The sequence below is a fragment of the Poecile atricapillus genome, chromosome 32 (assembly GCF_030490865.1).
Source record: "Poecile atricapillus isolate bPoeAtr1 chromosome 32, bPoeAtr1.hap1, whole genome shotgun sequence".
NCBI classification, from domain to species: Eukaryota; Metazoa; Chordata; class Aves; order Passeriformes; family Paridae; genus Poecile; species Poecile atricapillus.
This window is the reverse complement of record NC_081280.1, coordinates 1,204,732-2,349,533: the sequence shown is the minus strand read 5'-3', so window position 1 is coordinate 2,349,533 and position 1,144,802 is coordinate 1,204,732. Positions and strand designations below refer to the sequence as shown.

Genomic DNA, 1,144,802 nt, shown 5'->3' with positions numbered 1-1,144,802 from the left:
GTGCAGATGCTGCCACCACCCAAAGCAAGGCCCTGTGTCCCTGAAGGGACCCGCCCTGCTCTGTGGCCTGGACTGAAGGTGGGTCCCTCCTGCCAGGGCAGGGCCCAGCACAGCTCTTCTGTTCCAATAAAGAGATGGAGCTCTCACCCCAGTGTCCGGCTAGTACCACCAGCAAAGCCCACACAGCACCAGCCCTGGCTGAGCTCCATGTCCAGGAGCAGGTGGGGCTGACCACGGTGTGGGCAGGCAGGAGCCAGGCAGGGGCTGCTGTGACCAGCGGCGGGGCAAGGAGGGGCTGGTGTGAAGGGCCGTGTTGAGTGTCCCTGGGCTGAGGGCACATTTCTTTCAGTGGCATCACCTGGGCCTGGACCTCCTCCAGTGCCATGCCCAGAAAAAGAGGCAACCATCAAGAGCATCTCCTGGGATGCATTGCCTGACCAGCAATGTCAGCAGGCAAAACCAAGGTTTTGTTTAGCAATGACACTTTGATGAAGTCAAAGATTTACAGTCAGGGCAGTCCACCAGTACAGATGGCAGTACACTCGGGGGCTACAGCCAAAGCCATGAGGTCACAGCAGCCTCTGGGATGACAGCAGGCTGAGGTGACAGCAGGCTCTGAGGTCACAGAGGTCCCAGAGCCCCGTGGTTGCACAGCACCACAAGGACCGAGCAGTCAGTCCTTGACCACGACTGTTGCGGCAGCAGCGGCGGCCGCAGCAGCGGTGCTGACATTGAGACAGCGGTGTCAGGACAGTGGTGGCAGCAAGAGCTGCAGGACTGGCAGTGGGCAAGGCAGCATGGCCTTTGCTCTGCGCCTCTTCCTCCTGCTCCTCCTGGCAGTGGCCCTGCCTGACAGGGCTGCCCAGGCTGCTCCACAGCGAGCACAGGGAGCAGGTGAGCACGCGGCCTGGCTTCCCTTTCCCGGGACAGCGCTCCCTTCTCCCTGGGAAGCGTTGGGGATGGTTTTCCCAGGGGCTTAAGGGAGGGTTTCCTCTGTGGGAGGGAGAGAGTCCCCAGGGGCCCTGGGCTGGTTCTGTCACACTTCCAGGGATGGGACACAGGGCCTGCAAAGAGGGTGGAGAGTGACCAGGAACCAGGCCAGAGCTCCCCAGGCCCCTCTGCACCTTTGGCCATGTCCATTGACATCTGGCTCCCACAGCCTTACCCAACCCCCGTGCAATGCCCAGATCCCTAAGGCAAAAGGGGATTCCAGTGCACCATGCAGATGGTTTTGATCTATGCTCTGTTCTAGAATGGGATCATGACTTGGATTATTTGGAAATGATGATAAATGGTGGTTTGAAGACTTTGCAAGATGCTGGAGGCAAGTTCTCAATGTACCTTTTCCAAACAGAATAATCAGTGTTAATGTGTCAGGAGCACACTCACGTGCCATTTTCCTGAAGAGTCTGCAAATTGATGGATTCAGGAAATTTTTCCCTCCTTCCTTCCAAAGCCCTGAGGGATCCCACAGCATCGCTGTCAGTGGGAGGAAGGAGCATTTAGCTGTCAATCTTCTTCCTGTGAACAGTGCCTGTGTCTCCTTCCATGTGCTCTGTGCAGCCACAGAGAAAGGCATAGAGGGAAGGGGCTGGGCCCAGGGCTGTGCCCCGGGGCTTTGCCTGGCACAGCTCCTTTGGTGGCCCCAGGGAGCCTGAGGATCTCCTACAGAGCCACGGGAGCTCTTCTGTCTTACCTTTCCTTGCAGCCAAACCTCTTGGTGAAGGTGATCCGGCTTCCCATCCCAAATCCAGGACTGAGGCTCTGGGAGATGGTGAGGGTAGGTCAAGGCCTTTCCCCCTGGGAGAGCTGCCAGCTCAGAGGCCAAAGCTCGGCCAGGGCGGCATCACTGCAGGTGCCAGGACAGAGCCGTGCACGTGTGTGCCCTCGGCCTGGGTGATCCCCTCATGGCTCCTGCAGCTCAGTGCTGCCTGTGGAGATCAGCAGAGATGAGAGAAGCTTCTGTGGCTGTTTAGTTACAGGTGTGTCTGCAGGGAGGACTTTCCCAGCTCCTGGGTCGGTTACTGCCCGCAAGCCCAGCTCCCATCGCAGGGGTGAGTGGTGTGTCCCTGCCGACCCCACAGGCTGACCCCTGGTTTTGTGGGATCCATTCCTGGGAAATGGAACTATTTTGCTCTAAGGTCCTCCAAGAGGAAATACCAAAGCCACAGGACCCAAGATACCCCAGTACCACTCCAAGACCATGCAGCAAATGCTGAAGGAAATGCTGCAGGAAGCACAAGGTGGGTCCATGTCCCTTAGCTGGGGGCTTTCTCTCACATCTGGACACACTGTGCCCGGCACAGGGATCCATGGAAGCCTCACTGCCTCGCTGCTGCTTTCATGGCCTGCAGGGCTGCTTCTCAGCCTGGCCTGGCTGAAGCTTCATCCCAGCCTCTGCAGGAAGGCATTTGGCATCAGCTGACAGGGAGCCCAAACTGCACCATGGGCTATGCACACCTTGAGGTCCCTGGCAATTTCCCATTGTCTGGGTAGATCAGAAATGGCAGCTGTTTGAACCAAGGAGGGCCCTGACCAATCCCAAAAGTTTATATGATTTCCTGATCCTTAACTAAGTCTTTGATAAGCATTGCCTCCTGAAGGGGAGTGGTTCCATCTGATCCAAGAGTATAATTTTCTTTTTCCAGAGAAGGACAAAAGAGTTCTGCTGAAGGCAGCATTTCCCAGAGGAAGCAGTGGCTCATTGGCAGTCTCTTCTGCAGGAAGGGAGGCCATGCCAGGCACAGTAACAAAAGGTAATTGCTGTCCCTCTGGGCCGGAGCCCTGCTGAGGCTTGAGCTGCCATCTCTGCTGCTGGGGAGTGTCTGCCCTTCAGGGATGTTGCACAGAGCATGGAAAGAGTGACCAGGAGCCAACCCAGAGCTCCCCAGGCTCCTCTACAGCTTTCTCCATGTCCACTGACATCTAGCTCCTATGGTTTTACCCAACCCCCTTGAAGTGCCCAGTCCCCTAAGGCAGAAAGCGATCCCAGAAAAGCCTGATAAAGGTTCTCATCTGTGCTGCCTTCCAGAGGAGGTTCCTGGGAAGGTTTCTCCATTACATTGGCTGCATAAAGTTTTGAAGCCCTTGGAGCCTCCTGCAGGTATGTTCTCAGAGTCCCATCGAGGAATAATCATGAACAACCTGGTAGGAACGAGGTGACAGAAGCTTCTGTGGCTGTTGAATTACAGGTGTGTCTGCAGGGAGGACTTTCCCAGCTCCTGGGTCGGTTACTGCCCACAAACCCAGCTCCCATCGCAGGGGTGAGTGTTGGGTCCCTGCTGAACCCACAATCTGACCCCTGGTTTTCTGGGATCCATTCCTGGGATATGGAAATATCTTCTATTAAGGTCCTCGGAGATGGAAGAACAAAGCCACAGGAAAGAAGGGATCACTTGAGTCACATGACACCCTGAAAGAAATCATGAAGGAACTGCACACAGGCCATGGTGGGTGCATTTCCCTCAGCCTTCTCTTGAGACAAAGCAGCCAGGAGCTTTCTCTGTACATCTGGACACGCTGTACCCAACACAGCAGGAAAGGATCCATGGCAGCCTCGCTGCCCCACTGCTGCTTACACGACCTGCAGGGCTGTTTCCCAGCCTGGCCTGGCTGCAGCTTCTCCCCAGTCTCTGCAGGAAGGCATTTGGCATCAGCAGGCAGGCTGCCCAAACTGCACCATGGGCCATGTACACCCTGGGACCCCCTGTAATTTCCTGGTCCCTGAGCAGATAAGGCTTTTGGCTGTTTGGACAAGAGAGAGAGCCTGGGCCTTTTCCTGATCCTCTTCCATGTCTTTGACAAGCACTGACTCCTGAAGAGGCCACTTCCCTGCTATGTAATGGTTCCATCTGACCCAGCTGTGCCTCTTCCTTTCTCAAGGGGTGGACAGAGAGGCTCTATGGAAGGCGGCATTTCCTGAGGCAAGGGAGGCAATTGCAGGCACCGGCCCAGGCACAGGAGGTAATTGCTGTCCTGGGCTCAGCCCTCGGTGGGGCTGTGTGCCAGCAGCTCTTCCCACAGGATCTGCCCTGTCTGAGAGGGGTTGACTGTTCCTTGGGCTGACTGAGCTGTCCCAAGAGAGAGAGGCAAGGAGGGATAGTTGTGGCACTGCGTGCTGCAGTTTTCCCAAGGGCTTTAGGGAGGGCTTCTTCTGTGGGAGTGAGAGAACTCTCAGGGGCCCTGGGCTGGTCCAGCCAAACCTCCAGAGATGTTGCACAGGGCCTGCAAAGAGGGTGGAGAGTGACCAGAGCCAGAATAGAGGCTCTGGGAGATGGTGAGGGTAGGTCAAGGCCTTTCCCCCTGGGAGAGCTGCCAGCTCAGAGGCCAAAGCTCGGCCAGGGCGGTATCGCTGCAGGTGCCAGGACAGAGCCGTGCACGTGTGTGCCCTCGGCCTGGGTGATCCCCTCATGGCTCCTGCAGCTCAGTGCTGCCTGTGGAGATCAGCAGAGATGAGAGAAGCTTCTGTGGCTGTTTAGTTACAGGTGTGTCTGCAGGGAGAACTTTCCCAGCTCCTGGGATGGTTACTGCCCGCAAGCCCAGCTCCCATCGCAGGGGTGAGTGGTGTGTCCCTCCTGACCCCACAGGCTGACCCTTGGTTTTGTGGGATCCATTCCTGGGAAATGGAACTATTTTGCTCTAAGGTCCTCCAAGAGGAAATGCCAAAGCCACAGGACCCAAGAAACCCCAGTACCACTCCAAGACCATGCAGCAAATGCTGAAGGAAATGCTGCAGGGAGCACAAGGTGGGTCCGTGTCCCTCAGCCTGCTCCTGAGACTCAGTAGCCGGGGGCTTTCTCTGCACATCTGGACACGCCGTGCCCAACACAACAGGAAGGGATCCATGGAAGCCTCGCTGCCCTGCTGCTGCTTTCATGGCCTGCAGGGCTGTTTCCCAGCCTGGCCTGGCTGCAGTTTCTCCCCAGCCTCTGCAGGAAGGCATTTGGCATCAGCAGACAGGGAGCCCAAACTGCACCACAGGCCATACACACCCTGAGATCTCCAACGAATTCCTGGTCTCTAGGCAGATCAGAAATGGCAGCTGTTAGTAAGAGGGAGATCCCTGGCCCACCCTGGAGAGCCTCAGCATTTTCCTGGTCCTTATCCAAGTTTTTGATAAGCATTACCTGTTGAATATACCATCTCCCTAATGGGGAATGGTGCCATCTGATCCAGCTGTCCCTTTCTGCAGAAGTTGATGAAGAGGCTGTGCTGAAGGCGGCGTTACCCGAAGGAAGCAGTGGCCCATGGGCAGCCTCTGCTGCAGGAAGGGAGGCCATGCCAGGCACAGTCCCAGGAGGTAATTGCTGTGCCTCTGGGCCTGAGCCCTGCTGAGGCTTGAGCTGCCATCTCTGCTGCATGGCAGTGTCTGCCCTTCAGGGATGTTGCACAGAGCATGGAAATGGAAAGAGTGACCAGGAGGCAGCCCTAAGTTCCCCATGCCCCTCTGCAGCTTTGGACATGTCCATTGACATCTGGCTCCCACAGCCTTACCCAAACCCCTTGTAGTTCCCAGTTCCCTAAAGCAGAAGGCGATCCCAGCACACCATAGACATTGTTCTGATATCTGCTCTCTTCTAGATTGGGAACGTGACATGGAGTATTTAGAAGTGTTGGTGAATGATGGTTTGAAGATCTTGGGACATGCTGGAGGCAAGTTTAGAATGTCCGTCTTTATTGTCAGAATAATAAGTGTCAGGGTGGTAGAGGTCATTCATTTGCCACTTTCCATAAGTGTCGGAAGATTGAAGGATTCTGAAAACCTTGCCCTGCTCCCTTCCAAAGCTCTGAGTGATCCCACAGCATTGCTGTCAGTGGGAGGAAGGAGCATTTAGCTGTCAGTCTTCCTCCCATGTGCAATCCAGTGTCTCCTTCCATGTGCTCTGTGCAGCCACAGAGAAGGGCATAGAGGGAAGGGGCCGGGCCCAGGGCTGTGCCCCGGGGCTTTGCCTGGAACGGCTCCTTTGGTGGCCCCAGGGAGCCTGAGGATCTCCTAGAGAGCCATGGGAGCTCTTCTGTCTTACCTTTCTCTGCAGCCAAACCTCTTGGTGAAGGTGATCCAGCTTCCCATCCCAAATCCAGGACTGAGGCTCTGGGAGATGGTGAGGGTAGGTCAAGGCCTTTCCCCCTGGGAGAGCTGCCAGCTCAGAGGCCAGAGCTCGGCCAGGGCGGCATCGCTGCAGGTGCCAGGACAGAGCCGTGCACGTGTGTGCCCTCGGCCTGGGTGATCCCCTCATGGCTCCTGCAGCTCAGTGCTGCCTGTGGAGATCAGCAGAGATGAGAGAAGCTTCTGTGGCTGTTTAGTTACAGGTGTGTCTGCAGGGAGGACTTTCCCAGCTCCTGGGTCGGTTACTGCCCGCAAGCCCAGCTCCCATCGCAGGGGTGAGTGTTGTGTCCCTGCTGACCTCACAGTCTGAACACTGGTTTTGTGGGATCCATTCCTGGGAAATGGATCTATCTTCTGTTAAGGTCCTCCGAGACAGAAGAACAAAGCCACAGGAAAGAAGGGATCACATGAGTCACATGACACCCTGAAAGAAATCATGAAGGAACTGCACACAGGCCATGGTGGGTGCATTTCCCTCAGCCTTCTCTTGAGACAAAGCAGCCAGGAGCTTTCTCTGTACATCTGGACACGCTGTACCCAACACAGCAGGAAAGGATCCATGGCAGCCTCGCTACCCCACTGCTGCTTTCACGGCCTGCAGGGCTGTTTCCCAGCCTGGCCTGGCTGCAGTTTCTCCCCAGCCTCTGCAGGAAGGCATTTGGCATCAGCAGGCAGGCTGCCCAAACTGCACCATGGGCCATGTACACCCTGGGACCCCCTGTAATTTCCTGGTCCCTGAGCAGATAAGGCTTTTGGCTGTTTGGACAAGAGAGAGAGCCTGGGCCTTTTCCTGATCCTCTTCCATGTCTTTGACAAGCACTGACTCCTGAAGAGGCCACTTCCCTGCTATGTAATGGTTCCATCTGACCCAGCTGTGCCTCTTCCTTTCTCAAGGGGTGGACAGAGAGGCTCTATGGAAGGCGGCATTTCCTGAGGCAAGGGAGGCAATTGCAGGCACCGGCCCAGGCACAGGAGGTAATTGCTGTCCTGGGCTCAGCCCTCGGTGGGGCTGTGTGCCAGCAGCTCTTCCCACAGGATCTGCCCTGTCTGAGAGGGGTTGACTGTTCCTTGGGCTGACTGAGCTGTCCCAAGAGAGAGAGGCAAGGAGGGATAGTTGTGGCACTGCGTGCTGCAGTTTTCCCAAGGGCTTTAGGGAGGGCTTCTTCTGTGGGAGTGAGAGAACTCTCAGGGGCCCTGGGCTGGTCCAGCCAAACCTCCAGAGATGTTGCACAGGGCCTGCAAAGAGGGTGGAGAGTGACCAGAGCCAGCCCAGAGTTCCTTAGGTCCCTCAGCAGCTTTGGACATGTCCATTGACATCTGGCTCCCACGGCATTACATGACCCCCTTGCAGTGCCCAATTTCCTAAAGCAGAAGGTGATCCCAGCACACCATGGCCATGGTTCTGATCTGTGCTCTGTTCTAGAGTGGGATCAGGACACGGCTTTTCTGGAAGCCTTGGCACATGATGGTTTGGAATCCTTAGAGAATGCTGGAGGCAAGCTCTTAATGTGCCTTTTTGAACAGAATAATCAGCATCGAGGTGGCAAGAGGTCACCCATGTGCCATTCCCCTTAACGTAATCTGAGGGTTGATGGATTCTGGAAACCTTGCCCTGCTCCCTTCCAAAGCCCTGAGGGATCCCACGGCATTGCTGTCAGTGGGAGGAAGGAGCATTTAGTTGTCAATCTAATCAAACCTGTGTGCAATGCCAGTGTCTCCTTCCATGTGCTCTGTGCAGCCACAGAGAAGGGCATAGAGGGAAGGGGCTGGGCCCAGGGCTGTGCCCCGGGGCTTTGCCTGGAACGGCTCCTTTGGTGGCCCCAGGGAGCCTGAGGATCTCCTACAGAGCCACGGGAGCTCTTCTGTCTTACCTTTCCCTGCAGCCAAACCTCTTGGTGAAGGTGATCCGGCTTCCCATCCCAAATCCAGGACTGATGCTGTGGGAGATGGTGAGGGTAGGTCAAGGCCTTTCCCCCTGGGAGAGCTGCCAGCTCAGAGGCCAGAGCTCGGCCAGGGCGGCATCGCTGCAGGTGCCAGGACAGAGCCGTGCACGTGTGTGCCCTCGGCCTGCGCGATCCGCTCATGACTTTGTGGCTCTTTGGAGGAAGGAGGGGCCTGGTCCTACCCCAAAATCAGAGGTGTTCTCCTGAACTTTATCTATGACTTTGACAAGCTCAGCCTTCTGGAAATGCCACCGTACTGAATGTAGTATTCTTCCATCTGATCTACCTGTGCCTCTTCCTTTTTTCAAGGGATGAAGCAAAAGGCTGTGCACAAGGAAGCACTTCCCGGAGGAAGCAGTGGCTCCCAGGCAACTCCTGATTCAGGAAGAGAGGCAATCGCAGGCAGAGGCCCAGACACAGGAGGTAATTGCTGTGCTGGGCTCAGCCCTCGGCGGGGCCGTGTGGCAGCAGCTCTCCCCCCAGGGACGGCACTTGCATGACCCAGAAGGAGCCAAAGCTTGAGGCACCTCAGCTCCAAGGACTCTGGAGCTCATTCAAAGCCCCTGGGAACTGGGAATTCTGCACCAACATCCCTCCTGCTGCAGCTGCTCCCAGAGCTGGCCCTGAGCGCCCAGAGGCCCAAGGCACAGGAGCAGCTCCGAGTGGGAGCCCTGCCGTGAGCCCAGGGCCACAGCCAGCCCTGGCTCCCAACTGGGCAGGGCCTGCACAGGCTCCTGACAGGGCCTGGCTCTGTCCCCTTGGGCTGGGGGAGCTGTCACAGGGCAGGGAGGGTCAGGGGTGGCAGTGGCTGCTCAGGGATGGCTTTGGCCTGAGTCCCTGGAAGGAGCCACTGCCCAAGCAGCTGTGCCGCCCCCGGGCTCTGCTCCCGGCCTTCTGGGCTTTGTTGGGTGGCACAGCCTGTGCCGAGGGGCAGCAAGGTGCCTGCAGGCCCCAGCTCTGGGGCAAACAGAGAACGTCCAGGCCATACCCAGCATGCTGCCAGCTCAGCAGCGGAGCACAGCACGGGCTCTCACTGCCCATTGCTCCCACAGATGCAGCCGGCACCACAACACGTGTTCCTGATTCCCAGAAGGGCAGTGGAAGGACTTTCTGTCAGGGAACACGCTGTTGGCTAGCGATAACAGCAGGCGTGCTTTGTTTGGAGCTTGTCTTCATTTCATGCTGTTTTGGAATATGGTATACCTGGAAGAGAAAATGGTGAGTGCTTTGTTCCTCTTTCCCTCAAACAGCTTCTTTTGAAAGTCTTTTGTAGACAGGAAGCCTTCTCAGTGAGGCTACTGTGGACTTGTGGGTAGTCAGTGGTTTCCCAAATAACTCTGCCGAGATTTCTGCTGCTGCCCAGGGCATTCTTTGGCCTCTTCACTGCGGGGTCTTGTCCTGGGGAACACACTTGTGCTGCAGCCAGTGCTGGCTGCCACTGAGGCTGCCTGGCCAAGAGCAGCCCCAGGAGCAGCAGGCAGAGGCAAAGCAAGGTAGGGAGGAAGAAGAAAGGGGAAGAGATTGGCCTTGAAAGGCAGAGGCGCTCTGGGGCCTGCTGCTGACCTGGGACCCTGCCCAGAGCCATCCCCTGCTCACTGAGGCCTCGAGGGGCAGCTCTCCAGCTGGGCCAAGCTGTGCCAGCAGCTGCAGCCGTGCTGGGGAGCCTTGGCAGCTCTGGGCCCTACTGTGCAGGAGGGTCCCTGTGTGCCAGCAGCAGCTGGGGGCCTCTGACACCTCTTCTCTCAACAGGAGTGCCTCTGCAGCTTCACAAATCCAGCCAAAGACTTCAGCTGGAAAGAGCTGTACTGGTTATCGGCCATCCACAAGCCAGTACCGAACGTCCCTGCCCCAGCTTCATTACCAGCTCATTGCTGTGGAGGGGCAACCACCATCCAGAACAGGACCTCCTGTCCCTGCAGCTGCTGGCCCTGGTGTCCAGCCATGCCTGAAGGTGGGCCCCTCCTGCCACGGAAGGGCTTAAACAACACCTTTGGGCTTCAGCTCTGGTGTCTGGCTGGTACCACCAGCACTGACAATGCTCCTTGTCTGGACACAGCCAGGGTTGGGCAGGCAGCAGTCAGTCACAGGGCTCCCAAGACCAGCAGCCACTATGTTTATTTTTCATTTTGCTAGTGTTAGGAGTATTTTTTTTATAGAAAGAAATCCTAAAATATTTCTTCTCTTTTTCCAGAGTAGTTCTATATTTTTCAAAGTAGTTTTAGGAGTCTGGAAAATACTGACTGTTTTTACTCTTTTAGAATAAATAAAATTGCACTTAATTAGTAGTCTTTATTCTATGAAGAACTAAGCCCAAGACACCCAGCTTATTGGGGAGGCTCTTTTCCCACTGGAGATTTGGGCCTATTCACAACCAAATTGCTTAAAACCTTTTCCCAAATATTTCCCATGATTTCTGAGGTCACCTCTTAGTCTTCAGAGGCAAACTTGGAGCACAGTGGGAAGCTTTTAAAGTCACCATCTTTGCTTTTGGAACAAGTCCCTCCGTTCTGGAACAGGGGCTTCTCTCAGCTTCCTGCAGCCCTGCTCCACTCCAAGGCTGTCCTGAGCCTTCTCCTGCAGCTGTTGCTGTGCCATGGCACTGCTGTAAACAAAACAGCTCTGCCACACTCGCTCAGAAGGACTGGAGAAGCTTTATGGCCTTGTTTACATTAGGCTTTTGGCTTCTCTAAACACAGGTTTACTTTTTGAATTATATGTTTCACCTGACACAGGCACTGATGCCGCTTTCTTATGGAGGCTGAACTGTGATGGACTTAACAGCTTTCTGGCCAGCATAAGGCCTGGAAAACCATTTCATGGAGCCATTCTGTATTGAAAATATCCCAGTCTGTGTACCAAAAGAAGCTTGTTTAAATGCTAGAACTCACCAGAGCATCTCTCCAGGACATACCTTTCTTTCCCCCACCTCTCCCTCCATGACTGCCAAACAGAACCTTTGACAGTTCTTTTCTCCAGAAGCTGAATGGCACCATTTTATTTTGGGGAGGAAAAAAAAAGTAAATGTTCTATGATATCATCATCACAATGAGCTGAAAATTAGTTAAATGACATCAACAACTCAGACTGTGGATTTATTTCTCAGAGTGCAACAGTGGCTTTACTGTCCCTTCAAACTGCAGATGTGTCACAGTCTTTAAAATCATTTTAATGCAGACATAACTTTGGAGTTAAGCACAGCAAAAATCAAAAATAGGTGCCTGGTTAGTTTTCCCTGGTGTGGACATACTGATGGTGTTGCAGTAATTACTGGAGACTCAGGGCAGGACAGGTGCCTACTGCCCTTACAGCTATTGCCCTTCACAGCATCCTGCTCCCGGAGAGCAGCCCCAGCCCTGCACTGCTGTTCCAGAAACAAAAATACAGGGAGAATGCAATTTGACATGAAAGGGGAAAGAGAAGTCAACTTTGCAATGCTCCATCCCTCTGCCTTAACATATTACTTTTGATTTAAAATCCCACAAAGTTCACAGAGCTTTTGACTTGGATGTAAAAGAAGAAAGTTCAGTGTGATCCCTGGGATGGGAAAAGGAAAAGCAATTATGTTGTCCCTACAAAGAACAAAGAACTTGCTTCTGCTGATGAAGGTGGGATGTGAGGGACTGTGAGGTTCAGATTTCCTCCCAGAGTTTCATGTCACTCATTCAGACAAACTATTTCTTTCATAAAAACCAAACCCTGACCCTCTGACAAAAATCTGGTTTCAGTTGTGACCAAGGTAAAGGCAGACATGGAACAGGAAACAGTGTTGAAGTTGGACTGAGCTGTACTGCTAAATCACCTGAAAGCAAAGCCCTCACAGTTATTGTAGGTACTTGGAATGTATCTGGTAACTTAGAAATGAGTAATGAAAAGTGTCTCTTTTCCTAAAAGGACAGCTATATTGTTGTGTAATAAAGAGCAGATGTCAAAAAAGATTTCAAAGACTTGGTAAAAAAAACCTTACGAAAAACTGCATTGCTCTCCCTGACTTTGGTGGCCAAGTCAGCTGCTCCAGCCCCACTAGCAAACATGACAGACATGTGTTGTCACTTTGCTTCAATTTAGGAGCACAGTCCCTGGGAACTCCAGCATGTCCTGAGCAGGGAATCTCTTCCCAGCAGCAGGCAATGTCCTGGAGTGCAACTGGCGGCAAAGGGCCAGATGCAAAGAGAAACTCATCCCAAGGAACAAAGTGTGAGGCACATGCACTGCTCTGGGCAGCCCCAGCTCTGCTCATCCTCATCCTGGAGGGATATTGGGAGCTGGGGCAGGAGCCAGGACAGTCCCATGGAGAGCCAAGGGTGGGATTCTCAGCAGATGTCCCACAGCAGCCTTGCTTGGGCTTCAATGAGTGCCCATTTTACACCACTGAGGAATCAGCTAATTTCTTAGTGTTTAAACCACAACGTGGAGTTCAAGGCTCATGTGCAATTTTATTAGAGCACAGACTTGCAGCCAATTGTTCATCTGGTATGTGGCCTAAGTGCTGATAGAGACTTGGCTACAGTTCATATAATCTGCCATTAATAAATGCAATTTATGACAGTGTCAGGCAAAGACAACACCACAGCGAATGGTGCTCTCAGCACAGGCCAGGAATTTGGTCTGAACAGAGATAAGACTTATTTAACTTCTTGTCCCTAAATGCCTGGCATTTAGGTCAGGCTCAAGGCAAAAGATGGTGTAAATATAAAGGCTCCATGTCAGATCTGCCAGGCTTTGCTAATATTAGCAAAATTAGTAGCTCAGTTACTTTAATACAACCCAATATTGCACTTTATAATCCCAGCGCCGCGTCTAAAGCAAACTCTGGCTGCAGTGACCACGCTCCAGCCCAGTGACAAGCCCTGAACATGACAAGATGTGTGTCTGAGCTTCACTCAGCTTACCAGGAGTAGCTGTGAGGTGCAGCAGAACAGAACACAGCTCATAAACACCTTCTCAGGACTGGAGGCATGGAGATCAGATCACACCCTTGTCCTTGTGCTTCCCCTTTGCCCAAAGCCCAACTCAGGGCCAGCCCCAGGTGGAAGGGGGGTGGGGGGGGGAGCAGTGTATGTGGTGAGCACCCTGCTGCAAACTCTGCAAGGACACACATCTGCCAGCTACAAAAAAAAATATGTATACCAAAGTAACTTTGGTTTCCATTCATGCCTGATCTGAGCAGAATTAATTTAGGGAAATCAGTTTATTTGGCAAATTCTGGTATATTTAGAACTAGCATAATGTTGAGTTCGGCGGGAGAAATGCAGCATTCAATATGAATGATCAGCAAGTCTCATTTATTGGTAATTCTAAAACCACTTATATAGCATCAATAATTAGGCTCATACATAGTGCAAAAGCAAGCTCATTATTGGATATTTCATTTAAGGTCAACTCCACCTAATTCTACATTCCTGTGATCACTCATCTATGCTGAATTCACATTCTTCTGATTACAGTGTTCTGTTCTCAGTTAACAGTTATCATCAAGGCCTTCCTGACTTTTGCAACATCTCACAGCAACTGTACTCCATTGTCTATTTCTTTCCCAGCTAACTGCTGCATGGGAAAGTGACCTTTGCTCTCTAGCCATTCCTCTATAATTCCCCTGTTTTCTTTTTGCACTAACAAAACTGTAGAAGTAGCCTTCTTTACCATGTTTTGTAAGCATTTCAGTATGCAAGGAATAAACAGTAACACAATGACAATGATCAATATAACAACAATTGCCATTTGTACCAAAATTTTTTAACCATCCTGTGAGACCTAGGGATTGAAACCATTCCTCTAACGGATTTGTTTCCATGGTTGACTTTTTCATATTGTTCTGTAGTTGTTGAAGACGAGCATGAATAGATACCGAATGGTCAGAAAGATTCATGCAACACATCCCATCAAAGTCTTCACAGCCATGGCCCTGTGCTAATAGAAAAAAATCAATAGCAGCTCTATTCTGCAATACAGCATGCCTAACACTGTTCATATCCAAAAGCAAATCAGACAAAACCTTTGATGTAACATTAAACTGTTTTCCTGTCCAACATGCCAGTCGTCATAACTGTGTTAAGGCTTGAGCACTAGATACTCCAGGTGTAAAAATAGATGAAACAATCACTGTAGGACGCTCCCAAAGTTCAACCTTATCTTTGCATTCTGGCCCTAATTGAAACACACTTCTCTTTGTTCGTAACCTGGTTCTATTGGCTCCTAATAGCTGCTGTATAGTGGGTGCAAACAATGTCAATTTCCCAAAATAACAAGGCCCTCCATAAAGGTTTGCTGGCAGTCCTTGCCATGCACGATCTCCACAAATTAGAAAAATACCAGGTGATAATTGTAGAGGTGTACTGCTAGAATTTACTTTGTGAGACCAATTGCCACAGTATGCATCCTTATTCTGCAAGTATAGCAAATTTTGTGGAGAAACATTTGTACCATTTTGCCCATGAGACCTTTTTGCATGATTGTTCTTAGCCCGATTGACAAAAATTAAACAATAATTGCTAGGGGCTGAACCTAGCAGTCTTAACTCTTGTGGTTCTGACCCAGTAACATTTAAACCTGTAGCAATGTACCAATTTTGAGCACCAATGGGATTTGCTGAAATTAAACCTGTGTCACAGATATTAATCATGAATTTGCCTGATGGAATTTCACATAATGTTTTGTTTGCTTCCTTGGGTGTTTTCCAATATTTTGTCCAGTTTTTAAACATTGTAGCATTGAGTGAATCATCTAAAGGTGCGCCCACTAAACAAGTTCGAAAAGGATCCGAAGGGGTAGCCATTGAAAGGCAAAAATTATCTTGTCCAGTTTGATTAGCCCAGGTTACCCACATATTTTGTCTCTCATCCATGTCAATCAAAAACCCTTCATTTCCCTTTATCATTGTAAACCACAACAACTTGATCAGAGATAGTTCTCTAAGGACTTTAAAAGGATTGTGGCAGTTCAGCCAGCATCTTGGCTGGATCCCATGTGAGATCTTGCTTCCCTTTTCTTTTACCCCTCTGCCTCGCCCGTCGATTCGGTTGCTTCGAACCACGGGGTGTTCCATCTTCTCGGCAGCAAGGATAACTTTCAGGGAAAGACCCCTTTTCTCGAGACTGCCGTTTTAAGAATTGCTCCCAATTTTTATTTTTTACTCCTGGAATATCACACCTAACTTGTGTCAGTGTCTTGCGACAACGTATTGCAATTATTTCAATAATATATGGTAAAGGGGTGTTAGGATGATAACAATAGTTTTCTGGATTTATACCAAAAGCAAAAATCTCCCACCATCTATCAGATCCTTTTTCAAATTGTCCTGTTTGCACACCTTCCTGTAATGCAATCTCAGTTAAATTTCTTTCAAAATTGTAACACTCTGTACAAATCCCTCTTGGAGATCGACCCCACTTAGAATGTATCCACCACTTCTCTTTACACACTTTACAAATGTAACATACAAAAGGATAACATTCACAATCTGGTACTGTACACAAAATTTTCACATGAGAGTTCATCAGATCCCGTCTCTATGTTGATGGTAGAGAGCGAGAAGTATCTGCTAAATTTTCTGGATCAGCTGAAGATAAATCACTGGGATCAGCAGGTTTAGTCCATCGGCTCGGCACCCAGACAGGCCCTGTGGGGGTAGACACACAAAGATAACCACGTCCCCAATAAAGTACCTTGCTGGGACCTCCCCACAGTCCTGTTTTAGGATCTCTATAGCGAACCCATATTGGACTTTGAGTTTTCTCTGCTCCAGGTGCAGTATGACGTATTGCTGCAGGCAAATCACTGTTTCCAAAAATACAGAGAAAATTTAAAACAAATAAACAGCGCAATAATCGTTCTTGTGGATCTTTGATCTCCCTAAATTTATTCAGATATTGTTTTAGGGTACCATTTGCTCTTTCTACTATTGCCTGACTTGTGGGGGAATGTGGAATCCCTGTTATGTGTTTGATTCCCCATGATTGCATCACCTGCTTAATTCTACTACTACAATAAGCAGGTCCATTGTCTGTTTTAATAGAATGTGGAACTCCCATGACTGCAAAACAACTTACTAAATGTCGCTCAACATTCCGTGCTTTCTCACCAGATTGAGCTGTAGCCCAGATGTAATGACTATAAGTATCGATGGTGACATGCACATATTTAACTCTCCCAAACTCTGCAACATGAGTAACATCCATTTGCCACAACTCATTAGCCTGTAATCCTCTAGGGTTTACCCCAAGACCCAATCCACTGCCTTGATTATGAAAACTACAAATAGGACATGCTTTGACAATAGCTCGAGCCTCCTCTAAAGGTATCTGAAACTCTCGATGGAGTCCTTTTGCATTTTGATGAAAGATGGCATGAGCTTCTCTAGCTAATGTCTGTGGTGGGACAGGACTATTTTGTGACAGTGAAACCAATCGATCTGCCCTAGCATTTCCTTCTCCTAAACCCACATCCCATTTGTGGCTACGAATATGGATAATAGCAAAGGCAGCAGTCCTCAACTTTATGGCTCTCTGAAGCTGCAAAAACAGTTCATATAAACGAGAGTTTTTTACTTCCTTAATGTCTGCATTTTCAATACGTTCACTCACTCCTGCAACATATAAAGAATCAGTTACCACATTAACAGGACCCTTAAACTGTACCAAAACCCAAACAACAGCAACTAATTCCAGAGTTTGTAATGTGTCCTCCTTTTGAGCTGGAATAATATGATGATTCCATTGTCCTTCTGAATTTTGCCATGTAGCAGCAGCTGTACGAGATTTCTTTCCAGCATCAGTGAACACAGTTGATGGCTCTGGTAATGGCACAAATGATCGTTTGAGCTTTTCAATCCAATTCTGCTGACCTATCCATCGCAGTGGTATTCGAGGCACTTCCTCAGTACTGACTACACTGCTGTTGTTAAGCAATGCTTCTTGTAATGTGGAGCTGTGAATTAAATACCAATCTAAAGTGTCCTTTTTTATTGGTATCTGAATTTCAGCTGGATCTGCACTCATAAGTTTCCACAATCGCTTCCGTCCTTGTTTTATCATGGTGGCAACAACCACTCTAATACCCATATCTCCCCTGTTTTCTTTTGATGCTGTGTCAGGGCACCGATGAGATGTTGAGGTCCAAACCATACAGTAAGATTAATGTCCAAGTCTGCATCTCGCCTACGAACAACACCTGTCTGAATACAGTCCATTATTTTATTGAGAGCTTCTTGTTGTTCACTGGTGACCTGTATGGGTGCTGTAGGATCAGTACCTTTTAACAAAGGTCGTAGGGATTGCAAAAGTTCATTAGGAATACCCACAACAGGTTTAAGCCATTGTAAATCTCCCAGCAATCGCTGAGCATCATGAACAGTATGAAGCGACATGTTTAATGACAGTTTCTGAGGAGCAACAGACTGTTCAGTTAAAGTCCACCCGAGATATTTCCATGGGGATGACTGCTGTATTTTCTCAGGTGCAACAACTAGTCCATTCTGAAGTAGTTGTGTTTGAATGTCTTTAACTTGTTTATCTGCAAAAGGTTGTGGCTGAGCAAAAAGAATATCATCCATATAATGATAAATAATAGTTGTAGGCCACCGAGCACGTAGTGGTTGCAAAGCAGTATCAACATAAAGCTGACACAAAGTAGGAGAATTACGCATACTCTGTGGTAAAACTGTCCATTCAAATCTCTTGTCTGGTTCTGCTCGATTTAATGAAGGCAAAGTAAAAGCAAATCTGCAAGTATCTTGTTCATGCAGTGCGATAGTGAAAAAACAGTCCTTTAAATCAATTATTAACAAGGGCCAATCTTTTGGTAACATTGCAGGATTGGGCAAACCAGGTTGTAGCGCCCCCATTGGTTCCATTTGTTCATTGACTGCACGTAAGTCATGCAGCAATCGATATTTCCCAGATTTCTTTTTTATAACAAAAATAGGAGTATTCCAAGGACTTGTTGACAACTTTAAATGTCCTTGTTGATATTGTTCCAGCACTAATTGATGAGCTTGTTGCAGACTTTCCCTTTTTAAAGGCCACTGTTCAACCCATACTGGTTCCTGGATTATCCATTTGAGTGGGATTGGGAAAGTCCAAACAATGGCCTCTATTCTAAAGGGTGTTCATTGGTCAAGATAACACCAAGCTGTGACAAAATATCTCGTCCAATTAGACATTGAACCTTGTCTGGCAATGGAACAATTGACAAAACAGAACTGATGACCTTCCCATCTAATTGAATCTGAATTTGTGGAGACTTCTTTGCTAGAGTTAAGCCTCCAACTCCTGTAACAGTAACCATACTAGGCAGCAAAGGCCATTCCTGGGGCCAATATTGTGGAGCAACAATACTTGAGTCCGCCCCAGTATCCAATAGTCCTTCTAATTGATGGGATTCTCCGTTATAATTAAGAACAACTGTTCGCTTGGGTCTGGTGTTTAAGTCCAGAGTAAGTAATGTAAGTCCTCCTGTAGAACCAAATCCACCTGTACCTCGTGATTGATTTTTCAATGGTGTCAACTGATGGGTAAATTGTGGCAGCGGCACCAATTGTGCAATTCGCTGTCCTTTATCAATTCTGGTTGGTGGTGCCAGTGTATATGCAATGATATATATTTCACCAGAATAGTCCACATCGATTACTCCAGGTAAAATAAATAGTCCCAATAAACTAGCAGATGAACGTCCCAACACAATTGCACCCATAGCTTTTCCATTTATTATCAGTGGTCCAATAATTCCTGTGGGAATCTTGTAGGGTTGTGATGTCAATAAATCCACAGTTACTGAGGCTGCCAGGTCCAAGCCGAGGCTCCCTGCTGTGGCAGGCTGGAGGGAAGTTGTACTGATGTTCCTGCGGCTGCTATTTGAGTCCTGGCACGGCGGCTTCTCGCGCTGGCTTTCCCGTTTCCCGATCTCCGGCAGCAGACATTATCAGCGTGGGTATTGGACCGACACTGATTGCACCAAACAGATGGTACAGTACATTCCTTCCGAATATGTCCAAGGTTGCCACAGCAAAGACATTTGAATCAAGAGGCTGGAATCCTGCCATTGTTGGTTGTGGCTGCTTCTAGGGGTGCAAGAGCTGCTAAAACCTGACTCTGATTAGATGCAGCTTGCTTTTCTAACCCTTTCCCTAGTTCTTTAATTGCCTGGACTAACATTGCCTGTGAGCCCACCGGTATATTAGACATTCTCTCTAATGCCTCTTCAATAGTCCAGCTAGCATTTAAGGAACTCAAAACTGACCTGGTTGCTGAATTACAATTCTGTAATGCACATTGTTTTAACAATGCTCCCCTCATATATTCAGGAACACCTGCCCTCTCTATAGCTGAAGCTGCTTTATCAATAAATGCTCCAAATGGCTCATCTCGCCCTTGTTTAATACCCATATAAGATGGAATACCTCCTGGCTCCTTAATCCTATCAAATGCAGCTCGTGCTAACCGCATTCCTTCTCTCAACTTATCTGGTCCCAAAATAGCTTGTGCTTCCACTTGACTATATGCTCCTAAGCCCATAAGTTCTTCCAAAGTTAGCCCATGCAGTGGATCACCTGCCTGTCTTTGCACATTTACACTTTCTTGACAATAAGCTTGCCAGTGTGCATTAAACAACAACTGCTGATGCTGACTAAGAATCAATTTCATAATACTCCTACAATCTGCAGGCAACAAAATCTGTGTACCCCACAAATAATCAATCATCTGTCTAACCGGTTCACTGGTCACTCCAAACTGACTGACTGTAGATCGCAACTGTGATAACCATTTCCAATCTAAAGCTGTAATTTGAGCTTGTATTCCTCCCCCTTGCACTGGTGCAAAGGTTACGGGACATGCTACTTCCAATACAGCGTCTGCTATTTCCTGATCTCCTTCTTGCAAAATATTCCGTGCTAACACAGCCCATGTCTCCCTTCTTTCCCGTGCAATAGCCTCACCTAATTCACGCCCTTCCCCAGGGAGAGATTTATTTCCCAAAGGGGAGGATGGTAACGGTGCAGAAGGCTCCGTTCCAGAATTAAGGTTAGTAGGTGAAGGAATTTGAGATGGCACAAAAGAATTAGCAGCTGCAGCAGAGTTCAGTGACTGCATGGGAGGGTTCAAAATTACTGTATTCGTGGCGGGTGGCAACAGACAGTAATGAATTCCCTCTAATAATCTATTTTTTGACATATTTGCAGATGCCTTTGTGGCAGCTGACTGTTCAGCCTCATACTGCAAAAGAACATTATGAACTATCTGCCACAGTTTTCCCAATTTTTTAGCAGTTTTATCATCATCCAAAGTAGCTTCCCACAATTTATCTCCAAATTTTCACCACTCACTTAATTCATGGACTGTATGGGGATTCTGAAAACAACCCTGAGCATACCCATAAGCAAGAAGTTCAGGAAGCTCCTTGTGCAAATCAAGATTTTTAACCTGTCGCTTTTCTAAAAGGCAGGTAAATAAATCATATGCTGCTTGCCTTTCCATCTTACTGTCAGCGCGTGCTGTTGCAGCCCCTACAAGGTTTCGGCAGCACGTTACGGCAGGACTCTCCTCTGAGGTCGCCTGGGCGCGGCACTGTTGCTGTGTGATCAGGACTCTCCTCTGAGGTCGCCTGGGCGCGGCACCGTTGCTGTGTGATCAGGACTCTCCTCTGAGGTCGCCTGGGCGCGGCACCGTTGCTGTGTGATCAGGACTCTCCTCTGAGGTCGCCTGGGCGCGGCACCGTTGCTGTGTGATCAGGACTCTCCTCTGAGGTCGCCTGGAATGCAGCACAGCTGTTGCTTTTTCGCCGTCCTTGCTGCAAAGGACCCGTCCCCTGTCGCCGACTCCCGTGGCCGACTCCGACTCCTTTTCAGGGTCCCAAAGGTTCCAAAGGTCCCAAAGGTTCTGAGGGTTCCAAATGTTCCAAGTGTCCCAAAGGTCCCTAGGCTCCCAAAGGTTCCAAAAGTCCCTGTTCGGGCGCCATTTGTCGAGTTCGGTGGGAGAAATGCAGCACTCAATATGAATGATCAGCAAGTCTCATTTATTGGTAACTCTAGAAACACTTATATAGCATCAATAATTAGGCTCATACATAGTGTAAAAGCAAGCTCATTATTGGATATTTCATTTAAGGTCAACTCCACCTAATTCTACATTCCTGTGATTGCTCATCTATGCTGAATTCACATTCTTCTGATCACAGCGTCCTGTTCTCAGTTAACAGTTATCACTAAGGTCTTCCTGACTTTTGCAACATCTCACACCAACTGTACTCCATTATCTAATTCTTTCCCAGCTAACTGCTGCATGGGAAAGTGACCTTTGCTCTCTAGCCATTCCTCTATACAAAACCCATGAATGAAGCCCACAAGACACAGCCATTTACCTGGGGCAAACCACAGAAGGAGACCTTCCTCAAACCGAAGGAGGCATTGACAACTGCTCCAGCATTAGGACTGCCTGACCTATCCAAAGATTTTCAGCTGTTTGTGCATGAAAGATCACACCCAGCACTGGGAGTGCTGACCCAAGGTTTGGGAAGCTGGAAAAGGCTGGTAAGCTACTTCTCCAAACAACTTGACCACGTGAGTGCTGGATGGCCTTCATGCCTGTGGGCAGTTGCTGCTACCTTGATGCTGACACAAGAAACTAGGAAACTCACGATGGGTAGACACATAGATGTCTATGTGCCACACATGGTGAACACTGTTTTAGAACAAAAGGGGAGCCATTGGCTATCTCCAAGCAGGATGATGAAATTCCAGGTAATCCTGACTGAGCAGGATGATGTCACACTAAAGACAACTGACCTCTTGAATCCAGCTTTGTTCCTAGGTACCACAACTGAAGAAAGCCCATTGGAACACGATTGTGTGGAAGTGATAGAACACACCTGTTCAGCTAGAGCTGAAAGATGTCCCACTGGAACAGGCAGACTGGGAGCTGTTTACAGGTGGAAGCAGTTTTGTGGAGAACAGGACCAGATACCCTGGATATGCAGTAACAACAACAGGTGCAGTGGTGGAGGCAAAGCCTTGCCAGCAAACACATCTGCCCAACGAGCAGAACTGGCTGCTTTAACCAGGGCATTAGAGCTGAGTGAAGGGAAGAAAGTAAATATCTGGACTGATTCAAAATATGCTTTTGGAGTGGTGCATGTACATGGGGCACTGTGGAAAGAAAGAGGACTGCTGTCTTCTCAAGGCACACACATTAAACATCAAGATGCAGTCCTGCAATTAATAAAAGCAGTACAAAAGCCTGAGCAAGTAGCAATCATGCACTGCAAAGCTCGCCAATCTTTTGGAAGCTCCAAAATTCATGAGGGAAATCGGAAAACAGACTGGACAGCCCGACAAGCTGCTCGAGAAGTGCAAACAGCAATGGCATTGATACCTTTAAAAACTAATGTATCTCAATTCAATTTACATCCAGAACCAAAATATTCAATAGAGGATGAGAAACTGAGACGCTCACTGAATGCACAGAAGAATTCAGAAGGCTGGTAGGTGACTACACAAGGACAAGTAGTGGTACCCCCTTGATAATGAGAGAAGTTCTACAAATTGAACATAACGAATGTCATTGGGGTGCAGAGGCATTGGTGAAATTGTTCAAACTAAATTTAATTTCAGTACAGATGTTAACAATGGCAAAATCAGTAATGTCAAAATGTGAAATTTGCTTGAAGAGCAATCCAGTGGCTACACGACAGGCACAATTGGGGAAAATTGGGGTAAGAGTAGAACCAAGAGATTATTGGCAAGAAGATTTTGTAGAATTACCAAGAACTCGAGGATACAAATATCTATTGGTAAGGGCTGACACATTTTCAGGATGGCCAGAAGCTCTTCCCTGTTGCACAAATCAAGCAAAGGAGACAGTCAAGTGGTTACTGCAAGAAATCATTCCAAGATTTGGCGTGCCTCTAGGAATATCATCAGATAAGGGCCCACATTTCATAGCCACAGTAGTGGGAGAGGTGAGTAGGTTTGCTGGGAATAGCTTGGGATCTCCATACACCATGGAGACCCCAATCCAGTGGACAGGTAGAGAGGATGAATCAGACCTTGAAGTGGCAAATCAGCAAAATATGCCAAGAAGCTAAATTGCAGTGGCCACAAGCTTTACCAATAGCACTGCTGAGGATTTGGATAAAGCCTAGAAGTGGGATGTCAGTCAGTCCTTATGAGATATTGTATGGGAAACCATAGGAATCCCCTGAACCTAATCCAAATGTACATATTACAGGGAAGCAAGAGGTGTAGAATTATGTTCTGTCTCTTGGAAAAGCTCTAGCTTGACTTTGGAGCACCCTTGTGTGGAATAGGCCGCTGACTCTTGAGAATCCAGTTCATGACATCCCCCCGGGAGATGAAGTGTACGGTAAAAGCTGGAAGGAAGAAGCATTAAAAGAAAGATGGAATGGACCCTATCAGGTACTGTTAACTACCTTGACAGCAGTCAAAGGAGCTGGACTGGATCCCTGCATACATTACACCAGAGTGAAGAAGGTTTCCCCTGCACTGTGCACTGCACAAACTGTAGGACCAACAAAGCTGCAGATAAAGCGGGTTTGATTGTTTCAAATGTCTATGCTGCTAGTGACTGTAATGATGATTATTTTATGGCCTTTAGTGCCATCAGTTGGAATCAATGTTACCTTGAGATGTGAAATGCAAAAGGATCAGCTGACAACTCTTCATTTTAGAATGAAGAGGGATGTGGGGGTGCAGCCAGAAACACAAGTGAGAAAAGTTTCTAATACTATCCAGGCAGAAAATGTGATGATTGGATTAATTAAAGATTTTGCCAACTTGCAAAACACCAGCAAAATAACTGCCTGTCTGCCAATACCAAAGGCAGCAGGAGACCCAATAAGTTGGGGAATTATAACATCAAAATTACCTGAAATACAAAAGAATAAAAATGAAAATGTGAGCTGTGTATTGCAAATAGATTACTAGTACCAAAAGAAGACAGTGTTTGAAAATGCTGTGAAGCCAAAGTATTCATCTCTATGGGATTGTCATGAAAATGGAGGAAAGGATGAACCAAAACTAGGCTGGTATGGGAGATTAGGGAATTATGGATAGTGTTATGAAAAGATAGCAAAGGTTATTATAGAAAATATTCCAGTGTCAAAATGGAAGTATGAAAGACAGGAAAGAAAAATCGGGCTGAAGCTTGGGACAGTGCATGGTCAGTGAGCGTGCTTCAGAAATTCCAATATATGTCAGATACCCCTTGGTGCATTAAGTGGGAAGGCTCTGAAAATGAAACAGATCCAGAAGTATGGAACACTGCAAGCAGTGGTAGAATGGAAACAGACAAAGTGAATTGGTGGGTATGGAACAAAACTTAGGACTTGTTGGAGTCTGAGATACAGAGAGTGTGCCCTTGTTTCTAATACTATGTTCTAGGATTCAAAGAAACACTGAATCGCATATGACATGAAATTCATGAGCATGTCTTTAAAAAGACCTTTACCTTTTACCCATTTAAAAGAGGATCTTTGTTAGCCATTTTACCCTTTTCTATCATAGTGCACATAGCTCCTTGTACCTTGAAATGCTGATAAGAAAAAAATAAACAACTGAGACTGAACAAGAGAAAACTGCCTCCCTCTCATCAATCTTCAGTTCAAAGGGAAAAAGAACCTAATCCAAAAGTCCCTAACGAGACAGATAAGAAGCAGCTCTCAGTGAGAGACAACAGAAAGAATGGGATGGATTCCACTAAAAGATCAAAGAGGCACTAAAAGAACACTATGAATTCCATAAAAGTAAAGAATTAAGAAGGGATTATGCATTGGGGGTGGGGGGGAAGGTATCGCAGGTATCAGGTGTTCCGGGCAGTCTGTACCTGTCAAGTACCTCAGCCTGTGGGGAAAGAGAGAAGGGACAAGCGGCCGGGAATTAGGATAAAAAGGAGGCTGCACCCTCCAAAAATTTGAGAGACCCCAGGGGAATGCCCCATGGCCTCTCTCTTTATTTGAATAAAGAAAAAATGTCTCCTCTGTCTCCTTTTTGGACATAAACCTCTGGCGTTTGTGGATGAATTTTCCTGACAATTGTTTCTAAAAATAACTGGAATAACAGTTCCAATTTAGTTAGCAAAAATCAATTCCATTTATTCCAGTAACAATCTTTGTCAATTAGTGGAATTCCTATGTCATTTATAATTTCCCCCATGCATTTTTCACCTCCTCTTCCCTGGCCTTATCTCCCCTCAGGCCCCGCTCGTCCTCGCCGAGTCCGGCCCGCGCCGGGGCCGCGCCGGGCGCGCGCGGGGCCGAACGCAGCGCCCCCCTCAGGCCGTTGCACCGCGGCCGTTGCGGCGACAGTCGGAGACAGATCGGTGCCATGGAGGAGCTGCCGCTGCCCGCCGGAATCAATGCCAGCGGCTTCCCCGCCAAGCTGTGGGGCCTGGTGAACAGCCCCCGCGTCCGCTCCGTGCGCTGGGACAGCCAGGCCCAGGGCTTGCTCATCGACCGCTTCCTCTTCGAGCGGGAGCTGCTCAGCCCGGGCGGCGCCCACGGAGGGGGCGGCCAGGGGGCGGGGGCGGCCCCGGACTGCTTCAAAGCCACGCACTTTGGCAGTTTCGTGCGCCAGCTCAACCTGTACGGCTTCCAAAAGGTGCCGTCATGGCTTGGCTCAGCTGTGCCGGGCGATGCCGGGGCTTTGCTCCACTTTATGAATCCAAACTTCCGCCGCGATCGCCCCGAGCTCCTGCTCCACATCAAACGCCGGACCAGGGCCAACAGGCAGAGACTGGCCGCGGGGCTGGAGGTGCGTAGCCGCCAGCCCAGCCGCCTCCAGCGGCCCTCCACGGACCGGTCGCTGCCTGCCTTCCCCACCGGGCAGCCGCCCAGAGCCGGTGAGACGGGGTGGGAGCTGCGGGCGCGGAGGGAGGCGTGGGCTTTGTCCGTGGGCGCTGCCCGGCCGGGCAGGAGCGGCCCCTGCCCGTGCTGGGCAAGGCTGCTGTGCCGGCAGGGCCCGGGAGCTGTGCCGGGCTGCCGGGGGCTGTGGGACAGTCCCGCCGTGCCTGCGCTCGCCACACGCTGGCCCGCTCGGCCGGCAGCCGGCCCGGCCCTGCACCGTGGCTGGCGCTGCTCGTTGGGCGGCCCTGGGACGCTCGGGGCGGTCTCCGGGAGTGCGGGTGAGCCGAGGGCTTGGGCGTATTGGTCGAGAACCAGGGGCTGCTCATCGACCGCTCCCTCTTCGAGCGGGAGCTGCTCAGCCTGGGCGGCGACCAGGGGCCAGCCCCACACACTTTCAGAGCCACGCAGCTCTGAAGTTCTGCAGCTTCCTGTGCCACTTCGGCCGCTGCGGCTTCCACCAAGTGCCGGCCCGGGCTGTGGCGGCTGTGCCGGGCGATGCTGGGGGCTGGCTGCACTATAGAAACAGCAGATTTCACTGCGACCGCCCTGAGCTCCTGGGCCCGGGAGCTGTGCTGGGCTGCATTTGGGTTTCTGGCAGCTGCCTCCTGCCAAGGGTTGAACGGATAGGAGAGAGCTCAGTAGACAGGGAGCTGGTTGTTGCAAAGGGAATAAAATCCCATAGAGCCGTGTGTGTAGAGTTGTTTATTTCAGTGCTGGAGGTGAGGAGGATTTCTCCTCCTAATTCATCCACCTTTGTCAATTGCTGTGCTATATTTAGTTACTATTGCTTGGTGTTACTATGTCATTATAGCATATGGAACTAATAGACACAGTATATTATACACTCTGGAATTAATTTACATACTATAATCTCATGACTATAGATAGTTATTTTTCACTGTGCTTGCGCCTCCCCAATTTGGGGGCCGTTGGGGGTCTTTGATGAAGGCTTCCAAAGTCATCTTTGGATCTGAACTTTTCAACTTTGTCTTCAGAGCATGCACAGCTACGGTGTTCCTTGGTCTGTCTGGTCCTAAGCGATCTAATTTCTTTATCTTGTGGCTAATTGGCTTGACGTTTGCTAATTTTTCATTAGTACTATACTTCCCTATCTCTAAAACTGACCACCTGGTGAGATTTTCATTTTTTTTTCCTGGGTCTCCAGCTCTGAGCAATCAGTTAACCATATACTAGGCACTGCAATGCATAGAAAGACGTCTATATCAGGTTAAATAGATCCATGAAGTTATGATTCAGGTTCTATTGATATCTGTTGATACGGATATATTAGGTTATATTGATATCTTATAAATCAACCTATAGAAGCAGCTTGTAAGTTTGACTTAAGTTCTATAGGCATCAAACCCCCCAAGACATGTGGTGATATTTTTCTTTCTCACCCTGTTTTGGGAGGAGGTGAGCTTTTGTCTTCCCTGACAAAAGCACAGTTGCTGCCAAGGGAAACACACCTGAGGACCAGTAGTGACCCAGCCTTCCCTTTGCTTCCTTTCTTCTTCTCTCCCTGCTGCACAGCTCCCTTGCGCCAGAAGCGCGATGCTGCCTCACCTGAGGATTCAGAGCTGCCTCCAGGCCCTTCCAAGAGAAGTGCAGGTGCTCAGGAGAGTGAGGCTTCCCCAGCAGCTGCCAAGAAAGTCTGTGCCACCTCTGGACTTGCTGGGGCTTCACCAGTTGAACCATCAAGAGAGCTCATCCAGAGATTTAATCTCCGCAAGCTCACGGTTCCACTGGTTCGCCTGGACCTGAAACGCCATCCTGAGCTCATGGTTCACCTCACTCCAATCCACCCTGAAGCTACTTGCAGGGCCCTGGGACACAGCAACAGCTGCTCATCTTCTCAGCAGCACAGCCCAGCCTGCGAGCCATCAGGTAGGGAAAGAGTTTCTACCCTTCCTTTTCCAATAGGTCCTGGCAACTGAGCCTTTCAAGTGTTTTCCCTGAGTCCTCTGTCATGGCTAGATCTCAAGTGAGAATCACGTAGAAAACAGTGTTAAGTGTACTAGGAAGTGGGACTGTGAATGCCAAAGTATTCTCTGCTCCTCCTGTCCTTCCTGCAGATGTGGAGGTTGTTCTGGGCATTTTCCAGAGGTTCAAGGGCTGGGTGAAAAATATTGCCCGACAGACAAGTGGTCAGTGTTAGGTGAACTCCCCTGTTTCTTGGAATGAAGTCCAACTAGGACAGTGATAGGATATTGCAGATGTTTCAGACTGACTGGCCTGCAAATCGGGCTGTGCCACTGAAATGAACTCTGTGTGCCTCAGAACAGCTGCAGCTGCAGAACATGGCCTCACCTACAAGGTTGCTTTTAGAATAAACTCACAGTTGAATTTCTCAGTGTGTGCCTGAAGATCCAGGCTCTGCTTGGGTGAATGCACGTTCTGTGGCCTTCTGTGCTGAGAAACTCAAGCAGCCAAATCTAAAAGCTGCTGGGGAGATAGGGAAGGCTGTGATTCTAAAGTTTTTGTGTGCCTTTGGAGCAGAAGGGAGAAGAGCTGGCAGCTGAGTTCCTGGCAGTTGCCTCCTGTCGAGGAATGGCAGCGGGACACTTTTCTCAGACAGATGAATAAGTACGGGAGAGCTCAGTAGACAAGGAATTGGTTGTTGCAAAGGTTCAGAACGTGAGAAGGGAATTTTCTCCTTCTCCCCCTACCTGGGAGGATGGGAGCTTCTGTCTTCCTTGGGACAAGTACAGTTGCTGCCAAGGGAAACACACCTGAGGAGCAGTAGTGACCCAGCCTTCCCTTTGCTTCCTTTCTTCTTCCCTCACTGCTGCACAGCTCCTTCATGCCAGAAGCGCAGTGCTGCCTCCCCTGAGGATTCAGAGCTACCTGCAGGCCCTTCCAGGACAAGTCCAGATCCTCCAGGGCGTGAAGCTTCCCCAGCACGTGCCAAGAAAGTGTTTGCTCCATCTGCACCTGGGGTTTCATCAGGCAAGCCAGGCACACACAAATTTCAATTCCAGCTACAGCTCATGACTCCAGCATTTCCTGTGCACCATCAAAGCACTTCTGTGGCCTCTCCAGAGAGCAGCAGCTGCACTTCTCCAGAGCAGCACTTGCCAGCCAACATCCCATCAGGTACGCGATGTGTTTCTCCCCTGGCTTTTCAGAAAGATCACAAAAAGTGACTGAAGTATTTTGTCATGGTGCTCTGTCATGTGTACATTTGATTGTCAGAATCAGGTGTCAAGGGTACTAGGAAGCAGGATCATGAATATCAAAAGAACCTCTGTCTGCTTTTCCCGTCCTTGCTGCAGATTTGGAGGATGTTCTGGCCATTTTCCAGGCAGCCTCTGTGTAGAGGTCAAAGGGTGAGGCAAAGAACATTTCTCCACAACTGGTTGGTGTCAGGTGAACTCCCATTTTTCTTTGGATGAAGCCAAGCTAGGACTCTGATAGGATATTGCAGAGTTTACAGATTGTCTTTTGTTGAGATGAAATACAAGGGATGGGACCACCGTGCTTTGAGATGATTTATTGCTTAAGTAGCCCAATAAGATATCAGTCCTGAGGTGTGAGATTTGCAGGCAACAAATCAACCACAGCTCGAGGAAGTTATGAGTTTCTTCTCTGCATGGCAATATATAACTTTTTAGTCCAGTAGACAGTTGACACAAAGTTTGTTTTCACTTATTAAGCTCTTATCACCTTTACTTGATTTTGCCACACTGCGTCTGTCTTTTAACCAACAAGCTAACAGGTCACGTATTCACACACACTTCTGTTATAGTTTCTAGATCTCTAACTTACTTTATAAATCACACTATTACACTTGATACCTCCAACTATTCTACTTCATATAATTTCTTACTTACTCTAGGCATATTCTTACTTGCAATTGTAAGAACATAGGTTTAGAATTACTCTACCTAATGTCTGTGTACTTTCATCACTCCATCAATCTGGGCTTTTTCCAAGGTTACAGATTTTCAATTTCCAACAGTCTCTCCCACAAATAATGCTATGAAATTTCAGTGCACGCTGTGAGTCCCCAGAACAGTTGCAGCTGCAGACCATGGCCTCACCTCCATGGTTGCTCTTTAGAAGAAACTCGCAGTTTAAGTTTAGCATGTGTGTCTGCACCTCTGGCCTCTTCCTGGGTGAATGCACTTTCTGTGGTCTCTTGTGATGAGAAACTCAAGCAGCCAAATCCCAAAGCTGCTGGGAAGATGCAAAAGGCTGTGATTAAAGGTGATTATGTCTGTGTGTATGTCTAGATCAGTTTCACAAGCCATACTTTAATCTATGTACACGTCGATTTGGAAAATACTTTTTAAGGGGAAGAGCTCACTCTTCCAATTCCCTGGGAAGTTTTTAATACCTTTCTGGAGTTGAGGTTGCTGTGCGCTTCCTGTGATGTTTGATCCAAGGCAGCAATAAAGCTCTGCGTCCCAAAGCCTCATTTTGGAGCCTCACCAATGTTTTTGGATTCTTGCAGCCGCCCCGGGCACTTCAGTCCCCAGTGCTCCAGCTGGCAGTGCTGGTTATGCAGCATGGAGAGCCCCAAGCTGGGTATGGAGTGCTCCTGGGGAAGAGGAATTGCCACCGCTGGATCTGGACCTTGTTCTGGAGACACTGGAGGAGATGCTTTCACCATCTGTGCCTGAAAGGTCTCCCTCTGCTCAGGTAACTCCATTGGACAGGGATGAGAGGGGCTGGACTGAGAGCTTCTGAATGTTGTTGCATGGCTGAGAAGCAAAGGCTTCTTGAATTCAGCTGTGAATGGACACGGAAGGATTTGCTTGGTCAAGCAAGATTTGCTAAGGAAGAGGGAATGAAAAGGGGGGATAGCCCTTAAGTGAGGATGAGAGGTGTTTGCCAGGTTTGGATGCTCCTTTTTCTGGGAAGAATCCCTGGTGCAGGGGCATTTGTGGGGAGGAAGTGGAAGCTTGGTGGGTTCTAACAGGCTTTATTTGATGGGAAAGAAGAGAAGAGCGTTTGGAGAATTGCCACTGAAGGCAGAGTGGGAGGGGCATGCGAGAGGTGCCAGCAGCAGATGTGGGCTCTGCCTCTCTTGGGCTGGAAGGCCAAGGCAAAGCAAGGGCTGGGCTGCAGCTGCTCCTGCAGCTGCTGCTGCTGCTGTGTGAGCCCTGCTGTGCGTGTAGGCATTCCCAGAGCTGTGTGTGGGCATGGGCTGGAGCTGCAGCTGTCTTGCCCTCTCAGGAACCTGCTGCCTGCAGTCCAGTTTCCAGCTGGGAAATCCTCAGCTGGGCAAACTGGCCAGTCTTGCTCTCCATGTTGCAGAGCTCAGTCACTTTCTGGAAAGAAGAGATGTGTGTTGCCAGACAGTCCCTGCAAAGCTGCAGCCTGCAGGAGACTGTTGTGCTTAGGGCTGTGGTGGGAAGAGCACATCCCCGTGCCAGGAGCTAGCAGGACTCCATCCTTAGCGCCCACTCCATGGCTTGAGTGTCATCCCCACGCTCAACAGCCTTGTCAGCCTTGACAGCTCTTGGAGCGTGTTGGAGAAGTCAGTGTTTTGGACTGTTGGAGGCCTCTGGGGCCCAGAGCTCCTTGTTAGGAAGAAAGGATGAAGTGTGTGAGCCGTGGAGTCTTCAGGGGGCAGATGTCTTGGTTTTGAGGCCCCAATGACTTGTGTGATTGGTGAGAAGGACAAGGTTGGTGCTGGACATGAAATGGTTAAGGACTCCTTGAAGCCCAGGGGCTCCTCCTGTGTTGAAGTGCAGTTCAATCAGGGCCCATTAGTCCTTGTGTTTGACAGATTCCCTCTTGGACTTTGGAATCCCTTTTTTCTTTAGTCTTGTCTCTTCCCAGACTGGCCTGGAGTGTTCAGTTTCTGCATTGGCACAGGCCTTTTTGCATCTTCTTCTACAACTTTGCCAAAGAATTTCTCTTCTTTCATTTAATATGCAGAGCCATTGCATGGGTAGATTTCTTCTTGAGGAAGGGCAGACTGGATGTGGGGAGGGGGATTTTTTTGGAACTGCCCATATCTTATTGCCAAGCGCGATGAGCCTTTGTCTTCTGCAAACTCCCACGTATATACCAGTTTTTAAAAGCAATTTGTTGGTGCACAGAAGGAAATCTGGCAGGCTCTGATTGTATCCCTGCAGAATCTGTTGGTTGATCTTTGCGTTTCCTTCTTTGTGTTTTTCTTTTCAGGTCAATCCTAGTGTTGCCTGTGGCTCTTCAGGAGGGGAGGCTGTGAACAAGGCTGCAGCAGAGGGAGCTTTGCCTGCTGGCGGGAGGTGTGTGAACGTTTGCCAGGAGCCCGAGGAGCTTGGTAAGGAGTGAGCCCAGCCTGCTTTAGAGAGATGGGAGACAGCTGCTCTGAGCCTGCCTCTGACAGGAAGGGAGATGAGAAGAGTTGAGTTCTTGTCTCAAGCAGGGTTGGTGCTTCCTGGTGCCTTTAGTTCCAATCCTGCACTGGCACAAGCTCCCCGAGCCCTGCCCCTCCATGCTTTTCCAGAGGCTCTGACACCGAGTCCTCTGCTGTGGCAAGAGAGCCGGGAATAAAGCTGAGCTGGTGGCAGTTGTGTCACCAAGCTGCGTGTCCCAATTGGTTCACAGCTCACAGCAGCCTTCAGCTTCAGCCACTGCAGTGAGGACTGACGTCTCTGCGTCAGCCCAGAGAAAGAACAAGGCTGGGCTTCTTTGTGGGAGCTGGGACTGTCTGTGTTTCAAGCTCTCCTGGGTGCCATTTGCACTGGGAGTGTTGTGAATTGATTGGCATACTTCAAAACTTCACAAGACTGGAAAACTTGGAAGGATCCCTCTTCCCATTAAAAAGCAGGCTTCAAATTCTCAAGTGAGAGTGTGCCTTTCAGGCCATCTTTTACAGCCTTTGCTAGCAGGACAGTTTACTTGCAAAGGGAAAGCTACACGGAGGCCAGCATTGACTGAGAGTTGTCTTTCCTTCCCAGATATCCATCTGATCTACCTTGCCCGAAGGGCTGCCCTGCGTGGGAAGAAGGATCAGAGGGAGAGCCGGTGACCATCGGGCAGGTGGCATCCCTCTGTTTATAGATCTAGTTAGAAATTTTTTATCTTGATTTATTTATTTATTTTATCTTGATTTATTTATATAGTTACAAGTATAGATTGATAGAGTTGTATAGTTGTATCTATTTATACATCTGTATAGTTTGTATGTATAGTTATGGATTTTATTTCTATGTATATAGTTTCATTTATAGATTTTCAAATTTACATTTGTATATGTAGAGAGTAACATTTAGATGCACACACAGTTCCATTTCTAAATGTGCATAGTTCTTTAGTTAGAGCTCTGTGGATGTATAGGTCCATAGATTGAGCAGTGTAGGCCTAGGCTGCATTTTTGCCTCTTTCCCCCTTGGCTGCCTTTTTCATCTCTTGTTTTTCCCGCTGTGCCCCTTGTGTCCCCCTGTGCTGGGTCCGAGCTGGGGCCGGGCCAGGCGGAGCAGCAGTTGCAGCCCTGGCTGTCCCTGGAGCGGTGGGAGCTGCCGGTGGCCCCAGGCACTGTCCTGTGAGGAGCTGCTGAAGGACGGTGAGACTGAGGGGGCTGAGGAGGCGCTGATGCTGAAGGGACGATGGAAACCTTGAGGTGTTGGGGGCACTGAGGGCTGTGGGGGAGCAGAGGGCGATGGTGGCACTGAGGTGACAGAGGCACGGGCTGAGGGCTGTGCCGGCTCTGAGGGGACACAACGGTTCAGAAGGGACTGAGCGGGGTGAGAGGCCTGGGAGAGGCCGAAGAAACTGAAGAGGGGGCTGGGGGTTTGCCGAGAGGACGGCGGGGCTGAGGGGATGGAGGGGGCCAGGAGGGAGCACACAGAGCTCAGGGACTGCAGCTCTGCCAGGCCTTGCAACCAATTCCAGAGCCTCCAATTTTGCCACCACAGCTGTGCTGAAGAGCTTGAGGACATCCAGACACTGCCAGGAGGCAGCAGGGAGAAGCTGAAGGCCTGGAGCAAGAGCAGTGAGCAGGGATGTGCTGGGGCCACGCGAGAGCCTGGGTGAGGCCCCAGGGCTGGTGAGGCCGGGCAGGGCTGAGGGTGGCGTGGGCTTTGTCCGTGGGCGCTGCCCGGCCGGGCAGGAGCGGCCCCTGCCCGTGCTGGGGCTGCTCAGCGCTGCTGCCCCGGCCGGCACAGGGGCTGTCCTTGGGCAAGGCAGCTGTGCCGGCAGGGCCCGGGAGCTGTGCCGGGCTGCCGGGAGATGCGGGACAGTCCCGCCGCGCCTGCGCTCGCCACACGCTGGCCCGCTCGGCCTGCTTGTTCTTCCCAACCCTCCTGGGGAGCCTCGGAGATTTTCGCTTCCCTGCTGGAAGTGCAGCTGCTGCCAAGGGAAAGGTCCCAGGACTGACTCGCTGTTCCCTTTGCCTCCCAGATGTCCCATCTGCTGTCCCTGTCCAGGAGAGCTGCTCTGCATGGGAGGAAAACACTGAGGGAGAGGCTTTGAAGATCGGGCAGCTGATTTATTCTTATGTAGTTTTATGGACATTTAGATTGGGACAGTGGCATTTGTATCTTTTTAAATAGTTTTGTTTTATAGATCTATATGTATATATATTGTATGAAATATGTATTATTTAATCTGTATTTCCGTCTGTAGATTGTTATATATGTATAGATAAAGGTATTCAGTTTTATATGAGCTGTAAGCTTGTAGTAATCTTTAATAAGTTGTTAAACACCTCATTAATCTTTGTCTATAGTGTCTTGTAGAATTTACCAATAAGTTTTTGCTAACTTTAGTTGGTATTTGTATATTTTTACGAGGCATTGTTGTGCTAATATAATAAATGACTTTTTTTAAACTTAATGGAGATTTTGATAGTTGTGTATTGTCAGCGCAGATGTAGCAATTTGTAATAAATGCCATTTTTCAACTGAAATTGGTTCATGTGTATTTGTAGCTCAGCTGTGCGGCTGCAGCAATCTGCAAGCAATGACATTTATCAGCTGAGATGGGTGGTTTGTGATTTGTGCTCTCCAAAGCAATGGGCAGATGGAAATGCCATGACGCTGGAGGATTTTGGTGATGAAAATCTCCAGCCACGCCCAGCACATGCCCCACTTGCGCTCAGGCTGGGCAAGGAAAGCGCAGATTTGGGATGGCAGCAGAGCCACACGTTGGCTCAGAACTCGCTGCACAGGCCTGCTGAGAAAACTCTGGGACTCTGCTGCGCGTACAACTCCAAGCAGGAGGCAGCGGGGCAGGAGAAAGCATTCACAATGGAAAAAAAAAGAGAAATTGTGTCCAAACAGATGTGAGGATACTCTGGGAGTTTGATCAAATGCTCTAACTCACCACTGCCTCGGCTCATCCTCAGCAAAACTAGTTTGTTAAAAGCTGAACACCTTCCAGGAAAGAGAGATTGCACTTTCCCCTTCACTTGCCTTGCTGTGTGAGTGGAAGATGTCCTTAGTGTTATAGATACCTTTTTTATTGTTGGCTTTTCGCAAATATTAAAATGAATGTTATGTGTATAAGAATGAGAAATTTTGTTGTATTAATCTAGTTTTCTTTATTTCTATTATTGATGAAATTTAGAAATAGTGGTATAATACATATATGTTAGGTTATGGCATAGTATTAAAATAAAAACTGCTTTTGTTTGTATAACCCAAAAACTGAAAAAGAAAAAAAAATAGCTAGAGAACTCCTGCATTTGTAAACTATCTTATCCAGATGAAGACAGCAGTGACCAGAGCTCTGGGGGAAGAATTTATTGCATTCCTGGTATCAGAGAATGTAAATCTCAATGGCGCCAAGAAGATTGATTTATTGGGATGGGGGCAAGAGAAAACTAAACAGAAGAACACCAAAAATCCTAAGAAGAATGTATGAATATGTATGAGAAATTATGGATATGTAGTAGGGGTCTGTTTTTAAGGGACAATCCTTTGTTAGTAAGGTGTGCTCTCTTAGCTGAATGCAGAGACACCCGGCCGTATCTGTATACTTTATTTTTTTCTCCTAATTGTTTTTTTATTAAACTTTTAAATTCTATAAAAATTATGTGAACCTCGTTTTTCACAACTGGGGGCTCTTTGTCCGGGATAAACACCTCGCCTCTGAAGAGCACCGAGGGATCCTGAGTGGGAAAAAGCGCGCACCCTGCTGAGTTCAGCGGACCCCGCTCCGTTTCCCCTGGTGTGAGTCAGCAGTGGCTGCAGGTAAATACCCCGAGGACAAGAAGGAGAAGAAATAAAGCAAAGGAAAGGGAAAAGGCTCCCTAAACCGCGGTATTTGCTCCATAATTCTTGTGCACAAAGACCCAAAGAAGAAAACGGATTGTAAGTAATCTTTGGGGGAGCGGAAAGTGGGGGTTGCAAAATATCCGCGGGGTCACTGGGACTGGGTCTCAGGGGAGGGGTGAGCCCCTCGGGAAAGGGAGCCAAGGGTTTTCCTGGCACAATCCACTGGGAAAACGGGATAAAAGCGGGGATCCCCAACACAGTGCTGGATTGAGGGGTACAGCCAAGAGCATCCGGGGTTAACAGTGCTGGATTGAGGGGTACAGCCAAGAGCATCCGGGGTTAACAGTGCTGGATTGAGGGGTACAGCCAGGAGCATCTGGGGTTAAAAGAGCTGGATTGAGGGGTACAGCAAAGAAACCTAAAGCATCCAAGGCCTTATAATACCCATGGGAAGATATCAGTAACTTGAAAATAAAAAGTATTTTATTGTTGTTTAGCTTTGAGTAAAAATGAGTGAGAGTGAGTAAAATAGATGTGAGTGAATGTGAGTAAGTAAATGTGTAATTGTTATTTTAAATAGTTGATTTTGGTTTGTTTGGAAGGAAGTGGACTGTATTAGGTTGGTTGTGTTGTGGTGAGGGGTTAAGGACTGGTGTGAGGCTATCAGGGAGCTCTTTCTAAAGCCAGATGTGCAAGTAGAATGCAGAGTGGTGCTGGTGTTAGTCGCAGTTAAAGGGGAATGGGGGGGCACCCTGTAGTTATAGCTTTTGTTTTGTTAAGCCTCAAGACAATTTTTTGGTGAGATTGTGAGTAAGCATTTGTGATAGTGAGCTGGTTTGGGTTTTTTTTCTGGTTTAAAGTTTAAGATTTCAGGAAGAGCAGAGAAGAGACAAAGAAATAAAAAGAGCGGGTGGAAATGGAAGAAGGAAAATGTTGTTGAATCTATGTTTAATTTTATTTTTTTGGGGGGGGAAAGTTTATTGTGTTGTATGGTACTGTATAATATTGTATTGTTAAGAAAAAGGGTTTTCAGTGCCTGGGAAGAGGTGGGGAAGAAGGTAGTGTTTAGGTTGGTAGAAATAAATTGATTAAAAAAAAAAAAAAATAGGGCAGAAAACCAGTAAGTCGGGTTTGGGGAAAAACAAAGGTAAAAAGAAATTGCTAGAAGAAACACCCCAAGATAGCCCTTTGAGAGTTATGTTAGCTAATTGAAATATTACCCCAAGTACAAGGAAAAAGGATAGAGTAAAGATGATTAATTTTTGCATGATCAAATGGGCAAAGAAGGAAGTAAGATCTGACCACGTTTGTTGGACTGGATATGGTTCTTTTGAAACTTGGATTTGTCAGGCTTTAAACGTGTTTGTAAATTCAAAAGAACCGTTTAATGCAGAGGAGAAAGAATATGCAGCATGCTGGATGGCGGACACAAACTCTGAGAGCGTAAAAATTCTAGAAATATCAGAAATCTCAAAGATAAAGCAAGAAGAAAAAAGGAAAGAGAAAAGCTGGGACCCTTTAGAAGTGTTCCCCCCTCCTCTCCTGCTTGGCCCCCCGCCTGCTGCAGATGTCCCGCTGGGGGTCCCGCCTGCCCCGGCTGCAGCCGCGTGGCTCGCGGCCGCCCCGCCGGCCCTGCCGGGGGTTCCATCTGCCCCAGCCCCGGCTGCTGTGCCCGCACTGGGCACCCCCGCTGTCCCATCCCCGGACACTTCTCCCGCAGCTGTCCCGGCCGTCCCAGCCCCGGTGGCTGTGCCCGCACTGGGCACCCCCGCTGTCCCACCCCCGGACACTTCTCCCGCAGCTGTCCCGGCCGTCCCAGCCCCGGTTCCTTTGCCCGCACTGGGCACCCCCGCTGTCCCACCCCCGGACACTTCTCCCGCAGCTGTCCCGGCCGTCCCGGCCCCGGTGGCTGTGTCCGTGCCGGCTGCGCTGGGCACCGCTGCTCCTGCCCCAGCAGACACCTGCAGACTGTCCACGCCCCGCTTTGGTTTCTGCCGAGAGACTCCGCTCTCTCGGTGGTTCCGGTACCAGTTCCTGCCTACGGCCCCCCTTGGAGGACTCAGCGGCGGGACGGATCCCTGCCTTCACCATCCCACCAACCTCTGCCATGGACGCAGCGCTCCTAAAGAATTTCTCCCTTAACGGAGAGGTACCGTACCAAAATACAGGAAACTTAGTTCAAAAGCGGGTTTCCCCTGACTCCTCCCCAAAACAATACAGAAAGGCTACTAGTTTATTCCCATTATGAGAAGTCCCAATGGGAGGGGGAAATACGGGATTTGTAAATGCCCCTTTGACTTCCTCAGAAGTCAGAGATTTTAAAAAGGAGCTAAAAGGACTACTAGAAGATCCTATAAGTACAGCAGAGCAACTGGACCAATTTTTAGGTCCCAACATATTTACTTGGGAAGAAATGGAATCAATAATGAAAATTTTATTTTCCCGAGAGGAGAGACAGATGATTAGGGTCGCTGGAATGAAAATATGGGAAAAGGAAAACCAGCAAGGACCACCAGGGGACCAGAAAATGCCAATGGTAGCTCCCAATTGGAATCAAAATGATGAGGCAGGACGAAGAAATATGAATGATTATCGTAATCTGATAATCAAAGGAATAAAAGAGGCAGCACCTCGAGGGCAAAATGCAAAAAAAGCATTTGAAGGACAACAAGGAAAGGAGGAGACCCCAAGTGAAAGGTTAGAAAGACTTTGGAGGGATATGAAACAATATTCTGGGATAGATCCTGAGACAATAGCAGGGCAAACCCTTTTAAGAGTTAATTTTGTCACCCATGCCTGGCCAGACATTAGGAAAAAACTGGAAAAAATAGAAAACTGGCATGACAAACCTTTAAATGATTTATTAAAAGAAGGTCAAAAGGTTTATGTAAGACGAGATGAAGAAAAAGCTAAAGAAGAAGCAAAAATCCTGGTAGCAGCTATGCGAGAAAGTAGTTTCCAGAGAAATTTGGAGCCTCTAAATACTACCCCTAGGCATCCAGGGTTTAGGGGCAGGGAAAAGCAAAAACACAAAACCTCAGCACAAATAGAATCCCAAGAGCGCTTTAAGAACACCTGTTATCACTGTGGGGTGAAAGGGCACTACAGGAGAGAACGTCCTCACCTATTGAAGGACCAGAAAATTTTCCAAGAAATAGGCCCAGAAGAAGAATAGGGGAGTCATAGGCTCTATTTTCTTGGGGACAAATACCATCTGGAGCCTGTGATAACCTTAAAAGTAGGCCCCCAGGAGGAAGAACTGGAGTTTGTTGTTGACACGGGGGCAGAGAGGACCTGTCTATTACAGATTCCAACAGGTTGTGATGTAAGTAAAGAAACTGTAAAAGTAACGGGGGCAAAAGGAGAATGTTTCACAGTTCCAGTCATCAAAGACGTGGTGATTGAGGGAGAAACTAAAATTTGGATGGGGAATGTTTTATTAATCCCTGGAGCAGGTAGCAACTTACTGGGGAGGGATTTACAAGTGAAGCTAGGAATAGGAGTTATCCTGAAGAAGGGAAAATGACTGCCAAAGTTCTAAAATTGAACCTAGAGGATGAAGATAAAATAAACAAGGAAGTTTGGGCTGGGGAGGGAAATAGGGGAGGACTGGATATTGACCCCATAAGGGTCACGATTGAGAGAGAAGAATGCCCCATACGTGTGCGTCAGTATCCCATATCCTTAGAAGGAAGAGAAGGTTTAAAACCAGTGATAGAAGGACTAATAAAAGATGGGACATTAGAACCCTGTATGTCCCCTCATAATACCCCTATTCTCCCCGTAAAGAAACCTGATGGGAATTACAGATTAGTACAAGACTTACGGGAAGTTAACAAAAGAACTCGGACCCGTTACCCAGTAGTTCCAAATCCTTATACTCTCCTAAGCAAAGTTCCACCCCAGCACCAGTGGTTCAGTGTGGTAGATCTTAAAGATGCTTTTTGGGCTTGTCCATTAGCTGAGGAAAGCCGAAATATCTTTGCTTTTGAATGGGAGGATCCCACTACTGGGAGAAAGCAACAACTGAGATGGACAAAATTACCACAGGGGTTTACTGAATCTCCAAACCTATTTGGGCAAGCTTTAGAAACAGTATTACAAACTTTCCCCACTCCTCCAGGAATACAAATTATCCAATATGTTGATGATCTTTTGTTATCAGGGGAAGCTGAAGGTGAAGTTAAAGAGGCTACTATAAAACTTCTGAATTTCCTTGGGGGAAAAGGACTAAGAATATCAAAAGGTAAATTGCAATTTGTAGAATCAGAAGTAAAATACTTCGGACATTTAATAAGCAAGGGTAGCCGAAAGCTAAACCCTGAGAGGATTGCAGGAATTCTATCTTCCCCCCCCACCTCTTCAAAAAGGGAGATTAGGAAATTGCTTGGATTATTGGGGTATTGTAGATTATGGATCGAAGGCTATACACAAGCAGTAAAATTTTTATATGGGAAATTGGTAGAAGGTGAAGAAGTAAAGTGGACCCACGAAGATGATAGCAAATTAGAAGAATTAAAGTTAAAACTAGCCTCAGTATCAGCTTTAAGCTTGCCATCATTAGAAAAACCCTTTTATCTGTACGTCAATGTGGAAAGTGGAGTAGCTCATGGAGTTTTAGCCCAGGAGTGGGGGGGAGTAAAAAAACCAGTAGCATATTTGTCAAAAATGCTGGACCCAGTGAGTCATGGCTGGCCAGTATGTATTCAATCTGTAGCAGCTACTGCAATCCCAGTAGAAGAGAGCCGTAAACTTACTTTTGGAAGCAAACTAATTGTGTACACACCTCATGCAGTCCGAAATGTGCTAAACCAGAAAGCTGAGAAATGGTTATCAGATTCTAGAATGTTAAAATATGAAGCAATCCTAATAGACAGTGATGATTTGACACTAGAAGTAAGTAAAAGTTTAAACCCAGCTCAATTTTTGTATGGAGAACCAAAAAGTGACTTAGCTCATAATTGTTTGGAAATTATCCAATATCAGACTAAGGTTCGGGAAGATCTTGAAGAACAAGCTCTCTCAGAAGGGGAAATAATATATGTAGATGGCTCTTCCAGGTGTTTACATGGGAAAAGGATGTCAGGTTATGCAGCAGTTGATGGGAGAAACATGCAAAGGAAAATTACCCTCAAATTGGTCAGCTCAAACTTGTGAATTATATGCTCTAAAAAGAGCACTAGAACATTTAGCACATAAAAAGGGAACCATCTACACTGATTCAAGGTATGCCTTTGGAGTGGTACATACTTTTGGAAAAATCTGGGAGGAAAGAGGATTACTAAATTCAAAGGGAAAAGGATTGATACATGAAGGACTCATTTTAGAAGTTTTAGAAGCATTAAAACTGCCTGAAGAGATAGCAGTAGTACATGTTAGGGGTCACCAAAAAGGAATGACCTCAGAAATAAGAGGAAATAATTTGGCAGATCAAGAAGCTAAAGATGCAGCAGAACATGGGATCAAAAGAGTTCTGTTAATTCTAAGTCCGGACATGGAAAAATTGACAATTCCCAAATTCAGTGAAGCAGAAGAAAAGCAGTTAAACAAGATAGGGGGAAAACAGGATGAGTGTGGAAAATGGAGGCTCCCTGATGGAAGACAGTTACTTAATAAGTCACTTACTAGAAAAATACTAGAAGATATGCATCAAAAAACTCATTGGGGCACTCGAGCTTTGTGTGATCACTTTTTAAGGAATTATGGGTGTATTGGGATTTTTGGAGTGGCAAAACAAGTAACTGAAAGATGCATAACTTGCCAGAAAGTGAATAAAAAGGTAATGAGACAGACAACATTTGGAGGCCGTGAGTTAGCCCTCCGACCATTTCAAAGTATCCAAGTTGACTTCACTGAACTTCCCCAGGTACAAAGATGGAAATTTTTATTAGTCATAACAGATCATCTAACCCATTGGGTGGAAGCAATTCCTACTGTCAAGGCCACAGCCAATGTGGTATATAAAACCCTTTTAGAACAAATCATAGAATAGAATTAATAGAATAGACTCAGACAGAGGAACACATTTCACATCAAAATAACGCACATTTCACATCAAAATAAGCAAATAACTCAAGCCTTAGGAATAAAATGGGAACTACATACCCCATGGCATCCCCAGGTTCAGGTCGGGTAGAAAGAATGAATCAAACTCTAAAGAGAACTTTAACAAAATTAATAATTGAAACACAAATGTCATGGGTAAAATGCCTACCACTGGCTTTACTGAGGGTTCGAACACAACCTCGATCAGATTTAGGAGTGTCACCCTATGAGATGATGTTTGGGTTACCCTTTCTCACCACCCAACATGAAACTGCTACCTATGAAGTCGGGGAGACAATTATCAAAGAATATGTGAAAACAATTGCAAAAACCCTTGAAAACTTGCGGTTAAAAGGGATAATCCCTCAAACCACACCTTTAGACTTTAAAATTCATGATATCCATCCAGGGGAATGGGTATTGGTAAAAACATGGAAAGAACAATCCTTAACTCCACAATGGGAAGGTCCTTTTCAGGTACTGCTGACAACGGAGGCTGCAATCCGGAGCAGGGAACGAGGGTGGATCCACGCCAGCAGAATCAAAGGACCTGTGAAGAAACCTGAGGAGTGGACTGTAACTTCTGAACCAGGTGATACCAAATTGACTCTAAAGCGGGGACTGGGTGGTAATGAACTGGGAAAATCCACATGATCCAAGGAATGTACAGAGAATAGCACCTACCTGGGAAGGAAGGCCAAGCTTATACCAGTGGTTTCAAGTGCTGCCTGGACAAGCTTTAAAACATCTCAGGTACCCACCTTGGGAAGGAATACTCCCACCTCAAACAGGGGGATCCAGACTGTTTCAAATTAAGAAATCCCCAAGTTCTGGCTCTTGCCTGTGACTTATACAAAGAGGAGGGAGAATTACAACTCCCATCAGTGCCATACCATATACCCTGTCTCAAACATCCTAGTACAAGACATGCTAGCTGAATTACATGTAAGTATTTAAATTGTAAGGAAAATTGGTATTGTAGTACACACAACTGTCTTTCTCTTTGCATGAAATGTAGAGTCCTAAATCGATCCTCTCTCCAGACTGAATTAAGAACAACTGAAATAATAACTTTGCTTTGTGGATGGGAATTATTAGTGCCTGTTGAGTGGGAAATACCTGAGGAACAGTGGGAAATTACAATTAAGAAGTGCCAAAAGCTATTTGCCTGGAAACTGACAAAAAGGAGTCGATAAGGAAATAGAGGGCAAGACCGGGTTGGCCACTGTAGTCGCCACCAAGAAGATACAATACACCTGCTATGGGTAGCAACCCCATAGGCATGGGAGGTGGGAATACAAGCCAAACCAGACCTCTGTTACTCCTTTTTTTGTCACTCATTTTTTGTCTTTTCTCTTTTGGAATACCAGCAAACACATGCCAGAAATGCTACCGAAATCTGTATATGCAAAGACACCGAGGTTCCTTTTTTGTCACTCATACCCGTATCAACAGTCACTGTTATAACCCATCCAAACTAGGTAACTGTATGCATAATGGGAAAAAATATTGGGTTACAGAAAATTTGGGAGCAGGTGGTAATAGGTTAGGAAGTGAATGTCCAAAAGGGGAGAGATGGATTTGTTTTACATATATTATTGGGAGCAAAACCCAAGATTTAGTAAAAGAACAACTGATAAGCAAAAAGGCAAAACCAGCACAGCAATCTAATCCTGTGTCAGTTTCACTTCAAGATTTGTATACAAAACTGGAACAACAATTAGAAAAAGAAATAGATATCTCAAGACTGGGAAAAAACCAGTTTGTGGAGTTGAGAGAGAGAATCAGTAAGGAACTTAACATCACTAACTGTTTGGTATGTGGAGGGGCTTTGACATCAGAAGAATGGCCATGGAAAGGCAGCAGCTTAGGTCCAATTGAACTCCTAAAATGGAACCAGACAATTACAAAGAGAGAAAACCCTCCTGAAGGGTGGATTTTAAGCTCAACAGTGATAGGAGAAGAATGTCTCTGGCGCACAGGGAGGAATTTCCTTAATCAAGTAGGAAATACTTCCTGTAAGAGATATAAAGTTAGTAATGGAACTTCCACATGGTGGATCCCAGATGAACCAACTTGGTACTGGGCTCCCAGAAAAACAAAGGAAGGAGATTGCATATATAATAATGAAACTGTTTCAATGTAAGGATAAAGGCAAGAATCCTTCCTTTAGTATACCTGAAATCTCCAAACTCTGTGAGAACTTAAATCAACAGAAAATTGATTTTTGGAAAGCACCAGATGGCTTATTTTGGATATGTGGAAAAAGAGCATACCCAAAACTCCCCCCACGACGGAAAGGGAGTTGTACTTTGGGAATTATACAGCCAGGATTTTTTCTTCTGCCAGGACCAAATGGAGACAAACTAGGAGTGCCAGTATATGAGGACCTAAAAAGAAGCAAAAGGGAGGAGATTGGAGGATTTCAAAAATGGGGAGATGAGAAATGGCCCCCTGAGTGCATATTGGAAACCTATGGGCCAGCCACCTGGGCACAAGATGGGAGTTGGGGATACTGAACCCCAATTCATATGCTAAGTCGCATCATAAGACTCCAGGCAGTTGTAGAAGTAATAACAAATAAAACTGCTCGAGTAATAGAATTAATATCCACTCAGCAACGTCAAGCCAGAGCTGCAATATATCAGAATAGGTTGGCTTTAGACTATTTGTTAGCTGAAGAAGGGGGTGTTTGTGGGAAATTTAATACATCAGATTGTTGTTTAAAAATAGATGACAACGGGGATGCCGTTCTGGATATAGTCAATGATATCAGAAAAATAGCACATGTACCAGTTCAAAAATGGGACCCAATGCTAAAAAGCAGTTGGTGGGATAATCTATTGGGAATAGAATGGTGGAAAAAGTTAGGCTTCTTCCTTTTGTGTGCTACAACTGGCTTGATATTTCTTCCTTGTTTAATCCCCTGCTTTATTCAGCTAATCACCAGAGTAGTTCAGAGTATGCAAGTGATAACAATGCCTATAGATCCAAACTTAACTACATCTAGAGCGGCACAAAAAACTATGGTGTTAAAGAAACAGAACAACATAGAAGATCCTCTTGAAGAAGCAAGATTAATTTGGGAAAAAAATGAGCAAATGATAAAGGCTAGAAGGCAAGAAATATTGCTCAAGCCAAATGATTCATGAAAAGAAAAAGGGGGGTTTTGTTATAGATACATTTTATATTGTTGGCTTTTTGCAAATATTAAAATGAATGTTATGTGTATAAGAATGAGAAATTTTGTTGTATTAATCTAGTTTTCTTTATTTCTATTATTGATGAAATTTAGAAATAGTGGTATAATAAATATATGTTAGGCTATGGCATAGTGTTAAAATAAAAACTGCCTTTGTTTGTATAACCCAAAGACTGAGGAAAAAAAAAATAGCTAGAGACTCCTGCATTTGTAAACTCTCTTATCCAGATGAAGACAGCAGTGACCAGAACTCTGGGGGGAGGAATTTATTGCATTCCTGGTATCAGAGAGTGTAAATCTCAATGGCACCAAGAGGATTGATCTATTGGGAAGGGGGCAAGAGAAAACTAAACAGAAGAACACCAAAGAGCCTAAGAAGAATGTCTGAATATGTATGAGAATTTATGGATATGTAGTAGGGTTCTGTTTTTAAGGGACAATCCTTTGTTAGTAAGGTGTGCTCTCTTGGCTGAATGCAGAGACACCCGGCCGTATCTGTATACTTTACTTATTTTTTTCTCCTAATTGTTTTTTTATTAAACTTTTAAATTCTATAAAAATTATGTGAACCTCGTTTTTCACAACCCCCAAGACAGGACCCCCAGGATTTCTAAACTCCTTCTGTGAGAGGAGTTCTGGGAGTGGCTGGATCCAATCCCAGCCCCAGGATTTGTAAAGGTGTCTCGGTTCTAGAAGACAGGTGTCTGCTAGGGAGAGCAGGAGCCTCCCTTGGAACGAAAGAATGTAGACCCCCTCCCTCCGAATTATTATAATTTTGAAATCAAGGGGCCTTCAGGCAGAGATCTGGGGATAGGAATAAGAGTTCTTTACGAGTATAACCAGGCACAGAAACAACAATAACTACAGCATTAACAAGAAAACAAAAACAGGGACCCCGTGCTGAGAGGGGATGGAGGAGAGGCTTTGTTTTCACAAACCCCTCGGGCGGGCAGTCCCGGTGCTCCTGCGGGGCTCTGAGGAACACTCGGCTGGAACAGCAGGGATGAGCTGAGATCCTGGGCTGGTGGATGAGGTGGAACAGCAGGGATGAGCTGAGATCCTGGGCTGGTGGATGAGGTGGAACAGCAGGGATGAGCTGAGATCCTGGGCTGGTGGATGAGGTGGAACAGCAGGGATGAGCTGAGATCCTGGGCTGGTGGATGAGGTGGAACAGCAGGGATGAGCTGAGATCCTGGGCTGGTGGATGAGGTGGATCAGCAGCTCCACGGCCGTGCCTGGCACTGCCACACGTCCCGGCAGGACAGGGGGTGCGAGGCCACCAACGAAGAGGGAAGAAGGAGAAGAAGCAGCAGCTCCGTCTGGGTGATGGCGAAATTCTTTTCTCCCCACCGCAGCAGCTCCGCGACCCAGCAAATGAATGTCTTTCCCCAAAGCCGAAGAAAGCCAGCCAAAAACTGTCCCCACCCTCCTTTCCTGCCCCCTTGCCCCCCTGGGCCCGGCCACTCTTTGTCCTTTATCAATCACCCACTAAATACCCACAGTTAGGTTGTCTCCCCAGCTAATGGGTAAAAATTCCACGGGGAGGCCAGAACAAAAAAAAGGACACCTAACCCCCAACAAGAACCAAGTCGGAACAAGAGAAAACTGCCTCTCTCTCATCAATCTCAGTCCAAGGGGGAAAAAGAAGCCAAGCACAAGTGTCCCATCAGGACAGAGGCTCAATCTCCAATCAAAGGGGACTTTGTTCCAGCTTTTCCCTTGGACCAGCGTGCAGCAAGCACACCTGGGCCTCCTTCAGGTCTCTGTGTGGGCTGGCAGTCAGCTTCTGGTGGGAATTTAAAGCTTTTCCTCTACTTTCCACAGCAAATAACAGACCTCACCCAGCTGCACCAACCCCCAAATTTCACTCTAAAAATAACCATTTGCATTTTCCTCCATTCAAGCCCTGAAGAAAACAAACTTCACTTGTGGGAGCTGGCGGCACGGTGTCCTCCAAGACCGTTGATGAGCAGGACAATATTCCAGGGGAAGAGCAGCAAAGCCAAAGTTCACTGATGCTTAGGAAGCTTTGCAAAACCTTCCCACCTGTGGTGGTGTTGCACCCTCCTGAGCTCCTGGAGCCCTCCCTCAGCTCAGGCGCAGTTTGGACAGGAAGGGGATGGTTCAGTTTGTGCCATGTGGGGACAGGAGGAGGGAAGACTTTGCACACACTGTCACCAGGGCAGGGCTGTTTTCCTTTATGGTGCCACGCGGTAGCACGTAATCTTTGATTTCATGGGAGTGAGGGAGGTGCTGAAGGGCAACAATTCCCTGTGCTAAGGACATCTTCCACTCACACAGCAAGGCAAGGGAAGGGGAAAGTGCAATCTCTCTTTCCTGGAAGGTGTTCAGCTTTTAACAAACTACTTTTGCTGAAGATGAGCCTAGGCAGTGGTGAGTGAGAGCATTTGATCAAACTCCCAGAGTATCCTCACATCTGTTTGGACACAATTTCTCTTTTTTTTTTCATTGTGAATGCTTTCTCCTGCCCCGCTGCCTCCTGCTTGGAGTTGTACGCGCAGCAGAGTCCCAGAGTTTTCTCAGCAGGCCTGTGCAGCGAGTTCTGAGCCAACGTGTGGCTCTGCTGCCATCCCAAATCTGTGCTTTCCTTGCCCAGCCTGAGCGCAAGTGGGGCATGTGCTGGGCGTGGCTGGAGACTTTCATCACCAAAATCCTCCAGCGTCATGGCATTTCCATCTGCCCATTGCTTTGGAGAGCACAAATCACAAACCACCCATCTCAGCTGATAAATGTCATTGCTTGCAGATTGCTGCAGCCGCACAGCTGAGCTACAAATACACATGAATCGATTTCAGTTGAAAAATGGCATTTATTACAAATTGCTACACCTGCACTGACAATACACAACTATAAAAATCTCAATTAAGTTTAAAAAAGCACATTTATTATATTAGCACAACAGTGCCACGTAAAAATATACAAATAGCAACTTCAGTTAGCAAAAACTTAACTTATTGCTAACCACTACAAGTCACTATAGACAAAGATTAATGAGGTGTTTAACAACTTAATTTATTACAGATTGCAACAAGCTTACAGCCCATATAGAAATACAAAAATATCCGTGTCTCCCTCTAAATAACCCGGTACTAAGAATTCCATAGATAGAATTATACAACTATACCACTCCAGACATGTTTAAATAGAACTAAATACCTTTATATATACATATATAACAATCAACAGATGGAAATACAGATTAAATATGACATATTTCATACAATACATATACATATACATATATAATCAGAGGGATCCCAGCCACCCGATCTTCAAAGCCTCTCAGTGTTTTCCTCCCATGCAGAGCAGCTCTCCTGGACAGGGACAGCAGATGGGACATCTGGGAGGCAAAGGGAACAGCGAGTCAGTCCTGGGACCTTTCCCTTGGCAGCAGCTGCACTTCCAGCAGGGAAGCGAAAATCTCCGAGGCTCCCCAGGAGGGTTGGGAAGAACAAGCAGGCCGAGCGGGCCAGCGTGTGGCGAGCGCAGGCGCGGCGGGACTGTCCCGCATCTCCCGGCAGCCCGGCACAGCTCCCGGGCCCTGCCGGCACAGCTGCCTTGCCCAAGGACAGCCCCTGTGCCGGCCAGGGCAGCAGCGCTGAGCAGCCCCAGCACGGGCAGGGGCCGCTCCTGCCCGGCCGGGCAGCGCCCACGGACAAAGCCCACGCCACCCTCAGCCCTGCCCGGCCTCACCAGCCCTGGGGCCTCACCCAGGCTCTCGCGTGGCCCCAGCACATCCCTGCTCACTGCTCTTGCTCCAGGCCTTCAGCTTCTCCCTGCTGGCTCCTGGCAGTGTCTGGATGTCCTCAAGCTCTTCAGCACAGCTGTGGTGGCAAAAGTGGAGGCTCTGGAATTGGTTGCAAGGCCTGGCAGAGCTGCAGTCCCTGAGCTCTGTGTGCTCCCTCCTGGCCCCCTCCATCCCCTCAGCCCCGCCGTCCTCTCGGCAAACCCCCAGCCCCCTCTTCAGTTTCTTCGGCCTCTCCCAGGCCTCTCACCCCGCTCAGTCCCTTCTGAGCCGTTGTGTCCCCTCAGAGCCGGCACAGCCCTCAGCCCGTGCCTCTGTCACCTCAGTGCCACCATCGCCCTCTGCTCCCCCACAGCCCTCAGTGCCCCCAACACCTCAAGGTTTCCATCGTCCCTTCAGCATCAGCGCCTCCTCAGCCCCCTCAGTCTCACCGTCCTTCAGCAGCTCCTCACAGGACAGTGCCTGGGGCCACCGGCAGCTCCCACCGCTCCAGGGACAGCCAGGGCTGCAACTGCTGCTCCGCCTGGCCCGGCCCCAGCTCGGACCCAGCACAGGGGGACACAAGGGGCACAGCGGGAAAAACAAGAGATGAAAAAGGCAGCCAAGGGGGAAAGAGGCAAAAATGCAGCCTAGGCCTACACACCTCAATCAATGCACCTAAATATCTATATAGCTCTAACTAAAGAACTATGCACATTTAGAAATTGATCTGTGTGTGCATCTAAATATTACTCTCTACATATAGAAATGCAAATTAGAAAATCTATAAATGAAACTGTATACATAGAAATAAAATTCATAACTTTACATACAAACTATACAGATGTATAAATAGATACACCAATAAAATCTATAAATTGTATATTGTATTGTATAAATATACATATAAATATAAATATACATATACATGTATAAATTGTAATTGTATAGATACACCTATAAATCTATCAGTCTATACTTGTAACTATATAAATAAATCAAGATAAAATAAATAAATAAATCAAGATAAAAAATTTCTAACTAGATCTATAAACAGAGGGATGCCACCTGCCCGATGGTCACAGGCTCTCCCTCTGATCCTTCTTCCCACGCAGGGCAGCCCTTCGGGCAAGGTAGACCAGATGGATATCTGGGAAGGAAAGGCAACTCTCAGTCAATGCTGGCCTCCGTGTAGCCTTCCCTTTGCAAGGAAACTGTCCTGCTAGCAAAGGCTGTAAAAGATGGCCTGAAAGGCACACTCTCACTTGAGAATTTGAAGCCTGCTCTTTAAAGGGAACAGGGATCCTTCCCAGTTTTCCAGTCTTGTGAAGTTTTGAAGTACGCCAATCAATTCACAACACTCCCAGTGCAAATGGCACCCACAAGAGCTTGAAACACAGACAGTCCCAGCTCCCACAAAGAAGCCCAGCCTTGTTCTTTCTCTGGGCTGACGCAGAGACGTCAGTCCTCACTGCAGTGGCTGAAGCTGAAGGCTGCTGTGAGCTGTGAACCAACTGGGACACACAGCTTGGTGACACAACTGCCACCAGCTCAGCTTTATTCCCGGCTCTCTTGCCACAGCAGAGGACTCAGTGTCAGAGCCTCTGGAAAAGCATGGAGGGGCAGGGCTCGGGGAGCTTGTGCCAGTGCAGGATTGGAACTAAAGGCACCAGGAAGCACCAACCCTGCTTGAGACAAGAACTCAACTCTTCTCATCTCCCTTCCTGTCAGAGGCAGGCTCAGAGCAGCTGTCTCCCATCTCTCTAAAGCAGGCTGGGCTCACTCCTTACCAAGCTCCTCGGGCTCCTGGGAAATGTTCACACAGCTCCCGCAAACAGGCAAAGCTCCCTCTGCTGCAGCCTTGTTCACAGCCTCCCCTCCTGAAGAGCCACGGGCAACACTAGGATTGACCTGAAAAGAAAAACACAAAGAAGGAAACGCAAAGATCAACCAATAGATTCTGCAGGGATACAATCAGAGCCTGCCAGATTTCCTTCTGTGCACCAACAAATTGCTTTTGAAAACTGGTATATACGCGGGAGTTTGCAGAAGACAAAGGCTCATCGCGCTTGGCAATAAGATATGGGCAGTTCCAAAAAAATCCCGCTCCCCACCTCCAGTCTGCCCTTCCTCAAGAATAAATCTACCCATGCAATGGGTCTGCATATTAAATGAAAGAAGAGAAATTCTTTGACAAAGTTGTAGAAGAAGATGCAAAAAGGCCTGTGCCAATGCAGAAACTGAACACTCCAGGCCAGTCTGGGAAGAGACAAGACTAAAGAAAAAAGGGATTCCAAAGTCCAAGAGGGAATCTGTCAAACACAAGGACTAATGGGCCCTGATTGAACTGCTCTTCAACACAGGAGGAGCCCCTGGGCTTCAAGGAGTCCTTAACCATTTCATGTCCAGCACCAACCTTGTCCTTCTCACCAATCACACAAGTCATGGGGCCTCAAAACCAAGACATCTGCCCCCTGAAGACTCCCCGGCTCACACACTTCATCCCTTCTTCCTAACAAGGAGCTCTGGGCCCCAGAGGCCTCCAACAGTCCAAAACACTGACTTCTCCAACACGCTCCAAGAGCTGTCAAGGCTGACAAGGCTGTTGAGCGTGGGGATGACACTCAAGCCATGGAGTGGGCGCTAAGGATGGAGTCCTGCTAGCTCCTGGCACAGGGATGTGCTCTTCCCACCACAGCCCTAAGCACAACAGTCTCCTGCAGGCTGCAGCTTTGCAGGGACTGTCTGGCAACACACATCTCTTCTTTCCAGAAGGTGACTGAGCTCTGCAACATGGAGAGCAAGACTGGCCAGTTTGCCCAGCTGAGGATTTCCCAGCTGGAAACTGGACTGCGGGCACCAGGTTCCTGAGAGGGCAAGACAGCTGCAGCTCCAGCCCATCCCCACACACAGCTCTGGGAATGCCTACACGCACAGCAGGGCTCACACAGCAGCAGGAGCAGCTGCAGCCCAGCCCTTGCTTTGCCTTGGCCTTCCAGCCCAAGAGAGGCAGAGCCCACATCTGCTGCTGGCACCTCTCGCATGCCACTCCCACTCTGCCTTCAGTGGCAATTCTCCAAACGCTCTTCTCTTCTTTCCCATCAAACAAAGCCTGTTAGAACCCACCAAGCTTCCACTTCCTCCCCACAAATGCCCCTGCACCAGGGATTCTTCCCAGAAAAAGGAGCATCCAAACCTGGCAAACACCTCTCATCCTCACTTAAGGGCTATTCCCCCTTTTCATTCCCTCTTCCTTAGCAAATCTTGCTTGAAAAAGCAAATCCTTCCGTGTCCATTCCCAGCTGAATTCAAGAAGCCTTTGCTTCTCAGCCATGCAACAACATTCAGAAGCTCTCAGTCCAGCCCCTCTCATCCCTGTCCAATGGAGTTACCTGAGCAGAGGGAGACCTTTCAGGCACAGATGGTGAAAGCATCTCCTCCAGTGTCTCCAGAACAAGGTCCAGATCCAGCGGTGGCAATTCCTCTTCCCCAGGAGTACTCCATACCCAGCTTGGGGCTCTCCATGCTGCATAACCAGCACTGCCAGCTGGAGCACTGGGGACTGAAGTGCCCGGGGCGGCTGCAAGAATCCAAAAACATCGGTGAGGCTCCAAAATGAGGCTTTGGGACGCAGAGCTTTATTGCTGCCTTGGATCAAACATCACAGGAAGCGCACAGCAACCTCAACTCCAGAAAGGTATTAAAAACTTCCCAGGGAATTGGAAGAGTGAGCTCTTCCCCTTAAAAAGTATTTTCCAAATCGACGTGTACATAGATTAAATTATGGCTTGTGAAACTGATCTAGACATGCACACAGACATAATCACCTTTAATCACAGCCTTTTGCATCTTCCCAGCAGCTTTGGGATTTGGCTGCTTGAGTTTCTCATCACAAGAGACCACAGAAAGTGCATTCACCCAGGAAGAGGCCAGAGGTGCAGACACACATGCTAAACTTAAACTGCGAGTTTATTCTAAGGAGCAACCATGGAGGTGAGGCCATGGTCTGCAGCTGCAACTGTTCTGGGGACTCCCAGCGTGCACTGAAATTTCAGAGCATTATTTGTGGGAGAGTCTGTTGGAAATGGAAAATCTGCAGCCTTAGAAAAAGCCTGGATTGATGGAGTGATGAAAGTACACAGACATTAGGTAGAGTAATTCTAAACCTATGTTCTTACAGTTGCAAGTAAGAATATGCCTAGAGTAAGTAAGAAATTATATGAAGTAAAACAGTTGGAGGTATCAAGTGTAATAGTGTGATTTATAAAGTAAGTTAGAGCTCTAGGAACTATAACAGAAGTGTGCGTGAATACGTGACCTGTTAGCTTGTTGGTTAAAAGACAGACGCAGGGTGGTAAAATCAAATAAAGGTGATAAGAGCTTAAAAATTGAAAACAAACTTTGTGTCAACTGTCTACTGGACTAAAAAGTTATATATTGCCATGCGGAGAAGGAACTCGTAACTTCCTCGAGCTGTGGTTGACTTGTTGCCTGTAAATCTCACACCTCGGGACTGATATCTTATTGGGCTACTTAAGCAATAAATCATCTCAAAGCATGGTGGTCCCATCCCTTGTATTTCATCTCAACAAAAGACAATCTGTAAACTCTGCAATATCCTATCAGAGTCCTAGCTTGGCTTCATCCAAAGAAAAATGGGAGTTCACCTGACACCAACCAGTTGTGGAGAAATGTTCTTTGCCTCGCCCTTTGACCTCTACACATAGGCTGCCTGGAAAATGGCCAGAACATCCTCCAAATCTGCAGCAAGGATGGGAAAAGCAGACAGAGATTCTTTTGATATTCATGATCCTGCTTCCTAGTACCCTTGACACCTGATTCTGACAATCAAATGTACACATGACAGAGCACCACGGCAAAATACTTCAGTCACTTTTTGTGCTCTTTCTGAAAAGCCAGGGGAGAAACACATTCCATACCTGATGGGATGTTGGCTGGCAAGTGCTGCTCTGGAGAAGTGCAGCTGCTGCTCTTTGGAGAGGCCACAGAAGTGCTTTGATAGTGCGCAGGAAATGGTGGAGTGATGAGCTGTGGCTGGAATTGAAATTTGTGTGTGCCTGGCTTGCCTGATGAAACCCGAGGTGCAGATGGAGCAAACACTTTCTTGGCACGTGCTGGGGAAGCTTCACGCCCTGGAGGATCTGGACTTGTCCTGGAAGGGCCTGCAGGTAGCTCTGAATCCTCAGGGGAGGCAGCACTGCGCTTCTGGCATGAAGGAGCTGTGCAGCAGGGAGGGAAGAAGAAAGGAAGCAAAGGGAAGGCTGGGTCACTACTGCTCCTCAGGTGTGTTTCCCTTGGCAGCAACTGTATTTCTCCCAAGGGAGACAGAAGCTCCCATCCTCCCAAGTAGGGAGAGAAGGAGAAAATTCCCTTCTCATGTTCTGAACCTTTGCAACAACCAATTCCTTGTCTACTGAGCTCTCCCGTACTTATTCATCTGTCTGAGAAAAGTGTCCCGCTGCCATTCCTCGACAGGAGGCAACTGCCAGAAACCTAGCTGCCAGTTCTTCTCCCTTCTGCTCCAAAGGCACACAAAAACTTTAGAATCACAGCCTTCCCTATCTCCCCAGCAGCTTTTAGATTTGGCTGCTTGAGTTTCTCATCACAGAAGGCCACAGAACGTGCATTCACCCAAGCAGAGCCCAGATCTTCAGGCACACACTGAGAAATTCTACTGTGAGTTTATTCTAAAATCAACCTTGTAGGTGAGGCCATGTTCTGCAGCTGCAGCTCTTCTGAGGAACACAGAGTTCATTTCAATGGCACGGCCCGATTTGCAGGCCAGTCAGTCTGAAACATCTGCAATATCCTATCACCGTCCTAGTTGGACTTCATTCCAAGAAACAGGGGAGTTCACCTAACACTGACCACTTGTCTGTCGGGCAATATTTTTCACCCAGTCCTTGAACCTCTGGAAAATGCCCAGAACAACCTCCACATCTGCAGGAAGGACAGGAGGAGCAGAGAATACTTTGGCATTCACAGTCCCACTTCCTAGTACACTTAACACTGTTTTCTACGTGATTCTCACTTGAGATCTACTCATGACAGAGGACTCAGGGAAAACACTTGAAAGGCTCAGTTGCCAGGACCTATTGGAAAAGGAAGGGTAGAAACTCATTCCCTACCTGATGGCTCGCAGGCTGGGCTGTGCTGCTGAGAAGATGAGCAGCTGTTGCTGTGTCCCAGGGCCCTGCAAGCAGCTTCAGGGTGGACTGGAGTGAGGTGAACCATGAGCTCAGGATGGCGTTTCAGGTCCAGGCGAAGCAGTGGAACCGTGAGCTTGCGGAGATTAAATCTCTGGATGAGCTCTCTTGATGGTTCCACTGGTGAAGCCCCAACAAGTCCAGAGGTGGCACAGACTTTCTTGGCAGCTGCTGGGGAAGCCTCACTCTCCTGAGCACCTGCACTTCTCTTGGAAGGGCCTGGAGGCAGCTCTGAATCCTCAGGTGAGGCAGCATCGCGCTTCTGGCGCAAGGGAGCTGTGCAGCAGGGAGAGAAGAAGAAAGGAAGCAAAGGGAAGGCTGGGTCAATACTGGTCCTCAGGTGTGTTTCCCTTGGCAGCAACTGTGCTTTTGTCAGGGAAGACAAAAGCTCACCTCCTCCCAAAACAGGGTGAGAAAGAAAAATATCACCACATGTCTTGGGGGGTTTGATGCCTATAGAACTTAAGTCAAACTTACAAGCTGCTTCTACAGGTTGATTTATAAGATATCAATATAACCTAATATATCCGTATCAACAGATATCAATAGAACCTGAATCATAACTTCATGGATCTATTTAACCTGATATAGATGTCTTTCTATGCATTGTAGTGCCTAGTATATGGTTAACTGATTGCTCAGACCTGGAGACCCAGGAAAAAAAAAATGAAAATCTCACCAGGTGGTCAGTTTCAGAGATAGGGAAGTATAGTACTAATGAAAAATTAGCAAACATCAAGCCAATTAGCCACAAGATAAAGAAATTAGACCAGTTAGGACCAGACAGACCAAGGAACACCGTAGCTGTGCATGCTCTGAAGACAAAGTTGAAAAGTTCAGATCCAAAGATGACTTTGGAAGCCTTCATCAAAGACCCCCAACGGCCCCCAAATTGGGGAGGCGCAAGCACAGTGAAAAATAACTATCTATAGTCATGAGATTATACTATGTAAATTAATTCCAGAGTGTATAATATACTGTGTCTATTAGTTCCATATGTTATAATGACATAGTAACACCAAGCAATAGTAACTAAATATAGCACAGCAATTGACAAAGGTGGATGAATTAGGAGGAGAAATCCTCCTCACCTCCAGCACTGAAATAAACAACTCTACACACACGGCTCTATGGGATTTTATTCCCTTTGCAACAACCAGCTCCCTGTCTACTGAGCTCTCCCCTATCCGTTCAACCCTTGGCAGGAGGCAGCTGCCAGAAACCCAAATGCAGCCCGGCACAGCTCCCGGGCCCAGGAGCTCGGGGCGGTGGCGGTGAAATCTGCTGTTTCTATAGTGCAGCCAGCCCCCAGCATCGCCCGGCACAGCCGCCACAGCCCGGGCCGGCACTTGGTGGAAGCCGCAGCGGCCGAAGTGGCACAGGAAGCTGCAGAACTTCAGAGCTGCGTGGCTCTGAAAGTGTGTGGGGCTGGCCCCTGGTCGCCGCCCAGGCTGAGCAGCTCCCGCTCGAAGAGGGAGCGGTCGATGAGCAGCCCCTGGGCCTCGACCAATACGCCCAAGCCCTCGGCTCACCCGCACTCCCGGAGACCGCCCCGAGCGTCCCAGGGCCGCCCAACGAGCAGCACCAGCCACGGTGCAGCGCCGGGCCGGCTGCCGGCCGAGCGGGCCAGCGTGTGGCGAGCGCAGGCACGGCGGGACTGTCCCACAGCCCCCGGCAGCCCGGCACAGACAAAGCCCACGCCTCCCTCCGCGCCCGCAGCTCCCACCCCGTCTCACCGGCTCTGGGCGGCTGCCCGGTGGGGAAGGCAGGCAGCGACCGGTCCGTGGAGGGCCGCTGGAGGCGGCTGGGCTGGCGGCTACGCACCTCCAGCCCCGCGGCCAGTCTCTGCCTGTTGGCCCTGGTCCGGCGTTTGATGTGGAGCAGGAGCTCGGGGCGATCGCGGCGGAAGTTTGGATTCATAAAGTGGAGCAAAGCCCCGGCATCGCCCGGCACAGCTGAGCCAAGCCATGACGGCACCTTTTGGAAGCCGTACAGGTTGAGCTGGCGCACGAAACTGCCAAAGTGCGTGGCTTTGAAGCAGTCCGGGGCCGCCCCCGCCCCCTGGCCGCCCCCTCCGTGGGCGCCGCCCGGGCTGAGCAGCTCCCGCTCGAAGAGGAAGCGGTCGATGAGCAAGCCCTGGGCCTGGCTGTCCCAGCGCACGGAGCGGACGCGGGGGCTGTTCACCAGGCCCCACAGCTTGGCGGGGAAGGTGCTGGCATTGATTCCGGCGGGCAGCGGCTGCTCCTCCATGGCACCGATCTGTCTCCGACTGTCGCCGCAACGGCCGCGGCGCAACGGCCTGAGGGGGGCGCTGCGTTCGGCCCCGCGCGCGCCCGGCGCGGCCCCGGCGCGGGCCGGACTCGGCGAGGACGAGCGGGGCCTGAGGGGAGATAAGGCCAGGGAAGAGGAGGTGAAAAATGCATGGGGGAAATGATAAATGACATAGGAATTCCACTCATTGACAAAGATTGTTACTGGAATAAATGGAATTGATTTTGGCTAACTAAATTGGAACTGTTATTCCAGTTATTTTTAGAAACAATTGTCAGGAAAATTCATCCACAAACGCCAGAGGTTTATGTCCAAAAAGGAGACAGAGGAGACTTTTTTTCTTTATTCAAATAAAGAGAGAGGCCATGGGGCATTCCCCTGGGGTGTCTCAAATTTTTGGAGGGTGCAGCCTCCTTTTTATCCTAATTCCCGGCCACTTGTCCCTTCTCTCTTTCCCCACAGGCTGAGGTACTTGACAGGTACAGACTGCCCGGAACACCTGATACCTGCGATACCTTCCCCCCCACCCACAATGCATAATCCCTTCTTAATTCTTTACTTTTATGGAATTCATAGTGTTCTTTCAGTGCCTCTTTGATCTTTTAGTGGAATCCATCCCATTCTTTCTGTTGTCTCTCACTGAGAGCTGCTTCTTATCTGTCTCGTTAGGGACTTTTGGATTAGGTTCTTTTTCCCTTTGAACTGAAGATTGACGAGAGGGAGGCAGTTTTCTCTTGTTCGGTCTCAGTTGTTTATTTTTTTCTTATCAGCATTTCAAGGTACAAGGAGCTATGTGCACTATGATAGAAAAGGGTAAAATGGCTAACAAAGATCCTCTTTTAAATGGGTAAAAAGTAAAGGTCTTTTTAAAGACATGCTCATGAATTTCATGTCATATGCAATTCAGTGTTTCTTTGAATCCTAGAACATAGTATTAGAAACAAGGGCACACACTCTGTAGCTCAGACTCCAACAAGTCCTAAGTTTGTTCCATAACCACCAATTCACTTTGTCTGTTTCCATTCTACCACTGCTTGCAGTGTTCCATACTTCTGGATCTGTTTCATTTTCAGAGCCTTCCCACTTAATGCACCAAGGGGTATCTGACATATATTGGAATTTCTGAAGCACGCTCACTGACCATGCACTGTCCCAAGCTTCAGCCCGATTTTTCTTTCCTGTCTTTCATACTTCCATTTTGACACTGGAATATTTTCTTTAATAACCTTTGCTATCTTTTCATAACACTATCCATAATTCCCTAATCTCCCATACCAGCCTAGTTTTGGTTCATCCTTTCCTCCATTTTCATGACAATCCCATAGAGATGAATACTTTGGCTTCACAGCATTTTCAAACACTGTCTTCTTTTGGTACTAGTAATCTATTTGCAATACACAGCTCACATTTTCATTTTTATTCTTTTGTATTTCAGGTAATTTTGATGTTATAATTCCCCAGCTTATTTGGTCTCCTGCTGCCTTTGGTATTGGCAGACAGGCAGTTATTTTGCTGGTGTTTTGCAAGTTGGCAAAATCTTTAATTAATCCAATCACCACATTTTCTGCTTGGATAGTATTAGAGACTTTTCTCACTTGTGTTTCTGGCTGCACCCCCACATCCCTCTTCATTCTAAAATGAAGAGGTGTCAGCTGATCCTTTTGCATTTCACATCTCAAGGTAACATTGATTCCAACTGATGGCACTAAAGGCCATAAAATAATCACCATTACAGTCACTAGCAGCCTAGACATTTGAAACAATCAAACCCGCTTTATCTGCAGCTTTGTTGGCCCTACAGTTTGCGCGGTGCACAGTGCAGGGGAAACCTTCTTCACTCTGGTGTAATGTATGCAGGGATCCAATCCAGCTCCTTTGACTGCTGTCAAGGTAGTTAACAGTACCTGATAGGGTCCATTCCACCTTTCTTTTAATGCTTCTTCCTTCCAGCTTTTACCGTACACTTCATCTCCCGGGGGGATGTCATGAACTGGATTCTCAAGAGTCAGCGGCCTATTCCACACAAGGGTGCTCCAAAGTCGAGCTAGAGCTTTTCCAAGAGACAGAACATAATTCTACACCTCTTGCTTCCCTGTAACATGTACATTTGGATTAGGTTCAGGGGATTCCTATGGTTTCCCATACAATATCTCATAAGGACTGACTGACATCCCGCTTCTAGGCTTTATCTGAATCCTCAGCAGTGCTATTGGTAAAGCTTGTGGACACTGCAATTTAGCTTCTTGGCATATTTTGCTGATTTGCCACTTCAAGGTCTGATTCATCCTCTCTACCTGTCCACTGGATTGGGGTCTCCATGGTGTATGGAGATCCCAAGCTATTCCCAGCAAACCTACTCACCTCTCCCACTACTGTGGCTATGAAATGTGGGCCCTTATCTGATGATATTCCTAGAGGCACCCCAAATCTTGGAATGATTTCTTGCAGTAACCACTTGACTGTCTCCTTTGCTTGATTTGTGTGACAGGGAAGAGCTTCTGGCCATCCTGAAATGTGTCAACCCTTACCAATAGATATTTGTATCCTCAAGTTCTTGGTAATTCTACAAAATCTTCTTGCCAATAATCTCCTGGTTCTACTCTTACCCCAATTTTCCCCAATTGTGCCTGTCGTCTAGCCACTGGATTGTTCTTCAAGCAAATTTCACATTTTGACATTACTGATTTTGCCATTGTTAACATCTGTACTGAAATTAAATTTAGTTTGAACAATTTCACCAATGCCTCTGCACCCCAATGACATTCGTTCTGTTTAATTTGTAGAACTTCTCTCATTATCAAGGGGGTACCACTACTTGTCCTTGTGTAGTCACCTACCACCCTTCTGAATGCTTCTGTGCATTCAGTGAGCGTCCCAGTTTCTCATCTTCTATTGAATATTTTGGTTCTGGAGGTAAATTGAATTGAGATACATTAGTTTTTAAAGGTATCAATGCCATTGCAGTTTGCACTTCTCGAGCAGCTTGTCGGGCTGTCCAGTCTGTTTTCCGATTTCCCTCATGAATTTTGGAGCTTCCAAAAGATTGGTGAGCTTTGCAGTGCATGATTGCTACTTGCTCAGGCTTTTGTACTGCTTTTATTAATTGCAGGACTGCATCTTGATGTTTAATGTGTGTGCCTTGAGAAGACAGAAGTCCTCTTTCTTTCCACAGTGCCCCATGTACATGCACCACTCCAAAAGCATATTTTGAATCAGTCCAGATATTTACTTTCTTCCCTTCACTCAGCTCTAATGCCCTGGTTAAAGCAGCCAGTTCTGCTCGTTGGGCAGATGTGTTTGCTGGCAAGGCTTTGCCTCCACCACTGCACCTGTTGTTGTTACTGCATATCCAGGGTATCTGGTCCTGTTCTCCACAAAACTGCTTCCACCTGTAAACAGCTCCCAGTCTGCCTGTTCCAGTGGGACATCTTTCAGCTCTAGCTGAACAGGTGTGTTCTATCACTTCCACACAATCGTGTTCCAATGGGCCTTCTTCAGTTGTGGTACCTAGGGACAAAGCTGGATTCAAGAGGTTAGTTGTCTTTAGTGTGACATCATCCTGCTCAGTCAGGATTACCTGGAATTTCATCATCTTGCTTGGAGATAGCCAATGGCTCCCCTTTTGTTCTAAAACAGTGGTCACCATGTGTGGCACACAGACATCTATGTGTCTACCCATCGTGAGTTTCCTAGTTTCTTGTGTCAGCATCACGGTGGCTGCAACTGCCCACAGGCATGAAGGCCATCCAGCACTCACATGGTCAAGTTGTTTGGAGAAGTAGCTTACCAGCCTTTTCCAGCTTCCCAAACCTTGGGTCAGCACTCCCAGTGCTGGCTGTGATCTTTCATGCACAAACAGCTGAAAATCTTTGGATAGGTCAGGCAGTCCTAATGCTGGAGCTGTTGTCAATGTCTCCTTCAGTTTGAGGAAGGTCTCCTTCTGTGGTTTGCCCCAGGTAAATGGCTGTGTCTTGTGGGCTTCATTCAGGGGTTTTGCAATTAGTCCATAGTCCATGATCCACAGGTGGCCCCATCCAGCCATCCCGAGGAAGACTCGCAGCTCATGCAGGTTCTGGGGTTCTGGAATGGCACAAATAGCTTGAATATGATCAGTACCCAGCTTACGTTGCCCTTGTGAGATTTCACATCTCAGGTAAATCACAGTCTGCTGGGCAATTTGTGCCTTCTCTTTAGACACCTTATATCCTCTCATTCCCAGCTGATTTAAAATTTCAATTGTTACCTTTATGCAGATTGTCTTTTCCTCTGTAGCTATCAGTGTATCATCAACATACTGTAACAGCAGGTATTGCTCCCTCGGAACTTGCCCATTCTCGGTGCAAATCTCCAGCTCTTTAACCAGCTGGCTTCCAAATAGGGTTGGACTGTTCTTGTATCCTTGTGGGAGTTGTGTCCAGGTGAGCTGGGTTTTCCTTCCATTGTCTGGATTTTCCCATTCAAAGGGAAACAGTTTCCTACTTTCTTTGTCAAGGGGTATGCAGAACAAGGCATCTTTTAAATCAATTACAGTAAACCATTTCTATTTCTCTTTCATGGATGTTAACAATGTGTAAGGATTATCTGGCACAGGGTAAATATCTTTATTTATTCCACTTATCGCTCTCAAATCCTGTACTAGTGTGTACTCACCATTTGGTTTCTTTACTGGAAATACTATTTCCAGTGTATTAAATTCTGATTCACATTCTTCTAGAATTTGGTACTTCAAAAATTTATCAATAATCTTCACTATTCTTTGCTGTGCTTCTGTCTTTATGGGATACTCTTTAACCTGCACAGCTTTTGCTCCTTCTTTTAATTCCACATGTACTGGTTGTGCCAATTTAGATTTTCCTGGTATGTCTGTTTCCCATACAGAGGGAATTACTGCATCCTCTACTTCCCGAGGGATAGCAGGGACTGGTTTTTCTTTTATCATTAAAATTTGTCCTGTCTTTGATTCAGGTATTTTCATTAAAAGTTCCCCGTTCTCAAAACTTATGACTGCATCAAGTTTGCAAATAAATCTCATCTTAAAAGTGGAATTGGACACTCAGGCATATATAAAAATTCATGTATTAAAGCTTTGTTTCCAAAACAGAAATCCAGGGGTTGCAGGAATGGTCGATTCTCCTCCTTCCCTGTGGCTCTAACTATTGTTACTGTTTTTTCTTCAATTTGCTCTTTTAGATCATTTAGCACAGAATATGTAGCCCCTGTATCCACCAGAAATTTTACTTCTTTATCTCCCAATTATATAGTTACTAAAGGTTCCTGTATTGGTTTTTGTTCTGATTCTAGTCTGTTGCTGTACTCCCCCAGCACCATTAATTTCAAAGTGTCTTGATTCTGGTTGAGCTGATTGCCCTGGTTAAACCGATTTGGGCATTCATTTTTCCAGTGCCCCTCTTGTCTACAATAAGCAAATTGATTTAACCCTAATCTTGGCAAAACCCATCTCCCTTGTCCTCTGCCAAGTCCGCCCCTCCCCAGTCCATGACCACCTCTGCCATGTCCTCTGAAACCTGGATTCTCTCTTCCTTGGATCACTGCCAAAAGATTTTGCTGCTGTTTTTTTTAGCTTCTTTTTCCCTCTTATTGTATACTTTCCAAGCCACTTCAAGTAATTTATTCAAATTCATTAATTCCTCTCCTTCTAACTTCTGCAATTTTCTCCTAATATTTTAAGACTGCCCAAGAGAAATGAACGCAAGCTCAACTTTCGCTTGTTCTGTTTCTAGTTGAAGATCTGTATACTTTCTCGCTGCCTTCTTAAGCCTTTCCAAAAATGCAGCAGGGGATTCTTTCTTTTCCTCTCTTACCTCATACAATTTAGACCAATTCATAGTTTTAGGTATAGCATTCCCCACCCCTATCTGGACCCACTCTTGATATCTCTTCAGCCTCCACATGTCCCCAAAGGCATTTGGATCCCACCCTGGATCCTTGGTCAGAAAGTTCTCATCTAAAGTCCCTGTCACCACCCCAATTCTGAGATCTTCTCTCACCTTCTCCTTGGCTGCTCTAAGCACCATCTCTTTCTCAGTAGAGTCCATTAAATTCTCCAATATTACTTGTATATCTTCCCAATCTGCATTCTGAGTTTTCATAATCATTTTTACCACCCCTGCCACTTTATCTGGATTTTCTGTGTAAGTTCCAGCTGATTGTTTCCAAATTATCAAGTCTGCAGGGGAGAAAGGCACTTTTACAACCACCGGCCCCTCTACTCCTACTCCTTGTCTCAAGGGGGCAATCACAGTCCGCCTTTGTCTGCCCAAATCTTTTCCCGTTCTACCCAGAACCGGAGCAAGCTTTGACCGAGTCCGATGGGACACCGGTGTCACTGATTTATTATCATCACCCCCGCTACTGCTATCTTCCTCCCCAGCATTTTTCACATTTCCTTGTATCACAGTTAGATCTTGATCATCTCCCAGAGAAGAAGGATCAGGTGAAGGCAGAAGCAGAAGAATAAAGAGGGAAAGGTGAAGTAGGATTAGGCGAGATAGGGTTAGGTGAAATAGGATTAGGTGAATTGGGGGCAGACGAAACAGAATCAGGTTCTTTTGCTTCTGCTGAAACCACTTGTAAATCAACATCCATCTCTTTCCCCTGACGCAAACTTTCTTTTAATACTAGGTGCTCTAAACAACTTTTCCTTTTACACAAACCTCACATTTATCACTCACACATGCTTTAACTGCCACCAATCCACACTCAGCCTGCCATTTTGGCTTGTGCCTCAAATAGAAAAACAAATCTACATACGGAACTTCATCCCACTTTCCCTCTCACATACAGAAAAACATCAACTGTAAAATGGTGTTATACTGCCAAGATCCATTTCTTGGCCACTTTCCCCCACTGTCCAGGTCATATCCTGGCCACCATGTATTACAATAATCAATCATCTTTACGTAAATCTTGCCCAAAGTTACCCTGTTTCCAATGTGCCAATAAGCACCCCAAAGGAGAAGTACGTGCTATAGGGGCATTGCCACCTCAAATCCCTTTAAGCTTCTCCATGTTACAGTTACAATACACCACACACCACTGATGCTGAACCTGCAACGCTTTCACTTCTGTTGTCTGACAGACGGCGCCTGGGCAATACCAGGAATTCCTCCAGCCCAACCGTGCGGAGATTTCGCTGTGTCTTACTGGCAGGCACCAGAGCAGACCGAAAAGCACCTTACCTCTCTCAGAGGGACGTTGTGAGCAGAGGAGACGGTCACAGCTGGATGGGCTCCCCGAGAATCCCTCGGTGCCGGCTGGAGCGTGATCGGGTCATGAACTCGCTCAGCAGCACTCACAGGGTCCCATCTGGGTCACCAAAATGTCAGCGTTCAGGAACACACATAATCACAGATTGATTATATACAGGTGCTTTATTGAAGCGTGTGGGAACTAGGGGTATCAGCAACCCAAATCTAGCTCCATGGTCTTTGTCCAAAGTGCACATATTTCTACAATTTCAGCTGTAGCAGTAATCACTATAACAACCTTATCAATATTGCTTCATTAATATTGCATCATTAACTTTATCGATATTTCTTCATGAGAGTTAGCTCATCCTTGTACAAACATGTACGAATCTTATCTCTGGGTGGGTATCTTGGAGACCCCAAGCACCAGTTCCTGTTACCGTAAACATTTCAGCTTGCTAGACCATCCCTAATACCAAACATTCTTGTGGCCTAATTCTACATGATTTTCAGAAACATTATTCAGAGACATTTAACCCCACAGTAACAGAAGGACCAAGGATCCACTGTGACACTGCAGGGCCCAAAGCACCAAGGATCTATTGTGACTCCACGGAGTGTCATGGAACCGTGGAGACCATTGTGACACTGCAGGGCCTCATGGAACCATTCTGACACCAAGCTGGGTGGGAGTGTGGATGTGCTGGAGGGCAGGAGGGCTCTGCAGAGGGACCTGGACAGGCTGGATCCAGGGCCCAAAGCCAACAAGGTGAGGTTGAACAAGACCAAGTGCCGGCTCCTGCACTTTGGCCACAACAAGGCCTGCAGTGCTCCAGGCTGGGGACAGAGTGGCTGGACAGCGGCCAGGCAGAAAGGGAGCTGGGGCACTGATGGACAGCAGGCTGGACATGAGCCAGCAGTGTGGCCAGGTGGCCAAGAAGGCCAATGGCCCCTGGCCTGGATCAGGAATGGTGTGGCCAGCAGGAGCAGGGCAGGGATTCTTCCCCTGTGCTGGGCACTGCTGAGGCCACACCTCGCGTGCTGTGTCCAGTCCTGGGCCCCCAATTGAGGAAGGCCATGGAGGGGCTGGAGCGTGTCCAGAGAAGGGCAACAAGGCTGGTGAGGGGTCTGGAGCACAAGTCCTGTGAGGAGTGGCTGAGTGTGGTGGGTTTTAGCTCCAGCTAATATCAGCAGAGTACTTCTTTCTGTCTTACTGTAAGATATGGATTAGGAGAAGGGCAAAACAGGCTTAAAACTGAATAGGAATAAAGAAACTTTATGAACATGACTACAAGAATAAGAAACAAGCAAAAAAGCTTTAGAAACCTTTCCTCCCCCTACCAAACTTTTCTTTCGCAACTGACACGGCAGAGATAAAAGCTGGGATGTTAAAGCAGTGCCAACTATACAATAGTCTTTTCATCAGTCTGTGCAGGGAGAGGAGTTTTCTCTTGTCATGCCATGGAGAGTTCTCCACAAGAAACATTTTTCTCGTCAATTTTCATTTCTAGGAATGGCAGTCACCCGGGAACAAACTCTGCCCTCTCCTCCCATTTCCACACCACTCAGAGGTGTGTTCATGGGCCATGAGCTAAGTGGTATATTTTGAGGATGGGTTATGCAAAGGCAAAGGTTCTCTTCATCTCTGAGAATAGAGGTTTTCTTCTTCTCTCCCTGGGGCCAAAGGGTCTTCATCAGCTCTCATCTCCCTCTCTCTCTGTTCAAGCTCTCATGGGATCACAGCTACTCCACCATCTGCTTGGCTTCATCAATGGATACCTTTGCCCAGATCTACAGCTCGAATACTTCAATTCCCCAATACTCTTTCATGAATTAAAGGAGTTATTTTCCAGAACATAATTATTCATCTCCATGGCCCTACCAAAAGACTATTTCAGCTTATTAGAGCATCTCCTCATTCTCCTTCCATCTGAGGCTTGATTCCTTCTTTTACTGACCTTGATGTTTCACATTGTCTTTTCACGTGTCACTTGGTTCTTTTCTTTTCCTGGAGAGAGGATTAAAGTCTGCAGGTCTCCTCTGTGTAGTGGAAGGGTTAAATCTGTCCCAAGCCATGGCAGGCAGTGGTGGTGTGGGATTTCAGGTGTGGCTGGTGCCAGCTCTCAGGAGCTGTCTGTGCGGGCCGGGGGGCAGGGGGGGTGTTGGCGAGTGTCATCAGCCGTGGCCTGGCCCCGCCTGGGGGCCGGGGGCTCCCCTGGGAAGGGCTTTGGCCACCCCGCTGGAACGGGACCCGGAGGGCTTCCCGGGAAAGCCAGCACCGCAGCAGAGCCTGGCCTGGCCTGGGGGGATCCCGCAGTCTCCATCTCCCCCCGGGAGCAGCTGGGCTCCGGCCCAGCCCCCCCAGGCCGCACAGGCCACGGGGGAACGGGGCCAGCCACACCAGAGCTCTGCTGCCTTTCAAGGCTGCAAAGAAAGAGACCAGTTCCTGGCCTTGGGTTTTTAAAAGGTGCCATTCACAAAGGTGAAGTTACTTTGCAGTGCTGCAGAATGCTGTCAGTTGTCAGAACTGGCCAGCTATTGGCTTGATCTCAAGCACAGAAGGAACTCCCCACAGCCTCTCTCAGAGCAATCACTTCTGTGGCTGTTTCCCACTTCTTTCCCTAAATGCTAAACTACCACACCCTTTGACCATAACATAATTCTCATAACTCACAGCTATCAAGTCCTTCTTTAAAACCAAGTAAATTCCTCCACTATCAACCAAAAATTTCACTTCTTTTCTTTTTTCCCCAGTTTCATTTTTATAACCAGGGGGTCTTTTGTGGGGGATTGCCCGGGTCACTTTCAGTCTTCTTGTGGATGTGTGACTGCAACCACCCCTCCTTTCCCTTCTTTCTTTTGGCCATCTCGCTCCCACTTTGGACACTCATTTTTCTAGTGGCCAAATTCTCCACAGTTCGCACATTGGTCTCTACCCAGTCGAGACAGGCCTTGATTGGGTGGTCCTTGTCTGTGCTTTCCTTTCCCTTTTCCTTTCTCCTGTACTACTGCTACTAGCTTCTTCATTTCTTGCTTATATCCCTCTTCTCAATTCCTGAAAACTCTCCATGCCTCTTCCAATAAGGCTTCTAAGTTTCACCCATCTGCCCCCCAAAGCTTTTGGAGTTTACACCTCATGTGCCCCGTGGATTGTTCCAGAAATAGATGAACTAGCTGCTGTATTCCTACTTCAGAGCCCGGCTCCAGTGGTGTGTGTCTGTGCATCGCGTCCTTCCAAGGATCTGGAAAGCCAAGGTGATCTGTCTTTTGTTGTCTGTCTGTGCTGTAGTCAAAACTCCCGATGTGGCGCGAGCACGCACAGTCTCTGATAACAGACTCGGTGCTTCTTTTCCACTCACTTTTAGTCTTAGATGAAATTTTAAGAATACAAAACCTGTGTCTGGGCTAGGTGGATGAATGGGGATACAATTTAACATCATAATCAACCCAGGACTTTCCACCCCTTATCTCCATATCGTAAACTTACTGCCAAAACTAACATTCTAACTCTGCACACATTTACATACATAAAAACTTCCCCTCCGTTCCACCCAAAAAATACAAGCAATATATCCATCATGCCCCTGTCACGCCCCACACCAGGCTCCTGAATACAGACCCCCATGCTGGAGAGCTGCAGGATTCCCCACTCTCTCATTTTACTCACTCAAAACACCATCTTTCACTTGCTCATACCTTCAATACTTACACATTTCCTTCTATTTCATGTCTGCGTGGTTTAATGTACAGACAATGGCAGTAACCTTTTACCCAATGATCAGATCTCCCTGTGGTACACATCGTGTTGTTCCATCTCTCTGCATTATCCACCATGTACAACCTGGTCCTTGAGCAAAGACAACCCCACGAATGGGTTTGTCTGTACTCGAGGTAGAATTGACCCAAAACGTCCTCCCTAGCAGACCTCTGACATGTACCACTGGGACTTTATCTACTACATGCAAAGACTCAGACTGGGCAGGACCTGCTAGGTTGGTGGAACCTCTGGTGTTGACTAATCCGGTGGCCTTTGCTAGATGTTGCTCCCAGTTTTTAAAAGATCCTCCACCCAGTGCCTTTAAGGTGGTTTTTAACAGTCCATTGTACCTCTCCACTTTCCCAGCTGCTGGTGCATGATAAGGGATATGGTACACCCACTCAATGCCATGTTCCCTAGCCCAGCTGTTTATAAGGCTGTTCTTGAAATGAGTCCCATTGTCTGACTCAATCCTCTCAGGGGTGCCATGCCTCCAAAGGACCTGCTGTTCAAGTCCCAGGATGGTGTTTTGGGCAGTGGCATGAGGCACAGTGTGGGTTTCCAACCATCCTGTGGTGGCTTCTACCATTGTGAGCACGTAGCGCTTGCCTTGGCGGGTTTGGGGCAGTGTGATGTAGTCAATCTGCCAGGCCTCCCCATACTTGTATCTGGACCACCACCCACCGTACCAGAGGGGCTTCAACCGCTTGGCCTGCTTGATTGTGGCACACGTCTCACAGTCATGAATAACCTGAGAAATACTGTCCATGGTTAGATCCACCCCTCGGTCTCCTGCCCACTTATAGGTGGCATCTCTACCCTGATGACCTGAGGCATTACCATGAGGCAATCAGGCTAGGAACAACTCTCCCTTGTGTTCCCAATCCAAATCTATTTTTGACACTTGTATCTCTGCAGCCTGATCTACCTTCGTATTATTTTGGTGTTCCTCATTAGCTCTGTTCTTGGGGACATGGGCATCTATGTGGTGGACTTTCACTGGTAGTCTCCCTATCCTGGTAGGGATATCTTTCCACTCTTTAGCAGCCCAAATTGGTTTTCCTCTACGCTGACAATTGGCCTCTTTCCACCTCTCCAACCATCCCCACAGAGCATTGGCCACCATCCATGAATCAGTGTAGAGGTAGAGCTTTGGCCACTTCTCTCTTTCAGCAATGTCCAGGGCCAGTTGAACAGCTTTGAGTTCCTCAAGTTGAGTTGATCCACCTTCTCCTTCAGTGGCCTCTGGGACCTGTTGTGTGGGGCTCCATACGGCTGCTTTCCACTTCTGGTTCATCTCTACGATGTGACAGGAACCATCAGTGAACAGAGCATAGTGTGTTTCTTCTGCTGGCAGCTGGTTATATGGTGGAGCTTCTTCAGCCCTTGTCACTTCCTCTTGTTCCTCGTCTGTGAGACCAAAATTTTCACCTTCAGGCCAGTTTGTAATTATTTCCAAAATTCCAGGGCAATTCAGTTTACCAATACGGGCGCGCTGTGTGATAAGAGCAATCCACTTGCTCCATGTGGCACTGGTTGCGTGATGGGTGGAAGGAACCTTTCCTTTGAACATCCATCCTAGCACCAGTAGTGGGGGTGCCAGGAGGAGTTGTGCTTCAGTGCCAATCACCTCTGAGGCAGCTTGGACTCCTTCATAGGCTGCTAAAATTTCTTTTTCTGTTGGGGTGTAATTGGCTTCAGATCCTCTGTAGCTTCGACTCCAAAATCCTAATGGTCGACCTCGAGTCTCCCCAGGCACTTTCTGCCAAAAGCTCCAGGACAGACCATGGCTCCCGGCTGCAGAGTAGAGCACGTTCTTCACATCTGGTCCTGTCCTGACTGGACCAAGGGCTACTGCATGAGCGATCTCCTGCTTGATCTGAGCAAAGGCTTGTTGCTGTTCAGGGCCCCAGTGGAAATTATTCTTCTTCTGGGTGACCAGGTAAAGAGGGCTCACAATCTGACTGTATTCAGGAATATGCATTCTCCAGAACCCTATGGCACTTAAGAAAGCTTGTGTTTCCTTCTTATTAGTTGGTGGAGACATTGCAGTGATCTTATTGACGACCTCAGTGGGAATCTGACGCCGTCCATCTTGCCACTTTACTCCCAGGAACTGATTCTCTCGAGCTGGTCCCTTAACTTTGCTTTTCTTGATGGCAAAACCAGCTTCCAGAGGATCTGGATTATTTTCTCTCCTTTCTCAAACACTTCTGCTGCTGTGTTCCCCCACATAATGATGTCATCTATGTACTGTAGATGTTCTGGAGCCTCACCCTTTTCCAGGGCAGCCTGGATCAGTCCATGGCAGATGGTGGGGCTGTGCTTCCACCCCTGGGGCAGTCGGTTCCAGGTGTACTGCACTCCCCTCCACGTGAAGGCAAACTGAGGCCTGCATTCTGCTGCCAGGGGAATGGAGAAAAATGCATTGGCAATGTCAGTAGTGGGGTACCACTTCACTGCCTTGGACTCCAGCTCGTACTGGAGCTCCAGCATGTCCGGCACGGCAGCGCTCAGTGGTGGAGTCACTTCATTCAATGCACGATAGTCCACAGTCAATCTCCATTCTCTGTCAGACCTGTGCACAGGCCAGATGGGGCTGTTGAAGGGTGAGTGGGTTTTGCTGACCACCCCTTGGCTCTCCAGCTCTCGGATCATCTTGTGGATGGGGATCACAGCATCTCGATTTGTCCTATACTGTCGGTGGTGCACTGTCGAGGTGGCAATTGGTACTTGCTGTTCTTCCACCTTCAGGAGTCCTACTGCAGATGGGTTCTCTGATAGTCCAGGCAAGGTGTTCAGTTGCTGGACACCCTCTGTCTCTACAGCTGCTATCCCAAATGCCCACCTAAGTCCCTTTGGGTCCTTAAAATACCCGCTTTGGAGGAAGTCTATGCCCAAAATGCATGGGGCCTCGGGGCCTGTCACAATGGGGTGTTTCTTCCACTCATTTCCAGTCAGGCTCACATCAGCTTCCACTGAAGTAAAGTCCTGTGATCCCCCTGTCACACCAGCAATAGAAACAGATTCTGCCCCCACATGTCTTGATGGGATTAGCGTGCACTGCGCACCAGTGTCAATTAAGGCCTCATATTTCCATGGTTCTGATGTGCCAGGCCAACGAATCCACACAGTCCAAAAGACACGGTTTTCCCTAGCAGGGCCCCTCTAATCCTGGTTATCCTTCTTTCCTTGGGTATATGTCTTGGAGGTTCCTTCAAGGGAATCAGACATATCATCATCATCATCATCATACTTGTCAGTTTGACTACAGGCTACTGGAGCGGCTTTCTTTTTGGTGGAATATCCCCTGAGTCTTGCTGTCTTCCAATTCAAACATCTGTTTTGCCAGAGCTGCAGTAGATTTTCCATCCCATCCTTTCATGTTTTCTCCACAGTCACACAGGAAGAACCACAGCTCAGCTCGTAGCTTTTTCTCCCTATCTGGAGAACTTCTGCGTTGAGTACCAGGGCTCCTGGTCTGTACTCCTGAGAGTGGAAGAAGGCCCTCCCTGAGTTTCTTGAGATTCTCCTCTATTTTGTCTTGGTAGTTTTGCATACGTGTTCCCACAGCTGCAATTGTTGCCTGTATGGGGCCATGCATGGTATCTGCATATGCTCGGAGCTTCTTCTCCATATCCAGCACGGTCTCCTCCCTGTCATCCCACTTCATCATTGCTAAAGCAGAAGCGTATTCTTGTGGCCCACGTTGAACAAGTTTTCACAACATCACAGAAGTACATGGCACCAAGTCTGGATTTCTAGTACCTAAGTCACCCACAAAGACAATCTCTACTATTGCCATTTCTCTCAAGCGCTGAATCCCTTGTTCTATGGTCTTCCAACGAGTTTGCTGTATATAGAGATCATCTGCACACAGATATCTTTGTGCCACACTTCTCAGGACCCATTCCAGAGACTATAAGGGTCAGCCCCCCTCATCATTCCTTGGTCGATAACCGGATCGTGTGACAGGGACCCCAGATGCCTCGCTTCAGTGCCATCCAGAACTGTAGCCTCACCTGCAGCATCCCACAGATGGACTAACCAACTAATTATAGATTCATCAGGTCATCGAGTGTAATCCTTTCTCAGGCCACAAAGGTCCTTCAGGGAGAAGGGCTCACCAGTGCCTTCTGATTTTTGGTCAGTTGCTGGTCTTGAGGGTCCTTCCCCCGCATCACCATTATCATCATCTACTGGCTGATGGGTTTTGGTTTTGAATTTCATGGCTCTCGTGGTAGGAGCAACAGACACTGGCTTAGGCTCACTGTCTGGTTTGGCTGCTGGCTTGGGCTCACTGTCTGTTTTAGCCTGAGTCACTGGGGTAGCTGCTGATTTATCTCCCTGCCCTACAGTATCTAGCACCGTGAGATAAGCATACGCTAGGGCCCAGCTTATTGCAATGAGATTTTTCTCCTTAGAATCATCAGAGCAATTCTCTTCCAGATATTTACCTACTTCATCTGGGTTCTGAATTTGTTCACGTGAAAATTCCCAGGCTGGGGGATCAGAAAATTTCTCCAGAGTCCGGCCCATTCTCTCCCATTCTCTACACCACTCAGGATTTCCCACACCTGAGTCTACTTCTGGGGCAGGGGTCTCGTTGGCTCCTCTGGATATCTCAGCCCTCACTCTAGAGAAGTCGCAGACCATATAGAGGAAGCTTAACAGCTGAACTACCAGGAAAGTGTCCAGGAAAGTGGTATCCTTAACACTCAGGGGAAACTGGATATTCTCAAAGAGGGACATAACAGATTCAAAGGAGAAGAAGGAAAGAAAAGGCTGAAAAGCCTCCTCCCCTACTCTTCCTCTAACAAACTGTGTGCAATTACCAATAAACTCCCAAAATGTGCTACTGGGACTGGGAGGCAGGGTCGGGCGAAGAAATTGTAAGCCAAACATACCTGGCAGAAACTTCAGTAGTTCTATGAACTTCCTATAAATCATTATCACCGAGCCCAGCACAATAACCATTCTAATCCGTACCCCTCTACTGTAAAAGAGGAAAAAGACAGGTATTAAAACCTCAAAAAATTCTAGGGACCAGATCCACATGAAGGCCTCCACCCCGAGAGATATTATGCATCCAAACAACATGGCTACTGACTGCTTTATCCCAATACAGAATAAATACAACCAAAAATACAACCAACAATCAGTACAGGTTTTTCCACTTTCTCTTCCCACGCACTGGGTGCCAAAAACTGTATTTGTCCTAGTTTAGGGCAAATTAGGGAGAAAAACTCTAAATGGGGGTTTTTCCAGGGAAGAAAAAATTCAAATGACCCCTCCCCCCACAACTGGTCTGGGAAAGGAAAAAAATTTCTTTTGAGAGAAGTGGAAAAAGCTGTTTATTTAACAGAAATTGAATAATATTAAATAATAAAACCTCTTGCTGTTCAATGGGATGGCAAATCCAGGAAGAAAAGTCCTTTTCATGTGGTGTAGCTCGGCTCACTCAGGTTCTTATCAGTCCCTCCAGCGCTGGAAAGTGCCGAGGCCCAGGCCCCGGTGGGCCACAGGCGTGAGCTCCCGGGGTTTGGCTGGGTGTTTTTCAGTCCAGAGCAGGCTTGCACAGATCCAGGAAAAAAAAAGAAGAAAAAGAGGTCCAGGGAACTCCTCTGCCTCAGCTAGCTAAAACTAACTAAAAGCCAGAGAGAAGCTCTGTCCTGCAGTGTGTCTGTTCTGCAGCCACCACAGTCCAGGAGCGGGATGTGGGTGAGTGATGTTTTGTTTTAACACAAACTGTGGTGCATCTTCCCCTTGCTTCGCTCTCAAAGCCAGCCTTAAAGGTGCAGAACTTAATATATAACATAAACCAGGCGATTGGGGATACCAGTTATCATAAAGTCACCTCAGGGAAAGGTGTGAGCCAGTGTGGACAACCTTGCTCCACATTCCCCAACCCCATCCTCTCTGTCCTCCCTCACCTGGGACCTGCTCTGCTTGGAGAGCTGCCTGCACTCAGGAAAGAGAGGTTTTACCTTTTTTTTTTTTACACAATCTAAAACTCTTAAGTTTCATTGTTGAAAACAGACGCACTCCTCAAGTGTGTGCCAGCCCAAGGTGCCACCAAGGAGGTTCCCCTTCCCCAAGGCAGAACCCTGCAAGGAATGTTTGAGACTTTTGCACTCCTTGACTGAGGCCCTGCAGTGTCACCAAGGCCCCTGGGTTCCATGAAGTTCTGCACTGTCCCAGTGGATATTTGGCTCCATGGAGCCCCACGGTGTCACAATGCTCTTTTTGGTTCCACCAGGCCCTGATCTGTCACAATGGGCTTTTGGTTCCATGAGGTTCCGTACTCAGCAATGGTCTCTGTAGTTCCAAAGTGTCACAAGGGCCCCTTGGTTCCAGGAGGTTCATTGGTGTCACCATGGTCCCTTGGCTCCATCAGGCATCCCAATGTCACAAGGGCCCCTTGGTTCCAGGAGGTTCATTGGTGTCACCATGGTCCCTTGGCTCCATCAGGCATCCCAATGTCACAACGGCCCCTTGATTCCAGGAGGTTCATTGGTGTCACCATGGTCCCTTGGCTCCATCAGGCATCCCAATGTCACAAGGGCCCCTTGGTTCCAGGAGGTTCCTGGAGCAGGACTTCCCCTGGGCCACAGAAGGGCTCCTCTGCTCTGTCCAGCAGCTGAGGCCAGAACTCAGGGCATCTCCCCCTCACAGGAACTGGGCAGATAACCCAGGCCGGACATCTGTCCTGTCCTGACTTCTCTCTGCTGCCAGGGAGCTGCAGTTCCCAGCTGGCCAGAAACATCTTTCCTTGAGAGCAGCCTGAAGGGAGATGAGCCTTGGATTCTGGACTGACACACACTTCACTTGACAAACTAGAAAAGCTACACAAAACTTGCACAAAGCACAACTCTTCTGCATAGTCCCTGGAAACGGGCAGGGCTTCTGTCCCAAGCCTGGATGCATCTTGGTGGTTCCTTTCTGGAAGCTGAGGGAAAGAAAGGGCTCCATGTGTGCTCCACCATCAATTGGGTGCTGAGTTCCATTGACTCCTAATCTGTGCCAGCTCTTCATGGGCTGTAATACAGGTAACTTGATTGTGCACTGTGTTTGTATCCACTAGCACTTCTTTGGGTTATCCTGTGGAGGAAGCAGTCTGTTTAAAGTCTCTTGTCTGTTAATCTTGAGTCCATTCATTAAATAATTCATTTTCTAATAGACCTAATGGGCCATTCTAAAGAACTTGGGAGCAAGAGAAATTTGGGGTGAAGGTGGCCTGAAACAGATCTACTGCCAGAAACCTGAGCATAGGCAGAACTTGGATAAGCGTTCACTCCATTTATAACGACATATTTCATTAAAAAAAAAATATAGAGAGAGAAGATTTTTTTTTTGCCCATTTATTCTTTTCCTGTTTATGCACTGATATCAGCAATCCCCAGTTGATATTGATCCCCAGCACCTCCTCCTGCACTCTGAATAGATCTGAAAATCAAGACCCTTCATGGCTGACAATCCATCAGACTTTGTCCCTACCCTCACCCCACCAATTCCCTCATCCAAGCCCTGGCACTCAGAGCAGCCTTGTGCAAATCTGAGCTCCCTCCCCTCCAGGCTGTGCCTGCAGCTTTCAGCTCCTTGGCTCCAACTCCCACCTGCTTTCCTTGCAGAAGGAGCTGCCCCAGACACAGAGGGATGTTCATTCCTTGTCAGCAAACAAAGCAAGGGAAGGCACAGCTCCATCCAAACAAAAGTCATTCCTCTGCTGGATATTCAATCCACTTTCCCCAGCAGACAGTCTCAGTGCAATGGAAAACACCTTCTGTGCCCAGCACAGGTGCCAAGATGCCCCAAAGCCTCCGTGCCCCGATTCTGCACAGATTTGCTCTTTGCACACACGAGGCACACGCTGAAGTCACGAGCTGCCTCCATGGCCAGAGGGAGGAAAAGAGAGAAAGTGGCTGAAGAGCTCTCTTGTGCAGAGCCACAGCTGCACTAATCCCAAACTTGTGGGATTTCTCCCAGGAACTTGATCCAACAGCCTCTGCAGCATCTGTTCCCCGGCTCAAAATCTGGCTGGATGGGCAGGCCCGAGGAGTGCTGGGGAATGGAGCCACATCCAGGGGTGTCCCCAGGGCTCAGGACTGGGGCCAGCTCAGTTCAATCTCTTTATTGCTGCTCTGGCCCAGGGCACCCAGGGCACCCTCAGGCAGCTGCCAGGGGAGCCCAAGCTGGGCTGGGTGGGAAATGCAGGCACAGAGAGCTCTCAGGGCCTTGAGCATCCAGGCCCAGAGACAGAGATGGACACAGAGTTTGACCTGAGACCTTGGGGAAGGCTTGGGGCTTTACAACAATGAAGCTGTACAAACGTGAAGTAAGAATAGAAGCTTGTTGTTTAAGTTAAAATATGTTTGAAACCTGCTTTCAGCAAGTAGAAATATGTTTTCTATATGTGAATAAATATGTTAAGTAAGATAATAGAGATTTTGAAGTTTCACAAATAACCTGTTCTGAAGTCAGTAAGAAATTACAGATACAGCAATGGAAGTTTCTGTAGTGTTCTATGGTTGGATAAGAAAAGACACATTGCAGCAGCATCGTGTGAGACGAAGCAATTGATGATTGGTTTATGAAAATGCTGCTGGGGTTTGTCTAACTTATTGATTGGTTAAAAGTTTATAAAAGACATTAAAACTAAAATTTAGGTGGCTTCTGAGGTGATGGTGTTGAATGTAACACCTTAAGTGTCTCACCCTTCCCTGAGACTGATGGACTATGCAATAAAATACCTTTTCTAACATCACTCAGTTGGCCCTGTGTGCTCTGATCCCAATAGTCCTTTTCCTCATCTTTGGTAACCTTATCCCCCCCAATAAGGAATGGGGGTTGTCCTTACTTAACCTCCTTTGCCATTAATGTATTGATAACATTATTTTTATTTTCCTTCACAGAAGCAGCCAGGTTAAGTCCTAACTGAGCTTTCACATCTCTCATTTCCTTTCTGCATGACCTAAAGACATCCCTGAATATTTCCTGAGATTCCTGACCTTCTGTCCAAGGGTGATGTGTCCATGGTTTTCCCTGAGTTCCTGGAAAAAGCTCCATGCCCAGCCAGGCCAGGCATTTTCCTCCCTGATTCACGTTTTGGCACACAGGGACAGGCTGCTCCTTCCCCCTTAAGTTTACTTTCCTGAGGTGTGTCCATCCTTCCTGGACCCCTTTGTTTTTAAGGGCTGTTTCCCTTACAAAAATCAGTACCTGATTCAGTTCTCCCCAAATCTGCATCCTGAACTGGCCAAAGTATGCCCTCCATAATTCCAGTGTAGAAGTTTTGTTGCTGCCCCTCCTTCTGTCACAGAATATTGAAAACTCGATTATTCCACGGTCACTGTACCCCAGGCAGCCTCTGACCACCACATCTCCCAGCAGCCCTTCTCTGTCTGTGAACAGAGCAGCAGACACAGCTTTCCTTGGCACTGGGAGTGTGCCCAAAATTCCCTAAAATAAAAACTCCTCAGCAGCAATGCAGCATTGAGAAGCAGCTTTCTTTATGTGGCCGGATGCTGGGGGGGACAGCTCCTCCCAAAGCCGGGCATGCTGAGCACAGGGAAGTTTCTGTTTCTATTCTGTATTTTGCACACAGCCATTCATGGATTGTCCCAGACTAAACAGACATATGGTAATCATGAGCCCAAAATGATGAACATATTTCCCCTCCCCTTTCCACATGCATTCTTCTGTGCTGGGGTCTCTCTGCTGGTCCCTGCTGGTGCTGGAGCCCAATGTTCCAGTGGGCCTGGCTGAGCTGGCAGGACACTGAGGCTGGAGAACTTCCAGTTCCCCTCCTTCCACAATGGGCATTGTGTGGTGTCCATGGGCCAGTGGGTTTGGAGAAGGAGCAGTGTGTGCTCACCTGGGGTAGACAATTTATCATCTGGTGACATGAGGTGACAGAGTGGGCTGTGACATCACAGAGTGGGTTATGTGAGGTCACTGAGCAGCTATGACATCATAGGATGTCTCTGTGACATCACTGATCTGGCTGTGACATCACGGGGTGGAGGTCAGATATCATTGAGAAGAGTGTGACATCACAGAGCTGGCTGTGACATCACAGAGCAGAATGTGACATCACTGAATTTTCTGTGACATTACATTATGGCTGTGTGACATCACAGAGTGGTTTGTGACATCACAGACCCGTTGTGTGACATCACAGGGCAGGCTGTGACATCACAGGGTAGAGATCTGACATTACAGAGGTGGCTGTGACATCACAGATTTGGATGTGACATCATAGAGCAGGCAGTGACATCACAGAGCAGGGTGTGACATTACAGTGTGGCTGTGTGATATCACAGAGTGATTTGTGATATCACAGACCAGTTGTGTGACATCACAGAGAAGGCTGTGACATAAATGAATTGTCGGTAACATCACAGATATGGATGTGACATCACGGGGTGGAGGTCTGACATCATAGAGTATGCTGTGTCATCACAGAGTTGGCTGTGACATCACAGAGCTGACTGTGACATCACAGAATTCGCTGTGACATGACAATGGTGCTTTGTGACATCACAGAGTGATTTGTGACATCAGAGATGAGTTCTGTGACATCACTGAGCTGACTGTGTCATCACAGAGCAGGATGTGACATCACAGAGGTGGCTGTGACATTGCAATATGGCTGTGTGACATCACATAGTGGTTTGTGACATCACAGACCAGTTCTGTGATGTTACAGAGCAGGCTGTGACATCACAGATCTGGCTGTGACATCACTGGGTGGAGGTGTGACATCACAGAGCAGGGTATGACATCACAGAGCTGACTGTGACATCAGAGAATTCGCTGTGACATAACAATGTGGCTTTGTGACATCACAGAGTGGTTTGTGACATCAGAGACCAGTTACGTGATGAAACAGGCCAGGCTTTGACATCACAGGTGGAGCTCTGACATCACAGAGCAGGCTGTGACATTACATTGTGGCAGTGTGACATAAGAGAGTGATTTGTGACATCAGAGACCAGTTGTGTGAGACGTCACAGAGAAGGCTGTGACATAAATGAGTTGTCGGTGACATCACAGATATGCCTGTGACGTCACAGAGCTGGCTGTGACATTACAATGTGGCTGTGTGGCATCACAGAGTGGTTTTGATGTCAGAAACCAGTTGTGTGATGTCACAGAGCAGGCTGTGACATCACAGATAAGGTTATGACATCACAGAGCAGGCTGTGACATCACAGATAAGGTTATGACATCACAGAGAAGGCTGTGACATCACTAACTTGGCAGTGACATCACAGATTTGGATGTGACATCACAGAGTGGTTTGTGACATCACAGACCAGTTGTGTGATGTCACAGAGCAGGCTGTGACATCAGAGGGGGCTGTGTGAGGTCACTGCGTTGGTCACTCTGCCCCAGCCCCCCCTCACAGTGACCCCCCCAGAGAAGTCCAACACTGTTCATGCCCAGTGGGGTCCCCTGTCCCCCGCTATCCCCCCGCTGCTCCTGGAGCCACAGCCTAAGGATGTTGCACAGGATCCAGCCCAGAGCCTGGCACGGGGACAAGGGCCCAGGGCTTGGATGTAACCCCACCCCTGAGATGGGGGGGCTTTAAGGACAAACTCGGATCTTTTACATTTTGAGATGTCAGGAAAAGGAATATTGATCTTCCATCAGTTTGTGTCACCAATATCCTGTCTCTTATTTCATGTTCTTCCTCATTCAGGAGTTTCCACATCTCCTGTTTAAATGGCCGTGTCTGAGGACATCTCTTAACGAGAGCAGCTGCATCTGTGTCCTTCCCATTGCTCCCAGACTTCCTCCTCGAGCTGCACTCTGGGCATTCCAATGGCTCTCAACTGAGTGGCTTCACACTTGGAGGTTCAGGGAGTTGCCCAGTCTTTAAGAACTTCAAATAACTCATCATGAAACATCTTAATTGTGTTTATGGCTCTTAAAATTTTTAGATAAAGACCTTTGTCATTATCTAAAAATGTTCCTGTATGGATATCCCTGGTGGATAGTGGGCACGTCAGATGCTGCTGGGTTGTCTCACATTTCTGAGGGAAGAGTTTTGATGTTTTTCAAATTGGATCATGTTTCCATTTTTTCTGTTGGCCATGAAGAGAAACTTGCTGTGCCTCTGAGTGTCCCCAGTTGCTGAGCCCCAAAGGACACAAAGCCGATGAGTTGTGGTTCCCAGTGCAGTGGTGGCACTTGGAGCTCCCTCCATAGGCACAGCAGAGCTCCCGTGTCCCACAGAGTCCCTGGCAATGCAGGGATGAAGGGAACAGGACAGGCTGTGGGGATCAGGGCCAGGGCACGGCCAGGGATTTGGGGTGGTTGTGAGGCCAGGGCAGGACGCGGCCCTTGGCCTTGCTGAACCTCATCCAATTGTCCTGGGCCCATGGCTCCAGCCTGCCCAGATCCCTCTGCAGAGCTTCCTGCCCTCCAGCACAGCCACACTCCCACCCAGCTTGGGCTCCCCTGGCAGCTGCCTGAGGGGGCCCTGGGTGCCCTGCTCCAGAGCAGCAATAAAGAGATTGAACTGAGCTGGCCCCAGTCCTGAGCCCTGGGGACACCCCTGGATGTGGCTCCATTCCTCAGCTGCTCTGGGGGCCAGGGCTGGGATGAGACCCCAGCCCTGAGATGGGGGGCTTTAGGGACAAAGTCTGATGGATTGTCAGCCATCAAGGGACTTGATTTGCAGATCTGTTCAGAGTGATTTAAGAGGTGCTCAGGATCAATATCAACTGGAGATTGCTGATATCAATCTATAAACAGGAAAAAATAGATATAGGACAAAAAAAACCCCTGCACTATTTAAAAAATATAGTATATTCTCTTTGAATACAATTCTGAAATCTGTAAAATTTACCATAGAAGAATGGAAGACTTGAAATTAAATTATTCCCATGGGCTTGTCTTGTTAGAGCAATTTGAAATCTTAATGAGTTTTTGGGACTGAATTCCTGGACTGAAGAGCTGAAGACTGAACAAGCCTCTGGAGAAGTAAAACTCATCAGGGAACCTCCCTCCAAGTTGCTGAGGATCCATCCTCAGCAGAGCAGGAATGAACAGATCCCAGGCTTTCCAGGCTGCTGAAGAGCTGTGAGCTCACGTGCAGTCCCAGGGGCTCCTTGGTGACATCCCAGGGCTCCTTCATCTTCCTAAGGCTCGTGAGGTGACAGTCCCAGGGCTCCAGGGTGACAACAGAGGTGTCTCCACGCTGCCAAGGAGCCAATTTGTCACAGGCAGTGACAGGAGTCCAGTGGTGACATCCCTGTGCTGCTAAAGAACAGTGAGGTCACCGACACTGCCAGGGGCTCCAGGGTGACATCCCAGCAGTGCCCAGGCTGCCAAAGAGCCGGGATGTCACAGACACTGCCAGGGGCTCCAGGGTGACATCCCAGCAGTGCCCAGGCTGCCAAAGAGCCGGGATGTCACCGACACTGCCAGGGGCTCCTCTCATGGGCACAGTGGGAGCTTCAGGCAAAGGTTATTAGAGAAGCTCCTGTTGGGTCACCAAGTGCAGAAAGGACCCCCAACACCCCAATTACACCCCAAGATCCCCCAAGCCAGGACCCTCAGGCTTTCTAAACTCCTCCTTTGAGAGGAGCCTGGGAGTGCCTGGATCCAGTTCCAGCCCCAGGATTTGTAAAGGATTTCTGTGTAAAGGATTATACAGATGGAATTGAACCTTTGTACAACTTTGTCCCTCAACATGAAGAAGAGCAAAGCAGAAGTATTTATATACATATAGATGTGATTAATTAGGATCATGACTCAACAAAAAAAATCTTAATCGGAATTATTTACTCCACTGTATAGTGGCTGTAACATCCATTTTAATATAGTGCCCTAGGAAAGGAAAAACACTGAGATGAAAGAGGCCCTCAGGCTCCTGAGCTGGACAGAGCTGACCCAGGGGTTTGGACAGTTCCGAGCCTTCATCCCTGAAGACGCCTCGGTGACCAGCAGAGTGAACTGTGCATGTCCAGAGGGGCGTGGAGCTCATTACCATATGGAATGGGGATGGGAGGAGCCAAGAAATGAATATGCATGAAGCAAATTGTGCAATCCTATGCATATGGAATTCCTTGGGGGATAAATAGAGAATGTACGCCTTGTGACATTTGCACACGTCTTTGGAGGATCAATCCCCCGTGTGCCCGGGAGCCTGTCAATAATAAATAATCAAACCTACTTTAAAACTACTGCAGTTTTAGAGTCTTTCCATGTGTCAGTTTTGGGGAGCCAGGCAGGAGTCCTCTCTATCCCCCTGTGGGAGCACACGGGGGATGGACTCCCCAAGGCGCGCCCGGGATCTTCTCGGGGTACTCCTCAACTGGTGCGCTCACCGCAGGGATAGACGAGGAACCTGCTGCCCGTGGATCAAACGGTTTGTATTATAATCCAGCCTCGGGGGGTCTGGACTAAAGGGCTGCTGCTGAGCCGCAGGGAGACGTCCCTGCGCGTAGCCTCGTCCCTGCTGGGGTAAGGTGGGCTTGCAAGTGACCATGGGTCAGTGAGCGGTGCAGGGACTGCTTGGGCTGATTGCGGGGCCGGCAGGAGGGTACCGGCTGGGGCCAGCAAAGGGGGGGGTTCATTGACCAAAGGGATTGGCCACTGGCAATTCTGGGGGTGGCTGGAACGAACCCCTGTGTTAATGCTGCTGTTTGGTGAAGTGTGTTATGTCCAGACTTTTGGTTGTGTGTGAGTGACTGAAACAGTGGCTGAGACATGGTTAGGACAATTACAAATGTAATGCATGAGTCAAAGACTGTAGTTTTGGGTTTTTCCCCTTCATTGCAGGATTTTTAGCAGTCATTGTGTATTTTTGCAGAGCTTTTAGTGATTTGTGTGTATTTCTGTAGCAATACTGCTCTCTTGTGTCAAAAGTTATAATCCCAGCACACTGGTAACTTCACTTTCTGTATTGCATATGTTGGTTGTTCAATCTTATTAGTCATAAAAAGTAGTGGAAGGGCTGAAAGAACGCTACAAGCCTGGCAAGGCAAATTAAAGGACTACGTCTGCCCCAGAGGTTTGGCCTGGACCCTTGGGAGTTTGTAAACCCAGGACACCACTGGACAGACAGAGGGAACGAGCGGGTGTTATCAGAGGGAGTTTATCAAACTTCTGCTGGAAAGATCACAGCTTTGGATTGGGAACAGCCCTCTCCTAAAGATCTGGAAATCCCAGAAGGGACAGAAGGGATGCCAGGAATAGTGTGTATTTATGCTATTGGGGTGTTTCACTCACAACAGGGACAACATTTTGTGTGGGTATTATTCCAGTGTAAGGTTTGTGCACCACGCTGGCACTGCTCTTCTGCCCAACAGCCGAGGGGGTGCCCGCAGTGTGAGCGAGGACAGGTTGGTAGTGAGGCTGAGATCTTAAAGCTTGTATGTGGAAGGACCCATTTTGTGCCTCTGACTTGGGCTGTGCACAAAGAAGAGTGGGAAAAGAGTTTGAGAAATTGTGAGGAAAAATTTAGGTGGAAATGGGATAAGACAAGAAGGAGAAAATAATGGGGGCAGGACAGAGCAAAGAGGTACTGAGAGCCAGCCCACTGGGATGTGTCTTAGCACATGGGAAAGAAATCACAAGCTCTGGGGGCACTGAGAAGAAAAAGAGTTCAATAAAATATTGTTCTCACTGGTGGCCATTGGATCGCCTGGATGACGGTGCAAGGTGGCCCCCAGTAGCACAGCAGAGTACAACACCCTGCTGCAGTTCATGCTTTTCCTTAGACACCAGGGGAAGTGGGATGAGCTTTCGGGTTGTGATATGTTTTTCTCCCTCTGGAATAACCCTGAATGGCAGAGGGACTGTGGGATCAAAGCCCCCTCTGATCCTTTGGTGTTGGCCCTTGAGAAAGAAAATCAGGCCAACAAAGGGAAGCTCAAACGGTGCTGTTGGAGCTGCAGCCTCGGCCAGAGGTGCATCAGGCTGAGTAAGGCCTATCCAGCAGCAGCCCAGCAAGAACAGAACTGTACTAATTTAATCAGCCCTCCCTTTAGGAGGCAGGAGGAGGAAGAGGTGCACTTGGAAGCTTCATTTGACCCTCTGCCCCCTCCAGACCTGGAAGCTCCATTTCCCCTCCACCTCCTCCCGACAGCTTTAAGGGGGCATCAGCCCAAACACCCCCAGGTAGCCCGATTGCATCCCGGAGCAGAAAGCAGGTACTACAGGCACCCTTGTGGGAAGCAATAGGACCAGAAGGGACAATGGTAGTTAAGGAACCCTTTTCTCCTCTCGACCCAGAGGTGTGAGAAAAGGTCACAAAAAAATTATCAAAGTGACCCAGTAAACACTGCCAAATGTTTACGATACATAGTCAATCAACATAACCCAGACTGAAGTGACACACAATTGTTATTAGATGCATTAACCAAAACTGAGAAACAATTGGTTCTAAAACCAGCAGGGGACCTGGCAAAGGACCATTATAAAACATTACAAATGGATGGAAAAGAATACTTTCCTCTCCAGGACCCACAATGGGATCCAAATCAGTCGAGTGCAAGGAGAAAGTCAGAAAGCTCCCAGGAGTGGAGAGTGAAGGGAGTGGAGAGGGCTGGACCTAAAACCATGAACTGGGCAGCCTTATATGCAATCAAACAAGGTCCCTTGGAATCTCCCTCGGAATTCCTAGATCCTTGGAAGGACGCGATGCACAGACACACACCACTGGAGCCGGGCTCTGAAGTAGGAATACAGCAGCTAGTTAATCTATTTCTGGAACAATCCATGGGGGACATGAGGTGTAAACTCCAAAAGCTTTGGGAGGAGGATGGGTGAAACTTAGAAGCCTTATTGGAAGAGGCATGGAGAGTTTTCAGCAATTGAGAAGAGGGATATAAGCAGGAAATGAAGAAGCTAGTAGCAGTGGTACAGGAGGAAGGAAAAGGGAAAGGAAAGCATGGACAAGAACCACCCAAACAAGGCCTGTCTCGTCTAGGTAGAGAAAAATGTGTGTACTGTGGAGAATTTGGCCACTGGAAAAATGAGTGTCCAAAGTGGAAGTGAGATGGCCAAAAGAAATAAGGGAAAGGAGGGGTGGTTGCAGTCACACATCCACAAGAAGACTGAGGAGGACCCAGGGAGTCCACCCCAGCAGACCCCCTGGTTATAAAAATGAAACTAAATTGGAAAAAAGAAAAGAAGTAGAATTTTTGGTTGATATTGGAGGAACTTACTTGGTTTTAAATATGGCCTTGAAATCTTTGAGTTTTGAGAATTATGTTATGGTCAAAGGGTGTGGTAGTTTAGCATTTAGGGAAAGAAGTGGGAAACAGCCACAGAAGTGATTGCTCTGAGAGAGGCTGTGGGGAGTTCCTTCTGTGCTTGAGATCAAGCCAATAGCTGGCCAGTTCTGACAACTGACAGCATTCTGCACCACTGCAAAGTAACTTCACCTTTGTGAATGGCACCTTTTAAAAACCTAAGGCCAGGAACTGGTCTCTTTCTTTGCAGCCTTGAAAGGCAGCAGAGCTCTGGTGTGGCTGGCCCCGCTCCCCCGTGGCCTGTGCGGCCTGGGGGGGGCTGGGCCGGACCCCAGCTGCTCCCGGGGGGAGATGGAGACTGCGGGATCCCCCCCAGGCCAGGCCAGGCTCTGCTGCGGTGCTGGCTTTCCCGGGAAGCCCTCCGGGTCCCGTTCCAGCGGGGTGGCCAAAGCCCTTCCCAGGGGAGCCCCCGGCCCCCAGGCTGGGCCAGGCCACGGCTGATGACACTCGCCAACACCCCCCCTGCCCCCCGGCCCGCACAGACAGCTCCTGAGAGCTGGCACCAGCCACACCTGAAATCCCACACCACCACTGCCTGCCATGGCTTGGGACAGATTTAACCCTTCCACTACACAGAGGAGACCTGCAGACTTTAATCCTCTCTCCAGCAAAAGAAAAGAACCAAGTGACACGTAAAAAGACAATGTGAAACATCAAGGTCAGTAAAAGAAGGAATCAAGCCTCAGATGGAAGGAGAATGAGGAGATGCTCTAATAAGCTGAAATAGTCTTTTGGTAGGGCCATGGAGATGAATAATAATGTTCTGAAAAATAACTCCTTTAATTCATGAAAGAGTATTGGGGGATTGAAGTATTGAAGCTGTAGATCTGGGCAAAGGTATCCATGGATGAAGCCAAGCAGATGGTGGAGTAGCTGTGATCCCATGAGAGCTTGAACAGAGAGAGAGGGAGATGAGAGCTGATGAAGACCTTTTGCCCCCAGGGAGAGATCAAGAAAACCTCTATTCTCAGAGATGAAGAGAACCTTTGCCTTTGCATAACTCATCCCTACAATAATACCCTTTGAGCTCATGGCCCATGAAGACACCTCTGAGTGGTGTGAAAATGGGAGGAGAGGGCAGAGTTTGTGCCTGGGTGACTGCCATTCATAGAAATGAAAGCCAACAAGAAAACTGTTTCTTGTGGAGAACTCTCCATGGCATGAGAAGAGAAAACTCCTCTCCCTGCACAGACTGATGAAAAGACTATTGTATAGTTGGCACTGCTTTCACATCCCAGATTTTGTCTCTGCCGTGTCACTTGGGAAAGGAAAAGTTGGTTGCGGGGCGAGGAAAGGTTTCTGGAGGTGTTATTCTTGTTTCTTATTATTGTAGACCTGATCATAAAGTTTATTATTCCTATTTAGTTTTAAGCCTGTTTTGCCCTTCTCCTAATCCATATCTTACAGTAAGACAGACAGAAGTACTCTGGTGATTTTAGCTAGAGCTAAAACCCACTACACTCAGCCACTCCTCACAGGACTTGTGCTCCAGACCCCTCAGCAGCCTTGTTGCCCTTCTCTGGACACGCTCCAGCCCCTCCATGGCCTTCCTCAATTAGGGGCCCAGGACTGGACACAGCACTCGAGGTGTGGCCTCAGCAGTGCCGAGCACAGGGGAAGAATCCCTGCCCTGCTCCTGCTGGCCACACCATTCCTGATCCAGGCCAGGGGCCATTGGCCTTCTTGGCCACCTGGCCACACTGCTGGCTCATGTCCAGCCTGCTGTCCATCAGTGCCCCAGCTCCCTTTCTGCCTGGCCGCTGTCCAGCCACTCTGGCCCCAGCCTGGAGCACTGCAGGCCTTGTTGTGGCCAAAGTGCCGGAGCCGGCACTTGGTCTTGTTAAACCTCACCTTGTTGGCTTTGGGCCCTGGATCCAGCCTGTCCAGGTCCCTCTGCAGAGCCCTCCTGACCTCCAGCACATCCACACTCCCACCCAGCTTGGTGTCAGAATGGTTCCATGAGGCCCTGGAGTGTCACAATGGTCTCCACGGTTCCATGACCCTTCGTGGAGTCACAATGGATCCTTGGTTCTTTGGGCCCCGCAGTGTCACAGTGGATCCTTGGTCCTTCTGTTACTGTGGGGTTAAATGCCTCTGAATAATGTTTCTGAAAATCATGTAGAATTAGGCCACAAGAATGTTTGGTATTAGGGATGGTCTAGCAAGCTGAAATGTTTATGGTAACAGGAACTGGTGCTTGGGGTCTCCAAGATACCCACCCAGAGATAAGATTTGTACATGTTCGTACAAGGATGAGCTAACTCTAAGGAAGCAATATCGAAAATGTTAATGATGCAATATTAATGAAGCAATATTGTTAAGGTTGTTCTAGTGATTACTGCTACAGCTGAAATTGTAGAAATATGTGCACTTTGGACAAAGACCATGGAGCTAGATTTGGGTTGCTGATACCCCTAGTTCCCACACGCTTCAATAAAGCACCTGTATATAATCAATCTGTGATTATGTGTGTTCCTGAACGCTGACATTTTGGTGACCCAGATGGGACCCTGTGAGAGCTGCTGAGCGAGTTCATGACCCGATCACGCTCCAGCCGGCACCGAGGAATTCTCGGGAAGCCCATCCGGCCGTGACCGTCTCCTCTGCTCACAACGTCCCTCTGAGAGAGGTAAGGTGCTTTTCAGTCTGGTCTGGTGCCTGCCAATAAGACACAGCGAAATCTCCACACGGTTGGGCTGGAGGAATTCCTGGTATTGCCCAGGCGCCGTCTGTCAGACAACTGCGAAAGCGTTGGAGGTTCAGCATCAGTGGTGTGTGGTGTATTGTAACTGTAACATGGAGAAGCTTAAAGGGATTTGAGGTGGCAATGCCCCTATAGCACGTACTTCTCCTTTGGGGTGCTTATTGGCACATTGGAAACAGGGAAACTTTGGGCCAGCTTTATGTAAAGTTGATTGATTATTATAATACATGGTGACCAGGATATGATCTGGACAGTGGGGAAAAGTGGCCAAGAAATGGATCTTTGCAGTATAACACCATTTTACAGTTGATGTTGTTCTGTAAGCGAGAGGGAAAATTGGATGAAGTCCCGTATGTAGATTTGTTTTTCTATTTGAGACACAAGCCAGAATGGCAGGCTGAGTGTGGATTGATGGCAGTTCAGGCATGTGTGAGATAAATGTGAGGTTTGTGTAAAAGGAAAAGTTGTTTAGAGCACTTGGCATTAAAAGAAAGTTTGCGTCAGGGGAAAGAGATGGATGTTGATTTACAAGTGGTTTCAGCAGAAGCAAAAGAACCTGATTTTGTTTTGTCTGCCCCCACTTCATCTAATCCTATTTCACCCAACCCTATCTCGCCTAACCCCACTTCACCTTTCCCTCTTTATCCTCCTCTACTGCCTTCACCTGATCCTTCCTCTCTGGGAGATGATCAAGATCTAACTGTGATACAAGGAAATGTGAAAAATGCTGGGGAGGAGGATAGCAGTAGTGGGGGTGATGATAATAAATCAGTGACACCGGTGTCCCATCGGACTCGGTCAAAGCTTGCTCCGGTTCTGGGTAGAACGGGAAAAGATTTGGGCAGACAAAGGCGGACTGTGATTGCCCCCTTGAGACAAGGAGTAGGAGTAGAGGGGCTGGTGTTTGTAAAAGTGCCTTTCTCCCCTGCAGACTTGATAATTTGGAAACAGTCAGCTGGAACTTATAGAGAAAATCCTGATAAAGTAGCAGGGGTGGCAAAAATGATTATGAAAACTCAGAATGCAGATTGAGAAGATATACAAGTAATATTGGATAATTGAATGGACTCTACTGAGAAAGAGATGGTGCTTAGAGCAGCCAAGGAGAAGGTGAGAGAAGATCTCAGAACTGGGGTGGTGACAGGGACTTTAGATGAGAACTTTCTGACCAAGGATCCAGGGTGGGATCCCAATGCCTTTGGGGACATGTGGAGGCTGAAGAGATATCAAGAGTGGGTCCAGATAGGGGTTGGGAATGCTATACCTAAGACCATGAATTGGTCTAAATTGTATGAGGTAAGACAAAAAAAGAAAGAATCCCCTGCTGCATTTTTGGAAAGGCTTAAGAAGGCAGTGAGAAAGTACACAGATCTTCAACTAGAAACAGAACAAGCGAAAGTTGAGCTTGCGTTCATTTCTCTTGGGCAGTCTTAAAATATTAGGAGAAAATTGCAGAAGTTAGAAGGAGATAACTTAAAGAATTTGAATAAATTACTTGAAGTGGCTTGGAAAGTATACAATAAGAGGGAAAAAGAAGCTAGTAAAAAAAAGCAGCAAAATCTTTTGGCAGTGATCCAAGGAAGAGAGAATCCAGGTTTCAGAGGACATGGCAGAGGTGTTCGTGGACTGGGGAGGGGCGGACTTGGCAGAGGACAAGGGAGATGGGTTTTGCCAAGATTAGGGTTAAATCAATGTGCTTATTGTAGACAAGAGGGGCACTGGAAAAATGAATGCCCAAATAGGTTTAACCAGGGCAATCAGTTCAACCAGAATCAAGACACTTTGAAATTAATGGTGCTGGGGGAGTACAGCAGCTGACTAGAATCGGAACAAAAGCCAACACAAGAACCTTTAGTAACTATACAACTGCGAAATAAAGAAGCAAAATTTCTGGTGGATACAGGGGCTACACATTCTGTGCTAAATGATCTAAAAGAGCAAATTGGAGACAAATCAGCAACAATAGTTAGAGCCACAAGGAAGTAGGAGAATTGGACATTCCTGGAAGCCCTAGATTTGTGTTTTGGAAACAAAGCTTTAATACATGAATTTTTATATATGCCTGAGTGTCCAATTCCACTTTTAAGATGAGATTTATTTGCAAAACTTGATGCAGTGATAACTTTTGAGAACGGGGAAATTTTAATGAAAATACCTGAATTGAAGACAGGACAAATTTTAATGATAAAAGAAAAACCAGTCCCTGCTATCCCTTGGGAAGCAGACCACGCAGTTTCCCTCTGTATGGGAAACAGACATATCAGGAAAATCTAAATTGGCACAACCAGTACATGTAGAATTAAAAAAAGGAGCAAAAGCTATTCAAGTTAAACAGTATTCTATAAAGGCAGAAGCACGACAAGGAATAGCAAAGATTATTGAAAAATTTTTGAAGTACCAAATTTTAAAATATGTGAATCAGAATTTAATACACCAATATTTCCAGTGAAGAAACCAAATGGTGAGTACAGACTAGTACAGGATTTGAGAGGGATAAGTGGAATAACTAAAGATATTTACCCAGTGGTAGCTAATCCTTGCACATTGTTGACATCCGTGAAAGAGAAATAGAAATGGTTTACTGTAATTGATTTAAAAGATGCCTTTTTCTGCATACTCCTTGACAAAGAAAGTAGGAAACTGTTTGCCTTTGAGTGGGAAAATCCAGAAAATGGAAGGAAAACTCAACTCACCTGGACACAGCTCCCACAAGGATACAAGAACAGTCCAACCCTATTTGGAAGCCAGCTGGTTAAAGAGCTGGAGATTTGCACCGAGAATGGGCAAGTTCCGAGGGAGCAATACCTGCTGTTACAGTATGTTGATGATATACTGATAGCTACAGAGGAAAAGACAACCTGCATAAAGGTAACAATTGAAATTTTAAATCAGCTGGGAATGGGTGGATATAAGGTGTCTAAAGAGAAGGCACAAATTGCCCAGCAGACTGTGATTTACCTGAGATGTGAAATCTCACAAGGGCAATGTAAGCTGGGTACTGATCATATTCAAGCTATTTGTGCTATTCCAGAACCCCAGAACCTGCATGAGCTGCGAGTCTTCCTCGGGATGGCCGGATGGTGCTGCCTGTGGATCATGGACTATGGACTAATTGCAAAACCCCTGCATGAAGCCCACAAGACACAGCCATTTACCTGGGGCAAACCACAGAAGGAGACCTTCCTCAAACTGAAGGAGGAATTGACAACAGCTCCAGCATTAGGACTGCCTGACCTATCCAAAGATTTTCAGCTGTTTGTGCATGAAAGACTACACCTAGCACTGGGAGTGCTGACCCAAGGTTTGGGAAGCTGGAAAAGGCTGGTAAGCTACTTCTCCAAACAACTTGACCACGTGAGTGCTGGATGGCCTTCATGCCTGTGGGCAGTTGCAGCCACCGTGATGCTGACACAAGAAACTAGGAAACTCATGATGGGTAGACACATAGATGTCTATGTGCCACACATGGTGACCACTGTTTTAGAACAAAAGGGGGGCCATTGGCTATCTCCAAGCAAGATGATGAAATTCCAGGTAATCCTGACTGAGCAGGATGATGTCACACTAAAGACAACTGACCTCTTGAATCCAGCTTTGTTCCTAGGTACCACAACTGAAGAAGGCCCATTGGAACACGATTGTGTGGAAGTGATAGAACACACCTGTTCAGCTAGAGCTGAAAGATGTCCCACTGGAACAGGCAGACTGGGAGCTGTTGACAGATGGAAGCAGTTTTGTGGAGAACGGGACCAGATACCCTGGATATGCAGTAACAACAACAGGTGCAGTGGTGGAGGCAAAGCCTTGCCAGCAAACACATCTGCCCAACGAGCAGAACTGGCTGCTTTAACCAGGGCATTAGAGCTGAGTGAAGGGAAGAAAGTAAATATCTGGACTGATTCAAAATATGCTTTTGGAGTGGTGCATGTACATGGGGCACTGTGGAAAGAAAGAGGACTGCTGTCTTCTCAAGGCACACACATTAAACATCAAGATGCAGTCCTGCAATTAATAAAAGCAGTACAAAAGCCTGAGCAAGTAGCAATCATTCACTGCAAAGCTCACCTTTAAAAACTAATGTATCTCAATTCAATTTACCTCCAGAATCAAAATATTCAATAGAAGATGAGAAATTGAGACGCTCACTGAATGCACAGAAGAATTCAGAAGGGTGGTAGGTGACTACACAGGGACAAGTATGGTACCCCCTTTGATAATGAGAGAAGTTCTACAAATTAAACAGAACGAATGTCATTGGGGTGCAGAGGCATTGGTGAAATTGTTCAAACTAAATTTAATTTCAGTACAGATGTTAACAATGGTAAAATCAGTAATGTCAAAATTTGCTTGAAGAACAATCCAGTGGCAAAACGACAGGCACAATTGGGGAAAATTGGGGTAAGAGTAGAACCAGGAGATTATTGGCAAGAAGATTTTGTAGAATTACCAAGAACTCGAGGATACAAATATCTACTGGTAAGGGTTGAGACATTTTCAGGATGGCCAGAAGCTCTTCCCTGTCACACAAATCAAGCAAAGGAGACAGTCAAGTGGTTACTGCAAGAAATCATTCCAAGATTTGGGGTGCCTCTAGGAATATCATCAGATAAGGGCCCACATTTCATAGCCACAGTAGTGGGAGAGGTGAGTAGGTTGCTGGGAATAGCTTGGGATCTCCATACACCATGGAGACCCCAATCCAGTGGACAGGTAGAGAGGATGAATCAGACCTTGAAGAGGCAAATCAGCAAAATATGCCAAGAAGCTAAATTGCAGTGGCCACAAGCTTTACCAATAGCACTGCTGAGGATTCGGATAAAGCCTAGAAGCGGGATGTCAGTCAGTCCTGTCCTGGTTTTAAGGCAGTAACTAAAAAATCACTAGAAAACTTACTTATTTCTTGCTGTGAGATATGGATTAGAACAAGAGCAAAACAGGCTTAAAAGGAATAAAGCAAGTTTATTAACAAAACTACAAGAATAAGAACACCAGAATAAACTTCCAGAAAACCCTTTTATCCCCCACTACCCACCATTCCCTTGTTCATATGACAACATAGAGACAAAAAACTTCAGAACTTTGGTGTTTAAAACAGTCCCAATTTCTGCTAGAGTCTTTTCATCAGCCTTTGTAGAGAAACAGAAGTTTCTTTCTGCTAATCTATGGAGTTTTTAACGAGAAAACTATTTCTGCTATGGTTTTCTATTTCTCTGATGCCAGCTGCCTGGAAATCTGTCATCAGTTCACTCCTCCCATTTCACATCACTCTGAGGTGTGTATGGGTCAATGAGTCTAGGGATGTCATTTTAAGGATGAGTTATTCAAAGGCAAAAGTTCTCTTCATCTGTCTCTGTGAGCTCCTCTGGAAAACAAGTTTTCTCATTGCCCTCAAGGCCTCAAATCTTCACTTAACTCTGTTCCATCACCTCACTGTCTCACAATTACTCTACCTTTTGCTCAAAATCCACTCTTTGAACACTCCATTCCTCCCAATATACTCTGTCATGAATTAAAGGAGTCTTTTCAAAACAGTATTGTCCGTCTCCATAGCTTTAACAGAAAAATATTTCAGCTTCGAAAGCATCTCCTTATTCTCTCTTCCCCATCTAAAACTTAACTCTTTTCTTCACTGTCTTCTTCATGTCGATTGTCTCTCTCTCTCTCTGGGTAAAAGGAGTAATCTGTATGTTTTATCCAGGTAGTAAAAGAATTAAGTCCTGGAAAGCTGCAGATGTTCATGGTGTCAGGTTTCAGTCCAGCAGCAGAAACTGCAAACCAAGCCAGGCCGGCCGGCTCCGTTTCTCCCCCCCCGCCCTCTGCGGCCTTGTCCGGCCTGGACGGGGGGAGGAGGCCGAGACAGAGCCTGTTACCTCGTCAGAAGCCAGAAACCAAAGAGAACAAGAGAGCCCTGGCTTTACATCTTAAGATGGTGTTCACAAGTTGATCTCAGTTTTCAATGGTCAAAATTGCTGTCAATTCTTAGAAATGACCAATAATTGGTCACAAGAAAAGACTCCCATCAGCATCTCGCAGCTTCAACTTTCTCCCAGCTCCCAAAGCTATCTTAAAGGTAGTCACCCCATGACAACTGTTGATTTGGAAACTGTATTTTCCAGGAACAACAAGGGTTTATCTGTGAAAGTAATGCAACCAGAGTTCAAGATATTTGTTTGGACACAGAACAAAATAACTGCAACTCTGAAATACATCCTACCGAGACTTCTTAAACTACTTGTGCATATAGGATGTGGATGTGCATGTTTGAGAACTGCTTGTGATAGTGTACTTATAGGAATCTTAGTAGTGAATACAAAAAAATCATTCAAATTTTTGTGTTTGCAATTTTACTAAGATTGCAGGAGGTGATTTTTCTTATGTAGGCACAGTTATTTCTTATCACCTTTTACAGTCCATTTACACCTGATCCACCATTTATTGCCTACCTCTATTGGGATGAACCTCACTCTGGTAGAGCAATTGTTGCTTCAGCAGGATTTAATTGAAATTTTTGAAAAGTAAAAATAGGAAATCGGCCCTCGTGATAAAGAAATTGCCTGAAATTGTTTATTTGGGTTGTATTGGATTAATTGAAATTGCTTATGCTTTGAAATAAGAAGTTGAACGTATATTTTAATTGAAAATTGATTCTTTGCTTTTGTTTTTCCTTTTTTCTTGCCCTTATCTTTTTCCTGCTTTTCTTTTTCTGTCTGATTTTCTGTCTCTGTTTTCCAGGGTATGCTACCAACCTTTGACGAGACCTGAAGACTTCGTAACAACACTACAAAGGAGCCCTCTTAACGATGATCAGGAGTCACGGGGTGGTGTAAGGAACGGTCTGAAATTTCCCTCATTTGCCTCACGAGCATAGCAAGAACAGAGACCGAGTCCCTGAAGAGCCCAGGGGACTTTGTGCAGGGGTTCTGGCCTGGTTGAGGTGGATGCTTGCTAAGCCATTGTTTGAAAGTGTGCTCGACCTACAGCACAGGAGTGATTGTTTGCAGGTGTTTGCTGTGCTGCCACGGTACACTGCCTTCGTTCCTGCTGCTGAGCAGGGACTTGTAAGGAGCGGGGCCTGTTCAGTGCCTCACACCTGCTTCCCAGAGCAATGGGTCACACCACAATAGCCTATACATCTCCCCACCTTTTGGCCAACTGCCTCTTGCCTTGAAACTTGAGACTCTAAAGGTGACTTATCTAAGTTGCTTTTGGAGAGAGAGTTCCCCACAGAAGAAGACACGGTTGACCCCATCTTGTCCATTGGTAGCTATTACCCCCCCCCCACCCCCTTTTCTCTCTTTACTTTGCCTCTTTATTCCTGTCTCTCTTTCTCTTTCTCTCCTTCTCATCTATTGCATAACCCATGATGCTGGCACTAAAATAAAGATGCATTATTGCTGTTGTGATTTAAACTGAAATCCCTTGGTGTCCTTTTTGCACTCTGAGATCAAACGAACCTCTCACGACGCCCACCTGTGTGAGCAGATTGTGACACATGTATACTTCAATGTGTGCACAAATGATGAATAAGACAATTTCTAGCATCTGTGTTGTTCATCAGACCAGGGGAGATGTTAGGAAGGAAGAAAATTTAACAAAAAGTTTCACTGATATGAATGCTTACCGGAAGGTTCTCTAGAAATGAAAGCAAGCATGGATATATAAAAAGATGTTTTTAGGGCTACTTATTGCTGAAACCACTGAGAGAACAAAGGTTTAGTCGAGTTGGAAGGTTTAGAACAAAGGTTTAGTCAGTTAGAAGGAGGTTTTATGGCTAAAGTCCAAAAGATTTAAGTGGTCTTCAAACAAAGTATGTTTTCTACTAACTACCAAGTAAAAAAGCATAGGCAGACAGAAAGAAGTTTTTTACCAAAGCAAAAAGAATTTTCCACTGCAAAACAACTTTCAAAGTTTACCATGTAATTACTAACTCAAATGATTAGCTAGTCACTAACATAGTAAGGTAATTTTAGCCGTTTTGATAGAATATATGTACATGTAAAGGTATTGTGTATGATGCTGATTGGTTGTTATGTAATGATACACACAGCAAAAGAAAGAGATATAATGCACTGTAACCAGAACTAAGTGGGCTTCAGGAGACAGGGCTTGCCTGTAGCCAGCAGCTGTAGGCTGACCCACGACCCCCTGCTGTAATCTAGTTGATAGAATAAACAGCATTCTAAAGAGCCATCTGAAGTCCCCATCTCCCTGCTGGCTCTAACAGTTCTGCCCTCTCCCTGATCCTGTCCAGGGATGGAGCATTGCTGTGCTTTCAGGAAGCTGTTCTAGAAAGACTCAGGCATTCCAAGCTCCTTTGCCCTCTGTGCATGCTTGCCACAGAATCCCTCACAGCCGGCTTCAGGGCATACTCAGCTTGGCTCTTCCAAAATCCAAGGCCTTCAGGGTGCTCAGTTAAACCTTTAACTCCACAATGCTGTGGAAGCAGACCTTCAGCACAGGGACCTTTCCAGCCTGATCTGTGCTCGTTCCTCTGCATCTCTGCACAAAACACAGTGCAGGAGAGAACGGCAGGAGGGGCCTGTGTGTCACAGTGCTCTGGATTTGTGACCCTTCAACTCCACAGAGATGCAGGTTAAGTGAAAAAGCCAAACTGTTTATGGATGGGATGCAAAGCAAAGGGATGAACTGAGGGTGAAAAAAGGGGATGGGCAAGGTCTGAGGGCCGGAAGAAGGGAGCTGTCAAAAGGGAGGGAAAGTGGAGGGAAAAAGAAGGGATGGGCAGTGTCTGAGGGCCACAGGGAGGGAGCTATCAAAATGGATGGAGAGTGGAGGGAAAAAGAAGGGATGGGCAGTGTCTGAGGGCCACAGGGAGGGAGCTATCAAAAGGGAGGGAAAGTGGAGGAAAAGAGAAGGGATGGGCAGTGTCTTAGGGCTGCAGGGACAGAGATATCTAGAGGTAGGGAGAGGGCTGAAGCCATGCGAGCTTCCCACAGGCTCAGCTGTGCCAGTTGCCAGCAGTGCCTGGAGCTCCAGCTGGTCTCTTCTGATTGCAGCGTAGCCTCATCTTCCATAGCATCATACACGAAGACCGATTTCTTAAGCCAGCAGACGAGCGGAATTCTGCAGTTCTTTCAATAAATGTCTGCTGAAGAACTGTGTTTCTCTCAGAAGGGTTGTCATCTCTTCTTAGAGCTTGAATTGCTGCAAGAGAGGGGAACAGAGCCATGATCAGAGCCCAGATCTGTGGGAATCCAAGGAGAAAGTCCTGCCAGAGCCATCCCAGCCTGCTCTTGCCGTGGCCACAAGAGTGAAGAGGACAACAGGATCAGCTGCAAGGTCCTGATCACGAATCCACACCCCACCCAAATCCCCGCCCCATGTCGCTGAAATCTCTCTGTGATATTCCCACACCACCAAGGTGTCCACACAGGGAGAGAAGCCCTCTGAAGCCGGGGCACGGATTACAGCTCCCTCCCCGGGCATTGCAGATCCCCCAGTGCCAGCCCCTCACTGCCCGCTGCCCTCACTCACCCTCGATGAGGGCCTGCAGCTCCTCCTGCTGCCCCCTCAGGGGCTCCCTGGCCATCCCTGGGAACACAGAGCCTGTCAGGGCCCCAGCGGCACAGCTCCCTGCCAGCGGCGCTGCCAGCCCTGTGGCCACACGGCCTCCCGCCCCGGCAGGGGTCATCCCCAGCCCTTGCCGCATCCTGACTCAGCCCAAGGGCACGGCTGCCAGAGGCCGGCAGCAGCCCCGAGGGCAGCCGGGGCTCCAGGGCGCCGGGCCCGGGTGCCGCTGCCGGGGCAGCAGCCGGGGCCGGGGCCGAGCTGCGGCGGGGCGGGGAGGGAGCCCGGGTTCGTGGCTCACCGAGGAACCTGACGGCCGCCTCTCGCAGGGGCTCCTGTGGGCTGTCCAGGTACGGTAGGGCCCGGCACAGGTGCTCGGCCGCTCGGCTCTCGTCCTGTGCCAGCTGCAGAGAGCGGCAGGAGGGAAGGGTTGGCGCGGGCTCTGCCCCTCGGCCGGGCGCTGCCTGTGGCCAGCCCCGGCCTCCCGTGCCCGCCCAGCCCTGAGGCCCGGCCAGCAGCCGCTGGCGCCGGGCTCAGGAGGGGGCAGAGAGCCGGGTGCTGCCCGAGGAGCCGCGCTGTGTCCCTGGCCCGCAGCCCCACTGGGCTGGGGCTCCATCGGCACCCGGCTCGGGGCCACAGGAGCCTGGAGACGAAGCCGTGTGGCCCAGGAAGGGGGCGGCATGTGGGGCACAGGCTGGCGCCCCTGGGTGCAGCACTGGGCAGGGGCCACAGATGCCACTCCCCACACACTGAGCACTGGGGGCAGGGAGCTTCTCAAATTTGGTTTCTCCAGGCCGTTCTTACCAGACACTCAGCAAACTTTGACAGCTGCTCCTTCCTCACAAGCCGCTTCAGATTCCTCCTCTTGAGGAACTCGGCTACACGAAGCAGCGTTTCCCGAGAGGCCTGGAGAGCAGCAGAGATGCAGAGATGGCACTGCAGCCCAGGGCACAGGACTCTTGTCTGGGTGACAGGGCCCAGAGGAAGCCGCAGCCTGGGAGGTTCCAGGACAGGAGGAAGCCGATGCCCCTCCCAGGGATGCACCGGCATCACACAAAACCTGACCTTCGCCACACGCTGGTTCTCATCATGACAGTGGATGAAGAGTGGAATCAGACTCTGGTCCAAAATCTTCTCCAGGGGCTTCTTTCCCTCGTCCACTACCAAGTCCATTGCCTTGAAGAAGAGGTCAAGGGAGAGCAACTGCACATGGCTGTGGTCCTGGAGGAAAAGAAGAGAAAAAGACCTTAATACCAATTCCTCCAGGCTCATCTGGGCAAAGGCCCAGAAATCTGTAAGACACAAAGTTTCTGGGCAGCAGCCAATGCCTGTGGCTGGGGTCACAGAGCCTTACGTGATCAAAGAGCAGCAGGAGTGCCTGAGCCAGCTTTGGAGCAGTGGTGCTGCATATCCCGATGTCTTTACTGTTGAGAATATTGATGAACACCTGGAGGGTCATGCCAACCACATCTCCATCTGCATCAGCCAGCAGGTCCTGAAGGCTTCGAGACAGGCTGCACATTCTTATGGCCTGTTTGGAACACAAGGCTGTGCTGGGAAGCCCTGAACGGCTGCAGCGCCAAGACCGCCCTGGCACTGCAACCCCACCCTGCTGCTGCTGGGCCCAGAGGCCAAAGGCCTGTCCCGAAGCACTCAGGCAGGTGAGGCAGGAGAGCTGGGAGCAGCTGCCTCAGCTCCTGAAGCCCAGCCAGCCCAAGGGGCTGCTTTGCCCAGCACAGCTTCAGCCGCTGCCCCGTTCTCACCATCGAGGGATCCTTGCTGAGCACCACGAGGCCTCTGAGCGCCAGGCGCTGCCTCTGCCTGCACTCTCTCTGCAGGTGCCTTGACGCGATCTCAAGGACACCGTTGCCGTATTTAGTCAAATCTAAGCACTCGAGGACCTGAAAGGCACCGGGCAGTGACAGGGGAGCCGGCCGGCAGGAGCCTGGAACTGCACAGGGCTGGGCCCAGGCAGCAGCACAGGGCGCGGGCACCATCCCAGGCAGCTGCGGCTATGCAAGGGGACAGGGCTGGCAGGCAACTCAGCGAGGTAGTGCTGGCCATTGGGCTCACCTCCACAAGGAATGCCAGGAAGGACAGATCACAGCATGGCTCCTCCCTTCTGAGTGACTTGAGCAGGTCGAGTGCAATGCGGGAACAGAAGGGGATCAAGCCACGGCGCATCTCCCTGTCAGGGGGAAAACGGCACCAAGACCCTGATGGGGGGGGGACAGACCTTTCCCAGGAATGACTCACAGAGATCTGGCCTTTCCCCAGCATCCCTGGAGGGACCGTGGGTGCTTTGGGAAGTGGCTCCTTTTGGGCACCCTCCTTTCTCAGCCTTTTCCAGTCTGCTCAGCCATCCCTCAGTGACGAGGCCCTCTGGCCAGGACCACAGGGACTGTGTGAGACACCCCAGGCAGAGGGCACAAGTTTCAGAGGCAGCTGGGAGAAGTGAGGCTCACCTGGCCAGCAGACCCACGGCATAGTGCTGGGTGTCAGCACAGAGGAGCGTGTCCCAGCCACGCTTGCGTCCCATTTCCATGACCACATTGTCACACTGCAGTCGGCAGAGCAGAGCCTTCATGGCCTGCACTGCAAACCTGTGTGCAGAGCAAAGCCCAGGTCACACTGGGTGCACTGGTGTCAGCCACGAGGGCATGGGAAGGACAGGAGGACTGGCACCTGTTGGGGTTGCTGGGAAGGCAGTGTTGCTCCCGGCATGCTTTCCAGAAGCTGTCAGCTTCCACTGGTGGCATCTGCTGGGTGGTGATGACAACATGGAACAGCAGAGCCACAAACAGGCGGGCGGAATAAAGGATCATTGCCTCGTGGCATTCAGGCACTTGGATAATCACCCAGAGCACCAGAGTTGCCTGCAAAAGAATCACACCAAGACAGCGCTCAGTGCCGAGGTGTCCATGGAACAAAGCCCGAGGGGAGACGCACGGGGAGCAGCGGGCCCAGTGTCCCCTGAGCCTGCCCCTGGCCCAGGTTTCAGCCCAGCGCCTTTGGCAGGAAGAAGATGGAGAGCTCCTGGGGAAGCAAGCTCCAGGTGATCAAAGGCCATCTCCAGAAACTCACACTCAAGGGAAAAACGTCCTTGTTGTCCCCATCAGAGGTGCAGGTGCTGCAAAGGGGCCAGTTCTCCATCACACAGAGCAGTGTTGGCAGCACTTTCTCCACTGTTGGTCCCGATGAGGCTATGGTTTGCCACATCATGGCAGCAGCTCTGTGGGATCAGAGCTCTGTGTCAGGGGTGTCTCAGTGACATTGCCATGCCCTGTGTAGCTGTGGGGTCTCAGGGGACAGAACCCCCGTCCCCTGAGGGGCAGGGAGGGAGCACTGGCAGCAGCCTCAGGAAACAGAGGGGCCTGAGGCTCCTGGACCTCTCTGCCTGTTGGGCAGAGCCCATTGGACAGGCTGTGCAGGGCGATGGGCCCTAAAGGCTGGTGAGCCCTGAGCTCTCAAGACACGTGGGCCCCATACCTGTCACACGATGGGGCACAGCGCAGGAGGGTCAGAGCCACATCGACCGGGTGTTGTTCAGCCAGCCTTATAATGTCAATTTGCTGCCTGACATCCACAGTGACATGGGACACCAGACTCTGGTGAATGTTCCTAACAGTAGATGGCACCTGGAGGAGGCACAGGGAAGACATGGAGTGCTGTCCAAGGCAGCAACTTCTCCAGCTTCCCCCAAGAAGTGCTTCCCTTCCCGTCATGCTCTTCTGGCCTCAAAGGCTGATGGGGCCCTGTGGATGTGGCTTGAGGGGGCACAGGATCGTGGGAGACCTCCAGTTCTGGCCCCTGGCTGTCTACCTGCTGGTCAGAAGGAGCAGCTCTCTTGTCAACAATGTCAGAAGAGACACGAGGGTCCTTGAAATAATCCCATACGAGCTCTTGGCTTATAGTGGGAGTGGGTATCCTGTTGGCATTCGTGATGCCCTGAGTCTCTCCGGTGTCATCATTTGGAATGGCCACGCCCTCAGTCCCTGCCATGTCAGCCTCTGCCCTGTCATCCTTCACTGCAGCGTCACAGTCTTGTGAGCGCTCAGCTGAATCTGGGCTGACATCAGGCTCTGCCTGGAGCTCGGTCAGCCCGGAGTCAGGCTCAGCTGTGCCCTCAGTTGTTGTTGTGGTGGTGTTCTTTCTACGCCCAATGCGCAGGAACTTGCGGAACCTCTGTGCAGAATGAACAAAGCACAGGGAAGAGAGGCATGTTCCATGGAGTGCTGCAAGTGCAGAGCTGGGCTGAGCAGTGACAGCAGGCCCAGCCTAGGTGGGGATGGCTGCAGGTACCTTCAGCGTTCTGCAGAAGCGGCCACGGGCAGGCTCCTGCTCTTGTGTCTGGGCCATGGCTGCATCTGTCAAAGAGCAGCCAGAGCTGAGGGGCTGCGGGAGAGGCCGGAGAACACAGCCCAGCCCTGCACTCCCCAGGCAGGGACAGCCCTGGGGTGGCTCAGGGGATGGAGCACGGCCACTGGCAGGGGTCAGCCACAGCCCATATTCCGTCCTGTCCTGGGCATGTCCACATGGGCTGGGACATGACGGGACGGGACGGGACAGGACGGGACGGGACGGGACGGGACGGGACGGGATGGGATGGGATGGGATGGGATGGGATGGGATGGGATGGGATGGGATGGGATGGGATGGGATGGGATGGGATGGGATGGGATGGGATGGGATGGGATGGGATGGGATGGGATGGGATGGGATGGGATGGGATGGATGGGGCCTAGCTGCCTGCAGCCATCAGCCCTGTGGCCCAGCTCTGCCACTCACCATCCTGCAGTGGCTGGTGCTCTGGCTCTTCAGGCTGTTGTGCTGGGGCAGCTCCAGGGTCTGTCTTTCTGTTCCCTCTGAACGCTTTGAACAGGTTGAGGAATCTGCCCGCCATGACACAATCTGGCCTTGGGGGCACCTTAAAGAGAGATGCCTTGGGAAATCTCTGAGTCAACAAGTCATGTGGTTGTGCCTTGAAGGCACCTGCGAGAGAGAAGCCTCAGGAAGCCTACAGGACAGCAAGTCCTGCAGTCGGGTCTCGAGGGCTCCTGCCACAATGACTGGAGACTCCTCGTAACAGACTGTGGTCACCAGGTCCCACAGTCTCACCTTGAGGACAGAGGCCAGAAGGATGGGAAATGCCTCAGATAAGCTCCAGGTCACCAAGTGCCGGAGTCTGGCCTTGAAGGCACCTGCAAAAGAAAAGTCTTGGGAAGGCCACAGGCCACCAAGTCCCGCAGTCTTTCCCCGCAGGCACCTGCAAAAGAAAAGCCTCGGGAAAGCCACGGGCCATCAAGGCCTGCAGTCTTGCCACGAGGTCACCCTGTAGGAGTAAAGGCTTTGAAAAGCTCCGGGTCAGACACAATCGAGTGCGCTGTGCGGGGGCTCCTCACAGCACCGCTCTGGTGCGTCCTGTCCCGTCGCGTGCACTGAGCACTGTGGCATTGCCCTGTCACCGCCAGCCCCTATGTCACCATGTGTCACAAAGGGCCCCTGGACACCCTGTCCCTTTCCATTCCACGGTTACCATGCTGCACCGTGTCACAAAGGGCCCTTGCACTCACTGCCACCTGCCCTGGTTCCGCCCCCATCCCCCCCTAAGTGGCCCAGGTTGGAAGGGATCCCTTGCCCAAAGTGTCTAAGACAGCCTGACAGGATCTTTAGGAACGCCTCAAACCATCAGCAAACGCTGCCCTGCTCTGCAGGCTCAGGGCAGCAGAAGGAGCCCCCAGGGCTGCTGATGCAGCCGCAGCAGGAAGGGAACGGGGCCTGGCACAGAATCTGCACAGGGTCCTGGCAGCACTGAAATCAGCAAGTGTGGAAGAGTCCCCGCCAAGGCAGACCTGCCACCCCAGCCGAGCCCTGGCAGTGCTGGTGCCCTTCTCCTGCCCCAGAGACCTGTGCCCCTGGCGGGTTTCTGTGCCAGAGGGCAGCCAAAGCCCACATGCATTGGGGGCTGGGCTCCTTCCTGCAGGGGTCTTGGCAGGAGCATCTGGAACAACTGCTGGCAACGCTTAGCCTTGGTCAGATTATTACATGTTGGAATTATTTTCCCATTGAAGTCATTTCCTGTAGCTCAAAAACATCTTTGTTGGGAAGGCACAGAAGGATCTGGCATTTAAGAACCCTTAGTTCACAAGAGCTTTACTTCCCCGTTGCTCAACTCAAGAAGTTCCGAAAAGTTGCAGACTTCACCAATTAATTGGAATGACCGGAGAATGTGAAAGATTTGCAAGTTTGCTTCCCATCTCTAAGCAGCAAGTCTTTTGCCTTAACATCATCCATTGAGAGTCACTTTACAAAGTATAACACTACACAGAGGCTAAAAAAAGGCCATTCTTTGGTTTGCAAACCTTTGCTTTTCTCTGGAGTGTCATGGGGTTACTTTACCTTTAAGGAAGTTAAAGTTGCTGGGGACTGAAAGGAGTCTCTTCTCCTGACCAATTATTGGTCATTACTGGGGATTGACAGCAATTTTAACCATTGAAAAGGGAGATCAACTTGTGAACCCTACCTTAAGCTGTAAAGTCAGGGCACTTAGGTTCTCTTTGTTTCCTGGCTGTGAAGGGTGGCGGAGCTCCAGGCCTCCTGTTCCCTGCCCAGGCCATGCGGCCGGGCGGGGGCTGGGCTGGGCCTGCCGCGTCTCCCGGCCGGGAGATGGGGCCTGCGGGGTTTGCCCCGGGCTCTGGCTGGGCCGGGCCGGGCCGATCTCTGGCTCGGCTGCAGGTTTTGCTGTAACTACATTTACTAGAAACTGCCGAGTGAAGGAGAGAGGCTCTGGACCTGCAGCAAGCAGAGACACCGACCACACTCTCCAGAGCAGCTATGAAGAACCTTCCATCGCAGACAGCTCCAGCTCCTGTTCAGCAGAGATCACCGAACCATCTACAAAAACCTGGGAAAGATTTTAACTCTTTCTTATCCAGATGAGACTTGCGGATTAATCTTTTTATCCAGAGAGAGAAAAAGAGAGTGATCAACATGAAAAGAGACTTTATAAACTACCAGTGACAGGAAAGAAAAGAAGCTTCAGAAAAGGCACAGAATAAGGAGATGCTTTAATTAAGATGAAATATCCTTCTGTTAAAACTATGGAGATGGACAATGAAGTCCTGAAAAGAACTCTTTTAATTCATGACAGAGTATGGGGAGGAATAGAGTGTTCAAGGTGTAAAATTTGAGTAAAAAGTAGAATAATTGTGATACAGTGAAGTGCTGGAAGATTTAAAGCCTTGAGAGGCAATGAGAAAACTGTTTTCTAGTGAAGCTCACAGAAACAGATGAAGAAGACTTTTGCTTTTGAATAACTCATCCTTAAAATGCCATCCCTAGACTCATGGCCCATACACACCTCAGAGTGAGGTGAAAATGGGAGGAGTGAGCTCTGATAACAGCAGTTCTGGGAAACTAACATCAGAGCAATGGAAAACTATAACAAAAATAGTTTTCTTGTGAAAAGCTCCATAAATTAACAGGAAGAAACTTCTGTTTCTCTACAAAGACTGGTGAAAAGACTGTAGCAGGAATTGGGACTGTTTTAACCACCAAAGTTCCAAAGTTTTTGTCTCTGTTGTCATGTGAACAAGGGAATAGTGGGTAGATAAGAGATGAAAAGGTTTTTCTGGAAGTTTATTCTGGTGTTCTTATTATTGTAGTTTGTCAATAAACTTTCTTTATTCCCTTTAAGTTTTATGCCTGTTTTGCTCTTGTTCTAATCCATATCTCACAGCAAGAAATAAGTAATCTTTTTTTAGTTACTGGTTTAAAACCACAACAGGAGGGATGATAATATCCTAATTCTCTGAAGGATTAAAGCTCTCAAGGAATGAAAGTCCACTCAGTATCACAAAAGTAGTACAAACGACTGAGTAGATTGCAAAAAGGCTAATCCTGCCCCTGGTACAGATATCTAGGTGGCCAATAAATTACAGCTCTCCCCTCTTCTTTTTTTGCATGAGAACCAGGACCAGTAACAGGAAAAGTCACAGATATTCCTTGTGTCCTCCACAACCAAAGCTGAGCCAAACCATGGATGCTGCCGTCAAACTGACTCAAATTCCATCCTAGACCTCTCACTTCCAGACAACTCCTTCCCCAACACACCAACACCAACGCCCCCGAAACGCGCTCACAGAACTCCTCAACACCCCACCAGGACCCCCAGCTGTTCCCTTCCCTCCACAGAGCTTTCCCACCCTCCAGCAGACCCCCTGGTTCCCTGCACATGCCATGGGATGGCACTCAGCAGGATCTGCTCTGAGGCCTTCCACGGTAGCAAGCTCAGGCTGCCAGGCCAATGGTTCCTGGATCATCCTTCCCACTGACCCTTCCTGTGCACGGCTCTTACATTTACACATTTGAGCTCAGCTTGGACTTCTCCCCTTAAGCAGGATTATTGGGAAAGGATGGAGAGCAGCCTGGCAAGCTCTTTCTCCAGCTCCCTCTTTACTCTTGGGGCAGCTAGAACGTTCCACAGGAAAGCAACTGGTGCCACAAGGAGTGGGTGATGTCAGGGGAGATCACTCAGGACTGCTTATATCCTGAGGGAACACCGCTGGGCTTGACCTTTGGGTACCTGCACAAACTTCAAGTCAGCGGCCTTAGTTTCCAGGACAGCCCTGTGTTGGCCAGCATCCTGACGTGGATGCTGGACTGCTGCAAGGCGCTGCTGGGACCCAGCAGGACAGGACTGGCTGTCTTGTTTACATGTTGAAAATGAGTTAGATTGTATTTAGCTAGAAATTTAGGGATCCCTTCATTTGATAAGGAGCTGTGCCACGATAAGCTAAGAAATTTTTTTTGGATTCTCTATTTTAGCTGTTTTGTAGCATTTAATTTTGTCTCAATACAGCAAAGTAGAGGCCCTTCTTTTGGTTTGGATTCTTTAGGGAATTGTTTCCCATCTGAAAGGAAGACTCTGTGAAGGCAGCGGTTGTCTGGGGCACAAATACAGGTCATGAAGAAACAAAAGACGTGGCCAAGACCTCTTACATCCCACACTAATGAGTCAGCCAAGGGAAAGGTGCATTTGGGAGTCATGCCTGGGGGAGGAGGGACAGGCAGTGGGGTTATGGCTGTCTCTTAGCTGGGGGACACGGCTCAAAGGGCAGATGGTTGAGGTTTTGGTGTCGGACTGCTGCTGCCCAGAGGATCCACTGCTACTGCAGAACTTTTCCATCACTGTGTCTCTTTAATGTGGGTGAGCCTCTGCTCACAAGTGTGGCCATGTAAGTGGGTCCTTTCAATACCCAATCACCCTGGGAGGGATCCTCACCATCTGCTTGGGTGCCTCAGGGGAAAACCAGAACCCAAAGGGAGCGTTTCATGGCTGCTTTTGGGAGCCCAGCAGCTGCTGTTGTTGCCAGGGCATTACACAGGTGACGGCCAGGGAACACCCAAGCCAATCCCCCCCCTCCACCTTTTTTCTCCTTCCAGGGCTGCCCAGACCCTGCTGTTTCTGCCGCTGCTCTGGATTTTTAGTACACTTTTAGCTCAGCATCCCTGGGTCTGCCCAGCCCCATGCTGCTCCTGCCACAGCTTCGAGCTCATTGCTAAACTGTTTGCCATCCCGGGCCTGCACTCCTCTGCTGTTCCAGCCCGGTCCCTCAAGGTTCCTGGTATAGGCCATTTCACCAATTTTATATCCCCCCACATTTGGGTGCCTTAACAACTGTAGTGGGTCGACCCTGGTTGGGTGCCAGGTGCCCACTCTGTCACTCTGTCGCTGTCTTTCCCACTGGGATGGGAAAGAGGATAAGACAGAGAACAGCCAGCAGGGTGAGATAAGGCAGTTCTATTACAGTAAAATAAAGAACTAAACAGAGATCTGGGCCTGCCTGGGCTGAAGAGAAAAAAAGTCACTCTCTACTTCCCATCTGATGTTTGGACATTTTCTGAAAAGAAAGGCTTCAGCACACATAATGGTTCTTCCAGAAGGCAAACACTGAAAACTCACAAATGCCCCCACCTTTCCTCCTCTCTCCTTGAGCTTAGCTCTCTGAGCTGTTGTCATGAGGTATGGAATATCCCTTTGGCTAACATGGGTCAGTTGGCTTGGTTGTGTCCTCTCCCAGGATCTTGCCCACTCCCATGCCCTTTGATGGGGGAACAAATGTCAGAGGGACAGCACTGCCAGGCAGTAGCCAAAACACTGGTCTGTTCTCAACACCTGCCTAGGTACTGAAATAAATTGGGCAGGACTAGAGTTCCTCTTTTAATGCTTTTAATACAAGAATCAGCTTGGGTGGGGGCCCAAGGGGTCGCACACACCGCCACTGCTCCCAGATTCCACGCAGTGAAGGAGGAAGTTGACTTTGCCACATGGCAGAGTCGGAGCTTCCGTTCTCACAGGAGTCCGCAGGAATGCTCGTCTTCTTCGGCTCAGAGTCTAGGATGTCACCCTGGTCGAGTTCCCCCTTGGTGATGTCAGCTTTTGGGAGGAAGTCAGGGGCCTCCTCTGAGTCTTCCTCGTTTGGTGGTGCTGTCTTGATTTCTTCTTTTCAGTGCAGCTCGCTGTTTCTGGGTTCTTATCGCTCTGTGTGTCCTGTGTGTCTCTGGTCTCTCTCATTTACGTACAGGCCCTTATGTCATCCTCCTCCTCAGGGCTGGGGACGCCATTTTGGGGAGCAGTGGCGGTGATCTCCCGACGGGACAGGGACATGAGAGCAAAGGGTAAGTACAGCTAATACATAACAAGAGAAGAGTTAATAACCTGAACTTGGGATAAACAACGAAACAATTGAACTGGTTTACAACAAAGCACTAACCAAGGTTTAACACTTGCATCCGGGTTCTTGAAATTGTTTCTTACAGCCCAGTGCAGGTTGGGATGATGATCCACCCTCACAGCTGGCCCAGGGCAGGTCTGGAGTGCTTTTGGTGGCACCTTGGGCTGGCACACACTTGAGGAGTGGGTCTGTTTTCAACAATGAAACTTGGGAGTTTTAGATTGCATAAAAAAAAAAAAGAAAAAAAAAGAAAAAAAAAGGAAAATCCCCTCTTTGCCTGAGTACAGGCAGCTCTCCAAGCAAAGCAGGTCCCAGGTGAGGAAGGACAGAGAGGAATTGGGGTTGAGGAATGTGGAGCAAGGTTGTCCACACTGGCTCACACCTCAAGGCACAGCTTCTCTGAGCAGGCCAGACCTCCTGAGAGAGACCCTGGGTCAATATCAATCACAGAATGCTGCAATCACCTCTGCTCCAAAGAGAGCAGGAATAAAATACATCCTTTATAACAAGAATGTGCATTTCTTAGAAGCTCTTTTTAACATTTCTCCATAACTTTAGTGGGAACACTTAAATGAGCTGCACAGGAGCAGAGGGAAATGAAGGCACAGCCATGGTTTGTCAGATTTGCACAAGGCTGCTCTGAGTCCCAGGGGCTGGATGGGGGAAATGGTGGGGTGGGGGTAGGGACAAAGTCTGATTGATCATCAGCCATAAGGGGTGTTTATTTTCAGATCTATTCAGACTGCCTGAGGGGGTGCTGGGGATTAATATCAACTGGGGATTAGAAACAGAAAAAGAAAACTAAACAGGAACAAACAATTATATCTCAATTGTTTTCAGTACAGTAGATTTACTTTGAATATGCTTCTGAAATTTGTCTAATTAACCACGGAAGAACTGATGACTTGAATTTTTCCCGTGGGCTTATCTTGTTTGGGTGATTTGAACAAATGTTAATGAGCCTTTGTCACTGAATTTCTCAGCTGAAGAGCTCAAGAAAGAAGAGGCCTGTGGAAAAGTAAAATTCATCAGCAAACTCCAAGTGGCTGAGGATCCATCCTCGTGAGAGCAGGAATGGCCAGCAATGGGCACAGCTTTGTGGCTGCCCCAGCTTTGGGATGGGCCCTGGGCCTGGAGCAGGAGCAGCTCTTGAGGGCCCCAAGGCCGGGGCTGTGGTGCTGGCCTGGGCAGATGGGATGGCAGGAGGGGCTGCAGAGCTGCCAGGATCTCCTGGAGAGGGGAGCAGGGCACCCAGGGAGCCTCCTTTTCCTTTGGCCAGGCACTTTCCCCCATGGCTGGGGCTGAGGCCTCTCTGAGCTGCAGCTGCTGCTGTGCCCTGCAGAGGGGCTGAGGCCGTGGGGCAGTGCCCAGAGCAGCCTGCCCTGAGCAGAGCTGTGGGGCCAGAGCCGGCTGGGCTGTGCTGGGGAGAGGCCCTGGCTGCTGCCGAGAGCTCAGGGCAGCTGGGACAGCTTGGAGGGAGCTGGGCTGGGCTCAGAGAGCCTGCCAGAGAAACCAGCAGTGTCCATCTCAGCCTGGGTGAGCGTGCAGGGACAGGACTCAGCCCAGGCCTTGTGGGGCAGGGCCAGCGCCTACAGGGCAAGGGATTGAAAAGAGGCAAGTGGCCGAGAGAGGAGGCTGCTCTGTGCCCTTGGTGGCATGAGCAGGGCAGGGAGGGGGCCCAGGACATTTGTCACTGCCAGGCTCTGTCCCCAGGTGCTGCCAGCCCTGGCTGCTGAGCCCAGGTTTGGCCTGGGCTGAGTTTGGCTGTGGCCCAGCTCCATCCTCCTGCAGGGCTCAGGGCCTGTTGCTGGCCATGGCCAGCCCTGCCCGGCCTCTGTGCTGGCCCAGAGCCCGGCAGAGCCCGGGGCAGGGCTGTGTGTGCAGGCCCACAGGTGCCACGGGCTCTGCAGGAGCTGGGAGAGGCTGCCCAGCAGGGAGGCCATGGGGCACAGAGCCCCAGGGCTGCTGTGGGCACCACGGCACAGGGGCCGTGCCCACCCGCAATGCTCCTGCCCTGGGCTGGGCCTGCCCAGGGGCTGGGGCACCATGGCTGGGCCAGCGGGGCACAAAGGGGCCACGGAGCCGCTGCCGGGGCTGGCAGCAAGGCCAGGCACAGACAAGGAATTGCTGAGCATGGCCTGTGCTGGCCAGGGCTGGCTGTGGCAAGGGCAGAGCTCAGCTGCCCTTGGTGGCTGCAGGAAAAGTCCAGAGCGCAAAGAGCCTCCATGGCTGTGCTGGAGACCAAGGCTGCAGGAGGGAAAGGCAGGGCTGCTGTGGGATGGGGAGGGCATTGAATTCCAGCAGACAACACAGATGGGAGGCTTAGCAAGGCTTGAAGAGAAGAGAAGCTTCACAAGCCTCCAAGGGGGGATGTTACCAGATGAAAAACCATCTCCAGCTGGTGAGCACACACAGTTCTTGTTCTTCAAAACCCCCTGGCCCATGGAACTGCACCATGCCCGTTGTGTAAGAAGAATTGGAAAGCGACCAGCTCCAGTTGTGCCAACTTTTACCAGTTCACCGTGTAGTCAGGTCTGACTCTGGCATCACCAAGCACCAGGGACCACCAAAGAGACCTCCAGGACAGAAGTACAGAGCTGTGAAGGTAAGAGAAAATATGTTAATGATTTCAGAGAAATGATGATCATATGTATGTTTATTCTGTGACAGTCAGTGAATATAGATGTAAAATACAGTCCGTAAGCAGGAACTTTCCTGTACCCAGCACGCACACCTTTGGGAAGAGCTATTCCCCCTTGTGCATCTGGCTGAATAAAGAATGCTGCTTCTCACTGCTCCCTTGCTGTGAAGCAGTTTCTTTTATTTTTTCCCATTTTTGGTAGCAGAGTCACAATGGACCCTCGGTTCCATGATGCCCCATAGTGTCACCATGGTCTCCTTGGTTCTGCAGTGTCACCATGGGCCCTTTGTTCCATGAGGTTCTGTAGTAGAACATGGTCACCTTGGTTCCGTGCGGTTCCATGGTGTCACCATGGACCAGGGTTCCACAGGGCCTTGCTGTGTCAGAAGGGCCCCTTGGTTCCAAGAGGTTCCTCAGTGTCACCATGGACCATTGGTTCAATGTGGCCCCAATGTGCCAAAATGGATTTTGGTTCCGTGGGGTTCTGCTGTGTCAAAATGGACCCTTTGTTCCATGAGTTTGTCCAGTGTCACAGCTGACTCCTTGGTTCTGTGAGGCCCCACCATCAGCAAGGCTCTGAAACATCAGAGTAAGTCTCCTTAACACTAATTTGGTGTTTAAGAGGGCATCAGTTATTCAGGCCTGAGGTCCAACATGGGATAACTCCTAACCTGACATGGACATGTGATTCTCCCAGTGTGTTGCTTTTACACAGTGGCTAAATGTATATTACAATTTACCCACTTCCATAAAACCAAACCCTGAGTTCCCAGATTCAGTCCTTGTTTTTCCCATCACTGCACCCTTGAGCCAGATGTCTTTTTCTCGTCTCCCAACCATCCTTGCTGGGAAGGCAGGCCCTGCATGCCTTGTTCCTGTGCTAGAATTTCACGGACATGGTAAAAATTGAATGAACCCTTTTGGTATCAAGGGCAAGGCTTTGTGTGGCCAGGCAGAGGCAGGCAGGACGCAGAGCTGTCAGCAAAGGAAGGGCCCAGCGAGCTGGGGCAGCCAGGGGATGACAATAGCCTGCAGGGCCAGAGGCGCAGGGCATGGACACCGTAGGGCAGCCTGGGCTGGAGAGGGCACAGGGATGGGCAGCAGCTGCAAGGCCCTGCCAGAGGCAACTTGTGCAGCCCTTGCTGATAATCTTTTGTACTCTAAGACCGACTAAAAGAACCACATCACGAATCCCACCTTGCAGATTGTGACACAGTGCCCCGGGAAGAGCCCTGAGCAATGAGGGAGGGACAGCATCTGCCTTGCCAGGGGCTGGGGCTCAGCCCTTGGCCCTTGGCACTCCTGAAACACATCCAGCTTTGCTCAGCACCACAGACACCTTTCCCTTGCTTGTCCCCACCTGTCATCAGTGCCTGCAGTGTTCTGCTCTCCCTGGAACCTCGGGACACTTTCCCAGTCATGTTCCTCAGTGGGACACATTAAAACTTCAAGAAACTTTGAATTGAAACTTTAAATTGGAGTGCCAATTTAACATTAAGTTAAACTTCTTGAGAAGTTTTTTGAACACTCAGGGACTGAGTCTGGTGGAAACAACACCAAAGCCCTGAGAGGGTCATTAAAATCCTGGTGCTGTTGCTGAGCTGGGCTGAGCTCCTGGCACAGAGGCAGCTCCTGGCAACCAAGAAGAGCTTCAAAAAGACATTTCTGATGAGCAGCTTTTCTCCCAGCCCAGCAGGGCTGAGGGCACTGCCTGCAGCTACCTGGGTGCCTTAAAGCAACTGGAAGGACAAGTCTGAGCTTCTTCATGGAGAAATGCTCCCAACTGCTGGCACAGTAAGTCTCTGGCTGTGGGGATCTCCTAAAGCTGCCCCATGACAGCACTGACATGACTGTAGGGATGGCTCTGCTGCCGTTTGTGGTTTGGGGAGGATGTGCTGCAGAGCGGGGCTGCCCTGGGCACCCTCAGAGGGACAGGGCAGGACGGCTCCTGCTGCCAGGGACGGCTTCAGGGGCTGAAGCTGGGGCTGCAGCCAGGGCTGCCCAGGGCTGTCCTGCAGAGCAGCTCCTGCAGCCCTGAGGGCTCTTTGCCAGCCCAGGGCATCTGCCACCTGCCAGGGGCAGCTCTCAGCCTGCCTGGGAGCTCCCCATGGGCGGTGGGGAGAAGTTGGAGGGGGAAGGAGCGACCCCCATCAGGGCAGATTCCTCCTGCCGTGGAGATGGTGCTGCATGGCCAGGGCTGCTCTCGGCTTTCTCCTAAAGGAAAGGGCAAGGGGCTGTCAGCTTTGTCTGTGTCACTGAGACTCCTGCACTGTCACCCTGGGCATCAGCAGAGCTGCCTCAGCTCTCCCTCCCAAAGTGCCTCCTCAGCCTCCTCTGGCCACAGCCAGCAGCAGCAGCACCTTGGCTTGCAGCATCTCTGTTTGTCTGAGCTGCCCTTAAGGCCCTGCTGGCAGGGAGATGGCCCTGGGCAGTGCCTGTGCTGGGAGGGGTGTGCAGGGCAGAGCTGAGCCCCCAGGGCTGGGCTGGGCTCGGGAGCACTGGCAGGGACAAGGCTTGGATAGAGAGAAACAGCTCCCAATAGGCACAACTCCAGGCAGAGAGCCAGACCAGCCCTGGGTATCCCTCCCTGTCCAGCTGCACAGAGACAAAAAAAATGTCTTGGGAAAATTATTTAGAAATTGGAGCCTTTAAAAAGGCTGCTTTATTTTTCAAGCATGTTTTATGTTTAGCCACCCTGTAACAGAGGGAGGTGTAATGATCAAAGGGCTCCTGTGTGGGACCAGCAGGTCTGAGTGCCCTGGGGCACAGGGAGCCCTGATTTCCCTCTGGGCTCCCCAGTGCTCAGGCTGAGAGCAATGCTGAAAGAGGATTCCTGCCCCTTCACAACAAGGAACAGTAACTTAGCAGCAAAACTTGAGCTCAAAAATAAGTAAAAAAGTGAATGAAATTTCCCCAGAGAAAGAGAAGTAATTTTGAGTAAATTTGTAAGAAAATAGCATAGAATTGACTCAAGGAAATCTGTCCCAGCTTTTCAATGTCTTCTTTCAACAGTCCACCATGTCCAGAGTGAAGAAATGCCCAACAGCAGCTCCTTCAGCCACTTCCTCCTGCTGGCACTGGCAGACACGCGGCAGCTGCAGCTCCTGCACTTCTGCCTCTTCCTGGGCATCTCCCTGGCTGCCCTCCTGGGCAACACCCTCATCATCAGTGCCATAGCCTGCAGCCACCACCTGCACAGCCCCATGTTCTTCTTCCTGCTCAACCTGGCCCTCACTGACCTGGGCTCCATCTGCACCACTGTGCCCAAAGCCATGCACAATTCCCTCTGGGACACCAGAGAAATCTCCTACTCAGGATGTGCTGCACAGCTCTTTCTGTTTGTCTTTTTCATCTCAGCAGAGTTTTCCCTGCTGACCATCATGTGCTACGACCGCTACGTGTCCATCTGCAAACCCCTGCACTACGGGACCCTCCTGGGCAGCAGAGCTTGTGCCCACATGGCAGCAGCTGCCTGGGCCAGTGCCTTTCTCAATGCTCTGCTGCACACAGCCAATACATTTTCCCTGCCCCTGTGCCAGGGCAATGCCCTGGGCCAGTTCTTCTGTGAAATCCCACACATCCTCAAGCTCTCCTGCTCCAAATCCTACCTCAGGGAACTTGGGCTCATTGTCCTAAGTGCTTTTCTATATTTTGTCTGTTTTGTGTTCATTGTTTTCTCCTATGTGCAGATCTTCAGGGCTGTGCTGAGGATCCCCTCTGAGCAGGGTCGGCACAAAGCCTTTTCCACCTGCCTCCCTCACCTGGCCGTGCTCTCCCTGTTCCTCAGCACTCTCATGTTTGCCTACCTGAAGCCCCCCTCCATCTCCTCCCCATCCCTGGATCTGGCAGTGTCAGTTCTGTACTCGGTGGTGTCTCCAGCCCTGAACCCCCTCATCTACAGCCTGAGGAACCAGGAGCTCAAGGCTGCCTTGAGAAAATTGATGACTCTGTATTTTCACAAGTATTAAACTCTCTCATTTGTGCTGCAGAGCCTTTTGAATGTAACTCTTTGGAAACTCAGCCTTATTATTCCCTGTTTGTGCATTTATTCATCAGTAACTTTTTCTACCGTTGTTGTGATTTTAACAAATTCTGTAGTATTACTTTTTGTATTTCTACATGAATATCTACCTTTCTTTTGAAACACAAAGACCTGCAAGAGGTCTGTTCCCTGTGTATTTAAATAAAAACAAGTGCCTGCCCTGACCTGTGTGTCCAGGATCATTCCTCAGCACTTCTCTGGCTCTGCAGTGAATGATTTTGGGTACCTTAACACCTCAAGGGTTAAAGGTTTCCAGGTTAAATGGGCTAACTTAATGCAGTTACTGCTGTGGAAAGTGTTTTATGTTCAACTGGATGTTGTATTAAATGCTTTGCCCAAGTTCCTTGGTTCTCTGTACTTTGCCAGTAAAATTCTGTGTGGTTTTCACCTCTGAGCTCCGTTGGTCAGAGCATGGTGCTGATATCAGCGAGGCTGTGGCTTCAATGCCTCTGTGGGCCATTCACTTGACAGCTGGAATTGCTGGTCCTTGGGGGTCCCTTGCAACTAAGAATATTCTTTGCCTCTGTGTCCCTTGAGAATATCTGCTGGGGGTTTGTCCCGTGCACCAAAGGCAAGTCAAGGAGCCTTTGGTTGCCGCCATCATTGGAGTGTTGTGGCTGTTGCAGCCCCGCAGGCTCCCAGTGGCCTCTTGTTTCCGTCAGGCCCTGCTGGCTCCCGCTGGCCCTTGGTTCCATGAGGATCTGCAGGGTCCCACAGGTTGATGGCATTTGTCCTTGCTGCCCCTCACATCCCCCTGCCCCACAAACAGCCCCGAGCCCCCCGTGAGGGACAGGCCCTGCTGTGCCAGGCCTGGGCTCAGGGCTTGGCCTTTCTGCTGCCTCCAGCCAGCCAGGGCTTGCTCAGCATTGCAGTTCCTGCTCACAGCCTTTGGCTCCCTGCAGTCCTGGCCTCCAGGATCTGCTCTCCCCACTCCCTGGGGAGCCTTTGCCACTCCCTGCCCTCACTGGGGCCACTGATGCTCCAAGGGACTTGGACTTTGCCTTTGGACTCCTGGAGCAGCTTCTTCACCCTTCTCTCAGTGCCTGAGGCTCCTGGGCTCAGCCCCAAATCCAGCGTGGGGCTGATCCAAGTTAGAATCATGTCCTCACTTTCATCAGCATGAGTTAATGACAAGCTCCTGGTTTCATTACTCCCCATTTTGGCCCCAAATTCCTTTTTTTTTTTTTTTTGCATCCACAATGAACCTTTTTGGCTCCAAAATCTCCCTTTTGGGACCAAACTGTTCTTTTATTTTTTGTCTAACTCCCCTTTTCAGGCAAGAGACTCCCCTTTGTTTTAATCCAAACTCTCACTTTATAATCCAAATTGCCACTTTTTGTTGATCAAAAAATCCCCACTTTTGGACACAAACTCCCTTTTATTCTGGCTCCAAATCCCCTTTTTCATCTCAAATCTCCCTTTCTTAGCCCAGATTTCCCCCCTGGCTGCCGTTCGCTCACCTGGGTTCACCTTCTAGCATCAGACTCCCATTATTTTAATCTAAACTCTCATTTTTACATCTAAACTGCCCCTTTTTGTTGCTCAAACCCCCAGCTTTGGGCCAAACTGTTCCTTTTGGGAGCCAAATTTTCCCTTTTGGGTCCACATTTCCTATCTGGGCACCCAAATTCACCTTTTGTTGTGGTAAAGTTGTTAGAATGTTGTTAAGTTAGTTTCTGTTAGTAGTTGATAGCTTGAAATGGATCTTTTCCCTTATTTTAGTTGTGATTCCCCCCCACACTTCTCTTTCTCCTATTGCTTACCTGAAGTCAGGTTCCCATGGTCACTGAAGTTTTTCTCCTCAGCTCCAGGGCGAGAGGCCGGATAGAGTAAAGAGAAGACCCTGCTGGCATTTCCAGCTGCTGGAAGTTTCGCTAGGCTGGGAAAGCGCAGGGGTGACAGCAGAAAGACCCTTCTTTCCAACCCGGGAGTTTGTAACTCTGTTTTTCCTGTCCCAGAATGCCTCTGAGCTGTGGAAGCTGAGAGGGCATTCTTACCTTCCCTTTCTTTCCCCCCTGTGCTGCCAGGAAACCAAGCCCCCCTCTCTCCCCCTCTGCCCCTCTCTGGAGAATACTCCTACACCTTTGTGGGCATTTGAAGAAGTTGCTGTCTGTTATTTCTTATCTTGCTGTGTGTAACCTTGATTTGTAGAAAGTTTCTAAGATGTACGAGCTGAGAAAAAGAATTGTTTCTCTCTCTGATGTTCCCTCCCTCCGAGAAACCCTGTTAAAAGAGACCCCCAGACCCCAAATCCTTTGTCTTTCGCCCTTTGGATTCCCCTTCACAGAAATAAACTGTGGAATGCAAACCAGGGAGAGAGTCCCCCCCTGATTTCTTTACTCGCTTGCTAAGACTCGAATTCCTGAAGAAAATCAGTGAACCCCACAAACATGTGCTGGCTGGAAACCAGAGTGAAGAGAAACCTCATCACTGAGCCAGCCGGGCCACTCCGGGAGCTTCGAGTCAACCTTTTCTTGGCCCAAATTCTGCCTTTCAGTGCCGAAACTCCCCCTTCTGGGTCTAAACTTCCCTTTTTTTGGGCACCCCAATTCTCCCTTTTTGGTCCAGATTTCTGAGTTCTGAACCCATATTCCGCTTTTTGTGTCCATATTTCCCACTAGATCCCAAATTGCCCTGTTTTGGTCCAACCTTCCCATTGGGGCACCCAAACTCCTCTTTTTTAGGCCAAAACTCTCCCTTTTAACACCAAATTTCCCCTTCTGGGTCCAAATTTCCCATCTGTGCTCTCAAATACCTATTTTTTCTCATTTTAATTCCACTTTTTGGGTCCAATTTTCTCACCTGAGTGCCCAAATTCCTCCTTTTTTTTCCAAATTACCCCTTTATGGTCCAAATTACCCCTTTTTGGTCCAAATTTCCCATCTGGGCACCCAATTTCCCCCTTTTTAGGCCCAAATTCTCCCTTTTTGGACACAAACTTCCTTTTATTCTGGCTCCAAATCCCCTTTTTCATCCCAAAATCTCCCTTTCTTGCCCCAAATTTCCCCCCTGGATACCATTGGCTCACCTGGGTTGACCTTTAACATCAGACTCCCATTGTTTTAAACCAAACTTTCATTTTAACATCTAAACCGCCCCTTTTTGCTGCTCAAACACCAAGTTTCGGGCCAAACTGTTCCTTTTGGGATCCAATTTCCCCTTTTTAGGTCCACATTTCCCATCGGGGCACTCAAATTGCTCTTTTTATGAGCCCAAATTTCCGTTTTTTAGACACAAATTTCCCTTTTGGGGTCCAAATTTCCCACCTGAGCACCCCAATTCTGCTTTTTTAGGCCCTAATTCTGCCTTTCAGTGCCAATACTCCCCCTTCTGGGTCCAAACTTCCCTTCTTTTGGGCACACCAGTTCTCCTTTTTTCAGCCCAAATTTCTGGTTTTTGGACCCATATTCTGCTTTTTGTGTCCAAGTTTCCCACTAGATCCCAAATTTCCCGGGTTTGGTCCAAACTTCCCATTTGGGCACCCAAATTTTCCATTTTTTAGGCCAAAATTCTCCTTTTTTTCCCCAAACTCCTTTTTCCTGCCCCAAACTCCCCTGTTTCATCCCAAATCTCCCCTTTTTGCCACAAATTTCCCTCCTGGCTGCCATTGGCTCACCTGGGTTGATCTTTTAGCATCAGACTCCCATTGTTTTTTTAATCCAGACTCTCTTTTTGGGTCTAAACTAACACTTTTTGTTGCTCAAACCCCCAGTTTTGGGCCAAACTATCCATTTTGGAACCACATTCCCCCTTCTGGGTCCAAATTTGCCATCTGAGCAGGAAAATTTTCCTTTTTTGGGACCAAAGTACCCATTTTTGCCCCCAAATTCTTCTCTTTGGTTCCAAATACCCTACCTGAGTCCCCAGATTTCCCCTTTTTAGGCCCAAAATCTGACTTTCAGCCCCAAAACATCCATTTGGGGTCTGAATTTCCCATCTGAGCAACCAAATTCCCCTTTTCTTAGGCCCAAATTCTCCCTTCCTGGGCCAGAAGTCCCCATTTCAGGTATAAACTTCCCACCTGAGGACCCAAATTCCTATTTTTGTGCCCAAACTGTCTTGGTTTTGGACACAATCTCCCTTTTTTTCTGGCCCAAACTTCCCTTTTCCAGCCCAAATCTCCCTTTCTTGCACCAAGTTTCTCCCCAGGCTGCCATTAGCTCACCTGGGTTGACGTTTTAGCTTCAGACTCCAATTTTTTTATAAACCAAACTCTCATTTTTACATCTAAACTGCCCCTTTTGTTGCTGAAACCACAAATTTTGTGCCACACTATTCCTTTGGGAGCCAAATTCCCCGTTCTGGTTCCCATCTGGGCACCCAAACTCACCTTTTTTGGTTCCAAAACTTCCCATCTGGGCACCCAAATTCCTATTGTTTGGCCCAAATTCTGCTTTTCCGGTCCATATTTCTCACCTGAGTACTCAAATTCCCCCTTTTTAGGCCCACATTGGCTCACCTGGGTTGACCTTTAAAGTCAGACTCACCTTTGTTTTAATCCAAACTCTCATTTATACATCTAAACTGCCCCTTTTTTTTGCTGAAACCTCCAATTTTGGGCCAAACTGTTCCTTTTCCAGACAAATTCTTCTTTTTGGGTCCAAATTTCCCATCTGGGAACCTGTGAAAAACGACATTCACTTTCCTGATTAATTTTGAAAGGTTTAATAAGAAAGTCAGTAGGAGACAAAGACAATAAAGCAAAGGGTTAAAAGGGCCGGGTGCTTGGCCCTCTGCCAAGAGCACCCCTGGTGTTTTGGAAACACCCTTTATATCCCATTTCTATTGCATCAACTGATGCACATTCATAGACTTTATGCATATTCAGACTTTTCCATTAACTACTTTACATTTTCCAGGAACTGTTTAGCATGGCCACTCCTTGGGTCTGCCTTTTTACAGCATGCCTGTGTCTTGGCTTGTGGTTTTAATCCTCTTCTTGTCACCTTTGAATTTGGGCCTTGGCTCCTTCTTTCCACAGCCGCTGAGTGTTGATAGCAGCAGGGTCCCCATCATCTGTTCACTGGAGTTATCCCAACTGAGCAGACAGTTCAAACATCCTCTATCGACTGTTACAGCAAAGCCATTGGAACCTGATACATAGAGCATTCATCTTCATCCTTGTGAAAAGCCAATATTATAATATGTATTTATAACAGCTTCTAGGAAATGCACATTCCTGTTATAAAGGATGTATTTTATTGCTGCTCTCTTTGGAGCAGAGGTGACTGCAGCATTCTGTGATTGATATTGACCCAGGGTCTCTCCTCAGGAGGTCTGGCCTGCTCAGAGAAGCTGTGCCTTGAGGTGTGAGCCAGTGTGGACAACCTTGCTCCACATTCCCCAACCCCATCCTCTGTGTCCTCCCTCACCTGGGACCTGCTTTGCTTGGAGAGCTGCCTGCACTCAGGAAAGAGAGGTTTTTCCCTTTTTATTTTGAAGCAATCTGAAACTCCTAAGTTCCATTGTTGAAAACAGACGTACTCCTCAAGTGTGTGCCAGCCCAAGGTGCCACCAAGGAGGTTCCCCTTCCCCAAGGCAGAACCCTGCAAGGAATGTTTGAGACCTTTGCACTCCTTGACTGAGGCCCTGCAGTGTCACCAAGGCCCCTGGGTTCCATGAGGTTCTGCACTGTCCCAGTGGATATTTGGCTCCATGGAGCCCCACGCTGTCACAATGCTCTTTTTGGTTCCACCAGGCCCTGATCTGTCACAATGGGCTTTTGGTTCCATGAGGTTCCGTACTCAGCAATGGTCTCTGTAGTTCCAAAGTGTCACAAGGGCCCCTTGGTTCCAGGAGGTTCATTGGTGTCACCATGGTCCCTTGGCTCCATCAGGCATCCCAATGTCACAAGGGCCCCTTGGTTCCAGGAGGTTCCTGGAGCAGGACTTCCCCTGGGCCACAGAAGGGCTCCTCTGCTCTGTCCAGCAGCTGGGGCCAGAACTCAGGGCATCTCCCCCTCACAGGAACTGGACAGATAACCCAGGCCGGACATCTGTCCTGTCCTGACTTCTCTCTGCTGCCAGGGAGCTGCAGTTCCCAGCTGGCCAGAAACATCTTGCCTTGAGAGCAGCCTGAAGGGAGATGAGCCTTGGATTCTGGACTGACACACACTTCACTTGACAAACTAGAAAAGCTACACAAAACTTGCACAAAGCACAACTCTTCTGCATAGTCCCTGGAAACGGGCAGGGCTTCTGTCCCAAGCCTGGATGCATCTTGGTGGTTCCTTTCTGGAAGCTGAGGGAAAGAAAGGGCTCCATGTGTGCTCCACCATCAATTGGGTGCTGAGTTCCATTGACTCCTAATCTGTGCCAGCTCTTCACGAGCTGTAATACAGGTAACTTGATTGTGCACCGTGTTTGTATCCACTAGGACTTCTTTGGGTTATCCTGTGGAGGAAGCAGTCTGTTTAAAGTCTCTTGTCTGTTAATCTTGAGTCCATTCAGTAAATAATTCATTTTCTAATAGACCTAATGGGCCATTCTAAAGAACTTGGGAGCAAGAGCAATTTGGGGTGCAGGTGGCCTGAAACAGAGCTACTGCCAGAAACCTGAGCATAGGCAGAACTTGGCTAAGTGTTCACTCCATTTGTAACAATACATTTCATTAAAAAAAATACAGAAAGAGAAGATGTTTTTTCCCATTTATTCTTTTCCTGTTTATACACTGATATCAGCCATCCCCAGTTGATATTGATCCCCAGCACCTCTTCCTGTGCTCTGAATTGATCTGAAAATCAAGACCCTTCATGGCTGACAATCCATCAGACTTTGTCCCTACCCCCACCCCACCAATTCCCTCATCCAAGCCCTGGCACTCAGAGCAGCCTTGTGCAAATCTGAGCTCCCTCCCCTCCAGGCTGTGCCTGCAGCTTTCAGCTCCTTGGCTCCAACTCCCACCTGCTTTCCTTGCAGAAGGAGCTGCCCCAGACACAGAGGGATGTTCATTCCTTGTCAGCAAACAAAGCAAGGGACGGCACAGCTCCATCAAAACAAAAGTCATTCCTCTGCTGGATATTCAATCCACTTTCCACAGCAGACAGTCTCAGTGCAATGGAAAACACCTTCTGTGCCCAGCACAGGTGCCAAGGTGCCCCAAAGCCTCCGTGCCCCGATTCTGCACAGATTTGCTCTTTGCACACACGAGGCACACGCTGAAGTCACCAGCTGCCTCCATGGCCAGAGGGAGGAAAAGAGAGAAAGTGGCTGAAGAGCTCTCTTGTGCAGAGCCACAGCTGCACTAATCCCAAACTTGTGGGATTGCTCCCAGGAACTTGATCCAACAGCCTCTGCAGCATCTGTTCCCCGGCTCAAAATCTGGCTGGATGGGCAGGCCCGAGGAGTGCTGGGGAATGGAGCCACATCCAGGGGTGTCCCCAGGGCTCAGGACTGGGGCCAGCTCAGTTCAATCTCTTTATTGCTGCTCTGGCCCAGGGCACCCAGGGCACCCTCAGGCAGCTGCCAGGGGAGCCCAAGCTGGGCTGGGTGGGAAATGCAGGCACAGAGAGCTCTCAGGGCCTTGAGCATCCAGGCCCAGAGACAGAGATGGACACAGAGTTTGACCTGAGACCTTGGGGAAGGCTTGGGGCTTTACAACAATGAACCTGTGCAAACATGAACTAAGAATTGAAACTTATAATTTAAGTCAAAATATGTTTGAAACACACTTTCAGCAAGTGGAAATATGCTTTCTAGAAGTGAATAAATATGTTAAATAAGATAATAGAGATTTTAAAGTTTCACATATAACCTGTTCTAAAGTCAGTAAGAAATTACAGATACAGCAATGGAAGTTTCTGTAGTGTTCTATGATTGGATAAGAAAAGACACATTGCAGCAGCATCGTGTGAGATGAAGCAATTGATGATTGGTTTATGAAAATGCTGCTGAGCTTCTGTGTGACCTTTTGATTGGTTAAAAAGTTTATAAAAGACTTTGTCACTAGAATTTAGGTGGCTTCTGAGGTGATGCATTGAATGTAACACCTTAAGTGTCTCACCCTTCCCTGAGACTGATGGACTATGCAATAAAATACCTTTTCTAACATCACTCAGTTGGCCCTGTGTGCTCTGATCCCAACAGTCCCTTTCTTCATCTTTGGGAACCTTATCCCCCCCAATAAGGAATGGGGGCTGTCCTTACTTAACCTTTGCCATTAATGTATTGATGACATTATTTTTATTATCCTTCACAGAAGCAGCCAGGTTAAGTCCTACTTGAGCTTTCACCTCTCTCATTTCATTTCTGCATGACCTAAAGACATCCCTGAATATTTCCTGAGTTTCCTGCCCCTCTGTCCAAAGGTGATGTGTCCATGGTTTTCCCTGAGTTCCTGGAAAAAGCTCCATGCCCAGCCAGGCCAGGCATTTTCCTCTCTGATTCATCTTTTGGCTCACAGGGACAGGCTGCTCCTTCCCCCTTAAGTTTACTTTCCTGAGGTGTGTCCATCCTTCCTGGACCCCTTTGTTTTTAAGGGCTGTTTCCCTTACAAAAATCAGTACCTGATTCAGTTCTCCCCAAATCTGCATTCTGAATTGGCCAAAGTCTGCCTTCCATAATTCCAGTGTAGAAGTTTTGTTGCTGCCTCTCCTTCTGTCCCAGAATATTGAAAACTCGATTATTCCATGGTCACTGTACCCCAGGCAGCCTCTGACCACCACATCTCCCAGCAGCCTTTCTCTGTTTGTGAACAGCAGCAGACACAGCTTTCCTTGGCACTGGGAGTGTGCCCAAAATTCCCTAAAATAAAAACTCCTCAGCAGCAATGCAGCATTGAGAAGCAGCATTCTTTATGTGGCCGGATGCTCGGGGGGACAGCTCCTCCCAAAGCCGGGCATGCTGAGCACAGGGAAGTTTCTGTTTCTATTCTGTATTTTGCACACAGCCATTCATTGATTGTCCCAGACTAAACAGACATATGGTAATCATGAGCCCAAAATGATGAACATATTTCCCCTCCCCTTTCCACATGCATTCTTCTGTGCTGGGCTCTCTCTGCTGGTCCCTGCTGGTGCTGGAGCCCAATGTTCCAGTGGGCCTGGCTGAGCTGGCAGGACACTGAGGCTGGAGAACTTCCAGTTCCCCTCCTTCCACAATGGGCATTGTGTGGTGTCCATGGGCCAGTGGGTTTGGAGAAGGAGCAGTGTGTGCTCACCTGGGGTAGACAATTTATCATCTGGTGACATGAGGTGACAGAGTGGGCTGTGACATCACAGAGTGGGTTATGTGAGGTCACTGAGCTGCTGTGACATCATGGGCTGTCTCTGTGACATCACAGATCTGGCTGTGACATCACGGGGTAGAGATCTGACATCATAGAGCAGGCAGTGACATCACAGAGTGGGCTGTGACATCACAGATTTCCATGTGATGTCACAGAGGAGGCTGTGACATCACAGGGTGGAGGTCTGACATAGAGCAGGCAGTGACATCACAGAGAAGGCTTTTATGTCACGGATCGGGCTGTGACATCAAAGAATGTGCTGTCACATCACAGAGCAGGCTGTGACATCACAGAATCCACTGTGACATTACAATGGGGCTGTGTGACATCACAGAGTGGTTTGTGACAGCAAAGATCAGTTGTGTGACATCACAGGGTTCAGGTGTGACATCAATAAGCATTCTATGACATCACACAACAGGCTGTGTAATCACAGAGCAGGATGTGACATCACAGAGAAAGCTGTGACATTACAATGTGGCTGTGTGACATCACAGAGTGGTTTGTGACGTCAGAGACCAGTTGTGTCACATCACAGAGCAGGCTGTGACATCACAGAGCTGACTGTGAAATCACAGAATGCGCTGTGACATCATAGAGCAGATTGTGACATCACAGAATTCACTGTGACATTACCATGTGGCTCTGTGACATCACAGAGTGGTTTGTGACATCAGAGACCAGTTGTGTGATGTCACAGAGCAGGCTCTGACATCACAGATCCGGCTGTTACATCACAGAATGCTCTGTGACATCATAGTCCAGTTGTGTGACATCACAGAGCAGGGTGTGACATTACAATGTGGCTGTGTGACATCACAGAGTGGTTTGTGACATCAGGGACAAGTTGTGTGACATCACAGAGCAGGCTGTTACATCACAGAGTTGTCTTTGACATCACAGAGCTGACTGTGACATCGCAGAATTCGCTGTGACATAACAATGTGGCTTTGTAACATCACAGAGTGGTTTGTGACATCAGAGACCAGTTGTGTGAGGTCACAGGCCGGGCTGTGACATCACAGAGCAGTTGTGATATCACAGAGCAGGCTGTGACATTACAATGTGGTTGTGTGACATCACAGAGTGGTTTGTGACATCACAGACCAGTTGTGTGACGTCACAGAGCCGGCTGTGACATCAAAGGGTGGAGGTCTGACATCATAGAGCAGGCTGTGACATCACAGAATTTTCTGTGACATTACAGTGTGACTGTGTGCCATCACAGAGTGATTTATGACATCAGAGATCAGTTATGTGACATCACAGAGTAGGCTGTGACATCACAGAGTGGAGGTCTGACATCATAGAGCATTCTATGACTACACAGAACAGGCTGTGACATCACAGAGCAGGCTGTGAAATTACAATGTGGCTGTGTGACATCACAGAGTGGTTTGTGATGTCACAGAGCAGGCTGTGACATCACAGAGTAGGCTGTGACATCACAAGGGGGAGATCTGACACCATAGAGCAGGCTGTGACCTCAGAGAGTTGGCTGTGACATCATAGAGTGGTTTGTGACATCAGGTACCCGTTGTGTGACATCACAGATGAGGCTGTGACATTACAATGTGGCTGTGTGACATCACAGAGTGGTTTGTGACATCACAGACTGTCGCCCTGAAAACTCAGCTTCTGAGCTTGCTAACGTAGTTTTCTAAAGACTTTCCCAGGACAGTAACTGTAAACATAGATATGTGTACATTCTTTCTGTTACACGTCTTGTGATGGACATCTCTGATGGCCAGTGCTGTGAGAAAGTGTTATCCTGACCATCCAATCTCTGGCCGTGGTCAGAAACCTATAAATCCTGGAGGAAAAAATAAACTCTCTTTTTCTCTCACCACACCTCGACCTGTGTCCGTGTGATCTGTTCATCTTCAGCGGCAACAACAGAACAGTTGTGTGACGTCACAGAGCAGGCTGTGACATTACAATGTGGCTGTGTGACATCACAGAGTGGTTTGTGACATCACAGACCAGTTGTGTGACGTCACAGAGCAGGCTGTGACATCAGAGGGAGCTGTGTGAGGTCACTGCGTTGGTCACTCTGCCCCAGCCCCCCCTCACACTGACCCCCCCAGAGAAGTCCAACACTGTTCATGCCCAGTGGGGTCCCCTGTCCCCCGCTATCCCCCCGCTGCTCCTGGAGCCACAGCCTAAGGATGTTGCACAGGATCCAGCCCAGAGCCTGGCACGGGGACAAGGGGCCGGGGCTGTGTGAGCAGCACATCAAGGACATGCATTATCCCGGTCCCTGGGGCCTGCCTTGGGTTCCCCAGGGCAGGAAAGATGTCTGGCAGCTGGAGCAGGGTCACGCAAGGGCCTCCAAGCTGGGGCTGCAGCCCTTGGGCTCTGAGGAGAGGCTGAGGGAGCTGGGCTTGTCCAGCCCAGAGCAGGGAAGGCTCAGGGGCTCCTCATCCCAGCCTGGCAGTGCCACCGAGGAGCTGATGGAGAACACAGAGCCAGGCTCTTCACCGGGGGCTGGGGGGAGATAAATGACAATGGGGGCAAGGGGAAAGAGGGGACATCAGCCAGGACAGGAGGAAACCTTTGTTCCCATGGGCTCAGCCTGCTGCTGACATGCTGTCCGCTCCCTGTTCTTTGGCATTTGCCAATCCAGACCAAATCAAGCCTTGAACCACCTGCTCTGGGCCTGTTGCTGACACCTTGGGCTGCAGACTTGCTGAGATCCTTTCCCATTCAGCTCTCAGATGATCCTGGAACAATGCTGGTCCCTGTTTTAGACTGGAGCAGAGCAGATGGGACAGGAGCCCTCCAGGGCTGTAGGGGACCTGCAGCTTGTGAGGTGCACGAGCACATCTCATCAGCTGGGTCAGTTGAGTACTTTCAAAAAAATGTCAATGTTTTCCAACAAAGAGAGACCAGGAATTTCCTGGAATTGTACAATGTCAGGAAAAGGAATACTGATCTTCCCCTGTGATTGTGTCACCAATATTCTGTCTCTTATTTCATGTCCTTCCTCATTCACGAGTTTCCACCGCTCCTGTTTAAATGGCCGTGTCTAAGGACATCTCTTAACGAGAGCAGCTGCATCTATGTCCTTCCCATTGCTCCCAGACTTCCTCCTCTAGCTGCACTCTGGGCATTCCAATGGCTCTCAACTGAGTGGCTTCACACTTGGAGCTTCAGGGAGTTGCCCAGTCTTTAAGAACTTCAAATAACTCATCATGAAACACCGTAATTGCGTTCATGGCTCTTAAAATTATCTTTGTCTTTATCTAAAAATGTTCCTGTATGGATATCCCTGGTGGATAGTGGGCATAGTCAGATACTGCTGGGTTGTCTCACATTGCTGAGGGAAGAGTTTTGATGTTTTTCAAATTGGATCATGTTTCCATTTTTTCTGTTGGCCATGAAGAGAAACTTGCTGTGCCTCTGAGTGTCCCCAGTTGCTGAGCCCCAAAGGACACAAAGCCGATGAGTTGTGGTTCCCAGTGCAGTGGTGGCACTTGGAGCTCCCTCCATAGGCACAGCAGAGCTCCCATGTCCCACAGAGTCCCTGGCAATGCAGGGATGAAGGGAACAGGACAGGCTGTGGGGATCAGGGCCAGGGCACGGCCAGGGATTTGGGGTGGTTGTGAGGCCAGGGCAGGACGCGGCCCTTGGCCTTGCTGAACCTCATCCAATTGTCCTGGGCCCATGGCTCCAGCCTGCCCAGATCCCTCTGCAGAGCTTCCTGCCCTCCAGCACAGCCACACTCCCACCCAGCTTGGGCTCCCCTGGCAGCTGCCTGAGGGGGCCCTGGGTGCCCTGCTCCAGAGCAGCAATAAAGAGATTGAACTGAGCTGGCCCCAGTCCTGAGCCCTGGGGACACCCCTGGATGTGGCTCCATTCCTCAGCTGCTCTGGGGGCCAGGGCTTGCATGAGACCCCAGCCCTGAGATGGGGGGCTTTAGGGACAAAGTCTGATGGATTGTCAGCCATCAAGGGACGTGGTTTTCAGATCTGTTCAGAGTGATTTAGGAGGTGCTCAGGATCAATATCAACTGGAGATTGCTGATATCAATCTATAAACAGGAAAAAAATATATATAGGACAAAAAAAACCCTGCACTATTTAAAAATTATAGTATATTCTCTTTGAATACACTTCTGAAATCTGTAAAATTTACCATAGAAGAATGGAAGACTTGAAATTAAATTATTCCCATGGGCTTGTCTTTTTAGAGCAATTTGAAATCTTAATGAGTTTTTGGGACTGAATTCCTGGACTGAAGAGCTGAAGACTGAACAAGCCTCTGGAGAAGTAAAACTCATCAGGGAACCTCCCTCCAAGTTGCTGAGGATCCATCCTCCGCAGAGCAGGAATGAACAGATCCCAGGCTTTCCAGGCTGCTGAAGAGCTGTGAGCTCACGTGCAGTCCCAGGGCCTCCCTGGTGACATCCCAGGGCTCCTTCATCTTCCTAAGGCTCGTGAGGTGACAGTCCCAGGGCTCCAGGGTGACAACACAGGTGTCTCCACGCTGCCAAGGAGCCAATTTGTCACAGGCAGTGACAGGAGTCCAGTGGTGACATCCCTGTGCTCCTCAAGAACAGTGAGGTCACCGACACTGCCAGGGGCTCCAGGGTGACATCCCAGCAGTGCCCAGGCTGCCAAAGAGCCGGGATGTCACCGACACTGCCAGGGGCTCCAGGGTGACATCCCAGCAGTCCCCAGGCTGCCAAAGAGCCGGGATGTCACAGACACTGCCAGGGGCTCCTGTCATGGGCACAGTGGGAGCTTCAGGCAAAGGTTATTAGAGAAGCTCTTGTTGGGTCACCAGGTGCAGAAAGGACCCCCAACACCCCAATTACACCCCAAGATCCCCCAAGCCAGGACCCCCAGGATTTCTAAACTCCTTCTGTGAGAGGATTTCTGGGAGTGGCTGAATCCAGTCCCAGGCCCAGGATTTGTCAGTGGTTTCTATGTAAATGATTATAGAGGTGGAATTGAACCTTTGTACAACTTTGTCCCGCAACATGAAGAGCAGCACAGCAGAAGTATTTATATACATATAGATGTGATTGATTAGGATCATGACTCGACAAAAAGGTCTTAATCAGAATTATTTACTCCACTGTATAGTGGCTGTAACATCTATTTTAACATAGTGCTCTAGGAAAGAAAAACACAGAGATAAAGGAGGCCCTCAGGCTCCAGAGCTGGACAGAGCTGACCCAGGGGTTTGGACAGTTCCGAGCCTTCATCCCTGAAGACCCCTCAGTGACCACCAGAGTGAACTGTGCATGCCCAGAGGGGTGTGGAGCTCATTACCATATGGAATGGGGATGGGAGGAGCCAAGAAATGAATATGCATTAGGTGCATTAGGCTGAGTAAGGCCTATCCAGCAGCAGCCCAGCAAGAACAGAACTGTACTAATTTAATCAGCCCTCCCTTTAGGAGGCAGGAGGAGGAAGAGGTGCGCTTGGAAGCTCCATTTGCCCCTCTGCCCCCTCCACACCTGGAAGCTCCATTTCCCCTCCACCTCCTCCCGACAGCTTTAAGGGGGCATCAGCCCCAACACCCCCAGGTAGCCCGATTGCATCCCGGAGCAGAAAGCAGGTACTACAGACACCCTTGTGGGGAGCAATAGGACCAGAAGGGACAATGGTAGTTAAGGAACCCTTTTCTCCTCTCGACACAGAGGTGTGAGGAAAGGTCACAAAGACTTATCAAAGTGACCCAGTAAACACTGCCAAATGTTTACGATATATAGCCAAACAACATAACCCAGACTGAAGTGACACACAATTGTTATTAGATGCATTAACCAAAACTGAGAAACAATTGGTTCTAAAACCAGCAGGGGACCTGGCAAAGGACCATTATAAAATATTACAAATGGATGGAAAAGAATACTTTCCTCTACAGGGCCCACAATGGGATCCAAATCAGTTGAGTGGAAGGAGAAAGTCAGAAAGCTCCCAGGAGTGGAGAGTGAAGGGAGTGGAGAGGGCTGGACCTAAAACCATGAACTGGGCAGCCTTATATGCAATCAAACAAGGTCCCTTGGAATCTCCCTCGGAATTCCCAGATCCTTGGAAGGACGCGATGCACAGACACACACCACTGGAGCCGGGCTCTGAAGTAGGAATACAGCAGCTAGTTAATCTATTTCTGGAACAATCCACAGGGAACATGAGGTGTAAACTCCAAAAGCTTTGGGGGGCAGATGGGTGAAATTTAGAAGCCTTATTGGAAGAGGCATGGAGAGTTTTCAGCAATTGAGAAGAGGGATATAAGCAAGAAATGAAGAAGCTAGTAGCAGTGGTACAGGAGGAAGGAAAAGGGAAAGGAAGGGATGGACAAGGACCACCCAAACGAGGCCCGTCTCGACTGGGTAGAGACCAATGTGCGAACTGTGGAGAATTTGGCCACTGGAAAAATTAGTGTCCAAAGTGGAAGCGAGATGGCCAAAAGAAAGAAGGGAAAGGAGGGGTGGTTGCAGTCACACATCCACAAGAAGACTGAAGGGAACCTGGGGAGTCCACCCCAAAAGACCCCCTGGTTATAAAACTGCAACTGGGAAAAAAATTAATAAAAGTAGAATTTTTGGTTGATACTGGAGAAACAATTTTGGTTTTAAATAAGGCCTTGAGAGCTGTGAGTAATGAGAATTATGTTCAAAGGGTGTGGTAGATGAGCATTTAGGGAACAAAGTGGGAAACAGCCACAGAAGTGATTCCTCTGAGAGAGGCTGTGGGGAGTTCCTTCTGTGCTTGAGATCAAGCCAATAGCTGGCCAGTTCTGACAACTGACAGCATTCTGCACCACTGAAAAGTAACTTCACCTTTGTGAATGGCACCTTTTAAAAACCAAAACCCAGGAACTGGTCTCTTTCTTTGCAGCCTTGAAAGGCAGCAGAGCTCTGGTGTGGCTGGCCCCGCTCCCCCGTGGCCTGTGCGGCCTGGGGGGGGCTGGGCCGGACCCCAGCTGCTCCCGGGGGGAGATGGAGACTGCGGGATCCCCCCCAGGCCAGGCCAGGCTCTGCTGCGGTGCTGGCTTTCCCGGGAAGCCCTCCGGGTCCCGTTCCAGCGGGGTGGCCAAAGCCCTTCCCAGGGGAGCCCCCGGCCCCCAGGCTGGGCCAGGCCACGGCTGATGACACTCGCCAACACCCCCCCTGCCCCCCGGCCCGCACAGACAGCTCCTGAGAGCTGGCACCAGCCACATCTGAAATCCCACACCACCACTGCCTGCCATGGCTTGGGACAGATTTAACCCTTCCACTACACAGAGGAGACCTGCAGACTTTAATCCTCTCTCCAGGAAAAGAAAAGAATCAAGTGACACTTGAAAAGACAGTGTGAAACACCAAGGTCAGTAAAAGAAGGAATCAAGCCTCAGATGGAAGGAGAATGAGGAGATGCTCTAATAAGCTGAAATAGTCTTTTGGTAGGGCCATGGAGATGAATAATAATGTTCTGAAAAATAACTCCTTTAATTCATGAAAGAGTATTGGGGGATTGAAGTATTCAAGCTGTAGATCTGGGCAAAGGTATCCATTGATGAAGCCAAGCAGATGGTGGAGTAGCTGTGATCCCATGAGAGCTTGAACAGAGAGAGAGGAAGATGAGAGCTGATGAAGACCCTTTGCCCCCACGGAAAGAAGAAGAAAACCTCTATTCTCAGAGATGAAGAGAACCTTTGCCTTTGCATAACCCATCCTTAAAATATACCCCTTAGCTCATTGCCCATGAACACACCTCTGAGTGGTGTGGAAATGGGAGGAGAGGGCAGAGTTTGTGCCCGGGTGACTGCCATTTGTAGAAATGAAAAGCCACAAGAAAACTGTTTCTTGTGGAGAACTCTCCGTGGCATGACAAGAGAAAACTCCTCTCCCTGCACAGACTGAAGGAAAGACTATTGTATAGTTGGCACTGCTTTAACATCCCAGGTTTTGTCTCTGCCGTGTCACTTGGGAAAGGAAATGTTGGGTGTGTGGGGAGGAAAGGTTTCTGGAGGTTTTATTCTTGTTTCTTATTCTTGTAGTCCTGTTCATAAAGTTTCTTTATTCCTTTTAAGTTTTAAGCCTGTGTTGCCCTTATCCTAATCCATATCTCACAGTAAGACAGAAGGAAGTACTCTGGTGATTTTAGCTAGAGCTAAAACCCACCACACTCAGCCACTCCTCAAAGGACTTGTGCTCCAGACCCCTCACCAGCCTTGTTGCCCTTCTCTGGACACGCTCCAGCCCCTCCATGGCCTTCCTCAATTGGGGGCCCAGGTCTGGACACAGCACTCGAGGTGTGGCCTCAGCAGTGCCGAGCACAGGGGAAGAATCCCTGCCCTGCTCCTGCTGGCCACACCATTCCTGATCCAGGCCAGGGGCCATTGGCCTTCTTGGCCACCTGGCCACACTGCTGGCTCATGTCCAGCCTGCTGTCCATCAGTGCCCCAGCTCCCTTTCTGCCTGGCCGCTGTCCAGCCACTCTGTCCCCAGCCTGGAGCACTGCAGGCCTTGTTGTGGCCAAAGTGCAGGAGCCGGCACTTGGTCTTGTTAAACCTCACCTTGTTGGCTTTGGGCCCTGGATCCAGCCTGTCCAGGTCCCTCTGCAGAGCCCTCCTGCCCTCCAGCACATCCACACTCCCACCCAGCTTGGTGTCAGAATGGTTCCATGAGGCCCTGCAGTGTCACAATGGTCTCCACGGTTCCATGACACTCCGTGGAGTCACAATGGATCCTTGGTTCTTTGGGCCCCGCAGTGTCACAGTGGATCCTTGGTCCTTCTGTTACTATGGGGTTAAATGTCTCTGAATAATGTTTCTGAAAATCATGTAGAATTAGGCCACAAGAATGTTTGGTATTAGGGATGGTCTAGCAAGCTGAAATGTTTACGGTAACAGGAACTGGTGCTTGGGGTCTCCAAGATACCCACCCAGAGATTAGATTTGTATATGTTCGTACAAGGATGAGCTAACTCTCAGGAAGCAATATCGATAAAGTTAATGAAGCAATATTAATGAAGCAATATTGATAAGGTTTAGTGATTACTGCTACAGCTGAAATTGTAGAAATATGTGCACTTTGGACAAAGACGATGGAGCTAGATTTGGGTTGCTGATACCCCTAGTTCCCACACGCTTCAATAAAGCACCTGTATATAATCAATCTGTGATTATGTGTGTTCCTGAACACTGACATTTTGGTGACCCAGATGGGACCCTGTGAGTGCTGCTGAGCGAGTTCATGACCCGATCACGCTCCAGCCAGCACCGAGGGATTCTCGGGGAGCCCATCCGGCCGTGACCGTCTCCTCTGCTCACAACGTCCCTCTGAGAGAGGTAAGGTGCTTTTCAGTCTGCTCTGGTGCCTGCCAATAAGACACAGCGAAATCTCCGCACGGTTGGGCTGGAGGAATTCCTGGTATTGCCCAGGCGCCGTCTGTCAGACAACAGAAGCGAAAGCGTTGGAGGTTCAGCATCAGTGGTGTGTGGTGTATTGTAACTGTAACATGGAGAAGCTTAAAGGGATTTGAGGTGGCAATGCCCCTATAGCACGTACTTCTCCTTTGGGGTGCTTATTGGCACATTGGAAACAGGGAAACTTTGAATGCAGATTGAGAAGATATACAAGTAATATTGGATAATTTAATGGACTCTGCTGAGAAAGAGATGGTGCTTAGAGCAGCCAAGGAGAAGGTGAGAGAATATCTCAGAATTGGGGTGGTGACGGCGACTTTAGATGAGAACTTTCTGACCGAGGATCCAGGGTGGGATCCCAATGCCTTTGGGGACATGTAGAGGCTGAAGAGATATCAAGAGTGGCTCTAGATAGGGGTTGGGAATGCTATACCTAAGGCTATGAATTGGTCTAAATTGTATGAGGTAAGACAGAAAAAGAAAGAATCCCCTGCTGTATTTTTGGAAAGGCTTAAGGAGGCAGTGAGAACGTATACAGATCTTCAACTAGAAACAGAACAAGTGAAAGTTGAGCTTGCGTTCATTTTTCTTAGGCAGTCGCAAAATGATATTAGGAGAAAATTGCAGAAGTTAGAAGGAGAGGACTTAATGAATTTGAATAAATTACTTGAAGTGGCTTGGAAAGTATACAATAAGAGGGAAAAAGAATCTAGTGAAAAACAGCAGCAAAATCTTTTGGCAGTGATCCAAGGAAGAGAGAATCCAGGTTTCAGAGGACGTGGCAGAGGTGGTTGTGGACTGGGGAGGGGCAGACTTGGCAGAGGACAAGGGAGATGGGTTTTGCCAAGATTAGGGTTAAATCAATGTGCTTATTGTAGACAAGAGGGGCACTGGAAAAATGAATGCCCGAATCGGTTTAACCAGGGCAATCAGTTCAACCAGAATCAAGACACTTTGAAATTAATGGTGCTGGGGGAGTACAGCAGCTGACTAGAATCAGAACAAAAAGCAACACAAGAACCTTTAGTAACTCTACAATTGGGAGATAAAGAAGTAAAATTTCTGGTGGATACAGGGGCTACATATTCTGTGTTAAATGATCTAAAAGGGCAAATTGGAGACAAATCAGCAACAATAGTTAGAGCCACAGGGAAGGAGGAGAATCGACCATTCCTGCAACCCCTGGATTTGTGTTTTGGAAACAAAGTTTCAACACATGAATGTTTATATATGCCTGAGTCCCCAATTCCACTTTGTAGGACGAGATTTATTAGCAAAACTTGATGCAGTGATAACTTTTGAGAACAGGGAACTTTTAATGAAAATACCTGAATCGAAGACAGGACAAATGTTAATGATAAAAGAAAAACTAGTCCTTACCATCCCTCGGGAAGTAGAGGACGCAGTAATTCCCTCTGTATGGGAAACAGACATACCAGGAAAATCTAAATTGGCACAACCAGTACATGTAGAATTAAAAGAAGGAGCAAAAGCTGTGCAGGTTAAAGAGTATCCCATAAAGACAGAAGCTCGACAAAGAATAGTGAAGATTATTGATAAATTTTTGAAGTACCAAATTCTAGAAGAATGTGAATCAGAATTTAATACACTGGAAATAGTATTTCCAGTAAAGAAACCAAATGGTGAGTACAGACTAGTACAGGATTTGAGAGCAATAAATGGAATAACTAAAGATATTTACCCAGTGCTAGCTAATCCTTACACATTGTTAACATCTGTGAAAGAGAAATAGAAATGGTTTACTGTAATTGATTTAAAAGATGCCTTTTTCTGCATACCCCTTGACAAAGAAAGTAGGAAACTGTTTGCCTTTGAATGGGAAAATCCAGACAATGGAAGGAAAACCCAGCTCACCTGGACACGACTCCCACAAGGATACAAGAACAGTCCAACCCTATTTGGAAGCCAGCTGGTTAAAGAGCTGGAGATTTGGACTGAGAATGGGCAAGTTGCGAGGGAGCAATACCTGCTGTTACAGTATGTTGATGATATACTGATAGCTACAGAGGAAAAGACAACCTGCATAAAGGTAACAATTGAAATTTTAAATCAGCTGGGAATGAGAGGATATAAGGTGTCTAAAGAGAAGGCACAAATTGCCCAGCAGACTGTGATTTACCTGAGATGTGAAATCTCACAAGGGCAACGTAAGCTGGGTACTGATCATATTCAAGCTATTTGTGCTATTCCAGAACCCCAGAACCTGCATGAGCTGCGAGTCTTCCTCGGGATGGCCGGATGGTGCCACCATGGATCATGGACTATGGACTAATTGCAAAACCCCTGAATGAAGCCCACAAGACACAGCCATTTACCTGGGGCAAACCACAGAAGGAGACCTTCCTCAAACTGAAAGAGGCATTGACAACAGCTCCAGCATTAGGATTGCCTGACCTATCCAAAGATTTTCAGCTGTTTGTGCATGAAAGATCACACCTAGCACTGGGAGTGCTGACCCAAGGTTTGGGAAGCTGGAAAAGGCTGGTAAGCTACTTCTCCAAACAACTTGACCACGTGAGTGCTGGATGGCCTTCATGCCTGTGGGCAGTTGCAGCCGCTGTGATGCTGACACAAGAAACTAGGAAACTCACGATGGGTAGACACATAGATGTCTATGTGCCACACATGGTGACCACTGTTTTAGAACAAAAGGGGAGCCATTGGCTATCTCCAAGCAGGATGATGAAATTCCAGGTAATCCTGACTGAGCAGGATGATGTCACACTAAAGACAACTAACCTCTTGAATCCAGCTTTGTTCCTAGGTACCACAACTGAAGAAGGCCCATTGGAACACGATTGTGTGGAAGTGATAGAACACACCTGTTCAGCTAGAGCTGAAAGATGTCCCACTGGAACAGGCAGACTGGGAGCTGTTTACAGGTGGAAGCAGTTTTGTGGAGAACAGGACCAGATACCCTGGATATGCAGTAACAACAACAGGTGCAGTGGTGGAGGCAAAGCCTTGCCAGCAAACACATCTGCCCAACGAGCAGAACTGGCTGCTTTAACCAGGGCATTAGAGCTGAGTGAAGGGAAGAAAGTAAATATCTGGACTGATTCAAAATATGCTTTTGGAGTGGTGCATGTACACGGGGCACTGTGGAAAGAAAGAGGACTGCTGTCTTCTCAAGGCACACACATTAAACATCAAGATGCAGTCCTGCAATTAATAAAAGCAGTACAAAAGCCTGAGCAAGTAGCAATCATGCACTGCAAAGCTCACCTTTAAAAACTAATGTATCTCAATTCAATTTACCTCCAGAACCAAAATATTCAATAGAGGATGAGAAATTGGGATGCTCACTGAATGCACAGAAGAATTCAGAAGGGTGGTAGGTGACTACACAGGGGCAAGTATGGCACCCCCCTTGATAATGAGAGAAGTTCTACAAATTAAACAGAACGAATGTCATTGGGGTGCAGAGGCATTGGTGAAATTGTCCAAACTAAATTTAATTTCAGTACAGATGTTAACAATGGCAAAATCAGCAATGTCAAAATGTGAAATTTCCTTGAAGAACAATCCAGTGGCTAGACAACAGGCACAACTGGGGAAAATTGGGGTAAAAGTAGAACCAGGAGATTATTGGCAAGAAGATTTTGTAGAATTACCAAGAACTCGAGGATATAAATATCTATTGGTAAGGGTTGACACATTTTCAGGATGGCCACAAGCTTTTCCCTGATGCACAAATCAAGCAAAGGAGACAGTCAAGTGGTTACAGCAAGAAATCATTCCAAGATTTGGGGTGCCTCCAGGAATATCATCAGATAGGGGCCCACATTTCATAGCCACAGTAGTGGGAGAAGTGAGTAGGTTTGCTGGGAATAGCTTGGGATATCCATACACCATGGAGACCCCAATCCAGTGGACAGGTAGAGAGGATGAATCAGACCTTGAAGAGGCAAATCAGCAAAATATGCCAAGAAGCTAAATTGCAATGGCCACAAGCTTTACCAATAGCACTGCTGAGGATTCGGATAAAGCCTAGAAGCGGGATGTCAGTCAGTCCTTATGAGATATTGTATGGGAAACCATAGGAATCCCCTGAACCTAATCCAAATGTACATGTTACAGGGAAGCAAGAGGTGTAGAATTATGTTCTGTCTCTTGGAAAAGCTCGAGCTCGACTTTGGAGCACCCTTGTGTGGAATAGGCTGCTGACTCTTGAGAATCCAGTTCATGACATCCCCCCGGGAGATGAAGTGTACGGTAAAAGCTGGAAGGAAGAAGCATTAAAAGAAAGGTGGAATGGACCCTATCAGGTACTGTTAACTACCTTGACAGCAGTCAAAGGAGCTGGACTGGATCCCTGCATACATTACACCAGAGTGAAGAAGGTTTCCCCTGCACTGTGGACTGCACAAACTGTAGGGCCAACAGAGCTGCAGATAAAGCGGGTTTGATTGTTTCAAATGTCTAGGTTGCTAGTGACTGTAATGGTGATTATTTTATGGCCTTTAGTGCCATCACTTGGAATCAATGTTACCTTGAGATGTGAAATGCAAAAGGATCAGCTGACAACTCTTCATTTTAGAATGAAGAGGGATGTGGGGGTGCAGCCAGAAACACAAGTGAGAAAAGTTTCTAACACTATCCAGGCAGAAAATGTGATGATTGGATTAATTAAAGATTTTGCCAACATGCAAAACACCAGCAAAATAACTGCCTGTCTGCCAATATCAAAGGCAGCAGGAGACCCAATAAGTTGGGGAATTATAACATGAAAATTACCTGAAATACAAAAGAATAAAATTGAAAATGTGAGCTGTGTATTGCAAATAGACTACAAGTACCAAAAGAGGACAGTGTTTGAAAATGCCGTGAAGCCAAAGTATTCATCTCTATGGGATTGTCATGAAAATGGAGGAAAGGATGAACCAAAACTAGGCTGGTATGGGAAATTAGGGAATTATGGATCGTGTTATGAAAAGATAGCAAAGGTTATTAAAGAAAAGATTCCAGTGTCAAAATGGAAGTATGAAAGACAGGAAAGAAAAGATTGGGCTGAAGCTTGGGACAGTGCATGGTCAGTGAGCGTGCTTCAGAAATTCCAATATATGGCAGATACCCCTTGGTGCATTAAATGGGAAGACTCTGAAAATGAATCAGATCCAGAAGTATGGAACACTGCAAGCAGTAGTAGAATGGAAGCAGACAAAGTGAATTGGTGGGTATGTAAAAAAACTTAGGACTTTTTGGAGTCTGAGATACAGAGTGTGTGCCCTTGTTTCTAATACTTAGTTCTAGGATTCAAAGAAACACTGAATTTCATACGACATGAAATTCATGAGCATGTTTTCATGGTGATACATGAAAACAAATGATAAAGCTAGATAGGAAAAGTGTGTGTATATTAGAAAGTTTCTTAAATCACTGGGTGAAAAAGTAGTTTAGAGAACAGGAGACAAGATGGAAGATTTAGGGTGTTGTCTCTTGTCCTCCTTCTTTCTTCTTCATGTTCTTCTCCAAGGGGTTTTTGGGTAGTAGTAAGGGATTGGGTAAAAAATGCCACAGGGCAGCACACAGGTGTTGGGTCACTGGGTCACTAAGAAAAATAATTTAGTTGGCATCTGTTAATTAGGTAAATGGACATATAAAAGACCTTGAAGAGGATCTTTGTTAGCCATTTTACCCTTTTCTATCATAGTGCACATAGCTCCTTGTACCTTGAAATGCTGATAAGAAAAAAATAAACAACTGAGACCGAACAAGAGAAAACTGCCTCCCTCTCGTCAATCTTCAGTTCAAAGGGAAAAAGAACCTAATCCAAAAGTCCCTAACGAGACAGATAAGAAGCAGCTCTCAGTGAGAGACAACAGAAACAATGGGATGGATTCCACTAAAAGATCTAAGAGGCACTGAAAGAACACTATGAATTCCATAGAAGTAAAGAATTAAGAAGGGATTATGCATTGTGGGTGGGGGGGAAGGTATCGCAGGTATCAGGTGTTCCGGGCAGTCTGTACCTGTCAAGTACCTCAGCCTGTGGGGAAAGAGAGAAGGGACAAGCGGCCGGGAAATAGGATAAAAAGGAGGCTGCACCCTCCAAAAATCTGAGAGACCCCAGGGGAATGCCCCATGGCCTCTCTCTTTATTTGAATAAAGAAAAAAGGACTCCTCTGTCTCCTTTTTGGACATAAACCTCTGGCGTTTCTGGATGAATTTTCCTGACAATTGTTTCTAAAAATAACTTGAATAACAGTTCCAATTTAGTTAGCAAAAATCAATTCCATTTATTGCAGTAACAATCTTTGTCAATTAGTGGAATTCCTATGTCATTTATCATTTCCCCCATGCATTTTTCACCTCCTCTTCCCTGGCCTTATCTCCCCTCAGGCCCTGTTCGTCCTCGCCGAGTCCGGCCCGCACCGGGGCCGCGCCGGGCGCGCGTGGGGCCGAACGCAGCGCCCCCCTCAGGCCGTTGCGCCGCGGCCGTTGCGGCGACAGTCGGAGACAGATCGGGGCCATGGAGGAGCTGCCGCTGCCCGCCGGAATCAATGCCAGCGGCTTCCCCGCCAAGCTGTGGGGCCTGGTGAACAGCCCCCGCGTCCGCTCCGTGCGCTGGGACAGCCAGGCCCAGGGCTTGCTCATCGACCGCTTCCTATTCGAGCGGGAGCTGCTCAGCCCGGGCGGTGCCCACGGAGGGGGCGGCCAGGGGGCGGGGGCGGCCCCGGACTGCTTCAAAGCCACGCACTTTGGCAGTTTCGTGCGCCAGCTCAACCTGTACGGCTTCCAAAAGGTGCCGTTATGGCTTGGCTCAGCTGTGCCGGGCGATGCCGGGGCGTGGCTTCACTTTATGAATCCAAACTTCCGCCGCGATCGCCCCGAGCTCCTGCTCCACATCAAACGCCGGACCAGGGCCAACAGGCAGAGACTGGCCGCGGGGCTGGAGGTGCGTAGCCGCCAGCCCAGCCGCCTCCAGCGGCCCTCCACGGACCGGTCGCTGCCTGCCTTCCCCACCGGGCAGCCGCCCAGAGCCGGTGAGACGGGGTGGGAGCTGCGGGCACGGAGGGAGGCGTGGGCTTTGTCCGTGGGCGCTGCCCGGCCGGGCAGGAGCGGCCCCTGCCCGTGCTGGGCAAGGCTGCTGTTCCGGCAGGGCCCGGGAGCTGTGCCGGGCTGCCGGGGGCTGTGGGACAGTCCCGCCGTGCCTGCGCTCGCCACACGCTGGCCCGCTCGGCCGGCAGCCGGCCCGGCCCTGCACCGTGGCTGGCGCTGCTCGTTGGGCGGCCCTGGGACGCTCGGGGCGGTCTCCGGGAGTGCGGGTGAGCCGAGGGCTTGGGCGTATTGGTCGAGACCCAGGGGCTGCTCATCGACCGCTCCCTCTTCGAGCGGGAGCTGCTCAGCCTGGGCGGCGACCAGGGGCCAGCCCCACACACTTTCAGAGCCACGCAGCTCTGAAGTTCTGCAGCTTCCTGTGCCACTTCGGCCGCTGCGGCTTCCACCAAGTGCCGGCCCGGGCTGTGGCGGCTGTGCCGGGCCATGCTGGGGGCTGGCTGCACTATAGAAACAGCAGATTTCCCCGCGACCGCCCCGAGCTCCTGCTCCCCATCAAGAGCCAATCCTCAGCCAGCAGGGAGTGGCTGGCGGCGGGGTGGGACGAGCGCAGCCGCCTCCAGCGGCTCCCCACAGAGCGGTCGCTGCCCGCCCGCCCCACCGGGCAGCCGCCCAGAGCCGGTGAGACGGGATGGGAGCTGCGGGCGCGGAGGGAGGCGTGGGCTTTGTCCGTGGGCGCTGCACAGGGGCTGTGCTTGGGCAAGGCTGCTGTGCCGGCAGTGCCCGGGAGCTGTGCCGGGCTGCATTTGGGTTTCTGGCAGCTGCCTCCTGCCAAGGGTTGAACGGATAGGGGAGAGCTCAGTAGACAGGGAGCTGGTTGTTGCAAAGGGAATAAAATCCCATAGAGCCGTGTGTGTAGAGTTGTTTATTTCAGTGCTGGAGGTGAGGAGGATTTCTCCTCCTAATTCATCCACCTTTGTCAATTGCTGTGCTATATTTAGTAATAATTGCTTGGTGTTACTATGTCATTATAACATAGGGAACTAATAGACACAGTATATTATACACTCTGGAACGAATTTACATAGTATAATCTCTTGGCTATAGATAGTTCTTTTTCACTGTGCTTGCATCTCCCCAATTTGGGGGTCGTTGGGGGTCTTAGATGAAGGCTTCCAAAGTCGTCTTTGCATCTGAACTTTTCAACTTTGTCTTCAGAGCATGCACAGGTACGGTGTTCCTTGGTCTGTCTGGTCCTAACCGGTCTAATTTCTTGTGGCTAATTGGCTTGACGTTTGCTAATTTTTCATTAGTACTATACTTACCTATCTCTGAAACTGACCACCTGGTGAGATTTTCATTTTTTTTTCCTGGGTCTCCAGCCTGAGCAACTAGTTAACCATATACTAGGCACTACAATGCATAGAAAGATGTCTATATCAGGTTAAATTGATACATGAAGTTATGATTCAGGTTCCATTGATATCTGTTGATACGGATATATTAAGTTATATTGATATCTTATAACTCAACCTATAGAAGCAGCTTGTAAGTTTGACTGAAGTTCTATAGGCATCAAACCCCCCAAGACATGTGGTGATATTTTTCTTTCTCAGCCTGTTTTGGGAGGAGCTGAGCTTTTGTCTTCCCTGACAAAAGCACAGTTGCTGCCAAGGGAAACACACCTGAGGACCAGTAGTGACCCAGCCTTCCCTTTGCTTCCTTTCTTCTTCCCTCCCTGCTGCACAGCTCCCTTGCGCCAGAAGCGCGATGCTGCCTCACCTGAGGATTCAGAGCTGCCTCCAGGCCCTTCCAAGAGAAGTGCAGGTGCTCAGGAGAGTGAGGCTTCCCCAGCAGATGCCAAGAAAGTCTGTGCCACCTCTGGACTTGTTGGGGCTTCACCAATGGAACCATCAAGAGAGCTCATCCAGAGATTTAATCTCCGCAAGCTCACGGTTCCACTGCTTCGCCTGGACCTGAAACGCCATCCTGAGCTCATGGTTCACCTCACTCCAATCCACCCTGAAGCTGCTTGCAGGCCCCTTGGACACAGCAACAGCTGCTCATCTTCTCAGCAGCACAGCCCAGCCTGCGAGCCATCAGGTAGGGAAAGAGTTTCTACCCTTCCTTTTCCAATAGGTCCTGGCAACTGAGCCTTTCAAGTGTTTTCCCTGAGTCCTCTGTCATGGCTAGATCTCAAGTGAGAATCACGTAGAAAACAGTGTTAAGTGTACTAGGAAGTGGGACTGTGAATGCCAAAGTATTCTCTGCTCTTCCTGTCCTTCCTGCAGATGTGGAGGTTGTTCTGGGCATTTTCCAGACAGCCTGTGTGCTGAGGTGCAAGGGCTGGGTGAAAAATATTGCCCGACAGACAAGTGGTCAGTGTTAGGTGAACTCCCCTGTTTCTTGGAATGAAGTCCAACTAGGACAGTGATAGGATATTGCAGATGTTTCAGACTGACTGGCCTGCAAATCGGGCCGTGCCATTGAAATGAACTCTGTGTTCCTCAGAACAGCTGCAGCTGCAGAACATGGCCTCACCTACAAGGTTGCTTTTAGAATAAACTCACAGTTGAATTTCTCAGTGTGTGCCTGAAGATCTGGGCTCTGCTTGGGTGAATGCATGTTCTGTGGCCTTCTGTGATGAGAAACTCAAGCAGCCAAATCTAAAAGCTGCTGGGGAGATAGGGAAGGCTGTGATTATCAAGTTTTTGTGTGCCTTTGGAGCAGAACGGAGAAGAACTGGCAGCTGGGTTTCTGGCAGTTGCCTCCTGCCGAGGAATGGCAGCGGGACACTTTTCCCAGACAGATGAATAAGTACGGGAGAGCTCAGTAGACAAGGAATTGGTTGTTGCAAAGGTTCAGAACATGAGAAGGGAATTTTCTCCTTCTCCCCCTACTTGGGAGGATGGGAGCTTCTGTCTTCCTTGGGAGAAGTACAGTTGCTGCCAAGAGAAACACACCTGAGGAGCAGTAGTGACCCAGCCTTCCCTTTGCTTCCTTTCTTCTTCCCTCACTGCTGCACAGCTCCTTCATGCCAGAAGCGCAGTGCTGCCTCACCTGAGGATTCAGAGCTACCTGCAGGCCCTTCCAGGACAAGTCCAGATCCTCCAGGGCGTGAAGCTTCCCCAGCACGTGCCAAGAAAGTGTTTGCTCCATCTGCACCTGGGGTTTCATCAGACAAGCCAGGCACACTCAAATTTCAATTCCAGCCACAGCTCATCACTCCAGCATTTCCTGCACACCATCAAAGCACTTCTGTGCCCTCTCCAGAGAGCAGCAGCTTCACTTCTCCAGAGCAGCACTTGCCAGCCAACATCCCATCAGGTACGCAATGTGTTTCTCCCCTGGCTTTTCAGAAAGTTCACAAAAAGTGACTGAAGTATTTTGCCATGGTGCTCTGTCATGTGTACATTTGATTGTCAGAATCAGGTGTCGAGGGTACTAGGAAGCAGGATCATGAATATCAAAAGAATCTCTGTCTGCTTTTCCCGTCCTTGCTGCAGATTTGGAGGATGTTCTGGCCATTTTCCAGGCAGCCTCTGTGTAGAGGTCAAAGGGCGAGGCAAAGAACATTTCTCCACAACTGGCTGGTGTCAGGTGAACTCCCATTTTTCTTTGGATGAAGCCAAACTAGGACTCTGATAGGATATTGCAGAGTTTACAGATTGTCTTTTGTTGAGATGAAATACAAGGGATGGGACCACCGTGCTTTGAGATGATTTATTGCTTAAGTAGCCCAATAAGATCTCAGTCCCGAGGCGTGAGATTTACAGGCAACAAGTCAACCACAGCTTGAGGAAGTTATGAGTTTCTTCTCTGCATGGCAATATATAAATTTTAAGTCCAGTAGACAGTTGACACAAAGTTTGTTTTCACTTATTAAGCTCTTATCACCTTTACTTGATTTTGCCACACTGCTTCTGTCTTTTAACCAACAAGCTAACAGGTCACGTATTCACACACACTTCTGTTATAGTTTCTAGATCTCTAACTTAGTTTATAAATCACACTATTACACTTGATACCTCCAACTATTTTACTTCATATAATTTCTTACTTACTCTAGGCATAGTCTTACTTGCAATTGTAAGAACATAGGTTTAGAATTACTCTACCTAATGTCTGTGTACTTTCATCACTCCATCAATCCAGGCTTTTTCTAAGGCTGCAGATTTTCCATTTCCAACAGTCTCTCCCCCAAATAATGCTATGAAATTTCAGTGCACGCTGGGAGTCCCCAGAACAGTTGCAGCTGCAGACCATGGCCTCACCTCCATGGTTGCTCCTTAGAATAAACTCTCAGTTTAAGTTTAGCATGTGTGTCTGCACCTCTGGCCTCTTCCTGGGTGAATGCACTTTCTGTGGTCTCTTGTGATGAGAAACTCAAGCAGCCAAATGCCAAAGCTGCTGGGAAGATGCTAAAGGCTGTGATTAAAGGTGATTATGTCTGTGTGCATGTCTAGATCAGTTTCACAAGCCATAATTTAATCTATGTACATGTCAATTAGGATAATACTTTTGAAGGGGAAGAGCTCACTCTTCCAATTCCCTGGGAAATTTTTAATACCTTTCTGGAGTTCAGGTTGCTGTGCGCTTCCTGTGATGTTTGATCCAAGGCAGCAATAAAGCTCTGCATCCCTCAGCCTCATTTTGGAGCCTCACCGATGTTTTTGAATTCTTGCAGCCGCCCCGGGCACTTCAGTCCCCAGTGCTCCAGCTGGCAGTGCTGGTTATGCAGCATGGAGAGCCCCAAGCTGGGTATGGAGTACTCCTGGGGAAGAGGAATTGCCACCGCTGGATCTGGACCTTGTTCTGGAGACACTGGAGGAGATGCTTTCACCATCTGTGCCTGAAAGGTCTCCCTCTGCTCAGGTAACTCCATTGGACAGGGATGAGAGGGGCTGGACTGAGAGCTTCTGAATGTTGTTGCATGGCTGAGAAGCAAAGGCTTCTTGAATTCAGCTGGGAATGGACACAGAAGGATTTGCTTGGTAAAGCAAGATTTGCTAAGGAAGAGGGAATGAAAAGGGGGGATAGCCCTTAAGTGAGGATGAGAGGTGTTTGCCAGGTTTAAATGCTCCTTTTTCTGGGAAGAATCCCTGGTGCAGGGGCATTTGTGGGGAGGAAGTGGAAGCTTGGTGGGTTCTAACAGGCTTTGTTTGATGGGAAAGAAGAGAAGAGCATTTGGAGAATTGCCACTGAAGGCAGAGTGGGACGGGCATGCGAGAGGTGCCAGCAGCAGATGTGGGCTCTGCCTCTCTTGGGCTGGAAGGCCAAGGCAAAGCAAGGGCTGGGCTGCAGCTGCTCCTGCAGCTGCTGCTGCTGCTGTGTGAGCCCTGCTGTGCGTGTAGGCATTCCCAGAGCTGTGTGTGGGCATGGGCTGAAGCTGCAGCTGTCTTGCCCTCTCAGGAACCTGGTGCCTGCAGTCCAGTTTCCAGCTGGGAAATCCTCAGCTGGGCAAACTGGCCAGTCTTGCTCTCCATGTTCCAGAGCTCAGTCACCTTGTGGAAAGAAGAGATGTGTGTTGCCAGACAGTCCCTGCAAAGCTGCAGCCTGCATGAGACTGTTGTGCTTAGGGCTGTGGTGGGAAGAGCACATCCCTGTGCCAGGAGCTAGCAGGACTCCATCCTTAGCGCCCACTCCATGGCTTGAGTGTCATCCCCACGCTCAACAGCCTTGTCAGCCTTGACAGCTCTTGGAGCGTGTTGGAGAAGTCAGTGTTTTGGACTGTTGAAGGCCTCTGGGGCCCAGAGCTCCTTGTTAGGAAGAAGGGATGAAGTGTGTGAGCCGTGGAGTCTTCAGGGGGCAGATGTCTTGGTTTTGAGACCCCATGACTGGTGATTGGTGAGGAGGACAAGGTTGGTGCTGGACATGAAATGGTTAAGGACTCTTTGAAGCCCAGGGGCTCCTCCTGTGTTGAAGAGCAGTTCAATCAGGGCCCATTAGTCCTTGTGTTTGACAGATTCCCTCTTGGACTTTGGAATCCCTTTTTTCTTTAGTCTTGTCTCTTCCCAGACTGGCCTGGAGTGTTCAGTTTCTGCATTGGCACAGGCCTTTTTGCATCTTCTTCTACAACTTTGCCAAAGAATTTCTCTTCTTTCATTTACTATGCAGACCCATTGCATGGGTAGATTTATTCTTGAGGAAGGGCAGAGTGGAGGTGAGGAGGGGGATTTTTTGGAACTGCCCATATCTTATTGCCAAGTGCGATGAGCCTTTGTCTTCTGCAAACTCCCACGTATAAACCAGTTTTCAAAAGCAATTTGTTGGTGCACAGAAGGAAATCTGGCAGGCTCTGATTGTATCCCTGCAGAATCTATTGCTTGATCTTTGTGTTTCCTTCTTTGTGTTTTTCTTTTCAGGTCAATCCTAGTGTTGCCCGTGGCTCTTCAGGAGGGGAGGCTGTGAACAAGGCTGCAGCAGAGGGAGCTTTGCCTGCTGGCGGGAGCTGTGTGAACGTTTGCCAGGAGCCCGAGGAGCTTGGTAAGGAGTGAGCCCAGCCTGCTTTAGAGAGATGGGAGACAGCTGCTCTGAGCCTGCCTCTGACAGGAAGGGAGATGAGAAGAGTTGAGTTCTTGTCTCAAGCAGGGTTGGTGCTTCCTGGTGCCTTTAGTTCCAATCCTGCACTGGCACAAGCTCCCCGAGCCCTGCCCCTCCATGCTTTTCCAGAGGCTCTGACACCGAGTCCTCTGCTGTGGCAAGAGAGCCGGGAATAAAGCTGAGCTGGTGGCAGTTGTGTCACCAAGCTGCGTGTCCCAATTGGTTCACAGCTCCCAGCAGCCTTCAGCTTCAGCCACTGCAGTGAGGACTGACGTCTCTGCGTCAGCCCAGAGAAAGAACAAGGCTGGGCTTCTTTGTGGGAGCTGGGACTGTCTGTGTTTCAAGCTCTCCTGGGTGCCATTTGCACTGGGAGTGTTGTGAATTGATTGGCGTACTTCAAAACTTCACAAGACTGGAAAACTTGGAAGGATCCCTGTTCCCTTTAAAGAGCAGGCTTCAAATTCTCAAGTGAGAGTGTGCCTTTCAGGCCATCTTTTACAGCCTTTGCTAGCAGGACAGTTTACTTGCAAAGGGAAAGCTCCACGCAGGCCAGCATTGACTGAGAGTTGCCTTTCCTTCCCAGATATCCATGTGATCTACCTTGCCAGAAGGGCTGCCCTGCGTGGGAAGAAGGATCAGAGGGAGAGCCTGTGACCATTGGGCAGGTGGCATCCCCCTGTTTATAGATATAGTTAGAGATTTTTTTATCTTGATTTATTTATTTATTTTATCTTGATTTATTTCTATAGTTACAAGTATAGATTGATAGAGTTGTATAGTTGTATATATAGGTGTATCTATTTATATATCTGTATAGTTTGTATAGATAGTTAGTTATGGATGGGATAGGATTTCATTTTTATGTATACAGTTACATTTATAGATTTTCAAATTTACATATGTATATGTAGAGAGTTGCATTTAGATGTGCACAAAGTTCCATTTCTAAATGTGCATAGTTCTTTAGTTAGAGCTCTATGGATGTACAGATCCATAGATTGAGCTGTATAGGCCTAGGCTGCATTTTTGCCTCTTTCCCCCTTGGCTGCCTTTTTCATCTCTTGTTTTTCCCGCTGTGCCCCTTGTGTCCCCCTGTGCTGGGTCCGAGCTGGGGCCGGGCCAGGCGGAGCAGCAGTTGCAGCCCTGGCTGTCCCTGGAGCGGTGGGAGCTGCCGGTGGCCCCAGGCACTGTCCTGTGAGGAGCTGCTGAAGGACGGTGAGACTGAGGGGGCTGAGGAGGCGCTGATGCTGAAGGGACGATGGAAACCTTGAGGTGTTGGGGGCACTGAGGGCTGTGGGGGAGCAGAGGGCGATGGTGGCACTGAGGTGACAGAGGCACGGGCTGAGGGCTGTGCCGGCTCTGAGGGGACACAACGGCTCAGAAGGGACTGAGCGGGGTGAGAGGCCTGGGAGAGGCCGAAGAAACTGAAGAGGGGGCTGGGGGTTTGCCGAGAGGACGGCGGGGCTGAGGGGATGGAGGGGGCCAGGAGGGAGCACACAGAGCTCAGGGACTGCAGCTCTGCCAGGCCTTGCAACCAATTCCAGAGCCTCCACTTTTGCCACCACAGCTGTGCTGAAGAGCTTGAGGACATCCAGACACTGCCAGGAGGCAGCAGGGAGAAGCTGAAGGCCTGGAGCAAGAGCAGTGAGCAGGGATGTGCTGGGGCCACGCGAGAGCCTGGGTGAGGCCCCAGGGCTGGTGAGGCCGGGCAGGGCTGAGGGTGGCGTGGGCTTTGTCCGTGGGCGCTGCCCGGCCGGGCAGGAGCGGCCCCTGCCCGTGCTGGGGCTGCTCAGCGCTGCTGCCCCGGCCGGCACAGGGGCTGTCCTTGGGCAAGGCAGCTGTGCCGGCAGGGCCCGGGAGCTGTGCCGGGCTGCCGGGAGATGCGGGACAGTCCTGCCGCGCCTGCGCTCGCCACACGCTGGCCCGCTCGGCCTGCTTGTTCTTCCCAAGCCTCCTGGGGAGGCTCGGAGATTTTCGCATCCCTGCTGGAAGTGCAGCTGCTGCCTAGGGAAAGGTCCCAGGACTGACTCACTGTTCCCTTTGCCTCCCAGATGTCCCATCTGCTGTCCCTGTCCAGGAGAGCTGCTCTGCATGGGAGGAAAACACTGAGAGGCTTTGAAGATCGGGCGGCTGGGATCCCTCTGATTATATATCTTTATGTATATATATTGTATGAAATATGTCATATTTAATCTGTATTTCCATCTGTTGATTGTTATATATGTATATATAAAGGTATTTAGTTCTATTTAAACATGTCTGGAGTGGTATAGTCGTATAATTCTATCTATTGAATTCTTAGTACAGGGTTATTTAGAGGGAGACATGGATATTTTTGTATTTCAATATGGGCTGTAAGTTTGTTGTAATCTGTAATAAATTAAGTTGTTAAACACCTCATTAATCTTTGTCTATAGTGACTTGTAGTGGTTAGCAATAAATTAAGTTTTTGCTAACTGCAGTTGGTGTTTGTATATTTTTACGTGGCACTGTTTTTCTAATATAATAAATGGGTTTTTTTAAACTAAATTGAGATTTTTATAGTTGTGTATTGTCAGTGCAGGTGTAGCAATTTGTAATAAATGCCATTTTTCAACTGAAATTGATTCATGTGTATTTGTAGCTCAGCTGTGCGGCTGCAGCAATCTGCAAGCAATGACATTTATCAGCTGAGATGGGTGGTTTGTGATTTGTGCTCTCCAAAGCAATGGGCAGATGGAAATGCCATGACGCTGGAGGATTTTGGTGATGAAAATCTCCAGCCACGCCCAGCACATGCCCCACTTGCGCTCAGGCTGGGCAAGGAAAGCGCAGATTTGGGATGGCAGCAGAGCCACACGTTGGCTCAGAACTCGCTGCACAGGCCTGCTGAGAAAACTCTGGGACTCTGCTGCACGTACAACTCCAAGCAGGAGGCAGCGGGGCAGGAGAAAGCATTCACAATGAAAAAAAAAAGAGAAATTGTGTCCAAACAGATGTGAGGATACTCTGGGAGTTTGATCAAATGCTCTCACTCACCACTGCCTAGGCTCATCTTCAGCAAAACTAGTTTGTTAAAAGCTGAACACCTTCCAGGAAAGAGAGATTGCACTTTCCCCTTCCCTTGCCTTGCTGTGGGAGTGGAAGATGTCCTTAGCACAGGGAATTGTTGCCCTTCAGCACCTCCCTCACTCCCATGAAATCAAAGATTACGTGCTACCGCGTGGCACCATAAAGGAAAACAGCCCTGCCCTGGTGACAGTGTGTGCAAAGTCTTCCCTCCTCCTGTCCCCACATGGCACAAACTGAACCATCCCCTTCCTGTCCAAACTGCGCCTGAGCTGAGGGAGGGCTCCAGGAGCTCAGGAGGGTGCAACACCACCACAGGTGGGAAGGTTTTGCAAAGCTTCCTAAGCATCAGTGAACTTTGGCTTTGCCGCTCTTCCCCTGGAATATTGTCCTGCTCATCAACGGTCTTGGAGGACACCGTGCCGCCAGCTCCTGCAAGTGAAGTTTGTTTTCTTCAGGGCTGGAATGGAGGAAAATGCAAATGGTTATTTTTAGAGTGAAATTTGGGGTTTGGTGCGGCTAGGTGAGGTCCGTTATTTGCCGTGGAAAGTAGAGGAAAAGCTTTAAATTCCCACCAGAAGCTGACTGCCAGCCCACACAGAGACCTGAATGAGGCCCAGGTGTGCTTGCTGCAGCGGGCAGAGGCAAAGCAAGGTGGACAGGAGAAAGAGTGGGAGACACAATTGGCCTTGAAAGGCGGACCTGCTCTGGGGCCTGCTCCTGGCCTGGGACCCTGCCCAGAGCCATCCCCTGCTCGCCGGGGCCTTGAGGGTGTGAAAACCAGAGTCCACACTTTACAAGTTTTAAGTTTATTAAAGGATAAAAGAAGGACAAAGAATTAATCCAGAGCTGGGGTACTTTTGGCAAACAAAGAGCACTGAGGTAGCTTAAAATCTTATTCCCTACATATGGTTAAATTGCTGTGGTTACATGCATATTCATTATCTTACGTATTTTTCAAATATTCCTTGAAGTTTTTGATGTTCTAGGAACTCTCTTGTTTGGTTTAAAGCTCTGACTTGTCTACAGGACATTCTGTTAATTAGGTCCATATATTTTATTTCTTCCTGTAGTTTTATCCTATTGGATCACACTGCCTCATAGTGACAATAGAGATAATAAATTCTTCCCAGATGCTTATGTTCTGTTTCTTGTCACTGTTATCACTTGGAGAGGCCAGTCTGTAGATGTAAGAAACAGAATAATTGCTTTACACCATTCTCTGAGGTAGTTACAAAGAACTACTTATTTTAGTCTCCATTTTAATATTTTGCTAAGGCCTAAAATATATTTTCACACTACTATTCATATGAACTATACAGTGAATACATAAACTGAGAGATTAGAAAAAACTTTTAAAAGTAAGTATAAGGTGTACTATATCAAAATACTTGTGATGCAAAAACTTAATCTGTGAAGGAAAATACTGTTTTATCAGCTATAACAAGGAACAGCTGTCCAGCTGGGCCAGGGTGTGCCAGACCTCCAGCTGATGGGAAGCCGTGGCAGCTCTGAGCGTTGCTGTGCAGGAGGGTCCCTGTGTGCCAGCGGCAGCTGGGGGTCCACAGCTGCCTCTTCTCTCAACAGGTGCCCCTTTGCAGCTTCACAAGTCCAGCCAAACACCTCCCTCAGGGACACCTGCGCCACACATTTCACATCTCCATGCCCATACGTGATGTCCCTGTCACAGCTGCATTACCAGCTTGCTGCTGTGCAGATGCTGCCACCACCAAAAGCAAGGCCCTGTGTCCCTGCACGGACCCGCCCTGCTCTGTGGCCTGGACTGAAGGTGGGTCCCTCCTGCCAGGGCAGGGCCCAGCACAGCTCTTCTGTTCCAATAAAGAGATGGAGCTCTCACCCCAGTGTCCGGCTGGTACCACCAGCAAAGCCCACACAGCACCAGCCCTGGCTGAGCTCCATGTCCAGGAGCAGGTGGGGCTGACCACGGTGTGGGCAGGCAGGAGCCAGGCAGGGGCTGCTGTGACCAGCGGCGGGGCAAGGAGGGGCTGGTGTGAAGGGCCGTGTTGAGTGTCCCTGGGCTGAGGGCACATTTCTTTCAGTGGCATCACCTGGGCCTGGACCTCCTCCAGTGCCATGCCCAGGAAAAGAGGCAACCATCAAGAGCATCTCCTGGGATGCATTGCCTGACCAGCAATGTCAGCAGGCAAAACCAAGGTTTTGTTTAGCAATGACACTTTGATGAAGTCAAAGATTTACAGTCAGGGCAGTCCACCAGTACAGATGGGAGTACACTCGGGGGCTACAGCCAAAGCCATGAGGTCACAGCAGCCTCTGGGATGACAGCAGGCTGAGGTGACAGCAGGCTCTGAGGTCACAGAGGTCCCAGAGCCCCATGGTTGCACAGCACCACGAGGACCGAGCAGTCAGTCCTTGACCACGACTGTTGAGGCAGCAGCGGCGGCAGCAGCAGCGGTGCTGACATTGAGACAGCGGTGTCAGGACAGTGGTGGCAGCAAGAGCTGCAGGACTGGCAGTGGGCAAGGCAGCATGGCCTTTGCTCTGCGCCTCTTCCTCCTGCTCCTCCTGGCAGTGGCCCTGCCTGACAGGGCTGCCCAGGCTGCTCCACAGCGAGCACAGGGAGCAGGTGAGCACGCGGCCTGGCTTCCCTTTCCCGGGACAGCGCTCCCTTCTCCCTGGGAAGCGTTGGGGATGGTTTTCCCAGGGGCTTAAGGGAGGGTTTCCTCTGTGGGAGGGAGAGAGTCCCCAGGGGCCCTGGGCTGGTTCTGTCACACTTCCAGGGATGGGACACAGGGCCTGCAAAGAGGGTGGAGAGTGACCAGGAGCCAGGCCAGAGCTCCCCAGGCCCCTCTGCACCTTTGGCCATGTCCATTGACATCTGGCTCCCACAGCCTTACCCAACCCCCGTGCAATGCCCAGATCCCTAAGGCAAAAGGGGATTCCAGTGCACCATGCACATGGTTTTGATCTATGCTCTGTTCTAGAATGGGATCATGACTTGGATTATTTGGAAATGATGATAAATGGTGGTTTGAAGACTTTGCAAGATGCTGGAGGCAAGTTCTCAATGTACCTTTTCCAAACAGAATAATCAGTGTTAATGTGTCAGGAGCACACTCACGTGCCATTTTCCTGAAGAGTCTGCAAATTGATGGATTCAGGAAATTTTTCCCTCCTTCCTTCCAAAGCCCTGAGGGATCCCACAGCATCGCTGTCAGTGGGAGGAAGGAGCATTTAGCTGTCAATCTTCTTCCTGTGAACAGTGCCTGTGTCTCCTTCCATGTGCTCTGTGCAACCACAGAGAAGGGCATAGAGGGAAGGGGCTGGGCCCAGGGCTGTGCCCCAGGGCTTTGCCTGGCACAGCTCCTTTGGTGGCCCCAGGGAGCCTGAGGATCTCCTACAGAGCCACGGGAGCTCTTCTGTCTTACCTTTCCCTGCAGCCAAACCTCTTGGTGAAGGTGATCCGGCTTCCCATCCCAAATCCAGGACTGAGGCTGTGGGAGATGGTGAGGGTAGGTCAAGGCCTTTCCCCCTGGGAGAGCTGCCAGCTCAGAGGCCAGAGCTCGGCCAGGGCGGCATCGCTGCAGGTGCCAGGACAGAGCCGTGCACGTGTGTGCCCTCGGCCTGTGCAAACCCCTCATGGCTCCTGCAGCTCAGTGCTGCCTGTGGAGATCAGCAGAGATGAGAGAAGCTTCTGTGGCTGTTTAGTTACAGGTGTGTCTGCAGGGAGAACTTTCCCAGCTCCTGGGTCGGTTACTGCCCGCAAGCCTGGCTACCATCGCAGGGGTGAGTGGTGTGTCCCTGCCGACCCCACAGGCTGACCCCTGGTTTTGTGGGATCCATTCCTGGGAAATGGAACTATTTTGCTCTAAGGTCCTCCAAGAGGAAATGCCAAAGCCACAGGACCCAAGAAACCCCAGTACCACTCCACGACCATGCAGCAAATTCTGAAGGAAATGCTGCAGGGAGCAAAAGGTGGGTCCGTGTCCCTCAGCCTGCTCCTGAGACTCAGTAGCCGGGGGCTTTCTCTGCACATCTGGACACGCCGTGCCCAACACAACAGGAAGGGATCCATGGAAGCCTCGCTGCCCTGCTGCTGCTTTCATGGCCTGCAGGGCTGTTTCCCAGCCTGGCCTGGCTGCAGTTTCTCCCCAGCCTCTGCAGGAAGGCATTTGGCATCAGCAGACAGGGAGCCCAAACTGCACCACAGGCCATACACACCCTGAGATCTCCAACGAATTCCTGGTCTCTAGGCAGATCAGAAATGGCAGCTGTTTGTAAGAGGGAGATCCCTGGCCCACCCTGGAGAGCCTCAGCATTTTCCTGGTCCTTATCCAAGTTTTTGATAAGCATTACCTGTTGAATATACCATCTCCCTAATGGGGAATGGTGCCATCCGATCCAGCTGTCCCTTTCTGCAGAAGTTGATGAAGAGGCTGTGCTGAAGGCGGCGTTACCCGAAGGAAGCAGTGGCCCATGGGCAGCCTCTGCTGCAGGAAGGGAGGCCATGCCAGGCACAGTCCCAGGAGGTAATTGCTGTGCCTCTGGGCCTGAGCCCTGCTGAGGCTTGAGCTGCCATCTCTGCTGCTTGGCAGTGTCTGCCCTTCAGGGATGTTGCACAGAGCATGGAAAGAGTGACCAGGAGGCAGCCCTAAGTTCCCCATGCCCCTCTGCAGCTTTGGACATGTCCATTGACATCTGGCTCCCACAGCCTTACCCAAACCCCTTGTAGTTCCCAGTTCCCTAAAGCAGAAGGCGATCCCAGCACACCATAGACATTGTTCTGATATCTGCTCTCTTCTAGATTGGGAATGTGACATGGAGTATTTAGAATTGTTGGTGAATGATGGTTTGAAGATCTTGGGACATGCTGGAGGCAAGTTTAGAATGTCCGTCTTTATTGTCAGAATAATAAGTGTCAGGGTGGTAGAGGTCATTCATTTGCCACTTTCCATAAGTGTCGGAAGATTGAAGGATTCTGAAAACCTTGCCCTGCTCCCTTCCAAAGCTCTGAGTGATCCCACAGCATTGCTGTCAGTGGGAGGAAGGAGCATTTAGCTGTCAGTCTTCCTCCCATGTGCAATCCAGTGTCTCCTTCCATGTGCTCTGTGCAACCATAGAGAAGAGCAGAGAGGGAAGGGGCCGGGCCCAGGGCTGTGCCCCGGGGCTTTGCCTGGCACGGCTCCTTTGGTGGCCCCAGGGAGCCTGAGGATCTCCTACAGAGCCACGGGAGCTCTTCTGTCTTACCTTTCCCTGCAGCCAAACCTCTTGGTGAAGGTGATCTGGCTTCCCATCCCAAATCCAGGACTGAGGCTGTGGGAGATGGTGAGGGTAGGTCAAGGCCTTTCCCCCTGGGAGAGCTGCCAGCTCAGAGGCCAGAGCTCGGCCAGGGCGGTATCGCTGCAGGTGCCAGGACAGAGCCGTGCACGTGTGTGCCCTCGGCCTGTGCAAACCCCTCATGGCTCCTGTGGCTCAGTGCTGCCTGTGGAGATCAGCAGAGATGAGAGAAGCTTCTGTGGCTGTTCAGTTACAGGTGTGTCTGCAGGGAGGACTTTCCCAGCTCCTGGGTTGGTTACTGCCCTCAAGCCCAGCTCCCATCGCAGGGGTGAGTGGTGTGTCCCTGCTGACCTCACAGTCTGAACACTGGTTTTGTGGGATCCATTCCTGGGAAATGGATCTATCTTCTGTTAAGGTCCTCCGAGACAGAAGAACAAAGCCACAGGAAAGAAGGGATCACTTGAGTCACATGACATCCTGAAAGAAATCATGAAGGAACTGCACACAGGCCATGGTGGGTGCATTTCCCTCAGCCTTCTCTTGAGACAAAGCAGCCAGGAGCTTTCTCTGTACATCTGGACACGCTGTACCCAACACAGCAGGAAAGAATCCATGGCAGCCTCGCTACCCCACTGCTGCTTTCACGGCCTGCAGGGCTGTTTCCCAGCCTGGCCTGGCTGCAGTTTCTCCCCAGTCTCTGCAGGAAGGCATTTGGCATCAGCAGGCAGGCTGCCCAAACTGCACCATGGGCCATGTACACCCTGGGACCCCCTGTAATTTCCTGGTCCCTGAGCAGATAAGGCTTTTGGCTGTTTGGACAAGAGAGAGAGCCTGGGCCTTTTCCTGATCCTCTTCCATGTCTTTGACAAGCACTGACTCCTGAAGAGGCCACTTCCCTGCTGTGTAATGGTTCCATCTGACCCAGCTGTGCCTCTTCCTTTCTCAAGGGGTGGACAGAGAGGCTCTATGGAAGGCGGCATTTCCTGAAGCAAGGGAGGCAATTGCAGGCACCGGCCCAGGCACAGGAGGTAATTGCTGTCCTGGGCTCAGCCCTCGGTGGGGCTGTGTGCCAGCAGCTCTTCCCACAGGATCTGCCCTGTCTGAGAGGGGTTGACTGTTCCTTGGGCTGACTGAGCTGTCCCAAGAGAGAGAGGCAAGGAGGGATAGTTGTGGCACTGCGTGCTGCAGTTTTCCCAAGGGCTTTAGGGAGGGCTTCTTCTGTGGGAGTGAGAGAACTCTCAGGGGCCCTGGGCTGGTCCAGCCAAACCTCCAGAGATGTTGCACAGGGCCTGCAAAGAGGGTGGAGAGTGACCAGAGCCAGCCCAGAGTTCCTTAGGTCCCTCAGCAGCTTTGGACATGTCCATTGACATCTGGCTCCCACGGCATTACATGACCCCCTTGCAGTGCCCAATTTCCTAAAGCAGAAGGTGATCCCAGCACACCATGGCCATGGTTCTGATCTGTGCTCTGTTCTAGAGTGGGATCAGGACACGGCTTTTCTGGAAGCCTTGGCACATGATGGTTTGGAATCCTTAGAGAATGCTGGAGGCAAGCTCTTAATGCGCCTTTTTGAACAGAATAATCAGCATCGAGGTGGCAAGAGGTCACCCATGTGCCATTCCCCTTAACATAATCTGAGGGTTGATGGATTCTGGAAACCTTGCCCTGCTCCCTTCCAAAGCCCTGAGGGATCCCACGGCATTGCTGTCAGTGGGAGGAAGGAGCATTTAGCTGTCAATCTTCTACCTGTGTGCAATGCCAGTGTCTCCTTCCATGTGCTCTGTGCAACCACAGAGAAGAGCAGAGAGGGAAGGGGCCGGGCCCAGGGCTGTGCCCCAGGGCTTTGCCTGGCACGGCTCCTTTGGTGGCCCCAGGGAGCCTGAGGATCTCCTACAGAGCCACGGGAGCTCTTCTGTCTTACCTTTCCCTGCAGCCAAACCTCTTGGTGAAGGTGATCCGGCTTCCCATCCCAAATCCAGGACTGAGGCTGTGGGAGATGGTGAGGGTAGGTCAAGGCCTTTCCCCCTGGGAGAGCTGCCAGCTCAGAGGCCAGAGCTCGGCCAGGGCGGCATCGCTGCAGGTGCCAGGACAGAGCCGTGCACGTGTGTGCCCTCGGCCTGTGCAAACCCCTCATGGCTCCTGCAGCTCAGTGCTGCCTGTGGAGATCAGCAGAGATGAGAGAAGCTTCTGTGGCTGTTTAGTTACAGGTGTGTCTGCAGGGAGAACTTTCCCAGCTCCTGGGTCGGTTACTGCCCGCAAGCCTGGCTACCATCGCAGGGGTGAGTGGTGTGTCCCTGCCGACCCCACAGGCTGACCCCTGGTTTTGTGGGATCCATTCCTGGGAAATGGAACTATTTTGCTCTAAGGTCCTCCAAGAGGAAATGCCAAAGCCACAGGACCCAAGAAACCCCAGTACCACTCCACGACCATGCAGCAAATTCTGAAGGAAATGCTGCAGGGAGCAAAAGGTGGGTCCGTGTCCCTCAGCCTGCTCCTGAGACTCAGTAGCCGGGGGCTTTCTCTGCACATCTGGACACGCCGTGCCCAACACAACAGGAAGGGATCCATGGAAGCCTCGCTGCCCTGCTGCTGCTTTCATGGCCTGCAGGGCTGTTTCCCAGCCTGGCCTGGCTGCAGTTTCTCCCCAGCCTCTGCAGGAAGGCATTTGGCATCAGCAGACAGGGAGCCCAAACTGCACCACAGGCCATACACACCCTGAGATCTCCAACGAATTCCTGGTCTCTAGGCAGATCAGAAATGGCAGCTGTTTGTAAGAGGGAGATCCCTGGCCCACCCTGGAGAGCCTCAGCATTTTCCTGGTCCTTATCCAAGTTTTTGATAAGCATTACCTGTTGAATATACCATCTCCCTAATGGGGAATGGTGCCATCCGATCCAGCTGTCCCTTTCTGCAGAAGTTGATGAAGAGGCTGTGCTGAAGGCGGCGTTACCCGAAGGAAGCAGTGGCCCATGGGCAGCCTCTGCTGCAGGAAGGGAGGCCATGCCAGGCACAGTCCCAGGAGGTAATTGCTGTGCCTCTGGGCCTGAGCCCTGCTGAGGCTTGAGCTGCCATCTCTGCTGCTTGGCAGTGTCTGCCCTTCAGGGATGTTGCACAGAGCATGGAAAGAGTGACCAGGAGGCAGCCCTAAGTTCCCCATGCCCCTCTGCAGCTTTGGACATGTCCATTGACATCTGGCTCCCACAGCCTTACCCAAACCCCTTGTAGTTCCCAGTTCCCTAAAGCAGAAGGCGATCCCAGCACACCATAGACATTGTTCTGATATCTGCTCTCTTCTAGATTGGGAATGTGACATGGAGTATTTAGAATTGTTGGTGAATGATGGTTTGAAGATCTTGGGACATGCTGGAGGCAAGTTTAGAATGTCCGTCTTTATTGTCAGAATAATAAGTGTCAGGGTGGTAGAGGTCATTCATTTGCCACTTTCCATAAGTGTCGGAAGATTGAAGGATTCTGAAAACCTTGCCCTGCTCCCTTCCAAAGCTCTGAGTGATCCCACAGCATTGCTGTCAGTGGGAGGAAGGAGCATTTAGCTGTCAGTCTTCCTCCCATGTGCAATCCAGTGTCTCCTTCCATGTGCTCTGTGCAACCATAGAGAAGAGCAGAGAGGGAAGGGGCCGGGCCCAGGGCTGTGCCCCGGGGCTTTGCCTGGCACGGCTCCTTTGGTGGCCCCAGGGAGCCTGAGGATCTCCTACAGAGCCACGGGAGCTCTTCTGTCTTACCTTTCCCTGCAGCCAAACCTCTTGGTGAAGGTGATCTGGCTTCCCATCCCAAATCCAGGACTGAGGCTGTGGGAGATGGTGAGGGTAGGTCAAGGCCTTTCCCCCTGGGAGAGCTGCCAGCTCAGAGGCCAGAGCTCGGCCAGGGCGGTATCGCTGCAGGTGCCAGGACAGAGCCGTGCACGTGTGTGCCCTCGGCCTGTGCAAACCCCTCATGGCTCCTGTGGCTCAGTGCTGCCTGTGGAGATCAGCAGAGATGAGAGAAGCTTCTGTGGCTGTTCAGTTACAGGTGTGTCTGCAGGGAGGACTTTCCCAGCTCCTGGGTTGGTTACTGCCCTCAAGCCCAGCTCCCATCGCAGGGGTGAGTGGTGTGTCCCTGCTGACCTCACAGTCTGAACACTGGTTTTGTGGGATCCATTCCTGGGAAATGGATCTATCTTCTGTTAAGGTCCTCCGAGACAGAAGAACAAAGCCACAGGAAAGAAGGGATCACTTGAGTCACATGACATCCTGAAAGAAATCATGAAGGAACTGCACACAGGCCATGGTGGGTGCATTTCCCTCAGCCTTCTCTTGAGACAAAGCAGCCAGGAGCTTTCTCTGTACATCTGGACACGCTGTACCCAACACAGCAGGAAAGAATCCATGGCAGCCTCGCTACCCCACTGCTGCTTTCACGGCCTGCAGGGCTGTTTCCCAGCCTGGCCTGGCTGCAGTTTCTCCCCAGTCTCTGCAGGAAGGCATTTGGCATCAGCAGGCAGGCTGCCCAAACTGCACCATGGGCCATGTACACCCTGGGACCCCCTGTAATTTCCTGGTCCCTGAGCAGATAAGGCTTTTGGCTGTTTGGACAAGAGAGAGAGCCTGGGCCTTTTCCTGATCCTCTTCCATGTCTTTGACAAGCACTGACTCCTGAAGAGGCCACTTCCCTGCTGTGTAATGGTTCCATCTGACCCAGCTGTGCCTCTTCCTTTCTCAAGGGGTGGACAGAGAGGCTCTATGGAAGGCGGCATTTCCTGAAGCAAGGGAGGCAATTGCAGGCACCGGCCCAGGCACAGGAGGTAATTGCTGTCCTGGGCTCAGCCCTCGGTGGGGCTGTGTGCCAGCAGCTCTTCCCACAGGATCTGCCCTGTCTGAGAGGGGTTGACTGTTCCTTGGGCTGACTGAGCTGTCCCAAGAGAGAGAGGCAAGGAGGGATAGTTGTGGCACTGCGTGCTGCAGTTTTCCCAAGGGCTTTAGGGAGGGCTTCTTCTGTGGGAGTGAGAGAACTCTCAGGGGCCCTGGGCTGGTCCAGCCAAACCTCCAGAGATGTTGCACAGGGCCTGCAAAGAGGGTGGAGAGTGACCAGAGCCAGCCCAGAGTTCCTTAGGTCCCTCAGCAGCTTTGGACATGTCCATTGACATCTGGCTCCCACGGCATTACATGACCCCCTTGCAGTGCCCAATTTCCTAAAGCAGAAGGTGATCCCAGCACACCATGGCCATGGTTCTGATCTGTGCTCTGTTCTAGAGTGGGATCAGGACACGGCTTTTCTGGAAGCCTTGGCACATGATGGTTTGGAATCCTTAGAGAATGCTGGAGGCAAGCTCTTAATGCGCCTTTTTGAACAGAATAATCAGCATCGAGGTGGCAAGAGGTCACCCATGTGCCATTCCCCTTAACATAATCTGAGGGTTGATGGATTCTGGAAACCTTGCCCTGCTCCCTTCCAAAGCCCTGAGGGATCCCACGGCATTGCTGTCAGTGGGAGGAAGGAGCATTTAGCTGTCAATCTTCTACCTGTGTGCAATGCCAGTGTCTCCTTCCATGTGCTCTGTGCAACCACAGAGAAGAGCAGAGAGGGAAGGGGCCGGGCCCAGGGCTGTGCCCCAGGGCTTTGCCTGGCACGGCTCCTTTGGTGGCCCCAGGGAGCCTGAGGATCTCCTACAGAGCCACGGGAGCTCTTCTGTCTTACCTTTCCCTGCAGCCAAACCTCTTGGTGAAGGTGATCCGGCTTCCCATCCCAAATCCAGGACTGAGGCTGTGGGAGATGGTGAGGGTAGGTCAAGGCCTTTCCCCCTGGGAGAGCTGCCAGCTCAGAGGCCAGAGCTCGGCCAGGGCGGCATCGCTGCAGGTGCCAGGACAGAGCCGTGCACGTGTGTGCCCTCGGCCTGCGCGATCCGCTCATGACTTTGTGGCTCTTTGGAGGAAGGAGGGGCCTGGTCCTACCCCAAAATCAGAGGTGTTCTCCTGAACTTTATCTATGACTTTGACAAGCTCAGCCTTCTGGAAATGCCACCGTACTGAATGTAGTATTCTTCCATCTGATCTACCTGTGCCTCTTCCTTTTTTCAAGGGATGAAGCAAAAGGCTGTGCACAAGGAAGCACTTCCCGGAGGAAGCAGTGGCTCCCAGGCAACTCCTGATTCAGGAAGAGAGGCAATCGCAGGCAGAGGCCCAGACACAGGAGGTAATTGCTGTGCTGGGCTCAGCCCTCGGCGGGGCCGTGTGGCAGCAGCTCTCCCCCCAGGGCCAGCACTTGCATGACCCAGAAGGAGCCAAAGCTTGAGGCACCTCAGCTCCAAGGACTCTGGAGCTCATTCAAAGCCCCTGGGAACTGGGAATTCTGCACTGTAATAAATTATGGTTGTATTAAAAATTCGGAATGTATATAAGAAAGATACATTTTGTAGGGACAAAACAAAATATAAAGCATGGAAAAGCCTCTCCTAAAAGTAGGATAAGGTTTTTCTCCAAGGGGTTGCTGATTACCAGCAACGCCCAAGATAACTAACCAAAATCGGCCCATCAACCCAAACAAACACACAGGACACGGACCATCAAGAAAACAATGAAACTAGCTCGGGAAATTATCTACCCCCGGATCCAAGCAACGCCCTGCGGATTCCAGTGAGTAGAGAAACCGATCAAGTGGAAAAAGACAAGTTTCAAAAGAAAAGACTTCGCCAGACTTAAACATTTCTGTGTTGAAGAAGCAATCAGGGGAGACAAAGGAGGAAACCCAGCCGAGATATCCATCGGCACCAGCCCGGATTCCACCACCCTGTCATGAAAAAACCTAACATTACAACACACAGAATCTCCTTTGCATATGAGGAGATTCTGGCCGGACACGAAATAATGTCATCATTCTATGTCAGGAAATCCATTCACTGGACAATCAAGGACACTTGGTGAATGGAACCTGCCTGGAATTTTGGCCTGAGGACTTAAAAATCCTATAAAACCCCAATCCTGAGGATGCTCAGACGTGGATTTGGGAAACCTATACCTCTGGTGTAGACCCCTGTCCACCCAGCGCTGCGCTGATCTTTTTATTGTGGGTTTTTATCGTTGTTTTGCTGTTTATTGTTTATTAATAAATTTCTCTGTGATTTTATTCCAAAATTGCCTTTGCATTTATAACAGATTGGTGCTGTGACTCGGATCGGAAAAACTGTGGGAGAACCTCGCTATCCAGGGCGGTACCCCCGCTGATTTCAGCGGCCTGGGAAGCCGAGAACCTCCGCAGTTCACTCCGACACCCGAACCAAATTTAGGCTAAGGTAAAAACCACAATAAAAGAGGATACGGATCCAAGAAGAGCTCGGGAAGAGAAGCCGCGGCTTGGTAGCTCATAAAAAGTCAGTGTACACGAAGACATCCTCGCAAGAAAATTGCTGTAAGTACTGCGAGGTTGAGCGGAGAGATTGGGCGAGCGTGTGTGAGACGTGATCTGATCACGGAGCGAGTGCGGACTCCAAAGCCGCGGTTCCATCCTCCCGCGAGGGAATTGGCCGGCTACGGAGGAAGCGAATCGGTGTGAGGGGTCTCTATACACGTTTGTAAAACCTGGGGCCAAAGGGGTGCTCTGGGGACCGATCAAAAAGGGGCTAGAAGAGGAAGAGGACGTCCAGTAGAGCTCGGGAAAGAGTAAACTCTTCTAGCAATCAGGATCCAGGAGAGGTCCGAAGGAGAGATCAAAGCGCTAAGAAAAACCCCGGAACAGCAAACCGCGAAGGTGAGTATTAGCAGACTTTTTGACTCTCAAAACCACAAACACAACGCAGAGTACTAGGTAAGACTTTTGTTTTTTTTCTCTCTCTTCTTCACCATGGGACAGAAAAAGAGTAAAATGCAAAAGCCAGTAGATACGAAAAACCCTTCCATAGAAACGAAGGAATTGTTAGATATCCCACCAGAAAGTCCTTTAGGTTGGTTGTTAAAAGATTGGGAAAATTGCCCTGAGAGGAAAAAGAAGTCCAAGGCAAAAATGATCTACTATTGTGCCGAGGTTTGGGGTGGACAGGAACTGAGGCCCCATCTCACTTGGCCAGTATTGGGAACATTTGAAAGGTGGACATGCAATGAGTTACTCTCATATATAGAACACAAGGTTCCCTCGGACTCCGAGGAACAGGAATATGCCCGACTCTGGCTAAAAGCCAGAGTAGGACTATTTCCGATGAAACTAAAAAGTGAAACAAAAACAGAAACCTGGGAGCCCCTTGATCATTTACCTCCTCCATACCACGGGCCGGCAGGGTCCCCCGTGGTGGATCAAGTGGTGCCATCAGCTCCCACGAGCTCGCTGGCACAACCAGATGAAGCACACACATCGCGAACAGGGGAACCGGCGCCAGCAGGGGCTCCGGTGGCTCCTCCTCTCGCTCCTCCTGTGGGAACCGCAACCGCCGCGGTTTTCCCAGAAACCATGGTAGCACAAAGTCGGGGATCTCCGTATCCCCCATTGCCCGTCTCGCTGCCCCAGCCAGGTTCCCCGACTTTGGAAAGGGGAATCCTTCATAATAACCTAGCGGCAACTGATTTTTCATCAGCAATAAAGGAACAAACTCTCAAAAACCCCTATTCCCCCCCCGCAAGCAGGACTCGGTTTAAGTCTAGACAGATGAGTGAAGAATGGGAAGAGAATGAGAGTAGGCACAGAATGTTCCCTCTCAGGGAAGTGCCTACTGCTCCAGGACTGATTGGATTTGTGAATGTACCCCTAAATTCAGGGGATGTGCGAGCATTTAAGAAAGAGATGGGAAGATTGTTGGATGATCCGTTTGGAGTGGCAGAAAGGTTGGATGAATTTTTAGGCAGTAGCATTTATACATATGAAGATCTCATGGCTATCTTGAGATCTTTGTTTAGTCAAGAGGAAAGAGAAATGATTAAACAAGCTGGTATCAGGGATTGGGAACGGCGAAACCCTCAGGGAACGCCAGGCACTCAAAAGTGGCCGAGCGTAAGCCCGAGTTGGAGCGCCCAAACAGAGGATGGTAGAAGGAGCATGAATGATTTAAGGAATATAATTGTGCAAGGAATAAGGGAAGCGGTTCCCCGGGGCCAAAATATTAGTAAGGTGTTTGGGGAATGTCAGGGGAAAGAAGAATCCCCCACCGAGTGGTTGGAAAGATTGCGGCGAAGTCTGCAGATCTATTCTGGGACGGACCCTAGTTCTCCGGTAGGAGAAGTGTTACTTAAAACACAGTTCGTGGCGAAATCATGGGAGGATATTAGAAAGAAATTGGAAAAGATTGAAGGGTGGCAGGAGAAAGGTCTCCAAGAGCTTCTGAGGGAAGCTCAAAAGATTTACATGAGGAGAGAAGACGAGAAACAGAAACTTCAGGCTAAAATATTAGTAGCCGCTGTAAAAGAAGCACAGAAACAAGAACAGACGCACGGCAAGTTTAAAACAGCGCCGAAAAAGTCGCAGGAGCCACAGAAGGATGGCTCCGCCCCGCGGAAAGATCCCCCAGAATGTTTTTACTGTAAGAAAGTAGGACACATCCAACGGAATTGCCGCCAGAAAATAAAAGATGAAAAAGTATTTCAGGAAGATTAGGGGAGTCTTGGGCTCTTTCAGATGGGGACGATAACAGCTAAAGAGCCCTTGATAAAATTAAAAGTAGGTCCCCATCGTGAGGAAATAGAATTTTTGGTCGACACGGGAGCCGAGAGAAGCACCCTGCAAAGATTACCCAGGGGATGCGTAGCAAGTAAAGAAAAGGTAGTGGTAATCGGTGCGAAGGGAGATCCCTTCAAAGTTTCTGTAATTAAAAATGTGGAAATAGAGTCTGAAAATAAAATATGCCTAGGAAATTTGTTATTAGTAGAAGAAGCCGATTACAATTTGTTAGGAAGAGATATGATTGTCTCATTGGGTATAAACATTGTTGTGAAAAATTCTGAATTGGTCATAAAGATATTTCATTTAACTCCGAAAGATGAAAGGGAAATTGATCCCAAAGTGTGGCATTCCAAAGGGGAGGTGGGGAAACTAGATATCACCCCCATCAAAATTGAAATAGAGAACCCAGAGGATCCGATAAGGGTAAAACAATATCCCATCCCGATAGAAGGGAAAAGGGGTTTGAAACTAGTAATTGATGACCTCCTTAGAGGAGGTACCCTCGAACCCTGCATGTCTCAACATAACACCCCCATCCTGGCAGTGAAGAAAGCGGATGGGAGCTTCCGACTGGTTCAGGATCTCAGGGCAGTAAATGCCAGAACCCGAACCAGGTTTCCGGTGGTGGCGAATCCTTATACTTTACTTAACAGACTCTCACCCGAGGATGTATGGTACAGTGTAATTGATTTAAAGGATGCATTCTGGACCTGTCCTTTGGATGAAGGGAGTAGGAATTTCTTTGCCTTTCAATGGGAGGATCCGGACACGAACAGAAATCAACAGTTAAGGTGGACGGTCCTCCCCCAGGGGTTTGTGGAATCACCCAATTTATTTGGACAGGCATTGGAACAATTACTTACTGAATTCATTCCAGAGGAAGGGACAAAGCTCTTACAGTATGTAGATGATTTATTAATTGCTGGAACCATGGAGGAAAAGGTCAGAAAAAGTACAATTTCATTGTTGAATTTTTTGGGAAAAAAGGGTTTGAAGGTATCAAAATCCAAACTGCAGTTCACGGAGCCCGAGGTAAAGTATCTGGGACATTGGATTTCTCAAGGGAAAAAGATGCTAGATCCTGACAGAGTGGCCGGGATTCTGGTGCTCCCAGCCCCAAAAACGAAAAGACAAATCAGGCAATTTTTAGGGCTCCTGGGATATTGCAGACAGTGGATTGAAGGATACAGTGAAAAAGTAAAATTTTTGTATGAGAGATTAAACACAGATAGAGTAAAATGGACCACACAGGATGAAAGCAAGTTTCAGGAATTGAAAACTGCACTTATAACTGCTCCTGTTCTAACCTTGCCAGACACAAATAAAGAATTCCAGCTATTTGTTGATGTAAGTGGACAAACAGCCCAAGGAGTTCTGACCCAGGAGTGGGCAGAAAAGAAAAAGCCCATAGGATTTTTATCAAAAATTCTAGATCCAGTCAGTCGAGGGTGGCCCACTTGCTTGCAAGCAATTGTTGCAGTAGCTCTGTTAGTTGGAGAAGCAAAAAAGATAACTTTTGGAGCCTCTTTAACAGTCTACACCCCACACGATGTAAGAAATATCTTACAACAAAAAGCCGAGAAATGGCTAACTGATTCGAGGCTTCTGAAATATGAAGCCATGCTAATTAGTTCGCCAGGCCTCGAGTTGAGGACAACTACTGCCCAAAACCCGGCGCAGTTTTTGTTTGGAGAACCAACAGGTGAGCTGTTGCATAATTGCATTGAAGCAGTGGAATTGCAAACTAAGGTAAGACCAGACCTGGAAGATCAAGAGTTAGAGAGGGGAGAAAAATGGTTCATTGATGGTTCATCAAAAATGGTAGAAGGAAAAAGGAAATCAGGTTATGCCATCATAAATGGTAAAACTGAACAGATCATAGAATCAGGTCCCTTGCAGGCATGCTGGTCGGCTCAAGCCTGTGAATTATTTGCACTCTTAAGAGCTCTCAAAGGCCTGAAGGGAAAAAGGGGAACTATTTTTACGGATTCAAAGTATGCATTTGGGGTAGTGCATACTTTCGGAAAAATATGGGAAGAAAGAGGTTTAATAAACACCAAGGGAAAAAGATTAATACATGGAGAAATAATTAAACAAATTTTAGAAGCTATCAGGGAGCCCCAGGAGATATCAGTAGTCCATGTAAAAGGACACCAAACTGGGTGGCGGTTTCACACCAGGGGAAACAATCTAGCGGACAAAGAAGCTAAACGAGCTGCGTTACTGGCAGTAAGTATTCCTGAGATCAGTCCAAAGGAAACCCCAGAAGTGTCCGTGCTTCCTTCAGAGAAGGAGCAAGAAGATTTCAAGAAGGTAGGTGGATATTTTAAAGAAAATAAATGGTGGTTGCCAGACGGGAGGGAGTTGGTTCCAAAAAGTATAGCAAGAGGAATACTCAGGAGATTGCATGAACAAACCCACTGGGGAACCAGAGCATTGGCTGAACAATTTTTAAAATTTTTCGGATGTAAAGGAATCTTTGAACTTGCCAAGCAAGAGGTACAGGGGTGTGTGATATGCCAGAAAGTAAATCGTGCCAATTCAAAACAAACAAATTGGGGTGGCAGGCCACTTTCGTATAGGCCATTCGAGAGAGTCCAGGTAGATTTCACGGAACTACCAAAGATTGGGAGAAATAAATACTTATTAGTGATAGTGGATAAACTGACACATTGGGTCGAGGCATTTCCTAGGGCAAAGGCTACGGCCCAAACCGTGTCTAAAATTCTACTAGAGGAAATAATTCCTAGATATGGGATAATAGACCATATCGATTCTGACCAAGGGACTCACTTCACCTCCAAAATCATTAAACAGCTGTCAGAAGCATTGGGAATCAGATGGCAATATCACACCCCCTGGCACCCTCAAAGCTCGGGACAGGTAGAAAGGATGAACCAAACATTAAAATCGCAATTATCCAAATTAATAATTGAAACAAAAATGACTTGGGTCCGATGTCTTCCGTTAGCTCTGTTAAACATCCGGACCATGCCTCATTCTGAAACCGGTTTATCCCCTTTTGAAATGCTATATGGAATGCCATATAGGCATGGGATGCCGGTGGCACACCCTCAAATAGAGGATGTGCAATTACAACCTTATCTCATTTCTATAAATAAAAATCTACAGGAACTCCGGGAAAAAGGATTGATTCCTCAAAGCACGACATTGGGATTTCCAATTCACAAAATCCAGCCGGGCGACAAAGTATTAATTAAGGTGTGGAGGGAACTTCCCCTCAGTCCTCATTGGGAAGGTCCCTTCCTCGTTCTCCTGACCACGGACACTGCTGTACGAACGGCCGAGAAAGGGTGGACTCACTTCTCTCGGGCCAAGAAAGTTCCGGATTGCCAAGCTCCCGAGTGGAAGATTACCACCCCGCCAGGAGATTTGAAAATCAAGCTCCGAAGACACCACAAATGAACAATAGCGAAAGGATAAGTTGCAATATCCGCGATTGTTATTGTTTTCCGTTTATACATTTTAAGTGTGCTTACTGTAAGCAGATTTGGGTAACTCATTGCATAAGGGGAAACAAACCGAGGGGATTGTGCTCTAGGTGTCACGAGAGAGAACTAGACCAAACAAATAGATTCCTGATACTTGCAACTCGAGCGGGTCTTTTAGAACTAGACTCTCCGGAGTGGTTTTTGTTTTATCAAAAAGGATTAGGGGGTCAGCTTGATTGCAAAGCCGAACCCTTGGAAATTGAGTGCCGCAGGACCGTGAAAGTACCGTGCAGATTCGAACCGGTTAAAGCATCTCGGTGGGCAACCTTTAAGCGGAGGTTTGCCATCAGGACATCAAGGGCCCCTGAAGACAGTCCTTGCTGCCGGGAAGATGGTTATCCCCGCCGTATACTTTTGTACGGGCGGAGGGAATGGCAGAGGGATGCAATTGTGGGGAATCCTGATGTCCCTGAGCCTAGTCATGTGCTCGATCAAGAAAATAGAGGCCGAGGTCCCACCAGGGGAGGTTCCCCAGGGGAAGTGTGAGCAGTGTCAGACTGCCACAAAAATCGAGCACTTGACCGAGTGTCCTTTAGAACTACACGCAGGTATTTGTTGGCTCAACGGCACTCAGTTCAAATTGTGTAAATCAAAAGAGAAAATCTGGTGCTCGAATTCGAGAGCAAGTATCAAGGAAAAACCCATTCGGAACTTGGAAGAAAAAGGGGTTGCAATAACCCACTTTCGAAACAAAAGAGAAATTAAGGGAATTTCCCCAATCGAGGTCTGCAGACAGTGTAATAAAACTGTCTGGGTTGGGGGAAAGAAACATTCGACATTTCTGGCCTACCACCGAGTTAACCCTACCTGCTACAGTAAAGCGAACTTAAAACCATGTATGATGGGGGGAAAACTGTACTGGGAGGGGAAGAATGTGAAACACGAGACAAAGCTGACATTCAATAATGAACCCGTAATTTTGGAACTATTGAAGTCAGATGACGAGAACTCGTGTTTTCAGTTTGACCCAGTGTTCTGTTTTTCAAAAGATGAAGAAGGACTAGATCCAGAGAGTAAAATAAAGCAAATAGCTATGGACTTAAAACGACAAGAAATGGAAAATAAAAAGAAAAGGCTGGAACAAGAGAGGTTAAATTCTCTCAGTGAACAATATGAGTTATTAGAAAAACAATACGATAATTGGAAATTGCCCAGCCCCAACCAAAATTTGTTTGTTGATCTAATGCAAGAAATAGCCACCGAATTAGGTATATCCAACTGCTGGATATGCGGTGGCTTAAAATCAGCCGAGAGGTGGCCATGGAAGGGAGAGGGATTGACCCCGGAACAAATATTAAAAGGGACAGAATTAAAATTCTCAAAAACAACCCGGAGGCCAGAAGGGTGGGTCATAGATGACCGAATAATTGGGACTTTTTGCATTAGCCGAGAGGGAAAAGAGTTTACCGATTTGGTAGGATACACTCCGTGTGTGAATACCCTCACAGTAAACTCAGAAAAGAAAACAAAAATCTGGCACCCGGAATCACCCGAAGGATATTGGATCTCTCATCGGGAAAACAATTGCGAATGGATAGAGACTATCAGATTATGTTGGAACAAGAAACCAGGGGCCAATCCCTTCCATGCCTTCATAGGCCTGAGGGATTATTGGGAGGATCCGGCAAAAACTAATAAAAACTGGGAAGCTCCCGATGGAATTTACTGGATATGCGGGAAAAAGGCATACAGTGAATTACCTCGGAAGTGGAAAGGGTCATGCACACTCGGACTAATTCGGCCATTTTTCTTTACACTACCAAAAGGTGAAAGTAAGTCCCTAGGGGCTCCCCTCTTTGAAACCTTAGCTCGACAAAAGAGGGACCTAAAAAAGATATTACCGATAGCAGGAGGGAGCCAGAAATGGAACGAGGAGGAATGGCCGGCCGAGAGAATCATACAATACTATGGCCCGGCCACTTGGGCAAATGATGGAAGTTGGGGTTATAGAACCCCCATTTATCTCCTTAATCGGCTCATTCGACTGCAAGCGGTAATGGAGGTAGTTTCAAATCACACCTCAGAAGCCCTGGAACTCCTAGCAAGGCAACATTCTCAAATGAGAGCCTTTGTCTACCAGAACAGACTGGCTCTCGATTACTTGCTAGCTGAGGAGGGAGGGGTGTGCGGAAGATTCAATGAATCAGAGTGTTGCATGGAAATAGATGATTACGGCGAGACTATAAGGGGACTAGCTGCGGAAATCAAGAAAGTGGCACATGTGCCAGTTCAAAAATGGAATTCTATTCTACAAGCCTCTTGGTGGGACCAAATTTTCGGTCAAGGGGCTTGGTGGAAAAAGTTAGTGTTCTTTATAGGATGTTCAATAGCCGGAATCATCTTTTTGCCTTGTTTAATTCCTTGTCTGATTAGGCTAATACAATCTGTAGTGCAAGGAATGCAAATTGCCGCCCTCCCAATAGATCCGGAAAAATCACAAGATAAAAATGCCCTTCTTTCTAAATTACTGGTTTTAGAAGAAGAGAAAGAGAGTAATAAGGCAATAAGGGCCTTAGAAAAATTTGAAAACGAACACATGCTAACCACTAGAATTGACAATTAAACAAAAATCTGATGAATGATGGAAAAAGGGGGTAAGAAAAGGATGTTTTTCTTTAATAGAAAGTGTGAAAATAACGAATTTTTAAATGTGATAAATTATTAGGTGGGGGACTGTAATAAATTATGGTTGTATTAAAAATTCGGAATGTATATAAGAAAGATACGTTTTGTAGGGACAAAACAAAATATAAAGCATGGAAAAGCCTCTCCTAAAAGTAGGATAAGGTTTTTCTCCAAGGGGTTGCTGATTACCAGCAACGCCCAAGATAACTAACCAAAATCGGCCCATCAACCCAAACAAACACACAGGACACGGACCATCAAGAAAACAATGAAACTAGCTCGGGAAATTATCTACCCCCGGATCCAAGCAACGCCCTGCGGATTCCAGTGAGTAGAGAAACCGATCAAGTGGAAAAAGACAAGTTTCAAAAGAAAAGACTTCGCCAGACTTAAACATTTCTGTGTTGAAGAAGCAATCAGGGGAGACAAAGGAGGAAACCCAGCCGAGATATCCATCGGCACCAGCCCGGATTCCACCACCCTGTCATGAAAAAACCTAACATTACAACACACAGAATCTCCTTTGCATATGAGGAGATTCTGGCCGGACACGAAATAATGTCATCATTCTATGTCAGGAAATCCATTCACTGGACAATCAAGGACACTTGGTGAATGGAACCTGCCTGGAATTTTGGCCTGAGGACTTAAAAATCCTATAAAACCCCAATCCTGAGGATGCTCAGACGTGGATTTGGGAAACCTATACCTCTGGTGTAGACCCCTGTCCACCCAGCGCTGCGCTGATCTTTTTATTGTGGGTTTTTATCGTTGTTTTGCTGTTTATTGTTTATTAATAAATTTCTCTGTGATTTTATTCCAAAATTGCCTTTGCATTTATAACATGCACCAACATCCCTCCTGCTGCAGCTGCTCCCAGAGCTGGCCCTGAGCGCCCAGAGGCCCAAGGCACAGGAGCAGCTCCGAGTGGGAGCCCTGCCGCGAGCCCAGGGCCACAGCCAGCCCTGGCTGCCAACTGGGCAGGGCCTGCACAGGCTCCTGACAGGGCCTGGCTCTGTCCCCTTGGGCTGGGGGAGCTGTCACAGGGCAGGGAGGGTCAGGGGTGGCAGTGGCTGCTCGGGGATGGCTTTGGCCTGAGTCCCTGGAAGGAGCCACTGCCCAAGCAGCTGTGCTGCCCCCGGGCTCTGCTCCCGGCCTTCTGGGCTTTGTTGGGTGGCACAGCCTGTGCCGAGGGGCAGCAAGGTGCCTGCAGGCCCCAGCTCTGGGGCAAACAGAGAACGTCCAGGCCATACCCAGCATGCTGCCAGCTCAGCAGCGGAGCACAGCACGGGCTCTCACTGCCCATTGCTCCCACAGATGCAGCCGGCACCACAACACGTGTTCCTGATTCCCAGAAGGGCACTGGAAGGACTTTCTGTCAGGGAACACGCTGTTGGCTAGCGATAACAGCAGGTGTGCTTTGTTTGGAGCTTGTCTTCATTTCATGCTGTTTTGGAATATGGTATACCTGGAAGAGAAAATGGTGAGTGCTTTGTTCCTCTTTCCCTCAAACAGCTTCTTTTGAAAGTCTTTTGTAGACAGGAAGCCTTCTCAGTGAGGCTACTGTGGACTTGTGGGTAGTCAGTGGTTTCCCAAATAACTCTGCCGAGATTTCTGCTGCTGCCCAGGGCATTCTTTGGCCTCTTCACTGCGGGGCCTTGTCCTGGGGAACACACTTGTGCTGCAGCCAGTGCTGGCTGCCACTGAGGCTGCCTGGCCAAGAGCAGCCCCAGGAGCAGCAGGCAGAGGCAAAGCAAGGTAGGGAGGAAGAAGAAAGGGGAAGAGATTGGCCTTGAAAGGCAGAGGCGCTCTGGGGCCTGCTGCTGACCTGGGACCCTGCCCAGAGCCATCCCCTGCTCACTGAGGCCTCGAGGGGCAGCTCTCCAGCTGGGCCAAGCTGTGCCAGCAGCTGCAGCCGTGCTGGGGAGCCTTGGCAGCTCTGGGCCCTACTGTGCAGGAGGGTCCCTGTGTGCCAGCAGCAGCTGGGGGCCTCTGACACCTCTTCTCTCAACGGGAGTGCCTCTGCAGCTTCACAAATCCAGCCAAAGACTTCAGCTGGAAAGAGCTGTACTTGTTATCGGCCATCCACAAGCCAGTACCGAACGTCCCTGCCCCGGCTTCATTACCAGCTCATTGCTGTGGAGGGGCAACCACCATCCAGAACAGGACCTCCTGTCCCTGCAGCTGCTGGCCCTGGTGTCCGGCCATGCCTGAAGGTGGGCCCCTCCTGCCACGGAAGGGCTTAAACAACACCTTTGGGCTTCAGCTCTGGTGTCTGGCTGGTACCACCAGCACTGACAAAGCTCCTTGTCTGGACACAGCCAGGGTTGGGCAGGCAGCAGTCAGTCACAGGGCTCCCAAGACCAGCAGCCACTATGTTTATTTTTCATTTTGCTAGTGCTAGGAGTATTTTTTTTATAGAAAGAAATCCTAAAATATTTCTTCTCTTTTTCCAGAGTAGTTCTATATTTTTCAAAGTAGTTTTAGGAGTCTGGAAAATATTGACTGTTTTTACTCTTTTAGAATAAATAAAATTGCACTTAATTAGTAGTCTTTATTCTATGAAGAACTAAGCCCAAGACACCCAGCTTATTGGGGAGGCTCTTTTCCCACTGGAGATTTGGGCCTATTCACAACCAAATTGCTTAAAACCTTTTCCCAAATATTTCCCATGATTTCTGAGGTCACCTCTTAGTCTTCAGAGGCAAACTTGGAGCACAGTGGGAAGCTTTTAAAGTCACCATCTTTGCTTTTGGAACAAGTCCCTCCGTTCTGGAGCAGGGGCTTCTCTCAGCTTCCTGCAGCCCTGCTCCACTCCAAGGCTGTCCTGAGCCTTCTCCTGCAGCTGTTGCTGTGCCATGGCACTGCTGTAAACAAAACAGCTCTGCCACACTCACTCAGAAGGACTGGAGAAGCTTTATGGCCTTGTTTACATTAGGCTTTTGGCTTCTCTAAACACAGGTTTACTTTTTGAATTATATGTTTCACCTGTCACAGGCACTGATGCCGCTTTCTTATGGAGGCTGAACTGTGATGGACTTCAACAGCTTTCTGGCCAGCATAAGGCCTGGAAAACCATTTCATGGAGCCATTCCGTATTGAAAATATCCCAGTCTGTGTACCAAAAGAAGCCTGTTTAAATGCTAGAACTCACCAGAGCATCTCTCCAGGACATACCTTTCTTTCCCCCACCTCTCCCTCCATGACTGCCAAACAGAACCTTTGACAGTTCTTTTCTCCAGAAGCTGAATGGCACCATTTTATTTTGGGGAGGAAAAAAAAAGTAAATGTTCTATGATATCATCATCACAATGAGCTGAAAATTAGTTAAATGACATCAACAACTCAGACTGTGGATTTATTTCTCAGAGTGCAACAGTGGCTTTACTGTCCCTTCAAACTGCAGATGTGTCACAGTCTTTAAAATCATTTTAATGCAGACATAACTTTGGAGTTAAGCACAGCAAAAATCAAAAATAGGTGCCTGGTTAGTTTTCCCTGGTGTGGACATACTGATGGTGTTGCAGTAATTACTGGAGACTCAGGGCAGGACAGGTGCCTACTGCCCTTACAGCTATTGCCCTTCACAGCATCCTGCTCCCGGAGAGCAGCCCCAGCCCTGCACTGCTGTTCCAGAAACAAAAATACAGGGAGAATGCAATTTGACATGAAAGGGGAAAGAGAAGTCAACTTTGCAATGCTCCATCCCTCTGCCTTAACATATTACTTTTGATTTAAAATCCCACTGTCGTGGTTTTAAACCAGTAATTAACAAAAAGGGGAAAAAAGGAATTATTTATTTCTTGCTGTGAGATATGGATTAAAATAAGAGCAAACTAGGCATAAAACTTAAAAGGAATAAAGAAGAGTTTATTGACAAACTACAAGAATAAGAACACCAGAATAAACTTTTAGAAAAACCTTTTCATTTCTCACTGCTCACTATTCTTTTGTTTACATGACAACAGAGACAAAAACTGTATAATTTTGATGGTTTAAACAGTTTTAATTCTTTCCATAGTCTTTTCCTCAGTTTCTGTAGAGAAACAGAAGTTCCTTTCTGTTAATGTATGGAGTTTGTCACAAGAAAACTATTTTTGTTATAGTTTCTCGTTTCTCTGATATCAGCTGTTCAGAGCTACTGTTATTAAAGCCCACCCCTCCCATTCCACATCACTCTGAGAATGTGTTATGGGTCATGAGTTTAAAGATAGCATTTTTAAGGATAAGTTAGTCAAAGGCAAAAAAGTATTCTTCATCTGCTTCTGTGAGCTTCACTAAGAAACAGTTTTTCTCATTGCCTCTCAAGGCTTCAAATTTCTCAGCACTTCACTATACCACAATTACTTCACTTATTACTTAAATTTACACTTTGAACACCTTATTCCTCTCCATACTCTATTATGAATTAAAGGGGTTTTTCTCAAGACTTCATTGTCCATTTCCATAGTTTTAACAGAAAGATATTTCAGCTTAATTAAAGCATCTCCTTAATTTTCTACCTTTCTTGAAGTCTCTTTTCTTTCTTGCCACTAGTAGTTTATAAAGTCTCTTTTCATGTTGATTCCTCTCCTTTTCTCTCTCTGGATGAAAAGATTAATCCGCAAGTCTCATCTGGATAAGAAAGAGTTAAAATCTTGCCCAAGCTTTTGTAGATGGTTCGGTGATCTCTGCTGAACAGGAGCTAGAGCCGTCTGCGCTGGAAAGTTCTTCATAGCTGCTTTTAGAGAGCGTGGTCTCTGTCTTTGCTTGCTGCAGGCTCAAAGTTCCTTTCCTCTTTCACTCAGCAGTTTTCTAGTGAATGTAGTTACAGCAAAACCTCCAGCTGAACCAGAGATCGGGCCGAGCCTGGCCCAGCCCGACCTAGCTCGGGGCAAGCCTCATCTCCCGGCCGGGAGACGAGAGACGCGGCGGGCCCGGCTCGGCCCCGGCCCGGCCCCTGCCCGGCCACATGGCTTGGGCAGGGAACCGGAGGCCAGCCGGAGCTCCGCCACGCTTCACAGTCAGGAAAACAAAAGAGCACCACAGACTTCTGGGTGTACACTTTAAGGTGGGGTTCACGAGTTGATTCTACTTTTCAATGGCTAAAACTGCTGTCAATTCTCAGCAATGACCGATAATTGGTCAAGAGAAAAGACTCCCAGGAGACCCCAGCAACTTTAACTTTCTTAAAGGTAAAGGAACTTTATGACACCCACAAAGTTCACAGAGCTTTTGACTTGGATGTAAAAGAAGAAAGTTCAGTGTGATCCCTGGGATGGGAAAAGGAAAAGCAATTATGTTGTCCCTACAAAGAACAAAGAACTTGCTTCTGCTGATGAAGGTGGGATGTGAGGGACTGTGAGGTTCAGATTTCCTCCCAGAGTTTCATGTCACTCATTCAGACAAACTATTTCTTTCAGAAAAACCAAACCCTGACCCTCTGACAAAAATCTGGTTTCAGTTGTGACCAAGGTAAAGGCAGACATGGAACAGGAAACAGTGTTGAAGTTGGACTGAGCTGTACTGCTAAATCACCTGAAAGCAAAGCCCTCACAGTTATTGTAGGTACTTGGAATGTATCTGGTAACTTAGAAATGAGTAATGAAAAGTGTCTCTTTTCCTAAAAGGACAGCTATATTGTTGTGTAATAAAGAGCAGATGTCAAAGAAGATTTCAAAGACTTGGTAAAAAAAAACCTTACGAAAAACTGCATTGCTCTCCCTGACTTTGGTGGCCAAGTCAGCTGCTCCAGCCCCACTAGCAAACATGACAGACATGTGTTGTCACTTTGCTTCAATTTAGGAGCACAGTCCCTGGGAACTCCGGCATGTCCTGAGCAGGGAATCTCTTCCCAGCAGCAGGCAATGTCCTGGAGTGCAACTGGCGGCAAAGGGCCAGATGCAAAGAGAAACTCATCCCAAGGAACAAAGTGTGAGGCACATGCACTGCTCTGGGCAGCCCCAGCTCTGCTCATCCTCATCCTGGAGGGATATTGGGAGCTGGGGCAGGAGCCAGGACAGTCCCATGGAGAGCCAAGGGTGGGATTCTCAGCAGATGTCCCACAGCAGCCTTGCTTGGGCTTCAATGAGTGCCCATTTTACACCACTGAGGAATCAGCTAATTTCTTAGTGTTTAAACCACAACGTGGAGTTCAAGGCTCATGTGCAATTTTATTAGAGCACAGACTTGCAGCCAATTGTTCATCTGGTATGTGGCCTAAGTGCTGATAGAGACTTGGCTACAGTTCATATAATCTGCCATTAATAAATGCAATTTATGACAGTGTCAGGCAAAGACAACACCACAGCGAATGGTGCTCTCAGCACAGGCCAGGAATTTGGTCTGAACAGAGATAAGACTTATTTAATTTCTTGTCCCTAAATGCCTGGCATTTAGGTCAGGCTCAAGGCAAAAGATGGTGTAAATATAAAGGCTCCATGTCAGATCTGCCAGGCTTTGCTAATATTAGCAAAATTAGTAGCTCAGTTACTTTAATACAACCCAATATTGCACTTTATAATCCCAGCGCCGCGTCTAAAGCAAACTCTGGCTGCAGTGACCACGCTCCAGCCCAGTGACAAGCCCTGAACATGACAAGATGTGTGTCTGAGCTTCACTCAGCTTACCAGGAGTAGCTGTGAGGTGCAGCAGAACAGAACACAGCTCATAAACACCTTCTCAGGACTGGAGGCATGGAGATCAGATCACACCCTTGTCCTTGTGCTTCCCCTTTGCCCAAAGCCCAACTCAGGGCCAGCCCCAGGTGGAAGGGGGGTGGGGGGGGAGCAGTGTATGTGGTGAGCACCCTGCTGCAAACTCTGCAAGGACACACATCTGCCAGCTACAAAAAAAAATATCTATACCAAAGTAACTTTGGTTTCCATTCATGCCTGATCTGAGCAGAATTAATTTAAGGAAATCAGTTTATTTGGCAAATTCTGGTATATTTCAAACTAGCATAATATAAAGGTGAGGCCATGGCACAGGTTGTCCAGAGAAACTGTGGCTGCCCCTGGATCCCTGGAAGTGTCCCAGGCCAGGCTGGACAGGGCTTGGAGCAGCCTGGGACAGTGGAAGGTGTCCCTACCCCTGGCAGGGTTGGCACTGGATGGAATGTAAGGTCCCTTCCAACCAAAACCAGTCTGGAACTTCTGTTACTCTAAAATGCATTGCCTGTAATAGATTTTAGATTTTCACTTAAAATTAATGCAATGTGCACAAATCTGATCCTTATGGAAGCTCTGCATATTTAAAAGAACCTATATTTAAATGTATATACACTTTATAGCTCTAATTCATCCTTTGAAAAATTCTACAGCCCTATCTGAAAGCCAAGGAATATTTATTTTCAAGATCTGTGATGAATGAGATCCAGACCTGGGACTGTTTTGTAAAGTATCATCCATGCCAAAATCCTGATTCAAAGAAAAATTCCAATAACAATTATGAGGATTCTATACATCAAATACCTAGTTCTGCTTTATTTAAAGCAAAAGAGAAATTTATAAATCACTGGAAAAATCACTTTATAAGCATTTGTCAAAAGGTATTAAAAGTCAGACACCTAAAAGAATTTCTAAAATTTTACTAAATGAGTGGTTTTCGGTTTATCTATTCAGCATCTAAACAATACCACTGTGATTTAGTGCTAAAGGATCCCAATACATTTAGCCATCTTAACTTGGAATTTAATCATCTGAGTTTAAATACTGTAGAAGCTGACCTCCCCTGGCCAGCTCCAGTTGTTCCCTGGGTGCTGTCCCTGTGCCAGGGAGCAGAGATCAGAGCTGCCCCTCAGGAGGAGCTGCAGCCCCCAGGGAGTCTTCCCTTCTCCAGCTGAGCAAACCAAGTGCTCTTAGCTGCTTCTCCTGTGGTTTCCAATCCAGACCCTCCACCAGCCCAAAGCTCAGCTCTGAATTTTCCAGTGTCTTCCAATGCTGCTTTGCTGCCCTTGAGCCACTGAGCAAGGAGCTCAGGTGTTCCCAGTCACCTGGGGCAGGGCAGCACAGCTGCCTTTGGGCACCAATTCAGCTCAAACCAGGACCTGAGCATATGGCAGCACTGTGACAGTGCAAAATACAAAAATCCATCTTATCCAAGATGAAGTTAAGGCAACCCCCATCATTTGTATTTTACACTTGTGGCGATTCATTTCCCCAGCAGAAACAAGGCAGTGTCCTCCAGTAGTTACAGCTCTGAGCATGGAGTGAGGAGACCACCAAGCACATCCTCCACAGCCCTTGCCCAGTCAGGGCAGGTGTGCTCCATAAAGCCACTGAGGTGCTTAACATGCACTAAAGTGAGCTCAGAGTGCCCAAATATTTTCAGAAACTTGGGTCCCAGCCAACATGTTCTAATACCCACTTGCAAGGTTAGGATCTCTTCTTTCCTTAAGAAGCCATGAGGACACAGACACTTCCCAGTGTCAGCACAGCACTTCTGCAGGAACAGGATAAGTATGGACAAGTCTTCACCACATTGAGAAGGTGCTGCGAGATCCAGAATATGGGATGTTCTAACTCTTATTTCAAGAGAATCTTGGGAAGCAAAGAGCATCAAGCCACTCATGATGAAGACTGCTGAAATCAGCTCAAATTGAGCACATCTAGAATAAGTGGGGTCCAGGGGATCCAGCACATCATAGAGTCATAAATACTGAATACACTGAGACTCCATGGAACATTTAGTGCCCTTTTTTAGCTATAAAACTACTGTATTATCAATGTCTTTGGGCAGGTAAACAAAGGAAGAGGTTTTTGGTTCCAGATGCAAATCACACTGTTCTTTCACCTGAAAATGAATCATTAAACAATTTACTGGACCATCTCTGAACAACTTAATCAAAAATGCCAAAGCCAAGAAAGCTCTGGGTGATGCTGCCAGCTAGTTTCAGAGCAGAGCACAGGGGCACTACAGGTCTTATCTTGGCTAAAGTGAACCATTCTGTATTTTCCCCAGGAAAGCGACATCCATTATAAGACTAGCTGAACACAGTTCTCCAAAAGGTTTGCTGTACTGAAGTGAGACATTATCAAGTCCTAGCCAGCATGGTCTATTGGAGTATATAAATTCTCGCTTGCGGTGAGAGACTTCTCCAGGGTCAGGCTGTTCAAGTATAAGCAATTTATTATAAGAGTAAAAGGAGGGGAGACCCGTGTTTGCCACCAGCCTTGGCGTCCACGTGGTCCGGGGGAGGGGAGAGAGAACAGGTAGAGCAGGGGAGGAGAGGTTGGATGGGGGAGAGAGGGAGTAAGAGAGCAGCAGGGGGAAAGAGGGAAAAGGCAGAGGGAGAGAGCAGGGAAGACGAGATGGGTAGGAGCAGGGAGAGGGGGCTAGGAGTTAGGAGTGAGGGAGAGGGGGAGAGGGGTAAGAGTTAAGAGAAAAGAGCGAAGAGGTCAGAGTAAAGAGAGCGAAGTTCTTGTTACAATTCAATATATCTTTTTCTATCGTGAATATTCTAATTCTTAGCAACCAATCACCATGAGACACACCCACTAAAGAATTTACATCCAGCCTATGCGCTTCTCTATATTAACATACAGTGTTGCATTTTAGATTCTACAAAACCTTACAAGTTCTTTCCTTGCTTCTTGACCTTTGCATTCTTTATCAGCAGAAGGACATTGTTTTATCAACAGGGATTCTCCTCTAGCTGGCTAAGCTATTGTTCTTTGGTTAACCAGTACTCAGTATCCTATGATTCAAAGCAGGCTTTCATTTCTACTTTGACTCTAGCCTTCATATTTCCAGAATCTTTTGTTAAACCATCACATTCATAAGGTTTCCCTGTTTCACCTTCCCCAACATCTCCCCTGTCTCGATGAACTATTTAAGATAATAGAAACTGTCTTATTTGTTAGTTTTTGCACACACTGAAATATAACGGGTACTGCTGCTAAAACTACAATTAACACTTATTAAAACAATTAAGCTTATTTTACAGAGTTCTCTTAGCCAAGGTGCAAAGCTTAAAACTTTAAACAAATTGTCCAGCTTCTCTAACTTTTGAAGGTCAGATTGATTCACTTTAGAATTATCAATATGAGTTTGGTTGGCTAAATTTTTCAAATTTTGCAGCTGTTTATGAATGGGAACAGTAAGATCTGACTAACAGATGGTATCAAAGCTTGCAGTCTTTGGCTAAGGCAACCCAGGCATTTATCTTGGGCTGATTTACAGGTAAAATTTTACTACAAAAATTAAAGCAAAAGGGTAAAAACAACATGCATTCATGCAAATAACGGGAATTCGTTTGTGTTTTTGTTGAACTGTCTCTGGTAGATCACTTTCTCCCAAAGTCTTTCTAAGTTCCTTTGCTTGAATTGTCACTGTTGGTGGTACGGTATCTGCTTTTGAATAATCTCTTTCTTTATTTCCCTCTATTTCTCACTCCCGTTCTCCCCCGTCTTTCGTGGCTGCTGGTGGTGGTGCAGGGCAGTTCAGGAGTCGCGTAGGTGAGCCCGGGAGTGGCAGTACATCGGTGCGCGGGGGCCGCGGCTGTCGCTGTTCCGCGCTGTCGGGGAGAGTTGCTGACCTAGCGGATACAGACGGGATCTGTGCCGGTGTCAGCAGCGGGGCAGAGACAGGCGGGGGCCGTGTGCCGGTGTCGGGCGGCTTCGGTGGTGGACGCGGGGACGTGAAGACGCATGGCGGGGACTGGACAGTGGCTGGGCTGGGCGGTGGCAGAGGCGACGCGGGTGTCAGCAGCTGTAGAGCCGGGGTCCCGTTCCCGTCCTTACTCTCCCCCCCCGCGGTTTGAGAGGCTGGCACGGGGGGGTGGCACGGGGGGCCCGGGGACGGCGGAGGCAGGAGCGCCGGCGCTAGAAGCTGTGACTGCGCATGCGTGGATGGCGTCAGCGCCGCAGGGCAGCATGGGGGAGTGGTGTACGGCAGCGGGCATTTCGGATCGGCCCGCGCCGCACCGCACAGATCGGTGTCGCTGCACGGCGGCGGCGGCGGGGCCGGCGGCACCACGGGCGCCGGGAAAGCGGAGCCCGCGGGGCACCAAGGCGGCGCGGGCGGCACGGAGGGGGTGTAGGGGAGCTGAGCTGCGGGAACCGCGATGCCGAGGGCGGGCGGGGTGGCGGAGCCGGGAACCACGGTGTCGGCGGAGGCAGGCGGGACCGCGGGTGTTGTAGTCTAGGGCATTGCGCTGCGGAAGAATTCGGGATTGTAACGGGAAGCTGCTAGACCCCCTCTCTGTTAGGATAGCAAAACCTGCAATTAGCCAATAGCACTTAGGTGTGACGTATGTAGATGGGAGTAACACAATGACCCTAGGTTATAAATTGTCAAATTCCCCTGCAATAAACGCCATTGCTTCGCCATCCATCATATTGATGTCTTGTGGGTAGATTGGCCAGGGTGGCCAGGGAGAGAGGCCACGGGCTGGCTCCTGGACTAGGGTGTTAGCCTTGCTTGGAAAACCCACAATTGGTGCCCGAAACCCGGGAGGAAAAGTGGGAAAAAATCCAGAAAGCGAGGAATCCCTGAAAAAACAGGAGCAGCAGTCAGGACAGGCTGGACCTTTCCTGGACGAGGGAGACGTCCCTGCATCTTGAACGACGATGGACCCAAGGATAAAGGTCGTATCTGAACTATATAAACAGTGGGGTGTAGACTGTAAATCTAAGGATTTTATGCTTGCTGTTACACAGCTTTTACAAATCGGTACTATAGAACAGCCAGTGGACATTCTTCACCCTGAGGTGTGGGAGAAATGTACCAGAGCTCTGGCTAATGAAACTGTAGATTCTGGTAATATGAAACATTTTAAGTCGTGGGGGAGGGTCGTTAAGGCCTTGAAAAAAGCTAGACTGAAACAGGAAACCTGGACAGCAGCAAAAAGCTGTCTGTTGGTCACCCCAAAACTAGGGGTGAGTGCTACAACACAAACTTTAGAATCCCCAGATGAGAGTAGCTCAGCTGAGCAGAAGGGGATACAGGAGGATGATATGCCTCCTAAAACCCCAAACCCTGAGCTGCTCTCAGAAGGGCAACAGAAAACAAGATATTTTTGGGAAAATTTAACAGAAGAAGCCAGAAATGTAGCAAAGAAAGTAAGGGGAGACACATCCCCCCTTGGACTTAAAGATGGCGCTGAGAAAAATGTTATAGAGCGGGAAAAGTATGTCTTTAACAAAGAACAGAAGCTGGCCTTGGAAGATGGGCACAGCTGGGGAGTCGAGAGAGATAAGAAATGTAGAGAAGAAAGTGGAGGATGTGTGCAGAATGCTTGGAATGCGAAGGCGGTGGAAACGAGGAGGAGCAAAGGGTGGGTTAGAGCCTGGAGTGAGGGGCGGAGGGAAAGGTGGGGCGAGAGGCGGGGTGGAGGCGGAGTGGAACCAGGAGGGAGGGAATGGCCCGCCCACAGGGGTGGCAGGCGGGGCCGGAGCCCAACAAAAAGGCACTGCAAACAGGAAGTGGCCATCCAGTCGGGCTCTGACTCAGACGGAGATATTAGTGATGAATGCTCAGAGCCCAAGTCCTCAGAAGAGGAAACAATAAAGATAAACAAGAACATCCCCCCCCCGCATTAAAAAAGAACTGAGAGAGGACACCCCTCTCACCGACTGGGGACAGATAAGAGCAGAATGTGCCACCTGGGTTGCCCAGATGCATTAGTATTCCCAGTCAGGGTACCCTGTCTGAGGGGGGGCAGAGGGTTTACTCACCAATAAATCCTAAAAAAGTTAAAATGATTGTTAAAGCAGTTTCAGAAAAAGGGCTTAATTCAGCCATGGTCACCTCCCTTATCGATGGTCTTTTTGGAGGTGACGACCTGCTCCCTTTTGATATAAAACACACTTGCAGAATGTTTTTTGATGGAGCAGGAATGATTGTTTTTAACCAAGAGTGGGAAGATAACTGTGCCAGATACCTAGCCCAAGTAACTGGGGCAGACCATCCACTACATGGTTCCAGCCTGCCACGGTTAATGGGCACAGACCCAGCCATGACTACACCTCAGGCACAAGCCCAGGGTATGCGGGCCCATGAAGTTATGATAACCACTCCTGCAGCCAGAGAAGCTATTCGCTCGGCCTCTAGAGTAGTTGCTAAGCCATCCCCATGGGCCACAATAAAACAAAGAGAGAGTGAGAGCTTTACACAATTCGTAGACCGCCTTCAGGCAGCTGTTGACTCCTCTTCCCTGCCCCCAGAGGCAAAAGGCCCAGTCATGGCAGACTGCTTACGACAGCAGTGTAATTCAACAGCCAAAGATATTCTCCGATCACTACCGGTAGGGGCAAATATAGCAGAGATGATTAAACATGTCGCAAGGGAGGAACAGGCAGTTCCGATTCAAACTGCAATCTGCACAGCAGTTGCTAATGTGATGGCATGTTTCAGATGTGGTCAGGCAGGTCACGTTGCTGCAAGTTGCAAAAAGGGGGGGGCCCAGGCAACGTCCACCTCACAGCAGAGCCAGTTTAAAGGACTATGCTGGGCTTGTGGGAAAAAGGGGCACCTTGCCAGAGAATGCACATCCAAGGCTCAGGGAAACGGGAGGGGGAGAGGACAGCAGGGCCGCATCTAGTTCTCTCCCACTTGGGATGCGAGGCGGCCCAGCTATGCCAATCCTGCAAGAACCGAGCTGCTCCCGAACCCATTACCCCCCCGAGAGGCAACCACTTTCATAACTCAGCCAGTTGCTCAGCCAACCCTGCCTTATCTGCCTCAGGGACTGCAGGGATCACAGCTGGGAGATAGGACCCCAGGGTGGCCCTGGCAGTAAGGTGTGACAACCCACCAGTCGTATGGGGGATCTGCACTCTTTATGACGCCTCAGGTGATCAAAGTATCCCCTCTGGGTCCATCAGTGTTCCTTTTCTAATTGATACTGGGGCAGATGTCACAGTCATTCCAGAGACAAATTGGCCTTCTCTCTGGAAATTAGAGGATGCCCCCATGGTGGGTGGGGTTGGAGGGCTGTCACGAGCTCGAAAAAGTGCACAGCTAATAGCCATTACACTCCACACAGGAAAAGGGCCAGAAAAAACTATTGCCCTCTTCCCGTATGTCATGACAGGAATCCCAGCATTGCTGGGGAGAGACGCCCTAGCCCTGCTAAAAGCCAGGGTTACAAATTTACCCTAAGGGCGGCTGCTGTGCACCCACTGCCACCATCAGGCTTTCTTGGAAATCATCAGACCCGGTGTGGGTTGAGCAGTGGCCCTTGTCCAAGCCTCGATTGGATGCCCTTCTTGAGTTAGTTAACCGTGAATTACAACAGGGTCATATAGAGCCATCTACTAGCCCGTGGAATACTCCTGTTTTTGTAATCCCTAAGCGATCCAGAGAAGGGTTTTGCCTCCTCCACGATTTACGTGAAGTGAATAAGAAAATTCAACCCATGGGACCTGTTCAAACATTGTTACCTATGAACTCTATGGTGCTAGAGGGCCAACCTTGTGCTGTTCTTGATATCAAAGACTGTTTCTTTTCTATACCCTTACATGAGGAAGACAGGGAGCGGTTTGCTTTCTCCGTGGTGTTTCCAAACAGCCAGCGCCCCAACCTACGCTTCCAGTGGAAAGTGCTGCCTCAGGGGATGGTCAACTCACCTACAATTTGCCAAATCACAGTCGACCGAGCGCTAGCACCGATCCGTCATAGCAACTCGACTGCGACCATCATCCAGTACATGGACGACATCCTGATTGCCGCACCCTCAGGAGGTCAGGTAGACCAGTTAGTGTCAACAATCACAGAAACTCTAAAAGCAAATGGCTTTGAAATCGCGAGTGCAAAAATAAAAAAGGGGCCGTGTGTAACCTTTTTGGGGGTGGGGATCACAGACTCTTACATATCCCCTCCCCAGATAAAGATCCGTCGGGACATCAAAACGCTCCATGACGTGCAGCAGCTGGTGGGATCCCTGCAATGGCTCCGCAACATCGTCCTATTCCCACCTGAGAAGATGACCCCCCTGTATAATCTACTGAGAGGGAAAAATCCATGGGGAAACAAAGCCCTGACAGCAGAAGCAATGGACTCTCTTGACTTTATCGAACAGCAGGTATCTTTAAGTTCCCTCGTCAGGTGGAAGCCCCAGGTACCACTTGATCTGTATATGCACTTCACAAAGGGAGGGGGAGTAGGAGCACTGGCTCAAGGCCCCCCAAAAAAAGCTCATCCAATACAGTGGATAGTCCTGGGAAAACAGACGTGCATTTTCCCCAGGAGCTGAGTACCTCAGCAGCCTCATTATGAAGGGCAGGAAACTTGCCCTGAGACACCTTGGCATTGAGCCAGCCAGAATATTTCTGCCTTTTTGCAAGCAACTCTCTACACAGTCAACAGTGATGTCAGAATACCTGGCGACAGCCCTGGTTGGGTTCGGCGGAGAGATTCAGTATTCTGCAAAGCCCCCTTGGACTCAGATGCTGGCTGTTGTCGACGTAGACCTACCACAAAAGGTCATGGACCGGCCCCAGCCAGGACCAACAGTCTTCACAGATGTATCCTCGACAACCTCCACTGCGGCTGCAGTGTGGCAATCAGAGGACCAGTGGCACTGTGTCAAAGCGACTGATCGTACACTCTCAGTCCAGCAACTGGAAGTAGCAGCTGTGGTACTGGCATGTGGACTGTTCCAAACAGAGCATCTTAGCGTTGTAACTGATTCAATGTTTGTAGCCAAGCTCTGCCTGGCTATGTCAGGACCCGGCATATCAACATCTACAGCAGCTCTAATGCTAGAAGAAGCGCTCTCCTCTCGAAAAGGTACCATATCAGTCATCCATGTTAACAGCCACAATCCGATCAAAGGGTTCTTCCAAATCGACAACGACAAAGCAGATGCTGCCGCAAGAGGATTGTGGACCCTACAAGAAGCTCGTCAACTACATGAAACCCTGCACATCGGAGCCAAAGCACTAGCAAAGAGACGTGAAATCTCTGTTGCTGATGCAAAACACGTAGTAGCTTCCTGCCCCCACTGCCAAAAGGCACCACTGTGGTCCTGTGGATTCAACCCCAGAAGCTTAAAAGCCTCAGAGATATGGCAAACAGACTTTACATTGTGCCAGCTGTTGAAACCCCGAGCATGGCTTGCAGTAACAGTGGATACGTACAGCGGAATGATTGTAGCCATGTGTGGAGGCTAGCTTTAGAGCAAGCTGCAGGCCCCATGGCCTGCCAGGCCTGCCTGAGAAGCTAGCCTGGGAATTTCATGGGAGGATTCAAAACAATCCTCAAAGACAGAAAACAGCCTGCAGGTGCTGTTTGTCTGTTCCCGTGTTTTCCTTGCAGGAGAAAGTCAGGGGGTGGTGAACCCCACTGACCAATGATGGTAATGTAGCACTTTACTAACCAATAAGAGTTTCCTTTCTGTACTTTCCACGAACTAGTCTATATAACATGGCTGTAAGAATAAACTAGAGATTCTCTCCTGTTCTGACTCCCTTGAGAGTCCGTGTCGTTCTTCCTGCCGTTCCCAATTAGAACGACATCTGGTGACCCCGCGTGATGATGAACCGACCCTCCGAGGTCTGGTAACCCGACGTGATGTGCAGCCGACCCCCGAGGTCAGAAAGCAACCGACGTGAAGACATCTGCTAATCCCCTCAGGGTAAGCAGCGAGCGAGGACAAAGCCAGCCCTTCCCCCTAGAGGGGTAAGTGGAATTCTCCCGGGCTTTCCAAGAGGAAGCTGGTTTCTAACCAACGGGATAGTGGAGCCTGCCAGAGAGCGGGCTTGGAACGGCCTATCTTGGTGAAGTAGAGCTTGAAATCCCGGGTCCAAGCCGATAGCGTTTGCATAATAGCATTCGCAGAGCTGCCAAGATAAAAAAAGTTTTCATAATGGAGAACTGTGATTTAGCTGACGAGCAACTTGTCAGCCTTGCATGGCAAGACGCCTTACTGAGCATGGGACTCTGTATTCCTGAAAAAGATATACGCGCTTTGTTCCACTGGGTGAAAGTGCAAGAGTTTGCTATGACTGTGAATGACGTGTTTAACCTTGAGATTTGGTGGTCATTGGGGGACCACCTGTGGACTAGGCTGGCTATGGGAGATACCAGTGCGTGCAGCTTAGCAGCAACTTGGGGAGTAATTTTTAAGGCACTGGAACAGTGCCAGCCTAAAAACAGTGAAACCGAACTGTGTAGCAGTCCTTCAGCTCTGCCCGGACCCTTAGAGAACTTTAGCAGCGGGCAGGAGCAATCCGTGGACCAGAGATCCCCCTCTCCAGAAAAATTTGAGCGCCCGCCATCCGCAGAGCTCAGCGTGCAGGTTTTACCAGCAGAAAAACAACAGAAGAGCGAAAATCGCTCGGCTCTGCCTTTACCGCACCCGCAGGCGCCGCCATCGCCAGCGCAGCGAGAGCGGCCTTTGCCTGCGCCCTCCGCGGAGCCTCCGCCGGCCCCTCCAGGACCAGCGCTGCGAGCACTGCTGCCAGCGGCCGCCGTGGAGCCTCCGCCGGTGCCCCGAGTACCCACAGCGGCAGCAGCAGTGGCGAGAAAAAAACGAGAGAAAAGGTGGAAAAGAAGGAAGAAAAAGCTAACTCAGGACGCTGCCTGCTGCCACCGGCCGCGGGCCGGGCGGCCATCCAGGCCCTCTGGCTCCGGCCGGCTGCGAAAACCCCGTAAAAGCCGAGCCGAAGCCCGGATCTGGAGCCGGGGCCGGGGCCGTGACGAGCATTTCCCCCCCCGCACCCATCCAAAGTGCCGGCCAAGAAGCGGCAGGGGAGGGGGGGGGAGCCCAGGCCCCCCTTTCGCTCGCGCGCGTGCGCCCTGTGAGCTTCTTTCTTCTGTGCTGCCAGAAGCGGCGCGAAACCGCAGAGCCCGCGCGGACGCCCGCCGCTGCCCCGCGCGTGTGCGCCCTGCGCGGAGCGAGCCGCGAGGGTCGGCGCGGAGCCGCGGGACCTGCACAACACCCCCGCTGCCCCGCGCTCGCCCGCGCTCCAGCGGGGAAGCGGCGGGGAGGACGGGGAGCGAACTTCGCTCCCCCTCGCGCCCGTCAGTGCGGCTCGCGTGCGCGCGGACCGTGCTACGGGCGCCGAGCCAGGTTCTGCCAACCTTGTGCTGCCAGGTTCTTCTCCTGCGAACCCGAGCCGCCCCGCGAGACGGTGCCGGGGCTCGAGCAGTGCCCCGGCCAGCACGCGTTCCCCCCCCGCCTTGCAGGGGGTGAACCGCACCAAAGTCCTGCAATCCCTGCGAAACCCAAATTTGCTCACTTTGTACCACTTAAGTGTTCTTTTAAACTACTATATTGACAAGTTAGACTGTCAGTTTGAATAGACTAACAATGTTTTGTATTAGTTCACTGAGTTAAGGATATTTGACTCAACCGTCAAATCCTTGCAAGGAAAACAATCTTTAAACATAAAAATCATAAACCAAAATTCCAAATTAATATCCATTCCAATATCTAGTAAAAGAAACCACTTGTGCCGTGTTTGTTCTCTCTCCTGCAAGGGCCCAGCAGGATGTTACAAACACTGTACATTTTTTATTTTTTTCCTAAACCGAAAGGGTGAATTATGGAGGTTAGCTTTGGAGCAAGCTGCAGGCCCCATGGCCTGCCAGCCCTGCCTGAGAAGCTAGCCTGGGAAATTCATGGGAGGATTCAAAACAATCCTCAAAGACACAAAACAGCCTGCAGGTGCTGTTTGTCTGTTCCCGTGTTTTCCTTGCAGGAGAAAGTCAGGGGGTGGTGAACCCCACTGACCAATGATGGTAATGTAGCACTTTACTAACCAATAAGAGTTTCCTTTCTGTACTTTCCACGAACTAGTCTATATAACATGGCTGTAGCAATAAACTAGAGATTCTCTCCTGTTCAGACTCCCTTGAGAGTCCGTGTCGTTCTTTCTGCCGTTCCCAATTAGAACGACAATCCTCCAAAGATGTGTGCAAATGTCACAAGGTGTACATTCTCTATTTATCCCCCAAGGTATTACATATGCATAGGATTGAAAAATGTGCTTCATGCATATTCATTTTTTGGCTCCTCCCATCCCAATTCCATATGGTAATGAGCTCCACACCCCTCTGGGCATGCACAGTTCACTCTGGTGATCACTGAAGGGTCTTCACAGGGATGAAGGCTCGGAACTGTCCAAACCCCTGGGTCACCTCTGTCCAGCTCAGGAGCCTGAGGGCCTCTTTCATCTCAGTGTTTTTTCTTTCCTAGAGCACTATATTAAAATAGATGTTACAGCCACTATACAGTGGAGTAAATAATTCTGATTAAGACCTTTTTGTCGAGTCTTGATCCTAATCAATCTTATCTATATGTATATAAATACTTCTGCTTTGCTCTTCTTCATGTTGAGGGACAAAGTTGTACAAAGGTTCAATTCCACCTCTATAATCCTTTACACACAAATCCTTGACAAATCCTGGGGCTGAGATTGGATCCAGCCACTCCCAGGCTCCTCTCACAGAAGGAGTTTAGAAATCCTGGGGGTCCTGGCTTGGGGGATCTTGGGGTGTAACTGGGGTGTTGGGGGTCCTTTCTGCACCTGGTGACCCAACAAGAGCTTCTCTAATAACCTTTGCCTGAAGCTCCCACTGTGCCCATGACAGGAGCCCCTGGCAGTGTCTGTGACATCCCGGCTCTTTGGCAGCCTGGGCACTGCTGGGATGTCACCCTGGAGCCCCTGGCAGTGTCGGTGACCTCACTGTTCTTTAGCAGCACAGGGATGTCACCACTGGACTCCTGTCACTGCCTGTGACAAATTGGCTCCTTGGCAGCGTGGAGACACCTCTGTTGTCACCCTGGAGCCCTGGGACTGTCACCTCACGACCCTTAGGAAGATGAAGGAGCCCTGGGATGTCACCAAGGAGCCCCTGGGACTGCACGTGAGCTCACAGCTCTTCAGCAGCCTGGAAAGCCTGGGATCTGTTCATTCCTGCTCTGCTGAGGATGGATCCTCAGCAACTTGGAGGGAGGTTCCCTGCTGAGTTTTACTTCTCCAGAGGCTTGTTCAGTCTTCAGCTCTTCATTCCAGGAATTCAGTCCCAAACACTCATTAACATTTCAAATTGCTCTAACAAGACAAGTCCCTGGGAATAATTTAATGTTAAGTCCTCAATTCTTCTATCGTTAATTATACAGATTTCAGAAGAGTTTTCAAAGAGAATATACTATCATTTTAAAATGTGAAAGGCTTTTTTTTTGTCCTACTTAGTTTTGTTCTCCTGTTTACTGATTGATACCAGCAATCTCCAGTTGATATTGATCCTGAGCACCTCCTAAATCACTCTGAACAGATCTGAAAATCAATTCCCTTGATGGCTGACAATCCATCAGACTTTGTCCCTAAAGCCCCCCATCTCAGGGCTGGGGTCTCATCCAAGCCCTGGCCTCCAGAGCAGCTGAGGAATGGAGCCACATCCAGGGGTGTCCCCAGGGCTCAGGACTGGGGCCAGCTCAGTTCAATCTCTTTATTGCTGCTCTGGAGCAGGGCACCCAGGGCCCCCTCAGGCAGCTGCCAGGGGAGCCCAAGCTGGGTGGGAGTGTGGCTGTGCTGGAGGGCAGGAAGCTCTGCAGAGGGATCTGGGCAGGCTGGAGCCATGGGCCCAGGACAATTGGATGAGGTTCAGCAAGGCCAAGGGCCGCGTCCTGCCCTGGCCTCACAACCACCCCAAATTCCTGGCCGTGCCCTGGCCCTGATCCCCACAGCCTGTCCTGTTCCCTTCATCCCTGCATTGCCAGGGACTCTGTGGGACACGGGAGCTCTGCTGTGCCTATGGAGGGAGCTCCAAGTGCCACCACTGCACTGGGAACCACAACTCATCGGCTTTGTGTCCTTTGGGGCTCAGCAACTGGGGACACTCAGAGGCACAGCAAGTTTCTCTTCATGGCCAACAGAAAAAATGGAAACATGATCCAATTTGAAAAACATCAAAATTCTTCCCTGAGCAATGTGAGACAACCCAGCAGCATCTGAACTGCCCACTATCCACTATCCAGGGATATCCATACAGGAACATTTTTAGATAAAGACAAAGATAATTTTAAGAGCCATGAACACAATTACGGTGCTTCATGATGAGTTATTTGAAGTTCTGAAAGACTGGGCAACTCCCTGAAGCTCCAAGTGTGAAGCCACTCAGCTGAGAGCCATTGGAATGCCCAGAGTGCAGCTAGAGGAGGAAGTCTGGGAGCAATGGGAAGGACACAGATGCAGCTGCTCTCATTAAGAGATGTCCTTAGACACGGCCATTTAAACAGGAGAGGTGGAAACTCGTGAATGAGGAAGAACATGAAATAAGAGACAGAATATTGGTGACACAATCACAGGGGAAGATCAGTATTCCTTTTCCTGACATTGTACAATTCCAGGAAATTCCTGGTCTCTCTTTGTTGGAAAACATTGACATTTTTTGAAAGTACTCAACTGACCCAGCTGATGAGATGTGCTCGTGCACCTTACAAGCTGCAGGTCCCCTACAGCCCTGGAGGGCTCCTGTCCCATCTGCTCTGCTCCAGTCTAAAACAGGGACCAGCATTGTCCCAGGATCATCAGAGAGCTGAATGGGAAAGGATCTCAGCAAGTCTGCAGCCCAAGGTGTCAGCAACAGGCCCAGAGCAGGTGGTTCAAGGCTTGATTTGGTCTGGATTGGCAAATGCCAAAGAACAGGGAGGGGGCAGCACGTCAGCAGCTGGCTAAGCCCATGGGAACAAAGGTTTCCTCCTGTCCTGGCTGCTGTCCCCTCTTTCCCCTTGCCCCCATTGTCTTTTGTCTCCCCCCAGCCCCCGGTGAAGAGCCTGGCTCTGTGTTCTCCATCAGCTCCTCGGTGGCACTGCCAGGCTGGGATGAGGAGCCCCTGAGCCTTCCCTGCTCCGGGCTGGACAAGCCCAGCTCCCTCAGCCTCTCCTCAGAGCCCAAGGGCTGCAGCCCCAGCTTGGAGGCCCTTGCATGACCCTGCTCCAGCTGCCAGACATCTTTCCTGCCCTGGGGAACCCAAGGCAGGCCCCAGGGACCGGGATAATGCATGTCCTTGATGTCCTGCTCACACAGCCCCGGCCCCTTGTCCCCGTGCCAGGCTCTGGGCTGGATCCTGTGCAACATCCTTAGGCTGTGGCTCCAGGAGCAGCGGGGGGATAGCGGGGGACAGGGGACCCCACTGGGCATGAACAGTGTTGGACTTCTCTGGGGGGGTCAGTGTGAGGGGGGGCTGGGGCAGAGTGACCAACGCAGTGACCTCACACAGCCCCCTCTGATGTCACAGCCTGCTCTGTGACGTCACACAACTGGTCTGTGATGTCACAAACCACACTGTGATGTCACACACCCACATCTGTAATGCCACAGCCACATCTGTGATGTCACACAACGGGTATCTGATGTCACAAACCACTCTATGATGTCACAGCCAACTCTCTGATGTCAGTCTGCTCTGTGGTGTCAGACCTCCCCCTTGTGATGTCACAGCCAACTCTGAGATGTCACAGCCATCTCTGTGATGTCACACAACTGGTCTCTGATGTCACAAACCACTCTGATATGTCACAAAGCCACATCGTAATGTCACAACCACCGCTTTTATGTCATAGCCTGCTCTGTGATGTCACAGCCTGCTGTGTGATGTCACACAAACTGATCTGTGATGTCACAAACCACTCTGTGATGTCACACAGCCACATTGTAATGTCACAGCCTCATCTGTGATGTCACACAACGGGTATCTGATGTCACAAACCACTCTATGATGTCACAGCCAACTCTCTGATGTCACAGCCTGCTCTATGGTGTCAGATCTCCCCCTTGTGATGTCACAGCCCTCTCTGTGATGTCACAGCCCTCTCTGTGATGTCACAGCCTGCTCTGTGACATCACAAACCACTCTGTGATGTCACACAGCCACATTGTAATTTCACAGCCTGCTCTGTGATGTCACAGCCTCTTCTGTGATGTCACAGCCTGTTCTGTGAAGTCATAGAATGCTCTATGATGTCAGACCTCCACTCTGTGATGTCACAGCCTACTCTGTGATGTCACATAACTGATCTCTGATGTCATAAATCACTCTGTGATGTCACACAGTCACACTGTAATGTCACAGAAAATTCTGTGATGTCACAGCCTGCTCTGTGACGTCACACAACTGGTCTGTGATGTCACAAACCACTCTGTGATGTCACACAACCACATTGTAATGTCACAGCCTGCTCTGTGATGTCACAACTGCTCTGTGATGTCACAGCCTGTCCTGTGACCTCCCACAACTGGTCTCTGATGTCACAAACCACTCTGTGATGTCACAAAGCCACATTGTTATGTCACAGCGAATTCTGCGATGTCACAGTCAGCTCTGTGATGTCAAAGACAACTCTGTGATGTAACTGCCTGCTCTGTGATGTCACACAACTTGTCTCTGATGTCACCAACCACTCTGTGATGTCACACAGCCACATTGTAATGTCACACCCTGCTCTGTGATGTCACACAACTGGACTATGATGTCACAGAGCATTCTGTGATGTAACAGCCGGATCTGTGATGTCAGAGCCTGCTCTATGACATCACACAACTGGTCTCTGATGTCACAAACCACTCTGTGATGTTACATAGCCACATGGTAATGTCACAGTGAATTCTGTGATGTCACAATCTGCTCTATGATGTCACAGCGCATTCTGTGATTTCACAGTCAGCTCTGTGATGTCACAGCCTGCTCTGTGATGTAACACAACTGGTCTCTGACGTCACAAACCACTCTGTGATGTCACACAGCCACATTGTAACGTCACAGCTTTATCTGTGATGTCACATCCTGCTCTGTGATTACACAGCCTGTTGTGTGATGTCATAGAATGCTTATTGATGTCACACCTGAACCCTGTGATGTCACACAACTGATCTTTGCTGTCACAAACCACTCTGTGATGTCACACAGCCCCATTGTAATGTCACAGCGCATTCTTTGATGTCACAGCCCGATTCGTGACATAAAAGCCTTCTCTGTGATGTCACTGCCTGCTCTATGATGTCAGACCCCCACCCTGTGATGTCACAGCCTCCTCTGTGACATCACATGGAAATCTGTGATGTCACAGCCCACTCTGTGATGTCACTGCCTGCTCTATGATGTCAGATCTCTACCCCGTGATGTCACAGACAGATCTGTGATGTCACAGCCAGCTCTGTGATGTCACAGAGATAGCCCATGATGTCACAGCAGCTCAGTGACCTCACATAACCCACTCTGTGATGTCACAGCCCACTCTGTCACCTCATGTCACCAGATGATAAATTGTCTACCCCAGGTGAGCACACACTGCTCCTTCTCCAAACCCACTGGCCCACGGACACCACACAATGCCCATTGTGGAAGGAGGGGAACTGGAAGTTCTCCAGCCTCAGTGTCCTGCCAGCTCAGCCAGGCCCACTGGAACATTGGGCTCCAGCACCAGCAGGGACCAGCAGAGAGAGCCCAGCACAGAAGAATGCATGTGGAAAGGGGAGGGGAAATATGTTCATCATTTTGGGCTCATGATTACCATATGTCTGTTTAGTCTGGGACAATCAATGAATGGGTGTGTGCAAAATACAGAATAGAAACAGAAACTTCCCTGTGCTCAGCATGCCCGGCTTTGGGAGGAGCTGTCCCCCCGAGCATCCGGCCACATAAAGAATGCTGCTTCTCAATGCTGCATTGCTGCTGAGGAGTTTTTATTTTAGGGAATTTTGGGCACACTCCCAGTGCCAAGGAAAGCTGTGTCTGCTGCTGTTCACAGACAGAGAAGGGCTGCTGGGAGATGTGGTGGTCAGAGGCTGCCTGGGATACAGTGACCATGGAATAATTGAGTTTTCAATATTCTGGGACAGAAGGAGGGGCAGCAACAAAACTTCTACACTGGAATTATGGAGGGCAGACTTTGCCCAATTCAGGATGCAGATTTGGGGAGAACTGAATCAGGTACTGATTTTTGTAAGGGAAACAGCCCTTAAAAACAAAGGGGTCCAGGAAAGATGGACACACCTGAAGAAAGTAAACTTAATGGGGAAGGAGCAGCCTGTCCCTGTGTGCCAAAAGATGAATCAGTGAGGAAAATGCCTGGCCTGGCTGGGCATGGAAATTTTTCCAGGAACTCAGAGAAAACCATGGACACATCACCCTTGGACAGAAGGTCAGGAAACTCAGGGAATATTCAGGAATGTCTTCAGGTCTTGCAGAAAGGAAATGAGAGAGGCGAAAGCTCAGTTAGGACTTAACCTGGCTGCTTCTGTGAAGGAAAATAAAAATAATGTTATCAATACATTAATGGCAAAGGAGGTTAAGTAAGGACAACCCCCATTCCTTATTGGGGGGGATAAGGTTCCCAAAGATGAGGAAGAGGAGTATTGGGATCAGAGCACACAGGGCCAACTGAGTGATGTTAGAAAAGGTATTTTATTGCATAGTCCATCAGTCTCAGGGAAGGGTGAGACACTTAAGATGTTACATTCAACACCATCACCTCAGAAGCCACCTAAATTTTAGTTTCAATGTCTTTTATAAACTTTTAACCAATCAATAAGTTAGACAAACCCCAGCAGCATTTTCATAAACCAATCATCAATTGCTTTGTCTCACACGATGCTGCTGCAATGTGTCTTTTCTTATCTAACCACAGAACACTACAGAAACTTACATTGCTGTATCTGTAATTTCTTACTGACTTCAGAACAGGTTATATGTGAAACTTCAAAATCTCTATTATCTTACTTAACATATTTATTCACTTACAGAAAGCATATTTCTACTTGCTGAAAGCAGGTTTCAAACATATTTTAACTTAAACAACAAGCTTCTATTCTTACTTCACGTTTGTACAGCTTCATTGTTGTAAAGCCCCAAGCCTTCCCCAAGGTCTCAGGTCAAACTCTGTGTCCATCTCTGTCTCTGGGCCTGGATGCTCAAGGCCCTGAGAGCTCTCTGTGCCTGCATTTCCCACCCAGCCCAGCTTGGGCTCCCCTGGCAGCTGCCTGAGGGTGCCCTGGGTGCCCTGGGCCAGAGCAGCAATAAAGAGATTGAACTGAGCTGGCCCCAGTCCTGAGCCCTGGGGACACCCCTGGATGTGGCTCCATTCCCCAGCACTCCTCGGGCCTGCCCATCCAGCCAGATTTTGAGCCGGGGAACAGATGCTGCAGAGGCTGTTGGATCAAGTTCCTGGGAGCAATCCCACAAGTTTGGGATTAGTGCAGCTGTGGCTCTGCACAAGAGAGCTCTTCAGCCACTTTCTCTCTTTTCCTCCCTCTGGCCATGGAGGCAGCTGGTGACTTCAGCGTGTGCCTCGTGTGTGCAAAGAGCAAATCTGTGCAGAATCGGGGCACGGAGGCTTTGGGGCACCTTGGCACCTGTGCTGGGCACAGAAGGTGTTTTCCATTGCACTGAGACTGTCTGCTGTGGAAAGTGGATGGAATATCCAGCAGAGGAATGACTTTTGTTTGGATGGAGCTGTGCCTTCCCTTGCTTTGTTTGCTGACAAGGAATGAACATCCCCCTGTGTCTGGGGCAGCTCCTTCTGCAAGGAAAGCAGGTGGGAGTTGGAGCCAAGGAGCTGAAAGCTGCAGGCACAGCCTGGAGGGGAGGGAGCTCAGATTTGCAAAAGGCTGCTCTGAGTGCCAGGGCTTGGATGAGGGAATTGGTGGGGTGGGGGTAGGGACAAAGTCTGATGGATTGTCAGCCATGAAGGGTCTTGATTTTCAGATCTATTCAGAGTGCAGGAGGAGGTGCTGGGGATCAATATCAACTGGGGATGGCTGATATCAGTGTATAAACAGGAAAAGAATAAATGGGCAAAAAGGTCTTCTCTCTCTGTGTTTTTTTTAATGTAATATGTTATTACAAATGGAGTGAACACTTATCCAAGTCCTGCCTATGCTCAGGTTTCTGGCAGGAGCTCTGTTTCAGGCCACCTTCACCCCAAATTGCTCTTGCTCCCAAGTTCTTTAGAATGGCCCATTAGGTCTATTAGAAAATGAATTATTTACTGAATGGACTCAAGATTAACAGACAAGAGACTTTAAACAGACTGCTTCCTCCACAGGATAACCCAAAGAAGTCCTAGTGGATACAAACACAGTGCACAATCAAGTTACCTGTATTACAGCTCGTGAAGAGCTGGCACAGATTAGGAGTCAATGGAACTCATCACCCAATTGATGGTGGAGCACACATGGAGCCCTTTCTTTCCCTCAGCTTCCAGAAAGGAACCACCAAGATGCATCCAGGCTTGGGACAGAAGCCCTGCCCGTTTCCAGGAGCTATGCAGAAGAGTTGTGCTTTGTGCAAGTTTTGTGTAGCTTTTCTAGTTTGTCAAGTGAAGTGTGTGTCACTCCAGAATCCAAGGCTCATCTCCCTTCAGGCTGCTCTCAAGGCAAGATGTTTCTGGCCAGCTGGGAACTGCAGCTCCCTGGCAGCAGAGAGAAGTCAGGACAGGACAGATGTCCGGCCTGGGTTATCTGCCCAGTTCCTGTGAGGGGGAGATGCCCTGAGTTCTGGCCCCAGCTGCTGGACAGAGCAGAGGAGCCCTTCTGTGGCCCAGGGGAAGTCCTGCTCCAGGAACCTCCTGGAACCAAGGGGCCCTTGTGACATTGGGATGCCTGATGGAGCCAAGGGACCATGGTGACACCAATGAACCTCCTGGAACCAAGGGGCCCTTGTGACACTTTGGAACTACAGAGACCATTGCTGAGTACGGAACCTCATGGAACCAAAAGCCCATTGTGACAGATCAGGGCCTGGTGGAACCAAAAAGAGCATTGTGACCCCGTGGGGCTCCATGGAGCCAAATATCCACTGGGACAGTGCAGAACCTCATGGAACCCAGGGGCCTCTGTGACACTGCAGGGCCTCAGTCAAGGAGTGCAAAGGTCTCAAACATTCCTTGCAGGGTTCTGCCTTGGGGAAGGGGAACCTCCTTGGTGGCACCTTGGGCTGGCACACACTTGAGGAGTGTGTCTGTTTTCAACAATGAGACTTAGGAGTTTTAGATTGCTTAAACAAAAAAATGGGGAAAACCTCTCTTTCCTGAGTGCAGGCAGCTCTCCAAGCAAAGCAGGTCCCAGGTGCGGGAGGACAGAGAGGATGGGGTTGGGGAATGTGGAGCAAGGTTGTCCACACTGGCTCACACCTTTTCCTGTGGTGCCTTTATGATACTGGTATCCCCAATCTTCTGGTTTATGTTATATATTAAGTTCTGCACCTTTAAGACTGGCTCTGAGAGCGAAGGGGAGGAAGAAGAAGCACACAGATTGTATTAAATAAAAACATCACTCCCCCACATCCCACTCCTGGACTGTGGTGTCTGCAGCACGGACAGACAGCGAGACAGAGCTTCTCTCTGGCTTTTAGTTAATTTTAGCTAGCTGAGGCAGAGGAGTTCCCTGGACCTTTGTTTTTTTCCTTTTTTCTTGGGTCTGTGCAAGCCTGCTCTGGACTGAAAAACACCCAGCCAAACCCCGGGAGCTCACGCCTGTGGCCCACCGGGGCCTGGGCCTCGGCACTTTCCAGCGCTGGAGGGACTGAAAAGAACCTGAGTGAGCCGAGCTACACCACATGAAAAGGACTTTCCTTCCTGGATTTGCCATCCCATTGAACAGCAAGAGGTTTTATTATTTAATATTATTCAATTTCTGTTAAATAAACAGCTTTTTCCACTTCTCTCCAAGGAATTTTTTTCTTTTCCTGGACCAATTGCGGGGGGAGGGGTCATCTGAATATTTTCTTCCCTGAAAAAACCTCCATTTCGAGTTTTTCTCCCAAATTTTCCGTAAACTAGGACAAATACAGTTCTTGGCACCCAGCATGTGGTAAGAGAAAGTGTAAAAACCTGTACTGATTGTCGGTTGTATTTTGGTTGTATTTATTCTGTATTGGGTTAAAGCAGTCAGTAGCCATGTTGTTTGGATACATAATATCTCTCGGGGTGGAGGCTTTCATGTGGATCTGGTCCCTAGAATTTTTTGAGGTTTTAATACCTGTCTTTTTCCTCTTTTACAGTAGAGGGGTATGGATTAGAATGGTTATTGTGCTGGGCTCAGTGATAATGATTTATAGGAAGTTTATAGAACTACTGAAGTTTCTGTCAGGTATGTTTGGCTTATGGTTTCTTCGCCTGACCCTGCCTCCCAGTCCCAGTAGCACATTTTGGGAGTTTATTGGTAATTGCACCCAGTTTGTTAGAGGAAGAACAGGGGATGAGGCTTTTCAGCCTTTTCTTTCCTTCTTCTCCTTTGAATCTGTTATGTCCCTCTTTGAGAATATGCAGTTTCCCCTGAGTGTTAAGGATACCACTTTCCTGGTCACTTTCCTGGTAGTTCAGCTGTTGAGCTTCCTCTATATGGTCTGCAACTTCTCTAGAGTGAGGGCTGAGATATCCAGAGGAGCCAACGAGACCCCTGCCCCAGAAGTAGACTCAGGTGTGGGAAATCCTGAGTGGTGTAGAGAATGGGAGAGAATGGGCCGGACTCTGAAGAAATTTTCTGATCCCCCCAGCCTGGGAATTTTCACGTGAACAAATTCAGAACCCAGATGAAGTAGGGAAATATCTGGAAGAGAACAGCTATGATGATTCTAAGGAGAAAAATCTCATTGCAATAAGCTGGGCCCTAGCGTATGCTTATCACACGGTGCTAGATACTGTAGGGCAGGGAGATAAATCAGCAGCTACCCCAGTGACTCAGGCTAAAACAGACAGTGAGCCCAAGCCAGCAGCCAAACCAGACAGTGAGCCTAAGCCAGTGTCTGTTGCTCCTACCATGAGAGGCATGAAATTCAAAACCAAAACCCATCAGCCAGTAGATGATGATAATGGTGATGCGGGGGAAGGACCCTCAAGACCAGCAACTGATCAAAAATCAGAAGGCACTGGTGAGCCCTTCTCCCTGAAGGGCCTTTGTGGCCTGAGAAAGGATTACACTCGACGACCTGATGAATCTATAATTAGTTGGTTAGTCCATCTGTGGGATGCTGCAGGTGAGGCTACAGTTCTGGATGGCACTGGAGCGAGGCATCTGGGGTCCCTGTCACACGATCCGGTTATCGACCAAGGAATGATGAGGGGGGCTGACCCTTATAGTCTCTGGAACGGGTCCTGAGAAGTGTGGCACAAAGATATCTGTGTGCAGATGATCTCTATATCCAGCAAACTCGTTGGAAGACCATAGAACAAGGGATTCAGCGCTTGAGAGAAATGGCAATAGTAGAGATTGTCTTTGTGGATGACTTAGGTACTAGAAATCCAGATTTGGTGCCATGTACATCTGTGATGTGGTGAAAGCTTGTTTGACTTGGGCCACAAGAATACGCTTCTGCTTTAGCAATGATGAAGTGGGATGACAGGGAGGAGACTGTGCTGGATATGGCGAAGAAGCTCCGAGCATATGCAGAGACCGTGCATGGCCCCATACAGGCAACAATTGCAGTTATAAGAACGTGCATGCAAAACTTTCAAGACAAAATGGAGGAGAAATTCAAGAAACTCAGGGAGGACCTTCTTCCAGTCTCGGCAGTACAGACCAGGAGCGCTGGTACTCAAAGCAGAAGTTCTCCAGATAGGGAGAAAAAACTTCGAGCTGAGCTGTGGATTTTCCTGCATGACTGTGGAGAAAACATGAGAAGATGGGATGGAAAATCTACTGCAGCTCTGGCAAAACGGGTGCATGAATTGGAAGACAGCAAGACTCAGGGGGGATACTCCACCAAAAAGAAAGCCGCTCCAGTAGCCTGTAGTAAAACTGCCAAGTATGATGATGATGATGACATGTCCGATCCCCTTGAAGGAACATCCAAGACATATATCCAAGGAAAGAAGGATAACCAGGATTAGAGGGGCCCTGCTAGGGAAAACCGTGTCTTTTGGACTGTGTGGATTCATTGGCCTGGCACATCAGAACCATGAAAATATGAGGCCTTGGTTGACACTGGTGCACAGTGCACGCTGATCCCATCAAGACATGTGGGGGCAGAATCTGTTTCTATTGCTGGTGTGACAGGGGGATCACAGGACTTTACTTTAGTGGAAGCTGATGTGAGCTTGACTGGAAATGAGTGGAAGAAACACCCTATTGTGACAGGCCCGGAGGCCCCATGCATTTTGGGCATAGACTTCCTCCGAAGCGGGTATTTTAAGGACCCAAACGGAATTAGGTGGGCATTTGGGACAGCAGCTGTAGAGACAGAGGGTGTCCAGCAACTGAACACCTTGCCTGGACTGTCAGAGAACCCATCTGCAGTAGGACTCCTGAAGGTGGAAGAACAGCAAGTACCAATTGCCACCTCGACAGTGCACCACCGACAGTATAGAACAACTAGAGATGCTGTGATCCCCATCCACAAGATGATCCGAGAGCTGGAGAGCCAAGGGGTGGTCAGCAAAACCCACTCACCCTTCAACAGCCCCATCTGGCCTGTGCACAGGTCTGACAGAGAATGGAGATTGACTGTGGACTATCGTGCATTGAATGAAGTGACTCCACCGCTGAGCGCTGCCGTGCCGGACACGCTGGAGCTCCAGTACGAGCTGGAGTCCAAGGCAGTGAAGTGGTACGCCACTACTGACATTGCCAATGCATTTTTCTCCATTCCCCTGGCAGCAGAATGCAGGCCTCAGTTTGCCTTCACGTGGAGGGGAGTGCAGTACACCTGGAACTGACTGCCCCAGGGGTGGAAGCACAGCCCCACCATCTGCCATGGACTGATCCAGGCTGCCCTGGAAAAGGGTGAGGCTCCAGAACATCTACAGTACATAGATGACATCATTGTGTGGGGGAACACAGCAGCAGAAGTGTTTGAGAAAGGAGAGAAAATCATCCAGATCCTCTGGAAGCTGGTTTTGCCATCAAGAAGAACAAAGTTAAGGGACTTGCTCGAGAGATTCAGTTCCTGGGGGTAAAGTGGCAAGATGGACGGCGTCAGTTTCCCACTGATGTCATCAACAAGATCACAGCAGTGTCTCCACCAACTAATAAGAAGGAAACACAAGCTTTCTTAAGTGCCATAGGGTTTTGGTGAATGCATATTCCTGAATACAGTCAGATTGTGAGCCCTCTTTACCTGGTCACCCAGAAGAAGAATAATTTCCATTGGGGCCCTGAACAGCAACAAGCCTTTGGTCAGATCAAGCAGGAGATCGCTCACGCAGTAGCCCTTGGCCCAGTCAGGACAGGACCAGATGTGAAGAACGTGCTCTACTCTGCAGCTGGGAGCCATGGTCTGCCCTGGAGCCTTTGGCAGAAAGTGCCTGGGGAGACTCGAGGTCGACCATTAGGATTTTGGAGTCAAAGCTACAGAGGGTCTGAAGCCAATTACACCCCAACAGAAAAAGAAATTTTAGCAGCCTATGAAGGAGTCCAAGCTGCCTCAGAGGTGATTGGCACTGAAGCACAACTCCTCCTGGCACCCCAACTACTGGTGCTAGGATGGATGTTCAAAGGAAAGGTTCCTTCCACCCATCATGCAACCAGTGCCACATGGAGCAAGTGGATTGCTCTTATCACGCAGCGCGCCCGTATTGATAAACTGAATTGCCCTGGGATTTTGGAAATAATTACAAACTGCCCTGAAGGTGAAAATTTTGGTCTCACAGATGAGGAACAAGAGGAAGTGACAAGGGCTGAAGAAGCTCCACCATATAACCAGCTGCCAGCAGGAGAAACACCCTACGCTCTTTTCACTGATGGTTCCTGTCGCATGGTAGGGATGAACCAGAAGTGGAAAGCAGCCGTATGGAGCCCCACACGACAGGTCACAGAGGCCACTGAAGGAGAAGGTGGATCAAGCCAACTTGAGAAACTCAAAGCTGTTCAACTGGCCCTGGACATTGCTGAAAGAGAGAGGTGGCCAAAGCTCTACCTCTACATGGATTCATGGATGGTGGCCAATGCTCTGTGGGGATGGTTGGAGAGGTGGAAAGAGGCTAATTGGCAGCATAGAGGAAAACCAATTTGGGCTGCTAAAGAGTGGGAAGATATTGCTGCCAGGATAGGGAGACTACCAGTGAAAGTCCACCACATAGATGCCCATGTCCCCAAGAACAGAGCTAATGAGGAACACCAAAATAATACGAAGGTAGATCAGGCTGCAAAGATACAAATGTCAAAAATAGATTTGGATTGGGAACATAAGGGAGAGTTGTTCCTAGCTCGATGGGCTCATGATGCCTCAGGTCATCAGGGTAGAGATGCCACCTATAAGTGGGCACGAGACCGAGGGGTGGATTTAACCATGGACAGCATTTCTCAAGTTATTCATGACTGTGAGACGTGTGCCACGATCAAGCAGGCCAAGCGGTTGAAGCCCCTCTGGTACGGTGGGCGGTGGTCCAGATACAAGTATGGGGAGGCCTGGCAGATTGACTACATCACACTGCCCCAAACCCGCCAAGGCAAGCGCTACGTGCTCACAATGGTAGAAGCCACCATGGGACAGATGGAAACCCACCCTGTGCCTCGTGCCACTGCCCGTAACACCATCCTGGGACATGAAAAGCAGGTCCTTTGGAGGCATGGCACCCCTGAGAGGACTGAGTCAGACAATGGGACTCATTTCAAGAACAGCCTTATAAACAGCTGGGCTAGGGAACATGGCATTGAGTGGGTGTACCATATCCCTTATCATGCACCAGCAGCTGGGAAAGTGGAGAGGTACAATGGACTGTTAAAAACCACCTTAAAGGCACTGGGTGGAGGATCTTTTAAAAACTGGGAGCAACATCTAGCAAAGGCCACCTGGTCAGTCAACACCAGAGGTTCCACCAACCAAGCAGGTCCTGCCCAGTCTGAGTCTTTGCATGTAGTAGATAAAGTCCCAGTGGTACATGTCAGAGGTCTGCTAGGGAAGACGTTTTGGGTCAATTCTACCTCGAGCACAGACAAACCCATTCGTGGGGTTGTCTTTGCTCAAGGACCAGGTTGTACATGGTGGATAATGCAGAGAGATGGAACAACACGATGTGTACCACAGGGAGACCTGATCATTGGGTAAAAGATTACTGCCATTGTCTGTACATTAAACCACGCAGACATGAAATAGAAGATGTGTAAGTGTTGAAGGTATGAGCAAGTGAAAGATTGTGTTTTGAGTGAGTAAAATGAGAGAGTGGGGAATCCTGCAGCTCTCCAGCATGGGGGTCTGGATTCCGGAGCTTGGTGTGGGGTGTGACAGGGGCATGATGGATATATTGCTTGCATTTTTTGGGTGGAACGGAGGGGAAGTTTTTATGTATGTAAATGTGTGCAGAGTTAGAATGTTAGTTTTGGCAGTAAGTCGACGATATGGGGATAAGGGGTGGAATGTCCTGGGTAGATTATGATGTTAAATTGTCTCCCCATTCATCCACCTAACCCAGACACAGGTTTTGTATTCTTAAAATTTCATCTCAGAGTAAAAGCGAGTGGAAAAGAAGCACTGAGTCTGTTATCAGAGACTGTACGTGCTCGCGCCACATCGGGAGTTTTGACTACAGCACAGACAGACAACAAAAGACAGATCACCTTGGCTTTCCAGATCCTTGGAAGGACGCGATGCACAGACACACACCACTGGAGCTGGGATCTGAAGTAGGAATACAGCAGCTAGTTAATCTATTTCTGGAACAATCCATGAGGGACATGAGGGGTAAACTCCAAAAGCTTTGGGAGGAGGATGGGTGAAACTTGGAAGCCTTATTGGAAGAGGCATGGAGAGTTTTCAGCAATTGAGAAGAGGGATATAAGCAAGAAATGAAGAAGCTAGTAGCAGTGGTACAGGAGAAAGGAAAAGGGAAAGGAAGGGATGGAAAAGGACGACCCAAACGGGGCCCGTCTCAATTGGGTAGAGACCAATGCGCGAACTGTGGAGAATTTGGCCTCTGGAAAAATGAGTGTCCAAAGTGGAAGCGAGATGGCCAAAAGAAAGAAGGGAAAGGAGGGGTGGTTGCAGTCACACATCCACAAGAAGACTGAGGAGGACCCAGGGAGTCCACCCCAGCGGATCCCCTGGTTATAAAAATGAAACTGGGAAAAAAAAAAGAAGTGGAATTTTTGGTTGATAGTAGGGGAACTTGCTTGGTTTTAAATATGGCCTTGATACCTGTGAGTTATAAAAATTATGTTATGATCAAAGGGTGTGGTGGTTTACCATTTAGGGAACAAAGTGGGAAACAGCCACAGAAGTGATTCCTCTGAGAGAGGCTGTGGGGAGTTCCTTCTGTGCTTGAGATCAAGCCAATAGCTGGCCAGTTCTGACAACTGACAGCATTCTGCAGCACTGCAAAGTAACTTCACCTTTGTGAATGGCACCTTTTAAAAACCCAAGGCCAGGAACTGGTCTCTTTCTTTGCAGCCTTGAAAGGCAGCAGAGCTCTGGTGTGGCTGGCCCCGCTCCCCCGTGGCCTGTGCGGCCTGGGGGGGGCTGGGCCGGAGCCCAGCTGCTCCCGGGGGGAGATGGAGACTGCGGGATCCCCCCCAGGCCAGGCCAGGCTCTGCTGCGGTGCTGGCTTTCCCGGGAAGCCCTCTGGGTCCCGTTCCAGCGGGGTGGCCAAAGCCCTTCCCAGGGGAGTCCCCGGCCCCCAGGCTGGGCCAGGCCACGGCTGATGACACTCGCCAACACCCCCCCTGCCCCCCGGCCCGCACAGACAGCTCCTGAGAGCTGGCACCAGCCACACCTGAAATCCCACACCACCACTGCCTGCCATGGCTTGGGACAGATTTAACCCTTCCACTACACAGAGGAGACCTGCAGACTTTAATCCTCTCTCCAGGAAAAGAAAAGAACCAAGTGACATGTAAAAAGACATCTAGAAACATCAAGGTCAGTAAAAGAAAGAATCAAGCCTCAGATGGAAGGAGAATGAGGAGATGCTCTAATAAGCTGAAATAGTCTTTTGGTAGGGCCATGGAGATGAATAATTATGTTCTGAAAAATAACTCCTTTAATTCATGAAAGAGTATTGGGGGATTGAAGTATTCAAGCTGTAGATCTGGACAAAGGTATCCATTGATGAAGCCAAGCAGATGGTGGAGTAGCTGTGATCCCATGAGAGCTTGAACAGAGAGAGAGAGGGAGATGAGAGCTGATGAAGACCCTTTGCCCCCACAGAGAGAACAAGAAAACCCCTATTCTCAGAGATGAAGAGAACCTTTGCCGTTGAATAATTCATCCTTAAAATATACCCCTTAGCTCATGGCCCATGAACACACCTCTGAGTGGTGTGGAAATGGGAGGAGAGGGCAGAGTTTGTGCCTGGGTGACTGCCATTCATAGAAATGAAAATTGACGAGAAAACTGTTTCTTGTGGAGAACGCTCCATGGCATGACAAGAGAAAACTCCTCTACCTGCACAGACTGATGAAAAGACTATTGTATAGTTGGCACTGCTTTAACATCCCAGGTTTTGTCTCTGCCATGTCACTTGGGAAAGGAGAAGTTGGGTGTGGGGGGAGGAAAGGTTTCTGGAGGTTTTATTCTTTTTTCTTATTCTTGTAGTCCTGATCATAAAGTTTATTTATTCCTATTCAGTTTTAAGCCTGTTTTGCCCTTCTCCTAATCCATATCTCACAGTAAGAAAGAAGGAAGTACTCTGGTGATTTTAGCTAGAGCTAAAACCCACCACACTCAGCCACTCCTCAAAGGACTTGTGCTCCAGACCCCTCACCAGCCTTGTTGCCCTTCTCTGGACACGCTCCAGCCCCTCCATGGCCTTCCTCAATTGGGGGCCCAGGACTGGACACAGCACTCGAGGTGTGGCCTCAGCAGTGCCCAGCACAGGGGAAGAATCCCTGCCCTGCTCCTGCTGGCCACACCATTCCTGATCCAGGCCAGGGGCCATTGGCCTTCCTGGCCACCTGGGCACACTGCTGGCTCATGTCCAGCCTGCTGTCCATCAGTGCCCCAGCTCCCTTTCTGCCTGGCCGCTGTCCAGCCACTCTGTCCCCAGCCTGGAGCACTGCAGGCCTTGTTGTGGCCAAAGTGCAGGAGCCGGCACTTGGTCTTGTTAAACCTCACCTTGTTGGCTTTGGGCCCTGGATCCAGCCTGTCCAGGTCCCTCTGCAGAGCCCTCCTGCCCTCCAGCACATCCACACTCCCACCCAGCTTGGTGTCAGAATGGTTCCATGAGGCCCTGGAGTGTCACAATGGTCTCCACGGTTCCATGAAACTCCGTGGAGTCACAATGGATCCTTGGTTCTTTGGGCCCCACAGTGTCACAGTGGATCCTTGGTCCTTCTGTTACTGTGGGGTTAAATGTCTCTGAATAATGTTTCTGAAAATCATGTAGAATTAGGCCACAAGAATGTTTGGTATTAGGGATGGTCTAGCAAGCTGAAATGTTTACAGTAACAGGAACTGGTGCTTGGGGTCTCCAAGATACCCACCCAGAGATAAGATTTGTACATGTTTGTACAAGGATGAGCTAACTCTCATGAAGCAATATCGATAAAGTTAATGATGCAATATTAATGAAGCAATATTGATAAGGTTGTTCTAGTGATTACTGCTACAGCTGAAATTGTAGAAATATGTGCACTTTGGACAAAGACAATGGAGCTAGATTTGGGTTGCTGATACCCCTAGTTCCCACACGCTTCAATAAAGCACCTGTATATAATCAATCTGTGATTATGTGTGTTCCTGAACGCTGACATTTTGGTGACCCAGATGGGACCCTGTGAGAGCTGCTGAGCGAGTTCATGACCCGATCACGCTCCAGCCGGCACCGAGGGATTCTCAGGGAGCCCATCCGGCCGTGACCGTCTCCTCTGCTCACAACGTCCCTCTGAGAGAGGTAAGGTGCTTTTCAGTCTGCTCTGGTGCCTGCCAATAAGACACAGCGAAATCTCCGCACAGTTGGGCTGGAGGAATTCCTGGTATTGCCCAGGCACCGTCTGTCAGACAACAGAAGTGAAAGCGTTGCAGGTTCAGCATCAGTGGTGTGTGGTGTATTGTAACTGTAACATGGAGAAGCTTAAAGGGATTTGAGGTGGCAATGCCCCTATAGCACGTACTTCTCCTTTGGGGTGCTTATTGGCACATTGGAAACAGGGAAACTTTGGGCAAGATTTACGTAAAGTTGATTGATTATTGTAATACATGGTGACCAGGACATGACCTGGACAGTGGGGAAAAGTGGCCAAGAAATGGATCTTTGCAGTATAACACCATTTTACAGTTGATGTTGTTCTGTAAATGAGAGGGAAAATAGGATGAAATTCCGTGTATAGATTTGTTTTTCTATTTGAGAGACAAGCCAGAATGGCAGGCTGAGTGTGGATTGATGGCAGTTACGGCATGTGTGAGTGATAAATGTGAGGTTTGTGTAAAAGGAAAAGTTGTTTAGAGCACTTGGCATTAAAAGAAAGTTTTTGTCGGGGGAAAGAGATGGATGTTGATTTACAAGTGGTTTCAGCAGAACCAAAAGAATCCGATTTTGTTTTGTCTGCCCCCACTTCACCCATCCTATTTCACCCAACCCTATCTCGCCTAACCCCACTTCACCTTCCCCTTTTTGTCCTCCTCTACTGCCTTCACCTGATCCTTCTTCTCTGGGAGATGATCAAGATCTAACTGTGATACAAGGAAATGTGAAAAATGCTGGGGAGGAAGATAGCAGTAGCGGGGGTGATGATAATAAATCAGCGACACCGGTGTCCCATCGGACTCGGTCAAAGCTTGCTCCGGTTCTGGGTAGAACGGGAAAAGATTTGGGCAGACAAAGGCGGACTGTGATTGCCTCCTTGAGTAGGAGTAGAGGGGCTGGTGTTTGTCAAAGTTCCTTTTTCCACTGCAGACTTGATAATTTGGAGACAATCAGCTGGAACTTATAGAGAAAATCCGGATAAATTGGCAGGAGTGGTAAAAATGATTATGAAAACTCAGAATGCAGATTGAGAAGATATACAAGTAATATTGGATAACTTAATGGACTCTACTGAGAAAGAGATGGTGCTTAGAGCAGCCAAGGAGAAGGTGAGAGAAGATCTCAGAATTGGGGTGCTGACAGGGACTTTAGATGAGAACTTTCTGACCAAGGATCCAGGGTGGGATCCCAATGCCTTTGGGGACATGCGGAGGCTGAAGAGATATCAAGAGTGGGTCCAGATAGGGTTTGGGAATGCTATACCTAAGGCTATGAATTGGTCTAAATTGTATGAGGCAAGAGAGGAAAAGAAAGAATCCCCTGCTGCATTTTTGGAAAGGCTTAAGGAGGCAGCGAGAAAGTATACAGATCTTCAACTAGAAATAGAACAAGCGAATGTTCAGCTTGCGTTCATTTCTCTTGGGCAGTCTTAAAATATTAGGAGAAAATTGCAGAAATTAGAAGGAGAGAACTTAAAGAATTTGAATAAATTACTTGAAGTGGCTTGGAAAGTATACAATAAGAGGGAAAAAGAAGCTAGTAAAAAACAGCAGCAAAATCTTTTGGCAGTGATACAAGGAAAAGATAATCCAGGTTTCAGAGGACGTGGCAGAGGTGGTCGTGGACTGGGGAGGGGCAGACTTGGCAGAGGACAAGAGAGATGGGTTTTGCCAAGATTAGGGTTAAATCAATGTGCTTATTGTAGACAAGAGGGGCACTGGAAAAATGAATGCCCAAATCGGTTTAACCAGGGCAATCAGTTCAACCAGAATCAAGACACTTTGAAATTAATGGTGCTGGGGGAGTACAGCAGCTGACTAGAATCGGAACAAAAGCCAACACAAGAACCTTTAGTAACTCTATAATTGGGAGATAAAGAAGTAAAATTTCTGGTGGATACAGGGGCTACATATTCTGTGCTAAATGATCTAAAAGGGCAAATTGAAGACAAAACAGTAACAATAGTTAGAGCCACAAGGAAGGAGGAGAATTGGACATTCCTCCAACCCCTGGATTTGTGTTTTGGAAACAAAGCTTTAATACATGAATTTTTATATATGCCTGAGTGTCCAATTCCACTTTTAAGATGAGATTTATTTGCAAAACTTGATGCAGTGATAACTTTTGAGAACGGGAAAATTTTAATGAAAATACCTGAATCAAAGACAGGACAAATTTTAATGATAAAAGAAAAACCAGTCCCTGCTATCCCTTGGGAACTAGAGCACGCAGTAATTCCCTCTGTATGGGAAACAGACATACCAAGAAAATCAAAATTGGCACAACCAGTACATGTGGAATTAAAAGAAGGAGCAAAAGCTGTGCAGGTTAAAGAGTATCCCATAAAGACAGAAGCATGGCAAAGAATAGTGAAGATTATTGATAAATTTTTGAAGTACCAAATTCTAGAAGAATGTGAATCAGAATTTAATACACTGGAAATAGTATTTCCAGTAAAGAAACCAAATGGTGAGTACAGACTAGTACAGGATTTGAGAGCGATAAGTGGAATAACTAAAGATATTTACCCAGCGCTAGATAATCCTTACACATTGTTAACATCCATGAAAGAGAAATAGAAATGGTTTACTGTAATTGATTTAAAAGATGCCTTGTTCTGCATACCCCTTGACAAAGAAAGTAGGAAACAGTTTGCCTTTGAATGGGAAAATCCAGACAATGGAAGGAAAACCCAGCTCACCTGGACACAACTCCCACAAGGATACAAGAACAGTCCAACCCTATTTGGAAGCCAGCTGGTTAAAGAGCTGGAGATTTGGACCGAGAATGGGCAAGTTCTGAGGGAGCAATACCTGCTGTTACAGTATGTTGATGATATACTGATAGCTACAGAGGAAAAGACAACCTGCATAAAGGTAACAATTGAAATTTTAAATCAGCTGGGAATGAGAGGATATATAGTGTCTGAAGAGAAGGCACAAATTGCCCAGCAGACTGTGATTTACCTGAGATGTGAAATCTCACAAGGGCAACGTAAGCTGGGTACTGATCATATTCAAGCTATTTGTGCTATTCCAGAACCCCAGAACCTGCATGAGCTGCGAGTCTTCCTCGGGATGGCTGGATGGTGCCACCTGTGGATCATGGACTATGGACTAATTGCAAAACCCCTGAATGAAGCCCACAAGACACAGCCATTTACCTGGGGCAAACCACAGAAGGAAACCTTCCTCAAACTGAAGGAGGCATTGATAACAGCTCCAGCATTAGGACTGCCTGACCTATCCAAAGATTTTCAGCTCTTTGTGCATGAAAGATCACACCCAGCACTGGAGTGCTGACCCAAGGTTTGGGAAGCTGGAAAAGGCTGGTAAGCTACTTCTCCAAACAACTTGACCACGTGAGTGCTGGATGGCCTTCATGCCTGTGGGCAGTTGCAGCCACCGTGATGCTGACACAAGAAACTAGGAAACTCACGATGGGTAGACACATAGATGTCTATGTGCCACACATGGTGACCACTGTTTTAGAATAAAAGAGGGGCCATTGGCTATCTCCAAGCAAGATGATGAAATTCCAGGTAATCCTGACTGAGCAGGATGATGTCACACTAAAGACAACTAACCTCTTGAATCCAGCTTTGTTCCTAGGTACCACAACTGAAGAAGGCCCATTGGAACACGACTGTGTGGAAGTGATAGAACACACCTGTTCAGCTAGAGCTGGAAGATGTCCCACTGGAACAGGCAGACTGGGAGCTGTTGACAGATGGAAGCAGTTTTGTGGAGAACAGGACCAGATACCCTGGATATGCAGTAACAACAACAGGTGCAGTGGTGGAGGCAAAGCCTTGCCAGCAAACACATCTGCCCAACGAGCAGAACTGGCTGCTTTAACCAGGGCATTAGAGCTGAGTGAAGGAAAGAAAGTAAATATCTGGACTGATTCAAAATATGCTTTTGGAGTGGTGCATGTACATGGGGCACTGTGGAAAGAAAGAGGACTGCTGTCTTCTCAAGGCACACACATTAAACATCAAGATGCAGTCCTGCAATTAATAAAAGCAGTACAAAAGCCTGAGCAAGTAGCAATCATGCACTGCAAAGCTCACCAATCAGGAAGCTCCAAAATTCATGAGGGAAATCGGAAAGCAGACTGGACAGCCCGACAAGCTGCTCGAGAAGTGCAAACAACAATGGCATTGATACCTTTAAAAACTAATGTATCTCAATTCAATTTACCTCCAGAACCAAAATATTCAATAGAGGATGAGAAATTGAGACGCTCACTGAATGCACAGAAGAATTCAGAAGGGTGGTAGGTGACTACACAGGGACAAGTAGTGGTACCCCCCTTGATAATGAGAGAAGTTCTACAAATTAAACAGAACGAATGTCATTGGGGTGCAGAGGCATTGGTGAAATTGTTCAAACTAAATTTAATTTCAGTACAGATGTTAACAATGGCAAAATCAGTAATGTCAAAATGTGAAATTTGCTTGAAGAACAATCCAGTGGCTACACGACAGGCACAACTGGGGAAAATTGGGGTAAGAGTAGAACCAGGAGATTATTGGCAAGTAGATTTTGTAGAATTACCAAGAACTCGAGGATACAAATATCTATTGGTAAGGGCTGACACATTTTCAGGATGGCCAGAAGCTCTTCCCTGTTGCACAAATCAAGCAAAGGAGACAGTCAAGTGGTTACTGCAAGAAATCATTCCATGATTTGGGGTGCCTCTAGGAATATCATCAGATAAGGGCCCACATTTCATAGCCACAGTAGTGGGAGAGGTGAGTAGGTTGCTGGGAATAGCTTGGGATCTCCATACACCATGGAGACCCCAATCCAGTGGACAGGTAGAGAGGATGAATCAGACCTTGAAGTGGCAAATCAGCAAAATATGCCAAGAAGCTAAATTGCAGTGTCCACAAGCTTTACCAATAGCACTGCTGAGGATTTGGATAAAGCCTAGAAGCGGGATGTCAGTCAGTCCTTATGAGATATTGTATGGGAAACCATAGGAATCCCCTGAACCTAATCCAAATGTACACGTTACAGGGAAGCAAGAGGTGTAGAATTATGTTCTGTCTCTTGGAAAAGCTCGAGCTCGACTTTGGAGCACACTTGTGTGGAATAGGCCACTGACTCTTGAGAATCCAGTTCATGACATCCCCCCGGGAGATGAAGTGTACGGTAAAAGCTGGAAGGAAGAAGCATTAAAAGAAAGGTGGAATGGACCCTATCAGGTACTGTTAACTACCTTGACAGCAGTCAAAGGAGCTGGACTGCATCCCTGCATACATTACACCAGAGTGAAGAAGGTTTCCCCTGCACTGTGCACTGCACAAACTGTAGGGCCAACAGAGCTGCAGATAAAGCGGGTTTGATTGTTTCAAATGTCTAGGTTGTTAGTGACTGTAATGGTGATTATTTTATGGCCTTTAGTGCCATCAGTTGGAGTCAATGTTACCTTGAGATGTGAAATGCAAAAGGATCAGCTGACAACTCTTCATTTTAGAATGAAGAGGGATGTGGGGGTGCAGCCAGAAACACAAGTGAGAAAAGTCTCTAATACTATCCAGGCAGAAAATGTGGTGATTGGATTAAATAAAGATTTTGCCAACATGCAAAACACCAGCAAAATAACTGCCTGTCTGCCAATACCAAAGGCAGCAGGAGACCCAATAAGTTGGGGAATTATAACATCAAAATTACCTGAAATACCAAAGAATAAAAATGAAAATGTGAGCTGTGTATTGCAAATAGATTACGAGTACCAAAAGAAGACAGTGTTTGAAAATGCTGTGAAGCCAAAGTATTCATCTCTATGGGATTGTCATGAAAATGGAGGAAAGCATGAACCAAAACTAGGCTGGTATGGGAGATTAGGGAATTATGGATAGTGTTATGAAAAGATAGCAAAGGTTATTAAAGAAAAGATTCCAGTGTCAAAATGGACATATGAAAGACAGGAAAGAAAAGATTGGGCTGAAGCTTGGGACAGTGCATGGTTAGTGAGCGTGCTTCAGAAATTCCAATATATGGCAGATACCCCTTGGTGCATTAAGTGGGAAGGCTCTGAAAATGAATCAGATCCAGAAGTATGGAACACTGCAAGCAGTAGTAGAATGGAAGCAGACAAAGTGAATTGGTGGTTATGGAACAAAACTTAGGACTTTTTGGAGTCTGAGATACAGAGTGTGTGCCCTTGTTTGTAATACTTAGTTCTAGGATTCAAAGAAACACTGAATTGCATATGACATGAAATTCATGAGCATGTCTTTAAAAAGACCTTTACCTTTTACCCATTTAAAAGAGGATCTTTGTTAGCCATTTTACCCTTTTCTATCATAGTGCACATAGCACCTTGTACCTTGTAATGCTGATAAGAAAAAAATAAACAACTGAGACCAAACAAGAGAAAACTGCCTCCCTCTCATCAATCTTCAGTTCAAAGGGAAAAAGAACCTAATCCAAAAGTCCCTAACGAGACAGATAAGAAGCAGCTATCAGTGAGAGACAACAGAAACAATGGGATGGATTCCACTAAAAGATCAAAGAGGCACTGAAAGAACACCATGAATTCCATAAAAGTAAAGAATTAAGAAGGGATTATGCATTGGGGGTGGGGGGGGAAGGTATCGCAGGTATCAGGTGTTCCGGGCAGTCTGTACCTGTCAAGTACCTCAGCCTGTGGGGAAAGAGAGAAGGGACAAGCGGCCGGGAATTAGGATAAAAAGGAGGCTGCAGCCTCCAAAAATTTGAGAGACCCCAGGGGAATGCCCCATGGCCTCTCTCTTTATTTGAATAAAGAAAAAAGGACTCCTCTGTCTCCTTTTTGGACATAAACCTCTGGCGTTTCTGGATGAATTTTCCTGAAAATTGTTTCTAAAAATAACTCGAATAACAGTTCCAATTTAGTGAGCCAAAATCAATTCCATTTATTGCAGTAACAATCTTTGTCAATTAGTGGAATTCCTATGTCATTTATCATTTCCCCCATGCATTTTTCACCTCCTCTTCCCTGGCCTTATCTCCCCTCAGGCCCCGCTCGTCCTCGCCGAGTCCGGCCCGCGCCGGGGCCGCGCCGGGCGCGCGCGGGGCCGAACGCAGCGCCCCCCTCAGGCCGTTGCGCCGCGGCCGTTGCGGCGACAGTCGGAGACAGATCGGTGCCATGGAGGAGCTGCCGCTGCCCGCCGGAATCAATGCCAGCACCTTCCCCGCCAAGCTGTGGCGCCTGGTGAACAGCCCCCGCGTCCGCTCCGTGCGCTGGGACAGCCAGGCCCAGGGCTTGCTCATCGACCGCTTCCTCTTCGAGCGGGAGCTGCTCAGCCCGGGCGGCGCCCACGGAGGGGGCGGCCAGGGGGCGGGGGCGGCCCCGGACTCCTTCAAAGCCACGCACTTTGGCAGTTTCGTGCGCCAGCTCAACCTGTACGGCTTCCAAAAGGTGCCGGCATGGCTTGGCTCAGCTGTGCCGGGCGATGCCGGGGCGTGGCTCCACTTTATGAACCCAAACTTCCGCCGCGATCGCCCCGAGCTCCTGCTCCACATCAAACGCCGGACCAGGGCCAACAGGCAGAGACTGGCCGCGGGGCTGGAGGTGCGTAGCCGCCAGCCCAGCCGCCTCCAGCGGCCCTCCACGGACCGGTCGCTGCCTGCCTTCCCCACCGGGCAGCCGCCCAGAGCCGGTGAGACGGGGTGGGAGCTGCGGGCGCGGAGGGAGGCGTGGGCTTTGTCCGTGGGCGCTGCCCGGCCGGGCAGGAGCGGCCCCTGCCCGTGCTGGGCAAGGCTGCTGTGCCGGCAGGGCCCGGGAGCTGTGCCGGGCTGCCGGGGGCTGTGGGACAGTCCCGCCGTGCCTGCGCTCGCCACACGCTGGCCCGCTCGGCCGGCAGCCGGCCCGGCCCTGCACCGTGGCTGGCGCTGCTCGTTGGGCGGCCCTGGGACGCTCGGGGCGGTCTCCGGGAGTGCGGGTGAGCCGAGGGCTTGGGCGTATTGGTCGAGACCCAGGGGCTGCTCATCGACCGCTCCCTCTTCGAGCGGGAGCTGCTCAGCCTGGGCGGCGACCAGGGGCCAGCCCCACACACTTTCAGAGCCACGCAGCTCTGAAGTTCTGCAGCTTCCTGTGCCAGTTCGGCCGCTGCGGCTTCCACCAAGTGCCGGCCCGGGCTGTGGCGGCTGTGCCGGGCGATGCTGGGGGCTGGCTGCACTATAGAAACAGCAGATTTCACCGCGACCGCCCCGAGCTCCTGGGCCCGGGAGCTGTGCCGGGCTGCATTTGGGTTTCTGGCAGCTGCCTCCTGCCAAGGGTTGAAGGGATAGGGGAGAGCTCAGTAGACAGGGAGCTGGTTGTTGCAAAGGGAATAAAATCCCATAGAGCCGTGTGTGTAGAGTTGTTTATTTCAGTGCTGGAGGTGAGGAGGATTTCTCCTCCTAATTCATCCACCTTTGTCAATTGCTGTGCTATATTTAGTCACTATTGCTTGGTGTTACTATGTCATTATAACATATGGAACAAATGTACACAGTATATTATACACTCTGGAACGAATTTACATAGTATAATCTCATGGCTATAGATAGTTCTTTTTCACTGTGCTTGTGCCTCCCCAGTTAGGGGGTTGTTGGGGGTCTTTGATGAAGGCTTCCAAAGTCGTCTTTGCATCTGAACTTTTCAACTTTGTCTTCAGAGCATGCACAGCTACGGTGTTCCTTGGTCTGTCTGGTCCTAACCGGTCTAATTTCTTTATCTTGTGGCTAATTGGCTTGACGTTTGCTAATTTTTCATTAGTACTATACTTCTCTATCTCTAAAACTGACCACCTGGTGAGATTTTCATTTTTTTTTCGCGGGTCTCCAGCACTAAGCAAGCAGTTAACCATATACTAGACACTACAATGCATAGAAAGACGTCTATATCAGGTTAAATAGATCCATGAAGTTATGATTCAGGTTCCATTGATATCTGTTGATACGGATATATTAGGTTATATTGATAACTTATAACTCAACCTATAGAAGCAGCTTGTAAGTTTGACTTAAGTTCTATAAGCATCAAACCCCCCAAGACATGTGGTGATATTTTTCTTTCTCACCCTGTTTTGGGAGGAGGTGAGCTTTTGTCTTCCCTGACAAAAGCACAGTTGCTGCCAAGGAAAACACACCTGAGGAGCAGTAGTGACCCAGCCTTCCCTTTGCTTCCTTTCTTCTTCCCTCCCTGCTGCACAGCTCCCTTGCGCCAGAAGCGCAATGCTGCCTCACCTGAGGATTCAGAGCTGCCTCCAGGCCCGTCCAAGAGAAGTGCAGGTGCTCAGGAGAGTGAGGCTTCCCCAGCAGCTGCCAAGAAAGTCTGTGCCACCTCTGGACTTGTTGGAGCTTCACCAGTGGAACCATCAAGAGAGCTCATCCAGAGATTTAATCTCCGCAAGCTCACGGTTCCACTGGTTCGCCTGGACCTGAAACGCCATCCTGATCTCATGGTTCACCTCACTCCGATCCACCCTGAAGCTGCTTGCAGGCCCCTTGGACACAGCAACAGCTGCTCATCTTCTCAGCAGCACAGCCCAGCCTGCGAGCCATCAGGTAGGGAAAGAGTTTCTACCCTTCCTTTTCCAATAGGTCCTGGCAACTGAGCCTTTCAAGTGTTTTCCCTGAGTCCTCTGTCATGGCTAGATCTCAAGTGAGAATCACGTAGAAAACAGTGTTAAGTGTACTAGGAAGTGGGACTGTGAATGCCAAAGTATTCTCTGCTCTTCCTGTCCTTCCTGCAGATGTGGAGGTTGTTCTGGGCATTTTCCAGACAGCCTGTCTGCTGAGGTGCAAGGGCTGGGTGAAAAATATTGCCCGACAGACAAGTGGTCAGTGTTAGGTGAACTCCCCTGTTTCTTGGGATGAAGTCCAACTAGGACGGTGATAGGATATTGCAGATGTTTCAGACTGACTGGCCTGCAAATCAGGCCATGCCATTGAAATGAACTCTGTGTGCCTCAGAACAGCTGCAGCTGCAGAACATGGCCTCAGCTACAAGGTTGCTTTTAGAATAAACTCACAGTTGAATTTCTCAGTGTGTGCCTGAAGATCTGGGCTCTGCTTGGGTGAATGCACGTTCTGTGGCCTTCTGTGTTGAGAAACTCAAGCAGCCAAATGTAAAAGCTGCTGGGGAGATAGGGAAGGCTGTGATTATGAAGTTTTTGTGTGCCTTTGGAGCAGAAGGGAGAAGAGCTGGCAGCTGGGTTTCTGGCAGTTGCCTCCTGTCGAGGAATGGCAGCGAGACACTTTTCTCAGACAGATGAATAAGTACGGGAGAGCTCAGTAGACAAGGAATTGGTTGTTGCAAAGCTTCAGAACATGAGAAGGGAATTTTCTCCTTCTCCCCCTCCTTGGGAGGATGGGAGCTTCTGTCTCCCTTGGGACAAGTACAGTTGCTGCCACGGGAAACACACCTGAGGAGCAGTAGTGACCCAGCCTTCCCTTTGCTTCCTTTCTTCTTCCCTCACTGCTGCACAGCTCCTTCATGCCAGAAGCGCAGTGCTGCCTCACCTGAGAATTCAGAGCTGCCTGCAGGCCCTTCCAGGACAAGTCCAGATCCTCCAGGGCGTGAAGCTTCCCCAGCACGTGCCAAGAAAGTGTTTGCTCCATCTGGACTTGGGGTTTCATCAGACAAGCCAGGCACACGCAAATTTCAATTCCAGCCACAGCTCATCACTCCAGCATTTCCTGCGCACCATCAAAGCACTTCTGTGGCCTCTCCAAAGAGCAGCAGCTGCACTTCTCCAGAGCAGCACTTGCCAGCCAACATCCCATCAGGTACGGAATGTGTTTCTCCCCTGGGTTTTCAGAAAGAGCACAAAAAGTGACTGAAGTATTTTGCTGCGGTGCTCTGTCATGTGTACATTTGATTGTCAGAATCAGGTGTCAAGGGTACTAGGAAGCAGGATCATGAATATCAAAAGAATCTCTGTCTGCTTTTCCCGTCCTTGCTGCAGATTTGGAGGATGTTCTGGCCATTTTCCAGGCAGCCTCTGTGTAGAGGTCAAAGGGGGAGGCAAAGAACATTTCTCCACAACTGGTCGGTGTCAGGTGAACTCCCATTTTACTTTGGATGAAGCCAAACTAGGACTCTGATAGGATATTGCAGAGTTTACAGATTGTCTTTTGTTGAGATGAAATACAAGGGATGGGACCACCGTGCTTTGAGATGATTTATTGCTTAAGTAGCCCAATAAGATATCAGTCCTGAGGTGTGAGATTTACAGGCAACAAATCAACCACAGCTAGAGGAAGTTACGAGTTCCTTCTCCACATGGCAATATATAACTTTTTAGTCCAGTAGACAGTTGACACAAAGTTTGTTTTCAATTATTAAGCTCTTATCACCTTTACTTGATTTTGCCACACTGCGTCTGTCTTTTAACCAACAAGCTAACAGGTCACGTATTCACACACACTTCTGTTATAGTTCCTAGAGCTCTAACTTACTTTATAAATCACACTATTACACTTGATACCTCCAACTATTTTACTTCATATAATTTCTTACTTACTCTAGGCATATTCTTACTTGCAACTGTAAGAACATAGGTTTAGAATTACTCTACCTAATGTCTGTGTACTTTCATCACTCCATCAATCCAGGCTTTTTCTAAGGCTGCAGATTTTCCATTTCCAACAGTCTCTCCCACAAATAATGCTATGAAATTTCAGTGCACGCTGGGAGTCCCCAGAACAGTTGCAGCTGCAGACCATGGCCTCACCTCCATGGTTGCTCCTTAGAATAAACTCGCAGTTTAAGTTTAGCATGTGTGTCTGCACCTCTGGCCTCTTCCTGGGTGAATGCACTTTCTGTGGTCTCTTGTGATGAGAAACTCAAGCAGCCAAATCCCAAAGCTGCTGGGAAGATGCAAAAGGCTGTGATTAAATGTGATTATGTCTGTGTGCATGTCTAGATCAGTTTCACAAGCCATACTTTAATCTATGTACACGTCGATTAGGATAATACTTTTGAAGGGGAAGAGCTCACTCTTCCAATTCCCTGGGAAGTTTTTAATACCTTTCTGGAGTTGAGGTTGCTGTGCGCTTCCTGTGATGTTTGATCCAAGGCAGCAATAAAGCTCTGCGTCCCAAAGCCTCATTTTGGAGCCTCACCGATGTTTTTGGATTCTTGCAGCCGCCCCGGGCACTTCAGTCCCCAGTGCTCCAGCTGGCAGTGCTGGTTATGCAGCATGGAGAGCCCCAAGCTGGGTATGGAGTACTCCTGGGGAAGAGGAATTGCCACCACTGGATCTGGACCTTGTTCTGGAGACACTGGAGGAGATGCTTTCACCATCTGTGCCTGAAAGGTCTCCCTCTGCTCAGGTAATTCCATTAGACAGGGATGAAAGCGGCTGAGCTCAGTCACCTTGTGGAAAGAAGGTATGTGTGTTGCCAGACAGTCCCTGCAAAGCTGCAGCCTGCAGGAGACTGTTGTGCTTAGGGCTGTGGTGGGAAGAGCACATCCCTGTGCCAGGAGCTAGCAGGACTCCATCCTTAGCGCCCACTCCATGGCTTGAGTGTCATCCCCACGCTCAACAGCCTTGTCAGCCTTGACAGCTCTTGGAGCGTGTTGGAGAAGTCAGTGTTTTGGACTCTTGGAGGCCTCTGGGGCCCAGAGCTCCTTGTTAGGAAGAAGGGTTGAAGTGTGTGAGCCGTGGAGTCTTCATGGGGCAGATGTCTTGGTTTTGAGGCCCCATGACTTGTGTGATTGGTGAGAAGGACAAGGGTGGTGCTGGCCATGAAATGGTTAAGGACTCCTTGAAGCCCAGGGGCTCCTCCTGTGTTGAAGAGCATTTCAATCAGGGCCCATTAGTCCTTGTGTTTGACAGATTCCCTCTTGAACTTTGGAATCCCTTTTTTCTTTAGTCTTGTCTCTTCCCAGACTGGCCTGGAGTGTTCAGTTTCTGCATTGGCACAGGCCTTTTTGCATCTTCTTCTACAACTTTGCCAAAGAATTTCTCTTCTTTCATTTCATATGCAGAGCCATTGCATGGGTAGATTTCTTCTTGAGGAAGGGCAGACTGGAGGTGGGGAGGGGGATTTTTTGGAACTGCCCATATCTTATTGCCAAGCGCGATGAGCCTTTGTCTTCTGCAAACTCCCGCGTATATACCAGTTTTCAAAAGCAATTTGTTGGTGCACAGAAGGAAATCTGGCAGGCTCTGATTGTATCCCTGCAGAATCTATTGGTTGATCTTTGTGTTTTCTTCTTTGTGTTTTTCTTTTCAGGGCAATCCTAGTGTTGCCCGTGGCTCTTCAGGAGGGGAGGCTGTGAACAAGGCTGCAGCAGAGGGAGCTTTGCCTGCTGGCGGGAGCTGTGTGAACGTTTGCCAGGAGCCCGAGGAGCTTGGTAAGGAGTGAGCCCAGCCTGCTTTAGAGAGATGGGAGACAGCTGCTCTGAGCCTGCCTCTGACAGGAAGGGAGATGAGAAGAGTTGAGTTCTTGTCTCAAGCAGGGTTGGTGCTTCCTGGTGCCTTTAGTTCCAATCCTGCACTGGCACAAGCTCCCCGAGCCCTGCCCCTCCATGCTTTTCCAGAGGCTCTGACACCGAGTCCTCTGCTGTGGCAAGAGAGCCGGGAATAAAGCTGAGCTGGTGGCAGTTGTGTCACCAAGCTGCGTGTCCCAATTGGTTCACAGCTCACAGCAGCCTTCAGCTTCAGCCACTGCAGTGAGGACTGACGTCTCTGTGTCAGCCCAGAGAAAGAACAAGGCTGGGCTTCTTTGTGGGAGCTGGGACTGTCTGTGTTTCAAGCTCTCCTGGGTGCCATTTGCACTGGGAGTGTTGTGAATTGATTGGAGTACTTCAAAACTTCACAGGACTGGAAAACTGGGAAGGATCCCTGTTCCCTTTAAAGAGCAGGCTTCAAATTCTCAAGTGAGAGTGTGCCTTTCAGGCCATCTTTTACAGCCTTTGCTAGCAGGACAGTTTACTTGCAAAGGGAAAGCTACACGGAGGCCAGCATTGACTGAGAGTTGCCTTTCCTTCCCAGATATCCATCTGATCTACCTTGCCAGAAGGGCTGCCCTGCGTGGGAAAAAGGATCAGAGGGAGAGCCTGTGACCATCGGGCAGGTAGCATCCCTCTGTTTATAGATGTTGTTAGAGATTTTTTATCTTGATTTATTTATCCATATAGTTACAAGTAGAGATTGATAGAGAATAGAGAGATATCTGTAGATAGAGATACCTAGAGATACATTTAGAACCTATTCTTGTATTTGTGTATCTATTTATACATCTGTATAGTTTGTATGGATAGTTATGGATGCAATAGGATTTTATTTCTATGTATACTGTTCCATTTATAGATTCTCAAATTTACATTTATATATGTCGAGAGGAACATTTAAATGTGCACACAGTTACATTTATGAATGTGCATAGTTCTTTAGTTAGAGCTCTATAAATGTACAGATCCATAGATTGAGCAGTGTAGGCCTAGGCTGCATTTTTGCCTCTTTCCCCCTTGGCTGCCTTTTTCATCTCTTGTTTTTCCCGCTGTGCCCCTTGTGTCCCCCTGTGCTGGGTCCGAGCTGGGGCCGGGCCAGGCGGAGCAGCAGTTGCAGCCCTGGCTGTCCCTGGAGCGGTGGGAGCTGCCGGTGGCCCCAGGCACTGTCCTGTGAGGAGCTGCTGAAGGACGGTGAGACTGAGGGGGCTGAGGAGGCGCTGATGCTGAAGGGACGATGGAAACCTTGAGGTGTTGGGGGCACTGAGGGCTGTGGGGGAGCAGAGGGCGATGGTGGCACTGAGGTGACAGAGGCACGGGCTGAGGGCTGTGCCGGCTCTGAGGGGACACAACGGCTCAGAAGGGACTGAGCGGGGTGAGAGGCCTGGGAGAGGCCGAAGAAACTGAAGAGGGGGCTGGGGGTTTGCCGAGAGGACGGCGGGGCTGAGGGGATGGAGGGGGCCAGGAGGGAGCACACAGAGCTCAGGGACTGCAGCTCTGCCAGGCCTTGCAACCAATTCCAGAGCCTCCACTTTTGCCACCACATGTGTGCTGAAGAGCTTGAGGACATCCAGACACTGCCAGGAGCCAGCAGGGAGAAGCTGAAGGCCTGGAGCAAGAGCAGTGAGCAGGGATGTGCTGGGGCCACGCGAGAGCCTGGGTGAGGCCCCAGGGCTGGTGAGGCCGGGCAGGGCTGAGGGTGGCGTGGGCTTTGTCCGTGGGCGCTGCCTGGCCGGGCAGGAGCTGCCCCTGCCCGTGCTGGGGCTGCTCAGCGCTGCTGCCCCGGCCGGCACAGGGGCTGTCCTTGGGCAAGGCAGCTGTGCCGGCAGGGCCCGGGAGCTGTGCCGGGCTGCCGGGAGATGCGGGACAGTCCCGCCGCGCCTGCGCTCGCCACACGCTGGCCCGCTCGGCCTGCTTGTTCTTCCCAACCCTCCTGGGGAGGCTCGGAGATTTTCGCTTCCCTGCTGGAAGTGCAGCTGCTGCCAAGGGAAAGGTCCCAGGACTGACTCGCTGTTCCCTTTGCCTCCCAGATGTCCCATCTGCTGTCCCTGTCCAGGAGAGCTGCTCTGCATGGGAGGAAAACACTGCGTGAGAAGCTTTGAAGATTGGGTGGCTGGGATCCCTCTGATTATATATCTATATGTATATGTATTGTATGAAATATGTCATATTTAATCTGTATTTCCATCTGTTGATTGTTATATATGTATATATAAAGGTATTTAGTTCTATTTAAACATGTCTGGAGTGGTATAGTTGTATAATTCTATCTATGGAATTCTTAGTACCGGGTTATTTAGAGGGAGACACGGATATTTTTGTATTTCTATATGGGCTGTAAGCTTGTTGCAATCTGTAATAAATTAAGTTGTTAAACACCTCATTAATCTTTGTCTATAGTGACTTGTAGTGGTTAGCAATAAGTTAAGTTTTTGCTAACTGAAGTTGCTATTTGTATATTTTTACGTGGCACTGTTGTGCTAATATAATAAATGTGTTTTTTTTAACTTAATTGAGATTTTTATAGTTGTGTATTGTCAGTGCAGGTGTAGCAATTTGTAATAAATGCCATTTTTCAACTGAAATTGATTCATGTGTATTTGTAGCTCAGCTGTGCGGCTGCAGCAATCTGCAAGCAATGACATTTATCAGCTGAGATGGGTGGTTTGTGATTTGTGCTCTCCAAAGCAATGGGCAGATGGAAATGCCATGACGCTGGAGGATTTTGGTGATGAAAATCTCCAGCCACGCCCAGCACATGCCCCACTTGCGCTCAGGCTGGGCAAGGAAAGCGCAGATTTGGGATGGCAGCAGAGCCACACGTTGGCTCAGAACTCGCTGCACAGGCCTGCTGAGAAAACTCTGGGACTCTGCTGCGCGTACAACTCCAAGCAGGAGGCAGCGGGGCAGGAGAAAGCATTCACAATGAAAAAAAAAAGAGAAATTGTGTCCAAACAGATGTGAGGATACTCTGGGAGTTTGATCAAATGCTCTAACTCCCCACTGCCTAGGCTCATCTTCAGCAAAACTAGTTTGTTAAAAGCTGAACACCTTCCAGGAAAGAGAGATTGCACTTTCCCCTTCCCTTGCCTTGCTGTGGGAGTGGAAGATGTCCTTAGCACAGGGAATTGTTGCCCTTCAGCACCTCCCTCACTCCCATGAAATCAAAGATTACGTGCTACTGCGTGGCACCATAAAGGAAAACAGCCCTGCCCTGGTGACAGTGTGTGCAAAGTCTTCCCTCCTCCTGTCCCCACATGGCACAAACTGAACCATCCCCTTCCTGTCCAAACTGCGCCTGAGCTGAGGGAGGGCTCCAGGAGCTCAGGAGGGTGCAACACCAGCACAGGTGGGAAGGTTTTGCAAAGCTTCCTAAGCATCAGTGAACTTTGGCTTTGCCGCTCTTCCCCTGGAATATTGTCCTGCTCATCAACGGTCTTGGAGGACACCGTGCCGCCAGCTCCCGCAAGTGAAGTTTGTTTTCTTCAGGGCTTGAATGGAGGAAAATGCAAATGGTTATTTTTAGAGTGAAATTTGGGGTTTGGTGCAGCTGGGTGAGGTCTGTTATTTGCTGTGGAAAGTAGAGGAAAAGCTTTAAATTCCCACCAGAAGCTGACTGCCAGCCCACACAGAGACCTGAAGGAGGCCCAGGTGTGCTTGCTGCACGCTGCTCCAAGGGAAAAGCTGGAACAAAGTCCCCTTTGATTGGAGATTGAGCCTCTGTCCTGATGGGACACTTGTGCTTGGCTTCTTTTTCCCCCTTGGACTGAGATTGATGAGAGAGAGGCAGTTTTCTCTTGTTCGGACTTGGTTGTTGTTGGGGGTTAGGTGTCCTTTTTTTTGTTCTGGCCTCCCCGGGGAATTTTTACCCATTAGCTGGGGAGACAACCTAACTGTGGGTATTTAGTGGGTGATTGATAAAGGACAAAGAGTGGCCGGGCCCAGGGACAGAAGGGGGCAGGAAAGGAGGGTGGGGACAGTTTTTGGCTGGTTTTCTTTGGCTTCGGGGAAAGACATTCGTTTGCTGGGTCGCGGAGCTGCTGCGGTGGGGAGAAGGGAATTTCGCCATCACCCAGAGGGAGCTGCTGCTTCTTCTCCTTCTTCCCTCTTCGTTGGTGGCCTCGCACCCCCTGTCCTGCCGGGACGTGTGGCAGTGCCAGGCACGGCCGTGGAGCTGCTGATCCACCTCATCCACCAGCCCAGGATCTCAGCTCATCCCTGCTGTTCCACCTCATCCACCAGCCCAGGATCTCAGCTCATCCCTGCTGTTCCACCTCATCCACCAGTCCAGGATCTCAGCTCATCCCTGCTGTTCCACCTCATCCACCAGCCCAGGATCTCAGCTCATCCCTGCTGTTCCACCTCATTCACCAGCCCAGGATCTCAGCTCATCCCTGCTGTTCCAGCCGAGTGTTCCTCAGAGCCCCGCAGGAGCACCGGGACTGCCCGCCCGAGGGGTTTGTGAAAACAAAGCCTCTCCTCCATCCCATCTCAGCACGGGGTCCCTGTTTCTGTTTTCTTGTTAATGCTGTAGTTATTGTTGTTTGTTTGCCTGGTTATACTAGTAAAGAACTCTTATTCCTATCCCCAGATCTCTGCCTGAAAGCCCCTTGATTTCAAAATTATAATAATTCGGAGGGAGGGGGTCTACATTCTTTCGTTCCAAGGGAGGCTCCTGCCCTCCCTAGCAGACACCTGTCTTCTAGAACCAAGACACCTTTACAAATCCTGGGGCTGGGATTGGATCCAGCCACTCCCAGAACTCCTCTCACAGAAGGAGTTTAGAAATCCTGGGGGTCCTGTCTTGGGGGATGTGAAAAACGAGGTTCACATAATTTTTACAGATTTTAAAAGTTTAATAAAAAAACAATTAGGAGAAAAAAATAAGTAAAGTATACAGATACGGCTGGGTGTCTCTGCATTCAGCCAAGAGAGCACACCTTACTAACAAAGGATTGTCCCTTAAAAACAGAACCCTACTACATATCCATAATTTCTCATACATATTCAGACATTCTTCTTAGGATCTTTGGTGTTCTTCTGTTTTATTTTCTCTTGCCCCCTTCCCAATAGATCAATCCTCTTGGTGCCATTGAGATTTACACTCTCTGATACCAGGAATGCAATAAATTCCTCCCCCCAGAGTTCTGGTCACTGCTGTCTTCATCTGGATAAGATAGTTTACAAATGCAGGAGTCTCTAGCTATTTTTTTTTTCCTCAGTCTTTGGGTTATACAAACAAAAGCAGTTTTTATTTAATACTATGCCATAACCTAACATATATGTATTATACCACTATTTCTAAATTTCATCAATAATAGAAATAAAGAAAACTAGATTAATACAACAAAATTTCTCATTCTTATACACATAACATTCATTTTAATATTTGCAAAAAGCCAACAATATAAAATGTATCTATAACAAAACCCCCCTTTTTCTTTTCATGAATCATTTGGCTTGAGCAATATTTCTTGCCTTCTAGCCTTTATCATTTGCTCATTTTTTTCCCAAATTAATCTTGCTTCTTCAAGAGGATCTTCTATGTTGTTCTGTTTCTTTAACACCATAATTTTTTGTGCCGCTCTAGATGTAGTTAAGTTTGGATCTATAGGCATTGTTATCACTTGCATACTCTGAACTACTCTGGTGATTAGCTGAATAAAGCAGGGGATTAAACAAGGAAGAAATATCAAGCCAGTTGTAGCACACAAAAGGAAGAAGCCTAACTTTTTCCACCATTCTATTCCCAATAGATTATCCCACCAACTGCTTTTTAGCATTGGGTCCCGTTTTTGAACTGGTACATCTGCTATTTTTCTGATATCATTGACTATATCCAGAACGGCATCCCCGTTGTCATCTATTTTTAAACAACAATCTGATGTATTAAATTTCCCACAAACACCCCCTTCTTCAGCTAACAAATAGTCTAAAGCCAACCTATTCTGATATATTGCAGCTCTGGCTTGACGTTGCTGAGTGGATATTAATTCTATTACTCGAGCAGTTTTATTTGTTATTACTTCTACAACTGCCTGGAGTCTTATGATGCGATTTAGCATATAAATTGGGGTTCAGTATCCCCAACTCCCATCTTGTGCCCAGGTGACTGGCCCATAGGTTTCCAATATGCGCTCAGGGGGCCATTTCTCATCTCCCCATTTTTGAAATCCTCCAATCTCCTCCCTTTTGCTTCTTTTTAGGTCCTCATATACTGGCACTCCTAGTTTGTCTCCATTTGGTCCTGGCAGAAGAAAAAATCCTGGCTGTATAATTCCCAAAGTACAACTCCCTTTCCATCATGGGGGGAGTTTTGGGTATGCTCTTTTTCCACATATCCAAAATAAGCCATCTGGTGCTTTCCAAAAATCAATTTTCTGTTGATTTAAGTTCTCCCAGAGTTTGGAGATTTCAGGTATACTCAAGGAAGGATTCTTGCCTTTATCCTTACATTGAAACAGTTTAGTTTCATTATTATATATGCAATCTCCTTCCTTTGTTTTTCTGGGAGCCCAGTACCAAGTTGGTTCATCTGGGATCCACCATGTGGAAGTTCCATTACTAACTTTATATCTCTTACAGGGAGTATTTCCTACTTCATTAAGGAAATTCCTCCCCATGCGCCAGAGACATTCTTCTCCTATCACTGTTGAGCTTAAAATCCACCCTTCAGGGCGGTTTTCTCTCTTTGTAATTGTCTGGTTCCATTTTAGGAGTTCAATTGGACCTAAGCTGCTGCCTTTCCATGGCCATTCTTCTGATGTCAAAGCCCCTCCACATACCCAACAGTTAGTGATGTTAAGTTCCTTACTGATTCTCTCTCCTAACTCCACAAACTGGTTTTTTCCCAGTCTTGAGATATCTATTTCTTTTTCTAATTGTTGTTCCAGTTTTGTATACAAATCTTGAAGTGAAACTGACACAGGATTAGATTGCTGTGCTGGTTTTGCCTTTTTGCTTATCAGTTGTTCTTTTACTAAATCTTGGGTTTTGCTCCCAATAATATATGTAAAACAAATCCATCTCTCCCCTTTTGGACATTCACTTCCTAACCTATTACCACTTGCTCCCAAATTTTCTGTAACCCAATATTTTTTCCCATTATGCATACAGTTACCTAGTTTGGATGGGTTATAACAGTGACTGTTGATTACGGGTATGAGTGACAAAAAAGGAACCTCGGTGTCTTTGCATATACAGATTTCGGTAGCATTTATGGCACGTGTTTGCTGGTATTCCAAAAGAGAAAAGACAAAAAATGAGTGACAAAAAAAGGAGTAACAGAGGTCTGATTTGGCTTGTATTCCCACCTCCCATGCCTATGGGGTTGCTACCCATAGCAGGTGTATTGTATCTTCTTGGTGGCGACTACAGCGGCCAACCCGGTCTTGCCCTCTATTTCCTTATCAACTCCTTTTTGTCAGCTTCCAGGCAAATAGCTTTTGGCACTTCTTAATTGTAATTTCCCACTGTTCCTCAGGTATTTCCCACTCAACAGGCACTAATAATTCCCATCCACAAAGCAAAGTTATTATTTCAGTTGTTCTTAATTCAGTCTGGAGAGAGGATCGATTTAGGACTCTACATTTCATGCAAAGAGAAAGACAATTGTGTGTACTACAATACCAATTTTCCTTACAATTTAAATACTTACATTTAACCCAGCTAGCATGTCGTGTACTAGGATGTTTGAGATAGGGTATATGGTATAGCACTGATGGGAGTTGTAATTCTCCCTCCTCTTTGTATAAGTCACAGGCAAGAGCCAGAACTTGGGAATTTCTTAATTTGAAACAGTCTGGATCCCCCTGTTTGAGGTGGGAGTATTCCTTCCCAAGGTGGGTACCTGAGATGTTTTAAAGCTTGTCCAGGCAGCACTTGAAACCACTGGTATAAGCTTGGCCTTCCTTCCCAGGTAGGTGCTATTCTCTGTACATTCCTTGGATCATGTGGATTTTCCCAGTTCATTACCACCCAGTCCCCGCTTTAGAGTCAGTTTGGTGTCACCTGGTTCAGAAGTTACAGTCCACTCCTCAGGTTTCTTCACAGGTCCTTTGATTCTGCTGGCGTGGATCCACCCTCGTTCCCTGCTCCGGATTGCAGCCTCCGTTGTCAGCAGTACCTGAAAAGGACCTTCCCATTGTGGAGTTAAGGATTGCTCTTTCCATGTTTTTACCAATACCCATTCCCCTGGATGGATATCATGAATTTTAAAGTCTAAAGGTGTTGTTTGAGGGATTATCCCTTTTAACCGCACATTTTCAGGGGTTTTTGCAATTGTTTTCACATATTCTTTGATACTTGTCTCCTCGACTTCATAGGTAGCAGTTTCATGTTGGGTGGTCAGAAAGGGTAACCCAAACATCATCTCATAGGGTGACACTCCTAAATCTGATCGAGGTTGTGTTCGAACCCTCAATAAAGCCAGAGGTAGGCATTTTACCCATGACATTTGTGTTTCGATTATTAATTTTGTTAAAGTTCTCTTTAGAGTTTGATTCATTCTTTCTACCCGACCTGAATTTGGGGATGCCATGGGGTATGTAGTTCCCATTTTATTCCTAAGGCTTGAGTTATCTGCTGCAAGACTGTTGATGTGAAATGTGTTCCTCTGTCTGAGTCTATTCTATTAACCATCCCGTATCTGGGAATGATTTGTTCTAAAAGGGTTTTACATACCACATTGGCTGTGGCCTTGACAGTAGGAATTGCTTCCACCCAATGGGTTAAATGATCTGTTATGACTAATAAAAATTTCCATCTTTGTACCTGGGGAAGTTCAGTGAAGTCAACTTGGATACTTTGAAATGGTCGGAGGGCTAACTCACGGCCTCCAAATGTTGTCTGTCTCATTACCTTTTTATTCACTTTCTGGCAAGTTATGCATCTTTCAGTTACTTGTTTTGCCACTCCAAAAATCCCAATACACCCATAATTCCTTAAAAAGTGATCACACAAAGCTTGAGTGCCCCAATGAGTTTTTTGATGCATATCTTCTAGTATTTTTCTAGTAAGTGACTTATTAAGTGACTGTCTTCCATCAGGGAGCCTCCATTTTCCACTCTCATCCTGTTTTCCCCCTATCTTGTTTAACTGCTTTTCTTCTGCTTCACTGAATTTGGGAATTGTCAATTTTTCCATGTCTGGACTTAGAATTAACAGAACTCTTTTGATCCCATGTTCTGCTGCATCTTTAGCTTCTTGATCTGCCAAATTATTTCCTCTTATTTCTGAGGTCATTCCTTTTTGGTGACCCCTAACATGTACTATTGCTATCTCTTCAGGCAGTTTTAATGCTTCTAAAACTTCTAAAATGAGTCCTTCATGTATCAATCCTTTTCCCTTTGAATTTAGTAATCCTCTTTCCTCCCAGATTTTTCCAAAAGTATGTACCACTCCAAAGGCATACCTTGAATCAGTGTAGATGGTTCCCTTTTTATGTGCTAAATGTTCTAGTGCTCTTTTTAGAGCATATAATTCACAAGTTTGAGCTGACCAATTTGAGGGTAATTTTCCTTTCTCGACAGTTTGCGTGTTTCTCCCATCAACTGCTGCATAACCTGACATCCTTTTCCCATGTACACACCTGGAAGAGCCATCTACATATATTATTTCCCCTTCTGGGAGAGCTTGTTCTTCAAGATCTTCCCGAACCTTAGTCTGATATTGGATAATTTCCAAACAATGATGAGTTAAGTCACTTTTTGGTTCTCCATACAAAAATTGAGCTGGGTTTAAACTTTTACTTACTTCTAGTGTCAAATCATCACTGTCTATTAGGATTGCTTCATATTTTAACATTCTAGAATCTGATAACCATTTCTCAGCTTTCTGGTTTAGCACATTTCGGACTGCATGAGGTGTGTACACAATTAGTTTGCTTCCAAAAGTAAGTTTACGGCTCTCTTCTACTGGGATTGCAGTAGCTGCTACAGATTGAATACATACTGGCCAGCCATGACTCACTGGGTCCAGCATTTTTGACAAATATGCTACTGGTTTTTTTACTCCCCCCCACTCCTGGGCTAAAACTCCATGAGCTACTCCACTTTCCACATTGATGTACAGATAAAAGGGTTTTTCTAATGATGGCAAGCTTAAAGCTGATACTGAGGCTAGTTTTAACTTTAATTCTTCTAATTTGCTATCATCTTCGTGGGTCCACTTTACTTCTTCACCTTCTACCAATTTCCCATATAAAAATTTTACTGCTTGTGTATAGCCTTCGATCCATAATCTAAAATACCCCAATAATCCAAGCAATTTCCTAATCTCCCTTTTTGAAGGGGGTGGGGGGGAGAGATAGAATTCCTGCAATCCTCTCAGGGTTTAGCTTTCGGTTACCCTTGCTTATTAAATGTCCGAGGTATTTTACTTCTGATTCTACAAATTGCAATTTACCTTTTGATACTCTTAGTCCTTTTCCCCCAAGGAAATTCAGAAGTTTTATAGTAGCCTCTTTAACTTCACCTTCAGCTTCCCCTGATAACAAAAGATCATCAACATATTGGATAATTTGTATTCCTGGAGGAGTGGGTAAAGTTTGTAATACTGTTTCTAATGCTTGCCCAAATAGGTTTGGAGATTCAGTAAACCCCTGTGGTAATTTTGTCCATCTCAGTTGTTGCTTTCTCCCTGTAGTGGGATCCTCCCATTCAAAAAGCAAAGATATTTCGGCTTTCCTCAGCTAATGGACAAGCCCAAAAAGCATCTTTAAGATCTACCACACTGAACCACTGGTGCTGGGGTGGAACTTTGCTTAGGAGAGTGTAAGGATTTGGAACTACTGGGTAACGGGTCCGAGTTCTTTTGTTAACTTCCCGTAAGTCTTGTACTAATCTGTAATTCCCATCAGGTTTCTTTATGGGGAGAATAGGGGTATTATGAGGGGACATACAGGGTTCTAATGTCCCATCTTTTATTAGTCCTTCTATCACTGGTTTTAAACCTTCTCTTCCTTCTAAGCATATGGGATACTGACGCACACGTATGGGGCATTCTTCTCTCTCAATCGTGACCCTTATGGGGTCAATATCCAGTCCTCCCCTATTTCCCTCCCCAGCCCAAACTTCCTTGTTTATTTTATCTTCATCCTCTAGGTTCAATTTTAGAACTTTGGCAGTCATTTTCCCTTCTTCAGGTATAACTCCTATTCCTAGCTTCACTTGTAAATCCCTCCCCAGTAAGTTGCTACCTGCTCCAGGGACTAATAAAACATTCCCCATCCAAATTTTAGTTTCTCCCTCAATCACCACATCTTTGATGACTGGAACTGTGAAACATTCTCCTTTTGCCCCTGTTACTTTTACAGTTTCTTTACCTACATCACAACCTGTTGGAATCCGTAATAGACAGGTCCTCTCTGCCCCCGTGTCAACAACAAACTCCAATTCTTCCTCCTGGGGGCCTACTTTTAAGGTTATCACAGGCTCCAGATGGTATTTGTCCCCAAGAAAATAGAGCCTATGACTCCCCTATTCTTCTTCTGGGCCTATTGGAAAATTTTCTGGTCCTTCAATAGGTGAGGACGTTCTCTCCTGTAGTGCCCTTTCACCCCACAGTGATAACAGGTGTTCTTAAAGCGCTCTTGGGATTCTATTTGTACTGAGGTTTTGTGTTTTTCCTTTTCCCTGCCCCTAAACCCTGGATGCCTAGGGGTAGTATTTAGAGGCTCCAAATTTCTCTGGAAACTAATTTCTCGCATAGCTGCTACCTGGATTTTTGCTTCTTCTTTAGCTTTTTCTTCATCTCATCTTACATAAACCTTTTGAGCTTCTTTTAATAAATCATTTAAAGGTTTGTCATGCCAGTTTTCTATTTTTTCCAGTTTTTTCCTAATGTCTGGCCAGGCATGGGTGACAAAATTAACTCTTAAAAGGGTTTGCCCTGCTATTGTCTCAGGATCTATCCCAGAATATTGTTTCATATCCCTCCGAAGTCTTTCTAACCATTCAGTTGGGGTCTCCTCCTTTCCTTGTTGTCCTTCAAATGCTTTTTTTGCATTTTTCCCTCGAGGTGCTGCCTCTTTTATTCCTTTGATTATCAGATTACGATAATCATTCATATTTCTTCGTCCTGCCTCATCATTTTGATTCCAATTGGGAGCTACCATTGGCATTTTCTGGTCCCCTGGTGGTCCTTGCTGGTTTTCCTTTTCCCATATTTTCATTCCAGCGACCCTAATCATCTGTCTCTGCTCTTGGGAAAATAAAATTTTCATTATTGATTCCATTTCTTCCCAAGTAAATATGTTGGGACCTAAAAATTGGTCCAGTTGCTCTGCTGTACTTATAGGATCTTCTAGTAGTCCTTTTAGCTCCTTTTTAAAATCTCTGACTTCTGAGGAAGTCAAAGGGGCATTTACAAGTCCCGTATTTCCCCCTCCCATTGGGACTTCTCGTAATGGGAATAAACTAGTAGCCTTTCTGTATTGTTTTGGGGAGGAGTCAGGGGAAACCCGCTTTTGAACTAAGTTTCCTGTATTTTGGTACGGTACCTCTCCGTTACGGGAGAAATTCTTTAGGAGCGCTGCGTCCATGGCAGAGGTTGATGGGATGGTGAAGGCAGGGATCCGTCCCGCCGCTGAGTCCTCCAAGGGGGGCCGTAGGCAGGAACTGGTACCGGAACCACCGAGAGAGCGGAGTCTCTCGGCAGAAACCAAAGCGGGGCGTGGACAGTCTGCAGGTGTCTCCTGGGGCAGGAGCAGCGGTGCCCAGCGCAGCCGGCACGGACACAGCCACCGGGGCCGGGACGGCCGGGACAGCTGCGGGAGAAGTGTCCGGGGATGGGACAGCGGGGGTGCCCAGTGCGGGCAAAGGAACCGGGGCTGGGACGGCCGGGACAGCTGCGGGAGAAGTGTCCGGGGGTGGGACAGCGGGGGTGCCCAGTGCGGACAAAGGAACCGGGGCTGGGACGGCCGGGACAGCTGCGGGAGAAGTGTCCGGGGATGGGACAGCGGGGGTGCCCAGTGCGGGCACAGCAGCCGGGGCTGGGGCAGATGGAACCCCCGGCAGGGCCGGCGGGGCGGCCGCGAGCCACGCGGCTGCAGCCGGGGCAGGCGGGACCCCCAGCGGGACATCTGCAGCAGGCGGGGGCCAAGCAGGAGAGGAGGGGGGAACACTTCTAAAGGGTCCCAGCTTTTCTCTTTCCTTTTTTCTTCTTGTTTTGTCTTTGAGATTTCTGATATTTCTAGAATTTTTACTCTCTCAGAGTTTGTGTCCCCCATCCAGCATGCTGCATATTCTTTCTCCTCTGCATTAAACGGTTCTTTTGAATTTACAAACACGTTTAAAGCCTGACAAATCCAAGTTTCAAAAGAACCATATCCAGTCCAACAAACGTGGTCAGATCTTACTTCCTTCTTTGCCCATTTGATCATGCAAAAATTAATCATCTTTACTCTATCCTTTTTCCTTGTACTTGGGGTAATATTTCAATTAGCTAACATAACTCCCAAAGGGCTGTCTTGGGGTATTTCTTCTATCAATTTATTTTTGCCTTTGTTTTTCCCCAAACCCGACTTACTGGTTTTCTGTCCCTCTTTTTTTTTTTTTTTTTTTTTTAATTAATTTATTTCTACCAACCTAAACACTACCTTCTTCCCCACCTCTTCCCAGGCACCGAAAACCCTTTTTCTTAACAATACAATATTATACAGTACCATACAACACAATAAACTTTCCCCCCCCAAAAAAATAAAATTAAACATAGATTCAACAACATTTTCCTTCCTCCATTTCCACCCGCTTTTTTTATTTCTTTGTCTCTTCTCTGCTCTTCCTGAAATTTTAAACTTTAAACAAAAAAAAAAACCAAAACAGCTCACTATCACAAATGCTTACTCACAATCTCACCAAAAAATTGTCTTGGGGCTTAACAAAACAAAAGCTATAACTACAGGGTGCCCCCCCATTCCCCTTTAATTGCGACTAACACCAGCACCACTCTGCATTCTACTTGCACATCTGGATTTAGAAAGAGCTCCCTGATAGCCTCACACCAGTCCTTAATCCCTCACCACAACACAGACAACCTAATACAGTCCACTTTCTTCCAAACAAACCAAAATCAACTATTTAAAATAACAATTACACATTTACTTACTCACATTCACTCACATCTATTTTACTCACTCTCACTCATTTTTACTCAAAGCTAAACAACAATAAAATAAGTTTTATTTTCAAGTTACTGATATCTTCCCATGGGTATTATAAGGCCTTGGATGTTTTAGGTTTCTTGGCTGTACCCCTGAATCCAGCTCTTTTAACCCCAGATGCTCTTGGCTGTACCCCTCAATCCAGCACTGTTAACCCCGGATGCTCTTGGCTGTACCCCTCAATCCAGCACTGTTAACCCCGGATGCTCTTGGCTGTACCCCTCAATCCAGCACTGTTAACCCCAGATGCTCTTGGGTGTACCCCTCAATCCAGCACTGTGTTGGGGATCCCCGCTTTTATCCCGTTTTCCCAGTGGATTGTGCCAGGAAAACCCTCGGCTCCCTTTCCCGAGGGGCTCACCCCTCCCCTGAGACCCAGTCCCAGTGACCCTGCGGATATTTTGCAACCCCCCGCTTTCCGCTCCCCCAAAGATTACTTACAATCCGTTTTCTTCTTTGGGTCTTCGTGCACAAGAATTATGGAGCAAATACCGTGGTTTAGGGAGCCTTTTCCCTTTCCTTTGCTTTATTTCTTCTCCTTCTTGTCCTCGGGGTATTTACCTGCAGCCACTGCTGACTCACACCAGGGGAAACGGAGCGGGGTCCGCTGAACTCAGCAGGGTGCGCGCTTTTTCCCACTCAGGATCCCTCGGTGCTCTTCAGAGGCGAGGTGTTTATCCCGGACAAAGAGCCCCCAATTGTGAAATACGAGGTTCACATAATTTTTATAGAATTTAAAAGTTTAATAAAAAAAAACAATTAGGAGAAAAAAATAAAGTATACAGATACGGCCGGGTGTCTCTGCATTCAGCCAAGAGAGCACACCTTACTAACAAAGGATTGTCCCTTAAAAACAGAACCCTACTACATATCCATAAATTCTTATACATATTCATACATTCTTCTTAGGATCTTTGGTGTTCTTCTGTTTAGTTTTCTCTTGCCCCCTTCCCAATAGATCAATCCTCTTGGCGCCATTGAGATTTACACTCTCTGATACCAGGAATGCAATAAATTCTTCCCCCAGAGTTCTGGTCACTGCTGTCTTCATCTGGATTAGATAGTTTACAAATGCAGGAGTTCTCTAGCTATTTTTTTTTTTTTAGTTTTTGGGTTATACAAACAAAGGCAGTTTTTATTTTAATACTATGCCATAACCTAACATATATGTATTATACTACTATTTCTAAATTTCATCAATAACAGAAAAAAAGAAAACTATATTAATACAACATTTCTCATTCTTATACACATAACATTCATTTTAATATTTGCGAAAAGCCAACAATATAAAATGGATCTATAACACTAAAGACATCTTCCACTTACACAGCAAGGCAAGGGAAGGGGAAAGTGCAATCTCTCTTTCCTGGAAGGTGTTCAGCTTTTAACAAACTAGTTTTGCTGAAGATGAGCCTAGGCAGTGGTGAGTGAGAGCATTTGATCAAACTCCCAGAGTATCCTCACATCTGTTTGGACACAATTTCTCTTCTTTTTTTCATTGTGAATGCTTTCTCCTGCCCCGCTGCCTCCTGCTTGGAGTTGTACGCGCAGCAGAGTCCCAGAGTTTTCTCAGCAGGCCTGTGCAGCGAGTTCTGAGCCAACGTGTGGCTCTGCTGCCATCCCAAATCTGCGCTTTCCTTGCCCAGCCTGAGCGCAAGTGGGGCATGTGCTGGGCGTGGCTGGAGATTTTCATCACCAAATCATTTTCAGAGCCTTCCCACTTAATGCACCAAGGGGTATCTGCCATATATTGGAATTTCTGAAGCACGCTCACTGACCATGCACTGTCCCAAGCTTCAGCCCGATTTTTCTTTCCTGTCTTTCATATGTCCATTTTGACACTGGAATATTTTCTATAATAACCTTTGCTATCTTTTCATAACACGATCCATAATTCCCTAATCTCCCATACCAGCCCAGTTTTAGTTCATCCTTTCCTCCATTTTCATGACAATCCCATAGAGATTTTAGAGACTTTTCTCACTTGTGTTTCTGGCTGCACCCCCACATCCCTCTTCATTCTAAAATGAAGAGTTGTCAGCTGATCCTTTTGCATTTCACATCTCAAGGTAACATTGATTCCAACTGATGGCACTAAAGCCCATAAAATAATCACCATTACAGTCACTAGCAACCTAGACATTTGAAACAATCAAACCCGCTTTATCTGCAGCTTTGTTGGCCCTACAGTTTGTGCAGTCCACAGTGCAGGGGAAACCTTCTTCACTCTGGTGTAATGTATGCAGGGATCCAGTCCAGCTCCTTTGACTGCTGTCAAGGTAGTTAACAGTACCTGACAGGGTCCATTCCACCTTTCTTTAAATGCTTCTTCCTTCCAGCTTTTACCGTACACTTCATCTCCTGGGGGGATGTCATGAACTGGATTCTCAAGAGTCAGTGGCCTATTCCACACAAGGGTGCTCCAAAGTCGAGCTAGATCTTTTCCAAGAGTCAGAACATAATTCTACACCTCTTGCTTCCCTGTAACATGTACATTTGGATTAGGTTCAGGGGATTCCAATGGTTTCCCATACAATATCTCATAAGGACTGACTGACATCCCGCTTCTAGGCTTTATCCGAATCCTCAGCAGTGCTATTGGTAAAGCTTGTGGACACTGCAATTTAGCTTCTTTACATATTTTGCTGATTTGCCTCTTCAAGGTCTGATTCATCCTCTCTACCTGTCCACTGGATTGGGGTCTCCATGGTGTATGGAGATCCCAAGCTATTCCCAGCAACCTACACACCTCCCTCAGTACTGTGGCTATGAAATGTGGGCCCTTATCTGATGATATTCCTAGAAGCACGCCAAATTTGGAATGATTTCTTGCAGTAACCACTTGACTGTCTCCTTTTCTTGATTTGTGTGACAAGGAAGAGCTTCTGGCCATCCTGAAAATGTCTCAACCCTTACCAATAGATATTTGTATCCTCAAGTTCTTGGTAATTCTCCAAAATCTTCTTGCCAATAATCTCCTGGTTCTACTCTTACCCCAATTTTCCCCAGTTGTGCCTGTTGTCTAGCCACTGGATTGTTCTTCAAGCAAATTTCACATTTTGACATTACTGATTTTGCCATTGTTAATATCTGTACTGAAATTAAATTTAGTTTGAACAATTTCACCAATGCCTCTGCACCCCAATGACATTTGTTATGTTTAATTTGTAGAACTTCTCTCATTATCAAGGGGGGTACCATACTTGTCCCTGTGTAGTCACCTACCACCCTTCTGAATTCTTCTGTGCATTCAGTGAGCATCCCAATTTCTCATCCTCTATTGAATATTTTGGTTCTGGAGGTAAATTGAATTGAGATACATTAGTTTTTAAAGGTGAGCTTTGCAGTGAATGATTGCTACTTGCTCAGGCTTTTGTACTGCTTTTATTAATTGCAGGACTGCATCTTGATATTTAATGTGTGTGCCTTGAGAAGACAGCAGTCCTCTTTCTTTCCACAGTGCCCCATGTACATGCACCACTCCAAAAGCATATTTTGAATCAGTCCAGATATTTACTTTCTTCCCTTCACTCAGCTCTAATGCCCTGGTTAAAGCAGCCAGTTCTGCTCGTTGGGCAGATGTGTTTGCTGGCAAGGCTTTGCCTCCACCACTGCACCTGTTGTTGTTACTGCATATCCAGGGTATCTGGTCCCGTTCTCCACAAAACTGCTTCCATCTGTCAACAGCTCCCAGTTTGCCTGTTCCAGTGGGACATCTTTCAGCTCTAGCTGAACAGGTGTGTTCTATCACTTCCACACAATCGTGTTCCAATGGGCCTTCTTCAGTTGTGGTACCTAGGAACAAAGCTGGATTCAAGAGGTCAGTTGTCTTTAGTGTGACATCATCCTGCTCAGTCAGGATTACCTGGAATTTCATCATCTTGCTTGGAGATAGCCAATGGCCCCCCTTTTGTTCTAAAACAGTGGTCACCATGTGTGGCACATAGACATCTATGTGTCTACCCATCGTGAGTTTCCTAGTTTCTTGTGTCAGCATCACGGTGGCTGCAACTGCCCACAGGCATGAAGGCCATCCAGCACTCACGTGGTCAAGTTGTTTGGAGAAGTAGCTTACCAGCCTTTTCCAGCTTCCCAAACCTTGGGTCAGCACTCCCAGTGCAAGGTGTGATCTTTCATGCACAAACAGCTGAAAATCTTTGGATAGGTCAGGCAGTCCTAATGCTGGAGCTGTTGTCAATGCCTCCTTCAGTTTGAGGAAGGTCTCCCACTGTGGTTTGCCCCAGGTAAATGGCTGTGTCTTGTGGGCTTCATTCAGGGGTTTTGCAATTAGTCCATAGTCCATGATCCACAGGTGGCACCATCCAGCCATCCCGAGGAAGACTCGCAGCTCATGCAGGTTCTGGGGTTCTGGAATAGCACAAATAGCTTGAATATGATCAGTACCCAGCTTACGTTGCCCTTGTGAGATTTCACATCTCAGGTAAATCACAGTCTGCTGGGCAATTTGTGCCTTCTCTTTAGACACCTTATATCCTCTCATTCCCAGCTGATTTAAAATTTCAATTGTTACCTTTATGCAGGTTGTCTTTTCCTCTGTAGCTATCAGTATATCATCAACATACTGTAACAGCAGGTATTGCTCCCTCGCAACTTGCCCATTCTCGGTGCAAATCTCCAGCTCTTTAACCAGCTGGCTTCCAAATAGGGTTGGACTGTTCTTGTATCCTTGTGGGAGTCATGTCCAGGTGAGCTGAGTTTTCCTTCCATTTTCTGGATTTTCCCACTCAAAGGCAAACAGTTTCCTACTTTCTTTGTCAAGGGGTATGCAGAAAAAGGCATCTTTTAAATCAATTACAGTAAAGCATTTCTATTTCTCTTTAACGGATGTCAACAATGTGTAAGGATTAGCTAGCACTGGGTAAATATCTTTAGTTATTCCATTTATCGCTCTCAAATCCTGTACTAGTCTGTACTCACCATTTGGTTTCTTTACTGGAAATATTGGTGTATTAAATTCTGATTCACATATTTTAAAATTTGGTACTTCAAACACTTTTCAATAATCTTTGCTAATCCTTGTCGTGCTTCTGCCTTTATAGAATACTGTTTAACTTGAATAACTTTTGCTCCTTCTTTTAATTCCACATGTACTGGTTGTGCCAATTTAGATTTTCCTGGTATGTCTGTTTCCCATACAGAGGGAATTATTGCATCCTCTATTTTCCGAGGGATAGAAGGGTCTGGTTTTTCTTTTATCATTAAAATTTGTCCTGTCTTTGATTCAGCTTTTCATTAAAAGTTCCCCGTTCTTAAAAGTTATCACTGCATCAAGTTTTGCTAATAAATCTCATCTTAAAAGTGGAATTGGACACTCAGGCATATATAAAAATTCATGTATTAAAGCTTTGTTTCCAAAACACAAATCCAGGGGTTGCAGGAATGTCCAATTCTCCTCCTTCCTTGTGGCTCTAACTATTGTTGCTGTTTTGTCTCCAATTTGCTCTTTTAGATCATTTAGCACAGAATATGTAGCCCCTGTATCCACCAGAAATTTTACTTCTTTATCTCCCAATTATATAGTTACTAAAGGTTCCTGTATTGGTTTTTATTCCGATTCTAGTCAGCTGCTGTACTCCCCCAGCACCATTAATTTCAAAGTGTCTTGATTCTGGTTGAACTGATTGCCCTGGTTAAACTGATTTGGGCATTCATTTTTCCAGTGCCCCTCTTGTCTACAATAAGCACATTGATTTAACCCTAATCTTGGCAAAACCCATCTCCCTTGTCCTCTGCCAAGTCTGCCCCTCCCCAGTCCACGACCACCTCTGCCACGTCCTCTGAAACCTGGATTCTCTCTTCCTTGGATCACTGCCAAAAGATTTTGCTGCTGTTTTTTACTAGCTTCTTTTTCCCTCTTATTGTATACTTTCCAAGCCCCTTCAAGTAATTTATTCAAATTCTTTAATTCCTCTCCTTCTAACTTCTGCAATTTTCTCCTAATATCATTTTGCGACTGCCTAAGAAAAATGAACGCAAGCTCAACTTTCGCTTGTTCTGTTTCTAGTTGAAGATCTGTATACTTTCTCGCTGGCTCCTTAAGCCTTTCCAAAACTGCAGCAGGGGATTCTTTCTTTTCCTCTCTTCCCTCATACAATTTAGACCAATTCATAGCCTTAGGTATAGCATTCCCAACCCCTATCTGGAGCCACTCTTGATATCTCTTCAGCCTCTGCATGTCCCCAAAGGCATTGGGATCCCACCCTGGATCCTCGGTCAGAAAGTTCTCATCTAAAGTCCCTGTCACCACCCCAATTCTGAGATCTTCTCTCACCTTCTCCTTGGCTGCTCTAAGCACCATCTCTTTCTCAGTAGAGTCCCTTAAATTATCCAATATTACTTGTATATCTTCTCAATCTGCATTCTGAGTTTTCATAATCATTTTTACCACCCCTGCTACTTTATCAGGATTTTCTCTATAAGTTCCAGCTGATTGTTTCCAAATTATCAAGTATGCAGGGGAGAAAGGCACTTTCACAAACACCAGCCCCTCTACTCCTACTCCTTGTCTCAAGGGAGCAATCACAGTCCGCCTTTGTCTGCCCAAATCTTTTCCCGTTCTACCCAGAACCGGAGCAAGCTTTGACCGAGTCCGATGGGACACCGGTGTCACTGATTTATTATCATCACCCTCGCTACTGCTGTCCTCCTCCCCAGCATTTTTCACATTTCCTTGTATCACAGTTAGATCTTGATCATCTCCCAGAGAAGAAGGATCAGGTGAAGGCGGTAGAGGAGGATAAAGAGGCAAAGGTGAAGTGGGGTTAGGCGAGATAGGGTTGGGTGAAATAGGATTAGGTGAAGTGGGGGCAGACAAAACAGAATCAGGTTCTTTTGCTTCTGCTGAAACCACTTGTAAATCAAGATCCGTTTCTTTCCCCTGATGCAAACTTTCTTTTAATGCCAAGTGCTCTAAACAACTTTTCCTTTTACACAAACCTAACATTTATCACTCACACATGCTTTAACTGCCATCAATCCACACTCAGCCTGCCATTCTGGCTTGTCTCTCAAATAGAAAAACAAATCTACATACGGAACTTCATCCCATTTTCCCTCTCGCTTACAGAACAACATCAACTGTAAAATGGTGTTATACTGCAAAGATCCATTTCTTGGCCACTTTTCCCCACTGTCCAGGTCATATCCTGGCCACCATGTATTACAATAATCGATCAAATATTCTTTATATAAACCTTGTTCCCAAAGTTACCCTGTTTCCAATGTGCCAATAAGCACCCCAAAGGAGAAGTACGTGCTATAGGGGCATTGCCACCTCAAATCCCTTTAAGCTTCTCCATGTTACAGTTACAATACACCACACACCACTGATGCTGAACCTGCAACGCTTTCACTTCTATTGTCTGACAGACGGTGCCTGGGCAATACCAGGAATTCCTCCAGCCCAACCGTGCGGAGATTTCGCTATGTCTTATTGGCAGGCACCAGACCAGACCGAAAAGCACCTTACCTCTCTCAGAGGGACGTTGTGAGCAGAGGAGACGGTCACGGCCGGATGGGCTCCCTGAGAATCCCTCGGTGCCGGCTGGAGCGTGATCGGGTCATGAACTCGCTCAGCAGCACTCACAGGGTCCCATCTGGGTCACCAAAATGTCAGCGTTCAGGAACACACATAATCACAGATTGATTATATACAGGTGCTTTATTGAAGCGTGTGGGAACTAGGGGTATCAGCAACCCAAATCTAGCTCCATCATCTTTGTCCAAAGTGCACATATTTCTACAATTTCAGCTGTAGCAGTAATCACTATAACAACCTTACCAATATTGCTTCATTAATATTGCTTCATTAACTTTATCGATATTTCTTCCTGAGAGTTAGCTCATCCTTGTACGAACATGTACGAATCTTATCTCTGGGTGGGTATCTTGGAGACCCCAAGCACCAGTTCCTGTTACCGTAAACATTTCAGCTTGCTAGACCATCCCTAATACCAAACATTCTTGTGGCCTAGTTCTACATGATTTTCAGAAACATTTTTCAGAGACATTTAACCCCATAGTAACAGAAGGACCAAGGATCCACTGTGACACTGCAGGGCCCAAAGAACCAAGGATCCACTGTGACTCCACGGAGTGTCATGGAACCGTGGAGACCATTGTGACACTCCAGGGCCTCATGGAACCATTCTGACACCAAGCTGGGTGGGAGTGTGGATGTCCTGGAGGGCAGGAGGGCTCTGCAGAGGGACCTGGACAGGCTGGATGCAGGGCCCAAAGCCAACAAGGTGAGGTTGAACAAGACCAAGTGCCGGCTCCTGCACTTTGGCCACAACAAGGCCTGCAGTGCTCCAGGCTGGGGCCAGAGTGGCTGGACAGTGGCCAGGCAGAAAGGGAGCTGGGGCACTGATGGACAGCAGGCTGGACATGAGCCAGCAGTGTGCCCAGGTGGCCAAGAAGGCCAATGGCCCCTGGCCTGGATCAGGAATGGTGTGGCCAGCCGGAGCAGGGCAGGGATTCTTCCCCTGTGCTCGGCACTGCTGAGGCCACACCTCGAGTGCTGTGTCCAGTCCTGGGCCCCCAATTGAGGAAGGCCATGGAGGGGCTGGAGCGTGTCCAGAGAAGGGCAACAAGGCTGGTGAGGGGTCTGGAGCACCAGTCCTGTGAGCAGTGGCTGAGTGTGGTGGGTTTTAACTCCAACTAAAATCACCAGAGTACTTCCTTCTTTCTTGCTGTGAGATATGCATTTGGAGAAGGGCAAAACAGACTTAAAACTTAAAAGGAATAAATAAACTTTATGATCAGATCTACAAGAATAAGAAACAAGAATAAAACCTCCAGTAACCTTTCCATCCCCCCACACCCAACTTTTCCTTTCCCAAGTGAGACGGCAGAGACAAAAGCTGGGATGTTAAAGCAGTGCCAACTATACAATAGTCTTTTCATCTGTCTGTGCAGGGAGAGGAGTTTTCTCTTGTCATGCCACGGAGAGTTCTCCACAAGAAACAGTTTTCTCGTCAATTTTCATTTCTATGAATGGCAGTCACCCGGGCACAAACTCTGCCCTCTCCTCCCATTTTCACACCACTCAGAGGTGTGTTCATGGGCCATGTCCAAAGGGGTATATTTTAAGGATGAATTATTCAAAGGCAAAGGTTCTCTTCATCTCTGAAAATAGAGGTTTTCTTCTTCTCTCCGTGGGGGCAAAGGGTCTTCATCAGCTCTCATCTCCCTCTCTCTCTGTTCAAGCTCTCATGGGATCACAGCTACTCCACCATCTGCTTGGCTTCATCCATGGATACCTTTGCCCAGATCTACAGCTTGAATACTTCAATCCCCCAATAGTTTTTCATGAATTAAAGGAGTTATTTTTCAGAACATTATTATTCATCTCCATAGCCCTACCAAAAGACTATTTCAGCTTATTAGAGCATTTCCTCATTCTCCTTCCATCTGAGGCTTGATTCCTTCTTTTACTGACCTTGATGTTTCACATTGTCTTTTCACGTGTCACTTGGTTCTTTTCTTTTCCTGGAGAGAGGATTAAAGTCTGCAGGTCTCCTCTGTGTAGTGGAAGGGTTAAATCTGTCCCAAGCCATGGCAGGCAGTGGTGGTGTGGGATTTCAGGTGTGGCTGGTGCCAGCTCTCAGGAGCTGTCTGTGCGGGCCGGGGGGCAGGGGGGGTGTTGGCGAGTGTCATCAGCCGTGGCCTGGCCCAGCCTGGGGGCCGGGGGCTCCCCTGGGAAGGGCTTTGGCCACCCCGCTGGAACGGGACCCGGAGGGCTTCCCGGGAAAGCCAGCACCGCAGCAGAGCCTGGCCTGGCCTGGGGGGGATCCCGCAGTCTCCATCTCCCCCCGGGAGCAGCTGGGCTCCGGCCCAGCCCCCCCCAGGCCGCACAGGCCACGGGGGAGCGGGGCCAGCCACACCAGAGCTCTGCTGCCTTTCAAGGCTGCAAAGAAAGAGACCAGTTCCTGGCCTTGGGTTTTTAAAAGGTGCCATTCACAAAGGTGAAGTTACTTTGCAGTGCTGCAGAATGCTGTCAGTTGTCAGAACTGGCCAGCTATTGGCTTGATCTCAAGCACAGAAGGAACTCCCCACAGCCTCTCTCAGAGGAATCACTTCTGTGGCTGTTTCCCACTTCTTTCCCTAAATGCTAAGCTACCACACCCTTTGATCATAACATAAGTCTCATCATTCATGGGCATCAAGGCCTTATTTAAAACCAAGTAACTTGCTCCAGTATCAACCAAAAATTCTACTTCTTTGTCTTTCCCCCCAGTTTAATTTTTATAACCAGCAGGTCTGCTGGGGTGGACTCCTCGAGTCCCCTTCAGTCTCCTTATGGATGTTCAACTGCAACCACCCCTCTTTTCCCTTCTTTCTTTTGGCCATCTCACTTCCACTTTGGACACTCATTTTTCCAGTGGCCAAATTCTCCACAGTTCGCACATTGGTCTCTACCCAGTTGAGACGGGCCTTGTTTGGGTGGTCCTTGTCCATCCCTTCCTTTCCCTTTTCCTTTCTCCTGTACCACTGCTACTAGCTTCTCCATTTCTTGCTTATATCCCTCTTCTCAACTGCTGAAATCTTTCCATGCCTCTTCCAATAAGGCTGCTAAGTTTCACCCATCTGCCCCCAAAGCTTTTGGAGTTTGCTCCTCATGTCCCCCATGGATTGTTCCAGAAATAGATGAACTAGCTGCTGTATTCCTACTTCAGAGCCCGGCTCCAGTGGTGTGTGTCTGTGCATCGCGTCCTTCCAAGGATCTGGGAATTCCGAGGGAGATTCCAAGGGACCTTGTTTGATTGCATATAAGGCTGCCCAGTTCATGGTTTTAGGTCCAGCCCTCTCCATTCCCTTCACTCTCCACTCCTGGGAGCTTTCTGACTTTCTCCTTCCACTCAACTGATTTGGATCCCATTGTGGGTCCTGGAGAGGAAAGTATTCTTTTCCATCCATTTGTAATGTTTTATAATGGTCCTTTGCCAGGTCCCCTGCTGCTTTTAGAACCAATTGTTTCTCAGTTTTGGTTAATGCATCTAATAACAATTGTGTATCACTTCAATCTGGGTTATGTTGTTTGACTATGTATCGTAAACATTTGGCAGTGTTTACTGGGTCACTTTGATAATTCTTGGTGACCTTTTCTCACACCTTTCTGTCGGGAGGAGAAAAGAGTTCCTTAACTACCATTGGCCCTTCTGGTCCTATTGCTCCCCACAAGGGTGCCTGTAGTACCTGCTTTCTGCTCTGGGATGCAACCGGGCTACCTGGGGGTGTTGGGGCTGATGCCCCCTTAAAGCTGTCGGGAGGAGGTGGAGGGGAAATGGAGCTTCCAGGTCTGGAGGGGGCAGAGGGGCAAATGGAGCTTTCCAAGTGCACCTCTTCCTCCTCCTGCCTCCTAAAGGGAGGGCTGATTAAATTATTACAGTTCTGTTCTTGCTGGGCTGCTGCTGGATAGGCCTTACTCAGCCTGATGCACCTCTGGCCGAGGCTGCAGCTCCAACAGCACCGTTTGAGCTTCCCTTTGTTGGCCTGATTTTCTTTCTCAAGGGCCAACCCCAAAGGACCAGAGGGAGCTTTGATCCCACAGTCCCTCTGCCATTCAGGGTTATTCCAGAGGGAGAAAAACATATCACAACCCAAAAGCTCATCCCACTTCCCCTGGTGTCTAAGGAAAAGCATGAACTGCAGCAGGGTGTTGTACTCTGCTGTGCTACTGGGGGCCACCTTGCACCGTCATCCAGGCGATACAACGGCCACCAGTGAGAACAATATTTTATTGAACTCTTTTCGTTCTCAGTGCCCCCAGAGCGTGTGATTTCTTTCCAATGTGCTAAGACACATCCCAGTGGGCTGGCTCTCAGTACCTCTTTGCTCTGTCCTGCCCCCATTATCTTCTCCTTCTTGTCTTATCCCATTTCCACCTAAATTTTTCCTCACAATTTCTCACAGTCTTTTCCCACTCTTCTTTGTGCACAACCCAAGTCAGAGGCACAAAATGGGTCCTTCCACACACAGGCTTTAAGATCTCAGGCTCACGACCAACCTGTCCTTGCTCACACTGCGGGCACCCCCTCGGCTGTTGGGCAGAAGAGCAGTGCCAGCGTGGTGCACAAACCTTACACTGGAATAATACCCACGCAAAATTTTGTCCCTGTTGTGAGTGAAACACCCCAATAGCACAAATACACACTATTCCTGGCATCCCTTCTGTCCCTTCTGGGATTTCCAGATCTTTAGGAGAGGGCTGTTCCCAGTCCAAAGCTGTGATCTTTCTGGCAGAAGTTTGATAAACTCCCTCTAATAACACCCACACCTTCCCTCTGTCTGTCCAGTGGTGCCCTGGGTTTACAAACTCCCAAGGCTCCAGGCCAATCCTCTGGAGCAGAGGTAGTCCTTTAATTTGCCTTGCCAGGCTTGTAGCGTTCTTTCAGCCCTTCCACTACTTGTTATGACTAATAAGATTGAACAAGCAGTGTATCCAACACAGAAAGTGAAGGAAAGTTACCAGTATGCTGGGATTATAACTTTTGACACAAGAGAGCAGTATTGCTACAGAAATACACACAAATCACTAAAAGCTCTGCAAAAATACACAATGACCACTAAAAATATTACACAATGAAGAGGAAAAAAATCAAAACTACACTCTTAACATCGCAAACTACTCTTCTAATTGTCCTAACCAGGTCTCAGCCACTGTCTCAGTCACTCACACACAACCAAAAGTCTGGACATAACACACTTCACCAAACAGCAGCATTAACACAGGGGTTCATTCCAGCCACCCCCAGAATTGCCAGTGGCCAATCCCTTTGGTCAATGAACCCCCCTTTGCCGGCCCCAGCCGGTACCCTCCTGCCGGCCGCGCAATCAGCCCAAGCGGTCCCTGCACCACTCACTGACCCATGATCACTTGCAAGCCCACCTTACCCCAGCAGGGACGAGGCTACGCGCAGGGACGTCTCCCTGCGGCTCAGCAGCAGCCCTTTAGTCCAGACCCCCCGAGGCTGGATTATAATACAAACCGTTTGATCCACGGGCAGCAGGTTCCTCGTCTATCCCTGCGGTGAGCGCACCAGTTGAGGAGTACCCCGAGAAGATCCCGGGGCGCGCCTTGGGGAGTCCATCCCCCATGTGCTCCCACAGGGGGATAGAGAGGACTCCTGCCTGCCTCCCCAAAACTGACACATGGAAAGACTCTAAAACTGCAGTAGTTTTAAAGTAGCTTTGATTATTTATTATTGACAGGTGCCCGGGCACACGGGGGATTGATCCTCCAAAGACGTGTGCAAACGTCACAAGGTGTACATTCTCTATTTATCCCCCAAGATATTACATATGCATAGGATTGTAAAATGTGCTTCATGCATATTAATTTCTTGGCTCCTCCCATCCCCATTCCATATGGTAATGAGTTCCACACCCCTCTGGGCATGCGCAGTTCACTCTGGTGGTCACTGAGGGGTCTTCAGGGATGAAGGCTCGGAACTGTCCAAACCCCTAGGTCAGCTCTGTCCAGCTCAGGAGCCTGAGGGCCTCTTTTATCTGAGTGTTTTTTCTTTCCTAGAGCACTACATTAAAATAGATGTTACAGCTACTATACAGTGGAGTAAATAATTCTGATTAAGACCTTTTTGTCGAGTCTTGATCCTAATCAATCACAACTATATGTATATAAATAATTCTGCATTATTGTTCTTCATGTTGAGGGACAAAATTGTGCAAAGGTTCAATTCCACCTCTATAATCCGTTACACAGAAATACTTTACAAATCCTGGGCCTGGGATTAGATTCAGCCACTCCCAGAACTCCTCTCACAGAAGGAGTTTAGAAATCCTGGGGGTCCTGGCTTGGGGGATCTTGGGGTGTAATTGGGGTGTTGGGGGTCCTTTCTGCACCTGGTGACCCAACAGGAGCTTCTCTAATAACCTTTGCCTGAAGCTCCCACTGTGCCCATGACAGGAGCCCCTGGCAGTGTCTGTGACATCCCGGCTCTTTGGCAGCCTGGGCACTGCTGGGATGTCACCCTGGAGCCCCTGGCAGTGTCTGTGACATCCCGGCTCTTTGGCAGCCTGGGCACTGCTGGGATGTCACCCTGGAGCCCCTGGCAGTGTCGGTGACATCCCGGCTCTTTGGCAGCCTGGGGACTGCTGGGATGTCACCCTGGAGCCCCTGGCAGTGTCGGTGACCTCACTGTTCTTTAGCAGCACAGGGATGTTACCACTGGACTCCTGTCACTGCCTGTGACAAATTGGCTCCTTGGCAGCTTGGAGACACCTCTGTTGTCACCCTGGAGCCCTGTGACTGTCACCTCACGACCCTTAGGAAGATGAAGGAGCCCTGGGATGTCACCAAGGAGCCCCTGGGACTGCACGTGAGCTCACAGCTCTTCAGCAGCCTGGAAAGCCTGGGATCTGTTCATTCCTGCTCTGCTGAGGATGGATCCTCAGCAACTTGGAGGGAGGTTCCGTGATGAGTTTTACTTCTCCAGAGGCTTGTTCAGTCTTCAGCTCTTCATTCCAGGAATTCAGTCCCAAAAACTCATTAAGATTTCAAACCTCTCTAACAAGACAAACCCGTGGGAATAATTTAATGTTAAATCTTCAATTCTTTCATGGTTAATTATACATATTTCAGAAGTGTATTCAAAGAGAATATACTATCATTTTTAAAATGTGAAGGGGTTTATTTTTGACCCATTTCATTTTGTTTTCCTTTCTATACATTGATATCAGCAAACTCCAGTTGATATTGATCCTGAGCACCTCCTAAATCACTCGGAACAGATCTGAAAATCAAGTCCCTTGATGGCTGACAATCCATCAGACTTTGTCCCTAAAGCCCCCCATCTCAGGGCTGGGGTCTCATCCCAGCCCTGGCCCCCAGAGCAGCTGAGGAATGGAGCCACATCCAGGGGTGTCCCCAGGGCTCAGGACTGGGGCCAGCTCAGTTCAATCTCTTTATTGCTGCTCTGGAGCAGGGCACCCAGGGCCCCCTCAGGCAGCTGCCAGGGGAGCCCAAGCTGGGTGGGAGTGTGGCTGTGCTGGAGGGCAGGAAGCTCTGCAGAGGGATCTGGGCAGGCTGGAGCCATGGGCCCAGGACAATTGGATGAGGTTCAGCAAGGCCAAGGGCCGCGTCCTGCCCTGGCCTCACAACCACCCCAAATCCCTGGCCGTGCCCTGGCCCTGATCCCCACAGCCTGTCCTGTTCCCTTCATCCCTGCATTGCCAGGGACTCTGTGGGACACGGGAGCTCTGCTGTGCCTATGGAGGGAGCTCCAAGTGCCACCACTGCACTGGGAACCACAACTCATCGGCTTTGTGTCCTTTGGGGCTCAGCAACTGGGGACACTCAGAGGCACAGCAAGTTTCTCTTCATGGCCAACAGAAAAAATGGAAACATGATCCAATTTGAAAAACATCAAAATTCTTCCCTCAGCAATGTGACACAACCCAGCAGCATCTGAAATGCTCACTATCCACCAGGGATATCCATACAGGAATATTTTTAGATAAAGACAAAGGTAATTGTAAGGGCCATAACCACAATTAAGATGTTTCATGATGAGTTATTTGAAGTTCTGAAAGACTGGGCAACTCCCTGAAGCTCCAAGTGTGAAGCCACTCAGCTGAGAGCCATTGGAATGCCCAGAGTGCAGCTAGAGGAGGAAGTCTGGGAGCAATGGGAAGGACATAGATGCAGCTGCTCTCGTTAAGAGATGTCCTTAGACACAGCCATTTAAACAGGAGAGGTGGAAACTCCTGAATGAGGAAGAACATGAAATAAGAGACAGAATATTGGTGACACAAATAGAAGGGAAGATCAGTATTCCTTTTCCTGACATTGTACAATTCCAGGATATTCCTGCTTCCTCCTGGTGGGAAAAAATTTGACATTTTCTTGAAGTACTCAGCTGACCCAGCTGATGAGATGTGCTCGTGCACCTCTCAAGCTGCAGGTCCCCTACAGCCCTGGAGGGCTCCTGTCCCATCTGCTCTGCTCCAGTCTAAACCAGGGACCAGCATTGTCCCAGGATCATTAGAGAGCTGAATGGGAAAGGATCTCAGCAAGTCTGCAGCCCAAGGTGTCAGCAACAGGCTCAGAGCAGGTGGTTCAAGGCTTGATTTGGTCTGGATTGGCAAATGCCAAAGAACAGGGAGGGGGCAGCATGTCAGCAGCTGGCTGAGCCCATGGGAACAAAGGTTTCCTCCTGTCCTGGCTGCTGTCCCCTCTTTCCCCTTGCCCCCATTGTCTTTTGTCTCCCCCCAGCCCCCGGTGAAGAGCCTGGCTCTGTGTTCTCCATCAGCTCCTCGGTGGCACTGCCAGGCTGGGATGAGGAGCCCCTGAGCCTTCCCTGCTCCGGGCTGGACAAGCCCAGCTCCCTCAGCCTCTCCTCAGAGCCCAAGGGCTGCAGCCCCAGCTTGGAGGCCCTTGCATGACCCTGCTCCAGCTGCCAGACATCTTTCCTGCCCTGGGGAACCCAAGGCAGGCCCCAGGGACCGGGATAATGCATGTCCTTGATGTCCTGCTCACACAGCCCCGGCCCCTTGTCCCCGTGCCAGGCTCTGGGCTGGATCCTGTGCAACATCCTTAGGCTGTGGCTCCAGGAGCAGCGGGGGGATAGCGGGGGACAGGGGACCCCACTGGGCATGAACAGTGTTGGACTTCTCTGGGGGGGTCAGTGTGAGGGGGGGCTGGGGCAGAGTGACCAACGCAGTGACCTCACACAGCCCCCTCTGATGTCACAGCCTGCTCTGTGACATCACACAACTGGTCTGTGATGTCACAAACCACTCTGTGATGTCACACACCCACATTGTAATGTCACAGCCTCATCTGTGATGTCACATAGCCACATGGTAATGTCACAGCAAATACTGTGATGTCACAGCCTGTGCTATGATGTCACAGCCAACTCTCTGATGTCACAGTCTGCTCTATGGTGTCAGACCTCCCCCTTGTGATGTCACAGCCCTCTCTGTGATGTCACAGCCTGCTCTGTGACGTCACACAACTGGTCTCTGATGTCACAAACCACTCTGATATGTCACAACGCCACATCTGTGATGTCACAGCCTGTTCTGTGATGTCACACAACTGGTCTCTGATGTTACAAACCACTCTGATATGTCACAAAGCCACATCGTAATATCACAACCACCGCTTTGATGTCATAGCCTGCTCTGTGATGTCACAGCCTGCTGTGTGATGTCACACAACTGGTCTGTGATGTCACAAACCACTCTGTGATGTCACACAGCCAGATTGTAATTTCACAGCCTGCTCTGTGATGTCACAGCCTGTTCTGTGATGTCACAGCTTGTTTTGTGAAGTCATAGAATGCTCTATGATGTCAGACCTCCACTCTGTGATGTCACAGCCTACTCTGTGATGTCACATAACTGATCTCTGATAACATAAACCACTCTGTGATGTCACACAGCCACACTGTAATGTCACAGAAAATTCTGTGATGTCACAGCCTGCTCTATGATGTCAGACCGCCACCATTTGATGTCACAGCCTGCTCTGTAACGTCATACAACTGGTCTGTGATGTCACAAACCACTCTGTGATGTCACACAACCACATTGTAATGTCACACAACCACACTGTAATGTCACAGCCTGCTCTGTGATGTCACAACTGCTCTGTGATGTCACAGCCTGCTCTATGATTTCACATCCAAATCTGTGATGTCACAGTCAGTTCTGTGATGTCATATGTCCACCCTGTGATGTCACAGCCTGGCCTGTGACCTCACACAACTGGTCTGTGATGTCACAAACCACTCTGTGATGTCAAAAAGCCACATTGTTATGTCACAGCGAATTCTGTGATGTCACAGTCAGCTCTGTGATGTCACAACCAACTCTGTGATGTAACAGCCTGCTCTGTGATGTCACACAACTTGTCTCTGATGTCACAAACCACTCTGTGATGTCACACAGCCACATTTTAATGTCACACCCTGCTCTGTGATGTCACACAACTAGACTATGATGTCACAGAGAATTCTGTGATGTAACAGCCGGATCTGTGATGTCAGAGCCTGCTCTGTGATGTCACAACCATCTCTGTGATGTCACAGCCTGCTCTGTGACATCACACAACTGGTCTCTGATCTCACAAACCACTCTGTGATGTCACACAGCCACATGGTAATGTCACAGTGAATTCTGTGATGTCACAATCTGCTCTATGATGTCACAGTGCATTCTGTGATTTCACAGTCAGCTCTGTGATGTCACAGCCTGCTCTGTGATGTAACACAACTGGTCTCTGACGTCACAAACCACTCTGTGATGTCACACAGCCACATTGTAATGTCACAGCTTTCTCTGTGATGTCACATCCTGCTCTGTGATTACACAGCCTGTTGTGTGATGTCATAGAATGCTTATTGATGTCACACCTGAACCCTGTGATGTCACACAACTGATCTTTGCTGTCACAAACCACTCTGTGATGTCACACAGCCCCATTGTAATGTCACAGTGGATTCTGTGATGCCACAACCTGCTCTGTGATGTCACAGCACATTCTTTGATGTCACAGCCCGATCCATGACATAAAAGCCTTCTCTGTGATGTCACTGCCTGCTCTATGATGTCAGACCCCCACTCTGTGATGTCACAGCCTCCTCTGTGACATCACATGGAAATCTGTGATGTCACAGCCCACTCTGAGATGTCACTGCCTGCTCTATGATGTCAGATCTCTACCCCGTGATGTCACAGCCGTATCTGTGATGTCACAGAGACAGCCTATGATGTCATAGCTGCTCAGTGACCTCACAGAACCCACTCTGTGATGTCACAGCCCACTCTGTCACCTCATGTCACCAGATGATAAATTGTCTACCCCAGGTGAGCACACACTGCTCCTTCTCCAAACCCACTGGCCCATGGACACCACACAATGCCCATTGTGGAAGGAGGGGAACTGGAAGTTCTCCAGCCTCAGTGTCCTGCCAGCTCAGCCAGGCCCACTGGAACATTGGGCTCCAGCACCAGCAGGGACCAGCAGAGAGAGCCCAGCACAGAAGAATGCATGTGGAAAGGGGAGGGGAAATATGTTCATCATTTTGGGCTCATGATTACCATATGTCTGTTTAGTCTGGGACAATCCATGAATGGCTGTGTGCAAAATACAGAATAGAAACAGAAACTTCCCTGTGCTCAGCATGCCCAGCTTTGGGAGGAGCTGTTCCCCCGAGCATCCGGCCACATAAAGAATGCTGCTTCTCAATGCTGCATTGCTGCTGAGGAGTTTTTATTTTAGGGAATTTTGGGCACACTCCCAGTGCCAAGGAAAGCTGTGTCTGCTGCTGTTCACAAACAGAGAAGGGCTGCTGGGAGATGTGGTGGTCAGAGGCTGCCTGGGGTACAGTGACCATGGAATAATCGAGTTTTCAATATTCTGGGACAGAAGGAGAGGCAGCAACAAAACTTCTACACTGGAATTATGGAGGGCAGACTTTGGCCAATTCAGGATGCAGATTTGGGGAGAACTGAATCAGGTTCTGATTTTTTTAAAGAAAATAGCCCTTAAAAACAAAGGGGTCCAGGAAGGATGGACACACCTCAGGAAAGTAAACTTAAGGGGGAAGGAGCAGCCTGTCCCAGTGTGCCAAAAGATGAATCAGTGAGGAAAATGCCTGGCCTGGCTGGGCATGGAGCTTTTTCCAGGAACTCAGGGAAAACCATGGACACATCACCTTTGGACAGAAGGGCAGGAAACTCAGGAAATATTCAGGGATGTCTTTAGGTCATGCAGAAAGGAAATGAGAGAGGTGAAAGCTCAGTTAGGACTTAACCTGGCTGCTTCTGTGAAGGAAAATAAAAATAATGTTATCAATACATTAATGGCAAAGGAGGTTAAGTAAGGACAACCCCCATTCTTTATTGGGGGGGATAAGTTTCCCAAAGATGAGGAAAAGGACTATTGGGATCAGAGCACACAGGGCCAACTGAGTGATGTTAGTAAAGGTATTTTATTGCATATTCCATCAGTCTCAGGGAAGGGTGAGACACTTAAGATTTTACATTCAGCACCATCACCTCAGAAACCACCTAAATTCTAGTTACAATGTCTTTTATACACTTTTTAAACAATCAGGAGGTCACACAAAAGCTGAGCAGCATCTTCATAAACCAATCATCAATTGCTTTGTCTCACACGATGCTGCTGCAATGTGTCTTTTCTTATCCAATCATAGAACACTACAGAAACTTCCATTTCTGCATCTGTAATTTCTTACTGACTTTAGAACAGGTTATATGTGAAACTTCAAAATCTCTATTATCTTACTTAACATATTAGTTCCCTTATAGAAAGCATATTTCTACTTACTGAAAGCATGTTTCAAACGTGTTTTGACTGAAATTCCAAGCCTCTATTCTTCCTTCATGTTTGTACAGGTTCATTGTTGTAAAGGCCCAAGCCTTCCCCAAGGTCTCAGGTCAAACTCTGTGTCCATCTCTGTCTCTGGGCCTGGATGCTCAAGGCCCTGAGAGCTCTCTGTGCCTGCATTTCCCAGCCAGCCCAGCTTGGGCTCCCCTGGCAGCTGCCTGAGGGTGCCCTGGGTGCCCTGGGCCAGAGCAGCAATAAAGAGATTGAACTGAGCTGGCCCCAGTCCTGAGCCCTGGGGACACCCCTGGATGTGGCTCCATTCCCCAGCACTCCTCGGGCCTGCCCATCCAGCCAGATTTTGAGCCGGGGAACAGATGCTGCAGAGGCTGTTGGATCAAGTTCCTGGGAGAAATCCCACAAGTTTGGGATTAGTGCAGCTGTGGCTCTGCACAAGAGAGCTCTTCAGCCACTTTCTCTCTTTTCCTCCCTCTGGCCATGGAGGCAGCTGGTGACTTCAGCGTGTGCCTCGTGTGTGCAAAGAGCAAATCTGTGCAGAATCGGGGCACGGAGGCTTTGGGGCATCTTGGCACCTGTGCTGGGCACAGAAGGTGTTTTCCATTGCACTGAGACTGTCTGCTGTGGAAAGCGGATTGAATATCCAGCAGAGGAATGACTTTTGTTTGGATGGAGCTGTGCCTTCCCTTGCTTTGTTTGCTGACAAGGAATGAACATCCCTCTGTGTCTGGGGCAGCTCCTTCTGCAAGGAAAGCAAGTGGGAGTTGGAGCCAAGGAGCTGAAAGCTGCAGGCACAGCCTGGAGGGGAGGGAGCTCAGATTTGCACAAGGCTGCTCTGAGTGCCAGGGCTTGGATGAGGGAATTGGTGGGGTGGGGGTAGGGACAAAGTCTGAGGGATTGTCAGCCATGAAGGGTCTTGATTTTCAGATCTATTCAGAGTGCAGGAGGAGGTGCTGGGGATCAATATTGTAACTTGTAGCATGTTTTCATGGTGATACATGAAAACAAATGTTCATGATTTTCGTATTATATGAAATTCAGTGTTTTCCTGGATCTTATAATTAAATAGCAGAAACAAGAGCACACACTCTGTATTCCGAACTCCAACAAATATCACCTGGGGATTGCTGATATCAGTGTATAAACAGGAAAAGTATAAATGGGCAAAAAGATCTTCTCTCTTTGTATTTTTTAAATGAAATCTGTTGTTACAAATGGAGTGAACACTTAGCCAAGTCCTGCCTATGCTCAGGTTTCTGTCAGTAGCTCTGTTTCAGGCCACCTGCACCCCAATTCCTCTTGCTCCCAGGTTCTTTAGAATAGCCCATTAGGTCTATTAGAAAATGAATTATTTACTGAATGGACTCAAGATTAACAGACAAGAGACTTTAAACAGACTATTTCCTACCCAGGATAACCCAAAGAAGTCCTAGTGGACACAAACACAGTGCACAATCAAGTTACCTGTATTACAGCTAGTGAAGAGCTGGCACAGATTAGGAGTCAATGGAACTCAGCACCCAATTGATGGTGGAGCACACATGGAGCCCTTTCTTTCCCTCAGCTTCCAGAAAGGAACCACCAAGATGCATCCAGGCTTGGGACAGAAGCCCTGCCCGTTTCCAGGGGCTATGCAGAAGAGTTGTGCTTTGTGCAAGTTTTGTGTAGCTTTTCTAGTTTGTCAAGTGAAGTGTGTGTCAGTCCAGAATCCAAGGCTCATCTCCCTTCAGGCTGCTCTCAAGGCAAGATGTTTCTGGCCAGCTGGGAACTGCAGCTCCCTGGCAGCAGAGAGAAGTCAGGACAGGACAGATGTCCGGCCTGGGTTATCTGCCCAGTTCCTGTGAGGGGGAGATGCCCTGAGTTCTGGCCCCAGCTGCTGGACAGAGCAGAGGAGCCCTTCTGTGGCCCAGGGGAAGTCCTGCTCCAGGAACCTCCTGGAACCAAGGGGCCCTTGTGACATTGGGATGCCTGATGGAGCCAAGGGACCATGGTGACACCAATGAACCTCCTGGAACCAAGGGGCCCTTGTGACACTTTGGAACTACAGAGACCATTGCTGAGTACGGAACCTCATGGAACCAAAAGCCCATTGTGACAGATCAGGGCCTGGTGGAACCAAAAAGAGCATTGTGACCCCGTGGGGCTCCATGGAGCCAAATATCCACTGGGACAGTGCAGAACCTCATGGAACCCAGGGGCCTCTGTGACACTGCAGGGCCTCAGTCAAGGAGTGCAAAGGTCTCAAACATTCCTTGCAGGGTTCTGCCCTGGGGAAGGGGAACGTCCTTGGTGGCACCTTGGGCTGGCACACACTTGAGGAGTGCATCTGTTTTCATCAATGAAACTTAGGAGTTTTAGATTGCTTAAACAAAAAAATGGGGAAAACCTCCCTTTCCTGAGTGCAGGCAGCTCTCCAAGCAAAGCAGATCCCAGGTGAAGGAGGACAGAGAGGATGGGGTTGGGGAATGTGGAGCAAGGTTGTCCACACTGGCTCACACCTTGTCCTGGGGTGACTTTATGATACTGGTATCCCCAGTCGTCTGGTTTATGTTATATATTAAGTTCTGCACCTTTAAGACTGGCTCTGAGAGCGAAGGGGAGGAAGAAGAAGCACACAGTTTGTGTTAAAAAAAAATATCACTCCCCCACACCTGGCTCCTGGACTGTGATGTCTGCAGAACAGACACAATGCAGGACAGAGCTTCTCTCTGGCTTTTAGTTAGTTTTAGCTAATTGAGGCAGATGTGTTCCCTGGACCTTTTTTTCCTTTTTTTCCTAGATCTGTGCAAGCCTGCTCTGGACTGAACACCCAGCCAAACCCCGGGAGCTCACGCCTGTGACCCACCGGGGCCTGGGCCTTGGCACTTTCCAGCGCTGGAGGGACTGATAAGAACCTGAGCGAGCCGAGCTACACCACATGAAAAGGACTTTTCTTCCTGGATTTGCCATCCCATTGAACAGCAAGAGGTTTTATTATTTAATATTATTCAATTTCTGTTAAATAAACAGCTTTTTCCACTTCTCTCCAAAAAAATTTTTTTCCTTTCCCGGACCAATTGCGGGGGGAGGGGTCATTTGAAACTTTTCTTCCCTGAAAAAACCTCCATTTCGAGTTTTTCTCCCAAATTTTCCCTAAACTAGGACAAATACAGTTCTTGGCGCCCAGCATGTGGTAAGAGAAAGTGTAAAAACCTGTACTGATTACTGATCATATTTTGGTTGTATTTATTCTGTATTGGGATAAAGCAGTCAGTAGCCATGTTGTTTGGATGCATAATATCTCTCGGGGTGGATGCCTTCATGTGGATCTGGTCCCTAGAATTTTTTAGGTTTTAATACCTGTCTTTTTCCTCTTTTACAGTAGAGGGGCATGGATTAGAATGGTTATTGTGCTGGGCTCAGTGATAATGATTTATAGGAAGTTCATAGAACTACTGAAGTTTCTGTCAGGTATGTTTGGCTTATGGTTTCTTCACCCGACCCTGCCTCCCAGGCCCAGTAGCACATTTTGGGAGTTTATTGGTAATTGCACCCAGTTTGTTAGAGGAAGAACAGGGGATGAGGCTTTTCAGCCTTTTCTTTCCTTCTTCTCCTTTGAATCTGTTATGTCCCTCTTTGAGAATACCCAGTTTCCCCTGAGTGTTAAGGATACCACTTTCCTGGTCACTTTCCTGGTAGTTCAGCTGTTAAGCTTCCTCTATATGGTCTGTAACTTCTCTAGAGTGAGGGCTGAGATATCCAGAGGAGCCAACGAGACCCCTGCCCCAGAAGTAGACTCAGGTGTGGGAAATCCTGAGTGGTGTAGAGAATGGGAGAGAATGGGCCGGACTCTGAAGAAATTTTCTGATCCCCCAGCCTGGGAATTTTCACGTGAACAAATTCAGAACCCAGATGAAGTAGGGAAATATCTGGAAGAGAATTGCTATGATGATTCTAAGGAGAAAAATCTCATTGCAATAAGCTGGGCCCTAGCGTATGCTTATCACACGGTGCTAGATACTGTAGGGCAGGGAGATAAATCAGCAGCTACCCCAGTGACTCAGGCTAAAACAGACAGTGAGCCCAAGCCAGCAGCCAAACCAGACAGTGAGCCTAAGCCAGTGTCTGTTGCTCCTACCACGAGAGCCATGAAATTCAAAACCAAAACCCATCAGCCAGTAGATGATGATAATGGTGATGTGGGGGAAGGACCCTCAAGACCAGCAACTGACCAAAAATCAGAAGGCACTGGTGAACCCTTCTCCCTGAAGGAGCTTTGTGGCCTGAGAAAGGATTACACTCGATGACCTGATGAATCTATAATTAGTTGTTTAGTCCATCTGTGGGATGCTGCAGGTGAGGCTACAGTTCTGGATGGCACTGGAGCGAGGCATCTGGGGTCCCTGTCACACGATCCGGTTATTGACCAAGGAATGATGAGGGGGGCTGACCCTTATAGTCTCTGGAACGGGTCCTGAGAAGTGTGGCACAAAGATATCTGTGTGCAGATGATCTCTATATCCAGCAAACTCATTGGAAAACCATAGAACAAGGGATTCAGCGCTTGAGAGAAATGGCAATAGTAGAGATTGTCTTTGTGGGTGACTTAGGTACTAGAAATCCAGACTTGGTGCCATGTACATCTGTGATGTGGAGAAAACTTGTTCGACTTGGGCTACAAGAATACGCTTCTGCTTTAGCAACAATGAAGTGGGATGACAGGGAGGAGACCGTGCTGGATATGGAGAAGAAGCTCTGAGCATATGCAGAGACCTGCATGGCCCCATACAGACAACAATTGCAGCTGAGGGAACATGCATGCAAAACTTTCAAGACAAAATGGAGGAGAAATTCAAGAAACTCAGGGAGGACCTTCTTCCAGTCTTGGCAGTACAGACCAGGAGCGCTGGTACTCAATGCAGAAGTTCTCCAGATAGGGAGAAAAAGCTACGAACTGAGCTGTGGTTCTTCCTGTGTGACTGTGGAGAAAACATGAAAAGATGGGATGGAAAATCTACTGCAGCTCTGGCAAAACGGGTGCATGAATTGGAAGACAGCAAGACTCAGGGGGGATACTCCAGCAAAAAGAAAGCCGCTCCAGTAGCCTGTAGTCAAACTGCCAAGTATGATGATGATGATGACATGTCTGATTCCCTTGAAGGAACCTCCTAGACATATACCAAAGGAAAGAAGGATAACCAGGATTAGAGGGGCCCTGCTAGGGAAAACCGTGTCTTTTGGACTGTGTGGATTCATTGGCCTGGCACATCAGAACCACAAAAATACGTGGCCTTGGTTGACACTGGTGCACAGTGCACGCTAATCCCATCAAGACATGTGGGGGCAGAATCTGTTTCTATTGCTGGTGTGACAGGGGGATCACAGGACTTTACTTTAGTGGGAGCTGATGTGAGCCTGACTGGAAATGAGTGGAAGAAACACCCCACTGTGACTGGCTCCGAGGCCCCATGCATTTTGGGCATAGACTTCCTCTGAAGTGGGTATTTTAAGGACCCAAAGGGACTTAGGTGGGCATTTGGGATAGCAGCTGTAGAGACAGAGGGTGTCCAGCAACTGAACACCTTGCCTGGACTATCAGAGAACCCATCTGCAGTAGGACTCCTGAAGGTGGAAGAACAGCAAGTGCCAATTGCCACCTCGACAGTACACCGCTGACAGTATAGGACAAATCGAGATGCTGTGATCCCCATCCACAAGATGATCCGAGAGCTGGAGAGCCAAGGGGTGGTCAGCAAAACCCACTCACCCTTCAACAGCCCCATCTGGCCTGTGTGCAGGTCTGACAGAGAATGGAGATTGACTGTGGACTATCGTGCATTGAATGAAGTGACTCCACCTCTGAGCGCTGCCGTGCCGGACATGCTGGAGCTCCAGTACGAGCTGGAGTCCAAGGCAGTGAAGTGGTACGCCACTATTGACATTGCCAATGCATTTTTCTCCATTCCCCTGGCAGCAGAATGCAGGCCTCAGTTTGCCTTCACGTGGAGGGGAGTGCAGTACACCTGGAACCCACTGCCCCAGGGGTGGAAGCACAGCCCCACCATCTGCCATGGACTGATCCAGGCTGCCCTGGAAAAGGGTGAGGCTCCAGAACATCTGCAGTACAGAGATGACATCATTGTATGGGGAAACACAGCAGCAGAAGTGTTTGATAAAGGAGAGAAAATCATCCAGATACTCTGGAAGCTTGTTTTGTCATCAAGAAGAACAAAGTTAAGGGACTTGCTTGAGAGATCCAGTTCCTGGTAGTAAAGTGGCAAGATGGACGGTGTCAGATTCCTACTGATGTCATCAACAAGATCACTGCAATGTCTCCACCAACTAAAAAGAAGGAAACACAAGCTTTCTTAAGTGCCATAGGGTTTTGGAGAATGCATATTCCTGAATACAGTCAGATTGTGAGCCCTCTTTACCTGGTCACTCGGAAGAAGAATAATTTCCACTGGGGCCCTGAGCAGGAACAAGACTTTGCTCAGATCAAGCAGGAGATCGCTCATGCAGTAGCCCTTGGCCCAGTCAGGACAGGACCAGATGTGAAGAACGTGCTCTACTCTGCAGCCGGGAGCCATGGTCTGTCCTGGAGCCTTTGGCAGAAAGTGCCTGGGGAGACTCGAGGCCGACCATTAGGATTTTGGAGTCGAAGCTACAGAGGATCTGAAGCCAATTACACCCCAACAGAAAAAGAAATTTTAGCAGCCTATGAAGGAGTCCAAGGTGCCTCAGAGGTGATTGGCACTGAAGCACAACTCCTCCTGGCACCCCGACTACCGGTGCTAGGATGGATGTTCAAAGGAAAGGTTCCTTCCACCCATCATGCAACCAGTGCCACATGGAGCAAGTGGATTGCTCTTATCACGCAGCGCACCCGTATTGGTAAACTGAGTTGCCCTGGAATTTTGGAGATAATTACAAACTGGCCTGAAGGTGAAAATTTTGGTCTCACAGACGAGGAACAAGAGGAAGTGACAAGGGCTGAAGAAGCTCCACCATATAACCAGCTGCCAGCAGAAGAAACACCCTACGCTCTGTTCACTGATGGTTCCTGTCACATCGTAGGGATGAACCAGAAGTGGAAAGCAGCCGTATGGAGCCCCCCACGACAGGTCACAGAGGCCACTGAAGGAGAAGGTGGATCAAGCCAACTTGCTGAACTCAAAGCTGTTCAACTGGCCCTAGACATTGCTGAAAGAGAGAGGTGGCCAAAGCTCTACCTCTACACAGATTCATGGATGGTGGCCAATGCTCTGTGGGGATGGTTGGAGAGGTGGAAAGAGGCTAATTGGCAGCATAGAGGAAAACCAATTTGGGCTGCTAAAGAGTGGAAAGATATCCCTACCAGGATAGGGAGACTACCAGTGAAAGTCCACCACGTAGATGCCCATGTCCCCAAGAACAGAGCTAATGAGGAACACCAAAATAATAAGCAGGTAGATCAGGCTGAAAAGATACAAGTGTCAAAAATAGATTTGGATTGGGAACATAAGGGAGAGTTGTTCCTAGCCTGATGGGCTCATGATGCCTCAGGTCATCAGGGTAGAGATGCCACCTATAAGTGGGCACGAGACCGAGGGGTGGATTTAACCATGGACAGCATTTCTCAGGTTATTCATGACTGTGAGACGTGTGCCACGATCAAGCAGGCCAAGCGGTTGAAGCCCCTCTGGTACGGTGGGCGGTGGTCCAGATACAAGTATGGGGAGGCCTGGCAGATTGACTACATCACACTGCCCCAAACCCACCAAGGAAAGCGCTATGTGCTCACAATGGTAGAAGCCACCACTGGATGGTTGGAAACCTACCCTGTGCCTCATGCCACTGCCCGGAACACCATCCTGGGACTTGAAAAGCAGGTCCTTTGGAGGCATGGCACCCCTGAGAGGATTGAGTCAGACAATGGGACTCATTTCAAGAACAGCCTTATAAACAGCTGGGCTAGGGAACATGGCATTGAGTGGGTGTACCATATCCGTTATCATGCACCAGCAGGTGGGAAAGTGGAGAGGTACAATGGACTGTTAAAAACCACCTTAAAGGCACTGGGTGGAGGATCTTTTAAAAACTGGGAGCAACATCTAGCAAAGGCCACCTGGTTAATCAACACCAGAGGTTCCACCAACCGAGCAGGTCCTGCCCAGTCTGAGTCTTTGCATGTAGTAGATAAAGTCCCAGTGGTACATGTCAGAGGTCTGCTAGGGAGGACGTTTTGGGTCAATTCTACCTTGAGCACAGACAAACCCATTCGTGGGGTTGTCTTTGCTCAAGGACCAGGTTGTACATGGTGGATAATGCAGAGAGATGGAACAACACAATGTGTACCACAGGGAGACCTGATCATTGGGTAAAAGATTACTGCCATTGTCTGTACATTAAACCATGCAGACATGAAATAGAAGGAGATGTGTAAGTGTTGAAGGTATGAGCAAGTGAAAGATGGTGTTTTGAGTGAGTAAAATGAGAGAGTGGGGAATCCTGCAGCTCTCCAGCATGGGGGTCTGGATTCAGGAGCTTGGTGTGGGGCATGACAGGGGCATGATGGATATATTGCTTGTATTTTTTGGGTGGAACGGAGGGGAAGTTTTTATGTATGTAAATGTGTGCAGAGTTAGAATGTTAGTTTTGGCAGTAAGTCGACAATATGGGGATAAGGGGTGGAATATCCTGGGTTGATTATGATGTTAAATTGTCTCCCCATTCATCCACCTAGCCCAGACACAGGTTTTGTATTCTTAACATTTCATCTAAGAGTAAAAGTGAGTGGAAAAGCAGCACCGAGTCTGTTATCAGAGACTGTATTTGCTTGCGCCACATTGGGAGTTTTGACTACAGCACAGACAGACAACAAAAGACAGATCACCTTGGCTTTCCAGATCCTTGGAAGGACGCGATGCACAGACACACACCACTGGAGCCGGGATCTGAAGTAGGAATACAGCAGCTAGTTCATCTATTTCTGGAACAATCCATGAGGGACATGAGGGGTAAACTCCAAAAGCTTTGGGGGGCAGATGGGTGAAACTTAGAAGCCTTATTGGAAGAGGCATGGAGAGTTTTCAACAATTGAGAAGAGGGATATAAGCAGGAAATGAAGAAGCTAGTAGCAGTGGTACAGGAGAAAGGAAAAGGGAAAGGAAGGCATGGACAAGGACCACCCAAACGAGGCCCGTCTCAACTGGGTAGAGACCAATGTGTGAACTGTGGAGAATTTGGCCACTGGAAAAATGAGTGTCCAAAGTGGAAGCGAGATGGCCAAAAGAAAGAAGGGAAAGGAGGGGTGGTTGCAGTCACACATCCACAAGAAGATTGAGGAGGACCCAGGCAGTCCACCCCAGCAGACCTGCTGGTTATAAAAATGAAACTCGGAAAAAGAAAAGAAGTGGAATTTTTGGTTTATAGTAGGGGAACTTGCTTGGTTTTAAATAAGGCCTTGAGAGCTGTGAGTAATGAGAATTATGTTCAAAGGGTGTGGTAGCTTAGCATTTAGGGAAAGAAGTGGGAAACAGCCACAGAAGTGATTCCTCTGAGAGAGGCTGTGGGGAGTTCCTTCTGTGCTTGAAATCAAGCCAATAGCTGGCCAGTTCTGACAACTGACAGCATTCTGCAGCACTGCAAAGTAACTTCACCTTTGTGAATGGCACCTTTTAAAAACCCAAGGCCAGGAACTGGTCTCTTTCTTTGCAGCCTTGAAAGGCAGCAGAGCTCTGGTGTGGCTGGCCCCGCTCCCCCGTGGCCTGTGCGGCCTGGGGGGGGCTGGGCCGGACCCCAGCTGCTCCCGGGGGGAGATGGAGACTGCGGGATCCCCCCCAGGCCAGGCCAGGCTCTGCTGCGGTGCTGGCTTTCCCGGGAAGCCCTCCGGGTCCCGTTCCAGCGGGGTGGCCAAAGCCCTTCCCAGGGGAGCCCCCGGCCCCCAGGCTGGGCCAGGTCACGGCTGATGACACTCGCCAACACCCCCCCTGCCCCCCGGCCCGCACAGACAGCTCCTGAGAGCTGGCACCAGCCACACCTGAAATCCCACACCACCACTGCCTGCCATGGCTTGGGACAGATTTAACCCTTCCACTACACAGAGGAGACCTGCAGACTTTAATCCTCTCTCCAGGAAAAGAAAAGAACCAAGTGACACGTGAAAAGACAATGTGAAACATCAAGGTCAGTAAAAGAAGGAATCAAGCCTCAGATGGAAGGAGAATGAGGAAATGCTCTAATAAGCTGAAATAGTCTTTTGGTAGGGCCATGGGGAAGAATAATTATGTTCTGAAAAATAACTCCTTTAATTCATGAAAGAGTATTGGGGGATTGAAGTATTCAAGGTGTAGATCTGGGCAAAGGTATCCATTGATGAAGCCAAGCAGATGGTGGAGTAGCTGTGATCCCATGAGAGCTTGAACAGAGAGGGAGATGAGAGCTGATGAAGACCCTTTGCCCCCAGGGAGAGAAGAAGAAAACCCCTATTCTCAGAGATGAAGAGAACCTTTGCCTTTGCATAACCCATCCTTAAAATATACCCCTTAGCTCATGGCTCATGAACACACCTCTGAGTGGTGTGGAAATGGGAGGAGAGGGCAGAGTTTGTGCCCGGGTGACTGCCATTTGTAGAAATGAAAATTGACGAGAAAAATGTTTCTTGTGGAGAACTCTCCATGTCATGACAAGAGAAAACTCCTCTCCCTGCACAGATTGATGAAAAGACTATTGTATAGTTGGCACTGCTTTAACATCCCAGCTTTTGTCTCTGCCGTGTCACTTGGGAAAGGAAAAGTTAGGTAGGGGGAGGAAAGGTTTCTGGAGGTTTTATTCTTGTTTCTTATTCTTGTAGTCCTGTTCATAAAGTTTCTTTATTCCTTTTAAGTTTTAAGCCTGTTTTGCCCTTCTCCTAATCCATATCTCACAGCAAGAAAGAAGGAAGTACTCTGGTGATTTTAGCTAGAGCTAAAACCCACCACACTCAGCCACTCCTGACAGGACTCGTGCTCCAGACCCCTCACCAGCCTTGTTGCCCTTCTCTGGACACGCTCCAGCCCCTCCATGGCCTTCCTCAATTGGGGGCCCAGGACTGGACACAGCACTCGAGGTGTGGCCTCAGCAGTGCCCAGCACAGGGGAAGAATCCCTGCCCTGCTCCTGCTGGCCACACCATTCCTGATCCAGGCCAGAGGCCTTTGGCCTTCTTGGCCACCTGGGCACACTGCTGGCTCATGTCCAGCCTGCTGTCCATCAGTGCCCCAGCTCCCTTTCTGCCTGGCCGCTGTCCAGCCACTCTGGCCCCAGCCTGGAGCACTGCAGGCCTTGTTGTGGCCAAAGTGCAGGAGCCGGCACTTGGTCTTGTTAAACCTCACCTTGTTGGCTTTGGGCCCTGGATCCAGCCTGTCCAGGTCCCTCTGCAGAGCCCTCCTGCCCTCCAGCACATCCACACTCCCACCCAGCTTGGTGGCAGAATGGTTCCATGAGGCCCTGGAGTGTCACAATGGTCTCCACGGTTCCATGACACTCCGTGGAGTCACAATGGATCCTTGGTTCTTTGGGCTCTGCAGTGTCACAGTGGATCCTTGGTCCTTCTGTTACTGTGGGGTTAAATGTCTCTGAATAATGTTTCTGAAAATCATGTAGAATTAGGCCACAAGAATGTTTGGTATTAGGGATGGTCTAGCAAGCTGAAATGTTTACGGTAACAGGAACTGGTGCTTGGGGTCTCCAAGATACCCACCCAGAGATGAGATTTGTACATGTTCGTACAAGGATGAGCTAACCCTCAGGAAGCAATATCGATAAAGTTAATGATGCAATATTAATGAAGCAATATTGATAAGGTTGTTGTAGTGATTACTGCTACACTGAAATTGTAGAAATATGTGCACTTTGGACAAAGACCATGGAGCTAGATTTGGGTTGCTGATACCCCTAGTTCCCACACACTTCAATAAAGCACCTGTATATAATCAATCTGTGATTATGTGTGTTCCTGAACACTGACATTTTGGTGACCCAGATGGGACCCTGTGAGAGCTGCTGAGCGAGTTCATGACCCGATCACGCTCCAGCCGGCACCGAGGGATTCTCAGGGAGCCCATCCGGCCGTGACCGTCTCCTCTGCTCACAACGTCCCTCTGAGAGAGGTAAGGTGCTTTTCAGTCTGGTCTGGTGCCTGCCAATAAGACACAGCAAAATCTCTGCACGGTTGGGCTGGAGGAATTCCTGGTATTGCCCAGGCACCGTCTGTCAGACAACAGAAGTGAAAGCGTTGCAGGTTCAGCATCAGTGGTGTGTGGTGTATTGTAACTGTAACATGGAGAAGCTTAAAGGGATTTGAGGTGGCAATGCCCCTATAGCACGTACTTCTCCTTTGGGGTGCTTATTGGCACATTGGAAACAGGGTAACTTTGGGCAAGATTTATGTAAAGTTGATTGATTATTGTAATACATGGTGACCAGGATATGACCTGGACAGTGGGGGAAAGTGGCCGAGAAATGGATCTTTGCAGTATAACACCATTTTACAGTTGATGTTGTCCTGTAAGCGAGAGGGAAAGTGGGATGAAGTTCCATATGTAGATTTGTTTTTCTATTTGAGACCAAAGCCAGAATGGCAGGCTGAGTGTGGATTGATGGCAGTTAAAGCATGTGTGAGTGATAAATGTGAGGTTTGTGTAAAAGGAAAAGTTGTTTAGAGCACCTGGCATTAAAAGAAAGTTTGCATCAGGGGAAAGAGATGGATGTTGATTTACAAGTGGTTTCAGCAGAACCAAAAGAACCTGATTCTGTTTTGTCTGCCCCCACTTCACCCAATCCTATTTCACCCAACCCTATCTCGCCTAACCCCACTTCACCTTTCCCTCTTTATCCTCCTCTACCGCCCTCACCTGATCCTTCTTCTCCGGGAGATGATCAAGATCTAACTGTGATACAAGGAAATGTGAAAAATGCTGGGGAGGGAGGATAGCAGTAGCGGGGGTGATGATAATAAATCAGTGACACCGGTGTCCCATCGGACACGGTCAAAGCTTGCTCCGGTTCTGGGTAGAACGGGAAAAGATTTGGGCAGACAAAGGCGGACTGTGATTGCCCCCTTGAGACAAGGAGTAGGAGTAGAGGGGCTGGTGTTTGTCAAAGTTCCTTTTTCCCCTGCAGACTTGATAATTTGGAAACAGTCAGCTGGAACTTATAGAGAAAATCCTGATAAAGTAGCAGGGGTGGCAAAAATGATTATGAAAACTCACAATCCAGATTGGGAAGATATACAAGTAATATTGGATAATTGAATGGACTCTGCTGAGAAAGAGATGGTGCTTAGAGCAGCCAAGGAGAAGGTGAGAGAAGATCTCAGAACTGGGGTGGTGACAGGGTTTTTAGATGAGAACTTTCTGACCGAGGATCCCAGGTGGGATCCCAATGCCTTTGGGGACATGTGGAGGCTGAAGAGATATCAAGAGTGGCTCCAGATAGGGGTTTGGAATGCTATACCTAAGGCTATGAATTGGTCTAAATTGTATGAGGTAAGACAGGAAAAGAAAGATTCCCCTGCTGCATTTTTGGAAAGGCTTAAGGAGGCAGCGAGAAAGTACACAGATCTTCAACTAGAAACACAACGAGCGAAAGTTGAGCTTGCGTTCATTTCTCTTGGGCAGTCTTAAAATATTAGGAAAAAATTGCAGAAGTTAGAAGGAGAGAACTTAAAGAATTTGAATAAATTACTTGAAGTGGCTTGGAAAGTATACAATAAGAGGGAAAAAGAAGCTAGTAAAAAACAGCAGCAAAATCTTTTGGCAGTGATCCAAGGAAGAGAGAATCCAGGTTTCAGAGGACGCGGCAGAGGTGGTCATGGACTGGGGAGGGGCGGACTTGGCAGAGGACAAGGGAGATGGGTTTTGCCAAGATTAGGGTTAAATCAATGTGCTTATTGTAGACAAGAGGGGCACTGGAAAAATGAATGCCCAAATCGGTTTAACCAGGGCAATCAGTTCAACCAGAATCAAGACACTTTGAAATTAATGGTGCTGGGGGAGTACAGCAGCTAACTAGAATCGGAACAAAAAACAACACAACAACCTTTAGTAACTCTACAATTGGGAGATAAAGAAGTAAAATTTCTGGTGGATACAGGGGCTACATATTCTGTGCTAAATGTTCTAAAAGGGAAAATTGGAGACAAAACAGCAACAATAGAGCCACAGGGAAGGAGGAGAACTGGACATTCCTGCAACCCCTGGGTTTGTGTTTTGGAAACAAAGTTTTAACACATGAATGTTTATATATGCCTGAGTGTCCAATTCCACTTTGTAGGACGAGATTTATTAGCCAAACTTGATGCAGTGATAACTTTTGAGAACGGGGAACTTTTAATGAAAATACCTGAATCAAAGACAGGACAAATTTTAATGATAAAAGAAAAACTAGTCCTTACCATCCCTTGGGAAGTAGAGGATGCAGTAATTCCCTCTGTATGGGAAACAGACATACCAGGAAAATCTAAATTGGCACAACCAGTACATGTGGAGTAAAAAGAAGGAGCAAAAGCTGTGCAGGTTAAAGAGTATCCCATAAAGACAGAAACACGGCAAAGAATAGTAAAGATAATTGATAAATTTTTGAAGTACCAAATTCTAGAAGAATGTGAATCAGAATTTAATACACTGGAAATAGTATTTCCAGTAAAGAAACCAAATGGTGAGTACAGACTAGTACAGGATTTGAGAGCAAGAAATGGAATAACTGAAGATATTTACTCAGTGGTAGCTAATCCTTACACATTGTTAACATCCGTGAAAGAGAAATAGAAATGGTTTACTGTAATTGATTTAAAAGATGCCTTTTTCTGCATACCCCTTGACAAAGAAAGTAGGAAACTGTTTGCCTCTGAATGGGAAAATCCAGACAATGGAAGGAAAACCCAGCTCACCTGGACACAACTCCCACAAGGATACAAGAACAGTCCAACCCTATTTGGAAGCCAGCTGGTTAAAGAGCTGGAGATTTGGACCGAGAATGGGCAAGTTCCGAGGGAGCAATACCTGCTGTTACAGTATGTTGATGATATACTGATAGCTACAGAGGAAAAGACAACCTGCATAAAGGCAACAATTGAAATTTTAAATCAGCTGGGAATGGGTGGATATAAAGTGTCTGAAGAGAAGGCACAAATTGCCCCACAAACTGTGATTTACCTGAGATGTGAAATCTCACAAGGGCAACGTAAGCTGGGTACTGATCATATTCAAGCTATTTGTGCTATTCCAGAACCCCAGAACCTGCATGAGCTGCGAGTCTTCCTCGGGATGGCCGGATGGTGCCACCTGTGGATCATGGACTATGGACTAATTGCAAAACCCCTGAATGAAGCCCACAAGACACAGCCATTTACCTGGGGCAAACCACAGAAGGAGACCTTCCTCAAACTGAAGGAGGCATTGACAACTGCTCCAGCATTAGGATTGCCTGACCTATCCAAAGATTTTCAGCTGTTTGTGCATGAAAGATCACACCCAGCACTGGGAGTGCTGACCCAAGGTTTGGGAAGCTGGAAAAGGCTGGTAAGCTACTTCTCCAAACAACTTGACCACGTGAGTGCTGGATGGCCTTCATGCCTGTGGGCAGTTGCAGCCACCGTGATGCTGACACAAGAAACTAGGAAACTCACGATGGGTAGACACATAGATGTCTATGTGCCACACATGATGACCACTGCTTTAGAACAAAAGGGGGCCATTGGCTATCTCCAAGCAAGATGATGAAATTCCAGGTAATCCTGACTGAGCAGGATGATGTCACACTAAAGACAACTGACCTCTTGAATCCAGCTTTGTTCCTAGGTACCACAACTGAAGAAGGCCCATTGGAACACGATTGTGTGGAAGTGATAGAACACACCTGTTCAGCTAGAGCTGAAAGATGTCCCACTGGAACAGGCAAACTGGGAGCTGTTGACAGATGGAAGCAGTTTTGTGGAGAACGGGACCAGATACCCTGGATATGCAGTAACAACAACAGGTGCAGTGGTGGAGGCAAACCCTTGCCAGCAAACACATCTGCCCAACGAGCAGAACTGGCTGCTTTAACCAGGGCATTAGAGCTGAGTGAAGGGAAGAAAGTAAATATCTGGACTGATTCAAAATATGCTTTTGGAGTGGTGCATGTACATGGGGCACTGTGGAAAGACAGAGGACTGCTGTCTTCTCAAGGCACGCACATTAAACATCAAGATGCAGTCCTGCAATTAATTAAAGCAGTACAAAAGCCTGAGCAAGTAGCAATCATGCACTGCAAAGCTCACCAATCAGGAAGCTCTAAAATTCATGAGGGAAATCGGAAAGCAGACTGGACAGCCCGACAAGCTGCTCGAGAAGTGCAAACTGCAATGGCATTGATACCTTTAAAAACTAATGTATCTCAATTCAATTTACCCCCAGAACCAAAATATTCAATAGAGGATGAGAAATTGGGACACTCACTGAATGCACAGAAGAATTCAGAAGGGTGGTAGGTGACTACACAGGGACAAGTAGTGGTACCCCTCTTGATAATGAGAGAAGTTCTACAAATTAAACATAACAAATGTCATTGGGGTGCAGAGGCATTGGTGAAATTGTTCAAATTAAATTTAATTTCAGTACAGATGTTAACAATGGCAAAATCGGCAATGTCAAAATGTGAAATTTGCTTGAAGAACAATCCAGTGGCTAGACAACAGGCACAATTGGGGAAAATTGGGGTAAGAGTAGAACCAGGAGATTATTGGCAAGAAGATTTTGTAGTATTACCAAGAACTCGAGGATATAAATATCTATTGGTAAGGGCTGACACATTTTCAGGATGGCCAGAAGCTTTTCCCTGTGGCACAAATCAAGCAAAGGAGACAGTCAAGTGGTTACTGCAAGAAATCATTCCAAGATTTGGGGTGCCTCTAGGAATATCATCAGATAAGGACCCACATTTCATAGCCACAGTAGTGGGAGAGGTGAGTAGGTTGCTGGGAATAGCTTGGGATCTCCATACACCATGGAGACCCCAATCCAGTGGACAGGTAGAGAGGATGATTCAGACCTTGAAGTGGCAAATCAGCAAAATATGCCAAGAAGCTAAATTGCAGTGGCCACAAGCTTTACAATAGCACTGCTGAGGATTCGGATAAAGCCTAGAAGCGGGATGTCAGTCAGTCCTTATGAGATATTGTATGGGAAACCATAGGAATCCCCTGAACCTAATCCAAATGTACATGTTACAGGGAAGCAAGAGGTGTAGAATTATGTTCTGTGTCTTGGAAAAGCTCGAGCTCGATTTTGGAGCACCCTTGTGTGGAATAGGCCGCTGACTCTTGAGAATCCAGTTCATGACATCCCCCCGGGAGATGAAGTGTACGGTAAAAGCTGGAAGGAAGAAGCATTAAAAGAAAGGTGGAATGGACCCTATCAGGTACTGTTAACTACCTTGACAGCAGTCAAAGGAGCTGGACTGGATCCCTGCATACATTACACCAGAGTGAAGAAGGTTTCCCCTGCACTGTGCACTGCACAAACTGTAGGGCCAACAGAGCTGCAGATAAAGCGGGTTTGATTGTTTCAAATGTCTAGGTTGCTAGTGACTGTAATGGTGATTATTTTATGGGCTTTAGTGCCATCAGTTGGAATCAATGTTACCTTGAGATGTGAAATGCAAAAGGATCAGCTGACAACTCTTCATTTTAGAATGAAGAGGGATGTGGGACTGCAGCCAGAAACACAAGTGATAAAAGTTTCTAACACTACCCAGGCAGAAAATATGATGATTGGATTAATTAAAGATTTTGCCAACATGCAAAACACCAGCAAAATAACTGCCTGTCTGCCAATACCAAAGGCAGCAGGAGACCCAATAAGTTGGGGAATTATAACATCAAAATTACCTGAAATACAAAAGAATAAAAATGAAAATGTGAGCTGTGTATTGCAAATAGATTACAAGTACCAAAAGAAGACAGTGTTTGAAAATGCTGTGAAGCCAAAGTATTCATCTCTATGGGATTGTCATGAAAATGGAGGAAAGTATGAACCAAAACTAGGCTGGTATGGGAGATTAGGGAATTATGGATAGTGTTATGAAAAGACAGCAAAGGTTATTAAAGAAAAGATTCCAGTGTAAAAATGGAAGTATGAAAGACAGGAAAGAAAAATCGGGTTGAAGCTTGGGACAGTGTATGGTCAGTGAGCGTGCTTCAGAAATTCCAATCTATGGCAGATACCCCTTGGTGCATTAAGTGGGAAGGCTCTGAAAATGAAACAGATCCAGAAGTATGGAACACTGCAAGCAGTAGTAGAATGGAAGCAGACAAAGTGAATTGGTGGGTATGGAACAAACTTAGGACTTGTTGGAGTCTGAGATACAGAGTGTGTGCCCTTGTTTCTAATACTTAGTTCTAGGATTCAAAGAAACACTGAATTGCATATGACATGAAATTCATGAGCATGTCTTTAAAAAGACCTTTACCTTTTACCCATTTAAAAGAGGATCTTTGTTAGCCATTTTACCCTTTTCTATCATAGTGCACATAGCTCCTTGTACCTTCTAATGCTGATAAGAAAAAAATAAACAACTGAGACCGAACAAGAGAAAACTGCCTCCCTCTCGTGAATCTTCAGTTCAAAGGGAAAAAGAACCTAATCCAAAAGTCCCTAACGAGACAGATAAGAAGCAGCTCTCAGTGAGAGACAACAGAAACAATGGGATGGATTCCACTAAAAGATCAAAGAGGCACTGAAAGAACACTATGAATTCCATAAAAGTAAAGAATTAAGAAGGGATTATGCATTGGGGGTGGGGGGAAGGTATCGCAGGTATCAGGTGTTCCGGGCAGTCTGTACCTGTCAAGTACCTCAGCCTGTGGGGAAAGAGAGAAGGGACAAGCGGCCGGGAATTAGGATAAAAAGGAGGCTGCACCCTCCAAAAATTTGAGAGACCCCAGAGGAATGCCCCATGGCCTCTCTCTTTATTTGAATAAAGAAAAAAGTACTCCTCTGTCTCCTTTTTGGACATAAACCTCTGGCGTTTCTGGATGAATTTTCCTGACAATTGTTTCTAAAAATAACTCGAATAACAGTTCCAATTTAGTTAGCAAAGTCAATTCCATTTATTCCAGTAACAATCTTTGTCAATGAGTGGAATTCCTATGTCATTTATCATTTCCCCCATGCATTTTTCACCTCCTCTTCCCTGGCCTTATCTCCCCTCAGGCCCCGCTCGTCCTCGCCGAGTCCGGCCCGCGCCGGGGCCGCGCCGGGCGCGCGCGGGGCCGAACGCAGCGCCCCCCTCAGGCCGTTGCGCCGCGGCCGTTGCGGCGACAGTCGGAGACAGATCGGGGCCATGGAGGAGCTGCCGCTGCCCGCCGGAATCAATGCCAGCGGCTTCCCCGCCAAGCTGTGGGGCCTGGTGAACAGCCCCCGCGTCCGCTCCGTGCGCTGGGACAGCCAGGCCCAGGGCTTGCTCATCGACCGCTTCCTCTTCGAGCGGGAGCTGCTCAGCCCGGGCGGCGCCCACGGAGGGGGCGGCCAGGGGGCGGGGGCAGCCCCGGACTGCTTCAAAGCCACGCACTTTGGCAGTTTCGTGCGCCAGCTCAACCTGTACGGCTTCCAAAAGGTGCCGTCATGGCTTGGCTCAGCTGTGCCGGGCGATGCCGGGGCTTTGCTTCACTTTATGAATCCAAACTTCCGCCGCGATCGCCCCGAGCTCCTGCTCCACATCAAACGCCGGACCAGGGCCAACAGGCAGAGACTGGCCGCGGGGCTGGAGGTGCGTAGCCGCCAGCCCAGCCGCCTCCAGCGGCCCTCCACGGACCGGTCGCTGCCTGCCTTCCCCACCGGGCAGCCGCCCAGAGCCGGTGAGACGGGGTGGGAGCTGCGGGCGCGGAGGGAGGCGTGGGCTTTGTCTGTGGGCGCTGCCCGGCCGGGCAGGAGCGGCCCCTGCCCGTGCTGGGCAAGGCTGCTGTGCCGGCAGGGCCCGGGAGCTGTGCCGGGCTGCCGGGGGCTGTGGGACAGTCCCGCCGTGCCTGCGCTCGCCACACGCTGGCCCGCTCGGCCGGCAGCCGGCCCGGCCCTGCACCGTGGCTGGCGCTGCTCATTGGGCGGCCCTGGGACGCTCGGGGCGGTCTCCGGGAGTGCGGGTGAGCCGAGGGCTTGGGCGTATTGGTCGAGGCCCAGGGGCTGCTCATCGACCGCTCCCTCTTCGAGCGGGAGCTGCTCAGCCTGGGCGGCGACCAGGGGCCAGCCCCACACACTTTCAGAGCCACGCAGCTCTGAAGTTCTGCAGCTTCCTGTGCCACTTCGGCCGCCGCGGCTTCCACCAAGTGCCGGCCCGGGCTGTGGCGGCTGTGCCGGGCGATGCTGGGGGCTGGCTGCACTATAGAAACAGCAGATTTCACCGCGACCGCCCCGAGCTCCTGCTCCCCATCAAGCGCCAATCCTCAGCCAGCAGGGAGTGGCTGGCGGCGGGGTGGGACGAGCGCAGCCGCCTCCAGCGGCTCCCCACGGAGCGGTCGCTGCCCGCCCTCCCCACCGGGCAGCCGCCCAGAGCCGGTGAGACGGGGTGGGAGCTGCGGGCGCGGAGGGAGGCGTGGGCTTTGTCCGTGGGCGCTGCACAGGGGCTGTGCTTGGGCAAGGCTGCTGTGCCGGCAGGGCCCGGGAGCTGTGCCGGGCTGCATTTGGGTTTCTGGCAGGTGCCTCCTGCCAAGGGTTGAAGGGATAGGGGAGAGCTCAGTAGACAGGGAGCTGGTTGTTGCAAAGGGAATAAAATCCCATAGAGCCGTGTGTGTAGAGTTGTTTATTTCAGTGCTGGAGGTGAGGAGGATTTCTCCTCCTAATTCATCCACCTTTGTCAATTGCTGTAGTATATTTAGTAATAATTGCTTGGTGTTACTATGTCATTATAACATAGGGAACTAATAGACACAGTATATTATACACTCTGGAATTAATTTACATAGTATAATCTCTTGGCTATAGATAGTTCTTTTTCACTGTGCTTGCGCCTCCCCAATTTGGGGGTCGTTGGGGGTCTTTGACGAAGGCTTCCAAAGTCTTCTTTGCATCTTCTTTGCAGCTATGGTGTTCCTTGGTCTGTCTGGTCCTAACCAGTCTAATTTCTTTATCTTGTGGCTAATTGGCTTGACGTTTGCTAATTTTTCATTAGTACTGTATTACCTATCTCTGAAACTGACCACCTGGTGAGATTATAATTTTTTTTCTCGTCTCTCCAGCACTGAGCAACCAGTTAACCATATACTAGGCACTACAATGCATAGAAAGACGTCTATATCAGGTTAAATAGATAAATAGAATAAATGAAGTTATGATTCAGGTTCTATTGGTATCTGGTGATACAGATCTATCAGGTTATATTGATATCTTATAACTCAACCTATAGAAGCAGCTTGTAATTTTGACTGAAGTTCTATAGGCATCGAACCCCCCAAGACATGTGGTGATATTTTTCTTTCTCACCCTGTTTTGGGAGGAGGTGAGCTTTTGTCTTCCCTGACAAAAGCACAGTTGCTGCCAAGGGAAACACACCTGAGGACCAGTAGTGACCCAGCCTTCCCTTTACTTCCTTTCTTCTTCCCTCCCTGCTGCACAGCTCCCTTGCGCCAGAAGCGCGATGCTGCCTCACCTGAGGATTCAGAGCTGCCTCCAGGCCCTTCCAAGAAAAGTGCAGGTGCTCAGGAGAGTGAGGCTTCCCCAGCAGCTGCCAAGAAAGTCTGTGCCACCTCTGGACTTGTTGGGGCTTCACCAGTGGAACCATCAAGAGAGCTCATCCAGAGATTTAATCTCCGCAAGCTCACGGTTCCACTGGTTCGCCTGGACCTGAAACGCCATCCTGAGCTCATGGTTCACCTCACTCCAATCCACCCTGAAGCTGCTTGCAGGGCCCTGGGAGACAGCAACAGCTGCTCATCTTCTCAGCAGCACAGCCCAGCCTGCGAGCCATCAGGTAGGGAAAGAGTTTCTACCCTTCCTTTTCCAATAGGTCCTGGCAACTGAGCCTTTCAAGTGTTTTCCCTGAGTCCTCTGTCATGGCTAGATCTCAAGTGAGAATCACGTAGAAAACAGTGTTAAGTGTACTAGGAAGTGGGACTGTGAATGCCAAAGTATTCTCTGCTCTTCCTGTCCTTCCTGCAGATGTGGAGGTTGTTCTGGGCATTTTCCAGACAGCCTGTCTGCTGAGGTGCAAGGGCTGGGTGAAAAATATTGCCCGACAGACAAGTGGTCAGTGTTAGGTGAACTCCCCTGTTTCTTGGAATGAAGTCCAACTAGGACGGTGATAGGATATTGCAGATGTTTCAGACTGACTGGCCTGCAAATCGGGCCGTGCCACTGAAATGATCTCTGTGTGCCTCAGAACAGCTGCAGCTGCAGAACATGGCCTCACCTACAAGGTTGCTTTTAGAATAAACTCACAGTTGAATTTCTCAGTGTGTGCCTGAAGATCCTGGCTCTTCTTGGGTGAATGCACGTTCTGTGGCCTTCTGTGCTGAGAAACTCAAGCAGCCAAATCTAAAAGCTGCTGGGGAGATAGGGAAGGCTGTGATTCTAAAGTTTTTGTGTGCCTTTGGAGCAGAAGGGAGAAGAGCTGGCAGCTGAGTTCCTGGCAGTTGCCTCCTGCCAAGGAATGGCAGCGGGACACTTTTCCCAGACAGATGAATAAGTACGGGAGAGCTCAGTAGACAAGGAATTGGTTGTTCCGAAGCTTTAGAACATGAGAAGGGAATTTTCTCCTTCTCTCCCTACTTGGGAGGATGGGAGTTTCTGTCTTCCTTGGGAGAAGTACAGTTGCTGCCAAGGGAAACACACCTGAGGAGCAGTAGTGACCCAGCCTTCCCTTTGCTTCCTTTCTTCTTCCCTCCCTGCTGCACAGCTCCTTCATGCCAGAAGCGCAGTGCTGCCTCCCCTGAGAATTCAGAGCTACCTGCAGGCCCTTCCAGGACAAGTCCAGATCCTCAAGGGCGTGAAGCTTCCCCAGCACGTGCCAAGAAAGTGTTTGCTCCATCTGCACCTGGGGTTTCATCAGACAAGCCAGGCACACGCAAATTTCAATTCCAGCCAGAGCTCATCACTCCACCATTTCCTGCGCACCATCAAAGCCCTTCTGTGGCCTCTCCAAAGAGCAGCAGCTGCACTTCTCCAGAGCAGCACTTGCCAGCCAACATCCCATCAGGTACGCAATGTGTTTCTCCCCTGGCTTTTCAGAAAGAGCACAAAAAGTGACTGAAGTATTTTGCCGTGGTGCTCTGTCATGTGTACATTTGATTGTCAGAATCAGGTGTCAAGGGTACTAGGAAGCAGGATCATGAATATCAAAAGAATCTCTGTCTGCTTTTCCCGTCCTTGCTGCAGATTTGGAGGATGCTCTGGCCATTTTCCAGGCAGCCTCTGTGTAGAGGTCAAAGGGCGAGGCAAAGAACATTTCTCCACAACTGGTTGGTGTCAGGTGAACTCCCATTTTTCTTTGGATGAAGCCAAACTAGGACTCTGATAGGATATTGCAGAGTTTACAGATTGTCTTTTGTTGAGATGAAATACAAGGGATGGGACCACCGTGCTTTGAGATGATTTATTGCTGAAGTAGCCCAATAAGATATCAGTCCTGAGGTGTGAGATTTACAGGCAACAAATCAACCACAGCTGGAGGAAGTTACGAGTTTCTTCTCTGCATGGCAATATATAACTTTTTAGTCCAGTAGACAGTTGACACAAAGTTTGTTTTCACTTATTAAGCTCTTATCACCTTTACTTGATTTTGCCACACTGCGTCTGTCTTTTAACCAACAAGCTAACAGGTCACGTATTCACACACACTTCTGCTATAGTTCCTAGATCTCTAACTTACTTTATAAATCACACTATTATACTTGATACCTCCAACTATTTTACTTAATATAATTTCTTACTTACTCTAGGCATAGTCTTACTTGCAATTGTAAGAACATAGGTTTAGAATTACTCTACCTAATGTCTGTGTACTTTCATCACTCCATCAATCCGGGCTTTTTCTAAGGTTACAGATTTTCAATTTCCAACAGTCTGTCCCACAAATAATGCTATGAAGTTTCAGTGCACGCTGGGAGTCCCCAGAACAGTTGCAGCTGCAGACCATGGCCTCACCTCCATGGTTGCTCCTTAGAATAAACTCGCAGTTTAAGTTTAGCATGTGTGTCTGCACCTCTGGCCTCTTCCTGGGTGAATGCACTTTCTGTGGTCTCTTGTGATGAGAAACTCAAGGAGCCAAATCCCAAAGCTGCTGGGAAGATGCAAAAGGCTGTGATTAAAGGTGATTATGTCTGTGTGCATGTCTAGATCAGTTTCACAAGCCATACTTTAATCTATGTACACGTCGATTCGGATAATAGTTTTGAAGGGGAAGAGCTCACTCTTCCAATTCCCTGGGAAGTTTTTAATACCTTTCTGGAGTTGAGGTTGCTGTGCGCTTCCTGTGATGTTTGATCCAAGGCAGCAATAAAGCTCTGCGTCCCAAAGCCTCATTTTGGAGCCTCACCGATGTTTTTGGATTCTTGCAGCCGCCCCGGGCACTTCAGTCCCCAGTGCTCCAGCTGGCAGTGCTGGTTATGCAGCATGGAGAGCCCCAAGCTGGCTATGGAGTACTCCTGGGGAAGAGGAATTGCCACCACTGGATCTGGACCTTGTTCTGGAGACACTGGAGGAGATGCTTTCACCATCTGTGCCTGAAAGGTCTCCCTCTGCTCAGGTAACTCCATTGGACAGGGATGAGAGGGGCTGGACTGAGAGCTTCTGAATGTTGTTGCATGGCTGAGAAGCAAAGGCTTCTTGAATTCAGCTGGGAATGGACACGGAAGGATTTGCTTGGTCAAGCAAGATTTGCTAAGGAAGAGGGAATGAAAAGGGGGGATAGCCCTTAAGTGAGGATGAGAGGTGTTTGCCAGGTTTGGATGCTCCTTTTTCTGGGAAGAATCCCTGGTGCAGGGGCATTTGTGGGGAGGAAGTGGAAGCTTGGTGGGTTCTAACAGGCTTTGTTTGATGGGAAAGAAGAGAAGAGCGTTTGGAGAATTGCCACTGAAGGCAGAGTGGGACGGGCATGCGAGAGGTGCCAGCAGCAGATGTGGGCTCTGCCTCTCTTGGGCTGATAGGCCAAGGCAAAGCAAGGGCTGGGCTGCTGCTGCTGCTGCTGTGTGAGCCCTGCTGTGTGTGTAGGCATTCCCAGAGCTGTGTGTGGGCATGGGCTGGAGCTGCAGCTGTCTTGTACTCTCAGGAACCTGGTGCCTGCAGTCCAGTTTCCAGCTGGGAAATCCTCAGCTGGGCAAACTGGCCAGTCTTGCTCTCCATGTTGCAGAGCTCAGTCACCTTGTGGAAAGAAGAGATGTGTGTTGCCAGACAGTCCCTGCAAAGCTGCAGCCTGCAGGAGACTGTTGTGCTTAGGGCTGTGGTGGGAAGAGCACATCCCTGTGCCAGGAGCTAGCAGGACTCCATCCTTAGCGCCCACTCCATGGCTTGAGTGTCATCCCCACGCTCAACAGCCTTGTCAGCCTTGACAGCTCTTGAAGCGTGTTGGAGAAGTCAGTGTTTTGGACTGTTGGAGGCCTCTGGGGCCCAGAGCTCCTTGTTAGGAAGAAGGGATGAAGTGTGTGAGCCGTGGAGTCTTCAGGGGGCAGATGTCTTGGTTTTGAGGCCCCATGACTTGTGTGATTGGTGAGAAGGACAAGGTTGGTGCTGGACATGAAATGGTTAAGGACTCCTTGAAGCCCAGGGGCTCCTCCTGTGTTGAAGAGCAGTTCAATCAGGGCCCATTAGTCCTTGTGTTTGACAGATTCCCTCTTGGACTTTGGAATCCCTTTTTTCTTTAGTCTTGTCTCTTCCCAGACTGGCCTGGAGTGTTCAGTTTCTGCATTGGCACAGGCCTTTTTGCATCTTCTTCTACAACTTTGCCAAATAATTTCTCTTCTTTCATTTAATATGCAGACCCATTGCATGGGTAGATTTATTCTTGAGGAAGGGCAGACTGGAGGTGGGGAGGGGGATTTTTTTGGAACTGCCCATATCTTATTGCCAAGTGCGATGAGCCTTTGTCTTCTGCAAACTCCCGCGTATATACCAGTTTTTAAAAGCAATTTGTTGGTGCACAGAAGGAAATCTGGCAGGCTCTGATTGTATCCCTGCAGAATTTATTGGTTGATCTTTGTGTTTCCTTCTTTGTGTTTTTCTTCTCAGGTCAATCCTAGTGTTGCCCGTGGCTCTTCAGGAGGGGAGGCTGTGAACAAGGCTGCAGCAGAGGGAGCTTTGCCTGCTTGCGGGAGCTGTGTGAACGTTTGCCAGGAGCCCGAGGAGCTTGGTAAGGAGTGAGCCCAGCCTGCTTTAGAGAGATGGGAGACAGCTGCTCTGAGCCTGCCTCTGACAGGAAGGGAGATGAGAAGAGTTGAGTTCTTGTCTCAAGCAGGGTTGGTGCTTCCTGGTGCCTTTAGTTCCAATCCTGCACTGGCACAAGCTCCCCGAGCCCTGCCCCTCCATGCTTTTCCAGAGGCTCTGACACCGAGTCCTCTGCTGTGGCAAGAGAGCCGGGAATAAAGCTGAGCTGGTGGCAGTTGTGTCACCAAGCTGTGTGTCCCAATTGGTTCACAGCTCACAGCAGCCTTCAGCTTCAGCCACTGCAGTGAGGACTGACGTCTCTGCGTCAGCCCAGAGAAAGAACAAGGCTGGGCTTCTTTGTGGGAGCTGGGACTGTCTGTGTTTCAAGCTCTCGTGGGTGCCATTTGCACTGGGAGTGTTGTGAATTGATTGGCATACTTCAAAACTTCAGAAGGCTGGAAAACTTGGAAGGACCCCTGTTCCCTTTAAAGAGCAGGCTTCAAATTCTCAAGTGAGAGTGTGCCTTTCAGGCCATGTTTTACAGCCTTTGGTAGCAGGACAGTTTACTTGCAAAGGGAAAGCTACACGGAGGCCAGCATTGACTGAGAGTTGCCTTTCCTTCCCAGATATCCATCTGATCTACCTTGCCAGAAGGGCTGCCTTGCGTGGGAAAAAGGATCAGAGGGAGAGCCTGTGACCATCAGGCAGGTGGCATCCCTCTATTTATAGATCTAGTTAGAGATTTTTTATCTTGACTTATTTATTTATTTTATCTTGATTTATTTCTATAGTTACAAGTATAGATTGATAGAGTTGTATAGTTGTATTTATAGGTGTATCTATTTATATATCTGTATAGTTTGTATGTATAGTTATGGATGCGATAGAATTTAATTTCTATGTATACAGTTACATTTGTAGATTTTCTAATTTGCATTGATATATGTAGAGAGTAACATTTAGATGCGCACATAGTTAGATTTCTATATGTGCATAGTTCTTTAGTTAGAGCTATATAGACATATAGGTCCATAGATTGAGCTGTGTAGGCCTAGGCTGTGTTTTTGCCTCTTTCCCCCTTGGCTGCCTTTTTCATCTCTTGTTTTTCCCGCTGTGCCCCTTGTGTCCCCCTGTGCTGGGTCCGAGCTGGGGCCGGGCCAGGCGGAGCAGCAGTTGCAGCCCTGGCTGTCCCTGGAGCGGTGGGAGCTGCCGGTGGCCCCAGGCACTGTCCTGTGAGGAGCTGCTGAAGGACGGTGAGACTGAGGGGGCTGAGGAGGCGCCGATGCTGAAGGGACGATGGAAACCTTGAGGTGTTGGGGGCACTGAGGGCTGTGGGGGAGCAGAGGGCGATGGTGGCACTGAGGTGACAGAGGCACGGGCTGAGGGCTGTGCCGGCTCTGAGGGGACACAACGGCTCAGAAGGGACTGAGCGGGGTGAGAGGCCTGGGAGAGGCCGAAGAAACTGAAGAGGGGGCTGGGGGTTTGCCGAGAGGACGGCGGGGCTGAGGGGATGGAGGGGGCCAGGAGGGAGCACACAGAGCTCAGGGACTGCAGCTCTGCCAGGCCTTGCAACCAATTCCAGAGCCTCCACTTTTGCCACCCCAGCTGTACTGAAGAGCTTGAGGACATCCAGACACTGCCAGGAGGCAGCAGGGAGAAGCTGAAGGCCTGGAGCAAGAGCAGTGAGCAGGGATGTGCTGGGGCCACGTGAGAGCCTGGGTGAGGCCCCAGGGCTGGTGAGGCCGGGCAGGGCTGAGGGTGGCGTGGGCTTTGTCCGTGGGCGCTGCCCGGCCGGGCAGGAGCGGCCCCTGCCCGTGCTGGGGCTGCTCAGCGCTGCTGCCCCGGCCGGCACAGGGGCTGTCCTTGGGCAAGGCAGCTGTGCCGGCAGGGCCCGGGAGCTGTGCCGGGCTGCCGGGAGATGCGGAACAGTCCCGCCGCGCCTGCGCTCGCCACACGCTGGCCCGCTCAGCCTGCTTGTTCTTCCCAAGCCTCCTGGGGAGGCTCGGAGATTTTCGCTTCCCTGCTGGAAGTGCAGCTGCTGCCAAGGGAAAGGTCCCAGGACTGACTCGCTGTTCCCTTTGCCTCCCAGATGTCCCCATCTGCTGTCCCTGTCCAGGAGAGCTGCTCTGCATGGCAGGAAAAGACTGAGGGAGAGGCACTGAAGATCGGGCAGCTGATTTATTCTTATGCAGTTGTATGGATATTTAGATTAGGACAGCGACATTTTTATATATTCAAATAGTTTTGTTTTATATATATATCTGTATATATATTCTATGAAATATGTAATATTTAATCTGTATTTCCATCTGTAGATTGTTATATATGTTTAGATAGAGGTATTTAATTCTATTTAAACATGTATGAAGTGGTGGAGTTGTATAATTGTATCTATGGAATTCTTAGTACAGGGTTCTTTAGAGGGAGACACAGATATTTTTTTATTTCTGTATGGGCTGTAAGCTGTAGTAATCTGTAATAAATTAAGTTGTTAAACACCTCATTGATTTTTGTCAATAGTGACTTGTAGAGGTTAGCAATAAATTAAGTTTTTGCTAACTGAAGTTTGTATTTGTATATTTTTATGTGGCATTGTTGAGCTAATATAATAATGATTTTTTTTTAAACTTAATTGAGATTTTTATAGTTGTGTATTGTCAGTGCAGGTGTAGCAATTTGTAATAAATGCCATTTTTTAACTGCAGTTGATTCATGTGTATTTGTAGCTCAGCTGTGCGGCTGCAGCAATCTGCAAGCAATGACATTTATCAGCTGAGATGGGTGGTTTGTGATTTGTGCTCTCCAAAGCAATGGGCAGATGGAAATGCCGTGACGCTGGAGGATTTTGGTGATGAAAATCTCCAGCCACGCCCAGCACATGCCCCACTTGCGCTCAGGCTGGGCAAGGAAAGCGCAGATTTGGGATGGCAGCAGAGCCACACGTTGGCTCAGAACTCGCTGCACAGGCCTGCTGAGGAAACTCTGGGACTCTGCTGCGCGTACAACTCCAAGCAGGAGGCAGCGGGGCAGGAGAAAGCATTCACAATGAAAAAAAAAAACAGAAATTGTGTCCAAACAGATGTGAGGATACTCTGGGAGTTTGATCAAATGCTCTAACTCACCACTGCCTAGGCTCATCTTCAGCAAAACTAGTTTGTTAAAAGCTGAACACCTTCCAGGAAAGAGAGATTGCACTTTCCCCTTCCCTTGCCTTGCTGTGTGAGTGGAAGATGTCCTTAGCACAGGGAATTGTTGCCCTTCAGCACCTCCCTCACTCCCATGAAATCAAAGATTATGTGCTACCGCGTGGCACCATAAAGGAAAACAGCCCTGCCCTGGTGACAGTGTGTGCAAAGTCTTCCCTCCTCCTGTCCCCACATGGCACAAACTGAACCATCCCCTTCCTGTCCAAACTGCGCCTGAGCTGAGGGAGGGCTCCAGGAGCTCAGGAGGGTGCAACACCACCACAGGTGGGAAGGTTTTGCAAAGCTTCCTAAGCATCAGTGAACTTTGGCTTTGCCGCTCTTTCCCTGGAATATTGTCCTGCTCATCAACGGTCTTGGAGGACACCGTGCCGCCAGCTCCCGTAAGTGAAGTTTGTTTTCTTCAGGGCTGGAATGGAGGAAAATGCAAATGGTTATTTTTAGAGTGAAATTTGGGGTTTGGTGCAGCTGGCTGAGGTCGTTTATTTGCTGTGGAAAGTAGAGGAAAAGCTTTAAATTCCCACCAGAAGCTGACTGCCAGCCCACAGAGAGACCTGAATGAGGCCCAGGTGTGCTTGCTGCATGCTGCTCCAAGGGAAAAGCTGGAACAAAGTCCCCTTTGATTGGAGATTGAGCCTCTGTCCTGATGGGACACTTGTGCTTGGCTTCTTTTTCCCCCTTGGACTGAGATTGATGAGAGAGAGGCAGTTTTCTCTTGTTCGGACTTGGTTCTTGTTGGGGGTAAGGTGTCCTTTTTTTTGTTCTGGCCTCCCGGTGGAATTTTTACCTATTAGCTGCAGAGACAACCTAACTGTGGGTATTTAGTAGGTGATTGATAAAGGACAAAGAGTGGCCGGGCCCAGGGGGGGAAGGGGGCAGGAAAGGAGGGTGGGGACAGTTTTTGCCTGGGCAATACCAGGAATTCCTCCAGCCCAACCGTGCGGAGATTTCGCTGAGTCTTATTGGCAGGCACCAGACCAGACTGAAAAGCACCTTACCTCTCTCAGAGGGACGTTGTGAGCAGAGGAGACGGTCACGGCCGGATGGGCTCCCCGAGAATCCCTCGGTGCCGGCTGGAGCGTGATCGGGTCATGAACTCGCTCAGCAGCACTCACAGGGTCCCACCTGGGTCACCAAAATGTCAGCGTTCAGGAACACACATAATCACAGATTGATTATATACAGGTGCTTTATTGAAGCACGTGGGAACTAGGGGTATCAGCAACCCAAATCTAGCTCCATCGTCTTTGTCCAAAGTGCACATATTTCTACAATTTCAGCTGTAGCAGTAATCACTATAACAACCTTATCAATATTGCTTCATTAATATTGCATCATTAACTTCATCGATATTGCTTCATGAGAGTTAGCTCATCCTTGTAAGAACATGTACAAATCTTATCTCTGGGTGGGTATCTTGGAGACCCCAAGCACGAGTTCCTGTTACCGTAAACATTTCAGCTTGCTAGACCATCCCTAATACCAAACATTCTTGTGGCCTAATTCTACATGATTTTCAGAAACATTATTCAGAGACATTTAACCCCACAGTAACAGAAGGACCAAGGATCCACTGTGACACTGCAGAGCCCAAAGAACCAAGGATCCATTGTGACTCCACGGAGTGTCATGGAACCGTGGAGACCATTGTGACACTCCAGGGCCTCATGGAACCATTCTGCCACCAAGCTGGGTGGGAGTGTGGATGTGCTGGAGGGCAGGAGGGCTCTGCAGAGGGACCTGGACAGGCTGGATGCAGGGCCCAAAGCCAACAAGATGAGGTTTAACAAGACCAAGTGCCGGCTCCTGCACTTTGGCCACAACAAGGCCTGCAGTGCTCCAGGCTGGGGACAGAGTGGCTGGACAGCGGCCAGGCAGAAAGGGAGCTGGGGCACTGATGGACAGCAGGCTGGACATGAGCCAGCAGTGTGCCCAGGTGGCCAAGAAGGCCAATGGCCCCTGGCCTGGATCAGGAATGGTGTGGCCAGCAGGAGCAGGGCAGGGATTCTTCCCCTGTGCTGGGCACTGCTGAGGCCACACCTCGAGTGCTGTGTCCAGTCCTGGGCCCCCAATTGAGGAAGGCCATGGAGGGGCTGGAGCGTGTCCAGAGAAGGGCAACAAGGCTGGTGAGGGGTCTGGAGCACCAGTCCTGTGAGGAGTGGCTGAGGGTGGTGGGTTTTAGCTCCAGGTGAAATCACCAGAGTACTTCCTTCTTTCTTGCTGTGAGATATGGATTAGAAGAAGGAAAAAACAGACTTAAAATTTAAAAGGAATAAAGAAACTTTATGATCAGGTCTACAAGAAAAAGTAACAAGAATAAAAGTTCCAGAAACCTTTCCTTCTCCTACCTAACTTTTCATTTCCCAAGTGACACTGCAGAGACAAAACCAGGGATGTTAAAGCAGTGCCAACTATACAATAGTCTTTTCATCGGTCTGTGCAGGGAGAGGAGTTTTCTCTTGTCATGCCATGGAGAGTTCTCCACAAGAAACAGTTTTCTCATCAATTTTCATTTCTATGAATTGCAGTCACCCAGGCACAAACTCTGCCCTCTCCTCCCATTTTCACACCACTCAGAGGTGTCTTCATGGGCCATGAGCTAAGGGGTATATTTTATGGATGAGTTATTCAAATCCAAAGGTACTCTTCATCTCTGAGAATAGAGGTTTCCTTGTTCTCCCCCTGGGGGCAAAGGGTCTTCATCAGCTCTCATCTCCCTCTCTCTCTGTTCAAGCTCTCATGGGATCACAGCTACTCCACCATCTGCTTGGCTTCATCAATGGATACCTTTGCCCAGATCTACACCTTGAATACTTCAATTCCCCAATACTCTTTCATGAATTAAAGGAGTTATTTTTCAGAACATAATTATTCTTCCCCATGGCCCTACCAAAAGACTATTTCAGCTTATTAGAGCATCTCCTCATTCTCCTTCCATCTGAGACTTGATTCCTTCTTCTACTGACTTTGATGTTTCACGTTGTCTTTTCACGTGTCTCTTGGTTCTTTTCTTTTCCTGGAGAGAGGATTAAAGTCTGCAGGTCTCCTCTGTGTAGTGGAAGGGTTAAATCTGTCCCAAGCCATGGCAGGCAGTGGTGGTGTGGGATTTCAGGTGTGGCTGGTGCCAGCTCTCAGGAGCTGTCTGTGCGGGCCGGGGGGCAGGGGGGGGGTGTTGGCGAGTGTCATCAGCCGTGGCCTGGCCCAGCCTGGGGGCCGGGGGCTCCCCTGGGAAGGGCTTTGGCCACCCCGCTGGAACGGGACCCGGAGGGCTTCCCGGGAAAGCCAGCACCGCAGCAGAGCCTGGCCTGGCCTGGGGGGGATCCCGCAGTCTCCATCTCCCCCCGGGAGCAGCTGGGGTCCGGCCCAGCCCCCCCCAGGCCGCACAGGCCACGGGGGAGCGGGGCCAGCCACACCAGAGCTCTGCTGCCTTTCAAGGCTGCAAAGAAAGAGACCAGTTCCTGGGCTTGGCTTTTTAAAAGGTGCCATTCACAAAGGTGAAGTTACTTTGCAGTGGTGCAGAATGCTGTCAGTTGTCAGAACTGGCCAGCTATTGGCTTGATTTCAAGCACAGAAGGAACTCCCCACAGCCTCTCTCAGAGGAATCACTTCTGTGGCTGTTTCCCACTTCTTTCCCTAAAAGCTAAACTTCCACACCCTTTGACCATAACATAATTCTCACAACTCACAGGCATCAAGGCCTTATTTAAAACCAAGTAACTTGCTCCAGTATCAACCAATAATTCTGCTTTGTCACCCTGAAAATTGAACCTGATAATGTTTTCATAGTTTGAGTTACTTTCCCATGAGAGTCTGGTAAACGTAAGTTGTTTATCATATTCCTTCTGAGAAATATTTTTTAATGGACATTTTGCATGACCAATGGGTTTGGGAAGGTGGTGATTTGGTTCTCCAATACCTGGTCATTGTCAAGATTCTATAAATACTCGAGTCAGAAAATAATGTTACTTTTTCTTTTTTGCCATACTATTGACACGTGTCCATGTGAAACATTCTCTGTCCTTCAGCAACACTACTTCTTTTTTTTTTTTCCCCAGTTTAATTTTTTTAACCAGGGGGTCTGCTGGGGCGGACTCCCTGGGTTCCCTTCAGTCTTCTTGTGGATGTGCGACTGCAACCACCCCTCCTTTCCCTTCTTTCTTTTGGCCATCTCACTCCCACTTTGGACACTCATTTTTCCAGTGATCAAATTCTCCACAGTTCTCACATTGGTCTCTACCCAGTTGAGATGGGCCTCGTTTGGGTGGTCCTTGTCCATCCCTTCCTTTCCCTTTTCCTTCCTCCTGTACCACTGCTACTAGCTTCTTCATTTCTTGCTTATATCCCTCTTCTCAATTGCTGAGAACTCTCCATGCCTTTTCCAATAAGGCTTCTAAGTTTCACCCATCTGCCCCCCAAAGCTTTTGGAGTTTACACCTCATGTCCCCCATGGATTGTTCCAGAAATAGATTAACTAGCTGCTGTATTCCTACTTCAGAGCCCGGCTCCAGTGGTGTGTGTCTGTGCATCGCGTCCTTCCAAGGATCTAGGAATTCCGAGGGAGATTCCAAGGGACCTTGTTTGATTGCATATAAGGCTGCCCAGTTCATGGTTTTAGGTCCAACCCTCTCCACTCCCTTCACTGTCCACTCCTGGAAGCTTTCTGACTTTCTCCTTCCACTCGACTGATTTGGATCCCATTGTGGGTCCTGGAGATGAAAGTATTCTTTTCCATCCATTTGTAATATTTTATAATGGTCCATTTCTAATGTTTTATAATGGTCCTTTGCCAGGTCCCCTGCTGGTTTTAGAACCAATTGCTTCTCAGTTTTGGTTAATGCGTCTAATAACAATTGTGTGTCACTTCAATCTGAGTTATGTTGTTTGACTATATATCGTAAACATTTGGCAGTGTTTACTGGGTCACTTTGATAATTCTTTGTGACCTTTCCTCAGGCCTCTGGGTCGGAAGGAGAAAAGGGTTCCTTAACTACCATTGTCCCTTCTGGTCCTATTGCTTCCCACAAGGGTGCCTGTAGTACCTGCTTTCTGCTCTGGGATGCAATCGGGCTACCTGGGGGTGTTGGGGCTGATGCCCCCTTAAAGCTGTAGGGAGGAGGTGGAGGGGAAATGGAGCTTCCAGGTCTGGAGGGGTCAGAGGGGCAAATGGAGCTTCCAAGTGCACCTCTTCCTCCTCCTGCCTCCTAAAGGGAGGGCTGATTAAATTAGTACAGTTCTGTTCTTGCTGGGCTGCTGCTGGATAGGCCTTACTCAGCCTGATGCACCTCTGGCCGAGGCTGCAGCTCCAACAGCACCGTTTGAGCTTCCCTTTGTTGGCCTGATTTTCTTTCTCAAGGGCCAACACCAAAGGACCAGAGGGAGCTTTGATCCCACAGTCCCTCTGCCATTCAGGGTTATTCCAGAGGGAGAAAAACATATCACAACCCGAAAGCTCATCCCACTTCCCCTGGTGTCTAAGGAAAAGCATGAACTGCAGCAGGGTGTTGTACTCTGCTGTGCTACTGGGGGCCACCTTGCACCATCATCCAGGCGATCCAACAGCCACCAGTGAGAACAATATTTTATTGAACTCTTTTTGTTCTCAGTTCCCCCAGTGCTTATGATTTCTTTCCAATGTGCTAAGACACATCCCAGTGGGCTGGCTCTCAGTACCTCTTTGCTCTGTCCCGCCCCCATTATTTTCTCCTTCTTGTCTTATCCCATTTCCACCTAAATTTTTCCTCCCAATTTCTCACAGTCTTTTCCCACTCTTCTTTGTGCACAACCTGAGTCTGAGGCACAAAATGGGTCCGTCCACACACAGGCTTTAAGATCTCAGGCTCACTATCAACCTGTCCTCGCCCACACTGCGGGCACCCCCTCGGCTGTTGGGCAGAAGAGCAGTGCCAGCGTGGTGCACAAACCTTACACTGGAATAATACTCACGCAAAATGTTGTCCCTGTTGTGAGTGAAACACCCCAATAGCACAAATACACACTATTCCTGGCATCCCTTCTGTCCCTTCTGGGATTTCCAGATCTTTAGGAGAGGGCTGTTCCCAATCCAAAGCTGTGATCTTTCCGGCAGAAGTTGGATAAACTCCCTCTAATAACACCCGCTCGTTTCCTCTATCTGTCCAGTGGTGCCCTGGGTTTACAAACTCCCAAGGGTCCAGGCCAAACCTCTGGAGCAGAGGTAGTCCTTTAATTTTCCTTGCCAGGCTTGTAGCGTTCTTTCAGCCCTTCCACTACTTGTTATGACTAATAAGATTGAACAACCAGAGTATCCAACACAGAAAGCAAAGGAAAGTTACCAGTGTGCTGGGGTTATGACTTTTGACACAAGAGAGCAGTATTGCTACAGAAATACACACATCACTAAAAGCTCTGCAAAAACACACAATGACTGCTGAAAATCTTACAGTGAAGTAGAAGAATCAAAATCTTACACAATGAAGTGGAAAAAAATCAAAACTACACTCTTAACATCGCGAACTACTCTTCTAATTGTTCTAACCATGTCTCAGCCACTGTTTCAGTCACTCACACACAACCAAAAGTCTGGACATAACACACTTCACCAAACAGCAGCATTAACACAGGGGTTCGTTCCAGCCACCCCCAGAATTGCCAGTGGCCAATCCCTTTGGTCAATGAACCCCCCTTTGCCGGCCCCAGCCGGTACCCTCCTGCCGGCCCCGCCATCAGCCCAAGCGGTCCCTGCACCGCTCACTGACCCATGGTCACTTGCAAGCCCACCTTACCCCAGCAGGGACGAGGCTACGCGCAGGGACGTCTCCCTGCGGCTCAGCAGCAGCCCTTTAGTCCAGACCCCCCGAGGCTGGATTATAATACAAACCGTTTGATCCACGGGCAGCAGGTTCCTCGTCTATCCCTGCGGTGAGCGCACCAGTTGAGGAGTACCCCGAGAAGATCCCGGGGCGCGCCTTGGGGAGTCCATCCCCCGTGTGCTCCCACAGGGGGATAGAGAGGACTCCTGCCTGCCTCCCCAAAACTGACACATGTGAAGACTCTAAAACTGCAGTAGTTTTAAAGTAGGTTTATTTATTATTGACAGGTTCCCGTGCACACGGGGGATTGATCCTCCAAAGACGTGTGCAAATGTCACAAGGTGTACATTCTCAATTTATCCCCCAAGATATTACATATGCATAGGATTGAAAAATGTGCTTCATGCATATTAATTTCTTGGCTCCTCCCATCCCCATTCCATATGGTAATGAGCTCCACACCCCTCTGGGCATGCGCAGTTCACTCTGGTGGTCACTGAGGGCTCTTCAGGGATGAAGGCTCGGAACTGTCCAAACCCCTGGGTCAGCTCTGTCCAGCTCAGGAGCCTGAGGGCCTCTTTCGTCTCAGTGTTTTTTCTTTCCTAGAGCACTATATTAAAATAGATGTTACAGCCACTATACAGTGGAGTAAATAATTCTGATTAAGACCTTTTTGTCGAGTCTTGATCCTAATCAATCACATCTATATGTATATAAATAATTCTGCATTATTGTTCTTCATGTTGAGGGACAAAATTGTGCAAAGGTTCAATTCCACCTCTATAATCCATTACACAGAAATCCTTTACAAATCCTGGGGCTGGGATTGGATCCAGCCACTCCCAGAACTCCTCTCACAGAAGGAGCTTAGAAATCCTGGGGGGTCCTGGCTTGGGGGATCTTGGGGTGTAATTGGGGTGTTGGGGGTCCTTTCTGCACCTGGTGACCCAACAGGAGCTTCTCTAATAACCTTTGCCTGAAGCTCCCACTGTGCCCATGACAGGAGCCCCTGGCAGTGTCTGTGACATCCCGGCTCTTTGGCAGCCTGGGCACTGCTGGGATGTCACCCTGGAGCCCCTGGCAGTGTCGGTGACATCCCGGCTCTTTGGCAGCCTGGGCACTGCTGGGATGTCACCCTGGAGCCCCTGACAGTGTCGGTGACCTCACTGTTCTTTAGCAGCACAGGGATGTCACCACTGGACTCCTGTCACTGCCTGTGACAAATTGGCTCCTCGGCAGCGTGGAGACACCTCTGTTGTCACCCTGGAGCCCTGGGACTGTCACCTCACGACCCTTAGGAAGATGAAGGAGCCCTGGGATGTCACCAAGGAGCCCCTGGGACTGCACGTGAGCTCACAGCTCTTCAGCAGCTTGGAAAGCCTGGGATCTGTTCATTCCTGCTCTGCTGAGGATGGATCCTCAGCAACTTGGAGGGAGGTTCCCTGATGAGTTTTACTTCTCCAGAGGCTTGTTCAGTCTTCAGGAATTCAGTCCCAGAAACACATTAAGATTTGAAACCACTCAAACAAGACAAGACCCCGGGAATAATTTAATGTTAAGTGTTCAATTCTTCTATGGTTAATTATACAGATTTCAGAAGAGTATTCAAAAAGAATGTAGCACATTTTTTAAAACTGCAGTGGTATTTTTTTTTGTCCTCTTTAGTTTTTTTTCCCTGTTTATAGATTGATATCAGCAATCTCCAGTTGATATTGATCCTGAGCACCTCCTAAATCACTCTGAACAGATCTGAAAATCAATTCCCTTGATGGCTGACAATCCATCAGACTTTGTCCCTAAAGCCCCCCATCTCAGGGCTGGGGTCTCATGCAAGCCCTGGCCCCCAGAGCAGCTGAGGAATGGAGCCACATCCAGGGGTGTCCCCAGGGCTCAGGACTGGGGCCAGCTCAGTTCAATCTCTTTTTTGCTGCTCTGGAGCAGGGCACTCAGGGCCCCCTCAGGCAGCTGCCAGGGGAGCCCAAGCTGGGTGGGAGTGTGGCTGTGCTGGAGGGCAGGAAGCTCTGCAGAGGGATCTGGGCAGGCTGGAGCCATGGGCCCAGGACAATTGGATGAGGTTCAGCCGCGTCCTGCCCTGGCCTCACAACCACCCCAAATCCCTGGCCGTGCCCTGGCCCTGATCCCCACAGCCTGTCCTGTTCCCTTCATCCCTGCATTGCCAGGGACTCTGTGGTACACGGGAGCTCTGCTGTGCCTATGGAGGGAGCTCCAAGTGCCACCACTGCACTGGGAACCACAACTCATCGGCTTTGTGTCCTTTGGGGCTCAGCAACTGGGGACACTCAGAGGCACAGCAAGTTTCTCTTCATGGCCAACAGAAAAAATGGAAACATGATCCAATTTGAAAAACATCAAAACTCTTCCCTCAGCAATGTGAGACAACCCAGCAGCATCTGACGTGCCCACTATCCACCAGGGATATCCATACAGGAACAATTTTAGATAAAGACAAAGGTAATTGTAAGAGCCATAAACACAATTAAGATGTTTCATGATGAGTTATTTGAAGTTCTTAAAGACTGGGCAACTCCCTGAAGCTCCAAGTGTGAAGCCACTCAGTTGAGAGCCATTGGAACGCCCAGAGTGCAGCTAGAGGAGGAAGTCTGGGAGCAATGGGAAGGACACAGATGCAGCTGCTCTCGTTAAGAGATATCCTTAGACATGGCCATTTAAACAGGAGATGTGGAAACTCCTGAATGAAGGACATGAAATAAGAGACAGAATATTGGTGACACAAACAGAGGGGAAGATCAGTATTCCTTTTCCTGACATCGTACAATTCCAGGAAATTCCTGGTCTCTCTTTGTTGGAAAACATTGACATTTTTTAAAAGTACTCAACTGACCCAGCTGATGAGATGTGCTCGTGCACCTCACAAGCTGCAGGTCCCCTACAGCCCTGGAGGGCTCCTGTCCCATCTGCTCTGCTCCAGTCTAAAACAGGGACCAGCATTGTCCCAGGATCATCAGAGAGCTGAATGGGAAAGGATCTCAGCAAGTCTGCAGCCCAAGGTGTCAGCAACAGGCCCAGAGCAGGTGGTTCAAGGCTTGATTTGGTCTGGATTGGCAAATGCCAAAGAACAGGGAGGGGGCAGCATGTCAGCACCTGGCTGAGCCCATGGGTGTTGGGGAAGGTGAAACAGGGAAACCTTATGAATGTGATGGTTTAACAAAAGATTCTGGAAATATGAAGGCTAGAATCAAAGTAGCAATGAAAGCCTGCTTTGAGTCATAGGATACTGAGTACTGGTTAACCAAAGAACAATAGCTTAGCCAGCTAGAGGAGAATCCCTGTTGATAAAACAATGTCCTTCTGCTGATAAAGAATGCAAAGGTCAAGAAGCAAGGAAAGAACTTGTAAGGTTTTGTAGAATCTAAAATGCAACACTGTATGTTAATATAGGGAAGTGCATAGGCTGGATGTAAATTCTTTAGTGGGTGTGTCTCATGGTGAATGGTTACTAAGAATTAGAATATTCACTATAGGAAAGCATATAATCGATTGTAACAAGAACTTCGCTCTCTGACCTCTTCGCTCTTTTCTCTTAACTCTTACCCCTCTACCCCTCTCCCCCACTCCTAACTCTCAGCCCCCTCTCCCTGCTCCTACCCCTCTCGTCTTCCCTGCTCTCTCCCTCTGCTTTTTCCCTCTTTCCCTCTGCTCTCTTACTCCCTCCCTCCCCCATCCAATCTCTCCTCCCCTGCTCTACCTGTTCTCTCTCCCCTCCCCTGGACCACGTGGATGCCGAGGCTGGTGGTGGACACGGGTCTCCCCTCCTTTTACCCTTATAATAAATTGCTTATACTTGAACAGCTTGACCCTGGAGAAGTCTCTCACCGCGAGCGAGAATTATTACACTGCAATACCTGGCGCCCATCATCTGAGACCCTTCCCACGCCATCTCCATTGGTGAGACACTTCTCCATCATTGGTAACTAAAAAGACTGTTTTTTCACCCTTTAAGGCCATCTACAGTGCAGTTTATGCGGCTGATCACCGTAACACTGTAACTCTCTTTCCCCTGTTCCGCGGCATCCTCGGGCACGGGCCGGCTGTTGCTTAGCAGCGTCAGCTCCGGAGCTTTAGAGGTATCGGCCGCGTGGTTTATTCGGGGTGCAGGTTGCCAGGCGACCTCGGCACCCCTGGTTTCCGCAGGGTCCTGTGACACGAGAGAGGGTGGCAAAGCCACATCTCTTCTGTGCTACACGGGACATCCCCTGCGTGGTTTATTCGGGGTGAAGGTTGCCAAGCAGCGTCTGAACCCCTGGTTTCCGTGGAGCCCCCGTGGAGCTCAGGGGGGCACTGCAAGGCGACGTCTCACCTGGGCTAGGCGGGGAAAGCCTCTACGTGGTCGAGCAAGGGGCAAACGCTGCCACAGCATCTGCACCCCGATCTCTCTAAAAGTTTTTCTGCTGCCGTGTCCAAACCGTAGCTTTTAGACGACTCTGCAGCATGGTTATGTGCGAGTATTACTAAGTGACACCAGAGAACGGACGGGAGGTGCCTGGCCAGCACCCATCGCCCGAGCTCTGAGAGACGAGCCAACATCATTTAAATAAGAGGTGAGTCACAAACCAGTCTATCATGGGTCAAAGCTATTCTACCCCAGACAAAAAGCTGTATAAGCAACTAAAATTCTTACTGAAAGCCAGCCAAAGTAATTTGCCTAAACGAGAACTCAAAACCCTTCTAACCTGGACTCTAGTTAATTTCCCAAACGCAAAACACTCAGAATTCTTTACTAGAGATTTCTGGGACACAGTTGGTAATAAGCTGTTTAATAACATTTCCCGCCGAGATATGGCGGCCGCAAAGTTGGTCCCAGCCTGTAGGGCACTCGTAGAAATGTGTGCTGCGAATACACAACGCGCGACGAGCCCCCCGGACCCCGCAACCCCCGTGTCTCCTGCCCCTCCCCCCGACCATGTGGCCCCCGTACCCTCTGTCCCCGCCGTCCCCCCTCCCTTCCTGCCCGCTCAGACCGGTGTGTCCCCTCCCCCCGACCATGTGGCCCCCGTACCCTCGGTCCCCGCCGTCCCCCCTCCCTTCCTGCCCGCTCAGACCGGTGTGTCCCCTCCCCCCGACCATGTGGCCCCCGTACCCTCGGTCCCCGCCGTCTCCCCTCCCTTCCTGCCCGCTCAGACCGGTGCGCCCCCTTCCCCCGACCACACGGCCCCCGCTCCCCCTACCCCAGTCCCGGCACGCTCCATTCCCACCCCTCCCGCCACCTTCCCCGTCCCACCGCCCCGCTTTTGCCCCCCTCCTGCCGTCCCAGCTTCCCCCGATGTTGCGGTCCCGCCCCGTTCCACCGTCCCCGCGGCTATGGGCCCCGCCGCCGCTGCGGCTCCGCCGACCCCCGGCGGCGCGGTCCCCGCGGTCCCGCCTGCCCCCGCCGACACCGTGGTTCCCGGCTCCGCCACCCCGCCCGCCCTCGGCATCGCGGTTCCCGCAGCTCAGCTCCCCTACACCCCCTCCGTGCCGCCCGCGCCGCCTTGGTGCCCCGCGGGCTCCGCTTTCCCGGCGCCCGTGGTGCCGCCGGCCCCGCCGCCGCCGCCGTGCAGCGACACCGATCTGTGCGGTGCGGCGCGGGCCGATCCGAAATGCCCGCTGCCGTACACCACTCCCCCATGCTGCCCTGCGGCGCTGACGCCATCCACGCATGCGCAGTCACAGCTTCTAGCGCCGGCGCTCCTGCCTCCGCCGTCCCCGGGCCCCCCGTGCCACCCCCCCGTGCCAGCCTCTCAAACCGCGGGGGGGAGAGTAAGGACGGGAACGGGACCCCGGCTCTACAGCTGCTGACACCCGCGTCGCCTCTGCCACCGCCCAGCCCAGCCACTGTCCAGTCCCCGCCATGCGTCTTCACGTCCCCGCGTCCACCACCGAAGCCGCCCGACACCGGCACACGGCCCCCGCCTGTCTCTGCCCCGCTGCTGACACCGGCACAAATCCCGTCTGTATCCGCTAGGTCAGCAACTCTCCCCGACAGCGCGGAACAGCGACAGCCGCGGCCCCCGCGCACCGATGTACTGCCACTCCCGGGCTCACCTACGCGACTCCTGAACTGCCCGGCACCACCACCAGCAGCCACGAAAGACGGGGGAGAACGGGAGTGAGAAATAGAGGGAAATAAAGAAAGAGATTATTCAAAAGCAGATACCGTACCACCAACAGTGGCAATTCAAGCAAAGGAACTTAGAAAGACTTTGAGAGAAAGTGATCTACCAGAGACACTTCAACAAAAAACAAACGAATTCCCGTTATTTGCATGAATGCATGTTGTTTTTACCCTTTTGCTTGAATTTTTGTAGTAAAACTTTACCTGTAAATCAGCCCAAGATAAATGCCTGGGTCGCCTTAGCCAAAGACTGCAAGCTTTGATACCATCTGTTTGTCAGATCATACTGTTCCTATTCATAAACAGCTGCAAAATTTGAAAAATTTAGGCACCCAAACTCATATTGATAATTCTAAAGTGAATCAATCTGACCTTCAAAAGTTAGAGAAGATGGACAATTTGTTTAAAGTTTTAAGCTTTGCACCTTGGCTAAGAGAAATCTGTAAAATAAGCTTAATTGTTTTAATAAGTGTTAATTGTAGTTTTAGCAGCAGTACCCGTTATATTTCAGTGTGTGCAAAAACTAACAAGACAGTTTCTATTATCTTAAATAGTTCATCGAGACAGGGGAGATGTTGGGGAAGGTGAAACAGGGAAACCTTATGAATGTGATGGTTTAACAAAAGATTCTGGAAATATGAAGGCTAGAATCAAAGTAGAAATGAAAGCCTGCTTTGAGTCATAGGATACTGAGTACTGGTTAACCAAAGAACAATAGCTTAGCCAGCTAGAGGAGAATCCCTGTTGATAAAACAATGTCCTTCTGCTGATAAAGAATGCAAAGGTCAAGAAGCAAGGAAAGAACTTGTAAGGTTTTGTAGAATTTAAAATGCAACACTGTATGTTAATATAGGGAAGCACATAGGCTGAATGTAAATTCTTTAGTGGGTGTGTCTCATGGTGATTGGTTTCTAAGAATTAGAATATTCACGATAGAAAAAGATATATTGAATTGTAACAAGAACTTCGCTCTCTTTACTCTGACCTCTTCGCTCTTTTCTCTTAACTCTTACCCCTCTACCCCTCTCCCCCACTCCTAACTCTCAGCCCCCTCTCCCTGCTCCTACCCCTCTCGTCTTCCCTGCTTTCTCCCTCTGCCTTTTCCCTCTTTCCCCCTGCTGCTCTCTTACTCCCTCCCTCCCCCATCCAACCTCTCCTCCCCTGCTCTACCTGTTCTCTCTCCCCTCCCCCGGACCACGTGGACGCCGAGGCTGGTGGCGGACACGGGTCTCCCCTCCTTTTACCCTTATAATAAATTGCTTATACTTGAACAGCCTGACCCTGGAGAAGTCTCTCACCGCAAGCGAGAATTTATATACTCCAATAGACCATGCTGGCTAGGACTTGATAATGTCTCACTTCAGTACAGCAAACCTTTTGGAGAACTGTGTTCAGCTAGTCTTATAATGGATGTCGCTTTCCTGGGGAAAATACAGAATGGTTCACTTTAGCCAAGATAAGACCTGTAGTGCCCCTGTGCTCTGCTCTGAAACTAGCTGGCAGCATCACCCAGAGCTTTCTTGGCTTTGGCATTTTTGATTAAGTTGTTCAGAGATGGTCCAGTAAATTGTTTAATGATTCATTTTCAGGTGAAAGAACAGTGTGATTTGCATGTGGAACCAAAAACCTCTTCCTTTGTTTACCCGCCCAAAGACATTGATAATACAGTAGTTTTATAGTTAAAAAAGGGCACTAAATGTTCCATGGAGTCTCAGTGTATTCAGTATTTATGACTCTATGATGTGCTGGATCCCCTGGACCCCACTTATTCTAGATGTGCTCAATTTGAGCTGATTTCAGCAGTCTTCATCATGAGTGGCTTGATGCTCTTTGCTTCCCAAGATTCTCTTGAAATAAGAGTTAGAACATCCCATATTCTGGATCTCGCAGCACCTTCTCAATGTGGTGAAGACTTGTCCATACTTATCCTGTTCCTGCAGAAGTGCTGTGCTGACACTGGGAAGTGTCTGTGTCCTCATGGCTTCTTAAGGAAAGAAGAGATCCTAACCTTGCAAGTGGGTATTAGAACATGTTGGCTGGGACCCAAGTTTCTGAAAATATTTGGGCACTCTGAGCTCACTTTAGTGCATGTTAAGCACCTCAGTGGCTTTATGGAGCACACCTGCCCTGACTGGGCAAGGGCTGTGGAGGATGTGCTTGGTGGTCTCCTCACTCCATGCTCAGAGCTGTAACTACTGGAGGACACTGCCTTGTTTCTGCTGGGGAAATGAATCGCCACAAGTGTAAAATACAAATGATGGGGGTTGCCTTAACTTCACCTTGGATAAGATGGATTTTTGTATTTTGCACTGTCACAGTGCTGCCATATGCTCAGGTCCTGGTTTGAGCTGAATTGGTGCCCAAAGGCAGCTGTGCTGCCCTGCCCCAGGTGACAGGGAACACCTGAGCTCCTTGCTCAGTGGCTCAAGGGCAGCAAAGCAGCATTGGAAGACACTGGAAAATTCAGAGCTGAGCTTTGGGCTGGTGGAGGGTCTGGATTGGAAACCACAGGAGAAGCAGCTAAGAGCACTTGGTTTGCTCAGCTGGAGAAGGGAAGACTCCCTGGGGGCTGCAGCTCCTCCTGAGGGGCAGCTCTGATCTCTGCTCCCTGGCACAGGGGCGGCACCCAGGGAACAACTGGAGCTGGCCAGGGGAGGTCAGGTTCTACAGTATTTAAACTCAGATGATTAAATTCCAAGTTAAGATGGCTAAATGTATTGGGATCCTTTAGCACTAAATCACAGTGGTATTGTTTAGATGCTGAATAGATAAACCGAAAACCACTCATTTAGTAAAATTTTAGAAATTCTTTTAGGTGTCTGACTTTTAATACCTTTTGACAAATGCTTATAAAGTGATTTTTCCAGTGATTTATAAATTTCTCTTTTGCTTTAAATAAAGCAGAACTAGGTATTTGATGTATAGAATCCTCATAATTGTTATTGGAATTTTTCTTTGAATGAGGATTTTGGCATGGATGATACTTTACAAAACAGTCCCAGGTCTGGATCTCATTCATCACAGATCTTGAAAATAAATATTCCTTGGCTTTCAGATAGGGCTGTAGAATTTTTCAAAGGATGAATTAGAGCTATAAAGTGTATATACATTTAAATATAGGTTCTTTTAAATATGCAGAGCTTCCATAAGGATCAGATTTGTGCACATTGCATTAATTTTAAGTGAAAATCTAAAATCTATTACAGGCAATGCATTTTAGAGTAACAGAAGTTCCAGACTGGTTTTGGTTGGAAGGGACCTTACATTCCATCCAGTGCCAACCCTGCCAGGGGTAGGGACACCTTCCACTGTCCCAGGCTGCTCCAAGCCCTGTCCAGCCTGGCCTGGGACACTTCCAGGGATCCAGGGGCAGCTACAGTTTCTCTGGACAACCTGTGCCAAGGCCTCACCTTTATATTATGCTAGTTCTAAATATACCAGAATTTGCCAAATAAACTGATTTCCTTAAATTAATTCTGCTCAGATCAGGCATGAATGGAAACCAAAGTTACTTTGGTATACATATTTTTTTTTGTAGCTGGCAGATGTGTGTCCTTGCAGAGTTTGCAGCAGGGTGCTCACCACATACACTGCTCCCCCCCCACCCCCCTTCCACCTGGGGCTGGCCCTGAGTTGGGCTTTGGGCAAAGGGGAAGCACAAGGACAAGGGTGTGATCTGATCTCCATGCCTCCAGTCCTGAGAAGGTGTTTATGAGCTGTGTTCTGTTCTGCTGCACCTCACAGCTACTCCTGGTAAGCTGAGTGAAGCTCAGACACACATCTTGTCATGTTCAGGGCTTGTCACTGGGCTGGAGCGTGGTCACTGCAGCCAGAGTTTGCTTTAGACGCGGCACTGGGATTATAAAGTGCAATATTGGGTTGTATTAAAGTAACTGAGCTACTAATTTTGCTAATATTAGCAAATCTGATAAATAAAAGGCAGATCTGACATGGAGCCTTTATATTTACACCATCTTTTGCCTTGAGCCTGACCTAAATGCCAGGCATTTAGGGACAAGAAATTAAATAAGTCTTATCTCTGTTCAGACCAAATTCCTGCCCTGTGCTGAGAGCACCATTCGCTGTGGTGTTGTCTTTGCCTGACACTGTCATAAATTGCATTTATTAATGGCAGATTATATGAACTGTAGCCAAGTCTCTATCAGCACTTAGGCCACATACCAGATGAACAATTGGCTGCAAGTCTGTGCTCTAATAAAATTGCACATGAGCCTTGAACTCCACGTTGTGGTTTAAACACTAAGAAATTAGCTGATTCCTCAGTGGTGTAAAATGGGCACTCATTGAAGCCCAAGCAAGGCTGCTGTGGGACATCTGCTGAGAATCCCACCCTTGGCTCTCCATGGGACTGTCCTGGCTCCTGCCCCAGCTCCCAATATCCCTCCAGGATGAGGATGAGCAGAGCTGGGGCTGCCCAGAGCAGTGCATGTGCCTCACACTTTGTTCCTTGGGATGAGTTTCTCTTTGCATCTGGCCCTTTGCCGCCAGTTGCACTCCAGGACATTGCCTGCTGCTGGGAAGAGATTCCCTGCTCAGGACATGCTGGAGTTCCCAGGGACTGTGCTCCTAAATTGAAGCAAAGTGACAACACATGTCTGTCATGTTTGCTAGTGGGGCTGGAGCAGCTGACTTGGCCACCAAAGTCAGGGAGAGCAATGCAGTTTTTCATAAGGTTTTTTTTTACCAAGTCTTTGAAATCTTTTTTGACATCTGCTCTTTATTACACAACAATATAGCTGTCCTTTTAGGAAAAGAGACACTTTTCATTACTCATTTCTAAGTTACCAGATACATTCCAAGTACCTACAATAACTGTGAGGGCTTTGCTTTCAGGTGATTTAGCAGTACAGCTCAGTCCAACTTCAACACTGTTTCCTGTTCCATGTCTGCCTTTACCTTGGTCACAACTGAAACCAGATTTTTGTCAGAGGGTCAGGGTTTGGTTTTTATGAAAGAAATAGTTTGTCTGAATGAGTGACATGAAACTCTGGGAGGAAATCTGAACCTCACAGTCCCTCACATCCCACCTTCATCAGCAGAAGCAAGTTCTTTGTTCTTTGTAGGGACAACATAATTGCTTTTCCTTTTCCCATCCCAGGGATCACACTGAACTTTCTTCTTTTACATCCAAGTCAAAAGCTCTGTGAACTTTGTGGGATTTTAAATCAAAAGTAATATGTTAAGGCAGAGGGATGGAGCATTGCAAAGTTGACTTCTCTTTCCCCTTTCATGTCAAATTGCATTCTCCCTGTATTTTTGTTTCTGGAACAGCAGTGCAGGGCTGGGGCTGCTCTCCGGGAGCAGGATGCTGTGAAGGGCAATAGCTGTAAGGGCAGTAGGCACCTGTCCTGCCCTGAGTCTCCAGTAATTACTGCAACACCATCAGTATGTCCACACCAGGGAAAACTAACCAGGCACCTATTTTTGATTTTTGCTGTGCTTAACTCCAAAGTTATGTCTGCATTAAAATGATTTTAAAGACTGTGACACATCTGCAGTTTGAAGGGACAGTAAAGCCACTGTTGCACTCTGAGAAATAAATCCACAGTCTGAGTTGTTGATGTCATTTAACTAATTTTCAGCTCATTGTGATGATGATATCATAGAACATTTACTTTTTTTTTCCTCCCCAAAATAAAATGGTGCCATTCAGCTTCTGGAGAAAAGAACTGTCAAAGGTTCTGTTTGGCAGTCATGGAGGGAGAGGTGGGGGAAAGAAAGGTATGTCCTGGAGAGATGCTCTGGTGAGTTCTAGCATTTAAACAAGCTTCTTTTGGTACACAGACTGGGATATTTTCAATACGGAATGGCTCCATGAAATGGTTTTCCAGGCCTTATGCTGGCCAGAAAGCTGTTGAAGTCCATCACAGTTCAGCCTCCATAAGAAAGCGGCATCAGTGCCTGTGTCAGGTGAAACATATAATTCAAAAAGTAAACCTGTGTTTAGAGAAGCCAAAAGCCTAATGTAAACAAGGCCATAAAGCTTCTCCAGTCCTTCTGAGCGAGTGTGGCAGAGCTGTTTTGTTTACAGCAGTGCCATGGCACAGCAACAGCTGCAGGAGAAGGCTCAGGACAGCCTTGGAGTGGAGCAGGGCTGCAGGAAGCTGAGAGAAGCCCCTGCTCCAGAACGGAGGGACTTGTTCCAAAAGCAAAGATGGTGACTTTAAAAGCTTCCCACTGTGCTCCAAGTTTGCATCTGAAGACTAAGAGGTGACCTCAGAAATCATGGGAAATATTTGGGAAAAGGTTTTAAGCAATTTGGTTGTGAATAGGCCCAAATCTCCAGTGGGAAAAGAGCCTCCCCAATAAGCTGGGTGTCTTGGGCTTAGTTCTTCATAGAATAAAGACTACTAATTAAGTGCAATTTTATTTATTCTAAAAGAGTAAAAACAGTCAATATTTTCCAGACTCCTAAAACTACTTTGAAAAATATAGAACTACTCTGGAAAAAGGGAAGAAATATTTTAGGATTTCTTTCTATTAAAAAAATACTCCTAACACTAGCAAAATGAAAAATAAACATAGTGGCTGCTGGTCTTGGGAGCCCTGTGACTGACTGCTGCCTGCCCAACCCTGGCTGTGTCCAGACAAGGAGCTTTGTCAGTGCTGGTGGTACCAGCCAGACACCAAAGCTGAAGCCCAAAGGTGTTGTTTAAGCCCTTCCGTGGCAGGAGGGGCCCACCTTCAGGCATGGCCGGACACCAGGGCCAGCAGCTGCAGGGACAGGAGGTCCTGTTCTGGATGGTGATTGCACCTCCACAGCAATGAGCTGGTAATGAAGCTGGGGCAGGGACGTTCGGTACTGGCTTGTGGATGGCCGATAACCAGTACAGCTCTTTCCAGCTGAAGTCTTTGGCTGGATTTGTGAAGCTGCAGAGGCACTCCCGTTGAGAGAAGAGGTGTCAGAGGCCCCCAGCTGCTGCTGGCACACAGGGACCCTCCTGCACAGTAGGGCCCAGAGCTGCCAAGGCTCCCCAGCACGGCTGCAGCTGCTGGCACAGCTTGGCCCAGCTGGAGAGCTGCCCCTCGAGGCCTCAGTGAGCAGGGGATGGCTCTGGGCAGGGTCCCAGGTCAGCAGCAGGCCCCAGAGCGCCTCTGCCTTTCAAGGCCAATCTCTTCCCCTTTCTTCTTCCTCCCTACCTTGCTTTGCCTCTGCCTGCTGCTCCTGGGGCTGCTCTTGGCCAGGCAGCCTCAGTGGCAGCCAGCACTGGCTGCAGCACAAGTGTGTTCCCCAGGACAAGGCCCCGCAGTGAAGAGGCCAAAGAATGCCCTGGGCAGCAGCAGAAATCTCGGCAGAGTTATTTGGGAAACCACTGACTACCCACAAGTCCACAGTAGCCTCACTGAGAAGGCTTCCTGTCTACAAAAGACTTTCAAAAGAAGCTGTTTGAGGGAAAGAGGAACAAAGCACTCACCATTTTCTCTTCCAGGTATACCATATTCCAAAACAGCATGAAATGAAGACAAGCTCCAAACAAAGCACGCCTGCTGTTATCGCTAGCCAACAGCGTGTTCCCTGACAGAAAGTCCTTCCACTGCCCTTCTGGGAATCAGGAACACGTGTTGTGGTGCCGGCTGCATCTGTGGGAGCAATGGGCAGTGAGAGCCCGTGCTGTGCTGCGCTGCTGAGCTGGCAGCATGCTGGGTATGGCCTGGACATTCTCTGTTTGCCCCAGAGCTGGGGCCTGCAGGCACCTTGCTGCCCCTCGGCACAGGCTGTGCCACCCAACAGAGCCCAGAAGGCCGGGAGCAGAGCCCGGGGGCAGCACAGCTGCTTGGGCAGTGGCTCCTTCCAGGGACTCAGGCCAAAGCCATCCCTGAGCAGCCACTGCCACCCCTGACCCTCCCTGCCCTGTGACAGCTCCCCCAGCCCAAGGGGACAGAGCCAGGCCCTGTCAGGAGCCTGTGCAGGCCCTGCCCAGTTGGGAGCCAGGGCTGGCTGTGGCCCTGGGCTCGCGGCAGGGCTCCCACTCGGAGCTGCTCCTGTGCCTTGGGCCTCTGGGTGCTCAGGGCCAGCTCTGGGAGCAGCTGCAGCAGGAGGGATGTTGGTGCAGAATTCCCAGTTCCCAGGGGCTTTGAATGAGCTCCAGAGTCCTTGGAGCTGAGGTGCCTCAAGCTTTGGCTCCTTCTGGGTCATGCAAGTGCCAGCCCTGGGGGCAGAGCTGCTGCCACACGGCCCCGCCGAGGGCTGAGCCCAGCACAGCAATTACCTCCTGTGTCTGGGCCTCTGCCTGCGATTGCCTCTCTTCCTGAATCAGGAGTTGCCTGGGAGCCACTGCTTCCTCCGGGAAGTGCTTCGTTGTGCACAGCCTTTTGCTTCATCCCTTGAAAAAAGGAAGAGGCACAGGTAGATCAGATGGAAGAATACTACATTCAGTACGGTGGCATTTCCAGAAGGCTGAGCTTGTCAAAGTCATAGATAAAGTTCAGGAGAACACCTCTGATTTTGGGGTAGGACCAGGCCCCTCCTTCCTCCAAAGAGCCACAAAGTCATGAGCGGATCGCGCAGGCCGAGGGCACACACGTGCATGGCTCTGTCCTGGCACCTGCAGCGATGCCGCCCTGGCCGAGCTCTGGCCTCTGAGCTGGCAGCTCTCCCAGGGGGAAAGGCCTTGACCTACCCTCACCATCTCCCACAGCCTCAGTCCTGGATTTGGGATGGGAAGCCAGATCACCTTCACCAAGAGGTTTGGCTGCAGGGAAAGGTAAGACAGAAGAGCTCCCGTGGCTCTGTAGGAGATCCTCAGGCTCCCTGGGGCCACCAAAGGAGCCGTGCCAGGCAAAGCCCTGAGGCACAGCCCTGGGCCCGGCCCCTTCCCTCACTGCTCTTCTCTGTGGTTGCACAGAGCACATGGAAGGAGACACTGGCATTGCACACAGGTAGAAGATTGACAGCTAAATGCTCCTTCCTCCCACTGACAGCAATGCTGTGGGATCCCTCAGGGCTTTGGAAGGGAGCAGGGCAAGGTTTCCAGAATCCATCAACCCTCAGATTATGTTAAGGGGAATGGCACATGGGTGACCTCTTGCCACCTCGATGCTGATTATTCTGTTCAAAAAGGCGCATTAAGAGCTTGCCTCCAGCATTCTCTAAGGATTCCAAACCATCATGTGCCAAGGCTTCCAGAAAAGCCGTGTCCTGATCCCACTCTAGAACAGAGCACAGATCAGAACTATGGCCATGGTGTGCTGGGATAACCTTCTGCTTTAGGAAATTGGGCACTGCAAGGGGGTCATGTAATGCCGTGGGAGCCAGATGTCAATGGACATGTCCAAAGCTGCTGAGGGACCTAAGGAACTCTGGGCTGGCTCTGGTCACTCTCCACCCTCTTTGCAGGCCCTGTGCAACATCTCTGGAGGTTTGGCTGGACCAGCCCAGGGCCCCTGAGAGTTCTCTCACTCCCACAGAAGAAGCCCTCCCTAATAAAGCCCTTGGGAAAACTGCAGCACGCAGTGCCACAACTATCCCTCCTTGCCTCTCTCTCTTGGGACAGCTCAGTCAGCCCAAGGAACAGTCAACCCCTCTCAGACAGGGCAGATCCTGTGGGAAGAGCTGCTGGCACACAGCCCCACCAAGGGCTGAGCCCAGGACAGCAATTACCTCCTGTGCCTGGGCCGGTGCCTGCAATTCCCTCCCTTGCTTCAGGAAATGCCGCCTTCCATAGAGCCTCTCGGTCCACCCCTTGAGAAAGGAAGAGGCACAGCTGGGTCAGATGGAACCATTACATAGCAGGGAAGTGGCCTCTTCAGGAGTCAGTGCTTGTCAAAGACATGGAAGAGGATCAGGAAAAGGCCCAGGCTCTCTCTCTTGTCCAAACAGGCAAAAGCCTTATCTGCTCAGGGACCAGGAAATTACAGGGGGTCCCAGGGTGTACATGGCCCATGGTGCAGTTTGGGCAGCCTGCCTGCTGATGCCAAATGCCATCCTGCAGAGGCTGGGGAGAAACTGCAGCCAGGCCAGGCTGGGAAACAGCCCTGCAGGCCGTGAAAGCAGCAGTGGGGCAGCGAGGCTGCCATGGATCCTTTCCTGCTGTGTTGGGCACGGCGTGTCCAGATGTACAGAGAAAGCTCCTGGCTGCTTTGTCTCAAGAGAAGGCTGAGGGAAATGCACCCACCATGGCCTGTGTGCAGTTCCTTCATGATTTCTTTCAGGGTGTCATGTGACTCAAGTGATCCCTTCTTTCCTGTGGCTTTGTTCTTCTGTCTCGGAGGACCTTAACAGAAGATATTTCCATTTCCCAGGAATGGATCCCACAAAACCAGTGTTCAGACTGTGAGGTCAGCAGGGACACACCACTCACCCCTGCGATGGGAGCTGGGCTTGCGGGCAGTAACCGACCCAGGAGCTGGGAAAGTCCTCCCTGCAGACACACCTGTAACTGAACAGCCACAGAAGCTTCTCTCATCTCTGCTGATCTCCACAGGCAGCACTGAGCTGCAGGAGCCATGAGGGGATCACCCAGGCCGAGGGCACACACGTGCACGGCTCTGTCCTGGCACCTGCAGCGATGCTGCCCTGGCCGAGCTCTGGCCTCTGAGCTGGCAGCTCTCCCAGGGGGAAAGGCCTTGACCTACCCTCACCATCTCCCACAGCCTCAGTCCTGGATTTGGGATGGGAAGCCGGATCACCTTCACCAAGAGGTTTGGCTGCAAGGAAAGGTAAGACAGAAGAGCTCCCATGGCTCTGTAGGAGATCCTCAGGCTCCCTGGGGCCACCAAAGGAGCTGTGCCAGGCAAAGCCCCGGGGCACAGCCCTGGGCCCAGCCCCTTCCCTCTATGCCCTTCCCTGTGGCTGCACAGAGCACATGGAAGGAGACACATGCACTGTTCACAGGAAGAAGATTGACAGCTAAATGCTCCTTCCTCCCACTGACAGCGATGCTGTGGGATCCCTCAGGGCTTTGGAAGGAAGGAGGGAAAAATTTCCTGAATCCATCAATTTGCAGACTCTTCAGGAAAATGGCACGTGAGTGTGCTCCTGACACATTAACACTGATTATTCTGTTTGGAAAAGGTACATTGAGAACTTGCCTCCAGCATCTTGCAAAGTCTTCAAACCACCATTTATCATCATTTCCAAATAATCCAAGTCATGATCCCATTCTAGAACAGAGCATAGATCAAAGCCATGTGCATGGTGCACTGGAATCCCCTTTTGCCTTAGGGATCTGGGCATTGCACGGGGGTTGGGTAAGGCTGTGGGAGCCAGATGTCAATGGACATGGCCAAAGGTGCAGAGGGGCCTGGGGAGCTCTGGCCTGGCTCCTGGTCACTCTCCACCCTCTTTGCAGGCCCTGTGTCCCATCCCTGGAAGTGTGACAGAACCAGCCCAGGGCCCCTGGGGACTCTCTCCCTCCCACAGAGGAAACCCTCCCTTAAGCCCCTGGGAAAACCATCCCCAACGCTTCCCAGGGAGAAGGGAGCGCTGTCCCGGGAAAGGGAAGCCAGGCCGCATGCTCACCTGCTCCCTGTGCTCGCTGTGGAGAAGCCTGGGCAGCCCTGTCAGGCAGGGCCACTGCCAGGAGGAGCAAGAGGATGAGGCGCAGAGCAATGGCCATGCTGCCTTGCCCACTGCCAGTCCTGCAGCTCTTGCTGCCACCACTGTCCTGACACCGCTGTCTCAATGTCAGCACCGCTGCTGCGGCCGCCGCTGCTGCCGCAACAGTCGTGGTCAAGGACTGACCGCTCGGTCCTCGTGGTGCTGTGCAACCACGGGGCTCTGGGACCTCTGTGACCTCAGAGCCTGCTGTCACCTCAGCCTGCTGTCATCCCAGAGGCTGCTGTGACCTCATGGCTTTGGCTGTAGCCCCCGAGTGTACTGCCATCTGTACTGGTGGACTGCCCTGACTGTAAATCTTTGACTTCATCAAAGTGTCATTGCTAAACAAAACCTTGGTTTTGCCTGCTGACATTGCTGGTCAGGCAATGCATCCCAGGAGATGCTCTTGATGGTTGCCTCTTTTCCTGGGCATGGCACTGGAGGCCCAGGTGATGCCACTGAAAGAAATGTGCCCTCAGCCCAGGGACACTCAACACGGCCCTTCACACCAGCCCCTCCTTGCCCCGCCGCTGGTCACAGCAGCCCCTGCCTGGCTCCTGCCTGCCCACACCGTGGTCAGCCCCACCTGCTCCTGGACATGGAGCTCAGCCAGGGCTGGTGCTGTGTGGGCTTTGCTGGTGGTACCAGCCGGACACTGGGGTGAGAGCTCCATCTCTTTATTGGAACAGAAGAGCTGTGCTGGGCCCTGCCCTGGCAGGAGGGACCCACCTTCAGTCCAGGCCACAGAGCAGGGCGGGTCCCTTCAGGGACACAGGGCCTTGCTTTGGGTGGTGGCAGCATCTGCACAGCAGCAAGCTGGTAATGCAGCTGTGACAGGGACATCACGTATGGGCATGGAGATGTGAAATGTGTGGTGCAGGTGTCCCTGAGGGAGGTGTTTGGCTGGACTTGTGAAGCTGCAAAGGGGCACCTGTTGAGAGAAGAGGCAGCTGTGGACCCCCAGCTGCCGCTGGCACACAGGGACCCTCCTGCACAGCAACGCTCAGAGCTGCCACGGCTTCCCATCAGCTGGAGGTCTGGCACACCCTGGCCCAGCTGGACAGCTGTTCCTTGTTATAGCTGATAAAACAATATTTTCCTTCACAGATTAAGTTTTTGCATCACAAGTATTATGATATAGTACAACTTATACTTACTTTTAAAAGTTTTTTCTAATCTCTCAGTTTATGTATTCACTGTATAGTTCATATGAATAGTAGTGTGAAAATATATTTTAGGCCTTAGCAAAATATTAAAATGGAGACTAAAATAAGTAGTTCTTTGTAACTACCTCAGAGAATGGTGTAAAGCAATTATTCTGTTTCTTACATCTGCAGACTGGCCTCTCCAAGTGATAACAGTGACAAGAAACAGGACATAAGCATCTGGGAAGAATTTATTATCTCAATTGTCACTATGAGGCAGTGTGATCCAATAGGATAAAACTACAGGAAGAAATAAAATATATGGACCTAATTAACAGAATGTCCTGTAGACAAGTCAGAGCTTTAAACCAAACAAGAGAGTTCCTAGAACATCAAAAACTTCAAGGAATATTTGAAAAATACGTAAGATAATGAATATGCATGTAACCACAGCAATTTAACCATATGTAGGGAATAAGATTTTAAGCTACCTCAGTGCTCTTTGTTTGCCAAAAGTACCCCAGCTCTGGATTAATTCTTTGTCCTTCTTTTATCCTTTATTAAACTTAAAACTTGTAAAGTGTGGACTCTGGTTTTCACACCCTCAAGGCCCCGGCGAGCAGGGGATGGCTCTGGGCAGGGTCCCAGGCCAGGAGCAGGCCCCAGAGCAGGTCTGCCTTTCAAGGCCAATTGCGTCTCCCACTCTTTCTCCTGTCCACCTTGCTTTGCCTCTGCCCACTGCAGCAAGCACACCTGGGCCTCATTCAGGTCTCTGTGTGGGCTGGCAGTCAGCTTCTGTTGGGAATTTAAAGCTTTTCCTCTACTTTCCACAGCAAATAACAGACCTCACCCAGCTGCACCAAACCCCAAATTTCACACTAAAAATAACCATTTGCATTTTCCTCCATTCCAGCCCTGAAGAAAACAAACTTCACTTGCGGGAGCTGGCGGCACGGTGTCCTCCAAGACCGTTGATGAGCAGGACAATATTCCAGGGGAAGAGCGGCAAAGCCAAAGTTCACTGATGCTTAGGAAGCTTTGCAAAACCTTCCCACCTGTGCTGGTGTTGCACCCTCCTGAGCTCCTGGAGCCCTCCCTCAGCTCAGGCGCAGTTTGGACAGGAAGGGGATGGTTCAGTTTGTGCCATGTGGGGACAGGAGGAGGGAAGACTTTGCACACACTGTCACCAGGGCAGGGCTGTTTTCCTTTATGGTGCCACGCGGTAGCACGTAATCTTTGATTTCATGGGAGTGAGGGAGGTGCTGAAGGGCAACAATTCCCTGTGCTAAGGACATCTTCCACTCACACAGCAAGGCAAGTGAAGGGGAAAGTGCAATCTCTCTTTCCTGGAAGGTGTTCAGCTTTTAACAAACTAGTTTTGCTGAAGATGAGCCTAGGCAGTGGTGAGTGAGAGCATTTGATCAAACTCCCAGAGTATCCTCACATCTGTTTGGACACAATTTCTCTTTCTTTTTTCATTGTGAATGCTTTCTCCTGCCCCACTGCCTCCTGCTTGGAGTTGTACGTGCAGCAGAGTCCCAGAGTTTTCTCAGCAGGCCTGTGCAGTGAGTTCTGAGCCAACATGTGGCTCTGCTGCCATCCCAAATCTGCGCTTTCCTTGCCCAGCCTGAGCGCAAGTGGGGCATGTGCTGGGCGTGGCTGGAGATTTTCATCACCAAAATCCTCCAGCGTCATGGCATTTCCATCTGCCCATTGCTTTGGAGAGCACAAATCACAAACCACCCATCTCAGCTGATAAATGTCATTGCTTGCAGATTGCTGCAGCCGCACAGCTGAGCTACAAATACACATGAATCAATTTCAGTTGAAAAATGGCATTTATTACAAATTGCTACACCTGCGCTGACAATACACAACTATCAAAATCTCCATTAAGTTTAAAAAAAGTCATTTATTATATTAGCACAACAATGCCTCGTAAAAATATACAAATACCAACTAAAGTTAGCAAAAACTTATTGGCAAATTCTACAAGTCACTATAGACAAAGATTAATGAGGTGATTAACAACTTATTACAGATTACTACAAGCTTACAGCCCATATAAAACTGAATACCTTTATCTATACATATATAACAATCTACAGACGGAAATACAGATTAAATAATACATATTTAATACAATATATATACATATAGATCTATAAAACAAAACTATTTAAAAAGATACAAATGCCAGTGTCCCAATCTAAATGTCCATAGAACTACATAAGAATAAATCAGCTGCCCGATCTTCAAAGCTTCTCCCTCAGTCTTCTCCTCCCATGCAGAGCAACTCTCCTGGACAGGGACAGCAGATGGGACATCTGGGAGGCAAAGGGAACAGCGAGTCAGTCCTGGGACCTTTCCCTTGGCAGCAGCTGCACTTCCAGCAGGGAAGCGAAAATCTCCGAGCCTCCCCAGGAGGGTTGGGAAGAACAAGCAGGCCGAGCGGGCCAGCGTGTGGCGAGCGCAGGCGCGGCGGGACTGTCCCGCATCTCCCGGCAGCCCGGCACAGCTCCCGGGCCCTGCCGGCACAGCTGCCTTGCCCAAGGACAGCCCCTGTGCCGGCCGGGGCAGCAGCGCTGAGCAGCCCCAGCACGGGCAGGGGCCGCACCTGCCCGGCCGGGCAGCGCCCACGGACAAAGCCCACGCCACCCTCAGCCCTGCCCGGCCTCACCAGCCCTGGGGCCTCACCCAGGCTCTCGCGTGGCCCCAGCACATCCCTGCTCACTGCTCTTGCTCCAGGCCTTCAGCTTCTCCCTGCTGGCTCCTGGCAGTGTCTGGATGTCCTCAAGCTCTTCAGCACAGCTGTGGTGGCAAAAGTGGAGGCTCTGGAATTGCTTCCAAGGCCTGGCAGAGCTGCAGTCCCTGAGCTCTGTGTGCTCCCTCCTGGCCCCCTCCATCCCCTCAGCCCCGCCGTCCTCTCGGCAAACCCCCAGCCCCCTCTTCAGTTTCTTCGGCCTCTCCCAGGCCTCTCACCCTGCTCAGTCCCTTCTGAGCCGTTGTGTCCCCTCAGAGCCGGCACAGCCCTCAGCCCGTGCCTCTGTCACCTCAGTGCCACCATCGCCCTCTGCTCCCCCACAGCCCTCAGTGCCCCCAACACCTCAAGGTTTCCATCGTCCCTTCAGCATCAGCGCCTCCTCAGCCCCCTCAGTCTCACCGTCCTTCAGCAGCTCCTCACAGGACAGTGCCTGGGGCCACCGGCAGCTCCCACCGCTCCAGGGACAGCCAGGGCTGCAACTGCAACTGCTGCTCCGCTGTCCGGCCCCAGCTCGGACCCAGCACAGGGGGACACAAGGGGCACAGCGGGAAAAACAAGAGATGAAAAAGGCAGCCAAGGGGGAAAGAGGCAAAAATGCAGCCTAGGCCGACACAGCTCAATCTATGGACCTATATGTCTATATAGCTCTAACTAAAGAACTATGCACATATAGAAATGAAACTTTGTGTGCATAGAAATGTTACTCTCTACATAAAGAAATGTAAATTTGAAAATCTATAAATCTAACTGTATACATAGAAAAAAAATCCTATTGCATCCGTAACTAACTATACATACAAACTATACAGATGTAGAAATAGATACACGTAGGAATACAACTTTATCAATCTATACTTGTAAACTATATGGATAAATAAATAAAGATAAAAATCTCTAAATATATCTATAAAAAGAGGGATGCCACCTGCTCGATGGTCACAGGCTCTCCCTCTGATCCTTCTTCCCACGCAGGGCAGCCCTTCGGGCAAGGTAGATCACATGGATATCTGGGAAGGAAAGGCAACTCTCAGTCAATGCTGGCCTCTGTGTAGCTTTCCCTTTGCAAGTAAACTGTCCTGCTAGCAAAGGCTGTAAAAGATGGCCTGAAAGGCACACTCTCACTTGAGAATATGAAGCCTGCTCCATAAAGAACAGGGATCCTTCCAAGTTTTCCAGTCTTGTGAAGTTTTGAAGTACTCCAATCAATTCACAACACTCCCAGTGCAAATGGCACCCAGGAGAGCTTGAAACACAGACAGTCCCAGCTCCCACAAAGAAGCCCAGCCTTGTTCTTTCTCTGGGCTGACACAGAGACGTCAGTCCTCACTGCAGTGGCTGAAGCTGAAGGCTGCTGTGAGCTGTGAACCAATTGGGACACGCAGCTTGGTGACACAACTGCCACCAGCTCAGCTTTATTTCCGGCTCTCTTGCCACAGCAGAGGACTCGGTGTCAGAGCCTCTGGAAAAGCATGGAGGGGCAGGGCTCGCGGAGCTTGTGCCAGTGCAGGATTGGAACTAAAGGCACCAGGAAGCACCAACCCTGCTTGAGACAAGAACTCAACTCTTCTCATCTCCCTTCCTGTCAGAGGCAGGCTCAGAGCAGCTGTCTCCCATCTCTCTAAAGCCGGCTGGGCTCACTCCTTACCAAGCTCCTCGGGCTCCTGGCAAACGTTCACACAGCTCCTGCCAGCAGGCAAAGCTCCCTCTGCTGCAGCCTTGTTCACAGCCTCCCCTCCTGAAGAGCCACGGGCAACACTAGGATTGACCTGAAAAAAAAACACAAAGAAGGAAACGCAAAGATCAACCAATAGATTCTGCAGGGATACAATCAGAGCCTGCCAGATTTCCTTCTGTGCACCAACAAATTGCTTTTGAAAACTGGTATATACGCGGGAGTTTGCAGAAGACAAAGGCTCATCGCGCTTGGCAATAAGATATGGGCAGTTCCAAAAAATCCCCCTCCCCACCTCCAGTCTGCCCTTCCTCAAGAATAAATCTACCCATGCAATGGGTCTGCATATTAAATGAAAGAAGAGAAATTCTTTGGCAAAGTTGTAGAAGAAGATGCAAAAAGGCCTGTGCCAATGCAGAAACTGAACACTCCAGGCCAGTCTGGGAAGAGACAAGACTTAAGAAAAACGGGATTCCAAAGTCCAAAAGGGAATCTGTCAAACACAAGGACTAATGGGCCCTGATTGAAATGCTCTTCAACACAGGAGGAGCCCCTGGGCTTCAAGGAGTCCTTAACCATTTCATGTCCAGCACCAACCTTGTCCTTCTCACCAATCACACAAGTCATGGGGCCTAAAAACCAAGACATCTGCCCCCTGAAGACTCCACGGCTCACACACTTCATCCCTTCTTCCTAACAAGGAGCTCTGGGCCCCAGAGGCCTTCAACAGTCCAAAACACTGACTTCTCCAACACGCTCCAAGAGCTGTCAAGGCTGACAAGGCTGTTGAGCGTGGGGATGACACTCAAGCCATGGAGTGGGCGCTAAGGATGGAGTCCTGCTAGCTCCTGGCACAGGGATGTGCTCTTCCCACCACAGCCCTAAGCACAACAGTCTCCTGCAGGCTGCAGCTTTGCAGGGACTGTCTGGCAACACACATCTCTTCTTTCCACAAGGTGACTGTGCTCAGCCCCTTTCATCCCTGTCCAATGGAATTACCTGAGCAGAGGGAGACCTTTCAGGCAGAGGTGGTGAAAGCATCTCCTCCAGTGTCTCCAGAACAAGGTCCAGATCCAGCGGTGGCAATTCCTCTTCCCCAGGAGTACTCCATACCCAGCTTGGGGCTCTCCATGCTGCATAACCAGCACTGCCAGCTGGAGCACTGGGGACTGAAGTGCCCGGGGCGGCTGCAAGAATCCAAAAACATCGGTGAGACTCCAAAATGAGGCTTTGGGACGCAGAGCTTTATTGCTGCCATGGATCAAACATCACAGGAAGCGCACAGCAACCTCAACTTCAGAAATGTATTAAAAACTTCCCAGGGAATTGGAAGAGTGAGCTCTTCCCCTTCAAAAGTATTATCCTAATCGATGTGTACATAGATTAAAGTATGGCTTGTGAAACTGATCTAGACATGCACACAGACATAATCACCTTTAATCACAGCCTTTTGCATCTTCCCAGCAGCTTTGGCATTTGGCTGCTTGAGTTTCTCATCACAAGAGACCACAGAAAGTGCATTCACCCAGGAAGAGGCCAGAGGTGCAGACACACATGCTAAACTTAAACTGCGAGTTTATTCTAAGGAGCAACCATGGAGGTGAGGCCATGGTCTGCAGCTGCAACTGTTCTGGGGACTCCCAGCGTGCACTGAAATTTCATAGCATTATTTGTGGGAGAGACTGTTGGAAATGGAAAATCTGCAGCCTTAGAAAAAGCCTGGATTGATGGAGTGATGAAAGTACACAGACATTAGGTAGAGTAATTCTAAACCTATGTTCTTACAATTGCAAGTAAGACTATGCCTAGAGTAAGTAAGAAATTATATGAAGTAAAATAGTTGGAGGTATCAAGTGTAATAGTGTGATTTATAAAGTAAGTTAGAGCTCTAGGAACTATAACAGAAGTGTGTGTGAATACGTGACCTGTTAGCTTGTTGGTTAAAAGACAGACGCAGTGTGGCAAAATCAAGTAAAGGTGATAGCTTAATAAGTGAAAACAAACTTCGTGCTAACTGTCTACTGGACTAAAAAGTTATATATTGCCATGTGGAGAAGGAACTCGTAACTTCCTCAAGCTGTGGTTGACTTGTTGCGTGTAAATCTCACGCCTCGGGACTGATATCTTATTGGGCTACTTAAGCAATAAATCATCTCAAAGCATGGTGGTCCCATCCCTTGTATTTCATCTCAACAAAAGACAATCTGTAAACTCTGCAATATCCTATCAGAGTCCTAGTTTGGCTTCATCCAAAGAAAAATGGGAGTTCACCTGACACCGACCAGTTGTGGAGAAATGTTCTTTGCCTCGCCCTTTGACCTCTACACAGAGGCTGCCTGGAAAATGCCCAGAACATCCTCCAAATCTGCAGCAAGGATGGGAAAAGCAGACAGAGATTCTTTTGATATTCATGATCCTGCTTCCTAGTACCCTTGACACCTGATTCTGACAATCAAATGTACACATGACAGAGCACCATGGCAAAATACTTCAGTCACTTTTTGTGATCTTTCTGAAAAGCCAGGAGAGAAACACATTGCGTACCTGATGGGATGTTGGCTGGCAAGTGCTGCTCTGGAGAAGTGCAGCTGCTGCTCTTTGGAGAGGCCACAGAAGTGCTTTGATGGTGCGCAGGAAATGCTGGAGTGATGAGCTGTGGCTGGAATTGAAATTTGTGTGTGCCTGGCTTGCCTGATGAAACCCCAGGTGCAGATGGAGCAAACACTTTCTTGGCACGTGCTGGGGAAGCTTCACGCCCTTGAGGATCTGGACTTGTCCTGGAAGGGCCTGCAGGTAGCTCTGAATCCTCAGGGGAGGCAGCACTGCGCTTCTGGCATGAAGGAGCTGTGCAGCAGGGAGGGAAGAAGAAAGGAAGCAAAGGGAAGGCTGGGTCACTACTGCTCCTCAGGTGTGCCCTTGGCAGCAACTGTACTTGTCCCAAGGGAGACAGAAGCTCCCATCATCCCAAGTGGGGGGAGAAGGAGAAAATTCCCTTCTCATGTTCTGAAGCTTTGCAACAACCAATTCCTTGTCTACTGAGCTCTCCCGTACTTATTCATCTGTCTGGGAAAAGTGTCCTGCTGCCATTCCTCGACAGGAGGCAACTGCCAGGAACTCAGCTGCCAGCTCTTCTCCCTTCTGCTCCAAAGGCACACAAAAACTTTAGAATCACAGCCTTCCCTATCTCCCCAGGAGCTTTTAGATTTGGCTGCTTGAGTTTCTCATCACAGAAGGCCACAGAACGTGCATTCACCCAAGCAGAGCCCGGATCTTCAGGCACACACTGAGAAATTCTACTGTGAGTTTATTCTAAAATCAACCTTGTAGGTGAGGCCATGTTCTGCAGCTGCAGCTGTTCTGAGGCACACAGAGTTCATTTCAACGGCACGGCCCGATTTGCAGGCCAGTCAGTCTGAAACATCTGCAATATCCTATCACCGTCCTACTTGGACTTCATTCCAAGAAACAGGGGAGTTCACCTAACACTGACCACTTGTCTGTCGGGCAATATTTTTCACCCAGCCCTTGCACCTCAGCAGACAGGCTGTCTGGAAAATGCCCAGAACAACCTCCACATCTGCAGGAAGGACAGGAAGAGCAGAGAATACTTTGGCATTCACAGTCCCACTTCCTAGTACACTTAACACTGTTTTCTACGTGATTCTCACTTGAGATCTAGCCATGACAGAGGACTCAGGGAAAACACTTGAAAGGCTCAGTTGCCAGGACCTATTGGAAAAGGAAGGGTAGAAACTCTTTCCCTACCTGATGGCTCGCAGGCTGGGCTGTGCTGCTGAGAAGATGAGCAGCTGTTGCTGTGTCCCAGGGCCCTGCAAGCAGCTTCACGGTCGACTGGAGTGAGGTGAACCATGAGCTCAGGATGGCGTTTCAGGTCCAGGCGAACCAGTGGAACCGTGAGCTTGCGAAGATTAAATCTCTGGATGAGCTCTCTTGATGGTTCCACTGGTGAAGCTCCAACAAGTCCAGAGGTGGCACAGACTTTCTTGGCAGCTGCTGGGGAAGCCTCACTCTCCTGAGCACCTGCACTTCTCTTGGAAGGGCCTGGAGGCAGCTCTGAATTCTCAGGTGAGGCAGCATCGTGCTTCTGGCGCAAGGGAGCTGTGCAGCAGGGAGGGAAGAAGAAAGGAAGCAAAGGGAAGGCTGGGTCAATACTGGTCCTCAGGTGTGTTTCCCTTGGCAGCAACTGTGCTTTTGTCAGGGAAGACAAAAGCTCACCTCCTCCCAAAACAGGGTGAGAAAGAAAAATATCACCACATGTCTTGGGGGGTTTGATGCCTATAGAACTTCAGTCAAACTTACAAGCTGCTTCTATAGGTTGAGTTATAAGATATCAATATAACCTAATATATCCGTATCAACAGATATCAAAGGAACCTGAATCATAACTTAATGTATCTATTTAACTTGATATAGACGTCTTTCTATGCATTGTAGTGTCTAGTATATGGTTAACTAGTTGCTCAGAGCTGGAGACCCGCGAAAAAAAAAAGAAAATCTCACCAGGTGGTCAGTTTCAGAGATAGGGAAGTATAGTACTAATGAAAAATTAGCAAACATCAAGCCAATTAGCCTTAGCTAACTTATCTTAGCTAACAAGATAAAGAAATTAGACATGTTAGGACCAGACAGACCAAGGAACACCGTAGCTGTGCATGCTCTGAAGACAAAGTTGAAAAGTTCAGATGCAAAGACGACTTTGGAAGCCTTCATCAAAGACCCCCAACGACCCCCAAACTGGGGAGGCGCAAGCACAGTGAAAAAGAACTATCTATAGTCATGAGATTATACTATGTAAATTAATTCCAGAGTATATAATATACTGTGTCTATTAGTTCCATATGTTATAATGACATAGTAACACCAAGCAATAACTAAATATACTACAGCAATTGACAAAGGTGGATGAATTAGGAGGAGAAATCCTCCTCACCTCCAGCACTGAAATAAACAACTCTACACACACGGCTCTATGGGATTTTATTCCCTTTGCAACAACCAGCTCCCTGTCTACTGAGCTCTCCCCTATCCCTTCAACCCTTGGCAGGAGGCAGCTGCCAGAAACCCAAATGCAGCCCGGCACAGCTCCCGGGCCCAGGAGCTCGGGGCGGTCGCGGTGAAATCTGCTGTTTCTATAGTGCAGCCAGCCCCCAGCATCGCCCGGCACAGCCGCCACAGCCCGGGCCGGCACTTGGTGGAAGCCGCAGCGGCCGAAGTGGCACAGGAAGCTGCAGAACTTCAGAGCTGCGTGGCTCTGAAAGTGTGTGGGGCTGGCCCCTGATCGCCGCCCAGGCTGAGCAGCTCCCGCTCGAAGAGGGAGCGGTCGATGAGCAGTCCCTGGGCCTCGACCAATACGCCCAAGCCCTCGGCTCACCCGCACTCCCGGAGATCGCCCCGAGCGTCCCAGGGCCGCCCAACGAGCAGCGCCAGCCACGATGCAGGGCCGGGCCGGCTGCCGGCCGAGCGGGCCAGCGTGTGGCGAGCGCAGGCACGGCGGGACTGTCCCACAGCCCCCGGCAGCCCGGCACAGCTCCCGGGCCCTGCCGGCACAGCAGCCTTGCCCAGCACGGGCAGGGGCCGCTCCTGCCCGGCCGGGCAGCGCCCACGGACAAAGCCCACGCCTCCCTCCGCGCCCGCAGCTCCCACCCCGTCTCACCGGCTCTGGGCGGCTGCCCGGTGGGGAAGGCAGGCAGCGACCGGTCCGTGGAGGGCCGCTGGAGGCGGCTGGGCTGGCGGCTACGCACCTCCAGCCCCGCGGCCAGTCTCTGCCTGTTGGCCCTGGTCCGGCGTTTGATGCGGAGCAGGAGCTCGGGGCGATCGCGGCGGAAGTTTGGGTTCATAAAGTGGAGCAAAGCCCCGGCATCGCCCGGCACAGCTGAGCCAAGCCATGACGGCACCTTTTGGAAGCCGTACAGGTTGAGCTGGCGCACGAAACTGCCAAAGTGCGTGGCTTTGAAGCAGTCCGGGGCCGCCCCCGCCCCCTGGCCGCCCCCTCCGTGGGCGCCGCCCGGGCTGAGCAGCTCCCGCTCGAAGAGGAAGCGGTCGATGAGCAAGCCCTGGGCCTGGCTGTCCCAGCGCACGGAGCGGACGCGGGGGCTGTTCACCAGGCCCCACAGCTTGGCGGGGAAGGTGCTGGCATTGATTCCGGCGGGCAGCGGCAGCTCCTCCATGGCACCGATCTGTCTCCGACTGTCGCCGCAACGGCCGCGGCGCAACGGCCTGAGGGGGGCGCTGCGTTCGGCCCCGCGCGCGCCCGGCGCGGCCCCGGCGCGGGCCGGACTCGGCGAGGACGAGCGGGGCCTGAGGGGAGATAAGGCCAGGGAAGAGGAGGTGAAAAATGCATGGGGGAAATGATAAATGACATAGGAATTCCACTCATTGACAAAGATTGTTCCTGGAATAAATGGAATTGATTTTTGCTAACTAAATTGGAACTGTTATTCGAGCTATTTTTAGAAACAATTGTCAGGAAAATTCATCCATAAACGCCAGAGGTTTATGTCCAAAAAGGAGACAGAGGAGTACTTTTTTCTTTATTCAAATAAAGAGAGAGGCCATGGGGCATTCCCCTGGGGTCTCTCAAATTTTTGGAGGGTGCAGTCTCCTTTTTATCCTAATTCCCGGCCGCTTGTCCCTTCTCTCTTTCCCCACAGGCTGAGGTACTTGACAGGTACAGACTGCCCGGAACACCTGATACCTGCGATACCTTCCCCCCCACCCACAATGCATAATCCCTTCTTAATTCTTTACTTTTATGGAATTCATAGTGTTCTTTCAGTGCCTCTTTGATCTTTTAGTGGAATCCATCCCATTGTTTCTGTTGTCTCTCACTGAGAGCTGCTTCTTATCTGTCTCATTAGGGACTTTTGGATTAGGTTCTTTTTCCCTTTGAACTGAAGATTGACAAGAGGGAGGCAGTTTTCTCTTGTTCGGTCTCAGTTGTTTATTTTTTTCTTATCAGCATGACAAGGTACAAGGAGCTATGTGCACTATGATAGAAAAGGGTAAAATGGCTAACAAAGATCCTCTTTTAAATGGGTAAAAGGTAAAGGTCTTTTTAAAGACATGCTCATGAACTTCATGTCATATGCAATTCAGTGTTTCTTTGAATCCTAGAACTAAGTATTAGAAACAAGGGCACACACTCTGTATCTCAGACTCCAACAAGTCCTAAGTTTGTTCCATACCCACCAATTCACTTTGTCTGCTTCCATTCTACTACTGCTTGCATTGTTCCATACTTCTGGATCTGTTTCATTTTCAGAGCCTTCCCACTTAATGCACCAAGGGGTATCTGCCATAGATTGGAATTTCTGAAGCACGCTCACTGACCATGCACTGTCCCAAGCTTCAGCCCAATCTTTTCTTTCCTGTCTTTCATACTTCCATTTTGACACTGGAATCTTTTCTTTAATAACCTTTGCTATCTTTTCATAACACGATCCATAATTCCCTAATCTCCCATACCAGCCTAGATTTGGTTCATACTTTCCTCCATTTTCATGACAATCCCATAGAGATGAATACTTTGGCTTCACAGCATTTTCAAACACTGTCTTCTTTTGGTACTTGTAGTCTATTCGCAATACACAGCTCACATTTTCACTTTTATTCTTTTGTATTTCAGGTAATTTTGATGTTATAATTCCCCAACTTATTGGGTCTCCTGCTGCCTTTGGTATTGGCAGACAGGCAGTTATTTTGCTGGTGTTTTGCATGTTGGCAAAATCTTTAATTAATCCAATCACCACATTTTCTGCCTGGATAGTATTAGAGACTTTTCTCACTTGTGTTTCTGGCTGCACCCCCACATCCCTCTTCATTCTAAACTGAAGAGTTGTCAGCTGATCCTTTTGCATTTCACATCTCAAGGTAACATTGATTCCAACTGATGGCACTAAAGCCCATAAAATAATCACCATTACAGTCACTAGCAACCTAGACATTTGAAACAATCAAACCCGCTTTATCTGCAGCTCTGTTGGCCCTACAGTTTGTGCAGTGCACAGTGCGGGGGAAACCTTCTTCACTCTGGTGTAATGTATGCAGGGATCCAGTCCAGCTCCTTTGACTGCTGTCAAGGTAGTTAACAGTACCTGATAGGGTCCATTCCACCTTTCTTTTAATGCTTCTTCCTTCCAGCTTTTACCGTACACTTCATCTCCTGGGTGGATGTCATGAACTGGATTCTCAAGAGTCAGCGGCCTATTCCACACAAGGGTGCTCCAAAGTCGAGCTAGAGCTTTTCCAAGAGACAGAACATAATTCTACACCTCTTGCTTCCCTGTAACATGTACATTTGGATTAGGTTCAGGGGATTCCTATGGTTTCCCATACAATATCTCATAAGGACTGACTGACATCCTGCTTCTAGGCTTTATCCGAATCCTCAGCAGTGCTATTGGTAAAGCTTGTGGGCACTGCAATTTAGCTTCTTTACATATTTTGCTGATTTGCCTCTTCAAGGTCTGATTCATCCTCTCTACCTGTCCACTGGATTGGGGTCTCCATGGTGTATGGAGATCCCAAGCTATTCCCAGCAACCTACTCACCTCTCCCACTACTGTGGCTATGAAATGTGGGCCCTTATCTGATGATATTCCTAGAGGCACCCCAAATCTTGGAATGATTTCTTGCAGTAACCACTTGACTGTCTCCTTTGCTTGATTTGTGCGACAGGGAAGAGCTTCTGGCCATCCTGAAAATGTGTCAACCCTTACCAATAGATATTTGTATCCTCGAGTTCTTGGTAATTCTACAAAATCTTCTTGCCAATAATCTCCTGGCTCTACTCTTACCCCAATTTTCCCCAGTTGTGCCTGTCGTGTAGCCACTGGATTGTTCTTCAAGCAAGTTTCACATTTTGACATTGCCGATTTTGCCATTGTTAACATCTGTACTGACATTAAATTTAGTTTGAACAATTTCACCAATGCCTCTGCACCCTAATGACATTCGTTATGTTTAATTTGTAGAACTTCTCTCATTATCAAGGTAGTCACCTACCACCCTTCTGAATTCTTCTGTGCATTCAGTGAGCGTCCCAATTTCTCATCCTCTATTGAATATTTTGGTTCTGGATGTAAATGGAGTTGAGATACATTAGTTTTTAAAGGTATCAATGCCATTGCAGTTTGCATTTCTTGAGCAGCTTGTCGGGCTGTCCAGTCTGCTTTCCGATTTCCCTCATGAATTTTGGAGCTTCCTGATTGGTGAGCTTTGCAGTGCATGATTGCTACTTGCTCAGGCTTTTGTACTGCTTTTATTAATTGCAGGACTGCATCTTGATGTTTAATGTGCGTGCCTTGAGAAGACAGCAGTCCTCTTTCTTTCCACAGTGCCCCATGTACATGCACCACTCCAAAAGCATATTTTGAATCAGTCCAGATATTTACTTTCTTCCCTTCACTCAGCTCTAATGCCCTGGTTAAAGCAGCCAGTTCTGCTCGTTGGGCAGATGTGTTTGCTGGCAAGGCTTTGCCTCCACCACTGCACCTGTTGTTGTTACTGCATATCCAGGGTATCTGGTCCTGTTCTCCACAAAACTGCTTCCATCTGTCAACAGCTCCCAGTCTGCCTGTTCCAGTGGGACATCTTTCAGCTCTAGCTGAACAGGTGTGTTCTATCACTTCCACACAATCGTGTTCCAATGGGCCTTCTTCAGTTGTGGTACCTAGGAACAAAGCTGGATTCAAGAGGTCAGTTGTCTTTAGTGTGACATCATCCTGCTCAGTCAGGATTACCTGGAATTTTATCATCCTGCTTGGAGATAGCCAATGGCTCCCCTTTTGTTCTAAAACAGTGGTCACCATGTGTGACACATAGACATCTATGTGTCTACCCCTCGTGAGTTTCCTAGTTTCTTGTGTCAGCATCACGGTGGCTGCAACTGCCCACAGGCATGAAGGCCATCCAGCACTCACGTGGTCAAGTTGTTTGGAGAAGTAGCTTACCAGCCTTTTCCAGCTTCCCAAACCTTGGGTCAGCACTCCCAGTGCTAGGTGTGATCTTTCATGCACAAACAGCTGAAAATCTTTGGATAGGTCAGGCAGTCCTAATGCTGGAGCTGTTGTCAATGCCTCCTTCAGTTTGAGGAAGGTCTCCTTCTGTGGTTTGCCCCAGGTAAATGGCTGTGTCTTGTGGGCTTCATTCAGGGGTTTTGCAATCAGTCCATAGTCCATGATCCACAGGTGGCACCATCCGGCCATCCCGAGGAAGACTCGCAGCTCATGCAGGTTCTGGGGTTCTGGAATAGCACAAATAGCTTGAATATGATCAGTACCCAGCTTACGTTGCCCTTGTGAGATTTCACATCTCAGGTAAATCACAGTCTGCTGGGCAATTTGTGCTTTCTCTTTAGACACCTTATATCCTCTCTTTCCCAGCTGATTTAAAATTTCAATTGTTACCTTTATGCAGGTTGTCTTTTCCTCTGTAGCTATCAGTGAATCATCAACATACTGTAACAGCAGGTATTGCTCCCTCGCAACTTGCCCATTCTCGGTGCAAATCTCCAGCTCTTTAACCAGCTGGCTTCCAAATAGGGTTGGACTGTTCTTGTATCCTTGTGGGAGTTGTGTCCAGGTGAGCTGGGTTTTCCTTCCATTTTCTGCATTTTTCCATTCAGAGGCAAACAGTTTCCTACTTTCTTTGTCAAAGGGTATGCAGAAAAAGGCATCTTTTAAATCAATTACAGTAAACCATTTCTATTTCTCTTTCATGGATGTTAACAATGTGTAAGGATTAGCTAGCACTGGGTAAATATCTTTAGTTATTCCATTTATTGCTCTCAAATCCTGTACTAGTCTGTACTCACCATTTGGTTTCTTTACTGGAAATACTATTTCCAGTGTATTAAATTCTGATTCACATTCTTCTAGAATTTGGTACTTCAAAAATTTATCAATAATCTTTGCTATTCTTTGCCGTGCTTCTGTCTTTATGGGATACTCTTTAACCTGCACAGCTTTTGCTCCTTCTTTTAATTCCACATGTACTGGTTGTGCCAATTTAGATTTTCCTGGTATGTCTGTTTCCCATACAGAGGGAATTACTGTGTCCTCTGCTTCCCGAGGGATGGTAAAAACTAGTTTTTCTTTTATCATTATAATTTGTCCTGTCTTCGATTCAGGTATTTTCATTAAAAGTTCCCCGTTCTCATAAGTTATCACTGCATCAAGTTTTGCTAATAAATCTTGTCCTACAAAGTGGAATTGGACACTCAGGCATATATAAAAATTCATGTGTTAAAACTTTGTTTGCAAAACACAAACCCAGTGGTTGGAGGAATGTCCAAATCTCCTCCTTCCCTGTGGCTCTAACTATTGTTGCTGTTTTGTCTTCAATTAGCCCTTTTAGTTCATTTAGCACAGAATATGTAGCCCCTGTATCCACCAGAAATTTTACTTCTTTATCTCCCAATTGTAGAGTTACTAAAGGCTCTTGTGTTGGCTTTTGATCCGATTCTAGTCAGCTGCTGTACTCCCCCAGCACCATTAATTTCAAAGTGTCTTGATTCTGGTTGAACTGATTGCCCTGGTTAAACCGATTTGGGCATTCATTTTTCCAGTGCCCCTCTTGTCTACAATAAGCACATTGATTTAACCCTAATCTTGGCAAAACCCATCTCCCTTGTCCTCTGCCAAGTCTGCCCCTCCCCAGTCCACGACCACCTCTGCCACGTCCTCTGAAACCTGGATTCTCTCTTCCTTGGATCACTGCCAAAAGATTTTGCTGCTGCTTTTTAGTAGCTTCTTTTTCCCTCTTATTGTATACTTTCCAAGCCACTTCAAGAAATTTATTCAAATTTCTTAATTCCTCTCCTTCTAATTTCTGCAATTTTCTCCTAATACCATTTTGTAACTGCCCAAGAGAAATGAACGCAAGCTCAACTTTCGCTTGTTCTGTTTCTAGTTAAAGATCTGTATACTTTCTCGCTGCCTCCTTAAGCCTTTCCAAAAATGCAGCAGGGGATTCTTTCTTTTCCTCTCTTACCTCATACAATTTAGACCAATTCATAGCCTTAGGTATAGCATTCCCAACCCCTGTCTGGACCCACTCTTGATATCTCTTCAGCCTCCGCATGTCCCCAAAGGCATTGGGATCCCACCCTGGATCCTTGGTCAGAAAGTTCTCATCTAAAGTCCCTGTCACCACCCCAGTTCCGAGATCTTCTCTCACCTTCTCTTTGGCTGCTCTAAGCACCATCTCTTTCTCAGTAGAGTCCATTAAATTATCCAATATTACTTGTATATCTTCTCAATCTGCATTCTGAGTTTTCATAATCATTTTTACCCCCCTGCTACTTTACCAGGATTTTCTCTATAAGTTCCAGCTGACTGTTTCCAAATTATCAAGTGTGCAGGGGAGAAAGTAACTTTGACAAACACCGGCCCCTCTACCCCTACTCCTTGTCTCAAGGGGGCAATCACAGTCCGCCTTTGTCTGCCCAAATCTTTTCCCGTTCTACCCAGAACCGGAGCAAGCTTTGACCGAGTCCGATGGGACACCAGTGTCACTGATTTATTATCATCACCCCCGCTACTGCTATCCTCCTCCCCAGCATTTTTCACATTTCCTTGTATCACAGTTAGATCTTGATCATCTCCCAGAGAAGAAGGATCAGGTGAAGGCAGTAGAGGAGGATAAAGAGGGAAAGGTGAAGTAGGATTAGGCGAGATAGGGTTGGGTGAAATAGGATTAGATGAAGTGGGGGCAGACAAAACAGAATCAGGTTCTTTTGGTTCTGCTGAAACCACTTGTAAATCAACATCCATCTCTTTCCCCTGACGCAAAGTTTCTTTTAATGCCAGGTGCTCTAAACAACTTATTCTCCTTTTACACAAACCTCACATTTATCACTCACACATGCCTTAACTGCCATCAATCCACACTCAGCCTGCCATTCTGGCTTGTCTCTCAAATAGAAAAACAAATCTACATATGGAACTTCATCCCACTTTCCCTCTCACTTACAGAACAACATCAACTGTAAAATGGTGTTATACTGCAAAGATCCATTTCTTGGCCACTTTTCCCCACTGTCCAGGTCATATCCTGGCCACCATGAATTACAATAATCAATCAACTTTACGTAAATCTTGCCCAAAGTTACCCTGTTTCCAATGTGCCAATAAGCACCCCAAAGGAGAAGTACGTGCTATAGGGGCATTGCCACCTCAAATCCCTTTAAGCTTCTCCATGTTACAGTTACAATACACCACACACCACTGATGCTGAACCTGCAACGCTTTCGCAGTTGTCTGACAGACGGCGCCTGGGCAATACCAGGAATTCCTCCAGCCCAACCGTGCGGAGATTTCGCTGTGTCTTATTGGCAGGCACCAGAGCAGACTGAAAAGCACCTTACCTCTCTCAGAGGGACGTTGTGAGCAGAGGAGACGGTCACGGCCGGATGGGCTCCCCGAGAATCCCTCGGTGCCGGCTGGAGCGTGATCGGGTCATGAACTCGCTCAGCAGCTCTCACAGGGTCCCATCTGGGTCACCAAAATGTCAGTGTTCAGGAACACACATAATCACAGATTGATTATATACAGGTGCTTTATTGAAGCGTGTGGGAACTAGGGGTATCAGCAACCCAAATCTAGCTCCATTGTCTTTGTCCAAAGTGCACATATTTCTACAATTTCAGCTGTAGCAGTAATCACTATAACAACCTTATCAATATTGCTTCATTAATATTGCATCATTAACTTTATCGACATTGCTTCCTGAGAGTTAGCTCATCCTTGTACAAACATGTACTAATCTTATCTCTGGGTGGGTATCTTGGAGACCCCAAGCACCAGTTCCTGTTACCGTAAACATTTCAGCTTGCTAGACCATCCCTAATACCAAACATTCTTGTGGCCTAATTCTACATGATTTTCAGAAACATTATTCAGAGACATTTAACCCCATAGTAACAGAAGGACCAAGGATCCACTGTGACACTGCAGGGCCCAAAGAACCAAGGATCCATTGTGACTCCACGGAGTGTCATGGAACCATGGAGACCATTGTGACACTCCAGGGCCTCATGGAACCATTCTGCCACCAAGCTGGGTGGGAGTGTGGATGTGCTGGAGGGCAGGAGGGCTCTGCAGAGGGACCTGGACAGGCTGGATCCAGGGCCCAAAGCCAACAAGGTGAGGTTTAACAAGACCAATGCTGGCTCCTGCACTTTGGCCACAACAAGGCCTGCAGTGCTCCAGGCTGGGGACAGAGTGGCTGGACAGCGGCCAGGCAGAAAGGGAGCTGGGGCACTGATGGACAGCAGGCTGGACATGAGCCAGCAGTGTGGCCAGGTGGCCAAGAAGGCCAATGGCCCCTGGCCTGGATCAGGAATGGTGTGGCCAGCAGGAGCAGGGCAGGGATTCTTCCCCTGTGCTCGGCACTGCTGAGGCCACACCTCGAGTGCTGTGTCCAGTCCTGGGCCCCCAATTGAGGAAGGCCATGGAGGGGCTGGAGCGTGTCCAGAGAAGGGCAACAAGGCTGCTGAGGGGTCTGGAGCACAAGTCCTGTCAGGAGTGGCTGAGTGTGGTGGGTTTTACCTCTAGCTAAAATCACCAAAGTACTTCCTTCTGTCTTACTGTGAGATATGGATTAGGAGAAGGGCAAAACAGGCTTAAAACTTAAAAAAAAAAAAAATAAAGAAACTTTATGAACAGGACTACAAGAATAAGAAACAAGAATAAAACCTCCAGAAACCTTTCCTCCCCCTACCTAACTTTATGTTTCCCAAGTGACATGGCAGAGACAAAACCTGGGATGTTAAAGCAGTGCCAACTATACAATAGTCTTTTCATCAGTCTGTGCAGGGAGAGGAGTTTTCTCTTCTCATGCCATGGAGAATTCTCAACAAGAAACATTTTTCTTGTTGGTTTTCATTTCTACAAATGGCAGTCACCCAGGCACAAACTCTGCCCTCTCCTCCCATTTTTACACCACTTAGAGGTGTGTTCATGGGCCGTGAGCTAAGTGGTATATTTTAAGGATGAGTTATGCAAAGGCAAAGGTTCTCTTCATCTCTGAGAACAGGGGTTTTCTTCTTCTCTCTCTTGGGGCAAAGGGTCTTCATCAGCTCTCATCTCCCTCTCTCTCTGTTCAAGCTCTCATGGGATCACAGCTACTCCACCATCTGCTTGGCTTCATCAATGGATACCTTTGCCCAGATCTACAGCTTGAATACTTCAATTCCCCAATACTCCTTCATGAATTAAAGGAGTTATTTTTCAGAGCATTATTATTCATCTCCATGGCCCTACCAAACTAATATTTCAGCTTATTAGAGCATCTCCTCATTCTCCTTCCATCGGAGGCTTGATTCCTTCTTTTACTGACCTTGATGTTTCACGTTGTCTTTTCACGTGTCACTTGGTTCTTTTCTTTTCCTGGAGAGAGGATTAAAGTCTGCAGGTCTCCTCTGTGTAGTGGAAGGGTTAAATCTGTCCCAAGCCATGGCAGGCAGTGGTGGTGTGGGATTTCAGGTGTGGCTGGTGCCAGCTCTCAGGAGCTGTCTGTGCGGGCCGGGGGGCAGGGGGGGTGTTGGCGAGTGTCATCAGCCGTGGCCTGGCCCAGCCTGGGGGCCGGGGGCTCCCCTGGGAAGGGCTTTGGCCACCCCGCTGGAACGGGACCCGGAGGGCTTCCCGGGAAAGCCAGCACCGCAGCAGAGCCTGGCCTGGCCTGGGGGGGATCCCGCAGTCTCCATCTCCCCCCGGGAGCAGCTGGGCTCCGGCCCAGCCCCCCCCAGGCCGCACAGGCCACGGGGGAGCGGGGCCAGCCACACCAGAGCTCTGCTGCCTTTCAAGGCTGCAAAGAAAGAGACCAGTTCCTGGCCTTGGGTTTTTAAAAGGTGCCATTCACAAAGGTGAAGTTACTTTGCAGTGGTGCAGAATGCTGTCAGTTGTCAGAACTGGCCAGCTATTGGCTTGATCTCAAGCACAGAAGGAACTCCCCACAGCCTCTCTCAGAGGAATCACTTCTGTGGCTGTTTCCCACTTTGTTCCTTAAATGGTAAACTACCACACCCTTTGATCATAACATAATTCTCATAACTCACAGCTATCAAGGCCTTATTTAAGACCAAGTAAGTTCCTCCACTATCAACCAAAAATTCCCCTTCTTTTTCTTTTTTGTTTTCCCCTTTTTCATTTTTATAACCAGGGGGTCTGTTGGGGTGGACTCCCTGAGTCCCCTTCAGTCTTCTTGTGGATGTGTGACTGCAACCACTCCTCCTTTCCCTTCTTTCTTTTGGCCATCTCGCTTCCACTTTGGACACTCATTTTTCCAGTGGCCAAATTCTCCACAGTACTCACATTGGTCTCTACCCCATCGAGATGGGCCTCGTTTGGGTGGTCCTTGTCCATCCCTTCCTTTCCCTTTTCCTTCCTCCTGTACCACTGCTACTAGCTTCTTCATTTCCTGCTTATATCCCTCTTCTCAATTGCTGAAAGCTCTCCATGCCTCTTCCAATAAGTCTTCCAAGTTTCACCCCCAAAGCTTTTGGAGTTTATACTTCATGTTCCCTGTGGATTGTTCCAGAAATAGATGAACTAGCTGCTGTATTCCTACTTCAGAGCCCGGCTCCAGTGGTGTGTGTCTGTGCATTGTGTCCTTCCAAGGATCTGGGAATTCCGAGGGAGATTCCAAGGGACCTTGTTTGATTGCATATAAGGCTGCCCAGTTCATGGTTTTAGGTCCAGCCCTCTCCACTCCCTTCACTCTCCACTCCTGGGAGCTTTCTGACTTTCTCCTTCCACTCAACTGATTTGGATCCCATTGTGGGTCCTGAAGAGGAAAGTATTCTTTTCCATCCATTTGTAATGTTTTATAATGGTCCTTTGCCAGGTCCCCTGCTGGTTTTAGAACCAATTGTTTCTCAGTTTTGGTTAATGCATCTAATAACAATTGTGTGTCACTTCAATCTGAGTTATGTTGTTTGACTATATATCGTAAACATTTGGCAGTGTTTACTGGGTCACTTTGATAATTTTTTTGTGACCTTTTCTCAAGCCTCTGTGTCGAGAGGAGAAAAGGGTTCCTTAACTACCATTGTCCCTTCTGGTCCTATTGCTTCCCACAAGGGTGTCTGTAGTACCTGCTCTCTGCTCCGGGATGCAATCGGGCTACCTGGGGGTGTTGGGGCTGATGCGCCCTTAAAGCTGTCGGGAGGAGGTGGAGGGGAAATGGAGCTTCCAGGTCTGGAGGGGGCAGAGGGTCAAATGAAGCTTCCAAGTGCACCTCTTCCTCCTCCTGCCTCCTAAAGGGAGGGCTGATTAAATTAGTACAGTTCTGTTCTTGCTGGGCTGCTGCTGGATAGGCCTTACTCAGCCTGATGCACCTCTGGCCGAGGCTGCAGCTCCAACAGCACCGTTTGAGCTTCCCTTTGTTGGCCTGATTTTCTTTCTCAAGGGCCAGCACCAAAGGATCAGAGGGGGCTTTGATCCCACAGTCCCTCTGCCATTCAGGGTTATTCCAGAGGGAGAAAAACATATCACAACCCAAAAGCTCATCCCACTTCCCCTGGTGTCTAAGGAAAAGCATGAACTGCAGCAGGGTGTTGTACTCTGCTGTGCTACTGGGGGCCACCTTGCACCGTCATCCAGGCGATCCAACGGCCACCAGTGAGAACAATATTTTATTGAACTCTTTTTGTTCTCAGTGCCCCCAGTGCTTGTGATTTCTTTCCAATGTGCTAAGACACATCCCAGGGGCCTGGCTCTCGGTACCTCTTTGCTCTGTCCTGCCCCCTTTATCTTCTCCTTCTTGTCTTATCCCATTTCCACATAATTTTTTCCTCCCAATTTCTCAAACTCTTTTCCCACTCTTCTTTGTGCACAACCCAAGTCTGAGGCACAAAATGGGTCCTTCCACACACAGGCTTTAAGATCTCAGGCTCAAGAGCAACCTGTCCTCGCTCACACTGCAGGCACCCCCTCGGCTGTTGGGCAGAAGAGCAGTGCCAGCGTGGTGCACAAACCTTACACTGGAATAATACCCACGCAAAATGTTGTCCCTGTTGTGAGTGAAACACCCCAATAGCACAAATACACACTATTCCTGGCATCCCTTCTGTCCCTTCTGGGATTTCCAGATCTTTAGGAGAGGGCTGTTTCCAATCCAAAGCTGTGATCTTTCCAGCAGAAGTTGGATAAACTCCCTCTGATAACACCCGCTCGTTCCCTCTATCTGTCCAGTGGTGCCCTGGGTTTACAAACTCCCAAGGCTCCAGGCCAAACCTCTGGAGCAGAGGTAGTCCTTTAATTTGCCTTGCCAGGCTTGTAGCGTTCTTTCAGCCCTTCCACTACTTGTTATGACTAATAAGATTGAACACCCAGTGTATCCAACACAGAAAGCGAAGGAAAGTTACCAGTGTGCTGGGATTATAACTTTTGACACAAGAGATCAGTATTGCTACAGAAATACACACAAATCACTAAAAGCTCTGCATCATGACTTCTAAAACTATTGCAACCAAGGAGAAAAAAATTACACTCTTAACATCATGAACTACTCTTCTAGTATTCCTAACCATGTCTCAGCTACAGTCTCAGTCACTCACACACAACCAAAAGTCTGGACATAACACACTTCACCAAATAGCAGCATTAACACAGGGGTTTGTTCCAGCCACCCCCAGAATTGCCAGTGGCCAATCCCTTTGGTCAATGAACCCCCCTTTGCCGGCCCCAGCCGGTACCCTCCTGCCGGCCGCGCAATCAGCCCAAGCGGTCCCTGCACCGCTCACTGACCCATGGTCACTTGCAAGCCCACCTTACCCCAGCAGGGACGAGGCTACGTGCAGGGACGTCTCCCTGCGGCTCAGCAGCAGCCCTTTAGTCCAGACCCCCCGAGGCTGGATTATAATACAAACCGTTTGATCCACGGGCAGCAGGTTCCTCGTCTATCCCTGCGGTGAGCGCACCAGTTGAGGAGTACCCCGAGAAGATCCCGGGGCGCGCCTTGGGGAGTCCATCCCCCTGTGTGCTCCCACAGGGGGATAGAGAGGACTCCTGCCTGTCTTCCCAAAACTGACACATGGAAAGACTCTAAAACTGCAGTAGTTTTAAAGTAGGTTTGATTATTTATTATTGACAGGCGCCTGGGCACACGGGGGATTGATCCTCCAAAGACGTGTGCAAATGTCACAAGGTGTACATTCTCTGTTTATCCCCCAAGGTATTCCATATGCATAGGATTGAAAAATGTGCTTCATGCATATTCATTTCTTGGCTCCTCCCATCCCCATTCCATATGGTAATGAGCTCCACACCCCTCTGGGCATGCGCAGTTCACTCTGGTGGTCACTGAGGGGTCTTCAGGGATGAAGGATCGGAACTGTCCAAACCCCTGGGTCAGCTCTGTCCAGCTCAGGAGCCTGAGGGCCTCTTTCATCTCAGTGTTTTTTCTTTCCTAGGGCACTGTGTTAAGATAGATGTTATAGCCACTATACAGTGGAGTAAATAATTCTGATTAAGACCTTTTTGTCGAGTCATGATCCTCATCAATCACGTCTATATGTATATAAATACTTCTGCTGTACTGCTCTTCATGTTGCAGGACAAAGTTGTACAAAGGTTCAATTCCACCTCTATAATCCTTTACATAGAAACCACTGACAAATCCTGGGCCTGGGACTGGATCCAGCCACTCCCAGGCTCCTCTCACAGAAGGAGTTTAGAAATCCTGGGGGCCGTGGCTTGGGAGATCTTTGGGTGTAATTGGGGTGCTGGGGGTCCTTTCTGCACCTGGTGACCCAACAGGAGCTTCTCTAATAACCTTTGCCTGAAACTCCCACTGTGCCCATGACAGGAGCCCCTGGCAGTGTCTGTGACATCCTGGCTCTTTGGCAGCCTGGGCACTGCTGGGATGTCACCCTGGAGCCCCTGGCAGTGTCGGTGACATCCCGGCTCTTTGGCAGCCTGGGGACTGCTGGGATGTCACCCTGGAGCCCCTGGCAGTGTCTGTGACATCCCGGCTCTTTGGCAGCCTGGGCACTGCTGGGATGTCACCCTGGAGCCCCTGGCAGTGTCGGTGACCTCACTGTTCTTTAGCAGCACAGGGATGTCACCACTGGACTCCTGTCACTGCCTGTGACAAATTGGCTCCTTGGCAGCGTGGAGACACCTCTGTTGTCACCCTGGAGCCCTGGGACTGTCACCTCACGACCCTTAGGAAGATGAAGGAGCCCTGGGATGTCACCAAGGAGCCCCTGGGACTGCACGTGAGCTCACAGCTCTTCAACAGCCTGGAAAGCCTGGGATCTGTTCATTCCTGCTCTGCTGAGGATGGATCCTCAGCAACTTGGAGGGAGGTTCCGTGATGAGTTTTACTTCTCCAGAGGCTTGTTCAGTCTTCAGCTCTTCAGTCCAGGAATTCAGCCCCAAAAACTCATTAAGATTTCAAATTGCTCTACAAGACAAGCCCATGGGAATAATTTAATTTCAAGTCTTCCATTCTTCTATGGTAAATTTTACAGATTTCAGAAGTGTATTCAAAGAGAATATACTATAGTTTTTAAATAGTGCAGGGTTTTTTTTGTCCTATTTAGTTTTGTTTTCCTGTTTATACATTGATATCAGCAATCTCCAGTTGATATTGATCCTGAGCACCTCCTAAATCACTCTGAACAGATCTGAAAATCAATTCCCTTTATGGCTGACAATCCATCAGACTTTGTCCTTAAAGCCCCCCATCTCAGGGGTGGGGTTACATCCAAGCCCTGGCCCCTTGTCCCCGTGCCAGGCTCTGGGCTGGATCCTGTGCAACATCCTTAGGCTGTGGCTCCAGGAGCAGCGGGGGGATAGCGGGGGACAGGGGACCCCACTGGGCATGAACAGTGTTGGACTTCTCTGGGGGGGTCAGTGTGAGGGGGGGCTGGGGCAGAGTGACCAACGCAGTGACCTCACACAGCCCCCTCTGATGTCACAGCCTGCTCTGTGACGTCACACAACTGGTCTGTGATGTCACAAACCACTCTGTGATGTCACACAGTCACATTGTAATGTCACAGCCAAATCTGTGATGTCATAGCCTGCTCTGTGATGTCATAACCTTATCTGTGATGTCACAGTGGGCTCTGTGACATCACACAACTGGTTTCTGACATCAAAACCACTCTGTTATGTCACACAGCCACATTGTAATGTCACAGCCAGCTCTGTGACGTCAGAGGCATATCTGTGATGTCACCGACGACTCATTTAAGTCACAGCCTTCTCTGTGACGTCTCACACAACTGGTCTCTGATGTCACAAATCACTCTGTTATGTCACACTGCCACAATGTAATGTCAGAGCCTGCTCTGTGATGTCAGAGCTCCACCCTGTGATGTCAAAGCCTGGCCTGTTTCATCACGTAACTGGTCTCTGATGTCACAAACCACTCTGTGATGTCACAAAGCCACATTGTTATGTCACAGCGAATTCTCTGATGTCACAGTCAGCTCTGTGATGTCATACCCTGCTCTGTGATGTCACACCTCCACCCAGTGATGTCACAGCCAGATCTGTGATGTCACAGCCTGCTCTGTAACATCACAGAACTGGTCTGTGATGTCACAAACCACTATGTGATGTCACACAGCCATATTGCAATGTCACAGCCACCTCTGTGATGTCACATCCTGCTCTGTGATGACACAGTCAGCTCAGTGATGTCACACAACTCATCTCTGATGTCACAAATCACTCTGTGATGTCATAAAGCGCCATTGTTATGTCACAGCGAATTCTGTGATGTCACAGTCAGCTCTGTGATGTCACAGCCAACTCTGTGATGACACAGCATACTCTATGATGTCAGACCTCCACCCCATGATGTCACACCCATATCTGTGATGTTACCGACAATTCATTTATGTCACAGCCTTCTCTGTGATGTCACACAACTGGTCTGTGATATCACAAATCACTCTGTGATATCACACAGCCACATTGTAATGTCACACCCTGCTCTGTGATGTCACTGCCTGCTCTATGATGTCACATCCAAATCTGTGATGTCACAGCCACCTCTGTGATGTCAGATCTCTACCCTGTGATGTCACAGCCTGCCCTGTGATGTCACACAACGGGTCTGTGATGTCACAAACCACTCTGTGATGTCACACAGCCACACTGTAATGTCACAGCAAATTCAGTGATGTCACATCCTGGTCTGTGATGTCACTGCCAGCTCTGTGATGTCACACTCTTCTCAATGATATCTGACCTCCACCCCGTGATGTCACAGCCAGCTCTGTGATGTCACAGAGACATCCCATGATGTCATAGCTGCTCAGTGACCTCACATAACCCACTCTGTGATGTCACAGCCCACTCTGTCACCTCATGTCACCAGATGATAAATTGTCTACCCCAGGTGAGCACACACTGCTCCTTCTCCAAACCCACTGGCCCATGGACACCACACAATGCCCATTGTGGAAGGAGGGGAACTGGAAGTTCTCCAGCCTCAGTGTCCTGCCAGCTCAGCCAGGCCCACTGGAACATTGGGCTCCAGCACCAGCAGGGACCAGCAGAGAGAGCCCAGCACAGAAGAATGCATGTGGAAAGGGGAGGGGAAATATGTTCATCATTTTGGGCTCATGATTACCATATGTCTGTTTAGTCTGGGACAATCAATGAATGGCTGTGTGCAAAATACAGAATAGAAACAGAAACTTCCCTGTGCTCAGCATGCCTGGCTTTGGGAGGAGCTGTCCCCCCGAGCATCCGGCCACATAAAGAATGCTGCTTCTCAATGCTGCATTGCTGCTGAGGAGTTTTTATTTTAGGGAATTTTGGGCACACTCCCAGTGCCAAGGAAAGCTGTGTCTGCTGCTGTTCACAAACAGAGAAGGGCTGCTGGGAGATGTGGTGGTCAGAGGCTGCCTGGGGTACAGTGACCATGGAATAATCGAGTTTTCAATATTCTGGGACAGAAGGAGAGGCAGCAACAAAACTTCTACACTGGAATTATGGAGGGCAGACTTTGGCCAATTCAGGATGCAGATTTGGGCAGAACTGAATCAGGTACTGATTTTTGTAAGGGAAACAGCCCTTAAAAACAAAGGGGGTCCGTGAAAGATGGACACACCTCAGGAAAGTAAACTTAAGGGGGAAGGAGCAGCCTGTCCCTGTGTGCCAAAAGATGAATCAGTGAGGAAAATGCCTGGCCTGGCTGGGCATGGAGCTTTTTCCAGGAACTCAGGGAAAACCATGGACACATCACTTTTGGACAGAGGGGCAGGAAACTCAGGAAATATTCATGGATGTCTTTAGGTCATGCAGAAAGGAAATGAGAGAGATGAAAGCTCAGTTAGGACTTAACCTGACTGCTTTTGTGAAGGATAATAAAAATAATGTTATCAATACATTAATGGCAAAGGAGGTTAAGTAAGGACAACCCCCATTCCTTATTGGGAGGGATAAGGTTCCCAAAGATGAGGAAAAGGACTATTGGGATCAGAGCACACAGGGCCAACTGAGTGATGTTAGAAAAGGTATTTTATTGCACAGTTCATCAGTCTCAGGGAAGGGTGAGACACTTAAGGTGTTACATTCAACACCATCACCTCAGAAACCACCTAAATTTTAGTTACAATGTCTTTTATAAACTTTTTAACCAATCAAGAAGTCACACAGAAGCTGATCAGCATCTTCATGAACCAATCATCAATTGCTTTGTCTCACACGATGCTGCTGCAATGTGTCTTTTCTTATCCAGTCATAGAACACTACAGAAACTTACATTGCTGTATCTGTAATTTCTTACTGACTTTAGAACAGGTTATATGTGAAACTTCAGAATCTCTATGATCTTACTTAACATATTTATTCATGTCTAGAAAACATATTTCTACTTCCTGAAAGCACATTTCAAACATATTTTGACTTAAACAACAAGCTTCTACTCTTACCTCATGTTTGTACAGGTTCATTGTTGTAAAGCCCCAAGCCTTCCCCAAGGTCTCAGGTCAAACTCTGTGTCCATCTCTGTCTCTGGGCCTGGATGCTCAAGGCCCTGAGAGCTCTCTGTGCCTGCATTTCCCAGCCAGCCCAGCTTGGGCTCCCCTGGCAGCTGCCTGAGGGTGCCCTGGGTGCCCTGGGCCAGAGCAGCAATAAAGAGATTGAACTGAGCTGGCCCCAGTCCTGAGCCCTGGGGACACCCCTGGATGTGGCTCCATTCCCCAGCACTCCTCGGGCCTGCCCATCCAGCCAGATTTTGAGCCGGGGAACAGATGCTGCAGAGGCTGTTGGATCAAGTTCCTGGGAGAAATCCCACAAGTTTGGGATTAGTGCAGCTGTGGCTCTGCACAAGAGAGCTCTTCAGCCACTTTCTCTCTTTTCCTCCCTCTGGCCATGGAGGCAGCTGGTGACTTCAGCGTGTGCCTCGTGTGTGCAAAGAGCAAATCTGTGCAGAATCGGGGCACGGAGGCTTTGGGGCATCTTGGCACCTGTGCTGGGCACAGAAGGTGTTTTCCATTGCACTGAGACTGTCTGCTGGGGAAAGTGGATGGAATATCCAGCAGAGGAATGACTTTTGTTTGGATGGAGCTGTGCCTTCCCTTGCTTTGTTTGCTGACAAGGAATGAACATCCCTCTGTGTCTGGGGCAGCTCCTTCTGCAAGGAAAGCAGGTGGGAGTTGGAGCCAAGGAGCTGAAAGCTGCAGGCACAGCCTGGAGGGGAGGGAGCTCAGATTTGCACAAGGCTGCTCTGAGTGCCAGGGCTTGGATGAGGGAATTGGTGGGGTGGGGGTAGGGACAAAGTCAGATGGATTGTCAGCCATGAAGGGTCTTGATTTTCAGATCTATTCAGAGCACAGGAGGAGGTGCTGGGGATCAATATCACCTGGGGATTCCTGATATCAGTGTATAAACAGGAAAAGAATAAATGGGCAAAAAGGTCTTCTCTCTCTGTGTTTTTTTTAATGTAATATGTTATTACAAATGGAGTGAACACTTATCCAAGTCCTGCCTTATGCTCAGGTTTCTGGTAGGAGCTCTGTTTCAGGCCACCTGAACCCCAAATTGCTCTTGCTCCCAAGTTCTTTAGATTGGCCCATTAGGTCCGTTAGAAAATGAATTATTTACTGAATGGACTCAAGATTAAAAGACAAGAGTCTTTAAACAGACTGCTTCCTCCACAGGATAACCAAAAGAAGTGCTAGTGGATACAAACACAGTGCACAATCAAGTTACCTGTATTACAGCTCGTGAAGAGCTGGCACAGATTAGGAGTCAATGGAACTCAGCACCCAATTGATGGTGGAGCACACATGGAGCCCTTTCTTTCCCTCAGCTTCCAGAAAGGAACCACCAAGATGCATCCAGGCTTGGGACAGAAGCCCTGCCCGTTTCCAGGGACTATGCAGAAGAGTTGTGCTTTGTGCAAGTTTTGTGTAGCTTTTCTAGTTTGTCAAGTGAAGTGTGTGTCAGTCCAGAATCCAAGGCTCATCTCCCTTCAGGCTGCTCTCAAGGCAAGATGTTTCTGGCCAGCTGGGAACTGCAGCTCCCTGGCAGCAGAGAGAAGTCAGGACAGGACAGATGTCCGGCCTGGGTTATCTGCCCAGTTCCTGTGAGGGGGAGATGCCCTGAGTTCTGGCCCCAGCTGCTGGACAGAGCAGAGGAGCCCTTCTGTGGCCCAGGGGAAGTCCTGCTCCAGGAACCTCCTGGAACCAAGGGGCCCTTGTGACATTGGGATGCCTGATGGAGCCAAGGGACCATGGTGACACCAATGAACCTCCTGGAACCAAGGGGCCCTTGTGACATTGGGATGCCTGATGGAGCCAAGGGACCATGGTGACACCAATGAACCTCCTGGAACCAAGGGGCCCTTGTGACACTTTGGAACTACAGAGACCATTGCTGAGTACGGAACCTCATGGAACCAAAAGCCCATTGTGAAAGATCAGGGCCTGGTGGAACCAAAAAGAGCATTGTGACACCGTGGGGCTCCATGGAGCCAAATATCCACTGGGACAGTGCAGAACCTCATGGAACCCAGGGCCTCTGTGACACTGCAGGGCCTCAGTCAAGGAGTGCAAAGGTCTCAAACATTCCTTGCAGGGTTCTGCCTTGCGGAAGGGGAACCTCCTTGGTGGCACCTTGGGCTGGCACACACTTGAGGAGTGCGTCTGTTTTCAACAATGAAACTTAGGAGTTTTAGCTTGCTTCAAAATAAAAAGGGAAAAACCTCTCTTTCCTGAGTGCAGGCAGCTCTCCAAGCAAAGCAGGTCCCAGGTGAGGGAGGACAGAGAGGATGGGGTTGGGGAATGTGGAGCAAGGTTGTCCACACTGGCTCACACCTCAAGGCACAGCTTCTCTGAGCAGGCCAGACCTCCTGAGGAGAGACCCTGGGTCAATATCAATCACAGAATGCTGCAGTCACCTCTGCTCCAAAGAGAGCAGCAATAAAATACATCCTTTATAACAGGAATGTGCATTTCCTAGAAGCTGTTATAAATACATATTATAATATTGGCTTTTCACAAGGATGAAGATGAATGCTCTATGTATCACGTTCCAATGGCTTTGCTGTAACAGTCGATAGAGGATGTTTGAACTGTCTGCTCAGTTGGGATAACTCCAGTGAACAGATGATGGGGACCCTGCTGCTATCAACACTCAGCGGCTGTGGAAAGAAGGAGCCAAGGCCCAAATTCAAAGGTGACAAGAAGAGGATTAAAACCACAAGCCAAGACACAGGCATGCTGTAAAAAGGCGGACCCAAGGAGTGGCCATGCTAAACAGTTCCTGGAAAATGTAAAGTAGTTAATGGAAAAGTCTGAATATGCATAAAGTCTATGAATATGCATCAGGTGATGCAATAGAAATGGGATATAAAGGGTGTTTCCAAAACACCAGGGGTGCTCTTGGCAGAGGGCCAAGCACCCAGCCCTTTTAACCCTTTGCTTTATTGTCTTTGTCTCCTTCTGACTTTCTTAATTAACCTTTCAAAATTGACCAGGAAAGTGAATGTCATTTTTCACAGGTGCCCAGATGGGAAATTTGGACCCAAAAAGAAGAATTTGTCTGGAAAAGGAACAGTTTGGCCCAAAATTGGAGGTTTCAGCAAAAAAAAGGGGCAGTTTAGATGTATAAATGAGAGTTTGGATTAAAACAAAGGTGAGTCTGACTTTAAAGTCAACCCAGGTGAGCCAATGTGGGCCTAAAAAGGGGGAATTTGAGTACTCAGGTGAGAAATATGGACCGAAAAAGCAGAATTTGGGCCAAACAATAGGAATTTGGGTGCCCAGATGGGAAGTTTTGGAACCAAAAAAGGTGAGTTTGGGTGCCCAGATGGGAACCAGAACGGGGAATTTGGCTCCCAAAGGAATAGTGTGGCACAAAATTTGGGGTTTCAGCAACAAAAGGGGCAGTTTAGATGTAAAAATGAGAGTTTGGTTTATAACAAAATTGGAGTCTGAAGCTAAAACGTCAACCCAGGTGAGCCAATGGCAGCCAGGGGAGAAACTTGGTGCAAGAAAGGGAGATTTGGGCTGGAAAAGGGACGTTTGGGCCAGAAAAAAAGGGAGATTGTGTCCAAAACCAAGACAGTTTGGGCACAAAAATAGGAATTTGGGTCCTCAGGTGGGAAGTTTATACCTGAAATGGGGACTTCTGGCCCAGGAAGGGAGAATTTGGGCCTAAGAAAAGGGGAATTTGGTTGCTCAGATGGGAAATTCGGACCCCAAATGGAAGTTTTGGGGCTGAAAGTCAGATTTCGGGCCTAAAAAGGGGAAATTTGGGGACTCAGGTAGGGTATTTGGAACCAAAGAGAAGAATTTGGGGGCAAAAATGGGTACTTTGGTCCCAAAAAAGGAAAATTTTCCTGCTTAGATGGCAAATTTGGACCCAGAAGGGGGAATGTGGTTCCAAAATGGACAGTTTGGCCCAAAACTGGGGGTTTGAGCAACAAAAAGTGTTAGTTTAGACCCAAAAATGACAGTTTGGATTAAAAAAACAATGGGAGTCTGACGCTAAAAGAGCAACTCAGGTGAGCCAATGGCAGCCAGGAGGGAAATCTGTGGCAAAAAGGGGAGATTTGGGATGAAAAAGGGGATTTAGGGCCAGAATAAAAGAGAGTTTGTGTCCAAAAAGAGAGAATCTGGGGCTAAAAAGGGAGAATTTGTGTGCCCAGATGGGAAATTTGGACCAAAAAGGGGTAATTTGGAACAAAAAGGGGTAATTTAGAACAAAAAGGTGGAATTTAGGCAGTCAGGTGAGAAAATTCGACCCAAAAAGTAAAATTAAAATGAGAAAAAATAGGTATTTGAGTGCTCAGATGGGAAATTTGGACTCAGAAGGAGGAATGTGGTTCCAAAATGGACAGTTTGGCCCAAAACTGGGGGTTTGAGCATCAAAAAGTGTTTGTTAAGACCCAAAAATGAGAGTTTGCATTAAAAAAACCAACGAGAGTCTGATGCTAAAAGATCAACCCAGGTGAGCCAATGGCAGCCAGAGGGGAAATTTGTGGCAAAAAGGGGAGATTTGGGATGAAAAAGAGGAGTTGGGGCCAGGAAAAAGGAGTTTGGGTCCAAAAAGGGGAATTTTGGCCTAACAAAGGAAAATTTGGGCGCCCAAATGGGAAGTTTGGACCAAACCAGGGAAATTTGGGATCTAGTGGGAAACTTGGACACAAAAAGCAGAATATGGGTCCAAAACCCAGAAAGTTGGGCTGAAAATAGGACAATTGGCGTGCCCATAAAAAGGGAAGTTTGGACCCTAAAGGGAGAGTATTGGCACTGAAAGGCAGAATTTGGGCCTAAAAAAGCAGAATTGGGGTGCTCAGGTGAGAAATTTGGACCCAAAAAGGGCAATCTGGGTCCAAAAAATGGAAATTTGGGCTCAAAAAAGGTGAATTTGCGTGCGCAGATGGGAAATGTGGACCCAGAAGGGGAAATTTGGCTCCCAAAAGGAACAGTTTGGCCCAAAACTGGGGGTTTGAGCAACAAAAAGGGGCAGTTTAGATGTTAAAAATGAGAGTTTGGATTAAAACAATGGGAGTCTGATGCTAAAAGATCAACTCAGGTGAGCCAACAGCAGCCAGGGGGGAAATCTGTGGCAAGAAAAGGAGATGTGGGATGAAAAAGGGGATTTGGGGACAGAATAAAAGGGAGTTTTTGTCTAAAAAGGGAGAATTTGGGCCTAAAAAGGCCCAAAAAATTTGGGTGCCCAGATGGGAAATTTAGACCAAAAACTGGTAATTTAGAACAAAAAGGTGGAATTTGGGCACTCTGGTGAGAAATTTGGACCGAAAAAGTGGAATTAAAATGAGAAAAAATAGGTATTTGAGTGCCCAGATGGGAAATTTGGACCGAGAAGGGGAAATCTGGTGGTAAAAGGGAGAGTTTTGGCCTAAAAAAGAGGAATTTGGGTGCCCAAATGGGAAGTTTGGAGCAAAACAGGGCAATTTGGGATCTAGTGGGAAACATGGACACAAAAAGCAGAATATGGGTTCAGTACTCAGAAATATGGACCAAAAAAGGAGAATTGGGGTGTCCAAAAAAAGGGAAGTTTAGACCCAGAAGGGGGAGTTTCGGCACTGAAAGGCAGAATTTGGGCCAAGAAAAGGTTGACTTGAAGCTCCCGGAGTGGCCCGGCTGGCTCAGTGATGAGGTTTCTCTTCACTCTGGTTTCCAGCCAGCACATGTTTGTGGGGTTCACTGATTTTCTTCAGGAATTCAAGTCTTAGCAAGCGAGTAAAGAAATCAGGGGGGGACTCTCTCCCTGGATTGCATTCCACAGTTTATTTCTGTGAAGGGGAATCCAAAGGGCGAAAGACAAAGGATTTGGGGTCTGGGGGTCTCTTTTAACAGGGTTTCTCGGAGGGAGGGAACATCAGAGAGAGAAACAATTCTTTTTCTCAGCTGGTACATCTTACAAACATTCTACAAATCAAGGTTCACACACCAAGATAAGAAATAACAGACAGCAACTTCTTCAAATGGCCACCAAGGTGTAGGAGTATTCTCCAGAGAGGAGCAGAGGGGGAGAGAGGGGGGCTTGGTTTCCTGGCAGCACAGGGGGGAAAGAAAGGGAAGGTAAGAATGCCCTCTCAGCTTCCACAGCTCAGAGGCATTCTGGGACAGGAAAAACAGAGTTACAAACTCCCGGGTTGGAAAGAAGGGTCTTTCTGCTGTCACCCCCGCGCTTTCCCGGCCTAGCGAAACTTCCAGCAGCTGGAAATGCCAGCAGGGTCTTCTCTTTACTCTATCCGGCCTCTCGCCCTGGAGCTGAGGAGAAAAACTTCAGTGACCATGGGAACCTGACTTCAGGTAAGCAATAGGAGAAAGAGAAGTGTGGGGGGGAATCACAACTAAAACAGGGGAAAAGATCCATTTCAAGCTATCAACTACTAACAGAAACTAACTTAACAACATTCTAACAACTTTACCACAACAAAAGGTGAATTTGGGTGCCCAGATAGGAAATGTGGACCCAAAAGGGGAAACTTGGCTCCTAAAAGGAACAGTTTGGCCCAAAGCTGGGGGTTTGAGCAACAAAAAGGGGCAGTTTAGATGTAAAATTGAGAGTTTGGATTAAAACAATGGGAGTCTGATGCTAAAAGGTGAACCCAGGTGAGCCAACGGCAGCCAGGGGGGAAATTTGGGGGAAGAAAGGGAGATTTGGGATAAAAAAGGGGATTTGGAGCCAGAATAAAAGGGAGTTTGTGTCCAAAAGTGAGGATTTTTTTGATCAACAAAAAGTGGCAATTTGGATCTTAAAGTGAAAGTTTGGATTAAAACAAAGGGGAGTCTCTTGCCTGAAAAGGGAGTTAGGCAAAAAATAAAACAATAGTTTGGTCCCAAAAGTGTGATTTTGGGGCCAAAAAGGTTTATTTTGGATCTAAGAAAAAGGGAATTTGGGGTCAAAATGGGAAGTAATGAAACCAGGAGCTTGTCATTAACTCATGTTAATAAAAGTGTGGACATGATTCTAACTTGAATCAGCCCCACGCAGGATTTGGGGCTGAGCCCAGGAGCCTCAGGCACTGAGAGAAGGGTGAAGAAGCTGCTCCAGGAGTCCAAAGGCAAAGTCCAAGTCCCTTGGAGCATCAGTGGCCCCAGTGAGGGCAGGGAGTGGCAAAGGCTCCCCAGGGAGTGGGGAGAGCAGATCCTGGAGGCCAGGACTGCAGGGAGCCAAAGGCTGTGAGCAGGAACTGCAATGCTGAGCAAGCCCTGGCTGGCTGGAGGCAGCAGAAAGGCCAAGCCCTGAGCCCAGGCCTGGCACAGCAGGGCCTGTCCCTCACGGGGGGCTCGGGGCTGTTTGTGGGGCAGGGGGATGTGAGGGGCAGCAAGGACAAATGCCATCAACCTGTGGGACCCTGCAGATCCTCATGGAACCAAGGGCCAGCGGGAGCCAGCAGGGCCTGACGGAAACAAGAGGCCACTGGGAGCCTGCGGGGCTGCAACAGCCACAACACTCCAATGATGGCGGCAACCAAAGGCTCCTTGACTTGCCTTTGGTGCACGGGACAAACCCCCAGCAGATATTCTCAAGGGACACTGAGGCAAAGAATATTCTTAGTTGCAAGGGACCCCCAAGGACCAGCAATTCCAGCTGTCAGGTGAATGGCCCACAGAGGCATTGAAGCCACAGCCTCGCTGATATCAGCACCATGCTCTGACCAACGGAGCTCAGAGGTGAAAACCACACAGAATTTTACTGGCAAAGTACAGAGAACCAAGGGACTTGGGCAAAGCATTTAATACAACATCCAGTTGAACATAAAACACTTTCCACAGCAGTAACTGCATTAAGTTAGCCCATTTAACCTGCAAACCTTTAACCCTTGAGGTGTTAAGGTACTCAAAATCATTCACTGCAGAGCCAGAGAAGGCTGAGGAATGATCCTGGACACAGGTCAGGGCAGGCACTTGTTTTTATTTAAATGCACAGGGAACAGACCTCTTGCAGGTCTTTGTGTTTCAAAAGAAAGGTAGATATTCATGAAGAAATACAAAAAGTAATACTACAGTATTTGTAAATCACACAAAAGTAGAAAGTTACCAATGAATAAATGCAGAAATAGGGAAAACTAAGGCTGAGATTCCAAAGAGTTACATTCAAAAGGCTCTGCAGCAGAAAAGAGAAAGTTTAATACTTCTGAAAATAGGTCATCAATTTTCTCAGGGCAGCCTTGAGCTCCTGGTTCCTCAAGCTGTAGATGAGGGGGTTCAGGGCTGGAGACACCACTGAGTACAGAACTGACACTGCCAGATCCAGGGATGGGGAGGAGATGGAGGGGGGCCTCAGGTTGGCAAAAAAGCCAGTGCTGAGGAACAGGGAGAGCACGGCCAGGTGAGGGAGGCAGGTGGAAAAGGCTTTGTGCCGACCCTGCTCAGAGGGGATCCTCAGCACAGCCCTGAAGATCTGCACATAGGAGAAAACAATGAACACAAAACAGACAAAATATAGAAAAGCACTTAGGACAATGAGCCCAAGTTCCCTGAGGTAGGATTTGGAGCAGGAGAGCTTGAGGATGTGTGGGATTTCACAGAAGAACTGGCCCAGGGCATTGCCCTGGCACAGGGGCAGGGAAAATGTATTGGCTGTGTGCAGCAGAGCATTGAGAAAGGCACTGGCCCAGGCAGCTGCTGCCATGTGGGCACAAGCTCTGCTGCCCAGGAGGGTCCCGTAGTGCAGGGGTTTGCAGATGGACACGTAGCGGTCGTAGCACATGATGATCAGGAGACAACACTCTGCTGAGATGAAAAAGACAAACAGAAACACCTGTGCAGCACATCCTGAGTAGGAGATTTCTCTGGTGTCCCAGAGGGAATTGTGCATGGCTTTGGGCACAGTGGTGCAGATGCAGCCCAGGTCAGTGAGGGCCAGGTTGAGCAGGAAGAAGAACATGGGGCTGTGCAGGTGGTGGCTGCAGGCTATGGCACTGATGATGAGGGTGTTGCCCAGGAGGGCAGCCAGGGAGATGCCCAGGAAGAGGCAGAAGTGCAGGAGCTGCAGCTGCCGTGTGTCTGCCAGTGGCAGCAGGAGGAAGTGGCTGAAGGAGCTGCTGTTGGGCATTTCTTCACTCTGGACATGGTGGACTGTTGAAAGAAGACATTGAAAAGCTGGGACAGATTTCCTTGAGTCAATTCTATGCTATTTTCTTACAAATTTACTCAAAATTACTTCTCTTTCTCTGGGGAAATTTCATTCATTTTTTTACTTATTTTTGAGCTCAAGTTTTGCTGCTAAGTTACTGTTCCTTGTTGTGAAGGGGCAGGAATCCTCTTTCAGCATTGCTCTCAGCCTGAGCACTGGGGAGCCCAGAGGGAAATCAGGGCTCCCTGTGCCCCAGGGCACTCAGACCTGCTGGTCTCACACAGGAGCCCTTTGATCATTACACCTCCCTCTGTTACAGGGTGGCTAAACATAAAACATGCTTGAAAAATAAAGCAGCCTTTTTAAAGGCTCCAATTTCTAAATAATTTTCCTGAGACATTTTTTTGTCTCTGTGCAGCTGGACAGGGAGGGATACCCAGAGCTGGTCTGGCTCTCTGCCTGGAGTTGTGCCTATTGGGAGCTGTTTCTCTCTATCCAAGCCTTGTCCCTGCCAGTGCTCCCGAGCCCAGCCCAGCCCTGGGGGCTCAGCTCTGCCCTGCACACCCCTCCCAGCACAGGCACTGCCCAGGGCCATCTCCCTGCCAGCAGGGCCTTAAGGGCAGCTCAGACAAACAGAGATGCTGCAAGCCAAGGTACTGCTGCTGCTGGCTGTGGCTAGAGGAGGCTGAGGAGGCACTTTGGGAGGGAGAGCTGAGGCAGCTCTGCTGATGCCCAGGGTGACAGTGCAGGAGTCTCAGTGACACAGACAAAGCTGACAGCCCCTTGCCCTTTCCTTTAGGAGAAAGCCGAGAGCAGCCCTGGCCATGCAGCACCATCTCCACGGCAGGAGGAATCTGCCCTGATGGGGGTCGCTCCTTCCCCCTCCAACTTCTCCCCACCGCCCATGGGGAGCTCCCAGGCAGGCTGAGAGCTGCCCCTGGCAGGTGGCAGATGCCCTGGGCTGGCAAAGAGCCCTCAGGGCTGCAGGAGCTGCTCTGCAGGACAGCCCTGGGCAGCCCTGGCTGCAGCCCCAGCTTCAGCCCCTGCAGCCGTCCCTGGCAGCAGGAGCCGTCCTGCCCTGTCCCTCTGAGGGTGCCCAGGGCAGCCCCGCTCTGCAGCACATCCTCCCCAAACCACAAACGGCAGCAGAGCCATCCCTACAGTCATGTCAGTGCTGTCATGGGGCAGCTTTAGGAGATCCCCGCAGCCAGAGACTTACTGTGCCAGCAGTTGGGAGCATTTCTCCATGAAGAAGCTCAGACTTGTCCTTCCAGTTGCTTTAAGGCACCCAGGTAGCTGCAGGCAGTGCCCTCAGCCCTGCTGGGCTGGGAGAAAAGCTGCTCATCAGGAGAAATGTCTTTTTGAAGCTCTTCTTGGTTGCCAGGAGCTGCCTCTGTGCCAGGAGCTCGGCCCAGCTCAGCAACAGCACCAGGATTTTAATGACCCTCTCAGGGCTTTGGTATTGTTTCCACCAGACTCAGTCCCTGAGAGAGTGTTCAAAAAACTTCTCAAGAAGTTTAACTCAAAGTTAAATTGGCACTCCAATTTAAAGTTTCAATTCAAAGTTTCTTGAAGTTTTAATGGGTCCCACTGAGGCACTCAACTGGGAAAGTGTCCCCAGGTTCCAGGGAGAGCAGAACACTGCAGGCACTGATGACAGGTGGGGACAAGCAAGGGAAAGGTGTCTGTGGTGCTGAGCAAAGCTGGATGTGTTTCAGGAGTGCCAAGGGCCAAGGGCTGAGCCCCAGCCCCTGGCAAGGCAGATGCTGTCCCTCCCTCATTGCTCAGGGCTCTTCCCGGGCCACTGGCATGTGGGGATGTGCAATGCCAAGGGCAGCACCATGGGGCGGCCCCTGCCAGGCTGCTGAGCAGGGACAAGGAGGCAATGAGGCCCCAGGGCTGCCAGGGTCACTTGTCTCCTCCTCATGGCTCAGGCCCAGGGCCAGCAGCCATGGCCAAAGGGCTGCACAAGTTGCCTCTGGCAGGGCCTTGCAGCTGCTGCCCATCCCTGTGCCCTCTCCAGCCCAGGCTGCCCTACGGTGTCCATGCCCTGCGCCTCTGGCCCTGCAGGCTGTCGTCATCCCCCGGCTGCCCCAGCTCTTTGGGCCCTTCCTTTGCTGACAGCTTTGCGTCCTGCCTGCCTCTGCCTGGCCACACAAAGCCTTGGCCTTGATACCAAAAGGGTTCATTCAATTTTTACCGTGCCTGTGAAATTCTAGCACAGGAACAAGGCATGCAGGGCCTGCTTTCTCAACAAGGATGGTTGAGAGAAAAGAAGACATCTGGCTCAAGGGTGCAGTGATGGGAAAAACAAGGACTGAATCTGGGAACTCGGGGTTTGGTTTTATGGAAGTGGGTAAATTGTAATATGCATTTAGCCACTGTGTAAAAGCAACACACTGGGAGAATCACATGTCCATGTCAGGTTAGGAGTTATCCCATGTTGGACCTCAGGCCTGAATAAATGATACCCTCTTAAACACTAAATTAGTGTTAAGGAGACTTACTCTGATGTTTCAGAGCCTTGCTGATTGCAGGGCCTCACAGAACCAAGGAGTCAGCTGTGACACTGGGCAAACTCATGGAACAAAGGGTCCATTTTGACACAGCAGAACCCCACGGAACCAAAATCCATTTTGGCACATTGGGGCCACATTGAACCAATGGTCCATGGTGACACTGAGGAACCTCTTGGAACCAAGGGGCCCTTCTGACACAGCAAGGCCTTGTGGAACCCTGGTCCATGGTGACACCATGGAACCGCACGGAACCAAGGTGACCATGTTCTACTACAGAACCTCATGGAACAAAGGGCCCATGGTGACACTGCAGAACCAAGGAGACCATGGTGACACTATGGGGCATCATGGAACCAAGGGTCCATTGTGACTCTGCTACCAAAAATGGGAAAAAATAAAAGAAACTGCTTCACAGCAAGGGAGCAGTGAGAAGCAGCATTCTTTATTCAGCCAGATGCACAAGGCGGAATAGCTCTTCCCAAAGGTGTGCATGCTGGGTACAGGAAAGTTCCTGCTTGTGGACTGTATTTTACATCCATATCCACTGACTGTCACAGAATAAACATACATATGATAATCATTTCTCTGAAATCATTAACATATTTTCTCTTACCTTCACAGCTGTGTTCTTCTGTCCTGGGGGTCTCTTTGGTGGTCCCTGGTGCTCGGTGATGCCAGAGTCAGACCTGACTGCCCGGTGAACTGGTAAAAGTTGGCACAACTGGAGCCGGTCGGTTTCCAATTCTTCTTACACAACGGGCATGGTGCAGTTCCATGGGCCAGGGGGTTTTGAAGAACAAGAACTGTGTGTGCTCACCAGCTGGAGATGGTTTTTCATCTGGTAACATCCCCCTTTGGAGGCTTGTGAAGCTTCTCTTCTCTTCAAGCCTTGCTAAGCCTCCCATCTGTGGTGTCTGCTGGAATTCAATGCCCTCCCCATCCCACAGCAGCCCTGCCTTTCCCTCCTGCAGCCTTGGTCTCCAGCACAGCCATGGAGGCTCTTTGGGCTCTGGACTTTTCCTGCAGCCACCAAGGGCAGCTGAGCTCTGCCCTTGCCACAGCCAGCCCTGGCCAGCACAGGCCATGCTCAGCAATTCCTTGTCTGTGCCTGGCCTTGCTGCCAGCCCCGGCAGCGGCTCCGTGGCCCCTTTGTGCCCCGCTGGCTCAGCCATGGTGCCCCAGCCCCTGGGCAGGCCCAGCCCAGGGCAGGAGCATTGCGGGTGGGCACGGCCCCTGTGCCATGGTGCCCACAGCAGCCCTGGGTCTCTGTGCCCCATGGCCTCCCTGCTGGGCAGCCTCTCCCAGCTCCTGCAGAGCCCGTGGCACCTGTGGGCCTGCACACACAGCCCTGCCCCGGGCTCTGCCGGGCTCTGGGCCAGCACAGAGGCCGGGCAGGGCTGGCCATGGCCAGCAACAGGCCCTGAGCCCTGCAGGAGGATGGAGCTGGGCCACAGCCAAACTCAGCCCAGGCCAAACCTGGGCTCAGCAGCCAGGGCTGGCAGCACCTGGGGACAGAGCCTGGCGGTGACAAATGTCCTGGGCCCCCTCCCTGCCCTGCTCATGCCACCAAGGGCACAGAGCAGCCTCCTCTCTCGGCCACTTGCCTGTTTTCAATCCCTTGCCCTGTAGGCGCTGGCCCTGCCCCACAGGGCCTGGGCTGAGTCCTGTCCCTGCACGCTCACCCAGGCTGAGATGGACACTGCTGGTTTCTCTGGCAGGCTCTCTGAGCCCAGCCCAGCTCCCTCCAAGCTGTCCCAGCTGCCCTGAGCTCTCGGCAGCAGCCAGGGCCTCTCCCCAGCACAGCCCAGCCAGCTCTGGCCCCACAGCTCTGCTCAGGGCAGGCTGCTCTGGGCACTGCCCCACGGCCTCAGCCCCTCTGCAGGGCACAGCAGCAGCTGCAGCTCAGAGAGGCCTCAGCCCCAGCCATGGGGGAAAGTGCCTGGCCAAAGGAAAAGGAGGCTCCCTGGGTGCCCTGCTCCCCTCTCCAGGAGATCCTGGCAGCTCTGCAGCCCCTCCTGCCATCCCATCTGCCCAGGCCAGCACCACAGCCCCGGCCTTGGGGCCCTCAAGAGCTGCTCCTGCTCCAGGCCCACGGCCCATCCCAAAGCTGGGGCAGCCACAAAGCTGTGCCCATTGCTGGCCATTCCTGCTCTCATGAGGATGGATCCTCAGCCACTTGGAGGTTGCTGATGAATTTTACTTTTCCACAGGCCTCTTCTTTCTTGAGCTCTTCAGCTGGGGAATTCAGTGACAAAGGCTCATTAACATTTGTTCAAATCACCCAAACAAGATAAGCCCACGGGAAAAATTCAAGTCATCAGTTCTTCCGTGGTTAATTAGACAAATTTCAGAAGCATATTCAAAGTAAATTTACTGTACTGAAAACAATTGAGATATAATTGTTTGGTCCTGTTTAGTTTTCTTTTTCTGTTTCTAATCCCCAGTTGGTATTAATCCCCAGCACCCCCTCAGGCAGTCTGAATAGATCTGAAAATAAACACCCCTTCTGGCTGATGATCAATCAGACTTTGTCCCTACCCCCACCCCACCATTTCCCCCATCCAGCCCCTGGGACTCAGAGCAGCCTTGTGCAAATCTGACAAACCATGGCTCTGCCTTCATTTCCCTCTGCTCCAGTGCAGCTCATTTGGAAGTTTTCCCACTAAAGTTATGGAGAAATATTAAAAAGAGCTTCTAAGAAATGTACATTCCTGTTATAAAGGATGTATTTTATTCCTGCTCTCTTTGGAGCAGAGGTGATTGCAGCATTCTGTGATTGATAATGACCCAGGGTCTCTCCTCAGGAGGTCTGGCCTGCTCAGAGAAGCTGTGCCTTGAGGTGTGAGCCAGTGTGGACAACCTTGCTCCACATTCCCCAACCCCATCCTCTCTGTCCTCCCTCACCTGGGACCTGCTTTGCTTGGAGAGCTGCCTGCACTCAGGCAAAGAGGGGATTTTCCTTTCTCTTTTCTTTTTTATCTTTTTCTTTTTTTACGCAATCTAAAACTCCCAAGTTTCATTGTTGAAAACAGACCCACTCCTCAAGTGTGTGCCAGCCCAAGGTGCCACCAAAAGCACTCCAGACCTGCCCTGGGCCAGCTGTGAGGGTGGATCATCATCCCAACCTGCACTGGGCTGTAAGAAACAATTTCGAGAACCCGGATGCAAGTGTTAAACCTTGGTTAGTGCTTTGTTGTAAACCAGTTCAATTGTTTCATTGTTTATCCCAAGTTCAGGTTATTAACTCTTCTCTTGTTATGTATTAGCTGTACTTACCCTTTGCTCTCATGTCCCTGTCCTGTCGGGAGATCACCGCCACTGCTCCCCAAAATGGCGTCCCCGGCCCTGAGGAGGAGGATGACATAAGGGCCTGTACGTAAATGAGAGAGACCAGAGACACACAGGACACACACAGACTAATAAGACTCCGGAAACAACGAGCCACACTAAAAAGAACAAATCAAGACAGCACCATGAGGAAGCAGGAATGAACAAGGAAGACCCAGAGGAGTCCCCTGACTTCCTCCCAAAAGCTGACATCACCAAGGGGGAACTCGACCAGGGTGACATCCTAGACTCTGAGCCAAAGAAGACGAGCATTCCTGCGGACTCCTGTGAGGACGGAAGCTCCGACTCTGCCGTGTGGCAAACTTCAACTTCCTCCTTCACTGTGTGGAATCTGGGAGCAGTGGCGGTGTGTGCGACCCCTTGGGCCCCCACCCAAGCTGATTCTTGGAATAAAGGCATTAAAAAGGACCTCTAGTCCTGCCCAATTTATTTCAGCTGGGGGCTCGTCTGGGATATCCACACCAGAAGAGGACACCGGGGACAGGACGGCCGCCTGCCTCGCTGGACCTCTCGGGACAACCGGCTATTGACTGATATTAGACCACCTTACACATGGGGTGGAAGCCTTTCCAACAAGAAACGAGACAGCCCAAACGGTCTCGAAGATAATTTTAGAGGAAGTAATTCCCCGATACGGGTTAGTGAATAATATAGATTCAGACTGAGCTCCACACTTTGTGGCACAGTCATTACATCAAATCATCAAAGCATTAGGTATAAAATGGAGGCTACATACTCCACGGCATCCCCAGAGTTCAGGAAGAGCTGAAAGAATGAATAAGACTCTTAAAAATGTACTAACAAAATGGATTGAGGAAACAAAACTCAATTGGTTTAAATGTTTACCTCTCGCCTTGTTGAGAGCTCGAACAAGGCCTTGGTCAGACTTGCGGGTATCTCCTTACGAAATGATGTTCGGGCTCCCCTTCTTATTAACACCCTATAGCACTGGAGATTACCTCGAGGGACAGGATGCAGTCCAGAGATATTTGAGGACTATAAGCAAGACCCTAGAAAATGTCAGAAAAAAGGAATACCTTCCCCAGACCTCTCCTCTAGACACCAATGTACATAACATTAACTCTGGGGATTGGGTGTTGATAAAGTCCTGGAATAAAAAACCATTAACTCCAACATTTGAAGGACCATTCCAAGTACTTCTCACAACCCACACATCAGTGAGGACCCTGGAAAAAGCTTGGACCCACGTAAGCAGAGTGAAAGGACCAGTCTCTCCTCCAGAAGGAAGTCTGGACTCAGCTGCAACTTCTACAAGCTCTCCAGAGTGGGTTGTAGTCAAGCAAGCTGAAAGACTCAGATTAACTCTCAAAAAGAAACCTAAAGACAGTTAGACTGATAATGGACAGTGATACTGTTAAGTGAAATGGTTTGTAACAGTTGTTAAAATAGTTTTACCATATTGTTGCTAGAACGGTTTTGTAATATTATAAGCTTGTAAGCGAGTTGTATGAATTACTGAAAAGGTTTTGCTATATTGTGAGTTTAGAGAAGGTGTAAAAAGGGTTCTCAGAACAAGATCTCCAAAATCTCCTCCGAGGCATTTCCTAAGCTATTCAAAATTGACAGGGAAATAGAGAAGGAGTTAGCTCAAAGAAAGACCTGGGACCTTACAGTCTCCCTGTTACTAGGAGGCAAGACTGGGTGCACTGATCAAGATGATGGCCCATACCAGACTCCTAGGAGGATATGTGATTTTTGTGCTCTTCAGAAGCACCATGAGTAATGGGGCAATCCCCTGCACCAAATGTTATCATCCTCTATATGATGGGGAAGACTTGGTGTCACTGCTAAGGGTCCACACTGACATAAACCCGAGCTGCATAGATCCTTCTCAGCTGACTACCTGTCAGGAAGATGGAAAAGTTTATTGGATGGCCCAAAATCCTGCCTCTTATAGGCTACGTTTACTTGGAGAATGCCCCACAGGAGATACCTGGCTCTGCTTTGAGCAAGAAACTAATCAAAAACACCTAGTAAAAGACAGGGAGATAAAAGTTACAGATGAACTTAGACAATTTAGAAATATCTACTGGGAAGAATTTATTTATCGACCTAATAGAAAGAATCAGCAAAGAATTAAATCTAAAAGACTGTTGGGTCTGTGGGAGCACTCAAATGTCAGAAATTTGGCCCTGGGAAGGGACCAGTCTAAGCCCCTTAGAAATCCTAAGGTGGAAACAGACCAAAGAAGAATCAGGAATTGTAAAAACAAGGGGGAAGGAACAATGGAACTTAAAGTCAAAAATAATTGGGGAAGAATTCATTACAAGAAAAGGAAAAATGTATAAGACCCTAGTCGGAAAGATGGTGTGCAAAAGGTATTTAATAATTAAAGATACAAACACTAAATGGGTCCCCTGAAAACCAAACAGGTATTGGTCTGTTGGAAAGAAGGAGAAGGGATGTATCTATCATGAGGATTATGGGTTGCATGAGTGTGCTGAGAACGGAATAAACCCCTTTTGGGGAATAAGGGAAATATCTAAGTATTGGGAATTTCCATTTACAACAAGCAACAACTTTTGGGAAGCCCCCGAATATCTATTTTGGATTTGTGGTGACAAAGCATATACCAAATTACCTGAAGATTGGGCAGGGAGCTGCACAATAGGGGTTGTTAAACCTGCTTTCTTCCTGCTCCCGAAAGAAGCTGGATCCACCTTAGGAGTACCTATATATGATGATTTGAGGAAATCCCAGCGAAGAAAAAGAGATATTGTTGAAGTAGGAGTGACCAAAAATGGAAGGGAAAGATATAGACCCCTGAAGAAATAATTAAAATGTATGGGCCAGCTAGTTGGGCCCAAGATGGGTCCTGGGGATACCGCACCCCAATTTATATGTTAAATTGCATCATTCGACTTCAAGCGGCACTAGAAATAATATCCAATCGAACCGCCATCGCCCTCGATCACATCAGTGATCAATTATCCCAAACAAGGTCAGTCATATACCAAATTAGGCTGGCTGTAGATTACTTATTGGCACACGAGGGAGGAATCTGCAGGAAATTTAATTTTTCAGAGTGCTGCCTAGAAATAAATGACAAAAGTGAAGTGATCAGAAATATTTCAAAGGAAATTCGCAAAATAGCATATGTGGGAACACAAGAGTGGACGCATTTAATAAACACCAATTGGTGGGATGAGTTCTGGTCAATGAAAGGGCAATGGTGGAAAAAAGCAGCATTTATTACGGTATGTGCATTAGCAGAATTGACATTCTTACCATGTATACTCCTTTGTCTGGTTCGAATAATTACCTATATAACTCAAATAAGTACCTCAACCCAAGGAATAGTAACCCCACTACTGGCCCAACAGAAAATTACGAAATTAGAAGGCAAAGACCATGAAAGCACAAAAGAAATCTGTAACAAATATCAGAAGTTACAAAATTATATTCGCAAGAGCCAGAGACTGCAGACTGATGCAGACTCAAGTCTAATCAAAACCTAAGAGGGGGGGTATTGTAAGAAACAATTTTGAGAACCCAGATGCAAGTGTTAAACCTTGGTTAGCGCTTTGTTGTAAACCAGTTCAATTGTTTCATTGTTTATCCCAAGTTCAGGTTATTAACTCTTCTCTTGTTATGTATTAGCTGTACTTACCCTTTGCTCTCATGTCCCTGTCCCGTCGGGAGATCACCGCCACTGCTCCCCAAAATGGCGTCCCCGGCCCTGAGGAGGAGGATGACATAAGGGCCTGTACGTAAATGAGAGAGACCAGAGACACACAGGACACACACAGAGCGATAAGAACCCAGAAACAGCGAGCTGCACTAAAAAGAAGAAATCAAGACAGCACCACCAAACGAGGAAGACCCAGAGGAGGCCCCTGACTTCCTCCCAAAAGCTGACAGCACCAAGGGGGAACTCGACCAGGGTGACATCCTAGACTCTGAGCCAAAGAAGACGAGCATTCCTGCAGACTCCTGTGAGGACGGAAGCTCCGACTCTGCCGTGTGGCAAAGTCAACTTCCTCCTTCACTGTGTGGAATCTGGGAGCAGTGGCGGTGTGTGCGACCCCTTGGGCCCCCACCCAAGCTGATTCTTGTATTAAAAGCATTAAAAAGGACCTCTAGTCCTGCCCAATTTATTTCATGGGCCACTGCAAGGGGCTGTGGCCGTGGACACTGCACTGACCCCACTGCTGGGTTTGGGTTCCATGGCAACTGGGAGAAGTTCAAGTTTCCTTGGAAACACTGGGGAGAACTGGAACATACTGGGGAACACTGGGAATGCTGTGGGAGACACTGGAACATACTGGGAGTGATACTGGGGAGGGCTGGGACAAGCTGGGAACACGAGGAATGCTGAGGGGGGAATCTGGGTGGGTTGGGATGGACTGTGGGGGTACACTGAGACATACTGGGACAGACCAGGACATACTGGGAGTGATACTGTGGGATACTGGGACAAACTGGGGACACTGGGAACACTGTGGGGAAAACTGGGGGACACTGGGGTGTCGTATGGATGACACTGGGGGCAACTGGAAGGGAATGGGAATGAACTCAGGTGTATTGGGAGGGACTGGGCTCTACTGGGAGGGTGTGGAGGAGCACTGGGGTTGTACTGGGCTGTACTGAGGATGAACTGCGCTGTACTGGGAGGGTCTGGAGGAGCACTGGGGTTGTACTGGGCTGTACTGAGGATGAACTGAGCTGTACTGGGAGGAACTGGAGGAGATGAATGTGATGTTCCCGCCTCTGCCATCACCTATTGGCCAAAGCTCCCGCCAATCACCGCCCTCAGCCAATCACCGCCCGGCATCAGGGACTCGGGGGCGGTGCCAACAGTCGGCACCAATTTTCCTTTTTGCCTCTCACTCCCGTCATGCCCCGCGGCCCGATAGAGCCCCATTGCAGCCGGGACTACAACGCCCGTCATGCCCCGCGCTCCACAGAACCCCGGGGTCGCCCCCATCTGTCCCGTAAGTGTCCCCCAGACCCTCCAGGATCCCTGAGTGCCCCCTCAGCGCCCATTCGGGACCCCCAAAGCGTCCCCGGATCCCCTGAATGCTCCCGACCCCACAGATGCCCGTTACAGCCACTTCTGGGAATTCATCTCCTGTCATTCCCCGCGGCCGCTGAGCCCCTCAGAACAGAGTTCCGAGACTAAAATTACTGCCGTGACCCTCCCCCAAAATACCTGCCATGCCCCGCGCCGTAAAGAGCCCGCTTAGAGCTCCCCAGGCTCTCCCCAAGTGCTCCCGAGCCGTACACGTTCCCCCCGAGCTCCTCCAGCCACGGCTCGGACACAAAAGTGTCCCCCAAGTGTCTTCCCGGAGCCCCATGGGCCCCTTCGAGCAACTTCCGGGACTACAGCTCCCATCATGCTCCGCGGAGCACATAGAGCGCCATTCCAGCCGTGACTCCATCTCCCGTCATGCTCCGCGCCTCACCGAGAGCCATTGGCGCTGTGCCTGGAACTCCCGTGATGCTCCGCGGTGCCATTACACCCTATGATACCCGCGCCTACAACTCCCATCATCCCCCGCGGCCCAGGGATCCCCTTTAGAGCCCCCCAAGTGCCCACCCGGACCCCGAAGAGCCCCCAGATTCCCCTCCCTGACCTCCAAGTGCCCCCCTGGACCCCCAGGTGCTGCCCCGGACCCCGAATCGTCCCACAGAATCCCTAAGTGCCCTCCCAGTGCTCACCCGGCTCCCCCAAGCGTCCTCCAGACCCTGAAGTTCTCTCTAAATTCCCTCCCCTGACCCAAAACTGCCCCAAATGTGCCCCAGAAATGTCTCCACTGACCGCAGAGTGGCCCCTTTTACCCTCAGGAAATGGTAAAAAAGATGACAAAAGAGCTAAAAAATAGGACTAATTAGCATAAAGAGGGAGAAATATTGGTCAATTAATTAATGAAGGGAATTGTGTTACTTAGAACCAATGAGCAATAATTGTTCTAGTTGCTAAAAGTTTATCAATTATTTTATGGAAATATAAAATTAGGTAATGAAAATGCAGAATAATATTATTATAAAAATATAATTTTATTAAATAATAATATTTCAGTTATAAAGAAAAATAATAAATGTTTTCAATGTTTTAGGATGTCAGTCCCAGGTGGGCGATGTCAGACATGCTGAGGCTCGGGGTGAGGAGCAGCTTGTCCAAAGAGGGTCAGCCTGCAAGGGGCTCATTCTTCTCTGTGCCCAAACCTCCTAAGGAGACATTCAGCATCAAGATCACCTGGGGAATGCTTCTGCCACCTCTTCTCTGAACTGTACATTTTTAAAAATATGCCATTGATTAAAAAAAAAAAAATTTAAAAATGTGGTGGATTTTCAAATCTTCCTCCTTAACAGAACCCCAAACTGACTCCAAGCAGCTGCACAAGCGTTGCCTTGAAGACAATGGAAGGAAGAGAAAGAGCCCCCGAGGCTTTCTGTATTTTAATGAACCCCAGGGTGGATTTGGGGCTGAGCCCAGGACCCTCAGGCACTGAGGGAAGGGTGAAGGAGCTGCTCAAGGAGCAGAAACAAAACTCCAAGTCCCTTGGAGCATCCCTGGGCCCCACTGACTGCTGGCTCCTGGCACACAGAGCCATGGCATTGTTATAAATGAAATTAGAATTTTGACAACTAGGTCCCTTGGGTTAATGGCAGTTTAAATAAAAATGAATACAATTTAGTAGATTGAATAGTAATTTGGTATAAAAGAATACAGTTTAGTAGAAGAATACAATTTAGCAAAAAAATTACAAATATATATATAATCTGCCAGTAATTAAATATGATTAAAGCATAAGCAAAACCAACTGGGAGGGTTTTTTACCCCAACTCACGTACAAAACCGACTGGGGTACAGAGGCTTCCCACCCTGCCTCACGTACAAAACAAAGCACTTCAAGCTAAACTTGTATACTCTATGCTTATACATATTCATTAATGTTTGCCTTAAGTTTCCTCCCATTTCTGATTTTTCTGATTTTACGTCACTATTCTTCACGGCACATGCTCCACTTGTTGTTAGGGGGTCTTCAGTCTTCTTTTGTGGTCTTTTGGTGAAGGCTTCTCCTCTTCCTCGTTGTCCTTTGGATAACCTTACAGGTTTGTGTGTGTGTACTAAGCGTTGTTATGGAAGTCTACTCATTAGTCTGATATTTACTGATTTTTAGGCGAATGCCTAAAGTCATTCTAATTTTGTCCATCTCAGGGCCGTTTTTATCTTGGGACATCACTGATCTTCCAAACTACGTCCTGTACCTCGATTTTAACATGTAACATCTGTAAAGGGGTGCATCTGCCTTGTAACACTGATTCTTTTGGTTGTGAGAGGAATGATGGGTTTGTCTTTACAAACAAGCTGTGGGTCCGCTGAAAAGATGCAGCTCTCAGTGAGAGACAACAGAAACAATGGGATGGATTCCACTAAAAGATCAAAGAGGCACTGAAAGAACACTATGAATTCCATAAAAGTAAAGAATTAAGAAGGGATTATGCATTGGGGGTGGGGGGGAAGGTATCGCAGGTATCAGGTGTTCCGGGCAGTCTGTACCTGTCAAGTACCTCAGCCTGTGGGGAAAGAGAGAAGGGACAAGCGGCCGGGAATTAGGATAAAAAGGAGGCTGCACCCTCCAAAAATTGGAGAGACCCCAAGGGAATGCCCCATGGCCTCTCTCTTTATTTGAATAAAGAAAAAGGACTCCTCTGTCTCCTTTTTGGACATAAACCTCTGGCGTTTGTGGATGAATTTTCCTGACAATTGTTTCTAAAAATAACTTGAATAACAGTTCCAATTTAGTTAGCAAAAATCAATTCCATTTATTCCAGTAACAATCTTTGTCAATGAGTGGAATTCCTATGTCATTTATCATTTCCCCCATGCATTTTTCACCTCCTCTTCCCTGGCCTTATCTCCCCTCAGGCCCCGCTCGTCCTCGCCGAGTCCGGCCCGCGCCGGGGCCGCGCCGGGCGCGCGCGGGGCCGAACGCAGCGCCCCCCTCAGGCCGTTGCGCCGCGGCCGTTGCGGCGACAGTCGGAGACAGATCGGTGCCATGGAGGAGCTGCCGCTGCCCGCCGGAATCAATGCCAGCACCTTCCCCGCCAAGCTGTGGGGCCTGGTGAACAGCCCCCGCGTCCGCTCCGTGCGCTGGGACAGCCAGGCCCAGGGCTTGCTCATCGACCGCTTCCTCTTCGAGCGGGAGCTGCTCAGCCCGGGCGGTGCCCACGGAGGGGGCGGCCAGGGGGCGGGGGCGGCCCCGGACTGCTTCAAAGCCACGCACTTTGGCAGTTTCGTGCGCCAGCTCAACCTGTACGGCTTCCAAAAGGTGCCGTCATGGCTTGGCTCAGCTGTGCCGGGCGATGCCGGGGCTTTGCTCCACTTTATGAATCCAAACTTCCGCCGCGATCGCCCCGAGCTCCTGCTCCGCATCAAGCGCCGGACCAGGGCCAACAGGCAGAGACTGGCCGCGGGGCTGGAGGTGCGTAGCCGCCAGCCCAGCCGCCTCCAGCGGCCCTCCACGGACCGGTCGCTGCCTGCCTTCCCCACCGGGCAGCCGCCCAGAGCCGGTGAGACGGGGTGGGAGCTGCGGGCGCGGAGGGAGGCGTGGGCTTTGTCCGTGGGCGCTGCCCGGCCGGGCAGGAGCGGCCCCTGCCCGTGCTGGGCAAGGCTGCTGTGCCGGCAGGGCCCGGGAGCTGTGCCGGGCTGCCGGGGGCTGTGGGACAGTCCCGCCGTGCCTGCGCTCGCCATACGCTGGCCCGCTCGGCCGGCAGCCGGCCCGGCCCTGCACCGTGGCTGGCGCTGCTCGTTGGGCGGCCCTGGGACGCTCGGGGCGATCTCCGGGAGTGCGGGTGAGCCGAGGGCTTGGGCGTATTGGTCGAGACCCAGGGGTTGCTCATCGACCGCTCCCTCTTCGAGCGGGAGCTGCTCAGCCCGGGCGGCGACCAGGGGCCAGCCCCACACACTTTCAGAGCCACGCAGCTCTGAAGTTCTGCAGCTTCCTGTGCCACTTCGGCCGCTGCGGCTTCCACCAAGTGCCGGCCCGGGCTGTGGCGGCTGTGCCGGGCGATGCTGGGGGCTGGCTGCACTATAGAAACAGCAGATTTCCCCGCGACCGCCCCGAGCTCCTTCTCCCCATCAAGCGCCAATCCTCAGCCAGCAGGGAGTGGCTGGCGGCGAGGTGGGACGAGCGCAGCCGCCTCCAGCGGCTCCCCACGGAGCGGTCGCTGCCCGCCCTCCCCACCGGGCAGCCGCCCAGAGCCGGTGAGACGGGGTGGGAGGTGCGGGCGCGGAGGGAGGCGTGGGCTTTGTCCGTGGGCGCTGCACAGGGGCTGTGCTTGGGCAAGGCTGCTGTGCCGGCAGGGCCCGGGAGCTGTGCCGGGCTGCATTTGGGTTTCTGGCAGCTGCCTCCTGCCAAGGGTTGAAGGGATAGGGGAGAGCTCAGTAGACAGGGAGCTGGTTGTTGCAAAGGGAATAAAATCCCATAGAGCCGTGTGTGTAGAGTTGTTTATTTCAGTGCTGGAGGTGAGGAGGATTTCTCCTCCTAATTCATCCACCTTTGTCAATCGCTGTGCTATATTTAGTTACTATTGCTTGGTGTTACTATGTCATTATAACATATGGAACTAATAGACACAGTATATTATACACTCTGGAATTAATTTACATAGTATAATCTCTTGGCTATAGATAGTTCTTTTTCACTGTGCTTGCGTCTCCCCAATTTGGGGGCCATTGGGGGTCTTTGATGAAGGCTTCCAAAGTCGTCTTTGCCTCTGAACTTTTCAACTTTGTCTTCAGAGCATGCACAGCTACGGTGTTCCTTGGTCTGTCTGGTCCTAAGCGATCTAATTTCTTGCGGCTAATTGGCTTGATGTTTGTTAATTTTTCATTAGTACTATACTTACCTATCTCTGAAACTGACCACCTGGTGAGATTTTCATTTTTTTTTCCTGGGTCTCCAGCTCTGAGCAACCAGTTAACCATATACTAGGCACTACAAAGCATAGAAAGGCGTCTATATCAGGTTAAATAGATCCATGAAGTTATGATTCAGGTTCCATTGATATCTGTTGATACGGATATATTAGGTTATATTGATATCTTATAACTCAACCTATAGAAGCAGCTTGTAAGTTTGACTGAAGTTCTATAAGCATCAAACCCCCCAAGACATGTGGTGATATTTTTCTTTCTCACCCTGTTTTGGGAGGAGGTGAGCTTTTGTCTTCCCTGACAAAAGCACAGTTGCTGCCAAGGGAAACACACCTGAGGACCAGTAGTGACCCAGCCTTCCCTTTGCTTCCTTTCTTCTTCCCTCCCTGCTGCACAGCTCCCTTGTGCCAGAAGCGCGATGCTGCCTCACCTGAGGATTCAGAGCTGCCTCCAGGCCCTTCCAAGAGAAGTGCAGGTGCTCAGGAGAGTGAGGCTTCCCCAGCAGCTGCCAAGAAAGTCTGTGCCACCTCTGGACTTGTTGGGGCTTCACCAGTGGAACCATCAAGAGAGCTCATCCAGAGATTTAATCTCCGCAAGCTCACGGTTCCGCTGGTTCGCCTGGACCTGAAACGCCATCCTGAGCTCATGGTTCACCTCACTCCAATCCACCCTGAAGCTGCTTGCAGGGCCCTGGGACACAGCAACAGCTGCTCATCTTCTCAGCAGCACAGCCCAGCCTGCGAGCCATCAGGTAGGGAAAGAGCTTCTACCCTTCCTTTTCCAATAGGTCCTGGCAACTGAGCCTTTCAAGTGTTTTCCCTGAGTCCTCTGTCATGGCTAGATCTCAAGTGAGAATCACGTAGAAAACAGTGTTAAGTGTACTAGGAAGTGGGACTGTGAATGCCAAAGTATTCTCTGCTCTTCCTGTCCTTCCTGCAGATGTGGAGGTTGTTCTGGGCATTTTCCAGACAGCCTGTCTGCTGAGGTGCAAGGGCTGGGTGAAAAATATTGCCCGACAGACAAGTGGTCAGTGTTAGGTGAACTCCCCTGTTTCTTGGAATGAAGTCCAAGTAGGACGGTGATAGGATATTGCAGATGTTTCAGACTGACTGACCTGCAAATCAGGCCGTGCCATTGAAATGAACTCTGTGTGCCTCAGAACAGCTGCAGCTGCAGAACATGGCCTCACCTACAAGGTTGATTTTAGAATAAACTCACAGTAGAATTTCTCAGTGTGTGCCTGAAGATCCGGGCTCTGCTTGGGTGAATGCACGTTCTGTGGCCTTCTGTGTTGAGAAACTCAAGCAGCCAAATCTAAAAGCTGCTGGGGAGATAGGGAAGGCTGTGATTATCAAGTTTTTGTGTGCCTTTGGAGCAGAAGGGAGAAGAGCTGGCAGCTGAGTTCCTGGCAGTTGCCTCCTGTCGAGGAATGGCAGCGGGACACTTTTCTCAGACAGATGAATAAGTACGGGAGAGCTCAGTAGACAAGGAATTGGTTGTTGCAAAGCTTCAGAACATGAGAAGGGAATTTTCTCCTTCTCCCCCTACTTGGGAGGATGGGAGCTTCTGTCTCCCTTGGGAGAAGTACAGTTGCTGCCAAGGGAAACACACCTGAGGAGCAGTAGTGACCCAGCCTTCCCTTTGCTTCCTTTCTTCTTCCCTCCCTGCTGCACAGCTCCTTCATGCCAGAAGCGCAGTGCTGCCTCCCCTGAGGATTCAGAGCTACCTGCAGGCCCTTCCAGGACAAGTCCAGATCCTCAAGGGCGTGAAGCTTCCCCAGCACGTGCCAAGAAAGTGTTTGCTACATCTGCACTTGAGGTTTCATCAGGCAAGCCAGGCACACACAAATTTCAATTCCAGCCACAGCTCATCACTCCAGCATTTCCTGTGCACCATCAAAGCACTTCTGTGGCCTCTCCAAAGAGCAGCAGCTGCACTTCTCCAGAGCAGCACTTGCCAGCCAACATCCCATCAGGTACACAATGTGTTTCTCCCCTGGCTTTTCAAAAAGAGCACAAAAAGTGACTGAAGTATTTTGCTGCGGTGCTCTGTCATGTGTACATTTGATTGTCAGAATCAGTTGTCAAGGGTACTAGGAAGCAGGATCATGAATATCAAAAGAATCTCTGTCTGCTTTTCCCATCCTTGCTGCAGATTTGGGGGATGTTCTGGCCATTTTCCAGGCAGCCTCTGTGTAGAGGTCAAAGGGCGAGGCAAAGAACATTTCTCCACAACTGGTCGGTGTCAGGTGAACTCCCATTTTTCTTTGGATGAAGCCAAACTAGGACTCTGATAGGGTATTGCAGAGTTTACAGATTGTCTTTTGTTGAGATGAAATACAAGGGATGGGACCATCGTGCTTTGAGATGATTTATTGCTTAAGTAGCCCAATAAGATATCAGTCCTGAGGTGTGAGATTTACAGGCAACAAATCAACCACAGCTCGAGGAAGTTACGAGTTCCTTCTCCGCATGGCAATATATAACTTTTTAGTCCAGTAGACAGTTGGCACAAAGTTTGTTTTCCCTTATTAACCTCTTATCACCTTTACTTGATTTTGCCACCCTGCGTCTGTCTTTTAACCAACAAGCTAACAGGTCACGTATTCACACACACTTGTGTTATAGTTCCTAGAGCTCTAACTTACTTTATAAATCACACTATTACACTTGATACCTCCAACTATTTTACTTCATATAATTTCTTACTTACTCTAGGCATATTCTTACTTGCAACTGTAAGAACATAGGTTTAGAATTACTCTACCTAATGTCTGTGTACTTTCATCACTCCATCAATCCAGGCTTTTTCTAAGGCTGCAGATTTTCCATTTCCAACAGTCTCTCCCACAAATAATGCTATGAAATTTCAGTGCACGCTGTGAGTCCCCAGAGCAGTTGCAGCTGCAGACCATGGCTTCACCTCCATGGTTGCTCCTTAGAATAAACTCTCAGTTTAAGTTTAGCTTGTGTGTCTGCACCTCTGGCCTCTTCCTGGGTGAATGCACTTTCTGTGGTCTCTTGTGATGAGAAACTCAAGGAGCCAAATGCCAAAGCTGCTGGGAAGATGCAAAAGGCTGTGATTAAAGGTGATTATGTCTGTGTGCATGTCTAGATCAGTTTCACAAGCCATAATTTAATCTATGTACACGTCGATTAGGATAATACTTTTGAAGGGGAAGAGCTCACTCTTCCAATTCCCTGGGAAGTTTTTAATACCTTTCTGGAGTTGAGGTTGCTGTGCGCTTCCTGTGATGTTTGATCCAAGGCAGCAATAAAGCTCTGCGTCCCAAAGCCTCATTTTGGAGCCTCACCGATGTTTTTGGATTCTTGCAGCCGCCCCGGGCACTTCAGTCCCCAGTGCTGCAGCTGGCAGTGCTGGTTATGCAGCATGGAGAGCCCCAAGCTGGGTATGGAGTACTCCTGGGGAAGAGGAATTGCCACCGCTGGATCTGGACCTTGTTCTGGAGACACTGGAGGAGATGCTTTCACCACCTCTGCCTGAAAGGTCTCCCTCTGCTCAGGTAACTCCACTGGACAGGGATGAGAGGGGCTGGACTGAGAGCTTCTGAATGTTGTTGCATGGCTGAGAAGCAAAGGCTTCTTGAATTCAGCTGTGAATGGACACAGAAGGATTTGCTTGGTCAAGCAAGATTTGCTAAGGAAGAGGGAATGAAAAGGGGGGATAGCCCTTAAGTGAGGATGAGAGGTGTTTGCCAGGTTTAAATGCTCCTTTTTCTGGGAAGAATCCCTGGTGCAGGGGCATTTGTGGGGAGGAAGTGGAAGCTTGGTGGGTTCTAACAGGCTTTGTTTGATGGGAAAGAAGAGAAGAGCGTTTGGAGAATTGCCACTGAAGGCAGAGTGGGACGGGCATGTGATGGTGCCAGCAGCAGATGTGGGCTCTGCCTCTCTTGGGCTGGAAGGCCAAGGCAAAGCAAGGGCTGGGCTGCAGCTGCTCCTGTAGCTGCTGCTGCTGCTGTGTGAGCCCTGCTGTGCATGTAGGCATTCCCAGAGCTGTGTGTGGGCATGGGCTGGAGCTGCAGCTGTCTTGCCCTCTCAGGAACCTGGTGCCTGCAGTCCAGTTTCCAGCTGGGAAATCCTCAGCTGGGCAAACTGGCCAGTCTTGCTCTCCATGTTCCAGAGCTCAGTCACCTTGTGGAAAGAAGAGATGTGTGTTGCCAGACAGTCCCTGCAAAGCTGCAGCCTGCAGGAGACTGTTGTGCTTAGGGCTGTGGTGGGAAGAGCACATCCCTGTGCCAGGAGCTAGCAGGACTCCATCCTTAGCGCCCACTCCATGGCTTGAGTGTCATCCCCACGCTCAACAGCCTTGTCAGCCTTGACAGCTCCTGAAGCGTGTTGGAGAAGTCAGTGTTTTGGACTGTTGAAGGCCTCTGGGGCCCAGAGCTCCTTGTTAGGAAGAAGGGATGAAGTGTGTGAGCCGGGGAGTCTTCAGGGGGCAGATGTCTTGGTTTTGAGGCCCCATGACTTGTGTGATTGGTGAGGAGGACAAGGTTGGTGCTGGACATGAAATGGTTAAGGACTCCTTGAAGCCCAGGGGCTCCTCCTGTGTTGAAGAGCAGTTCAATCAGGGCCCATTAGTCCTTGTGGTTGACAGATTCCCTCTTGGACTTTGGAATCCCTTTTTTCTTTAGTCTTCTCTCTCCCCAGACTGGCCTGGAGTGTTCAGTTTCTGCATTGGCACAGGCCTTTTTGCATCTTCTTCTACAACTTTGCCAAAGAATTTCTCTTCTTTCATTTCATATGCAGACCCATTGCATGGGTAGATTTATTCTTGAGGAAGGGCAGACTGGAGGTGGGGAGGGGGATTTTTTGGAACTGCCCATATCTTATTGCCAAGTGCGATGAGCCTTTGTCTTCTGCAAACTCCCGCGTATATACCAGTTTTTAAAAGCAATTTGTTGGTGCACAGAAGGAAATCTGGCAGGCTCTGATTGTATCCCTGAAGAATCTATTGGTTGATCTTTGTGTTTCCTTCTTTGTGTTTTTCTTTTCAGGTCAATCCTAGTGTTGCCTGTGGCTCTTCAGGAGGGGAGGCTGTGAACAAGGCTGCAGCAGAGGGAGCTTTGCCTGCTGGCGGGAGCTGTGTGAACGTTTGCCAGGAGCCCGAGGAGCTTGGTAAGGAGTGAGCCCAGCCTGCTTTAGAGAGATGGGAGACAGCTGCTCTGAGCCTGCCTCTGACAGGAAGGGAGATGAGAAGAGTTGAGTTCTTGTCTCAAGCAGGGTTGGTGCTTCCTGGTGCCTTTAGTTCCAATCCTGCACTGGCACAAGCTCCCCGAGCCCTGCCCCTCCATGCTTTTCCAGAGGCTCTGACACCGAGTCCTCTGCTGTGGCAAGAGAGCCGGGAATAAAGCTGAGCTGGTGGCAGTTGTGTCACCAAGCTGCGTGTCCCAGTTGGTTCACAGCTCACAGCAGCCTTCAGCTTCAGCCACTGCAGTGAGGACTGACGTCTCTGCGTCAGCCCAGAGAAAGAACAAGGCTGGGCTTCTTTGTGGGAGCTGGGACTGTCTGTGTTTCAAGCTCTCCTGGGTGCCATTTGCACTGGGAGTGTTGTGAATTGATTGGCGCACTTCAAAACTTCACAAGACTGGAAAACTTGGAAGGATCCCTGTTCCCTTTAAAGAGCAGGCTTCAAATTCTCAAGTGAGAGTGTGCCTTTCAGGCCATCTTTTACAGCCTTTGCTAGCAGGACAGTTTACTTGCAAAGGGAAAGCTACACGGAGGCCAGCATTGACTGAGAGTTGCCTTTCCTTCCCAGATATCCATCTGATCTACCTTGCCCGAAGGGCTGCCCTGCGTGGGAAGAAGGATCAGAGGGAGAGCCTGTGACCATCAGGCAGGTGGCATCCCTCTGTTTATAGATCTAGTTAGAGATTTTTTATCATGATTGATTTATTTATTTTATCTTGATTTATTTCTATAGTTACAAGTATAGATTGATAGAGTTGTATAGTTGTATTTATAGGTGTATCTATTTATATATCTGTATAGATTGTATAGATAGTTAGTTATGGATGCGATAGGATTTTATTTCTATGTATACAGTTACATTTATAGATTTTCAAATTTACATTTGTATATGTAGCGAGTAACATTTCTATGCGCACACAGTTAGATTTCTATATGTGCATAGTTCTTTAGTTAGAGCTGTATAGATGTATAGGTCCATAGATTGAGGTGTGTAGGCCTAGGGTGCATTTTTGCCTCTTTCCCCCTTGGCTGCCTTTTTCATCTCTTGTTTTTCCCGCTGTGCCCCTTGTGTCCCCCTGTGCTGGGTCCGAGCTGGGGCCGGGCCAGGCGGAGCAGCAGTTGCAGCCCTGGCTGTCCCTGGAGCGGTGGGAGCTGCCGGTGGCCCCAGGCACTGTCCTGTGAGGAGCTGCTGAAGGACGGTGAGACTGAGGGGGCTGAGGAGGCGCTGATGCTGAAGGGACGATGGAAACCTTGAGGTGTTGGGGGCACTGAGGGCTGTGGGGGAGCAGAGGGCGATGGTGGCACTGAGGTGACAGAGGCACGGGCTGAGGGCTGTGCCGGCTCTGAGGGGACACAACGGCTCAGAAGGGACTGAGCGGGGTGAGAGGCCTGGGAGAGGCCGAAGAAACTGAAGAGGGGGCTGGGGGTTTGCCGAGAGGACGGCGGGGCTGAGGGGATGGAGGGGGCCAGGAGGGAGCACACAGAGCTCAGGGACTGCAGCTCTGCCAGGCCTTGCAACCAATTCCAGAGCCTCCACTTTTGCCACCACAGCTGTGCTGAAGAGCTTGAGGACATCCAGACACTGCCAGGAGGCAGCAGGGAGAAGCTGAAGGCCTGGAACAAGAGCAGTGAGCAGGGATGTGCTGGGGCCACGCGAGAGCCTGGGTGAGGCCCCAGGGCTGGTGAGGCCGGGCAGGGCTGAGGGTGGCATGGGCTTTGTCCGTGGGCGCTGCCCGGCCGGGCAGGAGCGGCCCCTGCCCGTGCTGGGGCTGCTCAGCGCTGCTGCCCCGGCCGGCACAGGGGCTGTCCTTGGGCAAGGCAGCTGTGCCGGCAGGGCCCGGGAGCTGTGCCGGGCTGCCGGGAGATGCGGGACAGTCCCGCCGCGCCTGCGCTCGCCACACGCTGGCCCGCTCGGCCTGCTTGTTCTTCCCAACTCTCCTGGGGAGGCTCGGAGATTTTCGCTTCCCTGCTGGAAGTGCAGCTGCTGCCAAGGGAAAGGTCCCAGGACTGACTCGCTGTTCCCTTTGCCTCCCAGATGTCCCATCTGCTGTCCCTGTCCAGGAGAGCTGCTCTGCATGGGAGGAGAAGACTGAGGGAGAAGCTTTGAAGATCGGGCGGCTGATTTATTCTTATGCAGTTCCATGGATCTTTAGATTGGGACAGCGACATTTGTATATTTTCAAGTAGTTTTGTTTTATATATCTATATGTATATATATTGTATGAAATATGTAATATTTAATCTGTATTTCTATCTGTTGATTGTTATATATGTGTAGATAGAGGTATTTAGTTCTATTTAAACAAGTATGAGGTGGTATAGTTGTATAATTCTGTCTATGGAGTTCTTAGTACAGGGTTCTTTAGAGGGAGACTGATATTTTTGTATTTCTGTACGGGCTGTAAGCTTTTAATAATCTGTAATAAATTAAGTTGTTAAACACCTCATTAATCTTTGTCTATAGTGACTTGTAGAGGTTAGCAATAAATTAAGTTTTTGCTAACTGCAGTTGGTGTTTGTATATTTTTACGTGGCATTGTTGTGCTAATATAATAAATGACTTTTTCTAAACTTAATGGAGATTTTTATAGTTCTGTATTGTCAGCGCAGGTGTAGCAATTTGTAATAAATGCCATTTTTCAACTGAAATTGATTCATGTGTATTTGTAGCTCAGCTGTGCGGCTGCAGCAATCTGCAAGCAATGACATTTATCAGCTGAGATGGGTGGTTTGTGATTTGTGCTCTCCAAAGCAATGGGCAAATGGAAATGCCATGACGCTGGAGGATTTTGGTGATGAAAATCTCCAGCCACGCCCAGCACATGCCCCACTTGCGCTCAGGCTGGGCAAGGAAAGCGCAGATTTGGGATGGCAGCAGAGCCACACGTTGGCTCAGAACTCGCTGCACAGGCCTGCTGAGAAAACTCTGGGACTCTGCTGCGCGTACAACTCCAAGCAGGAGGCAGCGGGGCAGGAGAAAGCATTCACAATGAAAAAAAAAAGAGAAATTGTGTCCAAACAGATGTGAGGATACTCTGGGAGTTTGATCAAATGCTCTCACTCACCACTGCCCAGGCTCATCTTCAGCAAAACTAGTTTGTTAAAAGCTGAACACCTTCCAGGAAAGAGAGATTGCACTTTCCCCTTCCCTTGCCTTGCTGTGTGAGTGGAAGATGTCCTTAGCACAGGGAATTGTTGCCCTTCAGCACCTCCCTCACTCCCATGAAATCAAAGATTACGTGCTACCGCGTGGCACCATAAAGGAAAACAGCCCTGCCCTGGTGACAGTGTGTGCAAAGTCTTCCCTCCTCCTGTCCCCACATGGCACAAACTGAACCATCCCCTTCCTGTCCAAACTGCGCCTGAGCTGAGGGAGGGCTCCAGGAGCTCAGGAGGGTGCAACACCAGCACAGGTGGGAAGGTTTTGCAAAGCTTCCTAAGCATCAGTGAACTTTGGCTTTGCCGCTCTTCCCCTGGAATATTGTCCTGCTCATCAACGGTCTTGGAGGACACCGTGCCGCCAGCTCCCGCAAGTGAAGTTTGTTTTCTTCAGGGCTTGAATGGAGGAAAATGCAAATGGTTATTTTTAGAGTGAAATTTGGGGTTTGGTGCAGCTGGGTGAGGTCTGTTATTTGCTGTGGAAAGTAGAGGAAAAGCTTTAAATTCCCACCAGAAGCTGACTGCCAGCCCACAGAGAGACCTGAAGGAGGCCCAGGTGTGCTTGCTGCAGTGGGCAGAGGCAAAGCAAGGTGGACAGGAGAAAGAGTGGGAGACGCAATTGGCCTTGAAAGGCAGACCTGCTCTGGGGCCTGCTCCTGGCCTGGGACCCTGCCCAGAGCCATCCCCTGCTCGCCGGGGCCTTGAGGGTGTGAAAACCAGAGTCCACACTTTACAAGTTTTAAGTTTAATAAAGGATAAAAGAAGGACAAAGAATTAATCCAGAGCTGGGGTACTTTTGGCAAACAAAGAGCACTGAGGTAGCTTAAAATCTTATTCCCTACATATGGTTAAATTGCTGTGGTTACACGCATATTCATTATCTTACGTATTTTTCAAATATTCCTTGAAGTTTTTGATGTTCTAGGAACTCTCTTGTTTGGTTTAAAGCTCTGACTTGTCTACAGGACATTCTGTTAATTAGGTCCATATATTTTATTTCTTCCTGTAGTTTTATCCTATTGGATCACACTGCCTCATAGTGACAATAGAGATAATAAATTCTTCCCAGATGCTTATGTTCTGTTTCTTGTCACTGTTATCACTTGGAGAGGCCAGTCTGCAGATGTAAGAAACAGAATAATTGCTTTACACCATTCTCTGAGGTAGTTACAAAGAACTACTTATTTTAGTCTCCATTTTAATATTTTGCTAAGGCCTAAAATATATTTTCACACTACTATTCATATGAACTATACAGTGAATACATAAACTGAGAGATTAGAAAAAACTTTTAAAAGTAAGTATAAGTTGTACTATATCAAAATACTTGTGATGCAAAAACTTAATCTGTGAAGGAAAATATTGTTTTATCAGCTATAACAAGGAACAGCTGTCCAGCTGGGCCAGGGTGTGCCAGACCTCCAGCTGATGGGAAGCCGTGGCAGCTCTGAGCGTTGCTGTGCAGGAGGGTCCCTGTGTGCCAGCGGCAGCTGGGGGTCCACAGCTGCCTCTTCTCTCAACAGGTGCCCCTTTGCAGCTTCACAAGTCCAGCCAAACACCTCCCTCAGGGACACCTGCACCACACATTTCACATCTCCATGCCCATACGTGATGTCCCTGTCACAGCTGCATTACCAGCTTGCTGCTGTGCAGATGCTGCCACCACCCAAAGCAAGGCCCTGTGTCCCTGAAGGGACCCGCCCTGCTCTGTGGCCTGGACTGAAGGTGGGTCCCTCCTGCCAGGGCAGGGCCCGGCACAGCTCTTCTGTTCCAATAAAGAGATGGAGCTCTCACCCCAGTGTCCGGCTGGTACCACCAGCAAAGCCCACACAGCACCAGCCCTGGCTGAGCTCCATGTCCAGGAGCAGGTGGGGCTGACCACGGTGTGGGCAGGCAGGAGCCAGGCAGGGGCTGCTGTGACCAGCGGCGGGGCAAGGAGGGGCTGGTGTGAAGGGCCGTGTTGAGTGTCCCTGAGCTGAGGGCACATTTCTTTCAGTGGCATCACCTGGGCCTGGACCTCCTCCAGTGCCATGCCCAGGAAAAGAGGCAACCATCAAGAGCATCTCCTGGGATGCATTGCCTGACCAGCAATGTCAGCAGGCAAAACCAAGGTTTTGTTTAGCAATGACACTTTGATGAAGTCAAAGATTTACAGTCAGGGCAGTCCACCAGTACAGATGGGAGTACATTCGGGGGCTACAGCCAAAGCCATGAGGTCACAGCAGCCTCTGGGATGACAGCAGGCTGAGGTGACAGCAGGCTCTGAGGTCACAGAGGTCCCAGAGCCCCGTGGTTGCACAGCACCACGAGGACCGAGCGGTCAGTCCTTGACCACGACTGTTGCGGCAGCAGCGGCGGCCGCAGCAGCGGTGCTGACATTGGGACAGCGGTGTCAGGACAGTGGTGGCAGCAAGAGCTGCAGGACTGGCAGTGGGCAAGGCAGCATGGCCTTTGCTCTGCGCCTCTTCCTCCTGCTCCTCCTGGCAGTGGCCCTGCCTGACAGGGCTGCCCAGGCTTCTCCACAGCGAGCACAGGGAGCAGGTGAGCACGCGGCCTGGCTTCCCTTTCCCGGGACAGCGCTCCCTTCTCCCTGGGAAGCGTTGGGGATGGTTTTCCCAGGGGCTTAAGGGAGGGTTTCCTCTGTGGGAGGGAGAGAGTCCCCAGGGGCCCTGGGCTGGTTCTGTCACACTTCCAGGGATGGGACACAGGGCCTGCAAAGAGGGTGGAGAGTGACCAGGAGCCAGGCCAGAGCTCCCCAGGCCCCTCTGCACCTTTGGCCATGTCCATTGACATCTGGCTCCCACAGCCTTACCCAACCCCCGTGCAATGCCCAGATCCCTAAGGCAAAAGGGGATTCCAGTGCACCATGCACATGGTTTTGATCTATGCTCTGTTCTAGAATGGGATCATGACTTGGATTATTTGGAAATGATGATAAATGGTGGTTTGAAGACTTTGCAAGATGCTGGAGGCAAGTTCTCAATGTACCTTTTCCAAACAGAATAATCAGTGTTAATGTGTCAGGAGCACACTCACGTGCCATTTTCCTGAAGAGTCTGCAAATTGATGGATTCAGGAAATTTTTCCCTCCTTCCTTCCAAAGCCCTGAGGGATCCCACAGCATCGCTGTCAGTGGGAGGAAGGAGCATTTAGCTGTCAATCTTCTTCCTGTGAACAGTGTCTGTGTCTCCTTCCATGTGCTCTGTGCAACCATAGAGAAGAGCAGAGAGGGAAGGGGCCGGGCCCAGGGCTGTGCCCCGGGGCTTTGCCTGGCACAGCTCCTTTGGTGGCCCCAGGGAGCCTGAAGATCTCCTACAGAGCCACGGGAGCTCTTCTGTCTTACCTTTTCCTGCAGCCAAACCTCTTGGTGAAGGTGATCCGGCTTCCCATCCCAAAACCATGACTGAGGCTGTGGGAGATGGTGAGGGTAGGTCAAGGCCTTTCCCCCTGGGAGAGCTGCCAGCTCAGAGGCCAGAGCTCGGCCAGGGCAGCATCGCTGCAGGTGCCAGGACAGAGCCGTGCACGTGTGTGCCCTCGGCCTGGGTGATCCCCTCATGGCTCCTGCAGCTCAGTGCTGCCTGTGGAGATCAGCAGAGATGAGAGAAGCTTCTGTGGCTGTTTAGTTACAGGTGTGTCTGCAGGGAGAACTTTCCCAGCTCCTGGGTCGGTTACTGCCCGCAAGCCCAGCTCCCATCGCAGGGGTGAGTGGTGTGTCCCTGCTGACCCCACAGGCTGACCCCTGGTTTTGTGGGATCCATTCCTGGGAAATGGAACTATTTTGCTCTAAGGTCCTCCAAGAGGAAATACCAAAGCCACAGGACCCAAGATACCCCAGTACCACTCCAAGACCATGCAGCAAATGCTGAAGGAAATGCTGCAGGGAGCACAAGGTGGGTCCATGTCCCTTAGCTGGGGGCTTTCTCTCACATCTGGACACACTGTGCCCGGCACAGAGAGAAGGGATCCATGGAAGCCTCACTGCCCCGCTGCTGCTTTCATGGCCTGCAGGGCTGCTTCTCAGCCTGGCCTGGCTGAAGCTTCATCCCAGCCTCTGCAGGAAGGCATTTGGCATCAGCTGACAGGGAGCCCAAACTGCACCATGGGCTATGCACACCTTGAGGTCCCCGGCAATTTCCCATTGTCTGGGTAGATTAGAAATGGCAGATGTTTGAACCAAGGAGGGCCCTGACCAATCCCAAAAGTTTATATGATTTCCTGATCCTTAACTAAGTCTTTGATAAGCATTGCCTCCTGAAGGGGAGTGGTTCTATCTGATCCAAGAGTATAATTTTCTTTTTCCAGAGAAGGACCAAAGAGTTCTGCTGAAGGCAGCATTTCCCAGAGGAAGCAGTGGCTCATTGGCAGTCTCTTCTGCAGGAAGGGAGGCCATGCCAGGCACAGTAACAAAAGGTAATTGCTGTCCCTCTGGGCCGGAGCCCTGCTGAGGCTTGAGCTGCCATCTCTGCTGCTGGGGAGTGTCTGCCCTTCAGGGATGTTGCACAGAGCATGGAAAGAGTGACCAGGAGCCAACCCAGAGCTCCCCAGGCTCCTCTACAGCTTTCTCCATGTCCACTGACATCTAGCTCCTATGGTTTTACCCAACCCCCTTGAAGTGCCTAGTCCCCTAAGGCAGAAAGCGATCTCAGAAAAGCCTGATAAAGGTTCTCATCTGTGCTCCCTTCCAGAGGAGGTTCCTGGGAAGGTTTCTCCATTACATTGGCTGCATAAAGTTTTGAAGCCCTTGGAGCCTCCTGCAGGTATGTTCTCAGAGTCCCATCGAGGAATAATCATGAACAACCTGGTAGGAACGAGGTGACAGAAGCTTCTGTGGCTGTTCAGTTACAGGTGTGTCTGCAGGGAGGACTTTCCCAGCTCCTGGGTCGGTTACTGCCTGCAAGCCCAGCTCCCATCGCAGGGGTGAGTGTTGGGTCCCTGCCGAACCCACAATCTGACCCCTGGTTTTCTGGGATCCATTCCTGGGATATGGAAATATCTTCTATTAAGGTCCTCGGAGATGGAAGAACAAAGCCACAGGAAAGAAGGGATCACTTGAGTCACATGACACCCTGAAAGAAATCATGAAGGAACTGCACACAGGCCATGGTGGGTGCATTTCCCTCAGCCTTCTCTTGAGACAAAGCAGCCAGGAGCTTTCTCTGTACATCTGGACACGCTGTACCCAACACAGCAGGAAAGGATCCATGGCAGCCTCGCTGCCCCACTGCTGCTTTCACAGCCTGCAGGGCTGTTTCCCAGCCTGGCCTGGCTGCAGTTTCTCCCCAGCCTCTGCAGGAAGGCATTTGGCATCAGCAGGCAGGCTGCCCAAACTGCACCATGGGCCATGTACACCCTGGGACCCCCTGTAATTTCCTGGTCCCTGAGCAGATAAGGCTTTTGGCTGTTTGGACAAGAGAGAGAGCCTGGGCCTTTTCCTGATCCTCTTCCATGTCTTTGACAAGCACTGACTCCTGAAGAGGCCACTTCCCTGCTATGTAATGGTTCCATCTGACCCAGCTGTGCCTCTTCCTTTCTCAAGGGGTGGACAGAGAGGCTCTATGGAAGGCGGCATTTCCTGAGGCAAGGGAGGCAATTGCAGGCACCGGCCCAGACACAGGAGGTAATTGCTGTCCTGGGCTCAGCCCTCGGTGGGGCTGTGTGCCAGCAGCTCTTCCCACAGGATCTGCCCTGTCTGAGAGGGGTTGACTGTTCCTTGGGCTGACTGAGCTGTCCCAAGAGAGAGAGGCAAGGAGGGATAGTTGTGGCACTGCGTGCTGCAGTTTTCCCAAAGGCTTTAGGGAGGGCTTCTTCTGTGGGAGTGAGAGAACTCTCAGGGGCCCTGGGCTGGTCCAGCCAAACCTCCAGAGATGTTGCACAGGGCCTGCAAAGAGGGTGGAGAGTGACCAGAGCCAGAATAGAGGCTCTGGGAGATGGTGAGGGTAGGTCAAGGCCTTTCCCCCTGGGAGAGCTGCCAGCTCAGAGGCCAAAGCTCGGCCAGGGCGGCATCGCTGCAGGTGCCAGGACAGAGCCGTGCACGTGTGTGCCCTCGGCCTGGGTGATCCCCTCACGTCTCCTGCAGCTCAGTGCTGCCCATGCAGATGTGCAGAGATGAGAGAAGCTTCTGTGGCTGTTCAGTTACAGGTGTGTCTGCAGGGAGGACTTTCCCAGCTCCTGGGTCGGTTACTGCCCGCAAGCCCAGCTCCCATCGCAGGGGTGAGTGGTGTGTCCCTGCTGACCCCACAGGCTGACCCCTGGTTTTGTGGGATCCATTCCTGGGAAATGGAACTATTTTGCTCTAAGGTCCTCCAAGAGGAAATACCAAAGCCACAGGACCCAAGAAACCCCAGTACCACTCCAAGACCATGCAGCAAATGCTGAAGGAAATGCTGCAGGGAGCACAAGGTGGGTCCGTGTCCCTCAGCCTGCTCCTGAGACTCAGTAGCCGGGGGCTTTCTCTGCACATCTGGACACGCCGTGCCCAACACAACAGGAAGGGATCCATGGCACCCTCGCTGCCCTGCTGCTGCTTTCACGGCCTGCAGGGCTGTTTCCCAGCCTGGCCTGGCTGCAGTTTCTCCCCAGCCTCTGCAGGAAGGCATTTGGCATCAGCAGACAGGGAGCCCAAACTGCACCACAGGCCATACACACCCTGAGATCTCCAACGAATTCCTGGTCTCTAGGCAGATCAGAAATGGCAGCTGTTAGTAAGAGGGAGATCCCTGGCCCACCCTGGAGAGCCTCAGCATTTTCCTGGTCCTTATCCAAGTTTTTGATAAGCATTACCTGTTGAATATACCATCTCCCTAATGGGGAATGGTGCCATCTGATCCAGCTGTCCCTTTCTGCAGGAGTTGATGAAGAGGCTGTGCTGAAGGCGGCGTTACCCGAAGGAAGCAGTGGCCCATGGGCAGCCTCTGCTGCAGGAAGGGAGGCCATGCCAGGCACAGTCACAGGAGGTAATTGCTGTGCCTCTGGGCCTGAGCCCTGCTGAGGCTTGAGCTGCCATCTCTGCTGCTGGGGAGTGTCTGCCCTTCAGGGATGTTGCACAGAGCATGGAAAGAGTGACCAGGAGGCAGCCCTAAGTTCCCCATGCCCCTCTGCAGCTTTGGACATGTCCATTGACATCTGGCTCCCACAGCCTTACCCAAACCCCTTGTAGTTCCCAGTTCCCTAAAGCAGAAGGCGATCCCAGCACACCATAGACATTGTTCTGATATCTGCTCTCTTCTAGATTGGGAACGTGACATGGAGTATTTAGAATTGTTGGTGAATGATGGTTTGAAGATCTTGGGACATGCTGGAGGCAAGTTTAGAATGTCTGTCTTTATTGTCAGAATAATAAGTGTCAGGGTGGTAGAGGTCATTCATTTGCCACTTTCCATAAGTGTCGGAAGATTGAAGGATTCTGAAAACCTTGCCCTGCTCCCTTCCAAAGCTCTGAGTGATCCCACAGCATTGCTGTCAGTGGGAGGAAGGAGCATTTAGCTGTCAGTCTCCTTCCCATGTGCAATGCCAGTGTCTCCTTCCATGTGCTCTGTGCAACCACAGAGAAGAGCAGAGAGGGAAGGGGCCGGGCCCAGGGCTGTGCCCCGGGGCTTTGCCTGGAACGGCTCCTTTGGTGGCCCCAGGGAGCCTGAGGATCTCCTACAGAGCCACAGGAGCTCTTCTGTCTTACCTTTCCTTGCAGCCAAACCTCTTGGTGAAGGTGATCCGGCTTCCCATCCCAAATCCAGGACTGAGGCTCTGGGAGATGGTGAGGGTAGGTCAAGGCCTTTCCCCCTGGGAGAGCTGCCAGCTCAGAGGCCAGAGCTCGGCCAGGGCGGCATCGCTGCAGGTGCCAGGACAGAGCCGTGCACGTGTGTGCCCTCGGCCTGTGCAAACCCCTCATGGCTCCTGCAGCTCAGTGCTGCCTGTGGAGATCAGCAGAGATGAGAGAAGCTTCTGTGGCTGTTTAGTTACAGGTGTGTCTACAGGGAGGACTTTCCCAGCTCCTGGGTCGGTTACTGCCTGCAAGCCCAGCTCCCATCGCAGGGGTGAGTGTTGGGTCCCTGCTGACCTCACAGTCTGAACACTGGTTTTGTGGGATCCATTCCTGGGAAATGGATCTATCTTCTGTTAAGGTCTTCCGAGACAGAAGAACAAAGCCACAGGAAAGAAGGGATCACTTGAGTCACATGACACCCTGAAAGAAATCATGAAGGAACTGCACACAGGCCATGGTGGGTGCATTTCCCTCAGCCTTCTCTTGAGACAAAGCAGCCAGGAGCTTTCTCTGTACATCTGGACACGCTGTACCCAACACAGCAGGAAAGGATCCATGGCAGCCTCGCTGCCCCACTGCTGCTTTCACAGCCTGCATGGCTGTTTCCCAGCCTGGCCTGGCTGCAGTTTCTCCCCAGTCTCTGCAGGAAGGCATTTGGCATCAGCAGGCAGGCTGCCCAAACTGCACCATGGGCCATGTACACCCTGGGACCCCCTGTAATTTCCTGGTCCCTGAGCAGATAAGGCTTTTGGCTGTTTGGACAAGAGAGAGAGCCTGGGCCTTTTCCTGATCCTCTTCCATGTCTTTGACAAGCACTGACTCCTGAAGAGGCCACTTCCCTGCTATGTAATGGTTCCATCTGACCCAGCTGTGCCTCTTCCTTTCTCAAGGGGTGGACAGAGAGGCTCTATGGAAGGCGGCATTTCCTGAAGCAAGGGAGGCAATTGCAGGCACCGGCCCAGGCACAGGAGGTAATTGCTGTCCTGGGCTCAGCCCTCGGTGGGGCTGTGTGCCAGCAGCTCTTCCCACAGGATCTGCCCTGTCTGAGAGGGGTTGACTGTTCCTTGGGCTGACTGAGCTGTCCCAAGAGAGAGAGGCAAGGAGGGATAGTTGTGGCACTGCGTGCTGCAGTTTTCCCAAGGGCTTTAGGGAGGGCTTCTTCTGTGGGAGTGAGAGAACTCTCAGGGGCCCTGGGCTGGTCCAGCCAAACCTCCAGAGATGTTGCACAGGGCCTGCAAAGAGGGTGGAGAGTGACCAGAGTTCCTTAGGTCCCTCAGCAGCTTTGGACATATCCATTGACATCTGGCTCCCACGGCATTACATGACCCCCTTGCAGTGCCCAATTGCCTAAAGCAGAAGGTGATCCCAGCACACCATGGCCATGGTTCTGATCTGTGCTCTGTTCTAGAGTGGGATCAGGACACGGCTTTTCTGGAAGCCTTGGCACATGATGGTTTGGAATCCTTAGAGAATGCTGGAGGCAAGCTCTTAATGCGCCTTTTTGAACAGAATAATCAGCATCGAGGTGGCAAGAGGTCACCCATGTGCCATTCCCCTTAACATAATCTGAGGATTGATGGATTCTGGAAACCTTGCCCTGCTCCCTTCCAAAGCCCTGAGGGATCCCACGGCATTGCTGTCAGTGGGAGGAAGGAGCATTTAGCTGTCAATCTTCTACCTGTGTGCAATGCCAGTGTCTCCTTCCATGTGCTCTGTGCAACCACAGAGAAGAGCAGAGAGGGAAGGGGCCGGGCCCAGGGCTGTGCCTCGGGGCTTTGCCTGGCACGGCTCCTTTGGTGGCCCCAGGGAGCCTGAGGATCTCCTACAGAGCCACAGGAGCTCTTCTGTCTTACCTTTCCTTGCAGCCAAACCTCTTGGTGAAGGTGATCCGGCTTCCCATCCCAAATCCATGACTGAGGCTGTGGGAGATGGTGAGGGTAGGTCAAGGCCTTTCCCCCTGGGAGAGCTGCCAGCTCAGAGGCCAGAGCTCGGCCAGGGCGGCATCGCTGCAGGTGCCAGGACAGAGCTGTGCACGTGTGTGCCCTCGGCCTGCGCGATCCGCTCATGACTTTGTGGCTCTTTGGAGGAAGGAGGGGCCTGGTCCTACCCCAAAATCAGAGGTGTTCTCCTGAACTTTATCTATGACTTTGACAAGCTCAGCCTTCTGGAAATGCCACCGTACTGAATGTAGTATTCTTCCATCTGATCTACCTGTGCCTCTTCCTTTTTTCAAGGGATGAAGCAAAAGGCTGTGCACAAGGAAGCACTTCCCGGAGGAAGCAGTGGCTCCCAGGCAACTCCTGATTCAGGAAGAGAGGCAATCGCAGGCAGAGGCCCAGACACAGGAGGTAATTGCTGTGCTGGGCTCAGCCCGCGGTGGGGCCGTGTGGCAGCAGCTCTGCCCCCAGGGCTGGCACTTGCATGACCCAGAAGGAGCCAAAGCTTGAGGCACCTCAGCTCCAAGGACTCTGGAGCTCATTCAAAGCCCCTGGGAACTGGGAATTCTGCACCAACATCCCTCCTGCTGCAGCTGCTCCCAGAGCTGGCCCTGAGCGCCCAGAGGCCCAAGGCACAGGAGCAGCTCCGAGTGGGAGCCCTGCCGCGAGCCCAGGGCCACAGCCAGCCCTGGCTCCCAACTGGGCAGGGCCTGCACAGGCTCCTGACAGGGCCTGGCTCTGTCCCCTTGGGCTGGGGGAGCTGTCACAGGGCAGGGAGGGTCAGGGGTGGCAGTGGCTGCTCAGGGATGGCTTTGGCCTGAGTCCCTGGAAGAAGCCACTGCCCAAGCAGCTGTGCTGCCCCCGGGCTCTGCTCCCGGCCTTCTGGGCTTTGTTGGGTGGCACAGCCTGTGCCGAGGGGCAGCAAGGTGCCTGCAGGCCCCAGCTCTGGGGCAAACAGAGAACGTCCAGGCCATACCCAGCATGCTGCCAGCTCAGCAGCGGAGCACAGCACGGGCTCTCACTGCCCATTGCTCCCACAGATGCAGCCGGCACCACAACACGTGTTCCTGATTCCCAGAAGGGCAGTGGAAGGACTTTCTGTCAGGGAACACGCTGTTGGCTAGCGATAACAGCAGGCGTGCTTTGTTTGGAGCTTGTCTTTATTTCATGCTGTTTTGGAATATGGTATACCTGGAAGAGAAAATGGTGAGTGCTTTGTTCCTCTTTCCCTCAAACAGCTTCTTTTGAAAGTCTTTTGTAGACAGGAAGCCTTCTCAGTGAGGCTACTGTGAACTTGTGGGTAGTCAGTGGTTTCCCAAATAACTCTGCCGAGATTTCTGCTGCTGCCCAGGGCATTCTTTGGCCTCTTCACTGCGGGGCCTTGTCCTGGGGAACACACTTGTGCTGCAGCCAGTGCTGGCTGCCACTGAGGCTGCCTGGCCAAGAGCAGCCCCAGGAGCAGCAGGCAGAGGCAAAGCAAGGCAGGGAGGAAGAAGAAAGGGGAAGAGATTGGCCTTGAAAGGCAGAGGCGCTCTGGGGCCTGCTGCTGACCTGGGACCCTGCCCAGAGCCATCCCCTGCTCACTGAGGCCTCGAGGGGCAGCTCTCCAGCTGGGCCAAGCTGTGCCAGCAGCTGCAGCCGTGCTGGGGAGCCTTGGCAGCTCTGGGCCCTGCTGTGCAGGAGGGTCCCTGTGTGCCAGCAGCAGCTGGGGGCCTCTGACACCTCTTCTCTCAACAGGAGTGCCTCTGCAGCTTCACAAATCCAGCCAAAGACTTCAGCTGGAAAGAGCTGTACTTGTTATCGGCCATCCACAAGCCAGTACCGAATGTCCCTGCCCCGGCTTCATTACCAGCTCATTGCTGTGGAGGTGCAACCACCATCCAGAACAGGACCTCCTGTCCCTGCAGCTGCTGGCCCTGGTGTCCAGCCATGCCTGAAGGTGGGCCCCTCCTGCCACGGAAGGGCTTAAACAACACCTTTGGGCTTCAGCTCTGGTGTCTGGCTGGTACCACCAGCACTGACAAAGCTCCTTGTCTGGACACAGCCAGGGTTGGGCAGGCAGCAGTCAGTCACAGGGCTCCCAAGACCAGCAGCCACTGTTTATTTTTCATTTTGCTAGCGTTAGGAGTATTTTTTTATAGAAAGAAATCCTAAAATATTTCTTCTCTTTTTCCAGAGTAGTTCTATATTTTTCAAAGTAGTTTTAGGAGTCTGGAAAATATTGACTGTTTTTACTCTTTTAGAATAAATAAAATTGCACTTAATTAGTAGTCTTTATTCTATGAAGAACTAAGCCCAAGACACCCAGCTTATTGGGGAGGCTCTTTTCCCACTGGAGATTTGGGCCTATTCACAACCAAATTGCTTAAAACCTTTTCCCAAATATTTCCCATGATTTCTGAGGTCACCTCTTAGTCTTCAGAGGCAAACTTGGAGCACAGTGGGAAGCTTTTAAAGTCACCATCTTTGCTTTTGGAACAAGTCCCTCCGTTCTGGAGCAGGGGCTTCTCTCAGCTTCCTGCAGCCCTGCTCCACTCCAAGGCTGTCCTGAGCCTTCTCCTGCAGCTGTTGCTGTGCCATGGCACTGCTGTAAACAAAACAGCTCTGCCACACTCGCTCAGAAAGACTGGAGAAGCTTTATGGCCTTGTTTACATTAGACTTTTGGCTTCTCTAAACACAGGTTTACTTTTTGAATTATATGTTTCACCTGACACAGGCACTGATGCCGCTTTCTTATGGAGGCTGAACTGTGATGGACTTCAACAGCTTTCTGGCCAGCATAAGGCCTGGAAAACCATTTCATGGAGCCATTCCGTATTGAAAATATCCCAGTCTGTGTACCAAAAGAAGCTTGTTTAAATGCTAGAACTCACCAGAGCATCTCTCCAGGACATACCTTTCTTTCCCCCACCTCTCCCTCCATGACTGCCAAACAGAACCTTTGACAGTTCTTTTCTCCAGAAGCTGAATGGCACCATTTTATTTTGGGGAGGAAAAAAAAAAGTAAATGTTCTATGATATCATCATCACAATGAGCTGAAAATTAGTTAAATGACATCAACAACTCAGACTGTGGATTTATTTCTCAGAGTGCAACAGTGGCTTTACTGTCCCTTCAAACTGCAGATGTGTCACAGTCTTTAAAATCATTTTAATGCAGACATAACTTTGGAGTTAAGCACAGCAAAAATCAAAAATAGGTGCCTGGTTAGTTTTCCCTGGTGTGGACATACTGATGGTGTTGCAGTAATTACTGGAGACTCAGGGCAGGACAGGTGCCTACTGCCCTTACAGCTATTGCCCTTCACAGCATCCTGCTCCCGGAGAGCAGCCCCAGCCCTGCACTGCTGTTCCAGAAACAAAAATACAGGGAGAATGCAATTTGACATGAAAGGGGAAAGAGAAGTCAACTTTGCAATGCTCCATCCCTCTGCCTTAACATATTACTTTTGATTTAAAATCCCACAAAGTTCACAGAGCTTTTGACTTGGATGTAAAAGAAGAAAGTTCAGTGTGATCCCTGGGATGGGAAAAGGAAAAGCAATTATGTTGTCCCTACAAAGAACAAAGAACTTGCTTCTGCTGATGAAGGTGGGATGTGAGGGACTGTGAGGTTCAGATTTCCTCCCAGAGTTTCATGTCACTCATTCAGACAAACTATTTCTTTCATAAAAACCAAACCCTGACCCTCTGACAAAAATCTGGTTTCAGTTGTGACCAAGGTAAAGGCAGACATGGAACAGGAAACAGTGTTGAAGTTGGACTGAGCTGTACTGCTAAATCACCTGAAAGCAAAGCCCTCACAGTTATTGTAGGTACTTGGAATGTATCTGGTAACTTAGAAATGAGTAATGAAAAGTGTCTCTTTTCCTAAAAGGACAGCTATATTGTTGTGTAATAAAGAGCAGATGTCAAAAAAGATTTCAAAGACTTGGTAAAAAAAACCTTACGAAAAACTGCATTGCTCTCCCTGACTTTGGTGGCCAAGTCAGCTGCTCCAGCCCCACTAGCAAACATGACAGACATGTGTTGTCACTTTGCTTCAATTTAGGAGCACAGTCCCTGGGAACTCCGGCATGTCCTGAGCAGGGAATCTCTTCCCAGCAGCAGGCAATGTCCTGGAGTGCAACTGGCGGCAAAGGGCCAGATGCAAAGAGAAACTCATCCCAAGGAACAAAGTGTGAGGCACATGCACTGCTCTGGGCAGCCCCAGCTCTGCTCATCCTCATCCTGGAGGGATATTGGGAGCTGGGGCAGGAGCCAGGACAGTGCCATGGAGAGCCAAGGGTGGGATTCTCAGCAGATGTCCCACAGCAGCCTTGCTTGGGCTTCAATGAGTGCCCATTTTACACCACTGAGGAATCAGCTAATTTCTTAGTGTTTAAACCACAACGTGGAGTTCAAGGCTCATGTGCAATTTTATTAGAGCACAGACTTGCAGCCAGTTGTTCATCTGGTATGTGGCCTAAGTGCTGATAGAGACTTGGCTACAGTTCATATAATCTGCCATTAATAAATGCAATTTATGACAGTGTCAGGCAAAGACAACACCACAGCGAATGGTGCTCTCAGCACAGGCCAGGAATTTGGTCTGAACAGAGATAAGACTTATTTAATTTCTTGTCCCTAAATGCCTGGCATTTAGGTCAGGCTCAAGGCAAAAGATGGTGTAAATATAAAGGCTCCATGTCAGATCTGCCAGGCTTTGCTAATATTAGCAAAATTAGTAGCTCAGTTACTTTAATACAACCCAATATTGCACTTTATAATCCCAGCGCCGCATCTAAAGCAAACTCTGGCTGCAGTGACCACGCTCCAGCCCAGTGACAAGCCCTGAACATGACAAGATGTGTGTCTGAGCTTCACTCAGCTTACCAGGAGTAGCTGTGAGGTGCAGCAGAACAGAACACAGCTCATAAACACCTTCTCAGGACTGGAGGCATGGAGATCAGATCACACCCTTGTCCTTGTGCTTCCCCTTTGCCCAAAGCCCAACTCAGGGCCAGCCCCAGGTGGAAGGGGGGTGGGGGGGGAGCAGTGTATGTGGTGAGCACCCTGCTGCAAACTCTGCAAGGACACACATCTGCCAGCTACAAAAAAAAATATGTATACCAAAGTAACTTTGGTTTCCATTCATGCCTGATCTGAGCAGAATTAATTTAGGGAAATCAGTTTATTTGGCAAATTCTGGTATATTTAGAACTAGCATAATGTTGAGTTCGGCGGGAGAAATGCAGCATTCAATATGAATGATCAGCAAGTCTCATTTATTGGTAATTCTAAAACCACTTATATAGCATCAATAATTAGGCTCATACATAGTGCAAAAGCAAGCTCATTATTGGATATTTCATTTAAGGTCAACTCCACCTAATTCTACATTCCTGTGATCACTCATCTATGCTGAATTCACATTCTTCTGATTACAGTGTTCTGTTCTCAGTTAACAGTTATCATCAAGGCCTTCCTGACTTTTGCAACATCTCACAGCAACTGTACTCCATTGTCTATTTCTTTCCCAGCTAACTGCTGCATGGGAAAGTGACCTTTGCTCTCTAGCCATTCCTCTATAATTCCCCTGTTTTCTTTTTGCACTAACAAAACTGTAGAAGTAGCCTTCTTTACCATGTTTTGTAAGCATTTCAGTATGCAAGGAATAAACAGTAACACAATGACAATGATCAATATAACAACAATTGCCATTTGTACCAAAATTTTTTAACCATCCTGTGAGACCTAGGGATTGAAACCATTCCTCTAACGGATTTGTTTCCATGGTTGACTTTTTCATATTGTTCTGTAGTTGTTGAAGACGATCATGAATAGATACCGAATGGTCAGAAAGATTCATGCAACACATCCCATCAAAGTCTTCACAGCCATGGCCCTGTGCTAATAGAAAAAAATCAATAGCAGCTCTATTCTGCAGTACAGCATGCCTAACACTGTTCATATCCAAAAGCAAATCAGACAAAACCTTTGATGTAACATTAAACTGTTTTCCTGTCCAACATGCCAGTCGTCATAACTGTGTTAAGGCTTGAGCACTAGATACTCCAGGTGTAAAAATAGATGAAACAATCACTGTAGGACGCTCCCAAAGTTCAACCTTATCTTTGCATTCTGGCCCTAATTGAAACACACTTCTCTTTGTTCGTAACCTGGTTCTATTGGCTCCTAATAGCTGCTGTATAGTGGGTGCAAACAATGTCGATTTCCCAAAATAACAAGGCCCTCCATAAAGGTTTGCTGGCAGTCCTTGCCATGCACGATCTCCACAAATTAGAAAAATACCAGGTGGTAATTGTAGAGGTGTACTGCTAGAATTTACTTTGTGAGACCAATTGCCACAGTATGCATCCTTATTCTGCAAGTATAGCAAATTTTGTGGAGAAACATTTGTACCATTTTGCCCATGAGACCTTTTTGCATGATTGTTCTTAGCCCGATTGACAAAAATTAAACAATAATTGCTAGGGGCTGAACCTAGCAGTCTTAACTCTTGTGGTTCTGACCCAGTAACATTTAAACCTGTAGCAATGTACCAATTTTGAGCACCAATGGGATTTGCTGAAATTAAACCTGTGTCACAGATATTAATCATGAATTTGCCTGATGGAATTTCACATAATGTTTTGTTTGCTTCCTTGGGTGTTTTCCAATACTTTGTCCAGTTTTTAAGCATTGTAGCATTGAGTGAATCATCTAAAGGTGCGCCCACTAAACAAGTTCGAAAAGGATCCGAAGGGGTAGCCATTGAAAGGCAAAAATTATCCTGTCCAGTTTGATTAGCCCAGGTTACCCACATATTTTGTCTCTCATCCATGTCAATCAAAAACCCTTCATTTCCCTTTATCATTGTAAACCACAACAACTTGATCAGAGATAGTTCTCTAAGGACTTTAAAAGGATTGCGGCAGCTCAGCCAGCATCTTGGCTGGATCCCATGTGAGATCTTGCTTCCCTTTTCTTTTACCCCTCTGCCTCGCCCGTCGATTCGGTTGCTTCGAACCACGGGGTGTTCCATCTTCTCGGCAGCAAGGATAACTTTCAGGGAAAGACCCCTTTTCTCGAGACTGCCGTTTTAAGAATTGCTCCCAATTTTTATTTTTTACTCCTGGAATATCACACCTAACTTGTGTCAGTGTCTTGCGACAACGTATTGCAATTATTTCAATAATATATGGTAAAGGGGTGTTAGGATGATAACAATAGTTTTCTGGATTTATACCAAAAGCAAAAATCTCCCACCATCTATCAGATCCTTTTTCAAATTGTCCTGTTTGCACACCTTCCTGTAATGCAATCTCAGTTAAATTTCTTTCAAAATTGTAACACTCTGTACAAATCCCTCTTGGAGATCGACCCCACTTAGAATGTATCCACCACTTCTCTTTACACACTTTACAAATGTAACATACAAAAGGATAACATTCACAATCTGGTACTGTACACAAAATTTTCACATGAGAGTTCATCAGATCCCGTCTCTATGTTGATGGTAGAGAGCGTGAAGTATCTGCTAAATTTTCTGGATCAGCTGAAGATAAATCACTGGGATCAGCAGGTTTAGTCCATCGGCTCGGCACCCAGACAGGCCCTGTGGGGGTAGACACACAAAGATAACCACGTCCCCAATAAAGTACCTTGCTGGGACCTCCCCACAGTCCTGTTTTAGGATCTCTATAGCGAACCCATATTGGACTTTGAGTTTTCTCTGCTCCAGGTGCAGTATGACGTATTGCTGCAGGCAAATCACTGTTTCCAAAAATACAGAGAAAATTTAAAACAAATAAACAACGCAATAATCGTTCTTGTGGATCTTTGATCTCCCTAAATTTATTCAGATATTGTTTTAGGGTACCATTTGCTCTTTCTACTATTGCCTGACTTGTGGGGGAATGTGGAATCCCTGTTATGTGTTTGATTCCCCATGATTGCATCACCTGCTTAATTCTACTACTACAATAAGCAGGTCCATTGTCTGTTTTAATAGAACGTGGAACTCCCATGACTGCAAAACAACTTACTAAATGTCGCTCAACATTCCGTGCTTTCTCACCAGATTGAGCTGTAGCCCAGATGTAATGACTATAAGTATCGATGGTGACATGCACATATTTAACTCTCCCAAACTCTGCAACATGAGTAACATCCATTTGCCACAACTCATTAGCCTGTAATCCTCTAGGGTTTACCCCAAGACCCAATCCACTGCCTTGATTATGAAAACTACAAATAGGACATGCTTTGACAATAGCTCGAGCCTCCTCTAAAGGTATCTGAAACTCTCGATGGAGTCCTTTTGCATTTTGATGAAAGATGGCATGAGCTTCTCTAGCTAATGTCTGTGGTGGGACAGGACTATTTTGTGACAGTGAAACCAATCGATCTGCCCTAGCATTTCCTTCTCCTAAACCCACATCCCATTTGTGGCTACGAATATGGATAATAGCAAAGGCAGTAGTCCTCAACTTTATGGCTCTCTGAAGCTGCAAAAACAGTTCATATAAACGAGAGTTTTTTACTTCCTTAATGTCTGCATTTTCAATACGTTCACTCACTCTTGCAACATATAAAGAATCAGTTACCACATTAACAGGACCCTTAAACTGTACCAAAACCCAAACAACAGCAACTAATTCCAGAGTTTGTAATGTGTCCTCCTTTTGAGCTGGAATAATATGATGATTCCATTGTCCTTCTGAATCTTGCCATGTAGCAGCAGCTGTACGAGATTTCTTTCCAGCATCAGTGAACACAGTTGATGCCTCTGGTAATGGCACAAATGATCGTTTGGGCTTTTCAATCCAATTCTGCTGACCTATCCATCGCAGTGGTATTCGAGGCACTTCCTCAGTACTGACTACACTGCTGTTGTTAAGCAATGCTTCTTGCAATGTGGAGCTGTGAATTAAATACCAATCTAAAGTGTCCTTTTTTATTGGTATCTGAATTTCAGCTGGATCTGCACTCATAAGTTTCCACAATCGCTTCCGTCCTTGTTTTATCATGGTGGCAACAACCACTCTAATACCCATATCTCCCCTGTTTTCTTTTGATGCTGTGTCAGGGCACCGATGAGATGTTGAGGTCCAAACCATACAGTAAGATTAATGTCCAAGTCTGGATCTCGCCTACGAACAACACCTGTCTGAATACAGTCCATTATTTTATTGAGAGCTTCTTGTTGTTCACTGGTGACCTGTATGGGTGCTGTAGGATCAGTACCTTTTAACAAAGGTCGTAGGGATTGCAAAAGTTCATTAGGAATACCCACAACAGGTTTAAGCCATTGTAAATCTCCCAGCAATCGCTGAGCATCATGAACAGTATGAAGCGACATGTTTAATGACAGTTTCTGAGGAGCAACAGACTGTTCAGTTAAAGTCCACCCGAGATATTTCCATGGGGATGACTGCTGTATTTTCTCAGGTGCAACAACTAGTCCATTCTGAAGTAGTTGTGTTTGAATGTCTTTAACTTGTTTATCTGCAAAAGGTTGTGGCTGAGCAAAAAGAATATCATCCATATAATGATAAATAATAGTTGTAGGCCACCGAGCACGTAGTGGTTGCAAAGCAGTATCAACATAAAGCTGACACAAAGTAGGAGAATTACGCATACTCTGTGGTAAAACTGTCCATTCAAATCTCTTGTCTGGTTCTGCTCGATTTAATGAAGGCAAAGTAAAAGCAAATCTGCAAGTATCTTGTTCATGCAGTGCGATAGTGAAAAAACAGTCCTTTAAATCAATTATTAACAAGGGCCAATCTTTTGGTAACATTGCAGGATTGGGCAAACCAGGTTGTAGCGCCCCCATTGGTTCCATTTGTTCATTGACTGCACGTAAGTCATGCAGCAATCGATATTTCCCAGATTTCTTTTTTATAACAAAAATAGGAGTATTCCAAGGACTTGTTGACAACTTTAAATGTCCTTGTTGATATTGTTCCAGCACTAATTGATGAGCTTGTTGCAGACTTTCCCTTTTTAAAGGCCACTGTTCAACCCATACTGGTTCCTGGATTATCCATTTGAGTGGGATTGGGAAAGTCCAAACAATGGCCTCTATTCTAAAGGGTGTTCATTGGTCAAAATAACACCAAGCTGTGACAAAATATCTCGTCCAATTAGACATTGAACCTTGTCTGGCAATGGAACAATTGACAAAACAGAACTGATGACCTTCCCATCTAATTGAATCTGAATTTGTGGAGACTTCTTTGCTAGAGTTAAGCCTCCAACTCCTGTAACAGTAACCATACTAGGCAGCAAAGGCCATTCCTGGGGCCAATATTGTGGAGCAACAATACTTGAGTCCGCCCCAGTATCCAATAGTCCTTCTAATTGATGGGATTCTCCGTTATAATTAAGAACAACTGTTCGCATGGGTCTGGTGTTTAAGTCCAGAGTAAGTAATGTAAGTCCTCCTGTAGAACCAAATCCACCTGTACCTCGTGATTGATTTTTCAATGGTGTCAACTGATGGGTAAATTGTGGCAGCGGCACCAATTGTGCAATTCGCTGTCCTTTATCAATTCTGGTTGGTGGTGCCAGTGTATATGCAATGATATATATTTCACCAGAATAGTCCACATTGATTACTCCAGGTAAAATAAATAGTCCCAATAAACTAGCAGATGAACGTCCCAACACAATTGCACCCATAGCTTTTCCATTTATTATCACTGGTCCAATAATTCCTGTGGGAATCTTGTAGGGTTGTGATGTCAATAAATCCACAGTTACTGAGGCTGCCAGGTCCAAGCCGAGGCTCCCTGCTGTGGCAGGCTGGAGGGAAGTTGTACTGATGTTCCTGCGGCTGCTATTTGTGTCCTGGCACGGCGGCTTCTCGCGCTGGCTTTCCTGTTTCCCGATCTCCGGCGGCAAATATTATCAGCATGGGTATTGGACCGACACTGATTGCACCAAACAGATGGTACAGAGCATTCCTTCCGTACATGTCCAAGGTTGCCACAGCGAAAACATTTGAGTCAAGAGGCTGGAATTCTGCCATTGTTGATTGTGGCCGCTTGTAGGGGTGCAAGAGCTGCTAAAACCTGACTCTGATTAGATGCAGCCTGCTTTTCTATAGATGCAGCCTGTTTTTCTAACCCCTTTCCTAGTTCTTTAATTGCCTGGACCAACATTGCCTGTGAGCCCACCGGTATATTAGACATCCTCTCTAATGCCTCTTCAATAGTCCAGTTAGCATTTAAGGAACTCAAAACTGACCTGGTTGCTGGATTACAATTTTGTAATGCACATTGTTTTAACAATGCTCCCCTCATATATTCAGGAACACCTGCCCTCTCTATAGCTGAAGCTGCTTTATCAATAAATGCTCCAAATGGCTCATCTCGCCCTTGTTTAATACCCATATAAGATGGAATACCTCCTGGCTCCTTAATCCTATCAAATGCAGCTCGTGCTAACCGCATTCCTTCTCTCAACTTATCTGGTCCCAAAATTGCTTGTGCTTCCACTTGACTATATACTCCTAAGCCCATAAGTTCTTCCAAAGTCAGCCCATGCAATGGATCACCTGCCTGTCTTTGCACATTTACACTTTCTTGACAATAAGCTTGCCAGTGTGCATTAAACAACAACTGCTGATGCTGACTAAGAATCAATTTCATAATACTCTTACAATCTGAAGGCAACAAAATCTGTGTACCCCACAAATAATCAATCATCTGTCTAACCGGTTCACTGGTCACTCCAAACTGACTGACTGTAGACCGCAACTGTGATAACCATTTCCAATCTAAAGCTGTAATTTGAGCTTGTATTCCTCCCCCTTGCATTGGTGCAAAGGTTACGGGACATGCTACTTCTAATACAGCGTCTGCTATTTCCTGATCTCCTTCTTGCAAAATATTCCGTGCTAACACAGCCCATGTCTCCCTTCTTTCCCGTGCAATAGCCTCACCTAATTCACTCCTTTCCCCAGGGACAGATTTATTTCCCATAGGGGAGGATGGTAACGGTGCAGAAGGCTCCGTTCCAGAATCAAGGTTAGTAGGTGAAGGAATTTGAGATGACATAAAAGAATTAGCAGCTGCAGCAGAGGTCAGTGACTGCGCGGGAGGGTTTAAAATTATTGTATTTGTGGCGGGCGGCAATGAACACTCATTAATTCCCTGTAAAAGCCTGTTTTTTGACATAACTGCAGATGCCTGCGTGGCAGCTGCCTGTTCAGCCTGATACTGCAAGAGAGCATTATGAACTATCCGCCACAGTTTTCCCAATTTTTTAGCAGTTTTATCATCATCTAAAGTAGCCTCCCACAATTTATCTCCAAACTTTCGCCACTCACTTAATTCATGAACTGTATGGGGATTCTGAAAACAACCCTGAGCATACCCATAAGCAAGAAGTTCAGGAAGCTCCTTGCGCAAATCAAGATTTTTAACCTGTCGCTTTTCTAAAAAGCAGGTAAATAAATCATATGCTGCTTGCCTTTCCATTTTACCGTCAGCGCGCGCTGTTGCAGCCCCTACAAGGTTTCGGCAGCACGTTACGGCAGGACTCTTCTATAAGGTCGCCTGGGCGCGGCAACGTTGCTGTGTTTTCAGGACTCTCCTCCGAGGTTGCCTGGATCGCAGCACAGCTGTTGCTTTTCGCCGTCCTTGCTGCAAAGGACCCGTCCCCTGTCGCCGACTCCCGTGGCCGACTCCGATTCCTTTTCAGGGTCCCAAAAGTTTCCAAAGGTTCCAAAGGTCCTGAGGGTTCCAAATATTCCAAGTGTCCCAAAGGTTCCTAGGGTTCCAAAGGTCCCAAAGGTCCCTGCTGTTCGGGCGCCATTTGTTGAGTTCGGCGGGAGAAATGCAGCACTCAATATGAATGATCAGCAAGTCTCATTTATTGGTAATTCTAAAACCACTTATATAGCATCAATAATTAGGCTCATACATAGTGCAAAAGCAAGCTCATTATTGGATATTTCATTTAAGGTCAACTCCACCTAATTCTACATTCCTGTGATCGCTCATCTATGCTGAATTCACATTCTTCTGACTACAGTGTTCTGTTCTCAGTTAACAGTTATCATCAAGGCCTTCCTGACTTTTGCAACATCTCACACCAACTGTACTCCATTGTCTATTTCTTTCCCAGCTAACTGCTGCATGGGAAAGTGACCTTTGCTCTCTAGCCATTCCTCTATAGAACACCTTCCAGGAAAGAGAGATTGCACTTTCCCCTTCCCTTGCCTTGCTGTGTGAGTGGAAGATGTCCTTAGCACAGGGAATTGTTTCCCTTCAGCACCTCCCTCACTCCCATGAAATCAAAGATTACGTGCTACCGCGTGGCAGCATAAAGGAAAACAGCCCTGCCCTGGTGACAGTGTGTGCAAAGTCTTCCCTCCTCCTGTCCCCACATGGCACAAACTGAACCATCCCCTTCCTGTCCAAACTGCGCCTGAGCTGAGGGAGGGCTCCAGGAGCTCAGGAGGGTGCAACACCACCACAGGTGGGAAGGTTTTGCAAAGCTTCCTAAGCATCAGTGAACTTTGGCTTTGCCGCTCTTTCCCTGGAATATTGTCCTGCTCATCAACGGTCTTGGAGGACACCGTGCCGCCAGCTCCCGCAAGTGAAGTTTGTTTTCTTCAGGGCTTGAATGGAGGAAAATGCAAATGGTTATTTTTAGAGTGAAATTTGGGGTTTGGTGCAGCTGGGTGAGGTCCGTTATTAGCTGTGGAAAGTAGAGGAAAAGCTTTAAATTCCCACCAGAAGCTGACTGCCAGCCCACACAGAGACCTGAATGAGGCCCAGGTGTGCTTGCTGCACGCTGGTCCAAGGGAAAAGCTGGAACAAAGTCCCCTTTGATTGGAGATTGAGCCTCTGTCCTGATGGGACACTTGTGCTTGGCTTCTTTTTCCCCCTTGGACTGAGATTGATGAGAGAGAGGCAGTTTTCTCTTGTTCGGACTTGGTTGTTTTTGGGGGTTAGGTGTCCTTTTTTTTGTTCTGGCCTCCCCGTGGAATTTTTACCCATTAGCTGGGGAGACAACCTAACTGTGGGTATTTAGTGGGTGATTGATAAAGGACAAAGAGTGGCCGGGCCCAGGGGGGAAGGGGGCAGGAAAGGAGGGTGGGGACAGTTTTTGGCTGGTTTTCTTTGGCTTTGGGGAAAGACATTAGTTTGCTGGGTCGAGGAGCTGCTGCGGTGGAGAGAAGGGAATTTCGCCATCACCCAGAGGGAACTGCTGCTTCTTCTCCTTCTTCCCTCTTCGTTGGTGGCCTCGCACCCCCTGTCCTGCCGGGACGTGTGGCAGTGCCAGGCACGGCCGTGGAGCTGCTGATCCACCTCATCCACCAGCCCAGGATCTCAGCTCATCCCTGCTGTTCCACCTCATCCACCAGCCCAGGATCTCAGCTCATCCCTGCTGATCCACCTCATCCACCAGCCCAGGATCTCAGCTCATCCCTGCTGTTCCACCTCATCCACCAGCCCAGGATCTCAGCTCATCCCTGCTGTTCCAGCCGAGTGTTCCTCAGAGCCCCGCAGGAGCACCGGGACTGCCCGCCCAAGGGGTTTGTGAAAACAAAGCCTCTCCTCCATCCCATCTCAGCACGGGGTCCCTGGTTCTGTTTTCTTGTTAATGCTGTAGTTATTGTTGTTTGTTTGCCTGGTTATACTAGTAAAGAATTGTTATTCCTATCCCCAGAGCTCTGCCTGAAGGCCCCTTCATTTGAAAATTATAATAATTTGGAGGGAGGGGGTCTACATTCTTTCATCCCAAGGGAGGCTCCTGCCCTCTCTAACAGACACCTGTCTTCTAGAACCAAGACACCTTTACAAATCCTGGGGATGGGATTGGTTCCAGGCACTCCCAGAACTCCTCTCACAGAAGGAGTTTAGAAATCCTGGGGGTCCTGGCTTGGGGGATCTTGGGGTGTAATTGGGGTGTTGGGGGTCCTTTCTGCACCTGGTGACCCAACAGGAGCTTCTCTAATAACCTTTGCCTGAAGCTCCCACTGTGCCCATGACAGGAGCCCCTGGCAGTGTCTGTGACATCCCGGCTCTTTGGCAGCCTGGGGACTGCTGGGATGTCACCCTGGAGCCCCTGGCAGTGTCTGTGACATCCCGGCTCTTTGGCAGCCTGGGGACTGCTGGGATGTCACCCTGGAGCCCCTGGCAGTGTCGGTGACATCCCGGCTCTTTGGCAGCCTGGGCACTGCTGGGATGTCACCCTGGAGCCCCTGGCAGTGTCGGTGACATCCCGGCTACTTTGGCAGCCTGGGCACTGCTGGGATTTCACCCTGGAGCCCCTGGCAGTGTCTGTGACATCCCGGCTCTTTGGCAGCCTGGGCACTGCTGGGATGTCACCCTGGAGCCCCTGGCAGTGTCGGTGACCTCACTGTTCTTTAGCAGCACAGGGATGTCACCACTGGACTCCTGTCACTGCCTGTGACAAATTGGCTCCTTGGCAGCGTGGAGACACCTCTGTTGTCACCCTGGAGCCCTGGGACTGTCACCTCACGAGCCTTAGGAAGATGAAGGAGCCCTGGGATGTCACCAAGGAGCCCCTGGGACTGCATGTGAGCTCACAGCTCTTCAGCAGCCTGGAAAGCCTGGGATCTGTTCATTCCTGCTCTGCTGAGGATGGATCCTCAGCAACTTGGAGGGAGGTTCTCTGATGAGTTTTAGTTCTCCAGAGGCTTGTTCAGTCTTCAGCTCTTCAGCCCAGGAATTCAGTCCCAAAAACTCATTACAATTTCAAACCTCTCTAACAAGAGAAGCCCCTGGGAATAATTTAATGTTAAATCTTCAATTCTTCTATAGTTAATTATACAGATTTCAGAAGAGTTTTCAAAGAGAATATACTATATTTTTAAATAGTGCAGGGTTTTTTTTGTCCTATTTAGTTTTTTTTCCCTGTTTATAGATTGATATCAGCAATCTCCAGTTGATGTTGATCCTGAGCACCTCCTAAATCACTCTGAACAGATCTGAAAACCAAGTCCCTTGATGGCTGACAATCCATCAGACTTTGTCCCTAAAGCCCCCCATCTCAGGGCTGGGGTCTCATGCAAGCCCTGGCCCCCAGAGCAGCTGAGGAATGGAGCCACATCCAGGGGTGTCCCCAGGGCTCAGGACTGGGGCCAGCTCAGTTCAATCTCTTTATTGCTGCTCTGGAGCAGGGCACCCAGGGCCCCCTCAGGCAGCTGCCAGGGGAGCCCAAGCTGGGTGGGAGTGTGGCTGTGCTGGAGGGCAGGAAGCTCTGCAGAGGGATCTGAGCAGGCTGGAGCCATGGGCCCAGGACAATTGGATGAGGTTCAGCAAGGCCAAGGGCCGCGTCCTGCCCTGGCCTCACAACCACCCCAAATCCCTGGCCGTGCCCTGGCCCTGATCCCCACAGCCTGTCCTGTTCCCTTCATCCCTGCATTGCCAGGGACTCTGTGGGACACGGGAGCTCTGCTGTGCCTATGGAGGGAGCTCCAAGTGCCACCACTGCACTGGGAACCACAACTCATCGGCTTTGTGTCCTTTGGGGCTCAGCAACTGGGGACACTCAGAGGCACAGCAAGTTTCTCTTCATGGCCAACAGAAAAAATGGAAACATGATCCAATTTGAAAAACATCAAAACTCTTCCCTCAACAATGTGAGACAACCCTGCAGCATCTGACGTGCCCATGATCCACCAGGGATATCCATACAGGAACAATTTTAGATATAGGCAAAGAGCCTTGAACACAATTACGGTGTTTCATGATGAGTTATTTGAAGTTCTGAAAGACTGGGCAACTCCCTGAAGCTCCAAGTGTGAAGCCACTCAGTTGAGAGCCATTGGAATGCCCAGAGTGCAGCTAGAGGAGGAAATCTGGGAGCAATGGGAAGGACAGAGATGCAGCTGCTCTCATTAAGAGATGTCCTTAGACACGGCCATTTAAACAGGAGAGGTGGAAACTCGTGAATGAGGAAGAACATGAAATAAGAGACAGAATATTGGTGACACAATCACAGGGGAAGATCAGTATTCCTTTTCCTGACATCGTACAATTCCAGGAAATTCCTGGTTTCTCCTGGTGGGAAAACTTTGACATTATTTAAAAGTACTCAACTGACCCAGGTAATGAGATGTGCTCGTGCACCTCACAAGCTGCAGGTCCCCTACAGCCCTGGAGGGCTCCTGTCCCATCTGCTCTGCTCCAGTCTAAAACAGGGACCAGCATTGTCCCAGGATCATCAGAGAGCTGAATGGGAAAGGATCTCAGCAAGTCTGCAGCCCAAGGTGTCAGCAACAGGCTCAGAGCAGGTGGTTCAAGGCTTGATTTGGTCTGGATTGGCAAATGGCAAAGAACAGGGAGGGGGCAGCATGTCAGCAGCTGGCTGAGCCCATGGGAACAAAGGTTTCCTCCTGTCCTGGCTGCTGTCCCCTCTTTCCCCTTGCCCCCATTGTCTTTTGTCTCCCCCCAGCCCCCGGTGAAGAGCCTGGCTCTGTGTTCTCCATCAGCTCCTCGGTGGCACTGCCAGGCTGGGATGAGGAGCCCCTGAGCCTTCCCTGCTCCGGGCTGGACAAGCCCAGCTCCCTCAGCCTCTCCTCAGAGCCCAAGGGCTGCAGCCCCAGCTTGGAGGCCCTTGCGTGACCCTGCTCCAGCTGCCAGACATCTTTCCTGCCCTGGGGAAGCCAAGGCAGGCCCCAGGGACCGGGATAATGCATGTCCTTGATGTCCTGCTCACACAGCCCCGGCCCCTTGTCCCCGTGCCAGGCTCTGGGCTGGATCCTGTGCAACATCCTTAGGCTGTGGCTCCAGGAGCAGCGGGGGGATAGCGGGGGACAGGGGACCCCACTGGGCATGAACAGTGTTGGACTTCTCTGGGGGGGTCAGTGTGAGGGGGGGCTGGGGCAGAGTGACCAATGCAGTGACCTCACACAGCCCCCTCTGATGTCACAGCCTGCTCTGTGACGTCACACAACTGGTCTGTGATGTCACAAACCACTCTGTGATGTCACAGCCCACATTGTAATTTCACAGCCTGCTCTGTGATGTCTCAGCCTCTTCTGTGATGTCACAGCCTGTTCTGTGAAGTCATAGAATGCTCTATGATGTCAGATCTCCACCCTGTGATGTCACAGCCGGGCCTGTGACATCACATGACTGGTCTCTGATGTCACAAACCACTCTGTGATGTCACACAGCCACACTGTAATGTCTCAGAAAATTCTGTGATGTCACAGCCTGCTCTGTGACGTCACACAACTGGTCTTTGATGTCACAAATCACTTTGTGATGTCACACAACCACATTGTAATGTCACAGCCTGCTCTGTTATGTCACAACTGCTCTGTGATGTCACAGCCTGCTCTATGATTTCACATCCAAATCTGTGATGTCACAGTCAGTTCTGTGATGTCATATGTCCACCCTGTGATGTCACAGCCTGGCCTGTGACCTCACACAACTGGTCTCTGATGTCACAAACCACTCTGTGATGTCACACAACCACATTGTTATGTCTCAGCGAATTCTGTGATGTCAGAGCCTGCTCTGTGATGTCACAACCATCTCTGTGATGTCACAGCCTGCTCTGTGACATCACACAACTGGTCTCTGACGTCACAAACCACTCTGTGATGTCACACAGCCACATTGTAATGTCACAGCTTTCTCTGTGATGTCACATCCTGCTCTGTGATTACACAGCCTGTTCTGTGATGTCATAGAATGCTTTTTGATGTGACAAACCACTCTGTGATGTCACACCTGAACCCTGTGATGTCACACAGCCCCATTGTAATGTCACAGTGGATTCTGTGATGTCACAACCTGCTCTGTGATGTCACAGCGCATTCTTTGATGTCACAGCCTGATCTGTGACATAAAAGCCTTCTCTGTGATGTCACTGCCTGCTCTATGATGTCAGACCCCCACCCTGTGATGTCACAGCCTCCTCTGTGACATCACATGGAAATCTGTGATGTCACAGCCCACTCTGTGATGTCACTGCCTGCTCTATGATGTCAGATCTCCACCCCGTGATGTCACAGCCGTATCTGTGATGTCACAGAGACAGCCTATGATGTCACAGCTGCTCAATGACCTCACAGAACCCACTCTGTGATGTCACAGCCCACTCTGTCACCTCATGTCACCAGATGATAAATTGTCTACCCCAGGTGAGCACACACTGCTCCTTCTCCAAACCCACTGGCCCATGGACACCACACAATGCCCATTGTGGAAGGAGGGGAACTGGAAGTTCTCCAGCCTCAGTGTCCTGCCAGCTCAGCCAGGCCCACTGGAACATTGGGCTCCAGCACCAGCAGGGACCAGCAGAGAGAGCCCAGCACAGAAGAATGCATGTGGAAAGGGGAGGGGAAATATGTTCATCATTTTGGGCTCATGATTACCATATGTCTGTTTAGTCTGGGACAATCCATGAATGGGTGTGTGCAAAATACAGAATAGAAACAGAAACTTCCCTGTGCTCAGCATGCCCGGCTTTGGGAGGAGCTGTCCCCCCGAGCATCCGGCCACATAAAGAATGCTGCTTCTCAATGCTGCATTGCTGCTGAGGAGTTTTTATTTTAGGGAATTTTGGGCACACTCCCAGTGCCAAGGAAAGCTGTGTCTGCTGCTGTTCACAAACAGAGAAGGGCTGCTGGGAGATGTGGTGGTCAGAGGCTGCCTGGGGTACAGTGACCATGGAATAATCGAGTTTTCAATATTCTGGGACAGAAGCAGGGGCAGCAACAAAACTTCTACACTGGAATTATGGAGGGCAGACTTTGGCCAATTCAGGATGCAGATTTGGGGAGAACTGAATCAGGTACTGATTTTTGTAAGGGAAACAGCCCTTAAAAACAAAGGGGTCCAGGAAGGATGGACACACCTCAGGAAAGTAAACTTAAGGGGGAAGGAGCAGCCTGTCCCAGTGTGCCAAAAGATGAATCAGTGAGGAAAATGCCTGGCCTGGCTGGGCATGGAGCTTTTTCCAGGAACTCAGGGAAAACCATGGACACATCACCCTTGGACAGAAGGTCAGGAAACTCAGGAAATATTCAGGGATGTCTTTAGGTCATGCAGAAAGGAAATGAGAGAGGTGAAAGCTCAGTTAGGACTTAACCTGGCTGCTTCTGTAAAGGATAATAAAAATAATGTTATCAATACATTAATGGCAAAGGAAATTAAGTAAGGACAACCCCCATTCCTTATTGGGGGGGATAAGGTTCCCAAAGATGAGGAAGAGGACTATTGGGATCAGAGCACACAGGGCCAACTGAGTGATGTTAGAAAAGGTATTTTATTGCATAGTCCATCAGTCTCAGGGAAGGGTGAGACACTTAAGATGTTACATTCGACACCATCACTTCAAACTCCACCTAAATTTTAGTTACAATGTCTTTTATACACTTTTTAACCAATCAAGAGGTCACACAAAAGCTGAGCAGCATCTTCATAAACCGATCATCAATTGCTTTGTCTCACACGATGCTGCTGCAATGTGTCTTTTCTTATCCAACCATAGAACACTAGAGAAACTTCCATTGCTGCATCTGTAATTTCTTACTGACTTTAGAACAAGGTTATATGTGAAACTTCAAAATCTCTATGATCTAACTTAACATATTAGTTCCCTTATAGAAAGCATATTTCTACTTGCTGAAAGCATGTTTCAAACATATTTTGACTTAAATTACAAGCTTCTATTCTTCCTTCATGTTTGTACAGGTTCATTGTTGTAAAGGCCCAAGCCTTCCCCAAGGTCTCAGGTCAAACTCTGTGTCCATCTCTGTCTCTGGGCCTGGATGCTCAAGGCCCTGAGAGCTCTCTGTGCCTGCATTTCCCACCCAGCCCAGCTTGGGCTCCCCTGGCAGCTGCCTGAGGGTGCCCTGGGTGCCCTGGGCCAGAGCAGCAATAAAGAGATTGAACTGAGCTGGCCCCAGTCCTGAGCCCTGGGGACACCCCTGGATGTGGCTCCATTCCCCAGCACTCCTCGGGCCTGCCCATCCAGCCAGATTTTGAGCCGGGGAACAGATGCTGCAGAGGCTGTTGAATCAAGTTCCTGGGAGAAATCCCACAAGTTTGGGATTAGTGCAGCTGTGGCTCTGCACAAGAGAGCTCTTCAGCCACTTTCTCTCTTTTCCTCCCTCTGGCCATGGAGGCAGCTGGTGACTTCAGCGTGTGCCTCGTGTGTGCAAAGAGCAAATCTGTGCAGAATCGGGGCACGGAGGCTTTGGGGCACCTTGGCACCTGTGCTGGGCACAGAAGGTGTTTTCCATTGCACTGAGACTGTCTGCTGTGGAAAGTGGATGGAATATCCAGCAGAGGAATGACTTTTGTTTGGATGGAGCTGTGCCTTCCCTTGCTTTATTTGCTGACAAGGAATGAACATCCCTCTGTGTCTGGGGCAGCTCCTTCTGCAAGGAAAGCAGGTGGGAGTTGGAGCCAAGGAGCTGAAAGCTGCAGGCACAGCCTGGAGGGGAGGGAGCTCAGATTTGCACAAGGCTGCTCTGAGTGCCAGGGCTTGGATGAGGGAATTGGTGGGCTGGGGGTAGGGACAAAGTCTGATGGATTGTCAGCCGTGAAGGGTCTTGATTTTCAGATCTATTCAGAGTGCAGGAGGAGGTGCTGGGGATCAATATCAACCGGGGATTGCTGATATCAGTATATAAACATGAAAAGAATAAATGGGCAAAAAAATATTCTCTCTTTGTATTTTTTAAATGAAATATGTTGTTACAAATGGAGTGAACACTTAGCCAAGTCCTGCCTATGCTCAGGTTTCTGGCAGGAGCTCTGTTTCTGGTCACCTGCACCCCAAATTGCTCTTGCTCCCAAGTTCTATACAATGGCCCATTAGGTCGAATAGAAAATGAATTATTTACTGAATGGACTCAAGATTAACACACAAGAGACTTTAAACAGACTGCTTCCTACCCAGGATAACCAAAAGAAGTCCTAGTGGATACAAACACAGTGCACAATCAAGTTACCTGTATTACAGCTCGTGAAGAGCTGGCACAGATTAGGAGTCAATGGAACTCAGCACCCAATTGATGGTGGAGCACACATGGAGCCCTTTCTTTCCCTCAGCTTCCAGAAAGGAACCACCAAGATGCATCCAGGCTTGGGACAGAAGCCCTGCCCGTTTCCAGGGACTATGCAGAAGAGTTGTGCTTTGTGCAAGTTTTGTGTAGCTTTTCTAGTTTGTCAAGTGAAGTGTGTGTCAGTCCAGAATCCAAGGCTCATCTCCCTTCAGGCTGCTCTCAAGGCAAGATGTTTCTGGCCAGCTGGGAACTGCAGCTCCCTGGCAGCAGAGAGAAGTCAGGACAGGACAGATGTCCGGCCTGGGTTATCTGCCCAGTTCCTGTGAGGGGGAGATGCCCTGAGTTCTGGCCCCAGCTGCTGGACAGAGCAGAGGAGCCCTTCTGTGGCCCAGAGGAAGTCCTGCTCCAGGAACCTCCTGGAACCAAGGGGCCCTTGTGACACTTTGGAACTACAGAGACCATTGCTGAGTACGGAACCTCATGGAACCAAAAGCCCATTGTGACAGATCAGGGCCTGGTGGAACCAAAAAGAGCATTGTGACCCCGTGGGGCTCCATGGAGCCAAATATCCACTGGGACAGTGCAGAACCTCATGGAACCCAGGGCCTCTGTGACACTGCAGGGCCTCAGTCAAGGAGTGCAAAGGTCTCAAACATTCCTTGCAGGGTTCTGCCTTGCGGAAGGGGAACCTCCTTGGTGGCACCTTGGGCTGGCACACACTTGAGGAGTGCGTCTGTTTTCAACAATGGAACTTGGGAGTTTTAGATTGCGTAAAAAAAATGGGAAAAACCTCTCTTTCCTGAGTGCAGGCAGCTCTCCAAGCAAAGCAGGTCCCAGGTGAGGGAGGACAGAGAGGATGGGGTTGGGGAATGTGGAGCAAGGTTGTCCACACTGGCTCACACCTCAAGGCACAGCTTCTCTGAGCAGGCCAGACCTCCTGAGGAGAGACCCTGGGTCAATATCAATCACAGAATGCTGCAGTCACCTCTGCTCCAAAGAGAGCAGCAATAAAATACATCCTTTATAACAGGAATGTGCATTTCCTAGAAGCTGTTATAAATACATATTATAATATTGGCTTTTCACAAGGATGAAGATGAATGCTCTATGTATCACGTTCCAATGGCTTTGCTGTAACAGTCGATAGAGGATGTTTGAACTGTCTGCTCAGTTGGGATAACTCCAGTGAACAGATGATGGGGACCCTGCTGCTATCAACACTCAGCGGCTGTGGAAAGAAGGAGCCAAGGCCCAAATTCAAAGGTGAGAAGAAGAGGATTAAAACCACAAGCCAAGACACAGGCATGCTGTAAAAAGGCAGACCCAAGGAGTGGCCATGCTAAACAGTTCCTGGGAAATGTAAAGTAGTTAATGGGAAAGTCTGAATATGCATAAAGTCTATGAATATGCATCAGGTGATGCAATAGAAATGGGATATAAAGGGTGTTTCCAAAACATCAGGGGTGCTCTTGGCAGAGGGCCAAGCCCCCAGCCCTTTTAACCCTTTGCTTTATTGTCTTTGTCTCCTTCTGACTTTCTTATTAAACCTTTCAGAATTGAAAAGGAAAGTGAATGTCATTTTTCACAGGTGCCCAGATGGGAAATTGGGACTGAAAAAGCGGAATTTGTCTGGAAAAGGAACATTTTGGCCCAAAACTGGGGGTTTGCGCAACAAAAGGAGCAGTTTCAATGCAAAATGAGATTTCAGATTAAAACGAATGGGAGTCTGATGCTAAAAGGTCAACCCAGGCGAGCCAATGTCAGCCAGAGGGGAAATTTGCAGTAAGAAAGGGAGATCTGGGATGAAAAAGCGGAGTTTGGGCCAGAATAAAGGGAGCTTGGGCCCAAAAATGGAGAATTTGGGGCCAAAAAAGAGGAATTTGTGTGCCCAGATGTTTTGGCTGTGTCTGGAGGTCTCTCCGTCCCCCAGCTCTGCCACAACAAATCCCAGAGAGACGTCCCGGGAAGGAGCCGCCGCCCGGGGTTTCCAGGCAGTTGCCAGGCAGGGGGAACCCTCAGGAGCACGGGCAGAGGCTTCAGGTGATCTTTCAGCTCTTTGAGAAGCCATTTCTGCTCTGTGATCAGCTCTGTTCAGCCCAGCCAGCTCCCTTCAGGGGTTCCCCTGCCGACGCAGAGCAGAGACGCGAGACCATGTGGCGTTCCACAGAGTGTCTTTAATGCAGGCTCCAGCCAAGGGGGCCGTGATGGGCCGAGCTGAGCTGGGCAAAAGCCGGGGTTTTGATAGGGAAGGGGGGAATCGGGAAGGGCACCAAGGGTCTGGGAGCGGGATGAGATGGCCAGGAGTTAACAGGGAGATAACATGGGCTCCTGAGGCAGGAGGGGCTCCACAGCTCAGTCACCGTCACTCGGCGCTTTTGTCTCATCTTAGGGGACAGATCTCCAGGGCGGGAGCCTGGCAGAGGACTGGGCTTCCTCCACTGCCAGGTGGGAACTTTGGACCACAAAGAGGGAGTTTTGGTGCTGAAAGGGAGAATTTGGGCTTAAAAAGGGGGAATTTGGGCACTTGGGTGAGAAATGTGGACCCAAAAACGAGGAATTTGAGGCTAAAAAATAGGAATTTGGGTGACTAGATGGGAAATGTGGACCTAAAAAGGGGAGTTTGGATTCAGGAAGAGAGGCTTTGGGTGAGAAAAAAAGAAATTCGGGCCCAAAAAAAGGTAATTTAGGCCTAAAAAAAGGAGAATTTAGGCACCCAGATGTGAAATTTGGAGCCAGAAGGGGAAATTTGGTGTTAAAAGGGAGAATTTTGGCCTAAAAAAAAGGAATTTGGGTGCCCAGATGGGAAATTTGGGCCCAGAAAGGGACTTTGCAACCAAAAAAGGGGAATTTGGACACAAAAAGCAGAATATGGGTCGCTTTATTCACCAAAACCAGAAATTTTGGGTGAAAAAAGGAGAATTGGGGTGTCCAAAAAAAAGGGAAGTTTGGATCCCAGAAGGAGGAGTTTTTGCGCTGAAAGACAGAATTTGGGCACAGAAAACCAGAATTTAGGTGCTCAGGTGGGAAATTTGGAAGCCAAAAGGGGAATTTGAGTCCAAAATAATGGAAATCAGAACCAAAAAAAGGGAAATTTGGGTGCCCAGATGGGAAATGTGGACCCTGAAGGGGGAATTTGGCTCCCAAAAGGAACATTTTGGCCCAAAACTGGGGGTTTGAGCAACAAAAAGGGGCAGTTTAGATGTAAAAATGGGAGTTTAGATTAAAACAAATGGGAGTCTGATGCTAAAAGGTCAACCCAGGTGAACCAATGGCAGCCAGGGGGGAATTTTGGGGCAAGAAAGGGAGATTTGGGATGAAAAAGAGAAGTTTGGGCCAGAAAAAGGGGTAGATTGTGTCCAAAACAAGGACAGTTTGGTCCCAAAAGTAGGAATTTGGGTCCTCAGGTGGGAAGTTTGTACCTGAAATGGGGACTTCTGGCCCAGAAAGGGAGAATTTGGGCCTAAAAAAAGGGGAATTTGCTTGCTCAGATGAGAAATTCGAACCCCAAATGGGAGTTTTGGGGCTGAAAGGCAGAATTACTGCCTAAAAAGGGGAAATTTGGGCACTCAGGTAGGGTATTTGAACCCAAAGAGAAGAATTTGGGGGCAAAAATGGGTACTTTGGTGCCAAAAAAGGGGAATTTTGGTGCCCAGATGAGAAATTTAGACCCAGAAAGGGAATGTGGTTCTAAAATGGACCGTTTGGCCTAAAACTGGGGGTTTGAGCAACAAAAAGGGTTAGTTTAGACCCAAAAATGAGAGTTTGGATTAAACAAACAATGGGAGACTGACGCTAAGAGATCAACTCAGGTGAGCCAGTGGCAGCCAGGGGGGAAATTTGTGGCAAAAAGGGGAGATTTGGGATGAAAAAGGGGAGTTTGGGCCAGGAAAAAGAAGTTTGGGTGCAAAAAGGAGAATTCTGGCCTAAAAAAGGAAAATTTGGGCGCCCAAATGGGAAGTTTGGACCAAAGCAGGGAAATTTGGGATCCAGTGGGAAACTTGGAAACAAAAAGCGGAATATGGGTCCAAAACCCAGAAATTTGGGCTGAAAAAAGGAGAATTGGCATGCCCAAAAAAAGAGAAGTATGGACGCGGAAGGGGGAGTATTGGCACAGAATTTGGGCCTAAAAAAGCAGAATTGGGGTGCTCAGGTGGGAAATTTGGAAGCCAAAAGGGGAATTTGAGTCCAAAATAATGGAAATCAGAACCAAAAAAAGGGGAATTTGGGTGCCCAGATGGGAAATGTGGACCCTGAAGGGGGAATTTGGCTCCCAAAAGGAACATTTTGGCTCAAAACTGGGGGTTTGAGCAACAAAAGGGGGCAGTTTAGATGTAAAAATGGGAGTTTGGATTAAAACAAATGGGATTCTGTTGCCAAAAGGTCAACCCAGGTGAGCCAACGGTAGCCAGGGAGGAAATCTGTGGCAAGAAATGGAGATTTGGGATGAAAAAAGGGAGTTTGGGCCAAAGAAATGGGGAGATTAGGTCAAAAAGTGAGAATTTGGGCACAAAAGTGGGAATCTGGGGACAAAAAACAACATTGTGGGCACTCAGTGGGACATTTGCACTCAAAAAGTAGAATTTGAGCCTAAAAAGGAGGAAATTGAGCACTCAGGTGGAAAATTTCGATGCCAAAAAGGGAATCTGGGTTTAAAAAATGGAAACCTGGACCAAAAAATGGTGAATTTGGGTGCCCAGACAGGAAATATGGACCCAAAAGGGAATATTGGCTCCTAAAAGGAACAGTTTGGCCCAACACTGAGGGTTTGAGCAGCAAAATGGGGAAGTTTAGATGTAAAAATGAGAGTTTGGATTAAAACAATGGGAGTCTGATGCTAAAAGGTCAACCCAGGTGAGCCAATGGCAGCAATTTGTGGCAAAAGGGGGAGATTTGGGCTGAAAATGAGAAATTTGGGCCAGGAAATAGGGTGTTTGGGTCCAAAAAGGGGAATTTGGGCCAGAAAAGGGCAAAATTGGGCACTCAAGGGGGGAAATTTGGGCCCAGAAAGGGGAGTTTGTGTCCAGGAAAGGAGAATTTGAGTCCAAAGAGGGGGAATTTGGGCAGCAAGATGTGACAATTGGACCCCAAAAAGGGGGAATTTGGCTCCAAAAGAAACAGTTTGGCCCAAAACTTGGTGTCTGAGCAGCAAAAAGGGGCACTTTACATGTAAAAATGAGAGTTGAGATTAAAACAAATGGGAGTCTAATTCTAAATGGTCAACCCAGGTGAGCCAACAGCAGCCGGGGGGAAATTTGGGGCAAGAAAGGGAGATTTGGGATGAAAAGGGGGATTTGGGGCCAGAATAAAAGGGAATTTGTGTCCAAAAAGGGAGAATTTGGGCCTAAAAAAGCCCAAAAAATTTGGGTGTCCAGACGGGAAATTTGGACCAAAAAGGGGTAATTTGGACCGAAAAGGAGGAATTTGGAACAAAAAGGTGGGAATTTGGGCACTCAGGTGAGAAATTTGGACCCAGCAGAGGAAATTCGAATTCGAGTCTTAGCAAGCGAGTAAAGAAATCAGGGGGGGACTCTCTCCCTGGTTTGCATTCCACAGTTTATTTCTGTGAAGGGGAATCCAAAGGGCGAAAGACAAAGGATTTGGGGTCTGGGGGTCTCTTTTAACAGGGTTTCTCGGAGGGAGGGAACATCAGAGAGAGAAACAATTCTTTTTCTCAGCTAGTACATCTTAGAAACTTTCTACAAATCAAGGTTACACACATCAAGATAAGAAATAACAGACAGCAACTTCTTCAAATGGCCACAAAGGTGTAGGAGTATTCTCCAGAGAGGGGCAGAGGGGGAGAGAGGGGGGCTTGGTTTCCTGGCAGCACAGGGGGGAAAGAAAGGGAAGGTAAGAATGCCCTCTCAGCTTCCACAGCTCAGAGGCATTCTGGGACAGGAAAAACAGAGTTACAAACTCCCGGGTTGGAAAGAAGGGTCTTTCTGCTGTCACCCCCGCGCTTTCCCGGCCTAGCGAAACTTCCAGCAGCTGGAAATGCCAGCAGGGTCTTCTCTTTACTCTATCCGGCCTCTCGCCCTGGAGCTGAGGAGAAAAACTTCAGTGACCATGGGAACCTGACTTCAGGTAAGCAATAGGAGAAAGAGAAGTGTGGGGGGGAATCACAACTAAAATAGGGGAAAAGATCCATTTCAAGCTATCAACTACTAACAGAAACTAACTTAACAACATTCTAACAACTTTACCACAACAAAAGGTGAATTTGGGTGCCCAGATAGGAAATGTGGACCCAAAAGGGAAAATTTGGTTCCTAAAAGGAACAGTTTGGCCCAAAGCTGGGGGTTTGAGCAACAAAAAAGAGCAGTTTAGATGTAAAAATGAGAGTTTTGATTAAAAAAATTGGAGTCTGATGCTAAAAGGTGAACCCACGTGAGCCAATGCCAGCCAGGGGGAAAATTTGGGGGAAGAAAGGGAGATTTGGGATGAAAAAGGGGATTTGGAGCCAGAATAAAAGGGAGTTAGTATCCAAAAGTGGGCATTTTTTTGATCAACAAAAAGTGGCAATTTGGATTATAAAGTGAGAGTTTGGATTAAAACAAAGGGGAGTCTCTTGCCTGAAAAGGGAGTTAGGCAAAAAATAAAAGACAGTTTCGTCCCAAAAGGGGGATTTTGGAACCAAAAAGGTTTATTTTGGATCTAAAAAAAAGGGAATTTGTGGCCAAAATGGAGAGTAATGAAACCAGGAGCTTGTAATTAACTCATGTTAATGAAAGTGTGGACATGATTATAACTTGGATCAGCCCCACGCTGGATTTGGGGCTGAGCCCAGGAGCCTCAGGCACTGAGAGAAGGGTGAAGAAGCTGCTCCAGGAGTCCAAAGGCAAAGTCCAAGTCCCTTGGAGCATCAGTGGCCCCAGTGAGGGCAGGGAGTGGCAAAGGCTCCCCAGGGAGTGGGGAGAGCAGATCCTGGAGGCCAGGACTGCAGGGAGCCAAAGGCTGTGAGCAGGAACTGCAATGCTGAGCAAGCCCTGGCTGGCTGGAGGCAGCAGAAAGGCCAAGCCCTGAGCCCAGGCCTGGCACAGCAGGGCCTGTCCCTCACGGGGGGCTCGGGGCTGTTTGTGGGGCAGGGGGATGTGAGGGGCAGCAAGGACAAATGCCATCAACCTGTGGGACCCTGCAGATCCTCATGGAACCAAGGGCCAGCGGGAGCCAGCAGGGCCTGACGGAAACAAGAGGCCACTGGGAGCCTGCGGGGCTGCAACAGCCACAACACTCCAATGATGGCGGCAACCAAAGGCTCCTTGACTTGCCTTTGGTGCACGGGACAAACCCCCAGCAGATATTCTCAAGGGACACAGAGGCAAAGAATATTCTTAGTTGCAAGGGACCCCCAAGGACCAGCAATTCCAGCTGTCAAGTGAATGGCCCACACAGGGATTGAAGCCACAGCCTCGCTGATATCAGCACCATGCTCCGACCAACGGAGCTCAGAGGTGAAAACCACACAGAATTTTACTGGCAAAGTACAGAGAACCAAGGAACTTGGGCAAAGCATTTAATACAACATCCAGTTGAACATAAAACACTTTCCACAGCAGTGACTGCATTAAGTTAGCCCATTTAACCTGGAAACCTTTAACCCTTGAGGTGTTAAGGTACCCAAAATCATTCACTGCAGAGCCAGAGAAGCACTGAGGAATGATCCTGGACACACAGGTCAGGGCAGGCACTTGTTTTTATTTAAATGCACAGGGAACAGACCTCTTGCAGGTCTTTGTGTTTCAAAAAAAAGGTAGATATTCATGTAGAAATACAAAAAGTAATACTACAGTATCTGTAAATCACACAACAACAGTAGAAAAAGTTACCAATGAATAAATGCACAAATAGGGAAAACTAAGGCTGAGATTCAAAAGAGTTACATTCAAAAGTCTCTGCAACAGAAATGAGAGAGTTTAATACTTCTGAAAATACAGAGTCATCAATTTTCTCAGGGCAGCCTTGAGCTCCTGGTTCCTCAGGCTGTAGATGAGGGGGTTCAGGGCTGGAGGCACCACCGAGTACAGAACTGACACCGCCAGATCCAAGGATGGGGAGGAGATGGAGGGGGGCTTCAGGTAGGCAAAGACTGCAGTGCTGAGGAACAGGGAGAGCACGGCCAGGTGAGGGAGGCAGGTGGAAAAGGCTTTGTGCCGTCCCTGCTCAGAGGGGATCCTCAGCACAGCCCTGAAGATCTGCACATAGGAGAAAACTATGAACACAAAACAACCAAAATGTAGAAAAGCACTTAGCATAATGAGCCCAAGTTCCCTGAGGTAGGATTTGGAGCAGGAGAGCTTGAGGATGTGTGGGATTTCACAGAAGAACTGGCCCAGGGCATTGCCCTGGCACAGGGGCAGGGAAAATGTATTGGCTGTGTGCAGCAGAGCGTAGAGAAAGCCACTGGCCCAGGCAGCTGCTGCCATGTGGGCACAAGCTCTGCTGCCCAGGAGGGTCCCGTAGTGCAGGGGTTTGCAGATGGACACGTAGCGGTCGTAGCACATGATGGTCAGCAGGGAAAACTCTGCTGAGATGAAAAAGACAAACAGAAAGAGCTGTGCAGCACATCCTGAGTAGGAGATTTCTCTGGTGTCCCAGAGGGAATTGTGCATGGCTTTGGGCACAGTGGTGCAGATGCAGCCCAGGTCAGTGAGGGCCAGGTTGAGCAGGAAGAAGAACATGGGGCTGTGCAGGTGGTGGCTGCAGGCTATGGCACTGATGATGAGGGTGTTGCCCAGGAGGGCAGCCAGGGAGATGCCCAGGAAGAGGCAGAAGTGCAGGAGCTGCAGCTGCCGTGTGTCTGCCAGGGCCAGCAGGAGGAAGTGGCTGAAGGAGCTGCTGTTGGACATTTCTTCACTCTGGACATGGTTGACTGTTGAAAGAAGACATTGAAAAGCTTGGAGAGATTTCCTTGAGTCAATTCTATGCTATTTTCTTACAAATTTACTCAAAATTACTTCTCTTTCTCTGGGGAAATTTCATTCACTTTTTTTTTTTTTCATTTTTGAGCTTGAGTTTTTCTGCTAAGTTACTGTTCCTTTCTGTGAATGGGCAGAAATCCTCTTTCAGCATTGCTCTCAGCCTGAGCACTGGGGAGCCCAGAGGGAAATCAGGGCTCCCTGTGCCCCAGGGCACTCAGACCTGCTGGTCCCACACAGGAGCCCTTTGATCATTACACCTCCCTCTGTTTCAGGTTGGCTAAACATAAAACATGCTTGAAAAATAAAGCAGCCCCTTTTAAGGCTCCGATTTGAAAATAATTTTCCTAAACATCTTTTTGTCTCTGTGCAGCTGGACAGGGAGGGATACCCAGGGCTGGGCTGGCTCTCTGCCTGGAGTTGTGCCTATTGGGAGCTGTTTCTCTCTATCCAAGCCTTGTCCCTGCCAGTGCTCCCCAGCCCAGCCCAGCCCTGGGGGCTCAGCTCTGCCCTGCACACCCCTCCCAGCACAGGCACTGCCCAGGGCCATCTCCCTGCCAGCAGGGCCTTAAGGGCAGCTCAGACAAACAGAGATGCTGCAAGCCAAGGTGCTGCTGCTGCTGGCTGTGGCTAGAGGAGGCTGAGGAGGCACTTTGGGAGGGAGAGCTGAGGCAGCTCTGCTGATGCCCAGGGTGACAGTGCAGGAGTCTCAGTGACACAGACAAAGCTGACAGCCCCTTGCCCTTTCCTTTAGGAGAAAGCCGAGAGCAGCCCTGGCCATGCAGCACCATCTCCACGGCAGGAGGAATCTGCCCTGATGGGGGTCACTCCTTCCCCCTCCAACTTCTCCCCACCGCCCACGGGGAGCTCCCAGGCAGGCTGAGAGCTGCCCCTGGCAGGTGGCAGATGCTCTGGGCTGGCAAAGAGCCCTCAGGGCTGCAGGAGCTGCTCTGCAGGACAGCCCTGGGCAGCCCTGGCTGCAGCCCCAGCTTCAGCCCCTGCAGCTGTCCCTGGCAGCAGGAGCCGTCCTGCCCTGTCCCTCTGAGGGTGCCCAGGGCAGCCCCGCTCTGCAGCACATCCTCCCCAAACCACAAACGGCAGCAGAGACATCCCTACAGTCATGTCAGTGCTGTCATGGGGCAGCTTTAGGAGATCCCCGCAGCCAGAGACTTACTGTGCCAGCAGTTGGGAGCATTTCTCCATGAAGAAGCTCAGACTTGTCCTTCCAGTTGCTTTAAGGCACCCAGGTAGCTGCAGGCAGTGCCCTCAGCTCTGCTGGGCTGGGAGAAAAGCTGCTCATCAGGAGAAATGTCTTTTTGAAGCTCTTCTTGGTTGCCAGGAGCTGCCTCTGTGCCAGGAGCTTGGCCCAGCTCATCAACAGCACCAGGATTTTAATGACCCTCTCAGGGCTTTGGTGTTGTTTCCACCAGACTCAGTCCCTGAGAGAGTGTTCAAAAAACTTCTCAAGAAGTTTAACTCAATGTTAAATTGGCACTCCAATTTAAAGTTTCAATTCAAAGTTTCTTGAAGTTTTAATGGGTCCCACTGAGAGACACGACTGGGAAAGTGTCCCCAGGTTCCAGGGAGAGCAGAACACTGCAGGCACTGATGACAGGTGGGGACAAGCAAGGGAAAGGTGTCTGTGGTGCTGAGCAAAGCTGGATGTGTTTCAGGAGTGCCAAGGGCCAAGGGCTGAGCCCCAGCCCCTGGCAAGGCAGATGCTGTCCCTCCCTCATTGCTCAGGGCTCTTCCCGGGGCACTGTGTCACAATCTGCAAGGTGGGATTCATGATGTGGTTCTTTTAGTTGGTCTTAGAGTACAAAAGATTATCAGCAAGGGCTGCACAAGTTGCCTCTGGCAGGGCCTTGCAGCTGCTGCCCATCCCTGTGCCCTCTCCAGCCCAGGCTGCCCTACGGTGTCCATGCCCTGCGCCTCTGGCCCTGCAGGCTGTCGTCATCCCCCGGCTGCCCCAGCTCGCTGGCCCCTTCCTTTGCTGACAGCTCTGCGTCCTGCCTGCCTCTGCCTGGCCACACAAAGCCTTGGCCTTGATACCAAAAGGGTTCATTCAATTTTTACCGTGCCTGTGAAATTCTAGCACAGGAACAAGGCATGCAGGGCCTGCTTTCTCAACAAGGATGGTTGAGAGAAAAGAAGACATCTGGCTCAAGGGTGCAGCGATGGGAAAAACAAGGACTGAATCTGGGAACTCGGGGTTTGGTTTTATGGAAGTGGGTAAATTGTAATATGCATTTAGCCACTGTATAAAAGCAACACACTGGGAGAATCACATGTCCATGTCAGGTTAGGAGTTATCCCATGTTGGACCTCAGGCCTGAATAAATGATGCCCTCTTAAACACCAAATTAGTGTTAAGGAGACTTACTCTGATGTTTCAGAGCCTTGCTGATGGTGGGGCCTCACAGAACCAAGGAGTCAGCTGTGACACTGGGCAAACTCATGGAACAAAGGGTCCATTTTGACACAGCAGAACCCCACAGAACCAAAATCCATTTTGGCACATTGGGGCCACGTTGAACCAATGGTCCATGGTGACACTGAGGAACCTCTTGGAACCAAGGGGCCTTTCTGACACAGCAAGGCCTTGTGGAACCCTGGTCCATGGTGACACCATGGAACCGCACGGAACCAAGGTGACCATGTTCTACTACAGAACCTCATGGAACAAAGGGCCCATGGTGACACTGCAGAACCAAGGAGACCATGGTGACACTATGGGGCATCATGGAACCGAGGGTCCATTGTGACTCTGCTACCAAAAATGGGAAAAAATAAAAGAAACTGTTTCACAGCAAGGGAGCAGTAAGAAGCAGCATTCTTTATTCAGCCAGATGCACAAGGGGGAATAGCTCTTCCCAAAGGTGTGCATGCTGGGTACAGGAAAGTTCCTGCTTGTGGACTGTATTTTACATCCATGTCCACTGACTGTCACAGAATAAACATACATATGATAATCATTTCTCTGAAATCATTAACATATTTTCTCTCACCTTCACAGCGGTGTTCTTCTGTCCTGGGGGTCTCTTTGGTGGTCCCTGGTGCTTGGTGATGCCAGAGTCAGACCTGACTGCCCGGTGAACTGGTAAAAGCTGGCACAAGTGGAGCTGGTCGCTTTCCGATTCTCCTTCTTACACAACGGGCATGGTGCAGTTCCATGGGTCAGGGGGTTTTGAAGAACAAGAACTGTGTGTGCTCACCAGCTGGAGATGGTTTTTCATCTGGTAACATCCCCCCTTGGAGGCTTGTGAAGCTTCTCTTCTCTTCAAGCCTTGCTAAGCCTCCCATCTGTGGTGTCTGCTGGAATTCAATGCCCTCCCCATCCCACAGCAGCCCTGCCTTTCCCTCCTGCAGCCTTGGTCTCCAGCACAGCCGTGGAGGCTCTTTGGGCTCTGGACTTTTCCTGCAGCCACCAAGGGCAGCTGAGCTCTGCCCTTGCCACAGCCAGCCCTGGCCAGCACAGGCCATGCTCAGCAATTCCTTGTCTGTGCCTGGCCTTGCTGCCAGCCCCGGCAGCGGCTCCATGGCCCCTTTGTGCCCCGCTGGCCCAGCCATGGTGCCCCAGCCCCTGGGCAGGCCCAGCCCAGGGCAGGAGCATTGCGGGTGGGCACGGCCCCTGTGCCGTGGTGCCCACAGCAGCCCTGGGGCTCTGTGCCCCATGGCCTCCCTGCTGGGCAGCCTCTCCCAGCTCCTGCAGAGCCCGTGGCACCTGTGGGCCTGCACACACAGCCCTGCCCCGGGCTCTGCCGGGCTCTGCGCCAGCACAGAGGCCGGGCAGGGCTGGCCATGGCCAGCAACAGGCCCTGAGCCCTGCAGGAGGATGGAGCTGGGCCACAGCCAAACTCAGCCCAGGCCAAACCTGGGCTCAGCAGCCAGGGCTGGCAGCACCTGGGGACAGAGCCTGGCAGTGACAAATGTCCTGGGCCCCCTCCCTGCCCTTCTCATGCCACCAAGGGCACAGAGCAGCCTCCTCTCTCGGCCACTTGCCTGTTTTCAATCCCTTGCCCTGTAGGCGCTGGCCCTGCCCCACAAGGCCTGGGCTGAGTCCTGTCCCTGCACGCTCACCCAGGCTGAGATGGACACTGCTGGTTTCTCTGGCAGGCTCTCTGAGCCCAGCCCAGCTCCCTCCAAGCTGTCCCAGCTGCCCTGAGCTCTCGGCAGCAGCCAGGGCCTCTCCCCAGCACAGCCCAGCCGGCTCTGGCCCCACAGCTCTGCTCAGGGCAGGCTGCTCTGGGCACTGCCCCACGGCCTCAGCCCCTCTGCAGGGCACAGCAGCAGCTGCAGCTCAGAGAGGCCTCAGCCCCAGCCATGGGGGAAAGTGCCTGGCCAAAGGAAAAGGAGGCTCCCTGGGTGCCCTGCTCCCCTCTCCAGGAGATCCTGGCAGCTCTGCAGCCCCTCCTGCCATCCCATCTGCCCAGGCCAGCACCACAGCCCCGGCCTTGGGGCCCTCAAGAGCTGCTCCTGCTCCAGGCCCAGGGCCCATCCCAAAGCTGGGGCAGCCACAAAGCTGTGCCCATTGCTGGCCATTCCTGCTCTCACGAGGATGGATCCTCAGCCACTTGGAGGTTGCTGATGAATTTTACTTTTCCACAGGCCTCTTCTTTCTTGAGCTCTTCAGCTGGGGAATTCAGTGACAAAGGCTCATTAACATTTGTTCAAATCACCCAAACAAGATAAGCCCATGGGAAAAATTCAAGTCGTCAGTTCTTCCGTGGTTAATTAGACAAATTTCAGAAGCGTATTCAAAGTGAATCTACTGTATTGAAAACAATTGAGATACAATTGTTTGGTCCTGTTTAGTTTTCTTTTTCTGTTTCTAATCCCCAGTTGATATTAATCCCCAGCACCCCCTCAGGCAGTCTGAATAGATCTGAAAATAAACACCCCTTCTGGCTGATGATCAATCAGACTTTGTCCCTACCCTCACCCCACCATTTCCCCCATCCAGCCCCTGGGACTCAGAGCAGCCTTGTGCAAATCTGACAAACCATGGCTGTGCCTTCATTTCCCTCTGCTCCTGTGCAGCTCATTTAAGTTTTCCCACTAAAGTTATGGAGAAATGTTAAAAAGAGCTTCTAAGAAATGCACATTCCTGTTATAAAGGATGTATTTTATTCCTGCTCTCTTTGGAGCAGAGGTGATTGCAGCATTCTGTGATTGATATTGACCCAGGGTCTCTCTCAGGAGGTCTGGCCTGCTCAGAGAAGCTGTGCCTTGAGGTGTGAGCCAGTGTGGACAACCTTGCTCCACATTCCCCAACCCCATCCTCTCTGTCCTCCCTCACCTGGGACCTGCTTTGCTTGGAGAGCTGCCTGCACTCAGGCAAAGAGGGGATTTTCCTTTTTATTTTCTTTTTTTTCTTTTTCTTTTTTTACGCAATCTAAAACTCCCAAGTTTCATTGTTGAAAACAGACGCACTCCTCAAGTGTGTGCCAGCCCAAGGTGCCACCAAAAGCACTCCAGACCTGCCCTGGGCCAGCTGTGAGGGTGGATCATCATCCCAACCTGCACTGGGCTGTAAGAAACAATTTCGAGAACCCGGATGCAAGTGTTAAACCTTGGTTAGTGCTTTGTTGTAAACCAGTTCAATTGTTTCGTTGTTTATCCCAAGTTCAGGTTATTAACTCTTCTCTTGTTATGTATTAGCTGTACTTACCCTTTGCTGTCATGTCCCTGTCCCATCGGGAGATCACCGCCACTGCTCCCCAAAATGGCGTCCCCCGCCCTGAGGAGGAGGATGACATAAGGGCCTGTACGTAAATGAGAGAGACCAGAGACACACAGGACACACACAGAGCGATAAGAACCCGGAAACAGCGAGCTGCACTGAAAAGAAGAAATCAAGACAGCACCACCAAACGAGGAAGACTCAGAGGAGGCCCCTGACTTCCTCCCAAAAGCTGACATCACCAAGGGGGAACTCGACCAGGGTGACATCCTAGACTCTGAGCCAAAGAAGACGAGCATTCCTGCGGACTCCTGTGAGTACGGAAGCTCCGACTCTGCCGTGTGGCAAAGTCAACTTCCTCCTTCACTGCGTGGAATCTGGGAGCAGTGGCGGTGTGTGCGACCCCTTGGGCCCCCACCAAGCTGATTCTTGTATTAAAAGCATTAAAAGAGGAACTCTAGTCCTGCCCAATTTATTTCAGTACCTAGGCAGGTGTTGAGAACAGACCAGTGTTTTGGCTACTGCCTGGCAGTGCTGTCCCTCTGACATTTGTTCCCCCATCAAAGGGCATGGGAGTGGGCAAGATCCTGGGAGAGGACACAACCAAGCCAACTGACCCAAGTTAGCCAAAGGGATATTCCATACCTCATGACAACAGCTCAGAGAGCTAAGCTCAAGGAGAGAGGAGGAAAGGTGGGGGCATTTGTGAGTTTTCAGTGTTTGCCTTCTGGAAGAACCATTATGTGTGCTGAAGCCTTTCTTTTCAGAAAATGTCCAAACATCAGATGGGAAGTAGAGAGTGACTTTTTTTCTCTTCAGCCCAGGCAGGCCCAGATCTCTGTTTAGTTCTTTATTTTACTGTAATAGAACTGCCTTATCTCACCCTGCTGGCTGTTCTCTGTCTTATCCTCTTTCCCATCCCAGTGGGAAAGACAGTGACAGAGTGACAGAGTGGGCACCTGGCACCCAACCAGGGTCGACCCACTACAGTTGTTAAGGCACCCAAATGTGGGGGGATATAAAGTTGGTGAAATGGCCTATACCAGGAACCTTGAGGGACCGGGCTGGAACAGCAGAGGAGTGCAGGCCTGGGATGGCAAACAGTTTAGCAATGAGCTCGAAGCTGTGGCAGGAGCAGCATGGGGCTGGGCAGACCCAGGGATGCTGAGCTAAAAGTGTACTAAAAATCCAGAGCAGCGGCAGAAACAGCAGGGTCTGGGCAGCCCTGGAAGGAGAAAAAAGGTGGAGGGGGGGGATTGGCTTGGGTGTTCCCTGGCCGTCACCTGTGTAATGCCCTGGCAACAACAGCAGCTGCTGGGCTCCCAAAAGCAGCCATGAAACGCTCCCTTTGGGTTCTGGTTTTCCCCTGAGGCACCCAAGCAGATGGTGAGGATCCCTCCCAGGGTGATTGGGTATTGAAAGGACCCACTTACATGGCCACACTTGTGAGCAGAGGCTCACCCACATTAAAGAGACACAGTGATGGAAAAGTTCTGCAGTAGCAGTGGATCCTCTGGGCAGCAGCAGTCCAACAACACCAAAACCTCAACCATCTGCCCTTTGAGCCGTGTCCCCCAGCTCAGAGACAGCCATAACCCCACTGCCTGTCCCTCCTCCCCCAGGCATGACTCCCAAATGCACCTTTCCCTTGGCTGACTCATTAGTGTGGGATGTAAGAGGTCTCGGCCACGTCTTTTGTTTCTTCATGACCTGTATTTGTGCCCCAGACAACCGCTGCCTTCACAGAGTCTTCCTTTCAGATGGGAAACAATTCCCTAAAGAATACAAACCAAAAGAAGGGCCTCTACTTTGCTGTATTGAGACAAAATTAAATGATACAAAACAGCTAAAATAGAGAATCAAAAAAAAATTTCTTAGCTTATCGTGGCACAGCTCCTTATCAAATGAATGGATCCCTAAATTTCTAGCTAAATACAATCTAACTCATTTTCAACATGTAAACAAGACAGCCAGTCCTGTCCTGCTGGGTCCCAGCAGCGCCTTGCAGCAGTCCAGCATCCACGTCAGGATGCTGGCCAACACAGGGCTGTCCTGGAAACTAAGGCGGCTGACTTGAAGTTTGTGCAGGTACCCAAAGGTCAAGCCCAGCGGTGTTCCCTCAGGATATAGCAGTCCTGAGTGATCTCCCCTGATGTCACCCACTCCTTGTGGCACCAGTTGCTTTCCTGTGGAACGTTCTAGCTGCCCCAAGAGTAAAGAGGGAGCTGGAGAAAGAGCTTGCCAGGCTGCTCTCCATCCTTTCCCAATAATCCTGCTTAAGGGGAGAAGTCCAAGCTGAGCTCAAATGTGTAAATGTAAGAGCCGTGCACAGGAAGGGTCAGTGGGAAGGATGATCCAGGAACCATTGGCCTGGCAGCCTGAGCTTGCTACCGTGGAAGGCCTCAGAGCAGATCCTGCTGAGTGCCATCCCATGGCATGTGCAGGGAACCAGGGGGTCTGCTGGAGGGTGGGAAAGCTCTGTGGAGGGAAGGGAACAGCTGGGGGTCCTGGTGGGGTGTTGAGGAGTTCTGTGAGCGCGTTTTGGGGGCGTTGGTGTTGGTGTGTTGGGGAAGGAGTTGTCTGGAAGTGAGAGGTCTAGGATGGAATTTGAGTCAGTTTGACGGCAGCATCCATGGTTTGGCTCAGCTTTGGTTGTGGAGGACATAAGGAATATCTGTGACTTTTCCTGTTAGTGGTCCTGGTTCTCATGCAAAAAAAGAAGAGGGGAGAGCTGTAATTTATTGGCCACCTAGATATCTGTACCAGGGGCAGGATTAGCCTTTTTGCAATCTACTCAGTCGTTTGTACTACTTTTGTGATACTGAGTGGACTTTCATTCCTTGAGAGCTTTAATCCTTCAGAGAATTAGGATATTAGCATCCCTCCTGTCATGGTTTTAAACCAGTAACTAAAAAAAGATTACTTATTTCTTGCTGTGAGATATGGATTAGAACAAGAGCAAAACAGGCATAAATCTTAAAGGGAATAAAGAAAGTTTATTGACAAACTACAATAATAAGAACACCAGAATAAACTTCCAGAAAAACCTTTTCATCTCTTATCTACCCACTATTCCCTTGTTCACATGACAACAGAGACAAAAACTTTGGAACTTTGGTGGTTAAAACAGTCCCAATTCCTGCTACAGTCTTTTCACCAGTCTTTGTAGAGAAACAGAAGTTTCTTCCTGTTAATTTATGGAGCTTTTCACAAGAAAACTATTTTTGTTATAGTTTTCCATTGCTCTGATGTTAGTTTCCCAGAACTGCTGTTATCAGAGCTCACTCCTCCCATTTTCACCTCACTCTGAGGTGTGTATGGGCCATGAGTCTAGGGATGGCATTTTAAGGATGAGTTATTCAAAAGCAAAAGTCTTCTTCATCTGTTTCTGTGAGCTTCACTAGAAAACAGTTTTCTCATTGCCTCTCAAGGCTTTAAATCTTCCAGCACTTCACTGTATCACAATTATTCTACTTTTTACTCAAATTTTACACCTTGAACACTCTATTCCTCCCCATACTCTGTCATGAATTAAAAGAGTTCTTTTCAGGACTTCATTGTCCATCTCCATAGTTTTAACAGAAGGATATTTCATCTTAATTAAAGCATCTCCTTATTCTGTACCTTTTCTGAAGCTTCTTTTCTTTCCTGTCACTGGTAGTTTATAAAGTCTCTTTTCATGTTGATCACTCTCTTTTTCTCTCTCTGGATAAAAAGATTAATCCGCAAGTCTCATCTGGATAAGAAAGAGTTAAAATCTTTCCCAGGTTTTTGTAGATGGTTCGGTGATCTCTGCTGAACAGGAGCTGGAGCTGTCTGCGATGGAAGGTTCTTCATAGCTGCTCTGGAGAGTGTGGTCGGTGTCTCTGCTTGCTGCAGGTCCAGAGCCTCTCTCCTTCACTCGGCAGTTTCTAGTAAATGTAGTTACAGCAAAACCTGCAGCCGAGCCAGAGATCGGCCCGGCCCGGCCCAGCCAGAGCCCGGGGCAAACCCCGCAGGCCCCATCTCCCGGCCGGAAGACGCGGCAGGCCCAGCCCGGCCCCCGCCCGGCCGCATGGCCTGGGCAGGGAACAGGAGGCCTGGAGCTCCGCCACCCTTCACAGCCAGGAAACAAAGAGAACCTAAGTGCCCTGACTTTACAGCTTAAGGTAGGGTTCACAAGTTGATCTCCCTTTTCAATGGTTAAAATTGCTGTCAATCCCCAGTAATGACCAATAATTGGTCAGGAGAAGAGACTCCTTTCAGTCCCCAGCAACTTTAACTTCCTTAAAGGTAAAGTAACCCCATGACACTCCAGAGAAAAGCAAAGGTTTGCAAACCAAAGAATGGCCTTTTTTTAGCCTCCGTGTAGTGTTATACTTTGTAAAGTGACTCTCAATGGATGATGTTAAGGCAAAAGACTTGCTGCTTAGAGATGGGAAGCAAACTTGCAAATCTTTCACATTCTCTGGTCATTCCAATTAATTGGTGAAGTCTGCAACTTTTCGGAACTTCTTGAGTTGAGCAACGGGGAAGTAAAGCTCTTGTGAACTAAGGGTTCTTAAATGCCAGATCCTTCTGTGCCTTCCCAACAAAGATGTTTTTGAGCTACAGGAAATGACTTCAATGGGAAAATAATTCCAACATGTAATAATCTGACCAAGGCTAAGCGTTGCCAGCAGTTGTTCCAGATGCTCCTGCCAAGACCCCTGCAGGAAGGAGCCCAGCCCCCAATGCACGTGGGCTTTGGCTGCCCTCTGGCACAGAAACCCGCCAGGGGCACAGGTCTCTGGGGCAGGAGAAGGGCACCAGCACTGCCAGGGCTCGGCTGGGGTGGCAGGTCTGCCTTGGCGGGGACTCTGCCACACTTGCTGATTTCAGTGCTGCCAGGACCCTGTGCAGATTCTGTGCCAGGCCCCGTGCCCTTCCTGCTGCGGCTGCATTGGCAGCCCTGGGGGCTCCTTCTGCTGCCCTGAGCCTGCAGAGCAGGGCAGCGTTTGCTGATGGTTTGAGGCGTTCCTAAAGATCCTGTCAGGCTGTCTTAGACACTTTGGGCAAGGGATCCCTTCCAACCTGGGCCACTTAGGGGGGGATGGGGGCGGAACCAGGGCAGGTGGCAGTGAGTGCAAGGGCCCTTTGTGACACGGTGCAGCATGGTAACCGTGGAATGGAAAGGGACAGGGTGTCCAGGGGCCCTTTGTGACACATGGTGACATAGGGGCTGGCGGTGACAGGGCAGTGCCACAGTGCTCAGTGCACGCGACGGGACAGGACGCGCCGGAGCGGTGCTGTGAGGAGCCCCCGCACAGCGCACTCGATTGTGTCTGACCCGGAGCTTTTCAAAGCCTTTACTCCTACAGGTGACCTCGTGGCAAGACTGCAGGCCTTGATGGCCCGTGGCTTTCCCGAGGCTTTTCTTTTGCAGGTGCCTGCGGGGAAAGACTGCGGGACTTGGTGGCCTGTGGCCTTCCCAAGACTTTTCTTTTGCAGGTGCCTTCAAGGCCAGACTCCGGTACTTGGTGACCTGGAGCTTATCTGAGGCATTTCCCATCCTTCTGGCCTCTGTCCTCAAGGTGAGACTGTGGGACCTGGTGACCACAGTCATTTACGAGGAGTCTCCAGTCATTGTGGCAGGAGCCCTCGAGACCCGACTGCAGGACTTGCTGTCCTGTAGGCTTCCTGAGGCTTCTCTCTTGCAGGTGCCTTCAAGGCACAACCGCACGACTTGTTGACTCAGAGATTTCCCAAGGCATCTCTCTTTAAGGTGCCCCCAAGGCCAGATTGTGTCATGGCGGGCAGATTCCTCAACCTGTTCAAAGCGTTCAGAGGGAACAGAAAGACAGACCCTGGAGCTGCCCCAGCACAACAGCCTGAAGAGCCAGAGCACCAGCCACTGCAGGATGGTGAGTGGCAGAGCTGGGCCACAGGGCTGATGGCTGCAGGCAGCTAGGCCCCATCCATCCCATCCCATCCCATCCCATCCCGTCCCGTCCCGTCCCGTCCCGTCCCGTCCCGTCCCGTCCCGTCCTGTCCCATCCCGTCCCGTCATGTCCCAGCCCATGTGGATATGCCCAGGACAGGACGGAATATGGGCTGTGGCTGACTCCTGCCAGTGGCCGTGCTCCATCCCCTGAGCCACCCCAGGGCTGTCCCTGCCTGGGGAGTGCAGGGCTGGGCTGTGTTCTCTGGCCTCTCCCGCAGCCCCTCAGCTCTGGCTGCTCTTTGACAGATGCAGCCATGGACGGGACACAAGAGCAGGAGCCTGCCCTTGGCCGCTTCCGCAGAACGCTGAAGGTACCTGCAGCCATCCCCACCTGGGCTGGGCCTGCTGTCACTGCTCAGCCCAGCTCTGCACTTGCAGCACTCCATGGAACATGCCTCTCTTCCCTGTGCTTTGTTCATTCTGCACAGAGGTTCCGCAAGTTCCTGCGCATTGGGCGTAGAAAGAACACCACAACAGCAACTGAGGGCACAGCTGAGCTTGACTCCGGGCTGACCGAGCTCCAGGCAGAGCCTGATGTCAGCCCAGATTCAGCTGAGCGCTCACAAGACTCTGACGCTGCAGTGAAGGATGACAGGGCAGAGGCTGACATGGCAGGGACTGAGGGCGTGGCCATTCCAAATGATGACACCGGAGAGACTCAGGGCATCGCGAATGCCGACAGGATACCCACTCCCACTATAAGCCAAGAGCTCGTATGGGATTATTTCAAGGACCCTCGTGTCTCTTCTGACATTGTTGACAAGAGAGCTGCTCCTTCTGACCAGCAGGTAGACAGCCAGGGGCCAGAACTGGAGGTCTCCCACGATCCTGTGCCCCCTCAAGCCACATCCACAGGGCCCCCTCAGCCTTTGAGGCCAGAAGAGCATGACGGGAAGGGAAGCACTTCTTGGGGGAAGCTGGGGAAGTTGCTGCCTTGGACAGCACTCCATGTCTTCCCTGTGCCTCCTCCAGGTGCCATCTACTGTTAGGAACATTCACCAGAGTCTGGTGTCCCATGTCACTGTGGATGTCAGGCAGCAAATTGACATTATAAGGCTGGCTGAACAACACCCGGTCGATGTGGTGCTGACCCTCCTGCGCTGTGCCCCATCGTGTGACAGGTATGGGGCCCATTGTGTCTTGAGAGCTCAGGGCTCACCAGCCTTTAGGGCCCATCGCCCTGCACAGCCTGTCCAATGGGCTCTGCCCAACAGGCAGAGAGGTCCAGGAGCCTCAGGCCCCTCTGTTTCCTGAGGCTGCTGCCAGTGCTCCCTCCCTGCCCTTCAGGGGACGGGGGTTCTGTCCCCTGAGACCCCACAGCTACACAGGGCATGGCAATGTCACTGAGACACCCCTGACACAGAGCTCTGATCCCACAGAGCTGCTGCCATGATGTGGCAAACCATAGCCTCATCGGGACCAACAGTGGAGAAAGTGCTGCCAACACTGCTCTGTGTGATGGAGAACTGGCCCCTTTGCAGCACCTGCACCTCTGATGGGGACAACAAGGACGTTTTTCCCTTGAGTGTGAGTTTCTGGAGATGGCCTTTGATCACCTGGAGCTTGCTTCCCCAGGAGCTCTCCATCTTCTTCCTGCCAAAGGCGCTGGGCTGAAACCTGGGCCAGGGGCAGGCTCAGGGGACACTGGGCCCGCTGCTCCCCGTGCGTCTCCCCTCGGGCTTTGCTCCATGGACACCTCGGCACTGAGCGCTGTCTTGGTGTGATTCTTTTGCAGGCAACTCTGGTGCTCTGGATGATTATCCAAGTGCCTGAATGCCACGAGGCAATGATCCTTTATTCCGCCCGCCTGTTTGTGGCTCTGCTGTTCCATGTTGTCATCACCACACAGCAGATGCCACCAGTGGAAGCTGACAGCCTCTGGAAAGCATGCCGGGAGCAACACCGCCTTCCCAGCAACCCCAACAGGTGCCAGTCCTCCTGTCCTTCCCATGCCCTCGTGGCTGACACCAGTGCACCCAGTGTGACCTGGGCTTTGCTCTGCACACAGGTTTGCAGTGCAGGCCATGAAGGCTCTGCTCTGCCGACTGCAGTGTGACAATGTGGTCATGGAAATGGGACGAAAGCGTGGCTGGGACACGCTCCTCTGTGCTGACACCCAGCACTATGCCGTGGGTCTGCTGGCCAGGTGAGCCTCACTTCTCCCAGCTGCCTCTGAAACTTGTGCCCTCTGCCTGCGGTGTCTCACACAGTCCCTGTGGTCCTGGCCAGAGGGCCTCGTCACTGAGGGATGGCTGAGCAGACTGGAAAAGGCTGAGAAAGGAGGGTGCCCAAAAGGAGCCACTTCCCAAAGCACCCACGGTCCCTCCAGGGATGCTGGGGAAAGGCCAGATCTCTGTGAGTCATTCCTGGGAAAGGTCTGTCCCCCCCCATCAGGGTCTTGGTGCCGTTTTCCCCCTGACAGGGAGATGCGCCGTGGCTTGATCCCCTTCTGTTCCCGCATTGCACTCGACCTGCTCAAGTCACTCAGAAGGGAGGAGCCATGCTGTGATCTGTCCTTCCTGGCATTCCTTGTGGAGGTGAGCCCGATGGCCAGCACTACCTTGCTGAGTTGCCTGCCAGCCCTGTCCCCTTGCATAGCCGCAGCTGCCTGGGATGGTGCCCGCGCCCTGTGTTGCTCCCTGGGCCCAGCCCTGTGCAGTTCCAGGCTCCTGCCGGCCGGCTCCCCTGTCACTGCCCGGTGCCTTTCAGGTCCTCGAGTGCTTAGATTTGACTAAATACGGTGACGGTGTCCTTGAGATCGCGTCAAGGCACCTGCAGAGAGAGTGCAGGCAGAGGCGTCGCCTGGCGCTCAGAGGCCTCGTGGTGCTCAGCAAGGATCCCTCGATGGTGAGAACGGGGCAGCAGCTGAAGCTGTGCTGGGCAAAGCAGCCCCTTGGGCTGGCTGGGCTTCAGGAGCTGAGGCAGCTGCTCCCAGCTCTCCTGCCTCACCTGCCTGAGTGCTTTGGGACAGGCCTTTGGCCTCTGGGCCCAGCAGCAGCAGGGTGGGGTTGCAGTGCCAGGGCGTTCTTGGCGCTGCAGCCGTTCAGGGCTTCCCAGCACAGCCTTGTGTTCCAAACAGGCCATACGAATGTGCAGCCTGTCTCGAAGCCTTCAGGACCTGCTGGCTGATGCAGATGGAGATGTGGTTGGCATGACCCTCCAGGTGTTCATCAATATTCTCAACAGTAAAGACATCGGGATATGCAGCACCACTGCTCCGAAGCTGGCTCAGGCACTCCTGCTGCTCTTTGATCACGTAAGGCTCTGTGACCCCAGCCACAGGCATTGGCTGCTGCCCAGAAACTTTGTGTCTTACAGATTTCTGGGCCTTTGCCCAGATGAGCCTGGAGGAATTGGTATTAAGGTCTTTTTCTCTTCTTTTCCTCCAGGACCACAGCCATGTGCAGTTGCTCTCCCTTGACCTCTTCTTCAAGGCAATGGACTTGGTAGTGGACGAGGGAAAGAAGCCCCTGGAGAAGATTTTGGACCAGAGTCTGATTCCACTCTTCATCCACTGTCATGATGAGAACCAGCGTGTGGCGAAGGTCAGGTTTTGTGTGATGCCGGTGCATCCCTGGGAGGGGCATCGGCTTCCTCCTGTCCTGGAACCTCCCAGGCTGCGGCTTCCTCTGGGCCCTGTCACCCAGACAAGAGTCCTGTGCCCTGGGCTGCAGAGCCATCTCTGCATCTCTGCTGCTCTCCAGGCCTCTCGGGAAACGCTACTTCGTGTAGCCGAGTTCCTCAAGAGGAGGAATCTGAAGCGGCTTGTGAGGACGGAGCAGCTGTCAAAGTTTGCTGAGTGTCTGGTAAGAACGGCCTGGAGAAACCAAATTTGAGAAGCTCCCTGCCCCCAGTGCTCAGTGTGTGGGGGTGGCATCTGTGGCCCCTGCCCAGTGCTGCACCCAGGGGCGCCAGCCTGTGCCCCACATGCCGCCCCCTTCCTGGGCCACACGGCTTCGTCTCCAGGCTCCTGTGGCCCCGAGCCGGGTGCCGATGGAGCCCCAGCCCAGTGGGGCTGCGGGCCAGGGACACAGCGCGGCTCCTCGGGCAGCACCCGGCTCTCTGCCCCCTCCTGAGCCCGGCGCCAGCGGCTGCTGGCCGGGCCTCAGGGCTGGGCGGGCACGGGAGGCCGGGGCTGGCCACAGGCAGCGCCCGGCCGAGGGGCAGAGCCCGCGCCAACCCTTCCCTCCTGCCGCTCTCTCCAGCTGGCACAGGACGAGAGCCGAGCGGCCGAGCACCTGTGCCGGGCCCTACCGTACCTGGACAGCCCACAGGAGCCCCTGCGAGAGGCGGCCGTCAGGTTCCTCGGTGAGCCACGAGCCCGGGCTCCCTCCCCGCCCCGCCGCAGCTCGGCCCCGGCTGCTGCCCCGGCAGCGGCACCCGGGCCCGGCGCCCTGGAGCCCCGGCTGCCCTCGGGGCTGCTGCCGGCCTCTGGCAGCCGTGCCCTTGGGCTGAGTCAGGATGCGGCAAGGGCTGGGGATGAGCCCTGCCGGGGCGGGAGGGCGTGTGGCCACAGGGCTGGCAGCGCCGCTGGCAGGGAGCTGTGCTGCTGGGGCCCTGACAGGCTCTGTGTTCCCAGGGATGGCCAGGGAGCCCCTGAGGGGGCAGCAGGAGGAGCTGCAGGCCCTCATCGAGGGTGAGTGAGGGCAGCGGGCAGTGAGGGGCTGGCACTGGGGGATCTGCAATGCCCGGGGAGGGAGCTGTAATCCGTGCCCCGGCTTCAGAGGGCTTCTCTCCCTGTGTGGACACCTTGGTGGTGTGGGAATATCACAGAGAGATTTCAGCGACATGCGGCGGGGATTTGGGTGGGGTGTGGATTCGTGATCAGGACCTTGCAGCTGATCCTGTTGTCCTCTTCACTCTTGTGGCCACGGCAAGAGCAGGCTGGGATGGCTCTGGCAGGACTTTCTCCTTGGATTCCCACAGATCTGGGCTCTGATCATGGCTCTGTTCCCCTCTCTTGCAGCAATTCAAGCTCTAAGAAGAGATGACAACCCTTCTGAGAGAAACACAGTTCTTCAGCAGACATTTATTGAAAGAACTGCAGAATTCCGCTCGTCTGCTGGCTTAAGAAATCGGTCTTCGTGTATGATGCTATGGAAGATGAGGCTACGCTGCAATCAGAAGAGACCAGCTGGAGCTCCAGGCACTGCTGGCAACTGGCACAGCTGAGCCTGTGGGAAGCTCGCATGGCTTCAGCCCTCTCCCTACCTCTAGATATCTCTGTCCCTGCAGCCCTAAGACACTGCCCATCCCTTCTCTTTTCCTCCACTTTCCCTCCCTTTTGATAGCTCCCTCCCTGTGGCCCTCAGACACTGTCCATCCCTTCTTTTTCCCTCCACTCTCCATCCATTTTGATAGCTCCCTCCCTGTGGCCCTCAGACACTGCCCATCCCTTCTTTTTCCCTCCACTTTCCCTCCCTTTTGACAGCTCCCTTCTTCCGGCCCTCAGACCTTGCCCATCCCCTTTTTTCACCCTCAGTTCATCCCTTTGCTTTGCATCCCATCCATAAACAGTTTGGCTTTTTCACTTAACCTGCATCTGTGGAGTTGAAGGGTCACAAATCCAGAGCACTGTGACACACAGGCCCCTCCTGCCGTTCTCTCCTGCACTGTGTTTTGTGCAGAGATGCAGAGGAACGAGCACAGATCAGGCTGGAAAGGTCCCTGTGCTGAAGGTCTGCTTCCACAGCATTGTGGAGTTAAAGGTTTAACTGAGCATCCTGAAGGCCTTGGATTTTGGAAGAGCCAAGCTGAGTATGCCCTGAAGCCGGCTGTGAGGGATTCTGTGGCAAGCATGCACAGAGGGCAAAGGAGCTTGGAATGCCTGAGTCTTTCTAGAACAGCTTCCTGAAAGCACAGCAATGCTCCATCCCTGGACAGGATCAGGGAGAGGGCAGAACTGTTAGAGCCAGCAGGGAGATGGGGACTTCAGATGGCTCTTTAGAATGCTGTTTATTCTATCAACTAGATTACAGCAGGGGGTCGTGGGTCAGCCTACAGCTGCTGGCTACAGGCAAGCCCTGTCTCCTGAAGCCCACTTAGTTCTGGTTACAGTGCATTATATCTCTTTCTTTTGCTGTGTGTATCATTACATAACAACCAATCAGCATCATACACAATACCTTTACATGTACATATATTCTATCAAAACGGCTAAAATTACCTTACTATGTTAGTGACTAGCTAATCATTTGAGTTAGTAATTACATGGTAAACTTTGAAAGTTGTTTTGCAGTGGAAAATTCTTTTTGCTTTGGTAAAAAACTTCTTTCTGTCTGCCTATGCTTTTTTACTTGGTAGTTAGTAGAAAACATGCTTTTTTACTTGGTAGTTAGTAGAAAACATGCTTTGTTTGAAGACCACTTAAATCTTTTGGACTTTAGCCATAAAACCTCCTTCTAACTGACTAAACCTTTGTTCTAAACCTTCCAACTCGACTAAACCTTTGTTCTCTCAGTGGTTTCAGCAATAAGTGGCCCTAAAAACATCTTTTTATATATCCATGCTTGCTTTCATTTCTAGAGAACCTTCCAGTAAGCATTCATATCAGTGAAACTTTTTGTTAAATTTTCTTCCTTCCTAACATCTCCCCTGGTCTGATGAACAACACAGATGCTAGAAATTGTCTTATTCATCATTTGTGCACACATTGAAGTATACATGTGTCACAATCTGCTCACACAGGTGGGCGTCGTGAGAGGTTTGTTTGATCTCAGAGTGCAAAAAGGACACCAAGGGATTTCAGTTTAAATCACAACAGCAATAATGCATCTTTATTTTAGTGCCAGCATCATGGGTTATGCAATAGATGAGAAGGAGAGAAAGAGAAAGAGAGACAGGAATAAAGAGGCAAAGTAAAGAGAGAACACGGGGCGGGGGGGGGGGGGGTAATAGCTACCAATGGACAAGATGGGGTCAACCGTGTCTTCTTCTGTGGGGAACTCTCTCTCCAAAAGCAACTTAGAAAAGTCACCTTTAGAGTCTCAAGTTTCAAGGTGAGGGGCAGTTGGCCAAAAGGTGGGGAGATGTATAGGCTATTGTGGTGTGACCCGTTGCTCTGGGAAGCAGGTATGAGGTACTGAACAGGCCCCGCTCCTTACAAGTCCCTGCTCAGCAGCAGGAACGAAGGCAGTGTACCGTGGCAGCACAGCAAACACCTGCAAACAATCACTCTTGTGCTGTAGGTCGAGCACACCTTCAAACAATGGCTTAGCAAGCATCCACCTCAACCAGGCCAGAACCCCTGCACAAAGTCCCCTGGGCTCTTCAGGGTCTCGGTCTCTGTTCTTGCTATGCTCGTGAGGCAAATGAGGGAAATTTCAGACCGTTCCTTACACCACCCCGTGACTCCTGATCATCGTTAAGAGGGCTCCTTTGTAGTGTTGTTACGAAGTCTTCAGGTCTCGTCAAAGGTTGGTAGCATACCCTGGAAAACAGAGACAGAAAATCAGACAGAAAAAGAAAAGCAGGAAAAAGATAAGGGCAAGAAAAAAGGAAAAACAAAAGCAAAGAATCAATTTTCAATTAAAATATACATTCAACTTCTTATTTCAAAGCATAAGCAATTTCAATTAATCCAATACAACCCAAATAAACAATTTCAGGCAATTTCTTTATCACGAGGGCCGATTTCCTATTTTTACTTTTCAAAAATTTCAATTAAATCCTGCTGAAGCAACAATTGCTCTACCAGAGTGAGATTCATCCCAATAGAGGTAGGCAATAAATGGTGGATCAGTGTGTAAATGGACTGTAAAAGGCGATAAGAAATAACTGTGCCTACATAAGAAAAATCACCTCCTGCAATCTTAGTAAAATTACAAACAGAGAAATTTGAATGATTTTTTTGTATTCACTACTAAGATTTCTATAAGTACACTATCACAAGCAGTTCTCAAACATGCACATCCACATCCTATATGCACAAGTAGTTTAAGAAGTCTCGGTAGGATGTATTTCAGAGTTGCAGTTATTTTGTTCTGTGTCCAAACAAATATCTTGAACTCTGGTTGCATTACTTTCACAGATAAACCCTTGTTGTTCCTGGAAAATACAGTTTCCAAATCAACAGTTGTCATGGGGTGACTACCTTTAAGATAGCTTTGGGAGCTGGGAGAAAGTTGAAGCTGCGAGATGCTGATGGGAGTCTTTTCTTGTGACCAATTATTGGTCATTTCTAAGAATTGACAGCAATTTTGACCATTGAAAACTGAGATCAACTTGTGAACACCATCTTAAGATGTAAAGCCAGGGCTCTCTTGCTCTCTTTGGTTTCTGGCTTCTGACGAGGTAACAGGCTCTGTCTCGGCCTCCTCCCCCCGTCCAGGCCGGACAAGGCCGCAGAGGGCGGGGGGGGAGAAACGGAGCCGGCCGGCCTGGCTTGGTTTGCAGTTTCTGCTGCTGGACTGAAACCTGACACCATGAACATCTGCAGCTTTCCAGGACTTAATTCTTTTACTACCTGGATAAAACATACAGATTACTCCTTTTACCCAGAGAGAGAGAGAGACAATCGACATGAAGAAGACAGTGAAGAAAAGAGTTAAGTTTTAGATGGGGAAGAGAGAATAAGGAGATGCTTTCGAAGCTGAAATATTTTTCTGTTAAAGCTATGGAGACGGACAATACTGTTTTGAAAAGACTCCTTTAATTCATGACAGAGTATATTGGGAGGAATGGAGTGTTCAAAGAGTGGATTTTGAGCAAAAGGTAGAGTAATTGTGAGACAGTGAGGTGATGGAACAGAGTGAAGCGAAGATTTGAGGCCTTGAGGGCAATGAGAAAATTGTTTTCCAGAGAAGCTCACAGAGACAGATGAAGAGAACTTTTGCCTTTGAATAACTCATCCTTAAAATGACATCCCTAGACTCATTGACCCATACACACCTCAGAGTGATGTGAAATGGGAGGAGTGAACTGATGACAGATTTCCAGGCAGCTGGCATCAGAGAAATAGAAAACCATAGCAGAAATAGTTTTCTCGTGAAAAACTCCATAGATTAGCAGAAAGAAACTTCTGTTTCTCTACAAAGGCTGATGAAAAGACTCTAGCAGAAATTGGGACTGTTTTAAACACCAAAGTTCCGAAGTTTTTTGTCTCTATGTTGTCATATGAACAAGGGAATGGTGGGTAGTGGGGGATAAAAGGGTTTTCTGGAAGTTTATTCTGGTGTTCTTATTCTTGTAGTTTTGTTAATAAACTTGCTTTATTCCTTTTAAGCCTGTTTTGCCCTTGTTCTAATCCATATCTCACAGCAAGAAATAAGTAAGTTTTCTAGTGATTTTTTAGTTACTGCCTTAAAACCACGACAGGACTGACTGACATCCTGCTTCTAGGCTTTATCCGAATCCTCAGCAGGGCTATTGGTAAAGCTTGTGGACACTGCAATTTAGCTTCTTGGCATATTTTGCTGATTTGCCTCTTCAAGGTCTGATTCATCCTCTCTACCTGTCCTCTGGATTGGGGTCTCCATGGTGTATGGAGATCCCAAGCTATTCCCAGCAACCTACTCACCTCTCCCACTACTGTGGCTATGAAATGTGGGCCCTTATCTGATGATATTCCTAGAGGCACCCCAAATCTTGGAATGATTTCTTGCAGTAACCACTTGACTGTCTCCTTTGCTTGATTTGTGTGACAGGGAAGAGCTTCTGGCCATCCTGAAATGTGTCAACCCTTACCAATAGATATTTATATCCTCGAGTTCTTGGTAATTCTACAAAATCTTCTTGCCAATAATCTCCTGGTTCTACTCTTACCCCAATTTTCCTCAATTGTGCCTGTTGTCTAGCCACTGGATTGTTCTTCAAGCAAATTTCACATTTTGACATTGCCGATTTTGCCATTGTTAACATCTGTACTGAAATTAAATTTAGTTTGAACAATTTCACCAATACCTCTGCACCCCAATGACATTCGTTATGATCAATTTGTAGAACTTCTCTCATTATCAAGGGGGGTACCACTACTTGTCCTTGTGTAGTCACCTACCACCCTTCTGAATTCTTCTGTGCATTCAGTGAGCGTCTCAATTTCTCATCCTCTATTGAATATTTTGGTTCTGGAGGTAAATTGAATTGAGATACATTAGTTTTTAAAGGTGAGCTTTGCAGTGCATGATTGCTACTTGCTCAGGCTTTGGTACTGCTTTTATTAATTGCAGGACTGCATCTTGATGTTTAATGTGTGTGCCTTGAGAAGACAGCAGTCCTCTTTCTTTCCACAGTGCCCCATGTACATGCACCACTCCAAAAGCATATTTTGAATCAGTCCAGATATTTACTTTCTTCCCTTCACTCAGCTCTAATGCCCTGGTTAAAGCAGCCAGTTCTGCTCGTTGGGCAGATGTGTTTGCTGGCAAGGCTTTGCCTCCACCACTGCACCTGTTGTTGTTACTGCATATCCAGGGTATCTGGTCCTGTTCTCCACAAAACTGCTTCCATCTGTAAACAGCTCCCAGTCTGCCTGTTCCAGTGGGACATCTTTCAGCTCTAGCTGAACAGGTGTGTTCTATCACTTCCACACAGTCCTGTTCCAATGGGCCTTCTTCAGTTGTGGTACCTAGGAACAAAGCTGGATTCAAGAGGTCAGTTGTCTTTAGTGTGACATCATCCTGCTCAGTCAGGATTACCTGGAATTTCATCATCTTGCTTGGAGATAGCCAATGGCCCCCCTTTTGTTCTAAAACAGTGGTCACCATGTGTGGCACATAGACATCTATGTGTCTACCCATCGTGAGTTTCCTAGTTTCTTGTGTCAGCATCATGGTGGCTGCAACTGCCCACAGGCATGAAGGCCATCCAGCACTCACGTGGTCAAGTTGTTTGGAGAAGTAGCTTACCAGCCTTTTCCAGCTTCCCAAGCCTTGGGTCAGCACTCCCTGTGCTAGGTGTGATCTTTCATGCACAAACAGCTGAAAATCTTTGGATAGGTCAAGCAATCCTAATGCTGGAGCTGTTGTCAATGCCTCCTTCAGTCTGAGGAAGGTCTCCTTCTGTGGTTTGCCCCAGTTAAATGGCTGTGTCTTGTGGGCTTCATTCAGGGGTTTTGCAATTAGTCCATAGTCCATGATCCACAGGTGGCACCATCCGGCCATCCCGAGGAAGACTCGCAGCTCATGCAGGTTCTGGGGTTCTGGAATAGCACAAATAGCTTGAATATGATCAGTACCCAGCTTACGTTGCCCTTGTGAGATTTCACATCTCAGGTAAATCACAGTTTGTGGGGCAATTTGTGCCTTCTCTTCAGACACCTTATATCCTCTCATTCCCAGCTGATTTAAAATTTCAATTGTTACCTTTATGCAGGTTGTCTTTTCCTCTGTAGCTATCAGTATATCATCAACATACTGTAACAGCAGGTATTGCTCCCTCGGAACTTGCCCGTTCTCAGTCCAAATCTCCAGCTCTTTAACCAGCTGGCTTCCAAATAGGGTTGGACTGTTCTTGTATCCTTGTGGGAGTTGTGTTCAGGTGAGCTGGGTTTTCCTTCCATTGTCTGGATTTTCCCATTCAAAGGCAAACAGTTTCCTACTTTCTTTGTCAAGGGGTATGCAGAAAAAGGCATCTTTTAAATCAAGTACAGTAAACCATTTCTATTTCTCTTTCACGGATGTCAACAATGTGCAAGGATTAGCTACCACTGGGTAAATATCTTTAGTTATTCCATTTATTGCTCTCAAGTCCTGTACTAGTCTGTACTCACCATTTGGTTTCTTTACTGGAAATACTATTTCCAGTGTATTAAATTCTGATTCACATTCTTCTAGAATTTGGTACTTCAAAAATTTATCAATAATCTTTACTATTCTTTGCCGTGCTTCTGTCTTTATTGAATACTCTTTATCCTGCACAACTTTTGCTCCTTCTTTTAATTCCACATGTACTGGTTGTGCCAATTTAGATTTTTCTGGTATGTCTGTTTCCCATACAGAGGGAATTACTGCGTCCTCTACTTCCCAAGGGATAGCAGGGACTCGTTTTTCTTTTATCATTAAAATTTGTCCGGTCTTTGATTCAGGTATTTTCATTAAAAGTTCCCCGTTCTCAAAAGTTATGACTGCATCAAGTTTTGCTAATAAATCTCATCTTAAAAGTGGAATTGGACACTCAGGCATATATAAAAATTCATGTATTAAAGCTTTGTTTCCAAAACACAAATCCAGGGGTTGAAGGAATGTCCAATTCTCCTCCTTCCCTGTGGCTCTAACTATTGTTACTGTTTTGTCTTCAATTTGCCCTTTTAGATCATTTAGCATGGAATATGTAGCCCCTGTATCCACCAGAAATTTTACTTCTTTATCTCCCAATTGTATAGTTACTAAAGGTTCCTGTACTGGTTTTTGTTCTGATTCTAGTCAGCTGCTGTACTCCCCCAGCACCATTAATTTCAAAGTATCTTGATTCTGGATTAACTGATTGCCCTGGTTAAACCAATTCGGGCATTCATTTTTCCAGTGCCCCTCTTGTCTACAATAAGCACATTGATTTAACCCTAATCTTGGCAAAACCCATCTCCCCTGTCCTCTGCCAAGTCTGCCCCTCCCCAGTCCACGACCACCTCTGCCATGTCCTCTGAAACCTGGATTCTCTCTTCCTTGGATCACTGCCAAAAGATTTTGCTGCTGTTTTTTCTAGCTTCTTTTTCCCTCTTATTGCATACTTTCCAAGCCACTTCAAGTAATTTATTAAAATTCTTTAAGTTCTCTCCTTCTAACTTCTGCAATTTTCTCCTAATATTTTAAGACTGCCCAAGAGAAATGAACGCAAGGTGAACATTCGCTCGTTCTGTTTCTAGTTGAAGATCTGTATACTTTCTCACTGCCTCCTTAAGCCTTTCCAAAAATGCAGCAGGGGATTCTTTCTTTTCCTCTCTAACCTCATACAATTTAGACCAATTCATAGCCTTAGGTATAGCATTCCAAACCCCTATCTGGACCCACTCTTGATATCTCTTCAGCCTCCACATGTCCCCAAAGGCATTGGGATCCCACCCTGGATCCTCGGTCAGAAAGTTCTCATCTAAAGTCCGTCACCGCCCCAGTTCTGAGATCTTCTCTCACCTTCTCCTTGGCTGCTCTAAGCACCATCTCTTTCTCAGCAGAGTCCATTAAATTATCCAATATTACTTGTATATCTTCCCAATCTGCATTCTGAGTTTTCATAATCATTTTTGCCACCCCTGCTACTTTATCAGGATTTTCTCTATAAGTTCCAGCTGATTGTTTCCAAATTATCAAGTCTGCAGGGGAGAAAGGCACTTTTACAAACACCGGCCCCTCTACTCCTACTCCTTGTCACAAGGGGGCAATCACAGTCCGCCTTTGTCTGCCCAAATCTTTTCCCATTCTACCCAGAACCGGAGCAAGCTTTGACCGAGTCCGATGGGACACCGGTGTCACTGATTTATTATCATCACCCCCACTACTGCTATCCTCCTCCCCAGCATTTTTCACATTTCCTTGTATCACAGTTAGATCTTGATCATCTCCCAGAGAAGAAGGATCAGGTGAAGGCGGTAGAGGAGGATAAAGAGGGAAAGGTGAAGTGGGGTTAGGTGAGATAGGGTTGGGTGAAATAGGATTAGGTGAAGTGGGGGCAGACAAAACAGAATCAGGTTCTTTTGCTTCTGCTAAAACCACTTCTAAATCAACATCCATCTCTTTCCCCCGACGCAAACTTTCTTTTAATGCCAAGTGCTCTAAACAACTTTTCCTTTTACACAAACCTCACATTTATCACTCACACATGCTTTAACTGCCATCAATCCACACTCAGCCTGCCATTCTGGCTTGTCTCTCAAATAGAAAAACAAATCTATATACGGAATTTCATCCTATTTTCCCTCTCATTTACAGAACAACATCAACTGTAAAATGGTGTTATACTGCAAAGATCCATTTCTCAGCCACTTTTCCCCACTGTCCAGATCATATCCTGGTCACCATGTATTACAATAATCAATCAACTTTACGTAAATCTTGCCCAAAGTTACCCTGTTTCCAATGTGCCAATAAGCACCCCAAAGGAGAAGTACGTGCTATAGGGGCATTGCCACCTCAAATCCCTTTAAGCTTCTCCATGTTACAGTTACAATACACCACACACCACTGATGCTGAACCTGCAACGCTTTCACTTCTGTTGTCTGACAGACGGCGCCTGGGCAATACCAGGAATTCCTCCAGCCCAACCATGCGGAGATTTCGCTGCATCTTATTGGCAGGCACCAGAGCAGACTGAAAAGCACCTTACCTCTCTCAGAGGGACGTTGTGAGCAGAGGAGACGGTCACGGCCGGATGGGCTCCCCGAGAATCCCTCGGTGCCGGCTGGAGCGTGATCGGGTCATGAACTCGCTCAGCAGCACTCACAGGGTCCCATCTGGGTCACCAAAATGTCAGCGTTCAGGAACACACATAATCACAGATTGATTATATACAGGTGCTTTATTGAAGTGTGTGGGAACTAGGGGTATCAGCAACCCAAATCTAGCTCCATCGTCTTTGTCCAAAGTGCACATATTTCTACAATTTCAGCTGTAGCAGTAATCACTATAACAACCTTATCAATAGTGCTTCAGTAATATTGCTTCATTAACTTGATCGATATTGCTTCATGAGAGTTAGCTCATCCTTGTACGAACATGTACAAATCTTATCTCTGGGTGGGTATCTTGGAGACCCCAAGCACCAGTTCCTGTTACGGTAAACATTTCAGCTTGCTAGACCATCCCTAATACCAAACATTCTTGTGGCCTAATTCTACATGATTTTCAGAAACATTATTCAGAGACATTTAACCCCATAGTAACAGAAGGACCAAGGATCCACTGTGACACTGCAGGGCCCAAAGCACCAAGGATCCATTGTGACTCCACGGAGTGTCATGGAACCGTGGAGACCATTGTGACACTCCAGGGCCTCATGGAACCATTCTGACACCAAGCTGGGTGGGAGTGTGGATGTGCTGGAGGGCAGGAGGGCTCTGCAGAGGGACCTGGACAGGCTGGATGCAGGGCCCAAAGCCAACAAGGTGAGGTTGAACAAGACCAAGTGCCGGCTCCTGCACTTTGGCCACAACAAGGCCTGAGGTGCTCCAGGCTGGGGACAGAGTGGCTGGACAGCGGCCAGGCAGAAAGGGAGCTGGGGCACTGATGGACAGCAGGCTGGACATGAGCCAGCAGTGTGGCCAGGTGGCCAAGAAGGCCAATGGCCCCTGGCCTGGATCAGGAATGGTGTGGCCAGCAGGAGCAGGGCAGGGATTCTTCCCCTGTGCTCGGCACTGCTGAGGCCACACCTCGAGTGCTGTGTCCAGTCCTGGGCCCCCAATTGAGGAAGGCCATGGAGGGGCTGGAGCGTGTCCAGAGAAGGGCAACAAGGCTGCTGAGGGGTCTGGAGCACAAGTCCTGTCAGGAGTGGCTGAGTGTGATGGGTTTTAGCTCCAGCTAAAATCACCAGAGTACTTCTGTCTGTCTTACTGTGGGATATGGATTAGGAGAAGGGCAAAACAGGCTTAAAACTGAATAGGAAAAATAAACTTTATGATCAGGTCTACAAGAATACGAAACAAGGATAAAACCTCCAGAAACCTTTCCTCCCCACACACCCAACTTTTCCTTTCCCAAGTGACAAGGCAGAGACAAAACCTGGGATGTTAAAGCTGTGCCAACTGTACAATAGTCTTTTCATCAGTCTGTGCAGGGAGAGGAGTTTTCTCTTGTCATGCCATGGAGAGTTCTCCACAAGAAGCAGTTTTGTTGTGGCTTTTCATTTCTACAAATGGCAGTCACCCAGGCACAAACTCTGCCCTCTCCTCCCATTTTCACACCACTCACAGGTGTCTTCATGGGCCATGAGCTAAGGGGTATATTTTATGGATGAGTTATTCAAAGGCAAAGGTTCTGTTCATCTCTGAGAAAAGGGGTTTTCTTCTTCTCTCTCTTGGGGCAAAGGGTCTTCATCAGCTCTCATCTCCCTCTCTCTCTGTTCAAGCTCTCATGGGATCACAGCTACTCCACCAGCTGCTTGGCTTCATCCATGGATACCTTTACCCAGATCTACAGCTGGAATACTTCAATTCCCCAATGGTCTTTCACGAATTAAGAGTTATTTTTCAGAACGTAATTATCCATCCCCATGGCCATACCAAAAGATTATTTCAGCTTATTAGAGCATCTCCTCATTCTCCTTCCATCTGAGGCTTGATTCCTTCTTTTACTGTCCTTGATATTTCACATTGTCTTTTCACGTGTCACTTGGTTCTTTTCTTTTGCTGGAGAGAGGATTAAAGTCTGCAGGTCTCCTCTGTGTAGTGGAAGGGTTAAATCTGTCCCAGGCCATGGCAGGCAGTGGTGGTGTGGGATTTCAGGTGTGGCTGGTGCCAGCTCTCAGGAGCTGTCTGTGCGGGCTGGGGGGCAGGGGGGGTGTTGGCGAGTGTCATCAGCCGTGGCCTGGCCCAGCCTGGGGGCCGGGGGCTCCCCTGGGAAGGGCTTTGGCCACCCCGCTGGAACGGGACCCGGAGGGCTTCCTGGGAAAGCCAGCACCGCAGCAGAGCCTGGCCTGGCCTGGGGGGGATCCCGCAGTCTCCATCTCCCCCCGGGAGCAGCTGGGCTCCGGCCCAGCCCCCCCCAGGCCGCACAGGCCACGGGGGAGCAGGGCCAGCCACACCAGAGCTCTGCTGCCTTTCAAGGCTGCAAAGAAAGAGACCAGTTCCTGGCCTTGGCTTTTTAAAAGGTGCCATTCACAAAGGTGAAGTTACTTTGCAGTGGTACAGAATGCTGTCAGTTGTCAGAACTGGCCAGCTATTGGCTTGATCTCAAGCACAGAAGGAACTCCCCACAGCCTCTCTCAGAGGAATCACTTCTGTGGCTGTTTCCCACTTTGTTCCCTAAATGCTAAACTACCACACCCTTTGACCATAACATAATTCTCATAAGTTACAGCTACCAAGGCCTTATTTAAAACCAATTAAGTGTTGCTCCAGTATCAACCAAAAATTCTACTTCTTTTTCTTTTTTCCCCAATTTCATTTTTATAACCAGGGGGTCTGTTGGGGTGGACTCCCCAGGTCCCCTTCAGTCTTCTTGTGGATGTCTGACTGCAACCACCCCTCCTTTCCCTTCTTTCATTTGGCCATCTCGCTCCCACTTTGGACACTCATTTTTCCAGTGGCCAAATTCTCCACAGTTCGCACATTGGGCTCTACCCAGGCTTGATGGGCCTCGTTTGGGTGGTCCTTGCCCATGCTTTCCTTTTCCTTTTCCTTCCTCCTGTACCACTGCTACTAGCTTCTTCATTTCTTGCTTATATCCCTCTTCTCAATTGCTGAAAACTCTCCATGCCTCTTCCAATAAGGCTTCTAAGTTTCACCCATCTGCCCCCCCAAAGCTTTTGGAGTTTACACCTCATGTTCCCCATGGATTGTTCCAGAAATAGATTAACTAGCTGCTGTATTCCTACTTCAGATCCCAGCTCCAGTGGTGTGTGTCTGTGCATCGCATCCTTCCAAGGATCTGGAAAGCCAAGGTGATCTGTCTTTTGTTGTCTGTCTGTGCTGTAGTCAAAACTCCCGATGTGGCACGAGCAAGTACAGTCTCTGATAACAGACTCGGTGCTTCTTTTCCACTCACTTTTAGTCTTAGATGAAATTTTAAGAATACAAAACCTTTGTCTGGGCTAGGTGGATGAATGGGGAGACAATTTAACATCATAATCAACCCAGGACATTCCACCCCTTATCCCCATATCATCGACTTACTGCCAAAACTAACATTCTAACTCTGCACACATTTACATACATAAAAACTTCCCCTCCGTTCCACCCAAAAAATACAAACAATATATCCATCATGCCTCTGTCACACCCCACACCAAGCTCCTGAATCCAGACCCCCATGCTGGAGAGCTGCAGGATTCCCCACTCTCTCATTTTACTCACTCAAAACACCATCTTTCACTTGCTCATACCTTCAACACTTACACATTTCCTTCTACTTCATGTCTGCGTGGTTTAATGTACAGACAATGGCAGTAACCTTTTACCCAATGATCAGGTCTCCCTGAGGTACACATTGTGTTGTTCCATCTCTCTGCATTGTCCACCATGTACAACCTGGTCCTTGAGCAAAGACAACCCCACGAATGGGTTTGTCTGTACTCGAGGTAGAATTGACGCAAATCGTCTTCCCTAACAGACCTCTGACATGTACCACTGGGACTTTATCTACTACATGCAAAGACTCAGACTGGGCAGGACCTGCTTGGTTGGTGGAACCTCTGGTGTTGACTAACCAGGTGGCCTTTGCTAGATGTTGCTCCCAGTTTTTAAAAGATCCTCCACCCAGTGCCTTTAAGGTGGTTTTTAACAGTCCATTGTACCTCTCCACTTTCCCAGCTGCTGGTGCATGATAAGGGATATGGTACACCCACTCAATGCCATGTTCCCTAGCCCAGCTGTTTATGAGGCTGTTCTTGAAATGAGTCCCATTGTCTGACTCAATCCTCTCAGGGGTGCCATGCCTCCAAAGGACCTGCTTTTCAAGTCCCAGGATGGTGTTCCGGGCAGTGGCATGAGGCACAGGGTAGGTTTCCAACCATCCTGTGGTGGCTTCTACCATGGTGAGCACGTAGCGCTTGCCTTGGCGGGTTTGGGGCAGTGTGATGTAGTCAATCTGCCAGGCCTCCCCATACTTGTATCTGGACCACCGCCCACCGTACCAGAGGGGCTTCAACCGCTTGGCCTGCTTGATCGTGGCACACGTCTCACAGTCATGAATAACCTGAGAAATGCTGTCCATGGTTAAATCCACACCTCGGTCTCGTGCCCACTTATAGGTGGCATCTCTCCCCTGATGACCTGAGGCATCATGAGCCCATCGAGCTAGGAACAACTCTCCCTTGTGTTGCCAATCTAAGTCTATCTTTGACACTTGTATCTTTGCAGCCTGATCCACCTGCTCATTGTTTCGATGCTCTTCATTATCCCTACTCTTGGGGACATGGGCATCTACATGACGGACCCTCACAGACAGTTTCTTTACCTTGGTGGCGATGTCTTTCCACTCATCAGCAGCCCAGATTGGTTTTCCCCTACGCTGCCAATTGGCCTTTTTCCACCTTTCCAGCCATCCCCACAGAGCATTGGCTACCATCCATGAATCCGTGTAGAGGTAGAGCTTTGGCCACTTCTCTCTTTCAGCAATGTCCAGGGCCAGTTGAACAGCTTTGAGTTCCTCAAGTTGGCTTGATCCACCTTCTCCTTCAGTGGCCTCTGCGACCTGTCGTGTGGGGCTCCATACGGCTGCTTTCCACTTCTGGTTCATCCCTAGGATGTGACAGGAACCATCAGTGAACAGAGCGTAGGGTGTTTCTTCTGCTGTCAGTTCGTTGTACGGTGGAGCTTCTTCAGCCTGTGTCACTTGTTCCTGCTCCTCTTCATCAGTGAGACCAAAGTTTTCACCTTCAGGCCAGTTTGTAATTATCTCCAAAATCCCAGGGTGATTTGGGTTTCCAATACGGGAGTGCTGCGTGATGAGGGTGATCCACTTGCTCCATGTAGCGTCGGTGGCGTGGTGGGTAGAGGGAACCTTTGCTTTAAACATCCACCCCAGCACTGGCAGTCGGGGTGCCAGGAGGATTTGTGCTTCTGTGCCAATCACCTCTGAGGCACCTTGGACTCCTTCATAGGCTGCTAAGATTTCCTTCTCTGTGGTAGTGCAGTGGGCTTTGGACCCTCTGTAGCTTCGGCTCCAGAATCTCAGTGGTCAGCCTCGAGTCTCCCCAGGCACTTTCTGCCAAAGGCTCCAGGACAAGCCATTGTTCCTGGCTGCAGAGTAGAACACGTTCTTCACATCTGGTCCTGTCCTGGCTGGGCCAAGGGCTACTGCATGAGCGATCTCCTGTTTGATCTGAGCAAAGGCTTGTTGCTGCTCAGGGCCCCAATGGAAATTATTCTTCTTCCAAGTGACCAGGTAAAGAGGGCTCACAATCTGACTGTATTCAGGAATGTGAATTCTCCAGAACCCTATGGCACCTAAGAAAGCTTGTGTTTCCTTCTTATTAGTTGGTGGAGACACTGCTGTGATCTTGTTGATGACATCAGTGGGAAACTGACGCCGTCCATCTTGCCACTTTACTCCCAGGAACTGAATCTCTCGAGCTGGTCCCTTAACTTTGTTCTTCTTGATGTCAAAACCAGCTTCCAGAGGATCTGGATGATTTTCTCTCCTTTCTCAAACATTTCTGCTGCTGTGTTCCCCCACACAATGATGTCATTTATGTACTGTAGATGTTCTGGAGCCTCACCCTTTTCCAGGGCAGCCTGGATCAGTCCATGGCAGATGGTGGGGCTGTGCTTCCACCCCTGGGGCAGTTGGTTCCAGGTGTACTGCACTCCCCTCCACGTGAAGGCAAACTGAGGCCTGCATTCTGCTGCCAGGGGAATGGAGAAAAATGCATTGGCAATGTCAGTAGTGGCGTACCACTTCACTGCCTTGGACTCCAGCTCGTACTGGAGCTCCAGCATGTCCGGCACGGCAGCGCTCAGAGGTGGAGTCACTTCATTCAATGCACGATAGTCCACAGTCAATCTCCATTCTCTGTCAGACTTGTGCACAGGCCAGATGGGGCTGTTGAAGGGTGAGTGGGTTTTGCTGACCACCCCTTGGCTCTCCAGCTCTCGGATCATCTTGTGGATGGGGATCACAGCATCTCTAGTTGTTCTATACTGTCGGCGGTGCACTGTCGAGGTGGCGATTGGTACTCGCTGTTCTTCCACCTTCAGGAGTCCTACTGCAGATGGATTCTCAGACAGTCCAGGCAAGGTGTTCAGTTGCTGGACACCCTCTGTCTCTACAGCTGCTATCCCAAATGCCCACCTAAGTCCCTTTGTGTCCTTAAAATACCCACTTTGGAGGTAGTCTATGCCTAAAATGCATGGGGCCTCTGGGCCAGTCACAATGGGGTGTTTGTTCCACTCATTTCCAGTCAGGCTCACATCAGCTTCCACTAAAGTAAAATCCTGTGATCCCCCTGTCACACCAGCAATAGAAACAGATTCTGCCCCCACATGTCTTGATGGGATTAGCGTGCACTGTGCACCAGCGTCAACCAAGGCCTCATATTTTCATGGTTCTGATGTACCAGGCCAACGAATCCACACAGTCCAAAAGACACGGTTTTCCCTAGCAGGGCCCCTCTAAGCCTGGTTATCCTTCTTTCCTTGGGTATATGTCTTGGAGGTTCCTTCAAGGGAATCAGACATGTCATCATCATCATCATATTTGGCAGTTTGACTACAGGCTACTGGAGCGGCTTTCTTTTTGGTGGAGTATCCCGCCTGAGTCTTGCTGTCTTCCAATTCATGCACCCATTTTTCCAGAGCTGCAGTAGATTTTCCATCCCATCTTTTCATGTTTTCTCCACAGTCACGCAGGAAGAACCACAGCTCAGCTCGTAGCTTTTTCTCCCTATCTGGGGAACTTCTGCTTTAAGTACCAGGGCTCCTGGTCTGTACTGCCAAGACTGGAAGAAGGTCCTCCCTGAGTTTCTTGAATTTCTCCTCCATTTTGTCGTGGAAGTTTTGCATACGTGTTCCCACAGCTGCAATTGTTGCCTGTATGGGGCCATGCAAGGTCTCTGCATATGCTCGGAGCTTCTTCGCCATATCCAGCACGGTCTCCTCCCTGTCATCCCACTTCATCATTGCTAAAGCAGAAGCGTATTCTTGTAGCCCAAGTTGAACAAGTTTTCACCACATCACAGATGTACATGGTACCAAGTCTGGATTTCTAGTACCTAAGTCACCCACGAAGACAATCTCTACTATTGCCATTTCTCTCAAGCGCTGAATCCCTTGTTCTATGGTCTTCCAACGAGTTTGCTGTACATAGAGATCATCTGCACACAGATATCTTTGTGCCACACTTCTCAGGAGCCGTTCCAGAGACTATAAGGGTCAGCCCCCCTCATCATTCCTTGGTCGATAACCGGATCGTGTGACAGGGACCCCAGATGCCTCGCTTCAGTGCCATCCAGAACTGTAGCCTCACCTGCAGCATCCCACAGATGGACTAACCAACTAATTATAGATTCATCAGGTCATTGAGTGTAATCCTTTCTCAGGCCACAAAGGTCCTTCAGGGAGAAGGGCTCACCAGTGCTTTTTGATTTTTGATCAGTTGCTGGTCTTGAGGGTCCTTCCCCCACATCACCATTATCATCATCTACTGGCTGATGGGTTTTGGTTTTGAATTTCATGCCTCTTGTGGTAGGAGCAACAGACACTGGCTTAGGCTCACTGTCTGGTTTGGCTGCTGGCTTGGGCTCACTGTCTGTTTTAGCCTGAGTCACTGGGGTAGCTGCTGATTTATCTCCCTGCCCTACAGTATCTAGCACCGTGCGATAAGCATATGCTAGGGCCCAGCTTATTGCAATGAGATTTTTTTCCTTAGAATCATCATAGCAATTCTCTTCCAGATATTTCCCTACTTCATCTGGGTTCTGAATTTGTTCACATGAAAACTCCCAGGCTGGGGGATCAGAAAATTTCTTCAGAGTCCGGCCCATTCTCTCCCATTCTCTACACCACTCAGGATTTCCCACACCTGAGTCTACTTCTGGGGCAGGGGTCTCGTTGGCTCCTCTGGATATCTCAGCCCTCACTCTAGAGAAGTTGCAGACCATATAGAGGAAGCTTAACAGCTGAACTACCAGGAAAGTGACCAGGAAAGTGGTATCCTTAACACTCAGGGGAAACTGGGTATTCTCAAAGAAGGACATAACAGATTCAAAGGAGAAGAAGGAAAGAAAAGGCTGAAAAGCCTCATCCCCTGCTCTTCCTCTAACAAACTGGGTACAATTACCAATAAACTCCCAAAATGTGCTACTGGGACTGGGAGGCAGAGTCGGGTGAAGAAACCATAAGCCAAACATACCTGGCAGAAACTTCAGTAGTTCTATGAACTCCCTATAAATAACTATCACCGAGCCCAGCACAATAACCATTCTAATCCATGCCTCTCTACTTTAAAAGAGGGCAAAGACAGGTATTAAAACCTAAAAAAATTCTAGGGACCAGATCCACATGAAGGCCTCCACCCCGAGAGATATTATGCATCCAAACAACATGGCCAATGACTGCTTTATCCCAATACAGAATAAATACAACCAAAAATACAACCAACAATCAGTACAGGTTTTTCCACTTTCTTTTCCCACACTGGGTGCCAAAAACTGTATTTGTCCTAGTTTAGGGCAAATTTGGGAGAAAAACTCGAAATGGGGGTTTTTCCAGGGAAGAAAAAATTCAAATGACCCCTCCCCCCGCAACTGGTCCGGGAAAGGAAAAAAATTTCAATGGAGAGAAGTGGAAAAAGCTGTTTATTTAACAGAAATTGAATAATATTAAATAACAAAACCTCTTGCTGTTCGATGTGATGGCAAATCCAGGAAGAAAAGTCCTTTTCATGTGGTGTAGCTCGGCTCGCTCAGGTTCTTATCAGTCCCTCCGGCGCTGGAAAGTGCCGAGGCCCAGGCCCCGGTGGGCCACAGGCGTGAGCTCCCGGGGTTTGGCTGGGTGTTTTTCAGTCCAGAGCAGGCTTGCACAGATCTAGGAAAAAAAAAGACGCAAAAGAGGTCCAGGGACCTCCTCTGCCTCAGCTAGCTAAAACTAACTAAAAGCCAGAGAGAAGCTCTGTCCTGCAGTGTATCCATTCTGCAGACATCACAGTCCAGGAGCGGGATGTGGGGGAGTGATGTTTTGTTTTAACACAAACTGTGGCTTCTTCTTCCCCTTGCTTCACTCTCAAAGCCAGTCTTAAAGGTGCAGAACTTAATATATAACATAAACCAGAAGATTGGGGATACCAGTATCATAAAGTCACCCCAGGACAAGGTGTGAGCCAGTGTGGACAGCCTTGCTCCACATTCCCCAACCCCATCCTCTGTGTCCTCCCTCACATGGGACCTGCTTTGCTTGGAGAGCTGCCTGCACTCAGGAAAGAGAGGTTTTTCCCTTTTTATTTTGAAGCAATCTAAAACTCCTAAGTTTCATTGTTGAAAACAGATGCACTCCTCAAGTGTGTGCCAGCCCAAGGTGCCACCAAGGAGGTTCCCCTTTCCCAAGGCAGAACCCTGCAAGGAATGTTTGAGACCTTTGCACTCCTTGACTGAGGCCCTGCAGTGTCACAGAGGCCCCTGGGTTCCATGAGGTTCTGCACTGTCCCAGTGGATATTTGGCTCCATGGAGCCCCACGGGGTCACAATGCTCTTTTTGGTTCCACCAGGCCCTGCTCTGTCACAATGGGCTTTTGGTTCCATGAGGTTCCGTACTCAGCAATGGTCTCTGTAGTTCCAAAGTGTCACAAGGGCCCCTTGGTTCCAGGAGGTTCATTGGTGTCACCATGGTGCCTTGGCTCCATCAGGCATCCCAATGTCACAAGGGCCCCTTGGTTCCAGGAGGTTCCTGGAGCAGGACTTCCCCTGGGCCACAGAAGGGCTCCTCTGCTCTGTCCAGCAGCTGGGGCCAGAGCTCAGGGCATCTCCCCCTCCCAGGAACTGGGCAGATAACCCAGGCCGGACATCTGTCCTGTCCTGACTTCTCTCTGCTGCCAGGGAGCTGCAGTTCCCAGCTGGCCAGAAACATCTTGCCTTGAGAGCAGCCTGAAGGGAGATGAGCCTTGGATTCTGGAGTGACACACACTTCACTTTACAAACTAGAAAAGCTACACAAAACTTGCACAAAGCACAACTCTTCTGCATAGTCCCTGGAAACGGGCAGGGCTTCTGTCCCAAGCCTGGATGCATCTTGGTGGTTCCTTTCTGGAAGCTGAGGGAAAGAAAGGGCTCCATGTGTGCTCCACCATCAATTGGGTGCTGAGTTCCATTGACTCCTAATCTGTGCCAGCTCTTCACGAGCTGTAATACAGGTAACTTGATTGTGCACTGTGTTTGTATCCACTAGGACTTCTTTGGGTTATCCTGTGGAGGAAGCAGTCTGTTTAAAGTCTCTTGTCTGTTAACCTTGAGTCTATTCAGTAAATAATTCATTTTCTATTCGACCTAATGGGCCATTGTATAGAACCTGGGAGCAAGAGCAATTTGGGGTGCAGGTGGCCTGAAATAGAGCTACTGCCACAAACCTGAGCATAGGCAGGACTTGGCTAAGTGTTCACTCCATTTAAAACAACATATTTCATTACAAAAAATACAAAGAGAGAATATTTTTTTGCCCATTTATTCTTTTCCTGTTTATGCACTGATATCAGCAATCCCCAGGTGATATTGATCCCCAGCACCTCCTCCTGCACTCTGAATAGATCTGAAAATCAAGACCCTTCATGGCTGACAATCCATCAGACTTTGTCCCTACCCCCAGCCCACCAATTCCCTCATCCAAGCCCTGGCACTCAGAGCAGCCTTGTGCAAATCTGAGCTCCCTCCCCTCCAGGCTGTGCCTGCAGCTTTCAGCTCCTTGGCTCCAACTCCCACCTGCTTTCCTTGCAGAAGGAGCTGCCCCAGACACAGAGGGATGTTCATTCCTTGTCAGCAAACAAAGCAAGGGAAGGCACAGCTCCATCCAAACAAAAGTCATTCCTCTGCTGGATATTCAATCCACTTTCCACAGCAGACAGTCTCAGTGCAATGGAAAACACCTTCTGTGCCCAGCACAGGTGCCAAGATGCCCCAAAGCCTCCGTGCCCCGATTCTGCACAGATTTGCTCTTTGCTCACACGAGGCACACGCTGAAGTCACGAGCTGCCTCCATGGCCAGAGGGAGGAAAATAGAGAAAGTGGCTGAAGAGCTCTCTTGTGCAGAGCCACAGCTGCACTAATCCCAAACTTGTGGGATTTCTCCCAGGAACTTGATCCAACAGCCTCTGCAGCATCTGTTCCCCGGCTCAAAATCTGGCTGGATGGGCAGGCCCGAGGAGTGCTGGGGAATGGAGCCACATCCAGGGGTGTCCCCAGGGCTCAGGACTGGGGCCAGCTCAGTTCAATCTCTTTATTGCTGCTCTGGCCCAGGGCACCCAGGGCACCCTCAGGCAGCTGCCAGGGGAGCCCAAGCTGGGCTGGGTGGGAAATGCAGGCACAGAGAGCTCTCAGGGCCTTGAGCATCCAGGCCCAGAGACAGAGATGGACACAGAGTTTGACCTGAGACCTTGGGGAAGGCTTGGGGCTTTACAACAATGAACCTGTACAAACATGAAGTCAGAATAGAAGCTTGTAGATTAAGTCAAAATATGTTTGAAACATGCTTTCAGCAAGTAGAAATATGCTTTCTAGAAGTGAATAAATATGTTAAGTAAGATAATAGAGATTTTGAAGTTTCACATATAACCTGTTCTGAAGTCAGTAAGAAATTACAGACACAGCAATGTAAGTTTCTGTAGTGTTCTATGATTGGATAAGAAAAGACACATTGCAGCAGCATCATGTGAGACGAAGCAATTGATGATTGGTTTATGAAGATGCTGCTAAGCTTTTGTGTAACCTCATGATTGGTTAAAAAGTTTATAAAAGACATTGTAACTAGAATTTAGGTGGTTTCTGAGGTGATGGTGTTGAATGTAACACCTTAAGTGTCTCACCCTTCCCTGAGACTAATGGACTGTGCAATAAAATACCTTTTCTAACATCACTCAGTTGGCCCTGTGTGCTCTGATCCCAATAGTCCTTTTCTTCATCTTTGGGAACCTTATCCCCCTAATAAAAAATGGGGGTTGTCCTTACTTAACCTCCTTTGCCATTAATGTATTGATAACATTATTTTTATTATCCTTCACAGAAGCAGCCAGGTTAAGTCCTAATTGAGCTTTCACCTCTCTCATTTCCTTTCTGCATGACCTAAAGACATCCCTGAATATTTCCTGAGTTTTCTGCTTTTCTGTTCAAGGGTGATGTGTCCATGGTTTTCCCTGAGTTCCTGGAAAAAGCTCCATGCTCAGCCAGGCCAGGCATTTTCCTCACTGATTCATCTTTTGGCACACAGGGACAGGCTGCTCCTTCCCCCTTAAGTTTACTTTCCTGAGGTGTGTCCATCCTTCCTGGACCCTTTTGTTTTTAAGGGCTGTTTCCCTTACAAAAATCAGTACCTGATTCAGTTCTCCCCAAATCTGCATCCTGAATTGGCCAAAGTCTGCCCTCCATAATTCCAGTGTAGAAGTTTTGTTGCTGCCTCTCCTTCTGTCCCAGAATATTGAAAACTCGATTATTCCATGGTCACTGTACCCCAGGCAGCCTCTGACCACCACATCTCCTAGCAGCCCTTCTCTGTTTGTGAACAGCAGCAGACACAGCTTTCCTTGACACTGGGAGTGTGCCCAAAATTCCCTAAAATAAAAACTCCTCAGCAGCAATGCAGCATTGAGAAGCAGCATTCTTTATGTGGCCGGATGCTCGGGGGGACAGCTCCTCCCAAAGCCGGGCATGCTGAGCACAGGGAAGTTTCTGTTTCTATTCTGTATTTTGCACACAGCCATTCATTGATTGTCCCAGACTAAACAGACATATGGTAATCATGAGCCCAAAATGATGAACATATTTCCCCTCCCCTTTCCACATGCATTCTTCTGTGCTGGGCTCTCTCTGCTGGTCCCTGCTGGTGCTGGAGCCCAATGTTCCAGTGGGCCTGGCTGAGCTGGCAGGACACTGAGGCTGGAGAACTTCCAGTTCCCCTCCTTCCACAATGGGCATTGTGTGGTGTCCATGGGCCAGTGGGTTTGGAGAAGGAGAAGTGTGTGCTCACCTGGGGTAGACAATTTATCATCTGGTGACATGAGGTGACAGAGTGGGCTGTGACATCACAGAATGGGTTATGTGAGGTCACTGAGCAGCTGTGACATCATAGGCTGTCTCTGTGACATCACAGATACGGCTGTGACATCACGGGGTGGAGGTCAGATATCATTGAGAAGAGTGTGACATCACAGAGCTGGCTGTGACATCACAGAGCAGGCTGTGACATCACAGAGCTGGCTCTGACATCATGGAATTTGCTGTGACATGACAATGGGACATTGTGACATCACAGAGTGGTTTGTGACATCAGAGATGAGTTGTATTACATCACAGAGGTGACTGTGACATCACAGAGCAGGATGTGACATCACCGAATTTGCTGGGACATTACAATGTGGCTGTGTGACATCACAGAGTGGTTTGTGACATCACAGACCCGTTGTGTGACATCACAGAGGAGGCTGTGACATCACAGAGGAGGCTGTGACGTCACAGGGTGTAGGTGTGACATCACAGAGCTGACTGTGACATCACAGAATTCGCTGTGACATAACAATGTGGATTTGTGACATCACAGAGTGGTTTGTGACATCCAAGACCAGTTGTGTGATGTCACAGGCCAGGCTGTGACATCACAGGGTGGAGATCTGACGTCACAGAACTGGCTGTGACATCACAGATTTGGATGTGACATCATAGAGCAGGCAGTGACATCACAGAGCAGGGTGTGACATTACAATGTGGCTGTGTGACATCACAGAGTGATTTGTGATATCACAGACCAGTTGTGTGACATCACAGAGAAGGCTCTGACTTAAATGAGTTGTCGGTGACATCACAGAGATGCCTGTGATGTCACAGAGCAGGCTGTGACATCACAGAGTTGGCTGTGACATTACAGTGTGGGTGTGTGACATCACAGAGTGGTTTGTGACATCAGAGACCAGTTGTGTGACATCACAGAGTTGGCTGTGTAAAATCACAGAGCAGGCTCTGACATCAGAGATCAGGCTGTGACATCACAGGGTGGAGGTCTGACATCACATAGCAGGCTGTGACATCATAGAGCAGGCTTTGACATTACAATGTGGGTGTGTGACATCACAGAGTGGTTTGTGACATCACAGACCAGTTGTGTGACGTCACAGAGCAGGCTGTGACATCAGAGGGGGCTGTGTGAGGTCACTGCGTTGGTCACTCTGCCCCAGCCCCCCCTCACACTGACCCCCCCAGAGAAGTCCAACACTGTTCATGCCCAGTGGGGTCCCCTGTCCCCCGCTATCCCCCCGCTGCTCCTGGAGCCACAGCCTAAGGATGTTGCACAGGATCCAGCCCAGAGCCTGGCACGGGGACAAGGGGCCAGGGCTTGGATGTAACCCCACCCCTGAGATGGGGGGCTTTAAGGACAAAGTCTGATGGATCTTTTACGTTTTGGGATGCCAGGAAATGGAATATTGATCTTCCCCTCAACTTGTGTCACCAATATTCTGTCTCTTATTTCATGTTCTTCCTCATTCAGGAGTTTCCACCTCTCCTGTTTAAATGGCCGTGTCTGAGGACATCTCTTAACGAGAGCAGCTGCATCTGTGTCCTTCCCATTGCTCCCAGATTTCCTCCTCTAGCTGCACTCTGGGCATTCCAATGGCTCTCCACTGAGTGGCTTCACACTTGGAGCTTCAGGGAGTTGCCCAGTCTTTCAGAACTTCAAATAACTCATCATGAAACATCTTAATTGTGTTTATGGCTCTTCCAATTCCCTTTGTCTTTATCTAAAATGTTCCAGTATGGACATCCCTGGTGGATAGTGGGCATGTCAGATGCTGCTGGGCTGTCTCACACTGCTGAGGAAAGAGTTTTGATGTTTTTCAAATTGGATCATGTTTCCATTTTTTCTGTTGGCCATGAAGAGAAACTTGCTGTGCCTCTGAGTGTCCCCAGATGCTGAGCCCCAAAGGACACAAAGCCAATGAGTTGTGGTTCCCAGTGCAGTGGTGGCACTTGGAGCTCCCTCCATAGGCACAGCAGAGCTCCCGTGTCCCACAGAGTCCCTGGCAATGCAGGGATGAAGGGAACAGGACAGGCTGTGGGGATCAGGGCCAGGGCACGGCCAGGGATTTGGGGTGGTTGTCAGGCCAGGGCAGGACGCGGCCCTTGGCCTTGCTGAACCTCATCCAATTGTCCTGGGCCCATGGCTCCAGCCTGCCCAGATCCCTCTGCAGAGCTTCCTGCCCTCCAGCACAGCCACACTCCCACCCAGCTTGGGCTCCCCTGGCAGCTGCCTGAGGGGGCCCTGGGTGCCCTGCTCCAGAGCAGCAATAAAGAGATTGAACTGAGCTGGCCCCAGTCCTGAGCCCTGGGGACACCCCTGGATGTGGCTCCATTCCTCAGCTGCTCTGGGGGCCAGGGCTGGGATGAGACCCCAGCCCTGAGATGGGGGGCTTTAGGGACAAAGTCTGATGGATTGTCAGCCATCAAGGGAATTGATTTTCAGATCTGTTCAGAGTGATTTAGGAGGTGCTCAGGATCAATATCAACTGGAGATTGCTGATATTAATTTATAAACAGGAAAACAAAACTAAATAGGACAAAAAAAACCCTCAATTTTTAAATTGATAGTATATTCTCTAGGGATACACTTCTGAAATCTATATAATTAACCATAAAATAATTGAAGACGTAACATTAAATTATTCCCAGGGGCTTGTCTTGTTAGAGAAATTTGAAATCCTAATGAGTTTTTGGGACTGAATTCCTGGGCTGAAGAGCTGAAGACTGAACAAGCCTCTGGAGAAGTAAAACTCATCAGGGAACCTCCCTCCAAGTTGCTGAGGATCCATCCTCAGCAGAGCAGGAATGAACAGATCCCAGGCTTTCCAGGCTGCTGAAGAGCTGTGAGCTCACGTGCAGTCCCAGGGGCTCCTTGGTGACATCCCAGGGCTCCTTCATCTTCCTAAGGGTCGTGAGGTGACAGTCCCAGGGCTCCAGGGTGACAACAGAGGTGTCTCCACGCTGCCAAGGAGCCAATTTGTCACAGGCAGTGACAGGAGTCCAGTGGTGACATCCCTGTGCTGCTAAAGAACAGTGAGGTCACCGACACTGCCAGGGGCTCCAGGGTGACATCCCAGCAGTGCCCAGGCTGCCAAAGAGCCGGGATGTCACCGACACTGCCAGGGGCTCCAGGGTGACATCCCAGCAGTGCCCAGGCTGCCAAAGAGCCGGGATGTCACCGACACTGCCAGGGGCTCCAGGGTGACATCCCAGCAGTGCCCAGGCTGCCAAAGAGCCGGGATGTCACCGACACTGCCAGGGGCTCCTGTCATGGGCACAGTGGGAGCTTCAGGCAAAGGTTATTAGAGAAGCTCCTGTTGGGTCACCAGGTGCAGAAAGGACCCCCAACACCCCAATTACACCCCAAGATCCCCCAAGCCAGGACCCCCAGGATTTCTAAGCTCCTTCTGTGAGAGGAGTTCTGGGAGTGGCTGGATCCAATCCCAGCCCCAGGATTTGTAAAGGATTTCTGTGTAATGGATTATAGAGGTGGAATTGAACCTTTGCACAATTTTGTCCCTCAACATGAAGAACAATAATGCAGAATTATTTATATACATATAGTTGTGATTGATTAGGATCAAGACTCGACAAAAAGGTCTTAATCAGAATTGTTTACTCCACTCTATAGTGGCTGTAACATCTATTTTAATATAGTGCTCTAGGAAAGAAAAAACACTGAGATGAAAGAGGCCCTCAGGCTCCTGAGCTGGACAGAGCTGACCCAGGGGTTTGGACAGTTCCGAGCCTTCATCCCTGAAGACCCCTCAGTGACCACCAGAGTGAACTGCACATGCCCAGAGGGGTGTGGAGCTCATTACCATATGGAATGGGGATGGGAGGAGCCAAGAAATGAATATGCATGAAGCACATTTTTCAATCCTATGCATATGGAATACCTTGGGGGATAAATAGAGAATGTACACCTTGTGACATTTGCACACATCTTTGGAGGATCAATTCCCCGTGTGCCCGGGCACCTGTCAATAATAAATAATCAAACCTACTTTAAAACTACTGCAGTTTTAGAGTCTTTCCATGTGTCAGTTTTGGGGAGCCAGGCAGGAGTCCTCTCTATCCCCCTGTGGGAGCACACGGGGGATGGACTCCCCAAGGCGCGCCCCGGGATCTTCTCGGGGTACTCCTCAACTCGTGCGCTCACCGCAGGGATAGACGAGGAACCTGCTGCCCGTGGATCAAACGGTTTGTATTATAATCCAGCCTCGGGGGGTCTGGACTAAAGGGCTGCTGCTGAGCCGCAGGGAGACGTCCCTGCGCGTAGCCTCGTCCCTGCTGGGGTAAGGTGGGCTTGCAAGTGACCATGGGTCAGTGAGCGGTGCAGGGACCGCTTGGGCTGATTGCGCGGCCGGCAGGAGGGTACCGGCTGGGGCCGGCAAAGGGGGGTTCATTGACCAAAGGGATTGGCCACTGGCAATTCTGGGGGTGGCTGGAATGAACCCCTGTGTTAATGCTGCTATTTGGTGAAGTGTGTTATGTCCAGACTTTTGGTTGTGTGTGAGTGACTGAGACTGTAGCTGAGACATGGTTAGGACACTTACAAATGTAGTGCATGACTCGAAGACTGTTGTTTCAGGTTTTTTCTCCTTCATTGTAGAATTTTTAGCAGTCATTGTGTATTTTTGCAGAGCTTTTAGTGATTTGTGTGTATTTCTGTAGCAATACTGCTCTCTTGTGTCAAAAGTTATAATCCCAGCACACTGGTAACTTTCCTTTGCTTTCTGTGTTGGATATGCTGGTTGTTCAATCTTATTAGTCATAACAAGTAGTGCAAGGGCTGAAAGAACACTACAAGCCTGGCAAGGCAAATTAAAGGACTACCTCTGCTCCAGAGGTTTGGCCTGGAGCCTTGGGAGTTTGTAAACCCAGGGCACCACTGGACAGACAGAGGGAACGAGCGGGTGTTATTAGAGGGAGTTTATCAAACTTCTGCCGGAAAGATCACAGCTTTGGATTGGAAACAGCCCTCTCCTAAAGATCTGGAAATCCCAGAAGGGACAGAAGGGATGCCAGGAATAGTGTGTATTTGTGCTATTGGGGTGTTTCACTCACAACAGGGACAACATTTTGCGTGGGTATTATTCCAGTGTAAGGTTTGTGCACCACGCTGGCACTGCTCTTCTGCCCAACAGCCGAGGGGGTGCCCGCAGTGTGAGCGAGGACAGGTTGGTCGTGAGCTTGAGATCTTAAAGCCTGTGTGTGGAAGGACCCTTTTGGTTCCTCAGACTTGGGCTGTGCACAAAGAAGAGTGGGAAAAGACTGTGAGAAATTGGGAGGAAATATTTAGGTGGAAATGGGATAAGACACAAAGGAGAAAATAATGAGGGCAGGACAGAGCAAAGAGGTACTGAGAGCCAACCCACTGGGATGTGTCTTAGCACATGGGAAAGAAATCACAAGCACTGGGGGCACTGAGAACAAAAAGAGTTCAATAAAATATTGTTCTCACTGGTGGCCATTGGATCGCCTGGATGACGGTGCAAGGTGGCCCCCAGTAGCACAGCAGAGTACAACACCCTGCTGCAGTTCATGCTTTTCTTTAGACACCAGGGGAAGTGGGATGAGCTTTTGGGCTGTGATATGTTTTTCTCCCTCTGGAATAACCCTGAATGGCAGAGGGACTGTGGGATCAAAGCTCCCTCTGGTCCTTTGGTGTTGGCCCTTGAGAAAGAAAATCAGGCCAACAAAGGGAAGCTCAAACGGTGCTGTTGGAGCTGCAGCCTCGGCCAGAGGTGCATCAGGCTGAGTAAGGCCTATCCAGCAGCAGCCCAGCAAGAACAGAACTGTACTAATTTAATCAGCCCTCCCTTTAGGAGGCAGGAGGAGGAAGAGGTGCACTTGGAAGCTCCATTTGCCCCTCTGCCCTCTCCAGACCTGGAAGCTCCATTTCCCCTCCACCTCCTCCCGACAGCTTTAAGGGGGCATCAGCCCCAACACCCCCAGGTAGCCCGATTGCATCCCGGAGCAGAAAGCAGGTACTACAGACACCCTTTTGGGAAGCAATACGACCAGAAGGGACAATGGTAGTTAAGGAACCATTTTCTCCTCTCGACCCAGAGGTGTCAGAAAAGGTCACAAAGAATTATCAAAGTGACCCAGTAAACACTGCCAAATGTTTACGATATATAGTCAATCAACATAACCCAGACTGAAGTGACACACAATTGTTATTAGATGCATTAACCAAAACTGAGAAAGAATTGGTTCTAAAACCAGCAGGGGACCTGGCAAAGGACCATTAGAAAACATTACAAATGGATGGAAAAGAATACTTTCCTCTCCAGGACCCACAATGGGATCCAAATCAGTCAAGTGCAAGGAGAAAGTCAGAAAGCTCCCAGGAGTGGAGAGTGAAGGGAGTGGAGAGGGCTGGACCTAAAACCATGAACTGGGCAGCCTTATATGCAATCAAACAAGGTCCCTCGGGATCTCCCTCGGAATTCCCAGATCCTTGGAAGGACGCGATGCACAGACACACACCACTGGAGCCGGGCTCTGAAGTAGGAATACAGCAGCTAGTTAATCTATTTCTGGAACAATCCACAGGGGACATGAGGTGTAAACTCCAAAAGCTTTGGGGGGGCAGATGGGTGAAACTTGGAAGCCTTATTGGAAGAGGCATGGAGAGTTTTCAGCAATTGAGAAGAGGGATATAAGCAGGAAATGAAGCTGGTAGCCGTGGTACAGGAGAAAGGAAAAGAGAAAGGAAAGCATGGACAAGAACCACCCAAACAAGGCCTGTCTCGACTGGGTAGAGACCAATGTGCGAACTGTGGAGAATTTGGCCACTGGAAAAATGAGTGTCCAAAGTGGGAGCAAGATGGCCAAAAGAAAGAAGGGAAAGGAGGGGTGGTTGCAGTCACACATCCACAGGAAGACTGAAGGGGACCCCGGGAGTCCACAACAAAAGACCCCCTGGTCATAAATATGAAACTAGGAAAAAAAGAAAAAGAAATAGAATTTTTGGTTGATACTGCAGGCACTTACTTTGTTTTAAATAAGGCCTTGATGCCTATTCATTACGAAAATTATGTTATGTTCAAAGGGTGTGGTAGATGAGCATTTAGGGAACAAAGTGGGAAACAGCCACAGAAGTGATTCCTCTGAGAGAGGCTGTGGGGAGTTCCTTCTGTGCTTGAGATCAAGCCAATAGCTGGCCAGTTCTGACAACTGACAGCATTCTGCAGCACTGCAAAGTAACTTCACCTTTGTGAATGGCACCTTTTAAAAAGCCAAGCCCAGGAACTGGTCTCTTTCTTTGCAGCCTTGAAAGGCAGCAGAGCTCTGGTGTGGCTGGCCCCGCTCCCCCGTGGCCTGTGCGGCCTGGGGGGGGCTGGGCCGGACCCCAGCTGCTCCCGGGGGGAGATGGAGACTGCGGGATCCCCCCCAGGCCAGGCCAGGCTCTGCTGCGGTGCTGGCTTTCCCGGGAAGCCCTCCGGGTCCCGTTCCAGCGGGGTGGCCAAAGCCCTTCCCAGGGGAGCCCCCGGCCCCCAGGCTGGGCCAGGCCACGGCTGATGACACTCGCCAACACCCCCCCTGCCCCCCGGCCCGCACAGACAGCTCCTGAGAGCTGGCACCAGCCACACCTGAAATCCCACACCACCACTGCCTGCCATGGCTTGGGACAGATTTAACCCTTCCACTACACAGAGGAGACCTGCAGACTTTAATCCTCTCTCCAGCAAAAGAAAAGAACCAAGTGACACGTAAAAAGGCAACGTGAAACATCAAAGTCAGTAAAAGAAGGAATCAAGCCTCAGATGGAAGGAGAATGAGGAGATGCTCTAATAAGCTGAAATAGTCTTTTGGTAGGGCCATGGGGAAGAATAATTATGTTCTGAAAAATAACTCCTTTAATTCATGAAAGAGTATTAGGGGATTGAAGTATTCAAGCTGTAGATCTGGGCAAAGGTATCCATTGATGAAGCCAAGCAGATGGTGGAGTAGCTGTGATCCCATGAGAGCTTGAACAGAGAGAGAGGGAGATGAGAGCTGATGAAGACCCTTTGCCCCCAGGGAGAGAAGAAGAAAACCTCTATTCTCAGAGATGAAGAGAACCTTTGCCTTTGAGTAACTCATCCTTAAAATATACCCCTTAGCTCATGGCCCATGAACACACCTCTGAGTGGTGTGGAAATGGGAGGAGAGGGCAGAGTTTGTGCCCGGGTGACTGCCATTTGTAGAATGAAAATTGATGAGAAAACTGTTTCTTGTGGAGAACTCTCCATGGCATGACAAGAGAAAACTCCTCTCCCTGCACAGACTGATGGAAAGACTATTGTATAGTTGGCACTTGTTGAGGGTTAGGTGGGAATTTTTACCCATTATGTGCTGGGAAACCTAACTACCGGTACTTAAGGGTGCTCACGAAGGACAAAGAGTAGCCGGGCCCAGGGTGGCGGGGAAGGGGGCAGAAAAAGGAGGGTGGGGACAGTTTTTGGCGGGCTTTTTCCTCGGCTTCGGGGAAGAGGGACGTTCGTGCGCTGGGTCGCGGAGCTGCTTCTTCTCCTTCTCCCCTCTTGGTTGGTGGCCTCGCACCCCCTGTCCTGCCAGGCATCGCCGTGGAGCTGCTGATCCACCTCATCCACCAGCCCAGGATCGCAGCTCGTCCCTGCTGTCCCAGCTGACTGTTTCCTCGGAGCCCTGCAGGAGCACCGGGACTGACTGCCCGAGGGGTTTGTGAAAACAAAGCCTCTCCTCCATCCCGTCTCAGCCGAGAAAGCTGTCCCAGGGTCCCTGGTTCTGTTTTCTTGTTATTGCTGTAGTTATTGTTTGTTTGTTTACCTGGTTATACTAGTAAAGAACTGTTATTCCTATCCCCAGATCTCTGCCTGAAAGCCCCTGATTTCAAAATTATAATAATTCGGAGGGAGGGGGTCTACATTCTTTCATCCCAAGGGAGGCTCCTGCTCTCCCTAGCAGACACCTGTCTTCTAGAACCAAGACAGATTTTGGCCGCCCATCGTGGGGCACTGAGAGAAAAAGGGCAAAAAAGGAATAACAGTTCTTAAATAACCTAACTTTTGTGTGCTGGATTTAGAAACCTTGTTAGGTCGAACCATGCTGTTTAGCTTACCCAGGTTCGTGGGCCATGTGGTCACAGCTATATTTCTCCCATTTGCTGCACCTTACCTAAATATGGGTCCTATAACTAAGGCTACTGTGGCTATTATCCAGCTTGTTTTGTGGGTTGATAAGGTGAGGAATTCATGGATGTTTAACGTCCTCTGGACGGCGGGCTCATGGATTCAGAGCTGTCACACACTAACTGGATGGTTTTCAGGTTACTTTAATAATGGTACCTACTGGGAGAAAAAGACAGCTGGGGAAATTTTCTCCCAACCTTTCACCCAGTTCCTTGGGCCTACCCCGCCAGTTTTCAAAGGGTTAAAATCTTCTCTGGATGCTAATGACCTCATACAGTGGCTGGTGTTGCTGATAGGCCTGTTCTACCTAGCCTTCAGAGACAAAGGGAAAGAGACCGGAGGTGCTGCTCCAGAGCCTGGCACAGTCCCAGAGCGAGGGGGTGCTGCCCCAGAGCCTGCCCCTGCCCCAGAGACAGGGAGTGCTGCCCCAGAGCCTGCCCCTGCCCCAGAGACAGGGAGTGCTGCTCCAGAGCCTGCCCCTGCCCCAGAGACAGGGAGTGCTGCTCCAGAGCCTGCCCCTGCCCCACAGCCCACCTCAGAAATGAACCACCCAGGGTGGGTGGGGGTGCTGGTGAAGGAGATGCATGAGATGGGCCAGATGCTAAAGGAGTGCATTTACTCAGCTGCTGGGAAACCCTTCCCCTGCCCCAAAGAGGGAGAGTCTGATGGTGCAGCAGTGGAACCCACAGATGTTACAACCGTCCAGGTTCCAGCTGAACCACAAGGGCAGTCACAGCCAGCAGCTGTTGCCCCTGTGGAAACGAGGAAGTCTAAGATGAAATCACAGCACCCTGCTGATAAGGATAAGAAAGGAGGGTCCTCACAACCCACAGGGGAGCCAGAAGTTGAAATCATTACTGAGTCTCTGACATATGACAGTCTCCGTAAGTTACAAAAAGACATTGTGAGGCGGGGGCGTGAGCCTTATACCACCTGGTTACTTCGGGTCTGGGACCTTATGGGTACAGGCGTGCAGCTGGATGGTGGTGAGGCAAGGAATGTGGGACCCTTGACGCAGGACTCAGGTGTGAATCAGATATTCGTCAGAGAGCAAGGGCCCCTTTCCCTCTGGGAGCAGCTTTTGATGAGTGTAAGAGAAAGGTTTGTCCATAGAGAGAGAATGGAGGAGCACTGTCATAGAAGGGAATGGAAAACCATTGAGGAAGGGATCCAACAGCTGAGAGAAGTGGCGATATTAGAGGTCCTTTTTGGAAGGGGTGGACAGCATGATAATAACCCCGACAAAGTCAGGTGCACTGGGCAGATGTTGTGGAGTCTGGCAAATCTAGGGCCACGTGACTACACCACCTATATTGCAACGATTAATGCCGATAACGGCCGAGAGACGGTGGGTTCTGTTGCCACCAGGCTTAGAAATTATGACAGTATGGTCCATGGCCCACATCAGGCTAAGATTTCTGCTGTGATTAAGGAACTCAAAGAAGAGATGAGGGAAATGAGGGAAGAGATGAGGAAGAGCAGTTCCCATATGGCACCAGTGCGGGTCACAAGCCCAAAACTCCAAGCCCCACGTCCCCCAGCTAGAGAGAGAGGGTACACCTCACGAACTGAGCTGTGGTTCTTTCTACGTGACCATGGGGAAGTCATGGGAAAGTGGGATGGGAAACCCACTTCTGCCCTGGCAGCACGAGTGCGTCAACTCAGGCAGGGAACCAGTAACCAGAAAGGTTCCACTAAAGTGAAGGTAGCCTCAGCCTCCCGTGACGAAACTGCCAGATATTACAGAAAAGAGGATGATCCCCTTGAAGGAACCTCTAGCATGTATGCCCAGGGAGGAGAGGATGACCAGTGCTAGAGGGGCCCTGCCTCTAGCCAGGAAGAGGCACGGGAAAACCGGGTCTTTTGGACGGTGTGGATCCGATGGCCTGGCACATCAGAGCCACAAAAATACGAAGCCAACTACACTCCCACAGAGAAGGAAATCTTAGCTGCCTATGAAGGAGTTCAAGCTGCCTCAGAAGTGATTGGCACGGAAGCACAACTTCTCTTAGCACCCCGACTGCCAGTGCTGGGGTGGATGTTCAAAGGAAAAGTTCCTGCTACTCACCACGCCACCGACGCTACATGGAGCAAGTGGATCGCCCTCATCACGCAGCGCGCTCGTATTAGAAACCCAAATCGCCCTGGGATTTTGGAGATAATTACAAATTGGCCTGAAGGTAAAAACTTTAGTCTCACTGATGAAGAAGAGCAGGAACAAGTGACACGGGCTGAAGAAGCTCCACCGTATAACCAGCTGCCAGCAGAAGAAACACGCTACGCTCTGTTCACTGATGGTTCCTGTCGCATTGTAGGGATGAACCAGAAGTGGAAAGCAGCCGTATGGAGCCCCACATGACAGGTCGCAGAGGCCACTGAAGGAGAAGGTGGATCAAGCCAACTTGCTGAACTCAAAGCTGTTCAACTGGCCCTGGACATTGCTGAAAGAGAGAGGTGGCCAAAGCTCTACCTCTACACGGATTCATGGATGGTGGCCAATGCTCTGTGAGGATGGCTGGAAAGGTGGAAAAAGGCCAACTGGCAACGCAGAGGAAAGCCAATCTAGGCTGCTGATGAGTGGAAAGACATTGCTACCAGGGTAGAGAAACTGTCTGTGAGGGTCCGTCATGTAGATGCCCATGTCCCCAAGAGTAGGGCTAATGAAGAGCACCGAAACAATGAGCAGGTGGATCAGGCTGCAAAGATAGAGGTGTCAAAGATAGACTTAGATTGGCAACACAAGGGAGAGTTGTTCCTAGCTCGATGAGCCCATGATGCCTCAGGTCATCAGGGTAGAGATGCCACCTATAAGTGGGCACGAGACCGAGGGGTAGATCTAACCATGGACAGTATTTCTCAGGTTATCCATGACTGTGAGACGTGTGCCACGATCAAGCAGGCCAAGCGGTTGAAGCCCCTCTGGTACGGTGGGCGGTGGTCCAGATACAAGTATGGGGAGGCCTGGCAGATTGACTACATCACACTGCCCCAAACCCGCCAAGGAAAGCGCTACGTGCTCACCATGGTAGAAGCCACCACTGGATGGCTAGAAACCTACCCTGTGCCTCATGCCACTGCCCGGAACACCATCCTGAGACTTGAAAAGCAGGTCCTTTAGAGGCATGGCACCCCTGAGAGGATTGAGTCAGACAATGAGACTCATTTCAAGAACAGCCTTATAAACAGCTGGGCTAAGGAACATGGCATTGAGTGAGTGTATCATATCCCCTACCATGCACCCGCTGCTGGAAAAGTTGAACGGTGCAATGGCCTGCTTAAAACCAGCTTGAAGGCGCTGGGTGAGGGAACTTTCAAAAACTGGGAGATTAATTTAGCAAAAGCCACATGGTTAGTGAACACCCGAGGTTCCACTAACCGAGCAGGCCCTGCCCAATCTGAGCCCTTTAGAACGACAGATAGAGATAAAGTTCCAGTAGTACATATGAGAGGTATGCTGGGAAAAACTGTTTGAGTTAATTCTACCTCCAGCAAAGACAATCCAATCCGTGGGGTTGTCTTTGCTCAAGGACCGGGTTGCACTTGGTGGGTGATGCAAAAAGATGGAGAGACCCGGTGCATACCCCAAGGAGACCTGGTTTTAGGGTGAACTACCCATGACACTGTGCTTGTATCTGTATCTGCATGTACATATGTATATAGTTAAAGTAGTATGTGTTAGTGTATAATTTAAAGGTTTAATATTTGATGTAACATTTTGGTATAGGAAAAAATTCGGGGTGGATAGTGTTGAGGGTTAGGTGGGAATTTTTACCCATTATGTGCTGGGAAGCCTAACTACCGGTACTTAAGGGTGCTCACGAAGGACAAAGAGTAGCCGGGCCCAGGGTGGCGGGGAAGGGGGCAGAAAAAGAGGGTGGGGACAGTTTTTGGCTGGCTTTTTTTCCTCGGCTTCGGGGAAGAAGGACGTTCGTGCGCTGGGTCGCGGAGCTGCTGCCTCTCCTTCTCCCCTCTTTGGTTGGTGGCCTCGCACCCCCTGTCCTGCCAGGCATCGCCGTGGAGCTGCTGATCCACCTCATCCACCAGCCCAGGATCGCAGCTCGTCCCTGCTGTCCCAGCTGACTGTTTCCTCGGAGCCCTGCAGGAGCACCGAGACTGACTGCCCGAGGGGTTTGTGAAAACAAAGCCTCTCCTCCATCCCGTCTCAGCCGAGAAAGCTGTCCCGGGGTCCCTGGTTCTGTTTTCTTGTTATTGCTGTAGTTATTGTTTGTTTGTTTGCCTGGTTATACTAGTAAAGAACTGTTATTCCTATCCCCAGATCGCTGCCTAAAAACCCTTTGATTTCAAAATTATAATAATTCGGAGGGAGGGGGTCTACATTCTTTCATCGCAAAGGAGGCTCCTGCTCTCCCCAGCAGACACCTGTCTTCTAGAACCAAGACAGTGGGTATCTTGGAGACCCCAAGCACCAGTTCCTGTTACCGTAAACATTTCAGCTTGCTAGACCATCCCTAATACCAAACATTCTTGTGGCCTAATTCTACATGATTTTCAGAAACATTATTCAGAGACATTTAACCCCACAGTAACAGAAGGACCAAGGATCCACTGTGACACTGCAGGGCCCAAAGAACCAAGGATCCACTGTGACTCCACGGAGTGTCATGGAACCGTGGAGACCATTGTGACACTGCAGGGCCTCATGGAACCATTCTGACACCAAGCTGGGTGGGAGTGTGGATGTGCTGGAGGGCAGGAGGGCTCTGCAGAGGGACCTGGACAGGCTGGATGCAGGGCCCAAAGCCAACAAGGTGAGGTTGAACAAGACCAAGTGCCGGCTCCTGCACTTTGGCCACAACAAGGCCTGCAGTGCTCCAGGCTGGGGCCAGAGTGGCTGGACAGCGGCCAGGCAGAAAGGGAGCTGGGGCACTGATGGACAGCAGGCTGGACATGAGCCAGCAGTGTGGCCAGGTGGCCAAGAAGGCCCATGGCCCCTGGCCTGGATCAGGAATGGTGTGGCCAGCAGGAGCAGGGCAGGGATTCTTCCCCTGTGCTGGGCACTGCTGAGGCCACACCTCGAGTGCTGTGTCCAGTCCTGGGCCCCCAATTGAGGAAGGCCATGGAGGGGCTGGAGCGTGTCCAGAGAAGGGCAACAAGGCTGCTGAGGGGTCTGGAGCACACGCCCTGTGAGGATTTGGCTGAGTGTGGTGGGTTTTAGCTCTAACTAAAAACAGCAGAGTACTTCCTTCTGTCTTACTGTGAGATATGGATTAAAAGAAGGTAAAAACAGGCTTAAAACTTAAAAGGAATAAAGAAACTTTAGGATCAGATCTACAAGAATAAGAAACAAGAATAAAACCTCCAGAAACCTTTCCTCCTCCCACACCCAACTTTTCTTTTCCCAAGTGACACGGCAGATACAAAACCTGGGATGTTAAAGCAGTACCAACTATACAATAATCTTTTCATCAGTCTGTGCAGGGAGAGGAGTTTTCTCTTCTCATGCCATGGAGAGTTCTCCACAAGAAACAGTTTTCTCATCAGTTTTCATTTCTAGGAATGGCAGTCACCCGGGCACAAACTCTGCCCTCTCCTCCCATTTTCACACCACTCAGAGGTGTGTTCATGGGCCATGAGCTAAGGGGTATATTTTAAGGATGGGTTATGCAAAGGCAAAAGTTCTCTTCATCTCTGAGAATAGAGGTTTTCTTTTTCTCTCCGTAAAGGCAAAGGGTCTTCATCAGCTCTCATCTTCCTCTCTCTCTGTTCAAGCTCTCATGGGATCACAGCTACTCCACCATCTGCTTGGCTTCATCAATGCATACCTTTGCCCAGATCTACAGCTGGAATACTTCAATCCCCCAATACTCTTTCATGAATTAAAGGAGTTATTTTTCAGAACATTATTATTCATCTCCATGGCCCTACCAAAAGACTATTTCAGCTTATTAGAGCATCTCCTCATTCTCCTTCCATCTGAGGCTTGATTCCTTCTTTTACTGACCTTGATGTTTCACGCTGTCTTTTTACGTGTCACTTGGTTCTTTTCTTTTCCTGGAGAGAGGATTAAAGTCTGCAGGTCTCCTCTGTGTAGTGGAAGGGTTAAATCTGTCCCAAGCCATGGCAGGCAGTGGTGGTGTGGGATTTCAGGTGTGGCTGGTGCCAGCTCTCAGGAGCTGTCTGTGCGGGCCGGGGGGCAGGGGGGGTGTTGGCGAGTGTCATCAGCCGTGGCCTGGCCCAGCCTGGGGGCCGGGGGCTCCCCTGGGAAGGGCTTTGGCCACCCCGCTGGAACGGGACCCGGAGGGCTTCCCGGGAAAGCCAGCACCGCAGCAGAGCCTGGCCTGGCCTGGGGGGGATCCCGCAGTCTCCATCTCCCCCCGGGAGCAGCTGGGGTCCGGCCCAGCCCCCCCCAGGCCGCACAGGCCACGGGGGAGCGGGGCCAGCCACACCAGAGCTCTGCTGCCTTTCAAGGCTGCAAAGAAAGAGACCAGTTCCTGGCCTTGGCTTTTTAAAAGGTGCCATTCACAAAGGTGAAGTTACTTTGCAGTGCTGCAGAATGCTGTCAGTTGTCAGAACTGGCCAGCTATTGGCTTGATCTCAAGCACAGAAGGAACTCCCACAGCCTCTCTCAGAGGAATCACTTCTGTGGCTGTTTCCCACTTCTTTCCCCAAATGGTAAACCACCACACCCTTTGATCATAACATAATTCTCATAACTCACAGGTATCAAGGCCATATTTAAAACCAAGCAAGTTCCCCTACTATCAACCAAAAATTCTACTTCTTTTTTTTTTCCTAGTTTCATTTTTATAACCAGGGTGTCTGCTGGGGTGGACTCCCTGGGTCCTCCTCAGTCTTCTTGTGGATGTGTGACTGCAACCACCTTTCCTTTCCCTTCTTTCTTTTGGCTAGTGATCTCGCTTCCACTTTGGACACTCATTTTTCCAGTGGCCAAATTCTCCACAGTTCGCACATTGGTCTCTACCCAGCTGAGACGGGCCTCGTTTGGGTGGTCCTTGTCCATCCCTTCCTTTCCCTTTTCCTTCCTCCTGTACCACTGCTTCTAGCTTCTTCATTTCCTGCTTATATCTCTCTTCTCAATTGCTGAAAACTCTCCATGCCTCTTCCAATAAGGCTGCTAAGTTTCACCCATCTGCCCCCCAAAGCTTTTGGAGTTTACACCTCATGTTCACTGTGGATTGTTCCAGAAATAGATTAACTAGCTGCTGTATTCCTACTTCAGATCCCAGCTCCAGTGGTGTGTGTCTGTGCATCGCGTCCTTCCAAGGATCTGGGAATTCCCAGGGAGATCCCGAGGGACCTTGTTTGATTGCATATAAGGCTGCCCAGTTCATGGTTTTAGGTCCAGCCCTCTCCACTCCCTTCACTCTCCACTCCTGGGAGCTTTCTGACTTTCTCCTTCCACTCAACTGATTTGGATCCCATTGTGGGTCCTGGAGAGGAAAGTATTCTTTTCCATCCATTTGTAATGTTTTCTAATGGTCCTTTGCCAGGTCCCCTGCTGGTTTTAGAACCAATTGTTTCTCAGTTTTGGTTAATGCATCTAATAACAATTGTGTGTCACTTCAGTCTGGGTTATGTTGTTTGACTATGTATCGTAAACATTTGGCAGTGTTTACTGGGTCACTTTGATAATTCTTTGTGACCTTTCCTCATGCCTCTGTGTCAAGACGAGAAAAGGGTTCCTTAACTACCATTGGCCCTTCTGGTCCTATTGCTTCCCACAAGGGTGTCTGTAGTACCTGCTTTCTGCTCCGGGATGCAATCGGGCTACCTGGGGGTGTTGGGGCTGATGCCCCCTTAAAGCTGTTGGGAGGAGGTGGAGGGGAAATGGAGCTTCCAGGTCTGGAGAGGGCAGAGGGGCAAATGGAGCTTCCAAGTGCACCTCTTCCTCCTCCTGCCTCCTAAAGGGAGGGCTGATTAAATTAGTACAGTTCTGTTCTTGCTTGGCTGCTGCTGGATAGGCCTTTCTCAGCCTAATGCACCTAATGCATATTCATTTCTTGTCTCCTCCCATCCCAATTCCATATGGTAATGAACTCCACACCCCTCTGGGCATGCGCAGTTCACTCTGGTGGTCACTGAGGGGTCTTCAGGGATGAAGGCTCGGAGCTGTCCAAACCCCTGGGTCAGCTCTGTCCAGGTCTGGAGCCTGAGGGCCTCCTTTATCTCTGTGTTTTTCTTTCCTAGGGCACTATGTTAAAATAGATGTTACAGCCACTATACAGTGGAGTAAATAATTCTGATTAAGACCTTTTTGTCGAGTCATGATCCTAATCAATCACATCTATATGTATATAAATACTTCTGCTGTGCTGCTCTTCATGTTGCGGGACAAAGTTGTACAAAGGTTCAATTCCACCTCTATAATCCTTTACATAGAAATCACTGACAAATCCTGGGGCTGGGATTGGATCCAGCCACTCCCAGAACTCCTCTCACAGAAGGAGTTTAGAAATCCTGGGGGTCCTGGCTTGGGAGATCTTGGGGTGTAATTGGGGTGTTGGGGGTCCTTCCTGCACCTGGTGACCCAACAGGAGCTTCTCTAATAACCTTTGCCTGAAGCTCCCACTGTGCCCATGACAGGAGCCCCTGGCAGTGTCTGTGACATCCCGGCTCTTTGGCAGCCTGCGCACTGCTGGGATGTCACCCTGGAGCCCCTGGCAGTGTCTGTGACATCCCGGCTCTTTGGCAGCCTGGGCACTGCTGGGATGTCACCCTGGAGCCCCTGGCAGTGTCTGTGACATCCCGGCTCTTTGGCAGCCTGGGCACTGCTGGGATGTCACCCTGGAGCCCCTGGCAGTGTCTGTGACATCCCGGCTCTTTGGCAGCCTGGGCACTGCTGGGATGTCACCCTGGAGCCCCTGGCAGTGTCGGTGACATCCCGGCTCTTTGGCAGCCTGGGCACTGCTGGGATGTCACCCTGGAGCCCCTGGCAGTGTCTGTGACATCCCGGCTCTTTGGCAGCCTGGGCACTGCTGGGATGTCACCCTGGAGCCCCTGGCAGTGTCTGTGACATCCCGGCTCTTTGGCAGCCTGGGCACTGCTGGGATGTCACCCTGGAGCCCCTGGCAGTGTCGGTGACATCCCGGCTCTTTGGCAGCCTGGGGACTGCTGGGATGTCACCCTGGAGCCCCTAGCAGTGTCGGTGACATCCCGGCTCTTTGGCAGCCTGGGCACTGCTGGGATGTCACCCTGGAGCCCCTGGCAGTGTCGGTGACCTCACTGTTCTTTAGCAGCACAGGGATGTCACCACTGGACTCCTCTCACTGCCTGTGACAAATTGGCTCCTTGGCAGCGTGGAGACACCTCTGTTGTCACCCTGGAGCCCTGGGACTGTCACCTCACGACCCTCAGGAAGATGAAGGAGCCCTGGGATGTCACCAAGGAGCCCCTGGGACTGCACGTGAGCTCACAGCTCTTCAGCAGCCTGGAAAGCCTGGGATCTGTTCATTCCTGCTCTGCTGAGGATGGATCCTCAGCAACTTGGAGGGAAGTTCCCTGATGAGTTTTACTTCTCCAGAGGCTTGTTCAGTCTTCAGCTCTTCACTCCAGGAATTCAGTCCCAAAAACTCATTAGGATTTCAAACCTCTCTAACAAGACAAGACCCTGGGAATAATTTAATGTTAAATCTTCAATTCTTTCATGGTTAATCATACAGATTTCAGAAGTGTATTCAAAGAGAATATACTATATTTTTTAAATAGTGCAGAGTTTTTTTTGTCCTATATATATATTTTTTTCCTGTTTATAGATTGATATCAGCAGTCTCCAGTTGATATTGATCCTGAGCACCTCCTAAATCACTCTGAACAGATCTGAAAATCAATTCCCTTGATGGCTGACAATCCATCAGACTTTGTCCCTAAAGCCCCCCATCTCAGGGCTGGGGTCTCATCCAAGCCCTGGCCTCCAGAGCAGCTGAGGAATGGAGCCACATCCAGGGGTGTCCCCAGGGCTCAGGACTGGGGCCAGCTCAATTCAATCTCTTTATTGCTGCTCTGGAGCAGGGCACCCAGGGCCCCCTCAGGCAGCTGCCAGGGGAGCCCAAGCTGGGTGGGAGTGTGGCTGTGCTGGAGGGCAGGAAGCTCTGCAGAGGGATCTGGGCAGGCTGGAGCCATGGGCCCAGGACAATTGGATGAGGTTCAGCAAGGCCAAGGGCCGCGTCCTGCCCTGGCCTCACAACCACCCCAAATCCCTGGCCGTGCCCTGGCCCTGATCCCCACAGCCTGTCCTGTTCCCTTCATCCCTGCATTGCCAGGGACTCTGTGGGACACGGGAGCTCTGCTGTGCCTATGGAGGGAGCTCCAAGTGCCACCACTGCACTGGGAACCACAACTCATCGGCTTTGTGTCCTTTGGGGCTCAGCAACTGGGGACACTCAGAGGCACAGCAAGTTTCTCTTCATGGCCAACAGAAAAAATGGAAACATGATCCAATTTGAAAAACATCAAAACTCTTCCCTCAGCAATGTGAGACAACCCAGCAGCATCTGACGTGCCCACTATCCACCAGGGATATCCATACAGGAACATTTTTAGATAAAGACAAATATAATTTTAAGAGCCATGAACACAATTACGGTGTTTCATGATGAGTTATTTGAAGTTCTTAAAGACTGGGCAACTCCCTGAAGCTCCAAGTGTGAAGCCACTCAGTTGAGAGCCATTGGAATGCCCAGAGTGCAGCTTGAGGAGGAAGTCTGGGAGCAATGGGAAGGACACAGATGCAGCTGCTCTCATTAAGAGATGTCCTTAGACACGGCCATTTAAACAGGAGAGGTGGAAACTCGTGAATGAGGAAGGACATGAAATAAGAGACAGAATATTGGTGACACAATCACAGGGGAAGATCAGTATTCCTTTTCCTGACATCGTACAATTCCAGGAAATTCCTGGTCTCTCTTTGTTGCAAAACATTGACATTTTTTAAAAGTACTCAACTGACCCAGCTGATGAGATGTGCTCGTGCACCTCGCAAGCTGCAGGTCCCCTACAGCCCTGGAGGGCTCCTGTCCCATCTGCTCTGCTCCAGTCTAAAACAGGGACCAGCATTGTCCCAGGATCATCCCAGAGCTGAATGGGAAAGGATCTCAGCAAGTCTGCAGCCCAAGGTGTCAGCAACAGGCCCAGAGCAGGTGGTTCAAGGCTTGATTTGGTCTGGATTGGCAAATGGCAAAGAACAGGGAGGGGGCAGCATGTCAGCACCTGGCTGAGCCCATGGGTGTTGGGGAAGGTGAAACAGGGAAACCTTATGAATGTGACGGTTTAACAAAAGATTCTGGAAATATGAAGGCTAGAATCAAAGTAGCAATGAAAGCCTGCTTTGAGTCATAGGACACTGAGTACTGGTTAACCAAAGAACACTAGCTTAGCCAGCTAGAGGAGAATCCCTGTTGATAAAACAATGTCCTTCTGCTGATAAAGAATGCAAAGGTCAAGAAGCAAGGAAAGAACTTGTAAGGTTTTGTAGAATCTAAAATGCAACACTGTATGTTAATATAGGGAAGCGCATAGGCTGAATGTAAATTCTTTAGTGGGTGTGTCTCATGGTGAATGGTTACTAAGAATTAGAATATTCACTATAGGAAAGCATATAATCGATTGTAACAAGAACTTCACTCTCTGACCTCTTCGCTCTTTTCTCTTAACTCTTACCCCTCTACCCCTCTCCCCCATTCCTAACTCTCAGCCCCCTCTCCCTGCTCCTACCCCTCTCGTCTTCCCTGCTCTCTCCCTCTGCCTTTTCCCTCTTTCCCTCTGCTCTCTTACTCCCTCCCTCCCCCATCCAACTTCTCCTCCCCTGCTCTACCTGTTCTCTCTCCCCTGCCCCGGACCACGTGGACGCCGAGGCTGGTGGCGGACACGGGTCTCCCCTCCTTTTACCCTTATAATAAATTGCTTATACTTGAACAGCTTGACCCTGGAGAAGTCTCTCACCGCGAGCGAGAATTATTACACTGCAATACCTGGCACCCATCATCCGAGACCCGTCCCACGCCTTCTCCATCGGTGAGACACTTCTCCATCATTGGTAACTAAAAAGACTGGTTTTTCACCCTTTAAGGCCATCTACAGTGCAGTTTATGCGGCTGATCACCGTAACACTGTAACTCTCTTTCCCCTGTTCCGCGGCATCCTCGGGCACGGGCCGGCTGTTGCTTAGCAGCGTCAGCTCCGGAGCTTTAGAGGTATCGGCCGTGTGGTTTATTCGGGGTGCAGGTTGCCACGCGACCTCGGCACCCCTGGTTTCCGCAGGGCCCTGTGGCACTGAGAAGTGTGGCGAAGCCGCATCTCTTCCGTGCTACACGGGACATCCCCTGCGTGGTTTTTTCGGGGTGCAGGTTGCCACGCGACCTCGGCACCCCTGGTTTCCGCAGGGTCCTGTGACACAAGAGAGGGTGGCAAAGCCACACCTCTTCTGTGCTACACGGGACATCCCCTGCGTGGTTTATTCGGGGTGCAGGTTGCCAAGCAGCGTCTGAACCCCTGGTTTCCGTGGAGCCCCCGTGGAGCTCAGGGGGGCGTTGCAAGGCGACGTCTCACCTGGGCTAGGAGGGGAAAGCCTCTACGTGGTCGAGTGAGGGGTAAACGCTGCCACAGCATCTGCACCCCGATCTCTCTAAAAGTTTTTCTGCTGCCGTGTCCAAACCGTAGCTTTTAGACGACTCTGCAGCGTGGTTATGTGCGAGTATTACTAAGTGACACCAGAGAACAGACAGGACGTGCCTGGCCAGCACCCATCGCCCGAGCTCTGAGAGACGAGCCAACATCATTTAAATAAGAGGTGAGTCACAAACCAGTCTATCATGGGTCAAAGCTATTCTACCCCAGACAAAAAGCTGTATAAGCAACTAAAATTCTTACTGAAAGCCAGCCAAAGTAATTTGCCTAAACGAGAACTCAAAACCCTTCTAACCTGGACTCTAGCTAATTTCCCAAACGCAAAACACTCAGAATTCTTTACTAGAGATTTCTGGGACACAGTTGGTAATAAGCTGTTTAATAACATTTCCCGCCAAGATATGGCGGCCGCAAAGTTGGTCCCAGCCTGTAGGGCACTCGTAGAAATGTGTGCTGCGAATACACAACGCGCGACGAGCCCCCCGGACCCCGCAACCCCCGTGTCTCCTACCCCTCCCCCCGACCACGCGGCCCCCGCATCCTCGGTCCCCGCCGTCCCCCCTCCCTTCCTGCCCGCTCAGACCGGTGTGCCCCCTCCCCCCGACCACACGGCCCCCGCTCCCCCTACCCCAGTCCCGGCACGCTCCATTCCCACCCCTCCCGCCACCTTCCCCGTCCCACCGCCCCGCTTTTGCCCCCCTCCTGCCGTCCCAGCTTCTCCCGATGTTGCGGTCCTGCCCCGTTCCACCGTCCCCGCAGCTATGGGCCCCGCCGCCGCTGCGGCTCCGCCGACCCCCGGCGGCGCGGTCCCCGTGGTCCCGCCTGCCCCCGCCGACACCGTGGTTCCCGGCTCCGCCACCCCGCCCGCCCTCGGCATCGCGGTTCCCGCAGCTCAGCTCCCCTACACCCCCTCCGTGCCGCCCGCGCCGCCTTGGTGCCCCGCGGGCTCCGCTTTCCCGGCGCCCGTGGTGCCGCCGGCCCCGCCGCCGCCGCCGTGCAGCGACACCGATCTGTGCGGTGCGGCGCGGGCCGATCCGAAATGCCCGCTGCCGTACACCACTCCCCCATGCTGCCCTGCGGCGCTGACGCCATCCACGCATGCGCAGTCACAGCTTCTAGCGCCGGCGCTCCTGCCTCCGCCGTCCCCGGGCCCCCCGTGCCACCCCCCCGTGCCAGCCTCTCAAACCGCGGGGGGGGAGAGTAAGGACGGGAACGGGACCCCGGCTCTACAGCTGCTGACACCCGCGTCGCCTCTGCCACCGCCCAGCCCAGCCACTGTCCAGTCCCCGCCATGCGTCTTCACGTCCCCGCGTCCACCACCGAAGCCGCCCGACACCGGCACACGGCCCCCGCCTGTCTCTGCCCCGCTGCCGACACCGGCACAGATCCCGTCTGTATCCGCTAGGTCAGCAACTCTCCCCGACAGCGCGGAACAGCGACAGCCGCGGCCCCCGCGCACCGATGTACTGCCACTCCCGGGCTCACCTACGCGACTCCTGAACTGCCCTGCACCACCACCAGCAGCCACGAAAGACGGGGGAGAACGGGAGTGAGAAATAGAGGGAAATAAAGAAAGAGATTATTCAAAAGCAGATACCGTACCACCAACAGTGGCAATTCAAGCAAAGGAACTTAGAAAGACTTTGAGAGAAAGTGATCTACCAGAGACACTTCAACAAAAAACAAATAAATTCCCGTTATTTGCATGAATGCATGTTGTTTTTACCCTTTTGCATCAATCTTTGTAGTAAAACTTTACCTGTAAATCAGCCCAAGATAAATACCTGGGTCGCCTTAGCCAAAGACTGCAAGCTTTGATACCATCTGCTTGTCAGATCATACTGTTCCCATTCATAAACAGCTGCAAAATTTGAAAAATTTAGGCACCCAAACTCATATTGATAATTCTAAAGTGAATCAATCTGACCTTCAAAAGTTAGAGAAGCTGGACAATTTGTTTAAAGGTTTAAGCTTTGCACCTTGGCTAAGAGAACTCTGTAAAATAAGCTTAATTATTTTAATAAGTGTTAATTGTAGTTTTAGCAGCAGCACCCGTTATACTTCAGTGTGTGCAAAAACTAACAAGACAGTTTCTATTATCTTAAATAGTTCATCGAGACAGGGGAGATGTTGGGGACGGTGAAACAGGGAAACCTTGTGAATGTGATGGTTTAACAAAAGATTCTGAAAATATGAAGGCTAGAATCAAAGTAGAAATGAAAGCCTGCTTTGAGTCATAGGATACTGAGTACTGGTTAACCAAAGAACAATAGCTTAGCCAGCTAGAGGAGAATCCCTGTTGATAAAACAATGTCCTTCTGCTGATAAAGAATGCAAAGGTCAAGAAGCAAGGAAAGAACTTGTAAGGTTTTGTAGAATCTAAAATGCAACACTGTATGTTAATATAGGGAAGCGCATAGGCTGGATGTAAATTCTTTAGTGGGTGTGTCTCATGGTGATTGGATTCTAAGAATTAGAATATTCACGATAGAAAAAGATATATTGAATTGTAACAAGAACTTCGCTCTCTTTACTCTGACCTCTTCGCTCTTTTCTCTTAACTCTTACCCCTTTACCCCTCTCCCCCACTCCTAACTCTCAGCCCCCTCTCCCTGCTCCTACCCCTCTCGTCTTCCCTGCTCTCTCCCTCTGCCTTTTCCCTCTTCCCCCTGCTGCTCTCTTACTCCCTCCCTCCCCCATCCAACCTCTGTTCCCCTGCTCTACCTGTTCTCTCTCCCCTCCCCCGGACCACGTGGACGCCGAGGCTGGTGGTGGACACGGGTCTCCCCTCCTTTTACTCTTATAATAAATTGATTATACTAGAACAGCTTGACCCTGGAGAAGTCTCTCACCGCAAGCGAGAATTTATACACTCCAATAGTTCTCTTTATTCAACCTCAATTTGCCTTTGCATTTATAACAACATCTTCCACTCACACAGCAAGGCAAGGGAAGGGGAAAGTGCAATCTCTCTTTCCTGGAAGGTGTTCAGCTTTTAACAAACTAGTTTTGCTGAAGATGAGCCTAGGCAGTGGTGAGTGAGAGCATTTGATCAAACTCCCAGAGTATCCTCACAGCTGTTTGGACACAATTTCTCTTTTTCTCTTTTCATTGTGAATGCTTTCTCCTGCCCCGCTGCCTCCTGCTTGGAGTTGTACGCGCAGCAGAGTCCCAGAGTTTTCTCAGCAGGCCTGTGCAGCGAGTTCTGAGCCAACGTGTGGCTCTGCTGCCATCCCAAATCTGCGCTTTCCTTGCCCAGCCTGAGCGCAAGTGGGGCATGTGCTGGGCGTGGCTGGAGATTTTCATCACCAAAATCCTCCAGCGTCATGGCATTTCCATCTGCCCATTGCTTTGGAGAGCACAAATCACAAACCACCCATCTCAGCTGATAAATGTCATTGCTTGCAGATTGCTGCAGCCGCACAGCTGAGCTACAAATACACATGAATCAATTGCAGTTGAAAAATGGCATTTATTACAAATTGCTACACCTGCACTGACAATACACAACTATCAAAATCTCAATTAAGTTTAAAAAAAACCATTTATTATATTAGCAAAACAATGTCACGTAAAAATATACAAATACCAACTTCAGTTAACAAAAACTTAATTTATTGCTAACCTCTACAAGTCACTATTGACAAAGATTAATGAATTGTTTAACAACTTAATGTATTACAGATTACTAAAAGCTTAGAGCCCATATAGAAATACAAAAATATCAGTTCCTCCCTCTAAAGAACCCTGTACTGAGAATTCCATAGATAAAATTATACAACTATAGCTCTTCATACATGTTTAAAAAGAACAAAATACATCTATATATACATATATAACAATCTACAGATGCAAATACAGATTAAATATTACAAATTTCATGCAATATATAAAACAAAACTAAATATACAAATGTCACAGTCCCAATCTAAATGTCCATAGAACTGCATAAGAATAAATCAGCCGCCCGATCTTCAAAGCTTCTCCCTCAGTCTTCTCGTCCCATGCAGAGCAGCTCTCCTGGACAGGGACAGCAGATGGGACATCTGGGAGGCAAAGGGAACAGCGAGTCAGTCCTGGGACCTTTCCCTTGGCAGCAGCTGCACTTCCAGCAGGGAAGCGAAAATCTCCGAGCCTCCCCAGGAGGGTTGGGAAGAACAAGCAGGCCGAGCGGGCCAGCGTGTGGCGAGCGCAGGCGCGGCGGGACTGTCCCGCATCTCCCGGCAGCCCGGCACAGCTCCCGGGCCCTGCCGGCACAGCTGCCTTGCCCAAGGACAGCCCCTGTGCCGGCCGGGGCAGCAGCGCTGAGCAGCCCCAGCACGGGCAGGGGCCGCTCCTGCCCGGCCGGGCAGCGCCCACGGACAAAGCCCACGCCACCCTCAGCCCTGCCCGGCCTCACCAGCCCTGGGGCCTCACCCAGGCTCTCGCGTGGCCCCAGCACATCCCTGCTCACTGCTCTTGCTCCAGGCCTTCAGCTTCTCCCTGCTGCCTCCTCTCAGTGTCTGCCTGTCCTCAAGCTCTTCAGCACAGCTGTGGTGGCAAAAGTGGAGGCTCTGGAATTGGTTGCAAGGCCTGGCAGAGCTGCAGTCCCTGAGCTCTGTGTGCTCCCTCCTGGCCCCCTCCATCCCCTCAGCCCCGCCGTCCTCTCGGCAAACCCCCAGCCCCCACTTCAGTTTCTTCGGCCTCTCCCAGGCCTCTCACCCCGCTCAGTCCCTTCTGAGCCGTTGTGTCCCCTCAGAGCCGGCACAGCCCTCAGCCCGTGCCTCTGTCACCTCAGTGCCACCATCGCCCTCTGCTCCCCCACAGCCCTCAGTGCCCCCAACACCTCAAGGTTTCCATCGTCCCTTCAGCATCAGCGCCTCCTCAGCCCCCTCAGTCTCACCGTCCTTCAGCAGCTCCTCACAGGACAGTGCCTGGGGCCACCGGCAGCTCCCACCGCTCCAGGGACAGCCAGGGCTGCAACTGCTGCTCCGCCTGGCCCGGCCCCAGCTCGGACCCAGCACAGGGGGACACAAGGGGCACAGCGGGAAAAACAAGAGATGAAAAAGGCAGCCAAGGGGGAAAGAGGCAAAAATGCAGCCTAGGCCTACACTGCTCAATCTATGGATCTGTACATCCATAGAGCTCTAACTAAAGAACTATGCACATTTAGAAATGGAACTGTGTGTGCATCTAAATGTTACTATCTACATATATCAATGTAAATTTGAAAATTTATAAATGTAACTATATACATAGAAATAAAATCCATAACTATACATACAAACTATACAGATGTATAAATAGATACACCTATAAATACAACTATACAACACTACCAATCTATACTTTTAACTATATAAATAAATCAAGATAAAATAAATAAATAAATCAAGATAAAAAATCTCTAACTATATCTATAAACAGAGAGATGCCACCTGCCCGATGGTCACTGGCTCTCCCTCTGATCCTTCTTCCCACGCAGGGCAGCCCTTCTGGCAAGGTAGATCAGATGGATATCTGGGAAGGAAAGGCAACTCTCAGTCAATGATGGCCTCTGTGTAGCCTTCCCTTTGCAAGTAAACTGTCCTGCTAGCAAAGGCTGTAAAAGATGGTCTGAAAGGCACACTCTCACTTGAGAATTTGAAGCCTGCTCTTTAAAGGGAACAGGGATCCTTCCAAATTTTCCAGTCTTGTGAAGTTTTGAAGTATGCCAATCAATTCACAACACTCCCAGTGCAAATGGCACCCAGGAGAGCTTGAAACACAGACAGTCCCAGCTCCCACAAAGAAGCCCAGCCTTGTTCTTTCCCTGGGCTGTCGCAGAGACGTCAGTCCTCACTGCAGTGGCTGAAGCTGAAGGCTGCTGTGAGCTGTGAACCAACTGGGACATGCAGCTTGGTGACACAACTGCCACCAGCTCAGCTTTATTCCCGGCTCTCTTGCCACAGCAGAGGACTCGGTGTCAGAGCCTCTGGAAAAGCATGGAGGGGCAGGGCTCGGGGAGCTTGTGCCAGTGCAGGATTGGAACTAAAGGCACCAGGAAGCACCAACCCTGCTTGAGACAAGAACTCAAGTCTTCTCATCTCCCTTCCTGTCAGAGGCAGGCTCAGAGCAGCTGTCTCCCATCTCTCTAAAGCAGGCTGGGCTCACTCCTTACCAAGCTCCTCGGGCTCCTGGCAAACGTTCACACAGCTCCCGCCAGCAGGCAAAGCTCCCTCTGCTGCAGCCTTGTTCACAGCCTCCCCTCCTGAAGAGCCACGGGCAACACTAGGATTGACCTGAAAAGAAAAACACAAAGAAGGAAACACAAAGATCAACCAATAGATTCTGCAGGGATACAATCAGAGCCTGCCAGATTTCCTTCTGTGCACCAACAAATTGCTTTTGAAAACGTATATACGCGGGAGTTTGCAGAAGACAAAGGCTCATCGCACTTGGCAATAAGATATGGGCAGTTCCAAAAAAATCCCCCTCCCCTCCTCCAGTCTGCCCTTCCTCAAGAATAAATCTACCCATGCAATGGGTCTGCATATTAAATGAAAGAAGAGAAATTCTTTGGCAAAGTTGTAGAAGAAGATGCAAAAAGGCCTGTGCCAATGCAGAAACTGAACACTCCAGGCCAGTCTGGGAAGAGACAAGACTAAAGAAAAAAGGGATTCCAAAGTCCAAGAGGGAATCTGCCAAACACAAGGACTAATGGGCCCTGATTGAACTGCTCTTCAACACAGGAGGAGCCCCTGGGCTTCAAGGAGTCCTTAACCATTTCATGTCCAGCACCAACCTTGTCCTTCTCACCAATCACACAAGTCATGGGGCCTCAAAACCAAGACATCTGCCCCCTGAAGACTCCACGGCTCACACACTTCATCCCTTCTTCCTAACAAGGAGCTCTGGGCCCCAGAGGCCTCCAAGAGTCCAAAACACTGACTTCTCCAACACGCTCCAAGAGCTGTCAAGGCTGACAAGGCTGTTGAGCGTGGGGATGACACTCAAGCCATGGAGTGGGCGCTAAGGATGGAGTCCTGCTAGCTCCTGGCACAGGGATGTGCTCTTCCCACCACAGCCCTAAGCACAACAGTCTCCTGCAGGCTGCAGCTTTGCAGGGACTGTCTGGCAACACACATCTCTTCTTTCCACAAGGTGACTGAGCTCTGGAACGTGGAGAGCAAGACTGGCCAGTTTGCCCAGCTGAGGATTTCCCAGCTGGAAACTGGACTGCAGGCACCAGGCTCCTGAGAGGGCAAGACAGCTGCAGCTCCAGCCCATGCCCACACACAGCTCTGGGAATGCCTACATGCACAGCAGGGCTCACACAGCAGCAGCAGCAGCAGCTGCAGGAGCAGTTGCAGCCCAGCCCTTGCTTTGCCTTGGCCTTCCAGCCCAAGAGAGGCAGAGCCCACATCTGCTGCTGGCACCTCTAAGCATGCCCGTCCCACTCTGCCTTCAGTGGCAATTCTCCAAACGCTCTTCTCTTCTTTCCCATCAAACAAAGCCTGTTAGAACCCACCAAGCTTCCACTTCCTCCCCACAAATGCCCCTGCACCAGGGATTCCTCCCAGAAAAAGGAGCATTTAAACCTGGCAAACACCTCTCATCCTCACTTAAGGGCTATCCCCCCTTTTCATTCCCTCTTCCTTAGCAAATCTTGCTTGACCAAGCAAATCCTTCCGTGTCCATTCCCAGCTGAATTCAAGAAGCCTTTGCTTCTCAGCCATGCAACAACATTCAGAAGCTCTCAGTCCAGCCCCTCTCATCCCTGTCCAATGGAGTTACCTGAGCAGAGGGAGACCTTTCAGGCACAGATGGTGAAAGCATCTCCTCCAGTGTCTCCAGAACAAGGTCCAGATCCAGCGGTGGCAATTCCTCTTCCCCAGGAGTACTCCATACCCAGCTTGGGGCTCTCCATGCTGCATAACCAGCACTGCCAGCTGGAGCGCTGGGGACTGAAGTGCCCGGGGCGGCTGCAAGAATCCAAAAACATCGGTGAGGCCCCAAAATGAGGCTGAGGGACACAGAGCTTTATTGCTGCCATGGATCAAACATCACAGGAAGCGCACAGCAACCTCAACTCCAGAAAGGTATTAAAAATTTCCCAAGGAATTGGAAGAGTGAGCTCTTCCCCTTCAAAAGTATTATCCTAATCGACGTGTACATAGATTAAATTATGGCTTGTGAAACTGATCTAGACATGCACACAGACATAATCACCTTTAATCACAGCCTTTTGCATCTTCCCAGCAGCTTTGGCATTTGTCTGCTTGAGTTTCTCATCACAAGAGACCACAGAAAGTGCATTCACCCAGGAAGAGGCCAGAGGTGCAGAAACACATGCTAAACTTAAACTGCGAGTTTATTCTAAAGAGCAACCATGGAGGTGAGGCCATGGTCTGCAGCTGCAACTGTTCTGGGGACTCCCAGCGTGCACTGAAATTTCATAGCATTATTTGTGGGAGAGACTGTTGGAAATGGAAAATCTGCAGCCTTAGAAAAAGCCTGGATTGATGGAGTGATGAAAGTACACAGACATTAGGTAGAGTAATTCTAAATCTATGTTCTTACAGTTGCAAGTAAGAATATGCCTAGAGTAAGTAAGAAATTATATGAAGTAAAACAGTTGGAGGTATCAAGTGTAATAGTGTGATTTATAAAGTAAGTTAGAGCTCTAGGAACTATATCAGAAGTGTGTGTGAATACGTGACCTGTTAGCTTGTTGGTTAAAAGACAGACACAGTGTGGTAAAATCAAGTAAAGGTGATAAGAGCTTAATAAGTGAAAACAAACTTTGTGTCAACTGTCTACTGGACTAAAAAGTTATATATTGCCATGCGGAGAAGGAACTCGTAACTTCCTCCAGCTGTGGTTGATTTGTTGCCTGTAAATCTCACACCTCGGGACTGATATCTTATTGGGCTACTTCAGCAATAAATCATCTCAAAGCACAGTGGTCCCATCCCTTGTATTTCATCTCAACAAAAGACAATCTGTAAACTCTGCAATATCCTATCAGAGTCCTAGTTTGGCTTCATCCAAAGTAAAATGGGAGTTCACCTGACACCGACCAGTTGTGGAGAAATGTTCTTTGCCTCGCCCTTTGACCTCTACACAGAGGCTGCCTGGAAAATGGCCAGAGCATCCTCCAAATCTGCAGCAAGGACGGGAAAAGCAGACAGAGATTCTTTTGATATTCATGATCCTGCTTCCTAGTACCCTCGACACCTGATTCTGACAATCAAATGTACACATGACAGAGCACCGCGGCAAAATACTTCAGTCACTTTTTGTGAACTTTCTGAAAAGCCAGGGGAGAAACACATTGCGTACCTGATGGGATGTTGGCTGGAAAGTGCTGCTCTGGAGAAGTGCAGCTGCTGCTCTTTGGAGAGGCCACAGAAGTGCTTTGATGGTGCGCAGGAAATGGTGGAGTGATGAGCTCTGGCTGGAATTGAAATTTGCGTGTGCCTGGCTTGCCTGATGAAACCCCAAGTGCAGATGGAGCAAACACTTTCTTGGCACGTGCTGGGGAAGCTTCACGCCCTTGAGGATCTGGACTTGTCCTGGAAGGGCCTGCAGGTAGCTCTGAATCCTCAGGTGAGGCAGCACTGCGCTTCTGGCACGAAGGAGCTGTGCAGCAGTGAGGGAAGAAGAAAGGAAGCAAAGGGAAGGCTGGGTCACTACTGCTCCTCAGGTGTGTTTCCCTTGGTAGCAACTGTACTTGTCCCAAGGGAGACAGAAGCTCCCATCATCCCAAGTAGGGGGAGAAGGAGAAAATTCCCTTCTCATGTTCTGAACCTTTGCAACAACCAATTCCTTGTCTACTGAGCTCTCCCGTACTTATTCATCTGTCTGAGAAAAGTGTCCCACTGCCATTCCTCAGCAGGAGGCAACTGCCAGGAACTCAGCTGCCAGCTCTTCTCCCTTCTGCTCCAAAGGCACACAAAAACTTTAGAATCACAGCCTTCCCTATCTTCCCAGCAGCTTTAAGATTTGGCTGCTTGAGTTTCTCATCACAGAAGGCCACAGAACGTGCATTCACCCAAGCAGAGCCCAGATCTTCAGGCACACACTGAGAAATTCTACTGTGAGTTTATTCTAAAAGCAACCTTGTAGGTGAGGCCATGTTCTGCAGCTGCAGCTGTTCTGAGGCACACAGAGTTCATTTCAATGGCACGGCCCGATTTGCAGGCCAGTCAGTCTGAAACATCTGCAATATCCTATCACCGTCCTACTTGGACTTCATTCCAAGAAACAGGGGAGTTCACCTAACACTGACCACTTGTCTGTCGGGCAATATTTTTCACCCAGCCCTTGCACCTCAGCACACAGGCTGTCTGGAAAATGCCCAGAACAACCTCCACATCTGCAGGAATGACAGGAAGAGCAGAGAATACTTTGGCATTCACAGTCCCACTTCCTAGTACACTTAACACTGTTTTCTACGTGATTCTCACTTGAGATCTACTCATGACAGAGGACTCAGGGAAAACACTTGAAAGGCTCAGTTGCCAGGACCTATTGGAAAAGGAAGGGTAGAAACTCTTTCCCTACCTGATGGCTTGCAGGCTGGGCTGTGCTGCTGAGAAGATGAGCAGCTGTTGCTGTGTCCAAGGGGCCTGCAAGCAGCTTCAGGGTGGATTGGAGTGAGGTGAACCATGAGCTCAGGATGGCGTTTCAGGTCCAGGCGAACCAGTGGAACCGTGAGCTTGCGGAGATTAAATCTCTGGATGAGCTCTCTTGATGGTTCCACTGGTGAAGCTCCAACAAGTCCAGAGGTGGCACAGACTTTCTTGGCAGCTGCTGGGGAAGCCTCACTCTCCTGAGCACCTGCACTTCTCTTGGAAGGGCCTGGAGGCAGCTCTGAATCCTCAGGTGAGGCAGCATCGTGCTTCTGGCGCAAGGGAGCTGTGCAGCAGGGAGGGAAGAAGAAAAAAAGTAAAGGGAAGGCTGGGTCAATACTGGTCCTCAGGTGTGTTTCCCATGGTAGCAACTGTGCTTTTGTCAGGGAAGACAAAAACTCACCTCCTCCCAAAACAGGGTGAGAAAGAAAAATATCACCACATGTCTTGGGGGGTTTGATGCCTATAGAACTTCAGTCAAACTTACAAGCTGCTTCTACAGGTTGAGTTATAAGATATCAATAGAACCTGATAGATCTGTATCACCAGATATCAATAGAACCAGAATCATAACTTCATTTATTCTATTTATCTATTTAACCTGATATAGACGTCTTTCTATGCATTGTAGTGCCTAGTATATGGTTAACTGGTTGCTTAGTGCTGGAGACCCAGGAAAAAAAAATGAAAATCTCACAAGGTGGTCAGTTTCAGAGATAGGTAAGTATAGTACTGATGAAAAATTAGCAAACGTCAAGCCAATTAGCCACAAGATAAAGAAATTAGACCGGTTAGGACCAGACAGACCAAGGAACACCGTAGCTGTGCATGCTCTGAAGACAAAGTTGAAAAGTTCAGATGCAAAGACGACTTTGGAAGCCTTTGTCAAAGACCCCCAACAACCCCCAAACTGGGGAGGTGCAAGCACAGTGAAAAAGAACTATCTATAGCCATGAGATTATACTATGTAAATTAATTCCAGAGTGTATAATATACTGTGTACATTTGTTCCATATGTTATAATGACATAGTAACACCAAGCAATAGTAACTAAATATAGCACAGCAATTGACAAAGGTGGATGAATTAGGAGGAGAAATCCTCCTCACCTCCAGCACTGAAATAAACAACTCTACACACACAGCTCTATGGGATTTTATTCCCTTTGCAACAACCAGCTCCCTGTCTACTGAGCTCTCCCCTATCCCTTCAACCCTTGGCAGGAGGCAGCTGCCAGAAACCCAAATGCAGCCCGGCACAGCTCCCGGGCCCAGGAGCTCGGGGCGGTCGCGGTGAAATCTGCTGTTTCTATAGTGCAGCCAGCCCCCAGCATCGCCCGGCACAGCCGCCACAGCCCGGGCCGGCACTTGGTGGAAGCCGCAGCGGCCGAAGTGGCACAGGAAGCTGCAGAACTTCAGAGCTGCGTGGCTCTGAAAGTGTGTGGGGCTGGCCCCTGGTCGCCGCCCAGGCTGAGCAGCTCCCGCTCGAAGAGGGAGCGGTCGATGAGCAGCCCCTGGGTCTCGACCAATACGCCCAAGCCCTCGGCTCACCCGCACTCCCGGAGACCGCCCCGAGCGTCCCAGGGCCGCCCAACGAGCAGCGCCAGCCACGGTGCAGGGCCGGGCCGGGTGCCGGCCGAGCGGGCCAGCGTGTGGCGAGCGCAGGCACGGCGGGACTGTCCCGCAGCCCCCGGCAGCCCGGCACAGCTCCCGGGCCCTGCCGGCACAGCAGCCTTGCCCAGCACGGGCAGGGGCCGCTCCTGCCCGGCCGGGCAGCGCCCACGGACAAAGCCCACGCCTCCCTCCGTGCCCGCAGCTCCCACCCCGTCTCACCGGCTCTGGGCGGCTGCCCGGTGGGGAAGGCAGGCAGCGACCGGTCCGTGGAGGGCCGCTGGAGGCGGCTGGGCTGGCGGCTACGCACCTCCAGCCCTGCGGCCAGTCTCTGCCTGTTGGCCCTGGTTCGGCGTTTGATGTGGAGGAGGAGCTCGGGGCGATCGCGGCGGAAGTTTGGGTTCATAAAGTGGAGCCACGCCCCGGCATCGCCCGGCACAGCTGAGCCAAGCCATGATGGCACCTTTTGGAAGCCGTACAGGTTGAGCTGGCGCACGAAACTGCCAAAGTGCGTGGCTTTGAAGCAGTCCGGGGCCGCCCCCGCCCCCTGGCCGCCCCCTCCGTGGGCGCCGCCCGGGCTGAGCAGCTCCCGCTCGAAGAGGAAGCGGTCGATGAGCAAGCCCTGGGCCTGGCTGTCCCAGCGCACGGAGCGGACGCGGGGGCTGTTCACCAGGCCCCACAGCTTGGCGGGGAAGGTGCTGGCATTGATTCCGGCGGGCAGCGGCAGCTCCTCCATGGCACCGATCTGTCTCCGACTGTCGCCGCAACGGCCGCGGCGCAACGGCCTGAGGGGGGCGCTGCGTTCGGCCCCGCGCGCGCCCGGCGCGGCCCCGGCGCGGGCCGGACTCGGCGAGGACGAGCGGGGCCTGAGGGGAGATAAGGCCAGGGAAGAGGAGGTGAAAAATGCATGGGGGAAATTATAAATGACATAGGAATTCCACTCATTGACAAAGATTGTTACTGCAATAAATGGAATTGATTTTTACTAACTAAATTGGAACTGTTATTCAAGATATTTTTAGAAACAATTGTCAGGAAAATTCATCCACAAACGCCAGAGGTTTATGTCCAAAAAGGAGACAGAGGAGACTTTTTTTTCTTTATTCGAATAAAGGGTGAGGCCACGGGGCATTCCCCTGGGGTCTCTCAAATTTTTGGAGGGTGCAGCCTCCTTTTTATCCTAATTCCCGGCCGCTTGTCCCTTCTCTCTTTCCCCACAGGCTGAGGTACTTGACAGGTACAGACTGCCCGGAACACCTGATACCTGCGATACCTTCCCCCCCACCCACAATGCATAATCCCTTCTGAATTCTTTACTTTTATGGAATTCATAGTGTTCTTTCAGTGCCTCTTTGATCTTTTAGTGGAATCCATCCCATTGTTTCTGTTGTCTCTCACTGAGAGCTGCATCTTATCAGCAGACCCACAGCTTGTTTGTAAAGACAAACCCATCATTCCTCTTACAATCAAAAGAATCAGTGTTACAATGCAGATGCACCCCTTTACAGATGTTACATGTTAAAATCGAGGTACAGGACGTAGTTTGGAAGATCAGTGATGTCCCAAGATGAAAATGGCCCTGAGATGGACAAAATTAGAACGACTTTAAGCATTCGCCTAAAAATCAGTAAAGATCAGACTAATGAGTAGACTTACATAACAACGCTTAGTACGCACACACAAACCTGTAAGGTTATCCAAAGGACAATGAGGAAGAGGAGAAGCCTTCACCAAAAGACCCCAAAAGAAGACTGAAGACCCCCTAACAACAAGTGGAGCATGTGCCGTGAAGAATAGTGATGTAAAATCAGAAAAATCAGAAATGGAAGGAAACTTAAGGCAAACATTAATGAATATGTATAAGCATAGAGTATACAAGTTTAGCTTGAAGTGCTTTGTTTTGTACGTGAGGCAGGGTGGGAAGCCTCTGTACCCCAGTCGGTTTTGTACGTGAGTTGGGGTAAAAAACCCTCCCAGTTGGTTTTGCTTATGCTTTAATCATATTTAATTACTGGCAGATGATATATATATTTGTAATTTTTTTGCTAAATTGTATTCTTCTACTAAACTGTATTCTTTTATACCAAATTACTATACAATTTACTAAATTGTATTCATTTTTATTTAAACTGCCATTAACCCAAAGGACCTAGTTGTCAAAATTCTAATTTCATTTACAACAATGCCATGGCTCTGTGTGCCAGGAGCCGGCAGTCAGTGGGGCCCAGGGATGCTCCAAGGGACTTGGAGTTTTGTTTCTGCTCCTTGAGCAGCTCCTTCACCCTTCCCTCAGTGCCTGAGGGTCCTGGGCTCAGCCCCAAATCCACCCTGGGGTTCATTAAAATACAGAAAGCCTCGGGGGCTCTTTCTCTTCCTTCCATTGTCTTCAAGGCAAAGCTTGTGCAGCTGCTTGGAGTCAGTTTGGGGTTCTGTTAAGGAGGAAGATTTGAAAATCCACCACATTTTAAAATTTTTTTTTAATCAAGTGCATATTTTTTAAAATGTACAGTTCAGAGAAGAGGTGGCAGAAGCATTCCCCAGGTGATCTTGATGCTGAATGTCTCCTTAGGAGGTCTGGGCACAGGAGAATGAGCCCCTTGCAGGCTGACCCTGTTTGGACAAGCTGCTCCTCACCCCGAACCTCACCATGCCTGACATCGCCCACCTGGGACTGACATCCCAAAACACTGAAAACAATTATTATTTTTCTTTATAACTGAAATATTATTGTTTAATAAAATTATATTTTTAAAATATTACTCTACATTTTCATTACCTAATATTATATTTTCATTAAATAATTGATAAATTTTTAGTAACTAAAACAATTATTGTTGTTTGGTTCTAAGTAACACAATTCCCTTCATTAATTAATTCACCATCATTTTCCCCTCTTTATGCTAATTAGTTCTATTTTTTAGTTTGTCTGTCATCTTTTTTACCATTTTCTCAGGCAGGGTAAAAGGGGCCACTTTGGGGTCTATGGAGACATTTCTGGGGCACATTTGGGGCAGTTTTGGGTCAGGGGAGGGAATTCAGAGAGAACTTCAGGGTATGGAGGACGCTTGGGGGAGCCGGGTGAGTACTGGGAGGGGCACTTAGGGATTCTGTGGGACGATGCGGGGTCCGGGGCAGCACCTGGGGGTCCAGGGGGGCACTTGGAGGTCAGGGAGGGGAATCTGGGGGCGCTTCGGGGTCCGGGCGGGCACTTGGGGGTCTCTAAATGGGCTCTCTGGGCCGCGGGGGATGATGGGAGTTGTAGGCGCGGGTATCATAGGGTGTAATGGCACCGCGGAGCATCACGGGAGTTACAGGCACAGCGCCAATGGCTCTCGGTGAGGCGCGGAGCATGATGGGAGATGGAGTCACGGCTGGAATGGCGCTCTATGTGCGCCGCGGAGCATGATGGGAGCTGTAGTCCCGGAAGTGGCTCGAAGGGGCCCATGGGGCTCCGGGAAGACACTTGGGGGACACTTTTGTGTCCGAGCCGTGGCTGGAGGAGCTCGGGGGGAACGTGTACGGCTCGGGAGCAATTGGGGAGAGCCTGTGGAGCTCTAAACGGGCTCTTTACGGCGCGGGGCACGGCAGGTATTTTGGGAGAGGGTCACGGCAGTAATTTTAGTCTCGGAACTCCGTTCTGAGGGGCTCAGCGGCCGCGGGGAATGACAGGAGATGAATTCCCAGAAGTGGCTGTAACGGGCATCCGTGGGGTCGGGAGCATTCAGGGGATCCGGGGAGCTTTGGGGGTCCCGAATGGGCACTGAGGGAGCACTCAGGGATCCTGGAGGGTCTGGGGGACACTTACGGGACAGATGGGGGCGACCCCGGGGTTCTGTGGAGCGCGGGGCATGACGGGCGTTGTAGTCCCGGCTGCAATGGGGCTCTATCGGGCCGCGGGGCATGACGGGAGTGAGAGGCAAAAAGGAAAATTGGTGCTGACTGTTGGCCCCGCCCCGAGTCCCTGATGCCGGGCGGTGATTGGCTGAGGGCGGTGATTGGCGGGAGCTTTGGCAAATAGGTGATGGCAGAGGAGGGAACAGCACATTCAACCTCTCCAGTCCCTTCCAGTAGAGCCCAGTTCATCCCCAGTACAGCCCAGTACAACCCTAGTCCCCCTCTTGGCCCTCCCGGTACAGTCCAGTTCATTTCTAGAACAGTCCAATACAACCCAAGTGCCCCTCTTGGCCTTCCCAGTACAGTCCAGTTCATCCCCTGTACAGCCCTGTTCATCCTCAGTGCCCCTCCAGACCCTCCCAGTACAGCTCAGTCCCTCCCAATACACCTGAGTTCATTCCCATTCCCTTCCAGTTGCCCCCAGTGTCATCCATACGACACCCCAGTGTCCCCCAGTTTTCCTCACAGTGTTCCCAGTGTCCCCAGTTTGTCCCAGTATCCCCCAGTGTCGGTCCCAGTATGTCCTGGTCTGTCCTGGTATGTCTCAGTGTACCCCCACAGTCCATCCCAACCCACCCAGATTCCCCCCTCAGCATTCCTCGTGTTCCCAGCTTGTCCCAGCCCTCCCCATTATCACTCCCAGTATGTTCCAGTGTCTCCCACAGCATTCCCAGTGTTCCCCAGTATGTTCCAGTTCTCCCCAGTGTTTCCAAGGGAACTTGAACTTCTCCCGGTTGCTGTGGCACCCAAACCCATTCTCCATAACTGGAGTTGCAAACCTTCCTGATGAGCTGCACTGGAGCAGAGGGAAATCAAGGCAGAGCCACGGTTTGTGATGAAACCTCTGGAGAATTCAGTCATAATCAAACTCCAAAGTTCCTGATGCCGTTCATGGGTCCCACTGAGGGACACGGCTGAGAAAGTGTCCCCAGGTTCCAGTTAGAGCAGGAAATGGGAGGCAGAGGTGACAGGTGGGGACAAAGAGAAGCCAAGTCTTGGTGCCCTGGGCCACAGCAGGGTCTGTGCCAGCAAGGGCTGTGAGGAGACACCTGGTCCTGAGGCCCTGGGGCCTCCTGGCACAGCCCCAGCAAGGCTGGCCACTGTCACCCCCTTGTCCTGCCCTCAGCATCCCCCCACATCCCAGGGGCCTCAGGGATCTGCTGGGACGAGTCCCTGGGGAGCCTTGGCCAGGAATGGCCCTGGGGGGCTCCTCAATGCTCCCAGGGACTGCAGCTTTTTCAAAGGACTTGGGGCTCTGCTCTTGCCTTGCAGTCTCTGAGAGGTTTGTGCACTCATGGCCTCCAATTATCTGCTTTAATTAGTCTCTTGAGAGCCTTTGTCAGTAACAACACTCCTTGGAGCTCATCAATGCCTCTGGGTGCTTCAGTTCTTTAAGGTACTTTCCTTTCTTGTTCCCACACTGGGACTCTGAGAGGTTTCTGGGCAATCAAGGCCTCCAATTCTCTCCTCCAAGGAGCCCATGAGGAGCCTGTGCTGGGGCTGGACCCCAGTGGGACCCATTAATGCTTGGAGACACTTGGGGTTTTCTTCTGACTTGGACTCCTGGAAAAGTTTGTGCAATCTCCTCTCAGGCTCTGGGGTTCAAGGGCTCAGCACCAAATGCACCCCGGGGCTCACTGGGCTCAAGCAAGTCCTGACAAAGCCTGGCTCTGCCTGCATTTCCCTCTGCTCCAGGGCAGTTCATCAGGAAGGTTTCCTACTGCAGCCATGGAGAAATATTTCACAGAGCTTCTAAGATAGTCTGAGAAATGCACATTCCTATTTTAAAGAGTGACTTTGGATGCTTTTATCACTTCTGTCATTGGAGAAGAGATGACAGCAACATTTGGAATTGATATTGACCCAGGGTCTCTCCTCAGGAGGCCTGGCCTGCTCAGAGAAGCTGTGCCTTGAGGTGTGACCCAGAGTGGGGAACCTTGCTCCACATTCTCCATCCTGTCTGTCCTCCCTCACCTGGTGCTGGAGTCAGAGACACAGAGTGTGTGCCCTTAGCTCTGATTCCTGGCTCTGACATCCAAGAAAGCACTGAATGTCATAAAACACCATGAAAACAACTGTTAAATAGAAAAACTGAGAGTGTGAGTGTGTAAATTATTGAGTTTTCTTAAGTCACTGGGTGAAAAAGTTTAAGGTTTAAACTAGTTTAGAAAACAAAAGACAAGATGGAGGATCTAGGGTGTTGTCTCTTCTTCCTTCATTTTTCTTCTTCATCTTCTTCTTCTAGAGGTTTTTGGGTAGCAGTGATTGGATAAAAAGTGCCGCAGTGCAGCACACAGGTGTTGGGTCATTGGGTCACTAAGGAAAATAATTTACTTGGCATTTGTTAATTGGGTAAATAGACATATAAAAAACCTTGAAGAAGTTCTTTGTTAGCCATTTTGCACCTTTCTATCTTAGTGCACGTAGCTCCTTGTAGCCTGTATCCGTGTAATGTAGATAAGAGAAGAATAAACAACCAAGTCCCAACAAGAGAAAACCGCCTCTCTCTCATCAATCTCAGTCCCAGGGGGAAAAAGAACCCAACCACAAGTGTCCCCTCAGGACACCCTGGGACCTGATTTGCTTGCAGAACTGTTGCAATACAGCATTGGTGACCTCAGGACCGGACCAGCCGGGAGTTCCGTGGCAGAGAATAAGGACGGGCGTGACTGGGTTGCCTGCAAATAAAGAACTTTAATAACAGATAAAATAACAAAGGGTGGAAGTTGTACACAGTAGGGGGTCAACCTCAGGAGACAGGGCAATGGGTCAAAAATCACAATATTTATATATATATATTACACAAGTAACCAGTCATGAAGGAGAGCCACAAACACCACCATATATGTCAAACATACTTATCCAATCATTAACGAGAACTCCAAACATAACCTTATACAGAACTAACAGATTAACATAACTCCACCCACAATCCTGTTCTCTTTGCCAGAACCTCACTCGATGTTTCCCACAGCCTTCAACCAATCCTTAACTCTGACTGCCTAACTCCCACAGAGAACTGGCTGCACTCAGGCAAAGAGGGATTTTCTCCTTTTCCTTTCCTTTGAAGCCATGGAAAGCTCCAAAGTTTTCCTGCTGAGAACAGACATACTCGTCAAGTGTGTGCCAAGCCCAAGGTGCCACCAATGAGGTTCCCGTGCCCTAGGGCAGAACCCTGCAAGAAATGTTCTGGACCTTTGGACTGCTTGGTTCCACGAGGCCTCGCTCTGTCACAATGGACTTTTGGTTCCATGAGGTTCCACAGTGGATATTTGATTCCTTGGGGCCCCACGGTGTCAGAATGGTGTTTTTGGTTGCGTGAGGTTCCGTGCTCTCAGCAATGGTCTCCTTGCTGCTGAGGTGTCACGATGGAGCCTTGGTCTCATGAGCTTCCTCAGTGTCACAATGGTCTCCTTGGATCTGCAGTGTCCCAGCAGTGCCTTGGCTCCAGGCGGCCCTGCTGTGTCACAATGGAGCCTCAGTTCCATCAGGCCCCACAGTGTTTCAAGGAAACAAGGGTTGCCTTGGTTTCACGTGCCCCAAAGTGTCACAGGGGTCTCCTTTTCCTGCAGCAACCAGCAGCAAACCCCAGTGCCAGGGCCAAATGTGTGGGAAGAAGGAGGAGGGGGGACATTTGGAGTGCTGGGTTTTGCCTTCCCAGGTCCCAGTGACGTGGGATGGGGCCCTGCTGTCCTGGAGATGGCTGAACAGTGGCCTGCCCATGGGAAGGGGTAAGAGACAACAACCTCTGTCCATGGAACAGCAGCAGAGAGCTGGGGCAGCAGGCTGCGTTTAAAAGAGTGTCACCAGCGCAGGAAACATCAACCTAGGACATTTTCTTGAAAGCTGCCATTTGAGGGCATTCTTTGATACAGAACTGGACCACTGGGAAAGACAACGTTCACTTTCCTGGTCAATTTTAAAAGGTTTACTAAAAAAGACAGTAAGGGACAAAGACAATAAAGCAAAGGGTTAAAAGGGCCGGGTGCTTGGCACTGTGCCAAGAGCACCCCTGGTGTTCTGGAAACACCCTTTATATCCCATTTCTATTGCATCAACTTGATGGGAACTGACAGTGGTCAAAGAAGAGATTTTTAGGCTTCAGGCATTCGCTTGAGCCTGTGTGAAACTGAGTCACACAAAGTTCTCACTCTGGCCTGAGAAATCCTAAGGAGGAATCCAAACAGTCCTTGGGGAAGGAAAACAACCTTGGCAGGTGTTGTTTGGATCCTTGTTGTTTCCTTGCAAGAAACAGTCAAGGGGTGTTGTTCCTAATTGTCCAGTGCTGGTGATGTGTTGGTTTAATGACCAATGAGAGTTTTACCTCTTGGACCTTCTCAGACCTGTCTATAGAAGAAGATCTGGAATAATAAAACTGGCTCTCTTGTGCTGCCCAGAAGAGAGTCCCTGTCATGCTTTCACCAGTCCTAATATAGTGCAACACAACTTGATGTGTATTCATAGAATTAAGGTATATTGAAACTTTTCCATTAACTACTTTACATTTCCCAGGAACTGTTTAGCATGGCCACTCCTTGGGTCCACCTTTTTACAGCATGCCTGTGTCTTGGCTTGTGGTTTTAATCCTCTTCTTCTCACCTTTGAATTTGGGCCTTGGCTCCTTCTTTCCACAGCCGCTGAGTGTTGATGGCAGCAGGGTCCCCATCATCTGTTCACTGGAGTTATCCCAACTGAGCAGACAGTTCAAACATCCTCTATCGACTGTTACAGCAAAGCCATTGGGACGTGATACATAGAGCATTCATCTTCATCCTTGTGAAAAGCCAATATTATATTCTGTACCTATAACAGTGGGAATATGAATCTCGGGAGACATGTGGTGTTTTTAGTGGGAGTAGTGAATTGGTGAGCACCATTCCTAAAGCACAAGAGCCCTGTCAGAGGCAGCCCTGTCCCTGCAGTGCCCCAGCTCTGCTGCCCCACAGCTGCTGGATCAGCAAGGGCAGAGCCATGGGGGAGGGAAATGCACAGGGACTCCTCCTGGGAGGGACCTCGGGAGGATTCCAGGCCAGGCCAAAGCGCAGTCAGTGGAGAAGGGACCCAGGGATGGGCTGTTTGTGTGCTCTGCTGTGGCAGGAGGAGATGCAGAGCTGCACAGACACCCAGACCATGTGGATCCCTGCAGGAGCTGATCTCACACAGCGGCTCCCAGGCCTCTGCTGCTCGCTGCTTGCTCTGATGTTCCCTGGGGGTTACAGCCAGCCCCACACACACCAGTGCAGTGTGCTCACACACCAGTCTCACCAGTGCCTGGGCCCCCAAAGGACACAGGCCCTGATGATTTCTGCTCCCCACTCCAGTACCTGGCACTTGGAGCTCCCTCGGTACCCAGAGCAGAGGGAGCTCCCTTGTCCCACCGGCTTCTTGGCAATGGAGGCTTTAGGAAAATGCCACAGCCTGTGGGCATCAGCTGTAAGCCATGGCCAGGGATGGGCACTGACCATCAACTTTCAGCAAAACACCTTGATCCTTGTAAGAGACGGTCTGAAGATTCCCTCATCTGTCTCACAACCGTCTCAAGGACAGAGACTGAGACCCTGAATATCACAAGGGACTTGGTTTAGGGGTTTGGGCCTAGCTGAGGTGGATGTTTGCTGAGTGATTGTTTGCAGATGGTTACACGGTACACTGCCCTCGTTCCTGCTGGTGAGCAATGACTTGCAAGACGTGGTTTGCTCTGCACTCTACACCTGCCCCTGGTGCAATGGAATTCATCACAATGATCATCAATCTCCTCTGGTTTTAGCCCTGTGCCCCTCATTTTGTAAAAGACTATAAAATCACACCCCAAATTTACCTTCCTTTGAGATCTCCCCAACGGACAGAAGACTCTGCATCATTTGATGGCTGAGCGGACTTCGACATTGGTTGCTATAATCCCCTTAATCTCTTTTCCTTATGCTTTGCTTTCTCCTCTTTTCCCTCTATCACATATTAGTGTTGATGAGCACTCAATAAAGTGTGTTTTGCTGTTTAAGTCCTTGGTTTGCTGATAATCTTTTGTACTCTAAGACCGACTAAAAGAACCACATCACGAATCCCACCTTGTGAATCATAACAATCGCCCAGTATTTCCCTTCCTGGGCTCCTTTCTTAGACATCCCATGGGAAATCTTGCACATTCCCCAAATGTTCTTTGTGGATTTCCATCATGAATCTCAGACCCTGAGGCAGAGCTCCCCATGCTCAGCTGGCAAGGTCATGCAGGAAAGCTCCACCACTGAGCCCCTTGGGGAGTCTTTAATGAGGAGGTGGCAGAACTTTGCTTGAAGTAATTTTTTATCGTTTGTTTTATAAATTGTAGTGGCCCTAAAATATCATCTACTGCAGCCCCCTTGCTGTGGGAAGGCACAGCTACCACTGGAACAGATGGTCAAAGCTCCTGACCTGGAACACTTCTTGGGATGGGACATCCACTCCCATGGACAACCTGTTTCCATCTTGTCAACCTCATCATAAAATATTTCTTCTATCAAATCTGAATTTATCCTTGACCATTTTAAAGGCTATGACCCTTCCTCTGCCACTACACGCCTGCAAAAGATTTCAATTTTTCTTGGACCATGACCACAATGTTTCAATCTGAAAAGACCTTGAAAGGACACAAAAATCTCACAAGATCAGATCAGGAGGCCTCAAGCACATGACCCATAGAGATAGAGGGCCCTGGGCTCAGTGGTGTGAAGACTGAGGGCTGGAGTAGCCTGAGAGGGCTTGAAGGGTGGCTTCAGAGATGGTGGAGCTCTTCTTGATTATATGAAACAGCCTGAGAAAGGAATAATGCCACCCAGATCTCCTGGGGAGATCTAGACAGGACCCAAGAAGAGATGAATTTGTTTCCCAGGACAGGGCTGTGGTGCAACACGTCCCCCAGAAGGAGTGTGGAGCAGCCCAAGGCTTTGTGTGGCCAGGCAGAGGCAGGCAGGACGCAGAGCTGTCAGCAAAGGAAGGGGCCAGCGAGCTGGGGCAGCCGGGGGATGACGACAGCCTGCAGGGCCAGAGGCGCAGGGCATGGACACCGTAGGGCAGCCTGGGCTGGAGAGGGCACAGGGATGGGCAGCAGCTGCAAGGCCCTGCCAGAGGCAACTTGTGCAGCCCTTTGGCCATGGCTGCTGGCCCTGGGCCTGAGCCATGAGGAGGAGACAAGTGACCCTGGCAGCCCTGGGGCCTCATTGCCTCCTTGTCCCTGCTCAGCAGCCTGGCAGGGGCCGCCCCATGGTGCTGCCCTTGGCATTGCACATCCCCACATGCCAGTGGCCCGGGAAGAGCCCTGAGCAATGAGGGAGGGACAGCATCTGCCTTGCCAGGGGCTGGGGCTCAGCCCTTGGCCCTTGGCACTCCTGAAACACATCCAGCTTTGCTCAGCACCACAGACACCTTTCCCTTGCTTGTCCCCACCTGTCATTAGGGCCTGCAGTGTTCTGCTCTCCCTGGAACCTGGGGACACTTTCCCAGTTGAGTGCCTCAGTGGGACCCATTAAAACTTCCAGAAACTTTGAATTGAAACTTTAAATTGGAGTGCCAATTTAACTTTGAGTTAAACTTCTTGAGAAGTTTTTTGAACACTCTCTCAGGGACTGAGTCAGGTGGAAACAACACCAAAGCCCTGAGAGGGTCATTAAAATCCTGGTGCTGTTGCTGAGCTGGGCCGAGCTCCTGGCACAGAGGCAGCTCCTGGCAACCAAGAAGAGCTTCAAAAAGACATTTCTCCTGATGAGCAGCTTTTCTCCCAGCCCAGCAGGGCTGAGGGCACTGCCTGCAGCCACCTGGGTGCCTTAAAGCAACTGGAAGGACAAGTCTGAGCTTCTTCATGGAGAAATACTCCCAACTGCTGGCACAGTAAGTCTCTGGCTGCGGGGATCTCCTAAAGCTGCCCCATGACAGCACTGACATGACTGTAGGGATGGCTCTGCTGCCGTTTGTGGTTTGGGGAGGATGTGCTGCAGAGCGGGGCTGCCCTGGGCACCCTCAGAGGGACAGGGCAGGACGGCTCCTGCTGCCAGGGACGGCTGCAGGGGCTGAAGCTGGGGCTGCAGCCAGGGCTGCCCAGGGCTGTCCTGCAGAGCAGCTCCTGCAGCCCTGAGGGCTCTTTGCCAGCCCAGGGCATCTGCCACCTGCCAGGGGCAGCTCTCAGCCTGCCTGGGAGCTCCCCGTGGGCGGTGGGGAGAAGTTGGAGGGGGAAGGAGCGACCCCCATCAGGGCAGATTCCTCCTGCTGTGGAGATGGTGCTGCATGGCCAGGGCTGCTCTCAGCTTTCTCCTAAAGGAAAGGGCAAGGGGCTGTCAGCTTGGTCTGTGTCACTGAGACTCCTGCACTGTCACCCTGGGCATCAGCAGAGCTGCCTCAGCTCTCCCTCCCAAAGTGCCTCCTCAGCCTCCTCTAGCCACAGCCAGCAGCAGCAGCACCTTGGCTTGCAGCATCTCTGTTTGTCTGAGCTGCCCTTAAGGCCCTGCTGGCAGGGAGATGGCCCTGGGCAGTGCCTGTGCTGGGAGGGGTGTGCCGGGCAGAGCTGAGCCCCCAGGGCTGGGCTGGGCTCGGGAGCACTGGCAGGGACAAGGCTTGGATAGAGAGAAACAGCTCCCAATAGGCACAACTCCAGGCAGAGAGCCAGACCAGCCCTGGGTATCCCTCCCTGTCCAGCTGCAGAGAGACAAAAAGATGTCTAGGGAAAATTATTTAGAAATTGGAGCCTTTAAAGAGGCTGCTTTATTTTTCAAGTATGTTTTATGTTTAGCCACCCTGTAACAGAGGGAGGTGTAATGATCAAAGGGCACCTGAGTGAGACCAGCAGGTCTGAGTGCCCTGGGGCACAGGGAGCCCTGATTTCCCTCTGGGCTCCCCAGTGCTCAGGCTGAGAGCAATGCTGAAAGAGGATTCCTGCCCCTTCACAACAAGCAACAGTAACTTAGCAGCAAAACTTGAGCTCAAAAATAAGTAAAAAAGTGAATGAAATTTCCCCAGAGAAAGAGAAGTAATTTTGAGTAAATTTGTAAGAAAATAGCATAGAATTGACTCAAGGAAATCTGTCCCAGCTTTTCAATGTCTTCTTTCAACAGTCCACCATGTCCAGAGTGAAGAAATGTCCAACAGTAGTTCCTTCAGCCATTTCCTCCTGCTGGCACTGGCAGACACGCGGCAGCTGCAGCTCCTGCACTTCTGCCTCTTCCTGGGCATCTCCCTGGCTGCCCTCCTGGGCAACACCCTCATCATCAGTGCCATAGCCTGCAGCCACCACCTGCACAGCCCCATGTTCTTCTTCCTGCTCAACCTGGCCCTCACTGACCTGGGCTGCATCTGCACCACTGTGCCCAAAGCCATGCACAATTCCCTCTGGGACACCAGGACCATCTCCTACTCAGGATGTGCTGCACAGGTGTTTCTGTTTGCCTTTTTCATCTCAGCAGAGTATTTCCTCCTGACCATCATGTGCTACGACCGCTACGTGTCCATCTGCAAACCCCTGCACTACGGGACCCTCCTGGGCAGCAGAGCTTGTGCCCACATGGCAGCAGCTGCCTGGGCCAGTGGCTTTCTCTATGCTCTCATGCACACAGCCAATACATTTTCCCTGCCCCTGTGCAAGGGCAATGCCCTGGGCCAGTTCTTCTGTGAAATCCCACACATCCTCAAGCTCTCCTGCTCCAAATCCTACCTCAGAGAAGCTGGACTTATTGTGGTTGGTGCCTGTTTAGCTTTTGGTTGTTTTGTGTTCATAGTTTTCTCCTATGTGCAGATCTTCAGGGCTGTGCTGAGGATCCCCTCTGAGCAGGGACGGCACAAAGCCTTTTCCACCTGCCTCCCTCACCTGGCCGTGCTCTCCCTGTTCCTCAGCACTCTCATGTTTGCCTACCTGAAGCCCCCCTCCATCTCCTCCCCATCCCTGGATCTGGCAGTGTCAGTTCTGTACTCGGTGGTGTCTCCAGCCCTGAACCCCCTCATCTACAGCCTGAGGAACCAGGAGCTCAAGGCTGCCCTGAGAAAATTGATGACTCTGTATTTTCAGAAGTATTAAACTCTCTCATTTCTGTTGCAGAGACTTTTGAATGTAACTCTTTTGAATCTCAGCCTTAGTTTTCCCTATTTGTGCATTTATTCATTGGTAACTTTTTCTACTGTTGTTGTGTGATTTACAGATACTGTAGTATTACTTTTTGTATTTCTACATGAATATCTACCTTTTTTTTGAAACACAAAGACCTGCAAGAGGTCTGTTCCCTGTGCATTTAAATAAAAACAAGTGCCTGCCCTGACCTGTGTGTCCAGGGTCATTCCTCAGTGCTTCTCTGGCTCTGCAGTGAATGATTTTGGGTACCTTAACACCTCAAGGGTTAAAGGTTTGCAGGTTAAATGGGCTAACTTAATGCAGTTACTGCTGTGGAAAGTGTTTTATGTTCAACTGGATGTTGTATTAAATGCTTTGCCCAAGTTCCTTGGTTCTCTGTACTTTGCCAGTAAAATTCTGTGTGGTTTTCACCTCTGAGCTCCATTGGTCAGAGCATGGTGCTGATATCAGCGAGGCTGTGGCTTCAATCCCTGTGTGGGCCATTCACTTGACAGCTGGAATTGCTGGTCCTTGGGGGTCCCTTGCAACTAAGAATATTCTTTGCCTCTGTGTCCCTTGAGAATATCTGCTGGGGGTTTGTCCCGTGCACCAAAGGCAAGTCAAGGAGCCTTTGGTTGCCGCCATCATTGGAGTGTTGTGGCTGTTGCAGCCCCGCAGGCTCCCAGTGGCCTCTTGTTTCCGTCAGGCCCTGCTGGCTCCCGCTGGCCCTTGGTTCCATGAGGATCTGCAGGGTCCCACAGGTTGATGGCATTTGTCCTTGCTGCCCCTCACATCCCCCTGCCCCACAAACAGCCCCGAGCCCCCCGTGAGGGACAGGCCCTGCTGTGCCAGGCCTGGGCTCAGGGCTTGGCCTTTCTGCTGCCTCCAGCCAGCCAGGGCTTGCTCAGCATTGCAGTTCCTGCTCACAGCCTTTGGCTCCCTGCAGTCCTGGCCTCCAGGATCTGCTCTCCCCACTCCCTGGGGAGCCTTTGCCACTCCCTGCCCTCACTGGGGCCACTGATGCTCCAAGGGACTTGGACTTTGCCTTTGGACTCCTGGAGCAGCTTCTTCACCCTTCTCTCAGTGCCTGAGGCTCAAGGGCTCAGCCCCAAATCCAGCGTGGGGCTGATCCAAGTTAGAATCATGTCCTCACTTTCATCAGCATGAGTTAATGACAAGCTCCTGGTTTCATTACTCCCCATTTTGGCCCCAAATTCCTTTTTTTTTTTTTTTTTGCATCCACAATGAACCTTTTTGGCTCCAAAATCTCCCTTTTGGGACCAAACTGTTCTTTTATTTTTTGTCTAACTCCCCTTTTCAGGCAAGAGACTCCCCTTTGTTTTAATCCAAACTCTCACTTTATAATCCAAATTGCCACTTTTTGTTGATCAAAAAATCCCCACTTTTGGACACAAACTCCCTTTTATTCTGGCTCCAAATCCCCTTTTTCATCTCAAATCTCCCTTTCTTAGCCCAAATTTCCCCCCTGGCTGCCGTTCGCTCACCTGGGTTCACCTTCTAGCATCAGACTCCCATTATTTTAATCTAAACTCTCATTTTTACATCTAAACTGCCCCTTTTTGTTGCTCAAACCCCCAGCTTTGGGCCAAACTGTTCCTTTTGGGAGCCAAATTTTCCCTTTTGGGTCCACATTTCCTATCTGGGCACCCAAATTCACCTTTTGTTGTGGTAAAGTTGTTAGAATGTTGTTAAGTTAGTTTCTGTTAGTAGTTGATAGCTTGAAATGTATCTTTCCCCCTATTTCAGTTGTGATTCCCCCCCACACTTCTCTTTCTCCTATTGCTTACCTGAAGTCAGGTTCCCGTGGTCACTGAAGTTTTTCTCCTCAGCTCCAGGGCGAGAGGCCGGATAGAGTAAAGAGAAGACCCTGCTGGCATTTCCAGCTGCTGGAAGTTTCGCTAGGCTGGGAAAGCGCAGGGGTGACAGCAGAAAGACCCTTCTTTCCAACCCGGGAGTTTGTAACTCTGTTTTTCCTGTCCCAGAATGCCTCTGAGCTGTGGAAGCTGAGAGGGCATTCTCACCTTCCCTTTCTTTCCCCCCTGTGCTGCCAGGAAACCAAGCCCCCCTCTCTCCCCCTCTGCCCCTCTCTGGAGAATACTCCTACACCTTTGTGGGCATCTGAAGAAGTTGCTGTCTGTTATTTCTTATCTTGCTGTGTGTAACCTTGATTTGTAGAAAGTTTCTAAGATGTACGAGCTGAGAAAAAGAATTGTTTCTCTCTCTGATGTTCCCTCCCTCCAAGAAACCCTGTTAAAAGAGACCCCCAGACCCCAAATCCTTTGTCTTTCGCCCTTTGGATTCCTCTTCACAGAAATAAACTGTGGAATGCAAACCAGGGAGAGAGTCCCCCCCTGATTTCTTTACTCGCTTGCTAAGACTCGAATTCCTGAAGAAAATCAGTGAACCCCACAAACATGTGCTGGCTGGAAACCAGAGTGAAGAGAAACCTCATCACTGAGCCAGCCGGGCCACTCCGGGAGCTTCGAGTCAACCTTTTCTTGGCCCAAATTCTGCCTTTCAGTGCCGAAACTCCCCCTTCTGGGTCTAAACTTCCCTTTTTTTGGACACCCCAATTCTCCCTTTTTGGTCCAGATTTCTGAGTTCTGAACCCATATTCCGCTTTTTGTGTCCATATTTCCCACTAGATCCCAAATTCCCCTGTTTTGGTCCAACCTTCCCATTGGGGCACCCAAACTCCTCTTTTTTAGGCCAAAACTCTCCCTTTTAACACCAAATTTCCCCTTCTGGGTCCAAATTTCCCATCTGTGCTCTCAAATACCTATTTTTTCTCATTTTAATTCCACTTTTTGGGTCCAATTTTCTCACCTGAGTGCCCAAATTCCTCCTTTTTTTTCCAAATTACCCCTTTATGGTCCAAATTACCCCTTTTTGGTCCTAATTTCCCATCTGGGCACCCAATTTCCCCCTTTTTAGGCCCAAATTCTCCCTTTTTGGACACAAACTTCCTTTTATTCTGGCTCCAAATCCCCTTTTTCATCCCAAAATCTCCCTTTCTTGCCCCAAATTTCCCCCCTGGATACCATTGGCTCACCTGGGTTGACCTTTAACATCAGACTCCCATTGTTTTAAACCAAACTTTCATTTTTACATCTAAACCGCCCCTTTTTGCTGCTCAAACACCAAGTTTCAGGCCAAACTGTTCCTTTTAGGAGTCAAATTTTCCCTTTTGGGTCCACATTTCCTATCTGGGCACCCAAATTCACTATATTTGGTCCAAATTTCCATTTTTAAAACCCCGATTCCCTTTTTGGCATCCAAATTTTCACCTGAGTGCTCAAATTCCCACTTTTGAACCCAAATTCTCACTTTTTGACCTTATCACCCTATTTCTTTGGCCTAAACTCCCTTTCTTCATTCAAAACCTCCATTTCTTGCCCTAAATTTCCCCCCTGGCTGCCGTTGGCTCACCTGGGTTGACCTTTTAGCATCAGACTCGCATTGTTTTAATCCAAACTCTCATTTTTACATCTAAACTTCCCCTTTCTGTTGCTCAAACCTCCAGTTTTGGGCCAAACTGTTCCTTTTGGGATCCAATTTCCCCTTTTTAGGTCCACATTTCCCATCGGGGCACTCAAATTGCTCTTTTTATGAGCCCAAATTTCCGTTTTTTAGACACAAATTTCCCTTTTGGGGTCCAAATTTCCCACCTGAGCACCCCAATTCTGCTTTTTTAGGCCCTAATTCTGCCTTTCAGTGCCAATACTCCCCCTTCTGGGTCCAAACTTCCCTTCTTTTGGGCACACCAGTTCTCCTTTTTTCAGCCCAAATTTCTGGTTTTTGGACCCATATTCTGCTTTTTGTGTCCAAGTTTCCCACTAGATCCCAAATTTCCCGGGTTTGGTCCAAACTTCCCATTTGGGCACCCAAATTTTCCATTTTTTAGGCCAAAATTCTCCTTTTTTTCCCCAAACTCCTTTTTCCTGCCCCAAACTCCCCTGTTTCATCCCAAATCTCCCCTTTTTGCCACAAATTTCCCCTCTTGCTGCCATTGGCTCACCTGGGTTGATCTTTTAGCATCACACTCCCATTGTTTTTTTTAATCCAAACTCTCTTTTTGGGTCTAAACTAACACTTTTTGTTGCTCAAACCCCCAGTTTTGGGCCAAACTGTCCATTTTGGAACCACATTCCCCCTTCTGGGTCCAAATTTGCCATCTGAGCAGGAAAATTTTCCTTTTTTGGGACCAAAGTACCCATTTTTGCCCCCAAATTCTTCTCTTTGGTTCCAAATACCCTACCTGAGTCCCCAGATTTCCCCTTTTTAGGCCCAAAATCTGACTTTCAGCCCCAAAACTTCCATTTGGGGTCTGAATTTCCCATCTGAGAACCAAATTCCCCTTTTCTTAGGCCCAAATTCTCCCTTCCTGGGCCAGAAGTCAGGTGGTATAAACTTCCCACCTGAGGACCCAAATTCCTATTTTTGTGCCCAAACTGTCTTGGTTTTGGACACAATCTCCCTTTTTTTCTGGCCCAAACTTCCCTTTTCCAGCCCAAATCTCCCTTTCTTGCACCAAGTTTCTCCCCAGGCTGCCATTAGCTCACCTGGGTTGACTATTTAGCTTCAGACTCCAATTTTTTTATAAACCAAACTCTCATTTTTACATCTAAACTGCCCCTTTTGTTGCTGAAACCACAAATTTTGTGCCACACTATTCCTTTGGGAGCCAAATTCCCCGTTCTGGTTCCCATCTGGGCACCCAAACTCACCTTTTTTGGTTCCAAAACTTCCCATCTGGGCACCCAAATTCCTATTGTTTGGCCCAAATTCTGCTTTTTCGGTCCATATTTCTCACCTGAGTACTCAAATTCCCCCTTTTTAGGCCCACATTGGCTCACCTGGGTTGACCTTTAAAGTCAGACTCACCTTTGTTTTAATCCAAACTCTCATTTATACATCTAAACTGCCCCTTTTTTTTGCTGAAACCTCCAATTTTGGGCCAAACTGTTCCTTTTCCAGACAAATTCTTCTTTCTGGGTCCAAATTTCCCATCTGGGAACCTGTGAAAAACGACATTCACTTTCCTGGTCAATTTTGAAAGGTTTAACAAGAAAGTCAGAAGGAGACAAAGACAATAAAGCAAAGGGTTAAAAGGGCCGGGTGCTTGGCCCTCTGCCAAGAGCACCCCTGGTGTTTTGGAAACACCCTTTATATCCCATTTCTATTGCATCACCTGATGCACATTCATAGACTTTATGCATATTCAGACTTTTCCATTAACTACTTTACATTTTCCAGGAACTGTTTAGCATGGCCACTCCTTGGGTCCACCTTTTTACAGCATGCCTGTGTCTTGGCTTGTGGTTTTAATCCTCTTCTTCTCACCTTTGAATTTGGGCCTTGGCTCCTTCTTTCCACAGCCGCTGAGTGTTGATAGCAGCAGGGTCCCCATCATCTGTTCACTGGAGTTATCCCAACTGAGCAGACAGTTCAAACATCCTCTATCGACTGTTACAGCAAAGCCATTGGAACGTGATACATAGAGCATTCATCTTCATCCTTGTGAAAAGCCAATATTATAATATGTATTTATAACAGCTTCTAGGAAATGCACATTCCTGTTATAAAGGATGTATTTTATTGCTGCTCTCTTTGGAGCAGAGGTGATTGCAGCATTCTGTGATTGATATTGACCCAGGGTCTCTCCTCAGGAGGTCTGGCCTGCTCAGAGAAGCTGTGCCTTGAGGTGTGAGCCAGTGTGGACAACCTTGCTCCACATTCCCCAACCCCATCCTCTCTGTCCTCCCTCACCTGGGACCTGCTTTGCTTGGAGAGCTGCCTGCACTCAGGAAAGAGAGGTTTTTCCCTTTTTATTTTGAAGCAATCTGAAACTCCTAAGTTTCATTGTTGAAAACAGACGCACTCCTCAAGTGTGTGCCAGCCCAAGGTGCCACCAAGGAGGTTCCCCTTCCCCAAGGCAGAAGCCTGCAAGGAATGTTTGAGACCTTTGCACTCCTTGACTGAGGCCCTGCAGTGTCACAGAGGCCCCTGGGTTCCATGAGGTTCTGCACTGTCCCAGTGGATATTTGGCTCCATGGAGCCCCACGGGGTCACAATGCTCTTTTTGGTTCCACCAGGCCCTGATCTGTCACAATGGGCTTTTGGTTCCATGAGGTTCCGTACTCAGCAATGGTCTCTGTAGTTCCAAAGTGTCACAAGGGCCCCTTGGTTCCAGGAGGTTCATTGGTGTCACCATGGTCCCTTGGCTCCATCAGGCATCCCAATGTCACAAGGGCCCCTTGGTTCCAGGAGGTTCCTGGAGCAGGACTTCCCCTGGGCCACAGAAGGGCTCCTCTGCTCTGTCCAGCAGCTGGGGCCAGAACTCAGGGCATCTCCCCCTCACAGGAACTGGGCAGATAACCCAGGCCGGACATCTGTCCTGTCCTGACTTCTCTCTGCTGCCAGGGAGCTGCAGTTCCCAGCTGGCCAGAAACATCATGCCTTGAGAGCAGCCTGAAGGGAGATGAGCCTTGGATTCTGGACTGACACACACTTCACTTGACAAACTAGAAAAGCTACACAAAACTTGCACAAAGCACAACTCTTCTGCATAGCCCCTGGAAACGGGCAGGGCTTCTGTCCCAAGCCTGGATGCATCTTGGTGGTTCCTTTCTGGAAGCTGAGGGAAAGAAAGGGCTCCATGTGTGCTCCACCATCAATTGGGTGCTGAGTTCCATTGACTCCTAATCTGTGCCAGCTCTTCACGAGCTGTAATACAGGTAACTTGATTGTGCACTGTGTTTGTATCCACTAGGACTTCTTTGGGTTATCCTGTGGAGGAAGCAGTCTGTTTAAAGTCTCTTGTCTGTTAATCTTGAGTCCATTCAGTAAATAATTCATTTTCTATTCGACCTAATGGGCTATTCTAAAGAACTTGGGAGCAAGAGCAATTTGGGATGCAGGCGGCCTGAAACAGAGCTACTGCCAGAAACCTGAGCATAGGCAGGACTTGGCTAAACTTTAACGCCATTTGTAACAACAGATTTCATTAAAAAAAAAAAAAAAAAAAAAAAAAAAAAGAGAGAAGATCTTTTTGCCCATTTATTCTTTTCCTGTTTATACACTGATATCAGCAATCCCCAGTTGATATTGATCCCCAGCACCTCCTCCTGCACTCTGAATAGATCTGAAAATCAAGACCCTTCATGGCTGACAATCCATCAGACTTTGTCCCTACCCCCACCCCACCAATTCCCTCATCCAAGCCCTGGCACTCAGAGCAGCCTTGTGCAAATCTGAGCTCCCTCCCCTCCAGGCTGTGCCTGCAGCTTTCAGCTCCTTGGCTCCAACTCCCACCTGCTTTCCTTGCAGAAGGAGCTGCCCCAGACACAGAGGGATGTTCATTCCTTGTCAGCAAACAAAGCAAGGGAAGGCACAGCTCCATCCAAACAAAAGTCATTCCTCTGCTGGATATTCAATCCACTTTCCACAGCAGACAGTCTCAGTGCAATGGAAAACACCTTCTGTGCCCAGCACAGGTGCCAAGATGCCCCAAAGCCTCCGTGCCCCGATTCTGCACAGATTTGCTCTTTGCACACACGAGGCACACGCTGAAGTCACCAGCTGCCTCCATGGCCAGAGGGAGGAAAAGAGAGAAAGTGGCTGAAGAGCTCTCTTGTGCAGAGCCACAGCTGCACTAATCCCAAACTTGTGGGATTTCTCCCAGGAACTTGATCCAACAGCCTCTGCAGCATCTGTTCCCCGGCTCAAAATCTGGCTGGATGGGCAGGCCCGAGGAGTGCTGGGGAATGGAGCCACATCCAGGGGTGTCCCCAGGGCTCAGGACTGGGGCCAGCTCAGTTCAATCTCTTTATTGCTGCTCTGGCCCAGGGCGCCCAGGGCACCCTCAGGCAGCTGCCAGGGGAGCCCAAGCTGGGCTGGGTGGGAAATGCAGGCACAGAGAGCTCTCAGGGCCTTGAGCATCCAGGCCCAGAGACAGAGATGGACACAGAGTTTGACCTGAGACCTTGGGGAAGACTTGGGGCTTTACAACAATGAACCTGTACAAACATAAAGTAAGAACAGAAGCTTGGAATTTAAGTCAAAATCTGTTTGAAACATGCTTTCAGCAAGTAGAAATATGCTTTCTATATGTGAATAAATATGTTCAGTAAGATAATAGAGATTTTGAAGTTTCACATATAACCTTGTTCTAAAGTCAGTAAGGAATTACAGATACAGCAATGGAAGTTTCTGTAGTGTTCTATGATTGGATAAGAAAAGACACATTGCAACAGCATCGTGTGAGATGAAGCAATTGATGATTGGTTTATGAAGATGCTGGTGAGCTTTTGTGTGACCTCCTGATTGGTTAAAAAGTTTATAAAAGACATTGTAACTAAAATTTATGTGGTTTCTGAGGTGATGGTGTTGAATGTAACACCTTAAGTGTCTCACCCTTCCCTGAGACTGATGAACTGTGCAATAAAATACCTTTTCTAACATCACTCAGTTGGCCCTGTGTGCTCTGATCCCAATAGTCCTCTTCCTCATCTTTGGCAACCTTATCCCCCCCAAAAAGGAATGGGGGTTGTCCTTACTTAACCTCCTTTGCCATTAATGTATTGATAACATTATTTTTATTATCCTTCACAGAAACAGCCAGGTTAAGTCCTAATTGAGCTTTCACCTCTCTCATTTCCTTTCTGCAAGACCTAAAGACATCCCTGAATATTTCCTGAGTTTCCTGCCCTTCTGTCCAAAGGTGATTTGCCCATGGTTTTCCCTGAGTTCCCGGAAAAAGCTCCATTTACAGCCAGGCCAGGCATTTTCCTCACTGATTCATCTTTTGGCACACAGGGACAGGCTGCTCCTTCCCCCTTAAGTTTACTTTCCTGAGGTGTGTCCATCCTTCCTGGACCCCTTTGTTTTTAAGAGCTGTTTCCCTTACAAAAATCAGTACCTGATTCAGTTCTCCCCAAATCTGCATCCTGAATTGGCCAAAGTCTGCCCTCCATAATTCCAGTGTAGAAGTTTTGTTGCTGCCCCTTCTTCTGTCACAGAATATTGAAAACTCGATTATTCCATGGTCACTGTACCCCAGGCAGCCTCTGACCACCACATCTCCCAGCAGCCCTTCTCTGTTTGTGAACAGCAGCAGACACAGCTTTCCTTGGCACTGGGAGTGTGCCCAAAATTCCCTACAATAAAAACTCCTCGGCAGCAATGCAGCATTGAGAAGCAGCATTCTTTATGTGGCCGGATGCTCGGGGGGACAGCTCCTCCCAAAGCCGGGCATGCTGAGCACAGGGAAGTTTCTGTTTCTATTCTGTATTTTGCACACAGCCATTCATTGATTGTCCCAGACTAAACAGACATATGGTAATCATGAGCCCAAAATGATGAACATATTTCCCCTCCCCTTTCCACATGCATTCTTCTGTGCTGGGCTCTCTCTGCTGGTCCCTGCTGGTGCTGGAGCCCAATGTTCCAGTGGGCCTGGCTGAGCTGGCAGGACACTGAGGCTGGAGAACTTCCAGTTCCCCTCCTTCCACAATGGGCATTGTGTGGTGTCCATGGGCCAGTGGGTTTGGAGAAGGAGCAGTGTGTGCTCACCTGGGGTAGACAATTTATCATCTGGTGACATGAGGTGACAGAGTGGGCTGTGACATCACAGAGTCGGTTCTGTGAGGTCACTGAGCAGCTGTGACATCATAGGCTGTCTCTGTGACATCACAGATACGGCTGTGACATCACGGGGTAGAGATCTGACATCATAGAGCAGGCAGTGACATCACAGAGTGGGCTATGACATCACAGATTTCCATGTGATGTCACAGAGGAGGCTGTGACATCACAGAGTGGGGGTCTGACATCATAGAGCAGACAGTGACATCACAGAGAAGGCTTTTATGTCACGGATTGTGCTGTGACATCAAAGAATGCGCTGTGACATCACAGAGCAGGCTGTGACATCACAGAATCCACTGTGACATCACAGAATCCACTGTGACATTACAATGGGGCTGTGTAACATCACAGTGGTTTGTGACAGCAAAGGTCAGTTGTGTGACATCACAGGTGTCACATCAATAAGCATTCTATGACATCACACAACAGGCTGTGTAATCACAGAGCAGGATGTGACATCACAGAGAAAGCTGTGACATTACAATGTGGCTGTGTGACATCACAGAGTGGTTTGTGACGTCAGAGACCAGTTGTGTTACATCACAGAGCAGGCTGTGACATCACAGAGCTGACTGTGAAATCACAGAATGCGCTGTGACATCATAGAGCAGATTGTGACATCACAGAATTCACTGTGACATTACCATGTGGCTCTGTGACATCACAGAGTGGTTTGTGACATCAGAGACCAGTTGTGTGATGTCACAGAGCAGGCTGTGACATCACAGAGAAAGCTGTGACATTACAATGTGGCTGTGTGACATCACAGAGTGGTTTGTGACATCAGAGACAAGTTGTGTGACATCACAGAGCAGGCTGTTACGTCACAGAGTTGTCTTTGACATCACAGAGCTGACTGTGACATCGCAGAATTTGCTGTGACATAACAATGTGTCTTTGTGACATCACAGAGTGGTTTGTGACATCAGAGACCAGTTGTGTGAGGTCACAGGCCAGGCTGTGACATCACAGAGCAATTGTGACATCACAGAGCAGGCTGTGACATTACAATGTGGCTGTGTGACATCACAGAGTGGTTTATGACATCAGAGACCGGTTGTGTGACGTCACAGAGCAGGCTGTGACATCACAGAGAGGGCTGTGACATCACAAGGGGGAGGTCTGACACCATAGAGCAGGCTGTGACATCAGAGAGTTGGCTGTGTCATCATAGAGTGGTTTGTGTCATCAGATACCCGTTGTGTGACATCACAGATGAGGCTGTGAGAGCAGGCTGTGACATTACAATGTGGCTGTGTGACATCACAGAGTGGTTTGTGACATCACAGACCAGTTGTGTGACGTCACAGAGCAGGCTGTGACATCAGAGGGGGCTGTGTGAGGTCACTGCGTTGGTCACTCTGCCCCAGCCCCCCCTCACACTGACCCCCCCAGAGAAGTCCAACACTGTTCATGCCCAGTGGGTTCACAGACACTGCCAGGGGCTCCTGTCATGGGCACAGTGGGAGCTTCAGGCAAAGGTTATTAGAGAAGCTCCTGTTGGGTCACCAGGTGCAGAAAGGACCCCCAACACCCCAATTACACCCCAAGATGTTGAAGAACCCCGAGCAATTCACTAGTCTTCACAGAAGTAATTGTGAACGCCAGTTTATTTCTATTTTCAGCACACTTTTATAGGGTTCTACAGGGTTTGCGGGCAGAGTGAGCTACTATTGGTTAACACACACAAGTTTACATTCTTGTCTTGTTACACAAGAACATTGTTTTACTTTCTGCAGGTAAGTTTCAAGGATTTTAGCCTTTAATATTGCGACTTATCCCAGAGGCTGGTTTGTGCAGACAGGCCTTTACTAATATATCATGTCCCCCATCTGCTAAAAAGCTCTCTATAATTCCCCCATTTCCTTTTTGCACAAGCCAGACTTTGGATACAGCTCGTACTACACTTCTACGAACACAAGATAGCATACAACTTACTAGCATTATTACCATTATCCCTATAAATAGCATTCGTCCCCCCTCTAGCACAAGAGACTTCAACCACCCAGTAATGCCCCAGCTGGCGAACCAACTCTCAATGGGGTTACTATCTTCTTTCAGAGCATGTAATCCATCTTGTAGCTGGCGGAGCTGCTTATGGATGGAAACTGAATGATCAGTAAGATTTAAGCAGCACATGCCTTCAAACTCTTCACAACCATGCCCTTGCGCTAGAAGCAAAAAGTCAATTGCAGCTCGGTTTTGTAATACTGCATGACGTACACTACTCACATCGGCTGAAAGCTCACTTAACATTGTGGATGTTAAATTTAATTCTTTCCTAGTCCAGCAAGCAAGCCTTTTTAGGGTGGCTAGACTCCTGGCTGCAGCTGCTCCTGGAACGAAGAAGGAGGTTGCCCAGATTACACCGAGATTCCAAAAGTCTGGGTTTCTAACATCATCACACTGTAACTCATTTAGGCTTCGCTTGGACCGTCTATTAATTTTCATTTTGTTAGCCACATTCATCAATTGATGTAGGCTTGGATGGAACAAGGTAAGTTTCCCAAGATAACACGGCCCTCCATGTGGACTAGCAGGAATTCCATTCCATGCCCTATCCCCACAGACTAGGAAGATGGAATTAGGCAAGCGCTTTGGTAATCGTCCTGTGAGATTGCATCGTGAATAAAAGGTTGTCTTCTCAGTGTCAGTAACGAGATCAACTATGGGGTTAACTGTAGCCCAGTGCTGTGTTGTTTTGTCAAAACGATTTTTTGTTGGGGGCTCAAACATCATCCACCCACCTGAGGTATTGGTAGAACCTAGCAGATCTAACTCTTCTGGGGGTCTCATGGTGACATTGAGAACCTCAACAATTTTCACTTGCCAGCAGGCATCAAGTTGCCTAGATGTAAGGCCAATGGTGCGGTTGCACTCCTGCAGCATTATCGATCGATTTAGTCGAGTCTCGTTGCTAACTAAACCTTTAAAGGCTGGAGGATCCCATTCAGGGACTCCTACGAGACAGGTGCGAAAAGGATCTCCAGGGGTAGCTAGGCTCAAACACATCGATTTTTGACCAGTCAGGTGTGCTAAGGTGACCCATATGTTTTGTCGCTTTTGGATATCAGTCAGCAGACAACTGGTTGGGGCTACACACAGCACAATTACCATAAGCAGCTTGTCCCATGCAAGTGGCGTCATGTTTGCAAATTCACGGCTAAAACTTTGATCGTTAAGTGAACTTTCAAAGATGCTTACGCTAGCTCTTGAAGGGGGAATGCTTATACCTTATACTAATATAGTAATTACTACACACACTAAACTTCTTATCTTAACTCTTATCTATCTACTTTAACACACGTGCTTTGATATATATATATAATCTAAGCGTGAAAGCAATTTGAAAAAGGATAAACACACAACTAAAATTTGTTTTGTGCACAACTAGATAGAGTCTCTGCACTCTTCTCAGATCTTCACAGGAATTTCTCACGAACAGACTACGATTTGACACAGCTCAGTCTTGAAACATTTGTTGTTCTCGTGGTGTCAGCTGACAGCCGATCAGGGATTGACTGAGGGCATCAACGTTTTGATTGTTCTTCAGATCTTTCGTGGCTGGTTTGGTCCATTGGCTAGGCACCCACAACGGTCCAGTATCTGTGGAAACACAACTGTAACCACGCCCGTTAAATAGCAATGGACTCGGTCCCTCCCAGATACCTGTTTTTGGGTTTTTGTAGTATAACTTAATCTCTGGGGTAGCTTGCATCTTTATTTGGCTATTGTGAATGACCACTGGGGGCTGCTCTAAATCTCCAACTAAGCTGAGGAAATTTAGGGTGAATAACACTTGCTGCAATCGAATGGTAGGGTCTAACTGTTCTGGTGTTTTTTGCTTATTCAAGTACTCTTTTAAAGTTCTATGGGCTCTCTCTACAATGGCTTGTCCAGTTGACACGTGGGGAATTCCAGTTACATGTTTGACTCCCCATTTTTGTAAGAAGTGAGAAACTCGTGTTCTTACATATGCAGGCCCATTGTCTGTTTTTATTTCTTTTGGAACCCCCATTATGGCAAAGCATGCTACTAAATGCCGAATTACATGTATGCTTTTTTCCCCTACTTGTGCAGTGGCCCAAACCATTTTTGAAAAGGTATCTACTGTAACATGTACGTATTTGAGGCGACCAAATTCAGGTACGTGTGTTACGTCCATTTGCCAAATTTCACAGGCTTGAAGACCCCTAGGGTTAACACCTAAGCCTAGAGTGGTTCCATATTGACTGCATTGTGGACAGGATTTTACAATGCCTTGTGCATCTGTTAAGCTGATGTTAAATTGTCTCTGCAAGGCTTTTGCGGCTTGATGAAAGAGAGCGTGACTCTCTCTTGCAGCTGCGAAAGAGTCTCTTGGTGCTGCTACAACAGGACTGACAAGCGTGTCATCTTTTGCATTGCCTTCTCCGAGACCGAATTCTGTTTGATGACTGCGAATGTGAATGATGCAACAGGGCTCATTTCTGTCCTCTATAGCTCTTTTGATCTGAAAAAATAGTTGACACAATCGCTTATTATCTGGCGGTTTGATGAGGGCATCTTCAATACGTTGTACCACTCCTACCACGTACAATGAATCTGATACAATGTTCAGCTTACTGTCTCGCCAATGAGACAGTGCCCATGCGACGGCTGTAAGTTCTAATGTCTGCAGTGAGTCGTGTGCATCTCCATCTATAACTTCACTTCTCCAGCTCGAGCCTTCTTGCCAGGTACAGGCTGCTTTCCTCCGCCGACTTCCTGCATCCGTATACACTGTAGGGCCTTTCACTGGCTGCTTCACAACTTTAGGCTGTTGTAACCACCGCTGTTTTAGAACAATTTGCAGGCGCGGGTCGCTAGGTTGCTTGTTGTGTACAGTTCCTGGATAGTTGAGCAGCGCTAATTGAATTGGTTCTGAGTGTCTCAGCATCCACTCAAGATTCTCTATTGTTATTGGTAGACTGATATGTTCTGGTTCAGCACCACTAATCTCCACTATTCGTGCTCTCGCTTTTTTGATGAGATAAGCAATTGCTTCTGTCCTCTGCCAGATACTCATCGGCGGCGTATGTGGTGTGAAGATCCACTCAAGGATTGCTAAAGGTTCTGCACTTTTCCTCGCTAATTGCACTAACATTGGCTTCTTGGCAGGCTGCTTGGCACTTCGACGGCTCTTCTTAGATGGGCCTTCTCCCCCTTTCTCTTTTTGCCAAGCAGGCCACTGAAATATGATGGCACATGGTGCAACAGAGAGGTTACAAACCAAAAGTCCCAAAGGCACATCTGGCAATCTTCTATCTGCTAGTGTTGAAAGCAGTTTCTTTCCCAGATAAATGAGACAGCTCTTTTGATCTGCTGAAAGAGTAATCGGGGCTTGCGGGTCTGTACCTTTCAAAAGGCTCATTAAGGGTGTTATCTCATCATTTCGGATACCGGCAATAGATCGTACCCATTGCAGATCTCCAATAAGTTTTTGTGCATCGTTGAGAGTGTTGATCTTGGTAGTTAATTCTAATTTTTGCGGGTGGACTGATGAGGATGTCAGAATCCACCCTAGGTACTTCCAGGGGGCTTGTTTCTGGACTTTTTCTGGGGCAACCACCAAGCCTTTTGCTGCCAGCTGGGTGGTGATAAATGTGAGATCTTCATCTTGAAATGGATCACGTTGACAAAACAAGATGTCATCCATGTAGTGATAAATAATTGTCTGGGAGAGCTTGGCCCGCACAGGTGTCAGTGCCCAGTGCACAAGCAGTTGGCACATTGTTGGAGAATTTTTCATCCCCTGTGGAAGAACCACCCATTCAAATCTCTGAGATGGACTTTCTTTGTTGATTGACGGCAAAGTGAAGGCGAATCTCACTGTGTCTTCCTTCTGCAGGTGTATTGTGAAGAAACAGTCTTTCAAATCTATGATTAGAAGATGCCATTCTTGTGGCAGCATTGTGGGAGAGGGCATCCCTGGCTGTAACGCGCCCATTGCCCACATTTGGTCATTGACCTTGCGTAGATCATGCAGCAATCGCCATTTTCCGGACTTTTTTGGGATGACAAAAATTGGAGTATTCCATGGGCTGAGAGATGGTTGGATATGCTTTGCTTGTAGCTGTTCCTTGACAAGCTCATGTGCAATTGCCAGCCGCTCCTGGGATAGAGGCCACTGCTCAACCCACACAGGCTCATTAGACTTCCACTGAATCTTTGGGGTTGGCGGCCTGTCAGCAGTGGCGACTACTAAAAAGGTGATTGATTGGGGAGAATTAGCGTTGCTCCGAGCTGGCTGAGAACATCTCGACCAACGAGCCCTCCAAGGGTTCCAGGTAAAGGCATGACGTATGGACATAAGGTGGTAGTCTGTCCTTCAGGAAATCGAAATTGAACTGGGTGTACACTTCTCAGTGGCGTGGAGTATCCCCCTACACCTTGTACCGAGCTTAAGGCTCTGTGGAGAGGCCATTCTCTTGGCCACCAGACTCGGCTGACGATGGTAACATCAGCTCCCGTGTCTAGCATCATCTTGACTCTTTGTTGCTTTGATCCGTGGCACAGGATGATTTCAATTACCGGTCGATGACTCATCTGTTGAACGAGATTCACCACGGTGTCTCCTGTTGATCCAAAACCTTTGGCTCCACGTGCAGGAGCACTTCGAAAAATGTCTTTTTCAGTTGCCACCTTTTGAAGCAACACCAATTGAGCAATTCTTGTTCCCTTTTTGATTGTAAGTGGAGGAGCCAGAGTGTAGGCACACACTTGGATTTCACCCGTGTAATCAGCATCGATGACTCCTGGGAGAACAATAAGTCCTGCCATTCCAGCAGATGATCTTCCAATCAACAAAGCACCAAGCGCACTGGTAGCAGAGTAAACAGGTCCTGTGACTCTGGTTGGAATTTTGCGGACACTGGTGTCGATGAATGTGACGTGTACTGCTGCTGCCAGATCGAGTCCCAGGCTCCCTCGGGTTGCTGGTGGATTGAGCTGTTGAATAGAGTTGGGCCGGCAACTTGTGTCTTCGCGCGGCGGCTCTTCGCGCTCTTGCTCATGTTTTTTGCAAAGCGACATACCGAGGTAGCAGCAGCTGCCATAGACGCCATGGCGCCGCCCGAGACGGACGCGCCGCAATCACCCCCTGCCGAGTCCGCGAGTCGTTTGAGTGCATTTTTCGGGGTGGGGCATGTCCGGCCAGCCAAGGGGCTCACCGGGAAACAGTGTAGCACCGTGTCGGAACTTTTAAAATTCCAGGGGTGCGCCGATGCGGCTCCGGCCGTGCCGGAGGAGCACTCCGCAGTTCTGGCCGAGCCGGTGAAGCACGCTGCAGCTTCGGCCGCGCCGGCAGAGCCTAAGCCGGAAGTTACCCTGCCGAATGCGGATGTAGAAATGACGGCTCCCCCGGAAGGAGCGGGGCCAGCTCCAGCCAGGTGGAGCCTGATACGTCAGCAGAAACAAGAGCCGCAAAGTGCAAACCGAAGATCTACCCTTCGATGCCATCTACCGTTCACTGGAGAAGACCGCAGGACATCCCTATCCCCTCCGATGACGACATCTCTATACACTCTGATGATAGCCGGCTTGCAGCGGGAGCCGAGCCAAGTGATGACAGCGCAGCGACACAGAAAGAGCTACTGGGATGGCAACATCAAATAGAGCAGCTCGTGCAGCAGCTCCAAGCTCAAATTGAGCAAAACCTATGTATAAATAAAGCGCAGCCTCAGCAAGAGAAAACAGCTCTGCAGCAAACGCCGAGACAACGAGCAGAGTCAGTCCAACAGCTACAGGATATGCTGCGCCCTAAACCATCTGCTCCACCTTTGGAGACACTGTCAACACCACAGCCTTGTTCTAGCTCTATCACCATGGAGGAAGAGAACAGAAAGCACAGAGCACAGCAGAGGTGGTCCGGCATCATTCGAGATGCAGTTCTCGAAGGAGAGTGGCAAGCAGCAGGGACAGTTGCTTGTCCCATTTTGTATGACCAGCAGAATCCACGCTATGAACAGCATGACTGGAAGATCTTGCAGCAAGCCAAGAAGACAGTCACCGAGAATGGCATCAAATCTGAAGCTGCAAACACTGCATTGGACTGGCTGTTCACTTCTGATGTGAACAGTCCCATAGACAGCCAGAATCTCACTCGTCTGCTTTTAACCCCATCACAGCTTATGGTGTGGGAGAAGGAATGGAAGAGGTTAGCAATTCTAGAAGCTAATCGACCTCGAGATCCAAATGATGTATTGCATGGACTTAATCCTGACATGCTCACCGGTTCAGGAGTTTACAGTCATATGACTGTACAACTAAACTACCCTCTCGCAATGCATCACTTGTCTGCACAGCTCGCTCGACAAGCCTTTAACGCTGTGCCTGATTCCAAACCTCATCCTTCCTTCACAACAATACGGCAAGGTCTCACAGAACCATATCCTCACTTCATCGATTGTCTGTCAGCAGCCCTTAAAGCGCAGAATGACATGACTGAGGAGGCAAAGCAGAACATGTTTAAACTGCTGGCTTTTGAGAACGCCAACTCGAAGATAAAGCCTATCCTTGCCACACTCCCAAAGCAAGCAGACGTGGGAGACATGCTAGATATTGCCCTGCGAGTAAATCAAACACAGGAAGGACAGCTAGTAGCCAACGCTGTTGCAGAAGCCATCAAGCCAACCACAAATCTGATTGCTGCCGCTGTTGGCAAGCTAGGGAGTGGATGCAAACCCTTCCTCGCACCTCCAGCCATCTGTTTTCGATGTGGCAGCAGAGGGCACTTGCGAAAATCTTGCCCAGCTACTGTGTGGTGTGATCACTGCCAGAACAGCAAGCCCATACTACAGTACATCCCAGATTCTTTGTATACATGGAATGCTAGAATATTCAAAGTCCAAGATTTCCAGGACTCCTCCCTGACATTTGGTGTAGAACTTGCTGGGTCTTGCAGCTGCTCTGCTTTGGGTGGCCTTTGGCTGCTGTTTCCATCTTTTGTTGGTACCACACGGTCGATGTATCTGCCATGATACAGGAGGATTAGAAACCAAATCACAGGAGGTGAATGCCCTAAAAATTATCTCACTCTTCCAGCAGCATGAGAATTTCCCCACACAGTGAGCCCTGGAAATGCAGGCAGCGTGAGAGGTCAAGCTCAGGAAAAATGTAATGAAGGCTGGACAGAAAAAGTAGGAAGCAACATACAACTTCTTGAATGACTTTTCTGAGGACTTTTCCATTCCAGCTCCATTATTTCTTCAACCACAAGTATGAAATAAAGAAGTATGAAATAAAGCGATAGAGACAATACATTATAATGATTTCTCCAAAAACTCGTGAATTGATTCCAGACTCCCATTTTGCTCAGTGATCAATATTTCATCCATGCAGAAGTTGTCTGTGTGTTTGTATTGCACCACTCGTCTTCTTATGCACCTTCCTACAACCATGCCTGCAAAAGATTGAACAGTCAAGAGGAAGTGAAAATTCAACATACACAGGAACTGGGTACAGATAAAACTCCATTTGTCTTCATAGATTCGGAACCTTTTCAGGTGTCTCATGCCCTGCACACAATAATGAAGATGAATTGAGGTTGGAAGGGATCTCCAGAGATCATCTGGTCCAGCCCCCTGCTCAAGCAGGGACACTTGAAGGTGGCTGGCCAGAACCTCATCCAGTAGGTTTTGAATATCTCCAAGGATGGAGACTCCACCACATGCCAAGGTAACAATGTCTGTAAGACTTGGGGACCAGTTTGGGGCTCAATGGCCTTGCTACATCTCTCTCTCCATTTGACATCTTCTTGGAGATGGACCTTGATGGGACAAAAGGCAATAGGCACCAGCTGTGACACAAGAAAGTCCCAGTAAATGGGTGGAAATTTTTTTTTTGGTAGCATTTTAAAATAGGGGTTATCAAGTATTAGAACAAGCTGAGATATAGGAGGTGCAATACAGCAACATGTGAGGACATACTCCAAAACCACCAAAGAAGATCAGGATCAGATGGGACCTCTGGAGCTGAAGGGATGGAAGTCAAGGCCATTTCTAGTGAAAGCTCACTCCCACAGTGCTTTCAGGTTGTAATGGCACTTACTACAACACTGCACACTGTTTCTCACCCTGTCTTTGCTCTCTGTTCATCTGTGCTGTGCAGTAACTCGCAACCAGGCTCTGAACTGTGTCCATTTCATCCCAAGGATGTGCACAGGCTGCACCAAATCTGACCCTCTTCTCCCACTGCAACCCCCACAGGGTGGTCCTGTGGCCCTGGACTCTCCTGTTCCACCTGTGACACACGTGGGCATGACCTGCAGCTCCAGGCTGTGCAGGATTTGCAGCAAACCCGTGTCTCCTCTTGGTGCACTGAGCCACTGCACAGGGGGACACAACAGAGCTTTCCCTCCTTCTCGATAACCAATCCCCTGCCCTCACCTGGGAGGCCCAAGTGGGTAGTGGGGGGACCCAGGGGAGCAAAATGTTGCTCATGAAAAAGCCAGGCTTGTGCTGCAGCCAAGGGCAGCTGGTTCTGATGCCCCCTGTACAGGCACCTTGGTCAGCAGAACAGCAAGGCCCTGTGGTTGGCACACTCCTCACTGTCTCCTCTATCCCTTGGAGGAAGCAGCTCCAGGAATGCTTGTGTCCTGTGGGCTGGTTTGGTCTGGATTAATTTTCTTCCCAGTATCTGGTGTGGGGCTGTCTTTGGGATCTGTGGTGAACACAGGGATGATAATGGAGATGTTTTTGTTACTGCTGAGCAGTGGCCACACGGAGCCAAGGCCTTTTCACTCTGTCACATTGGGGCTGGAGGGTCCATGGGAGGTTGGGAGGGGACACAGCCAGGACAGATGACCCCAGCTGACCCAAGTAATGTCCCAGACTATGACATTATGCTCAGTAGGGAAAGCAGGGGACATTTGGAGTGTTTGCCTTCCCAAGTCACCATTCCATGGGATGGGGCCCTGCTCTCCTGGAGGTGCTGAGCACCTGCCAGCCCATGGGAATGGGTGTTTTGCTTCGCCACACTTTGCTTGTGTGCTCAACTTTTGTTTTCCCTACTAAACTGCCTTTACCTCAACTCACTTTCACCCTCTCAATTCTCCCCTAATCCTGCTGGTGGGGGAGTCAGTGAGTGGCCCCAAGTGTGGGGCTTGGCTGCTGGAGGGGGTTAAACCACAGCAGCTGCCAGGACCAACTCCTTGCAAAGTCTGAAGGTGATTTTCAAGCTTTAAGCAGCTCCTCCTCAGTAACAGGACTGCACCAGTCTAGGATAATGCTTCCACATGGATTAGAGAGGAAGAGTGACACACACTGCCACAGGGATAAGGGAACATTTCTTGCCTCACATTTCCACTCTCATCACAGGATGGGATGAACCCCTGGCAGGACTTGAGCAAGGTGCAATGTGATAGGAAAGATGTGTGCTAAAGTCTTGACAGAAAATTTGATGGGTGAGGGTATGGGCGATAATGTCCTTGAAATAGGTCTTGATTTTGGGCAGCCGGTTTGTTAGAGCTCAGCCTGGCTCCTGACACAGACAAGGCTCTGCACAGGCCTGAACTTCTGAACTTTGGGGTAAAACAGTAGGTTCAAGGGGGAATAAGGGGTAGGTGGGTCTGGAAGGCCATGCCTTCCAAGTACCTCAACCAGTGGGGAAAGGAAGAGGGCAACATGAGGCCAGGAGTTTGGGATAAAAGGGAGGCTGCATCCTCCAAAACCTCGAAAGAGAAAACCCTCTGGGTGTGTGCCCCACAGACTCTCCCTTTATTCGAATAAAGTTGAAGGACTCTGTCTCCTTTCTGGACATAAATCTCTGGTGTTTGTGGATTTTCCTGACAAATGGCATCAGCTAAAGGCCTCTAGTTTAGCTGAAAGAAGAACCAGCTGCTGGGATCACCTGGAGCAAGATGAGCTCCAGACACTTTTCCTGAGAGGCCCAAGAGGCCAAAACAGGAGTCAGAGCTGGGGCTGCAGAGGCAGTGTGAGCTGGCTGCCCCTGCTGCCCAGAGCTGTGAGGGCTCCTGACAAGTACAGGCAGGGTCTTGGGCAGCACATGGCAATGCAAAAGTCATCAAATCACCCTTTCCTGAGCATGTTCTTCTCAGAACAGCTCTCTGACGGGGTGGAATGTGTTTTCCAGAGCTGCACTCAGGCTGTGAAGTGTCGTCTCCACCATCCTCCCTGTGCTTGCCTCTGTAGAGCTATATTTCTAAAATCTCTCTGGGTAAAAGAGAAAAGCAGACAATGAATGGATTTTCCAAGGCTTGCTGGGCCCTACATGTGCTCAGACACTGCCCAAGCCTCTGCCCAAAATGATGATGTTCTCCTGGAGTGAAACACTGCTTCCCAAAGTGGGGAAACACCCAGGAGCCCTGGGCCATCCTCCAAAGGGAGCAGAGCCTGAGGCACTGGGATGCTTGGGGGTTCACCAGCAGGAACTCCAACCACACCTGAAATCTAGGCAGGCATTCTCAAGGAGAAGGATGCCATGCTGGTGGCAGGGGAGAAGGGATAGGGAACAAGGGAGATGAGTTTCCCTGCAGGAGACCCCTCTGGTTTGCCATGCAATGGGAGGGGCTGTAGCTGCAGGGCTCTTCACTGGTCCCATCTGCTGTAGGGATGCACCTTCCCCACCACAGCCCACCTGCTCCTTGACTGTTTCCTGAACTTTCCTAATTCCCCATTGCAATATTTTCAGAGTGCCTTAAAATCTGCTCATTGTCCACAGTAATTTCCAGGTTTTGATTCTTCTCAGGATGTATCCCCTAATATACACCAGAGGGGGATCAAAACAGAGTTCACCAACTCTGAGACCACCCTCACACTCCCCTGCTCTTCACTCCGTTCTCTTATTTAGTTCTGTTCTCATGGCTCCAAAAGGAAACAGCAAATCAGGGTGTGTGATAATTTTGTTTCCCACACATGGGGCTCCTGGCTCAAACTTCTCTGAGGTGCAAGGAGGACTAAAAGCTGCTGAGAGATGAGCTCAGCCTCTCCTTCATTTCACACAGGAAAGAGAGGCCAGGAGAATGGCCAGACCATGGACTAAAAAGGACATGGGCTTCCACAGAGAAGGAGCTCTCAGGGAAGAAAGGCCACTTTCCTGCACCGGTTGCCCATGGGGACACTTGGCAGGCTCCACTGTCCTTCCTGAGAGGAAGGACCAGCATCACTGGGACAGTGACCTTGTCTGTCCTGAGGGGACACCTTGAACCAGTAATGACACTGGGCCTTTACACTTCAAAAAGACCAAGAAGTCTCTGATCTCCTTTCCCTGCCAAAGAGCCCAAAGCCCAAAGCACAGTGGAGCATGAATGATTAAGGTCCTGAGCTGCTTTGTCCAGGGGAAGGGACACTGCTCATGGCAAGCTGGGGTGGAGAGAAGCCACACCAGGACAGACTGAGCACTCCTGAGCCAGAGGACAGGGACAAGGCCTTGCCGAAGATTCCCTTAAGCTCTTCCTCTGGGGCTCTCCCAGTCCTATTGTCTTCTCTCCCTGAAGTGTTCACCTCCCAAGGTTCAAGGGCACATGGGCTCTGGAAAGAATAACAGAATCATGGAATATCCTGAGCTGCAAGGGACACACAGGGATCACTGATTCCAGTTCCTGGCTCTACCCAAGACACTCCAATAATCCAGTCCTGTGCCTGGGGGTGTTGTCCAAATGCTCCTGGAGCTCTGGCAGCCTTGGGGCCATGACCAAACCCTGGGAAGCCTGTTCAGTGCCTCAGCAGCCTCTGGGGGATTCTCTGTTCTTTTCCTGATATCCAGTCCTACCCTGGCACAGCTGCAGCTGTTCCCTTAGGTCTGGTCATGGGACAGGAGAGGTTTGGAGAGGAGAGGTTCGGAGAGGAGAGGAGAGGTTCGGAGAGGTTCAGAGAGGAGAGGAGAGGTTCGGAGAGGAGAGGTTCGGAGAGGAGAGGTTCGGAGAGGAGAGGTTCGGAGAGGTTCGGTTCGGAGAGGTTCGGAGAGGAGAGGAGAGGTTCGGAGAGGAGAGGTTCGGAGAGGTTCGGAGAGGTTCGGAGAGGTTCGGAGAGGAGAGGTTCGGAGAGGTTCGGAGAGGAGAGGTTCGGAGAGGTTCGGAGAGGTTCGGAGGGGAGGGGAGGGGAGGGGAGGGGAGGGGAGGGGAGGGGAGGGGAGGGGAGGGGAGGGGAGGGGAGGGGAGGGGAGGGGAGGGGAGGGGAGGGGAGGGGAGGGGAGGGGAGGGGAGGGGAGGGGAGGGGAGGGGAGGAGAGGAGAGGAGAGGAGAGGAGAGGAGAGGAGAGGAGAGGAGAGGAGAGGAGAGGAGAGGAGAGGAGAGGAGAGGAGAGGAGAGGAGAGGAGAGGAGAGGAGAGGAGAGGAGAGGAGAGGAGAGGAGAGGAGAGGAGAGGAGAGGAGAGGAGAGGAGAGGAGAGGAGAGGAGAGGAGAGGAGAGGAGAGGAGAGGAGAGGAGAGGAGAGGAGAGGAGAGGAGAGGAGAGGAGAGGAGAGGAGAGGAGAGGAGAGGAGAGGAGAGGAGAGGAGAGGAGAGGAGAGGAGAGGTTCGGAGAGGAGAGGAGAGGAGAGGAGAGGAGAGGAGAGGAGAGGAGAGGAGAGGAGAGGAGAGGAGAGGAGAGGAGAGGAGAGGAGAGGAGAGGAGAGGAGAGGAGAGGAGAATAAAAAGCTCCTCCCACCCTCACAAACCACCAAATGGGTAAGACTGGAAGGGACCGCTTGCGGTCTTCTAGTCCAAGCTCCCACTCAAACAGGGTCTCCCAGAGACCATTAGTCAGATTTATGTCTGGTTGCCTTTTGAATTTCTCCAGAGAAAGAGTCTCCACAATCTGTCTCAGAACTGGTCCCGCTGCTGAGTCACCCTCACAGTAATGAAGGTCTTGCTTGTGTTTAGGTGGAAATTCCTTTGTTTCTGTTTCTGCCCATTGCCTCTCACCCCATGACTCAGCACCACCCAGAAGAGCCCAGCTCCATCCTCCTGACACCCACCCTTCAAACACTTCTGTCCATTGATGAGATTCCCTCTTAGCCTTTTCTTCTCCACGCCAAACAGGCCCAGCTCCCTCAGCCTCTCCTCACCAGAGAGATGCTCCAGGCCTCTGATCAGCTTTGTAGTTCCTCAGTTGGGCCCATCCCAAGAGCTCCAGGTTTCTCTTGTGCTGAGGAACCCAGCATGGGACACAGAGCTCCAGATGTGCCCCAGCAGGGCTGCCCCTCCCTTGGAGGTTGGCAAAGCCCTTCCTAAGGCAGCCCAGGCAGCCATTGGGTGCCTTGGCCAAAAGGACACATTGCTGACTCTTGGACAGCTCTTTGTCCAGCAGAACCCCCAGGTCCTTCTCTGCAGAGCCCCTTTCCAGAAGGTCAGCCCTGAGCCTGGATGGGTGACTAGGCCTATTCCTCATCAGGTTCTTTCAGCTGGTTTGGATGGATGGACTGCAGGAGGGCTGAGGAAAGGGCACAGGCCCTGTGGGTATTCCTGAGGGCTTGGCAAAGAGCTGGGGGGCAGGATGGAGAGCAGGGATCATCTCTCTCCATCTCCCCTGACAGCATCTGTGGGCTGTGGCAGACAACACTCTGTCATGGGGAAGGTGAGTGGGCAGGAGGATTTGCACACCTTTACCACATGTCAGGTCATGCCTACACACACTCTTCAAAGACAAGAGAGCCAAGAGGAGCCTTGCAGAGTCCAAGAGAACCTGCAGAGAACCCTTCAGCACAGAGGAGTTTCCGTGCCAGGGATCACAAAAGCTGAGGGGATCAGAAAAGCTGACTTTACTCACAGGATGGATGGATGGTGGTGAATCCCATGACTAAAGTCAGCTTCTTTGGGCCTCTGTCCAGGTAAGGACTGTCCCTCCCCATCCCCTTTGAGGAGCTGAGCAAGATGAGCTCCCAGGGTGGTTGGCCTGTAGAGCAGCTTTTGCCTTCAGAGAGATGGAAGCCTGCTTGGCAATGCCCCTGCTCACCTTGTTACTTCTGCCCTGCTCTGAGAAGCTGAAACTCATGCTGTGATGACTTCAGCAATTTCTGTAAATCTTTTTCCAATCTTTCAATTCTTTGAAAGAGCTGCTGGAATTTCCAAGTCATTCTGGATACCAGGGCCCTTGAAATTTCCTCCTCTTTCTTTCCTGTAAAGAAAGAACAATGCCATTGGGTCACTAATGATTCCTCCTTGAGGGGGAGACAAGCTATCTGACACAAGGATACCCAAAGGCTCTGGTTTAATGTCCCTGACAGAGGGTCTCTGTGCTCACAGACACGTCCAGGCTCTGCTCAGGAAAGCTCCTCTCCCTGCTCATCATCAACAGGGAAACAAGGCTGATCTCACATGTGCCCAAGCACAGGACCAGCACCGAGGCAGCAAGAGAAGGGCAGTGGGGAAAGGGAGAGAGATGGGGACATCACTTCAAGGGGGGAACCTCAGCGAGTATCAGGCAATGAGAGAACTGCCAGCACCCACCCTCTGCAAAGATGAGGGACAGGAGAGGGACTTTGACCATCTGCACCTGCTGAGAACACTCCAGCATGGAGGTGTTTCAGTGCCATGGATCACAGAAGCTGGTCCCCATGGGAGGATTGTCCCTCCATGTCCCCTCTGAGGAAATGAGCAGGATGAGCTCACAGAGTGGTTGGCCTGTAGAGCAGCTTCTGCCTTCAGGTGGATGAGTGTCTGCTTGGCAATGGCCCTGCTCACCTTGGTTCTCCTCCAGGTATGCTCTGAGAAGTTCAAGCTCATACTTTGTGGTCTCTGGCCATTCTTGTACATCGTTTTGCAGAGTCTGAATTCTTTGGGAGAGTGTCTGGACTCCATTCTCCATTCTAGATAACAGGACCCTTGCCAAGTTCCCCTCCTTTCCTGTGAAGAAAGAAAGACATCACTAATGTTTCTTCCTTGAGCAGGAGACCAGCTATCTGACAGGGATACTCAAAGGCTCTGATTTAAACTCATTGACAGAGGGAATTCATAGGAATTCTGTTTGGCCATGAAGGCACAATCTGGAAATGGTTTTCCCTTTACCCTCAGGCTTTCAGCAGAGAGGGCCCAAGAAAATCAGAAAAAAATTTCATCCCTCTTCAAACTCACATTTGTGCTTTCTGTAGCTCAATAAACAAGGCTCCAGCTTTGAAAAGTGGGCCACTGGCTTATTTCTAAGCCCCATTGGCCTGAGCAAGCAGGAATTCCAGGGGTTTCCCTGGACTCCTCTGGGCTGCTCCTTGCCATGGCTTTGCTGGCTGCAGCTGGAGCAAGAACAGGACCCATGGTCAGGGAAGGCCGATTGTTCCTCAGCTTTCCCAGCCCTGGGGGCAGGAGGCTGTTCCCAACACACACGGCCTGAGCCAGGCCCTGGGGCACAGTCTGGGGCCAGCCAGGCCCACACTGGAGTCTGCCCCAGCTGACTCCTTCCCCTTCCCAGCACCAGCTCCTGCAGGCAGAGCTGCTCTGCACAGGCCCTGCGCTCACAGACACGTCCAGGCTCTGCTCAGGAAAGCTCCTCTCCCTGCTCATCATCAACAGGGAAACACGGCTGATCTCACATGTGCCCCAGCACAGGACCAGCACCGGGGCAGCAGGAGAAGGGCAGTGGGGAAAGGGAGAGAGATGGGGACATCACTTCAAGGGGGGAACCTCAGCGAGTATCAGGCAATGAGAGAACTGCCAGCACACACCCTCTGCAAAGATGAGGGACAGGAGAGGGACTTTGACCATCTGCACCTGCAGAGAACACTTCAGCATGGAGGTGTTTCAGTGCCATGGATCACAGAAGCTGTTCCCCATGGGAGGATTGTCCCTCCATGTCCCCTCTGAGGAAATGAGCAGGATGAGCTCACAGAGTGGTTGGCCTGTAGAGCAGCTTCTGCCTTCAGGTGGATGAGTGTCTGCTTTGTAATGGCCCTGCTCACCTTGGTTCTCCTCCAGGTATGCACTGAGGAGCTGATGCTCCTTCTGTCTGCACTCCTGTACTTTTTGGAGATATTCCTGCAAGGCTTTCATTTTACCCTTGAGCTTCTGGAAGGCTTCATCTATCTTACATTTCAGGAGTTTTCTGGTTTTCTCCTTCTTTCTCTCTCCTGTAGAAAAAGATTGGTGTCAGTGGGGAACTGACATTGCTCTTTTGAAGGGGAGACCACCCATCCTGCCTGAGGATGATCAAATCCTGTTTTAAAGTCTCTTCTTGAGGGTCTCTCCTTGGCTCTTCCTACAGGTTGCTTTTTGGTTTCCTCTCTTCCAGGCTGTCCTGGTCTGTGCTGGGAAAAGCCCATTGCTGGGACATCTCTGCACCCTGGGAGCCTGGGGTCCTGGGCATCCTCATGGGGATGAGCAATATAACAAAGGACTGGCTGGAGGCCTTAGGAAATGGGAATTTCCAAAGAGATGGGATTGTTTGATCTGACTGCACTGGACCCTCATGCTCTGGATCTCCTTCCTGCTCGGCAGGGTTCCGTTTCCAGGTAGTGGAGGCAAGGACTGGCACTCACCTGTACAGAAAGGCTTCTGCCTTTTGTCCCTGTAGCTAAGCCCAGGGTGAGATACCTCCTTTAGTGTTCAGAGAGAGGAAAGGGAATCCCAGAAGGGATGTGCTCCACCTTTGAAATCATTACCAGGTGCTCAGCAACATCCCCTGCTAGAGTAGGATGTGTCTCTGGCCAAAGAAGGTCACCCCTCTGACCAAGCTGATCCCACCCCAAAGGCCAGGCCTTCTGCTCTGGAAGGGGTTCTGCAGGCAGTGTGCTCAGGGGAGAGACCTCCACTGGCCTCTCTTCTCTCAGGGATAACACATCACATCCCAAGGGCTCCCAAGGATGGACACAGACAAGAGGAATGGCATCCAGCACACTTACTGAATTTGTTGATCAGCATTGCTGTGACTTTCTGAGCCCCATAGCCAACAGCCATCGGTACTGGATATCAGGTACATATGAAAATAAAATCAAGAAGAAAAAGAGGATCTTTAACCAGGGCCTTTCCCTAAGAAACTCCAGGACTGCACTGAGCAGGTTCAGGGGCAGAACACATCCCGCAGCCAGCCCAGGAGCCATGAGTTCCTGTGGACCAGGAGCCCCACAGCAGTGCTGGGGGGTTTCTGACCCTCGGGGCCCACTGAGGCTCTCCTGGGCCAGGAAGCTGCCTCAGGTTCCACAGCACCCAGGCACCACACAGGTGCCTCAGACCCACCAGAGCACAGCCACCACGAGAGGGTGAGACTCTTCTGCCTCACACTCCAGGAGTGGAGAGGGACCTCCCAGGTCCCTGTTCTGTCCCTTGGCACATTCATTTCAGCCTGACCCTCAAAGCCTTGCTCAGCAATACCCCCTGCTAGAGCAGGACGTGTCTCCTATCAAAGATCGCTCCTCTGACCAAAGTGATCCCACCCCAAAGGCCAGGCCTTCTGCTGTGCTCTGGAAGGGGTTCTGCAGGCAGTGTGCTCAGGGGAGAGACCTCCACTGGCCTCTCTTCTCTCAGGAATAACACATCGCATCCCAAGGGCTCCCAAGGATTGACACAGACAAGAGGAACGGGGTACATGAGTCCACACTTACTTATGGAACTGGCTAATATCAACCAATCCATTTCTTCTAGCCACTGGTTCACCTGAAAAGAAAAAGAAAAATGAAAAATGAAAAAGCGGAAACTTCAATATTTCCCTAATGATTTCCAGAATTCATTAAAGAGCTTCTTTGGGACATGTATGTCCCTTGTACTACTCAAGCCTCTGATCTCCTCAAGGTTTTTTAAATTACCTCTTTTCCCTTCCATCATTCTCTAAACATAAATAATATAACTCTTAGCAAAAAAAATTAGCCATGTCCTTGTTTCTTGTTACCTGTGTCCTTTTTTCAAGATTAACTCTGCAATGCAAAGGAAAAGAGGGGCAAAATCTCAGTGGTGGGCAAGGACTAGAGAAGATAATGCAGTTGGTAAGATGTTCTGTTGTACTTCCAGCGGGTCCCTAAGCCATCTTCAACAAAATTTAACAGAATTACTAGGTTGGAAAAGACCTTCAAGATCATCAAGTCCAACCCATGCCCTAACACCACAACCATACAATGGCAACAAGTGCCATATCCAGTCCTTTTTTAAAAGAAATTTTAAAATCTTGTCTACCCTGGAGCTCTGAGAATTCTCACAGACACACACATCATCTTCCTTGGTCAAAATGAAGACCTTCTGCTTTTGCAGAGTGCAGAACCTGGTATTCAACCCCAGCCACAATTTTCCACAGAGGAAAAGGACCATTTTCAATTCCTTGAGACTCAAATCCTGGAGGTTATCCTGACCAGCTATGAAGAAATCTATGGAGAAAGGACAGCGGTGAATTTGGCTGGCTGCCAGATGCCCACCAAATGTCTCTCACTTCCCCTTCTCAACTGGACAGGAGGAAAAAATACAACTGAAGAGCTCACATAGAGTCTGGGACATCCCTCACCAGTTGCCATCATGGGCAAACCAGACTCAAGTTGGGGACGATTGCTTTCCTTTCTCAGCAATTCCCAATAGAGTAGAAAACCACCAAAAAAAGACAAAAGCAAAACAGCCTCACTCCCACTCTCCCCTCCTCCTGGCTGTGAACACACCTGGTGCAGGTGGCTGGGGGCAGCTGCAAGTTGAGCTCCAGGTGGGAACCCGAGACAAGAGCCCATGAACTGCCAACAAAGCACAGCAAAGGGCACCAGGAGTGGTGGCACAGCTGGGGAAGGGACACCAAGAGACCCAGCAGGAGCCGAGGGCTTGGGAGGAAGAGCCAGACTTGAGCCTTGGGCACACAGACTGTGAGGAGATAAAACTGAGGGATTCCTTTGTGGGAGAAACAGCTCAGGCTGTTCCCAGCTCTACTGGGAATAAATGGCTTTATGGACTCAGACATCTGAGACTCTGCTGTGGGAAACCTGGGCTGAAGCAGGGAGGACACAGGGGCTGAGTGTGGGAGTGGGGTGTGTGGGGAGTCCAGCAGGGCCCATTGGGGCACTGGAGCCACTGCTGTGGAGGGGCTCCGGTCCCAGCACCAAACATCTCCGGTGGTGGGAGTGTGCTGGCCAGAGAGCCTCGGGAATGGTCAGACCGGGAACTTCCCTTAACACCCCCTTCTGCACAGCTGCTGCAGGAAGCACGGCCTCGCTGACCCTTCCAACAACTCCGCCTGTCCCTTCTGACTGCATCCATCACAGCAGCAATGACAGGTGAAGGCAGAAACAGGGACTGCTCAGGAGTGAGGAAAGGCCTGCTCAGGGCACAGCTCACTGCCCTGCTCTGCTCTCCCTCTCTTCTTGCACTCCATTTCCCTGTGCTGTCTGCTCCCTGTGGCTTTTTGTCTTCTTTGCCCAGGGCCATGTTCCAGAGAAGGAGGAGGACCTGGACTGAATTAAGGAACCCCTTGCCAAAAGCTGCTGCATGTCAAGAAAGCTTTCCTGGTGTTCGAGGGGAGTACAGACCCAGGTGAGGAAAAGAGCTCCACTGAAGACTGTAAATAGAGAAATGTCAGCAGGGACCCCAGAGAAGTCACAGCCCCAGGGCCGGTGGCTGTCCCAGAACTGAAGGAGTCAGACAGGAAATGCCTGGGATCTTTGCCAGGACTGAACTCTGCTCAATTTCCTCCCACCACCTTTTCCTGTTTTGCTCTGGTCTGAAAGGAGGGAAAGCATATAAATGGCATAAAACACTCAATATTTGAGGGGTTTTCTCCTGAAAGCAGAGCAATAGAATGATGGCTTCTTAAAGGGTAACAATGAATTAATGATGTGCACGTGGAACTGTCCTGAATGTGCCTCTGCTATCGATGACTGATGAGCACAAACATTTTCCTGAGATCACCACTCATGGAAAGATGGTTGTGCTTCCCAGAATAGGTCACCCCACTTCTCACAGTCAGAGACAAATTGTTCTCTCTGTCTCTCTTTGTGTCTCTCTCATATCTAAAAGGAGCCCTGACAACTGTTTGAGACTGGCTTATAATTAATAAAATTATTTTATGCAGGGTCAGATCTGCAATCCTGAGCCAAAACTGAAGCTTTGAGGGGAAAAAAGAAAAGGAAGGGGGAAAGAGAGGAGAGGGGAGGAGAAGGAAAAAAGAAAAGAAAGGGAAAGGGAAAGGGAAAGGGAAAGGGAAAGGGAAAGGGAAAGGGAAAGGGAAAGGGAAAGGGAAAGGGAAAGGGAAAGGGAAAGGGAAAGGGAAAGGGAAAGGGAAAGGGAAAGGGAAAGGGAAAGGGAAAAAAAGTACAGCCAAAAGAGAAAAAGGAAGAAACTCTCTCTTCTGCATTGTCAGTGATGTCTCTGTTGGTCTCTGTTGTCTGGTCTGCCAACAGAAGCCAAATAAATTAGACATTTTGAATTATGTATTGAGTCTAGTACAACATTAACTGATGTGGGAAATGCAGGCACAGAGATCTCAAAGCCTTGAGCATCCAGGCCCAGAGACAGAGATGGACACAGAGTTTGACCTGAGACCTTGGGGAAGGCTTGGGGCTTTACAACAATGAACCTGTACAAACATGAAGGAAGAATAGAAGCTTGTAATTTAAGTCAAAATATGTTTGAAACATGCTTTCAGCAAGTAGAAATATGCTTTCTAGAAATGAATAAATATGTTAAGTAAGATAATAGAGATTTTGAAGTTACACATATAACCTGTTCTAAAGTCAGTAAGAAATTACAGATACAGCAATGTAAGTTTCTGTAGTGTTCTATGGTTGGATAAGAAAAGACACATTGTGGCAGCATCATGTGAGATGAAGTAATTGATGATTGGTTTATGAAGATGCTGCTGAGCTTTTGTGTGACCTCTTGATTGGTTAAAAGTTTATAAAAGACATTGTAACTAGAATTTAGGTGGCTTCTGAGGTGATGGTGTTGAATGTAACACCTTAAGTGTCTCACCCTTCCCTGAGACTGATGGACTATGCAATAAAATGCCTTTCCTAACATCACTCAGTTGGCCCTGTGTGCTCTGATCCCAATAAATACCAGTATTTGAGCTAAATCCAGGAGGATTGTATGAGTGCTGCAGATATTTCTGTTTGGGCAGAGTCACACTTCTGTTGCCGGTTTTGTTGTTGCAGACACCGATATTCTTAAGGAAATCCCACCAGCACCTGAAGGACAGCTGGAGGATTCCCACCCCAGTGAGCCAGCAGAGCAGTAGCTCCTGACCGGCACAGGTGTCGTGTGGCTGGGCAGCTGTGGTGTAAACGTGCCGGGCAGAGGGGTCCAACCCTGCCCTGGCTGTGCTCCTGCTCACACAGCCAAGGTGCTGTTGGCTTGCTTTGCTGCTGGCTCATGTGCTCCACCTCCCATGTGCTGTCTTTTCACCCTGGAGCTCGGTCAGTTCAGCCAAGAGCCCCAGGAGATGAGTGCTTTACTGGTGGCTTATTGGAAGAGGCTGCCCTGTAGGGCCTATCAGATTTCCTGAGCCCCTTCACCCTTCACAGCTGCTGCCCCTGCCACCACCTGGTTCAGCACCCCAAGTCCATCAAAGCCTCTGGAGCCCCAGCTCCGTGCTCTGCTGCTGGCCTCGGTCCCTGCCCTTCGGTGCCTGGGACCCCACTATTTCCTGGCTGTGACAGCCCAGGCTGGCACTGATGAGCACATCCCTGAGCAGCTCTTCTTTGGGGGGCAGGACCAGGTCCTTGTGAGCATCCCCCTATTCACCCTCCAGGCAGCTCTGCTAAGCCATCGTTCCAAGATCCCCACACTGCTGGAACCCCGCTGCTTCGCCTGGCCAGGAATGCCAGGGCAGTTGCCATTTGCCATGGGAACCTGCTCACTGGCCTCCAGGCTGCCCCCAGAGCTCTTCTGCCAACTCTCCCTGATGATCAAGGAGTTTCTGAACTGCCAAGACAGTGTCCCCCCTTTCTGACCCCTCCACTGCTCACTCACACAATCAACCTTTGCCCACCTTGTTGAGGATCTCCATGCATTCATGCTGCTCTTCACACCTCCCATCCTCATCCTCCCTGGCACTCCCTCTGGCAGAGCCTCTCCAACTGCATTCCTCCAGCCCCCAGGTACAGCCTTCCAAACCATTTAGGGACAGTTTTGGCTCAGAAACAAAATTATGCAGGCAGCTTCTGAGATCAAAACAAGCAATTTTGGGTTCTATGGGGCTCAGAAACTCCCATTCAGGAGCATTTGGCCTAAGAAACTGTAAGTTTGGGAGCTTGGGGACTCAGTGATTTAGGAAGCTTTGAGGTCCCAAACACTGATTTAGAGAGATTTTGGGCTGTGAACAAGCCCAAACTTTAGGCAGTAGGTTAGTAGGTAGTTTAGGTTGAGAAACACCAATTTAGAGAGCATTTGGCTCAAAACCACTGATTTGTGGAATTTTTTGACTCAGGAAGTCCCCTCTAGGCAGCTTTTCAGCTCAAAATTCCAATTTAGGGAGCTCCTGGCCTCAGAAGCACATGTTTAAGGAACTGCAGTACTCAAAAAGGGATGTCGGGAAGCTTTGGGGGTCAGGAAAAGCAACTTGGGGAGCTTTAGGGCTCAGAATTTAATAAGCTTTGTCCAAAGACTCTGGGCTCAAAAGCAGCAATTTAGGATACTTTGGGGCTCAGCAAAACCATTTCAACGTGCTTTTGGTCTCAAAAGCAGCCCTTTCGGGAACTTCACAGCTGAGGATATGGAAGTTTCAGGAGCACTGGGGCTCAGAAACACCAGCCTGGGGAGTTTTTGGGACCTGAAACAGCACTGGGGTTCAGAAATACTGATTTAAGGAGCACTGGGGCTTTTAAAGACTGATTTAGGGACATACTGGTGTAAGAAACCCTGATTTGGGGAGTTCAAGTTTGAGAAAAAACATGTCGGGAACTTTGGCAATCAGGGAGAGTGATTTGGGGATATTTTCAGATCAGAAGGAGCAATTTAGAGAGGGTTTTGACTCCAAAAAACCCAATTGAAGCAGATTTTGGGCTCTGTAGCCCCCATTTAGGGAGCTTTGGTGCTCCAAACCAGCAATTTAGGGAGCTTTTGGGCTGAGAAACATTAATTTTGGGAGCAGAAGGAGCAGCCTGCGGGGAAATGCGCTTACCTGGGACAAGGCTGGGAAGAAGCAGCTCCGTGGTGGGGATGGGAGCGCCGGGGGCTCATCACTCTCCCTCCCCGCTGTATCCCGGTTTTATCTCACCCTGCCACTCCCGATCCACCCCCACGGGCTCCTCCCGCCCCCCAGCACCTCCTTTCTTGCTTCTGCACCGATTTCCCGTAAATCCCGGGGAAACTGAAAGTGAAAACGCTCCTGCCGGGGGTCGGCTCCTGGGGCTGGGGGCCAGAAATGGGCACAGCCCCAGGGGCCCCGGGATGCTCTGGGAGGGGACTGGGAGCACTGGGAGTGAAGCCCCAGTCTGGGGATGGCAAACAGGGCACGCTGCTTGACTTAGGGGCGTCAGGGCTCGGGATTTTGGGAACTTTGTGGTCTCGAAAACCCTGTTTTGGCAGCTTTGGGGCCATGACAGTGGTTTCAGGAGCTTTGGAGCTGAAAAAGATCAATTTGGGGGACTTTGTGGCTCCAGAACACTGATTTTGGGAGGGTTTTGGCTCAGGAAAAAACCCCAAAAAAGCAACTTAGGGATCTCTGAGTCTCAATGAAAGCAATGTAGGGGTATTTTGAACTCAGAAACAGCACTTTGGAGAGATTTTGAGCTCAGAAACACACATTTATGGATATTTTGGTGTCTGAAACACCAATTTAGGGAGCTGAGAAACACTCATTTAGGGAGGATTTGGGCTCAGAAATATCAAATGAAAGAGTTTTTGACCTCCTCAATCAAAAACCTGTTTAAGGGAGGTTTTGTTCACGAGGAGTGGAATACAAGTATGGGGAGGCCTGGCAGTCTGACAAACTGCCAACCAAACCCACCATGGCAAGTGCTGTGTGCCTGTGGTGGTGAAAACAAGCACTGCATGACTGTGAACATTCCCTGTGTCCCATGTCACATGTAACATCCTGTTACAGCTGATGTTATTCTTGCATGAAGAACAAAATGAGATGAAGTGATGTATACTGAAATTTTCAGTTTGAGAAATCACGTTGAATAGCAGAAGGATTGTGGTATTAATTATCACCTTCAGGTCCTTTTGTTTAGGCTTTTTAAAGTTTTTTTTAGAGAAGGAAAATAAAGAGAATACAATTAAATGTTGTTGTTCTGTGTGTAGCATGGGACATGTCCGCTCTAAGCATTTAGATTGTCAAGAGAAAGAAAGTTTAAATGCAGTTGCAAAGTCCAATGCATAGAGGACTAAGAAGGCTGGCTGCAGGCATAGATAAGAAAGCAGTAAAGATAAGAGAAGAGATATTTGAATAAAACTCCAGGAAATCCAGGACACAGATGGTTTTGATACAGGTGAACAATCTGGTCTGTGCAGTACACAGAAAATGGAAAAGCCAGCGGGGGCCATGCAGGTCGTGCCCCTCACCCCAGGGCCAGGTACCTAACGCTCCGTGCTCGGCGGTCCCCAAGTTCCTGCGGCATCGTCAGACACCAGGGGGGCCAAAAGGGCCGCTGAGCCTGGGCCACAAACTGTAAAAGAGTTGCTTGTCTTTCTCAGAATTGTCAACTGTTAGATCATTAATTCTGAATGACTAGTCCAGCCTTGGTATGGACTTTTAAAACTGCCCATCTAAGGCTCTCACATCAGGTGTTTCTATACAGACAAGTGAACCTGTTGCTCTAACACAGGCATTGGAAAAGAGCAAAAAAACCATCTGGATGGATTCTAAATGCACTTTAGTGCTTGCCCACGGAGCAATCTGGAGAGAGGTTTGTTATCAGCACAAGGTGTGTCAGTCAGTCACGGGACACAAATATTACACTTGCTGGAAGCAGGAGAAAAACCAGCTGAAGTTGCAATTTTGCACTGTACAACACATCAGACAGGTAAAATAGAGCCAAAATAGGGAAATGACTTGGCTGACAGCGTGTCTAAAGAGGCTACAGTATAAGAGACGGTGTGAAGATTCTCCCATCTGTCTCATGACTGCCGCAAGGAAAGCCCCTGAACATCACAAGCGACTTGGTACAGGGGCTCTGGCCTGGTTGAGGTGGATGTTTGCCAAGTGATTGTTTGTAGCTGTGCTTGACCATGGTACACTGCCCTTGCTCCGACTGGCGAGTAGAGACTTGTACCCCACACCTGCCCCCTGTGCAATGGGCCTCATCACAATGCTCATCAATCTCCTCTGGTTTTGGCCCTGTGCCCCTCACTTTGTAAAAGACTATAAAATCACACCCAAAATTTACCTTTCTTTGAGGTCTCCCCAACGGACAGAAGACTCTGCGTCGTTGGACGGCTGAGTGGACTTTGACGTTGGTAACTATAATCCACTTACTCTCTTTTTCTTCTGCTTTGCTTTCTCCTCTTTTCTCTCTATCGCATATTAGTGCTGATGAGCACTCAATAAAGTGTGTTTTGCTGTTTAAGTCCTTGGTTTGCTGATAATCTTTTGTACTCTAAGACCAACTAAAAGAACCACATCACGAATCCCACCTTGTGGACCGTGACATAAATTGGCGTCACGGACAGGATTCTGAGAGACAGAAGGGGTTGCAGGTTGTTGTGCAGTCTGTATCAGGGGAAGGACGTTTCTCTTCAGCCGCCCCTAGCCTGCCACACTGGTGAGCAGTGTCTAGAAAGCAAGGGAGGCGACTCGAATTTCTCGCAAGCTGCACACTCCGAGGTGAAAAGCACCCCACACTCATTTGAGGGCTCTGTCTCCAGAATTTTACAAGGGATCTTTGGGTACAAAAGGTGGGACTGATTTTTTATATTTTGACTGCTTGGTGTAGTGGAGAGACCAAGATATTTTAAACTGAAAGAGTTCCTCCCAAGCAGATTTGGTCTCTTCACCCGTACGGGGAAGCGAAGGGAAGCGTAGCATGGGCTGCATAGTGTAACTAAGTTTTACCTCCCTGTAGTGGTATTGGTCCCTTCACACATAAAGATGAATGAAAACTCTGAAAACTCTAGTGCAAAAGATAAAGCTGCATTTTTTTCTTTGTTAGCCAAACACAATGCTAGGCCCTCTCCAGCTGGGGAAGAATGGGCTCAAAATAATTGTTTCAACCTGGAAAATGTAAATGATAGGATTTTCTCTTTGCAACATGAGGCAAAGTCAAAATTTGGCCAAAATAAACCCATAATTTGTTCTGTATTGGGAGCTTGCCTTATGTCAGCTGTAGAGGCTCGCATGAGATGAAGGCAGGAAAAAAATGCAATTATTGAATCCCTACAAAATTCAGTTGAAAGTTTGCAAAATGAAAATCATTTCTTACAAACTGCTCAGAGTGAGGAATGTGCCAAAAATTCACGGTGTGCTGACTCCTTTAAGGAGTCATTGAAAAAAGAAACTCCTCAGATAAATCACATATATCCTCAAGCAGAATTATATTTGGTAAAAAATTGTAGTAAAAATTGTTGTCCCCAAATGAGACCCTTAATTAAAACAGAATATAATTATATCAGTAGTGATGAAGATCTTGATCCACATATAACCACTAAAGAAAACCCATACACTGCTACTGAATTGGCCAAACTAAAAAAGGAGTATGGGCGTCTCCCTCATGAGTCAGAGACAGAATATATATTTGAGTGTCTCTCACAGGGGAGATAAAATTTGATTACCTGAACAAGAAGCAAGTGGTTATTGGGGACATGGTGTTTTCTTAACAACAGGAGAAAACCGCAACCCATGGTCCTTAACACAGTGAGCTGGGACTTAACCCCCTGGAAAGGGGAGATCCTGTAGCTTTGAATGGCTCCCCAGACCAAATTTTAGAAAATAGTCATAAAGCAGCTTGTTTGCAACTGATTCATGAAAGAAAATTAATTGCTGGCTATGAATCACGAATGTTATTACCTGTGAAAGCTGAAATTATGACCCCTTTAATTAGCGGTCTTCCAGAATCGCTTAAACCCACCACTATCCTTCTCCAGAAAACGATAGCTGCCATAAGCCCAGTAGATAGACTAGACAGATTTTTAGGAAACCCAAATAATAGAAGTGGATCCATTGATCCTGGCTTTTTTCCATACATAAATCCTTCACCACACTCACAACACAATTCAGTTGTTGGAGCGCACAAATTTTGGACATGGAGTGAAGTTGCAGAAGAATTGCTAAATTATAATAGAAAATATGGTCCTGTAAAAACCAGAGGAAAAACTAGAAAAAATAAAGGGTGTTAGGTACATTGCCCCTCCTAACATAAAAACAGAAAAAGGTAGGCTGGTTTCTAGCCGACAGTATTGGTGGAACCTGGGGGTGAAGAGAGGGGTACCAAAGGGTTTAATGGATAAACTGTCACTTGAAAAATTAAGTAAATTGGTCTCTCAGTGGCAGGATTCCAGCCCAATTGTAGCAAGTGCTCCTTCTCGCCCTCAACTGATTCTGGGCAGCGGGCCAAAGCAACACCACTCACAGGTTCTGGACAGTGAGCAAAAACAATCAGCAAACTCTTGGTTCACTGATACCTCTGCCAAACGAGAGGGAGAGGTGTGGAGGTGCAGGGCAGTAGCCCTCCACCTTTCCTCTGCTGAATGAATCGTTACTGAGGAAGAAAGCAGCGCTCAGGCTGCAGAGCTGAGAGCTGTTTGGAGTGTTTTCCAGCATGAGGCACAGAATACCTCTCCTGTCTGTATCTACACTAACTCCTATGCTATGTTCAAGGGATACACTGAGTGGCTTCCTTTTTGGCAACAAGAGGATTGGGAAGTAAAGAGAATTCCAGTATGGCAAAAGGAAAAGTGGCAAGAAATTCTACGCTTTGTGCTGGTAAGAGTGGGGAGTATATCTGGGTTAGTCCAAGCTGAAGCTTTTAAGAAAACTACAGGAGAATATGCATGGGTAGCCTCCAATGCTCCGGGGAAAGAGCATACATGCTGGATAATTCCATCATTTTTAATTCTCTGCCTTTTGGTGGCAGACTCTGTTGTGTAACTCCTGTTTCTTTTTACAGAAGAACACTGAGGGACATGAAGATTAGATAAACCATGAATTTATAGATTTAAAATAAATGCTATAGCAAGGCCTATATTAAGTGCAATAATCACATACCATGGTGTGAACACCCCTTTTGTGTTGAATGACAGAACTAACATTTTTCCTTCTTTTCTGTTAATTCAAGGTGATGATGTTTCAATACGCTGCGGACTGGGTACCGGATCCCACACTGAGCCTGTACACAGCCATGTCACTGGATCTCGTGGCCAGGTTATATCTTGTCAAACTCCAAGTCAGGACTTCTGGCTGAATTTGACAGCTGTACAATTGTCTTCTAAGGTTGTGTGTGGTAAAAACAATACCAAATACTGGGGAGAGCTTAATGTTCATGTTTTAATACCTACTACCCCACCACCGATTAAATTGGCACCAAAGATTTTTAAGATTGGACCATATATAATCAGGAAAGCTGGCCAACAGAAGATATTATTTAATCCGGCATGGTCTCTCAAACAAGTCAAATTGCTAATGCAGGACAGTGTCTCAGAGATTCAGCCAGCTTGTTCACTTTTTTTGCAAACTTCCTTTGAGGGGAGGACAACCTGGTTGTGAAAACGTGATTCTTTTCACAAGCGGATGACAAGAGATATAACCGGTGTCGTGGGATCAGGACTAGGAATTTTGAATAGTATTGATTCAGAAGTATTAATGAATAAATTAGCTGCTGTAACTAAAGATTTGACCAAGATGCAACAACCACTACAGTCATCCTTATCAGCTTTGGGAACCCAACGGTGGTTGCTGTCAAATATATTGCCAAATTGGGAAAAGGTAAATGTGGATGATCACAAATTGATAATTGACGCCCTTGGTGCTACACCAAATAATATCTCTCTGGCTCCTAGCTGCATTCAAGCCCAATTGTGGATGCAGTCAGTTGCTGCATCAATTATCAGAGAAGGCGAGGAAGGCACCTTTCCCACTGAGATTTAGAACATAGTCTGGGACAATGCTAATGATTTTGAAAGAGAATTTCAATCTTGGTGGAATTTGGTGAATTTCACCTATGACCCCACCACAAACACAGCCACAGCTTTTGTGTTGACAATACATAATGCTTCAGTACATTCAATTTTTTCCTATCATTGCACTGGGGCTGAATCATGATGGCGCTGTTCTCTCCTTTAGAGCATGGGGAATGGGCCCGTCAGATTGGTGGGAAATGGCAAACTGTTGGTTTAGAAAATTGTATTGTCCAGGAACAACAAGGGTTTATCTGTGAAAGTAATGCAATCAAAACTCAAGATTATTTTTATGATGTCACAGCACATTCTGTGATGTCACAGCCTGCTCTGTGATGTCACACTCTTCTCAATGATATCTGACCTCCACCCCATGATGTCACAGCCATATCTGTGATTTCACAGAGACAGCCCATGATGTCATAGCTGCTCAGTGACCTCACAGAACCCACTCTGTGATGTCACAGCCCACTCTGTCACCTCATGTCACCAGATGATAAATTGTCTACCCCAGGTGAGCACACACTGCTCCTTCTCCAAACCCACTGGCCCATGGACACCACACAATGCCCATTGTGGAAGGAGGGGAACTGGAAGTTCTCCAGCCTCAGTGTCCTGCCAGCTCAGCCAGGCCCACTGGAACATTGGGCTCCAGCACCAGCAGGGACCAGCAGAGAGAGCCCAGCACAGAAGAATGCATGTGGAAAGGGGAGGGGAAATATGTTCATCATTTTGGGCTCATGATTACCATATGTCTGTTTAGTCTGGGACAATCAATGAATGGCTGTGTGCAAAATACAGAATAGAAACAGAAACTTCCCTGTGCTCAGCATGCCCGGCTTTGGGAGGAGCTGTCCCCCCGAGCATCCGGCCACATAAAGAATGCTGCTTCTCAATGCTGCATTGCTGCTGAGGAGTTTTTATTTTAGGGAATTTTGGGCACACTCCCAGTGCCAAGGAAAGCTGTGTCTGCTGCTGTTCACAAACAGAGAAGGGCTGCTGGGAGATGTGGTGGTCAGAGGCTGCCTGGGGTACAGTGACCATGGAATAATCGAGTTTTCAATATTCTGGGACAGAAGGAGGGGCAGCAACAAAACTTCTACACTGGAATTATGGAGGACAGACTTTGGCCAGTTCAGGATGCAGATTTGGGGAGAACTGAATCAGGTACTGATTTTTGTAAGGGAAACAGCCCTTAAAAACAAAGGGGTCCAGGAAGGATGGACACACCTCAGGAAAGTAAACTTAAGGGGGAAGGAGCAGCCTGTCCCTGTGTGCCAAAAGATGAATCAGTGAGGAAAATGCCTGGCCTGGCTGGGCATGGAGCTTTTTCCAGGAACTCAGGGAAAACCATGGACACATCACCTTTGGACAGAAGGTCAGGAAACTCAGGGAATATTCAGGGATGTCTTTAGGTCTTGCAGAAAGGAAATGAGAGAGGTGAAAGCTCAATTTAGACTTAACCTGGCAGCATCTGTGAAGGATAATAAAAATAATGTTATCAATACATTAATGGCAAAGGAGGTTAAGTAAGGACAACCCCCATTTCTTATTGGGGGGATAAGGTTGCCAAAGATGAGGAAAAGGACTACTGGGATCAGAGCACACAGGGCCATCTGAGTGATGTTAGAAAAGATATTTTATTGCACAGTCCATCAGTCTTAGGGAAGGGTGAGACACTTGAGGTGTTACATTCAACACCATCACCTCAGAAACCACCTAAATTCTAGTTACAATGTCTTTTATAAACTTTTTAACCAATCAAGAGGTCACACAAAAGCTCAGCAGCATCTTCATAAACCAATCATCAATTGCTTTGTCTCACACGATGCTGCTGCAATGTGTCTTTTCTTATACAATCACAGAACACTACAGAAACTTAGATTGCTGCATCTGTAATTTCTTACTGACTTTAGAACACGTTATATGTGAAACTTCAAAATCTCTATTATCTTACTTAACATATTTATTCACATATAGAAAGCATATTTCTACTTGCTGAAAGCATGTTTCAAACAGATTTTGACTTAAATTACAAGCTTCTGTTCTTCCTTCATGTTTGTACAGGTTCATTGTTGTAAAGGCCCAAGCCTTCCCCAAGGTCTCAGGTCAAACTCTGTGTCCATCTCTGTCTCAGGGCCTGGATGCTCAAGGCCCTGAGAACTCTCTGTGCCTGCATTTCCCACATCAGTTAATGTTGTACTGGACTCAATACATAATTCAAAATGTCTAATTTATTTGGCTTCTGTTGGCAGACCAGACAACAGAGACCAACAGAGACATCACTGACAATGCAGAAGATAGAGTTACTTCCTTTTTGTTTTTTGGCTGTACTTTTTTTCCCTTTCCCTTTCCCTTTCTTTTCTTTTCTTTTTCCTTCTCCTCCCCTCTCCTCACTTTCCCCCTTCCTTTTCTTTTTTCCCCTCAAAGCTTCAGCTTTGGCTCAGGATTGCAGATCTGACCCTGCATAAAATAATTTTATTAATTATAAACCAGTCTCAACCAGTTGTCAGGGCTCCTTTTAGATATGAGAGAGAGACAAAGAGAGACAGAGAGAACAATTTGTCTCTGACTGTGAGAAGTGGAGTGACCTATTCTGGGAAGCACAACCATCTTTCCATGAGTGGTGATCTCAGGAAAATGTTTGTGCTCATCAGTCATCGATAGCAGAGGCACATTCAGGACAGTTCCACGTGCACATCATTAATTCATTGTTACCCTTTAAGAAGCCATCATTCTATTGCTCTGCTTTCAGGAGAAAACCCCTCAAATATTGAGTGTTTTATGCCATTTATATGCTTTCCCTCCTTTCAGACCAGAGCAAAACAGGAAAAGGTGGTGGGAGGAAATTGAGCAGAGTTCAGTCCTGGCAAAGATCCCAGGCATTTCCTGTCTGACTCCTTCAGTTCTGGGACAGCCACCGGCCCTGGGGCTGTGACTTCTCTGGGGTCCCTGCTGACATTTCTCTATTTACAGTCTTCAGTGGAGCTCTTTTCCTCACCTGGGTCTGTACTCCCCTCGAACACCAGGAAAGCTTTCTTGACATGCAGCAGCTTTTGGCAAGGGGTTCCTTAATTCAGTCCAGGTCCTCCTCCTTCTCTGGAACATGGCCCTGGGCAAAGAAGACAAAAAGCCACAGGGAGCAGACAGCACAGGGAAATGGAGTGCAAGAAGAGAGGGAGAGCAGAGCAGGGCAGTGAGCTGTGCCCTGAGCAGGCCTTTCCTCACTCCTGAGCAGTCCCTGTTTCTGCCTTCACCTGTCATTGCTGCTGTGATGGATGCAGTCAGAAGGGACAGGCGGAGTTGTTGGAAGGGTCAGCGAGGCCGTGCTTCCTGCAGCAGCTGTGCAGAAGGGGGTGTTAAGGGAAGTTCCCGGTCTGACCATTCCCGAGGCTCTCTGGCCAGCACACTCCCACCACCGGAGATGTTTGGTGCTGGGACCGGAGCCCCTCCACAGCAGTGGCTCCAGTGCCCCAATGGGCCCTGCTGGACTCCCCACACACCCCACTCCCACGCTCAGCCCCTGTGTCCTCCCTGCTTCAGCCCAGGTTTCCCACAGCAGAGTCTCAGATGTCTGAGTCCATAAAGCCATTTATTCCCAGTAGAGCTGTTTCTCCCACAAAGGAATCCCTCAGTTTTATCTCCTCACAGTCTGTGTGCCCAAGGCTCAAGTCTGGCTCTTCCTCCCAAGCCCTCGGCTCCTGCTGGGTCTCTTGGTGTCCCTTCCCCAGCTGTGCCACCACTCCTGGTGCCCTTTGCTGTGCTTTGTTGGCAGTTCATGGGCTCTTGTCTCGGGTTCCCACCTGGAGCTCAACTTGCAGCTGCCCCCAGCCACCTGCACCAGGTGTGTTCACAGCCAGGAGGAGGGGAGAGTGGGAGTGAGGCTGTTTTGCTTTTGTCTTTTTTTGGTGGTTTTCTACTCTATTGGGAATTGCTGAGAAAGGACAGCAATCGTCCCCAACTTGAGTCTGGTTTGCCCATGATGGCAACTGGTGAGGGATGTCCCAGACTCTATGTGAGCTCTTCAGTTGTATTTTTTCCTCCTGTCCAGTTGAGAAGGGGAAGTGAGAGACATTTGGTGGGCATCTGGCAGCCAGCCAAATTCACCGCTGTCCTTTCTCCATAGATTTCTTCATAGCTGGTCAGGATAACCTCCAGGATTTGAGTCTCAAGGAATTGAAAATGGTCCTTTTCCTCTGTGGAAAATTGTGGCTGGGGTTGAATACCAGGTTCTGCACTCTGCAAAAGCAGAAGGTCTTCATTTTGACCAAGAAAGATGATGTGTGTGTCTGTGAGAATTCTCAGAGCTCCAGGGTAGACAAGATTTTAAAATTTCTTTTAAAAAAGGACTGGATATGGCACTTGTTGCCATTGTATGGTTGTGGTGTTAGGGCATGGGTTGGACTTGATGATCTTGAAGGTCTTTTCCAACCTAGTAATTCTGTTAAATTTTGTTGAAGATGGCTTAGGGACCCGCTGGAAGTACAACAGAACATCTTACCAACTGCATTATCTTCTCTAGTCCTTGCCCACCACTGAGATTTTGCCCCTCTTTTCCTTTGCATTGCAGAGTTAATCTTGAAAAAAGGACACAGGTAACAAGAAACAAGGACATGGCTAATTTTTTTTGCTAAGAGTTATATTATTTATGTTTAGAGAATGATGGAAAGGAAAAGAGGTAATTTAAAAAACCTTGAGGAGATCAGAGGTTTGAGTAGTACAAGGGACATACATGTCCCAAAGAAGCTCTTTAATGAATTCTGGAAATCATTAGGGAAATATTGAAGTTTCCGCTTTTTCATTTTTCATTTTTCTTTTTCTTTTCAGGTGAACCAGTGGCTAGAAGAAATGAGTTGGTCGAGGTTAGCCAGTTCCATAAGTAAGTGTGGACTCATGTACCCCGTTCCTCTTGTCTGTGTCAATCCTTGGGAGCCCTTGGGATGCGATGTGTTATTCCTGAGAGAAGAGAGGCCAGTGGAGGTCTCTCCCCTGAGCACACTGCCTGCAGAACCCCTTCCAGAGCACAGCAGAAGGCCTGGCCTTTGGGGTGGGATCACTTTGGTCAGAGGAGTGATCTTTGATAGGAGACATGTCCTACTCTAGCAGGGGGTATTGCTGAGCAAGGCTTTGAGGGTCAGGCTGAAATGAATGTGCCAAGGGACAGAACAGGGACCTGGGAGGTCCCTCTCCACTCCTGGAGTGTGAGGCAGAAGAGTCTCACCCTCTCGTGGTGGCTGTGCTCTGGTGGGTCTGAGGCACCTGTGTGGTGCCTGGGTGCTGTGGAACCTGAGGCAGCTTCCTGGCCCAGGAGAGCCTCAGTGGGCCCCGAGGGTCAGAAACCCCCCAGCACTGCTGTGGGGCTCCTGGTCCACAGGAACTCATGGCTCCTGGGCTGGCTGCGGGATGTGTTCTGCCCCTGAACCTGCTCAGTGCAGTCCTGGAGTTTCTTAGGGAAAGGCCCTGGTTAAAGATCCTCTTTTTCTTCTTGATTTTATTTTCATATGTACCTGATATCCAGTACCGATGGCTGTTGGCTATGGGGCTCAGAAAGTCACAGCAATGCTGATCAACAAATTCAGTAAGTGTGCTGGATGCCATTCCTCTTGTCTGTGTCCATCCTTGGGAGCCCTTGGGATGTGATGTGTTATCCCTGAGAGAAGAGAGGCCAGTGGAGGTCTCTCCCCTGAGCACACTGCCTGCAGAACCCCTTCCAGAGCAGAAGGCCTGGCCTTTGGGGTGGGATCAGCTTGGTCAGAGGGGTGACCTTCTTTGATCAGAGACACATCCTACTCTAGCAGGGGGTGTTGCTGAGCAACTGGTAATGATTTCAAAGGTGTAGCACATCCCTTCTGGGATTCCCCTTCCTCTCTCTGAACACTAAAGGAGGAATCTCACCCTGGGCTTAACTACAGGGACAAAAGGCAGAAGCCTTTCTGTACAGGTGAGTGCCAGTCCTTGCCTCCACTACCTGGAAACGGAACCCTGCCGAGCAGGAAGGAGATCCAGAGCATGAGGGTCCAGTGCAGTCAGATCAAACAATCCCATCTCTTTGGAAATTCCCATTTCCTAAGGCCTCCAGCCAGTCCTTTGTTATATTGCTCATCCCCATGAGGATGCCCAGGACCCCAGGCTCCCAGGGTGCAGAGATGTCCCAGCAATGGGCTTTTCCCAGCACAGACCAGGACAGCCTGGAAGAGAGGAAACCAAAAAGCAACCTGTAGGAAGAGCCAAGGAGAGACCCTCAAGAAGAGACTTTAAAACAGGATTTGATCATCCTCAGGCAGGATGGGTGGTCTCCCCTTCAAAAGAGCAATGTCAGTTCCCCACTGACACCAATCTTTTTCTACAGGAGAGAGAAAGAAGGAGAAAACCAGAAAACTCCTGGAATGTAAGATAAATGAAGCCTTCCAGGAGCTCAAGGGTAAAATGAAAGCCTTGCAGGAATATCTCCAAAAATTACAGGAGTGCAGACAGAAGGAGCATCAGCTCCTCAGAGCATACCTGGAGGAGAACCAAGGTGAGCAGGGCCATTACCAAGCAGACACTCATCCACCTGAAGGCAGAAGCTGCTCTACAGGCCAACCACTCTGTGAGCTCATCCTGCTCATTTCCTCAGAGGGGATGTGGAGGGACAATCCTCCCATGGGGAACAGCTTCTGTGATCCATGGCACTGAAACACCTCCATGCTGAAGTGTTCTCAGCAGGTGCAGGTGGTCAAAGTCCCTCTCCTGTCCCTCATCTTTGCAGAGGGTGGGTGCTGGCAGTTCTCTCATTGCCTGATACTCGCTGAGGTTCCCCCCTTGAAGTGATGTCCTCATCTCTCTCCCTTTCCCCACTGCCCTTCTCCTGCTGCCCCGGTGCTGGTCCTGTGCTGGGGCACATGTGAGATCAGCCGTGTTTCCCTGTTGATGATGAGCAGGGAGAGGAGCTTTCCTGAGCAGAGCCTGGACGTGTCTGTGAGCGCAGGGCCTGTGCAGAGCAGCTCTGCCTGCAGGAGCTGGTGCTGGGAAGGGGAAGGAGTCAGCTGGGGCAGACTCCAGTGTGGGCCTGGCTGGCCCCAGACTGTGCCCCAGGGCCTGGCTCAGGCCGTGTGTGTTGGGAACATCCTCCTGCCCCCAGGGCTGGGAAAGCTGAGGAACAATCGGCCTTCCCTGACCATGGGTCCTGTTCTTGCTCCAGCTGCAGCCAGCAAAGCCATGGCAAGGAGCAGCCCAGAGGAGTCCAGGGAAACCCCTGGAATTCCTGCTTGCTCAGGCCATTGTGGGCTTAGAAATAAGCCAGTGGCCCACTTTTCAAAGCTGGAGCCTTGTTTATTGAGCTACAGAAAGCACAAATTAGAGGTTGAAGAGGGATGAAATTTTTTTCTGATTTTCTTGGGCCCTCTCTGCTGAAAGCCTGAGGGTAAAGGGAAAACCATTTCCAGATTGTGCCTTCATGGCCAAACAGAATTCCTATGAATTCCCTCTGTCAACGAGGTTAAATCAGAGCCTTTGAGTATCCCTGTCAGATAGCTGGTCTCCTGCTCAAGGAAGAAACATTAGTGATGTCTTTCTTTCTTCACAGGAAAGGAGGGGAACTTGGCAAGGGTCCTGTTATCTAGAATGGAGAATGGAGTCCAGACACTCTCCCAAAGAATTCAGACTCTGCAAAACGATGTACAAGAATGGCCAGAGACCACAAAGTATGAGCTTGAACTTCTCAGAGCAGACCTGGAGATGAACCAAGGTGAGCAGGGCCATTACCAAGCAGACACTCATCCACCTGAAGGCAGAAGCTGCTCTACAGGCCAACCACTCTGTGAGCTCATCCTGCTCATTTCCTCAGAGGGGACATGGAGGGACAATCCTCCCATGGGGAACAGCTTCTGTGAGCCATGGCACTGAAACACCTCCATGCTGAAGTGTTCTCAGCAGGTGCAGGTGGTCAAAGTCCCTCTCCTGTCCCTCATCTTTGCAGAGGGTGGGTGCTGGCAGTTCTCTCATTGCCTGATACTCGCTGAGGTTCCCCCCTTGAAGTGATGTCCCCATCTCTCTCCCTTTCCCCACTGCCCTTCTCCTGCTGCCCCACTGCTGGTCTCGTGCTTGGGCACATGTGAGATCAGCCTTGTTTCCCTGTTGGTGATGAGCAGGGAGAGGAGCTTTCTTGAGCAGAGCCTGGACGTGTCTGTGAGCACAGAGACCCTCTTTCAGGGACATTAAACCAGAGCCTTTGGGTATCCTTGTGTCAGATAGCTTGTCTCCTCCTCAAGGAGGAATCATTAGTGACCCAATGGCATTGTTCTTTCTTTACAGGAAAGAAAGAGGAGGAAATTTCAAGGGCCCTGGTATCCAGAATGACTTGGAAATTCCAGCAGCTCTTTCAAAGAATTGGAAGTTTGGAAAAAGATTTACAGAAATTGCTGAAGTCATCACAGCATGAGTTTCAGCTTCTCAGAGCAGGGCAGAAGTAACAAGGTGAGCAGGGGCATTGCCAAGCAGGCTTCCATCTCTCTGAAGGCAAAAGCTGCTCTACAGGCCAACCACCCTGGGAGCTCATCTTGCTCAGCTCCTCAAAGGGGATGGGGAGGGACAGTCCTTACCTGGACAGAGGCCCAAAGAAGCTGACTTTAGTCATGGGATTCACCACCATCCATCCATCCTGTGAGTAAAGTCAGCTTTTCTGAGCCCCTCAGCTTTTGTGATCCCTGGCACGGAAACTCCTCTGTGCTGAAGTGTTCTCTGCAGGTTCTCTTGGACTCTGCAAGGCTCCTCTTGGCTCTCTTGTCTTTGAAGAGTGTGTGTAGGCATGACCTGACATGTGGTAAAGGTGTCCAAATCCTCCTGCCCACTCACCTTCCCCATGACAGAGTGTTGTCTGCCACAGCCCACAGATGCTGTCAGGGGAGATGGAGAGAGATGATCCCTGCTCTCCATCCTGCCCCCCAGCTCTTTGCCAAGCCCTCAGGAATACCCACAGGGCCTGTGCCCTTTCCTCAGCCCTCCTGCAGTCCATCCATCCAAACCAGCTGAAAGAACCTGATGAGGAATAGGCCCAGTCACCCATCCAGGCTCAGGGCTGACCTTCTGGAAAGGGGCTCTGCAGAGAAGGACCTGGGGGTTCTGCTGGACAAAGAGCTGTCCAAGAGTCAGCAATGTGTCCTTGTGGCCAAGGCACCCAATGGCTGCCTGGGCTGCCTTAGGAAGGGCTTTGCCAACCTCCAAGGGAGGGGCAGCCCTGCTGGGGCACATCTGGAGCTCTGTGTCCCATGCTGGGTTCCTCAGCACAAGAGAAACCTGGAGCTCTTGGGATGGGCCCAACTGAGGAACTACAAAGCTGATCAGAGGCCTGGAGCATCTCTCTGGTGAGGAGAGGCTGAGGGAGCTGGGCCTGTTTGGCGTGGAGAAGAAAAGGCTAAGAGGGGATCTCATCAATGGACAGAAGTGTTTGAAGGGTGGGTGTCAGGAGGATGGAGCTGGGCTCTTCTGGGTGGTGCTGAGTCATGGGGTGAGAGGCAATGGGCAGAAACAGAAACAAAGGAATTTCCACCTAAACACAAGCAAGACCTTCATTACTGTGAGGGTGACTCAGCAGCGGGACCAGTTCTGAGACAGATTGTGGAGACTCCTTCTTTGGAGAAATTCAAAAGGCAACCAGACATAAATCTGACTAATGGTCTCTGGGAGACCCTGTTTGAGTGGGAGCTTGGACTAGAAGACCTCAAGTGGTCCCTTCCAGTCTTACCCATTTGGAGGTTTGTGAGGGTAGGAGGAGCTTCTTATTCCTCTCTCTCTCCTCTTCTCTCTCATGACCAGACGTAAGGGAACAGCTGCAGCTGTGCCCGGGTAGGACTGGATATCAGGAAAAGAACAGAGAATCCCCCAGAGGCTGCTGAGGCACTGAACAGGCTTCCCAGGGTTTGGTCATGGCCCCAAGGCTGCCAGAGCTCCAGGAGCATTTGGACAACACCCCCAGGCACAGGATGGGATTATTGGGGTGTCTTGGGTAGAGCCAGGAGCTGCAATCAGTGATCCCTGTGTGTCCCTTGCAGCTCAGGATATTCCATGATTCTGTTATTCTTTCCAGAGCCCATGTGCCCTTGAACCTTGGGAGGTGGACACTTCAGGGAGAGAAGACAATAGGACTGGGAGAGCCCCAGAGGAAGAGCTTAAGGGAATCTTCGGCAAGGCCTTGTCCCTGTCCTCTGGCTCAGGAGTGCTCAGTCTGTCCTGGTGTGGCTTCTCTCCACCCCAGCTTGCCATGAACAGTGTCCCTTTCCCTGGACAAAGCAGCTCAGGACCTTGATCATTCATGCTCCACTGTGCTTTGGGCTTGGGTCCTCTTTGGCAGGGAAAGATCAGAGACTTCTTGATCTTTTTGAAGTGTAAAGGCCCAGTGTCATTACTGGTTCAAGGTGTCCCCTCAGGACAGACAAGGTCACTGTCCCAGTGATGCTGGTCCTTCCTCTCAGGAAGGACAGTGGAGCCTGCCAAGTGTCCCCATGGGCAACCGGTGCAGGAAAGTGGCCTTCCCTGGGAGCTCCTTCTCTGTGGAAGCCCATGTCCTTTTTAGTCCATGGTCTGGCCATTCTCCTGGCCTCTCTTTCCTGTGTGAAATGAAGGTGAAGCTGAGCTCATCTCTCAGCAGCTTTTAGTCCTCCTTGCACCTCAGAGAAGTTTGAGCCAGGAGCCCCATGTGTGGGAAACAAAATTATCACACACCCTGATTTGCTGTTTCCTTTTGGAGCCATGAGAACAGAACTAATTAAGAGAACGGAGTGAAGAGCAGGAGAGTGTGAGGGTGGTCTCAGAGCAGATAGTTGGTGAATTCTGTTTTGATCCCCCTCTGGTGTATATTAGGGGATACATCCTGAGAAGAATCAAAACCTGGAAATTACTGTGGACAATGAGCAGATTTTAAGGCACTCTGAAAATATTGCAATGGGGAATTAGGAAAATTCAGGAAACAGTCAAGGAGCAGGTGGGCTGTGGTGGGGAAGGTGCATCCCTACAGCAGATGGGACCAGTGAAGAGCCCTTCTGCTACAGCCCCTCCCATTGCATGGCAAACCAGAGGGGTCTCCTGCAGGGAAACTCATCTCCCTTGTTCCCTATCCCTTCTCCCCTGCCACCAGCATGGCATCTTTCTCCTTGAGAATGCCTGCCTAGATTTCAGGTGTGGTTGGAGTTCCTGCTGGTGAACCCCCAAGCATCCCAGTGCCTCAGGCTCTGCTCCCTTTGGAGGATGGCCCAGGGCTCCTGGGTGTTTCCCCACTTTGAGAAGCAGTGTTTCACTCCAGGAGAACATCATTATTTTGGTCAGAGGCTTGGGCAGTGTCTGAGCACATGTAGGGCCCAGCAAGCCTTGGAAAATCCATTCATTGTCTGCTTTTCTCTTTTACCCAGAGAGATTTTAGAAATATAGCTCTACAGAGGCAAGCACAGGGAGAATGGTGGAGACGACACTTCACAGCCTGAGTGCAGCTCTGGAAAACACATTCCACCCCATCAGAGAGCTGTTCTGAGAAGAACATGCTCAGGAAAGGGTGATTTGATGACTTTTGCATTGCCATGTGGTGCCCAAGGCCCTGTCTGTACTTGTCAGGAGCCCTCACATCTCTGGGCAGCATGGGCAGCCAGCTCACACTGCCTCTGCAGCTCCAGCTCTGACTCCTGTTTTGCCTCTTGGGCCTCTCAGGAAAAGTGTCTGGAGCTCATCTTGCTCCAGGTGATCCCAGCAGCTGGTTCTTCTTTCAGCTAAACTAGAGGCCTTTAGCTGATGCCATTTGTCAGGAAAATCCACAAACACCAGAGATTTATGTCCAGAAAGGAGACAGAGTCCTTCAACTTTATTCGAATAAAGGGAGAGTCTGTGGGGCACACACCCAGAGGGTTTTCTCTTTCGAGGTTTTGGAGGATGCAGCCTCCCTTTTATCCCAAACTCCTGGCCTCATGTTGCCCTCTTCCTTTCCCCACTGGTTGAGGTACTTGGAAGGCATGGCCTTCCAGACCCACCTACCCCTTATTCCCCCTTGAACCTACTGTTTTACCCCAAAGTTCAGAAGTTCAGGCCTGTGCAGAGCCTTGTCTGTGTCAGGAGCCAGGCTGAGCTCTAACAAACCAGCTGCCCAAAATCAAGACCTATTTCAAGGACATTATCACCCATACCCTCACCCATCAAATTTTCTGTCAAGACTTTAGCACACATCTTTCCTATCACATTGCACCTTGCTCAAGTCCTGCCAGGGGTTCATCCCATCCCGTGATGAGAGTGGAAATGTGAGGCAAGAAACGTTCCCTTATCCCTGTGGCAGTGTGTGTCACTCTTCCTCTCTAATCCATGTGGAAGCATTATCCTAGACTGGTGCAGTCCTGTTACTGAGGAGGAGCTGCTTAAAGCTTGAAAATCACCTTCAGACTTTGCAAGGAGTTGGTCCTGGCAGCTGCTGTGGTTCAACCCCCTCCAGCAGCCAAGCCCCACACTTGGGGCCACTCACTGATTCCCCCACCAACAGGATTAGGGGAGAATTGAGAGGGTGAAAGTGAATTGAGGTAAAGGCAGTTTAGTAGGGAAAACAAAAGTTGAGCACACAAGCAAAGTGTGGCGAAGCAAAACACCCATTCACATGGGCTGGCAGGTGCTCAGCACCTCCAGGAGAGCAGGGCCCCATCCCATGGAATGGTGACATGGGAAGGCAAACACTCCAAATGTCCCCTACTTTCCCTACTGAGCATACTGTCATAGTCTGGGACATTACTTGGGTCAGCTGGGGTCATCTGTCCTGGCTGTGTCCCCTCCCAACCTCCCACGGACCCCCCAACCCCAATGTGACAGAGTGAAAAGGCCTTGGCTCCGTGTGGCCACTGCTCAGCAGTAACAAAAACATCTCCATTATCATCCCTGTGTTCACCACAGATCCCAAAGACAGCCCCACACTAGATACTGGGAAGAAAATTAATCCAGACCAAACCAGCCCACAGGACACAAGCATTCCTGGAGCTGCTTCCTCCAAGGGATAGAGGAGACAGTGAGGAGTGTGCCAACCACAGGGCCTTGCTGTTCTGCTGACCAAGGTGCCTGTACAGGGGGCATCAGAACCAGCTGCCCTTGGCTGCAGCACAACGAGCCTGGCTTTTTCATGAGCAACATTTTGCTCCCCTGGGTCCCCCCACTACCCACTTGGGCCTCCCAGGTGAGGGCAGGGGATTGGTGATCGAGAAGGAGGGAAAGCTCTGTTGTGTCCCCCTGTGCAGTGGCTCAGTGCACCAAGAGGAGAAATGGGTTTGCTGCAAATCCTGCACAGCCTGGAGCTGCAGGTCATGCCCACGTGTGTCACAGGTGGAACAGGAGAGTCCAGGGCCACAGGACCACCCTGTGGGGGTTGCAGTGGGAGAAGAGGGTCAGATTTGGTGCAGCCTGTGCACATCCTTGGGATGAAATGGACACAGTTCAGAGCCTGGTTGCGAGTTACTGCACAGCACAGATGAACAGAGAGCAAAGACAGGGTGAGAAACAGTGTGCAGTGTTGTAGTAAGTGCCATCACAACCTGAAAGCACTGTGGGAGCGAGATTTCACTAGAAATGGCCTTGACTTCTATCCCTTCAGCTCCAGAGAGGTCCCATCTGATCCTGATCTTCTTTGGTGGTTTTGGAGTATGTCCTCACATGTTGCTGTATTGCACCTCCTATATCTCAGCTTGTTCTAATACTTGATAACCCCTATTTTAAAATGCTACCAAAAAAAAAATTTCCACCCATTTACTGGGACTTTCTTGTGTCACAGCTGGTGCCTATTGCCTTTTGTCCCATCAAGGTCCATCTCCAAGAGGATGTCAAATGGAGAGAGAGATGTAGCAAGGCCATTGAGCCCCAAACTGGTCCCCAAGTCTTACAGACATTTTTACCTTGGCATGTGGTGGAGTCTCCATCCTTGGAGATATTCAAAACCTACTGGATGAGGTTCTGGCCAGCCACCTTCAAGTGTCCCTGCTTGATCAGGGGGGTGGACCAGATGATCTCTGGAGATCCCTTCCAACCTCAATTCATCTCCATTATTCTCTGCAGGGCATGAGACACCTGAAAAGGTTCCGAATCTATGAAGACAAATGGAGTTTTATCTGTACCCAGTTCCTGTGTATGTTGAATTTTCACTTCCTCTTGACTGTTCAATCTTTTGCAGGCATGGTTGTAGGAAGGTGCATAAGAAGACGAGTGGTGCAATACAAACACACAGACAACTTCTGCATGGATGAAATATTGATCACTGAGCAAAATGGGAGCCTGGAATCAATTCACGAGTTTTTGGAGAAATCATTATAATGTATTGTCTCTATCGCTTTATTTCATACTTCTGGTTGTGGTTGAAGAAATAATGGAGCTGGAATGGAAAGGTCCTCAGAAAAGAGGACCTTTTCAAGAAGGTTGTATGTTGCTTCCTACTTTTTCCGTCCAGCCTTCATTGCATTTTTCCTGAGCTTGACCTCCCACGCTGCCTGCATTTCCAGGGCTCACTGTGTGGGGAAATTCTCATGCTGCTGGAAGAGGTAGATAATTTTTAGGGCATTCACCTCCTGTGATTTGGTTTCTAATCCTCCTGTGTCATGGCAGATACATCGACCGTGTGGTACCAACAAAAGATGGAAACAGCAGCCAAAGGCCACCCAAAGCAGAGCAGCTGCAAGACCCAGCAAGTTCTACACCAAATGTCAGGGAGGAGTCCTGGGAATCTTGGACTTCGAATATTGTAGCATTCCATGTATACAAAGAATCTGGGATGTACTGTAGTATGGGAATCATTTCATCTGGAGAATGAAGTGTTCAGTTGCAGTTATGATTTTTATGTTGCATGTTTACTACATTCACATTACCCATCTTCTTTTCTGCTTCTGTTTTTAATAAATCTATATCAATACAAGTTTATATTTAGCATGTTCCTTCTGAGGCTGAAATCTGAACTGTGAACGTCTTGATCCAGGGTAACTCTGGAAACTTACACATGTGTTCTGTGTCTGGTTCTTAAAGCAAGATTTCTGAATATAAGAAATTAGATAATGCACTGAGGAGAGAGATAGTCTGCTATTCCTTCTTCCAGTGAGTCTATCTCTTGCCATCAGTTCCATCTAACCATGGCAGGAGCAAGGAATATATTTCAGAAGAACTATGTGACATAAAGGAAGGGCTTTTATTAAAGTGCTCCTCTTATGCAGGTGCAGAACATCTTTAGGAACACTTAGTTCTGTCCTGTTACCTGGACAATCCTGACTGTTCAGATGTTTCCTTTGCACAAAACAAGGAAGAAATAAGCCAAGAAGGAAGAGGTGTCTTCAGGCTTAAAGGGGAGAAGAAATGTCAGCTGATTCTTGGTGAGCATTGTGCTGGTTTGCCTGTTCCCAGGGGCAAGGAATGAACAAGGGCCTCATGACAATAAAACTTGGTGAGCCCAAGTCAGGTGTCTGTGTCTGCATCACCATCGAGGGTGAGCGATACATTCAGATGCTCCGTCTCTCCTCAGGTGGATTCCCTGTCTGGGAGGTTCAGCAGCAGTGTTCTAGAAGGAAAAACCAGGTCCAACCTGTTGCTCTAAAGAGGGGAAATAGGGAATGAACATTACCCAGCTGCAAGCACTCCTGGCCTCTGGTTCAGAATTGGAAATTCAATTCCACTGTGGGTTTTCCACCCCAGCAGAGCTCTACCACTTCATTGTGTGCCAGGAGTTTGGAGGCTGCTGCTGTTCTTTCAAAATGTATTATTGATGAAATCCTACAGGACAGAGAAGGGACACTGAGCTTGCAAAGCTGTTCTTCACAGAGACAGTCCATGGGCAAGGGTCAGTGGGCTCCATGGCCAGGCATGGCCACACCTGTGGTGTGTTTTGAGACCAAAATACACATAACTCAGCTCAGTCAGGGACACAAGGTGTTGCAAAGATAAAAAATGTAAATGGAATTGAGCTCCTGAAGCTAAAATGGAGTTTCAGGGTATCTGGATGGAGCTGAGGTACCAGTTGCTTTGTGAGGATGAATAAAGATGAGTGGCCAGCAGCACGATCTCCTGGGCACAAAAGCTGAGAGCAGCAAGGGAGGGAAAATTGTTCTCATTCATTTTTTTAATCACATTAAAAAAAAAAAAAAAAAAGTATTATCCAAAAGTGGGTAATACCTAAACACTGTTCCTTGCAATCTTCTCAATCAGAGCTTGGCCTCCTGGGCATAGTGAGTGACAATGTTTTTGTTTGTGCCCTGCTCTGGTCACTTGACCCAGAGACTCAGAAACCAGTTTCACACCAGAAGCAGCCCAACAAGGTACTGTGGGAGCCTCTCAGTGCTATAGAAATTGAGATTAATGATGATAAGGTCGAGTGCCTATGGGTAAGGATCAGGGGGAAAGCCAACAAGGCTGACATCTATTGTATCAGGCCAGAGCTGCTCTGGCTCTATCACTTGGGCCTGCACAGAAGTGGGTCACACCCCAGGAGCAGGATGAGCCCAGGTGTGACTAGAGTACTCACTTTATGGCTTTTGGCTGTCAGTCTGTGCTCTGGGGAGACAAGGACAGGAGGGAGGTCTTTTGCATGGGATAATAGAGGATTTATTGCTCTGGGGAATCTTGGGGGGCAAAAGACAGAAAATGAGAGCGTAAAACAGATGAAACAGGGAGGTGGTTCAAAGGGAAGGTACAAAGCATCAGCTAATCAGAGATATCTGGGGAGGGTAAAAGGCAGGGTTCACAAAATCATCATCCAATTGGGGCCCAAAGAACCAATGATCCACTGTGACACTGCAGGGCCCAAAGCACCAAGGATCCAGTGTGACTCCACGGAGTGTCATGGAACCATGGAGACCATTGTGACACTCCAGGGCCACATGGAACCATTCTGACACCAAGCTGGGTGGGAGTGTGGATGTGCTGGAGGGCAGGAGGGCTCTGCAGAGGGACCTGGACAGGCTGGATCCAGGGCCCAAAGCCAAACAAGGTGAGGTTTAACAAGACCAAGTGCCAGCTCCTGCACTTTGGCCACAACAAGGCCTGCAGTGCTCCAGGCTGGGGACAGAGTGGCTGGACAGCGGCCAGGCAGAAAAGGAGCAGGGGCACTGATGGACAGCAGGCTGGACATGAGCCAGCAGTGTGGCCAGGTGGCCAAGAAGGCCAATGGCCCCTGGCCTGGATCAGGAATGGTGTGGCCAGCAGGAGCAGGGCAGGGATTCTTCCCCTGTGCTGGGCACTGCTGAGGCCACACCTCGAGTGCTGTGGCCAGTCCTGGGCCCCCAATTGAGGAAGGCCATGGAGGGGCTGGAGCGTGTCCAGAGAAGGGCAACAAGGCTGGTGAGGGGTCTGGAGCACCAGTCCTGTGAGGAGTGGCTGAGTGTGGTGGGTTTTAACTCTAGCTAAAATCACCAGAGTACTTCCTTCTGTCTTACTGTGAGATAGGGATTAGGAGAAGGGCAAAACAGGCTTCAAACTGAATAGGAATAAAGAAACTTTATGATCAGGACTACAAGAATAAGAAACAAGCAAAAAAGCTTTAGAAACCTTTCCTCCCCCTACCAAACTTTTCTTTCGCAACTGACACGGCAGAGACAAAACCTGGGATGTTAAAGCAGTGCCAACTATACAATAGTCTTTTCATCAGTCTGTGCAGGGAGAGTTTTCTCTTGTCATGACATGGAGAGTTCTCCACAAAAAACATTTTTCTCATCAATTTTCATTTCTAGGAATGGCAGTCATCCAGGCACAAACTCTGCCCTCTCCTCCCATTTTCACACCACTCAGAGGTGTGTTCATGGGCCATGAGCTAAGGGGTATATTTAAGGATGGGTTATGCAAAGGCAAAGGTTCTCTTCCTCTCTGAGAACAGAGGTTTTCTTGGTCTCTCTGTGGGGGAAAGGGTCTTCATCAGCTCTCATCTCCCTCTCTCTCTGTTCAAGCTCTCATGGGATCACAGCTACTCCACCATCTGCTTGGCTCCATCAATGGATATCTTTGCCCAGATCTACAGCTTGAATACTTCAATTCCCTCAATACTCTTTCATGAATTAAAGGAGTTATTTTCAAGAACATTATTATTCATCTCCATGGCCCTACCAAAAGGCTATTTCAGCTTATTAGAGCACCTCCTCATTCTCCTTCCATCTGAGGCTTGATTCCTTCTTTTACTGACCTTGGTGTTTCACATTGTCTTTTTACGTGTCACTTGGTTCTTTTCTTTTCCTGGAGAGAGGATTAAAGTCTGCAGGTCTCCTCTGTGTAGTGGAAGGGTTAAATCTGTCCCAGGCCATGGCAGGCAGTGGTGGTGTGGGATTTCAGGTGTGGCTGGTGCCAGCTCTCAGGAGCTGTCTGTGCGGGCCGGGGGGCAGGGGGGGTGTTGGCGAGTGTCATCAGCCGTGGCCTGGCCCAGCCTGGGGGCCGGGGGCTCCCCTGGGAAGGGCTTTGGCCACCCCGCTGGAACGGGACCCGGAGGGCTTCCCGGGAAAGCCAGCACCGCAGCAGAGCCTGGCCTGGCCTGGGGGGGATCCCGCAGTCTCCATCTCCCCCCGGGAGCAGCTGGGGTCCGGCCCAGCCCCCCCCAGGCCGCACAGGCCACGGGGGAGCGGGGCCAGCCACACCAGAGCTCTGCTGCCTTTCAAGGCTGCAAAGAAAGAGACCAGTTCCTGGCCTTGGCTTTTTAAAAGGTGCCATTCACAAAGGTGAAGTTACTTTGCAGTGCTGCAGAATGCTGTCAGTTGTCAGAACTGGCCAGCTATTGGCTTGATCTCAAGCACAGAAGGAACTCCCCACAGCCTCTCTCACAGGAATCACATCTGTGGGTGTTTCCCACTTCTTTCCCTAAGTGCTAAACTACCACACCCTTTGACCATAATATAGTTCTCCTAACTGGAAGCTATCAAGGCCTTATTTAAAACTAAGTAAGTTGTTCCAGTTTCAACCAAAAATTCTGCTTTTTCACCCTGAAGACTTAACCTTCTGATAATGTTTTCATAGTTTGAGTTACTTTCTCATGAGAGTTGGGTAAACATAAGTTGTTTATCATATTCCTTCTGAGAAACGATTTTTTATGGACTTTTTGCATGACTAGTGGGATAGGGAAGGTTGTGATTTGGTACTCCAATCCCTGGTCGTTATCAAGAATCTATAAATACTGGAGTAAGAAAATAATGTTACTTCTTCTTTTTGCCATACCATTGAGACGTGTCCATGTGAATCATTCTGTGTCCTTCAGCAACACCACTACTTTTTGTTTTTTCCCCCAGTTTCATTTTTATAACCAGCAGGTCTGTTGGGGTGGACTCCCTGGGTCCCCTTCAGTCTTCTGGCGAATGTGTGACTGCAACCACCTCTCCTTTCCCTTCTTTCTTTTGGCCATCTCACTTCCACTTTGGACGCTCATTTTTCCAGTGGCCAAATTCTCCACAGTTCGCACATTGGTCTCTACCCAGGCTTGATGGGCCTCGTTTGGGTGGTCCTTGTCCGTGCTTTCCTTTCCCTTTTCCTTCCTCCCATACCACTGCTACTAGCTTCTTCATTTCTTGCTTATATCCCTCTTCTCAATTGCTGAAAACTCTCCATGCCTCTTCCAATAAGGCTTCTAAGTTTCACCCATCCTCCTCCCAAAGCTTTTGGAGTTTACACCTCATGTCCCCCGTGGATTGTTCCAGAAATAGATGAACTAGCTGCTGTATTCCTGCTTCATTCCTGTGTGTCTGTGCATCGCGTCCTTCCAAGGATCTGGAAAGCCAAGGTGATCTGTCTTTTGTTGTCTGTCTGTGCTGTCGTCAAAACTCCCAATGTGGCGCGAGCAAGTACAGTCTCTGATAACAGACTTGGTGCTTCTTTTCCACTCACTTTTAGTCTTAGATGAAATTTTAAGAATACAAAACCTGTGTCTGGGTTAGGTGGATGAATGGGGAGACAATTTAACATCATAATCTACCCAGGACATTCCACCCCTTATCTCCATATCGTCGACTTACTGCCAAAACTAACATTCTAACTCTGCACACATTTACATACATAAAAACTTCCCCTCCGTTCCACCCAAAAAATACAAGCAATATATCCATCATGCCCCTGTCACGCCCCACACCAAGCTCCTGAATCCAGACCCCCATGCTGGAGAGCTGCAGGATTCCCCACTCTCTCATTTTACTCACTCAAAACACCATCTTTCACTTGCTCATACCTTCAACACTTACACGTTTCCTTCTATTTCATGTCTGCGTGGTTTAATGTACAGACAATGGCAGTAACCTTTTACCCAATGATCAGGTCTCTCTGAGGTACACATCGTGTTGTTCCATCTCTCTGCATTATCCACCATGTACAACCTGGTCCTTGAGCAAAGACAACCCCACGAATGGGTTTGTCTGTGCTCGAGGTAGAATTGACCCAAAACGTCCTCCCTAGCAGACCTCTGACATGTACCACTGGGACTTTATCTACTACATGCAAAGACTCAGACTGGGCAGGACCTGCTCGGTTAGTGGAACCTCTGGTGTTGACTAACCCGGTGGCCTTTGCTAGATGTTGCTCCCAGTTTTTAAAAGATCCTCCACCCAGTGCCTTTAAGGTGGTTTTTAACAGTCCATTGTACCTCTCCACTTTCCCAGCTGCTGGTGCATGATAAGGGATGTGGTACACCCACTCAATGCCATGTTCCCTAGCCCAGCTGTTTATAAGGCTGTTCTTGAAATGAGTCCCATTGTCTGACTCAGTCCTCTCAGGGGTGCCATGCCTCCAAAGGACCTGCTTTTCAAGTCCGAGGATGGTGTTCCGGGCAGTGGCACGAGGCACAGGGTAGGTTTCCAACCATCCCATGGTGGCTTCTACCATTGTGAGCACGTAGCGCTTGCCTTGGTGGGTTTGGGGCAGTGTGATGTAGTCAATCTGCCAGGCCTCCCCATACTTGTATCTGGACCACCGCCCACCGTACCAGAGGGGCTTCAACCACTTGGCCTGCTTGATCGTGGCACACGTCTCACAGTCATGAATAACCTGAGAAATGCTGTCCATGGTTAAATCCACCCCTCGGTCTCATGACCACTTGTAGGTGGCATCTCTCCCCTGATGACCTGAGGCATCATGAGCCCATCGAGCTAGGAACAACTCTCCCTTATGTTCCCAATCCAGATCTATTTTTGACACTTGTATCTTTGCAGCCTGGTCTACCTTCATATTATTTTGGTGTTCCTCATTAGCTCTGTTCTTGGGGACATGGGCATCTACGTGGTGGACTTTCACTGGTAGTCTCCCTATCCTGGCAGCAATATCTTTCCACTCTTTAGCAGCCCAAATTGGTTTTCCTCTATGCTGCCAATTAGCCTCTTTCCACCTCTCCAACCATCCCCACAGACCATTGGCCACCATCCATGAATCCGTGTAGAGGTAGAGCTTTGGCCACCTCTCTCTTTCAGCAATGTCCATGGCCAGTTGAACAGCTTTGAGTTCCTCAAGTTGAGTTTATCCACCTTCTCCTTCAGTGGCCTTTGTGACCTGTTGTGTGGGGCTCCATACGGCTGCTTTCCACTTCTGGTTCATCCCTACCATGCGACAGGAACCATCAGTGAAAAGAGCATAGCAGGTTTCTTCTGCTGGCAGCCGGTTATATGGTGGAGCTTCTTCAGCCCTTGTCACTTCCTCTTGTTCCTCATCTGTGAGACCAAAATTTTCACCTTCAGGCCAGTTTGTAATTATTTCCAAAATCCCAGGGCAATTCAGTTTACCAATACGGGCGCGCTGTGTGATAAGAGCAATCCACTTGCTCCATGTGGCACTGGTTGCATGATGGGTGGAAGGAACCTTTCCTTTGAACATCCATCCTAGCACCGGTAGTCGGGGTGCCAGGAGGAGTTGTGCTTCAGTGCCAATCACCTCTGAGGCAGCTTGGACTCCTTCATAGGCTGCTAAAATTTCTTTTTCTGTTGGGGTGTAATTGGCTTCAGATCCTCTGTAGCTTTGACTCCAAAATCCTAATGGTCAACCTCGAGTCTTCCCAGGCACTTTCTGCCAAAGGCTCCAGAACAGACCATGGCTCCCGGCTGCAGAGTAGAACACATTCTTCACATCTGGTCCTGTCCTGTCTGGGCCAAGGGCTACTGCATGAGCGATCTCCTGCCTGATCTGAGCAAAGGCTTGTTGCTGTTCAGGGCCCCAGTGGAAATCATTCTTTTTTCGGGTAACCAGGTAGAGAGGGCTCACGATCTGGCTGTACTCAGGAATGTGCATCCTCCAAAAACCTATGGCACCTAGGAAAGCTTCTGTTTCCTTCTTGCTGGTGGGTAGAGACATTGCAGTGATCTTATTGACGACCTCAGTGGGAATCCTCAGCCATCCATCTTGCCACTTTACTCCCAGGAACTGGATCTCTCAAGCAGGTCCCTTAACTTTGTTCTTCTTGATGGCAAAACCAGCTTTCAGGAGAACCTGGATGATTTTCTCTCCTTTCTCAAACACTTCTGCTGCTGTGTTCCCCCACACAATGATGTCATCTATGTACTGCAGATGTTCTGGAGCCTCACCCTTTTCCAGGGCAGCCTGGATCAGTCCATGGCAGATGGTGGGGCTGTGCTTCCACCCCTGGGGCCGTCGGTTCCAGGTGTACTGCACTCCCCTGCACGTGAAGGCAAACTGAGGCCTGCATTCTGCTGCCAGGGGAATGGAGAAAAATGCATTGGCAATGTCAATAGTGGCATACCACTTCACTGCCTTGGACTCCAGCTCGTACTGCAGCTCCAGCATGTCCGGCACGGCAGCGCTCAGAGGTGGAGTCGCTTCATTCAATGCACGATAGTCCACAGTCAATCTCCATTCTCTGTCAGACTTGTGCACAGGCCAGATGGGGCTGTTGAAGGGTGAGTGGGTTTTGCTGACCACCCCTTGGCTCTCCAGTTCTCGGATCATCTTGTGGATGGGGATCACAGCATCTCGATTTGTCCTATACTGTCGGTGGTGCACTGTCGAGGTGGCAATTGGTACTCGCTGTTCTTCCACTTTCAGGAGTCCTACTGCAGATGGGTTCTCTGATAGTCCAGGCAAGGTGTTCAATTGCTTGATGCCCTCTGTCTCTACAGCTGCTGTCCCAAATGCCCACCTAAGTCCCTTTGGGTCCTTAAAATACCCACTTCAGAGGAAGTCTATGCCCAAAATGCATGGGGCCTCCGGGCCTGTCACAATGGGGTGTTTCTTCCACTCATTTCCAGTCAGGCTCACATCAGCTTCCACTAAAGTAAAGTCCTGTGATCCCCCTGTCACACCAGCAATAGAAACAGATTCTACCCCCACATGTCTTGATGGGATTAGCGTGCACTGCGCACCAGTGTCAACCAAAGCCTCATATTTTCATGGTTCTGATGAATCCCTTGTTCTATGGTCTTCCAACGAGTTTGCTGTATATAGAGATGGTCTGCACACAGATATCTTTGTGCCACACTTCTCAGGACCCATTCCAGAGACTATAAGGGTCAGCCCCCCTCATCATTCCTTGGTCGATAACCGGATCGTGTGACAGGGACCCCAGATGCCTCGCTTCAGTGCCATCCAGAACTGTAGCCTCACCTGCAGCATCCCACAGATGGACTAACCAACTAATTATAGATTCATCAGGTCATCGAGTGTAATCCTTTCTCAGGCCACAAAGGTCCTTCAGGGAGAAGGGCTCACCAGTGACTTCTGATTTTTGATCAGTTGCTGGTCTTGAGGGTCCTTCCCCCGTATCACCATTATCATCATCTACTGGCTGATGGGTTTTGGTTTTGAATTTCATGGCTCTCGTGGTAGGAGCAACAGACACTGGCTTAGGCTCACTGTCTGGTTTGGCTGCTGGCTTAGGCTCACTGTCTGGTTTGGCTGCTGGCTTGGGCTCACTGTCTGTTTTAGCCTGAGTCACTGGGGTAGCTGCTGATTTATCTCCCTGCCCTACAGTATCTAGCACCGTGCGATAAGCATACGCTACGGCCCAGCTTATTGCAATGAGATTTTCTCCTTAGAATCATCATAGCAATTCTCTTCCAGATATTTCCCTACTTCATCTGGGTTCTGAATTTGTTCACGTGAAAATTCCCAGGCTGGGGGATCAGAAAATTTCTTCAGAGTTCGGCCCATTCTCTCCCATTCTCTACACCACTCAGGATTTCCCACACCTGAGTCTACTTCTGGGGCAGGGGTCTCGTTGGCTCCTCTGGATATCTCAGCCCTCACTCTAGAGAAGTTGCAGACCATATAGAGGAAGCTCAACAGCTGAACTACCAGGAAAGTGACCAGGAAAGTGGTATCCTTAACACTCAGGGGAAACTGGGTATTCTCAAAGAGGGACATAACAGATTCAAAGGAGAAGAAGGAAAGAAAAGGCTGAAAAGCCTCATCCCCTGTTCTTCCTCTAACAAACTGGGTGCAATTACCAATAAACTCCCAAAATGTGCTACTGGGACTGGGAGGCAGGGTCGGGTGAAGAAACCGTAAGCCAAACATACCTGGCAGAAACTTCAGTAGTTCTATCAACTTCCTATAAATCATTATCACCGAGCCCAACACAATAACCATTCTAATCCATACCCCTCTACTGTAAAAGAGGAAAAAGACAGGTATTAAAACCTCAAAAAATTCTAGGGACCAGATCCACATGAAGACCTCCACCCCAAGAGATATTATGCATCCAAACAACATGGCTACTGACTGCTTTATCCCAATACAAAGTACAACCAAAATACAACCAACAATCAGTACAGGTTTTTCCACTTTCTCTTCCCACACTGGGTGCCAAAAACTGTATTTGTCCTAGTTTAGGGCAAATTAGGGAGGAAAACTCCAAATGGGGATTTCCCCAGGGAAATGCCCCCTCCCCACGAACTGGTCCGGGAAAGGGGAAAAAAAAAATTCTTTGGAGAGAAGTGGAAAAAGCTGTTTATTTAACAGAAATTGAATAATATTAAATAATAAAACCTCTCGCAGTTCAATGGGATGGCAAATCCAGGAAGAAAAGTCCTTTTCATGTGGTGTAGCTCGGCTCGCTGAGGTTCTTATCAGTCCCTCCAGCGCTGGAAAGTGCCGAGGCCCAGGCCCCGGTGGGCCACAGGCGTGAGCTCCCGGGGTTTGTCTGGGTGTTCAGTCCAGAGCAGGCTTGCACAGAACTAGGAAAAAAAAGAAGAAAAAGAGGTCCAGGGAACTCCTCTGCCTCAGCTAGCTAAAACTAACTAAAATCCAGAGAGAAGCTCTGTCCTGCAGTGTGTCTGTTCTGCAGACACCACAGTCCAGGAGCGGGATGTGGGGGAGTGATGTTTTGTTTTAACAAAAACTGTGGCTTCTTCTTCCCCTTGCTTTGCTCTCCGAGCCAGTCTTAAAGGTGCAGAACTTAATATATAACATAAACCAGGCGACTGGGGATACCAGTATCATAAAGTCACCGCAGGAAAAGGTGTGAGCCAGTGTGGACAACCTTGCTCCACATTCCCCAACCCCATCCTCTCTGTCCTCCCTCACCTGGGACCTGCTTTGCTTGGAGAGCTGCCTGCACTCAGGAAAGAGAGGTTTTTCCCATTTTTTTGTTTAAGCAATCTAAAACTCCTAAGTTTCATTGTTGAAAACAGACGCACTCCTCAAGTGTGTGCCAGCCCAAGGTGCCACCAAGGAGGTTCCCCTTCCCCAAGGCAGAACCCTGCAAGGAATGTTTGAGACCTTTGCACTCCTTGACTGAGGCCCTGCAGTGTCACAGAGGCCCCTGGGTTCCATGAGGTTCTGCACTGTCCCAGTGGATATTTGGCTCCATGGAGCCCCACGGGGTCACAATGCTCTTTTTGGTTCCACCAGGCCCTGATCTGTCACAATGGGCTTTTGGTTCCATTAGGTTCCGTACTCAGCAATGGTCTCTGTAGTTCCAAAGTGTCACAAGGGCCCCTTGATTCCAGGAGGTTCATTGGTGTCACCATGGTCCCTTGGCTCCATCAGGCATCCCAATGTCACAAGGGCCCCTTGGTTCCAGGAGGTTCCTGGAGCAGGACTTCCCCTGGGCCACAGAAGGGCTCCTCTGCTCTGTCCAGCAGCTGGGGCCAGAACTCAGGGCATCTCCCCCTCACAGGAACTGGGCAGATAACCCAGGCCGGACATCTGTCCTGTCCTGACTTCTCTCTGCTGCCAGGGAGCTGCAGTTCCCAGCTGGCCAGAAACATCTTGCCTTGAGAGCAGCCTGAAGGGAGATGAGCCTTGGATTCTGGAGTGACACACACTTCACTTTACAAACTAGAAAAGCTACACAAAATTTGCACAAAGCACAACTCTTCTGCATAGTCCCTGGAAACGGGCAGGGCTTCTGTCCCAAGCCTGGATGCATCTTGGTGGTTCCTTTCTGGAAGCTGAGGGAAAGAAAGGGCTCCATGTGTGCTCCACCATCAATTGGGTGCTGAGTTCCATTGACTCCTAATCTGTGCCAGCTCTTCACGAGCTGTAATACAGGTAACTTGATTGTGCACTGTGTTTGTATCCACTAGGACTTCTTTGGGTTATCCTGTGGAGGAAGCAGTCTGTTTAAAGTCTCTTGTCTGTTAATCTTGAGTCCATTCAGTAAATAATTCATTTTCTAATAGACCTAATGGGCCATTCTAAAGAACCTTGGAGCGAGAGTAATTTGGGGTGCAGGTAGCCTGAAACAGAGCTCCTACCAGAAACCTGAGCAAAAGGCAGGACTTGGCTAAACTTTCACTCCATTTGTAACAACATATTTCATTAAAAAAAATACAGAGAGAGAAGATATTTTTTCCCATTTATTGTTTTTCTCTTTATATACTGATATCAGCAATCCCCAGTTGATATTGATCCCCAGCATCTCCTCCTGCACTCTGAATAGATCTGAAAATCAAGACCCTTCATGGCTGACAATCCATCAGACTTTGTCCCTTACCCCCACCCCACCAATTCCCTCATCCAAGCCCTGGCACTCAGAGCAGCCTTGTGCAAATCTGAGCTCCCTCCCCTCCAGGCTGTGCCTGCAGCTTTCAGCTCCTTGGCTCCAACTCCCACCTGCTTTCCTTGCAGAAGGAGCTGCCCCAGACACAGAGGGATGTTCATTCCTTGTCAGCAAACAAAGCAAGGGAAGGCACAGCTCCATCCAAACAAAAGTCATTCCTCTGCTGGATATTCAATCCACTTTCCACAGCAGACAGTCTCAGTGCAATGGAAAACACCTTCTGTGCCCAGCACAGGTGCCAAGGTGCCCCAAAGCCTCCGTGCCCCGATTCTGCACAGATTTGCTCTTTGCACACACGAGGCACACGCTGAAGTCACGAGCTGCCTCCATGGCCAGAGGGAGGAAAAGAGAGAAAGTGGCTGAAGAGCTCTCTTGTGCAGAGCCACAGCTGCACTAATCCCAAACTTGTGGGATTGCTCCCAGGAACTTGATCCAACAGCCTCTGCAGCATCTGTTCCCCGGCTCAAAATCTGGCTGGATGGGCAGGCCCGAGGAGTGCTGGGGAATGGAGCCACATCCAGAGGTGTCCCCAGGGCTCAGGACTGGGGCCAGCTCAGTTCAATCTCTTTATTGCTGCTCTGGCCCAGGGCACCCAGGGCACCCTCAGGCAGCTGCCAGGGGAGCCCAAGCTGGGCTGGGTGGGAAATGCAGGCACAGAGAGCTCTCAGGGCCCTGAGCATCCAGGCCCAGAGACAGAGATGGACACAGAGTTTGACCTGAGTCCTTGGGGAAGGCTTGGGGCTTTACAACAATGAACCTGTACAAACATGAAGTAAGAACAGAAGCTTGGAATTTAAGTCAAAATCTGTTTGAAACGTTCTTTCAGCAAGTAGAAATATGCTTTCTATATGTGAATAAATATGTTCAGTAAGATAATAGAGATTTTGAAGTTTCACATATAACCTTGTTCTAAAGTCAGTAAGAAATTACAGATACAGCAATGTAAGTTTCTGTGGTGTTCTATGGTTAGATAAGAAAAGACACATTGCAGCAGCATCGTGTGAGACGAAGCAATTGATGATTGGTTTATGAAGATGCTGCTGAGCTTCTGTGTGACCTCATGATTGGTTAAAAAGTTTATAAAAGACATTGTAACTAAAATTTAGGTGGTTTCTGAGGTGATGGTGTTGAATGTAACACCTTAAGTGTCTCACCCTTCCCTGAGACTGATGGACTATGCAATAAAATACGTTTTCTAACATCACTCAGTTGGCTCTGTGTACTCTGATCCCAATAGTCCTTTTCCTCATCTTTGGCAACCTTATCCCCCCCAATTAGGAATGGGGGTTGTCCTTACTTAACCTCCTTTGCCATTAATGTATTGATAACATTATTTTTATTATCCCTTACAGAAGCAGCCAGGTTAAGTCCTAATTGAGCTTTCACCCCTCTCATTTCCTTTCTGCAAGACCTAAAGACATCCCTGAATATTTCCTGAGTTTCCTGCCCTTCTGTCCAAAGGTGATGTGTCCATGGTTTTCCCTGAGTTCCTGGAAAAAGCTCCATTTCCAGCCAGGCCAGGCATTTTCCTCACTGATTCATCTTTTGGCACACAGGGACAGGCTGCTCCTTCCCCCTTAAGTTTACTTTCTTAAGGTGTGTCCATCCTTCCTGGACCCCTTTGTTTTTAAGGGCTGTTTCCCTTACAAAAATCAGTACCTGATTCAGTTCTCCCCAAATCTGCATCCTGAATTGGCCAAAGTCTGCCCTCCATAATTCCAGTGTAGAAGTTTTGTTGTTCCCTCTCCTTCTGTCCCAGAATATTGAAAACTCAATTATTCCATGGTCACTGTACCCCAGGCAGCCTCTGACCACCACATCTCCCAGCAGCCCTTCTCTGTTTGTGAACAGCAGCAGACACAGCTTTCCTTGGCACTGGGAGTGTGCCCAAAATTCCCTAAAATAAAAACTCCTCAGCAGCAATGCAGCATTGAGAAGCAGCATTCTTTATGTGGCCGGATGCTCGGGGGGACAGCTCCTCCCAAAGCCGGGCATGCTGAGCACAGGGAAGTTTCTGTTTCTATTCTGTATTTTGCACACAGCCATTCATGGATTGTCCCAGACTAAACAGACATATGGTAATCATGAGCCCAAAATGATGAACATATTTCCCCTCCCCTTTCCACATGCATTCTTCTGTGCTGGGCTCTCTCTGCTGGTCCCTGCTGGTGCTGGAGCCCAATGTTCCAGTGGGCCTGGCTGAGCTGGCAGGACACTGAGGCTGGAGAACTTCCAGTTCCCCTCCTTCCACAATGGGCATTGTGTGGTGTCCATGGGCCAGTGGGTTTGGAGAAGGAGCAGTGTGTGCTCACCTGGGGTAGACAATTTATCATCTGGTGACATGAGGTGACAGAGTGGGCTGTGACATCACAGAGTGGGTTCTGTGAGGTCACTGAGCAGCTATGACATCATGGGCTGTCTCTGTGACATCACAGATCTGTCTGTGACATCACGGGGTGGAGGTCAGATATCATAGAGAAGAGTGTGACATCACAGAGCTGGCTGTGACATCACAAAGCAGGCTGTGACATCACAGAATTTGCTGTGCCATGACAATGGGACTTTGTGACATCACAGAGTGGTTTGTGACATCATAGACGAGTTGTGTGACATCACAGAGCTGACAGTGACATCACATATTTGGCTGTGACATCACAGGGTGGAGGTGTGACATCACAGGATGGAGGCTGTGACATCACAGAGCAGGCTATGACATCACAGAGCTGACTGTCACATCACAGAATTTGCTGTGACATAACAATGTGACTTTGTGACATCACAGAGTGGTTTGTGACATCACAGACCAATTGTGTGATGTCACAGAGAAGGCTGTGACATCACAGAGGCGGCTGTGACATTACCATTTGGGTGAGTGACATCACAGAGTGGTTTATGACATCACAGACCAGTTGTGTGACGTCACAGAGGTGGCTGTGACATTACAATGTGGGTGTGTGACATCACAGAGTGGTTTGTGACATCACAGACCAGTTGTGTGACGTCACAGAGCAGGCTGTGACATCAGAGGGGGCTGTGTGAGGTCACTGCGTTGGTCACTCTGCCCCAGCCCCCCCTCACACTGACCCCCCCAGAGAAGTCCAACACTGTTCATGCCCAGTGGGGTCCCCTGTCCCCCGCTATCCCCCCGCTGCTCCTGGAGCCACAGCCTAAGGATGTTGCACAGGATCCAGCCCAGAGCCTGGCACGGGGACAAGGGGCCAGGGCTTGGATGTAACCCCACCCCTGAGATGGGGGGCTTTAAGGACAAGCTCTGATGGATCTTTTACATTTTGAGATGTCAGGAAAAGGAATATTGATCTTTGTGTCACCAGTATTCTGTCTCTTATTTCATGTCCTTCTTCAATCATGAGTTTCCACACCTCTTGCTTAAATGGCCATGCCTAAGGATATCTCTTAACGAGAGCAGCTGCATCTATGTCCTTCCCATTTCTCCCAGACTTCCTCCTCTAGCTGCACTCTGGGCATTCCAATGGCTCTCAACTGAGTGGCTTCACACTTGGAGCTTAAGGGAGTTGCCCAGTCTTTAAGAACTTCAAATAACTCATCATGAAACATCTTAATTTTGTTCATGGCTCTTCCAATTCTGTTTTTCTTTATCTAAAAATGTTCCTGTATGGATGTCCTCGGTGAATAGTGGGCATAGTCAGATGCTGCAGGGTGGTGTCACATTGTTCAGGGAAGAGTTTTGATGTTTTTCAAATTGGATCATGTTTCCATTTTTTCTGTTGGCCATGAAGAGAAACTTGCTGTGCCTCTGAGTGTCCCCAGTTGCTGAGCCCCAAAGGACACAAAGCCGATGAGTTGTGGTTCCCAGTGCAGTGGTGGCACTTGGAGCTCCCTCCATAGGCACAGCAGAGCTCCCGTGTCCCACAGAGTCCCTGGCAGTGCAGGGATGAAGGGAACAGGACAGGCTGTGGGGATCAGGGCCAGGGCACGGCCAGGGATTTGGGGTGGTTGTGAGGCCAGGGCAGGACGCGGCCCTTGGCCTTGCTGAACCTCATCCAATTGTCCTGGGCCCATGGCTCCAGCCTGCCCAGATCCCTCTGCAGAGCTTCCTGCCCTCCAGCACAGCCACACTCCCACCCAGCTTGGGCTCCCCTGGCAGCTGCCTGAGGGGACCCTGGGTGCCCTGCTCCAGAGCAGCAATAAAGAGATTGAACTGAGCTGGCCCCAGTCCTGAGCCCTGGGGACACCCCTGGATGTGGCTCCATTCCTCAGCTGCTCTGGGGGCCAGGGCTTGGATGAGACCCCCGCCCTGAGATGGGGGGCTTTAGGGACAAAGTCTGATGGATTGTCAGCCATCAAGGGAATTGATTTTCAGATCTGTTCCGAGTGATTTAGGAGGTGCTCAGGATCAATATCAACTGGAGATTGCTGATATCAATCTATAAACAGGGAAAAAAAACTAAAGAGGACAAAAAAAAATACCACTGCAGTTTTAAAAAATGTGCTATATTGTTTTTGAATACTCTTCTGAAATCTGTATAATTAACTATAGAAAAATTGAAGTCTTAACATTAAATTATTCCTGGGGTCTTGTCTTGTTTGAGTGGTTTCAAATCTTAATGTGTTTCTGGGACTGAATTCCTGAAGACTGAACAAGCCTCTGGAGAAGTAAAACTCATCAGGGAACCTCCCTCCAAGTTGCTGAGGATCCATCCTCAGCAGAGCAGGAATGAACAGATCCCAGGCTTTCCAGGCTGCTGAAGAGCTGTGAGCTCACGTGCAGTCCCAGGGGCTCCTTGGTGACATCCCAGGGCTCCTTCATCTTCCTGAGGGTCGTGAGGTGACAGTCCCAGGGCTCCAGGGTGACAACAGAGGTGTCTCCACGCTGCCAAGGAGCCAATTTGTCACAGGCAGTGACAGGAGTCCAGTGGTGACATCCCTGTGCTGCTAAAGAACAGTGAGGTCACCGACACTGCCAGGGGCTCCAGGGTGACATCCCAGCAGTCCCCAGGCTGCCAAAGAGCCGGGATGTCACAAACACTGCCAGGGGCTCCAGGGTGACATCCCAGCAGTCCCCAGGCTGCCAAAGAGCCGGGATGTCACAGACACTGCCAGGGGCTCCTGTCATGGGCACAGTGGGAGCTTCAGGCAAAGGTTATTAGAGAAGCTCCTGTTGGGTCACCAGTGCAGAAAGGACCCCCAACACCCCAATTACACCCCAAGATCCCCCAAGCCAGGACCCCCAGGCTTTCTAAACTCCTCCTTTGAGAGGAGCCTGGGAGTGGATGGATCCAATCCCAGGCCCAGGATTTGTCAGTGATTTCTGTGTAAAGGATTATACAGATGGAATTGAACCTTTGTACAACTTTGTCCCTCAACATGAAGAACAATAATGCAGAATTATTTATATACATATAGATGTGATTGATTAGGATCATGACTCGACAAAAAGGTCTTAATCAGAATTATTTACTCCACTGTATAGTGGCTGTAACATCTATTTTAAAATAGTGCCCTAGGAAAGAAAAACAAAGAGATAAAGGAGGCCCTCAGGCTCCAGAGTTGGACAGAGCTGACCCAGGGGTTTGGACAGTTCCGAGCCTTCATCCCTGAAGACCCCTCAGTGACCACCAGAGTGAACTGTGCATGCCCAGAGGGGTGTGGAGCTCATTACCATATGGAATGGGGATGGGAGGAGCCAAGAAATGAATATGCATGAGGTGTATCAGGATGAGTAAGGCCTATCAAGCGGCAGCTCAGCAAGAACAGAACTGTACAAATTTAATCAGCCCTCCCTTTAGGAGGCAGGAGGAGGAAGAGGTGCACTTGGAAGCTCCATTTGCCCCTCTGACCCCTCCAGACCTGGAAGCTCCATTTCCCCTCCACCTCCTCCCGACAGCTTTAAGGGGGCATCAGCCCCAACACCCCCAGGTAGCCCGATTGCATCCCGGAGCAGAAAGCAGGTACTACAGGCACCCTTGTGGGGAGCAATAGGACCAGAAGGGACAATGGTAGTTAAGGAACCCTTTTCTCCTCTCGACACAGAGATGTGAGAAAAGGTCACAAAGAATTATCAAAGTGACCCAGTAAGCACTGCCAAATGTTTACGATATATAGTCAAACAACATAACCCAGCTTGAAGTGACACACAATTGTTATTAGATGCATTAACCAAAACTGAGAAACAATTGGTTCTAAAACCAGCATGGGACCTGGCAAAGGACCATTATAAAACATTACAAATGGATGGAAAAGAATACTTTACAGGACCCACAATGGGATCCTAATCAGTTGAGTGGAAGGAGAAAGTCAGAAAGCTCCCAGGAGTGGAGAGTGAAGGGAGTGGAGAGGGCTGGACCTAAAACCATGAACTGGGCAGCCTTATATGCAATCAAACAAGGTCCCTTGGAATCTCCCTCGGAATTCCAGATCCTTGGAAGGATGCAATGCACAGACACACACCACTGGAGCCGGGCTCTGAAGTAGGAATACAGCAGCTAGTTAATCTATTTCTGGAACAATCCACAGGGAACATGAGGTGTAAACTCCAAAAGCTTTTGGCGGCAAATGGGTGAAACTTAGAAGCCTAATTGGAAGAGGCATGGAGAGTTTTCAGCAATTGAGAAGAGGGATATAAGCAGGAAATGAAGCTGTAGCAGTGGAACAGGAGGAAGGAAAAGGGAAAGGAAAGCACAGAAAAGGACCACCCAAACGAGGCCCGTCTCAACTGGGTAGAGACCAATGTGCGAACTGTGGAGAATTTGGCCACAGGAAAAATGAGTGTCCAAAGTGGGAGCGAGATGGCCAAAAGAAAGAAGGGAAAGGAGGGGTGGTTGCAGTCACACATCCACAAGAAGACTGAGGAGGACCCCGGGAGTCCACAACAAAAGACCCCCTGGTCATAAATATGAAACTGAGAAAAAAAGAAAAAGAAATAGAATTTTTGGTTGATACTGCAGGCACTTACTTTGTTTTAAATAAGGCCTTGATGCCTATTCATTATGAAAATTATGTTATGTTCAAAGGGTGTGGTAGTTTAGCATTTAGGAAAAGAAGTGGGAAACAGCCACAGAAGTGATTCCTCTGAGAGAGGCTGTGGGGAGTTCCTTCTGTGCTTGAGATCAAGCCAATAGCTGGCCAGTTCTGACAACTGACAGCATTCTGCAGCACTGCAAAGTAACTTCACCTTTGTGAATGGCACCTTTTAAAAACCCAAGGCCAGGAACTGGTCTCTTTCTTTGCAGCCTTGAAAGGCAGCAGAGCTCTGGTGTGGCTGGCCCCGCTCCCCCGTGGCCTGTGCGGCCTGGGGGGGGCTGGGCCGGAGCCCAGCTGCTCCCGGGGGGAGATGGAGACTGCGGGATCCCCCCCAGGCCAGGCCAGGCTCTGCTGCGGTGCTGGCTTTCCCGGGAAGCCCTCCGGGTCCCGTTCCAGCGGGGTGGCCAAAGCCCTTCCCAGGGGAGCCCCCGGCCCCCAGGCTGGGCCAGGCCACGGCTGATGACACTCGCCAACACCCCCCCTGCCCCCCGGCCCGCACAGACAGCTCCTGAGAGCTGGCACCAGCCACACCTGAAATCCCACACCACCACTGCCTGCCATAGCTTGGGACAGATTTAACCCTTCCACTACACAGAGGAGACCTGCAGACTTTAATCCTCTCTCCAGCAAAAGAAAAGAACCAAGTTACACGTAAAAAGACAGTGTGAAACACCAAGGTCAGTAAAAGAAGGAATCAAGCCTCAGATGGAAGGAGAATGAGGAGATGCTCTAATAAACTGAAATAGTCTTTTGGTAGGGCCATGGAGATGAATAATTATGTTCTGAAAAATTACTCCTTTAATTCATGAAAGAGTATTGGGGGATTGAAGTATTCAAGCTGTAGATCTGGGCAAAGGTATCCATTGATGAAGCCAAGCAGATGGTGGAGTAGCTGTGATCCCATGAGAGCTTGAACAGAGAGAGAGGGAGATGAGAGCTGATGGAGACCCTTTGCTCCCAGGGAGAGAAGAAGAAAACCTCTATTCTCAGAGATGAAGAGAACATTTGCCTTTGAGTAACTCATCCTTAAAATATACCCCTTAGCTCATGGCCCATGAACACACCTCTGAGTGGTGTGAAAATGGGAGGAGAGGGCAGAGTTTGTGCCTGGGTGACTGCCATTTGTAGAATGAAAATTGACGAGAAAACTCTTTCTTGTGGAGAACTCTCCATGGCATGACAAGAGAAAACTCCTCTCCCTGCACAGACTGATGAAAAGACTATTGTATAGTTGGCACTGCTTTAACATCCCAGGTTTAGTCTCTGCGGTGTCAGTTGCGAAAGGAAAAGGTTGGTAGGGGGAGGAAAGGTTTCTAAAGCTTTTATGCTTGTTTCTTATTCTTGTAGTCCTGATCATAAAGTTTATTTATTCCTATTCAGTTTTAAGCCTGTTTTACCCTTCTCCTGATTCATATCTCACAGTAAGAAAGAAGGAAGTACTCTGCTGATTTTAGTTGGAGCTAAAACCCACCACACTCAGCCACTCCTGACAGGACTTGTGCTCCAGACCCCTCACCAGCCTTGTTGCCCTTCTCTGGACACGCTCCAGCCCCTCCATGGCCTTCCTCAATTGGGAGCCCAGGACTGGCCACAGCACTCGAGGTGTGGCCTCAGCAGTGCCGAGCACAGGGGAAGAATCCCTGCCCTGCTCCTGCTGGCCACACCATTCCTGATCCAGGCCAGGGGCCATTGGCCTTCTTGGCCACCTGGCCACACTGCTGGCTCATGTCCAGCCTGCTGTCCATCAGTGCCCCAGCTCCCTTTCTGCCTGGCCGCTGTCCAGCCACTCTGGCCCCAGCCTGGAGCACTGCAGGCCTTGTTGTGGCCAAAGTGCAGGAGCCGGCACTTGGTCTTGTTCAACCTCACCTTGTTGGCTTTGGGCCCTGCATCCAGCCTGTCCAGGTCCCTCTGCAGAGCCCTCCTGCCCTCCAGCACATCCACACTCCCACCCAGCTTGGTGTCAGAATGGTTCCATGAGGCCCTGGAGTGTCACAATGGTCTCCACGGTTCCATGACACTCCGTGGAGTCACACTGGATCCTTGGTTCTTTGGGCCCTGCAGTGTCACAGTGGATCCTTGGTCCTTCTGTTACTATGGGGTTAAATGTCTCTGAATAATGTTTCTGAAAATCATGTAGAATTAGGCCACAAGAATGTTTGGTATTAGGGATGGTCTAGCAAGCTGAAATGTTTACCGTAACAGGAACTGGTGCTTGGGGTCTCCAAGATACCCACCCAGAGATAAGATTTGTACATGTTCTTACAAGGATGAGCTAACACTCATGAAGCAATATCAATAAAGTTAATGATGCAATATTAATGAAGCAATATTGATAAGGTTGTTATAGTGATTACTGCTACAGCTGAAATTGTAGAAATATGTGAACTTTGGACAAAGACGATGGAGCTAGATTTGGGTTGCTGATACCCCTAGCTCCCACGTGCTTCAATAAAGCACCTGTATATAATCAATCTGTGATTATGTGTGTTCCTGAACGCTGACATTTTGGTGACCCAGATGGGACCCTGTGAGTGCTGCTGAGCGAGTTCATGACCCGATCACGTTCCAGCCGGCACCGAGGGATTCTCAGGGAGCCCATCCGGCCGTGACCGTCTCCTCTGCTCACAACGTCCCTCTGAGAGAGATAAGGTGCTTTTCAGTCTGGTCTGGTGCCTGCCAATAAGACACAGCGAAATCTCAGCACGGTTGGGCTGGAGGAATTCCTGGTATTGCCCAGGCAAAAACTGTCCCCACCCTCCTTTCCTGCCCCCTTCCCCCCCTGGGCCTGGCCACTCTTTGTCCTTTATCAATCACCCACTAAATACCCACAGTTAGGTTGTCTCCCCAGCTAATGGGTAAAAATTCCACGGGGAGGCCAGAACAAAAAAAAGGACACCTAACCCCCAACAAGAACCAAGTCGGAACAAGAGAAAACTGCCTCTCTCTCATCAATCTCAGTCCAAGGGGGAAAAAGAAGCCAAGCACAAGTGTCCCATCAGGACAGAGGCTCAATCTCCAATCAAAGGGGACTTTGTTCCAGCTTTTCCCTTGGTCCAGCGTGCAGCAAGCACACCTGGGCCTCATTCAGGTCTCTGTGTGGGCTGGCAGTCAGCTTCTGGTGGGAATTTAAAGCTTTTCCTCTACTTTCCACAGCAAATAACTGACCTCACCCAGCTGCACAAAACCCCAAATTTCACTCTAAAAATAACCATTTGTATTTTCCTCCATTCAAGCCCTGAAGAAAACAAACTTCACTTGCGGGAGCTGGCGGCACGGTGTCCTCCAAGACCGTTGATGAGCAGGACAATATTCCAGGGGAAGAGCGGCAAAGCCAAAGTTCACTGATGCTTAGGAAGCTTTGCAAAACCTTCCCACCTGTGCTGGTGTTGCACCCTCCTGAGCTCCTGGAGCCCTCCCTCAGCTCAGGCGCAGTTTGGACAGGAAGGGGATGGTTCAGTTTGTGCCATGTGGGGACAGGAGGAGGGAAGACTTTGCACACACTGTCACCAGGGCAGGGCTGTTTTCCTTTATGGTGCCACGCGGTAGCACGTAATCTTTGATTTCATGGGAGTGAGGGAGGTGCTGAAGGGCAACAATTCCCTGTGCTAAGGACATCTTCCACTCACACAGCAAGGCAAGTGAAGGGGAAAGTGCAATCTCTCTTTCCTGGAAGGTGTTCAGCTTTTAACAAACTAGTTTTGCTGAAGATGAGCCTAGGCAGTGGTGAGTGAGAGCATTTGATCAAACTCCCAGAGTATCCTCACATCTGTTTGGACACAATTTCTCTTTTTTTTTTTCATTGTGAATGCTTTCTCCTGCCCCGCTGCCTCCTGCTTGGAGTTGTACGCGCAGCAGAGTCCCAGAGTTTTCTCAGCAGGCCTGTGCAGCGAGTTCTGAGCCAACGTGTGGCTCTGCTGCCATCCCAAATCTGCGCTTTCCTTGCCCAGCCTGAGCGCAAGTGGGGCATGTGCTGGGCGTGGCTGGAGATTTTCATCACCAAAATCCTCCAGCGTCATGGCATTTCCATCTGCCCATTGCTTTGGAGAGCACAAATCACAAACCACCCATCTCAGCTGATAAATGTCATTGCTTGCAGATTGCTGCAGCTGCACAGCTGAGCTACAAATACACATGAATCAATTTCAGTTGAAAAATGGCATTTATTACAAATTGCTACACCTGTGCTGACAATACACAACTATAAAAATCTCCATTAAGTTTAAAAAAAGTCATTTATTATATTAGCAAAACAATGTCACATAAAAATATACAAATAGCAACTTCAGTTAACAAAAACTTAATTTACTGCTAACCTCTACAAGTCACTATAGACAAAGATTAATGAGGTGATTAACAACTTAATTTATTACAGATTATTATAAACTTACAGCCCATACAGAAATACAAAAATATCCGCGTCTCCCTCTAAAGAACCCTGTACTAAGAATTCCATAGATCCAATTATACAACTATACCACTTCATACATGTTTAAATAGAACTAAATACCTCTATATATACATATATAACAATCTACAGATGCAAATACAGATTAAATATTACATAGTTCATGCAATATATATATACATATAGATATATAAAACTAAACTATTTGAATATATAAAAATGTCACAGTCCCAATCTAAATGTCCATAGAACTACATAAGAATAAATCAGTCGCCCGATCTTCAAAGCCTCTCCCTCAGTGTTTTCCTCCCATGCAGAGCAGCTCTCCTGGACAGGGACAGCAGATGGGACATCTGGGAGGCAAAGGGAACAGCGAGTCAGTCCTGGGACCTTTCCCTTGGCAGCAGCTGCACTTCCAGCAGGGAAGCAAAAATCTCCGAGCCTCCCCAGGAGGGTTGGGAAGAACAAGCAGGCCGAGCGGGCCAGCGTGTGGCGAGCGCAGGCGCGGCGGGACTGTCCCGCATCTCCCGGCAGCCCGGCACAGCTCCCGGGCCCTGCCGGCACAGCTGCCTTGCCCAAGGACAGCCCCTGTGCCGGCCGGGGCAGCAGCGCTGAGCAGCCCCAGCACAGGCAGGGGCCACTCCTGCCCGGCCGGGCAGTGCCCACGGACAAAGCCCACGCCACCCTCAGCCCTGCCCGGCCTCACCAGCCCTGGGGCCTCACCCAGGCTCTTGCGTGGCCCCAGCACATCCCTGCTCACTGCTCTTGCTCCAGGCCTTCAGCTTCTCCCTTCTGGCTCCTGGCAGTGTCTGGCTGTCCTCAAGCTCTTCAGCACAGCTGTGGTGGCAAAAGTGGAGGCTCTGGAATTGCTTCCAAGGCCTGGCAGAGCTGCAGTCCCTGAGCTCTGTGTGCTCCCTCCTGGCCCCCTCCATCCCCTCAGCCCCGCCGTCCTCTCGGCAAACCCCCAGCCCCCTCTTCAGTTTCTTCGGCCTCTCCCAGGCCTCTCACCCCGCTCAGTCCCTTCTGAGCCGTTGTGTCCCCTCAGAGCCGGCACAGCCCTCAGCCCGTGCCTCTGTCACCTCAGTGCCACCATCGCCCTCTGCTCCCCCACAGCCCTCAGTGCCCCCAACACCTCAAGGTTTCCATCGTCCCTTCAGCATCAGCGCCTCCTCAGCCCCCTCAGTCTCACCGTCCTTCAGCAGCTCCTCACAGGACAGTGCCTGGGGCCACCGGCAGCTCCCACCGCTCCAGGGACAGCCAGGGCTGCAACTGCTGCTCCGCCTGGCCCGGCCCCAGCTCGGACCCAGCACAGGGGGACACAAGGGGCACAGCGGGAAAAACAAGAGATGAAAAAGGCAGCCAAGGGGGAAAGAGGCAAAAATGCAGCCTAGGCCTACACTGCTCAATCTATGGATCTGTACATCTATATAGCTCTAACTAAAGAACAATGCACATTTAGAAATGGAACTGTGTGTGCATCTAAATGTTACTCTCTACATATACAAATGTAAATTTGAAAATCTATAAATGAAACTATATACATAGAAATAAAATCCATAACTATACATACAAACTATACAGATGTATAAATAGATACAACTATACAACTCTATCAATCTATACTTGTAACTATATAAATAAATCAAGATAAAATAAATAAATAAATAAAGATAAAAAATTTCTAACTAGATCTATAAACAGAGGAATGCCACCTGCCCGATGGTCACAGGCTCTCCCTCTGATCTTTCTTCCCACGCAGGGCAGCCCTTCTGGCAAGGTAGATCAGATGGATATCTGGGAAGGAAAGGCAACTCTCAGTCAATGCTGGCCTCCGTGTAGCTTTCCCTTTGCAAGTAAACTGTCCTGCTATCAAAGGCTGTAAAAGATGGCCTGAAAGGCACACTCTCACTTGAGAATTTGAAGCCTGCTTTTTAAAGGGAAGAGGGATCCTTCCCAGTTTTCCAGTCTTGTGAAGTTTTGAAGTACGCCAATCAATTCACAACACTCCCAGTGCAAATGGCACCCAGGAGAGCTTGAAACACAGACAGTCCCAGCTCCCACAAAGAAGCCCAGCCTTGTTCTTTCTCTGGGCTGACGCAGAGACGTCAGTCCTCACTGCAGTGGCTGAGGCTGAAGGCTGCTGTGAGCTGTGAACCAATTGGGACACGCAGCTTGGTGACACAACTGCCACCAGCTCAGCTTTATTCCCGGCTCTCTTGCCACAGCAGAGGACTCGGTGTCAGAGCCTCTGGAAAAGCATGGAGGGGCAGGGCTCGGGGACCTTGTGCCAGTGCAGGATTGGAACTAAAGGCACCAGGAAGCACCAACCCTGCTTGAGACAAGAACTCAACTCTTCTCATCTCCCTTCCTGTCAGAGGCAGGCTCAGAGCAGCTGTCTCCCATCTCTCTAAAGCAGGCTGGGCTCACTCCTTACCAAGCTCCTCGGGCTCCTGGCAAACGTTCACACAGCTCCTGCCAGCAGGCAAAGCTCCCTCTGCTGCAGCCTTGTTCACAGCCTCCCCTCCTGAAGAGCCACGGGCAACACTAGGATTGACCTGAAAAGAAAAACACAAAGAAGGAAACACAAAGATCAACCAATAGATTCTGCAGGGATACAATCAGAGCCTGCCAGATTTCCTTCTGTGCACCAACAAATTGCTTTTGAAAACTGGTATATACGCGGGAGTTTGCAGAAGACAAAGGCTCATCGCGCATGGCAATAAGATATGGGCAGTTCCAAAAAATCCCCCTCCCCACCTCCACTCTGCCCTTCCTCAAGAATAAATCTACCCATGCAATGGGTCTGCATATTAAATGAAAGAAGAGAAATTCTTTGGCAAAGTTGTAGAAGAAGATGCAAAAAGGCCTGTGCCAATGCAGAAACTGAACACTCCAGGCCAGTCTGGGAAGAGACAAGACTTAAGAAAAAAGGGATTCCAAAGTCCAAGAGGGAATCTGTCAACCACAAGGACTAATGGGCCCTGATTGAACTGCTCTTCAACACAGGAGGAGCCCCTGGGCTTCAAGGAGTCCTTAACCATTTCATGTCCAGCACCAACCTTGTCCTTCTCACCAATCACACAAGTCATGGGGCCTCAAAACCAAGACATCTGCCCCCTGAAGACTCCACGACTCACACACTTCATCCCTTCTTCCTAACAAGGAGCTCTGGGCCCCAGAGGCCTTCAACAGTCCAAAACACTGACTTCTCCAACACGCTCCAAGAGCTGTCAAGGCTGACAAGGCTGTTGAGCGTGGGGATGACACTCAAGCCATGGAGTGGGCGCTAAGGATGGAGTCCTGCTAGCTCCTGGCACAGGGATGTGCTCTTCCCACCACAGCCCTAAGCACAACAGTCTCCTGCAGGCTGCAGCTTTGCAGGGACTGTCTGGCAACACACATCTCTTCTTTCCACAAGGTGACTGAGCTCTGCAACATGGAGAGCAAGACTGGCCAGTTTGCCCAGCTGAGGATTTCCCAGCTGGAAACTGGACTGCAGGCACCAGGTTCCTGAGAGGGCAAGACAGCTGCAGCTCCAGCCCATGCCCACACACAGCTCTGGGAATGCCTACACGCACAGCAGGGCTCACACAGCTGCAGGAGCAGCTGCAGGAGCAGCTGCAGCCCAGCCCTTGCTTTGCCTTGGCCTTCCAGCCCAAGAGAGGCAGAGCCCACATCTGCTGCTGGCACCTCTAAGCATGGCCCGTCCCACTCTGCCTTCAGTGGCAATTCTCCAAACGCTCTTCTCTTCTTTCCCATCAAACAAAGCCTGTTAGAACCCACCAAGCTTCCACTTCCTCCCCACAAATGCCCCTGCACCAGGGATTCTTCCCAGAAAAAGGAGCATCCAAACCTGGCAAACACCTCTCATCCTCACTTAAGGGCTATCCCCCCTTTTCATTCTCTCTTCCTTAGCAAATCTTGCTTGACCGAGCAAATCCTTCTGTGTCCATTCCCAGCTGAATTCAAGAAGCCTTTGCTTCTCAGCCATGCAACAACATTCAGAAGCTCTCAGTCCAGCCCCTCTCATCCCTGTCCAATGGAGTTACCTGAGCAGAAGGAGACCTTTCAGGCAGAGGTGGTGAAAGCATCTCCTCCAGTGTCTCCAGAACAAGGTCCAGATCCAGTGGTGGCAATTCCTCTTCCCCAGGAGTACTCCATACCCAGCTTGGGGCTCTCCATGCTGCATAACCAGCACTGCCAGCTGGAGCACTGGGGACTGAAGTGCCCGGGGCGGCTGCAAGAATCCAAAAACATCGGTGAGGCTCCAAAATGAGGCTTTGGGACGCAGAGCTTTATTGCTGCCTTGGATCAAACATCACAGGAAGCGCACAGCAACCTCAACTCCAGAAAAATATTAAAAACTTCCCAGGGAATTGGAAGAGTGAGCTCTTCCCCTTCAAAAGTATTATCCTAATTGACGTGTACATAGATTAAAGTATGGCTTGTGAAACTGATCTAGCCATGCACACAGACATAATCACCTTTAATCACAGCCTTTTGCATCTTCCCAGCAGCTTTGGCATTTGGCTCCTTGAGTTTCTCATCACAAGAGACCACAGAAAGTGCATTCACCCAGGAAGAGGCCAGAGGTGCAGACACACATGCTAAACTTAAACTGCGAGTTTATTCCAAAGAGCAACCATGGAGGTGAGGCCATGGTCTGCAGCTGCAACTGTTCTGGGGACTCCCAGCGTGCACTGAAATTTCATAGCATTATTTGTCGGAGAGACTGTTGGAAATGGAAAATCTGCAGCCTTAGAAAAAGCCTGGATTGATGGAGTGATGAAAGTACACAGACATTAGGTAGAGTAATTCTAAACCTATGTTCTTACAGTTGCAAGTAAGAATATGCCTAGAGTAAGTAAGAAATTATATGAAGTAAAATAGTTGGAGGTATCAAGTGTAACAGTGTGATTTATAAAGTAAGTTAGAGCTCTAGGAACTATAACAGAAGTGTGTGTGAATACGTGACCTGTTAGCTTGTTGGTTAAAAGACAGACGCAGGGTGGCAAAATCAGGTAAAGGTGATAAGAGCTTAATAAGTGAAAACAAACTTTGTGTCAACTGTCTACTGGACTAAAAAGTTATATATTGCCATGCGGAGAAGAAACTCGTAACTTCCTCCAGCTGTGGTTGACTTGTTGCCTGTAAATCTCACGCCTCGGGACTGATATCTTATTGGGCTACTTAAGCAATAAATCATCTCAAAGCACGGTGGTCCCATCCCTTGTATTTCATCTCAACAAAAGACAATCTGTAAACTCTGCAATATTCTATCAGAGACCTAGTTTGGCTTCATCCAAAGAAAAATGGGAGTTCACCTGACACCGACCAGTTGTGGAGAAATGTTCTTTGCCTCGCCCTTTGACCTCTACACAGAGGCTGCCTGGAAAATGGCCAGAACATCCTCCAAATCTGCAGCAAGGACGGGAAAAGCAGACAGAGATTCTTTTGATATTCATGATCCTGCTTCCTAGTACCCTTGACACCTGATTCTGACAATCAAATGTACACATGACAGAGCACCGCGGCAAAATACTTCAGTCACTTTTTGTGCTCTTTCTGAAAAGCCAGGGGAGAAACACATTCCGTACCTGATGGGATGTTGGCTGGAAAGTGCTGCTCTGGAGAAGTGCAGCTGCTGCTCTCTGGAGAGGCCACAGAAGTGCTTTGATGGTGCACAGGAAATGGTGGAGTGATGAGCTGTGGCTGGAATTGAAATTTGCGTGTGCCTGGCTTGCCTGATGAAACCCCAAGTGCAGATGTAGAAAAGACTTTCTTGGCATGTGCTGGGGAAGCTTCACGCCCTTGAGGATCTGGACTTGTCCTGGAAGGGCCTGGAGGCAGCTCTGAATCCTCAGGGGAGGCAGCACTGCGCTTCTGGCACGAAGGAGCTGTGCAGCAGTGAGGGAAGAAGAAAGGAAGCAAAGGGAAGGCTGGGTCACTACTGCTCCTCAGGTGTGTTTCCCTTGGCAGCAACTGTACTTCTCCCAAGGAAGACAGAAGCTCCCATCCTCCCAAATAGGGTGAGAAGGAGAAAATTCCCTTCTCATGTTCTGAACCTTTGCAACAACCAATTCTTTGTCTACTGAGCTCTCCCGTACTTATTCATCTGTCTGGGAAAAGTGTCCCGCTGCCATTCCTTGGCAGGAGGCAACTGCCAGAAACCCAGCTGCCAGCTCTTCTCCCTTCTGCTCCAAAGGCACACAAAAACTTTAGAATCACAGCCTTCCCTATCTCCCCAGCAGCTTTTAGATTTGGCTGCTTGAGTTTCTCATCACAGAAGGCCACAGAACGTGCATTCACCCAAGAAGAGCCCGGATCTTCAGGCACACACTGAGAAATTCAACTGTGAGTTTATTCTAAAAGCAACCTTGTAGGTGAGGCCATGTTCTGCAGCTGCAGCTGTTCTGAGGCACACAGAGTTCATTTCAATGGCACGGCCCGATTTGCAGGCCAGTCAGTCTGAAACATCTGCAATATCCTATCACCGTCCTAGTTGGACTTCATTCCAAGAAACAGGGGAGTTCACCTAACACTGACCACTTGTCTGTCGGGCAATATTTTTCACCCAGCCCTTGCACCTCAGCAGACAGGCTGTCTGGAAAATGCCCAGAACAACCTTCACATCTGCAGGAAGGACAGGAAGAGCAGAGAATACTTTGGCATTCACAGTCCCACTTCCTAGTACACTTAACACTGTTTTCTACGTGATTCTCACTTGAGATCTACTCATGACAGAGGACTCAGGGAAAACACTTGAAAGGCTCAGTTGCCAGGACCTATTGGAAAAGGAAGGGTAGAAACTCTTTCCCTACCTGATGGCTTGCAGGCTGGGCTGTGCTGCTGAGAAGATGAGCAGCTGTTGCTGTGTCCAAGGGGCCTGCAAGCAGCTTCAGGGTGGATTGGAGTGAGGTGAACCATGAGCTCAGGATGGCGTTTCAGGTCCAGGCGAACCAGTGGAACCGTGAGCTTGCGGAGATTAAATCTCTGGATGAGCTCTCTTGATGGTTCCACTGGTGAAGCCCCAACAAGTCCAGAGGTGGCACAGACTTTCTTGGCAGCTGCTGGGGAAGCCTCACTCTCCTGAGCACCTGCACTTCTCTTGGAAGGGCCTGGAGGCAGCTCTGAATCCTCAGGTGAGGCAGCATCGTGCTTCTGGCGCAAGGGAGCTGTGCAGCAGGGAGGGAAGGAGAAAGGAAGCAAAGGGAAGGCTGGGTCACTACTGGTCCTCAGGTGTGTTTCCCTTGGCAGCAACTGTGCTTTTGTCAGGGAAGACAAAAGCTCAGCTCCTCCCAAAACAGGGTGAGAAAGAAAAATATCACCACATGTCTTGGGGGGTTTGATGCCTATAGAACTTCAGTCAAAGTTACAAGCTGCTTCTATAGGTTGAGTTATAAGATATCAATAGAACCTAATATATCCGTATCAACAGATATCAATGGAACCTGAATCATAACTTCATGGATCTATTTAACCTGATATAGACGTCTTTCTATGCTTTGTAGTGCCTAGTATATGGTTAACTGGTTGCTCAGAGCTGGAGACCCAGGAAAAAAAAATTACAATCTCACCAGGTGGTCAGTTTCAGAGATAGGTAAGTATAGTACCAATGAAAAATTAGCAAACATCAAGCCAATTAGCCACAAGAAATTAGATCGCTTAGGACCAGACAGACCAAGGAACACCATAGCTGTGCATGCTCTGAAGACAAAGTTGAAAAGTTCAGATGCAAAGACGACTTTGGAAGCCTTCTCAAAGACCCCCAACGGCCCCCAAATTGGGGAGGCGCAAGCACAGTGAAAAAGAACTATCTATAGCCATGAGATTATACTATGTAAATTCGTTCCAGAATTTATAATATACTGTGTATATTAGTTCCATATGTTATAATGACATAGTAAAAACAAGCAATAGTAACTAAATATAGCACAGCAATTGACAAAGGTGGATGAATTAGGAGGAGAAATCCTCCTCACCTCCAGCACTGAAATAAACAACTCTACACACACGGCTCTATGGGATTTTATTCCCTTTGCAACAACCAGCTCCCTGTCTACTGAGCTCTCCCCTATCCCTTCAACCCTTGGCAGGAGGCAGCTGCCAGAAACCCAAATGCAGCCCGGCACAGCTCCCGGGCCCAGGAGCTCGGGGCGGTCGCAGGGAAATCTGCTGTTTCTATAGTGCAGCCAGCCCCCAGCATCGCCCGGCACAGCCGCCACAGCCCGGGCCGGCACTTGGTGGAAGCCGCAGCGGCCGAAGTGGCACAGGAAGCTGCAGAACTTCAGAGCTGCATGGCTCTGAAAGTGTGTGGGGCTGGCCCCTGGTCGCCGCCCGGGCTGAGCAGCTCTCGCTCGAAGAGGGAGCGGTCGATGAGCAGCCCCTGGGTCTCGACCAATACGCCCAAGCCCTCGGCTCACCCGCACTCCCGGAGACCGCCCCGAGCGTCCCAGGGCCGCCCAACGAGCAGCGCCAGCCACGGTGCAGGGCCGGGCCGGCTGCCGGCCGAGCGGGCCAGCGTGTGGCGAGCGCAGGCACGGCGGGACTGTCCCACAGCCCCCGGCAGCCCGGCACAGCTCCCGGGCCCTGCCGGCACAGCAGCCTTGCCCAGCACGGGCAGGGGCCGCTCCTGCCCGGCCGGGCAGCGCCCACGGACAAAGCCCACGCCTCCCTCCGCGCCCGCAGCTCCCACCCCGTCTCACCGGCTCTGGGCGGCTGCCCGGTGGGGAAGGCAGGCAGCGACCGGTCCGTGGAGGGCCCCTGGAGGCGGCTGGGCTGGCGGCTACGCACCTCCAGCCCCGCGGCCAGTCTCTGCCTGTTGGCCCTGGTCCGGCGTTTGATGTGGAGCAGGAGCTCGGGGCGATCGCGGCGGAAGTTTGGGTTCATAAAATGGAGCAGAGCCCCGGCATCGCCCGGCACAGCTGAGCCAAGCCATGACGGCACCTTTTGGAAGCCGTACAGGTTGAGCTGGCGCACGAAACTGCCAAAGTGCGTGGCTTTGAAGCAGTCCGGGGCCGCCCCCGCCCCCTGGCCGCCCCCTCCGTGGGCGCCGCCCGGGCTGAGCAGCTCCCGCTCGAAGAGGAAGCGGTCGATGAGCAAGCCCTGGGCCTGGCTGTCCCAGCGCACGGAGCGGACGCGGGGGCTGTTCACCAGGCCCCACAGCTTGGCGGGGAAGGTGCTGGCATTGATTCCGGCGGGCAGCGGCAGCTCCTCCATGGCACCGATCTGTCTCCGACTGTCGCCGCAACGGCCGCGGCGCAACGGCCTGAGGGGGGCGCTGCGTTCGGCCCCGCGCGCGCCCGGCGCGGCCCCGGCGCGGGCCGGACTCGGCGAGGACGAGCGGGGCCTGAGGGGAGATAAGGCCAGGGAAGAGGAGGTGAAAAATGCATGGGGGAAATGATAAATGACATAGGAATTCCACTAATTGACAAAGATTGTTACTGCAATAAATGGAATTGATTTTTGCTAACTAAATTGGAACTGTTATTCCAGTTATTTTTAGAAACAATTGTCAGGAAAATTCATCCATAAACGCCAGAGGTTTATGTCCAAAAAGGAGACAGAGGAGTCCTTTTTTCTTTATTCAAATAACGAGAGAGGCCATGGGGCATTCCCCTGGGGTCTCTCAAATTTTTGGAGGGTGCAGCCTCCTTTTTATCCTAATTCCCGGCCGCTTGTCCCTTCTCTCTTTCCCCACAGGCTGAGGTACTTGACAGGTACAGACTGCCCGGAACACCTGATACCTGCGATACCTTCCCCCCACCCACAATGCATAATCCCTTCTTAATTCTTTACTTTTATGGAATTCATAGTGTTCTTTCAGTGCCTCTTTGATCTTTTAGTGGAATCCATCCCATTCTTTCTGTTGTCTCTCACTGAGAGCTGCTTCTTATCTGTCTCGTTAGGGACTTTTGGATTAGGTTCTTTTTCCCTTTGAACTGAAGATTGATGAGAGCGTGGCTATTTTCTCTTGTTCGGTCTCAGTTGTTTATTTTTTTCTTATGAGCATTAGAAGGTACAAGGAGCTATGTGCACTATGATAGAAAAGGGTAAAATGGCTAACAAAGATCCTCTTTTAAATGGGTAAAAGGTAAAGGTCTTTTTAAAGACATGCTCATGAATTTAATGTCATATGAAATTCAGTGTTTCTTTGAATCCTAGAACTAAGTATTAGAAACAAGGGCACACACTCTGTATCTCAGACTCCAACAAGTCCTAAGTTTGTTCCATACCCACCAATTCACTTTGTCTGCTTCCATTCTACTATTGCTTGCAGTGTTCCATACTTCTGGATCTGTTTCATTTTCAGAGCCTTCCCACTTAATGCACCAAGGGGTATCTGCCATATATTGGAATTTCTGAAGCACGCTCACTGACCATGCACTGTCCCGAGCTTCAGCCCAATCTTTTCTGTCCTGTCTTTCATACTTCCATTTTGACACTGGAATCTTTTCTTTAATAACCTTTGCTATCTTTTCATAACACTATCCATAATTCCCTAATCTCCCATACCAGCCTAGTTTTGGTTCATCCTTTCCTCCATTTTCATGACAATCCCATAGAGATGAATACTTTGGCTTCACAGCATTTTCAAACACTGTCTTCTTTTGGTACTCGTAATCTATTTGCAATACACAGCTCACATTTTCATTTTTATTCTTTTGTATTTCAGGTAATTTTGATGTTATAATTCCCCAACTTATTGGGTCTCCTGCTGCCTTTCGTATTGGCAGACAGGCAGTTATTTTGCTGGTGTTTTGCATGTTGGCAAAATCTTTAAAAAATCCAATCACCACATTTTCTGCCTGGATTGTATTAGAGACTTTTCTCACTTGTGTTTCTGGCTGCAGCCCCACATCCCTCTTCATTCTAAAATGAAGAGTTGTCAGCTGATCCTTTTGCATTTCACATCTCAAGGTAACATTGATTCCAAGTGATGGCACTAAAGGCCATAAAATAATCACCATTACAGTCACTAGCAACCTAGACATTTGAAACAATCAAACCCGCTTTATCTGCAGCTCTGTTGGCCCTACAGTTTGCACAGTCCACAGTGCAGGGGAAACCTTCTTCACTCTGGTGTAATGTATGCAGGGATCCAGTCCAGCTCCTTTGACTGCTGTCAAGGTAGTTAACAGTACCTGATAGGGTCCATTCCACCTTTCTTTTAATGCTTCTTCCTTCCAGCTTTTACCGTACACTTCATCTCCCGGGTGGATGTCATGAACTGGATTCTCAAGAGTCAGCGGCCTATTCCACACAAGGGTGCTCCAAAGTCGAGCTAGAGCTTTTCCAGGAGACAGAACATAATTCTACACCTCTTGCTTCCCTGTAACATGTACATTTGGATTAGGTTCAGGGGATTCCTATGGTTTCCCATACAATATCTCATAAGGACTGACTGACATCCCGTTTCTAGGCTTTATCTGAATCCTCAGCAGTGCTATTGGTAAAGCTTGTGGCCACTGCAGTTTAGCTTCTTGGCATATTTTGCTGATTTGCCTCTTCAAGGTCTGATTCATCCTCTCTACCTGTCCACTGGATTGGGGTCTCCATGGTGTATGGAGATCCCAAGCTATTCCCAGCAACCTACTCACCTCTCCCACTACTGTGGCTATGAAATGTGGGCCCTTATCTGATGATATTCCCAGAGGCACCCCAAATCTTGGAATGATTTCTTGCTGTAACCACTTGACTGTCTCCTTTGCTTGATTTGTGCAACAGGGAAAAGCTTCTGGCCATCCTGAAAATGTGTCAGCCCTTACCAATAGATATTTATATCCTCGAGTTCTTGGTAATTCTACAAAATCTTCTTGCCAATAATCTCCTGGTTCTACTCTTACCCCAATTTTCCCCAGTTGTTCCTGTTGTGTAGCCACTGGATTGTTCTTCAAGCAAGTTTCACATTTTGACATTGCCGATTTTGCCATTGTTAACATCTGTACTGAAATTAAATTTAGTTTGAACAATTTCACCAATGCCTCTGCACCCTAATGACATTCGTTATGTTTAATTTGTAGAACTTCTCTCATTATCAAGGGGGGTACCACTACTTGTCCCTGTGTAATCACCTACCACCCTTCTGAATTCTTCTGTGCATTCAGTGAGCGTCCCAATTTCTCATCCTCTATTGAATATTTTGGTTCTGGAGGTAAATTGAATTGAGATACATTAGTTTTTAAAGGTATCAATGCCATTGCAGTTTGCATTTCTCGAGCAGCTTGTCAGGCTGTCCAGTCTGCTTTCTTATTTTCGTCATGAATTTTGGATCTTCCTGATTGGTGAGCTTTGCAGTGCATGATTGCTACTTGCTCAGGCTTTTGTACTGCTTTTATTAATTGCAGGACTGCATCTTGATGTTTAATGTGTGTGCCTTGAGAAGACAGCAGTCCTCTTTCTTTCCACAGTGCCCCATGTACATGCACCTCTCCAAAAGCATATTTTGAATCAGTCCAGATATTTACTTTCTTCCCTTCACTCAGCTCTAATGCCCTGGTTAAAGCAGCCAGTTCTGCTCGTTGGGCAGATGTGTTTGCTGGCAAGGCTTTGCCTCCACCACTGCACCTGTTGTTGTTACTGCATATCCAGGGTATCTGGTCCTGTTCTCCACAAAACTGCTTCCATCTGTAAACAGCTCCCAGTCTGCCTGTTCCAGTGGGACATCTTTCAGCTGTAGCTGAACAGGTGTGTTCTATCACTTCCACACAATCGTGTTCCAATGGGCCTTCTTCAGTTGTGGTACCTAGGAACAAAGCTGGATTCAAGAGGTTAGTTGTCTTTAGTGTGACATCATCCTGCTCAGTCAGGATTACCTGGAATTTCATCATCTTGCTTGGAGATAGCCAATGGCTCCCCTTTTGTTCTAAAACAGTGGTCACCATGTGTGGCACATACACATTTATGTGTCTACCCCTCGTGAGTTTCCTAGTTTCTTGTGTCAGCATCACGGTGGCTGCAACTGCCCACAGGCATGAAGGCCATCCAGCACTCACGTGGTCAAGTTGTTTGGAGAAGTAGCTTACCAGCCTTTTCCAGCTTCCCAAACCTTGGGTCAGCACTCCCAGTGCTGGGTGTGATCTTTCATGCACAAACAGCTGAAAATCTTTGGATAGGCCAGCCAGTCCTAATGCTGGAGCTGTTGTCAATGCCTCCTTCAGTTTGAGGAAGGTCTCCTTCTGTGGTTTGCCCCAGTTAAAGGGCTGTGTCTTGTGGGCTTCATTCAGGGGTTTTGCAATTAGTCCATAGTCCATGATCCACAGGCAGCACCATCCAGCCATCCCGAGGAAGACTCGCAGCTCATGCAGGTTCTGGGGTTCTGGAATAGCACAAATAGCTTGAATATGATCAGTACCCAGCTTACGTTGCCCTTGTGAGATTTCACATCTCAGGTAAATCACAGTCTGCTGGGCAATTTGTGACTTCTCTTTAGACACCTTATATCCTCTCATTCCCAGCTGATTTAAAATTTCAATTGTTACCTTTATGCAGGTTGTATTTTCCTCTGTAGCTATCAGTATATCATCAACATACTGTAACAGCAGGTATTGTTCCCTTGGAACTTGCCCATTCTCGGTCCAAATCTCCAGCTCTTTAACCAGCTGGCTTCCAAATAGGGTTGGACTGTTCTTGTATCCTTGTGGGAGTTGTGTCCAGGTGAGTTGGGTTTTCCTTCCATTGTCTGGATTTTCCCATTCAAAGGCAAACAGTTTCCTACTTTCTTTGTCAAGGGGTATGCAGAAAAAGACATCTTTTAAGTCAATTACAGTAAACGATTTCTATTTCTCTTTCACGGGTATCAACAATGTGTAAGGATTAGCTAGCACTGGGTAAATATCTTTAGTTATTCCATTTATTGCTCTCAAATCCTGTATTAGTCCATACTCACCATTTGGTTTCTTTACTGGAAATACTATTTCAGGTGTATTAAATTCTGATTCACATTCTTCTAGAATTTGGTACTTCAAAAATTTATCAATAATCTTTACTATTCTTTGCCGTGCTTCTGTCTTTATGGGATACTCTTTAACCTGCACAGCTTTTGCTCCTTCTTTTAATTCCACATGTACTGGTTGTGCCAATTTAGATTTTCCTGGTATGTCTGTTTCGCATACAGAGGGAATTACTGCATCCTCTACTTCCCAAGGGATGGTAAGGACTAGTTTTTCTTTTATCATTAAAATTTGTCCTGTTTTGGATTCAGGTATTTTCATTAAAAGTTCCCTGTTCTCAAAAGCTCTGACTGCATCAAGTTTTGCTAATGAATCTCATCCTACAAAGTGGAATTGGGCACTCAGGCATATATAAAAATTCATGTGTTGAAACTTTGTTTCCAAAACACAAATCCAGGGGTTGCAGGAATGTCCAATTCTCCTCCTTCCCTGTGGCTCTAACTATTGTTGCTGATTTGTCTCCAATTTGCCCTTTTAGATCATTTAGCACAGAATATGTAGCCCCTGTATCCACCAGAAATTTTACTTCTTTATCTCCCAATTGTAGAGTTACTAAAGGCTCTTGTGTTGGCTTTTGTTCTGATTCTAGTCAGCTGCTGTACTCCCCCAGCACCATTAATTTCAAAGTGTCTTGATTCTGGTTGAACTGATTGCCCTGGTTAAACCGATTTGGGCATTCATTTTTCCAGTGCCCCTCTTGTCTACAATAAGCACATTGATTTAACCCTAATCTTGGCAAAACCCATCTCCCTTGTCCTCTGACAAGTCTGCCCCTCCCCAGTCCACGAACACCTCTGCCACGTCCTCTGTAACCTGGATTCTCTCTTCTTTGGATCACTGCCAAAAGATTTTGCTGCTGTTTTTGACTAGCTTCTTTTTCCCTCTGATTGTATACTTTCCAAGCCACTTCAAGTAATTTATTCAGATTCATTAAGTCCTCTCCTTCTAACTTCTGCAATTTTCTCCTAATATCATTTTGAGACTGCCTAAGAAAAATGAATGCAAGCTCAACTTTCACTTCTTCTGTTTCTAATTGAAGATCTGTGTACTTTCTCACTGCCTTCTTAAGCCTTTCCAAAAATGCAGCAGGGGATTCTTTCTTTTTCTCTCTTACCTCATACAATTTAGACCAATTCATAGCCTTAGGTATAGCATTCCCAGCCCCTATCTGGACCCACTCCTGATATCTCTTCAGCCTCCACATGTCCCAAAAGGCATTGGGATCCCACCTGGGATCCTCGGTCAGAAAGTTCTCATCTAAAGTCCCTGTCACCACCCCAGTTCTGAGATCTTCTCTCACCTTCTCCTTGGCTGCTCTAAGCACCATCTCTTTCTCAGTGGAGTCCATTAAATTATCCAATATTACTTGTATATCTTCTCAATCTGCATTCTGAGTTTTCATAATCATTTTTACCACCCCTGCTACTTTATCAGGATTTTCTCTATAAGTTCCAGCTGACTTTTTCCAAATTATCAAGTCTGCAATGGAAAAAGGAACTTTGACAAACACCAGCCCCTCTACTCCTACTCCTTGTCTCAAGGGGGCAATCACAGTCCGCCTTTGTCTGCCCAAATCTTTTCCTGTTCTACCCAGAACCAGAGCAAGCTTTGACCGAGTCCGATGGGACACCGGTGTCACTGATTTATTATCATCACCCCCGCTACTGCTATCCTCCTCCCCAGCATTTTTCACATTTCCTTGTATCACAGTTAGATCTTGATCATCTCCTGGAGAAGAAAGATCAGGTGAAGGCAGTAGAGGAGGATAAAGTGGGAAAGGCGAAGTGGGGTTAGGCGAGATAGGGTTGGGTGAAATAGGATTAGATGAAGTGGGGGCAGACAAAACAGAATCAGGTTCTTTTGGTTCTGCTGAAACCACCTGTAAATCAAGATCCATCCCTTTCCCCTGACGCAAACTTTCTTTTAATGCCAAGTGCTCTAAACAACTTTTCCTTTTACACAAACCTCACATTTATCACTCACACATGCTTTAACTGCCATCAATCCACACTCAGCCTGCCATTCTGGCTTGTCTCTCAAATAGAAAAACAAATCTACATACGGAACTTCATCCAATTTTACCTCTCGCTTACAGAACAACATCAACTGTAAAATGGTGTTATACTTCAAAGATCCATTTCTTGGCCACTTTTCCCCACTGTCCAGGTCATATCCTGGTCACCATGTATTACAATAATCAATCAACTTTACGCAAATCTTGCCCAAAGTTACCCTGTTTCCAATGTGCCAATAAGCACCCCAAAGGAGAAGTACGTGCTATAGGGGCATTGCCACCTCAAATCCCTTTAAGCTTCTCCATGTTACAGTTACAATACACCACACACCACTGATGCTGAACCTGCAACGCTTTCGCTTCTGTTGTCTGACAGACGGCGCCTGGGCAATACCAGGAATTCCTCCAGCCCAACCGTGCAGAGATTTCGCTGTGTCTTATTGGCAGGCACCAGAGCAGACTGAAAAGCACCTTACCTCTCTCAGAGGGACGTTGTGAGCAGAGGAGACGGTCACGGCCGGATGGGCTCCCCGAGAATCCCTCGGTGCTGGCTGGAGCGTGATCGGGTCATGAACTCGCTCAGCAGCTCTCACAGGGTCCCATCTGGGTCACCAAAATGTCAGCGTTCAGGAACACACATAATCACAGATTGATTATATACAGGTGCTTTATTGAAGCGCGTGGGAACTAGGGGTATCAGCAACCCAAATCTAGCTCCATTGTCTTTGTCCAAAGTGCACACATTTCTACAATTTCAGCTGTAGCAGTAATCACTATAACCACCTTATCAATATTGCTTCATTAATATTGCATCATTAACTTCATCGATATTGCTTCCTGAGAGTTAGCTCATCCTTGTACGAACATGTACAAATCTTATCTCTGGGTGGGTATCTTGGAGACCCCAAGCACTAATTCCTGTTGCCGTAAACATTCCAGCTTGCTAGACCATCCCTAATACCAAACATTCTTGTGGCCTAATTCTACATGATTTTCAGAAACATTATTCAGAGACATTTAACCCCATAGTAACAGAAGGACCAAGGATCCACTGTGACACTGCAGGGCCCAAAGAACCAAGGATCCAGTGTGACTCCACGGAGTGTCATGGAACCGTGGAGACCATTGTGACACTCCAGGGCCTCATGGAACCATTCTGACACCAAGCTGGGTGGGAGTGTGGATGTGCTGGAGGGCAGGAGGGCTCTGCAGAGGGACCTGGACAGGCTGGATCCAGGGCCCAAAGCCAACAAGGTGAGGTTTAACAAGACCAAGTGCCGGCTCCTGCACTTTGGCCACAACAAGGCCTGCAGTGCTCCAGGCTGGGGACAGAGTGGCTGGACAGCGGCCAGGCAGAAAGGGAGCTGGGGCACTGATGGACAGCAGGCTGGACATGAGCCAGCAGTGTGGCCAGGTGGCCAAGAAGGCCAATGGCCCCTGGCCTGGATCAGGAATGGTGTGGCCAGCAGGAGCAGGGCAGGGATTCTTCCCCTGTGCTCGGCACTGCTGAGGCCACACCTCGAGTGCTGTGTCCAGTCCTGGGCCCCCAATTGAGGAAGACCATGGAGGGGCTGGAGCGTGTCCAGAGAAGGGCAACAAGGCTGGTGAGGGGTCTGGAGCACAAGTCCTGTCAGGAGTGGCTGAGTGTGGTGGGTTTTAGCTCCAGCTAAAATCACCAGAGTACTTCCTTCTGTCTTACTGGGAGATATGGATTAGGAGAAGGGCAAAACAGGCTTAAAACTTAAAAGGAATAAAAAACTTTATGATCAGGACTACAAGAATAAGAAGCAAGCATAAAAGCTTTAGAAACCTTTCCTCCTCCCCCCGCAACCAGCTTTTCCTTTCCGGTGACACAGCAGATACAAAACCTGGGATTTTAAAGCAGTGCCAACTATACAATAGTCTTTTCATCAGTCTGTGCAGGGAGAGGAGTTTTCTCTTGTCATGCCATGGAGAGTTCTCCACAAGAAACAGGTTTCTCATCAATTTTCATTTCTATGAATGGCAGTCACCCGGGCACAAACTCTGCCCTCTCCTCCCATTTCCACACCACTCAGAGGTGTGTTCATGGGCCATGAGCTAAGGGGTATATTTTAAGGATGAGTTATTCAAAGGCAAAGGTTCTCTTCATCTCTGAGAATAGAGGTTTTCTTGGTCTCTCTGTGGGGGCAAAGGGTCTTCATCAGCTCTCATCTCCCTCTCTCTCTGTTCAAGCTCTCATGGGATCACAGCTACTCCACCATCTGCTTGGCTTCATCAATGGATACCTTTGCCCAGATCTACAGCTTGAATACTTCAATCCCCCAATACTCTTTCATGAATTAAAGGAGTTATTTTTCAGAACATTATTATTCATCTCCATGGTCCTGCCAAAAGAATATTTCAGCTTATTAGAGCACCTCCTCATTCTCCTTCCATCTGAGGCTTGATTCCTTCTTTTACTGACCTTGATGTTTCATGTTGTCTTTTTACGTGTCACTTGGTTCTTTTCTTTTCCTGGAGAGAGGATTAAAGTCTGCAGGTCTCCTCTGTGTAGTGGAAGGGTTAAATCTGTCCCAAGCCATGGCAGGCAGTGGTGGTGTGGGATTTCAGGTGTGGCTGGTGCCAGCTCTCAGGAGCTGTCTGTGCGGGCCGGGGGGCAGGGGGGGTGTTGGCGAGTGTCATCAGCCGTGGCCTGGCCCAGCCTGGGGGCCGGGGGCTCCCCTGGGAAGGGCTTTGGCCACCCCGCTGGAACGGGACCCGGAGGGCTTCCCGGGAAAGCCAGCACCGCAGCAGAGCCTGGCCTGGCCTGGGGGGGATCCCGCAGTCTCCATCTCCCCCCGGGAGCAGCTGGGCTCCGGCCCAGCCCCCCCCAGGCCGCACAGGCCACGGGGGAGCGGGGCCAGCCACACCAGAGCTCTGCTGCCTTTCAAGGCTGCAAAGAAAGAGACCAGTTCCTGGCCTTGGCTTTTTAAAAGGTGCCATTCACAAAGGTGAAGTTACTTTGCAGTGCTGCAGAATGCTGTCAGTTGTCAGAACTGGCCAGCTATTGGCTTGATCTCAAGCACAGAAGGAACTCCCCACAGCCTCTCTCAGAGGAATCACTTCTGTGCCTGTTTCCCACTTCTTTCCCTAAATGCTAAACTACCACACTGTTTGACCATAACATAATTTTTATAATTCACAGCTATCAAGGCCTTATTTAATACCAAGTATCTTGCTCCAGTATCAACCAAAAATTCTGCTTTGTCACCCTGAAGATTTAACCTTCTGATAATGTTTTCATAGTTTCAGTTACTTTCCCATGCGAGTTTGGTAAACATAAGTTGTTTATCATATTCCTTCTGAGAAATATATTTTGATGGACATTTTGCATGACCAATGGGTTTGGGAAGGTGGTGATTTGGTTCTCCAATACCTGGTCATTGTCAAGATTCTATAAATACTGGAGTCAGAAAATAATGTTACTTTTTCTTTTTTGCCATACTATTGACACGTGTCCATGTGAAACATTCTGTGTCCTTCAGCAACACTACTTCTTTTTCTTTTTTCCCCAGTTTCATTTTTTTAACCAGGGGGTCTGCTGGGGTGGACTCCCCGGGTTCCCTTCAGTCTTCTTGTGGATGTGTGACTGCAACCACCCCTCCTTTCCCTTCTTTCTTTTGGCCATCTCGCTTCCACTTTGGACACTCATTTTTCCAGTGATCAAATTCTCTGCAGTTCACACATTGGTCTCTACCCAGTTGAGATGGGCCTCGTTTGGGTGGTCCTTGTCCATCCCTTCCTTTCCCTTTTCCTTCCTCCTGTACCACTGCTACTAGCTTCTTCATTTCCTGCTTATATCCCTCTTCTCAATTGCTGAAAACTCTCCATGCCTTTTCCAATAAGGCTTCTAAGTTTCACCCATCTGCCCCCCAAAACTTTTGGAGTTTACACCTCATGTCCCTCATGAATTGTCCCAGAAATAGATTAACTATCTGCTGTATTCCTACTTCAGAGCCCGGCTCCAGTGGTGTGTGTCTGTGCATCGCGTCCTTCCAAGGATCTGGGAATTCTGTGGGAGATTCTGAGGGAACTTGTTTGATTGCATATAAGGCTGCCCAGTTCATGGTTTTAGGTCCAGCCCTCTCCACTCCCTTCACTCTCCACTCCTGGGAGCTTTCTGACTTTCTCCTTCCACTCAACTGATTTGGATCCCATTGTGGGTCCTGTAGAGGAAAGTATTCTTTTCCATCCATTTGTAATGTTTTCTAATGGTCCTTTACCAGGTCTCCTGCTGGTTTTAGAACCAATTGTTTCTCAGTTTTGGTTAATGCATCTAACAACAATTGTGTGTCCCTTCAATCTGGGTTATGTTGTTTGACTATATATTGTAAACATTTGGCAGTGTTTACTGAGTCACTTCTTTGATTTTTGCGACCTTTTCTCAGGCCTCTGTGTCGGGAGGAGAAAAGAGTTCCTTAACTACCATTGTCCCTTCTGGTCCTATTGCTTCCCACAAGGGTGCCTGTAGTACCTGCTTTCTGCTCCGGGATGCAATCGGGCTACCTGGGGGTGTTGGGGCTGATGCCCCCTTAAAGCTGTTGGGAGGAGGTGGAGGGGAAATGGAGCTTCCAGGTCTGGAGAGGGCAGAGGGGCAAATGGAGCTTCCAAGTGCACCTCTTCCTCCTCCTGCCTCCTAAAGGGAGGGCTGATTAAATTAGTACAGTTCTGTTCTTGCTGGGCTGCTGCTGGATAGGCCTTACTCAGCCTGATGCACCTCTGGCCGAGGCTGCAGCTCCAGCAGCACCGTTTGAGCTTCCCTTTGTTGGCCTGATTTTCTTTCTCAAGGGCCAACACAAAAGGATCAGAGGGAGCTTTGATCCCACAGTCCCTCTGCCATTCAGGGTTATTCCAGAGGGAGAAAAACATACCACAACCGAAAAGCTCATCCCACTTCCCCTGGTGTCTAAGGAAAAGCATGAACTGCAGCAGGGTGTTGTACTCTGCTGTGCTACTGGGGGCCACCTTGCACCGTCATCCAGGCGATCCAACAGCCACCAGTGAGAACAATATTTTATTGAACTCTTTTTGTTCTCAGTGCCCCCAGAGCTTGTGATTTCTTTCCCATGTGCTAAGACACATCCCAGTGGGCTGGCTCTCAGTACCTCTTTGCTCTGTCCTGCCCCCATTATCCTTTCCTTCTTGTCTTATCCCATTTCCACCTAAATTTTTCCTCACAATTTCTCACACTCTTTTCCCACTCTTCTTTGTGCACAACCCAAGTCTGAGGCACAAAATGGGTCCTTCCACACACAGGCTTTAAGATCTCAGGCTCACGACCAACCTGTCCTTGCTCACACTGCAGGCACCCCCTCAGCTGTTGGGCAGAAGAGCAGTGCCAGCGTGGTGCACAAACCTTACACTGGAATAATGCCCACACAAAATGTTGTCCCTGTTGTGAGTGAAACACCCCAATAGCACAAATACACACTATTCCTGGCATCCCTTCTGTCCCTTCTGGGATTTCCAGATCTTTAGGAGAGGGCTGTTTCCAATCCAGAGCTGTGATCTTTCCAGCAGAAGTTTGATAAACTCCCTCTAATAACACCTGCTCGTTCCCTCTGTCTGTCCAGTGGTGCCCTGGGTTTACAAACTCCCAAGGCTCCAGGCCAAACCTCTGGAGCAGAGGTAGTCCTTTAATTTGCCTTGCCAGGCTTGTAGCGTTCTTTCAGCTCTTCCACTACTGGTTATGAGTAATAAGGTTGAGCAAGCAGGGTATCCAACACAGAAAGCGAAGGAAAGTTACCAGAGCGCTGGGATTATAACTTTTGACACAAGAGAGCAGTATTGCTGCGGAAATACACACTAATCACAAAAAACTGTGCAAAATACATCATGACTTCTAAAGCTATTGCAACCAAGGAGAAAAAGCCAAAACTACACTCTTAACATCATGAACTACTCTTCTAGTATTCCTAACCATGTCTCAGCCACTGTCTCAGTCACTCAGACACAATCAGAAGTCTGGACATAACACACTTCACCAAAAAGCAGCATTAACACAGGGGTTCGTTCCAGCCACCCCCAGAATTGCCAGTGGCCAATCCCTTTGGTCAATGAACCCCCCTTTGCCGGCCCCAGCCGGTACCCTCCTGCCGGCCGTGCAATCAGCCCAAGCGCTCCCTGCACCGCTCACTGACCCATGGTCACTTGCAAGCCCACCTTACCCCAGCAGGGACGAGGCTACGCGCAGGGACGTCTCCCTGCGGCTCAGCAGCAGCCCTTTAGTCCAGACCCCCCGAGGCTGGATTATAATACAAACCGTTTGATCCACGGGCAGCAGGTTCCTCGTCTATCCCTGCGGTGAGCGCACCAGTTGAGGAGTACCCCGAGAAGATCCCGGGGCGTGCCTTGGGGAGTCCATCCCCCGTGTGCTCCCACAGGGGGATAGAGAGGACTCCTGCCTGGCTCCCCAAAACTGACACATGGAAAGACTCTAAAACTGCAGTAGTTTTAAAGTAGGTTTGATTATTTATTATTGACAGGTGCCCGGGCACACGGGGGATTGATCCTCCAAAGACGTGTGCAAATGTCACAAGGCGTACATTCTCTATTTATCCCCCAAGATATTACATATGCATAGGATTGAAAAATGTGCTTCATGCATATTCATTTCTTGGCTCCTCCCATCCCCATTCCATATGGTAATGAGCTCCACACCCCTCTGGGCATGCCCAGTTCACTCTGGTGGTCACTGAGGGGTCTTCAGGGATGAAGGCTCGGAACTGTCCAAACCCCTGGGTCAGCTCTGTCCAGCTCAGGAGCTTGAGGGCCTCTTTCATCTCAGTGTTTTTTCTTTCCTAGAGCACTATATTAAAATAGATGTTACAGCCACTATAGAGTGGAGTAAACAATTCTGATTAAGACCTTTTTGTCGAGTCTTGATCCTAATCAATCACATCTATATGTATATAAATAATTCTACATTATTGTTCTTCATGTTGAGGGACAAAATTGTGCAAAGGTTCAATTCCACCTCTATAATCCATTACACAGAAATCCTTTACAAATCCTGGGGCTGGGATTGGATCCAGCCACTCCCAGAACTCCTCTCACAGAAGGAGGTTAGAAATCCTGGGGGTCCTGGCTTGGGGGATCTTGGGGTGTAATTGGGGTGTTGGGGGTCCTTTCTGCACCTGGTGACCCAACAGGAGCTTCTCTAATAACCTTTGCCTGAAGCTCCCACTGTGCCCATGACAGGAGCCCCTGGCAGTGTCTGTGACATCCCGGCTCTTTGGCAGCCTGGGGACTGCTGGGATGTCACCCTGGAGCCCCTGGCAGTGTTTGTGACATCCCGGCTCTTTGGCAGCCTGGGCACTGCTGGGATGTCACCCTGGAGCCCCTGGCAGTGTCGGTGACCTCACTGTTCTTTAGCAGCACAGGGATGTCACCACTGGACTCCTGTCACTGCCTGTGACAAATTGGCTCCTTGGCAGCGTGGAGACACCTCTGTTGTCACCCTGGAGCCCTGGGACTGTCACCTCACGACCCTTAGGAAGATGAAGGAGCCCTGGGATGTCACCAAAGAGCCCCTGGGACTGCACGTGAGCTCACAGCTCTTCAGCAGCCTGGAAAGCCTGGGATCTGTTCATTCCTGCTCTGCTGAGGATGGATCCTCAGCAACTTGGAGGGAGGTTCCCTGATGAGTTTTACTTCTCCAGAGGCTTGTTCAGTCTTCAGCTCTTCAGCCCAGGAATTCAGTCCCAAAAACTCATTACAATTTCAAATTTCTCTAACAAGACAAGCCCCTGGGAATAATTTAATGTTACGTCTTCAATTATTTTATGGTTAATTATATAGATTTCAGAAGTGTATCCCTAGAGAATATACTATCAATTTAAAAATTGAGGGTTTTTTTTGTCCTATTTAGTTTTGTTTTCCTGTTTATAAATTAATATCAGCAATCTCCAGTTGATATTGATCCTGAGCACCTCCTAAATCACTCTGAACAGATCTGAAAATCAAGTCCCTTGATGGCTGACAATCCATCAGACTTTGTCCCTAAAGCCCCCCATCTCAGGGCTGGGGTCTCATCCAAGCCCTGGCCCCCAGAGCAGCTGAGGAATGGAGCCACATCCAGGGGTGTCCCCAGGGCTCAGGACTGGGGCCAGCTCAGTTCAATCTCTTTATTGCTGCTCTGGAGCAGGGCACCCAGGGCCCACTCAGGCAGCTGCCAGGGGAGCCCAAGCTGGGTGGGAGTGTGGCTGTGCTGGAGGGCAGGAAGCTCTGCAGAGGGATCTGGGCAGGCTGGAGCCATGGGCCCAGGACAATTGGATGAGGTTCAGCAAGGCCAAGGGCCACGTCCTGCCCTGGCCTCACAACCACCCCAAATCCCTGGCCGTGCCCTGGCCCTGATCCCCACAGCCTGTCCTGTTCCCTTCATCCCTGCATTGCCAGGGACTCTGTGGGACACGGGAGCTCTGCTGTGCCTATGGAGGGAGCTCCAAGTGCCACCACTGCACTGGGAACCACAACTCATCAGCTTTGTGTCCTTTGGGGCTCAGCAACTGGGGAGACTCAGAGGTACAGCAAGTTTCTCTTCATGGCCAACAGAAAAAATGGAAACATGATCCAATTTGAAAAACATCAAAACTCTTTCCTCAGCAATGTGAGACAACCCAGCAGCATCTGAACTGCCTGCTATCCACCAGGGATATCCATACAGGAACATTTATAGATAAAGACAGAGGCAATTGTAAGAGTGATGAACACAATTTACGTGTTTCATGATGAGTTATTTGAAGTTCTGAAAGACTGGGCAACTCCCTGAAGCTCCAAGTGTGAAGCCACTCAGTTGAGAGCCATTGGAATGCCCAGAGTGCAGCTAGAGGAGGAAGTCTGGGAGCAATGGGAAGGACATAGATGCAGCTGCTCTCGTTAAGAGATGTCCTTAGACACGGCCATTTAAACAGGAGAGCTGGAAACTCCTGAATGAAGAAGAACATAAAATAAGAGACAGAATATTGGTGACACAAATTGAGGGGAAGATCAATATTCCTTTTCCTGCCATTGTACAATTCCAGGATATTCCTGCTTCCTCCTGGTGGGAAAAAATTTGACATTTTCTTGAAGTACTCAGCTGACCCAGCTGATGAGATGTGCTCGTGCACCTCACAAGCTGCAGGTCCCCTACAGCCCTGGAGGGCTCCTGTCCCATCTGCTCTGCTCCAGTCTAAAACAGGGACCAGCATTGTCCCAGGATCATCAGAGAGCTGAATGGGAAAGGATCTCAGCAAGTCTGCAGCCCAAGGTGTCAGCAACAGGCTCAGAGCAGGTGGTTCAAGGCTTGATTTGGTCTGGATTGGCAAATGCCAAAGAACAGGGAGGGGGCAGCATGTCAGCACCTGGCTGAGCCCATGGGAACAAAGATTTCCTCCTGTGCTGGCTGCTGTCCCCTCTTTCCCCTTGCCCCCATTGTCTTTTGTCTCCCCCCAGCCCCCGGTGAAGAGCCTGGCTCTGTGTTCTCCATCAGCTCCTCGGTGGCACTGCCAGGCTGGGATGAGGAGCCCCTGAGCCTTCCCTGCTCCGGGCTGGACAAGCCCAGCTCCCTCAGCCTCTCCTCAGAGCCCAAGGGCTGCAGCCCCAGCTTGGAGGCCCTTGCGTGACCCTGCTCCAGCTGCCAGACATCTTTCCTGCCCTGGGGAACCCAAGGCAGGCCCCAGGGACCGGGATAATGCATGTCCTTGATGTCCTGCTCACACAGCCCCGGCCCCTTGTCCCCGTGCCAGGCTCTGGGCTGGATCCTGTGCAACATCCTTAGGCTGTGGCTCCAGGAGCAGCGGGGGGATAGCGGGGGACAGGGGACCCCACTGGGCATGAACAGTGTTGGACTTCTCTGGGGGGGTCAGTGTGAGGGGGGGCTGGGGCAGAGTGACCAACGCAGTGACCTCACACAGCCCCCTCTGATGTCACAGCCTGCTCTGTGACGTCACACAACTGGTCTGTGATGTCACAAACCACTCTGATATGTCACAACGCCACATCGTAATGTCACAAACACCTCTTTGATGTCATAGCCTGCTCTGTGATGTCACAGCCTGCTGTGTGATGTCACACCACTGGGCAGTGATGTCACAAACCACTCTGTGATGTCACACAGCCACATTGTAATTTCACAGCCTGCTCTGTGACGTCACAACTGCTCTGTGATGTCACAGCCTGCTCTATGATTTCACATCCAAATCTGTGATGTCACAGTCAGTTCTGTGATGTCATATGTCCACCCTGTGATGTCACAGCCTGGCCTGTGACCTCACACAACTGGTCTCTGATGTCACAAACCACTCTGTGATGTCACAAAGCCACATTGTTATGTCACAGTGAATTCGCTGATGTCACAGTCACCTTTGTGATGTCAAAAACAACTCTGTGATGTAACAGCCTGCTCTGTGATGTCACACAACTTGTCTCTGATGTCACAAACCACTCTGTGATGTCACACAGCCACATTGTAATGTCACAGCCTGCTCTGTGATGTCACATCCTGCTCTGTGATTACACAGACTGTTCTGTGATGTCATAGAATGCTTATTGATGTCACACCTGAACCCTGTGATGTCACACAACTGATCTTTGCTGTCACAAACCACTCTGTGATGTCACACAGCCCCATTGTAATGTCACAGTGGATTCTGTGATGTCACAACCTGCTCTGTGATGTCACAGCGCATTCTTTGATGTCACAGCCCGATCCGTGACACAAAAGCCTTCTCTGTGATGTCACTGCCTGCTCTATGATGTCAGACCCCCACCCTGTGATGTCACAGCCTCCTCTGTGACATCACATGGAAATATGTGATGTCACAGCCCACTCTGTGATGTCACTGCCTGCTCTATGATGTCAGATCTCTACCCCGTGATGTCACAGCCGTATCTGTGATGTCACAGAGAGATCTGTGATGTCACAGAGAGACCTGTGATGTCACAGAGACAGCCTATGATGTCACAGCAGCTCAGTGACCTCACATAACCCACTCTGTGATGTCACAGCCCACTCTGTCACCTCATGTCACCAGATGATAAATTGTCTACCCCAGGTGAGCACACACTGCTCCTTCTCCAAACCCACTGGCCCATGGACACCACACAATGCCCATTGTGGAAGGAGGGGAACTGGAAGTTCTCCAGCCTCAGTGTCCTGCCAGCTCAGCCAGGCCCACTGGAACATTGGGCTCCAGCACCAGCAGGGACCAGCAGAGAGAGCCCAGCACAGAAGAATGCATGTGGAAAGGGGAGGGGAAATATGTTCATCATTTTGGGCTCATGATTACCATATGTCTGTTTAGTCTGGGACAATCCATGAATGGGTGTGTGCAAAATACAGAATAGAAACAGAAACTTCCCTGTGCTCAGCATGCCCGGCTTTGGGAGGAGCTGTCCCCCCGAGCATCCGGCCACATAAAGAATGCTGCTTCTCAATGCTGCATTGCTGCTGAGGAGTTTTTATTTTAGGGAATTTTGGGCACACTCCCAGTGCCAAGGAAAGCTGTGTCTGCTGCTGTTCACAAACAGAGAAGGGCTGCTGGGAGATGTGGTGGTCAGAGGCTGCCTGGGGTACAGTGACCATGGAATAATCGAGTTTTCAATATTCTGGGACAGAAGGAGAGGCAGCAACAAAACTTCTACACTGGAATTATGGAGGGCAGACTTTGGCCAATTCAGGATGCAGATTTGGGGAGAACTGAATCAGGTACTGATTTTTGTAAGGGAAGCAGCCCTTAAAAACAAAGGGGTCCAGGAAGGATGGACACACCTCAGGAAAGTAAATTTAAGGGGGAAGGAGCAGCCTGTCCCTGTGAGCCAAAAGATGAATCAGTGAGGAAAATTCCTGGCCTGGCTGGGCATGGAGCTTTTTCCAGGAACTCAGGGAAAAGATGTCATGGGGTTACTTTACCTTTAAGAAAGTTAAAGTTGCTGGGGACTGCTGGGAGTCTTTTCTCCTGACCAATTATCAGTCATTGCTGAGAATTGACAGCAGTTTTAGCCATTGAAAAGTGGAATGAACTTGTGAACCCCACCTTAAAGTGTACAACCAGAAGTCTGTGGTTCTCTTTGTTTTCTGGCTGTGAAAGGTAGCAGAGCTTCGGCCTCTCGCTCTCTGCCCAGGCCACGTGGCCGGGCGGGGGCCGGGCTGGGCCTGCCGTTCTCCCGGCCGGGAGATGGGGCCTGCGGGAGCTTGCTCCGAGCCAAGCTGGGCCAGGCCGGTTCCTGGCTTGGCTGCAGGTTTTGCCGTGATGGAATTTACCAGAAAACTGTCGAGTAAAGAAGGAGAAGAGCTCTAAGCCTGCTGCAAGCAAAGACGGTGACCACGCTCTCCAGAGCAGCTATGAGGAACTTTTCATTGCAGACAGCTCCAGCTCCTGTTCAGCAGAGATCACCGAACCATCTACAAAAGCTTGGGCAAGATTTTAACTCTTTCTTATCCAGATGAAACTTGCGGATTAATCTTTTCATCCAGAGAGAGAAAAGGAGAGTGATCAACATGAAAAGAGACTTTATAAACTACTAGTGGCAAGAAAGAAAAGAAGCTTCAAGAAAGGTAGAGAATTAAGAAGATGCTTTAATTAAGCTGAAATATCTTTCTGTTAAAACTATGGGGATGGACAATGAAGTCCTGAAAAGAACTCCTTTAATTCATGATGGAATATGGGGAGGAATAGAGTGTTCAAAGTGTAAATTTGAGTAAAAAGTAGAGTAATTATGGTATAGTGAAGTGCTGGGAGATTTGAAGCCTTGAGAGGCAATGAGAAAACTGTTTTCTAGTGAAGCTCACAGAAACAGATGAAGAATACTTTTTGCCTTTGAATAACTTATCCTTAAAAATGCTATCCCTAAACATCATGACCCATAACACATTTCAGAGTGATGTGGAATAGGAGGGGTGGGCTTTGATAACAGCAGCTCTGGGCAGTTGATATCAAGGAAACGGAAAACTATAACAAAAATAGTTTTCTTGTGTGAAACTCCATAAATTAACAGAAAGGAACTTCTGTTTCTCTACAGAGACTGGTAAAAAGACTGTAGAAAGAATTAAAACTGTTTAAACCATCAAAGTTCTAAAGTTTCTGTCTCTGTTGTCATGTGAACAAAAGAATAGTGGGCAGTAAGAGAAATGAAAAGGTTTTTCTGGAAGTTTATTCTGGTGTTCTTATTATTGTAGTTTGTCAATAAACTTTCTTTATTCCTTTTAAATTTTATGCCTGGGTTGCTCTTGTTTTAATCCATATCTCACAGCAAGAAATAAGTAATTCTTTTTCCCCTTCTGTTAATTACTGGTTTAAAACCACGACACACCTATAAGTGGGCACGAGACCGAGGGGTGGATTTAACCATGGACAGCATTTCTCAGGTTATTCATGACTGTGAGACGTGTGCCACGATCAAGCAGGCCAAGCGGTTGAAGCCCCTCTGGTACGGTGGGCGGTGGTCCAGATACAAGTATGGGGAGGCCTGGCAGATTGACTACATCACACTGCCCCAAACCCGCCAAGGCAAGCGCTACGTGCTCACAATGGTAGAAGCCACCATGGGATGGTTGGAAACCTACCCTGTGCCTCATGCCACTGCCCGGAACACCATCCTGGGACTTGAAAAGCAGATCCTTTGGAGGCATGGCACCCCTGAGAGGACTGAGTCAGACAATGGGACTCATTTCAAGAACAGCCTTATAAACCCCTGGGCTAGGGAACATGGCATTGAGTGGGTGTACCATATCCCTTATCATGCACCAGCAGCTGGGAAAGTGGAGAGGTACAATGGACTGTTAAAAACCACCTTAAAGGCACTGGGTGGAGGATCTTTTAAAAACTGGGAGCAACATCTAGCAAAGGCCACCTGGTTAGTCAACACCAGAGGTTCCACCAACCAAGCAGGTCCTGCCCAATCTGAGTCTTTGCATGTAGTAGATAAAGTCCCAGTGGTACATGTCAGAGGTCTGCTAGGGAAGACGTTTTGGGTCAATTCTACCTCGAGTACAGACAAACCCATTTGTGGGGTTGTCTTTGCTCAAGGACCAGGTTGTACATGGTGGATAATGCAGAGAGATGGAACAACACGATGTGTACCACAGGGAGATCTGATCATTGGGTAAAAGGTTACTGCCATTGTCTGTACATTAAACCATGCAGACCATTAAACCATGAAATAGAAGGAAACGTGTAAGTATTGAAGGTATGAGCAAGTGAAAGATGGTGTTTTGAGTGAGTAAAATGAGAGAGTGGGGAATCCTGCAGCTCTCCAGCATGGGGGTCTGGATTCAGGAGCTTGGTGTGGGGCGTGACAGGGGCATGATGGATATATTGCTTGTATTTTTTGGGTGGAACGGAGGGGAAGTTTTTATGTATGTAAATGTGTGCAGAGTTAGAATGTTAGTTTTGGCTGTAAGTCGATGATATGGGGATAAGGGGTGGAATGTCCTGGGTTGATTATGATGTTAAATTGTATCCCCATTCATCCACCTAACCCAGACACAGGTTTTGAATTCTTAAAATTTCATCTAAGACTAAAAGTGAGTGGAAAAGAAGCACCAAGTCTGTTATCATAGACTGTACTTGCTCACGCCACATCGGGAGTTTTGACTACAGCACAGACAGACAACAAAAGACAGATCACCTTGGCTTTCCAGATCCTCGGAAGGACGCGATGCACAGACACACACCACTGGAGCCGGGCTCTGAAGTAGGAATACAGCAGCTAGTTAATCTATTTCTGGAACAATCCACTGGGGACATGAGGTGTAAACTCCAAAAGCTTTGGGAGGAGGATGGGTGAAACTTAGAAGCCTTATTGGAAGAGGCATGGAGAGTTTTCAGCAATTGAGAAGAGGGATATAAGCAAGAAATGAAGAAGCTAGTAGCAGTGGTACAGGAGAAAGGAAAAGGGAAAGGAAAGCACGGACAAGGACCACCCAAACGAGGCCCATCAAGCCTGGGTAGAGACCAATGTGCGAACTGTGGAGAATTTGGCCACTGGAAAAATGAGTGTCCAAAGTGGAAGTGAGATGGCCAAAAGAAAGAAGGGAAAGGAGGAGTGGTTGCAGTCACACATTCGCCAGAAGACTGAAGGGGACCCAGGGAGTCCACCCCAACAGACCTGCTGGTTATAAAAATGAAACTGGGGAAAAAACAAAAAGGAAGAAGTGTTGCTGAAGGACACAGAATGATTCACATGGACACATCTCAATGGTATGGCAAAAAAGAAAAAGTAACATTATTTTCTTACTCCAGTATTTATAGATTCTTGATAATGACCAGGTATTGGAGAACCAAATCACAACCTTCCCTATCCCACTAGTCATGCAAAATGTCCATAAAAAATCGTTTCTCAGAAGGAATATGATAAACAACTTATGTTTACCCGACTCTCATGAGAAAGTAACTGAAACTATGAAAACATTATCAGAAGGTTAAATCTTCAGAGTGATAAAGCAAAATTTTTGGTTGAAACTGGAACAACTTACTTAGTTTTAAATAAGGCCTTGATAGCTTCCAGTTAGGAGAACTATATTATGGTCAAAGGCTGTGGTAGTTTAGCACTTAGGGAAAGAAGTGGGAAACAGGCACAGAAGTGATTCCTGTGAGAGAGGCTGTGGGGAGTTCCTTCTGTGCTTGAGATCAAGCCAATAGCTGGCCAGTTCTGACAACTGACAGCATTCTGCAGCACTGCAAAGTAACTTCACCTTTGTGAATGGCACCTTTTAAAAAGCCAAGGCCAGGAACTGGTCTCTTTCTTTGCAGCCTTGAAAGGCAGCAGAGCTCTGGTGTGGCTGGCCCCGCTCCCCCGTGGCCTGTGCGGCCTGGGGGGGGCTGGGCCGGACCCCAGCTGCTCCAGGGGGGAGATGGAGACTGCGGGATCCCCCCCAGGCCAGGCCAGGCTCTGCTGCGGTGCTGGCTTTCCCGGGAAGCCCTCCGGGTCCCGTTCCAGCGGGGTGGCCAAAGCCCTTCCCAGGGGAGCCCCCGGCCCCCAGGCTGGGCCAGGCCACGGCTGATGACACTCGCCAACGCCCCCCCTGCCCCCCGGCCCGCACAGACAGCTCCTGAGAGCTGGCACCAGCCACACCTGAAATCCCACACCACCACTGCCTGCCATGGCCTGGGACAGATTTAACCCTTCCACTACACAGAGGAGACCTGCAGACTTTAATCCTCTCTCCATGAAAAGAAAAGAACCAAGTGACACGTGAAAAGACAACGTGAAACATCAAAGTCAGTAAAAGAAGGAATCAAGCCTCAGATGGAAGGAGAATGAGGAAATGCTCTAATAAGCTGAAATATTCATTTGGTAAAGCCATGGAGATGAATAATAATGTTCTGAAAAATAACTCCTTTAATTCATGAAAGAGTATTGGGGGATTGAAGTATTCCAGCTGTAGATGTGGGCAAAGGTATCCATTGATGAAGCCAAGCAGATGGTGGAGTAGCTGTGATCCCATGAGAGCTTGAACAGAGAGAGAGGGAGATGAGAGATGAGAGGGAGATGAAGACCCTTTGCCCCCAGGGAGAGAACAAGAAAACCTCTATTCTCAGAGATGGAGAGAACTTCTACCTTTGAATAACTCATCCTTAAAATATAACCCTTAGCTCATGGCCCATGAACACACCTCTGAGTGGTGTGAAAATGGGAGGAGAGGGCAGAGTTTGTGACTGCCATTTGTAGAAATGAAAAGCCACAAGAAAACTGCTCCTTTTGGAGAGCTCTCCATGGCATGAGAAGAGAAAACTCCTCTCCCTGCACAGACTGATGAAAAGACTATTGTATAGTTGGCACTGCTTTAACATCCCAGGTTTTGTATCTGCCGTGTCACTTGGGAAAGGAAAAGTTTGGTTTGGGAGGAGGAAAGGTTACTGGAGGTTTTATGCTTGTTTCTTATTCTTGTAGACCTGATCATAAAGTTTTTTATTCCTATTCAGTTTTAAGCCTGTTTTGCCCTTCTCCTAATCCATATCTCACAGCAAGAAAGAAGGAAGTACTCGGGTGATTTTAGCTGGAGCTAAAACCCACCACACTCAGCCACTCCTGACAGGACTGGTGCTCCAGACCCCTCAGCAGCCTTGTTGCCCTTCTCTGGACACGCTCCAGCCCCTCCATGGCCTTCCTCAACTGGGGGCCCAGGACTGGACACAGCACTCGAGGTGTGGCCTCAGCAGTGCTGAGCACAGGGGAAGAATCCCTGCCCTGCTCCTGCTGGCCACACCATTCCTGACCCAGGCCAGGGGCCATTGGCCTTCTTGGCCACCTGGCCACACTGCTGGCTCATGTCCAGCCTGCTGTCCATCCGTGCCCCAGCTCCCTTTCTGCCTGGCCGCTGTCCAGCCACTCTGTCCCCAGCCTTGAGCACTGCAGGCCTTGTTGTGGCCAAAGTGCAGGAGCCGGCACTTGGTCTTGTTCAACCTCACCTTGTTGGCTTTGGGCCCTGGATCCAGCCTGTCCAGGTCCCTCTGCAGAGCCCTCCTGCCCTCCAGCACATCCACACTCCCACCCAGCTTGGTGTCAGAATGGTTCCATGAGGCCCTGGAGTGTCACAATGGTCTCCACGGTTCCATGACACTCCGTGGAGTCACAATGGATCTTTGGTTCTTTGGGCCCTACAGTGCCACAGTGGATCCTTGGTGCTTTGGGCCCCAATTGGATGATGATTTTGTGAACCCTGCCTTTTACCCTCCCCAGGATATCTCTGATTAGCTGATACTTTGTTCCCTCCCTTTGAACCGCCTCCATATTTCAGCGGTTGCATGCTCGCATTTTGACTCTTTTGCCCCCAAGATTCCCCAGAGCAATAAATCCTCTAGTATGCCATGCAAAAGACCTCCCTCTCGTCCTTGCCCCCTCAACTTCCAGAGGGCCACTTCCCTGAGGAGGACTTCCCTGCAGCCCCTGTCCAGTGGACCAAAGGAGGGTGAGTGTACCCCAAGTTAGGCTGAGGGTGCTCACAAGTTGTGGGAAGGGTGCATCGCTCCCTGGGGGTGCTGGAGGGGGGCCACAAACCTACAGGCCACAATAGTTGGCTGTGGAAAGCACCCTGTCCCTAAGACTGGCCCTGGAACTTTTATCTTTAGTTTGTTAAGTTGTTTCTTTTGATGCAGGGGAGGGTGGATTTTTGTTGTGCTGGCAGCTTAACATCAAGGAAAATGGGAGTGAAATTGTCAGCACAGCAGAGAGGGACCTGTTTTCAAATTTTGGGTACCCTGGAGGGTGGTGTAATAAGTGGAATTGATTTGCGCTAATTAAATTGTAACTGTTATTAAAGTTATTATTAGAAGCAACCAAAAGAATCAGTGTTACAATGCAGATGCACCCCTTTACAGATGTTACCTGTTAAAACTGAGGTACAGGATATAGTTTGGAAGATAAGTGATGTCCCAGGATGAAAACGGCCCTGAGATGGACAAAATTAGAACAACTTTAGGCATTGGGCCTAAAAATCAGTAAATATCAGACTAATGAGTAGACTTACATAACAACGTGTAGTACACACACACAAACCTGTAAGGTTATCCAAAGGACAATGAGGAAGAGGAGAAGCCTTCACCAAAAGACCCCAAAAAGAAGACTGAAGACCCCCTAACAACAAGTGGAGCATGTGCCATGAAGAATAGTGACGTAAAATCAGAAAAATCAGAAATGGGAGGAAACTTATGGCAAACATTAATGAATATGTATAAGCATAGAGTATACAAGTTTAGCTTGAAGTGCTTTGTTTTGTACGTGAGGCAGGGTGGGAAGCCTCCGTACCCCAGTCAGTTTTGTACGTGAGTTGGGGGAAAAAACCCTCCCACTTGGTTTTGCTTATGCTTTAATCATATTTAATTACTGGCAGATTATATATATATTTGTAATTTTTTTGCTAAATTGTATTCTTCTACTAAACTGTATTCTTTTATACCAAATTACTATACAATTTACTAAATTGTATTCATTTTTATTTAAACTGCCATTAACCCAAAGGACCTAGTTGTCAAAATTCTAATTTCATTTACAACAATGCCATGGCTCTGTGTGCCAGGAGCCAGCAGTCAGTGGGGCCCAGGGATGCTCCAAGGGACTTGGAGTTTTGTTTCTGCTCCTTGAGCAGCTCCTTCACCCTTCCCTCAGTGCCTGAGGGTCCTGGGCTCAGCCCCAAATCCACCCTGGGGTTCATTAAAATACAGAAAGCCTCGGGGACTCTTTCTCTTCCTTCCATTGTGTTCAAGGCAAAGCTTGTGCAGCTGCTTGGAGTCAGTTTGGGGTTCTGTTAAGGAGGAAGATTTGAAAATCCACCACATTTTTTAATTTTTTTTTTTTAATCAATGGCATATTTTTAAAAATTTACAGTTCAGAGAAGAGGTGGCAGAAGCATTCCCCAGGTGATCTTGATGCTGAATGTCTCCTTAGGAGGTCTGGGCACAGAGGAGAATGAGCCCCTTGTGGGCTGCCCCTGTTTGGACAAGCTGCTCCTCACCCCGAGCCTCAGCATGTCTGACATCGCCCACCTGGGACTGACATCCTAAAACATTGAAAACATTTATTCTTTTTCTATATAATTGAAATATTATTATTTAATAAAATTATATTTTTATAATCATATTATTCTGCATTTTCATTACCTAATTTTATATTTCCATAAAATAATTGATAAACTTTTAGCAACTAGAACAATTATTGCTCATTGGTTCTAAGTAACACAATTCCCTTCATTAATTAATTGACCAATATTTCTCCCTCTTTATGCTAATTAGTCCTATTTTTTAGCTCTTTTGTCATCTTTTTTACCATTTCTTGAGGGTAAAAGGGGCCACTCTGCGCTCAGTGGAGACATTTCTGGGGCACATTTGGGGCAGTTTTGGGTCAGGGGAGGGAATTCAGAGAGAACTTCAGGGTCTGGAGGACGCTTGGGGGAGCCGGGTGAGCACAGGGAGGGCACTTAGGGATTCTGTGGGACGATTCGGGGTCCGGGGCAGCACCTGGGGGTCCAGGGGGGCACTTGGAGGTCAGGGAGGGGAATCTGGGGGCGCTTCGGGGTCCGGGCGGGCACTTGGGGGACTCTAAAGGAGCTCTCTGGGCCGCGGGGGATGATGGGAGTTGTAGGCGCGGGTATCATAGGGTGTAATGGCACCGCGGAGCATCACGGGAGTTACAGGCACAGCGCCAATGGCTCTCGGTGAGGCGCGGAGCATGACGGGAGATGGAGTCACGGCTGGAATGGCGCTCTATGTGCGCCGCGGAGCATGATGGGAGCTGTAGTCCCGGAAGTGGCTCGAAGGGGCCCATGGGGCTCCGGGAAGACACTTGGGGGACACTTTTGTGTCCGAGCCGTGGCTGGAGGAGCTCGGGGGGAACGTGTACGGCTCGGGAGCAATTGGGGGGAGCCTGGAGAGCTCTAAGCGGGCTCTTTACGGCGCGGCGCATGGCAGGTATTTTGGGAGAGGGTCACGGCAGTAATTTTAGTCTCGGAACTCTGTTCTGAGGGGCTCAGCGGCCGCGGGGAATGACAGGAGATGAATTCCCAGAAGTGGCTGCAACGGGCATCTGTGGGGTCGGGAGCATTCAGGGGATCCGGGGACGCTTTGGGGGTCCCGAATGGGCGCTGGGGGCACTCAGGGATCCTGGAGGGTCTGGGGGACACTTACGGGACAGATGGGGGCGACCCCGGGGTTCTGTGGAGCGCGGGGCATGACGGGCGTTGTAGTCCCGGCTGCAATGGGGCTCTATCGGGCCGCGGGGCATGACGGGAGTGAGAGGCAAAAAGGAAAATTGGTGCCGACTGTTGGCCCCGCCCCGAGTCCCTGATGCCGGGCGGTGATTGGCTGAGGGCGGTGATTGGCGGGAGCTTTGGCCAATAGGTGATGGCAGAGGCGGGAACATCACATTCATCTCTTCCAGTTCCTCCCAGTACAGCTCGGTTCATCCCCAGTACAGCCCAGTACAACCCCACTGCTCCTCCAGACCTTCCCAGTACAGCGCAGTTCATCCTCAGTACAGCCCAGTGCAACCCCAGTGCTCCTCCAGACCCTCCCAGTAGAGCCCAGTCCCTCCCAATACACCTGAGTTCATTCCCATTCCCTTCCAGTTGCCCCCAGTGTCATCCATACGACACCCCTGTGTCCCCCAGTTTTCCCCACAGTGTTCCCAGTGTCCCCAGTTTGTCCCAGTATCCCCCAGTATCACTCCCAGTATGTCCTGGTCTGTCCCAGTATGTCTCAGTGTACCCCCACAGTCCATCCCAACCCACCCAGATTCCCCCCTCAGCATTCCTCATGTTCCCAGCTTGTCCCAGCCCTCCCCAGTATCACTCCCAGTATGTCTCAGTGTCTCCCACAGCATTCCCAGTGTTCCCCAGTATGTTCCAGCCCTCCCCAGTGTTTCCAAGGAAACTTGAACTTCTCCCAGTTGCCGTGGCACCCAAACCCATTCTCCATAACTGGAGTTGCAAACCTTCCTGATGAGCTGCACTGGAGCAGAGGGAAATCAAGGCAGAGCCACGGTTTGTGATGAAACCTCTGGAGAATTCAGTCATAATCAAACTCCAAAGTTCCTGATGCCATTCATGGGTCCCACTGAGGGACACGGCTGAGAAAGTGTCCCCAGGTTCCAGTTAGAGCAGGAAATGGGAGGCAGAGATGACAGGTGGGGACAAAGAGAAGCCAAGTCTTGGTGCCCTGGGCCACAGCAGGGTCTGTGCCAGCAAGGGCTGTGAGGAGACACCTGGTCCTGAGGCCCTGGGGCCTCCTGGCACAGCCCCAGCAAGGCTGGCCACTGTCACCCCCTTGTCCTGCCCTCAGCATCCCCCCACATCCCAGGGGCCTCAGGGATCTGCTGGGACGAGTCCCTGGGGAGCCTTGGCCAGGAATGGCCCTGGGGGGCTCCTCAGTGCTCCCAGGGACTGCAGCTTTTTCAAAGGACTTGGGGCTCTGCTCTTGCCTTGCAGTCTCTGAGAGGTTTGTGCACTCATGGCCTCCAATTATCTGCTTTAATTAGTCTCTTGAGAGCCTTTGTCAGTAACAACACTCCGTGGAGCTCATCAATGCCTCTGGGTGTTTCAGTTCTTTAAGGTACTTTCCTTTCTTGTTCCCACACTGGGACTCTGAGAGGTTTCTGGGCAATCAAGGCCTCCAATTCTCTCCTCCAAGGAGCCCATGAGGAGCCTGTGCTGGGGCTGGACCCCAGTGGGACCCATTAATGCTTGGAGACACTTGGGGTTTTCTTCTGACTTGGACTCCTGGAAAAGTTTGTGCAATCTCCTCTCAGGCTCTGGGGTTCAAGGGCTCAGCATCAAATGCACCCCGGGGCTCACTGGGCTCCAGCAAGTCCTGACAAAGCCTGGCTCTGCCTGCATTTCCCTCTGCTCCAGGGCAGTTCATCAGGAAGGTTTCCTACTGCAGCTGTGGAGAAATATTTCACAGAGCTTCTAAGACAGTCTGAGAAATGCACATTCCTATTTTAAAGAGTGACTTTGGATGCTTTTATCACTTCTGTCATTGGAGAAGAGGTGACAGCAACATTTGGAATTGATATTGACCCAGGGTCTCTCCTCAGGAGGCCTGGCCTGCTCAGAGAAGCTGTGCCTTGAGGTGTGACCCAGAGTGGGGAACCTTGCTCCACATTCTCCATCCTGTCTGTCCTCCCTCACCTGGTGCTGGAGTCAGAGACACAGAGTGTGTGCCCTTATCTCTGATTCCTGGCTCTGACATCCAAGAAAGCACTGAATGTCATATAACACCATGAAAACAACTGTTAAATAGAAAAACTGAGAGTATGAGTGTGTAAATTATTGAGTTTTCTTAAGTCACTGGGTGAAAAAGTTTAAGGTTTAAACTAGTTTAGAAAACAAAAGACAAGATGGAGGATCTAGGGTGTTGTCTCTTCTTCATTTTTCTTCTTCTTCTTCTTCTAGAGGTTTTTGGGTAGCAGTGATTGGATAAAAAGTGCCGCAGTGCAGCACACAGGTGTTGGGTCATTGGGTCACTAAGGAAAATAATTTACTTGGCGTTTGTTAATTGGGTAAATGGACATATAAAAAACCTTGAAGAAGTTCTTTGTTAGCCATTTTGCACCTTTCTATCTTAGTGCACGTAGCTCCTTGTAGCCTGTATCCGTGTAATGTAGAGAAGAATAAACAACCAAGTCCCAACAAGAGAAAACCAGCTCTCATCAGTTTAAGTCTGAGGGGGAAAAAGAACCCAACCACAAGTGTCCCATCAGGACACCCTGGGACCTGCTTTGCTTGCAGAACTGTTGCAATGCAGCGTTGGTGACCTCAGGACCGGACCAGCTGGGAGTTCCGTGGCAAAGAATAAGGACGGGCGTGACTGGGCTGCCTGAAAATAAAGAACTTTAATAACAGATAAAATAACAAAGGGTGGAAGTCGTACACGGTAGGGGGTCAACCTCAGGAGACAGGGCAATGGGTCAAAAATCACTATATATATATATATATATATTACACAAGTAACCAGTCATGAAGGAGAGCCACAAACACCACCATATATGTCAAACATACTTCTCCAATCGTTAACAAGAACTCCAAACATAACCTTATACAGAACTAACAGATTAACATAACTCCACCCACAATCCTGTTCTCTTTGCCAGAACCTCACTTGATGTTTCCCACAGCCTTCAACCAATTCTTAACTCTGACTGCCCAACTCCCACAGAGAACTGGCTGCACTCAGGTAAAGAGGGGTTTTCTCCTTTTCCTTTCCTTTGAAGCCATGGAAAGCTCCAAAGTTTTCCTGCTGAGAACAGACATACTCGTCAAGTGTGTGCCAAGCCCAAGGTGCCACCAATGAGGTTCCCGTGCCCTAGGGCAGAACCCTGCAAGGAATGTTCTGGACCTTTGGACTGCTTGGTTCCACGAGGCCTCGCTCTGTCACAATGGACTTTTGGTTCCATGAGGTTCCACAGTGGATATTTGATTCCTTGGGGCCCCACGGTGTCAGAATGGTGTTTTTGGTTGTGTGAGGTTCCGTGCTCTCAGCAATGGTCTCCTTGCTGCTGAGGTGTCACGATGGAGCCTTGGTCTCATGAGCTTCCTCAGTGTCACAATGGTCTCCTTGGATCTGCAGTGTCCCAGCAGTGCCTTGGCTCCAGGCGGCCCTGCTGTGTCACAATGGAGCCTCAGTTCCATCAGGCCCCACAGTGTTTCAAGGAAACAAGGGTTGCCTTGGTTTCACGTGCCCCAAACTGTCACAGGGGTCTCCTTTTCCTGCGGCAACCGGCAGCAAACCCCAGTGCCAGGGCCAAATGTGTGGGAAGAAGGAGGAGGGGGGACATTTGGAGTGCTGGGTTTTGCCTTCCCAGGTCCCAGTGACGTGGGATGGGGCCCTTCTGTCCTGGAGATGGCTGAACAGTGGCCTGCCCATGGGAAGGGGTAAGAGACAACAACCTCTGTGCATGGAACAGCAGCAGAGAGCCAGGGCAGCAGGCTGCGTTTAAAAGAGTGTCACCAGCATAGGAAACATCAACCTAGGACATCAACCTTTTCTTGAAAGCTGCCATTTGAGGGCAATCTTTTATACAGAACTGGACCACTGGGAAAGACAACGTTCACTTTCCTGGTCAATTTTAAAAGGTTTACTAAAACAGTCAGTAGGAGACAAAGACAATAAAGCAAAGGGTTAAAAGGGCCGGGTGCTTGGCGCCCTGCCAAGAGCACCCCTGGTGTTCTGGAAACACCCTTTATATCCCATTTCTATTGCATCAACTTGATGGGAACTGACAGTGGTCAAAGAAGAGATTTTTAGGCTTCAGGCATTCGCTTGAGCCTGTGTGAAACAAAGTCACACAAAGTTCTCACTCTGGCCTGAGAAATCATAAGGAGGAATCCAAACAGTCCTTGGGGAAGGAAAACAACCTTGGCAGGTGTTGTTTGAATCTTTGTTGTTTCCTTGCAAGAAACAGTCAAGGGGTGTTGTTCCTAATTGTCCAGTGCTGGTGATGTGTTGGTTTAATGACCAATGAGAGTTTTACCTCTTGGACCTTCTCAGACCTGTCTATAGAAGAAGATCTGGAATAATAAAACTGGCTCTCTTGTGCTGCCCAGAAGAGAGTCCCTGTCATGCTTTCACCAGTCCTAATATAGTGTAACACAATTTGATGTGTATTCATAGAATTAAGGTATATTGAAACTTTTCCATTAACTACTTTACATTTCCCAGGAACTGTTTAGCATGGCCACTCCTTGGGTCCACCTTTTTACAGCATGCCTGCTTGTGGTTTTAATCCTCTTCTTCTCACCTTTGAATTTGGGCCTTGGCTCCTTCTTTCCACAGCCGCTGAGTGTTGATGGCAGCAGGGTCCCCATCATCTGTTCACTGGAGTTATCCCAACTGAGCAGACAGTTCAAACATCCTCTATCGACTGTTACAGCAAAGCCATTGGGACGTGATACATAGAGCATTCATCTTCATCCTTGTGAAAAGCTAATATTATAATATGTACCTATAACAGTGGGAATATGAATCTGGGGAGACACGTGATGTTTTTAGTGGGAGTAGTGAATTGGAGAGCACCATTCCTAAAGCACAAGAGCCCTGTCAGAGGCAGCCCTGTCCCTGCAGTGCCCCAGCTCTGCTGCCCCACAGCTGCTGGATCAGCAAGGGCAGAGCCATGGGGGAGGGAAATGCACAGGGACTCCTCCTGGGAGGGACCTCCGGAGGTTTCCAGGCCAGGCCAAAGCGCAGTCAGTGGAGAAGGGACCCAGGGATGGGCTGTTTGTGTGCTCTGCCGTGGCAGGAGGAGATGCAGAGCTGCACAGACACCCAGACCATGTGGATCCCTGCAGGAGCTGATCTCACACAGCGGCTCCCAGGCCTCTGCTGCTCGCTGCTTGCTCTGTTTGATGTTCCCTGGTGGTTACAGCGAGCCCCACACACACCAGTGCAGTGTGCTCACACACCAGTCTCACCAGTGCCTGGGCCCCCAAAGGACACAGGCCCTGATGATTTCTGCTCCCCACTCCAGTACCTGGCACTTGGAGTTCCCTCGGTACCCAGAGCAGAGGGAGCTCCCTTGTCCCACAGGCTTCTTGGCAATGGAGGCTTTAGGAAAATGCCACAGCCTGTGGGCATCAGCTGTAAGCCATGGCCAGGGATGGGCACTGACCATCAACTTTCAGCAAAACACCTTGATCCTTGTAAGAGATGGTCTGAAGATTCCCTCATCTGTCTCTCAACCGTCTCCAGGACAGAGACTGAGACCCTGAATATCACAAGGGACTTGGTTTAGGGGTTTGGGCCTAGCTGAGGTCAATTTGTGCTAAGTGATTGTTTGCAGGTGGTTACACGGTACACTGCCCTCGTTCCTGCTGGTGAGCAATGACTTGCAAGACGTGGTTTGCTCTGTACCCTACACCTGCCCCTGGTGCAATGGAATTCATCACAATGATCATCAATCTCCTCTGGTTTTGGCCCTGTGCCCCTCGCTTTGTAAAAGACTATAAAATCACACCCAAAATTTACCTTTCTTTGAGATCTCCCCAACGGACAGAAGACTCTGCATCGTTTGATGGCTGAGCAGACTTTGACGTTGGTAGCTATAATCCCCTTACTCTCTTTTCCTTATGCTTTGCTTTCTCCTCTTTTCCCTCTATCACATATTAGTGTTGATGAGCACTCAATAAAGTGTGTTTTGCTGTTTAAGTCCTTGGTTTGCTGATAATCTTTTGTACTCTAAGACCGAATAAAAGAACCACATCACGAATCCCACCTTGCGAATCATGACAATTGCCCAGCCTTTCCCTTCCTGGGCTCCTTTCTTAGACATCCCATGGGAAATCTTGCACATTCCCCAAATGCCCTTTGTGGATTTCCATCATGAATCTCAGACCCTGAGGCAGAGCCCCCCATGCTCAGCTGGCAAGGTCATGCAGGAAAGCTCCACCACTGAGCCCCTTGGGGAGTCTTTAATGAGGAGGTGGCAGAACTTTGCTTGAAGTAATTTTTTATCATTTGTTTTATAAATTGTAGTGGCCCTAAAATATCATCTACTGCAGCCCCCTTGCTGTGGGAAGGCACAGCGACCACTGGAACAGATGGTCAAAGCTCCTGACCTGGAACACTTCTTGGGATGGGACATCCACTCCCATGGACAACCTGTTTCCATCTTGTCAACCTCATCATAAAATATTTCTTCTATCAAATCTGAATTTATCCTTGACCATTTTAAAGGCTATGACCCTTCCTCTGCCACTACAGGCCTGCAAAAGATTTCAATTTTTCTTGGACCATGACCACAATGTTTCAATCTGAAAAGACCTTGAAAGGACACAAAAATCTCACAAGATCAGATCAGGAGGCCTCAAGCACATGACCCATAGAGATTGAGGGCCCTGGGCTCAGTGGTGTGAAGACTGAGGGCTGGAGTAGCCTGAGAGGGCTTGAAGGGTGGCTTCAGAGATGGTGGATCTCTTCTTGATTATATGAAACAGCCTGAGAAAGAACTAATGTCACCCAGATCACCTGGGGAGATCTAGACAGGACCCAAGAAGAGATGAATTTGTTTCCCAGGACAGGGCTGTGGTGCAACACGTCCCCCAGAAGGAGTGTGGAGCAGCCCAAGGCTTTGTGTGGCCAGGCAGAGGCAGGCAGGACGCAGAGCTGTCAGCAAAGGAAGGGCCCAGCGAGCTGGGGCAGCCGGGGGATGACGACAGCCTGCAGGGCCAGAGGCGCAGGGCATGGACACCGTAGGGCAGCCTGGGCTGGAGAGGGCACAGGGATGGGCAGCAGCTGCAAGGCCCTGCCAGAGGCAACTTGTGCAGCCCTTTGGCCATGGCTGCTGGCCCTGGGCCTGAGCCATGAGGAGGAGACAAGTGACCCTGGCAGCCCTGGGGCCTCATTGCCTCCTTGTCCCTGCTCAGCAGCCTGGCAGGGGCCGCCCCATGGTGCTGCCCTTGGCATTGCACATCCCCACATGCCAGTGGCCCGGGAAGAGCCCTGAGCAATGAGGGAGGGACAGCATCTGCCTTGCCAGGGGCTGGGGCTCAGCCCTTGGCCCTTGGCACTCCTGAAACACATCCAGCTTTGCTCAGCACCACAGACACCTTTCCCTTGCTTGTCCCCACCTGTCATCAGTGCCTGCAGTGTTCTGCTCTCCCTGGAACCTGGGGACACTTTCCCAGTCGTGTCCCTCAGTGGGACCCATTAAAACTTCAAGAAACTGTGAACTGAAACTTTAAATTGGAGTGCCAATTTAACTTGTAGTTCTTGAGAAGTTTTTTGAACACTCTCTCAGGGACTGAGTCTGGTGGAAACAATACCAAAGCCCTGAGAGGGTCATTAAAATCCTGGAGCTGTTGCTGAGCTGGGCCGAGCTCCTGGCACAGAGGCAGCTCCTGGCAACCAAGAAGAGCTTCAAAAAGACATTTCTCCTGATGAGCAGCTTTTCTCCCAGCCCAGGAGGGCTGAGGGCACTGCCTGCAGCTACCTGGGTGCCTTAAAGCAACTGGAAGGACAAGTCTGAGCTTCTTCATGGAGAAATGCTCCCAACTGCTGGCACAGTAAGTCTCTGGCTGTGGGGATCTCCTAAAGCTGCCCCATGACAGCACTGACATGACTGTAGGGATGGCTCTGCTGCCGTTTGTGGTTTGGGGAGGATGTGCTGCAGAGCGGGGCTGCCCTGGGCACCCTCAGAGGGACAGGGCAGGACGGCTCCTGCTGCCAGGGACGGCTGCAGGGGCTGAAGCTGGGGCTGCAGCCAGAGCTGCCCAGGGCTGTCCTGCAGAGCAGCTCCTGCAGCCCTGAGGGCTCTTTGCCAGCCCAGGGCATCTGCCACCTGCCAGGGGCAGCTCTCAGCCTGCCTGGGAGCTCCCCGTGGGCGGTGGGGAGAAGTTGGAGGGGGAAGGAGCGACCCCCATCAGGGCAGATTCCTCCTGCTGTGGAGATGGTGCTGCATGGCCAGGGCTGCTCTCGGCTTTCTCCTAAAGGAAAGGGCAAGGAGCTGTCAGCTTTGTCTGTGTCACTGAGACTCCTGCACTGTCACCCTGGGCATCAGCAGAGCTGCCTCAGCTCTCCCTCCCAAAGTGCCTCCTCAGCCTCCTCCAGCCACAGCCAGCAGCAGCAGCACCTTGGCTTGCAGCATCTCTGTTTGTCTGAGCTGCCCTTAAGGCCCTGCTGGCAGGGAGATGGCCCTGGGCAGTGCCTGTGCTGGGAGGGGTGTGCAGGGCAGAGCTGAGCCCCCAGGGCTGGGCTGGGCTCGGGAGCACTGGCAGGGACAAGGCTTGGATAGAGAGAAACAGCTCCCAATAGGCACAACTCCAGGCAGAGAGCCAGCCCAGCCCTGGGTATCCCTCCCTGTCCAGCTGCACAGAGACAAAAAGATGTCTAGGGAAAATTATTTTGAAATTGGAGCTTTTGAAAAGGCTGCATTATTTTTCAAGCATGTTTTATGTTTAGCCACCCTGAAACACAGGGAGGTGTAATGAACAAAGGGCTCCTGTGTGAGACCAGCAGGTCTGAGTGCCCTGGGGCACAGGGAGCCCTGATTTCCCTCTGGGCTCCCCAGTGCTCAGGCTGAGAGCAATGCTGAAAGAGGATTTCTGCCCCTTCATAGAGAGGATCAGTAACTTAGGAGAAAACTCCAGCTCAAAAATATTAAAAAGAGCTGAAAGAAATTACCCAAAGAAAGAGAAGTAATTTTAAGTAAATTTGTAAGAAAATAGCATAGAATTGACTCAAGGAAATTTGTCCCAGCTTTTCAATGTCTTCTTTCAACAGTCCACCATGTCCAGAGTGAAGAAATGTCCAACAGCAGCTCCTTCAGCTACTTCCTCCTGCTGGCACTGGCAGACACGCGGCAGCTGCAGCTCCTGCACTTCTGCCTCTTCCTGGGCATCTCCCTGGCTGCCCTCCTGGGCAACACCCTCATCATCAGTGCCATAGCCTGCAGCCACCACCTGCACAGCCCCATGTTCTTCTTCCTGCTCAACCTGGCCCTCACTGACCTGGGCTGCATCTGCACCACTGTGCCCAAAGCCATGCACAATTCCCTCTGGGACACCAGGACCATCTCCTACTCAGGATGTGCTGCACAAGTGTGTCTGTTTGTCTTTTTCATCTCAGCAGAGTATTTCCTGCTGACCATCATGTGCTACGACCGCTACGTGTCCATCTGCAAACCCCTGCACTACGGGACCCTCCTGGGCAGCAGAGCTTGTGCCCACATGGCAGCAGCTGCCTGGGCCAGTGCCTTTCTCAATGCTCTGCTGCATACAGCCAATACATTTTCCCTGCCCCTGTGCCAGGGCAATGCCCTGGGCCAGTTCTTCTGTGAAATCCCACACATCCTCAAGCTCTCCTGCTCCAAATCCTACCTCAGGGAACTCGGGCTCATTTTCCTAAGTGCTTTTCTCTATATTGGCTGTTTTGTGTTCATTGTTTTCTCCTATGTGCAGATCTTCAGGGCTGTGCTGAGGATCCCCTCTGAGCAGGGACGGCACAAAGCCTTTTCCACCTGCCTCCCTCACCTGGCCGTGCTCTCCCTGTTCCTCAGCACTGGCATTTTTGCCAACCTGAAGCCCCCCTCCATCTCCTCCCCATCCCTGGATCTGGCAGTGTCAGTTCTGTACTCGGTGGTGTCTCCAGCCCTGAACCCCCTCATCTACAGCCTGAGGAACCAGGAGCTCAAGGCTGCCCTGAGAAAATTGATGACTCTGTATTTTCACAAGTATTAAACTCTCTCTTTTCTGCTGCAGAGCCTTTTGAATGTAACTCTTTGTAATCTCTGCCTTATTATTCCCTGTTTGTGCATTTATTCATCGGTAATTTTTTCTACTGTTGTTGTGTGTTTTACAAATACTGTAGTATTAGTTTTTGTATTTCTACATGAATATCTACCTTTCTTTTGAAACACAAAGACCTGCAAGAGGTCTGTTCCCTGTGCATTTAAATAAAAACAAGTGCCTGCCCTGACCTGTGTGTCCAGGATCATTCCTCAGTGCTTCTCTGGCTCTGCAGTGAATGATTTTGGGTACCTTAACACCTCAAGGGTTAAAGGTTTGCAGGTTAAATGGGCTAACTTAATGCAGTCACTGCTGTGGAAAGTGTTTTATGTTCAGCTGGATGTTGTATTAAATGCTTTTCCCAAGTTCCTTGGTTCTCTGTACTTTGCCAGTAAAATTCTGTGTGGTTTTCACCTCTGAGCTCCGTTGGTCAGAGCATGGTGCTGATATCAGCGAGGCTGTGGCTTCAATGCCTGTGTGGGCCATTCACTTGACAGCTGGAATTGCTGGTCCTTGGGGGTCCCTTGCAACTAAGAATATTCTTTGCCTCAGTGTCCCTTGAGAATATCTGCTGGGGGTTTGTCCCGTGCACCAAAGGCAAGTCAAGGAGCCTTTGGTTGCCGCCATCATTGGAGTGTTGTGGCTGTTGCAGCCCCGCAGGCTCCCAGTGGCCTCTTGTTTCCGTCAGGCCCTGCTGGCTCCCGCTGGCCCTTGGTTCCATGAGGATCTGCAGGGTCCCACAGGTTGATGGCATTTGTCCTTGCTGCCCCTCACATCCCCCTGCCCCACAAACAGCCCCGAGCCCCCTGTGAGGGACAGGCCCTGCTGTGCCAGGCCTGGGCTCAGGGCTTGGCCTTTCTGCTGCCTCCAGCCAGCCAGGGCTTGCTCAGCATTGCAGTTCCTGCTCACAGCCTTTGGCTCCCTGCAGTCCTGGCCTCCAGGATCTGCTCTCCCCACTCCCTGGGGAGCCTTTGCCACTCCCTGCCCTCACTGGGGCCACTGATGCTCCAAGGGACTTGGACTTTGCCTTTGGACTCCTGGAGCAGCTTCTTCACCCTTCTCTCAGTGCCTGAGGCTCCTGGGCTCAGCCCCAAATCCAGCGTGGGGCTGATCCAAGTTAGAATCATGTCCTCACTTTCATTAACATCAGTTAATGACAAGCTCCTGGTTTCATTACTCCCCATTTTGGCCCCAAATTCCCTTTTTCTTAGACACAAAATGAACCTTTTTGGCTCCAAATCCCTCTTTTGGGACCAAACTGTTCTTTTATTTTTTGCCTAACTCCCCTTTTAGGCAGGAGACTCCCCTTTGTTTTAATCCAAACTCTCACTTTAAGGTCCAAATTGCCACTTTTTGTTGTTCAAACCCCCAGTTTTGGGCCAAACTGTTCCATTTGGGAGCCAAATTCCCCCTTCTGAGTCCACATTTCCCATCGGGGCACCCAAATTCCCTTTTTTTTGGTCCAAATTTCTGGTTTTTGTACCCAGTCCCCTTTTGTCATCCAAATTTTCCACCTGAGTGCTCAAATTCTCCTTTTTGGGTCCAAATGTCCCACTTGAGTGCCGAAAATATTCTTTTTTGGCCCCAAATTCCCACTTTTGAGCCCAAATTCTCACTTTTGGACCTGATTTCCCCCTTTTTTCTGGGCCCAAAATCCCATTTTCATCCCAAATCTCCGCTTTTTGCCACAAATTTCCCCCCTGGCTGCCATTGGCTCACCGGAGTTGACCTTTTAGAATCAGACTTTAATATATTTTTAAAACAAAATCTCCTTTTTGGGTCTAAACAAACACTTTTTGTGGCTCAAACCCCCAGTTTTGGGCCAAACTGTCCATTTTGGGAGGCAAATTCCCCCTTCTGGCTTCAAATTTCCCATCTGGGCACACAAATTCCCCTTTATTTGGACCCAAGTCCCCATTTTTGGCCCCAAATTCTTCTTTTTCAGTCCAAATACCCTACCTGAGTGCCCAAATTCCCCAATTTTAGGCCCAAATTCTCTCTTCCTGTCCCAAAAGTCCTCAGTTCAGGTACAAACTTTCCACCTGAGGACCCAAATTCCTATTTTTGGGGCCCAAAATTCACACTTTTGGACACAAACTCCCTTTTATTCTGGCCCCAAATCCCCTTTTTCATCCTAAATCTCCCCTTTTTGCCCCAGATTTCCCCCTGGCTGCCGTTGGTTCACCTGGGTTGACCTTTTAGCATCAGTCTCCCATTGTTTTAATCCAAACCCTCGTTTTTGCATCTAAACTGCCCCTTTTGTTGCTCAGACCTCAAATTTTGGCCCAGACTGTTCCTTTTCCAGACAAATTCTTCTTTTTCAGTCCAAATTTCCCATCTGGACACCTGTGAAAAACGACATTCACATTCCTGGTTAATTTTGAAAGGTTTCATAAGAAAGTCAGAAGGAGACAAAGACAATAAAGCAAAGGGTTAAAAGGGCTGGGTGCTTGGCCCTCTGCCAAGAGCACCCCTGGTGTTTTGGAAACACCCTTTATATCCCATTTCTATTGCATCACCTGATGCATATTCATAGACTTTATGCATATTCAAACTTTCCCATTAACTACTTTACATTTTCCAGGAACTGTTTAGCATGGCCACTCCTTGGATCCCCCTTTTTACAGCATGCCTGTGTCTTGGCTTGTGGTTTTAATCCTCTTCTTCTCACTTTTGAATTTGGGCCTTGGCTCCTTCTTTCCACAGCCGCTGAGTGTTGATAGCAGCAGGGTCCCATCATCTGTTCACTGGAGTTATCCCAACTGAGCAGACAGTTCAAACATCCTCTATCGACTGTTACAGCAAAGCCATTGGAACGTGATACATAGAGCATTCATCTTCATCCTTGTGAAAAGCCAATATTATAATATGTATTTATAACAGCTCCTAGGAAATGCACATTCCTGTGATAAAGGATGTATTTTACTGCTGCTCTCTTTGGAGCAGAGGTGATTGCAGCATTCTGTGATTGATATTGACCCAGGGTCTCTCCTCAGGAGGTCTGGCCTGCTCAGAGAAGCTGTGCCTTGAGGTGTGAGCCAGTATGGACAACCTTGCTCCACATTCCCCAACCCCATCCTCTGTGTCCTCCCTCACCTGGGACCTGCTTTGCTTGGAGAGCTGCCTGCACTCAGGAAAGAGAGGTTTTTCCCTTTTTATTTTGAGCCAATCTGAAACTCCTAAGTTTCATTGTTGAAAACAGACGCACTCCTCAAGTGTGTGCCAGCCCAAGGTGCCACCAAGGAGGTTCCCCTTCCCCAAGGCAGAACCCTGCAAGGAATGTTTGAGACCTTTGCACTCCTTGACTGAGGCCCTGCAGTGTCACAGAGGCCCCTGGGTTCCATGAGGTTCTGCACTGTCCCAGTGGATATTTGGCTCCATGGAGCCCCACGCTGTCACAATGCTCTTTTTGGTTCCACCAGGCCCTGATCTGTCACAATGGGCTTTTGGTTCCATGAGGTTCTGTATTCAGCAATGGTCTCTGTAGTTCCAAAGTGTCACAAGGGCCCCTTGGTTCCAGGAGGTTCATTGGTGTCACCATGGTCCCTTGGCTCCATCAGGCATCCCAATGTCACAAGGGCCCCTTGGTTCCAGGAGGTTCCTGGAGCAGGACTTCCCCTGGGCCACAGAAGGGCTCCTCTGCTCTGTCCAGCAGCTGGGGCCAGAACTCAGAGCATCTCCCCCTCACAGGAACTGGGCAGATAACCCAGGCCGGACATCTGTCCTGTCCTGACTTCTCTCTGCTGCCAGGGAGCTGCAGTTCCCAGCTGGCCAGAAATATCTTGCCTTGAGAGCAGCCTGAAGGGAGATGAGCCTTGGATTCTGGACTGACACACACTTCACTTGACAAACTAGAAAAGCTACACAAAACTTGCACAAAGCACAACTCTTCTGCATAGTCCCTGGAAACGGGCAGGGCTTCTGTCCCAAGCCTGGATGCATCTTGGTGGTTCCTTTCTGGAAGCTGAGGGAAAGAAAGGGCTCCATGTGTGCTCCACCATCAATTGGGTGCTGAGTTCCATTGACTCCTAATCTGTGCCAGCTCTTCACGAGCTGTAATACAGGTAACTTGATTGTGCACTGTGTTTGTATCCACTAGCACTTCTTTTGGTTATCCTGTGGAGGAAGCAGTCTGTTTAAAGTCTCTTGTCTGTTAATCTTGAGTCCATTCAGTAAATAATTCATGTTCTAATAGACCTAATGGGCCATTCTAAAGAACTTGGGAGCAAGAGCAATTTGGGGTGCAGGTGGCCTGAAACAGAGCTCCTGCCAGAAACCTGAGCATAAGGCAGGACTTGGCTAAACTTTAACGCCATTTGTAACAACAGATTTCATTTAAAAAAAAAAAAAAAAAAAAAGAGAGAAGATATATTTGCCCATTTATTCTTTTCCTGTTTATACACTGATATCAGCAATCCCCAGTTGATATTGATCCCCAGCACCTCCTCCTGCACTCTGAATAGATCTGAAAATCAAGACCCTTCATGGCTGACAATCCATCAGACTTTGTCCCTACCCCCACCCCACCAATTCCCTCATCCAAGCCCTGGCACTCAGAGCAGCCTTGTGCAAATCTGAGCTCCCTCCCCTCCAGGCTGTGCCTGCAGCTTTCAGCTCCTTGGCTCCAACTCCCACCTGCTTTCCTTGCAGAAGGAGCTGCCCCAGACACAGAGGGATGTTCATTCCTTGTCAGCAAACAAAGCAAGGGAAGGCACAGCTCCATTCAAACAAAAGTCATTCCTGTGCTGGATATTCAATCCACTTTCCACAGCAGACAGTCTCAGTGCAATGGAAAACACCTTCTGTGCCCAGCACAGGTGCCAAGGTGCCCCAAAGCCTCCGTGCCCCGATTCTGCACAGATTTGCTCTTTGCACACATGAGGCACACGCTGAAGTCACCAGCTGCCTCCATGGCCAGAGGGAGGAAAAGAGAGAAAGTGGCTGAAGAGCTCTCTTGTGCAGAGCCACAGCTGCACTAATCCCAAACTTGTGGGATTTCTCCCAGGAACTTGATCCAAAAGCCTCTGCAGCATCTGTTCCCCGGCTCAAAATCTGGCTGGATGGGCAGGCCCGAGGAGTGCTGGGGAATGGAGCCACATCCAGGGGTGTCCCCAGGGCTCAGGACTGGGGCCAGCTCAGTTCAATCTCTTTATTGCTGCTCTGGCCCAGGGCACCCAGGGCCCCCTCAAGCAGCTGCCAGGGGAGCCCAAGCTGGGCTGGGTGGGAAATGCAGGCACAGAGAGCTCTCAGGGCCTTGAGCATCCAGGCCCAGAGACAGAGATGGACACAGAGTTTGACCTGAGACCTTGGGGAAGGCTTGGGGCTTTACAACAATGAACCTGTGCAAACATGAAATAAGAATTGAAGCTTGTAATTTAAGTCAAAATATGTTTGAAACACACTTTCAGCAAGTGGAAATATGCTTTCTAGAAGTGAGTAAATATGTTAAATAAGATAATAGAGATTTTGAAGTTTCACATATAACCTGTTCTAAAGTCAGTAAGAAATTACAGATACAGCAATGTAAGTTTCTGTAGAGTTCTATGACTGGATAAGAAAAGACACATTGCAGCAGCATCGTGTGAGACAAAGCAATTGATGATTGGTTTATGAAGATGCTGCTGAGCTTTTGTGTCACCTCATGACTGGTTAAAAAGTTTATAAAAGACTTTGTCACTAGAATTTAGGTGGCTTCTGAGGTGATGGTGTTGAATGTAACACCTTAAGTGTCTCATCCTTGCATGAGGCTGATGGACTATGCAATAAAATACCTTTTCTAACATCACTCAGTTGGCCCTGTGTGCTCTGATCCCAATAGTCCTTTTCCTCATCTTTGGTAACCTTATCCCACCCAATAAGGAATGGGGGCTGTCCTTACTTAACCTCCTTTGCCATTAATGTATTGATAACATTATTTTTATTATCCTTCACAGAAGCAGCCAGATTAAGTCCTAATTGAGCTTTCACCTCTCTCATTTCCTTTCTGCATGACCTAAAGACATCCCTGAATATTCCCTGAGTTTCCTGCCCCTCTGTCCAAAGGTGATGTGTCCATGGTTTTCCTGAGTTCCTGGAAAAAGCTCCATGCCCAGCCAGGCCAGGCATTTTCCTCCCTGATTCATCTTTTGGCACACAGGGACAGGCTGCTCCTTCCACCTTAAGTTTACTTTCTTGAGGTGTGTCCATCCTTCCTGGACCCCTTTGTTTTTAAGAGCTGTTTCCCTTACAAAAATCAGTACCTGATTCAGTTCTCCCCAAATCTGCATCCTGAATTGGCCAAAGTCTGCCCTCCATAATTCCAGTGTAGAAGTTTTGTTGCTGCCCCTCCTTCTGTCCCAGAATATTGAAAACTCGATTATTCCATGGTCACTGTACCCCAGGCAGCCTCTGACCACCACATCTCCCAGCAGCCCTTCTCTGTTTGTGAACAGCAGCAGACACAGCTTTCCTTGGCACTGGGAGTGTGCCCAAAATTCCCTAAAATAAAAACTCCTCAGCAGCAATGCAGCATTGAGAAGCAGCATTCTTTATGTGGCCGGATGCTCGGGGGGACAGCTCCTCCCAAAGCCAGGCATGCTGAGCACAGGGAAGTTTCTGTTTCTATTCTGTATTTTGCACACAGCCATTCATTGATTGTCCCAGACTAAACAGACATATGGTAATCATGAGCCCAAAATGATGAACATATTTCCCCTCCCCTGTCCACATGCATTCTTCTGTGCTGGGGTCTCTCTGCTGGTCCCTGCTGGTGCTGGAGCCCAATGTTCCAGTGGGCCTGGCTGAGCTGGCAGGACACTGAGGCTGGAGAACTTCCAGTTCCCCTCCTTCCACAATGGGCATTGTGTGGTGTCCATGGGCCAGTGGGTTTGGAGAAGGAGCAGTGTGTGCTCACCTGGGGTAGACAATTTATCATCTGGTGACATGAGGTGACAGAGTGGGCTGTGACATCACAGAGTGGGTTCTGTGAGGTCACTGAGCAGCTGTGACATCATAGGATGTCTCTGTGACATCACAGACCGGGCTGTGACATCACAGGGGAAAGATCTGACATCATAGAGCAGGGTGTGACATCACAGATATGGCTCTGACATCACGGGGTGGAGGTCAGATATCATTGAGAAGAGTGTGACATCACAGAGCTGGTTGTGACATCACAGAGCAGGATGTGACATCACTGAATTTGCTGTGACATTACAGTGTGGCTGTGTGACATCACAGAGTGGTTTGTGACATCACAGACCCGTTGTGTGACATCACAGGGCAGGCTGTGACATCACAGGATAGAGATCTGACATCACAGAGGTGGCTGTGACATCACAGATTTGGATGTGACATCACAGAGCAGGGTGTGACATTACAGTGTGGCTGTGTGATATCACAGAGTGATTTGTGATATCACAGACCAGTTGTGTGACATCACAGAGAAGGCTGTGACATAAATGAATTGCCGGTAACATCACAGATATGGGTGTGACATCACAGGGTGGAGGTCTGACATCATAGAGTAGGCTGTATCATCACAGAGTTGGCTGTGACATCACAGAGCTGACTGTGACATCACAGAATTCGCTGTGACATGACAATGGTGCTTTGTGACATCACAGAATGATTTGTGACATCAGAGATGAGTTGTGTGACATCACTGAGCTGACTGTGTCATCACAGAGCAGGATGTGACATCACAGAGGTGGCTGTGACATTGCAATATGGCTGTGTGACATCACATAGTGGTTTGTGACATCACAGACCAGTTCTGTGATGTTACAGAGCAGGCTGTGACATCACAGATCTGGCTGTGACATCACTGGGTGGAGGTGTGACATCACAGAGCAGGGTATGACATCACAGAGCTGACTGTGACATCAGAGAATTCGCTGTGACATAACAATGTGGCTTTGTGACATCACAGAGTGGTTTGTGACATCAGAGACCAGTTACGTGATGAAACAGGCCAGGCTTTGACATCACAGGTGGAGCTCTGACATCACAGAGCAGGCTGTGACATTACAGTGTGGCAGTGTGACATAACAGAGTGATTTGTGACATCAGAGACCAGTTGTGTGAGACGTCATAGAGAAGGCTGTGACATAAATGAGTCGTCGGTGACATCACAGATATGCCTCTGACGTCACAGAGCTGGCTGTGACATTACAATGTGGCTGTGTGACATAACAGAGTGGTTTTGATGTCAGAAACCAGTTGTGTGATGTCACAGAGCAGACTGTGACATCACAGATAAGGTTATGACATCACAGAGCAGGCTGTGACATGACAGAGTTGGCTGTGACATTACAGAGTGGTTTGTGACATCATAGATCGGACTATGACATCACAGAGCAGGCTGTGACATCACAGGGTGGAGATCTGATATCATCGAGCAGGCTGTGACATCACAGAGAAGGCTGTGACATCACTAACTTGGAAGTGACGTCACAGATTTGGATGTGACATCACAGAGTGGTTTGTGACATCACAGACCAGTTGTGTGACGTCACAGAGCAGGCTGTGACATCAGAGGGGGCTGTGTGAGGTCACTGCGTTGGTCACTCTGCCCCAGCCCCCCCTCACACTGACCCCCCCAGAGAAGTCCAACACTGTTCATGCCCAGTGGGGTCCCCTGTCCCCCGCTATCCCCCCGCTGCTCCTGGAGCCACAGCCTAAGGATGTTGCACAGGATCCAGCCCAGAGCCTGGCACGGGGACAAGGGGCCGGGGCTTGGATGTAACCCCACCCCTGAGATGGGGGGGCTTTAAGGACAAAGTCTGATGGATTGTCAGCCATAAAGGGAATTGATTTTCAGATCTGTTCCGAGTGATTTAGGAAGTGCTCAGGATCAATATCAGCTGTAGATTGCTGATATCAATCCATGACCAGGAAAAAAAAAACTAAATAGGACAAAAACACCCCTGCACTATTTAAAAATATAGCATATTCTCTTTGAATACACTTCTGAAATCTGTAAAATTTACCATAGAAGAATGGAAGACTTGAAATTAAATTATTCCCATGGGCTTGTCTTGTAGAGCAATTTGAAATCTTAATGAGTTTTTGAGGCTGAATTCCTGGACTGAAGAGCTGAAGACTGAACAAGCCTCTGGAGAAGTAAAACTCATCAGGGAACCTCCCTCCAAGTTGCTGAGGATCCATCCTCAGCAGAGCAGGAATGAACAGATCCCAGGCTTTCCAAGCTGCTGAAGAGCTGTGAGCTCACGTGCAGTCCCAGGGGCTCCTTGGTGACATCCCAGGGCTCCTTCATCTTCCTAAGGCTCGTGAGGTGACAGTCCCAGGGCTCCAGGGTGACAACAGAGGTGTCTCCACGCTGCCAAGGAGCCAATTTGTCACAGGCAGTGACAGGAGTCCAGTGGTGACATCCCTGTGCTGCTAAAGAACAGTGAGGTCACCGACACTGCCAGGGGCTCCAGGGTGACATCCCAGCAGTGCCCAGGCTGCCAAAGAGCCGGGATGTCACAGACACTGCCAGGGGCTCCAGGGTGACATCCCAGCAGTCCCCAGGCTGCCAAAGAGCCGGGATGTCACCGACACTGCCAGGGGCTCCTGTCATGGGCACAGTGGGAGCTTCAGGCAAAGGTTATTAGAGAAGCTCCTGTTGGGTCACCAGGTGCAGAAAGGACCCCCAACACCCCAATTACACCCCAAGATCCCCCAAGCCAGGACCCCCAGGATTTCTAAACTCCTTCTGTGAGAGGAGCCTGGGAGTGCCTGGATCCAGTGCCGGGCCCAGGATTTGTCGGAGGTTTCTATGTAAAGGATTATAGAGGTGGAATTGAACCTTTGTACAATTTTGTCCCTCAACATGAAGAACAGCAAAGCAGAAGTATTTATATACATATAGATGTGATTGATTAGGACAAAGACTCGACAAAAAGGTCTTAATCAGAATTATTTACTCCACTGTATAGTGGCTGTAACACGTATTTTAACATAGTGCCCTAGGAAAGAAAAAACACTGAGAACAGAGGCCCTCAGGTTCCTGAGCTGGACAGAGCTGACCCAGAGGTTTGGACAGTTCCGAGCCTTCATCCCTGAAGACCCCTCAGTGACCACCAGAGTGAACTGGGCATCCCCAGAGGGGTGTGGAGCTCATTACCATATGGAATAGGGATGGGAGGAGCCAGGAAATGAATATGCATTAGGTGTATCAGGCTGAGTAAGGCCTATCCAGCAGCAGCCCCGCAAGAACAGAACTGTACTAATTTAATCAGCCCTCCCTTTAGGAGGCAGGAGGAGGAAGAGGTGCACTTGGAAGCTCCATTTGCCCCTCTGCCCCCTCCACACCTGGAAGCTCCATTTCCCCTCCACCTCCTCCCTACAGCTTTAAGGGGGAATCAGCCCCAACACCCCCAGGTAGCCCGATTGCATCCCGGAGCAGAAAGCAGGTACTATAGACACCCTTGAGGGGAGCAATAGGACCAGAAGGGCCAATGGTAGTTAAGGAACCCTTTTCTCCTCTGGACCCAGAGGTGTGAGAAAAGGTCACAAAGTGACCCAGTAAACACTGCCAAATGTTTACGATATATAGTCAAACAACATAACCCAGATTGAAGTGACACACAATTGTTATTAGATGCATTAACCACAACTGAGAAAGAATTGGTTCTAAAACCAGCAGGGGACCTGGCAAAGGACCATTATAAAACATTACAAATGGATGGAAAAGAATACTTTCCTCTCCAGGACCCACAATGGGATCCAAATCAGTTGAGTGGAAGGAGAAAGTCAGAAAGCTCCCAGGAGTGGAGAGTGAAGGGAGTGGAGAGGGCTGGACCTAAAACCATGAACTGGGCAGCCTTATATGCAATCTAACAAGGTCCCTCGGAAATTCCCTCGGAATTCCCAGATCCTTGGAAGGACGCGATGCACAGACACACACCACTGGAGTCGGGCTCTGAAGTAGGAATACGGCAGCTAGTTAATCTATTTCTGGAACAATCCACTGGGGACATGAGGTGTAAACTCCAAAAGCTTTGGGGGGCAGATGGGTGAAACTTAGAAGCCTAATTGGAAGAGCCATGGGGAGTTTTCAGCAATTGAGAAGAGAGATATAAGCAGGAAATGAAGAAGCTAGTAGCAGTGGTACAGGAGGAAGGAAAAGGGAAAGGAAGGGATGGACAAAGACCACCCAAACAAGGCCCGTCTCTACTGGGTAGAGACCAATGTGTGAACTGTGGAGAATTTGGCCACTGGAAAAATGAGGGTCCAAAGTGTAAGCGAGATGGCCAAAAGAAAGAAGGGAAAGGAGGGATGGTTGCAGTCACACATCCACAAGAAGACTGAAGGGAACCTGGGGAGCCCACCCCAAAAGACCCCCTGGTTATAAAACTGAAACTGGGAAAAAAATTAATAAAAGTAGAATTTTTGGTTGATACTGGAGAAACACTCTTGGTTTTAAATAAGGCCTTGAGAGCTGTGAGTAATGAGAATTACGTTATGTTCAAAGGGTGTGGTAGTTTAGCATTTAGGGAAAGAAGTGGGAAACAGCCACAGAAGTGATTCCTCTGAGAGAGGCTGTGGGGAGTTCCTTCTGTGCTTGAGATCAAGCCAATAGCTGGCCAGTTCTGACAACTGACAGCATTCTGCAGCACTGCAAAGTAACTTCACCTTTGTGAATGGCACCTTTTAAAAACCCAACCCCAGGAAATGGTCTCTTTCTTTGCAGCCTTGAAAGGCAGCAGAGCTCTGGTGTGGCTGGCCCCGCTCCCCCGTGGCCTGTGCGGCCTGGGGGGGGCTGGGCCGGAGCCCAGCTGCTCCCGGGGGGAGATGGAGACTGCGGGATCCCCCCCAGGCCAGGCCAGGCTCTGCTGCGGTGCTGGCTTTCCCGGGAAGCCCTCCGGGTCCCGTTCCAGCGGGGTGGCCAAAGCCCTTCCCAGGGGAGCCCCCGGCCCCCAGGCTGGGCCAGGCCACGGCTGATGACACTCGCCAACACCCCCCCTGCCCCCCGGCCCGCACAGACAGCTCCTGAGAGCTGGCACCAGCCACACCTGAAATCCCACACCACCACTGCCTGCCATGGCTTGGGACAGATTTAACCCTTCCACTACACAGAGGAGACCTGCAGACTTTCATCCTCTCTCCAGCAAAAGAAAAGAACCAAGAGAAACGTAAAAATACAGCGTGAAACAACAAGGTCAGTAAAAGAAGGAATCAAGCCTCAGATGGAAGGAGAATGAGGAGATGCTCTAATAAGCTGAAATAGTCTTTTGGTAGGGCCATGGAGATGAATAATAATGTTCTGAAAAATAACTCCTTTAATTCATGAAAGAGTATTGGGGGATTGAAGTATTCAAGCTGTAGATCTGGGCAAAGGTATCCATGGATGAACCCAAGCAGATGGTGGAGTAGCTGTGATCCCATGAGAGCTTGAACAGAGAGAGAGGGAGATGAGAGCTGATGAAGACCCTTTGCCCCCATGGAGAGAAGAAGAAGACCTCTATTCTCAGAGATGAGGAGGACTTTTGTCTTTCAATAACTCATCCTTAAAATAATACCCCTTAGCTCATGGCCCATGAACACACCTCTGAGTGGTGTAAAAATGGGAGGAGAGGGCAGAGTTTGTGCCTGGGTGACTGCAATTCCTAGAAATGAAAGCCAACAAGAAAACTGTTTCTTGTGGAGAACTCTCCATGGCATGAGAAGAGAAAACTCCTCTCCCTGCACAGACTGAAGGAAAGACTATTGTATAGCTGGCACTGCTTTAACATCCCAGGTTTTATCTCTGCTGTGTCACTTCGGAAAGGAAAAGTAGGGTGGGGGGGGAGGAAAGGTTTCTGAAGGTTTTATCCTTGTTTCTTATTCTTGTAGACCTGATCCTAAAGTTTATTTATTCCTTTTAAGTTTTAAGCCTGTTTTGCCCTTCTCCTAATCCATATCTCACAGTAAGACAGAAGGAAGTACTCTGGTGATTTTAGCTAGAGCTAAAACCCAGCACACTCAGCCACTCCTCACAGGACTTGTGCTCCAGACCCCTCAGCAGCCTTGTTGCCCTTCTCTGGACACGCTCCAGCCCCTCCATGGCCTTCCTCAATTGGGGGCCCAGGACTGGACACAGCACTCGAGGTGTGGCCTCAGCAGTGCCCAGCACAGGGGAAGAATCCCTGCCCTGCTCCTGCTGGTCACACCATTCCTGACCTAGGCCAGGGGCCATTGGCCTTCTTGGCCACCTGGCCACACTGCTGGCTCATGTCCAGCCTGCTGTCCATCAGTGCCCCAGCTCCCTTTCTGCCTGGCCGCTGTCCAGCCACTCTGTCCCCAGCCTGGAGCACTGCAGGCCTTGTTGTGGCCAAAGTGCAGGAGCCGGCACTTGGTCTTGTTCAACCTCACCTTGTTGGCTTTGGGCCCTGGATCCAGCCTGTCCAGGTCCCTCTGCAGAGCCCTCCTGCCCTCCAGCACATCCATACTCCCACCCAGCTTGGTGTCAGAATGGTTCCATGAGGCCCTGGAGTGTCACAATGGTCTCCACGGTTCCATGACACTCCGTGGAGTCACAGTGGATCCTTGGTTCTTTGGGCCCTGCAGTGTCACAGTGGATCCTTGGTCCTTCTGTTACTATGGGGTTAAATGTCTCTGAATAATGTTTCTGATAATCATGTAGAATTAGGCCACAAGAATGTTTGGTATTAGGGATGGTCTAGCAAGCTGAAATGTTTACGGTAACAGGAACTGGTGCTTGGGGTCTCCAAGATACCCACCCAGAGATAAGATTTGTACACGTTTGTACAAGGATGAGCTAACTCTCATGAAGCAATATCGATAAAGTTAATGAAGCAATATTAATGAAGCAATATTGATAAGGTTGTTATAGTGATTACTGCTACAGCTGAAATTGTAGAAATATGTGCACTTTGGACAAAGACAATGGAGCTAGATTTGGGTCGCTGATACCCCTAGTTCCCACACGCTTCAATAAAGTACCTGTATACAATCAATCTGTGATTATGTGTGTTCCTGAACACTGACATTTTGGTGACCCAGATGGGACCCTGTGAGTGCTGCTGAGCGAGTTCATGACCCGATCACGCTCCAGCCGGCACCGAGGGATTCTCGGGGAGCCCATCCGGCCGTGACCGTCTCCTCTGCTCACAACGTCCCTCTGAGAGAGGTAAGGTGCTTTTCAGTCTGCTCTGGTGCCTCCCAATAAGACACAGCGAAATCTCTGCACGGTTGGGCTGGAGGAATTCCTGGTATTGCCCAGGCGCCGTCTGTCAGACAACTGCGAAAGCGTTGCAGGTTCAGCATCAGTGGTGTGTGGTGTATTGTAACTGTAACATGGAGAAGCTTAAAGGGATTTGAGGTGGCAATGCCCCTATAGCACGTACTTCTCCTTTGGGGTGCTTATTGGCACATTGGAAACAGGGTAACTTTGGGCAAGATTTACGTAAAGTTGATTGATTATTGTAATACATGGTGACCAGGATATGATCTGGACAGTGGGGAAAAGTGGCCAAGAAATGGATCTTTGCAGTATAACACCATTTTACAGTTGATGTTGTTCTGTAAGCAAGAGGGAAAATTGGATGAAGTTCCGTATGTAGATTTGTTTTTCTATTTGAGAGACAAGCCAGAATGGCAGGCTGAGTGTGGATTAATGGCAGTTAAAGCATGTGTGAGTGATAAATGTGAGGTTTGTGTAAAAGGAAAAGTTATTTAGAGCACCTGGCATTAAAAGAAAGTTTGCGTCAGGAGAAAGAGATGGATGTTGATTTACAAATGCTTTCAGCAGAAACAAAAGAACCTGATTCTATTTTGTCTGCCCCCACTTCATCTAATCCTATTTCACCCAACCCTATCTTGCCTAACCCCACTTCACCTTTCCCTCTTTATCCTCCTCTACCGCCTTCACCTGATCCTTCTTCTCTGGGAGATGATCAAGATCTAACTGTGACACAAGGAAATGTGAAAAATGCTGGGGAGGAGGATAGCAGTAGCGGGGGTGATGATAATAAATCAGTGACACCGGTGTCCCATCGGACTCGGTCAAAGCTTGCTCCGGTTCTGGGTAGAACGGGAAAAGATTTGGGCAGACAAAGGCGGACTGTGATTGCCCCCTTGAGACAAGGAGTAGGAGTAGAGGGGCTGGTGTTTGTAAAAGTGCCTTTCTCCCCTGCAGACTTGATAATTTGGAAACAGCCAGCTGGAACTTATAGAGAAAATCCTGATAAAGTAGCAGGGGTGGTAAAAATGATTATGAAAACTCAGAATGCAGATTGGCAAGATATACAAGTAATATTGGAGAATTTAATGGACTCTACTGAGAAAGAGATGGTGATTAGAGCAGCCAAGGAGAAGGTGAGAGAAGATCTCAGAATTGGGGTGCTGACAGGGACTTTAGATGAGAACTTTCTAACCAAGGATCCAGGGTGGGATCCCAATGCCTTTGGGGACATGTGGAGGCTGAAGAGATATCAAGAGTGGGTCCAGATAGGGGTTGGGAATGCTATACCTAAGGCTATGAATTGGTCTAAATTGTATGAGGTAAGACAGAAAAAGAAAGAATCCCCTGCTGCATTTTTGGAAAGGCTTAAGGAGGCAGTGAGAAAGTACACAGATCTTCAACTAGAAACAGAACAAGAGAAAGTTGAGCTTGCGTTCATTTTTCTTAGGCAGTCTCAGAATGATATTAGGAGAAAATGGCAGAAGTTAGAAGGAGAGGACTTAATGAATTTGAATAAATTACTTGAAGTGACTTGGAAGGTATACAATAAGAGGGAAAAAGAAGCTAGTAAAAAACAGCAGTAAAATCTTTTGGCAGTGATCCAAGGAAGAGAGAATCCAGGTTTCAGAGGACATGGCAGAGGTGTTCGTGGACTGGGGAGGGGCAGACTTGGCAGAGGACAAGGGAGATGGGTTTTGCCAAGATTAGGGTTAAATCAATGTGCTTATTGTAGACAAGAGGGGCACTGGAAAAATGAATGCCCAATTGGTTTAACCAGGGCAATCAGTTCAACCAGAATCAGGACACTTTGAAATTAATGGTGCTGGGGAGTACAGCAGCTGACTAGAATCGGAACAAAAGCCAACACAAGAGCCTTTAGTAACTCTACAATTGGGAGATAAAGAAGTAAAATTTCTGGTGGATACAGGGGCTACATATTCTGTGCTAAATGATCTAAAAGGGCAAATTGGAGACAAATCAGCAACAATAGTTGGAGCCACAGGGAAGGAGGAGAATTGGACATTCCTGCAACCCCTGGATTTGTGTTTTGGAAACAAAGGTTCAACATATGAATTTTTATATATGCCTGAGTGCCCAATTCCACTTTGTAGGACGAGATTTATTAGCAAAACTTGATGCAGTGATAACTTTTGAGAACAGGGAACTTTTAAGAAAATACCTGAATCAAAGACAGGACAAATTTAAATGATAAAAGAAAAACTAGTCCTTACCATGCCTTGGGAAGTAGAGGATGCAGTAATTCCCTCTGTATGGGAAACAGACATACCAGGATAATCTAAATTGGCACCACCAGTACATGTTGAATTAAAAGAAGGAACAAAAGCTGTGCAGGTTAAAGAGTATTCTATAAAGACAGAAGCACGGCAAAGAATAGTGAAGATTATTGATAAATTTTTGAAGTACCAAATTCTAGAAGAATGTGAATCAGAATTTAATAGACTGGAAATAGTATTTCCAGTAAAGAAACCAAATGGTGAGTACAGACTAGTACAGGATTTGAGAGCAATAAATGGAATAACTAAAGATATTTACCCAGTGCTAGCTAATCCTTGCACATTGTTAACATCCATGAAAGAGAAATAGAAATGGTTTACTGTAATTGATTTAAAAGATGCCTTTTTCTGCATACCCCTTGACAAAGAAAGTAGGAAACTGTTTGCCTTTGAATGGGAAAATCCAGACAATGGAAGGAAAACCCAGCTCACCTGGACACGACTCCCACAAGGATACAAGAACAGTCCAACCCTATTTGGAAGCCAGCTGGTTAAAGAGCTGGAGATTTGCACCGAGAATGGGCAAGTTCCGAGGGAGCAATACCTGCTGTGACAGTATGTTGATGATATACTGATAGCTACAGAGGAAAAGACAACCTGCATAAAGGTAACAATTGAAATTTTAAATCAGCTGGGAATGGGTGGATATAAGGTGTCTAAAGAGAAGGCACAAATTGCCAAGCAGACTGTGATTTACCTGAGATGTGAAATCTCACAAGGGCAACGTAAGCTGGGTACTGATCATATTCAAGCTATTTGTGCTATTCCAGAACCCCAGAACCTGCATGAGCTGCGAGTCTTCCTCGGGATGGCCGGATGGTGCCGCCTCTGGATCATGGACTATGGACTAATTGCAAAACCCCTGAATGAAGCCCACAAGACACAGCCCTTTAACTGGGGCAAACCACAGAAGGAGACCTTCCTCAAACTGAAGGAGGCATTGACAACAGCTCCAGCATTAGGACTGGCTGGCCTATCCAAAGATTTTCAGCTGTTTGTGCATGAAAGATCACACCCAGCACTGGGAGTGCTGACCCAAGGTTTGGGAAGCTGGAAAAGGCTGGTAAGCTACTTCTCCAAACAACTTGACCACGTGAGTGCTGGATGGCCTTCATGCCTGTGGGCAGTTGCAGCCACCGTGATGCTGACACAAGAAACTAGGAAACTCACGATGGGTAGACACATAGATGTCTATGTGCCACACATGGTGACCACTGTTTTAGAACAAAAGGGAGCCATTGGCTATCTCCAAGCAAGATGATGAAATTCCAGGTAATCCTGACTGAGCAGGATGATGTCACACTAAAGACAACTAACCTCTTGAATCCAGCTTTGTTCCTAGGTACCACAACTGAAGAAGGCCCATTGGAACACAATTGTGTGGAAGTGATAGAACACACCTGTTCAGCTACAGCTGAAAGATGTCCCACTGGAACAGGCAGACTGGGAGCTGTTTACAGATGGAAGCAGTTTTGTGGAGAACAGGACCAGATACCCTGGATATGCAGTAACAACAACAGGTGCAGTGGTGGAGGCAAAGCCTTACCAGCAAACACATCTGCCCAACGAGCAGAACTGGCTGCTTTAACCAGGGCATTAGAGCTGAGTGAAGGGAAGAAAGTAAATATCTGGACTGATTCAAAATATGCTTTTGGAGTGGTGCATGTACATGGGGCACTGTGGAAAGACAGAGGACCGCTGTCTTCCCAAGGCACACACATTAAACATCAAGATGCAGTCCTGCAATTAATAAAAGCGGTACAAAAGCCTGAGCAAGTAGCAATCATGCACTGCAAAGCTCACCAAGCAGGAAGCTCCAAAATTCATGAGGGAAATCGGAAAGCAGACTGGACAGCCCAACAAGCTGCTCGAGAAGTGCAAACTGCAATGGCATTGATACCTTTAAAAACTAATGTATCTCAATTCAATTTACCTCCAGAACCAAAATATTCAATAGAGGATGAGAAATTGGGATGCTCACTGAATGCACAGAATAATTCAGAAGGGTGGTAGGTGACTACACAGGGACAAGTAGTGGTACCCCCTCGATATTGAGAGAAGTTCTACAAATTAAACATAACGAATGTCATTGGGGTGCAGAGGCATTGGTGAAATTGTTCAAACTAAATTTAATTTCAGTACAGATGTTAACAATGGCAAAATCGGTAATGTCAAAATGTGAAATTTGCTTGAAGAACAATCCAGTGGCTAGACAACAGGCACAACTGGGGAAAATTGGGGTAAGAGTAGAACCAGGAGATTATTGGCAAGAAGATTTTGTAGAATTACCAAGAACTTGAGGATATAAATATCTATTGGTAAGGGTTGACACATTTTCAGGATGGCCAGAAGCTCTTCCCTGTGGCACAAATCAAGCAAAGGAGACAGTCAAGTGGTTACTGCAAGAAATCATTCCAAAATTTGGGGTGCCTCTAGGAATATCATCAGATAAGGGCCCACATTTCATAGCCACAGTAGTGGGAGAGGTGAGTAGGTTTGCTGGGAATAGCTTGGGATCTCCATACACCATGGAGACCCCAATCCAGTGGACAGGTAGAGAGGATGAATCAGACCTTGAAGAGGCAAATCAGCAAAATATGCCAAGAAGCTAAATTGCAGTGTCCACAAGCTTTACCAATAGCACTGCTGAGGATTCGGATAAAGCCTAGAAGCGGGATGTCAGTCAGTCCTCATGAGATATTGTATGGGAAACCATAGGAATCCCCTGAACCTAATCCAAATGTACATGTTACAGGGAAGCAAGAGGTGTAGAATTATGTTCTGTCTCTTGGAAAAGCTCTAGCTCGACTTTGGAGCACCCTTGTGTGGAATAGGCCACTGACTCTTGAGAATCCAGTTCATGACATCCCCCCGGGAGATGAAGTGTACGGTAAAAGCTGGAAGGAAGAATCATTAAAAGAAAGGTGGAATGGACCCTATCAGGTACTGTTAACTACCTTGACAGCAGTCAAAGGAGCTGGACTGGATCCCTGCATACATTACACCAGAGTGAAGAAGGTTTCCCCTGCACTGTGCACTGCACAAACTGTAGGGCCAACAGAGCTGCAGATAAAGCGGGTTTGATTGTTTCAAATGTCTAGGTTGCTAGTGACTGTAATGGTGATTATTTTATGGCCTTTAGTGCCATCACTTGGAATCAATGTTACCTTGAGATGTGAAATGCAAAAGGATCAGCTGACAACTCTTCATTTTAGAATGAAGAGGGATGTGGGGCTGCAGCCAGAAACACAAGTGAGAAAAGTCTCTAATACTATCCAGGCAGAAAATGTGGTGATTGGATTAATTAAAGATTTTGCCAACATGCAAAACACCAGCAAAATAACTGCCTGTCTGCCAATACCAAAGGCAGCAGGAGACCCAATAAGTTGGGGAATTATAATATCAAAATTACCTGAAATACAAAAGAATAAAAGTGAAAATGTGAGTTGTGTATTGGAAATAGATTACGAGTACCAAAAGAAGACAGTGTTTCAAAATGCTGTGAAGCCAAAGTATTCATCTCTATGGGATTGTCATGAAAATGGAGGAAAGTATGAACCAAAACTAGGCTGGTATGGGAGATTAGGGAATTATGGATAGTGTTATGAAAAGATAGCAAAGGTTATTAAAGAAAAGATTCCAGTGTCAAAATGGAAGTATGAAAGACAGGAAAGAAAAATCGGGCTGAAGCTTGGGACAGTGCATGGTCAGTGAGCGTGCTTCAGAAATTCCAATAGATGGCAGATACCCCTTGGTGCATTAAGTGGGAAGGCTCTGAAAATGAAACAGATCCAGAAGTATGGAACACTGCAAGCAGTAGTAGAATGGAAGCAGACAAAGTGAATTGGTGGTTATGGAACAAAACTTAGGACTTGTTGGAGTCTGAGATACAGAGTGTGTGCCCTTGTTTCTAATACTTAGTTCTAGGATTCAAAGAAACACTGAATTTCATATGACATGAAATTCATGAGCATGTTTTCATGGTGATACATGGAAACAAATATTAAAGTTAGATAGGAAAAGTGTAAGTGTGTAGATTAGAAAGTTTCTTAAATCACTGGGTGAAAAAGTAGCTTAGAGAACAGGAGACAAGATGGAAGATTTAGGGTGTTGTCTCTTGTCCTTCTTTCTTCTTCATGTTCTTCTCCAAGGGGGTTTTGGGTAGTAGTAAGGGATTGGGTAAAAAATGCCGCAGGGCAGCGCACAGGTGTTGGGTCATTGGGTCACTAAGAAAAATAATTTAGTTGGCATCTGTTAATTGGGTAAATGGACATATAAAAGACCTTGAAGAGGATCTTTGTTAGCCATTTTACCCCTTTTCTATCATAGTGCACATAGCTCCTTGTACCTTCTAATGCTGATAAGAAAAAAATAAACAACTGAGACCGAACAAGAGAAAATAGCCACGCTCTCGTCAATCTTCAGCTCAAAGGGAAAAAGAACCTAATCCAAAAGTCCCTAACGAGACAGATAAGAAGCAGCTGTCAGTGAGAGACAACAGAAACAATGGGATGGAATCCACTAAAAGATCAAAGAGGCACTGAAAGAACACTATGAATTCCATAAAAGTAAAGAATTCAGAAGGGATTATGCATTCGGGGAGGGGGGGAAGGTATCGCAAGTATCAGGTGTTCCGGGCAGTCTGTACCTGTCAAGTACCTCAGCCTGTGGGGAAAGAGAGAAGGGACAAGTGGCCGGGAATTAGGATAAAAAGGAGGCTGCGCCCTCCAAAAATCTGAGAGACCCCAGGGGAATGCCCCATGGCCTCTCTCTTTATTTGAATAAAGAAAAAAGGACTCCTCTGTCTCCTCTTTAGACATAAACCTCTGGCGTTTGTGGATGAATTTTCCTGACAATTGTTTCTAAAAATAACTGGAATAAGAGTTCCAATTTAGTTCGCAAAAATCAATTCCATTTATTCCAGTAACAATCTTTGTCAATGAGTGGAATTCCTATGTCATTTATCATTTCCCCCATGCATTTTTCACCTCCTCTTCCCTGGCCTTATCTCCCCTCAGGCCCCGCTCGTCCTCGCCGAGTCCGGCCCGCGCCGGGGCCGCGCCGGGCGCGCGCGGGGCCGAACGCAGCGCCCCCCTCAGGCCGTTGCGCCGCGGCCGTTGCGGCGACAGTCGGAGACAGATCGGTGCCATGGAGGAGCTGCCGCTGCCCGCCGGAATCAATGCCAGCGGCTTCCCCGCCAAGCTGTGGGGCCTGGTGAACAGCCCCCGCGTCCGCTCCGTGCGCTGGGACAGCCAGGCCCAGGGCTTGCTCATCGACCGCTTCCTCTTCGAGCGGGAGCTGCTCAGCCCGGGCGGCGCCCACGGAGGGGGCGGCCAGGGGGCGGGGGCGGCCCCAGACTGCTTCAAAGCCACGCACTTTGGCAGTTTCGTGCGCCAGCTCAACTTGTACGGCTTCCAAAAGGTGCCGTCATGGCTTGGCTCAGCTGTGCCGGGCGATGCCGGGGCGTGGCTTCACTTTATGAACCCAAACTTCCGCCGCGATCGCCCCAAGCTCCTGCTCCGCATCAAACGCCGGACCAGGGCCAACAGGCAGAGACTGGCCGCGGGGCTGGAGGTGCGTAGCCGCCAGCCCAGCCGCCTCCAGCGGCCCTCCACGGACGGATCGCTGCCTGCCTTCCCCACCGGGCAGCCGCCCAGAGCCGGTGAGACGGGGTGGGAGCTGCAGGCGCGGAGGGAGGCGTGGGCTTTGTCCGTGGGCGCTGCCCAGCCGGGCAGGAGTGGCCCCTGCCCGTGCTGGGCAAGGCTGCTGTGCCGGCAGGGCCCGGGAGCTGTGCCGGGCTGCCGGGGGCTGTGGGATAGTCCCGCCGTGCCTGCGCTCGCCACACGCTGGCCCGCTCGGCCGGCAGCCGGCCCGGCCCTGCACCGTGGCTGGCGCTGCTCGTTGGGCGGCCCTGGGACGCTCGGGGCGGTCTCCGGGAGTGCGGGTGAGCCGAGGGCTTGGGCGTATTGGTCGAGACCCAGGGGCTGCTCATCGACCGCTCCCTCTTCGAGCGGGAGCTGCTCAGCCTGGGCGGCGACCAGGGGCCAGCCCCACACACTTTCAGAGCCACGCAGCTCTGAAGTTCTGCAGCTTCCTGTGCCACTTCGGCCGCTGCGGCTTCCACCAAGTGCCGGCCCGGGCTGTGGCGGCTGTGCCGGGCGATGCTGGGGGCTGGCTGCACTATAGAAACAGCAGATTTCCCCGCGACCGCCCCGAGCTCCTGGGCCCGGGAGCTGTGCCGGGCTGCATTTGGGTTTCTGGCAGCTGCCTCCTGCCAAGGGTTGAAGGGATAGGGGAGAGCTCAGTAGACAGGGAGCTGGTTGTTGCAAAGGGAATAAAATCCCATAGAGCCGTGTGTGTAGAGTTGTTTATTTCAGTGCTGGAGGTGAGGAGGATTTCTCCTCCTAATTCATCCACCTTTGTCAATTGCTGTGCTATATTTAGTCACTATTGCTTGGTGTTACTATGTCATTATAACATATGGAACTAATAGACACAGTATATTATATACTCTGGAATTAATTTACATAGTATAATCTCATGACTATAGATAGTTCTTTTTCACTGTGCTTGCACCTCCCCAGTTTGGGGGTTGTTGGGGGTCTTTGTCAAAGGCTTCCACAGTCGTCTTTGCATCTGAACTTTTCAACTTTGTCTTCAGAGCATGCACAGCTACGGTGTTCCTTGGTCTGTCTGGTCCTAACCGGTCTAATTTCTTTATCTTGTGGCTAATTGGCTTGACGTTTGCTAATTTTTCATTAGTACTATACTTCCCTATCTCTGAAACTGACCACCGGGTGAGTTTTTCATTTTTTTTTCGCGGGTCTCCAGCACTAAGCAAACAGTTAACCATATACTAGGCGCTACAATGCATAGAAAGACATCTATATCAGGTTAAATAGATAAATAGAATAAATGAAGTTATGATTCTGGTTCTATTGATATCTGGTGATACAGATCTATCAGGTTCTATTGATATCTTATAACTCAACCTGTAGAAGCAGCTTGTAAGTTTGACTGAAGTTCTATAGGCATCAAACCCCCCAAGACATGTGGTGATATTTTTCTTTCTCAGCCTGTTTTGGGAGGAGGTGAGCTTTTGTCTTCCCTGACAAAAGCACAGTTGCTGCCAAGGGAAACACACCTGAGGAGCAGTAGTGACCCAGCCTTCCCTTTGCTTCCTTTCTTCTTCCCTCCCTGCTGCACAGCTCCCTTGCGCCAGAAGCACGATGCTGCCTCACCTGAGGATTCAGAGCTGCCTCCAGGCCCTTGCAGGAGAAGTGCAGGTGCTCAGGAGAGTGAGGCTTCCCCAGCAGCTGCCAAGAAAGTCTGTGCCACCTCTGGACTTGTTGGGGCTTCACCAGTGGAACCATCAAGAGAGCTCATCCAGAGATTTAATCTCCGCAAGCTCACGGTTCCACTGGTTCGCCTGGACCTGAAACGCCATCCTGAGCTCATGGTTCACCTCACTCCAATCCACCCTGAAGCTGCTTGCAGGGCCCTTGGACACAGCAACAGCTGCTCATCTTCTCAGCAGCACAGCCCAGCCTGCGAGCCATCAGGTAGGGAAAGAGTTTCTACCCTTCCTTTTCCAATAGGTCCTGGCAACTGAGCCTTTCAAGTGTTTTCCCTGAGTCCTCTGTCATGGCTAGATCTCAAGTGAGAATCACGTAGAAAACAGTGTTAAGTGTACTAGGAAGTGGGACTGTGAATGCCAAAGTATTCTCTGCTCTTCCTGTCCTTCCTGCAGATGTGGAGGTTGTTCTGAGCATTTTCCAGACAGCCTGTCTGCTGAGGTGCAAGGGCTGGGTGAAAAATATTGCCCAACAGACAAGTGGTCAGTGTTAGGTGAACTCCCCTGTTTCTTGGAATGAAGTCCAACTAGGATGGTGATAGGATATTGCAGATGTTTCAGACTGACTGGCCTGCAAATCGGGCCGTGCCATTGAAATGAACTCTGTGTGCCTCAGAAGAGCTGCAGCTGCAGAACATGGCCTCACCTACAAGGTTGCTTTTAGAATAAACTCACAGTTGAATTTCTCAGTGTGTGCCTGAAGATCCAGGCTCTTCTTGGGTGAATGCACATTCTGTGGCCTTCTGTGATGAGAAACTCAAGCAGCCAAATCTAAAAGCTGCTGGGGAGATAGGGAAGGCTGTGATTCTAAAGTTTTTGTGTGCCTTTGGAGCAGAAGGGAGAAGAGCTGGCAGCTGGGTTTCTGACAGTTGCCTCCTGCCAAGGAATGGCAGCGGGACACTTTTCCCAGACAGATGAATAAGTACGGGAGAGCTCAGTAGACAAAGAATTGGTTGTTGCAAAGGTTCAGAACATGAGAAGGGAATTTTCTCCTTCTCCCCCTACTTGGGAGGATCGGAGCTTCTGTCTCCCTTGGGACAAGTACAGTTGCTGCCAAGGGAAACACACCTGAGGAGCAGTAGTGACCCAGCCTTCCCTTTGCTTCCTTTCTTCTTCCCTCACTGCTGCACAGCTCCTTCATGCCAGAAGCGCAGTGCTGCCTCCCCTGAGAATTCAGAGCTACCTGCAGGCCCTTCCAGGACAAGTCCAGATCCTCAAGGGCGTGAAGCTTCTCCAGCATGTGCCAAGAAAGTGTTTGCTCCATCTGCACCTGGGGTTTCATCAGGCAAGCCAGGCACACACAAATTTCAATTCCAGCCAGAGCTCATCACTCCAGCATTTCCTGCGCACCATCAAAGCACTTCTGTGGCCTCTCCAAAGAGCAGCAGCTGCACTTCTCCAGAGCAGCACTTGCCAGCCAACATCCCATCAGGTACGGAATGTGTTTCTCCCCTGGCTTTTCAGAAAGAGCACAAAAAGTGACTGAAGTATTTTGTCATGGTGCTCTGTCATGTGTACATTTGATTGTCAGAATCAGGTGTCGAGGGTACTAGGAAGCAGGATCATGAATATCAAAAGAATCTCTGTCTGCTTTTCCCGTCCTTGCTGCAGATTTGGAGGATGTTCTGGGCATTTTCCAGGCAGCCTCTGTGTAGAGGTCAAAGGGTGAGGCAAAGAACATTTCTCCACAACTGGTCGGTGTCAGGTGAACTCCCATTTTTCTTTGGATGAAGCCAAACTAGGACTCTGATAGGATATTGCAGAGTTTACAGATTGTCTTTTGTTGAGATGAAATACAAGGGATGGGACCACTGTGCTTTGAGATGATTTATTGCTGAAGTAGCCCAATAAGATATCAGTCCCGAGGTGTGAGATTTACAGGCAACAAGTCAACCACAGCTCGAGGAAATTACGAGTTTCTGCTCCGCATGGCAATATATAACTTTTTAGTCCAGTAGACAGTTGACACAAAGTTTGTTTTCACTTATTAAGCTCTTATCACCTTTACTTGATTTTGCCACCCTGCGTCTGTCTTTTAACCAACAAGCTAACAGGTCACGTATTCACACACTCTTCTGATATAGTTCCTAGAGCTCTAACTTACTTTATAAATCACACTATTCCACTTGATACCTCCAACTATTTTACTTCATATAATTTCTTACTTACTCTAGGCATATTCTTACTTGCAATTGTAAGAACATAGGTTTAGAATTACTCTACCTAATGTCTGTGTACTTTCATCACTCCTTCAATCCAGGCTTTTTCTAAGGTTACAGATTTTCAATTTCCAACAGTCTCTCCCACAAATAATGCTATGAAGTTTCAGTGCACGCTGTGAGTCCCCAGAACAGTTGCAGCTGCAGACCATGGCCTCACCTCCATGGTTGCTCCTTAGAATAAACTCGCAGTTTAGGTTTAGCATGTGTGTCTGCACCTCTGGCCTCTTCCTGGGTGAATGCACTTTCTGTGGTCTCTTGTGATGAGAAACTCAAGCAGCCAAATGCCAAAGCTGCTGGGAAGATGCAAAAGGCTGTGATTAAAGGTGATTATGTCTGTGTGTATGCCTAGATCAGTTTCACAAGCCATACTTTAATCTATGTACACGTCGATTAGGATAATACTTTTGAAGGGGAAGAGCTCACTCTTCCAATTCCCTGGGAAGTTTTTAATACCTTTCTGGAGTTGAGTTTGCTGTGCACTTCCTGTGATGTTTGATCCAAGGCAGCAATAAAGCTCTGCGTCCCAAAGCCTCATTTTGGAGCCTCACCGATGTTTTTGGATTCTTGCAGCCACCCCGGGCACTTCAGTCCCCAGTGCTCCAGCTGGCAGTGCTGGTTATGCAGCATGGAGAGCCCCAAGCTGGGTATGGAGTACTCCTGGGGAAGAGGAATTGCCACCGCTGGATCTGGACCTTGTTCTGGAGACACTGGAGGAGATGCTTTCACCATCTGTGCCTGAAAGGTCTCCCTCTGCTCAGGTAACTCCATTGGACAGGGATGAAAGGGGCTGAGCACAGTCACCTTGTGGAAAGAAGAGATGTGTGTTGCCAGACAGTCCGTGCAAAGCTGCAGCCTGCAGGAGACTGTTGTGCTTAGGGCTGTGGTGGGAAGAGCACATCCCTGTGCCAGGAGCTAGCAGGACTCCATCCTTAGCGCCCACTCCATGGCTTGAGTGTCATCCCCACGCTCAACAGCCTTGTCAGCCTTGACAGCTCTTGGAGCGTGTTGGAGAAGTCAGTGTTTTGGACTGTTGAAGGCCTCTGGGGCCCAGAGCTCCTTGTTAGGAAGAAGGGATGAAGTGTGTGAGCCGCGGAGTCTTCAGGGGGCAGATGTCTTGGTTTTGAGGCCCCATGACTGGTGTGATTGGTGAGAAGGACAAGGTTGGTGCTGGACATGAAATGGTTAAGGACTCCTTGAAGCCCAGGGGCTCCTCCTGTGTTGAAGAGCAGTTCAATCAGGGCCCATTAGTCCTTGTGTTTGGCAGATTCCCTCTTGGACTTTGGAATCCCTTTTTTCTTTAGTCTTGTCTCTTCCCAGACTGGCCTGGAGTGTTCAGTTTCTGCATTGGCACAGGCCTTTTTGCATCTTCTTCTACAACTTTGCCAAAGAATTTCTCTTCTTTCATTTAATATGCAGAGCCATTGCATGGGTAGATTTATTCTTGAGGAAGGGCAGACTGGAGGTGGGGAGGGGGATTTTTTGGAACTGCCCATATCTTATTGCCAAGCGCGATGAGCCTTTGTCTTCTGCAAACTCCCGCGTATATACCAGTTTTCCAAAGCAATTTGTTGGTGCACAGAAGGAAATCTGGCAGGCTCTGATTGTATCCCTGCAGAATCTATTGGTTGATCTTTGCATTTCCTTCTTTGTGTTTTTCTTTTCAGATCAATCCTAGTGTTGCCCGTGGCTCTTCAGGAGGGGAGGCTGTGAACAAGGCTGCAGCAGAGGGAGCTTTGCCTGCTGGCGGGAGCTGTGTGAACGTTTGCCAGGAGCCCAAGGAGCTTGGTAAGGAGTGAGCCCAGCCTGCTTTAGAGAGATGGGAGACAGCTGCTCTGAGCCTGCCTCTGACAGGAAGGGAGATGAGAAGAGTTGAGTTCTTGTCTCAAGCAGGGTTGGTGCTTCCTGGTGCCTTTAGTTCCAATTCTGCACTGGCACAAGCTCCCCGAGCCCTGCCCCTCCATGCTTTTCCAGAGGCTCTGACACCGAGTCCTCTGCTGTGGCAAGAGAGCCGGGAATAAAGCTGAGCTGGTGGCAGTTGTGTCACCAAGCTGCGTGTCCCAATTGGTTCACAGCTCACAGCAGCCTTCAGCTTCAGCCACTGCAGTGAGGACTGACATCTCTGCGTCAGCCCAGAGAAAGAACAAGGCTGGGCTTCTTTGTGGGAGCTGGGACTGTCTGTGTTTCAAGCTCTCCTGGGTGCCATTTGCACTGGGAGTGTTGTGAATTGATTGGCGTACTTCAAAACTTCACAAGACTGGAAAACTGGGAAGGATCCCTGTTCCCTTTAAAGAGCAGGCTTCAAATTCTCCAGTGAGAGTGTGCCTTTCAGGCCATCTTTTACAGCCTTTCCTAGCAGGACAGTTTACTTGCAAAGGGAAAGCTCCACAGAGGCCAGCATTGACTGTGAGTTGCCTTTCCTTCCCAGATATCCATCTGATCTACCTTGCCAGAAGGGCTGCCCTGCGTGGGAAGAAGGATCAGAGGGAGAGCCTGTGACCATCAGGCAGGTGGCATCCCTCTGTTTATAGATATAGTTAGATTTTTTACCTTGATTTATTTATTCATATAGTTACAAGTATAGATAGATAGACTTGTATTTATAGGTGTATCTATTTCTATATCTTTATAGTTTGTATGTATAGTTAGTTACGGATGCAATAGGATTTTATTTCTATGTATACAGTTAGATTTATAGATTTTCAAATTTACATTTCTATATGTAGATAGTAACATTTCTATGCACACAAAGTTTCATTCATAAATGTGCATAGTTCTTTAGTTAGAGCTATATAGATGTATAGGTCAATAGATTGAGGTGTGTAGGCCTAGGCTGCATTTTTGCCTCTTTCCCCCTTGGCTGCCTTTTTCATCTCTTGTTTTTCCCGCTGTGCCCCTTGTGTCCCCCTGTGCTGGGGCCGAGCTGGGGCCGGGCCAGGCGGAGCAGCAGTTGCAGCCCTGGCTGTCCCTGGAGCGGTGGGAGCTGCCGGTGGCCCCAGGCACTGTCCTGTGAGGAGCTGCTGAAGGACGGTGAGACTGAGGGGGCTGAGGAGGCGCTGATGCTGAAGGGACGATGGAAACCTTGAGGTGTTGGGGGCACTGAGGGCTGTGGGGGAGCAGAGGGCGATGGTGGCACTGAGGTGACAGAGGCACGGGCTGAGGGCTGTGCCGGCTCTGAGGGGACACAACGGCTCAGAAGGGACTGAGCGGGGTGAGAGGCCTGGGAGAGGCCGAAGAAACTGAAGAGGGGGCTGGGGGTTTGCCGAGAGGACGGCGGGGCTGAGGGGATGGAGGGGGCCAGGAGGGAGCACACAGAGCTCAGGGACTGCAGCTCTGCCAGGCCTTGCAACCAATTCCAGAGCCTCCACTTTTGCCACCACAGCTGTGCTGAAGAGCTTGAGGACATCCAGACACTGCCAGGAGGCAGCAGGGAGAAGCTGAAGGCCTGGAGCAAGAGCAGTGAGCAGGGATGTGCTGGGGCCACGCGAGAGCCTGGGTGAGGCCCCAGGGCTGGTGAGGCCGGGCAGGGCTGAGGGTGGCGTGGGCTTTGTCCGTGGGCGCTGCCCGGCCGGGCAGGAGCGGCCCCTGCCCGTGCTGGGGCTGCTCAGCGCTGCTGCCCCGGCCGGCACAGGGGCTGTCCTTGGGCAAGGCAGCTGTGCCGGCAGGGCCCGGGAGCTGTGCCGGGCTGCCGGGAGATGCGGGACAGTCCCGCCGCGCCTGCGCTCGCCACACGCTGGCCCGCTCGGCCTGCTTGTTCTTCCCAACCCTCCTGGGGAGGCTCGGAGATTTTTGCTTCCCTGCTGGAAGTGCAGCTGCTGCCAAGGGAAAGGTCCCAGGACTGACTCGCTGTTCCCTTTGCCTCCCAGATGTCCCATCTGCTGTCCCTGTCCAGGAGAGCTGCTCTGCACGGGAGGAAAACACTGAGGAAGAAGCTTTGAAGATGGGGTGGCTGGGATCCCTCTGATGATAGCTCTGTTTAGAGATGTCGGGCCTTGCACATAGACAGGGATAATTCATTGAATATTTCCTGTGTATAGAGTTGTGTAGGTAGCTTTTTCTATTGATGTGGTTGTAGGTCTATGGCTGTTTAAATAGGTTTATTGGTATTTATATAGGAAGATACATCTATTTTTATATGTACATTTATCTATTTCTAAATAGAATTCTTTTGACATGTGTATCCAGATGTATAGGTGTATATTTGTACCGATGCATTTGTATGCATATTTAGATTGGGACAGTGACATTTGTATATTTTCAAATAGATTTGTTTCATATATCTCTATGTATATATGTTGTATGAAATATGTAATATTTAATCTGTTTTTGCATGTGTAGATTGTTATATATGTGTATGTAGATGTGTTTAGTTCTATTTAAAGATGTATGAAGAGGTATAGTTGTATAATTCTATCTATCGAATTCTTAGTACAGGGTTATTTAGAGGGAGGCACTGATATTTTTGTATTTCTATATGGGCTCTAAGCTTGTAGTAATCTGTAATAAATTAAGTTGTTAAACACCTCATTGATTTTTGTCTATATTGACTTGTAGAGGTTAGCAATAAATTAAGTTTTTGCTAACTTTAGTTGGTATTTGTATATTTTTACGTGACATTGTTTTGCTAATATAATAAATGACTTTTTTTAAACTTAATGGAGATTTTTATAGTTGTGTATTGTCAGTGCAGGTGTAGCAATTTGTAATAAATGCCATTTTTCAACTGAAATTGATTCATGTGTATTTGTAGCTCAGCTGTGCGGCTGCAGCAATCTGCAAGCAATGACATTTATCAGCTGAAATGGGTGGTTTGTGATTTGTGTTCTCCAAAGCAATGGGCAGATGGAAATGCCATGACGCTGGAGGATTTTGGTGATGAAAATCTCCAGCCATGCCCAGCACATGCCCCACTTGCGCTCAGGCTGGGCAAGAAAAGCGCAGATTTGGGATGGCAGCAGAGCCACACGTTGGCTCAGAACTCGCTGCACAGGCCTGCTGAGAAAACTCTGGGACTCTGCTGCGCGTACAACTCCAAGCAGGAGGCAGCGGGGCAGGAGAAAGCATTCACAATGAAAAAAAAAGAGAAATTGTGTCCAAACAGATGTGAGGATACTCTGGGAGTTTGATCAAATGCTCTCACTCACCACTGCCTAGGCTCATCTTCAGCAAAACTAGTTTGTTAAAAGCTGAACACCTTCCAGGAAAGAGAGATTGCACTTTCCCCTTCCCTTGCCTTGCTGTGTGAGTGGAAGATGTCCTTAGCACAGGGAATTGTTGCCCTTCAGCACCTCCCTCACTCCCATGAAATCAAAGATTACGTGCTACCGCGTGGCACCATAAAGGAAAACAGCCCTGCCCTGGTGACAGTGTGTGCAAAGTCTTCCCTCCTCCTGTCCCCACATGGCACAAACTGAACCATCCCCTTCCTGTCCAAACTGCGCCTGAGCTGAGGGAGGGCTCCAGGAGCTCAGGAGGGTGCAACACCAGCACAGGTGGGAAGGTTTTGCAAAGCTTCCTAAGCATCAGTGAACTTTGGCTTTGCCGCTCTTCCCCTGGAATATTGTCCTGCTCATCAACGGTCTTGGAGGACACCGTGCCGCCAGCTCCCGCAAGTGAAGTTTGTTTTCTTCAGGGCTGGAATGGAGGAAAATGCAAATGGTTATTTTTAGAGTGGAATTTGGGGTTTGGTGCAGCTGGGTGAGGTCCATTATTTGCTGTGGAAAGTAGAGGAAAAGCTTTAAATTCCCAACAGAAGCTGACTACCAGCCCACACAGAGACCTGAATGAGGCCCAGGTGTGCTTGCTGCAGTGGGCAGAGGCAAAGCAAGGTGGACAGGAGAAAGAGTGGGAGACGCAATTGGCCTTGAAAGGCAGACCTGCTCTGGGGCCTGCTCCTGGCCTGGGACCCTGCCCAGAGCCATCCCCTGCTCGCCAGGGCCTTGAGGGTGTGAAAACCAGAGTCCACACTTTACAAGCTTTAAGTTTAATAAAGGATAAAAGAAGGACAAAGAATTAATCCAGAGCTGGGGTACTTTTGGCAAACAAAGAGCACTGAGGTAGCTTAAAATCTTATTCCTTACATATGGTTAAATTGCTGTGGTTACATGCATATTCATTATCTTATGTATTTTTCAAATATTCCTTGAAGTTTTTGATGTTCTAGGAACTCTCTTGTTTGGTTTAAAGCTCTGACTTGTCTACAGGACATTCTGTTAATTAGGTCCATATATTTTATTTCTTCCTGTAGTTTTATCCTATTGGATCACACTGCCTCATAGTGACAATAGAGATAATAAATTCTTCCCAGATGCTTATGTTCTGTTTCTTGTCACTGTTATCACTTGGAGAGGCCAGTCTGCAGATGTAAGAAACAGAATAATTGCTTTACACCATTCTCTGAGGTAGTTACAAAGAACTACTTATTTTAGTCTCCATTTTAATATTTTGCTAAGGCCTAAAATATATTTTCACACTACTATTCATATGAACTATACCGTGAATACATAAACTGAGAGATTAGAAAAAACTTTTAAAAGTTAATATAAGTTGTACTATATCAAAATACTTATGATGCAAAAACTTAATCTGTGAAGGAAAATATTGTTTTATCAGCTATAACAAGGAACAGCTGTCCAGCTGGGCCAGGGTGTGCCAGACCTCCAGCTGATGGGAAGCCGTGGCAGCTCTGAGCGTTGCTGTGCAGGAGGGTCCCTGTGTGCCAGCGGCAGCTGGGGGTCCACAGCTGCCTCTTCTCTCAACAGGTGCCCCTTTGCAGCTTCACAAGTCCAGCCAAACACCTCCCTCAGGGACACCTGCACCACACATTTCACATCTCCATGCCCATACGTGATGTCCCTGTCACAGCTGCATTACCAGCTTGCTGCTGTGCAGATGCTGCCACCACCCAAAGCAAGGCCCTGTGTCCCTGAAGGGACCCGCCCTGCTCTGTGGCCTGGACTGAAGGTGGGTCCCTCCTGCCAGGGCAGGGCCCGGCACAGCTCTTCTGTTCCAATAAAGAGATGGAGCTCTCACCCCAGTGTCCGGCTAGTACCACCAGCAAAGCCCACACAGCACCAGCCCTGGCTGAGCTCCATGTCCAGGAGCAGGTGGGGCTGACCACGGTGTGGGCAGGCAGGAGCGAGGCAGGGGCTGCTGTGACCAGCGGCGGGGCAAGGAGGGGCTGGTGTGAAGGGCCGTGTTGAGTGTCCCTGGGCTGAGGGCACATTTCTTTCAGTGGCATCACCTGGGCCTGGACCTCCTCCAGTGCCATGCCCAGGAAAAGAGGCAACCATCAAGAGCATCTCCTGGGATGCATTGCCTGACCAGCAATGTCAGCAGGCAAAACCAAGGTTTTGTTTAGCAATGACACTTTGATGAAGTCAAAGATTTACAGTCAGGGCAGTCCACCAGTACAGATGGGAGTACACTCGGGGGCTACAGCCAAGGCCATGAGGTCACAGCAGCCTCTGGGATGACAGCAGGCTGAGGTGACAGCAGGCTCTGAGGTCACAGAGGTCCCAGAGCCCCGTGGTTGCACAGCACCACGAGGACCGAGCAGTCAGTCCTTGACCACGACTGTTGCGGCAGCAGCGGCGGCCGCAGCAGCGGTGCTGACATTGAGACAGTGGTGTCAGGACAGTGGTGGCAGCAAGAGCTGCAGGACTGGCAGTGGGCAAGGCAGCATGGCCTTTGCTCTGCGCCTCTTCCTCCTGCTCCTCCTGGCAGTGGCCCTGCCTGACAGGGCTGCCCAGGCTTCTCCACAGCGAGCACAGGGAGCAGGTGAGCACGCGGCCTGGCTTCCCTTTCCCGGGACAGCGCTCCCTTCTCCCTGGGAAGCGTTGGGGATGGTTTTCCCAGGGGCTTAAGGGAGGGTTTCCTCTGTGGGAGGGAGAGAGTCCCCAGGGGCCCTGGGCTGGTTCTGTCACACTTCCAGGGATGGGACACAGGGCCTGCAAAGAGGGTGGAGAGTGACCAGGAGCCAGGCCAGAGCTCCCCAGGCCCCTCTGCACCTTTGGCCATGTCCATTGACATCTGGCTCCCACAGCCTTACCCAACCCCCGTGCAATGCCCAGATCCCTAAGGCAAAAGGGGATTCCAGTGCACCATGCACATGGTTTTGATCTATGCTCTGTTCTAGAATGGGATCATGACTTGGATTATTTGGAAATGATGATAAATGGTGGTTTGAAGACTTTGCAAGATGCTGGAGGCAAGTTCTCAATGTACCTTTTCCAAACAGAATAATCAGTGTTAATGTGTCAGGAGCACACTCACGTGCCATTTTCCTGAAGAGTCTGCAAATTGATGGATTCAGGAAATTTTTCCCTCCTTCCTTCCAAAGCCCTGAGGGATCCCACAGCATCGCTGTCAGTGGGAGGAAGGAGCATTTAGCTGTCAACCTTCTTCCTGTGAACAGTGTCTGTGTCTCCTTCCATGTGCTCTGTGCAACCATAGAGAAGAGCAGAGAGGGAAGGGGCCGGGCCCAGGGCAGTGCCCCGGGGCTTTGCCTGGCACAGCTCATTTGGTGGCCCCAGGGAGCCTGAGGATCTCCTACAGAGCCACGGGAGCTCTTCTGTCTTACCTTTCCTTGCAGCCAAACCTCTTGGTGAAGGTGATCCGGCTTCCCATCCCAAATCCAGGACTGAGGCTGTGGGAGATGGTGAGGGTAGGTCAAGGCCTTTCCCCCTGGGAGAGCTGCCAGCTCAGAGGCCAGAGCTTGGCCAGGGCGGCATCGCTGCAGGTGCCAGGACAGAGCCGTGCACGTGTGTGCCCTTGGCCTGGGTGATCCCCTCACGTCTCCTGCAGCTCAGTGCTGCCCGTGCAGATGTGCAGAGATGAGAGAAGCTTCTGTGGCTGTTCAGTTACAGGTGTGTCTGCAGGGAGCACTTTCCCAGCTCCTGGGTCGGTTACTGCCCGCAAGCCTGGCTACCATCGCAGGGGTGAGTGTTGTGTCCCTCCTGACCCCACAGGCTGACCCCTGGTTTTGTGGGATCCATTCCTGGGAAATGGAACTATTTTGCTCTAAGGTCCTCCAAGAGGAAATACCAAAGCCACAGGACCCAAGATACCCCAGTACCACTCCAAGACCATGCAGCAAATGCTGAAGGAAATGCTGCAGGGAGCACAAGGTGGGTCCGTGTCCCTCAGCCTGCTCCTGAGACTCAGTAGCCGGGGGCTTTCTCTGCACATCTGGACACGCCGTGCCCAACACAACAGGAAGGGATCCATGGAAGCCTTGCTGCCCTGCTGCTGCTTTCATGGCCTGCAGGGCTGTTTCCCAGCCTGGCCTGGCTGCAGTTTCTCCCCAGCCTCTGCAGGAAGGCATTTGGCATCAGCAGGCAGGCTGCCCAAACTGCACCACAGGCCATACACACCCTGAGATCTCCAACGAATTCCTGGTCTCTAGGCAGATCAGAAATGGCAGCTGTTAGTAAGAGGGAGATCCCTGGCCCACCCTGGAGAGCCTCAGCATTTTCCTGGTCCTTATCCAAGTTTTTGATAAGCATTACCTGTTGAATATACCATCTCCCTAATGGGGAATGGTGCCATCTGATCCAGCTGTCCCTTTCTGCAGAAGTTGATGAAGAGGCTGTGCTGAAGGCGGCGTTACCCGAAGGAAGCAGTGGCCCATGGGCAGCTTCTGCTGCAGGAAGGGAGGCCATGCCAGGCACAGTCCCAGGAGGTAATTGCTGTCCCTCTGGGCCTGAGCCCTGCTGAGGCTTGAGCTGCCATCTCTGCTGCATGGCAGTGTCTGCCCTTCAGGGATGTTGCACAGAGCATGGAAAGAGTGACCAGGAGGCAGCCCTAAGTTCCCCATGCCCCTCTGCAGCTTTGGACATGTCCATTGACATCTGGCTCCCACAGCCTTACCCAAACCCCTTGTAGTTCCCAGTTCCCTAAAGCAGAAGGCGATCCCAGCACACCATAGACATTGTTCTGATATCTGCTCTCTTCTAGATTGGGAACGTGACATGGAGTATTTAGAATTGTTGGTGAATGATGGTTTGAAGATCTTGGGACATGCTGGAGGCAAGTTTAGAATGTCCGTCTTTATTGTCAGAATAATAAGTGTCAGGGTGGTAGAGGTCATTCATTTGCCACTTTCCATAAGTGTCGGAAGATTGAAGGATTCTGAAAACCTTGCCCTGCTCCCTTCCAAAGCTATGAGTGATCCCACAGCATTGCTGTCAGTGGGAGGAAGGAGCATTTAGCTGTCAGTCTTCCTCCCATGTGCAATGCCAGTGTCTCCTTCCATGTGCTCTGTGCAACCATAGAGAAGAGCAGAGAGGGAAGGGGCCGGGCCCAGGGCTGTGCCCCGGGGCTTTGCCTGGCACGGCTCCATTGGTGGCCCCAGGGAGCCTGAGGATCTCCTACAGAGCCACGGGAGCTCTTCTGTCTTACCTTTCCCTGCAGCCAAACCTCTTGGTGAAGGTGATCCGGCTTCCCATCCCAAATCCAGGACTGAGGCTGTGGGAGATGGTGAGGGTAGGTCAAGGCCTTTCCCCCTGGGAGAGCTGCCAGCTCAGAGGCCAGAGCTCGGCCAGGGCGGCATCGCTGCAGGTGCCAGGACAGAGCCGTGCACGTGTGTGCCCTTGGCCTGGGTGATCCCCTCATGGCTCCTGCAGCTCAGTGCTGCCTGTGGAGATCAGCAGAGATGAGAGAAGCTTCTGTGGCTGTTTAGTTACAGGTGTGTCTGCAGGGAGGACTTTCCCAGCTCCTGGGTCAGTTACTGCCCGCAAGCCCAGCTCCCATCGCAGGGGTGAGTGGTGTGTCCCTGCTGACCTCACAGTCTGAACACTGGTTTTGTGGGATCCATTCCTGGGAAATGGATCTATCTTCTGTTAAGGTCCTCCGAGACAGAAGAACAAAGCCACAGGAAAGAAGGGATCACTTGAGTCACATGACACCCTGAAAGAAATCATGAAGGAACTGCACACAGGCCATGGTGGGTGCATTTCCCTCAGCCTTCTCTTGAGACAAAGCAGCCAGGAGCTTTCTCTGTACATCTGGACACGCCGTGCCCAACACAGCAGGAAAGAATCCATGGCAGCCTCGCTACCCCACTGCTGCTTTCACGGCCTGCAGGGCTGTTTCCCAGCCTGGCCTGGCTGCAGTTTCTCCCCAGCCTCTGCAGGAAGGCATTTGGCATCAGCAGGCAGGCTGCCCAAACTGCACCATGGGCCATGTACACCCTGGGACCCCCTGTAATTTCCTGGTCCCTGAGCAGATAAGGCTTTTGGCTGTTTGGACAAGAGAGAGAGCCTGGGCCTTTTCCTGATCCTCTTCCATGTCTTTGACAAGCACTGACTCCTGAAGAGGCCACTTCCCTGCTATGTAATGGTTCCATCTGACCCAGCTGTGCCTCTTCCTTTCTCAAGGGGTGGACAGAGAGGCTCTATGGAAGGCGGCATTTCCTGAGGCAAGGGAGGCAATTGCAGGCACCGGCCCAGGCACAGGAGGTAATTGCTGTCCTGGGCTCAGCCCTCGGTGGGGCTGTGTGCCAGCAGCTCTTCCCACAGGATCTGCCCTGTCTGAGAGGGGTTGACTGTTCCTTGGGCTGACTGAGCTGTCCCAAGAGAGAGAGGCAAGGAGGGATAGTTGTGGCACTGCGTGCTGCAGTTTTCCCAAGGGCTTTAGGGAGGGCTTCTTCTGTGGGAGTGAGAGAACTCTCAGGGGCCCTGGGCTGGTCCAGCCAAACCTCCAGAGATGTTGCACAGGGCCTGCAAAGAGGGTGGAGAGTGACCAGAGCCAGCCCAGAGTTCCTTAGGTCCCTCAGCAGCTTTGGACATGTCCATTGACATCTGGCTCCCATGGCATTACATGACCCCCTTGCAGTGCCCAATTTCCTAAAGCAGAAGGTGATCCCAGCACACCATGGCCATGGTTCTGATCTGTGCTCTATTCTAGAGTGGGATCAGGACACGGCTTTTCTGGAAGCCTTGGCACATGATGGTTTGGAATCCTTAGAGAATGCTGGAGGCAAGCTCTTAATGCGCCTTTTTGAACAGAATAATCAGCATCGAGGTGGCAAGAGGTCACCCATGTGCCATTCCCCTTAACATAATCTGAGGGTTGATGGATTCTGGAAACCTTGCCCTGCTCCCTTCCAAAGCCCTGAGGGATCCCACGGCATTGCTGTCAGTGGGAGGAAGGAGCATTTAGCTGTCAATCTTCTACCTGTGTGCAATGCCAGTGTCTCCTTCCATGTGCTCTGTGCAGCCACAGAGAAGAGCAGTGAGGGAAGGGGCCGGGCCCAGGGCTGTGCCTCAGGGCTTTGCCTGGCACGGCTCCTTTGGTGGCCCCAGGGAGCCTGAGGATCTCCTACAGAGCCACGGGAGCTCCTCTGTCTTACCTTTCCCTGCAGCCAAACCTCTTGGTGAAGGTGATCCGGCTTCCCATCCCAAATCCAGGACTGAGGCTGTGGGAGATGGTGAGGGTAGGTCAAGGCCTTTCCCCCTGGGAGAGCTGCCAGCTCAGAGGCCAGAGCTCGGCCAGGGCGGCATCGCTGCAGGTGCCAGGACAGAGCCGTGCACGTGTGTGCCCTCGGCCTGCGCGATCCGCTCATGACTTTGTGGCTCTTTGGAGGATGGAGGGGCCTGGTCCTACCCCAAAATCAGAGGTGTTCTCCTGAACTTTATCTATGACTTTGACAAGCTCAGCCTTCTGGAAATGCCACCGTACTGAATGTAGTATTCTTCCATCTGATCTACCTGTGCCTCTTCCTTTTTTCAAGGGATGAAGCAAAAGGCTGTGCACAAGGAAGCACTTCCCGGAGGAAGCAGTGGCTCCCAGGCAACTCCTGATTCAGGAAGAGAGGCAATCGCAGGCAGAGGCCCAGACACAGGAGGTAATTGCTGTGCTGGGCTCAGCCCTTGGCGGGGCCGTGTGGCAGCAGCTCTCCCCCCAGGGCCGGCACTTGCATGACCCAGAAGGAGCCAAAGCTTGAGGCACCTCAGCTCCAAGGACTCTGGAGCTCATTCAAAGCCCCTGGGAACTGGGAATTCTGCACCAACATCCCTCCTGCTGCAGCTGCTCCCAGAGCTGGCCCTGAACGCCCAGAGGCCCAAGGCACAGGAGCAGCTCCGAGTGGGAGCCCTGCCGTGAGCCCAGGGCCACAGCTAGCCCTGGCTCCCAACTGGGCAGGGGCTGCACTGGCTCCTGACAGGGCCTGGCTCTGTCCCCTTGGGCTGGGGGAGCTGTCACAGGGCAGGGAGGGTCAGGGGTGGCAGTGGCTGCTCAGGGATGGCTTTGGCCTGAGTCCCTGGAAGGAGCCACTGCCCAAGCAGCTGTGCTGCCCCCGGGCTCTGCTCCCGGCCTTCTGGGCTTTGTTGGGTGGCACAGCCTGTGCCGAGGGGCAGCAAGGTGCCTGCAGGCCCCAGCTCTGGGGCAAACAGAGAACGTCCAGGCCATACCCAGCATGCTGCCAGCTCAGCAGCGCAGCACAGCACGGGCTCTCACTGCCCATTGCTCCCACAGATGCAGCCGGCACCACAACACGTGTTCCTGATTCCCAGAAGGGCAGTGGAAGGACTTTCTGTCAGGGAACACGCTGTTGGCTAGCGATAACAGCAGGCGTGCTTTGTTTGGAGCTTGTCTTCATTTCATGCTGTTTTGGAATATGGTATACCTGGAAGAGAAAATGGTGAGTGCTTTGTTCCTCTTTCCCTCAAACAGCTTCTTTTGAAAGTCTTTTGTAGATAGGAAGCCTTCTCAGTGAGGCTACTGTGGACTTGTGGGTAGTCAGTGGTTTCCCAAATAACTCTGCCGAGATTTCTGCTGCTGCCCAGGGCATTCTTTGGCCTCTTCACTGCGGGGCCTTGTCCTGGGGAACACACTTGTGCTGCAGCCAGTGCTGGCTGCCACTGAGGCTGCCTGGCCAAGAGCAGCCCCAGGAGCAGCAGGCAGAGGCAAAGCAAGGCAGGGAGGAAGAAGAAAGGGGAAGAGATTGGACTTGAAAGGCAGAGGCGCTCTGGGGCCTGCTGCTGACCTGGGACCCTGCCCAGAGCCATCCCCTGCTCACTGAGGCCTTGAGGGGCAGCTCTCCAGCTGGGCCAAGCTGTGCCAGCAGCTGCAGCCGTGCTGGGGAGCCTTGGCAGCTCTGGGCCCTGCTGTGCAGGAGGGTCCCTGTGTGCCAGCAGCAGCTGGGGGCCTCTGACACCTCTTCTCTCAACAGGAGTGCCTCTGCAGCTTCACAAATCCAGCCAAAGACTTCAGCTGGAAAGAGCTGTACTTGTTATCGGCCATCCACAAGCCAGTACCGAACGTCCCTGCCCCGGCTTCATTACCAGCTCATTGCTGTGGAGGGGCAACCACCATCCAGAACAGGACCTCCTGTCCCTGCAGCTGCTGGCCCTGGTGTCCGGCCATGCCTGAAGGTGGGCCCCTCCTGCCACGGAAGGGCTTAAACAACACCTTTGGGCTTCAGCTCTGGTGTCTGGCTGGTACCACCAGCACTGACAAAGCTCCTTGTCTGGACACAGCCAGGGTTGGGCAGGCAGCAGTCAGTCACAGGGCTCCCAAGACCAGCAGCCACTATGTTTATTTTTCATTTTGCTAGTGTTAGGAGTATTTTTTTTATAGAAAGAAATCCTAAAATATTTCTTCTCTTTTTCCAGAGTAGTTCTATATTTTTCAAAGTAGTTTTAGGAGTCTGGAAAATATTGACTGTTTTTACTCTTTTAGAATAAATAAAATTGCACTTAATTAGTAGTCTTTATTCTATGAAGAACTAAGCCCAAGACACCCAGCTTATTGGGGAGGCTCTTTTCCCACTGGAGATTTGGGCCTATTCACAACCAAATTGCTTAAAACCTTTTCCCAAATATTTCCCATGATTTCTGAGGTCACCTCTTAGTCTTCAGAGGCAAACTTGGAGCACAATGGGAAGCTTTTAAAGTCACCATCTTTGCTTTTGGAACAAGTCCCTCCGTTCTGGAGCAGGGGCTTCTCTCAGCTTCCTGCAGCCCTGCTCCACTCCAAGGCTGTCCTGAGCCTTCTCCTGCAGCTGTTGCTGTGCAATGGCACTGCTGTAAACAAAACAGCTCTGCCACACTCACTCAGAAGGACTGGAGAAGCTTTATGGCCTTGTTTACATTAGGCTTTTGGCTTCTCTAAACACAGGTTTACTTTTTGAATTATATGTTTCACCTGACACAGGCACTGATGCCGCTTTCTTATGGAGGCTGAACTGTGATGGACTTCAACAGCTTTCTGGCCAGCATAAGGCCTGGAAAACCATTTCATGGAGCCATTCCGTATTGAAAATATCCCAGTCTGTGTACCAAAAGAAGCTTGTTTAAATGCTAGAACTCACCAGAGCATCTCTCCAGGACATACCTTTCTTTCCCCCACCTCTCCCTCCATGACTGCCAAACAGAACCTTTGACAGTTCTTTTCTCCAGAAGCTGAATGGCACCATTTTATTTTGGGGAGGAAAAAAAAAGTAAATGTTCTATGATATCATCATCACAATGAGCTGAAAATTAGTTAAATGACATCAACAACTCAGACTGTGGATTTATTTCTCAGAGTGCAACAGTGGCTTTACTGTCCCTTCAAACTGCAGATGTGTCACAGTCTTTAAAATCATTTTAATGCAGACATAACTTTGGAGTTAAGCACAGCAAAAATCAAAAATAGGTGCCTGGTTAGTTTTCCCTGGTGTGGACATACTGATGGTGTTGCAGTAATTACTGGAGACTCAGGGCAGGACAGGTGCCTACTGCCCTTACAGCTATTGCCCTTCACAGCATCCTGCTCCCGGAGAGCAGCCCCAGCCCTGCACTGCTGTTCCAGAAACAAAAATACAGGGAGAATGCAATTTGACATGAAAGGGGAAAGAGAAGTCAACTTTGCAATGCTCCATCCCTCTGCCTTAACATATTACTTTTGATTTAAAATCCCACAAAGTTCACAGAGCTTTTGACTTGGATGTAAAAGAAGAAAGTTCAGTGTGATCCCTGGGATGGGAAAAGGAAAAGCAATTATGTTGTCCCTACAAAGAACAAAGAACTTGCTTCTGCTGATGAAGGTGGGATGTGAGGGACTGTGAGGTTCAGATTTCCTCCCAGAGTTTCATGTCCCTCATTCAGACAAACTATTTCTTTCATAAAAACCAAACCCTGACCCTCTGACAAAAATCTGGTTTCAGTTGTGACCAAGGTAAAGGCAGACATGGAACAGGAAACAGCGTTGAAGTTGGACTGAGCTGTACTGCTAAATCACCTGAAAGCAAAGCCCTCACAGTTATTGTAGGTACTTGGAATGTATCTGGTAACTTAGAAATGAGTAATGAAAAGTGTCTCTTTTCCTAAAAGGACAGCTATATTGTTGTGTAATAAAGAGCAGATGTCAAAAAAGATTTCAAAGACTTGGTAAAAAAAACCTTACGAAAAACTGCATTGCTCTCCCTGACTTTGGTGGCCAAGTCAGCTGCTCCAGCCCCACTAGCAAACATGACAGACATGTGTTGTCACTTTGCTTCAATTTAGGAGCACAGTCCCTGGGAACTCCGGCATGTCCTGAGCAGGGAATCTCTTCCCAGCAGCAGGCAATGTCCTGGAGTGCAACTGGCGGCAAAGGGCCAGATGCAAAGAGAAACTCATCCCAAGGAACAAAGTGTGAGGCACATGCACTGCTCTGGGCAGCCCCAGCTCTGCTCATCCTCATCCTGGAGGGATATTGGGAGCTGGGGCAGGAGCCAGGACAGTCCCATGGAGAGCCAAGGGTGGGATTCTCAGCAGATGTCCCACAGCAGCCTTGCTTGGGCTTCAATGAGTGCCCATTTTACACCACTGAGGAATCAGCTAATTTCTTAGTGTTTAAACCACAACGTGGAGTTCAAGGCTCATGTGCAATTTTATTAGAGCACAGACTTGCAGCCAATTGTTCATCTGGTATGTGGCCTAAGTGCTGATAGAGACTTGGCTACAGTTCATATAATCTGCCATTAATAAATGCAATTTATGACAGTGTCAGGCAAAGACAACACCACAGCGAATGGTGCTCTCAGCACAGGGCAGGAATTTGGTCTGAACAGAGATAAGACTTATTTAATTTCTTGTCCCTAAATGCCTGGCATTTAGGTCAGGCTCAAGGCAAAAGATGGTGTAAATATAAATGCTCCATGTCAGATCTGCCAGGCTTTGCTAATATTAGCAAAATTAGTAGCTCAGTTACTTTAATACAACCCAATATTGCACTTTATAATCCCAGCGCCGCGTCTAAAGCAAACTCTGGCTGCAGTGACCACGCTCCAGCCCAGTGACAAGCCCTGAACATGACAAGATGTGTGTCTGAGCTTCACTCAGCTTACCAGGAGTAGCTGTGAGGTGCAGCAGAACAGAACACAGCTCATAAACACCTTCTCAGGACTGGAGGCATGGAGATCAGATCACACCCTTGTCCTTGTGCTTCCCCTTTGCCCAAAGCCCAACTCAGGGCCAGCCCCAGGTGGAAGGGGGGTGGGGGGGGAGCAGTGTATGTGGTGAGCACCCTGCTGCAAACTCTGCAAGGACACACATCTGCCAGCTACAAAAAAAAATTATGTATACCAAAGTAACTTTGGTTTCCATTCATGCCTGATCTGAGCAGAATTAATTTAAGGAAATCAGTTTATTTGGCAAATTCTGGTATATTTAGAACTAGCATAATATAAAGGTGAGGCCATGGCACAGGTTGTCCAGAGAAACTGTAGCTGCCCCTGGATCCCTGGAAGTGTCCCAGGCCAGGCTGGACAGGGCTTGGAGCAGCCTGGGACAGTGGAAGGTGTCCCTACCCCTGGCAGGGTTGGCACTGGATGGAATGTAAGGTCCCTTCCAACCAAAACCAGTCTGGAACTTCTGTTACTCTAAAATGCATTGCCTGTAATAGATTTTAGATTTTCACTTAAAATTAATGCAATGTGCACAAATCTGATCCTTATGGAAGCTCTGCATATTTAAAAGAACCTATATTTAAATGTATATACACTTTATAGCTCTAATTCATCCTTTGAAAAATTCTACAGCCCTATCTGAAAGCCAAGGAATATTTATTTTCAAGATCTGTGATGAATGAGATCCAGACCTGGGACTGTTTTGTAAAGTATCATCCATGCCAAAATCCTCATTCAAAGAAAAATTCCAATAACAATTATGAGGATTCTATACATCAAATACCTAGTTCTGCTTTATTTAAAGCAAAAGAGAAATTTATAAATCACTGGAAAAATCACTTTATAAGCATTTGTCAAAAGGTATTAAAAGTCAGACACCTAAAAGAATTTCTAAAATTTTACTAAATGAGTGGTTTTCGGTTTATCTATTCAGCATCTAAACAATACCACTGTGATTTAGTGCTAAAGGATCCCAATACATTTAGCCATCTTAACTTGGAATTTAATCATCTGAGTTTAAATACTGTAGAACCTGACCTCCCCTGGCCAGCTCCAGTTGTTCCCTGGGTGCCGTCCCTGTGCCAGGGAGCAGAGATCAGAGCTGCCCCTCAGGAGGAGCTGCAGCCCCCAGGGAGTCTTCCCTTCTCCAGCTGAGCAAACCAAGTGCTCTTAGCTGCTTCTCCTGTGGTTTCCAATCCAGACCCTCCACCAGCCCAAAGCTCGGCTCTGAATTTTCCAGTGTCTTCCAATGCTGCTTTGCTGCCCTTGAGCCACTGAGCAAGGAGCTCAGGTGTTCCCTGTCACCTGGGGCAGGGCAGCACAGCTGCCTTTGGGCACCAATTCAGCTCAAACCAGGACCTGAGCATATGGCAGCACTGTGACAGTGCAAAATACAAAAATCCATCTTATCCAAGATGAAGTTAAGGCAACCCCCATCATTTGTATTTTACACTTGTGGCGATTCATTTCCCCAGCAGAAACAAGGCAGTGTCCTCCAGTAGTTACAGCTCTGAGCATGGAGTGAGGAGACCACCAAGCACATCCTCCACAGCCCTTGCCCAGTCAGGGCAGGTGTGCTCCATAAAGCCACTGAGGTGCTCAACATGCACTAAAGTCAGCTCAGAGTGCCCAAATATTTTCAGAAACTTGGGTCCCAGCCAACATGTTCTAATACCCACTTGCAAGGTTAGGATCTCTTCTTTCCTTAAGAAGCCATGAGGACACAGACACTTCCCAGTGTCAGCACAGCACTTCTGCAGGAACAGGATAAGTATGGACAAGTCTTCACCACATTGAGAAGGTGCTGCGAGATCCAGAATATGGGATGTTCTAACTCTTATTTCAAGAGAATCTTGGGAAGCAAAGAGCATCAAGCCACTCATGATGAAGACTGCTGAAATCAGCTCAAATTGAGCACATCTAGAATAAGTGGGGTCCAGGGGATCCAGCACATCATAGAGTCATAAATACTGAATACACTGAGACTCCATGGAACATTTAGTGCCCTTTTTTAACTATAAAACTACTGTATTATCAATGTCTTTGGGCGGGTAAACAAAGGAAGAGGTTTTTGGTTCCACATGCAAATCACACTGTTCTTTCACCTGAAAATGAATCATTAAACAATTTACTGGACCATCTCTGAACAACTTAATCAAAAATGCCAAAGCCAAGAAAGCTCTGGGTGATGCTGCCAGCTAGTTTCAGAGCAGAGCACAGGGGCACTACAGGTCTTATCTTGGCTAAAGTGAACCATTCTGTATTTTCCCCAGGAAAGTGACATCCATTATAAGACTAGCTGAACACAGTTCTCCAAAAGGTTTGCTGTACTGAAGTGAGACATTATCAAGTCCTAGCCAGCATGGTCTATTGGAGTATATAAATTCTCGCTCGCGGTGAGAGACTTCTCCAGGGTCAGGCTGTTCAAGTATAAGCAATTTATTATAAGGGTAAAAGGAGGGGAGACCCGTGTCCACCACCAGCCTCGGCGTCCACGTGGTCCGGGGGAGGGGAGAGAGAACAGGTAGAGCAGGGGAGGAGAGGTTGGATGGGGGAGGGAGGGAGTAAGAGAGCAGCAGGGAGAAAGAGGGAAAAGGCAGAGGGAGAGAGCAGGGAAGCCGAGAAGGGTAGGAGCAGGGAGAGGGGGGGAGAGGGGTAGAGGGGTAAGAGTTAAGAGAAAAGAGCGAAGAGGTCAGAGTAAAGAGAGTGAAGTTCTTGTTACAATTCAATATATCTTTTTCTATCGTGAATATTCTAATTCTTAGTAACCATTCACCATGAGACACACCCACTAAAGAATTTACATCCAGCCTATGCGCTTCCCTCTATTAACATACAGTGTTGCATTTTAGATTCTACAAAACCTTACAAGTTCTTTCCTTGCTTCTTGACCTTTGCATTCTTTATCAGCAGAAGGACATTGTTTTATCAACAGGGATTCTCCTCTAGCTGGCTAAGCTATTGTTCTTTGGTTAACCAGTACTCAGTATCCTATGACTCAAAGCAGGCTTTCATTTCTACTTTGACTCTAGCCTTCATATTTCCAGAATCTTTTGTTAAACCATCACATTCATAAGGTTTCCCTGTTTCACCTTCCCCAACATCTCCCCTGTCTCGATGAACTATTTAAGATAATAGAAACTGTCTTATTTGTTAGTTTTTGCACACACTGAAATATAACGGGTACTGCTGCTAAAACTACAATTAACACTTATTAAAACAATTAAGCTTATTTTACAGAGTTCTCTTAGCCAAGGTGCAAAGCTTAAACCTTTAAACAAATTGTCCAGCTTCTCTAACTTTTGAAGGTCAGATTGATTCACTTTAGAATTATCAATATGAGTTTGGGTGCCTAAATTTTTCAAATTTTGCAGCTGTTTATGAATGGGAACAGTATGATCTGACAAACAGATGGTATCAAAGCTTGCAGCCTTTGGCTAAGGCGACCCAGGCATTTATCTTGGGCTGATTTACAGGTAAAGTTTTACTACAAAAATTCAAGCAAAAGGGTAAAAACAACATGCATTCATGCAAATAACGGGAATTCGTTTGTTTTTTGTTGAAGTGTCTCTGGTAGATCACTTTCTCTCAAAGTCTTTCTAAGTTCCTTTGCTTGAATTGCCACTGTTGGTGGTACGGTATCTGCTTTTGAATAATCTCTTCCTATATTTCCCTCTATTTCTCACTCCCGTTCTCCCCCGTCTTTCGTGGCTGCTGGTGGTGGTGCCGGGCAGTTCAGGAGTCGCGTAGGTGAGCCCGGGAGTGGCAGTACATCGGTGCGCGGGGGCCGCGGCTGTCGCTGTTCCGCGCTGTCGGGGAGAGTTGCTGACCTAGCGGATACAGACGGGATCTGTGCCGGTGTCAGCAGCGGGGCAGAGACAGGCGGGGGCCGTGTGCCGGTGTCGGGCGGCTTCGGTGGTGGACGCGGGGACGTGAAGACGCATGGCGGGGACTGGACAGTGGCTGGGCTGGGCGGTGGCAGAGGCGACGCGGGTGTCAGCAGCTGTAGAGCCGGGGTCCCGTTCCCGTCCTTACTCTCCCCCCCCGCGGTTTGAGAGGCTGGCACGGGGGGGTGGCACGGGGGGCCCGGGGACGGCGGAGGCAGGAGCGCCGGCGCTAGAAGCTGTGACTGCGCATGCGTGGATGGCGTCAGCGCCGCAGGGCAGCATGGGGGAGTGGTGTACGGCAGCGGGCATTTCGGATCGGCCCGCGCCGCACCGCACAGATCGGTGTCGCTGCACGGCGGCGGCGGCGGGGCCGGCGGCACCACGGGCGCCGGGAAAGCGGAGCCCGCGGGGCACCAAGGCGGCGCGGGCGGCACGGAGGGGGTGTAGGGGAGCTGAGCTGCGGGAACCGCGATGCCGAGGGCGGGCGGGGTGGCGGAGCCGGGAACCACGGTGTCGGCGGGGGCAGGCGGGACCGCGGGGACCGCGCCGCCGGGGGTCGGCGGAGCCGCAGCGGCGGCGGGGCCCATAGCCGCGGGGACGGTGGAACGGGGCGGGACCGCAACATCGGGGGAAGCTGGGACGGCAGGAGGGGGGCAAAAGCGGGGCGGTGGGACGGGGAAGGTGGGGGGAGGGGTGGGAATGGAGCGTGCCGGGACTGGGGTAGGGGGAGCGGGGGCCGTGTGGTCGGGGGGAGGGGACACACCGGTCTGAGCGGACAGGAAGGGAGTGGGGACGGCGGGGACCGAGGGTACGGGGGCCACATGGTCGGGGGGAGGGGTAGGAGACACGGGGGTTGCGGGGTCCGGGGGGCTCGTCGCGCGTTGTGTATTCGCAGCACACATTTCTACGAGTGCCCTACAGGCTGGGACCAACTTTGCGGCCGCCATATCTCGGCAGGAAATGTTATTAAACAGCTTATTACCAACTGTGTCCCAGAAATCTCTAGTAAAGAATTCTGAGTGTTTTGCGTTTGGGAAATTAACTAGAGTCCAGGTTAGAAGGGTTTTGAGTTCTCGTTTAGGCAAATTACTTTGGCTGGCTTTCAGTAAGAATTTTAGTTGCTTATACAGCTTTTTGTCTGGGGTAGAATAGCTTTGACCCATGATAGACTGGTTTGTGACTCACCTCTTATTTAAATGATGTTGGCTCATCTCTCAGAGCTCGGACGATGGGTGCTGGCCAGGCACCTCCAGTCCGTTCTCTGGTGTCACTTAGTAATACTCGCACATAACCACGCTGCAGAGTCGTCTAAAAGCTACGGTTTGGACACGGCAGCAGAAAAACTTTTAGAGAGATCGGGGTGCAGATGCTGTGGCAGCGTTTGCCCCTCGCTCGACCACGTAGAGGCTTTCCCCGCCTAGCCCAGGTGAGACGTCGCCTTGCAACACACCCCTGAGCTCCACGGGGGCTCCATGGAAACCAGGGGTTCAGATGCTGCTTGGCAACCTTCACCCCGAATAAACCACGCAGGGGGGGAGTCCCGTGTAGAACAGAAGAGATGTGGCTTTGCCACCCTCTCTCGTGTCACAGGACCCTGCGGAAACCAGGGGTGCCGAGGTCGCCTGGCAGCCTGCACCCCGAATAAACCACGTGGTGGATACCTCTAAAGCTCCGGAGCTGACGCTGCTAAGCAACAGCCGGCCCGTGCCCGAGGATGCCGCGGAACAGGGGAAAGAGTTACAGTGTTACGGTGATCAGCCGCATAAACTGCACTCTAGACTGCCTTAAAGGGTGAAAAACCAGTCTTTTTAGTAACCAATGATGGAGAAGTGTCTCACCGATGGAGAAGGCATGGGACGGGTCTCGGATGATGGGCGCCAGGTATTGCAGTATAATAATTCTCGCTCGCGATGAGAGACTTCTCCAGGGTCAAGCTGTTCAAGTATAAGCAATTTATTATAAGGGTAAAAGGAGGGGAGACCCGTGTCCGCCACCAGCCTCGGCGTCCACGTGGTCCGGGGGAGGGGAGAGAGAACAGGTAGAGCAGGGGAGGAGAGGTTGGATGGGGGAGGGAGGGAGTAAGAGAGCAGCAGGGGGAAAGAGGGAAAAGGCAGAGGGAGAAAGCAGGGAAGCCGAGAGGGGTAGGAGCAGGGAGAGGGGGCTGAGAGTTAGGAGTGGGGGAGAGGGGTAAAAGGGTAAGAGTTAAGAGAAAAGAGCGAAGAGGTCAGAGAGCGAAGTTCTTGTTACAATCGATTATATGCTTTCCTATAGTGAATATTCTAATTCTTAGTAACCATTCACCATGAGACACACCCACTAAAGAATTTACATCCAGCCTATGCGCTTCCCTATATTAACATACAGTGTTGCATTTTAGCTTCTACAAAACCTTACAAGTTCTTTCCTTGCTTCTTGACCTTTGCATTCTCGATCAGCAGAAGGACATTGTTTTATCAACAGGGATTCTCCTCTAGCTGGCTAAGCTATTGTTCTTTGGTTAACCAGTACTCAGTATCCTATGACTCAAAGCAGGCTTTCATTGCTACTTTGATTCTAGCCTTCATATTTCCAGAATCTTTTGTTAAACCATCACATTCACAAGGTTTCCCTGTTTCACCTTCCCCAACACCCATGGGCTCAGCCAGCTGCTGACATGCTGCCCCTTCCCTGTTCTTTGGCATTTGCCAATCCAGACCAAATCAAGCCTTGAACCACCTGCTCTGGGCCTGTTGCTGACACCTTGGGCTTCAGACTTGCTGAGATCCTTTCCCATTCAGCTCTCTGATGATCCTGGGACAATGCTGGTCCCTGTTTTAGACTGGAGCAGAGCAGATGGGACAGGAGCCCTCCAGGGCTGTAGGGGACCTGCAGCTTGTGAGGTGCACGAGCACATCTCATCAGCTGGGTCAGTTGAGTACTTTTAAAAAATGTCAATGTTTTCCAACAAAGAGAGACCAGGAATTTCCTGGAATTGTACGATGTCAGGAAAAGGAATACTGATCTTCCCCTGTGATTGTGTCACCAATATTCTGTCTCTTATTTCATGTCCTTCCTCATTCACGAGTTTCCACCTCTCCTGTTTAAATGGCCGTGTCTAAGGACATCTCTTAACGAGAGCAGCTGCATCTGTGTCCTTCCCATTGCTCCCAGACTTCCTCCTCTAGCTGCACTCTGGGCATTCCAATGGCTCTCAACTGAGTGGCTTCACACTTGGAGCTTCAGGGAGTTGCCCAGTCTTTCAGAACTTCAAATAACTCATCATGAAACATCTCAACTGTGTTTATGGCTCTTCCAATTCCCTTTGTCTTTATCTAAAAATGTTCCTGTATGGATATCCCTGGTGGATAGTGGGCACGTCAGATGCTGCTGGGTTGTCTCACATTGCTGAGGGAAGAGTTTTGATGTTTTTCAAATTGGATCATGTTTCCATTTTTTCTGTTGGCCATGAAGAGAAACTTGCTGTGCCTCTGAGTGTCCCCAGTTGCTGAGCCCCAAAGGACACAAAGCTGATGAGTTGTGGTTCCCAGTGCAGTGGTGGCACTTGGAGCTCCCTCCATAGGCACAGCAGAGCTCCCGTGTCCCACAGAGTCCCTGGCAATGCAGGGATGAAGGGAACAGGACAGGCTGTGGGGATCAGGGCCAGGGCACAGCCAGGGATTTGGGGTGGTTGTGAGGCCAGGGCAGGATGCGGCCCTTGGCCTTGCTGAACCTCATCCAATTGTCCTGGGCCCATGGCTCCAGCCTGCCCAGATCCCTCTGCAGAGCTTCCTGCCCTCCAGCACAGCCACACTCCCACCCAGCTTGGGCTCCCCTGGCAGCTGCCTGAGGGGGCCCTGGGTGCCCGGCTCCAGAGCAGCAATAAAGAGATTGAACTGAGCTGGCCCCAGTCCTGAGCCCTGGGGACACCCCTGGATGTGGCTCCATTCCTCAGCTGCTCTGGGGGCCAGGGCTGGGATGAGACCCCAGCCCTGAGATGGGGGGCTTTAGGGACAAAGTCTGATGGATTGTCAGCCATCAAGGGACTTGATTTTCAGATCTGTTCAGAGTGATTTAGGAGGTGCTCAGGATCAATATCAACAGGAGATTGCTGATATCAATCTATAAACAGGAATACAAAATGAAATGGGTAAAAAATAAACCCCTTCACGTTTTAAAACTATAGTATATTCTCTCTGAAAACTCTTCTGAAATCTGTATAATTAACTATAGAGGAATTGAAGATGTAACATTGAATTATTCTCAGGGGCTTGTCTTGTTAGAGAGGTTTGAAATCTTAATGAGTTTCTGGGACTGAATTCCTGGACTGAATTCCTGAAGACTGACCAAGCCTCTGGAGAACCAAAACTCATCAGGGAACCTCCCTGCAAGTTGCTGAGGATCCATCCTCAGCAAAGCAGGAATGAACAGATCCCAGGCTTTCCAGGCTGCTGAAGAGCTGTGAGCTCACGTGCAGTCCCAGGGGCTCCTTGGTGACATCCCAGGGCTCCTTCATCTTCCTAAGGGTCGTGAGGTGACAGTCACAGGGCTGCAGGGTGACAACAGAGGTGTCTCCACGCTGCCGAGGAGCCAATTTGTCACAGGCAGTGACAGGAGTCCAGTGGTGACATCCCTGTGCTGCTAAAGAACAGTGAGGTCACCGACACTGCCAGGGGCTCCAGGGTGACATCCCAGCAGTGCCCAGGCTGCCAAAGAGCCGGGATGTCACCGACACTGCCAGGGGCTCCAGGGTGACATCCCAGCAGTCCCCAGGCTGCCAAAGAGCTGGGATGTCACAGACACTGCCAGGGGCTCCTGTCATGGGCACAGTGGGAGCTTCAGGCAAAGGTTATTAGAGAAGCTCTTGTTGGGTCACCAGGTGCAGAAAGGACCCCCAACACCCCAGTTACACCCAAAGATCCCCAAAGCCAGGACCCTCAGACTTTCTAAACTCCTTCTGTGAGAGGAGCCTAGGAGTGGCTGGATTCAATCCCAGCCCCAGGATTTGTCAAGGATTTGTGTGTAAAGTATTATAGAGGTGGAATTGAACCTTTGTACAACTTTGTCCCTCATCATGAAGAACAGCAAAGCAGAAGTATTTATATATTTATAGATGTGATTGATGAGGATCATGACAAAAAGGTCTTAATCAGAATTGTTTACTCCACTTCATAGTGTCTGCAACATCTATTTTAAGGTAGTGCTCTAGGAAAGAAAAAACACTGAGAACAGAGGCCTTCAGGCTCCTGAGCTGGACAGAGTTGACCCAGGGGTTTGGACAGTTCTGAGCCTTCATCCCTGAAGACCCCTCAGTGACCACCAGAGTGAACTGGGCATGCCCAGAGGGGTGTGGAGCTCATTACCATATGGAATGGGGATGGGAGGAGCCAAGAAATGAATATGCATTAGGTGCATTAGGCTGAGTAAGGCCTATCCAGCAGCAGCCCAGCGAGAACAGAACTGTACTAATTTAATCAGCCCTCCCTTTAGGAGGCAGGAGGAGGAAGAGGTGCACTTGGAAGCTCCATTTGCCCCTCTGCCCTCTCCAGACCTGGAAGCTCCATTTCCCCTCCACCTCCTCCCGACAGCTTTAAGGGGGCATCAGCCCCAACACCCCCAGGTAGCCCGATTGCATCCCGGAGCAGAAAGCAGGTACTACAGGCACCCTTGTGGGAAGCAATAGGACCAGAAGGGACAATGGTAGTTAAGGAACCCTTTTCTCCTCTCGACACAGAGGCCTGAGAAAAGTTCACAAAGAATTATCAAAGTGACCCAGTAAACACTGCCAAATGTTTACGATATATAGTCAAACAACATAACCCAGATTGAAGTGACACACAATTGTTATTAGATGCATTAACCACAACTGAGAAACAATTGGTTCTAAAACCAGCAGGGGACCTGGCAAAGGACCATTATAAAACATTACAAATGGATGGAAAAGAATACTTTCCTCTCCAGGGCCCACAATGGGATCCAAATCAGTCGAGGGCAAGGAGAAAGTCAGAAAGCTCCCAGGAGTGGAGAGTGAAGGGAGTGGAGAGGGCTGGACCTAAAACCATGAACTGGGCAGCCTTATATGCAATCAAACAAGGTCCCTCGGAATCTCCCTCGGAATTCCCAGATCCTTGGAAGGACGCGATGCACAGACACACACCACTGGAGCCGGGATCTGAAGCAGGAATACAGCAGCTAGTTAATCTATTTCTGGAACAATCCATGAGGGACATGAGGTGTAAACTCCAAAAGCTTTGGGGGTGAAACTTAGAAGCCTTATTGGAAGAGGCATGGAGAGTTTTCAGGAATTGAGAAGAGGGATATAAGCAAGAAATGAAGAAGCTAGTAGCAGTGGTACAGGAGGAAGGAAAAGGGAAAGGAAAGCATGGACAAGGACCACCCAAACGAGGCCGGTCTCGACTGGGGAGAGACCAATGTGCGAACTGTGGAGAATTTGGTCACTGGAAAAATGAGTGTCCAAAGTGAGAGCGAGATGGCCAAAAGAAAGAAGGGAAAGGAGGGGTGGTTGCAGTCACACATCCACAAGAAGACTGAAGGGGACCTGGGGAGTCCACCCCAGCAGACCCCCTGGTTATAAAAATGAATGTGGGGGAAAAAGACAAAGAAGTAGAATTTTTGGTTGATACTGGAGCAATTTACTTGGTTTTAAATAAGGCCTTGATGCCCATGAATGATGAGACTTATGTTATGATCAAAGGTTGTGGTAGCTTAGCATTTAGGGAAAGAAGTGGGAAACAGCCACAGAAGTGATTCCTCTGAGAGAGGCTGTGGGGAGTTCCTTCTGTGCTTGAGATCAAGCCAATAGCTGGCCAGTTCTGACAACTGACAGCATTCTGCACCACTGCAAAGTAACTTCACCTTTGTGAATGGCACCTTTTAAAAAGCCAAGGCCAGGAACTGGTCTCTTTCTTTGCAGCCTTGAAAGGCAGCAGAGCTCTGGTGTGGCTGGCCCCGCTCCCCTGTGGCCTGTGCGGCCTGGGGGGGGCTGGGCCGGAGCCCAGCTGCTCCCGGGGGGAGATGGAGACTGCGGGATCCCCCCCAGGCCAGGCCAGGCTCTGCTGCGGTGCTGGCTTTCCCGGGAAGCCCTCCGGGTCCCGTTCCAGCGGGGTGGCCAAAGCCCTTCCCAGGGGAGCCCCCGGCCCCCAGGCTGGGCCAGGCCACGGCTGATGACACTCGCCAACACCCCCCCTGCCCCCCGGCCCGCACAGACAGCTCCTGAGAGCTGGCACCAGCCACACCTGAAATCCCACACCACCACTGCCTGCCATGGCTTGGGACAGATTTAACCCTTCCACTACACAGAGGAGACCTGCAGACTTTAATCCTCTTTAAAGGAAAAGAAAAGAACCAAGTGACACGTAAAAAGACAACGTGAAACATCAAAGTCAGCAGAAGAAGGAATCAAGTCTCAGATGGAAGGAGAATGAGGAGATGCTCTAATAAGCTGAAATAGTCTTTTGGTAGGGCCATGGAGATGAATAATAATGTTCTGAAAAATAACTCCTTTAATTCATGAAAGAGTATTGGGGAATTGAAGTATTCAAGCTGTAGATCTGGGCAAAGGTATCCATGGATGAAGCCAAGCAGATGGTGGAGTAGCTGTGATCCCATGAGAGCTTGAACAGAGAGAGAGGGAGATGAGAGCTGATGAAGACCCTTTGCCCCCAGGGGGAGAACAAGGAAACCTCTATTCTCAGAGATGAAGAGTACCTTTGCATTTGAATAACTCATCCATAAAATATACCCCTTAGCTCATGGCCCATGAAGACACCTCTGAGTGGTGTGAAAATGGGAGGAGAGGGCAGAGTTTGTGCCTGGCTGACTGCAATTCATAGAAATGAAAATTGATGAGAAAAATGTTTCTTGTGGAGAACTCTCCATGGCATGACAAGAGAAAACTCCTCTCCCTGCACAGACTGATGAAAAGACTATTGTATAGTTGGCACTGCTTTAACATCCCTGGTTTTGTCTCTGCTGTGTCACTTGGGAAATGAAAAGTTAGGTAGGAGAAGGAAAGGTTTCTGGAACTTTTATTCTTGTTTCTTTTTCTTATAGACCTGATCATAAAGTTTCTTTATTCCTTTTAAATTTTAAGTCTGTTTTTCCCTTCTTCTAATCCATATCTCACAGCAAGAAAGAAGGAAGTACTCTGGTGATTTCACCTGGAGCTAAAACCCACCACACTCAGCCACTCCTCACAGGACTTGTGCTCCAGACCCCTCACCAGCCTTGTTGCCCTTCTCTGGACACGCTCCAGCCCCTCCATGGCCTTCCTCAATTGGGGGCCCAGGACTGGACACAGCACTCGAGGTGTGGCCTCAGCAGTGCTGAGCACAGGGGAAGAATCCCTGCCCTGCTCCTGCTGGCCACACCATTCCTGATCCAGGCCAGGGGCCATTGGCCTTCTTGGCCACCTGGGCACACTGCTGGCTCATGTCCAGCCTGCTGTCCATCCGTGCCCCAGCTCCCTTTCTGCCTGGCCGCTGTCCAGCCACTCTGTCCCCAGCCTGGAGCACTGCAGGCCTTGTTGTGGCCAAAGTGCAGGAGCCGGCACTTGGTCTTGTTCAACCTCACCTTGTTGGCTTTGGGCCCTGCATCCAGCCTGTCCAGGTCCCTCTGCAGAGCCCTCCTGCCCTCCAGCACATCCACACTCCCACCCAGCTTGGTGTCAGAATGGTTCCATGAGGCCCTGGAGTGTCACAATGGTCTCCACGGTTCCATGACACTCCGTGGAGTCACACTGGATCCTTGGTGCTTTGGGCCCTGCAGTGCTGGGGGGGGGTGAGCATGGAAACCATGGCATAAATCCGCCCTGTGAAGTCAGAATCAATGATTCCTAGTTGCACAATAATTCCCTGAGCAGTGGTACTAGACCTCCCCACAAGAAGAGCACTCATTCCCTCACTCACTGGACCAAAAGCATCCAAAAGAACCCTGTACGTCCTGCAGCTGTCCAAGACACCTCTGTCCGCCATGCAGACATCAAGGCCTGCTGAGCTGGAGGTGCTGGCTATGAGCTAGCCAAGCAGACTTCCATCCAGACCATCAAGACCATCAATGCAGACACTGAAATCCACGCTGGCTGCCTCTGATCCCTCGGCCATCCTCGAGGTTCCCTGTGATGCCACTCAAGGTGATCTGTTCCATGAGTTTTCCGGGCACTGAGCTCAGGCTGACAGGCCTGGCGTTGCCCAGATCCTCCTTCCAGCCTTTCTTGGGGATGGGGTCACTCTGGCACCTCCAGTCCTCTGGGGCCTCCCCAGTGAGCCAGGACTGATGGTAAATGATGGACAGCAGCTTCAGGAGCTCATCCACCAGCTCCCTCATCCCCCTAGCATGGATCCCATCTGGTTTCACAGACACCTGGGAGCATCTGGGTGGCTCAGCAGGTCCCCAGCTGCTTCCTCCTGGATTACAGGGGTCTGTTCTGCTCCCTGTGCCATCTACCAGCTCAGGAGAACACTTGTCCTGAGGACAACCTGTCTTGTTGTTGAAAAATGAGGCAAAGAAGGGCTTCAGTATCTCAGCCTTTTCCTCATCTTTGATAAACTCATCCCCCCAATAAGGAATGGAGGTTGTCCTTACCCCTCCTTTTGCCATTCACGTATTCATAAAAACATATTTATTATCCTTCACAGAAGAAGCCAGTTTAAGCTCTAATTGAGCTTTCACCTCTGTACTTTTCTTTCTGCAGGACCTAACGACATCCTTAAACATGTCCTGAGTTGCCTGTTCCTCAGGTGCACCCATCCAAAGGTGATGCACCCTCATCTTTTCCTGAGTTCCTGCAAAAGCGTCCTGCCCAGCCAGGCCAGGCATTTTCCTCACTAGCTCACTGTTTGACACACAGGGACAGGCTGTTCCTGATCCTTTGAGATGTTTATTCTGGAAATGTGTCCATCCTTCCTGGACCTATTTGTTTTTAAGGGCTGTTTCCTTTAAAAAAATCAGTACCTGATTCAGTATTCCCCAAATTTGCATCCTGAATTGGCCAAAGTCTCCCCTCCATAATTCCAGTATAAAAGTTTTGTTGCTGCCCCTCCTTCTGTCACAAAATATTTAAAATCTTGATTATTCCATTATCACTGTACCCCAGGCAACCTCTGACCACCACATCTCCCAGCAGCCCTTCTCTGTCTGTGAACAGCAGCAGACACAGCTTTCCTTGGCACCGGGAGCGTTCCCAAAATTCTCTAAAATAAAAACTCCTCAGCACCAATGCAGCATTGAGAAGCAGCATTCTTTATGTGGCCGGATGCTCGGGGGGACAGCTCCTCTGAGTGGTGTGAAAATGGGAGGAGAGGGCAGAGTTTGTGCCTGGGTGACTGTCATTTTTAGAAATGAAAAGCCACATAAAAACTGCTTCTTGTGGAGAATTCTCCATGGCATGACAAGAGAAAACTCCTCTCCCTGCACAGACTGATGGAAAGACTATTGTACAGTTGGCACTGCTTTAACATCCCAGGTTTTGTCTCTGCCATGTCACTTGGGAAAGGAAATGTTGGTTGAAGGGGGAGGAAAAGTTTCTGGAGATTTTATTCTTGTTTCTTCTTCTTATAGACCTGATCATAAAGTTTCTTTATTCCTTTTAAGTTTTAAGCCTGTTTTGCTCTTCTTCTAATCTATATCTCACAGTAAGACAGAAGGAAGTACTCTGGTGATTTTAGCTGGAGCTAAAACCCACGACACTCAGCCACTCCTCACAGGACTTGTGCTCCAGACCCCTCACCAGCCTTGTTGCCCTTCTCTGGACACGCTCCAGCCCCTCCATGGCCTTCCTCAATTGGGGGCCCAGGACTGGACACAGCACTCGAGGTGTGGCCTCAGCAGTGCTGAGCACAGGGGAAGAATCCCTGCCCTGCTCCTGCTGGCCACACCATTCCTGATCCAGGCCAGGGGCCATTGGCCTTCTTGGCCACCTGGCCACACTGCTGGCTCATGTCCAGCCTGCTGTCCATCAGTGCCCCAGCTCCCTTTCTGCCTGGCCGCTGTCCAGCCACTCTGGCCCCAGCCTGGAGCACTGCAGGCCTTGTTGTGGCCAAAGTGCAGGAGCCGGCACTTGGTCTTGTTCAACCTCACCTTGTTGGCTTTGGGCCCTGGATCCAGCCTGTCCAGGTCCCTCTGCAGAGCCCTCCTGCCCTCCAGCACATCCACACTCCCACCCAGCTTGGTGTCAGAATGGTTCCATGAGGCCCTGGAGTGTCACAATGGTCTCCACGGTTCCATGACACTCCGTGGAGTCACACTGGATCCTTGGTGCTTTGGGCCCCACAGTGTCACAGTGGATCCTTGGTCCTTCTGTTACTGTGGGGTTAAATGTCTCTGAATAATGTTTCTGAAAATCATGTAGAATTAGGCCACAAGAATGTTTGGTATTAGGGATGGTCTAGCAAGCTGAAATGTTTACGATAACAGGAACTGGTGCTTGGGGTCTCCAAGATACCCACCCAGAGATAAGATTTGTACATGTTTGTACAAGGATGAGCTAACTCTCATGAAGCAATATCGATGAAGTTAATGATGAAATATTAATGAAGCAATATTGATAAGGTTGTTATAGTGATTACTGCTACAGCTGAAATTGTAGAAATATGTGCACTTTGGACAAAGACGATGGAGCTAGGTTTGGGTTGCTGATACCCCTAGTTCCCACACGCTTCAATAAAGCACCTGTATATAATCAATCTGTGATTATGTGTGTTCCTGAACGCTGACATTTTGGTGACCCAGATGGGACCCTGTGAGTGCTGCTGAGCGAGTTCATGACCCGATCACGCTCCAGCCGGCACCGAGGGATTCTCGGGGAGCCCATCCGGCCGTGACCGTCTCCTCTGCTCACAACGTCCCTCTGAGAGAGGTAAGGTGCTTTTCAGTCTGCTCTGGTGCCTGCCAATAAGACACAGCGAAATCTCCGCACAGTTGGGCTGGAGGAATTCCTGGTATTGCCCAGGCAAAAACTGTCCCCACCCTCCTTTCCTGCCCCCTTCCCCCCCTGGGCCCGGCCACTCTTTGTCCTTTATCAATCACCCACTAAATACCCACAGTTAGGTTGTGTCCCCAGCTAATGGGTAAAAATTCCACCAGGAGGTCAGAACAAAAAAAAGGACACCTAACCCCCAACAAGAACCAAGTCGGAACAAGAGAAAACTGCCTCTCTCTCATCAATCTCAGTCCAAGGGGGAAAAAAGAAGCCAAGCACAAGTGTCCCATCAGGACAGAGGCTCAATCTCCAATCAAAGGGGACTTTGTTCCAGCTTTTCCCTTGGAGGAGCGTGCAGCAAGCACACCTGGGCCTCATTCAGGTCTCTGTGTGGGCTGGCAGTCAGCTTCTGGTGGGAATTTAAAGCTTTTCCTCTACTTTCCACAGCAAATAACCGACCTCACCCAGCTGCACCAAACCCCAAATTCCACTCTAAAAATAACCATTTGCATTTTCCTCCATTCAAGCCCTGAAGAAAACAAACTTCACTTGCGGGAGCTGGCGGCACGGTGTCCTCCAAGACCGTTGATGGGCAGGACAATATTCCAGGGGAAGAGCGGCAAAGCCAAAGTTCACTGATGCTTAGGAAGCTTTGCAAAACCTTCCCACCTGTGCTGGTGTTGCACCCTCCTGAGCTCCTGGAGCCCTCCCTCAGCTCAGGCGCAGTTTGGACAGGAAGGGGATGGTTCAGTTTGTGCCATGTGGGGACAGGAGGAGGGAAGACTTTGCACACGCTGTCACCAGGGCAGGGCTGTTTTCCTTTATGGTGCCACGCGGTAGCACGTAATCTTTGATTTCATGGGAGTGAGGGAGGTGCTGAAGGGCAACAATTCCCTGTGCTAAGGACATCTTCCACTCACACAGCAAGGCAAGGGAAGGGGAAAGTGCAATCACTCTTTCCTGGAAGGTGTTCAGCTTTTAACAAACTAGTTTTGCTGAAGATGAGCCTAGGCAGTGGTGAGTTAGAGCATTTGATCAAACTCCCAGAGTATCCTCACATCTGTTTGGACACAATTTCTCTTTTTTTTTTTCATTGTGAATGCTTTCTCCTGCCCTGCTGCCTCCTGCTTGGAGTTGTACGCGCAGCAGAGTCCCAGAGTTTTCTCAGCAGGCCTGTGCAGCGAGTTCTGAGCCAACGTGTGGCTCTGCTGCCATCCCAAATCTGCACTTTCCTTGCCCAGCCTGAGCGCAAGTGGGGCATGTGCTGGGCGTGGCTGGAGATTTTCATCACCAAAATCCTCCAGTGTCATGGCATTTCCATCTGCCCATTGCTTTGGAGAGCACAAATCACAAACCACCCATCTCAGCTGATAAATGTCATTGCTTGCAGATTGCTGCAGCCACACAGCTGAGCTACAAATACACATGAATCAATTGCAGTTGAAAAATGGCATTTATTACAAATTGCTACACCTGCGCTGACAATACACAACTATAAAAATCTCAATTAAGTTTAAAAAAAGTCATTTATTATATTAGCTCAACAATGCCACATAAAAAAATACAAATACCAACTTCAGTTAGCAAAAACTTAATTTATTGCTAACCTCTACAAGTCACTCTAGACAAAAATCAATGAGGTGTTTAACAACTTAATTTAATACAGATTACAAGCTTACAGCCCATACAGAAATACAAAAATATCAGTGCCTCCCTCTAAAGAACCCTGTACTAAGAATTCCATAGATACAATTATACAACTCCACCACTTCATACATGTTTAAACAGAACTAAATACCTCTACATATATATATATAACAATCTACAGATGGAAATAGAGATTAAATATTACATATTTCATACAATATACATACATATAGATGTATAAAACAAAACTATTTGAAAATATACAAATGTCACTGTCCTAGTCTAAATGTCCATAGAACTACATAAGAATAAATCAGCCGCCTGATCTTCAAAGCCTCTCCCTCAGTCTTCTCCTTCCATGCAGAGCAGCTCTCCTGGACAGGGACAGCAGATGGGACATCTGGGAGGCAAAGGGAACAGCGAGTCAGTCCTGGGACCTTTCCCTTGGCAGCAGCTGCACTTCCAGCAGGGAAGCAAAAATCTCCGAGCCTCCCCAGGAGGGTTGGGAAGAACAAGCAGGCCGAGCGGGCCAGCGTGTGGCGAGCGCAGGCGCGGCGGGACTGTCCCGCATCTCCCGGCAGCCCGGCACAGCTCCCGGGCCCTGCCGGCACAGCTGCCTTGCCCAAGGACAGCCCCTGTGCCGGCCGGGGCAGCAGCGCTGAGCAGCCCCAGCACGGGCAGGGGCCGCTCCTGCCCGGCCGGGCAGCGCCCACGGACAAAGCCCACGCCACCCTCAGCCCTGCCCGGCCTCACCAGCCCTGGGGCCTCACCCAGGCTCTCGCGTGGCCCCAGCACATCCCTGCTCACTGCTCTTGCTCCAGGCCTTCAGCTTCTCCCTGCTGCCTCCTGGCAGTGTCTGGATGTCCTCAAGCTCTTCAGCACAGCTGTGGTGGCAAAAGTGGAGGCTCTGGAATTGGTTGCAAGGCCTGGCAGAGCTGCAGTCCCTGAGCTCTGTGTGCTCCCTCCTGGCCCCCTCCATCCCCTCAGCCCCGCCGTCCTCTCAGCAAACCCCCAGCCCCCTCTTCAGTTTCTTCGGCCTCTCCCAGGCCTCTCACCCCGCTCAGTCCCTTCTGAGCCGTTGTGTCCCCTCAGAGCCGGCACAGCCCTCAGCCCGTGCCTCTGTCACCTCAGTGCCACCATCGCCCTCTGCTCCCCCACAGCCCTCAGTGCCCCCAACACCTCAAGGTTTCCATCGTCCCTTCAGCATCAGCGCCTCCTCAGCCCCCTCAGTCTCACCGTCCTTCAGCAGCTCCTCACAGGACAGTGCCTGGGGCCACCGGCAGCTCCCACCGCTCCAGGGACAGCCAGGGCTGCAACTGCTGCTCCGCCTGGCCCGGCCCCAGCTCGGACCCAGCACAGGGGGACACAAGGGGCACAGCGGGAAAAACAAGAGATGAAAAAGGCAGCCAAGGGGGAAAGAGCCAAAAATGCAGCCTAGGCCTACACACCTCAATCTATGCACCTATATATCTATATAGCTCTAACTAAAGAACTATGCACATATAGAAATGAAACTTTGTGTGCATAGAAATGTTACTCTCTACATATAGAAATGTTAATTTGAAAATCTATAAATCTAACTGTATACAAAGAAAAAAATCCTATTGCATTCGTAACTAACTATACATACAAACTATACAGATGTAGAAATAGATACACGTAGGAATACAACTTTATCAATCTATACTTGTAAACTATATGGATAAATAAATAAAGATAAAAATCTCTAAATATATCTATAAACAGAGGGATGCCACCTGCCTGATGGTCACAGGCTCTCCCTCTGATCCTTCTTCCCACGCAGGGCAGCCCTTCGGGCAAGGTAGATCAGATGGATATCTGGGAAGGAAAGGCAACTCTCAGTCAATGCTGGCCTCCGTGTAGCTTTCCCTTTGCAAGTAAACTGTCCTGCTAGCAAAGGCTGTAAAAGATGGCCTGAAAGGCACACTCTCGCTTGAGAATATGAAGCCTGCTCCATAAAGAACAGGGATCCTTCCAAGTTTTCCAGTCTTGTGAAGTTTTGAAGTACTCCAATCAATTCACAACACTCCCAGTGCAAATGGCACCCAGGAGAGCTTGAAACACAGACAGTCCCAGCTCCCACAAAGAAGCCCAGCCTTGTTCTTTCTCTGGGCTGATGCAGAGACGTCAGTCCTCACTGCAGTGGCTGAAGCTGAAGGCTGCTGTGAGCTGTGAACCAATTGGGACACGCAGTTTGGTGACACAACTGCCACCAGCTCAGCTTTATTCCCGGCTCTCTTGCCACAGCAGAGGACTCGGTGTCAGAGCCTCTGGAAAAGCATGGAGGGGCAGGGCTCGGGGAGCTTGTGCCAGTGCAGGATTGGAACTAAAGGCACCAGGAAGCACCAACCCTGCTTGAGACAAGAACTCAACTCTTCTCATCTCCCTTCCTGTCAGAGGCAGGCTCAGAGCAGCTGTCTCCCATTTCTCTAAACCAGGCTGGGCTCACTCCTTACCAAGCTCCTCGGGCTCCTGGCAAATGTTCACACAGCTCCCGCCAGCAGGCAAAGCTCCCTCTGCTGCAGCCTTGTTCACAGCCTCCCCTCCTGAAGAGCCATGGGCAACACTAGGATTGCCCTGAAAAGAAAAACACAAAGAAGGAAACACAAAGATCAACCAATAGATTCTGCAGGGATACAATCAGAGCCTGTCAGATTTCCTTCTGTGCACCAACAAATTGCTTTTGAAAACTGGTATATACGCGGGAGTTTGCAGAAGACAAAGGCTCATCGCGCTTGGCAATAAGATATGGGCAGTTCCAAAAAATCCCCCTCCCCACCTCCAGTCTGCCCTTCCTCAAGAATAAATCTACCCATGCAATGGCTCTGCATATTAAATGAAAGAAGAGAAATTCTTTGGCAAAGTTGTAGAAGAAGATGCAAAAAGGCCTGTGCCAATGCAGAAACTGAACACTCCAGGCCAGTCTGGGAAGAGACAAGACTAAAGAAAAAAGGGATTCCAAAGTCCAAGAGGGAATCTGTCAAACACAAGGACTAATGGGCCCTGATTGAACTGCTCTTCAACACAGGAGGAGCCCCTGGGCTTCAAGGAGTCCTTAACCATTTCATGTCCAGCACCAACCTTGTCCTTCTCACCAATCACACAAGTCATGGGGCCTCAAAACCAAGACATCTGCCCCCTGAAGACTCCACGGCTCACACACTTCATCCCTTCTTCCTAACAAGGAGCTCTGGGCCCCAGAGGCCTTCAACAGACCAAAACACTGACTTCTCCAACACGCTCCAAGAGCTGTCAAGGCTGACAAGGCTGTTGAGCGTGGGGATGACACTCAAGCCATGGAGTGGGCGCTAAGGATGGAGTCCTGCTAGCTCCTGGCACAGGGATGTGCTCTTCCCACCACAGCCCGAAGCACAACAGTCTCCTGCAGGCTGCAGCTTTGCAGGGACTGTCTGGCAACACACATCTCTTCTTTCCACAGGGTGACTGTGCTCAGCCCCTCTCATCCCTGTCCAATGGAGTTACCTGAGCAGAGGGAGACCTTTCAGGCACAGATGGTGAAAGCATCTCCTCCAGTGTCTCCAGAACAAGGTCCAGATCCAGTGGTGGCAATTCCTCTTCCCCAGGAGTACTCCATACCCAGCTTGGGGCTCTCCATGCTGCATAACCAGCACTGCCAGCTGGAGCACTGGGGACTGAAGTGCCCGGGGCGGCTGCAAGAATCCAAAAACATCGGTGAGGCTCCAAAATGAGGCTTTGGGACACAGAGCTTTATTGCTGCCATGGATCAAACATCACAGGAAGCGCACAGCAACCTCAACTCCAGAAATGTATTAAAAACTTCCCAGGGAATTGGAAGAGTGAGCTCTTCCCCTTCAGAAGTATTATCCTAATCGATGTGTACATAAATTAAATTATGGCTCGTGAAACTGATATAGACATGCACACAGACATAATCACCTTTAATCACAGCCTTTTGCATCTTCCCAGCAGCTTTGGCATTTGGCTGCTTGAGTTTCTCATCACAAGAGACCACAGAAAGTGCATTCACCCAGGAAGAGGCCAGAGGTGCAGACACACATGCTAAACTTAAACTGCGAGTTTATTCTAAAGAGCAACCATGGAGGTGAGGCCATGGTCTGCAGCTGCAACTGTTCTGGGGACTCCCAGCGTGCACTGAAATTTCATAGCATTATTTGTGGGAGAGACTGTTGGAAATGGAAAATCCGCAGCCTTAGAAAAAGCCTGGATTGATGGAGTGATGAAAGTACACAGACATTAGGTAGAGTAATTCTAAACCTATGTTCTTACAATTGCAAGTAAGTATATGCCTAGAGTAAGTAAGAAATTATATGAAGTAAAATAGTTGGAGGTATCAAGTGTAATAGTGTGATTTATAAAGTAAGTTAGAGATCTAGGAACTATAACAGAAGTGTGTGTGAATACGTGACCTGTTAGCTTGTTGGTTAAAAGACAGACGCAGTGTGGCAAAATCAAGTAAAGGTGATAGCTTAATAAGTGAAAACAAACTTTGTGTAAACTGTCTACTGGACTAAAAAGTTATATATTGCCATGCGGAGAAGGAACTCGTAATTTCCTCAAGCTGTGATTGACTTGTTGCCTGTAAATCTCACACCTCGGGACTGAGATCTTATTGGGCTACTTAAGCAATAAATCATCTCAAAGCACGGTGGTCCCATCCCTTGTATTTCATCTCAACAAAAGACAATCTGTAAACTCTGCAATATCCTATCAGAGTCCTAGTTTGGCTTCATCCAAAGAAAAATGGGAGTTCACCTGACACCGACCAGTTGTGGAGAAATGTTCTTTGCCTCGCCCTTTGACCTCTACACAGAGGCTGCCTGGAAAATGGCCAGAACATCCTCCAAATCTGCAGCAAGGACGGGAAAAGCAGACAGAGATTCTTTTGATATTCATGATCCTGCTTCCTAGTACCCTTGACACCTGATTCTGACAATCAAATGTACACATGACAGAGCACCGCAGCAAAATACTTCAGTCACTTTTTGTGATCTTTCTGAAAAGCCAGGGGAGAAACACATTGCGTACCTGATGGGATGTTGGCTGGCAAGTGCTGCTCTGGAGAAGTGCAGCTGCTGCTCTTTGGAGAGGCCACAGAAGTGCTTTGATGGTGCGCAGGAAATGCTGGAGTGATGAGCTGTGGCTGGAATTGAAATTTGTGTGTGCCTGGCTTGCCTGATGAAACCCCAAGTGCAGGTGGAGCAAAGACTTTCTTGGCACGTGCTGGGGAAGCTTCATGCCCTTGAGGATCTGGACTTGTCCTGGAAGGGCCTGCAGGTAGCTCTGAATCCTCAGGGGAGGCAGCACTGCGCTTCTGGCATGAAGGAGCTAGGCAGCAGGGAGGGAAGAAGAAAGGAAGCAAAGGGAAGGCTGGGTCACTACTGCTCCTCAGGTGTGTTTCCCTTGGCAGCAACTGTACTTCTCCCAAGGGAGACAGAAGCTCCCATCATCCCAAGTGGGGGGAGAAGGAGAAAATTCCCTTCTCATGTTCTGAAGCTTTGCAACAACCAATTCCTTGTCTACTGAGCTCTCCCGTACTTATTCATCTGTCTGAGAAAAGTGTCCCGCTGCCATTCCTCGGCAGGAGGCAACTGCCAGGAACTCAGCTGCCAGCTCTTCTCCCTTCTGCTCCAAAGGCACACAAAAACTTTAGAATCACAGCCTTCCCTATCTCCCCAGCAGCTTTTAGATTTGGCTGCTTGAGTTTCTCATCACAGAAGGCCACAGTACGTGCATTCACCCAAGCAGAGCCCGGATCTTCAGGCACACACTGAGAAATTCAACTATGAGTTTATTCTAAAAGCAACCTTGTAGGTGAGGCCATGTTCTGCAGCTGCAGCTCTTCTGAGGCACACAGAGTTCATTTCAATGGCACAGCCCGATTTGCAGGCCAGTCAGTCTGAAACATCTGCAATATCCTATCACCGTCCTAGTTGGACTTCATTCCAAGAAACAGGGGAGTTCACCTAACACTGACCACTTGTCTGTCGGGCAATATTTTTCACCCAGCCCTTGCACCTCAGCAGACAGGCTCTCTGGAAAATGCCCAGAACAACCTCCACATCTGCAGGAAGGACAGGAAGAGCAGAGAATACTTTGGCATTCACAGTCCCACTTCCTAGTACACTTAACACTGTTTTCTACGTGATTCTCACTTGAGATCTACTCATGACAGAGGACTCAGGGAAAACACTTGAAAGGCTCAGTTGCCAGGACCTATTGGAAAAGGAAGGGTAGAAACTCTTTCCCTACCTGATGGCTTGCAGGCTGGGCTGTGCTGCTGAGAAGATGAGCAGCTGTTGCTGTGTCCAAGGGCCCTGCAAGCAGCTTCAGGGTGGATTGGAGTGAGGTGAACCATGAGCTCAGGATGGCGTTTCAGGTCCAGGCGAACCAGTGGAACCGTGAGCTTGCGGAGATTAAATCTCTGGATGAGCTCTCTTGATGGTTCCACTGGTGAAGCTCCAACAAGTCCAGAGGTGGCACAGACTTTCTTGGCAGCTGCTGGGGAAGCCTCACTCTCCTGAGCACCTGCACTTCTCTTGGAAGGGCCTGGAGGCAGCTTTGAATCCTCAGGTGAGGCAGCATCGCGCTTCTGGCGCAAGGGAGCTGTGCAGCAGGGAGGGAAGAAGAAAGGAAGCAAAGGGAAGGCTGGGTCACTACTGGTCCTCAGGTGTGTTTCCCTTGGCAGCAACTGTGCTTTTGTCAGGGAAGACAAAAGCTCACCTCCTCCCAAAACAGGGTGAGAAAGAAAAATATCACCACATGTCTTGGGGGGTTTGATGCCTATAGAACTTCAGTCAAACTTACAAGCTGCTTCTATAGGTTGAGTTATAAGATATCAATATAACCTAATATATCTGTATCAACAGATATCAAAGAAACCTGAATCATAACTTAATGTATCTATTTAACTTGATATAGATGTCTTTCTATGCATTGTAGTGTCTAGTATATGGTTAACTAGTTGCTCAGAGCTGGAGACCCGTGAAAAAAAAAAGAAAATCTCACCAGGTGGTCAGTTTCAGAGACAGGGAAGTATAGTACTAATGAAAAATTAGCAAACATCAAGCCAATTAGCCACAAGATAAAGAAATTAGACCAGTTAGGACCAGACAGACCAAGGAACACCGTAGCTGTGCATGCTCTGAAGACAAAGTTGAAAAGTTCAGATGCAAAGACGACTTTGGAAGCCTTTGTCAAAGACCCCCAACAACCCCCAAACTGGGGAGGCGCAAGCACAGTGAAAAAGAACTATCTATAGTCATGAGATTATACTATGTAAATTAATTCCAGAGTATATAATATACTGTGTCTATTAGTTCCATATGTTATAATGACATAGTAACACCAAGCAATAACTAAATATACTACAGCAATTGACAAAGGTGGATGAATTAGGAGGAGAAATGCTCCTCACCTCCAGCACTGAAATAAACAACTCTACACACACGGCTCTATGGGATTTTATTCCCTTTGCAACAACCAGCTCCCTGTCTACTGAGCTCTCCCCTATCCGTTCAACCCTTGGCAGGAGGCAGCTGCCAGAAACCCAAATGCAGCCCGGCACAGCTCCCGGGCCCAGGAGCTCGGGGCGGTCGCGGTGAAATCTGCTGTTTCTATAGTGCAGCCAGCCCCCAGCATCGCCCGGCACAGCCGCCACAGCCCGGGCCGGCACTTGGTGGAAGCCGCAGCGGCCGAACCGGCACAGGAAGCTGCAGAACTTCAGAGCTGCGTGGCTCTGAAAGTGTGTGGGGCTGGCCCCTGGTCGCTGCCCAGGCTGAGCAGCTCCCGCTCGAAGAGGGAGCGGTCGATGAGCAGCCCCTGGGTCTCGACCAATACGCCCAAGCCCTCGGCTCACCTGCACTCCCGGAGACCGCCCCGAGCGTCCCAGGGCCGCCCAACGAGCAGCGCCAGCCACGGTGCAGGGCCGGGCCGGCTGCCGGCCGAGCGGGCCAGCGTGTGGCGAGCGCAGGCACGGCGGGACTGTCCCACAGCCCCCGGCAGCCCGGCACAGCTCCCGGGCCCTGCCGGCACAGCAGCCTTGCCCAGCACGGGCAGGGGCCGCTCCTGCCCGGCCGGGGAGCGCCCACGGACAAAGCCCACGCCTCCCTCCGCGCCCGCAGCTCCCACCCCGTCTCACCGGCTCTGGGCGGCTGCCCGGTGGGGAAGGCAGGCAGCGACCGGTCCGTGGAGGGCCGCTGGAGGCGGCTGGGCTGGCGGCTACGCACCTCCAGCCCCGCGGCCAGTCTCTGCCTGTTGGCCCTGGTCCGGCGTTTGATGTGGAGCAGGAGCTCGGGGCGATCGCGGCGGAAGTTTGGGTTCATAAAGTGAAGCCACGCCCCGGCATCGCCCGGCACAGCTGAGCCAAGCCATGACGGCACCTTTTGGAAGCCATACAGATTGAGCTGGCGCACGAAACTGCCAAAGTGCGTGGCTTTGAAGCAGTCCGGGGCCGCCCCCGCCCCCTGGCCGCCCCCTCCGTGGGCACCGCCCGGGCTGAGCAGCTCCCGCTCGAAGAGGAAGCGGTCGATGAGCAAGCCCTGGGCCTGGCTGTCCCAGCGCACGGAGCGGACGCGGGGGCTGTTCACCAGGCCCCACAGCTTGGCGGGGAAGGTGCTGGCATTGATTCCGGCGGGCAGCGGCAGCTCCTCCATGGCACCGATCTGTCTCCGACTGTCGCCGCAACGGCCGCGGCGCAACGGCCTGAGGGGGGCGCTGCGTTCGGCCCCGCGCGCGCCCGGCGCGGCCCCGGCGCGGGCCGGACTCGGCGAGGACGAGCGGGGCCTGAGGGGAGATAAGGCCAGGGAAGAGGAGGTGAAAAATGCATGGGGGAAATGATAAATGACATAGGAATTCCACTCATTGACAAAGATTGTTACTGCAATAAATGGAATTGATTTTTGCTAACTAAATTGGATCTGTTATTCAAGTTATTTTTAGAAACAATTGTCAGTAAAATTAATCCACAAATGCCAGAGGTTTATGTCCAAAAAGGAGACAGAGGAGTCCTTCTTTCTTTATTCAAATAAAGAGAGAGGCCATGGGGCATTCCCCTGGGGTCTCTCAAATTTTTGGAGGGTGCAGCCTCCTTTTTATCCTAATTCCCGGCTGCTTGTCCCTTCTCTCTTTCCCCACAGGCTGAGGTACTTGACAGGTACAGACTGCCCGGAACACCTGATACCTGCGATACCTTCCCCCCCACCCCCAATGCATAATCCCTTCTTAATTCTTTACTTTTATGGAATTCATGGTGTTCTTTTAGTGCCTCTTAGATCTTTTAGTGGAATCCATCCCATTGTTTCTGTTGTCTCTCACTGATAGCTGCTTCTTATCTGTCTCGTTAGGGACTTTTGGATTAGGTTCTTTTTCCCTTTGAACTGAAGATTGAGAGAGGGAGGCAGTTTTCTCTTGTTCGGTCTCAGTTGTTTATTTTTTTCTTATCAGCATTTCAAGGTACAAGGAGCTATGTGCACTATGATAGAAAAGGGTAAAATGGCTAACAAAGATCCTCTTTTAAATGGGTAAAAGGTAAAGGTCTTTTTAAAGACATGCTCATGAATTTCATGTCATATGCAATTCAGTGTTTCTTTGAATCCTAGAACTAAGTATTAGAAACAAGGGCACACACTCTGTATCTCAGACTCCAACAAGTCCTAAGTTTGTTCCATAACCACCAATTCACTTTGTCTGCTTCCATTCTACTACTGCTTGCAGTGTTCCATACTTCTGGATCTGTTTCATTTTCAGAGCCTTCCCACTTAATGCACCAAGGGGTATCTGCCATATATTGGAATTTCTGAAGCACGCTCACTGACCATGCACTGTCCCAAGCTTCAGCCCGATTTTTCTTTCCTGTCTTTCATACTTCCATTTTGACACTGGAATCTTTTCTTTAATAACCTTTGCTATCTTTTCATAACACGATCCATAATTCCCTAATCTCCCATACCAGCCTAGTTTTGGTTCATCCTTTCCTCCATTTTCATGACAACCACATAGAGATGAATACTTTGGCTTCACAGCATTTTCAAACACTGTCTTCTTTTGGTACTCGTAATCTATTTGCAATACACAGCTCACATTTTCATTTTTATTCTTTTGTATTTCAGGTAATTTTGATGTTATAATTCCCCAGCTTATTGGGTCTCCTGCTGCCTTTGGTATTGGCAGACAGGCAGTTATTTTGCTGGTGTTTTGCATGTTGGCAAAATCTTTAATTAATCCAATCACCACATTTTCTGCTTGGATAGTATTAGAGACTTTTATCACTTGTGTTTCTGGCTGCACTCCCACATCCCTCTTCATTCTAAAATGAAGAGTTGTCAGCTGATCCTTTTGCATTTCACATCTCAAGGTAACATTGATTCCAACTGATGGCACTAAAGGCCATAAAATAATCACCATTACAGTCACTAGCAACCTAGACATTTGAAACAATCAAACCCGCTTTATCTGCAGCTCTGTTGGCCCTACAGTTTGCGCAGTCCACAGTGCAGGGGAAACCTTCTTCACTCTGGTGTAATGTATGCAGGGATCCAGTCCAGCTCCTTTGACTGCTGTCAAGGTAGTTAACAGTACCTGAGAGGGTCCATTCCACCTTTCTTTTAATGCTTCTTCCTTCCAGCTTTTACCGTACACTTCATCTCCCGGGGGGATGTCATGAACTGGATTCTCAAGAGTCAGTGGCCTATTCCACACAAGGGTGCTCCAAAGTCGAGCTCGAGCTTTTTCAAGAGACAGAACATAATTCTACACCTCTTGCTTCCCTGTAACATGTACATTTGGATTAGGTTCAGGGGATTCCTATGGTTTCCCATACAATATCTCATAAGGACTGACTGACATCCCGCTTCTAGGCTTTATCTGAATCCTCAGCAGTGCTATTGGTAAAGCTTGTGGACACTGCAATTTAGCTTCTTGGCATATTTTGCTGATTTGCCTCTTCAAGGTCTGATTCATCCTCTCTACCTGTCCACTAGATTGGGGTCTCCATGGTGTATGGAGATCCCAAGCTATTCCCAGCAACCTACTCACCTCCCTCAATACTGTGGCTATGAAATGTGTGCCCTTATCTGATGATATTCCTAGAGGCACCCCAAATCTTGGAATGATTTCTTGCTGTAACCACTTGACTGTCTCCTTTGCTTGATTTGTGCAACAGGGAAGACCTTCTGGCCATCCTGAAAATGTGTTAACCCTTACCAATAGATATTTGTATCCTCTAGTTCTTGGTAATTCTACAAAATCTACTTGCCAATAATCTGGTTCTACTCCTACCCAAATTCTTCCCAATTGTGCCTGTTGTCTAGCCACTGGATTGTTCTTCACGCAAGTTTCACATTTTGACATTACTGATTTTGCCATTGTTAACATCTATACTGAAATTAAATTTAGTTTGAACAATTTCACCAATGCCTCTGCACCCCAATGACATTCGTTCTGTTTAATTTGTAGAACTTCTCTCATTATCAAGGAGGAACCACTACTTGTATCTGTGTAGTCACCTACCACCCTTCTGAATTCTTCTGTGCATTCAGTGAGTGTCCCAATTTCTCATCCTCTATTGAATATTTTGGTTCTGGATGTAAATTGAATTGAGATACATTAGTTTTTAAAGGTATCAATGCCATTGCAGTTTGCATTTCTCGAGCAGCTTGTCGGGCTGTCCAGTCTGCTTTCTGATTTTCGTCATGAATTTTGGATCTTCCTGATTGGTGAGCTTTGCAGTGCATGATTGCACTACAAAAGTACAAAAGCAGTACAAAAAGCTTGCTCAGGCTTTTGTACTGCTTTTATTAATTGCAGGACTGCATCTTGATGTTTAATGTGTGTGCCTTGAGAAGACAGCAGTCCTCTTTCTTTCCACAGTGCCCCATGTACATGCACCACTCCAAAAGCATATTTTGAATCAGTCCAGATATTTACTTTCTTCCCTTCACTCAGCTCTAATGCCCTGGTTAAAGCAGCCAGTTCTGCTCGTTGGGCAGATGTGTTTGCTGGCAAGGCTTTGCCTCCACCACTGCACCTGTTGTTGTTACTGCATATCCAGGGTATCTGGTCCCGTTCTCCACAAAACTGCTTCCACCTGTAAACAGCTCCCAGTCTGCCTGTTCCAGTGGGACATCTTTCAGCTCTAGCTGAACAGGTGTGTTCTATCACTTCCACACAATCGTGTTCCAATGGGCCTTCTTCAGTTGTGGTACCTAGGAACAAAGCTGGATTCAAGAGGTCAGTTGTCTTTAGTGTGACATCATCCTGCTCAGTCAGGATTACCTGGAATTTCATCATCGTGCTTGGAGATAGCCAATGGCTCCCCTTTTGTTCTAAAACAGTGGTCACCATGTGTGGCACATAGACATCTATGTGTCTACCCATCGTGAGTTTCCTAGTTTCTTGTGTCAGCATCACGGTGGCTGCAACTGCCCACAGGCATGAAGGCCATCCAGCACTCACGTGGTCAAGTTGTTTGGAGAAGTAGCTTACCAGCCTTTTCCAGCTTCCCAAACCTTGGGTCAGCACTCCCAGTGCTGGGTGTGATCTTTCATGCACAAACAGCTGAAAATCTTTGGATAGGCCAGCCAGTCCTAATGCTGGAGCTGTTGTCAATGCCTCCTTCAGTTTGAGGAAGGTCTCCTTCTGTGGTTTGCCCCAGTTAAAGGGCTGTGTCTTGTGGGCTTCATTCAGGGGTTTTGCAATTAGTCCATAGTCCATGATCCAGAGGTGGCACCATCCGGCCATCCCGAGGAAGACTCGCAGCTCATGCAGGTTCTGGGGTTCTGGAATAGCACAAATAGCTTGAATATGATCAGTACCCAGCTTACGTTGCCCTTGTGAGATTTCACATCTCAGGTAAATCACAGTCTGCTTGGCAATTTGTGCCTTCTCTTTAGACACCTTATATCCTCTCATTCCCAGCTGATTTAAAATTTCAATTGTTACCTTTATGCAGGTTGTCTTTTCCTCTGTAGCTATCAGTATATCATCAACATACTGTAACAGCAGGTATTGCTCCCTCGGAACTTGCCCATTCTCGGTGCAAATCTCCAGCTCTTTAACCAGCTGGCTTCCAAATAGGGTTGGACTGTTCTTGTATCCTTGTGGGAGTCGTGTCCAGGTGAGCTGAGTTTTCCTTCCATTGTCTGGATTTTCCCATTCAAAGGCAAACAGTTTCCTACTTTCTTTGTCAAGGGGTATGCAGAAAAAGACATCTTTTAAATCAATTACAGTAAACCATTTCTATTTCTCTTTCACGGATGTCAACCATGGCAAGGATTAGCTAGCACTGGGTAAATATCTTTAGTTATTCCATTTATTGCCCTCAAATCCTGTACTAGTCTGTACTCACCATTTGGTTTCTTTACTGGAAATACTATTTCCAGTGTATTAATTTCTGATTCACATTCTTCTAGAATTTGGTAATTCCAAAATTTATCAATAATCTTTACTATTCTTTGCCGTGCTTCTGTCTTTATAGAATACTCTTTAACCTGCACATCTTTTGCTCCTTCTTTTAATTCCACATGTACTGGTGGTGCCAATTTAGATTTTCCTGGTATGTCTGTTTCCCATACAGAGGGAATTACTGCATCCTCTACTTCCCAAGGGATGGTAAGGACTAGTTTTTCTTTTATCATTAAAATTTGTCCTGTCTTTGATTCAGGTATTTTCATTAAAAGTTCCCTGTTCTCAAAAGTTATCACTGCATCAAGTTTTGCTAATAAATCTCGTCCTACAAAGTGGAATTGGGGAGTCAGGCATATATAAAAATTCATATGTTGTAACTTTGTTTGCAAAACACAAATCCAGGGGTTGCAGGAATGTCCAATTCTCCTCCTTCCCTGTGGCTCCAACTATTGTTGCTGATTTGTCTCCAATTTGCCCTTTTAGATCATTTAGCGCAGAATATGTAGCCCCTGTATTCACCAGAAATTTTACTTCTTTATCTCCCAAGTGTAGAGTTACTAAAGGTTCCTGTATTGGTTTTTGTTCCGATTCTAGTCAGCTGCTGTACTCCCCCAGCACCATTAATTTCAAAGTGTCTTGATTCTGGTTGAACTGATTGCCCTGGTTAAACCGATTTGGGCATTCATTTTTCCAGTGCCCCTCTTGTCTACAATAAGCACATTGATTTACCCCTAATCTTGGCAAAACCCATCTCCCTTGTCCTCTGCCAAGTCTGCCCCTCCCCAGTCCACGACCACCTCTGCCACGTCCTCTGAAACCTGGATTCTCTCTTCCTTGGATCACTGCCAAAAGATTTTGCTGCTGCTTTTTACTAGCTTCTTTTTCCCTCTTATTGTATACTTTCCAAGTCACTTCAAGTAATTTATTCCAATTCATTAAGTCCTCTCCTTCTAACTTCTGCAATTTTCTCCTAATATCATTCTGAGACTGCCTAAGAAAAATGAATGCAAGCTCAACTTTCGCTTGTTCTGTTTCTAGTTGAAGATATGTATACTTTCTTGCTGCCTCCTTAAGCCTTTCCAAAAATGCAGCAGGGGATTCTTTCTTTTCCTGTCTTACCTCATACAATTTAGACCAATTCATAGCCTTAGGTATAGCATTCCCAACCCCTATCTGGAGCCACTCTTGATATCTCTTCAGCCTCCGCATGTCCCCAAAGGCATTGGGATCTCACCCTGCATCCTCAGTCAGAAAGTTCTCATCTAAAGTCCCTGTCAGCACCCCAATTCTGAGATCTTCTCTCACCTTCTCCTTGGCTGCTCTAAGCACCATCTCTTTCTCAGTAGAGTCCATTAAATTATCCAATATTACTTGTATATCTTCTCAATCTGCATTCTGAGTTTTCATAATCATTTTTACCACCCCTGCTACTTTATCAGGATTTTCGCTATAAGTTCCAGCTGACTGTTTCCAACTTATCAAGTCTGCAGGGGAGAAAGGCACTTTTACAAACACCAGCCCCTCTACTCCTACTCCTTGTCTCAAGGGGGCAATCACAGTCTGCCTTTGTCTGCCCAAATCTTTTCCCGTTCTACCCAGAACCGGAGCAAGCTTTGACCGAGTCCGATGGGACACCGGTGTCACTGATTTATTATCATCACCCCCGCTACTGCTATCCTCCTCCCCAGCATTTTTCACATTTCCTTGTATCACAGTTAGATCTTGATCATCTCCCGGAGAAGAAGGATCAGGTGAAGGCGGTAGAGGAGGATAAAGAGAAAGGTGAAGTGGGGTTAGGCGAGATAGGGTTGGGTGAAATAGGATGGGTGAAGTAGGGGCAGACAAAACAGAATCAGGTTCTTTTGGTTCTGCTGAAAGCATTTGTAAATCAACATCCATCTCTTTCCCCTGACGCAAAATTTCTTTTAATGCCAAGTGCTCTAAACAACTTTTCCTTTTACACAAACCTCACATTTATCACTCACACATGCCTTAACTGCCATCAATCCACACTCAGCCTGCCATTCTGGCTTGTCTCTCAAATAGAAAAATAAATCTGCATATGGAACTTCATCCAATTTTACCTCTCGCTTACAGAACAACATCAACTGTAAAATGGTGTTATACTGCAAAGATCCATTTTTTGGCCACTTTCCCCCACTGTCCAGATCATATCCTGGCCACCATGTATTACAATAATCAATCAACTTTACGTAAATCTTGCCCAAAGTTTCCCTGTTTCCAATGTGCCAATAAGCACCCCAAAGGAGAAGTACGTGCTATAGGGGCATTGCCACCTCAAATCCCTTTAAGCTTCTCCATGTTACAGTTACAATACACCACACAACACTGATGCTGAACCTGCAACGCTTTCACTTCTGTTGTCTGACAGACGGTGCCTGGGCAATACCAGGAATTCCTCCAGCCCAACCGTGCAGAGATTTCGCTGTGTCTTATCGGCAGACACCAGAGCAGACTGAAAAGCACCTTACCTCTCTCAGAGGGACGTTGTGAGCAGAGGAGACGGTCACGGCCAGATGGGCTCCCCGAGAATCCCTCGGTGCCGGCTGGAGCGTGATCGGGTCATGAACTCGCTCAGCAGCACTCACAGGGTCCCATCTGGGTCACCAAAATGTCAGCGTTCAGGAACACACATAATCACAGATTGATTATATACAGGTGCTTTATTGAAGCGTGTGAGAACTAGGGGTATCAGCAACCCAAATCTAGCTCCATCGTCTTTGTCCAAAGTGCACATATTTCTACAATTTCAGCTGTAGCAGTAATCACTATAACAACCTTATCAATATTGCTTCATTAATATTGCATCATTAACTTTATCGATATTGCTTCATGAGAGTTAGCTCATCCTTGTACAAACATGTACAAATCTTATCTCTGGGTGGGTATCTTGGAGACCCCAAGCACCAGTTCCTGTTACCGTAAACATTTCAGCTTGCTAGACCATCCCTAATACCAAACATTCTTGTGGCCTAATTCTACATGATTTTCAGAAACATTATTCAGACACATTTAACCCCATAGTAACAGAAGGACCAAGGATCCACTGTGACACTGCAGGGCCCAAAGAACCAAGGATCCATTGTGACTCCACGGAGTGTCATGGAACCGTGGAGACCATTGTGACACTCCAGGGCCTCATGGAACCATTCTGACACCAAGCTGGGTGGGAGTGTGGATGTGCTGGAGGGCAGGAGGGCTCTGCAGAGGGACCTGGACAGGCTGGATGCAGGGCCCAAAGCCAACAAGGTGAGGTTTAACAAGACCAAGTGCCGGCTCCTGCACTTTGGCCACAACAAGGCCTGCAGTGCTCCAGGCTGGGGCCAGAGTGGCTGGACAGCGGCCAGGCAGAAAGGGAGCTGGGGCACTGATGGACAGCAGGCTGGACATGAGCCAGCAGTGTGGCCAGGTGGCCAAGAAGGCCAATGGCCCCTGGCCTGGATCAGGAATGGTGTGGCCAGCAGGAGCAGGGCAGGGATTCTTCCCCTGTGCTGGGCACTGCTGAGGCCACACCTCGAGTGCTGTGTCCAGTCCTGGGCCCCCAATTGAGGAAGGCCATGGAGGGGCTGGAGCGTGTCCAGAGAAGGGCAACAAGGCTGGTGAGGGGTCTGGAGCACAAGTCCTGTCAGGAGTGGCTGAGTGTGATGGGTTTTAACTCTAACTAAAATCAGCAGAGTACTTCCATCTTTCTTACTGTGAGATATGGATTAGGAGAAGGGCAAAACAGGCTTAAAACTTAAAAGGAATAAAGAAACTTTAGGATCAGATCTACAAGAATAAGAAACAAGAATAAAACCTCCAGTAAACTTTCCTCCCCCCACACCCAACATTTCCTTTCCCAAGTGACACGGCAGAGACAAAATCTGGGATGTTAAAGCAGTGCCAACTGTACAATCGTCTTTTCATCAGTCTGTGCAGGGAGAGGAGTTTTCTCTTCTCATGCCATGGAGAGTTCTCCACAAGAAACATTTTTCTCATCAGTTTTCATTTCTAGGAATGGCAGTCACCCGGGCACAAACTCTGCCCTCTCCTCCCATTTTCACACCATTCAGAGGTTTGTTCATGGGCCATGAGCTAAGGGGTATATTTTAAGGATGGGTTATGCAAAGGCAAAGGTTATCTTCCTCTCTGAGAACAGAGGTTTTCTTGGTCTCTCTGTGGGGGAAAGGGTCTTCATCAGCTCTCATCTCCCTCTCTCTCTGTTCAAGCTCTCATGGGATCACAGCTACTCCACCATCTGCTTGGCTTCATCAATGGATACCTTTGCCCAGATCTACAGCTTGAATACTTCAATCCCCCAATACTCTTTCATGAATTAAAGGAGTTATTTTTCAGAACATTATTATTCATCTCCATGGCCCTACCAAAAGACTATTTCAGCTTATTAGAGCAACTCCTCATTCTCCTTCCATCTGAGCCTTGATTCCTTCTTTTACTGACCTTGATATTTCACGTTGTCTTTTCACGTGTCACTTGGTTCTTTTCTTTTCCTGGAGAGAGGATTAAAGTCTGCAGGTCTCCTCTGTGTAGTGGAAGGGTTAAATCTGTCCCAAGCCATGGCAGGCAGTGGTGGTGTGGGATTTCAGGTGTGGCTGGTGCCAGCTCTCAGGAGCTGTCTGTGCGGGCCGGGGGGCAGGGGGGGTGTTGGCGAGTGTCATCAGCCGTGGCCTGGCCCAGCCTGGGGGCCGGGGGCTCCCCTGGGAAGGGCTTTGGCCACCCCGCTGGAACGGGACCCGGAGGGCTTCCCGGGAAAGCCAGCACCGCAGCAGAGCCTGGCCTGGCCTGGGGGGGATCCCGCAGTCTCCATCTCCCCCCGGGAGCAGCTGGGCTCCGGCCCAGCCCCCCCCAGGCCGCACAGGCCACGGGGGAGCGGGGCCAGCCACACCAGAGCTCTGCTGCCTTTCAAGGCTGCAAAGAAAGAGACCAGTTCCTGGCCTTGGCTTTTTAAAAGGTGCCATTCACAAAGGTGAAGTTACTTTGCAGTGCTGCAGAATGCTGTCAGTTGTCAGAACTGGCCAGCTATTGGCTTGATCTCAAGCACAGAAGGAACTCCCCACAGCCTCTCTCAGAGGAATCACTTCTGTGGCTGTTTCCCACTTTGTTCCCTAAATGCTAAACTACCACACCCTTTGATCATAACGTAATTCTCATAACTCACAGCTATCAAGTCCTTCTTTAAAACCAAGTAAATTCCTCCACTATCAACCAAAAATTTCACTTCTTTTCTTTTTTCCCCAGTTTCATTTTTATAACCAGGGGGTCTTTTGTGGGGGACTGCCCGGGTCACCTTCAGTCTTCTTCTGGATGTGTGACTGCAACCACCCCTCCTTTCCCTTCTTTCTTTTGGCCATCTCGCTCCCACTTTGGACACTCATTTTTCCAGTGGCCAAATTCTCCACAGTTCGCACATTGGTCTCTACCCAGTTGAGACGGGCCTTGTTTGGGTGGTCCTTGTCCATCCCTTCCTTTCCCTTTTCCTTCCTCCTGTACCACTGCTACTAGCTTCTTCATTTCCTGCTTATATCCCTCTTCTCAATTGCTGAAAACTCTCCATGCCTCTTCCAATAAGGCTTCCAAGTTTCACCCATCTGCCCCCCAAAGCTTTTGGAGTTTACACCTCATGTGCCCCGTGGATTGTTCCAGAAATAGATGAACTAGCTGCTGTATTCCTACTTCAGTTCCCAGCTCCAGTGGTGTGTGTCTGTGCATCGCGTCCTTCCAAGGATCTGGAAAGCCAAGGTGATCTGTCTTTTGTTGTCTGTCTGTGCTGTAGTCAAAACTCCCGATGTGGCGCGAGCAAGTACAGTCTCTGATAACAGACTCAGTGCTTCTTTTCCACTCACTTTTACTCTTAGATGAAATTTTAAGAATACAAAACCTGTGTCTGGGCTAGGTGGATGAATGGGGATACAATTTAACATCGTAATCAACCCAGGACATTCCACCCCTTATCTCCATATCGTAAACTTACTGCCAAAACTAACATTCTAACTCTGCACACATTTACATACATAAAAACTTCCCCTCCGTTCCACCCAAAAAATACAAGCAATATACCCATCATGCCCCTGTCACGCCCCACACCAGGCTCCTGAATACAGACCCCCATGCTGGAGAGCTGCAGGATTCCCCACTCTCTCATTTTACTCACTCAAAACACCATCTTTCACTTGCTCATACCTTCAATACTTACACATTTCCTTCTATTTCATGTCTGCATGGTTTAATGTACAGACAATGGCAGTAACCTTTTACCCAATGATCAGATCTCCCTGTGGTACACATCGTGTTGTTCCATCTCTCTGCATTATCCACCATGTACAACTTGGTCCTTGAGCAAAGACAACCCCACAAATGGGTTTGTCTGTACTCGAGGTAGAATTGACCCAAAACGTCCTCCCTAACAGACCTCTGACATGTACCACTGGGACTTTATCTACTACATGCAAAGACTCAGACTGGGCAAGACCTGCTTGGTTGGTGGAACCTCTGGTGTTGACTAACCAGGTGGCCTTTGCTAGATGTTGCTCCCAGTTTTTAAAAGATCCTCCACCCAGTGCCTTTAAGGTGGTTTTTAACAGTCCATTGTACCTCTGCAATTTCCCAGCTGCTGGTGCATGATAAGGGATATGATACACCCACTCAATGCCATGTTCCCTAGCCCAGCTGTTTATAAGGCTGTTCTTGAAATGAGTCCCGTTGTCTGACTCAATCCTCTCAGGGGTGCCATGCCTCCAAAGGACCTGCTTTTCAAGTCCCAGGATGGTGTTCTGGGCAGTGGCACGAGGCACAGGGTGGGTTTCCATCTGTCCCATGGTGGCTTCTACCATTGTGAGCACGTAGCGCTTGCCTTGGCGGGTTTGGGGCAGTGTGATGTAGTCAATCTGCCAGGCCTCCCCATACTTGTATCTGGACCACCGCCCACCGTACCAGAGGGGCTTCAACCGCTTGGCCTGCTTGATCGTGGCACACGTCTCACAGTCATGGATAACCTGAGAAATGCTGTCCATGGTTAGATCCACCCCTCGGTCTCATGCCCACTTATAGGTGGCATCTCTACCCTGATGACCTGAGGCATCATGAGCCCATCAGGCTAGCAACAACTCTCCCTTATGTTCCCAATCCAAATCTATTTTTGACACTTGTATCTTTTCAGCCTGATCTACTTGCTTATTATTTTGGTGCTCCTCATTAGCTCTGTTCTTGGGGACATGGGCATCTACGTGGTGGACTTTCACTGGTAGTCTCCCTGTCCTGGTATGGATATCTTTTCACTCTTTAGCATCCCAAATTGGTTTTCCTCTATGCTGCCAATTAGCCTCTTTCCACCTTTCCAACCATCCCCACAGAGCATTGGCCACCATCCATGAATCCGTGTAGAGGTAGAGCTTTGGCCACTTCTCTCTTTCAGCAATGTCCAGGGCCAGTTGAACAGCTTTGAGTTCCTCAAGTTGAGTAGATCCACCTTCTCCTTCAGTGGCTTCTGTGACCTGTTGTGTGGGGCTCCATACGGCTGCTTTCCACTTCTGGTTCATCCCTACGATGCGACAGGAACCATCAGTGAAAAGAGCGTAGGGTGTTTCTTCTGCTGGCAGCTGGTTATATGGTGGAGCTTCTTCAGCCCTTGTCACTTCCTCTTGTTCCTCATCTGTGAGACCAAAATTTTCACCTTCAGGCCAGTTTGTAATTATATCCAAAATCCCAGGGCAATTCAGTTGACCAATACGGGCGCGCTGCGTGATAAGAGCAATCCACTTGCTCCATGTGGCACTGGTTGCATGATGGGTGGAAGGAACCTTTCCTTTGAACATCCATCCTAGCACCGGTAGTCGGGGTGCCAGGAGGAGTTGTGCTTCAGTGCCAATCACTTCTGAGGCAGCTTGGACTCCTTCATAGGCTGCTCAAATTTCTTTTTCTCTTGGGGTGTAATTGGCTTCAGATCCTCTGTAGCTTTGACTCCAAAATCCTAATGGTCGGCCTCGAGTCTCCCCAGGCACTTTCTGCCAAAAGCTCTAGGACAGACCATGGCTCCCGGCTGCAGAGTAGAGCACGTTCTTCACATCTGGTCCTGTCCTGACTGGGCCAAGGGCTACTGCATGAGCGATCTCCTGCTTGATCTGAGCAAAGGCTTGTTGCTGCTCAGGGCCCCAATGGAAATTATTCTTCTTCTGGGTGACCAGGTAAAGAGGGCTCACGATCTGACTGTGTTCAGGAATATGCATTCTCCAAAACCCTATGGCACTTAAGAAAGCTTGTGTTTCCTTCTTATTAGTTGGTGGAGACACTGCTGTGATCTTGTTGATGACATCAGTGGGAAACTGACGCCGTCCATCTTGCCACTTTACTACCAGGAACTGGATCTCACGAGATGGTCCCTTAACTTTGCTTTTCTTGATGGCAAAACCAGCTTCCAGAGGATCTGGATGATTTTCTCTCCTTTCTCAAACACTTCTGCTGCTGTGTTCCCCCACACAATGATGTCATCTATGTACTGTAGATGTTCTGGAGCCTCACCCTTTTCCAGGGCAGCCTGGATCAGTCCATGGCAGATGGTGGGGCTGTGCTTCCACCCCTGGGGCAGTGGGTTCCAGGTGTACTGCACTCCCCTCCACGTGAAGGCAAACTGAGGCCTGCATTCTGCTGCCAGGGGAATGGAGAAAAATGCATTGGCAATGTCAATAGTGGTGTACCACTTCGCTGCCTTGGACTCCAGCTCGTACTGGAGCTCCAGCATGTCCGGCACGGCAGCGCTCAGTGGTGGAGTCACTTCATTCAATGCACGATAGACCACAGTCAATCTCCATTCTCTGTCAGACTTGTGCACAGGCCAGATGGGGCTGTTGAAGGGTGAGTGGGTTTTGCTGACCACCCCTTGGTTCTCCAGTTCTCGGATCATCTTGTGGATGGGGATCACAGCATCTCGATTTGTCCTATACTGTCGGCGGTGCACTGTCGAGGTGGCAATTGGTACTTGCTGTTCTTCCACCTTCCTACTGCAGATGGGTTCTCTGATAGTCCAGGCAAGGTGTTCAATTGCTTGATGCCCTTTGTCTCTGCAGCTGCTGTCCTAAATGTCCACCTAAGTCCCTTTGGGTCCTTAAAATACCCACTTTGGAGGAAGTCTATGCCCAAAATGCATGGGGCCTCCGGGCCTCTCACAATGGGGTGTTTCTTCCACTCATTTCCAGTCAGGCTCACATCAGCTTCCACTAAAGTAAAGTCCTGTGATCCCCCTGTCACACCAGCAATAGAAACAGATTCTGCCCCCATGTCTTGATGGGATCAGCGTGCACTGCGCACCAGTGTCAACCAAGGCCTCATATTTCCATGGTTCTGATGTGCCAGGCCAACAAATCCACACAGTCCAAAAGACACAGTTTTCCCTAGCAGGGCCCCTCTAATCCTGGTTATCCTTCTTTCCTTTGGTATATGTCTTGGAGATTCCTTCAAGGGAATCAGACATATCATCATCATCATCATACTTGGCAGTTTGACTACAGGCTACTGGAGCGGCTTTCTTTTTGGTGGAATATCCATTCTGAGTCTTGCTGTCTTCCATTTCAAACATCTGTTTTGCCAGTGTTGCAGTAGATTTTCCATCCCATCCTTTCATGTTTTCTCCAAAGTCACACAGGAAGAACCGCAGCTCAGCTCGTAGCTTTTTCTCCCTATCTGGAGAACTTCTGCTTTGAGTACCAGGGCTCCTGGTCTGTACTGCCGAGACTGGAAGAAGGTCCTCCCTGAGTTTCTTGAAATTCTCCTCCATTTTGTCTTGGTAGTTTTGCATACGTGTTCCCACAGCTGCAATTGTTGCCTGTATGGGGCCATGCAAGGTCTCTGCATATGCTCAGAGCTTCTTCTCCATATCCAGCACGGTCTCCTCCCTGTCATCCCACTTCATCATTGCTAAAGCAGAAGCGTATTCTTGTGGCCCAAGTCAAACAAGTTTTCTCCACATCACAGATGTACATGGCACCAAGTCTGGATTTCTAGTACCTAAGTCACCCACAAAGACAATCTCTACTATTGCCATTTCTCTCAAGCGCTGAATCCCTTGTTCTATGGTCTTCCAACGAGTTTGCTGTATATAGAGATCATCTGCACACAGATATCTTTGTGCCACACTTCTCAGGACCCGTTCCAGAGACTATAAGGGTCAGCCCCCCTCATCATTCCTTGGTTGATAACCGGATCGTGTGACAGGGACCCCAGATGCCTCGCTCCAGTGCCATCCAGAACTGTAGCCTCACCTGCAGCATCCCACAGATGGACTAACCAACTAATTATAGATTCATCAGGTCGTCGAGTGTAATCCTTTCTCAGGCCACAAAGGTCCTTCAGGGAGAAGGGCTCACCAGTGCCTTCTGATTTTTGGTCAGTTGCTGGTCTTGAGGGTCCTTCCCCTGCATCACCATTATCATCATCTACTGGCTGATGGGTTTTGGTTTTGAATTTCATGCCTCTCGTGGTAGGAGCAACAGGCACTGGCTTAGGCTCACTGTCGGGTTTGGCTGCTGGCTTAGGCTCACTGTCTGGTTTGGCTGCTGGCTTGGGCTCACTGTCTGTTTTAGCCTGAGTCACTGGGGTAGCTGCTGATTTATCTCCCTGCCCTACAGTATCTAGCACCGTGCGATAAGCATACGCTAGGGCCCAGCTTATTGCAATGATATTTTTCTCCTTAGAATCATCATAGCAATTCTCTTCCAGATATTTCACTACTTCATCTGGGTTCTGAATTTGTTCACGTGAAAATTCCCAGGCTGGGAGATCAGAAAATTTCTTCAGAGTCTGGCCCATTCTCTCCCATTCTCTACACCACTCAGGATTTCCCACACCTGAGTCTACTTCTGGGGCAGGGGTCTCGTTGGCTCCTCTGGATATCTCAGCCCTCACTCTAGAGAAGTTGCAGACCATATAGAGGAAGCTCAACAGCTGAACTACCAGGAAAGTGACCAGGAAAGTGGTATCCTTAACACTCAGGGGAAACTGGATATTCTCAAAAAGGGACATAACAGATTCAAAGGAGAAGAAGGAAAGAAAAGGCTGAAAAGCCTCATCCCCTGTTCTTCCTCTAACAAACTGGGTGCAATTACCAATAAACTCCCAAACTGTGCTACTGGGACTGGGAGGCAGGGTCAGGCGAAGAAACCATTAGCCAAACATACCTGACAGAAACTTTAGTAGTTCTATAAACTTCCTATAAATCATTATCACCGAGCCCAGCACAATAACCATTCTAATCCATGCCTCTCTACTTTAAAAGAGGGCAAAGACAGGTATTAAAACCTCAAAAAATTCTAGGGACCAGATCCACATGAAGGCCTCCACCCCGAGAGATATTATGCATCCAAACAACATGGCCAATGACTGCTTTATCCCAATACAGAGTAAGTACAACCAAAATACGATCAGTAATCAGTAATCAGTAATCAGTACAGAAATTTTCCAATTTCTCTTCCCACACTGGGTGCCAAAAACTGTATTTGTCCTAGTTTAGGGCAAATTTGGGAGAAAAACTCTAAATGGGGGTTTTTCCAGGGAAGAAAAAATTCAAATGACCCCTCCCCCCGCAACTGGTCTGGGAAAGGAAAAAAATTTCTTTGGAGAGAAGTGGAAAAAGCTGTTTATTTAACAGAAATTGAATAATATTAAATAACAAAACCTCTTGCTGTTCAATGGGATGGCAAATCCAGGAAGAAAAGTCCTTTTCATGTGGTGTAGCTCGGCTCGCTCAGGTTCTTATCAGTCCCTCCGGCGCTGGAAAGTGCCGAGGCCCAGGCCCCGGTGGGCCACAGGTGTGAGCTCCCGGGGTTTGGCTGGGGGTTCAGTCCAGAGCAGATTTGCACAGATCCAGGATAAAAAGGAAAAAAGGTCCAGAGAACTTCTCTGCCTCAGGTAGCTAAAACTAACTAAAAGCCAGAGAGAAGCTCTGTCCTGCAGTGTGTCTGTTCTGCAGACACCACAGTCCAGGAGCGGGATGTGGGGGAGTGATGTTTTGTTTTAACACAAACTGTGGCTTCTTCTTCCCCTTGCTTCGCTCTCAAAGCCAGCCTTAAAGGTGCAGAACTTAATATATAACATAAACCAGACGACTGGGGATACCAGTATCATAAAGTCACCCCAGGACAAGGTGTGAGCCAGTGTGGACAACCTTGCTCCACATTCCCCAACCCCATCCTCTCTGTCCTCCCTCACCTGGGACCTGCTTTGCTTGGAGAGCTGCCTGCACTCAGGAAAGAGAGGTTTTTCCCTTTTTTTTTAAGCAATCTGAAACTTCTACGTTCCATTGTTGAAAACAGACGCACTCCTCAAGTGTGTGCCAGCCCAAGGTGACACCAAGGAGGTTCCCCTTCCCCAAGGCAGAACCCTGCAAGGAATGTTTGAGACCTTTGCACTCCTTGACTGAGGCCCTGCAGTGTCACAGAGGCCCCTGGGTTCCATGAGGTTCTGCACTGTCCCAGTGGATATTTGGCTCCATGGAGCCCCACGCTGTCACAATGCTCTTTTTGGTTCCACCAGGCACTGATCTGTCACAATGGGCTTTTGGTTCCATGAGGTTCCGTACTCAGCAATGGTCTCTGTAGTTCCAAAGTGTCACAAGGGCCCCTTGGTTCCAGGAGGTTCATTGGTGTCACCATGGTCCCTTGGCTCCATCAGGCATCCCAATGTCACAAGGGCCCCTTGGTTCCAGGAGGTTCATTGGTGTCACCATGGTCCCTTGGCTCCATCAGGCATCCCAATGTCACAAGGGCCCCTTGGTTCCAGGAGGTTCCTGGAGCAGGACTTCCCCTGGGCCACAGAAGGGCTCCTCTGCTCTGTCCAGCAGCTGGGGCCAGAACTCAGGGCATCTCCCCCTCACAGGAACTGGGCAGATAACCCAGGCCGGACATCTATCCTGTCCTGACTTCTCTCTGCTGCCAGGGAGCTGCAGTTCCCAGCTGGCCAGAAACATCTTGCCTTGAGAGCAGCCTGAAGGGAGATGAGCCTTGGATTCTAGACTGACACACACTTCCTTGACAAACTAGAAAAGCTACACAAAACTTGCACAAAGCACAACTCTTCTGCACAGTCCCTGGAAACGGGCAGGGCTTCTGTCCCAAGCCTGGATGCATCTTGCTGGTTCCTTTCTGGAAGCTGAGGGAAAGAAAGGGCTCCATGTGTGCTCCACCATCAATTGGGTGATGAGTTCCATTGACTCCTAATCTGTGCCAGCTCTTCACGAGCTGTAATACAGGTAACTTGATTGTGCACTGTGTTTGTATCCACTAGCACTTCTTTGGGTTATCCTGTGGAGGAAGCAGTCTGTTTAAAGTCTCTTGTGTGTTAACCTTGAGTCCATTCAGTAAATAATTCATTTTCTAATAGACCTAATGGGCCATTCTAAAGAACTTGGGAGCAAGAGTAATTTGGGGTGCAGGTGGCCTGAAACAGAGCTCCTGCCAGAAACCTGAGCATAGGCAGGACTTGGCTAAGTGTTCACTCCATTTGTAACAACATATTTCATTAAAAAAATACAATACAGAGAGAGAAGATAATTTTTCCCATTTATTCTTTTCCTGTTTATACACTGATATCAGCAATCCCCAGTTGATATTGATCCCCAGCACCTCCTCCTGCACTCTGAATAAATCTGAAAATCAAGACCCTTCATGGCTGACAATCCATCAGACTTTGTCCCTTACCCCCACCCCACCAATTCCCTCATCCAAGCCCTGGCGCTCAGAACAGCCTTGTGCAAATCTGAGCTCCCTCCCCTCCAGGCTGTGCCTGCAGCTTTCAGCTCCTTGGCTCCAACTCCCACCTGTTTTCCTTGCAGAAGGAGCTGCCCCAGACACAGAGGGATGTTCATTCCTTGTCAGCAAACAAAGCAAGGGAAGGCACAGCTCCATCAAAAGAAAAGTCATTCCTCTGCTGGATATTCCATCCACTTTCCACAGCAGACAGTCTCAGTGCAATGGAAAACACCTTCTGTGCCCAACACAGGTGCCAAGATGCCCCAAAGCCTCCGTGCCCCGATTCTGCACAGATTTGCTCTTTGCACACACGAGGCACACGCTGAAGTCACGAGCTGCCTCCATGGCCAGAGGGAGGAAAAGAGAGAAAGTGGCTGAAGAGCTCTCTTGTGCAGAGCCACAGCTGCACTAATCCCAAACTTGTGGGATTTCTCCCAGGAACTTGATCCAACAGCCTCTGCAGCATCTGTTCCCCGGCTCAAAATCTGGCTGGATGGGCAGGCCCGAGAAGTGCTGGGGAATGGAGCCACATCCAGGGGTGTCCCCAGGGCTCAGGACTGGGGCCAGCTCAGTTCAATCTCTTTATTGCTGCTCTGGCCCAGGGCACCCAGGGCACCCTCAGGCAGCTGCCAGGGGAGCCCAAGCTGGGCTGGGTGGGAAATGCAGGCACAGAGAGCTCTCAGGGCCTTGAGCATCCAGGCCCAGAGACAGAGATGGACACAGAGTTTGACCTGAGACCTTGGGGAAGGCTTGGGGCTTTACAACAATGAACCTGTACAAACATGAAGTAAGAATAGAAGCTTGTAGATTAAGTCAAAATATGTTTGAAACATGCTTTCAGCAAGTAGAAATATGCTTTCTAGAAGTGAATAAATATGTTAAGTAAGATAATAGAGATTTTGAAGTTTCACATATAACCTGTTCTAAAGTCAGTAAGAAATTACAGATACAGCAATGTAAGTTTCTGTAGTGTTCTATGATTGGATAAGAAAAGACACATTGCAGCAGCATTGTGTGAGACGAAGCAATTGATGATTGGTTTATGAAGATGCTGCTGAGCTTCTGTGTGACCTCTTGATTGGTTAAAAAGTTTATAAAAGACATTGTAACTAGAATTTAGGTGGCTTCTGAGGTGATGGTGTTGAATGTAACATCTTAAGTGTCTCACCCTTCCCTGAGACTGATGGACTATGCAATAAAATACCTTTTCTAACATCACTCAGATGGCTCTGTGTGCCCTGATCCCAATAGTCCTTTTCCTCATCTTTGGGAACCTTATCCCCCCCAATAAGGAATGGGGGCTGTCCTTACTTAACCTCCTTTGCCATTAATGTATTGATAACATTATTTTTATTATCCTTCACAGAAGCAGCCAGGTTAAGTCCTAATTGAGCTTTCACCTCTCTCATTTCCTTTCTGCAAGACCTAAAGACATCCCTGACTATTTCCTGAGTTTCCTGACCTTCTGTCCAAGGGTGATGTGTCCATGGTTTTCCCTGAGTTCCTGGATAAAGCTCCATGCCCAGCCAGGCCAGGCATTTTCCTCACTGATTCATCTTTTGGCTCACAGGGACAGGCTGCTCCTTCCCCCTTAAGTTTACTTTCCTGAGGTGTGTCCATCCTTCCTGGACCCCTTTGTTTTTAAGGGCTGTTTCCCTTACAAAAATCAGTACCTGATTCAGTTCTGCCCAAATCTGCATCCTGAATTGGCCAAAGTCTGCCCTCCATAATTCCAGTGTAGAAGTTTTGTTGCTGCCCCTCCTTCTGCCCCAGAATATTGAAAACTCGATTATTCCATGGTCACTGTACCCCAGGCAGCCTCTGACCACCACATCTCCCAGCAGCCCTTCTCTGTTTGTGAACAGCAGCAGACACAGCTTTCCTTGGCACTGGGAGTGTGCCCAAAATTCCCTAAAATAAAAACTCCTCAGCAGCAATGCAGCATTGAGAAGCAGCATTCTTTATGTGGCCGGATGCTCGGGGGGACAGCTCCTCCCAAAGCCAGGCATGCTGAGCACAGGGAAGTTTCTGTTTCTATTCTGTATTTTGCACACAGCCATTCATTGATTGTCCCAGACTAAACAGACATATGGTAATCATGAGCCCAAAATGATGAACATATTTCCCCTCCCCTTTCCACATGCATTCTTCTGTGCTGGGCTCTCTCTGCTGGTCCCTGCTGGGGCTGGAGCCCAATGTTCCAGTGGGCCTGGCTGAGCTGGCAGGACACTGAGGCTGGAGAACTTCCAGTTCCCCTCCTTCCACAATGGGCATTGTGTGGTGTCCATGGGCCAGTGGGTTTGGAGAAGGAGCAGTGTGTGCTCACCTGGGGTAGACAATTTATCATCTGGTGACATGAGGTGACAGAGTGGGCTGTGACATCACAGAGTGGGATACGTGAGGTCACTGAGCAGCTGTGACATCATGGGATGTCTCTGTGACATCACAGATACGGCTGTGACATCACAGGGTAGAGATCTGACATCATAGAGCAGGCAGTGACATCACAGAGTGGGCTGTGACATCACAGATTTCCATGTGATGTCACAGAGGAGGCTGTGACATCAGAGGGTGGGAGTCTGACATCATAGAGCAGGCAGTGACATCACAGAGAAGGCTTTTATGTCACGGATCGGGCTGTGACATCAAAGAATGCACTGTGACATCACAGAGCAGGTTGTGACCTCACAGACATGGTTGTGACATCACAGAGCAGGCTCTGACATCACAGATCCGGCTGTTACTTCACAGAATGCTCTGTGACATCATAGTCCAGTTGTGTGACATCACAGAGCAGGGTGTGACATTACAATGTGGCTGTGTGACATCACAGAGTGGTTTGTGACATCAGAGACAAGTTGTGTGACATCACAGAGCAGGCTGTTACATCGCAGAATTCGCTGTGACATAACAATGTGGCTTTGTGACATCACAGAGGTGTTTGTGACATCAGAGACCAGTTGTGTGAGGTCACAGGCCAGGCTGTGACATCACAGGGTGGACATATGACATCACAGAACTGACTCTGACATCACAGATTTGGATGTGAAATCATAGAGCAGGCGGTGACATCACAGAGCAGTTGTGACATCACAGAGCAGGCTGTGACATTACAATGTGGTTGTGTGACATCTGGTGACATGAGGTGACAGAGTGGGCTGTGACATCACAGAGTGGGTTCTGTGAGGTCACTGAGCACCTATGACATCATAGGCTGTCTCTGTGACGTCACAGATATGGCTGTGACATCACAGAGCTTGTTGTGACATCATAGAGCACGCTGTGACATCACAGTGTTGGCTGTGACATGACAGAGCAGGGTGTGAGACCACAGAGTTGGCTGTGACATAACAAACCAGTTGTGTGACATCTCTTATTTCATGTCCTTCCTCATTCACGAGTTTCCAGCTCTCCTGTTTAAATGGCTGTGTCTAAGGACATCTCTTAACGAGAGGAGCTGCATCTATGTCCTTCCCATTGCTCCCAGACTTCCTCCTCTAGCTGCACTCTGGGCATTCCAATGGCTCTCAACTGAGTGGCTTCACACTTGGAGCTTCTGGGAGTTGCCCAGTCTTTCAGAACTTCAAATAACTCATCAGTCAAAATCTCAATTGTTTTTATGGCTCTTCCAATTACCTTTGTCTTTATCTAAAAATGTTCCTGTATGGATATCCCTGGTGGATAGTGAGCACGTCAGATGCTGCTGGGTTGTCTCACATTGTTGAGGGAAGAGTTTTGATGTTTTTCAAATTGGATCATGTTTCCATTTTTTCTGTTGGCCATGAAGAGAAACTTGCTGTGCCTCTGAGTGTCCCCAGTTGCTGAGCCCCAAAGGACACAAAGCCGATGAGTTGTGGTTCCCAGGGCAGTGGTGGCACTTGGAGCTCCCTCCATAGGCACAGCAGAGCTCCCGTGTCCCACAGAGTCCCTGGCAATGCAGGGATGAAGGGAACAGGACAGGCTGTGGGGATCAGGGCCAGGGCACGGCCAGGGATTTGGGGTGGTTGTGAGGCCAGGGCAGGACGCGGCCCTTGGCCTTGCTGAACCTCATCCAATTGTCCTGGGCCCATGGCTCCAGCCTGCCCAGATCCCTCTGCAGAGCTTCCTGCCCTCCAGCACAGCCACACTCCCACCCAGCTTGGGCTCCCCTGGCAGCTGCCTGAGGGGGCCCTGGGTGCCCTGCTCCAGAGCAGCAATAAAGAGATTGAACTGAGCTGGCCCCAGTCCTGAGCCCTGGGGACACCCCTGGATGTGGCTCCATTCCTCAGCTGCTCTGGGGGCCAGGGCTTGGATGAGACCCCAGCCCTGAGATGGGGGGCTTTAGGGACAAAGTCTGATGGATTGTCAGCCATCAAAGGAATTGATTTTCAGATCTGTTTCAAGTGATTTAGGAGGTGCTCAGGATCAATATCAACTGGAAATTGCTGATATCAATCTATAAACAGAAAACAAAATGAAATGGGTCAAAAATAAACCCTTTCACGTTTTAAAACTATAGTATATTCTCTTTGAATACTCTTCTGAAATCTGTATAATTAACCATGAAAGAATTGAAGACTTAACATTAAATTATTCCCAGGGACTTGTCTTGTTAGAGAAATTTGAAATTGTAATGAGTTTTTGGGACTGAATTCCTGGAATGAAGAGCTCAAGACTGAACAAGCCTCTGGAGAAGTAAAACTCATCAGGGAACCTCCCTCCAAGTTGCTGAGGATCCATCCTCAGCAGAGCAGGAATGAACAGATCCCAGGCTTTCCAGGCTGCTGAAGAGCTGTGAGCTCACGTGCAGTCCCAGGGGCTCCTTGGTGACATCCCAGGGCTCCTTCATCTTCCTAAGGCTCGTGAGGTGACAGTCCCAGGGCTCCAGGGTGACAACAGAGGTGTCTCCACGCTGCCAAGGAGCCAATTTGTCACAGGCAGTGACAGGAGTCCAGTGGTGACATCCCTGTGCTGCTGAAGAACAGTGAGGTCACCGACACTGCCAGGGGCTCCAGGGTGACATCCCAGCAGTGCCCAGGCTGCCAAAGAGCCGGGATGTCACCGACACTGCCAGGGGCTCCAGGGTGACATCCCAGCAGTGCCCAGGCTGCCAAAGAGCCGGGATGTCACCGACACTGCCAGGGGCTCCTGTCATGGGCACAGTGGGAGCTTCAGGCAAAGGTTATTAGAGAAGCTCTTGTTGGGTCACCAGGTGCAGAAAGGACCCCCAACACCCCAATTACACCCCAAGATCCCCCAAGCCAGGACCCCCAGGCTTTCTAAACTCCTTCTATGAGAGGAGCCTGGGAGTGGCTGGATCCAATCCCAGCCCCAGGATTTGTCAGTGGTTTCTATGTAAAGGATTATAGAGGTGGAATTGAACCTTTGTACAACTTTGTCCCTCATCATGAAGAAGAGCAAAGCAGAAGTATTTATATACATATAGATGTGATTAATTAGGATCATGACTCGACAAAAAGGTCTTAATCAGAATTATTTACTCCACTGTATAGTGGCTGTAACATCTATTTTAACATAGTGCCCTAGGAAAGAAAAAACACTGAGATGAAAGAGGCCCTCAGGCTCCTGAGCTGGACAGAGGTGACCCAGGGGTTTGGACAGTTCTGAGCCTTCATCCCTGAAGACCCCTCAGTGACCACCAGAGTGAACTGGGCATGCCCAGAGGGGTGTGGAGCTCATTACCATATGGAATAGGGATGGGAGGAGCCAGGAAATGAATATGCATTAGGTGCATGAGGCTGAGTAAGGCCTATCCAGCAGCAGCCCAGCAAGAACAGAACTGTACTAATTTAATCAGCCCTCCCTTTAGGAGGCAGGACGAGGAAGAGGTGCACTTGGAAGCTCCATTTGCCCCTCTGCCCCCTCCACACCTGGAAGCTCCATTTCCCCTCCACCTCCTCCCGACAGCTTTAAGGGGGCATCAGCCCCAACACCCCCAGGTAGCCCGATTGCATCCCGGAGCAGAAAGCAGGTACTACAGGCACCCTTGTGGGAAGCAATAGGACCAGAAGGGACAATGGTAGTTAAGGAACCCTTTTCTCCTCTCGACACAGAGGCCAGAGAAAAGGTCACAAAGAATTATCAAAGTGACCCAGTAAACACTGCCAAATGTTTACGATATATAGCCAAACAACATAACCCTGATTGAAGTGACTCACAATTGTTATTAGATGCATTAACCAAAACTGAGAAACAATTGGTTCTAAAACCAGCAGGGGACCTGGCAAAGGACCATTATAAAACATTACAAATGGATGGAAAAGAATACTTTACAGGACCCACAATGGGATCCAAATCAGTTGAGTACAAGGAGAAAGTCAGAAAGCTCCCAGGAGTGGAGAGTGAAGGGAGTGGAGAGGGCTGGACCTAAAACCATGAACTGGGCAGCCTTATATGCAATCAAACAAGGTCCCTCGGAATCTCCCTCGGAATTCCCAGATCCTTGGAAGGACGCGATGCACAGACACACACCACTGGAGCCGGGCTCTGAAGTAGGAATTCAGCAGCTAGTTAATCTATTTCTGGAACAATCCATGGGGGACATGAGGTGTAAACTCCAAAAGCTTTGGGGGGCAGATGGGTGAAACTTGGAAGCTTTATTGGAAGAAGCATGGAGAATTTTCAGCAATTGAGAAGAGGGATATAAGCAAGAAATGAAGAAGCTAGTAGCAGTGGTACCAGAGGAAGGAAAAGTGAAAGGAAAGCACAGATAAGGACCACCCAAACGAGGCCTGTCTCGACTGGGTAGAGACCAATGTGCGAACTGTGGAGAATTTGGCCACTGGAAAAATGAGTGTCCAAAGTGGGAGCGAGATGGCCAAAAGAAAGAAGGGAAAGGAGGGGTGGCTGCAGTCACACATCCACAAGAAGACTGAGGAGGACCCGGGGAGTCCACCCCAAAAGACCCCCTGGTTATAAAAATTAAACTGGGGAAAGAAGAAAAAGAAGTGGAATTTTTGGTTCGTACTGGAGGAACTTACTTGGTGTTAAATAAGGCCTTGAGAGCTGTGAGTTATGAGAATTATGTTATGGTCAAAGGGTGTGGTAGTTTAGCATTTACGGAAAGAAGTGAGAAACAGCCACAGAAGTGATTCCTCTGAGAGAGGCTGTGGGGAGTTCCTTCTGTGCTTGAGATCAAGCCAATAGCTGGCCAGTTCTGACAACTGACAGCATTCTGCACCACTGCAAAGTAACTTCACCTTTGTGAATGGCACCTTTTAAAAAGGCAAGCCCAGGAACTGGTCTCTTTCTTTGCAGCCTTGAAAGGCAGCAGAGCTCTGGTGTGGCTGGCCCCGCTCCCCCGTGGCCTGTGCGGCCTGGGGGGGGCTGGGCCGGACCCCAGCTGCTCCCGGGGGGAGATGGAGACTGCGGGATCCCCCCCAGGCCAGGCCAGGCTCTGCTGCGGTGCTGGCTTTCCTGGGAAGCCCTCCGGGTCCCGTTCCAGCGGGGTGGCCAAAGCCCTTCCCAGGGGAGCCCCCGGCCCCCAGGCTGGGCCAGGCCACGGCTGATGACACTCGCCAACACCCCCCCTGCCCCCCGGCCCGCACAGACAGCTCCTGAGAGCTGGCACCAGCCACACCTGAAATCCCACACCACCACTGCCTGCCATGGCTTGGGACAGATTTAACCCTTCCACTACACAGAGGAGACCTGCAGACTTTAATCCTCTCTCCAGGAAAAGAAAATAACCAAGTGACACGTAAAAAGACAACGTGAAATATCAAGGTCAGTAAAAGAAGGAATCAAGGCTCAGATGGAAGGAGAATGAGGAGATGCTCTAATAAGATGAAATTGTCTTTTTGTAGGGCCATGGAGATGAATAATAATGTTCTGAAAAATAACTCCTTTAATTCATGAAAGAGTATTGGGGGATTGAAGTATTCAAGCTGTAGATCTGGGCAAAGGTATCCATGGATGAAGCCAAGCAGATGGTGGAGTAGCTGTGATCCCATGAGAGCTTGAACAGAGAGAGAGGGAGATGAGAGCTGATGAAAACCCTTTGCCCCCAGGGAGAGAACAAGAAAACCTCTATTCTCAGAGATGAAGAGAACATTTGACTTTGAATAACTCATCCCTACAAAAATACCCTTTGAATTCATGGCCCATGAACACACCTCTGAGTGGTGTGAAAATGGGAGGTGAGGGCAGAGTTTGTGCCTGGGTGACTGCCATTCATAGAAATGAAAAGCCACAAGAAAACTGTTTCTTGTGGAGAACTCTCCATGGCATGACAAGAGAAAACTCCTCTCCCTGCTCAGATTGATGAAAAGACTATTGTATAGTTGGCACAGGTTTAATATCCCAGGTTTTGTATCTGCCGTGTCTCTTGGGAAAGGAAAAGTTGGTTGCGGGGCGAGGAAAGGTTTCTGGAGGTGTTATTCTTGTTTCTTATTTCTGTATATCTGATCCTAAAGTTTCTTTATTCCTATTCAGTTTTAAGCCTGTTTTGCCCTTCTCCTAATCTATATCTCACAGCAAGAAAGAAGGAAGTACTCTGGTGATTTTAGCTGGAGTTAAAACCCATCACACTCAGCCACTCCTGACAGGACTTCTGCTCCTGACCCCTCACCAGCCTTGTTGCCCTTCTCTGGACACGCTCCAGCCCCTCCATGGCCTTCCTCAATTGGGGGCCCAGGACTGGACACAGCACTCGAGGTGTGGCCTCAGCAGTGCCGAGCACAGGGGAAGAATCCCTGCCCTGCTCCTGCTGGCCACACCATTCCTGATCCAGGCCAGGGGCCATTGGCCTTCTTGGCCACCTGGCCACACTGCTGGCTCATGTCCAGCCTGCTGTCCATCAGTGCCCCAGCACCCTTTCTGCCTGGCCGCTGTCCAGCCACTCTGTCCCCAGCCTGGAGCACTGCAGGCCTTGTTGTGGCCAAAGTGCAGGAGCCGGCACTTGGTCTTGTTCAACCTCACCTTGTTGGCTTTGGGCCCTGGATCCAGCCTGTCCAGGTCCCTCTGCAGAGCCCTCCTGCCCTCCAGCACATCCACACTCCCACCCAGCTTGGTGTCAGAATGGTTCCATGAGGCCCTGGAGTGTCACAATGGTCTCCACGGTTCCATGACACTCCGTGGAGTCACAATGGATCCTTGGTTCTTTGGGCCCTGCAGTGTCACAGTGGATCCTTGGTCCTTCTGTTACTGTGGGGTTAAATGTGTCTGAATAATGTTTCTGAAAATCATGTAGAATTAGGCCACAAGAATGTTTGGTATTAGGGATGGTCTAGCAAGCTGAAATGTTTACAGTAACAGGAACTGGTGCTTGGGGTCTCCAAGATACCCACCCAGAGATAAGATTCGTACATGTTCGTATAAGGATGAACTAACTCTAAGGAAGCAATATCGATAAAGTTAATGATGCAATATTAATGAAGCAATATTGTTAAGGTTGTTATAGTGATTACTGCTACAGCTGAAATTGTAGAAATATGTGCACTTTGGACAAAGACAATGGAGCTAGATTTGGGTTGCTGATACCCCTAGTTCCCACACGCTTCAATAAAGCACCTGTATATAATCAATCTGTGATTATGTGTGTTCCTGAACGCTGACATTTTGGTGACCCAGATGGGACCCTGTGAGTGCTGCTGAGCGAGTTCATGACCCGATCACGCTCCAGCCGGCACCGAGGAATTCTCGGGAAGCCCATCCGGCCGTGACCGTCTCCTCTGCTCACAACATCCCTCTGAGAGAGGTAAGGTGCTTTTCAGTCTGCTCTGGTGCCTGCCAATAAGACACAGCAAAATCTCCGCACGGTTGGGCTGGAGGAATTCCTGGTATTGCCCAGGCACCGTCTGTCAGACAACTGCGAAAGCGTTGCAGGTTCAGCATCAGTGGTGTGTGGTGTATTGTAACTGTAACATGGAGAAGCTTAAAGGGATTTGAGGTGGCAATGCCCCTATAGCACGTACTTCTCCTTTGGGGTGCTTATTGGCACATTGGAAACAGGGAAACTTTGGGCCAGCATTATGTAAAGTTGATTGATTATTGTAATACATGGTGGCCAGGATATGACCTGGACAGTGGGGAAAAGTGGCCAAAAAATGGATCTTTGCAGTATAACACCATTTTACAGTTGATGTTGTTCTGTAAGCGAGAGGTAAAATTGGATGAAGTCCCGTATGTAGATTTGTTTTTCTATTTGAGACAGAAGCCAGAATGGCAGGCTGAGTGTGGATTGATGGCAGTTAAGGCATGTGTGAGATAAATGTGAGGTTTGTGTAAAAGGAAAAGTTGTTTAGAGCACTTGGCATTAAAAGAAAGTTTGCGTCAGGGGAAAGAGATGGATGTTGATTTACAAGTGGTTTCAGCAGAAGCAAAAGAACCTGATTCTGTTTTGTCTGCCCCCACTTCATCTAATCCTATTTCACCCAACCCTATCTCGCCTAACCCCACTTCACCTTTCCCTCTTTATCCTCCTCTACCGCCTTCACCTGATCCTTCTTCTCTGGGAGATGATCAAGATCTAACTGTGATACAAGGAAATGTGAAAAATGCTGGGGAGGAGGATAGCAGTAGTGGGGGTGATGATAATAAATCAGTGACACCGGTGTCCCATCGGACTCGGTCAAAGCTTGCTCCGGTTCTGGGTAGAACGGGAAAAGATTTGGGCAGACAAAGGCGGACTGTGATTGCCCCCTTGAGACAAGGAGTAGGAGTAGAGGGGCTGGTGTTTGTAAAAGTGCCTTTCTCCCCTGCAGACTTGATAATTTGGAAACAGTCAGCTGGAACTTATAGAGAAAATCCTGATAAAGTAGCAGGGGTGGCAAAAATGATTATGAAAACTCAGAATGCAGATTGAGAAGATATACAAGTAATATTGGATAATTTAATGGACTCTACTGAGAAAGAGATGGTGCTTAGAGCAGCCAAGGAGAAGGTGAGAGAAGATCTCAGAAGTGGGGTGGTGACAGGGACTTTAGATGAGAACTTTCTGACCAAGGATCCAGGATGGGATCCCAATGCCTTTGGGGACATGCGGAGGCTGAGGAGATATCAAGAGTGGGTCCAGATAGGGGTTGGGAATGCTATACCTAAGGCTATGAATTGGTCTAAATTGTATGAGGTAAGACAAAAAAAGAAAGAATCCCCTGCTGCATTTTTGGAAAGGCTTAAGAAGGCAGCGAGGAAGTACACAGATCTTCAACTAGAAACAGAACAAGCGAAAGTTGAGCTTGCGTTCATTTCTCTTGGGCAGTCTTAAAATATTAGGAGAAAATTGCAGAAGTTAGAAGGAGAGAACTTAAAGAATTTGAATAAATTACTTGAAGTGGCTTGGAAAGTATACAATAAGAGGGAAAAAGAAGCTAGTAAAAAAAAGCAGCAAAATCTTTTGGCAGTGATCCAAGGAAGAGAGAATCCAGGTTTCAGAGGACATGGCAGAGGTGTTCGTGGACTGGGGAGGGGCAGACTTGTCAGAGGACAAGGGAGATGGGTTTTGCCAAGATTAGGGTTAAATCAATGTGCTTATTGTAGACAAGAGGGGCACTGGAAAAATGAATGCCTGAATCGGTTTAACCAGGGCAATCAGTTCAACCAGAATCAAGACACTTTGAAATTAATGGTGCTGGGGGAGTACAGCAGCTGACTAGAATCGGAACAAAAGCCAACACAAGAACCTTTAGTAACTATACAACTGGGAAATAAAGAAGCAAAATTTCTGGTGGATACAGGGGCTACACATTCTGTGCTAAATGATCTAAAAGAGCAAATTGGAGACAAATCAGCAACAATAGTTAGAGCCACAAGGAAGTAGGAGAATTGGACATTCCTGGAAGCCCTAGATTTGTGTTTTGGAAACAAAGCTTTAATATATGAATTTTTATATATGCCTGAGTGTCCAATTCCACTTTTAAGATGAGATTTATTTGCAAAACTTGATGCAGTGATAACTTTTGAGAACGGGGAAATTTTAATGAAAATACCTGAATCGAAGACAGGACAAATTTTAATGATAAAAGAAAAACCAGACCCTGCTATCCCTTGGGAAGTAGAGCACGCAGTAATTCCCTCTGTATGGGAAACAGACATACCAGGAAAATATAAATTGGCACAACCAGTACATGTAGAATTAAAAAAAGGAGCAAAAGCTATTCAAGTTAAACAGTATTCTATAAAGGCAGAAGCACGACAAGGAATAGTAAAGATTATTGAAAAATTTTTGAAGTACCGAATTTTAAAATATGTGAATCAGAATTTAATACACCAATATTTCCAGTGAAGAAACCAAATGGTGAGTACAGACTAGTACAGGATTTGAGAGGGATAAGTGGAATAACTAAAGATATTTACCCAGTGGTAGCTAATCCTTGCACATTGTTGACATCCGTGAAAGAGAAATAGAAATGGTTTACTGTAATTGATTTAAAAGATGCCTTTTTCTGCGTACTCCTTGACAAAGAAAGTAGGAAACTGTTTGCCTTTGAGTGGGAAAATCCAGAAAATGGAAGGAAAACTCAACTCACCTGGACACAGCTCCCACAAGGATACAAGAACAGTCCAACCCTATTTGGAAGCCAGCTGGTTAAAGAGCTGGAGATTTGCACCGAGAATGGGCAAGTTCCGAGGGAGCAATACCTGCTGTTACAGTATGTTGATGATATACTGATAGCTACAGAGGAAAAGACAACCTGCATAAAGGTAACAATTGAAATTTTAAATCAGCTGGGAATGGGTGGATATAAGGTGTCTACAGAGAAGGCACAAATTGCCCAGCAGACTGTGATTTACCTGAGATGTGAAATCTCACAAGGGCAACGTAAGCTGGGTACTGATCATATTCAAGCTATTTGTGCTATTCCAGAACCCCAGAACCTGCATGAGCTGCGAGTCTTCCTCGGGATGGCCGGATGGTGCCGCCTGTGGATCATGGACTATGGACTAATTGCAAAACCCCTGAATGAAGCCCACAAGACACAGCCATTTACCTGGGGCAAACCACAGAAGGAGACCTTCCTCAAACTGAAGGAGGCATTGACAACAGCTCCAGCATTAGGACTGCCTGACCTATCCAAAGATTTTCAGGTGTTTGTGCATGAAAGATCAAACCCAGCACTGGGAGTGCTGACCCAAGGTTTGGGAAGCTGGAAAAGGCTGGTAAGCTACTTCTCCAAACAACTTGACCACGTGAGTGCTGGATGGCCTTCATGCCTGTGGGCAGTTGCAGCCACCGTGATGCTGACACAAGAAACTAGGAAACTCACGATGGGTAGACACATAGATGTCTATGTGCCACACATGGTGACCACTGTTTTGGAACAAAAGGGGGGCCATTGGCTATCTCCAAGCAAGATGATGAAATTCCAGGTAATCCTGACTGAGCAGGATGATGTCACACTAAAGACAACTGACCTCTTGAATCCAGCTTTGTTCCTAGGTACCACAACTGAAGAAGGCCCATTGGAACACGACTGTGTGGAAGTGATAGAACACACCTGTTCAGCTAGAGCTGAAAGATGTCCCACTGGAACAGGCAGACTGGGAGCTGTTTACAGGTGGAAGCAGTTTTGTGGAGAACAGGACCAGATACCCTGGATATGCAGTAACAACAACAGGTGCAGTGGTGGAGGCAAAGCCTTGCCAGCAAACACATCTGCCCAACGAGCAGAACTGGCTGCTTTAACCAGGGCATTAGAGCTGAGTGAAGGGAAGAAAGTAAATATCTGGACTGATTCAAAATATGCTTTTGGAGTGGTGCATGTACATGGGGCACTGTGGAAAGAAAGAGGACTGCTGTCTTCTCAAGGCACACACATTAAACATCAAGATGCAGTCCTGCAATTAATAAAAGCAGTACAAAAGCCTGAGCAAGTAGCAATCATGCACTGCAAAGCTCACCTTTAAAACCTAATGTATCTCAATTCAATTTACCTCCAGAACCAAAATATTCAATAGAAGATGAGAAATTGAGACGCTCACTGAATGCACAGAAGAATTCAGAAGGGTGGTAGGTGACTATACAGGGACAAGTATGGTACCCCCCTTGATAATGAGAGAAGTTCTACAAATTAAACAGAACGAATGTCATTGGGGTGCAGAGTCATTGGTGAAATTGTTCAAACTAAATTTGATTTCAGTATAGATGTTAACAATGGCAAAACCAGTAATGTCAAAATGTGAAATTTGCTTGAAGAACAATCCAGTGGCTAGACAACAGGCACAATTGGGAAGAATTTGGGTAGGAGTAGAACCAGGAGATTATTGGCAAGAAGATTTTGGAGAATTACCAAGAACTCGAGGATATAAATATCTATTGGTAAGAGTTGACACATTTTCAGGATGGCCAGAAGCTCTTCCCTGTGGCACAAATCAAGCAAAGGAGAGTGGTTACTGCAAGAAATCATTCCAAGATTTGGGGTGCCTCTAGGAATATCATCAGATAAGGGCCCACATTTCATAGCCACAGTAGTGAGGGAGGTGAGTAGGTTGCTGGGAATAGCTTGGGATCTCCATACACCATGGAGACCCCAATCCAGTGGACAGGTAGAGAGGATGAATCAGACCTTGAAGAGGCAAATCAGCAAAATATGCCAAGAAGCTAAATTGCAGTGGCCACAAGCTTTACCAATAGCACTGCTGAGGATTCGGATAAAGCCTAGAAGCGGGATGTCAGTCAGTCCTTATGAGATATTGTATGGGAAACCATAGGAATCCCCTGAACCTAATCCAAATGTACATGTTACAGGGAAGCAAGAGGTGTAGAATTATGTTCTGTCTCTTGAAAAAGCTCGAGCTCGACTTTGGAGCACCCTTGTGTGGAATAGGCCACTGACTCTTGAGAATCCAGTTCATGATATCCCCCCAGGAGATGAAGTGTACGGTAAAAGCTGGAAGGAAGAAGCATTAAAAGAAAGGTGGAATGGACCCTATCAGGTACTGTTAACTACCTTGACAGCAGTCAAAGGAGCTGGACTGGATCCCTGCATACATTACACCAGAGTGAAGAAGGTTTCCCCTGCACTGTGCACTGCGCAAACTGTAGGGCCAACAGAGCTGCAGATAAAGCGGGTTTGATTGTTTCAAATGTCTAGGTTGCTAGTGACTGTAATGGTGATTATTTTATGGCCTTTAGTGCCACAAAAGTTGGAATCAATGTTACCTTGAGATGTGAAATGCAAAAGGATCAGCTGACACCTCTTCATTTTAGAATGAAGAGGGATGTGGGGGTGCAGCCAGAAACACAAGTGAGAAAAGTCTCTAATACTATCCAAGCAGAAAATGTGGTGATTGGATTAATTAAAGATTTTGCCAACATGCAAAACACCAGCAAAATAACTGCCTGTCTGCCAATACCAAAGGCAGCAGGAGACCCAATAAGTTGGGGAATTATAACATCAAAATTACCTGAAATACAAAAGAATAAAAGTGAAAATGTGAGCTGTGTATTGGAAATAGATTACGAGTACCAAAAGAAGACAGTGTTTGAAAATGCCGTGAAGCCAAAGTATTCATCTCTATGGGATTGTCATGAAAATGGAGGAAAGTATGAACCAAAACTAGGCTGGTATGGGAGATTAGGGAATTATGGATAGTGTTATGAAAAGATAGCAAAGGTTATTAAAGAAAAGATTCCAGTGTCAAAATGGACATATGAAAGACAGGAAAGAAAATATCGGGTTGAAGCTTGGGACAGTGCATGGTCACTGAGCGTGCTTCAGAAATTCCAATATATGGCAGATATCCCTTGGTGCATTAAGTGGGAAGGCTCTGAAAATGAAACAGATCCAGAAGTATGGAACACTGGAAGCAGTAGTAGAATGGAAGCAGACAAAGTGAATTGGTGGGTATGGAACAAAACCTAGGACTTGTTGGAGTCTGAGATACAGAGAGTGTGCCCTTGTTTCTAATACTAAGTTCTAGGATTCAAAGAAACACTGAATTGCATATGACATGAAATTCATGAGCATGTCTTTAAAAAGACCTTTACCTTTTACCCATTTAAAAGAGGATCTTTGTTAGCCATTTTACCCTTTTCTATCATAGTGCACATAGCTCCTTGTACCTTGTCATGCTGATAAAAAAAAAATAAACAACTGAGACCGAACAAGAGAAATCTGCCTCCCTCTTCTCAATCTTCAATTCAAAATGAAAAAGAACCTAATCCAAAAGTCCCTAACAAGACAGATAAGAAGTAGCTCTCAGTGAGAGACAACAGAAACAATGGTATGGATTCCACTAAAAGATCAAAGAGGCACTGAAAGAACACCATGAATTCCATAAAAATAAAGAATTAAGAAGGGATTATGCATTGGGGGTGGGGGGGAAGGTATCGCAGGTATCAGGTGTTCCGGGCAGTCTGTACCTGTCAAGTACCTCAGCCTGTGGGGAAAGAGAGAAGGGACAAGCGGCCGGGAATTAGGATAAAAAGGAGGCTGCACCCTCCAAAAATTTGAGAGACCCCAGGGAAATGCCCCATGGCCTCTCTCTTTATTTGAATAAAGAAAAAAAGTCTCCTCTGTCTCCTTTTTGGACATAAACCTCTGGCTTTTGTGGATGAATTTTCCTGACAATTGTTTCTAAAAATAACTGGAATAACAGATCCAATTTAGTTAGCAAAAATCAATTCCATTTATTGCAGTAACAATCTTTGTCAATTAGTGGAATTCCTATGTCATTTATCATTTCCCCCATGCATTTTTCACCTCCTCTTCCCTGGCCTTATCTCCCCTCAGGCCCCGCTCGTCCTCGCCGAGTCCGGCCCGCGCCGGGGCCGCGCCGGGCGCGCGCGGGGCCGAACGCAGCGCCCCCCTCAGGCCGTTGCGCCGCGGCCGTTGCGGCGACAGTCGGAGACAGATCGGTGCCATGGAGGAGCTGCCGCTGCCCGCCGGAATCAATGCCAGCACCTTCCCCGCCAAGCTGTGGGGCCTGGTGAACAGCCCCCGCGTCCGCTCCGTGCGCTGGGACAGCCAGGCCCAGGGCTTGCTCATCGACCGCTTCCTCTTCGAGCGGGAGCTGCTCAGCCCGGGCGGCGCCCACGGAGGGGGCGGCCAGGGGGCGGGGGCGGCCCCGGACTGCTTCAAAGCCACGCACTTTGGCAGTTTCGTGCGCCAGCTCAACCTTTACGGCTTCCAAAAGGTGCCGTCATGGCTTGGCTCAGCTGTGCCGGGCGATGCCGGGGCGCTGCTTCACTTTATGAATCCAAACTTCCGCCGCGATCGCCCCGAGCTCCTGCTCCACATCAAGCGCCGGACCAGGGCCAACAGGCAGAGACTGGCCGCGGGGCTGGAGGTGCGTAGCCGCCAGCCCAGCCGCCTCCAGCGGCCCTCCACGGACCGGTCGCTGCCTGCCTTCCCCACCGGGCAGCCGCCCAGAGCCGGTGAGACGGGGTGGGAGCTGCGGGCGCGGAGGGAGGCGTGGGCTTTGTCCGTGGGCGCTCCCCGGCCGGGCAGGAGCGGCCCCTGCCCGTGCTGGGCAAGGCTGCTGTGCCGGCAGGGCCCGGGAGCTGTGCCGGGCTGCCGGGGGCTGTGGGACAGTCCCGCCGTGCCTGCGCTCGCCACACGCTGGCCCGCTCGGCCGGCAGCCGGCCCGGCCCTGCACCGTGGCTGGGGCTGCTCGTTGGGCGGCCCTGGGACGCTCGGGGCGGTCTCCGGGAGTGCGGGTGAGCCGAGGGCTTGGGCGTATTGGTCGAGACCCAGGGGCTGCTCATCGACCGCTCCCTCTTCGAGCGGGAGCTGCTCAGCCTGGGCGGCGACCAGGGGCCAGCCCCACACACTTTCAGAGCCACGCAGCTCTGAAGTTCTGCAGCTTCCTGTGCCACTTCGGCCGCTGCGGCTTCCACCAAGTGCCGGCCCGGGCTGTGGCGGCTGTGCCGGGCGATGCTGGGGGCTGGCTGCACTATAGAAACAGCAGATTTCACCGCGACCGCCCCGAGCTCCTGGGCCCGGGAGCTGTGCTGGGCTGCATTTGGGTTTCTGGCAGCTGCCTCCTGCCAAGGGTTGAACGGATAGGGGAGAGCTCAGCAGACAGGGAGCTGGTTGTTGCAAAGGGAATAAAATCCCATAGAGCCGTGTGTGTAGAGTTGTTTATTTCAGTGCTGGAGTTTAGGAGGATTTCTCCTCCTAATTCATCCACCTTTGTCAATTGCTGTAGTATATTTAGTTATTATTGCTTGGTGTTACTATGTCATTATAACATATGGAACTAATATGCACAGTATATTATACACTCTGGAACGAATTTACATAGTATAATCTCATGGCTATAGATAGTTCTTTTTCACTGTGCTTGCGCCTCCCCAGTTTGGGGGTCGTTGGGGGTCTTTGACAAAGGCTTCCACAGTCGTCTTTGCATCTGAACTTTTCAACTTTGTCTTTAGAGCATGCACAGCTATGGTGTTCCCTGGTCTGTCTGGTACTAACCGGTCTAATTTCTTTATCTTGTGGCTAATTGGCTTGATGTTTGCTAATTTTTCATTAGTACTATACTTAACTATCTCTGAAACTGACCACTTGGTGAGATTTTCATTTTTTTTTCTTGCGTCTCCAGCACTGAGGAACCACTTAACGATATACTAGGCACTACAATGCATAGAAAGATGTCTATATCAGGTTAAATAGATCCATGAAGTTATGATTCAGGTTCTATTGGTATCTGGTGATACAGATCTATCAGGTTATATTGATATCTTATAACTCAACCTGTAGAAGCAGCTTGTAAGTTTGACTGAAGTTCTATAGGCATCAAACCCCCCAAGACATGTGGTGATATTTTTCTTTCTCACCCTGTTTTGGGAGGAGGTGAGCTTTTGTCTTCCCTGACAAAAGCACAGTTGCTGCCAAGGGAAACACACCTGAGGATCAGTAGTGACCCAGCCTTCCCTTTGCTTCCTTTCTTCTTCTCTCCCTGCTGCACAGCTCCCTTGCGCCAGAAGCGCAATGCTGCCTCACCTGAGGATTCAGAGCTGCCTCCAGGCCCTTCCAAGAGAAGTGCAGATGCTCAGGAGAGTGAGGCTTCCCCAGCAGCTGCCAAGAAAGTCTGTGCCACCTCTGGACTTGTTGGAGCTTCACCAGTGGAACCATCAAGAGAGCTCATCCAGAGATTTAATCTCCGCAAGCTCACGGTTCCACTGGTTCGCCTGGACCTGAAACGCCATCCTGAGCTCATGGTTCACCTCACTCCAATCCACCCTGAAGCTGCTTGCAGGGCCCTTGGACACAGCAACAGCTGCTCATCTTCTCAGCAGCACAGCCCAGCCTGCGAGCCATCAGGTAGGGAAAGAGTTTCTACCCTTCCTTTTCCAATAGGTCCTGGCAACTGAGCCTTTCAAGTGTTTTCCCTGAGTCCTCTGTCATGGCTAGATCTCAAGTGAGAATCACGTAGAAAACAGTGTTAAGTGTACTAGGAAGTGGGACTGTGAATGCCAAAGTATTCTCTGCTCTTCCTGTCCTTCCTGCAGATGTGGAGGTTGTTCTGGGCATTTTCCAGACAGCCTGTCTGCTGAGGTGCAAGGGCTGGGTGAAAAATATTGCCCGACAGACAAGTGGTCAGTGTTAGGTGAACTCCCCTATTTCTTGGAATGAAGTCCAACTAGGACGGTGATAGGATATTGCAGATGTTTCAGACTGACTGGCCTGCAAATCGGGCCGTGCCATTGAAATGAACTCTGTGTGCCTCAGAACAGCTGCAGCTGCAGAACATGGCCTCAGCTACAAGGTTGCTTTTAGAATAAACTCACAGTAGAATTTCTCAGTGTGTGCCTGAAGATCCGGGCTCTTCTTGGGTGAATGCACCTTCTGTGGCCTTCTGTGATGAGAAACTCAAGCAGCCAAATCTAAAAGCTGCTGGGGAGGTAGGGAAGGCTGTGATTCTAAAGTTTTTGTGTGCCTTTGGAGCAGAAGGGAGAAGAGCTGGCAGCTGGGTTTCTGACAGTTGCCTCCTGCCGAGGAATGGCAGCGGGACACTTTTCCCAGACAGATGAATAAGTACGGGAGAGCTCAGTAGACAAGGCATTGGTTGTTGCAAAGCTTCAGAACATGAGAAGGGAATTTTCTCCTTCTCACCCTACTTGGGAGGATGGGAGCTTCTGTCTTCCTTGGGACAAGTACAGTTGCTGCCAAGGGAAACACACCTGAGGAGCAGTAGTGACCCAGCCTTCCCTTTGCTTCCTTTCTTCTTCCCTCCCTGCTGCACAGCTCCTTCATGCCAGAGGCGCAGTGCTGCCTCCCCTGAGGATTCAGAGCTGCCTGCAGGCCCTTCCAGGACAAGTCCAGATCCTCAAGGGCGTGAAGCTTCCCCAGCACGTGCCAAGAAAATGTTTGCTCCATCTGCACTTGGGGTTTCATCAGGCAAGCCAGGCACACACAAATTTCAATTCCAGCCACAGCTCATCACTCCACCATTTCCTGCACACCATCAAAGCACTTCTGTGGCCTCTCCAAAGAGCAGCAGCTGCACTTCTCCAGAGCAGCACTTGCCAGCCAACATCCCATCAGGTACGAAATGTGTTTCTCCCCTGGCTTTTCAGAAAGATCACAAAAAGTGACTGAAGTATTTTGCCGCGGTGCTCTGTCATGTGTACATTTGATTGTCAGAATCAGGTGTCGAGGGTACTAGGAAGCAGGATCATGAATATCAAAAGAATCTCTGTCTGCTTTTCCTGTCCTTGCTGCAGATTTGGAGGATGCTCTGGCCATTTTCCAGGCAGCCTCTGTGTAGAGGTCAAAGGGCGAGGCAAAGAACATTTCTCCACAACTGGTCAGTGTCAGGTGAACTCCCATTTTTCTTTGGATGAAGCCAAACTAGGACTCTGATAGGATATTGCAGAGTTTACAGATTGTCTTTTGTTGAGATGAAATACAAGGGATGGGACCACCGTGCTTTGAGATGATTTATTGCTTAAGTAGCCCAATAAGATATCAGTCCCGAGGCGTGAGATTTACAGGCAACAAGTCAACCACAGCTCGAGGAAATTACGAGTTACTTCTCCACATGGCAATATATAACTTTTTAGTCCAGTAGACAGTTGACACAAAGTTTGTTTTCCGTTATTAAACTCTTATCACCTTTACTTGATTTTGCCACCCTGCGTCTGTCTTTTAACCAACAAGCTAACAGATCACGTATTCACGCACACTTCTGTTATAGTTTCTAGATCTCTAACTTACTTTATAAATCACACTATTACACTTGATACCTCCAACTATTTTACTTCATATAATTTCTTACTTACTCTAGGCATATTCTTACTTGCAACTGTAAGAACATAGGTTTAGAATTACTCTACCTAATGTCTGTGTACTTTCATCACTTCATCAATCCAGGCTTTTTCTAAGGTTACAGATTTTCCATTTCCAACAGTCTCTCCCACAAATAATGCTATGAAATTTCAGTGCACGCTGGGAGTCCCCAGAACAGTTGCAGCTGCAGACCATGGCCTCACCTCCATGGTTGCTCCTTAGAATAAACTCGCAGTTTAAGTTTAGCGTGTGTGTCTGCACCTCTGGCCTCTTCCTGGGTGAATGCACTTTCTGTGGTCTCTTGTGATGAGAAACTCAAGCAGCCAAATGCCAAAGCTGCTGGGAAGATGCAAAAGGCTGTGATTAAAGGTGATTATGTCTGTGTGCATGTCTAGATCAGTTTCACAAGCCATACTTTAATCTATGTACACGTCAATTAGGATAATACTTTTGAAGGGGAAGAGCTCACTCTTCCAATTCCCTGGGAAGTTTTTAATACCTTTCTGGAGTTGAGGTTGCTGTGCGCTTCCTGTGATGTTTGATCCAAGGCAGCAATAAAGCTCTGCGTCCCAAAGCCTCATTTTGGAGCCTCACCGATGTTTTTGGATTCTTGCAGCCGCCCCGGGCACTTCAGTCCCCAGTGCTCCAGCTGGCAGTGCTGGTTATGCAGCATGGAGAGCCCCAAGCTGGGTATGGAGTACTCCTGGGGAAGAGGAATTGCCACCACTGGATCTGGACCTTGTTCTGGAGACACTGGAGGAGATGCTTTCACCATCTGTGCCTGAAAGGTCTCCCTCTGCTCAGGTAACTCCATTGGACAGGGATGAGAGGGGCTGGACTGAAAGCTTCTGAATGTTGTTGCATGGCCGAGAAGCAAAGGCTTCTTGAATTCAGCTGTGAATGGACACAGAAGGATTTGCTTGGTCAAGCAAGATTTGCTAAGGAAGAGGGAATGAAAAGGGGGGATAGCCCTTAAGTGAGGATGAGAGGTGTTTGCCAGGTTTGGATGCTCCTTTTTCTGGGAAGAATCCCTGGTGCAGGGGCATTTGTGGGGAGGAAGTGGAAGCTTGGTGGGTTCTAACAGGCTTTATTTGATGGGAAAGAAGAGAAGAGCGTTTGGAGAATTGCCACTGAAGGCAGAGTGGGACGGGCATGCGATGGTGCCAGCAGCAGATGTGGGCTCTGCCTGTCTTGGGCTGGAAGGCCAAGGCAAAGCAAGGGCTGGGCTGCAGCTGCTCCTGCAGCTGCTGCTGCTGCTGTGTGAGCCCTGCTGTGCGTGTAGGCATTCCCAGAGCTGTGTGTGGGCATGGGCTGGAGCTGCAGCTGTCTTGCCCTCTCAGGAACCTGCTGCCTGCAGTCCAGTTTCCAGCTGGGAAATCCTCAGCTGGGCAAACTGGCCAGTCTTGCTCTCCATGTTCCAGAGCTCAGTCACCTTGTGGAAAGAAGAGATGTGTGTTGCCAGACAGTCCCTGCAAAGCTGCAGCCTGCAGGAGACTGTTGTGCTTAGGGCTGTGGTGGGAAGAGCACATCCCTGTGCCAGGAGCTAGCAGGACTCCATCCTTAGCGCCCACTCCATGGCTTGAGTGTCATCCCCACGCTCAACAGCCTTGTCAGCCTTGACAGCTCTTGGAGCGTGTTGGAGAAGTCAGTGTTTTGGACTGTTGGAGGCCTCTGGGGCCCAGAGCTCCTTGTTAGGAAGAAGGGATGAAGTGTGTGAGCCGTGGAGTCTTCAGGGGGCAGATGTCTTGGTTTTGAGGCCCCATGACTTGTGTGATTGGTGAGAAGGACAAGGTTGGTGCTGGACATGAAATGGTTAAGGACTCCTTGAAGCCCAGGGGCTCCTCCTGTGTTGAAATGCAGCTCAATCAGGGCCCATTAGTCCTTGTGTTTGACAGATTCCCTCTTGGACTTTGGAATCCCTTTTTTCTTTAGTCTTGTCTCTTCCCAGACTGGCCTGGAGTGTTCAGTTTCTGCATTGGCACAGGCCTTTTTGCATCTTCTTCTACAACTTTTCCAAAGAATTTCTCTTCTTTCATTTAATATGCAGAGCCATTGCATGGGTAGATTTCTTCTTGAGGAAGGGCCGACTGGAGGTGGGGAGGGGGATTTTTTTGGAACTGCCCATATCTTATTGCCAAGCGCGATGAGCCTTTGTCTTCTGCAAACTCCCGCGTATATACCAGTTTTCAAAAGCAATTTGTTGGTGCACAGAAGGAAATCTGGCAGGCTCTGATTGTATCCCTGCAGAATCTATTGGTTGATCTTTGCGGTTTCTTCTTTGTGTTTTTCTTTTCAGGTCAATCCTAGTGTTGCCCGTGGCTCTTCAGGAGGGGAGGCTGTGAACAAGGCTGCAGCAGAGGGAGCTTTGCCTGCTTGCGGGAGCTGTGTGAACGTTTGCCAGGAGCCCGAGGAGCTTGGTAAGGAGTGAGCCCAGCCTGCTTTAGAGAGATGGGAGACAGCTGCTCTGAGCCTGCCTCTGACAGGAAGGGAGATGAGAAGAGTTGAGTTCTTGTCTCAAGCAGGGTTGGTGCTTCCTGGTGCCTTTAGTTCCAATCCTGCACTGGCACAAGCTCCCTGAGCCCTGCCCCTCCATGCTTTTCCAGAGGCTCTGACACCGAGTCCTCTGCTGTGGCAAGAGAGCCGGGAATAAAGCTGAGCTGGTGGCAGTTGTGTCACCAAGCTGCGTGTCCCAGTTGGTTCACAGCTCACAGCAGCCTTCAGCTTCAGCCACTGCAGTGAGGACTGACGTCTCTGCGTCAGCCCAGAGAAAGAACAAGGCTGGGCTTCTTTGTGGGAGCTGGGACTGTCTGTGTTTCAAGCTCTCCTGGGTGCCATTTGCACTGGGAGTGTTGTGAATTGATTGGCATACTTCAAAACTTCAGAAGACTGGAAAACTTGGAAGGATCCCTGTTCCCTTTAAAGAGCAGGCTTCAAATTCTCAAGTGAGAGTGTGCCTTTCAGGCCATCTTTTACAGCCTTTGCTAGCAGGACAGTTTACTTGCAAAGGGAAAGCTACACGGAGGCCAGCATTGACTGAGAGTTGCCTTTCCTTCCCAGATATCCATGTGATCTACCTTGCCCGAAGGGCTGCCCTGCGTGGGAAGAAGGATCAGAGGGACAGCCTGTGACCATCAGGCAGGTGGCATCTCTCTGTTTATAGATATATTGAGAGATTTTTTATCTTGACTTATTTATTTTATCTTGATTTATTTCTATAGTTACAAGTATAGATTGATAGAGTTGTATAGTTGTATTTATAGGTGTATCTATCTGTATATCTGTATAGATTGTATAGATAGTTAGGGATGCGATAGAATTTAATTTCTATATATACAGTTACATTTATAGATTTTCTAATTTGCATTTGTATATGTAGAGAGTAACATTTAGATGCACACACAGTTCAATTTCTAAATGTGCATTGTTCTTTAGTTAGAGCTCTATGGATGTTTAGGTCCATAGATTGAGCTGTGTAGGCCTAGGCTGCATTTTTGCCTCTTTCCCCCTTGGCTGCCTTTTTCATCTCTTGTTTTTCCCGCTGTGCCCCTTGTGTCCCCCTGTGCTGGGTCCGAGCTGGGGCCGGGCCAGGCGGAGCAGCAGTTGCAGCCCTGGCTGTCCCTGGAGCGGTGGGAGCTGCCGGTGGCCCCAGGCACTGTCCTGTGAGGAGCTGCTGAAGGACGGTGAGACTGAGGGGGCTGAGGAGGCGCTGATGCTGAAGGGACGATGGAAACCTTGAGGTGTTGGGGGCACTGAGGGCTGTGGGGGAGCAGAGGGCGATGGTGGCACTGAGGTGACAGAGGCACGGGCTGAGGGCTGTGCCGGCTCTGAGGGGACACAACGGCTCAGAAGGGACTGAGCGGGGTGAGAGGCCTGGGAGAGGCCGAAGAAACTGAAGAGGGGGCTGGGGGTTTGCCGAGAGGACGGCGGGGCTGAGGGGATGGAGGGGGCCAGGAGGGAGCACACAGAGCTCAGGGACTGCAGCTCTGCCAGGCCTTGCAACCAATTCCAGAGCCTCCACTTTTGCCACCACAGCTGTGCTGAAGAGCTTGAGGACATCCAGACACTGCCAGGAGGCAGCAGGGAGAAGCTGAAGGCCTGGAGCAAGAGCAGTGAGCAGGGATGTGCTGGGGCCACGCGAGAGCCTGGGTGAGGCCCCAGGGCTGGTGAGGCCGGGCAGGGCTGAGGGTGGCGTGGGCTTTGTCCGTGGGCGCTGCCCGGCCGGGCAGGAGCGGCCCCTGCCCGTGCTGGGGCTGCTCAGCGCTGCTGCCCCGGCCGGCACAGGGGCTGTCCTTGGGCAAGGCAGCTGTGCCGGCAGGGCCCGGGAGCTGTGCCGGGCTGCCGGGAGATGCGGGACAGTCCCGCCGCGCCTGCGCTCGCCACACGCTGGCCCGCTCGGCCTGCTTGTTCTTCCCAACCCTCCTGGGGAGGCTCGGAGATTTTCGCTTCCCTGCTGGAAGTGCAGCTGCTGCCAAGGGAAAGGTGCCAGGACTGACTCGCTGTTCCCTTTGCCTCCCAGATGTCCCATCTGCTGTCCCTGTCCAGGAGAGCTGCTCTGCATGGGAGGAGAAGACTGCGGGAGAGGCTTTGAAGATCGGGCAGCTGATTTATTCTTATGTAGTTCTATGGACATTTAGATTGGGACACTGGCATTTGTATCTTTTTAAATAGTTTTGTTTTATAGATCTATATGTATATATATTGTATTAAATATGTATTATTTAATCTGTATTTCCGTCTTTAGATTGTTATATATGTATAGATAAAGGTATTCAGTTTTATATGGGCTGTAAGCTTGTAGTAATCTGTAATAAGTTGTTAAACACCTCATTAATCTTTGTCTGTAGTGACTTGTAGAATTTACCAATAAGTTTTTGCTAACTTTAGTTGGTATTTGTATATTTTTACGAGGCATTGTTGTGCTAATATAATAAATGACTTTTTTTAAACTTAATGGAGATTTTGATAGTTGTGTATTGTCAGCGCAGGTGTAGCAATTTGTAATAAATGCCATTTTTCAACTGAAATTGATTCATGTGTATTTGTAGCTCAGCTGTGCGGCTGCAGCAATCTGCAAGCAATGACATTTATCAGCTGAGATGGGTGGTTTGTGATTTGTGCTCTCCAAAGCAATGGGCAGATGGAAATGCCATGACGCTGGAGGATTTTGGTGATGAAAATCTCCAGCCACGCCCAGCACATGCCCCACTTGCGCTCAGGCTGGGCAAGGAAAGCGCAGATTTGGGATGGCAGCAGAGCCACACGTTGGCTCAGAACTCACTGCACAGGCCTGCTGAGAAAACTCTGGGACTCTGCTGCGCATACAACTCCAAGCAGGAGGCAGCGGGGCAGGAGAAAGCATTCACAATGAAAAAAAAAAGAGAAATTGTGTCCAAACAGATGTGAGGATACTCTGGGAGTTTGATCAAATGCTCTAACTCACCACTGCCTAGGCTCATCTTCAGCAAAACGAGTTTGTTAAAAGCTGAACACCTTCCAGGAAAGAGAGATTGCACTTTCCCCTTCCCTTGCCTTGCTGTGGGAGTGGAAGATGTCCTTAGCACAGGGAATTGTTGCCCTTCAGCACCTCCCTCACTCCCATGAAATCAAAGATTACGTGCTACCGCGTGGCACCATAAAGGAAAACAGCCCTGCCCTGGTGACAGTGTGTGCAAAGTCTTCCCTCCTCCTGTCCCCACATGGCACAAACTGAACCATCCCCTTCCTGTCCAAACTGCGCCTGAGCTGAGGGAGGGCTCCAGGAGCTCAGGAGGGTGCAACACCAGCACAGGTGGGAAGGTTTTGCAAAGCTTCCTAAGCATCAGTGAACTTTGGCTTTGCCGCTCTTCCCCTGGAATATTGTCCTGCTCATCAACGGTCTTGGAGGACACCGTGCCGCCAGCTCCCGCAAGTGAAGTTTGTTTTCTTCAGGGCTGGAATGGAGGAAAATGCAAATGGTTATTTTTAGAGTGAAATTTGGGGTTTGGTGCAGCTGGGTGAGGTCCGTTATTTGCTGTGGAAAGTAGAGGAAAAGCTTTAAATTCCCAACAGAAGCTGACTGCCAGCCCACACAGAGACCTGAATGAGGCCCAGGTGTGCTTGCTGCACGCTGCTCCAAGGGAAAAGCTGGAACAAAGTCCCCTTTGATTGGAGATTGAGCCTCTGTCCTGATGGGACACTTGTGCTTGGCTTCTTTTTCCCCCTTGGACTGAGATTGATGAGAGAGAGGCAGTTTTCTCTTGTTCGGACTTGGTTCTTGTTGAGGGTTAGGTGTCCTTTTTTTTGTTCTGGCCTCCCCGTGGAATTTTTACCCATTAGCTGTGGAGACAACCTAACTGTGGGTATTTAGTGGGTGATTGATAAAGGACAAAGAGTGGCCGGGCCCAGGGGGGGAAGGGGGCAGGAAAGGAGGGTGGGGACAGTTTTTGGCTGGCTTTCTTTGGCTTCAGGGAAAGACATTCGTTTGCTGGGTTACGGAGCTGCTGCGGTGGAGAGAAGGGAATTTCGCCATCACCCAGACGGAGCTGCTGCTTTTTCTCCTTCTTCCCTCTTCGTTGGTGGCCTCACACCCCCTGTCCTGCCGGGACATGTGGCAGTGCCAGGCACGGCCGTGGAGCTGCTGATCCACCTCATCCACCAGCCCAGGATCTCAGCTCATCCCTGCTGTTCCACCTCATCCACCAGCCCAGGATCTCAGCTCATCCCTGCTGTTCCACCTCATCCACCAGCCCAGGATCTCAGCTCATCCCTGCTGTTCCAGCCGAGTGTTCCTCAGAGCCCCGCAGGAGCACCGGGACTGCCCGCCCGAGGGGGTTTGTGAAAACAAAGCCTCTCCTCCATCCCATCTCAGCACGGGGTCCCTGGTTCTGTTTTCTTGTTAATGCTGTAGTTATTGTTGTTTGTTTGCCTGGTTATACTAGTAAAGAACTGTTATTCCTATCCCCAGATCTCTGCCTAAAAGCCCCTTGATTTCAAATTTATAATAATTCGGAGGGAGGGGGTCTACATTCTTTCATCCCAAGGGAGGCTCCTGCTCTCCCTAGCAGACACCTGTCTTCTAGAACCAAGACAGGGGGATACCAGTATCATAAAGTCACCCCAGGACACAGGCGAACAGCACCAGGTGAGACAGGGAGGAGGCGATCTGCAGCATTTCCCCACCCTGCTTCACAAACTGCAACTGTCCCAAGGTGCTTTTTATATGTTTTCAGGCTCTTCAGGGCTCCTTTGGAATACACTGCTTGCGGACAAATATTCATGCTGTTTTGGGCGTATATGTTGTCATTTCATCAGGTTTCTTGGAAATGCACTTCTTGCAGATGAATATTGATGAGTGCATATCGTTCTAATCTTATCGGAGGGAGGTTTCTTGGAGATATGCCCCTTGCAGATGAATATTCATGTTGGCCTTGCTGCATGTCACTAGAATCTCGTCAGGGAACGTTTCCTGGAAATATGCTAGGATTCTTGTCAGAGAAGATTATAACTTTAGCCCGATTTTATTCATGCTATGGATCACAGTCCCCCCGCTTTCTTTATGAATTAATTAATTTGTGCTTTAGGATAAATTTTGATCCAGTTCACTTCTTTCATAATCAGTATTTACAAGGAATAATTTTTGATAAGATTGGTTATTTTAGTATTTGATTCTTTTGTTTGGCTGCTTCATTGTACATCAATGCTGGTGCCTATTGTATCCTGAGCTATCTTTTGGCTGTGCAGTAGCTTCATGCTACTTGTCAAATAGTTGTGTCTGAGCTTTAAATCTGGCCTGAGCTTCAGCAGCTCTGCTCTCTTTCTTTTCTTTCAATTCTGTTCTTTTAAATATTTTGGGTATTCCCTTGGATTGGCCAGTTTTTATTGGAGCTAACTCAGGATCAATGGGCATTGCTGCTATTTGCATGCCTTAGAAAACAGAATGGATTCATCGGATAAAACATGGTATGAGACAAGGCAGAAATAATAGTCCCATTATTTTACATCATATTAAAAATCCTCATTTTTTCCACCAATCTTTCCCCAGACAATTCCCCCAAAACAATTGATCCCAGCAAGAAGCTTGAAGGATAGAATTCCATTTTGGAACCGCTACATGTGCCACTTTCTTCATTTCTGCTGCAAGGTTTCTTATGGTTTCTCCATAGTCATCTCTTTCTACACAGCATTCAGATTCATTGAACTTTCTGCAGACTCCCCGTTCTTCTGCTAACAAGTAGTCCAAAGCAATTGGGTTCTGATACACAAATGCTTGCATTAGTGAATGCTGTTTAGCTGATAACTCGAGAGCATCAGAGGTATGATTGTTTGGTTCCAGTATCCAGTGGGGGTTTCTGGTTGCCAGGCTTTGCTGTTGTTATTTGAATTCACTGTTAATGTGCAAGGAGTATATCCTACTACTTCAGTATATCTTTTTCCTTCCCTGCTGATACAAACTGTTCCAATTATTTGATGATCTAAAACCCACCCTTGGGGTCATTTTAATGTTTTGGAAATTTAGGGATGATTCCATTTTAGAAGTTGCTCTGGAGCTAAGCTCTCGCCTTTCCATGGCCATTTCTCAGCTGATTTCAGCCCTCCACAAATCCAACAATTAGATCATCCTAATTCTGTTGCCATCTCTTCTATTAGATCTACAAAAAGGTTCTTGTTGGAGGTAGGTAGGTAGGTTCCAATTACCATACTAGTTGTCAAGTTCTAACTCTTCATATTGTTCATTTAATGTTTTTAGCTGTTCTTGTTCTATATCTTTTTTTGCCTCTGCCTTTTGTTTCTCTGATTCTTGAGCTGTCTGTTTTAATTGACTTTCTGGATCTACTTCTTCTCCATCTCTTGCAGAACAGAAAATTGTACTGTATCATAAGCAAATTTGCTCATCATTACTGTTGAGAAGGTTAGTTATTACAGGCTCATTGCTGAGAGAAACTATTTGACCATATTTCAGATTTTCTCCAACCCAATACATTTTCCCTCCCATCCTACACACTTTTGGTTGGCTGTGATGATAGCATATTGCACTCATTTGGGAATGTGCCATAACCATTGATTCCATTCTCCCTCTGATCCATACTGCCTGGTTAAATTTGTTCCAAGTGGGAACAACAGGCTCTAATCCAGCAGCTCATTTGTGTCATGCATGGGCCAGGATTTTCTTCATTTCTGCTGTAGATTGCACCTCTAACCACCGATTTTTAGGTGTCGCTCTTGGGTGATGGCAGGTTACTCTTTTTTTGATTTGGCACATTTTATACCAAGTGTGGTTATGCTCACACTCCCCTATTTTGCTGCCCATTTTGCAGTCCTAGTGTGTGCGATATGCCAGGCTTTCTGTCACCCTTTGTTTTTCCAGGGTGTTTTTAAAACACTGCCTACAGTCTTGGGTTGAGCTTTGCTTCTCAACGCTGGGGTAACTCCTGGAGAGCAGACTGATAGTTCTGTCCATGATCAGACTCAGAACCACCAGGGTTCCCCACACATGTACTCCTGTGCCTCTGCCTATGCCCACAGGGTTGCGGCCTGCGGCGAGGGAGTTCATCTTCTCGGCAGCAGGGGTATCCTTCAGGGCATCCATGGCTGGAATCAGCTGCATATTTTCTCTTCAAGGCATCCCACCCTGATCTTTTGACTGCATCAGCATCACAGGGTACATTGTTTGTTCGCCAACACTCAGTTAGAAGCACTTGTGCCTTTGATCTCAGTTTCCCTCTTACCCCTTCTTGATACAATCCATACCACTCCAGGGAATCTAATTCCAATATGTCCAAGTTAGTAGCGACCACTAATGAATTGCTGGTTCTAGAGGTTTCTTCTAGCCAGCACACTGGACAAAGCCCTTTCTTTTCCTTTTGCTCTCAAACCAGAGACTTAGATGGAATGGTATAACAGATACAAATAGGTTTCCCTGTTGTCTATCAGGATGGGTGTGAAGTCCCACCACATCCAGATAGCACGGCACTGATTCCACTTCCACTGTGCAAATGACTTGCAGGAGCAAGTGAAGTAAATTCTGTGCTGGAACAGTGAAGTTCTGACACCCTAAATCAGGGTGATGCCTCAAGGGTTTTCTACCAACTTTGCACCTAAGTTGGTGCTAAAGAAGTTTCTAAGGTCCAACATAGACCTAAGGTTTGCACAGCAGAGTTTAGGCTGACAGCTAAGGGAGCATCAATTCAATGGTCTTTCCAAGCCAAAAGACTGATGAGAAATGTTGGTATTCCTGCTCTCCTTCCTTGTTTACAGTATAGCAACATATTAGATGAGATTTTGGAGTTGCAGCTCTGAATTGTGGCCAGATTAAGACACATGAATGGCTGTGCATTTTTCATTGTAGCTGCTTCTGATAATACAAAAAGCTCTTTCAAGATACTTCTTCAAAAAAATGTCTTTTCATTCTTAACTGCAAAGCCTCCTCCAAGATGTACAGCCAAAAGGTTATCTGGATTGTCTTTTCACCAGAACAGGAAACTCCCCCTTTCATCAGCCTGAATTGACAATTCTCAGCTGTATGAAGGAATTTCACTTTGAGTCTGATGTAAAGAAGTGATTTCTATGCAATGGGGTTGAGAAAGGACAAACCTGAATTAACAAGAGTGCTGTTTGTTAGAGACACCATTACTCATCGCACACTTTCAACAACCCATCCCATCAAGCCCAAACCTAATATGGCTCCTTGTTAAATATTTCTGATGGATTACATATCCCCATGTGAAGAGGGAACAAGGATTTAAAGCCAGTCTTTATGCATACATAAGCATTGTACATGAACATTGCATATTCAGGATGAAAACCAAATATCACCTGGACAGGGGAAACACTGCAGTACCATGAATACACTTCTGCCATCAGATTCACAGGCAGCTTAACCAGCTCTGTGCTTGGTTATTGTGCAAATCACCTGTTCTGGCATCTTTTGGGGCACTGAACAAGGGAAAGTCACCCATAAATACTGCAGGACCATGAAAATCTCTCCAGATACAAACTGGTCTCCAACAAGGGACTACAGAAACCTCCAATCATGTGGTGGAGGGAGCCAAGTTGGCTGTGTTCTCTTTGTCATGATGGGTTTGTAATTGAGACTCAGAGAGGAGCTTGAGTTGGAAGGGACATTCAAGACCCTGTAGATCTAGCTCCTCTGCCATGGGCAGGGACACTTTCCACTAGATCAGGTGGCTCAGAGCCTGCCCAAGCTTTGGCAAATATCCAAGGACACCTTTTTCTTTGTTTCACAAGGTTCTATTTCCATGCTCATATTCACAGCTGGCTCCAGTCTCACACAGAGCATTGCTGGCTTGGTCACTCCTATCTCCACAAGCCAGCAGAGCTCCTATTTTGGATGGCTCTCGCTGCTCCCAAGGCCCCAGGGATGGCTACTGCCTTTCCTCCTTCCGCTTTCCCTTCCAGGATCAGTGATGTCCTGCCACTTCCTCCATGGCTGAGACAACAACAAGAGATAAGGGACTGAGGATGCCGCTTCTGACAGAGAGTTGGTGACACTCAGCTGAGGATTTTGTTCTCTTGCCTAAGAGAAGTGTCAGGCTGCCTCTACAAAACTCCTGCTGCTTGGAAAGGGGCTGGTGTGAGCAGCAGGAATTGTTGTTGGCTGGAACATTTCAAAGAGCTGGCCAAAAGAAGTGTTTTGTGGAAGGCCGCCAGCTGCCCTTTGTCAGCAGCACAAGGTGTGAAGGTCCCCTTTGAATGCCAGCCCTGCACAAGGACAGCCTTCTCCAGTAGCCAGAACACCTTTCAGGCTTTCGGGCTGGCCTCGTCCCTCACTCTGCAGGAGCAGCTTGCTGTTGGAACTCACACAGCCACAGTTTCTGCCTGCATTACCGTGTCTTCCCACAAACAGCCCCGGAGACAGCACTACATAGAGGCTCCTTGGAGTCAGAGGCACAGAGTGTGTGCCCTTACCTTTGATAGTTGGCTCTGACATCCAAGAAAGCGCTGCATTTCATAGAACACCATGAAAACAACTGTTCCAGTTCAATAGAAAAACTAGGAGTGCAAGTGTGTCAATTAGAAAGTTTTCTTAAGTCACTGGGTGAGAAAATTAAACTTGAAGGTTTAAGCTAGTGTTGAGGGTTAGGTGTCCTTTTGTCGTTCTGGCCTCTCCGTGGAATTTTTACCCATGAGCTGCGGAGACAACCTAACTGTGGTATTTAGTGGGTGATTGATAAAGGACAAAGAGTGGCCGGGCCCAGGAAGGGAAGGGGGCAGGAAAGGAGGGTGGGGACAGTTTTTGGCTGGCTTTCTTTGCCTTCGGGGAAAGACATTCATTTGCTGGGTCGCAGAGCTGCTGCGGTGGAGAGAAGGGAATTTCGCCATCACCCACACAGAGCTGCTGCTTCTTCTCCTTCTTCCCTCTTTGTTGGTGGCCTCGCACCCCCTGTCCTGCCGGGACGTGTGGCAGTGCCAGGCACGGCCGTGGAGCTGCTGATCCACCTCATCCACCAGCCCAGGATCTCAGCTCATCCCTGCTGTTCCACCTCATCCACCAGCCCAGGATCTCAGCTCATCCCTGCTGATCCACCTCATCCACCAGCCCAGGATCTCAGCTCATCCCTGCTGTTCCACCTCATCCACCAGCCCAGGATCTCAGCTCATCCCTGCTGTTCCACCTCATCCACCAGCCCAGGATCTCAGCTCATCCCTGCTGTTCCACCTCATCCACCAGCCCAGGATCTCAGCTCATCCCTGCTGTTCCACCTCATCCACCAGCCCAGGATCTCAGCTCATCCCTGCTGTTCCACCTCATCCACCAGCCCAGGATCTCAGCTCATCCCTGCTGTTCCAGCCGAGTGTTCCTCAGAGCCCCGCAGGAGCACCGGGACTGCCCGCCCAAGGGGTTTGTGAAAACAAAGCCTCTCCTCCATCCCGTCTCAGCACGGGGTCCCTGGTTCTGTTTTCTTGTTAATGCTGTAGTTATTGTTTGTTTGCCTGGTTATACTAGTAAAGAACTGTTATTCCTATCCCCAGATCTCTGCCTGAAGGCCCCTTGATTTCAAATTTATAATAATTTGGAGGGAGGGGGTCTACATTCTTTCATCCCAAGGGAGGCTCCTGCTCTCCCTAGCAGACACCTGTCTTCTAGAACCAAGACAATTTCTCTCCTTCTAACTTCTGCAATTTTCTCCTAATATCATTTTGTGACTGCCTAAGAAAAATGAATGCAAGCTCAACTTTCGCTTGTTCAGTTTCTAGTTGAAGATCTGTATACTTTCTCGCTGCCTCCTTAAGCCTTTCCAAAAATGCAGCCGGGGATTCTTTCTTTTCCTGTCTTACCTCATACAATTTAGACCAATTCATAGTCTTAGGTATAGCATTCCCAACCCCTGTCTGGAGCCACTCTTGATATCTCTTCAGCCTCCGCATGTCCCCAAAGGCATTGGGATCCCACCCTGGATCCTCGGTCAGAAAGTTCTCATCTAAAGTCCCTGTCACCACCCCAATTCTGGGATCTTCTCTCACCTTCTCCTTGGCTGCTCTAAGCACCATCTCTTTCTCAGTAGAAATTAAATTAAATTATTAAATTATTAAATTATCCAATATTACTTGTATATCTTACAAGTAAAATTATCCATTAAATTATCCAATATTACTTGTATATCTTCTCGATCTGGATTCTGAGTTTTCATAATCATTTTTACCACCCCTGCTACTTTATCAGGATTTTCTCTATAAGTTCCAGCTGACTGTTTCCAAATTATCAAGTCTGCAGGGGAGAAAGGCACTTTTACAAACACCAGCCCCTCTACTCCTACTCCTTGTCTCAAGGAAGCAATCACAGTCCGCCTTTGTCTGCCCAAATCTTTTCCCGTTCTACCCAGAACCGGAGCAAGCTTTGACCGAGTCCGATGGGACACCGGTGTCGCTGATTTATTATCATCACCCCCGCTACTGCTATCCTCCTCCCCAGCATTTTTCACATTTCCTTGTATCACAGTTAGATCTTGATCATCTCCCGGAGAAGAAGGATCAGGTGAAGGCGGTAGAGGAGGATAAAGAGGGAAAGGTGAAGTGGGGTTAGGTGAGATAGGGTTGAGTGAAATAGGATTGGGTGAAGTGGGGGCAGACAAAACAGAATCAGGTTCTTTTGGTTCTGCTGAAACCGCTTGTAAATCAACATCCATCTCTTTCCCCCAACAAAAACTTTCTTTTAATGCCAGGTGCTCTAAACAACTTTTCCTTTTACACAAACCTCACATTTATCACTCACACATGCTTTAACTGCCATCAATCCACACTCAGCCTGCCATTCTGGTTTCTCTCTCAAATAGAAAAACAAATCTACATATGGAACTTCATCCCATTTTCCCTCTCGCTTACAGAACAACAACAACTGTAAAATGGTGTTATACTGCAAAGATCCATTTCTTGGCCACTTTTCCCCACTGTCCAGATCATATCCTGGCCACCATGTATTACAATAATCAATCAACTTTAAGTAAATCTTGCCCAAAGTTTCACCGTTTCCAATGTGCCAATAAGCACCCCAAAGGAGAAGTACGTGCTATAGGGGCATTGCCACCTCAAATCCCTTTAGGCTTCTCCATGTTACAGTTACAATACACCACACACCACTGATGCTGAACCTGCAACGCTTTGGCAGTTGTCTGACAGACGGCGCCTGGGCAATACCAGGAATTCCTCCAGCCCAACCGTGCGGAGATTTCGCTGCGTCTTATTGTCAGGCACCAGACCAGACTGAAAAGCACCTTACCTCTCTCAGAGGGACGTTGTGAGCAGAGGAGACGGTCACGGCCGGATGGGCTCCCCGAGAATCCCTCGGTGCTGGATGGAGCGTGATAGGGTCATGAACTCGCTCAGCAGCACTCACAGGGTCCCATCTGGGTCACCAAAATGTCAGTGTTCAGGAACACACATAATCACAGATTGATTATATGCCGGTGCTTTATTGAAGCATGTGGGAACTAGGGGTATCAGCAACCCAAATCTAGCTCCATCGTCTTTGTCCAAAGTGCACATATTTCTACAATTTCAGCTGTAGCAGTAATCACTAGAACAACCTTATCAATATTGCTTCATTAATATTGCATCATTAACCTTATCGATATTTCTTCATGAGAGTTAGCTCATCCTTGTACGAACATGTACAAATCTTATCTCTGGGTGGGTATCTTGGAGATCCCAAGCACCAGTTCCTGTTACCGTAAACATTTCAGCTTGCTAGACCATCCCTAATACCAAACATTCTTGTGGTCTAATTCTACATGATTTTCAGAAACATTATTCAGAGACATTTAACCCCACAGTAACGGAAGGACCAAGGATCCACTGTGACACTGCAGGGCCCAAAGAACCAAGCATCCATTGTGACTCCACGGAATGTCATGGAACCGTGGAGACCATTGTGACACTCCAGGGCCTCATGGAACCATTCTGACACCAAGCTGGGTGGGAGTGTGGATGTGCTGGAGGGCAGGAGGGCTCTGCAGAGGGACCTGGACAGGCTGGATGCAGGGCCCAAAGCCAACAAGGTGAGGTTGAACAAGACCAAGTGCCGGCTCCTGCACTTTGGCCACAACAAGGCCTGCAGTGCTCCAGGCTGGGAACACAGTGGCTGGACAGCGGCCAGGCAGAAAGGGAGCTGGGGCACTGATGGACAGCAGGCTGGACATGAGCCAGCAGCGTGCCCAGGTGGCCAAGAAGGCCAATGGCCCCTGGCCTGGATCAGGAATGGTGTGGCCAGCAGGAGCAGGGCAGGGATTCTTCCCCTGTGCTCGGCACTGCTGAGGCCACACCTCGAGTGCTGTGTCCAGTCCTGGGCCCCCAATTGAGGAAGGCCATGGAGGGGCTGGAGCGTGTCCAGAGAAGGGCAACAATGCTGCTGAGGGGTCTGGAGCACAAGTCCTGTCAGGAGTGGTTGAGTGTGCTGGGTTTTAGCTCCAGCTAAAATCACCAGAGTACTTCCTTCTTTCTTACTGTGAGATAGGGATTAGGAGAAGGGCAAAACAGGCTTAAAACTTAAAAGGAATAAAGAAGCTTTATGAATAGGACTACAAGAATAAGAAACAAGAATAAAACCTCCAGTAACCTTTCCTCCCCCCACACCCAACTTTTCCTTTCCCAAGTGACACGGCAGATACAAAACCTGGGACGTTAAAGCAGTGCCAACTATACAATGGTCTTTCCATCAGTCTGTGCAGGGAGAGGAGTTTTCTCTTGTCATGCCATGGAGAGTTCTCCACAAGAAACATTTTTCTCGTCAGTTTTCATTTCTAGGAATGGCAGTCACCCGGGCACAAACTCTGCCCTCTCCTCCCATTTTCACACCACTCAGAGGTGTGTTCATGGGCCATGAGCTAAGGGGTATATTTTAAGGATGGGTTATGCAAAGCCAAAGGTTCTCTTAATCTCTGAGAATAGAGGTTTTCTTCTTCTCTCCGTGGGGGCAAAGGGTCTTCATCAGCTCTCATCTCCCTCTCTCTCTGTTCAAGCTCTCATGGGATCACAGCTACTCCACCATCTGCTTGGCTTCATCCATGGATACCTTTGCCCAGATCTACAGCTTGAATACTTCAATTCCCTCAATACTCTTTCATGAATTAAAGGAGTTATTTTCAAGAACATTATTATTCATCTCCATGGCCCTACCAAAAGGCTATTTCAGCTTATTAGAGCACCTCCTCATTCTCCTTCCATCTGAGGCTTGATTCCTTCTTTTACTGACCTTGGTGTTTCACGTTGTCTTTTCACGTGTCACTTGGTTCTTTTCTTTTCCTGGAGAGAGGATTAAAGTCTGCAGGTCTCCTCTGTGTAGTGGAAGGGTTAAATCTGTCCCAAGCCATGGCAGGCAGTGGTGGTGTGGGATTTCAGGTGTGGCTGGTGCCAGCTCTCAGGAGCTGTCTGTGCGGGCCGGGGGGCAGGGGGGGTGTTGGCGAGTGTCATCAGCCGTGGCCTGGCCCAGCCTGGGGGCCGGGGGCTCCCCTGGGAAGGGCTTTGGCCACCCCGCTGGAACGGGACCCGGAGGGCTTCCCGGGAAAGCCAGCACCGCAGCAGAGCCTGGCCTGGCCTGGGGGGGATCCCGCAGTCTCCATCTCCCCCCGGGAGCAGCTGGGCTCCGGCCCAGCCCCCCCCAGGCCGCACAGGCCACGGGGGAGCGGGGCCAGCCACACCAGAGCTCTGCTGCCTTTCAAGGCTGCAAAGAAAGAGACCAGTTCCTGGGCTTGCCTTTTTAAAAGGTGCCATTCACAAAGGTGAAGTTACTTTGCAGTGGTGCAGAATGCTGTCAGTTGTCAGAACTGGCCAGCTATTGGCTTGATCTCAAGCACAGAAGGAACTCCCCACAGCCTCTCTCAGAGGAATCACTTCTGTGGCTGTTTCCCACTTCTTTCCCTAAATGCTCATCTACCACACCTTCTGACCGTAACATAATTCTCATAACTCACAGCTCTCAAGGCCTTATTTGAAACCAAGTAAGTTCCTCCACTATCAACCAAAAATTCCACTTCTTTTCTTTTTTCCCCAGTTTCATTTTTATAACCAGGGGGTCTGTTGGGGTGGATTCCACAGGTCCCCTTCAGTCTTCTTGTGGATGTGCGACTGCAATCCCCCCTCCTTTCCCTTCTTTCTTTTGGCCATCTCGCTCCCACTTTGGACACTCATTTTTTCAGTGGCCAAATTCTCCACAGTACACACATTGGTCTCTACCCAGTCGAGACGGGCCTCGTTTGAGTGGTCCTTGTCTGTGCTTTCCTTTCCCTTTTCCTTCCTCCTGTACCACTGCTACTAGCTTCTTCATGTCTTGCTTATATCCCTCTTCTCAATTGCTGTAAACTCTCCATGCCTCTTCCAATAAGGCTTCTAAGTTTCACCCATCTGCCCCCCAAAGCTTTTGGAGTTTACACCTCATGTTCCCTGTGGATTGTTCCAGAAATAGATGAACTAGCTGCTGTATTCCTACTTCAGATCCCAGCTCCAGTGGTGTGTGTCTGTGCATCGCGTCCTTCCAAGGATCTGGAAAGCCAAGGTGATCTGTCTTTTGTTGTCTGTCTGTGCTGTAGTCAAAACTCCCGATGTGGCGCGAGCAAGTACAGTCTCTGGTAACAGACTCGGTGCTTCTTTTCCACTCACTTTTAGTCTTAGATGAAATTTTAAGAATACAAAACCTGTGTCTGGGTTAGGTGGATGAATGGGGAGACAATTTAACATCATAATCTACCCAGGACATTCCACCCCTTGTCTCCATATCGTCGACTTACTGCCAAAACTAACATTCCAACTCTACACACATTTACATACATAAAAACTTCCCCTCTGTTCTACCCAAAAAATACAAGCAATATATCCATCATGCCCCTGTCACACCCCACACCAAGCTCCTGAATCCAGACCCCCATGCTGGAGAGCTGCAGGATTCCCCACTCTCTCATTTTCCTCCCTCAAAACACCATCTTTCACTTGCTCATACCTTCAACACTTACACATTTCCTTCTATTTCATGTCTGCATGGTTTAATGTACAGACAATGGCAGTAATCTTTTACCCAATGATCAGGTCTCCCTGAGGTACACATCGTGTTGTTCCATCTCTCTGCATTATCCACCATGTACAACCTGGTCCTTGAGCAAAGACAACCCCACGAATGGGTTTGTCTGTACTCGAGGTAGAATTGACCCAAAACGTCCACCCTAGCAGACCTCTGACATGTACCACTGGGACTTTATCTACTACATGCAAAGACTCAGACTGGGCAGGACCTGCTTGGTTGGTGGAACCTCTGGTGTTGACTAACCAGGTGGCCTTTGCTAGATGTTGCTCCCAGTTTTTAAAAGATCCTCCACCCAGTGCCTTTAAGGTGGTTTTTAACAGTCCATTGTACCTCTCCACTTTCCCAGCTGGTGGTGCATGATAAGGGATATCGTACACCCACTCAATGCCATGTTCCCTAGCCCAGCTGTTTATAAGGTTATTTTTGAAATGAGTCCCATTGTCTGACTCAATCCTCTCAGGGGTGCCATGCCTCCAAAGGACCTGCTTTTCAAGTCCCAGGATGGTGTTCCAGGCAGTGGCATGAGGCACAGGGTAGGTTTCCAACCATCCCATGGTGGCTTCTACCATTGTGAGCACGTAGCGCTTGCCTTGGCGGGTTTGGGGCAGTGTGATGTAGTCAATCTGCCAGGCCTCCCCATACTTGTATCTGGACCACCGCCCACCATACCAGAGGGGCTTCAACTGCTTGGCCTGTTTGATCGTGGCACACGTCTCACAGTCATGGATAACCTGAGAAATGCTGTCCATGGTTAAATCCACCCCTTGGTCTCGTGCCCACTTATAGGTGGCATCTCTACCCTGATGGTCTGAGGCATCATGGGCCCATCGAGCTAGGAACAACTCTCCCTTATGTTCCCAATCCAAATCTATTTTTGACACTTGTATCTTTGCAGCCTGATCTACCTGCTTATTATTTTGGTGTTCCTCATTAGCTCTATTCTTGGGGACATGGGCATCTATGTGGCGGACTTTCACTGGTAGTCTCCCTATCCAGGTAGGGATATCTTTCCACTCTTTAGCAGCCCAAATTGGTTTTCCTCTATGCTGCCAATTAGCCTCTTTCCACCTTTCCAACCATCCCCACAGAGCATTGGCCACCATCCATGAATCCGTGTAGAGGTAGAGCTTTGGCCACCTCTCTCTTTCAGCAATGTCCAGGGCCAGTTGGACAGCTTTGAGTTCCTCAAGTTGGCTTGATCCACCTTCTCCTTCAGTGGCCTCTGTGACCTGTCGTGTGGGGCTCCATACGGCTGCTTTCCACTTCTGGTTCATCCCTACCATGCGACAGGAACCATCATTGAACAGAGCGTAGGGTGTTTCTTCTGCTGGCAGCCGGTTATATGGTGGAGCTTCTTCAGCCCTTGTCACTTCCTCTTTTTCCTCATCTGTGAGACCAAAGTTTTCACCTTCAGGCCAATTTGTAATTATCTCCAAAACCCCAGGGCGATTCAGTTTACCAATACGGGTGCGCTGCGTGATAAGAGCAATCCCCTTGCTCCATGTGGCACTGGTTGCATGATGGGTGGAAGGAACCTTTCCTTTGAACATCCATCCTAGCACCGGTAGTCGGGGTGCCAGGAGGAGTTGTGCTTCAGTGCCAATCACCTCTGAGGCAGCTTGGACTCCTTCATAGGCAGCTAAGATTTCTTCTTCTGTTTGGGTGTAATTGGCTTCAGATCCTCTGTAGCTTCAACTCCAAAATCCTAATGGTCGGCCTCGAGTCTCCCCAGGCACTTTCTGCCAAAGGCTCCAGGACAAGCCATTGTTCCCAGCTGCAGAGTAGAGCACGTTCTTCACATCTGGTCCTGTCCTGACTGGGCCAAGGGCTACTGCATGAGCGATCTCCTGCCTGATCTGAGCAAAGGCTTGTTGCTGCTCAGGGCCCCAATAGAAAATATTCTTTTTCCGAGTGACCTGGTAAAGAGGGCTCACGATCTAAATGTATTCAGGAATATGCATTCGCCAAAACCCTATGGCACTTAAGAAAGCTTGTGTTTCCTTCTTATTAGTTGGTGGAGACATTGCAGTGATCTTGTTGATGACATCAGTGAGAAACTGACGCGGTCCATCTTGCCACTTTACACTCAGGAACTGAATCTCTCAAGCTGGTCCCTTAACTTTGTTCTTCTTGATGGCAAAACCAGCTTCCAGAGGATCTGGATGATTTTCTCTCCTTTCTCAAACACTTCTGCTGCTGTGTTCCCCCACACAATGATGTCATCTATGTACTGTAGATGTTCTGGAGCCTCACCCTTTTCCAGGGCAGCCTGGATCAGTCCATGGCAGATGGTGGGGCTGTGCTTCCACCCCTGGGGCAGTGGGTTCCAGGTGTACTGCACTCCCCTCCACATGAAGGCAAACTGAGGCCTGCATTCTGCTGCCAGGGGAATGGAGAAAAATGCATTGGCAATGTCAATAGTGGCGTACCACTTCACTGCCTTGGACTCCAGCTCGTACTGGAGCTCCAGCGTGTCTGGCACGGCAGCGCTCAGCGGTGGAGTCACTTCATTCAATGTACGATAGTCCACAGTCAATCTCCATTCTCTGTCAGACCTGCACACAGGCCAGATGGGGCTGTTGAAGGGTGAGTGGGTTTTGCTGACCACCCCTTGGCTCTCCAGCTCACAAATCATCTTGTGGATGGGGATCACAGCATCTCGATTTGTCCTATACTGTCGGCGGTGCACTGTCGAGGTGGCAATTGGTACTTGCTGTTCTTCCACCTTCAGGAGTCCTACTGCAGATGGGTTCTCTGATTGTCCAGGCAAGGTGTTCAGTTGCTGGACACCCTCTGTCTCTACAGCTGCTGTCCCAAATGCCCCCCTAAGTCCCTTTGGGTCCTTAAAATACCCACTTCAGAGGAAGTCTATGCCCAAAATGCATGGGGCCTCAGGGCCTGTCACAATGGGGTGTTTCTTCCACTCATTTCCAGTCAGGCTCACATCAGCTTCCACTAAAGTAAAATCCTGTGATCCCCCTGTCACACCAGCCATAGAAACAGATTCTGCCCCCACATGTCTTGATGGGATCAGCGTGCACTGTGCATCAGTGTCAAACAAGGCCACATATTTTCATGGTTCTGATGTACCAGGCCAACGAATCCACACAGTCCAAAAGACATGGTTCTCCCTAGTCTCTACCTGGCTAGAGGCAGGGCCCCTCTAAGCCTGGTTATCCTTCTTTCCTTGGATTTATGTCTTGGAGGTTCCTTCAAGGGAATCAGACATGTCATCATCATCATCATACTTGTCAGTTTGACTACAGGCTACTGGAGCGGCTTTCTTTTTGGTGGAGTATCCCCCCTGAGTCTTGCTGTCTTCTAATTCATACACCCGTTTTGCCAGAGCAGCAGTAGATTTTCCATCCCATCTTTTCATGTTTTCTCCACAGTCACGCATGAAGAACCACAGCTCAGCTTGTAGCTTTTTCTCCCTATCTGGAGAACTTCTGCATTGAGTACCAGCGCTCCTGGTCTGTACTGCTGAGACTGGAAGAAGGTCCTCCCTGAGTTTCTTGAGATTCTCCTCCATTTTGTCTTGAAAGTTTTGCATACGTGTTCCCACAGCTGCAATTGTTGCCTGTATGGAGCCATGCAAGGTCTCTGCATATGCTCAGAGCTTCTTCACCATATCCAGCACGGTCTCCTCCCTGTCATCCCGCTTCATTGTTGCTAAAGCAGAAGCGTATTCTTGTAGCCCAAGTTGAACAAGTTTTCACGACATCACAGATGTACATGGCACCAAGTCTGGATTTCTAGTACCTAAGTCACCCACAAAGACAATCTCTACTATTGCCATTTATCTCAAGCGCTGATTCCCTTGTTCTATGGTCTTCCAACGAGTTTGCTGGATATAGAGATTGTCTGCACACAGATATCTTTGTGCCACACTTCTCAGGACCCGTTCCAGAGACTATAAGGGTCAGCCCCCCTCATGATTCCTTGGTTGATAACCGGATCGTGTGACAGGGACCCCAGATGCCTCGCTTCAGTGCCATCCAGAACTGTAGCCTCACCTGCAGCATCCCACAGACGGACTAACCAACTAATTATAGATTCATCAGGTCATCGAGTGTAATCCTTTCTCAGGCCACCAAGGTCCTTCAGGGAGAAGGGTTCACCAGTGCCTTCTGATTTTTGATCAGTTGCTGGTCTTGAGGGTCCTTCCCCCGCATCACCATTATCATCATCTACTGGCTGATGGGTTTTGGTTTTGAATTTCATGCCTCTCGTGGTAGGAGCAACAGACACTGCCTTAGGCTCACTGTCTGGTTTGGCTGCTGGCTTGGGCTCACTGTCTGTTTTAGCCTGAGTCACTGGGGTAGCTGCTGATTTATCTCCCTGCCCTACAGTATCTAGCACCGTGCGATAAGCATACGCTAGGGCCCAGCTTATTGCAGTGATATTTTTCTCCTTAGAATCATCATAGCAATTCTCTTCCAGATATTTCTCTAATTCATCTGGGTTCTGAATTTGTTCATGTGAAAATTCCCAGGCTGGGGGATCAGAAAATTTCTTCAGAGTCCGGCCCATTCTCTCCCATTCTCTACACCACTCAGGATTTCCCACACCTGAGTCTACTTCTGGGGCAGGGGTCCCGTAGGCTCCTCTGGATATCTCAGCCCTCACTCTAGAGAAGTTGCAGACCATATAGAGGAAGCTGAACAGCTGAACTACCAGGAAAGTGACCAGGAAAGTGGTATCCTTAACACTCAGGGGAAACTGGGTATTCTCAAAGAGGGACATAACAGATTCAAAGGAGAAGAAGGAAAGAAAAGGCTGAAAAGCCTCATCCCCTGTTCTTCCTCTAACAAACTGTGTGCAATTACCAATAAACTCCCAAAATGTGCTACTGGGACTGGGAGGCAGGGTCAGGCGAAGAAACCGTAAGCCAAACATACGTGGCAGAAACTTCAGTAGTTCTATAAACTTCCTATAAATCATTATCACCGAGCCCAGCACAATAACCATTCTAATCCATGCCTCTACTTTAAAAGAGGAAAAAGACAGGTATTAAAACCTCAAAAAATTCTAGGGACCAGATCCACATGAAGACCTCCACCCCAAGAGATATTATGCATCCAAACAACATGGCTACTGACTGCTTTATCCCAATACAAAGTACAACCAAAATACAACCAACAATCAGTACAGGTTTTTCCACTTTCTCTTCCCACACTGGGTGCCAAAAACTGTATTTGTCCTAGTTTAGGGCAAATTAGGGAGGAAAACTCCAAATGGGGATTTCCCCAGGGAAATGCCCCCTCCCCACGAACTGGTCCGGGAAAGGGGAAAAAAAAAATTCTTTGGAGAGAAGTGGAGAAAGCTGTTTATTTAACAGAAATTGAATAATATTAAATAACAAAACCTCTCGCAGTCCAATGGGATGGCAAATCCAGGAAGAAAAGTCCTTTTCATGTGGTGTAGCTCGGCTTGCTCAGGTTCTTATCAGTCCCTCCAGCGCTGGAAAGTGCCGAGGCCCAGGCCCCGGTGGGCCACAGGCGTGAGCTCACGGGGTTTGGCTGGGTGTTTTTCAGTCCAGAGCAGGTTTGCACAGAACTAGGAAAAAAAAGAAGAAAAAGAGGTCCAGGGAACTCCTCTGCCTCAGGTAGCTAAAACTAACTAAAAGCCAGAGAGAAGCTCTGTCCTGCAGTGTGTCTGTTCTGCAGACACCACAGTCCAGGAGCGGGATGTGGGGGAGTGATGTTTTGTTTTAACAAAAACTGTGGCTTCTTCCTCCCCTTGCTTTGCTCTCAGAGCCAGTCTTAAAGGTGCAGAACTTAATATATAACATAAACCAGACGACTGGGAATACCAGTATCATGAAGTCACCGCAGGAAAAGGTGTGAGCCAGTGTGGACAACCTTGCTCCACATTCCACAACCCCATCCTCTGTGTCCTCCCTCACCTGGGACCTGCTTTGCTTGGAGAGCTGCCTGCACTCAGGAAAGAGAGGTTGTTCTCTTTATATTTTGAAGCAATCTGAAACTCCTAAGTTCCATTGTTGAAAACAGGCGCACTCCTCAAGTGTGTGCCAGCCCAAGGTGCCACCAAGGAGGTTCCCCTTCCCCAAGGCAGAACCCTGCAAGGAATGTTTGAGACCTTTGCACTCCTTGACTGAGGCCCTGCAGTGTCACCAAGGCCCCTGGGTTCCATGAGGTTCTGCACTGTCCCAGTGGATATTTGGCTCCATGGAGCCCCACGGTGTCACAATGCTCTTTTTGGTTCCACCAGGCCCTGATCTGTCACAATGGGCTTTTGGTTCCATGAGGTTCCGTACTCAGCAATGGTCTCTGTAGTTCCAAAGTGTCACAAGGGCCCCTTGGTTCCAGGAGGTTCATTGGTGTCACCATGGTCCCTTGGCTCCATCAGGCATCCCAATGTCACAAGGGCCCCTTGGTTCCAGGAGGTTCATTGGTGTCACCATGGTCCCTTGGCTCCATCAGGCATCCCAATGTCACAAGGGCCCCTTGGTTCCAGGAGGTTCCTGGAGCAGGACTTCCCCTGGGCCACAGAAGGGCTCCTCTGCTCTGTCCAGCAGCTGGGGCCAGAACTCAGGGCATCTCCCCCTCACAGGAACTGGGCAGATAACCCAGGCCGGACATCTGTCCTGTCCTGACTTCTCTCTGCTGCCAGGGAGCTGCAGTTCCCAGCTGGCCAGAAACATCTTGCCTTGAGAGCAGCCTGAAGGGAGATGAGCCTTGGATTCTGGAGTGACACACACTTCACTTGACAAACTAGAAAAGCTACACAAAACTTGCACAAAGCACAACTCTTCTGCATAGTCCCTGGAAACGGGCAGGGCTTCTGTCCCAAGCCTGGATGCATCTTGCTGGTTCCTTTCTGGAAGCTGAGGGAAAGAAAGGGCTCCATGTGTGCTCCACCATCAATTGGGTGATGAGTTCCATTGACTCCTAATCTGTGCCAGCTCTTCACGAGCTGTAATACAGGTAACTTGATTGTGCACTGTGTTTGTATCCACTAGCACTTCTTTGGGTTATCCTGTGGAGGAAGCAGTCTGTTTAAAGTCTCTTGTCTGTTAATCTTGAGTCCATTCAGTAAATAATTCATTTTCTAATAGACCTAATGGGCCATTCTAAAGAACTTGGGAGCAAGAGCAATTTGGGGTGCAGGTGGCCTGAAACAGAGCTACTGCCAGAAACCTGAGCATAGGCAGGACTTGGCTAAGTGTTCACTGTATTTATAACAACAAATTTCATTCCAAAAAAATACAGAGAGAAGAAATTTTTTCTCATATATTCTTTTCCTGTTTATACACTGATATCAGCAATCCCCAGTTGATATTGATCCCCAGCACCTCTTCCTGCACTCTGAATAGATCTGAAAATCAAGACCCTTCATGGCTGACAATCCATCAGACTTTGTCCCTTACCCCCACCCCACCAATTCCCTCATCCAAGCCCTGGCACTCAGAGCAGCCTTGTGCAAATCTGAGCTCCCTCCCCTCCAGGCTGTGCCTGCAGCTTTCAGCTCCTTGGCTCCAACTCCCACCTGCTTTCCTTGCAGAAGGAGCTGCCCCAGACACAGAGGGATGTTCATTCCTTGTCAGCAAACAAAGCAAGGGAAGGCACAGCTCCATCCAAACAAAAGTCATTCCTCTGCTGGATATTCCATCCACTTTCCACAGCAGACAGTCTCAGTGCAATGGAAAACACCTTCTGTGCCCAGCACAGGTGCCAAGGTGCCCCAAAGCCTCCGTGCCCCGATTCTGCACAGATTTGCTCTTTGCACACACGAGGCACACGCTGAAGTCACCAGCTGCCTCCATGGCCAGAGGGAGGAAAAGAGAGAAAGTGGCTGAAGAGCTCTCTTGTGCAGAGCCACAGCTGCACTAATCCCAAACTTGTGGGATTTCTCCCAGGAACTTGATCCAACAGCCTCTGCAGCATCTGTTCCCTGGCTCAAAATCTGGCTGGATGGGCAGGCCCGAGGAGTGCTGGGGAATGGAGCCACATCCAGGGGTGTCCCCAGGGCTCAGGACTGGGGCCAGCTCAGTTCAATCTCTTTATTGCTGCTCTGGCCCAGGGCACCCAGGGCACCCTCAGGCAGCTGCCAGGGGAGCCCAAGCTGGGCTGGGTGGGAAATGCAGGCACAGAGAGCTCTCAGGGCCTTGAGCATCCAGGCCCAGAGACAGAGATGGACACAGAGTTTGACCTGAGACCTTGGGGAAGGCTTGGGGCTTTACAACAATGAAGCTATACAAACATGAAGGAAGAACAGAAGCTTGTAGTTTAAGGAGAAATATGTTTGAAATGTGCTTTCAGCAAGTAGAAATATGCTTTCTAGAAGTGATTAAATATGTTAAATAAGATAATAGAGATTTTAAAGTTTCACATATAACCTGTTCTAAAGTCAGTAAGAAATTACAGATACAGCAATGGAAGTTTCTGTAGTGTTCTATGATTGGATAAGAAAAGACACATTGCAGCAGCATCGTGTGAGATGAAGCAATTGATGATTGGTTTATGAAGATGCTGCTCAGCTTTTGTGTGACCTTTTGATTGGTTAAAAAGTTTATAAAAGACATTATAACTAGAATTTACATGGTTTCTGAGGTGATGGTGTTGAATGTAACTCCGTGTGTCACCCTTCCCTGAGACTGATGGACTATGCAATAAAATACCTTTTCTAACATCACTCAGTTGGCCCTGTGTGCTCTGATCCCAATAGTCCTTTTCTTCATCTTTGGGAACCTTATCCCCTCCAATAAGAAATGGGGGCTGTCCTTACTTAACCTCCTTTGCCATTAATGTATTGATAACATTATTTTTATTTTCCTTCACAGAAGCAGCCAGGTTTAGTCCTAACTGAGCTTTCACCTCTCTCATTTCCTTTCTGCAAGACCTAAAGACATCCCTGAATATTTCCTGAGTTTCCTACCCCTCTGTCCAAAGGTTATGTGTCCATGGTTTTCCCTGAGTTCCTGGATAAAGCTCCATGCCCAGCCAGGCCAGGCATTTTCCTCCCTGATTCATCTTTTGGCTCACAGGGACAGGCTGCTCCTTCCCCCTTAAGTTTACTTTCCTGAGGTGTGTCCATCTTTCCTGGACCCCTTTGTTTTTAAGGGCTGTTTCCCTTACAAAAATCAGTACCTGATTCAGTTCTCCCCAAATCTGCATCCTGAATTGGCCAAAGTCTGCCCTCCATAATTCCAGTGTAGAAGTTTTGTTGCTGCCTCTCCTTCTGTCCTAGAATATTGAAAACTCGATTATTCCATGGTCACTGTACCCCAGGCAGCCTCTGACCACCACATCTCTCAGCAGCCCTTCTCTGTTTGTGAACAGCAGCAGACACAGCTTTCCTTGGCACTGGGAGTGTGCCCAAAATTCCCTAAAATAAAAACTCCTCAGCAGCAATGCAGCATTGAGAAGCAGCATTCTTTATGTGGCCGGATGCTCGGGGGGACAGCTCCTCCCAAAGCCAGGCATGCTGAGCACAGGGAAGTTTCTGTTTCTATTCTGTATTTTGCACACAGCCATTCATTGATTGTCCCAGACTAAACAGACATATGGTAATCATGAGCCCAAAATGATGAACATATTTCCCCTCCCCTTTCCACATGCATTCTTCTGTGCTGGGCTCTCTCTGCTGGTCCCTGCTGGTGCTGGAGCCCAATGTTCCAGTGGGCCTGGCTGAGCTGGCAGGACACTGAGGCTGGAGAACTTCCAGTTCCCCTCCTTCCACAATGGGCATTGTGTGGTGTCCATGGGCCAGTGGGTTTGGAGAAGGAGCAGTGTGTGCTCACCTGGGGTAGACAATTTATCATCTGGTGACATGAGGTGACAGAGTGGGCTGTGACATCACAGAGTGGGTTCTGTGAGGTCACTGAGCTGCTGTGACATCATAGGCTGTCTCTGTGACATCACAGATACGGCTGTGACATCACGGGGTGGAGGTCTGACATCATAGAGCAGGCAGTGACATCTCAGAGTGGGCTGTGACATCACAGATTTCCACGTGATGTCACAGAGGAGGCTGTGACATCACAGAGTGGGGGTCTGACATCATAGAGCAGGCAGTGACATCACAGAGAAGGCTTTTATGTCACGGATCAAGCTGTGACATCAAAGAATGCGCTGTGACATCACAGAGCAGGCTGTGACATCACAGAATCCACTGTGACATTGCAATGGGGCTGTGTGACATCACAGAGTGGTTTGTGACAGCAAAGATCAGTTGTGTGACATCACAGGGTTCAGGTGTGACATCAATAAGCATTCTATGACATCACACAACAGGCTGTGTAATCACAGAGAAGGATGTGACATCACAGATAAAGCTGTGACATTACAATGTGGCTGTGTGACATCACAGAGTGGTTTGTGACGTCAGAGACCAGTTGTGTTACATCACAGAGCAGGCTGTGACATCACAGAGCTGACTGTGAAATCACAGAATGTGCTGTGACATCATAGAGCAGATTGTGACATCACAGAATTCACTGTGACATTACCATGTGGCTGTGTGACATCACAGAGTGGTTTGTGACATCAGAGACCAGTTGTGTGATGTCACAGAGCAGGCTGTGACATCACAGATCCGGCTGTTACATCACAGAATGCTCTGTGATATCATAGTCCAGTTGTGTGACATCACAGAGCAGGGTGTGACATTACAATGTGGCTGTGTGACATCACAGAGTGGTTTGTGACATCAGAGACAAGTTGTGTGACATCACAGAGCAGGCTGTTACATCACAGAGTTGTCTTTAACATCACAGAGCTGACTGTGACATCGCAGAATTCGCTGTGACATAACAATGTGGCTTTGTGACATCACAGAGTGGTTTGTGACATCAGAGACCAGTTGTGTGAGGTCACAGGCCAGGCTGTGACATCACAGAGCAGTTGTGACATCACAGAGCAGGCTGTGACATTACAATGTGGTTGTGTGACATATCAGAGTGGTTTGTGACATCACAGACCAGTTGTGTGACGACACAGAGCAGGCTGTGACATCAGAGGGGGCTGTGTGAGGTCACTGCGTTGGTCACTCTGCCCCAGCCCCCCCTCACACTGACCCCCCCAGAGAAGTCCAACACTGTTCATGCCCAGTGGGTTCACAGACACTGCCAGGGGCTCCTGTCATGGGCACAGTGGGAGCTTCAGGCAAAGGTTATTAGAGAAGCTCCTGTTGGGTCACCAGGTGCAGAAAGGACCCCCAACACCCCAATTACACCCCAAGATCCCCCAAGCCAGGACCCCCAGGATTTCTAAACTCCTTCTGTGACAGGAGCCTGGGAGTGCCTGGGTCCAGTTCCAGCCACAGGATTTGTAAAGGATTTCTGTGTAACGGATTATACAGATGGAATTGAAACTTTTTACAACTTAGTCCCTCAACATGAAGAACAGCAAAGCAGAAGTATTTATATACATATAGATGTGATTAATTAGGATCATGTCTCAAAAAAAAAAATCTTAATCGGAATTATTTACTCCACTGTATAGTGGCGATAACATCTATTTTAATATAGTTCCCTAGGAAAGAAAAAACACAGAGATAAAAGAGGCCCTCAGGCTCCAGAGCTGGACAGAGCTGACCCAGGGGTTTGGACAGTTCCGAGCCTTCATCCCTGAAGACACCTCAGTGACCACCAGAGTGAACTGTGCATGCCCAGAGGGGCATGGAGCTCATTACCATATGGAATGGGGATGGGAGAGGCCAAGAGATGAATATGCATGAAGCAAATTGTGCAATCCTATGCATATGTAATATCTTGGGGGATAAATAGAGAATGTACACCTTGTGACGTTTGCACACATCTTTGGAGGATCAATCCCCAGGTGCCCAGCACTTGTCAATAAAAAATAATCAAACCTACTTTAAAACTACTGCAGTTTTAGAGTCTTTCCATGTGTCAGTTTTGGGGAGCCAGGCAGGAGTCCTCTCTATCCCCCTGTGGGAGCACACGGGGGATGGACTCCCCAAGGCGCGCCCGGGATCTTCTCGGGGTACTCCTCGACTGGTGCGCTCACCGCAGGGATAGACGAGGAACCTGCTGCCCGTGGATCAAACGGTTTGTATTATAATCCAGCCTCAGGGGGTCTGGACTAAAGGGCTGCTGCTGAGCCGCAGGGAGACGTCCCTGCGCGTAGCCTCGTCCCTGCTGGGGTAAGGTGGGCTTGCAAGTGACCATGGGTCAGTGAGCGGTGCAGGGACCGCTTGGGCTGATTGCACGGCCGGCAGGAGGGTACCGGCTGGGGCCGGCAAAGGGGGGTTCATTGACCAAAGGGATTGGCCACTGGCAGTTCTGGGGGTGGCTGGAACGAACCCCTGTGTTAATGCTGCTATTTGGTGAAGTGTGTTATGTCCAGACTTTTGGTTGTGTGTGAGTGACTGAGACTGTAGCTGAGACATGGTTAGGACAATTAGAAGTGTAAGAGCATGACTCAAAGACTGTAGTTTTGGGGTTTTTCACCTTAATTTTCGGATTTTTAGCAGTCACTGTGTATTTTCACAGAGCTTTTGTGATTTGTGATTTGTGTGTATTTCTGTAGCAATACTGCTCTCTTGTGTCAAAAGTTATAATCCGAGCACACTGGTAACTTTCGTTCACTTTCTGTATTGCATATGTTGGTTGTTCAATCTTATTAGTCATAAAAAGTAGTGGAAGGGCTGAAAGAACGCTACAAGCCTGGCAAGGCAAATTAAAGGACTACCTCTGCCCCAGAGGTTTGGCCTGGACCCTTGGGAGTTTGTAAACCCAGGGCACCACTGGACAGATAGAGGGAACGAGCGGGTGTTATCAGAGGGAGTTTATCAAACTTCTGCTGGAAAGATCACAGCTTTGGATTGGGAACAGCCCTCTCCTAAAGATCTGGAAATCCCAGAAGGGACAGAAGGGATGCCAGGAATAGTGTGTATTTGTGGTATTGGGGTGTTTCACTCACAACAGGGACAACATTTTGCGTGGGTATTATTCCAGTGTAAGGTTTGTGCACCACGCTGGCACTGCTCTTCTGCCCAACAGCCAAGGGGGTGCCCGCAGTGTGAGCGAGGACAGGTTGGTCGTGAGCCTGAGATCTTAAAGCCTGTGTGTGGAAGGACCCATTTTGTGCCTCAGACTTGGGTTGTGCACAAAGAAGAGTGGGAAAAGACTGTGAGAAATTGTGAGGAAATATTTAGGTGGAAATGGGATAAGACAAGAAGGAGAAGATAAAGAGGGCAGGAGAGAGCAAAGATGTCCAATTTAGTGAATTGAATAGTAATTTGGCATAAAGAATACAATTTAGCAAAAAAATTGCAATTTATATACGTCATTTGCCAGTAATTAAGTATGATTAAAGCATAAGCAAAACCAACCGGTGAAGGAAGAGGGCTTCTCAACTTACCTGACGTACGAAACATGGCAATTCAAACTGAACGTATATAGTGCAGGCCCACTGGGATGTGTCTTAGCACATTGGAAAAAATTGCAAGCACTGGGGGCACTGAGAACAAAAAGAGTTCAATAAAATATTGTTCTCACTGGTGGCCATTGGATCGCCTGGATGACGGTGCAAGGTGGCCCCCAGTAGCACAGCAGAGTACAACACCCTGCTGCAGTTCATGCTTTTCCTTAGACACCAGGGGAAGTTGGATGAGCTTTTGGGTTGTGATATGTTTTTCTCCCTCCAGAATAACCCTGAATGGCAGAGGGACTGTGAGATCAAAGCTCCCTCTGATCCTTTGGTGTTGGCCCTTGAGAAAGAAAATCAGGCCAACAAAGGGAAGCTCAGACGATGCTGTTGGAGCTGCAGCCTCGGCCAGAGGTGCATCAGGCTGAGTAAGGCCTATCCAGCAGCAGCCCAGCAAGAACAGAACTGTACTAATTTAATCAGCCCTCCGTTTAGGTGGCAGGAGGAGGAAGAGGTGTACTTGGAAGCTCCATTTGCCCCTCTGAACCCTCCACACCTGGAAGCTCCATTTCCCCTCCACCTCCTCCCGACAGCTTTAAGGGGGTATCAGCCCCAACACCCCCAGGTAGCCCGATTGCATCCCGGAGCAGAAAGCAGGTACTACAGGCACCCTTGTGGGGAGCAATAGGACCAGAAGGGCCAATGGCAGTTAAGGAACCATTTTCTCCTCTCGACACAGAGGTGTGAGAAAAGGTCACAAAGAATTATCAAAGTGACCCAGTAAACACTGCCAAATGTTTACGATATATAATCCAACTACATAACCCAGATTGAAGTGACATGAAATTGTTATTAGATGCATTAACCAAAACTGAGAAACAATTGGTTCTAAAACCAGCAGGGGACCTGGCAAAGGACCATTATAAAACATTACAAATGGATGGAAAAGAATACTTTCCTCTCCAGGACCCACAATGGGATCCAAATCAGTCGAGTGGAAGGAGAAAGTCAGAAAGCTCCCAGGAGTGGAGAGTGAAGGGAGTGGAGAGGGCTGGACCTAAAACCATGAACTGGGCAGCCTTATATGCAATCAAACAAGGTCCCTCGGAATCTCCCTCGGAATTCCCAGATCCTTGGAAGGACACAATGCACAGACACACACCACTGGAGCTGGGATCTGAAGTAGGAATACAGCAGCTAGTTAATCTTTTTCTGGAACAATCCATGGTGGACATGAGGTGTAAACTCCAAAAGCTTTTGGCGGCAAATGGGTGAAACTTAGAAGCCTTATTGGAAGAGGCATGGAGAGTTTTCAGCAATTGAGAAGAGGGATATAAGCAAGAAATGAAGCTGGTAGCAGTGGTACAGGAGGAAGGAAAAGGGAAAGGAAGGGATTGACAAGGACCACCCAAACGGGGCCCGTCTCGACTGGGTAGAGACCAATGTGCGAACTGTGGAGAATTTGGCCACTGGAAAAATGAGTGTCCAAAGTGGAAGCGAGATTGCCAAAAGAAAGAAGGGAAAAGAGGGGTGGTTGCAGTCACACATCCATAAGGAGACTGAAGGGGACCTGGGGAGTCCACCCCAGCAGATCCCCTGGTTATAAAAATGAAACTGGGAAAAAAAATTTTAAAAAGTAGAATTTTTGGTTGATACTGGAGAAACACTGTTGGTTTTAAATAAGGCCTTGACAGCTGTAACTTACGAGAACTGTGTTATGTTCAAAGGGTGTGGTAGTTTAGCATTTAGGGAACGAAGTGGGAAACAGCCACAGAAGTGATTCCTCTGAGAGAGGCTGTGGGGAGTTCCTTCTGTGCTTGAGATCAAGCCAATAGCTGGCCAGTTCTGACAACTGACAGCATTCTGCACCACTGCAAAGTAACTTCACCTTTGTGAATGGCACCTTTTAAAAACCCAAGGCCAGGAACTGGTCTCTTTCTTTGCAGCCTTGAAAGGCAGCAGAGCTCTGGTGTGGCTGGCCCCGCTCCCCCGTGGCCTGTGCGGCCTGGGGGGGGCTGGGCCGGAGCCCAGCTGCTCCCGGGGGGAGATGGAGACTGCGGGATCCCCCCCAGGCCAGGCCAGGCTCTGCTGCGGTGCTGGCTTTCCCGGGAAGCCCTCCGGGTCCCGTTCCAGCGGGGTGGCCAAAGCCCTTCCCAGGGGAGCCCCCGGCCCCCAGGCTGGGCCAGGCCACGGCTGATGACACTCGCCAACACCCCCCCTGCCCCCCGGCCCGCACAGACAGCTCCTGAGAGCTGGCACCAGCCACACCTGAAATCCCACACCACCACTGCCTGCCATGGCTTGGGACAGATTTAACCCTTCCACTACACAGAGGAGACCTGCAGACTTTAATCCTCTCTCCAGGAAAAGAAAAGAACCAAGTGACACGTGAAAAGACAACGTGAAACACCAAGGTCAGTAAAAGAAGGAATCAAGCCTCAGATGGAAGGAGAATGAGGACATGCTCTAATAAGCTGAAATAGTCTTTTGGTTAGACCATGGAGATGAATAATTATGTTCTGAAAAATAACTCCTTTAATTCATGAAAGAGTATTGGGGAATTGAAGTATTCAAGCTGTAGATCTGGGCAAAGGTATCCACTGATGAAGCCAAGCAGATGGTGGAGTAGCTGTGATCCCATGAGAGCTTGAACAGAGAGAGAGGGAGATGAGAGCTGATGAAGACCCTTTCCCCCACAGAGAGACCAAGAAAACCTCTGTTCTCAGAGATGAAGAGAAGCTTTGCCTTTGAATAACTCATCCTTAAAATAATAGCGATTGAGCTCATAGCCCATGAGCACACCTCTGAGTGGTGTGAAAATGGGAGGAGAGGGCAGAGTTTTTGCCTGTGTGACTGACATTAGTAGAAATGAAAAGCCACAAGAAAACTGTTTCTTGTGGCGAACTCCCCATGGCATGACAAGAGAAAACTCCTCTCCCTGCACAGACTGATGAAAAGACTATTGTATAGTTGGCACTGCTTTAACATCCCAGGTTTTGTCTCTGCCGTGTCAGTTGGGAAAGGAAAAGTTGGTTGCGAGGGAGGAAAGGTTTCTAAAGATTTTATGCTTGTTTCTTATTCTTGTAGTCCTGATCATAAAGTTTTTTATTCCTATTCAGTTTTAAGCCTGTTTTGCCCTTCTCCTAATCCATATCTCACAGCAAGACAGAAAGAAGTACTCTGGTGATTTTAGCTAGAGCTAAAACCCAGCACACTCAACCACTCCTGACAGGACTTGTGCTCCAGACCCCTCACCAACCTTGTTGCCCTTCTCTGGACACGCTCCAGCCCCTCCATGGCCTTCCTCAATTGGGGGCCCAGGACTGGACACAGCACTCGAGGTGTGGCCTCAGCAGTGCCCAGCACAGGGGAAGAATCCCTGCCCTGCTCCTGCTGGCCACACCATTCCTGATCCAGGCCAGGGGCCATTGGCCTTCTTGGCCACCTGGCCACACTGCTGGCTCATGTCCAGCCTGCTGTCCATCAGTGCCCCAGCTCCCTTTCTGCCTGGCCACTGTCCAGCCACTCTGTCCCCAGCCTGGAGCACTGCAGGCCTTGTTGTGGCCAAAGTGCAGGAGCCGGCACTTGGTCTTGTTAAACCTCACCTTGTTGGCTTTGGGCCCTGGATCCAGCCTGTCCAGGTCCCTCTGCAGAGCCCTCCTGCCCTCCAGCACATCCACACTCCCACCCAGCTTGGTGTCAGAATGGTTCCATGAGGCCCTGGAGTGTCACAATGGTCTCCACGGTTCCATGACACTCCGTGGAGTCACAATGGATCCTTGGTTCTTTGGGCCCTGCAGTGTCACAGTGGATCCTTGGTCCTTCTGTTACTATGGGGTTAAATGTCTCTGAATAATGTTTCTGAAAATCATGTAGAATTAGGCCACAAGAATGTTTGGTATTAGGGATGGTCTAGCAAGCTGAAATGTTTACGGTAACAGGAACTGGTGCTTGGGGTCTCCAAGATACCCACCCAGAGATAAGATTTGTACATGTTCTTACAAGGATGAGCTAACTCTCATGAAGCAATATTGATCAAGTTAATGAAGCAATATTAATGAAGCAATATTGATAAGGTTGTTATAGTGATTATTGCTACAGCTGAAATTGTAGAAATATGTGCACTTTGGACAAAGACGATGGAGCTAGATTTGGGTTGCTGATACCCCTAGTTCCCACATGCTTCAATAAAGCACCTGTATATAATCAATCTGTGATTATGTGTGTTCCTGAACACTGACATTTTGGTGACCCAGATGGGACCCTGTGAGTGCTGCTGAGCGAGTTCATGACCCGATCACGCTCCAGCCGGCACCGAGACATTCTCGGGAAGCCAATCCAGCCGTGACCGTCTCCTCTGCTCACAACGTCCCTCTGAGAGAGGTAAGGTGCTTTTCGGTCTGGTCTGGTGCCTGCCAATAAGACACAGCGAAATCTCTGCACGGTTGGGCTGGAGGAATTCCTGGTATTGCCCAGGCGCCGTCTGTCAGACAACTGCGAAAGCGTTGCAGGTTCAGCATCAGTGGTGTGTGGTGTATTGTGACTGTAACATGGAGAAGCTTAAAGGGATTTGAGGTGGCAATGCCCCTATAGCACGTACTTCTCCTTTGGGGTGCTTATTGGCACATTGGAAACAGGGTAACTTTGGGCAAGATTTACGTAAAGTTGATTGATTACTGTAATACATGGTGACCAGGATATGACCTGGACAGTGTTGAAAAGGGGCCAAGAAATGGATCTTTGCAGTATAACACCATTTTACAGTTGATGTTGTTCTGTAAGCGAGAGGGAAAATAGGGTGAAATTCTGTATGTAGATTTGTTTTTCTATTCGAGAGACAAGGCAGAATGGCAGGCTGAGTGTGGATTGATGGCAGTTAAAGCATGTGTGAGTGATAAATGGGAGGTTTGTGTAAAAGGAAAAGTTGATTAGAGCACTTGGCATTAAAAGAAAGTTTGCGTCAGGGGAAAGAGATGGATGTTGATTTACAAGTGGTTTCAGCAGAGCCAAAAAACCTGATTCTGTTTTGTCTGCCCCCACTTCACCCATCCTATTTCACCTAACCCTATCTCGCCTAACCCCACTTCACCTTTCCCTCTTTATCCTCCTCTACTGCCTTCACCTGATCCTTCTTCTCTGGGAGATGATCAAGATCTAACTGTGATACAAGGAAATGTGAAAAATGCTGGGGAGAAGGATAGCAGTAGCGGGGGTGATGATAATAAATCAGTGACACCGGTGTCCCATCGGACTCGGTCAAAGCTTGCTCCGGTTCTGGGTAGAACGGGAAAAGATTTGGGCAAAGGCGGACTGTGATTGCCCCCTTGAGACAAGGAGTAGGAGTAGAGGGGCTGGTGTTTGTAAAAGTGCCTTTCTCCCCTGCAGACTTGATAATTTGGAAACAGTCAGCTGGAACTTATAGAGAAAATCCTGATAAAGTAGCAGGGGTGGCAAAAATGATTATGAAAACTCAGAATGCAGATTGGGAAGATATACAAGTAATATTGGATAATTTAATGGACTCTACTGAGAAAGAGATAGTGCTTAGAGCAGCGAAGGAGAAGGTGAGAGAAGATCTCAGAACCGGGGTGGCGACAGGGACTTTAGATGAGAACTTTCTGACCAAGGATCCAGGGTGGGATCCCAATGCCTTTGGGGACATGTGGAGGCTGAAGGGATATCAAGAGTGGCTCCAGATAGGGGTTGGGAATGCTATACCTAAGGCTATGAATTGGTCTAAATTGTATGAGGGAAGAGAGGAAAAGAAAGAATCCCCTGCTGCAGTTTTGGAAAGGCTTAAGGAGGCAGCGAGAAAGTATAGAGATCTTCAACTAGAAACAGAACAAGCGAAAGTTGAGCTTGCATTCATTTTTCTTGGGCAGTCACAGGATGATATTAGGAGAAAATTGCAGAAATTAGAAGGAGAGAAATTGTCTTGGTTCTAGAAGACAGGTGTCTGCTAGGGAGAGCAGAAGCCTCCCTTGGGATGAAAGAATGTAGACCCCCTCCCTCCAAATTATTATAATTTTGAAATCAAGGGGCCTTCAGGCAGAGATCTGGGGATAGGAATAAGAGTTCTTTACTAGTATAACCAGGCAAACAAACAACAATAACTACAGCATTAACAAGAAAACAGAACCAGAGACCCCGTGCTGAGACGGGATGGAGGAGAGGCTTTGTTTTCACAAACCCCTCGGGCGGGCAGTCCCGGTGCTCCTGCGGGGCTCTGAGGAACACTCGGCTGGAACAGCAGGGATGAGCTGAGATCCTGGGCTGGTGGATGAGGTGGAACAGCAGGGATGAGCTGAGATCCTGGGCTGGTGGATGAGGTGGAACAGCAGGGATGAGCTGAGATCCTGGGCTGGTGGATGAGGTGGAACAGCAGGGATGAGCTGAGATCCTGGGCTGGTGGATGAGGTGGAACAGCAGGGATGAGCTGAGATCCTGGGCTGGTGGATGACGTGGATCAGCAGCTCCACGGCGGTGCCTGGCACTGCCACACGTCCTGGCAGGACAGGGGGTGCAAGGCCACCAACGAAGAGGGAAGAAGGAGAAGAAGCAGCAGCTCCGTCTGGGTGATGGCGCAATTCCCTTCTCCCCACCACAGCAGCTCCGCGACCCAGCAAATGAATGTCTTTCCCTGAAGCCAAAGAAAGCCAGCCAAAAACTGTCCCCACCCTCCTTTCCTGCCCCCTTCCCCCCCTGGGCCCGGCCACTCTTTGTCCTTTATCAATCACCCACTAAATACCCACAGTTAGGTTGTCACCCCAGCTAATGGGTAAAAATTCCACGGGGAGGCCAGAACAAAAAAAAGGACACCTAACCCCCAACAACAACCGAGTCTGAACAAGAGAAAACTGCCTCTCTCTCATCAGTCTCAGTCCAAGGGGGAAAAAGAAGCCAAGCACAAGTGTCCCATCAGGACAGAGGCTCAATCTCCAATCAAAGGGGACTTTGTTCCAGCTTTTCCCTTGGACCAGCGTGCAGCAAGCACACCTGGGCCTCATTCAGGTCTCTGTGTGGGCTGGCAGTCAGCTTCTGGTGGGAATTTAAAGCTTTTCCTCTACTTTCCACAGCAAATAAGGGACCTCACCCAGCTGCACCAACCCCCAAATTTCACTCTAAAAATAACCATTTGCATTTTCCTCCATTCCAGCCCTGAAGAAAACAAACTTCACTTGCTGGAGCTGGCAGCACAGTGTCCTCCAAGACCGTTGATGAGCAGGACAATATTCCAGGGGAAGAACAGCAAAGCCAAAGTTCACTGATGCTTAGGAAGCTTTGCAAAACCTTCCCACCTGTGGTGGTGTTGCACCCTCCTGAGCTCCTGGAGCCCTCCCTCAGCTCAGGCGCACTTTGGACAGGAAGGGGATGGATCAGTTTGTGCCATGTGGGGACAGGAGGAGGGAAGACTTTGCACACACTGTCACCAGGGCAGGGCTGTTTTCCTTTATGCTGCCACACGGTAGCACGTATTCTTTGATTTCATGGGAGTGAGGGAGGTGCTGAAGGGCAACAATTCCCTGTGCTAAGGACATCTTCCACTCACACAGCAAGGGAAGGGAAGGGGAAAGTGCAATCTCTCTTTCCTGGAAGGTGTTCAGCTTTTAACAAACTAGTTTTTCTGAAGATGAGCCTAGGCAGTGGTGAGTGAGAGCATTTGATCAAACTCCCAGAGTATCCTCACATCTGTTTGGACACAATTTCTGGTTTTTTTTTTTCATTGTGAATGCTTTCTCCTGCCCCGCTGCCTCCTGCTTGGAGTTGTACGCGCAGCAGAGTCCCAGAGTTTTCTCAGCAGGCCTGTGCAGCGAGTTCTGAGCCAACGTGTGGCTCTGCTGCCATCCCAAATCTGCGCTTTCCTTGCCCAGCCTGAGCGCAAGTGGGGCATGTGCTGGGCGTGGCTGGAGATTTTCATCATCAAAATCCTCCAGCGTCATGGCATTTCCATCTGCCCATTGCTTTGGAGAGCACAAATCACAAACCACCCATCTCAGCTGATAAATGTCATTGCTTGCAGATTGCTGCAGCCACACAGCTGAGCTACAAATACACATGAATCAATTGCAGTTGAAAAATGGCATTTATTACAAATTGCTACACCTGCGCTGACAATACACAACTATAAAAATCTCAATTAAGTTTAAAAAAAGTCATTTATTATATTAGCTCAACAATGCCACATAAAAATATACAAATACCAACTAAAGTTAGCAAAAACTTAATTTATTGCTAACCTCTACAAGTCAATATAGACAAAGATTAATGAATTGTTTAACAACTTAATTTATTACAGATTACTACAAGCTTACAGCCCATAGAGAAACACAAAAATATCAGTGTCTCCCTCTAAATAACTCTGTACTAAGAATTCGATAGATAGAATTATAAAACTATAACACTTCATACATGTTTAAATACAACTAAATACCTCTATATATACATCTATTACAATCTACAGATGGAAATACAGATTTAATATTACATATTTCATACAATATATATACATATAGATATATAAAACAAAACTATTTGAAAAGATATAAATGCCACTGTCCCAATCTAAATATCCATAGAACTGCATCAGAACGAATCAGCCGCCTGATCTTCAAAGCCTCTCCCTCAGTCTTCTCCTCCCATGCAGAGCAGCTCTCCTGGACAGGGACAGCAGATGGGACATCTGGGAGGCAAAGGGAACAGCGAGTCAGTCCTGGGACCTTTCCCTTGGCAGCAGCTGCACTTCCAGCAGGGAAGCGAAAATCTCCGAGCCTCCCCAGGAGGGTTGGGAAGAACAAGCAGGCCGAGCGGGCCAGCGTGTGGCGAGCGCAGGCGCGGCGGGACTGTCCCGCATCTCCCGGCAGCCCGGCACAGCTCCCGGGCCCTGCTGGCACAGCTGCCTTGCCCAAGGACAGCCCCTGTGCCGGCCGGGGCAGCAGCGCTGAGCAGCCCCAGCACGGGCAGGGGCCGCTCCTGCCCGGCCGGGCAGCGCCCACGGACAAAGCCCACGCCACCCTCAGCCCTGCCCGGCCTCACCAGCCCTGGGGCCTCACCCAGGCTCTCACGTGGCCCCAGCACATCCCTGCTCACTGCTCTTGCTCCAGGCCTTCAGCTTCTCCCTGCTGCCTCCTGGCAGTGTCTGGATGTCCTCAAGCTCTTCAGCACAGCTGTGGTGGCAAAAGTGGAGGCTCTGGAATTGCTTCCAAGGCCTGGGAGAGCTGCAGTCCCTGAGCTCTGTGCGCTCCCTCCTGGCCCCCTCCATCCCCTCAGCCCCGCCGTCCTCTCGGCAAACCCCCAGCCCCCTCTTCAGTTTCTTCGGCCTCTCCCAGGCCTCTCACCCCGCTCAGTCCCTTCTGAGCCGTTGTGTCCCCTCAGAGCCGGCACAGCCCTCAGCCCGTGCCTCTGTCACCTCAGTGCCACCATCGCCCTCTGCTCCCCCACAGCCCTCAGTGCCCCCAACACCTCAAGGTTTCCATCGTCCCTTCAGCATCAGCGCCTCCTCAGCCCCCTCAGTCTCACCGTCCTTCAGCAGCTCCTCACAGGACAGTGCCTGGGGCCACCGGCAGCTCCCACCGCTCCAGGGACAGCCAGGGCTGCAACTGCTGCTCCGCCTGGCCCGGCCCCAGCTCGGACCCAGCACAGGGGGACACAAGGGGCACAGCGGGAAAAACAAGAGATGAAAAAGGCAGCCAAGGGGGAAAGAGGCAAAAATGCAGCCTAGGCCTACACACCTCAATCTATGGAACTATACATCCAGATAACTCTAACTAAAGAACTATGCACATATAGAAATCTAACTGTGTGCGCATAGAAATGTTACTCTCTACATATACAAATGTAAATTTGAAAATCTATAAATCTAACTGTATACATAGAAATAAAATCCTATCTCATCCATAACTAACTATACATACAATCTATACAGATATATAAATAGATACACCTATAAATACAACTATACAACTCTATCAATCTATACTTGTAACTATATAAATAAATCAAGATAAACGAATAAATCATGATAAAAAATCTCTAACTATATCTATAAATAGAGGGATGCCACCTGCCCGATGGTCACAGGCTCTCCCTCTGATCCTTCTTCCCACGCAGGGCAGCCCTTCTGGCAAGGTAGATCAGATGGATATCTGGGAAGGAAAGGCAACTCTCAGTCAATGCTGGCCTCCGTGTAGCTTTCCCTTTGCAAGTAAACTGTCCTGCTAGCAAAGGCTGTAAAAGATGGCCTGAAAGGCACACTCTCACTTGAGAATTTGAAGCCTGCTCTTTAAAGGGAACAGGGATCCTTCCAAGATTTCCAGCCTTCTGAAGTTTTGAAGTATGCCAATCAATTCACAACACTCCCAGTGCAAATGGCACCCACGAGAGCTTGAAACACAGACAGTCCCAGCTCCCACAAAGAAGCCCAGCCTTGTTCTTTCTCTGGGCTGACGCAGAGACGTCAGTCCTCACTGCAGTGGCTGAAGCTGAAGGCTGCTGTGAGCTGTGAACCAACTGGGACACGCAGCTTGGTGACACAACTGCCACCAGCTCAGCTTTATTCCCGGCTCTCTTGCCACAGCAGAGGACTCGGTGTCAGAGCCTCTGGAAAAGCATGGAGGGGCAGGGCTCGTGGAGCTTGTGCCAGTGCAGGATTGGAACTAAAGGCTCCAGGAAGCACCAACCCTGCTTGAGACAAGAACTCAACTCTTCTCATCTCCCTTCCTGTCAGAGGCAGGCTCAGAGCAGCTGTCTCCCATTTCTCTAAACCAGGCTGGGCTCACTCCTTACCAAGCTCCTCGGGCTCCTGGCAAACGTTCACACAGCTCCCGCAAGCAGGCAAAGCTCCCTCTGCTGCAGCCTTGTTCACAGCCTCCCCTCCTGAAGAGCCACGGGCAACACTAGGATTGACCTGAAAAGAAAAACACAAAGAAGGAAACACAAAGATCAACCAATATGATCTGCAGGGATACAGTCAGAGCCTGCCAGATTTCCTTCTGTGCACCAACAAATTGCTTTTGAAAACTGGTATATACGCGGGAGTTTGCAGAAGACAAAGGCTCACCGCACTAGGCAATAAGATATGGGCAGTTCCAAAAAATACCCCTCCCCACATCCAGTCTGCCCTTCCTCAAGAAGAAATCTACCCATGCAATGGCTCTGCATATTAAATGAAAGAAGATAATTTCTTTGGCAAAGTTGTAGAAGAAGATGCAAAAAGGCCTGTGCCAATGCAGAAACTGAACACTCCAGGCCAGTCTGGGAAGAGACAAGACTTAAGAAAAAAGGGATTCCAAAGTCCAAGAGGGAATCTGTCAAACAAAGGACTAATGGACCCTGATTGAACTGCACTTCAACACAGGAGGAGCCCCTGGGCTTCAAGGAGTCCTTAACCATTTCATGTCCAGCACCAACCTTGTCCTTCTCACCAATCACACAAGTCATGGGGCCTCAAAACCAAGACATCTGCCCCCTGAAGACTCCACGGCTCACACACTTCATCCCTTCTTCCTAACAAGGAGCTCTGGGCCCCAGAGGCCTTCAACAGTCCAAAACACTGACTTCTCCAACACGCTCCAAGAGCTGTCAAGGCTGACAAGGCTGTTGAGCGTGGGGATGACACTCAAGCCATGGAGTGGGCGCTAAGGATGGAGTCCTGCTAGCTCCTGGCACAGGGATGTGCTCTTCCCACCACAGCCCTAAGCACAACAGTCTCCTGCAGGCTGCAGCTTTGCAGGGACTGTCTGGCAACACACATCTCTTCTTTCCACAAGGTGACTGAGCTCTGGAACATGGAGAGCAAGACTGGCCAGTTTGCCCAGCTGAGGATTTCCCAGCTGGAAACTGGACTGCAGGCACCAGGTTCCTGAGAGGGCAAGACAGCTGCAGCTCCAGCCCATGCCCACACACAGCTCTGGGAATGCCTACACGCACAGCAGGGCTCACACAGCAGCAGCAGCAGCTGCAGGAGCAGCTGCAGCCCAGCCCTTGCTTTGCCTTGGCCTTCCAGCCCAAGAGAGGCAGAGCCCACATCTGCTGCTGGCACCATCGCATGCCCGTCCCACTCTGCCTTCAGTGGCAATTCTCCAAACGCTCTTCTCTTCTTTCCCATCAAACAAAGCCTGTTAGAACCCACCAAGCTTCCACTTCCTCCCCACAAATGCCCCTGCACCAGGGATTCTTCCCAGAAAAAGGAGCATTTAACCCTGGCAAACACCTCTCATCCTCACTTAAGGGCTATCCCCCCTTTTCATTCCCTCTTCCTTAGCAAATCTTGCTTTACCAAGCAAATCCTTCCGTGTCCATTCCCAGCTGAATTCAAGAAGCCTTTGCTTCTCAGCCATGCAACAACATTCAGAAGCTCTCAGTCCAGCCCCTCTCATCCCTGTCCAATGGAGTTACCTGAGCAGAAGGAGACCTTTCATGCAGAGGTGGTGAAAGCATCTCCTCCAGTGTCTCCAGAACAAGGTCCAGATCCAGCGGTGGCAATTCCTCTTCCCCAGGAGTACTCCATACCCAGCTTGGGGCTCTCCATGCTGCATAACCAGCACTGCCAGCTGGAGCACTGGGGACTGAAGTGCCCGGGGCGGCTGCAAGAATCCAAAAACATCGGTGAGGCTCCAAAATGAGGCTTTGGGACACAGAGCTTTATTGCTGCCTTGGATCAAACATCACAGGAAGCGCACAGCAACCTCAACTCCAGAAAGGTATTAAAAACTTCCCAGGGAATTGGAAGAGTGAGCTCTTCCCCTTCAAAAGTATTATCCTAATCAACGTGTACATAGATTAAATTATGGCTTGTGAAACTGATCTAGGCATACATACAGACATAATCACCTTTAATCACAGCCTTTTGCATCTTCCCAGCAGCTTTGGGATTTGGCTGCTTGAGTTTCTCATCACAAGAGACCACAGAAAGTGCATTCACCCAGGAAGAGGCCAGAGGTGCAGACACACACGCTAAACTTAAACTGCGAGTTTATTCTAAGGAACAACCATGGAGGTGAGGCCATGGTCTGCAGCTGCAACTGTTCTGGGGACTCCCAGCGTGCACTGAAATTTCAGAGCATTATTTGTGGGAGAGACTGTTGGAAATGGAAAATCTGCAGCCTTAGAAAAAGCCTGGATTGATGGAGTGATGAAAGTACACAGACATTAGGTAGAGTAATTCTAAACCTATGTTCTCACAATTGCAAGTAAGAATATGCCTAGAGTAAGTAAGAAATTATATGAAGTAAAATAGTTGGAGGTATCAAGTGTAATAGTGTGATTTATAAAGTAAGTTAGAGCTCTAGGAACTATAACACAAGTGTGTGTGAATACGTGACCTGTTAGCTTGGTGGTTAAAAGACAGACGCAGTGTGGCAAAATCAAGTAAAGGTGATAAGAGCTTAATAATTGAAAACAAACTTTGTGTCAACTGTCTACTGGACTAAAAAGTTATATATTGCCATGTGGAGAAGGAACTCGTAACTTCCTCTAGCTGTGGTTGATTTGTTGCCTGTAAATCTCACACCTCAGGACTGATATCTTATTGGGCTACTTAAGCAATAAATCATCTCAAAGCACGGTGGTCCCATCCCTTGTATTTCATCTCAACAAAAGACAATCTGTAAACTCTGCAATATCCTATCAGAGTCCTAGTTTGGCTTCATCCAAAGAAAAATGGGAGTTCACCTGACACCGACCAGTTGTGGAGAAATGTTCTTTGCCTCGCCCTTTGACCTCTACACAGAGGCTGCCTGGAAAATGGCCAGAGCATCCTCCAAATCTGCAGCAAGGACGGGAAAAGCAGACAGAGATTCTTTTGATATTCATGATCCTGCTTCCTAGTACCCTTGACACCTGATTCTGACAATCAAATGTACACATGACAGAGCACCACGGCAAAATACTTCAGTCACTTTTTGTGATCTTTCTGAAAAGCCAGGGGAGAAACACATTGCGTACCTGATGGGACGTTGGCTGGCAAGTGCTGCTCTGGAGAAGTGCAGCTGCTGCTCTCTGGAGAGGCCACAGAAGTGCTTTGATGGTGTGCAGGAAATGGTGGAGTGATGAGCTGTGGCTGGACTTGAAATTTGTGTGTGCCTGGCTTGCCTGATGAAACCCCAGGTGCAAATGGAGCAAACACTTTCTTGGCACGTGCTGGGGAAACTTCACGCCCTGGAGGATCTGGACTTGTCCTGGAAGGGCCTGCAGGTAGCTCTGAATCCTCAGGTGAGGCAGCACTGCGCTTCTGGCACGAAGGAGCTGTGCAGCAGGGAGGGAAGAAGAAAGGAAGCAAAGGGAAGGCTGGGTCACTACTGCTCCTCAGGTGTGTTTCCCTTGGCAGCAACTGTACTTCTCCCAAGGGAGACAGAAGCTCCCATCCCCCCAAGTAGGGGGAGAAGGAGAAAATTCCCTTCTCATGTTCTGAAGCTTTGCAACAACCAATTCCTTGTCTACTGAGCTCTCCCGTACTTATTCATCTGTCTGGGAAAAGTGTCCTGCTGCCTTTCCTCGACAGGAGGCAACTGCCAGAAACCCAGCTGCCAGCGCTTCTCCATTCTGCTCCAAAGGCACACAAAAACTTTAGAATCACAGCCTTCCCTATCTCCCCAGCAGCTTTTAGATTTGGCTGCTTGAGTTTCTCATCACAGAAGGCCACAGAAGGTGCATTCACCCAAGAAGAGCCCGGATCTTCAGGCACACACTGAGAAATTCAACTGCGAGTTTATTCTAAAAGCAACCTTGTAGGTGAGGCCATGTTCTGCAGCTGCAGCTGTTCTGAGGCACACAGAGTTCATTTCAATGGCACGGCCCGATTTGCAGGCCAGTCAGTCTGAAACATCTGCAATATCCTATCACCGTCCTAGTTGGACTTCATTCCAAGAAACAGGGGAGTTCACCTAACACTGACCACTTGTCTGTCGGGCAATATTTTTCACCCAGCCCTTGCACCTCAGCAGACAGGCTGTCTGGAAAATGCCTGCAACAACCTCCACATCTGCAGGAAGGACAGGAAGAGCAGAGAATACTTTGGCATTCACAGTCCCACTTCCTAGTACACTTAACACTGTTTTCTACGTGATTCTCACTTGAGATCTAGCCATGACAGAGGACTCAGGGAAAACACTTGAAAGGCTCAGTTGCCAGGACCTATTGGAAAAGGAAGGGTAGAAACTCTTTCCCTACCTGATGGCTCGCAGGCTGGGCTGTGCTGCTGAGAAGATGAGCAGCTGTTGCTGTCTCCCAGGGCCCTGCAAGCAGCTTCAGGGTGGATTGGAGTGAGGTGAACCATGAGCTCAGGATGGCGTTTCAGGTCCAGGCGAACCAGTGGAACCGTGAGCTTGCGGAGATTAAATCTCTGGATGAGCTCTCTTGATGGTTCCACTGGTGAAGCCCCAACAAGTCCAGAGGTGGCACAGACTTTCTTGGCAGCTGCTGGGGAAGCCTCACTCTCCTGAGCACCTGCACTTCTCTTGGAAGGGCCTGGAGGCAGCTCTGAATCCTCAGGTGAGGCAGCATCACGCTTCTGGCGCAAGGGAGCTGTGCAGCAGGGAGGGAAGTAGAAAGGAAGCAAAGGGAAGGCTGGGTCAATACTGCTCCTCAGGTGTGTTTCCCTTGGCAGCAACTGTGCTTTTGTCAGGGAAGACAAAAGCTCAGCTCCTCCCAAAACAGGGTGAGAAAGAAAAATATCACCACATGTCTTGGGGGGTTTGATGCCTATAGAACTTCAGTCAAACTTACAAGCTGCTTCTACAGGTTGAGTTATAAGATATCAATAGAACCTGATAGATCTGTATCACCAGATACCAGTAGAACCTGAATCATAACTTCATTTATTCTATTTATCTATTTAACCTGATACAGACGTCTTTCTATGCATTGTAGTGCCTAGTATATGGTTAACTGGTTGCTCAGAGCTGGAGACCCGCGAAAAAAAAATGAAAATCTCACCAGGTGGTCAGTTTTAGAGATAGGGAAGTATAGTACTAATGAAAAATTAGCAATTGTCAAGCCAATTAGCCACAAGATAAAGAAATTAGACCGGTTAGGACCAGACAGACCAAGGAACACCGTAGCTGTGCATGCTCTGAAGACAAAGTTGAAAAGTTCAGATGGAAAGACGACTTTGGAAGCCTTCATCAAAGACCCCCAACAACCCCCAAACTGGGGAGGCGCAAGCACAGTGAAAAAGAACTATCTATAGCCATGAGATTATACTATGTAAATTAATTCCAGAGTGTATAATATACTGTGTACATTTGTTCCATATGTTATAATGACATAGTAACACCAAGCAATACAATTATTAAATATAGCACAGCAACTGACAAAGGTGGATGAATTAGGAGGAGAAATCCTCCTCACCTCCAGCACTGAAATAAACAACTCTACACACACGGCTCTATGGGATTTTATTCCCTTTGCAACAACCAGCTCCCTGTCTACTGAGCTCTCCCCTATCCGTTCAACCCTTGGCAGGAGGCAGCTGCCAGAAACCCAAATGCAGCCCGGCACAGCTCCCGGGCCCAGGAGCTCGGGGCGGTCACGGTGAAATCTGCTGTTTCTATAGTGCAGCCAGCCCCCAGCATCGCCCGGCACAGCCGCCACAGCCCGGGCCGGCACTTGGTGGAAGCCGCAGCGGCCGAAGTGGCACAGGAAGCTGCAGAACTTCAGAGCTGCGTGGCTCTGAAAGTGTGTGGGGCTGGCCCCTGGTCGCTGCCCAGGCTGAGCAGCTCCCGCTCGAAGAGGGAGCGGTCGATGAGCAGCCCCTGGGTCTCGACCAATACGCCCAAGCCCTCGGCTCACCCGCACTCCCGGAGACCGCCCCGAGCGTCCCAGGGCCGCCCAACGAGCAGCGCCAGCCACGGTGCAGGGCCGGGCCGGCTGCCGGCCGAGCGGGCCAGCGTGTGGCGAGCGCAGGCACGGCGGGACTGTCCCACAGCCCCCGGCAGCCCGGCACAGCTCCCGGGCCCTGCCGGCACAGCAGCCTTGCCCAGCACGGGCAGGGGCCGCTCCTGCCCGGCCGGGCAGCGCCCACGGACAAAGCCCACGCCTCCCTCCGCGCCCGCAGCTCCCACCCCGTCTCACCGGCTCTGGGCGGCTGCCCGGTGGGGAAGGCAGGCAGCGACCGGTCCGTGGAGGGCCGCTGGAGGCGGCTGGGCTGGCGGCTACGCACCTCCAGCCCCGCGGCCAGTCTCTGCCTGTTGGCCCTGGTCCGGCGCTTGATGTGGAGCAGGAGCTCGGGGCGATCGCGGCGGAAGTTTGGGTTCATAAAGTGGAGCCACGCCCCGGCATCGCCCGGCACAGCTGAGCCAAGCCATGCTGGCACCTTTTGGAAGCCGTACAGGTTGAGCTGGCGCACGAAACTGCCAAAGTGCGTGGCTTTGAAGCAGTCCGGGGCCGCCCTCGCCCCCTGGCCGCCCCCTCCGTGGGCGCCGCCCGGGCTGAGCAGCTCCCGCTCGAAGAGGAAGCGGTCGATGAGCAAGCCCTGGGCCTGGCTGTCCCAGCGCACGGAGCGGACGCGGGGGCTGTTCACCAGGCCCCACAGCTTGGCGGGGAAGGTGCTGACATTGATTCCGGCGGGCAGCGGCAGCTCCTCCATGGCCCCGATCTGTCTCCGACTGTCGCCGCAACGGCCGCGGCGCAACGGCCTGAGGGGGGCGCTGCGTTCGGCCCCGCGCGCGCCCGGCGCGGCCCCGGCGCGGGCCGGACTCGGCGAGGACGAGCGGGGCCTGAGGGGAGATAAGGCCAGGGAAGAGGAGGTGAAAAATGCATGGGGGAAATGATAAATGACATAGGAATTCCACTCATTGACAAAGATTGTTACTGGAATAAATGGAATTGATTTTTGCTAACTAAATTGGAACTGTTATTCAAGTTATTTTTAGAAACAATTGTCAGGATAATTCATCCAGAAACGCCAGAGGTTTATGTCCAAAAAGGAGACAGAGGAGTCCTTTTTTCTTTATTCAAATAAAGAGAGAGGCCATGGGGCATTCCCCTGGGGTCTCTCAAATTTTTGGAGGGTGTAGCCTCCTTTTTATCCTAATTCCCGGCCACTTGTCCCTTCTCTCTTTCCCCACAGGCTGAGGTACTTAACAGGTACAGACTGCCCGGAACACCTGATACCTGCGATACCTTCCCCCCCACTCCCAATGCATAATCCCTTCTGAATTCTTTACTTTTATGGAATTCATAGTGTTCTTTCAGTGCCTCTTTGATCTTTTAGTGGAATCCATCCCATTGTTTCTGTTGTCTCTCACTGAAAGCTGCTTCTTATCTGTCTCGTTAGGGACTTTTGGATTAGGTTCTTTTTCCCTTTGAACTGAAGATTGAGAGAGGGAGGCAGTTTTCTCTTGTTCGGTCTCAGTTGTTTATTTTTTTTGTTATCAGCACTTCAAGGTACAAGGAGCTATGTGCACTATGATAGAAAAGGGTAAAATGGCTAACAAAGATCCTCTTTTAAATGGGTAAAAGGTAAAGGTCTTTTTAAAGACATGCTCATGAATTTCATGTCATATGCAATTCAGTGTTTCTTTGAATCCTAGAACTAAGTATTAGAAACAAGGGCACACACTCTGTATCTCAGACTCCAACAAGTCCTAGGTTTTGTTCCATACCCACCAATTCACTTTGTCTGCTTCCATTCTACTACTGCTTGCAGTGTTCCATACTTCTGGATCTGTTTCATTTTCAGAGCCTTCCCACTTAATGCACCAAGGGGTATCTGCCATATATTGGAATTTCTGAAGCACGCTCACTGACCATGCACTGTCCCAAGCTTTAACCCGATACTTTCTTTCCTGTCTTTCATACTTCCATTTTGACACTGGAATCTTTTCTTTAATAACCTTTGCTATCTTTTCATAACACGATCCATAATTCCCTAATCTCCCATACCAGCCTAGTTTTGGTTCATACTTTCCTTCATTTTCATGACAACCACATAGAGATGAATACTATGGCTTCACAGCATTTTCAAACACTGTCTTCTTTTGGTACTCATAATCTATTTGCAATACACAGGTCACATTTTCATTTTTATTCTTTTGTATTTCAGGTAATTTTGATGTTATAATTGCCCAGCTTATTGGGTCTCCTGCTGCCTTTGGTATTGGCAGACAGGCAGTTATTTTGCTGGTGTTTTGCATGTTGGCAAAATCTTTAATTAATCCAATCACCACATTTTCTGCCTGGATAGTATTAGAGACTTTTATCACTTGTGTTTCTGGCTGCACCCCCACATCCCTCTTCATTCTAAAATGAAGAGTTGTCAGCTGATCCTTTTGCATTTCACATCTCAAGGTAACATTGATTCCAGCTGATGGCACTAAAGGCCATAAAATAATCACCATTACAGTCACTAGCAACCTAGACATTTGAAACAATCAAACCTGCTTTATCTGCAGCTCTGTTGGCCCTACAGTTTGTGCAGTCCACAGTGCAGGGGAAACCTTCTTCACTCTGGTGTAATGTATGCAGGGATCCAGTCCAGCTCATTTGACTGCTGTCAAGGTAGTTAACAGTACCTGATAGGGTCCATTCCACCTTTCTTTTAATGCTTCTTCCTTCCAGCTTTTACCGTACACTTCATCTCCCGGGGGGATGTCATGAACTGGATTCTCAAGAGTCAGTGGCCTATTCCACACAAGGGTGCTCCAAAGTCGAGCTCGAGCTTTTCCAAGAGACAGAACATAATTCTACACCTCTTGCTTCCCTGTAACATGTACATTTAGATTAGGTTCAGGGGATTCCTATGGTTTCCCATACAATATCTCATAAGGACTGACTGACATCCCGCTTCTAGGCTTTATCCGAATCCTCAGCAGTGCTATTGGTAAAGCTTGTGGACACTGCAATTTAGCTTCTTGGCATATTTTGCTGATTTGCCTCTTCAAGGTCTGATTCATCCTCTCTACCTGTCCACTGGATTGGGGTCTCCATGGTGTGTGGAGATCCCAAGCTATTCCCAGCAACCTACTCACCTCTCCCACTACTGTGGCTATGAAATGTGGGCCCTTATCTGATGATATTCCTAGAGGCACCCCAAATATTGGAATGATTTCTTGCAGTAACCACTTGACTGTCTCCTTTGCTTGATTTGTGCGACAGGGAAGAGCTTCTGGCCATCCTGAAAATGTGTCAGCCCTTACCAATAGATATTTGTATCCTCTAGTTCTTGGTAATTCTACAAAATCTAGTTGCCAATAATCTGGTTCTACTCCTACCCAAATTCTTCCTAATTGTGCCTGTTGTCTAGCCACTGGATTGTTCTTCAAGCAAGTTTCACATTTTGACATTACTGATTTTGCCATTGTTAACATCTATACTGAAATTAAATTTAGTTTGAACAATTTCACCAATGCCTCTGCACCCCAATGACATTCGTTATGTTTAATTTGTAGAACTTCTCTCATTATCAAGGGGGAACCACTACTTGTATCTGTGTAGTCACCTACCACCCTTCTGAATTCTTCTGTGCATTCAGTGAGCGTCCCAATTTCTCATCCTCTATTGAATATTTTGGTTCTGGATGTAAATGGAGTTGAGATACATTAGTTTTTAAAGGTATCAATGCCATTGCAGTTTGCATTTCTCGAGCAGCTTGTTGGGCTGTCCAGTCTGCTTTCTGATTTTCGTCATGAATTTTGGATCTTCCTGATTGGTGAGCTTTGCAGTGCATGATTGCACTACAAAAGTACAAAAGCAGTACAAAAAGCTTGCTCAGGCTTTTGTACTGCTTTTATTAATTGCAGGACTGCATCTTGATGTTTAATGTGTGTGCCTTGAGAAGACAGCAGTCCTCTTTCTTTCCACAGTGCCCCATGTACATGCACCACTCCAAAAGCATATTTTGAATCAGTCCAGATATTTACTTTCTTCCCTTCACTCAGCTCTAATGCCCTGGTTAAAGCAGCCAGTTCTGCTCGTTGGGCAGATGTGTTTGCTGGCAAGGCTTTGCCTCCACCACTGCACCTGTTGTTGTTACTGCATATCCAGGGTATCTGGTCCTGTTCTCCACAAAACTGCTTCCATCTGTAAACAGCTCCCAGTCTGCCTGTTCCAGTGGGACATCTTTCCGCTCTAGCTGAACAGGTGTGTTCTATCACTTCCACACAATCGTGTTCCAGTGGGCCTTCTTCAGTTGTGGTACCTAGGAACAAAGCTGGATTCAAGAGGTCAGTTGTCTTTAGTGTGACATCATCCTGCTCAGTCAGGATTACCTGGAATTTCATCTTCCTGCTTGGAGATAGCCAATGGCTCACCTTTTGTTCTAAAACAGTGCTCACCATGTGTGGCACATAGACATCTATGTGTCTACTCATCGTGAGTTTCCTAGTTTCTTGTGTCAGCATCACGGTGGCTGCAACTGCCCACAGGCATGAAGGCCATCCAGCACTCACGTGGTCAAGTTGTTTGGAGAAGTAGCTTACCAGCCTTTTCCAGCTTCCCAAACCTTGGGTCAGCACTCCCAGTGCTGGGTGTGATCTTTCATGCACAAACAGCTGAAAATCTTCGGATAGGTCAGGCAATCCTAATGCTGGAGCTGTTGTCAATGCCTCCTTCAGTTTGAGGAAGGTCTCCTTCTGTGGTTTGCCCCAGTTATAGGGCTGTGTCTTGTGGGCTTCATTCAGGGGTTTTGCAATTAGTCCATAGTCCATGATCCACAGGCGGCACCATCCGGCCATCCCGAGGAAGACTCTCAGCTCATGCAGGTTCTTGGGTTCTGGAATAGCACAAATAGCTTGAATATGATCAGTACCCAGCTTACGTTGCCCTTGTGAGATTTCACATCTCAGGTAAATCACAGTCTGCTTGGCAATTTGTGCCTTCTCTTTAGACACCTTATATCCTCTCATTCCCAGCTGATTTAAAATTTCAATTGTTACCTTTATGCAGGTTGTCTTTTCCTCTGTAGCTATCAGTATATCATCAACATACTGTAACAGCAGGTACTGCTCCCTCGGAACTTGCCCATTCTCGGTGCAAATCTCCAGCTCTTTAACCAGCTGGTTTCCAAATAGGGTTGGACAGTTCTTGTATCCTTGTGGGAGTTGTGTCCAGGTGAGCTGGGTTTTCCTTCTTTTGTCTGTATTTTCCCATTCAAAGGCAAACAGTTTCCTACTTTCTTTGTCAAGGGGTATGCAGAAAAAGACATCTTTTAAATCAATTACAGTAAACCATTTCTATTTCTCATTCATGGATGTCAACCATGGCAAGGATTAGCTAGCACTGGGTAAATATCTTTAGTTATTCCATTTATTGCTCTCAAATCCTGTACTAGTCTGTACTCACCATTTGGTTTCTTTACTGGAAATAATATTTCCAGTGTATTAAATTCGGATTCACATTCTTCTAGAATTTGGTACTTCAAAAATTTATCAATAATCTTTACTATTCTTTGCCGTGCTTCTGTCTTTATAGAATACTCTTTAACCTGCACATCTTTTGCTCCTTCTTTTAATTCCACATGTACTGGTGGTGCCAATTTAGATTTTCCTGGTATGTCTGTTTCCCATACAGAGGGAATTACTGCGTCCTCTACTTCCCAAGGGATGGTAAGGACTAGTTTTTCTTTTATCATTAAAATTTGCCCTGTTTTTGATTCAGGTATTTTCATTAAAAGTTCCCTGTTCTCAAAAGTTCTGACTGCATCAAGTTTTGCAAATAAATCTCGTCCTACAAAGTGGAATTGGACACTCAGGCATATATAAAAATTCATATGTTGTAACTTTGTTTTTAAAACACAAATCCAGGGGTTGCAGGAATGTCCAATTCTCCTCCTTCCCTGTGGCTCCAACTATTGTTGCTGATTTGTCTCCAATTTGCCCTTTTAGATCATTTAGCACAGAATATGTAGCCCCTGTATCCACCAGAAATTTTACTTCTTTATCTCCCAATTGTATAGTTACTAAAGGTTCCTGAATTGGTTTTTGTTCTGATTCTAGTCAGCTGCTGTACTCCCCCAGCACCATTAATTTCAAAGTGTCTTGATTCTGGTTGAACTGATTGCCCTGGTTAAACCTATTCGGGCATTCATTTTTCCAGTGCCCCTCTTGTCTACAATAAGCACATTGATTTAACCCTAATCTTGGCAAAACTTATCTCCCTTGTCCTCTGCCAAGTCTGCCCCTCCCCAGTCCACGACCACCTCTGCCACGTCCTCTGAAACCTGGATTCTCTCTTCCTTGGATCACTGCCAAAAGATTTTGCTGCTGTTTTTACTAGCTTCTTTTTCCCTCTTATTGTATACTTTCCAAGTCACTTCAAGTAATTTATTCAAATTCATTAAGTCCTCTCCTTCTAACTTCTGCAGTTTTCTCCTAATATCATTCTGAGACTGCCTAAGAAAAATGAATGCAAGCTCAACTTTCACCTGTTCTGTTTCTAGTTGAAGATCTGTATACTTTCTTGCTGCCTCCTTAAGCCTTTCCAAAAATGCAGCAGGGGATTCTTTCTTTTCCTGTCTTACCTCATACAATTTAGACCAATTCATAGCCTTAGGTATAGCATTCCCAACCCCTATCTGGAGCCACTCTTGATATCTCTTCAGCCTCTGCATGTCCCCAAAGGCATTGGGGTCTCACCCTGGATCCTCGGTCAGAAAGTTCTCATCTAAAGTCGCCGTCAGCACCCCAATTCTGAGATCTTCTCTCACCTTCTCCTTGGCTGCTCTAAGCACCATCTCTTTCTCAGTAGAGTCCATTAAATTCTCCAGTACTACTTGTATATCTTCTCAATCTGCATTCTGAGTTTTCACAATAATTTTTACCACCCCTGCTACTTTATCCGGATTTTCTCTATAAGTTCCAGCTGATTGTTTCCAAATTATCAAGTCTGCAGGGGAGAAAGGCACTTTTACAAACACCGGCCCCTCTACTCCTACTCCTTGTCTCAAGGAAGCAATCACAGTCCGCCTTTGTCTGCCCAAATCTTTTCCCGTTCTACCCAGAACCGGAGCAAGCTTTGACCGAGTCCGATGGGACACCGGTGTCACTGATTTATTATCATCACCCCCGCTACTGCTATCCTCCTCCCCAGCATTTTTCACATTTCCTTGTATCACAGTTAGATCTTGATCATCTCCCAGAGAAGAAGGATCAGGTGAAGGCGGTAGAGGAGGATAAAGAGAGAAAGGTGAGGTGGGGTTAAGCGAGATAGGGTTGGGTGAAATAGGATGGGTGAAGTAGGGGCAGACAAAACAGAATCAGGTTCTTTTGGTTCTGCTGAAACCACTTGTAAATCAACATCCATCTCTTTCCCCTGACGCAAACTTTCTTTTAATGCCAAGTGCTCTAAACAACTTTTCCTTTTACACAAACCTCACATTTATCACTCACACATGCTTTAACTGCCATCAATCCACACTCAGCCTGCCATTCTGGCTTGTCTCTCAAATAGAAAAACAAATCTGCATACGGAACTTCATCCAATTTTCCCTCTTGCTTACAGAACAACATCAACTGTAAATTGGTGTTATACTGCAAAGATCCATTTCTTGGCCACTTTTCCCCACTGTCCAGGTCATATCCTGGCCACCATGTATTACAATAAGCAATCAACTTTACATAAATCTTGCCCAAAGTTTCACCGTTTCCAATGTGCCAATAAGCACCCCAAAGGAGAAGTACGTGCTATAGGGGCATTGCCACCTCAAATCCCTTTAAGCTTCTCCATGTTACAGTTACAATACACCACACACCACTGATGCTGAACCTGCAACGCTTTCACTTCTGTTGTCTGACAGACGGCGCCTGGGCAATACCAGGAATTCCTCCAGCCCAACCGTGCGGAGATTTCGCTGTGTCTTATTGGCAGGCACCAGAGCAGACCGAAAAGCACCTTACCTCTCTCAGAGGGACGTTGTGAGCAGAGGAGACGGTCACGGCCGGATGGGCTCCCCGAGAATCCCTCGGTGCCGGCTGGAGCGTGATCGGGTCATGAACTCGCTCAGCAGCACTCACAGGGTCCCATCTGGGTCACCAAAATGTCAGCGTTCAGGAACACACATAATCACAGATTGATTATATACAGGTGCTTTATTGAAGCGCGTGGGAACTAGGGGTATCAGCAACCCAAATCTAGCTCCATCGTCTTTGTCCAAAGTGCACATATTTCTACAATTTCAGCTGTAGCAGTAATCACTATAACAACCTTATCAATATTGCTTCATTAATATTGCATCATTAACTTTATCGATATTGCTTCATGAGAGTTAGCTCATCCTTGTACGAACATGTACAAATCTTATCTCTGGGTGGGTATCTTGGAGACCCCAAGCACCAGTTCCTGTTACCGTAAACATTTCAGCTTGCTAGACCATCCCTAATACCAAACATTCTTGTGGCCTAATTCTACATGATTTTCAGAAACATTATTCAGAGACATTTAACCCCACAGTAACAGAAGGACCAAGGATCCACTGTGACACTGCAGGGCCCAAAGAACCAAGGATCCATTGTGACTCCACAGAGTGTCATGGAACCGTGGAGACCATTGTGACACTCCAGGACCTCATGGAACCATTCTGACACCAAGCTGGGTGGGAGTGTGGATGTGCTGGAGGGCAGGAGGGCTCTGCAGAGGGACCTGGACAGGCTGGATCCAGGGCCCAAAGCCAACAAGGTGAGGTTTAACAAGACCAAGTGCCGGCTCCTGCACTTTGGCCACAACAAGGCCTGCAGTGCTCCAGGCTGGGGACAGAGTGGCTGGACAGCGGCCAGGCAGAAAGGGAGCTGGGGCACTGATGGACAGCAGGCTGGACATGAGCCAGCAGTGTGACCAGGTGGCCAAGAAGGCCAATGGCCCCTGGCCTGGATCAGGACTACAAGAATAAGAAGCAAGCATAAAAGCTTTAGAAACCTTTCCTCCTCCCCCCGCAACCAGCTTTTCCTTTCCGGTGGCACGGCAGAGACAAAACCTGGGATGTTAAAGCAGTGCCAACTATACAATAGTCTTTTCATCAGTCTGTGCAGGGAGAGGAGTTTTTTCTTCTCATGACATGGAGAGTTCTCCATAAGAAACAGTTTTCTTGTCAATTTTCATTTCTATGAATGGCAGTCACCCAGGCACAAACTCTGCCCTCTCCTCCCATTTCCACACCACTCAGAGGTGTGTTCATGAGCCATGAGCTCAAGGGGTATATTTTAAGGATGAGTTATTCAAAGGCAAAGGTTCTCTTCATCTCTGAGAATAGAGGTTTTCTTGGTCTCTCCGTGGGGGCAAAGGGTCTTCATCAGCTCTCATCTCCCACTCTCTGTGTTCAAGCTCTCATGGGATCACAGCTACTCCACCATCTGCTTGGCTTCATCAATGCATACCTTTGCCCAGATCTACAGCTTGAATACTTCAATCCCCCAATACTCTTTCATGAATTAAAGGAGTTGTTTTTCAGAACATAATTATTCATCTCCATGGCCCTACCAAAAGACTATTTCAGCTTATTAGAGCATCTCCTCATTCTCCTTCCATCTGAGGCTTGATTCCTTCTTTTACTGACCTTGGTGTTTCACGCTGTCTTTTCACGTGTCACTTGGTTCTTTTCTTTTCCTGGAGAGAGGATTAAAGTCTGCAGGTCTCCTCTGTGTAGTGGAAGGGTTAAATCTGTCCCAAGCCATGGCAGGCAGTGGTGGTGTGGGATTTCAGGTGTGGCTGGTGCCAGCTCTCAGGAGCTGTCTGTGCGGGCCGGGGGGCAGGGGGGGGTGTTGGCGAGTGTCATCAGCCGTGGCCTGGCCCAGCCTGGGGGCCGGGGGCTCCCCTGGGAAGGGCTTTGGCCACCCCGCTGGAACGGGACCCGGAGGGCTTCCCGGGAAAGCCAGCACCGCAGCAGAGCCTGGCCTGGCCTGGGGGGGATCCCGCAGTCTCCATCTCCCCCCGGGAGCAGCTGGGGTCCGGCCCAGCCCCCCCCAGGCCGCACAGGCCATGGGGGAGCGGGGCCAGCCACACCAGAGCTCTGCTGCCTTTCAAGGCTGCAAAGCAAGAGACCAGTTCCTGGCCTTGGGTTTTTAAAAGGTGCCATTCACAAAGGTGAAGTTACTTTGCAGTGGTGCAGAATGCTGTCAGTTGTCAGAACTGGCCAGCTATTGGCTTGATCTCAAGCACAGAAGGAACTCCCCACAGCCTCTCTCAGAGGAATCACTTCTGTGGCTGTTTCCCACTTCTTTCCCTAAATGCTAAGCTACCACACCCTTTGATCATAACATAAGTCTCATCATTCATGGGCATCAAGGCCTTATTTAAAACCAAGTAACTTGCTCCAGTATCAACCAAAAATTCTACTTTTTTGTCTTTTTCCCCCAGTTTAATTTTTATAAACAGCACGTCTGCTGGGGTGGACTCCTCGAGTCCCCTTCAGTCTCCTTATGGATGTGTGACTGCAACCACTCCTCCTTTCCCCTTCTTTCTTTTGGTAATCTCGCTCCCACTTTGGACACTCATTTTTCCAGTGGCCAAATTCTCCACAGTTTGCACATTGGTCTCTACCCAGTTGAGACGGGCCTTGTTTGGGTGGTCCTTGTCCGTGCTTTCTTTTCCCTTTTCCTTCCTCCTCTTCCACTGCTACTAGCTTCTTCATTTCTTACTTATATCCCTCTTCTCAATTCCTGAAAACTCTCCATGCTTCTTCCAATAAGGCTTCTAAGTTTCACCCTTCTGCCCCCCAAAGCTTTTGGAGTTTACACCTCATGTTCCTTATGGATTGTTCCAGAAATAGATTAACTAGCTGCTGTATTCCTACTTCACTCTCCACTCCTGGGAGCTTTCTGACTTTCTCCTTCCACTGAACTGATTTGGATCCCATTGTGGGTCCTGTAAAGTATTCTTTTACATCCATTTGTAATGTGTTATAATGGTCCTTTGCTAGGTCCCCTGCTGGTTTTAGAACCAATTGTTTCTCAGTTTTGGTTAATGCATCTAATAACAATTGTGTGTCACTTCAATCTGGGTTATGTTGTTTGACTATGTATCGTAAACATTTGGCAGTGTTTACTGGGTCACTTTGATAATTCTTTGTGACCTTTTCTCACACCTCTGTGTCGAGAGGAGAAAAGGGTTCCTTAACTACCATTGTCCCTTCTGGTCCTATTGCTTCCCACAAGGGTGCCTGTAGTACCTGCTTTCTGCTCCGGGATGCAATCGGGCTACCTGGGGGTGTTGGGGCTGATGCCCCCTTAAAGCTGTCGGGAGGAGGTGGAGGGGAAATGGAGCTTCCAGGTGTGGAGGGGGCAGAGGGGCAAATGGAGCTTCCAAGTGCACCTCTTCCTCCTCCTGCCTCCTAAAGGGAGGGCTGATTAAATTAGTACAGTTCTGTTCTTGCTGGGCTGCTGCTGGATAGGCCTTACTCATCCTGATACACCTAATGCATATTCATTTCTTGGCTCCTCCCATCCTCATTCCATATGGTAATGAGCTCCACACCACTCTGGGCATGCGCAGTTCACTCTGGTGATCACTGAAGGGTCTTCAGGGATGAAGGCTCGGAACTGTCCAAACCCCTGGGTCAGCTCTGTCCAGCTCAGGAGCCTGAGGGCCTCTTTCATCTCAGTGGATTTTCTTTCCTAGCGCACTATTTCAAAATAGATGTTACAGCCACTATACAGTGGAGTAAATAATTCTGATTAAGACCTTTTTGTCGAGTCATGATCCTCACCAATCACATCTATATGTATATAAATACTTCTGCTTTGCTCTTCTTCATGTTGAGGGACAAAGTTGTACAAAGGTTCAATTCCACCTCTATAATCCTTTACATAGAAACCTCTGACAAATCCTGGGCCTGGCACTGGATCCAGCCACTCCCAGGCTCCTGTCACAGAAGGAGTTTAGAAATCCTGGGGGTCCTGGCTTGGGGGATCTTGGGGTGTAATTGAGGTGTTGGGGGTCCTTTCTGCACCTGGTGACCCAACAGGAGCTTCTCTAATAACCTTTGCCTGAAGCTCCCACTGTGCCCATGACAGGAGCCCCTGGCAGTGTCTGTGACATCCCGGCTCTTTGGCAGCCTGGGGACTGCTGGGATGTCACCCTGGAGCCCCTGGCAGTGTCGGTGACATCCCGGCTCTTTGGCAGCCTGGGCACTGCTGGGATGTCACCCTGGAGCCCCTGGCAGTGTCGGTGACATCCCGGCTCTTTGGCAGCCTGGGCACTGCTGGGATGTCACCCTGGAGCCCCTGGCAGTGTCTGTGACCTCACTGTTCTTTAGGAGCACAGGGATGTCACCACTGGACTCCTGTGACAAATTGGCTCCTTGGCAGCGTGGAGACACCTCTGTTGTCACCCTGGAGCCCTGGGACTGTCACCTCACGACCCTTAGGAAGATGAAGGAGCCCTGGGATGTCACCAAGGAGCCCCTGGGACTGCACGTGAGCTCACAGCTCCTCAGCGGCCTGGAAAGCCTGGGATCTGTTCATTCCTGCTCTGCTGAGGATGGATCCTCAGTAACTTGGAGGGAGGTTCCCTGATGAGTTTTACTTCTCCAGAGGCTTGTTCAGTCTTCAGGAATTCAGTCCCAGAAACACATTAAGATTTGAAACCACTCAAACAAGACAAGACCCTGGGAATAATTTAATGTTAAGTCTTCAATTCTTCTATGGTTAATTATACAGATTTCAGAAGAGTATTCAAAAAGAATATAGCGCATTTTTTAAAACTGCAGTGGTATTTTTTTTTGTCCTCTTTAGTTTTTTTTCCCTGTTTATAGATTGATATCAGCAATCTCCAGTTGATGTTGATCCTGAGCATGTCCTAAATCACTCTGAACAGATCTGAAAATCAAGTCCCTTGATGGCTGACAATCCATCAGACTTTGTCCCTAAAGCCCCCCATCTCAGGGCTGGGGTCTCATGCAAGCCCTGGCCCCCAGAGCAGCTGAGGAATGGAGCCACATCCAGGGGTGTCCCCAGGGCTCAGGACTGGGGCCAGCTCAGTTCAATCTCTTTATTGCTGCTCTGGAGCAGGGCACCCAGGTCCCCCTCAGGCAGCTGCCAGGGGAGCCCAAGCTGGGTGGGAGTGTGGCTGTGCTGGAGGGCAGGAAGCTCTGCAGAGGGATCTGGGCAGGCTGGAGCCATGGGCCCAGGACAATTGGATGAGGTTCAGCAAGGCCAAGGGCCGCGTCCTGCCCTGGCCTCACAACCACCCCAAATCCCTGGCCGTGCCCTGGCCCTGATCCCCACAGCCTGTCCTGTTCCCTTCATCCCTGCATTGCCAGGGACTCTGTGGGACACGGGAGCTCTGCTGTGCCTATGGAGGGAGCTCCAAGTGCCACCACTGCACTGGGAACCACAACTCATCAGCTTTGTGTCCTTTGGGGCTCAGCAACTGGGGACACTCAGGCACAGCAAGTTTCTCTTCATGGCCAACAGAAAAAATGGAAACATGATCCAATTTGAAAAACATCAAAACTCTTCCCTCAGCAATGTGAGACAACCCAGCAGCATCTGACGTGCCTGCTATCCACCAGGGATATCCATACAGGAACATTTTTAGATAAAGACAAAGATAATTTTAAGAGCCATGAACACAATTACAGTGTTTCATGATGAGTTATTTGAAGTTCTTAAAGACTGGGCAACTCTCTGAAGCTCCAAGTGTGAAGCCACTCAGCTGAGAGCCATTGGAATGCCCAGAGTGCAGCTAGAGGAGGAAGTCTGGGAGCAATGGGAAGGACATAGATGCAGCTGCTCTCATTAAGAGATGTCCTTAGACACGGCCATTTAAACAGGAGAGGTGGAAACTCCTGAATGAGGAAGGACATGAAATGAGACAGAATATTGGTGACACAATCACAGGGGAAGATCAGTATTCCTTTTCCTGACATCGTACAATTCCAGGAAATTCCTGGTCTCTCTTTGTTGGAAAACATTGACATTTTTTAAAAGTACTGACCCAGTTGATGAGATGTGCTCGTGCACCTCGCAAGCTGCAGGTCCCCTACAGCCCTGGAGGGCTCCTGTTCCATCTGCTCTGCTCCAGTCTAAAACAGGGACCAGCATTGTCCCAGGATCATCCGAGAGCTGAATGGGAAAGGATCTCAGCAAGTCTGCAGCCCAAGGTGTCAGCAACAGGCCCAGAGCAGGTGGTTCAAGGCTTGATTTGGTCTGGATTGGCAAATGCCAAAGAACAGGGAGGGGGCAGCATGTCAGCAGCTGGCTGAGCCCATGGGTGTTGGGGAAGGTGAAACAGGGAAACCTTATGAATGTGATGGTTTAACAAAAGATTCTGGAAATATGAAGGCTAGAATCAAAGTAGCAATGAAAGCCTGCTTTGAGTCATAGGATACTGAGTACTGGTTAACCAAAGAACACTAGCTTAGCCAGCTAGAGGAGAATCCCTGTTGATAAAACAATGTCCTTCTGCTGATCGAGAATGCAAAGGTCAAGAAGCAAGGAAAGAACTTGTAAGGTTTTGTAGAATCTAAAATGCAACACTGTATGTTAATATAGGGAAGCGCATAGGCTGGATGTAAATTCTTTAGTGGGTGTGTCTCATGGTGAATGGTTACTAAGAATTAGAATATTCACTATAGGAAAGCACATAATCGATTGTAACAAGAACTTCGCTCTCTGACCTCTTCGCTCTTTTCTCTTAACTCTTACCCCTCTACCCCTCTCCCCCATTCCTAACTCTCAGCCCCCTGTCCCTGCTCCTACCCCTCTCGGCTTCCCTTCTTTCTCCCTCTGCCTTTTCCCTCTTTCCCCCTGCTGCTCTCTTACTCCCTCCCTCCCCCATCCAACCTCTCCTCCCCTGCTCTACCTGTTCTCTCTCCCCTCCCCCGGACCACGTGGACGCCGAGGCTGGTGGCGGACACGGGTCTCCCCTCCTTTTACCCTTATAATAAATTACTTATACTTGAACAGCTTGACCCTGGAGAAGTCTCTCACCGCGAGCGAGAATTATTACACTGCAATACCTGGCACCCATCATCCGAGACCCGTCCCACGCCTTCTCCATCGGTGAGACACTTCTCCATCATTGGTAACTAAAAAGACTGGTTTTTCACCCTTTAAGGCCGTCTAGAGTGCAGTTTATGCAGCTGATCACCGTAACACTGTAACTCTCTTTCCCCTGTTCTGTGGCATCCTCGGGCACGGGCCGGCTGTTGCTTAGCAGCGTCAGCTCCGGAGCTTTAGAGGTATCCACCGCGTGGTTTATTCGGGGTGCAGGTTGCCAAGCAGCGTCTGAACCCCTGGTTTCCGCAGGGTCCTGTGACACGAGAGAGGGTGGCAAAGCCACATCTCTTCTGTGCTACACGGGACATCCCCTGCGTGGTTTATTCGGGGTGAAGGTTGCCAAGCAGCGTCTGAACCCCTGGTTTCCGTGGAGCCCCCGTGGAGCTCAGGGGTGCGTTGCAAGGCGACGTCTCACCTGGGCTAGGCGGGGAAAGCCTCTGCGTGGTCGAGCGAGGGGCAAACGCTGCCACAGCATCTGCACCCCGATCTCTCTAAAAGTTTTTCCGCTGCCGTGTCCAAACCGTAGTTTTTAGACGACTCTGCAGCGTGGTTATGTGCGAGTATTACTAAGTGACACCAGAGAACGGACTGGAGGTGCCTGGCCAGCACCCATCGCCCGAGCTCTGAGAGACGAGCCAACATCATTTAAATAAGAGGTGAGTCACAAACCAGTCTATCACGGGTCAAAGCTATTCTACCCCAGACAAAAAGCTGTATAAGCAACTAAAATTCTTACTGAAAGCCAGCCAAAGTAATTTGCCTTAACGAGAACTAAAAACCCTTCTAACCTGGACTCTAGTTAATTTCCCAAACGCAAAACACTCAGAATTCTTTACTAGAGATTTCTGGGACACAGTTGGTAATAAGCTGTTTAATAACATTGCCCGCCGAGATATGGCGGCCGCAAAGTTGGTCCCAGCCTGTAGGGCACTCGTAGAAATGTGTGCCGCGAATACACAACGCGCGACGAGCCCCCCGGACCCCGCAACCCCCGTGTCTCCTACCCCTCCCCCCGACCATGTGGCCCCCGTACCCTCGGTCCCCGCCGTCCCCCCTCCCTTCCTGCCCGCTCAGACCGGTGTGTCCCCTCCCCCCGACCATGTGGCCCCCGTACCCTCGGTCCCCGCCGTCCCCACTCCCTTCCTGCCCGCTCAGACCGGTGTGTCCCCTCCCCCCGACCACACGGCCCCCGCTCCCCCTACCCCAGTCCCGGCACGCTCCATTCCCACCCCTCCCCCCACCTTCCCCGTCCCACCGCCCCGCTTTTGCCCCCCTCCTGCCGTCCCAGCTTCCCCCGATGTTGCGGTCCCGCCCCGTTCCACCGTCCCCGCGGCTATGGGCCCCGCCGCCGCTGCGGCTCCGCCGACCCCCGGCGGCGCGGTCCCCGCGGTCCCGCCTGCCCCCGCCGACACCGTGGTTCCCGGCTCCGCCACCCCGCCCGCCCTCGGCATCGCGGTTCCCGCAGCTCAGCTCCCCTACACCCCCTCCGTGCCGCCCGCGCCGCCTTGGTGCCCCGCGGGCTCCGCTTTCCCGGCGCCCGTGGTGCCGCCGGCCCCGCCGCCGCCGCCGTGCAGCGACACCGATCTGTGCGGTGCGGCGCGGGCCGATCCGAAATGCCCGCTGCCGTACACCACTCCCCCATGCTGCCCTGCGGCGCTGACGCCATCCACGCATGCGCAGTCACAGCTTCTAGCGCCGGCGCTCCTGCCTCCGCCGTCCCCGGGCCCCCCGTGCCACCCCCCCGTGCCAGCCTCTCAAACCGCGGGGGGGGAGAGTAAGGACGGGAACGGGACCCCGGCTCTACAGCTGCTGACACCCGCGTCGCCTCTGCCACCGCCCAGCCCAGCCACTGTCCAGTCCCCGCCATGCGTCTTCACGTCCCCGCGTCCACCACCGAAGCCGCCCGACACCGGCACACGGCCCCCGCCTGTCTCTGCCCCGCTGCTGACACCGGCACAAATCCCGTCTGTATCCGCTAGGTCAGCAACTCTCCCCGACAGCGCGGAACAGCGACAGCCGCGGCCCCCGCGCACCGATGTACTGCCACTCCCGGGCTCACCTACGCGACTCCTGAACTGCCCTGCACCACCACCAGCAGCCACGAAAGACGGGGGAGAACGGGAGTGAGAAATAGAGGGAAATATAGGAAGAGATTATTCAAAAGCAGATACCGTACCACCAACAGTGGCAATTCAAGCAAAGGAACTTAGAAAGACTTTGAGAGAAAGTGATCTACCAGAGACACTTCAACAAAAAACAAACGAATTCCCGTTATTTGCATGAATGCATGTTGTTTTTACCCTTTTGCATCAATCTTTGTAGTAAAACTTTACCTGTAAATCAGCCCAAGATAAATGCCTGGGTCGCCTTAGCCAAAGACTGCAAGCTTTGATACCATCTGTTTGTCAGATCATACTTTTCCCATTCATAAACAGCTGCAAAATTTGAAAAAATTAGCCAACCAAACTCATATTGATAATTCTAAAGTGAATCAATCTGACCTTCAAAAGTTAGAGAAGCTGGACAATTTGTTTAAAGTTTTAAGCTTTGCACCTTGGCTAAGAGAACTCTGTAAAATAAGCTTAATTGTTTTAATAAGTGTTAATTGTAGTTTTAGCAGCAGTACCCGTTATACTTCAGTGTGTGCAAAAACTAACAAATAAGACAGTTTCTATTATCTTAAATAGTTCATCAAGACAGGGGAGATGTTGGGGAAGGTGAAACAGGGAAACCTTGTGAATGTGATGGTTTAACAAAAGATTCTGGAAATATGAAGTCTAGAATCAAAGTAGAAATGAAAGCCTGCTTTGAGTCATAGGATACTGAGTACTGGTTAACCAAAGAATAGCTTAGCCAGCTAGAGGAGAATCCCTGTTGATAAAACAATGTCCTTCTGCTGATAAAGAATGCAAAGGTCAAGAAGCAAGGAAAGAACTTGTAAGGTTTTGTAGAATCTAAAATGCAACACTGTATGTTAATATAGGGAAGTGCATAGGCTGGATGTAAATTCTTTAGTGGGTGTGTCTCATGGTGATTGGTTACTAAGAATTAGAATATTCACTATAGGAAAGCATATAATCGATTGTAACAAGAACTTCGCTCTCTTTACTCTTAACTCCTAACTCTTTTCTCTTGACTCCTACCTTTACCCCTCACCCATTAGCCTTTCCCTCTTACCCCTCTACCCCTCTCCCCCACTCCTAACTCTCAGCCCCCTCTCCCTGCTCCTACCCCTCTCGGCTTCCCTGCTCTCTCCCTCTGCTTTTCCCCTCTCTTCCTCTGCTCTCTTACTCCCTCCCTCCCCCTTCCAACCTCTCCTCCCCTGCTCTACCTGTTCTTTCTCCCCTCCCCCGGACCACGTGGACGCCGAGGCTGGTGGTGGACACGGGTCTCCCCTCCTTTTACCCTTATAATAAATTGCTTATACTTGAACAGCTTGACCCTGGAGAAGTCTCTCACCGTGAACGAGAATTATTACACTCCAATATTCATTGTTGAAAACAGACGCACTCCTCAAGTGTGTGCCAGCCCAAGGTGCCACCAAGGAGGTTCCCCTTCCCCAAGGCAGAACCCTGCAAGGAATGTTTGAGACCTTTGCACTCCTTGACTGAGGCCCTGCAGTGTCACAGAGGCCCCTGGGTTCCATGAGGTTCTGCACTGTCCCAGTGGATATTTGGCTCCATGGAGCCCCACGGGGTCACAATGCTCTTTTTGGTTCCACCAGGCCCTGATCTGTCACAATGGGCTTTTGGTTCCATGAGGTTCCGTACTCAGCAATGGTCTCTGTAGTTCCAAAGTGTCACAAGGGCCCCTTGGTTCCAGGAGGTTCATTGGTGTCACCATGGTCCCTTGGCTCCATCAGGCATCCCAATGTCACAAGGGCCCCTTGGTTCCAGGAGGTTCATTGGTGTCACCATGGTCCCTTGGCTCCATCAGGCATCCCAATGTCACAAGGGCCCCTTGGTTCCAGGAGGTTCCTGGAGCAGGACTTCCCCTGGGCCACAGAAGGGCTCCTCTGCTCTGTCCAGCAGCTGGGGCCAGAGCTCAGGGCATCTCCCCCTCACAGGAGCTGGGCAGATAACCCAGGACATCTGTCCTGTCCTGACTTCTCTCTGCTGCCAGGGAGCTGCAGTTCCCAGCTGGCCAGAAACATCTTGCCTTGAGAGCAGCCTGAAGGGAGATGAGCCTTGGATTCTGGACTGACACACACTTCACTTGACAAACTAGAAAAGCTACACAAAACTTGCACAAAGCACAACTCTTCTGCATAGTCCCTGGAAACGGGCAGGGCTTCTGTCCCAAGCCTGGATGCATCTTGGTGGTTCCTTTCTGGAAACTGAGGGAAAGAAAGGGCTCCATGTGTGCTCCACCATCAATTGGGTGCTGAGTTCCATTGACTCCTAATCTGTGCCAGCTCTTCACGAGCTGTAATACAGGTAACTTGATTGTGCACTGTGTTTGTATCCACTAGCACTTCTTTGGGTTATCCTGTGGAGGAAGCAGTCTTTTTAAAGTCTCTTGGCTGTTAATCTTGAGTCCATTCAGTAAATAATTCATGTTCTAATAGACCTAATGGGCCATTCTAAAGAACTTGGGAGCAAGAGCAATTTGGGGTGCAGGTGGCCTGAAACAGAGCTCCTGCCAGAAACCTGAGCATAAGGCAGGACTTGGCTAAACTTTAACGCCATTTGTAACAACAGATTTCATTTAAAAAAAAAAAAAAAAAAAAGAGAGATCTTTTTGCCCACTTATTCTTTTCCTGTTTATACACTGATATCAGCAATCCCCAGTTGATATTGATCCCCAGCACCTCCTCCTGCACTCTGAATAGATCTGAAAATCAAGACCCTTCATGGCTGACAATCCATCAGACTTTGTCCCTACCCCCACCCCACCAATTCCCTCATCCAAGCCCTGGCACTCAGAGCAGCCTTGTGCAAATCTGAGCTCCCTCCCCTCCAGGCTGTGCCTGCAGCTTTCAGCTCCTTGGCTCCAACTCCCACCTGCTTTCCTTGCAGAAGGAGCTGCCCCAGACACAGAGGGATGTTCATTCCTTGTCAGCAAACAAAGCAAGGGAAGGCACAGCTCCATCCAAACAAAAGTCATTCCTCTGCTGGATATTCAATCCACTTTCCACAGCAGACAGTCTCAGTGCAATGGAAAACACCTTCTGTGCCCAGCACAGGTGCCAAGGTGCCCCAAAGCCTCCGTGCCCCGATTCTGCACAGATTTGCTCTTTGCACACACGAGGCACACGCTGAAGTCACCAGCTGCCTCCATGGCCAGAGGGAGGAAAAGAGAGAAAGTGGCTGAAGAGCTCTCTTGTGCAGAGCCACAGCTGCACTAATCCCAAACTTGTGGGATTTCTCCCAGGAACTTGATCCAACAGCCTCTGCAGCATCTGTTCCCCGGCTCAAAATCTGGCTGGATGGGCAGGCCCGAGGAGTGCTGGGGAATGGAGCCACATCCAGGGGTGTCCCCAGGGCTCAGGACTGGGGCCAGCTCAGTTCAATCTCTTTATTGCTGCTCTGGCCCAGGGCACCCAGGGCACCCTCAGGCAGCTGCCAGGGGAGCCCAAGCTGGGCTGGGTGGGAAATGCAGGCACAGAGAGCTCTCAGGGCCTTGAGCATCCAGGCCCAGAGACAGAGATGGACACAGAGTTTGACCTGAGACCTTGGGGAAGGCTTGGGGCTTTACAACAATGAACCTGTGCAAACATGAAATAAGAATTGAAGCTTGTAATTTAAGTCAAAATATGTTTGAAACACACTTTCAGCAAGTGGAAATATGCTTTCTAGAAGTGAGTAAATATGTTAAATAAGATAATAGAGATTTTGAAGTTTCACATATAACGTGTTCTAAAGTCAGTAAGAAATTACAGATACAGCAATGTAAGTTTCTGTAGAGTTCTATGACTGGATAAGAAAAGACACATTGCAGCAGCATCGTGTGATACAAAGCAATTGATGATTGGTTTATGAAGATGCTGCTGAGCTTTTGTGTCACCTCATGATTGGTTAAAAAGTTTATAAAAGACTTTGTCACTAGAATTTAGGTGGCTTCTGAGGTGATGGTGTTGAATGTAACACCTTAAGTGTCTCATCCTTGCATGAGGCTGATGGACTATGCAATAAAATACCTTTTCTAACATCACTCAGTTGGCCCTGTGTGCTCTGATCCCAATAGTCCTTTTCCTCATCTTTGGTAACCTTATCCCCCCCAGTAAGGAATGGGGGCTGTCCTTACTTAACCTCCTTTGCCATTAATGTATTGATAACATTATTTTTATTATCCTTCACAGAAGCAGCCAGATTAAGTCCTAATTGAGCTTTCACCTCTCTCATTTCCTTTCTGCATGACCTAAAGACATCCCTGAATATTCCTTGAGTTTCCTGCCCCTCTGTCCAGGGGTGATGTGTCCATGGTTTTCCTGAGTTCCTGGAAAAAGCTCCATGCCCAGCCAGGCCAGGCATTTTCCTCCCTGATTCATCTTTTGGCACACAGGGACAGGCTGCTCCTTCCACCTTAAGTTTACTTTCTTGAGGTGTGTCCATCCTTCCTGGACCCCTTTGTTTTTAAGAGCTGTTTCCCTTACAAAAATCAGTACCTGATTCAGTTCTCCCCAAATCTGCATCCTGAATTGGCCAAAGTCTGCCCTCCATAATTCCAGTGTAGAAGTTTTGTTGCTGCCCCTGCTTCTGTCACAGAATATTGAAAACTCAATTATTCCATGGTCACTGTACCCCAGGCAGCCTCTGACCACCACATCTCCCAGCAGCCCTTCTCTGTCTGTGAACAGCAGCAGACACAGCTTTCCTTGGCACTGGGAGTGTGCCCAAAATTCCCTAAAATAAAAACTCCTCAGCAGCAATGCAGCATTGAGAAGCAGCATTCTTTATGTGGCCGGATGCTCGGGGGGACAGCTCCTCCCAAAGCCGGGCATGCTGAGCACAGGGAAGTTTCTGTTTCTATTCTGTATTTTGCACACAGCCATTCATTGATTGTCCCAGACTAAACAGACATATGGTAATCATGATCCCAAACTGATGAACATATTTCCCCTCCCCTTTCCACATGCATTCTTCTGTGCTGGGCTCTCTCTGCTGGTCCCTGCTGGTGCTGGAGCCCAATGTTCCAGTGGGCCTGGCTGAGCTGGCAGGACACTGAGGCTGGAGAACTTCCAGTTCCCCTCCTTCCACAATGGGCATTGTGTGGTGTCCATGGGCCAGTGGGTTTGGAGAAGGAGCAGTGTGTGCTCACCTGGGGTAGACAATTTATCATCTGGTGACATGAGGTGACAGAGTGGGCTGTGACATCACAGAGTGGGTTCTGTGAGGTCACTGAGCAGCTGTGACATCATAGGATGTCTCTGTGACATCACAGACCGGGCTGTGACATCACAGGGGAAAGATCTGACATCATAGAGCAGGGTGTGACATCACAGATATGGCTGTGACATCACGGGGTGGAGGTCAGATATCATTGAGAAGAGTGTGACATCACAGAGCAGGATGTGACATCACTGAATTTGCTGTGACATTACAGTGTGGCTGTGTGACATCACAGAGTGGTTTGTGACATCACAGACCCGTTGTGTGACATCACAGGGCAGGCTGTGACATCACAGGATAGAGATCTGACATCACAGAGGTGGCTGTGACATCACAGATTTGGATGTGACATCACAGAGCAGGTTGTGACATTACAATGTGGCTGTGTGATATCACAGAGTGATTTGTGATATCACAGAGTGATTTGTGATATCACAGACCAGTTGTGTGACATCACAGAGAAGGCTGTGACATAAATGAATTGTCGGTAACATCACAGATATGGGTGTGACATCACGGGGTGGAGGTCTGACATCATAGAGTAGGCTGTGTCATCACAGAGTTGGCTGTGACATCACAGAGCTGACTGTGACATCACAGAATTCGCTGTGACATGACAATGGCGCTTTGTGACATCACAGAATGATGTGTGACATCAGAGATGAGTTGTGTGACATCACTGAGCTGACTGTGTCATCACAGAGCAGGATGTGACATCACAGAGGTGGCTGTGACATTGCAATATGGCTGTGTGACATCACATAGTGGTTTGTGACATCACAGACCAGTTCTGTGATGTTACAGAGCAGGCTGTGACATCACAGATCTGGCTGTGACATCACTGGGTGGAGGTGTGACATCACAGAGCAGGGTATGACATCACAGAGCTGACTGTGACATCAGAGAATTCGCTGTGACATAACAATGTGGCTTTGTGACATCACAGAGTGGTTTGTGACATCAGAGACCAGTTACGTGTTGAAACAGGCCAGGCTGTGACATCACCGGTGGAGCTCTGACATCACAGAGCAGGCTGTGACATTACAGTGTGGCAGTGTGACATAACAGAGTGATTTGTGACATCAGAGACCAGTTGTGTGAGACGTCATAGAGAAGGCTGTGACATAAATGAGTCGTCGGTGACATCACAGATATGCATCTGACGTCACAGAGCTGGCTGTGACATTACAATGTGGCTGTGTGACATAACAGAGTGGTTTTGATGTCAGAAACCAGTTGTGTGATGTCACAGAGCAGACTGTGACATCACAGATAAGGTTATGACATCACAGAGCAGGCTGTGACATGACAGAGTTGGCTGTGACATTACAGAGTGGTTTGTGACATCATAGATCGGACTATGACATCACAGAGCAGGCTGTGACATCACAGGGTGGAGGTCTGATATCATCGAGCAGGCTGTGACATCACAGAGAAGGCTGTGACATCACTAACTTGGAAGTGACATCACAGATTTGGATGTGACATCACAGAGTGGTTTGTGACATCAGATACCCGTTGTGTGACATCACAGATGAGGCTGTGACATTACCATGTGGGTGTGTGACATCACAGAGTGGTTTGTGACATCACAGACCAGTTGTGTGACGTCACAGAGCAGGCTGTGACATCAGAGGGGGCTGTGTGAGGTCACTGCGTTGGTCACTCTGCCCCAGCCCCCCCTCACACTGACCCCCCCAGAGAAGTCCAACACTGTTCATGCCCAGTGGGGTCCCCTGTCCCCCGCTATCCCCCCGCTGCTCCTGGAGCCACAGCCTAAGGATGTTGCACAGGATCCAGCCCAGAGCCTGGCACGGGGACAAGGGGCCAGGGCTTGGATGTAACCCCAGCCCTGAGATGGGGGGGCTTTAAGGACAAAGTCTGATGGATTGTCAGCCATAAAGGGAATTGATTTTCAGATCTGTTCCGAGTGATTTAGGAGGTGCTCAGGATCAATATCAGCTGTAGATTGCTGATATCAATCCATGACCAGGAAAAAAAAAACTAAATAGGACAAAAACACCCCTGCACTATTTAAAAATATAGTATATTCTCTTTGAATACACTTCTGAAATCTGTAAAATTTACCATAGAAGAATAGAAGACTTGAAATTAAATTATTCCCATGGGCTTGTCTTGTAGAGCAATTTGAAATCTTAATGAGTTTTTGGGACTGAATTCCTGGAATGAAGAGCTGAAGACTGAACAAGCCTCTGGAGAAGTAAAACTCATCAGGGAACCTCCCTCCAAGTCGCTGAGGATCCATCCTCAGCAGAGCAGGAATGAACAGATCCCAGGCTTTCCAGGCTGCTGAAGAGCTGTGAGCTCACGTGCAGTCCCAGGGGCTCCTTGGTGACATCCCAGGGCTCCTTCATCTTCCTAAGGCTCGTGAGGTGACAGTCACAGGGCTCCAGGGTGACAACAGAGGTGTCTCCACGCTGCCAAGGAGCCAATTTGTCACAGGCAGTGACAGGAGTCCAGTGGTGACATCCCTGTGCTGCTAAAGAACAGTGAGGTCACCGACACTGCCAGGGGCTCCAGGGTGACATCCCAGCAGTGCCCAGGCTGCCAAAGAGCCGGGATGTCACCGACACTGCCAGGGGCTCCAGGGTGACATCCCAGCAGTCCCCAGGCTGCCAAAGAGCCGGGATGTCACAGACACTGCCAGGGGCTCCTGTCATGGGCACAGTGGGAGCTTCAGGCAAAGGTTATTAGAGAAGCTCCTGTTGGGTCACCAGGTGCAGAAAGGACCCCCAACACCCCAATTACACCCCAAGATCCCCCAAGCCAGGACCCCCAGGATTTCTAAACTCCTTCTGTGAGAGGAGCCTGGGAGTGCCTGGATCCAGTGCCAGGCCCAGGATTTGTCGGAGGTTTCTATGTAAAGGATTATAGAGGTGGAATTGAACCTTTGTACAATTTTGTCCCTCAACATGAAGAAGAGCAAAGCAGAAGTATTTATATACATATAAATGTGATTGATTAGGATAAAGACTCGACAAAAAGGTCTTAATCAGAATTATTTACTCCACTGTATAGTGGCTGTAACACCTATTTTAACATAGTGCCCTAGGAAAGAAAAAACACTGAGAACAGAGGCCCTCAGGTTCCTGAGCTGGACAGAGCTGACCCAGGGGTTTGGACAGTTCCGAGCCTTCATCCCTGAAGACCCCTCAGTGACCACCAGAGTGAACTGTGCATGCCCAGAGGGGTGTGGAGCTCATTACCATATGGAATGAGGATGGGAGGAGCCAAGAAATGAATATGCATTAGGTGCATCAGGCTGAGTAAGGCCTATCCAGCAGCAGCCCAGCAAGAACAGAACTGTACTAATTTAATCAGCCCTCCCTTTAGGAGGCAGGAGGAGGAAGAGGTGCACTTGGAAGCTCCATTTGCTCCTCTGACCCCTCCACACCTGGAAGCTCCATTTCCCCTCCACCTCCTCCCGACAGCTTTAAGGGGGCATCAGCCCCAACTCCCCCAGGTAGCCCGATTGCATCCCGGAGCAGAAAGCAGGCACTACAGGCACCCTTGTGGGAAGCAATAGGACCAGAAGGGCCAATGGTAGTTAAGGAACCCTTTTCTCATCTCGACACAGAGGTGTGAGAAAAGGTCACGAAGAATTATCAAAGTGACCCAGTAAACACTGCCAAATGTTTACGATATATAGTCAAACAACATAACCCAGACTGAAGTGACACACAATTGTTATTAGATGCATTAACCACAACTCAGAAAGAATTGGTTCTAAAACCAGCAGGGGACCTGGCAAAGGACCATTATAAAACATTACAAATGGATGGAAAAGAATACTTTCCTCTCCAGGACCCACAATGGGATCCAAATCAGTCGAGGGCAAGGAGAAAGTCAGAAAGCTTCCAGGAGTGGACAGTGAAGGGAGTGGAGAGGGCTGGACCTAAAACCATGAACTGGGCAGCCTTATATGCAATCAAACAAGGTCCCTCGGAATCTCCCTCGGAATTCCCAGATCCTTGGAAGGACGCGATGCACAGACACACACCACTGGAGCCGGGCTCTGAAGTAGGAATACAGCAGCTAGTTAATCTATTTCTGGAACAATCCACAGGGGACATGAGGTGTAAACTCCAAAAGCTTTGGGGGGCAGATGGGTGAAACTTAGAAGCCTAATTGGAAGAGGCATGGGGAGTTTTCAGCAATTGAGAAGAGAGATATAAGCAGGAAATGAAGAAGCTAGTAGCAGTGGTACAGGAGGAAGGAAAAGGGAAAGGAAGGCACAGACAAGAACCACCCAAACGGGGCCCGTCTCTACTGGGTAGAGACCAATGTGCGAACTGTGGAGAATTTGATCACTGGAAAAATGAGGGTCCAAAGTGTAAGCGAGATGGCCAAAAGAAAGAAGGAAAAGGAGGGATGGTTGCAGTCACACATCCACAAGTAGACTGAAGGGAACCTGGGGAGCCCACCCCAAAAGACCCTCTGGTTATAAAACTGAAACTGGGAAAAAAATTAATAAAAGTAGAATTTTTGGTTGATACTGGAGAAACACTCTTGGTTTTAAATAAGGCCTTGAGAGCTGTGAGTAATGAGAATTATGTTCAAAGGGTGTGGTAGTTTAGCATTTAGGGAAAGAAGTGGGAAACAGCCACAGAAGTGATTCCTCTGAGAGAGGCTGTGGGGAGTTCCTTCTGTGCTTGAGATCAAGCCAATAGCTGGCCAGTTCTGACAACTGACAGCATTCTGCACCACTGCAAAGTAACTTCACCTTTGTGAATGGCACCTTTTAAAAACCGAAGCCCAGGAACTGGTCTCTTTCTTTGCAGCCTTGAAAGGCAGCAGAGCTCTGGTGTGGCTGGCCCCGCTCCCCCGTGGCCTGTGCGGCCTGGGGGGGGCTGGGCTGGACCCCAGCTGCTCCCGGGGGGAGATGGAGACTGCGGGATCCCCCCCAGGCCAGGCCAGGCTCTGCTGCGGTGCTGGCTTTCCCGGGAAGCCCTCCGGGTCCCGTTCCAGCGGGGTGGCCAAAGCCCTTCCCAGGGGAGCCCCCGGCCCCCAGGCTGGGCCAGGCCACGGCTGATGACACTCGCCAACACCCCCCCTGCCCCCCGGCCCGCACAGACAGCTCCTGAGAGCTGGCACCAGCCACACCTGAAATCCCACACCACCACTGCCTGCCATGGCTTGGGACAGATTTAACCCTTCCACTACACAGAGGAGACCTGCAGACTTTAATCCTCTCTCCAGCAAAAGAAAAGAACCAAGTGACACGTGAGAAGACAATGTGAAACATCAAGGTCAGTAAAAGAAGGAGTCAAGGCTCAGATGGAAGGAGAATGAGGAGATGCTCTAATAAGCTGAAATAGTCTTTTGGTAGGGCCATGGGGAAGAATAATTATGTTCTGAAAAATAACTCCTTTAATTCATGAAAGAGTATTGGGGGATTGAAGTATTCAAGCTGTAGATCTGGGCAAAGGTATCCATTGATGAAGCCAAGCAGATGGTGGAGTAGCTGTGATCCCATGAGAGCTTGAACAGAGAGAGAGGGAGATGAGAGCTGATGAAGACCCTTTGCCCCCAGGGAGAGAAGAAGAAAACCTCTATTCTCGGAGATGAAGAGAACTTTTGCCTTTGCATAACCCATCCTTAAAATATACCCCTTAGCTCATGGCCCATGAACACACTTCTGAGTGGTGTGAAAATGGGAGGAGAGGGCAGAGTTTGTGCCCGGGTGACTGCCATTCATAGAAATGAAAATTGATGAGAAAAACGTTTCTTGTGGAGAACTCTCCATGGCATGACAAGAGAAAACTCCTCTCCCTGCACAGACTGATGAAAAGACAATTGTATAGTTGGTACTGCTTTAACATCCCAGGTTTTGTATCTGCCATGTCACTTGGGAAAGGAAATGTTGGGTGTGGGGGGAGGAAAGGTTACTGGAGGTTTTATTCTTGTTTCTTATTCTTGTAGATCTGATCCTACAGTTTCTTTATTCCTTTTAAGTCTTAAGCCTGTTTTGCCCTTCTCCTAATCCATATCTCACAGTAAGACAGAAGGAAGTACTCTGGTGATTTTAGCTGGAGCTAAAACCCACCACACTCAGCCACTCCTCACAGGACTTGTGCTCCAGACCCCTCAGCAGCCTTGTTGCCCTTCTCTGGACACGCTCCAGCCCCTCCATGGCCTTCCTCAATTGGGGGCCCAGGACTGGACACAGCACTCGAGGTGTGGCCTCAGCAGTGCCCAGCACAGGGGAAGAATCCCTGCCCTGCTCCTGCTGGCCACACCATTCCTGATCCAGGCCAGGGGCCATTGGCCTTCTTGGCCACCTGGCCACACTGCTGGCTCATGTCCAGCCTGCTGTCCATCAGTGCCCCAGCTCCCTTTCTGCCTGGCCGCTGTCCAGCCACTCTGTCCCCAGCCTGGAGCACTGCAGGCCTTGTTGTGGCCAAAGTGCAGGAGCCGGCACTTGGTCTTGTTAAACCTCACCTTGTTGGCTTGGGCCCTGGATCCAGACTGTCCAGGTCCCTCTGCAGAGCCCTCCTGCCCTCCAGCACATCCACACTCCCACCCAGCTTGGTGTCAGAATGGTTCCATGAGGCCCTGCAGTGTCACAATGGTCTCCACGGTTCCATGACACTCCGTGGAGTCACAATGGATCCTTGGTTCTTTGGGCCCCACAGTGTCACAGTGGATCCTTGGTCCTTCTGTTACTATGGGGTTAAATGTCTCTGAATAATGTTTCTGAAAATCATGTAGAATTAGGCCACAAGAATGTTTGGTATTAGGGATGGTCTAGCAAGCTGAAATGTTTACGGTAACAGGAACTGGTTCTTGGGGTCTCCAAGATACCCACCCAGAGATAAGATTTGTACGTGTTCGTACAAGGATGAGCTAACTCTCAGGAAGCAATATCGATAAAGTTAATGAAGATTTATTAATGAAGCAATATTGATAAGGTTGTTCTAGTGATTACTGCTACAGCTGAAATTGTAGATATATGTGCACTTTGGACAAAGACAATGGAGCTAGATTTGGGTTGCTGATACCCCTAGTTCCCACACGCTTCAATAAAGCACCTGTATATAATCAATCTGTGATTATGTGTGTTCCTGAACACTGACATTTTGGTGACCCAGATGGGACCCTGTGAGTGCTGCTGAGCGAGTTCATGACCCGATCACGCTCCAGCCGGCACCGAGGGATTCTCGGGGAGCCCATCCGGCCGTGACCGTCTCCTCTGCTCACAACGTCCCTCTGAGAGAGGTAAGGTGCTTTTCAGTCTGGTCTGGTGCCTGCCAATAAGACACAGCGAAATCTCCGCACGGTTGGGCTGGAGGAATTCCTGGTATTGCCCAGGTGCCGTCTGTCAGACAACAGAAGTGAAAGCGTTGCAGGTTCAGCATCAGTGGTGTGTGGTGTATTGTAACTGTAACATGGAGAAGCTTAAAGGGATTTGAGGTGGCAATGCCCCTATAGCACGTACTTCTCCTTTGGGGTGCTTATTGGCACATTGGAAACAGGGTAACTTTGGGCAAGATTTACGTAAAGTTGATTGATTATTGTAATACATGGTGGCCAGGATATGACCTGGACAGTGGGGAAAAGTGGCCAAGAAATGGATCTTTGCAGTATAACACCATTTTACAGTTGATGTTGTTCTGTATGTGAGAGGGAAAGTGGGATGAAGTTCCATATGTAGATTTGTTTTTCTATTTGAGAGACAAGCCAGAATGGCAGGCTGAGTGTGGATTGATAGCAGTTAAAGCATGTGTGAGTGATAAATGTGAGGTTTGTGTAAAAGGACAAAAAGTTGTTTAGAGCACCTAATATTTAAACAACATTTTTGTCGGGGGAAAGAGATGGATGTTGATTTACAAGTGGTTTCAGCAGAACCAAAAGAACCTCATTCTGTTTCGTCTGCCCCCACTTCACCTAATCCTATTTCACCTAACCCTATCTCGCCTAATCCTACTTCACCTTTCCCTCTTTATTCTTCTGCTTCTGCCTTCACCTGATCCTTCTCCAGGAGATGATCAAGATCTAACTGTGATACAAGGAAATGTGAAAAATGCTGGGGAGGAGGATAGCAGTAGCGGGGGTGATGATAATAAATCAGTGACACCGGTGTCCCATCGGACACGGTCAAAGCTTGCTCCGGTTCTGGGTAGAACGGGAAAAGATTTGGGCAGACAAAGGCGGACTGTGATTGCCCCCTTGAGACAAGGAGTAGGAGTAGAGGGGCTGGTGTTTGTCAAAGTTCCTTTTTCCACTGCAGACTTGATAATTTGGAAACAGTCAGCTGGAACTTATACAGAAAATCCGGATAAAGTGGCAGGGGTGGTAAAAATGATTATGAAAACTCAGAATGCAGATTGAGAAGATATACAAGTAATATTGGAGAATATAATGGACTCTGCTGAGAAAGAGATGGTGCTTAGAGCAGCCAAGGAGAAGGTGAGAGAAGATCTCAGAATTGGGGTGGTGACAGGGACTTTAGATGAGAACTTTCTGACCGAGGATCCAGGGTGGGATCCCAATGCCTTTGGGGACATGCGGAGGCTGAAGAGATATCAAGAGTGGCTCCAGATAGGGGTTGGGAATGCTATACCTAAGGCTATGAATTGGTCTAAATTGTATGAGGTAAGAGAGGAAAAGAAAGAATCCCCTGCTGCATTTTTGGAAAGGCTTAAGAAGGCAGCGAGAAAGTATACAGATCTTCAACTAGAAACAGAACAGGTGAAAGTTCAGCTTGCTCTCATTTTTCGTGCGCAGCCACAGGATGATATTAGGAGAAAATTGCAGAAGTTAGAAGGAGAGAACTTAAAGAATTTGAATAAATTACTTGAAGTGGCTTGGAAAGTATACAATCAGAGGGAAAAAGAAGCTAGTAAAAAACAGCAGCAAAATCTTTTGGCAGTGATCCAAGGAAGAGAGAATCCTGGTTTCAGAGGACGTGGCAGAGGTGGTCATGGACTGGGGAGGGGCAGACTTGGCAGAGGAGAAGGGAGATGGGTTTTGCCAAGATTAGGGTTAAATCAATATGCTTATTGTAGACAAGAGGGGCACTGGAAAAATGAATGCCCGAATCGGTTTAACCAGGGCAATCAGTTCAACCAGAATCAAGACACTTTGAAATTAATGGTGCTGGGGGAGTACAGCAGCTGACTAGAATCGGAACAAAAGCCAACACAAGAGCCTTTAGTAACCCTATAATTGGGAGATAAAGAAGTAAAATTTCTGGTGGATACAGGGGATACATATTCTGTGCTAAATGAACTAAAAGGGCAAAATGAAGACAAAACAGCAACAATAGTTGGAGCCACAGGGAAGGAAGAGAATTGGACATTCCTGCAACCCCTGGATTTGTGTTTTGGAAACAAAGTTTCAACACATGAATTTTCATATATTCCTGAGCGTCCAATTCCACTTTTAAAATGATATTTATTAGCAAAACTTGATGCAGTCATAACTTTTGAGAACAAAGAACTTGAATCAAAGACAGGACAAATTTTAATGATAAAAGAAAAACCAGTCCCTGCTATCCCTCGGGAAGTAGAGGATGCAGTAATTCCCTCTGTATGGGAAACGACATACCAGGAAAATCTAAATTGGCACCACCAGTACACGTAGAATTAAAATAAGGAGCAAAAGCTGTACAAGTTAAACACTTTTTTATAAATTCAGAAGCACAGCAAGGAATAGCAAAGATTATTGAAATGTTTTTGAAGTACCAAATTTTAAAATACGTGAATCAGAATTTAATACACCAATATTTCCAGTGAAGAAACCAAATGGTGAGTACAGACTAGTACAGGATTTGAGAGCGATAGGTGGAATAACTAAAGATATTTCCTCAGTGGTAGCTAATCCTTACACATTGTTAACATACGTGAAAGAGAAACAGAAATGGTTTACTGTACTTGATTTAAAAGATTCCTTTTTCTGCATACCCCTTGACAAAGAAAGTAGGAAACTGTTTGCCTTTGAGTGGGAAAATCCAGAAAATGGAAGGAAAACCCAACTCACCTGGACACAACTCCCACAAGGATACAAGAACAGTCCAACCCTATTTGGAAGCCAGCTGGTTAAAGAGCTGGAGATTTGGACTGAGAATGGGCAAGTTGCGAGGGAGCAATACCTGCTGTTACAGTATGTTGATGATATACTGATAGCTACAGAGGAAAAGACAACCTGCATAAAGGTAACAATTGAAATTTTAAATCAGCTGGGAATGAGAGGATATAAGGTGTCTAAAGAGAAGGCACAAATTGCCCAGCAGACTGTGATTTACATGAGATGTGAAATCTCACAAGGGCAACGTAAGCTGGGTACTGATCATATTCAAGCTATTTGTGCTATTCCAGAACCCCAGAACCTGCATGAGCTGCGAGTCTTCCTCGGGATGGCCGGATGGTGCCACCTGTGGATCATGGACTATGGACTAATTGCAAAACCCCTGAATGAAGCCCACAAGACACAGCCATTTACCTGGGGCAAACCACAGAAGGAGACCTCCCTCAAACTGAAGGAGGCATTGACAACAGCTCCAGCATTAGGACTGCCTGACCTATCCAAAGATTTTCAGCTGTTTGTGCATGAAAGATCACACCCAGCACTGGGAGTGCTGACCCAAGGTTTGGGAAGCTGGAAAAGGCTGGTAAGCTACTTCTCCAAACAACTTGACCATGTGAGTGCTGGATGGCCTTCATGCCTGTGGGCAGTTGCAGCCACCGTGATGCTGACACAAGAAACTAGGAAACTCACGATGGGTAGACACATAGATGTCTATGTGCCACACATGGTGACCACTGTTTTAGAACAAAAGGGGAGCCATTGGCTATCTCCAAGCAAGATGATGAAATTCCAGGTAATCCTGACTGAGCAGGATGATGTCACACTAAAGACAACTGACCTCTTGAATCCAGCTTTGTTCCTAGGTACCACAACTGAAGAAGGCCCATTGGAACACGATTGTGTGGAAGTGATAGAACACACCTGTTCAGCTAGAGCTGAAAGATGTCCCACTGGAACAGGCAGACTGGGAGCTGTTTACAGATGGAAGCAGTTTTGTGGAGAACAGGACCAGATACCCTGGATATGCAGTAACAACAACAGGTGCAGTGGTGGAGGCAAAGCCTTGCCAGCAAACACATCTGCCCAACGAGCAGAACTGGCTGCTTTAACCAGGGCATTAGAGCTGAGTTAAGGGAAGAAAGTAAATATCTGGACTGATTCAAAATATGCTTTTGGAGTGGTGCATGTACATGGGGCACTGTGGAAAGAAAGAGGACTGCTGTCTTCTCAAGGCACACACATTAAACATCAAGATGCAGTCCTGCAATTAATAAAAGCAGTACAAAAGCCTGAGAAAGTAGCAATCGTGCACTGCAAAGCTCACCAATCAGGAAGCTCCAAAATTCATGAGGGAAATCGGAAAACAGACTGGACAGCCCGACAAGCTGCTCGAGAAGTGCAAACTGCAATGGCATTGATACCTTTAAAAACTAATGTATCTCAATTCAATTTACTTCCAGAACCAAAATATTCAATAGAGGATGAGAAATTGAGACGCTCACTGAATGCACAGAAGAATTCAGAAGGGTGGTAGGTGACTACACAGGGACAAGTAGTGGTGCCCCCCTTGATAATGAGAGAAGTTCTACAAATTAAACATAACGAATGTCATTGGGGTGCAGAGGCATTGGTGAAATTGTTCAAACTAAATTTAATTTCAGTACAGATGTTAACAATGGCAAAATCAGTAATGTCAAAGTGTGAAATTTGCTTGAAGAACAATCCAGTGGCCAGATGACAGGCACAATTAGGAAGAATTTGGGTAAGAGTAAAACCAGGAGATTATTGGCAAGAAGATTTTGTAGAATTACCAAGAACTCGAGGATACAAATATCTATTGGTAAGGGTTGAGACCTTTTCAGGATGGCCAGAAGCTCTTCCCTGTCACACAAATCAAGCAAAGGAGACAGTCAAGTGGTTACTGCAAGAAATCATTCCAAGATTTGGGGTGCCTCTAGGAATATCATCAGATAAGGGCCCACATTTCATAGCCACAGTAGTGGGAGAGGTGAGTAGGTTGCTGGGAATAGCTTGGGATCTCCATACACCATGGAGACCCCAATCCAGTGGACAGGTAGAGAGGATGAATCAGACCTTGAAGAGGCAAATCAGCAAAATATGCCAAGAAGCTAAATTGCAGTGTCCACAAGCTTTACCAATAGCACTTCTGAGGATTCGGATAAAGCCTAGAAGCGGGATGTCAGTCAGTCCTTATGAGATATTGTATGGGAAACCATAGGAATCCCCTGAACCTAATCCAAATGTACATGTTACAGGGAAGCAAGAGGTGTAGAATTATGTTCTGTCTCTTGGAAAAGCTCTAGCTCGACTTTGGAGCACTCTTGTGTGGAACAGGCCGCTCACCCTTGAGAATCCAGTTCATGACATCCCCCCGGGAGATGAAGTGTACGGTAAAAGCTGGAAGGAAGAAGCATTAAAAGAAAGGTGGAATGGACCCTATCAAATACTGTTAACTACCTTGACAGCAGTCAAAGGAGCTGGACTGGATCCCTGCATACATTACACCAGAGTGAAGAAGGTTTCCCCTGCACTGTGGACTGCGCAAACTGTAGGGCCAACAGAGCTGCAGATAAAGCAGGTTTGATTGTTTCAAATGTCTAGGTTGCTAGTGACTGTAATGGTGATTATTTTATGGCCTTTAGTGCCATCAGTTGGAATCAATGTTACCTTGAGATGTGAAATGCAAAAGGATCAGCTGACAACTCTTCATTTTAGAATGAAGAGGGATGTGGGGGTGCAGCCAGAAACACAAGTGATAAAAGTCTCTAATACTATCCAGGCAGAAAATGTGGTGATTGGATTAATTAAAGATTTTGCCAACATGCAAAACACCAGCAAAATAACTGCCTGTCTGCCAATACCAAAGGCAGCAGGAGACCCAATAAGTTGGGGAATTATAACATCAAAATTACCTGAAATACAAAAGAATAAAAATGAAAATGTGAGTTGTGTATTGCAAATAGATTACGAGTACCAAAAGAAGACAGTGTTTGAAAATGCTGTGAAGCCAAAGTATTCATCTCTATGGGATTGTCATGAAAATGGAGGAAAGTATGAACCAAAACTAAGCTGGTATGGGAGATTAGGGAATTATGGATCGTGTTATGAAAAGATAGCAAAGGTTATTAAAGAAAATATTCCAGTGTCAAAATGGAAGTATGAAAGACAGGAAAGAAAGTATCGGGTTAAAGCTTGGGACAGTGCATGGTCAGTGAGCGTGCTTCAGAAATTCCAATCTATGGCAGATACCCCTTGGTGCATTAAGTGGGAAGGCTCTGAAAATGAAACAGATCCAGAAGTATGGAACACTGCAAGCAGTAGTAGAATGGAAGCAGACAAAGTGAATTGGTGGTTATGGAACAAACTTAGGACTTGTTGGAGTCTGAGATACAGAGTGTGTGCCCTTGTTTCTAATACTTAGTTCTAGGATTCAAAGAAACACTGAATTGCATATGACATTAAATTCATGAGCATGTCTTTAAAAAGACCTTTACCTTTTACCCATTTAAAAGAGGATCTTTGTTAGCCATTTTACCCTTTTCTATCATAGTGCACATAGCTCCTTGTACCTTGAAATGCTGATAAGAAAAAAATAAACAACTGAGACTGAACAAAAGAAAACTGCCTCCCTCTCTCAATCTTCAGTTCAAAGGGAAAAAGAACCTAATCCAAAGATCCCTAACGAGACAGATAAGAAGCAGCTCTCAGTGAGAGACAACAGAAACAATGGGATGGATTCCACTAAAAGATCTAAGAGGCACTAAAAGAACACTATGAATTCCATAAAAGTAAAGAATTAAGAAGGGATTATGCATTGGGGGTGGGGGGGAAGGTATCACAGGTATCAGGTGTTCCGGGCAGTCTGTACCTGTCAAGTACCTCAGCCTGTGGGGAAAGAGAGAAGGGACAAGCGGCCGGGAATTAGGATAAAAAGGAGGCTGCACCCTCCAAATATTTGAGAGACCCCAGGGGAATGCCCCATGGCCTCTCTCTTTATTTGAATAAAGAAAAAAGGACTCCTCTGTCTCCTTTTTGGACATAAACCTCTGGCGTTTCTGGATGAATTATCCTGACAATTGTTTCTAAAAATAACTTGAATAACAGTTCCAATTTAGTTAGCAAAAATCAATTCCATTTATTCCAGTAACAATCTTTGTCAATGAGTGGAATTCCTATGTCATTTATCATTTCCCCCATGCATTTTTCACCTCCTCTTCCCTGGCCTTATCTCCCCTCAGGCCCCGCTCGTCCTCGCCGAGTCCGGCCCGCGCCGGGGCCGCGCCGGGCGCGCGCGGGGCCGAACGCAGCGCCCCCCTCAGGCCGTTGCGCCGCGGCCGTTGCGGCGACAGTCGGAGACAGATCGGGGCCATGGAGGAGCTGCCGCTGCCCGCCGGAATCAATGTCAGCACCTTCCCCGCCAAGCTGTGGGGCCTGGTGAACAGCCCCCGCGTCCGCTCCGTGCGCTGGGACAGCCAGGCCCAGGGCTTGCTCATCGACCGCTTCCTCTTCGAGCGGGAGCTGCTCAGCCCGGGCGGCGCCCACGGAGGGGGCGGCCAGGGGGCGAGGGCGGCCCCGGACTGCTTCAAAGCCACGCACTTTGGCAGTTTCGTGCGCCAGCTCAACCTGTACGGCTTCCAAAAGGTGCCAGCATGGCTTGGCTCAGCTGTGCCGGGCGATGCCGGGGCGTGGCTCCACTTTATGAACCCAAACTTCCGCCGCGATCGCCCCGAGCTCCTGCTCCACATCAAGCGCCGGACCAGGGCCAACAGGCAGAGACTGGCCGCGGGGCTGGAGGTGCGTAGCCGCCAGCCCAGCCGCCTCCAGCGGCCCTCCACGGACCGGTCGCTGCCTGCCTTCCCCACCGGGCAGCCGCCCAGAGCCGGTGAGACGGGGTGGGAGCTGCGGGCGCGGAGGGAGGCGTGGGCTTTGTCCGTGGGCGCTGCCCGGCCGGGCAGGAGCGGCCCCTGCCCGTGCTGGGCAAGGCTGCTGTGCCGGCAGGGCCCGGGAGCTGTGCCGGGCTGCCGGGGGCTGTGGGACAGTCCCGCCGTGCCTGCGCTCGCCACACGCTGGCCCGCTCGGCCGGCAGCCGGCCCGGCCCTGCACCGTGGCTGGCGCTGCTCGTTGGGCGGCCCTGGGACGCTCGGGGCGGTCTCCGGGAGTGCGGGTGAGCCGAGGGCTTGGGCGTATTGGTCGAGGCCCTGGGGCTGCTCATCGACCGCTCCCTCTTCGAGCGGGAGCTGCTCAGCCTGGGCAGCGACCAGGGGCCAGCCCCACACACTTTCAGAGCCACGCAGCTCTGAAGTTCTGCAGCTTCCTGTGCCACTTCGGCCGCTGCGGCTTCCACCAAGTGCCGGCCCGGGCTGTGGCGGCTGTGCCGGGCGATGCTGGGGGCTGGCTGCACTATAGAAACAGCAGATTTCACCGCGACCGCCCCGAGCTCCTGGGCCCGGGAGCTGTGCCGGGCTGCATTTGGGTTTCTGGCAGCTGCCTCCTGCCAAGGGTTGAACGGATAGGGGAGAGCTCAGTAGACAGGGAGCTGGTTGTTGCAAAGGGAATAAAATCCCATAGAGCCGTGTGTGTAGAGTTGTTTATTTCAGTGCTGGAGGTGAGGAGGATTTCTCCTCCTAATTCATCCACCTTTGTCAATTGCTGTGCTATATTTAGTTACTATTGCTTGGTGTTACTATGTCATTATAACATATGGAACAAATGTACACAGTATATTATACACTCTGGAATTAATTTACATAGTATAATCTCATGGCTATAGATAGTTCTTTTTCACTGTGCTTGTGCCTCCCCAGTTTGGGGGTTGTTGGGGGTCTTTGACAAAGGCTTCCAAAGTCGTCTTTGCATCTGAACTTTTCAACTTTGTCTTCAGAGCATGCACAGCTACGGTGTTCCTTGGTCTGTCTGGTCCTAACCGGTCTAATTTCTTTATCTTGTGGCTAATTGGCTTGACGTTTGCTAATTTTTCATCAGTACTATACTTACCTATCTCTGAAACTGACCACCTGGTGAGATTTTCATTTTTTTTTCCTGGGTCTCCAGCACTAAGCAACCAGTTAACCATATACTAGGCACTACAATGCATAGAAAGACGTCTATATCAGGTTAAATAGATAAATAGAATAAATGAAGTTATGATTCTGGTTCTATTGATATCTGGTGATACAGATCTATCAGGTTCTATTGATATCTTATAACTCAACCTGTAGAAGCAGCTTGTAAGTTTGACTGAAGTTCTATAGGCATCAAACCCCCCAGGACATGTGGTGATATTTTTCTTTCTCACCCTGTTTTGGGAGGAGGTGAGCTTTTGTCTTCCCTGACAAAAGCACAGTTGCTACCATGGGAAACACACCTGAGGACCAGTATTGACCCAGCCTTCCCTTTACTTTTTTTCTTCTTCCCTCCCTGCTGCACAGCTCCCTTGCCCCAGAAGCGCGATGCTGCCTCACCTGAGGATTCAGAGCTGCCTCCAGGCCCTTCCAAGAGAAGTGCAGGTGCTCAGGAGAGTGAGGCTTCCCCAGCAGCTGCCAAGAAAGTCTGTGCCACCTCTGGACTTGTTGGAGCTTCACCAGTGGAACCATCAAGAGAGCTCATCCAGAGATTTAATCTCCGCAAGCTCACGGTTCCACTGGTTCGCCTGGACCTGAAACGCCATCCTGAGCTCATGGTTCACCTCACTCCAGTCGACCGTGAAGCTGCTTGCAGGGCCCTGGGAGACAGCAACAGCTGCTCATCTTCTCAGCAGCACAGCCCAGCCTGCGAGCCATCAGGTAGGGAAAGAGTTTCTACCCTTCCTTTTCCAATAGGTCCTGGCAACTGAGCCTTTCAAGTGTTTTCCCTGAGTCCTCTGTCATGGCTAGATCTCAAGTGAGAATCACGTAGAAAACAGTGTTAAGTGTACTAGGAAGTGGGACTGTGAATGCCAAAGTATTCTCTGCTCTTCCTGTCATTCCTGCAGATGTGGAGGTTGTTCTGGGCATTTTCCAGACAGCCTGTGTGCTGAGGTGCAAGGGCTGGGTGAAAAATATTGCCCGACAGACAAGTGGTCAGTGTTAGGTGAACTCCCCTGTTTCTTGGAATGAAGTCCAACTAGGACGGTGATAGGATATTGCAGATGTTTCAGACTGACTGGCCTGCAAATCGGGCTGTGCCATTGAAATGAACTCTGTGTTCCTCAGAACAGCTGCAGCTGCAGAACATGGCCTCACCTACAAGGTTGATTTTAGAATAAACTCACAATTGAATTTCTCAGTGTGTGCCTGAAGATCTGGGCTCTGCTTGGGTGAATGCACGTTCTGTGGCCTTCTGTGATGAGAAACTCAAGCAGCCAAATCTTAAAGCTGCTGGGAAGATAGGGAAGGCTGTGATTCTAAAGTTTTTGTGTGCCTTTGGAGCAGAAGGGAGAAGAGCTGGCAGCTGAGTTCCTGGCAGTTGCCTCCTGCTGAGGAATGGCAGTGGGACACTTTTCTCAGACAGATGAATAAGTACGGGAGAGCTCAGTAGACAAGGAATTGGTTGTTGCAAAGGTTCAGAACATGAGAAGGGAATTTTCTCCTTCTCCCCCTACTTGGGATGATGGGAGCTTCTGTCTCCCTTGGGACAAGTACAGTTGCTACCAAGGGAAACACACCTGAGGAGCAGTAGTGACCCAGCCTTCCCTTTGCTTCCTTTCATTTTCCATCACTGCTGCACAGCTCCTTCATGCCAGAAGCGCAGTGCTGCCTCCCCTGAGGATTCAGAGCTACCTGCAGGCCCTTCCAGGACAAGTCCAGATCCTCAAGGGCGTGAAGCTTCCCCAGCACGTGCCAAGAAAGTGTTTGCTCCATCTGCACCTGGGGTTTCATCAGACAAGCCAGGCACACGCAAATTTCAATTCCAGCCACAGCTCATCACTCCACCATTTCCTGCGCACCATCAAAGCACTTCTGTGGCCTCTCCAAAGAGCAGCAGCTGCACTTCTCCAGAGCAGCACTTTCCAGCCAACATCCCATCAGGTACGAAATGTGTTTCTCCCCTGGCTTTTCAAAAAGAGCACAAAAAGTGACTGAAGTATTTTGCCGCGGTGCTCTGTCATGTGTACATTTGATTGTCAGAATCAGGTGTCGAGGGTACTAGGAAGCAGGATCATGAATATCAAAAGAATCTCTGTCTGCTTTTCCTGTCCTTGCTGCAGATTTGGAGGATGCTCTGGCCATTTTCCAGGCAGCCTCTGTGTAGAGGTCAAAGGGCGAGGCAAAGAACATTTCTCCACAAGTGGTCGGTGTCAGGTGAACTCCCATTTTACTTTGGATGAAGCCAAACTAGGACTCTGATAGGATATTGCAGAGTTTACAGATTGTCTTTTGTTGAGATGAAATACAAGGGATGGGACCACTGTGCTTTGAGATGATTTATTGCTTAAGTAGCCCAATAAGATATCAGTCCCGAGGCGTGAGATTTACAGGCAACAAGTCAACCACAGCTGGAGGAAGTTACGAGTTTCTTCTCCGCATGGCAATATATAACTTTTTAGTCCAGTAGACAGTTGACACAAAGTTTGTTTTCACTTATTAAGCTCTTATCACCTTTACTTGATTTTACCACACTGTGTCTGTCTTTTAACCAACAAGCTAACAGGTCACGTATTGACACACACTTCTGTTATAGTTCCTAGATCTCTAACTTACTTTATAAATCACACTATTACACTTGATACCTCCAACTATTTTACTTCATATAATTTCTTACTTACTCTAGGCATATTCTTACTTGCAACTGTAAGAACATAGGTTTAGAATTACTCTACCTAATGTCTGTGTACTTTCATCACTCCATCAATCCAGGCTTTTTCTAAGGCTGCAGATTTTCCATTTCCAACAGTCTCTCCCACAAATAATGCTATGAAATTTCAGTGCACTCTGTGAGTCCCCAGAACAGTTGCAGCTGCAGACCATGGCCTCACCTCCATGGTTGCTCTTTAGAATAAACTCGCAGTTTAAGTTTAGCATGTGTTTCTGCACCTCTGGCCTCTTCCTGGGTGAATGCACTTTCTGTGGTCTCTTGTGATGAGAAACTCAAGCAGCCAAATCCCAAAGCTGCTGGGAAGATGCAAAAGGCTGTGATTAAAGGTGATTATGTCTGTGTGCATGTCTATATCAGTTTCACAAGCCATAATTTAATCTATGTACACGTCGATTAGGATAATACTTTTGAAAGGGAAGAGCTCACTCTTCCAATTCCTTGGGAAATTTTTAATACATTTCTGGAGTTGAGGTTGCTGTGCGCTTCCTGTGATGTTTGATCCATGGCAGCAATAAAGCTCTGCGTCCCAAAGCCTCATTTTGGGGCCTCACCGATGTTTTTGGATTCTTGCAGCCGCCCCGGGCACTTCAGTCCCCAGTGCTCCAGCTGGCAGTGCTGGTTATGCAGCATGGAGAGCCCCAAGCTGGGTATGGAGTACTCCTGGGGAAGAGGAATTGCCACCGCTGGATCTGGACCTTGTTCTGGAGACACTGGAGGAGATGCTTTCACCATCTGTGCCTGAAAGGTCTCCCTCTGCTCAGGTAACTCCATTGGACAGGGATGAGAGGGGCTGGACTGAGAGCTTCTGAATGTTGTTGCATGGCTGAGAAGCAAAGGCTTCTTGAATTCAGCTGGGAATGGACACGGAAGGATTTGCTTGGTCAAGCAAGATTTGCTAAGGAAGAGGGAATGAAAAGGGGGGATAGCCCTTAAGTGAGGATGAGAGGTGTTTGCCAGGTTTAAATGCTCCTTTTTCTGGGAAGAATCCCTGGTGCAGGGGCATTTGTGGGGAGGAAGTGGAAGCTTGGTGGGTTCTAACAGGCTTTGTTTGATGGGAAAGAAGAGAAGAGCGTTTGGAGAATTGCCACTGAAGGCAGAGTGGGACGGGCATGCTTAGAGGTGCCAGCAGCAGATGTGGGCTCTGCCTGTCTTGGGCTGGAAGGCCAAGGCAAAGCAAGGGCTGGGCTGCAACTGCTCCTGCAGCTGCTGCTGCTGCTGCTGTGTGAGCCCTGCTGTGCATGTAGGCATTCCCAGAGCTGTGTGTGGGCATGGGCTGGAGCTGCAGCTGTCTTGCCCTCTCAGGAGCCTGGTGCCTGCAGTCCAGTTTCCAGCTGGGAAATCCTCAGCTGGGCAAACTGGCCAGTCTTGCTCTCCACGTTCCAGAGCTCAGTCACCTTGTGGAAAGAAGAGATGTGTGTTGCTAGACAGTCCCTGCAAAGCTGCAGCCTGCAGGAGACTGTTGTGCTTAGGGCTGTGGTGGGAAGAGCACATCCCTGTGCCAGGAGCTAGCAGGACTCCATCCTTAGCACCCACTCCATGGCTTGAGTGTCATCCCCACGCTCAACAGCCTTGTCAGCCTTGACAGCTCTTGGAGCGTGTTGGAGAAGTCAGTGTTTTGGACTGTTGAAGGCCTCTGGGGCCCAGAGCTCCTTGTTAGGAAGAAGGGATGAAGTGTGTGAGCCGTGGAGTCTTCAGGGGGCAGATGTCTTGGTTTTGAGGCCCCATGACTTGTGTGATTGGTGAGAAGGACAAGGTTGGTGCTGGACATGAAATGGTTAAGGACTCCTTGAAGCCCAGGGGCTCCTCCTGTGTTGAAGAGCAGTTCAATCAGGGCCCATTAGTCCTTGTGTTTGGCAGATTCCCTCTTGGACTTTGGAATCCCTTTTTTCTTTAGTCTTGTCTCTTCCCAGACTGGCCTGGAGTGTTCAGTTTCTGCATTGGCACAGGCCTTTTTGCATCTTCTTCTACAACTTTGCCAAAGAATTTCTCTTCTTTCATTTAATATGCAGAGCCATTGCATGGGTAGATTTCTTCTTGAGGAAGGGCAGACTGGAGGAGGGGAGGGGGATTTTTTTGGAACTGCCCATATCTTATTGCCAAGCGCGATGAGCCTTTGTCTTCTGCAAACTCCCGCGTATATACGTTTTCAAAATCAATTTGTTGGTGCACAGAAGGAAATCTGGCAGGCTCTGATTGTATCCCTGCAGAATCTATTGGTTGATCTTTGCGTTTCCTTCTTTGTGTTTTTCTTTTCAGGTCAATCCTAGTGTTGCCCGTGGCTCTTCAGGAGGGGAGGCTGTGAACAAGGCTACAGCAGAGGGAGCTTTGCCTGCTTGCGGGAGCTGTGTGAACGTTTGCCAGGAGCCCGAGGAGCTTGGTAAGGAGTGAGCCCAGCCTGCTTTAGAGAGATGGGAGACAGCTGCTCTGAGCCTGCCTCTGACAGGAAGGGAGATGAGAAGAGTTGAGTTCTTGTCTCAAGCAGGGTTGGTGCTTCCTGGTGCCTTTAGTTCCAATCCTGCGCTGGCACAAGCTCCCCGAGCCCTGCCCCTCCATGCTTTTCCAGAGGCTCTGACACCGAGTCCTCTGCTGTGGCAAGAGAGCCGGGAATAAAGCTGAGCTGGTGGCAGTTGTGTCACCAAGCTGCGTGTCCCAGTTGGTTCACAGCTCACAGCAGCCTTCAGCTTCAGCCACTGCAGTGAGGACTGACGTCTCTGCGTCAGCCCAGAGAAAGAACAAGGCTGGGCTTCTTTGTGGGAGCTGGGACTGTCTGTGTTTCAAGCTCTCCTGGGTGCCATTTGCACTGGGAGTGTTGTGAATTGATTGGCATACTTCAAAACTTCACAAGGCTGGAAAATTTGGAAGGATCCCTGTTCCCTTTAAAGAGCAGGCTTCAAATTCTCAAGTGAGAGTGTGCCTTTCAGACCATCTTTTACAGCCTTTGCTAGCAGGACAGTTTACTTGCAAAGGGAAGGCTACACAGAGGCCATCATTGACTGAGAGTTGCCTTTCCTTCCCAGATATCCATCTGATCTACCTTGCCCGAAGGGCTGCCCTGCGTGGGAAGAAGGATCAGAGGGAGAGCCAGTGACCATCGGGCAGGTGGCATCTCTCTGTTTATAGATATAGTTAGAGATTTTTTATCTTGATTTATTTATTTATTTTATCTTGATTTATTTATATAGTTAAAAGTATAGATTGGTAGAGTTGTATAGTTGTATTTATAGGTGTATCTATTTATACATCTGTATAGTCTGTATGTATAGTTATGGATTTTATTTCTATGTATATAGTTACATTTATAAATTTTCAAATTTACATTGATATATGTAGATAGTAACATTTAGATGCACACACAGTTCCATTTCTAAATGTGCATAGTTCTTTAGTTAGAGCTCTATGGATGTACAGATCCATAGATTGAGCTGTGTAGGCCTAGGCTGCATTTTTGCCTCTTTCCCCCTTGGCTGCCTTTTTCATCTCTTGTTTTTCCCGCTGTGCCCCTTGTGTCCCCCTGTGCTGGGTCCGAGCTGGGGCCGGGCCAGGCGGAGCAGCAGTTGCAGCCCTGGCTGTCCCTGGAGCGGTGGGAGCTGCCGGTGGCCCCAGGCACTGTCCTGTGAGGAGCTGCTGAAGGACGGTGAGACTGAGGGGGCTGAGGAGGCGCTGATGCTGAAGGGACGATGGAAACCTTGAGGTGTTGGGGGCACTGAGGGCTGTGGGGGAGCAGAGGGCGATGGTGGCACTGAGGTGACAGAGGCACGGGCTGAGGGCTGTGCCGGCTCTGAGGGGACACAACGGCTCAGAAGGGACTGAGCGGGGTGAGAGGCCTGGGAGAGGCCGAAGAAACTGAAGAGGGGGCTGGGGGTTTGCCGAGAGGACGGCGGGGCTGAGGGGATGGAGGGGGCCAGGAGGGAGCACACAGAGCTCAGGGACTGCAGCTCTGCCAGGCCTTGAAACAAAGTCCAGAGCCTCCACTTTTGCCACCACAGCTGTGCTGAAGAGCTTGAGGACATCCAGACACTGCCAGGAGGCAGCAGGGAGAAGCTGAAGGCCTGGAACAAGAGCAGTGAGCAGGGATGTGCTGGGGCCACGCGAGAGCCTGGGTGAGGCCCCAGGGCTGGTGAGGCCGGGCAGGGCTGAGGGTGGCGTGGGCTTTGTCCGTGGGCGCTGCCCGGCCGGGCAGGAGCGGCCCCTGCCCGTGCTGGGGCTGCTCAGCGCTGCTGCCCCGGCCGGCACAGGGGCTGTCCTTGGGCAAGGCAGCTGTGCCGGCAGGGCCCGGGAGCTGTGCCGGGCTGCCGGGAGATGCGGGACAGTCCCGCCGCGCCTGCGCTCGCCACACGCTGGCCCGCTCGGCCTGCTTGTTCTTCCCAACCCTCCTGGGGAGGCTCGGAGATTTTCGCTTCCCTGCTGGAAGTGCAGCTGCTGCCAAGGGAAAGGTGCCAGGACTGACTCGCTGTTCCCTTTGCCTCCCAGATGTCCCATCTGCTGTCCCTGTCCAGGAGAGCTGCTCTGCATGGGAGGAGAAGACTGAAAGAGAAGCTTCGAAGATCGGGCGGCTGATTTATTCTTATGCAGTTGTATGGACATTTAGATTGGGACTGTGACATTTTTATATTTAGTTTTGTTTTATATATTGCATGAAATATGTAATATTTAATCTGTATTTGCATCTGTAGATTGTTATATATGTATATATAGATGTATTTTGTTCTTTTTAAACATGTATGAAGAGCTATAGTTGTATAATTTTATCTATGGAATTCTCAGTACAGGGTTCTTTAGAGGGAGGAACTGATATTTTTGTATTTCTATATGGGCTCTAAGCTTTTAGTAATCTGTAATACATTAAGTTGTTAAACAATTCATTAATCTTTGTCAATAGTGACTTGTAGAGGTTAGCAATAAATTAAGTTTTTGTTAACTGAAGTTGGTATTTGTATATTTTTACGTGACATTGTTTTGCTAATATAATAAATGTTTTTTTTTAAACTTAATTGAGATTTTGATAGTTGTGTATTGTCAGTGCAGGTGTAGCAATTTGTAATAAATGCCATTTTTCAACTGAAATTGATTCATGTGTATTTGTAGCTCAGCTGTGCGGCTGCAGCAATCTGCAAGCAATGACATTTATCAGCTGAGATGGGTGGTTTGTGATTTGTGCTCTCCAAAGCAATGGGCAGATGGAAATGCCATGACGCTGGAGGATTTTGGTGATGAAAATCTCCAGCCACGCCCAGCACATGCCCCACTTGCGCTCAGGCTGGGCAAGGAAAGCGCAGATTTGGGATGGCAGCAGAGCCACACGTTGGCTCAGAACTCGCTGCACAGGCCTGCTGAGAAAACTCTGGGACTCTGCTGCGCGTACAACTCCAAGCAGGAGGCAGCGGGGCAGGAGAAAGCATTCGCAATGAAAAGAGAAAAAGAGAAATTGTGTCCAAACAGCTGTGAGGATACTCTGGGAGTTTGATCAAATGCTCTAACTCACCACTGCCTAGGCTCATCTTCAGCAAAACGAGTTTGTTAAAAGCTGAACACCTTCCAGGAAAGAGAGATTGCACTTTCCCCTTCACTTGCCTTGCTGTGTGAGTGGAAGATGTTGTTATAAATGCAAAGGCAAATTGAGGTTGAATAAAGAGAACTATTGGAGTGTATAAATTCTCGCTCGCGGTGAGAGACTTCTCCAGGGTCAGGCTGTTCAAGTATAAGCAATTTATTATAAGAGTAAAAGCAGGGGAGACCCGTGTCCGCCACCAGCCTCGGCGTCCACGTGGTCCGGGGGAGGGGAGAGAGAACAGGTAGAGCAGGGGAGGAGAGGTTGGATGGGGGAGGGAGGGAGTAAGAGAGCAGCAGGGGGAAAGAGGGAAAAGGCAGAGGGAGAGAGCAGGGAAGACGAGAGGGGTAGGAGCAGGGAGAGGGGGCTGAGAGTTAGGAGTGGGGGAGAGGGGTAAAGGGGTAAGAGTTAAGAGAAAAGAGCGAAGAGGTCAGAGTAAAGAGAGCGAAGTTCTTGTTACAATTCAATATATGTTTTTCTATCGTGAATATTCTAATTCTTAGAATCCAATCACCATGAGACACACCCACTAAAGAATTTACATCCAGCCTATGCGCTTCCCTATATTAACATACAGTGTTGCATTTTAGATTCTACAAAACCTTACAAGTTCTTTCCTTGCTTCTTGACCTTTGCATTCTTTATCAGCAGAAGGACATTGTTTTATCAACAGGGATTCTCCTCTAGCTGGCTAAGCTATTGTTCTTTGGTTAACCAGTACTCAGTATCCTATGACTCAAAGCAGGCTTTCATTTCTACTTTGATTCTAGCCTTCATATTTTCAGAATCTTTTGTTAAACCATCACATTCACAAGGTTTCCCTGTTTCACCTTCCCCAACATCTCCCCTGTCTCGATGAACTATTTAAGATAATAGAAACTGTCTTGTTAGTTTTTGCACACACTGAAGTATAACGGGTGCTGCTGCTAAAACTACAATTAACTTATTAAAATAATTAAGCTTATTTTACAGAGTTCTCTTAGCCAAGGTGCAAAGCTTAAACCTTTAAACAAATTGTCCAGCTTCTCTAACTTTTGAAGGTCAGATTGATTCACTTTAGAATTATCAATATGAGTTTGGGTGCCTAAATTTTTCAAATTTTGCAGCTGTTTATGAATGGGAACAGTATGATCTGACAAGCAGATGGTATCAAAGCTTGCAGCCTTTGGCTAAGGCGACCCAGGCATTTATCTTGGGCTGATTTACAGGTAAAGTTTTACTACAAAGATTGATGCAAAAGGGTAAAAACAACATGCATTCATGCAAATAACGGGAATTTATTTGTTTTTTGTTGAAGTGTCTCTGGTAGATCACTTTCTCTCAAAGTCTTTCTAAGTTCCTTTGCTTGAATTGCCACTGTTGGTGGTACGGTATCTGCTTTTGAATAATCTCTTTCTTTATTTCCCTCTATTTCTCACTCCCGTTCTCCCCCGTCTTTCGTGGCTGCTGGTGGTGGTGCCGGGCAGTTCAGGAGTCGCGTAGGTGAGCCCGGGAGTGGCAGTACATCGGTGCGCGGGGGCCGCGGCTGTCGCTGTTCCGCGCTGTCGGGGAGAGTTGCTGACCTAGCGGATACAGACGGGATCTGTGCCGGTGTCGGCAGCGGGGCAGAGACAGGCGGGGGCCGTGTGCCGGTGTCGGGCGGCTTCGGTGGTGGACGCGGGGACGTGAAGACGCATGGCGGGGACTGGACAGTGGCTGGGCTGGGCGGTGGCAGAGGCGACGCGGGTGTCAGCAGCTGTAGAGCCGGGGTCCCGTTCCCGTCCTTACTCTCCCCCCCCGCGGTTTGAGAGGCTGGCACGGGGGGGTGGCACGGGGGGCCCGGGGACGGCGGAGGCAGGAGCGCCGGCGCTAGAAGCTGTGACTGCGCATGCGTGGATGGCGTCAGTGCCGCAGGGCAGCATGGGGGAGTGGTGTACGGCAGCGGGCATTTCGGATCGGCCCGCGCCGCACCGCACAGATCGGTGTCGCTGCACGGCGGCGGCGGCGGGGCCGGCGGCACCACGGGCGCCGGGAAAGCGGAGCCCGCGGGGCACCAAGGCGGCGCGGGCGGCACGGAGGGGGTGTAGGGGAGCTGAGCTGCGGGAACCGCGATGCCGAGGGCGGGCGGGGTGGCGGAGCCGGGAACCACGGTGTCGGCGGGGGCAGGCGGGACCGCGGGGACCGCGCCGCCGGGGGTCGGCGGAGCCGCAGCGGCAGCGGGGCCCATAGCCGCGGGGACGGTGGAACGGGGCGGGACCGCAACATCGGGGGAAGCTGGGACGGCAGGAGGGGGGCAAAAGCGGGGCGGTGGGACGGGGAAGGTGGGGGGAGGGGTGGGAATGGAGCGTGCCGGGACTGGGGTAGGGGGAGCGGGGGCCGTGTGGTCGGGGGGAGGGGACACACCGGTCTGAGCGGGCAGGAAGGGAGGGGGGACGGCGGGGACCGAGGGTACGGGGGCCACATGGTCGGGGGGAGGGGGCACACCGGTCTGAGCGGGCAGGAAGGGAGGGGGGACGGCGGGGACCGAGGATGCGGGGGACGCGTGGTCGGGGGGAGGGGTAGGAGACACGGGGGTTGCGGGGTCCGGGGGGCTCGTCGCGCGTTGTGTATTCGCAGCACACATTTCTACGAGTGCCCTACAGGCTGGGACCAACTTTGCGGCCGCCATATCTCGGCGGGAAATGTTATTAAAAAGCTTATTACCAACTGTGTCCCAGAAATCTCTAGTAAAGAATTCTGAGTGTTTTGCGTTTGGGAAATTAACTAGAGTCCAGGTTAGGAGGGTTTTTAGTTCTCGTTTAGGCAAATTACTTTGGCTGGCTTTCAGTAAGAATTTTAGTTGCTTATACTGCTTTTTGTCTGGGGTAGAATAGCTTGACCCATGATAGACTGGTTTGTGACTCACCTCTTATTTAAATGATGTTGGCTCATCTCTCAGAGCTCGGGTGATGGGTGCTGGCCAGGCACCTCCCGTCCGTTCTCGGGCGTCACTTAGTAATACTCGCATATAAACACGCTGCAGAGTCGTCTAAAAACTACGGTTTGGACACTGCAGCGGAAAAACTTTTAGAGAGATCGGGGTGCAGATGCTGTGGCAGCGTTTACCCCTCTCTCGACCACGTAGAGGCTTTCCCCGCCTAGCCCAGGTGAGACGTCGCCTTGCAACACCCCCCTGAGCTCCACGGGGGCTTCACGGAAACCAGGGGTTCAGACGCTGCTTGGCAACCTTCACCCCGAATAAACCACGCAGGGGATGTCCCGTGTAGCACAGAAGAGATGTGGCTTCGCCACACTTCTCAGTGCCACAGGGCCCTGCGGAAACCAGGGGTGCCGAGGTCGCCTGGCAACCTGCACCCCGAAAAAACCACGCGGCCGATACCTCTAAAGCTCCGGAGCTGACGCTGCTAAGCAACAGCCGGCCCGTGCCCGAGGATGCCGCGGAACAGGGGAAAGAGAGTTACAGTGTTACGGTGATCAGCCGCATAAACTGCACTGTAGACGGCCTTAAAGGGTGAAAAAACAGTCTTTTTAGTTACCAGTGAGAGGAATGAAGGGTTTGTCTTTACAAACAAGCTGTGGGTCAGTTGATAAGATGTACTATCAGTGAGAGACGACAGAAACAATGGGATGGATTCCAGTAGAAGATCAAAGGGGCACTAACAGAACACTATGAATTCTATAAAAGTTAAGAAGGGATTATGCATGGGGAGGGGGGGGAAAGGTATCACCGCCGGTATCAGGCGTTCCAGGAAGTCTGTACCTCTCAAGTACCTCAGCCTATGGGGAAAGAGAGAAGGGACAAGCGGCCAGGAATTAGGATAAAAAGGAGGCTGCGCCCTCCAAGAATTTGAGAGACCCCAGGGGAATGCCCCATGGCCTCTCCCTTTATTCGAATAAAGCAAAAGGACTCCTCTGTCTCCTTTTTGGACATAAACCTCTGGCGTTTGTGGATTAATTTTCCTGACAATTTTGGGGGCTCGGTCCGGGATATTTCCACTGTCTGGGGCGGCGGGCAGCGAGTGGAGTCGAAGGTGTGCCTCACCCAGTTTTGGCGATCAGCTCCCCTTGGTGGCAGCCAGCACAGGGAGATCGATTGGGTTCCCGAGACTGTCCAGCAGACAGATGAGTGGCAGACCAGGGGGGTCCGTGAAGAGTCCACAGGGAAGAACCACTGAAAACCTCACCGGTGAGTAAAATGGGATCTTCGGGGAGCAAGCCTGGGAGGGCACCCAGGGAGGGTAGCACAGGCAAGCCTGGGAGGGCACCCACAGAGGGCAGCACAGGCTAAACAGGGCACCCATGGAGGGTTGCAAGGGTACAGCCGGGAAGGGGTCCTGGCAAAAGGGATGATGATCCCACAATACCCCCGGAGAGTCCCTTGGGGAGAATGCTGAGATCTTGGGACAGATTATGCATTCACACAGAGGTAACTATGGAAATAATGGTAAAATATTGTTATTATGTATAGCCAGAGTATAAGTTGCCAAATATGGCCACCTTAGAACACAGAATTCATTTGTGTTAAGTTCTGTGGAGGTATCTAGAGGAGAATTGGAAAAGATGGTGTTATAAATTTGTATTGTGATATTGGCTTTCGCAGATGAATCTTATATGTTAAATACTTTTTAGCTATGTATGTACTTTTTTCTTACTAACAAGTTTTAAGCTTAAAAGAATTTCCTAGGTACAAGGCAAGGAAACCCCAGAGGACAAGGAGAGTGGGGCCCAAGCTGTTATCAGGAGAACAATAGAGCCCAAACTGTTATCAGCAAAAGATATGAAGCCCAGATACCCTCAGAGGAAGGATGACGGGGGCCAGACTCTTATCAACAAGTGACCATTTGCAGGAGAAAAGAAACCAAACTCCAAAATAATGCTCATCAGCAAGAATAATGATGACCAGCAAAAATAGTGCTGACCAGCAGAAAAATAAGTTGTGCAAAATCATGATCCAAGAAGGCAGAACCAGGGAGGGGACATGCTTTGAATATGCATTAACCCCTCACAGCAGGGGGGGATAAAAAGAGTGTTCCTGAGATACCAGGTGTGTTCCTGGCAACTCACCAGGGCACCCGGCCGTTTTAATCCTTTGCTTTATTCCTTTTGTATCCTAATTGTCTTTTTATTTATATTAAATTCTTTTTATAATTTATTAAGTGACTCTCATTTTTAAGAATTTTGGGGGCTCGTCTGCGATAAGCACCTCACCTCTAGGACCACCGGAGATCCAGAACAGGGAAACAGGCGCGCCCCTGCTGATTTCAGCAGACCCCGCTCCGTTCCTCCTAGCGTGGGCCAAGCGGCTGCAGGTCAAAACCCCGAGGACAAGAAGGAGAAGAAATAAAGCAAAGGAGAGGGGAAAAGGCTCCCTAAACTGTGGTATTTTTGCTCCATAATTCTTGTGCACGAAGACCCAAAGAAGAAAACGGATTGTAAGTAATCTTTGGGGGAGCGGGAAGCGGGGGTTGCAAGATACCCCCGGGGTTACTGGGACTGGGTCTCAGGGTAGGGGTGAGCCCCTCGGGAAAGGAGACGAAGGTTTTCCTGGCACAATCCACTGGGAAAACAGAGTAAAATATGGATTCTCTAAGACTTTGTCAAGTTGAGGATTAAATCCAAGAAATTTGGACTTAAAACTGCCAAATTGAGGAATAATTCAAGAAACTTGAGATATTTGACATATTACAGTGCCCATGGGTGGATATTAACAAGTAACTGGGAAATAAAGAGCACCTTATTGTCTTGCTGTGACTGGGTGGAGTTGAATGAACAGATGTGAGAATGCGTAAATAGGTGTGATTGTTGCGTTAAAGTTTGGTTTTTTTGGAATTGTGTTGCTAAAGAGGAAAGGTTTTCTGTGCTGTGCTGGAGTAAGAGTGAACACGAGTCGATGTTTCCACAGGGACTGGATCACGGTGGGGACACATTCGCTTCCTCCCTGCGAGCCCCCGTCTTGGAGCCCCAGGGTGGCAAACCAGAACTGGGGCTTGTAACCCAGGAACCGCGGGGGTGTTGTATCAAATCTGTTCTCAGCGGGATGGCAGCTCTGGTCTCAGAGCAGAGCCAAGGTTATCTTTAGTGGTGATCTTCCCTCCGCGCCTTTCCTCCCCTCCGGGCAACAAGAGCTGCTTGCGGGGGGGCGGTCACTTTGCTGAGCTGGTATGTGATTCAGTGTTTGGAATTGTTTGTTTTTTGGGTTTTTGGTGTTTTTTTTAGAAGTTTTTTTTTTTGCCCCACTGTGGCGACGGTGAAAGGTTTTTCTGGGAGATCGTGCTCCCAGAGTTATTCCCCATTGAGCTATTGAGACGGAGTGGCGGATCAGCCTCAGGAGTGCAGGGACTCCTGCAGCTCCGGCCGGCAGTGAGTCGGGCCGAACCCTGATAAGATCCAGGCACGGAGGGTGCCCTGAGGGGATGAGTTCAGCTCGTCCATCTTGAGTAAAGCGAGGGCAGTGGCCGTCTAAGTCTTGGTGCCCCTGGATTGTTTAAACTTATTTTGGAGCTCTCAAGCCGCAGAGCTGTGTTTAGGCAGCTGCAGGCAGGCTGGATTGAACCACAGATGCTGGTTCGGGTTCCCTGCTCCAGGCACAGGGGGATCGGAGGAGCTCTCAGTGACTCCTGGAACCTCCTGAAGCTGTGAAACAGGCCGGGAACATGCCCAATGGTGAGAGAGCTGGGTGAGTCCCTCTGGGACCCAGGTTTTCTATGCCAGGGTCTTATGAGACCTCGGACACATAAAGTTCTGTGATTCTGGGAGTAAAAACTGGTGTCAAACTGTCTCAGAGAGCTTTTTCTTAGCCAGATGTGTGAGTGAGATATGGAGCAGTACTGGCGTATGGAATCAGCTCCAAATCAAGGGAGCTGCAAGTTGCAAGCCTTTGTTTTCCCGGGTTCTGAGAGAATTCTGTGTGTGATTGTGCTGTGGGCTTCTGCAGCAGTAAGCTGTGTCAGTGCTTAAAGTTTGAGATTTCAGGAAGAGCAGAGAAGTTTGGAGGGGTGCTTAGAAGAATTCCAAGAAAAGCATCCTGGGAGAAAGTGGAAAAAGAAGTAAGCTCTGTTGGTTTTTTTTTCTTGAGTGACTGCAATATTTATTTTGTAGAGAAACAAAACAAACCCATTTCTTAGTATGCCTTCCAATTTCTTTACTTTAGTGAATATCGTAGAATTTTGTGGTTGATTTTAATTTTAAAGGCAAATTACAGTAATTTGCATAGTAGTCACTTCTTGAGGTGAAAACTTATCAGTTTGTCAGTAAGTGTTAGAGCTGTTAACCCTAATGTTGTTTGTGTCCCGTGCTGATGGGCACAGCCCATGGTTCTTAACAGCAGAACCTGGTGCCAGTCTAAAAGCAAAATCCTGTGGATTGTTGTAAATCTTTTAACTGCTGCTGAAAATTATTTTGTCTCTCTTTTCACAATATGAAATGCTGATCATCTCTCTGATGATTTCTAGAGTTATTGTGATGGTGTGTTTAGCTGAAGATCAGGCTCACAACTGCCATGATTTCTTGTTCTTTTGAATTTGCCAAGAGAGTGCAAATGTCTCTAGGAGTGCTTGTGTTGTTTTGTAGCTGTGCTTATTACAGAAGCAGAAGTAGACCCAGTTAAAAGATTAGAATTAAGATTGTTGGTGTTTTGAATTGAGAAGAGAATTGTGGAGACTCTAAACTTAGTCTATTTTAATAAATACATGTGTTAATTTAGAGATTAGTCTTATTTTGTGAAAGAAGAGTTTGAAAACAATTGTAAGACTGGTTCTTGCTATAGATGGTTCATAGTATATAAGCTGCAAGTACTGTTGAAACATAAAGGTATTGTCAGAAACTTGTCAATGTATCTAAATGCCTGTAAGAATAAAAGACCTGATCATATCTTGTCATGAGAAAAGTTACATTAGAGATTATTCACATTAAGCAGCTGTGTGAAGATGGACTCCTTTGTACTTGTAGAAGAAAACTTAGAGAAGAATGATGTCTGTGTCTTCATTTCTAGCTTGACGGAAGATCTGCTCAAGGGAATGGAAATAGTAACTGCAGGTTTGTTTTAGTTGGTAAAGGTAGCTGGCTAGCTGACTGGTCTCTGTGTCTAGTGCCTTTGATGGCTTTGGGGAGGGTCCCCAAAAGGAGGTGTTGGAATCTGTAGTTGATTCGGAGGCAGAGTAATTTGTGTAGTGGAGATTCTGGAGGGATGTGGTGTAAAGAGTGGCAAGATGATAGTGGCCGAGAGAGAGAGAGAGAAGTTTGCAATTCCTTTCATTAGAGTTGTAGAGATTTTTAGAAAGAGAGCGGGAAGTGTTTTCTTGGCTCCGAAGAGTGAGCACTGGCTTGTGAGGAGAAAAACTTTCAAGCGCGATTAGAGGTGAGAATTGTACCCGAAACAGGGGATGTTAGGAGCATCTGGAGCACTGGGTTAGGAGTCGCTAGGTTTGGGTGTTGTTTTATTGCTTTTATGTAAAGCAGCTGTAGCAGGACCCGGTCCCATGTAAGTGGTGAACAGCGGGGCCCGGAGCGGTGGTTCCCGGTCCTCTCCCACCCGATGTGAAGGGTGCAGAGCGCGGTTCGTGAGGGGCGCTGCTGGAGCGGGACCCGCCGTGTCTGTGCCGGGGTCTCGAGGGGTGCGAGGTGCCGGCAGCGCTCGCCGGCCCGGCAGCGGTGCTGGGTGAGGATTGCTGCTGAGGAGCGAGCTGGCACAGCAGAGGAGCCCCAGACCAGAGCGCTGTGGACTCTGGGCTCTACCCCTCGGCTGTGGTGGGAGCTGAGTGTGTTTGAACATGCCAGTCCTGTGTGTGAAGGGACGGCGCAGCGGGGAGAGAGGGGACACAGGCTTTGCCCCAGGGTCAGCACACAAGTGACTGGCAAGGACGCAAGTGGGCCCCTGCAGAGCGAGCGGCTGAATAGAGCCTGCTCGGCCCAGAGCTGCGGCAGCAGAGGGGGAGAGAAATGGCCTGAAAAACTGCTGGGAATGGGAAAGAAGGAACAGAACAAAAGCTGAGAAACAAACTGGTGTGATAGGACCAAAGCAAAAACAGTCTTGCTTGTTAGGTTCTGAAAACCTCATCAAGGTGTTTAATTTCTTGAAATAAGATCTCTTTTTTTCTCTTATTTTTTTCCCTTCCTTTCTTTTACTCTTGTTGTTAAAAGGAAAGGGTTTGTTCTAAGAAACTGATAAAAGAAGTTTGTGAAGCTAAACAAGTAAATATTAACCAAAGAATAAAAAGGTAATAAATGTAATTTATTTGAAGTTAAGACTAACCTAGTCTTTCTTGTTTAACTAATTTAAACGCACAGAACGAGATTGGCTCCTAGGTTTAATGTTAAATTTCGTTTAACCCAAGAATTTTAAAGAATACTGATAGAAAATTTTGATGTGATGTTTTCACTCTCCCTGTGTTATTAAGAAATCGTTTTCAGGTACTACTGATAATTAAGGCAGAGAAGCTGCAATCTGGACCAAAGAGTGAAGTTGGATTCACACCAATAAGATCAAAAGACCTGAGGACTGGACTGTAACACCCAAACCCAGTGATACCAAATGTACTCTTCAGCAGAGACCGGTGGTAATGAACTGAAACAATCCAAATGATCCAAGGAATGAGCTAAGAATCACGCCTAACTGAGAAGTAAGACCAAGCCTGTATCAGTAATTTCAAGCCCTGCCTGGACAAGTTCTGGGACACTTTCGATATCCACCTTGGGGAGAAAAACTCCCACTCCAAACAGGAGAACTGGGGCTATTTTGGTCGAGAAATCCTCGTATATTTTTGCTTTTGCCTGTGATTTGTATAAAGGAGGGGGGAGAACCACAACTTCCATCAGTACCACATCATATACCTTGTCTAAATCATCCCAATACGAGACATGCTATCTGGATTAAATAGAAGTGTTTAAATTAGAGAATAATAGGTATTGTCGTTCACAAAGTTAAGCCTCTCATTGCAAAAAGTGTTGTGTACCAAATCTATTAAGAATAACTTAAATGATAACTTTTGCTTTGCAGATGAAAAATTACTAATGTCTGTTAAGTGAGAAATACCTGAGAAACAGTGAGAAACTACTGTTAAAAAGTGTCAAAAAAATTTGCTTAGAAATTAGAAAAGAAGAAGTGACCAGGAAATAGGGGGCAAGACCAGATTGGCCACTATAACTCACCACCAAGAAGAATATAAAACACCTGCTGTGAGCTGCAACCTCATAGGCAGAGTGGGTGGGAGTGTAAGCCATACTGGACATCTATTATTCCTTCTTCTGTCACTTATCCTTTTCCCTTTTGAGACGCCAGCAAAGCCATGTTACATGAAAAGCTTCTTTTTATATTAAGAAATGAAGCTGTAGAAGTAAGAAAAAAAAAAAAAAAAAAAAAAGGAAAAAAGGCAAAAAAGCATTAGTATTGCTAAGTAAAAGAATTTACTAATTTTCTAGAAAAGGGGGGACTGAAACAAAGAAATTAAGAATTAGGAAGAAATGCTTGAAAGTGGTGTCTGACAAAAACCAGACCCTGACACCCTAATCCTCAAGAACAAGAAAGAGTCAGACTGCAAGATAAGATAAGGAGCTGAAATACACAAACAAGATGCAAAGACAAAGGCACCACAGGATAAAGGAGATTCCTGGACCCTAAGCTGGAAGAAACAGATTTTAAGTCCCAAAAAGTGGCCAAAGGACTGAAAGGGGCACAGGGCTAATTGTAATATGAAGTGAAGACAGGCGGGGTTAGGAAATTAATATGTATTAGGCGTATCGTGTAAACCTGCTCTGTAAAGGATAAAAAAGGAAAACCCAATCAAAAAGGTGTGCATGCTTTTTGGAGGAGATATCCCCCATGCACCTCAGCGCTGAATAAATTCATACCTGCTCTTATAACTACTCTGCGAGTTATAGGGTTCCTTTTATTCCGCACATCACTTGTAGCACCAGTTGCTTTCCTGTGGAATGCTCTACCTGCCCCAAGAGTAAAGAGGGAGCTGGAGAAAGAGCTTGTGTAAGAGACGGTCTGAAGATGCCCTCATCTGTCTCACAACCGCCTCAAGGACAGAGACTGAGACCCTGAATATCACAAGGGACTTGGTTTGGGGGTTTGGGCCTAGCTGAGGTGGATGTTTGCTAAGTGATTGTTTGCAGGTGGTTGCACGGTACACTGCTCTCGTTCCTGCTGGTGAGCAGAGGCTTGGTAACCTGCACAACGGGTTTTCCACGACTCACGGCTCTCGTTCCTGCTGGTGAACAGAGGTTTGTGCGTGGTACCCTGTGCAATGGGTTTTCCACCACACATTGCCCTCGTTCCTGCTGGTGAGCAGAGACTTGCACGACATGGATCGCTCTGTACCCTACACCTGTCCCCTGCGCAATGGAATTCATCACAATGATCATCAATCTCCTCTGTTTTTGGCCCTGCGTCCCTCGTTTTGCAAAAGACTATAAAATTATACCCCAAACTTACCTTCCTTTGAGATCTCCCCAACGGACAGAAGACTCTGCGTCGTTGGACAGCTGAGTGGACTCCGACTTTGGTAGCTATAATCCCCTTACTCTCTTTTCCTTATGCTTTGCTTCCTCCTTTCTCTCTCTCTATTGCATATTAGTGCTGATGAGCACTCAATAAAGTGTGTTTTGCTGTTTAAGTCCTTGGTTTGCTGATAATCTTTTGTACTCTAAGACCGACTAAAAGAACCACATCACGAATCCCACCTTGCAGATCGTGACAGCTTGCCAGGCTGCTCTCGATCCTTTCCCAACAATCCTGCTTAAGGGGAGAAGTCCAAGCTGAGCTCAAATGTGTAAATGTAAGAGCCGTGCACAGGAAGGGTCAGTGGGAAGGATGATCCAGGAACCATTGGCCTGGCAGCCTGAGCTTGCTACCATGGAAGGCCTCAGAGCAGATCCTGCTGAGTGCCATCCCATTGTCACTCTATTAGGAACGGCTGGGAAGAGACGACACAGACTCTCATTGAGTCAGAACAGGAGAATTTTTTCTAATTTATTGCTTCAGGTCTCTTTATAGACCGATACGTGGAAAGTACAGAAAGGAAACTCTTATTGGTTAGTAAACTGCTACATCACCATCATTGTTAAGTGGGGCTCACCACCCCCCTGACTTTCTCCTGCAAAGAAAACAAGGGATAGAAAACAACACCTGCAAGGGTGTTTTCTGTCCCTGAGGATTGTTTTAATTCTTTCTCATGTTTTCCCCAGACTACTTTCTCAGGCAACACCGAGGAGCTATGCAGCCTGTAATTTCTACAGGCACTCTGGTTCAGATTTAGCATCCATATCCCATGGCATGTGCAGGGAACCAGGGGGTCTGCTGGAGGGTGGGAAAGCTCTGTGGAGGGAAGGGAACAGCTGGGGGTCCTGGTGGGGTGTTGAGGAGTTCTGTGAGCGTGTTTTGGGGGCGTTGGTGTTGGTGGGTGTGTTGGGGAAGGAGTTGTCTGGAAGTGAGAGGTCTAGGCTGGAATTTGAGTCAGTTTGATGGCACCATCTGTGGTTTGGCACTGCTTTGGTTATGGAGGACATAAGGAATATCTGTGACTTTTCCTGTTAGTGGTCCTGGTTCTCATGCAAAAAAAGAAGAGGGGAGAGCTGTTCTTTACTGGCCACCTAGATATCTGTACCAGGGGGAGGATTAGCCTTTTTGCAATCTACTCAGTCGTTTGTACTACTTTCGTGATACTGAGTGGACTTTGATTCCTTGAGAGCTTTAATCCTTCAGAGAATTAGGATATTATCATCCCTCCATTGAAAACCGAAGGTTTGCAAACCAAAGAATGGCCTTTTTTTAGCCTCTGTGTAGTGTTATACTTTGTAAAGTGACTCTCAATGGATGATGTTAAGGCAAAGGACTTGCTGTTTTGAGATGGGAAGCAAACTTGCAAATCTTTCACATTCTCCGGTCATTCCAATTAATTGGTGAAGTCTGCAACTTTTCGGAACTTCTTGAGTTGAGCAACGGGGAAGTAAAGCTCTTGTGAACTAAGGGTTCTTAAATGCCAGATCCTTCTGTGCCTTCCCAACAAAGATGTTTTTGAGCTACAGGAAATGACTTCAATGGGAAAATAATTCCAACATGTAATAATCTGACCAAGGCTAAGCGTTGCCAGCAGTTGTTCCAGATGCTCCTGCCAAGACCCCTGCAGGAAGGAGCCCAGCCCCCAATGCACGTGGGCTTTGGCTGCCCTCTGGCACAGAAACCCACCAGGGGCACAGGTCTCTGGGGCAGGAGAAGGGCACCAGCACTGCCAGGGCTCGGCTGGGGTGGCAGGTCTGCCTTGGCGGGGACTCTTCCACACTTGCTGATTTCAGTGCTGCCAGGACCCTGTGCAGATTCTGTGCCAGGCCCCGTTCCCTTCCTGCTGCGGCTGTGTCAGCAGCCCTGGGGGCTCCTTCTGCTGCCCTGAGCCTGCAGAGCAGGGCAGTGTTTGCTGATGGTTTGAGGCGTTCCTAAAGATCCTGTCAGGCTGTCTTAGACACTTTGGGCAAGGGATCCCTTCCAACCTGGGCCACTTAGGGGGGGATGGGGGCGAAACCAGGGCAGGTGGCAGTGAGTGCAAGGGCCCTTTGTGACACGGTGCAGCATGGTAACCGTGGAATGGAAAGGGACAGGGTGTCCAAGGGCCCTTTGTGACACATGGTGACATAGGGGCTGGCGGTGACAGGGCAATGCCACAGTGCTCAGTGCACGCGACGGGACAGGACGCGCCGGAGCGGTGCTGTGAGGAGCCCCCACACAGCGCACTCGATTGTGTCTGACCCGGAGCTTTTCAAAGCCTTTACTCCTACAGGTGACCTCGTGGCAAGACTGCAGGCCTTGATGGCCCGTGGCTTTCCCGAGGCTTTTCTTTTGCAGGTGCCTGCGGGGAAAGACTGCGGGACTTGGTGGCCTGTGGCCTTCCCAAGACTTTTCTTTTGCAGGTGCCTTCAAGGCCAGACTCCGGTACTTGGTGACCTGGAGCTTATCTGAGGCATTTCCCATCCTTCTGGCCTCTGTCCTCAAGGTGAGACTGTGGGACCTGGTGACCACAGTCATTTACGAGGAGTCTCCAGTCATTGTGGCAGGAGCCCACGAGACCCGACTGCAGGACTTGCTGTCCTGTAGGCTTCCTGAGGCTTCTCTCTCGCAGGTGCCTTCAAGGCACAACCACATGACTTGTTGACTCAGAGATTTCCCAAGGCATCTCTCTTTAAGGTGCCCCCAAGGCCAGATTGTGTCATGGCGGGCAGATTCCTCAACCTGTTCAAAGCGTTCAGAGGGAACAGAAAGACAGACCCTGGAGCTGCCCCAGCACAACAGCCTGAAGAGCCAGAGCACCAGCCACTGCAGGATGGTGAGTGGCAGAGCTGGGCCACAGGGCTGATGGCTGCAGGCAGCTAGGCCCCATCCATCCCATCCCATCCCATCCCATCCCATCCCATCCCATCCCATCCCATCCCATCCCATCCCATCCCATCCCATCCCATCCCGTCCCGTCCCGTCCCGTCCCGTCCCGTCCCGTCCCGTCCCGTCCCGTCCCGTCCCGTCCTGTCCCGTCCCGTCGTGTCCCAGCCCATGTGGACATGCCCAGGACAGGACGGAATATGGGCTGTGGCTGACCCCTGCCAGTGGCCGTGCTCCATCCCCTGAGCCACCCCAGGGCTGTCCCTGCCTGGGGAGTGCAGGGCTGGGCTGTGTTCTCCGGCCTCTCCCGCAGCCCCTCAGCTCTGGCTGCTCTTTGACAGATGCAGCCATGGCCCAGACACAAGAGCAGGAGCCTGCCCGTGGCCGCTTCCGCAGAACGCTGAAGGTACCTGCAGCCATCCCCACCTGGGCTGGGCCTGCTGTCACTGCTCAGCCCAGCTCTGCACTTGCAGCACTCCATGGAACATGCCTCGCTTCCCTGTCCTTTGTTCATTCTGCACAGAGGTTCCGCAAGTTCCTGCGCATTGGGCATAGAAAGAACACCACAACAGCAACTGAGGGCACAGCTGAGCCTGACTCCGGGCTGACCGAGCTCCAGGCAGAGCCTGATGTCAGCCCAGATTCAGCTGAGCGCTCACAAGACTGTGACGCTGCAGTGAAGGATGACAGGGCAGAGGCTGACATGGCAGGGACTGAGGGCGTGGCCATTCCAAATGATGACACCGGAGAGACTCAGGGCATCGCGAATGCCGACAGGATACCCACTCCCACTATAAGCCAAGAGCTCGTATGGGATTATTTCAAGGACCCTCGTGTCTCTTCTGACACTGCTGACAAGAGAGCTGCTCCTTCTGACCAGCAGGTAGACAGCCAGGGGCCAGAACTGGAGGTCTCCCAGGATCCTGTGCCCCCTCAAGCCACATCCACAGGGCCCCATCAGCCTTTGAGGCCAGAAGAGCATGACGGGAAGGGAAGCACTTCTTGGGGGAAGCTGGGGAAGTTGCTGCCTTGGACAGCACTCCATGTCTTCCCTGTGCCTCCTCCAGGTGCCATCTACTGTTAGGAACATTCACCAGAGTCTGGTGTCCCATGTCACTGTGGATGTCAGGCAGCAAATTGACGTAATAAGGCTGGCTGAACAACACCCGGTCGATGTGGTGCTGACCCTCCTGCGCTGTGCCCCATCGTGTGACAGGTATGGGGCCCACGTGTCTTGAGAGCTCAGGGCTCACCAGCCTTTAGGGCCCATCGCCCTGCACAGCCTGTCCAATGGGCTCTGCCCAACAGGCAGAGAGGTCCAGGAGCTTCAGGCCCTTCTGCTTCCTGAGGCTGCTGCCAGTGCTCCCTCCCTGCCCTTCAGGGGACGGGGGTTCTGTCCCCTGAGACCCCACAGCTACACAGGGCATGGCAATGTCACTGAGACACCCCTGACACAGAGCTCTGATCCCACAGAGCTGCTGCCATGATGTGGCAAACCATAGCCTCATCGGGACCAACAGTGGAGAAAGTGCTGCCAACACTGCTCTGTGTGATGGAGAACTGGCCCCTTTGCAGCACCTGCACCTCTGATGGGGACAACAAGGACGTTTTTCCCTTGAGTGTGAGTTTCTGGAGATGGCCTTTGATCACCTGGAGCTTGCTTCCCCAGGAGCTCTCCATCTTCTTCCTGCCAAAGGCGCTGGGCTGAAACCTGGGCCAGGGGCAGGCTCAGGGGACACCGGGCCCGCTGCTCCCCGTGTGTCTCCCCTCAGGCTTTGCTCCATGGACACCTCGGCACTGAGCGCTGTCTTGGTGTGATTCTTTTGCAGGCAACTCTGGTGCTCTGGATGATTATCCAAGTGCCTGAATGCCACGAGGCAATGATCCTTTATTCCGCCCGCCTGTTTGTGGCTCTGCTGTTCCATGTTGTCATCACCACCCAGCAGATGCCACCAGTGGAAGCTGACAGCCTCTGGAAAGCATGCCGGGAGCAACACCGCCTTCCCAGCAACCCCAACAGGTGCCAGTCCTCCTGTCCTTCCCATGCCCTCATGGCTGACACCAGTGCACCCAGTGTGACCTGGGCTTTGCTCTGCACACAGGTTTGCAGTGCAGGCCATGAAGGCTCTGCTCTGCCGACTGCAGTGTGACAATGTGGTCATGGAAATGGGACGAAAGCGTGGCTGGGACACGCTCCTCTGTGCTGACACCCAGCACTATGCCGTGGGTCTGCTGGCCAGGTGAGCCTCACTTCTCCCAGCTGCCTCTGAAACTTGTGCCCTCTGCCTGGGGTGTCTCACACAGTCCCTGTGGTCCTGGCCAGAGGGCCTCGTCACTGAGGGATGGCTGAGCAGACTGGAAAAGGCTGAGAAAGGAGGGTGCCCAAAAGGAGCCACTTCCCAAAGCACCCACGATCCCTCCAGGGATGCTGGGGAAAGGCCAGATCTCTGTGAGTCATTCCTGGGAAAGGTCTGTCCCCCCCCCATCAGGGTCTTGGTGCCGTTTTCCCCCTGACAGGGAGATGCGCCGTGGCTTGATCCCCTTCTGTTCCCGCATTGCACTCCACCTGCTCAAGTCACTCAGAAGGGAGGAGCCATGCTGTGATCTGTCCTTCCTGGCATTCCTTGTGGAGGTGAGCCCGATGGCCAGCACTACCTCGCTGAGTTGCCTGCCAGCCCTGTCCCTTTGCATAGCCGCAGCTGCCTGGGATGGTGCCCGCGCCCTGTGTTGCTGCCTGGGCCCAGCCCTGTGCAGTTCCAGGCTCCTGCCGGCCGGCTCCCCTGTCACTGCCCGGTGCCTTTCAGGTCCTCCAGTGCTTAGATTTGACTAAATACGGCAACGGTGTCCTTGAGATTGCGTCAAGGCACCTGCAGAGAGAGTGCAGGCAGAGGCAGCGCCTGGCGCTCAGAGGCCTCGTGGTGCTCAGCAAGGATCCCTCGATGGTGAGAACGGGGCAGCGGCTGAAGCTGTGCTGGGCAAAGCAGCCCCTTGGGCTGGCTGGGCTTCAGGAGCTGAGGCAGCTGCTCCCAGCTCTCCTGCCTCACCTGCCTGAGTGCTTTGGGACAGGCCTTTGACCTCTGGGCCCAGCAGCAGCAGGGTGGGGTTGCAGTGCCAGGGCGGTCTTGGCACTGCAGCTGTTCAGGGCTTCCCAGCACAGCCTTGTGTTCCAAACAGGCCATACGAATGTGCAGCCTGTCTCGAAGCCTTCAGGACCTGCTGGCTGATGCAGATGGAGATGTGGTTGGCATGACCCTCCAGGTGTTCATCAATATTCTCAACAGTAAAGACATCGGGATATGCAGCACCACTGCTCCGAAGCTGGCTCAGGCACTCCTGCTGCTCTTTGATCACGTAAGGCTCTGTGACCCCAGCCACAGGCATTGGCTGCTGCCCAGAAACTTTGTGTCTTACAGATTTCTGGGCCTTTGCCCAGATGAGCCTGGAGGAATTGGTATTAAGGTCTTTTTCTCTTCTTTTCCTCCAGGACCACAGCCATGTGCAGTTGCTCTCCCTTGACCTCTTCTTCAAGGCAATGGACTTGGTAGTGGACGAGGGAAAGAAGCCCCTGGAGAAGATTTTGGACCAGAGTCTGATTCCACTCTTCATCCACTGCCATGATGAGAACCAGCGTGTGGCGAAGGTCAGGTTTTGTGTGATGCCGGTGCATCCCTGGGAGGGGCATCGGCTTCCTCCTGTCCTGGAACCTCCCAGGCTGTGGCTTCCTCTGGGCCCTGTCACCCAAACAAGAGTCCTGTGCCCTGGGCTGCAGTGCCATCTCTGCATCTCTGCTGCTCTCCAGGCCTCTCGGGAAACGCTGCTTCGTGTAGCCGAGTTCCTCAAGAGGAGGAATCTGAAGCGGCTTGTGAGGAAGGACCAGCTGTCAAAGTTTGCTGAGTGTCTGGTAAGAACGGCCTGGAGAAACCAAATTTGAGAAGCTCCCTGCCCCCAGTGCTCAGTGTGTGGGGGTGGCATCTGTGGCCCCTGCCCAGTGCTGCACCCAGGGGCGCCAGCCTGTGCCCCACATGCCGCCCCCTTCCTGGGCCACACGGCTTCGTCTCCAGGCTCCTGTGGCCCCGAGCCGGGTGCCGATGGAGCCCCAGCCCAGTGGGGCTGCGGGCCAGGGACACAGCGCGGCTCCTCGGGCAGCACCCGGCTCTCTGCCCCCTCCTGAGCCCGGCGCCAGCGGCTGCTGGCCGGGCCTCAGGGCTGGGCGGGCACGGGAGGCCGGGGCTGGCCACAGGCAGCGCCCGGCCGAGGGGCAGAGCCCGCGCCAACCCTTCCCTCCTGCCGCTCTCTCCAGCTGGCACAGGACGAGAGCCGAGCGGCCGAGCACCTGTGCCGGGCCCTGCCGTACCTGGACAGCCCACAGGAGCCCCTGCGAGCAGTGGCCGTCAGGTTCCTCGGTGAGCCACGAGCCCGGGCTCCCTCCCCGCCCCGCCGCAGCTCGGCCCCGGCCCCGGCTGCTGCCCCGGCAGCGGCACCCGGGCCCGGCGCCCTGGAGCCCCGGCTGCCCTCGGGGCTGCTGCCGGCCTCTGGCAGCCGTGCCCTTGGGCTGAGTCAGGATGCGGCAAGGGCCCGGGCTGAGCCCTGCCGGGGCGGGAGGGCGTGTGGCCACAGGGCTGGCAGCGCCGCTGGCAGGGAGCTGTGCTGCTGGGGCCCTGACAGGCTCTGTGTTCCCAGGGATGGCCAGGGAGCCCCTGAGGGGGCAGCAGGAGGAGCTGCAGGCCCTCATCGAGGGTGAGTGAGGGCAGCGGGCATTGAGGGGCTGGCACTGGGGGATCTGCAATGCCCGGGGAGGGAGCTGTAATCCGTGCCCCGGCTTCAGAGGGCTTCTCTCCCTGTGTGGACACCTTGGTGGTGTGGGAATATCACAGAGAGATTTCAGCGACATGCGGCGGGGATTTGGGTGGGGTGTGGATTCGTGATCAGGACCTTGCAGCTGATCCTGTTGTCCTCTTCACTCTTGTGGCCACGGTAAGAGCAGGCTGGGATGGCTCTGGCAGGACTTTCTCCTTGGATTCCCACAGATCTGGGCTCTGATCATGGCTCTGTTCCCCTCTCTTGCAGCAATTCAAGCTCTAAGAAGAGATGACAACCCTTCTGAGAGAAACACAGTTCTTCAGCAGACATTTATTGAAAGAACTGCAGAATTCCCCTCGTCTGCTGGCTTAAGAAATCGGTCTTCGTGTATGATGCTATGGAAGATGAGGCTACGCTGCAATCAGAAGAGACCAGCTGGAGCTCCAGGCACTGCTGGCAACTGGCACAGCTGAGCCTGTGGGAAGCTCGCATGGCTTCAGCCCTCTCCCTACCTCTAGATATCTCTGTCCCTGCAGCCCTAAGACACTGCCCATCCCTTCTCTTTTCCTCCACTTTCCCTCCCTTTTGATAGCTCCCTCCCTGTGGCCCTCAGACACTGCCCATCCCTTCTTTTTCCCTCCACTCTCCATCCATTTTGATAGCTCCCTCCCTGCAGCCCTCAGACACTGCCCATCCCTTCTTTTTCCCTCCACTTTCCCTCCCTTTGGACAGCTCCCTTCTTCCGGCCCTCAGACCTTGCCCATCCCCTTTTTTCACCCTCAGTTCATCCCTTTGCTTTGCATCCCATCCATAAACAGTTTGGCTTTTTCACTTAACCTGCATCTCTGTGGAGTTGAAGGGTCACAAATCCAGAGCACTGTGACACACAGGCCCCTCCTGCCGTTCTCTCCTGCACTGTGTTTTGTGCAGAGATGCAGAGGAACGAGCACAGATCAGGCTGGAAAGGTCCCTGTGCTGAAGGTCTGCTTCCACAGCATTGTGGAGTTAAAGGTTTAACTGAGCACCCTGAAGGCCTTGGATTTTGGAAGAGCCAAGCTGAGTATGCCCTGAAGCCGGCTGTGAGGGATTCTGTGGCAAGCATGCACAGAGGGCAAAGGAGCTTGGAATGCCTGAGTCTTTCTAGAACAGCTTCCTGAAAGCACAGCAATGCTCCATCCCTGGACAGGATCAGGAAGAGGGCAGAACTGTTAGAGCCAGCAGGGAGATGGGGACTTCAGATGGCTCTTTAGAATGCTGTTTATTCTATCAACTAGATTACAGCAGGGGGTCGTGGGTCAGCCTACAGCTGCTGGATACAGGCAAGCCCTGTCTCCTGAAGCCCACTTAGTTCTGGTTACAGTGCATTATATCTCTTTCTTTTGCTGTGTGTATCATTACATAACAACCAATCAGCATCATACACAATACCTTTACATGTACATATATTCTATCAAAACGGCTAAAATTACCTTACTATGTTAGTGACTAGCTAATCATTTGAGTTAGTAATTACATGGTAAACTTTGAAAGTTGTTTTGCAGTGGAAAATTCTTTTTGCTTTGGTAAAAAACTTCTTTCTGTCTGCCTATGCTTTTTTACTTGGTAGTTAGTAGAAAACATGCTTTTTTACTTGGTAGTTAGTAGAAAACATGCTTTGTTTGAAGACCACTTAAATCTTTTGGACTTTAGCCATAAAACCTCCTTCTAACTGACTAAACCTTTGTTCTAAACCATCCAACTCGACTAAACCTTTGTTCTCTCAGTGGTTTCAGCAATAAGTGGCCCTAAAAACATCTTTTTATATATCCATGCTTGCTTTCATTTCTAGAGAACCTTCCGGTAAGCATTCATATCAGTGAAACTTTTTGTTAAATTTTCTTCCTTCCTAACATCTCCCCTGGTCTGATGAACAACACAGATGCTAGAAATTGTCTTATTCATCATTTGTGCACACATTGAAGTATACATGTGTCACAATCTGCTCACACAGGTGGGCGTCGTGAGAGGTTTGTTTGATCTCAGAGTGCAAAAAGGACACCAAGGGATTTCAGTTTAAATCACAACAGCAATAATGCATCTTTATTTTAGTGCCAGCATCATGGGTTATGCAATAGATGAGAAGGAGAGAAAGAGAAAGAGAGACAGGAATAAAGAGGCAAAGTAAAGAGAGAACACGGGGCGGGGCGGGGGGGGGGTAATAGCTACCAATGGACAAGATGGGGTCAACCGTGTCTTCTTCTGTGGGGAACTCTCTCTCCAAAAGCAACTTAGAAAAGTCACCTTTAGAGTCTCAAGTTTCAAGGTGAGGGGCAGTTGGCCAAAAGGTGGGGAGATGTATAGGCTATTGTGGTGTGACCCGTTGCTCTGGGAAGCAGGTGTGAGGCACTGAACAGGCCCCGCTCCTTACAAGTCCCTGCTCAGCAGCAGGAACGAAGGCAGTGTACCGTGGCAGCACAGCAAACACCTGCAAACAATCACTCCTGTGCTGTAGGTCGAGCACACCTTCAAACAATGGCTTAGCAAGCATCCACCTCAACCAGGCCAGAACCCCTGCACAAAGTCCCTGGGCTCTTCAGGGTCTCGGTCTCTGTTCTTGCTATGCTCGTGAGGCAAATGAGGGAAATTTCAGACCGTTCCTTACACCACCCCGTGACTCCTGATCATCGTTAAGAGGGCTCCTTTGTAGTGTTGTTACGAAGTCTTCAGGTCTCGTCAAAGGTTGGTAGCATACCCTGGAAAACAGAGACAGAAAATCAGACAGAAAAAGAAAAGCAGGAAAAAGATAAGGGCAAGAAAAAAGGAAAAACAAAAGCAAAGAATCAATTTTCAATTAAAATATACATTCAACTTCTTATTTCAAAGCATAAGCAATTTCAATTAATCCAATACAACCCAAATAAACAATTTCAGGCAATTTCTTTATCACGAGGGCCGATTTCCTATTTTTACTTTTCAAAAATTTCAATTAAATCCTGCTGAAGCAACAATTGCTCTACCAGAGTGAGATTCATCCCAATAGAGGTAGGCAATAAATGGTGGATCAGTGTGTAAATGGACTGTAAAAGGTGATAAGAAATAACTGTGCCTACATAAGAAAAATCACCTCCTGCAATCTTAGTAAAATTGCAAACACAAAAATTTGAATGATTTTTTTGTATTCACTACTAAGATTTCTATAAGTACACTATCACAAGCAGTTCTCAAACATGCACATCCACATCCTATATGCACAAGTAGTTTAAGAAGTCTCGGTAGGATGTATTTCAGAGTTGCAGTTATTTTGTTCTGTGTCCAAACAAATATCTTGAACTCTGGTTGCATTACTTTCACAGATAAACCCTTGTTGTTCCTGGAAAATACAGTTTCCAAATCAACAGTTGTCATGGGGTGACTACCTTTAAGATAGCTTTGGGAGCTGGGAGGAAGTTGAAGCTGCGAGATGCTGATGGGAGTCTTTTCTTGTGACCAATTATTGGTCATTTCTAAGAATTGACAGCAATTTTGACCATTGAAAACTGAGATCAACTTGTGAACACCATCTTAAGATGTAAAGCCAGGGCTCTCTTGCTCTCTTTGGTTTCTGGCTTCTGACGAGGTAACAGGCTCTGTCTCGGCCTCCTCCCCCCGTCCAGGCCGGACAAGGCCGCAGAGGGCGGGGGGGGAGAAACGGAGCCGGCCGGCCTGGCTTGGTTTGCAGTTTCTGCTGCTGGACTGAAACCTGACACCATGAACATCTGCAGCTTTCCAGGACTTAATTCTTTTACTACCTGGATAAAACATACAGATTACTCCTTTTACCCAGAGAGAGAGAGAGACAATAGACATGAAGAAGACAGTGAAGAAAAGAGTTAAGTTTTAGATGGGGAAGAGAGAATAAGGAGATGCTTTAGAAGCTGAAATATTTTTCTGTTAAAGCTATGGAGACGGACAATACTGTTTTGAAAAGACTCCTTTAATTCATGACAGAGTATATTGGGAGGAATGGAGTGTTCAAAGAGTGGATTTTGAGCAAAAGGTAGAGTAATTGTGAGACAGTGAGGTGATGGAACAGAGTGAAGCGAAGATTTGAGGCCTTGAGGGCAATGAGAAAATTGTTTTCCAGAGAAGCTCACAGAGACAGATGAAGAGAACTTTTGCCTTTGAATAACTCATCCTTAAAATGACATCCCTAGACTCATTGACCCATACACACCTCAGAGTGATGTGAAATGGGAGGAGTGAACTGATGACAGATTTCCAGGCAGCTGGCATCAGAGAAATAGAAAACCATAGCAGAAATAGTTTTCTCGTGAAAAACTCCATAGATTAGCAGAAAGAAATTTCTGTTTCTCTACAAAGGCTGATGAAAAGACTCTAGCAGAAATTGGGACTGTTTTAAACACCAAAGTTCTGAAGTTTTTTGTCTCTATGTTGTCATATGAACAAGGGAATGGAGGGTAGTGGGGGATAAAAGGGTTTTCTGGAAGTTTATTCTGGTGTTCTTGTAGTTTTGTTAATAAACTTGCTTTATTCCTTTTAAGCCTGTTTTGCCCTTGTTCTAATCCATATCTCACAGCAAGAAATAAGTAAGTTTTCTAGTGATTTTTTAGTTATGCCTTAAAAGCACGACAGGACTGACTGACATCCCGCTTCTAGGCTTTATCCGAATTCTCAGCAGTGCTATTGGTAAAGCTTCTGGCCACTGCAATTTAGCTTCTTGGCATATTTTGCTGATTTGCCTCTTCAAGGTCTGATTCATCCTCTCTACCTGTCCACTGGATTGGGGTCTCCATGGTGTATGGAGATCCCAAGCTATTCCCAGCAACCTACTCACCTCTCCCACTACTGTGGCTATGAAATGTGTGCCCTTATCTGATGATATTCCTAGAGGCACCCCAAATCTTGGAATGATTTCTTGCAGTAACCACTTGACTGTCTGTTTTGCTTGATCTGTGACAGGGAAGAGCTTCTGGCCATCCTGAAAATGTGTCAACCCTTACCAATAGATATTTATATCCTCGAGTGTTTGGTAATTCTACAAAATCTTCTTGCCAATAATCTCCTGGTTCTACTTTTACCCCAATTTTCCCCAGTTGTGCCTGTTGTCTATCCACTGGATTGTTCTTCAAGCAAATTTCACATTTTGACATTACTGATTTTGCCATTGTTAACATCTGTACTGAAATTAAATTTAGTTTGAACAATTTCACCAATGCCTCTGCACCCCAATGACATTCGTTCTGTTTAATTTGTAGAATTTCTCTCATTATCAAGGGGGGTACCATACTTGTCCCTGTGTAGTCACCTACCACCCTTCTGAATTCTTCTGTGCATTCAGTGAGCATCCCAATTTCTCATCCTCTATTGAATATTTTGGTTCTGGAAGTAAATTGAATTGAGATACATTAGTTTTTAAAGGTATCAATGCCATTGCAGTTTGCACTTCTCGAGCAGCTTGTCGGGCTGTCCAGTCTGCTTTCCGATTTCCCTCGTGAATTTTGGAGCTTCCTGCTTGGTGAGCTTTGCAGTGCATGATTGCTACTTGCTCAGGCTTTTGTACTGCTTTTATTAATTGCAGGACTGCATCTTGATGTTTAATGTGTGTGCCTTGAGAAGACAGCAGTCCTCTTTCTTTCCACAGTGCCCCATGTACATGCACCACTCCAAAAGCATATTTTGAATCAGTCCAGATATTTACTTTCTTCCCTTCACTCAGCTCTAATGCCCTGGTTAAAGCAGCCAGTTCTGCTCGTTGGGCAGATGTGTTTGCTGGCAAGGCTTTGCCTCCACCACTGCACCTGTTGTTGTTACTGCATATCCAGGGTATCTGGTCCTGTTCTCCACAAAACTGCTTCCATCTGTAAACAGCTCCCAGTCTGCCTGTTCCAGTGGGACATCTTTCAGCTCTAGCTGAACTGGTGTGTTCTATCACTTCCACACAATCGTGTTCCAATGGGCCTTCTTCAGTTGTGGTACCTAGGAACAAAGCTGGATTCAAGAGGTCAGTTGTCTTTAGTGTGACATCATCCTGCTCAATCAGGATTACCTGGAATTTCATCATCCTGCTTGGAGATAGCCAATGGCCCCCTTTTGTTCTAAAACAGTGGTCACCATGTGTGGCACATAGACATCTATGTGTCTACCCATCGTGAGTTTCCTAGTTTCTTGTGTCAGCATCACGGTGGCTGCAACTGCCCACAGGCATGAAGGCCATCCAGCACTCACGTGGTCAAGTTGTTTGGAGAAGTAGCTTACCAGCCTTTTCCAGCTTCCCAAACCTTGGGTCAGCACTCCCTGTGCTAGGTGTGATCTTTCATGCACAAACAGCTGAAAATCTTTGGATAGGTCAGGCAGTCCTAATGCTGGAGCTGTTGTCAATGCCTCCTTCAGTCTGAGGAAGGTCTCCTTCTGTGGTTTGCCCCAGGTAAATGGCTGTGTCTTGTGGGCTTCATGCAGGGGTTTTGCAATTAGTCCATAGTCCATGATCCACAGGCAGCACCATCTGGCCATCCCGAGGAAGACTCACAGCTCATGCAGGTTCTGGGGTTCTGGAATAGCACAAATAGCTTGAATATGATCAGTACCCAGCTTACGTTGCCCTTGTGAGATTTCACATCTCAGGTAAATCACAGTTTGTGGGGCAATTTGTGACTTCTCTTCAGACACCTTATATCCTCTCATTCCCAGCTGATTTAAAATTTCAATTGTTACCTTTATGCAGGTTGTGTTTTCCTCTGTAGCTATCAGTATATCATCAACATACTGTCACAGCAGGTATTGCTCCCTCGGAACTTGCCCGTTCTCAGTCCAAAGCTCCAGCTCTTTAACCAGCTGGCTTCCAAATAGGGTTGGACTGTTCTTGTATCCTTGTGGGAGTTGTGTCCAGGTGAGCTGGGTTTTCCTTCCATTTTCTGGATTTTCCCATTCAAAGGCAAACAGTTTCCTACTTTCTTTGTCAAGGGGTATGCAGAAAAAGGCATCTTTTAAATCAATTACAGTAAACCATTTCTATTTCTCTTTGACGGATGTCAACAATGTGCAAGGATTAGCTACCACTGGGTAAATATCTTCAGTTATTCCACTTATCACTCTCAAATCCTGTACTAGTCTGTACTCACCATTTGGTTTCTTTACTGGAAATACTATTTCCAGTCTATTAAATTCTGATTCACATTCTTCTAGAATTTGGTAATTCAAAAATTTATCAATAATCTTTACTATTCTTTGCCGTGCTTCTGTCTTTATAGAATACTATTTATCCTGCACATCTTTTGCTCCTTCTTTTAATTCCACATGTACTGGTGGTGCCAATTTAGATTTTCCTGGTATGTCTGTTTCCCATACAGAGGTAATTACTGCATCCTCTACTTCCCGAGGGATAGCAGGGACTCGTTTTTCTTTTATCATTAAAATTTGTCCTGTCTTCGATTCAGGTATTTTCATTAAAAGTTCCCCGTTCTCAAAAGTTATCACTGCATCAAGTTTTGCTAATAAATCTCCTCCTACAAAGTGGAATTGGGCACTCAGGCATATATAAAAATTCATATGTTGAAACTTTGTTTCCAAAACAGAAATCCAGGGGTTGCAGGAATGTCCAGTTCTCCTCATTCCCTGTGGCTCCAACTATTGTTGCTGATTTGTCTCCAATTTACCCTTTTATATCATTTAGCACGGAATATGTAGCCCCTGTATCCACCAGAAATTTTACTTCTTTATCTCCCAATTATAGAGTTACTAAAGGTTCTTGTGTTGGCTTTTGTTCTGATTCTAGTCAGCTGCTGTACTCCCCAGCACCATTAATTTCAAAGTGTCTTGATTCTGGATGAACTGATTGCCCTGGTTAAACCGATTCGGGCATTCATTTTTCCAGTGCCCCTCTTGTCTACAATAAGCACATTGATTTAACCCTAATCTTGGCAAAACCCATCTCCCTTGTCCTCTGCCAAGTCTGCCCCTCCCCAGTCCATGACCACCTCTGCCACGTCCTCTGAAACCTGGATTCTCTCTTCCTTGGATCACTGCCAAAAGATTTTGCTGCTGTTTTTTACTAGCTTCTTTTTCCCTCTTATTGTATACTTTCCAAGCCACTTCAAGTAATTTATTCAAATTCTTTAAGTTCTCTCCTTCTAACCTCTGTCATTTTCTCCTAATATCATCCCGTGACTGCCTAAGAAAAATGAATGCAAGCTCAACTTTCACCTGTTCTGTTTCTAGTTGAAGATCTCTATACTTTCTTGCTGCCTTCTTAAGCCTTTCCAAAAATGCAGCAGGGGATTCTTTCTTTTCCTCTCTTACCTCATACAATTTAGACCAATTCATAGCCTTAGGTATAGCATTCCCAACCCCTATCTGGAGCCACTCTTGATATCTCTTCAGCCTCCGCATGTCCCCAAAGGCATTGGGATCCCACCCTGGATCCTTGGTCAGAAAGTTCTCATCTAAAGTCCCTGTCACCACCCCAATTCTGAGATCTTCTCTCACCTTCTCCTTGGCTGCTCTAAGCACCATCTCTTTCTCAGTAGAGTCCATTAAATTCTCCAATATTACATGTATATCTTCCCAATCTGCATTCTGAGTTTTCATAATCATTTTTGCCACCCCTGCTACTTTATCAGGATTTTCTCTATAAGTTCCAGCTGACTGTTTCCAAATTATCAAGTCTGCAGGGGAGAAAGGCACTTTTACAAACACCAGCCCCTCTACTCCTACTCCTTGTCTCAAGGGGGCAATCACAGTCCGCCTTTGTCTGCCCAAATCTTTTCCCGTTCTACCCAGAACCGGAGCAAGCTTTGACCGAGTCCGATGGGACACCGGTGTCACTGATTTATTATCATCACCCCCGCTACTGCTATCCTCCTCCCCAGCATTTTTCACATTTTCTTGTATCACAGTTAGATCTTGATCATCTCCCGGAGAAGAAGGATCAGGTGAAGGTAGAAGCAGAAAAATAAAGAGGGAAAGGTGAAGTAGGATTAGGCAAGATAGGGTTAGGTGAAATAGGATTAGATGAAGTGGGGGCAGACAAAACAGAATAAGGTTCTTTTGGTTCTGCTGAAACCACTTGTAAATCAACATCCATCTCTTTCCCCTGACGCAAAGTTTCTTTTAATGCCAGGTGCTCTAAACAACCTTTTGTCCTTTTACACAAACCTCACATTTATCACTCACACATGCCTTAACTGCCATCAATCCACACTCAGCCTGCCATTCTGGCTTGTGTCTCAAATAGAAAAACAAATCTACATATGGAACTTCATCCCACTTTCCCTCTCACTTACAGAACAACATCAACTGTAAAATGGTGTTATACTGCAAAGATCCATTTCTTGGCCACTTTTCCCCACTGTCCAGGTCATATCCTGGCCACCATGTATTACAATAATCAATCAACTTTACGTAAATCTTGCCCAAAGTTACCCTGTTTCCAATGTGCCAATAAGCACCCCAAAGGAGAAGTACGTGCTATAGGGGCATTGCCACCTCAAATCCCTTTAAGCTTCTCCATGTTACAGTTACAATACACCACACACCACTGATGCTGAACCTGCAAGGCTTTCGTAGTTGTCTGACAGACAGTGCCTAGGCAATACCAGGAATTCCTCCAGCCCAACCGTGCGGAGATTTCGCTGTGTCTTATTGGCAGGCACCGGACCAGACTGAAAAGCACCTTACCTCTCTCAGAGGGATGTTGTGAGCAGAGGAGACGGTCACGGCCGGATGGGCTCCCCGAGAATCCCTCGGTGCTGGCTGGAGCGTGATCGGGTCATGAACTCGCTCAGCAGCTCTCACAGGGTCCCATCTGGGTCACCAAAATGTCAGCGTTCAGGAACACACATAATCACAGATTGATTATATACAGGTGCTTTATTGAAGCGTGTGGGAACTAGGGGTATCAGCAACCCAAATCTAGCTCCATCGTCTTTGTCCAAAGTGCACATATTTCTACAATTTCAGCTGTAGCAGTAATCACTATAACAACCTTATCAATATTGCTTCATTAATATTGCTTCATTAACTTTATCGATATTGCTTCATGAGAGTTAGCTCATCCTTGTACGAACATGTACAAATCTTATCTCTGGGTGGGTATCTTGGAGACCCCAAGAACCAGTTCCTGTTACCGTAAACATTTCAGCTTGCTAGACCATCCCTAATACCAAACATTCTTGTGGCCTAATTCTACATGATTTTCAGAAACATTATTCAGAGACATTTAACCCCACAGTAACAGAAGGACCAAGGATCCACTGTGACACTGCAGGGCCCAAAGAACCAAGGATCCATTGTGACTCCACGGAGTGTCATGGAACCATGGAGACCATTGTGACACTCCAGGGCCTCATGGAACCATTCTGACACCAAGCTGGGTGGGAGTGTGGATGTGCTGGAGGGCAGGAGGGCTCTGCAGAGGGACCTGGACAGTCTGGATCCAGGGCCCAAGCCAACAAGGTGAGGTTTAACAAGACCAAGTGCCGGCTCCTGCACTTTGGCCACAACAAGGCCTGCAGTGCTCCAGGCTGGGGACAGAGTGGCTGGACAGCGGCCAGGCAGAAAGGGAGCTGGGGCACTGATGGACAGCAGGCTGGACATGAGCCAGCAGTGTGGCCAGGTGGCCAAGAAGGCCAATGGCCCCTGGCCTGGATCAGGAATGGTGTGGCCAGCAGGAGCAGGGCAGGGATTCTTCCCCTGTGCTGGGCACTGCTGAGGCCACACCTCGAGTGCTGTGTCCAGTCCTGGGCCCCCAATTGAGGAAGGCCATGGAGGGGCTGGAGCGTGTCCAGAGAAGGGCAACAAGGCTGCTGAGGGGTCTGGAGCACAAGTCCTGTCAGGAGTGGCTGAGTGTGGTGGGTTTTAGCTCCAGCTAAAATCACCAGGGTACTTCCTTCTTTCTTGCTGTGAGATATGGATTAGGAGAAGGGCAAGACAGGCTTAAAACTGAATAGGAATAAAAAACTTTATGGTCAGGTCTACAAGAATAAGAAACAAGCATAAAACCTCCAGAAACCTTCCCTCCTTCCCCCACACCCAACTTTTCCTTTCCCAAGTGACACGGCAGAGACAAAAGCTGGGATGTTAAAGCAGTGCCAACTATACAATAGTCTTTTCATCAGTCTGTGCAGGGAGAGGAGTTTTCTCTTGTCATGCCATGGAGAGTTCTCCACAAGAAACATTTTTCTTGTTGGTTTTCATTTCTACAAATGGCAGTCACCCAGGCGCAAACTTTGCCCCCTCCTCCCATTTCCACACCACTCAGAGGTGTGTTCATGGGCCATGACCTAAGGGGTATTATTTTAAGGATGAGTTATTCAAAGGCAAAGGTTCTCCTCATCTCTGAGAATAGAGGTTTTCTTGGTCTCTCTGCGTGGGAAAGGGTCTTCATCAGCTCTCGTCTCCCTCTCTCTCTGTTCAAGCTCTCATGGGATCACAGCTACTCCACCATCTGCTTGGCTTCATCAATGGATACCTTTGCCCAGATCTACAGCTTGAATACTTCAATCCCCCAATACTCTTTCATGAATTAAAGGAGTTATTTTTCAGAACATTATTATTCATCTCCATGGCTTTACCAAATGAATATTTCAGCTTATTAGAGCATCTCCTAATTCTCCTTCCATCTGAGGCTTGATTCCTTCTTTTAGTGACCTTGATGTTTCATGTTGTCTTTTTACGTGTCACTTGGTTCTTTTCTTTTCCTGGAGAGAGGATTAAAGTCTGCAGGTCTCCTCTGTGTAGTGGAAGGGTTAAATCTGTCCCAAGCCATGGCAGGCAGTGGTGGTGTGGGATTTCAGGTGTGGCTGGTGCCAGCTCTCAGGAGCTGTCTGTGCGGGCCGGGGGGCAGGGGGGGTGTTGGCGAGTGTCATCAGCCGTGGCCTGGCCCAGCCTGGGGGCCGGGGGCTCCCCTGGGAAGGGCTTTGGCCACCCCGCTGGAACGGGACCCGGAGGGCTTCCCGGGAAAGCCAGCACCGCAGCAGAGCCTGGCCTGGCCTGGGGGGGATCCCGCAGTCTCCATCTCCCCCCGGGAGCAGCTGGGGTCCGGCCCAGCCCCCCCCAGGCCGCACAGGCCACGGGGGAGCGGGACCAGCCACACCAGAGCTCTGCTGCCTTTCAAGGCTGCAAAGAAAGAGACCAGTTCCTGGCCTTGGGTTTTTAAAAGGTGCCATTCACAAAGGTGAAGTTACTTTTCAGTGCTGCAGAATGCTGTCAGTTGTCAGAACTGGCCAGCTATTGGCTTGATCTCAAGCACAGAAGGAACTCCCCACAGCCTCTCTCAGAGGAATCACTTCTGTGGGTGTTTCCCACTTCTTTCCCTAAATGCTCATCTACCACACCCTTTGACCATAACATAATTCTCATAACTCACAGCTATCAAGGCCTTATTTAAGACCAAGTAAGTTCCTCCACTATCAACCAAAAATTCCCCTTCTTTTTCTTTTTTGTTTTCCCCTTTTTCATTTTTATAACCAGGGGGTCTGTTGGGGTGGACTCCCTGAGTCCCCTTCAGTCTTCTTGTGGATGTGTGACTGCAACCACCCCTCCTTTCCCTTCTTTCTTTTGGCCATCTCGCTTCCACTTTGGACACTCATTTTTCCAGTGGCCAAATTCTCCACAGTTTGCACATTGGTCTCTACCCAGTCGAGATGGGCCTTGTTTGGGTGGTCCTTGTCCATCCCTTCCTTTCCCTTTTCCTTCCTCCTGTACCACTGCTACTAGCTTCTTCATTTCCTGCTTATATCCCTCTTCTCAATTGCTGAAAGCTCTCCATGCCTCTTCCAATAAGTCTTCCAAGTTTCACCCCCAAAGCTTTTGGAGTTTATACTTCATGTTCCCTGTGGATTGTTCCAGAAATAGATTAACTAGCTGCTGTATTCCTACTTCAGAGCCCGGCTCCAGTGGTGTGTGTCTGTGCATTGTGTCCTTCCAAGGATCTGGGAATTCCGAGGGAGATCCCGAGGGACCTTGTTTGATTGCATATAAGGCTGCCCAGTTCATGGTTTTAGGTCCAGCCCTCTCCACTCCCTTCACTCTCCACTCCTGGGAGCTTTCTGACTTTCTCCTTCCACTCGACTGATTTGGATCCCATTGTGGGTCCTGGAGAGGAAAGTATTCTTTTCCATCCATTTGTAATGTTTTATAATGGTCCTTTGCTAGGTCCCCTGCTGGTTTTAGAACCAATTCTTTCTCAGTTTTGGTTAATGCATCTAATAACAATTGTGTGTCACTTCAATCTGGGTTATGTTGTTTGACTATATATCGTAAACATTTGGCAGTGTTTACTGGGTCACTTTGATAATTCTTGGTGACTTTTTCTCAGGCCTCTGTGTCGAGAGGAGAAAAGGGTTCCTTAACTACCATTGGCCCTTCTGGTCCTATTGCTTCCCACAAGGGTGCCTGTAGTACCTGCTTTCTGCTCCGGGATGCAATCGGGCTACCTGGGGGTGTTGGGGCTGATGCCCCCTTAAAGCTGTCGGGAGGAGGTGGAGGGGAAATGGAGCTTCCAGGTCTGGAGGGGTCAGAGGGGCAAATGGAGCTTCCAAGTGCACCTCTTCCTGCTCCTGCCTCCTAAAGGGAGGGCTGATTAAATTAGTACAGTTCTGTTCTTGCTGGGCTGCTGCTGGATAGGCCTTACTCAGCCTGATGCACCTAATGCATATTCATTTCTTGGCACCTCCCATCCCTATTCCATATGGTAATGAGCTCCACACCCCTCTGGGCATGCCCAGTTCACTCTGCTGGTCACTGAGGCGTCTTCAGGGATGAAGGCTCGGAACTGTCCAAACCCCTGGGTCAGCTCTGTCCAGCTCAGGAGCCTGAGGGCCTCTTTCATCTCAGTGTTTTTTCTTTCCTAGGGCACTATGTTAAAATAGATGTTACAGCCACTATACAGTGGAGTAAATAATTCTGATTAAGACCTTTTTGTCGAGTCATGATCCTCACCAATCACATCTATATGTATATAAATACTTCTGCTTTGCTCTTCTTCATGTTGAGGGACAAAATTGTACAAAGGTTCAATTCCACCTCTATAATCCTTTACATAGAAACCTCCGACAAATCCTGGGCCTGGCACTGGATCCAGCCACTCCCAGGCTCCTCTCACAGAAGGAGTTTAGAAAGCCTGGGGGTCCTGGCTTGGGGGATCTTGGGGTGTAATTGGGGTGTTGGGGGTCCTTTCTGCACCTGGTGACCCAACAGGAGCTTCTCTAATAACCTTTGCCTGAAGCTCCCACTGTGCCCATGACAGCAGCCCCTGGCAGTGTCTGTGACATCCCGGCTCTTTGGCAGCCTGGGCACTGCTGGGATGTCACCCTGGAGCCCCTGGCAGTGTCGGTGACCTCACTGGTCTTTAGCAGCACAGGGATGTCACCACTGGACTCCTGTCACTGCCTGTGACAAATTGGCTCCTTGGCAGCGTGGAGACACCTCTGTTGTCACCCTGGAGCCCTGGGACTGTCACCTCACGAGCCTTAGGAAGATGAAGGAGCCCTGGGATGTCACCAAGGAGCCCCTGGGACTGCACGTGAGCTCACAGCTCTTCAGCAGCCTGGAAAGCCTGGGATCTGTTCATTCCTGCTCTGCTGAGGATGGATCCTCAGCAACTTGGAGGGAGGTTCTCTGATGAGTTTTACTTCTCCAGAGGCTTGTTCAGTCTTCAGGAATTCAGTCCCAGAAACACATTAAGATTTGAAACCACTCAAACAAGACAAGATCCCGGGAATAATTTAATGTTAAGTCTTCAATTCTTCTATAGTTAATTATACAGATTTCAGAAGAGTATTCAAAAAGAATATAGCACATTTTTTAAAACTGCAGTATTTTTTTTTGTCCTCTTTAGTTTTTTTTCCCTGTTTATAGATTGATATCAGCAATCTCCAGTTGATGTTGATCCTGAGCACCTCCTCCTGCACTCTGAACAGATCTGAAAACCAAGTCCCTTGATGGCTGACAATCCATCAGACTTTGTCCCTAAAGCCCCCCATCTCAGGGCTGGGGTCTCATGCAAGCTCTGGCCCCCAGAGCAGCTGAGGAATGGAGCCACATCCAGGGGTGTCCCCAGGGCTCAGGACTGGGGCCAGCTCAGTTCAATCTCTTTATTGCTGCTCTGGAGCAGGGCACCCAGGGCCCCCTCAGGCAGCTGCCAGGGGAGCCCAAGCTGGGTGGGAGTGTGGCTGTGCTGGAGGGCAGGAAGCTCTGCAGAGGGATCTGGGCAGGCTGGAGCCATGGGCCCAGGACAATTGGATGAGGTTCAGCAAGGCCAAGGGCCGCGTCCTGCCCTGGCCTCACAACCACCCCAAATCCCTGGCCGTGCCCTGGCCCTGATCCCCCCAGCCTGTCCTGTTCCCTTCATCCCTGCATTGCCAGGGACTCTGTGGGACACGGGAGCTCTGCTGTGCCTATGGAGGGAGCTCCAAGTGCCACCACTGCACTGGGAACCACAACTCATCGGCTTTGTGTCCTTTGGGGCTCAGCAAATGGGGACACTCAGAGGCACAGCAAGTTTCTCTTCATGGCCAACAGAAAAAATGGAAACATGATACAATTTGAAAAACATCAAAACTCTTTCCTCAGCAGTGTGAGACAACCCAGCAGCATCTGAACTGCCTGCTATCCACCAGGGATATCCATACAGGACCATTTTTAGATAAAGACAAAGGTAATTGTAAGAGCCATAAACACAATTAAGATGTTTCATGATGAGTTATTTGAAGTTCTGAAAGACTGGGCAACTCCCTGAAGCTCCAAGTGTGAAGCCACTCAGTTGAGAGCCATTGGAATGCCCAGAGTGCAGCTAGAGGAGGAAGTCTGGGAGCAATGGGAAGGACACAGATGCAGCTGCTCTCGTTAAGAGATGTCCTTAGACACGGCCATTTAAACAGGAGAGGTGGAAACTCGTGAATGAAGAAGAACATGAAATAAGAGACAGAATATTGGTGACACAATCACAGGGGAAGATCAGTATTCCTTTTCCTGACATCGTACAATTCCAGGAAATTCCTGGTCTCTCTTTTTTGGAAAACGCTGACATTTTTTAAAAGTACTCAACTGACCCAGCTGATGAGATGTGCTCGTGCACCTCTCAAGCTGCAGGTCCACTACAGCCCTGGAGGACTCCTGTCCCATCTGCTCTGCTCCAGTCTAAAACAGGGACCAGCATTGTCCCGGGATCATCAGAGAGCTGAATGGGAAAGGATCTCAGCAAGTCTGCAGCCCAATGTGTCAGCAACAGGCTCAGAGCAGGTGGTTCAAGGCTTGATTTGGTCTGGATTGGCAAATGGCAAAGAACAGGGAGGGGGCAGCATGTCAGCAGCTGGCTGAGCCCATGGGAACAAAGGTTTCCTCCTGTCCTGGCTGATGTCCCCTCTTTCCCCTTGCCCCCATTGTCTTTTGTCTCCCCCCAGCCCCCGGTGAAGAGCCTGGCTCTGTGTTCTCCATCAGCTCCTCGGTGGCACTGCCAGGCTGGGATGAGGAGCCCCTGAGCCTTCCCTGCTCCGGGCTGGACAAGCCCAGCTCCCTCAGCCTCTCCTCAGAGCCCAAGGGCTGCAGCCCCAGCTTGGAGGCCCTTGCGTGACCCTGCTCCAGCTGCCAGACATCTTTCCTGCCCTGGGGAACCCAAGGCAGGCCCCAGGGACCGGGATAATGCATGTCCTTGATGTCCTGCTCACACAGCCCCGGCCCCTTGTCCCCGTGCCAGGCTCTGGGCTGGATCCTGTGCAACATCCTTAGGCTGTGGCTCCAGGAGCAGCGGGGGGATAGCGGGGGACAGGGGACCCCACTGGGCATGAACAGTGTTGGACTTCTCTGGGGGGGTCAGTGTGAGGGGGGGCTGGGGCAGAGTGACCAACGCAGTGACCTCACACAGCCCCCTCTGATGTCACAGCCTGCTCTGTGACGTCACACAACTGGTCTGTTGTTGCCGCTGAAGATGAACAGATCACACGGACACAGGTCGAGGTGTGGTGAGAGAAAAAGAGAGTTTATTTTTTCCTCCAGGATTTATAGGTTTCTGACCACGGCCAGGGATTGGATGGTCAGGATAACACTTTCTCACAGCACTGGCCATCAGAGATGTCCATCACAAGATGTGTAACAGAAAGAATGTACACATATCTATGTTTACAGTTACTGTCCTGGGAAAGTCTTTAGAAAACTATGTTAGCAAGCTCAGAAGCTGAGTTTTCAGGGCGACAGTCTGTGATGTCACAAACCACTCTGTGATGTCACATAGCCACATTGTAATGTCACAGCCTCATCTGTGATGTCACACAACGGGTATCTGATGTCACAAACCACTCTATGATGTCACAGCCAACTCTCTGATGTCACAGCCTGCTCTATGGTGTCAGATCTCCCCCTTGTGATGTCACAGCTCTCTCTGTGATGTCACAGCCCGCTCTGTGACGTCACAAACCACTCTATGATGTCACACAGCCACATTGTAATTTCACAGCCTGCTCTGTGATGTCACAGCCTCTTCTGTGATGTCACAGCCTGTTCTGTGAAGTCATAGAATGCTCTATGATGTCAGACCTCCACTCTGTGATGTCACAGCCTACTCTGTGATGTCACATAACTGATCTCTGATGTCATAAACCACTCTGTGATGTCACACAGTCACACTGCAATGTCACAGAAAATTCTGTGATGTCACAGCCTGCTCTGTGATGTCAGACCTCCACCCTTTGATGTCACAGCCTGCTCTGTGACGTCACACAACTGGTCTGTTATGTCACAAACCACTCTGTGATGTCACACAACCACATTGTAATGTCACAGCCTGCTCTGTGATGTCACAACTGCTCTGTGATGTCACAGCCTGGCCTGTGACCTCACACAACTGGTCTCTGATGTCACAAACCACTCTGTGATGTTACAAAGCCACATTGTTATGTCACAGCGAATTCTGCGATGTCACAGTCAGCTCTGTGATGTCAAAGACAACTCTGTGATGTAACAGCCTGCTCTGTGATGTCACACAACTTGTCCCTGATGTCACAAATCACTCTGTGATGTCACACAGCCACATTGTAATGTCAAACCCTGCTCTGTGATGTCACACAACTGGACTATGATGTCACAGAGCATTCTGTGATGTAACAGCCGGATATGTGATGTCAGAGCCTGCTCTGTGACATCACACAACTGGTCTCTGATGTCACAAACCACTCTGTGATGTCACAGAGCCACATGGTAATGTCACAGTGAATTCTGTGATGTCACAATCTGCTCTATGATGTCACAGCACATTCTGTGATTTCACAGTCAGCTCTGTGATGTCACAGCCTGCTCTGTGATGTAACACAACTGGTCTCTGACATCACAAACCACTCTGTGATGTCACACAGCCACATTGTAATGTCACAGCTTTCTCTGTGATGTCACATCCTGCTCTGTGATTACACAGCCTGTTCTCTGATGTTATAGAATGCTTATTGATGTCACACCTGAACCCTGTGATGTCACACAACTGATCTTTGCTGTCACAAACCACTCTGTGATGTCACACAGCCACATTGTAATGTCACAGTGGATTCTGTGATGTCACAGCCTGCTCTGTGATGTCACAGTGCATTCTTTGATGTCACAGCACGATCTGTGACATAAAAGCCTTCTCTGTGATGTCACTGCCTGCTCTATGATGTCAGACCCCCACCCTGTGATGTCACAGCCTCCTCTGTGACATCACATGGAAATCTGTGATGTCACAGCCCACTCTGTGATGTCACTGCCTGCTCTGTGATGTCAGATCTCTACCCCGTGATGTCACAGACAGATCTGTGATGTCACAGAGAGATCTGTGATGTCACAGAGACAGCCTATGATGTCACAGCTGCTCAGTGACCTCACAGAACCCACTCTGTGATGTCACAGCCCACTCTGTCACCTCATGTCACCAGATGATAAATTGTCTACCCCAGGTGAGCACACACTGCTCCTTCTCCAAACCCACTGGCCCATGGACACCACACAATGCCCATTGTGGAAGGAGGGGAACTGGAAGTTCTCCAGCCTCAGTGTCCTGCCAGCTCAGCCAGGCCCACTGGAACATTGGGCTCCAGCACCAGCAGGGACCAGCAGAGAGAGCCCAGCACAGAAGAATGCATGTGGAAAGGGGAGGGGAAATATGTTCATCATTTTGGGCTCATGATTACCATATGTCTGTTTAGTCTGGGACAATCAATGAATGGCTGTGTGCAAAATACAGAATAGAAACAGAAACTTCCCTGTGCTCAGCATGCCCGGCTTTGGGAGGAGCTGTCCCCCCGAGCATCCGGCCACATAAAGAATGCTGCTTCTCAATGCTGCATTGCTGCTGAGGAGTTTTTATTTTAGGGAATTTTGGGCACACTCCCAGTGCCAAGGAAAGCTGTGTCTGCTGCTGTTCACAGACAGAGAAGGGCTGCTGGGAGATGTGGTGGTCAGAGGCTGCCTGGGGTACAGTGACCATGGAATAATCGAGTTTTCAATATTCTGGGACAGAAGGAGAGGCAGCAACAAAACTTCTACACTGGAATTATGGAAGGCAGACTTTGGCCAGTTCAGGATGCAGATTTGGGCAGAACTGAATCAGGTACTGATTTTTGTAAGGGAAACAGCCCTTAACAACAAAGGGGTCCAGGAAGGATGGACACACCTCAGGAAAGTAAACTTAAGGGGGAAGGAGCAGCCTGTCCCTGTGTGCCAAAAGATGAATCAGAGAGGAAAATGCCTGGCCTGGCTGGGCATGGAGCTTATTCCAGGAACTCAGGGAAAACCACGGACACAAAACCTTTTCACAGACAAGCAGGAAACTCTGGAAATATTCAGGGATGTCTTTAGGTCATGCAGAAATGAAATGAGAGGTGAAAGCTCAAGTAGGACTTAACCTGGCTGCTTCTGTGAAGGATAATAAAAATAATGTCATCAATACATTAATGGCAAAGGTTAAGTAATGACAACCCCCATTTCTTATTGGGGGGGATAAGGTTCCCAAAGATGAGGAAAAGGACTATTGGGATCAGAGCACACAGGCCCAACTGAGTGATGTTAGAAAAGGTATTTTATTGCATAGTCCGTCAGTCTCAGGGAAGGGTGAGACACTTAAGGTGTTACATTCAATGCATCACCTCAGAAGCCACCTAAATTCTAGTTACAATGTCTTTTATAAACTTTTTAACCAATCAAGAGGTCACACAAAAGCTCAGCAGCATCTTCATAAACCAATCATCAATTGCTTCATCTCACACGATGCTGCCACAATGTGTCTTTTCTTATCCAATCATAGAACTCTACAGAAACTTCCATTGCTGTATCTGTAATTCCTTACTGACTTTAGAACAGGTTATATGTGAAACTTTAAAATCTTTATTATCTTACTTAACATATTTATTCACATAAAGAAAGCATATTTCTACTTGCTGAAAGCATGTTTCAAACATATTTTGACTTAAATTACAAGCTTCTATTCTTCCTTCATGTTTGTACAGGTTCATTGTTGTAAAGCCCCAAGCCTTCCCCAAGGTCTCAGGTCAAACTCTGTGTCCATCTCTGTCTCTGGGCCTGGATGCTCAAGGCCCTGAGAGCTCTCTGTGCCTGCATTTCCCACCCAGCCCAGCTTGGGCTCCCCTGGCAGCTGCCTGAGGGTGCCCTGGGTGCCCTGGGCCAGAGCAGCAATAAAGAGATTGAACTGAGCTGGCCCCAGTCCTGAGCCCTGGGGACACCCCTGGATGTGGCTCCATTCCCCAGCACTCCTCGGGCCTGCCCATCCAGCCAGATTTTGAGCCGGGGAACAGATGCTGCAGAGGCTGTTGGATCAAGTTCCTGGGAGAAATCCCACAAGTTTGGGATTAGTGCAGCTGTGGCTCTGCACAAGAGAGCTCTTCAGCCACTTTCTCTCTTTTCCTCCCTCTGGCCATGGAGGCAGCTGGTGACTTCAGCGTGTGCCTCGTGTGTGCAAAGAGCAAATCTGTGCAGAATCGGGGCACGGAGGCTTTGGGGCATCTTGGCACCTGTGCTGGGCACAGAAGGTGTTTTCCATTGCACTGAGACTGTCTGCTGTGGAAAGTGGATGGAATATCCAGCAGAGGAATGACTTTTGTTTGGATGGAGCTGTGCCTTCCCTTGCTTTGTTTGCTGACAAGGAATGAACATCCCTCTGTGTCTGGGGCAGCTCCTTCTGCAAGGAAAGCAGGTGGGAGTTGGAGCCAAGGAGCTGAAAGCTGCAGGCACAGCCTGGAGGGGAGGGAGCTCAGATTTGCACAAGGCTGCTCTGAGTGCCAGGGCTTGGATGAGGGAATTGGTGGGGTGGGGGTAGGGACAAAGTCTGATGGATTGTCAGCCATGAAGGGTCTTGATTTTCAGATCTATTCAGAGTGCAGGAGGAGGTGCTGGGGATCAATATCAACTGGGGATGGCTGATATCAGTGTATAAACAGGAAAAGAATAAATGGGGAAAAATATCTTCTCTCTTTGTATTTTTTTTAATAAAATATGTCATTATAAATGGAGTGAACACTTAGCCAAGTCCTGCCTATGCTCAGGTTTGTGGCAGTAGCTCTGTTTCAGGCCACCTGCACCCCAAATTGCTCTTGCTCCCAAGTTCTTTAGAATGGCCCATTAGGTCGAATAGAAAATGAATTTTTTACTGAACGGACTCAAGGTTAACACACAAGAGACTTTAAACAGACTATTTCCTCCACAGGATAACCCAAAGAAGTGCTAGTGGATACAAACACAGTGCACAATCAAGTTACCTGTATTACAGCTCGTGAAGAGCTGGCACAGATTAGGAGTCAATGGAACTCAGCACCCAATTGATGGTGGAGCACACATGGAGCCCTTTCTTTCCCTCAGCTTCCAGAAAGGAACCACCAAGATGCATCCAGGCTTGGGACAGAAGCCCTGCCCGTTTCCAGGGACTATGCAGAAGAGTTGTGCTTTGTGCAAGTTTTGTGTAGCTTTTCTAGTTTGTCAAGTGAAGTGTGTGTCAGTCCAGAATCCAAGGCTCATCTCCCTTCAGGCTGCTCTCAAGGCAAGATGTTTCTGGCCAGCTGGGAACTGCAGCTCCCTGGCAGCAGAGAGAAGTCAGGACAGGACAGATGTCCGGCCTGGGTTATCTGCCCAGTTCCTGTGAGGAGGAGATGCCCTGAGTTCTGGCCCCAGCTGCTGGACAGAGCAGAGGAGCCCTTCTGTGGCCCAGGGGAAGTCCTGCTCCAGGAACCTCCTGGAACCAAGGGGTCCTTGTGACATTGGGATGCCTGATGGAGCCAAGGGACCATGGTGACACCAATGAACCTCCTGGAACCAAGGGGCCCTTGTGACACTTTGGAACTACAGAGACCATTGCTGAGTACGGAACCTCATGGAACCAAAAGCCCATTGTGACAGATCAGGGCCTGGTGGAACCAAAAAGAGCATTGTGACCCCGTGGGGCTCCATGGAGCCAAATATCCACTGGGACAGTGCAGAACCTCATGGAACCCAGGGGCCTCTGTGACACTGCAGGGCCTCAGTCAAGGAGTGCAAAGGTCTCAAACATTCCTTGCAGGGTTCTGCCTTGGGGAAGGGGAACCTCCTTGGTGGCACCTTGGGCTGGCACACACTTGAGGAGTGCATCTGTTTTCAACAATGAAACTTAGGAGTTTCAGATTGCTTCAAAATAAAAAGGGAAAAACCTCTCTTTCCTGAGTGCAGGCAGCTCTCCAAGCAAAGCAGGTCCCAGGTGAGGGAGGACACAGAGGATAGGGTTGGGGAATGTGGAGAAAGGTTGTCCACACTGGCTCACACCTCAAGGCACAGCTTCTCTGAGCAGGCCAGAGCTCCTGAGGAGAGACCCTGGGTCAATATCAATCACAGAATGCTGCAATCACCTCTGCTCCAAAGAGAGCACCAATAAAATACATCCTTTATTACAGGAATGTGCATTTCCTAGAAGCTGTTATAAATACATATTATAATATTGGCTTTTCACAAGGATGAAGATGAATGCTCTATGTATCACGTTCCAATGGCTTTGCTGTAATAGTCGATAGAGGATGTTTGAACTGTCTGCTCAGTTGGGATAACTCCAGTGAACAGATGATGGGGACCCTGCTGCTATCAACACTCAGCGGCTGTGGAAAGAAGGAGCCAAGGCCCAAATTCAAAGGTGAGAAGAAGAGGCTTAAAACCACAAGGCAAGACACAGGCATGCTGTAAAAAGGCAGACCCAAGGAGTGGCCATGCTAAACAGTTCCTGGAAAATGTAAAGTAGTTAATGGAAAAGTCTGAATATGCATAAAGTCTATGAATGTGCATCAGGTGATGCAATAGAAATGGGATATAAAGGGTGTTTCCAAAACACCAGGGGTGCTCTTGGCAGAGGGCCAAGCACCCAGCTCTTTTAACCCTTTGCTTTATTGTCTTTCTCTCCTTCTGACTTTCTTATTAAACCTATCAAAATTAAGCAGGAAAGTGAATGTCGTTTTTCACAGGTGCCCAGATGGGAAATTTGGACCCAAAAAGAAGAATTTGTCTGGAAAAGGAACAGTTTGGCCCAAAATTGGGGGTTTGAGCCAGAAAAAGGGGCAGTTTAGATGTAATAATGAGTGTTTGGATTCAAACAAATGGGAGTCTGACTTTAAAGTCAATCCAGGTGAACCAGTGAGGGCCTAAAAAAGTGGAATTTGGGTACTCAGGTGAGAAATTTGGACCCAAAAATCAGAATTTGGGCCAAACGATAGGATTTTGGGTGCCCAGATGGGAAGTTTGGAACCAAAAAAGGTGAGTTTGGGTGCCCAGATGGGAAATGTGGACCATGAAGAGAGAATTTGGCTCCCAAAGGAACAGTGTGGCGCAAAATTTGGGGTTTCAGCATCAAAATGGACAGTTTAGATGTAAAAATGAGAGTTTGTTTTAAAAAAATATTGGAGTCTGAAGCTAAAAAGTCAACCCAAGTGAGCCAATTGCAGCCAGGGGGGAAATTTGTGGCAAAAAGGGGAGATTTGGGATGACAAAGGGGAGTTTAGGCCAGGAAAAAGGAGTTTGGGGGCAAAAAGGAGAATTTTGGCCTAAAAAAGGAAAATCTGGGTGCCCAAATGGGAAGTTTGGACCAAACCAGGGAAATTTGGGATCTAGTGGGAAACTTGGACACAAAAAGCGGAATATGGGTCCAAAACCTAGAAATTTGGGCTGAAAAAAGGAGAATTGGTGTGCCCAAAAGAAGAGAAATTTGGACCCAGAAGGGGGAGTATTGGCACAGAATTTGGGCCTAAAAAGGCAGAATTGGGGTGCTCAGGTGGGAAATTTGGACCCAAAAAGGGGACTCTAGGTCCAAGAAATATAAATTTGGGTTCAAAACAAGAAGAATTTGGCTGCCCAGATGAGAAATATGGACCCAAAAGGGGGAATTCTGCTCCCGAAAGGAACTGTTTGGCCCAAAACTGGGGGTTTCAGCAACAAAAAGGGGCACTTTAGATGTGAAAATGAAAGTTTGGATTAAAACAATGGGGTCTGATGCTAAAAGGTGAACCCAGGTGAGCCAGTGGCAGCCAGGGGGGAAATCTGGGGCAAAATAGGGAGATTTGGGATGAAAAAAGGGAGTTTGGGCCAGAGAAATGGGGAGATTACATCAAAAAGTGAGAATTTGGGCTCAAAAGTGGGAATTTGGGGCCAAAAAAGAACATTGTGGGCACTCAAGTGGGACATTTGCACTCAAAAAGTAGAATTTGTGCCTAAAAAGAGGGAAAAGGAGCACTCAGGTGGAAAATTTCAATGCCAAAAAGGGAATCTGGGTTCAAAAAATGGAAATTTGGACCAAAAAAAGGTGAATTTGGGTGCCCAGACAGGAAATGTGGACCCGAAAGGGAAAATTTGCCTCCCAAAAAGGAACAGTTTGGCCCAAAACTGGGGATTTGAGCAGCAAAAAGGGGCAGTTTAGATGTAAAAATGAGAGTTTAGATTTAAAAAAATGGGAGTCTAATTCTAAATGGTCAACCCAGGTGAGCCAACGGCAGCCAGGGGGAAAATTTGGGGCAAGAGAGGGAGATTTGGGATGAAAAAGGGGATTTGGGGCCAGAATAAAAGGGAGTTTGTGTCCAAAAAGGGAGAATTTGGGCCTATAAAGGCCCAAAAAACTTGGGTGCCCAGATGGGAAATTTGGACCAAAAAAGGGTAATTTGGAACAAAAAGGAGTAATTTGGAAAAAAAAGGAGGAATTTTGGCACTCGGGTGAGAAGTTTGGACCCAAAAAGTGGAATCAAAATGAGAAAAAATAGGTATTTGAGTGCCCAGATGGGAAATTTGGGCCCAGAAGGGGAAATCTGGTGTTAAAAGGGAGAATTTTTGCCTAAAAAAGAGGAATTTGGGTGCCCAAATGGGAAGTTTGGACCAAAACATTGGAATTTGGGATCTAGTGGGAAACATGGACACAAAAAGTGGAATATGGGTTCAGTACTCAGAAATTTGGACCAAAAAGGGAGAATTGGGGTGCCCAAAAAAAGGGAAGTTTAGACCCAGAAGGGGGAGTTTCGGCACTGAAAGGCAGAATTTGGGTCAAGAAAAGGTTGACTCGAAGCTCCCGGAGTGGCCCGGCTGGCTCAGTGATGAGGTTTCTCTTCACTCTGGTTTCCAGCCAGCACATGTTTGTGGGGTTCACTGATTTTCTTCAGGAATTCGAGTCTTAGCAAGCGAGTAAAGAAATCAGGGGGGGACTCTCTCTCTGGTTTGCATTCCACAGTTTATTTCTGTGAAGGGGAATCCAAAGGGCGAAAGACAAAGGATTTGGGGTCTGGGGGTCTCTTTTAACAGGGTTTCTCGGAGGGAGGGAACATCAGAGAGAGAAACAATTCTTTTTCTCAGCTGGTACATCTTAGAAACTTTCTACAAATCAAGGTTACACACAGCAAGATAAGAAATAACAGACAGCAACTTCTTCAAATGCCCACAAAGGTGTAGGAGTATTCTCCAGAAAGGGGCAGAGGGGGAGAGAGGGGGGCTTGGTTTCCTGGCAGCACAGGGGGGAAAGAAAGGGAAGGTAAGAATGCCCTCTCAGCTTCCACAGCTCAGAGGCATTCTGGGACAGGAAAAACAGAGTTACAAACTCCCGGGTTGGAAAGAAGTGTTATAAATGCAAAGGCAATTTTGGGATAAAATCAAAAAGAGAAATTTATTAATAAACAACAAAGAACAAACAACGAGAAAAAACCACAATAAAAATGGTCAGCGCAGCGCTGGGTGGACAGGGTCTACACCGGAGGTGCAGGGTTCCCAAATCCACGTCTGAGTGTTCTCAGGCGTGGGGTTTTATAGGGATTTTAAGTCCTCAGGCTAAAATTCCAAGCAGGCTCCATTCACCAAGTGTCCTTGATTGTTCGGTGAATGGATTTCCTGGCATGGAAAAATAGACCTAACCAGTGTCCGGACAGAGTCTCCTCATATGTAAAGAGACTCTGTATGTATTTCAATTTGGGTTATCAAGGCAAAAGTGGTGTGATCCGGGATCGGTGCCGATGGGTATCTCGGCAGAGTCTTTCCTTTTGTTTCCGTTGATTGCATCTCCAACACTGGTCTGACAGGTGGGGTGTTCAGGTCTGGCGACGACTACCTTTTCCGGGGCTTGTCTTTTGTCGACCTGATTGTTTCCCAACAGAGATCTGCAGGGACGTTGGTCAGGTCCGGAGATGGGTATCTCCTCCGAGCTAGTTCTTTTGTTTTCCTGATGGCTCTCATCCTGTCTATTTTCCGAGCTAATGTTCGTTATCTGGGTGTTGGCTGCAATCTGTTGCTTCTTGGAGGAAACTCCCAGCCAGACTTGGAAAAAGGTTTTTTGTACATTTTGGATTTTATATTATTACAACACATACATATCTTATTTATACTTTTACGAATTTTTATTTACAGATTAATTTATTACAGTCCCCCGCCTAATAATTCATCCTATTAAAAATTCGTATATTAATCAACCCGTTACTGGAAGAGGAATACTGGTGTTCCTCTTACTCAATTTCATTTTTCTTCCCAGTTTGTTAGTGTATCTTCACTATTTTCTTGAGATAACATGTGTTTGTTTTCAAACTCCTCTAAGGCTTTGATTGCATTTTTACTTTCTTTCTCTTCTTCTAACTTCATTAGTTTAGAAAGAAGGGTTGTTTGCCCTTGTGCTTTTTCCGGGTCTATTGGGAGGGTGGCAATTTGCATTCCTTGTACCACAGAATGTATCACTCTGATCAAACAAGGAATCAGACAAGGCAGGAAGACCACTCCGGCAATTGAACATCCTATAAAGAAGACTAGCTTTTTCCACCAAGCCCCCTGTCCAAAAATTTGATCCCACCAGGAGGCTTGTAAAATGGAATTCCACTTTTGAACTGGCACATGTGCCACCTTTTTTATTTCGGCAGCTAGTCCCTTTATAGTTTCTCCATAATCGTCAATTTCCATGCAACACTCGGACTCATTATATCTACTACACACTCCTCCCTCCTCAGCTAGCAGGTAGTCGAGAGCTAATCTATTTTGATATACAAAAGCTCTCATCTGTGAGTGCTGTTTCGCTAGGAGTTCTAGGGCTTCTGAAGTGTGATTCGAGACTACTTCTACTACAGCCTGCAACCTAATAAGCCGATTGAGGAGGTAAATGGGGGTTCGGTAACCCCAGCTGCCGTCATTTGCCCAAGTAGCGGGCCCATAATACTGAATGATACTTTCGGCAGGCCACTCCTCCTCTTTCCACTTTTGGTTGCTTCCTGCCATCGGTAGTTCTCGTTTCAATTCCCTCTTTTGCCGGGCCAATGTTTCAAAGAGGGGAGCACCTAAAGACTTACTTTCGTCTTTAGGTAATGTGAAGAAAAACGGCCGAATTATCCTAAGTGTGCAGGATCCTTTCCATTTCTTTGGCAATTCACTGTATGCTTTCTTTCCGCATACCCAGTAAATTCCGTCCGGTGCCTCCCAACCTTTGTTTGATTTTGCCGGGTCCTCCCAATAGTCCCTCAGGCCTACAAATGCATGGAAGGGATTGGCCCCATGGTTTTTATTCCACCAGAGTCCAATTATGTCTACCCATTCACAGTTATTTTCCCGAGAGTGGCTCCAATAACCCTCGGGTGGTTCTGGTTGCCAGACCTTCGTTTTTTTATCTGAATTTACCGTGAGAGTGTTCACACACGGGGTGTATCCCACTAAATCGATAAATTCTTTTCCCTCCCGGCTAATGCAAAATATTCCAATTATTCTCTTATCAATTACCCAACCCTCGGGTCTCCGTGTTGTTTTAGATAATTTTAATCCTGTCCATTTTAGCAATTGTTCCGGGGTTAATCCCTCTCCCTTCCATGGCCATCTTTTGGCCGATTTCAGACCACCACATATCCAACAATTGGATAAACCTAATTCAGTGGCAATTTCCTGCATTAGATCTATAAATAAATTTTGGTTGGGGCTGGGTAAATTCCAGCTGTTGTATTGTTTTTCTAATTGTTCATATTGTTCACTGAGGGAATTTAGCCTTTCCTGTTCTAATCTCTTTTTCTTGCTTTCCATTTCTCATCTCTTTAACTCCAGGGTTAGTTGTTTTATTTTATTTTCCGGATCTAACCCTTCATTATCTTTTGAAAAACAGAATACTTGGTCAAACTGCAAGCACACTTGATCATCATCACTTTTTAACAAATCTAAAATTATAGGTTCATTATTAAATGACGTTTTTGTTTCATGTTTTAAATTTTTCCCCTCCCAATACATTTTTCCACCCATTGTGCAAGGCTTTAAGTTTGCTTTATTGTAGCAAAGAGGGTTGACTTGGTAATAAGCTATGAAAGTGGATTGCCTCTTTCCCCCAATCCAGACAGTCTTGTTACACTGTCCACAGACCGAAATTGGGGGAACCCCCCTCAACTCCCTTTTGGTTCGGAGGTGAGTTGTTTGAATCTTTTGTTTTCCCCAGGTCCGAAATTGCTTTTCCATAATACTTGCTCCTGGGTTGGAGCACCAGATCTTCCCCTTTAATTTACACAAATCAAATTTGGTATCATTTGACCAGCATACCCCTGTGTGCAATTCTGGAGGACAAACGATCAATTGCTCGGTTTCTGTGGCAGTTCGTCACTGCTCACACTTCCCCGTGGGGCTCACCCCCGGAGGCGCCTCGGGGTTCATTCCCTCGGCCAAGCACATGGCTAGGTTCAGGATCATCAGGATTCCCCACCACTGCATCCCTCTGCCTTGCCCTTCGCCCATATATGAACATACGGCGGGGAAAGCCATCTTCTCGGCAGCAGGGACTGTCTTCAGGGGCCCTTGAAGTCCTGATGGCAAACCTTCTCTTAAAGGTCGCCCACCGAGATGCTTTGATCGTGTCGATCCTGCACGGTACTTTTATTGTTCGGTGGCACTCAATTACTAAAGGTTCCACCTTGCAGTCAAGTTGGCCTCTTAATCCCTTTCGAAAAAACAGGAACCACTCAGGAGAGTCGAGTTCCAGCAGGCCCGCCCGGGTAGCAAGTATTAGGAATCGGTTGGTCTGGCCTAATTCTTTTTCAAAACACTTAGTGCACAAACCCCTTGGTTTATACCCTCTTAAACAGTGAGCCACCCAAATTTGCTTACAATAAGCGCACTTAAAGTGTACAAAAGGAAAGCAGTAACAATCAAAATTGGTACAACTTATCCGTTCTTCACTCATTTGTGGTGTCGCTGAAGTTTGATTTTCAATTCTCCCGGAGGGGTAGTAACTTTCCACTCGGAGGAATTGTAGTTTGAAACTTTCTTTGCTTGAGAAGAGTGCGTCCAGCCCTTCTCAGCAGTTCGAACCGCTGTATCCGTAGTCAAGAGGACGAGGAATGGGCCTTCCCAGTGAGGGCTCAGGGGAAGCTCCTTCCACACTTTGATTAGAACTTTATCTCCCGGTCGAATCTGATGAATGGGAAATCCCAGTGTTGTGCTTTGAGGAATCAATCCTCTTCTCCTCAGTTCCTGTAAATTTTTATTTATAGAAATGAGATATGGTTGTAGTTGCACATCCTCAACTTGGGGATGTGCCACCGGCATTCCATGCTTATATGGCATTCCATATAGCATTTCAAAGGGGGACAGGCCTGTTTCAGAATGTGGCATGGTTCTAATATTCAACAATGCCAAGGGGAGACATTTGATCCAAGACATTTTTGTTTCAATTATAAGTTTGGATAGTTGCGATTTTAATGTCTGATTCATTCTTTCTACTTGCCTCGAACTCTGAGGATGCCAGGGGGTGTGATATTGCCATCTTATTCCTAATGCTTCTGATAATTGTTTAATAATTTTTGAAGTAAAATGAGTGCCTTGATCTGAGTCAATATGGTCCACTATCCCATATCTTGGAATTATTTCTTCTAGTAGAATTTTGGACACTGTTTGGGCTGTAGCCTTTGCTCTGGGAAAAGCTTCTACCCAATGTGTTAATTTATCTACTATTACCAGCAAAAATTTATTTCTACCAATTTTTGGTAATTCTGTGAAATCAACTTGGATTCTTTCAAACGGCCGGTACGAGAGTGGCCGACCTCCCTAGTTTGATTGCTTAAAATTTGATCGATTTACTTTTGGCATATCACACACCCCTGTACCTCTTGTTTTGCGAGCTCAAAAATTCTTTTACACTCAAAGAACTTACTAATTTCAAACCCCTTCTCCCTTCTATCGGGATGGGATATTGTTTGATCTTTATTGGATCTTCTGGGTTCTCTATTTTAATTTTGATGGGAGTAATATTTAACTTCCCCACCTCCCCTTTCGAATGCCACACTCTGGGATCGATTTCCCTTTCATCTTTTGGAGTTAGATGGAATATCTTTATTACTAATTCGGAATTTCTTACAACAATATTTATACTTAATGCAATAATCATATCTCTTCTTAATAAATTGTAATCAGCTTCTTCTACTAATAACAAATTTCTTAAGCATACTTTATTTTGTGATTCAATCTCTACATCTTTTATTACAGAGACCTTGAAGGGATCTCTCTTAGGACTAATTACAACTACTTTTTCTTACTTGCTACACATCCTATAGGTAATTTCTGCAGGGTGCTCCTTTCAGCTCCCGTATCAACCAGGAATTTTATTTCCTGCCGATGGGGACCCACTTTCAATTTTATCAAGGGCTCCTTTGCTGTTACTGTCCCTATCTGAAAGAGCCCAAGACTTCCTTAGTCCTCTTGAAATACTTTTTCATCCTTTATTTTTTGTTGACAGTCTCGTTGGATGTGTCTTACCTTTTTACAGTAGAAACACTCCGGAGGATCTTTTCGTGGAGCGGGACCGCTCTTTTGAGACTCTTGTTGCTTTTTCGGTACTGTTTTAAACTTGCCCTGTGCCTGATCTTGTTTTTGTGCTTCTTTTACTGCGGCCACTAATATTTTGGCCTGGAGTTTCTGCTTTTCATCCTCTCTCCTCATGTAAATCTTTTGAGCTTCCCTCAGAAGCTCTTGGAGACTTTTCTCCTGCCACCCATCGATCTTTTCTAATTTCTTTCTGATATCTTCCCATGATTTTGCCACAAATTGGGTTTTGAGCAGGACTTCCCCCACCGGAGAGCTAGAATCAGTCCCAGAGTAAATCTGCAGACTTCGTCGCAATCTCTCTAACCATTCGGTGGGTGATTCTTCCTTTCCCTGGCATTCCCCAAATACCTTACTAATATTCTGACCTCGGGGGACTGCCTCCCTTATTCCTTGCACGATTATATTTCTTAGATCAATCATGCTCCTCCTACCTTCCTCCGTCTGGGCGTTCCAACTCGGGCTCACGCTAGGCCACTTTTGATCACCTGGCGTCCCCTGCGGGTTGCGTCGCTCCCAGTCTCTGATACCAGCTTGTTTAATCATCTCTCTTTCCTCTTGACTAAACAGTGATCTCAGGATGGCCATGAGATCTTCATAGGTATAAATACTACTACTCAAAAATTCATCCAATCTTTCAGCCACCCCAAACGGATCATCTAACAATCGCCCCATCTCTTTCTTAAACGCTCGCACATCCCCTGAGTTAAGGGGTACATTCACGAACCCAATTACTCCAGGGGCAGTTGGCACTTCCCTGAGAGGGAACATTCGATGTCCATTCTCATTCTCCTCCCACTCCTCACTCATCAGCTTTGCTTTTAAACGAGTCCTACTCGCAGGAGGGGAACTGGGGTTTTTGGGGGTTTGTTCTTTTATTATTTGTGAAAAGTCCGCTGCTGCCAGGTTCCCTTGAGGGACCCCCTCTGTTAAGTTTGAGGGACTTGGCTGTGGCGGCCGGACGGGCAATTGTGGATAGGGTGATCCCCAGCTTTGCACCACCATAGATTCTGGAGAGGCGGCGGCGGCTGCGGTTTCCACAGGCGGGGACACGGGGAGGGTTGCCGGAACCACTGCTGGTGCCGACTCCCTTGTTCGCGATGTGTGTGTTTCAACCGGTTGCCCTGGGGAACCCGTGGGTGCTGACGGCACTACGTGATCCACCGCAGAAGGCTCTGCCGGCCCGTGGTATGGAGGGGGTAAATGATCAAGGGGTTCCCAGGTTTCTGTCTTTGATCCACCTTTTAGTTTCATTGGGAATAGCCCTACTCTGGCCGTTAACCAGAGCCTGGCATATTCTTTCTCCTCGGGGTCTGAGGGAACCTTACTCTCCACATAAGAGAGTAATTCGTTGCACGTCCACCTTTCAAATGTTCCTAGTAACGGCCAAGTGAGATGGCTTCTCAGTTCTTGCCCTCCCCAAACCTCGGCACAATAATATATCATTTTTGCTTTGGATTTCTTTTTCCTTTCGGGACAATTTTCCCAATATTTCAACATCCATCCCAAGGGACTTTCTGGTGGGATGTCTAGCAATTCCTTCGCCTTTTCGGAAGGACTCTTTTCCTCACCTTTCTTTTGTAGCTTACTTTTTCTCTGCCCCATATTTAAACAAAAATCTTACCTGTCCTGCGTTGTGTTCGTTCCGCTTTTGCCAGGAAAATCAAAGTCTGTCAATACTCACCTCTCGGTTTGCTGCACTGGGGTCCTCTGTCTCGATTTTCCTCTGGACCTTTTCCTAGGTCCGTTGGCTGAAAGGGTTTACTAATTCCCGAGCTCAACTGGACGTCCTCTTCCCCTTTCAGCCCCTTGTGATCGGTCCCCCGGAACTCCCTTTAGTCCCAGGTTTTACAAACGTGAAGAGAGAATCTTTCTCACACCGACTCGCTTCCTTCGCGGCCGGCCAATTCCCTCGCGGGAGGATGGAAACGCGGCCTTGGAGTCCGCTCTCGCTCCGTGATCGGATCACGTCTTACACACGCTTGCCCAATCACCAGCTCAACCTCAAAATACTTACAGCAATTTTCTTGCGAGGGTGTCTTCGTGCACGATTGACTTTTTATGAGCTACCAAGCCGCGGCTTTCCTCGAAGGCTCCGTGCCTTCCCGAGCTCCTCTGGATCCATTTTCTCTTTTATTGTGGTTTTTACCCCAGCCTAAATTTGGTTCGGATGTCGGAGCGAACTGCGGAGGCTCTCGGCTCCCCAGGCCGCCAAAATCAGCGGGGGTACCCGACCTGGACAACGAGGTCCTCCCACAGTTTTCCCGATCCGAGTCACGGCACCAATCTGTTATAAATGCAAAGGCAATTTTGGGATAAAATCAAAAAGAGAAATTTATTAATAAACAACAAAGAACAAACAACGAGAAAAAACCACAATAAAAATGGTCAGCGCAGCGCTGGGTGGACAGGGTCTACACCGGAGGTGCAGGGTTCCCAAATCCACGTCTGAGTGTTCTCAGGTGTGGGGTTTTATAGGGATTTTAAGTCCTCAGGCTAAAATTCCAAGCAGGCTCCATTCACCAAGTGTCCTTGATTGTTCGGTGAATGGATTTCCTGGCATGGAAAAATAGACCTAACCAGTGTCCGGACAGAGTCTCCTCATATGTAAAGAGACTCTGTATGTATTTCAATTTGGGTTATCAAGGCAAAAGTGGTGTGATCCGGGATCGGTGCCGATGGGTATCTCGGCAGAGTCTTTCCTTTTGTTTCCGTTGATTGCATCTCCAACACTGGTTTGACAGGTGGGGAGTTCAGGTCTAGCGACGACTACTTTTTCCGAGGTTTGTCTTTTGTCGACCTGATTGTTTCCCAACAGAGATCTGCAGGGACGTTGGTCAGGTCCGGAGATGGGTGTCTCCTCCGAGCTAGTTCTTTTGTTTTCCTGATGGCCCTCGTCCTGTCTATTTTCCGAGCTGATGTTCGTTATCTGGGTGTTGGCTGCAATCCGTTGTCTTTGGGAGGAAACTCCCGGCCAGACTTGGAGAAAGGTTTTTTTGTACATTTTGGATTTTATATTATTTCAACAATCTTATTTATACTTTTACGAATTTTTATTTACAGATTAATTTATTACACCATGTTTGTGGTCTAATTAATGGCAGGGTGTTATTTCTTGATGTATTTCCACTCTTCCTGTAACCATGTTCATTTTGAAACACTTCTGCTTTCTTGAATTTTTTGTGTTTGTATTTAATTGCATTGTCTTGCCTTTTTCCTTCTCTAACTTTGCAGTTATTTAAGTTTTGAGCTGTCCATTGTAAGCTGTTGTCAGTTATGTTGCAAGTTTTTGGGTTTTGGGGGATTTTTTGAGGAGTTGTAATGAGTTGCATGTATCTGGAACTCTGCTTTTCCAAAAGTATATTTTAATTCTGTTCTCACTCATTCCTGAAGTATTTTTCACCCTCATGCTTATTTGAAACCCAGAAGACTCACACTCTGCTCTTGCCTGGGTTCAGTGGCAGTACAGCACCTCTTGGTCAGTAGTCTGTTATTTTTCAGTTCCATACCCTTCTCCTAGTAAGAAATTACTTAGAATTTGTTTCCTTTTTATGGATTCACCATTTCTTATATTCTGCAACTTCCCCTTCACCCACAGATTCTTCTAGCGTTAACCACAGGCTCTTATTGCAGGAACTGGGACTTAAGATTCAGCCAGTGATTGTGAATGTACAAAATTTGATTTGAATTTTGGATTCTTCTGTAGGGTTGTGAAATTTTGGTCAAGTTAATAAACTTTTGATAGAGGGTGCTGTGCAAGTTGAGTAGAAACTAAAAGACTGTGAATGCAGAGAGTCTTTCCAGTCTCAATTCCTCACCTGGAAAATAGGGTGAACACTTGCAAAATTTGCAGTTTAGACTTTATGGCTTTTGAGACAGAATTCGTTTAAAATTTTAGAAAAGGTCTTTTTAAAGACTTATCTGCTGTGTCCTCTAAAACAAGCCAAGGAGATTTGATATGCTGGGGGTTTTGGGGGATGTATTTTATTTATTTTTTATTTTTTTTAATGATTATGCATGCAAACCAGCTAACAGGACTTATCAATGAATTTTTAATTGCTACTGTAAACTGTAAAGCTTAAACACTTAGCAAGCATCCAATACTCTAAATCCATAAACCACAGGCTAGAACTGAAGCATCATGTTGCTATCACTTATTTTTTCCTGTGGTGATCTTGCAGGGCATTGTGAAGAGGGATGAGGTGGTGTTCAGGGCTACCAGGAGCCGTGGGATCCCTGTGCTGATGGTGACATCCGGGGGGTACCAGAAGAGGACGGCACGGATCATTGCTGACTCCATCCTCAACCTGCATAGCCTGGGGCTCCTGGGCAGGGAGCGGGCAGCCTGTGCACTTGGGAGTCCCAGCTTGGATCAGATGGTCACAGACTCTGCTAAGGACTTCAGCAACTTGTCACTGCAGTGACAGGTCACCAAATGTTAGTCATGTAACTCAGAGGCAATACAGAATAACTCTGTCTAACTCCTGAATTTATCTTGAGCTAGGGCAACACATTCTTTTAAGCTAATTGAGATATGTTCTCAAGGGTACTGTCTTTGTGTTTAATACTGCTGTAGAAAGCTTAATTTGCTTCTCTGATTATTATGGGGGTCTGTTATGTTGGAAGAACTATGCAGCTGGTATCCGAAGACTGTCCCAGACCTGTTTCAGATGGTGGAGAATTGTCTGAGGTGGAAGGACTATGGACTAAAGCTACTGTTTTTTGAGGTTTTTTAAATGCTGTGTTTTATTTATTGCTTTTTAAATTGAGATAGTGTGTTGTAGTTAAGGCCTTGCGCTGCGGAAGAACTCGGGATGTAACGAGAAAGCTAGAAACCCACCCCTCTCTGTTAGGATAGCAGGGCCCCCCCTGCAATTAGCCAATAGCACCTAACTGTGATGTAAGCAGATGGGAGTAACACAGTGAACCCAGGCTATAAAATGTTAAGTTTCCCTGCAATAAATCGCCATATTGCCATCCATCACATTGATGCTGTGGGATATGGACCGCGCGGCTGAGGATAGCCGCCCGTGCTGGCTCCAGCCAGGGTACCAGCCTTGCTTGACCCTGACAATAGTGTTATAAAACAAGTTCTGTGCAGACTTCAACTGTCAGTTTAACACTAAGGGGAAGTGCAATACTGTAAAAGCCAGGGCACTTTGTTTATGGCTTTGAAGCTATAGACAGGTAGAAGAAATGTTTGTAAATTCATAGTTTATTCCTGTTGTTGATAGTGACTTAAATCTTTCTCATAAACACCTTATGAAATAGAATATGAAACACCTTTGGCTCCATATGCAAATGAGCCATAAGAGGCTCACCATTTACCAGTCTGGTGTTCCAAACAAACTCTGCATGTGACGGGCAATAGGTTCTGTGCACTGTAATAAGTCACATATGGAGAAACTACAGTCCAATGAAAGCTGATCTTAGAGTTCTCAGCAACCTTACAAAAAAAAAACTATGTAGAAATATAGGTTGTCTTATTATTTCCAGCTTGCCATGTATTAAACAGGGAGGAGTACATTTAAATAATTTTTCCCCAACTAGTGCTGCGTTTTTTATTTGCTCAGAGAGTAATGATACTTCTAGTTGTAGTCATAGTTGGTAAGCAGATCCTTTATTATTCTTGTTCATCAAGGAATGCAGTGACATTCCTACAATAAGATAATGGGCTAACTTTGTACAGAGCTCTTAGGAGGATTTGGGAACAAAATAGTGTATTCAAAGCAACTTGCTTCAAATTCAGTTGCACTACCTGGGAAGTTTGGCTTTGCACAAGTTGGTATATTTTGCTTTAGGTGCTGTTTGTAGCAGTGGGTTGTAAATGTACTAAACTGTATATTTTGCAAGAGCTTTTATAACTTTCACTGATTTGTACTACAAGTTTTACATCATGTTTAGGTTGGAGCCATCCTGTGAGGGAGCACCAGGATATTCCTTGTTGTGTAAGCTATTTAAGGAATGTTCAATTCTAATTATAATACTTACCTCATTTAGTGTTGATGTTTAGATCATGGGGTTTGTCAATTGTAGGAATTGCACAACTGCTATAAATACCTGCTTTAAACCAGATCTGACCTATTGCACTAAGCTTGAGTTGCTACACTGGGGTTCGAGAGCACTTTTAAATTTCTTACTAAAAGGACCATCAGAGTACAACTAATGTTGAGATTTATTTTTTCTATACTGTCTGACATTACTGAAAGATGTTGTTATTCTTTCATATAATTTTTATAAAATTCATTTCTATGAATTAAACTGCCGTCATAGCACCACATGGTCTTTCTGCAAACATTTGCTGTTTGTGTTAACCTATTTCTATAATTTTCCCTCAGTGGAGATTAAAATGATGTTGAACAATGCTGACTGACTTCTTGTCACTTCACATGGACCTTGGCTGTCAAAAAGTTGGACTAGGAACAATTTCTTGAACAGACAAGATGTATTTTTCATGCTTAAAATGTCTGAAACTACAGTGAGTCTCAAGGGTGAGTAGTACAAGGTTTGTCAACAGCTTCTCTGAGTTCAGTGGTGACTCCTTGAAGAGAGCTTGCAGATTTTCTGTCCAAATGCTTTTTAAGATGTCGTTGTAAGGGGTCAAAGTCACTTTCTACTTCCAAGTTCTACTTCATTACCTACCTTGTAAGTTATAGTCTAAGTATTTTTGTATTAGAGGTGTTAAACTGGTAACTGAGCTTCTGAGCCACCACTGTTTTAGAGGCCTTTTATAAATCAGTGTCTTTTCAGAGAGCTGAATGTTTGCAGCAGAGCCTGCTGGCTCGCAGACTCACCTGTGAAATTTCTGATCAGCAGCAGACACATTGACTGCATTTCAGTGTTTATTGTAAAGTTACAAATGGGAAACACATCACTCCTTCATATTTTCAAAAATTTGCTGCCTTAGTACAGAAAAGAAGAATACTGTGTGTGGAATTTTGTCTCTAGAAGTTCCTGTATCTTACCAGATATATATGGTATTCTGTGCTTTAATTGGGTTCCTCTGCTGCAATAATCTTTCTTAGATGAATAAACCAGTGCACAATGCTTTCAAAAGATGCAATTATTAATCATGAGCTCTTTATAAATGGACTGTAAATATAGCTGGTCATGTAGACTATCATAAGAATTACGCAGGAGAGAGAGACATGGCAGGGGCTGAGGAGTTGGAGTCTGACAGCTGGAGAGGGTTTGAACTACCAATAAATAACTCACAGAAGGGGAGGGAGGCTGAAAATCCTAGAAAATAATATTTTTTTTTTTACCAGAGGTTTCCAGAGGAAAACTGGTTTGACCTATATAAAAAAGATACACATGTAGCCAAACAGTTTTAGTATGAAAAGCCATTTCATCTGTTTACATTTGCTTTGAGTATTTTCTCATGAAGTGCAGAGCTGTGCTGCAGATGACCAAGATGCACAATCTCTCAGTGTTTCTTTACAAACACAGAGACAGTGAGACTCTGGGTTTGACAGTGTGGGAGATAACGAGGAAACTACCATTGCTGTTGGTATCTGTATGTATACATCTCTTTATTCTGCACTGTATTGTGATGGTTTAACAGGTTTCTCCTGCCAGCAAGGATTGGATTAACTCCTTCTCTTTGCAGAGAGAGGCTGGTGAGGAAATTTCTCAAGCTTTTTGCCGCCAAATAACCTGGACCCAGCATTCCCAGGCCAGTATACAGATGTAAGTCTATGTAAGCACAGCGCTGAATTTAGAGAAGAATACAGACTTGCTCCTTCTTCAGATTTCATGAGCTTGCCTTGCTTTTTGCCGTTTCAAGGCAAACAATAGTCTTCATTGTCCTGAAGATAAAATCTGAAAGATAATGTGTTTGATAAGAATAAGGCTCCTAATGAAGCATGTGATGGTTGAGTTGTCAGCTTTTCCATCTGTTACCTAATAGAATTCTGCAGCACTGGGATTTAAAGTTTGTCAAGTTTTGCTGTCTTTCGTTCTAAACCTGGACATGTCCAGGTTCTAAACCAAGGCCAACAATGAAATGAGCACATTAAGATAATAAATCTCCAGTGAGCAGCCAGAGTTACTTATAATGGATGAACAAGGCTGCAAGTAGAACTGGGGTTTTGTTTGGGTTGCTGGAGGTGGGAGTGCTTTAAGAGTTGAATACTTTCATATTCAACTTTAGTTGTGGGAACGTTTGAGCCTGAGACGTGAAAGAATGCAGACCTTTCAAAATATGGTATGTGAGAAAAATGTATGATTTAGTGTTTCCGTTTCCATAGAGGAAATAGCAGTGCTCTGCTTGTACCAAATGATAAATTTCCTTAAAACTTAGTTGTATGCTGATCAGGGAAACAAATCCCGTCCCAACCCCATCAAAGCAGCTGAGGGCAAAGTTAGGTCTCTTAAAGCCACCTTCAGGGCATGGTTCCATTAGTCATTGAGAGAAGGACTGCACTTTTCATCTTTTTAAAAGCCTTTTTAACAGGCTTAGAATAAAATATAGAAGTGTTTGTCAAATTCATTAAAAAAAAAAATCAGAATCTGAATGGGTTTGTGGTTGCTGCACTGTCAGAGCAGTTGTAAGCATGAGTCAGTCTTGGACAAACCCACACCTTTTCCTTCAACAGAGAATTGAGGCGTGATATCATCAGTGTTTCTGCTTTTGAGCTGTTTGACACTGTTTGAAATTGCAGAATCCCAGAATAGTTTGGATTGGAAGGACCTCAAAGCTCATCCAGTCCCACCCCTTGCCATGGGCAGGGACAACTTCCACTCTCCCAGGGTGCTCTAAGCCCTGTCCAGCCTGGCCTTAAAGTGCATAAGGTTCAGCTGTAATACATCTTTCCAACCTCACCTTGTACAGAAATGTGGCAGGGAGAGGCCATTCTGGTTCTTCTTTTATCATGAAATGCATCTTGAGCTCTCTGTGTAGCACTAAACATGGAAATAAACGGGAGGAGCCTTTGATGGGACAAGGAGACTAGTGCAGAATTATCCTGGGGTGCAATCAGGACTTGGAATAAATACAGCTAAAGCAATGATTATCAGTGCTGCCTTTGCATCTCTTAAGCCTGAGGCAAAAACGATCTTTGGGTGCTGCTTGGGGTGTTAAAAGTGTGAGGGGGATGCAAAGGGAATTTGTGGCCAGTGAGCTGCTCAGTGTTGGAACTTGTGGTCCAGTTCTGGGCTCTGCTCAGGATCACCATCTGCAGCACTCCGAACAGCTGGAGCCCTCAGGGAAGAGTCCTGCTTACAGTGACTTACAGGAGTCGGTAGGACTGGTTTCAGACAGCTTTTCTCCTAGTTTGTACAAGGAATGGTTCAGTCCAGTTTGGTTTTGAATTAGGGAGTCTCAGTTACATTGTGTTGAAGCAGATGTTTAATTTCCAGTGACCTGCTCCCACCAAAGTGTTCCTTGTTCCCCAGCTCCGTGGGGTGATCTGTGTGGTGACAGTCAGAAATGTCTTTCTGTGGGTTATGGTAGGAGCAGACAGAAGTTTCTGAGGATGATCCTGTCAGGAATGTGCAGCCCTGGATTTGCATCACCTCATAACATAGTGCAGGTTTATTGAACAGGTACAGTAATGTTGTAAGAGATGTGATATTAAAACAAAGTTGTTTAAAATTTTATTGTGTATAAAACAGATTAAGTGCTCTGCAGCGAACAACCCACAAGTGCTCAGTTTAACCAGTGCTGAGCTACTGTGTAAATCCTTCCACAAGCCCTTTCTTGGTCCATCATATGCAGCATAATAGTGTGGCCAGACTTGTTTCCAGGAAATCTCTCTGGCCCTGTGGCAATGTCACCATCATCAGGCTCTCCCTGCAGGGAAGAGTGAAAAAACGTGGCAGTGGGAAAGATGACCAGTAGTTTACAAGCAGCTGATGGGAATCCCAGCTGCTTCGGTGGGGTTGCATAACCTTGGAGTGGGAAATGCAGTGGCCCAAGGACAAGGCAATGACAGCAAGCCTCTCCATGGGAGTGCTGTCAGATGAAGTGTTGGCATTGTGTGCATGGTCCCTCCATTCTGTCCTTGCTGAGTTCCTTGCTTATGCAGAAGGGCCTAGTGGGTTTATATTGCAATTGGAGTAAATATCTCTTGAATGTGTGTTGAATTTGGAAGTCTGATGTGGCTCAATTTAAACGTGATTAGGTTTTCTGTCTCCACTGTAGAGGCTGTGCGTGCTCTGGAGAGCTGTTTAATGTTGAAGGCTGGCCTGCTGCTTTTGGCTGATACGCAATGCTCTGAGAAATTCCAGGACTCCCACTAGGTCAAAAAATTTTCTCTCAAGTCTAGCATTTCATCAAGTTTCCTAGTAACATGTCTCCATGTATCACAATCCTTATTGCTTGGAAAGTCACCAACTTTGCAGTGAGAGTTTTTGTTACATGTGCTGGATGACATTCTCTAGGTAGAGAGGTCAAATTGGATGGAAAACCAATATCCATCCCTTCTTATTTCAGACAGCATTTGTGTTACATGGTCTTGTTTGGCTGTGTGTTACATGCTTTGGGTGCGATTAATTTAGTTACACTGAGTATTTATGTAGTCTAATTCTATTAGTTACAGTTTTGTTTTTAATCAACTTAACCTGGGATAATATGTCCAGGATCCAGTCACTTAAATCTGGGCTGAAGCAGAAATGACCTGTACTTTCAGAAATGTACTTGTCATAAATCGAAATGTTGTGGACAGGAGATCCTAAAAACCCTTGAACTAGTTATGTTGTGGTGACCATGCTGGCTAGGACTTGATAATGTCTCACTTCAGTACAGCAAACCTTTTGGAGAACTGTGTTCAGCTAGTCTTATAATGGATGTCGCTTTCCTGGGGAAAATACAGAATGGTTCACTTTAGCCAAGATAAGACCTGTAGTGCCCCTGTGCTCTGCTCTGAAACTAGCTGGCAGCATCACCCAGAGCTTTCTTGGCTTTGGCATTTTTGATTAAGTTGTTCAGAGATGGTCCAGTAAATTGTTTAATGATTCATTTTCAGGTGAAAGAACAGTGTGATTTGCATCTGGAACCAAAAACCTCTTCCTTTGTTTACCTGCCCAAAGACATTGATAATACAGTAGTTTTATAGTTAAAAAAGGGCACTAAATGTTCCATGGAGTCTCAGTGTATTCAGTATTTATGACTCTATGATGTGCTGGATCCCCTGGACCCCACTTATTCTAGATGTGCTCAATTTGAGCTGATTTCAGCAGTCTTCATCATGAGTGGCTTGATGCTCTTTGCTTCCCAAGATTCTCTTGAAATAAGAGTTAGAACATCCCATATTCTGGATCTCGCAGCACCTTCTCAATGTGGTGAAGACTTGTCCATACTTATCCTGTTCCTGCAGAAGTGCTGTGCTGACACTGGGAAGTGTCTGTGTCCTCATGGCTTCTTAAGGAAAGAAGAGATCCTAACCTTGCAAGTGGGTATTAGAACATGTTGGCTGGGACCCAAGTTTCTGAAAATATTTGGGCACTCTGAGCTCACTTTAGTGCATGTTAAGCACCTCAGTGGCTTTATGGAGCACACCTGCCCTGACTGGGCAAGGGCTGTGGAGGATGTGCTTGGTGGTCTCCTCACTCCATGCTCAGAGCTGTAACTACTGGAGGACACTGCCTTGTTTCTGCTGGGGAAATGAATCGCCACAAGTGTAAAATACAAATGATGGGGGTTGCCTTAACTTCATCTTGGATAAGATGGATTTTTGTATTTTGCACTGTCACAGTGCTGCCATATGCTCAGGTCCTGGTTTGAGCTGAATTGGTGCCCAAAGGCAGCTGTGCTGCCCTGCCCCAGGTGACAGGGAACACCTGAGCTCCTTGCTCAGTGGCTCAAGGGCAGCAAAGCAGCATTGGAAGACACTGGAAAATTCAGAGCCGAGCTTTGGGCTGGTGGAGGGTCTGGATTGGAAACCACAGGAGAAGCAGCTAAGAGCACTTGGTTTGCTCAGCTGGAGAAGGGAAGACTCCCTGGGGGCTGCAGCTCCTCCTGAGGGGCAGCTCTGATCTCTGCTCCCTGGCACAGGGACGGCACCCAGGGAACAACTGGAGCTGGCCAGGGGAGGTCAGCTTCTACAGTATTTAAACTCAGATGATTAAATTCCAAGTTAAGATGGCTAAATGTATTGGGATCCTTTAGCACTAAATCACAGTGGTATTGTTTAGATGCTGAATAGATAAACCGAAAACCACTCATTTAGTAAAATTTTAGAAATTATTTTAGGTGTCTGACTTTTAATACCTTTTGACAAATGCTTATAAAGTGATTTTTCCAGTGATTTATAAATTTCTCTTTTGCTTTAAATAAAGCAGAACTAGGTATTTGATGTATAGAATCCTCATAATTGTTATTGGAATTTTTCTTTGAATGAGGATTTTGGCATGGATGATACTTTACAAAACAGTCCCAGGTCTGGATCTCATTCATCACAGATCTTGAAAATAAATATTCCTTGGCTTTCAGATAGGGCTGTAGAATTTTTCAAAGGATGAATTAGAGCTATAAAGTGTATATACATTTAAATATAGGTTCTTTTAAATATGCAGAGCTTCCATAAGGATCAGATTTGTGCATATTGCATTAATTTTAAGTGAAAATCTAAAATCTATTACAGGCAATGCATTTTAGAGTAACAGAAGTTCCAGACTAGTTTTGGTTGGAAGGGACCTTACATTCCATCCAGTGCCAACCCTGCCAGGGGTAGGGACACCTTCCACTGTCCCAGGCTGCTCCAAGCCCTGACCAGCCTGGCCTGGGACACTTCCAGGGATCCAGGGGCAGCTACAGTTTCTCTGGACAACCTGTGCCAAGGCCTCACCTTTATATTATGCTAGTTCTAAATATACCAGAATTTGCCAAATAAACTGATTTCCTTAAATTAATTCTGCTCAGATCAGGCATGAATGGAAACCAAAGTTACTTTGGTATACATGTTTTTTTTTTGTAGCTGGCAGATGTGTGTCCTTGCAGAGTTTGCAGCAGGGTGCTCATCACATACACTGCTCCCCCCCCACCCCCCTTCCACCTGGGGCTGGCCCTGAGTTGGGCTTTGGGCAAAGGGGAAGCACTAGGACAAGGGTGTGATCTGATCTCCATGCCTCCAGTCCTGAGAAGGTGTTTATGAGCTGTGTTCTGTTCTGCTGCACCTCACAGCTACTCCTGGTAAGCTGAGTGAAGCTCAGACACACATCTTGTCATGTTCAGGGCTTGTCACTGGGCTGGAGCGTGGTCACTGCAGCCAGAGTTTGCTTTAGACGCGGTGCTGGGATTATAAAGTGCAATATTGTATTAAAGTAACTGAGCTACTAATTTTGCTAATATTAGCAAAGCCTGGCAGATCTGACATGGAGCCTTTATATTTACACCATCTTTTGCCTTGAGCCTGACCTAAATGCCAGGCATTTAGGGACAAGAAATTAAATAAGTCTTATCTCTGTTCAGACCAAATTCCTGCCCTGTGCTGAGAGCACCATTCGCTGTGGCGTTGTCTTTGCCTGACACTGTCATAAATTGCATTTATTAATGGCAGATTATATGAACTGTAGCCAAGTCTCTATCAGCACTTAGGCCACATACCAGATGAACAATTGGCTGCAAGTCTGTGCTCTAATAAAATTGCACATGAGCCTTGAACTCCACGTTGTGGTTTAAACACTAAGAAATTAGCTGATTCCTCAGTGGTGTAAAATGGGCACTCATTGAAGCCCAAGCAAGGCTGCTGTGGGACATCTGCTGAGAATCCCACCCTTGGCTCTCCATGGGACTGTCCTGGCTCCTGCCCCAGCTCCCAATATCCCTCCAGGATGAGGATGAGCAGAGCTGGGGCTGCCCAGAGCAGTGCATGTGCCTCACACTTTGTTCCTTGGGATGAGTTTCTCTTTGCATCTGGCCCTTTGCCGCCAGTTGCACTCCAGGACATTGCCTGCTGCTGGGAAGAGATTCCCTGCTCAGGACATGCCGGAGTTCCCAGGGACTGTGCTCCTAAATTGAAGCAAAGTGACAACACATGTCTGTCATGTTTGCTAGTGGGGCTGGAGCAGCTGACTTGGCCACCAAAGTCAGGGAGAGCAATGCAGTTTTTCGTAAGGTTTTTTTTTACCAAGTCTTTGAAATCTTTTTTGACATCTGCTCTTTATTACACAACAATATAGCTGTCCTTTTAGGAAAAGAGACACTTTTCATTACTCATTTCTAAGTTACCAGATACATTCCAAGTACCTACAATAACTGTGAGGGCTTTGCTTTCAGGTGATTTAGCAGTACAGCTCAGTCCAACTTCAACACTGTTTCCTGTTCCATGTCTGCCTTTACCTTGGTCACAACTGAAACCAGATTTTTGTCAGAGGGTCAGGGTTTGGTTTTTATGAAAGAAATAGTTTGTCTGAATGAGTGACATGAAACTCTGGGAGGAAATCTGAACCTCACAGTCCCTCACATCCCACCTTCATCAGCAGAAGCAAGTTCTTTGTTCTTTGTAGGGACAACATAATTGCTTTTCCTTTTCCCATCCCAGGGATCACACTGAACTTTCTTCTTTTACATCCAAGTCAAAAGCTCTGTGAACTTTGTGGGATTTTAAATCAAAAGTAATATGTTAAGGCAGAGGGATGGAGCATTGCAAAGTTGACTTCTCTTTCCCCTTTCATGTCAAATTGCATTCTCCCTGTATTTTTGTTTCTGGAACAGCAGTGCAGGGCTGGGACTGCTCTCCGGGAGCAGGATGCTGTGAAGGGCAATAGCTGTAAGGGCAGTAGGCACCTGTCCTGCCCTGAGTCTCCAGTAATTACTGCAACACCATCAGTATGTCCACACCAGGGAAAACTAACCAGGCACCTATTTTTGATTTTTGCTGTGCTTAACTCCAAAGTTATGTCTGCATTAAAATGATTTTAAAGACTGTGACACATCTGCAGTTTGAAGGGACAGTAAAGCCACTGTTGCACTCTGAGAAATAAATCCACAGTCTGAGTTGTTGATGTCATTTAACTAATTTTCAGCTCATTGTGATGATGATATCATAGAACATTTACTTTTTTTTTCCTCCCCAAAAGAAAATGGTGCCATTCAGCTTCTGGAGAAAAGAACTGTCAAAGGTTCTGTTTGGCAGTCATGGAGGGAGAGGTGGGGGAAAGAAAGGTATGTCCTGGAGAGATGCTCTGGTGAGTTCTAGCATTTAAACAAGCTTCTTTTGGTACACAGACTGGGATATTTTCAATACGGAATGGCTCCATGAAATGGTTTTCCAGGCCTTATGCTGGCCAGAAAGCTGTTAAGTCCATCACAGTTCAGCCTCCATAAGAAAGCGGCATCAGTGCCTGTGTCAGGTGAAACATATAATTCAAAAAGTAAACCTGTGTTTAGAGAAGCCAAAAGCCTAATGTAAACAAGGCCATAAAGCTTCTCCAGTCCTTCTGAGTGAGTGTGGCAGAGCTGTTTTGTTTACAGCAGTGCCATGGCACAGCAACAGCTGCAGGAGAAGGCTCAGGACAGCCTTGGAGTGGAGCAGGGCTGCAGGAAGCTGAGAGAAGCCCCTGCTCCAGAACGGAGGGACTTGTTCCAAAAGCAAAGATGGTGACTTTAAAAGCTTCCCACTGTGCTCCAAGTTTGCCTCTGAAGACTAAGAGGTGACCTCAGAAATCATGGGAAATATTTGGGAAAAGGTTTTAAGCAATTTGGTTGTGAATAGGCCCAAATCTCCAGTGGGAAAAGAGCCTCCCCAATAAGCTGGGTGTCTTGGGCTTAGTTCTTCATAGAATAAAGACTCCTAATTAAGTGCAATTTTATTTATTCTAAAAGAGTAAAAACAGTCAATATTTTCCAGACTCCTAAAACTACTTTGAAAAATATAGAACTACTCTGGAAAAAGAGAAGAAATATTTTAGGATTTCTTTCTATAAAAAAATACTCCTAACTCTAGCAAAATGAAAAATAAACATAGTGGCTGCTGGTCTTGGGAGCCCTGTGACTGACTGCTGCCTGCCCAACCCTGGCTGTGTCCAGACAAGGAGCTTTGTCAGTGCTGGTGGTACCAGCCAGACACCAGAGCTGAAGCCCAAAGGTGTTGTTTAAGCCCTTCCGTGGCAGGAGGGGCCCACCTTCAGGCATGGCCGGACACCAGGGCCAGCAGCTGCAGGGACAGGAGGTCCTGTTCTGGATGGTGGTTGCCCCTCCACAGCAATGAGCTGGTAATGAAGCTGGGGCAGGGACGTTCGGTACTGGCTTGTGGATGGCCGATAACAAGTACAGCTCTTTCCAGCTGAAGTCTTTGGCTGGATTTGTGAAGCTGCAGAGGCACTCCTGTTGAGAGAAGAGGTGTCAGAGGCCCCCAGCTGCTGCTGGCACACAGGGACCCTCCTGCACAGCAGGGCCCAGAGCTGCCAAGGCTCCCCAGCACGGCTGCAGCTGCTGGCACAGCTTGGCCCAGCTGGAGAGCTGCCCCTCAAGGCCTCAGTGAGCAGGGGATGGCTCTGGGCAGGGTCCCAGCTCAGCAGCAGGCCCCAGAGCGCCTCTGCCTTTCAAGGCCAATCTCTTCCCCTTTCTTCTTCCTCCCTACCTTGCTTTGCCTCTGCCTGCTGCTCCTGGGGCTGCTCTTGGCCAGGCAGCCTCAGTGGCAGCCAGCACTGGCTGCAGCACAAGTGTGTTCCCCAGGACAAGGCCCCGCAGTGAAGAGGCCAAAGAATGCCCTGGGCAGCAGCAGAAATCTCGGCAGAGTTATTTGGGAAACCACTGGCTACCCACAAGTCCACAGTAGCCTCACTGAGAAGGCTTCCTGTCTACAAAAGACTTTCAAAAGAAGCTGTTTGAGGGAAAGAGGAACAAAGCACTCACCATTTTCTCTTCCAGGTATACCATATTCCAAAACAGCATGAAATGAAGACAAGCTCCAAACAAAGCACGCCTGCTGTTATCGCTAGCCAACAGCGTGTTCCCTGACAGAAAGTCCTTCCACTGCCCTTCTGGGAATCAGGAACACGTGTTGTGGTGCCGGCTGCATCTGTGGGAGCAATGGGCAGTGAGAGCCCGTGCTGTGCTGCGCTGCTGAGCTGGCAGCATGCTGGGTATGGCCTGGACGTTCTCTGTTTGCCCCAGAGCTGGGGCCTGCAGGCACCTTGCTGCCCCTCGGCACAGGCTGTGCCACCCAACAAAGCCCAGAAGGCCGGGAGCAGAGCCCGGGGGCGGCACAGCTGCTTGGGCAGTGGCTCCTTCCAGGGACTCAGGCCAAAGCCATCCCTGAGCAGCCACTGCCACCCCTGACCCTCCCTGCCCTGTGACAGCTCCCCCAGCCCAAGGGGACAGAGCCAGGCCCTGTCAGGAGCCTGTGCAGGCCCTGCCCAGTTGGGAGCCAGGGCTGGCTGTGGCCCTGGGCTCGCGGCAGGGCTCCCACTCGGAGCTGCTCCTGTGCCTTGGGCCTCTGGGCGCTCAGGGCCAGCTCTGGGAGCAGCTGCAGCAGGAGGGATGTTGGTGCAGAATTCCCAGTTCCCAGGGGCTTTGAATGAGCTCCAGAGTCCTTGGAGCTGAGGTGCCTCAAGATTTGGCTCCTTCTGGGTCATGCAAGTGCCGTCCCTGGGGGGAGAGCTTCTGCCACACGGCCCCGCCGAGGGCTGAGCCCAGCACAGCAATTACCTCCTGTGTCTGGGCCTCTGCCTGCGATTGCCTCTCTTCCTGAATCAGGAGTTGCCTGGGAGCCACTGCTTCCTCCGGGAAGTGCTTCCTTGTGCACAGCCTTTTGCTCCATCCCTTGAAAAAAGGAAGAGGCACAGGTAGATCAGATGGAAGAATACTACATTCAGTACGGTGGCATTTCCAGAAGGCTGAGCTTGTCAAAGTCATAGATAAAGTTCAGGAGAACACCTCTGATTTTGGGGTAGGACCAGGCCCCTCCTTCCTTTAAAGAGCCACAAAGTCATGAGCGGATCGCGCAGGCCGAGGGCACACACGTGCACAGCTCTGTCCTGGCACCTGCAGCGATGCCGCCCTGGCCGAGCTCTGCCCTCTGAGCTGGCAGCTCTCCCAGGGGGAAAGGCCTTGACCTACCCTCACCATCTCCCAGAGCCTCAGTCCTGGATTTGGGATGGGAAGCCGGATCACCTTCACCAAGAGGTTTGGCTGCAGGGAAAGGTAAGACAGAAGAGCTCCCGTGGCTCTGTAGGAGATCCTCAGGCTCCCTGGGGCCACCAAAAGAGCCGTGCCAGGCAAAGCCCCGGGGCACAGCCCTGGGCCCAGCCCCTTCCCTCTGTGGCTGCACAGAGCACATGGAAGGAGACACTGGCATTGCACACAGGTAGAAGATTGACAGCTAAATGCTCCTTCCTCCCACTGACAGCAATGCCGTGGGATCCCTCAGGGCTTTGGAAAGGAGCAGGGCAAGGTTTCCAGAATCCATCAACCCTCAGATTATGTTAAGGGGAATGGCACATGGGTGACCTCTTGCCACCTCGATGCTGATTATTCTGTTCAAAAAGGCGCATTAAGAGCTTGCCTCCAGCATTCTCTAAGGATTCCAAACCATCATGTGCCAAGGCTTCCAGAAAAGCCGTGTCCTGATCCCACTCTAGAACAGAGCACAGATCAGAACCATGGCCATGGTGTGCTGGGATCACCTTCTGCTTTAGGAAATTGGGCACTGCAAGGGGGTCATGTAATGCCGTGGGAGCCAGATGTCAATGGACATGTCCAAAGCTGCTGAGGGACCTAAGGAACTCTGGGCTGGCTCTGGTCACTCTCCACCCTCTTTGCAGGCCCTGTGCAACATCTCTGGAGGTTTGGCTGGACCAGCCCAGGGCCCCTGAGAGTTCTCTCACTCCCACAGAAGAAGCCCTCCCTAAAGCCCTTGGGAAAACTGCAGCACGCAGTGCCACAACTATCCCTCCTTGCCTCTCTCTCTTGGGACAGCTCAGTCAGCCCAAGGAACAGTCAACCCCTCTCAGACAGGGCAGATCCTGTGGGAAGAGCTGCTGGCACACAGCCCCACCGAGGGCTGAGCCCAGGACAGCAATTACCTCCTGTGCCTGGGCCGGTGCCTGCAATTGCCTCCCTTGCCTCAGGAAATGCCGCCTTCCATAGAGCCTCTCTGTCCACCCCTTGAGAAAGGAAGAGGCACAGCTGGGTCAGATGGAACCATTACATAGCAGGGAAGTGGCCTCTTCAGGAGTCAGTGCTTGTCAAAGACATGGAAGAGGATCAGGAAAAGGCCCAGGCTCTCTCTCTTGTCCAAACAGTCAAAAGCCTTATCTGCTCAGGGACCAGGAAATTACAGGGGGTCCCAGGGTGTACATGGCCCATGGTGCAGTTTGGGCAGCCTGCCTGCTGATGCCAAATGCCTTCCTGCAGAGGCTGGGGAGAAGCTGCAGCCAGGCCAGGCTGGGAAACAGCCCTGCAGGCCGTGAAAGCAGCAGTGGGGCAGCGAGGCTGCCATGGATCCTTTCCTGCTGTGTTGGGCACGGCGTGTCCAGATGTACAGAGAAAGCTCCTGGCTGCTTTGTCTCAAGAGAAGGCTGAGGGAAATGCACCCACCATGGCCTGTGTGCAGTTCCTTCATGATTTCTTTCAGGGTGTCATGTGACTCAAGTGATCCCTTCTTTCCTGTGGCTTTGTTCTTCTGTCTCGGAGGACCTTAACAGAAGATAGATCCATTTCCCAGGAATGGATCCCACAAAACCAGTGTTCAGACTGTGAGGTCAGCAGGGACACAACACTCACCCCTGCGATGGGAGCTGGGCTTGCGGGCAGTAACCGACCCAGGAGCTGGGAAAGTCCTCCCTGCAGACACACCTGTAACTAAACAGCCACAGAAGCTTCTGTCATCTCTGCTGATCTCCACAGGCAGCACTGAGCTGCAGGAGCCATGAGGGGTTTGCACAGGCCGAGGGCACACACGTGCACGGCTCTGTCCTGGCACCTGCAGTGATGCCGCCCTGGCCGAGCTCTGGCCTCTGAGCTGGCAGCTCTCCCAGGGGGAAAGGCCTTGACCTACCCTCACCATCTCCCAAAGCCTCAGTCATGGATTTGGGATGGGAAGCCGGATCACCTTCACCAAGAGGTTTGGCTGCAGGGAACGGTAAGACAGAAGAGCTCCCGTGGCTCTGTAGGAGATCCTCAGGCTCCCTGGGGCCACCAAAGGAGCTGTGCCAGGCAAAGCCCCGGGGCACAGCCCTGGGCCCAGCCCCTTCCCTCTCTGCTCTTCTCTGTGGCTGCACAGAGCACATGGAAGGAGACACTGGATTGCACATGGGAAGGAGACTGACAGCTAAATGCTCCTTCCTCCCACTGACAGCAATGCTGTGGGATCACTCAGAGCTTTGGAAGGGAGCAGGGCAAGGTTTTCAGAATCCTTCAATCTTCCGACACTTATGGAAAGTGGCAAATGAATGACCTCTACCACCCTGACACTTATTATTCTGACAATAAATACAGACATTCTAAACTTGCCTTCAGCATGTCCCAAGATCTTCAAACCATCATTCACCAACAATTCTAAATACTCCATGTCACGTTCCCAATCTAGAAGAGAGCAGATATCAGAACAATGTCTATGGTGTGCTGGGATCGCCTTCTGCTTTAGGGAACTGGGAACTACAAGGGGTTTGGGTAAGGCTGTGGGAGCCAGATGTCAATGGACATGTCCAAAGCTGCAGAGGGGCATGGGGAACTTAGGGCTGGCTCCTGGTCACTCTTTCCATGCTCTGTGCAACATCCCTGAAGGGTAGACACTCCCCAGCAGCAGAGATGGCAGCTCAAGCCTCAGCAGGGCTCAGGCCCAGAGGCACAGCAATTACCTCCTGTGACTGTGCCTGGCATGGCCTCCCTTCCTGCAGCAGAGGCTGCCCATGGGCCACTGCTTCCTTCGGGTAACGCCGCCTTCAGCACAGCCTCTTCATCAACTTCTGCAGAAAGGGACAGCTGGATCAGATGGCACCATTCCCCATTAGGGAGATGGTATATTCAACAGGTAATGCTTATCAAAAACTTGGATAAGGACCAGGAAAATGCTGAGGCTCTCCAGGGTGGGCCAGGGATCTCCCTCTTACTAACAGCTGCCATTTCTGATCTGCCTAGAGACCAGGAATTCGTTGGAGATCTCAGGGTGTGTATGGCCTGTGGTGCAGTTTGGGCTCCCTGTCTGCTGATGCCAAATGCCTTCCTGCAGAGGCTGGGGAGAAACTGCAGCCATGCCAGGCTGGGAAACAGCCCTGCAGGCCATGAAAGCAGCAGCAGGGCAGCGAGGCTTCCATGGATCCCTTCCTGTTGTGTTGGGCACGGCGTGTCCAGATGTGCAGAGAAAGCCCCCGGCTACTGAGTCTCAGGAGCAGGCTGAGGGACACGGACCCACCTTGTGCTCCCTGCAGCATTTCCTTCAGCATTTGCTGCATGGTCTTGGAGTGGTACTGGGGTTTCTTGGGTCCTGTGGCTTTGGCATTTCCTCTTGGAGGACCTTAGAGCAAAATAGTTCCATTTCCCAGGAATGGATCCCATAAAACCAGGGGTCAGCCTGTGGGGTCAGCAGGGACACACCACTCACCCCTGCGATGGTAGCCAGGCTTGCGGGCAGTAACCATCCCAGGAGCTGGGAAAGTCCTCCCTGCAGACACACCTGTAACTAAACAGCCACAGAAGCTTCTCTCATCTCTGCACATCTGCATGGGCAGCACTGAGCTGCAGGAGCCATGAGGGGATCACCCAGGCCGAGGGCACACACGTGCACGGCTCTGTCCTGGCACCTGCAGCGATGCCGCCCTGGCCAAGCTTTGGCCTCTGAGCTGGCAGCTCTCCCAGGGGGAAAGGCCTTGACCTACCCTCACCATCTCCCAGAGCCTCTATTCTGGCTCTGGTCACTCTCCACCCTCTTTGCAGGCCCTGTGCAACATCTCTGGATGTTTGGCTGGTCCAGGTTTGGCTGGACCAGCCCAGGGCCCCTGAGAGTTCTCTCACTCCCACAGAAGAAGCCCTCCCTAAAGCCCTTGGGAAAACTGCAGCACGCAGTGCCACAACTATCCCTCCTTGCCTCTCTCTCTTGGGACAGCTCAGTCAGCCCAAGGAACAGTCAACCCCTCTCAGACAGGGCAGATCCTGTGGGAAGAGCTGCTGGCACACAGCCCCACCGAGGGCTGAGCCCAGGACAGCAATTACCTCCTGTGCCTGGGCCGGTGCCTGCAATTGCCTCCCTTGCCTCAGGAAATGCCGCCTTCCATAGAGCCTCTCTGTCCACCCCTTGAGAAAGGAAGAGGCACAGCTGGGTCAGATGGAACCATTACATAGCAGGGAAGTGGCCTCTTCAGGAGTCAGTGCTTGTCAAAGACATGGAAGAGGATCAGGAAAAGGCCCAGGCTCTCTCTCTTGTCCAAACAGTCAAAAGCCTTATCTGCTCAGGGACCAGGAAATTACAGGGGGTCCCAGGGTGTACATGGCCCATGGTGCAGTTTGGGCAGCCTGCCTGCTGATGCCAAATGCCTTCCTGCAGAGGCTGGGGAGAAACTGCAGCCAGGCCAGGCTGGGAAACAGCCCTGCAGGCCGTGAAAGCAGCAGTGGGGCAGCGAGGCTGCCATGGATTCTTTCCTGCTGTGTTGGGTACAGCGTGTCCAGATGTACAGAGAAAGCTCCTGGCTGCTTTGTCTCAAGAGAAGGCTGAGGGAAATGCACCCACCATGGCCTGTGTGCAGTTCCTTCATAATTTCTTTCAGGGTGTCATGTGACTCAAGTGATCCCTTCTTTCCTGTGGCTTTGTTCTTCCATCTCCGAGGACCTTAATAGAAGATATTTCCATATCCCAGGAATGGATCCCAGAAAACCAGGGGTCAGATTGTGGGTTCGGCAGGGACACATCACTCACCCCTGCGATGGGAGCTGGGCTTGTGGGCAGTAACCGACCCAGGAGCTGGGAAAGTCCTCCCTGCAGACACACCTGTAATTCAACAGCCACAGAAGCTTCTGTCACCTCGTTCCTACCAGGTTGTTTATGATTATTCCTCGATGGGACTCTGAGAACATACCTGCAGGAGGCTCCAAGGGCTTCAAAACTTTATGCAGCCAATGTAATGGAGAAACCTTCCCAGGAACCTCCTCTGGAAGGGAGCACAGATGAGAACCTTTATCAGGCTTTTCTGAGATCACTTTCTGCCTTAGGGGACTAGGCACTTCAAGGGGGTTGGGTAAAACCATAGGAGCTAGATGTCAGTGGACATGGAGAAAGCTGTAGAGGAGCCTGGGGAGCTCTGGGTTGGCTCCTGGTCACTCTTTCCATGCTCTGTGCAACATCCCTGAAGGGCAGACACTCCCCAGCAGCAGAGATGGCAGCTCAAGCCTCAGCAGGGCTCCGGCCCAGAGGGACAGCAATTACCTTTTGTTACTGTGCCTGGCATGGCCTCCCTTCCTGCAGAAGAGACTGCCAATGAGCCACTGCTTCCTCTGGGAAATGCTGCCTTCAGCAGAACTCTTTGGTCCTTCTCTGGAAAAAGAAAATTATACTCTTGGATCAGATGGAACCACTCCCCTTCAGGAGGCAATGCTTATCAAAGACTTAGTTAAGGATCAGGAAATCATATAAACTTTTGGGATTGGTCAGGGCCCTCCTTGGTTCAAACAGCTGCCATTTCTGATCTACCCGGACAATGGGAAATTGCCGGGGACCTCAAGGTGTGCATAGCCCATGGTGCAGTTTGGGCTCCCTGTCAGCTGATGCCAAATGCCTTCCTGCAGAGGCTGGGATGAAGCTTCAGCCAGGCCAGGCTGAGAAGCAGCCCTGCAGGCCATGAAAGCAGCAGCGGGGCAGTGAGGCTTCCATGGATCCCTTCTCTCTGTGCCGGGCACAGTGTGTCCAGATGTGAGAGAAAGCCCCCAGCTAAGGGACATTTCCTTCAGCATTTGCTGCATGGTCTTGGAGTGGTACTGGGGTATCTTGGGTCCTGTGGCTTTGGTGTTTCCTCTTGGAGGACCTTAGAGCAAAATAGTTCCATTTCCCAGGAATGGATCCCACAAAACCAGGGGTCAGCCTGTGGGGTCAGCAGGGACACAACACTCACCCCTGCGATGGGAGCTGGGCTTGCGGGCAGTAACCGACCCAGGAGCTGGGAAAGTCCTCCCTGCAGACACACCTGTAACTAAACAGCCACAGAAGCTTCTCTCATCTCTGCTGATCTCCACAGGCAGCACTGAGCTGCAGGAGCCATGAGGGGATCACCCAGGCCGAGGGCACACACGTGCACGGCTCTGTCCTGGCACCTGCAGCGATGCCGCCCTGGCCGAGCTCTGGCCTCTGAGCTGGCAGCTCTCCCAGGGGGAAAGGCCTTGACCTACCCTCACCATCTCCCAAAGCCTCAGTCCTGGATTTGGGATGGGAAGCCGGATCACCTTCACCAAGAGGTTTGGCTGCAAGGAAAGGTAAGACAGAAGAGCTCCCGTGGCTCTGTAGGAGATCCTCAGGCTCCCTGGGGCCACCAAAGGAGCTATGCCAGGCAAAGCCCCGGGGCACAGCCCTGGGCCCAGCCCCTTCCCTCTATGCCCTTCTCTGTGGCTGCACAGAGCACATGGAAGGAGACACAGACACTGTTCACAGGAAGAAGATTGACAGCTAAATGCTCCTTCCTCCCACTGACAGCGATGCTGTGGGATCCCTCAGGGCTTTGGAAGGAAGGAGGGAAAAATTTCCTGAATCCATCAATTTGCAGACTCTTCAGGAAAATGGCACGTGACTGTGCTCCTGACACATTAACACTGATTATTCTGTTTGGAAAAGGTACATTGAGAACTTGCCTCCAGCATCTTGCAAAGTCTTCAAACCACCATTTATCATCATTTCCAAATAATCCAAGTCATGATCCCATTCTAGAACAGAGCATAGATCAAAACCATGTGCATGGTGCACTGGAATCCCCTTTTGCCTTAGGGATCTGGGCATTGCACGGGGGTTGGGTAAGGCTGTGGGAGCCAGATGTCAATGGACATGGCCAAAGGTGCAGAGGGGCCTGGGGAGCTCTGGCCTGGCTCCTGGTCACTCTCCACCCTCTTTGCAGGCCCTGTGTCCCATCCCTGGAAGTGTGACAGAACCAGCCCAGGGCCCCTGGGGACTCTCTCCCTCCCACAGAGGAAACCCTCCCTTAAGCCCCTGGGAAAACCATCCCCAACGCTTCCCAGGGAGAAGGGAGCACTGTCCCGGGAAAGGGAAGCCAGGCCGCGTGCTCACCTGCTCCCTGTGCTCGCTGTGGAGAAGCCTGGGCAGCCCTGTCAGGCAGGGCCACTGCCAGGAGGAGCAGGAGGAAGAGGCGCAGAGCAAAGGCCATGCTGCCTTGCCCACTGCCAGTCCTGCAGCTCTTGCTGCCACCACTGTCCTGACACCGCTGTCTCAATGTCAGCACCGCTGCTGCCGCCGCCGCTGCTGCCGCAACAGTCGTGGTCAAGGACTGACTGCTCGGTCCTTGTGGTGCTGTGCAACCACGGGGCTCTGGGACCTCTGTGACCTCAGAGCCTGCTGTCACCTCAGCCTGCTGTCATCCCAGAGGCTGCTGTGACCTCATGGCTTTGGCTGTAGCCCCCGAATGTACTCCCATCTGTACTGGTGGACTGCCCTGACTGTAAATCTTTGACTTCATCAAAGTGTCATTGCTAAACAAAACCTTGGTTTTGCCTGCTGACATTGCTGGTCAGGCAATGCATCCCAGGAGATGCTCTTGATGGTTGCCTCTTTTCCTGGGCATGGCACTGGAGGAGGTCCAGGCCCAGGTGATGCCACTGAAAGAAATGTGCCCTCAGCTCAGGGACACTCAACACGGCCCTTCACACCAGCCCCTCCTTGCCCCGCCGCTGGTCACAGCAGCCCCTGCCTCGCTCCTGCCTGCCCACACCGTGGTCAGCCCCACCTGCTCCTGGACATGGAGCTCAGCCAGGGCTGGTGCTGTGTGGGCTTTGCTGGTGGTACCAGCCGGACACTGGGGTGAGAGCTCCATCTCTTTATTGGAACAGAAGAGCTGTGCCGGGCCCTGCCCTGGCAGGAGGGACCCACCTTCAGTCCAGGCCACAGAGCAGGGTGGGTCCCTTCAGGGACACAGGGCCTTGCTTTGGGTGGTGGCAGCATCTGCACAGCAGCAAGCTGGTAATGCAGCTGTGACAGGGACATCACGTATGGGCATGGAGATGTGAAATGTGTGGTGCAGGTGTCCCTGAGGGAGGTGTTTGGCTGGACTTGTGAAGCTGCAAAGGGGCACCTGTTGAGAGAAGAGGCAGCTGTGGACCCCCAGCTGCCGCTGGCACACAGGGACCCTCCTGCACAGCAACGCTCAGAGCTGCCACGGCTTCCCATCAGTTGGAGGTCTGGCACACCCTGGCCCAGCTGGACAGCTGTTCCTTGTTATAGCTGATAAAACAATATTTTCCTTCACAGATTAAGTTTTTGCATCACAAGTATTTTGATATAGTACAACTTACACTTACTTTTAAAAGTTTTTTCTAATCTCTCAGTTTATGTATTCACAGTATAGTTCATATGAATAGTAGTGTGAAAATATATTTTAGGCCTTAGCAAAATATTAAAATGGAGACTAAAATAAGTAGTTCTTTGTAACTACCTCAGAGAATGGTGTAAAGCAATTATTCTGTTTCTTACATCTGCAGACTGGCCTCTCCAAGTGATAACAGTGACAAGAAACAGAACATAAGCATCTGGGAAGAATTTATTATCTCTATTGTCACTATGAGGCAGTGTGTTCCAATAGGATAAAACTACAGGAAGAAATAAAATATATGGACCTAATTAACAGAATGTCCTGTAGACAAGTCAGAGCTTTAAACCAAACAAGAGAGTTCCTAGAACATCAAAAACTTCAAGGAATATTTGAAAAATACGTAAGATAATGAATATGCATGTAACCACAGCAATTTAACCATATGTAGGGAATAAGATTTTAAGCTACCTCAGTGCTCTTTGTTTGCCAAAAGTACCCCAGCTCTGGATTAATTCTTTGTCCTTCTTTTATCCTTTATTAAACTTAAAGCTTGTAAAGTGTGGACTCTGGTTTTCACACCCTCAAGGCCCCGGCGAGCAGGGGATGGCTCTGGGCAGGGTCCCAGGCCAGGAGCAGGCCCCAGAGCAGGTCTGCCTTTCAAGGCCAATTGCGTCTCCCACTCTTTCTCCTGTCCACCTTGCTTTGCCTCTGCCCACTGCAGCAAGCACACCTGGGCCTCCTTCAGGTCTCTCTGTGGGCTGGCAGTCAGCTTCTGGTGGGAATTTAAAGCTTTTCCTCTACTTTCCACAGCAAATAAGGGACCTCACCCAGCTGCACCAAACCCCAAATTTCACTCTAAAAATAACCATTTGCATTTTCCTCCATTCCAGCCCTGAAGAAAACAAACTTCACTTGCGGGAGCTGGCGGCACGGTGTCCTCCAAGACCGTTGACGAGCAGGACAATATTCCAGGGGAAGAGCGGCAAAGCCAAAGTTCACTGATGCTTAGGAAGCTTTGCAAAACCTTCCCACCTGTGCTGGTGTTGCACCCTCCTGAGCTCCTGGAGCCCTCCCTCAGCTCAGGCGCAGTTTGGACAGGAAGGGGATGGTTCAGTTTGTGCCATGTGGGGACAGGAGGAGGGAAGACTTTGCACACACTGTCACCAGGGCAGGGCTGTTTTCCTTTATGGTGCCACGCGGTAGCACATAATCTTTGATTTCATGGGAGTGAGGGAGGTGCTGAAGGGCAACAATTCCCTGTGCTAAGGACATCTTCCACTCACACAGCAAGGCAAGGGAAGGGGAAAGTGCAATCTTTCTTTCCTGGAAGGTGTTCAGCTTTTAACAAACTAGTTTTGCTGAAGATGAGCCTGGGCAGTGGTGAGTGAGAGCATTTGATCAAACTCCCAGAGTATCCTCACATCTGTTTGGACACAATTTCTCTTTTTTTTTTCATTGTGAATGCTTTCTCCTGCCCTGCTGCCTCCTGCTTGGAGTTGTACGCGCAGCAGAGTCCCAGAGTTTTCTCAGCAGGCCTGTGCAGCGAGTTCTGAGCCAACGTGTGGCTCTGCTGCCATCCCAAATCTGCGCTTTCCTTGCCCAGCCTGAGCGCAAGTGGGGCATGTGCTGGGCGTGGCTGGAGATTTTCATCACCAAAATCCTCCAGCGTCATGGCATTTCCATCTGCCCATTGCTTTGGAGAGCACAAATCACAAACCACCCATCTCAGCTGATAAATGTCATTGCTTGCAGATTGCTGCAGCCACACAGCTGGGCTACAAATACACATGAATCAATTGCAGTTGAAAAATGGCATTTATTACAAATTGCTACACCTGTGCTGACAATACACAACTATCAAAATCTCAAGTTTAAAATAAGTCATTTATTATATTAGCACAACAATGCCACGTAAAAATATACAAATACCAACTTCAGTTAGCAAAAACTCATTGGTAAACTCTACAAGTCACTATAGACAAAGATTAATGAGGTGTTTAACAACTTAATTTATTACAGATTACTACAAGCTTACAGCCCATATAAAACTGAATACCTTTATCTATACATATATAACAATCTACAGATGGAAATACAGATTAAATATTACATATTTCATACAATATATATACATATAGATCTATAAAACAAAACTATTTAAAAAGATACAAATGCCAGTGTCCCAATCTAAATATCCATAGAACTACATAAGAATAAATCAGCTGCCCCATCTTCGAAGCCTCTCCCTCAGTCTTCTCCTCCCATGCAGAGCAGCTCTCCTGGACAGGGACAGCAGATGGGACATCTGGGAGGCAAAGGGAACAGCGAGTCAGTCCTGGGACCTTTCCCTTGGCAGCAGCTGCACTTCCAGCAGGGAAGCGAAAATCTCCGAGCCTCCCCAGGAGGGTTGGGAAGAACAAGCAGGCCGAGCGGGCCAGCGTGTGGCGAGCGCAGGCGCGGCGGGACTGTCCCGCATCTCCCGGCAGCCCGGCACAGCTCCCGGGCCCTGCCGGCACAGCTGCCTTGCCCAAGGACAGCCCCTGTGCCGGCCGGGGCAGCAGCGCTGAGCAGCCCCAGCACGGGCAGGGGCCGCTCCTGCCCGGCCGGGCAGCGCCCACGGACAAAGCCCACGCCACCCTCAGCCCTGCCCGGCCTCACCAGCCCTGGGGCCTCACCCAGGCTCTCGCGTGGCCCCAGCACATCCCTGCTCACTGCTCTTGTTCCAGGCCTTCAGCTTCTCCCTGCTGCCTCCTGGCAGTGTCTGGATGTCTTCAAGCTCTTCAGCACAGCTGTGGTGGCAAAAGTGGACGCTCTGGAATTGGTTGCAAGGCGTGGCAGAGCTGCAGTCCCTGAGCTCTGTGTGCTCCCTCCTGGCCCCCTCCATCCCCTCAGCCCCGCCGTCCTCTCGGCAAACCCCCAGCCCCCTCTTCAGTTTCTTCGGCCTCTCCCAGGCCTCTCCCCCCGCTCAGTCCCTTCTGAGCCGTTGTGTCCCCTCAGAGCCGGCACAGCCCTCAGCCCGTGCCTCTGTCACCTCAGTGCCACCATCGCCCTCTGCTCCCCCACAGCCCTCAGTGCCCCCAACACCTCAAGGTTTCCATCGTCCCTTCAGCATCAGCGCCTCCTCAGCCCCCTCAGTCTCACCGTCCTTCAGCAGCTCCTCACAGGACAGTGCCTGGGGCCACCGGCAGCTCCCACCGCTCCAGGGACAGCCAGGGCTGCAACTGCTGCTCCGCCTGGCCCGGCCCCAGCTCGGACCCAGCACAGGGGGACACAAGGGGCACAGCGGGAAAAACAAGAGATGAAAAAGGCAGCCAAGGGGGAAAGAGGCAAAAATGCAGCCTAGGCCTACACTGCTCAATCTATGGATCAGTACATCTATATAGCCCTAACTAAAGAACTATGCACATATAGAAATCTAACTGTGTGCGCATAGAAATGTTACTCGCTACATATACAAATGTAAATTTGAAAATCTATAAATGGAACTGTATACATAGAAATAAAATCTTATCACATCCATAACTAACTATACATACAATCTATACAGATATATAAATAGATACAAGTATCAATACAACTATACAACTCTATCAATCTATACTTGTAACTATATAAATAAATCAAGATAAAATAAATAAATAAATCAAGATAAAAAATCTCTAACTATATCTATAAACAGAGGGATGCCACCTGCCCGATGGTCACAGGCTCTCCCTCTGATCCTTCTTCCCACGCAGGGCAGCCCTTCTGGCAAGGTAGATCAGATGGATATCTAGGAAGGAAAGGCAACTCTCAGTCAATGCTGGCCTCCGTGTAGCTTTCCCTTTGCAAGTAAACTGTCCTGCTAGCAAAGGCTGTAAAACATAGCCTGAAAGGCACACTCTCACTTGAGAATTTGAAGCCTGCTCTTTAAAGGGAACAGGGATCCTTCCAAGTTTTCCAGTCCTGTGAAGTTTTGAAGTATGCCAAACAATTCACAACACTCCCAGTGCAAATGGCACCCAGGAGAGCTTGAAACACAGACAGTCCCAGCTCCCACAAAGAAGCCCAGCCTTGTTCTTTCTCTGGGCTGACGCAGAGACGTCAGTCCTCACTGCAGTGGCTGAAGCTGAAGGCTGCTGTGAGCTGTGAACCAATTGGGACACGCAGCTTGGTGACACAACTGCCACCAGCTCAGCTTTATTCCCGGCTCTCTTGCCACAGCAGAGGACTCGGTGTCAGAGCCTCTGGAAAAGCATGGAGGGGCAGGGCTCGGGGAGTTTGTGCCAGTGCAGGATTGGAACTAAAGGCACCAGGAAGCACCAACCCTGCTTGAGACAAGAACTCAACTCTTCTCATCTCCCTTCCTGTCAGAGGCAGGCTCAGAGCAGCTGTCTCCCATCTCTCTAAAGCAGGCTGGGCTCACTCCTTACCAAGCTCCTCGGGCTCCTGGCAAACGTTCACACAGCTCCCGCAAGCAGGCAAAGCTCCCTCTGCTGCAGCCTTGTTCACAGCCTCCCCTCCTGAAGAGCCACGGGCAACACTAGGATTGACCTGAAAAGAAAAACACAAAGAAGGAAACGCAAAGATCAACCAATAGATTCTGCAGGGATATAATCAGAGCCTGCCAGATTTCCTTCTGTGCACCAACAAATTGCTTTTGAAAACTGGCATATACACGGGAGTTTGCAGAAGACAAAGGCTCATCGTGCTTGGCAATAAGATATGGGCAGTTCCAAAAAATCCCCCTCCCCACCTCCAGTCTGCCCTTCCTCAAGAATAAATCTACCCATGCAATGGCTCTGCATATTAAATGAAAGAAGAGAAATTCTTTGGCAAAGTTGTAGAAGAAGATGCAAAAAGGCCTGTGCCAATGCAGAAACTGAACACTCCAGGCCAGTCTGGGAAGAGAGAAGACTAAAGAAAAAAGGGATTCCAAAGTCCAAGAGAGAATCTGCCAAACACAAGAACTAATGGGCCCTGATTAAAGTGCTCTTCAACACAGGAGGAGCCCCTGGGCTTCAAGGAGTCCTTAACCATTTCATGTTCAGCACGAACCTTGTCCTTCTCACCAATCACACAAGTCATGGGGCCTCAAAACCAAGACATCTGCCCCCTGAAGACTCCACGGCTCACACACTTCATCCCTTCCTCCTAACAAGGAGCTCTGGGCCCCAGAGGCCTCCAACAGTCCAAAACACTGACTTCTCCAACACGCTCCAAGAGCTGTCAAGGCTGACAAGGCTGTTGAGCATGGGGATGACACTCAAGCCATGGAGTGGGCGCTAAGGATGGAGTCCTGCTAGCTCCTGGCACAGGGATGTGCTCTTCCCACCACAGCCCTAAGCACAACAGTCTCCTGCAGGCTGCAGCTTTGCAGGGACTGTCTGGCAACACACATCTCTTCTTTCCACAAGGTGACTGAGCTCTGGAACGTGGAGAGCAAGACTGGCCAGTTTGCCCAGCTGAGGATTTCCCAGCTGGAAACTGGACTGCAGGCACCAGGTTCCTGAGAGGGCAAGACAGCTGCAGCTCCAGCCCATGCCCACACACAGCTCTGGGAATGCCTACACGCACAGCAGGGCTCACACAGCAGCAGCAGCAGCTGCAGGAGCAGCTGCAGCCCAGCCCTTGCTTTGCCTTGGCCTTCCAGCCCAAGAGAGGCAGAGCCCACATCTGCTGCTGGCACCTCTTGCATGCCCCTCCCACTCTGCCTTCAGTGGCAATTCTCCAAACGCTCTTCTTCTTTCCCATCAAACAAAGCCTGTTAGAACCCACCAAGCTTCCACTTCCTCCCCACAAATGCCCCTGCACCAGGGATTCTTCCCAGAAAAAGGAGCATCCAAACCTGGCAAACACCTCTCATCCTCACTTAAGGGCTATCCCCCCTTTTCATTCCCTCTTCCTTAGCAAATCTTGCTTGACCAAGCAAATCCTTCCGTGTCCATTCACAGCTGAATTCAAGAAGCCTTTGCTTCTCAGCCATGCAACAACATTCAGAAGCTCTCAGTCCAGCCCCTTTCATCCCTGTCCAATGGAGTTACCTGAGCAGAAGGAGACCTTTCAGGCAGAGGTGGTGAAAGCATCTCCTCCAGTGTCTCCAGAACAAGGTCCAGATCCAGCGGTGGCAATTCCTCTTCCCCAGGAGTACTCCATACCCAGCTTGGGGCTCTCCATGCTGCATAACCAGCACTGCCAGCTGGAGCACTGGGGACTGAAGTGCCCGGGGCGGCTGCAAGAATCCAAAAACATCGGTGAGGCTCCAAAATGAGGCTTTGGGACGCAGAGCTTTATTGCTGCCATGGATCAAACATCACAGGAAGCGCACAGCAACCTCAACTCCAGAAAGGTATTAAAAACTTCCCAGGGAACTGGAAGAGTGAGCTCTTCCCCTTCAGAAGTATTATCCGAATCGACGTGTACATAGATTAAATGATGGCTTGTGAAACCGATCTAGGCATACACACAGACATAATCACCTTTAATCACAGCCTTTTGCATCTTCCCAGCAGCTTTGGGATTTGGCTGCTTGAGTTTCTCATCACAAGAGACCACAGAAAGTGCATTCACCCAGGAAGAGGCCAGAGGTGCAGACACACATGCTAAACTTAAACTGCGAGTTTATTCTAAGGAGCAACCATGGAGGTGAGGCCATGGTCTGCAGCTGCAACTGTTCTGGGGACTCCCAGCGTGCACTGAAATTTCGTAGCATTATTTGTGGGAGAGACTGTTGGAAATTGAAAATCTGCAGCCTTAGAAAAAGCCTGGATTGATGGAGTGATGAAAGTACACAGACATTAGGCAGAGTAATTCTAAACCTATGTTCTTACAATTGCAAGTAAGAATATGCCTAGAGTAAGTAAGAAATTATATGAAGTAAAACAGTTGGAGGTCTCAAGTGTAATAGTGTGATTTATAAAGTAAGTTAGAGATCTAGGAACTATAACAGAAGTGTGTGTGAATACGTGACCTGTTAGCTTGTTGGTTAAAAGACAGACGCAGTGTGGCAAAATCAAGTAAAGGTGATAAGAGCTGAATAAGTGAAAACAAACTTTGTGTCAACTGTCTACTGGACTAAAAAGTTATATATTGCCATGCGGAGAAGAAACTCGTAACTTCCTCGAGCTGTGGTTGATTTGTTGCCTGTAAATCTCACGCCTTGGGACTGATATCTTATTGGGCTACTTCAGCAATAAATCATCTCAAAGCACAGTGATCCCATCCCTTGTATTTCATCTCAACAAAAGACAATCTGTAAACTCTGCAATATCCTATCAGAGTCCTAGTTTGGCTTCATCCAAAGAAAAATGGGAGTTCACCTGACACCGACCACTTGTGGAGAAATGTTCTTTGCCTCGCCCTTTGACCTCTACACAGAGGCTGCCTGGAAAATGGCCAGAACATCCTCCAAATACGCAGCAAGGACGGGAAAAGCAGACAGATTCTTTTGATATTCATGATCCTGCTTCCTAGTACCCTTGACACCTGATTCTGACAATCAAATGTACACATGACAGCACCACGGCAAAATACTTCAGTCACTTTTTGTGATCTTTCTGAAAAGCCAGGGGAGAAATACATTGCGTACCTGATGGGATGTTGGCTGGCAAGTGCTGCTCTGGAGAAGTGCAGCTGCTGCTCTTTGGAGAGGCCACAGAAGTGCTTTGATGGTGTGCAGGAAATGGTGGAGTGATGAGCTCTGGCTGGAATTGAAATTTGCGTGTGCCTGGCTTGTCTGATGAAACCCCAGGTGCAGATGGAGCAAACACTTTCTTGGCACGTGCTGGGGAAGCTTCACGCCCTTGAGGATCTGGACTTGTCTTGGAAGGGCCTGCAGGTAGCTCTGAATCCTCAGGTGAGGCAGCACTGTGCTTCTGGCATGAAGGAGCTGTGCAGCAGGGAGGGAAGAAGAAAGGAAGCAAAGGGAAGGCTGGGTCACTACTGCTCCTCAGGTGTGTTTCCCTTGGCAGGAACTGTACTTCTCCCAAGGAAGACAGAAGCTCCCATCCTCCCAAGTAGGGGGAGAAGGAGAAAATTCCCTTCTCATGTTCTGAAGCTTTGCAACAACCAATTCCTTGTCTACTGAGCTCTCCCGTCCTTATTCATCTGTCTGGGAAAAGTGTCCCGCTGCCATTCCTCGGCAGGAGGCAACTGCCAGAAACCCAGCTGCCAGCTCTTCTCCCTTCTGCTCCAAAGGCACACAAAAACTTTAGAATCACAGCCTTCCCTATCTCCCCAGCAGCTTTTAGATTTGGCTGCTTGAGTTTCTCATCACAGAAGGCCACAGAACGTGCATTCACCCAAGCAGAGCCTGGATCTTCAGGCACACACTGAGAAATTCTACTGTGAGTTTATTCTAAAATCAACCTTGTAGGTGAGGCCATGTTCTGCAGCTGCAGCTGTTCTGAGGCACACAGAGTTCATTTCAATGGCACGGCCCGATTTGCAGGCCAGTCAGTCTGAAACATCTGCAATATCCTATCACCGTCCTAGTTGGACTTCATTCCAAGAAACAGGGGAGTTCACCTAACACTGACCACTTGTCTGTCAGGCAATATTTTTCACCCAGCCCTTGCACCTCAGCAGACAGGCTGTCTGGAAAATGCTCAGAACAACCTCCACATCTGCAGGAAGGACAGGAAGAGCAGAGAATACTTTGGCATTCACAGTCCCACTTCCTAGTACACTTAACACTGTTTTCTACGTGATTCTCACTTGAGATCTAGCCATGACAGAGGACTCAGGGAAAACACTTGAAAGGCTCAGTTGCCAGGACCTATTGGAAAAGGAAGGGTAGAAACTCTTTCCCTACCTGATGGCTCGCTGGCTGGGCTGTGCTGCTGAGAAGATGAGCAGCTGTTGCTGTGTCCAAGGGGCCTGCAAGCAGCTTCAGGGTGGATTGGAGTGAGGTGAACCATGAGCTCAGGATGGCGTTTCAGGTCCAGGCGAACCAGCGGAACCGTGAGCTTGCGGAGATTAAATCTCTGGATGAGCTCTCTTGATGGTTCCACTGGTGAAGCCCCAACAAGTCCAGAGGTGGCACAGACTTTCTTGGCAGCTGCTGGGGAAGCCTCACTCTCCTGAGCACCTGCACTTCTCTTGGAAGGGCCTGGAGGCAGCTCTGAATCCTCAGGTGAGGCAGCATCGCGCTTCTGGCGCAAGGGAGCTGTGCAGCAGGGAGGGAAGAAGAAAGGAAGTAAAGGGAAGGCTGGATCACTACTGGTCCTCAGGTGTGTTTTCCTTGGCAGCAACTGTGCTTTTGTCAGGGAAGACAAAAGCTCACCTCCTCCCAAAACAGGGTGAGAAAGAAAAATATCACCACATGTCTTGGGGGGTTTGATGCTTATAGAACTTCAATCAAACTTACAAGCTGCTTCTATAGGTTGAGTTATAAGATATCAATAGAACCTGATAGATCTGTATCACCAGATATCAATAGAACCTGAATCATAACTTCATTTATTCTATTTATCTATTTAACCTGATATAGACGTCTTTCTATGCATTGTAGTGTCTAGTATATGGTTAACTGGTTGCTTAGTGCAGGAGACCCGGGAAAAAAACATGAAAATCTCACCAGGTGGTCAGCTTTAGAGATAGGGAAGTATAGTACTAATGAAAAATTAGCAAATGTCAAGCCAATTAGCCACAAGAAATTAGACCGCTTAGGACAAGACAGACCAAGGAACACCGTAGCTGTGCATGCTCTGAAGACAAAGTTGAAAAGTCCAGAGAGTATAATATACTGTGTCTATTAGTTCCCTATGTTATAATGACATAGTAACACCAAGCAATAGTAACTAAATATAGCACAGCAATTGACAAAGGTGGATGAATTAGGAGGAGAAATCCTCCTCACCTCCAGCACTGAAATAAACAACTATACACACACGGCTCTATGGGATTTTATTCCCTTTGCAACAACCAGCTCCCTGTCTACTGAGCTCTCCCCTATCCGTTCAACCCTTGGCAGGAGGCAGCTGCCAGAAACCCAAATGCAGCCCGGCACAGCTCCCGGGCCCTGGAGCTCGGGGCGGTCGCGGTGAAATCTGCTGTTTCTATAGTGCAGCCAGCCCCCAGCATCGCCCGGCACAGCCGCCACAGCCCGGGCCGGCACTTGGTGGAAGCCGCAGCGGCCGAAGTGGCACAGGAAGCTGCAGAACTTCAGAGCTGCGTGGCTCTGAAAGTGTGTGGGGCTGGCCCCTGGTCGCCGCCCAGGCTGAGCAGCTCCCGCTCGAAGAGGGAGCGGTCGATGAGCAGCCCCTGGGTCTCGACCAATACGCCCAAGCCCTCGGCTCACCCGCACTCCCGGAGACCGCCCCGAGCGTCCCAGGGCCGCCCAACGAGCAGCGCCAGCCACGGTGCAGGGCCGGGCCGGCTGCCGGCCGAGCGGGCCAGCGTGTGGCGAGCGCAGGCACGGCGGGACTGTCCCACATCCCCCGGCAGCCCGGCACAGCTCCCGGGCCCTGCCGGCACAGCAGCCTTGCCCAGCACGGGCAGGGGCCGCTCCTGCCCGGCTGGGCAGCGCCCACGGACAAAGCCCACGCCTCCCTCCGCGCCCGCAGCTCCCACCCCGTCTCACCGGCTCTGGGCGGCTGCCCGGTGGGGAAGGCAGGCAGCGACCGCTCCGTGGAGGGCCGCTGGAGGCGGCTGGGCTGGCGGCTACGCACCTCCAGCCCCGCGGCCAGTCTCTGCCTGTTGGCCCTGGTCCGGCGTTTGATGTGGAGCAGGAGCTCGGGGCGATCGCGGCGGAAGTTTGGATTCATAAAGTGAAGCCACGCCCCGGCATCGCTCGGCACAGCTGAGCCAAGCCATGACGGCACCTTTTGGAAGCCGTACAAGTTGAGCTGGCGCACGAAACTGCCAAAGTGCGTGGCTTTGAAGCAGTCCGGGGCCGCCCCCGCCCCCTGGCCGCCCCCTCCGTGGGCGCCGCCCGGGCTGAGCAGCTCCCGCTCGAAGAGGAAGCGGTCGATGAGCAAGCCCTGGGCCTGGCTGTCCCAGCGCACGGAGCGGACGCGGGGGCTGTTCACCAGGCCCCACAGCTTGGCGGGGAAGGTGCTGGCATTGATTCCGGCGGGCAGCGGCAGCTCCTCCATGGCACCGATCTGTCTCCGACTGTCGCCGCAACGGCCGCGGCGCAACGGCCTGAGGGGGGCGCTGCGTTCGGCCCCGCGCGCGCCCGGCGCGGCCCCGGCGCGGGCCGGACTCGGCGAGGACGAGCGGGGCCTGAGGGGAGATAAGGCCAGGGAAGAGGAGGTGAAAAATGCATGGGGGAAATTATAAATGACATAGGAATTCCACTAATTGACAAAGATTGTTACTGCAATAAATGGAATTGATTTTTGCTAACTAAATTGGAACTGTTATTCCAGTTATTTTTAGAAACAATTGTCAGGAAAATTCATCCACAAATGCCAGAGGTTTATGTCCAAAAAGGAGACAGAGGAGTCCTTTTTTCTTTATTCAAATAAAGAGAGAGGCCATGGGGCATTCCCCTGGGGTCTCTCAAATTTTTGGAGGGTGCAGCCTCCTTTTTATCCTAATTCCCAGCCGCTTGTCCCTTCTCTCTTTCCCCACAGGCTGAGGTACTTGACAGGTACAGACTGCCCGGAACACCTGATACCTGCGATACCTTCCCCCCCACCCCCAATGCATAATCCCTTCTTAATTCTTTACTTTTATGGAATTCATGGTGTTCTTTCAGTGCCTCTTTGATCTTTTAGTGGAATCCATCCCATTGTTTCTGTTGTCTCTCACTGAGAGCTGCTTCTTATCTGTCTCATTAGGGACTTTTGGATTAGGTTCTTTTTCCCTTTGACTTGAAGATTGACGAGAGGGAGGCAGTTTTCTCTTGTTCGGTCTCAGTTGTTTATTTTTTTCTTATCAGCATTACAAGGTACAAGGAGCTATGTGCACTATGATAGAAAAGGGTAAAATGGCTAACAAAGATCCTCTTTTAAATGGGTAAAAGGTAAAGGTGTTTTTAAAGACATGCTCATGAATTTCATGTCATATGAAATTCAGTGTTTCTTTGAATCCTAGAACTAAGTATTAGAAACAAGGGCACACACTCTATCTCAGACTCCAACAAGTCCTAAGTTTTATTACATACCCACCAATTCACTTTGTCTGCTTCCATTCTACTACTGCTTGCAGTGTTCCATACTTCTGGATCTGTTTCATTTTCAGAGCCTTCCCACTTAATGCACCAAGGGGTATCTGCCATAGATTGGAATTTCTGAAGCACGCTCACTGACCATGCACTATCCCAAGCTTCAGCCCGATTTTTCTTTCCTGTCTTTCATACTTCCATTTTGACACTGGAATCTTTTCTTTAATAACCTTTGCTGTCTTTTCATAACACTATCCATAATTCCCTAATTTCCCATACCAGCCTAGTTTTGGTTCATCCTTTCCTCCATTTTCATGACAATCCCATCGAGATGAATACTTTGGCTTCACAGCATTTTCAAACACTGTCTTCTTTTGGTACTCATAATCTATTTGCAATACACAGCTCACATTTTCACTTTTATTCTTTTGTATTTCAGGTAATTTTGATATTATAATTCCCCAACTTATTGGGTCTCCTGCTGCCTTTGGTATTGGCAGACAGGCAGTTATTTTGCTGGTGTTTTGCATGTTGGCAAAATCTTTAATTAATCCAATCACCACATTTTCTGCCTGGATAGTATTAGAGACTTTTCTCACTTGTGTTTCTGGCTGCACCCCCACATCCCTCTTCATTCTAAAATGAAGAGTTGTCAGCTGATCCTTTTGCATTTCACATCTCAAGGTAACATTGATTCCAAGTGATGGCACTAAAGGCCATAAAATAATCACCATTACAGTCACTAGCAACCTAGACATTTGAAACAATCAAACCCGCTTTATCTGCAGCTCTGTTGGCCCTACAGTTTGTGCAGTCCACAGTGCAGGGGAAACCTTCTTCGCTCTGGTGTAATGTATGCAGGGATCCAGTCCAGCTCCTTTGACTGCTGTCAAGGTAGTTAACAGTACCTGATAGGGTCCATTCCACCTTTCTTTTAATGCTTCTTCCTTCCAGCTTTTACCGTACACTTCATCTCCCAGGGGGATGTCATGAACTGGATTCTCAAGAGTCAGTGGCCTATTCCACACAAGGGTGCTCCAAAGTCGAGCTAGAGCTTTTCCAAGAGACAGAACATAATTCTACACCTCTTGCTTCCCTGTAACATGTACATTTGGATTAGGTTCAGGGGATTCCTATGGTTTCCCATACAATATCTCATAAGGACTGACTGACATCCCGCTTCTAGGCTTTATCCGAATCCTTAGCAGTGCTATTGGTAAAGCTTGTGGCCACTGCAATTTAGCTTCTTTACATATTTTGCTGATTTGCCTCTTCAAGGTCTGATACATCCTCTCTACCTGTCCACTGGATTGGGGTCTCCATGGTGTATGGAGATCCCAAGCTATTCCCAGCAACCTACTCACCTCCCTCACTACTGTGGCTATGAAATGTGGGCCCTTATCTGATGATATTCCTAGAGGCACCCCAAATATTGGAATGATTTCTTGCAGTAACCACTTGACTGTCTCCTTTGCTTGATTTGTGCAATAGGGAAGAGCTTCTGGCCATCCTGAAAATGTGTCAGCCCTTACCAATAGATATTTATATCTTCGAGTTCTTGGTAATTCTACAAAATCTTCTTGCCAATAATCTCCTGGTTCTACTCTTACCCCAGTTTTCCTCAATTGTGCCTGTCGTCTAGCCACTGGATTGTTCTTCAAGCAAATTTTGACATTGCTGATTTTGCCATTGTTAACATCTGTACTGAAATTAAATTTAGTTTGAACAATTTCACCAATGCCTCTGCACCCCAATGACATTCGTTCTGTTTAATTTGTAGAACTTCTCTCATTATCGAGGGGGGTACCACTACTTGTCCCTGTGTAGTCACCTACCACCCTTCTGAATTCTTCTGTGCATTCAGTGAGCATCCCAATTTCTCATCCTCTATTGAATATTTTGGTTCTGGAGGTAAATTGAATTGAGATACATTAGTTTTTAAAGGTGAGCTTTGCAGTGCATGATTGCTACTTGCTCAGGCTTTTGTACTGCTTTTATTAATTGCAGGACTGCATCTTGATGTTTAATGTGTGTGCCTTGAGAAGACAGCAGTCCTCTTTCTTTCCACAGTGCCCCATGTACATGCACCACTCCAAAAGCATATTTTGAATCAGTCCAGATATTTACTTTCTTCCCTTCACTCAGCTCTAATGCCCTGGTTAAAGCAGCCAGTTCTGCTCGTTGGGCAGATGTGTTTGCTGGCAAGGCTTTGCCTCCACCACTGCACCTGTTGTTGTTACTGCATATCCAGGGTATCTGGTCCCATTCTCCACAAAACTGCTTCCATCTGTCAACAGCTCCCAGTCTGCCTGTTCCAGAGGGACATCTTTCAGCTCTAGCTGAACAGGTGTGTTCTATCACTTCCACACAATCGTGTTCCAATGGGCCTTCTTCAGTTGTGGTACCTAGGAACAAAGCTGGATTCAAGAGGTCAGTTGTCTTTAGTGTGACATCATCCTGCTCAGTCAGGATTACCTGGAATTTCATCATCCTGCTTGGAGATAGCCAATGGCCCCCCTTTTGTTCTAAAACAGTGGTCACCATGTGTGGCACATAGACATCTATGTGTCTACCCCTCGTGAGTTTCCTAGTTTCTTGTGTCAGCATCACGGTGGCTGCAACTGCCCACAGGCATGAAGGCCATCCAGCACTCACGTGGTCAAGTTGTTTGGAGAAGTAGCTTACCAGCCTTTTCCAGCTTCCCAAACCTTGGGTCAGCACTCCCCGTGCTAGATGTGATCTTTCATGCACAAACAGCTGAAAATCTTTGGATTGGTCAGGCAGTCCTAATGCTGGAGCTGTTGTCAATGCCTCCTTCAGTTTGAGGAAGGTCTCCTTCTGTGGTTTGCCCCAGGTAAATGGCTGTGTCTTGTGGGCTTCATTCAGGGGTTTTGCAATTAGTCCATAGTCCATGATCCACAGGCAGCACCATCCAGCCATCCCGAGGAAGACTCGCAGCTCATGCAGGTTCTGGGGTTCTGGAATAGCACAAATAGCTTGAATATGATCAGTACCCAGCTTACGTTGCCCTTGTGAGATTTCACATCTCATGTAAATCACAGTTTGTGGGGCAATTTGTGACTTCTCTTCAGACACCTTATATCCTCTCATTCCCAGCTGACTTAAAATTTCAATTGTTACCTTTATGCAGGTTGTGTTTTCCTCTGTAGCTATCAGTGTATCATCAACATACTGTCACAGCAGGTATTGTTCCCTTGGAACTTGCCCATTCTCGGTCCAAATCTCCAGCTCTTTAACCAGCTGGCTTCCAAATAGGGTTGGACTGTTCTTGTATCCTTGTGGGAGTTGTGTCCAGGTGAGCTGGGTTTTCCTTCCATTTTCTGGATTTTCCCATTCAAAGGCAAACAGTTTCCTACTTTCTTTGTCAAGGGGTATGCAGAACAAGGCATCTTTTAAATCAATTACAGTAAACCATTTCTATTTCTCTTTCAGGGATGTCAACAATGTGTAAGGATTAGCTGTCACTGGGTAAATATCTTTAGTTATTCCACTGATCGCTCTCAAATCCTGTACTAGTCTGTACTCACCATTTGGTTTCTTCACTGGAAATATTGGTGTATTAAATTCTGATTCACATATTTTAAAATTTGGTACTTCAAAAACTTTTCAATAATCTTTGCTATTCCTTGTCGTGCTTCTGCCTTTATAGGATTCTGTTTAACTTGTACAGCTTTTGCGTCTTCTTTTAATTCTACATGTACTGGTTGTGCCAATTTAGATTTTCCTGGTATGTCTGTTTCCCATACAGAGGTAATTACTGCATCCTCTACTTCCCAAGGGATGGTAAGGACTAGTTTTTCTTTTATCATTAAAAGTTGTCCCGTCTTTGATTCAGGTATTTTCATTAAAAGTTCCCCGTTCTCAAAAGTTATCACTGCATCAAGTTTTGCAAATAAATCTCATCTTAAAAGTGGAATTGGACACTCAGGCATATATAAAAATTCATGTATTAAAGCTTTGTTTCCAAATCACAAATCCAGGGGTTGCAGGAATGTCCAGTTCTCCTCCTTCCCTGTGGCTCTAACTATTGTTGCTGATTTGTCTCCAATTTGCCCTTTTAGATCATTTAGCACAGAATATGTAGCCCCTGTATCCACCAGAAATTTTACTTCTTTATCTCCCAATTGTAGAGTTACTAAAGGCTCTTGTGTTGGCTTTTGTTCTGATTCTAGTCAGCTGCTGTACTCCCCCAGCACCATTAATTTCAAAGTGTCTTGATTCTGGTTGAACTGATTGCCCTGGTTAAACCGATTCGGGCATTCATTTTTCCAGTGCCCCGCTTGTCTGCAATAAGCACATTGATTTAACCCTAATCTTGGCAAAACCCATCTCCCTTGTCCTCTGCCAAGTCCGCCCCTCCCCAGTCCACGACCACCTCTGCCACGTCCTCTGAAACCTGGATTCTCTCTTCCTTGGATCACTGCCAAAAGATTTTGCTGCTGTTTTTTACTAGATTCTTTTTCTCTCTTTTTGTATACTTTCCAAGCCACTTCAAGAAATTTATTCAAATTTCTTAATTCCTCTCCTTCTAATTTCTGCAATTTTCTCCTAATATCATTTTGCAACTGCCTAAGAGAAATGAACGCAAGCTCAACTTTCGCTTGTTCTGTTTCTAGTTGAAGATCTGTGTACTATCTCACTGCCTCCTTAAGCCTTTCCAAAAATGCAGCAGGGGATTCTTTCTTTTTCTGTCTTACCTCATACAATTTAGACCAATTCATAGCCTTAGGTATAGCATTCCCAACCACTCCTGATATCTCTTCAGCCTCCGCATGTCCCCAAAGGCATTGGGATCCCACCCTGGATCCTTGGTCAGAAAGTTCTCATCTAAAGTCCCTGTCACCACCCCAATTCTGAGATCTTCTCTCACCTTCTCCTTGGCTGCTCTAAGCACCATCTCTTTCTCAGTAGAGTCCATTCAATTATCCAATATTACTTGTATATCTTCTCAATCTGCATTCTGAGTTTTCATAATCATTTTTGCCACCCCTGCTACTTTATCAGGATTTTCTCTATAAGTTCCAGCTGATTGTTTCCAGGTTATCAAGTCTGCAGGGGAGAAAGGCACTTTTACAAACACCGGCCCCTCTACTCCTACTCCTTGTCTCAAGGGGGCAATCACAGTCCGCCTTTGTCTGCCCAAATCTTTTCCCGTTCTACCCAGAACTGGAGCAAGCTTTGACCGAGTCCGATGGGACACCGGTGTCACTGTTTTATTATCATCACCCTCACTACTGCTATCCTCCTCCCCAGCATTTTTCACATTTCCTTGTATCACAGTTAGATCTTGATCATCTCCCAGAGAAGAAGGATCACGTGAAGGCGGTAGAGGAGGATAAAGAGGGAAAGGTGAAGTGAGGTTAGGCGAGATAGGGTTGGGTGAAATAGGATGGGTGAAGTGGGGGCAGACAAAACAGAATCAGGTTCTTTTGCTTCTGCTGAAAGCATTTGTAGATCAACATCCATCTCTTTCCCCTGACGCAAACTTTCTTTTAATGCCAAGTGCTCTAAACAACTTTTCCTTTTACACAAATCTCACATTTATCACTCACACATGCCTTAACTGCCATTAATCCACACTCAGCCTGCCATTCTGGCTTTTCTCTCGAATAGAAAAACAAATCTATATACGGAACTTCATCCCATTTTCCCTCTTGCTTACAGAACAACATCAACTGTAAAATGGTGTTATACTGCAAAGATCCATTTTTTGGCCACTTTTCCCCACTGTCCAGGTCATATCCTGGCCACCATGTATTACAATAATCAATCAACTTTACATAAATCTTGCCCAAAGTTACCCTGTTTCCAATGTGCCAATAAGCACCCCAAAGGAGAAGTACGTGCTATAGGGGCATTGCCACCTCAAATCCCTTTAAGCTTCTCCATGTTACAGTTACAATACACCACACACCACTGATGCTGAACCTGCAACGCTTTTGCTTCTGTTGTCTGACAGACGGTGCCTGGGCAATATCAGGAATTCCTCCAGCCCAACTGTGCGGAGATTTCACTGTGTCTTATTGGCAGGCACCAGAGCAGACTGAAAAGCACCTTACCTCTCTCAGAGGGACGTTGTTAGCAGAGGAGACGGTCACGGCCGGATGGGCTCCCCGAGAATCCCTCGGTGCTGGCTGGAGCGTGATCGGGTCATGAACTCGCTCAGCAGCACTCACAGGGTCCCATCTGGGTCACCAAAATGTCAGCATTCAGGAACACACATAATCACAGATTGATTATATACAGGTGCTTTATTGAAGTGTGTGGGAACTAGGGGTATCAGCAACCCAAATCTAGCTCCATCGTCTTTGTCCAAAGTGCACATATTTCTACAATTTTTGCTGTAGCAGTAATCACTATAACAACCTTATCAATATTGCTTCATTAATATTGCATCATTAACTTGATCGATATTGCTTCCTGAGAGTTAGCTCATCCTTGTACAAACATGTACAAATCTTATCTCTGGGTGGGTATCTTGGAGACCCCAAGCACCAATTCCTGTTACCGTAAACATTTCAGCTTGCTAGACCATCCCTATTACCAAACATTCTTGTGGCCTAATTCTACATGATTTTCAGAAACATTATTCAGAGACATTTAACCCCACAGTAACAGAAGGACCAAGGATCCACTGTGACACTGCTGGGCCCAAAGAACCAAGGATCCACTGTGACTCCACGGAGTGTCATGGAACCGTGGAGACCATTGTGACACTCCAGGGCCTCATGGAACCATTCTGACACCAAGCTGGGTGGGAGTGTGGATGTGCTGGAGGGCAGGAGGGCTCTGCAGAGGGACCTGGACAGGCTGGATCCAGGGCCCAAAGCCAACAAGGTGAGGTTGAACAAGACCAAGTGCCGGCTCCTGCACTTTGGCCACAACAAGGCCTGCAGTGCTCCAGGCTGGGGACAGAGTGGCTGGACAGCGGCCAGGCAGAAAGGGAGCTGGGGCACTGATGGACAGCAGGCTGGACATGAGCCAGCAGTGTGCCCAGGTGGCCAAGAAGGCCAATGGCCTCTGGCCTGGATCAGGAATGGTGTGGCCAGCAGGAGCAGGGCAGGGATTCTTCCCCTGTGCTCGGCACTGCTGAGGCCACACCTCGAGTGCTGTGTCCAGTCCTGGGCCCCCAATTGAGGAAGGCCATGGAGGGGCTGGAGCGTGTCCAGAGAAGGGCAACAAGGCTGGTGAGGGGTCTGGAGCACAAGTCCTGTGAGGAGTGGCTGAGTGTGGTGGGTTTTAGCTCCAGCTAAAATCACCAAAGTACTTCTTTCTGTCTTACTGTGAGATATGGATTAGAAGAAGGGAAAAACAGACTTAAAATTTAAAAGGAATAAAGAAACTTTATGAACAGGATTACAAGAATAAGAAACAAGAATAAAACCTCCAGTAACCTTTCCTCCCCACACACCCAACATTTCCTTTCCCAAGTGACACGGCAGAGACAAAACCTGGGACGTTAAAGCAGTGCCAGCTATACAATAATCTTTTCATCAGTCTGTGCAGGGAGAGGAGTTTTCTCTTGTCATGACATGGAGAGTTCTCAACAAGAAATATTTTTCTCGTCAGTTTTCATTTCTAGGAATGGCAGTCACCCAGACACAAACTCTGCCCTCTCCTCCCATTTTCACACCACTCAGAGGTGTGTTCATGGGCCATGAGCTAAGGGGTATATTTTAAGGATGGGTTATGCAAAGCCAAAGGTTCTCTTAATCTCTGAGAATAGAGGTTTTCTTCTTCTCTCCCTGAGGGCAAAGGGTCTTCATCAGCTCTCATCTCCCTCTCCCTCTGTTCAAGCTCTCATGGGATCACAGCTACTCCACCATCTGCTTGGCTTCATCAATGGATACCTTTGCCCAGATCTACAGCTTGAATACTTCAATCCCCCAATACTCTTTCATGAATTAAAGGAGTTATTTTTCAGAACATTATTATTCATCTCCATGGCCCTACCAAAAGACTATTTCAGCTTATTAGAGCATCTCCTCATTCTCCTTCCATCTGAGGCTTGATTCCTTCTTTTACTGACCTTGATGTTTCACATTGTCTTTTCACGTGTCACTTGGTTCTTTTCTTTTCCTGGAGAGAGGATTAAAGTCTGCAGGTCACTCTGTGTAGTGGAAGGGTTAAATCTGTCCCAAGCCATGGCAGGCAGTGGTGGTGTGGGATTTCAGGTGTGGCTGGTGCCAGCTCTCAGGAGCTGTCTGTGCGGGCCGGGGGGCAGGGGGGGTGTTGGCGAGTGTCATCAGCCGTGGCCTGGCCCAGCCTGGGGGCCGGGGGCTCCCCTGGGAAGGGCTTTGGCCACCCCGCTGGAACGGGACCCGGAGGGCTTCCCGGGAAAGCCAGCACCGCAGCAGAGCCTGGCCTGGCCTGGGGGGGATCCCGCAGTCTCCATCTCCCCCCGGGAGCAGCTGGGGTCCGGCCCAGCCCCCCCCAGGCCGCACAGGCCACGGGGGAGCGGGGCCAGCCACACCAGAGCTCTGCTGCCTTTCAAGGCTGCAAAGAAAGAGACCAGTTCCTGGGCTTGGCTTTTTAAAAGGTGCCATTCACAAAGGTGAAGTTACTTTGCAGTGGTGCAGAATGCTGTCAGTTGTCAGAACTGGCCAGCTATTGGCCTGATCTCAAGCACAGAAGGAACTCCCCACAGCCTCTCTCAGAGGAATCACTTCTGTGGCTGTTTCCAACTTCTTTCCCTAAATGCTAAACTACCACATCCTTTGACCATAACATAATTCTCAAAACTCAAAGATTTCAAGGCCTTATTTAAAACCAAGTAAGTTCCTCCACTATCAACCAAAAATTCTATTTATTTTCTTTTTTCCAGTTCCATTTTAATAACCAGGGGGTCTGCTGGGGTGGACTCCCTGGGTCCTCCTCAGTCTTCTTTTGGATGTGCGACTGCAACCACCCCTCCTTTCCCTTCTTTCTTTTGGCCATCTCGCTTCAACTTTGGACACTCATTTTTCCAGTGGCCAAATTCTCCACAGTTCGCACATTGGTCTCTACCCAGTCGAGACGGGTCTTGTTTGGGTGGTCCTTGTCCGTGCTTTCCTTTCCCTTTTCCTTTCTCCTGTACCACTGCTACTAGCTTCTTCATTTCTTGCTTATATCCCTCTTCTCAATTGCTGAAAGCTCTCCATGCCTCTTCCAATGAGGCTTCTAAGTTTCACCCATCTGCCCCCAAAGCTTTTGGAGTTTACACCTTATGTTCCCCGTGGATTGTTCCAGAATTAGATTAACTAGCTGCTGTATTCCTACTTCAGATCCCGGCTCCAGTGGTGTGTGTCTGTGCATCGCGTCCTTCCAAGGATCTGGAAAGCCAAGGTGATCTGTCTTTTGTTGTCTGTCTGTGCTGTAGTCAAAACTCCCGATGTGGCGTGAGCAAGTACAGTCTCTGATAAGAGACTCAGTGCTTCTTTTCCACTCACTTTTACTCTTAGATGAAATTTTAAGAATACAAAACCTGTGTCTGGGTTAGGTGGATGAATGGGGAGACAATTTAACATCATAATCTACCCAGGACATTCCACCCCTTATCCCCATATCATCGACTTACTGCCAAAACTAACATTCTAACTCTGCACACATTTACATACATAAAAACTTCCCCTCCGTTCACCCAAAAAATACAAGCAATATATCCATCATGCCCCTGTCACACCCCACACCAAGCTCCGGAATCCAGACCCCCATGCTGGAGAGCTGCAGGATTCCCCACTCTCTCATTTTACTCACTCAAAACACCATCTTTCACTTGCTCATACCTTCAACACTTACACATTTCCTTCTATTTCATGTCTGCGTGGTTTAATGTACAGACAATGGCAGTAACCTTTTACCCAATGATCAGGTCTCCCTGAGGTACACATCGTGTTGTTCCATCTCTCTGCATTATCCACCATGTACAACCTGGTCCTTGAGTAAAGACAACCCCACGAATGGGTTTGTCTGTGCTCGAGGTAGAATTGACCCAAAACGTCTTCCCTAGCAGACCTCTGACATGTACCACTGGGACTTTATCTACGACATGCAAAGACTCAGACTGGGCAGGACCTGCTTGGTTGGTGGAACCTCTGGTGTTGACTAACCAGGTGGCCTTTGCTAGATGTTGCTCCCAGTTTTTAAAAGATCCTCCACCCAGTGCCTTTAAGGTGGTTTTTAACAGTCCATTGTACCTCTCCACTTTCCCAGCTGCTGGTGCATGATAAGGGATATGATACACCCACTCAATGCCATGTTCCCTAGCCCAGCTGTTTAGAAGGCTGTTCTTGAAATGAGTCCCATTGTCTGACTCAATCCTCTCAGGGGTGCCATGCCTCCAAAGGACCTGCTTTTCAAGTCCCAGGATGGTGTTCCGGGCAGTGGCACGAGGCACAGGGTAGGTTTCCATCTGTCCCATAGTGGCTTCTACCATGGTGAGCACGTAGCGCTTTCCTTGGCGGGTTTGGGGCAGTGTGATGTAGTCAATCTGCCAGGCCTCCCCATACTTGTATCTGGACCACCGCCCACCGTACCAGAGGGGCTTCAACCGCTTGGCCTGCTTTATCGTGGCACACGTCTCACAGTCATGGATAACTTGAGAAATGCTGTCCATGGTTAAATCCACCCCTCGGTCTCATGCCCACTTGTAGGTGGCATCTCTACCCTGATGACCTGAGGCATCATGAGCCCATCAGGCTAGCAACAACTCTCCCTTGTGTTCCCAATCCAAATCTATTTTTGACACTTGTATCTTTGCAGCCTGATCTACCTGCTTATTATTTTGGTGTTCCTCATTAGCTCTATTCTTGGGGACATGGGCATCTACGTGGTGGACTTTCACTGGTAGTCTCCCTATCCTGGTAGGGATATCTTTCCAATCTTTAGCAGCCCAAATTGGTTTTCCTCTATGCTGCCAATTAGCCTCTTTCCACCTCTCCAACCATCCCCACAGAGCATTGGCCACCATCCATGAATCCGTGTAGAGGTAGAGCTTTGGCCACCTCTCTCTTTCAGCAATGTCCATGGCCAGTTGAACAGCTTTGAGTTCCTCAAGTTGACTTGATCCACCTTCTCCTTCAGTGGCCTCTGTGACCTGTTGTGTGGGGCTCCATACGGCTGCTTTCCACTTCTGGTTCATCCCTACAATGCGACAGGAACCATCAGTGAAAAGAGCGTAGGGTGTTTCTTCTGCTGTCAGCTGGTTGTACGGTGGAGCTTCTTCAGCCCTTGTCACTTCCTCTTGTTCTTCATCTGTGAGACCAAAATTTTCACCTTCAGGCCAGTTTGTAATTATCTCCAAAATTCCAGGGCAATTCAGTTTACCAATACGGGCGCACTGTGTGATAAGAGCAATCCACTTGCTCCATGTGGCACTGGTTGCATGATGGGTGGAAGGAACCTTTCCTTTGAACATCCACCCCAGCACTGGCAGTCGGGGTGCCAGGAGGAGTTGTGCTTCAGTGCCAATCACCTCTGAGGCAGCTTGGACTCCTTCATAGGCTGCTAAAATTTCTTTTTCTGTTGGGGTGTAATGGGCTTCAGACCCTCTGTAGCTTCAACTCCAAAATCCTAATGGTCGGCCTCGAGTCTCCCCAGGCACTTTCTGCCAAAGGCTCCAGGACAGACCATGGCTCCCAGCTGCAGAGTAGAGCACGTTCTTCACATCTGGTCCTGTCCTGACTGGGCCAAGGGCTACTGCGTGAGCAATCTCCTGCTTGATCTGAGCAAAGGCTTGTTGCGGCTCAGGGCCCCAATGGAAATTATTCTTCTTCCAAGTGACCAGGTAAAGAGGGCTCACAATCTGACTGTATTCAGGAATATGCATTCTCCAGTACCCTATGGCACCTAAGAAAGCTTGTGTTTCCTTCTTATTACTTGGTGGAGACATTGCAGTGATCTTGTTGATGACATCAGTAGGAATCTGATGCCGTCCATCTTGCCACTTTACCCCCAGGAACTGAATCTCTCGAGCTGGTCCCTTAACTTTGTTCTTCTTGATGGCAAAACCAGCTTCCAGAGGATCTGGATGATTTTCTCTCCTTTCTCAAACACTTCTGCTGCTGTGTTCCCCCACACAATGATGTCATCTATGTACTGTAGATGTTCTGGAGCCTCACCCTTTTCCAGGGCAGCCTGGATCAGTCCATGGCAGATGGTGGGGCTGTGCTTCCACCCCTGGGGCAGTCGGTTCCAGGTGTACTGCACTCCCCTCCACGTGAAGGCAAACTGAGGCCTGCATTCTGCTTCCAGGGGAATGGAGAAAAATGCATTGGCAATGTCAATAGTGGCGTACCACTTCGCTGCCTTGGACTCCAGCTCGTACTGGAGCTCCAGCATGTCCGGCACGGCAGCGCTCAGTGGTGGAGTCACTTCATTCAATGCATGATAGTCCACAGTCAATCTCCATTCCCTGTCAGACCTGTGCACAGGCCAGATGGGGCTGTTGAAGGGTGAGTGGGTTTTGCTGACCACCCCTTGGCTCTCCAGCTCTCAGATCATCTTGTGGATGGGGATCACAGCATCTCGATTTGTCCTATACTGTCGGTGGTGCACTGTCGAGGTGGCAATTGGTACTCGCTGTTCTTCCACCTTCAGGAGTCCTACTGCAGATGGGTTCTCTGATAGCCCAAGCAAGGTGTTCAATTGCTTGATGTCTTCTGTCTCTGCAGCTGCTGTCCCAAATGCCCACCTAAGTCCCTTTGGGTCCTTAAAATACCCACTTCAGAGGAAGTCTATGCCCAAAATGCATGGGGCCTCGGGGCCTGTCACAATGGGGTGTTTCTTCCACTCATTTCCAGTCAGGCTCACATCAGCTTCCACTAAAGTAAAGTCTTGTGATCCCCCTGTCACACCAGCCATAGAAACAGATTCTGCCCCCATGTCTTGATGGGATTAGCGTGCACTGTGCACCAGTGTCAACCAAGGCCTCATATTTCCATGGTTCTGATGTGCCAGGCCAAGGAATCCACACAGTCCAAAAGACACGGCTTTCCCTAGCAGGGCCCCTCTAAGCCTGGTTATCCTTCTTTCCTTTGGTATATGTCTAGGAGGTTCCTTCAAGGGAATCAGACATGTCATCATCATCATCATGCTTGTCAGTTTGACTACAGGCTACTGGAGCGGCTTTCTTTTTGGTGGAATATCCCCTCTGAGTCTTGCTGTCTTCCATTTCAAACATCTGTTTTGTCAGAGTTGCAGTAGATTTTCCATCCCATCTTTTCATGTTTTCTCCAGAGTCACACAGGAAGAACCACAACTCAGCTCGTAGCTTTTTCTCCCTATCTGGAGAACTTCTGCTTTGAGTACCAGGGCTCCTGGTCTGTACTGCCAAGACTGGAAGAAGGTCCTCCCTGAGTTTCTTGAATTTCTCCTCCATTTTGTCTTGGAAGTTTTGCATACGTGTTCCCACAGCTGCAATTGTTGCCTGTATGGAGCCATGCACGGTCTCTGCATATGCTCGAAGCTTCTTCTCCATATCCAGCACAGTCTCCTCCCTGTCATCCCACTTCATCATTGCTAAAGCAGAAGCGTATTCTTGTGGCCCAAGTCGAACAAGCTTTCACCACATCACACATGTACATTGCACCAAGTCTGGATTTCTAGTACCTAAGTCACCCACAAAGACAATCTCTACTATTGCCATTTCTCTCAAGCGCTGAATCCCTTGTTCTATGGTCTTCCAACGAGTTTGCTGTATATAGAGATCATCTGCACACAGATATCTTTGTGCCACACTTCTCAGGACCCGTTCCAGAGACTATAAGGGTCAGCCCCCCTCATCATTCCTTGGTCGATAACCGGATCGTGTGACAGGGACCCCAGATGCCTCGCTCCAGTGCCATCCAGAACTGTAGCCTCACCTGCAGCATCCCACAGACGGACTAACCAACTAATTATAGATTCATCAGGTCATCGAGTGTAATCCTTTCTCAGGCCACAAAGGTCCTTCAGAGAGAAAGGTTCACCAGTGCCTTCTGATTTTTGGTCAGTTGCTGGTCTTGAGGGTCCTTCCCCCGCATCACCATTATCATCATCTACTGGCTGATGGGTTTTGGTTTTGAATTTCATGGCTCTCGTGGTAGGAGCAACAGACACTGGCTTAGGCTCACTGTCTGGTTTGGCTGCTGGCTTGGGCTCACTGTCTGTTTTAGCCTGAGTCACTGGGGTAGCTGCTGATTTATCTCCCTGCCCTACAGTATCTAGCACCGTGCGATAAGCATACGCTAGGGCCCAGCTTATTGCAATGAGATTTTTCTCTTTAGAATCATCACAGCAATTCTCCTCCAGATATTTCCCTACTTCGTCTGGGTTCTGAATTTGTTCACGTGAAAATTCCCAGGCTGGGGGATCAGAAAATTTCTTCAGAGTCCGGCCCATTCTCTCCCATTCTCTACACCACTCAGGATTTCCCACACCTGAGTCTACTTCTGGGGTAGGGGTCTCGTTGGCTCCTCTGGATATCTCAGCCCTCACTCTAGAGAAGTTGCAGACCATATAGAGGAAGCTTAACAGCTGAACTACCAGGAAAGTGACCAGGAAAGTGGTATCCTTAACACTCGGGAAAATGGGTATTCTCAAAGAGGGACATAACAGATTGAAAGGAGAAGAAGGAAAGAAAAGGCTGAAAAGCCTCATCCCCTGTTCTTCCTCTAACAAACTGGGTGCAATTACCAATAAAGTCCCAAAATGTGCTACTGGGACTGGGAGGCAGGGTCGGGCGAAGAAACCATAAGCCAAACATACCTGACAGAAACTTCAGTAATTCTATGAACTTCCTATAAATAATTATCACCGAGCCCAGCACAATAACCATTCTAATCCATGCCTCTCTACTTTAAAAGAGGGCAAAGACAGGTATTAAAACCTCAAAAAATTCTAGGGACCAGATCCACATGAAGGCCTCCACCCCGAGAGATATTATGCATCCAAACAACATGGCTACTGACTGCTTTATCCCAATACAGAGTAAGTACAACCAAAATACGATCAGTAATCAGTAATCAGTACAGAAATTTTCCAATTTCTCTTCCCACACTGCGTGCCAAAAACTGTATTTGTCCTAGTTTAGGGCAAATTTGGGAGAAAAATTCTAAATGGGGGTTTTTCCAGGGAAGAAAAAATTCAAATGACCCCTCCCCCCGCAACTGGTCTGGGAAAGGAAAAAAATTTCTTTAGAGAGAAGTGGAAAAAGCTGTTTATTTAACAGAAATTGAATAATATTAAATAACAAAACCTCTCGCTGTTCAATGGGATGGCAAATCCAGGAAGAAAAGTCCTTTTCATGGGGTGTAGCTCGGCTCGCTCAGGTTCTTATCAGTCCCTCCGGCGCTGGAAAGTGCCGAGGCCCAGGCCCCGGTGGGCCACAGGCGTGAGCTCCCGGGGTTTGGCTAGGTGTTTTTCAGTCCAGAGCAGGTTTGCACAGAACTAGGAAAAAAAAGTAGAAAAAGAGGTCCAGGGGCCTCCTCTGCCTCAGGTAGCTAAAACTAACTAAAAGCCAGAGAGAAGCTCTGTCCTGCAGTGTGCCTGTTCTGCAGACATCACAGTCCAGGAGCAGGATGTGGGTGAGTGATGTTTTGTTTTAACACAAACTGTGGCTTCTTCTTCCCCTTGCTTCGCTCTCAGAGCCAGTCTTAAAGGTGCAGAACTTAATATATAACATAAACCAGAAGATTGGGGATACCAGTATCATAAAGTCACCCCAGGAAAAGGTGTGAGCCAGTGTGGACAACCTTGCTCCACATTCCCCAACCCCATCCTCTCTGTCCTCCCTCACCTGGGACCTGCTTTGCTTGGAGAGCTGCCTGCACTCAGGAAAGGGAGGTTTTTCCCATTTTTTTGTTTAAGCAATCTAAAACTCCTAAGTTTCATTGTTGAAAACAGATGCACTCCTCAAGTGTGTGCCAGCCCAAGGTGCCACCAAGGAGGTTCCCCTTCCCCAAGGCAGAACCGTGCAAGGAATGTTTGAGACCTTTGCACTCCTTGACTGAGGCCCTGCAGTGTCACCAAGGCCCCTGGATTCCATGAGGTTCTGCACTGTCCCAGTGGATATTTGGCTCCATGGAGCCCCACGCTGTCACAATGCTCTTTTTGGTTCCACCAGGCCCTGATCTGTCACAATGGGCTTTTGGTTCCATGAGGTTCCGTACTCAGCAATGGTCTCTGTAGTTCCAAAGTGTCACAAGGGCCCCTTGGTTCCAGGAGGTTCATTGGTGTCACCATGGTCCCTTGGCTCCATCAGGCATCCCAATGTCACAAGGGCCCCTTGGTTCCAGGAGGTTCCTGGAGCAGGACTTCCCCTGGCCCACAGAAGGGCTCCTCTGCTCTGTCCAGCAGCTGGGGCCAGAACTCAGGGCATCTCCCCCTCACAGGAACTGGGCAGATAACCCAGGCCAGACATCTGTCCTGTCCTGACTTCTCTCTGCTGCCAGGGAGCTGCGGTTCCCAGCTGGCCATAAACATCTTGCCTTGAGAGCAGCCTGAAGGGAGATGAGCCTTGGATTCTGGAGTGACACACACTTCACTTGACAAACTAGAAAAGCTACACAAAACTTGCACAAAGCACAACTCTTCTGCATAGTCCCTGGAAACGGGCAGGGCTTCTGTCCCAAGCCTGGATGCATCTTGGTGCTTCCTTTCTGGAAGCTGAGGGAAAGAAAGGGCTCCATGTGTGCTCCACCATCAATTGGGTGCTGAGTTCCATTGACTCCTAATCTGTGCCAGCTCTTCACGAGCTGTAATACAGGTAACTTGATTGTGCACTGTGTTTGTATCCACTAGCACTTCTTTGGGTTATCCTGTGGAGGAAGCAGTCTGTTTAAAGTCTCTTGTCTGTTAATCTTGAGTCCATTCAGTAAATAATTCATTTTCTATTCGACCTAATGGGCCATTCTAAAGAACTTGGGAGCAAGAGCAATTTGGGGTGCAGGTGGCCTGAAACAGAGCTACTGCCAGAAACCTGAGCATAAGGCAGGACTTGGCTAAGTGTTCACTGTACTTGTAACAACAGATTTCATTAAAAAAAAATACAGACAGAAGATATTTTTTCTCATATATTCTTTTCCTGTTTATACACTGATATCAGCAATCCCCAGGTGATATTGATCCCCAGCACCTCCTCCTGCACTCTGAATAGATCTGAAAATCAAGACCCTTCATGGCTGACAATCCATCAGACTTTGTCCCTACCCCCACCCCACCAATTCCCTCATCCAAGCCCTGGCACTCAGAGCAGCCTTGTGCAAATCTGAGCTCCCTCCCCTCCAGGCTGTGCCTGCAGCTTTCAGCTCCTTGGCTCCAACTCCCACCTGCTTTCCTTGAAGAAGGAGCTGCCCCAGACACAGAGGGATGTTCGTTCCTTGTCAGCAAACAAAGGAAGGGAAGGCACAGCTCCATCAAAAGTCATTCCTCTGCTGGATATTCAATCCACTTTCCACAGCAGACAGTCTCAGTGCAATGGAAAACACCTTCTGTGCCCAGCACAGGTGCCAAGGTGCCCCAAAGCCTCCGTGCCCCGATTCTGCACAGATTTGCTCTTTGCACACACGAGGCACACGCTGAAGTCACGAGCTGCCTCCATGGCCAGAAGGAGGAAAAGAGAGAAAGTGGCTGAAGAGCTCTCTTGTGCAGAGCCACAGCTGCACTAATCCCAAACTTGTGGGATTTCTCCCAGGAACTTGATCCAACAGCCTCTGCAGCATCTGTTCCCCGGCTCAAAATCTGGCTGGATGGGCAGGCCCGAGGAGTGCTGGGGAATGGAGCCACATCCAGGGGTGTCCCCAGGGCTCAGGACTGGGGCCAGCTCAGTTCAATCTCTTTATTGCTGCTCTGGCCCAGGGCACCCAGGGCACCCTCAGGCAGCTGCCAGGGGAGCCCAAGCTGGGCTGGGTGGGAAATGCAGGCACAGAGAGCTCTCAGGGCCTTGAGCATCCAGGCCCAGAGACAGAGATGGACACAGAGTTTGACCTGAGACCTTGGGGAAGGCTTGGGGCTTTACAACAATGAACCTGTACAAACATGAAGGAAGAATAGAAGCTTGTTGTTGAAGTCAAAATATGTTTGAAACATGCTTTCAGCAAGTAGAAATATGCTTTCTTTATGTGAATAAATATGTTAAGTAAGATAATAGAGATTTTGAAGTTTCACATATAACCTGTTCTAAAGTCAGTAAGGAATTACAGATACAGAAATGGAAGTTTCTGTAGTGTTCTATGGTTGGATAAGAAAAGACACATTGCAGCAGCATCGTGTGAGATGAAGCAATTGATGATTGGTTTATGAAGATGCTGATCAGCTTCTGTGTGACTTCTTGATTGGTTAAAAAGTTTATAAAAGACATTGTAACTAGAATTTAGGTGGCTTCTGAGGTGATGGTGTTGAATGTAATACCTTAAGTGTCTCACCCTTCCCTGAGACTGATGAACTGTGCAATAAAATACCTTTTCTAACATCACTCAGTTGGCCCTGTGTGCTCTGATCCCAATAGTCCTTTTCCTCATCTTTGGGAACCTTATCCCCTCCAATAAGGAATGGGGGTTGTCCTTACTTAACCTCCTTTGCCATTAATGTATTGATAACATTATTTTTATTATCCTTCACAGAAGCAGTCATGTTAAGTCCTAACTGAGCTTTCACCTCTCTCATTTCCTTTCTGCATGACCTAAAGACATCCCTGAATATTTCCTGAGTTTCCTGCCCCTCTGTCCAAAAGTGATGTGTCCGTGGTTTTCCCTGAGTTCCTGGAATAAGCTCCATGCCCAGCCAGGCCAGGCATTTTCCTCCCTGATTCATCTTTTGGCTCACAGGGACCGGCTGCTCCTTCCCCCTTAAGTTTACTTTCTTGAGGTGTGTCCATCTTTCATGGACCCCCTTTGTTGTTAAGGGCTGTTTCCCTTACAAAAATCAGTACCTGATTCAGATCTCCCCAAATCTGCATCCTGAATTGGCCAAAGTCTGCCCTCCATAATTCCAGTCTAGAAGTTTTGTTGCTGCCCCTGCTTCTGTCCCAGAATATTGAAAACTCAATTATTCCATGGTCACTGTACCCCAGGCAGCCTCTGACCACCACATCTCCCAGCAGCCCTTCTCTGTTTGTGAACAGCAGCAGACACAGCTTTCCTTGGCACTGGGAGTGTGCCCAAAATTCCCTAAAATAAAAACTCCTCAGCAGCAATGCAGCATTGAGAAGCAGCATTCTTTATGTGGCCGGATGCTCGGGGGGACAGCTCCTCCCAAAGCCGGGCATGCTGAGCACAGGGAAGTTTCTGTTTCTATTCTGTATTTTGCACACAGCCATTCATGGATTGTCCCAGACTAAACAGACATATGGTAATCATGAGCCCAAAATGATGAACATATTTCCCCTCCCCTTTCCACATGCATTCTTCTGTGCTGGGGTCTCTCTGCTGGTCCCTGCTGGTGCTGGAGCCCAATGTTCCAGTGGGCCTGGCTGAGCTGGCAGGACACTGAGGCTGGAGAACTTCCAGTTCCCCTCCTTCCACAATGGGCATTGTGTGGTGTCCATGGGCCAGTGGGTTTGGAGAAGGAGCAGTGTGTGCTCACCTGGGGTAGACAATTTATCATCTGGTGACATGAGGTGACAGAGTGGGCTGTGACATCACAGAGTGGGTTCTGTGAGGTCACTGAGCAGCTGTGACATCATGGGATGTCTCTGTGACATCACAGAGCAGGCTGTGACATCACGGGGTGGAGGTCAGATATCATTGAGAAGAGTGTGACATCACAGAGCTGGCAGTGACATCACAGACCAGGATGTGACATCACTGAATTTGCTGTGACATTACAGTGTGGCTGTGTGACATCACAGAGTGGTTTGTGACATCACAGACCCATTGTGTGACATCACAGGGCAGGCTGTGACATCACAGGGTAGAGATCTGACATCACAGAGGTGGCTGTGACATCACAGATTTGGATGTGACATCATAGAGCAGGCAGTGACATCACAGAGCAGGGTGTGACATTACAATGTGGCTGTGTGATATCACAGAGTGATTTGTGATATCACAGACCAGTTATGTGACATCACAGAGAAGGCTGTGACATAAATGAATTGTCGGTAACATCACAGATATGGGTGTGACATCACGGGGTGGAGGTCTGACATCATAGAGTAGGCTGTGTCATCACAGAGTTGGCTGTGACATCACAGAGCTGACTGTGACATCACAGAATTCGCTGTGACATGACAATGGCGCTTTGTGACATCAGAGATGAGTTGTGTGACATCACTGAGCTGACTGTGTCATCACAGAGCAGGATGTGACATCACAGAGGTGGCTGTGACATTGCAATATGGCTGTGTGACATCACATAGTGGTTTGTGACATCACAGACCAGTTCTGTGATGTTACAGAGCAGGCTGTGACATCACAGATCTGGCTGTGACATCACTGGGTGGAGGTGTGACATCACAGAGCAGGGTATGACATCACAGAGCTGACTGTGACATCAGCGAATTCGCTGTGACATAACAATGTGGCTTTGTGACATCACAGAGTGGTTTGTGACATCAGAGACCAGTTACATGACGAAACAAGCCAGGCTTTGACATCACAGGTGGAGCTCTGACATCACAGAGCAGGCTGTGACATTACATTGTGGCAGTGTAACATAACAGAGTGATTTGTGACATCATAGACCAGTTGTGTGAGACGTCACAGAGAAGGCTGTGACATAAATGAGTCATCGGTGACATCACAGATATGCCTCTGACGTCACAGAGCTGGCTGTGACATTACAATGTGGCTGTGTGACAAAACAGAGTGGTTTTGATGTCAGAAACCAGTTGTGTGATGTCACAGAGCAGACTGTGACATCACAGATAAGGTTATGACATCACAGAGCAGACTGTGACATCACAGATAAGGTTATGACATCACAGAGAAGGCTGTGACATCACTAACTTGGCAGTGACATCACAGATTTGGATGTGACATCACTGAGTGGTTTGTGACATCACAGACCAGTTGTGTGACGTCACAGAGCAGGCTGTGACATCAGAGGGGGCTGTGTGAGGTCACTGCGTTGGTCACTCTGCCCCAGCCCCCCCTCACACTGACCCCCCCAGAGAAGTCCAACACTGTTCATGCCCAGTGGGGTCCCCTGTCCCCCGCTATCCCCCCGCTGCTCCTGGAGCCACAGCCTAAGGATGTTGCACAGGATCCAGCCCAGAGCCTGGCACGGGGACAAGGGGCCGGGACTTGGATGTAACCCCAGCCCTGAGATGGGGGGGCTTTAGGGACAAAGTCTGATGGATTGTCAGCCATAAAGGGAATTGATTTTCAGATCTGTTCAGAGTGATTTAGGAGGTGCTCAGGATCAATATCAACTGGAGATTGCTGATATCAATCTATAAACAGGAAAACAAAACTAAATAGGACAAAAAAAACCCTGCACTATTTAAAAACTATAGTATATTCTCTTTGAATACACTTCTGAAATCTGTAAAATTTACCATAGAAGAATGGAAGACTTGAAATTAAATTATTCCCATGGGCTTGTCTTGTAGAGCAATCTGAAATCTTAATGAGTTTTTGGGGCTGAATTCCTGGACTGAAGAGCTGAAGACTGAACAAGCCTCTGGAGAAGTAAAACTCATCAGGGAACCTCCCTCCAAGTTGCTGAGGATCCATCCTCAGCAGAGCAGGAATGAACAGATCCCAGGCTTTCCAGGCTGCTGAAGAGCTGTGAGCTCACGTGCAGTCCCAGGGGCTCCTTGGTGACATCCCAGGGCTCCTTCATCTTCCTAAGGCTCGTGAGGTGACAGTCCCAGGGCTCCAGGGTGACAACAGAGGTGTCTCCACGCTGCCAAGGAGCCAATTTGTCACAGGCAGTGACAGGAGTCCAGTGGTGACATCCTTGTGCTCCTAAAGAACAGTGAGGTCACCGACACTGCCAGGGGCTCCAGGGTGACATCCCAGCAGTGCCCAGGCTGCCAAAGAGCCGGGATGTCACCGACACTGCCAGGGGCTCCAGGGTGACATCCCAGCAGTGCCCAGGCTGCCAAAGAGCCGGGATGTCACAGACACTGCCAGGGGCTCCAGGGTGACATCCCAGCAGTGCCCAGGCTGCCAAAGAGCCGGGATGTCACAGACACTGCCAGGGGCTCCAGGGTGACATCCCAGCAGTGCCCAGGCTGCCAAAGAGCCGGGATGTCACAGACACTGCCAGGGGCTCCAGGGTGACATCCCAGCAGTGCCCAGGCTGCCAAAGAGCCGGGATGTCACAGACACTGCCAGGGGCTCCTGTCATGGGCACAGTGGGAGCTTCAGGCAAAGGTTATTAGAGAAGCTCCTGTTGGGTCACCAGGTGCAGAAAGGACCCCCAACACCCCAATTACACCCCAAGATCCCCCAAGCCAGGACCCCCAGGATTTCTAAACTCCTTCTGTGAGAGGAGCCTGGAAGTGGCTGGATCCAATCCCAGGCCCAGACTTTGTCAGTGATTTCTGTGTAAAGGATTATAGAGGTGGAATTGAACCTTTGTACAACTTTGTCCTGCAACATGAAGAGCAGCACAGCAGAAGTATTTATATACATATAGACGTGATTGATTAGGATCATGACTCGACAAAAAGGTCTTAATCAGAATTATTTACTCCACTGTATAGTGGCTATAACATCTATCTTAACACAGTGCCCTAGGAAAGAAAAAACACTGAGATGAAAGAGGCCCTCAGGCTCCTGAGCTGGACAGAGCTGACCCAGGGGTTTGGACAGTTCCGATCCTTCATCCCTGAAGACCCCTCAGTGACCACCAGAGTGAACTGCGCATGCCCAGAGGGGTGTGGAGCTCATTACCATATGGAATGGGGATGGGAGGAGCCAAGAAATGAATATGCATGAAGCACATTTTTCAATCCTATGCATATGGAATACCTTGGGGGATAAATAGAGAATGTACACCTTGTGACATTTGCACACGTCTTTGGAGGATCAATCCCCTGTGTGCCCAGGCACCTGTCAATAATAAATAATCAAAGCTACTTTAAAACTACTGCAGTTTTAGAGTCTTCACATGTGTCAGTTTTGCGAAGGCAGGCAGGAGTCCTCTCTATCCCGCAGTGGGAGCACACGGGGGATGGACTCCCCAAGGCGCGCCCGGGATCTTCTCGGGGTACTCCTCAACTGGTGCGCTCACCGCAGGGATAGACGAGGAACCTGCTGCCCGTGGATCAAACGGTTTGTATTATAATCCAGCCTCGGGGGGTCTGGACTAAAGGGCTGCTGCTGAGCCCCAGGGAGACGTCCCTGCGCGTAGCCTCGTCCCTGCTGGGGTAAGGTGGGCTTGCAAGTGACCATGGGTCAGTGAGCGGTGCAGGGACCGCTTGGGCTGATTGCGCGGCCGGCAGGAGGGTAACGGCTGGGGCCGGCAAAGGGGGGTTCATTGACCAAAGGGATTGGCCACTGGTAATTCTGGGGGTGGCTGGAATGAACCCCTGTGTTAATGCTGCTGTTTGGTGAAGTGTGCTATGTCCAGACTTTTGGTTGTGTGTGAGTGACTGAGACAGTGGCTGAGACCTGGTTAGTACAATTAGAAGAGTAGTTTGCGATGTTAAGAGTGTAGTTTTGATTTTTTTCCTCTTCATTGTGTAATATTTTTAGCGGTCATTGTGTATTTTCGCAGAGCTTTTAGTGATTTGTGTGTATTTCTGTAGCAATAGTGCTCTCTTGTGTCAAAAGTTATAATCCCAGCACACTGGTAACTTTCCTTCACTTTCTGTGTTGGATATGCTGGTTGTTCAATCTTATTAGTCATAACAAGTGGTGGAAGGGCTGAAAGAACACTCAAGCCTGGCAAGGAAAATTAAAGGACTACCTCTGCCCCAGAGGTTTGGCCTGGACCCTTGGGAGTTTGTAAACCCAGGGCACCACTGGACAGACAGAGGGAACGAGCGGGTGTTATTAGAGGGAGTTTATCCAACTTCTGCCGGAAAGATCACAGCTTTGGATTGGAAACAGCCCTCTCCTAAAGATCTGGAAATCCCAGAAGGGACAGAAGGGATGCCAGGAATAGTGTGTATTTGTGCTATTGGGGTGTTTCACTCACAACAGGGACAACATTTTGCATGGGTATTATTCCAGTGTAAGGTTTGTGCACCACGCTGGCACTGCTCTTCTGCCCAACAGCCGAGGGGGTGCCCGCAGTGTGAGCGAGGACAGGTTGGTAGTGAGGCTGAGATCTTAAAGCCTGTGTGTGGAAGGACCCATTTTGTGCCTCAGACTTGGGTTGTGCAGAAAGAAGAGTGGGAAAAGACTGTGAGAAATTGTGAGGAAAAATTTAGGTGGAAATGGGATAAGACAAGAAGGAAAGGATAATGAGGGCAGGACAGAGCAAAGAGGTACCGAGAGCCAACCCACTGGGATGTGTCTTAGCACATGGGAAAGAAATCACAAGCACTGGGGGCACTGAGAACAAAAAGAGTTCAATAAAATATTGTTCTCACTGGTGGCCATTGGATCGCCTGGATGACGGTGCAAGGTGGCCCCCAGTAGCACAGCAGAGTACAACACCCTGCTGCAGTTCATGCTTTTCCTTAGACACCAGGGGAAGTGGGATGAGCTTTTGGGCTGTGATATGTTTTTCTCCCTCTGGAATAACCCTGAATGGCAGAGGGACTGTGAGATCAAAGCTCCCTCTAGTCCTTTGGTGTTGGCCCTTGAGAAAGAAAATCAGGCCAACAAAGGGAAGCTCAAAGGGTGCTGTTGGAGCTGCAGCCTCGGCCAGAGGTGCATCAGGCTGAGTAAGGCCTATCCAGCAGCAGCCCAGCAAGAACAGAACTGTACTAATTTAATCAGCCCTCCCTTTAGGAGGCAGGAGGAGGAAGAGGTGCACTTGGAAGCTCCATTTGCCCCTCTGACCCCTCCACACCTGGAAGCTCCATTTCCCCTCCACCTCCTCCCGACAGCTTTAAGGGGGCATCAGCCCCAACACCCCCAGGTAGCCCGATTGCATCCCGGAGCAGAAAGCAGGTACTACAGACACCCTTGTGGGGAGCAATAGGACCAGAAGGGACAATGGTAGTTAAGGAACCCTTTTCTCATCTTGACCCAGAGGCGTGAGAAAAGGTCACAAAGAATTATCAAAGTGACCCAGTAAACACTGCCAAATGTTTACGATATATAGTCAAACAACATAACCCAGACTGAAGTGACACACAATTGTTATTAGATGCATTAACCAAAACTGAGAAACAATTGGTTCTAAATCCAGCAGGGGACCTGGTAAAGGACCATTATAAAACTTTACAAATGGATGGAAAAGAATACTTTACAGGACCCACAATGGGATCCAAATCAGTCGAGGGCAAGGAGAAAGTCAGAAAGCTCCCAGGAGTGGAGAGTGAAGGGAGTGGAGAGGGCTGGACCTAAAACCATGAACTGGGCAGCCTTATATGCAAACAAACAAGGTCCCTTGGAATCTCCCTCGGAATTCCCAGATCCTTGGAAGGACGCGATGCACAGACGCACACCACTGGAGCCGGGCTCTGAAGTAGGAATTCAGCAGCTAGTTAATCTATTTCTGGAACAATCCACAGGGGACATGAAGTATAAACTCCAAAAGCTTTGGGGGGCAGATGGCTGAAACTTAGAAGCCTTATTGGAAGAGGCATGGAGAGTTTTCAGCAATTGAGAAGAGGGATATAAGCAAGAAATGAAGAAGCTAGTAGCAGTGGTACAGGAGGAAGGAAAAGGGAAAGGAAGGGATGGACAAGGACCACCCAAACGAGGCCGGTCTCGACTGGGTAGAGACCAATGTACGAACTGTGGAGAATTTGGCCACTGGAAAAATGAGTGTCCAAAGTGGAAGCAAGATGGCCAAAAGAAAGAAGGGAAAAGAGGGGTGGTTGCAGTCACACATCCATAAGGAGACTGAAGGGGACTCGAGGAGTCCACCCCAGCAGACTCCCTGCTTATAAAAATGAAACAGAGGGAAAAAAAAAGAAGTAGAATTTTTGGTTGATACTGGAGCAAGTTACTTGGTTTTAAATAAGGCATTGATGCCCATGAATGATGAGACTTATGTTATGATCAAAGGGTGTGGTAGCTTAGTATTTAGGGAAAGAAGTGGGAAACAGCCACAGAAGTGATTCCTCTGAGAGAGGCTGTGGGGAGTTCCTTCTGTGCTTGAGATCAAGCCAATAGCTGGCCAGTTCTGACAACTGACAGCATTCTGCACCACTGCAAAATAACTTCACCTTTGTGAATGGCACCTTTTAAAAACCCAAGGCCAGGAACTGGTCTCTTTCTTTGCAGCCTTGAAAGGCAGCAGAGCTCTGGTGTGGCTGGCCCCGCTCCCCCGTGGCCTGTGCGGCCTGGGGGGGGCTGGGCCGGAGCCCAGCTGCTCCCGGGGGGAGATGGAGACTGCGGGATCCCCCCCAGGCCAGGCCAGGCTCTGCTGCGGTGCTGGCTTTCCCGGGAAGCCCTCCGGGTCCCGTTCCAGCGGGGTGGCCAAAGCCCTTCCCAGGGGAGCCCCCGGCCCCCAGGCTGGGCCAGGCCACAGCTGATGACACTCGCCAACACCCCCCCTGCCCCCCGGCCCGCACAGACAGCTCCTGAGAGCTGGCACCAGCCACACCTGAAATCCCACACCACCACTGCCTGCCATGGCTTGGGACAGATTTAACCCTTCCACTACACAGAGGAGACCTGCAGACTTTAATCCTCTCTCCAGGAAAAGAAAAGAACCAAGTGACACGCGAAAAGACAATGTGAAACATCAAGGTCAGTAAAAGAAGGAATCAAGCCTCAGATGGAAGGAGAATGAGGAGATGCTCTAATAAGTTGAAATAGTGTTTTGGTAGGGCCATGGAGATGAATAATAATGTTCTGAAAAATAACTCCTTTAATTCATGAAAGAGTATTGGGGGATTGAAGTATTCAAGCTGTAGATCTGGGCAAAGGTATGCATTGATGAAGCCAAGCAGATGGTGGAGTAGCTGTGATCCCATGAGAGCTTGAACAGAGAGAGAGGGAGATGAGAGCTGTCCTGGGTTGATTATGATGTTAAATTGTATCCCCATTCGTCCACCTAACCCAGAGACAGGTTTTATATTCTTAAAATTCCATCTGAGACTAAAAGTGAGTGTAAAAGAAGCACCGAGTCTGTTATCATAGACTGTACTTGCTCCCCCCCCACATCGGGAGTTTTGACTACAGCACAGACAGACAACAAGAGACAGATCACCTTGGCTTTCCAACTAGCCGGAGCAGAGAGGTCTTCCTGGTCTGTTTTCTTTCCCTTTTTCTGAAACGAATCGAATCTGCTCTGGACTGGGGACTCGGGGGAGCACCGGGAGCTTGCACCCGTGGACTACCGGGAGCCCAGCCTGGGCAGCGGCAGTTTCCAGCGCCAGAGGGACTGATAACAGAGAGAACACCCACAGGAAAGAGACCCTCTGAAGTTTGTCATCTCTTCTGAATGGCGAGAGGTTTTGTAACTTGATATCATTCATTTTTGTGCTGAGTGGTGCTGTACCTGTGAAATAAACAGGTTTTTTCCACTTTTTCCACAGAGAAATCTCTTCCCGAACCGGTTGGGGGGTGGGGGAAAAGGGCCACGTGAGTTTGCTTCCCGGGTGGGGTGAAGCCCCACTGGAGGTTTTCTCCTAAATTTGCCCTAAACCAGGACAAATACATTCATTGGTGCCCAGCGCGTGGCACGAGAGAGTGGAAAAACCCTGTACTGATTGTACTGAAGTGGCAATTACTTTGTATTGGGATAAGATAAAGCAGTCCCTAGCCATCCAGCCATGCTGCTTGAATTAATAATGTCTTTTGGGGTGCAGGCCTTCATGTGTTTCTGGTCGCTAGGCTTTTTTGAGGTTTTAATACCTTTATGGTCCCTTGGTTTATTTTCTTATCCACAACTAGCCCCGGTATTGTCCCTAACACATAGCTTTTACAGTAGAGGGGCACGGATTAGAGTAGCTGTTGGGCTGGGCCTAGTGATTATGATTTCTAAGAAGTTTATTCAGGTGCTGGAGTCTGTTCCAAATATAAAGGATTCACAGGTATGGTTATGCACCCAGTTTGTTAGAGGAGGAGCAGGGAACGAGGCTTTTCAACCTTTCCTTTCCTTCTTCTCCTCTGAATCGGTTACATCACTATTGGCAAGTGTTCAGTTTCCCCTGAATGTTAAAGAGACCATCTTCCTGGCATTTAATCTGGTAAGTTTGCTCTATACAGTCTTCAGCCTCTCTAGAATGAGGGCTGAGATTTCTAGAGGGACTGATGAGACCCCTGAACCAAGCACAGAAAATCCTGAGTGGGGTGGAGAATGGGAGGATATGGGCCAAATACTGAAGGAATTCTCTGACCCTGTAGTTTGGGACTTCCCACATGAACAAATTCTGAATCCAGCTGAGATGGGGAAATACCTGAAAGAGAAGTGTCAGGTTAATTCCAAAGAAAAAAAGATCATTGCAGTAAGCTGGGCCCTGGCATATGCGTACCGTGCATTGCTGGATACTGTAGGGTAGCAAACAGGCGAAAGGGGACAGGGAGATAAATCAACAGTTACCCCAATTACTCAGGCTGCAGCCAACCTCCCAGTTACAAAGCTGGTAGCTAAACCAGACAGCAAGCCTCAACCAATGGCTGTTGCTACTAGCACAAGAAGTGGAAAGTGCACAAACAAAACCGATCAACCAGTGGGTGATGATGATGAGGATGCAGGAGAAGGACCCTCAACGCCTCCTGACGTAAAACCGAGAGTCAAAGCAACTGGCACAAGATCAGAGGCTAATATTGAGTCCTTTTCCCTGAAAGATCTTCATGGCCTGAGGAAGGACTACACTCGACGACCTGATGAATCTATAATTAGTTGGTTAGTCCATCTGTGGGATGCTGCAGGTGAGGCTACAGTTCTGGATGGCACTGAAGCGAGGCATCTGGGGTCCCTGTCACACGATCCGGTTATCGACCAAGGAATGATGAGGGGAGCTGACCCTCGCAGTCTCTGGGCACGGGTCCTTGAAAGTGTAGCCCAAAGATATCTGTGTGTAGATGATCTCTACATGCAGCAAACACAGTGGAAAACCATCGAACAAGGGATCCAGCGCCTGAGAGAAATGGCAATGGCGGAGATTGTCTTTCCAGATGACATACCATACTAACACCAGACTTGGTGCCACGTACATCCATAATGTGGCGAAAATTGGTATGACTTCGGCCTCAAGAATATTCATCTGCTTTAGCAATGATGAAGGGAGATGAAAGGGAGGAGATCGTGCTGGATATGGCGAAGAAGCTTCAAGCATACGCAGATGCCGTGCATGGCCCCACACATGCAAGAATCGCAGCTATGGAAACATGTCTGCTGAAATTAGAAGATAAGATAGAGGAGAATCACAAGAAACTTTGAGGAGATTAAAGAGGACCTTCTCCAAATCTCAGCAGTACAGATCAGAGGTCCTGGCACTCAACGCAGACGTTCCCCAGATCGAGAGAGAAGGTATACCCCACGAGCTGAGCTGTGGTTCTACCTGCGTGATTGCGGAGAAAACATGAGGAGATGGGATGGGAAATCTACTGCAGCTCTGGCACAACGGGTGCACGAAGTGAAGGAGGAGAAGAGTCACAAAGGAAGTTCCACCAAAAGGGAAACAGTTCCAGTTGCCCGTAGCCGAACTGCCAGGAATGATGATGATGACATGTCCGATCCCCTTGAAGGAACCTCCAAGACATGAACCAAAGGAAAGAAGGATAACCAGGCTTAGAGGGGCCCTGCCTCTAGCCAGGTAGAGGCTAGGGAAAACCGTGTCTTTTGAACTGTGTGGATTCGTTGGCCTGGCACATCAGAACCACAAAGATATGAGGCCTTGGTTGACACTGGTGCACAGTGCACGCTAATCCCATCAAGACATGTGGGGGCAGAATCTGTTTCTATTGCTGGTGTTGTTAGCATTCAGGATCACACACAACCACGAATGGTTATATGAAGGTGCTTTATTTAAAGAGCTCTGGTTGTCAGGGGTACACATACCCAAGTCTGACCCAATTTGGTTTTCGAGTTGAACATATTTTATACTCTATCGTTATGCAACTTACATATTAATTATTAAACTTACATTGTTCTATTGTATGCATTGTTTTTACCCAAGCATGAATTTCTCGTGATCCCCCCTTAGCCCCCTAACATGGTTCCCCATGTTCTCTTAGCAATAATTATATCTAATCACATCTAACAATTCTATCATTTATCATATATTGACTACACAGGTGCAGCTTGACCTGGTCTTTAGCAAGCACAAGGCTTAACATTTCCCAGGGCCTGCTTTTCCCAGGGCTTTCCAAACCTAAGTCCTCGAATTTTCTAAGATTTTGGAACCTTTTACTATCAGTGTGACAGGGGGATCACAGGACTTTAGTGGAAGCTGATGTGAGCCTGACTGGAAATGAGTGGAAGAAACACCCCATTGTCACTGGCCCAGAGGCCCCATGCATTTTGAGCATAGACTTCCTCTCAAGTGGGTATTTTAAGGACCCAAAGGGACTTAGGTGGGCATTTGGGACAGCAGCTGTAGAGACAGAGGGCATCAAGCAATTGAACACCTTGCCTGGGCTATCAGAGAACCCATCTGCAGTAGGACTCCTGAAGGTGGAAGAACAGCGAGTACCAATTGCCACCTCGACAATGCACCACCGACAGTATAGAACAACTAGAGATGCTGTGATCCCCATCCACAAGATGATTTGTGAGCTGGAGAGCCAAGGGGTGGTCAGCAAAACCCACTCACCCTTCAACAGCCCCATCTGGCCTGTGCACAAGTCTGACAGAGAATGGAGATTGACTGTGGACTATCGTGCATTGAATGAAGTGACTCCACCTCTGAGCGCTGTCGTGCTGGACACGCTGGAGCTCCAGTACGAGCTGGAGTCCAAGGCAGTGAAGTGGTACGCCACTATTGACATTGCCAATGCATTTTTCTCCATTCCCCTGGCAGCAGAATGCAGGCCTCAGTTTGCCTTCACGTGGAGGGGAGTGCAGTACACCTGGAACCGACTGCCCCAGGGGTGGAAGCACAGCCCCACCATCTGCCATGGACTGATCCAGGCTGCCCTGGAAAAGGGTGAGGCTCCAGAACATCTACAGTACATAGATGACATCATTGTGTGGGGGAACACAGCAGCAGAAGTGTTTGAGAAAGGAGAGAAAATCATCCAGGTTCTCCTGAAAGCTGGTTTTGCCATCAAGAAGAACAAAGTTAAGGGACTTGCTCAAGAGATTCAGTTCCTGGGAGTAAAGTGGCAAGATGGATGGCTGAGGATTCCCACTGAGGTCGTCAATAAGATCACTGCAATGTCTCTACCCACCAGCAAGAAGGAAACACAAGCTTTCCTAGGTGCCATAGGTTTTTGGAGGATGTACATCCCTGAGTACAGCCAGATCATGAGCTCTCTCTACCTGGTTACCCGAAAAAAGAATGATTTCCACTGGGGCCCTGAACAGCAACAAGCCTTTGCTCAGATCAAGCAGGAGATTCGCTCATGCAGTAGCCCTTGGCCCAGTCAGGACAGGACCAGATGTGAAGAACGTGCTCTACTCTGCAGCTGGGAACAATGGCTTGTCCTGGAGCCTTTGGCAGAAAGTGCCTGGGGAGACTCGAGGCTGACCATTAGGATTTTGGAGTTGAAGCTACAGAGGATCTGAAGCCCATTACACCCCAACAGAAAAAGAAATTTTAGCAGCCTATGAAGGAGTCCAAGCTGCCTCAGAGGTGATTGGCACTGAAGCACAACTCCTCCTGGCACCCCGACTACTGGTGCTAGGATGGATGTTCAAGGGAAAGGTTCCTTCCACCCATCATGCAACCAGTGCCACATGGAGCAAGTGGATTGCTCTTATCACGCAGCGCGCCCGTATTGGTAAACTGAATTGCCCTGGGATTTTGGAGATAATTACAAACTGGCCTGAAGGTGAAAATTTTGGTCTCACAGACGAGGAACAAGAGGAAGTGACAAGGGCTGAAGAAGCTCCACCATATAACCAGCTGCCAGCAGAAGAAACACGCATACGCTCTTTTCACTGATGGTTCCTGTCGCATGGTAGGGATGAACCAGAAGTGGAAAGCAGCCGTATGGAGCCCCACACAACAGGTCACAGAGGCCACTGAAGGAGAAGGTGGATCAAGTCAACTTGAGGAACTCAAAGTTGTTCAACTGGCCCTGGACATTGCTGAAAGAGAGAGGTGGCCAAAGCTCTACCTCTACACGGATTCATGGATGGTAGCCAGTGCTCTGTGGGGATGGTTGGAGAGGTGGAAAGAGGCTAATTGGCAGCATAGAGGAAAACCAATTTGGGCTGCTAAAGAGTGGAAAGATATCCCTACCAGGATAGGGAGACTACCAGTGAAAGTCCACCACGTAGATGCCAATGTCCCCAAGAATAGAGCTAATGAGGAACACCAAAATAATAAGCAAGTAGATCAGGCTGCAAAGATACAAGTGTCAAAAATAGATTTGGATTGGGAACATAAGGGAGAGTTGTTGCTAGCCTGATGGGCTCATGACGCCTCAGGTCATCAGGGTAGAGATGCCACCTACAAGTGGGCAGGAGACCGAGGGGTGGATTTAACCATGGACAGCATTTCTCAGGTTATCCATGACTGTGAGACGTGTGCCACGATCAAGCAGGCCAAGCGGTTGAAGCCCCTCTGGTACGGTGGGCGGTGGTGCAGATACAAGTTTGGGGAGGCCTGGCAGATTGACTACATCACACTGCCCCAAACCCGCCAAGGCAAGCGCTACGTGCTCACCATGGTAGAAGCCACCACTGGATGGTTGGAAACCCACCCTGTGCCTCATGCCACTGCCCGGAACACCATCCTGGGACTTGAAAAGCAGGTCCTTTGGAGGCATGGCACCCCTGAGAGGATTGAGTCAGACAATGGGACTCATTTCAAGAACAGCCTTATAAACAGCTGGGCTAGGGAACATGGCATTGAGTGGGTGTACCATATCCCTTATCATGCACCAGCAGCTGGGAAAGTGGAGAGGTACAATGGACTGTTAAAAACCACCTTAAAGGCACTGGGTGGAGGATCTTTTAAAAACTGGGAGCAACATCTAGCAAAGGCCACCTGGTTAGTCAACACCAGAGGTTCCACCAACCAAGCAGGTCCTGCCCAGTCTGAGTCTTTGCATGTAGTAGATAAAGTCCCAGTGGTACATGTCAGAGGTCTGCTAGGGAAGACGTTTTGGGTCAATTCTACCTCGAGTACAGACAAACCCATTCATGGGGTTGTCTTTGCTCAAGGACCAGGTTGTAATGCATTGTAATACATGGTGGATAATGCAGAGAGATGGAACAACACGATGTGTACCACAGGGAGATCTGATCATTGGGTAAAAGGTTACTGCCATTGTCTGTACATTAAACCATGCAGACATTAAATAGAAGGAGATGTGTAAGTGTTGAAGGTATGAGCAAGTGAAAGATGGTGTTTTGAGTGAGTAAAATGAGAGAGTGGGGAATCCTGCAGCTCTCCAGCATGGGGGTCTGGATTCAGGAGCTTGGTGTGGCGCGTGACAGGGGCATGATGGATATATTGCTTGTATTTTTTGGGTGGAACGGAGGGGAAGTTTTTATGTATGTAAATGTGTGCAGAGTTAGAATGTTAGTTTTGGCAGTAAGTCGATGATATGGGGATAAGGGGTGGAATGTCCTGGGTTGATTATGATGTTAAATTGTATCCCCATTCATCCACCTAGCCCAGACACAGGTTTTGTATTCTTAAAATTTCATCTAAGACTAAAAGTGAGTGGAAAAGAAGCACTGAGTCTGTTATCAGAGACTGTACTTGCTCACGCCACATCGGGAGTTTTGACGACAGCACAGACAGACAACAAAAGACAGATCACCTTGGCTTTCCAGATCCTTGGAAGGACGCGATGCACAGACACACACCACTGGAGCTGGGATCTGAAGTAGGAATACAGCAGCTAGTTAATCTAATTCTGGAACAATCCACAGGGGACATGAGGTGTAAACTCCAAAAGCTTTGGGGGGCAGATGGGTGAAACTTAGAAGCCTTATTGGAAGAGGCATGGAGAGTTTTCAGCAATTGAGAAGAGGGATATAAGCAAGAAATGAAGAAGCTAGTAGCAGTGGTACAGGAGGAAGGAAAAGGGAAAGGAAGGGATGGACAAGGACCACCCAAACGGGGCCCGTCTCAACTGGGTAGAGACCAATGTGCGAACTGTGGAGAATTTGATCACTGGAAAAATGAGTGTCCAAAGTGGAAGCGAGATGGCCAAAAGAAAGAAGGGAAAGGAGGGGTGGTTGCAGTCACACATTCACAAGAAGACTGAGGAGGACCCAGGGAGTCCACCCCAGCAGATCCCCTGGTTATAAAAATGAAACTGGGAAAAAAAAAAGAAGTGGAATTTTTGGTTTATAGTAGGGGAACTAGCTTGGTTTTAAATATGGCCTTGATACCTGTGAGTTATGAGAATTATGTTATGATCAAAGGGTGTGGTAGTTTAGCATTTAGGGAAAGAAGTGAGAAACAGCCACAGAAGTGATTCCTCTGAGAGAGGCTGTGGGGAGTTCCTTCTGTGCTTGAGATCAGGCCAATAGCTGGCCAGTTCTGACAACTGACAGCATTCTGCATCACTGCAAAGTAACTTCACCTTTGTGAATGGCACCTTTTAAAAAGCCAAGCCCAGGAACTGGTCTCTTTCTTTGCAGCCTTGAAAGGCAGCAGAGCTCTGGTGTGGCTGGCCCCGCTCCCGGGGGGAGATGGAGACTGCGGGATCCCCCCCAGGCCAGGCCAGGCTCTGCTGCGGTGCTGGCTTTCCCGGGAAGCCCTCCGGGTCCCGTTCCAGCGGGGTGGCCAAAGCCCTTCCCAGGGGAGCCCCCGGCCCCCAGGCTGGGCCAGGCCACAGCTGATGACACTCGCCAACACCCCCCCTGCCCCCCGGCCCGCACAGACAGCTCCTGAGAGCTGGCACCAGCCACACCTGAAATCCCACACCACCACTGCCTGCCATGGCTTGGGACAGATTTAACCCTTCCACTACACAGAGGAGACCTGCAGACTTTAATCCTCTCTCCAGGAAAAGAAAAGAACCAAGTGACACGTAAAAAGACAGTGTGGAGAACTCTCCATGGCATGACAAGAGAAAACTCCTCTCCCAGCACAGACTGATGAAAAGACTATTGTATAGTTGGCACTGCTTTCACATCCCAGGGTTTGTATCTGCCGTGTCACTTGGGAAAGGAAATGTTTGGTGTCGGGGGAGGAAAGGTTACTGGAGGTGTTATTCTTGTTTCTTATTCTTGTAGATCTGATCCTAAAGTTTCTTTATTCCTTTTAAGTTTTAAGCCTGTTTTGCCCTTCTCCTAATCCATATCTCACAGTAAGAAAGAAGGAAGTACTCTGGTGATTTTAGTTAGAGCTAAAACCCAGCACACTCAGCCACTCCTGACAGGACTTGTGCTCCAGACCCCTCAGCAGCCTTGTTGCCCTTCTCTGGACACGCTCCAGCCCCTCCATGGCCTTCCTCAATTGGGGGCCCAGGACTGGACACAGCACTCGAGGTGTGGCCTCAGCAGTGTCCAGCACAGGGGAAGAATCCCTGCCCTGCTCCTGCTGGCCACACCACTCCTGATCCAGGCCAGGGGCCATTGGCCTTCTTGGCCACCTGGGCACACTGCTGGCTCATGTCCAGCCTGCTGTCCATCAGTGCCCCAGCTCCCTTTCTGCTTGGCCGCTGTCCAGCCACTCTGTCCCCAGCCTGGAGCACTGCAGGCCTTGTTGTGGCCAAAGTGCAGGAGCTGGCACTTGGTCTTGTTCAACCTCACCTTGTTGGGTTTGGGCCCTGGATCCAGCCTCTCCAGGTCCCTCTGCAGAGCCCTCCTGCCCTCCAGCACATCCACACTCCCACCCAGCTTGGTGTCAGAATGGTTCCATGAGGCCCTGGAGTGTCACAATGGTCTCCACGGTTCCATGACACTCCGTGGAGTCACAGTGGATCCTTGGTTCTTTGGGCCCTGCAGTGTCACAGTGGATCCTTGGTCCTTCTGTTACTATGGGGTTAAAGTTTCTGAATAATGTTTCTGAAAATCATGTAGAATTAGGCCACAAGAATGTTTGGTATTAGGGATGGTCTAGCAAGCTGAAATGTTTATGGTAAGAGGAACTGGTGCTTGGGGTCTCCAAGATACCCACCCAGAGATAAGATTTGTACATGTTCTTACAAGGATGAGCTAACTCTCATGAAGCAATGTTGATAAAGTTAATGATGCAATATTAATGAAGCAATATTGATAAGGTTGTTATAGTGATTACTGCTACAGCTGAAATTGTAGAAATATGTGCACTTTGGACAAAGACAATGGAGCTAGATTTGTGTTGCTGATACCCCTAGTTCCCACACACTTCAATAAAGCACCTGTATATAATCAATCTGTGATTATGTGTGTTCCTGAACACTGACATTTTGGTGACCCAGATGGGACCCTGTGAGTGCTGCTGAGCGAGTTCATGACCCGATCACGCTCCAGCCGGCACCGAGGGATTCTCGGGGAGCCCATCCGGCCGTGACCGTCTCCTCTGCTCACAACGTCCCTCTGAGAGAGGTAAGGTGCTTTTCAGTCTGGTCTGGTGCCTGCCAATAAGACTCAGCAAAATCTCCGCACGGTTGGGCTGGAGGAATTCCTAGTATTGCCCAGGCGCCATCTGTCAGACAACAGAAGCGAAAGCGTTGCAGGTTCAGCATCAGTGGTGTGTGGTGTATTGTGACTGTAACATGGAGAAGCTTAAAGGGATTTGAGGTGGCAATGCCCCTATAGCACGTACTTCTCCTTTGGGGTGCTTATTGGCACATTGGAAACAGGGAAACTTTGGGCAAGATTTATGTAAAGTTGATTGATTATTGTAATACATGGTGACCAGGATATGATCTGGACAGTGGGGGAAAGTGGCCGAGAAATGGATCTTTGTGGTATAACACCATTTTACAGTTGATGTTGTTCTGTACGTGAGAGGGAAAATGGGATGAAGTTCTGTACGTTGATTTGTTTTTCTATTTGAGAGACAAACCAGAATGGCAGGCTGAGTATGGATTGATGGCAGTTAAAGCATGTGTGAGTGATAAATGTGAGGTTTGTGTAAAAGGAAAAGTTGTTTAGAGCACCTGGCATTAAAAGAAAGTTTGCGTCAGGGGAAAGAGATGGATGTTGATTTACAAGTGGTTTCAGCAGAACCAAAAGAACCTGATTCTGTTTCGTCTGCCCCCACTTCACCTAATCCTATTTCACCTAACCCTATCTCGCCTAATCCTACTTCATCTTTCCCTCTTTATTCTTCTGCTTCTGCCTTCACCTGATCCTTCTTCTCTGGGAGATGATCAAGATCTAACTGTGATACAAGGAAATGTGAAAAATGCTGGGGAGGAGGATAGCAGTAGCGAGGGTGATGATAATAAATCAGTGACACCGGTGTCCCATCGGACTCGGTCAAAGCTTGCTCCAGTTCTGGGTAGAACGGGAAAAGATTTGGGCAGACAAAGGCGGACTGTGATTGCCCCCTTGAGACAAGGAGTAGGAGTAGAGGGGCTGGTGTTTGTCAAAGTTCCTTTTTCCCCTGCAGACTTGATAATTTGGAAACAGTCAGCTGGAACTTATAGAGAAAATCCTGATAAAGTAGCAGGGGTGGTAAAAATGATTATGAAAACTTAGAATGCAGATTGAGAAGATATACAAGTAATATTGGAGAATTTAATGGACTCTACTGAGAAAGAGATGGTGCTTAGAGCAGCCAAGGAGAAGGTGAGAGAAGATCTCAGAACTGGGGTGCTGACAGGGACTTTAGATGAGAACTTTCTGACCAAGGATCCAGGGTGGGATCCCAATGCCTTTGGGGACATGTGGAGGCTGAAGAGATATCAAGAGTGGCTCCAGATAGGGGTTGGGAATGCTATACCTAAGACTATGAATTGGTCTAAATTGTATGAGGTAAGAGAGGAAAAGAAAGAATCCCCTGCTGCATTTTTGGAAAGGCTTAAGGAGGCAGTGAGATAGTACACAGATCTTCAACTAGAAACAGAACAAGCGAAAGTTGAGCTTGCGTTCATTTCTCTTGGGCAGTCTTAAAATATTAGGAGAAAATTGCAGAAGTTAGAAGGAGAGAACGTAAAGAATTTGAATAAATTACTTGAAGTGGCTTGGAAAGTATGCAATAAGAGGGAAAAAGAAGCTAGTAAAAAACAGCAGCAAAATCTTTTGGCAGTGATCCAAGGAAGAGAGAATCCAGGTTTCAGAGGATGCGACAGAGTTGGTCGTGGACTGGGGAGGGGCAGACTTGGCAGAGGACAAGGGAGATGGGTTTTGCCAAGATTAGGGTTAAATCAATGTGCTTATTGTAGACAAGAGGGGCACTGGAAAAATGAATGCCCGAATCGGTTTAACCAGGGCAATCAGTTCAACCAGAATCAAGACACTTTGAAATTAATGGTGCTGGGGGATTACAGCAGCTGACTAGAATCAGAACAAAAACCAACAAAAGAACCTTTAGTAACTCTACAATTGGGAGATAAAGAAGTAAAATTTCTGGTGGATACAGGGGCTACATATTCTGTGCTAAATGATCTGAAAGAGCAAATTGGAGACAAAACAGTAACAATAGTTAGAGCCACAAGGAAGGAGGAGAATTGGACATTCCTGCAACCCCTGGATTTGTTTTTTGGAAACAAAGCTTTAATACATGAATTTTTATATATGCCTGAGTGTCCAATTCCACTTTGTAGGACGAGATTTATTTGCAAAACTTGATGCAGTCATAACTTTTGAGAACAGGGAAATTTTAATGAAAATACCTGAATCAAAGACCGGACAAATTTTAATGATAGAAGAAAAACTTGTCCCTGCTATCCCTTGGGAAGTAGAGGATGCAGTAATTCCCTCTGTATGGGAAACAGACATACCAAGAAAATCAAAATTGGCACAACCAGTACATGTAGAATTAAAAGAAGGAGCAAAAGCTGTGCAGGTTAAAGAGTATCCCATAAAGACAGAAGCACGGCAAAGAATAGTGAAGATTATTGATAAATTTTTGAATTACCAAATTCTAGAAGAATGTGAATCAGAATTTAATACACTGGAAATAGTATTTTCAGTAAAGAAACCAAATTGTGAGTACAGACTAGTACAGGATTTGAGAGTGATCAGTGGAATAACTAAAGATATTTCCTCAGTGGTAGCTAATCCTTACACATTGTTAACATCCATGAAAGAGAAATAGAAATGGTTTACTGTGATTGATTTAAAAGATGCCTTTTTCTGCATACCCCTTGACAAAGAAAGTAGGAAACTGTTTGCCTTTGAATGGGAAAATCCAGACAATGGAAGGAAAACTCAGCTCACCTGGACACAACTCCCACAAGGATACAAGAACAGTCCAACCCTATTTGGAAGCCAGCTGGTTTAAGAGCTGGAGATTTGGACCGAGAACAGGCAAGTTCCGAGGGGGCAATACCTGCTGTTACAGTATGTTGATGATATACTGATAGCTACAGAGGAAAAGACAACCTGCATAAAGGTAACAATTGAAATTTTAAATCAGCTGGGAATGAGAGGATATAAGGTGTCTGAAGAGAAGGCACAAATTGCCCCACAAACTGTGATTTACCTGAGATGTGAAATCTCACAAGGGCAACGTAAGCTGGGTACTGATCATATTCAAGCTATTTGTGCTATTCCAGAACCCCAGAACCTGCATGAGCTGCGAGTCTTCCTCAGGATGGCCAGATGGTGCCACCTGTGGATCATGGACTATGGACTAATTGCAAAACCCCTGAATGAAGCCCACAAGACACAGCCATTTACCTGGGGCAAACCACAGAAGGAGACCTTCCTCAAACTGAAGGAGGCATTGACAACAGCTCCAGCATTAGGACTGCCTGACCAATCCAAAGATTTTCAGCTGTTTGTGCATGAAAGATCACAGCCAGCACTGGGAGTGCTGACCCAAGGTTTGGGAAGCTGGAAAAGGCTGGTAAGCTACTTCTCCAAACAACTTGACCACGTGAGTGCTGGATGGCCTTCATGCCTGTGGGCAGTTGCAGCCACCGTGATGCTGACACAAGAAACTAGGAAACTCACGATGGGTAGACACATAGATGTGTATGTGCCACACATGGTGAGCACTGTTTTAGAACAAAAGGGGGGCCATTGGCTATCTCCAAGCAAGATGATGAAATTCCAGGTAATCCTGATTGAGCAGGATGATGTCACACTAAAGACAACTGACCTCTTGAATCCAGCTTTGTTCCTAGGTACCACAACTGAAGAAGGCCCATTGGAACACGATTGTGTGGAAGTGATAGAACACACCTGTTCAGCTAGAGCTGAAAGATGTCCCACTGGAACAGGCAGACTGGGAGCTGTTGACAGATGGAAGCAGTTTTGTGGAGAACAGGACCAGATACCCTGGATATGCAGTAACAACAACAGGTGCAGTGGTGGAGGCAAAGCCTTGCCAGCAAACACATCTGCCCAACGAGCAGAACTGGCTGCTTTAACCAGGGCATTAGAGCTGAGTGAAGGGAAGAAAGTAAATATCTGGACTGATTCAAAATATGCTTTTGGAGTGGTGCATGTACATGGGGCACTGTGGAAAGAAAGAGGACTGCTGTCTTCTCAAGGCACACACATTAAACATCAAGATGCAGTCCTGCAATTAATAAAAGCAGTACAAAAGCCTGAGCAAGTAGCAATCATGCACTGCAAAGCTCACCAGTCAGGAAGCTCCAAAATTCATGAGGAAAATCAGAAAGCAGACTGGACAGCCCGACAAGCTGCTCGAGAAATGCAAACTGCAATGGCATTGATACCTTTAAAAACTAATGTATCTCAATTCAATTTACCTCCAGAACCAAAATATTCAATAGAGGATGAGAAATTGGGACGCTCACTGAATGCACAGAAGAATTCAGAAGGGTGGTAGGTGACTACCTTGATAATGAGAGAAGTTCTACAAATTAAACATAACGAATGTCATTAGGGTGCAGAGGCATTGGTGAAATTGTTCAAACTAAATTTAATTTCAGTACAGATGTTAACAATGGCAAAATCGGCAATGTCAAAATGTGAAACTTGCTTGAAGAACAATCCAGTGGCTAGACAACAGGCACAATTAGGAAGAATTTGGGTAAGAGTAGAACCAGATTATTGGCAAGAAGATTTTGTAGAATTACCAAGAACTAGAGGATACAAAGATCTATTGGTAAGGGTTAACACATTTTCAGGATGGCCAGAAGCTCTTCCCTGTCGCACAAATCAAGCAAAGGAGACAGTCAAGTGGTTACTGCAAGAAATCATTCCAAGATTTGGGGTGCCTCTAGGAATATCATCAGATAAGGGCCCACATTTCATAGCCACAGTAGTGGGAGAGGTGAGTAGGTTGCTGGGAATAGCTTGGGATCTCCATACACCATGGAGACCCCAATCCAGTGGACAGGTAGAGAGGATGAATCAGACCTTGAAGTGGCAAATCAGCAAAATATGTAAAGAAGCTAAATTGCAGTGTCCACAAGCTTTACCAATAGCACTGCTGAGGATTCGGATAAAGTCTAGAAGCGGGATGTCAGTCAGTCCTTATGAGATATTGTATGGGAAACCATAGGAATCCCCTGAACCTAATCCAAATGTACATGTTACAGGGAAGCAAGAGGTGTAGAATTATGTTCTGTCTCTTGGAAAAGCTCGAGCTCGACTTTGGAGCACCCTTGTGTGGAATAGGCCGCTGACTCTTGAGAATCCAGTTCATGACATCCCCCCGGGAGATGAAGTGTACGGTAAAAGGTGGAAGGAAGAAGCATTAAAAGAAAGGTGGAATGGACCCTATCAGGTACTGTTAACTACCTTGACAGCAGTCAAAGGATCTCGACTGGATCCCTGCATACATTACACCAGAGTGAAGAAGGTTTCCCCTGCACTGTGCACTGCACAAACTGTAGGGCCAACAGAGCTGCAGATAAAGCGGGTTTGATTGTTTCAAATGTCTAGGTTGCTAGTGACTATAATGGTGATTATTTTATGGCCTTTAGTGCCATCAGTTGGAATCAATGTTACCTTGAGATGTGAAATGCAAAAGGATCAGCTGACAACTCTTCATTTTAGAATGAAGAGGGATGTGGGGGTGCAGCCAGAAACACAAGTGAGAAAAGTCTCTAATACTATCCAGGCAGAAAATGTGGTGATTGGATTAATTAAAGATTTTGCCAACATGCAAAACACCAGCAAAATAACTGCCTGTCTGCCAATACCAAAGGCAGCAGGAGACCCAATAAGTTGGGGAATTATAACATCAAAATTACCTGAAATACAAAAGAATAAAAGTGAAAATGTGAGCTGTGTATTGCGAATAGATTACGAGTACCAAAAGAAGACAGTGTTTGAAAATGCTGTGAAGCCAAAGTATTCATCTCGATGGGATTGTCATGAAAATGGAGGAAAGGATGAACCAAAACTAGGCTGGTATGGGAGATTAGGGAATTATGGATAGTGTTATGAAAAGATAGCAAAGGTTATTAAAGAAAAGATTCCAGTGTCAAAATGGAAGTATGAAAGACAGGACAGAAAAGATTGGGCTGAAGCTTGGGACAGTGCATGGTCAGTGAGCGTGCTTCAGAAATTCCAATCTATGGCAGATACCCCTTGGTGCATTAAGTGGGAAGGCCCTGAAAATGAAACAGATCCAGAAGTATGGAACACTGCAAGCAGTAGTAGAATGGAAGCAGACAAAGTGAATTGGTGGTTATGGAACAAACTTAGGACTTGTTGGAGTCTGAGATACAGAGTGTGTGCCCTTGTTTCTAATACTTAGTTCTAGGATTCAAAGAAACACTGAATTTCATATGACATGAAATTCATGAGCATGTCTTTAAAAAGACCTTTACCTTTTACCCATTTAAAAGAGGATCTTTGTTAGCCATTTTACGCTTTTCTATCATAGTGCACATAGCTCCTTGTACCTTGAAATGCTGATAAGAAAAAAATAAACAACTGAGACCGAACAAGAGAAAACTGCCTCCCTCTCGTCAATCTTCAGTTCAAAGGGAAAAAGAAGCTAATCCAAAAGTCCCTAATGAGACAGATAAGAAGCAGCTCTCAGTGAGAGACAACAGAAACAATGGGATGGATTCCACTAAAAGATCAAAGAGGCACTGAAAGAACACTATGAATTCCATAAAAGTAAAGAATTCAGAAGGGATTATGCATTGTGGGTGGGGGGGAAGGTATCGCAGCGATCAGGTGCTCCGGGCAGTCTGTACCTGTCAAGTACCTCAGCCTGTGGGGAAAGAGAGAAGGGACAAGCGGCTGGGAATTAGGATAAAAAGGAGGCTGCGTCCTCCGAAAATTGGAGAGACCCCAGGGGAATGCCCCATGGCCTCTCTCTTTATTTGAATAAAGAAAAAAGTACTCCTCTGTCTCCTTTTTGGACATAAACCTCTGGCGTTTCTGGATGAATTTTCCTGACAATTGTTTCTAAAAATAACTTGAATAACAGTTCCAATTTAGTTAGCAAAAATCAATTCCATTTATTGCAGTAACAATCTTTGTCAATTAGTGGAATTCCTATGTCATTTATCATTTCCCCCATGCATTTTTCACCTCCTCTTCCCTGGCCTTATCTCACCTCAGGCCCCGCTCGTCCTCGCCGAGTCCGGCCCGCGCCGGGGCCGCGCCGGGCGCGCGCGGGGCCGAACGCAGCGCCCCCCTCAGGCCGTTGCGCCGCGGCCGTTGCGGCGACAGTCGGAGACAGATCGGGGCCATGGAGGAGCTGCCGCTGCCCGCCGGAATCAATGCCAGCGGCTTCCCCGCCAAGCTGTGGGGCCTGGTGAACAGCCCCCGCGTCCGCTCCGTGCGCTGGGACAGCCAGGCCCAGGGCTTGCTCATCGACCGCTTCCTCTTCGAGCGGGAGCTGCTCAGCCCGGGCGGCGCCCACGGAGGGGGCGGCCAGGGGGCGGGGGAGGCCCCGGACTGCTTCAAAGCCACGCACTTTGGCAGTTTCGTGCGCCAGCTCAACTTGTACGGCTTCCAAAAGGTGCCGTCATGGCTTGGCTCAGCTGTGCCGGGCGATGCTGGGGCTCTGCTTCACTTTATGAACCCAAACTTCCGCCGCGATCGCCCCGAGCTCCTGCTCCACATCAAGCGCCGGACCAGGGCCAACAGGCAGAGACTGGCCGCGGGGCGTAGCCGCCAGCCCAGCCGCCTCCAGCGGCCCTCCACGGACCGGTCGCTGCCTGCCTTCCCCACCGGGCAGCCGCCCAGAGCCGGTGAGACGGGGTGGGAGCTGCGGGCAGGGAGGGAGGCGTGGGCTTTGTCTGTGCCGGGCTGCCGGGGGCTGCGGGACAGTCCAGCCGTGCCTGCGCTCGCCACACGCTGGCACGCTCGGCCGGCAGCCGGCCCGGCCCTGCACCGTGGCTGGCGCTGCTCGTTGGGCGGCCCTGGGACGCTCGGGGCGCTCTCCGGGAGTGCGGGTGAGCCGAGGGCTTGGGCGTATTGGTCGAGACCCAGGGGCTGCTCATCGACCGCTCCCTCTTCGAGCGGGAGCTGCTCAGCCTGGGCGGCGACCAGGGGCCAGCCCCACACACTTTCAGAGCCACGCAGCTCTGAAGTTCTGCAGCTTCCTGTGCCACTTCGGCCGCTGCGGCTTCCACCAAGTGCCGGCCCGGGCTGTGGCGGCTGTGCCGGGCGATGCTGGGGGCTGGCTGCACTATAGAAACAGCAGATTTCACCGCGACCGCCCCGAGCTCCTGCTCCCCATCAAGAGCCAATCCTCAGCCAGCAGGGAGTGGCTGGCGGCGGGGTGGGACGAGCGCAGCCGCCTCCAGCGGCTCCCCACGGAGCGGTCGCTGCCCGCCCTCCCCACCGGGCAGCCGCCCAGAGCCGGTGAGACGGGGTGGGAGCTGCGGGCGCGGAGGGAGGCGTGGGCTTTGTCCGTGGGCGCTGCACAGGGGCTGTGCTTGGGCAAGGCTGCTGTGCCGGCAGGGCCCGGGAGCTGTGCCGGGCTCTATTTGGGTTTCTGGCAGCTGCCTCCTGCCAAGGGTTGAACGGATAGGGGAGAGCTCAGTAGACAGGGAGCTGGTTGTTGCAAAGGGAATAAAATCCCATAGAGCCGTGTGTGTAGAGTTGTTTATTTCAGTGCTGGAGGTGAGGAGCATTTCTCCTCCTAATTCATCCACCTTTGTCAATTGCTGTGCTATATTTAGTAATAATTGCTTGGTGTTACTATGTCATTATAACATAGGGAACTAATAGACACAGTATATTATACACTCTGGAATTAATTTACATAGTATAATCTCTTGGCTATAGATAGTTCTTTTTCACTGTGCTTGCGCCTCCCCAATTTGGGGGTCGTTGGGGGTCTTTGACGAAGGCTTCCAAAGTCTTCTTTGCATCTTCTTTGCAGCTATGGTGTTCCTTGGTCTGTCTGGTCCTAACCGGTCTAATTTCTTTATCTTGTGGCTAATTGGCTTGAAGTTTGCTAATTTTTCATTAGTACTATACTTGCCTATCTCTGAAACTGACCACCTGGTGAGATTTTAATTTTTTTTCCCCATCTCTCCAGCACTGAGCAAGCAGTTAACCATATACTAGGCACTACAATGCATAGAAAGACGTCTATATCAGGTTAAATAGATAAATAGAATAAATGAAGTTATGATTCAGGTTCTATTGGTATCTAGTGATACAGATCTATCAGGTTATATTGATATCTTATAACTCAACCTATAGAAGCAGCTTGTAAGTTTGACTGAAGTTCTATAGGCATCAAACCCCCCAAGACATGTGGTGATATTTTTCTTTCTCACCCTGTTTTGGGAGGAGCTGAGCTTTTGTCTTCCCTGACAAAAGCACAGTTGCTGCCAAGGGAAACACACCTGAGGACCAGTATTGACCCAGCCTTCCCTTTGCTTCCTTTCCTCTTCCCTCCCTGCTGCACAGCTCCCTTGCGCCAGAAGCGCGATGCTGCCTCACCTGAGGATTCAGAGCTGCCTCCAGGCCCTTCCAAGAGAAGTGCAGGTGCTCAGGAGAGTGAGGCTTCCCCAGCAGCTGCCAAGAAAGTCTGTGCCACCTCTGGACTTGTTGGGGCTTCACCAGTGGAACCATCAAGAGAGCTCATCCAGAGATTTAATCTCCGCAAGCTCACGGTTCCACTGGTTCGCCTGGACCTGAAACGCCATCCTGAGCTCATGGTTCACCTCACTCCAATCCACCCTGAAGCTGCTTGCAGGGCCCTTGGACACAGCAACAGCTGCTCATCTTCTCAGCAGCACAGCCCAGCCTGCGAGCCATCAGGTAGGGAAAGAGTTTCTACCCTTCCTTTTCCAATAGGTCCTGGCAACTGAGCCTTTCAAGTGTTTTCCCTGAGTCCTCTGTCATGAGTAGATCTCAAGTGAGAATCACGTAGAAAACAGTGTTAAGTGTACTAGGAAGTGGGACTGTGAATGCCAAAGTATTCTCTGCTCTTCCTGTCCTTCCTGCAGATGTGGAGGTTGTTCTGGGCATTTTCCAGACAGCCTGTCTGCTGAGGTGCAAGGGCTGGGTGAAAAATATTGCCCGACAGACAAGTGGTCAGTGTTAGGTGAACTCCCCTGTTTCTTGGAATGAAGTCCAAGTAGGACGGTGATAGGATATTGCAGATGTTTCAGACTGACTGGCCTGCAAATCAGGCCGTGCCATTGAAATGAACTCTGTGTGCCTCAGAACAGCTGCAGCTGCAGAACATGGCCTCACCTACAAGGTTGATTTTAGAATAAACTCACAGTTGAATTTCTCAGTGTGTGCCTGAAGATCCAGGCTCTTCTTGGGTTCTGTGGCCTTCTGTGTTGAGAAACTCAAGCAGCCAAATCTAAAAGCTGCTGGGGAGATAGGGAAGGCTGTGATTCTAAAGTTTTTGTGTGCCTTTGGAGCAGAAGGGAGAAGAGCTGGCAGCTGAGTTCCTGGCAGTTGCCTTCTGTCGAGGAATGGCAGTGGGACACTTTTCCCAGACAGATGAATAAGTACGGGAGAGCTCAGTAGACAAGGAATTGGTTGTTGCAAAGGTTCAGAACATGAGAAGGGAATTTTCTCCTTCTCCCCCTACTTGGGAGGATGGGAGCTTCTGTCTCCCTTGGGACAAGTACAGTTGCTGCCAAGGGAAACACACCTGAGGACCAGTAGTGACCCAGCCTTCCCTTTGCTTCCTTTCTTCTTCCCTCACTGCTGCACAGCTCCTTCATGCCAGAGGCGCAGTGCTGCCTCACCTGACGATTCAGAGCTACCTGCAGGCCCTTCCAGGACAAGTCCAGATCCTCCAGGGCGTGAAGCTTCCCCAGCACGTGCCAAGAAAGTGTTTGCTCCATCTGCACTTGGGGTTTCATCAGACAAGCCAGGCACACACAAATTTCAACTCCAGCCACAGCTCATCACTCCAGCATTTCCTGTGCACCATCAAAGCACTTCTGTGGCCTCTCCAAAGAGCAGCAGCTGCACTTCTCCAGAGCAGCACTTGCCAGCCAACATCCCATCAGGTACGCAATGTGTTTCTCCCCTGGCTTTTCAGAAAGATCACAAAAAGTGACTGAAGTATTTTGCCGTGGTGCTCTGTCATGTGTACATTTGATTGTCAGAATCAGGTGTCAAGGGTACTAGGAAGCAGGATCATGAATATCAAAAGAATCTCTGTCTGCTTTTCCCGTCCTTGCTGCAGATTTGGAGGATGTTCTGGCCATTTTCCAGGCAGCCTCTGTGTAGAGGTCAAAGGGTGAGGCAAAGAACATTTCTCCACAACTGGTCGGTGTCAGGTGAACTCCCATTTTTCTTTGGATGAAGCTAAACTAGGACTCTGATAGGATATTGCAGAGTTTACAGATTGTCTTTTGTTGAGATGAAATACAAGGGATGGGACCACCGTGCTTTGAGATGATTTATTGCTGAAGTAGCCCAATAAGATATCAGTCCCAAGGTGTGAGATTTACAGGCAACAAGTCAACCACAGCTTGAGGAAGTTATGAGTTTCTTCTCCACATGGCAATATATAACTTTTTAGTCCAGTAGACAGTTGACACAAAGTTTGTTTTTCCTTATTAAGCTCTTATCACCTTTACTTGATTTTGCCACACTGCGTCTGTCTTTTAACCAACAAGCTAACAGGTCACGTATTCACACACACTTCTGTTATAGTTTCTAGATCTCTAACTTACTTTATAAATCACACTATTACACTTGATACCTCCAACTATTTTACTTCATATAATTTCTTACTTACTCTAGGCATAGTCTTACTTGCAATTGTAAGAACATAGGTTTAGAATTACTCTACCTAATGTCTGTGTACTTTCATCACTCCATCAATCCAGGCTTTTTCTAAGGCTGCAGATTTTCCATTTCCAACAGTCTCTCCCACAAATAATGCTACGAAATTTCAGTGCACGCTGGGAGTCCCCAGAACAGTTGCAGCTGCAGACCATGGCCTCACCTCCATGGTTGCTCCTTAGAATAAACTCGCAGTTTAAGTTTAGCATGTGTGTCTGCACCTCTGGCCTCTTCCTGGGTGAATGCACTTTCTGTGGTCTCTTGTGATGAGAAACTCAAGCAGCCAAATGCCAAAGGTGCTGGGAAGATGCAAAAGGCTGTGATTAAAGGTGATTATGTCTGTGTGTATGTCTAGATCAGTTTCACAAGCCATACTTTAATCTATGTACACGTCGATTAGGATAATACTTTTGAAGGGGAAGAGCTCACTCTTCCAATTCCCTGGGAAGTTTTTAATACCTTTCTGGAGTTGAGGTTGCTGTGCGCTTCCTGTGATGTTTGATCCAAGGCAGCAATAAAGCTCTGCGTCCCAAAGCCTCATTTTGGGGCCTCACCGATGTTTTTGGATTCTTGCAGCCGCCCTGGGCACTTCAGTCCCCAGTGCTCCAGCTGGCAGTGCTGGTTATGCAGCATGGAGAGCCCCAAGCTGGGTATGGAGTACTCCTGGGGAAGAGAAATTGCCACCACTGGATCTGGACCTTGTTCTGGAGACACTGGAGGAGATGCTTTCACCACCTCTGCCTGAAAGGTCTCCCTCTGCTCAGGTAACTCCATTGGACAGGGATGAGAGGGGCTGGACTGAGAGCTTCTGAATGTTGTTGCATGGCTGAGAAGCAAAGGCTTCTTGAATTCAGCTGGGAATGGACACAGAAGGATTTGCTTGGTCAAGCAAGATTTGCTAAGGAAGAGGGAATGAAAAGGGGGGATAGCCCTTAAGTGAGGATGAGAGGTGTTTGCCAGGTTTGGATGCTCCTTTTTCTGGGAAGAATCCCTGGTGCAGGGGCATTTGTGGGGAGGAAGTGGAAGCTTGGTGGGTTCTAACAGGCTTTGTTTGATGGGAAAGAAGAGAAGAGCTTTTGGAGAATTGCCACTGAAGGCAGAGTGGGAGGGGCATGCGAGAGGTGCCAGCAGCAGATGTGGGCTCTGCCTCTCTTGGGCTGGAAGGCCAAGGCAAAGCAAGGGCTGGGCTGCAGCTGCTCCTGCAGCTGCTGCTGCTGCTGTGTGAGCCCTGCTGTGCGTGTAGGCATTCCCAGAGCTGTGTGTGGGCATGGGCTGGAGCTGCAGCTGTCTTGCCCTCTAAGGAACCTGGTGCCTGCAGTCCAGTTTCCAGCTGGGAAATCCTCAGCTGGGCAAACTGGCCAGTCTTGCTCTCCACGTTTCAGAGCTCAGTCACCTTGTGGAAAGAAGAGATGTGTGCTGCCAGACAGTCCCTGCAAAGCTGCAGCCTGCAGGAGACTGTTGTGCTTAGGGCTGTGGTGGGAAGAGCACATCCCTGTGCCAGGAGCTAGCAGGACTCCATCCTTAGCGCCCACTCCATGGCTTGAGTGTCATCCCCACGCTCAACAGCCTTGTCAGCCTTGACAGCTCTTGGAGAGTGTTGGAGAAGTCAGTGTTTTGGACTGTTGAAGGCCTCTGGGGCCCAGAGCTCCTTGTTAGGAAGAAGGGATGAAGTGTGTGAGCCGTGGAGTCTTCAGGGGGCAGATGTCTTGGTTTTGAGGCCCCATGACTTGTGTGATTGGTGAGAAGGACAAGGTTGGTGCTGGACATGAAATGGTTAAGGACTCCTTGAAGCCCAGGGGCTCCTCCTGTGTAGGAGAGTACAATGTACTGTGTAGAGCAGTACAATCAGGGCCCATTAGTCCTTGTGTTTGACAGATTCCCTCTTGGACTTTGGAATCCCTTTTTTCTTTAGTCTTGTCTCTTCCCAGACTGGCCTGGAGTGTTCAGTTTCTGCATTGGCACAGGCCTTTTTGCATCTTCTTCTACAAATTTGCCAAAGAATTTCTCTTCTTTCATTTAATATGCAGACCCATTGCATGGGTAGATTTATTCTTGAGGAAGGGCAGACTGGAGGTGGGGAGGGGGATTTTTTGGAACTGCCCATATCTTATTGCCAAGCGCAATGAGCCTTTGTCTTCTGCAAACTCCCGCGTATATACCAGTTTTTAAAAGCAATTTGTTGGTGCACAGAAGGAAATCTGGCAGGCTCTGACTGTATCCCTGCAGAATCTATTGGTTGATCTTTGCATTTCCTTCTTTGTGTTTTTCTTTTCAGGTCAATCCTAGTGTTGCCCCTGGCTCTTCAGGAGGGGAGGCTGTGAACAAGGCTGCAGCAGAGGGAGCTTTGCCTGCTGGCGGGAGCTGTGTGAACATTTGCCAGGAGCCCGAGGAGCTTGGTAAGGAGTGAGCCCAGCCTGCTTTAGAGAGATGGGAGACAGCTGCTCTGAGCCTGCCTCTGACAGGAAGGGAGATGAGAAGAGTTGAGTTCTTGTCTCAAGCAGGGTTGGTGCTTCCTGGTGCCTTTAGTTCCAATCCTGCACTGGCACAAGCTCCCCGAGCCCTGCCCCTCCATGCTTTTCCAGAGGCTCTGACACCGAGTCCTCTGCTGTGGCAAGAGAGCCGGGAATAAAGCTGAGCTGGTGGCAGTTGTGTCACCAAGCTGCGTGTCCCAATTGGTTCACAGCTCACAGCAGCCTTCAGCTTCAGCCACTGCAGTGAGGACTGACGTCTCTGCGTCAGCCCAGAGAAAGAACAAGGCTGGGCTTCTCTGTGGGAGCTGGGACTGTCTGTGTTTCAAGCTCTCCTGGGTGCCATTTGCACTGGGAATGTTGTGAATTGATTGGAGTACTTCAAAACTTCACAAGACTGGAAAACTGGGAAGGATCCCTGTTCCCTTTAAAGAGCAGGCTTCATATTCTCAAGTGAGAGTGTGCCTTTCAGGCCATCTTTTACAGCCTTTGCTAGCAGGGCAGTTTACTTGCAAAGGGAAAGCTACACAGAGGCCAGCATTGACTGAGAGTTGCCTTTCCTTCCCAGATATCCATGTGATCTACCTTGCCAGAAGGGCTGCCCTGCGTGGGAAGAAGGATCAGAGGGAGAGCCTGTGACCATCGGGCAGGTGGCATCTCTCTGTTTATAGATATAGTTAGAGATTTTTTTATCTTTATTTATTTATCCATATAGTTACAAGTATAGATTTATAGAATTGTATTTATAGGTGTATCTATTTCTACATCTGTATAGTTTGTATGTATAGTTAGGGATGCGATAAGATTTAATTTCTATGTATACAGTTATATTTATAAATTTTCAAATTTACATTTGTATATGTAGAGATTAACATTTCTATGCACACACAGTTCCATTTCTAAATGTGCATAGATCTTTAGTTAGAGCTGTATAGATGTACAGGTCCATAGATTGAGCAGTGTAGGCCTAGGCTGCATTTTTGCCTCTTTCCCCCTTGGTTGCCTTTTTCATCTCTTGTTTTTCCCGCTGTGCCCCTTGTGTCCCCCTGTGCTGGGTCCGAGCTGGGGCCGGGCCAGGCGGAGCAGCAGTTGCAGCCCTGGCTGTCCCTGGAGCGGTGGGAGCTGCCGGTGGCCCCAGGCACTGTCCTGTGAGGAGCTGCTGAAGGACGGTGAGACTGAGGGGGCTGAGGAGGCGCTGATGCTGAAGGGACGATGGAAACCTTGAGGTGTTGGGGGCACTGAGGGCTGTGGGGGAGCAGAGGGCGATGGTGGCACTGAGGTGACAGAGGCACGGGCTGAGGGCTGTGCTGGCTCTGAGGGGACACAACGGCTCAGAAGGGACTGAGCTCGGTGAGAGGCCTGGGAGAGGCCGAAGAAACTGAAGAGGGGGCTGGGGGTTTGCCGAGAGGACGGCGGGGCTGAGGGGATGGAGGGGGCCAGGAGGGAGCACACAGAGCTCAGGGACTGCAGCTCTGCCAGGCCTTGCAACCAATTCCAGAGCCTCCACTTTTGCCACCACAGCTGTGCTGAAGAGCTTGAGGACATCCAGACACTGCCAGGAGGCAGCAGGGAGAAGCTGAAGGCCTGGAGCAAGAGCAGTGAGCAGGGATGTGCTGGGGCCACGCGAGAGCCTGGGTGAGGCCCCAGGGCTGGTGAGGCCGGGCAGGGCTGAGGGTGGCGTGGGCTTTGTCCGTGGGCGCTGCCCGGCCGGGCAGGAGCGGCCCCTGCCCGTGCTGGGGCTGCTCAGCGCTGCTGCCCCGGCCGGCACAGGGGCTGTCCTTGGGCAAGGCAGCTGTGCCGGCAGGGCCCGGGAGCTGTGCCGGGCTGCCGGGAGATGCGGGACAGTCCCGCCGCGCCTGCGCTCGCCACACGCTGGCCCGCTCGGCCTGCTTGTTCTTCCCAACCCTCCTGGGGAGGCTCGGAGATTTTCGCTTCCCTGCTGGAAGTGCAGCTGCTGCCAAGGGAAAGGTGCCAGGACTGACTCGCTGTTCCCTTTGCCTCCCAGATGTCCCATCTGCTGTCCCTGTCCAGGAGAGCTGCTCTGCATGGGAGGAAAACACTGAGGGAGAGGCTTTGAAGATCGGGCGGCTGATTTGTTCTTACACAGTTCTATGGACATTTAGATTGGGACTGTGACATTTGTATATTTTCAAATACTTTAGTTTTATACATCTATATGTATATATATATTGCATGAAATATGTAATATTTAATCTGTATTTGCATCTGTAGATTGTTATATATGTATATATAGAGGTATTTCGTTCTATTTAAACATGTCTGGAGTGGTATAGTTGTATAATTGTATCTATGGGATTCTTAGTACAGGGTTCTTTAGAGGGAGACACGGATATTTTTTTATTTCTGTATGGGCTGTAAGTTTATAATAATCTGTAATAAATTAAGTTGTTAATCACCTCATTAATCTTTGTCTACAGTGACTTGTAGAGGTTAGCAGTAAATTAAGTTTTTGTTAACTGAAGTTGCTATTTGTATATTTTTATGTGACATTGTTTTGCTAATATAATAAATGACTTTTTTTAAACTTAATTAAGATTTTTATAGTTGTGTATTGTCAGCACAGGTGTAGCAATTTGTAATAAATGCCATTTTTCAACTGAAATTGATTCATGTGTATTTGTAGCTCAGCTGTGCGGCTGCAGCAATCTGCAAACAATGACATTTATCAGCTGAGATGGGTGGTTTGTGATTTGTGCTCTCCAAAGCAATGGGCAGATGGAAATGCCATGGCACTGGAGGATTTTGGTGATGAAAATCTCCAGCCACGCCCAGCACATGCCCCACTTGCGCTCAGGCTGGGCAAGGAAAGCGCAGATTTGGGATGGCAGCAGAGCCACACGTTGGCTCAGAACTCGCTGCACAGGCCTGCTGAGAAAACTCTGGGACTCTGCTGCGCGTACAACTCCAAGCAGGAGGCAGCGGGGCAGGAGAAAGCATTCACAATGAAAAAAAAAGAGAAATTGTGTCCAAACAGATGTGAGGATACTCTGGGAGTTTGATCAAATGCTCTCACTCACCACTGCCTAGGCTCATCTTCAGCAAAACTAGTTTGTTAAAAGCTGAACACCTTCCAGGAAAGAGAGATTGTACTTTCCCCTTCACTTGCCTTGCTGTGTGAGTGGAAGATGTCCTTAGCACAGGGAATTGTTGCCCTTCAGCACCTCCCTCACTCCCATGAAATCAAAGATTACGTGCTACCGTGTGGCAGCATAAAGGAAAACAGCCCTGCCCTGGTGACAGTGTGTGCAAAGTCTTCCCTCCTCCTGTCCCCACATGGCACAAACTGAACCATCCCCTTCCTGTCCAAACTGCGCCTGAGCTGAGTGAGGGCTCCAGGAGCTCAGGAGGGTGCAACACCACCACAGGTGGGAAGGTTTTGCAAAGCTTCCTAAGCATCAGTGAACTTTGGCTTTGCCGCTCTTCCCCTGGAATATTGTCCTGCTCATCAATGGTCTTGGAGGACACCGTGCTGCCAGCTCCCGCAAGTGAAGTTTGTTTTCTTCAGGGCTGGAATGGAGGAAAATGCAAATGGTTATTTTTAGAGTGAAATTTGGGGGTTGGTGCAGCTGGGTGAGGTCCCTTATTTGCTGTGGAAAGTAGAGGAAAAGCTTTAAATTCCCAACAGAAGCTGACTGCCAGCCCACACAGAGACCTGAATGAGGCCCAGGTGTGCTTGCTGCACGCTGCTCCAAAGGAAAAGCTGGAACAAAGTCCCCTTTGATTGTAGATTGAGCCTCTGTCCTGATGGGACACTTGTGCTTGGCTTCTTTTTCCCCCTTGGACTGAGATTGATCAGAGAGAGGCAGTTTTCTCTTGTTCGGACTTGGTTCTTGTTGGGGGTTAGGTGTCATTTTTTTTGTTCTGGCCTCCCCGTGGAATTTTTACCCATTAGCTGGGGTGACAACCTAACTGTGGGTATTTAGTGGGTGATTGATAAAGGACAAAGAGTGGCCGGGCCCAGGGGGGGAAGGGGGCAGGAAAGGAGGGTGGGGACAGTTTTTGGCTGGCTTTCTGTGGCTTCGGGGAAAGACATTAATTTTCTGGGTCGCGGAGCTGCTGCGGTGGGGAGAAGGGAATTTCGCCATCACCCAGACGGAGCTGCTGCTTCTTCTCCTTCTTCCCTCTTCGTTGGTGGCCTTGCACCCCCTGTCCTGCCGGGACGTGTGGCAGTGCCAGGCACCGCCGTGGAGCTCCTGATCCACCTCATCCACCAGCCCAGGATCTCAGCTCATCCCTGCTGTTCCACCTCATCCACCAGCCCAGGATCTCAGCTCATCCCTGCTGTTCCACCTCATCCACCAGCCCAGGATCTCAGCTCATCCCTGCTGATCCACCTCATCCACCAGCCCAGGATCTCAGCTCATCCCTGCTGTTCCAGCCGAGTGTTCCTCAGAGCCCCGCAGGAGCACCGGCACTGCCCGCCCGAGGGGTTTGTGAAAACAAAGCCTCTCCTCCATCCCATCTCAGCACGGGGTCTCTGGTTCTGTTTTCTTGTTAATGCTGTAGTTATTGTTGTTTGTTTGCCTGGTTATACTAGTAAAGAACTCTTATTCCTATCCCCAGATCTCTGCCTGAAGGCCCCTTGATTTCAAAATTATAATAATTCGGAGGGAGGGGGTCTACATTCTTTCATCCCAAGGGAGGCTTCTGCTCTCCCTAGCAGACACCTGTCTTCTAGAACCAAGACAATTTCTCTCCTTCTAATTTCTGCAATTTTCTCCTAATATCATCCTGTGACTGCCCAAGAAAAATGAATGCAAGCTCAACTTTCGCTTGTTCTGTTTCTAGTTGAAGATCTCTATACTTTCTCGCTGCCTCCTTAAGCCTTTCCAAAACTGCAGCAGGGGATTCTTTCTTTTCCTCTCTTCCCTCATACAATTTAGACCAATTCATAGCCTTAGGTATAGCATTCCCAACCCCTATCTGGAGCCACTCTTGATATCTCTTCAGCCTCCACATGTCCCCAAAGGCATTGGGATCCCACCCTGGATCCTTGGTCAGAAAGTTCTCATCTAAAGTCCCTGTCGCCACCCCAGTTCTGAGATCTTCTCTCACCTTCTCCTTCGCTGCTCTAAGCACCATCTCTTTCTCAGTAGAGTCCATTAAATTATCCAATATTACTTGTATATCTTCCCAATCTGCATTCTGAGTTTTCATAATCATTTTTACCACCCCTGCTACTTTATCAGGATTTTCTCTATAAGTTCCAGCTGACTGTTTCCAAATTATCAAGTCTGCAGTGGAAAAAGGCACTTTTAGAAACACCAGCCCCTCTACTCCTACTCCTTGTCTCAAGGGGGCAATCACAGTCCGCCTTTGTCTGCCCAAATCTTTTCCCTTTCTACCCAGAACCGGAGCAAGCTTTGACCGAGTCCGATGGGACACCGGTGTCACTGATTTATTATCATCACCCTCGCTACTGCTATCCTCCTCCCCAGCATTTTTCACATTTCCTTGTATCACAGTTAGATCTTGATCATCTCCCAGAGAAGAAGGATCAGGTGAAGGCAGTAGAGGAGGATAAAGAGGGAAAGGTGAAGTGGGGTTAGGTGAGATTGGTTAGGTGAAATAGGATGGGTGAAGTGGGGGCAGACAAAACAGAATCAGGTTCTTTTGGTTCTGCTGAAACCACTTGTAAATCAACATCCATCTCTTTCCCCTGACGCAAACTTTCTTTTAATGCCAAGTGCTCTAATCAACTTTTCCTTTTACACAAACCTCCCATTTATCACTCACACATGCCTTAACTGCCATCAATCCACACTCAGCCTGCCATTCTGCCTTGTCTCTCAAATAGAAAAACAAATCTACATACAGAATTTCACCCTATTTTCCCTCTCGCTTACAGAACAACATCAACTGTAAAATGGTGTTATACTGCAAAGATCCATTTCTTGGCCACTTTTCCCCACTGTCCAGATCATATCCTGGTCACCATGTATTACAATAATCAATCAACTTTACGTAAATCTTGCCCAAAGTTACCCTGTTTCCAATGTGCCAATAAGCACCCCAAAGGAGAAGTACGTGCTATAGGGGCATTGCCACCTCAAATCCCTTTAAGCTTCTCCATGTTACAGTTACAATACACCACACACCACTGATGCTGAACCTGCAACGCTTTCGCTTCTGTTGTCTGACAGACGGCGCCTGGGCAATACCAGGAATTCCTCCAGCCCAACTGTGCGGAGATTTCGCTGTGTCTTATTGGCAGGCACCAGAGCAGACTGAAAAGCACCTTACCTCTCTCAGAGGGACGTTGTGAGCAGAGGAGACGGTCACGGCCGGATGGGCTCCCCGAGAATCCCTCGGTGCCGGCTGGAGCGTGATCGGGTCATGAACTCGCTCAGCAGCACTCACAGGGTCCCATCTGGGTCACCAAAATGTCAGCGTTCAGGAACACACATAATCACAGATTGATTATATACAGGTGCTTTATTGAAGTGTGTGGGAACTAGGGGTATCAGCAACCCAAATCTAGCTCCATCGTCTTTGTCCAAAGTGCACATATTTCTACAATTTCAGCTGTAGCAATAATCACTATAACAACCTTATCAATATTGCTTCATTAATATTGCTTCATTAACTTTATTGATATTGCTTCCTGAGAGTTAGCTCATCCTTGTACGAACATGTACAAATCTCATCTCTGGGTGGGTATCTTGGAGACCCCAAGCACCAGTTCCTGTTACCGTAAACATTTCAGCTTGCTAGACCATCCCTAATACCAAACATTCTTGTGGCCTAATTCTACATGATTTTCAGAAACATTATTCAGAGACATTTAACCCCATAGTAACAGAAGGACCAAGGATCCACTGTGACACTGCAGAGCCCAAAGAACCAAGGATCCATTGTGACTCCACGGAGTGTCATGGAACCGTGGAGACCATTGTGACACTCCAGGGCCTCATGGAACCATTCTGACACCAAGCTGGGTGGGAGTGTGGATGTGCTGGAGGGCAGGAGGGCTCTGCAGAGGGACCTGGACAGGCTGGATCCAGGGCCCAAAGCCAACAAGGTGAGGTGTAACAAGACCAAGTGCCGGCTCCTGCACTTTGGCCACAACAAGGCCTGCAGTGCTCCAGGCTGGGGCCAGAGTGGCTGGACAGTGGCCAGGCAGAAAGGGAGCTGGGGCACTGATGGACAGCAGGCTGGACATGAGCCAGCAGTGTGGCCAGGTGGCCAAGAAGGCCAATGGCCCCTGGCCTGGATCAGGAATGGTGTGGCCAGCAGCAGCTGGGCAGGGATTCTTCCCCTGTGCTGGGCACTGCTGAGGCCACACCTCGAGTGCTGTGTCCAGTCCTGGGCCCCCAATTGAGGAAGGCCATGGAGGGGCTGGAGCGTGTCCAGAGAAGGGCAACAAGGCTGGTGAGGGGTCTGGAGCACAAGTCCTGTCAGGAGTGGCTGAGTGTGGTGGGTTTTAGCTCCAGCTAAAATCAGCAGAGTACTTCCTTCTTTCTTGCTGTGAGATATGGATTAGGAGAAGGGCAAAACAGGCTTAAAACTGAATAGGAATAAAAAACTTTATGATCAGGTGTACAAGAATAAGAACAAGAATAACACCTCCAGAAACCTTTCCTCCCCCCGCAACCAACTTTTCCTTTCCCAAGTGACACGGCAGAGACAAAAGCTGGGATGTTAAAGCAGTGCCAACTATACAATAGTCTTTTCATCAGTCTGTGCAGGGAGAGGAGTTTTCTCTTCTCATGCCATGGGGAGTTCTCCACAAGAAACAGTTTTCTTGTGGCTTTTCATTTCTACTAATGTCAGCCACACAGGCAAAAACTCTGCCCTCTCCTCCCATTTTCACACCACTCAGAGGTGTGTTCATGGGCTATGAGCTCAATCGCTATTATTTTAAGGATGAGTTATTCAAAGGCAAAGCTTCTCTTCATCTCTGAGAATAGGGGTTTTCTTGGTCTCTCTGTGGGGGAAAGGGTCTTCATCAGCTCTCATCTCCCTCTCTCTCTGTTCAAGCTCTCATGGGATCACAGCTACTCCACCATCTGCTTGGCTTCATCAATGGATACCTTTGCCCAGATCTACAGCTTGAATACTTCAATCCCCCAATACTCTTTCATGAATTAAAGGAGTTATTTTTCAGAGCATTATTATTCATCTCCATGGTCCTACCAAAAGACTATTTCAGCTTATTAGAGCATGTCCTCATTCTCCTTCCATCTGAGGCTTGATTCCTTCTTTTACTGACCTTGGTGTTTCACATTTTATTTTCACGTGTCACTTGGTTCTTTCCTTTTCCTGGAGAGAGGATTAAAGTCTGCAGGTCTCCTCTGTGTAGTGGAAGGGTTAAATCTGTCCCAAGCCATGGCAGGCAGTGGTGGTGTGGGATTTCAGGTGTGGCTGGTGCCAGCTCTCAGGAGCTGTCTGTGCGGGCCGGGGGGCAGGGGGGGTGTTGGCGAGTGTCATCAGCCGTGGCCTGGCCCAGCCTGGGGGCCGGGGGCTCCCCTGGGAAGGGCTTTGGCCACCCCGCTGGAACGGGACCCGGAGGGCTTCCCGGGAAAGCCAGCACCGCAGCAGAGCCTGGCCTGGCCTGGGGGGGATCCCGCAGTCTCCATCTCCCCCCGGGAGCAGCTGGGCTCCGGCCCAGCCCCCCCCAGGCCGCACAGGCCACGGGGGAGCGGGGCCAGCCACACCAGAGCTCTGCTGCCTTTCAAGGCTGCAAAGAAAGAGACCAGTTCCTGGCCTTGGGTTTTTAAAAGGTGCCATTCACAAAGGTGAAGTTACTTTGCAGTGGTGCAGAATGCTGTCAGTTGTCAGAACTGGCCAGCTATTGGCTTGATCTCAAGCACAGAAGGAACTCCCCACAGCCTCTCTCAGAGGAATCACTTCTGTGGCTGTTTCCCACTTTGTTCCCTAAATGCTAAACTACCACACCCTTTGAACATAACACAGTTCTCATAAGTTACAGCTGTCAAGGCCTTATTTAAAACCAACAGTGTTTCTCCAGTATCAACCAAAAATTCTACTTTTTAAAATTTTTTTTCCCGGTTTAATTTTTATAACCAGGGGGTCTGTTGGGGTCTCTGGGTCCCCTTCAGTCTTCTTGTGGATGTGTGACTGCAACCACCCCTCCTTTCACTTGTTTCTTTTGGCCATTTCGCTCCCACTTTGGACACTCATTTTTCCAGTGGCCAAATTCTCCACAGTTCGCACATTGGTCTCTACCCAGTCGAGACGGGCCCCGTTTGGGTGGTCCTTGTCAATCCCTTCCTTTCCCTTTTCCTTCCTCCTGTACCACTGCTACTAGCTTCTTCATTTCCTGCTTATATCCCTCTTCTCAATTGCTGAAAACTCTCCATGCCTCTTCCAATAAGGCTTCTAAGTTTCACCCATCTGTCCCCCAAAGCTTTTGGAGTTTACACCTCATGTCCACCGTGGATTGTTCCAGAAAAAGATTAACTAGCTGCTGTATTCCTACTTCAGAGCCCGGCTCCAGTGGTGTGTGTCTGTGCATTGTGTCCTTCCAGGGATCTGGGAATTCCGAGGGAGATTCTGAGGGACCTTGTTTGATTGCATATAAGGCTGCCCAGTTCATGGTTTTAGGTCCAGCCCTCTCCACTCCCTTCACTCTCCACTCCTGGGATCTTTCTGACTTTCTCCTTCCACTCAACTGATTTGGATCCCATTGTGGGTCCTGGAGAGGAAAGTATTCTTTTCCATCCATTTGTAATGTTTTATAATGGTCCTTTGCCAGGTCCCCTGCTGGTTTTAGAACCAATTGTTTCTCAGTTTTGGTTAATGCATCTAATAACAATTTCATGTCACTTCAATCTGGGTTATGTTGTTTGACTATATATCGTAAACATTTGGCAGTGTTTACTGGGTCACTTTGATAATTCTTTGTGACCTTTTCTCACGCCTCTGGGTCAAGATGAGAAAAGGGTTCCTTAACTACCATTGTCCCTTCTGGTCCTATTGCTTCCCACAAGGGTGCCTGTAGTACCTGCTTTCTGCTCCGGGATGCAATCGGGCTACCTGGGGGTGTTGGGGCTGATGCCCCCTTAAAGCTGTCGGGAGGAGGTGGAGGGGAAATGGAGCTTCCAGGTGTGGAGGGGTCAGAGGGGCAAATGGAGCTTCCAAGTGCACCTCTTCCTCCTCCTGCCTCCTAAAGGGAGGGCTGATTAAATTAGTACAGTTCTGTTCTTGCTGGGCTGCTGCTGGATAGGCCTTACTCAGCCTGATGCACCTAATGCATATTCATTTCTTGGCTCCTCCCATCCCCATTCCATATGGTAATGAGCTCCACACCCCTCTGGGCATGCGCAGTTCACTCTGGTGGTCACTGAGGGGTCTTCAGGGATGAAGGCTCGGAACTGTCCAGACCCCTGGGTCAGCTCTGTCCAGCTCTGGAGCCTGAGGGCCTCTTTCATCTCAGTGTTTTTTCTTTCCTAGGGAACTATATTAAAATAGATGTTATCGCCACTATACAGTGGAGTAAATAATTCCGATTAAGATTTTTTTTTTTGAGACATGATCCTAATTAATCACATCTATATGTATATAAATACTTCTGCTTTGCTGTTCTTCATGTTGAGGGACTAAGTTGTAAAAAGTTTCAATTCCATCTGTAAAATCCTTTACACAGAAATGCTTTACAAATCCTGTGGCTGGAACTGGATCCAGGCACTCCCAGGCTCCTGTCACAGAAGGAGTTTAGAAAGCCTGGGGGTCCTGGCTTGGGGGATCTTGGGGTGTAATTGGGGTGTTGGGGGTCCTTTCTGCACTTGGTGACCCAACAAGAGCTTCTCTAATAACCTTTGCCTGAAGCTCCCACTGTGCCCATGACAGGAGCCCCTGGCAGTGTCGGTGACATCCCGGCTCTTTGGCAGCCTGGGGACTGCTGGGATGTCACCCTGGAGCCCCTGGCAGTGTCTGTGACATCCCGGCTCTTTGGCAGCCTGGGCACTGCTGGGATGTCACCCTGGAGCCCCTGGCAGTGTCTGTGACATCCCGGCTCTTTGGCAGCCTGGGCACTGCTGGGATGTCACCCTGGAGCCCCTGGCAGTGTCTGTGACATCCCGGCTCTTTGGCAGCCTGGGCACTGCTGGGATGTCACCCTGGAGCCCCTGGCAGTGTCGGTGACCTCACTGTTCTTTAGCAGCACAGGGATGTCACCACTGGACTCCTGTCACTGCCTGTGACAAATTGGCTTCTTGGCAGCGTGGAGACACCTCTGTTGTCACCCTGGAGCCCTGGGACTGTCACCTCATGAGCCTTAGGAAGATGAAGGAGCCCTGGGATGTCACCAAGGAGCCCCTGGGACTGCACGTGAGCTCACAGCTCTTCAGCAGCCTGGAAAGCCTGGGATCTGTTCATTCCTGCTCTGCTGAGGATGGATCCTCAGCAGCTTGGAGGGAGGTTCCCTGATGAGTTTTAGTTCTCCAGAGGTTTGTTCAGTCTTCAGCTCTTCATTCCAGGAATTCAGTCCCAAACACTCATTAACATTTCAAATTGCTCTAACAAGACAAGCCCGTGGGAATAATTTAATGTTAAATCTTCAATTCTTTCATGGTTAATTATACAGATTTAAGAAGAGTTTTCAAAGAGAATATGCAATATTTTTAAAATGTGAAGGGGTTTATTTTTTACCAATTTCATTTTGTTTTCTGTTTATAGATTGATATCAGCAATCTCCAGTTGATATTGATCCTGAGCACCCCCTAAATCACTCTGAACAGATCTGAAAATCAAGTCCCTTGATGGCTGACAATCCATCAGACTTTGTCCCTAAAGCCCCCCATCTCAGGGCTGGGGTCTCATCCCAGCCCTGGCCCCCAGAGCAGCTGAGGAATGGAGCCACATCCAGGGGTGTCCCCAGGGCTCAGGACTGGGGCCAGCTCAGTTCAATCTCTTTATTGCTGCTCTGGAGCAGGGCACCCAGGGCCCCCTCAGGCAGCTGCCAGGGGAGCCCAAGCTGGGTGGGAGTGTGGCTGTGCTGGAGGGCAGGAAGCTCTGCAGAGGGATCTGGGCAGGCTGGAGCCATGGGCCCAGGACAATTGGATGAGGTTCAGCAAGGCCAAGGGCCGCGTCCTGCCCTGGCCTCACAACCACCCCAAATCCCTGGCCGTGCCCTGGCCCTGATCCCCACAGCCTGTCCTGTTCCCTTCATCCCTGCATTGCCAGGGACTCTGTGGGACACGGGAGCTCTGCTGTGCCTATGGAGGGAGCTCCAAGTGCCACCACTGCACTGGGAACCACAACTCATTGGCTTTGTGTCCTTTGGGGCTCAGCAACTGGGGACACTCAGAGGCACAGCAAGTTTCTCTTCATGGCCAACAGAAAAAATGGAAACATGATCCAATTTGAAAAACATCAAAACTCTTCCCTCAGCAATATGTGACACAACCCAGGAACATCTGACATGCTCACTATCCACCAGGGATATTCATAGAGGAACATTTTTAGATAAAGACAAAGGTAATTGTAAGGGCCATAAACACAATTAAGATGTTTCATGATGAGTTATTTGAAGTTCTGAAAGACTGGGCAACTCCCTGAAGCTCCAAGTGTGAAGCCACTCAGTTGAGAGCCATTGGAATGCCCAGAGTGCAGCTAGAGGAGGAAGTCTGGGAGCAATGGGAAGGACATAGATGTAGCTGCTCTCGTTAAGAGATGTCCTTAGACATGGCCATTTAAACAGGAGAGGTGGAAACTCGTGAATGAGGAAGGACATGAAATAAGAGACAGAATATTGGTGATGCAAATTGAGGGGAAGATCAGTATTCCTTTTCCTGCCATTGTACAATTCCAGGATAGTCCTGCTTCCTTCTGGTGGGAAAAAATTTGACATTTTCTTGAAGTACTCAACTGACCCAGCTGATGAGATGTGCTCGTGCACCTCACAAGCTGCAGGTCCCCTACAGCCCTGGAGGGCTTCTGTCCCATCTGCTCTGCTCCAGTCTAAAACAGGGACCAGCATTGTCCCAGGATCATCAGAGAGCTGAATGGGAAAGGATCTCAGCAAGTCTGCAGCCCAAGGTGTCAGCAAGAGGCCCAGAGCAGGTGGTTCAAGGCTTGATTTGGTCTGGATTGGCAAATGCCAAAGAACAGGGAGGGGGCAGCATGTCAGCAGCTGGCTGAGCCCATGGGAACAAAGGTTTCCTCCTGTGCTGGCTGATGTCCCCTCTTTCCCCTTGCCCCCATTGTCTTTTGTCTCCCCCCAGCCCCCGGTGAAGAGCCTGGCTCTGTGTTCTCCATCAGCTCCTCGGTGGCACTGCCAGGCTGGGATGAGGAGCCCCTGAGCCTTCCCTGCTCCGGGCTGGACAAGCCCAGCTCCCTCAGCCTCTCCTCAGAGCCCAAGGGCTGCAGCCCCAGCTTGGAGGCCCTTGCGTGACCCTGCTCCAGCTGCCAGACATCTTTCCTGCCCTGGGGAAGCCAAGGCAGGCCCCAGGGACCGGGATAATGCATGTCCTTGATGTCCTGCTCACACAGCCCCGGCCCCTTGTCCCCGTGCCAGGCTCTGGGCTGGATCCTGTGCAACATCCTTAGGCTGTGGCTCCAGGAGCAGCGGGGGGATAGCGGGGGACAGGGGACCCCACTGGGCATGAACAGTGTTGGACTTCTCTGGGGGGGTCAGTGTGAGGGGGGGCTGGGGCAGAGTGACCAACGCAGTGACCTCACACAGCCCCCTCTGATGTCACAGCCTGCTCTGTGACGTCACACAACTGGTCTGTGATGTCACAAACCACTCAGTGATGTCACATCCAAATCTGTGATGTCACTGCCAAGTTAGTGATGTCACAGCCTTCTCTGTGATGTCACAGCCTGCTCGATGATATCAGACCTCCACCCTGTGATGTCACAGCCTGCTCTGTGATGTCATAGTCCGATCTATGATGTCACAAACCACTATGTAATGTCACAAACCACTATGTAATGTCACAGCCAACTCTGTGATGTCACAGCCTGCTCTGTGATGTCATAACCTTATCTGTGATGTCACAGTCTGCTCTGTGACATCACACAACTGGTTTCTGACATCAAAACCACTCTGTTATGTCACACAGCCACATTGTAATGTCACAGCCAGCTCTGTGACGTCACAGGCATATCTGTGATGTCACCGACAACTCATTTATGTCACAGCCTTCTCTGTGACGTCTCACACAACTGGTCTTGGATGTCACAAATCACTCTGTTATGTTACACTGCCACAATGTAATGTCACAGCCTGCTCTGTGATGTCAGAGCTCCACCTGTGATGTCAAAGCCTGGCCTGTTTCATCACGTAACTGGTCTCTGATGTCACAAACCACTCTGTGATGTCACAAAGCCACATTGTTATCATTGTTAACATTGACATCACAGCGAATTCTCTGATGTCACAGTCAGCTCTGTGATGTCATACCCTGCTCTGTGATGTCACACCTCCACCCAGTGATGTCACAGCCAGATCTGTGATGTCACAGCCTGCTCTGTAACATCACAGAACTGGTCTGTGATGTCACAAACTACTCTGTGATGTCACACAGCCACAATGTAATGTCACAGCAAATTCAGTGATGTCACATTCTGCTCTGTGATGTCACAGCCAGCTCTGTGATGTCACACTCTTCTCTATGATGTCAGACCTCCACCCTGTGATGTCACAGCCAGCTCTGTGATGTCACAGAGACAGCCTATGATGTCACAGCTGCTCAGTGACCTCACAGAACCCACTCTGTGATGTCACAGCCCACTCTGTCACCTCATGTCACCAGATGATAAATTGTCTACCCCAGGTGAGCACACACTGCTCCTTCTCCAAACCCACTGGCCCATGGACACCACACAATGCCCATTGTGGAAGGAGGGGAACTGGAAGTTCTCCAGCCTCAGTGTCCTGCCAGCTCAGCCAGGCCCACTGGAACATTGGGCTCCAGCACCAGCAGGGACCAGCAGAGAGAGCCCAGCACAGAAGAATGCATGTGGAAAGGGGAGGGGAAATATGTTCATCATTTTGGGCTCATGATTACCATATGTCTGTTTAGTCTGGGACAATCAATGAATGGCTGTGTGCAAAATACAGAATAGAAACAGAAACTTCCCTGTGCTCAGCATGCCCGGCTTTGGGAGGAGCTGTCCCCCCGAGCATCCGGCCACATAAAGAATGCTGCTTCTCAATGCTGCATTGCTGCTGAGGAGTTTTTATTTTAGGGAATTTTGGGCACACTCCCAGTGCCCAGGAAAGCTGTGTCTGCTGCTGTTCACAAACAGAGAAGGGCTGCTGGGAGATGTGGTGGTCAGAGGCTGCCTGGGGTACAGTGACCATGGAATAATCGAGTTTTCAATATTCTGGGACAGAAGGAGGGGCAGCAACAAAACTTCTACACTGGAATTATGGAGGGCAGACTTTGGCCAGTTCAGGATGCAGATTTGGGGAGATCTGAATCACGTACTGATTTTTGTAAGGGAAACAGCCCTTAAAAACAAAGGGGTCCAGGAAGGATGGACACACCTCAGGAAAGTAAACTTAAGGGGGAAGGAGCAGCCTGTCCCTGTGTGCCAAAAGATGAATCAGTGAGGAAAATGCCTGGCCTGGCTGGGCATGGAGCTTTATCCAGGAACTCAAGGAAAAGATGAGGGTACATCACCTTTGGACAGGGGGGCAGGAATCTCAGGAAATATTCAGGGATGTCTTTAGGTCATGCAGAAAGGAAATGAGAGAAGTGAAAACTCAATTAGAACTTAACCTGGCTGATTCTGTGAAGGAAAATAAAAATAATGTTATAAATACATTAATGGCAAAGGAGGTTAAGTAAGGACAGCCCCCATTCCTTATTGGGGGGGATAAGGTTACCAAAGATGAGGAAAAGGACTATTGGGATCAGAGCACACAGGGCCAACTGAGTGATGTTAGAAAAGGTATTTTATTGCATAGTCCATCAGTCTTATGCAAGGATGGGACACTTAAGGTGTTACATTCAACACCATCACCTCAGAAGCCACCTAAATTCTAGTTACAATGTCTTTTATAAACTTTTTAACCAATCAAGAGGTTACAGAAAAGCTCAGCAGCATCCTCATAAACCAATCATCAATTGCTTCATCTCACATGATGCTGCTGCAATGTGTCTTTTCTTATCCAGTCATAGAACTCTACAGAAACTTCCATTGCTGTATCTGTAATTCCTTACTGACTTCAGAACAGGTTATATGTGAAACTTCAAAATCTCTATTATCTTACTTAACATATTTATTCACTTCTAGAAAGCATATTTCCACTTGCTGAAAGTGTGTTTCAAACATATTTTGACTTAAATTACAAGTTTCAATTCTTACTTCATGTTTGTACAGGTTCATTGTTGTAAAGCCCCAAGCCTTCCCCAAGGTCTCAGGTAAAACTCTGTGTCCATCTCTGTCTCTGGGCCTGGATGCTCAAGGCCCTGAGAGCTCTCTGTGCCTGCATTTCCCACCCAGCCCAGCTTGGGCTCCCCTGGCAGCTGCCTGAGGGTGCCCTGGGTGCCCTGGGCCAGAGCAGCAATAAAGAGATTGAACTGAGCTGGCCCCAGTCCTGAGCCCTGGGGACACCCCTGGATGTGGCTCCATTCCCCAGCACTCCTCGGGCCTGCCCATCCAGCCAGATTTTGAGCCGGGGAACAGATGCTGCAGAGGCTGTTGGATCAAGTTCCTGGGAGAAATCCCACAAGTTTGGGATTAGTGCAGCTGTGGCTCTGCACAAGAGAGCTCTTCAGCCACTTTCTCTCTTCTTCTCCCTCTGGCCATGGAGGCAGCTCGTGACTTCAGTGTGTGCCTCGTGTGTGCAAAGAGCAAATCTGTGCAGAATCGGGGCATGGAGGCTTTGGGGCATCTTGGCACCTGTGCTGGGCACAGAAGGTGTTTTCCATTGCACTGAGACTGTCTGCTGTGGAAAGTGGATTGAATGTCCAGCAGAGGAATGACTTTTGTTTGGATGGAGCTGTGCCTTCCCTTGCTTTGTTTGCTGACAAGGAATGAACATCCCTCTGTGTCTGGGGCAGCTCCTTCTGCAAGGAAAGCAGGTGGGAGTTGGAGCCAAGGAGCTGAAAGCTGCAGGCACAGCCTGGAGGGGAGGGAGCTCAGATTTGCACAAGGCTGCTCTGAGTGCCAGGGCTTGGATGAGGGAATTGGTGGGGTGGGGGTAGGGACAAAGTCTGATGGATTGTCAGCCATGAAGGGTCTTGATTTTCAGATCTATTCAGAGTGCAGGAGGAGGTGCTGGGGATCAATATCACCTGGGGATTGCTGATATCAGTGTATAAACAGGAAAAGAATAAATGGGGAAAAAGGTCTTCTCTCTCTGTGTTTTTTTTAATGTAATATATTATTACAAATGGAGTGAACACTTATCCAAGTCCTGCCTATGCTCAGGTTTCTGGCAGGAGCTCTGTTTCAGGCCACCTGCACCCCAAATTGCTCTTGCTCCCAAGTTCTTTAGAACGGCCCATTAGGTCTATTAGAAAATGAATTATTTACTGAATAGACTCAAGGTTAACAGACAAGAGACTTTAAACAGACTGCTTCCTCCACAGGATAACCCAAAGAAGTGCCAGTGGATACAAACACAGTGCACAATCAAGTTACCTGTATTACAGCTAGTGAAGAGCTGGCACAGATTAGGAGTCAATGGAACTCAGCACCCAATTGATGGTGGAGCACACATGGAGCCCTTTCTTTCCCTCAGCTTCCAGAAAGGAACCACCAAGATGCATCCAGGCTTGGGACAGAAGCCCTGCCCGTTTCCGGGGACTATGCAGAAGAGTTGTGCTTTGTGCAAGTTTTGTGTAGCTTTTCTAGTTTGTAAAGTGAAGTGTGTGTCACTCCAGAATCCAAGGCTCATCTCCCTTCAGGCTGCTCTCAAGGCAAGATGTTTCTGGCCAGCTGGGAACTGCAGCTCCCTGGCAGCAGAGAGAAGTCAGGACAGGACAGATGTCCGGCCTGGGTTATCTGCCCAGTTCCTGTGAGGGGGAGATGCCCTGAGTTCTGGCCCCAGCTGCTGGACAGAGCAGAGGAGCCCTTCTGTGGCCCAGGGGAAGTCCTGCTCCAGGAACCTCCTGGAACCAAGGGGCCCTTGTGACATTGGGATGCCTGATGGAGCCAAGGGACCATGGTGACACCAATGAACCTCCTGGAACCAAGGGGCCCTTGTCACACTTTGGAACTACAGAGACCATTGCTGAGTACGGAACCTCATGGAACCAAAAGCCCATTGTGACAGATCAGGGCCTGGTGGAACCAAAAAGAGCATTGTGACAGCGTGGGGCTCCATGGAGCCAAATATCCACTGGGACAGTGCAGAACCTCATGGAACCCAGGGGCCTCTGTGACACTGCAGGGCCTCAGTCAAGGAGTGCAAAGGTCTCAAACATTCCTTGCACGGTTCTGCCTTGGGGAAGGGGAACCTCCTTGGTGGCACCTTGGGCTGGCACACACTTGAGGAGTGCATCTGTTTTCAACAATGAAACTTAGGAGTTTTAGATTGCTTAAACAAAAAAATGGGGAAAACCTCCCTTTCCTGAGTGCAGGCAGCTCTCCAAGCAAAGCAGGTCCCATGTGAGGGAGGACACAGAGGATGGGGTTGGGGAATGTGGAGCAAGGTTGTCCACACTGGCTCACACCTTTTCCTGGGGTGACTTTATGATACTGGTATCCCCAATCGCCTGGTTTATGTTATATATTAAGTTCTGCACCTTTAAGACTGGCTCTGAAAACGAAGGGGAGGAAGAAGAAGCACACAGTTTGTGTTAAAAAAAAATATCACTCCCCCACACCTGGCTCCTGGACTGTGGTGGCTGCAGAACAGACACACTGCAGGACAGAGCTTCTCTCTGGCTTTTAGTTAGTTTTAGCTAATTGAGGCAGATGTGTTCCCTGGACCTTTTTTTCATTTTTTTCCTGGATCTGTGCAAACCTGCTCTGGACTGAAAAACACCCAGCCAAATCCCGGGAGCTCACACCTGTGGCCCACCGGGGCCTGGGCCTCGGCACTTTCCAGCGCTGGAGGGACTGATAAGAACCTGAGCGAGCTGAGCTACACCACATGAAAAGGACTTTTCTTCCTGGATTTGCCATCCTGGCGAACAGCAAGAGGTTTTATTATTTAATATTATTCAATTTCTGTTAAATAAACAGCTTTTTCCACTTCTCGCCAAAGAAATTTTTTTCCTTTCCCGGACCAATTGCGGGGGGAGGGATCATTTGAAACTTTTCTTCCCTGAAAAAACCTCCATTTCGAGTTTTTCTCCCAAATTTTCCCTAAACTAGGACAAATACAGTTCTTGGCGCCCAGCATGTGGTAAGAGAAAGTGTAAAAACCTGTACTGATTACTGATCATATTTTGGTTGTATTTATTCTGTATTGGGATAAAGCAGTCAGTAGCCATGTTGTTTGGATGCATAATATCTCTTGGGGTGGAGGCCTTCATGTGGATCTGGTCCCTAGAATTTTTTGAGGTTTTAATACCTGTCTTTTTTCTCTTTTACAGTAGAGGGGTATGGATTAGAATGGTTATTGTGCTGGGCTCGGTGATAATGATTTATAGGAAGTTCATAGAATTACTGAAGTTTCTGTCAGGTATGTTTGGCTTATGGTTTCTTCGCCCGACCCTGCCTCCCAGTCCCAGTAGCACAGTTTGGGAGTTTATTGGTAATTGCACCCAGTTTGTTAGAGGAAGAACAGGGGATGAGGCTTTTCAGCCTTTTCTTTCCTTCTTCTCCTTTGAATCTGTTATGTCCCTCTTTGAGAATACCCAGTTTCCCCTGAGTGTTAAGGATACCACTTTCCTGGTCACTTTCCTGGTAGTTCAGCTGTTGAGCTTCCTCTATATGGTCTGCAACTTCTCTAGAGTGAGGGCTGAGATATCCAGAGGAGCCAACGAGACCCCTGCCCCAGAAGTAGACTCAGGTGTGGGAAGTCCTGAGTGGTGTAGAGAATGGGAGAGAATGGGCCGGACTCTGAAGAAATTTTCTGATCCCCCAGCCTGGGAATTTTCACGTGAACAAATTCAGAACCCAGATGAAGTAGGGAAATATCTGGAAGAGAATTGCTGTGATGATTCTAAGGAGAAAAATCTCATTGCAATAAGCTGGGCCCTAGCGTATGCTTATCGCACGGTGCTAGATACTGTAGGGCAGGGAGATAAATCAGCAGCTACCCCAGTGACTCAGGCTAAAACAGACAGTGAGCCCAAGCCAGCAGCCAAACCAGACAGTGAGCCTAAGGCAGCAGCCAAACCAGACAGTGAGCCTAAGGCAGCAGCCAAACCAGACAGTGAGCCTAAGCCAGTGTCTGTTGCTCCTACCACGAGAGCCATGAAATTCAAAACCAAAACCCATCAGCCAGTAGATGATGATAATGGTGATGCGGGGGAAGGACCCTCAAGACCGGCAACTGACCAAAAATCAGAAGGCACTGGTGAACCTTTCTCCCTGAAGGGCCTTTGTGGCCTGAGAAAGGATTACACTCGACGACCTGATGAATCTATAATTAGTTGTTTAGTCCATCTGTGGGATGCTGCAGGTGAGGCTACAGTTCTGGATGGCACTGGAGCGAGGCATCTGGGGTCCCTGTCACACAATCCGGTTATCGACCAAGGAATGATGAGGGGGGCTGACCCTTATAGTCTCTGGAACGGGTCCTGAGAAGTGTGGCACAAAGATATCTGTGTGCAGACAATCTCTATATACAGCAAACTCATTGGAAAACCATAGAACAAGGGATTCAGCGCTTGAGAGAAATGGCAATAGTAGAGATTGTCTTTGTGGGTGACTTAGGTACTAGAAATCCAGACTTGGTGCCATGTACATCTGTGATGTGGTGAAAGCTTGTTCGACTTGGGCCACAAGAATACGCTTCTGCTTTAGCAATGATGAAGCCGGATGACAGGGAGGAGACCGTGCTGGATATGGAGAAGAAGCTCTGAGCATATGCAGAGACCTTGCATGGCTCCATACAGGCAACAATTGCAGCTGTGGGAACACGTATGCAAAACTACCAAGACAAAATAGAAGAGAAATTCAAGAAACTCAGGGAGGACCTTCTTCCAGTCTTGGCAGTACAGACCAGGAGCCCTGGTACTCAACGCAGAAATTCCCCAAATAGGGAGAAAAAGCTACGAGCTGAGCTGTGGTTCTTCCTGCGTGACTGTGGATAAATCATGAAAAGATGGGATGGAAAATCTACTGCAGCTCTGGCAAAACGGGTGCATGAATTGGAAGACAGCAAGACTCAGAGGGGATACTCCATCAAAAAGAAAGCCGCTCCAGTAGCCTGTAGTCAAACTGCCAAATATGATGATGATGATGACATGTCCGATCACCTTGAAGGAACATCCAAGACATATACCCAAGGAAAGAAAGATAACCAAGCCTAGAGGGGCCCTGCCTCTAGCCAGGTAGAGGCTAGGGAAAACCGTGTCTTTTGGACTGTGTGGATTCGTTGGCCTGGTACATCAGAACCATGAAAATATGAGGCCTTGGTTGACACTGGTGCACAGTGCACGCTAATCCCATCAAGACATGTGGGGGCAGAATCTGTTTCTATTGCTGGTGTGACAGGGGGATCACAGGACTTTACTTTAGTGGAAGCTGATGTGAGCCTGACTGGAAATGAGTGGAAGAAACACCCCATTGTCACTGGCCCCGAGGCCCCATGCATTTTGGGCATAGACTACCTCTGAAGTGGGTATTTTAAAAACCCAAAGGGACTTAGGTGGGCATTTGAGATAGCAGCTGTAGAGACAGAGGGTGTCCAGCAACTGAACACCTTGCCTGGACTGTCTGAGAATCCATCTGCAGGAGGACTCCTGAAGGTGGAAGAACAGCAAGTACCAATTGCCACCTCGACAGTGCACCGCCGACAGTATAGGACAAATCGAGATGCTGTGATCCCCATCCATAAAATGATCCGAGAGCTGGAGAGCCAAGGGGTGGTCAGCAAAACCCACTCACCCTTCAACAGCCCCATCTGGCCTGTGCACAGGTCTGACAGAGAATGGAGATTGACTGTGGACTATCGTGCATTGAATGAAGTGACTCCACCTCTGAGCGCTGCCGTGCCGGACATGCTGGAGCTCCAGTACGAGCTGGAGTCCAAGGCAGTGAAGTGGTACGCCACTATTGACATTGCCAATGCATTTTTCTCCATTCCCCTGGCAGCAGAATGCAGGCCTCAGTTTGCCTTCACGTGGAGGGGAGTGCAGTACACCTGGAACCGACTGCCCCAGGGGTGGAAGCACAGCCCCACCATCTGCCATGGACTGATCCAGGCTGCCCTGGAAAAGGGTGAGGCTCCAGAACATCTACAGTACATAGATGACATCATTGTGTGGGGGAACACAGCAGCAGAAGTGTTTGAGAAAGGAGAGAAAATCATCCAGATCCTCTGGAAGCTGGTTTTGCCATCAAGAAGAGCAAAGTTAAGAAACCAGCTTGTGAGATTCAGTTCCTGGGGGTAAAGTGGCAAGATGGATGGCGTCAGATTCCTACTGATGTCATCAACAAGATCACTGCAATGTCTCCACCAACTAATAAGAAGGAAACACAAGCTTTCTTAGGTGCCATAGGGTTTTGGAGAATGCATATTCCGGAATACAGTCAGATCGTGAGCCCTCTTTACCAGGTCACTCAGAAGAAGAATAATTTCCATTGGGGCCCTGAGCAGCAACAAGCCTTTGCTCAGATCAAGCAGGAGATTGCTCATGCAGTAGCCCTTGGCCCAGTCAGGACAAGACCAGATGTGAAGAACGTGCTCTACTCTGCAGCTGGGAGCCATGGTCTGTCCTGGAGCCTTTGGCAGAAAGTGCCTGGGGAGACTCGAGGCTGACCATTAAGATTTTAGAGCAGAAGCTACAGAGGATCTGAAGCCAATTACACCCAAACAGAAAAAGAAATTTTAGCAGCCTATGAAGGAGTCCAAGCTGCCTCAGAGGTGATTGGCACTGAAGCACAACTCCTCCTGGCACCCCGACTACTGGTGCTAGGATGGATGTTCAAAGGAAAGGTTCCTTCCACCCATCATGCAACCAGTGCCACATGGAGCAAGTGGATTGCTCTTATCACGCAGCGCGCCCGTATTGGTAAACTGGATCACCCTGGGTTTTGGAAATAATTACAAACTGGCCTGAAGGTGAAAATTTTGGTCTCACAGACGAGGAACAAGAGGAAGTGACAAGGGCTGAAGAAGCTCCACCATATAACCAGCTGCCAGCAGAAGAAACACGCTACGCTCTGTTCACTGATGGTTCCTGTCGCATCGTAGGGATGAACCAGAAGTGGAAAGCAGCCGTATGGAGCCCCACAGAACAGGTCACAGAGGCCACTGAAGGAGAAGGTGGATCAAGTCAACTTGAGGAACTCAAAGTTGTTCAACTGGCCCTGGACATTGCTGAAAGAGAGAGGTGGCCAAAGCTCTACCTCTACACGGATTCATGGATGGTGGCCAATGCTCTGTGGGGATGGTTGGAGAGGTGGAAAGAGGCTAATTGGCAGCGTAGAGGAAAACCAATTTGGGCTGCTAAAGAGTGGAAAGATATCCCTACCAGGATAGGGAGACTACCAGTGAAAGTCCACCACGTAGATGCCCATGTCCCCAAGAACAGAGCTAATGAGGAACACCAAAATAAAAAGCAGGTAGATCAGGCTGTAAAGATACAAGTGTCAAAAATAGATTTGGATTGGGAACATAAGGGAGAGTTGTTCCTAGCCTGATTGCCTCATGATGCCTCAGGTCATCAGGGGAGAGATGCCACCTATAAGTGGGCACGAGACCGAGGGGTGGATTTAACCATGGACAGCATTTCCCAGGTTACCCATGACTGTGAGACGTGTGCCACGATCAAGCAGGCCAAGCGGTTGAAGCCCCTCTGGTACGGTGGGCGGTGGTCCAGATACAAGTATGGGGAGGCCTGGCAGATTGACTACATCACACTGCCCCAAACCCGCCAAGGCAAGTGCTACGTGCTCACAATGGTAGAAGCCACCATGGGACAGATGGAAACCCACCGGGTGCCTCATGCCTCTGCCCGGAACACCATCCTGGGACTTGAAAAGCAGGTCCTTTGGAGGCATGGCACCCCTGAGAGGATTGAGTCAGACAATGGGACTCATTTCAAGAACAGCCTTATAAACAGCTGGGCTAGGGAACATGGCATTGAGTGGGTGTACCATATCCCTTATCATGCACCAGCAGCTGGGAAAGTGGAGAGGTACAATGGACTGTTAAAAACCACCTTAAAGGCACTGGGTGGAGGATCTTTTAAAAACTGGGAGCAACATCTAGCAAAGGCCACCTGGTTAGTCAACACCAGAGGTTCCACCAACCAAGCAGGTCCTGCCCAGTCTGAGTCTTTGCATGTAGTAGATAAAGTCCCAGTGGTACATGTCAGAGGTCTGCTAGGGAAGACGTTTTGGGTCAATTCTACCTCAAGCACAGACAAACCCATTCGTGGGGTTGTCTTTGCACAAGGACCAGGTTGTACATGGTGGATAATGCAGAGAGATGGAACAACACGATGTGTACCTCAGGGAGACCTGATCATTGGGTAAAAGGTTACTGCCATTGTCTGTACATTAAACCACGCAGACATGAAATAGAAGGAAATGTGTAAGTGTTGAAGGTATGAGCAAGTGAAAGATGGTGTTTTGAGTGAGTAAAATGAGAGAGTGGGGAATCCTGCAGCTCTCCAGCATGGGCGTCTGGATTCAGTAGCTTGGTGTGGGGCGTGACAGGGGCATGATGGATATATTGCTTGCATTTTTTGGGTGGAACTGAGCGGAAGTTTTTATGGATGTAAATGTGTGCAGAGTTAGAATGTTAGTTTTGGCAGTAAGTCGACGATATGGGGATAAGGGGTAGATTGTCCTGGGTTGATTATGATGTTAAATTGTCTCCCCATTCATCCACCTAGCCCAGACACAGGTTTTGTATTCTTAAAATTTCATCTAAGACTAAAAGTGAGTGGAAAAGAAGCACTGAGTCTATTATCAGAGACTGTACTTGCTCGCGCCACATTGGGAGTTTTGACTACAACACAGACAGACAACAAAAGACAGATCACCTTGGCTTTCCAGATCCTTGGAAGGACGCGATGCACAGACACACACCACTGGAGCCGGGCTCTGAAGCAGGAATACAGCAGCTAGTTAATCTATTTCTGGAACAATCCATGGGGAACATGAGGTGTAATCTCCAAAAGCTTTGGGGGGCAGATGGGTGAAACTTAGAAGCCTTATTGGAAGAGGCATGGAGAGTTTTCAGCAATTGAGAAGAGGGATATAAGCAAGAAATGAAGAAGCTAGTAGCAGTGGTACAGGAGAAAGGAAAAGGGAAAGGAAAGCACGGACAAGGACCACCCAAATGAGGTCCATCTCAACTGGGTAGAGACCAATGTGTGTACTATGGAGAATTTGGCCACTGGAAAAATGAGTGTCCAAAGTGGGAGTGAGATGGCCAAAAGAAAGAAGGGAAAGGAGGGGTGGTTGCAGTCGCACATCCACAAGAAGAGTGAGGAGGACCCAGGGAGTCCACCCCACAAAAGACCCCCTGGTTAAAAAAATGAAACTGGGGAAAAAAGAAAAGAAGTGGAATTTTTGGTTGATAGTGGAGGAACTTACTTGGTTTTAAATAAGGCCTTGATAGCTGTGAGTTATGAGAATTATGTTATGGTCAGAAGGTGTGGTAGTTTAGCATTTAGGGAAAGAAGTGGGAAACAGCCACAGAAGTGATTCCTCTGAGAGAGGCTGTGGGGAGTTCCTTCTGTGCTTGAGATCAAGCCAATAGCTGGCCAGTTCTGACAACTGACAGCATTCTGCACCACTGCAAAGTAACTTCACCTTTGTGAATGGCACCTTTTAAAAACCCAAGGCCAGGAACTGGTCTCTTTCTTTGCAGCCTTGAAAGGCAGCAGAGCTCTGGTGTGGCTGGCCCCGCTCCCCCGTGGCCTGTGCGGCCTGGGGGGGGCTGGGCCGGAGCCCAGCTGCTCCCGGGGGGAGATGGAGACTGCGGGATCCCCCCCAGGCCAGGCCAGGCTCTGCTGCGGTGCTGGCTTTCCCGGGAAGCCCTCCGGGTCCCGTTCCAGCGGGGTGGCCAAAGCCCTTCCCAGGGGAGCCCCCGGCCCCCAGGCTGGGCCAGGCCACGGCTGATGACACTCGCCAACACCCCCCCCTGCCCCCCGGCCCACACAGACAGCTCCTGAGAGCTGGCACCAGCCACACCTGAAATCCCACACCACCACTGCCTGCCATGGCTTGGGACAGATTTAACCCTTCCACTACACAGAGGAGACCTGCAGACTTTAATCCTCTCTCCAGGAAAAGAAAAGAACCAAGTGACACGTGAAAAGACAACGTGAAATATCAAGGTCAGTAAAAGAAGGAATCAAGCCTCAGGTGGAAGGAGAATGAGGAGATGCTCTAATAAGCTGAAATATTCTTTTGGTAGGGCCATGGAGATGAATAATTATGTTCTGAAAAATAACTCCTTTAATTCATGAAAGAGTATTGGGGGATTGAAGTATTCAAGCTGTAGATCTGGGCAAAGGTATCCATTGATGAAGCCAAGCAGATGGTGGAGTAGCTGTGATCCCATGAGAGCTTGAACAGAGAGAGAGGGAGATGAGAGCTGATGAAGACCCTTTGCTCCCAGGGAGAGAAGAAGAAAACCTCTATTCTCAGAGATGAAGAGAACCTTTGCCTTTGCATAACCCATCCTTAAAATAATACCCCTTAGCTCATGGCCCATGAACCCACCTTAAAATAATACCCCTTAGCTCATGGCCCACCTCTGAGTGGTGTGAAAATGAGAGGAGATGGCAGAGTTTGTGTCTGGGTGACTGCCATTTGTAGAAATGAAAACCAACAAGAAAAATGTTTCTTGTGGAGAACTCTCCATGGCATGAGAAGAGAAAACTCCTCTCCCTGCGCAGACTGAAGGAAAGACTATTGTATAGTTGGCACTGCTTTAACATCCCAGGTTTTGTCTCTGCCATGTCACTTGGGAAAGGAAAAGTTGGGTGTGGGGGGAGGAAAGGTTTCTGGAGGTTTTATTCTTGTTTCTTATTCTTGTAGTCCTGTTCATAAAGTTTCTTTATTCCTTTTAAGTTTTAAGCCTGTTTTGCCCTTCTCCTAATCCATATCTCACAGTAAGACAGAAGGAAGTACTCTGGTGATTTTAGCTAGAGCTAAAACCCACCACACTCAGCCACTCCTGACAGGACTTGTGCTCCAGACCCCTCACCAGCCTTGTTGCCCTTCTCTGGACACGCTCCAGCCCCTCCATGGCCTTCCTCAATTGGGGGCCCAGGACTGGACACAGCACTCGAGGTGTGGCCTCAGCAGTGCCCAGCACAGGGGAAGAATCCCTGCCCTGCTCCTGCTGGCCACACCATTCCTGATCCAGGCCAGGGGCCATTGGCCTTCTTGGCCACCTGGCCACACTGCTGGCTCATGTCCAGCCTGCTGTCCATCAGTGCCCCAGCTCCCTTTCTGCCTGGCCGCTGTCCAGCCACTCTGTCCCCAGCCTGGAGCACTGCAGGCCTTGTTGTGGCCAAAGTGCAGGAGCCGGCACTTGGTCTTGTTCAACCTCACCTTGTTGGCTTTGGGCCCTGGATCCAGCCTGTCCAGGTCCCTCTGCAGAGCCCTCCTGCCCTCCAGCACATCCACACTCCCACCCAGCTTGGTGTCAGAATGGTTCCATGAGGCCCTGGAGTGTCACAATGGTCTCCACGGTTCCATGACACTCCGTGGAGTCACAGTGGATCCTTGGTTCTTTGGGCCCAGCAGTGTCACAGTGGATCCTTGGTCCTTCTGTTACTATGGGGTTAAATGTCTCTGAATAATGTTTCTGAAAATCATGTAGAATTAGGCCACAAGAATGTCTGGTATTAGGGATGGTCTAGCAAGCTGAAATGTTTACGGTAACAGGAACTGGTGCTTGGGGTCTCCAAGATACCCACCCAGAGATAAGATTTGTACATGTTCGTACAAGGATGAGCTAACTCTCATGAAGCAATATCGATAAAGTTAATGATGCAATATTAATGAAGCAATATTGATAAGGTTGTTATAGTGATTACTGCTACAGCTGAAATTGTAGAAATATGTGCACTTTGGACAAAGACAATGGAGCTAGATTTGGGTTGCTGATACCCCTAGTTCCCACACACTTTAATAAAGCACCTGTATATAATCAATCTGTGATTATGTGTGTTCCTGAACGCTGACATTTTGGTGACCCAGATGGGACCCTGTGAGTGCTGCTGAGCGAGTTCATGACCCGATCACGCTCCAGCCGGCACCGAGGGATTCTCGGGGAGCCCATCCGGCCGTGACCGTCTCCTCTGCTCACAACGTCCCTCTGAGAGAGGTAAGGTGCTTTTCGGTCTGGTCTGGTGCCTGCCAATAAGACGCAGCGAAATCTCCACACGGTTGGGCTGGAGGAATTCCTGGTATTGCCCAGGCACCGTCTGTCAGACAACTGCGAAAGCGTTGCAGGTTCAGCATCAGTGGTGTGTGGTGTATTGTAACTGTAACATGGAGAAGCTTAAAGGGATTTGAGGTGGCAATGCCCCTATAGCACGTACTTCTCCTTTGGGGTGCTTATTGGCACATTGGAAACAGGGTAACTTTGGGAACAAGGTTTACGTGAAGAATATTTGATTGATTATTGTAATACATGGTGACCAGGATATGATCTGGACAGTGGGGAAAAGTGGCCAAGAAATGGATCTTTGCAGTATAACACCATTTTACAGTTGATGTTGTTCTGTAAGCAAGAGGGAAAATAGGATGAAGTTCCGTATGTAGATTTGTTTTTCTATTTGAGAGACAAGCCAGAATGGCAGGCTGAGTGTGGATTGATGGCAGTTAAAGCATGTGTGAGTGATAAATGTGAGGTTTGTGTAAAAGGAAAAGTTGTTTAGAGCACTTGGTATTAAAAGAAAGTTTGCGTCAGGGGAAAGAGATGGATCTTGATTTACAAGTGGTTTCAGCAGAACCAAAAGAACCTGATTCTGTTTTGTCTGCCCCTCATAGTAAAAGGTCTTAAAATCTTAGAAAATTCGGGGACTTAGGTTTGGAAAGCCCTGGGAAAAGCAGGCCCTGGGAAACCTTAGGCCTTGTGCTTGCTAAAGACCAAGTCAAGCTGCACCTGTGTAGTCAGTATGTGATAAATGATACAATTGTTAGATGTGGTTAGATATAATTGTTGTTTAGAGAACATGGGGAACCATGTTAGGGGGCTAAGGGGGGATCACGAGAAATTCATGCTTGGGTAAAAACAATGCTTACAATAGAACAATGTAAGTTTAATAATTAATATGTAAGTTGCATAACGATAGAGTATAAAATATGTCCAACTCGAAAACCAAATGGGGTCAGATTTGGGTATGTGTACCCCTGAGACCCAGAGCTCTTTAAATAAAGCACCTTCATATAACCATTCGTGGTTGTGTGTGTTCCTGAACGCTGACATTTTGGTGACCCAGATGGGACCCTGTGAGTGCTGCTGAGCGAGTTCATGACCCGATCACGCTCCAGCCGGCACCGAGGGATTCTCGGGGAGCCCATCTGGCTGCGACCGTCTCCGCTGCTCACAACGTCCCCGGGAGAAGAGGTAAGGTGCTTTACTTTGGTTTTGGTGCCTGCCAGTTAGACGCAGTGAAAGCTGCGCGTGGTTGGGCTAAAGGAATTCCTCTTGGTAAAGCCTAGGCGCCGTCCATAAGACGACTGCGAAAGCATCGCAGGTTCGGCATTTGTGGTATATTATAGTTATAGTTATAATATGGAGAAGCTTAAAGGGATTTTGGGCAGCAGTGCTCCCATACCGGGTACTTCTCCTTTGGGGTGCTTATTAGCACATTGGAAACAGGGTAATTTTGGGGAAGAATTACATAAGAAAAAGTAAATTTCGGTGAGATCTCCCACAGAAAAAGACCCCAGCAACCCCGTCTCATCTGTTGGTAGCTATAACCTCTTCCCTCTTTCTTTACTTTGTTTTCCTTGTCTCTCTCTCTATCCTCTATCGCATAACCCTTATTGTTGGCACTAAAATAATGGTATATTGTTGTTGTTATGATTTAAACTGAAATCCCTTTGTGTCCTTTTGCACTCTGAGATCAAACGAACCTCTCACGAGTCCCACTCACGTTAGCGAATCATGACATCTGAATTGGCATCACGGACAGGATTTCTGACAGACAGGAGGGGCTGCAGGTTTGTTGTGCAGTCTGTATTAAGGGAAGGACGTCTCGCTCCAGCCGCACCCAGCCCGACACTCCCAAAAGAGTGAGCGGTGTCTAGAAAGCAAGGGAGGCGACTCGAATTTCCCACAAACTGCACACGCCGAGGTGAAAAGCACCCCACACTCACTTGAGGGCTCTGTCTGCAGAATTTCACAAAAGATCTCTTAGTGCAAACAGACAGGAATGTTTTCGTTGTTGTGTGTACGAATTTTGACTGCTTGGTGTAGCAAAGATACAACCAGAATTTTAAACTAAAAGAGTGCCTCCCAAGCAGATTTGGTCTTTTTACCCATACAGGGAAGCAAAAAGTTGTGTGTGTGTGTGTGTGTGTGTGTGTATAATTTAAGTTTATACCTCCCTGTAGTGGTTTTCCTTTGTAAAAATGACTGAAAACAGCAGTGCAAAAGTTAAAACTGCATTTTATGCATGTTATGCTCTGTTAGCAAAACACAATGCCAGACCTTCTCCGGGAGGGAAAAGTTGGTGCTCAATAATTGGTTTAATTTGGAAAATGTGATTGATAGAGTATGTTCTTTTCAACATGAAACAAAATTTAAACTGGGCAAAAATAAAACTATACTCTGCTCAGTTTTGGGAGCTTGTCTTACAGCAGCTATAGAAACTCGCTGTAAGCAAAGAAGTGAAGAAAAACTGCCTCCAAAACCTAGTTAAAATTTTGCAAAGACAATTGGATGAAGAAAGAAGTAAGATCAATCTGTTGTGAGCAGCTCTCCATGATAAAAATTCAAAAAATGCTGACTTGCTAAAAGAAACAAGAGAGGAAAACCCCTCTCATTAATCAAATTTACCCTCAAAAAGAGCTAACTTGGATAAAATTGTGGGGAACACTGCTGTCCTAGTTTGAAACCTCTAATTAAAAATATAATTTTTAATTATATAATATAATTATATAACATAATTATATAATATAATTATTGTATAATATATTAGAATAGAATATAATATACTATTAATACCATATTATAATAGAATATAATTATATCAATGATAAGGATCTTGATCTGCATATAACTACTAAAATAGAAATAAAAATAGGAAAAAAAAAATAGAAAAAAGAGAAAAAGAAAAAGGGAGTATGGGCGTCTCCCTCACGAGTCAGAGACAGAATACGTATTCCAAGTGTCTCTCACTGGACGTGATCCAATTCGATTGGGAGAACAGGAATCCAGTGGGTACTGGGGACATGAAGTATTTTTAACAACAAGAGACATACATAACCCATGGTCCCTAACTCAGCACGCAGCTTATTGGGCAGAGGGGCTTAACCCCTTGGAAAGGGGGGACTTTATTGCTATAGTTTGTACCCCCAACTAACTACTGAAAAATATTCAGAAAGCTGCCTGCTTACAAATGATACACAAAAGAAAATTAATTGTTGGTTATGAATTACCAATGTTGTTACTTGTGAAAACTGAAATTATGGACTTGTAAAAATCCCAGGAGGAAAAAAAAAAAGAGAAAACAAATCTCTAATGTCCAGTATTGGTGGTCACTAGAGATAAAGAAAGGGGTCTCCAAAAACATAATGGGTGGCTTATCACTTGAAAGTTGAGTAAAGTAGTCTCTAATTGGCACTGTCCCAGGTTCATTGTATCGAATGCCCCATTGTATAACCCAGCACACCTCCACAGGCTCTGGGCTGTGAGCCAAAGCAGTCTCCTTCTCAGCTTCTGGGAGTGGAGCCCAAACAGCTTTAGAATCAGGGAAACTGGTAACCCTGCCTCTCATGGGTGAGCAGAGAGGGGGAAGTTAGTTGTATTTAAAATGCTCACTAGAAGTAACAAAACTGGAGACATACTGATTACAGCAATAGTAAGTCCTAAACGTGCACCTATTGCTTCTGTAGTTAACAGTAGAGCCCAAATTTCTGTGTTGACCAATACAGACTAGTACAGGATTTGAGAGCAATAATAGAATAACTAAAGATATTTACCCAGTGATAGCTAATCCTTACACATTGTTAACATCCGTGAAAGAGAAATAGAAATGGTTTACTGTAATTGATTTAAAAGATGCCTTTTTCTGCATACTCCTTGACAAAGAAAGTAGGAAACTGTTTGCCTTTGAATGGGAAAATCCAGACAATGGAAGGAAAACCCAGCTCACCTGGACACGACTCCTACAAAGATACAAGAACAGTCCAACCCTATTTGGAAGCCAGCTGGTTAAAGAGCTGGAGATTTGGACCGAAAACGGGCAAGTACCGAGAGAACAATACCTGCTGTTACAGTATGCTGATGATACACTGACAACTACAGAAAACAACCTGCATAAAGGTAAAAATTGAAAATTTTAAATCAGCTGGGAATGGGAGGATATAAGGTGTCTAAAGAAAAGGTACAAATTGCCCAACAGACTGTGATTTACCTGAGATGTGAAATCTCACAAGGGCAATGAAAGCTGGGTACTAATCGTATTCAAGCTATTTGTGCTATTCCAGAACCCCAGAACCTGCATGAGCTGCGAGTCTTCCTCGGGATGGCTGGATGGTGCTGCCTGTGGATCATGGACTATGGACTAATTGCAAAACCCCTGAATGAAGCCCACAAGACACAGCCATTTACCTGGGGCAAACCACAGAAGGAGACCTTCCTCAGACTGAAGGAGGCATTGACAACAGCTCCAGCATTAGGACTGCCTGACCAATCCAAAGATTTTCAGCTGTTTGTGCATGAAAGATCACATCTAGCACGGGGAGTGCTGACCCAAGGTTTGGGAAGCTGGAAAAGGCTGGTAAGCTACTTCTCCAAACAACTTGACCACGTGAGTGCTGGATGGCCTTCATGCCTGTGGGCAGTTGCAGCCACCGTGATGCTGACACAAGAAACTAGGAAACTCACGATGGGTAGACACATAGATGTCTATGTGCCACACATGGTGACCACTGTTTTAGAACAAAAGGGGGGCCATTGGCTATCTCCAAGCAAGATGATGAAATTCCAGGTAATCCTGACTGAGCAGGATGATGTCACACTAAAGACAACTAACCTCTTGAATCCAGCTTTGTTCCTAGGTACCACAGCTGAAGAAGGCCCATTGGAACACGACTGTGTGGAAGTGATAGAACACACCTGTTCAGCTAGAGCTGAAAGATGTCCCACTGGAACAGGCAGACTGGGAGCTGTTTACAGGTGGAAGCAGTTTTGTGGAGAACGGGACCAGATACCCTGGATATGCGGTAACAACAACAGGTGCAGTGGTGGAGGCAAAGCCTTGCCAGCAAACACATCTGCCCAACGAGCAGAACTGGCTGCTTTAACCAGGGCATTAGAGCTGAGTGAAGGGAAGAAAGTAAATATCTGGACTGATTCAAAATATGCTTTTGGAGTGGTGCATGTACATGGGGCACTGTGGAAAGAAAGAGGACTGCTGTCTTCTCAAGGCACACACATTAAACATCAAGATGCAGTCCTGCAATTAATAAAAGCAGTACAAAAGCCTGAGCAAGTAGCAATCATGCACTGCAAAGCTCACCTTTAAAAACTAATGTATCTCAATTCAATTTACCTCCAGAACCAAAATATTCAATAGAGGATGAGAAATTGGGATGCTCACTGAATGCACAGAAGAATTCAGAAGGGTGGTAGGTGACTACACAGGGACAAGTAGTGGTACCCCTCTTGATAATGAGAGAAGTTCTACAAATTAAACAGAACGAATGTCATTGGGGTGCAGAGGCATTGGTGAAATTGTTCAAACTAAATTTAATTTCAGTACAGATGTTAACAATGGCAAAATCGGCAATGTCAAAATGTGAAATTTGCTTGAAGAACAATCCAGTGGCTAGACAACAGGCACAACTGGGGAAAATTGGGGTAAGAGTAGAACCAGGAGATTATTGGCAAGAAGATTTTGTAGAATTACCAAGAACTCGAGGATACAAATATCTATTGGTAAGGGCTGACACATTTTCAGGATGGCCAGAAGCTCTTCCCTGTCACACAAATCAAGCAAAGGAGACAGTCAAGTGGTTACTGCAAGAAATCATTCCAAGATTTGGGGTGCCTCTAGGAATATCATCAGATAAGGGCCCACATTTCATAGCCACAGTAGTGGGAGAGGTGAGTAGGTTGCTGGGAATAGCTTGGGATCTCCATACACCATGGAGACCCCAATCCAGAGGACAGGTAGAGAGGATGAATCAGACCTTGAAGAGGCAAATCAGCAAAATATGCCAAGAAGCTAAATTGCAGTGGCCACAAGCTTTACCAATAGCACTGCTGAGGATTCGGATAAAGCCTAGAAGCGGGATGTCAGTCACTCCTTATGAGATATTGTATGGGAAACCATAGGAATCCCCTGAACCTAATCCAAATGTACATGTTACAGGGAAGCAAGAGGTGTAGAATTATGTTCTGTCTCTTGGAAAAGCTCTAGCTTGACTTTGGAGCACCCTTGTGTGGAATAGGCCACTGACTCTTGAGAATCCAGTTCATGACATCCCCCCGGGAGATGAAGTGTACGGTAAAAGCTGGAAGGAAGAAGCATTAAAAGAAAGGTGGAATGGACCCTATCAGGTACTGTTAACTACCTTGACAGCAGTCAAAGGAGCTGGACTGGATCCCTGCATACATTACACCAGAGTGAAGAAGGTTTCCCCTGCACTGTGCACTGCACAAACTGTAGGGCCAACAAAGCTGCAGATAAAGCGGGTTTGATTGTTTCAAATGTCTAGGTTGCTAGTGACTGTAATGGTGATTATTTTATGGCCTTTAGTGCCATCAGTTGGAATCAATGTTACCTTGAGATGTGAAATGCAAAAGGATCAGCTGACAACTCTTCATTTTAGAATGAAGAGGGATGTGGGGGTGCAGCCAGAAACACAAGTGAGAAAAGTCTCTAATACTATCCAAGCAGAAAATGTGGTGATTGGATTAATTAAAGATTTTGCCAACTTGCAAAACACCAGCAAAATAACTGCCTGTCTGCCAATACCAAAGGCAGCAGGAGACCCAATAAGCTGGGGAATTATAACATCAAAATTACCTGAAATACAAAAGAATAAAAATGAAAATGTGAGCTGTGTATTGCAAATAGATTACTAGTACCAAAAGAAGACAGTGTTTGAAAATGCTGTGAAGCCAAAGTATTCATCTCTATGGGATTGTCATGAAAATGGAGGAAAGGATGAACCAAAACTAGGCTGGTATGGGAGATTAGGGAATTATGGATAGTGTTATGAAAAGATAGCAAAGGTTATTAAAGAAAATATTCCAGTGTCAAAATGGAAGTATGAAAGACAGGAAAGAAAAATCGGGCTGAAGCTTGGGACAGTGCATGGTCAGTGAGCGTGCTTCAGAAATTCCAATATATGTCAGATACCCCTTGGTGCATTAAGTGGGAAGGCTCTGAAAATGAAACAGATCCAGAAGTATGGAACACTGCAAGCAGTGGTAGAATGGAAACAGACAAAGTGAATTGGTGGTTATGGAACAAACTTAGGACTTGTTGGAGTCTGAGATACAGAGTGTGTGCCCTTGTTTCTAATACTTAGTTCTAGGATTCAAAGAAACACTGAATTGCATATGACATGAAATTCATGAGCATGTCTTTAAAAAGACCTTTACCTTTTACCCATTTAAAAGAGGATCTTTGTTAGCCATTTTACCCTTTTCTATCATAGTGCACATAGCTCCTTGTACCTTGAAATGCTGATAAGAAAAAAATAAACAACTGAGACTGAACAAGAGAAAACTGCCTCCCTCTCGTCAATCTTCAGTTCAAAGGGAAAAAGAACCTAATCAAAAAGTCCCTAACGAGACAGATAAGAAGCAACTCTCAGTGAGAGACAACAGAAACAATGGGATGGATTCCACTAAAAGATCAAAGAGGCACTGAAAGAACACTATGAATTCCATAAAAGTAATGAATTAAGAAGGGATTATGCATTGGGGGTGGGGGGGAAGGTATCGCAGGTATCAGGTGTTCCGGGCAGTCTGTACCTGTCAAGTACCTCAGCCTGTGGGGAAAGAGAGAAGGGACAAGTGGCCGGGAATTAGGATAAAAAGGAGGCTGAGCCCTCCAAAAATCTGAGAGACCCCAGGGGAATGCCCCATGGCCTCTCTCTTTATTTGAATAAAGAAAAAAAAGTCTCCTCTGTCTCCTTTTTGGACATAAACCTCTGGCGTTTGTGGATGAATTTTCCTGACAATTGTTTCTAAAAATAACTGGAATAACAGTTCCAATTTAGTTAGCCAAAATCAATTCCATTTATTGCAGTAACAATCTTTGTCAATTAGTGGAATTCCTATGTCATTTATCATTTCCCCCATGCATTTTTCACCTCCTCTTCCCTGGCCTTATCTCCCCTCAGGCCCCGCTCGTCCTCGCCGAGTCCGGCCCGCGCCGGGGCCGCGCCGGGCGCGCGCGGGGCCGAACGCAGCGCCCCCCTCAGGCCGTTGCGCCGCGGCCGTTGCGGCGACAGTCGGAGACAGATCGGGGCCATGGAGGAGCTGCCGCTGCCCGCCGGAATCAATGCCAGCACCTTCCCCGCCAAGCTGTGGGGCCTGGTGAACAGCCCCCGCGTCCGCTCCGTGCGCTGGGACAGCCAGGCCCAGGGCTTGCTCATCGACCGCTTCCTCTTCGAGCGGGAGCTGCTCAGCCCGGGCGGCGCCCACGGAGGGGGCGGCCAGGGGGCGGGGGCGGCCCCGGACTGCTTCAAAGCCACGCACTTTGGCAGTTTCGTGCGCCAGCTCAACTTGTACGGCTTCCAAAAGGTGCCGTCATGGCTGGGCTCAGCTGTGCCGGGCGATGCCGGGGCTTTGCTCCACTTTATGAATCCAAACTTCCGCCGCGATCGCCCCGAGCTCCTGCTCCACATCAAACGCCGGACCAGGGCCAACAGGCAGAGACTGGCCGCGGGGCTGGAGGTGCGTAGCCGCCAGCCCAGCCGCCTCCAGCGGCCCTCCACGGACCGGTCGCTGCCTGCCTTCCCCACCGGGCAGCCGCCCAGAGCCGGTGAGACGGGGTGGGAGCTGCGGGCAGGGAGGGAGGCGTGGGCTTTGTCTGTGCCGGGCTGCCGGGGGCTGTGGGACAGTCCCGCCGTGCCTGCGCTCGCCACACGCTGGCCCGCTCAGCCGGCAGCCGGCCCGGCCCTGCACCGTGGCTGGCGCTGCTCGTTGGGCGGCCCTGGGACGCTCGGGGCGGTCTCCGGGAGTGCGGGTGAGCCGAGGGCTTGGGCGTATTGGTCGAGACCCAGGGGCTGCTCATCGACCGCTCCCTCTTCGAGCGGGAGCTGCTCAGCCTGGGCGGCGACCAGGGGCCAGCCCCACACACTTTCAGAGCCACGCAGCTCTGAAGTTCTGCAGCTTCCTGTGCCACTTCGGCCGCTGCGGCTTCCACCAAGTGCCGGCCCGGGCTGTGGCGGCTGTGCCGGGCGATGCTGGGGGCTGGCTGCACTATAGAAACAGCAGATTTCACCGTGACCGCCCCGAGCTCCTGGGCCCGGGAGCTGTGCCGGGCTGCATTTGGGTTTCTGGCAGCTGCCTCCTGCCAAGGGTTGAAGGGATAGGGGAGAGCTCAGTAGACAGGGAGCTGGTTGTTGCAAAGGGAATAAAATCCCATAGAGCCGTGTGTGTAGAGTTGTTTATTTCAGTGCTGGAGGTGAGGAGGATTTCTCCTCCTAATTCATCCACCTTTGTCAATTCCTGTGCTATATTTAGTTACTATTGCTTGGTGTTACTATGACATTATAACATATGGAACTAATAGACACAGTATATTATACACTCTGGAATTAATTTACATAGTATAATCTCATGACTATAGATAGTTATTTTTCACTGTGCTTGCGCCTCCCCAATTTGGGGGCCGTTGGGGGTCTTTGATGAAGGCTTCCAAAGTCATCTTTGGATCTGAACTTTTCAACTTTGTCTTCAGAGCATGCACAGCTACGGTGTTCCTTGGTCTGTCTGGTCCTAACTGGTCTAATTTCTTTATCTTGTGGCTAATTGGCTTGATGTTTGCTAATTTTTCATTAGTACTATACTTCCCTATCTCTGAAACTGACCACCTGGTGAGATTTTCATTTTTTTTTCCTGGGTCTCCAGCTCTGAGCAATCAGTTAACCATATACTAGGCACTACAATGCATAGAAAGACATCTATATCAGGTTAAATAGATCCATGAAGTTATGATTCAGGTTCTATTGATATCTGTTGATACGGATATATTAGGTTATATTGATATCTTATAAATCAACCTGTAGAAGCAGCTTGTAAGTTTGACTTAAGTTCTATAAGCATCAAACCCCCCAAGACATGTGGTGATATTTTTCTTTCTCAGCCTGTTTTGGGAGGAGGTGAGCTTTTGTCTTCCCTGACAAAAGCACAGTTGCTGCCAAGGGAAACACACCTGAGGACCAGTATTGACCCAGCCTTCCCTTTGCTTCCTTTCTTCTTCCCTCCCTGCTGCACAGCTCCCTTGCGCCAGAAGCGTGATGCTGCCTCACCTGAGGATTCAGAGCTGCCTCCAGGCCCTTCCAAGAGAAGTGCAGGTGCTCAGGAGAGTGAGGCTTCCCCAGCAGCTGCCAAGAAAGTCTGTGCCACCTCTGGACTTGTTGGGGCTTCACCAGTGGAACCATCAAGAGAGCTCATCCAGAGATTTAATCTCCGCAAGCTCACGGTTCCACTGGTTCGCCTGGACCTGAAACGCCATCCTGAGCTCATGGTTCACCTCACTCCAATCCACCCTGAAGCTGCTTGCAGGCCCCTTGGACACAGCAACAGCTGCTCATCTTCTCAGCAGCACAGCCCAGCCTGCGAGCCATCAGGTAGGGAAAGAGTTTCTACCCTTCCTTTTCCAATAGGTCCTGGCAACTGAGCTTTTCAGGTGTTTTCCCTGAGTCCTCTGTCATGGCTAGATCTCAAGTGAGAATCACGTAGAAAACAGTGTTAAGTGTACTAGGAAGTGGGACTGTGAATGCCAAAGTATTCTCTGCTCTTCCTGTCCTTCCTGCAGATGTGGAGGTTGTTCTGGGCATTTTCCAGACAGCCTGTCTGCTCAGGTGCAAGGGCTGGGTGAAAAATATTGCCCAACAGACAAGTGGTCAGTGTTAGGTGAACTCCCCTGTTTCTTGGAATGAAGTCCAACTAGGACGGTGATAGGATATTGCAGATGTTTCAGACTGACTGGCCTGCAAATCGGGCCGTGCCATTGAAATGAACTCTGTGTGCCTCAGAACAGCTGCAGCTGCAGCTGCAGAACATGGCCTCACCTACAAGGTTGCTTTTAGAATAAACTCACAGTTGAATTTCTCAGTGTGTGCCTGAAGATCCAGGCTCTGCTTGGGTGAATGCACGTTCTGTGGCCTTCTGTGTTGAGAAACTCAAGCAGCCAAATCTAAAAGTTGCTGGGGAGATAGGGAAGGCTGTGATTCTAAAGTTTTTGTGTACCTTTGGAGCAGAAGGGAGAAGAGCTGGCAGCTGAGTTCCTGGCAGTTGCCTCCTGCCGAGGAATGGCAGCGGGACACTTTTCCCAGACAGATGAATAAGTACGGGAGAGCTCAGTAGACAAGGAATTGGTTGTTGCAAAGGTTCAGAACATGTGGGGAATTTTCTCCTTCTCACCCTACTTGGGATGATGGGAGCTTCTGTCTTCCTTGGGACAAGTACAGTTGCTGCCAAAGGAAACACACCTGAGGAGCAGTAGTGACCCAGCCTTCCCTTTGCTTCCTTTCTTCTTCCCTCACTGCTGCACAGCTCCTTCATGCCAGAAGCGCAGTGCTGCCTCACCTGAGGATTCAGAGCTACCTGCAGGCCCTTCCAGGACAAGTCCAGATCCTCAAGGGCGTGAAGCTTCCCCAGCACGTGCCAAGAAAGTCTTTTCTACATCTGCACCTGGGGTTTCATCAGGCGAGCCAGGCACACGCAAATTTCAACTCCAGCCACAGCTCATCACTCCACCATTTCCTGCGCACCATCAAAGCACTTCTGTGGCCTCTCCAGAGAGCAGCAGCTGCACTTCTCCAGAGCAGCACTTGCCAGCCAACATCCCATCAGGTACGCAATGTGTTTCTCCCCTGGCTTTTCAGAAAGATCACAAAATGTGACTGAAGTATTTTGCCGTGGTGCTCTGTCATGTGTACTTTTGATTGTCAGAATCAGGTGTCAAGGGTACTAGGAAGCAGGATCATGAATATCAAAAGAATCTCTGTCTGCTTTTCCCGTCCTTGCTGCAGATTTGGAGGATGTTCTGGCCATTTTCCAGGCAGCCTCTGTGTAGAGGTCAAAGGGCGAGGCAAAGAACATTTCTCCACAACTGGTTGGTGTCAGGTGAACTCCCATTTTTCTTTGGATGAAGCCAAACTAGGACTCTGATAGGATATTGCAGAGTTTACAGATTGTCTTTTGTTGAGATGAAATACAAGGGATGGGACCACCGTGCTTAGAGATGATTTATTGCTTAAGTAGCCCAATAAGATATCAGTCCCGAGGCGTGAGATTTACAGGCAACAAATCAACCACAGCTCGAGGAAGTTACGAGTTCCTTCTCCGCATAGCAATATATAACTTTTTATTCCAGTAGACAGTTGACACAAAGTTTGTTTTCACTTATTAAGCTATCACCTTTACTTGATTTTGCCACCCTGCGTCTGTCTTTTAACCAACAAGCTAACAGGTCATGTATTCACACACACTTCTGTTATAGTTCCTAGAGCTCTAACTTACTTTATAAATCACACTATTACACTTGATACCTCCAACTGTTTTACTTCATGTAATTTCTTACTTACTCTAGGCATATTCTTACTTGCAACTGTAAGAACATAGGTTTAGAATTACTCTGCCTAATGTCTGTGTACTTTCATCACTCCATCAATCCAGGCTTTTTCTAAGGCTGCAGATTTTCCATTTCCAACAGTCTCTCCCACAAATAATGCTACGAAATTTCAGTGCACGCTGTGAGTCCCCAGAACAGTTGCAGCTGCAGACCATGGCCTCACCTCCATGGTTGCTCTTTAGAATAAACTTGCAGTTTAAGTTTAGCATGTGTGTCTGCACCTCTGGCCTCTTCCTGGGTGAATGCACTTTCTGTGGTCTCTTATGATGAGAAACTCAAGCAGCCAAATGCCAAAGCTGCTGGGAAGATGCAAAAGGCTGTGATTAAAGGTGATTATGTCTGTGTGTATGCCTAGATCATTTTCACAAGCCATACTTTAATCTATGTACACGTCCATTAGGATAATACTTTTGAAGGGGAAGAGCTCACTCTTCCAATTCCCTGGGAAGTTTTTAATACCTTTCTGTAGTTGAGGTTGCTGTGCGCTTCCTGTGATGTTTGATCCAAGGCAGCAATAAAGCTCTGCGTCCCAAAGCCTCATTTTGGAGCCTCACCGATGTTTTTGGATTCTTGCAGCCGCCCCAGGCACTTCAGTCCCCAGTGCTCCAGCTGGCAGTGCTGGTTATGCAGCATGGAGAGCCCCAAGCTGGGTATGGAGTACTCCTGGGGAAGAGGAATTGCCACCACTGGATCTGGACCTTGTTCTGGAGACACTGGAGGAGATGCTTTCACCACCTCTGCCTGAAAGGTCTCCCTCTGCTCAGGTAACTCCATTGGACCGGGATGAGAGGGGCTGGACTGAGAGCTTCTGAATGTTGTTGCATGGCTGAGAAGCAAAGGCTTCTTGAATTCAGCTGTGAATGGACACAGAAGGATTTGCTTGGTCAAGCAAGATTTGCTAAGGAAGAGGGAATGAAAAGGGGGGTTAGCCCTTAAGTGAGGATGAGAGGTGTTTGCCAGGTTTGGATGCTCCTTTTTCTGGGAAGAATCCCTGGTGCAGGGGCATTTGTGGGGAGGAAGTGGAAGCTTGGTGGGTTCTAACAGGCTTTGTTTGATGGGAAAGAAGAGAGGAGCGTTTGGAGAATTGCCACTGAAGGCAGAGTGGGACAGGCATGCGAGAGGTGCCAGCAGCAGATGTGGGCTCTGCCTCTCTTGGGCTGGAAGGCCAAGGCAAAGCAAGGGCTGGGCTGCAGCTGCTCCTGCAGCTGCTGCTGCTGCTGCTGCTGTGTGAGCCCTGCTGTGCGTGTAGGCATTCCCAGAGCTGTGTGTGGGCATGGGCTGGAGCTGCAGCTGTCTTGCCCTCTCAGGAACCTGGTGCCTGCAGTCCAGTTTCCAGCTGGGAAATCCTCAGCTGGGCAAACTGGCCAGTCTTGCTCTCCACGTTCCAGAGCTCAGTCACCTTGTGGAAAAAAGAGATGTGTGTTGACAGACAGTCCCTGCAAAGCTGCAGCCTGCAGGAGACTGTTGTGCTTAGGGCTGTGGTGGGAAGAGCACATCCCTGTGCCAGGAGCTAGCAGGACTCCATCGTTAGCGCCCACTCCATGGCTTGAGTGTCATCCCCACGCTCAACAGCCTTGTCAGCCTTGACAGCTCTTGGAGCGTGTTGGAGAAGTCAGTGTTTTGGTCTGTTGAAGGCCTCTGGGGCCCAGAGCTCCTTGTTAGGAAGAAGGGATGAAGTGTGTGAGCCGTGGAGTCTTCATGGGGCAGATGTCGTGGTTTTGAGGCCCCATGACTTGTGTGATTGGTGAGAAGGACAAGGTTGGTGCTGGACATGAAATGGTTAAGGACTCCTTGAAGCCCAGGGGCTCCTCCTGTGTTGAAGTGCAGTTCAATCAGGGCCCATTAGTCCTTGTGGTTGACAGATTCCCTCTTGGACTTTGGAATCCCTTTTTTCTTAAGTCTTGTCTCTTCCCAGACTGGCCTGGAGTGTTCAGTTTCTGCATTGGCACAGGCCTTTTTGCATCTTCTTCTACAACTTTGCCAAAGAATTTCTCTTCTTTCATTTAATATGCAGGCCCATTGCATGGGTAGATTTCTTCTTGAGGAAGGGCAGAGTGGAGGTGGGGAGGGGGATTTTTTGGAACTGCCCATATCTTATTGCCAAGCACGATGAGCCTTTGTCTTCTGCAAACTCCCGCGTATATACCAGTTTTCAAAATCAATTTGTTGGTGCACAGAAGGAAATCTGGCAGGCTCTGATTGTATCCCTGCAGAATCTATTGGTTGATCTTTGTGTTTCCTTCTTTGTGTTTTTCTTTTCAGGTCAATCCTAGTGTTGCCCGTGGCTCTTCAGGAGGGGAGGCTGTGAACAAGGCTGCAGCAGAGGGAGCTTTGCCTGCTTGCGGGAGCTGTGTGAACGTTTCCCAGGAGCCCGAGGAGCTTGGTAAGGAGTGAGCCCAGCCTGCTTTAGAGAGATGGGAGACAGCTGCTCTGAGCCTGCCTCTGACAGGAAGGGAGATGAGAAGAGTTGAGTTCTTGTCTCAAGCAGGGGTCGGTGCTTCCTGGTGCCTTTAGTTCCAATCCTGCACTGGCACAAGCTCCCCGAGCCCTGCCCCTCCTTGCTTTTCCAGAGGCTCTGACACCGAGTCCTCTGCTGTGGCAAGAGAGCCGGGAATAAAGCTGAGCTGGTGGCAGTTGTGTCACCAAGCTGCGTGTCCCAATTGGTTCACAGCTCCCAGCAGCCTTCAGCTTCAGCCACTGCAGTGAGGACTGACGTCTCTGCGTCAGCCCAGAGAAAGAACAAGGCTGGGCTTCTTTGTGGGAGCTGGGACTGTCTGTGTTTCAAGCTCTCCTGGGTGCCATTTGCACTGGGAGTGTTGTGAATTGATTGGCGTACTTCAAAACTTCACAAGACTGGAAATCTTGGAAGGATCCCTGTTCCCTTTAAAGAGCAGGCTTCAAATTCTCAAGTGAGAGTGTGCCTTTCCGGCCATCTTTTACAGCCTTTGCTAGCAGGACTGTTTACTTGCAAAGGGAAAGCTACACGGAGGCCAGCATTGACTGAGAGTTGCCTTTCCTTCCCAGATATCCATCTGATCTACCTTGCCCGAAGGGCTGCCCTGCGTGGGAAGAAGGATCAGAGGGAGAGCCTGTGACCATCAGGCAGGTGGCATCCCTCTGTTTATAGATATAGTTAGAGATTTTTTATCATGATTTATTCGTTTATCTTGATTTATTTCTATAGTTACAAGTATAGATTGATAGAGTTGTATAGTTGTATTTATAGGTGTATCTATTTATATATCTGTATAGATTGTATGTATAGTTAGTTATGGGTGCGATAGGATTTTATTTCTATGTATACAGTTAGATTTATAGATTTTCAAATTTACATTTGTATATGTAGAGAGTAACATTTCTATGTGCACATAGTTAGATTTCTATATGTGCATAGTTCTTTAGTTAGAGTTATCTGGATGTATAGGTCCATAGATTGAGCAGTGTAGACCTAGGCTGCATTTTTGCCTCTTTCCCCCTTGGCTGCCTTTTTCATCTCTTGTTTTTCCCGCTGTGCCCCTTGTGTCCCCCTGTGCTGGGTCCGAGCTGGGGCCGGGCCAGGCGGAGCAGCAGTTGCAGCCCTGGCTGTCCCTGGAGCGGTGGGAGCTGCCGGTGGCCCCAGGCACTGTCCTGTGAGGAGCTGCTGAAGGACGGTGAGACTGAGGGGGCTGAGGAGGCGCTGATGCTGAAGGGACGATGGAAACCTTGAGGTGTTGGGGGCACTGAGGGCTGTGGGGGAGCAGAGGGCGATGGTGGCACTGAGGTGACAGAGGCACGGGCTGAGGGCTGTGCCGGCTCTGAGGGGACACAACGGCTCAGAAGGGACTGAGTGGGGTGAGAGGCCTGGGAGAGGCCGAAGAAACTGAAGAGGGGGCTGGGGGTTTGCCGAGAGGACGGCGGGGCTGAGGGGATGGAGGGGGCCAGGAGGGAGCACACAGAGCTCAGGGACTGCAGCTCTGCCAGGCCTTGCAACCAATTCCAGAGCCTCCACTTTTGCCACCACAGCTGTGCTGAAGAGCTTGAGGACATCCAGACACTGCCAGGAGGCAGCAGGGAGAAGCTGAAGGCCTGGAGCAAGAGCAGTGAGCAGGGATGTGCTGGGGCCATGTGAGAGCCTGGGTGAGGCCCCAGGGCTGGTGAGGCCGGGCAGGGCTGAGGGTGGCGTGGGCTTTGTCCGTGGGCACTGCCCGGCCGGGCAGGAGCGGCCCCTGCCCGTGCTGGGGCTGCTCAGCGCTGCTGCCCCGGCCGGCACAGGGGCTGTCCTTGGGCAAGGCAGCTGTGCCAGCAGGGCCCGGGAGCTGTGCCGGGCTGCCGGGAGATGCGGGACAGTCCCGCCGCGCCTGCGCTCGCCACACGCTGGCCCGCTCGGCCTGCTTGTTCTTCCCAACCCTCCTGGGGAGGCTCGGAGATTTTCGCTTCCCTGCTGGAAGTGCAGCTGCTGCCAAGGGAAAGGTCCCAGGACTGACTCGCTGTTCCCTTTGCCTCCCAGATGTCCCATCTGCTGTCCCTGTCCAGGAGAGCAGCTCTGCATGGGAGGAAAACACTGAGGGAGAGGCTTTGAAGATCAGGCGGCTGATTTGTTCTGATGCAGTTCTATGGATATTTAGATTGGGACAGTGGCATTTATATCTTTTCAAATAGTTTTGTTTTATATATCTATATGTATATATATTGTACGAAATATGTAATATTAAATCTCTATTTCCATCTGTAGATTGTAATAGATGTATATATAGAGGTATTTAGTTGTATTTAAACATGTATGAAGTGTTATAATTTTATAATTCTATCTATCGAATTCTTAGTACAGAGTTATTTAGAGGGAGACACTGATATTTTTGTGTTTCTCTATGGGCTGTAAGCTTGTAGTAATCTGTAATAAATTAAGTTGTTAAACAATTCATTAATCTTTGTCTATATTGACTTGTAGAGGTTAGCAATAAATTAAGTTTTTGCTAACTTTAGTTGGTATTTGTATATTTTTATGTGGCATTGTTGAGCTAATATAATAAATGACTTTTTTTAAACTTAATTGAGATTTTTATAGTTGTGTATTGTCAGCGCAGGTGTAGCAATTTGTAATACATGCCATTTTTAAACTGAAATTGATTCATGTGTATTTGTAGCTCAGCTGTGCGGCTGCAGCAATCTGCAAGCAATGACATTTATCAGCTGAGATGGGTGGTTTGTGATTTGTGCTCTCCAAAGCAATGGGCAGATGGAAATGCCATGACGCTGGAGGATTTTGGTGATGAAAATCTCCAGCCACGCCCAGCACATGCCCCACTTGCGCTCAGGCTGGGCAAGGAAAGCGCAGATTTGGGATGGCAGCAGAGCCACACGTTGGCTCAGAACTCGCTGCACAGGCCTGCTGAGAAAACTCTGGGACTCTGCTGCGCGTACAACTCCAAGCAGGAGGCAGCGGGGCAGGAGAAAGCATTCACAATGAAAAAAAAAAGAGAAATTGTGTCCAAACAGATGTGAGGATACTCTGGGAGTTTGATCAAATGCTCTAACTCACCACTGCCTAGGCTCATCTTCAGCAAAACTAGTTTGTTAAAAGCTGAACACCTTCCAGGAAAGAGAGATTGCACTTTCCCCTTCCCTTGCCTTGCTGTGTGAGTGGAAGATGTCCTTAGCACAGGGAATTGTTGCCCTTCAGCACCTTCCTCACTCCCATGAAATCAAAGATTACGTGCTACCGCGTGGCACCATAAAGGAAAACAGCCCTGCCCTGGTGACAGTGTGTGCAAAGTCTTCCCTCCTCCTGTCCCCACATGGCACAAACTGAACCATCCCCTTCCTGTCCAAACTGCGCCTGAGCTGAGGGAGGGCTCCAGGAGCTCAGGAGGGTGCAACACCACCACAGGTGGGAAGGTTTTGCAAAGCTTCCTAAGCATCAGTGAACTTTGGCTTTGCTGCTCTTCCCCTGGAATATTGTCCTGCTCATCAACGGTCTTGGAGGACACCGTGCTGCCAGCTCCCGCAAGTGAAGTTTGTTTTCTTCAGGGCTGGAATGGAGGAAAATGCAAATGGTTATTTTTAGAGTGAAATTTGGAGGTTGGTGCAGCTGGGTGAGGTCCCTTATTTGCTGTGGAAAGTAGAGGAAAAGCTTTAAATTCCCAACAGAAGCTGACTGCCAGCCCACACAGAGACCTGAATGAGGCCCAGGTGTGCTTGCTGCACGCTGGTCCAAGGGAAAAGCTGGAACAAAGTCCCCTTTGATTGGAGATTGAGCCTCTGTCCTGATGGGACACTTGTGCTTGGCTTCTTTTTCCCCCTTGGACTGAGATTGATGAGAGAGAGGCAGTTTTCTCTTGTTGGGACTTGGTTCTTGTTGGGGGTTAGGTGTCCTTTTTTTTGTTCTGGCCTCCCCGTGGAATTTTTACCCATTAGCTGCGGAGACAACCTAACTGTGGGTATTTAGTGGGTGATTGATAAAGGACAAAGAGTGGCCGGGCCCAGGGGGGGAAGGGGGCAGGAAAGGAGGGTGGGGACAGTTTTTGGCTGGCTTGCTTTGGCTTCGGGGAAAGACATTCATTTTCTGGGTCGCGGAGCTGCTGCGGTGGGGAGAAGGGAATTTCGCCATCACCCAGAGGGAGCTGCTGCTTCTTCTCCTTCTTCCCTCTTCGTTGGTGGCCTCGCACCCCCTGTCCTGCTGGGACGTGTGGCAGTGCCAGGCACCGCCGTGGAGCTGCTGATCCACCTCATCCACCAGCCCAGGATCTCAGCTCATCCCTGCTGTTCCACCTCATCCACCAGCCCAGGATCTCAGCTCATCCCTGCTGTTCCACCTCATCCACCAGCCCAGGATCTCAGCTCATCCCTGCTGTTCCACCTCATCCACCAGCCCAGGATCTCAGCTCATCCCTGCTGTTCCACCTCATCCACCAGCCCAGGATCTCAGCTCATCCCTGCTGTTCCAGCCGAGTGTTCCTCAGAGCCCCGCAGGAGCACCGGCACTGCCCGCCCGAGGGGTTTGTGAAAACAAAGCCTCTCCTCCATCCCGTCTCAGCACGGGGTCTCTGGTTCTGTTTTCTTGTTAATGCTGTAGTTATTGTTGTTTGTTTGCCTGGTTATACTAGTAAAGAACTCTTATTCCTATCCCCAGATCTCTGCCTGAAGGCCCCTTGATTTCAAAATTATAATAATTTGGAGGGAGGGGGTCTACATTCTTTCATCCCAAGGGAGGCTTCTGCTCTCCCTAGCAGACACCTGTCTTCTAGAACCAAGACAATTTCTCTCCTTCTAATTTCTGCAATTTTCTCCTAATATCATCCTGTGACTGCCCAAGAAAAATGAATGCAAGCTCAACTTTCGCTTGTTCTGTTTCTAGTTGAAGATCTCTATACTTTCTCACTGCCTCCTTAAGCCTTTCCAAAACTGCAGCAGGGGATTCTTTCTTTTCCTCTCTTACCTCATACAATTTAGACCAATTCATAGCCTTAGGTATAGCATTCCCAACCCCTATCTGGACCCACTCTTGATTTCTCTTCAGCCTCCACATGTCCCCAAAGGCATTGGGATCCCACCCTGGATCCTTGGTCAGAAAGTTCTCATCTAAAGTCCCTGTCGCCACCCCAATTCTGAGATCTTCTCTCACCTTCTCCTTCGCTGCTCTAAGCACCATCTCTTTCTCAGTAGAGTCCATTCAATTATCCAATATTACTTGTATATCTTCCCAATCTGCATTCTGAGTTTTCATGATCATTTTTACCACCCCTGCTACTTTATCAGGATTTTCTGTATAAGTTCCAGCTGACTGTTTCCAAAGTATCAAGTCTGCAGGGGAGAAAGGAACTTTTACAAACACCAGCCCCTCTACTCCTACTCCTTGTCTCAAGGGGGCAATCACAGTCCGCCTTTGTCTGCCCAAATCTTTTCCCGTTCTACCCAGAACCAGAGCAAGCTTTGACCGAGTCCGATGGGACACCGGTGTCACTGATTTATTATCATCACCCCCGCTACTGCTATCCTTCTCCCCAGCATTTTTCACATTTCCTTGTATCACAGTTAGATCTTGATCATCTCCCAGAGAAGAAGGATCAGGTGAAGGCGGTAGAGGAGGATAAAGAGGGAAACGTGAAGTGGGGTTAGGTGAGATAGGGTTAGGTGAAATAGGATGGGTGAAGTGGGGGCAGACAAAACAGAATCAGGTTCTTTTGGTTCTGCTGAAACCACTTGTAAATCAACATCCATCTCTTTCCCCTGACGCAAACTTTCTTTTAATGCCAGGTGCTCTAAACAACTTTTCCTTTTACACAAACCTCCCATTTATCACTCACACATGCTTTAACTGCCATCAATCCACACTCAGCCTGCCATTCTGCCTTGTCTCTCAAATAGAAAAACAAATCTACATACAGAATTTCACCCTATTTTCCCTCTCGCTTACAGAACAACATCAACTGTAAAATGGTGTTATACTGCAAAGATCCATTTCTTGGCCCCTTTTCAACACTGTCCAGGTCATATCCTGGTCACCATGAATTACAATAATCAATCAACTATTCTTCACGTAAACCTTGTTCCCAAAGTTACCCTGTTTCCAATGTGCCAATAAGCACCCCAAAGGAGAAGTACGTGCTATAGGGGCATTGCCACCTCAAATCCCTTTAAGCTTCTCCATGTTACAGTTACAATACACCACACAACACTGATGCTGAACCTGCAACACTTTCGCAGTTGTCTGACAGACGGCGCCTGGGCAATACCAAGAATTCCTCCAGCCCAACCGTGCGGAGATTTCGCTGTGTCTTATTGGCAGGCACCAGACTAGACCGAAAAGAACCTTACCTCTCTCAGAGGGACGTTGTGAGCAGAGGAGACGGTCACGGCCAGATGGGCTCCCCGAGAATCCCTCGGTGCCGGCTGGAGCGTGATCGGGTCATGAACTCGCTCAGCAGCACTCACAGGGTCCCATCTGGGTCACCAAAATGTCAGCGTTCAGGAACACACATAATCACAGATTGATTATATACAGGTGCTTTATTGAAGCGTGTGGGAACTAGGGGTATCAGCAACCCAAATCTAGCTCCATCGTCTTTGTCCAAAGTGCACATATTTCTACAATTTCAGCTGTAGCAATAATCACTATAACAACCTTATCAATATTGCTTCATTAATATTGCTTCATTAACTTTATCGATATTGCTTCATGAGAGTTAGCTCATCCTTGTACGAACATGTACAAATCTTATCTCTGGGTGGGTATCTTGGAGACCCCAAGCACCAGTTCCTGTTACCGTAAACATTTCAGCTTGCTAGACCATCCCTAATACCAAACATTCTTGTGGCCTAATTCTACATGATTTTCAGAAACATTATTCAGAGACATTTAACCCCACAGTAACAGAAGGACCAAGGATCCACTGTGACACTGCAGGGCCCAAAGAACCAAGGATCCACTGTGACTCCACGGAGTGTCATGGAACCGTGGAGACCATTGTGACACTCCAGGGCCTCATGGAACCATTCTGACACCAAGCTGGGTGGGAGTGTGGATGTGCTGGAGGGCAGGAGGGCTCTGCAGAGGGACCTGGACAGGCTGGATCCAGGGCCCAAAGCCAACAAGGTGAGGTGTAACAAGACCAAGTGCCAGCTCCTGCACTTTGGCCACAACAAGGCCTGCAGTGCTCAAGGCTGGGGCCAGAGTGGCTGGACAGCGGCCAGGCAGAAAGGGAGCTGGGGCACTGATGGACAGCAGGCTGGACATGAGCCAGCAGTGTGGCCAGGTGGCCAAGAAGGCCAATGGCCCCTGGCCTGGATCAGGAATGGTGTGGCCAGCAGGAGCAGGGCAGGGATTCTTCCCCTGTGCTGGCACTGCTGAGGCCACACCTCGAGTGCTGTGTCCAGTCCTGGGCCCCCAATTGAGGAAGGCCATGGAGGGGCTGGAGCGTGTCCAGAGAAGGGCAACAAGGCTGCTGAGGGGTCTGGAGCACAAGTCCTGTCAGGAGTGGTTGAGTGTGCTGGGTTTTAGCTCTAGCTAAAATCACCAGAGTACTTCTTTCTGTCTTGCTGTGAGATATGGATTAGGAGAAGGGCAAAACAGGCTTAAAACTGAATAGGAATAAAAAACTTTATGATCAGGACTACAAGAATAAGAAACAAGCATAAAAGCTTTAGAAACCTTTCCTCCCCACACACCCAACTTTTCCTTTCCCAACTGACATGACAGAGACAAAACCTGGGATGTTAAAGCAGTGCCAACTATACAATAGTCTTTTCATCAGTCTGTGCAGGGAGAGGAGTTTTCTCTTGTCATGCCATGGGGAGTTCTCCACAAGAAACAGTTTTCTTGTGGCTTTTCATTTCTACTAATGTCAGTCACACAGGCAAAAACTCTGCCCTCTCCTCCCATTTTCACACCACTCAGAGGTGTGTTCATGGGCTATGAGCTCAATCGCTATTATTTTAAGGATGAGTTATTCAAAGGCAAAGCTTCTCTTCATCTCTGAGAATAGAGGTTTTCTTCTTCTCTCCCTGGGGGCAAAGGGTCTTCATCAGCTCTCATCTCCCTCTCTCTCTGTTCAAGCTCTCATGGGATCACAGCTACTCCACCATCTGCTTGGCTTCTTCAATGGATACCTTTGCCCAGATCTACAGCTTGAATACTTCAATCCCCCAATACTCTTTCATGAATTAAAGGAGTTATTTTTCAGAACATAATTATTCATCTCCATGGTCCTACCAAAAGACTATTTCAGCTTATTAGAGCATGTCCTCATTCTCCTTCCATCTGAGGCTTGATTCCTTCTTTTACTGACCTTGGTGTTTCATGTTGTCTTTTTACGTGTCACTTGGTTCTTTTCTTTTCCTGGAGAGAGGATTAAAGTCTGCAGGTCTCCTCTGTGTAGTGGAAGGGTTAAATCTGTCCCAAGCCATGGCAGGCAGTGGTGGTGTGGGATTTCAGGTGTGGCTGGTGCCAGCTCTCAGGAGCTGTCTGTGCGGGCCGGGGGGCAGGGGGGGTGTTGGCGAGTGTCATCAGCCGTGGCCTGGCCCAGCCTGGGGGCCGGGGGCTCCCCTGGGAAGGGCTTTGGCCACCCCGCTGGAACGGGACCCGGAGGGCTTCCCGGGAAAGCCAGCACCGCAGCAGAGCCTGGCCTGGCCTGGGGGGGATCCCGCAGTCTCCATCTCCCCCCGGGAGCAGCTGGGCTCCGGCCCAGCCCCCCCCAGGCCGCACAGGCCACGGGGGAGCGGGGCCAGCCACACCAGAGCTCTGCTGCCTTTCAAGGCTGCAAAGAAAGAGACCAGTTCCTGGCCTTGGGTTTTTAAAAGGTGCCATTCACAAAGGTGAAGTTACTTTGCAGTGGTGCAGAATGCTGTCAGTTGTCAGAACTGGCCAGCTATTGGCTTGATCTCAAGCACAGAAGGAACTCCCCACAGCCTCTCTCAGAGTAATCACTTCTGTGGCTGTTTCCCACTTTGTTCCCTAAATGCTAAACTACCACACCCTTTGAACATAACACAGTTCTCATAAGTTACAGCTGTCAAGGCCTTATTTAAAACCAACAGTGTTTCTCCAGTATCAACCAAAAATTCTACTTTTTAAAATTTTTTTTCCCGGTTTAATTTTTATAACCAGGGGGTCTGTTGGGGTGGACTCTCTGGGTCCCCTTCAGTCTTCTTGTGGATGTGTGACTGCAACCACCCCTCCTTTCCCTTGTTTCTTTTGGCCATCTCGCTCCCACTTTGGACACTCATTTTTCCAGTGACTTAATTCTCCACAGTTCGCACATTGGTCTCTACCCAGTCTAGACGAGCCTTGTTTGGGTGGTCCTTGTCTGTGCTTTCCTTTCCCTTTTCCTTTCTCCTGTACCACTGCTACCAGCTTCATTTCTTGCTTATATCCCTCTTCTCAATTGCTGAAAACTCTCCATGCCTCTTCCAATAAGGCTTCTAAGTTTCACCCATTTGCCGCCAAAAGCTTTTGGAGTTTACACCTCATGTCCACCGTGGATTGTTCCAGAAAAATATTAACTAGCTGCTGTATTCCTACTTCAGAGCCCGGCTCCAGTGGTGTGTGTCTGTGCATTGTGTCCTTCCAAGGATCTGGGAATTCCAAGGGAGATTCTGAGGGACCTTGTTTGATTGCATATAAGGCTGCCCAGTTCATGGTTTTAGGTCCAGCCCTCTCCACTCCCTTCACTCTCCACTCCTGGGAGCTTTCTGACTTTTTCCTTCCACTCAACTGATTTGGATTCCATTGCGGGTCCTGGAGAGGAAAGTATTCTTTCCCATCCATTTGTAATGTTTTATAATGGTCCGTTGCCAGGTCCCCTGCTGGTTTTAGAACCAATTGTTTCTCAGTTTTGGTTAATGCATCTAATAAGAATTTCATGTCACTTCAATCTGGGTTATGTTGTTGGATTATATATCGTAAACATTTGGCAGTGTTTACTGGGTAACTTTGATAATTCTTTGTGACCTTTTCTCACACCTCTGGGTCGAGAGGAGAAAATGGTTCCTTAACTAGCATTGGCCCTTCTGGTCCTATTGCTTCCCACAAGGGTGCCTGTAGTACCTGCTCTCTGCTCCGGGATGCAGTTGGGCTACCTGGGGGTGTTGGGGCTGATGCCCCCTTAAAGCTGTCGGGAGGAGGTGGAGGGGAAATGGAGCTTCCAGGTGTGGAGGGGTCAGAGGGGTAAATGGAGCTTCCAAGTGCACCTCTTCCTCCTCCTGCCTCCTAAAGGGAGGGCTGATTAAATTATTACAGTTCTGTTCTTGCTGGGCTGCTGCTGGATAGGCCTTACTCAGCCTGATTCACCTCTGGCCGAGGCTGCAGCTCCAACAGCACCGTTTGAGCTTCCCTTTGTTGGCCTGATTTTCTTTCTCAAGGGCCAACACCAAAGGATCAGAGGGAGCTTTGATCCCACAGTCCCTCTGCCATTCAGGGTTATTCTGGAGGGAGAAAAACATATCACAGGCCAAAAGCTCATCCCACTTCCCCTGGTGTCTAAGGAAAAGCATGAACTGCAGCAGGGTGTTGTACTCTGCTGTGCTACTGGGGGCCACCTTGCACCGTCATCCAGGCGATCCAATGGCCACCAGTGAGAACAATATTTTATTGAACTCTTTTTGTTCTCAGTGCCCCCAGTGCTTGCAATTTTTTCCAATGTGATAGGACACATCCCAGTGGGCCTGCACTATATACGTTCAGTTTGAATTGCCATGTTTCGTACGTCAGGTAAGTTGAGAAGCCTTCTTCCTTCACCGGTTGGTTTTGCTTATGCTTTAATCATACTTAATTACTGGCAAATGACGTATATAAATTGCAATTTTTTTGCTAAATTGTATTCTTTTAATAAATTGTATTCTTTATGCCAAATTACTATTCAATTCACTGAATTGGACATCTTTGCTCTCTCCTGCCCTCTTTATCTTCTCCTTCTTGTCTTATCCCATTTCCACCTAAATATTTCCTCACAATTTCTCACAGTCTTTTCCCACTCTTCTTTGTGCACAACCCAAGTCTGAGGCACAAAATGGGTCCTTCCACACACAGGCTTTAAGATCTCAGGCTCACGACCAACCTGTCCTCGCTCACACTGCGGGCACCCCCTCGGCTGTTGGGCAGAAGAGCAGTGCCAGCGTGGTGCACAAACCTTACACTGGAATAATACCCACGCAAAATGTTGTCCCTGTTGTGAGTGAAACACCCCAATACCACAAATACACACTATTCCTGGCATCCCTTCTGTCCCTTCTGGGATTTCCAGATCTTTAGGAGAGGGCTGTTTCCAATCCAAAGCTGTGATCTTTCCGGCAGAAGTTTGATAAACTCCCTCTAATAACACCCGCTCGTTCCCTCTATCTGTCCAGTGGTGCCCTGGGTTTACAAACTCCCAAGGGTCCAGGCCAATCCTCTGGGGCAGAGGTAGTCCTTTAATTTGCCTTGCCAGGCTTGTAGCGTTCTTTCAGCCCTTCCACTACTTGTTATGACTAATAAGATTGAACAACCAACATATCCAACACAGAAAGCGAAGGAAAGTTACCAGAGTGCTGGGATTATAACTTTTGACACAAGAGAGCAGTATTGCTACAGAAATACACACAAATCACAAATCACAAAAGTTCTGTGAAAATACACAATGACTGCTAAAAATCCAAAAATGAAGGTGAAAAACCCCAAAACTACAGTCTTTGAGTCATGCTCTTACACTTCTAATTGTCCTAACCATGTCTCAGCCACTGTCTCAGTCACTCACACACAACCAAAAGTCTGGACATAACACACTTCACCAAATAGCAGCATTAACACAGGGGTTCGTTCCAGCCACCCCCAGAATTGCCAGTGGCCAATCCCTTTGGTCAATGAACCCCCCTTTGCCGGCCCCAGCCGGTACCCTCCTGCCGGCCCCGCAATCAGCCCAAGCGGTCCCTGCACCGCTCACTGACCCATGGTCACTTGCAAGCCCACCTTACCCCAGCAGGGACGAGGCTACGCGCAGGGACGTCTCCCTGCGGCTCAGCAGCAGCCCTTTAGTCCAGACCCCCCGAGGCTGGATTATAATACAAACCGTTTGATCCACGGGCAGCAGGTTCCTCGTCTATCCCTGCGGTGAGCGCACGAGTTGAGGAGTACCCCGAGAAGATCCCGGGGCGTGCCTTGGGGAGTCCATCCCCCGTGTGCTCCCACAGGGGGATAGAGAGGACTCCTGCCTGGCTCCCCAAAACTGACACATGGAAAGACTCTAAAACTGCAGTAGTTTTAAAGTAGGTTTGATTATTTATTATTGACAGGCACCCGGGCACACGGGAAATTGATCCTCCAAAGACGTGTGCAAATGTCACAAGGTGTACATTCTCTATTTATCCCCCAAGGTATTCCATATGCATAGGATTGTAAAATGTGCTTCATGCATATTCATTTCCTGGCTCCTCCCATCCCCATTCCATATGGTAATGAGCTCCATGCCCCTCTGGACATGCGCAGTTCCCTCTGGTGGTCACTGAAGGGTCTTCAGGGATGAAGGCTCGGAACTGTCCAAACCCCTGGGTCAGCTCTGTCCAGCTCAGGAGCCTGAGGGCCTCTTTCATCTCAGTGTTTTTTCTTTCCTAGAGCACTATATTAAAATAGATGTTACAGCCACTATACAGTGGAGTAAATAATTCCGATTAAGATTTTTTTTTTTGAGACATGATCCTAATTAATCACATCTATATTTATATAAATATTTCTGCTTTGCTGTTCTTCATGTTGAGGGACTAAGTTGTACAAAGTTTCATTTCCACCTCTATAATCCTTTATAGAGAAATCCTTTACAAATCCTGGGGCTCGGACTGGATCCAGCCACTCCCAGAACTCCTCTCACAGAAGGAGTTTAGAAATCCTGGGGGTCCTGAATTGGGGGATCTTGGGGTGTAATTGGGGTGTTGGGGGTCCTTTCTGCACCTGGTGACCCAACAGGAGCTTCTCTAATAACCTTTGCCTGAAGCTCCCACTGTGCCCATGACAGGAGCCCCTGGCAGTGTCTGTGACCCCACTGGGCATGAACAGTTTTGGACTTCTCTGGGGGGGTCAGTGTGAGGGGGGGCTGGGGCAGAGTGACCAACGCAGTGACCTCACACAGCCCCCTCTGATGTCACAGCCTGCTCTGTGACGTCACACAACTGGTCTGTGATGTCACAAACCACTCTGTGATGTCACACAGCCACATTGTAATGTCACAGCCACCTCTGTGATGTCACACAACTGGTCTCTGATGTCACAAACCACTGTGATATGTCACAAAGCCACATTGTAATGTCACAACCACCGCTTTGATTTCATAGCCTGCTCTGTGATGTCACACAACTGGTCTCTGATGTCACAAACCACTCTGTGATGTCACACACCCACATTGTAATTTCACAGCCTGCTTTGTGATGTCTCAGCCTCTTCTGTGATGTCACAGCCTGTTCTGTGAAGTCATAGAATGCTCTATGATGTCAGACCTCCACTCTGTGATGTCACAGCCTACTCTGTGATGTCACATAACTGATCTCTGATGTCATGAACCACTCTGTGATGTCACACAACCACATTGTAATGTCACAGAAAATTCTGTGATGTCACAGCCTGCTCTATGATGTCAGACCTAAACCCTTTGATGTCACAGCCTGCTCTGTGACGTCACACAACTGGTCTGTGATGTCACAAACCACTTTGTGATGTCACATCCAAATCTGTGACATCACCTCCAAGTTAGTGATGTCACGGCCTTCTCTGTGATGTCACAGCCTGCTCTGCGGCATCACACAACTGGTCTCTGATGTCACAAACCCCTCTGTGATGTCACAAAACCCCAGTGTTATTTCACAGCGAATTCTGTGATGTCACAGTTAGCTCTGTGATGTCATAGCCTGCTCTATGATGTCACAGCCTGCTATGTGATGTCAGACCTCCACCCTGTGATGTCACAGCCTGATCTCTGATGTCAGAGCCTGCTCTGTGATTTTAAACAGCCAACTCTGTGATGTCACACAACTGGTCTCTGATGTCACAAACCACTCTGTGATGTCACACACCCACACTGTAATGTCACAGCCAACTCTGTGATGTCACAGCCTGCTCTGTGACATCACAGGCATCTCTGTGATGTCACCGACAACTCATTTATGTCACAGCCTTCTCTGTGATGTCACACAACTGGTCTGTGATGTCACAAATCACTCTGTGATGTCACACAGCCACATTGTAATGTTACACCCTGCTCTGTGATGTCACTGCCTGCTCTATGATGTCACATCCAAATCTGTGATGTCACAGCCAGTTCTGTGATGTCAGATCTCCACCCTGTGATGTCACAGCCTGGCCTGTGACACCACACAACTGGTCTCTGATGTCACAAACCACTCTGTGCTGTCACAAATCCACATTGTTATGTCACAGCAAATTCTGTGACATCACAGCCTCCTCTGTGATGTCACACAACGGGTCTGTGATGTCAAAAACCACTGTGATGTCACACAGCCACATTGTAATGTCCCAGCAAATTCGGTGATGTCATATCCTGCTCTGTGATGCCACAGTCACCTCGATGATGTCATACAACTCATCTCTGATGTCACAAACCACTCTGTGATGTCACAATGTCCCATTGTCATGTCACAGCAAATTCCATGATGTCACAGCCCGGTCTGTGATGTCACAGAGACAGCCCATGATGTCACAGAGACAGCCCATGATGTCATAGCTGCTCAGTGACCTCACATAACCCACTCTGTGATGTCACAGCCCACTCTGTCACCTCATGTCACCAGATGATAAATTGTCTACCCCAGGTGAGCACACACTGCTCCTTCTCCAAACCCACTGGCCCATGGACACCACACAATGCCCATTGTGGAAGGAGGGGAACTGGAAGTTCTCCAGCCTCAGTGTCCTGCCAGCTCAGCCAGGCCCACTGGAACATTGGGCTCCAGCACCAGCAGGGACCAGCAGAGAGACCCCAGCACAGAAGAATGCATGTGGAAAGGGGAGGGGAAATATGTTCATCATTTTGGGCTCATGATTACCATATGTCTGTTTAGTCTGGGACAATCAATGAATGGGTGTGTGCAAAATACAGAATAGAAACAGAAACTTCCCTGTGCTCAGCATGCCCGGCTTTGGGAGGAGCTGTCCCCCCGAGCATCCGGCCACATAAAGAATGCTGCTTCTCAATGCTGCATTGCTGCTGAGGAGTTTTTATTTTAGGGAATTTTGGGCACACTCCCAGTGCCAAGGAAAGCTGTGTCTGCTGCTGTTCACAAACAGAGAAGGGCTGCTGGGAGATGTGGTGGTCAGAGGCTGCCTGGGGTACAGTGACCATGGAATAATCGAGTTTTCAATATTCTGGGACTGAAGGAGAGGCAGAAACAAAACTTCTACACTGGAATTATGGAGGGCAGACTTTGGCCAGTTCAGGATGCAGATCTGGGGAGAACTGAATCAGGTACTGATTCTTGTAAGGGAAACAGCCCTTAAAAACAAAGGGGTCCAGGAAGGATGGACACACCTCAGGAAAGTAAACTTAAGGGGGAAGGAGCAGCCTGTCCCTGTGTGCCAAAAGATGAATCAGGGAGGAAAATGCCTGGCCTGGCTGAGCATGGAGCTTTTTCCAGGAACTCAGGGAAAACCATGGACACATCACCTTTCGACAGAAGGGCAGGAAACTCAGGAAATATTCAGGGATGTCTTTAGGTCATGCAGAAAGGAAATGAGAGAGGTGAAAGCTCAGTTAGGACTTAACCTGGCTGCTTCTGTGAAGGATAATAAAAATAATGTTATCAATACATTAATGGCAAAGGAGGTTAAGTAAGGACAACCCCCATTCCTTATTGGGGGAATAAGGTTCCCAAAGATGAGGAAAAGGACTATTGGGATCAGAGCACACAGGGCCAACTGAGTGATGTTAGAAAAGGTATTTTATTGCATAGTCCATCAGTCTCAGGGAAGGGTGAGACACTTAAGGTGTTACATTCAACACCATCACCTCAGAAGCCACCTAAATTCTAGTTACAATGTCTTTTATAAACTTTTTAACCAATCAAGAGGTCACACAAAAGCTCACCAGCTTTTTCATAAACCAATCATCAATTGCTTTGTCTCACACAATGCTGCTGCAATGTGTCTTTTCTTATCCAACCATAGAACACTACAGAAACTTCCATTTCTGTATCTGTAATTTCTTACTGACTTTAGAACAAGGTTATATGTGAAACTTCAAAATCTCTATGATCTAACTTAACATATTAGTTCCCTTATAGAAAGCATATTTCTACTTACTGAAAGCATGTTTCAAACATATTTTGACTTAAATTACAAGCTTCTATTCTTCCTTCATGTTTGTACAGGTTCATTGTTGTAAAGGCCCAAGCCTTCCCCAAGGTCTCAGGTCAAACTCTGTGTCCATCTCTGTCTCTGGGCCTGGATGCTCAAGGTCCTGAGAGCTCTCTGTGCCTGCATTTCCCACCCAGCCCAGCTTGGGCTCCCCTGGCAGCTGCCTGAGGGTGCCCTGGGTGCCCTGGGCCAGAGCAGCAATAAAGAGATTGAACTGAGCTGGCCCCAGTCCTGAGCCCTGGGGACACCCCTGGATGTGGCTCCATTCCCCAGCACTCCTCGGGCCTGCCCATCCAGCCAGATTTTGAGCCGGGGAACAGATGCTGCAGAGGCTGTTGGATCAAGTTCCTGGGAGAAATCCCACAAGTTTGGGATTAGTGCAGCTGTGGCTCTGCACAAGAGAGCTCTTCAGCCACTTTCTCTCTTTTCCTCCCTCTGGCCATGGAGGCAGCTGGTGACTTCAGCGTGTGCCTCGTGTGTGCAAAGAGCAAATCTGTGCAGAATCGGGGCACGGAGGCTTTGGGGCACCTTGGCACCTGTGCTGGGCACAGAAGGTGTTTTCCATTGCGCTGAGACTGTCTGCTGTGGAAAGTGGATTGAATATCCAGCAGAGGAATGACTTTTGCTTTGATGGAGCTGTGCCTTCCCTTGCTTTGTTTGCTGACAAGGAATGAACATCCCTCTGTGTCTGGGGCAGCTCCTTCTGCAAGGAAAGCAGGTGGGAGTTGGAGCCAAGGAGCTGAAAGCTGCAGGCACAGCCTGGAGGGGAGGGAGCTCAGATTTGCACAAGGCTGCTCTGAGTGCCAGGGCTTGGATGAGGGAATTGGTGGGGTGGGGGTAGGGACAAAGTCTGATGGATTGTCAGCCATGAAGGGTCTTGATTTTCAGATCTATTCAGAGTGCAGGAGGAGGTGCTGGGGATCAATATCACCTGGGGATTGCTGATATCAGTGCATAAACAGGAAAAGAATATATGAGAAAAAATTTCTTCTCTCTGTATTTTTTTTTAATGAAATCTGTTGTTACGAATGGAGTGAACACTTAGCCAAGTCCTTCCAATGCTCAGGTTTCTGGCAGGAGCTCTGTTTCAGGCCACCTGCACCCCAAATTGCTCTTGCTCCCAAGTTCTTTAGAATGGCCCATTAGGTCGAATAGAAAATGAATTATTTACTGAATGGACTCAAGATTAACAGACAAGAGACTTTAAACAGACTGCTTCCTCCACAGGATAACCCAAAGAAGTCCTAGTGGATACAAACACAGTGCACAATCAAGTTACCTGTATTACAGCTCGTGAAGAGCTGGCACAGATTAGGAGTCAATGGAACTCAGCACCCAATTGATGGTGGAGCACACATGGAGCCCTTTCTTTCCCTCAGCTTCCAGAAAGGAACCACCAAGATGCATCCAGGCTTGGGACAGAAGCCCTGCCCGTTTCCAGGGGCTATGCAGAAGAGTTGTGCTTTGTGCAAGTTTTGTGTAGCTTTTCTAGTTTGTAAAGTGAAGTGTGTGTCACTCCAGAATCCAAGGCTCATCTCCCTTCAGGCTGCTCTCAAGGCAAGATGTTTCTGGCCAGCTGGGAACTGCAGCTCCCTGGCAGCAGAGAGAAGTCAGGACAGGACAGATGTCCGGCCTGGGTTATCTGCCCAGTTCCTGTGAGGGGGAGATGCCCTGAGCTCTGGCCCCAGCTGCTGGACAGAGCAGAGGAGCCCTTCTGTGGCCCAGGGGAAGTCCTGCTCCAGGAACCTCCTGGAACCAAGGGGCCCTTGTGACATTGGGATGCCTGATGGAGCCAAGGGACCATGGTGACACCAATGAACCTCCTGGAACCAAGGGGCCCTTGTGACATTGGGATGCCTGATGGAGCCAAGGGACCATGGTGACACCAATGAACCTCCTGGAACCAAGGGGCCCTTGTGACTCTTTGGAACTACAGAGACCATTGCTGAGTACGGAACCTCATGGAACCAAAAGCCCATTGTGACAGAGCAGGGCCTGGTGGAACCAAAAAGAGCATTGTGACAGCGTGGGGCTCCATAGAGCTAAATATCCACTGGGACAGTGCAGAACCTCATGGAACCCAGGGGCCTCTGTGACACTGCAGGGCCTCAGTCAAGGAGTGCAAAGGTCTCAAACATTCCTTGCAGGGTTCTGCCTTGGGGAAGGGGAACTTCCTTGGTGGCACCTTGGGCTGGCACACACTTGAGGAGTGCGTCTGTTTTCAACAATGGAACTTAGGAGTTTCAGATTGCTTCAAAATATAAAGGGAACAACCTCTCTTTCCTGAGTGCAGGCAGCTCTCCAAGCAAAGCAGGTCCCAGGTGAGGGAGGACACAGAGGATGGGGTTGGGGAATGTGGAGCAAGGTTGTCCACACTGGCTCACAACTTTTCCTGCGGTGACTTCATGATACTGGTATCCCCAGTCGTCTGGTTTATGTTATATATTAAGTTCTGCACTGTTGCCGCCCATATTGCTTGGTTTTATTAAGTTCAGAGGTAGTTTACCCCAGTTGCTCCCCGGTCATAAAGAATGGTTTGTCCCCAGGTGCCCATCATGGTAAACCCTTCCCATTTTTCCAGATTGTTCCCCATCCATCACCCTAATCCTGCCCCTAAGCCCTGTCAATCTATGTGAACCCCCACCTTTTGTTCCAGTTCTTTCCCTGCCTATCATCCCTTCCTCGACGCCCTATTGATTGTACAGTTGCTTTCCCCCCCCCCCGGGTCCCTACCATTGGTCCTGCATATTGTAATCCCCACCCTTAACCCCTCCGTGGCTGTTGTCCCATTGGTCACCATACGAGCCGCCCACGGTCCTTAAAACCTGGCGCATGGGGGTGCCCAGGGTCTCGGCTCAGACCTCTCCCCTGTGGTCCCAGCTCTGCACCTGTTGGAATAAACTTGTTCCTGGGAAATCGGAGGAGTTTGAGCACTCTTTCTCCCTTCGTCACAACCTGTGTCGCCCTGTAAGCCTCAACGCCAGAGCGCAGAGGAGCTCTGGAGGTTCCAGGTTGAGCCTCGCAGTGCTAGCCTGGTTCCCCACTCCTGCCGCTGACATCGGCCACAGCTAGCCGAGGCAAAAGAGGCCGATTCGGGCAGCGACAGATGACGCTCAACGCGGGGCCTCTCGTGAGACGTGGAGACCCCCGGAGAAGTCGGTGAATCTACGCACTTGTGTGGATTTTACAAAAGACTGTGAGCGGCAGCTACCCCGGTAGAGCAAACTCATTTTTGTCGAGTGCTGCTCCTGGGGATCGAGGTGGCAACCGTCGACGTGCCGACGATCGCCTCGGGGTTTGTGGACGTCTCCTGCAGCACCGGTCTGGAATTGGGTGAGTAGCCCCACGTGGGGGACGAGGGGGTGTGCAAGTGTGTGCAGCTCCCCCTGCTGTGTGTTGGTGTGCAGCTCCCCCTGCTGTGTGTTGAGAATCCCTCGGGGAGGGAGTGTGGGGTAGCCCGGTTCGGACCCGTACTTTGTTACGTGTGCCTTTAGCTGCAGGGGGTGGTGGGAATTGCTGTGCTGGGGTTAAAAAGATGGGCGCACGTCTGTCAGCACAGCAAAAAAGAGTTTTCTACCAAGTTGTGACTACCCTTGAAGGAGAGAGTAGACGGTTTTCTCGTGGGAGGGTGAAACAGTTTGTGAGATGGCTGTTCCTGCATTTCCCCAACTTCACCCCAGACAGAGCAAACACCGTAGAGTTTTGGAATGAAGTCGGAATAAAGTTAACAGAGTTAGTAAATGAAGGAGATACATCGGCTGACAAATTTGTAACATTGTTTATCTTAATTCAGTCTGCCGTAATAAAAGAAAAAAATTTGCAGGAGCAGCTGCCACAGACTGCCCCGGTTTCCCCAGTTTCCCCATCCCCGTGTTCCTCTCCCCCTGATCCCGAGTTGAGGGAGACCTGCGGAGCGACCTGCAGGGCAAATTGTCCTGTTCAGGGTTCCCCCAAGGGTAACAGGACCCCTGGCCCCCCACGTCTCTCCCAGAACCCCTGCCCTGGTAGCCCTGGCCAAGTTACCAGAGCACTTTTCGATTCCCCCGTCTCCCCAGTTACAAACCCTCAGCTAAACATTTCCCAAGTTGCAAGTCCCCAGTTTTCACCCTCAGACCCCCGTGCCTCAGTTTCCCCCAGTTTCCAGTGTTCCCCTGTGTTCCCCTACCCCTCTCCTAACCCTCAAGAGGGCTCCCGGAGGGCACAAAATGGCGGGGACCACATGGCTGGGACCTTCCCTTGTGCCTCTTCTCCCCATAATCCCTTTCAGACCCCCAGGAACAACCCTTTCCTCCCTAGCTCCACCCCTTCTCCCTACCCTAACTCCACCCAGTTCCCCTCGAAAACCTCCTCCTCCTCAGGGGCGGGCCCCTCTGAAGTCATGCACCTAAACCCCGCCTTTTCTGATTGCCGCTCCTCCCCCTTGCCCTCCTCCTCAGTCGGTCCTCCAGTCCCGCCCCCTCCGGCTCCTGGTTCCCACGCCCTTTCTTCCGGTTCCCACGGTCCCACACCCGGTTCCCATGCTTTGGGAGCTAGAGGTGGTAAGCCTGGAAGCCAGAACCCGGAACAGGTAGAAATCCCCCTTGCCGCACCGGTGACTTCTAGTGGAAGGGGGGGGCGGTCCCGGGAATGGGAAGCCCTCTCCTTCCAGACTAAGAGAGAGCTGTGCAAGGCACAGAAGGAGTTTGGGAGAGGTAGTGAATATTTTAAAGGTCTATTAAAAGCTACCTTTTCTGCGAACGAAATGGTGCCCAGTGATCTGAAGGAGCTGTTTTCCTGCCTCCTTTCCACAGCTGACTTCAGGTTGTGGAAACAGGGGTGGAAGAGATCATTAGAGACCATCCTTCCAAGCCTCTTGCACAGTATTGATAGATGTATAGATGGAGTCCCTCTGACTTTAGATCACTTGTGCGGTGAGGGAAATTGGGACAAGCCAGAGGAGCAGGCCAGGGTATTACCCCGGCCTGTCCTGATTAAAATCATGGAGGCCGCAGAAAAGGTTTTCAATACATTACCTGAGGAGGGACCCCAGATAAATTTAATGAGTATTTTCCAGCTCCCTAATGAACCTTTTAATAAGTTTATCAATAGATTGCAAGCCCAGGCAGAGAAGCAAGTAGAAGAGGCAAATCTACAAGAACAGCTTGTATTAGAAGTGGCAAAAGCCAATGCCAATGACATTTGTAAACAGATAATTTTCAGTTTGCCTCTCTACCCAACCCCGACACTAGACATCCTCATCGAAGCCTGCTCCAGGAAGGTGCCGATGATGGGGATGTCCAGAGCCATCCCACCGCAACAGTTGAGACGAGCGCCTACGGCAGCAGTGATGCAGTTTCCACCATCACCAGCGCGTCAACCACTGTGTTTCCGCTGCAGGCAACCTGGACATCTAGCTAGGGACTGCCCGGCAGAGCATCCTAGCCAAGGGAGCAGTGCGGGGGCGAGGGCAAACAATACAATAATAAAAAAAAACTAGGGGAGCTGCGCGAGCCTGCCCCGCGCGAAGCGATAAATGGGGCAGGTCTTGCGGGGGAGGGGGGCTTTTCACATCAAGCTTGGACACCCAACCGGACGCGACATCTAACCACCACCAAGGACATCCTCTTTCAAACCCAGCACTGGACAGTAGTTGCTGTGGATCCACTGGAGGGAGGCAAGAAAAACACTGGATGTGACTGTAAGTACATCGCCATCGGGGACACTAAACACACACCCCCAGAGATTGAGATCTCCCCGATCACCTTCCCAGAGGGTCCGGAAGATCTCCTCCTCTTAGCGCGCTGCATTCACCCACCATATTTTCTCCCAAAGGGGCAAATCATAGCCCAATATATTCCTGTCCCGGAGGGAGTCCCAGTGAACGACCACGCACCAGGCGTCTACTGGACAGAAATAGTGGGTGAGGACAAACCCATCATCGATTGCAGCATCAAGCAGGGTGCGGAATCTGTCCATCTGAAGGGTCTGCTTGATACGGGGGCAGATGTGACGATCATCCCCCAGAGGAGATGGCCGTCACATTGGGAGCTGCAACCTGTGGCAGGGAAAATTCAGGGTATAGGGGGTACTCAATTAGCGCAAGTATCAAGGAGCGTAGTGCAAATTATGGGGCCGGATGGGCAATTAGCAAATTTACGCCCATTCATTGCGGATTTCCAGGTTCCCTTGTGGGGGAGAGACCTTATGTCACAATGGGGGGTAAAGATTGAAATCCCGAAAACCCCTCGGGATTTTTAATAGCGGCCACTGTGGAGCGCCCCTTCCAAAAACTTGATTGGACCACTGATGAAGCAATCTGGATTGATCAGTGGCCGCTTCGAAAAGACAAATTAAGAGCGCTCAACGAGCTCGTGGAGGAGCAATTATTAAAAGGTAATATTGTAGAGACTACCAGCCCTTGGAACTCCCCGGTATTTGTTATCCGGAAGCCGGGGAAAGACAAGTGGCGGCTCCTTCACGACCTTCGTGCCATCAATAAAATCATTGTTGACATGGGACCCCTCCAACCAGGGATGCCTACTCCAACGATGCTCCCCCGAAATTGGAATCTGGCCGTAATTGATATAAAAGACTGCTTCTTTCAAATTCCCTTGCACCCTGATGACGCCCCACAGTTTGCCTTCTCGGTGCCCACCCTCAACCGAGAAGCCCCAATGAGGAGATTCCACTGGCGGGTGTTGCCACAAGGCATGAAGAATTCACCCACCATCTGCCAGTGGTATGTCTCCTCATTGCTGTCTCCCGTGCGCAAAGAGATGGGGGAGGTCATCATCCATCACTATATGGATGATGTCCTAGTGTGCGCCCCCCATGACGATCTACTCACCCGATCACTTGACCGAGTGGTTAAGGCTTTAACATCTGCAGGCTTTCAACTCCAGGAGGATAAAGTTCAACGGATGCCACCCTGGAAGTATCTGGGTCTGCGGATTGCTGAGAGGACCGTTGTGCCTCAAAAATTGGCAATAAACAGCAATCCGAAAACCTTGTCAGACCTTCACTCGCTGTGTGGGACCTTAAACTGGGTCAGGCCTTGGCTGGGCCTTTCCACTGAAGACCTAGCCCCCCTCTTCACACTTTTGAAGGGGGAGAAAGAGCTGAGTTCTCCCAGGACCCTGACCCCAGAAGCGAGGAAAGCCCTGGAGAAAGTAGAAGAGGCCCTTGTTGAAAGACAGGCGCATCGGTACGAACCGACCCTGCCTTTTGAGTTTATTGTGCTCGGGAGAATGCCACACCTCAGTGGGCTGATTTTTCAGTGGGACCAGGGCTCAAAGGATCCCCTCTTAATCATAGAGTGGGTTTTCTTGAGCCATCAAAGGTCCAAAAGTGTCACCCGGCCACAGGAGCTGATGGCTCAGCTCATCGGGAGAGCTCGGGCCAGGCTTCGGGAGATGGCTGGGTGCGACTTTGCATGCATTCGGGTACCAGTCAGCTTGTCTCGGGACAAAGAGTCCCCAAATAAGCTGACAAAAGAGATGTTTAATCAGTTACTTCGGGAAAATGAGACACTCCAGATTGCTTTAGATAGTTTTGAGGGCCAGGTCTCTGTTCATGCCCCTGCCCACAAATTTTTCAATTCCAAATTCGAACCAATTCCAAAAGAAGTACGGAGCAGGAAGCCCCTCAAAGCCCTGACTGTGTTCACTGACGCATCCGGGGCATCTCACAAGTCTGTGGTGACTTGGAGAAATCCTGAGACTCAGCAGTGGGAAGCAGATGTTCAATATGTGGAGGGATCTCCACAGGTTGCTGAGTTGGATGCAGTCGTCAGGGCCTTTGAGAGGTTCTCTGAACCTTTCAATTTAGTCACTGATTCGGCCTATGTTGCAGGGGTGGTTGCCAGAGCGGAACACGCTGCCCTGAAGGAGGTCTCTAACCCAAAATTGTTCGAGTTGCTTTCTAAATTAATATATACTGTTTCCCACAGGAAGCAACCATTCTTCGTGATGCATGTGAGGTCGCACACAGATCTCCCCGGCCCAGTAGCCGAGGGAAACCAGATGGCTGATTCCCTCGCTGCCCCTGTTTCCATGGCTCAGCTCCCCGATCGGTTCCAACAAGCTAAGCTGAGCCACCAAATGTTCCATCAGAATGTGCCTGGCCTGGTCCGCCAATTCCACCTGCGGCGGGATCAGGCCAGAGCCATTGTGGCCACATGCCCCCATTGCCAGACCACTGTCATGCCCTCTCTAGGGGCGGGGGTGAACCCTCGAGGCCTGGGGAGCTGTGAGGTGTGGCAGATGGATATAACTCACATTCCCGAATTTGGCGGGCTGAAGTTCGTACATGTATCCATAGACACTTTCTCAGGGGCAGTCTTTGCTTCTGCCCACGCAGGAGAGAAAGCCGAGCAGGTCTGCAAACACCTCTTGCAGGCTTTCTCTGTGCTGGGGGTCCCCAAAGAGCTAAAGACAGATAATGGCCCAGCATACATTTCCAGGAAACTGGAAGAATTCCTGCAGAGTTGGGGAGTGACACATAAGAGAGGCATCCCACACTCCCCCACCGGCCAAGCGATTGTAGAGCGAGCCCACCAGTCGCTCAAACGCGTCCTAAAACGTCAATGGGATTCAATGAAAGGTTGCGCCCCTCAGGATAGGCTATCAAAGGCGCTGTTTACTATCAATTTTCTGAACTGTACTGATACTAATCCCAATCCTCCAGTGGCACTGCACTTTAACTCCACCAGCAACTACGAGCTCCAACATCGCCCTCCAGTGCTGGTCCGAGACCCAGAGACCCAAAAGATCATGGGTCCATTCGATCTGGTGACCTGGGGGCGAGGTTACGCTTGCGTCTCCTCGCCCCAGGGACTAAGGTGGATCCCACAAAAGTGGGTGAAACCTTATGTCCCAAAACATCCTACCAGGCCACCAGATGAGCAAGAGGATGTCGCTGCGTCCGTGCAGGCCGCCCCAGTAACCCCCGAGGACGACGAGGAGGAGGAATGTCTCGAACCCCTTTTCTCTATTGAATTTTTGCTCTCCCTTTATGTTAACTGAAGTATTTGTTTTCCTTTAATTTTAGAGAGCCATCAGAAGGATGACCACCCCGAACGTCGCACTAGCCACCGTGCTCCTACAGGATGGGGTGTCTCCGGATGGCTCTCTTCTGTTATAAGAACCATATTATAGATTGTTTTTGTGAATTTTATTAGGTACATTCGCGGTATTGCGGAAGTGGTTAATTCAATTTATCCTTTCTTTGTTATTCCCCCCACGGCAAGTTAACTATGTTGATGTAAACCCTCTTTCCCCTCCTCCTCCTCTTCCCTCTCCCACTCCTGAATGGTTTGCTGTACCCTCTGCTCCCCTAGACCCCACGCCTTCCTCTGTTTCTTAAAAGGAAAGGGGGAGATGTTGCCGCCCATATTGCTTGGTTTTATTAAGTTCAGAGGTAGTTTACCCCAGTTGCTCCCCGGTCATAAAGAATGGTTTGTCCCCAGGTGCCCATCATGGTAAACCCTTCCCATTTTTCCAGATTGTTCCCCATCCATCACCCTAATCCTGCCCCTAAGCCCTGTCAATCTATGTGAACCCCCACCTTTTGTTCCAGTTCTTTCCCTGCCTATCATCCCTTCCTCGACGCCCTATTGATTGTACAGTTGCTTTCCCCCCCCCCGGGTCCCTACCATTGGTCCTGCATATTGTAATCCCCACCCTTAACCCCTCCGTGGCTGTTGTCCCATTGGTCACCATACGAGCCGCCCACGGTCCTTAAAACCTGGCGCATGGGGGTGCCCAGGGTCTCGGCTCAGACCTCTCCCCTGTGGTCCCAGCTCTGCACCTGTTGGAATAAACTTGTTCCTGGGAAATCGGAGGAGTTTGAGCACTCTTTCTCCCTTCGTCACAACCTGTGTCGCCCTGTAAGCCTCAACGCCAGAGCGCAGAGGAGCTCTGGAGGTTCCAGGTTGAGCCTCGCAGTGCTAGCCTGGTTCCCCACTCCTGCCGCTGACATCGGCCACAGCTAGCCGAGGCAAAAGAGGCCGATTCGGGCAGCGACACTGCACCTTTAAGACTGGCTCTGAGAGCAAAGCAAGGGGAAGAAGAAGCCACAGTTTGTGTTAAAACAAAACATCACTCACCCACATCCTGCTCCTGGACTGTGGTGGCTGCAGAACAGACACACTGCAGGACAGAGCTTCTCTCTGGCTTTTAGTTAGTTTTAGCTAGCTGAGGCAGAGGAGTTCCCTGGACCTCTTTTTCTTCTTTTTTTTCCTAGTTCTGTGCAAACCTGCTCTGGACTGAAAAACACCCAGCCAAACCCCGGGAGCTCATGCCTGTGGCCCACCAGGGCCTGGGCCTCGGCACTTTCCAGCGCTGGAGGGACTGATAAGAACCTGAGCGAGCCGAGCTACACCACATGAAAAGGACTTTTCTTCCTGGATTTGCCATCCCATTGAACTGCGAGAGGTTTTGTTATTTAATATTATTCAATTTCTGTTAAATAAACAGCTTTTTCCACTTCTCGCCAAAGAATTTTTTTTTTCCCCTTTCCCGGACCAGTTCGTGGGGAGGGGGCATTTCCCTGGGGAAATCCCCATTTGGAGTTTTCCTCCCTAATTTGCCCTAAACTAGGACAAATACAGTTTTTGGCACCCAGTGTGGGAAGAGAAAGTGGAAAAACCTGTACTGATTGTTGGTTGTATTTTGGTTGTACTTTGTATTGGGATAAAGCAGTCAGTAGCCATGTTGTTTGGATGCATAATATCTCTTGGGGTGGAGGCCTTCATGTGGATCTGGTCCCTAGAATTTTTTGAGGTTTTAATACCTGTCTTTTTCCTCTTTTACAGTAGAGGGGCATGGATTAGAATGGTTATTGTGCTGGGCTCGGTGATAATGATTTATAGGAAGTTTATAGAACTACTGAAGTTTCTGTCAGGTATGTTTGGCTTACGGTTTCTTCGCCCGACCCTGCCTCCCAGTCCCAGTAGCACATTTTGGGAGTTTATTGGTAATTGCACCCAGTTTGTTAGAGGAAGAACAGGGGATGAGGCTTTTCAGCCTTTTCTTTCCTTCTTCTCCTTTGAATCTGTTATGTCCCTCTTTGAGAATACCCAGTTTCCCCTGAGTGTTAAGGATACCACTTTCCTGGACACTTTCCTGGTAGTTCAGCTGTTAAGCTTCCTCTATATGGTCTGCAACTTCTCTAGAGTGAGGGCTGAGATATCCAGAGGAGCCAACGAGACCCCTGCCCCAGAAGTAGACTCAGGTGTAGGAAATCCTGAGTGGTGTAGAGAATGGGAGAGAATGGGCCGGACTCTGAAGAAATTTTCTGATCCCCCAGCCTGGGAATTTTCACGTGAACAAATTCAGAACCCAGATGAAGTAGAGAAATATCTGGAAGAGAATTGCTATGATGATTCTAAGGAGAAAAATCTCATTGCAATAAGCTGGGCCCTAGCGTATGCTTATCACACGGTGCTAGATACTGTAGGGCAGGGAGATAAATCAGCAGCTACCCCAGTGACTCAGGCTAAAACAGACAGTGAGCCCAAGCCAGCAGCCAAACCAGACAGTGAGCCTAAGCCAGTGTCTGTTGCTCCTACCACGAGAGCCATGAAATTCAAAACCAAAACCCATCAGCCAGTAGATGATGATAATGGTGATGTGGGGGAAGGACCCTCAAGACCAGCAACTGATTAAAAATCAGAAGGCACTGGTGAGCCCTTCTCCCTGAAGGACCTTTGTGGCCTGAGAAAGGATTACACTCAGTGACCTGATGAATCTATAATTAGTTGGTTAGTCCGTCTGTGGGATGCTGCAGGTGAGGCTACAGTTCTGGATGGCACTGAAGCGAGGCATCTGGGGTCCCTGTCACACGATCCGGTTATTGACCAAGGAATGATGAGGGGGGCTGACCCTTATAGTCTCTGGAATGGGTCCTGAGAAGTGTGGCACAAAGATATCTGTGTGCAGACCATCTCTATATACAGCAAACTCGTTGGAAGACCATAGAACAAGGGATTCATCAGAACCATGAAAATATGAGGCCTTGGTTAACACTGGTGCACAGTGCACGCTGATCCCATCAAGACATGTGGGGGCAGAATCTGTTTCTATTGCTGGTGTGACAGGGGGATCACAGGACTTTACTTTAGTGGAAGCTGATGTGAGCCTGACTGGAAATGAGTGGAAGAAACACCCCTATGTCACTGGCCCAGAGGCCCCATGCATTTTGGGCATAGACTTCCTCTGAAGTGGGTATTTTAAGGACCCAAAGGGACGTAGGTGGGCATTTGGGATAGCAGCTGTAGAGACAGAGGGCATCAAGCAATTGAACACCTTGCCTGGACTGTCAGAGAACCCATCTGCAGTAGGATTTCTGAAGGTGGAAGAACAGCGAGTACCAATTGCCACCTCGACAGTGCACCACCGACAGTATAGGACAAATCGAGATGCTGTGATCCCCATCCACAAGATGATCCGAGAGCTGGAGAGCCAAGGGGTGGTCAGCAAAACCCACTCACCCTTCAACAGCCCCATCTGGCCTGTGTGCAGGTCTGACAGAGAATGGAGATTGACTGTGGACTATCGTGCATTGAATGAAGTGACTCCACCGCTGAGCGCTGCCGTGCCGGACATGCTGGAGCTCCAGTACGAGCTGGAGTCCAAGGCAGTGAAGTGGTACGCCACTATTGACATTGCCAATGCATTTTTCTCCATTCCCCTGGCAGCAGAAAGCAGGCCTCAGTTTGCCTTCACGTGGAGGGGAGTGCAGTACACCTGGAACCCACTGCCCCAGGGGTGGAAGCACAGCCCCACCATCTGCCATGGACTGATCCAGGCTGCCCTGGAAAAGGGTGAGGCTCCAGAACATCTACAGTACATAGATGACATCATTGTGTGGGGGAACACAGCAGCAGAAGTGTTTGAGAAAGGAGAGAAAATCATCCAGGTTCTCCTGAAAGCTGGTTTTGCCATCAAGAAGAACAAAGTTAAGGGACCTGCTTGAGAGATCCAGTTCCTGGGAGTAAAGTGGCAAGATGGATGGCTGAGGATTCCCACTGAGGTCGTCAATAAGATCACTGCAATGTCTCTACCCACCAGCAAGAAGGAAACAGAAGCTTTCCTAGGTGCCATAGGTTTTTGGAGGATGCACATTCCTGAGTACAGCCAGATCGTGAGCCGTCTCTACCTGGTTACCCGAAAAAAGAATGATTTCCACTGGGGCCCTGAACAGCAACAAGCCTTTGCTCAGATCAAGCAGGAGATTCGCTCATGCAGTAGCCCTTGGCCCAGTCAGGACAGGACCAGATGTGAAGAACGTGCTCTACTCTGCAGCCGGGAGCCATGGTCTGTCCTGGAGCCTTTGGCAGAAAGTGCCTGGGGAGACTCGAGGCCGACCATTAGGATTTTGGAGTCGAAGCTACTGAGGATCTGAAGCCAATTACACCCCAACAGAAAAAGAAATTTTAGCAGCCTATGAAGGAGTCCAAGCTGCCTCAGAGGTGATTGGCACTGAAGCACAACTCCTCCTGGCACCCCGACTACTGGTGCTAGGATGGATGTTCAAAGGAAAGGTTCCTTCCACCCATCATGCAACCAGTGCCACATGGAGCAAGTGGATTGCTCTTATCACGCAGCGCGCCCGTATTGGTAAACTGAATTGCCCTGGGATTTTGGAAATAATTACAAACTGGCCTGAAGGTGAAAATTTTGGTCTCACAGACGAGGAACAAGAGGAAGTGACAAGGGCTGAAGAAGCTCCACCATATAACCGGCTGCCAGCAGAAGAAACCTGCTATGCTCTTTTCACTGATGGTTCCTGTCGCATGGTAGGGATGAACCAGAAGTGGAAAGCAGCCGTATGGAGCCCCACACAACAGGTCACAGAGGCCACTGAAGGAGAAGGTGGATAAACTCAACTTGAGGAACTCAAAGCTGTTCAACTGGCCCTGGACATTGCTGAAAGAGAGAGGTGGCCAAAGCTCTACCTCTACACGGATTCATGGATGGTGGCCAATGCTCTGTGGGGATGGTTGGAGAGGTGGAAAGAGGCTAATTGGCAGCATAGAGGAAAACCAATTTGGGCTGCTAAAGAGTGGAAAGATGTTGCTGCCAGGATAGGGAGACTACCAGTGAAAGTCCACCACGTAGATGCCCATGTCCCCAGGAGTAGAGCTAATGAAGAACACCAAAATAATAAGAAGGTAGATCAGGCTGCAAAGATACAAGTGTCAAAAATAGATCTGGATTGGGAACATAAGGGAGAGTTGTTCCTAGCCCAATGGGCTCATGATGCCTCAGGTCATCAGGGTAGAGATGCCACCTATAAGTGGGCATGAGACCGAGGGGTGGATTTAACCATGGACAGCATTTCTCAGGTTATCCATGACTGTGAGACGTGTGCCACGATCAAGCAGGCCAAGCGGTTGAAGCCCCTCTGGTACGGTGGGCGGTGGTCCAGATACAAGTATGGGGAGGCCTGGCAGATTGACTACATCACACTGCCCCAAACCCGCCAAGGCAAGCGCTACGTGCTCACAATGGTAGAAGCCACCATGGGACAGATGGAAACCCACCCTGTGCCTCATGCCACTGCCTGGAACACCATCCTGGGACTTGAAAAGCAGGTCCTTTGGAGGCATGGCACCCCTGAGAGGACTGAGTCAGACAATGGGACTCATTTCAAGAACAGCCTTATAAACAGCTGGGCTAGGGAACATGGCATTGAGTGGGTGTACCATATCCCTTATCATGCACCAGCAGCTGGGAAAGTGGAGAGGTACAATGGACTGTTAAAAACCACCTTAAAGGCACTGGGTGGAGGATCTTTTAAAAACTGGGAGCAACATCTAGCAAAGGCCACCGGGTTAGTCAACACCAGAGGTTCCACTAACCGAGCAGATCCTGCCCAGTCTGAGTCTTTGCATGTCGTAGATAAAGTCCCAGTGGTACATGTCAGAGGTCTGCTAGGGAGGACGTTTTGGGTCAATTCTACCTCGAGCACAGACAAACCCATTCGTGGGGTTGTCTTTGCTCAAGGACCAGGTTGTACATGGTGGATAATGCAGAGAGATGGAACAACATGATGTGTACCACAGGGAGACCTGATCATTGGGTAAAAGGTTACTGCCATTGTCTGTACATTAAACCACGCAGACATGAAATAGAAGGAAACGTGTAAGTGTTGAAGGTATGAGCAAGTGAAAGATGGTGTTTTGAGTGAGTAAAATGAGAGAGTGGGGAATCCTGCAGCTCTCCAGCATGGGGGTCTGGATTCAGGAGCTTGGTGTGGGGTGTGACAGGGGCATGATGGATATATTGCTTGTATTTTTTGGGTGAACGGAGAGGAAGTTTTTATGTATGTAAAGGTGTGCAGAGTTAGAATGTTAGTTTTGGCAGTAAGTCGACGATATGGGGATAAGGGGTGGAATGTCCTGGGTAGATTATGATGTTAAATTGTCTCCCCATTCATCCACCTAACCCAGACACAGGTTTTGTATTCTTAAAATTTCATCTAAGACTAAAAGTGAGTGGAAAAGAAGCACTGAGTCTGTTATCAGAGACTGTACTTGCTCGTGCCACAGCGGGAGTTTTGACTACAGCACAGACAGACAACAAAAGACAGATCACCTTGGCTTTCCAGATCCTTGGAAGGACGTGATGCACAGACACACACCACTGGAGCTGGGATCTGAAGTAGGAATACAGCAGCTAGTTAGTTAATCTATTTCTGGAACAATCCACGGGGAACATAAGGTGTAAACTCCAAAAGCTTTGGGGGCAGATGGGTGAAACTTAGAAGCCTCATTGGAAGAGGCATGGAGAGTTTTCAGCAATTGAGAAGAGGGATATAAGCAAGAAATGAAGAAGCTAGTAGCAGTGGTACAGGAGAAAGGAAAAGGGAAAGGAAGGGATGGACAAGGACCACCCAAACGGGGCCCGTCTCGACTGGGTAGAGACCAATGTGCGAACTGTGGAGAATTTGGCCACTGGAAAAATGAGTGTCCAAAGTTGAAGAGAGGTGGCCAAAAGAAAGAAGGGAAAGGAGGGGTGGTTGCAGTCACACATCCACAAGAAGACTGAGGAGGACCCGGGGAGTCCACCCCAGCAGACCCCCTGGTTATAAAAATGAAACTGGAAAAAAGAAAAGAAGTAGAATTTTTGGTTGATAGTGGAGGAACTTACTTGGTTTTAAATAAGGCCTTGAAATCTTTGAGTTTTGAGAATTATGTTATGGTCAAAGGATGTGGTAGTTTAGCATTTAGGGAAAGAAGTGGGAAACAGCCACAGAAGTGATTCCTCTGAGAGAGGCTGTGGGGAGTTCCTTCTGTGCTTGAGATCAAGCCAATAGCTGGCCAGTTCTGACAACTGACAGCATTCTGCAGCACTGCAAAGTAACTTCACCTTTGTGAATGGCACCTTTTAAAAACCCAAGGCCAGGAACTGGTCTCTTTCTTTGCAGCCTTGAAAGGCAGCAGAGCTCTGGTGTGGCTGGCCCCGCTCCCCCGTGGCCTGTGCGGCCTGGGGGGGGCTGGGCCGGACCCCAGCTGCTCCCGGGGGGAGATGGAGACTGCGGGATCCCCCCCAGGCCAGGCCAGGCTCTGCTGCGGTGCTGGCTTTCCCAGGAAGCTTTCCGGGTCCCGTTCCAGCGGGGTGGCCAAAGCCCTTCCCAGGGGAGCCCCCGGCCCCCAGGCTGGGCCAGGCCACGGCTGATGACACTCGCCAACAACCCCCTACCCCCCGGCCCGCACAGACAGCTCCTGAGAGCTGGCACCAGCCACACCTGAAATCCCACACCACCACTGCCTGCCATGGCTTGGGACAGATTTAACCCTTCCACTACACAGAGGAGACCTGCAGACTTTAATCCTCCCTCCAGGAAAAGAAAAGAACCAAGTGACACGTGAAAAGACAATGTGAAACATCAAGGACAGTAAAAGAAGGAATCAAGCCTCAGATGGAAGGAGAATGAAGAGATGCTCTAATAAGCTGAAATAGTCTTTTGGTAGGGCCATGGAGATGAATAATAATGTTCTGAAAAATAACTCCTTTAATTCATGAAAGAGTATTAGGGGATTGAAGTATTCAAGCTGTAGATCTGGGCAAAGGTATCCATTGATGAAGCCAAGCAGATGGTGGAGTAGCTGTGATCCCATGAGAACTTGAACAGAGGGAGAGGGAGATGAGAGCTGATGAAGACCCTTTGCCCCCAGGGAGAGAAGAAGAAAACCTCTATTCTCAGAGATTAAGAGAACCTTTGGCTTTGCATAACCCATCCTTAAAATATACCCCTTAGCTCATGGCCCATGAACACACCTCTGAGTGGTGTGAAAATGGGAGGAGAGGGCAGAGTTTGTGTCTGGGTGACTGCCATTCCTAGAAATGAAAACTGACGAGAAAAATGTTTCTTGTCGAGAACTCTCCATGTCATGACAAGAGAAAACTCCTCTCCCTGCAGAGACTGATGAAAAGATTATTGTATAGCTGGCACTGCGTTAACGTCCCAGGTTTTGTCTCTGCCGTGTCACTTGGGAAAGGAAATGTTGGGTGTGGGGGGAGGAAAGGTTACTGGAGGTTTTATTCTTGTTTCTTATTCTTGTAGATCTGATCCTAAAGTTTCTTTATTCCTTTTAAATTTTAAGTCTGTTTTTCCCTTCTTCTAATCCATATCTCACAGTAAGACAGAAAGAAGTACTTTGGTGATTTCACCTGGAGCTAAAACCCACCACACTCAGCCACTCCTGACAGGACTTGTGCTCCAGACCCCTCAGCAGCCTTGTTGCCCTTCTCTGGACACGCTCCAGCCCCTCCATGGCCTTCCTCAATTGAGGGCCCAGGACTGGACACAGCACTCGAGGTGTGGCCTCAGCAGTGCCCAGCACAGGGGAAGAATCCCTGCCCTGCTCCTGCTGGCCACACCATTCTTGATCCAGGCCAGGGGCCATTGGCCTTCTTGGCCACCTGGGCACACTGCTGGCTCATGTCCAGCCTGCTGTCCATCAGTGCCCCAGCTCCCTTTCTGCCTGGCCGCTGTCCAGCCACTCTGTCCCCAGCCTGGAGCACTGCAGGCCTTGTTGTGGCCAAAGTGCAGGAGCCGGCACTTGGTCTTGTTCAACCTCACTTTGTTGGCTTTGGGCCCTGCATCCAGCCTGTCCAGGTCCCTCTGCAGAGCCCTCCTGCCCTCCAGCACATCCACACTCCCACCCAGCTTGGTGTCAGAATGGTTCCATGAGGCCCTGGAGTGTCACAATGGTCTCCACGGTTCCATGACACTCCGTGGAGTCACAATGGATCATTGGTTCTTTGGGCCCTGCAGTGTCACAGTGGATCCTTGGTCCTTCTGTTACTATGGGGTTAAATGTCTCTGAATAATGTTTCTGAAAATCATGTAGAATTAGGCCACAAGAATGTTTGGTATTAGGGATGGTCTAGCAAGCTGAAATGTTTACGGTAACAGGAATTGGTGCTTGGGGTCTCCAAGATACCCACCCAGAGATAAGATTTGTACATGTTTGTACAAGGATGAGCTAACTCTCAGGAAGCAATATCGATCAAGTTAATGATGCAATATTAATGAAGCAATATTGATAAGGTTGTTATAGTGATTACTGCTACAGCTGAAATTGTAGAAATATGTGCACTTTGGACAAAGACAATGGAGCTAGATTTGGATTGCTGATACCCCTAGTTCCCACACACTTTAATAAAGCACCTGTATATAATCAATCTGTGATTATGTGTGTTCCTGAACGCTGACATTTTGGTGACCCAGATGGGACCCTGTGAGTGCTGCTGAGCGAGTTCATGACCCAATCACGCTCCAGCCGGCACCGAGGGATTCTCGGGGAGCCCATCCGGCCGTGTCCGTCTCCTCTGCTCACAACGTCCCTCTGAGAGAGGTAAGGTGCTTTTCAGTCTGCTCTGGTGCCTGCCAATAAGACACAGTGAAATCTCCGCATGGTTGGGCTGGAGGAATTCCTGGTATTGCCCAGGCGCCGTCTGTCAGACAACAGAAGCGAAAGCGTTGCAGGTTCAGCATCAGTGGTGTGTGGTGTATTGTAACTGTAACATGGAGAAGCTTAAAGGGATTTGAGGTGGCAATGCCCCTATAGCACGTACTTCTCCTTTGGGGTGCTTATTGGCACATTGGAAACAGGGTAACTTTGGGCAAGATTTATGTAAAGTTGATTGATTATTGTAATACATGGTGACCAGGATATGACCTGGACAGTGGGGAAAAGTGGCCAAGAAATGGATCTTTGCAGTATAACACCATTTTACAGTTGATGTTGTTCTGTAAGCGAGAGGGAAAATGGGATGAAGTTCCGTATGTAGATTTGTTTTTCTATTTGAGAGACAAGCGAGAATGGCAGGCTGAGTGTGGATTGATGGCAGTTAAGGCATGTGTGAGTGATAAATGTGAGGTTTGTGTAAAAGGAAAAGTTGTTTAGAGCACTTGGCATTAAAAGAAAGTTTGCATCAGGGGAAAGAGATGGATGTTGATTTACAAATGCTTTCAGCAGAAGCAAAAGAACCTGATTCTGTTTTGCCTGCCCCCACTTCACCCAATCCTATTTCACCCAACCCTATCTCGCCTAACCCCACTTCACCTTTCCGTCTTTATCCTCCTCTACCGCCTTCACCTGATCCTTCTTCTCCAGGAGATGATCAAGATCTAACTGTGATACAAGGAAACGTGAAAAATGCTGGGGAGGAGGATAGCAGTAGCGGGGGTGATGATAATAAATCAGTGACACCGGTGTCCCATCGGACTCGGTCAAAGCTTGCTCCGGTTCTGGGTAGAATGGGAAAAGATTTGGGCAGACAAAGGCGGACTGTGATTGCCCCCTTGAGACAACGAGTAAAAGTAGAGGGGCTGGTCTTTGTAAAAGTGCCTTTCTCCCCTGCAGACTTGATAATTTGGAAACAGTCAGCTGGAACTTATAGAGAAAATCCTGATAAAGTAGCAGGGGTGGTAAAAATGATTATGAAAACTCAGAATGCAGATTGAGAAGATATACAAGTAATATTGGATAATTTAATGGACTCTACTGAGAAAGAGATGGTGCTTAGAGCAGCCAAGGAGAAGGTGAGAGAAGATCTCAGAATTGGGGCGCTGACAGGGACTTTAGATGAGAACTTTCTGACCAAGGATCCAGGGTGGGATCCCAATGCCTTTGGGGACATGTGGAGGCTGAAGAGATATCAAGAGTGGGTCCAGATAGGGGTTGGGAATGCTATACCTAAGGCTATGAATTGGTCTAAATTGTATGAGGTAAGACAGGAAAAGAAAGAATCCCCTGCTGCATTTTTGGAAAGGCTTAAGGAGGCAGCAAGAAAGTATACAGATCTTCAACTAGAAACTGAACAAGCGAAAGTTGAGCTTGCATTCATTTTTCTTAGGCAGTCTTGAAATATTAGGAGAAAATTGCAGAAGTTAGAAGGGGAGGACTTAATGAATTTGAATAAATTACTTGAAGTGACTTGGAAGGTATACAATAAGAGGGAAAAAGAAGCTAGTAAAAAACAGCAGTAAAATCTTTTGGCAGTGATCCAAGGAAGAGAGAATCCAGGTTTCAGAGGACATGGCAGAGGTGGTCGTGGACTGGGGAGGGGCAGACTTGGCAGAGGACAAGGGAGATGGGTTTTGCCAAGATTAGGGTTAAATCAATGTGCTTATTGTAGACAAGAGAGGCACTGGAAAAATGAATGCCCGAATCGGTTTAACCAGGGCAATCAGTTCAACCAGAATCAAGACACTTTGAAATTAATGGTGCTGGGGGAGTACAGCAGTTGACAAGAATCAGAACAAAAGCGAACACAAGAACCTTTAGTAACTATACAATTGGGAGATAAAGAAGTAAAATTTCTGGTGGATACAGGGGGTACATATTCTGTGCTAAATGATCTAAAAGGGCAAATTGGAGACAAATCAGCAACAATAGTTGGAGCCACAGAGAAGGAGGAGAATTGGACATTCCTGCAACCCCTGGATTTCTGTTTTGGAAACAAAGTTTCAACATATGAATTTTTATATATGCCTGAGTGCACAATTCCACTTTGTAAGACGAGATTTATTAGCAAAACTTGATGCAGTGATAACTTTTGAGAACAGGGAACTTTTATTGAAAATACCTGAATCAAAGACAGAACAAATTTAAATGATAAAAGAAAAACTAGTCCTTACCATGCCTTGGGAAGTAGAGGATGCAGTAATTACCTCTGTATGGGAAACAGACATACCAGGAAAATCTAAATTGGCACCACCAGTACATGTGGAATTAAAAGAAGGAGCAAAAGCTGTGCAGGTTAAAGAGTATTCTATAAAGACAGAAGCACGGCAAAGAATAGTAAAGATTATTGATAAATTTTTGAAGTAGCAAATTCTAGAAGAATGTGAATCAGAATTTAATACCCTGGAAATAGTATTTCCAGTAAAGAAACCAAATGGTGTGTACAGACTAGTACAGGATTTGAGAGCAATAAATGGAATAACTAAAGATATGTACCCAGTGGTAGCTAATCCTTGCACATTGTTGACATCCATGAAAGAGAAATAGAAATGGTTTACTGTAATTGGTTTAAAAGATGCCTTTTTTGCATACCCCTTGACAAAGAAAGTAGGAAACTGTTTGCCTTTGAATGGGAAAATCCAGACAATGGAAGGAAAACCCAGCTCACGTGGACACAGCTCCCACAAGGATACAAGAACAGTCCAACCCTATTTGGAAGTCAGCTGGTTAAAGAGCTGGAGATTTGGACCGAGAATGGGCAAGTTCCGAGGGAACAATACCTGCTGTTACAGTATGTTGATGATATACTGATAGCTACAGAGGAAAAGACAACCTGCATAAAGGTAACAATTGAAATTTTAAATCAGCTGGGAATGAGAGGATATAAGGTGTCTAAAGAGAAGGCACAAATTGCCCAGCAGACTGTGATTTACCTGAGATGTGAAATCTCACAAGGGCAACGTAAGCTGGGTACTGATCATATTCAAGCTATTTGTGCTATTCCAGACCCCCAGAACCTGCATGAGCTGCGAGTCTTCCTCGGGATGGCCGGATGGTGCCACCTGTGGATCATGGACTATGGACTAATTGCAAAACCCCTGAATGAAGCCCACAAGACACAGCCATTTACCTGGGGCAAACCACAGAAGGAGACCTTCCTCAAACTGAAGGAGGCATTGACAACAGCTCCAGCATGAGGATTGCCTGACCTATCCAAAGATTTTCAGCTGTTTGTGCATGAAAGATCACACCCAGCACTGGGAGTGCTGACCCAAGGTTTGGGAAGCTGGAAAAGGCTGGTAAGCTACTTCTCCAAACAACTTGACCACGTGAGTGCTGGATGGCCTTCATGCCTGTGGGCAGTTGCAGCCACCGTGATGCTGACACAAGAAACTAGGAAACTCACAATGGGTAGACACATAGATGTCTATGTGCCACACATGGTGACCACTGTTTTAGAACAAAAGGGGAGCCATTGGCTATCTCCAAGCAAGATGATGAAATTCCAGGTAATCCTGACTGAGCAGGATGATGTCACACTAAAGACAACTAACCTCTTGAATCCAGCTTTGTTCCTAGGTACCACAACTGAAGAAGGCCCATTGGAACACGATTGTGTGGAAGTGATAGAACATACCTGTTCAGCTAGAGCTGAAAGATGTCCCACTGGAACAGGCAGACTGGGAGCTGTTTACAGATGGAAGCAGTTTTGTGGAGAACGGGACCAGATACCCTGGATATGCAGTAACAACAACAGGTGCAGTGGTGAAGGCAAAGCCTTGCCAGCAAACACATCTGCCCAACGAGCAGAACTGGCTGCTTTAACCAGGGCATTAGAGCTGAGTGAAGGGAAGAAAGTAAATATCTGGACTGATTCAAAATATGCTTTTGGAGTGGTGCATGTACATGGGGCACTGTGGAAAGAAAGAGGACTGCTGTCTTCTCAAGGCACACACATTAAACATCAAGATGCAGTCCTGCAATTAATAAAAGCAGTACAAAAGCCTGAACAAGTAGCAATCATGCACTGCAAAGCTCACCTTTAAAAACTAATGTATCTCAATTCAATTTACCTCCAGAACCAAAATATTCTATAGAAGATGAGAAATTGGGACGCTCACTGAATGCACAGAAGAACTCAGAAGGGTGGTAGATGACTACACAAGGACAAGTAGTGGTACCCCCCTTGATAATGAGAGAAGTTCTACAAATTAAACAGAACGAATGTCATTGGGGTGCAGAGGCATTGGTGAAATTGTTCAAAATAAATTTAATTTCAGTACAGATGTTAACAATGGCAAAATCGGTAATGTCAAAATGTGAAATTTGCTTGAAGAACAATCCAGTGGCTAGACAACAGGCACAATTGGGGAAAATTGGGGTAAGAGTAGAACCAGGAGATTATTGGCAAGAAGATTTTGTAGAATTACCAAATACTCGAGGATATAAATATCTATTGGTAAGGGCTGACACATTTTCAGGATGGCCAAAAGCTTTTCCCTGTTGCACAAATCAAGCAAAGGAGACAGTCAAGTGGTTACAGCAAGAAATCATTCCAAGATTTGGGGTGCCTCTAGGAATATCATCAGATAAGGGCCCACATTTCATAGCCACAGGAGTGAGGGAGGTGAGTAGGTTTGCTGGGAATAGCTTGGGATCTCCATACACCATGGAGACCCCAATCCAGTGGACAGGTAGAGAGGATGAATCAGACCTTGAAGTGGCAAATCAGCAAAATATGCCAAGAAGCTAAATTACAGTGGCCACAAGCTTTACCAATAGCACTGCTGAGGATTCGGATAAAGCCTAGAAGCGGGATGTCAGTCAGTCCTTATGAGATATTGTATGGGAAACCATAGGAATCCCCTCAACCTAATCCAAATGTACATGTTACAGGGAAGCAAGAGGTGTAGAATTATGTTCTGTCTCTTGGAAAAGCTCGAGCTCGACTTTGGAGCACCCTTGTGTGGAATAGGCCGCTGACTCTTGAGAATCCAGTTCATGACATCCCCCCGGGAGATGAAGTGTACGGTAAAAGCTGGAAGGAAGAAGCATTAAAAGAAAGGTGGAATGGACCCTATCAGGTACTGTTAACTACCTTGACAGCAGTCAAAGGAGCTGGACTGCATCCCTGCATACATTACACCAGAGTGAAGAAGGTTTCCCCTGCACTGTGGACTGCACAAACTGTAGGGCCAACAGAGCTGCAGATAAAGCGGGTTTGATTGTTTCAAATGTCTAGGTTGCTAGTGACTGTAATGGTGATTATTTTATGGCCTTTAGTGCCATCAGTTGGAATCAATGTTACCTTGAGATGTGAAATGCAAAAGGATCAGCTGACAACTCTTCATTTTAGAATGAAGAGGGATGTGGGGGTGCAGCCAGAAACACAAGTGAGAAAAGTCTCTAATACTATCCAGGCAGAAAATGTGGTGATTGGATTAATTAAAGATTTTGCCAACATGCAAAACACCAGCAAAATAACTGCCTGTCTGCCAATACCAAAGGCAGCAGGAGACCCAAGAAGTTGGGGAATTATAACATCAAAAATACCTGAAATACAAAAGAATAAAAGTGAAAATGTGAGTTGTGTATTGGAAATAGATTACGAGTAGCAAAAGAAGACAGTGTTTGAAAATGCTGTGAAGCCAAAGTATTCATCTCTATGGGATTGTCATGAAAATGGAGGAAAGGATGAACCAAAACTAGGCTGGTATGGGAGATTAGGGAATTATGGATAGTGTTATGAAAAGATAGCAAAGGTTATTAAAGAAAAGATTCCAGTGTCAAAATGGACATATGAAAGACAGGACAGAAAAGATTGGGCTGAAGCTTGGGACAGTGCATGGTCAGTAAGCGTGCTTCAGAAATTCCAATCTATGGCAGATACCCCTTGGTGCATTAAGTGGGAAGGCTCTGAAAATGAAACAGATCCAGAAGTATGGAACACTGCAAGCAGTAGTAGAATGGAAGCAGACAAAGTGAATTGGCGGGTATGTAATAAAACTTAGGACTTGTTGGAGTCTGAGATACAGAGTGTGTGCCCTTGTTTCTAATACTTAGTTCTAGAATTCAAAGAAACACTGAATTGCATATGACATGAAATTCATGAGCATGTCTTTAAAAACACCTTTACCTTTTACCCATTTAAAAGAGGATCTTTGTTAGCCATTTTACCCTTTTCTATCATAGTGCACATAGCTCCTTGTACCTTGTCATGCTGATAAGAAAAAAATAAACAACTGAGACCGAACAAGAGAAAACTGCCTCCCTCTTGTCAATCTTCAGTTCAAAGGGAAAAATAACCTAATCCAAAAGTCCCTAACGAGACAGATAAGAAGCAGCTATCAGTGAGAGACAACAAAAACAATGGGATGGATTCCACTAAAAGATCAAAGAGGCACTGAAAGATCACTATGAATTCCATAAAAGTAAAGAATTAAGAAGGGATTATGCATTGGGGGTGGGGGGGAAGGTATCGCAGGTATCAGGTGTTCCGGGCAGTCTGTACCTGTCAAGTACCTCAGCCTGTGGGGAAAGAGAGAAGGGACAAGCGGCCAGGAATAAGGATAAAAAGGAGGCTGCACCCTCCAAAAATCTGAGAGACCCCAAGGGAATGCCCCATTGCCTCTCTCTTTATTTGAATAAAGAAAAAAGGACTCCTCTGTCTCCTTTTTGGACATAAACCTCTGGCGTTTGTGGATGAATTTTCCTGACAATTGTTTCTAAAAATAACTGGAATAACAGTTCCAATTTAGTTAGCAAAAATCAATTCCATTTATTCCAGTAACAATCTTTGTCAATTAGTGGAATTCCTATGTCATTTATCATTTCCCCCATGCATTTTTCACCTCCTCTTCCCTGGCCTTATCTCCCCTCAGGCCCCGCTCGTCCTCGCCGAGTCCGGCCCGCGCCGGGGCCGCGCCGGGCGCGCGCGGGGCCGAACGCAGCGCCCCCCTCAGGCCGTTGCGCTGCGGCCGTTGCGGCGACAGTCGGAGACAGATCGGGGCCATGGAGGAGCTGCCGCTGCCCGCCGGAATCAATGCCAGCACCTTCCCCGCCAAGCTGTGGGGCCTGGTGAACAGCCCCCGCGTCCGCTCCGTGCGCTGGGACAGCCAGGCCCAGGGCTTGCTCATCGACCGCTTCCTCTTCGAGCGGGAGCTGCTCAGCCCGGGCGGCGCCCACGGAGGGGGCGGCCAGGGGGCGGGGGCGGCCCCGGACTGCTTCAAAGCCACGCACTTTGGCAGTTTCGTGCGCCAGCTCAACTTGTACGGCTTCCAAAAGGTGCCGTCATGGCTTGGCTCAGCTGTGCCGGGCGATGCCGGGGCTCTGCTCCACTTTATGAACCCAAACTTCCGCCGCGATCGCCCCGAGCTCCTTCTCCACATCAAACGCCGGACCAGGGCCAACAGGCAGAGACTGGCCGCGGGGCTGGAGGTGCGTAGCCGCCAGCCCAGCCGCCTCCAGCGGCCCTCCACGGACCGGTCGCTGCCTGCCTTCCCCACCGGGCAGCCGCCCAGAGCCGGTGAGACGGGGTGGGAGCTGCGGGCGCGGAGGGAGGCGTGGGCTTTGTCCGTGGGCGCTGCCCGGCCGGGCAGGAGCGGCCCCTGCCCGTGCTGGGCAAGGCTGCTGTGCCGGCAGGGCCCGGGAGCTGTGCCGGGCTGCCGGGGGCTGTGGGACAGTCCCGCCGTGCCTGCGCTCGCCACACGCTGGCCCGCTCGGCCGGCAGCCGGCCCGGCCCTGCACCGTGGCTGGCGCTGCTCGTTGGGCGGCCCTGGGACGCTCGGGGCGGTCTCCGGGAGTGCGGGTGAGCCGAGGGCTTGGGCGTATTGGTCGAGACCCAGGGGCTGCTCATCGTCCGCTCCCTCTTCGAGCGGGAGCTGCTCAGCCTGGGCGGCGACCAGGGGCCAGCCCCACACACTTTCAGAGCCACGCAGCTCTGAAGTTCTGCAGCTTCCTGTGCCAGTTCGGCCGCTGCGGCTTCCACCAAGTGCCGGCCCGGGCTGTGGCGGCTGTGCCGGGCGATGCTGGGGGCTGGCTGCACTATAGAAACAGCAGATTTCCCCGCGACCGCCCCGAGCTCCTGGCCCCGGGAGCTGTGCCGGGCTGCATTTGGGTTTCTGGCAGCTGCCTCCTGCCAAGGGTTGAAGGGATAGGGGAGAGCTCAGTAGACAGGGAGCTGGTTGTTGCAAAGGGAATAAAATCCCATAGAGCCGTGTGTGTAGAGTTGTTTATTTCAGTGCTGGAGGTGAGGAGGATTTCTCCTCCTAGTTCATCCACCTTTGTCAATTGCTGTGCTATATTTAGTTACTATTGCTTGGTATTACTATGTCATTATAACATATGGAACAAATGTACACAGTATATTATACACTCTGGAATTAATTTACATAGTATAATCTCATGGCTATAGATAGTTCTTTTTCACTGTGCTTGCGTCTCCCCAGTTTGGGGGCCGTTGGGGGTCTTTGATGAAGGCTTTCAAAGTCGTCTTTGGATCTGAACTTTTCAGCTTTGTCTTCAGAGCATGCACAGCTACAGTGTTCCTTGGTCTGTCTGGTCCTAAGCAATCTAATTTCTTGTGGCTAATTGGCTTGACGTTTGCTAATTTTTCATTAGTATTATACTTCCCTATCTCTGAAACTGACCACCTGGTGAGATTTTCATTTTTTTTCCTGCGTCTCCAGCACTGAGCAACTAGTTAACCATATACTAGGCACTACAATGCATAGAAAGACGTCTATATCAGGTTAAATAGATCCATGAAGTTATGATTCAGGTTCCATTGATATCTGTTGCTACGGATATATTAGGTTATATTGATATCTTATAACTCAACCTATAGAAGCAGCTTGTAAGTTTGACTTGAGTTCTATAGACATCAAACCCCCCAAGACATGTGGTGATATTTTTCTTTCTCACCCTGTTTTGGGAGGAGTTGAGCTTTTGTCTTCCCTGACAAAAGCACAGTTGCTGCCAAGGGAAACACACCTGAGGACCAGTAGTGACCCAGCCTTCCCTTTGCTTCCTTTCTCCTTCCCTCCCTGCTGCACAGCTCCCTTGCGCCAGAAGTGCGATGCTGCCTCACCTGAGGATTCAGAGCTGCCTCCAGGCCCTTGCAGGAGAAGTGCAGGTGCTCAGGAGAGTGAGGCTTCCCCAGCAGCTGCCAAGAAAGTCTGTGCCACCTCTGGACTTGTTGGGGCTGCACCAGTGGAACCATCAAGAGAGCTCATCCAGAGATTTAATCTCCGCAAGCTCACGGTTCCACTGGTTCGCCTGGACCTGAAACGCCATCCTGAGCTCATGGTTCACCTCACTCCAATCCACCCTGAAGCTGCTTGCAGGGCCCTGGGAGACAGCAACAGCTGCTCATCTTCTCAGCAGCACAGCCCAGCCTGCGAGCCATCAGGTAGGGAAAGAGTTTCTACCCTTCCTTTTCCAATAGGTCCTGGAAACTGAGCCTTTCAAGTGTTTTCCCTGAGTCCTCTGTCATGGCTAGATCTCAAGTGAGAATCACGTAGAAAACAGTGTTAAGTGTACTAGGAAGTGGGACTGTGAATGCCAAAGTATTCTCTGCTCTTCCTGTCCTTCCTGCAGGTGTGGAGGTTGTTCTGGGCATTTTCCAGACAGCCTGTCTGCTGAGGTGCAAGGGCTGGGTGAAAAATATTGCCTGACAGACAAGTGGTCAGTGTTAGGTGAACTCCCCTGTTTCTTGGAATGAAGTCCAACTAGGACGGTGATAGGATATTGCAGATGTTTCAGACTGACTGGCCTGCAAATCGGGCTGTGCCATTGAAATGATCTCTGTGTGCCTCAGAACAGCTGCAGCTGCAGAACATGGCCTCACCTACAAGGTTGCTTTTAGAATAAACTCACAGTTGAATTTCTCAGTGTGTGCCTGAAGATCTGGGCTCTGCTTGGGTGAATGCACGTTCTGTGGCCTTCTGTGATGAGAAACTCAAGCAGCCAAATCTTAAAGCTGCTGGGAAGATAGGGAAGGCTGTGATTCTAAAGTTTTTGTGTGCCTTTGGAGCAGAAGGGAGAAGAGCTGGCAGCTGGGTTCCTGGCAGTTGCCTCCTGCCGAGCAATGGCAGCAGGACACTTTTCCCAGACAGATGAATAAGTACGGGAGAGCTCAGTAGACAAGGAATTGGTTGTTGCAAAGCTTCAGAACATGTGGGGAATTTTCTCCTTCTCACCCTACTTGGGATGATGGGAGCTTCTGTCTTCCTTGGGACAAGTACAGTTGCTGCCAAAGGAAACACACCTGAGGAGCAGTAGTGACCCAGCCTTCCCTTTGCTTCCTTTCTTCTTCCCTCACTGCTGCACAGCTCCTTCATGCCAGAAGCGCAGTGCTGCCTCACCTGAGGATTCAGAGCTACCTGCAGGCCCTTCCAGGACAAGTCCAGATCCTCAAGGGCGTGAAGCTTCCCCAGCACGTGCCAAGAAAGTCTTTTCTACATCTGCACCTGGGGTTTCATCAGGCGAGCCAGGCACACGCAAATTTCAACTCCAGCCACAGCTCATCACTCCACCATTTCCTGCGCACCATCAAAGCACTTCTGTGGCCTCTCCAGAGAGCAGCAGCTGCACTTCTCCAGAGCAGCACTTGCCAGCCAACATCCCATCAGGTACGCAATGTGTTTCTCCCCTGGCTTTTCAGAAAGATCACAAAATGTGACTGAAGTATTTTGCCGTGGTGCTCTGTCATGTGTACTTTTGATTGTCAGAATCAGGTGTCAAGGGTACTAGGAAGCAGGATCATGAATATCAAAAGAATCTCTGTCTGCTTTTCCCGTCCTTGCTGCAGATTTGGAGGATGTTCTGGCCATTTTCCAGGCAGCCTCTGTGTAGAGGTCAAAGGGCGAGGCAAAGAACATTTCTCCACAACTGGTTGGTGTCAGGTGAACTCCCATTTTTCTTTGGATGAAGCCAAACTAGGACTCTGATAGGATATTGCAGAGTTTACAGATTGTCTTTTGTTGAGATGAAATACAAGGGATGGGACCACCGTGCTTAGAGATGATTTATTGCTGAAGTAGCCCAATAAGATATCAGTCCCGAGGCGTGAGATTTACAGGCAACAAATCAACCACAGCTCGAGGAAGTTACGAGTTCCTTCTCCGCATAGCAATATATAACTTTTTATTCCAGTAGACAGTTGACACAAAGTTTGTTTTCACTTATTAAGCTATCACCTTTACTTGATTTTGCCACCCTGCGTCTGTCTTTTATCCAACAAGCTAACAGGTCACGTATTCACACACACTTCTGTTATAGTTTCTAGATCTCTAACTTACTTTATAAATCACACTATTACACTTGATACCTCCAACTGTTTTACTTCATATAATTTCTTACTTACTCTAGGCATATTCTTACTTGCAACTGTAAGAACATAGGTTTAGAATTACTCTGCCTAATGTCTGTGTACTTTCATCACTCCATCAATCCAGGCTTTTTCTAAGGCTGCAGATTTTCCATTTCCAACAGTCTCTCCCACAAATAATGCTACGAAATTTCAGTGCACGCTGTGAGTCCCCAGAACAGTTGCAGCTGCAGACCATGGCCTCACCTCCATGGTTGCTCTTTAGAATAAACTTGCAGTTTAAGTTTAGCATGTGTGTCTGCACCTCTGGCCTCTTCCTGGGTGAATGCACTTTCTGTGGTCTCTTATGATGAGAAACTCAAGCAGCCAAATGCCAAAGCTGCTGGGAAGATGCAAAAGGCTGTGATTAAAGGTGATTATGTCTGTGTGTATGCCTAGATCATTTTCACAAGCCATACTTTAATCTATGTACACGTCGATTAGGATAATACTTTTGAAGGGGAAGAGCTCACTCTTCCAATTCCCTGGGAAGTTTTTAATACCTTTCTGTAGTTGAGGTTGCTGTGCGCTTCCTGTGATGTTTGATCCAAGGCAGCAATAAAGCTCTGCGTCCCAAAGCCTCATTTTGGAGCCTCACCGATGTTTTTGGATTCTTGCAGCCGCCCCGGGCACTTCAGTCCCCAGTGCTCCAGCTGGCAGTGCTGGTTATGCAGCATGGAGAGCCCCAAGCTGGGTATGGAGTACTCCTGGGGAAGAGGAATTGCCACCACTGGATCTGGACCTTGTTCTGGAGACACTGGAGGAGATGCTTTCACCATCTGTGCCTGAAAGGTCTCCCTCTGCTCAGGTAACTCCATTGGACCGGGATGAGAGGGGCTGGACTGAGAGCTTCTGAATGTTGTTGCATGGCTGAGAAGCAAAGGCTTCTTGAATTCAGCTGTGAATGGACACGGAAGGATTTGCTTGGTCAAGCAAGATTTGCTAAGGAAGAGGGAATGAAAAGGGGGGTTAGCCCTTAAGTGAGGATGAGAGGTGTTTGCCAGGTTTGGATGCTCCTTTTTCTGGGAAGAATCTGGTGCAGGGGCATTTGTGGGGAGGAAGTGGAAGCTTGGTGGGTTCTAACAGGCTTTGTTTGATGGGAAAGAAGAGAGGAGCATTTGGAGAATTGCCACTGAAGGCAGAGTGGGAGGGGCATGCGATGGTGCCAGCAGCAGATGTGGGCTCTGCCTCTCTTGGGCTGGAAGGCCAAGGCAAAGCAAGGGCTGGGCTGCAGCTGCTCCTGCAGCTGCTGCTGCTGCTGCTGCTGTGTGAGCCCTGCTGCGCGTGTAGGCATTCCCAGAGCTGTGTGTGGGCATGGGCTGGAGCTGCAGCTGTCTTGCCCTCTCAGGAACCTGCTGCCTGCAGTCCAGTTTCCAGCTGGGAAATCCTCAGCTGGGCAAACTGGCCAGTCTTGCTCTCCACGTTCCAGAGCTCAGTCACCTTGTGGAAAGAAGAGATGTGTGTTGCCAGACAGTCCCTGCAAAGCTGCAGCCTGCAGGAGACTGTTGTGCTTAGGGCTGTGGTGGGAAGAGCACATCCCTGTGCCAGGAGCTAGCAGGACTCCATCCTTAGCGCCCACTCCATGGCTTGAGTGTCATCCCCACGCTCAACAGCCTTGTCAGCCTTGACAGCTCTTGGAGTGTGTTGGAGAAGTCAGTGTTTTGGACTGTTGAAGGCCTCTGGGGCCCAGAGCTCCTTGTTAGGAAGAAGGGATGAAGTGTGTGAGCCGTGGAGTCTTCAGGGGGCAGATGTCTTGGTTTTGAGGCCCCATGACTTGTGTGATTGGTGAGAAGGACAAGGTTGGTGCTGGACATGAAATGGTTAAGGACTCCTTGAAGCCCAGGGGCTCCTCCTGTGTTGAAGAGCAGTTCAATCAGGGCCCATTAGTCCTTGTGGTTGACAGATTCCCTCTTGGACTTTGGAATCCCTTTTTTCTTAAGTCTTGTCTCTTCCCAGACTGGCCTGGAGTGTTCAGTTTCTGCATTGGCACAGGCCTTTTTGTATCATATTCTACAACTTTGCCAAAGAATTTCTCTTCTTTCATTTAATATGCAGAGCCATTGCATGGGTAGATTTATTCTTGAGGAAGGGCAGACTGGAGGTTGGGAGGGGGATTTTTTGGAACCGCCCATATCTTATTGCCAAGCGCGATGAGCCTTTGTCTTCTGCAAACTCCCGCGTATATACCAGTTTTTAAAAGCAATTTGTTGGTGCACAGAAGGAAATCTGGCAGGTTCTGATTGTATCCCTGCAGAATCTATTGGTTGATCTTTGCGTTTCCTTCTTTGTGTTTTTCTTTTCAGGTCAATCCTAGTGTTGCCCGTGGCTCTTCAGGAGGGGAGGCTGTGAACAAGGCTGCAGCAGAGGGAGCTTTGCCTGCTTGCGGGAGCTGTGTGAACGTTTGCCAGGAGCCCGAGGAGCTTGGTAAGGAGTGAGCCCAGCCTGCTTTAGAGAGATGGGAGACAGCTGCTCTGAGCCTGCCTCTGACAGGAAGGGAGATGAGAAGAGTTGAGTTCTTGTCTCAAGCAGGGTTGGTGCTTCCTGGTGCCTTTAGTTCCAATCCTGCACTGGCACAAGCTCCCCGAGCCCTGCCCCTCCGTGCTTTTCCAGAGGCTCTGACACCGAGTCCTCTGCTGTGGCAAGAGAGCCGGGAATAAAGCTGAGCTGGTGGCAGTTGTGTCACCAAGCTGCGTGTCCCAATTGGTTCACAGCTCACAGCAGCCTTCAGCTTCAGCCACTGCAGTGAGGACTGACGTCTCTGCGTCAGCCCAGAGAAAGAACAAGGCTGGGCTTCTTTGTGGGAGCTGGGACTGTCTGTGTTTCAAGCTCTCCTGGGTGCCATTTGCACTGGGAGTGTTGTGAATTGATTGGCGTACTTCAAAACTTCACAAGGCTGGAAAACTTGGAAGGATCCCTGTTCCCTTTAAAGAGCAGGCTTCAAAATCTCAAGTGAGAGTGTGCCTTTCAGGCCATCTTTTACAGCCTTTGCTAGCAGGACAGTTTCCTTGCAAAGGGAAAGCTACCCGGAGGCCAGCATTGACTGAGAGTTGCCTTTCCTTCCCAGATATCCATCTGATCTACCTTGCCCGAAGGGCTGCCCTGCGTGGGAAGAAGGATCAGAGGGAGAGCCTGTGACCATCAGGCAGGTGGCATCCCTCTATTTATATATATAGTTAGAGATTTTTTATCTTGATTTATTTATTTATTTAATCGTGATTTATTTATATAGTTACAAGTATTGATTGATAGAGTTGTATAGTTGTATTTATAGGTGTATCTATACATCTGTATAGTTTGTATGTATAGTTATGGATTTTATTTCTATGTATATAGTTACATTTATAGATTTTCAAATTTTCATTGATATCTGTAGAGAGTAACATTTAGATGCACACACAGTTCCATTTCTAAATGTGCATAGTTCTTTAGTTAGAGCTCTATGGATGTACAGATCTATAGATTGAGGTGTGTAGGCCTAGGCTGCATTTTTGCCTCTTTCCCCCTTGGCTGCCTTTTTCATCTCTTGTTTTTCCCGCTGTGCCCCTTGTGTCCCCCTGTGCTGGGTCCGAGCTGGGGCCGGGCCAGGCGGAGCAGCAGTTGCAGCCCTGGCTGTCCCTGGAGCGGTGGGAGCTGCCGGTGGCCCCAGGCACTGTCCTGTGAGGAGCTGCTGAAGGACGGTGAGACTGAGGGGGCTGAGGAGGCGCTGATGCTGAAGGGACGATGGAAACCTTGAGGTGTTGGGGGCACTGAGGGCTGTGGGGGAGCAGAGGGCGATGGTGGCACTGAGGTGACAGAGGCACGGGCTGAGGGCTGTGCCGGCTCTGAGGGGACACAACGGCTCAGAAGGGACTGAGCGGGGTGAGAGGCCTGGGAGAGGCCGAAGGAACTGAAGAGGGGGCTGGGGGTTTGCCGAGAGGACGGCGGGGCTGAGGGGATGGAGGGGGCCAGGAGGGAGCACACAGAGCTCAGGGACTGCAGCTCTGCCAGGCCTTGCAACCAATTCCAGAGCCTCCACTTTTGCCACCACAGCTGTGTTGAAGAGCTTGAGGACATCCAGACACTGCCAGGAGGCAGCAGGGAGAAGCTGAAGGCCTGGAGCAAGAGCAGTGAGCAGGGATGTGCTGGGGCCACGCGAGAGCCTGGGTGAGGCCCCAGGGCTGGTGAGGCCGGGCAGGGCTGAGGGTGGCGTGGGCTTTGTCCGTGGGCGCTGCCCGGCCGGGCAGGAGCGGCCCCTGCCCGTGCTGGGGCTGCTCAGCGCTGCTGCCCCGGCCGGCACAGGGGCTGTCCTTGGGCAAGGCAGCTGTGCCGGCAGGGCCCGGGAGCTGTGCCGGGCTGCCGGGAGATGCGGGACAGTCCCGCCGCGCCTGCGCTCGCCACACGCTGGCCCGCTCGGCCTGCTTGTTCTTCCCAACCCTCCTGGGGAGGCTCGGAGATTTTTGCTTCCCTGCTGGAAGTGCAGCTGCTGCCAAGGGAAAGGTCCCAGGACTGACTCGCTGTTCCCTTTGCCTCCCAGATGTCCCATCTGCTGTCCCTGTCCAGGAGAGCTGCTCTGCATGGGAGGAAAACACTGAGGGAGAGGCACTGAAGATCGGGCAGCTGATTTATTCTTATGCAGTTGTATGGATATTTAGATTGGGACAGCGACATTTTTATATATTCCAATAGTTTTGTTTTATATATATATCTGTATATATATTCTATGAAATATGTAATATTTAATCTGTATTTCCATCTGTAGATTGTTATATATGTTTAGATAGAGGTATTTAGTTCTATTTAAACATGTATGAAGTGGTGGAGTTGTATAATTGTATCTATGGAATTCTTAGTACAGGGTTATTTAGAGGGAGACACAGATATTTTTGTATTTCTATATGGGCTGTAAGCTGTAATAATCTGTAATAAATTAAGTTGTTAAACACCTCATTGATTTTTGTCAATAGTGACTTGTAGAGGTTAGCAATAAATTAAGGTTTTGCTAACTGAAGTTTGTATTTGTATATTTTTATGTGGCATTGTTGAGCTAATATAATAAATGATTTTTTTTTAAACTTAATTGAGATTTTTATAGTTGTGTATTGTCAGCGCAGGTGTAGCAATTTGTAATAAATGCCATTTTTCAACTGCAATTGATTCATGTGTATCTGTAGCTCAGCTGTGCGGCTGCAGCAATCTGCAAGCAATGACATTTATCAGCTGAGATGGGTGGTTTGTGATTTGTGCTCTCCAAAGCAATGGGCAGATGGAAATGCCATGACGCTGGAGGATTTTGGTGATGAAAATCTCCAGCCACGCCCAGCACATGCCCCACTTGCGCTCAGGCTGGGCAAGGAAAGCGCAGATTTGGGATGGCAGCAGAGCCACACGTTGGCTCAGAACTCGCTGCACAGGCCTGCTGAGAAAACTCTGGGACTCTGCTGCGCGTACAACTCCAAGCAGGAGGCAGCGGGGCAGGAGAAAGCATTCACAATGAAAAAAAAAAAAGAAGAAATTGTGTCCAAACAGATGTGAGGATACTCTGGGAGTTTGATCAAATGCTCTCACTCACCACTGCCTAGGCTCATCTTCAGCAAAACTAGTTTGTTAAAAGCTGAACACCTTCCAGGAAAGAGAGATTGCACTTTCCCCTTCCCTTGCCTTGCTGTGTGAGTGGAAGATGTCCTTAGCACAGGGAATTGTTGCCCTTCAGCACCTCCCTCACTCCCATGAAATCAAAGATTACGTGCTACCGCGTGGCACCATAAAGGAAAACAGCCCTGCCCTGGTGACAGTGTGTGCAAAGTCTTCCCTCCTCCTGTCCCCACATGGCACAAACTGAACCATCCCCTTCCTGTCCAAACTGCGCCTGAGCTGAGGGAGGGCTCCAGGAGCTCAGGAGGGTGCAACACCACCACAGGTGGGAAGGTTTTGCAAAGCTTCCTAAGCATCAGTGAACTTTGGCTTTGCCGCTCTTCCCCTGGAATATTGTCCTGCTCATCAACGGTCTTGGAGGACACCGTGCCGCCAGCTCTCGCAAGTGAAGTTTGTTTTCTTCAGGGCTTGAATGGAGGAAAATGCAAATGGTTATTTTTAGAGTGAAATTTGGGGTTTGGTGCAGCTGGGTGAGGTCTGTTATTTGCTGTGGAAAGTAGAGGAAAAGCTTTAAATTCCCACCAGAAGCTGACTGCCAGCCCACACAGAGACCTGAAGGAGGCCCAGGTGTGCTTGCTGCACGCTGCTCCAAGGGAAAAGCTGGAACAAAGTCCCCTTTGATTGGAGATTGAGCCTCTGTCCTGATGGGACACTTGTGCTTGGCTTCTTTTTCCCCCTTGGACTGAGATTGATGAGAGAGAGGCAGTTTTCTCTTTTTCAGACTTGGGTGTTGTTAGGGGTTAGGTGTCCTTTTTTTTGTTCTGACCTCCCCGTGGAATTTTTACCCATTAGCTGCGGAGACAACCTAACTGTGGGTATTTAGTGGGTGATTGATAAAGGACAAAGAGTGGCCGGGCCCAGGGGGGGAAGGGGGCAGGAAAGGAGGGTGGGGACAGTTTTTGGCTGGCTTTCTTTGCCTTCGGGGAAAGACATTCATTTTCTGGGTCGCGGAGCTGCTGCGGTGGGGAGAAGGGAATTTCGCCATCACCCAGACGGAGCTGCTGCTTCTTCTCCTTCTTCCCTCTTCGTTGGTGGCCTCGCACCCCCTGTCCTGCTGGGACGTGTGGCAGTGCCAGGCACGGCCGTGGAGCTGCTGATCCACCTCATCCACCAGCCCAGGATCTCAGCTCATCCCTGCTGGTCCACCTCATCCACCAGCCCAGGATCTCAGCTCATCCCTGCTGTTCCACCTCATCCACCAGCCCAGGATCTCAGCTCATCCCTGCTGTTCCAGCCGAGTGTTCCTCAGAGCCCCGCAGGAGCACCGGGACTGCCCGCCCGAAGGGTTTGTGAAAACAAAGCCTTTCCTTCATCCCATCTCAGCACGGGGTCCCTGGTTCTGTTTTCTTGTTAATACTGTAGTTATTGTTGTTTGTTTCCTGGTTATACTAGTAAAGAACTGTTATTCCTATCCCCAGATCTCTGCCTGAAGGCCCCTTGATTTCAAAATTATAATAATTTGGAGGGAGGGGGTCTACATTCTCTCATTCCAAGAGAGGCTCCTGCTCTCCGTAGCAGACACCTGTCTTCTAGAACCAAGACACCTTTACAAATCCTGGGGCTGGGATTGGATCCAGCCACTCCCAGAACTCCTCTCACAGCAGGAGTTTAGAAATCCTGTGGGTCCTGTCTTGGGGGATGTGAAAAACGAGGTTCACATAATTTTTATAGAATTTAAAAGTTTAATAAAAAAACAATTAGGAGAAAAAAATAAGTATACAGATACGGCCGGGTGTCTCTGCATTCAGCCAAGAGAGCACACCTTACTAACAAAGGATTGTCCCTTATAAACAGAACCCTACTACATATCCATAAATTCTCATACATATTCATACATTCTTCTTAGGATCTTTGGTGTTCTTCTGTTTAGTTTTCTCTTGCCCCCTTCCCAATAGATCAATCCTCTTGGAGCCATTGAGATTTACACTCTCTGATACCAGGAATGCGATAAATTCCTCCCCCCAGAGTTCTGGTCACTGCTCTCTTCATCTGGATAAGAGAGTTTACAAATGTAGGAGTCTCTAGCTATTTTTTTTTTCCTCAGTCTTTGGGTTATACAAACAAAAGTAGTTTTTATTTTAATACTATGCCATAACCTAACATATATGTATTATACCACTATTTCTAAATTTCATCAATAATAGAAATAAAGAAAACTAGATTAATACAACAAAATTTCTCATTCTTATACACATAACATTCATTTTAATATTTGCGAAAAGCCAACAATATGAAATGTATCTATAACAAAATCCCCCTTTTTCTTTTCATGAATCATTTGGCTTGAGCAATATTTCTTGCCTTCTAGCCTTTATTATTTGCTCATTTTTTTCCCAAATTAATCTTGCTTCTTCAAGAGGATCTTCTATGTTGTTCTGTTTCTTTAACACCATAATTTTTTGTGCCGCTCTAGATGTAGTTAAGTTTGGATCTATAGGCATTGTTATCTCTTGCATACTCTGAACTACTCTGGTGATTAGCTGAATAAAGCAGGGGATTAAACAAGGAAGAAATATCAAGCCAGTTGTAGCACACAAAAGGAAGAAGCCTAACTTTTTCCACCATTCTATTCCCAATAGATTATCCCACCAACTGCTTTTTAGCATTGGGTCCCATTTTTGAACGGGTACATGTGCTATTTTTCTGATATCATTGACTATATCCAGAACGGCATCCCCGTTGTCATCTATTTTTAAACAACAATCTGATGTATTAAATTTCCCACAAACACCCCCTTCTTCAGCTAACAAATAGTCTAAAGCTAACCTGTTCTGATATATTGCAGCTCTGGCTTGACGTTGCTGAGTGGATATTAATTCTATTACTCAAGCAGTTTTATTTGTTATTACTTCTACAACTGCCTGGAGTCTTATGATGCGATTTAGCATATAAATTGGGGTTCGGTATCCCCAACTCCCATCTTGTGCCCAGGTGGCTGGCCCATAGGTTTCCAATATGCGCTCAGGGGGCCATTTCTCATCTCCCCATTTTTAAAATCCTCCAATCTCCTCCCTTTTGCTTCTTTTTAGGTCCTCATATACTGGCACTCCTAGTTTGTCTCCATTTGGTCCTGGCAGAAGAAAAAATCCTGGCTGTATAATTCCCAAAGTACAACTCCCTTTCCATCGTGGGGGGAGTTTTGGGCATGCTCTTTTTCCACATATCCAAAATAAGCCATCTGGTGCTTTCCAAAAATCAATTTTCTGTTGATTTAAGTTCTCCCAGAGTTTGGAGATTTCAGGTATACTCAAGGAAGGATTCTTGCCTTTATCCTTACATTGAAACAGTTTAGTTTCATTATTATATATGCAATCTCCTTCCTTTGTTTTTCTGGGAGCCCAGTACCAAGTTGGTTCATCTGGGATCCACCATGTGGAAGTTCCATTACTAACTTTATATCTCTTACAGGGAGTATTTCCTACTTGATTAAGGAAATTCCTCCCCGTGCGCCAGAGACATTCTTCTCCTATCACTGTTGAGCTTAAAATCCACCCTTCAGGGCGGTTTTGTCTCTTTGTAATTGTCTGGTTCCATTTTAGGAGTTCAATTGGACCTAAGCTGCTGCCTTTCCATGGCCATTCTTCTGATGTCAAAGCCCCTCCACATACCCAACAGTTAGTGATGTTAAGTTCCTTACTGATTCTCTCTCTCAACTCCACAAACTGGTTTTTTCCCAGTCTTGAGATATCTATTTCTTTTTCTAATTGTTGTTCCAGTTTTGTATACAAATCTTGAAGTGAAACTGACACAGGATTAGATTGCTGTGCTGGTTTTGCCTTTTTGCTTATCAGCTGTTCTTTTACTAAATCTTGGGTTTTGCTCCCAATAATATATGTAAAACAAATCCATCTCTCCCCTTTTGGACATTCACTTCCTAACCTATTACCACCTGCTCCCAAATTTTCTGTAACCCAATATTTTTTCCCATTATGCATACAGTTACCTAGTTTGGATGGGTTATAACAGTGACTGTTCATATGGGTATGAGTGACAAAAAAGGAACCTCGGTGTCTTTGCATATACAGATTTTGGTAGCATTTCTGGCATGTGTTTGCTGGTATTCCAAAAGAGAAAAGACAAAAAATGAGTGACAAAAAAAGGAGTAACAGAGGTCTGGTTTGGCTTGTATTCCCACCTCCCGTGCCTATGGGGTTGCTACCCATAGCAGGTGTATTGTATCTTCTTGGTGGCGACTACAGCGGCCAAGCCGGTCTTGCCCTCTATTTCCTTATCAACTCCTTTTTGTCAGTTTCCAGGCAAATAGCTTTTGGCACTTCTTAATTGTAATTTCCCACTGTTCCTCAGGTATTTCCCACTCAACAGGCACTAATAATTCCCATCCACAAAGCAAAGTTATTATTTCAGTTGTTCTTAATTCAGTCTGGAGAGAGGATCGATTTAGGACACTACATTTCATGCAAAGAGAAAGACAATTGTGTGTACTACAATACCAATTTTCCTTACAATTTAAACACTTACATTTAACCCAGCTAGCGTGTCTTGTATTAGGATGTTTGAGACAGGGTATATGGTATGGCACTGATGGGAGTTGTAATTCTCCCTCCTCTTTGTATAAGTCACAGGCAAGAGCCAGAACTTGGGAATTTCTTAATTTGAAACAGTGTGGATCCCCCTGTTTGAGGTGGGAGTATTCCTTCCCAAGGTGGGTACCTGAGATGTTTTGAAGCTTGTCCAGGCAGCACTTGAAACCACTGGTATAAGCTTGGCCTTCCTTCCCAGGTAGGTGCTATTCTCTGTACATTCCTTGGATCATGTGGATTTTCCCAGTTCATTACCACCCAGTCCCCGCTTTAGAGTCAATTTGGTGTCACCTGGTTCAGAAGTTACAGTCCACTCCTCAGGTTTCTTCACAGGTCCTTTGATTCTGCTGGCGTGGATCCACCCTCGTTCCCTGCTCCGGATTGCAGCCTCCGTTGTCAGCAGTACCTGAAAAGGACCTTCCCATTGTGGAGTTAAGGATTGTTCTTTCCATGTTTTTACCAATACCCATTCCCCTGGATGGATATCATGAATTTTAAAGTCTAAAGGTGTGGTTTGAGGGATTATCCCTTTTAACCACAAATTTTCAAGGGTTTTTGCAATTGTTTTCACATATTCTTTGATACTTGTCTCCCCGACTTCATAGGTAGCAGTTTCATGTTGGGTGGTCAGAAAGGGTAACCCAAACATCATCTCATAGGGTGACACTCCTAAATCTGATCGAGGTTGTGTTCGAATCCTCAGTAAAGCCAGAGGTAGGCATTTTACCCATGACATTTGTGTTTCGATTATTAATATTGTTAAAGTTCTCTTTAGAGTTTGATTCATTCTTTCTACCCGACCTGAACCTGGGGATGCCATGGGGTATGTAGTTCCCATTTTATTCCTAAGGCTTGAGTTATTTGCTGCAAGACTGTTGATGTGAAATGTGTTCCTCTGTCTGAGTCTATTCTATTAACCATCCCGTATCTGGGAATGATTTGTTCTAAAAGGGTTTTACATACCACATTGGCTGTGGCCTTGACAGTAGGAATTGCTTCCACCCAATGGGTTAGATGATCTGTTATGACTAATAAAAATTTCCATCTTTGTACCTGGGGAAGTTCAGTGAAGTCAACTTGGATACTTTGAAATGGTCGGAGGGCTAACTCACGGCCTCCAAATGTTGTCTGTCTCATTACCTTTTTATTCACTTTCTGGCAAGTTATGCATCTTTCAGTTACTTGTTTTGCCACTCCAAAAATCCCAATACACCCATAATTCCTTAAAAAGTGATCACACAAAGCTTGAGTGCCCCAATGAGTTTTTGATGCATATCTTCTAGTATTTTTCTAGTAAGTGACTTATTAAGTAACTGTCTTCCATCAGGGAGCCTCCATTTTCCACTCTCATCCTGTTTTCCCCCTATCTTGTTTAACTGCTTTTCTTCTGCTTCACTGAATTTGGGAATTGTCAATTTTTCCATGTCCGGACTTAGAATTAACAGAACTCTTTTGATCCCATGTTCTGCTGCATCTTTAGCTTCTTGATCTGCCAAATTATTTCCTCTTATTTCTGAGGTCATTCCCTTTTGGTGACCCCTAACATGTACTATTGCTATCTCTTCAGGCAGTTTTAATGCTTCTAAAACTTCTAAAATGAGTCCTTCATGTATCAATCCTTTCCCCTTTGAATTTAGTAATCCTCTTTCCTCCCAGATTTTTCCAAAAGTATGTACCACTCCGAAGGCATACCTTGAATCAGTGTAGATGGTTCCCTTTTTATGTGCTAAATGTTCTAGTGCTCTTTTTAGAGCATATAATTCACAAGTTTGAGCTGACCAATTTGAGGGTAATTTTCCTTTCTCAACAGTTTGCATGTTTCTCCCATCAACTACTGCATAACCTGACATCCTTTTCCCATGTAAACACCTGGAAGAGCCATCTACATATATTATTTCCCCTTCTGAGAGAGCTTGTTCTTCAAGATCTTCCCGAACCTTAGGCTGATATTGGATAATTTCCAAACAATTATGAGCTAAGTCACTTTTTGGTTCTCCATACAAAAATTGAGCTGGGTTTAAACTTTTACTTACTTCTAGTGTCAAATCATCACTGTCTATTAGGATTGCTTCATATTTTAACATTCTAGAATCTGATAACCATTTCTCAGCTTTCTGGTTTAGCACATTTCGGACTGCATGAGGTGTGTACACAATTAGTTTGCTTCCAAAAGTAAGTTTACGGCTCTCTTCTACTGGGATTGCAGTAGCTGCTACAGATTGAATACATACTGGCCAGCCATGACTCACTGGGTCCAGCATTTTTGACAAATATGCTACTGGTTTTTTTACTCCCCCCCACTCCTGGGCTAAAACTCCATGAGCTACTCCACTTTCCACATTCACATACAGATAAAAGGGTTTTTCTAATGATGGCAAGCTTAAAGCTGATACTGAGGCTAGTTTTAACTTTAATTCTTCTAATTTGCTATCATCTTCGTGGGTCCACTTTACTTCTTCACCTTCTACCAATTTCCCATATAAAAATTTTACTGCTTGTGTATAGCCTTTGATCCATAATCTACAATACCCCAATAATCCAAGCAATTTCCTAATCTCCCTTTTTGAAGGGGGTGGTGGGGAGAGATAGAACTCCTGCAATCCTCTCAGGGTTTAGCTTTCGGCTACCCTTGCTTATTAAATGTCCGAGGTATTTTACTTCTGATTCTACAAATTGCAATTTACCTTTTGATACTCTTAGTCCTTTTTCCCCAAGGAAATTCAGAAATTTTATAGTAGCCTCTTCACCTTCAGCTTCCCCTGATAACAAAAGATCATCAACATATTGGATAATTTGTATTCCTGGAGGAGTGGGTAAAGTTTGTAATACTGTTTCTAAAGCTTGCCCAAATAGGTTTGGAGATTCAGTAAACCCCTGTGGTAATTTTGTCCATCTCAGTTGTTGCTTTCTCCCTGTAGTGGGATCCTCCCATTCAAAAGCAAAGATATTTCGGCTTTCCTCAGCTAATGGACAAGCCCAAAAAGCATCTTTAAGATCTACCATACTGAACCACTGGTGCTGGGGTGGAACTTTGCTTAGGAGAGTATAAGGATTTGGAACTACTGGGTAACGGGTCCGAGTTCTTTTGTTAACTTCCCGTAAGTCTTGTACTAATCTGTAATTCCCATCAGGTTTCTTTATGGGGAGAATAGGGGTATTATGAGGGGACATACAGGGTTCTAATGTCCCATCTTTTATTAGTCCTTCTATCACTGGTTTTAAACCTTCTCTTCCTTCTAAGGATATGGGATACTGACGCACACGTATGGGGCATTCTTCTCTCTCAATCGTGACCCTTATGGGGTCAATATCCAGTCCTCCCCTATTTCCCTCCCCAGCCCAAACTTCCTTGTTTATTTTATCTTCATCCTCTAGGTTCAATTTTAGAACTTTGGCAGTCATTTTCCCTTCTTCAGGTATAACTCCTATTCCTAGCTTCACTTGTAAATCCCTCCCCAGTAAGTTGCTACCTGCTCCAGGGACTAATAAAACATTCCCCATCCAAATTTTAGTTTCTCCCTCAATCACCACGTCTTTGATGACTGGAACTGTGAAACATTCTCCTTTTGCCCCTGTTACTTTTACAGTTTCTTTATTTACATCACAACCTGTTGGAATCTGTAATAGACAGGTCCTCTCTGCCCCCGTGTCAACAACAAACTCCAATTCTTCCTCCTGGGGACCTACTTTTAAGGTTATCACAGGCTCCAGATGGTATTTGTCCCCAAGAAAATAGAGCCTATGACTCCCCTATTCTTCTTCTGGGCCTATTTCTTGGAAAATTTTCTGGTCCTTCAATAGGTGAGGACGTTCTCTCCTGTAGTGCCCTTTCACCCCACAGTGATAACAGGTGTTCTTAAAGCGCTCTTGGGATTCTATTTGTGCTGAGGTTTTTCCTTTTCCCTGCCCCTAAACCCTGGATGCCTAGGGGTAGTATTTAGAGGCTCCAAATTTCTCTGGAAACTGCTTTCTCGCATAGCTGCTGGCAGGATTTTTGCTTCTTCTTTAGCTTTTTCTTCATCTCGTCTTACATAAACTTTTTGAGCATCTTTTAATAAATCATTTAAAGGTTTGTCATGCCAGTTTTCTATTTTTTCCAGTTTTTTCCTAATGTCTGGCCAGGCATGGGTGACAAAATTAACTCTTAAAAGGGTTTGCCCTGCTATTGTCTCAGGATCTATCCCAGAATATTGTTTCATATCCCTCCAAAGTCTTTCTAACCATTCAGTTGGGGTCTCCTCCTTTCCTTGTTGTCCTTCAAATGCTTATTTTGCATTTTGCCCTCGAGGTGCTGCCTCTTTTATTCCTTTGATTATCAGATTACGATAATCATTCATATTTCTTCGTCCTGCCTCATCATTTTGATTCCAATTGGGAGCTACCATTGGCATTTTCTGGTCCCCTGGTGGTCCTTGCTGGTTTTCCTTTTCCCATATTTTCATTCCAGCGACCCTAATCATCTGTCTCTCCTCTCGGGAAAATAAAATTTTCATTAATGATTCCATTTCTTCCCAAGTAAATATGTTGGGACCTAAAAATTGGTCCAGTTGCTCTGCTGTACTTATAGGATCTTCTAGTAGTCCTTTTAGCTCCTTTTTAAAATCTCTGACTTCTGAGGAAGTCAAAGGGGCATTTACAAATCCCGTATTTCCCCCTCCCATTGGGACTTCTCATAATGGGAATAAACTAGTAGCCTTTCTGTATTGTTTTGGGGAGGAGTCAGGGGAAACCCGCTTTTGAACTAAGTTTCCTGTATTTTGGTACGGTACCTCTCCGTTAAGGGAGAAATTCTTTAGGAGCGCTGCGTCCATGGCAGAGGTTGATGGGATGGTGAAGGCAGGGATCCGTCCCGCCGCTGAGTCCTCCAAGGGGGGCCGTAGGCAGGAACTGGTACCGGAGCCACCGAGAGAGCGGAGTCTCTCGGCAGAAACCAAAGCGGGGCGTGGACAGTCTGCAGGTGTCTGCTGGGGCAGGAGCAGCGGTGCCCAGCGCAGCCGGCACGGACACAGCCACCGGGGCCGGGACGGCCGGGACAGCTGCGGGAGAAGTGTCCGGCGGTGGGACAGCGGGGGTGCCCAGTGCGGGCACAGCAGCCGGGGCTGGGACGGCCGGGACAGCTGCGGGAGAAGTGTCCGGGGGTGGGACAGCGGGGGTGCCCAGTGCGGGCACAGCAGCCGGGGCTGGGGCAGATGGAACCCCCGGCAGGGCCGGCGGGCCGGCCTCGAGCCACGCGGCTGCAGCCGGGGCAGGCGGGACCCCCAGCGGGACATCTGCAGCAGGCGGGGGCCAAGCAGGAGAGGAGGGGGGAACACTTCTAAAGGGTCCCAGCTTTTCTCTTTCCTTTTTTCTTCTTGTTTTATCTTTGAGATTTCTGATATTTCTAGAATTTTTACTCTCTCAGAGTTTGTGTCCCCCATCCAGCATGCTGCATATTCTTTCTCCTCTGCATTAAACGGTTCTTTTGAATTTACAAACACGTTTAAGGCCTGACAAAACCAAGTTTCAAAAGAACCATATCTAGGCCAACAAACGTGGTCAGATCTTACTTCCTTGTTTGCCCATTCGATCATGCAAAAATTAATCATCTTTACTCTATCCTTTTTCCTTGTACTTGGGGTAATATCCCAATTAGCTAACATAATTCCCAAAGGGCTATCTTGGGGTATTTCTTCTATCTATAGAAGATATCTATCTATAAATATCAATTTATTTTTGCCTTTGTTTTTCCCCAAACCCGACTTACTGGTTTTCTGCCTTTTTTTTTTTTTTTTTTAATCAATTTATTTCTACCAACCTAAACACTACCTTCTTCCCCACCTCTTCCCAGGCACCGAAAACCCTTTTTCTTAACAATACAATATTATACAATACCATACAACACAATAAACTTTTCCCCCTCAAAAAAATAAAATTAAACATAGATTCAACAACATTTTCCTTCCTCCATTTCCACCCGCTCTTTTTATTTCTTTGTCTCTTCTCTGCTCTTCCTGAAATCTTACACTTTAAACCAGAAAAAAACCAAAACAGCTCACTATCACAAATGCTTACTCACAATCTCACCAAAAAATTGTCTTGGGGCTTAACAAAACAAAAGCTATAACTACAGGGTGCCCCCCCATTGCCCTTTAACTGCGACTAACACCAGCACCACTCTGCATTCTACTTGCACATCTGGATTTAGAAAGAGCTCCCTGATAGCCTCACACCAGTCCTTAATCCCTCACCACAACACAAACAACCTAATACAGTCCACTTCCTTCCAAACAAACCAAAATCAACTATTTAAAATAACAATTACACATTTACTTACATTCACTCACATCTATTTTACTCACTCTCACTCATTTTTACTCAAAGCTAAACAACAATAAAATACATTTTATTTTCAAGTTACTGATATCTTCCCATGGGTATTATAAGGCCTTGGATGTTTTAGGTTTCTTTACTGTACCCCTCAATCCAGCTCTTTTAACTCCAGATGCTCCTGGCTGTACCCCTCAATCCAGCACTGTTAACCCCGGATGCTCTTGGCTGTACCCCTCAATCCAGCACTGTTAACCCCAGATGCTCCTGGCTGTACCCCTCAATCCAGCACTGTGTTGGGGATCCCCGCTTTTATCCCGTTTTCCCAGTGGATTGTGCCAGGAAAACCCTCGGCTCCCTTTCCCGAGGGGCTCACCCCTCCCCTGAGACCCAGTCCCAGTGACCCCGGGGATATTTTGCAACCCCCGCTTTCCGCTCCCCCAAAGATTACTTACAATCCGTTTTCTTCTTTGGGTCTTCGTGCACAAGAATTACGGAGCAAATACCGCGGTTTAGGGAGCCTTTTCCCTTTCCTTTGCTTTATTTCTTCTCCTTCTTGTCCTCGGGGTATTTACCTGCAGCCACTGCTGACTCACACCAGGGGAAACGGAGCGGGGTCCGCTAAACTCAGCAGGGTGCACGCTTTTTCCCACTCAGGATCCCTCAGTGCTCTTCAGAGGCGAGGTGTTTATCCCGGACAAAGAGCCCCCAATTGTGAAAAACGAGGTTCACATAATTTTTATAGAATTTAAAAGTTTAATAAAAAAACAATTAGGAGAAAAAAATAAAGTAAAGTATACAGATATGGCCGGGTGTCTCTGCATTCAGCCAAGAGAGCACACCTTACTAACAAAGGATTGTCCCTTAAAAACAGAACCCTACTACATATCCATAAATTCTCATACATATTCATACGTTCTTCTTAGGCTCTTTGGTGTTCTTCTGTTTAGTTTTCTCTTGCCCCCATCCCAATAGATCAATCCTCTTGGCGCCATTGAGATTTATATACTCTGATACCAGGAATGCAATAAATTCCTCCCCCCAGAGCTCTGGTCACTGCTGTCTTCATCTGGATAAGATAGTTTACAAATGCAGGAGTTCTCTAGCTATTTTTCCTCAGTTTTTGGGTTATACAAACAAAGGCAGTTTTTATTTTAACACTATGCCATAGCCTAACATATATGTTTTATACTACTATTTCTAAATTTCATCAATAACAGAAATAAAGAAAACTAAATTAATACAACAAAATTTCTCATTCTTATACACATAACATTCATTTTAATATTTGTGTAAAGCCAACAATATAAAATGTATCTATAACAACCACCACAGGTGGGAAGGTTTTGCAAAGCTTCCTAAGCATCAGTGAACTTTGGCTTTGCCGCTCTTCCCCTGGAATATTGTCCTGCTCATCAACGGTCTTGGAGGACACCGTGCCACCAGCTCCCGCAAGTGAAGTTTGTTTTCTTCAGGGCTTGAATGGAGGAAAATGCAAATGGTTATTTTTAGAGTGAAACTTGAGGGTTGATGCAGCTGGGTGAAGTCCCTTATTTGCTGTGGAAAGTAGAGGAAAAGCTTTAAATTCCCACCAGAAGCTGACTGCCAGCCCACACAGAGACCTGAATGAGGCCCAGGTGTGCTTGCTGCACGCTGCTCCAAGGGAAAAGCTGGAACAAAGTCCCCTTTGATTGGAGATTGAGCCTCTGTCCTGATGGGACACTTGTGCTTGGCTTCTTTTTCCCCCTTGGACTGAGATTGATGAGAGAGAGGCAGTTTTCTCTTGTTGGGACTTGGTTCTTGTTGGGGGTTAGGTGTCCTTTTTTTTGTTCTGGCCTCCCCGTGGAATTTTTACCCATTAGCTGGGGAGACAACCTAACTGTGGGTATTTAGTGGGTGATTGATAAAGGACAAAGAGTGGCCGGGCCCAGGGGGGAAGGGGGCAGGAAAGGAGGGTGGGGACAGTTTTTGGCTGGTTTTCTTTGCCTTCCGGGAAAGACATTCATTTGCTGGGTCGAGGAGCTGCTGCGGTGGAGAGAAGGGAATTTCACCATCACCCAGACAGAGCTGCTGCTTCTTCTCCTTCTCCCCTCTTCGTTGGTGGCCTCGCACCCCCTGCCCTGCCGGGACGTGTGGCAGTGCCAGGCACCGCCGTGGAGCTGCTGATCCACCTCATCCACCAGCCCAGGATCTCAGCTCATCCCTGCTGTTCCACCTCATCCACCAGCCCAGGATCTCAGCTCATCCCTGCTGTTCCACCTCATCCACCAGCCCAGGATCTCAGCTCATCCCTGCTGATCCACCTCATCCACCAGCCCAGGATCTCAGCTCATCCCTGCTGTTCCACCTCATCCACCAGCCCAGGATCTCAGCTCATCCCTGCTGTTCCACCTCATCCACCAGCCCAGGATCTCAGCTCATCCCTGCTGGTCCACCTCATCCACCAGCCCAGGATCTCAGCTCATCCCTGCTGTTCCACCTCATCCACCAGCCCAGGATCTCAGCTCATCCCTGCTGTTCCAGCCGAGTGTTCCTCAGAGCCCCGCAGGAGCACCGGGACTGCCCGCCCGAGGGGTTTGTGAAAACAAAGCCTCTCCTCCATCCCATCTCAGCACGGGGTCCCTGGTTCTGTTTTCTTGTTAATGCTGTAGTTATTGTTGTTTGTTTGCCTGGTTATACTAGTAAAGAACTGTTATTCCTATCCCCAGATCTCTGCCGGAAAGCCTCTTGATTTCAAAATTATAATAATTTGGAGGGAGGGGTTCTACATTCTTTCATCCCAAGGGAGGCTCCTGCTCTCCCTAGCAGACACCTGTCTTCTAGAAGCAAGACAGGGGGATACCAGTATCATAAAGTCACCCCAGGACACAGGCGAACAGCACCAGGTGAGACAGGGAGGAGGCGATCTGCAGCATTTCCCCACCCTGCTTCACAAACTGCAACTGTCCCAAGGTGCTTTTGATATGTTTTCAGGCTCTTCAGGGCTCCTTTGGAATACACTGCTTGCGGACAAATATTCAGGCTGTTTTGGGCGTATATGTTGTCATTTCATCAGGTTTCTTGGATATACAGTTCTTGCAGATGAATATTGATGAGTGCATATCGTTCTAATCTTACCGGACGGAGGTTTCTTGGAGATATGCCCCTTGCAGATGAATATTCATGTTGGCCTTGCTGCATGTCACTAGAATCTCATCAGGGAAGGTTTCCTGGAAATATGCTGGGATTCTTGTCAGACAAGATTATAACTTTAGCCCGATTTTATTCATGCTATGGATCACAGTCCCCCTGCTTTCTTTATGAATTAATTCATTTGTGCTTTTAGGATAAATTTTGATACAGTTCACTTCTTTCATAATCAGTATTTACAAGGAATAATTTTTGATAAGATTGGTTATTTTAGTATTTGATTCTTTTGTTTGGGTGCTTACTTGTACATCAATGCAGGTGCCTATTGTATCCTGAGCTATCTTTTGGCTGTGCAGTAGCTTCATGCTACTTGTCAAATAGTTGTGTCTGAGCTTTAAATCTGGCCTGAGCTTCAGCAGCTCTGCTGTCTTTCTTTTCTTTCAATTCCCTTCTTTTAGATATTTGGGGTATTCCCTTGGATTGGCCAGTTTTTATTGGAGCTAACTCAGGATCAATGGGCATTGCTGCTATTTGCATGCCTTAGACAACAGAATGGATGAATCGGATAAAACATGGTATGAGACAAGGCAGAAATAATAGCCCCATTCTTTTACATCATATTAAAAATTCTCATTTTTTCCACCAATCTTTCCCCAGACAATTCCCCCCAAACAATTAATCCCAGCAAGAAACTTGAAGGCTAGAATTCCATTTTGGAACCGCTACATGTGCCACTTTCTTCATTTCTGCTGCAAGGTTTCCTATGGTTTCTCCATAGTCATCTCTTTCTACACAGCATTCAGATTCATTGAACTTTCTGCAGACTCCCCGTTCTTCTGCTAACAAGTAGTCCAAAGCAATTGGGTTCTGATACACAAATGCTTGCATTAGTGAATGCTGTTTGGCTGATAACTCGAGAGCATCAGAGGTATGATTGTTTGGCTCCAGTATCCAGTGGGGGTTTCTGGTTGCCAGGCTTTGGTGTTGTTATTTGAATTCACTGTTAAAGTGAATGTGCAAGGAGGATATCCTACTACTTCAGTATATCTTTTTCCTTCCCTGCTGATACAAACTGTTCCAATTATTTGATGATCTAAAACCCACCCTTGGGGTAATTTTAATGTTTTGGAAATTTAGGGATGATTCCATTTTAGAAGTTGCTCTGGAGCTAAGCTCTCACCTTTCCATGGCCATTTCTCAGCTGATTTCAGCCCTCCACAAATCCAACAATTAGATCATCCTAATTCTGTAGCCATCTCTTCTATTAGATCTACAAAAAGGTTCATGTTTGAGGTAGGTAGGTAGGTTCCAATTACCATACTAGTTATCAAGTTCTAACTCCTCATATTGTTCATTTAATGCTTTTAGCTGTTCTTGTTCTATTTCTTTTTTTGCCTCTGCCTTTTGTTTCTCTGATTCTTGAGCTGTCTGTTTTAATTGACTTTCTGGATCTACTCCTTCTCCATCTCTTGCAGAACAGAAAGTTGTACTTTATAACAAGCAAATTTGCTCATCATTACTGTTGAGAAGGTTAGTTATTACTGGCTCATTGCTGAGAGAACCTATTTGACCATATTTCAGATTTTCTCCAACCCAATACGTTTTCCCTCCCATCCTACACACTTTTGGTTGGCTGTGATGATAGCATATTGCACTCATTTGGGAATGTGCCATAACCATTGATTCCATTCTCCCTCTGATCCATACTGCATGGTTACATTTGTTCCAAGTGGGAACAACAGGCTCTAATCCAGCAGCTCATTTGTGTCATGCATGGGCCAGGATTTTCTTCCTTTCTGCTGCAGATTGCACCTCTAACCACTGATTTTTAGGTGTTGCTCTTGGGTCATGGCAGGTTACTCTTTTTTTGATTTGGCACATTTGATACCGAGTGTCGTTATGCTCACACTCCCCTATTTTGCTGCCCATTTTGCAGTCCTAGTGTGTGCGATATGCCAGGCTTTCTGTCACCCTTTGTTTTTCCAGGGTGTTTTTAAAACACTGCCTACAGTCTTGGGTTGAGCTTTGCTTCTCAACGCTGGGGTAACTCCTGGAGAGCAGACTGATAGTTCTGCCCATGATCAGACTCAGAACCACCAGGGTTCCCCACACATGTACTCCTGTGCCTCTGCCTATGCCCACAGGGTTGCGGCCTGCGGCGAGGGAGTTCATCTTCTCGGCAGCAGGGGTATCCTTCAGGGCATCCATGGCTGGAATCAGCTGCATATTTTCTCTTCAAGGCATCCCACCCTGATCTTTTGACTGCATCAGCATCACAGGGTACATTGTTCACCAACACTCAGTTAGAAGCACTTGTGCCTTTGATCTCAGTTTCCCTCTTCCCCCTTCTTGATACAATCCATACCACTCCAGGGAATCTAATTCCAATATGCCCAAGTTAGTAGAGACCACTCATGAATTGCTGGTTCTAGAGGTTTCTTCTAGCCAGCATACTGGACAAAGCCCTTTCTTTTCCTCTTCCTCTCAAACCAGAGACTTAGATGGAATGGTATCATAGAAACAAATAGGTTTCCCTGTTGTCTATCGGGATGGGTGTGAAGTCCCACCACATCCAGATAGCACGGCACTGATTTCACTTCCACTGTGCAAATGACTTGCAGGAGCAAGGAAAGTAAATTCTGTGCTGGAACAGTGAAGTTCTGTCACCCTAAATCAGGGTGAGGCCTCAAGGGTTTTCTACCAGCTTTGCACCTAAGTTGGTGCTAAAGAAGTTTCTAAGGTCCAACATAGACCTAAGGTTTGCACAGCAGAGTTTAGGCTGACAGCTAAGGGAGCATCAATTCAATGGTCTTTCACACCCAAAAGACTGATGAGAAATGTTGGTATTCCTGCTCTCCTTCCTTGTTTACACTATAGCAACATATTTGATGAGATTTTGGAGTTGCAGCTCTGAATTGTGGCCAGATTAAGACACATGAATGGTTGTGCATTTTTCATTCTGGAGGTCAATATCAGTGTAGCTGCTTCTGATAATACAAAAAGCTCTTTCAAGATACTTCTTCAAAGAAATGTCTTTTCATTCTTAACTGCACAGCCTCCTCCAAGATGTACAGCCAAAAGTTTATCTGGATTGTCTTTTCACAAGAACAGGAAACTCCCCCTTGAATCAGCCTGAATTGACAATTCTCAGCTGTATGAAGGAATTTCACTTAGAGTCTGCTGTAAAGAAGTGATTTCTATGCAATGGGGTTGAGAAAGGACAAACCTGAATTAACAAGAGTGCTGTTTGTTAGAGACACCATTACTCATCGCACACTTTGAACAACCCATCCCATCAAGCCCAAACCTAATATGGCTCCTTGTTAAATATTTCTGATGGATTACATATCCCCATGTGAAGAGGGAACAAGTATTTAAAGCCAGTCTTTATGCATATATAAGCATTGTACATGAACATTGCATATTCAGGATGAAAACCAAATATCACCTGGACAGGGGAAACACTGCAGTACCATGAATACACTTCTGCCATCAGATTCACAGGCAGCTTAACCAGCTCTGTGCTTGGTTATTGTGCAAATCACCTGTTCTGGCATCTTTTGGGGCAATGAACCAGGGGAAATCACACATAAATACTGCAGGACCATGAAAATCTCTCCAGATACAAACTAGTCTCCAACAAGGGACTACAGAAACCTCCAATCATGTGGTGGAGGGAGCCAAGTTGGCTGTGTTCTCTTTGTCATGATGGGTTTGTAATTCAGACTCAGAGAGGAGCTTGAGTCGGAAGGGACATTCAAGACCCTCTAGATCTAGCCCCTCTGCCATGGGCAGGGACACTTTCCACTAGATCAGGTGGCTCAGAGCCTGCCCAAGCTTTGGCAAATATCCAAGGACACCTTTGTCTTTGTTTCACAAGGTCCTATTTCCATGCTCATATTCACAGCTGGCTCCAGTCTCACACAGAGCATTGCTGGCTTGGTCACTCCTATCTCCACAAGCCAGCAGAGCTCCTATTTTGGATGGCTCTCGCTGCTCCCAAGGCCCCAGGGACGGCTACTGCCTTTCCTCCTTCTGCTTTCCCTTCCAGGATCAGTGATGTCCTGCCACTTCCTCCATGGCTGAGACAACAACAAGAGATAAGGGACTGAGGATGCCGCTTCTGACAGAGAGCTGGTGACACTCAGCTGAGGATTTTGTTCTCTTGCCTAAGAGAACTGTCAGGCTGCCTCTACAAAACTCCTGCTGCTTGGAAAGGGGCTGGTGTGAGCAGCAGCAATTGTTGGCTGGAACATTTCAAAGAGCTGGCCAAAAGAAGCGTTTTGTGGAAGGCCGCCAGCTGCCCTTTGTCAGCAGCACAAGGTGTGAAGGTCCCCTTTGAACGCCAGCCCTGCACAAGGACAGCCTTCTCCAGTAGCCAGAACACCTTTCAGGCTTTCGGGCTGGCCTCGTCCCTCACTCTGCAGGAGCAGCTTGCTGTTGGAACTCACACAGCCACAGTTTCTGCCTGCATTACCGTGTCTTCCCACAAACAGCCCCGCAGACAGCACTACATAGAGGCTCCTTGGAGTCAGAGGCACAGAGTGTGTGCCCTTACCTTTGATAGCTGGCTCTGACATCCAAGAAAGCGCTGCATTTCATAGAACACCATGAAAACAACTGTTTGAGTTCAATAGAAAAACTAGGAGTGCAAGTGTGTCAATTAGAAAGTTTTCTTAAGTCACTGGGTGGGAAAATTAAGCTTGAGGGTTTAAACTAGTTGAAGAAAGAAGAGGCAAGATGGAGGAATTAGGAAGTTGTCTCCTTTGCCTTCTTCATCTCCTTCTTCATCTTCTTCTTCTAGAGGTTTTTGGGTAGTAGTAAGTGATTGGATAAAGAATGCCACAGTGCAGTGAGCAGGTGTTGGGTCATTGGGTCACTAAGAAAAATAATTGACTTGGCGTTTGTTAATTGGGTAAATGGACACATAAAAAACCTTGAAGATCTTTGTTAGCCATTTGGCACCTTTCTATATCTTAGTGCACGTAGCTCCTTGTACCTTGTATGCATGGAATGCAGATAAAAGAAGAATAAACAACCAAGTCCGAACAAGAGAAAACTGCCTCTCTCTCATCAATCTCAGTCCAAGGGGGAAAAAGAAGCCAAGCACAAGTGTCCCATCAGGACAGAGGCTCAATCTCCAATCAAAGGGGACTTTGTTCCAGCTTTTCCCTTGGACCAGCGTGCAGCAAGCACACCTGGGCCTCCTTCAGGTCTCTGTGTGGGCTGGCAGTCAGCTTCTGTTGGGAATTTAAAGCTTTTCCTCTACTTTCCACAGCAAATAACTGACCTCACCCAGCTGCACCAACCCCCAAATTTCACTCTAAAAATAACCATTTGCATTTTCCTCCATTCAAGCCCTGAAGAAAACAAACTTCACTTGCGGGAGCTGGCGGCACGGTGTCCTCCAAGACCGTTGATGAGCAGGACAATATTCCAGGGGAAGAGCGGCAAAGCCAAAGTTCACTGATGCTTAGGAAGCTTTGCAAAACCTTCCCACCTGTGGTGGTGTTGCACCCTCCTGAGCTCCTGGAGCCCTCCCTCAGCTCAGGCGCAGTTTGGACAGGAAGGGGATGGTTCAGTTTGTGCCATGTGGGGACAGGAGGAGGGAAGACTTTGCACACACTGTCACCAGGGCAGGGCTGTTTTCCTTTATGGTGCCACGCGGTAGCACGTAATCTTTGATTTCATGGGAGTGAGGAAGGTGCTGAAGGGCAACAATTCCCTGTGCTAAGGACATCTTCCACTCACACAGCAAGGCAAGGGAAGGGGAAAGTGCAATCTCTCTTTCCTGGAAGGTGTTCAGCTTTTAACAAACTAGTTTTGCTGAAGATGAGCCTGGGCAGTGGGGAGTTAGAGCATTTGATCAAACTCCCAGAGTATCCTCACATCTGTTTGGACACAATTTCTCTTTTTTTTTTCATTGTGAATGCTTTCTCCTGCCCCGCTGCCTCCTGCTTGGAGTTGTACGCGCAGCAGAGTCCCAGAGTTTTCTCAGCAGGCCTGTGCAGCGAGTTCTGAGCCAACGTGTGGCTCTGCTGCCATCCCAAATCTGCCCTTTCCTTGCCCAGCCTGAGCGCAAGTGGGGCATGTGCTGGGCGTGGCTGGAGATTTTCATCACCAAAATCCTCCAGCGTCATGGCATTTCCATCTGCCCATTGCTTTGGAGAGCACAAATCACAAACCACCCATCTCAGCTGATAAATGTCATTGCTTGCAGATTGCTGCAGCCGCACAGCTGAGCTACAAATACACATGAATCAATTTCAGTTGAAAAATGGCATTTATTACAAATTGCTACATCTGCGCTGACAATACACAACTATAAAAATCTCCATTAAGTTTAAAAAAAATCATTTATTATATTAGCTCAACAATGCCACATAAAAATATACAAATACAAACTTCAGTTAGCAAAAACTTAATTTATTGCTAACCTCTACAAGTCACTATTGACAAAAATCAATGAGGTGTTTAACAACTTAATTTATTACAGATTACTACAGCTTACAGCCCATATAGAAATACAAAAATATCCATGTCTCCCTCTAAATAACCCTGTACTAAGAATTCCATAGATACAATTATACAACTCTACCACTTCATACATGTTTAAATAGAACTAAATACCTCTATCTAAACATATATAACAATCTACAGATGGAAATACAGATTAAATATTACATATTTCATACAATATATATACAGATATATATAAAACAAAACTATTTGAATATATAAAAATTTCGCTGTCCCAATCTAAATGTCCATAGAACTGCGTAAGAACAAATCAGCTGCCCGATCTTCAAAGCCTCTCCCTCAGTGTTTTCCTCCCATGCAGAGCAGCTCTCCTGGACAGGGACAGCAGATGGGACATCTGGGAGGCAAAGGGAACAGCGAGTCAGTCCTGGGACCTTTCCCTTGGCAGCAGCTGCACTTCCAGCAGGGAAGCGAAAATCTCCGAGCCTCCCCAGGAGGCTTGGGAAGAACAAGCAGGCCGAGCGGGCCAGCGTGTGGCGAGCGCAGGCGCGGCGGGACTGTCCCGCATCTCCCGGCAGCCCGGCACAGCTCCCGGGCCCTGCCGGCACAGCTGCCTTGCCCAAGGACAGCCCCTGTGCCGGCCGGGGCAGCAGCGCTGAGCAGCCCCAGCACGGGCAGGGGCCGCTCCTGCCCGGCCGGGCAGCGCCCACGGACAAAGCCCACGCCACCCTCAGCCCTGCCCGGCCTCACCAGCCCTGGGGCCTCACCCAGGCTCTCGCGTGGCCCCAGCACATCCCTGCTCACTGCTCTTGCTCCAGGCCTTCAGCTTCTCCCTGCTGCCTCCTGGCAGTGTCTGGATGTCCTCAAGCTCTTCAGCACAGCTGTGGTGGCAAAAGTGGAGGCTCTGGAATTGCTTGCAAGGCCTGGCAGAGCTGCAGTCCCTGAGCTCTGTGTGCTCCCTCCTGGCCCCCTCCATCCCCTCAGCCCCGCCGTCCTCTCGGCAAACCCCCAGCCCCCTCTTCAGTTCCTTCGGCCTCTCCCAGGCCTCTCACCCCGCTCAGTCCCTTCTGAGCCGTTGTGTCCCCTCAGAGCCGGCACAGCCCTCAGCCCGTGCCTCTGTCACCTCAGTGCCACCATCGCCCTCTGCTCCCCCACAGCCCTCAGTGCCCCCAACACCTCAAGGTTTCCATCGTCCCTTCAGCATCAGCGCCTCCTCAGCCCCCTCAGTCTCACCGTCCTTCAGCAGCTCCTCACAGGACAGTGCCTGGGGCCACCGGCAGCTCCCACCGCTCCAGGGACAGCCAGGGCTGCAACTGCTGCTCCGCCTGGCCCGGCCCCAGCTCGGACCCAGCACAGGGGGACACAAGGGGCACAGCGGGAAAAACAAGAGATGAAAAAGGCAGCCAAGGGGGAAAGAGGCAAATATGCAGCCTAGGCCTACACACCTCAATCTATGGACCTATACATCTGTACAGCTCTAACTAAAGAACTATGCACATTTAGAAATAAAACTGTGTGCACGTCTAAATGTTACTCTCTACATATAGAAATGCAAATTAGAAAATCTATAAATGTAACTGTATACATAGAAATTAAATCCTATCGCATCCATAACTATCTATACAAACTACAGATATATAAATAGATACACCTATCAATACAACTATACAACTCTATCAATCTATACTTGTAACTATATAAATAAATCAAGATAAAATAAATAAATAAATCAAGATAAAAAATCTCTAACTAGATCTATAAACAGAGGGATGCCACCTGCCCGATGGTCACAGGCTCTCCCTCTGATCCTTCTTCCCACGCAGGGCAGCCCTTCGGGCAAGGTAGATCAGATGGATATCTGGGAAGGAAAGGCAACTCTCAGTCAATGCTGGCCTCCGTGGAGCTTTCCCTTTGCAAGTAAACTGTCCTGCTAGCAAAGGCTGTAAATGATGGCCTGAAAGGCACACTCTCACTTGAGAATTTGAAGCCTGCTCTTTAAAGGGAACAGGGATCCTTCCCAGTTTTCCAGTCTTGTGAAGTTTTGAAGTACGCCAATCAATTCACAACACTCCCAGTGCAAATGGCACCCAGGAGAGCTTGAAACACAGACAGTCCCAGCTCCCACAAAGAAGCCCAGCCTTGTTCTTTCCCTGGGCTGACGCAGAGACGTCAGTCCTCACTGCAGTGGCTGAAGCTGAAGGCTGCTGTGAGCTGTGAACCAATTGGGACACGCAGCTTGGTGACACAACTGCCACCAGCTCAGCTTTATTCCCGGCTCTCTTGCCACAGCAGAGGACTCGGTGTCAGAGCCTCTGGAAAAGCATGGAGGGGCAGGGCTCGGGGAGCTTGTGCCAGTGCAGGATTGGAACTAAAGGCACCAGGAAGCACCAACCCTGCTTGAGACAAGAACTCAACTCTTCTCATCTCCCTTCCTGTCAGAGGCAGGCTCAGAGCAGCTGTCTCCCATCTCTCTAAAGCAGGCTGGGCTCACTCCTTACCAAGCTCCTTGGGCTCCTGGCAAACGTTCACACAGCTCCCGCAAACAGGCAAAGCTCCCTCTGCTGCAGCCTTGTTCACAGCCTCCCCTCCTGAAGAGCCACGGGCAACACTAGGATTGACCTGAAAAGAAAAACACAAAGAAGGAAACGCAAAGATCAACCAATAGATTCTGCAGGGATACAATCAGAGCCTGCCAGATTTCCTTCTGTGCACCAACAAATTGCTTTTGAAAACTGGCATATACGCGGGAGTTTGCAGAAGACAAAGGCTCATCGTGCTTGGCAATAAGATATGGGCAGTTCCAAAAAATCCCCCTCCCCACCTCCACTCTGCCCTTCCTCAAGAACAAATCTACCCATGCAATGGCTCTGCATATGAAATGAAAGAAGAGAATTTCTTTGGCAAAGTTGTAGAAGAAGATGCAAAAAGGCCTGTGCCAATGCAGAAACTGAACACTCCAGGCCAGTCTGGGAAGAGACAAGACTAAAGAAAAAAGGGATTCCAAAGTCCAAGAGGGAATCTGTCAACCACAAGGACTAATTGGCCCTGATTGAAATGCTCTTCAACACAGGAGGAGCCCCTGGGCTTCAAGGAGTCCTTAACCATTTCATGTCCAGCACCAACCTTGTCCTTCTCACCAATCACACAAGTCATGGGGCCTCAAAACCAAGACATCTGCCCCCTGAAGACTCCACGGCTCACACACTTCATCCCTTCTTCCTAACAAGGAGCTCTGGGCCCCAGAGGCCTTCAACAGTCCAAAACACTGACTTCTCCAACACGCTCCAAGAGCTGTCAAGGCTGACAAGGCTGTTGAGCGTGGGGATGACACTCAAGCCATGGAGTGGGCGCTAAGGATGGAGTCCTGCTAGCTCCTGGCACAGGGATGTGCCCTTCCCACCACAGCCCTAAGCACAACAGTCTCCTGCAGGCTGCAGCTTTGCAGGGACTGTCTGGCAACACACATCTCTTCTTTCCACAAGGTGACTGAGCTCTGGAACGTGGAGAGCAAGACTGGCCAGTTTGCCCAGCTGAGGATTTCCTAGCTGGAAACTGGACTGCAGGCAGCAGGTTCCTGAGAGGGCAAGACAGCTGCAGCTCCAGCCCATGCCCACACACAGCTCTGGGAATGCCTACACGCACAGCAGGGCTCACACAGCAGCAGCAGCTGCAGGAGCAGCTGCAGCCCAGCCCTTGCTTTGCCTTGGCCTTCCAGCCCAAGAGAGGCAGAGCCCACATCTGCTGCTGGCACCTCTCGCATGCCTGTCCCACTCTGCCTTCAGTGGCAATTCTCCAAATGCTCCTCTCTTCTTTCCCATCAAACAAAGCCTGTTAGAACCCACCAAGCTTCCACTTCCTCCCCACAAATGCCCCTGCACCAGGGATTCTTCCCAGAAAAAGGAGCATTTAAACCTGGCAAACACCTCTCATCCTCACTTAAGGGCTATCCCCCCTTTTCATTCCCTCTTCCTTAGCAAATCTTGCTTGACCAAGCAAATCCTTCCGTGTCCATTCACAGCTGAATTCAAGAAGCCTTTGCTTCTCAGCCGTGCAACAACATTCAGAAGCTCTCAGTCCAGCCCCTCTCATCCCTGTCCAATGGAGTTACCTGAGCAGAAGGAGACCTTTCAGGCACAGATGGTGAAAGCATCTCCTCCAGTGTCTCCAGAACAAGGTCCAGATCCAGTGGTGGCAATTCCTCTTCCCCAGGAGTACTCCATACCCAGCTTGGGGCTCTCCATGCTGCATAACCAGCACTGCCAGCTGGAGCACTGGGGACTGAAGTGCCCGGGGCGGCTGCAAGAATCCAAAAACATCGGTGAGGCTCCAAAATGAGGCTTTGGGACGCAGAGCTTTATTGCTGCCTTGGATCAAACATCACAGGAAGCGCACAGCAACCTCAACTCCAGAAAGGTATTAAAAACTTCCCAGGGAATTGGAAGAGTGAGCTCTTCCCCTTCAAAAGTATTATCCTAATCGACGTGTACATAGATTAAATTATGGCTTGTGAAACCGATCTAGACATGCACACAGACATAATCACCTTTAATCACAGCCTTTTGCATCTTCCCAGCAGCTTTGGGATTTGGCTGCTTGAGTTTCTCATCACAAGAGACCACAGAAAGTGCATTTACCCAGGAAGAGGCCAGAGGTGCAGACACACATGCTAAACTTAAACTGCGAGTTTATTCTAAGGAGCTACCATGGAGGTGAGGCCATGGTCTGCAGCTGCAACTGCTCTGGGGACTCCCAGCGTGCACTGAAATTTCATAGCATTATTTGTGGGAGAGACTGTTGGAAATGGAAAATCTGCAGCCTTAGAAAAAGCCTGGATTGATGGAGTGATGAAAGTACACAGACATTAGGTATAGTAATTCTAAACCTATGTTCTTACAATTGCAAGTAAGACTATGCCTAGAGTAAGTAAGAAATTATATTAAGTAAAATAGTTGGAGGTATCAAGTGTAATAGTGTGATTTATAAAGTAAGTTAGAGATCTAGAAACTATAACAGAAGTGTGTGTGAATACGTGACCTGTTAGCTTGTTGGTTAAAAGACAGACGCAGTGTGGCAAAATCAAGTAAAGGTGATAAGAGCTTAATAAGTGAAAACAAACTTTGTGTCAACTGTCTACTGGACTAAAAAGTTATATATTGCCATGCGGAGAAGGAACTCGTAACTTCCTCCAGCTGTGGTTGACTTGTTGCCTGTAAATCTCACACCTCGGGACTGATATCTTATTGGGCTACTTAAGCAATAAATCATCTCAAAGCACGGTGGTTCCATCCCTTGTATTTCATCTCAACAAAAGACAATCTGTAAACTCTGCAATATCCTATCAGAGTCCTAGTTTGGCTTCATCCAAAGAAAAATGGGAGTTCACCTGACACCGACCAGTTGTGGAGAAATGTTCTTTGCCTCACCCTTTCACCTCTACACAGAGGCTGCCTGGAAAACAGCCAGAACATCCTCCAAATCCGCAGCAAGGACGGGAAAAGCAGACAGAGATTCTTTTGATATTCATGATCCTGCTTCCTAGTACCCTCGACACCTGATTCTGACAATCAAATGTACACATGACAGAGCACTGCAGCAAAATACTTCAGTCACTTTTTGTGCTCTTTCTGAAAAGCCACGGGAGAAACACATTGCGTACCTGATGGGATGTTGGCTGGCAAGTGCTGCTCTGGAGAAGTGCAGCTGCTGCTCTCTGGAGAGGCCGCAGAAGTGCTTTGATGGTGCGCAGGAAATGCTGGAGTGATGAGCTGTGGCTGGAATTGAAATTTGTGTGTGCCTGGCTTGTCTGATGAAACCCCAAGTGCAGATGGAGCAAACACTTTCTTGGCACGTGCTGGGGAAGCTTCACGCCCTGGAGGATCTGGACTTGTCCTGGAAGGGCCTGCAGGTAGCTCTGAATCCTCAGGGGAGGCAGCACTGCGCTTCTGGCATGAAGGAGCTGTGCAGCAGTGAGGGAAGAAGAAAGGAAGCAAAGGGAAGGCTGGGTCACTACTGCTCCTCAGGTGTGTTTCCCTTGGCAGCAACTGTACTTCTCCCAAGGAAGACAGAAGCTCCCATCCTCCCAAGTAGGGTGAGAAGGAGAAAATTCCCTTCGCATGTTCTGAAGCTTTGCAACAACCAATTCCTTGTCTACTGAGCTCTTCCGTACTTATTCATCTGTCTGGGAAAAGTGTCCCGCTGCCATTCCTTGGCAGGAGGCAACTGCCAGGAACTCAGCTGCCAGCTCTTCTCCCTTCTGCTCCAAAGGTACACAAAAACTGTAGAATCACAGCCTTCCCTATCTCCCCAGCAGCTTTTAGATTTGGCTGCTTGAGTTTCTCAACACAGAAGGCCACAGAACGTGCATTCACCCAAGCAGAGCCTGGATCTTCAGGCACACACTGAGAAATTCAACTGTGAGTTTATTCTAAAAGCAACCTTGTAGGTGAGGCCATGTTCTGCAGCTGCAGCTGTTCTGAGGCACACAGAGTTCATTTCAATGGCACGGCCCGATTTACAGGCCAGTCAGTCTGAAACATCTGCAATATCCTATCACCGTCCTACTTGGACTTCATTCCAAGAAACAGGGGAGTTCACCTAACACTGACCACTTGTCTGTCGGGCAATATTTTTCACCCAGCCCTTGCACCTCAGCAGACAGGCTGTCTGGAAAATGCCCAGAACAACCTCCATATCTGAAGGAAGGACAGGAAGAGCAGAGAATACTTTGGCATTCACAGTCCCACTTCCTAGTACACTTAACACTGTTTTCTACGTGATTCTCACTTGAGATCTACTCATGACAGAGGACTCAGGGAAAACACTTGAAAGGCTCAGTTGCCAGGACCTATTGGAAAAGGAAGGGTAGAAACTCTTTCCCTACCTGATGGCTCGCAGGCTGGGCTGTGCTGCTGAGAAGATGAGCAGCTGTTGCTGTGTCCAAGGGGCCTGCAAGCAGCTTCAGGGTGGATTGGAGTGAGGTGAACCATGAGCTCAGGATGGCGTTTCAGGTCCAGGCGAACCAGTGGAACCGTGAGCTTGCGGAGATTAAATCTCTGGATGAGCTCTCTTGATGGTTCCACTGGTGAAGCCCCAACAAGTCCAGAGGTGGCACAGACTTTCTTGGCAGCTGCTGGGGAAGCCTCACTCTCCTGAGCACCTGCACTTCTCTTGGAAGGGCCTGGAGGCAGCTCTGAATCCTCAGGTGAGGCAGCATCGCGCTTCTGGCGCAAGGGAGCTGTGCAGCAGGGAGGGAAGAAGAAAGGAAGCAAAGGGAAGGCTGGGTCAATACTGGTCCTCAGGTGTGTTTCCCTTGGCAGCAACTGTGCTTTTGTCAGGGAAGACAAAAGCTCACCTCCTCCCAAAACAGGGTGAGAAAGAAAAATATCACCACATGTCTTGGGGGTTTGATGCCTATAGAACTTAAGTCAAACTTACAAGCTGCTTCTACAGGTTCAGTTATAAGATATCAATATAACCTGATAGATCTGTATCACCAGATAGCAATAGAACCTGAATCATAACTTCATTTATTCTATTTATCTATTTAACCTGATATAGACGTCTTTCTATGCATTGTACTGGCTAGTATATGGTTAACTGGTTGCTCAGTGCTGGAGACCCGGGAAAAAAAAATGAAAATCTCACCAGGTGGTCAGTTTCAGAGATAGGGAAGTATAGTACTAATGAAAAATTAGCAAACGTCAAGCCAATTAGCCACAAGATAAAGAAATTAGACTGGTTAGGACCAGACAGACCAAGGAACACCGTAGCTGTGCATGCTCTGAAGACAAAGTTGAAAAGTTCAGATGCAAAGACGACTTTGGAAGCCTTCCTCAAAGACCCCCAACGACCCCCAAATTGGGGAGGCGCAAGCACAGTGAAAAAGAACTATCTATAGCCATGAGATTATACTATGTAAATTAATTCCAGAGTGTATAATATACTGTGCATATTAGTTCCATATGTTATAATGACATAGTAACACCAAGCAATACAATTACTAAATATAGCACAGCAATTGACAAAGGTGGATGAACTAGGAGGAGAAATCCTCCTCACCTCCAGCACTGAAATAAACAACTCTACACACACGGCTCTATGGGATTTTATTCCCTTTGCAACAACCAGCTCCCTGTCTACTGAGCTCTCCCCTATCCGTTCAACCCTTGGCAGGAGGCAGCTGCCAGAAACCCAAATGCAGCCCGGCACAGCTCCCGGGCCCAGGAGCTCGGGGCGGTCGCGGGGAAATCTGCTGTTTCTATAGTGCAGCCAGCCCCCAGCATGGCCCGGCACAGCCGCCACAGCCCGGGCCGGCACTTGGTGGAAGCCGCAGCGGCCGAACTGGCACAGGAAGCTGCAGAACTTCAGAGCTGCGTGGCTCTGAAAGTGTGTGGGGCTGGCCCCTGGTCGCCGCCCAGGCTGAGCAGCTCCCGCTCGAAGAGGGAGCGGTCGATGAGCAGCCCCTGGGCCTCGACCAATACGCCCAAGCCCTAGGCTCACCCGCACTCCCGGAGACCGCCCCGAGCGTCCCAGGGCCGCCCAACGAGCAGCGCCAGCCACGGTGCAGGGCCGGGCCGGCTGCCGGCCGAGCGGGCCAGCGTGTGGCGAGCGCAGGCACGGCGGGACTGTCCCGCAGCCCCCGGCAGCCCGGCACAGCTCCCGGGCCCTGCCGGCACAGCTGCCTTGCCCAGCACGGGCAGGGGCCGCTCCTGCCCGGCCGGGCAGCGCCCACGGACAAAGCCCACGCCTCCCTCCGCGCCCGCAGCTCCCACCCCGTCTCACCGGCTCTGGGCGGCTGCCCGGTGGGGAAGGCAGGCAGCGACCGGTCCGTGGAGGGCCGCTGGAGGCGGCTGGGCTGGCGGCTACGCACCTCCAGCCCCGCGGCCAGTCTCTGCCTGTTGGCCCTGGTCCGGCGTTTGATGCGGAGCAGGAGCTCGGGGCGATCGCGGCGGAAGTTTGGGTTCATAAAGTGAAGCCACGCCCCGGCATCGCCCGGTACAGCTGAGCCAAGCCATGACGGCACCTTTTGGAAGCCGTAAAGGTTGAGCTGGCGCACGAAACTGGCAAAGTGCGTGGCTTTGAAGCAGTCCGGGGCCGCCCTCGCCCCCTGGCCGCCCCCTCCGTGGGCGCCGCCCGGGCTGAGCAGCTCCCGCTCGAAGAGGAAGCGGTCGATGAGCAAGCCCTGGGCCTGGCTGTCCCAGCGCACGGAGCGGACGCGGGGGCTGTTCACCAGGCCCCACAGCTTGGCGGGGAAGGTGCTGGCATTGATTCCGGCGGGCAGCGGCAGCTCCTCCATGGCACCGATCTGTCTCCGACTGTCGCCGCAACGGCCGCGGCGCAACGGCCTGAGGGGGGCGCTGCGTTCGGCCCCGCGCGCGCCCGGCGCGGCCCCGGCGCGGGCCGGACTCAGCGAGGACGAGCGGGGCCTGAGGGGAGATAAGGCCAGGGAAGAGGAGGTGAAAAATGCATGGGGGAAATGATAAATGACATAGGAATTCCACTAATTGACAAAGATTGTTACTGCAATAAATGGAATTGATTTTTGCTAACTAAATTGGAACTGTTATTCCAGTTATTTTTAGAAACAATTGTCAGGAAAATTCATCCACAAACGCCAGAGGTTTATGTCCAAAAAGGAGACAGAGGAGTCCTTTTTTCTTTATTCAAATAAAGAGAGAGGCCATGGGGCATTCCCCTGGGGTCTCTCAAATTTTTGGAGGGTGCAGCCTCCTTTTTTTCTAATTCCCGGCCGCTTGTCCCTTCTCTCTTTCCCCACAGGCTGAGGTACTTGACAGGTACAGACTGCCCGGAACACCTGATACCTGCGATACCTTCCCCCCACCCACAATGCATAATCCCTTCTTAATTCTTTACTTTTATGGAATTCATAGTGTTCTTTCAGTGCCTCTTTGATCTTTTAGTGGAATCCATCCCATTGTTTCTGTTGTCTCTCACTGAGAGCTGCTTCTTATCTGTCTCGTTAGGGACTTTTGGATTAGGTTCTTTTTCCCTTTGAACTGAAGATTGACGAGAGGGAGGCAGTTTTCTCTTGTTCGGTCTCAGTTGTTTATTTTTTTCTTATGAGCATTAGAAGGTACAAGGAGCTATGTGCACTATGATAGAAAAGGGTAAAATGGCTAACAAAGATCCTCTTTTAAATGGGTAAAAGGTAAAGGTCTTTTTAAAGACATGCTCATGAATTTCATGTCATATGCAATTCAGTGTTTCTTTGAATCCTAGAACTAAGTATTAGAAACAAGGGCACACACTCTGTATCTCAGACTCCAACAAGTCCTAAGTTTGTTCCATACCCACCAATTCACTTTGTCTGCTTCCATTCTACTACTGCTTGCAGTGTTCCATACTTCTGGATCTGTTTCATTTTCAGAGCCTTCCCACTTAATGCACCAAGGGGTATCTGCCATATATTGGAATTTCTGAAGCACGCTCACTGACCATGCACTGTCCCAAGCTTCAGCCCGATTTTTCTTTCCTGTCTTTCATACTTCCATTTTGACACTGGAATCTTTTCTTTAATAACCTTTGCTATCTTTTCATAACACTATCCATAATTCCCTAATCTCCCATACCAGCCTAGTTTTGGTTCATCCTTTCCTCCATTTTCATTACAATCCCATAGAGATGAATACTTTGGCTTCACAGCATTTTCAAACACTGTCTTCTTTTGGTACTTGTAGTCTATTTGCAATACACAGCTCACATTTTCATTTTTATTCTTTTGTATTTCAGGTAATTTTCATGTTATAATTCCCCAACTTATTGGGTCTCCTGCTGCCTTTGGTATTGGCAGACAGGCAGTTATTTTGCTGGTGTTTTGCATGTTGGCAAAATCTTTAATTAATCCAATCATCATATTTTCTGCCTGGGTAGTGTTAGAAACTTTTATCACTTGTGTTTCTGGCTGCACTCCCACATCCCTCTTCATTCTAAAATGAAGAGTTGTCAGCTGATCCTTTTGCATTTCACATCTCAAGGTAACATTGATTCCAACTGATGGCACTAAAGGCCATAAAATAATCACCATTACAGTCACTAGCAACCTAGACATTTGAAACAATCAAACCCGCTTTATCTGCAGCTCTGTTGGCCCTACAGTTTGTGCAGTGCACAGTGCAGGGGAAACCTTCTTCACTCTGGTGTAATGTATGCAGGGATCCAGTCCAGCTCCTTTGACTGCTGTCAAGGTAGTTAACAGTACCTGATAGGGTCCATTCCACCTTTCTTTTAATGCTTCTTCCTTCCAGCTTTTACCGTACACTTCATCTCCCGGGGGGATGTCATGAACTGGATTCTCAAGAGTCAGCGGCCTATTCCACACAAGGGTGCTCCAAAGTCGAGCTAGAGCTTTTCCAAGAGACAGAACATAATTCTACACCTCTTGCTTCCCTGTAACATGTACATTTGGATTAGGTTCAGGGGATTCCTATGGTTTCCCATACAATATCTCATAAGGACTGACTGACATCCCGCTTCTAGGCTTTATCCGAATCCTCAGCAGTGCTATTGTAAAGCTTGTGGCCACTGCAATTTAGCTTCTTGGCATATTTTGCTGATTTGCCACTTCAAGGTCTGAATCATCCTCTCTACCTGTCCACTGGATTGGGGTCTCCATGGTGTATGGAGATCCCAAGCTATTCCCAGCAACCTACTCACCTCTCCCACTACTGTGGCTATGAAATGTGGGCCCCTATCTGATGATATTCCTAGAGGCACCCCAAATCTTGGAATGATTTCTTGCAGTAACCACTTGACTGTCTCCTTTGCTTGATTTGTGCCACAGGGAAAAGCTTCTGGCCATCCTGAAAATGTGTCAGCCCTTACCAATAGATATTTATATCCTCGAGTTCTTGGTAATACTACAAAATCTTCTTGCCAATAATCTCCTGGTTCTACTCTTACCCCAATTTTCCCCAATTGTGCCTGTTGTCTAGCCACTGGATTGTTCTTCAAGCAAATTTCACATTTTGACATTGCCGATTTTGCCATTGTTAACATCTGTACTGAAATTAAATTTAGTTTGAACAATTTCACCAATGCCTCTGCACCCCAATGACATCTGTTATGTTTAATTTGTAGAACTTCTCTCATTATCAAGAGGGGTACCACTACTTGTCCCTGTGTAGTCACCTACCACCCTTCTGAATTCTTCTGTGCATTCAGTGAGTGTCTCAATTTCTCATCCTCTATTGAATATTTAAGTTCTGGGGGTAAATTGAATTGAGATACATTAGTTTATAAAGGTATCAATGCCATTGCAGTTTGCACTTCTCGAGCAGCTTGTCGGGCTGTCCAGTCTGCTTTCCGATTTCCCTCATGAATTTTAGAGCTTCCTGATTGGTGAGCTTTGCAGTGCATGATTGCTACTTGCTCAGGCTTTTGTACTGCTTTAATTAATTGCAGGACTGCATCTTGATGTTTAATGTGTGTGCCTTGAGAAGACAGCAGTCCTCTGTCTTTCCACAGTGCCCCATGTACATGCACCACTCCAAAAGCATATTTTGAATCAGTCCAGATATTTACTTTCTTCCCTTCACTCAGCTCTAATGCCCTGGTTAAAGCAGCCAGTTCTGCTCGTTGGGCAGATGTGTTTGCTGGCAAGGCTTTGCCTCCACCACTGCACCTGTTGTTGTTACTGCATATCCAGGGTATCTGGTCCCGTTCTCCACAAAACTGCTTCCATCTGTAAACAGCTCCCAGTCTGCCTGTTCCAGTGGGACATCTTTCAGCTCTAGCTGAACTGGTGTGTTCTATCACTTCCACACAATCGTGTTCCAATGGGCCTTCTTCAGTTGTGGTACCTAGGAACAAAGCTGGATTCAAGAGGTCAGTTGTCTTTAGTGTGACATCATCGTGCTCAGTCAGGATTACCTGGAATTTCATCATCCTGCTTGGAGATAGCCAATGGCCCCCCTTTTGTTCTAAAACAGTGGTCACCATGTGTGGCACATAGACATCTATGTGTCTACCCATCGTGAGTTTCCTAGTTTCTTGTGTCAGCATCACGGTGGCTGCAACTGCCCACAGGCATGAAGGCCATCCAGCACTCACGTGGTCAAGTTGTTTGGAGAAGTAGCTTACCAGCCTTTTCCAGCTTCCCAAACCTTGGGTCAGCACTCCCAGTGCTGGGTGTGATCTTTCATGCACAAACAGCTGAAAATCTTTGGATAGGTCAGGCAATCCTAATGCTGGAGCTGTTGTCAATGCCTCCTTCAGTTTGAGGAAGGTCTCCTTCTGTGGTTTGTCCCAGGTAAATGGCTGTGTCTTGTGGGCTTCATTCAGGGGTTTTGCAATTAGTCCATAGTCCATGATCCACAGGTGGCACCATCTGGCCATCCCGAGGAAGACTCGCAGCTCATGCAGGTTCTGGGGTTCTGGAATAGCACAAATAGCTTGAATATGATCAGTACCCAGCTTACGTTGCCCTTGTGAGATTTCACATCTCAGGTAAATCACAGTTTGTGGAGCAATTTGTGCCTTCTCTTCAGACACTTTATATCCACCCATTCCCAGCTGATTTAAAATTTCAATTGTTACCTTTATGCAGGTTGTCTTTTCCTCTGTAGCTATCAGTATATCATCAACATACTGTAACAGCAGGTATTGCTCCCTCGGAACTTGCCCGTTCTCGGTCCAGATCTCCAGCTCTTTAACCAGCTGGCTTCCAAATAGGGTTGGACTGTTCTTGTATCCTTGTGGGAGTTGTGTCCACGTGAGCTGGGTTTTCCTTCCATTGTCTGGATTTTCCCATTCAAAGACAAACAGTTTCCTACTTTCTTTGTCAAGGGGTATGCAGAAAAAGGCATCTTTTAAATCAATTACAGTAAACCATTTCTATTTCTCTTTCACGGATGTTAACAATGTGTAAGGATTAGCTACCACTGAGTAAATATCTTTAGTTATTCCATTTCTTGCTCTCAAATCCTGTACTAGTCTGTACTCACCATTTGGTTTCTTCACTGGAAATACTATTTCCAGTGTATTAAATTCTGATTCACATTCTTCTAGAATTTGGTAATTCAAAAATTTATCAATTATCTTTACTATTCTTTGCCGTGTTTCTGTCTTTATGGGATACTCTTTAACCTGCACAGCTTTTGCTCCTTCTTTTTACTCCACATGTACTGGTTGTGCCAATTTAGATTTTCCTGGTATGTCTGTTTCCCATACAGAGGGAATTACTGCATCCTCTACTTCCCAAGGGATGGTAAGGACTAGTTTTTCTTTTATCATTAAAATTTGTCCTGTCTTTGATTCAGGTATTTTCATTAAAAGTTCCCCGTTCTCAAAAGTTATCACTGCATCAAGTTTGGCTAATAAATCTCGTCCTACAAAGTGGAATTGGACACTCAGGCATATATAAACATTCATGTGTTAAAACTTTGTTTCCAAAACACAAACCCAGGGGTTGCAGGAATGTCCAGTTCTCCTCCTTCCCTGTGGCTCTATTGTTGCTGTTTTGTCTCCAATTTTCCCTTTTAGAACATTTAGCACAGAATATGTAGCCCCTGTATCCACCAGACATTTTACTTCTTTATCTCCCAACTATATAGTTACTAAAGGTTCTTGTATTGGTTTTTGTTCCGATTCTAGTCAGCTGCTGTACTCCCCAGCACCATTAATTTCAAAGTGTCTTGATTCTGATTGAACTGATTGCCCTGGTTAAACCGATTTGGGCATTCATTTTTCCAGTGCCTCTCTTGTCTACAATAAGCACAATGATTTAACCCTAATCTTGGCAAAACCCATCTCCCTTGTCCTCTGCCAAGTCTGCCCCTCCCCAGTCCACGACCACCTCTGCCACGTCCTCTGAAACCTGGATTCTCTCTTCCTTGGATCACTGCCAAAAGATTTTGCTGCTGCTTTTTACTAGCTTCTTTTTCCCTCTTATTGTATACTTTCCAAGCCACTTCAAGTAATTTATTCAAATTCTTTAAGTCCTCTCCTTCTAATTTCTGCAATTTTCTCCTAATATCATCCTGTGACTGCCCAAGAAAAATGAACGCAAGCTCAACTTTCGCTTGTTCTGTTTCTAGTTGAAGATCTGTATACTTTCTCGCTGCCTCCTTAAGCCTTTCCAAAAATGCGGCAGGGGATTCTTTCTTTTTCTGTCTTACCTCATACAATTTAGACCAACTCACAGCCTTAGGTATAGCATTCCCAACCCCTATCTGGAGCCACTCTTGATATCTCTTCAGCCTCCACATGTCCCCAAAGGCATTGGGATCCCACCCTGGATCCTTGGTCAGAAAGTTCTCATCTAAAGTCCCTGTCAGCACCCCAATTCTGAGATCTTCTCTCACCTTCTCCTTGGCTGCTCTAAGCACCATCTCTTTCTCAGTAGAGTCCATTAAATTATCCAATATTACTTGTATATCTTCTCAATCTGCATTCTGAGTTTTCATAATCATTTTTGCCACCCCTGCTACTTTATCAGGATTTTCTCTTTAAGTTCCAGCTGACTGTTTCCAAATTATCAAGTCTGCAGGGGAGAAAGGCACTTTTACAAACACCAGCCCCTCTACTCCTACTCCTTGTCTCAAGGGGGCAATCACAGTCCGCCTTTGTCTGCCCAAATCTTTTCCCGTTCTACCCAGAACCGGAGCAAGCTTTGACCGAGTCCGATGGGACACCAGTGTCACTGATTTATTATCATCACCCCCGCTACTGCTATCCTCCTCCCCAGCATTTTTCACATTTCCTTGTATCACAGTTAGATCTTGATCATCTCCTGGAGAAGAAGGATCAGGTGAAGGCAGTAGAGGAGGATAAAGAGGGAAAGGTGAAGTGGGGTTAGGCGAGATAGGGTTGGGTGAAATAGGATTAGATGAAGTGCGGGCAGACAAAACAGAATCAGGTTCTTTTGGTTCTGCTGAAACCACTTGTAAATCAACATCCATCTCTTTCCCCCGACAAAAACTTTCTTTTAATGCCAAGTGCTCTAAACAACTTTTCCTTTTACACAAACCTCACATTTATCACTCACACATGCCTTAACTGCCATCAATCCACACTCAGCCTGCCATTCTGGCTTGTCTCTCAAATAGAAAACCAAATCTACATACGGAACTTCATCCCACTTTCCCTCTCACTTACAGAACAACATCAACTGTAAAATGGTGTTATACTGCAAAGATCCATTTTTTGGCCAGTTTTCCCCACTGTCCAGATCATATCCTGGTCACCATGTATTACAATAATCAATCAACTTTACGTAAATCTTGCCCAAAGTTTCCCTGTTTCCAATGTGCCAATAAGCACCCCAAAGGAGAAGTACGTCCTATAGGGGCATGGCCACCTCAAATCCCTTTAAGCTTCTCCATGTTACAGTTACAATACACCACACACCACTGATGCTGAACCTGCAACGCTTTCACTTCTGTTGTCTGACAGACGGCGCCTGGGCAATACCAGGAATTCCTCCAGCCCAACCGTGCGGAGATTTCGCTGTGTCTTATTGGCAGGCACCAGAGCAGACTGAAAAGCACCTTACCTCTCTCAGAGGGACGTTGTGAGCAGAGGAGACGGTCACGGCCGGATGGGCTCCCCGAGAATCCCTCGGTGCCGGCTGGAGCGTGATCGGGTCATGAACTCGCTCAGCAGCTCTCACAGGGTCCCATCTGGGTCACCAAAATGTCAGCGTTCAGGAACACACATAATCACAGATTGATTATATACAGGTGCTTTATTGAAGCGTGTGGGAACTAGGGGTATCAGCAACCCAAATCTAGCTCCATCATCTTTGTCCAAAGTGCACATATTTCTACAATTTCAGCTGTAGCAGTAATCACTATAACAACCTTATCAATATTGCTTCATTAATATTGCATCATTAACCTTATCGATATCTCTTCATGAGAGTGAGCTCATCCTTGTACGAACATGTACGAATCTTATCTCTGGGTGGGTATCTTGGAGACCCCCAGCACCAGTTCCTGTTACCGTAAACATTTCAGCTTGCTAGACCATCCCTAATACCAAACATTCTTGTGGCCTAATTCTACATGATTTTCAGAAACATTATTCCGAGACATTTAACCCCACAGTAACAGAAGGACCAAGGATCCACTGTGACACTGCAGGGCCCAAAGAACCAAGGATCCATTGTGACTCCACGGAGTGTCATGGAACCGTGGAGACCATTGTGACACTCCAGGGCCTCATGGAACCATTCTGACACCAAGCTGGGTGGGAGTGTGGATGTGCTGGAGGGCAGGAGGGCTCTGCAGAGGGACCTGGACAGGCTGGATCCGGGGCCCAAACCCAACAAGGTGAGGTTGAACAAGACCAAGTGCCGGCTCCTGCACTTTGGCCACAACAAGGCCTGCAGTGCTCCAGGCTGGGACAGAGTGGCTGGACAGCGGCCAGGCAGAAAGGGAGCTGGGGCACTGATGGACAGCAGGCTGGACATGAGCCAGCAGTGTGGCCAGGTGGCCAAGAAGGCCAATGGCCCCTGGCCTGGATCAGGAATGGTGTGGCCAGCAGGAGCAGGGCAGGGATTCTTCCCCTGTGCTCGGCACTGCTGAGGCCACACCTCGAGTGCTGTGTCCAGTCCTGGGCTCCCAATTGAGGAAGGCCATGGAGGGGCTGGAGCGTGTCCAGAGAAGGGCAACAAGGCTGGTGAGGGGTCTGGAGCACAAGTCCTGTGAGGAGTGGCTGAGTGTGGTGGGTTTTAGCTCCAGCTAAAATCACCAGAGTACTTCCTTCTGTCTTACTGTGAGATATGAATCAGGAGAAGGGCAAAACAGGCTTAAAACTGAATAGGAATAAATAAACTTTATGATCAGGTCTACAAGAATAAGAAACAAGCATAAAAGCTTTAGAAACCTTTCCTCCCCCTACCAACCTTTTCTTTCGCAACTGACACCGCAGAGACAAAACCTGGGATGTTAAAGCAGTGCCAAATATACAATAGTCTTTCCATCAGTCTGTGCAGGGAGAGTTTTCTCTTCTCATGCCATGGAGAGTTCTCCACAAGAAACAGTTTTCTCATCAATTTTCATTTCTAGGAATGGCAGTCACCCGGGCACAAACTCTGCCCTCTCCTCCCATTTCCACACCACTCAGAGGTGTGATCATGGGCCATGAGCTAAGGGGTATATTTTAAGGATGAGTTACTCAAAGGCAAAGGTTCTCTTCATCTCTGAGAATAGAGGTTTTCTTGGTCTCTCCCTGGGGGCAAAGGGTCTTCATCAGCTCTCATCTCCCTCTCTCTCTGTTCAAGCTCTCATGGGATCACAGCTACTCCACCATCTGCTTGGCTTCATCAATGGATACCTTTGCCCAGATCTACAGCTTGAATAGTTCCATCCCCCAATACTCTTTCATGAATTAAAGGAGTTATTTTTCAGAACATAATTATTCATCTCCATGGCCCTACCAAAAGACTATTTCAGTTTATTAGAGCATCTCCTCATTCTCCTTCCATCTGAGGCTTGATTCCTTCTTTTACTGACCTTGGTGTTTCACGCTGTCTTTTCACGTGTCACTTGGTTCTTTTCTTTTCCTGGAGAGAGGATTAAAGTCTGCAGGTCTCCTCTGTGTAGTGGAAGGGTTAAATCTGTCCCAAGCCATGGCAGGCAGTGGTGGTGTGGGATTTCAGGTGTGGCTGGTGCCAGCTCTCAGGAGCTGTCTGTGCGGGCCGGGGGGCAGGGGGGGTGTTGGCGAGTGTCATCAGCCGTGGCCTGGCCCAGCCTGGGGGCCGGGGGCTCCCCTGGGAAGGGCTTTGGCCACCCCGCTGGAACGGGACCCGGAGGGCTTCCCGGGAAAGCCAGCACCGCAGCAGAGCCTGGCCTGGCCTGGGGGGGATCCCGCAGTCTCCATCTCCCCCCGGGAGCAGCTGGGGTCCAGCCCAGCCCCCCCCAGGCCGCACAGGCCACGGGGGAGCGGGGCCAGCCACACCAGAGCTCTGCTGCCTTTCAAGGCTGCAAAGAAAGAGACCAGTTCCTGGCCTTGGCTTTTTAAAAGGTGCCATTCACAAAGGTGAAGTTACTTTGCAGTGGTGCAGAATGCTGTCAGTTGTCAGAACTGGCCAGCTATTGGCTTGATCTCAAGCACAGAAGGAACTCCCCACAGCCTCTCTCACAGGAATCACTTCTGTGGCTGTTTCCCACTTCTTTCCGTAAATGCTAAGCTACCACACCCTTTGACCATAACATAATTCTCATAACTCACAGGTATCAAGGCCATATTTAAAACCAAGTAAGTTCCTCCACTATCAACCAAAAATTCCACTTTTTTTTCTTTTTCGTTTTTCCCAGTTTCATTTTTATAACCAGGGGATCTGCTGGGGTGGACTCCCTGGGTCCTCCTCAGTCTGTTTGTGGATGTGTGACTGCAACCACCCCTCCTTTCCCTTCTTTCTTTTGGCCATCTCGCTCCCACCTTGGACACTCATTTTTCCAGTGGCCAAATTCTCCACAGTTCACACATTGGTCTCTACCCAGTCGAGACGGGCCTTGTTTGGGTGGTCCTTGTCCATCCCTTCCTTTCCCTTTTCCTTCCTCCTGTACCACTGCTACTAGCTTCTCCATTTCTTGCTTATATCCCTCTTCTCAATTGCTGAAAACTCTCCATGCCTCTTCCAATAAGGCTTCTAAGTTTCACCCATCTGTCCCCCAAAGCTTTTGCAGTTTACACCTCATGTCCCCTGTGGATTGTTCCAGAAATAGATTAACTAGCTGCTGTATTCCTACTTCAGAGCCCGGCTCCAGTGGTGTGTGTCTGTGCATCGCGTCCTTCCAAGGATCTGGGAATTCCGAGGGAGATTCCAAGGGACCTTGTTTGATTGCATATAAGGCTGCCCAGTTCATGGTTTTAGGTCCAGCCCTCTCCACTCCCTTCACTCTCCACTCCTGGGAGCTTTCTGACTTTCTCCTTCCACTCGACTGATTTGGATCCCATTGTGGGTCCTGGAGAGGAAAGTATTCTTTTCCATCCATTTGTAATGTTTTATAATGGTCCTTTGCTAGGTCCCCTGCTGGTTTTAGAACCAATTGTTTCTCAGTTTTGGTTAATGCATCTAATAACAATTGTGTTTCACTTCAATCTGGGTTATGTTGTTTGACTATATATCGTAAACATTTGGCAGTGTTTACTGGGTCACTTTGATAATTTTTTTGTGACCTTTTCTCAGGCCTCTGTGACGAGAGGAGAAAAGGGTTCCTTAACTACCATTGTCCCTTCTGGTCCTATTGCTTCCCACAAGGGTGCCTGTAGTACCTGCTTTCTGCTCCGGGATGCAATCGGGCTACCTGGGGGTGTTGGGGCTGATGCCCCCTTAAAGCTGTCGAGAGGAGGTGAAGGGGAAATGGAGCTTCCAGGTCTGGAGGGGTCAGAGGGGCAAATGGAGCTTCCAAGTGCACCTCTTCCTCCTCCTGCCTCCTAAAGGGAGGGCTGATTAAATTAGTACAGTTCTGTTCTTGCTGGGCTGCTGCTGGATAGGCCTTACTCAGCCTGATGCACCTCTGGCCGAGGCTGCAGGTCCAACAGCACCGTTTGAGCTTCCCTTTGTTGGCCTGATTTTCTTTCTCAAGGGCCAACACCAAAGGACCAGAGGGAGCTTTGATCCCACAGTCCCTCTGCCATTCAGGGTTATTCCAGAGGGAGAACAACATACCACAACCCAAAAGCTCATCCCACTTCCCCTGGTGTCTAAGGAAAAGCATGAACTGCAGCAGGGTGTTGTACTCTGCTGTGCTACTGGGGGCCACCTTGCACTGTCATCCAGGCGATCCAACGGCCACCAGTGAGAACAATATTTTATTGAACTCTTTTTGTTCTCAGTGCCCCCAGTGCTTGTGATTTCTTTCCAATGTGATAAGACACATCCCAGCGGGCCTGCACTATATACGTTCAGTTTGAATTGCCATGTTTCGTACGTCAGGTAAGTTGAGAAGACCTCTTCCTTCACCGGTTGGTTTTGCTTATGCTTTAATCATACTTAATTACTGGCAAATGACGTATATAAATTGCATTTTTTTGCTAAATTGTATTCTTTTACTGAATTGTATTCTTTATGCCAAATTACTATTCAATTCACTAAGTGGACATCTCTGCTCTCTCCTGCCCTCTTTATCTTCTCCTTTTTGTCTTATCCCATTTCCACCTAAATTTTTCCTCACAATTTCTCACAGTCTTTACTCACTCTTCTTTGTGCACAACCCGAGTCTGAGGCACAAAATGGTTCCTTCCACACACAGGCTTTAAGATCTCAGGCTCACGACCAACCTGTCCTTGCTCACACTGCGGGCACCCCCTCGGCTGTTGGGCAGAAGAGCAGTGCCAGCGTGGTGCACAAACCTTACACTGGAATAATACCCACACAAAATGTTGTCCCTGTTATGAGTGAAATACCCCAATAGCACAAATACACACTATTCCTGGCATCCCTTCTGTCCCTTCTGGGATTTCCAGATCTTTAGGAGAGGGCTGTTCCCAATCCAAAGCTGTGATCTTTCCGGCAGAAGTTTGATAAACTCCCTCTAATAACACCCGCTCGTTCCCTCTGTCTGTCCAGTGGTGCCCTGGGTTTACAAACTCCCAAGGGTCCAGGCCAAACCTCTGGGGCAGAGGTAGTCCTTTAATTTGCCTTGCCAGGCTTGTAGCGTTCTTTCAGCCCTTCCACTACTTGTTATGAGTAATAAGATTGAACAACCAGAGTATCCAACACAGAAAGAGAAGGAAAGTTACCAGTGTGCTGGGATTATGACTTTTGACACAAGAGAGCAGTATTGCTACAGAAATACACACATCACTAAAAGCTCTGCAAAAACGCACAATGACTGCTGAAAATCTTACAGTGAAGTAGAAGAATCAAAATCTTACACAATGAAGTGGAAAAAAATCAAAACTACACTCTTAACATCGCGAACTACTCTTCTAATTGTTCTAACCATGTCTCAGCCACTGTTTCAGTCACTCACACACAACCAAAAGTCTGGACATAACACACTTCACCAAACAGCAGCATTAACACAGGGGTTTGTTCCAGCCACCCCCAGAATTGCCAGTGGCCAATCCCTTTGGTCAATGAACCCCCCTTTGCTGGCCCCAGCCGGTACCCTCCTGCCGGCCCCGCAATCAGCCCAAGCGGTCCCTGCACCGCTCACTGACCCATGGTCACTTGCAAGCCCACCTTACCCCAGCAGGGACGAGGCTACGCGCAGGGACGTCTCCCTGAGGCTCAGCAGCAGCCCTTTAGTCCAGACCCCCCGAGGCTGGATTATAATACAAACCGTTTGATCCACGGGCAGCAGGTTCCTCGTCTATCCCTGCGGTGAGCGCACGAGTTGAGGAGTACCCCGAGAAGATCCCGGGGCGCGCCTTGGGGAGTCCATCCCCCGTGTGCTCCCACAGGGGGATAGAGAGGACTCCTGCCTGGCTCCCCAAAATGACACATGGAAAGACTCTAAAACTGCAGTAGTTTTAAAGTAGCTTTGATTATTTATTATTGACAGATGCCCGCGCACACGGGGGATTGATCCTCCAAAGACGTGTGCAAATGTCACAAGGTGTACATTCTCTATTTATCCCCCAAGGTATTACATATGGATAGGATTGCACAATTTGCCTCATGCATATTCATTTTTTGGCTCCTCCCATCCCCATTCCATATGGTAATGAGCTCCACACCCCTCTGGGCATGCCCAGTTCACTCTGGTGGTCACTGAGGGGTCTTCAGGGATGAAGGCTCGGAACTGTCCAAACCCCTGGGTCAGCTCTGTCCAGCTCTGGAGCCTGAGGGCCTCTTTCATCTCAGTGTTTTTTCTTTCCTAGCGCACTATATTAAAATAGATGTTATAGCCACTATACAGTGGAGTAAAAAATTCTGATTAAGACCTTTTTGTCGAGTCATGATGCTAATCAATCACATCTATATGTATATAAATACCTCTGCTTTGCTCTTCTTCATGTTGAGGGACAAAGTTGTACAAAGGTTCAATTCAATCTGTAAAATCCTTCACACAGAAATCCTTTACAAAATCTGGGGCTGGGATTGGATCCAGCCACTCCCAGGCTCCTCTCACAGAAGGAGTTTAGAAATCCTGGGGGTCCTGGCTTGGGGGATCTTGGGGTGTAATTGGGGTGTTGGGGGTCCTTTCTGCACCTGGTGACCCAACAGGAGCTTCTCTAATAACCTTTGCCTGAAGCTCCCACTGTGCCCATGACAGGAGCCCCTGGCAGTGTCTGTGACATCCCGGCTCTTTGGCAGCCTGGGCACTGCTGGGATGTCACCCTGGAGCCCCTGGCAGTGTCAGTGACATCCCGGCTCTTTGGCAGCCTGGGCACTGCTGGGATGTCACCCTGGAGCCCCTGGCAGTGTCTGTGACATCCCGGCTCTTTGGCAGCCTGGGCACTGCTGGGATGTCACCCTGGAGCCCCTGGCAGTGTCTGTGACCTCACTGTTCTTTAGCAGCACAGGGATGTCACCACTGGACTCCTGTCACTGCCTGTGACAAATTGGCTCCTTGGCAGCGTGGAGACACCTCTGTTGTCACCCTGGAGCCCTGTGAGTGTCACCTCATGACCCTTAGGAAGATGAAGGAGCCCTGGGATGTCACCAAGGAGCCCCTGGGACTGCACGTGAGCTCACAGCTCTTCAGCAGCCTGGAAAGCCTGGGATCTGTTCATTCCTGCTCTGCTGAGGATGGATCCTCAGCAACTTGGAGGGAGGTTCCCTGATGAGTTTTAGTTCTCCAGAGGCTTGTTCAGTCTTCAGCTCTTCAGTCCAGGAATTCAGTCCCAAAAACTCATTACAATTTCAAATTGCTCTAACAAGACAAGCCCCTGGGAATAACTTAATGTTAAATTTTCAATTCTTTCATGGTTAATTATACAGATTTCAGAAGAGTATTCAAAGAGAATATACTATAGTTTTAAAACGTGAAGGGGTTTGTTTTTGACCCATTTCATTTTGTTTTCCTGTTTATACATTGATATCAGCAATCTCCAGTTGATACTGATCCTGAGCACCTCCTAAATCACTCTGAACAGATCTGAAAATCAAGTCCCTTGATGGCTGACAATCCATCAGACTTTGTCCCTAAAGCCCCCCATCTCAGGGCTGGGGTCTCATGCAAGCCCTGGCCCCCAGAGCAGCTGAGGAATGGAGCCACATCCAGGGGTGTCCCCAGGGCTCAGGACTGGGGCCAGCTCAGTTCAATCTCTTTATTGCTGCTCTGGAGCAGGGCACCCAGGGCCCCCTCAGGCAGCTGCCAGGGGAGCCCAAGCTGGGTGGGAGTGTGGCTGTGCTGGAGGGCAGGAAGCTCTGCAGAGGGATCTGGGCAGGCTGGAGCCATGGGCCCAGGACAATTGGATAAGGTTCAGCAAGGCCAAGGGCCGCGTCCTGCCCTGGCCTGACAACCACCCCAAATCCCTGGCCGTGCCCTGGCCCTGATCCCCACAGCCTGTCCTGTTCCCTTCATCCCTGCATTGCCAGGGACTCTGTGGGACACGGGAGCTCTGCTGTGCCTATGGAGGGAGCTCCAAGTGCCACCACTGCACTGGGAACCACAACTCATCGGCTTTGTGTCCTTTGGGGCTCAGCAACTGGGGACACTCAGAGGCACAGCAAGTTTCTCTTCATGGCCAACAGAAAAAATGGAAACATGATCCAATTTGAAAAACATCAAAATTCTTCCCTCAGCAATGTGTGACAACCCAGCAGCATCTGATGTGTCCACTATCCACCAGGGATATCTATACAGGAACATTTTTAGAGAAAGACAAAGAATTTTAAGAGCCATGAACACAATTATGAATTTGACTTATGAATTATTTGAAGTTCTGAAAGACTGGGCAACTCCCTGAAGCGCCAAGTGTGAAGCCACTCAGTTGAGAGCCATTGGAATGCCCAGAGTGCAGCTAGAGGAGGAAGTCTGGGAGCGATGGGAAGGACATAGATGCAGCTGCTCTCATTAAGAGATGTCCTCAGACACGGCCACTTAAACAGGAGAGGTGGAAACTCGTGAATGAGGAAGGACATGAAATAAGAGACAGAATATTGGTGACACAAATAGAAGGGAAGATTAGTATTCCTTTTCCTGACATTGTACAATTCCAGGATATTCCTGCTTCCTCCTGGTGGGAAAAACTTTGACATTATTTAAAAGTACTCAGCTGACCCAGTTAATGAGATGTGCTCATGCACCTCACAAGCTGCAGGTCCCCTACAGCCCTGGAGGGCTCCTGTCCCATCTGCTCTGCTCCAGTCTAAAACAGGGACCAGCATTGTCCCAGGATCATCAGAGAGCTGAATGGGAAAGGATCTCAGCAAGTCTGCAGCCCAAGGTGTCAGCAACAGGCCCAGAGCAGGTGGTTCAAGGCTTGATTTGGTCTGGATTGGCAAATGGCAAAGAACAGGGAGGGGGCAGCATGTCAGCAGCTGGCTGAGCCCATGGGAACAAAGGTTTCCTCCTGTCCTGGCTGCTGTCCCCTCTTTCCCCTTGCCCCCATTGTCTTTTGTCTCCCCCCAGCCCCCGGTGAAGAGCCTGGCTCTGTGTTCTCCATCAGCTCCTCGGTGGCACTGCCAGGCTGGGATGAGGAGCCCCTGAGCCTTCCCTGCTCCGGGCTGGACAAGCCCAGCTCCCTCAGCCTCTCCTCAGAGCCCAAGGGCTGCAGCCCCAGCTTGGAGGCCCTTGCGTGACCCTGCTCCAGCTGCCAGACATCTTTCCTGCCCTGGGGAACCCAAGGCAGGCCCCAGGGACCGGGATAATGCATGTCCTTGATGTCCTGCTCACACAGCCCCGGCCCCTTGTCCCCGTGCCAGGCTCTGGGCTGGATCCTGTGCAACATCCTTAGGCTGTGGCTCCAGGAGCAGCGGGGGGATAGCGGGGGACAGGGGACCCCACTGGCCATGAACAGTGTTGGACTTCTCTGGGGGGGTCAGTGTGAGGGGGGGCTGGGGCAGAGTGACCAACGCAGTGACCTCACACAGCCCCCTCTGATGTCACAGCCTGCTCTGTGACGTCACACAACTGGTCTGTGATGTCACAAACCACTCTGTGATGTCACACAGCCACATGGTAATGTCACAGCCTCATCTGTGATCTCAGAACCTGTTCTGTGATGTCACAGCCTGCTCTGTGATGTCACAGAACTGGTCTCTGACATCACAAACCACTATGTGATGTCATAACAAATTCTGTGATGCCACAGCAAGCTCTGTGACATCACAGCCTGCTCTGTTATGTCACACAACTGGTTGGTGATGTCACAAATGACTGTGACATCACACAGTCACATTGTAATGTCACAGCCACCTCTGTGATGTCACAGCCTGCACTATGATGTCACAGGCATCTCTGTGATGTCACCGACAACTCATTTATGTCACAGCCTTCTCTGTGACATTACACAACTGGTCTGTGATGTCACAGCCAGTTCTGCAATGTCAGATCTCCACCCTGTGATGTCACAGCCTGGCCTGTGACATCACATGACTGGTCTCTGATGTCACAAACCACTCTGTGATGTCACACAGCCACATTATTATGTCACAGCGAATTCTGTGATGTCACAGTCAGCTCTGTGATGTCGCAGCCTCCACCCTGTGATGTCACAGTCAGCTCTGTGATGTCACACAACTGGTCTGGGAATTCACAAACCACTCTGTGATGTCACACAGCCACATTGTCATGTCAAAGCAAATTCTGTGATGTCACAGTCAGCTCTTTGAAGTCATAGCCTGCTTTGTGATGTCACACTCTTCTCTATGATATCTGACCTCCACCCCGCGATGTCACAGCCAGATCTGTGATGTCACAGAGACAGCCCATGATGTCACAGCTGCTCAGTGACCTCACAGAACCCACTCTGTGATGTCACAGCCCACTCTGTCACCTCATGTCACCAGATGATAAATTGTCTACCCCAGGTGAGCACACACTGCTCCTTCTCCAAACCCACTGGCCCATGGACACCACACAATGCCCATTGTGGAAGGAGGGGAACTGGAAGTTCTCCAGCCTCAGTGTCCTGCCAGCTCAGCCAGGCCCACTGGAACATTGGGCTCCAGCACCAGCAGGGACCAGCAGAGAGACCCCAGCACAGAAGAATGCATGTGGAAAGGGGAGGGGAAATATGTTCATCATTTTGGGTTCATGATTACCATATGTCTGTTTAGTCTGGGACAATCAATGAATGGCTGTGTGCAAAATACAGAATAGAAACAGAAACTTCCCTGTGCTCAACATGCCCGGCTTTGGGAGGAGCTGTCCCCCCGAGCATCCGGCCACATAAAGAATGCTGCTTCTCAATGCTGCATTGCTGCTGAGGAGTTTTTATTTTAGGGAATTTTGGGCACACTCCCAGTGCCAAGGAAAGCTGTGTCTGCTGCTGTTCACAAACAGAGAAGGGCTGCTGGGAGATGTGGTGGTCAGAGGCTGCCTGGGATACAGTGACCATGGAATAATCAAGTTTTCAATATTCTGGGACAGAAGGAGGGGCAGCAACAAAACTTCTACACTAGAATTATGGAGGGCAGACTTTGGCCAATTCAGGATGCAGATTTGGGGAGAACTGAATCAGGTACTGATTTTTGTAAGGGAAACAGCCCTTAAAAACAAAGGGGTCCAGGAAGGATGGACACACCTCAGGAAAGTAAACTTAAGGGGGAAGGAGCAGCCTGTCCCTGTGAGCCAAAAGATGAATCAGTGAGGAAAATGCCTGGCCTGGCTGGGCATGGAGCTTTTTCCAGGAACTCAGGGGAAACCATGGACACATCACCCCTGGACAGAGGGGCAGGAAACTCAGGAAATATTCAGGGATGTCTTTAGGTCATGCAGAAAGGAAATGTGAGAGATGAAAGCTCAATTAGGACTTAACCTGGTTGCTTCTGTGAAGGATAATAAAAATAATGTTATCAATACATTAATGGCAAAGGAGTTTAAGTAAGGACAACCCCCATTCCTTATTGGGGGGGATAAGGTTCCCAAAGATGAGGAAGAGGACTATTGGGATCAGAGCACAAAGGGCCAACTGAGTGATGTTAGAAAAGGTATTTTATTGCATAGTCCATCAGTCATAGGAAAGGGTGAGACACTTGAGGTGTTACATTCGACACCTTCATCTCAGAAGCCACCTAAATTCTAGTTACAATGTCTTTTATAAACTTTTTAACCAATCATGAGGTGACACAAAAGCTCATCAGCATCTTCATAAACCAATCATCAATTGCTTCATCTCACACGATGCTGCTGCAATGTGTCTTTTCTTATCCAATCATAGAACACTACAGAAACTTACATTGCTGTATCTGTAATTTCTTACTGACTTTAGAACAGGTTATATGTGAAATTCAAAATCTCTATTATCTTATTTAACATATTTATTCACTTCTAGAAAGCATATTTCCACTTGCTGAAAGTGTGTTTCAAACATATTTTGACTTAAATTATAAGTTTCAATTCTTACTTCATGTTTGCACAGGTTCATTGTTGTAAAGCCCCAAGCCTTCCCCAAGGTCTCAGGTCAAACTCTGTGTCCATCTCTGTCTCTGGGCCTGGATGCTCAAGGCCCTGAGAGCTCTCTGTGCCTGCATTTCCCACCCAGCCCAGCTTGGGCTCCCCTGGCAGCTGCCTGAGGGTGCCCTGGGTGCCCTGGGCCAGAGCAGCAATAAAGAGATTGAACTGAGCTGGCCCCAGTCCTGAGCCCTGGGGACACCCCTGGATGTGGCTCCATTCCCCAGCACTCCTCGGGCCTGCCCATCCAGCCAGATTTTGAGCCAGGGAACAGATGCTGCAGAGGCTGTTGGATCAAGTTCCTGGGAGAAATCCCACAAGTTTGGGATTAGTGCAGCTGTGGCTCTGCACAAGAGAGCTCTTCAGCCACTTTCTCTCTTTTCCTCCCTCTGGCCATGGAGGCAGCTGGTGACTTCAGCGTGTGCCTCGTGTGAGCAAAGAGCAAATCTGTGCAGAATCGGGGCACGGAGGCTTTGGGGCATCTTGGCACCTGTGCTGGCCACAGAAGGTGTTTTCCATTGCACTGAGACTGTCTGCTGTGGAAAGTGGATTGAATATCCAGCAGAGGAATGACTTTTGTTTGAATGGAGCTGTGCCTTCCCTTGCTTTGTTTGCTGACAAGGAATGAACATCCCTCTGTGTCTGGGGCAGCTCCTTCTGCAAGGAAAGCAGGTGGGAGTTGGAGCCAAGGAGCTGAAAGCTGCAGGCACAGCCTGGAGGGGAGGGAGCTCAGATTTGCACAAGGCTGCTCTGAGTGCCAGAGCTTGGATGAGGGAATTGGTGGGGTTGGGGGTAGGGACAAAGTCTGATGGATTGTCAGCCATGAAGGGTCTTGATTTTCAGATCTATTCAGAGTGCAGGAGGAGGTGCTGGGGATCAATATCAACTGGGGATTGCTGATATCAGTGTATAAACAGGAAAAGAATAAATGGGCAGAAAAATCTTCTCTCTCTCGATTTTTTTTTTAATGAAATATGTTGTTTTAAATGGAGTGAACGCTTATCCAAGTCCTGCCTATGCTCAGGTTTCTGGCAGTAGCTCTGTTTCACGCCGCCTGCATCCCAAATTGCTCTTGCTCCCAAGTTCTTTAGAATGGCCTATTAGGTCTATTAGAAAATGAATTATTTACTGAATGGACTCAAGATTAACAGCCAAGAGACTTTAAACAGACTGCTTCCTCTACAGGATAACCCAAAGAAGTGCTAGTGGATACAAACACAGTGCACAATCAAGTTACCTGTATTACAGCTCGTGAAGAGCTGGCACAGATTAGGAGTCAATGGAACTCAGCACCCAATTGATGTTGGAGCACACACGGAGCCCTTTCTTTCCCTCAGCTTCCAGAAAGGAACCACCAAGATGCATCCAGGCTTGGGACAGAAGCCCTGCCCATTTCCAGGAGCTATGCAGAAGAGTTGTGCTTTGTGCAAGTTTTGTGTAGCTTTTCTAGTTTGTCAAGTGAAGTGTGTGTCACTCCAGAATCCAAGGCTCATCTCCCTTCAGGCTGCTCTCAAGGCAAGATGTTTCTGGCCAGCTGGGAACTGCAGCTCCCTGGCAGCAGAGAGAAGTCAGGACAGGACAGATGTCCGGCCTGGGTTATCTGCCCAGTTCCTGTGAGGGGGAGATGCCCTGAGTTCTGGCCCCAGCTGCTGGACAGAGCAGAGGAGCCCTTCTGTGGGCCAGGGGAAGTCCTGCTCCAGGAACCTCCTGGAACCAAGGGGCCCTTGTGACATTGGGATGCCTCCTGGAGCCAAGGGACCATTATTGAAGAACCCCCGAGCAATTCACCAGTCTTCACAGAATTAATCGTGAACGCCAGTTTATTTCTATTATCAGCACACTTTTATAGGGTTCTACAGGGTTTGCAGGCAGAGCGAGCTACTATTGGTTAACACACACAAGTTTACATTCTTGTCTTATTACACAAGAACATTGTTTTACTTTCTGCAGGTAAGTTTCAAGGATTTTAGCCCTTAATATCACGACTTATTTCAAAGGCTGGTTTGTGCATACAGGCCTTTACTAATATATAAAATATAGCAACAAATCCCCCTTTCTCTTTTTGCACAAACCAGGCTTTGGATAAGATAACATACAACTTAGACTGTCATCTCAATTAACACTATAAGTAAAGTTCGTCCCCCTTCTAGCATAAGAGACTTCAACCATCCAGTGATGCCTCAGCTGGCGAACCAATTTCCGATGGGATCACTATCTTCCTTCAGGGCATGTAACCCATCCTGTAGCTGTTGTAGTTGCTCATGGATGGAAGCTGAATGATTAGTAAGATCCAAGCAGCACATGCCTTCAAACTCCATAACCATGTCCTTGTGCTAAGAGCAAAAGTCAATTGCAACTTGATTTCATAGTACTGCATGATACACACTACTCACATCGGCTGAAAGCTCACTTAACATTGTGGATGTTAAGTTTAATTCTTTCTTAGTCTAACAAGCGAGCCTTTTTAGAGTGGCTAAACTTTAATTCATTCAGGCTTCGCTTTGACTGATTGATGTTCTTCATTTTGCTAGCTATATTCAACAATTGATGTAAGCTTGGGTGGAACAAAGTGAGTTTCCCAAGATAATAGGGTCTTCCATGTGGATTAGCAAGAATCTAATTCCATGCTCTATCTCCACAGATTAGGAATATGGAACTAGGTAATCGCTTTGGTAATTGTTCTGTGAGATTGCACCACGAATAAAGGCTTTAGTTTCAATGGTAGTAACGAGATCAGCTATAGGGCTGACTGCAACCCAGTGCTGCATTACTTTGTTAGAATGACTTTTTGTCGGGGGTTCAAACATTATCTATCCACCTGAGGTATTGGTGGAACATAACAAATCTAATTCTTCTGAGGGTTGTAACATTAAGAACTTTGGTAATTTTTGCTTGCTAACAGGCTTCAAGTTGTCTTAATGTGAAGCCAGCAGTGCGACTGCACTCTTGCAACATTGCCAATCGATTCAGTCAAGTCTCGTTACTAATTAAACTTTTAAATGCCGGAGGATCCCATTCAGGGACTCCTGGGAGACAGGTGCGAAAGGATCTCCAGGGGTGGCTAGGCTCAAACACATTGACCTTTGGCCAGTTCAATGTGCCAGAGTGACCCATATGTTCTGTCACTTTTGGATGTTAGTTAGCAGATAGTTGGTCAGGACTATACACAACACAATTACCATAAGCATTTTACCATGTAAATGACACCATATTTGCAAACTCACAGCTAGAACTTCAATCGTTAAATGAACTTTCAAAGATGCTTACACTACCTCTTGAAGAGGGAATACTTATACTTTATACTAACATAACAATTACTACACAAGCTAAACACTTAAACTATTATCTAACTACTTTTAACACAGGTGCTCTGGTATATATGTAGTCTAAGCGTGAAAGCAATTTGCTGAAAGGGTAAACACACAACTACAATTTGCTTTATATACAATTAAATGGAGTCTCTACACTTCTTAGATCTTCTACAGAATTTCTCCAGCACGATTCAGTCCTGGAATGTTCACTGCTCCTATGATGTCAGCTGGCAGTTGATCGGTGACTGAGGGCTTTGATGTCCAAGTTGTTCTTCAAACCCTTCTAAATCTTAAAACAAAGGATACCTGAAAAATTGGTAGAGACACAACATCATAATAACAACACAAAATCTCTGTTGACAACTGTCTATATAGTGTTCAGACACAACTGTGTCCTGACAGGTCCACTTCTGATCCATGGCTGGAGTACCACGGCTGTGTGATGACATCTCTGTTCACTGGATCTCGTGTGTTCAGAGGCACACAGTCTGGTCAGATGGATAGGTGACCTTTTTGAACCTGCCAACAAAACACAGACACTTCTCTCCTTGAAGTTAATGAATTACACTAAATAAATGCTTTTAGGGCATCAATCTCCCCCGTTTTCTTAAAAAAAATAAAAATGAGATGTACTTCTATTATAAACATCAACAGCAACACAAAACCTTATGCACAATTAATAAGAACTTATACTAGTTAAAAATCAATTAAATCTTAAACATTATTAATAGGGTATATAATATAGAACTGCTATTAATTACTAAAACACTGCATTAGCATTCCATAGTTAGCAAACAAACAGAAACAAAAAATCAGTGAAGGATTGGGTAATCACCTCCGGAAATGATTCTCCAAGCCCACTTCAAAATTGATCCAGCTGTCATATTAATAGGGTCAAATTGCTGAGTCAAAAAGTGACTCAAATATTCTTTTGATACAGAAAATATCTGGATCTGTTGGCAAACATTTTGTCCAGGTAAAGTCAAGGCTTGGCCAGGGCCTGGCTTTAAACTGGAAAGATGCCTCTTAACTCATTTTTAAAACAAGGTTCTCAATAGTAGCAGCTATGAGATGCTTACAGCACAGCAAACTGTTAAAATGCATTTGTACAAAGCAAGTGATCAGGAGCCTTGGGTACCAGACCAATTAAACCATGCAGCAGTTGGCTTAATCTGAAGCCTCTCCCATGGCATTTGACCTTCAGCAATGGTACATCTTCTTAAAATTCTGGAAACACTAAAAATAAGAAAGCTATGACAAACAAAACTGCAGAAATTGCAACAACCAATAGAACTCCCAATGAAGTCAAGGGTGTCACAGACTGCATTCACTTCCATCTACAAGCAGGTGTTCACCAGTGCTCCATCACAGCTGTCTCAGCTGTGGCCGTCTTCCTCTCTCTAGGAAAACAACTATACTTTGCAGTTTAAACAAGTGTCTCTAATAAAACATAAAACAATTTCAATCAAACAATATCTAAACTCAACAATAATTATATATGACAAAAAGAAATAACAAACTTAACTTTAAAAGAATATTTAAGTTAGAAAACTTAACTTAAAAGCATTCAAGCTTAAACATTATAAAACTTGACTATCCTTAACTTTATTAACACTTAATCTATATTAAATAAAAACATAACTTAATCTTATTCTGTTACTACAAAAAAGCAACTAAAAGTTTAATATATACTTTTTAAACATAATATAACAATAACATAAATTCACTATAAAGATTATAAAAATGTAACAAATTTATCACAATTTTATGTTATTTAGCTTTGAAAATAACCCACAATAACTGTAAATGTTACTAAAAATACTTATTCATAATAGAAATTTGCCTAGTATATGCTTAAATTGGTTAGGATGTTAAAGTGTAGTTTTTCTAGAGAAAAACCACCACAACAACATGGGATTTGGCAAGTTGCCATCCAGCTTTTGTAACACTTTTCAAAAACATTAAGTCCAGTTTTTAAACTAAAACCCAAAATCTAAATTGGTAAATATGCAGTTATATGTGTTTTATATAACAAAAAACTTATATTAAAATTCCCTTATTAAAATTGTGAAAAAAACAAGCAAATAGATAATATATACTTTAACTTAACTTTGTCTTATACAGTAAAGTTCTCTTAACTAATTATCTTTTAAACCACAAATCTCTTCTGTAAATAACATTAATTGGAAGGTTTTCCTAGAAGCTGTAAATCACACCATGTTTTAACCTTGGGTTCTAAAACCAATTATTGCAAGGCAACTTCTATTAGTATTCACCTTAAACACTTTTTTTTTTTTTTTTCTTAACTTTTAAAAAACCACAATAATTTCTATAGTAAAATCCTAAAAACTGCAATTGCATAAACTCAGAATTACTTAAAACACAAAATTAACTCTACAATGGTATATAAAAACATTTTGAAAACCCAATAAATCACAACTCTGCAACAAGCCAGGCACCGTTCCAGTGCCCCCCCCGAGAGAGGGAGCGGGGGGGTGGACTGCCCACTCTGCTGCTGCTGCAGCTCTGCTCTTATCTTTCTTCACATTCTCTACATACTCTCGCAGCGAGGAAAAACGGAGAGAAAGAAGAAAAAAAAAGCCTCACAAAGTTAACTTTAACAAATGCAGTTTTTTTCTCTCAATCTCTCTTGTTGTTTGCTGATAGAGGAAAAAAGGCATGATTTTGCAAAAGCAGGAGATTTTACACGAAAAGTCTCTCACGGCCAGGTGCTAACAACGGTGATTATTGCGGTTTATCAGCTTCTAATTACGAGGATGAATTTTGAACTAGATACCATATAGTTTGAGATTTTTTGACTAGTTTGTCTCTCTTTGAAGCTGTTTGAGCCACCTGTTTTTGCTCAGTTGTTTCCGTAATTGTTCAGAGTGGCCTTGGAACTTTTCTTGCGCTGCTTCTACCCCCAGGGTGCCTTTGTTCTTTGCGCTCACCTCGCTGCTCCCTCATTTCCCCCTGGTTTAGGTGGAAACCAGTCCAAATCCGGCTTCTTTTCTTTCAGGGTGGTAAAGATGGAACTTAAATAAGGTTGTAGTGCTAAAAGTGACTCCAAAAATGAAGCAAATAGTTCTGGATGTATCACATCCTGCCGTAACTGAACAGATTCTGTTCGTTGTTTCAGCGTTCCCTGTGGAACTTTTTTTTTTTTTTTTCATTATTTTCTTTTCCCTAACTCTCCCTCCCTCTCTCCATGGGCAATATAGATAGGAGAGCTTGCCCAGCAGTGGGAGGTAAAGGCATCTGCCGCTGTGACGCAGGTAGAACCACGGAGCTCACAGCTTCAGCATATCTTACTTTTCTGTTTTTTAGGGTATTAATTACAATCTGCCAAGTTCGACCGAAAAACACAGTGTCCTTGCTCTTTTCCGTAATTGCCGTTTCCCATATCAGAGCCGATATATCAGTCCGTTCTTGCCCCGCAAGAAGCAGTGAGCACTGCAAATGCCCAAGACAATTAGCCCATATAATGAGCATATCCAGGTCCTTTTCCCTGGCTGCTCCGCCTCGTTTAACGAAGATGCTGAGAAGCAGTTTTTTCGCTGTCGCAAATTCTGTCTCCATTCCGACAGCACCCCGCAAGGCGGAAGGTCGCTATCCCTCTCACACGCCCTTGCCTTCTGGGCCCCACCCCAGCAGCCCTACTTCCACGTCTAACCGCTCCGCGTCTCACCGCGTACAGGCTGCCTATCTGGTGCCGATCCGAGCCCGCGACGATTAATGCCCAGATCCACTCCGCTGACTCCAAAGCCCCTCTGCCTGCAGGGGTGTCCTTGGTCGGAGCGCCAAATATTGAAGAACCCCCGAGCAATTCACCAGTCTTCACAGAAGTAATCGTGAACGCCAGTTTATTTCTATTATCAGCACACTTTTATAGGGTTCTACAGGGTTTGCAGGCAGAGCGAGCTACTATTGGTTAACACACACAAGTTTACATTCTTGTCTTGTTACACAAGAACATTGTTTTACTTTCTGCAGGTAAGTTTCAAGGATTTTAGCCCTTAATATCACGACTTATTTCAAAGGCTGGTTTGTGCATACAGGCCTTTACTAATATATAAAATATAGCAACAGACCATGGTGACACCAATGAACCTCCTGGAACCAAGGGGCCCTTGTGACACTTTGGAACTACAGAGACCATTGCTGAGTACGGAACCTCATGGAACCAAAAGCCCATTGTGACAGATCAGGGCCTGGTGGAACCAAAAAGAGCATTGTGACCCCGTGGGGCTCCATGGAGCCAAATATCCACTGGGACAGTGCAGAACCTCATGGAACCCAGGGGCCTCTGTGACACTGCAGGGCCTCAGTCAAGGAGTGCAAAGGTCTCAAACATTCCTTGCAGGGTTCTGCCTTGGGGAAGGGGAACCTCCTTGGTGGCACCTTGGGCTGGCACACACTTGAGGAGTGCGTCTGTTTGCAACAATGGAACTTAGGAGTTTCAGATTGTTTAAAAAAAAAAAAAGGAAAAAACCTCTCTTTCCTGAGTGCAGGCAGCTCTCCAAGCAAAGCAGGTCCCAGGTGAGGGAGGACACAGAGGATGGGGTTGGGGAATGTGGAGCAAGGTTGTCCACACTGGCTCACACCTCAAGGCACAGCTTCTCTGAGCAGGCCAGACCTCCTGAGGAGAGACCCTGGGTCAACATCAATCACAGAATGCTGCAATCACCTCTGCTCCAAAGAGAGCAGCAATAAAATACATCCTTTATAACAGGAATGTGCATTTCCTAGAAGCTGTTATAAATACATATTATAATATTGGCTTTTCACAAGGATGAAGATGAATGCTCTATGTATCACGTTCCAATGGCTTTGCTGTAACAGTCGATAGAGGATGTTTGAACTGTCTGCTCAGTTGGGATAACTCCAGTGAACAGATGATGGGGACCCTGCTGCTATCAACACTCAGCGGCTGTGGAAAGAAGGAGCCAAGGCCCAAATTCAAAGGTGGGAAGAAGAGGATTAAAACCACAAGCCAAGACACAGGCATGCTTTCAAAAGGCAGACCCAAGGAGTGGCCATGCTAAACAGTTCCTGGGAAATGTAAAGTAGTTAATGGCAAAGTTTGAATATGCATAAAGTCTATGAATATGCATCAGGTGATGCAATAGAAATGGAATATAAAGGGTGTTTCCAAAACACCAGGGGTGCTCTTGGCAGAGGGCCAAGCACCCGGTCCTTTTAACCCTTTGCTTTATTGTCTTTGTCTCCTTCTGACTTTCTTATTAAATCTTTCAGAATTGAAAAGGAAAGTGAACGTCGTTTTTCACAGGTGCCCAGATGGGAAATTGGGACCGAAAAAGGGGAATTTGGCTGGAAAAGGAACAATTTGACCCAAAACTCGGGGTTTGAGCAACAAAAGGGGCAGTTTTGGTGTACAAATGAGAGTTTAGTTTAAAACAAATGAGAGTCTGATGCTAAAAGGTCAACCCAGGTGATCCAATGGCTGCCAGGGGAGAAATTTGTGGCAAGAAAGGGAGATTTGGGATGAAAAAGGGGAGTTTGGGCCAGAATAAAGGGAGCTTGGGCCCAAAAATGGAGAATTTCAGGCCAAAAAAGAGGAATTTGTGTGCCCAGATGTTCTGGCTGGGTCTGGGGGTCTCTCTGACCCCCAGCTCTGCCACAACAAATCCCAGAGAGACGTCCCGGGAAGGAGCCGCCGCCCGGGGTTTCCAGGCAGTTGCCAGGCAGGGGGAACCCTCAGGAGCACGGGCAGAGGCTTCAGGTGATCTTTCAGCTCTTTGAGAAGCCATTTCTGCTCTGTGATCAGCTCTGTTCAGCCCAGCCAGCTCCCTTCAGGGGTTCCCCTGCCGACGCAGAGCAGAGACGCGAGACCATGTGGCGTTCCACAGAGAGTCTTTAATGCAGGCTCCAGCCAAGGGGGCCGTGATGGGCTGAGCTGAGCTGGGCAAAAGCCGGGGTTTTGATAGGGAAGGGGGGAATCGGGAAGGGCACCAAGGGTCTGGGAGCGGGAGGAGATGGCCAGGAGTTAACAGGGAGATAACATGGGCTCCTGAGGCAGGAGGGGCTCCACAGCTCAGTCACCGTCACTCGGCGCTTTTGTCTCATCTTAGGGGACAGATCTCCAGGGCGGGAGCCTGGCAGAGGACTGGGCTTCCTCCACTGCCAGGTGGGAACTTTGGACCACAAAGAGGGAGTTTTGGTGCTGAAAGGGAGAATTTGGGCTTAAAAAGGGGGAATTTGGGCACTCAGGAGGGAAATGTGGACCCAAAAACGAGGCATTTGAGGCTAAAAAATAGGAATTTGGGTGACCAGATGGGAAATGTGGACCCAAAAAGGGGAGTTTGGATTCAGGAAGAGAGGCTTTGGGTGAGAAAAAAAGAAATTTGGGCCCAAAAAAAGGGGAATTTAGGCCAAAAAAAAGGAGAATTTAGGCACCCAGATGTGAAATTTGGAGACAGAAGGAGAAATTTGGTGTGAAAAGGGAGAATTTTGGCCTAAAAAAAAAGGAATTTGGGTGCCCAGATGGGAAATTCGGACCCAAAAAGGGACTTTGCACCCAAAAAAGGGGAATTTGGGCACAAAAAGCAGAATGTAGGTCCAAAACCCAGAAATTTGGGCTGAAAAAAGGAGAATTGGCGTGCCTAAAAAAAAGGGAAGTTTGGACCCAGAAGGAGGAGTTTTTGTGCTGAAAGGCAGAACTTGGGCCCAGAAAAGCAGAATTTAGGTGCTCAGGTGGGAAATTTGGAAGCCAAAAGGGGAATTTGGGTCCAAAATAATGGAAATCAGAATCAAAAAAAGGGGAATTTGGGTGCCCAGATAGAAAAAGTGGACCCAAAAGGGGGAATTTGGCTCCCAAAAGGAACATTTTGGCCCAAAACTGGGGGTTTGAGTCACAAAAAGGGGCAGTTTAGATGTAAAATGGGAGTTTTGATTAAAATAATGGGAGTCTGAAGGTAAAACATCAACCCAGGTGAGCCAATGGCAGCCAGGGGGGAAATCTGGGGCAAGAAAAGGAGATTTGGGATGAAAAAGGGAGTTTGGGCCAGAAAAAAAGGGGACATTGTGTCCAAAACAAGGACAGTTTGCCCAAAAATTAGAATTTGGGTCCTCAGGTGGGAAGTTTATACCTGAAATGGGAACTTCTGGCCCAGGAAGGGAGAATTTGGGCCTATAAAAGGGGGCATTTGGTTGATCAGATGAGAAATTCGGACCCCAATTGGGAGTTTTGGGGCTGAAAGGCAGAATTTTGGCCTAAAAAGGGGAAATTTGGGATGAAAAAGGGGAGTTTAGGCCAGGAAAAAGGAGTTTGGGTGCAAAAAAGAGAATTTTGGCCTAAAAAAAGGAAAATTTGGGCGCCCAAATGGGAAGTTTGGACCAAACCGGGAAAATTTGGGATCTAATGGGAAACTTGGACACAAAAAGCAGAATATGGGTCCAAAAACCAGAAAGTTGGGCTGAAAGGAGGAGAATTGGGGTGCCCAAAAAAAGGGAAGTTTGGACCCAGAAGGGGGAGTATTGGCACTGAAAGGCAGAATTTGGGCCTAAAAAAGCAGAATTGGGGTGCTCAGGTGGGGAATTTGGACCCAAAAAGGGGACTCTGGGTCCAAAAACGGAAATCTGGGCTCAAAAAAAGAGGAATTTGGGTGCCCAGATGGGAAATGTGGACCCAGAAAGGGGAATTTGGCTCCCAAAAGCAACAGTTTAGCCCAAAACTGGGAGTTTGAGAAGCAAAAAGGGGCAGTTTAGATGTAAAAATGAGAGTTTGGATTAAAACAATGGGAGTCTGATGCTAAAAGGTGAACCCAGGTGAGCCAATGGCAACAATTTGTGGCAAAATGGGGAGATTTGGGATGAAAATGAGAAATTTGGGCCAGGAAAAAGAGTGTTTGGGTCCAAAAAGGGGAATTTGGGCCAAAAAAGGGGGAAATTGGGCACTCAGGTGAGAAATTTGGGGTCAGAAAGGGGAGTTTGTGTCCAGGAAAGGAGAATTTGGGCCAAAAAAGGGGGAATTTGGGTGCCCAGATGGGACAACAGGACCTGAAAAAGGGGGATTTTGGCTCCAAAAGAAACAGTTTGGCCCAAAATGTGGCATCTGAGCAGCAAAAAGGGGCACTTTAGATGTAAAAATGAGAGTTTAGATTAAAAGAAATGGGAGTCTAATTCTAAATGGTCAACCTAGGTGAGCCAACAGCAGCCAGGGGGGAAATTTGGGGCAAGAAAGGGAGATTTGGGATGAAAAAGTGGATTTGGGGCCAGAATAAAAGGGAGTTTGTGTCCAAAAAGAGAGAATTTGGGGCTAAAAAGGGAGAATTTGGGTGCCCAGATGGGAAATTTGGACCAAAAAGGGGTAATTTGGAACAAAAAGGGGCAATTCGGAACAAAAAGGTGGAATTTGGGCACTCAGGTGAGAAAATTGGACCGACAAAGTGGAATTAAAATGAGAAAAAGTAGGTATTTGAGTGCCCAGATGGGAAATTTGGACCCAGAAGGGGGAATGTGGTTCCAAAATGGACAGTTTGGCCCAACACTGGGGGTTTGTGCAACAAAAAGTGTTAGTTTAGACCCAAAAATGAGAGTCTGGATTAAAAAAACAATGGGAGTCTGACATTAAAAGATCAACCCAGGTGAGCCAATGGCAGCCAGGGGGGAAATTTGTGGCAAAAAGGGGAGATTTGGGATGAAAAAGGGGAGATTAGACCAGGAAAAAGGAGTTTGGGTGCAAAAAGGAGAATTTTGGCCTAAAAAAGGAAAATTTGGGCACCCAAATGGGAAGTTTGAACCAAACCAGGGAAATTTGGGATCTAGTGGGAAACTTGGACACAAAAAGCGGAATATGGGTCGAAAACCCAGAAATTTGGGCTGAAAAAAGGAGAATTGGCGTGCCCCAAAAAAAAAGAAGATTGGACCAAGAAGGGGGAGTATTGGCACTGAAAGGCAGAATTTGGGCCTAAAAAAGCAGAATTGGGGTGCTCAGGTGGGGAATTTGGACCCAAAAAAGGGAATCTGGGTCCAAAAAACGGAAATTTGGGCTCAAAAAAAGAGGAATTTTGGTGCCAAGATGGGAAATGTGGACCCAGAAAGGGGAATTTGGCTCCCAAAAGGAACAGTTTGGCCCAAAACTGGGAGTTAGAGCAACAAAAAGGGGCAGTTTAGATGTAAAAATGAGAGTTTGGATTAAAACAATGGGAGTCTGATGCTAAAAGGTGAACCCAGGTGAGCCAATGGCAGCAATTTGTGGCAAAAGGGGGAGATTTGGGATGAAAATGAGAAATCTGGGCCGGGAAATAGGGTGTTTGGGTCCAAAAAGGGGAATTTGGGCCAAAAAAGGGGGAAATTGGGCACTCAGGTGAGAAATTTGGGGTCAGAAAGGGGAGTTTGTGTCCAGGAAAGGAGAATTTGGGCCAAAAAAGGGGGAATTTGGGTGCCCAGATGGGACAACAGGACCTGAAAAAGGGGGATTTTGGCTCCAAAAGAAACAGTTTGGCCCAAAACTTGGTGTTTGAGCAGCAAAAAGGGGCACTTTAGATGTAAAAATGAGAGTTTAGATTAAAAGAAATGGGAGTCTGATGCTAAAAGGTGAACCCAGGTGAGCCAACGGCAGCCAGGGGGGAAATTTGGGGCAAGAAAGGGAGATTTGGGATGAAAAAGGGGATTTGGGGCCAGAATAAAAGGAAGTTTCTGTCCAAAAAGGGAGAATTTGGGCGTAAAAAAAGGGAATTTGGGTGCCCAGATAGGAAATTTGGACCAAAAAGGGGTATTTTGGAACAAAAAGGTGGAATTTGGGCACTCAGGTGAGAAATTTGGACCCAAAAAGTGGAATTAAAATGAGAAAAAAATAGGTATTTGAGTGCCCAGATGGGAAATTTTGACCCAGAAGGGGAAATTTGGTATTAAAAGGGAGAGTTTTGTTTTAAAAAAGAGGAATTTTTGGACCAAAACAGGGGAATTTCGGATCTAGTGGGAAACATGGGCACAAAAAGCGGAATATGTGTTCAGAACTCAGGAATTTGGACCAAAAAGGGAGAATTGGGGTGCCCAAAAAAAGGGAAGTTTAGACCCAGAAGGGGGAGTTTCGGCACTGAAAGGCAGAATTTGGGCCAAGAAAAGGTTGACTCGAAGCTCCCGGAGTGGCCCGGCTGGCTCAGTGATGAGGTTTCTCTTCACTCTGGTTTCCAGCCAGCACATGTTTGTGGGGTTCACTGATTTTCTTCAGGAATTCGAGTCTTAGCAAGCGAGTAAAGAAATCAGGGAGGGACTCTCTCCCTGTTTGCATTCCACAGTTTATTTCTGTGAAGGGGAATCCAAAGGGCGAAAGACAAAGGATTTGGGGTCTGGGGGTCTCTTTTAACAGGGTTTCTCAGAGGGAGGGAACATCAGAGAGAGAAACAATTACTTTTCTCAGCTAGTACATCTTAGAAACTTTCTACAAATCAAGGTTACACACAGCAAGATAAGAAATAACAGACACCAACTTCTTCAAATGCCCACAAAGGTGTAGGAGTATTCTCCAGAGAGGGGCAGAGGGGGAGAGAGGGGGGCTTGGTTTCCTGGCAGCACAGGGGGGAAGGAAAGGGAAGGTAAGAATGCCCTCTCAGCTTCCACAGCTCAGAGGCATTCTGGGACAGGAAAAACAGAGTTACAAACTCCCGGGTTGGAAAGAAGGGTCTTTCTGCTGTCACCCCCGCGCTTTCCCGGCCTAGCGAAACTTCCAGCAGCTGGAAATGCCAGCAGGGTCTTCTCTTTACTCTATCCGGCCTCTCGCCCTGGAGCTGAGGAGAAAAACTTCAGTGACCATGGGAACCTGACTTCAGGTAAGCAATAGGAGAAAGAGAAGTGTGGGGGGGAATCACAACTAAAATAGGGGAAAAGATCCATTTCAACCTATCAACTACTAACAGAAACTAACTTAACAACATTCTAACAACTTTACCACAACAAAAGGTGAATTTGGGTGCCCAGATGGGAAATGTGGACCCAAAAGGGAAAATTTGGCTCCCAAAAGGAACAGTTTGGCCCAAAACTGGGGGTTTGAGCAACAAAAAGGGGCAGTTTAGATGTAAAATTGAGAGTTTGGATTAAAACAATGGGAGTCTGATGCTAGAAGGTCAACCCAGGTGAGCGAACGGCAGCCAGGGGGAAATTTGGGCTAAGAAAGGGAGATTTGAGATGAAAAAGGGGATTTGGAGCCAAAATAAAAGGGAGTTTGTGTCCAAAAGTGGGGATTTTTTTGATCAACAAAAAGTGGCAATTTGCATCTTAAAGTGAGAGTTTGGCTTAAAACAAAGGGGAGTCTCTTGCCTGAAAAGGGGAGTTAGGAAAAAAATAAAAAGGCAGTTTGGTTCGAAAAGGGAGATTTTGGAGCCAAAAAGGTTCATTTTGGATCTAAAAAAAATGTAATTTGGGGCCAAAATGGAGAGTAATGAAACCAGGAGCTTGTCATTAACTCATGTTAATGAAAGTGAGGACATGATTCTAACTTGAATCAGCCCCACGCTGGATTTGGGGCTGAGCCCAGGAGCCTCAGGCACTGAGAGAAGGGTGAAGAAGCTGCTCCAGGAGTCCAAAGGCAAAGTCCAAGTCCCTTGGAGCATCAGTGGCCCCAGTGAGGGCAGGGAGTGGCAAAGGCTCCCCAGGGAGTGGGGAGAGCAGATCCTGGAGGCCAGGACTGCAGGGAGCCAAAGGCTGTGAGCAGGAACTGCAATGCTGAGCAAGCCCTGGCTGGCTGGAGGCAGCAGAAAGGCCAAGCCCTGAGCCCAGGCCTGGCACAGCAGGGCCTGTCCCTCACGGGGGGCTCGGGGCTGTTTGTGGGGCAGGGGGATGTGAGGGGCAGCAAGGACAAATGCCATCAACCTGTGGGACCCTGCAGATCCTCATGGAACCAAGGGCCAGCGGGAGCCAGCAGGGCCTGACGGAAACAAGAGGCCACTGGGAGCCTGCGGGGCTGCAACAGCCACAACACTCCAATGATGGCGGCAACCAAAGGCTCCTTGACTTGCCTTTGGTGCACGGGACAAACCCCCAGCAGATATTCTCAAGGGACACTGAGGCAAAGAATATTCTTAGTTGCAAGGGACCCCCAAGGACCAGCAATTCCAGCTGTCAGGTGAATGGCCCACACAGGCATTGAAGCCACAGCCTCGCTGATATCAGCACCATGCTCTGACCAATGGAGCTCAGAGGTGAAAACCACACAGAATTTTACTGGCAAAGTACAGAGAACCAAGGAACTTGGGCAAAGCATTTAATACAACATCCAGCTGAACATAAAACACTTTCCACAGCAGTAACTGCATTAAGTCAGCCCATTTAACCTGCAAACCTTTAACCCTTGAGGTGTTAAGGTACCCAAAATCATTCACTGCAGAGCCAGAGAAGCACTGAGGAATGACCCTGGACACACAGGTTTGGGCAGGCACTTGTTTTTACTTAAATGCACAGGGAACAGACCTCTTGCAGGTCTTTGTGTTTCAAAAGAAAGGTAGATATTCATGTAGAAATGCAAAAAGTAATACTACAGTATTTGTAAATCACACAACAACAGTAGAAAAAGTTACTGATGAATAAATGGACAAACAGGGAATAATAAGGCTGAGATTCCAAAGAGTTACATTCAAAAGGCTCTGCAGCAGAAAAAAGAGAGTTTAATACTTCTGAAAATACAGAGTCATCAATTTTCTCAGGGCAGCCTTGAGCTCCTGGTTCCTCAGGCTGTAGATGAGGGGGTTCAGGGCTGGAGACACCACCGAGTACAGAACTGACACTGCCAGATCCAGGGATGGGGAGGAGATGGAGGGGGGCTTCAGGTAGGCAACTGATGAAGTGCTGAGGAACAGGGAGAGCACGGCCAGGTGAGGGAGGCAGGTGGAAAAGGCTTTGTGCCGTCCCTGCTCAGAGGGGATCCTCAGCACAGCCCTGAAGATCTGCACATAGGAGAAAACAATGAACACAAAACAGCCAAAAGCTAAACAGCCACTAACCACAAGGAGCCTGAGTTCCCTGAGGTAGGATTTGGAGCAGGAGAGCTTGAGGATGTGTGGGATTTCACAGAAGAACTGGCCCAGGGCATTGCCCTGGCACAGGGGCAGGGAAAATGTATTGGCTGTGTGCAGCAGAGAGTCGAGAAAGCCACTGGCCCAGGCAGCTGCTGCCATGTGGGCACAAGCTCTGCTGCCTAGGAGGGTCCTGTAGTGCAGGGGTTTGCAGATGGACACGTAGCGGTCGTAGCACATGATGGTCAGCAGGAAATACTCTGCTGAGATGAAGAACATAAAGAAAAAGAGCTGTGCAGCACATCCTGAGTAGGAGATGGTCCTGGTGTCCCAGAGGGAATTGTGCATGGCTTTGGGCACAGTGGTGCAGATGGAGCCCAGGTCAGTGAGGGCCAGGTTGAGCAGGAAGAAGAACATGGGGCTGTGCAGGTGGTGGCTGCAGGCTATGGCACTGATGATGAGGGTGTTGCCCAGGAGGGCAGCCAGGGAGATGCCCAGGAAGAGGCAGAAGTGCAGGAGCTGCAGCTGCCGAGTGTTTGCCAGTGCCAGCAGGAGGAAGTGGCTGAAGGAGCTGTTGGACATTTCTTCAGTCTGGACATGGTGGACTGTTGAAAGAAAACATTGAAAAGCTGGGACAGATTTTCTTGAGTGAATTCTATGCTATTTTCTTACAAATTTACTTAAAATTACTTCTCTTTCTCTGGGGTAATTTCTTTCAGTTCTTTTTAATATTTTTGAGCTCGAGTTTTCTGCTAAGTTACTGTTCCTTTCTGTGAAAGGGCAGAAATCCTCTTTCAGCATTGCTCTCAGCCTGAGCACTGGGGAGGCCAGAGGGAAATCAGGGCTCCCTGTGCCCCAGGGCACTCAGACCTGCTGGTCTCACACAGGAGCCCTTTGATCATTACACCTCCCTCTGTTTCAGGGTGGCTAAACATAAAACATGCTTGAAAAATAAAGCAGCCTTTTTAAAGGCTCCAATTTCAAAATAATTTTCCCAAGACATCTTTTTGTCTCTGTGCAACTGGACAGGGAGGGATACCCAGGGCTGGTCTGGCTCTCTGCCTGGAGTTGTGCCTATTGGGAGCTGTTTCTCTCTATCCAAGCCTTGTCCCTGCCAGTGCTCCCGAGCCCAGCCCAGCCCTGGGGGCTCAGCTCTGCCCTGCACACCCCTCCCAGCACAGGCACTGCCCAGGGCCATCTCCCTGCCAGCAGGGCCTTAAGGGCAGCTCAGACAAACAGAGATGCTGCAAGCCAAGGTGCTGCTGCTGCTGGCTGTGGCTAGAGGAGGCTGAGGAGGCACTTTGGGAGGGAGAGCTGAGGCAGCTCTGCTGAGGCCCAGGGTGACAGTGCAGGAGTCTCAGTGACACAGACAAAGCTGACAGCCCCTTGCCCTTTCCTTTAGGAGAAAGCCGAGAGCAGCCCTGGCCATGCAGCACCATCTCCACAGCAGGAGGAATCTGCCCTGATGGGGGTCGCTCCTTCCCCCTCCAACTTCTCCCCACCGCCCACGGGGAGCTCCCAGGCAGGCTGAGAGCTGCCCCTGGCAGGTGGCAGATGCCCTGGGCTGGCAAAGAGCCCTCAGGGCTGCAGGAGCTGCTCTGCAGGACAGCCCTGGGCAGCCCTGGCTGCAGCCCCAGCTTCAGCCCCTGCAGCCGTCCCTGGCAGCAGGAGCCGTCCTGCCCTGTCCCTCTGAGGGTGCCCAGGGCAGCCCCGCTCTGCAGCACATCCTCCCCAAACCACAAACGGCAGCAGAGCCATCCCTACAGTCATGTCAGTGCTGTCATGGGGCAGCTTTAGGAGATCCCCGCAGCCAGAGACTTACTGTGCCAGCAGCTGGGAGCATTTCTCCATGAAGAAGCTCAGACTTGTCCTTCCAGTTGCTTTAAGGCACCCAGGTAGCTGCAGGCAGTGCCCTCAGCCCTGCTGGGCTGGGAGAAAAGCTGCTCATCAGGAGAAATGTCTTTTTGAAGCTCTTCTTGGTTGCCAGGAGCTGCCTCTGTGCCAGGAGCTCGGCCCAGCTCAGCAACAGCACCAGGATTTTAATGACCCTCTCAGGGCTTTGGTATTGTTTCCACCAGACTCAGTCCCTGAGAGAGTATTCAAAAAACTTCTCAAGAACTACAAGTTAAATTGGCACTCCAATTTAAAGTTTCAATTCAAAGTTTCTTGAAGTTTTAATGGGTCCCACTGAGGGACACGACTGGGAAAGTGTCCCCAGGTTCCAGGGAGAGCAGAACACTGCAGGCACTGATGACAGGTGGGGACAAGCAAGGGAAAGGTGTCTGTGGTGCTGAGCAAAGCTGGATGTGTTTCAGGAGTGCCAAGGGCCAAGGGCTGAGCCCCAGCCCCTGGCAAGGCAGATGCTGTCCCTCCCTCATTGCTCAGGGCTCTTCCCAGGCCACTGGCATGTGGGGATGTGCAATGGCAAGGGCAGCACCATGGGGCGGCCCCTGCCAGGCTGCTGAGCAGGGACAAGGAGGCAATGAGGCCCCAGGGCTGCAAGGGTCACTTGTCTCCTCCTCATGGCTCAGGCCCAGGGCCAGCAGCCATGGCCAAAGGGCTGCACAAGTTGCCTCTGGCAGGGCCTTGCAGCTGCTGCCCATCCCTGTGCCCTCTCCAGCCCAGGCTGCCCTACGGTGTCCATGCCCTGCGCCTCTGGCCCTGCAGGCTGTCGTCATCCCCCGGCTCCCCCAGCTCGCTGGGCCCTTCCTTTGCTGACAGCTCTGCGTCCTGCCTGCCTCTGCCTGGCCACACAAAGCCTTGGGCTGCTCCACACTCCTTCTGGGGGACGTGTTGCACCACAGCCCTGCCCTGGGACACAAATTCCTCTCTTCTTGGGTCCAGACCAGACCTCCCCAGGTGATCTGGGTGGCATTAGTTCTTTCTCAGGCTGTTTCATATAGTCAAGAAGAGCTCCACCATCTCTGAAGCCACCCTTCAAGCCCTCTCAGGCTACTCCAGCCCTCAGTCTTCACACCACTGAGCCCAGGGCCCTCAGCCTCTATGGGTCATGTGCTTGAGGCCTCCTGATCTGATCTTGTGAGATTTTTGTGTCCTTTCAAGGTCTTTTCAGATTGAAACATTGTGGTCATGGTCCAAGAAAAATTGAAATCTTTTGCAGGCGTGTAGTGGCAGAGGAAGGGTCATAGCCTTTAAAATGGTCAAGGATAAATTCAGATTTGATAGAAGAAAGAAATATTTTATCATGAGGTTGACAAGATGGGAACAGGTTGTCCATGGGAGAGGATGTCCCATCCCAAGAAGTGTTCAGGGTCAGGAGCTTTGACCATCTGTTCCAGTGGTAGCTGTGCCTTCCCACAGGGAGGGGGCTGCAGTAGATGATATTTTAAGGCCACTACAATTTATAAAACAAAAGATACAAAATTACTTGAAGCAAAGTTCTGGTACCTCCTCATTAAATACTCCCCAAGGGGCTCAGTGGTGGAGCTTTGCTGCATGACCTTGCCAGCTGAGCATGGGGAGCTCTGCCTCAGGGTCTGAGATTCATGATGGAAATCCACAAAGGGCATTTGGGGAATGTGCAAGATTTCCCATGGGATGTCTAAGAAAGGAGCCCAGGAAGGGAAAGGCTGGGGGATCAAGGTGTTTTGCTGAAAGTTGATGGTCAGTGCCCATCCCTGGCCATGGCTTACAGCTGATGCCCACAGGCTGTGGCATTTTCCTAAAGCCTCCATTGCCAAGAAGCCTGTGGGACAAGGGAGCTGCCTCTGCTCTGGGTACCGAGGGAGCTCCAAGTGCCAGGTACTGGAGTGGGGAGCAGAAATCATCAGGGCCTGTGTCCTTTGGGGGCCCAGGCACTGGTGAGACGGGTGTGTGAGCACACTGCACTGGTGTGTGTGGGGCTGGCTGTAACCACCAGGGAACATCAAACAGAGCAAGCAGCGAGCAGCAGAGGCCTGGGAGCCGCTGTGTGAGATCAGCTCCTGCAGGGATCCACATGGTCTGGGTGTCTGTGCAGCTCTGCATCTCCTCCTGCCACAGCAGAGCACACAAACAGCCCATCCCTGGGTCCCTTCTCCACTGACTGCGCTTTGGCGTGGCCTGGAAACCTCCTGAGGTCCCTCCCAGGAGGAGTCCCTGTGCATTTCCCTCCCCCATGGCTCTGCCCTTGCTGATCCAGCAGCTGTGGGGCAGCAGAGCTGGGGCACTGCAGGGACAGGGCTGCCTCTGACAGGGCTCCTGTGCTTTAGGAATGGTGCTCTCCAATTCACTACTCCCACTAAGAACACCACATGTCTCCCCAGATTTATATTCCCACTGTTATAAATACATATTCTCATATTGGCTTTTCACAAGGATGAAGATGAATGCTCTATGTATCAGGTTCCAATGGCTTTGCTGTAACAGTCGATAGAGGATGTTTGAACTGTCTGCTCAGTTGGGATAACTCCAGTGAACAGATGATGGGGACCCTGCTGCTATCAACACTCAGCGGCTGTGGAAAGAAGGAGCCAAGGCCCAAATTCAAAGGTGAGAAGAAGAGGGTTAAAACCACAAGCCAAGACACAGGCATGCTTTAAAAAGGCAGACCCAAGGAGTGGCCATGCTAAACAGTTCCTGGAAAATGTAAAGTAGTTGAGGGAAAAGTTTCAATATACATAAAGTCTGTGAATATGCATCAGGTTGTGTTGCACTGTACTAGGAACAGCAAATCACGACAGGGACTCTCTTCTGGGTAGCACAAGAGAGCCAGTTTTATTGTTCCAGATCTTCTTTTATAGACAGGTCTGAGAAGGTCCAAGGGGTAAAACTCTCATTGGTCATTAAACCAACACATCACCATCACTGGACAATTAGGAACAACACCCCTTGACTGTTTCTTGCAAGGAAACAACAAGGATCCAAACAACACCTGCCAAGGTTGTTTTCCTTCCCCAAGGACTGTTTGGATTCCTCCTTATGATTTCTCAGGCCGGAGTGAGAACTTTGTGTGACTTTGTTTCACACAGGCTCAAGCGAATGCCTGAAGCCTCAAAATCTCTTCTTTGACCACTGTCAGATCCCATCAAGTTGATGCAATAGAAATGGGATATAAAGGGTGTTTCCAGAACACCAGGGGTGCTCTTGGCAGGGCGCCAAGCACCCGGTCCTTTTAACCCTTTGCTTTATTGTCTTTGTCGCCTGCTGTCTTTTTTATTAAACCTTTTAAAATTGACCAGGAAAGTGAATGTCGTCTTTCCCAGTGGTCCAGTTCTGTATAAAAGATTGCCCTCAAATGGCAGCTTTCAAGAAAATGTCCTAGGTTGATGTTTCCCGTGCTGGTGACACTCTTTTAAACGCAGCCTGCTGCCCTAGCTCTCTGCTGCTGTTCCATGGAGAGAGGTTGTTGTCTCTTACCCCTTCCCATGGGCAGGCCGCTGTTCAGCCATCTCCAGGACACCAGAGCCCCATCCCACGTCACTGGGACCTGGGAAGGCAAAACCCAGCACTCCAAATGTCCCCCCTCCTCCTTCTTCCCACACATTTGGCCCTGGCACTGGGGTTTGCTGCTGGCTGCCGCAGGAAAAGGAGACCCCTGTGACACTTTGGGGCACGTGAAACCAAGGCAACCCTTGTTTCCTTGAAACACTGTGGGGCCTGATGGAACTGAGGCTCCATTGTGACACAGCAGGGCCGCCTGGAGCCAAGGCACTGCTGGGACACTGCAGATCCAAGGAGACCATTGTGACACTGAGGAAGCTCATGAGACCAAGGCTCCATCGTGACACCTCAGCAGCAAGGAGACCATTGCTGAGAGCACGGAACCTCACTGTCATGGGGTTAGTTTACCTTTAAAAAAGTTAAAGTTGCTAAGGTCTCCTGGGAGTCTTTTCTCCTGACCAATTATCGGTCATTGCTGAGAATTGACAGCAGTTTTAGCCATTGAAAAGTACAATCAACTTGTGAACCCCACCTTAAAGTGTACAACCAGAAGTCTGTGGTTCTCTTTGTTTCCTGACTGTGAAGGGTGGCGGAGCTCCGGCTGGCCTCCGGTTCTCTGCCCAGGCCATGCGGCCGGGCGGGGGCCGGGCCGGGCCCGCCGCGTCTCTCGTCTCCCGGCCGGGAGATGAGGCTTGCCCCGGGCCAGGTCGGGCTGGGCCGGGCCCGGCCCGATCTCTGGTTCAGCTAGAGGGTTTGCTGTAACTACATTCACTAGAAAACTGCTAAGTGAAGAAAGAAAAGAGCTCTAGGCCTGCAGCAAGCAGAGACACCGACTACACAGCTATGAGGAACTTTTCATCGCAGACAGCTCCAGCTGCTGTTCAGCAGAAATCACCGAACCATCTACAAAAGCTTGAGCAAGATTTTAACTCTTTCTTATTCAGATGAGACTTGCGGATTAATCTTTTTATCCAGAGAGAAAAAAGGAGAGTGATCAACATGAGAAGAGACTTTATAAACTACTAGTGGCAAGAAAGAAAAGAGACTTCAAGAAAGGTAGAGAATTAAGAAGATGCTTTAATTAAGCTGAAATATCTTTCTGTTAAAACTATGGAGATGGACAATGAAGTCCTGAAAAGAACTCCTTTAATTCATAATAGAGTATGGGGAGGAATAGAGTGTTCAAAGTGTGAATTTGAGTAAAAAGCAGAGTAATGGTGGTATAGTGAAGTGCTGAGAGATTTAAAGCCTTGAGAGGCAATGAGAAAACTGTTTTCTAGTGAAGCGCATAAAAACAAATAAAAATACTGTTTGCCTTTGACTAACTTATCCTTAAAAATGCTATCCCCAAACTTATGACCCATAACTCATTTCAGAGTGATGTGGAATGGGAGGAGTGAACTTTGATAGCAGCAGCTCTGAGCAGCTGATATCAAGGAGACAGAAAACTATAACAAAATAGCTTTCTTGTGAGAAACTCCATAAATTAACAGAAAAGAACTTCTGTTTCTCTACAGAAACTAAGGAAAAGACTATAAAAAGAATTAGAACTGTTTAAACCATCAAAATTATAAAGTTTTTGTCTTTGTTGTCATGTGAACGAAAGAATAATGAGCAGTGAGAAATGAAAAGGTTTTTCTAAAAGTTTATTCTGGTGTTCTTATTCTTGTAATTTGTCAATAAACTTTCCTTTATTCCTTTTAAGTTTTATACCTGGTTTGCTCTTATTTTAATCCATATCTCACAGCAAGAAATAAATAATTCTTTTTTCCCCTTTTTGTTAATTACTGGTTCAAAACCACGACACTCACACAACCAAAAACACCATTTGGACACCGTGGGGCCCCAAGGAATCAAATATCCACTGTACACTGTGGAACCTCATGGAACCAAAAGTCCATTGGGACAGAGCAAGGCCTCGTGGAACCAAGCAGTCCAAAGATCCAGAACATTCCTTGCAGGGTTCTGCCCTAGGGCACGGGAACCTCATTGGTGGCACCTTGGGCTTGGCACACACTTGACAAGTATGTCTGTTCTCAGCAGGAAAACTTTGGAGCTTTCCATGGCTTCAAAGGAAAGGAAAAGGAGAAAACCCCTCTTTGCCTGAGTGCAGCCAGTTCTCTGTGGGAGTTGGGCAGTCAGAGTTAAGGATTGGTTGAAGGCTGTGGGAAACATCGAGTGAGGTTCTGGCAAAGAGAACAGGATTGTGGGTGGAGTTATGTTAATCTGTTAGTTCTGTATAAGGTTATGTTTGGAGTTCTCGTTAACGATTGGATAAGTATGTTTGACATATATGGTGGTGTTTGTGGCTCTCCTTCATGACTGGTTACTTGTGTAATATATATATATAAATATTGTGATTTTTGACCCATTGCCCTGTCTCCTGAGGTTGACCCCCTACCGTGTACGACTTCCACCCTTTGTTATTTTATCTGTTATTAAAGTTCTTTATTTTCAGGCAGCCCAGTCACGCCCGTCCTTATTCTTTGCCACGCAACTCCCGGCTGGTCCGGTCCTGAGGTCACCAACGCTGCATTGCAACAGTTGTGCAAGCAAAGCAGGTCCCAGGGTGTCCTGAGGGGACACTTGTGGTTTTTCCCCCTTGGACTGAGATTGATGAGAGAGAGGCGGTTTTCTCTTGTTGGGACTTGGTTTTTTATTCTTCTCTTCTCTACATTACACGGATACAGGCTACAAGGAGCTACGTGCACTAAGATAGAAAGGTGCAAAATGGCTAACAAAGAACTTCTTCAAGGTTTTTTATATGTCCATTTACCCAATTAACAAATGCCAAGTAAATTATTTTCCTTAGTGACCCAATGACCCAACACCTGTGTGCTGCACTGCAGCACTTTTTATCCAATCACTTACTACTACCCAAAAACCTCTAGAAGAAGAAGATTATAGAGAGCTTTTTAGCAGATGGGGGACATGATATATTAGTAAAGGCCTGTCTGCACAAACCAGCCTCTGGGATAAGTCGCAATATTAAGGGCTAAAATCCTTGAAACTTACCTGCAGAAAGTAAAACAATGTTCTTGTGTAACAAGACAAGAATGTAAACTTGTGTGTGTTAACCAATAGTAGCTCGCTCTGCCTGCAAACCCTGTAGAACCCTATAAAAGTGTGCTGATAATAGAAATAAACTGGCGTTCACGATTACTTCTGTGAAGACTGGTGAATTGCTCGGGGGTCCTTCAACATTTGGCACTCCGTCCAGGGACACCCCTGCGGGCAGAGGGGCTTTGGAGTCAGCGGAGTGGATCTGGGCATTAATCGTCGCGGGCTCGGGTCGGCACCAGATAGGCAGCCTGAGCGCGGTGAGACGCGGAGCGGTTAGACGTGGAAGTAGGGCTGCTGGGGGGGGCCCAGAGGCAAGTGCGTGTGAGAGGGATCGTGACCTTCCGACTTGCGGGGTGCCGTCGGCATGGAGACAGAGTTTGCGGCGGCTAAAAAACTGCTTCTCGGTATCCTTGTTAAACGAGGTGAAGCAGCCAGGGAAAAGGACCTGGATAAGCTCATTATATGGGCGAAAAATCGTGGGCATTTTGCAGTGCCCTCACTGCTTTTCGCAGTGGAAGAGTGGACGGATGTCGGGAATTTGATGTGGGACACGGCTCTTACGGGAAAGAGTAAAGAAGTAGTAGCCCTCGGTTCAGTTTGGAAACTTGTGTTAAATGCCCTACGGGATATGAAAGCAGAGTCATCAGTAGCAGCAGCTGCAATAGACGCCATGGCGCAGCCTGAGACAGACGCGCCGCAATCACCCCCCGCAGAGTCCGCGAGTCGTTTGAGTGCATTTTTCGGGATGGGGCATGTCCGGCCAGCTAAAGGGCTTACCGGGAGACAGTGTAGCACCGTGTCGGAACTTTTAAAATCCCAGGGGTGCGCCAATGCGGCTCTGGCCGTGCCGGAGGAGCACTCCGCAGTTCCGGCCGAGCAGGTGAAGCACGCTGCAGCTTCGGCTGCGCCGGCAGAGCCTAAGCCGGAAGTTACCCTGCCGAATGCGGATGTAGAAATGACGGCTCCCCCGGAAGGAGCGGGCGCCAGCTCCAGCCAGGCGGAGCCTGATACGTCAGCAGAAACAAGAGCCGCAAAGTGCAAACCGAAGATCTACCCTTCGATGCCATCTACCGTTCACTGGAGAAGACCGCAAGACATCCCTCTCCCCTCCGATGATGACATCTCTATACATTCTGATGACAGCCGGCTTGCAGCGGGAGCCGAGCCAAGTGATGACAGCGCAGCGACACAGAAAGAGCTACTGGGATGGCAACATCAAATAGAGCAGCTCGTGCAGCAGCTCCAAGCTCAAATTGAGCAAAACCTATGTATAAATAAAGCGCAGCCTCAGCAAGAGAAAACAGCTCTGCAGCAAACACCAAGACAACGAGCAGAGTCAGTCCAACAGCTACAGGATATGCTGCGCCCTGAACCATCTGCTCCACCTTTGGAGACACTGTCAACACCACAGCCTTGTTCTAGCTCTATCACCATGGAGGAAGAGAACAGAAAGCACAGAGCACAGCAGAGGTGGTCCGGCGTCATTCGAGATGCAGTGCTTGAAGGAGAGTGGCAAGCAGCCGGCACAATTGCTTGTCCCATTTTGTATGACCAGCAGAATCCACGTTATGAACAGCATGACTGGAAGATCTTGCAGCAAGCCAAGAAGACAGTCACCGAGAATGGCATCAAATCTGAAGCTGCAAACACTGCATTGGACTGGCTGTTCACTTCTGATGTTAACAGTCCCACAGACAGCCAGAATCTCGCTCGTCTGCTTTTAACCCCATCACAGCTTATGGTGTAGGAGAAGGAATGGAAGAGGTTAGCAATCCTAGAAGCTAATCGACCTCGAGATCCAAATGATGTATTGCATGGACTTAATCCTGACATGCTCACCGGTTCAGGAATTTACAGTCATATGACTGTACAACTAAACTACCCTCTCGCAATGCATCACTTGTCTGCACAGCTCGCTCGACAAGCCTTTAACGCTGTGCCTGATTCCAAACCTCATCCTTCCTTCACAACAATACGGCAAGGTCTCACAGAACCATATTCTCACTTCATCGATCGTCTGTCAGCAGCCCTTAAAGCTCAGAACGACATGACTGAGGAGGCAAAGCAAAACATGTTTAAGCTGCTGGCTTTTGAGAACGCCAACTCGAAGATAAAGCCTATCCTTGCCACACTCCCAAAGCAAGCAGACGTGGGAGACATGCTAGATATTGCCCTGCGAGTAAATCAAACGCAGCAAGGACAGCTAGTAGCCAACGCTGTTGCAGAAGCCATCAAGCCAACCACAAATCTGATTGCTGCCGCTGTTGGCAAGCTAGGGAGTGGAGGCAAACCCTTCCCCTCACCTCCAGCCATCTGTTTTCGATGTGGCAGCAGAGGGCACTTGCGAAAATCTTGCCCAGCTACTGTGTGGTGTGATCACTGCCAGAACAGCAAGCATGCTACCTCGGTATGTCGCTTGGCAAAAAACATGAGCAAGAGCGCGGAGAGCCGCTGCGCGAGGACACAAGTTGCCGGCCCAACTCTATTCAACAGCTCAATCCACCAGCAACCCGAGGGAGCCTGGGACTCGATCTGGCAGCAGCAGTAGACTTCACACTCATCGACACCAGTGCCCGCAAAATCCCAACTGGAGTCACAGGACCTGTTTACTCTGCTACCAGTGCGCTTGGTGCTTTGTTGATTGGAAGATCATCTGCTGGAATGGCAGGACTTATTGTTCTCCCAGGAGTCATTGATGCTGATTACACTGGTGAAATCCAAGTGTGTGCCTATACTCTGGCTCCTCCACTTACAATCAAAAAGGGAACAAGAATTGCTCAATTGGTGTTGCTTCAAAAGGTGGCAACTGAAAAAGACATTTTTCGAAGTGCTCCTGCACGTGGAGCCAAAGGTTTTGGATCAACAGGAGACACCGTGGTGAACCTTGTTCAACAGATGAGTCATCGACCGGTAATTGAAATCACCCTGTGCCACGGATCAAAGCAACAAAGAGTCAAGATGATGCTAGACACGGGAGCTGATGTTACCATCGTCAGCCGAGTCTGGTGGCCAAGAGAATGGCCTCTCCACAGAGCCTTAAGCTCGGTACAAGGTGTAGGAGGATACTCCACGCCACTGAGAAGTGTACACCCAATTCAATTTCGATTTCCTGAAGGACAGACTACCACCTTATGTCCATACGTCATGCCTTTACCTGGAACCCTTGGAGGGCTCGTTGGTCGAGATGTTCTCAGCCAGCTCGGAGC

General features: G+C 48.9%; 16 protein-coding genes and 8 long non-coding RNA genes across 37 annotated transcripts; 10 read left to right on the top strand and 14 right to left on the bottom strand.

The window, feature by feature from the left end:
* Positions 1-33,011: 33,011 nt before the first annotated feature.
* Positions 33,012-34,499, top strand: LOC131590228 (uncharacterized). Its single transcript, XR_009280029.1, has 3 exons — positions 33,012-33,400; positions 33,753-33,866; positions 34,237-34,499. It is a non-coding gene; the product is annotated as an uncharacterized LOC131590228 (long non-coding RNA).
* Positions 34,500-48,366: 13,867 nt separating this feature from the next.
* On the bottom strand, positions 48,367-49,708 carry LOC131590232 (uncharacterized). The gene is made up of 3 exons (XR_009280033.1): positions 49,498-49,708; positions 49,032-49,145; positions 48,367-48,661 (listed from the first exon to the last, which is right to left on the bottom strand). It is a non-coding gene; the product is annotated as an uncharacterized LOC131590232 (long non-coding RNA).
* A 63,334-nt stretch (positions 49,709-113,042) lies between these two features.
* LOC131590210 (olfactory receptor 14J1-like) lies at positions 113,043-115,590 on the top strand. The gene is made up of 2 exons (XM_058860158.1): positions 113,043-113,178; positions 114,397-115,590. The coding sequence occupies exon 2, from the start codon at positions 114,420-114,422 to the stop codon at positions 115,350-115,352; it is 933 nt and encodes a 310-aa protein (XP_058716141.1). The 5' UTR covers positions 113,043-113,178; positions 114,397-114,419; the 3' UTR covers positions 115,353-115,590.
* A 33,006-nt stretch (positions 115,591-148,596) lies between these two features.
* LOC131590236 (uncharacterized) lies at positions 148,597-149,965 on the top strand. The gene is made up of 3 exons (XR_009280037.1): positions 148,597-148,795; positions 149,148-149,261; positions 149,632-149,965. It is a non-coding gene; the product is annotated as an uncharacterized LOC131590236 (long non-coding RNA).
* A 32,057-nt stretch (positions 149,966-182,022) lies between these two features.
* Positions 182,023-307,286, bottom strand: LOC131590146 (proline-rich protein 36-like). Its single transcript, XM_058860047.1, has 3 exons — positions 307,263-307,286; positions 299,178-299,772; positions 182,023-182,456 (listed from the first exon to the last, which is right to left on the bottom strand). The coding sequence occupies exons 1-3, from the start codon at positions 307,284-307,286 to the stop codon at positions 182,023-182,025; spliced, it is 1,053 nt and encodes a 350-aa protein (XP_058716030.1).
* Positions 307,287-314,662: 7,376 nt separating this feature from the next.
* On the bottom strand, positions 314,663-315,999 carry LOC131590237 (uncharacterized). The gene is made up of 3 exons (XR_009280038.1): positions 315,695-315,999; positions 315,229-315,342; positions 314,663-314,858 (listed from the first exon to the last, which is right to left on the bottom strand). It is a non-coding gene; the product is annotated as an uncharacterized LOC131590237 (long non-coding RNA).
* Positions 316,000-316,214: 215 nt separating this feature from the next.
* LOC131590193 (uncharacterized) lies at positions 316,215-322,862 on the bottom strand. The gene is made up of 6 exons (XM_058860101.1): positions 322,642-322,862; positions 320,733-321,086; positions 319,512-319,811; positions 317,967-318,154; positions 316,941-317,061; positions 316,215-316,302 (listed from the first exon to the last, which is right to left on the bottom strand). The coding sequence occupies exons 1-6, from the start codon at positions 322,823-322,825 to the stop codon at positions 316,232-316,234; spliced, it is 1,218 nt and encodes a 405-aa protein (XP_058716084.1). The 5' UTR covers positions 322,826-322,862; the 3' UTR covers positions 316,215-316,231.
* A 24,913-nt stretch (positions 322,863-347,775) lies between these two features.
* LOC131590195 (olfactory receptor 14J1-like) lies at positions 347,776-361,370 on the bottom strand. 3 transcript variants are annotated; one of them, XM_058860103.1, is made up of 5 exons: positions 361,061-361,370; positions 359,519-359,587; positions 355,816-355,884; positions 351,240-354,774; positions 347,776-350,022 (listed from the first exon to the last, which is right to left on the bottom strand). In XM_058860103.1, exon 5 carries the CDS (start codon positions 349,997-349,999, stop codon positions 349,070-349,072), a length of 930 nt encoding a protein of 309 aa, XP_058716086.1. In that variant the 5' UTR covers positions 350,000-350,022; positions 351,240-354,774; positions 355,816-355,884; positions 359,519-359,587; positions 361,061-361,370; the 3' UTR covers positions 347,776-349,069. The 3 variants fall into 3 exon arrangements, with proteins under 3 accessions (XP_058716086.1, XP_058716087.1, XP_058716085.1); XM_058860104.1 differs by lacking the exon at positions 355,816-355,884; XM_058860102.1 differs by lacking the exons at positions 351,240-354,774; positions 355,816-355,884; positions 359,519-359,587.
* Positions 361,371-371,754: 10,384 nt separating this feature from the next.
* Positions 371,755-373,176, top strand: LOC131590239 (uncharacterized). Its single transcript, XR_009280040.1, has 3 exons — positions 371,755-372,200; positions 372,553-372,666; positions 373,037-373,176. It is a non-coding gene; the product is annotated as an uncharacterized LOC131590239 (long non-coding RNA).
* A 40,595-nt stretch (positions 373,177-413,771) lies between these two features.
* LOC131590208 (olfactory receptor 14J1-like) lies at positions 413,772-418,533 on the bottom strand. Of its 2 annotated transcripts, XM_058860154.1 has the most exons (4): positions 417,991-418,533; positions 417,784-417,872; positions 415,950-416,055; positions 413,772-414,729 (listed from the first exon to the last, which is right to left on the bottom strand). In XM_058860154.1, the coding sequence occupies exon 4, from the start codon at positions 414,704-414,706 to the stop codon at positions 413,774-413,776; it is 933 nt and encodes a 310-aa protein (XP_058716137.1). In that variant the 5' UTR covers positions 414,707-414,729; positions 415,950-416,055; positions 417,784-417,872; positions 417,991-418,533; the 3' UTR covers positions 413,772-413,773. The 2 variants fall into 2 exon arrangements, with proteins under 2 accessions (XP_058716137.1, XP_058716138.1); XM_058860155.1 differs by lacking the exons at positions 417,784-417,872; positions 417,991-418,533 and having other exon boundaries at positions 415,950-416,107.
* A 61,008-nt stretch (positions 418,534-479,541) lies between these two features.
* Positions 479,542-488,912, bottom strand: LOC131590145 (heat shock factor protein 4-like). Its single transcript, XM_058860046.1, has 8 exons — positions 488,399-488,912; positions 486,499-486,852; positions 485,275-485,574; positions 483,727-483,914; positions 482,111-482,231; positions 480,854-481,470; positions 480,388-480,501; positions 479,542-480,017 (listed from the first exon to the last, which is right to left on the bottom strand). Exons 1-6 carry the CDS (start codon positions 488,910-488,912, stop codon positions 481,400-481,402), a joined length of 1,548 nt encoding a protein of 515 aa, XP_058716029.1. The 3' UTR covers positions 479,542-480,017; positions 480,388-480,501; positions 480,854-481,399.
* Positions 488,913-491,612: 2,700 nt separating this feature from the next.
* LOC131590198 (olfactory receptor 14C36-like) lies at positions 491,613-1,086,813 on the top strand. Of its 7 annotated transcripts, XR_009280017.1 has the most exons (3): positions 491,627-491,764; positions 493,951-494,317; positions 1,086,718-1,086,813. XR_009280017.1 is itself a non-coding variant. In XM_058860134.1 (2 exons), exons 1-2 carry the CDS (start codon positions 491,620-491,622, stop codon positions 502,101-502,103), a joined length of 1,101 nt encoding a protein of 366 aa, XP_058716117.1. In that variant the 5' UTR covers positions 491,613-491,619; the 3' UTR covers positions 502,104-502,150. The 7 variants fall into 7 exon arrangements, 1 of the variants encoding a protein (XP_058716117.1); XM_058860134.1 differs by lacking the exons at positions 493,951-494,317; positions 1,086,718-1,086,813 and adding an exon at positions 501,148-502,150 and having other exon boundaries at positions 491,613-491,764; XR_009280015.1 differs by lacking the exons at positions 493,951-494,317; positions 1,086,718-1,086,813 and adding an exon at positions 494,489-495,012 and having other exon boundaries at positions 491,625-491,764.
* On the top strand, positions 547,528-557,592 carry LOC131590218 (FYVE and coiled-coil domain-containing protein 1-like). 3 transcript variants are annotated; one of them, XM_058860171.1, is made up of 6 exons: positions 547,528-547,567; positions 548,216-548,275; positions 549,047-549,214; positions 550,262-550,423; positions 550,990-551,151; positions 556,853-557,592. In XM_058860171.1, the coding sequence occupies exons 1-5, from the start codon at positions 547,546-547,548 to the stop codon at positions 551,145-551,147; spliced, it is 570 nt and encodes a 189-aa protein (XP_058716154.1). In that variant the 5' UTR covers positions 547,528-547,545; the 3' UTR covers positions 551,148-551,151; positions 556,853-557,592. The 3 variants fall into 3 exon arrangements, with proteins under 3 accessions (XP_058716154.1, XP_058716152.1, XP_058716153.1); XM_058860169.1 differs by having other exon boundaries at positions 547,528-547,576; XM_058860170.1 differs by lacking the exon at positions 547,528-547,567 and having other exon boundaries at positions 557,281-557,592.
* On the top strand, positions 614,815-628,006 carry LOC131590196 (olfactory receptor 14J1-like). 3 transcript variants are annotated; one of them, XM_058860108.1, is made up of 2 exons: positions 614,815-614,907; positions 626,702-628,006. In XM_058860108.1, exon 2 carries the CDS (start codon positions 626,725-626,727, stop codon positions 627,655-627,657), a length of 933 nt encoding a protein of 310 aa, XP_058716091.1. In that variant the 5' UTR covers positions 614,815-614,907; positions 626,702-626,724; the 3' UTR covers positions 627,658-628,006. The 3 variants fall into 3 exon arrangements, with proteins under 3 accessions (XP_058716091.1, XP_058716088.1, XP_058716090.1); XM_058860105.1 differs by lacking the exon at positions 614,815-614,907 and adding an exon at positions 617,207-617,401; XM_058860107.1 differs by lacking the exon at positions 614,815-614,907 and adding an exon at positions 625,398-625,485.
* On the bottom strand, positions 674,279-802,376 carry LOC131590217 (uncharacterized). The gene is made up of 2 exons (XM_058860168.1): positions 802,184-802,376; positions 674,279-675,232 (listed from the first exon to the last, which is right to left on the bottom strand). The coding sequence occupies exons 1-2, from the start codon at positions 802,368-802,370 to the stop codon at positions 674,799-674,801; spliced, it is 621 nt and encodes a 206-aa protein (XP_058716151.1). The 5' UTR covers positions 802,371-802,376; the 3' UTR covers positions 674,279-674,798.
* LOC131590226 (uncharacterized) lies at positions 688,563-690,038 on the bottom strand. Its single transcript, XR_009280027.1, has 3 exons — positions 689,801-690,038; positions 689,335-689,448; positions 688,563-688,964 (listed from the first exon to the last, which is right to left on the bottom strand). It is a non-coding gene; the product is annotated as an uncharacterized LOC131590226 (long non-coding RNA).
* On the top strand, positions 802,570-829,987 carry LOC131590144 (uncharacterized). Its single transcript, XM_058860045.1, has 8 exons — positions 802,570-802,633; positions 802,684-802,741; positions 822,345-822,988; positions 824,535-824,888; positions 825,813-826,112; positions 827,473-827,660; positions 829,156-829,276; positions 829,917-829,987. The coding sequence occupies exons 1-8, from the start codon at positions 802,570-802,572 to the stop codon at positions 829,985-829,987; spliced, it is 1,800 nt and encodes a 599-aa protein (XP_058716028.1).
* Positions 911,132-912,600, bottom strand: LOC131590241 (uncharacterized). Its single transcript, XR_009280042.1, has 3 exons — positions 912,384-912,600; positions 911,918-912,031; positions 911,132-911,547 (listed from the first exon to the last, which is right to left on the bottom strand). It is a non-coding gene; the product is annotated as an uncharacterized LOC131590241 (long non-coding RNA).
* On the bottom strand, positions 912,787-965,136 carry LOC131590143 (heat shock factor protein 5-like). The gene is made up of 7 exons (XM_058860044.1): positions 965,000-965,136; positions 919,804-920,447; positions 918,034-918,387; positions 916,810-917,109; positions 915,266-915,453; positions 913,655-913,775; positions 912,787-913,014 (listed from the first exon to the last, which is right to left on the bottom strand). The coding sequence occupies exons 1-7, from the start codon at positions 965,134-965,136 to the stop codon at positions 912,944-912,946; spliced, it is 1,815 nt and encodes a 604-aa protein (XP_058716027.1). The 3' UTR covers positions 912,787-912,943.
* Positions 1,002,715-1,143,887, top strand: LOC131590191 (uncharacterized). Its single transcript, XM_058860099.1, has 2 exons — positions 1,002,715-1,002,733; positions 1,141,434-1,143,887. The coding sequence occupies exon 2, from the start codon at positions 1,141,961-1,141,963 to the stop codon at positions 1,143,341-1,143,343; it is 1,383 nt and encodes a 460-aa protein (XP_058716082.1). The 5' UTR covers positions 1,002,715-1,002,733; positions 1,141,434-1,141,960; the 3' UTR covers positions 1,143,344-1,143,887.
* On the top strand, positions 1,035,082-1,065,439 carry LOC131590142 (uncharacterized). The gene is made up of 6 exons (XM_058860042.1): positions 1,035,082-1,035,134; positions 1,057,818-1,058,461; positions 1,059,992-1,060,345; positions 1,061,268-1,061,386; positions 1,064,608-1,064,728; positions 1,065,369-1,065,439. The coding sequence occupies exons 1-6, from the start codon at positions 1,035,082-1,035,084 to the stop codon at positions 1,065,437-1,065,439; spliced, it is 1,362 nt and encodes a 453-aa protein (XP_058716025.1).
* Positions 1,088,672-1,090,085, bottom strand: LOC131590222 (uncharacterized). Its single transcript, XR_009280023.1, has 3 exons — positions 1,089,625-1,090,085; positions 1,089,159-1,089,272; positions 1,088,672-1,088,788 (listed from the first exon to the last, which is right to left on the bottom strand). It is a non-coding gene; the product is annotated as an uncharacterized LOC131590222 (long non-coding RNA).
* On the bottom strand, positions 1,090,179-1,098,728 carry LOC131590141 (heat shock factor protein 4-like). The gene is made up of 7 exons (XM_058860041.1): positions 1,098,706-1,098,728; positions 1,097,173-1,097,816; positions 1,095,272-1,095,625; positions 1,094,048-1,094,347; positions 1,092,500-1,092,687; positions 1,090,890-1,091,010; positions 1,090,179-1,090,249 (listed from the first exon to the last, which is right to left on the bottom strand). The coding sequence occupies exons 1-7, from the start codon at positions 1,098,726-1,098,728 to the stop codon at positions 1,090,179-1,090,181; spliced, it is 1,701 nt and encodes a 566-aa protein (XP_058716024.1).
* LOC131590220 (olfactory receptor 14J1-like) lies at positions 1,132,445-1,133,696 on the bottom strand. The gene has a single exon (XM_058860172.1). The coding sequence runs from the start codon at positions 1,133,566-1,133,568 to the stop codon at positions 1,132,804-1,132,806; it is 765 nt and encodes a 254-aa protein (XP_058716155.1). The 5' UTR covers positions 1,133,569-1,133,696; the 3' UTR covers positions 1,132,445-1,132,803.
* Positions 1,143,888-1,144,802: the final 915 nt, after the last annotated feature.

What these genes read in the sequence shown, in the direction of transcription:
- LOC131590144 (XM_058860045.1), top strand. Translation starts at nt 802,570, where the DNA reads ATGCGTCTTCACGTCCCCGCGTCCACCACCGAAGCCGCCCGACACCGG. An exon ending in CCGGCACACGGCCCCCGCCT is followed by an intron (nt 802,634 to 802,683) that starts GTCTCTGCCCCG and finishes TGTATCCGCTAG; the next exon opens with GTCAGCAACTCTCCCCGACA. An exon ending in TCCAGCCAACATCCCATCAG is followed by an intron (nt 826,113 to 827,472) that starts GTACGAAATGTG and finishes GGATTCTTGCAG; the next exon opens with CCGCCCCGGGCACTTCAGTC.
- LOC131590218 (XM_058860169.1), top strand. Translation starts at nt 547,546, where the DNA reads ATGAGTTGGTCGAGGTTAGCCAGTTCCATAA. An exon ending in GAGGTTAGCCAGTTCCATAA is followed by an intron (nt 547,577 to 548,215) that starts GTAAGTGTGGAC and finishes CCTGATATCCAG; the next exon opens with TACCGATGGCTGTTGGCTAT. An exon ending in AATGCTGATCAACAAATTCA is followed by an intron (nt 548,276 to 549,046) that starts GTAAGTGTGCTG and finishes CTTTTTCTACAG; the next exon opens with GAGAGAGAAAGAAGGAGAAA.
- LOC131590142 (XM_058860042.1), top strand. Translation starts at nt 1,035,082, where the DNA reads ATGACGCTCAACGCGGGGCCTCTCGTGAGACGTGGAGACCCCCGGAGA. An exon ending in GGAGACCCCCGGAGAAGTCG is followed by an intron (nt 1,035,135 to 1,057,817) that starts GTGAATCTACGC and finishes ATCTCCCCTCAG; the next exon opens with GCCCCGCTCGTCCTCGCCGA. An exon ending in CCAGGAGCCCGAGGAGCTTG is followed by an intron (nt 1,064,729 to 1,065,368) that starts GTAAGGAGTGAG and finishes TTTCCTTCCCAG; the next exon opens with ATATCCATCTGATCTACCTT.
- LOC131590193 (XM_058860101.1), bottom strand. Translation starts at nt 322,825, where the DNA reads ATGAACCCAAACTTCCGCCGCGATCGCCCCGAGCTCCTGCTCCGCATC. An exon ending in GCCAGCCAACATCCCATCAG is followed by an intron (nt 318,155 to 319,511) that starts GTACGCAATGTG and finishes GGATTCTTGCAG; the next exon opens with CCGCCCCGGGCACTTCAGTC. An exon ending in AAAGGTCTCCCTCTGCTCAG is followed by an intron (nt 317,062 to 317,966) that starts GTAATTCCATTG and finishes TTTTTTTTTCAG; the next exon opens with GTCAATCCTAGTGTTGCCCG.
- LOC131590195 (XM_058860102.1), bottom strand. Translation starts at nt 361,289, where the DNA reads ATGGAGTCACGGCTGGAATGGCGCTCTATGTGCTCCGCGGAGCATGAT. An exon ending in TACGGCGCGGGGCATGGCAG is followed by an intron (nt 350,023 to 361,060) that starts GTATTTTGGGGG and finishes TTCTTTCAACAG; the next exon opens with TCCACCATGTCCAGAGTGAA.
- LOC131590145 (XM_058860046.1), bottom strand. Translation starts at nt 488,912, where the DNA reads ATGGAGGAGCTGCCGCTGCCCGCCGGAATCAATGCCAGCACCTTCCCC. An exon ending in CGGGCAGCCGCCCAGAGCCG is followed by an intron (nt 486,853 to 488,398) that starts GTGAGACGGGGT and finishes CCTGCTGCACAG; the next exon opens with CTCCCTTGCGCCAGAAGCAC. An exon ending in CCAGGAGCCCGAGGAGCTTG is followed by an intron (nt 481,471 to 482,110) that starts GTAAGGAGTGAG and finishes TTTCCTTCCCAG; the next exon opens with ATATCCATCTGATCTACCTT.
- LOC131590220 (XM_058860172.1), bottom strand. Translation starts at nt 1,133,568, where the DNA reads ATGTTCTTCTTCCTGCTCAACCTGGCCCTCACTGACCTGGGCTCCATC.
- LOC131590210 (XM_058860158.1), top strand. Translation starts at nt 114,420, where the DNA reads ATGCCCAACAGCAGCTCCTTCAGCCACTTCCTCCTGCTGGCACTGGCA.
- LOC131590141 (XM_058860041.1), bottom strand. Translation starts at nt 1,098,728, where the DNA reads ATGGAAGCAGACAAAGTGAATTG. An exon ending in CGGGCAGCCGCCCAGAGCCG is followed by an intron (nt 1,095,626 to 1,097,172) that starts GTGAGACGGGGT and finishes CCTGCTGCACAG; the next exon opens with CTCCCTTGCGCCAGAAGCGC. An exon ending in CCAGGAGCCCAAGGAGCTTG is followed by an intron (nt 1,090,250 to 1,090,889) that starts GTAAGGAGTGAG and finishes TTTCCTTCCCAG; the next exon opens with ATATCCATCTGATCTACCTT.
- LOC131590217 (XM_058860168.1), bottom strand. Translation starts at nt 802,370, where the DNA reads ATGGCGTCAGCGCCGCAGGGCAGCATGGGGGAGTGGTGTACGGCAGCG. An exon ending in GCGGGCGGCACGGAGGGGGT is followed by an intron (nt 675,233 to 802,183) that starts GTAGGGGAGCTG and finishes CACAGCTTCTAG; the next exon opens with CGCCGGCGCTCCTGCCTCCG.
- LOC131590196 (XM_058860105.1), top strand. Translation starts at nt 617,257, where the DNA reads ATGGGGCTCCGGGAAGACACTTGGGGGACACTTTTGTGTCCGAGCCGT. An exon ending in TACGGCGCGGCGCATGGCAG is followed by an intron (nt 617,402 to 626,701) that starts GTATTTTGGGAG and finishes TTCTTTCAACAG; the next exon opens with TCCACCATGTCCAGAGTGAA.
- LOC131590146 (XM_058860047.1), bottom strand. Translation starts at nt 307,286, where the DNA reads ATGGTATACCTGGAAGAGAAAATG. An exon ending in TATACCTGGAAGAGAAAATG is followed by an intron (nt 299,773 to 307,262) that starts GTGAGTGCTTTG and finishes GGTGCCGGGCAG; the next exon opens with TTCAGGAGTCGCGTAGGTGA. An exon ending in GCGGGCGGCACGGAGGGGGT is followed by an intron (nt 182,457 to 299,177) that starts GTAGGGGAGCTG and finishes CACAGCTTCTAG; the next exon opens with CGCCGGCGCTCCTGCCTCCG.
- LOC131590143 (XM_058860044.1), bottom strand. Translation starts at nt 965,136, where the DNA reads ATGGCCCCGATCTGTCTCCGACTGTCGCCGCAACGGCCGCGGCGCAAC. An exon ending in CGGGCAGCCGCCCAGAGCCG is followed by an intron (nt 918,388 to 919,803) that starts GTGAGACGGGGT and finishes CCTGCTGCACAG; the next exon opens with CTCCCTTGCGCCAGAAGCGC. An exon ending in CCCAGCCAGCGAGCCATCAG is followed by an intron (nt 917,110 to 918,033) that starts GTAGGGAAAGAG and finishes CCTGCTGCACAG; the next exon opens with CTCCTTCATGCCAGAAGCAC.
- LOC131590191 (XM_058860099.1), top strand. Translation starts at nt 1,141,961, where the DNA reads ATGGAGACAGAGTTTGCGGCGGCTAAAAAACTGCTTCTCGGTATCCTT.
- LOC131590198 (XM_058860134.1), top strand. Translation starts at nt 491,620, where the DNA reads ATGGGGCTCCGGGAAGACACTTGGGGGACACTTTTGTGTCCGAGCCGT. An exon ending in TACGGCGCGGGGCACGGCAG is followed by an intron (nt 491,765 to 501,147) that starts GTATTTTGGGAG and finishes TTCTTTCAACAG; the next exon opens with TCCACCATGTCCAGAGTGAA.
- LOC131590208 (XM_058860154.1), bottom strand. Translation starts at nt 414,706, where the DNA reads ATGTCCAACAGCAGCTCCTTCAGCCACTTCCTCCTGCTGGCCCTGGCA.